The 1,153,433-nt window shown below is 41.0% G+C and overlaps 3 protein-coding genes across 9 annotated transcripts; 2 read left to right on the plus strand and 1 right to left on the minus strand.

The window, feature by feature from the left end:
• Positions 1-108,757: 108,757 nt before the first annotated feature.
• Positions 108,758-134,038, plus strand: LOC140481486 (serine protease 23-like). Of its 5 annotated transcripts, none has more exons than XM_072577747.1 (2): positions 108,758-108,801; positions 128,367-134,038. In XM_072577747.1, exons 1-2 carry the CDS (start codon positions 108,794-108,796, stop codon positions 129,487-129,489), a joined length of 1,131 nt encoding a protein of 376 aa, XP_072433848.1. In that variant the 5' UTR covers positions 108,758-108,793; the 3' UTR covers positions 129,490-134,038. The 5 variants fall into 5 exon arrangements, with proteins under 5 accessions (XP_072433848.1, XP_072433849.1, XP_072433850.1 ...); XM_072577748.1 differs by lacking the exon at positions 108,758-108,801 and adding an exon at positions 109,121-109,494; XM_072577749.1 differs by lacking the exon at positions 108,758-108,801 and adding an exon at positions 109,767-110,086.
• A 76,235-nt stretch (positions 134,039-210,273) lies between these two features.
• On the minus strand, positions 210,274-215,297 carry fzd4 (frizzled class receptor 4). Its single transcript, XM_072577751.1, has 2 exons — positions 214,618-215,297; positions 210,274-213,710 (listed from the first exon to the last, which is right to left on the minus strand). The coding sequence occupies exons 1-2, from the start codon at positions 214,870-214,872 to the stop codon at positions 212,379-212,381; spliced, it is 1,587 nt and encodes a 528-aa protein (XP_072433852.1). The 5' UTR covers positions 214,873-215,297; the 3' UTR covers positions 210,274-212,378.
• A 37,441-nt stretch (positions 215,298-252,738) lies between these two features.
• On the plus strand, positions 252,739-793,356 carry tmem135 (transmembrane protein 135). 3 transcript variants are annotated; one of them, XM_072577753.1, is made up of 15 exons: positions 252,743-253,053; positions 271,324-271,451; positions 273,674-273,766; positions 368,417-368,450; positions 490,153-490,218; positions 595,357-595,403; positions 707,036-707,077; positions 713,496-713,660; positions 748,212-748,281; positions 752,997-753,164; positions 758,698-758,761; positions 763,104-763,180; positions 770,836-770,934; positions 775,226-775,293; positions 790,488-793,356. In XM_072577753.1, exons 1-15 carry the CDS (start codon positions 252,913-252,915, stop codon positions 790,615-790,617), a joined length of 1,392 nt encoding a protein of 463 aa, XP_072433854.1. In that variant the 5' UTR covers positions 252,743-252,912; the 3' UTR covers positions 790,618-793,356. The 3 variants fall into 3 exon arrangements, with proteins under 3 accessions (XP_072433856.1, XP_072433855.1, XP_072433854.1); XM_072577754.1 differs by lacking the exon at positions 490,153-490,218 and having other exon boundaries at positions 252,742-253,053; XM_072577755.1 differs by lacking the exons at positions 758,698-758,761; positions 763,104-763,180 and having other exon boundaries at positions 252,739-253,053.
• The last annotated feature ends 360,077 nt before the right edge of the window (positions 793,357-1,153,433 follow it).

The raw sequence follows: 1,153,433 nt of genomic DNA on the forward strand, positions 1-1,153,433 counted from the left end.
TATAGTTGGGAAAAATAGCAAGTCAAACAGTCGGGACAGGCAGGAACAAAGCAGAGAACGAGGTAGGACTGATAAATTAAACTGCATTTATTTCAATGCAAGAGGCATAACAGGGAAGGCAGATGAACTCAGGGCATGGTTAGGAACACATGACTGGGATATCATAGCAATTACAGAGTCGTGTCTCAGGGATGGACAGGACTGGCAGCTTAATGTTCCAAGATACAAATGCTGTAGGAAGGATAGCATGGGGGAGTGGTATTTTTAACATTACAGCTCTACTTAGGGAGGATGTTCCTAGGAATACATCCGGGGAAATTATTTGGGTGGAACTGAGAAATAAGAAAAGGATGATCACCTTATTGGGATTGTACTGTAGACCCTGAATAGTCAGTGGAAAATTAAGAAGCAAGTTTGTAAGGAGATCTGTTATATGTAAGAATAATAGGGTGGTTATGGTAGGGGATTTTAACTTTCTAAACAGAGACTGGGGCTACCATAGTGTTAAGGATTTAGATGGAGAGGAATTTGGTAGGTGTGTAGAAGAAAATATGATGATTTAGTACATGGATGTACCTACTAGAGAAGATGCAAACATTGACCTATTAGAGTCATAGAGATGTACAGCATGGAAACAGACCCTTCGGTCCAACCTGTCCATGCCGACCAGATATCCCAACCCAATCTAGCCTCACCTGCCATACCCGGCCCATATCCCTCCAAACCCTTCCTATTCATATACCCATCCAAATGTCTCTTAAATGTTGCAATTGTACCAGCCCCCACACCTTCCTCTGGCAGCTCATTCCATACATGTGCCACCCTCTGTTGAAAAAGTTGCTGCTAGGTCTCTTTTATATCTTTCACATCTCACCCTAAACCTATGCCCCTGACCCCAGGGAAAAGACTTTGCCTAAATACCCTATCCATGCCCTTCATAATTTTGTAAACCTCAAGGTCACCCCTCAGCCTCCGACGCTCCAGGGACAACAGCCACAGCCTCTTCAGCCTCTCCCTATAGCTCAAATCCTCCAACCCTGGCAACATCCTTGTAGATCTTTTCTGAACCCTTTCAAGTTTCACAACATCTTTCCAATAGGAAGGAGACCAGAATTGCACACAATATCCCAACAGTGGCCTAACCAATGTATGGTACAGCCGCAACATGACCTCCCAACTCCTGTACTCAATACTCTGACCAATAAAGGAAAGCATATCAAACGCCTTCTTCACTATCCTATCTACCTGTGACTCCACTTTCAAGGAGCTATGAACCTGTACTCCAAGGTCTCTTTGTTCAGCAACACTCCCTAGGACCTTACCATTAAGTGTATAAGTCCTGCTAAGGTTTGCTTTCCTAAAATGCAGCACCTCACATTTATCTGAATTAAACTCCATCTGCCACTTCTTAGCCCATTGGCCCATCTGGTCCAGATCCTGTTGTAATCTGAGGTAACCCTCTTCACTGTCCACTACACCTCCAATTTTGGTGTCATCTGCAAACTTACTGACTGTACCTCTTATGCTCGCATCCAAATCATTTATGTAAATGTCAAAAAGTAGAGGACCCAGCACCGAACCTTGTGGTACTCCACTCGGCACAAGCCTCCAGTCTGAAAAATGACCCTCCACCACCACCACCTGTCTTCTACCTTTGAGCCAGTTCTGTATCCAAATGGCTAGTTCTCCCTGTATTCTATGAGATCTGGGAAATAAGGCAGGGCAAGTGACTGAGGTGTCAATGGAAGAGCATTTTGGGACCAGTGATCATAATTTATCAGTTTTAAAATAGTGATGAAAAAGGATAGACAAGATCTAAAAGTTGAAGTTCTAAATTGGAGGAAAGCAAATTTTCATGGTATTAGGCAAGAATTTTCAAAAGTTGATTGGGGCAGATGCTTGTAAGTAAAGGGATGACTGTAAAATGGGAAGCTTTCAAAAACAAGATAGAGTCCAGGGACAGTATATTCCTGTTAGAGTGAAAGGCAAGGATTGTAAGTGTAGGGATTGCTGGATTACGAGAGAAATTGAGGTTTTGGTCAAGAAAAAGAAAGAAGCATATATCAGATATGGACAGCAGAAATTGAGTGAATCCTTAGAAGAGTATAAAGGCAATAGGAGTATACTTAAGAGGGAAATCGGCAGGGCAACAAAGAGACATGAGATAGCTTTGGCAAATCAGATTAAGAAGAATCCAAAGGGATTCTATAAGTACACTAAGGACAAAAGGGTAACAAGGGAGAGAATACGACACCTCAAAGATCAGAAAGGCAGCCTATATGTAGAACTGTAGGAGATTGGGGAGATACTAATTGAGTATATTGCACCAGTGTTTACTGTGGAGAGGGAGATGGAAAATATCAAATGTGGGGTAATAGATAGTGACATCTTGAAAAATGTACATATTTCACAGGAGGAGATGTTGATGTTTTAAAATGTTTAAAGGTGGATAAATCCCCAATTACTTTACCAAAATCCAATCAAATTTGAAATATAAATGTTTTTGATGACATCAAAACCAATGAAATGATTCAATATTTTTGGATATTAAACCAGACATTTTGATCATTTAGGGAGAACTGCCAAAGACCAACAAATGTAGATTGCTAGCTGAAGAGCTCTCTGAAAGGTACCTATCTGTGGGGATGATTTGGAGATGCCGGTGTTGGACTGGGGTGTACAAAGTTAAAAATCACACAACACCAGGTTTTAGTCTAACAGGTTTAATTGGAAGCACACAAGCTTTCTGAGCGACGCTTCTTCATCAGGTGATTGTGGAGGGCTCGATTGTAACACAGAATTTATAGCAAAAATTTGCAGTGTGATGTAACTGAAATTATACATTGAAACATTGATTGTCTGTTAAGCCTTTCATCTGTTAGAATACAGTGATAGTTTCACTTCTTTCATGTGTAAATCACAAAACCCTTTTTTTTAAAGTTGCATTCTCGGGTTAGCTGTTAACAATGGTGATAGCTAGACAATATGTTGAAGGTGTTAGCCCCCTGTGTTCTCTATCTATGACCTGATGTTTAGATTGATTCCAATCTAAAAAGTGAGATAACAGAGTTTTACATGAATGTATGCAGTTTTTGAGCAAAGTGCAATGTAACTCTGCAAGTACAAATTCACCACACAAAATATATGTATGCATGTGGGTCTTTGTGTGTGTGTGTGTGTGTGTCTGTCGGGGGTGGGGGTTGTGAGTGTGAGAAAGTGTATGTGTGTGTGTGTGTAGTGAGTGCAGAGTATCTTAAGTCTGTGAGAGGGTGCATGTGTGGGAGTGTGTGTGTCTATAAGGGTGTGTGTGGGTGTCTGTGTGCGCGTCTGTGTGTACCTGTGTCCGTGTGTATGTGAGAGTATGTGTGTGTAGGAATATCTGTGTGTGTGTGTGTAGTGCAATGGTGATCACCTGTAATGTGACATGAACCCAAGGTCCCGGTTGAGGCCCTCCCTATGGGTACCAAACTTAGCTATCAGCCTCTGCTCGGCCACTTTCCTCTGCTGCCTGTCCCGAAGTCCACCTTGGAGGATGGTCACCTGAAGGTCCGAGGCTGAATGTCCTGGACCACTGAAGTGTTCCCCAACTAGGAGGGAACCCTCCTGTCTGTTGATTGTTGTGCGGTGCCCATTCATCCGTTGTCGTAGCCTTTGCTCGGTTTCCCCAACGTACCATGCCTCCGGACATCCTTGCCTGCAACGTATAAGATAGACAACGTTGGCTGAGTCACATGAGTACCTGCCATGTACAAGGTGGGAGGTGTTCCCACGCATAATAGTGGTATCTATGTCCACAATATGACACGTCTTGCATCGTCCACCGTGACAGGGTTGTATGGAGTTGTCCTGAGAGCCGGGCAGTTTGCTAAGAACAATGATCTGTTTGAGGTTTGGCGGTTGTTTAAAGGCAAGTAGTGGAGGTGTGGGGAAGGTCTTGGTGAGGTGCTCATCCTCATTGATAATGTGTTGCAGGTCACGAAGAACATGGGATAATGTTTCAGCCCCTGGGAAGTACTGAACAATGAAGGGTACCCTGTCAGTTGCAGCATGTGTCTGTCTCCTGAGGTGGTCATTACGGTTCCTTGCTGTGACACGTCGGAACTGGCTGTCGATGAGTTTAGCATCGTACCCCGTTCTTGTGAGGGCATCCTTGAGTACTTCCAGGTGTTCGTCACGTTTCTCCTCATCTGAGCAGATCCGGTGTATGCGTAGGGCTTGTTCATATGTTTTGGATAGCTAAGTTCAGTACCCATAGGGGGGGCCTCAACCGGGACCTTGGGTTCATGTCACATTACAGGTGATCACCATTGCACTACACACACACACACACACACACTCACATACACACGGACACAGATACACACAGACGCACACACAGACACCCACACACACCCTTATAGACACACACTCCCACACATGCACCCCTCACAGACTTAAGACACTCTGCACTCACACACACACACTTTCTCACACTCAACCCCCACCCCAGACAGACAGACAGACACACACACACGTACACAGACAGACAAAGACCCACATGCATACATATATTTTGTGTGGTGAATTTGTACTTGCAGAGTTACATTGCACTTTGCTCAAAAACTGCATACATTCATGTAAAACTCTGTTATCTCACTTTTTAGATTGGAATCAATCTAAACATCAGGTCATAGATAGAGAACACAGGGGGCTAACACCTTCAACATATTGTCTAGCTATCACCATTGTTAACAGCTAACCCGAGAATGCAACTTTAAAAAAAAGGGTTTTGTGATTTACACATGAAAGAAGTGAAACTATCACTGTATTCTAACAGATGAAAGGCTTAACAGACAATCAATTTTTCAATGTATAATTTCAGTTACATCACACTGTAATTTTTGCTATAAATTCTGTGTTACGATCGAGCCCTCCACAATCACCTGATGAAGGAGCGTTGCTCCGAAAGCTAGTGTGCGTCCAATTAAACCTGTTGGACTAAAACCTGGTGTTGTGTGATTTTTATCTGTGGGGAGTTAGTGCAGCAGGATATCGAGACCGAACTGGTCAGAGGAAAATCTACAAAAGAGAATTGGCAAAGCTGACTGGTTTTGAAATGTGCCTTTTTATTGTAAATCTTAATTCGGATTTTTTAATTAGACTAATTTTGTAGAGTGCGAGGTAAAAGATTGGTTTAAGAGAAAGGAGTTGTAAATAGTTGTTGGTTTTTGATATTCTCTGTTAGACTTAAAGAATAAAATTGTTAATTTTTACTTTAAATAGTGGCCTTCGGGATAGTTCTTTGTGTCTTAACAGATTACAGCATGAGGTGAATCGTCTCTGTGTGGCTGGTTTAAATTAGCAGAGGGTTTTACCCAGTGTCGTAACAGAAGGACTGCAGAGCTTAGATCTGATCCGTTGATTGTGGGATTGCTTAGCTCTGTCTATCACTTGCTGTTTATGCTGTTTGACATACAAGTGGTCCTCTTTGGTAGCTTCACCAGGTTGAGACCTCGTTTTTAGGTATGCCCTCCTTCACTCTCCTTTGAACTAGGGTTGATCGTCTGGCTTCATCATAATGGTTTAGTGGGAGATAGGCCATAGGGTTGCAGATTTGCTGGAGTACAGTTCTGTTGCTGTTGATGGCCCACAGCACCTCATGGATGCCCAGTCTTGAGCTGCTAGATCAATTTGAAGTCAGTCCCATTTAGCACGGTGATAGTGCTACACAACAAGACAGAGGTTATTCTCAATGTGAAGGTCGGATTTCATCTCCACAAAGACAGTGTGGTGGTCACTTTTACTTCAACTGTCATGAACAGGTGCTTCTGCAGCCAGCAGATTAATAAGGATGTCAAGTATGTTTTGTCCTCTTGTTGCTTCCTGCACCCTGCTGCAGACCCAGTCTAGCAGTTATATCCTTCAAGACCCAACCAGCCCAATCAGTAATGCTGCTGCTGAGCCACGCTTGGTGGTGGGCATCGAAATCCCCCAGCCAGCACACATTTTGCACCCTTGCCACCCTCAATGCTTCCTCCAAGTGTTGTTCTACATGGAGGAGTACTGATTCATTAGCTGAAGGAGTACAGTACATCGTAACCAGTAAGAGGTTTCCTTGCCCATGTTTAATATGAAGCCATGAGAATTCATGGGGTCCGGAGTTGATGTCCAGTACTCCTAGGTCAAGTCCCTCCCAACTGTATACCACTGTGCTGCCACCTCTGCTGGGTCTGTACTGCAAGTGGGGCAGAACATATCTAGGGATGGTAATGGTAGTATCTGGGGTGTTATCTGTAAGATATGATTCTGTAAGAATGGCTGCATTAGGCTGTTGCTTGACTAGTCTGTGAGATAGCTGTCCTGATTTCGGCAGTAACCCCCAGATGTTGGTAAGGAGCACTTTGCATGGTCAACAGGGCTGTTTGTGTTTTTGCCGTTGTCTTTTCCAGTTTGAAGGTCGATGCCAGGTGGTTCATCTGGTTTCATTTCTTTAGAACATAGACATAGAACATAGAACAGTACAGCACAGAACAGGCCCTTCAGCCCACAATGCTGTGCCGACCATTGATCCTCAAGTATGCACCCTCAAATTTCTGTGACCATATGCATATCCAGCAGTCTCTTAAATGTCACCAATGACCTTGCTTCCACAACTGCTGCTGGCAACGCATTCCATGCTCTCAACTCTCTGTGTAAAGAACCCGCCTCTGACATCCCCTCTATACTTTCCTCCAACCAGCTTAAAACTATGACCCCTCGTGTTAGCCATTTCTGCCCTGGGAAATATTCTCTGGCTATCGACTCTATCTATGCCTCTCATTATCTTGTATACTTCAATTAGGTCCCCTCTCCTCCTCCTTTTCTCCAATGAGAAAAGTCCGAGCTCAGTCAACCTCTCTTCATAAGATAAGCCCTCCAGTCCAGGCAGCATCCTGGTAAACCTCCTCTGAACCCTCTCCAAAGCATCCACATCTTTCCTATAATAGGGCAACCAGAACTGGATGCAGTATTCCAGGTGCGGTCTAACCAAAGTTTTATAGAGCTGCAACAAGATCTCATGACTCAAACTCAATCCCCCTGTTAATGAAAGCCAAAACACCATATGCTTTCTTAACAACTCTGTCCACTTGGGTGGCCATTTTAAGGGATCTATGTACCTGCACACCAAGATCCCTCTGTTCCTCCACACTGCTAAGAATCCTATCCTTAATCCTGTACTCAGCTTTCAAATTCAACCTTCCAAAATGCATCACCTCGCATTTATCCAGTTTGAACTCCATCTGCCACCTCTCAGCCCATCTCTGCATCCTCTCAATGTCCCGCTGCAGCCTATAACAGCCCTCTATACTGTCAATGACACCTCCAACTTTTGTGTCGTCTGCAAACTTGCTGACCCATCCTTCAATCCCCTCATCCAAGTCATTAATAAAAATTACAAACAGTAGAGGCCCAAGGACAGAGCCCTGTGAACACCACTCACCACTGACTTCCAGGCAGAATATTTTCCTTCTACTACCACTCGCAGTCTTCTGTTGGCCAGCCAATTCTGTATCCAGACAGCTACGTTCCCCTGTATCCCATTCCTCCTGACCTTCTGAATGAGCCTACCATGGGGAACCTTATCAAATGCCTTGCTGAAGTCCATATACACCACATCCACAGTTCGACTCTCATCAACTTTTCCAGTTTCATCCTCAAAGAACTCGATAAGGTTTGTGAGGCATGACCTGCCCCTCACAAAGCTGTGTTGACTGCATTTAATCAAGCCATGCTCTTCCAGATGGTCATAAATCCTATCCCTCAGAATCCTTTCCAACACCTTGCAGACAACAGACGTGAGACTTACTGGTCTGTAATTGCCGGGGATTTCCCTATTTCTTTTCTTGAAGAGAGGAATTACATTTGCCTCTCTCTAGTCCTCAGGTTTGACTCCAGTGGAGAGTGAGGATGCAAAGATCTTCGCAAGTGGCGAAGCAATTGCATTTCTCGTTTCCCAAAGCAGCCAAGGACAAATCTGGTCTGGGCCTGGCGACTTGTCAATCTTAATGTTTGACAAAATTTTCAGCACATCAGCTTCCTCTATCTCTATCCATTCCAGCATGCACACCTGCTCTTCAAAGGTTTCATTCACTACAAAGTTCATTTCTTTCGTAAAGACAGAAGCAAAAAACTCATTTAGGGCTTCCCCTACCTCCTCAGACTCCACACACAAGTTCCCTATGCTATCCCTGATCGGCCTTACTCTTTCTTTGACCATTCTCTTATTCCTCACATAAGTGTAAAATGCCTTTGTGTTCTCCCTAATTCGTTCTGCCAAGCCTTTCTCGTGCCCCCTCCTGGCTCCCCTCAGACCATTTTTGAGCTCCTTCCTCGCCTGCCTGTAATTCTCTAGAGCTGAGCTTGACCCTAGCTTCCTTCACTGTTTGTAAGCTACCTTCTTCCTTTTGACGAGACACTCCACCGCTCTCGTCATCCAAGGTTCCTTTATCTTACCCCTTCTTGCCTGTCTCAGAGGGACATATTTATTCATCACTTGCAACAACTGTTCCTTAAACAGTCTCCACATGTCTACAGTGCCTTTACCATGGAACAATTGCTCCCAGTCCATGCTTCCTAATTCATGTCTAATCGCATCATAGTTTCCTCTTCCCCAATTAAATATCCTCCCATTTTGCCTAATCGTCTTCCTCTCCATAGCTATGTAGAATGTGAGGCAGTTGTGGTCACGATCACCAAAATGCTCTCCCACCACAAAATCTGATACCTGCCCCGACTCATTTCTGAGCACCAAGTCTAGAATGGCCTCTCCCCTTGTCGGCCTGTCAATGTACTGAGTTAGGAAACCCTCCTGAACACACCTTACAAAGACTGCTCCATTCAAATCTTCTGCTCGAAGGAGGTTCCAATCAATATTGGGAAAGTTAAAGTCACCCATTACGTCCACACTTTTCCAAAATCTGCCGACCTATGCTTTCTTCAATCTCCCTGCTGCTATTGGGGGGGGCCTGTAGTAAACCCCTAACGAGGTGACTGCTCCCTTGCTGTTCCTAATTTCCACCCATACTGACTCGGTAGGCAGATCTTCCTCGACAGTGGAAGCTTCTGTAGCTGTGATGCCCTCTCGGATTAGTAGTGCTACACCCCCTCCTCTTTGTCCCCCCTCCCTATTCTTTTTAAATGCTCTAAACCCTGGAGCATCCAGCAACCATTCCTGCCCCTGAGAAACCCATGTCTCTGTTATGGCCACAACATCATAGCACCAGGTACTGATCCATGCTCTAAGTTCATCACTTTTATTCCTGATACTCCTTGCGTTAAAGCAAACTCATTTTAACTGATCCCTTGGTTCCTTCCCGGGAAAATCCTTCCCACTAGCTGGTTTACTTCTTGCTATTGCCTCACCTGCATCAACTCAACTCTCACCTCCGGTAGACAGCTCAGGTTCTCCCCCCCCGCCATACTAGTTTAAACCCTCTCGAACTACTTGAGCAAACCTTCCACCCAGGACATTGGTCCCCTTCCAGTTCAGATGCAACCCGTCCTTCTTGTACAGGTCCCACCTTCCCCAGAAGGCATCCCAATTATCTACATATCCGAAGCCCTCCCTTTTACACCAGCTGCGCATCCACGTGTTATTTTTTTGTTGTGACTTTTTGCGATTGATACAACTGAGTGGCCAGCTCGGCCATTTCAGAGGGCAGTTGAGAGTCAACCATGTTGCTGTGGCTTAGGAGTCATATGTAGGCTAGACAAGGAAAGGATGGCAGATTTCCTTCCCTAACGGACATTAGTAAACAAGATGGGTTTTTCCGACAGCTGACAATGGTTTCATGGTCATCAGTCGACTCTTAGTTCCAGATATTTTCTTTTATTGAATTCAAATTCCACCATTTGCCATGGCTGCAAGGCTTTGCTGCAGCTCTATAAAACCATGGTTAGATCACACTTGGAATATTGTGTCCAGTTCTGGTTGCTTCATTATAGGAAGGATGTAGATGCTTTTGAGAGGGTGCAAAGTAGATTTACCAGGATAATGCCTGGATTGGAGGGCTTGTCACACTGGAGAGAAGACGAAAAAGAGGTTACTTGATAGAGGTGTACAAGGTAATGAGAAACACAGATAGAGTAGATAGCCAGAGACTTTTCCCCAGTGCAGAAATGGCTGTCACAAGGGGTCAAATTTTAAGATGATTGGAGGAAGGTATAGGGGAGATGTCAGAGGTCGGTTCTTTGCACACAGAGTGGTGGGTGTGTGGAATGCACTGCCAGTGGTAGTAATAGATTTGGATAGGTTAGGGACATTTAAGTGACTGCTGGACAAGCACATGAGCGGTGTGTTGGTTAGGTTGATCTTAGATTAAGATGAATGCTCGGAGCAACATTGTGGGCCAAAGGACCTATGCGATGCTATATTGTTCAATGTTTGATGTTCTAGAGACTGGTGAGCCTGTATCGGTGGTGGACAAGTTGTTGGAGAGAATCCTGAGGGACAGGTTTTACATGTGTTTAGAAAGGCAAGGACTGATTAGAGATAGTCAACATTGCTGTGTGTGTGGTAATTATGTCTCACTAACTTGATTAAGTTTTTTTTGAAGAAATAACAAAGAGGATTGATGAGGCCAGAGTAGTGGATGTGATCTATATGGACTTCAATAAGGCATTCAACAAGATACCCCATGGGAGATTGGTTAGCAGGGTTAGATCAAATGGTATACAGGGAAAACTAGCCATTTGGATACAGAGCTGGCTGGAACATAGAAGACAGAAGATGGTGGTGGAGGGTTGCCATTCAGACTGGCGGGCTGTGGTGTGCCACAATGATTGGTTCTGGGTCCACTGCTTTTCGTCTTTTATATAAATGATTTGAATGTGAACATTGGAAGTATAGTTAGTAAGTTTGCAGATGACACTAAAATTGGAGTTGAAGTGGACAGTGAAGAAGGTTACTTCAGAGTACAAGGAAATCTTGATCAGGTGGGCCAATTGGCTGAGGAGTGGCAGATGGAGTTTAATTTAGGTAAATGTGAGGTGCTGCATTTTGGAAAGGCAACTCAGGGCAGGAGTTACACACTTAATGGTAAGGTCTTAGGGAGTATTGCTGAACAAAGAGACCTTCGAGTACAGGTTCATAGTTCTATGAAAGTGGAGTCACAGATCGGTAGGATATTGAAGGAAGCATTTGGTATGCCTTCCTTTATTGATCGGAGCATAGATTATAGGAATTGAGAGGTCATGTTGTGACATTGGTTAGACATTTTTGAATATTGTGTGCAATTCTGGTCTCCCTCCTTAAGGAAGGATTTGTGAAATGTGAAAGGATTTAGAAAATATTTACAAGGATGTTGCCAAGGTTAGATTGTTTAGGCTATAGGGAGAGGCTGAATAGACTGAGGTTATTTTCTCTGGAGTGACTTAGAGGTTTATAAGATCATGAGGGACATGGATAGAGTATATAGACTAGTTCTTGTCCCTGGGTTGGCTGAATCCAGAAGTAGAGGGCATAGGTTTAAGTTGAGAGGGGAAGAATTAAAAAGGGACTTAAGGGGGCAACTTTTTCACACAGAGTGTGGTACTTGTATGGAATGAACTGCCAGAGGAAGTGGTGGAGGCTGGCACAATTACAACTTTTAAAAGGCAGCTGTATGGGTACATGAATAGGAAGAGTATAGAGGGATATGGACCAAGTGCTGGAAAATGGGCTAGATTCGTTTAGGATATCTTGTCAGCGTAGACAAGTTGAACCAAAGGGTCTGTTTCTATGCTTATATCTCTACGCCTTTATGGCCCTAATGAGCTGACCTTATTAAAGCACACAAAATTATGAGGGGTTTTGACAGGGTAATTATAGAAAGGTTGTTTTCCTTGTGGGAGCGAGTCTAGGGCCAAAGGCTAGGAGTCATAAGATAGCATTAGGCTAAAGGAGGGTAAGCTGAGTGGCTTGGTTCTAAAACAGCAATTGATGCAACAGTGTGCAAGGAAGCATGTACAGTGTCACCTACGTGTCCTAAGAAGCATTAGTTTGTCATTGTGCTCCGACTGCCTGCTTGGCAAAGGACAATTAAGGGTTTTCACCCAAAATGTTGATTCTCCTGCTCTTCAGATGCTGCCTGACCTGCAGCACTTTTCCAGCAACACACTGTCGACTCTAATCTCCAGCATCTGCAGTCCTGACTTTTGCCTAGCTGATTTTAACCTCAATATTTGACTAGGTGCAGAGCTGGGCTTCAAAGATGGCACCAGCATCAGAGACTCTGGGATGTCCCAGTAATGGTGAGTACTTCAGCCTATGCCATTTGGGAGACTACAACAACTGAAGTGCCATGGGTGTGTGGCACATAGATAATGAAATAAGTTTGGGAGAGTAATGTGAGAAAATATGAGGCCTTGCAGTGAAAAGCTCTCCATGAAATCTACAAACATAGATACTCAGCCGTGTTCTGGTAAGATTTAGCCCAAAATCTATGATTCTGGTGTGGATGTAGCAAAAGGAAGTAGAGATGTATTAAACATTCTTTGGTTAGCAGTGCATGGATAACCTGCAAGTTAAATTTCCAGCATTATTATACAATCATATTACTAGTTTTTGGGATTTTTGACAAGCTTCAATCCAATAGTAGAATATTACTACTTTCATTTTTGATTAATTGTGTGCAGATTTGCAACCTGGCCCTTCTAATGTTGGGCCTGCTTGTTGCATTTTGCAGTAGCCAGCCAATGGCCATCTTTAGAACTGGCATCCAATTAGCTGCAATGGACAGCAGAAGCACACACAAACAAACAAGGTATAATAGTAGGTCACTTTGGCCTTTAAAGACTGCTCTGCTATTCACTTAGTTCATGGCTGACCTGATTTTAACCTAATTTCTGCATTACAGCATATCCCTTGGTATTCAGCAGTCTATTTACTTCTGCTTTAAAATATCTAAAAATCCACTGCTTTTGAGAAAGGAAATTCCAAAGAGTCTCAATCCTTTGAGAAAAAAAATTTTTTTCCTCATCTCTGCCTTAAGTGGGTAACCCCTTACTTTTAAACTTTTAGTCTCCCATATGAAAAACATCTGAAGCATAACCTTGCATTCAATTCCCCTTGCAATAAAATAGGAATTGATTAGTTTTCCTGATTACTTGCTGTACCTGCATACTAACCTGTGATTCATATATGGTGGCACATAGATCTCTCTGCATCTTAGAGCTCTGAAAACTCTCACCATTTAGATAATATGATTCTCTTATATTCTTTCTATCAAAATGTGTATTTTCACATTTTCTCACATTATACTCCATTTGGCAGATCTTTGCCACTCAGTTAAACTTAACCTATCTATATCCCTTTGAGGGCTCCTTATATTCTCTTTACAATTTACCTGCCTACCTATCTTTGTGCCTTCAGCAAATTTAGTGAGCATACCTTTGGACCATTCGTCCAAATAATTTACATAAATTTTAAAGTGTTGAGGCCCCAATACTGACCTCTGTGGCATATCACTTGTGACATCCTGCCAGCTTGAAAGAGACTCTGCTTCATGTTAGCCAACCAATCTTCTATCGATGCCAAATTGTTACCCTCTACATCATGAACTTTTATTTTTCAGAGAAACATTTAATGTGGCACCATATCAAATGCCTTCTAGAAATCTAAATACACATCCTTTGGTTCATTTTAATCGACAATACAAGTTACTTCTTCAAAAAACTTCAATAAATTAGTTAACCATTTTGACAAAACCATGTTGGCTCTGCCTGACTGCCTTGAACTTATGTAAGTCCTCTGTTACAATATCTTTAATAATGACTTCTAACAATTTCCCCATGATAAGTGTTCAGCTCACTGGCTTGTAGTTTCGTTTGTCTCCCGTTATAAATAAAATGAGTTGCATTAACTATTTTCCAAATTAAAGGAACCTTCAGCATATCTAATGAGTTTTGGGAAATTAAAACCAACACATCAACTATCTCACGAGCTATTCCTTTCCAGATCCTAGGATGAAATCCAACAGGACCAAAGGACATGTCAACTCGCTGTCCCAACAATTTACTCAGTACTACTTCCCCATAGTTTTCCTGAGTTCCTCCCTCCCTTTCAATTCTTGATTTACAGCTATTTCCAGGATATTACTTGTATTCTCTTTCATGAAGACCAAAGCAAAATATTTATCCAATTCATCTGCTATCTCTTCATCTTCTACTACTAATTCCCCAGGCTCAGAAGGATCTGAAGACATTTTTTCTATCTGTCAGAGTAGATACCTCAGCAGTCAGAAACTGGAAGGATGCGTGATTGTTTAAAGTGACACTGGCAGCATGAACAATAATAGAACTGTATATCTGGACTGCAAAATTGCAGCAGCAAAAGGAGGAGGAAATAAATGTCAGAATGAGGTGGACAGTCTCTGGATACACAGATATACCATTTGAAGTTATGTTGCAAGCTGTGATAGTATGGAAGCAGGTACTATTTCCAAAAGATAGCAAAAGGACACAAGCTAACTTCAGACTAGGTCGAATGTATATTCCTGAGTAAGCACACTGCCTTAAAGGCCATTACAACAATTTTATTTCTCCATGGTCTCAAATTATGCTAAGATCTTCAGACTGCAAATTTTAACAAATTACTTCACGAATTACTTTCGTCAGTGCTAGCTTTACACTATGATTGAAATATTAAATATTAGTTTTTTCTCTTAATAGTCCTGCAATGATGGCAAGCTGTCAATGAGTGTCCTTGCACTCTTGCCTTCCTTAATGCCCACATTGCTGACATAAGATGCAACCCATATGCACTGGGAAAGAGCCATTTCTTCCATTTGATGTGTCTTTATTGGCTTTTGAATCATCCAAATTAACTGCATTTCACCTGCACTAACAGCCACCTGAAAACGTAGAGAATCGAGGTGGAGGTGTCTGAAAGCGACACAGCATTGCTTGTCCAAAGTCTCTTCCACATTTTCCTGACTCCCTTTAAACCTGCTTTCACAGGTATGAGAATGTTTGCACCAAAGTGATAGCAGTAATATCCTCAGAAGTAACAAAATCTCAAGGGAAATGGCTTCTCTCACATCAGTTTGTGTTATCACTCCAACCTCCAGTAGTGACCTCTGAATTGTACATTGTTGCTTGAAACCTAAAATTGCTGTGATGCAGTTACCTGTAATTAAAATACCTTGTTGTCTAGAATAACATTGTGCCAGGAACAAAAAGGCGCTTGCAACACCTTCATTGATACAGAAATTGGAGCAAACAGTCCTAATGCAGCTGGTGGCAGACCCTCTTATTGTCTCATTGTTGAAGTGCTCCCCTATAGACATCTGTTCATTAACATTCTCATATGATTGCCCTTATCATACATTCTGTAAGGAGTTAGGGATGTTAATATCCAATAAATATATTCTGTTTAAATTTTGCCTAACTTTACCTCACTTGTGCTATTTCCTTTCCTCCATGATAAAGGCAGTTAAATGAAAGGCTATTGAAAATACTATATCTCTTGTCAAGAAGCCCTCACTGTGTAGTCTGATATTCTTCAATCTATCAGAACATCAAAAGAAATTGCTCCTAGGTCAAAAATCACTCAAAACCCATGACATCTTAAATGATAGTGACAAAGGTAAATTATTTCTCCTTTCCATGATCAACCTGTCTGCAGGCTTCCAACACCTTGCCATCACTGTCCAGTGCTACAGGACCACACACCGTGTTCCATTCTTATCGATCTAGTTTGAGCTAGAGAATCACTTGCAGTTCTTCTACTGGGGCTTCCACACCATTAATTCTCAGGTTCCCCAAATTTCTATCCTCGACTCTTGCCTATTTCTCACCTACATCTGAAAGCAGAGTCAGTATTTGCGTATGCATTAATGACACACAGCTCAGCTGGACTACAACTTCTCAACTACTCTGCAGTCAGGGTGGCACAGTGGCTCAGTGGTAAGCACTGCTATCTAACAGCGCCAGGGGCCCGGTTTTGATTCCAACCTCTGTTCGGAGTTTGCACATTCTCCCCCTGTCTGCGTGAGTTTCCTCCGGGTGCTCTGGTTTCCTCCCACAATCATAGGACGTGCAGATCAGGTGAATTGGCCTTGCTAAACTGCCCATAGTGTCCAGGGATGCTTAGGTTAGGTGCATTAGTCAGGGGAAATGTACAGTAGTAGGGTAGGGGAATGGGTCTGAGTGGGTTACTCTTCAGAGGATCAGTGTGGACTTGTGGGGCCAAATGGCCTGTTTCCGCACTGTAGGGGTTCTATGTCAGTCTCTAAATTTTGAGATTATTTAGCAGAGATCCATTATTAATTCCTTCAAAACTAAATATTGGAGAGACCAAAATCAATGCCTTTAGTCCTTACTGCAAACTCCACTCCCTGAACACCAGTTCCAATTCTCTCCCCAGCATTTGTCTGACGCTGGACCAGGCTGTTTGCAATCTTGATGTCGTATTTGATCCCATGTGAAACTTCAACCATGTTCATGCCTTCACTACAACTGTCTATATCCACTTTTGCAACAATCGAAACACATTAAGAGCAGGAGTATGTCCCTCAGGTTCTTGACTTTCAGTAAGATAATGGCTGATCATATTCTCACCTACCGTCAAATCTTTTCACCCACTTTGTTTCTTATAAATCTATGTACTTCTGACCTAAAAATAACCACCACCTTTTGTGAAGGAGAGTTCCAAAGACCCATAATTTCCTGTGAGAAAACAATTCTCCTGATCTATACCTTAAATGGTCAACCACTTTTCAATAATAATTCATAGCTCTAGATGCACCTAGAAGTGAAAACATCCTCTCCATATCCACGCTGTCAAGACTCCTCAAGATCATATATGTTTCAATCAAGTCACTCGCAATCTTTTAAACTCTAGCAGACACAAAGCTAGCTTCCTAACTTTGCCTCATAGTACAAACCATCCATTCCAAGATCATTGCATAAATCTTCTCTGAACTGCTTCCAATGCATTACCATCTTAAGTAAGGTGACCAATAGTACACTCCTGATGTAATCTCACAATTACCCTGTAAAACTGAAGCATAGCTCCATTTTTCTGTGATAAATTACCCTTTCAATAAACCAATGACATTCTATTATTACTAAATTGAACTATTCCAAACCAATCCTGGCCCATCTTTCACTTTCCAACTTCCAAAGACTTGAGGTCATCCAAACTTCCGCTGCCATGTCCTAACTTGCATCAGGTTCTGCTCAACTTTCACTCGAGTTTATTAAATTATATTTGCTCCCTCTTAAGCAACAGTTCAAATTGTAAAATTCTTATGTTTGTTTCAAATCCATCCGTGGCTTTGTCTATCTCTCAAATTTTCTCCAGCCCTACTATCCTTTGAGACTCCTCCAATTTTAACTTCAAGAACATCTGATTTTAAACACATCAGTCTAGCCTTCAGCTGTCAACAACTTAAACTCTGGAATGACTGTTCCCCAGCACACCCCACCCCCTTTGCTTTCCTTCGTCAACCTCCTTTATGATGCTCTTTAAAAGCTGCCTCTTTAGCTAGGCATTTAGTCATCTTATATGAGTGTCAACTTTTGTTTGGTAACACTCATAAAGTGCCTAGACATGTTTTCCTACATCCAAAGATGTGATATAAAAACAAATTATTATTGTTGTCGCATTTAATCCTAAACAATCTTAGCAAAATTATCATTGACATGATGCCAAAATGGTCTCTTTGAAACCTATGGAATAGTCTTCATTCATTCCTACATAACATACCAATTATTTTAAATAAAGCATAGTACATAGCACAACATAGTATAATGTAGTTATAGAAATGGATTTGGTTTTAAAAAGGGATATTTATGGGACGGGTCTAACATCTGCAGGCCTCAGGCCAACAGCCTTGAAATTTGGAGGATGTGAGAGACCCTCGTGAAAAGTTGCACTTAGATTCAGAGGAATATCTAATAGAGGTTTCCAAAATATACCTTGTAAATACAACATAATCAATTTTTAAAAATGTATTCATCTTTAAAATAAAGGCAGTGCCTCTTTAACACACAGTTTGTACAAAACGTTCCATGATTCTATGCTACCTTATCACAAATGAATTCTGTGTAGGATTTGCATCATGTTCCACAAATGAGCCTTTGTATTATTCACAGTTTGAACTCTGTCCTATTTTCGTTTTTGTAAAGTTTGCATGCCAAATAGTACCAAAAGGCAGATATCTTATATTAAATAACACTGCCTGGCCCAAGTTGTCTGATGTCCAGGACAGAGAAATTTGGACTTAAGGCTGTGTTATACAGTGGGACCCCACAAAAGCCCTGCCACAAACAAATGCATTGTAATTCCCTGGAAAGTTTAAACTTCCGATGAACCGATTTTCATTCAAATAAAAGCTAAGTACTGCGGATGTGGAAACAGCTAAGTGCTGGAAAAACTCAGTAGATTTGCTAGTATCTGTGGAAAAGGAAATAAAGTTAACATTGAGTCCAAAATGTCTGCTTTTTGGAACTGATTTGCACTATCTCCATGGTTGTCTTCAACACTGATCTCAGTTTCAAAGACTTGAGTCAGAAACACAGGATTTGCCAGGATACTTACCAAGGAAATGTTCCATTGGTCAATGCCCGGCCTAACATAGTGATTAGTCAGCATAACTGAGCTGACCAACCATAATCTATACTTCAAACAACACCAAATTCAACCTGACCACCACTGACACAACTACCCCCAGGAATCTTAAGTGACCTGGCTGCCCACACACCACCTCCCTCACTTACTCATCCACTTGTTCCCTCATTAACCTGTTATCCACCGATTACCTCATCTACTCACCAACCCGCTCACATGCTCACCCACAAATTCATCCACTCACTCACCCAACCACTTCTCCATTCACTCATCCATCAACATCAGATGTGTCCTGTTTGAAAATGTACAGTTCCATTAGGGCATAGAAAACTTTACAGGCAGTAATAATACAGCCAGCTTTGCAATGCATTGACACACAATGTTCATAACAGTATGGTTAGTTCTTGCTATCAAAGCAAGTAATGGTAATTCTTCATCATTGCTATCTTCTTACCTGTTGCAGCTTCCATCACTGGCTGGTCAGGTTGCAATTCTTGACTATCTGAAAAGGAAAAACTCACAAATGTTTGATTGTAGATAATAAAGTGTGAAAAAAAATAAGAGGCACATGCTTACATCATCTGCATCTTCTACATAAGGAAATATAGAATAAGTGGCATGTAGGATATGAAAATGAAGATTGCAATTAAGGATACTATTACCTTTAATGATTTTAGCCCTGTTTCTGTTCACTGACTTAGCAAAGGTGAGTGTGAACACTGTATCCACCAGCTGCATTTGGGTATCCATTCTCTCAAGAATAAGGTTGGAAAATCTTCCAGCTGCTGTCTTCCAGGTTATACAATTATTGCATTTTCTTTCTGCATTAGAATGCCTTTCATTATAACATTTACCTATTGTTGGTCATACTCTTTTTAAAAGGGCTGGCTGACCTTGCAGAAATTGCTAGAGAACTTTAATGGAGAATCATAGGACATGAAACGTTAATGCTGCTTTCTCCCCATAGATGCTACCAAATCTGCTGAGTTTCTCCAGCAATTTAAGTTTTGTTTTGGATCCCCAACAACCACAGTTTTTTTTTTAAGTAAGGCAGGTTAGCTTTTCCAAGTGTGAGCCTCTTGATGTTTTGGCCATCCTGATGAAGTGAGGAGCTGAAAAATGTGTTGCTGGAAAAGCGCAGCAGGTCAGGCAGCATCCAAGGAGCAAAAAAATCGACATTTTGGGCATAAGCCTTTCCTTCAGGATGAAGTGAGGAGCCAAACAACAAGTTTACAACAACAGCAAGAATAACTTGCATTTATATAGCAAATTATACTAATAAAATATTCCAAGATACCTCAAAAAGAGGTATTAAGTAGACCAAGCTACATAGGGTAGTACTGGGGCAGATGACCAAAAACTTACTCAAATAAATAGGATTTAAATATTGTTAAGAGAGGAAAGAGAGACAAGAGACAATGAATGAGAGATTTAGAGAGTTATTCTGAGGGTTTAGTACAGAGGCTACTGAAAACATGGTCACCAATGGCAAAGCTGGAGGAGTGTTCAGAGATAGAAAGGGCTAGGCCATGGGGGAATCTGACACAAGGATGAACATTTTAAAACTGAGACATTTAACCAGGAGTCAATGAGCACAAAGGTTAATGATGAATGGGACTTGGTATAAATTAGACATGGTCAGCAGAACTTTGCTTGACCTCAGGTTGACAGAATTTGGGAGACTAGCCATGAATATGTTAGACTAATCGAGTCTAGAGGTCACAAAGACAATAATGAGAGTTATAGCAACAGCTGAGCTGAGGTAGGAACAGATTTAGATGGTATAATGCAGATGGAAATAGGCAGTCACTGTACGTATATCGTTGTAATCTCTTCTTGAGGTCAAATATGGCACTAGGCCTGAAAAACATTATTCCTCAGCCTTAGACAGTTGCCAGGGTGGCAAAGGACTGCAGTTTGTGTCCTGTCCAAAGCTAATAGCTTCAATCTTTTAATTTAATTGGAAGGAAGTCATGCTCATTAACTGGTTTCAATTAAACTGTCTGACAATTTAGAAAGAATACAACAATTGAGAAAGGTACTGGTGAGGTAAAGCTCAGTGCCATCAACATGGAAATTGATGCTGTAATTTCAAATGCTGTCACCAAAGGGCAATTAATAGATGAGAAATAGAAGGAGCCAAGGATTGATCTCTGCGAACACCAAAGGTAATGTGTCAAGACCAGTAAGAGAAGACATTGACTGTTTTATGGCCATGAATAGATAGATAATGATGGGACCAGGTAATGCAGTCCCACCCAGCTAGAGAAGTGTGGAGAGCTATTGAAAGAAAACGATGTGATCAAGTGTGTCAAAGACTGTGGACAGATCAAGAATGACACCTCCTGAAAAAAAATTGAAAACATCAACAACAAGTAAAATTTTGTTCCAACTAAATCAAAGGCAGGCAAAGAAAGTAATCACTTTTAAAGAAACTTTGTGTTCCTCAGGATAATGGTCAATGGTACAAAATAACAACAAAAAGGAAACAAAAACAGCAAATCCAGGAACCTCACAGAGAGTGTGTTGGCATCTAGGAGAAAAGAAAAGAGAGGCTTATGGTTCAAGGAGAATTTTCAGATGCATTTCAGAAAGGAAATTAGTTGGCAAAGGAATTTAGTATCCTATTAGATTTGGTTGCATTTCTATCCACATCCCTGAAGGCAAATGTTAGTTTTTAACCTGCTGCACAACCCTTGACCTATTCTGACCTTTTCTAAACTATCTCATGTTTTAGCATGATGTGGATGTTTAGACAAGAAGACCTTTTTTTCCAAGAGCAGCTGGTGTCACCACACTTTAATACTGCAAAATGATCTGGACTATGTATCAAAAATGAGTGATAAGAGAGTGTATCAGCAGTGCCTCTACCACATCTTCCAGACAGAGTGGGGGAATGGCCAAACAAAAGCTGAAACCAGGTTCACAAACATTCCGGCAAAACCCCTGGAAAAGCATCTTCAATAGACTGGTCAACTGTATATACGTGGCTGAAAGTCATCACCCGGCCTGGTTCTTTTTACTAAATTTGGACGACATTTCAGTGGTTGACCAAGAAAACACAGTAGAGAAATGCTGAAGCTTTGAATAAGAACTTATTCTTGCCCTACGTGTCTAAAGATATTCGGGTCAAAAATTGGTGTGTTCAGTTATGAAAATCCAGAGCAAAACCTGAGACCCTGAGTTCCTTTAAACATCAAGGAACAGCCAATGACAGATTGTTAGAATTTTGGTTGGCAACGGTCTTGATTTTTGTGCCTACCAGTGAGTAACATTTAAATCAAGACCGTTGCCAACCAAAATTCTAACAATCTGTCATTGGCTGTTCCTTGATGTTTAAAGGAACTCAGGGTCTCAGGTTTTGCTCTGGATTTTCATAACTGAACACACCAATTTTTGACCCGAATATCTTTAGACACGTAGGGCAAGAATAAGTTCTTATTCAAAGCTTCAGCATTTCTCTACTGTGTTTTCTTGGTCAACCACTGAAATGTCGTCCAAATTTAGTAAAAAGAACCAGGCCGGGTGATGACTTTCAGCCACGTATATACAGTTGACCAGTCTATTGAAGATGCTTTTCCAGGGGTTTTGCCGGAATGTTTGTGAACCTGGTTTCAGCTTTTGTTTGGCCATTCCCCCACTCTGTCTGGAAGATGTGGTAGAGGCACTGCTGATACACTCTCTTATCACTCATTTTTGATACATAGTCCAGATCATTTTGCAGTATTAAAGTGTGGTGACACCAGCTGCTCTTGGAAAAAAAAGTCTTCTTGTCTAAACATCCACATCATGCTAAAACATGAGATAGTTTAGAAAAGGTCAGAATAGGTCAAGGGTTGTGCAGCAGGTTAAAAACTAACATTTGCCTTCAGGGATGTGGATAGAAATGCAACCAAATCTAATAGGATATTAAATTCCTTTGCCAACTAATTTCCTTTCTGAAATGCATCTGAAAATTCTCCTTGAACCATAAGCCTCTCTTTTCTTTTCTCCTAGATGCCAACACACTCTCTGTGAGGTTCCTGGATTTGCTGTTTTTGTTTCCTTTTTGTTGTTATTTTGTACCATTGACCATTATCCTGAGGAACACAAAGTTTCTTTAAAAGTGATTACTTTCTTTGCCTGCCTTTGATTTAGTTGGAACAAAATTTTACTTGTTGTTGATGTTTTCAATTTTTTTTCAGGAGGTGTCATTCTTGATCTGTCCACAGTCTTTGACACACTTGATCACATCGTTTTCTTTCAATAGCTCTCCACACTTCTCTAGCTGGGTGGGACTGCATTACCAACCGTTCCCTCCGTGACTACCTGGTCAGGTCCACACCCCCCTACGACCCACCCTCCCATTCTGGCACTTTCCCCTGCCACCGCAGGAACTGTAAAACCTGTGCCCACACCTCCTCCCTCACCTCTATCCAAGGCCCTGAAGGAGCCTTCCACATCCATCAAAGTTTTACCTGCACATCCACTAATATCATTTATTGTATCCGTTGCTCCCGATGTGGTCTCCTCTACATTGGGGAGACTGGGCGCCTCCTAGCAGAGCGCTTTAGGGAACATCTCCGAGACACCCGCACCAATCAACCAAACCACCCCGTGGCCCTCCCCCTCCCACTCTGCCGAGGACATGGAGGTCCTGGGCCTCCTTCACCGCCGCTCCCTCACCACCAGACGCCTGGAGGAAGAACGCCTCATCTTCCGCCTCGGAACACTTCAACCCCAGGGCATCAATGTGGACTTCAACAGCTTCCTCATTTCCCCTTCCCCCACCTCATCCTAGTTTCAAACTTCCAGCTCAGTTACTGTCTCCTTGACTTGTCCGACCTGCCTATCTTCTTTTCCACCTATCCACTCCACCCTCTCCTCCTTGACCTATCACCTTCATCTCCTCCCCCACTCACCCATTGTACTCTATGTTACTCTCTCCCCACCCCCACCCTCCTCTAGCTTATCTCTCCATGCTTCAGGCTCACTGCCTTTATTCCTGATGAAGGGCTTTTGCCCGAAACGTCAATTTCGCTGCTCGTTGGATGCTGCCTGAACTGCTGTGCTCTTCCAGCACCACTAATCCAGACAATGGTATTATAATGTAACACTGCAAGGTCTACTTTCCAAATGCTTATTTTTGTGGCAGGACTTTGCCCATCATGACCACATATCAAATAGTGATGTTGTAAGTTTATTAGCTGGTTTTATTCCAAACATTTTCTGCAACATTTATGATTTTAATTTCCTCTGTTGAGGTTATCTCATGCCCTTTCTACAAAATTCATATTGAAATGTTTTCAAAAGAATGAGCTCACCCTTATAAAATAGTTTTTGAATAGGAAGAGATGACTCAGCTTCATGAGCCTGCATTATGCTATATAATGGAGCTATGCCAGTTTGACCTAACAATTGATTGGTTTTAATTCATAACTCCTACATATCCATGTGACTTGAAGTAACTGTATAATGAATGCTTTCTCTCTGCCATGGCATTAGGTCATTTCTTCCGTTCTCGTTTCAGTGTGTATAGCCAGATGAACTGTTATTATGGACATTATATTTGTACTACTAGTATGTAGGTACAGGCAATTTGATTTGAAATTAAATCTCCATTTTGAAATTCCAGTCAAATGTGGGCTGAGACCATCTAAAGCACAGGGAATGTTGTAGTAGCAATATCAATTGATTAATAAAACCAGAGCCAGCCTGGTCAACTACAAAAGCTATTGATCTGATGCCTGCTGAAGGATCCATCTTGAAATTAGAGAATGATAAACAGGACAAATGTCAGGCCAGCCTCACTCAAACTTCAGCCTGACTGATGACCCCAGTTATGTCACCCATTTCTTTGGAGACAGTGAAGTTGGAGTGCTTCGTCAACTTCACAGGAATTGAAAATGCTATTCATCTTATTGCCATTCATCTTATGACCATATGCAGTCCCCATCCCATTCTTTTTCATCCTAGAACTATTTGAGGATCCCTGTTGCTTCAGCTATTGGTTTGAAATTAAAGTCTTGGTTCTAGTTGGATGTCTGCAGTAACAGCAACTTGTTCAAAATTACTGGTGGAGACTATGCATCATTTTCCATTGCCAGAATAAAATCTACTCCAACTTTTCCATTTTATGCACGTTTAAAAACTTTTAGGGCTGAATCTTTTTAGCTAAATCCAAGTTGCATTGAGATTTTTGGAGGGTTTGGTGCCATGGGTGCGAACAGGTTCTCTCATTCTATCTCCAAATTCATCTCATTAAATTACCTGCACTGCCCCATGGCATCTCTCATCTCTCATGTCTCTCATATCAGTCTCATCCTACCATATGCCCTGAAACAACTTGCTGCTCAGTGGATATCTGCTGATAGACTAAGATTCCTTGGGCCTGTGCCATTTTTAAAAATCTCTGGTGCACCCGGACAAGCACTGTCTGTCTGGCCTAGTTCAAGGTTGCCACCATGGTCTCAATTGTCTGAAGGAATACCAAGCACTACAAATAGAGAGGCAATGGCCTTCTCCACTCAATCAGGATAAGTACAATCATCTTCTCACTGATACTCATACTATCTATAGTACACACATCTCATTAGTTCCTGCGCTGGGGTGGTACAGTGGCTCAGTGGTTAGCAATGTTACCTCACAGCACGTGGGGATCCAGGTTCAATTCCAACCCCATGCAACTGTACACACAGTCAGACAGATAGTCAGACATTCTCCCTGTGTTTGTGCGGGTTTCCTCTAGGTACTCTGGTTTCCTCCCACAGTACAAAAATGTGCAGGTTGATGGATTGGCTATGCTAAATTGACCACAGTGTCTAGAGATGTGTAGATTAGGCGGATTAGCAATGGGAAATGCAGGGTTACGAGGATAGGGTAAGGGAGCAAATCTGGGTGGAACGCTCTTCAGAGTCGGTGTGGACTTGTTGGGCTGAATGGCCTGTTTCCACAACGTAGGGATTCTATGAATATACCACTCTCACTACTGCCTGAAGCATCTTCTCACTTGCTGTCATCCACCTCAAGATCCACATCACTAAAACACATATGTCAGCTCTTCTGTATTACCTGAATCGGTGTCATCCCAAATAGGGCAGATGGACTGCCCATTGGATCTCATATAAAGAGAGAATTCTGACAATGACCACCATGGGTGCTAAGTGGTCCTGGACAGAGATCAAAAGCTGCCCTTAACTTACTGTGCCAGGACTCTGGGTGAATTATAGAATCCCTACAGTGTGGAAACAGGCCCTTCAGCTCAACAAGCCCTGACCAACCCTCCAAAGAGTATCCCACCCAAACTCATTCCCCTACATTTACCCCTGACTAATACACCTAACCTACACATTCCTGAACATGATGGGCAATTTAACATGGCTAATTTACATAAACTGCACATCCTTGTATTGTGGGAGTAAACTGGAGCACCCAGAGGAAACCCATGCAAACACGGAGAGGACGTGCAAACCCGAGACAGGAATCGAACCAGGTCCCTGGCACTGAGCCACCATGCTTCCCCAAACCGTCTTGATTTGACTGAGACCTGCAGACAACCATGACAAGTTTGCTTGACTTGGGTTTGCACGAAACACACCAATACTGAGCCTAATAGCTCTGTCTAAGGTGCTTAAAATAACTGCACAGAGGCTGGTATCCCATCATTAAGTCACCCTTTATTTACTTGTGCACAATAGACTGGCTGTGGCCAGCCAGCTCAGTCAATCCCCTGAGTGGAGGAGATTCTAATTAATTGTTAGAATTTTTATTAAATAATACAAGTTACAAACAAACAGTTCACATTGACAGCCGTATACAAGAAACAGCAATATACAGGGCAAAGGGGCATCAAGCCAGATCCCAAACTGCACTGCACAACCAGTTCACAGGGAAACAAGGACAAACCTTGAATCCCACCTTACATTATCAAAAAAGAAACAGTAAACACAGTCATATACAAACAGTCTGATGAACTGAACAATAAAATAGTACATATAGCGCAAACACCCCTGGCAACCCAGCAAACCACCCATCCTTCCCACCTTCCAACTCAAAGGCAGCCCACCCCATGCCTCTTCTGGCTCTCAGTTCACCCTGACACCTTCTGGACCCCTCTTGGACAGCCTGGCCTGTTTCCCCACTGACCCCCAGGACAACAGAGATCAGGACAGCCTACCCACCTTCCACTTTCCCTAACCGCCCTTCCGGCCACCTCTAGGACAGTCCACCTCAGTAACTTCCAGGGTGACAGCGCTGAGGACAGCCTACCCGCCTTCCAGCTCTCAGTGTCACTCTACGTACCATCTGGCTCTTACCCATCCCAATGCGTCATCTAGCCTGTGGACTGCCCTGACAGACGTCCAGGCCACACCTAGAACAGCTTGCTCCCCTCCCTGGGACAGGGCAGCTCACAAGCCTTCTGGATCTCAGCCTGTCCCTATGCATCTTCTGACTCTCAGCCACTCCAACACCTTCCAGCCACCTCTAGAACAGCCCATCCCAATTACTCCTTCTCAGGATGACACTCAGACCCATCCACCTTCCAGCTCTCAGGACAACTGGCATCACAGTGGCCTACCCACCCTCCAGCTTTCAGGGCAGCCTACCTACCTTCCGGTTTTCAGGACAGCCTACACACCCTCTGGCTCTCAGAGTGACAGTATTCAGGCCGACCTATGAGCTTCCCAGCTCACAGTAAGGCCTGTTAGATCCAGGGACACAAGACAGTGCAGGTGATAAATCCAACAAGCAAAATAACAGAGTCAATTACCAACAAATAAAGTCCATTCTGGTAGACAGAGTTCATTATCATAAACAGTTCTCTGCAGAATGTAGAATCCATTCCTAGGAACAGAGTCCACTCCAGTATACAAAGTACATTGTCAGAAATAGAGTCCACTCCAGTATGCAAAACCCATTGCCAAAAACAGAGTCCACAACTGAAGGCAAAGTCCACTCCTGAAGGCAGCAAATGGACACCCAACAGCACATTATACGGATGTTCAGTCTCCATCCACAGAGGACCAGGTCCACTCACAGGAATACAATTCATTGTAAAGGTGCAGTTAACTCACAGGGGTTTGGTGCACTCCCAAAGGCAGAGTGCATTCCAACATGCTGCAAATGCTCACCTCCCAGCACACACATACAGGTGTTCAGTCTTTACAGAGGTCTAGTCCATCCACAGAGGGCCAGGCCTACCCACAGAGGAACAGTTCACCTGGAGAAGGTGCAGTTGACTCACAGGAGCCCAGTCCAAACACAAAAAAAGTGAAAATATGTAACCAAAACAACATAGTGCAAAGTCTAAGCCCTGCCACAAAATCAGTATCGTCCTTTTCTCAAAGTAGGAGAAAAAAGTAACACACAGGCTATAACTAGCCAGTGAAACACCAGTTTCCTCATGAAAACTGAAATACTCGAAACTCATTGAGTGTGAAGATCAGGCAGTTTAGGGAGCAGGCGCGCACTGGCTGTAACCAACCAGCTCAGAGTCAATCCCCTGAACAATCTCCTAAACCCTCATTAATATTGGTGAGCTGGTACCTCCTGGTTCACCAAAGTTAACAACCCCAATCAGAAACCATGTAGTCAATGAGGTCTGCCTGGTTCCAATCACTACATCCCTCCACCCACAACCTCCCCTCCTCCCCCCCCACCCCCTGCATCCCCACCCCTACCTCCAAGTCTAGGGATGTAGGCCTCGTCTTTGAATTCTGAAGAAGTGTCACCGGACCGGAAACATGAATCCTGATTTCTGTCACAGATGCTGCCAGATCTGCTCAGCTTTTCCAGCAACTTTTATTTTTGTTTCTGATTTACAACATTCACAGTTCTTTTTTATCTAGTCTTTTTCTGTGACATTTTCACTCCAGATATGGTTCCTCTGATTCGGACTCTGACACAGGTGGTGTGTACCAGACCACAGCCTGTCCCTTGCATCTGGAGCATCTCAGGAGAATTTCCCCGTCTTCTTCCGCCAATAATAGAATCAAAGTTGCATCCATCTCAGACTCTGAATTTTCCTCGACACTAGATAGAGAGGGAGAACCTACGATTTCTGCCAGGCTTTTGGGTTGTTCTGAGGGGTCGGGTATGTTTTGCTTCTGTGCTGTTTGCGAGGTAACAGCTTTCAGGTGATCCACACATTTGTTCAGGACTGACTAATCCACCCAAACTTCTTAAGTGATGGGACCTGACCTCACCTTATACCCATACAGGGCAATTTCCATGGTTCTGGCATCAAACTTCATCCCCTAAATTAGCAGCATTGGTATTGCTGCTGCCATTTCACCCTCACCTCCAGGTTTGAGAATATCAGGTTTACCCTGGTACAGAGTCTTCTCCCCATCAGCAACCCTGCTGGAGCTATCCTTGTTGTTGCATGCAGAGTGGTCCTATAATCAAATGGGAGCTGGGACTGTTTGGTATCAAGTGATGCTTTAGGTTGCTTTGTCAAACCTGCCTTCAAAGTTTGGATCGTTCATTCTGTCAGATCATTGGATAATGGATGATATGGAGCTGTTCTTATGTGACGAATGCATTTTGACTTCAAGAAATATTCAAATTCCCTGCTGGTAAATGATGTTCCATTATATTAGGGGCGGCACGGTGGCACAGTAGTTAGCACTGCTGCCTCACAGCGCCGGAGACCCGGGTTCAATTCCCGCCTCAGGCGACTGACTGTGTGGAGTTTGCACGTTCTCCCCGTGTCTGCGTGGGTTTTCTCCGGGTGCTCCGGTTTCCTCCCACAGTCCAAAGATGTGCAGGTCAGGTGAATTGGCCATGCTAAATTGCCCGTAGTGTTAGGTAAGGGGTAGATGTAGGGGTATGGGTGGGTTACGCTTCGGCGGGGCGGTGTGGACTTGTTGGGCCGAAGGGCCTGTTTCCACACTGTAAGTAATCTAATCTAAGTAATCTGTGACCAATACTTCTGCGAGTCCATGTATCATAAATGATGCTCAGAGCTTTTCTTTTTTTTAATAGATATTTTTATTGAAAATTTAACATCTTTTTACAAGTTTACAAATAAAAAAACCCCAAGTATAAACATTGATATACAATTAAATCTTAAATAAATAATAGTTAAGATCTGTCAAATAAAAGAAGAGATATTGAAAAGAAAAAAAAGACAAAACTCAACTAACTACTAATCTAACCTACAAGTAACCAGAGTGTATGATTAAATCTCTTACATTACTCAAGAAAAGAAAAAAACAACGGATAACACAGAAATTGAGTAGTAAAGTACATGCTCGGATTGTGTTAACAGCAGATCGTAACAAAACCCGTATTCATGCGGGATTCCTCTTCTAAGGGGCCCCAGACCAGCCAGAGTCGTTGTCTCAATTAGATAAAAGCCCTTAATAGAATGGCTGAAATATCTGTATCTGTGTAATTCAAGAAGGGCTGCCATATTTTATAGAATAATTTGTTTTTTTGCTGCACCATGTTTGTAAGGAAGTCAAGGGGAATATATTCCATGATTGTTCTGTGCCAGGAGGTCCCTCAGCCACCCTGTTTACCAAAATATTTTTCCTTGCACAGAAAGAGAGAATGGAAAATAATCTCTTTCCGTGTATATCCAGGGAGGGCAAGCTAGAAAAGCCCAAAAGGAGAGATACTGGATCCACTCTAATTTCCATTCCCAAGATTTCTGTCGGGGCATTTGCTACTTTAATCCAATATTTATGGATCTTATGACAAGTCCATAAGCAGTGTACAAGAATGCCCACCTCTATTTTATATTTGGGACACATTGGAGATGCTCCTGCCTTAAATTTTGCCAATCGATCCGGTGCTATATGGGCCCTGTGAAGTATCTTCAACTGAATGGCCTGAGTTCTGTTGCAGATGGAGATTTTTCTGGCATTTTCCCAAATGTCATTCCACATTTCTATGGAAATTTCCAGCCCCAAATCCTGATCTCATGTTTTAAGCAGATTGTCCATATTTTCCGATACTTCATCATGTAATAAATGATAAATAGTGCTGACCAAAGATACCCCCATTGGCCATAATACTCTACGTTCTCTATTTGATTTACAAAACTATCAAATGGCATAGTCTTCTTCTGTATGTAATCTCGAATTTGGAAGTATGGAAAGAGATCACCATTAGGTAATCCAAATTTCTGATGCAGCTGTTCAAAAGACATCAAGGCCCCTTCCTTAAACAGATCCCCTAAGCAGGAGATACCCCTGGATCTCCATAGTTTGAATGTGGCATCTGTAAGCCCCGGTTGAAACCCCCATACCCCCATTATCGGAGTATAGGGGGATGTTTTATGTGAATTGTCCTCATTTTGCCGCATTATATTCCAAGCTTTAATTGTACTTAGTATTATAAGGTTTTTACAGTGGTCCGTAATGATTTTCCTCTTGTCTGAAAATAAGAGGTTAATAAGTGGGCATTTTACTTGAGAAGCCTCGATGTCCAGCCAGATTGATTGTGGATCAGACAAGACCTAATCGGCTATGTAGCTTAATAGGGAACTTAACTGATATTTCCTAAAATCTGGAAAATCCAGTCCTCCCCTTGCCTGTGGAAGCTGTAGGAGACGGGGCAGGACATTCATTTTAATTAGTGATATTCTGCCTAACCAGGAAATTGGATGGTCTCCCCATCGCTGGAAGTCCTGCCTTATCCTTTCCAGTAAATGTACAAAGTTAGCCTTGTATCGCTGGCCAAATACTGGGGTAATAAAAATAAATATAAGAAACCCTCCAGGGACCACCGAAAGGCAAAGTGGGATCCATCCGATAGGTGGGATATACTAGCGAGGCCGCCCATTGGCATAGCCTCCGATTTTGAAAAATTAATTTTACAAAGTTTGTGAGAAGATTTGTAGCTCGGGTGCTCGTTGTTGTGGTTCTGTTCGCCGAGCTGGGAATTTGTGTTGCAGACGTTTCGTCCCCTGTCTAGGAGACATCCTCAGTGCTTGGGATCCTCCTGTGAAGCACTTTTGTGATGTTTCCTCCGGCATTATACCACTATAAATGCTGGAGGAAAGATCACAGAAGCACTTCACAGGAGGCTCCCAAGCACTGAGGATGTCACCTAGACAGGGGATGAAACGTCTGCAACACAAATTCCCTGCTCGGCAAACAGAACCACAACAATTAATTTTACAGCCTGAAAATACACTAAATTTATTAATAACTTGGATTAAGCGAGGTACGGACATCAAAGGATTACTGAGAAATAGGAGAACCTCATCTGCATAAAGGGTAATTTTGTGTTTACCTGTACCAATCCTCGGGACCGTTATATTAGGGTAAGCCCATATAGCTTCTGCTAGTGGCTCAATTATTAGCGTAAATAGCAATGGTGAGAGAGGACATCCCTGACAGCAGCCCCTACCCACACTGAAGCTATCTGAGCCTAGTCCATTGGTAATCACAACTGCTTTGGGATCGTTATACAATGTTGAGACCCATTTGGCAAATACCTTTCCAACTCCAAACCTTTCCAATGTGTAAAACAGGTATGACCATTCAACCCTGTCAAATGCCTTTTCCACATCTAATGAAACTACTACTCCTGGTATCTTTCCCTGATGGCAGGCTTGAATCACATTCAAAACCCTCCTAACATTATTGGATGATCTACAGCCCTTAATAAATCTCGTCTGATCCTCCTTTATGATGTATGGCAATATCTTTTCTAGCCTCAATGCTAACATTTTAGAAAGGATTTTAAAATCTACATTTAACAATTATATTGGTCTGTATGACGCGCAATCTTCTGGGTCCTTTCCTTTTTTGAGAACAGGGGAGATATTCGCCTCTTTCAGCGAAGGTGGGAGACACCACTGACTGTATGAGTAGTTATACATGTCCATAAGTGGGCCAGCCAGTATTTCTGTAAATTCTTTGTAGAATTCAGCTTGAAAGCCATCTGGGCCAGGTGCCTTACTGCTCAGAATTTGCCTGATTGCATCAAATATTTCTTGGATTATTAGGGGAACATTCAGGACTGATACCTGTTCAGGGGTTAGGTCCGGAAAGGTCAAGTTTTTAAAAAGTGACTGCATCCTCCTAGCTCTATCTTCGCAATCCTGCGATTTATATAAATCAGAATAAAATTTTCTGAAGATTGCGTTAATCCTTTTGTGATCATGAGTCAGACTGCCCGCACTTTCCTTATAGATGTGATAGTTTGAAGGGCCTTTTTTGCCTTTGCGAGAAATGCTAAGTATCTACCAGGTTTATCGCCAAATTCATATAACCTTTGTTTTGCAAATAATATTTCCCTCTTAGCCATTTGGGTAAGCGTGGTATTCAGAGCTGACCTTAGGGCCATAATCCTTTGTAATTTGGTCTGTCAGCATATGCTGTTTCAGCCACTTTTAAGCGAGCTTCAAGCAGACGCTGTTGTTCTCCCTTTAATTTTTTTATGAGTCGCTGAGTAGGAGATGATCAAACCTCACGCGTAAGCTTTGATGGTCTCCCACAGCATTGATGGGTTGCTAGCCGTACCTGAATTAATTTCCAAAAAAGTTTTAAATTCTTGAGAGAAATACTTTACAAATTTACTATCCTTCATCAGGAAGGGGTCCATACGCAAATGCCGGGGGATGTCCCATTGTTCCTGGCCTTGATTTCCGTATGTACAGCAGCATGATCGGAAATTGTTATACTACCTATTTTACAGGATGATATGGAATTTAAAAAAATTGAGGGTCAAAAAACATATCGATTCTGATGTGACGTTTATGTGGATTGGAGTAAAAACAAAAATCTCTGCCCTGTGGATGAAGGTATCTCCACACATCTACTAGTCCTAATTCTTTGTTCAAATCCACCAATTGTCTGGATCTGGGGGATACTCCTGCAGTACTCTTGGGAATCCTATCTATTTCCAGGTCCATAATACAATTAAAGTCTTCCCCTATAATTGTATGATGAGCACTGAGAACCATCAATTTGGGGAAGACTTCCGTTATAAATTTAAAAGGATATGCTGGGGGACAATATAGATTGAAGATTCCATATTCCTCTCCATTTATAAGGGCTTTAATGAGAATATATTGTCCAGATCCGTCTTTTATCTGATTTAGGATTTTGAAAGGGAGATTCTTCCAAATAAGGATGACAACTCCCCTGCTTTTTGAGCTGAAGGAAGAAAGGAAGGCCTGATCAAATCTACCCTGTCGTAATTTCAAGTGTTCTTTATCCAATAAGTGTGTCTCCTGTAGGAGAGCTATATCAACCCTTTCTTTCTTGAGGTTTGATAATATTTTCTTCCATTTGATTGGCAAATTACTCCCCTTGACATTCCAGTTACACCATTTAATCGAATTACTAACCATAATCCTCCGAGCAAGTCCGAGACCCGTCAGGAGAAGAAACCCCATCCAAAACATCCTGAGCATAGAACATATAAAATTCACAAAAATAGAGGTTCTTTAATACACTCACATCAATATAATAAAAAATTATTTCTAAATTAAAAAAAACATATTTAAACGGAGATTTTCCCCTTTGTTCCCAGGGGGCATCACTTCTTTTCTGAAAGCCCATCATATCCTCTCCCAACCAGTGCCCCACCCTTGACCCAGGCACCCCACGATAGAATAAAGAAAATTCAAATATACTACAAAGCTAAAGTTAACAGTGATACCCTACCTCCCCACTCACACCAACAACTAGGTATATTTGGTCATGTTAGTGCCATGTATGAACATTTATAACTATAAAATTACAGTCTCAAGAAATAATAATTAAATATAGTAATACAAAATAACAAGGCAGAGATTTTTCTTTTTACTCCAATCCTATAAATGTCACACCAGAATTGAAAACAGAGATAAAATAGGATAAGGTAGCCACTTCCCTCCACCTACATTAACTAGACCACCCAGCCTATATATATATAAAAAAAGGGGGGTGAAATCGCTAAGTGAAGAACAAATAAATAAACCTCTCTCCCCACCCCCGAGAGATAATATTAAACAATAAGGTATTAAAAGGGAAAAAAAAGGGATGAACCGGGGTGGGGGGAGGGAAGAACAACATCATTTACCACTCGAATTAACTCTTACAATTTATCTAAGAGAGTCCAGAAATTCCTTGGCCTTCTCCGGCGATCTGAAGTTGTGCATGGACCATTCATGGCTAAAATGTAGCGTAACTGGGTAGTGAAGGGAGTACTGGACGTTTAAGTCCCTTAAACGCTTCTTTGCTTCATCAGATGCCTTCCTCTTTCAGACCAAAGCTAGGGAGAAGTCCTGGAATAGCATAATCTTGGATCCTTTGTAAATCATGGCTTGGGGATCTTTCCCAAGATTTCTGGAAGCTTCTAAGAGCATCTGCCTCTCCTTGTAGCTCTGCAACCAGAACAGGATCGGGCATGGGCGCTGGTTCGAGCTGGGACCGTGCATTGCAATCCGGTAGGCCCATTCCACCCTTTCCTGGCCTGATCCAGCCTCCAGATTTAACAGCTGTGGAAGCCACTGCTCGAGGAACGCTGTAAGCTGGCCTTCCTCTTCCCGTTCGGGAAGGCCCAGCAAACGAATATTTTTTCGACAACCTCGATTCTTGAGGTCGTCGATGAGTATTTCTAAGGTCCGGACTTGCTGTTCGAGAGTCCAGACCCGACCCACAGCCAATTCTGTGGTAGTCTCGGAGGTCGTGGCCTTCAGCTCCGCCCCTCCGACTCGATGCTCGATTTCCTCAATGTCTCGGTTGTGCTTTTGTAGCGTGACCAAGAGTAAATTCCATCTGCTCCGGGACTCTTCGATGAAGGCGTCGATCTTCGCGTCAAGTTTGGAAAATACTTCCACGAAGCTCGCCACCGTAGATAAGTCCCCCGGGGCGGCTGCGGACGCCTCTGCTGCAGCTGGGGAGGGTTGGGGAGGGGTTCCTGTGTGCTGAGAAGTGTGGGCACCTTTCCCTTCAGTCATTTTTGCAGGAGACTAGACTGTTTAAATTTAGTATAGAGCAACTAATTATATTAAATAAAAACTATTTTAAATGATTTGGTGAGTGTGGTGGAGGCAGGCGGCCCACTTTGCCTAAGTCTTGGGAGGAGCACTATAGACTCAGATTTGCTTGGTCGCCGCCATCTTGGATCTCTCGCTCAGAGCTTTTCAACTGTGATCCGAGTTTGCCGAACCACTTTGAATTGGCATCCACAAAGACTAGGAACAATAAGCCCTTGAAAACACTAGCACACCAATGCAGCTATCAGCATCCAATCCTGGCCACCGAATATCATTTATAGAACATAGAACATTGAAGAATACAGCGCAGTACAGGCCCTTCAGCCCTCGATGTTGCGCCGATCAAAGCCCACCTAACCTACACTAACCCACTATCCTCCATATACCTATCCAATGCCCGCTTAAATACCCATAAAGAGGGAGAGTCCACTACTGCTACTGGCAGGGCATTCCATGAACTTACGACTCGCTGAGTGAAGAACCTACCCCTAACATCAGTCCTATATCTACCCCCCCTTAATTTAAAGCTATGCCCCCTTGTAATAGCTGACTCCATACGTGGAAAAAGGTTCTCACTGTCAACCCTATCTAACCCCCTAATCATCTTGTACACCTCTATCAAATCACCCCTAAACCTTCTTTTCTCCAATGAAAACAACCCCAAGTGCCTCAGCCTTTCCTCATAGGATTTTCCTACCATACCAGGCAACATCCTGGTAAACTTCCTCTGCACCCGTTCCAGTGCCTCCACATCCTTCCGATAGTATGGCGACCAAAATTGCACACAATATTCCAGATGCGGCCGCACTAGAGTCTTATACAACTGCAGCATGACCTCAGGACTCCGGAACTCAATTCCTCTACCAATAAAAGCCAGTACGCCATATGCCTTCTTCACTGCACTATTTACCTGGGTGGCAACTTTCAGAGATCTGTGTACATGGACACCAAGATCCCTCTGCTCTTCCACACTACCAAGTAGTCTACCATTAGCCCAGTAATCCATCTTTTTATTACTCTTACCAAAGTGAATCACTTCACACTTAGCTACATTGAACTCCATTTGCCACCTTTCTGCCCAGCTCTGCAGCTTCTCTATATCCCGCTGTAACCTGCCATATCCTTCCTCACTGTCTACAACTCCTCCGACTTTCGTATCATCCGCAAACTTGCTCACCCAACCTTCTAACCCTTCCTCCAGGTCATTTATAAAAATGACAAACAGCAATGGTCCCAAAACAGATCCTTGTGGAACACCGCTAGTGACGGCACTCCAAGATGAACCTTTGCCATCAACTACTACCCTCTGTCTTCTTCCAGAGAGCCAATTCCTAATCCAAACCTCCAACTCACCCTCTATACCATATCTCTGTATTTTCTGCAGTAGCCTACCATGGGGGACCTTATCAAACGCCTTACTAAAATCCATATATACCACATCTACCGCTTTCCCCTCATCTACCTCCTTAGTCACCTTCTCAAAGAATTCAATAAGGTTTGTGAGGCACGACCTGCCCTTCACAAAACCATGCTGACTATCCTTGATCACATCATTCTTATCCAGATGTGCATAAATCCTATCCCTTACAATTCTCTCTAAGACTTTGCCCACAACAGAAGTGAGACTCACTGGCCTATAGTTACTAGGATTATCCCTACTCCCCTTCTTGAACAAGGGAACCACGTTTGCTAGCCTCCAGTCCTCTGGCACTACTCCTGTCGACAAAGAGGACACAAAAATCAAGGCCAATGGCTCTGCAATCTCCTCCCTTGCTTCCCAGAGAATCCTAGGATAAATGCCATCAGGCCCAGGGGACTTATCTATTTTCACCCTTGCCAGAATTTCCAACACCTCTTCTCTACATATCTCAAAGCCATCCATTCTACTTATTCGTGCCTCAGTATTCATATCGACAACAATGTCCTGTTCCTGAGTGAATACTGACGAAAAGTATTCATTCAGCGCCTCCCCAATCTCTTCAGCCTCCACACGCAACTTCCCATTACTATCCTTGATTGGACCTAATCCTTCCCTAGTCATTCTTTTATTCCTAACATACCTATAGAAAGCCTTAGGGTTTTCCCTAATCCTACCAACTAAGGACCTTTCATGTCCCCTCCTTGCTGCTCTTAGCTCTCTCTTCAGGTCCTTCCGGGCTACCTTATAACTCTCAATTGCCCCTATTGAACCTTCACGCCTCATCTTTACAAAGGCCGCCCTCTTCCATTTAACAAGGGATTCCAACTCCTTATTAAACCACGGCTCCCTCACACGACCCTTTCCTCCCTGCCTGATAGGTACGTACTTATCAAGGACACTCAATAGTTGCTCCTTGAACAAGTTCCACATATCAATTACGCTCTTGCCTTGGAATCTACTTTTCCAATCCACACATCCTAAGTCATGCCTCAACGCATCATAATTTCCCTGCCCCCAGCTATAACTCTTGCCCTGTAGTACACACTTATCCCTCTCCATCACTAGAGTAAAAATCACCGAATTGTGGTCACTGTCCCCAAAGTGCTCACCTACCTCTAGTTCTAATACCTGGCCTGGTTCGTTACCCAGAACCAAATCCAGTATGGCCTCACCTCTTGTTGGCTTATCTACATATTGTGTCAGGAAACTCTGCTGCACACATTGCACAAACACTGACCCATCTAACGAACTTGAGCTATAGCTTTCCCAATCAATATCAGGAAAGTTAAAGTCTCCCATAACAATCACCCATTACTGTCACTCTTCTCCTGAATCATCTTCGCAATCCTTTCTTCAACGATTCTAGGACTATTAGGAGGCCTGTAAAAGACTCCTAACAGGGCGACCTCACCTCTCCTATTCCTAACCTCAACCCAAACTACCTCAGATGGCAAATCTTCGTCCATCTTCCTTTCCACCGCTGTAAAACAAACAGTCTTACCTTAGCTGCTGCTCGCAATCAAAATGACCGTTAGCGTCGAAGGGTGAGTATTTATACTCACTGCTTTCCTTCCCGGCTGCCTCTCTGGTCGTCGTCACTTCCCCCTGCTGCTCCCGCTCTTTCTGTGAAGAGAGTGAAAAAAACACCGCTGCCCGCTACCGGTAAGTACTTTTAAAACAAACAGTCTTACCTTAGCTGCTGCTCGCAATCAAAATGACCGTTAGCGTCGAAGGGTGAGTATTTCTTGCTAGCATCTTCATCTTGGAAACGCTTGGGAGGCCCTGGTAGAGTTCAGCCAGTATCTTAAGGTGACCTTTACTCGGGACAATCACTCTTACTTCCCAAAGTAATATGCCATCCTCTACAGTGATCTGGTTTCACTTGATCCAGAAAGGTTTCAGTCCTGGTTGCAATGGCTCTTCTGTCGCCACTATGACCACCAGCTGTTTTAGTTTTGCTAAAACATGATATTTGTGCCCACAGTTGCATATTGTCAGCTATGACCAGAAGAGTGTCGAGGGAGGTTAAAACCAGAATGGACTCTTTCAGAGGTGGCACCACGGTGGAGTACCTGCCAATGGGAAGCAGATCAAGGCATCCGCATTAGCTACTTGGTTTCCTGGACAATGTTCTAACTTGTATGCACAGAGAATAAGGGACCAGCGCTGAACTTTACCAGAAACTATGGATGGCACTGTCTTGTTTTCCTCCAGTAGTCCTAGAAGGGGTTTGTGATCTATTACTATGACAAATTCCTGTCTGTAACATCCTCACACCAAAGATGACTGCCCAATATTCTTTCACTCTCTGGGCATATTTGTTTTCAGCATCAGCCAAAGTCTGAGAAGCATAAGCTATTGGGTATTCCTCTCCATCAGGCCACTGGTGAGCCAATACTACCCCAATACTATACAGGGAGGCATCACCTGTCAGCACCACCTCTCACTTGGATCGAAATGGGCCAACACCTTAGATGTCTAAAGCTGCTTTATCATTTCCCTAAACACTACATCTTGGGCAACACAACAATTTCCAAGGCTGACACTTTTTAAATAGCAGGTGTAAGGGTTCCAACATGGAAGAAAGATTACGTATGAATTTTCTGTAATATTTCATGAATCTAAGGAAAGCACCTAAGCTCCGGTACAGAAGTGAAAGCCAGGGTTCCTTTGATTGCCCTCACTTTCTCTTCCAACATGAGTAACTTAGTTTTGTTGTCTCTGTAACACAAACAGGTCACTTGGGGCAATGGAACACACATTTTTCCCTTCTAAGGCATACATCTGCCTGGGAGAAACATTTAAGTACTATGTCTAAGTTCTCCAATTGCTCTTTACTGGTCTTCCAAGTTATCAGCACACCATCCGAGTAAATGGAAACCGTCTGCGGAAAAGGGCACAAGCCGATGACCCCAAAAGGCAGTTTTGTATGTTGGAATAAACCCTTACTGGTATTAATTGTAGTGTACTTCTGGGACTCCTTATCCAGAGGCAATTGCAGGTAGGTGTGGCTCATGTCCAGTTTTGTAAAGGACAGCTTACTGCCAACTTTGCATACAAGTCTTCCATATGATGGATTGGGTATTTATCCAGTTGTAAGAAGCTCTTTACCATTTGATTAAAATCCCCACAAATGCGAACTGAGTCATCAGGCTTCATAATCGGTATGACTGCTACTGTCTATTCTGCAAGCTGTCCTTCACTCTCCAGCCTCCTGATTTCTGCCTCTACTTTTGCCCGCAAGGCAAATGGCACTGGGCGTGACTTGTAAAATTGTGGAATTGTTTCTTGGTCAACATGTAGACACTATGCGAAGTGGTTTTGGCCCCTTTTACAGTCACAAGTCCCTCTTGAAAAAACCCTGGGTATTTCACTCGGACTTCGCTGAGGCAGCCATTTTCTAATCAAAAACTTTTGAGTTAATCTGGTGAATCGTTCTCAACCAATTCTGCCCCAATAGACTTGGGGCCGAGCCTCTTAGTATCATCAATGGTAACTGCATCAATTGATTCTCATAGGAATCTGGAATCATGGTCATACCCTTAATTTGCAATTGTTCCCCAGTGTATGTTCTCAGTCTGGATGAGGTCTTTATAAACTTAAGGGTTGGAGATCCAAGTGAATCTTGTTAAAGACAGGTTCTGCAATGACAGATACAGCTGCATCAGTGTCAACCTCCACTTAAACTGGATGACCATTTAATTGAACACTAATTTTAATTGGTTCTGATTTGGACGGTGCTAAGCAATTTAATTGTTCCAACCTATATGTAAAGGGGCTTTCTAAGGTGTGCATGCTCCTGGTTACTTGTCCTATAAGTTTTCTTATTCATGTCAGGCCTTGTAGGATTCCTTTGCTGTTTCAAGTCTGTATACTGGTAGCAATTGCAATGTTGTCCTGGCCTAGATCTAGAAGAACATTTTAGCCACTTGGCCAAGGCTTGGCTTTGTTGTGGAGTTCTGCTGTGGGCTGGCCTAGGGCTGGTCCTGCACAAGGCTCTGCAATTGCCTACACTTAAATAGGTATTCCCCAATCTCAATCAGACAGGTGAGGGTGTCCACTTTCATTGGGATGCCCTGTAGTTCATATGCTCCATTTGCTGCATTTTCTAATGACAAAGCCAGATGCAGTGCCTGTTTTTAAATCCCAGTTGGACTTCAGCTAGTAGGCACTTCTGCCTGGTTACGTCATTAATCCCACATATCAAATGGTCTCTCAACATCTCATTCAGGGTTAACCCAAAGTCACCTGCATCTGCCAGTCGTCTCAACCTTGTCAAAAATCCCAATATGGATTCCTCCAGTTCTTTAACAGCCAAATAAAACTGATACCATCTCAGAATTAGAGGAGGTTTGGGGTTGTAAGATTTCTTAACCAACGCCATCAACTCTTGGGAGGTTTTAGCGTTTGGTGCCTCTGGGAAAGTTATAACTGAAAACACTGTGAGTCCACAAACCGTCAGAAGGATTGCTTGTTGCTTTTCAGCTGCCCCAGTGTCATTTGCCCATAAAAAATATCACATTCTTTCCACATACTGGGCCCAGTCTTGGAGTGTAGGATTAAGTCAAACCTCTCAAATAAGGAAATTATGCCAGACATGCTTATCCTAATTCCAAGATAACTGTTGCAAGTGAATGTTCCTTAAGCACGTACTGTTTTCTCCTGTTACCACTTGAGTAGCTGCACAGAGGCCAGCATTCCATCACTAAGTCACCTTTTATTTACTTGTGCACAGTACGCAGGCTGTGGTTTGCCAGTTTGTACTCAGACCCTGAACTCGAGTGATTCTAGATCGCTTGTTAATTTTCTTTTTCCTTTTTTTTGCAGGTATAGGATGCAGTGAAGAACAACAAATACAAAAATCTTTATTTATGTTCCACTACCAGGAAGAAAGGAAACACCAGAATGGCCAGTGACAAGCAGTGCCCTTCTCAACAAAGAGCAATGCTGCATGATTAAAAAAGTGAAGAGGAGGTTAGGGATTAAATCAAAATACAGTTGGAGGAGGAAGATAAAACATTGCACTCCCTACAGTACCCACCTCTTCCTGAAACTGCTTATTTATATTGGTCAGCCAGTGTGTCCTGTTTGGTTCCGGTTAACCACCCCAATTAAAGACCTTGCAGTCAACAAGGTCCACCTTTTCCAATATTACAGGGCCAAAGTGCAAAGAGCTTAGGAAAAGCAGGTAGGGATGCTGTGAGCATCTAAGTAGGTTCAGAGTGAATGAGCAGATTGACAGCAAATGAAGAACCAGAGATGCAGCCTGGTCCAGTCCATGAGATGAATGTGTGTCCCTGAGTGTATGATATCCTTGCTGGATTCTTCCAATGATAGTTGTCAGTACAGCTCAATGTTCAGCATGGATGTGCAGAAGCATCCTGTAAGAGGATCAGAGATGTGCCAAGACAGTTTTCGGAACCTAGCACATGTCAATTGCCCACGCCTGTGGTTGTGGGCTACATGGAGCTAACAATCATGGAATATGCCTCAAGATGTTGATTCATGGTATCCAATATGAAGGTTGTTGAGAACAAGCAGCATGCTGAATCTGATAGAGGCTTGCTCTGATTTCCATTTACCTGACTTTGAGATTGCTTGGTGAGTTTTTATACAATGGGAAATTGAATATTAACAAAGCAAGTTGGGCTGTTAACAAGGTGCTTAACAAGTAATAATCACTAAATTGGCAACTCACCATTGCCTAGCAAGAATCTTGCAATGCCACTTGTGAAAAGCATAAAGAATGGCATGACTTGCTGCCACATTGAGATAGGCCTCACTAAACTCGTTGCCCAGTTCTGCAACACATCTCATCATAGTCCACATTTCAGAACTCCAAAATTTCTGTGCTATGTTCCAATTACTAACTGCATCCATCTTTCCGAGGAAGGTATTAAGAAATGTTCGGAAAGCTTGATCAGAGTTCATTTAAGGATGGAAAGAAGTCTTTTTTTATTTATTCACATGATGTGGAAATTGCTGGTTAAGTCAGAATTATTGCTAATCCCAAATTTCTCTGAAGAAGATGGGGATGAGCTGCATCCTTTAACCAATGTAGCTCATGTAGTCCAATTATAAAAGGCACTAGTCAGGCCACACCTAGAATACTGGGTACAGTTTTTGTCCCTTTAATTAAAGGAAAATATACTGGCATTGGAAGAAGCTGAAAAATGTGTTGCTGGAAAAGCGCAGGAGGTCAGGCAGCATCCAAGGAGCAGGAGAATCGACGTTTCGGGCATAAGCCCTTCTTTTCCAGCAACACATTTTTCAGCTCTGATCTCCAGCATCTGCAGCCCTCACTTTCTCCTGGCATTGGAAGAAGTCAGAGAAGGTTCGCTAGGCAGATCTCAGGTATGGAGCAACTGTTTTATGATGAGAGGTTTTGTAGGTTAAGCCAGTACTCATTGGGGTTTAGAAGAATGAGAGGAGGCCTTTTTGAAATATACAAAATTCTTTGGGGCTTAAAGTGTAGTTGCTGAGAAGGTGTTTCCCTTGTGGGAGCTTCGAGAATCAGAAAATGCAATCTCAAAATAAGAGGTTGCCCATTTAAGATAGAGATGAAAAAGAGTTCTGATGTTCAGAAGGACGATCATATTTGACTCAAATATTAACTCTGTTTTTCTCTCTGCACAGTTGTTGCTGGCTCTACTGAGATTCTCCAGCACTTTCTGTTTTTATATTTGAAATTAAAAGGAATTTCTTCTCTCAAAGAATTGTGAATCTGTGGATATTTTTAGTGCAATCAAGACTGGGTCATAGAACAAATTCAAGGTTGAGGCATGTATTTTTTATCAGTAAGGGAATTAAGGCAAGAAAGTGAAGGAGAGAATTATCAGATCACCTCTAAACTCATTGAATGGAGGAGCAGACTCAATGGGATGAATGGCCTCCTTCTGCCCCTACACCTTAAGGTGGTGGTAGTGTACCACAATACTAGGGGGACAAATTCTAGGACTTAGTCTCAATGACACTGAATAAATCATGATATATTTCCAAGTCAAGATGGTACGTGGCTTGGAGGGAACTTACAGGTGGTGCTGTTCCCATGTATCCGTGCCCCCGGCTTGTTCTTTTAAGCTATAGATGTTAAGTGTAGAGGTTATGGAATTGGAAGATGCTGTCTAAGGACCCTTGGAGAGTTGCTGCAGTGCATCTTATAGGTAATACGTACTGCTGGTATCATGCATGGAATGTATGAATGTTAAAGGTGATGGAGGGGGTGCCAATCAAGCTGGATACTTTGCCTTGAATAATGTTGGCCTTCATTAGTGTTGTTGTAGTTGCAATTGACCAAAACACGGAGAGTATTCGATCACACTCCTGATTGTGCTTTATTAATGCAGTCAGGCTTATAAAGGTTAGGAGGTGAGTTACTTGCCATAGAATTCCCAGCCCCTGATCTGCTATTGTAACCATAGTATTTGGCTTCTTGTCCAGTTCAGTTTCTGCTTAACAGTAACCCCTGAGGCATTGAGAATGGGAGATTCATTGATGGCAATGCCATTGAATGTCAGGGAGTTTGGTTGGATTCTCTCCTGTTAGAGATGACCATTATTTGGCACTTGAGTAATGCAAATCTTACTTCCCACTTATCAATTCAAGATTGGGGAATGTTATCCAGCACACAGACTGTTTCTTCATCTGAGAAGTTGTAAAAAGTGCTGAACATTGTACAATTGTCTGCAAACATCCTTACCTCTGACCATACAATAGAGGGGAAGTAATTAATGAAGCAGCTAAAAATTGTATGATTTAGGACACTACCCTGAGGGACTCCAGCAGGAATGTCCTGTGGTTCAGGTGAAGATACAGTGAGCCTAGTATGTTATTTGCCCAATAGGTAGGCTGGAAACAGAAGGCACATCTTGAGATTGAGGCATAAATGATTGAAGGTTTCGTTGCCAATAAAGGGAAAATGCGAGAAAGATGCACTACATGCCGGAGTCAGAGGAACAAGGAGAATGGAAGGGTTGTGTTGACTTATAAAGCTGGAGCACAGTGTAAGAGGAAAAAGTTAGAGAAATGAGGAAATTAGGACATGGAGAGGTTCAAACACAATGATGAGAATTTCACATGTTAATAATTAGAGGTCAACCAATGTTTACTAGAAAGGATATGTATTGGTAAATGGCACAAGACCTTTATTAGAGACTTACTGTGAAATTAGACCTCACTCAAAGCAGAAACTTAATAGGAATAAAATCCAAGTTCTAATTTTGGGTGTGATTCAAGCATTCAGCTTCTGTACACTCTCAATACTACACTTTAAGTGGGCCTTAACTAATCTTTATCTGAGAAAACCATTATCTTCTGACCCACTCTGATGCCTTGTTTAAAAAAAAGTGGTACCTCTACCCTCAACAGCATAATGGGAAATTCTGACTTTGGTTTAAGTATCTATTCAATCGTAAATATCTGGAGCAACATCAATATCAAATCAAATTTAGTAACACACTATTGCACAAGCTAAGACTTATTTTCAAAGTCTGATGATTAATTTGCAAGTATCTGATCTTGATCTGGAGTCTTTATTAATGTAAACTTGGAGATCAAACAGTTTCAAGTCCTCAATTTCAGTGACTCAGGTAGCTAATGCAGGTTTTATTCTTTATTATTATATATTGGCTTTTGGCATCACTAACAAGGCTGGCATTTACTGCCTAGGGATTTTCAGAAGCAGTTAAGAGTCAATCACATTGCAATGACTCTGGAGTCACATGTATACTGGTGCAGCTAAGGAAGATTTCCTTCCCTGAAGAGCTTTAGATGGTTTTTTAACAACAAACCTGTCTTCAGAATTACCCAAACTGAGATCGGTATTCAATACCAGATTTATTAATTAATTTTCACCTTTAAAGCACATGGAATGGAAGTAATATGTTGGATGGATGGCGATTTAGATGACACACAGGAAACAAAGTGTGGCAATAAATAGGTCTTTTTTCAGAGTGGCAGGTGGGGCACCGTAAGGGACATTGCTTGGATCCCTGCTATTCATGATATTTATAAATGACTAGATGAGGGACCCAAATACAATATTTACCTGTTTGCTGATCACACAAAACTGGGCAGGGAGTTATAGGGGATATGACTAAGTCCAATGAGTGGACAAACACATGGCAGATGAAGTATAACAGGACTAAATGTGAAGTTATTCACTTTGGTGTGAAACACACAAATGAAGAGTATTATTTAAATGGTGAACTATTGGAAATGTAGATGTATAAAAGGATTTGAGTGCCTTTGTACACCAGTCTTTGAAAGTAAATACATAGATGTAGCAAGCAATCAGGAAGGCAAATGGTTTATTGGCCTTATTTGCAAGGAGGTTTGAGGTCAGAAGCAGAGACATCTTTAATGCAGCTATACAGGACCTTGGTGAGGGCACAACTGGAGTTTTGCATGCAGTTAAAAATAAGGCATACCTGCCATACAGGAAGTGCAGCAGAAGTTTACTGGGGATGGCAGGATGTCCTACAAGGAAGGATAGTTCAACAGTGTCTGCATTCATTAGAATTTAGAAGGATAAGAGGCAATATGATAAAAATGCATAAAATTCTAAAAGTGCTGGACAGACTCAAAATACAGGGTGGCCATCCAAGACTGAGATGAGGAAAAATTTCTTTATTCAAAGACCGGAGAACCTGTAGGATTCTGAGTCACAGAAAGCTGTGGCAGCCAAGTTACTGAACATATTCAATAAAGAGATAAATAATACTTTAAAATTTAAAGGCGAAAGGGGGTATGAGGAGAAATGAATATGGAATGGAGATAGCGAATCAGCCATGATCATATGTATCTTTCTACCATGGTGGGGTTGCTATCGAGCATTAGCCTAGGCTTTCGGAGTATTGGCTCAGTGAAATTATAACCATTGTACCATCATCAACCCCAATGCAGAGTGTTGCAAATTGGAAGTGATGACCCCTCCCAAACCTGTTTTTTTCCCCCATCAGCTCAGGCCCCATGTTGTAAGTAGAATCTCATAAAATTTTCTTGTGGTTCGGGTTTCAAAAATTACCTACTATACACAATAAACACGATAGGCCTAATGCACAACTTATATACTGTAACATCCAGAGGGGTTGGTTAGCTTAGTTGGCTGGAAGACTGGTTTGCAATGCCAACAGAGCATATTCAATTCCTGTACTGATTGAGAGCTTAAGTTCCCACTTTCCTAACCTTGCCCCTTGCATGAGGCATGGTGACTCTCAGATTAACCCCTTCACCAGTAGTGTCTCTTGAATAATCTTGGGATTTTGATGATTTTATCTTTATTTCATTACAAGTATGCACAAACTAAACAAGAACCTTGCAATATCTCATCCTCTGTTATTCTATGACTCATTTAGGTCAGCTTTTTAAATTGTTTGGTATTCAATTGCGTAATATTTTTTAACATGGCATATTTTGACATCCTGGTGTTTAATTGCATTTTATTGTTTGTGATTCCGTTATAAGGTTGGCCTACCAGGAATGTAGCTTGTTACCATATTTTAATTGCATCTGTTGCTGGTCTTATTATAACAATATAAACATTTCTACAATAGTGAAAATAACCAGAAGAGACTGCTTTGCAGAGTTGGCAGATAGCAGTGAGTTACTGAGTTACCGTTTATATTGATGGTTATGGGTAGTGTACTGAAGAGCTGAAATCCTGCTTGGAAATGCATAAAATCTTGCTTCCTACAATCTTTACCATACATGGTATTATTCCTTCCTCACATTCCCTCTGGAAGAACGTCTAGCATCTAGTCTGCAAACTAGTTTTATTTTGTTTGACAGCAAACAGACCATGATGGTATTGCACCATTAATGCCTGAGGTTTAAATGACTAAATGCTATGGCGAAATGTTAACTCACATTTTTGATCTTCTTAGTCTGTTTGTCACTGTTATTCATACATGAACAACTTATAGGTGGCACAAAAAGTGGGCAATTATAAAAAGTAAGCTGACATCATTGATAAGGGATCACAAATAGAAGCCAGTCTCAATGGCATTATAGGTAATGTATGTTTAGAAAATTACTTCAGATTTTAATTTTTCTCTGTAATAAAAACTAATACACAAAATGGACATTTCCTCATCCACTCCCAGGCCGGCCGCCACTCTCACTCCCAGTGCAGGCTCACCCTGCTCCTGCATCCAGAGCATGTGCAGCTCTGTGCTCTTATATGCTGACCCACCCCCTGCTCTTGTGCAGACCCATGCCATTGCTCCCAGTGCAAGTCTGCTCTTTGTACAATACACCCCCAGATCTGCTCCTGGTACATGCCTGCTCCTTTCCTCCCAATGTAGGCCCTCTCACTGCTCGTGGTGCTGGGCAAACATTTATCAGGGTCCTAGCCACCACATTCCTTCTTGGCACCCAGCACATATGCTGATGTCACTGTGAATAGAATGTCATCAACACGTAGAATAATTGAATCCCCACATGTGGAAGCAGGCTATTCCACCATCAAGTCCACACCAATTCTCTGAAGACCATCTCTTCCAGACCCATACCCCCAAACTTATTTCATGTAATTCTGCATTTCCCATAACCTAACCCACCTTCCCATAATCCACCTAACCTACACATCCCTGCACATTACAGGCAATTTAACATGGACAATCCACCTAACCTGCATATTTTTGGACTGTGGGAGGAAACTGGAGCACACAGAGAAAACTAACATAGATACAGGGAGAATGTGCAAGCTTCACACTCTGTGGTGGAATTGAACATTGGTCTCCAGAGTTGAGGCAGCAGTGCTAACCACTGAGCCACTATGCCACCCAAAAACTCAAATGCTTCCTGTAGCATTTTGTGTTGTGACAAATTGACACTACCTGCCTGGGCATGAGCAACAGCCATTTTGGTGTTGTGATTAATCACTCTGTTATTGCTGATTATTTGCTCCCCGTGACCTAAAAAATGCAAAGTCTGAGGTAAATTAACGTGCCCCAGAATAGCTCTTCACAAAAGTTATACCACTTGAAGCAGATGAAACAGAAACATAAGTCTCCTGACACAGAAATAGGGACAGTACCACAGTGTTATAATCCCTTACTGAATCATAACCCCTGATTAATATATCAGTTACAGTCAAAGTGCTCTGAAATTGCTGAATAAGAAAACCAATTAATCACATTGGTTTGACAATGTTTGATTGTTACTAATTACTTCAACAGCTGTGAATTCCTTGTGCTTATACTGGTTGGACAATTTTTAAATATTTAATATGTATCAAATGTTTATTCAATAAATACATTATTTCTTTCCCAATGGTGAAAAATGCAAGCATGTTTAGTTGAATTTGGGTAGTCTGAATATATAATTGCTTCATATTTGATGCCAGTAACTTGGAGTGATATATTTCTGGGTCAGGTTCAGGTCACACATGCTCGTCACAGGAGAAAGTTAATTGAGAGTCAATTGATGTCACCAGATTTGGTTTGGAATTTCAGGACATCAGCCATTTGACTCACATGTCAGAAAATGTGATACGATTCAGGAATTAGACCAGGAAGGCAGTACCTAGAAGTAAAAGTAGATTGAACAATCACAGAGTGGTTGACACTCTGCTCCTTTTTCTCCAATAAAAGAATGTTTTCCGACAGGAGCCTCCAATTAATACTCCTTCAGAAATGAACAACCATTTTCCCAATTTTGGCAGCTCACTTGTAGCATATTGCGAACAAGGAAAGGCAAGCCATGCTTCCACTTTTTCACAGCTGCTGTATTTTGAAATGTAAAAGATTAAAATCTCAGCTCATGATTTTGACAGTTGCTGTTAAACAATAAGTACATGCGGTAAGTGTGAGGATGCCTGGAGGGTTAGTTGTCAAGTGGATGCGAGTGAAGTAGAGTGCAAAGTGGGTAGGATGATAAGTAGGTAGGATTAAAGATATAAGATGGGCAAATTGCAAGATAAGTAGATATAAAGGGGCAAAGGATCCTGGTATGTGTAAGTGGTTGGGAGAGGTGTAACCAGGGGTATGTGAGATAAGTTGGGAAACAGTTTAATGGTTACCCAAGAGTTAGATTAAGTACTTAACAGCCTAACATTTTCAGAAGAACTATTTATTTAACTACAGCAAAACCCTTTGAATTCTCCAACTTAAATGGATACTTATTGGGAATTCAAGGCAAAGGGTAATTGCCAGCAGAATCTTCAATTCCATTAAGTTGCCCTGTAATGGGGATTTTGCAAGGTCTCCATGCACAGCTTTCATTTTTACTTCTGAAGTGATGATCTGTTCATAATATCCAGGTGATCACACTATAAGTGACTAAGTCTGCTGAGTTTCTTCAGCCCTTTCTGTTTGTATTTCAGATCTCCTGTACCCACCGTACTTCTTTGCTAATTGAAAGTTAGAGTAGATTGGGGAAGCAGTATATATGTGGGTATGTATTTCACTCACTGAATTGAGTATATACAAGATTGTTCTTGTGTGAAAATGTCCTCTGTTTGGTGAACTGGCAGAGATGGCCAATAAGAAGATGACCTTTGCAGAAACACAACAGAAAAATTCCGGTTAGGTGGAGCTCCCAGGCTTCTTTGAGGAAAATCAGTTGAGAAGAATGAGAGATATTCCTTTCTTTTATTCACTTGTGGAATGTAGGTGATGCTGGTTGGCTTTGAAAAGGTGGTGATGAACTGCCTTGTTGAACCACTGCAATCCATTTGGTGTAGGGAGACTCACAATGGCATCGGGGAGTGAGTTCAAAAATTTGACTCAGTGACACTGAAGGAATGTTATCATATTTTGAAATAAAGATGGTAAGTGCTGCTACACAGTGTCAGTGTTGGATGGGGTGAATATTTGTCCATGTGGTGTTAATCAAATGAGCTGCTTCCTCCTGGATAATGTCAAATTGAAGGTTGTCAGATCAGCTTTCATCCAGGCAAGTGGGGAGTATTCCATCATTCTCCTGACTCATGTCTTGTAGATGGTGAATAGGCTTTGGGAAGTTAATAAGTGAGTTACATGTTTCAAAATTTCTAGTCCTGCTTTTGTAGCCCTTTTACTTGCATGACTAGTGTAGTTTAATTTCTGATCAATTGTAATCTCTTGGATGTTAATAATGGGGGATTCAGCAATGGTAATACCATTGGATGTCAGGGGCAATAGTTGGATTCTCTTTTGTTGGAAATGGTCATTGCCTGGGACTTGTATGGCATGAATATTACTTGCCACATCAGCCCAAGCCTGACAATTGATCACATCTTGATACATCTTAACATGGACTGTTTCATATCTGAGAAGTTGCAAATGGCACTACACTTTATGCAACCATCAATGAACATCCCCATGGATGACCTTATGTTGGAGGAATGTCATTGATGAAGCAGTTGCAGATGGTTGGGCCTAGGAGACTATTCTGAGGAACTCCTGTAGAGTTTTCCTGGAGCTGAGATGACTGGCCTCCAGCAAGGTTGCATAGGATCCAGGGAGAGCTAGCTAATTGGATTCAAAGTTGGCACGATGGTGCGAAGCAGAAGGTGTTAGTTGAAGGCTTTATCTCAGACTGGAGGCCTGTGACTCGTGATGTGTCACGGGTTGGTGCTGGGATCTTTGTAATTTGTTATTTACATAAATGATCTGGATGTGCATGTACAAGCATGATGAGTAAGCTTGCGAATGATATGAAATTAGGAGGTATTGTTGATAGCGAGGAAGGTTATCAAAAATTAGAGGGATCTTGATTAGGTGGGAAAGTGGACTGAGGATTGGCAAATGCAATTCAGTATAGATAAGTGTGAGGTGTAGCACTTTGAAAAGTCAAGCCAAGGTAGGACTTTTACAGTAAATGATAATATCCTGAGGTGTGTTGTGGAACAGAGGGACCGAGGAGTACTAGTACATAATTCTTCAAAGCGACACCACTGGTAGACAGGATGGTGAATAAGGCATTTAGCATGCTGGCCTTCATTGGTTGAGGCATTGAGAATAGGAGTTTAGATGTTATGTTACAGTTGCATATGTCATTAGTGAGGCTGTACTTGGAGTATTGTGTACAGTTTTGGTTACCCTGTTACAAGAAAGACATGGTTAAACTGGAAAGTGTGCAAATAGGATTTGTGAGGATGTTGCCAGGACAAGTAGGCCTGAGTTGTAGGGAGAGGTTGGCCAAGATAGGACTTCATTCCTAGGAGAATGAGGGGTGACCTTATTAAGGTGTATAAAATCATGAGAGTGTAGACAGGATGAATGCAATTTTGTCTTTTTCCGAGGGATGAGGAATTGAAAATAGAGAGCTTAGGTTAAAGGTGAGAGGGGAAAGACTTAAGAAGGACCTGAAGGGCAACTTCTTCATGCAGCGAGTGGTGCATATATGGAATGGGCTGCCAGAGAATGAGGTTAAGACAGGTTCAAAGCAACATTTCAAAAACATTTGGAAAGGGAAGCGTTTAGAGGAATATGGAAGTAGCTGAGTGCACACCATCATCAACATGGACCAGTTTGGGCTGAAGGGCCTGTTTCCATACTGTATTACTGTATGACTCTAACCAACATTGCAGAATAAATATGCAGTATGCCAACTGAATCACTCTTAAGGTTGCAATTCAAGACTGCTAGAAGGAACTCTGATGGTATCAGACGACAGATTTGCCGACCAATTCCAAGACTTTGGAGGCCAGGATGCTGTTATTCAGGATTTTCAGCATATCATGCATGCTATTTGACCAGCTGTTCTTGGTCAGCAGGGAGAGACCCAAAGGCAAAGCAGTAGCAGGAATAAACTTTCTTGAATTTGCTGCTCCTGAGGACATTAGCACATGCTGAGCCTTTTGGTTTTTCCATCAACACACCACAACAGTATAGGCTAAGGTGTCTGGAAAGGAAGCTTCCAGTCAGGAACAAGCTAAACTGAGATGAGGGCCATCCCAATCCAATGCAATCTGTAGCACAGAAGCCGTCAAATCAGTTCTTGTAATATTGATTCTCCCGTTACAGTGGGAAGAATGAGAAATTGAAAGAAGTTTGTTAGACAGCCAGCAGATATATATGTGGTGCATGGAGAAAGGGAGTTTGTTTCTGTTCATTTTGAAATTTGTTATCTTAAAGAAGGAAGTGGCACTTATGTTGTGCTCTGTTACTTATGGACATTAAAAATATTCAGAGAGACTGTTTAGTTCAGATTTCTATATGGCTAGCATATAGTTCAGAATAATATCAACAGCAGAAGGTTCAATACCCCTTCTGCCTGAGTTAAACATCAGCCCTACCACCTTGTCCTCATCCCCAACAGTAAAATCACAGTAATTAGCAGCAACTCTCAAATATACAAGGACACAAATCAGAGAAGAATTATCACAAATGGAAAGATTGCACTTGTGTTGATTTATTCAAATAACTGGATATTACTGGGCACACTTGGTCATGAAGGATAGCTGATATGATGTTCCCAGATAAGTATGGGATTGAAGGATTTGTCCTTTATTTCAAGATGGATTAAACATGCTAAGTAGAGGTGACAAGATGGTTGGTTAAACAGATTAGCTCACTTAATGTATCACTTATATTTTAATATTTCTTGCAGCAAACTCTCAGCATAAGTGTCATCTTAATACTGTACTCCTTGTAGTTCTGAAGAAGTTAGAGGCATCGCCTTCCAAGCATTTTTTTTTTCATGGCAAAGTCATGTAAGGCTTAACAGGCTACATGAATCATTATATCAGACAAGAATCATTTGCTTAACAATATTGTATATTCTTGGACCATTGAAATACTGGAATTAGCCATTTAGGACATGAATAGATTCAACAACCAAACCAGTAGGCATTATAAAGTAACCAATTTGCACCTATATTGTGGGTGCACCTATATTTACATCCACAAGCTATCTGTCCCCATTATTTTGTTTGAATTGAAGAGGAAGGGCTCAATTCTGAAGAAAGATTGGGAACATCTGTCAGGTTGTCACAGATAGTTTTGACATCCAGTAAATGAAATACCTTTCTGTTAAGGTCAGCCCTGATTTGGATGCTATTTACTGTTCCTTGCAGTTCAGGGAAGTCAGAATCCTCAAAAACTAGATAGTCATTCTACCTACTGCTGTTCTTTTATGATACTAAATTTGTTGGCATCCCAATTCTCTGGCAAAGTGCATCAGGTGTCATACAAATACTACATGGTTGGACAGTATTTGGGCTAATTGGAGATAGTGAGGATTGCGAATGCTGGGAAGTCAGAGTTGATAAATTGTGAGCTGGAAAAAGCACAGCAGGTCAAGCATCAGAGGAGCAGGGGAGTCGACATTTCAGGTTGGAACTTTTCATCAGAACTCCTGGGCTAATATTACAGAGAAACCAGTTGACTGCCTGAAGTTACCTGATGCCATTTATTCTTTTCAGAGACAATGGTTACAGCAGCTGATAAATTCTCCCATTAATTCTCTGAAGGGAACACTTCCAATACTGATCCCTCACTAAAATCTTAGCGGAAGTTGGGTTGCCTGTTTGTTTCCCTTTGGGGAGTGTTAAGATCTTAAAAAGACACATCCTCCTAACACTGCCTCACTCCTTTCCTTCCATGCTTCTGTGTTTTTTCTCCTGTATGAGAAAATCGTCCAAAGCTGTCATTAGGAATCACTCTATGCTCCAAACATTTCTCATCTTGGGCAACATAAAACATCTGACTGCTCTCACACTCCTACAGAAAGAGATGGGTGCTATGTTGTCTCCATGAAAAAATAGTGTTCAAACAATTTCTAATATACTTGAGCCTTTGTATATTTTCAGACAGAAAGGTGTGCACTCCAGCCCTTCACTTACATGTTACGAACTTGTTTTACCTTCTCCATCATGAATTCCCATTTCTCCTTTTTATTTGGCTCTGTTGGGCTACCTTGGTGATATCCTTGGCTCAGTCTTCAATGGACATAGATTACAAAGGGCATCTGGATGTCTTTAAGTTGATGTGGACAAGATGGACCAAATAGCCCCCTTGTGTACTGTATCAGTTCTAAGGTTCTATTATATGTGATGCTTCAGGTGATCTCTTGGATAAAACCAAGTAAGACAACTTTATGCCCTCAGATCACAATAATGATATCATGATATGTTTGTTAAAAGAATACTGATTGTGAGTCATCACACAACGTCTACATTTTTCCAAAGATAAAAACTTAGCTAAACAGGTATTCATGATTGTACATAAGTATGTATTATTGCTTAAATACTGAGACAGAGGTCAAAGGAAGTTTACAGTAATAATATTTCAAAGTTCAATCAACACTTTGGAGGTTTGACAACTTGTCTTGATCTGGTGATCATACACCTGTGTGGCATGATCCATATTGTACTCTGATGCATTTGTTTGATAACTTGGTTGCCATCAGCACAGTATTTTTTTTCTCACACAACTATGCACAATTGGTATATTGTATATTGATCTGAGATGGTTTCTGTTCCTTCACAATGTAGCGCAATGATTAGTTAACTGTATGATTGGGGTTGTTTGCATTTTTTTAGAGATTATTACTGACGTCCATGTATTAGTATTTCAGAAATGCACTGTGTGCAATATACAGTTTGGTTGTTCTCTACCTGCTCTCACATGCTGGATCCCTTTCATTCTACTGTATTTCTTAAGAAGAATGTCGCTGGGCAAGATAAATTGCTCCTGCTTTTCAAATGTACATTGTGCTGTGTTTGGTAATGATTTCTTCATTGTCATTGAATGAAACTCTCATAATGCAATGCGAAAAACCTGTTTTGTTTCTTAATAATTAACAATGATTGATTTGATTGTGTATCATACTAGACTGTTTGTCACAATGCCATCCACATTTAAACAGTGTGATATGGATCAGTCCCTATCCATTACACATCTTGAAATAGTTTGTCAGTGAATTGTGATCTGAATGAGATGTTGATTTGACCAGGATACCAAATAAACTGAAAAAAAAACACTGATTTTGCCGATAATTGTTATGTTGCTAAGCCATAAGCAATGTGAAATTCAGAAGTGATCCATTGTGCACAGTGAATAGGTCTGTGCAGGTTACTGAAGGAGTGTATGGAACATTATATGGATGTATGGCCTTTCATCATGGCTGGTGATGGTATGTTTGGCATGCCTCACATACATTCAAATCAATGAATGTCCTAATGTACCCCTGGCCAGTTCATAGATTTACTTAGGTGAGGGAACTAAATCTAATATTGCCAAGTTTGCAGACGATAGAAAGTTGGGTGGGAGGGTGAGCTGTGAGGAGGATGCAGAGATGCTTCTGTGTGATATGGATAGGCTAAGTCAGTGGGCAAATGCATGGCAGATGCAGTATAATCTGGATAAATGTGAGGTTATCCATTTTTATACTAAAAGCAGGAAGGCAGATTATTATCTTTGGCTATAAATTAAGAGAGGGGAATGTGCAACAAGACCTGGGTGTCCTTATGCACCAGGCACCAGTAAGTGTGCAGGTGGAACAGGGATGTCTTGCTGCAATTACATAGGGCCTTGGTGAGATGATACCTGGAATATCGTGCATAGTTTTGGTCTCCATATCTGAGGAAAGGATGTTCTTGCTATAGAGGGAATGTAGTGAAGGTTTAGCAGACTGATTCCTGGAATGGTGGGATTGATGTATGAGGGGGAGATTGAATCGGTTAGCATTATATTCAGTGGAGCTCAGAAGAATGAAGGTAGATTTCATAGAAATCTATTAAATTTAAACAGGACTAGACACCCTCCTTTCTGACCTATCACCTCCATACCCACCCCATTCACCTATTGTACTCTATGCTACTTTCTCCCCATCCCCACTCCCCTCTCATTTATCTCTCCACCCTACAGGCTCCCTGCCTCTATTCCTGATGAAGGGCTTTTGCCTGAAACGTCGATTTTCCTGCTCCTTGGGTGCTGCCTGACCTGCTGTGCTTTTCCAACATCACTCTAATCCAGACTCAGGTTTCCAGCATCTGCAGTCCTCATTTTTACCTCGATGTCGGTGTAACCCAAGTGTCCTTGGTATAACATAACAATGACGTTTTGGTATTAGAATTTCTTTGTCCTTGAAAATGATTTATAACAGTATACGTATGTCTTCAAATTGTGAAAATGAACAAATCCTCTCAGGTACTTCTTCTATACTGTCAAGGCCATCCCTGGATAATATTTTAGCAACTTTTGTTTTATGTGCTCATCTTCATCAGTTACTGAGTTCAACTGTTCATGTTCACTATGAGAGGGGCTTCATCTTTATCATGTGAGAATCCTCATTGATTTTTCATTACGTATTATTTTTTTCTTCTTTATCAAATTTAGTTTGCAGTTGTGAACTAATAATTTTGAGCTGAAGATGACCCTTGACTTTGTCACACCTTGTGTTAAAAGGAAAAGAACAGACCAAACAAGCTTTTGTATGTTTGGGCAGCCAGGCCTGGAGGTTAATCATAGGCTGAGTCCTAATTAAAAGGGTTCCTACAGACAGAACAACCCTGGGTAGAGCATTGTGTCAAAACAGAAAGCAGAAGTTCATTATAAATGATGTCAGTATCTGGAATTGGTTTTGGCAAGTCTGGAGGAGACCCTATATTCAAGCAGATGACAGATGTTGAATAGCCTCTGGAAAGAGCCAAAGGAAGTTATGATGAAGGGCCATTGGACCCAAAACATTAACTCTGATTTCTTTCCATAAATGCTGCCAGACGTGCTGAGGTTTTCCAACAGTTTTTGTTTTTTGTCCTTAGGAAAAGGCAGATGCCGATCAAGTTAGGACCAGAGTTGGATAGTGTTTGGACCGTATTTTCTGGAGAGAAGAGTTTTGACTACTGATAGCACAACATAAAGATTTGAAAGCTACTTGCGTAACCTTCTGTACTGGTGTTTGAAGTCCAGAGAGTAGAAAGTTTAGTTAGAAGTATTACAATCTGAGTGAACTGAAAACATAACCCTGAATATCTCCAGAAAAGCAACCAAAGAGTCCACATCTATATCTCTGAAGCAATGCAGATGAAAACCAGTTAAATAATCACACTTTTTTGTTGCTTATTCTTTAACCTTGTTTGGCTGCCTCTTGTGTGAATGGGATGAAAGAAAACTTTCACATTTAAAGCATTGACATTAATTAGAGTACTTTGTTTATTTGTCTGCAAACATTATTGTATGTTTAATAAGATACAAAACAGGAATCTGCAATTAAACATATGTTAAGACTGGGATTAGTTGTTCAAAAATCTGGTTAGGAACCCCTGAAGGAACCATTGAGGGTCTTCGCTTAGGTTAATTTTACTGTGTTGTCAATACAGAGCAGAAAGGCTGATTTCATTGCACTCTGTATTTCCATGTCATAACAGTGGTCTGGAGCATACATTTCTAGGTCAAGATGAATACTCTCAGTTTTTCTGTCGATTGAGTAATCTGCTCAGCATGTCAGAAATAATCATTCTGTAACATGGCTGATATCTTGCTTCAACGTCATGTGCTTGGCAATCATTGACTGATTCAATTGCATCACATGCAGTCTATTCCATCACAGTGGGTGTGTTTTGAACATCATGAATTACAGCTATACAGAGATCTGTGCAAACAAATATTCCAACCACTGCTCAACTGTTGGTAGCTATGTAATAGAAGATTTCGAGAAGCCAAGAAGATTTCAAGAAGCCAAGAAGATTTCGGGTTGCGTGGTGGCTCAGTGCTTAGCACTGCTGTCTCACAGGGTCAGCATCCAAGCCTCAGGCAACTGTCTGTGTGGAGTTTGCACATTCTCCCCATGTTTGTGTGGATTTCCTCCAGGTGCTCCTTCCACATTCCAAAGATGTGCACATTTGGTGAATTGGCAAATTGCCCTTAGTATAGGTTAGGTGCATCAGTCAGGGGAAATGTTGAATAATAGGGGAATGGGTTTGGGTGGGATACTCTTTGGAGGATTGGTGTGGACTTGTTGGGCCAAATGGCCTGTTTCCACACTGTAGGGATTCTATAAAATTTCTATGAAAGTTGAGCTTAGCTTGATTCGAAATATATTCACTTGAGTTTAAAAGAATGAAAAGTGATCTGATTGTAACATATAAAATTCTAACAGAGCTGAACAGATTCACTGCAGAGAGAATATTTCACCTGGTGGGAGAATCTAGAACCAGGGGACACAGTCTCAGAATATGAGGTAGACCAGTTAGGACTGAGATGAAGAAAACTTCCTTCACTCCAAGGATCATGTCCTACCACACCTGGATATACCTTAGCAAGTTCTGTTTTATGTGCTCAACTTCATCAATTACTAAGTTCAACTGTTCATTTTCACTATAAGAGTGTCTTCATATACCTGAATATACAGGTCAAATCACTGAATATATTCAAGAAAGAGATTGAAACATTTTTAGATTTTTTTTAAAGGCACCAAATGGTATGAGGAGAAAGTAGGAATATCGCATTGAGATAGAGGATCAGTCATAATGAAAAGCAGGGAGAAAGTGAGGACTGCAGATGCTGGAGAACAAAGTTAACAGTGTGGTGCTAGAAAAGCAAAGCCGGTCAGGCAACATCTGAGGAGCAGGAGAGTCAATGTTTCAGGCATAAGCCGTTCATCAGGAATGAAGTGTTTATGCCCAAAACATCGACTCTCCTGCTCCTCGATGCTGCCCGACTGGCTGTGCTTTTCCAGCACCACACTCTTTGATAATGAATAGTGGACAGGATCAAAGGGCTGAATGGCCTATTCCGGACTTCTGTGTTTCTCTTTGCCTTCTCCATTACGCACTGAACTTGGATGCTTGTTTTTAGTGATTCATACACAAAACTGTAACCAAGAGCACAAATTGAAGGTAATTGGCAGAAGGGCTAGAGAGGAGTTAAGGAGAAAGAGGGTTTTCACCCAGTAGGATAGAGAAATCTGGAACTCACACCCTGAAAGAGTAGTAGAAATAGAAACTCTCTTTATGCCTCCAATCTGGCCCCTATTGAAACCTGAAGGTATTACTTATTAGTCACCATATTTAACTCTAGATTAATAATAATCTTTCATTTAAATCTAAACATACCAGTTATATAATATGACATTCTTCCACAATAATGCTTACTTCTCAGTTACTCTCAATACATTCATATGCAACTTCCATAAGCCAAAGTCTCCTGGAGAGCCTGATTTTAACTCTTTGAACACTCTTTTCACGGTTATTGAAATTCACTCATTAAATTTTGGTAATTTGTCATACGGTGTAGATTGCAGAAAGAACAATTGCAACAGAAAATTCAGGTAGACAGTTGTTAAACCAGAAAATTAGTGTAAGTGTCTTCAGCCCCAGTTTGCTTGCCAGGAGCAAAATACCTCATTCCATACTCCAGAAAATCTAAAAATGTCACAGTTTGGAAGTGGAATAATGCTTAAATTCATCATTAATAATTGTACCATTAAATCTACTTGCTAAATCGTATACAATTTGAAAGCTTATATTGTAAACCTCAATTGTTTCTGAACAAAGTATTTGTTTGTTGATGTTTTATATGGCACCTATTTTCAAACTATAGACAGCCTCCCAATTTTGATATTTCCAAGTACAGTTAATTGAATGTTGAATGGATGTTTTTCTACCATTATTGTACTTAACTAAATATTGGGAAGAACAAATCCATTGACTTCCCTAGTCACTGATTCCATCCTCCCTCCCCAGAAACTGTCTGTGGCTCCACCAAGCTGTTTGCATCATTGGTAATGTGTTTGTCTTTGAGCCGAGATACTAGTCACATATTTGCCCCACTCCCTCTTCTGTAACACCACCCAACAATACTGCCTCATCTCATTTGCTGTTGAAGTGCTCATCCATGCTTTTGTTACCTTGAAACTTGATTAGTTAAAGACTGTCCTTGATTTTCCACCATATAAACTTGAGTTCATTTAGAACTTTGCTCATATCTTGCATTATATCTCATTCACTCATGAACACTGTCCTCTCGGATCTACATTAGTTTATAATCTGGCTTACATCTGTCTTAAAATATTCATCGCCGTTGGCCCATCCCTATCTCTGGAGCTTCCACCAACAAAACAAACCTTCAAAATCTTTCTGCTCCTCCAATTCAAATCTCTCGCACATTCCTGATTTAATTGCTCCACCATTTGTAATCATACTTTCAGCTGTCATGGTCCTACTCTGGAATTCCTAAAATCAAAACACTTCACTATGTTAAAAGTGCAATATGTATACAAGCTGTTATTTGAATTATAGTCATTAAACTCACAGAAATCCATTCAGATATAAAACTTCTATTTTCTGCATAGTTTGAAATACATAATGATGTGATTATATCATTAAACATCAAAGGACAGAACATCTGCAGCATTATGACTTATTCCTACAGCAATATAAATAGGAGTTGACTGTGAGACTGGAAATTAAGGCAGCACAGAAACACATGACTCAAGAACATGCTGAGGATCTCTAAATCAGGTTACCACCTCTTCAGGTTACCTCAGTTATCTGCAGTGAAACTCAGATTAAATGTAATTAAATAAGAATCAATTCCAACAAAATGCTCCCCAATTAATACTCCTTTTACTTGCTCAGTTTCATTGTCTAAAATGAAAGCCGGAATTTTCTGTGTTCTGGCTATATTTGCTCATTTCTGGCTATAACAGTTTTCCCAAATACGTTTTAAGAACTCAGTTCCTTCTGTCTGTTTCAAAGTAATTCAGTTCAAGCTAATGTAAGAGAATCAAAATCTCTCACTATTACTGCCTTATTGTTTCTGCACTTCTCAAACACCTGTTTCCTAATGCTGCTCTACTCCAGCTATGTAGAATGTCAGCCTGTAACAGAGGTAGACATGAGAAGGGCTTTTGCCCAAAACATCGATTTTCCTGCTCCTCGGATGCTGCCTGACCTTTCCAGCACCACTCTAATCATGAGAAGGAAGAGAGTTTCTCCAGTCAGGGTCATTTGCTCGTCTGCTTCCCTCTGATAGTTTAGAGTTCCTTACATTACATGTTCACAGTGTGATTGCCTTTTTTTGGTGCTTTAGCTCAAAGTATGTGGCTTTGCTTAACGATTTCTGCAATAACATCCAAATTAATAAGTTGTAAATTTTTCTTTTTGTCAAAGAGCAACCAATTCTCCTTTTTTTTGTTCACTTCTCCTTTTTATCTGCAAATCCTGTAATAAGGAATGTTGAGCTGCCATTTTATTACCATATCATCATAACACTTCAATCTGTGCTCAGTTCATCTGCCTTATTATATGACCATGTGTCATACTGCCAGCAAGCTGAAATATGCTCTGTGTTGTGGCCTGGAGTCTTTAAGTGCAGGATTATTACAAACTGAAATATTGGGGACACCTTATTAGGGAAAAACTCAAACATCCTCCAAATAACATATTCTGCAATTTAAACCACTGGGCAAGTACATGCTTCAGATATAATCTGAGGAACACAGGCACTCATCAAAGATATTAAATCAACTTTCACTCATCCTCTCAACAATCCCTTTGTCTGTTGCATTGGGCCTCTTTACCCTATCCCTGAACCCCTCTTTCGCCTTAGTCATAGAGAGGCACAGAAACAGACTTTTCGGTCCAACACATCCATGCTGACCAGATATCCTAACCTAATCTCCTCCCAATTGCCAGCACTTGGCCCATTTTCTCAAGTTAGAAAATGCCCTCACTAAATATAGATAACTTAATCTTACACCTGATTTTATTTTCTGGATAGATTAAAGTAAAACGCTGTAGAGGCTGGAAATTTGAAACAAACCAAGAATGCTGCCGAAACTCAGCAAGTCTGGTAACATTTGTGGAGAGAGAAAAACACAGTTAATATGTCAAGCTGAATATGATTTTTTTTCTGAAAGGTGATGAGATTTTTAAAAATGTAAATTATTGACTGACAAAGTCTTTTCTCTGAAGTGTGGGAGTCCAGTACTAGTGGGCATAGGTTGAGGGTCAGAGGGGAAAAATTTAAAAGGGACCTAAGGGGCAACTTTTCCAATCAGGGGTTGATGTATGTATGGAATGAGCTGCCAGAGGAAGTGGTGGAGGCTGTTACAATTACAACATTTAAAAGTCATCTGGTTGGGTATATGAATTGGAAGGGTTTAGAGGGATATGGGCCAAGTGCTGGCAAATGAGAGAGGAGATTAGGTCAGGATATCTGGTCAGCATGGATGTGTTGGACCGAAAAGTCTGTTTCTGTGCCTCTCTATGACTGAGGCGAAAGAGGGGTGCAGGGATAGGGTAAAGAGGCCCAGTGCAACAGACAAAGGGATTGTTAAAGGTGGTGAAAGAGAAACAGAAATTAAAAATGAGTAAAAATTAAGGTATGAAAGGGAGAAAATGAGTCCTCTCTCTGGGAGCAAAGCGAACAAGAGATCGACATGACAAAGCTGTGGGAAGAGGGACAGAAATGGAAGAAAAATGGAGATATCTTGAAAAACATCTGTATTACAGAGGAGGAGATGCTGGGTGTCTTAAAACACAGAAAGGTGGATAAATTCCCATGACTTGACCCGAGAACTCTGGGGGAAGCTAGGGAAGTGATTGCTGGTTCCCTTGCTGAGATTTTTGGATCATTAACAGTCATAAGTGACATGTCGGAAGACTGGAAGTTGGCTAACGTGGTGCCACTATTTAAGAAAGGTAGTAAGGGAAAGCCAGGGAACTAAAGACCGGTGAGCCTGACATCGGTGGTGGACATGTTCTTGGAGATTCCGAGGGAATGGATTTCCATGTATTTGGAAAGGCTAGGACTAATTAAGGATAGTCAACATGGCTTTGTATATGGAAAATCATGTCTCACTAATCTGAGCTTTTTTTGAAGAAGTAACAAAGAGGATTGATAAAGGCAGAATGGTGAATGTGATCTATGTGAACCTCCAGTAAGGTGGTCAACAAGGTTCTGCATGGTAGACTGGTTAGGAAGGTTAGATCATGTGGAATACAGGGAGAACTAGCCAGCTGGATACAGAACTCAAAGGTAGGAAACAGACGGTGGTGGTGCAGGGATGATATTTGGACTGGAGGTGTGACCAATGGTGTGCTACAAGGATCGTACTGGGTCTACTGCTTTTCTTCATTTATATAAATGATTTGGATTTGAACATAGGAGGCATAGTTAGTAAGTTTTCAGATGACCCCAAAATTGGAGGTATAGTGGACAGCAAAGAAGGATTTCTCAGAGTACAACAAGACCCTGATTAGATGGGCCAGTGTGGCTGAGGAGAGGCAGATGGCGTTTAATTTAGATGAATGTGAGATGCTGCACTTTACAAAGACAAATCAGTGCAGGATTTGTACACTTTAATGGTAAGTTTCTGGGGAGTGTTACTGAATAAAAAGACCTTGGAGTGCAGGTCCATAGTTCCTTGAAAGTAGAACCATAGGATAGTGAAGAAGGAGTTTGGCATACTTGCCTTTATTGGTCAATGCATCGAGTATTAGTCAATGCATCAATGCATTGTGGGCGGCACGGTGGCACAGTGGTTAGCACTGCTGCCTCACAGCGCCAGAGATCCGGGTTCAATTCCCGCCTCAGGCGACTAACTGTGTGGAGTTTGCATGTTCTCCCCGTGTCTGCGTGGGTTTCCTCCGGGTGCTCCAGCTTCCTCCCACAGTAACAAAGATGTGCAGGTCAGGTGAATTGGCCATGCTAAATTGACCCTAGTGTTAGGTTAGGGGTATGGGTGGATTGCGCTTCGGCGGGGCGGTGTGGACTTGTTGGGCCGAAGGGCCTGTTTCCACACTGTAAGTAATCTAATCTATAGGAGTTGGGAGATCATGTTACAGCTGTACAGGACATTGGTTAGGCCAATTTCAGAATATTACATTTAATTCTGGCCTCTCTGCTACAAGGTTGAAATAGTTCAGAAATGATTTACAAGGATGTTGGAGGGTTTGAGCTATAGGGAGAGGTTGAGTAGGCTGAGGCTATTTTCTGTGGAGTGTCGGAGGTTGAAGGGTGACCTTTTAAAATCATGAGGGGCATGGATAGGTCAAGTATACAAAGTCTTTTCCCTAGGGTGGGGGAGTCCTGAGCTACATGACATATGTTTAAGGTGAGAGGGGACAGAGTTAAAATGGACCTATGGGGCAACATTTTCACACAGGGTGGTGCATGAATGAAATGAGTTGCCAGAGGAATTGGAAAGGCTGGTACAATTGCATCATTTAAAAGCATCTGGATGGGTATTGAATAGGAAGGGTTTAGAGGGTTTTGGGCCAAATGCTGGCGTTTGGGACTAGATTAATTTAGGACATCTGGTCGGCATGGCTGAGTTGGATCAAAGAGTCTGTTTCCATGCTCTACAGCTGTGTGTCTCTATAACAGACTTCATACAGTTAGTTTCTGAAATTATGGAATTTCTTATTGAGACTTAGAGACTATAAATTGCCTAAGTGGAAAATGAGATGTTTGAAATCACCTTATGCTTCGTTAGAACATTGCAGCAGGCCTAGGACAGCTGTCATCATGTGAACAAGGTGGCTTGCTGAAATGGCAAGCAATGGAAGGTCAGGGTCATTCCTATGGACAGAGCAGAGGTGTTCTGCAAAGTGGTCACCCACTCTGTATTTGGTCTTGCCCATGGGCTGGTATTTGGCACTGATTCTCTGGCCTGAAGCAAGGCTATGCGGAGATCCTGCTCCACGAGACTTAGGACCCCCTGAGTCTTCTGGCCCATTTTTGTAAAAAAAAGAGTCACTGTTACTAATTTCAGGATGTTCTTCAGAAGTCCAAACTCTCTAAGTAGACCCAAATATCCTTTACAGTCAAGATTGACTTCACTATATTTGGTCAACATGTAGTCACATAAGGGTGTAGTCTTGCATGTGCATTGGACACTGTAATTTTGTAAGTATCTAGTTCTCCTGTTCTTTCTCTTTTAAACAGTGAGCCAAGTTGAACTTTATTACATGTAAATATAAAAAATAATGTTTGTAATAAACTGACTTATTTCTTAACGCTCCTCACTACGTAACACCAATCTCAATATGCAGGCTGAATCCATGGCCAGATTTTCTGAGCAGAACTGGAGAGCAGTTATTGTGGTTCTGTTCGCCGAGCTGGGAATTTGTGTTGCAGACATTTCGTCCCCTGTCTAGGTGACATCCTCAGTGCTTGGGAGTCTCCTGTGCTTCACTTGAGGCTCACCTTATCTGCCATCATGGCATAAAGATCTATGATAGCTGCACTCTGAGGATGGTGAATGTTTGAAATTCTCTACCCCAAGGCTCAATAATTGCACATCGTATCAAGATATTGTATAGAAGTGCCACAGGAAAGGTAGATGATCAGTCATGGTCTAATTGAATGGTGGAATTGGTGCAATGGGCTGAATGGTCTATACCTGCTCCTACTTTTATATGCTCCAATACTGGAGAATTTTGCAGAAAGCAGGACCAAAATCCTACAGGCTGCTTGCGCTAAAATGGCTAACAGCTAATTTCCAAGATTAAGGATTCAAATCATGGCCACTTAACAGCACCAATGGCGGATTGACCTCCTCCTCTATTTCTGTGAGAAGGCTGCTAGAGTTTGCGAAGCAGCATTGAATAGCTGCAAGATAGAGATCAGGGGCAATATTTCTGAAGAAAATTTAGAGCCTTCAGGCAGGAAAGAAAAGCCTATGGCCCCAAGAATTTCCACAGCATGGCTTTTGTCCCTTAAAATTTGAAGTGTTTTGAAATAACAGTTTTATACCAAACTCTAGCATTTTTAATAACTGCCAATGTACCTGCAAGTAATATATGCTGGTAGGAGCTTAAGTCCCAAATATAAACATCCACATTCAAGAAGATATGTACTGGGGTATCAATAACAGCTCAATCCAATTATTAGTTCTAAATTGGAGAAAGGCCAATTTTGACGGTATTAGGCAAGAACTTTCAAAAGCTGATTGGAGGCAGATGTTCGCAGGTAAAGGGACGGCTGGAAAATGGGAAGCCTTCAGAAATGAGATAACAAGAATCCAGAGAAAGTATATTCCTGTCAGGATGAAAGGGAAGGCTGGTAGGTATAGGGAATGCTGGATGACTAAAGAAATTGAGGGTTTGGTTAAGAAAAAGGAGGCATATGTCAGGTACAGACAGGATAGATCAAGTGAATCCTTAGAAGAGTATAAAGAAAGTAGGAGTATACTTAAGAGGGAAATCATGAGGGCAAAAAGGGGACATGAGATAGTTTTGGCAAAAAGAATTAAGGAGAATCCAAAGGGGTTTTACAAATATATTTAGGACAAAAGTGTAACTAGGGAGAGAATAGGGTCCCTCAAAGATCAGCAAGGCGGCCTTTATGTGGAGCCAGAGAAAATGGGGGAGATACTAAACGAATATTTTGCATCAGTATTTACTGTGGTAAAGGATATGGAAGATATAGACTGTAGGGAAATAGATGGTGACATCTTGCAAAATGTCCAGACTACAGAGGAGGAAGTGCTGGATGTCTTGAAACGGTTAAAGGTGGATAAATCCCCAGGACCTGATCAGGTGTACCCGAGAATTCTGTGGGAAACTAGAGAAGTGACTGCTGGGCCTTTTGCTGAGATATTTGTATCATTGATAGTCACAGGTGAGGTGCCAGAAGACTGGGGGTTGGCAAACGTGGTGCCACTGTTTAAGAAGGGTGGTAAGGACAAGCCAGGGAACTATAGACCAATGAGCCTGACCTCGGTGGTGGGCAAGTTGTTGGAGGGAATCCTGAGGGACAGGATATACATATATTTGGAAAGGCAAGGACTGATTTGGCTTTGTGTGTGGGAAATCATGTCTCACAAACTTGATTGAGTTTTTTGAAGAAGTAACAAAGAAGATTGATGAGGCAGAGCAGTAGATGTGATCTACATGGACTTCAGTAAGGCATTCGACAAGGTTCCCCATGGGGGACTGATTAGCAAGGTTAGATCTCATGGAATACAGGGAGAACTAGCCATTTGGATACAGAACTGGCTCAAAGGTAGAAGACAGAGGGTGGTGGTGGAGGGTTGATTTTCAGACTGGAGGCCTGTGCCCAGTGGAATGCCAGAAGGATCGGTACGGGGCCCTCTACTTTTTGTCATTTACATAAATGATTTGGATGCGAGCATAAGAGGTACAGTTAGTAAGTTTGCAGATGATACCAAAATTGGAGATGTAGTGGACAGCGAAAAGGGTTACCTCAGATTACAACAGGATCTTGACCAGATGGGCCAATGGGCTGAGAAGTGGCAGATGGAGTTGAATTCAGATAAATGCGAGGTGCTGCATTTTGGGAAAGCAAATCATAGCAGGACTTATACACTTAATGGTAAAGTCCGAGGGAGTGTTGCTGAACAAAGAGACTTTGAAGTGCAGGTTCATAGCTCCTTGAAAGTGAAGTCGTAGGTAGATAGGATATTGAAGAAGGCGTTTGGTATGCTTTCCTTTATTGGCCAGAGTATTGAGTACAGGAGTTGGGAGATCATGTTGCAGCTGTACAGGACATTGGTTCGGCCACTGTTGGAATATTGCGAGCAATTCTGGTCTCCTTCCTATCGGAAAGATGTTGTGAAACTTGAAAGGGTTCAGAAAAGATTTACAAGGATGTTGCCAGGGATGGAGGATCTGAGCTACAGGGAGAGGCTGAACAGGCTGGGGCTGTTTTCCCTGCAGCATTGGAGGCTGAGGGGTGACCTTATAGAGGTTTATAAAATTGAGGGGCATGGATAGGATAAATAGACAAAGTCTTTTCCCTGGGGTTGGGGAGTCCAGAACTAGAGGGCATTGGTTTAGGGTGTGAGAGGAAAGATATAAAAGGGACCTAAGGGGCAACATTTTCACGCAGAGGGTGGCATGTGTATGGAATGAGCTGCCAGAGGATGTGGTGGAGGCTGGAACAATTGCAACATTTAAGAGGAATTTGGATGGGTATATGAATAGTAGGGTTTGGAGGGATATGGACCAGGTGCTGGCAGTTGGGACTAGATTGGGTTGGGATATTTAGTCGGCATGGATGGGTTGGACTGAAGGGTCTGTTTCCGTGCTATACATCTCTATGACTCTATGATTCTATTAGTCTGTTGTGCTTTTTTTTGATAATGCTCATATAATTACAATGACCACAGGGATCTTCCCCTGATTCTAAAACAGTTAATAATGGGAACAGGATGGAACTTTTGTTTTTAAGTAAAGTTACCAATAGTGAAAATTATTTGTGTGAATGTGCACCAAATATAATCTGGAAGATTTGGGAATAAAAAGAAGATTGAACAAATTATGTGAACTAATTAGATGTTCCAAATTTAATACATATTTTTAGGTTTTGAACATAAAAGCTAGTGTTTAGGGAGCAGCAGATGAATGACAATGCATTTGAAATGTGAGCTCCATTTAACATTATGGATCTTTTAAAATTAAGTTAGAAAATTCTCATAATCATAGAATCCCTACAGTGTGGAAACAGGCCATCAGCCCACTAAGTCCACACCAATCCTCTGAACAGCATTCCACACTCCTCCCTATTCTTGTAACCCTGCATTTCCATAGCTAATCCACCTAACCTACACATCCCTGGACACTACAGGCATAGCTAATCCACCTAAGACGCGCATCTTTGGACTGTGGGAAGAAACTGGAGAACTTGGAGGAAAGCCATGCCGAAACAGGCAGCACGTGCAAACTCCACACAGACAGCCATCTGAGGATGGAATTGAACCTGGGTCCTGGTGCTGTGAGGCAACGGTGCTAAACTCTGAGCCACCACGCCACCCTATGACTAAAATGAAAAATCCTAAATGTAAATATTTTGAACAACTATCTGGATGTGTGCAGACCTAAAAAAAATGTTATATTTGCCATAGAGGGAATGCAGTGAAGGTTCCCAGGAAGGCAGGTTCATTTTGGGATTGATTATTTAAAAGAATGAGGGGGGATCTTTATGAATCGTAAAATTCTGACCGGTCGCCATGCATTGGATGCTGGGAAGATGTTTGTCCTGGTCAGGGGATCTAGAACAAGGGGTCACCATCTCAGAATATTGGATAAGCCTTTTCAGACTGAGACAACAAGAAATTTCTTCACTCATTGGGTGCTGGGCCAGTGAAATGCACTACAAAAGAGGGTTGTGTCAGTCAAGTCTTTGAATTTGCTTAAAAAAAGAAATAAAAATCCAGAGGCTAAAGGTATCAAGGTATTGGGAGAGAGCACGAGTATGGTATTGAGATAAAGAATCAAGCATAATTATGCTGAGTGGCAGAGTAGACCCGAGAGGCCAAATGGCATACTCCTCTCCTATTTACTATGACTTAATGTTTCTTTGATTCTATATCAATAGGAAGTCCTATTGAAGAGATAACCATCTCAGCAACTCTTCAAGGTCTAAATGTAAATTGATTAATTTAAATCCTAAATTAGAAAATTAGACAACAACTGTACTGGCCTGATCTTATTTAATTTCTAAGAGAAATAAAGTCTAGCAATACAGAACTTTCTTTATTCTTGCATTGGAAATATGCCCATATAAATGATGAGCCAACTTTCTGCCATCCACAGGAGTAAAAGAGCAAACATTGATAAACATGTCTTGTGTTTCTTGGCTTTTATCCTTTTTGCCAGTCAGGCAAACCACTTCATTGTCTCGCCCAGTCTCTCCCAATTGATATACTGTTCAGAATTTAGGTCTATGTTCCACATATTTCCTTTGTTTAGGTTTTTCATACATTTACCAGAAATCAGCATAAAATGGCTTTTTTTCCCCTCTGGTTCATATACTGTCATAACTTCTGATGAGTGGATCTTCCTTTTGCTTTTGGCCTTGGCTGAATTCTTGTAACCTTGGTAACTTTGAATGGGTCATTTCCTCAAAATATCCCTGTCTATGTTTGTGAACCTGAATAAAGAAAGGGAGAGGCCTTGGGAGCGAACAATGTAGTTTAGAGCAGAGTTTGTTAATTTCGAATTTTGACCATTATTGTTAGTGAATGGGCAAACACAGTAATCAATTTGTACAGAGCAAGAACTTGCAAACAATAAATGATGTGAATACCAGATTAAATTGTTTGTATACTGATGTTAGCTGAAAGTAATAATGGCCTGGATATCTCTTCTCTGAATGGTGCCATTGAGTCTCTGACATCAATATGAGCCATCTGAATAGACAGATAGGTCCTTTGTTTAGTACCTCATCTAGAGTACAGCATCATGCTTCAGAAACAAACAGAACTGACTAAAACAGAAAAACAGAAAATGGGCAAAGATCAGTTGCAAATCATTTTTGACCATTTTCCATGGCACCAAATAAAAACTGAGTGCAGGGCCAAGTGTTAGAAACTCTGGCTCAAAACAGGCTGATCTCCATTTAAATGTTGCAAATGTCCTGCAACCAACTTCCTGGCAGTTGGATGTGCAGCACATCTGAGGAAATAAGTCATCCTGAATTGTTAAAAACTGAGAGAGAATCTGGAGCAGTTGATTTTCAGGAGCTTTGTTTAAAAGGGTCATTGTTTTTATGCTTTTTGAACTTTGTATGTTTGTATTCCTGCAGCATAGATTCTGATGAGATGTGTCCATTGTTGTCAATTACAAATGTGTTGCTTCAATTCTGGAATAGAAAAGGCTCTTAATTGTTTTTAAAACCTTATCCTTATCTCCTTGATGTTAGCAAAGATGAAATGTTAGCAATTCTGGAAAATGTAAAAATGGATAAATCCCCTGGGCTGGATGGGATTTATCCTAAGATTCTCTGGGAAACCAGGGAAGAGATTGCAGAGCCTTTGGCTTTGATCTTTGTCGTTGTTGTCTACAGGAATAGTGCCAGAAGACTAGAGGATAGCAAATGTTGTCCCTTTGATTAAAAAGGGAATGAGAGACAAACCTGGTAATTATTGATCAGGTGAGTCTTACTTTGGTGTGGGTAAAGTGTTGGAAAGGTTATAAGAGATAGGATTTAAAATTATCTAGAGAGGAATAAGTTAGAACATAGAACATAGAACAATACAGCACAGAACAGGCCCTTCGGCCCACGATGTTGTGCCGAACTTCTATCCTAGATTAAGCACCCATCCATGTACCTATCCAAATGCCGCTTAAAGGTCGCCAATGATTCTGACTCTACCACTCCCACGGGCAGCGCATTCCATGCCCCCACCACTCTCTGGGTAAAGAACCCACCCCTGACATCTCCCCTATACCTTCCACCCTTCACCTTAAATTTATGTCCCCTTGTAACACTCTGTTGTACCCGGGGGAAAAAGTTTCTGACTGTCTACTCTATCTATTCCTCTGATCATCTTCTAAACCTCTATCAAGTCACCCCTCATCCTTCGCCGTTCCAACGAGAAAAGGCCGAGAACTCTCAACCTATCCTCGTACGACCTACTCTCCATTCCAGGCAACATCCTGGTAAATCTTCTCTGCACCCTCTCCAAAGCTTCCACATCTTTCCTAAAGTGAGGCGACCAGAACTGCACACAGTACTCCAACTGTGGCCTAACCAAAGTCCTGTACAGCTGCAACATCACTTCACGACTCTTGAATTCAATCCCTCTGCTAATGAACGATAATACTCCATAGGCCTTCTTACAAACTCTATCCACCTGAGTGGCAACCTTCAAAGATCTATGTACATAGACCCCAAGATCCCTCTGTTCCTCCACCTGACCAAGAATCCTACCATTAACCCTGTATTCCGCATTCTTATTTGTTCTTCCAAAATGGACAACCTCACACTTGGCAGGGTTGAACTCCATCTGCCACTCCTCAGCCCAGCTCTGCATCATATCTAAGTCCCTCTGCAGCCGACAACAGCCCTCCTCACTGTCCACAACTCCACCTATCTTTGTATCATCTGCAAATTTACTGACCCACCCTTCGACTCCCTCATCTAAATCATTAATAAAAATTACAAACAGCAGAGGACCCAGAACTGATCCCTGCGGAACTCCACTTGTAACTGGGCTCCATGCTGAATATTTACCATCTACCACCACTCTCTGACTTCGACCGGTTAGCCAGTTTTCTATCCAACTGGCCAAATTTCCCTCTATCCCATGCCTCCTGACTTTCCGCATAAGCCTACCATGGGGAACCTTATCAAATGCCTTACTAAAATCCATGTACACTACATCCACTGCTCTACCCTCATCCACATGCTTGGTCACCTCCTCGAAGAATTCAATAAGACTTGTAAGGCAAGACCTACCCTTCACAAATCCGTGCTGGCTGTCCCTAATCAAGCAGTGTCTTTCCAGATACTCGTAAATCCTATCCCTCAGTACCCTTTCCATTACTTTGCCTACCACAGAAGTAAGACTAACTGGCCTGTAATTCCCGGGGTTATCCCTATTCCCTTTTTTGAACAGGGGCACAACATTCGCTACTCTCCAGTCCCCTGGTACCACCCCCGTTGCCAGTGAAGACGAGAAGATCATTGCCAACGGTACTGCAATTTCCTCTCTTGCTTCCCACATAATCCTAGGATATATCCCGTCAGGCCCGGGGGACTTGTCTATCCTCAAGTTGTTCAAAATGTCCAACACATCTTCCTTCCTAACAGGTATCTCTTCTAGCTTATCAGTCCGTTTCACACTCTCCTCTTCAACAATACGGTCCCTCTCGTTCGTAAATACTGAAGAGAAGTACTTGTTCAAGACCTCTCCTATCTCTTCCGACTCAATACACAGTCTCCCACTACTGTCCTTGATTGGACCTACCCTCGTTCTCGTCATTCTCAGGTTTCTCACATACGCATAGAATGCCTTGGGGTTATCCTTGATCCTATCCGCCAAGGATTTTTCATGCCCTCTCTTAGCTCTCCTAATCCCTTTCTTCAGGTCCCTTCTGGCTATCCTGTATCCCTCCACTGCTCTGTCTGAACCCTGTTTCCTCAACCTTATGTAAGCCTCCTTCTTCCTCTTTACTAGACATTCAACCTCCCTCGTCAACCAAGGCTCCCTCACACGACCATTTCTTTCCTGCCTGATCGGTACATACATATCAAGGACACATCGTATCTGCTCCTTGAAAAAGTTCCACATTTCCACCACATCCTTCCCTGACAGCCTATGCTCCCAACGTATGCTCCTCAAATCCTGTCTTACAGCATCGTAGTTTCCCTTCCCCCAATTGTAAAATCTTCCTTGTTGTGCGCACCTATCTCTCTCCATAACCAAGGTGAAAGTCACAGAATTGTGGTCACCATCACCAAAATGTTCACCCACTAACAAGCCCACCACTTGTCCCGGTTCATTACCGAGTACCAAATCCAATATGGCCTCCCCTCTGGTTGGACAATCTACATACTGCGTTAGAAAAGCTTCCTGGACACACTGCACAAACACCGCCCCATCCAATCTACTTGATCTAAAGAGCTTCCAATCAATATTTGGGAAGTTGAAGTCGCCCATGACTACGACCCTGTGGCTTCTGCACCTTTCCAAAATCTGTTTCCCAATCTGTTTCTCCACATCTCTGCTGCTATTGGGGGGCCTATAATAAACACCCAACAAGGTGACTGCACCTTTCCTATTTCTGACTTCAGCCCATACTACCTCCAGAGGCAGATCCCCTCAAACTTCCTTTCTGCAGCCGTTATACCATTTCTAATTAGCAATGCCACCCCCCCTCCTTTTTTACCACCCTCCCTAATCTTACTGAAACATCTGTAACCAGGAACCTCCAACAGCCATTCTTGTCCCTCATCTATCCATGTTTCCGTGATGGCCACAACATTGTAGTCCCAGGTACCGATCCACGCCTTAAGTTCACCCACCTTATTTCTGATACTCCTTGCATTGAAGTATACGCACTTGAGCCCATCTCTGTGTCCGCAAGTAGTCCCTGTCAGTGCTACCTTCTCCACAGCCTCCCTACAGTCTTGGACATCCTGACACACAGCTAGCTTACTTGCTGGACTACAAGTCCGGATCCCATCCCCCTGCCAAATTAGTTTAAACCCCCCCGAAGAGTGCTAGCAAACCTACCCCCCAGGATATTGGTGCCCTTCTGGTTCAGGTGCAACCCGTCCTGTTTATACAGGTCCCACCTTCCCCAGAATGCAGTCCAATTGTCCAAATATCTGAAGCCCTCCCTCCTACACCATCCTTGCAGCCACGTGTTCAACCGCACTCTCTCCCTATTCTTTGCCTCTCTGTCACGTGACACCGGCAACAACCTAGAGATGACGACTCTGTCTGTCCTGGCTTTTAGCTTCCAGCCTAACTCCTTGAGCTCTTGAATGACCTCCCCACCCCTCTTCCTACCTATGAGATAATCAACATGGTTTTGTGAAGAGTAGGTCATGCCTCACAAACCTTATTGAATTCTTTGAGATGTTGGCCAAATTGGTGGATGAGGGCAAAGCACTTGATGTGGTGTATGTGGATTTCAGTAAGGCATTTGATAAGATTCCCCACGGTAGGCTATTGCACAAAATACTGAGGCTTGGGATTGAAGGTGACTTAGCGGTTTTGATCAGATGTTGGCTAGCTGAAAGAAGACAGGGTGGTGGTTGTTGGGAAATGTTCATCCTGGAGTTCAGTTACTAGTGGTGTACCACAAGAATTTGTTTTGGGGCCACTGCTGTTTGTCATCTTTATAAATGAATTGCAACATTTAAAAGGCATTTGGATAGGTATATGAATAGGAAGTGTTTGGAGGGATATGGGCCGGGTGCTGGCAGGTGGGACTAGATTGGGTTGGGATATCTAGCCGGCATGGATGGGTTGGACCGAAGGGTCTTTCCATGCTGTACATTCTATGATTCTATGACTCTATGACATAGATGAGGGCATAGAAGGATGGGTTATTAATTTGCAGATGACACGAGGTCGATGGAGTTGTGAATAGTGCTGAAGGATGTTGCAGGTTACAGAGGGACACAAGTTAAGTGGCAGAACTGGGCTGAGAAGTGGCAAATGGAGTTAAGTTTGGAAAAGTGTGAGGTGATTTACTTTGGAAGGTGCAATAGGAATACAGAGTACTGGGCTAATGTTAAGATTCTTGGTCATATAGATGAGCAGAGAGATCTGTGTGTCCATGTACATAGATTCTGAAAGTTGCCATCCAGGTTGATAAGGTTGTTAAGAAGGCAAATGGTGTGTTAACTTTTGTTGGTAGAGGGTTTGCGTTTTGGAGTCACGAGGTCATACTACAGTTGTACAAAACTCTGGTGCGGTTGCACTTGGACTATTGCGTAGAGTTCTGGTCACTGCATTACAGGAAGGATGTGGAAGCTTTGGAGAGGGTTCAGAGGAGATTTACTAGAATGTTGCCTGGTATGGAGGGAAGGTCAAATGAGGAAAGGCTGTGGGACTTGAGGCTGTTTTCTTTAGAGAGAAAGTTGAGAGGTGACTTAACTGAGACATACAGGATAATCGGAGGGTTAGGTAAGGTGGATAGTGAGAGCCTTTTTCCTCAGATGGTGATGACTAGCAGGAGGAAACATAGCTTTAAATTGAGGGGTGATAGATATAGGACAGATGTCAGAGGTAGTTTCTTTATTCAGAATACTAGGAGCGTGAAACGCACTGCCTGCAACAGTAGGACACTCGCCAACTTTAAGGGCATTGAAATGATCATTGGATAGAAATATGATTGAAAATGGAATTGTGTAGGATAGATGGGCTTCAAATTGGTTCCATAGGTCAGTGTAACATCGAGGGCCAAAGGGCCTGTACTGCGCTGCAATGTTCTATATTTTAAGTATAAACTGAAAGAATTGCAGGTGCCGTAAATCAAACAAAATCAGAAGTTGTAGGAAAAGCTCAGCAGGTTCAGCAGCATTTGGTGACAGTTGGATGAGGAAGGGTCACCAGGCCCAAAACATTAACTCTGATTTCTCTTTGCAGATGCTGCCAGACTTGCTGAGCTTTTCCAGGAATCTCTGTTTTTGTTTCAGTTAAGTATCTTAGTCCCAGAGTTCATTTGAGCAATAGGACATGCTTTAAACAAATTGGCTGTACTCCTAACTTGAAATAATATTCTCGTGCTAATTTTTCTCAATTTTCTTTTCTCTCCTGAAAGCACAGATGCCTTACAGGGATTTAAATGATGGAACTTGCTGCCCAGTGACTCCTATTATTGTCAGTATATATCTGTGAGGTTTAACAATAAGTGGCAGCAGGTTATTTGTCTATGGAACATCGCAGCTCAGCCCAATGTGGTCTGCATCATCTATTGATATGAAATACATCCATATACATGAGGCAAGAATTTTTGGAAGGCAGGGTTTCCCGTCTTGCCTTGTGATCCTAACAATCCACACAAACATATTTCAGGCACACAGCAGCCCTAGGACAGGCAATACTTCATCAAGTTTTAATGGCTGGAGACAGGACTTTCTTTAAGGTGAGGGCCCTGCCTCCGAGAGCTTTAGACATTCAGATTCCCAGAAGTCACTGCAGTGGTCAGACTTGGGATGAGAAGCAGGTCCAAGGTTCGAAGTCCCAGAATTCAGGAAGAGATAAGTGTAGGGGCGACATGGCAGAAGAGATGGGGAATGAGATGGTAGGATGCAGAGAGGATATGAGGACTTGGCGAGGCCAGAGAAGAAGGGTACCACTGGATGAGTAAGCCAGCATTGGGTGAGGGAAGCAGATCTTGGGGGGGGAGGGGGATTGGATTGTAAGGGGATGTTGAGCGGGGTTCAGGGTGGAGTGAGGGAGGGATTCTGCAAACTTGGGAAGATAATCTTTTTGGGGGTTAGGAAGTAGCATTTTGCCTTCCTGCCTGAGGTACAAGAAGGGTGAATTGTTGGCCTTCCCTGCCCATTAATTCCTTCTGCCATTTCAAAATTGAGGTCAGATGGGAACTGCCCCCCTCCAGTGACCAATAATTGGAATCTTGACACTAGAGATAACATTTGCAACCTTCTTGGTCTCTGCATGTAGGACTCTGGTCGCCAACTAGAAAAAAATCTCTGAATCATTGGAAAATAGGAAATTGGTTGTAAGCATATCAGAACATGCCCATATCAAAGATTCCTTTCTATGCTTCAAAACAGAAGGAATTTTTAAAAACATATTTCATGGGATTTGGGCATTATTCGTGAGGCCAGCATTTGTTTCTTTTCTGTAAGTGACCATGAACTGATGGCTTGCAAGGCCATTTCAGAGGGCAAAAGAACAAACTACATTGCAGTGGGTCTGGAGTCACGTGTCAGTCAGAGCAGGCAAGGAGGGCAGATTTCCTTCCCTAGAGGCCTTTAGTGAACTGTTGGTCATCATTATTGAGATAAACTGTCCATGAGATTCCTGGTTCATGGGAGGATTAGGAGAAAGTGAGGACTGCAGATGCTGGAGATCAGAGCTGAAAAATGTGTTGCTGGAAAAGCGCAGCAGGTCAGGCAGTATCCAAGGAGCAGGAGAATCGACGTTGCGGGCATAATGATGATTCTCCTCATTCTCGGATGCTGCCTGACCTGCTGCGCTTTTCCAGCAACACATATTTCAACTCATGGGAGGATTAAACGGTAATACAAACTGCAGGCAATAAACATTCATAACTTTATGTAGCCAACTCCAATCAACTCCAGATAAACACATTTTTGACTCAAATGTGGAATTCCACTGAAACATTCACATATGATGCACAAAAAGTACTGATATAACAATCAAGCACAGGATTTTGATACATGGATAAAGATGTTGTTTGGTATTCTTTTTCATTCTTAACACATGAAAATCACTTCTTTGTCAAGTTCTAACCAGAGCCACAAGATCCAAAATTAGATTTTACCAAATATTTCCTCTGTATTTTACTTAAGTTGCATTAAAAAGGGATTGCATAGTTTGTGTTAATTGATGTTTATATCTGAGTATTCATTTGAGGAGAACAGATGTTACAAAATCAGTTTTCTGTTTATGATTTGTCGTGAATATTTTTACCTACTATTTAGTGCTATGTTTTGTACTAAAGCCTTGGTTCAAATGATCTAGAAATATAGAAAATAGGAGCAGGAGTAAACCATACAATCCTTCAAGACTACTCCAGCATTCATTTTTAGGTACTTCTGATTGACCCTTTTAAAGATGCTATTGCAGATGGGACTTGAAACCAGGCCTCCTGGTCCAAAGGTATGGACACTGCTACTGTGATACAAGAGCCCCTTAAAACGATCATGGCTGATCATCCAATTCAACTGCCTGTTCCCGTGTTGCCCCCATATTTTTAGATCCCTTTAAACCTAAGTGCTACTCACCATTTATTCTTGAAATCATACAATGTTTTGGCCTCAATTGCTTTCTGTGGTAGCAATTTCCACAGGGTCACTGCTCTTGGGATAAATAAATTTCTCCTCATCTCTTTCCTAAATGGTTTATATAATATCCTTAGACTATTACCACTGATTCTAGAGTCTCTGCCATTGAGACCATGCTTCCTATATCTACTCTGTCTCGTCCTGTTAGAGTTTTGTATATTTCAATGAGATCCCACCTATCCCCATTCCTTTGTACTGTAGCAAATATAATCCTAACCAATTCTCCTCTTACATCAATCCTTCCACCCAGGAATCAGCCTGGCAAATCTTTGCTGTAATCATTCTATAGCAACAGCATCTTTTCTCAGATAAGGGGACCACAACTGCACTCCATATTCTCGATGTGGTCTCATCAAAGCCCTGCAAAACTTCATGTTTGCTCCTGTACCTGAATCCTCTCTCTCTGAAGGCCAATTACCATTTGCCTTCTGGACTGCTTGTTGCACTTTCATGCTTACCATCAATGACCAGTATACGAGAACACCCAGGTCTTACTGCATGTTCTCCTCTCTCACTTCATAGCAATTCTGATAATAATCTACCTTCCTGTTCTTGTGACCAAAGTAGGTAACCTCACATTTATTCATATTATACGTCATCTGCTATGCATTTGCCCACTTACTCAACTTGTCTAAATTACACTGAAGTATTTCTACAGCCTCCTCACATTTCACCTTTCACCCAGCTTTGTGCCATCTGCAACTTTTGGAGATGCTGTATTACATTTTGTTTCCTCATCCAAATTGTTTAATATATATTGCAAATGGTTGGAGTCCTAAACAGTAGTATCCCACTCGTTGTTGCCTGCCATTCAGAAAAGGACCTATTAATCCCAATTCTTTGTTTTCTCCCTGCAAATAGTTTAGTAGTCATCTAAATACATTACCCACAATCCCATGTGGTTTAATTTTACACATTAATCTCTTTTGTGGGACTTTATCGAAAGCCTGAAAATCCAAATATACCAAGCTACTGGCTCTCCTTCATAAATTCTACTAATTACATCCGTGAAAACTTCGAGTAGATTTGTCAAGCATGATTTATTGCAGCTAATAATTAGACAAACAATTTAATTCAGTTTCAGAAGTCTTTATTTCTCTCACTTCTGGTCTTTATATAAAAGGTCTTGCGGAATTTGGGGCATAAGGGGAATGTGCGACCTTAAGGAACTCTAACAATGTAGAGCACCAGAAGTCAGAGAGAGCATGGCCATGGCAAGGGGCAGCTGAGCAGGGCAGCGGGAGAACTTACAAAGGTGCGGCATAGTGTTAGCTTCACTCGATCCAGAGGCAGAGCTCCTGAGGTGACATCATTTGATTTGATTTATTATTGTCACGTAGTGAAGTACAGTGAAAAGTTTTGTTTTGTGTGCAATGCAGCATATCATAACATACAAGATCAAGGAATACAAGTTACAGCTGTGAAGAAGGTATACAAAAAGCAAGATCAATATTAGATTTGAAATTTGAGAGATCCATTCAAAAGCCTAATAGTAGCAGGGAAAAAACTGTTGATATGTGTGTTGATACAAGCTGTTGATACAAGCTTTTGTATCTTCTGCCTGACACAAGAGGTTGGAAGAGGTTATAACCAGGGTCTTTTATGATCAGAATTGCTCTGCAATCAGGATTAAAAAGTGACACAGGACATGGGGAAGCTGCTGATTGGGTGAGTACAGCAGCAAATATTTGTACTATGATTACTTATGGATTGTAAATATTTTGTTGTTTACAGTTTATAATTCAGTTTTGATGGGGTCAAGGGAAGAAGGGCCCAAAAGTAATTTGTGTTATTTGATTTTAAGGGCCTTTTAAAGGTTTAGTCCAAAGGGGTAAGTCATGATTTGCTCCTCCTGTATGTGGGAAGCTAGGCACATTGTCAGTGTATGCAGCCAGCATGTACACATGAGTGTCTATAGCTGCAGCTCCTGGAAGTACAGGTTTCAAGCTGGACCAGCAGCTGGGGACACAGTAGGATATCCATGGAGCTGAATGCATTATGGAAAGCATATACAGAGAGATGGTCATACTGCAGGCTAAAGCTGCACAGGCAAAAAGGGAATGGGCAATCACCTGGTAGAGTAAGAAGACTAGGCTGGCAGTGCAGGAACCTCCTGTGACCATTCACCTGAAAAAAATGGATATACTGCTTTGTGTACTGTTGGAGGTAATAACCTCATATGAGAAACAAGTAAGAGTCAAATTTATTGCACCATGGTTGGCTCTGCTGTTTAGGACAGAAGGTAATTGTGTGTGAATGCATTAGTTTAAATAGAATAGATAGGCATTTCTGTGGCTACAAATGAGATTCCAGGATTGTATATTGTCACCCTGGTGTGAGGGTAAAGGACGTCCCAGAGCAGCTACAGGACATTCTGAAGGGGGAGGGTAAACAGCCAGGGGTCATGGGGCATATTGGTACCAGTGACAAAGATTTAAAAATAAAGATGAGGTCCTAAAAGCAGAATATGGGAGAGTTAGAAAGTTGAAAAATAGGACTTAATGGTAGCAATCTCGAATTATAACTAATGCCATGTGCCTATCAGAGTAGAAATAGCTGGATGAATATGTGGCTGGAAAGATGGTGCAGGGTTATGGTTTCAGATTCGTTGGACATTGAGACCAGTTCTGGAAGAGGTGAGACCACTACCTGGGAAGGATTGGGACTGATGTCCCAGGGCACTTAGAGATTGAAAGCCAATTAAATTTAAATCTGATGGCGTTGACAACCTTGAACCAATCTGGTTGTAAAGAAATTAAAACGTCATCATAGTTATAAAGATGAGGACAATTGGACAGAATGAGGAGACCCAACTACCATCTGAAGAGATAGAAACTGTTCAGCTGTCAGAAAAAAGCACAACTATTCACAAAGTACATGGCACTCTTAGATAATATTCCTGACACCAGAATTCAATGAGGAGAGGCATTCTGAACAAATGACATTACAGAGAAAATGTTAGAGAAGACATTTCAGACAGAGGACAACAACAGAGAAGGCATTCTGAAAAGAAAATCAGAAAGGGCGACAAACATTTTGGAAGACACATTCTGTGTGAACTTTGAGAGACTAAGTTTTAATTTATTATTTTCTTATTTCATGGATTGATATAAGTGGGACCTGTGTTATTGAACAGCATACTATTAGAATCTTATTTTATTCGGAAATAGGTAGTTAGAGAGGGATTGTTCAGTTGGTTAGTAATTCTGTTAATTTTTTGACTGTTAGAGTTAGATAAATAAATTGTTACTTGTTGATCATAGACTGAGTGAAAGGATTCCATTTCATTTAACCATTCCTTTAAAGCTTCTTTTATCAGATTACAAAGCGAGGTGAGCTTCTCTGGATGTTTTTGTTTTACTTATCAGAGAGGTGTTGACCTCAGTTCCATAAAAATACACTCAATGATTTGGCCTCCACAGCCCTCTGCAGCAATGAGTTCCATAGGTTCACCTCCAACTGGCTGAAGGAATTCCTCCTCATCTCAGTTATAAACGACCGTCCCTTCATTCTGAGCCTGTGCCCTTGAGTCCTAATCTCTCTTGCTAATTAAAGCATTTTTTCCATGTCTACTCTATCCAGGCCTCTCTGTGTTCTGCAGATTTCAATGAGGTCCCTCCTCATCCTTCTAAACTCCATTGAATACAGCCCCAGAGACTTCAACAGATTGTCCTTAATTTCTGGGATCATTCTTGTGAACCTCCTCTCGAATCCCTTAGGTGCGGAGCCCAAAACTGATCATAATTCCAAATGCAGTCTGTCCAGAGCCTTCTACAGCTTCATCAGTACATTCTTGCTTTGTTATCCTAGCCCTCATGAAATGAATGTGTATACTGCATTTGCCTTCCTGTCAAACCTGCATATTAACTCTTAAGAGAATTGTGAAGGAAGACTCCTACATTACTTTGTGCTTCAGATTTCTGAAGCCTTTCCCCTCCATCCATCTTTGTTCATTTGTAAACTTAGCAACAATGCCCTCAGTTCTTTTGCCTAGATCATTAAAGTAAAACAAGAATAGTTGTGGTCTGTACACTGATGTCTGCAGAGCTTCACTTGTCATTTGCTGCCATCCTGAAAAAGACACCTTTATCCCAACTTTCTGCCTTCTGCCAATCCTCCATCAATGCTAGTACCTTGTCCCTAACTCTTATTTTATTTAGTCTATTGGTTTTATCTTGACTTGTGGCACCTTGTCAAAGGTTTTCTGGAATTCAAAATAGATCACATCCACTAGTTCTCCTTTGTCTAACTTGTTCATTACCTTCTCAAAGAATTCTAACAGATTTGTTAAGGCGTGACCTTCCTTGACAAAGCCACACTGATTCAACCCTATTTTACCATAGGCTTCCAAGTACTCTGCAGTCTTATTCTTAATAATGGACTCCTAAAATCTTAAGAATGACCAAGGTCAGGCTAACCGGCCCATAATTTCCTATTTTCTGTCTCCCTCCTTTCTTAAGTAAAGTGTTGTATGAGTCATTTTCAGTCTTCTGGGATCCTCCTGACTCCAGTGATTCCTGGAAGATCACGACCAATGCCCCCACGATCTCCTCAGCTATCTCTTCAAAATCCTGGGATGTAGTCCATATGGTCCAGTGATTTAGCCACATTCAGATATTTCAGCCTTCTCCCTTGTGATGCCCACTACACTCACCTCTGTGTATTTATTCTCTTGAAGTTTTGGTATGCTACTGGCATCTTCCAATATTGAAGACTGATGCAAAGTACTATTCAGTTCCTTCGTCATTTCTCTTTTTCCCATTACTAAATCTACAGCCTCCTTACAGGAGTACAGTGAAAAATGTACTATGCCACTACATAAGGTGCCATCTTAGATACAAGTACCTCGGTACAGAATCTTAAGAACAAGGTAGAAAGAAAGAACAAAGTTAAAAGTTAAACATTACAATAATTACAGTATAGCATAAAACACATAAAGTAAGGTTTAAAGTTACACATTGCAGACTTTCTTTGTTTTAACTTGAAAATAAAGAAATAAAGCTGAAAGTTCAAACATTACAGTCTTAAGTGCTTAGCCACAATGGGACTATGCTTCAAGGAATCATCTCAAGATCAGAAGTCCATGCTGAAGTCACATTGGACCCAGAGACTGCTACATAATGCCAAAAGACCACTATACCAGTCTGAGAGACCAGACTCCATCATGCAGGGCCATGAGTCCACCACACCAGGCCTGGAACCACCTTTACTGGGTCACTCTGAGCACAAGACTACAGGTCAGTGACTGTGAGAAGAAAGAAGAGAGAAGGAAATAAAAATACAAAAGAGAGCAAAAAAAAAGCATCTCAAGCTCCCTAATCCAGTCTGCTGAACTATACATCACCAGATCCAGAATTGCATTTTCTTCATGGGTCCTGCTACAACCTGCTCCAAAAGATCATATTGTAGAGATTCCATTAATTCCTTTCCTTGGATTCCGATACAAACCTGATTTTCCCATTGCACCTGCATAATGATATCTCCCCGATGATTATTGTAAGCAAGCAGTGAGAGACATTTAAGGAGCTTTTTTAGGTATGTGAAAGGGAAAAAAAATGGTTAAGACTAAAATTGGGCCCTTAAAGACAAAAACAGGGGAATATACTATGGGGAACAAAGAAATGGCAGAAGAGTTGAATTGGTACTTTAGATCTGTGTTCACTGGTGAAGACCCAAGCAATCTCCCTGAGGTAACAGTGGCTGAAGGACCTGAACTGAAGGGAATTTATATTTGCCAGGATTTGGTGTTGGAGAGACTGTTAGGTCTGAAGGCTGATAAGTCCCCGGAGCCTGATGGTCTACATCCCAGGGTACTGAAGGAGGTGGCTCGAGAAATCGTGGATGCATTGGTGATTATTTTCCAGAGTTCGATAGATTCAGGATCAGTTCCTGCAGATTGGAGGGTGGCTAATGTTGTACCACTTGTTAAGAGAGGAGCGAGAGAGAAAGCAGGAAATTATAGACCAGTTAGTCTGACCTCAGTGGTGGGAAAGATGCTGGAATCAATTATAAAGGATGAAATTACGACACATCTGAATAGCAGTAACAGGATAGTTCAGAGTCAGCATGGATTTATGAAGGGGAAATCATGCTTGACTAAACTTCTGGAATTTTTTGAGGATGTAACTCTAAAGATGGACACGGGAGATCCAGTGGATGTAGTGTACCTGGACTTTCAGAAAGCTTTGATAAAGTCCCACATAGGGGGTTAGTGAGCAAAATTATGGTGCATGGTATGGGCTTGGATTGAAAATTGTTTGGATGACAGGAAACAAAGAGTAGTGATAAACGGCTCCCTTGCGGAATGGCAGGCGGTGACCAGTGGGGTACCGCAGGGATCAGTGCTGGGACTGCAGCTTTTTACAATATATATTAATGATATAGAAGATGGTATTAATAGTAACATTAGCAAATTTGCTGATGATACAAAGCTGGGTGGCAGGGTGAAATGTGAGGAGGATTTTAGGAGTTTACAGGGTGTCCTGAACAGGTTAGGTGAGTGGACAGATGCATGGCAGATGCAGTTTAATGTGGATAAATGTATGATTATCCACTTTGGTGGCAAGAACAGGAAGGCAGATTGCTAACTAAATGGAATCAAATTAGATAAAGAGGCAGTACAAAGAGATTTGGGTGTTCTTGTACACCAGTCAATGAAGGTAAGCATGCAGGTACAGCAGGTAGTGAAGAAGGCTTAATAGCATGCTGGCCTTCATAACAAGAGGGATTGAGTATAGAAGCAAAGGTTCTTCTGCAGCTGTACAGGGCCCTGGTGAGACCGCACCTGGAATATTGTGTGCAGTTCTGGTCTCCAAATTTGAGGAAAGACATTCTGGCTATTGAGGGAGTGCAGTGTAAGTTCACGAGGTCAATTCCTGGAATGGCAGGACTATCTTATGTTGAAAGATTGGAGCAACTGGGCTTGTATACCCTTGAGTTTAGAAGACTGAGAGGGGATCTGATTGAGACATATAAGATTATTAAAGGATTGGATACTCTGGAGACAGGAAACATGTTTCCGCTGATGGCTGAGTGGTGGATGTGTGGAATGCTCTGCCCCAGAAGGCAGTGGAGGCCCAGTCTCTGGATTCGTTTAAGAAAGAGTTGGATAGAGCTCTCAAGGATAGTGGAATCAAGGGTTATGGAGATAAGGCAGGAACAGGATACTGATTGAGGATGATCAGTCATGATCATAATGAATGGTGGTGCAGTCTCGAAGGGCAGAATGGCCCATTCCTTCACCTATTGTCTATTGTCTATTATCTATTTCATGACGGCCAGCAAAAAAATATTCCAGTAAGGAGGAAAGATTCTAAGAGAGGGATAAATCAACCTTGGTTAACCAAGAAAGTGAAGGACAATATAAAGTTGAAAGAAAAAGCATACAAGGAGGCAAAAGAACAAAAGAAGGACAAAGAAAATTTACAGCCCAGGAACACACCCTTCGGCCCTCCAAGCCTGAGCCAATCCAAATCCACTGTCTAAACCTATTGCCCAATTCCTAACCATCTGTATCCCTCTGCTCCCCACCTACTCATGCATCTGTCCAGACACACCTTGAATGAATCTATCTTGCCTGTCTCTCCTACCTCTGCTGGCAATGCGTTCCAGGCACCTACCACCCTCTGTGTAAAGTACTTTCTGCGTGTATCCACCTCTAACTTTTCACCTCTCACCTTGAATGCATGACCTCTCATTATTGAGTCCCCCACCCTGGGAAAAAGCTTATTTCTATCCATCCTGTCTATACCCTTCATCTTTTTGTAGTCCTCAATCAGGTCTCCCTTCAATCTCCTTTTTTCTAATCTACTCAACTTCTCTTCATAGCTAACACCTTCCATACCAGGCAACATCCTCATAAATTTTCTCTGCACCCTCTCCAAAGCGTCCACATCCTTTTGGTAATGTGGCGACCAGACCTGCCAGCTCTTATACTTAATACCCCATCCAATGAAGGCAAGCATACCATATGCCTTCTTGACCACTCTATCCACCTGTGCAGCCACCTTCAGGGTCCAATGGACCTGAACTCCCAGATCTCTCTGCTCATCAACTTTTCCCAAGGCACTTTCATTTACAGTATATTTCACTCTAGAATTAGATTTACCAAAATGCATCACCTCACATTTGCCTGTATTGAACTCCATCTGCCACTTCTCTGCCCAACTCTCCAGTCTATCTATATTCTCCTGTATTCTTTGACAGTCCCCTATGCTTTCTCCTATAACACCAATCTTCATGTCATCTGCAAACTTACTAATCAGACCAACAGTGCTCTCTTCCAGATCATTTATGTATATCACAAACAACAGTGGCCCCAGCACTGATCCCTGTGGAACACCACTGGTCACCTATCTCCATTACGAGAAACTCCCTTCAACTACTACTCTCTGTCTCCTGTTGCTCAACCAGTTCTTTATCCACCTAGGTAGAACACCCTGCACACCTTGTGATTTCATGTTTTCCATTAGTTTATCATGGGGAACCTTATCAAATGTCTTACTAAAGTCCATGTGTATGACATCTGCAGCCCTTCCTTCATCTATCAACTTGGTCATTTCCTCAAAGAACTCTACTAAGTTGGTATGGCATGATCTCCTCACACAAAACCATGTTGCCTATCACTGATAAGCCCATTCTTTTCCAAATATAAATAGACCCTATCCCTCAGTATCTTCTCCACCAACTTCCCCACCACTGATGTCAGGCTCACTGCTCTGTAGTTACCTGGAATATCCCTATTACCCTTCTTGTACAGGGGGACAACATGAGCAACCGTCCAGTCCTCCGGCACTTTACTTGTGTTTAAGGATGCAACAAAGATATCTGTTAGGGCCCCACCTATTTCCTTTCTCTGCTCCCTCAGCAACCTGGGATAAATCCCATCTCATCCTGGGGATTTGTCTACCTTAATATCCTTTAGCCTTCCCAACACATCTTCCCTCCTTATGTCAATGTGATCCAGAGTAAACAAACATCTACCTCTAATCTCAACATTCATCATGTCTCTCTTCTCTGAGAACACTGAAGCAAAATAATCCTTGAGAATCTCACCCATTTTCTCAGGTTTGGCACACAACCTTCCTTCCTTCCTATCCTTTAGTGGACCAACCCTTTCTCTAGTTACCCTCTTGCTTCTTATATATGAATAAAAGGCCTTGGGATTCTCCTTAATTCTGCTCGCTGAAGTTATTTCATGACCCCTTTTATCCCACTTGATTCTTTGCTTAAGATTGGTCCTACTCTCCCGGTATTCCTCCAAGGCCCATTCTGTTCTTAGCTGCCTGGACCATATGTATGCTTCCCTTTTCATCTTGGCTAGTCGCACAGTTTCTCCTTTCATCCACGGTTCATGAATCTTGCCTTTCCTATCCCTTGTTTTCAAAGGGACATGCCTATTCTGCACTATCTTCAACCTATCTTTGAAAGCTGCTCCCAATCCACATTTTCTAGCTCCTTACAAATTTTGATATAATAGGTCTTGGCCCAGTTTAGTACCCTTCCTTTAGGACCACTCATCTTTTGCTACAAGTATTCTAAACCTTACAGAATTGTGTCACTATTCCCAAAGAAATCCCTCACTGCAACTTCTATCACCTGGTCTGGCTCATTCCCCAAAACCAGATCGAATATGGCCCCTTCCCTCGTCGGACTATTGACATACTACTCTAGAAAACTTGCTTAGATGCTCCTTATAAATTCTGCCCCAACCAGACCTCTGACACTAAGTGTATTCCTGTCAATGTTGGGAAAATTAAAATCTCCCATTACCTCCCTGTTGCCTCTGCATCCATAATCTGTTTACCTATTTGTTCTTCTACCTCATGCTCACTGTTGGGAGGCCTATAATACAGCCCCAACAATGTGACTGCACCCTTTGTATTTCTCAGCTGTACCCATAATGCCTCACTCCTCAAGCACTCCATAGTGTCCTCCTTTAGCACAGCCATTATATCATCCCTGACCAGCAAAGCACTCCCCCACGCCCCCCCCCACCCCTTTTTTACTTCCCTCCCTGTCTTGTCTGAAGCATTTATATCCTGGAACATTTAGTTGCCAATTGTGCCCTACCTTCAACCAAGTCTCTGTGATTGCAATAATGTCATACTCCCATGCATCAATCCAAGTGCTAAGTTCATCTGCCTTACCCTCTATACTCCTTGCATTAAAGCATATGCACTTCAGGCCGCCAGTTCTTTTGCGTTCATCTGCTCTCTGCCTTCTTTTCCCCTTGGTAATGCTAACTTCATGATACTTACAGTCTCCAGTTTCCATCTCACTGTCTACTCATCTTCCCTTCTGGTTCTGAGCCCCTGCCACATTTAGTTTAAAGCGTCCCCAACAGCAGTAGCAAAACCTCCCACAAAAACACTAGTTCCAGTCTGGTTCAGGTGCAGACCATCCAATTTGTAATAGTCCCACCTTCCCCAAAACTGGTCCCAATGTGCCACAAATTTGAACCCCTCCCTCCTACACCATCCCTCAAGCCACGTGTTCACCTTGTCTATTCTTTCATTTCTACCCTGGCTAGCACGTGGCACTGATAGCAATCCTGAGATCACTACCTTTTGAGGTCCTCCTCTTTAAATTCTCTCCTAGCTCCCTGGATTCTGCTTTCAGGACCTCACCTCATATTTTACTTATATCATTGGTGCCTATATGCTGTTCACCCTCCTCTTTCAGAATGCTTTGCAGCCGATCAGTGACATCCCTGACTCAAGCACCTGGGAGGCAATGTGCCATGCAGGAGTCTCCTTTTTGGCCACAAAAATGCCTATCTACACCCCTTACAACAGAATTCACTACGAGTCTCTTCCCTGTCCTTCTGAACAGCAGTGCCCACCATGGTGCCACGATCCTGGCAACTGCTGCCTTCCCCTGGTGAGCCATCTCACCCAACAGTATTCAAACTGTATACCTATTTTGGAGGAAATGACCGCAGGGGATACCTGCACTGCCTTCCTACTCTTTCTCTGCCTTTTGGTCACCCATTCACTGTCTCCCTCAGAAATTCTAATCTGCGATGTGACCAATTCACTAAACGTGCTATCCACGACCTCCTCAGCATTGCGGATGCTCCACAGTAAGTCCAACCACAGCTCCAGAGCTATCATACGGTCCAACAAGAGCTGCAGCTGGACACACTTGCAAGTGTAAGAGTCAGGGACATCAGCTACATCCCTGAGCTCCCACATCAAGCAAGAGGTACATGCCACGGGTCTGAGTTCCCCTGCCATTGTAAGCCTTTGCTTTATATCAGCTAATTAAAGCACTTAAATAGATGAAAGAAAATAAAAAATAAACTTACCTTACAGAGTCCTTTTCTTCTGGTTAGAGGAGGGGAGGTGCAGGAGGGAGATACTACACATGTATTATCTCGGGTTTAGCTGCTGCCCAAATATATACGAAGCCCTTACCTTCCCGACAACCTCCTGGTCTCCAATATCACATCCACTCTGTCTCTCACTGCTCCCGGACAGGAAAAAGGCCGTGGGAGAAGTCAGTTTTAGTCCCGTAGACTGGGATTAATTCAGAATCTAGCAAAGGATGACCAAAAAAAAGACAAAATAAGGCAAATGAACAAGGAATATAAAAACCATTGTAAGAGCTTCTTTAAATATATAAAAAGAAAGAGACAGGTCAAAGTGAACATAGGCTGTTTAGAAAATGAATCCGAGAGATAGTTATGGGGAACAGGGAAATGGCAGAGGTGTTAAACACCTATTTTACATCAGTCTTTATGGTGTAAGATAATTCAAATATCACATTAACACTAAATAATATGGAAGAGGAAATAAATACCACCACGATGATTGGTGATATAGTATTATACAAAGCTAATGGAGCTGAAGGCAGATACGTCCCCTGGCCCTGATGGTTTGATTTTGAGGACCTTAAAAGAATTCACTACAATCATAGTGGATGCATTGGCTGTAATTTTCCAAAAGTCGTTGGATTCTGGACAAGTACCAGAGGATTGTAAAACTCATCAAGTGACACTCTTATTCAAAAAAGGAGGGAGGAAAAAATTAGCCGAACTATAGCCTGGTTAGGCAAACATCTATTGTTGGAATCAGTTTTTAAGGAAGTAATAAGTAATTAAGGACATAATGAGCAAGAAAGAAAGTAACAGCAGCACATGTGGAAAATTATAATCTTATCTCGTAGAGTCAACATGGCTTCGTAAAAGTGAAATATATCTGACTCACAGAGTTTATCAATGAAGGCTGGAACCAGTAGGTATGTTGTATTTGGACTTCCAGAAGGTGTTTGACAAGGTACTTCCGAAAGGGTAAGTCATAAGATAAGAATCCCTGGTGCTGCAGGTAGTATATTGGCATGGATAGAGAATTGGCTAATGGACAGGAAACAGAATTAAGGGGTTCTTTTTTTCAAGTTGGTAACCTGCAACCAGTGGGGTTCCACAGGGATCACTGCTTGCCCAATTTGTATGCCTCTTCCTTGGATCTGAAACTTTCTTTAATTTTCTATCACTTTTTCATGAAGGAATGTAAAACTATAAATTTGTGTTGCCCTGCTGTTTGGACCTTGAGATCACAATTTATAACTTGTAATTGCCCAGTGAGATTGAATTTAGGGACCATGAAATGTTCATTTACTCACCTCATCTGCATGATTGTTGCATTAACCAAAGCAGCTCTAGTGCCAAATCACTGTCCTCCAGTTGCCCGCAAAATTGCAAACAGCAATTTGTTTACTCATTACATGTAGTAGATAATCTTTCACTCCCTGCTTTAAGGGGAATCTATACAAAAAATATTGCTGTAATGATTTATTGCAGAGCATTTTCAGAGTTCTTGCAGAACAGATACAATGCTGGAACCACTGCTAGGCAGGAGGAACTCCATGTTTCCATTGGCAGCTAAAAGGCCCTTAAGGACCACCTACAGAGGGGAGTGTGAAGAGAATACAAGGAAGTTAATTTCTGAAATCTGGATCTGACATGTAATGCCACAATAAAGGTAATGGCTTCATACAGGTGTTCAAAGTAGATGCACAAATCTCTGATCCACCACATCACAAACTTCTCTTGCTGCTCATTATATCCCACTCCCACTCTCTCAACAGCAGTCACTGGCACTCAGGAATCAAACCTCACATTCAGATAGATACTCCACCTCAACATTACATACCTCTAACTGCCTCCACATACTTCCAGATCTTCAGCAATCGGACTAATGTTTTGCCCTCTCTCTCTCTCTCTCTCTCTCTCTCTGCAGGACAAAGTGGCACATATGTAAGGAAGCAGAGCAGAATTGCAGGAGGAGAGGGATAGCTACATCACCTGTTTCATGGTGGAATGGTTCTCCACATCTGGATGTAATGCTCCCACAAAATCCACTGCTGCTGAGAATATTGAGGGTGAAGGCATGCTTTAATGTTTGTATATTATGAAATTAATAGGTTCCGATGGTTTCCTGGAGTAAATTTATTCTTCTTTTCCTCAGATTTTTCTATGGCATTTCCAAATCTCTGCTTCTAACTCAGTTTGGGTAGTCTTGTCCAAGGTGAAATCTTCCTTTGGTCACAAAGAACTGAAAGAAATGGATCGGAAATTCCAATGACAATCTGTCTCCATTACAGGTCTGGCGTATCCCTCCATATTTGCAAGACACAGAATTTCATTTTAGTTGGTTCCCTCACCACTGCTGCACACCATTCTAGCAGTTATGTCCTTTCAGACCCGACCAGCTCAATCAGTAGTACTGCTGCTGAGCTACTTTTAGGGCTGGCCTTTGAAATACTCTATCCAGTGTAAATTCTGCATCTTTTCCATCCATAATGCTTCCTGGAAGTGCTGATCAACATGAAGGTACTAAATGGTACTGAATCATCAGCAGGAAGTTTCCTTGGTCTTGTTTGACCTGATACTATGAAACTCCTGGGTTCTGAAGTCAATGCTAAGGTTTCTCAAGCCTCCTTTCTGATTGTTCTACCACTGTTCGACCACCTCTGCTCAGTTTTGCCAGGAGATGGGACAGTATGATGAAGGTTACACTGGGACATTATCTACAGGCATAATTTTATGAGTATGATGCTGGTAAAGCATGACGACTTTGTGAGGCAGCACCCCCAATTTTGGCACAAACTGTGAACTGTTACGAAAGCAAACTTTCCAGGGTAGACAGGGCTGTGTTTGCTAATGTTGTTTTTGGTGCCTTGGTTAAAGTCAGTTAATCCAACCAGTTTAATTCTTTTTATTAGACTTTGAAGTTGTTTAATACAACTGAGTGGCTTGCTTGGTCAATTCCAAGGTAATTTAAGAGTTAACCGTACTGCTGTGGCTCTGGAGTCACAAGTAGACCAAAATAGATAAGGGTGACAGGTTTCCTTCTCTAAAGAGCATTTGTGAACCAGATAGGTGTGGCAAAAAAAGAAATCACCTTAAGGCTACCTTTTAATTCCAGATTTATTCATTGAACTTAATTTCCACCAGCTACAGTGGTGGAATTTGAATTCATGTCACCAGACCACTAGCTTGGGTCTATGGATAACGTTTCCAGTAACTTCACCACTACATGATCACCTCTGCTATTGTTGATTATGACAACAGAAAATGCTGTAACTACTTAGCAATTCCAGCAGTATTTGTGGAAAGGGAAATTGTCAAGTAGGCCTCATATCAGAGACAATATTGGGAGCAAAGATTTTAATGAAATAAACTTTAGAAATGATCTAGAGAGCATTGGAATCATCAAGTCTGACTATGATGTTAGTTGAATGAAGATTTTAAGAATTCGGGTGAAATGTTGCTACAGTGCACTGCAGTAACTCACCAAGACTCAACAATACCTTCCAAGCCAGGATCTCTAAGATCCAAAATCCCAGAACATGCTTCCTAACAGCATTGTGAGTGTAATCTATGTCAGATGGACTGCAGTGGTTCAAGGTGGCAACTCATCACCACCTTCTCAAGAGCAACTAGGGGTGGGCAATTAATGCTGGCCCAGTCGGTGATGCCCAAATCCCAGGAACAAATGAGAAAAGTTGACCATTGATCAGTTAGAACCTTAGAGTTTTGCAACAATGTACTTTTTTTAGTGGAGACAAAAATGCAAGTTCAATTCGTGTCCTTTAAAAATAAGGCCAAATGAAGAACGACATCATCTTCAGCTAATTTGGAAAAAAAACACATGTTTGGAAATGAGTTATTTTATTGTACTTCTCAATTGTTGATAATATAAAGATGTAAATATTAAGCTGAAAGAGGAAATGCTCAGATCAAAGAATGGATCAAAATATTGAAATGGATTGCAATGCTCAGACCTCAACATGAGTCCTTTACATACAGAGCTTGAATTTAGGAGATAGCAGATTGAAGTTTGGGAACATTTATAATCAAAACTAAAAGACACAATAATGCTGCGTTGAAAACAGACTCTCACAAATCATTAATGCTGCAGTTTTGTTTCTCTTTATTGGCACTGATGTCTGGCTTCCAAAGAATCTAACATAATGAAGTTTCCTTTGTTTGGAATAATATAAACAAAACTAAATACTAATTATAGTTAAATGTTTATTGCACTTAATTCATTACTTAACTGATTTCTAGCACATCATGTTTACAAAATACAAAAACACTTCCATATGGAAGACACATTGTCTCTGGCCCAGCAGCAAAAGCAGGAACTAAGGATGATAGCTTATGGAATATAGTGTTGAGGTGAACCAAGGTGGGACTAACATCCACCATAACAATTTCATTCCTAATAACCTGGAGAAGTATTAAAATCTGATCAACAGTGTCAAACGTTTGATGGATTGGAGTTAAACTTAAAGCAGTAGTTATGTGCAACACTTATGTAGGAAAATGACTTGGAAGTCATATCTAAGAAGTCAAATAAAAAAGTGGGCATTAGTACACAAAGTGGTTCTTAAACATAAAGCAGTCCCTGGTATGGCACAGATTTTCCAGTCTCCTCAATGTCATGTTATTTTGTCACGTTTTACATATTTTCAAACTGATTATTTAACTCAGGAAAGGCTTTATGACCTGGCAGGAAAAGCTAAATAATGCAAAGGTCCTGAGAAAAGTTGAACTGTAAGAAAATTGAAATGTAAAACAGGGAGGGATGTAATTCGGTTCCTTATGAACCTGGGACTTGCTTCCACAGCAGATTCATGTTCCAAGTTTGAAATTACAAGCAAACAGTTGTATATTCATAAATATATTTAATGAAACAAGTTTTGTCTTTTTTTTAGGGATGACATTGAGAACTGGGGTGCATTGTGTCTGAAGTGCAATTTTCCACATTCTTAGTATTTTCAAAGATGTAAGATTTAAAACACATATTTTTGATGTTGTCATCCCCAGACACATTAATATAACTGGAATAGTGGAACCATTCCAACTGTTTTAAAATTAAGCCAAATAAATATTGATAGCTAAATGTCTCTTAAAGAAAAATATAATGTTCTTCATCTGTCTGATGTTTACTGAAATTTGCTGTACAATTCCCACTTAAGAAAAAACTACGTTATTAATAATTGACTTTGGTCAATTTGTTTCTCTCACAAACTCAAGGCAATATGATCACAGCTGAAGAAACACTGAACATGTCAGATGCTAGTATAAAATCGGTTTGATAGATCATAACTATAATTTTGCTCCTTGGCTTCTATGGTGGTTAGTCATTGAAACAGATTGATATGAGGCCACAAATGTTCTTTCACAACAGAACATAAGTTTAGCACAAAGCAATATACATACATTAAAACAGAAGAATGATCTTACACAAACAGCAAAACAATGTTTTAACCTGTTCCCCAGAAATATTATTTCACAGATACTAAATTCCAGAGAAATTTCACTACGATCTGAACTCTTAAGTTTTTTTTTAAAAGGCTCCTTCCAGTTTCTTTGCCTTGGACTATGAAGACAATTTTACAATTTCTTTACAAGTCCATCAGCATCAACTTGTCACTATGATATAGCCTAATCTTTCTCAGTTTTAAGAACTTGAAAATTTCTAATTGTGTTCTGCTGGCTTAGAGCTCCACAAATGAAAACACTTCAAAAATGATGATTGGTTCCCCTGAATTAAAAGGTTGCCTCCCCTGCTAAGAGAATCTGTTCTTCCTTCTGAAAATAAAACTGAACTAAAGACTTGCTGGTCTGTTCTAAGTTCAACAGCATAAACTACAGAGGTTCTGCCGCGTACTTAAATTAATGTACATACATCACTATTCTAAAATACTTTGCTATGAGTTTTAAAAAAAAATACTGTCTCAACATGACCCATATTCATCTATTGTACTTCTATTTTGTAACCCAAATCCTTTTATCTCAATGAACAGAGATTTCTTAACTGTATCTGAGGCCACAAGTTAGATTTGAGACTGGATCTGTTGTCCTTGCTATGGTAAAGTAATTCAGAATTCAAATTGAAGAATGTGTTCCCAAATACAGTATAAACTCATACAAGGATGAAACTCATAGATATCATTGTATTGATGCGGCATCCAGATTGATTGATTGTTACATGTACTAAGATACAGTGAAAAGTGCTGTTTTGCATGCTATACAGGTAAATCATACCATAAAAAGTACATCAGGGTTGCAGAACAGAGTGCAGAATACAATGTTAAAGCTGCAGAGACAGAAGTCAGAATTAACATTTCAGAATTCTTTCCCAAGGCAGCAAGAAGTATAAATGGAGTCATTGGATGGAGGCTGGATTGTATGATGGACTAGGTTCTGCTCATGACTCTCTGTAGTTTCTTGTGGTCTTGGGAAGAACAATTGCCATTTTAGGCTGTACTGCATCCAGATAGTATGCTTTCTATGGTGCATTTATCAGTCCTTGCTGAATATCCTTAACCTTCTGAGGAAGTAGACACTTTGTTGTACTTTCTTGACCGTCGTGTCAACATGGGTGGACCACGACAGATTGTTGGTGATCATCACTCCCAGGAACGTGTCACTTTCGATCATCTCCATCTCAGTATCATTGATGTCGACAGGGGTGTGCCCTCCAATCTGCTTCTAGAAATCAATAACCAGCTCCTTTGTTCTGCTGATGTTGATGGAAAGATTGTTTTCTTTACACCATGCCGCTAAGCACTCAGTCTCTTTCAGATATTCTGTCTCGTCATTCAAGATCTGACCTACAATGGTAGTGTCATCAGCAAATGTGTAAATTGAATTGGGGGGAGTTTGGCCAAACAGCCATAAGTACGTAAAGACTAATAGAATGGGGCTGAGTACACAGCCTTGCAGGGCATTGATGTTGAGGATTATGATGGAGGAGGGATTGTTGCTTAGTCTTACTGAATGCAGTCTATGGGTCAGAAAATCGAGGATCAAGTTACAGAGGGGTAGCTGAGCCCTAGGTCTTGGAGTTTTGGGATGTGTTTGTTTGGAATTATGGTGTTGAAGCAGAACACTAGTCAAAAGGTCAGAGCCTGATGTAGGTCTCCTTGTCATCCAGATATTCCAGGGATGAGTGTAGGGCCAGGAAAATGGCATCTGCTGCAGACCTGTTGCACCAATAGACAAATTACAAAGGATAAAGGCAATTGGCTAGGCTGGAGTTGATGTGAGCCATGACTAACGTCTCGAAACACTTCATAATTATGCAGGTCAGAGCCACTGGGTAGTAGTCACTGTGACAAAATGAGGCAAATCAAATGCTACAGGTCCTGTAGATGTATTTGAGTTTAAGGAAAATAATAGTACTTTGAATTTAGGCCTAGATTTAAAAATAATTACTACAAATACTTCACAGTTTCTGATGTTATATTAATGTATACTTTAAGAATGGAGTATGCTGGCAGCAATGGAAAGTGGAAACAATGTCCTTCCATCATTCACAATGGTAGTGAAAGCTGTCAGTTAGAATAGTAAAATGTACAAAGGACTAATTTTGACTGCCTTTTTCAGATACTAACAATTTCCAAAGCAGCTAAGTTGGGGCCTTGAACTGAAATGTGAAGTTAGCCTGCAAAAGAACTCATCTTCAATGGTAAAGAAATTGAAGTTGATATTAGGAACAGTTGCCTGGAGACTAATAAAGGTGCTGTTTGCCACTTGAAATGTTCATTAAGGAAGCTGTATGGAATTTTGGTGACTAGTATTTCTTCTATTGCACTATTCTATTAGTGGATGGCTATTTGTGAGTAAATATATATTGATATTGATTTCAAGTTCCAATTATGGGGATACTTACTATTTCATGTTCACTTGCCAGTGGAGCTATGACAAGTACCCTTGAAAGACACCAGGATACATTCTGGTAAACTTTGTCAAAACTTCACATACATTTAGCAACATTTATTTCAGAAATTCTTTGATGATAAAGGAAGTGAGTGCTGTGCTCCTGTACTTTACTGAACACCTTTTTGGAAGCATCAACAGAAAGTCAGTGCTTGATCTTGGGTATCTTGTAGGGGTTTTCATTGATCTGTATAAAGAGTGAGAAAACTAAACAAGATCAGGTAGTACAGTACCAGCTGCTGGAGGAGAGAGGGACACGAGTCCAAGGTGGATCAAGGTTGGTGAGGTATTGTCTTTACCCCACTGTGAGCACAAGACATTCATCTGTCTCTGGAGCTTCTCCTCCTTGAGGACATCCTGCTCTGTGAGAGAACTTGTCTGCTCTCCTGCTTTCTCTTCGCGGTCCCTCTGCCATATTACAATGTTTCACTGTGTGCCAATCAGAAGACACCACATCTTGGCTGTAAGTGGGTTAGAGGACCCCATGTCTATAAATCTACAAATATTGCCTGCTTTCACACTGTAGGAATTCTATGAAGTTGTGCATGTCACAAAAATAGGTGAGAAAGCACAAATGGGAAGATGGGACAAAGAGTCAACAGAGGGATATAGACAGGTTAAATGAGTGGGCAAAACCTTGGCAGATGAAATAGAATGTAGGATAATGTAAGACTATGCAGTTTGACAGGACGAATAGATGACCTGTTTTATGTAAATGGAGACAGACTGCAGAAAACTGCAGCTCAGTGTCATCCATGCATCCTAGTACATAGATCACAAACAAGTATGGATCCAAGTTAGTCAGTATGGCTTTGTCAAGGGGAGATTATGTCTAACAAATTTAAATTTTCAAGGAGATGACCAGGTGAGTAATTGAGGATAGTACCATTAATATGGCCTCCAGTAAGCTCTGTGGCAAAAGTGAGGACTACAGATGCTGGAGATCAGAGTCTACATTAGAGTGGTGCTGGAAAAGCCCAGCAGGTCAGGCAGCATCCAAGGAGCAGGAAAATCAAAGTTTTGGGCAAAAGCCCTTCATCAGGAGCCTTTCCTGATGAAGGGCCTTTACCAGAAACGTCAATTTTCCTGCTCCTCGGATGCTGCCTGACCTGCTGTGCTTTTCCAGCACCACTCTAATCTAGACTCCAGTAAGCTCTGTGCCAAGGTCTGTCATGGCAGGGATATTTGACAAATTGCATCCAAAATTGGCTTCATGGCAGGAAACAAGGGTGAAAGGAAGATTTTGGGATCAGAAGCCTGTATCCAGTGGTATGCCAGAGGCTTTAGTGCTAGTCCTTTGCTGTTTGTTGTGTACATTGATGTAGGTATGGAGGAATTTGGTGATATGATCAGCAAGTTTGTAGATGACATGAAAATTGGTTAGGTAAGTAGTGATGAGGAAAGCCTTAGCCTACAGGATGGTATGGACAGGCTGGTCAGATGGGCTTAACAGAAGCAAATAGAATTTAATCTTGGCAAGTACAGGTAATGCATTTTGAGAGGACCAACAGAACAAGGCAGTACACATTGAATGGTAACACCATTGAAAGTACAGAGAATCAGAGGGATCTTGCTGTGCGTATCCATGGATCCTTGACGCAGCAAGATATGTAGTAAAGGTAGTTAAGAGACAAATGAGATACTTGACTTTATTAATCAGGCATTGAATACAAGAGCAGGGAAATTATGATAGAGCTAGCTAGGCTACAGCTGGACTATTGTGTGCGGTTCTGGTCACACTATAGGAAAGATGTAATTGCAGGAGAGAGGATGCAGAAGAGATTCACCAGGATGTTACCTAGATTGGAATGATTCAGCTTTGAAAAAGAGACTAGAAGGGTGTAGATTATTTTCTTTGGAGTAGAGAAGGCTGAAGGTGGATCTGATTGAGATTTGCAAAGTTCTGAGAAGCATAGACAGGGTAAAGACAGAGAAACCTTTCCCTTAGTAGAGAGGTCAACAACCAGAGGCACAATGTTAGGAAGATTTAGAAGGAATCTGAGGAAATATTTTTCACCCAGAGGGTGGTGGGTTGCTGGAACTCACTGCCTAAAAGGGTGATAAAGGTGTGAACACTCAACATGAAAGAAGTATTTAGATGACCACTTGAGATGCCATAGCATACAAGGCTACTGGTCAGCTACTGGAAAATGGAATTAGAATAGATGGATGGGTGATGAGCATCATGGACAGAGTGGACCATAGGGCTTATTTCCATGCTGTAAAACTCTTATTCTACGTGAAGCAGATATAGGGAAAGGAAAGGGACTGTAGGTCTTAAGTTCAAAGGGACTGGAGTATAAAGTCCTGCTAAACTACAAAGGCACTATTCAGACCACACCTAGAACACCATGAACAGTTATGATCCTCTTATCCAAGACATTAGGGGCAGTCCAGCAAAGGCTGATTCATCTCTGAAGAAAAGCTTGGGTATATACCCATTGGAGTTTAAAAGAATGAAAGGAGACTTTATTGAAACATTTGAAATTCATTGGGAGTTTGATAGGGTAGAAATGGAAAGGTTGTTTCTCTTTGTAGGAAGATCTAGGGTCGGGGCAAGTCTCTCAGAATAAGAGGTCACGCCTTTAGGTGAGATGAGGTAGAATTTCCTTTCTCAGAAAGTTGTGCAACTGTGGAATTTGTTACTACAGAGGACTGTTGAAGCCAGGTCATTAAGAATATTCAAAGGTGAATTACACACATTTTTAATCAATAAGGGAGTCAGCGGTTATGATGTTAAGGCAGGAAAATGGAGTTGAGGATTACCAGATCAGCCATGATTGTATTGAATGGCAGAGCACAACTAATGGACCTTCTATTCTTATGGTCTTTTAGAATTTGGGAGACTAGTCAGAAGTGTATGAAAGTTGTCAGGATAAGGGGTAGGCAAATACATGAATGTGAGTTTCAGCAGCATCAGCTTGTTCAAATCTCCTCTCAACCTACTTTTGTCTAAGAAACATAACTCCAGCTTCTCCTATCTACTCTAGTAGCTAAAGTTCTACATACTTGTGTAACACACAGTTGGAGCTCGTAGACAGTCTGAAAATCATGAAGCGAAGTTTCTTTATTTCACTGGCATTTGGGCTTTACAAACACAAAAGAAAATTAAAGTTAAACTAAGAAACAGTATTTATATGGAATTAAACCTGTAGTTCACATTGGGTTAAAGAAATCCTTTGTCTGTCTCTCTTTCCAGCAGACCTATTTCTAACAAAGATACCTTTCCCACTAAAGAAGGTCCATTTGACTACTTGAGCTCCCCTACTTAATGTCCTCTGTTACTACTGCCACCTAATGCTTGAGGTCACACATTTTCATGTTAGACTTGCCATCCTGTAACTATACATAAAAAACGGTGATCGTTTACAAAGCAGTTGTATGATCACCAGATTCAATTATGTCATTATGTCTACAATATTCAGGTTACTGGTAACATTATCTTCTTGCATAATTGATCTGGGCAAATGGTAAGGACTGGAGAATTATCCAGCATTTGCTGAGAGGACATTCTCAGTATCTTATCCATATTGGTACTTCCAATGGGGTACTTCATAATAACCATGTTGCCAAACACAAGTCCAGTCAGGTTCCCAAGAATTGTATGGTTGGCATAAGTTGTTGTAAGGCACTTCATTTAAGTTTTGGAATAGTGCCATACATTCTTAGGGATCCAATCTCTGCAAACAAAAGGCAGATTTTCAAGCCTTGAGCATTTTAAAATTATTTGGGAGCCTAAGGCACCCAAGTGTTTCCTCCAAAGCAATGCCTTGAACAATCAGAACTTGCCAACAAATCAATACCATTCTTACTCCTAGAGTATAAATTATTGCAATTATTTGAAATTTAGCTTTTTACATTTGTCCTAATGAGTACTGCATGAAAGGCTTCAGCAACATGTCTCTTTTCAACAATATCTAGAAAACCAGTTTCTGTTTTGTGTAACTCTGTGTGAATTAAATCTGTAGTCGTCATTTTAATTCCCATAACTGTTTCTGCTTTATCAATTGACTGCATCTGCCGGTCTGTTTCAACCAACTAAACATATCAGTGATTACCTTTTTCCACAGGAACCATTGTTTAAAGCACTGCTCATTCATATTGTATTCAGTGTTTCAATGTGGCGCCAGAGTAAGGCGATACTTTGCATTTAACACACGAAAAACACCACTGTATTTTTGTATACATGTGACAATAAATCTAAACCTAAACTAACTAATTGGGCTACTGCCAGCCTCAGAAATGACATCCTCTGCACTTCAGAACTCCCAGCTTATTTTCTCCTGCCTTTCCTGTTCCATTTTTCCAAGTGACTCAACAAAGAGATACTATATGGAGAAGTCGTGCTAACTCAAAGACTAAAATAAGATCTCTTCAAAGCTTCAATAAACATTTGCTCCCTGATGGACTTCAACTGGATGAGGACTGTGCCACGTCTTAATTCTCACAAACTGAGAATTGTACAGGAGATTTAATAAATGCTGTTTTAATTGCCTTTGAATCTGCAATTACACAAAAAGAAGAGGGAGGAAATCTGAGGCGTGTGCAAAAGGCAGGTAATTATTACATTGTTACTTGCATCAGAACATTCTCCATTACAGCTCTCACTTTTTTCTATGGGTTAAAATTCTCCCACAGATAAATTGTCAGCCAATAGCCTTAGATATGAATTCATCAAATCCTTGATTTTTGAAAAGTGTGACTCATGATTTTATACCCTGATTTTATAGGCTGCAGTGAAGGATTAGAACACTTCATTCATTATGCTTAAATCTGCTCACTCACAGACATTCTTAAGAGTTTTTGAAAAGCATAGAATCCTTTTCTGCATGGCATTCTCCACAGGCGATCTCAGACATGTATGAACAGGGCAAGTGCAAGCATTTCTCTTCAAATGGATATAAGAGTCCTCACTGAGATGCAGGGTGGAATCTTCCTGGTTCCCAGGAATGGGAACAAAATTAGGAAGTAAATTGTTTTTGTATCTTTTTTTTCATTATAATTAACAGTTTTACTTATAATTTCAGTTCATATACCTCTATCTTTTCCAAGTGCACAAATTGTAATACACTGTAAAATAACATGATCCAATTTTTGCAATCTTTGTGTTTTAATAAAATATACATGAGACACTGGGAAGCAATTTGAATATTTACAATCTGCTCTATTTTCTAACTTATTTCTGTCCTTAGTTTTATTTGTTCTATTTTAAGATTGCACTCCTTTCTTCCTCAGCTTCCATTTCTGATGGTTTCTTCTATTTCACTTTACTTTTCTCACACTCATTTCCCAAATTCACCCTGCTGGGTGTGAACGACAAGAGGCTATTTGTACATTGTTGTAAAATAGCCATCGAAAGAAAACCAAAAGTTCATAAATTCCCTTTGAGAAACTGAACAGCTATTTTAGTATTTTGTTTGTGGTAGGCAACATTGACAGGTTTTATGTTTGCAAGTGAAAACTGGTTAGCAATTTATAGTTCTTACTGGAAATTTGATAAGCTTCAAAATGGATGCAGAGGTCATGACCCTCAATTAAACCTATGCCAAAACCTTCCACAGCACCTGAAGAAGTCATTTGATTCAAAACACTGACTCTGTTTCTCCATCTACAAATGCTACCAGACCTGTTGAGTTTCTCTAGCACTATGAACAAGAATGCAAGATTAGCAATTTCTCAATTTGTTGTCCAACATATTAAAGAATCACAGAATTTTATACTACAGAAGGAAGCAATTTGACCCACTGTGTCTGTACTGGCTCCTGAAAAACTACCCGGCTAGTCCCATTCTCCAACCCTATCTCTGTAACCCTCTAAATTCACCATTTTCAAACATATATATCCAGTTGTCTTTTGAAACCTACTTTGGAATCGCACCACTCTGCCAGGCAGCACATTCCAAACCCTAACAAGTCTAAGTATTGAAATTTCTCTTCACCTTACCCTTAGCTCTCTTGCTGACAATCTTCAAATCGTGACCCCCCTAGTTACTGACATACCAAGCTGTGGAAACAGAATATTGTTTTCTACTTTGCCAAAATTGTTCATAACTTTGAACACCAATAAGATCACCTCTTAATCTTCTCTGCTCCATGGAGGATATGCCCAATTTTTCTAATCCTTCCTTGTACTTAAAATCCCTCATTCCTAAGATTATTCTAGTAAATCTCCTTTGCACTTTGTCTAGAGCCTTTAACATTCTTTCTTAAATAAGGTACACTGAACTGAACACTATCCTCCAAATGTGGTCTGACAATTGCTAGAATTGTCAAGGCACAAGCCTGAGAGTGTGGTGCTGTGGTTTTATAATTGCTTCACACAAGCTGTCTGCTGGTCTGACCCAACCTCTAGAAAGAGCACTCCGAAGCAACAATACCGTTCTGTCATAGTAGCTATTGGAGAAATAATTTCAAAATTGCATGTGAAAATGTCACAACACTCCAGCTAATTAATTATTTCCCTCTGACTTCACACACAGCTTTAGGACTGACATAATTATGACTTTTGGATGTTATAAACATCAGTACAAGATAAATTGGAAGCAACTACACCTTCACTTCAAACCACCATAATTACCTTCCTGAGGGGACTGTGAGGAGGAAGGACCGCACCGCGGTGTGTGGAGGATCTATTTTATTCAATACGACTTTCTTCATTTCCTCCACATACACTGTGAAACATCAAAATGGAATATATCAAAGTAGAAAAAAAGTAATGAGAGGAAATGTTGCTTCAAAGAGTCATAAAATCATCTATCAGGGTTGAACCAGAGAAAAAAATACCAAACATGTTGCAGTCTTGCATAGATTGAACACAAGACCATAAGAAATAAAAGCAGGCATAGGCCATTCAGCTGCTCAAGATTGCTTCCCAGTTCAATAAGATCATGGTTGATCTTCAACCTCAGCTAGCCCTAACTTCACTATTCCTCGAACTTGTGATTTCCTTAGCATTCAAAAATCTGTCCGTCTCTGACTTGAACAAAATTAATGAATGTGCATCCACAGCTTTCCATGTTAAAGAATTCAAAAGGTTCATGACTCTTTGAGTGAAGTTACTTCTCCTCACCTCAGTCAAAATAGCTGACCTTTTATTGTGAGATTGAGATCCCTTGCTTTAGATTACCTTATTATGGAAAACATTCTCTCAGCAGCTATCAGTTTGAACCCCTTCTTTGTTTTAATGATATAATATCTCATTATTCTAAAATCTAGGGAACACAGGCCTAGTGAGTCAATGAGGATTCAATTTGGGCTGATTAACCTCCTTCTGTGTATAATGAGTGTGGAACGCAGTCTACTAAAATACTGCACAAAGGGCAGTATCCTTATCCCAGAAATAAGCCCAGTGAACATTCAGTGCAGTTTTTTTTAGATGCGCACTTGGTAAGGTCTTAGGCAAGGAGACCAAAACTGCACTTAGTACTCCGGTCACACCAAGGCTTTATACATTGCAGTAAGAAAAGGTGGTGAAGAAAAGCCGGTGAGCCTGACATCGGTGGTGGGCAAGTTGTTGGAGGGAATCCTAAGAGACAGGATGTACATGTATTTGGAAAGGCAAGGACCGAATAGGAATAGTCAGCATGGCTTTGTGTGTGGGAAATCATGTCTCACAAACTTAATTGTGTTTTTTGAAGATGTAACAAAGAGGATTGATGAGGGCAGAGTGGTAGTCGTGATCTATATAAACTTCAGTGAGGCGTTCAACAAGGTTCCTCATGGCAGACTGGTTAGCAAGATTAGATCATATGGAATACAGGGAGAACTAGCCATTTGGATACAGAACTGGGTCAAAAATAGAAGACAGAGGGTGGTTGTGGGGGGGGTTTGCCTTTTAGACAGGAGGCCTGTGACCAGTGGTGTACCACAAGGATTGGTGCTGGGACCTCTGCTTTTCGTCATTTATATAAATGATTTGGATGTGAACATTGGAGGTATAGTTAGTTAGTTTGCAGATGACATCAAAATTGGAGGTGCAGTGGACAGTAAAGGAAATTACCTCTGAGTACAATGAGACCTTGATCAGATGGGCCAATGGGCTAAAGAATGGCAGATGGAGTTTAATTTAGATACATGTAAGATGCTGCATTTCGGAAAGACAAATCAGGGCAGGACTTACACACTTAATGGTAAGATCCTGGGTAGTGTTGCTGAACAAACAGACCTTGGAGTGTAGGTTCATAGTACTTTGAAAGTGGAGTCACAGGTAGATGGGATAGTGAAGAAGGTATTTGGTATGCTTTCCTTTATTGTTCAGAGCATTGAGTATAGGAGTTGGGACGTCATATTGCAGCTGTACAGGATATTGGTTCAACCAGTTTTGGAATATTGTGAGCAATTCTGGTATCCTTCCTATTGGAAGGATATTGTGAAACCTGTAAATATTTTCTGAACACTTTCAAGTATGTTTCCAGGGTTGGAGGATTTGAGCTATAGGGAGAAGCTGAATAGGCTGGAGGTGTTTTTGCTGGAGCATTGTAGGCTAACTGGTGACCTTGTAGAGGTTTATAAAACTAAAAGGGGCATGGATATGGTAAATAGATAAAATCTTTTCTTTGGGTGGTGGATCCAGAACTAGACGGCATAGGTTTAGGGTGAGAGGGGAGAAATTTAAAAGGGTCCTAAGGAGCTACTTTTTCATGCAACGGGTGGTGCGTGTATAGAATGAGCTGCCAGAAGAAGTGTGGAGGCTGGTACAATTACAACATTTAAAAGGCATCTGGATGATTATATGAATAGGAAGAGTTTAGAGGGATATGGGCCGACAGCTGGTAAATGGGAATAGATTAGGTTAGGCTATCTGGTCAGCATGGATGAGTTGGACCAAAGGGTCTGTTTCCATACTCTCTATGTCTCTATGACTGTATGCTGTCTTTTTTCCCATCATGCTAGCCTTGAGACTTGCCTTGAGTTTTGTAATGTTCCAAATTGCAATGTGTTAACTTTTCTTTATTTGACCACCAAGATGATGATGATCCCATGGGGTGTGATTTCCCAACCAGGAGAAAGTTGGACATGCCTCTTTTGTAGCCCCTTCCCCCTTGGCATGAACAGAGGATATTCTGAAGAGGATATACAGTTATAAATGCAATTGCCCAAGGACTCTGTCCCAGTACATGCCTCTAATGACCTGATGCATCTGTTACCCACGTGGAAATTCTTGAGTAGTGGCTCCCAGGTTTACAACCTTGTCCCCATTGCCAAATTCAAATGACAAATAGATCTCAGTAGAAGCTTGCACGTGACTTTGTTTAACATGGGGACGTTGGGGTAGCCATCATTATCCACACAATCTTAACAGGTCAGTGATCACATTTTGGTAACTTGTCAAGCCATAATGACTAAGACCTCATCACTGCTGAAGCCTTCTGACACCTTTGTAGCATGTGAGATGCACAGTCTTCCTTTGCCTCTTCTGCATGGGCAACCTTTTGGGCCAGACTTTATCTGGCATCTCACCCTGACCTTGTCACATGGGTGACCCTACTAAGAGCACAGAACTCCCAAAAAATTCACTCAAGAGACCATGCATGTCTTTACACTATATCAAGGTGGCAAATTGGAATAAATAATGACTGAAGGAAATATGTCTTTTTTATGGAATGGAGCTTGGGAAAATATGAACAATAGCCAAATTTACCTGAAACAGCACCTGCATGGTGGATTATCTAAATGGTCTTTGCATGTTCCTACATTCTTAAGTGTGATTAATTTTCATTCTTCGTGCAAATTTGTCTTACTAATTAATATAACAGCAATAAATAGGTATACCGACTATAATGTTTCAAATACAATCCATACAATTTAAAATCATTTGGTCAAATTTAGTTGTCTATACAAACAGACTTTGAATATGGCAATTTGAATAGTAATTTTATTGAATTAGATCTGTGCACGTCTTGATCTCATGGATTTTGCTTTGTTCTAGATCGGGAACAAACTGGACTTTCACACTTTCACTAAATCAGTCTGACTCAGTACAATCCTACAATTTGAGATCACCTGACCTGGGTAAATATGCTCTACCTTTCCACTTGTCACTAGCACTGTAAATATTTCAGATGTTCTCAACTGTCTTGAAGCTTTTGATTTTAGGAGTTCTGTGAAAGAAATTTTGACAGATGGAGGCCAGCATGCAGGATGTGCATTTGAGCAACCTTCAGTGTGGTTGTCAAACCATCAGGGGTAACGAGTATAATATTATTGCATATTGTTGCATTGGTTTGTAGTTCACTAGATCTGCAAACAACTTGTGATGCGGCAGGTACTGGAAACGAATCCATCCAAGTGTCTGGTGAAGCTCTTGGACAGCCTTTCTAATAGCCTTTTTAAAAATTTCATTATAATTAACAAAATGTGGACGAGGGCTTCAGGACCCTGGGACAATTGTGTGGCTCTAGCGCTGCACACCACTGAGTATAAATAGAGCAGTGTGGCAGAGTTAGAACACATTGCACTGTCTGGAAGCAAACAACAATATAGACTGAAAGATTCATGTGGACATGGACAGGTGAAGACGATAGATTAATCCCTACATAATGTAACTCTGAGACTGGCATATGTATGATTTCCATGCAGCATAGTATTAATATTACTGTATAATGAATAATATTACCGTGAGGTCTCAGACTGAAGACCGTTCTTCAGTTTGCCTTCTCCTCAGCCTGTCTTGAACCCAGGCTCATAGCGGTATTATACCACTTCGTTAAAAAAACTCATTGGCACTACTTAACTTTAAAATGTTATAATAGTTGACCCTCTGGTGTTGTTTGATTGGGGAGGGGAGGGCGGAAGGGACCGATAAGAGCTGGGCTGATGTGAACGTCGGACGTCGTCTGGAGCCACGTGATGAACAAATATCCAGCACAGCGAGAGTTAGGGAAAGTTCAGCAAGAAAAAACTTTCCCAGGAACTTGTGCTGAGGGTTTGGTGAGTAGCGACTAAAAGGGAGGTACACACAGCTGTATGGAGCAGTTCTCGCAGCTACACGAAAACAAACATCTCTGCAGGCTGGGAGTAAAGAGAGCATATTGACGGGAGAGAAACCAGCCGGAACCCCAGTTGTACAAAACAGAGAGAGGGCTGAACATCCTCACCGTAAATCTCAGAGGAGAGAAAGAATGAAAGTCTGTGCACCTGCCGGAGTCTGAACAAAAGCCACAGCACTGCAAGTGGGATTAGGCTGTTTGAAAAGCGAGCCCAGGTATCTTGTGTCCCGCTGTTTCATCCTTTTAGTTTCTGCATGAATATTTCATTGTGTCACTTCAAGAGTTACGTGCGGGAATGCGCTTTCGTTGAGTTGCTATAACAGCAAAGTATTAATTTAAACCAATAACTCTGGAATAAACTAATCCTGACAGATCATAGAAAAGACGAAGAGAGTGAATTCTCAACCAAGTCAAAAAAATGTGTATAAAAATAAGTTCCATACTTTGCAGCCGAGAATGGCCAGCTTTTAAAATAGTGTCACGTTCGGTACTTTTGACTATTTCATCTTCAGATTGAAACAACTTTGGTTGCAAGTTTGAACTGTAGCTGTTTCCATTTCTGAGGTCCGATGTCCGTGGTTTGAGGTGGGACAAAGATTGAGAGAGGCCAGGTTCAGAGTTGAGTCCTCACTGTACTTTTGCTGTGTGTGCTGTTTAATCCGGCTGGGAATTAATCATGGCCACGAATAGCCCAGTTATGCTTCACTGAGGTGTGTTCGGTGAAAGGGAAAGAGAAGAGAGCACATTGCGTGCGCTGTGGTCTTATATTCTCTTCTCATACAGGGTCAGGGCGTCACTCCGCGGTGGGTAAGATTATTCTTTATTTGAATGCAATTAAGATTTAAGCTAACACTTTGTGCCCGAGCTACAGGAGATCTCCCCCTTCTTTCAAATCATTTATTTTTCTTCAGCCACCTTTGTGAGTCTCCGACAGTCACCCATTTTCACCTTCCTTCCTCCAACCGTGAGCCTGGGTGAACCCTGCTTGGTGACCTGGCTGTCAGGGACAACTCCAGGCCACTTCCGAGCCGATAGGGAAAGACAGAGCCCGACCAGGAGCGAGTGGAATTCACTCGCGTGTTGAAGCGGGCTGCTTTCCGCGCCAGAAACCATTCCGACCCTGATAAGCATATCACTGCTGAAGCGATTCGACTACTCCTGTCTCTCATTTCCCAGAAGTTCTTTGACTGCTGAAAGGTTTATTCAGTTTTCAGACCAGTTTTCATGTTTCCAGGACAATGACATCCTTTGCAATCGAGCCTAGGTGTTGAAGATTGCAAAAAAAAATATTGAATCTGTGGTCTTAAACAGTTGCCGCTTTTTGAGGAGCTCCTACAGCTCTGGCCGGCTTCAGATTCTCAACCTGGGAAATCAGCCATGTCACAGAAGCTGGTTTGTTGTGGTTACCCGGGTTTCCTGGTGGTCAAACATCCCAGCAGCTGGATCTCGGTTCAGCCCGGACAGGTCAAACCGTCGTTACCATTCCTCATAACTTATCATCACAGCTTCCTTTGCATCAATTCGGTAACAAGGTGCATCCCTCTCCTTAGAGGAAAGCAGATTTGGAGATTTGAACAAGAGCTGTTTCCAGTTGCAAAGGGTTGGATAATATCGGGAAGGAGAAGCTGTTCCCAATAGCAACGGGTCAGTCACCTGAGGACACAGAAAACATATTAAGAAATCCCCTCAAAAAAGGCTAGGGGGAGATACGTGAACGTTTTTCACGCTGCATTGTTATGCTCTGGGATGTTTGTACCTGAGAGGGTGGTGGGAGGAGTTTCATTAGTCACTTTCCAAAGGAACTTTGGTTTATACTTAAGGATTTGGGTTGCTAAGCTAATGTCTTGTGCCACGATGGTAGTGTCCCTACTTCTGAGCCAGGAGGCTTGAATTCAAGTTGAAAAGTGTGACACTGGAAAAGCACAGCAGGTCAGGCAGCATCTGAAGAGTAGGAGAGTTGATGTTTCCGGCATAAGCCCTTCATCAGGAATGTTGGAACACATCTCCCCCTAGCCTTTTTTGAGGGGACTTTGGAGAGACTCTAACTCTCCAGCATCTGCAGTCCTCGCTTTTTCCTAGGACTGGAATCAAGTTCCATTTGCTTTAGAGGTATCAACTTTTCTGAACAGGTAGATTACAGGCGTCTGTAGGGGTGTTGGGTTGGGTCACCTGTTTGCATGCCAAAATGATGCTCCAAACTCCACGAAAAAAAATTGGATTTCTAAGCTTTTCAGATTTCGGAATTTTGAATAAAGGATTATGTACCTGTAATTGGTAGTCCTCAGCAGAAGCAAGTTAACTGAATGTCCTCATTAAGTGCTGCTTCTTTCTGCAAGATAGACTGAGGAGAGGAATAAAATGAGTGGTGTCTAGAAATGTCAAGGAGTTCAACAAATACCAAACCATAACACTAACAAAAGCCAATCAATCACATCAAATAGGCTGACACAGCCTCCCAGAAGCTGTCAATCCAAAACCAACCAGACAGCGTCAGTATTTACTGTGAAAAAGGATATGGAAGATATAGACTGTAGGGAAATAGATGGTGACATCTTGCAAAATGTCCAGATTACAGAGGAGAGTGCTGGATGTCTTGAAATGGTAAAAGGTGGATAAATCCCCAGGACCTGATCAGGCGTACCTGAGAACTCTGTGGGAAGCTAGAGAAGTGATTGCTGGGCCTCTTGCTGAGATATTTGTATCATCGATAGTCACAGGTGAGCTGCCAGAAGGCTGGAGGTTGGCAAACGTGGTGCCACTGTTTAAGGAGGGAGGTAAGGACAAGCCACGGAACTATAGACCAGTGAGCCTGACCTTGGTGGTGGGCAAGTTGTTAGAGGGAATCCTAAGGGACAGGATGTACATGTATTTGGAAAGGCAAGGACTGATTCGGGATAGTCAACACGACTTTGTGCGTGGGAAATCATGTCTCACAAACTTGATTGAGTTTTTTGATGAAGTAACAAAGAGGATTGATGAGGGCAGAGTAGTAGATGTGATCTATATGGACTTCAGTAAGGCATTCGACAAGGTTCCCCATGGGAGACTGATTAGCAAGGTTAGATCTCATGGAATACAGGGAGAACTAGCCATTTGGATACAGAACTGGCTCAAAGGTAGAAGACAGAGGATGGTGGTGGAGGGTTGTTTTTCAGACTGGAGGCCTGTGACCAGTGGAGTGCCACAAGGATCGGTGCTGGGCCCTCTACTTTTTGTCATTTACATAAATGATTTGGATGGGAGCATAAGGAGTACAGTTAGTAAGTTTGCAGATGATACCAAAATTGGAGGTGTAGTGGACAGCGAAGAGGGTTACCTCAGATTACAACAGGATCTTGACCAGATGGGCCAATGGGCTGAGAAGTGGCAGATGGAGTTTAATTCAGATAAATGCAAGGTGCTGCATTTTGGGAAAGCAAATCTTAGCAGGACTTATACACTTAATGGTAAGGTCCTAGGGAGTGTTGCTGAACAAAGAGAACTTGGAGTGCAGGTTCATAGTTCCTTGAAAGTGGGGTTGCAAGTAGGTAGGATAGTGAAGAAGGCTCTGGATTAGTGGTGCTGGAAGAGCACAGCAGTTCAGGCAGCATCCAAGTAGCTTCAAAATCGATGTTTCGGGCAAAAGCCCTTCATCATTTCAAAGCTACTTGGATGCTGCCTGAACTGCTGTGCTCTTCCAGCACCACTAATCCAGAATCTGGTTTCCAGCATCTGCAGTCATTGTTTTTATCTAGTGAAGAAGGTATTTGGTATGCTTTCCTTTATTGGTCAGAGTATTGAGTACAGGAGTTGGGAGGACATGTTGCAGCTGTACAGGACATTGGTTAGGCCACTGTTGGAATATTGCATGCAATTCTGGTCTCCTTCCTATCGGAAAGATGTTGTGAAACTTGAAAGGGTTCAGAAAAGATTTACAAGGATGTTGCCAGGGTTGGAGGATCTGAGCTACAGGTAGAGGCTGAACAGGCTGGGGCTGTTTTCCCTGGAGCGTCTGAGGCTGTGGGGTGACCTTATAGAGGTTTATAAAATTATGAGGGGCATGGATAGGATAAATAGGCAAAGTCTTTTCCCTGGGGTGGGGGAGTCCAGAACTAAAGGGCATAGGTTTAGGGTGAGAGGTGAAAGATATAAAAGAGTCCTAAGGGCAACGTTTTCACGCAGAGGGTGGTATGTGTATGGAATGAGCTGCCGGAGGATGTGGTGGAGGCTGGTACAATTGCAACATTTAAGAGGCATTTGGATGGGTATATGAATAGGAAGGGTTTGGAGGGATATGGGCCGGGTGCTGGCAAGTGGGACTAGATTGGGTTGGGATATCTGATCGGCATGGACAGGTTGGATCGAAGGGTCTGCTTCCATGTTGTACATCTCTATGACTCTATGACATGTGGAATCATAGTTACATTGGCATTGCTGTAACACAAATTATGGACTTGAAAAACATTCTTTCATCTGCAATGGAAAGGGAAAAAAAGTGCATAAAAAGTTAATAGTGAAATCCGAAGAATGGTGTTGTGAAATTAGTTGATTTATTAAGCAAATCATTTGAAAAAAACTGGTATTCTGCATCAAAATATGTGTTCTGTTCATCTTCAGCCACTTTGTGCCTCATTGATAAATAGCTGATTAGTTGCAAAAGAAAACAATGAATTTGGATTTTTGCAAGACCATCCAGACTGTGACTTTCCTGCACTCAGCCTCCTTCCCCCACTCCTCCCTTTAATTCATGACAGTACATTATTCAAGCTTTGCAGAAATACTGCAACCCATCCAACTATCCATCTTTCCACTCAGAGCCTTGCTTCTCTTCCAGTTGTCTCACTTTGTACTGCCATTCCTTTCTCTCTCACTCCCTCTCTCCCCACCTCCTGTCTACTAAGCAATTGACCCGGGCAATCTCCAAACACTCCAGCCTCTTCTGCTAATACTCCCATTCCACTCTGTCTATTCATGCTCATATCCTGTAGTGTGCCTCCAGGTGCCTCTAGCACCTACCCTCTCCCTTATTATTTGGATAATGTGATAAAACGTCATTCTCCACTTCTACCTCTTTCTCTTAACAAATTGCCGCTGATTCTAGCCCTTTCCTTGCTATTAACATGCTCCTTGTCTCCCCGTTACTGACATTCATTCTTATGTTATTCCTTTCACTGCCATCCATTTAGCACTTCTGTCTACTGCCCATTTCTCCAGTCTAATTTGAATCAGCTATTAATGCAATAGGCAGATCCTGCTGTCCTTCCTGCATCCTCCTGGTGTAATGGTTGTCTCACAGAGCTAACGGCTGTGTCTGTATCTCAGTGTGAGCACATACTTTTGGAATATTTCCTTGCAGCAAACTAGGGAGATGCTATTCTCTGGGCGTATGCTGTGGGGAGAGCAGAGCCTGTTGGGTTCCTTGTAGTCACTGGACTTGAAGGTGTGGGACTAGAAGTAATGAAGACCAACTGTACTTAGTCAACATCCTCTAATCGACTGACCAGGCCCCAAACTGTTTACTGTAATTGTGAAATACTACTGGCTGATTTTGTGCTGACATTCCATTTGTGATGGTAACATTAACGTGACACCTGTGTAAAGAAAAACAGCCCACTTGGAGGAGCGTAGGATTGTTGTTAACCTTTTAGCATATGCCAGGAGAATCATATGTTTTCAGATAAACATGTAAATCCATATCCCTGAAGAGTTTTAAAGAACAGATTTTGAAACTGAAAGAATTTAATGTTTGTGGATTTCCTTTAATAAGGAAAATATAAAAGTTCAGTTTGATACCTGCTATGTTCTTGATGCACACTTATACATTTTGTTCACTTGATTAATGATTTCAGGATAAAATTATTTGTAAATGTCTTTGAGGATTGTTTAAAACGAATGCACAGAATAAACAAAAAGTGTCTTTGTCTTTTCCTTAGCAACTTAGAATACTCCCATTGCAGGGTAAAAAGTTAATGAATTGTTGGTGGTGTCAGTAAAGGGAAGATTCAAGAAATCCTTATTCTTTTCATTGGGTCTTTGACAGCCAGATGAATGGACAAACACTGAATATCAGCAATTTCACAGTATAACAGTATCATCTGGAATATGAAATAATATAAATGAAGCTTGAATTCTTGATTTTATGGTTGAGTGGAGTGTATATAAGCAAGTTAAACAAAATGAGGACCTCAAACTCGATGGGACCAAATTTCACTTTTGTGGGATATGATCATTGCTGGCAAATTCAGCATTTATTCCCAATAAAGGTGGTGATCAGTTGCCTTCTTGAACACCCACAATCTGTGACAGGATTTAAGCTGTGTGACTCACTGACTGTGAGGGAGTGATGATGTTTTTCTACGTCAGGATGGATATGATGTGTAGGGAAACTTCCAGATGTTAGATTATGCATTTGCTACCCTTGTCTTTCCAGGACAAGGCCATGGGTTTGGAAGGTGTTGTTAAGGAAGCGTTTGTGATCTGGTTCACTGACTATAAGGTTGGTGGGTAAGGTGGGTTGTACAGGGTGGTTCCAGTTTTACTCATCACAGTTTTGGCTCCAAGGAAAATCACTCTTCATACAAGTAAACAGCTCCATTTAAGGAGCAAAAAAGCAACCTTTCTGTAAAGAATTTAGGTAAACAAAGCATATTAGGTGAAATTTAGGCTTTTTCAACACATTCACCATTTGAACAGTTGTTTATATCTTTCCAAACTTGGGATACAGATCTGTGAAAATCAGTCCTGACTTGTGCTGACTATATTGCGACACCAGACATTAGAAGATATTACATTGTGAATTAACAAGGATTTACTGTTCTGTACTAGTTTCATTCTTCTAGATTTTTGACAGGTTCATCCCACTGAAGAAAAGCAGAAAGGTGCAGAATCTTTAGCTTTGATTGGAAGTTGTTCCTTTTTTTCCTTATTCATGGGATTTGGCTTCACTGGGATATTCAGCATTCATTGTTCATCTTGAATTTGTCTTTGTGAAGATGGTCTGAGTACCCTACTATATATAACTATATGGCTTGCTAGACTACATCACAGTTTAAGAATCAACCATGTTACTGTGGATCTGGAGCATCACATAGAGGTCTGCCCATATTAAGTAAACGACAGTAGATACCTTTCTCTCAAGGACATTTGTGAACTGAACGGAACAGCATTCACATTAAAGATGATTGATGCGGTGGTAGGACACTGTTCTTTAATTAATGGCACAATGCCATAGCATGTACTGCAGAAGCAAGCGACTTTTTATTCAGGCCATTCATTAATGGAATATTCAAAAGGTTCCTTTGATTTTAGTCAGCAATTTCCTGTACAAGACAGAATTATTTTGAAATTGAAGGATTTCACTATTTTAATGATAAAATATGATTACAGTTTTACGACGAATAAAAACAAATGGAAATCTACACACTGCAACACATTTTAGTGGTTTCATAAGTATGCTGTAATTCTCTTATATACTGATTACTTATACTGTAATCCAAGTAAGTGCCTGATGCCCATGATAGTTTAAATAAAATATTTATTTAAAAAGTAGAGAGAAAATGATGGATCACTTCCAGTAATATGAATCATGCATGCAAAGTTTTTGAGGAAGGTAACTGTAACACCAGCACATTGGGCAAGACTACATAGGTTTTTTTTAAACAATGATAAAAATGCATCTTCTGGTACTTTAAATCTTTTTACCTGTAAATAGTTAGTATCAGTTATCACAAGTATATCTGAGAACTATCTGTATAATAACTGTTCAGCAGTGTTGGGGGGTGGAGGATTTTCCCAGGGAGAGTGAAGTGGGTCTGGTAGCATTCGGGCAGTTTAAAACCCCTGTCAGGTCATGATCCCAACATCATCCTACCCACGTCTGGGTTTCATCCAGGCAAGTTTGAAGGCAGATGATGACTTAGCCCCCAACATACAACTGTCAACATGCAACATGCAACGTAATAGGTAACTAAGTGCTGTTTTAACTCTTGAATCTAGTTTTAACGGTCAGGGCAGTTGTTTTCCAACTGTCAGATACTCACCAGAGTGACTGGAGTGAGTGCATAGTGGGGAAATCTTCTTCGGGGAAACCGACAAAAATGGGAAACATTCCATCAGAGCTTCAGTCATGACCAGATGAGAGGAGGCTTTTCAAGGCACTTTTCTGAGAAGATGCTTGACAATTGATTGCTGACTCATTGGAAAGTACTTTGCCTAGTTAATACTTTTCTGATCTTCATCTGCACTTCCCTGCTTCCAGTTTTGACCACAACATGGGATTGGCTAATTTCTCTATTTTGAACCCCTGAGGAGGAACAAGAGTAGTAAGTCCAAGATCAGCAATGCGAGCAGCTATCTCAGCTATAAACCACTATATGGGGCAGAGGAGAAGGACATTGAGATCCAGCCAGGTAAAATCCCTTATATATGTCTACAGGTTCACTCAGCATGTCTAAGCATCAGTAGTGGAAGAGGCTCAGGCTGTTGGGTTGGTTCACTGCTGACATCTGCAGTCTTTTGGAATAGGATCTTCTTCCCTGTGGGCCAGATAGACATGCGTCGTTGGAGAGGCTGTTCTCTTCTTCCTGTCTTGGGGGAATGTCACCAAACTGGAATGCAGCAGATCCCTCAGAAAGACCTCCATGTAAACTTGTAAGAACTCGGGAAGCAGTTTTCCCAGCTCTTCTCTCCAATACAGTGGCTGCTGGAACTGCAAACATTTGAGCTAAGGTAATCTCTGCTGGAGTTTCTTTTATTGCACGATCCTTCCTTTTATAGATCCAGTGTATTAGCCCACTTACTCTCCCTGAATGACCAGGGAACCCAAAGGCGGTGTGTTAATATGGCACAGTTAAAGAATCTTGGCTAAACCGATTCCTCATCTTTTGGATTCTCAACCAGTTACTGGTTCTACATTTTCTCCAAAGACTATGTTGGGAGTATTCCAACCCAAATTTGGCTTCAGAAGAAAGATATTGCCTGAGCATTTTTAAGGGTAGCACATTTCAGAGGGTTATGGAAAATCAAGTGACATGGCTTGATTTTCAGAAAGGGTTCAATAAACTTGTTTATGAAAAGTTGCTAATAAGATAGAAAACAGGGGGAATTCACAATAAAGTCTTGATGTACGTGAAGTGATGGAGTAATCACGACATGAGAACATCAGTTCCTGTCAGTGATTATCCTCCACATGAACAGTTGATTAATTCCATTGTGTAGAAAGAAAAACAGTGGGCATTTGTTAGGGAAGTGATGGTAGGAGTGAAGATGAGCTAAGTGATCCAGGGGTCACCACTAGTATGTTGATGTGTCATAGACATAGATGATGTGCATTTTGAAACTTCATGTGAAGCTGTCAACTTATACCTTAGAACCATTTCCACTCCTGGTCCTTTGAAATACTCCAGGGGTACAAATTTCTGCAACTAGATTTAAGAAACAGGAACTCACACCCACGTAGCATGGAGGGCCAGGCATGGAGCTGGAGAAAGAAGTAATAAGGAGAGGGTTAGGCAAGAAAAGAGTACCATCAGGGAAGGAAAGTTGAAAGATCCTGGCATGAAGGGAGCAAACAGATCAATCAAGAAACCTGCACAGCGAATCTGGAAATATATCAGTGATCTGTAGGCAGGAGAGATGAAATGTGTTAGTATAACTAAAGTTGAATGAAGTGAAAAGCAATAACTTGGACCAACGGTAAAAGACTGCCAATATAAACTAAGAGCACCAGGAGAAAGTGAGTGAAGCACTGGAGAGGTGAAAAAGGATTCACCTGAACCAGAATTGTGGAGTTATACTAAACGTCAGCATAAACTGTAAAAAAAGTGCCATCTTGAATTGAGGGAGGAGAACAAAATGAGAACAAAACAAACTTTAGTAAAAACAAATTGAACACGTATTGTGAGGATAGTCTGGTACAAAACAAAATACATTCTACCTATCAGTAAACTTTCCTCCTTTAGAAGCAGAGACAGGAAATGTTATCATGACGCATTAGCTGATAGTAAAGACCATTGAACAAGCATTTCGTTTGTTTTTAAATTAGAAGACGTAAGTTACATTCCAGTAAATAAAGAGTAACCTAGGGGCTAAGATGAGTGAGGAAGTTAAGGTAATTAATACCAGTTGAGAAAAGGTACTGGAGAAACCTGAAGTGACTAAAAGCTAGTAAATCCCCAGGACTTGATACAGTATATTCTCATGATCTAAAAGACTTAGCAACAAAGATAATGGATATATTGGCTATGATTTCCCAAAAGTTCATGAATTTAGAACAAAATTCAGCAGATTGGATATTAGAAAATGTAACAAGAAAGGACTGAGAGAGAAAATTATGTACCTCAGTCAGTCAGTTTGACATCAGTGTTCGGAAAATGATGGAATCCACTATTAAGGAAGTTGAGCAATGCAAAATCATAGTCTGATCAAAACAAGTCAGCATGCTTTTATGAAAGAGAAATTGTTTGATAAATGTCTTTTTTTAGCATGTATCTATTTGAATAGAGAGAAACAGTAGATGTAATAGATTTGGTTTTCAAAAGGCATTTTATAACTTGCCACATGAAAGATTCATACAGTTGATAAGGGCCTCATGGAGTTGGTGGTAATCTTATGGTATAATTTGAGGAATAAATAATAGGCAGGAAACAAAGCAAATAGTTAGCTGGGACATCTTTAAGATAACATGCTGTAAATAGAAAAAGCCCAGAATATTTTGTAAAATTTGTGAAATTTGTTCATATTTCTGTTCAGAGTGATTGAGTATACCCATACCAGAAACATGGTTAGCAAACAGGTACAATCAACAATTAGGAAAGCAAATGGCATGTTGGGTTTTAATGCAACACATTTGGAGTATAAGAATAAAGAAGTCTGCTTACAATAATTCACAGATTTGGTAAGACAGGAGCTCAAATATCATGAAGATTTAGTCTCCAAACTTAAGGAAGGATATAATTGCATTGAAGTCTGTGCAGACAAGGTTCATTGTATTGGAATCAGGGATGAGAGGGTTGTTCTATGATAACAAGTTGAATAAATTGAGCTTGTGCACTTTGGAGTTTAGAGGAATATAAAGTTATCTAATTGAAGCATGCACAATTATGAAAAGGCATTCAGCATTCAGATGAAAAATTTGTTCACCCAAAGGGTTGTTAATCTTTTGAAATTCTCTACCCTAGATGGTTATAGGTTTCCATTGTTGAACATATCTAAGTCTAAGAGAGAGGTTTTTGATCTCTTGGGAAGTCAAGGAATATGAGGAATGGATGAGAAAGTGGAGTTGAAACCAGGGTTAGTTCTAATCATATTAAATAGCTGAGCAGACTGAGCGGTCTGTATTATGACTTGTGTTCTCATGTTATTACTATTGAGCTTCCCAATGTTGTTGCTACATTTATGACCTCATTTTGTGCTGAAGGTGGGAATCAATAGCTTTGATTTTATTTAGGCTCTATATTTGGACTTTATCTCTACCTCCTGTATGGGGTCCTATCCTGGATTGAAATTGAACTGGCATTGCAGCTAGGACCATTCGTAATAATGGTAATTAATATGGCAAGGACATAGACTGTCTCTGTGACTGGGGCAAATGATGAAGCGGACTTTTGTAGTATGATGCTCTGTTTAATGTGGATAAATACAAATAGCACTCTGACTACAATTGTTATACATTAAACATCTATAAATTGTGTCATTAAAAGATGTTTGAAATAGTGCATTTTTGGGTTTGCTTCATGTAAATGTAAATTATACGAGTCAGCATCGCCCTTGCATCATGGTCAGAGGCAAGGTTTGGATGGAACTTTCAAAGAGTTTTAGATGGAGTCTGGAAAAAAGTGATTAATAGCAGATGAAATGCAATACAGCCAACTGCAATAGACAGAATATTTGTTTATTTTAGAGAGTAAACTAAGGTGAATTAAGTTGATGTCAACAAGAAGTAAAAACCTGTTGCTGAAGTATAAATATCCTGCCAATATTAAATAAAGGCAGAGGGCAAAACACAGCCCACTTCACAGACCTGCGAAGTCATCCACGATCATTTATATCTAGGGAAATGTTTTAAACCTGTTCATGGGACATGGGCTTCATTTATTACCATCTTTAACTGCCAAGAGGTCTGTTACGAGTGAACCATATTTCTATGGGTCTGGAGTCACATGTAGGCCAGATCAGATAAGGACAATGGAATTCCTTCCTAACAGACATGAATGACCCACATTTTTTTTAACATGGTTACCATTTAGTGGCTTCTTTTATTCCAGATTTTTATTGAATTCAAATTCACCAAATACCATGGTGGGATTTGAACCTATGTCCCACATGGATTCTGGATTACTAGTCCAGTGAAATTAACCACCATATCATCATCTTCCCCCTAACAACCAAGGGGTAGCTCAGTGGTTAGCACTGCTGGCTCACAGCAGCAAGGACCCAGGTTTGATTCTCTTCATGTTTGCATGGGTTTCCTCTGGGTGCTCTGGTTTCCTCCCACAGTCCAAAAGTGTGCAAGGTAGGTGAATTGGCCATGCTAAATTGCCCATAGTGTTCAGGGATGTGTAGGTTAGGTGCATCAGTTGGGGGAAATATAGAGTAATAGGGTAGGGGAATGGTTTTGTGTGGGATACTAATCGGAGGGTCGATGTAGACTTGTTGGGGCAAATGGCCTATTTCCACATTGTCGGGATTCTATGATTTTAAGTTAGGTGAAGGTAGAGCCAGTTTGAGGTGAATCACTCCAAACAGTGTAACTAGCCTGCTTGTGAGAAGGATAAACCTTATGATTACCTACTGCAAATTACTGGACACCTGCTGCTGGTTCACAGCTGGAGCTGCAATGTAGCATGGAGTTGTTTGGCACTGTATGTGAAGAATTTGGCTTTTACAACCAGCACAAAGAAAATGGAGGTAAGGTACCAGCCTATTCCAGGAGGGCCTTCTGTCAAGCCTCAGGTTACAGTCCATGACCAGAACCCATCAGTAAAGGATAAGTGCATTTATTTTAGTTGCCCACTTTTGACCCATTCAACATTAACAATAAGACACAGGCAAGACTTCAAACATCAATCAGGAATGAAGAGCAGAATGTCTGCTTTTGTTAATAGACAATAGGTCTGCCCACTGAGCTCTCTGCAGGCAAGATTTGGCGTCATGTCAATAAACTCAACCACTTTCTCTTGAGGTGCCTTCAGAAGCTCCTGAAGATTGGGTGGCAGAACAAAGTACCAAAATCTGAGGTGCTTATTCAAACTGGCATGCCAACCATTCACACCATAATGAGAAAATTGCAACTGAGAAAGGCTAATTATGAAACCAGAATACTGATATTTGCTTGTCTTCAATATAGGGATCAAGTCTGGGTTGTACTTATCATTGTCAAAACTACACAAGGTCTGCCAGTTGTGAGAGAAGATCACTGCATCTGGCACAACCAAATAAGAAATGATGCACTATCCTTTGCAGCAAGCACCTAGCAGAGGCAGGGAAAGGAGAGGAAGTCCCCAGCTCAGAACTTGTCCCAGATTTCAAATCATCTTCTGTATCCTGACCTATTTGCAGCAGATCTGAGTACAGATTGGGCTCAGCAGTCACTTATGTTCTAACTGGAGCCTTACTGGAGCCCAGATAATGAGATTGGCCAACTTCATCCCAAAGGATCTTTTGTGTTCATCTACTATCTACAACTGCCATCCATGGGAAAGGAAAAGTATTACTTAAATGAAAAATGAATACATGTCCACTGATAAACCACACAGAAGTCATAGCATGCCTCAAATGAGTTTCCTTGTGGAATTATGCAGAGTTTTTCTTAGACTAAACACCCCATGTATATGTATATATATATTATTTTTAAATTAATTTTTAGCTCTTTTGTTTCTTTTCACTTTATCGATGATTTGAATAAATGTACTAATATCAATCATTTGCGTTCAGGCTGTTTCATTCATTAAATTCATTGGGGTCGCATGGTGGCTCAGTGTTAGCACTGCTGCCTTATAGCACCAGGGATCTGGGTTTAATTCCAGCCTCAGGTAACTATCTATGTGGAGTTTATGCATTCTCCCCTTGTCTACATGAGTTTCCTCTGACAGTCCAAGGATGTACTAGTTAGGTGGATTGGCCATGCTAAATTGCCCCTGGTGTCCAGAGATATGTGGGCTAGATGGGCTAACCATGGGAAATACAGGGTTACAGGGAGAGGGTCTGGGTGGAATGCTTTTCAGACGGGGAAGTTTGGCCTAATTCCACACTGTAAGGATTCTATGAAATCAAAAAGGTATAATTTAACTATAATAAGTAACATCCACAGCTTCTTTTGTAAAGTCATTCACTTTTAATAAGAGATTCATGTCAACCTACTTTGAGTGTCTTAACCACCTGAAGCGATAATACAGTTGCACTACAAAATATTTGTTTTAAGAATTATTCCCATAGTCCGTTAGACCCTCAAATCAAAAGAGCTGCAGAATATGTAAGCTGTGCAAGTAGTTGAATATGTGGAATTCACGGTCAGTGATGTATTATTAAATATAAAATATTCTCCCTGCTTCTGAGCTTATCAAAGCACATTTGTACAGTAAAAATTCATTGCCTATCAAGAAAGTTGGGTAATCTCATCCTTTATGCAATAATTAACTACAATCAAGTCAAACCACATTTGTCATAACAAGCTTTAACAACAAAAAGAGCTGGAAGGTGCTAATGATGAAAAAAATATATCTGGTCACAAAATGGTATATTTACAGCTGAAAATAAAGATATCAAAGTTCATGAAAGTTGAGAAGAATCTCTTTGTGCAGAGAACTGTGACCAGGCTGGGCTCTGTAATTGGTGCCATCTGAAATTACGCAATTGTGAATCATGCAGCAATGATAAGGTGGTTGAATAGAAATTAAAGGATTTTAACCATACAAAAGGAAGTTGAAGCAATTATGTAAAATGGGCAAGTAAGATCTGCAATCTGAGGACTTTGTTTCATCTACAGTTAATAAACAAGTTTGTTTATTCATAGAAATATTATCAAAATAATTTTAGTGGCACATTAGTAGTTAATGGTAGTCAGAAAATGATGTTTTTCTTTCACTTAAATATAATAAAATAGGTAAGGCAACCTCTACATTTTGTTATTGACTCTTTTATGTTTAGATCTGAGCCAAAAGAGGGGATTTTAATATTGAGTATTGCATGGTTGCAAGTATACATCAAAGACTGCTTGTCAACAATGCCTATAAGCCTGCAGACTTCCAGAGCTAACTGATTATTCTTCATCCCATCACTCTTTGTGTCTGAACTTAACTCAGTAATCTAACATTCTCTATCTGTGCCGATTTCTGATGATGATGCCCACTTACCATATTAGTATTTAGATCCGCATGTCTTGCCCATTCATAGCTGCTGAAAGGGCAACGTTCCTTTGAATCTGGATTCATGTGTAGGCCAGATCACAAGTGGATGGCAGATTTCCTTCCTAAAAGGACAGAGGAAAGACCAGAGGTTATTGGTGCTGATGATGCTGGGGGGCTGTGTGCCAAAGTTAGGCTCACAACTTGGAATGGTATTCCAGAAGAAAAAAAGGTCACAACTGCAGACCAGGCCACTGGCCCCAGGTCTGGAAATTAGAGTAGATTAGCCGTACAGTATGGAAACAGGCCCTTCACCCAACAAGTCCACACTGACCCTCCGAAGAGTAATCCACCCACACACATTACCTTCTGACTAAAGGACCTAACACTATGGGCAATTTAGCATGGCCAATTCACCTGACCTGCACATCTTTGGTCTGTGGGAGGAAACCGGAGTATCCGGAGGAAACCCATGCAGAATATGGGAAGAATGTGCAAACTCCACACAGTCGCCCGAGGCTGAAATCAAATTGGTTCCCTGGTGCTGTGAGGCAGCAGTGCTAACAATTGAGCCACCGTGCCACCCACAAAAACATCACTCTCAAAAACAGATTTCCACCTGATATAAGGTATCTTTCTTGTTGACAGGCTTCCTCAGTCTCTCTGATACAATAGCCAATGCCAGCTCTTGATCTTTAACAATGAGAAAGCCAAGATTGCCCATATTATTTCATTCCTAAACATACTTTGGGCATGGAAATGTTGTTACTGAACATGATCTGTGACTTGACATGGGATTTCAAGGTTTGTTCCAAACTTAACAGGATAGAAACCAAGCATTCTGGATGCTTGTCACCTCTTATGTTACCTCTGTTACCTATGAATTAAGTTAGGTATCTACTGGGGTGGATTTCAAGAATATTTACCATGCTGTGTACCACCATTTTGGCTGTCAGTACATTGACAAGTTTGATTTGACATTGCTGTAACAGATTATTTTCAGTTATAGTGAGCTCCAAGGAGGCTGCCAAAAGGCTCAACTAATATGTTGTTACATTTTTCTCATTTGTCATCAGACCACTCTTTTTTCATTAATTGCAACAAGATGGTTATGCCTGGATTGCCAAACAAACAATTTGGGCACTTTCCATGTCATATACATTGGGTACAAATAGACAAAATTTAGTTAAGGTATCCTAGCATTTATTACTGTGCAATATGTTCTTTCAATAATGAATGTATGATTTGTACGATTACTTTGATGTTTAGCTCAAAATTTAAGGTGGCACATTGATGCCATACATTGATTTTGGCCATAGTTCCACAAAATCCATTTTAAATAGTGTTCAAATAAATCAGGAACGTAAAATCGACTAAGATTCAATTAATAGACAGTTTACAGATACTTGCTGCATTCTGTTCTGGGCATTATTCACCAATCTCTTAAGTGTGGAATGTTGGTCTTTATGATTTGCATACACCATTGATGATAATGTGGCTCAGATGGAGTTACGTTAATCTGAGCCACCAACTTTAGAATTCCAGCTGCAGCATCAGGTATTTGTTTTTTATTCCTGCTGTCAGGAAATGCCTGTCCTCCCAAGGGAGAGTGATACAAAAGATGAATAGAGAAGTGGAAAGGAGAAAAAATGAATAATCCAGATAATTAGCTTAACTGGTGACTTTTGTTTGACAAATGGTAATTCATAACATTTATGTTATATCCTTGCTAAAATAAAACAGGCAGCAGTACCATCAGAAACACCAGAAAATATAATACTTATGGTTGAATGGGTGCATTAAATATACACCACCAGTTACTTTTAATCATCAAAGCTACTGCTGAGTGTTTTTGAGCTTTGAAGAAATGGTTTTAGTGACTTTTGCATACATTGTCAGCATTTGATAACTTTGAAGGTATTGTGATATCAAAAAGATATGTTTTTGGTGCATCTTTAAAATGTTTTCAGCCACTTTCCATATGACAAATGGATATTTTTTAAAGTAGACATACTCTTGTTCGTATTTTTGTTCTTTTTGTTGACAACACAACATGTAGAGACAGAGCTCATAATTCTGCATAGCTATCATTTTTACAGTTAGTCATTTGAAGAGACAATAGCCCTTTTGTTTGTCTTTGCTGAAATATCAAATATCTGAAACACCCACCCGAATACTGGCTAATCCTAAAACTAGGCATTTGTGATATTATAAAACAGGAACAAATTTAAATGATTCTGTGTACAAGATAACTATAGCCAGCAGTTTATTAGTTTGAAAATAAATAAACCACATTTCCACTGAAAGCTGTCTGTCACTTTTGCAGAATATCTTGTAATAAATTTGAAAAGAAAATTTTTCATTCTCTCAACCTTGCCAAAATATAGTTTTATAAAATTAAATTCAGCACAGCAAGCTTACTCCTGGCTTGCATCATATCTGTTTTGATAATTCAACTTTCCATCAAAACAGTTCTGAGACGCCGACATTCTTTCTTCATAGAAGATTCCTCCACTGCTGTATTTAACAGGACCTTTGTCCATGTGTGCCATGTTTCTTACATTTCTGACTTATCCTTTCTCCTCCTCCTGGAACCATGCGAGGGTTCCTGTTTTCGTCACCTTACAGGCATCAGCCTCTCTTCAATAGACCTTTTCGGTTATTTCTGCCACCTGCACCTTGCCAAATACATTTTCCCTCTTTTTAGCATTCCATTGTTCCCTCCAATAATACCCTGGTTCACCTCTCAGACATCCACAATACCCAACCACTTCGCTTCCCACAGTAGCCTCCCATACAAACACAGGAGATGTAGAACCTGACTTTTTCCCTCCTGTCTCCCTCACTGTTCAAAGCTCCAAACACTCCTTTCATGTGAAGCAGTGATTTCTAAGTGCTTTCTTTGATGTAGCTTATTTTAATTATTGCTCATAATGCAGTCTCCTGTACACTGGGGGAGCAAATGCAAATTGGGTGACTGTTTTTTGGATCTCTTCCGTTCAGTTGCAAGTGTGACTCCATGTTGTTAGTAGCTCATCTTTTTAATTCTTCACCTTGGTTTCGAACTGACATTTCCATCCTGGACTACTGCACTATTCCAATGATGCTCAAGAAACAGTATCTTATCTTTCAACTGGGCAGTTTACAGTCTACCAGAGTCAACACAGTTCAGCAATTTCAAATCATGATCTCAGTGCTCATTTTGTTTCATGGTCTTTGCATGTTACAATTTCCTGCTTATTGTTTGCTTTTAGCCAGCAGCAGAAGCAGTCGTGCATCTACTCCAGCTCCATCTTTTCCTTTTTTTGTTTTAACTTTGTCCTATCACTATCCTTGGCCCTGGAAGACTAATTGTGCTGTCTTTCTCTGTTTCACAGGCCTTCCTTTTATTCCTTGTCTCATCACCTCTTACATAAATCTATTAATTTTCTAATTTTTCACGGTTTGATGATAAGACAGAGATCTGAAATGTTAACTCTGTTTTTTCTTTCCACAGGTGCTGCAATAGCCTAATGAGTATATCTTCTTTCAGATTTTTAGCATCCAAGTGTTCTGCTTCCCAGAAATTCTATCTAAGATGTTTCCCAGTGGTTAAAAGTGAATTTGTTACATTTACATCAGTCAGCAGAATGTGGTGCTACCCTACCATCAGATTAGCATTTCATGAATGTTATCACACAGGTGTTAATTTTTTTGAGCTAGCCTTTCAAATTGTAGGTGTTTAAAGTGATTAGCATTACTAACCAAAGTCTGTGTTCTTTCAACAGCAAAGCACTATTCATCATGGTAACAGTGCCAATACTAGTCATTTTCCTTTGCTCCATCAAGCACGTAATGCTGCTTAAGGCAGAATGGCGACAGACAAGAATACCTGCTATTTTGCCTCATGATACCGTGACACTGGAGAAAGCTCATTTTCAGGGTAAAGCAAAACTAGAAGTAACCTCTCCATGTGAATTAGAGTGTCATAAAAGAGCACCCCTACCAACGTATGAAGATCTAAAAGAATATTTGTCTTTTGAAACTCTGTACTTGAATGGAAGCAGAACCCTCACAAGTGTAAACATCTATAGTTTCAATTCTGTCAATTTGCTAAACAAACAACATTACAGCAGTGGTCGAAGAACGAAAAGGCAGGTCTTTGGCTTGGATGGTAGATTCAGCATCTTGGCAAAAAACTTTCTGTTGAACTACCCTTTCTCAACATCAGTGAAAATTTCCACAGGTTGCACTGGGATTCTCGTAGCAGAGAAGCATGTTCTAACTGCTGCCCACTGTATTCATGATGGTAAGAACTACGTGAAGGGTGCGCAAAGGTTGAAAGTTGGATTTTTAAAGCAGAAACAAAAAGCCACAAATCAAACCAACTCAATCTTTCCAGAAAAACCTAGGCTCCATTGGATACGAGTAAAACGGACACATGTCCCAAAGGGATGGATCAAAGGTTCAGCAAATGAAATCGGCATGGATTATGACTATGCACTACTGGAATTGAAAAGACCTCACAAGAAACCCTTTATGAAAATAGGAGTTACTCCACCTCGGGGAAGGATGCCTGGTGGTAGGATTCACTTTTCTGGTTTTGATAATGACCGTCCAGGAGATCTTGTTTATCGTTTCTGCTTGGTCAAAGATGAAACTTATGACCTTTTGTATCAGCATTGTGATGCTCAGCCAGGAGCTAGTGGTTCAGGTGTTTACATTCGAATGTGGAAAAGGCAAAGTCGGAAGTGGGAGCGAAAAGTGATTGGCATATTCTCAGGGCATCAGTGGGTGGACAAGAATGGCATGCAGCAGGATTACAATGTGGCTGTTCGGATCACTCCTCTGAAATATGCACAGATTTGTTTCTGGATCAAAGGAAATTATGTTGACTGTAGAGATGGATGAAGGTTTTAATTTGATATTTTTAAAACTGCACTGTGTAAGCTGGTAAGCTTTCGTATCCAAGAGACATTCAACTTAATGTACTGTGGATACATGTCATGTGACCGCAATGCAAGGACAAAATATTGCAATAGTGCTCAATTAAAAATATAGAAAAAAAGATTTTAAAATGCTTTGTAACTGCATTATTGTGGCACATTGAATTTAAAAAGATAGCAACCCTCTCATAACTTCCTTTTGCTGCATTTTGGAATACCTTTAAAACATGTGTTTAATGTTGCAACCATTTCTTTTCTCCCGGCCATAAATGTTTAAATATTTTAAACAGCCAGTCTAATAAGATAGCATAAAATGCCTTTTGGTGTCTTGATTTACAATGCTATTTGAACATGTTGCAGCACTTAAAGTGAATTTTCAAATGAGTTTGTTATGTCAAAAGGCCATGTTTTGCAAAACTGAGTCACTGCATTTAATATGGAAACTATCTTACCAGACAGATGTTTGCACAGCAAGTGTGGAGATTCTTCTGTCCCCTTTATAAGACTGTAAATTTTGAGTATGGAAGTATGGAAGCAGTTGCTTAAAAATATTTTCAGACATAGTAAGGCTGGTCGCAAATGTCAGAGCTACTCACAGAATTGCATTTTTCCTTTTTATTTTAGCCATGGACCAGAACTCGAAAGCAAGTTATTAACAACAGTTATGTAGGGATGTGACATAATGTGTAAGTTAGTAGTACATCTAATACAGTGCTAATACAGTTATACAGAACCTGTCCTTGACTCTAATAGAGTCAAACAGCATGGAAACAGACCAGTCTAACTAGTCCATACTGACCATGTTCCTAAACTAAACTACTCCCACTTGCCTGCATCTGGCCCATATCCCTCCAAACCTTTCCTATTCATGTACTTTTCCAAATGTCTTTTAAATGTTATAATTGTACTTGCATCCAGCATTTCCTCCAGCAATTCATTCTATATACTAACCACTCTCTGTCTAAAGGAGTTTGCCCTCATGTCCTTTTTAAAACTTTCTCCTGTCACCTTAAAAATCTGTTTCCTAATTTTGAATTCCCCCACGCTAGGGAAAAAACCCTTGCTATTCACCATATCAATGCCCCTCATGATTTTATAAACCTCTATAAAGTCACCCCTCAACCTACCATGATTCAGTGAAAAAACTCACTGGATATCCAGCCTATTTTTTATAACTCAAACCCATCATTCCCAGCAACAAACTGGTAGATATTTTCTGAACCCTCTGTAATTTAATAATATCCTTCCTATAGCAGTGCAAAATTGAACTTTTAAAATTTTATGGAGTTTGCACATTCTCCCCGTGTCTGCGTGGGTTTCCTCCGGATGCTCCAGTTTCCTCCCACAGTCCAAAGATGTGCAGGTCAGGTGAATTGGCCATGTTAAATTGCCTGTAGTGTCAGGTGCATTAATCAGAGGGAGATGGGTCTGGGTGAGTTGCTCTTCGAAGGGTCAGTGTGGACTTATTGGGCCGAATGGCCTGTTTCCACACTATAAGGAATCTAATCTAATCTAAACTTTCACAATGATAAAAGAATGAAAGCTTCATTAATATTAACAGGAACATTAAGTAAAATAGCTATCAAATTAGTCACAATTCAAGGTTGTCTTCATGTTTTATCGGTCCATTTCTATCACATACGAGTTCCTGATGAGGTCAGCATGAATTTCCCTGATGGTGTAATGGTGGTTTGTTTGAATACCTGCAGTCCATATGGCAAAGGTACTCCAGCAATGCTGTTCGATATTGCGTTCTAAGAATTTACCCCAGTGACAATTAAATAACTACAGTGTGTCTAATTCAGAATGATGATTTGACTTGGAGGAAAGTTTGGAAGTGGCACTGTTCCTATGTACTTTCTGTCCTTGTTCTCTAGTTGGTAAAAATCACGTGTTCAGAAAGTGTTGCTGAAGAAACCTTGATAAGTTTCTGTATCATTTTGATCATACACCCTGAATTGCTTGTAGTGCATGAGCTGCTAATCAAGTGAACTGCTGTGTTGCGGATAATATTGAACCTTTTGGGTGCTCTTGCAGACGTGCTAGCCAATTAAATTTTGTTAAGTACTTCTTGGCACAAGATCTTCTTATTTTTATGTATTCCGTTTCTTGAGCCTTCTTTTCTAAAAAATTGAATATTTTATGAGTGGCCAATTAACTCCCCATTGGGGTTACCCTTAAAGAACATGTTTTGTCCTCAATCTGATGGCAGATCTTTCCTGCTTTCCACATAATATCTGTGGAATGACTTGGGAAGAGCTATATTCATTTTATCCCTGCAACTCACATTATTATCATGTCATGCTATCTCTTTATCTTATTTAGATATGTTTTATTTTTAATGTCATATTCCCAGGTATGTTTACTAGTGCAAAGTTTTTTGAACAAAGTAATGCTATAATCTTTCTTGAAAATAGCTGTGATTATCAATAACATTGTTTGCATAAATATGCAACTCATATTCAAAGTCCATTTGGGATGTTGAAGAAAACTCCAACAGTCAGTGCTCCAGTTTTAACATTTTGAAATTGCTAAACATTTAGTGAAAGCCTCTTGGTGTTGTTCTACTATATGTTGATCAGTTTTGGAATTATTATCATTCATGAATATTTTGAAATGATTTTCTGTATCATAATTTTCATAAGCATACTCAAAAGTTTACACAGTATTTTGTAATGCTCACTATTGTAGCATACATTGTAACAACTTGTAATGAAACTTCCCAAGGTGTTTCACAGAAAGGCTAGGAAACAAATTTGGCACTGAGCCACAGAAGGACCTGTTGGATCAGGAGACTAAAGTTCGGTCATAGAGGTCGATTTTAACATGTGTTCTGGAAGTGGAAAGTCAGAGAGAGTAAAAAATGGTAGGAAGGACATTCCAGGCTTTGGGGTGTAGTCAACTAAAATCATAGCAACCAATGCTAACTGAAATCATAGCAACAGCTGCTTTTTAAAACATCCATTTTGTTTTAAAATCCCATTTTAATTCATTCACATTCCTTATTCCTTCTTATCACTTTAAGGTGGCTGACTGCTAGAGTGGTGTTCCAACTTACAGAGTCACAGAATTCCCAATGTCAGTGTATTAGTGGAGATGAAGAGGCAGGATCCAGTCTGAATCCAGAGAGAAGAAGATTAAGAATCTTTTAGTGCAGGAAATCTCACTTTGTTTCAGTTTGACATTTCAAGCTGTATGACTCCTTAATCCAGTGCGAATTAAAAGTTCCCTGTGGTCTCTGGAATCTTAATTTTTATTTATAATCTACAATTAATTTTACATACTTTTGCAGTAATGTGTGCTGTCATTCACATTATCTTACATTTAAAATGCTGGTAGAAAAACTCTAGCTGTAAACAGTTAAAGATCTCTCCTAAATTTAATCCAGATACTATAAACGATTGCTCACTATATTAATCAGACAGTTGTGACTTGCTGTTAAGATGAGCAGCTGCAGGTTAGGAGCAGTCTTGTCGGTAAATCACAATGCATAACAATTAGTTTTTGGACTCTGGGGTAGGATTATTCAATGGAAATGTGTTTGTGATGTACCGGAGATTATTCATTGAATAGTTGGGACATGTCAACAGAGATTATTTTAATAAGTCTTTCCTGGTCCGACAATATCCTGTCTCTGCTGCAGTGACGTGTACAACTGAGTATCACTCCAGTTTTGAGCGAGCACTGACATGTTTAAATTTGCTGATATGGATCAGCATGTTTGAGCTGAGCAAACAAAGTAAAAAAAAGTACAATGGATCACCAACAGTGTTCCACCTGTGATTTGACAAATTCAGGTTATAACTTGAGTATCACCACTCCCTCGAAGTTCTTTGCAGTTACATTAACGATGCCATTAATGACTGATCCCACCAGATATTTAATTGTGTTTGCTTACCTTAACTTGAACTTGAAACTGTAATAATTTGGAGTAAAGATCTTGATACTACACCAGCTGAACTCCATAGGATTTGGATTGAATATTACTCAAAAGGAAATAAACAAGTTGTTGTTGGCTATCAATGACAACAAAACAAAAAAAAATGACCATGTATTATTGGTTGCATTTGGACAAGATACAGTACTGAATGTGAACATGTACATAAAATTCTGTGTGAATATTTAAAACAATTTGTTTCAATACTTGGTGCGTCTTAAAGTGATGGTCTCAGTATGTGATGTGTGAAATGTCTGAAATTTTAGTTTACACCACAACATTAACATAGGGTGCAATGTATCACAGTTTTGTTGTCAATTTTCTTACAGTGCCAACTTAGTAGAAATTTCAGTGGTGAAGTATCCAGTTGCATTTGTATCAATCTGAATGTAAACTTACCAGTATCAATTTTGTACAGAATGATCAAAATTGTTTTATTCACATTTTAAAAAACCTTGTTAAAATGTACTGTGCTGCACTGAGCATTGTTTTTAATATCTTGTGGCTACTCTATTTTGTTGGGGCTTTGATGCAGACAATTTCTAATGCAATGTATGTCAACATATTACTCAATAAAGCAATGAATAAGATTGCTTAATTTGTATGTGTATCAAATCCTTGAAATGCACTTTAAAATTTATAAATAACAACATTTATAGCAATGAGCATATCCCTACTCATGTTATTAATATGTAGATTCCAGATTCCACTTATCAACAGCAGTTTGAAGTGCTAGAATGGGAAAATGGGGAATTTAGTCCATTGTGTCTGTAATGTCTCGCCTTCATATTGGAGCAATAGCCTTTTATCCCTTTGCCTTCTTCAATGTCAGTGCTTTTGTTCCAGAAGTAAGACCATAAGATGTAGGATCAGAAGTAGGCCATTCAGCCAATCGAGTTTGCAATGTCATTCAATTAGATTATGGCTCATCTGGTAAACATTATTTCCATTTCCCTGTTTTTTCCAGCTTTGGTCTGACAAAAGCCATGCTTAGATTTGGCAAAGCCTGCGTACTTTTATTCCTTTTGAAATAAAGACTAACATTTCGTTTACGTTTTTGATTATCCGCTGAACTTGTATGCCAGCCTTTTGTAATTCATGGACAAGGTCTCCCTTTGTTCCAAAGCTTTCTGCAGTCTGTCTGCAATAAATAATATTCAGCTCCTCTATTCTTCCTGCTAAAGAGCATAACCTCACATTTTCCCACATTATAGTGTTTAATGCTTTCTTAAATGATATGATGGACTTTGCTTCATAAAAGGATACTCTTTCTGTGAAAACAATCCTGTAACCACAATAACTCATATTTATAAATTTATTTGTAGAATAATTTTGAATGAGCACTTCATTGAGTGAATACAAGACAAAACTAGATGTTGAATTAAAAACTGAAATATGAGGAAAGGTGACCAAAAGATTGGTTGGGTTTTAGGAGGACAGTAGAATGGAGTTCCAGAAGTCAGGGTCTCAACTAATTTTTTCAATTTGCCAAATTATGACCCCAATTATTACAGCAAAAAAGTGTAAGAAATATACAAATGTCTGGGAAAGTTGAATTCATTGAATCCCTACTTTGCAGATAGAACTCATTCTGCCCATCGAATCTTTGCTGACCTTCTGAAGAGCATCCCACCTGGACCCATCCAATCCAACACCTTCCCCACCACCCTACCCTGTAATCCTACATTTACCATGGCTAATTCATCTTACCTGCACGTCCCAGGAAACTATGGAGCAATTTAGAATGGCCAATACACCTAACCTGCACATCTTTAGACTGTGGGAGGAAACCAGAGAACCAGACATCCAGACAGACACAGGAAGAACATGCAAACTCCATACAGACATCACCCAAGATTGGAATCCAATTAAGGTCCCTGGTACGAGGCAGCAATGCAAACTACTGAATTCTGAACAGGTTGTAGAATTGAAGGAGGTTGGAGATAGGAAAGAGTGAGGACATGAAAGGATTTAAATAAAAATATGAGAAATTCAAATTGGACGGGTGGAACAGAACCACTCTAAGTTAGCAAGGTTAAGGTGATGACTGAGCAGGATGTAGTGCAGGATAAGAAATGGAATAGAATTTTTGAATAGTCAAGTGGGTGGCACAGTGGCTCATTGGTTAGCACTGTTGCTACACAGCAAGAAGAACCAAAGTTTAATGTTCTGGTTAGGAGATGTCACACTAGGAGAAAGTGAGGACTGCAGATGCTGGAGATCAGAGCTGAAAATGTGTTGCTGGAAAAGCACAGCAGGTCAGGCAGCATCCAAGGAGCAGGAGAATCGATGTTTCGGGCATAAGTGGAGGATCTACAACTTTCTTAAGCATTAAGTTAATGTACAACTTCCTGCAGAGCTCATGTGCTGCAAAGTACAAACCGGTTTAAAGTAATAAACACAATGTGAGGGAACACTCTCAGAATATCTGCATTCTTCTGTTCCTATATCCGTGAATTATGATGCAGAACAGAGGTACACATTGGAATGTTCAATCCAGCTGCTTTGTCCTCTTTAATCTACTGAGGTTCCAAAAGAATTGCAAAGCAGAGAGTGACATTTTGTTTAAATATTGTTAATGTTTCAGTCAGAATCTTTTTAAAATCACAAAGGAAATCATTTTGTAACAATACAGATTGCTAAAATAAAGCTATTGCATGTTTTTCAAAGGTTAGGAAGACCCTGGGTGGAATTATACCATTGGACTGTTATATGTAATACCTGTCCAGATCACAACATATCAGGTTTTGATGATTAACAAACTGTTGATAAGAGAAACTAGAAATAACTCTTGTGGGAATATGAATATGAATTAGTACGCATAGGAAATCAGGGCAGAGCTACCACTGTCATTACTGCATGCAATATCTTCCCTCAGTCATTCTCCATTCTCCCAAATCCTCCCACACGAGCATAACTTCCTGCATACCTTCTGCACTGCCTACTCACTCACTTGGGACTCTTCCAGACATTTCCTCCAAGCACTACAACCATGTAACCTACTCAAATCTTCCAGTTCTCTCATTATAACCTGATACAAAAGCTGCAGAATTGGGGTAATGCAGTTAGATCACTTCTGCCTCAGGCCTGCAAGCTTTCTGCCTACCTCCATGAACAGACTGGTGGCTGCAATGAAAAGCCAGGACCGGCAATCTCAGAGTCTGATGGCTAAGTGCATATATCTGGTCTTCATCACTTCAGACATTCGAGCTCATAGCATGGCAATGCTGTACAGGACATTAGAATGCTGTACTTTTGGAATACTGCATTCATTGCTGGTCTCCCTGTTATAAGAAAAATGTTGTTGAACTTGAAAGGGTGCAGAAAAGATTTACAAGGATGCTGCTGGGGTTGAAGGGTTTGAGCTATTGGGAGAGGCTGAATAGGCTGAGGCTATTCTCCCTGAATAATCAGAGGTTGAGAGATTACCTTATAGAGGTTTATAAAATCATGAGAGACATGGATAGGATGAATAGCCAAGGTCTTCTTCTGTAGGTAAGGGGGTCCAGAACTAGAGGACATAGGGTTAAGGTGAGAGGGGAAAGATTTAAAATGAACGTAAATGGCAACCTTTTTCATGCAGAGGGTGGCATGTGCATAGAATGAGCTGCCACAGGAAGTGGTGGAGGCTGGTACAATTACAACATTTAAAAGGCATCCAGATGGGTACATGAATAGGAAGGGTTTAGAGGGATATGGGTCAAATGCTGGCAAATAGGACTAGATTAGTTTAGGCTTTCTGGTTGGCACGGACAAGTTGGACCAAAGAATCTGTTGCCATGCTGTACAGCTCTATGATTCTATGATTGCAAGACGAGGAACCTTGGGCTCACGGCAGCTGTCCCTTCCTCACAAAGAGTCAGGGTGGTGTTCAGCCAAAGGAGGAACAATACATCCTGCTCTCCCCCTTGACATTGCTTCTCAGGACACTTCAAAGGTGGCCGGGTCTTCTATCTCCACCCTGCCTGCCACCTTCAGCCCTTGATCTCATTAGCTAATGCCAGATCAGGCCAGTTTCTTGAAGCTTCCAAGTAAATTTCACACAAGTTAAAGCAACTGAACTTTTTAATATGTTCAGCTATAGCGTATTAATCCCGATGGGGAAACTGTAAACCAAAGTAACCAAATTTACTTAATGAACACAAATGAAGAAATTATTGACAAGGTTCCAGTTTTTGAACCCTTTAGCATAAGTCAGCATTAATGCAAATTAAACCAAAATTAACAGGCAGTTAAAAATGTAAATTTCACTTTAAATATTAAAATAATTATAACAAAAAAGATACATTTTATACAATCACAAATATTTGCATCACTCCTTGTAAACCTATGGCAGTATGTAACTACACAGTTTCACAATATGTTGTTCTTCATTCACTGAGGATCTATCAGCGGTTCTATCCAACAACAACTTTGATGTTCACATTTCATGGATATGATTATCACCAGCAAAGCACACATCTACAAACTTTCTCTCTCTCTGCAGTTATGACAATACAGATGGTTTAGTTTCAGATTACATTTTCAACTGACCAACCAATAAGAATTCAATTTTTGGTTTGGTCTTCTGTTGGAAAACACCAAATTTTTAGAGTGTCTCAATTATTCACACAGCTTTCCAGATTTTTGACCTTTTTAAACAGCCTACATCGTACCTCAAAGTGCTTCTGCCTCATTTTCTGCCAAATAAATAAAAACTAATTTGAAAGTAATTTGTTTCTCTTCATAACAAGGGTAGGGCTTATACAATCAATGGTAGGACCTTAGGTAGTGTTGTAGAACAGAGGGACCCAGGAGTGCTGGTACATAATTCTTTGAAGTTTGCATCACATAAACACAATAGTTAAAAAGACGTTTGGCGTGCTTGTCTTCATTGCTCAGTTCTTTGAGTATAGGAGTTGGGAAGTCATGTTGAAGTCATTGGTCAGGCCTCTTCTGGAATGTTGTGTCCAGTTCTGGTTGCCCAGTTATAGGAAGGACATTATTAAGTTGGAGAGGGTTCAGAAGAGATTTACCAGATGCTGCCAGGTATGGAAGGTTTGAGTTATAAAGGAAGGTTGGATAGGCTGAGACTTTTTCACTGGAGCATAGGAGAGTGAGAGGCGACCTTATAGAAGTCTATAAAATAATGATGGCTATAGATAGAGTGAATGGTAATTGTTTTTTTTCCCTAGGATAAGGAATTTCAAGACCAGGGATTGCATTTTTAAGGTGAGAGGAGAAAGATTTTGAAAAGACAAAAGGAGCAAATTTATTATACAGAGAGTGGTTTGCATGTGGAATGAACTTTCTGAGGAAGGAGTGGATGTGGGTACAATTATAACATTTGAAAGACATTTGGATAAGTACATGAATAGGAAATGTCGGAGGGATATGGGCCAGGAGCAGGCAGATGGGGCTAGTTTAGCTTGGGATTATGTTCAGCATGGACTGTTGGAGTGATGGGTATGTTTTTGAGAATTCACAATGCTCCTCTTTGTTTATGCAGCTGCACACTGATTGTCTTTATTCTCCTTTGTGTGTCTGGTCTCCACACACTTTCCTTTTCTTTCATTTTATTGTAATTAGTTCCTGGTCAAGGATCATCATCACACAAGGAACTATTATCTTAGAAAATTACAATGTCTAGTTCTACAAATAATGCAACATGTTAAAATTCCTGGTCAAACTTTTAAAAATTAATTCCGGATTCCACCAAGCTTTTAAAGAAATTACAAATTTTCCTACTGTATTCTGTCTGGGTCAAAAATCATCACAATGGCCATTTCTTTATTTCAATGGTTGGGCGCCTAACTACCTGAAATAGACAATTTGTCTCTAGATTCTTTATATCCAATTTTATTTCTTATTGAAACATAACGTCCCGAACCAGAGGACACAGCTTAAAAATAAGGGGTAGGCCATTTAGGACAGAGATGAGGAGAAACCTCTTCACCCAGAGAGTGGTGGGTGTGTGGAATGCTCTGCCCCAGAGGGCAGTGGAGGCCCAGTCTCTGGATTTGTTTAAGAAAGAGTTGGATAGAGCTCTCAAGGATAGTGGAATCAAGGGTTATGGAGATAAGGCAGGAACAGGATACTGATTGAGGATGATCAGTCATGATCATAATGAATGGTGGTGCAGGCTCAAAGGGCAGAATGGCCTACTCCTGCACCTATTGTCTATTGTCTATTGTCTACTATGTTTCTAACTTTACACCAAAGCCACTTGCAGCTTTGAAGTTTGATTGCTTTGTTGATGTCAGCTTATGAACCCAAGGTCTGAAAACATTGTTTTCCATTTTCGTCCTGTGACCTTTTCGTTTAACGAATAATTTTCAGAAATGTACATGATTCAAAATATACCTGCTGGCTTCTCAAACACTCAGTAGTCTGGGCATGATTATAGGAATACTTCTCAACAGAGGATGATGAAAACATTGATAGTATCTGTACACAATGGCCTTGTTTATTGAGGTGTAAAATCAGATTCTATAAACACCTACTACCTCTGCAAAGTTTGGTGCCAATGAGTAGAAGTTAACATGTGTTGTAGAGCGCTATCACCATGCTAAATGGGGCAGACTTTGAACAGATTTAGCAACTCAAGACTGGGCATCCATGAGGCACTGTGGGCCATCAACAGCAGCAGGATTATATTCCAGCACCATCTGCAACCTAATGGCCCGGCATACCCCCTACTCAACCATTACCATCAAGCCAGGGGATCAACCCTGGTTGAACGGAGAGTGCAGGAGGGCATACCAGCAGCAGCACCAGGCATACCTAAAAATGATGGTAAAACCTGGTGAAGCCACCAAACAGGACAACTTGCAAGCCAAACAGCATAAGCAGGAAGTGATAGGCAGCCCGAAGTGATCCCACAACCAGCAGATCAGATCTGCAGTCCTGCCACATCCAGGCATTGCTTTTGCAACAATTTTCAGCCAGATATACTGAGTGGATGATCCATCTCAGCCTCCGCCAGCAGTCTCCAGCATTACAGATACCAGTCTTCAGCCAATTCGATTTACTCCATGTGATATCAAAAAACAGTTGGAGGGACTGGATACTGAAAAGGCTATAGATCCTGATAACATTCTGGCAATAGTACTGAAGAATTGTGCTCCAGAACTTGCTGCTCCCCTAGCCAAGCTCTTCCAGCAGTTACAACACTGGCATCTATCCAAAAATGTGGGAAATTGCCCAACCATGTCCTGTACATAAGAAGCAGGACAAATCCAACCCAACCAATTACCACTCCATCAGTCTACTCTCAATTATCAGTAAAGTGATGGAAGGGGTCATCAACTGTGCAGCATCTGCTCAGCAATAACCTGCTCAATGATGTCCAGTTTGGGTTCCGCCAGGGCCACTCAGCTTCTGATCTTAATACAGCATTGGTTTAAGCATGTTCAAAAGCTGAATTCCAGAGGGGAAGTGAGAATGACAGCTCTTGACATCAAGGCTGCATTCGACCAAGTGTGGTATCAAAGAGGCCTAGCAAATTAGTGGGTATTGGGGGCAAACTCTCCAGTGGTTAGAGTCATACCTGACATATAGGAAGATGGTCATGTTTGTGGGAGGTCAGTCATCTCAGCTCCAGGATATCTCTGCAGGAGTCCCTCAGGGTAGTGTCCTAGGATCAACCATCTTCAGCTGCTTTATCAATGGCCTCTCCATCATAAGGTCAGAAGTGGGATTTTGTCAGTGATTGTACAATGTTCAGCAACACTTGCCACTCCTCATATACTGGAGCAGTCAGTGTCCAAATGCAGCAAGATCTGGACAATATCCAGGCTTGGGCTGACAAGTAGCAAATAACATTCACACCATACAAATGCTAGGCTATGACCATAACCAACAAGAGACAATCCAACCATCGCCCAATGACATTCAATGGTGTTACCATAATTGAATTCCCCATTATCAACATCCTGGGAGCTATCATTGATCAGAAACTTAAATGGACTCACCACATAAAAGCAGTGGCTGCATGAGCAGGTCAGAGGCTAGGAATACTGCAGCTAGTAACTGACCTCCTGACTCATAAAATCCTGTTCACCATTTGCAAGGCACACATCAAGAGTGAGATGGAATAATAATCCCCACTTGCCTGGATGAACACAGCCCCAGCAATACTCAAGAAACTTGACACCATCCAGGGCAAAGCAACCCTCTTGATTGGCACCACATCCACAAGCATCAACTCCCTCCACCACTGACACTCAGTTGCAGCAGTGTGTACTATCTACAATATGCACTGCAGAAATTCACCAAAGATTCTCAGACAGCACCTTCCAAACCCATGGCTACTTCCATCTAGAAGGACAAGGGCAACAGATATATGAGAACACCACCACCTCCAAGTTCCCCTCCAAGCCACTCACCATCCTGACTTGGAAATATATCACCGTTCCTTCACTGTCACTGGGTCAAAAACAAGGAATTCCTTCCCTAATGGTGTTGTGGGTCAACCCAAGCAGGTCTGCAATGGTTCAAGGGAACTACAGATGAGCAATAAATGCTGGCCAGCCAGCAATGTCCATATCCCACTAAAAGAAAATTAATATGTGTAAGGTTTCTAATCTACCATTAGTTAACTGTGTTTTACAATAAAATAATTAGCACTACTGACATAATTGATATAATAATTATTTGGAATTAATTATTGACATTTTCAAAGCACATCTACAAGTTATTCTGTGTTGTTATATTTCAAAACACACCAAATTTCAAATAGCAAAATGGAAGTTATTTACACAGCAGTGGGATGAAGAATGGTAGAACTACTGAACTTTGAAAATGCAATGCTGTGAAATCTGATTGTTGTCTCAGCATTAATTCAAGAAAATATATCATCCAAAATATTTAGAATGGATTTACTTCAGGGGAATTGTTCTCTCTTGAATTACTTTCAAATATTAACTGCCACTCTTCCAAACTGTTCTGAAGTAACTGAGTGACTATAATTTAAAGCAAATCTCTACTATCCTCTTATAGTAGACAGTACAGTAATGTGAAATGTCTTAACTGTGAGATAGACTGCTGTTTAAACATAGGTAGATGATAGGCTACAACTTTCAAAATAATCTACGTTAGCTACATTTCCTATTCTTCAATGTCAAAACATGAGGGCAGGTTATTTAAATTACAGTATTGCACTGATTCACATCAGGAAAAGTCTAACGACATATTCATAAAAAATCAATGTCTTGAAAGTTTCACCTCAGACAAATCTTTGATTAAATACTTCCTTAATTTTAGAGTGATAAGCAAATTCTCAGTCACTAATAGTCTGCATTTTTTGCACTATAATTGTACTTCAATAAAGGATATAACACAAAGACAAAATTCTGTGGATGTTGGAAAGCTGGAATCAGTATTTCCACTGTTTTTATTTTTTTCTGATGATATGTCATGAGCCTGTAACATTATGTTTCTCCCTCCAGAAATACTTGGTTTTACCAGTATTTTCTGTTTTTACTACTTTAGTGATTTATCATACTTGCATATCACATATTAGGATAACACTAATGTCTTTGATTACAATATGTCATTGCCATATATCAGCAACTGTGTGATGGTGACAAGAGTGAGGTTCAAGGCTGCAAGTGAAAGGGCTTATTTTCCCACTTGTTTAACATAAACAGACATTTTCTGTCAAGTCTATAATTGATTAAAATCCTGCCAACATACATTTAAGACAACATATCTCATAACATAGAAATGTAGAATAGGCCATTAGACCCTTTGAGCCTGCTCCACCTTTCAGTTAGATCATGACTGGTAATCCAATTCAGTACCATGTTTCCACTTCCCCCCATTTCCTTTGATCATTCTAGGTCTTAAGAACTATACTTAAGTCCTCCTTAAAAATATTCAAATGTTCTCCGGCTGAGAATTCCACAGGCTCACCACTCTCTGGGCGAAAATATTTCTTCTCATCTCTGTCCTAAATGGCCTATTGCATCTCCTTAGACCATTACCCTGGTTCTAATCTCCCCAGTCAATTCTGTTAGAACTGTATAGATTTTTCCCTCATTCTTCTAAATTCCAGTGAATATAGTCTTAACTGATTTAGTCTCTCCCGCCATCACAGGAATCAGTCTGGTAAAGCTTTTTTGAACTCCTTCAATATCCAGCACATCCTTCTTTAGATAAGGAGACCAAAACTGCACACAATATTCCAGGTGTGGTCTTATAAATGCCCTGTACAATTTCAGCAAGTCATCCTATTCCTGTACTCGAAGCTTCTCACTAAGAAGGCCAACATACCATTTGCCTTCCACACCACTTCCTTCAACACTATGCTTAATCACAGTTGGTGTGCAAGGATATCGAGGTTTTGTTGCACTTCCCCCTTTCCCAATCTGTTCCCATTCAGATAATAATCTGCCTTCCTGTTTTTGCTGTCAAAGTGGATAACCTCACTGACACAACTTGATATTTCTCACTGGACTGTCATTAAAGATTGTTAGCTTAATTTATGTTATCCATGCTATTATTTGTTTAAGTTCATGAAACCAAAATTCAGGGGGCAAATTGTTTAACATTATGATTCAAAATTAGTCTGGGCTCAGCGCTATCCCTGAACTACATGAATTTAAAATAAAGTAAACAGATTGCTGTCCATCCACAGATTTGAATCAAGCTTCAAGCACCAATCACACACCTCAATAGGCAGTTCAACGCCACTTTAAAGTTGGCTGCCTCAATATGAGTGACCCTAAGGTAAATCCCAGAAGAATGTGGAGGTGGAGGTGTGAGGGGTTGGGAAGAAGCAATTGCAAATATATTTGGAGTTTGGTGGGTACTTACACTGGTCTTTTCTTCCAATATCAAGATGTGGTTTTAAAAAAACATTTTTAAATAAACCAGTCATTGACACTGAGGAGCCTGCTGAAGAATTCCCTTGAGGCAGGTCTGACTATTTTTATAAATGATTCTTCAACTAGCTTGTAATTATGGCCCTACTAGTTTAACAGTGAGATCACTGCCTTCACAGATGGGAAATAATTCATCCTAAAGCTAAATTTCAGCTGGTATAAATATGGAAAACAAGGGCAATACATGCTCATTTTCAACCCATTTGGTATTTTTCTCTACCTTTGAGGGAACAGCACATTCACCCCTTCTTTGTGCATGTCTGCCTTTTCTTAAAAGTAAAGGAATTCTTATAAAATGACACAAATCTTGTATTAAGGCAACTGAACACAATCTGGCATCCTAACTTATCTCTTCTAAATTCATTCATAGGACATGGATAAGACTAGAAAGGCAAGCATTTATTGCCTATTACTAATTATTAATGTATTAATGGGCTGAATTGTTTTCGTCTGAGTATCAATTGCATCAAGTTTTTTAGAGGTTTTTTTCACCAAGAGGCCTAGCAAGATTTGTCATTGTAAATTATTGAACCCACCTCCTTAACAACTTACTCTGTCCCAATAAAGTCCCTGTTCCCCGATTCTATACTCATTTTGCCACATCATTCCTGAATCAACTTGTCATTTAGCAGATAACCCACCAGAAAACAGGCATCCCTTTGTGCTAGCACCCATATTTAACTATGTATCAACTTTGCCCCTCACCAACAACACATTGGAACAGCAGCCACAAAATCACACTGTTCACAGCACTAGTTGTTGTGGTTGATACTCCCTCAGACATATCCTCACCTTAGTCACTGTTTAACCACAGTATCACACAGTTTATCTGTCCTTAGCTACATCATATCTGAGCATCCTCTCTAAGTCACTGCCACTCTGTCCCCAGTGCCTGCTGGACACACGCATCTTATCACTGTCCAATATGAGAACATTAAATACAGACAAGCAATCAGGTTGTTCCAAACATGGGCTTTGCTCACAGATAGCAAAAGGGACGAGAAACAAAATTAGAACAGGGAGCAGTCTGCCCCACAATGCAAACCAAGTGTTAGAATCATGACGGAAGATCATTCTACACCCAGCTCACATTTACTTGAATCCTGTATCAATCAGATCCAATTTGGCTGGTAATAAAAGAAAATGATTACCAATCCTGGAAATCTGAAATAGAAACAGGAAGTTGGAGAAACTGCAGGTCTCAATTTGTGGAGAGAGAACATGTTAGCAAGGAACAAGAGTAGGCCATCTGTCATTGAACCCAACTGTCATTCAATAAGATCATGGGTGATCCGATATTAATCTCAACTGAACATTCTTACAGATCCCTGATACTCTTTCATCCCCTTGGTAATCAAAAATCCATGTCCTCTGCCTTAAAAATATTTAAAGATTCCACAACTACTGCCTTTTGAGGAAGGAAATTCCAAAGACTCACAACTATCTGAGAGAAAAAAGGAAATCTTCATCTCTGTCTTAAATGGGTGACCCCTTATTTTTAAACGATGATTCCTAGTTCTAGATTCTCCCATTAAAGGAAACATCCCTTCCACATTCACCTGGTCATGTCCTCTCTGGATCTTATATATTTCAATGAACTTATGTGTGACTTTTTTAAACACTAGCCTTATATGTCTATCCTTTCTTATAAGACAATCTATTCATTCCAGGTTTTAGCCCAGTAAACTTTCTCTGAAATGCTTCCAGCAAGTTACATCCTTCCGTAAGTACGGTGACCAATACTATACACAGTAGTCCAGATGCGGTCTCACCAATATCCTACATAACTGAAGCATAACCTCCCTACTCTTGCATTTAATTATGCTTGCAACAAAATATAACATTTGATTAGCTTTCCTGATTACTTATTATAGCTGAATAATAATCTTCTGTCATTAATTCACTAGGACACTAGATCTCCCTGCATCTCAGACCTCTGCGACCTCTCACCATTTACATAATATGGACAATAAAGGATATTCTACAATCTTCCCACCAAAATGGAGAATTTCATCCTTTCCTACATTGCACTTCATTTGCCAGATCTGTGCCCACACACTTAAGCCATCTAGGTCATTTTTAGCCTCCTTAAAGTCCTCTTCACTACTCACTTTCCTACCTATTCTTGTGTCATCAGCAAACATATCTTCAATCCTTCACCCAAATCATTTATATAAACTGTAAAAAGTTGAGGAGAAAGTGAGGACTGCAGATCTGGAGATCAGAGCTGAAAAATGTGTTGCTGGAAAAGCGCAGCAGGTCAGGCAGCATCCAAGGAGCAGGAGAATCGACATTTCGGGCATAAGCCCTTTTCCAGGAATGAAGAAGGTGTGCCAAGCAGGCTAAGATAAAAGGTAGGGAGGAGGGACTTGGGGGATGGGTGTTGGGAATGCGATAGGTCGAAGGAGGTTAAGGTGAGGGTGATAGGCCGGAGAGGGGGTGGGGGCGGAGAGGTCGGGAAGAAGATTGCAGGTCAAGAAGGCGGTGCTGAGTCCGAGGGTTGGGACTGAGATAAGGTACACATATGGCAACTCCCATTATTCCTTCCTTGATACTCTGTCCTATCAAATGGCTATTGGTCGGGGACCTGTGCACAACTCTCACGTTTTGTCTTTGTCATTCTTGCTCTCTACCCAAAGAAACAGTCAATGTTTTGAGACAGTATGACGCTTCTTTGGAATTTGGTGGCTATCTGGCTTGTAACACCTGATCCTGGACGAACTCTGTTGGTGCACAAGAAGAATTTCCTCTCCTAAAATGTTCCTTTCCTCATCCCTGGAGGTTATTCCTGCTCCCCCAGCTTTTCGCCAATTATTGTACTGCTTCATTGTCTGCTCCAAATGTGCATAGCACATCAGGATAATGTGGCACACTGTGTCTGAACTATACTGGAGAACATCACCAGACCAATCCAAGCTGTGGAACCACATCATCAACAGCCCAATATTCTGCTCCACTATGGCTGTAGTCACAGCATGTGCACCAACTTGGTGAGTGTGCTTTTCTGTCTGAGTGACCCCTATATTACATCAAAAAGGAGTGTTTTCTTCACTCTGAACCCCTTTCACATTCCAGATTCACATCAATCATTTATTGATCATTTTATTAACCATTGCATTAAGTAGAGTTACACGGCATATGATGCACAATGTTCTCTTACCTCCCACAGCAACTCTGGAAGGTTCACAAATGAGGGACACATTTGACCAGCTTTTGCCTCTTTTTAAGTCATGTTTCTAAATTCTGAGATGACAATATTAAATTTGCAAGCACCTATGGCTTGGTGCAATCCAGGTTTGACCAGTATTTGAAGCCTAAGTTCATTCACTCTGCATGGTTTGCAAATGGAGGATGAAATGATTGCAAATTAAATGTAACTGAAGTTAGCAAATGTCTACTTCAAGTTTTTGTCCAATTAGTGGGCTAGGGTCCAGCAGGCATGGATCCTGCACTTCGTTCATCAAACAGACATTGACTTCACTCAACATAAAAAACCAAAAGAACAGCCGATGCTGGAATTCAGAAACAAGAATAAAAACAGAAATTGCTGGAAAAACTCAGCAAGTCTGGCAGCATCTGTGAGGAATATCAGAGTTAACACAGGGAACACAGCTTGCAGTGGACACTGTTAACATCTGGCCTTATGTGCTCACCAGGTACCCCCAAGATACCTCCATGTCCCTTTTATTTTGTTCTTCATTGGCAATCCATTTCCACCTATTCCACAACATTGAATTTCACTTCCAAGTGAAATCTGATGTTACACTATCCTATTCTTGGCTTTTCCTGTAGAAAACATGGTGGTGGGCACTGCCAATAACACCACTCCTATAGACAACCATACTAGCATCACCCTTTGTGCTTTCCACCTATTCCCTCCCATGTATCTTGAGTCTCATGTTACCACCAGCAGCCACCTTGTCCCTACCTCGATAGATGCCTCTGCTTTTCCCTCCCAGCCCCACCTCAGTGAATTTTGACACTTTCCCCAAGTTGCCCCTACAGAGCTCATTTGCACAGACCTTCAGGGCATTATTCATCCCTGACCCCTATACATAACTGACCAGACCTACAACTAGGAGGAGAAAGTGAGGACTGCAGATGCTGGAGATCAGAGCTGAAAATGTGTTGCTGGAAAAGCGCAGCAGGTCAGGCAGCATCCAAGGCTTATGCCCGAACGTCGATTCTCCTGTTCCTTGGATGCTGCCTGGCCTGCTGCACTTTTCCAGACCTATACCTAGCCCCTGTATATGCAGTTCCTGAGTGTCAATGCATGAATGATTCCCCTGACCATTTGCGATAACCATACAGGATGGGCCATTGGCATCTCCCCATTTGGACAGGTCCCTGACATTCTCAGCCTTAGCAGACAACTGACTGTTGTCAAGCCCTTGAAATGTGTGCCACGATGACCATGACAGACTCCCTGACCATGACCCCCTGACTGACAGCTGCTCCCCCTTAATTGGACTGACAACCAGGCCCACCTATTTTCTGACATGGTGATTTTCTTGAATAAATTTTCAGGAGTTTGCCATGGAGTTGGCATATGCGGTAGTTATTAGATTGATGCATCCTATATGACAAAATGGATCACCCCTGTCCCGGAAGAGATCCCAACTGATGACCATGACAAGCAGCCTGTTTATGTGGCAGTGCTAAAGAACACTGAACCCTGAGAGCATCAATACACAGCAACTTTAATAGGTTTTTACTCTCGCTTAACTACCAATGTATAACAGGCATGACAAGGCTAAGGAAGTCATGGATGCTGTGAACATGCAGGTAACCACTAACTGGGATAATGCTAAGAGCAAATGAGCAGCCCTGAGATGCAGCCCATCCAGACAATGATTTGGGTATTCCTGTGACTTTCCAATGCCACCCCACCCCACCATATGAGTCTATGCTTCCTAAGGGATATGCAAGTACTTCCTAAGGGATGTGCTCTTCAGATAGTCAGTATGAACTCAAAGGTCCAAATGGCCTGCTTCCACACAATAGGGATTCTATAATTCTATGATTACATCGGAGAAGTGCTGTTGAGGTATGAAGAGTTGGCAAATACAGCATGCCAATATCTGTGGACGAGAGATGCATAGGTCTGGTGCCCATGGATTGTGCCCTGAGATGCTGTTCGATGCAGAGCAAAATGTAGATCCTTCAGAGGAAGCAGTGAGCTGAGTCCATCAACTCTGAATTCCATGTCAAGTTTTCTCAATGTTTTGTTTGTTTGGCAAGTTGAGCCATCAACAAGGTACTTAATGAAGAATAATCCTCCAGAGTTGGCAACGTGCCACTGCCTAGCATGAAACTCACCACATTGTCTGTGAAAAGCATAAAAGGTGGAATGAAATGCTCTTGACATCGAGGGGAGCAATGCCTGTTTTTCAACCAGTTCTGCCACAGGTCTCACTGTAATTCATTTCCCTCAGACCCCAATAAAGTTCAGATTTATGGCACTCATCTCAGAGTACAACAGGACCTTGATTACATGAACCGGTGGGCCAGGAGTGGCAGTTGGAGTTTAATCTAGATAAACCTGAGGTGCTACATTTTGGGAGGGAATATCAGCGCAGGATTTATATGCTTAATGGCAAGGTCCTGGGGAGTATTGCCAAACAAAGACCTTGGAGTGCGGGTTCTTCGTTCCTTGGAAGTGGAGTTACAGGTAGACAGGATAGTGAAGAAGGAGCTTGGGATGCTTGCCTTTATTGGTCAGTGCATTCAGTATTGGAGTTGGGATGTCATGTTGCGGCTGTACAGGACATTGGTTAGGCCACTCTTAGAATACTGCATTCAGTTCTGGTCTCCCTGATGTAGGAAAGATGCTGTGAAACTTGAAAGCATTCAAGAAAGATTTGCAAGGATATTTCCAGGTTTGGAGTTTTGAGCTATAGGGAGAGACTGAATAAGCTGGGGCTGTTTTCTGTGGAGCATCAGAGGCTGAGGGATGACCTTATACAAGTCTATAAAATCATGAGGGGCATGGATAGGGTGAATAGCCAAGGTCTTTTTCCCTATGGCAGGGGAGTTCAAACCAGAGGGCTTAGTTTAAGGTGAGAGTGAAAAGATTTAAAAGGGACCTAAGGATCAACGTTTTCACGCAAAGGCTTGTGTCTGTATGGAAGTGGTGGAGGATGGTACAATTACAGCATTTAAAGGGCATCTGGATGGGTCCATGAATACGAAGGGTCTAGAGGGATGTGGGCAAAACGTGGCAAATGGGATTACATTAATTTAGAATATCTGGTCGACATGGACGAGTAGGACCAAAGGGTCTGTTTCTGTGCTGTATATCTCTACAAATCCTTGACTCTATGATCCAGTTGAGTTCTAGACAAGTGGGATCTCTTTAATGGTGACAGAATTGATGTTGTTAATAGGCTGCATATCGAGCAAAGATGGTTAGACCCTCAGCATTGCCTGCCATTTGTATTGTATATGTGTTTCCTATCACATAAGTTCAAACGTTAGTGCTGTCCAGGTCTAGTTGTATGCAGACACACACCTTTCTGAGGAGTGGTGAGTAGCTCTGAATGCTGCACAATCATCAGCTAATATCCCTATTCTGATGGTGAGAAAGGGGCTAGAATCCTTCCCTAAACAAACTCTTGCAGTGTAGTCCTGGGAACAAGATGATTGGCCTCATATATTACAAGCATGTTCCTTTATGGTATGTATGTCAATAACCAGTGGAACATTGCTTTTTCCTGAGTCACATGGGCATCCTATGGACCAGATGCCTTGATGCCACATTTCGTCAAATTCTATCTTGATATACTGTCCCCTCATCTCTAGCATTCCTCATTTTTGTCTCTTTGTGAACCATGGCAGTACATGACCTGAAGTGGAGAGATTCTGGCAGATCCCACAGCAAGCATCACTGAGTGTGTTATTGGTATGTAAGTGCCACTAAATATACTGTTGAAAACACCTTTCCATCAATTTGCTGATGATTGAGAATAAGGTAATAGAGTGAAAATTATAATTGTCCTGCTTTTTGTGGACATACCTGGCAAATTTTCACTTTGCAGAGCAAATGCTAGTGTTGTAGATGTGCTGGAAAAACTTGGTTAGAGGGACAGCTGGTTCTGGATTGTAACTCTTCAATACCACTATTGGGATGTTGTCAGGGCAAATGTAACCTTTGCTATATGTATCAGGTGTGACATTTGGTATTGTTGGAGTGAATCAAATTGACTGAAGACTAGCTTTAGTGTTGATTGGAGTGAGAGGAGACAAAATGAATAATTCACTCAATGATTCGAGGTAAAGATAGTTGTAAGTGCATTTTTCACGAACATGCTGGACTCTTTATGATTGAGGATGAGCATATTCTTAGATCCTCCTCCTCTTTAGTTGTTTAATTGTTCACCATCATTCATACTTAGCTATGACAGGACTCCTTTGATTTGATGCGTTATAGGATCATTTAGTTCTATACATAGCTTGCTGCTTCTTCTGTTTAACTTGCACATGGTCCTCTGCTATAGTTTCACTAGGTTTATACCTTGTTTTTTGATATGCCTGGCACTGCTCCGGGCAAAACCCTCCACTCAGCCCATTGATCAAGTCTACCGGGCTATCAAGTTGCAGTGTGGTATAAATTATAATATTGCGACCACATATAGCCCATGGAGAGTCTTGAATATCATCTTTTGAGCTTCCAGATTAGTTCTGAAGAGAACCATAAAAACTACAAAAGATGCAGCATAGGTAGACGCCATTTAGCCACTATATCAGTGTGGTTGAATAAACCAGCCACCCTTGCAGGTTGGCCAGCACTTCATGTCCACATCCAAGTTTCTTTTAAATGAGATGAGGGTTTCTGCTTCAACCATAGACAGAACAACGTATTCCAGACACACACATCACCCACTTTGTGAAGTGCTTTTCCTCGTGGCCTCTCTAATCCATCTACCAATGATGTTAAGTCTATGTACCCTTGTAATTAAACTCTCTGTTAGGGAAAATGGGTTTTACCTGTCCACTAATCCAAGATGGAGGACGGGAAAAATTTCTGGCTGTAATAGCTGCTCCTTTTTTGAGATATTTTAGGTGTTGGAAGTGATTTCCTCAAAATCCCAGGAACAGCAATTACTGTTTTATATGCTGTTGCATTGTTTTGGAACTTTGGAGAAAAAAAAGTCAAAACAACAGCAGTTTTAAAAGGGAGAGGAACAGACAAAGGAAGCACATAGTGAGGTCAGTGCAGGCTAGAGAAGGAGAAAGAAACCCACACAGTTAACTGACAGAGTCAGCAGTTACTGCCTTTGCTGTTTGAATTCATGTATCGCTGGACACTAGAGTATATCTGGGAAAATTAACAAACAGTGAAATTCACAACTAATCTTGGAGGAGTTTGTTTGGAAGAGGTCACAGCACAGAAACAGAAAAGTGAATATTTTAAGCATGGCCTTACAGTAAGTCTGCAGTAGCAAGCACAGTGGCTTCTTTCTTGATTATATGTTATATTGAGCTATGTCTCTTGATTAAATTTAAAAATATAAGCCATAAGTATTTTTTATAAATATTTTTATTGAAAAGATTTTTAAAATCTTTTACAAAATATTTATATATAAAAACTCATCAAAACAGAAAAAAAGTACAAAAAAATGAAGAACAAGGCTATAACATAGTATAATTGTTACTAAACAACCCACTATTCTACCAAAACAAACCTATCTATTTAACTAAAACTAAACTACAAACATATTGAATAAATACTGGCTTAAATTACATTCAAGTTACTTAAATTATATAATGTCTTACTACTTTGTTCTGTCTTACTCATCACACCTCCACTGAGGAGCTCATCCCTGGGAGCAACCCCTGTAGTACCTATATTTTTTCCTTCCAGTCTCCTCCTCCCGGGGCCCCACGGGTGCCCACAAAGGTTCCCACAGCTATACCATGGTCCTGACTAATGTTGCCGACACATCAGTTTCAATACAATTTAAAAAGGGCTGCCATGTCCTATAAAAATGTTCTGTTTAGTGGTGCACCATATTTGTAAGGTAACCTTGGGGAGATGCTCCAACACCAGCTTATGACACCCCATAAGACCTGATGGTTTTTCTGACGTCCGATTTAGTAAAATGTTCTTCCTCTGCAATGGGCAAAGATATTACACAGTCTCTTCCCATGTTCCCTCTGAGAGGGCAAGTTTGGCAGCCCCGAAAGAAAAATTACTGGATCCATGTAAATTTCAGTCCCCAGATTGTCCTTTAGCTCCCTTACTATAGCACTCCAATGTCTTTGGATCTTGCAACATGACCAATACCAAAGTGTGAGAGTACCGATATTAATTTTACATTTGGGACATTCTGGTGACACTCCTCTCTTCAACTTAGCTCGCCTTTCTGGTGCCATATGAGCTCTGTGTAAGATTTTGAATTGCACAGCCTGTGCTCTGTTACATACTGAGATTTTCCTTACATTCCCCCAGGTATCCTCCCATATCTCCGGTGAAATGTCCTGTCCTAACTCTCGGTTCCACGTTTTACAGAGTCCTTCCATATCCGCCAGAGCACAGTCTTTCAGTAAATGATACAAAGTACTAAGTGAAAGAGTACCTGTACACCAAAGTACCCTTTTCTCCACATCTGATTTATAACATTGGCCAAGAGTGTGGTCTTCCTCTGTATACAGCCCCTTATCTGGAAGTATCAGAAAAGGTTGTTATTGGATAATCTGTATTTCTGACTTAACTGACTGAATGACATCAGGACTTCTCCCTCAAACAAATCTCCCAAACATAGAATTCCTTTGTTCTCCCATGTCTTAAAGCCATAAGTATTAATTTAACCTGGAGCAGTGTTTTGTAGAGGAATAAGACGGTGCTATTTTCTGGGTCTGTGGATTGAAAGAAGCAAAAATGGCCTTTAGTAGAGTGATATGCTCTTCTTGTCAGATGTCAGAGTTTAGGGAGAGTTTATGGGTTACTGAGGATTATATCTGCAATAAATGCCATTGGTTGTGAATCCTATCAGATTGAATGGATCAGTTGAAAAGACAGTTAGAGGCAATGAGGAACTTACAAGAACAAGGGGATGTGATGGATGGTAGTTATAGGAAGAGGGAAAAGTTGCAGATACAGTCACATAAGTTGGTTAAATCCAGGAAAGGTAAGAGAGGTAGGCAGGTAATGCAGGAGTCTTCTGTGGCTATCCCCATTTCAAACAGGAATGCTGCTTTGGAAAATGTAGGGGGCGATGGATTCTCAGGGGAATGTAGCACAAACAGCCAAGTTTCTGGTATTGAGACTGGCTCTAAAGCAATGAGGGGTACGTCGGGTTCCAAGAGATTGATTGTGTTCGGGGATTCTCTTGTCTGAGGTACAAACAGACGTTTCTGTGGCCAGCAGTGAAAAATCAGAATGGCATGTTGCTTCCCTGGTGCCAAGTGCCAGCAGGGGGTCATTGTACACATTGGAACCAATGACATAGGAAGGGAAAGGGTTGAGATTCTAAAGGGACAATACAGAAAGTGAGGCAGGAATTTAAAAAGGAGGTCCTCGAGAGTAGTAATATCTGGATTACTCCTGGTGCTATGAGCTAGTGAGGGCAGAAATAGGAGGATTGAGCAGATGAATGCATGGCTGAGGAGCTGGTGCATGGGAGAAAGATTCACATTTTTGGATCATTGGAAGCTGTTTTGGGGTAGAAGTGACCTGTACAAGAAGGACGGATTGCACCTAAATTGGAAGGGGACTAATATACTGTCAGGAAGATTTGCTAGAGCTGCTCGAGGGGATTTAAACTAGTAAGGTGGGGGGGACCCAGGGAGATAGTGAGGAAAAAGATCAACCTGAGACTGTACAGTTGAGAACAGAAGTGAGTCAAACAGTCAGGGCAGGCAGGGACAAAACAGAGAACAAGGTAGGAGTGTTCAATAAACCGCATTTATTTCAATGCAAGAGGCCTATCAGGGAAGGCAGATGAACGCAGAACATGGTTAGGAACATGGGACTGGGATATTATAGCAATTACAGAAACATGGCTCAGGGATGGGCAGGACTGGCAGCTTAATGTTCCAGGATACAAATGCTACAGGAAGGACAAATGGGAGGCAAGAGAGGAGGGGGAGTGGCATTTTTGATAAAGGATGGCATTACAACTGAACTGAGGAAGGTTATTCCCAGAAATACATCCAGGGAAGTTATTCGTGTGGAACTGAGAAATAAGAAAGGGATGATCACCTTACTGGGATTGTAATATAGACCCCCTAATAGTCAGAGGGAAATTGAGAAAAACTTTTAAGGAGATCTCAGTTATCTGTAAGAATAATAGGGTAGTTATTGTGGGGGATTTTAATTTTCCAAACATACATTGGGACTGCCATAGTGTTAAGGGTTTAGATGGAGAGGAATTTGTTAAGTGTGTACAAGACAATTTTCTGATTCAATATGTGGATGTACCTTCTAGCGAAGGTGCAAAACCTGACCTACGCATGGGAAATAAGGCAGGGCAGGTGACTGAGGTCTCAGTGGGGGAGCACTTTGGGGCCAGCGACCATAATTCTATCCGTTTTAAAATAGTAATGGAAAAGGATAGATCAAATCTAAAGGTTGAAGTTCTAAATTGGAGAAAGGCCAATTTTGACGGTATTAGGCAAGAACTTTTGAAAGCTGATTGGAGGCAGATGTTCGCAGGTAAAAGAACAGTTGGAAAATGGGAAGCCTTCAGAAATGAGATAATAAGAGTCCAGAGACAGTATATTCCTGTTAGGGTGAAAGGGAAGGCTGGTAGGCATAGGGAATGCTGGATGACTAAATAAATTGAGGATTTGGTTAAGAAAAAGAAGGAAGCATATGTCAGGTACAGAAAGGATACATCGAGTGAATCCTTAGAAGTGCAGAAGGGGTATACTTAAGAGGGAAATCAGGAGGGCAAAAAGAGGACATGAGGTAGCTTTGGCAAATAGAGTTAAGGAGAATCCAAAGGGTTTTTACAAATACATGAAGGACAAAAGGGTGACTAGGGAGAGAAAAGAGAGAAATGTCAGCCTTTGTGTGGAGCCGCAGGAGATGGGGGCGATAGTAAATGAGTATCTTGCATCAGTATTTACCGTGGAAAAGGACATGGAAGATATAGAATGTAGGGAAATAGACTGTGACATCTTTAAAAATGTCCAATTACAGAGGAGGAAGTGCTGGATATCTTGAAATGCATAAAAGTGGATAAATACCCAAGACCTGATGAGCTGTGTCCTTGAACTCTGTGGGAAGCTAGGGAAGTGATTGCTGGATTGCTTGCTGAGACATTTGTTTCATCGATAGTCACAGGTGAGGTGCTGGAAGATTGGAGGTAGCCTAACCTGGTGCCACTGTTTAAGAAGGTGGTGAGGACAAGCCAGGGAACTATAGACCAGTGTGCCTGATGTCGGTGGTGGGGAGATTGTTGGAGGGAATCCTGAGGGACAGGATATATATGTATTCGGAAAGGCAAGGACTGATTAGGGATAGTCAACATGGTTTTGTGCGTGGGAAATCATGTCTCACAAACTTGATTGAGTTTTTTGAAGAAGTAGCAAAGATGATTGATGAGGTAGGTGTGATTTATATGGACTTCAGTAAGGCATTCCACAAGGTTCCCCATGGGAGACTGGTGAGCAAAGTTAGATCTCATGGAATAAGAGAGAAGTAGCCAATTGAATACAGAACTGGCTCAAAGGTAGAAGACAGAGGGTGGTGGTGGAGGGTTATTTGTCAGACTGGAGGGCTGTGACCATTGGAGTGCCACAAGGATTGGTGCTGGGTCCACTACTTTTTATCATTTATATAAATGATTTGGATGTGAGCCTAAGAGATATAGTAAGTGAGTTTGCAGATGACACCAAAATTGGTGGTGTCGTGGACAGCGAAGAAGGTTACCTCAAATTACAATGGGATCTTGATCAAATGGGCCCATGGGCTGAAAAGTGGCAGATAGAGTTTAATTTAGATAAATGTGAGATGCTGCATTTTGGGAAAGCAAATTTAGTAGGACTTATATGCTTAATGGTAAGGTCCGAGGAAGTGTTGATGAACAAAGAGACCTTGGAGTGCAGGTTCATAGCCCCTTGAAAGTGGAGTCGCATGTAGATAGGATAGTGAAGAAGGTGTTTGGTATGCTTTCCTTTATTGGTCAGAATATTGAGTACAGGTGTTGGAAGGTCATGTTGCGGCTGTACAGGACATTGGTGAGCCCACTGTTGGAACGTTGCATGCAATTCTGGTCTCCTTCCTATCAGAAAGATGTTGTGAAACTTGAAAGGGTTCAGAAAAGACTTACAAGGATGTTGCCAGGTTTGGAGGATTTGAGCTATAGGGAGGGGTTGAATAAGCTGGGATTGCTTTTCCCTGGAGTGTCGGCAGCTGAGGGGTGACCTTATAGAAGCTTATAAAATCATGAGGGACATGGAATAGGATAAATAGACAAGTTATTTTTCCTGGAGTCAGGGAGTTCAGAACTCGAGGACATAGGTTTAGGGTGAGAGGGGAAAGATATAAAAGAGGCCTAAGGGCAACTTTTTCACACATTTAAAAGGCATCTGGATGGGAATATGAATAGGAAGGGTTTTGAGGGATGTGGGCCAGGTGCTGGCAAATGGGACTAAATTAGGCTGGGATATCTATTTAGTGTTGGGGATGCATTAAGTTTCACCCAGTCCAGCAATATCATACAGTCTTTGGTTTCCTACATTCCACTGGCTAACAAATCTTTCCCCTCTGCCAAAGCTACTCGGGAAAAGCAGCCTGGATCTTGAAAGAGACAGGTATGACATGTAAATCGCCCTCTCTGCAGACCCAGCAACAATGTCTATCTAGCTAGTGTAGCGTTTTGTTATCATGCAATGAACTATCTCATGTTAAGACAAAATTCTATCCTTGTTAAGGGTCACTAATGGTTGTTCATTGACCATTGTAATCCCAACCCAATATAGTCCCACCTGTCAGCACCCAGCCCATATCCCTCTTAACCCTTCCTATTCATATACCCATCCAAATGCCTTTTAAATGTTGCAATTGTACTATCCGCCACCACTTCCTCTGGCAGCTCATTCCATAAACGTACCACCCTCTGTGTGAAAACGTTGCCCCTTAGGTTTCTTTTATATCTTTCCTCTCTCACCTTAAACCTATGCCCTCCAGTTCTGGACTCCCCGACCCCAGGGAAATGACTTTGTCTATTTAGCCTATCCATGCCCCTCATAATTTTGTAAACCCCTATAAGGTCACCCCTCAGCCTCCGACAGTCCAGGGAAAACAGCCGCTCAGCCTCTCCCTATAGTTCCAATCCTCCAACCCTGGCAACATCCTTGTAAATCTTTTCTGAACTCTTTCAGGTTTCACAACATCTTTCTGACAGGAAGGAGACCAGAATTGCACACAATATTCCAACAGTGGCCTAACCAATGTCCTGTACAGCTGCAACATGAACAGCTCTACCCTGGCTAATCTTTCATTGTAACACCAATTTTAATGCCTTGACAAAATTCTTCTTATTCTCTGTGCTCTCTCTTGAGCAATTATGCCCTTCCTCCGATATAATGGTTATAAATGCATACAGAACTCTACCTTTGTCCGAACCAATGTTTTACAGAGTTCAAGCATTACATCCTTGTTCTTGTTTTCAATATTTTGCACAGTAAAGAAAGCATCCTATATGATTTCTTTACCACCTAACAACCTTACATACCATCTTCAGGGACCTGTCGATATGCACTACAAGGTCTCTCACTTCCTCTATGTTTCTTAATGTCCTCTTGTTTGTTGTGTTTTGTTTACCCTCTCCAAATGTTTAACCTCGCACATCGTTGAATTGAATTCAATTTGCTGCTTTACTGTCCACTCAAGCAAATCATTGAACCTCTCCTGCAGTCTACTGTTGTTTTTCTTTCTCAAATACTGCATGTCACAACAGACCATTCAATAAAGTTTCCCCGTATGAATATAGTACTCCTACATTGCCTTGGAGCCACAATGCCTTCATGTCATTCAGCACAAGGATAAGCTGACCTTACAGATTGTGCCACAGCAGCACTGTTACTCAGTGGGCAGGCAGACACTGGGACTGCTGGCAGGTCATATGAATGGGAGGGTGTTTTGTTTCTGCAACACCAGAGCCACAAAATGCTGCATATGAATTTTCAAGATTTCGTTGTGAATATATTCCCAACCATGTGTTGACAGCATCATCTAGTGGCAGACTTTGGTATTTACTAAAGCCCACAATTGAGAAAGCTAAAAGACAGGAAACATGGCAAAATTAATGTGTCTTTATAATTCTAATATAAATGATTGTTCATGTTTTCCAGTGATCACTCTCATGCTGATGTTTATTTGTTGTTTAAGAAGCGGAAAGAGGAAGTCTTTTGGAACAGTGACTTGCTTCTCTATGTCTGGATTCAAGTTCCTATTTCGGACTTGATGATCACAGAAAATGTGTTCATAAAATGTCCAGTCTGCTTATCAGTCATAACTCTTTCCAGCCCATCTGGTGACAGGCAATTAGAACAGGCGAGTTTCTTAGTCAGCCATACTGTTGAATGCAACCACAATAATACTTTGTGGAGGAAAATTAGTGCCAATCCGATGGAAGTCCACATCACCAGTGCCCTCTTCGAGTATGGTACCTGAAGGAGGAAACAGTAAAAAAAGGTGCTTGAGTGGGGTTAATGTTAACGTTTAGTACTCGTGACATTAGATGAGCTGTCTATTGTAAATTGTTCCCCATTTGGCTTCTGCTACTCTCACAAGATAAGCAGGCCTGCACGTACGGCCTTTCACTGATCTCAGCCATAGCAGTGTTGGTCTGAACAATGACAAAGAGTTGTATACTGAGATTTACAGCAGCAAATTCTTTCCCGAGTTTGCTGACTGCTGTCACATGAACAGTTTTCTGATGAGCTGAGACCCTACACAGCCATGTCCCAGTTCCACCTTGTCCTGACACCACATTTGAAAGTCCCTAATTAGCATGGGGATGGATTCCATTTTCATGGTAGTCCTATGTGCTTGTTGTTTGGGGAAAGTCTGAACCTCACAGAGGGGTGAAATGAATCACTGGAAGTACTGGTAACAGGACTGATTCATTCTGTACTGCCAGGTGTAGTATTATTTCTCCAACAAAAACAAGGGATGAAAATGGCTTAGGACATTTTCTAAGCAGCTTCCAAAAGTGTATTAGTTGGTGAGGCTTCTCAAATACATGGAGCATGTTCAACATACCCATTTGTAATACAAAATCATAATTGGAGTTGTATGCACGTCATAAGACTCAGATTTGTATTATTAAAATAGCTTTCCATGTAAACATGTGTATGATTCATCTGGCAATATGAAAGGCTAAATGAAGATGACAGCAAGTGGAGGACCAGCAAAAACTGAATGATAAGTAACTCAGTGCCATTTTGATGATTGGTATGGTGTTAAACCTGCCTAACATAAGGACAATGCAGACTACTAAAGTGTGGATTATGGTCCGACTGTCTCTGCTTCCTCCATCTAGACCTTTGGCTTTTCTATGAAATTAATAGTTACACAAGGATAGATGTATTCGCACTACTATTTACATTCAGTTGAACAGTTCTATTCACCATTATGATTAAAGAGAAAATTATTTTGCACAATAAATGTGTATGTTTCCTTGAAGAGAAGAGCACTGCTTGTCACTGGCCTCTTGAGTGGTTTTTCTTCCTGGTGATGGAATATGAATAAGGTTTTCTCCATTTGATGTTTCTTCACTGTGTCTTGCACTTACATGCACGCAAAATTGATGCTGGGGAGAAATAAATGCTACTTCTGTTTGGCAGTAGTGTGGGGAGGGGATTAAAAAAATGAGAACAAAAGAAAAAAGAAAAAATATATAATCGCGAGATTAGAATCTCCTCAGTTGAGGTGACTGACTCTGAGCTAGCTGGCCACAGACCATTTACTGTGCAGAAGGAAAACAAAATAAATGTATATGTCTATGCACCAAAATCAGAATGTTTTCATCTTAAACTTCACTGAAATCCACGTATAAAACGGGATTCCAAATTACAATGACTATGATGCAGACTTTGTAATGAGGAAAAAGATTATTTGTCATAGGTCAATACCAATCATGGCATGGTTACGTTTGTTGAAGGACACTTTTCTTGTAAAGAAAGGAAAAATGTTAATTTCTTGAGATATATTTTAAAGAGATGGAAAGCGTGAATAGTGCACATTTATCATAAGTCCATTAAGTGTGGCTTCTTCCACAGCTACACGGGCATCATCCCCCACCTTTTCCTCTGCAACATTGATGACTGTATCAGCACTGCCTCATGAGGAGCTTGAACAGTTCATCCATTACACTAATACCTTCCACCCTGACCTCAAATTCACCTGGACCAACTCTGACACCCTGACCTCAAACTCACCTGGACCTCTTCGCTTCCGGCAGCTAACTTAACATTGACATTTACTTCAAACCACCGATTCCCACGGCCCCATTCCTGTAAAAACACAATCCCTTACTCTCAATTCCTCCACCTCTGCCGAATCTGTTTCCAGGACGAGCAATTCCACTCCAGGATATCCCAGATGTCCTCTTATTTCCAGAACCATAATTTCCCCTCCCCTGTCATCAACAATGCCCTCAATCACATCTCCTCCATTTCCTGCACCCCTGCCCTTGAACCCAACTACAACAAGGATAGAATCCCCCTGGTCCTCACATTCCACCCCTTTAGTCTCCAAATCTAGTGTATCATCCTCCACCATTTTTGTCACCTACAGTCAGATCCCACCACCAGAAACATATTTCCCTCCATACCTCTATCTGCATTCTGTGGGGATTGTTTCCATCATGACTCCCTTGTCAGGTACACTCTCCCCACCAATCCCCTCTCCACACCTGGCATCTTCCCTGCTGTCATAAGATGTGCAAAACTTGTACCCACACCTCCCCCCTAAGTTCCGTCCAAAGCCCGTTTGGATCAGTCCAAATCCAGCAAAGATTTACTTGCATATTCTCAAACCTCGTTTACTGCATCCGTTGCTCTTGGTGTGGTCTTCTCTACATCAGAGAGACCAAGCACAAACTCGTGGAATGGTTCAGGGAACATCTCTGGTCTGTACACACCAACCAACCCTACCTTCCTGTGGCTATCCATTTCAACTCCCCCTCCCACTGCCCCTCATGACATGTCCAATCTGGGTCACCTCCACTGTCTAAACAAGGCCACCCGCATAATGGAGGAGCTTACAACCAGATGGTCTCAACATTGAATTCACCAGTTTCCAAATCTCCCCTCCCCTCCTACCCCATCCAAGATCCAACCCTCTGATTGGCTCTGCCCTCTTGACCTGACCTACCTGTCCATTTTCCTTCCCACCTTACCACTCCACACTTCCCATCGACCTATCACTATCACTTCATACCTTCACCCGCCTATCACCATCCTAACTACCCTAGCCCCACCTCCCTTCCCCATTTATTTCTCAGCCCCCTTCCCTTTCCTAACCTTGTTGAAGGATTAAGCCCGAAATGTTGACTCCCTTGCTCCTCAGATGCTGCATGGCATTCCTGTGCTTTTTCCAAAGCCAAACCTTATCAGCTCTGACATCTTCAGCACTGCAGTCCTCACTATCTCCACATTTATCATAAGACCTTGGAGATTTTCACAAAAATTCTTCCACACCAACAAAGAAAAAGTCAAGTTAATATTTTTGTTGGGTCAGTTCGATCTGTGAATAAAGGTAATTTCTCATCAGCAGTTAGAAAACTCATCACTGGCTTTTGTAGTCCTTTGTGATATTTCTTCACTAGTATAAATAACATCATTCTTATGTGCACTACTCAAGTATGTTTCTGAATATTTTGGGGTAAAACATATTCTTCAGGCAAAATCATTCAAATTCTCCAAACTCTTCAAAAGGCAATTTTGATGAACAAAGACAATTTATATCTTTATACTTCACTTCATCTTGAACACTGCAAACCTCTGCAGTTGTTTGATACAACTGAATGGCTTACTTGGGCACTCAGAGGACTGTCAGAGACCTGATGCCCGCTCAGCACAGGACTGGAGAAGCGTCCACAGTGTTGGCCATTAATAACTTCATTTAAATACCATCAAGTCACTAGCAAAGCAGACAACTTTGTCAGACCTGAAAGGGAAACTGAATGAAAACTTTGAGGTTTCCACCAACAATAAATGTGCTGTGCTGTCTTTCACTTGTGTATGTTTGGCTACCCCCTGGACAGACTAATGGCTGCTGTGGAGACCAAGGACCAGCACAGACTTGCACTATTGCTCTAGATATTGGTGCTCGGCAGCAATGACAGAAACAAGTGCAGTGAGGCAACTTGGCCTCATTACAGGTGCCCTTTCTTCACAAGGAGACAGGGCAGTACCAATAGGCATCATTTGGAGAAGGAACCAGGAGGAACTACTAACACATCAGTGAAAAAGACAAGGCTGAAGCATTTGCAGCAATCTTTAGCCAGAAGTGTCAAGTGCATGATCCATCTCAGCCTCCTCCAGTGGTGCCTAGCAAATAGATACCAGTCTTCAACCAATTTGATTCACTCTACATGATAGAGTGTAGAGGTGGGAACCTCTGGAATATCTTGAGAGGAAACTTCATGGAGGGTGCCTTTCTTTTTCATTTGTGGGATGTAAACAGCAAAGGCTATGGGCCCTGACAACATTCCGGCAATAGTACTGAAGGCTTGTGCTCCAGAACTTACCACACTCCAGCCAAGATCTTCCAGTGCAGTTAGAACACTAACAGGTATCTGACAATGTGGAAAATTTCCCAGTTATGCCCTGTACATAAAAAGCAGGCCAAATCAAACCCAGCCAACTACTGCCTCATCAGTCAACTCTCAATCATCAGTAAAGTGTTAGAAGGTCACATCAATAGTGCTATCAAACAGCACCTGGTTAGCAATACCTGCTTATTGACACCCAGTTTGGGTCTTGCCAGGGCCACACAGCTTCTGAATTCATTACAACTTTGGTTCAAACATGGACAGAGGAGCTGAACTCCAGAGGTGAGGTGAGAGTGATTGCTCTTGACATCAAGACTGCATTCGACAGAGTGTGACATTGAAGAACTGTAGCGGAACTGGAAACTATGGGAATCAGAGGGCAAACTGGAGTCATAGCTGACACATAGGAAGATGGTTGTAAATGTTAGAAGTCAGTCATCTCAGATCCAGAACATCTCTGCAGGAGTTCTTCAGGATAGTGTCCTTGGCCCAACCATCTTCAGCTACTTATTGCCCAAGCAAGGATGGGTAATAAATGCTGGCCACCCAGTGATACCTACATTCCACAAATGAAAAAGAAAGGCATCCTCCATGATACCTCCTCTCAAGATATTCCAGAGGTTCCCACCTCCACCATGCCTGTCCTCCTTTACTGAGTGAGATTGCAAACTGAGAACGGTCAGCTAAAATCTGAGTGGGTCAATGGGAGAACATCTGGGCTTTCTAGCAATAAACACTCACCAGGTTGCCCACTCAAAAGTTCAAGGCCAATTGGCTCCATTCTACGGCAGGCTCCCACCAACCCAGCAGTGAAACTTGGGAGTGCACCTGGACATAATGGATGGGTAAAGAAAATATAAAATTTATGAGGGCACAGGTGAAACCTCACTGTAAATACCCTATCAGATTTGGAAATATATGTTCACCTTTCATCTTCAGCTGCGTGAGCAATTAGAATTCAAGCCGCTCCCATAGGAATGAATATAGAGAGGGTAGCAATCCTTAGCACTTCATAATGTTCTGAATGATAACTATCCTCTTCCTAGTGCCACGTGAGCATAAAACTGTTTCATGTTGAATGTTGAGCATCAGTTTGTAACTTTAACATTCATTCAACAACAAGAACAGCTTAAATAGATCAAAACAGTAAGCTGCATTTGCAGTTAGGTTTACACAGGGGTTGCTGGCCTCAATAGCATCAAACATTTGCAGTCAGTGAAATGTGACTTCATGCAACTCAGATCCACTGAATGGGGTTCAGAAAGAGGTCCTGCCTGCACGCCTTTGGCTGATATTGCTGCACTGTTGGATGCTAAAGATGTTATTCTCGATAAAAAACTTTCTTACGTTTGCACTTGGTGTAATGTTGCGGTCAATATAGATCCTCATTGTCCATAATATCACCTTAGTGCATCCTCCAATTGCCTAGAGCAAGAACTCGAGGATTAAGTGATTTGCTCTGTCTGCACCTTACTGTAACAGATCACCAGACATGACCGCAATGGAAACCTAATGTGAAAGAAAGGTCTGATGGCCCTTGTTAGGACCAGTGGAAGATGTTGCATTATAGATACACTGAACATCATGACATGATGATATGATTGCCAGTTGTAAACAGGGTAAAGTGTGACTGCCCCACTTTCATTTGTGTAGAAATATGCTATGATGATGTGGTGAGGTCAGTGGATAGCTCCATGGACAAAGAATAGCCTCTAGCCATGGAGTGTGTTCTGAGATGTTGGGACTGAGAGCAAAGATGGAAGTCCAAACAAGCAAACTGTAAGCTTGAGCTGCCAGGCAAACACTTTAACTTTCAGGGTGGGAATTGTTAGCATCTACTTTTTCTACACAGTGTGAGAGAATAGCAAACTGCATACAAATGAGATACAATTCAATACTAATGGAATGTTATTTCATGCAAATAGGCCTCTCACTGTTCACTTGCAAACTTTTCATCTCTTCACTGAAGTCTTGGATACAAAATTATTTTTCTCACCGTCAAGAATCTCATTTTTCTGATCACATCATATTACAAATAACTCATCATTGTCCATATTGTTTACAGGCTGGGAAAATTCCATCCTAATCTTTCCTTTGTTAGCCTTTTTCAATTATTATTGTCCTAATTTCCAATGAAACATTGTCTGTACTGGATATACTGCTATGAACCCTTGATCTTATGTTCCGTTTGAGATGAGAAGAGTGCACTGTTTCTCTATTCCCCATTACTCCAAATATTACAGTCAATTGGAGCCAATTGTATACTTTCTCTCTATTAGACTTAGAATGAAAAGATCCATCAAATATAAAATTATCTATTTATTAGGAATATTATTCAATTAAGATGCAGAACTGGTTAACACACACAACTTGTAACATGAACATATCAATGTTTAACCCTCTAAATAACCCAAGTAGATACATTTCAGGTAGCTGGGGAGAAAATGATTTCTCTCTGCGGCGATACACTTTATAACATGCCTATGACCAACGGCAGTTACCTTGAAGGCAAAATATATTAAGAAGTAGAATGTTTCAAAGTCTGTAAACCTGGTGTTATTGCATGTTTGGTCAAATATGCCCAGTTATCTCTGAGATTTTGGCAGGCACGGTTTGCTCAGAAAATATAATACTGAGAAGTTCTTTCAGTTACTCTTCCACAAGAACAATCAACTTTCATACCAAATTGGCCACAAAGTTACTTCAAAAACAGAGAGGCTTTATAGCAGACTTTATAGCAGACTTTTCTAGCAGACTTTTCCCAGCCTGTAAACAATATGGACAATGATGAGTAAACACAAACCCAAAATCTGCAAACACTTTTCAAGGAGAACATACATAAAGCAGTAAGGCATTTGCCAGAATTGAGTTCAAATAACCAAGACAAACAATTATCTAGAACAATGTTTCTGGCAAATGCCTTGTTTGAAAAAAGTTCCAATCTGTTCTTTTAATTGACCTATCAAAAAAGCCCTCCAGGCAAATTTAAATTGTCATGATAACAATTAATGGCTTTAATAACAATGCCTCTATATTTCACCACAAGAGTAAACAATATATTTAGCCCTTATGTGAAAGAAAACCTGAATTGTTGGTGGTCTGTATCTATTCTAGAAATTGTTGAACAGTTCTTCTGATAGCTCATTAGGTAGGTGCACTGAAAAGAGTTGCATTAAGCCATATAATAAATACTGAAAATGCTAGTCAGGTTTGAGTAATGAGACAACATTTGTGGAGAGACAAGATGTGTTAGTGTTTCAGATTTATGGCCTTTCTCTTCAGTTGGGGAAAGTTAGAATTGTAATAAATTTTGAACAAGTGAAAGGGGGGGGGAACAGAAAGATCCCAAAAAATTATCTGTGTTAGGGAAGAATGCAGGATCAGACTAAATTATGCGGATATAAGGTCACAGCAAAGAAACAAAATATATGTACAGGGAGGTGTGAATGGCAAGACCAATCATATCTACAGTTGAAAAAAGGTGGAGAAACCAGAGGGAATCAAAAGAACAACTCAGCAAAGAAAATGAACAAATTGGGGCAAAGATGAGCGTCTTATTTGATTCCAGTGTTGAAGCCAACCCAGAAGGATGTGGAGCACTCAGTAAAAAGTTAGGTGCTAGTCCTTGAACATGTTTACTGGAACATCACAGCAGGACAAGGACAGAAAGGTCAGTGTCAGACCAAGATGGACAAGAGAAAAAACAAGCAAGCAGAAGCTAGAAGTTACGCTTGCAGATTGAATGGAGGTGTTCTTCAAAGCAGTCACCCAGTTTATGATTGGTGTCACTAATGTGGGTGAGGCTCTATCATGAACAGTGAATACAGTATATAAAAGGAGATCATTATTTCTTCTGAAAGAGGTATTTAGGACCTTGGTTGGTGAAAATAGATGGGATAAAGGGGCATTCTTTGGATCTCTTGTATTTTCAAGGAGAAATTCAATAGGAGAGAGATGTGTTGAGTCTAATTGTGGAATGCACTACTGTTTTTGTTATGTTCTGCCTTTTTATGAGATGGTAATCTCCATCAGGTTTCTGTCCAACATTCCTGGCCCTTGTAAAAGTTGGAGAAAATAAAAAGGAACATTAGTAAGTAATCTGCTTCAATGTTTTACCTTGGATCCTCAGATATTTCTCTTGACCACTTGAAAAAGGCATCTGACTTGCACATGGCACCACCCCAGAGCAGCTCATTTGTACTAGATTACAGGTGTATAGGAATAGGAGTAGGCCATTCAGCCTGTTGAGCCTGCTCTACCATTAACATGAGCTTTGCTGATTGAACACTTCAAAGCCTTTTTACCACACTAACCCTATAACCCTTCATGCCATCGACCATCAAAAACATATCAAACTTTACTTTAAATATACTCAAAATCCAAGCTTTCACTTCCCTCTGGGGAAGAGATTCTGAAATAGTATGTATTCCATATTAGATCAGCTTTTGTTACATGAAACCTAAAATTACCATTTTAGCTCTTTTCTATTAGACAGTAGCTGGAAGGTAAATCAGCCCTTCACAGGAGATGTGCAAGACAAGTATAAGCAAACCAGAAACAAAATTAAGGGATTTCGAGCTCAGCAGTCAGAGGGTGAAAAAATATCACAATAATTTCTTAAGGTTCCAGGTGATAAGAACATCCCAGTCATGTGAGATATGTCCACATACAGAACACTTGCAGTACACACACATTCATGTAAAAATCAATGAGAACATGGGGTTGACTCGCTGTAAAGTCTGTTGACTGAGTTCACGCAATGGAAGCATGAGAAGGGTTAAAGCGTGAAGACCACTGGCAATCTGTGGTCTGTGGAAGGCAGGATGGGATAAGAATAGTGGAATGCTCTTACACCAATTAGGAGAGTAAGGTTAATGCTGAAAGGTCACTATGGCAAGATGAGATAACACAAGTAATAAAGCAAGTTTCTCTGTTAAGTGCCATTATGACAGGATTGGGACCATAAATATTTGGTACATGACATCAAAATATCTAATTAATAGTTAGTAGAGTCAGCTTGAGACAGGAGACTATTGTAATAGATGGAATAGCTAAATATCTATCATGACAGGTTAGTCTGGAATAGAAGAGCACTGTAACAGTGTTAGTAATAAATATCTAACCGTGACATTAGAATAACAATAAGTAGAATGTACAACTAAAGAGATAATGGGAAATAACATCACTGGTGTATTGTGTAGCTAGAGTGAGGTACTTTGATTAATATAGTTGGACATGCTGATAAGCTAACAGAAACATGATAAAAAAAGATATGAAAATCCACGGACCCTGAGGTTCGGGGGCATTCGAGAATCTGCTTTCTCAGTGTCACAGTTTTTTGTTTGCAAATAAAAGACCTAATCTTGAAGAACTCTCTGCGTCTCCTGGTGATTCTCTATGTTTTCTCCACAACAATGCCTCCAGTATTGATCCTCTCAAAGTTAGGAATGCTGCCTGACCAACCATTCATGAGACATCAGACAGTCTAGCTGCTAGGATGTATAGGCACCTGGCTTCTGATCAACAACTCCCCAAAACACACCCTCTGTGTTATCTTGGCCATGGGTCCAGTACTGTTGTGTGACTAACTAAGTAACAATCAACAAAACATTGGTTGGTTGTTCTTTTTTAAATTTTAAAAAATTACTGTAGGGTAGTTTCAAAGTGATTTGAACAGTATTTATACAGCAATATTATATCAAAGCAGCCTTCCTTCTCAGATTTGGTTAGACCTGTTTCAATTTTTACTTTGAAATTTTTAACCTTCTTTAAAACAGTAAAAACTCAACTGATTGAGCAAACAATAAGTTAACAAAGCACCCAGAGTTCAAATACAGCTGTGACGCAAGGTGAATTCTGAAAAAATGAATAGAAAACAGGGACTAACCTAATTTTTGTTTGCCATGCAAAGAAAAGAAAAATGAAATCGATTCTTTTTGAAACTTTCAATTTAATTTATGTGGATGCTAAATAAACATATCAAGTTTGTATCATCACAGCAAAGCAAGTGAGCTTGAATTAGTTAAATGTGATATCTTTAAACTAGATTTTAATTAATCATGACAACCACCATGTTGAGTGCACATTAAAAACGAGTCAACCACTTATTATAAATTAATATAAATTATTATTCAACATATCCAATTTACATATTTCCAGGATCAGTTCAAAAATATCAAAAATGTCTAATTAATTTTCAGTACAAAAACAGAAAGCAATCAATCAGATCCAACATTTTCAGAATTTTACTGACCTGGTAAGACTCATTAGCCCTAATATTCATGGACTGGTGAGGACAGACCACCAGATTGCAAAACAGAAAGCTCAGGGATTTTGGGAATGTTGTTAATGATTGTTTGGCTGTCCAAAATTCTGGGGTTTTGGGGAGAGCGCATAATGCCACAGATTGTGGGGCAAGGCAGAAATCAGGAGCAAGATGGGGTCTCTGATCATGGGGCAGGCCAGGATGGAAGAGGGGAGTCATGGATTACGGAGTACACCAGAGATTGGAGTCATTTGTCAGAGGAAAGGGGGTTGTGGTTTGGCTGATCATACCAGTGGGCAGAGGCTGTGATTGCGAGAAGGCCTGTAATCAAATCTCTATCTCAACAGAAAAGACTTACCTTCACCTTTATACCATTGTCATCTTGCACCTATCCCTCTCAGCCATCCTTAATAAGTTCACATTCCACCTTCAGAACTGTCTATTTTCCCTTATTGTAGAATAGAGTACACAACTTCAGAAGGAAGCTGAGAACCATAGGCCTGCAGCAATGATTACAATAAAGGAGGGTCCAGTGGAAATTGGAAGGGTGGCACATGCCCTGAACATCAAAAAATTAGATGTTGCACTGTCAAGTGGCACTTAACAAAACTTGATTACGTTTTTTGAAGATGTAACAAAGAGGATTGATGAGGGCAGCGCAGTAGATGTGATCTATTATGGACTTCAGTAAGCTGTTTGACAATGTTCTCCATGGGAGGCTGGTAAGCAAGGTTAGATCTCATGGAATACAGGGAGAACTTACCATTTGGATACAGAACTGGCTCAAAGGTAGAAGACAGAGGGTGGTGGTGGAGGGTTGTTTTTCAGACTGAAGGCCTGTGACCAGTGGAGTGCCAGAAGGATTGGTGCTGGGTCCACTACTTTTCATCATTTATAGAAATGATTTGGATGTAAGCATTAGAGGTACAGTTAGTCAGTTTGCTGATGACACCAAAATTAGAGGTGTAGTGGATAGTGAAGAAAGTTACCTCAGATTACAATGAGATCTTGATCAGATGGTCCAGTGGGCTGAGAAGTGGCAGATGGAGTTTAATTTAGATAAATGTGAGGTGCTGCATTTTGGGAAAGCAAACCTTAGCAGGACTTATACACCCAATGATAAGGCCCTAGGGAGTTTTGCTGAACAAAGAGACCTTGGAGTGCAGGTTCATAGCGGATTGAAAGTGGAGTCGCAGGTAGATAGGATAGTGATGTAAGGTGTCTGGTATGCTTTTCTTTATTGGTCAGAGGATTACAGGAGTTGGGAGGTCATATTGCGGTTGTACAGGACATTGGTTCGGCCACTGTTGGGGTATTGCGTGCAATCTTGGTCTCTTTCCTATTGGATAGATGTTATGAAACTTGAAAGGGTTCAGAAAAGATTTACAAGGATGTTGCCAGGGTTGGAGGATTTGAGTTATAGGGAGAGGTTGAATAGGCTAGGGCTGTTTTCCCTGCAGCGTTGGAGGCCAAGGGGTGACCTTATAGAGGTTTACAAAATCATGAGGGGCATGGATAGGGTAAATAGACAAAGTATTTTCCCTGGGGTGGGGGAGTCCAGAAGTGGAAGGCATAGGTTTAGGTTGAGAGGGGAAAGATATAAAAGAGACCTAAGGGGCATATTTTTCACTCAGAGGATGGTACGTGAATGGAATGAGCTGCCAGAGGAAATGGTGGAAGCTGGTACAATTGCAACATTTAAAAGGTATCTGGATGGGTATCTGAATAGGAAGGTATGGGTGAGGTGCTGATAGGTGGGACTAGATTGGGTTGGGATATCTGATTGGCATGGACGAGTTGGACCGAAGGGTCTGTTTCCATGCTGCACATCTCTATGATTCTATGTGCTCAGGGTGAATTGTTGTCACCACTACATGAAATATAATGATTTGCACAATGTTGAGTTGTTCACATTCCCTATATCTGAATTAACTCATTTTTTAATCTCCTCCAGGTTCTTCAAGGGTGATGGAAGAGTTGTTGAGGGACCAAGACAAAGAATTGGAGCTCTCGAAAGACACACTACCATATAATTGATTGATATACTACAATGCCCAGACACTCATAGTTCAGTGGCATTCATCTCATGTGAGCAAGAGCTGGTGCTGGAGACAGGGGTTGCAGTGTAGAGCACCCATCGGAGGACACAGATCACTCCAAACTCTGCTTATTTGGATGCAGGTGTTCAATCTCAGAAGCCATCTGCAAAAAAGGAACTTGTAGAGCAGCAGCAGGAAATGTATTCTCAAAGGGGAGCATGAGCAGCCAGAGGTTGTTGTACACATTGGTACTGACAACATAGGTAGAGAAAGGGGTGAGGTCATTGCAGAGTGAACATAGGGAGTTAGGCAGATGGTTAAAAAGCAGGACCTCAAAGGTAATAATCTCTGGATTACTCCAAGTGCCGTGTGTAGTGAGAGTAGGAAATAGGTAAACAGGGCAGGTGAATGTGAGACTGAAGAGCTGGTGCAGGGGGCTGGGATTCCGATGTTTAGTTCATCAGGATCTCTTCTGGGTCAGTAGCAACCCTGCACGAGAGGGACAGGCTGCATTTTAACTGGAGGAAGAACCAATATCCTGGTGGGGATATTTGCTAGAGCTACACAGGAGGGTTTAAACTACCCTGGCAAGAGCTGGGACTCTAAGCAGTTGTGGGTAAGAGAGAAGTTTGAAGCTGGTACTGAAGTTAAAAAGCACAAGCCAAAAAATAGGGCAGGTAGGAGCATGGCAGAGAATGAGGGAAGATTGATGAAGGCTGACAGGTAAGGCAGATAAACTCAGGGCCTGATGGGAACATGGGACTAGGATGTCATAGCTATTACAGAAACATGGCTAAGGAAGGGACAAGACTGGCAGGTCAATGTTCCAGGATGTGGCTGCTATAGGAAGGATATAGGGGGGAGGCAAGAGAGGAGAGAAAGTAGTGTTTTTGATGAAGGAAAATAGCCTAGCTATATTTAGAGAGGATATTCCTGGGAGATCAACCAGTGAGAAATAACAAGGGGATGATCACTTTGATAGGATTGTACTATAGGCCCCCCAACAATCAGTGGAAAATTGAGGAACAAACATGTAGGGAGATTGCAGATTATTGTAAGAATTAAAGGTTTTAATAATAGGGCATTTTAATGTTCCAACTATCGACTGGGACTGCCATAGTGTTAAGGGCTTGGATGGGGAGGAATTTGTTAGATGCATTCAAGAAAATGTTCTCAATCAATATGTATAGATGGTCCTACTGGAGAAAGTGCAAAACGTGACTTCTTCTTTAGAAATAATGCAGGGAAAGTGACTGACGTGTAAGTGGGGAAGCACTTTGGGACCAGTGACCGTAATTCTAATAGTTTTAAACCAGTAATGGAAAAGGATAAGCCTGGTCCACAAGTTAAAGTTCTAAATTAGGGCAAGGCCAATTTAGGTGGTATTGGACAGGAACGTTCAAAAGTTGATTGGGAAAGGCTGTTTGGAAGTAAAGGGATGTCTGGCAAGTGGGAGGCTTTCAAAAGTAAGATAATGAGAGTTCAGGGACAGCATGTTCCTGCTCGTGTGAAGGGCAAAGCTGGCAGGAGTATGGAACACTGGATGACTAGAGATATTGAGGCTTTGGTCAAGAGAAAGTAGGAGGCAAATGTGAGGTATAACCAGCTGGCATCAAGTGAATCCCTTGAGGAGTATAGGGGATGTAGGACTACACTTTAGTGGGAAATCAGGAGTGAAAAATTGGGATGAGATAGCTTTGGCACATAAGGTTAAGGAGAATCCAAAGAGATTCTACAAGTATATTAAGGACAAAAGAGTAACTAGGATGAGAATAGAGCCCCTTAAAGATCAACAAGGTCAGCTATGAGTGGAAACGCAGCAGATAGGGCAGATCCTAAATGAATATCTTGCATTAGTATTTACTGTGGAGAAAGACATGGAAACTACGGAGCTTGGGAAATAAATAGTGGAGTCTTGAAAAAAGTCCAAATTACAGAAAAGGAGGTGTTGGAGGTCTTAAAAAATGTAAAGCGAGGTAAATTCTCAGGACATAGAACATAGAATGTTACAGTGCAGTTCAAGCCCTTCAGCCCTCAATGTAGTGCCAACCTGTGAAATTAAGCTGATGCCCATCTAACCTACACTATTCCATTATTATCCATAAGTATGTCCAATGCCAATTTAAATGTCCTTAACATTGGCGAGTCTACTACTGTTGCAGGCAGGCTATTCCACACTCCTACTACTCTCTGAGTAGAGAAACTACCCCTGATATCTGTCCTAAATCTATCACCTCTCAATTTAAAGCTATGTCCCCTCATGTTAGTCTTCACCATCTGAGGAAAAAGGCTCTCACTATCCACCCTATCTAAACCTCTGATTATCTTACACGTCACAACCAAGTCATTTCTCAACCTTCTTCTCTCCAAAGAAAAGAGCTTCAGTTCCCTCAGCCTTTCCTCATAAGACCTTCTCTCCATACCAGGCAACATCCTAGTAAATCTCCTCTGAACCCTTTCCAAAGCTTCCACATCCTCCCTATAATGCAGTGACCAGAACAGTACGCAATACTCCAGGTGCGGCCTTACCAGTGTCTTGTACAGCTGAAGTATGACCTCATGGCTCCGAAACTCAATCCCTCTACCAATAAACGCCAACACACTATATGCCTCCTTAACAACCCTATCAACCTGGGGGGTAACTTTCAGGGATTTATGCACCTGGACACCAAGATCTCTCTGTTCCTCTACACAGCCAAGAATTTTACCAATTGCCCAGTACTCTGCATTCCTGTTATTTCTTCCAAAGTGAACTACCTCACACTTTTCCGCATTAAACTCCATTTGCCACTTCTCCACCTAGCTCTGCATCTTATCTATGTAACCCATAACATCCTTCAGCACTATCCACAACTCTGCCTACTTTAGAGTCATCCGCAAATTTACCACCCCTTCCTTCTATGCCCTAATCCAGATCATTTATAAAAATGACAAACAGCAGTGGCCCCAAAACAGATCTTTGTGGCAGTCCACTGGTAACTGAGCTCCAGGATGAACATTTCCCATCAACCACCACCCTCTGTCTTCTTTCAGCTAGCCAATTTCTGATCCAATTCGCTAAATCACCTTCAATCCCAAAACTCCGTATTTTGTGCAATTGGACCTCATAAGTGTATCCCAAGACCTAATAGGAATCTAGGGAAGAAATTGCAGTGCCCCTAACAGAGGTATTTGTGTCATTGATAGCCACGTGTGAAGCACCAGAGGACTGGAGGGTTGTTAATATTGTGCCATTATTTAAGAAAGGCAGCAAGAGAAAGCCAGGGAACTCCAGACTGGTAAGCCTGACGTCAGTTGTAGGTAAGTTGTTGGAGGGGATTCTGAGAGATGAGGTCTGTATGCATTTGGAAAGGCAAAGACTGATTAGGGATAGTCAGTGTGGCTTTGTGCAGGGCAAATTGTGTCCCATAAATTTGATTATTTCGAAGAGGTGATCAAGAAGATAAGTGAAGGCAGAGCAGTAGACATAGAATTTAGCAAAGCCTTTGACAACATTCTGCATGGGAAAATACTCAGTAAGGTTCAATCACAAGGGATCCAGGAAAAGCCAACCAACTGGATACAAAATTGAGTTAACAGTAGGAAATAGAAAGTGGTGGAAGGGGATTGCAGTTCAGACTGGAGGCCTGTGATTAGCAGTGTGCTGCAAGGATTGGTGCTGCACCCACTGTTGTTCTTCATTCATACAAATGATTTGGATATGAATAAAGGAGGCATGTTTAATAAGATAGTGAATGATATGAAAATTGATAGTATTGTGGACAGTGAAGAAGTTTTTCTCAGAGTAAACATTGGATCTTGATTGATCAACTGGACCAGTGGGTCGAGGAATGGCAGACAGAGTTTAATTTAGGTAAATGTGAGGTGTTGCATTTTGGTAAGACAAACCAGGGCAGGACTTACATATTTAAGTAGGACCCTGGGTGATCTAGGGGTACATGTACATAGTTCCTTGAAAATGCTGTCACAGGCAGACAAAAGTGGTGAAGAAGGCTTTTGGTCTGCATTTGTCAGAGCAATGAGTATAGGAGTTGGGACATCATGTTACAACTGTATGAGACATCAGTAACGTCACATTTGGAGGACTGCAAACATGCAGGAAGCATATTATTAAACTGGAAAGGGTGCAAAACGAGGGTTTGAATTATAAGGAGAGGCTGGATAGACTGAGACTTGTTTCCCCGGGAAGTTGGAGGCTGAGGGATGAACTTATAGAGATTTATAGAATTGTGAGGGCAGAGGTAAGATGAACTTTACTCCAGGGTATGGGAGCCCAAAACTAAGGGCATAGGTTTAAGGCAAGAGGGGAAAGATTTAAAAGTGACCTGAGGGGCAACGTTTTCACACTGAGGATGGTGCATACACAGAACGAGCTTCCAGAGGATATGGTAGAGGTGAGTGCAATTACAACACTTAAAAGACATTTGGACAGGTGTATGGATAAGAAATGTTTAGAGAGATATAGGTCAAATCCAGGCAAATGGGACTAGTTTAGCATAGGAAACCTGGTCAGCATGGAAGAGTTGGATTGAAGGGTCTCTTTCCATGTTGAATGACTCTATGACTCTAATCAGTATTTTCTGAGATAGTGTTGACCCTTGAAAGGGAATGAAGGACTCCATCCCAAACCTGAGCACTATGATGATTCATGTATTTGCATCTCCTTGAAAACAGTGGTCACCTGTGTGGAATCAATTAAGTGTATGCTGGTTATGAATAATGCCCTGCATACTCTGACTTCCATGTTAATACAGGATGAAGGATAACTTGACCTTGGGGCTCAATGCTTCAACAAAATTAAGTCAAGATGGCCCATGAGAAGAAAATATTGAGAACAGGCACGTGAAACTGAGGAGTTTTCTCTCAGGTTCTCACTTCTCAACTATCCCATCCTCTCCCACTACCACCTTCCCTCCTGGCAGAATGAGCTGCCTTCAACTCACTCTGCTGAAGCAACAGGGGTTTCAGCAACTGGCTGTAATAGGAAGCAGATGAAAAAGACTTTGTAATTGCAGGAGCACTCAGTTATTCTTAGAATAAAGGTATTGTTAACCCTTTAATCCTCAGATTGTGCGTAGCAATATTTATGATGTTATTTAGATGTTTATTTCAATAAGTGAAACATTGTTCAAACTCTTCATTATCCTGACCTGTATTTTGCTGCAGCTTCAATTCACTATGAATTGTAGTCTTCAGGTGACTTGTATGGTTAGGTTTAATGAGGTAGAAAGGATGTGCATGTGTCAGTTAGATTTTTGACTGTTGGAATCATTCAGGAATAGACACAGGTTTTCTGATGATATTGTGATATTGTCTGATAACAGATGCCCTTATACACTTGGATTTGGTGAATCATGCTAGGGTGAGGCTGCCAGAGGCTCCTCCTTACTGACGGTGTGTGGCTGTAAGTATGATGGTTACATGTGTCCCATTCTCCCGTTCCTCCTCCATGCAAGCAAATATTGCAATACAGTGTTATAAAAGGTGAAGCAAATCACATAACATCCTTGCTTCACATTCAGAAGAGTTTCTGTGCAAGAACTTGAACCATTTCTCTTATCTCTATTCACTTGTATTTACAGATACATGTTTTGCATTCATTGTCTTGTATCTGTTAGAATACAGTATTTTTATTCATCACCTAATATATACACACTTTTGCATATTTCTTTAACTAGAACTAAGCTAACCCTCTATTATTACCCTGTCAGAGGTGTGACTCCTGCTGAATCTTTGTTTTGGCTCACTGAAAGGATTGATGATGATCTTGTGGTCCCAATTTTTTTATTGGGTATTGACCAGATAATATTAATACCAGATAAATCAGATACCTGACATGAATCTGGCTGGATAATCATAATTTTTTTGTGACTCAACTGATCTTTTAATAAAACAAAAGCATGCAATATTGCTGTCTTTGTTTCAATTATGATATGCAAGAAAGCAAACCACTCTAACTAACCACTCAAACCACATAGATGTAAAGATTTCTAAACACATGGTAAAACTAAACTAAGTACTCTTAATGGATTGAACAGAAACCACAGCTTTGTATAAGTAACAGTACATGCTGTTACAAATGACAAACATTGTTGTAATTTTAAGAAGCTCTCATGCTGAACATATAGGAAGACACAGCCCAGTTCATTTCCAAGTGAGGGAGAGATGCCCTTTTCTTTTTCAATACTTTGCTTGGCTTGAAATACTGAAAATGTCAACTCATCTGCTGGAACTGGAAATTTTACATTAATTATTATTATGCACCAGACTTCACTTCTTTCCAACGCTATATCATCTTTGATGTAGGTTCAAATTCTTTACTTCCTGACTTGAAAACTTCAAAAACTTCACTACTTTTCCTCCAACCTTATCCCAACACTTCAATCTGGGATTAATAATAACTTTTTATTTTCAGATCATTTATTTACTTTTAACTCATTTTCTTCGAAGTGCTGCTTCGCACATGTTACCACATTAGAAGATTTCTTATTACTGCAGAGCTTGATACATGTTTTACTTGCAAATGAATTTCGACCTCAGATTAAAAAATGAAAGTCACAGAACAATCTCCCCTAAGCATTCTGGGCAGTTCCTTGGGGACTCTGGGTTTTGACACCATCACCTTGATAACTTGTTATGATCTCTCTACCTTAATTAGTTTATACAGTTTTGAAGTACTTGTTACTTTGATTAGACCCTCAGCATATGACTTTTATACCTAGCATGTTTTTCCAGTCATTTGGATTGTCTCCAGCACCGCCTTATTTTTGTTTTTTTTGTAATTACTTCTCTGCTTCAATTAATCAGATTATAAATCATTCCTTCACTTGTTATTTAGCTGTTGACACCTCACTCATGCCATATGACACTCTTGATCACCTGCAGAGACCTATCATTTGGCCTGTTGCCACTCCACCCACACCACTTGTATGATTATTTTTATCTTTCTGATTATAAAGTCTGTGCCAGGGTGCTCTCTTCACTTCACCTGACGAATGTTTGTGATTTCAAATGTTGGACTGTACCCTGGTGTCATATGACATTTGACCTTATTCACCCCAGTCCAACACCAACACTTCCACATCATGGGAACTCTGGGTAACTTAGGATTCACTTGGAATTATTGGTATTGTAATTTTTAAAAGCTATTGTTACCTTCAAACATACAGACATACACATATGTTTAACTTAGAATTCCAAGAACACAAACTTGCAATAGTTGATATTGAAACACACATATATACATCTCAAAGTTTCTACACAACAACGAGCAACCATGTCTTCAGGGAGTAGCCATTATCTCCAAGGACCTAGCCACTCACTGTGTACTGGAATTGAATTCTCTGGGAGGTGTGGTTGTTGCACAATAAATGAATCATAACAGCTCCCTGGATATCTAAGCCAGGCATTCATGATGATTTCCAGTGATCAAACCATCTGAACATTGAGAAATGGACTTCCTACTCATTGCTATAAATGGATCTGAGGACACTTTGATTGCTGCAAGTGCACAGCCAATAATTCCATAGACATATAGGAGTTCAATAAAAGCAGTGAAACTCATGAGTCTGTGTTTATTTAGCCTCTTCCTTTTAAAAGTGGACATAACTTACGTCTTGGAAACGACTAGTTTGCATCAGTGTTTACTATGGAAAAGGACATGGAAGATATCGAATGTAGAGAAATGGATGGTGACATCTTGATAAATGTCAATATTACAGAGGAGGAAGTGCTGGATATCTTGAAGAGCATAAAGGTGGATGAATTCCCAGATCCTGATCAGGTGTACCGTAGAACTCTGTGGGAAGCTAGGGAAGTGATTACTGGGCTCCTTGTTGAGATATTTATAACATCGATAGTCACAGATGAGGTGCCAGAAGATTGGAGGTTGGCTAATGTGGTACCACTATTTAGGAAAGTGGTAAGGACAAGCCAGGAACTATAGACCGGTGAGCCTGATGTCGATAGTGTGCAAGTTGTTGGAGGGAATCCTGAGGGACAGGATTTACACAAATTTGGAAAGGCAGGGACTGTTTAGGGATAGTCAACATGGCTTTACGCATAGGAAATCATGTCTCACAAATTTGATTGAGTTTTTTGAAGAAGTAACAAAGAGAATTGATAAGAACAGAGCAGTAGATGTGATCTACATGGACTTCAATAAGGCTTTCGACATGGTTCCCCATGGGAGACACATGAGCAAGTTTGGATCTCATGGAATACAAGAGAACTCGCCATTTGGATATAGAACTTTCTCAATGGTAGAACTCAGAGGGTGGTGATGGAGGGTTGTTTTTCAAACTGGAGATCTGTGACTAATGGAGTGCCACAAGGATTGGTGCTGGATCCACTATTTTCTGTCATTTATATAAATGATTTGGAGGTATAGTTAGTGAATTTGCAGATGACACCAAAATTGGAGGTGTAATGGACATCGAAGAAGGTTACCTCAGATTACAACGGGATCTTGGTCAGATGGGCCAATGGGTGAGAAGTGGCAGATGGAGTTTAATTTAGATAAATGCAAGGTTCTGCATTTTGGGAAAGCAAATCTTAGCAGGACTTATACACTTAATGGTAAGATCCTTGGGATTGTTGATGAACAAAGAGACCTTGGAGTGCAGATTCATAGCTCCTTGAACATAGAGTCACAGGTGGATAGGATACTGAAGAAGGCATTTGGTATGCTTTCCTTTATTGGTCAGAACATTGAGTATAGGAGTTGGGAGGTCAAGCTGCAGCTGCACAGGATGTTGTTTATTGAATATTGCGTGCAATTCTGGTCTCCTTCATATCGAAAGGATGTTTGAAACTTGAAAGGGTTCAGAAAAGATTTACAAGGATATTGCCAGGGTTGGAGGATTGGAGCTATAGTGAGAGGTTAAATAGGCTGGGATGTTTTCCCTGGAGTATAGGAGGCTGAGGGGTGACCTTATAGAGGTTCATAAAATCATAAAGGGCATGGATAGGGTAAATAGAAAAGGTCTTTTCCCTGGGGTGGGGGAGTCCAGAAGTAGAGGGCATAGGTTTAGCTTGAGAGGGGAAAGATATATAAGGGACCCAAAGGGGAACTTTTTCACACAGAGGGTGGTGTGTGTATGGAATGAACTGACAGAGGAAGTGGTGGAGACTGTTACATTTGCAACATTTAAAAGGTATCTGATGGATATATGAATAGGAATGGTTTGGAGACAGTTGAGTCAGTGCTGGCAAGTGGGAATAGATTAGGTTGGGATATCTGGTTGGCCTGGATGAGTTTGGCTGAAGTCCGTGCTTTACATCTCTATGACTCTAAGTCAACAGTGACCTATGATTTGCCCTTCAGGGCAATCCTGTAGATGTTCACAGTAGATTCATGCAAGGTGCCAGAATCTGAAAAAAAGTTTTGGTGATTTTAATGTCCACTGGAAAAGCATGCTGTCCTGGTCTTCTTGAAAGGAGATCTTGTTCCAAGTTCAGCAAAGACATACCTTGAAAGCGGAGACTCCAGGGTGTTATGTTGCCTCCCTGATGTCAGGGTGAAGGATGTCTCTGAGCAGGCAGTGAATATTCTGAAAGGGGACAATAAGGAGCCAGAAGTCATGGTCCATATTGGCACTGACACCATAAGCAGAAAGAGACATGAGGTCCTGCAAAGATTATTCAGGGAGTTAGGTAGGAAGTTGGAATGCAGGACCTCTAGGTTTGTAATCTCAGGTTTACTCCCTGACCCATGTGCTACTGAGGCCAGAAATAGGAAGATTAAACAATCAAATGCGTGGCTAAAGAGCTGGTGTAGGAGGGCGGCTTCAGATATCTGGATCATTGGGATCTCTTCCAAGGTATGTGGGACCTGAACAAGAAGGAATGGTTGCACCTAAACTGGAGGGGCACCAATATCTTTGGTTTGCTGATGCCACTTGAAGGATTTAAACTAGTGTGGCAGAGGATTAGGAAAGAGAGCAGTAGGTCAGCATGTGGAGTGATTGAGGAGAAGGTTATGTTAAGTAAAGTAAGTCGAATAGGAAGACCACGCAGGGCAGGTTAATGAACATGGTAGGTAAAAACAATGACTGCAGATGCTAGAAACCAGATTCTGGATTAGTGGTGCTGGAAGAGCACAGCAGTTCAGGCAGCATCCAAGTAGCTTCGAAATTGATGTTTCAGGCAAAAGTAGGACTGGGCAGGTTGAAGCATATTTATTTTAATGCAAGGAGTATAACAGGTAAGGCAGATAAGGCTTAGTACATGACTATGATGAAATAGCCATTATAGAAACTTGGTTAAGAGAAGGGTAGGATTGGTGACTCCGCATTTCAGGGTTTAGATGTTTTAGGTGAGATACAGAGTAATATAAAAGGGGTGGAGGAGTTGCATTACTGATAAAGAAGAATGTAACAGCTGTACTTAGAGAGGATATCTTTGAGGCCATGTGGGTGGAACGTAAGAAATAGAATGAAGCAATCACTGTGAAGAAGTTTATTGCTTCCCAATAGCCAGCAGGAGATAGAGGAACAGACATGTAAGCAAATCATGGAATGATGTTAGAATAACAGGGTTGTTGTCGGCTGAGGACATCTGTTTGAGGGTAAATCCACATCTGACATATGGGAGTCTTTTAAGGGCCAGTATGTTCCTATGAGGGTGGAAGGTAGGGATGACAAGATTCAGGAACATTGGATGACAAGAGAGATTGAGAATTTAATCAAAAGAAAATGAGGCATATGTAAGATTTAGGAAACTGAACTCAAACAAGACGTTTGAAGAGTATAAAGGAAGAGTGATTAACTTTATCAATCTATTAGGAGAGGTGGAAGGGGCCTTGAAATATCCTTGGAAAGTAGGATAACAGAGAATTCCAAAGCAGTTTATGTGTACATCAGGCGCAAGAGAGTAACTATGGAATGGATAGGTCCACTCAAGGACAACGGAGGGAATTTATGCATGGAGCCAGCGAAAGTGGGTGAGGTCCTGAACGAGTACTTCTCATTGGTATTCACCAAGAAAAAGGATATGGATGATGGTAAACTTAGAGAAGAGCTTTACGGATGAGGAAGTGTTGGGTATCTTGAAAAACATTAGGGTAGATAAGTCCCCAGTCTGTGATGGGATCTATCCCAGGATACTGAAGGAGGCATGGTGTCAGAAATCGGGGTTCGATTGGGTGATATTCTGTGTGGAGTTTGCATGTTCGCCCTGTGTTTGCTTGATTTTTTGCCGTGTGCTCCAGTTTCCTCCCATAGTCCAAAGATACGCAGGTTAGATGGATAGGCCATACTAAACTTCCCTGTAGTGTCCAGGGATGTGCAGACTAGTGGATTACCCATGGGAAATGCAGAATTAGAGGGAAGAGTGGGATTGGTTTTGGAAGGGGAGGGAGTGTTTGTCAGAGAGCCAGTGCAGACTTGATGGGCTAAATGGTCTCTTTCCGCACTGGAGGGATTAAAGGATTCTATGAGGCAAGGAAAGAGCTTGCTGGGGCTTTAAGAGAAGTCTTTCTATACTCTTTAGCCACAAGCAAGGTCCCAGAAGACTTGAGAAGAGCCAATGTTATTCCTTTGTTTAAGAAGGACAAGAGGGATAATCCAGGCAATGACAGGCCAGTGAGACTTACATCCGTGGTAGAGAAATTATTGGTGAAGATTCTTAGGGACAGAATTTACTCACATTTGAAGAATAATGAACCTATTAGGGATAGTCAGCGTGGCTTTTGCTTTATGTACCTATTGTCTTACAAACAAGATTGAGTTTTTTGAGAAAGTGACAAATATAATTGATAAGGTTGGTGCAGTGCATGTTGTCTACATGAAGTTTACAAAAGCATTTGACATGATCTCCACAGTAAGCTAATCCAGAAGACTAAGTCACATGGATCCATGGTGAGTTGGCAAGTTGGCTACAAAATTAGCCTGGTCATAGAAGACAGTGAATAGCTGTGGAAGGGTGTTTTTCTGACTGGAGATCTGTAACCAATTGTTCTGCAAGGATCAGTGCTGGGACCTCTGTTGTTTGTAACATGCATGTGAATGATTTGGATGAAAATGAAAGTGTTCTGACTTGTAGACAACACAAAATTTAGTGAAATTGTGAATAGAAGGAAAGGTTATCAAATGATATAGTAGGATATTGATCAGTTGGAAAATGGGGCACAGAAATGGCAGATAGACTTGAATCTGGACTGGGAAGTGATGCATTTTGGGAGGTCAAATGCAAGAGGAAAATATACAGTAAATGGCAGGACCCTGAGGAGCATTGATATATAGAGACATCTTGGGGTGCAAGTCCATAGCTCCTCAAAAGTGGCAATACAAGTGGATAAGGTGGCAATGAAGGTATACAGCATTGGATGGGGCATTGACTATAAAAGTTGGCAAGTCATGGTGCAGTTGTACCAGACTTTAGTTAGGCCACATTTGGAGTATTGTGTGTAGTTCTGGTCACCACACTATAGGAAGAATTTGGAGGCTTTGGAGAAGGTGCAAGAGAGGTTTATTTGGATTTTGCCTGGTTTGGAGTGCATTAGCTATATATGGGGATTGTTTTAGCTACAGCATCAGAGGTTAAAGGGTGATCTGATTGAAGAATATAAGATCATGCAGGATGGATGGATAATTGGAGTCTTTTTACCAGAGTGGAAATATCAAATATTATGGAGCATGGACCCAAGGTGAGAGAGGGGTAGTTTGAAGGAGATATGCAAAGAAAGTTTTTTACACAGGGGTGGTAGGTGTCCAGAATGTGCTGCTATAGGACGTGGTAGAAGCAGATACTTTACCAAAGTTTAACAGGCATTTAGACAGACACACGGACAGGCAGGGAATAGACGGGTATAGACCATGTGCAGGAAGATGGGACTTGTATCTTGGCTGGCACAGGCATGATGAGCCCAAAGGTCCTGTTTCGATGTTATATTATTATATGTTCTGTGAAAGCCTGAGCCTCCTGAGGTGCTGGTGTTCTGCCATATCCAGAATCCTGATTCCTGTCAGGCTCTGTGAGTGTGGCTTCTATCAAGCATTTACTTTTTGTCCTTTTCCCCCTCTCCTTGGAGTGGCATAAGTCTGCAGAAAAGGTAGCTGATATTATTGCTCTTTCTGTTGTTAATGTTGCTGTGGCATCTGTGGCCCCTATTTTTACTATTGTTGGTGTGACTGTAGTTGTTGCTACTCATTATTGGTCCATATTATACTGTATGACTTGTTTTTGGGTTGTTGTGAAGGCTCATAGTAATAAAGATCAAAATGAATATTGTCCAATGTAGGGAAATGACTACCAAAAGGTCAAATTCACCTTCAAAACCATAAAGCAATGCTCTCTAGTCAGGTCCTGTGAGCTTTACTTTTTCACAAAGACAGCCAACAACTATGTTGTTTTACAGTTTGAAGGCTTTTCAAACCACCAGTTTCACTGAGGCATGACTCACTGCTGTGCTGTCATCTTGTTGACTTTGATGTATTCCACACAGTGCAGGAAACCTATGTGCTGAATGTTAATTCCAAAATGCTGGATTAAATCCTTAATTCAATGGGAATTTCAATATTGAAATTACTTTGCAGTCAACATCAAGGGGGTTTCCTACTCACCTCCAATTCTACCCAGGTCAACCCAGATGGGCAAAGGATCATGAAATAAAACAAAAAAACCTATAGATGCAGAAGATCTGAAAGAAAAACAGCAGTTGCTGGAAAACTCAGCAGATTAGGCAGTATCTATGGCAAGAAAGCAGAATTTACGTTTCACAACCAGTGACCCTTCTTAGAACTCAAAAGGATTATGTTGAATTCCCAACCCAATAGCAGTCTTTTGGGCTTGATTGCTCCACACTCCCATCTGATTGCAGCTAAACATAAGTTTAAGTTGTGTAAGCAGGGAACCTAAGTTACAGGTCAAGAGTTATTTTTCTCATGGAAAGTTGTCAAATACGAAACCTGATACTGGCTGATATAATCTTAAACAAGGTTCAGAATGAAGCTGGAAGAGTTCCTGAGTACATTTGGAAGGCAAATAGCCTTGGAGAAACTTGTGTGGGGAAGCTCACAGCATGGGACATTTTAAGTGGCTTTTTAAAGTGTAACATGACTTTTTGTTTTGTAAATTTACAATACTGAATACAATAGGTTCCTTTTGATTATATGTTTTATTAAGATCTGTCACTTGATTAAACTTTAAAAATATAAAACATAGGTACTAAGTTGACCTAGAACCATGCTTTTTTAGAGCAGTAAGACTGTGGTATTTTCTGGGTCTGCAGATTGTTAAGCAGCAAAGGTGGCATTTTTTTTTTCATAGATGCCAAAATACTTTATTTACATCTTAAATAATGTATATATGTATCTATGTTTCACAAACAATTTAAATAAAGGCTTTACTTAGACAAAGTGCAATTTCAATTCACAAACATCTCATTGGCCCATTGGGTTATTGTCCAATGAAATTGCTAACACTGGTCTTTTATTCTAATCCTTAGTGATTTTAATTTCTCAAGTGCAAGATTTTAATTAAAAAGTATAGAAATTATAAAACAAAAACAATTTCTAGCAAAGGTGGCATTTAGTAGAGTGATGCGCTCTTCCCATTGGATGTGGGAGATTAGGGAGAATTTACATGTTATTGATGACTATGTCTGCAGGAAATGTGTTTGGTTGGGAATCCTATCAGATCACTTGGATTGGTTGGAAAGGCAGTTAGAGGCAATGAGGAACTTACAGGAGCTAGGCCGTGTGATGGATGACAGTTGCAGGAAGGGAATAAACCGCAGATACAATCAGGTAGATGGGTGACCCCCAAGAAAGGTATGAAAGGAAAGCAGGTCACTAAGTCCCTAGATCCCACCCCACACATGCCCTCCCTTTACCAGTTTGAATCCTCCTGAGCAGCTTTAGCTAATCTCCCAACTGTATATTCATCCCTTTCCAATTCATGTGTAATCCATCCTTCTTATACAGATCACTTCCACTCCTGTGGCTATCCCCATCTCAAACAAGTATGCTGTTTGGAAAATGTAGGGGGTGATGGACTCTCAGGGAATGTAGTACTGACAGCCAGGTTTCTGGTACCGACACTGGCTCTAAAGTAATGAGGGATATGTCGGGTCCCAAGCGATCGATTGTGATAGGAGACTCCAGGATTGAGGATATCTCAGAAAAGGTGCAGAATTTTCTCAAAGGGGAGAGAGACTAGCAGGATGTTGTTGTACACATTGGAATTAACATCATAGAAAGAGAAAAGGATGAGATTTGGAAGAGAGAATATAGGAAGTTAGGTAGGAATTTAACAAGGAGGTTTTTGAGGGTAGTAATACCTGGATTTCTCTTGGTACCATGAGCTGGTGAGGGTAGGAATAGGAGAATGGAGCAGATGAATGTGTGGCTGAGGAGCTGGTGTGGGGAGAAGGATTTAATTTTTTAATCATTGGATTCTCTTCTGGAGTAGAAGTGATCTGTATAAGAAGGATGGATTACACATGAATTGGAAAGGGATGAATATACAGTGGGGAGATTAGCTAGAGCTGCTCAGGAGGATTTAATCTGGTAAAGGGAGGGACAGTGTGGTGGTTGGACCAAGGGAGATAGTGAGAAAAGAGATCAGTCTGAGACTGGTGCATTTAGGAAAAGCACCAAGTTAAATAGTTTTGGCAGGTAGGAACAAAGCAGAGAATGAGGTAGGACTGATAATTTAAACAGAAAAGGCAGATGAACTCAGGGTATGGCTGGGAACATGGATCTAGGATATCATAGCAATTAAAGAGACGTGTCTCAGGATGGACAAGACTGACAACTTAATGTTCCAGGGTATAGATACTATAGAAAGGATAGAAAGGGGTGGGGCAAGAGAGGAGCGAGGGTGGTGTTTTTGCTTCAGGATATCATTGCAGATATTCCTGGGAATATGTCCAGGGAAGCTATATGGGTGGAACTGAGAAATAAGAAAGGGATGATCACCTTATTAGGATTTTAATTTAGACCCCCCAGTAGTCAGTGGGAAATTGATAAACAAATTTGTAAGGAGATCTCAGTTTTCATTTGTAAGATTAATAGGGTGGTTGTGGTAGGGGATTTTAAGTTCATAAACATAGAATGGGACTGCCATTGTGTTAAGAGTTTAGATGGAGAGGAATTTATTAAGTGTGCACCAGAAAATTTTCTGATTCAGTATGGGTATGTACCTACTCGAGAAGGTGCAAAATCTGATGTAGTCTCGGAAAATAAGGCAAGGCAAATGACGGAGGTGTCAGTTAGGGAACACTTTGGAGCCAGTAACCATAATATTTTTCATTTTAAATTAGTGAAGGAAAGGATAGACCAAATCTAACAGTTAAAGTTCTAAATTGGAGCAAGGCCAACTTTGATGGTATTCGGCAAGAATTTCAAAACTTGATTGAGAATGGATGTTTGCTGGTAAAGGGATGGCTGGAAAATTGGAAGCCTTCAAAAATGAGATTATGTGAGTCCAGAGACAGTATGTTCCTGTTAGGGTGAAGGGCAAGGATGGTAGATATAGAAAATGCTGCATGACCAGAGTAATTGAGATTTTTGTCAAGAAATGAAGAAAGTATATGTCAGGTATAGACAGCAGAGATCGAGTGAGTCTCTAAAAAAGTATAAAGCCTCTTTATACTCTTAAGAGGGAAATCAGGAAGGCAGAAGGGGGGCACAAGATAGCTCTGGCAAATAGACTTAAGGAGAATCCAAAGGGATTCTACAAATGCATTAAGGTTGAAAGGGTATCTAGGGAGAGAATAGGGTCCCTTAAGGATATCTTGAAAAATGTCCATATTACCGTGGAGGAGATGTTAAATGTCTTATTATGCATAAAGGTGGATAAATCCCCAGGACCTGATCAGGTATACCCTAGAACTTTGTGTAAAGCTGGGGACATAATTGCTGAGATATTTGTATCATTGATAGGTAAGGTGCTGAGTGACTAGAGGTTGGCTAATGTGGTGCCACTATTTAAGAAGGATGGTAAGGAATAGCCAGGGAACTATAGACCGGTGAACCTGATATCAGTGGTGGACAATTTGTTGGAGGTAATCCTGATGGACACGATTTTTGTGTATTTGGAAAGGCAAGAGCTAACTAGGGATAGTCAGCATGGCTTTCTGTGTGGGAAATCAAGTCTCACTAACTTGATTGAGTTTTTTGAAGAAGTAACAAAGAGGGCAGAATGTTGGACGTGATCTATATGGACTTAGATAAGGTTTTCGACAAGGTTCCTCATGGTAGACTGGTAAGCAAGGAAAAATCACACGAAATAAAAGGAGAACTAGCCATTTGGATGTAGAACTGGCTCAAAGGTAGAAGACAGAGGGTGGTGGTAGATGGCTGTTTTTCAGACAGCAGACCTGTGACCAGCAGTGTGCCACAAGGATCGGTACTGGGTCCACTGCTTTTTGTCATTTTATAAATGATTTGGATCTGAACATATGCGGTATTCTTAGTAAGTTTGCAGATGACACCAAAATTGGAAGTGTAGCGGACAGCGAAGAAGGCTACCTCAGAGTACTTGGGGATCTTGATCAGATGGGTCAACGGGCCAATGGGTCAGTGGCAGGTGGAGCTTAATTTAGATAAATATGAGGTGATGCATTTTGGAAAGGCAAATCAGGGCAGGACTTATACACTTAATGGGAAGGTCCTGGGGAGTGTTGCTGAACAAAGAGACCTTGGAAAGCAGATTCATAGTTCCTTGAAAGTGGAGTCAGAGTTAGATAGGATAGTGAAGGTGTTTGGTATGCTTGCCTTTATTGGTCAATGCATTGAGTATAGGGGTTAGGAGGTCATGTTGCAGCTGTACAGGACATTGTTTCAGCCACTTCTGGAATACTGCGTGCAATTCTAGTCTCCCTGCTATAGGAAGAATGGTGTGAAACTTGAAAGGGTTCAAAAAGGATTTACACGGATGTTGCCAGGGTTAGAGAATTTGAGCTATAGGGAGTGGCTGAATAGGCTGGGGCTGTTTTCCATGGAGCATTGGAGGCTGAGGTTTATAAAATCATGCATAAGTTTAGTATTTTCCCTGGGGTTGGGGGAGTCCAAAACTAGAGGGCATAGGTTTAATGTGAGAAGGGAAAGATTTAAAAGGGACCTTAGGAGCAACGTTTTCGAGCAGTGTGTATGAAATGAGCTGCCAGAGGAAGTGGTGAAGGCCGATACAATTACAGCATTTAAAAAGCAGCTGGATGGGTATATGAATAGGAAGGGGTTAGAGGGATATGGGCTTAATGCTGGAAATTGAGCTAGATTTATTTAGGATATCTGGTCAGCATGGACGAGTTTGACCAAAGGGTCTGTTTCCGTGCTGTGTCTCTCTATGAGAATAAGACAATTGGGAAGTGTGTTTCTCAGCAACTGTGGTCTGATATTACTTTAACTGCCTTCACCATCTTTATTTTATGTCTTTATTTTATCGCTTCCAGAAGATTGAATAACTGATTGGTGTTAACAGCTGGGAGTCATAAGTTGCATGAGCACTGAATAAATTGATCTTTTACCATCATTCATTTTCATTTGTTCATTTTATACTAGAACTAAAAATGATTATTACTCAAAGTGAAAAGTGTTTATAATTATTTTTCTTTAGAAGCAACTACTTATTTGAAAATAGATGGCTCAGCACAAATACAAACAGTAGGTGCTGTTTCTAATTTACAATGAAGTCGGGGAGGATCAGTGACAGCCAAGTACAAACAGCAACTAATCAAAGCTTTAGAGATAATAGAACACATCATCTAACCAAAATTACACACTGGATGAACTTTTTTATCTGAAGGAGACAGAAGATGCATGAAGAATGTTGAAGGAGGATCTGAATACCACAAAATGCAGGCTTCAACCTATCCAGTCCCAGTTACAGTAACCATAACTAGGCCTTGGAAACAACAGCTGCACCCAACTTTAAAGGTAAAAATTAAAATGACTAAAAGTACAGTCACAGGTTAGAGTTTAATTGGAAATGGGAAAGGCAACATGGAAACATGTTTTAAGCAGAACATTCCAAAAGGCACTCTTCACAATTGCCACCACATCCTGTTTTGGATGATCAACATACATGTAGCATACTGCTGCTGCACTAAGATAGGGAGACAACATTTGTAGGTGCTCAGAACTCTGTTCTTTGATGGAGATTTATTGGGACTAAATAGACAAGAAGCATCCCCTGAATTGCATAACTAAATGTAGGCTTCTTATCACAGCAGCAGGATTGCATTTTAGTGGGTTTTTGGCTGCCGTCAGTGTGTCTCCGTAAGCTTAAGAATTGTTGTTGGCGTGCTATTCTTGGATAGATTACATGTTAATAAAGTTGCTGGAATAACCTATTCCTGTTGGCTTACCCATAGTATTGTTGGTTGCAGTCTGTGGGCATAACTGAAGGGAAATCTCTCTCGCTTAGTGGGTAAAACACTATGAAGGGAGAAGGACTAAATTCTTTAAATTAACTCTTAGCTCCAATTATAGACTAGCTGAGCCCCTGAAATAGCACAGAGAAGGCAAAAGTAGTTGTTTGCTCACCAAATGATTAAAGCTTTACAGTCTGAGAAAAGGAAGACACTTATTCACAAAATACGGAAACCCCTCCTCCAAGGATTCAGAAAATGAAGGCATTTTCTGAAAGGGACTCATGTCTATTCCTCAACTTTATTGTCTTTAGTTGTCCTCCATTTTAAAATGATGTCTGTTTTACAGTCATGATATTCTGCCGTGGGACTCCATATGACAGAACTGACTAATTTTTAACTGGGACAATCTGGGAACATGCAGCAGGACTTTTCATGAGGTGGTGCAATCTGGAGGACAGAAATTGTTTAATTTTCTTTTCTGCAGTGACTCTACCTCATTTTTACTGTGTTGGAACCCGACACCTAATGCTGCTTGATTAACAAGTTGTTTTCATTCTGAATGATGGATAACATGTTCTGCCCAGTCACCGATGTGACTGCTGCTGGGCTTCAAGAAAAGCTTCAGGGTGTCTTTGGAGTGTTTTCCTTGAGCCACCCCAGAACATTTGTTAGTTGAACTTCACAAGTATCGAGTGGGATTGCGTATCTTATTATAGGATTCAAAGACAGTAAATGATCACAGCCCTGGAAGGAGTTTATTCACACTTTGCGGATATCCCATCAATAACTTGGAAGGAGCTAAACATTAATAAACACTGAACAAGTTATTTTGGTGGCAGTGCTAAATGGATGCTAAATGTAGTGCGGATGTCTTTGTAAAGATATAATTCTGTCACACTGTTTCTGCTAAAGCAATTCTCTACTTCCATTGTGAGGTAATTGTGCCTGCTCTGGGAGAAACAGAGTCCAGAATTTGTTGAGTCCTCACATTGTTCAGTTTTTGTCTCCAAGTCCAGTATTACTGGAGAAGAGAATACTCTCCTACTGGAGGTCACCCAATCTAGAAACTCTGACATATTACCATGTTCCCACACAATAAAACCATAAGACCATTTATAGTGGGAGCAGGAGTGCTCAATCCTATTGAGCCACTCAAAATAATCACTGCTAAGGTTTTACACCACTCACACTTTCTGACCAATCACTTTTTCTCTTGCTAGCCTTAGAACTTAAAAATCTATTGATCTTACTCCATAGTACATCCATACACTCAGCACCTACAGACTGGAAGGCAGAGAATTAAATGTTCATACTGCTTCTAACGAAGGAATTTCCAAAATGGCCTATGTTTTGTAATTATTACTATTGATCCTGTAGCTAGATGAAAAAACATCCACCCTTTAAAAGCTTCGAAGAGTAAGACCATAAGATATAAGAACAGAAGTAGTTTATTCAGTTCAATGAATCTGCTCTGTCATTCAGTGAGATTATTGCTGATCTGATAATTCTCAACTCCACTTCCCACCATTTCCCCATAACCCTTCATCCCCTTACATATCTGTCTATCAGTTTAGATTGACTGCCTACCAAGTTCACAACTAAACATTTTGCCCATGTTGGGTACCTGTTAGTGGTTGGGCAGCTGCCTGGTTAAATCTGGTATCCTAAAAAGAACATATTCCAAATGTTTTCAAAAACAATGTCAGAAAGGTGAATCATTAGAGAGGGCTTTAAAGTAGGAGAATGGTAGAAAGGAAAAGGATTTGATGAGGAAATCTCTTTGATCGGACTCTAAGTCCAACTGAAGTCACAATCATGAATGGAGGAGTAAAAGGGGAAGAGAGATGCACAAGAGACAGAAGAAACAAGATTCAGTGAGGACAAGGAATTGCATTATTGGAGAGGATTCCAGAGAACAAGGAAACAAAAAAATTTGAACACAATGATCAGAACTCTAAATTTTAGTTGAGCTAGAGCCAGGATAGGTTAGTGAGCAAAGTGATGAAGGCTAAGTAGGATCTGGTATAGAATTAGAATAAGGCAGCAGATATTTACAGAAGGTGGGTTGGTCAGGAAAGCTTTGGAATTATTGACGAAAGAGGTAATCAAGGGTTGAATGAGGGTTTCAGCAGTACATGGGCTGACACACAAACTCAAATGAGAAAAGCTATAGAGACCAAAGTTACATTTCTGATTAAGAATGTGCAAACAATTTGTTTCATCGTAAAACACAGGCCCTGAAAGGAATAGAGTTGGAGGATATAGCATGGATCATGTACTCTATGTCAGGCAAACTACACCTGTATCTCTGTGGATTTCACAATGATTTGGCTTTGAGACTAATTAACCTGTTTTTCATTATAATGGGCCAAGTCTATCACACTTGAGAAGGTGGTGGTGAGCTGCCTTCTGGAACTGCTGCAGTCCACGTGCTGTAAGTTGACCCACAATGCTGTTGGAGAGGCAATTTCAAGAGTTTGCCCTAGTGCCAAAGTAGGAGCAGCAATATATTTCCAAGTCAGGATGGTGAGTGGCTTGTTGGGGAACTTGCTGGTGGTGACATTCCCATGGATCTGCTGCCCTTGTCCTTCTAGATGGAAGAGGTTGGAGGTTTGAAAGGTGCTGTCTAAGGATATTTGATGAATTTCTGCAGTGTATCCTTTAGGTAGCACACCACTGAATGGCAGTAGTGGAGGGAGTAGATGTTTTTGGATGTGGTGCCAATCAAGCAGGCTGCTTTGTCTTCAATGGTGTCAAGCTTTTTGAGTGTCATTGGAGTTACAATCATCCAGGCAAGTGAAGAGAATTTTATTACATTTGACTTGTACCTTGTAGATGTTGGACAAACTTTGGGGAGTCAGGAAGTGAATTATTCACCACAGTATTCCTAACCTCTGGCCTGCTCTTGTCTTCACTGTATTTGTACAGTAAATCCAGTGATTTTCTGGTCAATGATAACCCCCAAGATGTTGATAGTGGGGGATTCAGTAATGTTACTGAATACCAATGATGGTGATTAGATTGTCTCTTCATAGAATCATGGAATACCTACAGTATAGAAACAGGCCCTTCGGCCCAACAAGTCCACACCGACCCTCCTACCCACACCCATTCCCCTAACCTATTACTCTACATTTGTCCCTGAATAATGCATCTAACCTACACTCCTTGAATATTATGGGCAATTTAGCATGGCCGATTCACCTAATCTGCACATCTTTGAACTATGGGAGGAAACCGGGGCAAGCGTGGGTGAACGTGCAAACTCCACACAGACAGTTGCCTGAGGTGGAATTGAACCCGGGTCCCTGGTGCTGTGAGGAAGCAGTGCTAACCACTGAGCCACTGTGCTGCCTTCTTGTTGGAGATGGTCAAGGCCTAGCATTGTGTGGCTTAAATGTCACTTGCCACTTGTCAGCTCAATCCTGGATATTGTCCAGATCTTGTTTCAGTGTCTGAGGAGTAACAAGTGGTGCTGAACATCATGCATCATTGTCAAACATCCCCATTTCTGACCTTATGATGGAGGGAAGGTCATTGATGAAGATTGCTGGGCTGAGGACACTACCTTGAAGAATTTCTGCAACTATGTTCTGGATCTGAGATGACTGACCTGCAACTGCTATGACCAGGTATGACTCCAATCAGTGCAGGTTTTGCCCCTGATTCCCTTTGATTTCAACTAGGGCTCCTGGGTGTCACATTCAGTCAATTTGGCCTTGATATCAAAGGCTGTCACTCTCACGCTACCTTTGGAATTCAGCGGTTTGTCCATGCTTGTAGGGATAAAAGGCCAGGAGCTGAGTAGCTGTGGTGGAACTCAAACTGAGTGTCAGTGAGAAGGTTATTGCTGAGCAGGTGCTGCTTGATAGCACTGTTGATGACACTTCCCATCATTTTACTGATGGGGCGGTAATTCACCAGGCTGGATTTGGCCAGATTTTTAGAAGCAATTTTCCACATTCTCAGGTAGATGCCAATGTGGTAGCTATACTAGACAGCTTGGATAGGTATGCAGTAAGTTCTGGAACCCAAATCTTCAGTACTATTGTTGGAATGTTGTCAGAGCTCATAGTCTTTGCAGTATCCAGTGTCTCCAACTGTTTCTTGACATTGTATGGAGTGAATCCAATTGGCTGAAGACTGGAATCTGTGATGGTTGGAACTACTAGAGGAGGCTGATATAGATCATCCACTTGACAGATTGTTGTGATGCTTTGACCTTATCTTTTAAAGTGATGTGATGGGCTCTTCCATCATTGAGGATGGGGATATTTACGGAAGCGCCTCCTCCAGTAAGTTGTTCAATTGCTCACCACCATTCATAACAAGATAGAGTTATAGAGTCATAGAGATGTACAGCACGGAAACAGACCGTTTGGTCCAACCCATCTATGCCGACCAGATATCCCAACCCAATTTAGTCCCACATGCCAGAACCTGGCCCTTATCCCTCCAGACCCTTCCTATTCATATACCCATCCAGATGCCTTTTAAATGTTGCAATTATACCAGCCTCCACCACATCCTCTGGCAGCTCATTCCACACATGTACCACCCTCTGTGTGAAAAAGTTGCCCCTTAGGTCTCTTTTATATCTTTCCCCTCTCACCCTAAATCTATGCCCTCCAGTTCTGAACTCCCCAACCCGAGGGAAAAGAACTTGTCTATTTATCTTATCCATGCCCCTCATGATTTTGTAAACCTCTATAAGGTCACCCCTCAGCCTCCGTTGCTCCAGGGAAAACAGCCTCAGTCTGTTCAGCCTGTCCATATAGCTCAAATCCTGCAACCCTGGCAACATTCTTGTAAGGCTTTTCTGAACTCTTTCAAGTTTCACAATATCTTTCCGATAGGAAGGAGACCAGAATTGCACGCAATATTCCAACAGTGGTCTAACCAATGTCCTATACAGCCGCAACATGACCTCCCAACTCCTGTACTCAATTCTCTGACCAATAAAGGAAAGCATACCAAATGCCTTCTTCACTATCTTATCTACCTGTGACTCCACTATCAAGGAGCTATGAACCTGCACTCCAAGGTCTCTTTGTTCAGCAACACTCCCTATGACCTTAACATGAAGTGTATAAGTCCTGCTAAGATTTGCTTTAGCAAAATGTTGGATGTGGAAAAAGTGTAGAACCTAAGTCTAATCCATTGGTGATGAGATCGCATTGCGCTATTACTTGTTGCTTTAATGATGTTACTCCTTTTACAAGGTTATTCTGTCCTTGGTTTTTTTTCAGAGAGGTTGTAAAGGCAGAGGTTTTGCTATGTCAGGAAATATCTGTTTGAAAAAGATGTTAAAGTGTTTTTAAAAACATTGTACAATGAAAGGGGAGTGGCCATTTCTCCCAGTTAAGAATTTTTTCATGGTTTTGGTTTGGTTTCGTTTGTTTTTTTTAGTATTTGAGGCGCTGGTCAATGAAACAACTCCATGCTGTTCCTCTCTCTCTCTGACATCTCGCCTGTGAGAACATGTATTTAATTTCACCTTTTTTTGCCAAGGGGATGTTTATTGAGATGTTGAAAGTATTTGGAACAGCTTCATTAAGTTACGATAGAGTCGACTAGGCTTTCAGATAGGTTAGGTTATTGTAAATTCAGTTCTCTTTTGTTCATGTTTCATTCGGTAGTCTGTAAATAAATTTTGTTTGGTTTAAAATTAAGTGATTGGGCCAGCTGCATCACTCCTGGAATGTCCACTGACACCTGCTTAAAACAATTAGAAAAGTTAGTGTCTGGGCTGCCTTCTTGAAATGTTTTGAGGGGGGTCTGGCCTGGTCCATAACATTGCTCATGCTGTTTGGCATGCAAGTAGTCCTGTTTGGTAGCTTCACAAGGTTGACACCTCATCGTTACACATACCTGATGCTGTTCGTGGCATGCCCTCTTGCACTCTCTATCAAACTAGGGTTGATCCTCTGGCTAGGTTGCAGGTTGTGCCGGAGTATAATTCTGCTGCTGTTGATGGCCCACAGCACCTCATGGATGTTCAGTCTTGAATTGTTAAATCTGTTTGAGTCTGTCCCATTTAACATGGTGTTCGTGTCACACAATACGATGGAAGTCAATCTCAATGTGAAGGCAGGACTTTGTCTGCACAAGGACTGTGTGGTAGTCACTCTTACTATTCCTGTCATGGACAGATGTGTCTGCAGGCAGCAGATTGATAAGGATGAGATCAAGTATGTTTTTTCCTATTATTGGTTCCCTCACTACCTGCTGCAGACCCAATCGAGCAGCCATGTCGTTTAGGACCTGACCAGCTCGATCAGTTGCGCTGTAGCTCAGCCATGTGGCGGACATTGAAGTCCCCCACTCAGAGTACATTTTGTGCCCTTGCCACTCTCAGTGCTTCCTCCAAGTGTTGTTCAAAATGGAAGAGTACCTATTCATCAGCCAAGGGAGGATGGTATGTGGTAATCAGCAGGAGGTTTCCTTGCCTGTGTTTAACCTGATGCCATGAGACTTCACAATGTCCACAGCCAATGTTGAGGACTCGCAGGGAGGCTCCCTCCTGACTGTACACCGCTATGCCACCACCTGTGGTAGGTCTGTCCTACCAGTGGGACAGGACACGTCCATGGATGGAAATGGTTGTGTCTGGGACGTTGTCTTGTAAGGTATGATTCTGTGCATATGACTGTCAGGCTGGCGTTTGACCACTCTCTAAGAGAGCTCACAGGTGCCAGTGACAGGAATCCCAGATGTCCCAGCGGTGGCAAGTATTTCTGTCTCTGGCAAAAGGGAAGATAGGACAAACAAGGTGCCATAGAATCTTGGTGCATAGGAAATGAGACACAACGGAATGAGAAGGGCAAGGACTCAGAGAGAAATCCTCCATGAAACTCAACAAAACTGAGACTTCAATTTCTGATAAAATTAAGCCCTATATCTCACTATTCAAACTCAAATTTGTCAAGTCTTCCACTTTTATCCAGTTCTTTGATGCTAGAAAACAACCTCATGGCCCTTCTCCACATTGCCTCTGGGCCTGAATACCTCCATTGTCTATCAGTGACTAAGTAAATGGAGGAATGGTCTGACCACATCATTGTATGATTTAATTATAATTTTCCCTTGAACTGCTCCAGTAGTTTATCATTATGTTAGATGCCTTTATTTCAATTCTGAACATGCTGAACACCTTGTCTTAAAGGTTCTTTATGTCTTTCATTGCCCTTTTTAGCTATTTTGACACTATTAATAAATTATTTGTGCCACCCCATTTCTCAATTTTTAAAACTTTTATGTCAGGTTATTGACAGTTATGCATTTTGTTTAACACACTCTCTGAATTCTTAGTTGCCTTTCAGAAACAACTTTCCTTTTTTCAGGGCATCTGACACTCCTGTTTTTTTTCTTTTCAGTATGTCTTGACACTCCTTTTTTTTAACAGCAAAGTGGTTGACTCTTTTTTTGCTTCTCCCACACTACCACCTAACTGCGTAGTGTTTATTTTTCCCAGAAACAACTTTCTCTCTGAATTCGGTATAAAATATAAATTTAACCTATGCGCATTGTATTTCTGAATCCAAGTTATTACTGTAAGACAGAAAAATGTAGCAGCAGACCTGAGCGTGGAACAAAGAGATTCAAACCTTTGTTGCTGTACCAGCTTTTCCAAAGACCATTCTATTTTACCCTACTCACTGGCTCTTCCTGCATACACCTGCAATTACTTCTCCAACCATTAATTCAATTTCCTTTTGGAAGCTATTATTGGACCTGTTTCCATCAGCTTTTCAGACAGTGTCCTCCAAATTGTAAAGAATTGAATTATAAAATGTCATTTTTCATGTTGTTTCATGTTTGGTTCTCTTCGTAGTTACCTTAAATCTGTAGTCTCTGGTTTTCAAGCTTCAGCCATGGGAAACAATTCCTCTGTATTTGCTCTTTTTTAAACTTTTCATCATTTTAAATACCTGTAACAAATCTCCTCTAAGCCTTCTCTGCTCCAAGGAGAACATTGGTCTTTTCTGCCTATCCTTTCTGCGACCATTCCTGTAAAGCTCTTCTATAGCCTCTCCAAAATCATCCATAAAGGGTAGTGAGAGAATCAGACAAAATTTGACTGGTCCCACGTGGCGGGCTGGGAGGTAGTGGTGCTGGGATGGGGGCCTGTAAAAATCATGTGGAGTTTCATCAGGATGACTTCCCAATGAAGTCCTGCTACTACGGCTATTTATCAACCATGGGATTGGATGCACAGCAGCTGTCTGCTGCAAGGCCTCAGGAAGTTGATTAACATATGGAAATATACCCCTAAGGGCCTTTCTTTGAATGAATGATTGAATGACTTATTGTCATATATATCTTGGGAGACATTGTGAAAAGTGTTCTGTTGGCAGAATATGGCACCATTTTGAGCTATAAAAGTGTTAGAAGAAAGTACTTAAACAGAGTTCACCTTAATCAGCTGATAGTCATGATTGGAAGTGCCGGTGTTGGACTGGGGTGTACAAAGTTAAAAATCACAAAACACCAGGTTATAGTTCAACAGGTTTATTTGGAAGCACTAGCTTTCGGAGCGCTGCTCCTTCATCAGGTGATTGTGGAGAATAAGATTGTAAGACACAGAATTTATTGCAAAAGTTTACAGTGTGAAGTAACTGAAAGTAAATATTGTAAAAGACCTGGATTGTTTGTTAAGTCTCTCATCATTTAGAATGACCATATTGGTTTCAGTTCTTTCATTTGTAAATCACAAAACTTTTTTTAAAATTTACATTTCCAAGTGAACTTTAACAATTGGTGTCATGTTGGCCCAGATAATGTATTGAAGGTGTTAGCTCCCTGTGTGAGGGTGTCTGTGTCACAATGGTCAGACTGATTCTAATCTAAAAAAATGGATTTACAGAATCTTACATGGATTCATGCAGTTTTTGAGCAAAGTAAACTGGTGAGCTACTGGGCATTACACACTGCCCATATCTGAAACAGATTTGGAGGAACCTGACCTGGGACTAAAACGCCCAGGAGGACCTACAAAAAAAAAGAACCCAGTGGGAAGAATGTAATGATTGTAACAATGTGAGCTAGGTGGACTTTGTAGAATATGGTTTCCCTGATTGGGAAATCTGGTCCAAGCAGGGAGCCCTGGCTGACAGATAAAAATAGGAAAGTCATACATCTTGTTCACTCTGGCAGCTGACTCTGAAGGAACTGGATCAGTGTCAAGAAAATTTTCTGGGTAAATAAAGAGTGACTTGGTGATGGGATAATAGCATTTGTGCAGTTATTTCACTGTTTATGTCTTTTTAACATCTACTACTATCTTCTTTCCTGTTTGTTACATTTTCAAGTGTTGAGCCATCTGTAAATTCTGCAACTACCCTTTCATCCTCAAATCTAAGCTATTAATTTATTTAAAAGCAGAAATATTCCTAATGTAGACTCTTAGGACATTATACTCATTATATCTCTTGCAACAAATATATATTTATATATACACACACACACACACACACACACACACACACTTCTACTGTATCTATCGGCATTACAACTCTCCCTTCAGTCTCAAGAACAACCATTCACCATAACTTTTTTAACCTTTTGTCAATTTTGTATCCATGATGTTACTACTTTTTTAATCACATGGGTTTCAAGTTTTCTATGTAATATAATTTAGTAAGTTGCTTTGGAAGCCTACATATAGAATGGACTGTATATCCATTTTTGTTAAATCCTCAAAATTTGATCAATGGAATAAATCATAATTTGTCCTCAACAAATCCATACTAGGTCTTCTTTCTTTGTCTATGCTTTTCCAAGTGTCCAGTGATTTTCTCCAAGATTACTGTTTTTAAAAGCATCCCCATATTAAATTGCCAGGTTTATCTTCCTCTCAACTTTGAACAAAAAATTAATATTTGCACTTCTCTCACTGTTTGGCACTACCAGCGATTGCACAAAGGGTCTATTCCCATGCTGTATTACTCTATGACTATGACTCGACTGGATATTAGGCAAGCAGTCTGATAACTTTGAGAAGGCTAGGTGGATTAGCCATGGTAAATGTAGGGTTACAGGAATAGAGTGGGGATGAAAGATGCTCTTTGGTGGGATGGTCTTTGGAGGGTCAGTGAACCGGTTGGCCTCCACCTGCACTGTTCTATTAGTTTAAGGGGTTGCGAGAGGTGATGGTGAAGCAGAGCTGGGTATTATCAATTCACTTGTGGAAACTGACTCGGTTGTGGAGTGATGTAATCGAGGGACAGCAGTTAGATGAGATGTCAGGGGAGTTCCAAGGATTGCCCCTTGGGAAACACCAAAGGAAAACAGCAAGGACACATGAAGAGACTTTGGCTACAAGGGGACAAATGAGAATGAAGCTAGACAAGCGTAATCAGCTCAACAGCACTAGAGTGACTTTAGAGGAGGCTGGTGCAGTAAATTGCATCAAAAGCTTCAGGCAGGTCAAAAAATATGAAGAGATGTATTTCCTTCCAGTTCAGCAAAAAGTTTATCAAACATTGCAAATAGTAGCAATTGCAGGGTGATTCAACTGTCCACAGCTCATAGGTTTACAAAAAAGAAAATCAACTAGTTCCTGGTACTGGACACTGGACACCAACCATTACTGAAAGGTCACCCTCATGGGTATCAGGTGAGAAGATTGTTCTCTACAATCACTATTTGAGCCATACTTTCAAAACAAGTTATTTAAAAAGATGATGGAAATGCAATCAGTACATGTAAAATTGCACCCCATTGAAGGAGTCAATGTTCCTGAGAGCAGAGAAAACTGGAACATGATTTGGAGATGCCAGTGTTGGACTGGGGTATACAAAGTTAAAAATCACACAACACCATGTTATAGTCCAACTGGTTTATTTGGAAACACTAGCTTTCACAACCACCTGATGAAGTGCAGTGCTCCGAAAGCTAGTGTTTCCAAATGAATCTGTTGGACTATAACCTGGTGTTGTGTGATTTTTAACTTTGTAAAACTAGAACAAGTTGTTTAAAACTAAAGCTGGTCAGAAGGTGGCACTGAAGGTTCATCCATCCATTTCCCCGCCCATTAATGGCCTGTAAAATTCAGCCCCGAGATTGAGAACGGCCTCAGAAACCTGTATGGAAGATTGATTAAATCAAAAATTAGGGAATGCAGTTTGTGGTAGGGTCCAAGACAATGCTTCAGTCTTCCAGCAGTTAACTGAATGAAAGTTCTAGTACTGAATATTGGGCATTTTATTTCTGGAACATGGATGTCATTCCTTTAGGCAGCATTTACTGTCCATCCATTACTACCCTCAAGAAAGCAATAGTTGCCGTCTTGAACTATTGCAGTCTATGTGCTGGAGATACACCCATAATGCTATTAGTGAATCAGTTCCAGAATTTTGATCATAAGTCAGTGAAGGAAAGGCAATATAGTTCCAGAAATGTTGTTTCTCGGTCCACAGTTTAACTATAATATCCTAAATGCACACCTCATATCCTCCCTCAAAACCTCCTTCCTCCCACCTGTTTGGCATAGGCCTGACTCTTCCCTGAGATCTGCCTGGTATTCAAGCACTTGAAACTGACAGGCTGTCTAAAGCACTCAATTTTTGTTCCATGTCTGTCTACAACATGCTGCCAAAACCTAGCTGTCAAAATGTCAATATCTCACATTGGTATTATTAGCTGCCCAAAACCACCTGGAAACAAAATCCATCTTAGAGGAAATCAAGCAAAACAGGAATCAAAACTCAATAACTCTTTTCTGTTCCACTTTTAGTGTGGACAATATAGGGATAGTTGTCTGATTCAAGTGGATTCTTCATTAATATTGGATAATTCAGGTTCAATCACTAAGAAATGGCATCAAGGTGATTTCAAAGGACTACTGGCCAGAGTAACAATTAGTGTCACTTCAATAAATGAAACCTCCCAGACAACCAATATTTTTGTGGGGCCCTGATGAGCAAGAAAATTCTTCCAAGCTCCTTTCCCATCCTAAAAATCCTCTAAATCTGCTTCTACCATCCTACCAACCTCCACCATTATGATTATGTTTGTGGTTCACTAAGACCATAAATAGAATGTGAGGTAGATGGAGGGTAAACTTGAATAGGGAATATTTTATTGTGCATCCTCTCAGCTCCACAGTTGGTTTTAGACTGCCTCCCCTATCTCCTGCTCCCGTGTCACCTGACTCGCTCTCTTAAAAGGCAACATATATGTTGCTGCTATTGTCTCTTCCCTGGGTATGGCCAACCCTGCCTTGGAGACACATGATTTGTTGACACCACTGGTCCTATCCAGGCCGTCTCAACATTCTGAGGGACTTTCCCCAGTTGGTGACGTGCAGCGAGCAGCTGGTCTCTGTGTTTCTTCTAGACCAGTTCATCTCAGCCTGTACTACATATGATAACCATCCTGTTTGAGTGACCATCACCACTGGGAACCATTTTTCTCAAGACGTATAATTCCGGGCCAACATGCTCTCTCCGTTTTGGAATACCCCTAACCTTGAAGGTTCCCTTCTAACCATCTGTTCTTCTTGATTTTGCTCTACCCTCATTCTGGTCTCTTCCAGCTGCATTAAGTCAAACATGGTTCTCAGCTGGAGATTGAATATTAAGGACATTAAGGTTGTTGTGATGCGGAGGAGCTTGTTGAGTCACCATCGTAGTGAACCCTCCCCTTATGAGGCCTTTAAGATCTGTTTCAAAGTTTCTCCAAATCTCTCCACCTGGCCATTTGCTGCAGGGTGATATGGAATTGATCTCACATGGCTGACTCCATAATTTTCCAGGTGCTCCTCGAACTCTTGCACTATAAACTGTGGACCCTTGTCATTCACAACTTATTTGGGGTTCCAGAACCTAGGAAATATTTCATTGAGTCGATCTATCATTGCTTCCACTGATACCAGCTTCATGACCACCACCTCAAGCCTCTTGGAGTGGGCATCCATGACCACTAGTAACATCCATCTCTCTATTGGTCCAGCAAAATCGACATGATCCACTGCCATGGTGACTGAAACCAGTTCTATGGTGAAGGGGCGACAATGGTAGCACCTTCCTTACTAATGCTCAGGATTCACATGATCCTGCTTCCTCCTTAATGTGAGAGTCCACAATTCATCACCAAACGTCGCTCCTGGCTATCTCCTTCATTCACAACATGCCTGGGTGCCTTTGGTGCACTTGTTTCAGCACATCTCCTCTTAATGAGGAGGGATACAAACTGTCATTATCTACATTAAATACTCCTCTGACACAGACAACTCCCACCTCCTGGATAGGTAATTCTGAGCAGTTCCTATGATATGCCCTACCTTTCAGGAAGAAGTCCACTACTTGGCTCAAGATCAGGTCATTCCAGGTACTGGCTCACTGACACCAATACGTTGTCTTCCTTGGAAAAGTACATGATTTTCAGATTCCAGTTGGAGCATCCTTATTTCCCAGCTGTGGTAACTTTGATACAATGTTTATTACTATGTTTATTCACCTGTCGGTATCTGCTGTCATATGAGTAAGCTAAAAGAGTCAGTGCCTGTCTTTGCAGGTTTGCTGCCACCATTGACAGTATTCCCATATACTGCCCAAAATGGAGGTTAGTGGCTTGTGGTCTGTTGACAACATGAAGTACCTGCCATAAAGGAAATGGATGAACTTTTTAACATTGAACGCTGTGACCAATCCTTCCTTTTCCACTTGGGCATATTTCTCCTCCATCTTCGCTAGTGACCTCGATGCAAATGTGATAGGCCTTTCCTCTCCATTGGGCAAGATGTGTGACAGTACAGCACCATCCCTATAAGGCAAGGCATCACATGCCAGCTGCAGTGCCAACTTCGGGTCAAAATGAGTCAACACCTCTGACTTTTTTATGGTTTGTTTCACCTCCCAATAAACCTCTTCATATTCCTGGGTCCATTTCCGTAGCTGCCCTTCTCCCAGTAATCAATGCAGGGGTTTTAGCAGGTCAGACACAAACTTGCCATAGCAATTTATCAGTCCCAAGAAAACTTTCAGTTGACACACATCTTCTGGTCTAGAAGCCTTCATGATAGCCTCCAGTTTTTTGGGCACTTCGTATCGTCCTTTGTCATTGATTCCATGGCCCAAGTATTCTATGCAGTCTTGAAAAAAAATTAACATTTCTCCCTTTTTACTTGTAGGCCATACTCCTGCAACATATTTAGAGTTTCTTCTAGGTTTTTCAAATGCACCTCTCTGGAAGATCCAGTAATCAAAATATCAGACAGATAATACTGGATACCCGGTAATCAACTCAAAATTTAGCCCATGGCCCTCAGGAACATAGCCAGTGCTGTTGTGATGGCAAAAGGAAGTCGTTTGTAGTTGAACAGTTCCTTGTTTGTCACTATCATCAGTAGTGGCTGGGACACCTTTGCGACCCCAACCTACAAGTAGGCCTGTGACAGATCCATTTTTGAGAATGCCTTTCCCCAGCTAGTCCATCGAATAGATATTCCATAGGTGGAAGTGGATATTGATCTGCACACAGGGCTGGCTTGACTGTGACCTTAAAGTCACCAAAGGGTCTCACCACACCATCTATTTTTTAAGACAGGGATGGTTGGAGTGGTCTATTCACTGATTGTTACTGGTTCAAATGCCCCCAGTTTCACCAGTTTTCCAGTTCTGCCTTCATTTTAGGCCGGGAGAAAGTGAGGACTGCAGATGCTGGAGACCAGAGTTGAAAAGTGTGGTGCTGGAAAAACACAGCGGGTCAGGCAGCATCCGAGGAGCAGGAAAATCAATGTTTCATCCATTCACATCTTTCATGCAAAATGATGTTCAATTTTATTGCATATTTCATTCCTTACTGGATATGGAACTAAACTTCCCAAATTCACTTTAGATGCTCAGGGCAAGAAATTGGATGCATTAGCTCTGGTCTTTAGGGGTGCTACAATTGCCCTCACACCTTTAAAATAACTTTTGTGTTATGCTTGAGGGTTGGCTATATATTTTCATGCAGTGATTATCAATCACAGGTCTACAGAGCAGGCAAATCATAATATCAATTAATATGTAACACTGACTTGACACCAGCAGTACTGTTTTAGAAATCAATGCTTCAGTCAACTTCCTCTCATAACCTCATACAGCTAAACACAGGTTCAGTAGCAGATAGAATCCCTGGGACACAATGAAAAGGGATCCTCGACTAGTTACAGTTTAGTTGTTTAGCAATTTCTTATTTGCAGAATTGCTCCAACTCTGCAAATTTTGATAATTTCTACAATTGTTTGAAGCTGAAAAAGTCAACAGGGAGTGGTGTAATAATGCTGAAGGGCATTTTATTAACTTCATGGTTTTGGCCCTTGATATCTGATGGTGGTGTACCATTGGACGTTCCACTCAAAATATAGTAAGGTTTGTAAATGAGAAAAGCAGGGCAGGCTATTGGAAACAGCAGGAGGAGAAAACGGAGAATGTAAGTCCATATTTGCCTCGGGTGATTAGGGTGCAATTCTCCTACCTGAACCCCAGCAATGAACAAAACCTGAGCTTCAGTAAAGACCTCCTCTCTATAATCTGTTACCTGCTGCAGCCATAACTGCAATGTCAGAGAGAGGCAAGAACTGCACTGCCAGTGGCTGTGCGGGTAATCATAGCACTGAATTTTCTCTATTTGGATCTTTGGCGATTAGAATTCTGAGTATTTGTAACATTGCCGTTTTCTGCCCACTGTAATCTGGGGGCTGTCACTGAAATTCACTACTCTGTTTGCTGAAGTCAGTCAAATGAAATGAACACATAGATCTGTTTTGTTTGCAGGTTTCCCCATGTACAGAATGCCATTGCTTGCATGTAATTCACTGCAAATACTTACATGCAAGCAGTAGCATTCTGTACCATGGGGAAACTTGCAAACAGTCCAGAAACAAGAAAGATTCCACTCCCTCAATGTCAAGTTACTGTGTACTGATAGACAGTTACTGACATGCTAACGCAATGCATCTGCTTCATGGATCGCTTTGGAGAAGCCTTACAGTACATACCAGAATAGGTGTGAAGATTTATAGTTGCCTGCCTCATGCTTACTACTTCATTATGCTGTCCTAGCCAGCAGCTATGTAGTAAACGGGAGTAACAGGAACGTGAGTAGGAGGAGGAGCAGAAGCAGAGGAGGAGGCAAAATATGCAGCCACTTTCTACCCAGCCTGTCTTTGAAGACCTAACCTGGTGCAATACAAATAACCACAGCTCTATTTCCTCTTTGCCAATGGGCCCCACACCTTAATTGCCCGCTGTCACTGAACACTGTCTGCTTTGTCACAATGCAAAAATAAAACGTATGGTAAAGAAAATATTCCAAAATAAGTTTATAAGTGAAGTAATTCCACATTGCATATATCTGACAAGTAATCACCTGTGCACAGTCCCTCAGAAAATATCCTCTCTGCACTGATGACTGTCATGCTCCCACATAGTGCTATCTTGGTGATGGAAGGCTGCTGGGATTCAATGGAGGAAACTGTAGATGGCTTTGGAGGATGTGCTCAAACAGATCTGAGCCTAGAAAACCTTGACTTTGAACTACACCGTCTTGGCATGTGTAGCACAACTGGATGGTTAAAAAATGAAAAAACATGAAGGGCACTGGGAGATGAATAATATCTTCCTGAAAGACAACAATAGGTCTGTACTCCATGAGGCTATTGCTACTCCTACAGGGTGGCACCTCAGTGTCCTAGTATTCTATTGAGGAAAGATTGCTGAAATGCACACTGTTATCCACAGCCAGGATAGCAATCTAATCTTGAATTACAACAGTTGGAGCTTTCACTGCAGCACTCAAACTTTGGATAGCCGCTGCATTTGTTACCTTGGAAAGTGCAGCATTGATACTGTGTCATTGCTGAGTCCACAAATGTGCATGGAGCTGGTCACCATTTCCATTTTGTAAGGGATGGCTTCTAAGCTTTGCACAAAGCCCAGGGGGAAATTTGAACCACCATGCTCCTGGATCTTGACCACAGCTTTCTTACAATAGCCAAGTTTTGATTGGCATATTCATCAACATTCTTCCATGTCCTGCACTTTCAAAATCTTCATGTACATCCTCTGCAGCAAAATCATACCTCTCCTCACTACTCTGGCTGCAGTTCACTCATGTCTAATACCTCACCATGTCAATCAAGCCTCAATAACACCTGCAGAGTCAGTACAGAAGCTGGTTGCTGTGTCAATGAGATCAAGTGGGGAAGTTGTGTCTTCAACATCAATCCCCTGTTTGTGTTCCTCTGCCTAACTAGGTTGCACCACCTGCTCAGCTGAAAGGAAAAGGTACAAAGATAAGTTTGTGGTATAGTAAGGTAGTTTGTGTGGTAGTGGATAGAGAGTAGTGGATGCATACTTCACAATTGAAGTTCTTAATAAGAAAAATATATTTGCAATTTTTAATGTCCAGAGCATTAACTGGGCAGGGAAAGCATCAAGGTAGAGTTACATAATTGTAAAAATAATGAGCTAACAAGTGGGGTGGACATTGAGTAGAGCTCATAATGTCCTCTTCACTTGGTCAATCCTGTTGCCTTTGGCTATGTATTACCTTATCCTGCAAAATTGAAGGACGTGTGTGAGTGTCATACAAATTGCTTGTTCTTGTTGTAATGTTTGAATAGCTAGAATGTGTGAAATGTGATATGTGGTTACCAGGTGTGTAGCAATGATAACTGTAAGGGTGAGGTGAAGCATATGAATGTTGGAAATGAAGCCTGATTGATATAAATTATTGAAAATCATGTGATGACTATATGATGATTTAAGCAGTGGCCCAAGTCAGTGCTATACTTGGTAGGAAATTACATTTGAATATGCATCACTGACATTAACCAATAGTGTAAGGCTATTAAATGTCTTGTGGGACTGCATCTAAAACTTGACTTGACTCTTGGCTAACGGTGCACATTGCGTTTTGGCAATAGCCATATGACATGAAACAGACCCTTCAGTGCAACTCCATACCAACCAAGTTTCCAAAACTAAACCTCTCCCACTTGCTGGCATTTGGCCCAGATCCCTCTAAATCTTTCCTTATTCATGTACCTGTCCAAATGTCTTTTAAGTGTTTAATTGTACCAGCATCTATCACTTCCTCTGGCAGTTTATTCCACATACAAACCACACAGTGTAAAAAAGCTGCCCCTCAGGTCCTGTTTAAATCTTTCTCCTCTCATCTTAAAAATGTGGCAATCTGTGTGGAAGGCCTTTTTCCCTCTGCAGACATCTCTCTACCTTTGCATCTCCTCCACCAAAGACCTTCAGCTCGATGTGAGTAAACTTTGAAGCTTATACTCAATTCTGTTGCGCTTTTCCTCATCCTTTGTCAAGTCATATCTTCTTTAGCCATGATTTCAACATCTGCTTGAGCCACAATATATCTTCCCTGATTGTATGATCTAAGAGATGCAGGCTACTATTATGTATTTCTGGTCAATCATGTTATCGGTCTCCTGCAGAATTGGCAGCCAATGGCAAAATTGGTGTGCACATTGCACTCAACAGGTACGGGTGAACTGCGCATTGTATTCCTTACACTAATTCTCAGGGTCTTTCTACTTTCGCCCCAATATCATTCCCAGAGAGGTATATGAGACATATTTTCATCAGAATCTGTTAACATTTTTATTTTAAAATTCACCACTTGTACAAATAAGGAATAAGAAATTTAATTTTGCTTTCCTCAGGTACAAATGAAATTTAAATAAGACCAGACAAAAACTTAAATTAGAAATTTACATCACTTACATTTACAAGTAATAATAAATGGTTTTTGACATTTCCTTTGAAAACTGTAGCAAATCCTGAATGGCTGTTTATTTATTCAGGTAATGTGAACCCCAAAACAATGTGGGATTCATCTGTACTAAACACAGGATATGCTTGAGGGCATTTGCAAAACAAACATCGAACAGTTATTAATGGAATACAAACTGGCATTGAATAACTGAATACTTTGTATACCTTCACAATGAGTAAGAGAATGATTGTAAAACTACAGACACGCTAATAAGTAACTAACCTTTCGCATTGGTTTTCTCTTCTTACAATGAAGCAGAGTTTCACGTGTATATTTATAACAAGAGTTATTGTCCAAGGACAAAAATAAACAAGTCAAACTTAAAATTAACTGCATAGTCAGCCCACAGAGCTCAATACAACAAATACGAGTTAGTTTGGGTTGTATCCTCTGTGATATTAATCAATAGAGAATAATATCTCTTGATCCCTCAACAGTTTTGAACCTACAGCTATCAACTAAATGTTACCATGGTTAAACTTTTTGAGTACTGAATTTCACTAGTCACTTACAAAACATACCAGCAGTTTCCAACATATCATATTACTTGAAAGGTTGTTGCTCTATGAAATTTGAATGATGAATATTGCAAGTATAACTGTAGGATTGGGAAATATAAAACATATAGATGGTAGAATGTTTACAGGGATATGGCTCTGAGTCTGATCCAAAGTAGCAACATACATTAAAATGATTGAAACTTCTCTATGATACGTATTACTCATCCCCATCTATTTGGAATGGAAAATACTTATTCTTGGATCTTCTGCCTCTTTAGTGAAATGTATACAATTGTATAAAAACAGAAAATGCTAGGAAGTCACAACTGCAAATAGAGACAAATTATGACATTTCAAGTTAAGATTATCCCACTAAAGTATTCCAAGTGTCCTAACTGGGCCTTTTATCCGTACAACACTGACTTACCCACTGTGTATTTCTCAAACTTACTATGTTTAGTTTGATCGTGCACCTTGAGTAAAGTTTTGATTTTTTAAATTATACAATTGCATAAACAACTGGATTCTCTTAATAGATCTTTAATTTTAGAAACTTCAAACCAATAGTGCTCAAAGAATTAGTTATGATGGATCCCTGGGGAGCCTGTCACAGCAAAACATAGAAAATATCCTTCAGTGTTGCCCTGAATGAAGCAGCTTGCAGTCAATTTGCATTTAAGGCTCAGAGAATTTCAAGCACCTGACAAACATTTCTTCACACAGGTCATTCTGTTATGTTTAAAATATTCATGCAGAATAATACATAAAACCAGCAAACCTACTTCTGTGCTTAAACATTTGTAAATAACAGCCTACTTCATTTATCCAAAGATTAGGAGGTATAGCACACCATGTTGTCTAGATTGTGATGTTGGCTATCTTCAACCACACATTCATATTTAGCTCCACATTTCCAGTGTACCAAATTTAATGTCTATATGAGATGGATGAGTTGTTCTTCAACTAAAATGAAACTAATTTTGTCACAGATCTATCTATTTAGACATTGTAATGCTTTTCGAGGATCACGGTTATTTATCCAAAGTTTCATTAAAGAACTACAGTATTACTCTCTTTTCTTTGGTTTACATACACTGCTTTTCCAAAAGTACAGTAAGAACGACTAAAATACAATACACAAAAGATATAAGATTCCACAATCTTGGACCAAATCTTCATATAAAGTCATATTCTATTTTATTGTAGACTTAGGAAACATTTTTGTTCAGTAATGTACATTGGTTTCCAACTGATTTTCTTCAGTACAAAGGCACATTCTCATTTATTTTGAAGTTTCTATAAGAGTTGGGACGCAGCAAATTTCTCTGTGATGCTTTGAAATTAAGCTTTTGTAAACAAACAAAAAACGACACCATTACATGTTTCTTCCCATATATATACACACTTATACAACAGTTTCACTGCCTTTTGCTGGTTTAACCCAGCCATCTCCACGTTTATCTCGTTTCGTTTTTCCAGAACTCACAAGTCTGTTTGAACACTTTTGCCAAGTATGTAATGTCTTTGCAGACCAAATCCACATGCCAGAAGTGATGCCCACCAACAAAGACATAAAGATCTTTAACATTTCAACAGCTGTATTGGAATCATCTGCTGAATACTTGAAAAGGTTCCAGTTTGATATTTCATAAAAGTAGCAGGCAATGACACAGGTGGCAGGTACTGTATACAGAACCGAAAAGACCCCAATTTTTACCATCAGTCTTTCTAGCTTGTCTGTTTTTGTTCCATCTTTCTGAAGATTAGATCTGATTTTGAACAATGCCACCAGGCCAGCTGCAATGAACAAAGTTCCTATGACTAAATATGTGAATAAAGGCGCAACCACAAACCCAGTGACTGCATCAATGTTCTGGTTTCCAACATAACACAAACCCGTGAGTTCATCAGCATCTACTAGTCGCATGATTAGTATAACAATGGTCTTCACCGCTGGGATGGCCCATGCTGCAATGTGGAAGTAGGAACTATGCATCTCTATTGCTTCATGTCCCCATTTCAGACCAGCGGCCAAGAACCAAGTAAGTGTCAAAATTACCCACCAGATGGAGCTCGCCATCCCAAAAAAGTACATCAGCAAGAAAACAATGGCACATCCAGTATTTTTGAGTCCTTCTTGAATTAACACCGGCTCGGCGGCATCGTCGAAGTCACATGATATACGTTCCCTGCCTATTGTAAGCCGCACTATGTAGGCAATGCTATATATATTGTAGCACATGCTCAAGAAAATAATCGGTCGCTCTGGGTACGAAAACCGAGAAGAATCGATGACGAATGTCAGAACTGTGAATGCTGTCGATAGAAAACACAGACTGGCCCAAACTGCCATCCAAATGTCTGTGAACTCTTTGGCAGATCTACTGAACAAACCGACATCGTAACCACATTTCAGGGCACATGTGAGGCTTCTCTTGACCCAGATATAGTTATCCAACTTGCCCCCCATGTTCAGACACTCCTCTTCTGCTGAGATGGATATTTTGTTAGTATGATAGGGGACATCCTCGTCCCCGGGCCCCTCCATACACATATAATTGTGGTCATTTTGCGGTGGGAATTTGCTGCAGTTTAATGTCTCGGGCCAGTAGAAACCTAATTCCTTCAGAACAGGTTCACATCTCCGCTTCACAGATTGGCACATGCTGCCGCACGGGCCGATCGGGATGTCGATTTTTTCCGTGCACATCGGCACATAAACAGAGCATAAAAAAAACTGTGAAGAAAAGCAAAGTGATCAATCAAAAGAGTAAACACCAAACACGACAAAAATTCCACTCCCCCGTGATACATCTCTACAAGCTTTTATTTACTGCCGTTGTGTACCGTGCGGTGCAGTCTCAATCTCGGGAAGATAACCATTTCATTCTCAAACGAATGACCGTTTCGATGAACTGACGAACAGGGAGAGCAGCTTAATCACTTACCTGCGAAATCGCGGCTGACGGGCCTTTCGTCAAAAGCGCGGATCAACATTTACAAGTACCTTTCATCAGAAAAGCACCGAACAAACTAACATGAATTATTAGTAAGGAAAGCAAGAGTCCGTCTTAAGCATAAATCAACTCCTGTGCAGAGACTTGCCCGTCACGCGGGCATATAAATTGCTGAATATCTGAAGGAAAACGACCACATAATTGTCTCTTGTTCCAACGTCTATTTGGCACAAGATTTTAATTGCCATCGAAAGATGGAAAAAGCACTGCACGTATGGTAGAAATATAGGTCACCTCTTTAAACTTTTTTAAAAAAAATTTCGTATATATTCACATTTCCATTGTGTTTTAGCTCTTTATTGAATTGAAATTATATTGCAAAAAAAGATAGTCAACTTTTTGTATCAGGATTGTATATGTTCTAGACTACGTCATTTGAAATCAAGTCATATTCCTCATGTGTCCTACATCAATATATTTTAGTGTTTCAGGAAGTCTTAGCCACGATCCAAAGTTAGCAACCCTCATGTTCTAATTCCGTGGAGCTTTCTGACAATAGCGGCAATTTCCCAACTCTCACAGACTATTTGAAGTCAACTCAATAAACGTGCCCGCACAGTGACAACAACAGAGGATCATTTTATACTCTGAGAAACATTTTATACTCTGTCGTCCAATGTTACAAACCTGTAGTTGACTGGAACAGCCATATTGAATCAAAGGTGTAAAAGTTTGTAACAGTAACTCGGCGTCTGTTTGTAACTCGTGACCCAATGGATTCGGCATTTTGGTCACATTGTAGCCCAAATTCTGGCACATTGCGATTTTGATAGGATCACATCTCCGTTCGTCTTCGTCCCCATATCCTTTAACTGCGCCGAACTTATGTTGGAAGAAAATTAAGCAAAGCGCCAACAAATCCAGTGTCGAAAACCAATTCATCTCCAGTGGTCAAGATTTCCTAGTTCTGCTGCTGAAAAGCTAGAAAAGCAGAACGGTTAACGTTTAAGACGAACAGCGATCGTCCCTGCCACAGTTCGGTCACTTTGAGTTGATTTAATACTTAATCTTGTTTAACGCCATTTCTTGTCGGACAATCGAGACAAATGGAATGAAATCATCTGTTAGCCGCGAACCCCACAATATTAACAGATCAATGTCTAAAGTATTTGTCTCGCAGCCCCAAAAGATTATACATCTTAGTCCCAACTATTCCGCCTTCTCCTGCTCAGTTTAACGTGACCAAGAGCGCTGCTGCTCCTGACATCGCCACACATTGCTGTGTTCCCAAAGCAACCGCCAGTGAAAGTTGAGCAGGGAGGCGGCGCTGCCGAGCTCTCTGGGCTGAGCCCTGAACCTTACCGAAAGCGTCCAGGGCCAATCCAAAGGCTGTGCCCCGCCCCGTTTCACCGAGAGACTGCCTCCCTCCTGGCTTGTCAGTTTATTCCTTGCTCTTTAAGTTCTCCAGATCACCAGTGACAGTCTCGTGTTGCAGTGCAGAAATAACTTACATATTCGATTTGTGTGCCCCTCGAGATATGCATAATCACATTCAAATTGAATGAACATACGTAAGGCAGTCACAAATATTAGCCAGACTGCTTGGAGTTATTTCCGGCAACTTGGGAGCTCTTGGCTGTTTCTCTGCTGTGGTCAGTGCGGTTGTTCATAATCATGGTCTCAACTTTATATGTGAAACTGACGAAATAAAACTGTGATTACTATTATATTCTGTTATAGATATTGAAGAACTTTTGTTTAAAAAAATCCAGGCTTGCATTTGTCCATTGGATAAAGATGCATATTAGTATTGTGTTTTAATGTACCAAAAGTGTATTGCGCCCAGGGACGTTGCCCTTTGGTAAGGAAAATCTCTGAGTTCGCAACACATTCATAAGTGCTTTCCACAATAATACCATGTTGAACAATTTTCATATAGGGGTCGGATCGTCGCTGAATAATAAAGCTGGATATCGTCACAGGGAAAATCATGACAATATAATGCAGAAAGTTGCCGACATGAGACAATTGAAGAAATTTGGACTTATTCACTGGCGTTCTGTTTTAACTTTATTTTAATCTTAGGTTGTAATTATGGGGACAGAAAATATGAGAGCACCGAAGTTATTTTGAACATGTATGGAATGCTGAAACAAAAACAGATTACTGGAGAAACTAATGAAATCTGGCAGCATCGTTAACACTTCCAACGGTCACTGGACTCGGAACTCTGCCAGATTTACTGAGTTTCTCTAACAATTTCTATTTTTGTTTCAGATCTCCAGCATCTGCAGTTCTTTGTTTTAATATGTTATGCAGAATACCAGTTCAATCTCAATTGAAGTATTGACTATAGTTTTGATTGCAACATAGAGTCAGAAAGTCATAGAGATGTACAGCACGGAAACAGACCCTTCGGTCCAACTCGTCCATACCGACCAGATATCCCAACCCAATCTAGTCCCACCTGTCAGCACCCAGCCCATATCCCTCCAAACCCTTCCTATTCATATACCCATCCAAATGCCTCTTAGATGTTGCAATTGTACCAGCCCCCACACCTTCCTCTGGCAGTTCATTCCATATACGTACCACCCTCTGCATGAAAAAGTTGTCCCTTAGGTCTCTTTTATACCTTTCCCCTCTCACCCTAAACCTATGCTGTCTAGTTCTGGACTCCCCGACACCAGGGAAAAGACATTGTCTATTTATCCTATCCATACCCCTCATAATTTTGTAAACCTCTATAAGGTCTCCCCTCAGCCTCTGACGCTCCAGGGAAAACAGCCCCAGCCTGTTCAGCCTCTCCCTGTAGCTCAGATACTCCAACCCTGGCAACATCCTTGTAAATCTTTTCTGAACCCTTTCAGGTTTCACAACATCTTTCCAACAGGAAGAGACCAGAATTGCACGCAATATTCCAACAGTGGCCGAACCAATGTCCTGTACAGCTGCAACATGACCTCCCAACTCCTGTACTCAATATTCCGACCAAAAAAGGAAAGAATACCAAACGCCTTCTTCACTATCCTATCTACCTGCGACTCCACTTTCAAGGAGCTATGAACCTGGACTCCAAGGTCTCTTTGTTCAACAACACTCCCTAGGACCTTACCATTAAGTTTATAAGTCCTGCTAAGATTTGCTTTCCCAAAATGCAGCACCTTGCATTTATCTGAATTAAACTCGATCTGCCACTTCTCAGCCCATTGGCCCATCTGGCTCAGATCCTGTTATAATCTGAGGTTATCCTTTTCACTGTCAATTAACCTCCAATTTTGGTGTCATCTGCAAACTTACTAACCATACCTCTTATGCTCGCATCCAAATAATTTATGTAAATAACAAAAAGTAGAGAGCCCAGCACCGATCCTTGTGGCACTCCACTGGTCACAGGCCTTCACTCTGAAAAACAACCCTCCACCACCACCCTCTGTCTTCTACCTTTGAGCCAGTTCTGTATCCAAATAGCGAGTTCTCCCTGTATTCCATGAGATCTAACCTTGCTAATGTCTCCCACGGGGAACCTTGTCGAATGCCTTACTGAAGTCCATGCAGCTCACATCTACTGCTCTGCCCTCATCAATCCTCTTTGTTACTTCTTCAAAAAACTCAATCAAATTTGTGAGACATGATTTCCCATGCATCAGTCCTTGCCTTTCCAAATACATGTACATCCTGTACCTCAGGATTCCCTCCAACAACTTGCCCAGCACTGAGGTCAGGCTCATTGGTCTATAGTTCCCTGGCTTGTCTTTACCACCCTCTTTAAACAGTGGCACCACGTTTGCCAGCCTCCAGTCTTCCGGCACCCCACCTGTGACTTTCGATGATACAAATATCTCAGCAAAAGGGCCAGCAATCACTTCTCTAGCTTCCCACAGAGTTCTCGGTACACCTGATCAGGTCCTGTGGATTTATCCACCTTTAACCGTTTCGAGACATCCAGCACTTCCTCCTTTGTAAACTGGACATTTTGCAAGATGTCACCATCTATTTCCCTACAGTCTATATCTTCCATATCCTTTTCCACAGTAAATACTGATGCAAAATATTCATTTAGTATCTCCCCTATTTTCTGTGGCTCCACACAAAGGCTGCCTTGCTGATCTTTGAGGGGCCTTATTCTCTCCCTGGTTACTCTTTTGTCCTTAATATATTTGTAAAAACCCTTTGGATTCTCCTTAATTCTATTTGCGAAAGCTATCTCATGTCTCCGTTTTGCCTTCCTGATTTCCCTCTCAAGTATACTCCTACTGCCTTTATACTCTTCTAAGGATTCACTCGATCTATCCTATCTATACCTGACATATTTCCTTCTTTTTCTTAACCAAACCCTCAATTTCTTTCGTCATCCAGCATTCTCTATACCTACCAGCCTTCCCTTTCACCCTGACAGGAATATACTTTCGCTGGATTCTTGTTATTTCATTTCTGAAGGCTTCCCATTTTCCAGCCGTCCCTTTACCTGTGAACATCTGCCTCCAATCAGCCTTCGAAAGGTCTTGCCTAATACCGTCAAAATTGGCCTTTCTCCAATTTAGAACTTCAACTTTGAGATCTGGTCTATCCTTTTCCATCACTATTTTAAAACGAATAGAATTATGGTCGCTGGCCCCAAAGTGCTTCCCCACTGAGACCTAGTCACTTGCCCTGCCTTATTTCCCAAGAGTAGGTCAAGATTTGCACCTTCTCTAGTGGGTACATCCACATATGAATCAGAAAATTGTCTTGTACACAATTAAGAAATTCCTCTCCATCTAAACCTTTAACACTATGGCAGTCCCAGTCGATGTTTGGAAAGTTAAGATCCCTTACCATAACCACCCTATTATTCTTACAGATAGCTGAGATCACCTTACAAGTTTGTTTCTCAATTTCCCTCTGACTATTGAGGGGTCTATAATACAATCCCAATAAGGTGATCATCCCTTTCTTATTTCTCAGTTCCACCCTAATAACTTCCCTGGATGTATTTCCGGGAATATCCTCCCTTAGCACAGCTGTAATGCTATCCCTTATCAAAAATGCCACTCCCCCTCCTCTCTTGCCTCCCTTTCTATCCTTCCTGTAGCATTTGTATCCTGGAACATTAAGCTGCCAGTCCTGCCCATCTCTGAGCTATGTTTCCATAATTGCTATGATATCCCTGTCCCATGTTCTTAACCATGCCCTGAGTTCATCTGCCTTCCCTGTTAGGCCCTTTGCATTGAAATAAATGCAGTTTAATTTATTAGTCCTATCTTGTCCCTGCCTGCCCTGACTGTTTGACTCACTTCTATTCTCAGCTGTACCAGTCTCAGATCGATCTCTTTCCTCACTATCTCCCTGGGTCCCACACTCACACCTTATTAGTTTAAATCCTCCCAAGCAGTTCTAGCAAATTTCCCTGCCAGTATATTAGTCCCCTTCCAACACTTGAGGAAGGATGTGAAGGCATCAGAAAGAGTGTAGAAAAGATTCACAAGAATGGGCCCAGGGATGAGAAACTTCAGTTACAGAGTCAGATCGGAAAATTTGGGACTGCTTTTGTTGAGGTATTCAAAATCTTGAAAAGTGCAGACAAAGCAGATAAAAACTGCTGCCACTCATTAAAGGATCAAGACTGAGAGGCACAGAGTTAAGATCAATGGGAAAGGAGCAAAGGAGACACAAGAAGCTTTTCACACAGTGAGTGGTTATGATCAGGAATGCACTGTCTGAGAGTATGGTGGAGGTAAATTCAGTTGAGGCATTCAAGAGGGAATTGTATTATTATACAAAAAGAGTGAATGTGCAGGGATATAGGGAGGTGGGTGTCATGTCAGAAGGTGAATTATTCGTTTTGGGGGAATGATAGCAGCACAGGTATTGATGAATTGTAAAAACATTAAATTGTTTAGATATATTGGTCACACCTCTGGATAGGTGGGACCTGAAATCAGACCTCCTGATCCAGAGGTAGGGATACTGTCCCATAGGATCCTCCACAGCAGACCATAGTTTGTCCATCAGTGCTGCAACAATCTGGTGATTCTGTAATATCGTGTTTATTTGTGCCACAGCATGGGGTGGGGCGCGAGGGGGGGGGGGGGGGGGGCGGTGGGTAGCACTTCTTGCACATACACAGATGCTTTATAGTGGCAGGTGTCACAGGTTTGCATCTATTATCCAATCCACCCCTAAATGTGTGCCTGAAACCAGATGCAACAAAACCGTGACAGGGTAACAATATAAAATGCCAATGAAAATGTTGTAGCAGTGCCAGCAATAATAATCAGTTCAGTTTGGTAAATTCAGATACCTTCCAATTAATGTGTCAACCATAACAACTCATTATGGAAACAGTTATATCTGCCAAAGAACCATGCTCAAACTATATTGTTCAAAGGTTTATTGCTCAGTTAATTGAGTACAGTTTATTACCTTACTGATTAAAAAAAAATCACCAACGTGGCGCTCAAGACCTTGACACAGGTTTAAGGATCCCAATACAGTAAATATCATCTGAGCTCGTTGCGCTGTGAAAGAACCTGGTCCACAAAGCCTTGAAAGCTCTATAAACTATTGCCCAAAACTTTTCAAAATTTGTGTTCTGCCAATATGAGCAAGAAACCTTTATCTGGTGGAATTCCACGTTTCTGCTTTCCTTATCCTTTGAGGAAGTAGAGGTCATTGGTTTGCAAGGTGCTGTCAAAAGAGCCTTGGTGTGTTGCAATACATCTTATAAATTATACTCAGTATTGCCACTATGTATTGGTGGTGGAGTATATGTTTGAGATAGTGGATGGAATACCATTGGATTGCAGACTGCTTTGTCTTGGATGGCATCAAATTTCTTGAGTATTTTCAGAACTGCACTGATCTAGGCAAGTGGAGAATAGTCTATCTCAATGCTGACTTTGTCTAGTAGATAGTGGAAAGACATTGTAGAGTTAGGAGGAAAGTCACACACTGAAGAGCACTCAGCCTCCGATTTACTTTTGTAGACAGATCGATCATTTAGCTGATCTTTTTGTTACCAGTGTAGTCAATGGAAACAACCAGGATTTTAAGGGTGGAGATTTAGTCATGGCTTTGCCGTTGAAGCTTAAGCAGAAGTGATTAAATATAGCAAAAGATCTTGACATGAATATTGTTTGCCACTTATCAGCCAAAATTGGAGTTATGATTGATATTAAACGCTGCTGAGTCATCAAGAAACATATCCACTCTTAACTTTTGGATGTAGGAAAGTTCATTAATGAAGCAGGTAGAGATGGTTAGGTCAAGAACGCAACCCTGAGGATCTATTGTAGAACTATCCTTGTATTGAAATGTTTGTCCTCTGCAACCACCATCATATGCCTATATGTTAGATATGGCTCCATCCTTGATTACCTTCTGCAGTCATACAACAGTGCTTCTTCCAAGTCGAATGCAAATTTGAGAAGTATTATGTGGTATGAGAAGTACAGCTCAGTGACTGAAGCAGAAGACTAATCTGCATTTGACAGAAGATTTTTTTTTTGTCCAGATATGATTTTATGGCATGTAGGTTCAAGAGATCCAAGAGTTAACATTGAAGATTTCCTGTGCCACCTCTGTATGACACCATTCTACCACCTCCAGTGGCATTGTCCTGCCACAAGACATACCTGGGGTGGTGATGGAGGATTCTGGAACATTAGCTGAAAGAACATTAGCTGACTGTACCTAGAAGTGTGGAAGGAAGAGTTTGCAGTGTCTCCATGTCTCAGGCCTAGACCAATGTTAGTTAATTCATTGAGGTTTTACTTAACTTTTTTGTTGTAAATTGATAAACTGACTTACATAAATGATCTTACATAAATGAATATAAGAGGTATGGTTAGGAAGTTTGCAGATGACAACAAAATAGATGGTGTAATGGACAGTGAAGAAGATTATCTCAGAGAAAACAGGATCTTGATCAGTTGGGCAATGGACCCAGGAATGGCAGATGGAGTTTAATATGGATATCCCTTACACACAAACACACAGACACGCACCAGATAAGCTGGTTTTGAGTGATTCGTGTCTTGCTTCTCCGAAGATTGATTTAGCATTTTGGTAAGGCAAACCAGGATAGTGCTTAAACAGATAATAGTGGAAATCTGCTAAACAATGAGACCTAATGGTGCATGTGCATAATTCCTTAGAAGTGGAGTCTTTGAAAGTTGTCAGGGTGGTGAAGAGGTGTTTGGCATGCTTGCTTTCATTAGTCAGAATATTGAGTATAGGAGTTGAGATGTCATGTTGTGGTTGTGTAGGACATTGGTGAGGTCACTTTTAGAATACTGCATACAATTCTGATTTCCTTTCTACTCAGAAGGATGCTGTTAAACTTGGGGTGGTGCAGAAAGGGTTTACAAGAATGGTACTGGTTTGAGTTTTAGGGAAAGATAGGGAGAGGCTGACTAGACTGGGGCTTTCTTCCCTGCAGCATCAGAGGCTGAGGAGTGACCTCATAAAGGCTTGTAAAATCACGAGGAGCAATTGTTGAGAAATCCACCAGCAGGCTGAGGGAGTCCCAAACTAGAGGGCATAGGTTTAAGGTGAGAGGAGAAATATTTAAAAAGAACCTGAGGGGTAACATTTTCATGCTGAGGTTGGTTTATGTATGCAATGAGATGCTATAGTAAGTGGTAGAGGCGGGTACAATTACAACATTTGAAAAGCGTCTGCATAGGTATATAAATAGGAAGGATTTAGTGGGACAATGACCACATACTAGCAAATGAGATTGGGATGTCTGGTTGGTGCGGACGAGTGGGGCCAAAGGGCCTGTTTCCGTGCTGTATGATTTTATGACTGGTTTGTTGGGCTATTTCTGAAGGTACTTGACGCAACTACTTTGCTGTTGGTCTGAATTCATATACAGAGTCAAAGAGTGTGGTGCTAGAAAAGCACAGCCAGTCAGGCAGCGTCCAAGAGCAGGAGAATCGACTTTTTGAGCATAAGCACATCATCAGGAATTCATTAACAGTATAGGCCAGACCAGGTAAGATAAACTTTTGGAACAATCAAGACTCTGGAACATTTCTATAAGCATTTGAATAACTATCCCTGTAACATAAACTGCATCCTGGAAAGTTCCTTGGGATTTAACCTGGGATTCTCTGAGGACAGCCCTAAAGATTTTCCATTGTGCTCCTGAGCGTCTCCTGCCTCGAATGAGTTTAAGTTGAGCAGTTGCCTGAGAAGTCTGGTGAGAGGCATGCAAATAACTTCCTCTACCCCTGACACACATGCAGACACACATCAGCACAGTTGGTTTTGAGTGATTATCACCTTGGTGTTTGGCTAGTGAATTTAGGAGAGAATGCTGCTGCTCGACTACATGTCTTACCAATAGATTTGAAGGATCTTCTGAAGGCATTGTTACAGGTAGTTCTCTAGTGACTGCTTCAGGGTGTTAAAATCTCCACAGCAAATAGGATTCAGCAATCATTGTTGGCTGGTGAACCCTTACCCTTGTTCTCAAATCCTCAATTAGCTGGCCAAAGGTCAAACTGGCACATTGGAGACAATGTTTCATCATAAATGTTTTCCTAATATGTAGGAGAAATGATATGAAAAATGACAAATATTTTCCAAGAGATCGGGAAGTGTTTTGCTGTTGGAGCTGGATGGTAGGGGACTTTAATATTCCATGTGTCTAATGATATATCTGCTATGCCACAGTGGTCACTGTGGACGATCCAGCTGGTCGATGGTTATTATTTTGCAGAAGTTGTAAAAGAAAACTTAAAAAGGAAAATAAACTGATGATAAGTCAACTCTATCAAAATAAGGTACCCCTCAGGTAAAATAGTAAAAACTGATAGATTTAACCGTCGTTTTATTGTGCAAATTTGGCGTGCATGTAACTTTTGTGGTCATCTCTAATCAGTCTTGGGAGGTTTAGTTTCAAAGTTGGAGAAAGTAAGGACTGCAGATGCTGTAGATCAGAGTGTGGTGCTGGAAAAGCACCGAGGAGCAGGAGAATCGACGTTTCGGCCTTCATGAGGAATGAGGCTTGTGGGCGAAGGGGACTGAGAGATAAATGGGAAGGGGTTTTCAAAGTTATTTCCATACACTGCGGCAGAGACTAACTCTCAGTTCGAATTCTACACACAAAAAAAACGCGCCATAATGGAAATCAAACTGGGAACGGGCTGGAAAAATAATTGGGAATACAAATTTGAAACACAATTGAAAAACGGGGTTATGTTTCACGATTTCTTTAAAGGTTTTCCGATATTATTTTGAACACCACACTCCCCACCCCCCACCATTTTTTAGTGGGTAGACACATAGATTAGAAAGACAAAGGAATGTGTCATGTACTAAATAATGTAGTTATATCGCGGAGAGTTAAATTAGCTGACCTTTGGCAACTTTTTGTGTGTATGGAAAGTTCTTTTAGAGCTCAAATATTTCTAAGGCATTTGTTATCAAAACACAAACATTGCAAGGCAGAGCCCGTTGCATTCCAGTCTGGTGAATGTCTGCCCTCTGCGAATGTAATTTCAGGCTTCGGTCTATCCTTCACAATTACTGACACTAATTGCACACAAACACAGGAGTAGTCTGCACATTAACTAGTCGTTTGTTCGTCTGCACTTATCGGGGGTCAGATTCCGAAAATCTTTTACGCATTTTTAAATAGATGCTAAATTAAATTGTTCTGTTATACAATCCGATCTCCAACATTTAGGATATTACGATAAACTACCAATTTAATAAAAACAGGACGTGTACATTTGAAAAGTAACAGTGAACTTTTGGGTGTACTTGCCAGAAGACGGAAGCTTTGCCAGACATGGTTCCTGTCAGGTTTTAGTTCGCATCGGATTCTGCCTGAATGAGATTACCTTTAAACAAAAAAAAACTTTATTAGGAAAGTAAGACTGAATGAAATTTCTAAATCGTTATGGTGATATTTGTATAATGTGTTGAATAAAATAATAGAAACAGCTAATCCTTTGGAATAGAAACAGAGCTAATCCTTTTCGGTGAATATTGTTGAAGCAGTGTAAAGTCCTGAGTAGATTTTCTCAGACGTAATCTTGGATTTTCTATAGTTCCTAATCTTCATTTTCAACACACACCGAGAACTATACCAAAAATTGGCCGTATGAGCACATGTTCCTATCTGGAATGATGACCGAGTACAATCTGGTAGGTAGCTCGAGACATCCAAACGAGCTCACTAGACAGATTGAAGTTCAACACTGAAAAATGCTATATGCAGTATACTTGGGGCACTTGTGCTCTGATCAGTTACAGTGTGACTGATGTTGTAGTAGCTATGGATGATCTTGAGAGCTGGGGGAATTGTACTCAACACCTTTCTCATGGTGAAGTAGGAATCAGCAGATTAAAGAAAACACCAATTTGCATTTTTAGATCAATATGGAGTTCTCTTGCAGAACTGTATATAATGTAGAGAGTGCACAAATTAGTCTGCTCCCATTTTACTGACTCAGATCTGGTGCCAAGCGAATCTACAGAGGTCAGCCAAATTGACCCTGAGGTATCAATTAAATGCTTAAGTTGCCAAGGCTGTCAAGCCAAGACAGGTAGTTTATTTGTATTCGTTAGAGGCCAATACCTCCCCTGCTTATTGGTAACTCATCTTGAAGATTTTTAATCAAGCTATCCATATATGTAAAAGAATAGTGTAACAGCTATTAGGTTTCAAGTTTATATATTCAAGAAAATTAACATTTGGTTTTGACATCAGGTGCTTCAAAAATAGGGCCCTCAAATTGAGAATGTGATAAATGACTGTGCAAAATGGGTGCAGGTCATTCTATTGTTAAATTGGTGCAAATTGGTTTAACAACTCCAGGGATTATACCCAATGTCAGAGTAGTGTGTTTGAAGGAAAAGCAGGGAAACGTGAAATAGTTCAGAAAAAAATTACAAGGATATTGCTGGGATTGGAGGGTTTGAACTATAGGGAATGGCTGAATAGACTGGGCTTTTATTTCCAACCCCCCCCCCCCCGGAGCATCAGAGGCTAAGGACCTTATAAAGATTTATAAAATAATGAGAATCATGGATAGGGTTAGTAGCCAAGGTCTTTTTCCCAGGGTATGGGAGTCCAAGACTAGAGGGTTTAAGGTAAGAGGTAAAAGATTTAAAAGGAATCTGAGGCTCAATTTTTACACACAGAATGTGGTGCATGTAACAGGATACCAGCGTAGGTGGTGGAGATGGGTACAATTAGACCATTTAAGAGGCATCTGGATAAGTTCATGAAAAGGAAGGGTTTCGAGGGACGTGGGACAAATGCTGGCAAAAGGAACTGGATCAGTTTAGGATAACTGGTTGATGCAGATGAGTTGGATTGAAGGGTCTATTTCCATCCAGTATAATGACATGCCCTGTTGAAACTTTTCATCTGCCCTTATCAGGAGTATTAACAAGAAATGCAAATGTAAGAGGAGAACAATGTTTATTCTGTTTACTTGTTGGCAATTGAGCTCTATTTCTTGCTATGAGAATTTTGCATGTTCACCATGTAAGTTATCAGTTGGGTGATGACTGACAGTTAACTGCTAAGCTTTTGTTTAGATTTTATACCAGGCAGATTGACTTTAGATTAGATGACTTACAGTGTGGAAACAGGCCCTTCAGCCCAACAAGTCCACACTGACCCTCCAAAGAGCAACCCACCCAGACCCATTCCCCTGCAACTAACACTATGGGCAATTTAGCATGGCCAATTCACCTAACCTGCACATTTTTGGACTGTGGGAGGAAACCCACGCAGACACGGGGAGATTGTGGGAACTCCACATAGTTGCCTGAGGTGGGAATTGAACCCAGGTCTCTGGCGCTTTGAGGCAGCGTGCTAACCATTGTGCTACCATGCCGCCTTTTGATGGGTCAAGGAATTTTCCTGAGAAATGAATCAGAGAATGGTGGCCATTTATTTTGTTGAGTTGAAACAAATGTAGTTTTTGTAGATATTCTTTATCTCAGTAAAGTACCATCCCTGTGTATGAAGATATGTAGCTTGCAGGGCACACTGCAAAGCATTAAATTGATTGTCAGTGTAAATGTTTACATTCTAAATATTATTTAGCAAATGTTGGCCAATTGCAGAATCACCCATAATATTGTAGACTGTGTTTTGATGTTTGCAAGCATGGGCTAGTTGGGTACAGTTAGCAAATGCTCTGCTTGTTGTGAACAACCAGAGGGATATGCTTCTTGATCTGGTCCACCAGTGTTTTGGGGCATACGGCCTACATGCCTAGCATCACCTCAGTACTGAACGTTGTAAACCACATGACTAATTTGATGGGAAAGAATGTTTTCTTGGCTTGATAGTCAACAAGGTGGCTCAATGCCTAGCCCTGCTGCCTCACAGTGCTAGGGACCCAGGTTCAATTCCAGCCTTGGGTGACTGTCTGTGTGGAGTTTGCACATGCTCCCCATTGTTATGGCCTAGGCCAGATGCCTCAAAACCTTTCAGGAAGGTAGCCCAGACCCTAATCTTTCTAGTTGTTTTAAGCAGGTGTAAAGTGGGTATTCCAGGAGAGATTCAGCTGGTCAAATCACTTAATTTTAAACAAAACAAAATTTATTTACAAGATTACCAAATGAAACACAGAGAACAGAAAACAGAATACCGAATAGTGTATACTATCCAAAAACCCAACAGATCATCCCATTTAATGATGCTGTTCCAAAATACTTGCAACAATGCCCATAAATACCCCTTGGCACAAAAGTAAAATCAAACACAAGTTCTTACAGGATTGAAATCAGAGAGAGAGAGAGGACCAGCCTGAGCTTGCTTATGAATTCTAGCAGCTTTTCACACTACTGCTACAAAAACACCAAACCAGAGAAAAGCTGATCTGGGACAACTGGCCACTCCCCTTTCTTGATACAAGTGTTAGATTTCAAAACTTTAAAGCCTTCAGCCTGAGGCAGTATCTGTTAGCTGTAAACAAATTGGCCCAAAACCCAACCAAACGCAGACTTTTCAGAACGTGTCATTTAGAATCTCTCTGAAAAAAAGGACAAACTAACCTTGTTAAAGGAACAGTTTCGCCACACCATGTCTGTGTGTGTTTCCTCTGGGTGCTCTGGTTTCCTCCCACGGCCCAAAGATGTGCAGATTAGGTGGATTGGCCATGCTGAAATTGCCCATAGTGTCCAGGGGTGTGCAGACTAGATGGATTAATCATAGGAAATGCAGGGTTACAGTGATGGGCTGAGTCTGGGCAGGTTACTCTTTGTTGGGTTGGTGTGGACTCAATGGCCTGAATGGCTTGCTTCCAAACTGTAGGGATTCTATGATTGGAACAGCATCCTGCTCATGTGGAAAAACACTTATATTGCTACTGGATAGTAAAAGCATGAAACAGTTTGCAACGCCTGTTGCTCAGATTTGAGGGACATCTGAGGTAGACTGGTCATTTTTCAAGATGAGGACCCATCCTTTATAGAACTTTTCATGTCTTAACCTAATCCATGAATTTGTATGATATACTGTGTGAAATGATCTGATCAGTGTAGTTATTATCTTGCAGATCAGTTTGATACACTGTTTTTCAGCATTACTTGCACATGGGGCTTGAGCCCTATTATTAAGGCTGTTGATAAACCCAATCCTATGTATTGCAAGTTGAGGAATCCTATTATGTATATTGACTAGTGAAGACCAGCAGTAGACAGTAATAGATAATCTGCTGGCTGATTTCTCAACGACATCAAGGAAAAGGAGCTCATTTGACAGCTCCATTTCAAATGTAAGTTTGAAGACAGGATGGAGCCAATTAAGACATGAAAGACACTATATAAAAGAACATATAAAGATGTAAGTGAATGCAATTAATGAAAATGCAAACCTTATCCAGAGGTAGAGATAGATGGAATACAGATTAGAATTGACATCTTGGAAAAATTTCACAGGATTTCACAGAAATTTTATGTTGGCCATTGTGCCTCCGTTATCTAGCTCTGTTATCTAGTGCCAATCTTCTGCCATTTCCCCATATTCCTGCACACCCTTACTATCCAAATGATCATAAAATGTTTTTTTTAATGCCTTAATTGAACCTCCCTCGACATTTCCAGGCAATGCCTTCCATACCCTAACAACTTGCTGCAAGGAAGGAAGTTTTTTTCTCACATTACTTGAAATCTATCCACCCTCACTCTTGTTTCTTTTACAGGAAGAAATTGTTTTCCCCAATGTAATCAATTGAGTACACCCTCATGATTTTGTAAACCTCAGTCAAATCTCCTGTTAATCTACTTCTGTCCAGGAAGAATAGTCCAAGTTCTTCAATATAGCCTCAGAGTTGAAGTTTCCTATAATTGGAACCATACCCCCAATAAGCTGCTTATGCATTCTCTCCACTTCATTCATATCTTTCCTATAATGTAGCATCCACAACAGCATCCTGTTCTCCAGCTGAGGTCTAACAAGTGACCTGTATGAGTCTAAAATTACCTCCTTGCTGTGTGCGCCTATTAATAAAGGTGACAAAATTGTCTGTTTTATTTACTACAACGTCCACCTATCTTGCCACCTTCAATGCGTCGTTTGCACATACACCCAGGGCCCTCTGTTCCTGCAGCCCCTTTAGAATATAACCTTTACTTTACATTGGTTGGAAGATCACTGAAAGACAAAGTACACCATCCAAACTTCACTGCATTTAACCTCTTCTGCTACCAATTTACTCAAACCACCAATCTATCCTATCCTCCTCATAGTTTACAATTTTTCTACGTTTAGTGTCCTCTGCAAATCTGGAGATTGTCCTCTGCACACCCAAATCTAGATCATTTACACATATGGAAGGTGTCATCGACAGTGCTATCAAGCAGTACCTGCTTAACAATTACCTGCTCAGTGATGCCCAGTTTGGATTCTGCCAGGGCCACTTAGCTTCTGGCCTCATTGCAGCCTGGGTTCAAACATGGTCAAAAAAGCTGAATTCCATCACTGAGATGAGAGTGACAGCCCTTGCAATCAAGGCTGCATTTGATCAAATGTGGCACCAAGGAACACTGGAATCAATGGGAACCAGGGAGAAAACTCTCTGCTGGTTGGAGTCATACGTGGCATGTAGGAAGATGGTTGTACTTGTTGGAGGTCAGTCATCTGAGCTCCAGAACATCACTGCAGGAATTCCTCAGGGCAATGCCCTAGGCCCAACCATCTTCAGTTGCTTCATAAACGACCCTTCCTCAGTCGTATGATCAGAAGTAGGGATGTTCACTGATGATTGCACAATGTTCAACCCCACTTGCAACAGCTCAGATACTGAAGCAATCCATGCCCAAATGAAACAAAACCTGGATCCACAAACATCCACTACTTTCACCACTGACGCTCAGCAGCAGCAGTGTGTCTGGTTTACAAGATGCACTGCAGAAATTCACCAAACATCCATAGACAGCACCTTCCAAATCCAGAGCACTTCAGTCTAGAAGGACAAGGACAATAGCTATATTGGAATACCTCCAGCTGCAAGTTCCCCTCCAAGCTACTCGCCATTCTGACTTGGAAATGTATTGCCATTACTTCACTGTCACTGGGTCAATATCCTGCAATTCCCTCCTACGGGCACTGTGTGTTCTGTCTATTCTATGGTGACTGCAACAGTTCACGAAGGCAATTTACCATCAACCTCTCATGGTGAACAAGGATGGGCAATAAAGATGTTGGCCAACTAGCGATGCCCTGTCCCATGAATACATTTTTAAAAATCAAGAAAGAAGGAGTCCCAATACTGACTGCTGGTCAGTCCCAATACTGACTAACTTTGTATCCATGTCCTCTAACTTTACTCAAAAGTCTGCTATAAAAAATGCGCTCTGGAAATACATGCGTACCTCATCAAAAAGTGCATCAACCCTTTGTGTTACCTCTTCAAAAAACTCCAGCAAGTTAGCTAAATATGATTTCCCCTTTATAAATCCATGCTGAATCATCATAATCAACACAACCTCTTCCACAAGACAACTGATTCTACCCCAAACAATTGTTTGCAAAAAGTTTCCCCACTACTGAAGTTAAACTAACTGATCTGTAATCATTGGAATTGGCCTTACAACTTCTTTGAACCAGGCCATAATATTGGCAATTTTCCAGACCAGGGAAGACTGAAATATTATGGCCAGTGCCTCCACAATTTCTACCCTCACTGCCTTCAAAATCCATGGATGCATCTGGTACCTTGGTAAATATAACGGCCAACAATCTATCAAAGACTTAGAACATAGAACAGCACAGCACAGGTATGGGACCTTTGACACACGATGTTATGCCGAACACGATGGTAAATGAAATAAATCTCTCTGCCTCCCTTGGTCCAGATACCTCTGTTCCTTGCATATTCATTTGCTCACCTAAAAGTCCTTTAAATGTACTTATCATATCTGCCTCAACAACCACCCCTGGCAGTGCATTCCAGATTCCTGCCTCTCTCTGTGTAAAAAACCTGCCCCTCACATCTCCTTTGAACTTTACTCCTTTCACCTTAAATGCATGCCCCTTATTATTAGACATTTCAACTCTGGGAAAAAGATTCTGACCGTCAGAGCTATCTATGCATATCATAACTTTATAGATTTTTTAAAGTCTACACTCAGCCTCCACCGTTCAAATGAAAACAACCTGAGTTTTTCTAGCCTCTGCTTACAGCTCATACCTTTGAATCCAGGCAGCACCTCTTCTGTCCCCTCCCAAAGCTTTCACATCCTTCCTGTAATGTGGTGACCAGAATTGAACGCAATACTTGAAGTCTGGCCCATCCAAGATCTTATAAAGCTGCAACATGATATCTTGACTTTTGTACTCAGTTCCCCAACCAATAAAAGAAAGACTTTTTCCTTATTATTTTTGATCCCTTCTAGTGACTGAGTTTCTTCCTCTGTTACTACAGCCTGGGTAGCATCCTCTTTTGTAAAGGCAGATGCAAAGTATTCATTTCCTTCTTAAGCTATGCTCCTACCTCCTGCTGTAAATACCCTTTTTGGACTTTGATTGGACCTACACATCCTTCAACAACTCTTTTGCTGGTTATGTGCTGATAGAAGACTTCACGATTTTCCTTTATGTTTACTGCTAGTGTTTTCCATAGTTCCTCTTCGTTTTCCTTATTGGCTTTTTCACCTCACCACCCACAAAAACCTTTAATATTCCTGTTGATTCCCAATTGAATTTCCTGCCTTACACCTGTCGTAAGCACAACCTTTCCTTTCAATATTAATTTGTATCTCATTTGTCACATAGGATACTTTGGATTTGTTTGTCCTACCTTTTGCACTGGAGGCAATATAGCTTGAATATATCAAAATCATCTGTTCCTTGGAGATGGCCAATTACTCAGTTACTGATATTTTTACCAACCTCCTATTTCAATCAATCCTGTCAGCTCAGTTCTAGCCCCACTGATGCCAGCTCTCAACTAATTGATTTTTCTTGGTCTGGATTGTTGTATTTTATTTTCCAACACCTACCTGAACCTTATGATACAATGATCACTGTCTCCTAAACGTTCCCCACAAACACTTGATCCACTTGGCCTATCTCATTACCAGATCCAAACATACATCCCTCCTTGTTTGACTGGACACATATAGCTGTAGGAAGCACTCCCCAACATAATTGAGGAACACCTGTCTTTTGCAGCCCCTTTCATTACCAGTATCCCAGCCTATATCTGGGGAAACTGAAGTCTCCAATTATAACTGTTCAATAATCCTGGTGTTTCCCTTGAATTTCCCTGCAGATTTGTTCTACATGTTTTCCCTTAGTTGGTGGTCTGTACACCATACAAAGCCATGTAATGCATTGCTCTATAATTCCATTGTTCTAGCCAAATTGACTCCATCCTTGAATGCTCTGAGATAACCTCCTTCTCTAGCACTGCAATATGCTCCTTAACCATCACTACTTACCCCTCTTCCTTTCCTGCAGTATTGTGAGACTATGTCCTCTGGTCCAAGACTCACCCATAAGGGGAAACAATTTTTTCATATTTACCCTGTCAAGTCTCCTAAGAATCATATAGGTTTCAAAAAGGTTGCCTCTCATTCTTCTAAACTCCAGTGGGTATAGGCCCAACTAATCAACCTCTCCTCTTAAGATTTCTCCACAAGCAGTGTCAGCCCAGTGAATGTTCTCTGGACTGCTGCAAATGCCATATATCCTTCTTTAGATAAGGGGCTTAAAACTGTTCCAGCTGTCGGCTTGGAGAGCTTTAGCAAAACCTCTCTACATTTATACTCCATCCCCCCGAAATAGAAGAATTTGCCTTCCCTATTACCTGCTGAACTAGGATGCTAGCTTTTTGTGATTAATTCTCGAGCACTCCCAAAATTGCTGTGTTTTGTAACTGTCCACAATCTCTCCCTATTTAAATAATAATTAGCTCCTCAATTCTTCCTGCCACAGTGCATAACCTCACATTTTCCTACAGTGTATTCCATCTTCCAAGCTTTTGCCCATTAACCTAATCTATCTATATCCCTTTGCAGAGTTTTTTGTGTAATCTTCACCAGTTGCCTTTCTGTCTATTTTTGTGTCATCTGCAAATTTGACTATGGTACATTTATTTTCCTCATCCAAGCCATTAATGTATAGTCTGAATAATTGTGGCACCAGTGATGAAACTTGTAACTCTCCACTACTTACAGATTACCATCCTGAAAATGCCCACCTTATCCCAATTTTCCATCTTTTATTAGTTAGCCAATCCTCTATCCATGTTAATATATTACCTCCAACACCATGGGTTCTTATTGTACTAAGTGGCCTAATGTGTGGTCCTATATCAAATGCTTTTTTAAAGTCCAAATGTATTGCTTCCCCTTTATCTATAAAAATTGTTATTTCCTCAAAGAATACTAATAAATTTATTATCATGTATGATTTCCATTTCATGTTGACTCCGCCTGATCATATTATGTATTTCTGAATGCTCTGCTATTACATTATTTATAATAGGCTAACATTTGCTAAATAACAGATGTTATGCTAACTGACCTATTGCCACCTGATTTTTGTCTTCTTCCTTTCAAATATAGGTGTTACATTGGGAGTTTTCCAATCTTCTGGGACTTCTACAGAGTCTAAAGATTTCTGTAAGATTATTACTAGTCCATCCACTATCTTTGTAGCTATTCCTTCAAAATACTAGGATGGATCCCATCAAGTCCAGGGGACCTATGTGTCTTTAGCCCTATTAGTTTCACAAGCACTTTTTCCTCTCTTGATAATTAGTGTATGTATTTCCTCTCCTCCTTTTGCCCCTTAATAATTTAGTAATTTTGGAATACTATTAATGTCTTCTACTGTGGAGACTGGTGCAAAGTACTAATGCAACTTCTCTGCCATTTCCTGGTTTCCCATTATGTCTCCCCAGCTTCATTCTCTTCATGAATAATGTTCACTTTGGCTTCTCTCTTTTTCAATGCATTTAAAGAAACTCTTGCTGTCTGTCTTTATATTATTGCAAGATTACCCTCAAAGCTCATCTTCCCACTCGACAACTTTGTGGCCAAGGAAGGTTCATTCAGAATGAGTCATATAAGTTGAATACCAGAACAAAGAACATAGAACAGCACAGCACTGTACAGGCCATTCAGCCCATGTGGTGGTGCTAAGCATTTATCTTTACCTAAGATCAACCAAACCTACACACCTCATAGAGTCATAGAGATGTACAGCATGGAAACAGACCCTTCAGTCCAACCCGTCCATGCAGAACAGATATCCAAACCCAATCTTGTTCCACTTGCCAGCACCCGGCCCCGTAAACCTCCAAACCCTTCCAATCATATACCCATCCAAATGCCGCTTAAAAGTTGCAATTGTACCAGCCTCCACCACATCCTCTGGCAGCTCATTCCATACATGTACCACCCTCTGTGTGAAAAAGTTGCCTTGTAGGTTCCTTTTATATCTTTCCCCTCTCACCCTAAACCTATGCTCTCTAGCTTTGGACTCCCCGACTCCAGGGAAAAGACTTTGCCTATTTACCCTATCCATGCCCCTAATAATTTTGTTAACCTCTATAAGGTCACCCCTCAGCTTCCGATGGTCCAGGGTAAACAGCCCCAGCCTGTTCAGTCTCTCCCTATTGCTCAAACCCTCCAACCCTGGCAACATCCTTGTAAGTCTTTTCCGAACCCTTTAAAGTTTCACAACATCTTTCCGATAGGAAGGAGACCAGAATTGCGTGCAATTTTCCAACAGTGGCCTAACCAATGTTCTGTACAGCCGCAACATGACCTCCCAACTCCTGTACTCAATACTCTGACCAATAAAGGAAAGCATATCAAACGCCTTCTTCACTATCCTATTTACCTGCATCTCCACTTTCAAGGAGCTATGAACCTGTAGTCCAAGGTCTCTTTGTTCAGCAACACTCCCTAGGACCTTACCATTAAGTGTATAAGTCCTGCTAAGATTTGCTTTGCCAAAATGCAACACCTCGCATTTATCGGAATTAAACTCCATCTGCCACTCCTCAGCCCATTGGCCCATCTGGTCCAGATCCTGTTGTAATCTGAGGTAACCCTCTTTGCTGTCCACTACACCTCCAATTTTGATGTCATCTGCAAACTTACTAACTGTACCTCTTATGCTCGCATCCAAATCATTTATGTAATTGACAAAAGTAGATGACCCAGCACCAATCCTTGTGGCACTCCACTGGTCACAGGACTCCAGTCTGAAAAGCAACCCTCCACCTCCACCCTCTGTTTTCTATCTTTGAGCCAGTTCTATATCCAAATGGTTAGTTATCCCTGTATTCAGTGAAATCTAACCTTGCTAATGAGTCTCCCATAGGGAACCTTGTCGAGTGCCTTACTGAAGTCCATATAGATCACATCTACTGCTCTGCACTCATCAATCTTCTTTGTTACTTCCTCAAAAAACTCAAGTTTGTGAGACATGATTTCCATGCACAAAACCATGTTGACTATCCCTAATCAGTCCTTGCCTTTCCAAAATACATGTACATCCTGTCCTTCAGGATTCTCTCCAACAATTTGCCCACCACCGACGTCAGGCTCACTGGTCTATAGTTCCATGGCTTGTCTTTACCACCCTTCTTAAACAGTGGCACCATGTTAGCCAATCTCCAGTCTTCTGGCACCTCACCTGTGACTATCAATGAAACAAATATCTCAGCAAGAGGCCCAGCAATCACTTCTCTAGCTTCCCACAGAGTTCTCGGGTACACTTGATCTGGTCCTGGGGATTTATCCACTTTTATGCATTCTCAATTTACTGCTGTCCATGTGCTTATACAGCAGTCACATAAATGTTCCTAATGGCACTGACCCTACTACCATCACTTACAGTGCATTTCATGCACTCACCATTCTCTGCATAAAGAACCTACCTCTGACATCTCCCCCATACCTTCCTCCAATCACCTTAAAATTATGATCTCTCGTGACGGGCATTTCTGCCCTGGGGAAGAGTCTCGTGGCTCTTAAACTCAATTTCCCTGTTAATGAAAGCCAAAACACCATACGCCTTCTTAACAACTCTTTCAACTTGGGTGGCAACTTTGAGGCATCTATGTACATGGACCCCAAGATCTTGCTGTTCCTCCATACTACCAAGAATCCCGTCTTTAATCCTGTATTCAGTATTCAAATTCGTCCTTCCAAAATGAATCACTTCACATTTATCTATGTTGAACTCCATCTGCCAACACTGCATCCTATCAATGTCTTGTTGAAACCTGCAACAGCCCTCGACACTATCTACAACACCACTGATCTTTGTATCATCAGCAAACTTACTAACCCACCCTTCCACTTCTTTATCCGAGTTATTTATAAAAACTACAAAGAGCAGAGGCCCAAGAACAGATCCCTGCGGGATACCACTGATTAACAACCTCCAGGCAGAATATGTTGCATTCATAACCACTCGCTGTCTTCTTTTGGCCAGCCAATTCTGTACCCAGACAGCCAAATTTTCCTGTATCCCATACCTCCTAATATTTTGCATGAGCCTACCGTGGGGAACCGTGTCAAATTCCTAACTGAAATCCATATACTCCACATCTATTGCTTGACCTTCATCAACTTGTCTTGTCATATCCTCAAAGAACTCAATAATGCTTGTGAGGAATGACCTGCCCTCACAAAGCCATGCTGACTATCTTTAATCAAACTGCGTTTTTCCAAATAGTTGTAAATCCTATCTCTCAGAAGAATTTCTAGTACCTTGCTTAGCACAGACATAAGACTGACTGGTCTGTAATTCCCAGGGATTTCCCTATTCCCTTTCTTGAACAGAGGAACAACATTTGCCTTCCTCCAATCATTCAGTATCACTCCCGTGGAGAGTGATGATGCAAAGATCATCACCAGAGGTTCAGCAATCTCATTCCTTGCTTCCCATAGTAACCTTGGATACATCTGGTCTGGCCCTGGGGACTTAGCTATCTTGTTGCTTCCCATAATTTCTAGCACATCCACTGTCTTAATATCAATCTGTTCAAGCCTATTAACGTGGTCCACAATGTTCTCACAATCAACAAAATCCCTCTCTCTAGTAAATCTGAAGCAAAACACTCATTTAGAGTAACCCCTACCTTTACAGACTCCAGGCACAAGTCCCCTCCACTATCTCTGATCGGCCCTAAGCTCTCTCTGATTCTCTTATTCCTCATGCAAGTGTAGAACACATTTGGGTTTTCTCTAATCCTTCCCACCAAGGGTTTTTCGTGCCCTCTCCTAGCTCTCCTCAGTCCATTTTTGAGTTCTTTCCTAGCTACCCTGTAATCCTCTAAAACTGTGCCAATCCTGGCTTCCTCAAACTTAAGTAAGCTTCCTTCTTTCTCTTGAAGAGAAGCTCCTCTTCTCTTGTCATCCAAAGCTCCTTCACCTAACTTGCAAATCTGCCAATATATACCAATGGCAGGAGATATCTGTGGAAGAGAATCTTGATCAGTTATGCAATGGAAAAATTTCAGAGCCTTTACTTTCAGGAGTGCTAAGTTACAACATGCATGTTGAAGTACATGAATTTGTCACAACTTGAATTCCTTGGCCAGCTGGTTAGCTTAGTTGACTGGGCTGTTGGTACAGATCAGATTAGTGTCAATAGTATAGGGCTCAGCTCCTGTTTTTCCAGGAGTGGATTTGAGATTGGTCTCCTTGACCTACCTATGACAAAGTTTATTGTGCCTGTCTTCAGGTAGAGGTCTCAAGAAGAATGATTCTGTGATATGTCTTCGAATCTTTTAAGACTACCAGACACCAGATGATCACAAGTTGATGTTACTATTGTCCTTGACACTCTGGAAACCTTTGACATGATCAACAATACAATCCTCCTTCAATTTTTCTTATTGATTCTCTTTTACTTAACTGATAGTAACCAAAGCACCCTCAGTTGCATTATCTTTTCCTGCTCCCACAACATAACCACTGGAAATTTTCAAAGAACGATCAATTAGGATTCTGGGTAATCCAAGACAGAGGACGGGAAAAATTTGTGGCTGTAACAGCTACTCCTTTTTTGAGTTTTTTTAGGTGTTGGAGATGATTTCCTCAAATTCCAGCAGCAGCATTTACTGTTTTATATGCTGTTGCACTGTTTTGGAACTTTGGAGAAAAAAAAGTCAAAACAACAGCACTTTTAAAAGGAGTAAGAATGGACAAAGGAAGCACATGGTGAAGTCATGGAGAGAGAGAGAGAGAGAGAGAGAGAGAGAGAGAAACCCACATTGCTAGCAGTTACTGCCTTTGCTGCTGAATTAATGTATCGCTGGACATCGGAGTGTGACTGGGAAAATTAAAAAAGTGAAATTTACAACTGATCTTGGAGGAACTTATTTGGGAGAGGTCATAGCACAGAAGCAGATAAGTGAATTGTAAGCGTGGCCTTAAAATAACTCTGCATGTTGTATTGAGCTATATCTCTTGATTAAACTTAAAATATAAGCCATTAGTACTAATTCAACCTGGAGCAGTGTTTTGTAGAGGAATAAAACAGTGCTATTTTCTGGGTCTGTGGATTGAAAGAAGCAAACATGGCCCTTAGTAGAGTGATATGCTCTTCTTGTTGGATGTGGGCATTTAGCGAGAGTTTACGGGTTACTGAGGATTATATCTGCAATAAATGCCATTTCTTGCGAATTCTATCAGATCGAATGGATCGGTTGGAAAGACAGTTAGAGGCAATGAGGAATTTACAAGAGCAAGGGGATGTGATGGATGGCAGTTATAGGAAGGGGGAAAAGTTGCAGATACAGTCATATAGATGGGTTAAATCCAGGAAAGGTAAGAGAGGTAGGCAGGTAATGCAGGAGTCTTCTGTGGCTATCCCCATTTCAAACAGGTATGCTGCTTTGGAAAATGTAGGGGGTGATGGATTCTCAGGGGAACATAGCACAAACAGCCAAGTTTCTGGTATTGAGACTGACTCTAATGCAATGAGAGATACGTCGGATTCCAAGCGAGTGACTGTGTTAGGGGACTCTCTAGTCCGAGGTACAGACAGACGTTTCTGTGGCCAGCACCGAAAAATCAGAATGGTGTGTTGCTTCCCTGATGCCAGGTTCAAGGATGTCGCAGAGAGGGTGCAGAAGGTTCTCAAGGGGGAAGAGGGGTCAGCAGGAGGTCATTGTACACATTGGAACCAACGACATAGGAAGGGAAAAGTTTGAGATTCTGAAGGGAGATTACAGAGAGTTAGGCAGGAATTTAAAAAGGAGGTCCTCAAGAGTAGTAATATCTGGATTACTCCCGGTGCTATGAGCTAGTAGGATCCAGGGAGATAGCGAGGATAGATTTCAATCTGAGCTGGTACAGTTGAGAACAAAGGCGAGTCAGTCAGGGCAGGCAGGGACAAAGCAGAGAAAAAGGTAGGATTGATGAATTAAACTGCATTTATTTAAATGCAAGAGGCCTAACAGGGAAGGCAGATGAACGCAGGGCATGGTTAGGAACATGGGACTGTGATATTATAGCAATTACAGAAATATGGCTCAGGGATGGACAGGACTGGCAGCTTAATGTTCCAGGATACAAATGCTACAGGAAGGATAGAAAGGAAGAGAGGAGGGTGAGTGATGTTTTTGATAAGGGATAGTATTACAGCTGTACAGAGGGAGAATATTCCTGGAAATACATCGAGGGAAGTTATTTGGGTGGAACTGAGAAATAAGAAAGGGATGATCACTTTATTGGGATTGTATTATAGACCCCCTAATAGTCAGCAGGAAATTGAGAAAGAAATTTGTAAGGAGATCTCAGTTATCTGTAAGAATAATACGGTAGTTATGGTCGGGGCTTTTAACTTTCCAAACATAGACTGGACTGCCATAGTGTTAAGGGTTCAGAAGGAGAGGAATTTGTTAGCTGCATACAGGAAAATTTTCTGATTTAGTATGTGGATGTACCTACTAGAGAAGGTGCAAACGTTGACCTACTCTTGGGAAATAAGGCAGAGCAGGTGACTGAGGTGTCAGTGGGGGAATACTTTGGGGCCAGTGACCATTATTCTATTAGTTTTAAAATAGCAATGGAAAAAGATAGACAAGATCTAAACGTTGAAGTTCTAAATTGGAGGAAGGCCAACTTTGATGGTATTAGGCAAGAACTTTCAAAAGCTGACTGGGGGCAGATATTTGCAGGTAAAGGGATGGCCGGAAAATGGGAAGCCTTCAGGAATGAGATAACGAGAGTCCAGAGACAGTATATTCCTGTTAGGGTGAAAGGAAAGGCTGGTAGGTATAGGGAATGCTGGATGACTAAAGAAATTGAGGGTTTGGTTAAGAAAAAGAAGGAAGCCTCTGTCAGATATAGACAGGATAGATCGAGTAAATCCTTAGAACAGTATAAAGGCAGTAGGAGTATGCTTAAGAGAGAAATCAGGAGGGCAAAAGGGGGATATGAGATAGCTTTGGCAAATAGAATTAAGGAGAATCCAAAGAGTTTTTACAAATACATTAAGGACAAAAGAGTAACTAGGGAGAGAATAGGGCCCTCAAAGATCAGCAAGGAGGCCATTGTGTGGAGCTGCAGGAGATGGGGCAAATACTAAACGAGTATTTTGCATCAGTATTTACTGTGGAAAAGGACATGGAAGATGCAGAATGTGGGGAAATAGATGGTGATATCTTGAAGAACATCCATGTTACAGAGGAGGAAGTGCTGGATGTCTTGAGACGCATAAAAGGGGATAAATCCCCAGGGCCTGATAAGGTGTACCCTAGAACTCTGTGGGAAGGTAGCAAAGTAATTACTAGGTCTCTTACTGAGATAGTTATATCATCGATAGTCACAGGTCAGGTGCCGAAAGACTGTAGGTTGGCTAACGTGGTGCCACTGTTTAAGAAAGGTGGTAAGGATAAGCCAGGGAACTATAGACCAGTGAGCCTGATGTTGGTGGGTTTTTGGAGGGAATCCTGAGGGATAGGATGTACATGTATTTGGAAAGGCAAGGACTGATTAGGGATAGTCAACATGGCTTTACACATGGGAAATCATGTCTCACAAACTTGATTGAGTTTTTTGAAGAAGTAACAAAGGATCTGTAAGGGCAGAGCGGTAGATGTGATCTATATGGATTTCAGTAAGGCTTTTGACAAGGTTCCCCATGGGAGACTGGTGAGCAAGATTAGATCTCATGGAATACAGGGATAACTAGCCATTTGGATATAGAACTGCCTCAAAAGTGGAAGACAGAGGGTGGTGGTGAAGGGTTGTTTATCAGACTGGAGGCCTGTATCCAGTGGAGTGCCATAAGGATCAGTGCTGGCTCCACTACTTTTCATAATTTATATAAATGATTTGGATGTGAGCAGAAGAGGTACAGTTAGTAAGTTTGCTGATGACACCAAAATTGGAGGTGTAGTGGACAGCAAAGAAGGTTACCTCAGATTACAACAGGAACTGGACCAGATGGGCCGAGGAGTGGCAGATTGAATTTAACTTAGATAAACGTGAGATGCTGCATTTTGGTAAAGCAAATCTTAGCAGGACTTATACACTTAATGGTAAAGTCCTAGGGAGTGTTGCTGAACAAAGAGGCCTTGGAGTGCAGGTTCATAGCTCCTTGAAAGTGGAATCGCAGGTAGATAGGATAGTGATGAAGGCGTTTGATATGCTTTTCTTTATTGGTCAGAGTATTGAGTACAGGAGTCGGGAGGTCATGTTGCAGCTATACAGGTCATTGGTTAGGCCACTTTTGGAATATTGCATGCAATTCTGGTCCCCCTCCTATCAGAAAGATGTTGTGAAACTTGAAAGGGTTCAGAAAAGATTTACAAGGATGTGGCCAGGGTTGGAGGATTTGAGCGATAGGGAGAGGTTGAATAGGCTGGGGCTGTTTTCCCTGGAGCATCGGAGGCTGAGGGGTAACCGTATAGAGGTTTATAAAATCATTAGGGACATGGATAACATAAATAGACAAAGTCTTTTCTCTGTGATGGGGGAGTCTAGAACTAGAGGGCATAGGTTTAGGGTGAGAGGGGAAAGATACAAAAGAGACCTAAGGGGCAGCCTTTTCACTCAGAGCTGCCAGAGGAAGTGGTGGAGGCTCGTACAATTGCAACATTTAAAAGGCATATGGATGGGTATGAGAATCAGACGGATTTGGAGGGATAAGGGCCAGGTACTGGCAGGTGGGACTAGATTGGATTGGGATATCTGGGCAGCATGGATGGGTTGGACCAAAGGGTCCGTTTCCATGCTGTGTATCTCTATGACTCTAGTTAGCGCTTTTTTGTCTCATTTCTGTGTTACTCTGCAACACGCTTGTTGGGTTGCCAGACCGCTTCACTATACATATATATATATTTGAAACCATTAATACTTCAACTCAAAATGTTAGAAATCTCAAAGGGCAAAAGAGAGGTTTTAACATTACTCAAAAAATGTTTTGCTCACATAATACAGCAACGTTAGGACGTTAGGGCTGATTTCTGGGCTACGTGGTGGTGGGTGGAGACTCAGCTGCCAACCTGATAGGGTCAGTGGCAGGTCAAACTATTTTCTTGGCTGCTCTTCATTAGAATAGAATTGGTGAGCTGGCAGTGCTGAACGAGTTCTTTCAGATAGTTAATTGATTGCTATGGGCTGGGAAATCTGGCAGTAACTCTGTTGAGCTGAACCAGAACTGGTGCTTAAAGCAAGTTTGAAAATCAGAATGGATGGAGACCTGGAGAAAGCAGAACTTTATTTCTAATACCAACAAATACATTCAGCTTCCAGAACAGTGATGCCAATTTTTGGCCATGCTGGCGAGAAGATCAATGGTAAGAGGATATTTAATAGCAAGACTTGCCACTGGCAAAGAGATGGATCAAAAGAAATTGAGGCACCATAGCACATTGTAGTGACACATGAGAAATTTACATGGATAAAGTTCATTGCCACAATCCACTTTGGAAACTGCATTGATACTTGACTCCCGATCACTCCTGGGGTCATTACAAAATTTAAAATTTAATCAAATTACCCGAAGAACCAGTCTTCCTATCGAAATAACTCAGCTTAATAGAAAATACTGACCAGGTATCTGTATTTAACAAGAAACTACTATTTCAGGGCGGCACGGTGGCACAGTGGTTAGCAGAGACCTGGGTTCAATTCCTGCCTCAGGCGACTGACTCTGTGGAGTTTGCACATTCTCCCCGTGTCTGCGTGAGTTTCTTTCGGGTGCTCCAGTTTCCTCCCACAGTCCAAAGATGAGCAGGTCAGGTGAATTGGCCATGCTAAATTGCCCGTAGTGTTAGGTAAGGGGTAAATGTAGGGGTATGGGTGGGTTGCGCTTTGGTGGGGCGGTGTGGACTTGTTCGGCCGAAGGGCCTGTTTCCACACTGTAAGTAATCTAATCTAATCTATTTATGACAAAGGAATGAATTTTAGCCACAAGTAAACAAAACTGAATTATCAACATATGGCTCTATGAGGTGAAACTCTTAATCCCCTCCTTAAACCTTACAGGTAAGCAAAAATGGATATTATGGGGTTAAGAAAAAGATTACTGGGGAAACATGGTTCAATAGTACCGGTCCACAGGATTAGATAAGCTGTCCCTTTTGCTTCCCAAGTTCTTTCAATTTCCAAGCTTCTTATTCTTCCTGAGTTGTTTCAGTTCTTTACTGCAGAGAGCAATTGGCACACTAATTGTTCAATCTACACCCATATTGTTCATCTGTTATTTGTTAACCAGTCCAGAAGCCAGAGAGTTTTTGTCATGATGGTGAATTCTGGCCTGCACAACAGGTCCTGCTGCATAAACCAATTAACAATCCATCTCTGGGCAAAGCTTATTAGGCACACACCCACAAAGCTGTGACATATTATCCATTTTCCTTCCACTGTTTGAACAAAATAATCATGTAAATACAACTCATAATGAATTAACTGGTTTTTAAAAGTGCAGTTACATCTTCCTCAGTCATTGATTTAAAGCAGTCATTTTCCCATTTTGATCCACAATCTAAAACAAAGGAACAAAAATATAACAATATATTTTCCAACATTATAAATTTGGAACCTATGCAGGGAAGAAATGCCAGCAGAAAAAAAATGTGAGGGGGAGGGAATCAAATAATGTAGGGGAAATGTTTACTATATCTCTCAGTTTCCACTTCAAAATAGGACTGTTATCTCTCTCATTCGAAACATTTTCTTCATTTTTGATGCAGAAAATAATTTCTGTAATATACAAAATTGTGCATTCACTAACTCAGTAACATAGATTTCTCAAAGTTTATTTTGTGATACCTTGCATATTTTTCTCTTTCATTTCATTTGCACATTTCTCATAATGTCTCTTCTGCATTTCAACGAGTACCACTTTTACTCTCATACTCTAGTTTAATTTAATTTTCAAGTCTTTCTATATTTGGATCACTCTCAATTTGTATTACTTAGAGTCATAGAGTCATAGAGATGTACAGCATGGAAACAGACCCTTTGGTCCAACCTGTCCACGCCAACCAGATATCCCAACCCAATCTAGTCCCACCTGCCAGCACCTGGCCCATATCCCTCCAAACCCTTCCTATTCATATACCCATCCAAATGCCTCTTAAATGTTGCAATTGTACCAGCCGCCACCACATCCATACACGTACCACCCTCTGCGTGAAAAAGTTACCCCATAGGTCTCTTTTATATCTTTCCCCTCTCACCCTAAACCTGTGCCCTCTAGTTCTGGACTCCCCAAACCCAGGGAAAGTCTTTGCCTATTTACCCAATCCATGCCCTGCATAATTTTGTAAACCTCAATATAAGGTCACCCCTCAGCTTCCGACACGCCAGGGAAAACAGTCCCAGCCTGTTCAGCCTCTCCCTATAGCTCAAATCCTCCAACCCTGGCAACATCCTTGTAAATCTTTTCTGAACCCTTTCAAGTTTGACATCTTTCCGATAGGAAGGAGACCAGAACTGCACGCAATATTCCAACAGTGGCCTAACCAATGTCCTATATAGCCGCAACATGACCTCCTGACTCCTGTACTCAATAAACTGACCAATAAAGGAAAGCATACCAAATGCCTTCTTCACTATCCTATCTACCTGTAACTCCACATTCAAGGAGCTATGAACCTGCACTCCAAGGTCTGTTTGTTCAGCAACACTCCCTAGGACCTTACCATTAAGTGAATAAGTCCTGCTAAGATTTGCTTTCCCAAAATGCAGCAGCTCGCATTTATCTGAATTAAACTCCATCTGCCACTCCTCAGCCCATTGGCCCATCTGATCAAGATCCTGTTGTAATCCTAGGTAACCCTCTTCGCTGTCCACTACACCTCCCATTTTGGTGTCATCTGCAAACTTACTAACTGTACCTCTTATGCTCGCATCCAAATGACTTATGTAAATGACAAAAAGTAGAGGACACAGCACTGATCCTTGTGGCTCTCCACTGGTCACAGGCCTCCAGACTGAAAACCACCCTCCACCACCACCCTCTGTCTTCTACCTTTGAGCCAATTCTGTATCCAAATGGTGAGTTCTCCCTGTATTCCATGAGATCTAACCTTGCTAATCAGTTTCCCATGGGGAACCTTGTCGAATGCCTTACTGAAGTCCATACAGATCACAACTACTGTTCTGCCCTCATCAATCCTCTTCGTTATTTCGTCAAAAAACTCAATCAAGTTTGTGAGACATGATTTCCCATGCACAAATCATGTTGACTATCCCTAATCAGTCCTTGCCCTTCCAAATATATGCTGAAAAATGTGTTGCTGGAAAAGAGCAGCAGGTCAGGCAGCATCAAAGGTGAAGGAGAAACAATGTTTCGGGCATAAGCCCTTCTTCAGGAATGAGGAGAGTGTGCCAAGCAGGCTAAGATAAAAGATAGGGAGGAGGAACTTGGGGGAGGGGCATTGGGAATGCGATAGGTGGAAGGAGGTTAAGGTAAGGGTGATAGGCCGGAGAGGGGTTGGGGGCGGAGAAGTCAGGAAGAAGATTGCAGGTCAAGAAGGCGGTGCTGAGTCTGACCTCAAATTTACCTAGACCGTCTCAGACTCCTCCCTCCCCTTCCTAGACCTCTCCATTTCTATTACGGAAGACCAACTCAACACGGACGTTTATTATAAACCGACTGACTCCCACAGCTACCTAGACTACACCTCGTTCCACCCTGCCCCGTGTAAAAATGCCATCCCATATTCCCAATTCCTTCGCCTCCGCCGCATCTGCTACCAGGAGGACCAATTCCAATACCGAACAACCCAGATGACCTCCTTCTTCAAAGACCGCAATTTCCCCTAGAACATGGTTGACGATGCTATCCACCACATCTCCCCCACTTCCCACTCCTCTGCCCTTGAACCCCGCCCCTCCAATGCCACCAGGACAGAACCCCACTGGTCCTTATCTACTATCCCACCAACCTCAGATACATCGCATCATCCTTCGTCATTTCTGCCACCTCCAAACAGACCCCACCACCAAGGATATATTTCCTTCCCCTCCCCTTTCAGCATTCTGGAAAGACCACTCCCTCAGGGACTCCCTCGTCAGGTCCTCACCCCCCACCAACCCAAACTCCACTCCCAGCACCTTCCCCTGCAACTGCAAGAAATGCAAAACTTGTGCCCACACCCCCACCCCCCCCTTCAAGATCAAGGTATGCAGAGATGAGTTCGGTGGGGCAGGAGCAGGCTGAGACAATGGGTCAGCCGGGGCAGTCAGGTTTGTGGATTTTAGGCAGGAGGTAGAAAAGGGCGGTGCGGGGTTGTGGGACTGAGGTTGGAGGTGGTGGATGGGAGATCCCCTGAGGTGATGAGGTTATGGATGGTCTTGGACATGATGGTTTGGTGGTGGGAGGTGGGGTCATGGTCAAGGGGGCAGTAGGACGATGTATCTGCGAGCTGCTGTTTGGCCTCAGCAATGTAAAGATCGCACACACCTCCCCACTCACTTCCCTCCAAGGCCCCAAGGGATCCTTCCATACCCATCACAAATTTACCTGCACCTCCACACACATCATTTACTGCATCCGCTGCACCCGATGTGGCCTCCTATACATTGGGGAGACAGGCCGCCTACTTGCGGAACGTTTCAGAGAACACCTCTGGGACACCCGCACCAACCAACCCAACTGCCCCGTGGCTGAACATTTTAACTCCCCCTCCCACTCTGCCAAGGACATGCAGGTCCTTGGCCTCCTCCATTGCCAGACAATGGCAACATGATGTCTGGAGGAAGAGCGCCTCATCTTCCGCTTAGGAACCCTCCAACCACAAGGGATGAATGCAGATTTCTCCACCTTCCTCATTTCCCCTCCCCCCACCTTTTCTCAGTCCCAACCCTCAGACTCAGCACCGCCTTCTTGACCTGCAATCTTCTTCCTGACTTCTCCGCCCCCAACCCCTCTCCGGCCTATCACCCTTACCTTAACCTCCTTCCACCTATCGCATTCCCAATGCCCCTCCCCCAAGTCCCTCCTCCCTACCTTTTATCTTAGCCTGCTTGGCACACTCTCCTCATTCCTGAAGAAGGGCTTATGCGTCGATTCTCCTGCTCCTTTGATGCTGCCTGACCTGCTGTGCTTTTCCAGCAACACATTTTTCAGCTCTGATCTCCAGCATCTGCAGTCCTCACTTTCTCCTTTCCAAATATATGTACATCCTGTCCCTCAGGATTCCCTCCAACAACTTGCCCACCACTGAGGTCAGGTTCACCGGTCTATAGTTCACTGGTTTATCCTTACCATCTTTCTTAAACAGTGGCACCACATTTTCCGGCACTTCTCCTGTGACAATCGATGATACAAATATCTCAGCAAGAGGCCCAGCAATCAGTTATCTAGCTTCCCACAGAGTTCTCGGACACACCTGATCTGGTCCTGGGGATTTATCCACCTTCACCCATTTCAAGGCATCCAGCACTTTCTCCTCTGTAATCTGGACATTTTGCAAGATGTCACCATCTATTTCCCTACAGTTTATATCTTCCATATCCTTTTCCACAGTAAATACTAATGCAAAATACTCATTTAGTGTCTCCCCCATTTTCTGTGGCTCCACACAAAGGCCGCTTTGCTGATCTTTAAGGGGCCCTATTCTCTCCCTCGTTACCTTTTTATCCTTAATGTATTTGTAAAAACCCTTTGGATTCTCCTTAATTCTATTTGCCAAAACTATCTCATGTCCCCTTTTTGCCCTGCTGATTTCCCTCTTTAATATACTCCTACTTCCTTTATACTCTGCTAAGGATTCACTCGATCTATCCTGTCGATACCTTACATATGCTTCCTTGTTGTGGCATTTTTAAAAAATGTTCTTTCTTTTAGGTTGTGGATGAAAATACGAAACAGACTACTTTAAATCAAGCACTGTGGAAGCAGTTGCTGCACTTTTCAAAACAATTTACTGGAACACATTGTGAATGCTGTCTATGCTTCTATAAAGTTCAATGAGGGAAGATGTCTAATATAGCACAGCACTATGTGTATGTGTGTGCACGCGCACGTGCAAAGCAAGCTACAATCAAAGACAGATTGTTAATTGATTTGTGAAATCAGGATCAATTAAAGAGGCGAGGAGTCATCAGCATGACAACAATCCTCTGCTTGGCTCCTAGACAGGATGAGTAGAAAGTGTGTGAACAATATAGGTGCAGAAGCAATAACTAGAAGATAACTTTTGCAGGATCAAAGAAGAGTTGTGGTGCAGAGGAAGCCTTTTGACTCATCATGTCTGCACCATCTTAGTCACTATGTAGTGCTAATCTCCTGCTTTTCCCCATACCCTTGCAAATTACTTCTTTTCAAATAATCATCCAATGCCCTCTTTAATGCCGAAATTCTCTCCCAATGTTTGCTGTAAGCTGATGCCACTAACCTGAGACTGAAATACTGAACAATTACTGTCAATTGTTCCATGTCTGTGGTAAAGAACTGAAAGAAATTGGAAAGTCTAAGATGCTCAAGAGGTCATTAGCACTTGGAAAGTAGAAGGAATGCCTCATCAAATTTTGTGGTGTATTTCTACTGAACTGCATTTCCTTAGTATTTTATCTCCACACAACATCTACATTTGTTTATTTGTCTTATGTATGTGTAAAGGTTTAAGGAGAGGGTTAGAGGTTCAGTTACTAATTTTATAAATTGACAATTCATAGTCTTATTTGTCAGTGGTTCAAATTGATTTATTTGTTTAAAAAATGACAGTTTCTTATTAAGTGCAGATGCTGAGTTAACCTGAGTTCATCAGTTAGGAAAATTGGGTCTTTGAGTAAATCTTTAAATTTTGTGAAGGTCCCAGGAATATTGGGAGTCCAGTTTAACATAGTTTCACAAGTGGTTCATGGCATTCCCCAAAGGACAATCGTGATCAGATGAATTTGTACAATATTTAAAGATGGCTTTACGGTCAATATTAGTGGTGACTAACTTTCAAATCCACATTGTATTAACTGAATTCTAGTCCCACAAGCTAACATCGTGACAGTTGAACACACATCCACAGTTTTATTCCAGGTTTATTTGTCCAACTACATTTCCACTATGCCACCATCTCCCCTAAAATGCTGATGCTTCTGTTTAATTCCATTTGATTTCTCAATGTTGTTTAATTATCTATATTGTCAGACATGCACGTTTCTCCAAAATCTGTATGTCTCAATCTTTCTAATATACAACTTCACTGTTGATTTGTATCAATCTCTGTTGTTTTCCTCAATTCTCCCTCCCTCTATTTTACAATGTATTTTCCCTTTTTAATGTCCTTTCTCAATATAATTGTTCTATACTTTTCTGGCATTTGCACTGTCAGCTGGAACTGAGAAGTTCAAGCATTGTCTTTGACTTGGCAATGGAAAATAGATGGTGCTGACAAAGCTGTTGCTTATCCTTAGTTGCCCTAAAATAATAGGGCATGCCTTCTCCATGAAGTGCTGCTGATGAAGGAAGGAGATCAGCATTTTGACATCAACAATGAAAGAATATATCAAGTTGGAAAGTATTTGAAATATAACCTGAAATGCAGGAACCATTCAGCAGGTTCAGCAGCACTTGTAAACAGAAACTGGGTTGTTATGAAGTATGTTATCCAAAATATAAATCTAAATATCAGTGACTGGACATATACATCTTGGACTTTTTGGATAAAGCTCTTTACAAAGATACAGTCTAAATGGCATTTGCAAATCACAAGCTCTGAATGGACACACTGAAGGTGCAACACTTTCAAAGAGAGGTAACATGACACAGTTTGTGGGTGAAATAAATATTGGTATTCAAAGAGAACTTGCATAGGGGAAATAGTATTTGCTTCTTTTTCTTTCTCTGAAACCCCTCTCAAAGTGTTTGAGCTGAAACCCACAGAAAGACCTCAGTGCCACAAGTTGAGGATTCTTCAAAGAAGTTTGAATTTACATACTGTTGTCTGACAAAAAGAGAATTCAAATAGCCATAACATATCCTGAACAGAGAAACTCTAGGTCAGCCCACAGCAAAACACCAGATAAAGCCAAGCCTCGGCCAAATGGTTAAAACTTTCTCGAGGATCCAGGCTGGCAGGCCATTGTAATTGGTATCAGTAGGTGGACTCTGGTTCACTAATATCCTTGAGGGAAGGAAACTGCCATCCTTATCTGATCTGGTCCACAGACCCATAGCAATATGGTCGACTCTTAACTGGGCAATTAAAATGGGCAATAAATGCAGATCAATCCAGTGATACCCTCATCCCATGAATGAATTTTTAAAAAGTTTTTCTTTTCTTTATCTTTTTATCACTACCTATAGAAGTAGCTCCTGAGAGTCATAGAATAGTTACATCATGGAAAGAGGCCATTCAGCCCTTATCTCTGTACCAGCTCTCTGTAAGACCAACTCAAGTAGCCCCACAAGTTGTCTTTCTCTTGTTGCCTGGCAGTTTTTTTTCACTCAAATAATTATCCAATTTTTCCTTTTAAGGCCTCAATTATGTTTGTCTCTGCTATACTCTCACATAGTACATTCCATGTTTAAAACATTTTCCTTAAACTGGTTTCCACTGCCTTTCCACTATTGGGAACTCCTCTCTACCTACTCTTTTCAAACTCTGTATGATTATTAATAATTGAATCAAATCTCATCTTAATCTTCTCCAAGGACAACAGCTTCAGGGTCTCCAACTTTTCCATTTAGCTGAAGTTCCTAATTCTTGGAACCTTTCTTATGAATACTTTCTACACCATAGCTTTGGGCGGCACGGCAGCACAGTGGTTAGCACTGCTGCCTCACAGCGCCAGAGACCTGGGTTCAATTCCCACTTCAGGCGACTGACTGTGTGGAGTTTGCACATTCTCCCTGTGTCTGTGTGGGTTTCCTCCGGGTGTTCCGGTTTCCTCCCACAGTCCAAAGATGTGCAGGTTAGGTGAATTGGCCATGCTAAATTGCCCAGAGTGTTAGGTAAGGGGTAAATGTAGGGGTATGGGTGGGTTGCGCTTCGGTGTGAACTTGTTGGGCCGAAGGGCCTGTTTCCACACTGTAAGTAATCTAAAAAAAAGCTTTCCTAAAGTGTAGTGCCCAGAACTGAACACAGTTGTGAAGCCACAAACTAATTTTTACACAGGATTAACAGAAAGTAATTTCCTTTGTACGCAATGGCTCTCTTTTAAAAGGTAAAAACAATGACTGCAGATGCTGGAAACCAGATTCTAGATTAGAGTGGTGCTGGAAAAGCACAGTTCAGGCAGCATCCCAAAAGCAGCAAAAACAGCTGTATTCCTGATAAAGGACTTTTGCCCGAAACGTCGATTTTGCTGCTCCTCAGATGCTGCCTGAACTGCTGTGCTTTTCCAGCACCACTCCAATCTAGAATCTCTTTTAAAATACCAACAGCATTATGAACTATTTTTCTCAAATTGCAAAGCTACTTTCAACGATTTGGCCACATTATAGTCCTGGGGTCCTTCTGCTTCTGCACCCCATTTTTGAACTTTATCCTCTATTTTGTTTTGTTTCTCCAAAAAAGAAACGAACCACTCCGCACTTTTCCGAATTCGAATTTCAACTTTCTGAAGATCACCCATTTAATCAGCCAAATTCCTCGAGGTTCGACACCGTCCTTCTCACAGTTCACATTCTCCCCGTGTCTGCGTGGGTTTCCTCCGGGTGCTCCGGTTTCCTCCCACAGTCCAAAGATGTGCAGGTCAGGTGAATTGGTCACGCTAAATTGCCCACAGTGTTAGGTTAGGGGTAAATGTAGGGGAATGGGTTTGGGTGGGTGCGCTTCGGCGGGTCAGTGGGGACTGGTTGGGCCAAAGGGCCTGTTTCCACATTGTAAGTAATCTAATCTATAAATACCTTCGATTTTTGAATTTGGCTCTGCGAATAAAATCAAGCAAGCCATTGGTTCTGTCAGGACGCCTGAGGAATTCTCACTGTTCCCCTAGTCTGAAAAATAACCATTCTCCACGACCATCTCCAGTTACTCGGCCAACGTTCTCTAACGCTCCTCCTGCCTTTGACCGGGAGTAACCTCCGCCAGCGGCGGTGACCTTTGCCCCGCTCGCCGTGGCACTGGCGCTCCCGTCATCATTATGGCTGCCTTCAGCAAGAGTATCCCGCACGGCTGCTATGAGATTGGTCACACATGGAGCACTTCCTGCACCGTGTCCGCCTTTCAAGTCACTGTCGGAGCATTCCAAGAGTCGCTGAAAATTTATGCGCCCCTGTACATCGTGAGTACGGCCGTACGTTGTAAGAAAGCGGGGCGCAGAGAGGCGGAGGGTTGGGGGGGGGCGGGAGGCCTGGTCGCTCCAAAAGGAAACAGATTGATGAGATTGGGGAGGGCTACGAGAGGAAACCTTTACACAGCATACTAGTTCTTAAACTCTCCCAGCTCCCCAGCGTAGCTATAACACAAGCTGGGGGTTGCTATTAAAAAGGGAAGGAAGACACTGAGTTTAAAACAATAAATGCATATCAATTCAGTGATACACTCATCCCATGAACGAATTTTTTAAAAAAGTTTTTCTTTTCTTTACCTTTTTATCGCTACCTATAGAGCTATCTCCCTGAGAGTCATGAAATAGTTATAGCATGGAAGGAGACCATTCAGCCCTTATCTCTGTACCAGCTCTCCGTAAGACCAACTCAATTAGCCCCACAAGTTGTCTTTTCCTTGTTGCCTGGCATTTTTTTTTCAACTTAAATAATTATCCAATTTTTCCTTTGAAGGCCTCATGTGAATATTACACACGTGACAAAATGTCAAACGTGCAATACTCCAAAACATTGAATGAATTGGTTGTTAGAATACAAATGACCTTTAATTAGTACTGTAGTGTCTCCCCTATGATTAGCCAATATAATCTCGTTCCCATATATGTAGTATTCTACATTTCTGTGGAGATGTTCATTATTTCTTTGAAATCTTAGTACAAAGCTAGCATTTGCAGGTGTAAAGAAAATGTTATTTGATTTATACTATTTTATGAAATTTTATTGTGTTAAGTGAATGTAAAGTGTGTAGTAATTAAGTAAGGATTTTGGATGCTGGAAAATATACTGTACTGAACGGTTTTGTTTTGACTATTAGCAAGTCTTTTAAGTAACTGCAACACTTTATTTATATTTGATTTAATTTATTGTTATTGCGTGTACTGAGATCCAGTGAAAAGTTTTGTTCTACATGCTAACCAGACAAATCATTTATTATATAAGACTAGAATGCAGAATTATCGTGTTACTAGATAGGTAAGCAGGAGGCTGGAAGAACACAGCAAAAGTCAGGTAGCGTCAGGAGGTGGCGAAGTTAATGTTTTGGGTGTACTACTTCCTCAAGACTGGGGGGTGGGTGTAAGGGGAGCTGCAGATAAAGGGGGTTGGGGAGAGGAGAGGGGTGGGGTGGTGAGGCAGGCATAGATGAACACAGTTCGAGGGTATGAGTTAGTTGGTTGGAAAGAATGGATCGGTCCTTAGCTGGAAGGAAAGGTCGGTTAGAGGAATGGAAAGGAGGGGGTGGGGCTGAAAAGGAAGTTGGGGGAAGAGATGGGAGATTATTTGAAATTGGAGAACTCAATGTTAAATCCTCTGGACTGTAGGCTGCCGAGGTGGAAGATGAGGTTTTATTCCTCCAGTTGGCGGTCTGATCCGCTGTCACAATAGAAGAGGCCGAGGATGGTCATGTCAGAAAGGGAGTGAGAAGGGGAATTAAAATGGGCTGTCAGGTTGGCCTCTGGGGGCCCACCTGAGATGCTTGGCGAAACGTGCCCTGAGTTTACGTTTGGTCTCACTGATGTAGAGAAGACCACATCAGGATACAGTAAACTAGGTTTGAGGAGAGGCAGGTGAACTTCTGTCTCATGTGGAAGGACTGTTTGGGGTCCTGGATGGAGATGAGGGGTGCGGTGTGCTGCCAGGGGAAGGTACCTGGGGGTTGGTGGAGACAGTGGCACGAATCAAGAATTGATGAAGGGAATGGTCCTTGCGGAAGGCAGAGAGTGGTGGGGAGGGGAAGATGTTCTTGGTGGTGGGGTCGAATTGGAATTGGCAAAAGTGTTTCATGATGATACGTTGGATGCAGAGACTGGTGGGGTGGTAGGTGAGGACAAGGTTGATCCTGTTTTTGTTGCATTTGGAAGGGTGGAGGTTTGAGCAGTGGAGCGGAGAATGGAGGTTTTGTGGCGGAGGGCTGTGTGGATGATAGGGAAAGCACATTGTTCAAAATAAGTGGACATCTTGGATGCTTGGGAGTGGAATGTCTCCTCGTCTGAGCATATGCAGTGGAGGCAGAAGAATTGGGAAAATGTGATGAAGCTCTTGTAGGATGCTAGGTGGGAGGAAGTGAAGTCTAGATAGATATGGGAGAGTGTGGGCTTAGAGTAAACGTCCATCTGGAGACTGTCACTGGTGATGGAAGTGGAGAGGTCTTAACATTAAGTTTTCTAATTTCAAATAACCTCCCTTCCTATCCTCTGACTCCCTTTCCAGTACTGCCCCTCCCTTCCATTCCTCTCATTGACTCTTCCAGCTGCCAACTGGATTCACTCCTCCTATTGACCAACCAGGTCGTACCCTCTACCTGTGTTTACCCATTCCTACTTCACCACCTGCCTCTCCCCACGCAAAACCCCCTCTCACCACTGCGCCCCCCCCCCCATTTATCAGCAGCTCTCCATACACCCACCTCCAGACCTGATGAAGGGTTACACCCAAAATGTTGACTTCTCCACATCCTTATGCTGCCTGATTGCTGTGTTCTTCTAGCCTCCTGCATGTCCACCTTGGATTCCAGCATCTTTTTATTTTGTTTTTCTTTTATCTCGAATTATAGTGTTACACTGAGAGAGAGAAGGTGAAGAGAAAGATCAACTCTAATATGAGAGATCCATTCATAAGTCTGATAATAGTCCAAAGATGTGCGGGCTAGGTGGATTAGTCGTGGGAAATGCAGGGTTACAGGGATAAAGTAGAGAGGTGTACCTGGTTAGGATGCTTTTCAGAGGGTTGGTGTGGACTTGATAGGTAGAATGGCTTGCTTCCATACTGAAGGGATTCTATGATTCTATGAACAGTGGAGAAGAAGCTATTCTTAAATCTGTTAGTATGCATTTTCAAACTTTTGTATCTTCTGTCTGAGATCTTCTGGAAGAGATTATATCCGGGATAGTCTTTGATTATAATTGTAATTTTTTGATTTCATATGGTTATTGTTTCATATTTCAGCATTAACAGTGCTCTTTCAATTACAGTCCACTTTTATTTTTGTATTAAAATCTTCATTTGTGATTTACTGTTAATGACGGTCAAGCAGACAGGTATTTTTGTTTAACAAAAACGTTGTTTAATCCGTAATGAAATGTTGTATCTGATATTCATTATTTAGTAATGGAGAGCACAGATTATTTTGAAATGATATTTATGGAACTCAAATCATTATGTTTCACCTGAATGTTCTCCTTGTATTATATACTCACATATTCAATCTAGTTTCTTGTATTGGCTATGCTTTTCATTTATTTTTTTGGATGTAGGTATTGTGTTACCAAAGTTGGTATTTGCTGCTCATCCTTAGTTTTCTTAACCTGGTGGTGAGGTCCCTTCTTATGCTACTGCACCCAGTGTGTGGTGAAGCTGCTTCCTGTTAGGTAGAGCTTTCCAAGATCATGATCTAATGATGATGAAAGAACAGCAATTTATTTCCATGGCAGGATGCTGTGTAGCTTGCCGGAGAATTTGGATAGACTGGTAAACTCATGCACCTGTGGTGCTTGCCTTTCTATGGTAATGTCGCGGCTACGCATGACAGCTACCGGAAAGCATTACCTCAATTAGATATCTGAATGTCTGTTCTTCTATTCAAGGTTTTGCCTTTCTTGATTGGGTTGAAGTTTTGTAATTCCAACTGGGAGAGTTACCATTCAGTTCATATTGTGCAAAGGATAATGTTAATACAGCATTGACAAATGCTGTCATGAATTTGTTAATTTGGGCAGGTTTAGACAGGTCCAGTTTGAGATTTGGATAGATTCGTACAGATTTGGAGTATGAAAGATCCCAACACTTGCAGACTTGTGTCTTCGATCTTTAAATAAAATGTAGGTGAGATAATTTGTTTAATTTCAGTTATTTGTGGTTGGTTAAATTAGAAGTGAGAGAAATGGCTCTTAAGATTGCTAAGGAGGTTCTGGGATTTGAAGATGATTTCAAAAGTTGCCAAGAAAGTTGAGAAAGACAGAAAGGCCATACTTTTAGAATTAGCAAACAGGTTAGAATTGGGTTTAACATGGGGCAAAAGGAAAGCTGAAATTGTAATGGTAACTTGCCACATACATTCGAGATACCACCTACGCCCTCTACCTCCTCCAAGACCTCCGTTTCCCCGGCCCCCAACGCCTCATCTTCACCATGGATATCCAATCCCTCTACACGTCCGTCCGCCATGACCAGGGCCTCCAAGCCCTCCATTTTTTCCTCTCCCGACGTCCCCAACAGTACCCTTCCACTGACACTCATTCGTTTGGCCGAACTGATCCTCATCCTTAATAATTTCTCCTTCGAATCCTCCCACTTCCTCCAGACCAAAGGGGTAGCCATAGGCACACGTATGGGCCCCAGTAATGCCTGTCTCTTTGGCTATGTAGAACAGTCGATCATCCGTAATTACACTGGCACCACTCCCCACCTCTTCCTCCGCTACATTGATGACTGCATTGGCGCCACCTCGTGCTCCCGCGAGGAGGTTGAGCAATTCATCAACTTCACCATCACATTCCACCCTGACCTTAAATTTACCTGGACCATCTCTGACACCTCCCTCCCCTTCCTGGATCTCTCAATCTCCATTAATGACGACTGACTTGACACTGACATTTTTGACAAACCCACCGACTCCCACAGCTACCTGGATTACATCTCTTCCCACCCTACCTCTTGCAAAAATGCCATCCCGTATTCCTAGTTTCTCCGCCTCTGCTGTATCTGCTCCCAGGAGGACCAGTTCCACCACAGAACACACCAGATGGCCTCCTTCTTTAGAGACCGCAATTTCCCTTCCCACGTGGTTAAAGATGCCCTCCAACGCATCTTGTCCACATCCTGTACCTCTGCCCTCAGACCCCACCCCTCCAACCGTAACAAGGACAGAACGCCCCTCGGGCCTCCTTCCACCCTACCAACCTTCGCATAAGCCAAATCATCCGCCGACATTTCTGCCACCTCCAAAAAGACCCCACCACCAGGGATATATTTCCCTCCCCACCCCTTTCCGCCTTCCGCAAAGACCATTCCCTCCGTGACTACCTGGTCAGGTCCACGCCCCCCCCCATAACCCACCCTCCCATCCTGGCACCTTCCCCTGCCACCGCAGGAATTGCAAAACCTGCACCCACACCACCTCCCTCACCTCCATTCAAGGCCCTAAAGGAGCCTTCCACATCCACCAATATCATTTATTGTATCTGTTGCTCCCGATGCGGTCTCCTCTACATTGGGGAGACTGGACGCCTCCTAGCAGAGCGCTTTAGGCAACATCTCCGGGACACCCGCACCAATCAACCACACCGCTCTGTGCCCCAACATTTCAACTCCCCCTCCCACTCTGCCAAGGACATGGAGGTCCTGGGCCTCCTTCACCGCCGCTCCCTCACCACCAGACGCCTGGAGGAAGAACGCCTCATCTTCCGCCTCGGAACACTTCAATCCCAGGGCATCAATGTGGACTTCAACAGTTTCCTCATTTCCCCTTCCCCCACCTACCCTAGTTCCAAACTTCCAGCTCAGCACTGTCCCCATGACTTGTCCTACCTGCCTATCTTCTTTTCCACCTATCCACTCCACCCTCCTCCCTGACCTATCACCTTCATCCCCTTCCCCACTCACCTATAGTACTCTATGCTACTTTCTCCCCATCCCCACCCTCCTCTAGCTTATCTCTCCACCCTTCAGGCTGTCTGCCTTTATTCCTGATGAAGGGCTTTTGCCCGAAACGTCGATTTTAGTGCTCCTTGGATGCTGCCTGAACCACTGCTCTTCCAGCACCACTAATCCAGAATCTGGTTTCCAGCATCTGCATGGTAGATGACAATGCATTAGTAAATTTTATCTTTGGCAAGAATTTCACCCTGTGAGAGACAGAAATTGGGAGAAGGGGAGCTCCTGCACTACAAATCAAAGATTAAAGCACACTAGTAATAGGCGAAATAGTTCACCACAGGTTAAAAAGGAAGCCCAAGAGGGTGAAAAGGAGGTGAAAGGCCTCAGGTGTTTCCACTGTGGAAAAGTAGGACACGTAAAGTCACAATGCTGGTCTCTAAAGAAAGGCAGTGTGGGAAAAGATGTGGTAAAAGAGGCAAAGCCAGTGGAATTAGTGAAAGTTGTAAAGGAGATCCCAAGAAAGTCTAGGAGCTACAGGAAAGTGCGCAGCCTAGGCAGAGGCTGGGTATTGAGTTAGTGCCTGATCTCTATAAAGACTCTGCCTCTCTGGATAAAGTTTACTCAGAAAGAACAGGAGGAAGAAGAGAAAGAAGTTTATAGTTTTGAGAGACACGAGATCTAATCTAATCCTTTGAGAAGGTGACCAAACAGGTAGATGAGAGTAAACCGGTTGATGTGGTGTATATGGATTTCAGCAAGGTGTTTGATAAGGTTCCCCACAGTAGGCTATTGTACAAAATGCGGAGGAATGGGATTGTGGGAGATATAGCAGTTTGGATCAGTAATTGGATTGCTGAAAGAACTCAGGGTGGTGGTTGATGGGAAATGTTCATCCTGGAGTCCAGTTACTAATGGTGTACTGCAAGATCCAGTGTTGGGTCTACTGCTGTTCGTCATTTTTATAGACGACCTGGATGAGGGCGTAGAAGGGTGGATTAGTAAGTTTGTGGACGACACTAAGGTCGGTGGAGTTGTGTATAGTGACAAAAGATGTTGTAGGTTACAGAGAGACATAGATAAGCTGCAGAGCTGGACTGAGAAGTGGCAAATGGAGTTTAATGCGGACAAATGTGAGGTGATTCACTTTAGTCGGAGTAACCGGAATGCAAAGTACTGGGTAGGATGAAGGATTCTTGGTAGTGTAGATGAGCAGAGAGATCTTGGTGTCCATGTACACAGATCCTTGAAAGTTGCCACCCAGGTTGACCGGGTTGTTAAGAAGGCATACAATGTTTTAGCTTTTATTAATAAAGGGTTAGAGTTCCAGAACCATGAGGGTATGCTGCAGCTGTACAAAACTTTGGTGCGGCCGCACTTGGAGTATTGTGTACAGTTCTGGTCACTGCATTATAAGAAGAATGTGGAATCTTTGGAAAGGTTGCAGAGGAGATTTACTAGAATGTTGCCTGGTATGGAGGGAAGGTCTTACAAGGAAAGGCTGAGGGACTTGAGGCTGTTTTCATTAGTGAGAAGAAGGTTGAGAGATGATTTAATAGAGACATATGGTGACGGTGAGCACAAGGGGGCATAGCTTTAAATTGAGGGGTTATTAGATATAGGACAGATGTCAGAGGTAGTTTCTTTACTCAGAGAGTAGTAAGGGTATGGAATGCTTTGCCTGCAACGGTAGTAGATTCGCCAACTTTAAGTACGTTTAAGTCGTCATTGGACAAGCATATGGACGTACATGGAATAGTGTAGGTTAGATGGGCTTCAGATTGGTATGACAGGTCGGCGCAACATCGAGGGCTGAAGGGCCTGTACTGCGCTGTTATGTTCTATGTTCTATAATCAGTCTCTAACAGTAAGGAATGAACATATTTGCGCTCCTACTGACCTGTGACCCAAGAGAGTGGTAATTTGTGGGATAGATGGCCAGAAATTTATAGCATTCACCTATTTAAGATCAGTTTGGAGTGCCAATTCAAGATTGGGGAAGTAACAGTGGGAATGATTGACAGTGTCAGTTCCAGGAATACAGTTTGTTCTTGGGAACGATTGAGCAGGATCCCAGGTGAGATGGCACCCCTTGTTGTGGAGAAGCCAAAGGAAGACCAAGGAACTGAGAGTTGAAAGAAAAATACCCTGGAATGTTTCCAGACTCTGTAGTACCAAGATCCCACTATCATAAGTCACAGTAAGAAGTAAAAATTAAAGAGAAAGACGAAGGAGTTGAGGTTCAGTTAACAGACACTTGTTTGATGTAATGATGCAGAAAAAAATCTGAACAGCCACAGAGTCGAGCAGAAGTGTTTAGTCCTGAAAGGCTAATGGACTTACAGCAGAAAGATGAGGCAATAAAAGATATATATAGATGCATGTTCAGAAAAGGAATCAGAATGTATTCCTGAGGGTTTTTATCTTAAAGATAGAATCCTAAGGTGAAAATGGAGATGATGGCAGGTTAGTGCAGAGGAGAAATGGGCAGAAGTGCACCAGATTGTGTTGCTGGTAGCCTACAGAGAGGAGGTATTCTGGGTAGCACATGAATTACCAGTAGGAGGTCACCTAAGTGTGAGGAAGACTCCGGTTAAGGTTCAAAAGCACTTTGGCCTAGACTGAACAAGGATGTGGTTTAATTTTGCTGTACATAACATACATGCCAAATGGTAGGTACGTCATGGGCAGTAATAAAACCAAGACCTTTGCCAATTCCCGCATTCAAAGAACCTTTCATATGGGCCATGATTGATTGTGTAGGTCTCCTCCCTAAACGTAAAAGTGGGAACCAGTACTTGGTAACCATAATGGATGTGTGTGCCAGATTTCTGGAGGCAATTCCATTATGGAATATTAAGGCAAAAAGGGTGATAGAGAAGTTAGTAGCTTTCTTCACAGTATTGTTGTCCCATTCCTGCCTCAGTTGAAGCAAAGCGCTCAGAGACGCAGTATAATTTTACCTCCTTCATCTTTATTCCAGGCCCTGGAGGGAGAGAGAATGATCACCCATGTGCACAGACATGAGTTCTCAGTCTTCTCTCGAACAGCAGTTTCTTAATGAATTTTATGGACATTTGCAAGGAGGAGCATCCAGATGAGGTGACATACAGATTGGGTGACCGTTACAATCAGCAAGTGTCAAGAGTAGAGATTAAGCCATCTGCTGTTACACAATGAATGTTCTTAACCTTCTTAACTGGCTTCACATAATGAATACTTTTCACCTTGTTAACTGACTTTACATACTGAATGCTTCTTCATCTTGTTAATTGGCTTTACATAATGAATGTTTTTCCGTCTTGTTAACCCACTACCCTTGCCTCAGCACCTCATTGTTCACTTCAAATTCTTATCTGATTTGAGCCATACTCAGTTGAACTTCTTGTTTCACAAAACTCAGGACTTAACTCTTTCCCTGCCTACTTATAACCGATACACATTCTTGATGTGGGCTACCAAGAGAGATTCAGTCAGACCAAGGGTCTAATTTTACAGTTAAGCTGTTTATGGAATTCATGGATATCTTAGGTATACATCGCTTTAAACCAAGTGCGTACCATCCTGAATCCCAAGAAGCTTTGGAAAGGTGGCATCAGACCCTGAAGACCATGTTAAGGACATACTGTCAGGATTACCCGAATGATTGGTATTGGAAAGGTATCCCATTCGTATTGTTTTCCATTAAAAATGCCCCAAACGAATCTGCTCTGTTTACTCCCTTTGAGTTAATATTCAAACATGAAGTGAGAGGGCCTCAGAAATTAATTAAAGAAAAATTGACAGGGCTGAAGTTGGAGATTTCGTTGGAGTCTTATGTTACAGAATATACAAAATGTGCATTGTAAGAATGTGATAGCAGGTGTGTTATTATGTATTTAAAGGAAAAAGTAGCAATAAGTTTGAATGGATACCAATGTAATATATGTGTGCAGAAATTAATATGAACTTAGATTCATGACCTATGTATTTCATTGCAATGTGATTATGAATTAGAAAAAAAGCCATCTTTATGATGGCTCATTTTTCTCAAGGGGGAGGTGTTATGAAGTTGAAGGCATGTGCAGTACCTTTGAGAGAGTGACTGCTGTTCTGACCATCTTTGGCCTCCTCCATTGTCACAATGATCCAAACCACAATTTGGAGGAACAACACCTCATCTTCCACCTGGGCAGCCTACAGACTGGAGGACTCAACATTGAGTTCTCCAGTTTTAAATAACTTCCCGTGCCATCCCCTGACTCCCTTGCCAACCCCTCTGCCTCCCTTCTACTCCACCCTGCACCAACCGGATTCATTCCTCCCATTGACCAACCAGGTCTTACCCTCTATCTGTCTTCACGCATCCCCAGTTCACCATCCTGCCCCACCCCTTTATCTGCAGCTCCTCGTACACCCACCCCCAGTCATGAAGAAGTGTTGCACCTGAAATGTCAACTTCTGCTCCTCCTGATGCTGTCTGGCTTGCTGTGTTCTTCTAGCCACCTGCCTGTCTACTGAGAGCTTACAAGAACAGTCAGAGTGTACTGGAAAATTGAAAATATATAACATTTGGCTGTGGAATGGATACCTGAGTTGGTTGCTATTTTGACAACAATTCGAATTTAGCCAACCACTAAGTTCAACACCGTGTTGTAACAACTATGAAGTGCTTTTAGTGGCCTGAGCATGTGACTGGTATTATTTAAATGAAATTAACAAAAAAATGAAAAAGAAATGCCAAAGAATATGGGAGAACTGTAGCATATGGGACTAACTTAATGCCTGTTCAGAGTTAAATGCAGAAACTATGGTAATAATGGGGACATCCTTAATTTAAGGAAAAGACACATTAACGTTTATGGTTCATGCTTTGGTGCCTTCCATGTGCTCGTGTGGGAGAGTTATAGAAAGGGTATTACTAAGATGGAGAGGTTTCAGAAGAGATTTACCAGGATATTGCCAGGTATGGAAGGTTTGAGTTATAAATAAAGACTAGACAGCCTGGGATTTTTTTTTACTGGACTGTAGGAAGTTGAGAGTTGACCTTACAGAAGTTTTTAAATAATGAGGTTTAGATAGAGTTAGTGGTAGGATGAAGGATTTTAAGACTAGGGGTCACTTTTTTTTAAAGTCAGATGAGAAAGGCTTTTAGCAAAGCCAAGGGGGAGAGGCAATATTTTTACACAGGGGGTGGTTTGCATGTGGAATATACTTCTCAGCATATAAAAGACATTTGGGCAAGGACATAATAGGAAAGATTTGGAGGGATATGGGCTGGAGCAACCGTGAGTATAGTGGATTCTTTCTTGATTATGTTTTTGGAGATAAGTTTCTTGATTAAACTTCAAATATAAGCCATAGCTATTAATTTAATCTGGGGCAGTATTTGTAGAGGAATAAGACAGTGTTATTTTCTGGGTCTGTAGATTATGAAGGAGCAAAAATGGCCTTTGCAGTGATATGTACTTCTTGTCAGATGTGGGAGTTTAAAGAGTTTAAGGGTTACTGCGGATTATATCTGCCGTAAATGCTGTTGGATGCGAATCTTATCAGATCGAATGGATCGGTTGGGGAGACAGAGATAGAAGCGATGAGGAATTTGCAACAGCAACAGTATGTGATGGATGGCAGTTATAGGAAGGGGGGAAAGTCTCAGATACAGTCACATGGGTTAACTCCAGGAAGGGTGGAGTTAACTCCAGGGAGAGGTCGGCACCGAGGGCAGGAGTCTTTTGTGGATATACCCATTTCAAACAGGTACGCTGTTTTGGAAAATGTAGGGGGTGATGGATTCTCAGGGGAGCGTAGCACGAACAGCCAAGTTTCTGGTATGGAGACTGGCTCGAATGCAATGAGGGGTACGTCGGCTTCCAAGAGATCAATTGTGTTAGGGGATTCTGTAGTCAGAGGTACAGACAGATGTTTCTGTGGCCAGCAGAGAAAAAGCAGAATGGTGTATTGTTTCCCTGGTGCCAGGATCAAGGATGTCTCAGAGAGGGTGCAGAATATTCTCACTGGGGAAAGGGGCCAGCAGGAGGTCATTGTCCACATTGGAACCAACGACATTGGGAGGGAAAAGGTTGAGACTCTGAAGGGAGATTACAGAGAGTTAGGCAGAAATCTAAACAGGAGGTCCTCAAGGGTAGTAATATCTGGATTACTCCCAGTGCTACGAGCTAGTGAGGACAGGAATAGGAGGATAGAGCAGATGAATGCATGGCTGAGGAGCTGGTGTATGGGAGAAGGATTCACATTTTTGGATCATTGGAATCTCTTTTGGGGTAGAAGTGACCTGTACAAGAAGGACGGATTGCACCTAAATTGGAAGGGGACTAATATACTAGCAGGGAAAGTTTATAGAACTGCTTGGGAGGATTTAAACCGGTAAGGGGGGGGGGGGGGGGGGGGTGAGACCCAGGGAGATAGTGAGGAAAGAGATCAATCTGAGATGGGTACAGCTGAGAACAGAAGTGAGTCAAACAGTCAGGGCAGGCTAATAAATTAACCTGCATTTAGATTACATTACAGTGTGGAAACAGGCCCTTCGGCCCAACAAGTCCACACCGACCCGCCAAAGTGCAACCCACCCATACCCCTATATTTACCCCTTACCTAACGCTACAGGCAATTTAGCATGGCCAAGTCACCTGACCTGCACATCTTTGGACGGTGGTAGGAAATCGGAGCACCCAGAGGAAACCCACGCAGACTCTGGGAGAACGTGCAAACTCCACACTGTCAGTCGCCTGAGGCGGGAATTGAACCCGGGTCTCAGGTGCTTTGAGGCAGCAGTTCTAACCACTGTGCCATCGTGCTGCCTATTTATTTCAATGCAAGGGCCCTAACAGGGAAGGCAGATGAACTCAGGGCATGGTTCGGAACATGGGACTGGGATATCATAGCAATTACGGAAACATGGCTCAGGGATGGGAAGGACTGTCAGCTTAATGTTCCAGGATACAAATGCTACAGGAAGGATAGAAAGGGAGGCAAGAGAGGAGGGGCAGTGGCATTTTTATATAAGGGATAGCATTACAGCTGTGCTAAGGGAGGATATTCCCTGAAATACATCCAGGGAAGGTATTTGGGTGGAACTAAGAAATAAGAAAGGGATGATCACCTTATTGGGATTGTATTATCGACCCCCTAATAGTGAGAGGGGAATTGAGAAATAAACTTGTAAGGAGATCACAGCTATCTGTAAGAATAATAGGGTAGTTATGGTAGCGGATTTTAACTTTCCAAACATTGACTGGATCTGCTATAGTGTTAAAGGTTTAGATGGAGAAGAATTTCTTAAGTGTGCATAAAACTATTTTCTGAGTGAGTATGTACCTACTAGAGAAGGTGCAAAACTTGACCTACTCTTGGGAAATAAGGCAGGGCAGGTGACTCAGGTGTCAGTGGGGGAACACTTTGGGGCCAGCAACCATAATTTTTAGTTTTAAAATAGTAATTGAAAAAGACAGACCAGGCCTAAAAGTTGAAGTTCTAAATTGGAGAAAGGCCAATTTTGACGGTATTAGGCAAGAACCTTTTGACGGCTGATTGGAGGCAGATGTTCACAGGTAAAGGGAGGCCTGGAAAATGGGAAGCCTTCAGAAATGAGATAACAAGAATCCAGAGAAAGTATATTCCTGTCAGGGTGAAAGGGAAGGCTGGTAGGTATAGGGAATGCTGGATGACGAAAGAAATTGAGGGTTTGGTTAAGAAAAGAAGGAAGCATATGTCAGGTATAGACAGGATAGATCGAGTGAATCCTTAGAGTATAAAGAAAGTAAGAGTATACTTAAGAGGGAAATCAGGAGGGCAAAACGGGGACATGAGATAACTTTGCTAGATAGAATTAAGGAGAATCCAAACGGATTTTACAAATATATTAAAGGACAAAAGGGTAACTAGGGAGAGAATAGGGCCCCTCAGAGTTCAGCAAGGCGGCCTTTGTGAAGAGCCACAGAAAATGGGGGAGATACTAAATGAATATTTTGCATCAGTATTTACTGTGGAAAAGGATATGGAAGATATAGACTGTAGGAAAATAGATGATGACATCTTGCTAAATGTCCAGATTACAGAGGAGGAAGTGCTGGATCTCTTGAAATGGTTAAAAGTGGATAAATCCCCAGGACCTGATCAGGTGTACCCTAGAGCTCTGTGGAAAGTGAGAGAAGTGATTGCTGGGCCTCTTGCTGAGATATTTGTATCATCAATGGTCACAGGTGAGGTGCCGGAAGACTGGAGGTTGGCAAATGTGGTGCCACTATTTAAGAAGGGTGGTAAAGACAAGCCAGGGAACTACAGACCGGTGAGCCTGACCTCAGTGGTAGGCCAGTTGTTGGAGGAAATCCTGAGGGTCAGGATGTACCTGTATTTGGAAAGGTAAGGACTGACTCGGGGTATTCAACATGGCTTTGTGCGTGGGAAATCATGTTTCACAAACTTGATTGAGTTTTTTGAAGAAGTAACAAAGAGGATTGATGAGGGCAGAGTGGTAGATGTGATCTATATGGACTTCAGTAAGGTGTTCGACAAGGTTCCCCATGGGAGACTGATTAGCAAGGTTAGATCTCATGGAATACAGGGAGAACTAGCCATTTGGATACAGAACTGGCTCAAAGGTAGAAGACAGAGGGTGGTGGTGGAGGGTTGTTTTTCAGACTGGAGGCCTGTGACCAGTGGAGTGCCACAAGGATCTGTGCTGGGCTCTCTACTTTTTGTCAATTACATAAATGATTTGGATGCGAGTATAAGAGGTACAGTTAGTAAGTTTGCAGATGATACCAAAATTGGAGGTGTAGTGGACAACAAAGAGGGTTACCTCAGATTACAACAGGATCTTGACCAGATGGGCCAATTGGCTGAGAAGTGGCAAATGGAGTTTAATTCAGATAAATGCAAAGTGCTGCATTTTGGAAAAGCAAATCTTAGCAGGACTTATACACTTAATGGTAATGTCCTAGGGTGTGTTGCTGAACAAAGAGACCTTGGCGTGCAGGTTTATAGCTCCTTGAAAGTGGAGGTGCAGGTCGATAGGATAGTGAAGAAGGCGTTTGGTATGCTTTCCTTTATTGGTCAGAGTATTGAGTACAGGAGTTGGGAGGTCATGTTGCGGCTGTACAGGACATTGGTTAGGCCACTGTTGGAATATTGCATGCAATTCTGGTCTCCTTCCTATCGGAAAGATGTTGTGAAACTTGAAAGGGTTCAAAAAAGATTTACAAGGATGTTGCCAGGGTTGGAGGATCTGAGCTACATGGAGAGGCTGAACAGGCCAGGGATGTTTTCCCTGGAGTGTCGGAGACTGAGGATGTTTTCCCTGGAGTGTCGGACCTTAGAGGTTTACGAAATTGAGGGGCATGGATAGGATAAATAGGCAAAGTCTTTTCCCTGGGGTGGGGGAGTCCAGAACTAGAGGGCATAGGTTTAAGGTGAGAGGGGAAAGATATAAAAGAGACCTAAGGGGCAACTTTTTCACGCAGAGGGTGGTACGTGTATGGAATGAGCTACCAAAGGATGTAGTGGAGGCTGGTACAATTGCAACATTTAAGAGGCATTTGGATGAGTATATGAATAGGAAGAGTTTGGAGGTATATGGGCTGGGTGCTGGCAGGTGGGACTAGATTGGGTTGTAATATCTGGTCAGCATGGGTGGGTTTTGACTGAAGGGCCTGTTTCCATGCTGTACAACTCTGACTTTAGGTTGGAAATATGTTCTGCATGGAATGGTTGGACTGAAGTGTCTGTTTCTGTGCTGTCTGACTCTGGTTCTATTTAATGGAATGTGTGCAAATTACTTTGAAGAAGGACTAGGCCAAACCAATTGTGGTTCATAATGGAAGATGCAACATTATCTGTTTTTATAAGATTACTTTTCTTGACTATAGTGAGTAAGGGGCCTAATCTGTTTGACATTTCTTCACAAAGCAGTTCCGTGAAATGAGGAAATAGCTTTGTGAATCCTTTCTGAGCTGCTAATGTAAGTGTGGCTGTCTTTGAGTCACATGACCAAAACTGCGCACACTATTCTAGATGTGGTCTCACTAATGCCCTGTACTCGTTGGGGCAAAGTTTCCTTATTTTTGTACTCCTAAGTCCTTGCCATAAAGTCCAGTATTCTATTTCCCTTCCTAATTGCAGCAAACACTTTATTAACCGGCACTTCTGGGTCCAGGAGTGTATCAGTTGATCACATGTTCTGGTTGATGGGTCCACATAATTGATATACAAACACACACTAAGTAATAGAAATGTAATGCAGAGCAATACAATCATCACTGTTATACTCTATTTACAACATAAATCACTTTAATGCAACATTGCCTTAAATAAAGCTTACTGGCAGAGAGCCTTCTCACTAACACCCTAAACTGGTTACTTGGACATTACAGGAATCACGGTAAATAAATTAAACTTCCACGATTCTTTGGTGTATAGTTGTTGACGGTTTATGGAGCGTGCTGGTTCATAAGGTGCTGGCTGAAAGAAAGTTTGATGTATTTCCCATAATTACATGCTAGCTTTTTGTGATTCATGTACAAGGGCTGCGGGGTGTCTCAGTGGTTAGCACTGCTGCCTCAGCACGAGGGACCTGGGTTCGATTCCAGCCTCGGACAACTGTCTGTGTGGAGTTTGCACGTTCTCTCCATGTGTGCATGGGTTTCCTCTGGCTGCTCCGATTTCCTCCCACAATCCAAAGATGTGCAGATTAGGTGAATTGGCCATGCTGAATTACCCATAATGTTCAGGGATGTATAGGTTAGGTGAATTAGTCTGGTAAATGTAGAGTAATAGGGTAGAGGAATGGGACTGGGCGGGTTACTATTTGGTGCGTTGGTGTGGAAATGGCCTGATTCCATTCTGTAGAGATTTTATGAAATAAGGAACCCCAGCCATTCCGTACTGCAGCGTTCTGTAGTCTGTCTACATTTAAATAATAATTTGTTTTTCTGCTTTTGCTACTGAAGTAGCCACCCTCCCATTTTCTAATTGTATTCCATCTGCCAAACTTCTGTCTACTCACTTAACTCATCTATGTATCTTTCTAAACTCTTTTTATCCTTCTCATAACTTGCTTTCCTTTTTAAAAATTCCTACCTATTTGTGCATTGTCTACACATTTGGCTGCAATACAGAGGAACCTCGATTATCCGAACAAGATGGGTGGGCACTATTTCGTTTGGATAATTGATTATTCAGTTAATTGATTCCATGCCTCTCCTCTGGAACCTGAAGTTTCCTTTTTCCTTACTCTGTCTGCCTTGCTCCCTCTCTGTGTCTCAGGGTTTGTTTCCAAGCAGACACACACTTGTGCATAAGGGACTTGCAGCATTGCTGAAGACCCTCCCACCAATCAGTTCGAATGGGATTGACACAGCAAGCATTTGCTATGTCCACTGCCCGTTCAGGAGATTAGGCAGCAGCACACTGCGTGCGAGCCTCTGCCCCCATACCTGTCCAGTACCACACCCCCATCCGCGCCTCCTCCCCTGTCCACCCTCCCAACCCCCCCCCCCCCCCCCCCCCACTCTACACACCCCATCCAAACTCGCCCTTCCCTCCACTCCTACCCTGCCCCATGTGCCCCCCCCCCCCCCCAACCCTGTCTGCCTCTGCTTCTGCCTCTGCCTCCTGTGCAGGTCTGGCCCCGTCAACTCCCGTCCACCACCGGCTCCACCCCATCTCCATGGCAGCCGGGCTAGACAACAACAGCAAGACAGCTGCTACTTTTCAGGGGTGAGTCTCAAAATAACGCCCACGCAGATGTGCACACGTTTTACTGCAACTTTTTGACAAGTCCCACTTTTGCCCTGTACAGGACAATGTTGGAGAGATTATCTAGGGATTGGATATACCCTGCTTAGTAGTCCAGGGAAAGTGTGGGGAGAGAGAGGGCAGGCGGTCAGTCATTTGGAGATGGTGCCTGGGCTCACATCAATGTCCAGGACTGTTCTCGGCAGCATTTCAGTAAGCCACGTTCGTTTTTAATATTGTAATCAAAAGACGTGATCAGTTTTGAAACACTTGTTTGATGTAATTCTATCAGGACCTTGAGATCTTCTTTGGATAATCCGAAATTTGAATATTTGGTATTCTGTTAATCGAGACTCCTCTAGTATGCCATCCCTTTATCCATGTCATTAACAGAGATCGTAAATAGTTTGGGTCTCTGCTCTGATCTCTGACACTCCACTGGCTACTGTTTGCTAAGCTGAAAATGGCCAGTTCATCCTGATTCTCTGCTGTCAGCCAGTCATCTGTCTGAGGTAGTGTATCATTGCCGATGTCATATGCCCTTGTGTAGTAACATTTTCTATGGTATCTGATTGTTTCACTTTTGGACAAACAAAAATCTGTAATTTGGTTGTGAGGAAAGTTTTTTTTTATGATGTGAGTTTTCACAACCAGGAGCATGCGACCTGCGAAGATACTGGAAGCTGAGACAAGTTGATTTAAATAGTAAATTAGAGTTTTGAAATAATCTGCTTGCGCTGCAAGAATAGCAAGGAAGTAAAACTTTATCAACTTGATGGATGTTAATTGCAATTTTGTGATGACGAAATGAAGCATCAAAGCAATCTGATATGGAATTGAATGCAGCTTGTTCTCAATTTCTGTCACTTTTACAAACAGAAATCTTACCATGTTTCTTTCAGATTGCAGCCATTCTTAGAAGGCGGAAGTTAGACTACTACATTCACAAACTGCTTCCAGAGATTCTCCGATCGACCTCATTCCTGACTGCAAATGGTGGCTTATACATTATGTTTTTCTGTATCCTCAGGTGAGGGGGGTTACTAACCGTTGGGGGGCATTGATTTGTAGGATCTGTCCTAAAGTTGTTGGAGGCTTTAGCCTATGTGCTGATATGTCCAACCAATTATAGACAATAGCTACTATAAAACTGTTTGACAAGTGCAGCTGAACAGTGCCCATCAAACTTGTTGTAAATGTGATAATAAATGAACTTGTTTTTGTGAGCATTTCACTAGGCTAAATGCAACTTCATTTTCATGACACCTGCCTCATGACACATGAAGTAATGCCGTTTAAATTAAACAATTGAAGTTAATTTGATTGAGTTGATTCTTGTGGTTGTATTTGCTACTTTTAGCTGAGTGAATGTTAAAATACAATGGAGTGATTTGTATTTAGATATTGCTGGTATAATTCTGAACACTGCAAAATTGACCAACTATCACACTACAGAGTAAAAGTGGTACAGGCAGTTCTTCTATAATGCGATGGTTGCATTCTTGTGCAATCCTGCATTATAGAAAAATTGTGCTTTAGCAACAGCGTTTAAAATGTTAGTCATGTAATCACGTTACAGCCAACACATGTTTTAAAAGTACGTGCTTTAGAAACTGTGTCCCCAAGTTGTCAAATCGCTTTACTGCGAATTTGCATTAACAAAGTCTTGGAGTTACAGCAGATGACCTGTAACTTGGTTTTTGGCAACTTAGCTGAAATTGTAACCATTCATTTTAAATGTGATTTTTAAAAAGGTAATGATATAAAGGAGAAATAAAACACTGGCTTAAATAACTGTGTTGTTATCACAGAAAGCTGATCAATATTCCCTAACCCCCTGATGTGCCTACATACATGCTCTCCCCCACTCTGTTGTGTCCTCATGAATATCTTGCAATCTTCCAGCGCTTTTAGAAGTGGCCTTCTCCTTTGTCATACCAGCCAGCTACCTCACTTACTTATGCTTATCCTGCCCTTCATTCAGGTATGTCTTCCTTTCCCTTGCAGACTGCTTGGGTCTTGCTCCATAGCCTTTCGTTCCCTATGCCTGTTGTACTGCAACCCCGTTTCACAGTAGATATTAACTCTACCTTGTCCCACTGACTATAATGGATCAACCCTGAGGCACCATGTCTGCAGCTTTGAAGGTGTAGCTAGCCATTTTATGTTGCTGCTAAGCTGTAATAACTGTCCGTCAACAGAGTCCATCAAACTGAAAGGTGTTCTGCCTATTCCATGAATGAGTACTGTGATATGAGCTTAATTGCTGATTTGATGCCAAGAACGTAGGTTGTATGTCATAATGATTCGTAAATTGTATGAAATAACGCATTTCTTTGGCCAGTCTCAACTCGGATACTGTTGACAGTACTTAACTAGACCATTCTTGCAAAGTTCAACACATCCTGTTAACCTTAGTTATGATTTCACAGTTAGGCAATATTTAATCAGCACTCCAGATTATGTGAAGAACTATGCCAGCAATCATTTTATTGTTATCAGTTGAGCTTGCTTTGTAGTTCACTTATGCATTCTAAAACCTATATATATTCATATATAGCACCCTATTCTTCGCAAACATAAAGAAAGTCTTCATGTTTAGTGCCGTTTTAACTAAGCAGAGGTAGGACAGCCATTTCCTGGTGCATTCCCAATGGTAATGCCTTTACTGATCACAGTTGTCTGGTTTGACTGAAAATACAAGATTGTTTCCTGGTACATCTTCCATTGTGAGGACTTGACCAATTACAGATCTCGGGCCAACCAACCAGCCAGCACCATCATGTAGGGTGAATTGTTTGCTTTGAAATTTGATATTCTTGCAATTCTGTCTTGATGAATGCAAAACAGAAAGTTTGATCAGAATGGCTCTTTATTTTCAGGAACGTACTTTGATTTGTAGAAAATAGAATTGAGTTGTACTGTATGTGTTGCTTTAAAATTTTAGTACTGTAATACATTTTTCATTTCTGAAATTATTAATGAGCAAACCTAAAAAAACACTGCAAGTTATGAATGTTTGGTAAATTTTAATGGGTAATATTTATTTGTTGGCCACAGAATTAAGGAGAAATTGCAGTTCTGTAAATAAAAATCCAACCAGAAGAGGTTTTCAGTTGGCAGTTCCATCAATTCTCTCATGCTTTATTTTTATTTATTTGAGGAAATTGTTATACAGGTACATCAGATGATTATATTGATCTGGCTAATAAACTAGTTTAAGTGTCGGGTTTTGTTTTTCTCCAAATCTAGGAAACTTCTTGGGAAATTCTACATATGGTCCCCAGGATTTGGTGCTGCTTTGCCTGCTTCCTACTTGGCCATTTTGATTGAGAGGAAAAGCAGGTATTATTTTTAAAATTACTACCACTATAAGTAGGGACTTGCCCTATAAAGTACTTTTGATACATATATTGCAAGAATATATTGCAATGAAATTCTGAAATGGCAAGTGAGTAACACTTCTTTGAATCCCTATCTTCAAGGGATAATGCTGTTATATAGAATGTTTGTGTTTTTTTGTGTTTGAGATCTATTGGCACCATTGTCAACTCTTAACCACACCCCACCAGTTGCTAGTTTTCTTCCATCTCATATCTTAAATGCTTTTCCTCTTTGTAGAAAAGTTGCTGTTGCGCTGAAGATTGTATCTCACATGGGTTTTCATGTGTGTTTATATGTGAGGGTCAGGTGATAATTCAGCTGTGAAGGACATCAAATGATGGTGGTGTGCATAACCAGAAGGAGGAGTTGGATTGCAGTAAGGAGTGGGGACTTTATTTTCCTCTCCATTCAGTCAGGGTGCTAAATGACTTGTAGCATTCCAATGGCCATCCAAACTGCAGTCAGTTAACTCAGCAGGGGTCCTGGTTTGTGATGTGTTGTTCTCAGGATAAACTTACTGAGCCATTAAAGAAACCGTGACACACCTCTGAGTGTATTGTAGATTGAGTCAACTGCTGGTGTTTGCTATCACATATTGACGAAATCTTGCACACTTAAATTCATTCAGTAATCTGCTGACTTTCTTGACTATTGAGACCTGTTATTCTCCTAATTGTAACTACAAGGCGCCATCTTGTAGAAATAAGAATTCTTCTATTCCTGTTGTAAAAGTGCTTGAGCTTGACTGTTTGTCCCCAGCCTTCTAAATTGCTAGTTAAATTGAAATCTTCCAGACAAATTTAGAAAATTTTGGTTCCACAGCGCCTCAACAATGCCAATGTACTGTTTAGAATTAATGGAACTCCCCTACATAAGTTCTTTGTTTACTGTTTATAAAATGCAAAGATCTAGTAAATTTCTGTTTGTCAGACTGGAACATGGACAGTAACTCTTCATTTTGGAATCAGAAGACATTTACCATGTGCAACAAATCATTTTCTTAAATTATGAATACAAAATGTATTTTTTAAGCACTGAATAAAATTAAATTTAAAACCTGTATCAATCTAACTTTTATTTTTGAGCCTGTATTTAGTTGTGTTTTAACATTTTTAAAATTTGCTTTTATGTCTTCACATTTTGCTATCATTTATGCTATGTTCTCATAAGGGTTCTTCAATTCGATGGAATTTATGTAATGCGTGTTTAGGTTTGGCATATTCCAATGTTTGGATATGTAATCGGTTACCATAGAACAGTTATCAGTCTGGACATTCTGGAATAAATTCACTTTGTTAATTGAATGATGTGGTCATGATAAAATAATGATTTTGAGAAAAGATGATAAAAAATTGATGGTTAGAAATGCCATAATAATTGTGCTAAAGGTGCAATTCCAGATAAAAGATTAAAACTTTTGTTTGTTTATGTAATGCTAGTTCAAAGGAAAGATCCTACAATGATGGCAGGATTTGTTTCAAATCTCCTCAGACTTTATCAAAAGGGCATAGGGAGAGGAAGGGAACATTATTGTCTGTACCTGTTTTGCAAGAGAAACTACTATTTTCTTCGAGGCAAAAGGAATCCAATGTTGAGTCCTGCAGAGCCGTTTCAAATAAGAAGCTAAATTTGACAATTGAGTAGTAATGGAATATGAACTGAAGGACATTTGGGCTAGCAGTCTTATAATGTTTTTAGGTTATGGAGGTTATTTTAATGTTTGCACGAAAGCAACTTTACATCAGCCCGGAGTTTGAAATGTGTTGTTGCCGAAATTCACAAATGTTCATAACACAGCACCTCCAGACTGTATAATACTGTGCTGACACCTCTGCTGGGTATGTCCTATTAGTGGGACTGGACATATCCAGGAATGTTAATGATGGTGCCTGGGATATTGTCTCTAGGTCATAATTCAGTGAGGGTGAATATGTCAGGCTGTTGTTTGATAAATCTATGAATCAGCTCTCCCACTTTGGCACTAGTGCCCAGACATTAATCAGGAGGACTTTGCAGGGTGGATTGGGATGGTTTTTCCTGTTGTCATTTCCACTGCTGAGGTTGATGCCAGGTGGTCTGTCCAGTTTCATTTCTTTGTTGAGACTTTGTAGTGGTTGATAGAATTGAGTAGCTTGCTAGATCATTTCAGAGAGCAGTTGAGAATCACCACATTGCTGTTGGTCTGGAGTTGCATGTGGGCTAGACCTGGTGAGTATGGGCAATAAATGTCAAAAAAAGAGAGCCTGAAGACTGTGTCTCAATGTGAGTAGTATTTGTAATAGGGTGGATGAAATAACTGCGCAGATAGTTATTAATGGATATAATGGATAATGGGATCATGGAGACCTGGCTCCAGGGTGACCAAGGATGGGAGCTCAATATCCAGGGTTATTCAATTTTCTGGAAAGATAGAAGAAAAGGAAAGGGAAGTGGGGTAGTATTGCTAGTTGAGGAGGAGGTTAATGCAAAGTAAGAGAGGACATTAGCCGGGATGATGTGGAATCTGTATGGGTGAGCTGTGGAGTGCCAAAGGGAAAGCGACGTTAATGAGAGTTGTGTACAGCCTACCACACAGTAGCTGTGAGGTTGGCTATTGTATCAAACAGGAAATTAGATGTATGCATTAAGAGTATAACAGTTATTATGGGTGACTTCAATCTACATATTGATTGAACTAACTAAACTGGTAGCAATGTGATGGAGGAGGATTTCCTGGAATGTATGAAGGATGGTTTCCTTGACCAATATATTGAGGAGCCAACTAGAGGGCTAGACTGGGTATTATGTAATGAGAGAGGATTAATTAACAACATTGTTTTGTGAGATCCTTTGGAATAGAGTGACCATGATATGATAGAATTGTTCATTTAAGATGGCGACTGACACAATTAAGCCTGAAATTAGGTTCCTGAATTTAAAGAAAGTTAACATTGATGTTATGGAGCCTGCATTGGCTAGAATAAACTGGACAAGGATACTTAAGGGGTGGTTGATGGATAGCAGTGGCAGACATTTAAAGAACACATGGATGATCTTCAATAATTGTATATCCCTGTCTGCAAGAAAGTGAGGACTGCAGATGTTGGAGATCAGAGTCAAAGAGTGTGGTGCTGCAAAGCACAACTGGTCAGGCAGCATCCGAGGAGCAGGAGAATCGGCATTTTGAGCATAAGCTCTTCATCAGGAATTGCTTCATCCCTGTCTGCTGTAATAGTAAAACCGGAAAGGTGGCTCAGCCATGGCTAACAAGGGAAATCAGGGACAGTGTTATAGCCAAAGTGAAGGCATATAAATTGGCCAGAAAAAGCAGCAAACCTGAGGACTGGGAGAAATTTAAAATTCAGCAGAGAAGGGGTTTAGTTCAGAAGGGGAAAAGACTATGGAGGTAAGTTTTGAGAAAGACATAAAAACTGACTGCGAAAGCTTCTATAGATAAGGGAAGAGAAAACAACTGGTGAAACAAATATAGGTCTCTTGCAGTTAGAATCGGATGAATTCATAACGGTCAACAAAGAGATGGCAGACCAGTTGAACAAATACTTTGGATCTGCCTTCACTAAGGTGGGCACCAATAACCTTCAAGAAATGCTAGGGAACAGAGGGTCAAGCATTAAGGAGGAACTGAAGAGGGATTCAAGATGGTGGCGATCTGAAAAGATCAGCCTTGCACCCCAACCCAGGGTAGTAATATTTTTTCACCCTCCCACCTTAGTCTTTTTATGGAAAAATATTATTATTAAATGGTAATACAACTGTTTAAATCCTTTTTCAAAAGTGTGAGAATGAGTAAGGGGAAGCAAACGGCCAAGTCTCAACACTCTGAACACTCAAACATTGGGTGGGCCCGAGCCTGTAACCGTGGAAGCTTAAAAAAAATCAATGAAGTGTTTCAGAGGTTTTACTCTGAACTTTACCAAGCTGAATGCTTTGAGGACAGACTGGATAAGATGGAGTCTGTTTTTAGGAAAGTGGATCTTCCTGGTTTGTCTGCTGAACAGGTGTCTCTCCTTAGTGCTCCGTTAACAGTCCAGAGATACAGGAGGTGGTGAGGCAACTTCAATGTGGTAAGGTGCCCAGCCCTGATGGCTTGCCCAGTGAGTTTTATAAAGAATTTGTAAGCATACTGTCAGGACCGATGCTAGACATGTATAACTATTCATATCGTTGGGATCACCTCCTGCCTTCCTTGAGAGAGAATAATATCTCTCTTATCCTTGAAAAAGGGAAGACCCTGGAAGACTGTTTCTTGTAGACCCATCTCGCTTTTAAACTCTGATTTTAAAATTTTATAGAAGACTCTGGCATTGAAGTTGCAAAGGGTGTTGCCCTCATTTGTTAAGAAAGATCAGAAGGGCTGTATAAAGGGTCACAGGTCTTCTAGTAATGTTAGGAGACTATTTAACATGATTCAAGTGTGCCAGCAATGTCAGTTCAAGGGTTGGTGGTTTCCTTGGATGCGAAGAAAACATTTGACTGGGTGGAATGGCTGTATCTTTTTCATACCCTGGAGCGCTTTGGCCTGGGTGAAGTGTTTACTAGATGGATAAGGATCCTTTACAGTGATCCTTTGGTCACGGTTCTCACGAATGGTATAATGGCTGGTAATTTTAACATGATAGGGGCAGTTGGCAAGGCAGTCCCCTCTCACCGTTGTTCTTCACATTGGTGATTGAGCCGCTGGCAGAGGCCATTCATGGGGACGCTAATATAGTTGCCCCAAGAGTAGTGTCGAAGGTGCATAAGATCACATTATATGCCAATGAATTAGTTTTTCGTTCAAACCTGGCAGTTTCAGTACCCTATTTGATGCAACGTATTAATTCATTTGGCTTTTTCTCAGGTTACAAGATCAATTTTTCAAAATCGGAGGCTATGCCTATGGGGGTCTTAGGGAAATACCAGAAGTTGAAGGTGGGTTCCCCTTTAAGTGGGCACTGGGAGGCTTTCTTTAATTGGGCCTCTCTGTTACCCCTAGTTTTGATCAGTTATTCAAGGCTAATGTTGTTAATGTGTTTCACAAGATTAAACAAGACCTTCTAAGATGGGGAGCCCTTCCAATGTCATGGCTAGGTCAAGCTGCTCTTCTTAAAATGAATGTTCTTCCTGGCTTATTGTACCCTCTGCAGATGCTTCTCTTGCTTTTTTAGCGAAACATTTTGGGAATTAATTGGTGTAGTTCTTTTATTTGGCACCATAAGCGGCTCCTTGTCAAGCTTATGAAATTACAGATGCTCCAGGGGTTGGGAGGAGTCAGAAGATATCAATTGAGCTCCCTTCTATTTTTTGTGAGTGACTGGGCCTATTCGACATCGATATGATTGGACTTTGCGGCTCCCAGGCAAAGTGTCCTCTGATTAACCTGTTGTTTCTGGACAAAATGAGGATAGTTGCGGAACATTGCCGCAATCCAATAGTTATTAATACTGATAAAGAGTGGAATGCAATGAGACAGATGAAGGGTAATACGTCTAAAACATCTTTCCATAGTCCCATAGTTGATGCGCCAGGTTTCCGGCCAGGAATAATGGATCTCTAATAGGGGAGTCTCTTGTTTGGGTGACCTGTTTGAAGATGAAAAATTAATGTTATTTGATCAAATAACTCTTAAGTATGGATTATAGAGTAGGGACCTCTTCTGTTTTTTTCAAATCAGAGATTTTTATCTGAAAAGAGACTACACTTCTGACTGAGTGTTTTAGGTCTGAGATGGAAAAAGATGCTGCTTCAGGCTTAGAGCACTCTGTGAGTACTCTCTATCATTTGTTGGGAGGAGATTCCTTGGGTGCCATTGACAGATTATGGGAGGTCTGGGAGAGAGAGTCAGGGATGGAGATCACTCTGGAAACTTGGGAGGACATTTGTGAGAATGTGACGAAGGTTTTGATATGTAATAGGACCCATGTTATGCAGTTAAAGATTCTTCATAGGGCTCATCCGGCCCCAGATCGTCTTGCAAAATTTAAGCAGGGTGCGTCTTCAGTGTGCCCCAAATGTAAAATAAATAGAGGTAGCCTCACTCATTGTTTGTGGTCTTGCCACAGGCTCCGTACATATTGGAACGCTGTGGTGGGAGTAATAGAGAGGGTTTTGGGAACCGAAGACAAGGTGAACCTGCTTTCTCTTCTCCTGGGTTTGCTGAATTTATCTTCCTTAGATGTACATGGGAAATTTTTTTTTAGCATCCTCACTTTTTGTGTGAGGTAGAACATTTTGATGTGCTGGGTGTCTGAGAACTCCCTGGCTCTGTCAGTGTGGCATTAGTTAATTTCTGGAACACATTCCTTTGGGCTTCCTTACAAACATGGTGCACCAGAAAATGGACAATTTTTATAAGACATGGCAGCCCTTTTTGCACTATTTGGAAGCAGATTTTAATTAGGGCTTTTGTCCAGCCATGTTGGTTTTGTTTAATAAACCTAATGTCCCAAGAGGATATATTTTGAGCAAACATGAGTTTAATAGTTAATGCTGTCAAAAGTGGAGAGCAGAGGTCTTATGCTGAGCAGTGTTATTTATGTACTTATTTATTTATTGATGTGTAATGAGTGTAGTTGTGAGTTATTTTGTAGAGTAGTATAGTAGTTGCTTTATTGTTTATGTCATTCTAATGTTATTTTCATATATCTGAAATTTTACAATTTTGAAAAATGTTTTCAATAAAAATTATTTTTAAAAAAAAAGAAACTGAAGGAAATCTTTATTCAGGAAGTGATATTGGGGAAATTAATGGGATTAAAACCACATAAATCCTTGGGGCCTGATGCTCTGCATCCTAGAATACTGAAGGAAGTGGCCCTAGAAATAGTGGATGCATTGATGATCATTTTCCAGCATTCTATAGACTCTGGAAGAGTTCCAATTGCCTGGAGGGTAGCTCTTCTTAAAAAGGGAGGGAGAGAGAAAATGGGGAATTATAGGCTGGTTAGTCTGACATCGATAGTGGAGAAAATTCTGGCGTCAATTATTAAGGATGTAATAACTGAGCATTTAGAAAGCTGTAGCAGAATAGGTCCTGGTCAGCATGGATTCACTAAAGGGAAATCATGCTTGCCAAATCTTCTGGAATTTTTTTGAGGATGTAAGCAGTACTGTGGACAAGTATCAATCAGTAGATGTTGTGTATCTGTACTTTCAAAAGGCTTTTGACAAGGTTCCACACAAGAGATTGGTAAGGAAAATTGAAGCTCAAGGTATCGGAGGTAATGTACTGACATTGGTAGAGAACTGGTTGGCAGACAGGAAGCAGAATTGGAATAAACGAATGCTTTTCGAAGTTGTAGGCAGTGATGAGTGGGGTGCTGCAGCTGGTGCAATATACATTAATGATTTGGTTGAAGAAATTGAATGCAGTATCTCCAAATTTGCAGATAATGCTAAGCTGGGTGGTAGTGTGTGCTGTGAGGAGAATGCTAAAAGGCTGTAGAGTGACTTGGATAGATTGGCTGGTTGTGTGGGCAAATACTTGCAAATGCAATATAATGTGGATAAATGTGAGGTTATCCACTTTGGTCGCAAGGCAGGTTATCATCTGAATGGTGGCCGTTTTGAAAACGGTGAGGTGTGATGAGACCTTGGTGTTATGGTGGAACAGTCATTTGAAGGTTGGCATGTAGATGCAGCCTGAGGGAAGCAATATCTTGAGTATTGTATGCAGTGGCCACCTTGTCTGAGGAAGGACATTCTTGCCATTGACGGAGTCCAGCGAATGTATTCTTGGACTGATGTATGAGGAAAGACTGAATCGACTGGGCTTGTATTTGCTGGAATTTAGAAGAATGAGGGAGTGGGAGAGTCCTCATAGAAATATATAAAAGCCTGATGGGAAGGCTAGATATGGGAAGAATGTTACTGATGTTGGGGGAAGTCCAGAACTAAGAGTCACAATCTAAGAATAAGGGTTAAACCTTTCAGGACTGAGATGAGGAAGAATTTCTTTACTCTGAGAGTTGTGAATCTGTGGAATTCTCACCCACATGAAGCTGTTGGGGTCAGTTCATTAGATATATTCAAGAGGGATCTGGACGTGACCCCTTGTGACTTAAGGGGTCAAAGAGTTGGGAGAGAAAACAGCAATGGGATCCTGAAATTGCATGATCAGCCATGATCATATTAAATGGAGGTTCAGGCTCAGAGGGCTGAATGGCCTACTCCTGTACCTATTTTCTATGTTTCTATGGCAGATTTTGTTCCCTGAAGGGCATTAGAGAATAACGGTGTTTTGATGTAGCACTCCTCCAGCTGCAAAATTCAGCCAGTGCTTCTTGCAGCAAGCATGTAGATAAATTGAAACCAGAGAAACCTTAGGCTGTACACATCTCCATGATGTTCCCTACTCCTACAGTGTACTACCTTTTTAATTTGACTTTTTGTATGAAGTATTATTTATAATTTCTTCTTTGACCTGATGAAGTAAATTGATTTTGCAGCCTTGCAGAGTTCACAGAATGCTTTTAACTAATTTAACTTAACAAAAACACAAATATCTCTGGACTGATATTACTGCAAGCAGAGTAGACATCATGTCTCCAGCTTGGCAAGTTCACCTATTTCTATCCTATCTTTCTAATTGTTAATTTCTTAAAACAACATGACCCCAACCTTTTAAGTGGAACATAATTCCGTGTGCTTAAGTTCCTTTTTCCTCAGTTCACAATTGTGCAGTTTATAGAAAAATCTACAGATTTTTAAATTATGGTCTTCATTGATATATAATTAGGAGAGTCAAGATCTTGACCAATCTTCATCTAGTCTTGAAAATATGTATCAACTATTGCTTTCTGTTTTATTTGACCGGTTTTGTATCTGTGTTGATCCTGTCCCTTGCATTTTGCAACCTATTCCTTTGTTCACAAGTCTTTTGTGCTGACTGTATCAAATGATTTTTGGAAATCAAATACATCTCATCAGTCTTCTGTTGCCTTGTCAATAAACTATAAGTTAATTAAACATGGTTTGTGTTTGACACATCCACGCTGACGCTCCTTGTTAAGCAACTTTTGCCCAAGTAACCTTTACTACAAGCTTCTATACCACCAAACTTAATGACTGGCCTATAGTTGCTGGGCTTATCTTTACACCATTTTCCCCTAGGATGTAACATTTGCAAATTTGTAGTCCTTTAGCAGGTTCTAGAGATAATGGAAGACTAGAAAATTGTTTCTTGCCTCTGCAATTTGCAGTTTCATTTCCCTGTGTATCTTTTGATGCACTTTTTCTTGGTGCTTCATCAGCTGTATACAGGAGTCTATACAATGCTGCCTCCGTATTAGTTTTAAATCTTTCATTAGTCTGATTTGCACCCTCTCACTGTAACCTGAGCAGTGTCTTCCTCTATGGTAACGATAGATCCAAAGTAGTAATGCAGTAAGGAGGCGCTGGCATAGTGGTAATGCTGTTAGAATCATAATCCTAAGGTCCAAGCTAATGCTTATGAAACAAGGATTCAAGTCCCAACATGACAGCTGGTGGAATTTAAATTTAATCGATTGATTAGTCTGGAATTGAAACACCGGTCTCCTGTCATGGGTGGCCAAAGAAGAGTCTTTGGACTTGAAAAATTAACTCTGTTTCACTTCCAGAAATACTGCCAGACCTGCTGAGTTTTTGTAGAACTTTTTGATTTTAACATAGAAATGAATTTGTACAGTCCTATTGAATATCTGCACACTTGTGAAATTGTCCTGCAATATAAACTTTGCAATTTCTATAGAAGCAATAGCCTGTAATGGTAAATCCTTCCAATGTATAGTTCTCCAGTATAAATGCTGTATTGATTTTGTGACTAAAATCGAACCTGGGTCTGGGTTGGATTTTGTGATTAAAATGTTTGTGCTGAACAAGGGATCTTCCCTGCTTTCAGAGTGTGTGCGTGAGCCTTTTTTAAAAAAATAATTCCTGGGGGTTTCAAGATGGCGGCGACCCAGTAGGTCCGAGTTTGCTGAGCTCTGCCCAGGACCCAAAAAAAGTGGGGTACCCACCCTCCTCTCATGTTTTAAACCACTAAAACTAGCTATTTCCCAGTTGCTACAGCCATTTTGCACCAAACTTTTAAAAGTTTGGTGCATTTCAAAATGACCAAAGGAAAAGAATCATGCAGTTTGCAACAGGCAGGGACCCTTCCCCTGCCTGCAGCAACAGATGCGGCCACCCCGGGGGACTTGCCAGCAGAGACGAGCCTGATCTCTGAGTTTGTCAACTTCGAGAGAAGATTGATGCTTCCGTGGAAGAGACCCGGTCCAGGTGGGAGTCAATCTTGGTCATGCTGCAGAAGCATGACAGAGAGATTGAGAAATTCTGGCAGCGTGTTGGAAGGGTGGCCTCTAAGACTGTTGCTGAATCCTCTGTGGGTCAGGTCCGGGCTCTGGAAAGCAGAGTCTGGACCTTGGAAGAGATCCCACAAATGCTGAAGCTGGGGTTGGGGCTAGGCTGGGTGCGGGTTGAATGGGCCCACTGGGTTGCTGTTTGCAGGCCTGAATCGGACCAGCACCCCCGCCTGGTCCTAGTGTGACTCCAGCACTACAGCGATAAGCAAATGCTGCTGGAGACCTCCAGAGTCTTGGGGAAGGATCCCTAAGCTATGGTATACAAACGGGTGAAACAGGACTTCTCTCCTGTCGTGGCATATAAGAGGAAGGCATTTGATGAGGTAAAGAAGCTTCTGAGGGATTTAAATATTCAGATACCCAGCAACACTGCACTTCAGTCAAGGAGGGTCTGTGTATAACGTTGGATCACCGGAAAAGGTAAGAATTTTTGGATGCTCTTAAATAGACTAAAGGACTTGAATTATATGAACAATTATTTTTCTTCTTTATGCCCTTTTTTTTTCTCTCCTCCTTCCCTCTTTTTCTTATCGTTTCCTGAGGGGCTTGTCCTTTAACTTTTATTTATAATTTGTTTGGTTTATCTGGTTGGGGGTTGTTTCTGAATTTTTTTGGGTTTTCCTTGAATATTTTCTGCGATTGTAATTTTATATATATATATTATTGATGCTGCTTTGTTAAGAATGCCTAGCTTAATAATATGGAAGGGATGGATTGGATGCCCATTTTTGATTTCCTTGTTATAAGACATTGGTGTTTGTCCATTTTATTTTGCAATGTCTGGGGCAAGGGCATAACTCCTTCCAACTGGAGCTATGGTGGGATTACTGGACAGTAGGAGTGCCCCTGTGTATAAGGGTGAAAGTCCTCTCTTATTATTTTTTAGGAGTAATTTTTAGTAGTTTTGTAAAGTTTTTTTAAAAAACGTACATGAATTGTTTACGGTTTTTACTTTGTTTGTTGTGTGGGGTTCTTCCTCCTGGGGGGTCTCTGACTTTCTTGAGCGATCATGGCTAGCCGTTCGTTTTAATGGTGCACTTGGAATGTTAAGGGGAGCCACTCGCCAATAAAAAGGAAAAAGATATTGTCGAGTCTTAGAAAAGAGAGGGTTGATGTAGCCGCTATACAGGAGACAAACCTAACTGATAAGGAGCATTTGAAGCTGCAACAGAGAGGATTTGGTCAGGTGTTCTTTTCATCCTTCAACTTGAAAAGTAGGGGAGTGGGCCATTCTTATTCAGAAAAATCTACCATTTCAAATGTTAAGCCAGATAAAAGATTAGTCCGGGTGGTTTATTATGCTTAAAGCTCCAATATGTGGAGAGGCGTATGGGATTTTGAATGTATATTGCCCCCCCACCACCCCGGCAGATCCTTTTAAATTTCTAACGGATGCATTCTTCAGGCTGATGGCCCTTGGAGTATGTCACATAACTATAGGGAGAGATTTTAATTTTATTATTGATCCCAAGGCAGACAGGATACCTAGGAGCTGTGCGGGCATATCTCTGCGATCTAGGCAGCTGATTGATTTGAATAGGGAGTTGGGACTGGTAGACGTGTGAAGATGTCTTCACCCTGAGGGTAGAGATTTCACTTTTTATTCTAACCCACACAAGTGCCACACCAGAATTAATATGTTTTTTTTTTTGTCCCCTTGACCTTTCTGAATTCGATACTGTCCTGTAAAATAGGGAATATAGCTATTTCTGACCATGCAGCAGTCTATATGGAGATCAACACGAGTGGTGATAAGATAGATTCCTGACACTGGTGTATGAATCCTTTCCTACTGAAGGATAGTAAGTTCATAGAATACTTTTTGCAGGAATTTGAAGCTTTCTGGGACATTAACATAGGTACGGCCAGTAACCCACTGATGATGTGGGAGACTGCTAAGGCACATGTGCGCGGCTTAATTATTTCATATTCTGCGACCCGGAAACGACAGAAAGGAGAACAACAGCGTCTGCTTGTGGCTCGCCAGAAGGCAGCTGAGTTAGTGTATGTTGATAAGCCATCTATAATTCACTTGCAGCGGACTACAGCCCTCAGGACTACCTTGAATGCTACTCTTACTCAAACAGCAAAGAGGGAGATACTATTTGCGAAGCAGAGACTATTCGAGTACAGCAATAAGCTGGGCAGGTATCTAGTATAGCTTGCCAGAAAGAAGAAAGCTCCCTAATCAATTACATCTATGAGAGATGGTGCTGGTATTTTGACTTGTGACCATAAAAAGATCAATTCAGCTTTGAGAAAGTTTTATTTTGAGCTGTACCAGTCAGAGGGCTGTGCGGAAAGAGCGAGGAGATGGAGTCTTTTTTTTTAAGAATCTGGATCTTTTGGACATAACCTTGGAACAGGTCCTCTTTGAATGCCTCCCTGACAAGTCAGGAGGTGCAGAAGGCGGTGAGGCAGCTCCAGGGTGGCAAAGCTCCCGGGCCAGATGGATTCCAGGCTGAGTTTTAGAAAAAGTTCATAGACGAGTTGGCTGGACCACTTATAGACATGTACAACTACTCCATTTAGTCAGGGTTGTTTCCTGCTCTCTGAGAGAAGCAAATATCTCTCTCATCCTCAAGAAGGGGAAAGCCCCAGACGACTGTACCTCGCACAGGCCTATATCCTAATTAAATGTGGACTTTAAAATCCTCTCGCAAGTGCTGGGAATAAGACCGGAGAAGGTTTTGCCATTTATTATAAAAGAGGATCAGATGGGGTTTATTACGGGTCGCGGATCTACTAATAGTATCAGAAGAGTGTTAAATATGGTACAAGTCTGCCAGCAAAAAGCAATCGATTAGTAATCACCCTAGATGCAGAGAAAGCATTCGATTGGGTAGAATGCCCATACCTTTTTTAAACTATGGAGTGGTTTGGTATTGGAGAGATTTTTACTAAATGGATCACCGTTTTATATAATGGCCCAAAAGCAGCGGTGACTACTAATAGCATAAGATCGGATAGTTTTAGTGTTGGCAGAGGTTGTCACCAAGGATGTCCTCCTTCGCCACTACTATTCTCACTAATGATCGAACTGCTGGTGGAAGCCATCCAAACTGACCCCAGTATAATGGCCCCAGAGGTAGGATCAGGCAAGCATAAAATTATTCTTTATGCCGATGTTCTTCTTTTCTTAAATGATCCATTGACATCTGTGCCCTGCTTAATTCAATGGTTAACTTGTTTGGTAGGTTTTCAGGATACAAAATTAATTTCACGAAAATGGAGGCCATGCTGGTAGAGGTCTTACCAGTATATCTAACTTTGTGGATGGATCCTGCTTCCCCTTTCGGTGGTCACTGAGAGGTTTCCTCTATTTAGGTATTTTATTACCCCGGTATTTGGTCAGTTATGTAAAGCTAATTATATTAATTTATTAAAGAAAATAAGGCAGGACTTCCAGCGTTGGGAAGATCTTCTGATATCCTGGTTAGGAAAAATAGCTTTGGTTAAGATGAATATCCTCCCATGCTTATTATACCCCATTAGAATGCTTCCCTTGATGTTGCTGAGACAGGTGCTGAGCAAGCTTTATGGTTGGCTTGGTTCCTTTGTTTGGAATCATAGGTGGCCCCTTATTAAATTAGATAAATTACAGCTCCCACAAGTAAGGGGAGGTCTGGATTTTCCACATTTTAGAAAGTACCAACTGAGCACTCTATCATATGTGGCTGACTGGGTCTCTTGTGATTCACAATCAATTTGGCTGGATATTGAGGCTTCCCAATCAAAATGCCCCCTCATCAATCTATTGTTTATGGATAAGATGAGAACTGTCACGGATCATTGTAAAAGCCTGATTGTCCTAAACGCAGTCCAAGCTTGGAGGATGATATGACAGGGTGAGGGTAACTTACAAAAAAAACTCACCCTTTACCCCTATAGTGGGAGCACTGGGAGTATTTGGTGGGAGGTTGTGATGTCCTTTGAACAGTTACGTCAGAGGTTCGGGTTGCCTATGCAGATCTCTTTTGATATTTTCAAATACGAGATTTTGTTCAAAAAAAAGACCACATTAATGACCAATCCTTATAAATCAGCTATGGAAAGGAGAGTGCTTCAGACGATGGATGGGCGCACTGTCGGTCAGTACTCTCTATCACTCACTAGGTAATAATGTATCGAAGGAAATGGAATGGCTGTATAAAACCTGGACTCCAGAATTAGGGATGTGGGAGGACATCTGGGAAAATGCCAGGAAGATCGCTATCTGTAATAGGACTCCAGCTATTCAATTGAAAATACTTCTCGGATCCATATAGCACCAGAGTGACTTGCAAAGTTTAAGGCAGGAGCATCTTCAATGTGTCCTAAATGTAAAATAGAAGTTGGTACTCTCATTTATTGTTTGTGGACATTCCATGATTCGTTGTTACTGGAACAGTGTAGTGAATGTCTTGGCAAAGATTTTGGGAACGGAGATTGGGTTAGACCTGGTGTCTAGCCTTTTGGGCTCTTCAAATGTTTCCTCTCTAGATGGATATGGGAAGAAATTATTTTGTCTCCTCACATTTTGTGCAAAGAAAAACATAATAGCAAGTTGGGTATCCAAAAGTTCTCCTGAACTTTCGAACTGGCATAGGATAGTTATGGAATATATCCCTCTAGACTTTCTTACGACTGTGTGCACCAAAAAATGGAATTGTTTTATAGAATTTGGCAGCCCTTTTTGAGTGACATCAATGCAGATGTACTGACCTTTGTTTAGCCATGAGGACTATGTCTGTCAGTACGGGCCCCCTGGGAGGAAGAATCCTGTATAAATACGGGTTTTATTAAGACTTGACATAATTTTACTTTGCTTATTTATTTATTCACTTCCTTTTTCTCTTCTTTTGTTGTTAGTTATGTACTAAACTGTAGTTTTGTTTGTTAATGTATAGAGTTTTTCTTGTATCTTATTTTGTGTTTTGGTAGTTTGTAGAGTAGATCAGTAGTTAGCTTTTTTTATACTGATACTGTCACTATACTGTAAAGAGATTACGCAATTTTGTATTAGTTTTGTAATTTTGTAAAAAACTTGAAAACTTGCTTACTTTCCAATAAAAACATTTATAAAAAAATCCCTCTTGACAATTGATAGTAATAAAGTTGGTAGCTTTTTGGTTGCAGTTTTTGTGGATACTTCCTATTGCTCATCAAAAATAGGACTCGTAATTACTTGTGGATAGTAGAAGTGGAGGCTTGTCCTTTTCAAAAAGGGCAATTCTCAATTATAGGTTATACTTGTTTCAAAGCAACTGTTCTATTTCTAATTTTATTCAGAGAGCCAGACACAGGAAATGTTTTACAGCACCTTGGTCAGAAAATCCTAATTTGTTTATTTTGAAGTCATTCAAAAAGAAAACTCTTAGTAGCTACAAGATTAAGCTGGAATCTTGTTTTGAAATCAAATCTTGATGTGCAACCCATGGGCTTGATTGGCTAGTCTTGCGTGGGTTAACTGGAGAAGATAACTTTGCAGCTGTGAATGGAACAAAAGCTAAAAACTTAAAAATACAACTTGTCGCAGCAGTTTCTCCCTTCAAATGACCTTAGTGTGTTTTCTAGATTTTCAGTGTTTTATAATTTTAAATTTCCAGCCTTTGTATTTTGAGAGATGCCATATGTCCAAGGGAATTTGTGGTCAAGGGAAAAGAGAGATTGAAGATGAGGAAGGAGTAACTGCAAAAGTTGCTAAAATTTAGCACTCACTCTTGTGCCCAGTCAAGTTGGCTGAGTTTAATTGCCTGCATGTGACTTTGGAATTGGGTTGTGACTTGCAATCTGTTCTGGTACTGAATCATTTAGCAACCAGTTTAGCAGTCAACTAATTTACCATCTAATTAGCTTCAAATCTCTAGAGGCATTTTATTAATGCTGATGAGCTAAAATGGAAAATACTATTACTTAGCAAAAAAAGTTAACATTCTGTGTGCCTTCTCTAATAATTAGGAGAATTGAATATTGCCTTTTAACAAATTTAGCACAACAGTTTAAGTGGCTAGTCCATTGTTTGACATTACTGTTACAGAACAGGCTGACCCAGAAACTACTACCAGTTTGAGCCAAAGGGGTTATTTTAACTGCATTGCTGTTAGTTTCAGGGACATATAGGGTGAAATTTCCATATCATCAAGAAACTGGTCTCACCAAGTATACCTAGAAAATGAATAGCTTGAGGAAATTGCTTTTGACCAGTGAGTACAGCAATTTAAAGTTGAAACCATCTATGAAAACGTGGTTGAGGTGATTCTCCTCAATGGTTTCAAAATCTCCATATTCTTTCCAAATGGTACTCCTGTTGAGGAACAGGCAGAAATTATGTCTGATGACTCCAATTTAATCCACAAGTCCATAAACCATGGGAATTTGGTGTCTCGAAACTTTCAAAGACTGGAGGGGAATGAGGGCAAGGTAAATACTGCAGGAGTCAGCTAGAACGAAAAAGGAAACCAGACAGTGAAGGTGGAAATGTCCTTAGACATTTAAAGGATGCATTTTAATGGGAGACAGGTGGGAAAACACCCATGGTGCTTCCACTTCAGGAACCCAGGGCAGGTAAAGGAAATCTGTTGGTTTCAGCATCCTCTAGGAATTCTCAGCAAGATATGGTTTGAGCATTGGTCTGTGCTATTTCAGGTATTCAAGATAGCTGTTGAGATTTTATCAAAAGCAATGGTGACCACTGACTGCTTTAAGCATCCAGAAAAAGAAATCTGTATTCTTTGAGACACTGGGTGCTGACTACTTTTGCTTTGGGAAAAATGAGAACTTTCACCTGAAGGCAGATCAACTGATAGAGTGCCAATGAAGTAGCTCATGAGAAATGATATAGAGGTACCATTTATTAGGTTGTCACTTAAGGGTAAGATTAACTTGCCAATGCCAGATAGAGATATTTTATAAGGGTATGATTTTGTAAAATATACTTCTCAAACAGACGAGGACAAGCCAGAGAGACTGAGGTGACCCAGAATGCTAGTGGCAGGAAAGCTGGGGACTGAAAGAGCTTCAGAAGGTCTAAACAGGAAGCAAAGCTAGTGAGAATTGCTGTCTTGACAATGGATCATCATCCAAAATTACTGACTGACAAATTAAACAAAACTTATCTTGGGGGAAAATAAAGGTCCAGAAGCCCAGAATAGCTGATAACGTAAGTCCTGAGATTAGAATTCATTGACTGCTGAAGGTCTTTGTGTTAACCCATGGAATGTCACACCTATAAAGTGTCAGGGAGAATTCAGAAAGACTTAAAAACAATTGATACAAGACAAAAACTAATTACCCTTCTCGGCAAGAATGCCATTTTCTGTGGGTTATATCCCAGACTACGTGTTTTAATTTATTAAGAGCAGAGGTTTAAAATTTTGTTTAGCCCTAGTCGTAGTGTGTTTATGGGCTGATGTACTTGTGTAATTGAGTGTGCCATGAAGTTCACAGCTTGAGGACAGCCATTAGATACCCCTGCACTGCAGGTAAATGAAACACTTCTCCTGGTTAGAGTGCTGGAAATTAGGTCAGCCATTGAAATCACTGTTAAAAAGAAAAAGGACAAAAGTCTGTCAACTAGCTTGGATAGCCAAGAATTTTAAATTAATGCTTCACTACCATTATCATCCAATTTAATGGTCGGAATGTTCTACTCTTTACAAAACTCAGACTTATTTGGATACATTTTTAACTGTTATCGTTTTACTCTCTTCACGTTTCAAATCAGAGTCTGCAGGTGTCCCATTGTATTATCTTTTCATGCATTTAGTAGCTAATAAATTCACTCTTTCTTGGACTCAAGAAAGCCTCATTAATTTAGTTCCTTTTAAAAGCATTTTGTATTTGAAAAGGTTTGCATGAGGAAAGGGATTCTTTTTAAATTACCTTTGTTGTGACCAGTCAAGAGAGGGGTTTAATTAAGAAGGGAGCCAATTCATCCCTCATCACCCAGGTAATAACTATTTGTGGCTATCCTGCCTGGAATTGTAATGAATTGGGAACTTGTGCCCAGACCCCAGCTGTCCCATTTGAGTGGCTGAAGAGGGGTCATTTGAATTAAACCAATGGGAAACAAAGAGATTGGAAACTGAGAGCGATTTTGAAGACATGCAGGAGGCAGTAAGAACGGAAAGATTTTGGGTGCGTGTGAAGGGTCACTTTTTTTAAAAATAGGGCTGATGTCAAGCCATAAGTGTCAGAAATGGTCAGAACAGATCTGGAAAGAGTAAAAGGGTGCAGGTTAGGCTGATAGTCATAAAGGCTGGGAGAAAGTGAAGGCAAAACTTATTAGAAATACTTTCCTAAGGCACAGCATAGCTGACAATCCAACTGATGACCGTAGTGTTCCAGATAAAGTGGAACAGCTTGGGGAAAACCTATCCCTAAAACAAAGAGAAAAGAATATACCCCACTGTAGACTGGTGGAGGCTACCAGGAGCATACCAGTGAGTTAAACATGCAATTATCCACTTGCAAATGTCAAGAACAGGACCAAGATTTCAACCAGTCAAATGTTATTTGGGGGGGGGGGGGGGGGGAGTACAGGATGTAAGTTTAGATATCATAAAGGAGACAAACCTCAGACAGCTACCTATCAACCTCAAGAACGCAAATTTGTAAAATGATAGAATCTGTTACAGTTGGTTCTGCTGTAAAGTGGTGGTTCCATTCTCTTGCAATCCCGTGTTATAAGAAAATTGCGTAATAGCACTATTTAAACTAATGTGTCGGAATCATGTTATAACCAGTACATGCTTTCAAAGTTTGCGCTTTACAAACAGTGATCCCAGTTCGTCAATCGCATTACAGCGAATTTGCATTAACGAAGTGTGTGTTATAGCAGAACAACCTGTACATAGATTGTAGAGTTGCAATGAAGGGTTAAAAGTCAGCAAACACATCTGGTTGCCATTCCCAAATCCAGTTGTGAATCCAGTTTGGATAGAATGTGAATGTGTAAAGTGCGAGTGTTGTCATCCTGATTTTGTATGTTGATTTTTCATATTGACTTTGTAATGGAATGCTCAATGTAAACAAGTCAGAGAAATATTGTTTACATCCATTATTTTTGGTGTGAAGGTACTATGATTAATGTGAAACTGGATTATCAATGTTCAGCTTTCATTATTTTATTGTAATAGCTCACATTTTTATGGTTTTAAGTACAATATTGACCTAAAATGTAATCACCTGACAAACCCAGACAACTCCAAAGGAAAATCCAAAGCTGGCTGTATTGGAATTATTCTATTAATCAAGAGGCACTGAAACTCAGTGATACGTAAACAAATTTTGACCTCTTGTTTTAGTGACACTTTTATAAGGTTGTCACAATTATTCGGCTTAGAATGAACATTGACATACATATCAGAATCCGCAAAGGAACCGTTTATTAATAGTGGCTTTTGAGCAACAAAGGACAAAAAAAGCAACGTGGATTAATAATAGCAGCAAGAGTTTTGTACTTTCTTTCCCTGCTCCCCTCTCAATTTCAGAAATTAGCACTGGTGAAGAAACACCTTAGGAAAACCACTGTCTACCAAGGAGTCAAGGCTATCTTAAAGTTTGCCACCCCAGAGGAAACAGGAAAACAGCAAAAGAGTTGGTAGAATGCCACAGTTGGAAAAAGGCCATTTGGCCCATTGGGCTGGCACCGATCTTCCGAGGAACATCCCACCCAGACCTAGACCTCCACTGTATTCCCATAACACCACATTGGTGGACTTAAAAGTGGACAAGTCCAGGTGCCTAATATCCCAGGCTGTTAGAGTCATTAGAGATGTACAGCATGGAAACAGACCTTTTCGGTCCAACCCGTCCACGCCAACCAGATATTCCAACCCAACCTAGTGCCACCTGCCAGCACCCGGCCCATATCCCTCCAAACCCTTCCTATTCATATATCCATCCAAATGCCTTTTAAATGTTGCAATTGTACCAGCCTCCACTACATCCTTTGGCAGCTTATTCCATACACGTACCACCCTCTGCGTGAAAAGGTTGCCCCTTAGGTCTCTTTTATATCTTTCCCCTCTCACCCTAAACCTATGCCCTCTAGTTCTAGATTCCCTGACCCCAGGGAAAAGACTTTGCCGATTTATCCTATCCATGCCCCTCATAATTTTGTAAACCTCTATAAGGTCTCCCCTCAGCCTCCGACGCTCCAGGGAAAACAGCCCCAGCCTGTTCAGCCTCTCCCTGTAGCTCAAATACTCCAACCCTGGCAACATCCTTGTAAATCTTTTCTGAACCCTTTCAAGTTTCACAACATCTTTCCAATAGGAAGGAGACCAGAATTGCATGCAATAATCCAACAGTGGCCTAACCAATGTCCTGTACAGCCGCAGCATGACCTCCCAACTCCTGTACTCAATACTCTGACCAATAAAGGAAAGCATACCAAACGCCTTCTTCACTACCCTATCTACCTGTGACTCCACTTTCAAGGAGCTATGAACCTGCACTCCAAGGTCTCTTTGTTCAGCAACACTCCCTAGGACCTTACCATTAAGTGTATAAGTCCTGCTAAGATTTGCTTTCCCAAAATGCAGCACCTCGCACTTATCTGAATTAAACTCCATTTGCTACTTCTCAGCCCATTAGCTCATCTGGTCCAGATCCTGTTGTAATCTGAGGTAACCCTCTTTGCTGTCCACTACAGCTCGAATTTTGGTGTCACCTGCAAACTTACTAACTGTACCTCTTATGCTCTCATACAAATCATTTATGTAAATGACAAAAAGTAGAGGGCCCAGCACAGATCCTTGTGGCATTCCACTGGTCACAGGCCTCCAGTCTGAAAAACAGCCCTCCACCACTACCCTCTGTCTTCTACATTTGAGTCAGTTCTGTATCCAAATGGTTAGTTCTCCCTGTATTCCATGAGAATCAAACCTTGCTAATCAGTCTCCCATGGGGAACCTTGTCGAATGCCTTACTGCAGTCCATATAGATCACATCTACTGCTCTGTGCTCATCAATCTTCTTTGTTACTTCCTCAAAAACCTCAATCAAGTTTGTGTGACATGATTTCCCAAGCACAAAGCTATGTTAACTATCCCGAATCAGTCCTTGCCTTTCCAAATACATGTACATTCTGTCCCTCCGGATTCCCTCCAACAATTTGCCCACCACCAAGGTCAGGCTCACTGGTCTATAGTTTCTTGGCTTGTCTTTACCGCCCTTCTTGAACTGTGGCACCACATTTGCCAACCTCCAGCCTTCTGGCACCTCACCTGTGACTATCGGTGATCCAAATATCTCAGCATGAGGCCTAGCAATCGCTTCTCTAGCTTCCCACAGAGTTCTCGGGATTTATTCACCTTTAATTGTTTCAAGACATCCAGCACTTCCTCCTCTGTAACCTGGACGTTTTGCAAGATGCCACCATCTATTTCCCTACAGTCTATATCTTCCATATCCTTTTCCACAGTAAATACTGATGCACAATATTCATTTAGTATCTTCCCCCATTTTCTGTGGCTCCACACAAAGGCCGCCTTGCTGATCTTTGAGGGGCCCTATTCTCTCCCTAGTTACCCTTTTGTCCTTTAATATATTTGTAAAAACCCTTTGGATTCTGCTTAATTCTATCTGCCAAAGTTATCTTATGTCCCCGTTTTGCCCTCCTGATTTCCCTCTTAAGTATACTCTTACTTCCTTTGACTCTTCTAAAGATTCACTTGATCTCTCCTGTCTATACCTGACATATGCTTCCTCCTTTTTCTTAACCAAACCCTCAATTTCTTTAGTCATCCAGCATTCCCTATACCTACCAGCCTTCCCTTTCACCCTGACAGGAATATACTTTCTCTGGATTCTTGTTATCTAATTTCTGAAGGCTTCCCATTTTCCAACCGTCCCTTTACCTGCGAACATCTGCCTCCAATCAGCTTTCGAAAGTTCTTGCCTAATACTGTTAAAATTGGCCTTTCTCCAACTTAGAACTTCAATTTTTTGTTCTTGTCTATCCTTTTCCATCACTATTTTAAAACAAATAGAATTATGGTTGCTGCCCCCAAAGTGCTCCCCCACTGACACCTCAGTCACTTGCTCTGCCTTATTTCCCAAGAGTAGATCAAGTTTTGCACCTTCTCTAGTAGGTACATCCACATACTGAATCAGAAAATTGTCTTGTCCACTCTTAATAAATTCCTCTCCATCTAAACCTTTAACACTGTCAGTTCCAGTTAATGTTTGGAATGTTAAAATCCCCTACCATAACAACCCTATTTGTGGGAGATAATGGAGGAAGTCACAGCCGCAATTTTAAAATTATCTCTGGCTGCATGGGAGGTGCCAGAGGACTGGAAGACCGCTAATATGACTTCACTTTACAAGTAGAGTGGCAGAGGTAGGCCTAGAACTACAGACCAGTGAGTCTGAAGTCAGTGGTAGGGACCTATTGGAGAAAATAGTGTAAGGAGAAAATTTATTTTTGTTTAGAAAGACCAGGTTTGATCAGGGATAATCAGCTTGGCATGGCTAACAAATGTAGTGGTATTTTTTGAAGAGTTGACCAAGTGATTGGATGAAGGTAGAGCGGTTAAAGTAGTTTATCTTTATTTTTGTTTCAGCAAGGCCTTTGACAAGACTGCACGCGAAAAAACTGACAAAGGTAAAAACTCATGGGATCAAGGGTGAGTCAGCAAAATGGATCCAAAATTGGCTTAGTGATAGGAGACAGAGGGTGGTGGTAGAAAACTTGGTGTGACTGGAGCCTGCTGTATAGTAACATACCATAGAGATCAGTGCTTGATCTCTCATTGTTTGTTTGAGATATTCACCAATGGTGTAGATATGAATGTGGGAGAGATGGTAAGTTTGTGGGTGACTGGTCAGGTGGTTAAGCGGTAGATGGAAAGTATAAATAATTGGACAGATGAATGGGATATGAAATTTAACTTTGATAAATGTGAAGTGATGCACTTTGAAAGAAGGAACAAGACAAGGAGTATTTGATGAATGGCAATACAGTAGGAATATCAGAAGGATGTTTAGCGCTTATCCACAGATCTGTGAAGGTGACAGAACATATCAATATGGTAGTTAAGAAAGCATACAATATGCTTGTCTTGATCAGTCATGACATAGATTATAAGAGCAGGGAAGTCATGTTGGAACTGTATACAAATTTGGATAGGCCACATTTGGAGTACTGTGCGCAGCTCTGGTTGTGATAAAAGTATATAAGTGGTTCTGTGGTTAGCACTTGTGCTTCACAGCATCAGGGACACAGGTTTGATTCTAGCCTTGAGTAGCTGTATCTGTGGAGTTTGCACATTCTCCCTGTGTCTGTGTGGGTTTCCTCTGGGTGTTCTGGTTTCTTTCCACAGCCCAAAGATGTACAACTAAGGTGTATTGGCCATGCAAAATTGCACATCATGCCCTGGGATAAGTGGGCTAAGTGGACTAGCCATTGGAAATGTAGGGTTACAGGGATATGGGAGGTGATTGGGCCAGTGTGGACTTGATGGGCTAAATGGCCTGCTTCCACACTGGAGGAGCTCAATGATTGAGGGATTGGACGAGATGAATAGAAAGCAACTGTTCTCCTCAATCAAAGGATCAATAACAAGGGGGCATAATTTAAAGTGAAAGGCAGGAGGTTGAGAAGGGATTGAGGAAAGCCTTTTCCACTCTGAGAGTAGTATGGTGCGGGATGCACTGTCTGGGAAGTAGCTCAGGCGGAAATCTGACAATCTTTAAAAAGTACGTTGATGGGCACTTGAAGTGTCATAACATTCTCTTCTGTACTGTATGATTCTATGGTAGTGGCATCCACATTTCAAAAGCTTCTACTTTCTTACATTGATCTTTACTTATTATCAAGGTTTCTGAAGCATCTGGCAAAATGGATAGTATGTGGCATCTTATGGGTATTTTCCTTATCATAATTTTGAGTCGTGTTGTAAACACATCCATTCTCCTGTACTGGATTGACTTTGACATTTGAGATGTCTGGTGGTCATATGATGATGCTGTTTAAATGCAAGTTTGTTTTTTGAGTTAAATGACATCACGTTTGATGAGCAATGCAAATATTTGCTGGTCCCTTAACAAAGTAAGTGTGTATTTAGTTATGTGCAACAGATGTTAGTGGATATCAGTGACCTGATCTATATTGAAAGTATTAAAGTTTGCTCAGGTCCATGGGTATTTAAGTGATCACTTATTGATGAGGATAATTATATCACTCTGGAATTTTTTTCTTTATTCAGTGAAAAGAATTTTCAAGAATACAGCTATTTATAAGAACTCTCCAAGTCAAATAAATTTTGCTGTGTTTGTGGCATGTGTGGTCACTGGTCAGTACAATTGAGTCTGGTGATGTGTAATGACGAAGGTTTAATAAATGACGTCAGAGTAAAAACCCAAAGGGAACACTGACCATAGTATTGTAGAGCTGAAAAATGTGTTGCTGGAAACGCACAGCAGGTCAGGCAGCATCCAAGGAGCAGGAGAATCGAGGTTTCGGGCATAAGTCCTCTTTAGGAATCAGGATTCCTGAAGAAGGCCTTATGCCCGAAACCTCGATTCTCCTGCTCCTTGGATGCTGCCTGACCTCCTGCACTTTTCCAGCAACACATTTTTCAGCTTTGATCTCCAGCATCTGCATTCCTCACTTTTTCCACAGTATTGTAGAATTTAGCATTCAATTTGACAGGAAGGAACTTGGGTCAAAAATAACTGGGCTAAGCTTAAATTAGGGCAAGTGTAAAAAAAATGAGAGCAGCCAGGTGGAGTGGTCTGGGAAAGGCATTTATTTGCAAAGACAGTTGAGAAACACTGGTAGAAGTTTAAGAAAATAGCTTATGGCTTACAGCAAATATATATTCCAATGAAGGAGGATTCTCGGAAAGGGATAAGACAATCCTGATTAACGAGGGAAGTTAAAGATAGCATCAAATTGAAAGAAAAAACCTGAGTCCCTTGGAGAACAAGGCTTGGGAAATAATGTGGAACCAGGCATTGGCAAGGGGGGTTGAATAAATATATTGCATCAGTCTTCACAGAAGACACTAATAGCATTTAAAAAATTATTAAATAATCAAGGAGCAAAAGGTGGTGAGGAAATACGTATAGTAACTATCACTAGGGAAAAAAAGTGCCAGGGAAATTCCTGGGGCTAAAGACAGATTATAAATTAGGTTCCCTACAGTGTGGAAACAGGCCCTTCGGCCCAACAAGTCCACACCAACCCTCCGAAGAGCAATCCACCCAGACCCATTCCCCTACACCTAACACTATGGGCAATTTAGCACGGCCAATTCATCTAACCTACACATCTTTGGACTGTGGGAGGAAACTGGAACACCTGGAGGAAACCCATGCAGACACTGGGAGAATGTGCAAACTCCACACAGTTGCCTGAGACAGGAATTGAACCTGGGTCCCTGGCACTGAGAGGCAGCAGTGCTAACTACTGAGCCACGAGCCACTGTGCTGCCCTCATGGCCCAGGTGGGATACATTGTACGATTTTAAAGGAAGTAAGTATGGAGATTGTCAATGTACTGGTATTAATCTTCCAACAATCCTTAGATTCTGGAAAAGCCTTTGATTATAAAATTACCAATGTAGCGGTTTTATTTTAAGAAGTCAAGGAAACAAACAAATGACTAAAGACTGGTTGGCTTAACGTCTCTTACTGGGAAATGTTAAAATCTAAAAAGAGGATGTGATAGCAGAGCATTTAGAAATACATGACATGAGACTGAGCAGAATCAACATGTCTTAATAAAGGGAAAATCATGCCGGCCAAATTTACTAGAATTCTCTGAGGGGGTAACCTGCAGGATGAATAAGGGAAAACAGTGGATATAATATATTTGGATTTTCAAAATTGTTTTTCAAGTACCACACATCAGGCTACTTTAAAAAAAATAAGAGCCCTTCTTGTTGAAGGTAGTATATTAGCTTGAATTGCAGATTGGCTTACTAATAGAATTTGGAGAGTTGGGATAAAGTGGGACATTTGCAGATGGCATCCTGTAATTAGTTGAATGCCCCAGGTATCAGTACGGAGGCTGCAATTATTTAAAAAAATATATAAATGACTTGGATGAGGAAAATAGATGTATTACAGTCAGGTTTGCGGATGACATAAAAGTAGGTGGGAAGGCAAGTAGTGGTGATTATGCACATTCTGCAGAAGTATAGACCGGTTTCAGTGAATGGGCAAAAACTTGATAGATGGAATATAATGTGGGCAAATGTGAGGTTATACATTTTAACTTAGAGAACAGAGGAGCTGAATATTATTTCAATGGTGAAAGACAACATAAATTGACAGAATAGAAGGATTTGGGAATCCTCGTGCATCAATCATAAAAAATCCAGCATCCAAGTTCATTGGGTAATAGGGAAGGAAATTTGTATGTTGGCCTTTATTTCAATGGTAATTTAGTATGAATGTAACAAGGTTTTGCTAAAACTATATAAGGCATAGTTGGATCATAGCTGGAATACCAGACAGTTCTGAGTTCCTTATCTAAAGCAAGATATACTAGCACTGGAGGCATTCCAAAGAAAACTCAATAGGCTGATACGAGGTCTTGAAGTCTGTGTTTTATGAGAAGAGATTGAGTAGGTTAGGCTTGGACTCGCTGAAATTTAGAAGGTTAAGAGGCAATCTTAGTGAAACATATGAGATTAGGATGATATTCATTGGAGTTTAGAAGAATGGGGGGTGATCTCATAGCAACGTATAAAATTCTAACAGGACGAGACAGCATAAATTCAGAAAGTAAGAGCAAGGATGTTTTTGATGACCAGGGATTTCAGAACCAGGGGTCACAGCTAAAGAATACAGTGTCAGTCATTTAGGATTGAGACGAGTAAAGATTTCTGCACACCAGAGAATAGTGATCCTGTGGAGATCTGTCACAGAAAGTTGTTGAGGCCAAAGTATTGAATGTTTTCAAGGAGGAGTTGGGTATAGTTCTTGGGTCTAGAAGTACTAAAGGGTAAGAGGAGAAAATGGGAACAGGACTGAGTTGGATGATCAGCTGTGATCATATTGATTGGTAGAGAAGAGTTGATGGGTTGAATAACCGACTTCTGGTTCTGATGTTTTGTGGTTAGCATATATTCCATATTCAAGTCATGATTTTCCTTTTCCCCTCCATTAATCCACACGTTTTAAATAATGAAGTTGAGACTAGTTATTTATTCTTAGATGCAGCTGCATGATGTCATACTTTGCACTTAGAGTCTTTAAATGCAAAAACCTATCCCAGTTTAACCTTAATTATAATTCTACAAGTTGCAGTAAAGCTGAGTTTGTTTTTTTTATTTTAGAGCGTTCATATTTGGCAGAGCACAGGTTGCACATTTTGCCAACATTCTTCTTGATTAAAATGAAGCCGTGTTCTTTGGTTGAAAATGAAATACTGTATATTTACTATTATGATCATGGATTGTTTTAGACACTAATTTGCATACCCAGTGTGTGTAAATAAAACATGTCCTGTTATCTATGCAATAAATCCAGCTATATGTGAACTTGATACATTACTGCAACATAAGCGCTTGTGACACCTGGCTAATTTCCTAGTATTTTGATCGCAGTGACAGATCAGCATATCTTTCATCATTGTCTGATTTTTGATTTACCTCCCTTGTGAAATTTCTTACCATATCGTTTTTAGACAATTTATTTACCTGGTTGTACTTTTATTTTTTCTTCTTCTTCTTTGGATAGCCTTGAGAAGCTTGTTGATTTTATTTTCTGGCATTTTTAATGCTGGCTTATAATTGGCTATTGGAAAGGATGCAGGGACATTTTGGGTGTATACCTCTTTATTTTTCTTTTATTTGTGTCCAGTGTTTTCCTGTTGAGGTAATAGCAAGTAGGGCATCTTTGAGGAAATCAAAGGGCTGTAGTGGGAGTGTTAATGTTCCAGTAAGCTGTCAGTGAATCACATGTGAATCGCCATCAGGACAATTTAAAAAAAAGTTCTCATTAGAGACAGATAAAGCTCACCTGGCCCGTATCGTTATGATGCACGTCATGAATCTCATAAGGCCACTCTCTTTCCTGATAGATTCTTTCTGTCACTCACTCCAACAAATAACCAAGCCACCTGGGAAAGCAGAATATCTACTCAATTTAGGAACAGAACTCTGGGAAGCTCCTCTCTGGTGATAAAGAAAATTAAAGGAGACCATAATGGCTAGAAGCAGTAACCACTAATCTTTTATCTATAGTGTGTCAGCTGCAAAGGAATTGATATTCGCAGTGAGTTTACATTCGTTGCCCTAGCTCATGGTCTGAGATTATTGTGAAACAAAGCAGGAAACACCATAACTTCTGTGCTAGCTATTGACTTTGGAGAAATCTATCCAGATATAGTTTTGTTGCATGGATTTACTCTTTCCCAATGTTAATTTGAATTTGGTGCCAAGTCAAGGGGATCACTAAGCAGGCTACACAGTCAACTGCATTGAAGTATTTGTTCTCTCAGATTTCAAATGAGGAAACTAAAAGCACTTTGTTCTTCAATGTCAGTTTAATTTTTAAATAGTAGAATAAATAATTAAGATTTGGAATTTGATAGATGCTGAAATGTCAGTTATTCTGACTGGTAGAATCCCAGATTGAAATCTGGCTTGATAGATCATATTTTGCTTTTTTTATTGTTATAACTGAAATGCAAATATAAAACTATGCAGCATTGGGGTTAACAGTTAAACAGAGTTGATTTAATCATGGCTTCAATTCCATGTCTTGAGAATCTAGTAGCCTGTTCTGGAGCTTCAATACAACTGAGTTTGGACTTTTTCAACTTCAAATAACCCCTTCAGGGTTTTAACCAAACATTTCTAATCTGAACTTCTAAACTAAACTCCTTTAACAGTCCTATTTCTAAACCTATTTCTTAATAGTCCTAAATTTCCTTCCTTTCTTAGGAGCCCCTGTAATATTTTTCTAGTTTCAGTCAAAACTTCTGCAGAACTGCTCAACCTGAAACCCGAAGGTTTCTTCCCAAGTTACGGTGTTTCCTGTAAATGAAATTTAAAAATTCTGATCCTTTAAAATAAAATAAACTCTAATATTTATTATTATTTGCAAGTAAATGCTACCAATTACAACACCATTGCTTTCCAGGAAATCTGTCTAACACTATTTTAAAAGAAGTCACCATGGCTGCAGCATACTTGACAGTTAATCAATCAACCCCTTCAAACGTGCGGACCAAACCCAGGTATTGCTAGATCAAAATCATGTTCTAAAACAAAGTACACTAAATTATATATAAATTACATACTTTAACTTACACTATATTAAAGACACTTTAAAATTATATAGTGTTAGAGACAATGACATTTCATAAATATAAAATTTGTTTTCCAGGGCCAGTGTGAAGTAATATGCAGTATTATGAAAGTAGTATATTCTGAAAAACAAAATTATATCTTACTCAACAAAATGTTAGTTATTGTACTCCAGTTCTGTGCTTTACCACTTTGTTAAATATAGCAACAGGCATTTAAAATAAATACATGAAAAAAATTAAAATGTGCACTAAATTACATCTTTGCACCCTTGTCCAGTTATCTCTTACCATCAACATAGAAACATAGAAAACTTGTGGTAAAAATGAAACCATTCAGCCTGTTGTCTCTTTGGCGGTTCACCCTGCTTCACTGTCTGGCCTAACATCTGTTCTAACTCTCAGGTATATCGCATCACAGTACATTGGTGAGTTATTTCATAATCATCATAATGCCAATGAAATGTAAAATGATTTGTTTTTTTTAAGCTTTTTATTTTGTTTTTTTTAACTCTCCCAAAACGCTAAAGATTTTCTGACATGCTATGATAAATCTGTCTGGTTACTGTCAAGAACAACTTAGGCAACTCTCACTGATTTATTCACTGTCCCTTTCTGAGCCAAATGTATTTTGCAGTTTGGTTCTATTTGAAGAAATAGAGATCCAAAAGCTTAAGGATTTGAGGGAAAGTATTTTGACTGGAAAGAATAGTATTCAAGATATCCATGCTTTGAAGCACAGCAGTTAAATGTCATACATGCTTTGAGAGACAATGTTTCCAATACTGAAGTAATGTCGTCAATCTGAATTCTTCTGTATTCTTCTTCTTGGATGCTGCCGGACCTGTTGAGCATATCTTGCACTTGTTATCTTTATTTGCACAGTTCTATTTTTCCAGTATTACATGTTTTGATTCCTGGGATAGATTTTTGTAGCTCAAAGTGAGGTTAAACAGGGTGAGGGAAAGGGGAAGGCAGAAAAATGCCGCCAAAGTAGGATTTCAGATTTATTTGCATGAAACTTTAGTGGGCATGTGGTTTTGAAAGTATGTGCCTGCAAACTTGCTGTACTGTTACTGAGGCCAATTAGTGCAGTTAAGGACTGAAGTTTTAAAACAAAATTGATGTAGGCTACTGACATAGAGAAAGGATTCTGGGTAATCCAAGATGGAGGAGGGGAAAAATTGTAGCTATAAGAGCTGCTTTTTTTTTTGAGATATTTTAAGTACTGGAGGTGATTTCCTCGAATTCCAGGAGCAGCAATTGCTGTTTTAAAAGCTGTTGCATTGTTTTGCAATTTTGAGGGAAAAAGACCAAAACAATGGCACTTTAAAAAGGAGGAAGACAGACAAAGGCAGAGACCACATGGTCATAGAAAGAAACCTACAATGCTGTCTGACACAGCAGTGAATCTGCACAGTTACTGCTTTTCCTGTTTTAGTTCAAGTATCTCAACATTGGAGTGTGCCTAGGAAAAATTAACATACACAGCAAAATTCATAGCTGACTTTGGAGGAACCTGTGTGGGAGAAGCACGGGAGAAGCTAAGTGCATTGTTTTTAAGTGTCCTAAGGGGCACATTTTCACACAAAGGGTGGTACGTGTACGGAATGAGTTGCCAAAGGTAGTGGTAGTGGCTGGTACAATTATAACATTTAAAAGGCATCTGGATGGGTAGATGAACAGGAAGTATTTAGAGGGATATGGGCCAAGTGCTGGCAAATGGGACAAGATCAGATTAGGATATCTGGTTGGCATGAACGAATTGGACCAAAGAATCTGTTTCCATGCTGTGCATCTTTGAGGAGAAAGTGAGGACTGGAGATCAGAGCTGAAAATGTGTTGCTGGAAAAGCGCAGCAGGTCAGGTAGCATCCAAGGAACAGGAGAATCGACGTTTCAGGCATAAGCTCTTCTTCAGGAATGAGGGAAGTGTGCCAAGCAGGCTAAGATAAAAGGTAGGGAGGAGGGACTTGGGGGAGGGGCGTTGGAAATGCGATAGGTGGAAGGAAGTCAAGGTGAGGGTGATAGGCCAGAGTGGGGGTGGGCGCGGAGAGGTCAGGAAGAAGATTGCAGGTTAGGAAGGCGGTGCTGAGTTCGATGGTTGGGACTGAGACAAGGTGGGGGGAGGGGAAATGAGGAAACTGGAGAAATCTGAGTTCATCCCTTGTGGTTGGAGGGTTCCTAGGTGGAAGATGAGGCGCTCTTCCTCCAACCTAGGCGGAATATGAGTCCTTGGACTCCTCCATCGCCAGACCATAGCAACACGATGTTTGGAGGAAGAGCGCCTCATCTTCCGCCTAGGAACCCTCCAACCCAAGGGATGAACTCAGATTTCTCCAGTTTCCTCATTTCCCCTCCCCCCACCTTGTCTCAGTCCCAACCATCGAACTCAGCACCGCCTTCCTAACCTGCAATCTTCTTCCTGACCACTCCGGCCTATCACCCTCACCTTGACCTCCTTCTACCTATCGCATTTCCAACGCCCCTCCCCCAAGTCCCCCCTCCCTACCTTTTATCTTAGCCTGCTGGACACACTTTTTCCTCATTCCTAAAGAAGGGCTTATGCCCGAAACGTCGATTCTCCTGTTCCTTGGATGCGCCTGACCTGCTGCGCTTTTCCAGCAAAGCATTTTCAGCTGTGCATCTTTATGACTCTACCTCCGAGCTGGGAGCAAGTTAGGGAGGTTCTGTATTTCTGAAGATAAATCTTAATGCCAGTTATAGGTGAAAGGGCTTTACAGCAACCTGCACAGGAAAGACAGAGTTCCTCAGGGTAGAGAAAGGACATCCTTTCCATGTCCACCTTATCAAGATCATTTAGGATCTTATACATTGAAATCAAGTCGTCACTGCCCCCTCTTTCCCCCCCACACCATGTTTTTGTAAACTCCAGTGGAAACAATAACCCCCTGTCCAACCTATCCTCGTAAGATAACCTGCTTATTCCAAGTATTAATAGTAAGCCACCTTTAACTCACCTCTAGTATATTTACATCCTTCCTTAAATGAGGAGACAAAACCGATGCACGTTGTTCAAGATGTGATCTCATCAATTACCAACACAACTGAAGTATAACATCTTTTTTATGCTCAACTCATCATACAATAAACAAAAGCATCCAATTAGCCTGCATAATTGCTTTCTGTGACTGCATCCTAACTTTTTGTGACTTATGTGCCATATATCCACATACCTATGTTCTGCAGTCATTCCTCATTTGAGTAATAGCCTACATTTTCATTCTTCCTGCCAAAGTTAACAATTTGTAATTTCCCCACATTATATATCATCTGCCAGATTTTGCGTAATCACTCAACCTATCTGTACCCCACTGCAATCTCCTTAGGTGGTCTTCAAATCATAGTTTCTGATTTAACTTTGAGTCATCTGCAAATTTAACTACCATGCCTTCACTCCTCTTTCCAAGTCAGTGATATAAATTGTAAAAAGTTGTGACTCCAGCACCAATCTCTGTAGAACTCTACTTGGCATGTTTTGTCCTTTGGAAAAATGCCTATTTTATGCATACTCTTTTTTTTTCTGTCAACCAGTCTGACTTTTGTTCATGCAAATATGTTAAACCTTGCACCATGAGCTCCACTTTGTGAAATAGCCTTTTATGTCAAATGTATTGTGGGAATCCAAGTATGGTATGCCTACAGGCTCCCCTTATTCACGGTATGTATTACTCTAAGAACGCCAATAAATTGGTTAAACCTGATTTGCTTTTCACAAAGCCATGTGGACTCTTCCTGCTTACATTGAGTTTTTCTAACCTTAATGATCGATTCTAACATCTTTCAGACAACAGACATCAACCTAACTGGCCTATACCTTTTTGTTTTTCTCCTCCCCCCACACCCTGGTCGAGAAATTATATTTGCTACTTTACAGAATTTAGTGTGCTTTCGAATAATTACCACCAATGCTTCTACAACTGCATTAGCCACATCTTTCACTTCCTCGGGATGAAGTTCATCAGGGCCCAGAGACATTTCAACCCACAGTTTTAGTTCTGCTTCCCCAGTGATGATCATTTCTACTCTCACTTCCACCTCTTGATTTCAGTCATTACTGGAATTTTGTTTATATCGTCAGTAGTGATGACAGAATTAAAGCAAAATTTGATCTGCCTTTTTGTTATCTATCATGTAATTGTCAAACCTTACTCTCTGGAGATCCAGGCTTATTTTACTTGTATCCTTTTTAAATACCTGTTGAAACTGGCTGACCGTTTTAACATTTCTAGTTAGCTTTCTCTCATGCCCTAACTTCTTTCCCCGATTATTAATTCTCTGTTTGTAGTATTTTGCCAAATTATCTTAGTTGTAACTCATCTTTGCACAATTATATGCTTTTCCATAAATATGACTCCTCCCTAAACTATTTTGTTAGCCATGGATGGTGGGTCTTCCCCTCAGAATTTTCTTTTCATAGGGTATACGTATTGAATGTTTGGAATATAAATGTTTGCCACTGTATCTCTCTTGATCTGTTCCTGGGCTGAGTATTCCAGTCCAGCTAGCTTAGCTTCCATGTCGACTTGTGTGCCCTTATTTAGATTTAAAAAGCAGTCTTAGATTCATAGAAGATTCATAGAATTCCTAGACTGTGGAAACATGCCGTTTGGCTTAACAAGGTCACCCCTCAGCCTCTGACGCTCCAGGGAAAACAGCCCCAGCCTATTCAATCTCTCCCTATAGCTCAAATGCTCCAACCCTGGCAACATCCTTGTAAATCTTTTCTGAACCCTTTCAAGTTTCACAACTACTTCCGATAGGAAGGAGACCAGAACTGCACACAATATTCCAAAAGTGGCCTAACCAATGTCCTATGCAGCCACAACATGATCGCCCAACTCCTGTACTCAATACTTTGATCAATAAAGGAACGCATACCAAATGCCTTCTTCACTATCCTATCTACCTGCGATTCCAATTTCAAGGAGCTATGAACCTGCACTCCAAGGTGTCTCTGTTCAACAACACTCTAGGAACTTACCATGAAGTGTATAAGTCCTGCTAAGATTTGCTTTCCCAAAATGTAGAACCTCGCATTTATCTAAATTAAACTTCGTCTGCCACTGCCCAGCCCATTGACTCATCTGATCAAGATCCCGTTGTAATCTGAGGTAAACTTCTTCACTGTCCACTGTTCCAATTTTGGCATCATCTGCAAACTTACTAACTATGCCTATTATGCTCACATCCAAATCATTTATATAAATGATGAAAAGTAATGGACCCAGCACTGATCCTTGTGGCACTCCACTGGTCACAGGCCTCCAGTCTGAAAAATGACCCTCCACCACTACCCTCTGTCTTCTATGTTTGTGCCAGTTCTGTATCCAAATGGCTAGTTCTCCTTGTATTCCATGAGATCTAACCTTGCTAACCAGTCTTCCATGGGGAACCTTGTTAAACGCCTTACTAAAGTTTATATAGATCATGTCTAGTATCACTTGCTGTCTTGTCGGTTGCAGACTGTGTTGCTGTAAGAAATTACTTACAAGCATGCTGACTTCTGGACTATAGCTGATCTGATTTTCCGACTTTATATGGTGTTTAAAATTACCCATGATTATTGCCAACTTTTTATCACAAACAAGCACTGTTGTTTCTTGTATACTTCGATTGACAGTATGCTTACTGCTAGTGGGCTTGTAGAGCACACCTACTGGTGACTTTTTTCCCTTACTATTCCTCACCTCCAAGGATTTTTGTAGGAAATTGAGCTTGTTTTATTATCTATTATTTAGTCTTGCTTCAGCAATATACTATTTTGTTTATACTTGGGAAAAGGTTTATTATCATTAAATTGGTTTTCTAAGCACACAGATACATATTTTGACTGCTGTGCTGGCATTGTGTCTCAAGAATCTGCTCTTTTGTTTGTACCATTTCATTGCCAGCCCTTTCCACCTCTTCTTGAGTATCTGGCCTCTGGGCACATTCTACTGCAACGATGAACATCTCTGATATTTTAGTGACCTGTTAAATTTTATGGGGAAAGTAAAACTATTCAGTGTAATGAGCCCTCTTATTACAGCCTGACCATAGAATTTAATCTAGATTGCGTAGTTTTATATTATGTTGTTTAACAGATGTTTCATCATTTTTCCTCTTTGGTATCGAAGTATTGAATTTAATATATTTGATTCTTAATTACCCTCTGAAATAATCCACTCAGAACCGCGGCATTTGATGCTGCTCAGACAGTGATGCTCATATCCCATGAAAGAATATAAAAAAAGATTCGTAGTGCCAATTCAACTTAACTTTTTGTCAGGAAGTGGAGTTATTTTTTTCTAGTCCGCCCATATTTCTATATTTTGATTGGGAGTTTGAACTTAAAAGTTGTACATGCCTTTTCTTTTTGGCATTTCATTATCTTTAGAATCTCATATCTTTAGAATATTATAGAATAGTACGGTATGTAGATATCCCGTTGGTCGTTTAGTTCAAGAGTGTGCTGCTGGAAAAGCACAGCAATTTCAATTGCATCACACTGTAAATTTTTGCTATGCATTCTGTGTCTTACGATCTTGTACTCCACATCCACCTGATGAAGGAGCAGTGGTCCGAAAGGTAATGCTTCCAAATAAACCTGTTGGAGTATAACCTGGTGTTGTGATTTTTAATTTTGTACACCCCCAGTCCAACACCTGCACCTCTAAATCACAGTAGGCCAGGCAGCAGCCAAAGAGCAGGAGAATCGACATTTTGGGTATAAGCATCAGGATGAAGGGCTTTTGCCTGAAACGTCGATTTCGAAGCTCCTTGGATGCTGCCTGAACTGCTGTGCTCTTCAGCACCACTAATCCAGAATCTGGTTTCCATCATCTGCAGTCATTGTTTTTACCTCATCAATGAGTGGTGCCGACTAACACAACGACTGATCACACTGATATATCTTGAAAGTCAAACCTGCCAGACTGGGCCTGTGGCTGATGTTGAGAGAACCAATAGTATGTGCCATTGCACAGGATGCATGCAGCAACTCTTTTAAAACAAAAGTCATTTGACAACACATTTGCAGAACTGTGATTGTTACCAGCCAGAACGAAGACAACAGATGCATGGGAATATCACTAGGATCCCCCCTGCCCCCCAAGTCTCAAACTGTCCTGATTTGTAACTCAGCAGCTATTCCTTCGCTGTTACAAATTCCTATCAGTGTTATTCACATTTTGATGCCACACAGACTACAATAGTTCAAGGAGATGGTTCACAACCTTTGATTACTTTCTCATGTACAGTTAAGGATGGGCCATGAATGCCAGCATTGGTAGTAATGTTGACCTCCAACAAGAAATGAAAAATGTGTTGCTGGAAAAGTGCCGCAGGTCAGGCAGCATCCAAGGAGCAGGAGAATCGACGTTTCGGGCATAAGCCCTTCTTCAGGGCTTATGCACGAAACGTCAATTCTCCTGCTCCTTGATGCTGCCTGACCTGCTGTGCTTTTCCAGCAACACATTTTTCAGCTCTGATCTCCAGCATCTGCAGTCCTTACTTTCTCCTCCAAGAAGAAATTACCTATTCAGTTTCTTTTAAGCTAGAGGAGTTAGCATTGCCTGTGGACATGGACTTATTTACGTCCACAAGTAAAAGGTTGTGACCAGGAAATGCTTGGCCAGTGCAGTAAACTGAAATAGTGGATGCATTTCTGCTCTCTTGCAGTGAAGAAAAATGTTCTAGGTTGTTTTTGCATTGGCATTCTGATATTTATGCATTATAAAATCATAAAAGCAACCAAATTTGACAGTATTGTATGAAGTTATGTTCATGAAGTAAAAATATCTTTCCAGATAAGTAACATAAATTGTGTATTAAACCATCAGATATAGGAACAGAAATTAGGCCATTCAGCCCATTGAGTGTGCTGCTCTATTCAATCATGGCTGATTAAGTTTCTTAAGAGAAAGTGAGGACTGCAGGGGCTGAAGGTCAGAGTTGAGAGTGTGGTGTTGGAAAAGCACAGCAGGTCAGGAAGCATCTGAGAAACAGGAGAATCATCATTTTGGGAATAAACCCTTCATCAGGAAATTTCTTAACCCCGTTACCTCATTCTGTCACTTTCTCTCTGTAACCCTTGATCCTCTTGATACCCAAGAGCCTACCTATCTCAGTCTTGAGTATACTCAGTGACCTGGCCTCCACAGCCTTCTATAGCAATGACTTTCAGAGACTCACCACTATCTGGCCGAAGACGTTACTCCTTCTCTCCATTCAAAAAGGTCCTCCCTTAATTCTAAGGCTGATTTGCGTCCTAATCTCTGGAAACATCTTCCCAATATCTACTCTGTCCAGGCCATTCAGTATCCTGTAGGTTTCAATTAGATCATTCCTCCTCCTTCTAAACTCTAAGTATAGTCCCAGAGTCCTCAAACATTCCTCATATGTAAAGCTTTTCATTTCTGGGACCATTCTTGTGAACACTCCAGGGTCAGTACATCCTCCCTGAGATATGGGACCTAAAACTGCACAAAATACTCTTAAATGTGATCTGACCAAAGCCTTATGGAGTTTCAGAAGTACATTTCTGTTTTATATTCAAGTCATCTCAAAATAAATGCCAGTGTTGCATTTGCCTTCCTTACTACTGACTCAACCTGTAAGTTTAACTTCAGAGAATCCTGGACTAGAACTCCCAAGTCTCTTTGCACTTCAGACTTCTGAATTTTGTCCCCATTTAGAAAATAGCCCATGTTTCTATTCTTTTTGCCAAAATGCATGACCTCACATTTTCCCATGTTGTATTCCATCTGCCACTTCTTTGCCCAATCTCCTAACCTGTCCAAATCCTTCTGCAGCCTCCCTGCCTCCTCAATACTACCTGTTCCTCTACATATCTTTGTATCATGCCCTTAGTTCCTTTATCTAACACATTAATGTATAAAGTGAAAAGTTGTGGTCCCAACACTGATCCTTGCAGAACACCTCTTGTGTTTTGCCAGCTGACATCCTGAGAGGGATCCTTTTATTCCCACTCTCTACTTTTTTGCCAGACAGCCAATCTTCTATCCATGCTAGCACCTTGCATTTAATACCATATGCCCTTAACTTATTCAGCAGCCTCCTGTGTGGCACCTTCTCAAAGGCCTTCTTAAAGTCCAGGTATATAACATCCATTGGTTCTCCTTAGTGTAACTAGCTTCTCACTGAGTTTCGTCCTCAAAGATTTCTCATAGATTTGTTAGGTATGACTTCCCCTTGGAGAAACCATGTTGACTTTGCCCTATGTTATCATACATTTCCAAGTATTCAGAAATCTCATCCTTCACAATGGACTCCCAAATTTTGCCCATGACTGAGGTTAGGCTAATTGACCTGTAATTTTCTGATTTAGGCCTTACTCTCTTTTTAAACAGCGATATTGCATCGTGATTTTCCACTCCTCTGGGACTCTTCCCGACTCCAGTGATTCCTGAAAATTTACCATGACTGCCTCCACTATCTCTTCAGCTATCTTCTTTAGGACTCTGAGGTGCAGTACGTCTAGTCCAGGTTATTTAACCACTTTCAGACATTTCAGTTTTTCCAGCACCTTCTCCTTGGTGCCCCCTAACTCTCTTGAATTTCTGGGATATTACTCCTATCTTCCACTATGAAGACTGACATGAAGTAATTGTTCAATTCCTCAACCTGATCTGAGAACCTGATTCTGTTTTTAAGTGAAATTAAACCTGAGTGAACTTGAGTTCAGCACTAACAATCTGCCTTTCGGTCACATGGCCATGCAGTCACGTTTTACCTTCAAGACTGAAGCAAGTATTCTTGGATGGCACTTCAGTACATTACTGGAAGAGTGCTACCATGGTGAAGATACTGACTTTCAAAATGAGACTCGAGGCTATGCCCATTTCAGGTGGACATGGAAGATCTGTTGTATTATTTGAGAACACTAAACAAGTTCTTCTCCCTGGGACAATATCTATCTCTCACCAGCTTCATTAGTAGACAATGTGACCCTTTATTGATGTTTTGTGGAAGCCAGTAACCAATTTGATTTCTGTGTTATTTTTAAATTTATTATTTGTACGTTGCTTTGACTTGTTTTGTTTTTGTGAAAATTGCTATGTAAATGCAAGGCCTTTTCTTCAGAAAGAAGGAAACGTTTCCTGTTTTCGTTTCCAATTCCAATCAGACCAGAATGGAGTCTGAACAATTCAGAGTGCAAAAGGGTAATGGTGAGGTAAAAAATGTGAGGGGGAGAAGTTGGGGTTGGATGGAAAGAGGTGGGATGGCGGAGGGGTGCAGAGGTGGTAAGGCAAAGAGAGGGTGATGTGAGAAGACGAGCAAGGGGCAGAAGTGGGTAGAGGATTGATTAACAGGAAGGAAACAGGATATATAGGAATTTTCACATTGGCAGACTTATTCAATTATTAAAAAGAGGGCAGCCCGGTGGCACAGTGGTTAGCACTGCTGCCTCACAGCGCCAGAGACCCGGGTTCAATTCCCGAGTCAGGCGACTGACTGTGTGGAGTTTGCACGTTCTCCCCGTGTCTGCGTGGGTTTCCTCCGGGTGCTCCGGTTTCCTCCCACAGTCCAAAGATGTGCACATCAGGTGAATTGGCCATGCTAAATTGCCCGTAGTGTTAGGTAAGGGGTAAATGTAGGGGAAACCTTTTCTGTCTATATACCTGTCCAAATGTCTTTTAAATGTTGTAATTGCATCTGCTTCTACCACTTACTGTGCAACTTGTTCCATGTGTGAATCACCCTCTGTGAAAAAATTGCCCTCAGATCCCTGTTAAATCTTTCTCTCTCTTACCTTAAACCTATGCCCTCTAGCTTTGGAATCCCCTACTCTGGGGAAAAGAGCTTGACTATTCACGTGAACTATACTCATGATTTTATAAACCTCTATAACGTCACCCCTCAGCCTCCCACACAACAAGGAAAAAGTCCCAGCCTATCCAGCCTCTCCTTTTAACTCAAACCGTCCAGTCTCAGTAACATCCTTGCAAATCTCTTTTGTACCCTTTCCAGTTTAATAACATCCATCCTTTAGCCGACCGACCCAGAATTGTATGCAGTACTCCAAATTTGGCCTTACCAATATCTTGTACTGTTGTAATATGTTGTCCCAGCTCCTGATATAGATCAATACTCTGATCAATGAAGACAAGCATGTCAAACAACTTCTTCACTACCCTGTCAACCTGTGATGCCACTTTCAAGGAACTGCACCTGCAACATAGGTCTGTCTGTTCGACCACCCACCCAGGGCCCTACTGTTAACTGTGCAAGTCCTGCCCTGGTTTGTCTTGCCAAAATGTAATATCTCGCATTTATCTGAATTGAACTCCATCTGCTATTTCTTGGCCCACTGACCCAATTGATCAAGATACCATTATACTCTTAGATAACCTTCTTCACTACCCATTATACCAATTTTGGTGTCATCTGCAAGCTTACTAACCATGCCTCTTATATTCTCATCTAACCTGCTGTATTCTCATCGAAATTGTTCACATAAATGACAAACGAAAGTGGACCCAGCACCGATCCTTGCGGCACACAACTGGTCACAGGCCTCCATTCTGAACAACAACTCTCTGCTACCACTATTTGTCTCCCACTATCAAGCCAATTCCATATGTATTGCCTCATTATCCCCCTCCCTGGATTTCATGTGATATAACTTTTACTATACAGTCTACTGTGCAGAAACTTGTCAAAGGCCTTGGCAAAGTGCTTGTAGACAATGTCAGCCACTCTGCCTTCATCTATCATTTTGGTCACCTCTTCAAACAAGTCAATCAAATTTGAGAGACACTATTTCCCAAGCACAAAGCCATGCCTTGCCCCTCCAAATATATGTAGATCCTGTTTCTTAGATTCCCATCCAACAACTTAACCCCACAGACATTAGGCTCACCAATCTGTAGTTTCCTGGCTTTTACTTGCAGCCTTTCTTAAATAGTGACACAACATTAGCCATACTCCAGTTTTCCAGCACCTCAACTATGGATGTTAATGGTAGAATTATCTCTGCTAGGGGTCCCACAGTTTCTTCTCTCATTTCCCACAATGTCTTCAAGTACACTTGATCAGGTTCTGGGGATTTGTCTACCTTTGTGTTTTAAGACCTCCAACAGCTCCTCTTCTGCATTATGCACTTTATTCAGGACATCACTATTTATTTCCCAGAGTTCCTTAGTTTCCGTTTCTTTCTGCACAGTAAATACTGATGTGAAATATTTGTTTGGGATCTCCCTGGTCTCCTGTGGTTCCACACATAGCTGGCCTTGTTAATGGTTAAGTGGCCTTTTTAGCTTCCCAATTACTCTTTTGCCTCTAACATACTTGTAGAATCCCTTTGTTATCTGCCAAAGCTATCTCATGTCCCCTTTTTCCATTCCTGATGTCTCTCTTATTTGTGCTCCTCAAGTGATTCACTTGATCCCAGCTGTCTATACCTGACACATGTCATGTTTTTCTTGACCAGAGTCTTAATATCTCTAGTCATCCAATGTTCCCTACGCCTGATAGTCCTGCTTTTCACACTAGTAGGAGCATGCTGGCCCTGAACTTCTGTTATCTCATTTTTGAAAGCCTCCCTCTTGCAAAATGTCCCTTTACCTGCAAAAAGTGTCCCCCCCCCCCATCAACTTTTGAAAGTTCCTGTCTAATACCATCAAAATTGGCTTTGCCCAGTTTAGAACTTTAACTCGTGGACCAGGTCTATCCTTTTCCATAATTAATTTAAAACTAATAGCGTTATGATTACTGATTCCGAAGTGCTACCCCACTGACACCTGCCTTATTTCCCAAGAAAAGGTCAAGTTTTGCCTCTTCTCAAGTAGGGCCATTTGCATATTGATTGAGAGAGTTTTCCTGAACGCACTTAACAAATTTCTCCCCTTAATACTTATCAGTCTCAGTCTATGTTTGGAAAGTTAAAATCACCCACTATTACAACTCTACTATTCTTACAGCTGTCTGCAATCTCCCTACATATTTGCTCAATTTCTTGCTGACTGTTAGGTGCCCTATAGTACGATCCCATGGAAGTGATCACCCCCTTCTTACTTCTCAGTTCCACCCATATAGCTTTATTGGATGATCCCTTAGGAAAAACCTCTCTAGTGATGTCATGATGTTTTCCCTAATCGAAAGCACCCTTCCCCCCCCCCCCCCCCCCCCCCCATTCTCCATCCATCTTATAGCACCTGTACTCTAGAACATCGAGCTGCCAGTCCTGCTCCTACCTTGGCCATGTTTTTGTAATTGTGATGATATCCCAATTCCATGTTCCCAACCACGCCCTGAGTTCATCTGCCTTACCTGCCAGACTTCTTGCATTGAAATAAATACAGTTTAATTCAACAGTCTTCCCTCATGCCCTGATATGCTCTTGCCCACTTTGTCTGTTTAACCTTCTATTTTGCTTCACCACTGTTGAGGTTCATTTCCCACTTCCAGACTAGTTTAAACCCTTCCGAGTTGCTCTTGCCAATATTGGTCAACCTCCAGTTCAGTTGCAACCTGCCCCTCTTGTACAGGCCACTTCTGCCCCTGAAGTGATACTAGTGATTCTACTGATACAAAAATCTGAATCCCTGCCTCTTGCACCAACTCCTCAGCCATGCATTCATCTGCCCTAACCTCCCCTTTCTAGGAGTGAGTGGTGCTAGGAGAGGTTGAGAGATTATTACTCTTGAGTATGAGCAAGAGAGTGGGAGAGGTGGTAGGAAAAAGAGAGGGGGGAATGAGGGGGCAGAGGTCGGGGGAAGAGAACCGGAGAGGTGTCAGTCACAATGGTGAAAGGGATTGGGTTGGTGGATGGAACTTCCAAGACCTGCGGGGCAAGCATACAAGGTGTGTTGGGGTCTGTTCCTAACCACCAAAGTCAGGCTTCCGTAGGTCCAGTTACAGTGGTGATTGGTTGGGGGGGTTGTTGGTTTGTGGCTCTGACAGGCAGTTTGTTTGGTCATGACTTCCTGATCAATACCTCACATCGAATTGCAGCACAGGGAGGGGTCAGATAGCCTGGAGTAGCCATAAGATGAAGTGGGAAAGGTGGCTCCAAAATGGGATTAATTGGGTCAGGTTTTTTGATCTTAATAACAATGCTTGTGATATATACGTATACAAGATTAGACAACTACATTTGAGGATCAACTGGGTCATAATTACTGCTTTAATTTTAATGAATTCAACCTTTTTTACACTGTCGTCTTGATTCAGTAGGGCAGAGAGGATGCATTTTGGCTTTTATCAGGGCATTTTCTAAGGTATTATGTTTGTATATTGTAATTAAATCCTTATGATCTTCAAATAAGATTTTCAGGTGGAGATAGGGCAAGTTTTATAGAATCCCACAGTGTGGAAACAGGCCATTTGGCCCAACAAATCCACACTAACCTTCCAAAGAGCATCCCATCTAGACTCATTCCCCTACTATATCCCTGTAATGCTGCAATTTCCATGGCTAGTGCTCCTAACTACACATCCCTGAACACTATGGATAATTTAGCATGGCCAATCCACCTGACCCCCATATCTTTGGATTGTGGGAGGAAATAGGAGAACCTGGAGGAAACCCACTCTGACAGTCGTCCAAGGCTGGAATAGACCCCAGGTGCCTGGCACTGAGAGGCAGTAGTGCTAAGCACTGAGCCGCTGTGTTGCCCTTTAGTTTAGACAAATTGCAGACCCCAGATAGCCTGTTGAGAAGTTTCCTGAAGTAATGAGATGCAGCATTGTTAAAAGAGGTGTTTCTGAACGAAGTGTGTGCCTGGGGTTATGACTGGGGTTGTGGTCAGGCACTGGGGAGAGTAGCAATAGCAACTGCTTTGTGTGCCACAAATCACAACGTTGATTCTACAAGTTTCCTCATGGTAGGCTGGTTAGCAAAGTTAGATCACATGGAATACAGGGAAAACTTGCCATTTGGATACAAGTTCGAAGACTCTGGGTGATGATAGATGGTTGCTTTTTAGACTGGAAGCCTGTGACCAGTCGTGCCACAAGGATTGGTGCTGGGTCCACTGCTTTTCATCATTTATATAAATGATTTGAAAGTTAACAAAGGAGGTACAGTTGGTAAGTTTGCAGATGACGCCAAAATTGGAAGTTTAGTGAACAGCAAAGATTTTATCTCAAAGTACAACAGGAACTTGATCAGATGGGCCAATGGGCCGAGGAGTGGCAGATGGAGTTTAATTTAGATAAATGCGAGGTGCTGTATTTTGAAAAGGCAAATCAAGGCAGAACCTATACACTTAATGGTAAGGTCCAGAGGACTGTTGTTGAACAAAGATATCTTGGAGTGCAGGTAGAATAGTGAGGAAGGCATTTAGTATGCTTTCTTTTATTGGTCAGATCATTGAGTATTGGAGTTGGGAGGTCAAGCAGCAGGGGTTGGGTGAATGCACTGGTTCTTGGGAAGTGTGCAAACTTGAAACACAATTGCCAATTCTTAATCTACTGGAATGCGCCGTGAGGTAGAAACACATTTGTGTGCGTCATACAAACAATAAACAGCATGGAGAGTCCCTGGGACAGTCCGCCCTAGGCCTGCCGGCCCGGGCTCTACTGCTCTTTGAGTAGTTTAGGAAAATTTCTACACTTGCACATAAGCCATTTCGGCCTGTAAGACTTCATCAGAATACCTGGCAGGTATTGATGATCCCCGACAGTGTTGGTGTTCCTAGGCCTGAGAGCAGGCTCTGTAGTGGGGATGGTTAAGGCTTCAGCCATGAGAAAGCATTATCAACAGCCATAATAGTGAGGTATTTACTCATCCTCACCATTCGTCCCTTCTTCCACCATAGACTCGATCCTTTTGATATCCTCCTCAACCAACTGTAATTGACCTGCTGTGGTTTCCAAGTCTTTAATCAATTTTCTGATCCTTTCTCTCTGTTTTCTCCTATTCTGGATAATTTTAGATCTTTGGTTTAGTTTTCTCGCCAGTTCTAGGTGAACTTTTCCTTTAGAAATTTTTGATTCCTTAGCCAGTTGCTCTGAAAAAGAGAACTCTTCGCTGTGATCTGTCTACATCCATGCTGTCTGGTCACGATGAGATAAGTTTGTCACACGATGAGTAAAGGAACATGTACAGCCTTTATATATATTGCCTCTGCAGAAAAATTGAGAAAACTGTTATTGCACACCTGGATATTAGTCACAATGCGTCTGTAGGTGGGTGTGCTCAAAATGCGTGATGAGTCATTTTTGGCTGGACGGTCAGGCAAACAAAGATTGGGATTTCCATACGTAGTTAAAGAAAGGGGCAAAAACATGGTTATGGGATGTATTGCGGGGGTGAGTCATTCTAGTCGCTCATGCCCACTCTGTCAAGCCAACAGATACAGAAGTACTTCATTGTGCAGCCAATCTTTTTATGATAGTTGCCCGGGCCTCGTCCCTGCCCTGCTGGACGAGGGAGTTTTTTGTATTTCTGTCAAGTGTCACCATGGTGTGGGCCTTCCTGGCGCCAGCTCGAATCTTATGCTCCATCTTGTATTTTTCCAACTTGCCGAGGATGAGCCAGAATTCGTGATCTGAGATTTCCCTATCAACTAGGATGGTAGGCACATGGTCTGAGATTGAGTTCAGCTTGCTTTCGGCCAAAACTCTGATCCCATTGTGCTTTTTGGCCTTGATGGCCAGGCGGCGGTTAATGAGTTTACCAGCCACTCTGAGAATGCCACAACCCAGGGCCGCAATGTCAAGGCCCACCCCAACTGATGTGGCAGTGATGGTAGACAGAAGCCCCACTCTGCCAATACCCTTCCCTATGCTGGCTGCAACTAGAGTCGTATTAACGCTATCTACAACATTGATGCTGCGATGGTATTTTTTGTACAGGGTCGCCCACATCTCTCACTCATTCTCCAGCGTTTGTTGAGTTGGCATGTGTTGTAGCCTGTAGGACTGGTCTGTTGGGGCGATTGTATTAGGAATGAGTGGGGGCCTCAGCTGGTAGTGTGGGATACAGCGGTGCACTGGGTTGCTTCATCTCATTTCTCAGTATGTATGTATACAGCACTACATGGCAAGATCAACATGAGATGCACAGTGGGGACCGCAAGCATAAACAGGTTTGAATGTTCTGGTTCTGAAGATGTAAGAGGGGCATAACGTGCATTTTTCTTAACAAGAATGCCACAACTAGTAGCCTGCCATGTGCGTAGGTTATCTGATTTTGCTTGAATCTCTAAAGAAACGACACAGAGACCAGTTACTCCAGCTGGAATGATACAAGGTTGGTACCCTGATATCGCCTAGTTTGAGACTGTTATCACCGCCTATGAGCATCAAACTCTGGTCTGGGTGATCGGAAGGATGCTGTCGCCAGTAGAACCGGTGTTGGGGCCCCTTATAAGATTATCTATATTGTTTTAACTGGGTCGTCATCCACTACAATGATGTAGATCTCTAGAAAATCTCCTGCCGTACAGTTAGGAACCTGGGCTATCAGATTGGGTGTGTCATACCAGCTCCAAGTTTCAGCCGTGTAGGTTTTTGAGACATTAGTGGAAAGTAGAAACCAGGTGGGGGTGTTTGAAAGCCACATATCGGCAAGAGACACTACCTGGGCATCTATGCAGTCCTTGGTGACTACGTCCTAGGATTTGCCATCTGCGTAATCTTAGGGCCCCCCTCCAGCTGATGTTCTGTATCGGGGCCACCATGTTGTCAAGCTGCAATGTCTTAGGTTCAATGAGGGCTACTGTGCCCTTAGCGAAGGAATCCGTGTAGCCTTTGGTGGCTGCATCTTGTGCCCCCGTGAATAGTGCCGCATTTGTGACTATTTTGTTGCCCATGTCGACGGTCCCAACCATGCTGTCACTGGCCTTCAGAACTCTCAGGATGTCCCAGGCATCGACATAGTTCTTTTTGGTGTAATCGGTGAGATCATCATTGGAGTTAACGCCTCTGCAACAGGCATCTGGTCCATAAATGCTATTTTCGGATTATTTCAAGTACTACAGAGATAGGAAGATCTTCATTGTCAAGAAGTTTTCCAGTATTATGTCTGATAGTAATCTTTAACTCGCTCACTGTACCGTTCTGGGGGCACTTGAACGTGGGGTGCTCGAAATCACCGAATGAATGGCACCCAAGCCCGAGGTTTTGGAGTGTCCGTGTTTGCAGTGGTGTTTATCTGGTTGTGGCACACATTAAGTGTCTTGTAGTTGCGACGTTTACAGGGTTATCACCCTCATAAGTTCCTTCATGGAGCCATTGCCCCCCTGCACCATTGTCTAGCCCGAGTAGAAACGAGACGGTAAGCGTTTTCAGATTAAGACTTGATAAAATCTTTCAATTGCGTGAAGCTGTAAAGAACCGAGGGAATGTCAACGGTGTGCTCAAAGCAGTCAGTTCCCCGCCACAAGAGCATCTCCTGCAGCCCAACATTTTACCAAGCCACTGTTTAGATAATGGAATGGAGACCAACTTGCAGGTTGCCCGCCTGGTTGTCAGTATATTGCTGGAGGCCTACCGCCTCTCCTCTTGAAGTGTTTGTAAGTGTGTGAAACGTAGTTGCGACAATGGGTGATACACAAGCATTTAGTTTTAACAAGGTTGTGAAATACCAGACTGATGGGGTCTTCTCCCTTGCTTTGGAGGCCGCACAACTAACCCAACCCAGCATTCACGTCTAAACGGGGACAGTGGGGGGCCTTGAAAACCAAGGTCCCCAACATGTTTCAAAATTATCGGCTGTTTGACCAGCTAATTCAGGTGTGGAACAGCAACCCGTCAGTTCAGGCAGAACCAAGTGAATTTCGCTGTATGGTGTGCAATAACAGGCTGAAGCCTGTCAGCACAGGACCATCTCATCACTGCCAATCCTTTGATTTGGGCCCTAATTTTACTTCCACATGTACTACCAGATTTGCAGAATCTTGCTTGAAATAAAGGCTCTGCTGCCTGTGGATCGGGTCTGGGCAGCCTTCAGCAATCCATGTGATCGGAGGGCATATGAGTGAATTTGTAGTGAGTTTGGAATGTCCCCACACACTGGCATGTTAAGGGCCAAAACCATGGTCTGGGGCAGGTGTACAACTACTGGGCCAAGAGTGGATATCACTCCATGAGTGATGGGACGTACAACCCAGGCAGTATATTCTTTCACAAAACCGACAGCATGTAAACTTCATCAAGCAGGATTCTTTGAATGCAGATAGTGCCTGGGGCACCTTTCTCCTTGAAAAGTCACAAGGATTCACTCGGCCAGGGAATGAACAGCTAAATGATAGCAGTAGGACCGATGTATGAGTGATCTTGGAGACATAAGCTCAGACAAGCACACGCATTCTTGGGGCTGGCACACAGATTTCAGGTGAAGGGCTTTTGCCCTAAACATTGATTTTCATGCTCCTCGGATGCTGCTGACCTGCTGTGCTTTTCCAGCATCTCTCATTCTACAGCATTCCATGCCCAGACGCAGTACTTAGCCTACCTGGAAAATGCCATCTCTTGCCCAGTGGAGCTCCCTTCAGCAATCGAGCGCTATCAAGGTGTGTTGCAGTATGCTGGCTCTAAGGTTGACTTTGTCTTTGGTTTCGGGCTCGACATGGCCCCAAATGGCATGCTGCTATAGGCCAAGTAGCAGGGTACACCAGGATTGTTATCGCAACCGAGGACTAATGTGTCAAGATGCTCCACCAAGCCATACAACAGGAGAAATCGATCGAGTGAAGCCACAAGAATCATCGCTGGGGTGCCTTCTGGCAGAAAAAACTGGTCTAGTGAAGCCACAGGACACTGCGCCTCCTGGCACAGCACCTGCGAGCGTAGCAGCTGAGAAACACCAAGGTTAAGAAACTACCGTTGTAGTAGGTAGAGTCGCTGTCAGCCGACTTGTGCTTTCGCCACATCGTTGATGCCGTGTGCAGCCAGTCACGGGCAGCAACAAGAAGTCCTCTGACTGCGAGGGCCATGGCCCACAGGTTTTTGGCCAGCTATTTTTGTGAGAAGGCTGAGCAGCCAGGAAACGATAGAGCCAATGATCCCCGGAAGAGCTGCAGCCGCTTTTCCTGCCAATTTAGCACAGGCCTTCAGCGATGTGTTCATCCAGTTCAGATATTTTGGCCAGATTGTTCGTCAACTCACCTTGGATGGTTTGCATTGCCTTGTCAAGCACCCTGAGCTCGCGGAGAGTTAGTGGGGGGGTCATCCAGGGTTCTGAGAATCTTGTCAATGTCTGCGTCCATCGATCTGGTTTCCAGTTCGTGGACTGCAGCTGAAGCTTCACTTGCGGTTTGCCCAGGTCCTGCAGTTCAATACTCTTTATGGCAGTAGCCACTTCACTCAGCTGAGTATTAGTTTCCTGGAGGACTGGAGTCGCCCAAGGTGATAGCTATTTTTTTTCAAGCTCCAACTCTCAAGTCCCAGCTCATCACAGATGACACAACCCCCCCCATGTCGTCCAACATTTGTTGATAGTGTGAAGGGTTTACCATCTTGATGATTTATGATATCAAAGTTGGGGTAGGCTTTCATCCGCAGCCACCCACTGACAAGCTCAAATTTCAAATAATCCTGTCCGATGGCATTTGGCCTTTTCTGGCCAAGGCTTTGTAATAGCTATCCACAGCATTATCCAGAAGCTTCTGTCTCTGTGCCTCTATGGTTACCTCAGTGGGCTCTACGGTAGGGCCGATAGCGGGATCCACAGCGTTCCCCACACCAACAGTTGAGTCAATGAGATTAGTCTCTTCAATCAAGTCAGGCCTCTCTGCAGTGTCACCAGTCACCTATCCCAAAGCCTGCCATGTTGTCTTTGCGTTTTGAAGAATCACTGCGGTCGGTTCAATACAGCAAACACACTTGGCTGCCAGTCAATACGGTTGCAAGCCTAACCCACGTCGCAGACTGCGCAACCCCCTCAGAATCAAAGGCATGCGCCAGTTGGTTGTTATCACAAACAATCCGAGCATGATCGATCAGAACTGGCAGCTTCTGATCCGGTTCACCAACCTTGGCGCCCATGACATCATTGTTCTCTGGATTGCCTGCCTGGCATTCATGATTGTTCTGAACTCACCTGACGCTAAAATGACTGTGGTCCAGAATCTAGGCCGGGCTATGGTGAAGGTTCCCCATGGGACACTGATTAGCAAGGTTAGATCTCATGGAATACAGGGAGAACTAGCCATTTGGATACAGAACTGGCTCAAAGGTAGAAGACAGAGGGTGGTGGTGGAGGGTTGTTTTTCAGACTGGAGGCCTGTGACCATTGGAGTGCCACAAGGATCGGTGCTGGGCCCTCTACTTTTTGTCATTTACATAAATGATTTGGATGCGAGCATAAGAGGTACACTTCGTAAGTTTGCTGATGACACCAAAATTGGAGGTGTAGTGGACAGTGAAGAGGGTTACCTCAGATTACAACAGGAACTGGACCAGATGGGCCAATAGGTTGAGAAGTGGCAAATGGAGTTTAATTCAGATAAATGCGAGGTGCTACATTTTGGGAAAGCAAATCTTAGCAGGACTTGTACACTTAATGGTAAGGTCCTAGTGAGTTTTGCTGAACAAAGAGACCTTGGAGTGCAGGTTCATAGCTCCTTGAAAGTGGAGTCGCAGGTAGATAGGATAGTGAAGAAAGCGTTTGGTATGCTTTCCTTTATTGGTCAGAGTATTGAGTACAGGAGTTGGGAGGTCATGTTGCAGCTGTACAGGACATTGGTTAGGCTACTGTTGGAATATTGCGTGCAATTCTGGTCTCCTTCCTATCAGAAAGATGTTGTGAAACTTGAAAGGGTTCAGAAAAGATTTACAAGGATGTTGCCAGGGTTGGAGTATTTGAGCTGCAGGGAGAGGCTGAACAGGCTGGGGCTGTTTTCCCTGGAGCATCGGAGGCTGAGGGGTGACCTTATAGAGGTTTACAAAATTATGAGGGGCAAGGGTAGGATAAATAGGCAAAGTCTTTTCCCTGGTGTCGGGGAGTCCAGAACTAGAGGGCATAGGTTTAGGGTGAGAGGGGAAAGATATAAAAGAGACCTAAGGGGCAACCTTTTCACGCAGAGAATGATACGTGTATGGAATGAGCTGCCAGAGGATGTAGTGGAGGCTGGTACAATTGCAACATTTAAGAAGCATTCTGATGGGTATATGAATAGGAAGGGTTTGGAGGGATATGGGCTGGGTGCTGGCAGATGGGACTCTATTGGATTGGGATATCTGGTCAGCGTGGATAGGTTGGACCGAAGGGTCTGTTACCATGCTGTACATCTCTATGAAGACTATGATCAAAATCAGCGGCAACGAGGTCATGAGTATTGATGATTCAGATGTACATCAGTGCTATGAAGATCTCTGGCAAACTGTCCAGGAGAGGGAGAATGCCCAACACCAGGGCACCAACACCTCAACGGTAAGAAACTTCTTCAAGTTGCGGGTTGGCGTGGAGATGGCGTGGCATATGCAGTCGACAGTGTGATCATGAGCGCGCTTGGGAACCCTCTGCATCCCCCTCAACTTCGACCTGCTGGACAGCCACATGCCCTGCGACCAGAGCGCCCTTGGTGGCAGGCTAGAGTATGAACTAACTTTAGTGACTACAGCTGGGTGGTACAGGCCGCTGGTGATGCAAATGCCAGATACACAATCAAATACATCAGCCTGGAGTTTGACATGGTCGCTCAGCTGGATTGGCTCAACAGATCCACAACCAGTACGCGGGGTGCCATGTAAGACTGTGGCCAACAAAAGCGCCACTCTGTGGAACGCCAACCTGAACGTACCAGCCTGCAGTATTAAGGGAATCGTGATGCTATTTGACGATCCGGCCGCAGCCTTTGTTCAGGATACAGAGGCCTTCTGCAACCCGAAGATCACCAGTGTCAAGGTGACCATCGAGGGCGTTCTGAATCAACTGTACTCTCCGAGCATGTGCCCACACCAGTGCTGGGATGAGGTCAGGAAGTTCTTCGCAGTTTCTCCCTGCAGTAACAGCACCTCGAGGAGACGATGGTCGCAAAAGACCTGGTGCTGGCAGATGCCTCCCTTGGCCAATTCTTCAGCAGCAAATACACCCTGTGGCTGGACCTCAGGACAACTGACAATGTCCAGCTTCATGACAGTGGCTGGCACATTGAAAATGCCTCTAAGGGTGTCACAATCCAGACCACAAAAGCTGCAGAGGCAGCTGACATTTTGACCATTTACCTGTACATCATTATGGATGCCCGATTCAACATTGAAGACAACCGATTTGTTAGTGCCTCTTATTGATGTACTTCTGAACGATCTACACTCGGTCATCATCTGTGGCCAGACTGCCGTGGGAAAACATTCTTCTTCCTTGACCTGTTGGAGGGCCCCTATTGAAGCGTCTTTGAACATATTATGATCCCCTGCCCCACAGCGCAATATAATAAAACTTACCAAACATGCCCATAGTTGTGGGCTGATCCCGAGGTCTTCATTGTCGACCCAGGTGATGGTTGCATGGTTGCATGATTGCCTCAGAGCCTTGTACAGCTGCTTTGCCAGCGAGCCCACTCTTTACGTGATTGACGACTGCTCAGCAACAAAGGCCTTGACCCAAAAGAAGAACATGCCATCAGAACTGGCCTTCTCTGGCTGCCAAAGCATTTGGTTCTTAACGCAAAAGTGCAACTCTGTCCTGAAGGACTTGCGTGAGCATATGTGGTGGGTCGAATGCATGGACCATGATTCTTTTGAGGACTGCTTTCGAGAGAATGACGTGATCCTCACATGGTAAGAGCCAGCTGCTGTCTGCCAGCTGCTGATAGAGACATAGCAAGCTGCTGTTGAAGACTGATCAGCGAACTGTTTATAAAGTGCTATAGCACAGTGGGAAATCCGGGAAGTATTCCCTCCCTTACACCACAAAATCAATCAAAATGGGTAGCTGACCTTGATGCTGACCCGTTTGTCGGGCACACTTAGCAGTGTCACCTGCGAGCTGTATTACCGCTATGTATGTACTTGACTCCACTCACGGCAGCCCTGACGACCAGCAAGTATTGCCGATTTGGACACTGCACCCCACCAACCCAATAGAAGACAAGCAGATTGATTATGTCGGAAAAAACCCATGAGACGTCAAGAGTGACTGCGTTGTCGCAGGAGCCAGAACCGCAGACCCCCAAGACTTATAGAAATGCAGTGCACCAAAAGGACCCTAAAAAAGTGACTGCAGGGAGGACTGAGGCTGCCGCCAGAAAGGCCAAGCAAGAAAATCTCCTGGCCGAGCTCTGAGAAGCGACGTAGGTGAAGCATGGCAGGGCCGCAGGCACCAAAAACAGTCTCACCCCTTGCTGCTAAACAGCCCACCACCTCTGAGCAATTAGAGCCATTCCAAACCCTTCCTAAACGCTAGACAAACTTTCTACATGCAGTGAGTATTGTTGCTGCAACAACAAGTGACGAAACATGTCTTACCCTAGCATCGATGGAAAAATGTGAATCAATGCGCTGTACCACAGCACCATTGAATCCGGCCTTGCGATGGGCTGCTCATGCCTGGGCAAGATGGTCGTTGGCGGTCAGTCCCCTCTAACTCAACTCCACTCCCTGTAATGTTGGCATGGTCATGGTCAATGTGGCTGTGGCCGTGTCGGCAAAGGACATGTTAATTAAACAGGGCATCATACCCTCCGATATTACGAAGTAACTGAACACAGTTCTGCAGCAACATGGCCTTGACTGCAGTGCTCGTCAGGGGATGGTGTGGAGGGGTTCATTGCGAACGCTTTGGCCTTCAGCGGAAGTAACTACCTCTTCTTGATGCAGTGAAACTCTGAGGCTGACGCATTGCGTGAATCACAATAAGGCCATAGAACAACAACAAAGGAGATTGTCCATGTTACTCCAGAAGCTTTTTTGAGTGATATCATCACTCTGCTTTGATTATACTGGACTCCCCATTCATATTTGGACCATCAATCAATTCTCCATTTCTCTGTGAAAACCGCTTAAGACCTGCATTAGTATGGAGGGAAAGTCAATCAGAAAAGATAATATACAGAAATGTTTTTTTTTTGCAGTTTCCTGCTCAGTGCCTTTCTTACAGATGCTAAAATAGATTTGAATATCGTATCATAGAGCAATGCGTATTATAAGTTACGTCCTGTAGAGTGCAAAGCTGGAAACAAATGCTGACAACTTCAGAAACACAATCATAGAAGTTGTGTTAGGTAGTAAATGAGCCATGGTTATGATTTGATTCTTTTGGATTTCTAATGGGATGCAGGATAATGGTTGAAGCAGTTTGATTAGGAAGTGAATTTGAAAGAGTCGCCTTCAGGCATGTCACTGCTTGGAATTGTGGCCTTTGATCAGATGTTATTGAACACACTTTACTAAGCTCTATTTTCAATCAATAACTACTGACTAACTGACATTGTGGTTGTGCTGTTATCTGAAAGGATTGGTATTCCTCCGTTTAAATACTTTTTAACTTCAACTGAAGCCTAAGCCATAGCTGGTGATAAATGGTAAGTGCATGTGGTGTAGTTACAGGCCTTTTTGTTTTGTTGTACGTGACAGAATAAGCTGTACTTGTCCAGAATGCAATGAAGTGCAAAATCTGTGACTGGGGTGCATTGTGAAAAAGACTCATTAGGGGTTTGCTGTGTTTAACAAAAATGAAGTGTGATTGGAGTTTGGCCAGAATCAAGCTGCTGTAACTCACTGGTAAATTTCCGTAACTAGTTTTCCCTGTGGGAGATGTTTTACTTCCAAGAGTGTCTGACACAATCGGTGTGTTAAATTTTTTTTAAATGTCCAAACACTGGCATGGCAGTGTTGGCCAGGGTTCTTGCTATTTTTCTGCTTAATGGAGGAGTCAAAGTTATTGGAAAAACAACTTTAGAAAGGGAAGGGTGGTTAGTTTGCTGTGAAATAACTCAATTTTTTTCAATGCTTTTTGCACTTTTGCAGTGAAACAGCCTAAAAGTAAAACATGTTAACAACGTTTTTGTCTTATGTCTAATTTTCTTTCTTGGGATAACGTACTGAATTTCATGGTGCCTTCACTGGTCTCTGCTAATGGTTTAGCAGCTAGAAAATATTATAGCCACGAGATTTAAAAAAAAGTTGAGATTAAACTGTTTTGATTTCAATGTTAAGTTATATTCTTGTATGCCAAATCATGCCACTTGATTTGTTCCAAACTTTAGCAATTTCAGTAAAGTGCTGTAAAAGCTGACAGTTCTTGTGTAGGTAGATTTTCAGTTTTCAGTGCATAAAATAAATGCTTTGAAAGTTCGAAAGTTTATGAAAGATGCAAAAGCTTAATATCATGGCAAACAAAGTTATTGTGACCTTGATTGAGTTCAATAATGGGATAAACATTTATCAGTGTTCTTTAGGAAATAGTGAATACAGTCAAAGAGACAAGCACTAATAATCGCAGTTACTGTACAACTTTAGAAGTCACTTTTTGAAAGCGTGTGGCGTATGCTGTCAGATTTGGCTTTTGATGGATTCTGCATTCCTAAAATTAGGGAACATAAGCTCAGAATTTGAAGAACAGTTATTCTGTAAAGTAACTCCTTCATCTTTATTTTCCCTTTGAGTTTGCAACAGTTTGTACGATGTATATTATTTTCCTGAAAAATTGTAAGTTCAGAATTTGTGTTTGGATTTCACTACTACTTTGTATCATTCAATGAGAAAAAAAACTATTTGAATTAATGCGAAGTTTTACTGAATCTTCTGGCTGCTTACTACTAATGCATAAAGTTGGAGAAATCTGTGGGACTGGATCAGATGTACCTTAGAACCTTGTAGGAAGCTAGGAAAGTGATTGCTGGGCCCTTGCTGCGATATTTGTACCATCGATCACCAGGGGTGAGGTGCCATACGACTGGAGGTTGGCTAATATGGGTGCCATTATTTAAGCAAGGTGCAAGAAAAAGCCAGGGAACTGTAGACAGGGAGCCTGACATCACTGGTGGGCAAGTTGTTCAAGGGTATTCTGAGAGACAGGATTTATATGTATTTGGAAAGGCAAAGACTGATTAGAGATAGTCAACATGGCTTTGTGCGTGGGAAATTGTGCCTCACTAACTTGAGTTTTTTGAAGAAAGAACAAAGAAACATTTGAAGGTAGAGTGGTGGACGTGATCTATAGGGAATTCAGTAAGGCGTTTGTCAAGGTTCCACATGGTTGACTGGTTAACAATGTTAGATCACAAGGAAAAAACCAGGAGAACCAGCTATTTGGATACAAAATTGGTTAGAAGGTAGGAGAAAGAAGGTAGTGGTGGAGGGTTGCTTTTTGGACTGGAAGCCTATGACCAGTGGTGTGCCACAAGGATCGGTTGGAAGTTTGCTACTTTTTGTCATTTGTACAAATGATTTAGATGTGAATATAGGAGGTGTGGTTCGTAAGTTTGCAGATGACACCAACATTAGACTACCTTAGAGTATAATGGGACCTTGATCAGATAGGCAGAAGAGTGACAGATGGAATTTAATCGAGATAAATATGAGGTGCTACATTTTGGTGGGACAAATCAGGACAGGACTTACACACTTAATGGTAATGTCATGGGAGTGTTACTGGACAAAGAGACATCGGACTTCAGGTTCATAGTTCATTGAAAGTGAAGTTGCAGAGAGACTGGAGCGATGAAGGCATTTGGTACACTTGCCTTGAGTATAAGAGTTGGGTCATGTTGCAGCCGTACAGGACATTGGTTAGGCCACTTTTGGAATATTGCGTTCAATTCTGGTCTCCGTGCTACAGGAAAGATGTTATTAAACTTGAAAGGGTTCAGAAAAGATTTACAAGCAAGTTGTCAGGTTTGGAAGGTTTGAGATACAGGGAATGTAGGCTGGGGCTAGGATTATAAGTGTTTGGAGGCTGAGGGGCATGGATAGGATGAACAGTCAAGGTCTTTTCCCCAAGTTTGGGGGAGTTCAAAACTAGAGAACATAGGTTTAAGATCAGAGGGGAAGGATTTAAAAGGAACTCGAGGGACAACTTTTAACTTGGGTGGTGGTGCATGTATGGAGTGAGCTGCCAGAGAAAGTGGAGGAGGCTGATATAATTACAACATTTAAAAGGCATCTGGATGGTTATATGAATAGGAATTGGTTAGAGGGATGTGTGCCAATTCTGGCAAATGGGACTAGATTAATTCAGGATGTCTGCTCAGCATGGATGAGTTGAACCGAAGGGTTTGTTTCTGTGCTGTATGTCTCTGACTCTGCCTCTATAATAGTATCTAATAGTAGGGGGTAGGAAAGGAAGGAAAGCAACTTGAGCAATAAAAACAAAGTACTGGGGAAACTTAGTACATTTAGCAGCCTCTCTGGAGAGAGAAACAGCATTAACTTTTTAAGTCTCATGATTCTGCATTAGAACTTTGTTGGATTGTTTGACAGTCAATCACTTAGAAATGACATTTAATTTGCATTGTTACAACTTCACTTCGTGTTTTTCATTGAAAACTTTTTTTGTCACAGCTGAATGATGAATTTAGTATCTGAAGATCACTGGGCATTGCTAGACTAGTTTTCATAATGTTAAACATGGAGAAGTTGTGCAGAAAGTTTTGTTAAAAATTCTTGTCAATGTACAGACTTTAAAAATACACCGTGGGGATACAAGCTTTAACTTAAAACATTTGACAGAGATCCACCCATATTTTACTGGAGGATTTAGTTGTTTATAGTAAGCAATTTCAAAGCTCAGGTTCTTACTCTTGTGGTTAAAAATCTGATGAAATTTGGAAGCATGAGACTGGATTTCATCATTATCTCATGGCTTCCATTTTTAAAATTATTTCTAAGTAAAGATGCCAGACATTAATTTATTTAGTTGTACCTGATTAGTGTAGGACCATTCTTTTGCATTCCAGTCTCATTGCTGGCACATTATCTTTTGCACCATTGACTGCATTGCTGGGGGTCAACTACCTGAAGGAAATCAGTGGGCCTAAGAGATTTTGACAATTAATAACAGAAACAGCAGGTTTGTTATTTCAGTGCACTTAATCTGTCTTTGTAGATGTTTTGTACATGACATCCATCTACAAATCTAAGATTGTGTCAGTTGTGAATTGTGTCTTGACAGTTAACCATGTATTTTGATTTGTATTTCTATTAGTGCATTTGTCACTTTTTGATAGTATAAAGCAATTGTTTCCTGTTTTTGAAAACTGAAAGAACTGCAAATGCTGTAAATTAGTAACAAAAACACATTTCTGGAAAAGCTCAGCTGATCTGACAGCATCTGTGAAGAGAAATCTGAGTTAACATTTTGGGTCCGGTTCCGATGAAGGGACACCTAGTTTCTATATTGTGCAAGGCCATAGGGATGTGATATTAGCAACACAAACATTTCAGTTGGCAATTTTTGAAAATAATTTGCTACAATGGTTCTTGGATGTTGAAACTGTTAGACTTTAGGTGTTCAGATGAGTAATGAGGTCATTGTTCTAGATTTTATGTTCCAGATTTGTCCAAGTAAAATTGACAATTTTGAAATGAACAACACAATTTTTGGAGATAATTACTTTGAAATTAAATCAGGGCTTTGCCTCTGTTGAACATGGGTGCATGTAGAAACATGCTTCCACTCAAACACATGACTGTTATTAAAGTGGATTTTCCTTAATCAACTAATCCAGGATTTAAACACATTTCCAGTGACAGCAGCAATGATAGTCTAGTTGTGTTTTTGTATGGTTTTATATTATTGTCTGAATGAAAAATGCCTGTTGACAGTACGTGTTGTAGTGTTTGCAAATCAAAATGTTGCTCTGTGGATACATGCATCTGTGAAGATGTCAAGAGTTCCAAGCTAATGTTTTAGGATTATGAATTCAATCCCAATATGGAAGATGGTGAAACATGAATTGAATTAGTGTCTGGATCCATTTGGCTCACTAATATCCTTTAGGGAAGGATATCTGCCTTTTTTCTTAAACCGGGTCTGGCTTACATGTGACTCCAGACCTCCAGTAACACGGTTGACCACTAACTGCCTCTTTGGCGATTGGGAATGGGCAATAAACACTGGTCCAGCCAGTGAGACTAAAATTCCATGAATAAATTGAAGACACTGACTCAGTAGCTAACTACTCGTACAGGTTTAAAAAAAACTGCCAGTCTATTATGGCTGTTGTCTTCATTTATTTTTGGTTAAATGTCTTCATTTAATTACTGTTTCAAGATACTTCACTGTCTTGATGTGTTTACCTTTTGTAAAAACAGAATTAAGCAGCTTAGTTTTAGGTTTTATTGTGGTTTTTCAGTTTCCATCTGTTTTTGTGATTCTCTAACTGGCATTTTATCAGGTCTATTGAGACAAGGACTTTCTTTTTCAACAGTATTGTTCTAGAACTTGTGGTGTTCCAGTTTGAGTGTTTTCTCCAGATTTATGACAGTCAGAATTAGCCACATTGATTAGCTTTGGGTTGTTTAACAACTTTTTCAAAATTCATATCTGTTTAGCAATGATATGAGGTGCGTAAATTAGATTAAGTGGAACTTTAGCTGGTCAGTGACTGAGGGCAGGAGAATGTGATGATTAAATCAGTTGGCATGGGGATCCAGGATATAGTCTTGGAATAGTTTCAGCTTTTGCATTTGACTAACAGTTTTGAGATGGTTGCTCACTGTCTCCTGAGAACAAGGACTGCAGGGTGAATAGTCAAACTGACCATAGAATCATGATATGTGAAGCCATGTCTAGAAGAGATGACATTTGTTTCTGCAGGCTTGAATGCTTTACCTGCCGAAGAAGTGTAGTCCAGGCTCATGTCTTATATGCAATTCAAAGAACTCGAAGGCATAGCAAAAGACTCTCTGTGATAAAGTTGGAACTTGAGGATTTAGTATTCTATAAAAAAAAGTCATTAAAAAGTACACTTATTGCTTACCTCTTGCTGCCTTGTTGTTTTTGATAATTGATGTGCATGCATGCTGCATGTCACAATCTGGTATACTTTCTAATTGATTTATAATAACTTTGGCTACGCAGGTTTTGTTTTAATCTCTGTTGTTTGACAGGTATAATGAAGATTATTTATTCCGGTCCCAGTCCACCACACTTGCATTGATGACAATCGTGCATTCTACTTATTGGTTTTGCTCTTGTTCTTCAGCATTTCACAACGTGTTTCCAGTTTCCTTCAAACCCTTTATGTTGATCTGTAGTATCATTACTCCTCCTTTGATTCCAAATCTGGGCATCTTCCTTTTTATCCTTGGTGCTGAGCTTTCTGTTGAAATCCATTGCAAGCTCCTCAATGCCCACACTTACTTGACACATTCTTCTTCCTATCCTATTTCCTTTAAATACTCCATCTCTTTGTCCAAGTTGCTCTAATTTCTAATGTATTTGTGTTGATATGTGATGTTTAGAGCTTCTGAGCAGTTCTCCTTTATTTATACTTGGAAGTTTGCTTCTCTCTAGTTCACCACTGCTATTGACCTAGTCCAGCCAAGTTCCTTGAGTCTCTTCACAAACTCTTAGAGAAGACTTGCAGCAAATCTCCTTTTAATGTAACTATTAAATATTTTGCTGGCCATCTACAGCATTGTCCAGAAACCAATTGGATCATCTACTGTTTTTAAGAGGAATTATTCTCTGTAACAACAAGATTCATTTTTTAAAATTATCCTGACCTTTATTTAATCATACTTGTCTGTGCAAAATGTAAAGCTTGTCCATTGAGCTTTGACACACATTATGTGAGAACAATTTATTAATGCACCCGCAATTCTAGCAAACTGTACTTTCAGTTCATGGTGTGGTCTGCTATAGCTTGGGGAGACTGAATTGAAATTACTGTTTTGCTGCTGTTCTGTTGGCAACCACCAACCTAAATTGCTTTTGTCCCCTCCTAACCTTTATTCTCGTTTTGCTTAGTATACTGTCCTAATGAAACTCTGAAAGTTTTAGAAATGATGTGTCGTTTTTTGGTACTCTGGATCTGAAAATTGATTTCAGCAACCTTGGAATTTAACTATATCCTAAAGTTTCTCCACTAATTTCATTCTTGTTCTCCAGGTTTTTCCATATTCTACATCCTTCTCATTTGCTTGCATTTTTAAAAAATGTTTGCTGTTTTTTGCTTTAGCTCTTTGTGCACCTTTTTGTGGCACGGTGGCACAGTGGTTAGCACTGCTGCCTCACAGCGCCAGAGACCTGGGTTCAATTCTCGCCTCAGGCGACTCGCTGTGTGGAGTTTGCACATTCTCCCCGTGTCTGCGTGGGTTTCCTCCGGGTGCTCCGGTTTCCTCCTACACTTCAAAAGATGTGCAGGTCAGGCGAATTGGCCATGCTAAATTGCCCGTAGTGTTAGGTAAGGGGTAGATGTAGGGGTATGGGTGGGTTGCGCTTCGGCGGGGCGGTGTGGACTTGTTGGGCCGAAGGGCCTGTTTCCACACTGTAAGTAATCTAATCTAATGTTTCATCTATTACTTTATTGATGTGATCTTTTCACTGATGTTTCTTAACAAAAGCCTTTTTTCAAATCATGTTATTATTTCTGCCAACTATTTCTGTTTGGGATAAACATTTGTCTTATTATTCTGTAGAAGGTTGACCTGTGTACTTTATGTATTTTCCACTTTTGCTGCAAATGCTAGAATTTGTGTTGAAAGCAAAAAATGCTGGAAATCACAGCAGGTCAGGTGGCATCCATGGAGGGAGATTAAACTAATGTTTCGAGTCCAGATGACTCTTAGTCAGCTTTGATGACAGTCAACTGTGACTTCTACAGAACATGTTATGTTGCAAAAGTGTGCTTCTACGCTTAATATCTTCCCTCAGTATCATAGTCATAGAGATATACAGCACGGAAACAGACCCTTCAGTCCAGCTTGTCCATGCCGACCAGATATCCTAACCTAATCTAGTCCCACCTGCCAGCACTTGGCCCTTATTCCTCTAAACCCTTCCTATTCATATACCCATCCAGATGCTTTTTAAATGCTGTAAATTGTACCAGCCTCCACCACTTCCTCTGCAGCTCATTCTGTACGGGAACCACCTTCTGTGACAATATTGCCCCTTCGGTCCCTTTTATATCTTTCCCCCCTCGCCCTAAGCCAATGCTCTCTAGTTCTGGACTCCTCCACACAGGGAAAAGACCTTGTCTATTTACCCTATCCATGCCCCTCATGACTTAATAAACCTCTATAAGGTCACCCCTCCACCTCCAACACTCCAGGGAAAACAGCCCCAGCCTATTCAGCCTCTCCCTATTGCTCAAATCCTTCAACTCTGGCAATATCCTTGTTAATCTTTTCTGAACGCTTTCAAGTTTCACAACATCCTTCCAATTGGAAGGAGACCAGAATTGCACAGCTGCAACATGACCTTCCAACTCCTAATCTCAATGCTCTGACCAATAAAGGAAAGCATATCGAGCACATTCACTATCCTATCTACCTGCGACTCCACTTTCAAGGAACTATGAATCTGCACTCCAAGGTCTCTTTGTTCAGCAACATTCCCCAGGACCTTCCCATTAAGTGTAAATGTCCTGCTCTGATTTGCTTTTCCAAAATACAGCACCTCACATTTATCCAAGTTAATCTCCATCTGCCGTTCCTCAGCCCATTGACCCATCAAGATCCTGTTGTACTCTGAGGTAGCCTTCTTTGCTGTCCACTACACTTCCACTTTTGGTGTCATCTGCAAACTTACTAACTATGCCTCCTATGGTCACATCCAAATCATTTGTATAAATGACCAAAAGCAGTGGACTTAGCACCGATCCTTGTGGCACACCACTGGTCGCAGGCCTCCACTGCCTCCCTCTGTCTTCTACCTTTTGAGCCAGTTCTGTATCCGAATGGCTAGTTCTCCCTGTATTCCATGAGATCTATCCTTGCTCACCCAGTCTCCCACGAGGAACCTTACTGAATCCATATAGAGTACGTCTACTGCTCTGCCCTCATCAATCCTCTTTATTACTACTTCAAAAAAATTCAATCAAGTTTGTGAGACATGATTTTCCACGCAGAAAGTCATACTGACTATTCCTAATCAGTCCTTGCCTTTCCAAATACATGTAAATACTGTCCCTCAGGATATGAGGCTCACCAGTCTATAGTTCCCTGGCTTTTCCTTAGCACCTTTCTTAAATAGTGGCCAGTTAGCCAACCTCCAGTCTTCTGGCACCTCACCTGTGACTATTGATAATACAAATATCTCAGCAAGGGGCCCAGCAATCACTCCCCTAGCTTCCCACAGAGTTCTAGGGTTCACCGATCACAGTCCTGGGGATTTATCCACTTTTTGTATGCATTTCAAGACATCCAGCACTTTCTCCTCTGTAATATGGGCATTTTTCAAGATGTCACCATCTATTTTCCCACATTCTGTATCTTCCATTTCCTCCTTCACAGTAAACACTGATGCAAAATACTCGTTTAGTATCTTCCTCATCTCCTGTGACTCCACACACAGGCTGTTTTTCTGACCTCTTGAGGTGCCAAATTCTTTCCCTGGTTACCCTTTTGTCCTTCATGTATTTGTAAAAACTTTTTGGATTCTTCTTAACCCTATTTGCCAAAGCTATCTCATGTCCTTTTTTTTTGCACTCTTGATTAGTATACTCCTACTGCCTTTATACTCTTCTAAGGATTTACTCAATGTCTCCTGTCTGTACTTGACATACACTTATCATTCTTTTTCTTAACTAAAACCTCCAACTTCTCTAGCCATCCAGCATTCCCTCTTCCTATCAGCCTTTCCTTTTACCCTGACAGGAATAAACTATCTCTGAACTCTTCTTATCTCACTTTTGAATGCTTCCCATTTTCCACCCTTTCATTTACCTGCGAACATCTGCCCCTATCAGTTCTTGACCTACACCATCAAAATTAGCCTTGCTCCAATTTAGAACTTCAACTTTTAGATCTGGTCTAATCCTTTTCCATCATTATTTTAAATCTAATAGAATTATAGTTGCTGTCCACAAAGTGCTCCCCCACTGACCCCTCAGCCACCTGCCCTGCCCTGCCTTATTTCTCAAGAGTAGGTCCAGTCTGGCATCTTCTCTAGTATGTGCATCCACATACTGAATCAGAAAATTGTCTTGTACACACTTAACAAATTCTTCTCTATCTAAATCCTTAACACTATGGCAGTCCCAGTCTGTGTCTGGAAAGTTGAAATCCCTCACCATAACCACATTATTATTCTTACAGATAACTGACATCTACTTACAAATTTGTTTCTCAATTTCCCACTGACTATTAGGAGTCTATAATACAATCCCAATAAAGTGATAATCCCTTTCTTATTTCTCAATTCCACCAAATAACTTCCCTGGATGTATTTCTAGGAATATCCTCCTCAAGTACAGCTGTAATGCTATCCCTTATCAAAAACACTACTCTCCCTCCTTTTCCCGTCTTTCTATCCTTCCTATGCCATTTTTATCCTGGAACATTAAGTTGCCAGTTCTGTCCACCCCTGAGCCATGTTTCTGTAATTGCTATGTTATCCCAATCCTGTAGAATTGAGTTCTATTTTTGAGCAGATTTCTATAGAATTGAAGTGGAATAGAATCCCCTCAAAGTGATTGGAAAAACAAGACTATGGGTCAACATGATTGCAGACTTCTAATAATGCCTGATGGGAATGGGATCTGGAACCTATGCCCCATTGTTTGGAAGTTCCCTTTCTTGATAGTAAGGGAAAAAGGTGAGGCATGAAACACTTAGGCATGAGTTACAAGTTAACACATGTGGACCTGTTGCGTAGGACAAGCTGATATGAATAACTTAAAGTGGCAGTGTGCTTCATAACTTTATGCTGGGAATGTAAATGCTCTTGAAAGGTGGGTGAAGTATGCAGGGCTATCTAGATGTCAGGTTATTTGAAGTACATGCCCTTTAAAATTTGCTGTTTGTTGATACAACTTTAGTGCTGTCATTATAGCGTTATGAATACTTAACAGCTTCCACAGCCTGCAGTTTGATTGACAGATAAAAGAGGTAATGAAAGGATTAATAATGGAATGTTGTAGAATATTATTATTGGTCATGAGAATGAATATAAGAGTAGGGAGGTTATGCTTCACTTCTACAGGGCATTGGTGAAATTGCATCTGTGCACAATATTGCTCAACTTTCTTTAAAGAAAGATGTAAAATGTACTGGAGGCAGTTCAGAAAAGGTTTTGGACAAATACCTGAAATGAGAGGACTGTCTTTTGAGGAAAGGTTGGACAGTGTAGGTTTGTATCTGCTGGAGTTTAGACAACTAAGAGGTGCCTTTAATGAAGCAAAGATTGTGAAGTGCCTTGTCAGGGTGCCGAGAATGAGCTCTGTTATGGGAGAGTCTAGAACTGGAGATTGCTGTTTTAAAATCCATTTATAACACAAGTGAAGTAACGTCTATTTCTCTGTGAGTCATAAGTGAAATTGATTATGGATATTTCAAATTTGAGTTTATTTCATCTTCCTTGATAGTTGGGGTCTTCCCAAGGCTATGGCCACTTCCTCCACCATAGTCCTTAACACTGGTGCCCCAAAAGGCTGCGTACTCCACTCCCTACAATACTCCTTATATACTCATGACTATTTGGCTATATTTCACCCCAACTCCATTTACAAGTTTGCTGGTGACACCGCTGTTGTTCAATGGGTCTCATACAATGATAAGACAGAATACAGGAAAGAGATTCAGTGCTTATCAAAGTTATCAAAGCAGCAATCTCTCCAACATCAGCAAAATGAAGGAGCTGGTCACTAACTTCAGAAAGCGGAGTGGAGACCATGCCCCTGTCCTGAGGTGGAGATGGTTAAGAAAATAAAGTTCCCGAGAGTGCTGATCACCAAAAATCTGTCCTGGTCCACCCATGTCTATATGACTGTCAAGAAAGCACAAGCGCCCTACTTCCTCAGGAGGCTAAGGAAAGTCATCATGTCCATAAGGAAAGGTGCACCTACTTGGATACATCATAGCGTGGTATAGAAACTGGTCTTCTGAAGACTGCAAGAAACTACAGAGGGTTGTGAACACAGCCCAGCTCCATGCAAACCAACCTTCCATCCATTGACTCCATCTATACTTCCCACTGTCTTACGAAAGCAACCAACATAATCAAAGACTCCTCTCACTCTGGTTATACCACTTTCCATCCTCTTTTGTCAGAGAGAAGATGTAAAAGTTTGAATACATGGACAAACGTGTTCAAGAGCCACTTCTTGCCCTCTGTTATCAGACTTTTAAACAAATCTCTCAAATGTTAATTTAGATCGCTCTCTTTCTGCATCTTCTCTGCAGCTGTAACACTGTATTCTGCACTCTGTTCTGCTACCCTACAGCACTTTGTATCTGCCTGTATAGCACACAAAACAATGCTTTTCACTTATCTTGGTACATGTGACAGAAATAAATCAATTAACCAGTATTTTAGCTAAGTGTGCAAGGTGTAAGTGTAAATGGTAGTGTATGGGTTGGCATAAGCTAGAACAAAGTTTGCAGAGAGAATATAGGGACTATGGGGTGAGTGGGGGACTAAGTTGGCATGAAGTAGCATGGATGAGCATAGAGAGTGAGGGGAAAGGGTGAGGGTGTGTGGAAGGTGAGGACGAGAGGTCATAATATGTAATATGAATAACTGGGACATGGTTCCAGAGATTTGAGGTGGCCCTTTTATTCTGCCTACCTCGACACTTGGCATTCGCAGTGGATATATTTGAGATGCAGGTTCATTTTAAAAAAAAATGTGGAAGGCTCGCAGATGTGCTCATTTATTGACACATTAATGCCATTCTTTGTGCAGCTAAGACAGTTGGTGGAGTGCATAGAGGGCAGTTCAAGAGGGAAGTGTGGGATGAAAAGGGACAATCTAGGGAGCATTGGGATAAGATGGGAAGAAAGTCAAAAGTGGGGCATGTAAGCAATGATGATCATACCCTCCATACTGAGTAAACTACAGAAGAACGTGCTACATGATGTGTCAGAAAATCAGGGCCACAGGAAATTGTGTGTATCTACGCAGATGGGTTCTGATGTTTGTGTCCTTTGCATGGAAGATTCACTGGTTACAGAACTCATGTGGTCATGCTCTGTCAGTTTCTGTAAGGTCAGCTTTGAACTTTGTTGCCTTGGGATCATTCCAAAAATCAGCAGTAGATCTTTGTGAATTCTTGCAAGTAGCACTATGTTATTGCAAATTGGAGGTCACTCGTGCCCTGTTTACGAGAGCATTAGAGTGCATCAACTTCCAAACCGATGTGGTCCTGTATGCTCCAAGGGCAGTGAAATTCATGTCTATAGCTGTATTCTTGTAATCCAATGCATAATTGAAGCAAACACGTGGCTATTGAATAAGCAGCTTGGGAGAGCCTTCATTTACAAAATGCTCAGATGGACTGCGATTACCATAAAGACTTTGTTTTTGTGCACTTATCATCTTGGCAGCTGCTATCCATCCTTTATTCTTGGGCAATTGAGTGCCACTGCTCTTCCTGGCAGTACTGGGGTATCTCTTGAAGAGATGATTAATGACAACTTTTCATGCATCTGCAGTAGAGCCCCACATAGATTTCAACTGACAAATCTCTCCTAAGGATCAGTATTGAGCAGACCATTAAGCTTTTGACATTCCAGTTACAATTGTTGGTTGGATGATGTCCCCAATATATTACAGGTTAGGAAGAAATTCCAGGATTTTGACCTTTGTGACATTGAAAAAATAGCAGTATAGTTCCAAGTCCGGATGATGTGGCTTGGAGGGGAATTTTCAGGTCATGGTTTCCTTGCATTTGCTACCTTTGATTTTATTTGGAAGGTACTGTCAAAGGAGACTTAGTGAGTTACTGCGCTACATCTTGTAGATGGTACACACTGCTGCTATTGTGTTGGTTTTTTGTAATTTTGCTTATTGAACTTTGGGTGTCACTGGCTAGACCAGCCTTGGTTGCCCAACGATAATTGCTCAGAGGGCAGTTAAGAGCCAACTACCTGGGGTGGGGGAATCCAGAGCTACAGGGCATAGATTTAGGATGAGAGGGAAAAAATTTAAAAGGAACCTAAGGGGCGACCTTTTCACGCAGAGGGTGGTGTGTGTATGGAATGAGCTGCCAGAGCAAATGGTGGAGGCTGGTATAATTACAACATTTAAGAGCATCTGGATGGGTCTATGAATCGGAAGAGTTTAGAGGGATGTGGGCCAAGTGATGGCAAATGGGACTATGTTAGGTTAGGATATCTGGTCGGAATGGATGAGTTGGACTTGAAGGGTCTGTTTCCATGCTGTACATCTCTGATTCTATGACTGTACAGTTCTGCGGGTTTGGAGTCAAATGTCAGCCAGACCAGGTAAAGACAGCTGGTTTCCTTCTTTAAAGGTTTTTAGTACACCAGATGGGTTTTTATAAAAATCAGTTGTGGTTCCATGGTCAGCTTTCTTTTTCATTTCCAGATTTTATTTTTATTGAATTCAAATTTCATTGTCTGCCGTGGTGGGATTTGAACCATGTCTCCAGAACGATAACCTGAGTTTAAGGGTTACTTGTCTAGTGATGTTACCACTACTTCGTTGGCATATTTAAGGTGGTGGATGGGGAGCCAGTCATGTAGTTTGCTTTATCCTAGATAGTGCTTTCAGTTAAGTAGGAACTACACACAACCAGGCAAGTGAAGGGATTCCATTATAGTCCTGACTCGTGTCTTTTAGATGATGGACGTGCTCCAAGGAGACAGGAGGTGAGTGACTCACCACAGAATTCCCAGCTTTTGACCTGCACTTATAACCATGGATGTATGTGGCTAGCCTAGTTCAGTTTCTGGTCAGTGGTAATCCCCACTATGTTGATAATTAAGGATTTAGTGAAAAGGCTGGGTGCAGGTGAAATTGCCATCTGTGGTAAGTACTTATAAAGGGATTATAAGGAGTGTATTAAGGCCTCTGTCCCACAGTGATTGGAATTTTCTGGTTAGGAGGTGGGCTGTCTGTGGAGACTGCAATATGATGGATGACCTGATAGATATGGCCTATTTCTCTTTTCCTCCATATTAAAATGTGTAGAAAGATGGAGGGTGTGCACATGCTCATTGCCTAGATTAGAGTGGTGCTGGAAAAGCACAGCAGGTCAGGCAACATCCGAGGAGCAGGAAAATCAACGTTTCGGGCAAAAGCCCTTCATCAGGAATCGAGGCAAGGTGCCTGCAGACTGGAGAGATAAATAAGAAGGGAATGGGTGTGGTGAGAAAGTAGCATAGAGTACAATAGGTGAATGGGGGTGTGGATGGAGGTGATAGGTCAGAGAGGAGGGTGGAGTGGATAGGTGGAAAGGAAGGTAGGTAGGTAGAACAGGTCATGGGGATGGTGCTGAGCTGGAAGGTTGAAACCAGGTGAAGTGGAGGAAGGGGAAATGAGGTAAAGCCCACATTGATGCCCTGGGGTTGAAGTGTTCTGAGGCGGAAGATGAGTTCTTCCTCCAGGCGTGAGGTGGTGAGGGAGCGGCGGTTGAGGAGGCCCAGGACCTGCATGTCCTCAGCAGAGTGGGAGGAGGAGTTGAAATGTTGGGCCACAGGGCGGTGTGGTTGATTGGTGCAGGTGTCCTGGAGATGTTCCCTAAAGTGCTCTGCTAGGAGGTGTCCAGTTTTCCCAATGTAAAGGAGACTGCATCGGGAGCAACAGGTACAATAAACGACATTGGTGGATGTTCAGGTGAAACTTTGGATGTGGAAGGCTCCTTTGGTGCCTTGGATGGAGGTGAGGGGTGAGGTGTGGGCACAGGTTTTGCAATTCCTGTGGTGGCAGGGTAGGGTGCCAGGAAGGGAGGGTGGGTTGTTGGGGGGGCGTGGACCTGACCAGGTAGTCACTGAGTGAAAGGTCTTTGCGGAAAGCGGAAATGGATGAGGAGGGAAATATATCCCTGGTGGTGGGGTCTGTTGGGAGGTGGCGGAAATGTCATTAGGTGATGTGGTTTATGCGAAGGTTGGTAGGCAGAAGGTGAGCACCCGGGGGGGGGGTTTCTGTCTTTGTTATGGTTAGAGGTGTGGGGTTTGAGGGTGGAGGTGCGGGATTCGTTGGAGGGCATCTTTAACCACGTGGGAAGGCATCTGGTGTGTTCTGTGGTGGAACTGGTCTTCCTGGGAGCAGATATGGGAGGAATTGGGAATACGGAATGGCATTTTTACAGGAGGTAGTGTGGGAAGAGGTATAATCCAGGTAGCTGTGGGAGTCGGTGGGTTTGTAAAAAATGTCAGTGTCAAGTTGGTCGTCATTAATGGAGATGGAGAGGTCCAGGAAGGGGAGGGAGGTGTCAGAGATGGTCCAGGTGAAGCGGTGTAGAGGTCAGTGCGCCAAACTACCACTGCACCCCCTTTATCTGCTGGTTTGATGGTGAGGTTGGGATTGGAGCAGAGGGAGTGGAGGGCTGCGCGTTGAGGGTGAGAGGTTGGAGTAGGGGGAGGGGGGTAGACAGTTTGGGGTGGTTAATGTCTCAGCGGCAGTTGGAAATGAAGAGATAGAGGGCAGGTAATAGGCCAGCATGGGGTGTCTGGGTGGATGGAGTGCGCTGGAGGTGGGCAAAAAGGGGTCCTTGGAAGGTGAGCGGGAGTCCTAATTGAAAAAGTAAGCTCGGAGGCAGAGGCATTGCCTCTATCCTTCATACATTGGCAGCTCCAACCCCGGATGGTGGCGATGTCAATGTGACATTGGCCACCTAGCCTTGGGAGCCTTACCATCAAGCTTGTTTGAATGATGAGCGTGACCTCTGGCCATTAATTGGCCCTGACACTGGAAAATTGTAGCAGGGATATATTTCCATTGTACTGAGAGACCCGTATCTGGAAAATCTCCTAATGTTGGGTTCCTGAGCCCTGAAGGAGACTCCAGCATTTCAGTTCTGCTGGCAGTTGGTACAGTTGCCATAAAGTGTTCACCACATATGCCTAGTTCCAGCTGTGTTTATTAAACTATTCACTGCATAATATATAATTGGGTAAGCAAAGCTTATTTAATGTAACATTTTATTTGTTAAAACACATGGAATCACTGGCTAGACCGAGGGTTATAAATTGCGGAGTAATCACTAAAAAACACATAAAATTGCATAACAGGCTATTTGTTCATTATACTGTTACCAAGTTAAATTACATTTAGGTTTAACTTGAAATGCTGTGCACCACAATGTCTTTCCCTCCCCACCTGTACTAATGAGTTCAACTCTTAAATTATAGTTCCTGTTTGGAGAGTTTCATTACCAAGTAAACTGTGCTGAGCTTTTTAAAAAAAAAATTTGAAACCATCGTTGTGGGTATATTCGAGCTGGGAAGTTGATTTGCAGATGTGTCATCCCCTGTCTTGGTGACATCTTCTGTGCTTTGGAGCCTCCTGTGAGGCGCTGCTGTACTGTCTCTTCTGGAATTTATTTGGTTCCGTTTCTGCTGCTTCTGGTTGTCCTTTATAGTGTTTCATGCAGTCTTTGCATGGAATCTTGTAAATTACATTAGTCTTGCACATGAGGGGTATAGGGTCTATTATCCTGGTGAGTTGTTGTCTGAGTGTGGCTGCAGGTTTATGAACTGTCATGAACCCGAGTCGTCTGAGACGTCTGGCTGTTCATTCCGAAATGGTTTTTATATACAGTAGCATGGCTAATGTGTTTGGGTTATGGCATGTCTTAGTCACGTTGTTTGTCTGCCGGGCATCTGTGGATGAAGTTGTGGGATTATCCGTTCTTGGTGAAGATACTGTTAGATGTGTTCTTCTTCATCTTCTCTGCAGGTCGGGAGTGCTGCAGTGTGTTGTAGCCCTTTTGAACAGAGTCCTAATGCAGCTTCTCTGTGTGTGTTTGGGTGGTTGCTGTTGTAGTTCAGGATTTGGTCCGGGTGTGTGGCTTTTCTGTATACTTTTGTAGTGCATTCACTATTCTGTGTTTTTTCTAGCACCTCATCCAGGAATGGGAGTTGGTTGTTAGCTTCCTCTTGTAAATTTGATCCCTGTAAGCATGGTGGTAATAATCTGGTGTGTGTTCTCAATTTCTGTTCTCTTAATAATTACAAAAGTGTGGTCCACATACCTAATCCAGAGTTTGAGTCAGATTTGTGGGAGGATTGTTTGGTCCAGTCTTTGCATCACTGCTTCTGCTACGAGCCTGGGGTTAGGTGAGCCCATAGGTATCCCATTGATTTGTTCATATATTTGCTTGTTGAATGTGAAGTGTGTTGTCAAGCACTGGTCGAGTGGTTTGGCTGTGTAGTTCTTGTTGATAGGTTCCCCATTGTGCCATCTGGTCTGTTTGTCCGGAGGTTGGCTATTGTCTGTCTGGCTAGAGTTTTGTCAATTGAAGCGAACAGTGCTGTTATTTTAAATGTGATCATCACTTCATCCTTGTCTATGTTTATGTTCTTGTCTGCATGAAATACTAGTGAGAACAAATAGGCAGACAAACTAACGATCCCCATCCATGAACACCAACGAGCCACTAAATGCCATGACTGTTCATAGTAGCCATCCACATTAGATGGCAAGGGCCACAACTTTGACTAGGACAACACAATGATCATAGGACAAGCTAAACAGAGGACAGCCAGAGAATTTCTAGAATCTTAGCACTCCTGCATGGGCTCCAACAACAAACACGTAGACCCAGACCCAATATACCGGCCACTGCAGGGAACAACTGAAACCAGCAACCAGAAGCATCAGGAATGGAACCAAATAAATTCCAGAAGAGACAGTATAGCAATGTTTCACAGGAGGCTCCAAAGCACTGAAGATGTTACCTAGACAGGGGACAATACAGCTGCAAATCAACTTCCCAGCTTAGCGAACATACCCACATGATGGCAACCAACACCCGAACTACAAATCTTTACGCAAACTTTGGCTTTTACAACATTTGGCTGGCACCAGTTGTAAGGTTTTGTCTCTGTTGGGAGGAATTGAGAGCCAGTAACAATATGCTGCTACATTGTTACATCTCGACCTATGAACCAGAAGGTGTGAGTTAAAGTCTCACCTGTCCCCAGCTATGTCACAACATGTATGAGCATGTTAATTAACAATGATTACATGCCCAGTGATTAAATTTGACTGTTCAAGTCTAATTTTCTTTCACCCATTGCTTCCTTCATGCTGCAAGGACCACAGCAGTTTAAGAAGGCAGCTCACCACCGTCTTTTCAAGGGCTATTAGGGATGAGCAATAAATGCTGGTCTAGTCAATGAGGTCCGTAACTCTTAAGTTAACTAAACTTGGCTTGTGAAATTCAGGAAGTTGACATTTGAGATGTTTGTTTGATAAAATCCTGCTTTGAATGTCAAGTAATGTTCAAAGTGTAAATATCATTTTATTTCTCAAAACTGAGTAGTCATTTCCTGAAGTTGGATTTTTCAGCTCCTGCCAAAGCTGGGAATAAAGGTACATATGCATCGCCAAACTGCGTGCCATCCTGGTTTGAGACCATTTTTCTAGACTTGAGATGTGATTAGCCAACTGTCCTGATTAAAGTAATAAAGTCTATTAATTTTGAGCAACTAAGGTTTTCCTTTGGCCTGTAGATTTCCATAGGTGGCTGATAATGATTTTAGCTGCCTGCAATCAGCCCCCTGACAGCAGGCCTGGTATGTACATTTCAGGCACGCAAACAGGTCCTCTCTGCTTATTTGGGTGCAGTGACAACTGCAGGCCTTCTGTGTTGGGGTTTGGTCCCACGGTGATGGCGTACCTGCAAATTTAGTTTATTATTTAAATGTTGGAAAGAGGAAGTCTTCGTTTTGCAACATCCTCCCTCTCGCTTGCTATGGCATTCTGCTGTTGCTTTCCTTTTGGAAGGCTTCTGCTTGGCTATCCAGCTTCAAGAGACTATTGCTGCCAAAAATTGATTGCTCCAGGGAAAATTACCTTGACTAATCCTATTCAATGCTGGCTTTGGATCTTGAAGGCATGGCTCAAAGTCTCACAGAAGATAAGCTAAAATCTGAGAAGATTTGTAGCTTGGGTGCTCGTTGTTGTGGTTCTGTTCGCCAAGCTGGGAATTTGTGTTGCAGGCGTTTTGTCCCCTGTCTAGGTGACATCCTCAGTGCTTGGGAGCCTCCTGTGAAGCACTTCTGTGATCTTTCCTCCGGCATTTGTAGTGGTTTGAATCTGCCACTTCTGGTTGTCAGTTCCAGCTGTCCGCTGCAGTGGTCGGTATATTGTGTCCAGGTCGATGTGCTTATTGATTGAATCTGTGGATGAGTGCTATGCCTCTAGGAATTCCCTGGCTGTTCTGTTTGGCTTGTCCTATAATAGTAGTGTTGTCCCAGTCGAATTCATGTTGCTTGTCATCTGCGTGTGTGGCTACTAAGGATAGCTGGTCGTGTCGTTTCGTGGCTAGTTGGTGTTCATGGATGCGGATCGTTAGCGGTCTTCCTGTTTGTCCTATATAGTGTTTTGTGCAGTCCTTACATGGGATTTTGTGTACTAAATTGGTTTTGCAGTCCATGCAAGGACTGCACAAAACACTACATAGGACAAACAGGAAGACAGCTAACGATCTGCATCCATGAACACCAACCAGCCACGAAACGACATGACCAGCTATCCTTAGTAGCCACACACACAGACGACAAGCAACATGAATTCGACTGGGACAACACTACTATTATAGGACAAGCCAAACCGAGAACAGCCAGGGAATTCCTCGAGGCATGGCACTCATCCACAGATTCAATTAATAAGCACATCGATCTGGACACAATATACCGACCACTGCAGCGGACAGTTGGAACTGACAACCGGAAGCGGCAGATTCAAACCACTACAAATGCCGGAGGAAAGATCACAGAAGCGCTTCACAGGAGACTCCCAAGCACTGAGGATGTCACCTAGACAGGGGACAAAACGTCTGCAACACAAATTCCCAGCTCGGCAAACAGAACCTCAACAACTATAAGCTAAAGAAACAGAATTAAATTATTTGGCTATCGAATCTGCTGTATCACTTGATCATGGTTGTTATGTTTCTCAACCTCATTCTTTTGCCTTCTCTCTATAATCTTTGATCTCCTTCCTCATCAAGAACCTTTTTATCTTTGACTTAAATAATCTCAATGAATTGACCCTCACAGCCTGCCTTGGCAGTGAGTTCCACAGATTAGCCACCCTCTGGCTGAAGAAATTTCTCTTCTCCGTTTTAAAGGGTTGTTCTTTCACTCTGAGGCTGTGTCCTTGGGTCCTAGTCTCTCCTGCTAGTGGAAACATACTCTATTCTCCAAATCCACTTTATCCAGGCCTATTAGTGTTCTGTAAGTTTCAATGAGATCCCCCCTCATCCTTCGAAACTCCGTTGAGTTCAGACCCTGACTCAACCATTCTCATAAGTCCTTCAACCCTGGAACCATTCTCAAACCTGGCCTGGCCACCCTCCAAGGCCAGCACACCCTTCCTTAGATAAAGGGCCCAAAACTGCTAACAACATTCCACATTTGGTCTTCAGAACCTTATGCAGCCCGATCATAAGCCCTAACCCTCTTGAAATGAATGCGAAAATTGCATTTTCCTTTCTAACTGCCTACTGAACTAACTTGTTAACCTTAAGAGAACCCTGAACTAAAACTCCTAAGTCCCTTTGTACTTCAGATTTCCAAAGCCTTTCCTCATTTAGAAAATAGTCTATGCCTCTCTTCTTCCCACCAAGGTGCATAACTTGACATTTTCCCACATCTGTAGAGGTAGTTCTCCTATAACACTGTAGTTGTGTTCCAGCGAACCCTCGCTTCATAGAAAAATTGCTTAATATAAACAATGGGGTCTATGGGAAAAGTGGAGTTGAGGCAGACCTGCAAAAAAATGTTACACTCAATCGTTCAAAAATCACCCAAGAGTCTAACCAGAAGTATAGCGTAGCCTGAATCAAGGTTGAAATCTTAACTTATTAACAAAAAGTAAATTTAACACAGTACGTTTAAAATATGTAAGAAAGTTGCTTTCTGTACAGTACTTCTCACAGAAAGCTGCTTTATCGGTAGCTAACATGTGCAGAATGGTGTGGCGATTTCGGTGTGCACATTGGTGCATGCGCAGAACAAAGTGTGTGAACTGATCCCAGCTGGAATCATGTTATTGCCAACGGAGGTAAGCACTCTCCAAAATACCATTCCCTAATTCTTCAGCGACGTTATTGCCAAATCCTGCTGCCGAAAAATGCATTATCCCAGAACTACCCGTATTCCATCTGCCACTTATTTGCCCACTCTCCAATCCTATCCAAGACGTTTTGCATCCTCTCCACTTCCTCAGCACTACCTTTCCACCTACTTATCTTTGCGTCATCTGCAAGCTTAGCAGCAATGCCCTCCGTTCCTTCATTTGTACTGTTAATATACAGTATAACATTATCTTGTCCTGCTATCTGTCGTGCTTGCCACAACTTTCACTTGCATTGTATCATGATTTTGATCCCAAACCCTGTTATGAAATCTCTGTATAATTTTACATTATTTAGCCTCTAATTTCAGCCAGTCATCTTTTTCCAATAGTTTTGTTATGTAGCAGTGGTGATATTACCCAGTCAATTGAAGTCTTCAGCTATTTCTTTGAAGTCTGCAGTGCCTATTGAGTTATTTATGTACCTGCTTTATATGTGTATAATTTGTAGTTTACTTCTTTCTTCACTTAGTGCTTTTAAACAGAGTATTCATCCTTTAGTGTGTACTGATGCCTTGATTTTTTTTCATGGAAAATGCTTCCATTAAGTAGCTGGTGTACCACAACTTGCACTTGTTCTCGACTCACCTCTTGTTGACAAAGGACACTGGTAGAATTTGAATAGTTACTACTGGGGCTTAGTTGCTTTTTGTGTCTTGTGAGCCTTCCTGAAGGCACAGCTGATAAATCTGAACATATTTTTGAAGAATAAATGATTGACTTTACAACAACTAAAATTCAAATAAGACTGTTTAAATTTTTAACGTTTTGAACCTGGGATAGTTTTAACTTGAATTGCCACAAATAAAGGTTCAGTCACACTTTTGCACCTTGCCTGATTTGCTTTTTTTTTTGTTTGAGGGCAATTAAATGTGTTGTAAAGAGTGGGAGTCGATAAAATGTGGTGCTGGAGAAAGCACAACAGGCCAGACAGCATCTGAGAAGTAGGAGAGTCGACATTTTGGGCAGTGCCCTTCATCAGGACTGGGGAAGGGGAAGATGACTGACAAATAAATACTGTGGGGCTGGGCTGGGGTAAAGGTAGGTGGATGGCATGAGGTGGATGTAGGTAGGAGGGTCAGACCTGCCGTGCTTTTTGCAGTGCCACATTTTGTCGACTTAACTCTTCAGTCTTACACTCTGCAGTCGTCACTATCGCCTTGTAATGAGGGTGACTGATTTACTATTGCTATTTCATTGGCTGGTGATAAGAGGTGAAATAACTTAGTTTTCTTGTTAACCTTGTATTATAGTAATAGCTTTAGCCTGTGTGAGACACATTTCTAGTCATTTATTCAATAGTTTTCTAGTTTATGCATATACTTAAGAAATCACTCCTTCAGAGACAAACTGTTCATTTGGACAAGGCGTCTTTTGGTAATTTTATTGGGCCGTAGGAATTTTTTCAGGATATTTTTCAGTTGAGGTTCCATGAGTAGGATTTTAACACATTGCTTTACAATTTTCTTTCAATATATTATGATTGTGACTTGAGGTCTCTTTCCCCTTGTGCCTCTCCAGCAGCAACAAGGTGCAATTATTTTTGGTCTATTGTTGGTCTCTTCAGTGCAAATTTCAGACTTCCTCAATAGCCTGTAAATTGAAATGCTTTTAGTGGTTAAGGTTTTTGTGCTTGCAAGTTTCAGGAAAAGCTGGAGTTAAATTTATTTTCCATTGTTTCCAAATGCAGTACCATTACTTAGGAATGTCCTCTACTGTTTCCTTTTTGCTCCTAGTTGCAATTGGCAGGCACTACGAATCTAAAGCTGAGGTCAGCAAACCATATGCTGTTTAATATTATTTTCTTTCCATTCCTATGGAAATCTGAAATTGCTTAAAATCAATTAAAATTTAACTATTCTCTGACAAGTGAGTTTCCGAACTCTCTCTTGGTTGTGCTATACGCAAAATAAATTGTGTATGGGTAGTATGTTGAAGGTTAACATTAATAAAATGATTCTTGACTCTACTAGCTAGATCTTCAAAACATTGCTATACTTTAGTAAATTGGTAGAATACAGTAGTCTCCCCGTAGCCGCGGGGGACACGTTTGAAGACCTACTACGGAAGCCCAAAACCGCGGATAGGTGCAAACCCATTCGTTGAAATGGGAAATTTACCTTCCTGACAGCCCCCTGGTCCTTGGTTTTGCCCTGTAATTTCTATTGATGTTCATGAAAGATAACGTAAGCAGAATTGGCAGTCAGTTTTATGCACAGCAAACAGATGAACCATCTAGGATGGCCATCTAGGACGTCGAACACAGAAGCAGGCCCCTTTGGCCCACCATCTATGCACTGACAATGATGCCATTCTAACTAATTCTATGTGCCTGCACATAGTCTGTATCTCTCTTTTCTGCCTGCTGAAATGTTTCTTCAGTGTGCCGATCATACCTGCTTCCAATATCTCTGCTGACACCTACCTGTCTGGGGGGGGAGAGAGAAAGCTTGCCTCGCATATCTCCTTTAAACTTTTGCCCCTCACCTTAAAACTATGCTCCCTAGTATTTGACACTTCCAATTTCTGGATTAGTGTTGCTGGAAGAGCACAGCAATTCAGGCAGCATCCGAGGAGCTTCAGAATCGACGTTTAGGGCCAAAGCCCTTCATCAGGAATAAAGGCAGTGAGCCTGAAGCGTGGAGAGAGAAGCTAGAGGAGGGTGGGGGTGGGGATAAAGTAACATAGAGTACAATGGGTGAGTGGGGGAGGGGATGAAGGTGATAGGTCAGGGAGGAGAGGGTGGAGTGGATAGGTGGAAAAGGAGATAGGCAGGTAGTCATGGGGACAGTGCTGAGCTGGAAGTTTGGAACTAGGGTGAGGTGGGGGAAGGTGAAATGAGGAAACTGTTGAAGTCCACATTGATGCCCTGGGGTTGAAGTGTTCCGAGGCGGAAGATGAGGCGTTCTTCCTCCAGGCGTCTGGTGGTGAGGGAGCGGCGGTGAAGGAGGCCCAGGGCCTCCATTTCCTCGGCAGAGTGGGAGGGGGAGTTGAAATGTTGGACCACAGGGCGGTATGGTTGATTGGTGAGGGTGTCCCGGAGTTGTTCCCTAAAGCGCTCTGCTAGGAGGCGTCCAGTCTTCCCAATGTAGAGGAGACTGCATCGGGAGCAACGGATACAATAAATGATATTAGTGGATGTGCAAGTAAAACATTGTTGGATGTGGAAGGCTCCTTTAGGGCCTTGGATAGAGGTGAGGGAGGTTTTACAGTTCCTGCGGTGGCAGGGGAAAATGCCAGGATGGGTGGGTGGGTTGTAGGGGGGCGTGGACCTGACCAGGTCGTCATGGAGGGAACAGTCTTTGCGGAAAGGGGTGGGGAGGGAAATATATTCCTGGTGGTGGGGTCTGTTTGGAGGTGGCGGAAATGTCGGCAGATGATTTGGTTTATGCGAAGGTTGGTAGGGTGGAAAGTGAGCACCAGGGGTGTTCTGTCCTTGTTATGGTTGGAGGGGTGGGGTCTGAGGGCGGAGGGGCGGGATGTGGACGAGATGCGTTGGAGGGCATCTTTAACCACATGGGAAGGGAAATTGCGGTCTCCAAAGAAGGAGGTCATCTGGTATGTTCTGTGGCGGAACTGGTCCTCCTGGGAGCAGATACGGTGGAGGCGGAGGAATTGGGAATACGGGATGGCATTTTTGCAAGAGGTAGAGTGGGAAGAGGTGTAATCCAGGTAGCTGTGGGAGTCGGTGGGTTTGTAAAAAATGTCAGTGTCAAGTCGGTCGTCATTAATGGAGATGGAGAGGTCCAGGAAGAGGAGGGAGGTGTCAGACGGTCCAGGTAAATTTAAGGTCAGGGTGGAATGTGTTGGTGAAGTTGATGAATTGCTCAACCTCCTCGCGGGAGCACGAGGTGGCACCAATGCAGTCATCAATGTAGCGGAGGAAGAGGTGGATAGTGGTGCTGGTGTAATTACGGAAGATGAACTGTTCTACATAGCCAACAAAGAGACAGGCATAGCTGGGGCCCATACGTTTGCCCATGGCTACGCCTTGGGTCTGGAGGAAGTGGGAGGATTCAAAGGAGAAATTGCTAAGGGTGAGGACTAGTTCGGCCAAACGAATGAGTGTTGGTGGAAGGGTACTATTGGGGACGTCTGGAGAGGAAAAAACGGAGGGCTTGGAGGCCCTGGTCATGGCGGATGGAGGTGTAGAGGGATTGGATATCTATGGTGAAGATGAGGCGTTGGGGACCAGGAAACCGGAAGTCTGGGCATGGGTGGTGTCTCGAACATATGTGGGGAGTTCCTGGACTAGGGGGGATAGGACAGTGTCGAGGTAGGTAGAGATGAGTTCAGTGGGGCAGGAGCATGCTGAGACAATGGGTCGGCCAGGGTGGTCAGGCTTGTGGATCTTGGGAAGGAGGTAGAACCGGGCAGTGCAGGGTTCCCGGACTATGAGGTTGGAAGCTGTGGGTGGGAGATCTCCTGAGGTGATGAGGTTCTGTATGGTCTGGGAGATGATGGTTTGGTGATGGGGGGTAGGGTCATGGTCGAGGGGGCAGTAGGAAGAGGTGTTCTCGAGTTGGCGTTTGGCTTCAGCGGTGTAGAGGTCAGTGCACCAGACTACCACAGCGCCCCCTTTATCAGCTGGCTTGATGGTGAGGTTGGGATTAGAGCAGAGGGATTGGAGGGCTGCGCGTTGTGAGGGTGAGAGGTTCGAGTGGGGGAGGGGGGGTAGACAGGTTGAGGCGGTTAATGTCCTGGCGGCAGTTGGAAATGAAGAGGTCGAGGGCAGGTAATAGGCCAGTGCAGGGTGTCCAGGTGGAAGCAGTGTGTTGGAGGTGGGCGAAGGGGTCCTCGGAAGTTGGGCGGGAATTCTGATTGTGAAAGTAAGCTTCGGGGCGGAGGCGACGGAAGAATTGTTCAACGTCACGGTGTGTATTAAATTCATTGATGCGTGGACGGAGGGGGATGAAGGTGAGTCCTTTGCTGAGAACTGATCGTTTGTCCTCAGTGAGGGAGATGTCTGGAGGGATGGTGAAAACTCGGCAGGGCTGGGAGCTGGGATCTGGTGTGGGTGTGGAGCTGGGAGTGGGGGTGGAACCTGCAACTGGAGTGGGTGTGATGGTGGGGGGAATGGGGGTGGAGTCATGCGCAGGGGTAGTTTTTCCGCTCTGGGGGGTGGGGATAGTGACAGTGGGGTCTGTGGGGGGGCAAGTCAGCAGAATGCAGGTGCGTGGCGCTGGTGGGGGCGGAAGTGGTGGTGATCATGGCAGTAGGGGTGGCGGAAGTCACTGAGCATGTGGTATCAGCGATGATGTGAGGGGTGGAAGTGATGTCACGTGTAATGCATGAGGAATTGTGAGGGGTGGAAGTGGTTGCGGGGGTGGCCATGATGGGGGCGGAAGTGGCATCATCAATCAGCGTGGGGGTGGCAGCTGCATCAGCCGCATGGCTCATGGCGTCTGAGTAAATTCCGAGGCCAGGGGAATCTTCTGGAATGTTTGAGGAGCGCTGGTTATGGAGGTGGGTGGATAAAAGTTTGTTGTACTTACAGTTTTTGATGTTTGAGATGGAATTGATATACTGTTTGTTGAGAGTATGAATTCTCCTGAGGATGTAGTACAGAGTGGGCCCTTTGCAATTCTGAGAGAGTGTGTGGCCCTCAGCTGAGGCAGGGCTGACTGTAGAGAGGTTAGGTGCCAGCTCATTGCTGAGAGTGTGGAGCGGAGGATCTTGAAGGAGAACTGTTGCTGGTGTTTTTGAATCTGTAGTCTGTACTGTTTGTCCTGTTTGGGTCTGAATTCTGCTGGTTTAAAGGTGGTCCGGAGTCCGTGTGGGATGAGTTGGTTACGGAGGCAGGCACTGAGGAAGCAAATGTGGTAGCGAGTTTGTTTCACGACATGGTTGAAGAGCTTCAGGACAGAGGAAATGACCTAGGAGTTGCAGTGGGAGAGGAACTCCGAGATTCTTGTAGAGAGAGGAGGAAAACTTCTAGGCAGGTATCCTTGCAAGAGGATTCACAGTAGAGTTAAAATCAACGAGGTAAAAACAATGACTGCAGATGCTGGAAACCAGATTCTGGATTAGTGGTGCTTGAAGAGCACAGTGGTTTACCTATTTGACACTTCCAGCCTGGGGAAAAAAAACTCTGACTATCCGCCCTATCCATGTCGCTCATAATTTTATACACTCGTAACATGTTGTCCCTCTGGTTTTGATGCTCCAGCAAAAACAATCCAAGTTTGTACAGACCCTCCTTATAGATAATAAAAGCTAATCCAGACAATGTTTTGGTAATCCTGCTTTGCACTCTCTCCCCAAAGCCTCTGATCCTTCCTATAGTGTAGCCACAAAAACTACACACAGCTCCCAATATGGCATAACTAAAGTCTTGTACAGCTGCAACATGACTTGCTAGCGTTTACGCTCAGTGCCCCAACCGATGAAAGCATGCATGCCCTATGCATTCGTTATGATCGTATCCATTGCACCACAAGATCCCTCAGTATATTAATACTCCTAAGGATCTTACCATTTACTGTATACTTGCCTCTTGCATTTGACTTCCCAAATGCATCATTCCATACTTGTCCAGATTAAACCCCATCTGCAGTTTCTCTATCCGACTTTTCAACTGACCTATGTCCTGCTATAACCTTCAACAACCTTCCTCGCTATCTATAACCCCACCAATTTCCATGTCATCTGTCAATTTACTATATAGCCGCCTACCTTTGCATCCAAATAGTTACATTTTTATATATATATTACAAATGATAGAGGTCCCAGCGCTGATTCTTGCAGAACATCACTGGTTACAGACCTTCAATCAGAAAAACACCCTTCCACAACTATACTCTGTCTTCTATGACCAAGCCAATTTTGTATACAATTTAGCAACTCACTTTGAATCCCGTGTGACTTAGTCTTCTGGACCAGTCACCTGTAGAGAATGAGGAGAAAGTGAGGACTGCAGATGCTGGAGATCAGAGCTGAAAATGTGTGGCTGGAAAAGCGCAGCAGATCAGGCAGCATCCAAGGAACAGGAGAATCGACGTTTCGGGCATAAGCCCTTCTTCAGGAATGAGGAAAGTGTGTCCAGCAGGCTAAGATAAAAGGTCCACCTGTAGAGAACACCTACTGCCCTAATGTCATCAATCATCATCATCACTTCCTCAAAAAACTCAGCCAAGTTTGAGACACAAGACCCCATGCAAAGCCACGCTGAGTATCTTGAATAAATTCATTCTTATCTAACTGTGAGTACAGTAAATCCTGTCCCTAAGAACCTTTTCGAGTAATTTCCGTGAAGTAAGCCTCGGTGTCCTATAATCTCCTGGATTATCCCTGTTGTCCTTGAACAAAGAAACAACATTAGCAACTCAGTCTTCTGGGAGCTCAGCTATGGCTAAAAAGAATACAAAGATCTCTGTGAAGATCCCAGCAATCTCCTCTTTTGCCTCTAACCATATCCTGAGACAAGTCTCATCAGGCCCTGAGGACTCCTCTATCTTAATGTTTCCCAACATCAACACCATCTTAATATTGACGTGCCTTAGAATATCAACATACTCCTCTCTAATCTTACCATCATCCACGTCCTCCTCTTTGGTGAATAATGATGCAAAGTACTCATCACCCAACTTCCTCGAGTTGCATGCATACATTCCCTCTGTCCTAGAGTGGACCTACCCTCTTAGTTCTAATATAAAATCAGACTATGTAGGATTTTCCTTAATCCTACTTGCCAAGGATATTGCTTTCAGCCCCGTTTCAGCAACCCGCCCCCCCCCCCCCCCCCAATTTCTTATTTAAGTTCTTTCCTTTTTTCTTCATATCTATTTTTGCTGATGTTGTTAAAGATTGTAAGAGCCAATATAAAACTAAAATATCTGGACTGTTCCGCTGCTTAATTTTGTTCATAAACTTCTAGGCATTTTCTTTCTTTCAATTTGTGGTCTTACCTGTCGCTACTATGAAGTGTGTGTTCTTAATTCGTTCTTGGGATATTGATTGGAAAGTTGGAGCTAATTTGAATATTATCATAGAATCTTCTATTCTCCATTGAGAATTTAGCTTAATATCTGATCCAGAAGACTAAATGTATAACAATAGAACTCTCTGACCTTTTTCCAACAAACTAATAAATGATGTCTTCTAATTCCTTGGTGTTTCACCTTATTGTGCAAATAGTGAATGTGCAGGACTTTCTGCCACTGAAATCAGTAAAAGTTACAGCGGACAGTGCACCTCAGCAGGTTGTGCAACCAGCCCTGGTTGTGCAGTACTGTAGACAGGTACTGGGTTCAGACCACCTATTTTGTGGTGTAACAGCAATTGGATTCATGACTATATGTGATCATTTTAAAATGTGCTTTTGCTAAATGTGAATAATGTTAGTTTTTATGTTACATATTGTCGTTACGTTTTACTAATTGATCCATTTAAGATTTTTTTCTTGTTTGGCTTGTGTGTGCTCATAAAACCAATTTAATTTAACGTAGCTGTTCCGTGTGTTTATAAATTCATCTGCAAATGGCTGGTTCCAACAAATTTAACTATCTTTACTAGGATTGCATAATACATTGACAATTGGATATTTGCTCAAAGAGAAAGAGTCTGAAATGCTATTGTTACATTTATCTTTGCCAATCTGCAAAACTTGAAAAACTGTTATAGCGTCCAAGTAATGAATTCACCTAAAAATGTGATCATTCAAACAATATAAAACTAAAATACCTGAACTGTTGCACTGCTTTATTTTATTCATAATTTTTTGTTTAGACATTTTCTTTCTTTGAATTTGTGTTCTTATCTATCACTGCAATGAATTGAGGGCTTTTTAATTCATTCATGGGTTATTGATATCCATGGCTGGTCAGGCGTTTGTTTGTCGACAATTTTTTGTCAGCTGGGTATATTTTTAAAGCTTATTTGTCACCTTTCTTTGGTTATGCTAATCTTTAGGTATTGCTACTTTGGTGAGTCATCTACTCTGGGCTCCTATCAGATATTTATTTGCTGTTCGCTGCACAAGTAATCACTTTAGTAAAGAGTTTAAGGAAGATCTCTCCCATATTCAAGTAGCAAAACACAATCAGGATTTGTGTAAATGAAATTGAAAAGACAATCTTGAATTTAATATAAACACATAACTTTAAAAATATTGGGACCAGAATCTGCAGAGATATTTACATACTTCAATGCAAAACTTCAATAATTATCAATAACTCAATCTGCTGACTATAAGACACACTCTAACTTTATTATAAACATATTTACAGTTATTAACACATGGCTATATTCATTTCTTTCCATGCTACCTTTTCTTACACACTTGTAGCCTGAGATTCTGTCACTTTTTTTTCTGTATTCACAAACTATTATAGTTAACTGTTTATAGGATTTAGTCTAACATACTCCATGATTGTGCATGTATCTTTAACAGAGGCTGTCATTGAAATGTGGTTAGAGAGAAATACAGTATTATTCTATGGTGAAGCTTTAGGATGTATATAACCCAATATTACAGTAAATGACCAGACCTGAGGCTAAAATGGTGTGAACTGGAATCATAAATCAGACTTTAGTTGTATTTAAATTAAAATCACTTGGTTAAAGTTTGAGTTTGCCATATTTTGGTATTTAATGTAGAGTGAAGCTGTCTGTTGATCAGGTGAAAATATTTTTCAGGTGTTTGAAGTATTTTGTAACAGAGCTCTATTATGATAGTTTGACAATTGCTTTCACCAGTCGTCCAGTGAATTTACTCGAGTCATGTTAAATAGGGTCAGAGATGTAGTATATGCATTGCACCTTAATGCAGCAACAGCTCAAAGTTTATTCTGAATCGGTGAAATATCTTTGACATCTGGATCATGATTCTGCAATACATTTCTAAAGAGAAACATTCTTGTGACTAGGTACATGAGTTTGTGCAAATGTGCATTTAGTCTGAACTTGTAATGGATTTGGAACAAAGGTGATTTTATATTTCAATTGCTTTAGGAACAGGAGAAATAGTTTATAGTTATGCTATCTGTTTCACTTATTTTCTTCAGGGCAATTCATGATGGGGTTTAATAGGGTTGCTATTGAATCTCAAATCTTTCCAGTACTTCCAGGAGAAATTTTGAAAATACAAACTAAATGTTTTGAAGGTGTCAATCAGGGAAGTGATTACTGGGCCCCTTACTGGGATATTTGGATCTTTGATAGTCACAGGTGAGGTGCCGGAACACTGGAGGTTGGCTAATGTGGTGCCACTATTTAAGAAAGATGGTAAGGAAAAGCCAGGAATAGACCGGCGAGCCTGACATTGGTGAGCAAGTTGTTGGAGGGAATCCTGAGAAATATCTATGTGGAAAGGCAAGGACTGATTAGGGATAGTCAACACAGATTTGTGCATAGGAAATCATGTCCCACTAATTTGAGTGTTTTGAAGAAGTAGTGAAGATGATTGATGAGGGCAGAGTGGTGGACGTGATCTATATGGACTTCAGTAAGGTGTTTGACAAGAATCCTCATGGTGGACTGGTTAACAAGGTTAGCTCACATGGAGTACAGGGAGACCTAGCCATTTGGATATAGAATTGGCTTGAAGGTAGAAGATAGAAGGTGGTGGTGGAGGGTTGCTTTTCAGACTGGAGGCTGGTGATCAGTGCTGTGCCACAAGGATCACTGCTGAGTCCACTGCTTTTCATTATTTACATAAATGATTTGAATGAACATTGGAGGTGTAATTAGTAAATTTGCAGATGACACAAAATCGGAAGTGTCGTGGATAGTTACTTCAGAGTACAACAGGATTTTGATCAGATGGGCCAATGAACCGAGGAGTGGCAGATGGAGTTTAATTGAGATAAATGTGAGGTACTTTATTTTGGAAAAACAAATCAGGAAAGGACTTAATGTAAGGTCTTGGGGAGTGTTACTGAACAAAGACACCTTGGAGTACAGGTTCATAGTTCTTTGAAAGTGGAGTCGCAGGTAGACGGGATAGTGAAGGTATTTGGTATGCTTTCCTTCATTGGTCAGCGCATTGAGTATAGGAGTTGGGAGGTCATGTTGCGGCTGTGCAGGACAGTGGTTAGACCACTGTTGGAATATTGCGTGCAATTCTGGTCTCCGTCCTATAGAAAGGGTGTTGTGAACCTAAAAAAGGGTTCAGAAAAGATTTATGAAGATGTTGCCAGGGTTGGAGGATTTGAGCTATAGGGAGATACTGAATAGGCTGGGGCTGTCCCTGGAGCTTTGGAGGCTGAGGTATAAAATCATGAAGAGCACATATAGTGTAAATAGGCAAGGTCTTTTCCCTGGGTTGAGGAGTCCAGAATTGGAGGGCATTGGTTTAGGGTGAGAGGGGAAAATTCAAAAAGGACTTAAGGGGCAACGTTTTCATGCAGAGGGTAGTGTGTGTATGGAATAGGCTGCCAGGGGAAGTGGTGGAGGCTGGTACAATTACAACATTTTAAAAGCATCTGTGTGGGTATTTGAATAGGAAGCGTTTAGAGTGATATGAGCCAAGTGCTGGCAAATGGGACTAGATTAGTTGAGGATGTTTGGTCGGCATGGACTGATTGGACCAAAGGGTCTGTTTCTGTGCTGTATATCTGGATGACTCTATGATTCTAAATCACCCCTTAACCTTCTACGTTCCTGTGACTATACCATAGTTTTGTGTAATTATATTTAAACCATTGCAGTTCAGAAACAATTCTCACTACAAATTTAAATCTACACTGCACTTGTTCAAACTACTTATTTAATTATAAATAAATATCTCCTTGGTCATCCTCATTGCTTTCAATGACTCCAGTTATTGTGTTGGTCACGAACTTAGATATCTGGCTCATGATCATGTTATTTGTTGCTAATAAAAATGATGAATAGTTTGAATTTTCTTGCTATAATTTTAGAAATGAGAAGTGGTGAGAAGTATGTAGTAGCAACCAATGCCACCACAAACTGTTTCTCCAGGATTGATTAGGATCTGCATATGCATACATGTGAGTATAAATGAGGCTGGTTCGTTCTGTCATCTTGCAATGTCCTCTAGTCTTTTTTTTGTCTATGATTGCTGATAGAAGATTTGTTAGTTCAGTTGGCTGGACAGGTGATTTGTGATGCAAAGTGAAGTCAATAGTGCAGGTAGAAGTCCTACACTGGGTGAGGTTTCTGTACCTTTTCAATGTCACCCCTTGTGGTGTGGAGACTCTCCGATTAAAGTCAGCTCTATTTAACAAGAGAGCAGCCCTATTGTCCTCTAGGCTTATGGTGACTTGGTAATTACAATTGCTGGACAACTAGGTTATGTTATACTCAAAACTGATTAGTCATCCTGATCACTGCCCAAATCTGTTGTGAAGTATCCATCCAAAGCCTCACAGCATAAATCTTGTCACAGAAGCACTGTGAGTACTATGCAGAAGTTGGTGTGTGTCCAAGATCATGGAATTCTGGGCAGATAGCTTGGTCTGCTGGAAGCTGTTAAAGAAAAGGACAAATTTTAAAGGGAATGACTGATTGGAAATACTGCACTCCCAAATAAATGACCATACAAATCATGAATATCAAAATTTGATCTATTTAACAGCCTGAAAGATATTAATTTTAGCCTTCACGGTAAATTAAAATTGATAGTGGAAAACTGAAACCATGTGGAAAACTGAAACCATGCTGCGATGTTTCTTGACTAACGCATCTGGTAATGAGTGACTTTTCATATTGGCTTTGTTATACACCATATATACATAGACTTGCGCTCTTGGAATGTTTTAGATTAGATTAGATTAGATTAGATTAGATTACTTACAGTGTGGAAACAGGCCCTTCGGCCCAACAAGTCCACACTGCCCCGCCGAAGCGTAACCCACCCATACCCCTACATCTACATCTACCGCTTACCTAACACTACGGGCAATTTAGGATGGCCAATTCACCTGACCTGCACATCTTTGGACTGTGGGAGGAAACCGGAGCACCCGGAGGAAACCCACGCAGACACGGGGAGAACGTGCAAACTCCACACAGTCAGTCGCCTGAGGCTGGAATCAAACCTGGGACCCTGGTGCTGTGAGGCAGCAATGCTAACCACTGTGTCACCGTGCCGCCCATGGCACCTTTTGTACTTTTGGTTCAAATTATGCTGCTGGATCTGTTTGTCAAACTTGGAAAAGGCATAATGCTATTTCTGTACTTAGGTGAGTAGTGGATGGTGTTTGAAACCCACTAAAGTGATTGAGAGCAGAGGTGATCAGTGGAAGCTTGAACTTATCCTGAATGGAACAGAAAGTCAAATATTATAGTTATCACACCTTGCAAGTTGCAACTGGAGCACGTTTTACAATGACAGGCTTGCAGTCTTATGAGGCAAGTTTATGGGCACGGCTAAAATTAGTTATTTTCTTCAGATTTTATTTTTTCATTTTTCTTCCAGATTTGTGATATATTCTCTCATCCATTGAGCCATTGAATTCTTTAAGGAGATAATGAGTAAGTTAGACAAAGGAGAACCCGTGGACATACTGTATTTGGATTTCCAGAAGGTCTTTAACAAAGTGCCATCCAGGAAACTGCTAAATAAGATAAGAGTCCATGATGTTATGGGCAAGATACAGGCATGAATAGAGGATTGGCAGAAGACAGAGTGGGGATAAAAGGGTCCTTTTCAGGATGGTAGCAAGTAACTAGTTCAGTTCTGAATGTGTCAGCATTGGGACCATAACTGTTCACATTATACATTCATGATCTGGCTGAAGGAACATGGGCATTGTTGCTAAATTTGCAGATGCCACAAAGATAGGTGGAGGGACAATTGGTGTTGAGGAAGTAAGGAAGCTGTAGAACGACTTGGATAGGGAGGGGAGAGTGGACAAAGAAGTAGCAGATGGAATCCAGTATGGGAAGATGTGAGGTTTTACACTTTGTTGGCGAGAGGTGTAAGACATTTTTTTTAAATGGGGGAAGGCTTTGAAAATCTGAAGCACAAAGGTACTTGGGAGTACTAATTCAGGATTCTATAAAGTTTAACCCGCGCACCCCCAAGAAAACCAACCCACGCTTCACTCTTGGCACCTTCCCTTGCCACAGCCACCTCTCCCTTCACCTCCATCCAAGGCTCCAAAGGATCCTTCCACATCCGGCAGAGATTTTCCTGTACCTCAAAACACCTTATCTGCTGTGTCCATTGCTCTCGATCTGGTGATGTACATTGGGGAGGCAGGGTGCCAACTTACGAAACGTTTCACAGAATACCTCCGGGACACCTGCATCTATCAACCTCACTGCCCTGTGGCTGAGCAATTCAACTCCCCCTCCCACTAGGCCAAGGATATGCAAGTTCTGGGCCGCCACCACTGCCAAATCCTAGTCACCTGATACCTGGAGGAAGAACACCTCATCTTCCACCTTGAGACCCTCCAACCACACGGATCAATGTCGATTTCATGAGTTTCTTCATCTCCCCATACCCCACCTCATCCCATATCCAACACTCCAACTTGGCACTGTCCTACCTGTTCGTCTTCCTTCCCACCTATCCGTTCCACCCTTCACTCCAACCTATCACCATGACTCCCCACCTTTATCCACCTATTGCATTCCTAGCTACCTCCCCCGTAGCCCCACACTCCTCCCATTTATCTCTCAGTCCCCTTGGGCCACCCCCACATTCCTGGTGAAGAGCTTATGCTCAAAAAGTCGTCTATCCTGCTCCTGGGCTGCTGCCTGATTGGCTGTGCTTTTCCAGAACTACACTTTTTGACTCTGATATCCAGCATCTGCAGTCCTCACTTTCTCCATGCAGTTTCAGTTGACAGGTAGGCAAATGCAACATTAGCATTGTAAGAGGGCTGGAATACAGAGCGGAAATGTACTGCTGAGAGTGCACAAGGCTCATTTAAAGTTAGAGAAGTACTGAGAGAATGGAGCTGATTTGGAGAAGAGGTTTCCATCAGTAGGAGAGACTTGGGTCCAAGGGCACAGCCTCCGTGAAGGGATGACCCTTTAGACCTAAGATGAGGAGGAATTTCTTCAGAAGGTGGTGAATCTGTGAAACTCATTGTCACAGAAGGCTATTGGGTCTAATTCATTGTGTTTTGAAGATAGAAATACCTGTAGATAGGTTCTTGATTAGTAAGGGCATCACAGATTAAGAGGAGAAGAAAGGGGAGTGGGATTAAGAAACCGATCTCAACCCAAACAATGGGGTTGAGTATGGTGGAGCTATCTTGATGGACTAAATGGCCTAATTCTGCTCCTATAGAACGTAGAAAAGTACAGCACACAACAGGCCCTTTGGCCCATGATGTTGTGCCGAGGATTAATCCTAATGTAAAATAAAATAACTTAACCTACCCACCCCTCAATTCATTGCTATCCATGTGCATGTCCAGAAGTCGCTTAAATGTCCCTAATGACTCTGCTTCCACCACCATCACTGGCAACGCATTCCATGCATTCACAACTGTCTGCGTAAAGAACCTTCCTCTGACGTCCCCTGTATACCTTTCTCCTAATATCTCCAAACTATGACCCCTCGTGCCAGTCAGTCCTGCCCTGAGGAAAAGTCGCTGGCTATTGACTCTATCCATTCCTCTCATTACCTTGTATACCTCGATCAGGTCACCTCACTTCCTCCTCCTCTCCAGAGAGAAAGGTCCGAGCTTAGTCAACCTCTTTCATAAGTCAAGTCCTCCAGTCCAAGCAGCATCCTGGTAAACCTTCTTTGCACCCTCTCCAAAGCCTCTGTATCTTTCCTATAGTAAGGAGACCAGTACTGGACACAATATTCCAATTGTCGTCTCACCAGGGACTTGTAGAGCTGTAGCAAAACCTCGCAGCTCTAAAACTTGACCCCCCTGTTAATGAAAGCCAAAATACCATATGTTTGCTTAACAACCCTATCCACTTAGGTGGCAACTTTGAGGGATCTATGTACTTGGACACCAAGATCCCTCTGCTCCACACTGCCAAGAATCCTGTCTTTAATCCTAAAGTCAGCATTCGAGTTCGACCTTCTAAAATGCATCACTTCGCATTTGTCCAGCTTGAACTCCATTTGCCATTCTCATCCCAGCTCTGCATCCTGTCTATGTTGAGCTGCAGCCTGCAATCGCCTTTGATACTATCAACGGCACCTCCAACCTTTTGTGTCATTTGCAAATTTACTAACCTACCCCTCAACCCTCTCATCCAAGTCATTTATAAAAACTACAAAGAGCAGAGACCCAAGAACAGAGCCCTGCAGGACCCCACTCAACACTGACCTCCATGTATAATATTTTCCATCTACAACCACTCTCTGCCTTCTGTTAGCCAACCAATTCTGAATCCAGACAGGCAAATCTCCCTGTAACCCATACTTCCTGACTTTATGAATGAGCCTACCATCGGGAACCTTATTAAATGCCTTGCTGTAGTCCATATACACCACATCCACTGCTTGACCTTCATCGACCTGTCTTGTCACCTCCTCGTCAAAGAACTCAATAAGATTTGTGAGGCACGACCTGCCCCTCTCAAAGCCATGCTGACTGCCTTTAATCAAGCTATGCTTTGCCAAATGGTCATAGATCCTATCCCTCGGAATTCTTCCCAAAATATTACTGACCACAGACGTAAGACTGACTGGTCTGTAATTGCCAGGGATTTCCCTATTACCCTTCTTGAAAAGAGGAACATTTGCCTTCTCCCAATCCTTCGGTACGCTTCCTGTGGAGAGTGAGGAGGCAAAGATGTTTGCCAGCGGCTTAGCAACCTTCTTTCTTTCTTCCTGGAGCAGCCTATGATAAATCTGGTCTGATCCTGGGGACTTATGAATCTTAATTATTGCCAAAATTTCCAGCACATTAACTTCATCAATCTTGATCTAGTCAAGTCTGTATCCTAGCTCCTCAAAGTATAGCTTATGGTTTTGAGGAGTCTCTTATACTGTTGTACAACATCTGCCAGAGCAACCTTGGTGACTAATAGCTTTGATTTTGATTTTCTGGTTGGAAAGCCCCTGATCCACTGAGCACCCCTCCACAGTTTTTTTCAAAATTTTTTCATGGGGTGTCGGCTTCACTGACAAGGCCAGCAGTTGTTGCCAATCCCTAATTGCTCTTGAACTGAGTGGTTTCTTATATCCTTTAGAGGGTACCTGAGAGTCATTGACATTGCTGTGGATCTGATTTCCTTCTCTAACTGATATAGGTGAACCAGGTGACTTCTAACAACAATTGATGAGAATTTCATGATCAGCACTACTGGGACTAGATTTTGATGAATTTATAAATTTCACAATAATGTCATGATTTGGAGATGCTGGTGTTGGACTGGGGTGTACAAAGTTAAAAATCACACAACACCAGGTTATAGTCCAACAGGTTTAATTGGAAGCACACTAGCTTTCGGAGCGACGCTCCTTCATCAGGTGATAGTGGAGGGCTCGATCCTAACACAGAATTTATAGCAAAAATTTACAGTGTGATGTAACTGAAATTATACATTGAAAAATTGATTGTCTGTTAAGCCTTTCATCTGTTAGAATACAGTGATAGTTTCACTTCTTTCATGTGTAAATGGTTTTGTGATTTACACACGAAAGAAGTGTAACTATCGCTGTATTCTAACGGATGAAAGGCTTAACAGACAATCAATTTTAAATGTATAATTTCAGTTACATCACACTAAGAATTTATAGCAAAAATTTAATGTTAGGATCGAGTCCTCCACTATCACCTGATGAAGGAGCGTCGCTCCGAAAGCTAGTGTGCTTCCAATTAAACCTGTTGGACTATAACCTGGCGTTGTGTGATTTTTAACATAAATGTCATTCAGATTAAAAACTTGTCAATTTTCACGATTCAGCTTCTGGCCATTTTATGTTGCAATATCATCCCAAAAAAGGCTTTTCTATTATAATATTTGAAAAACCCTTAACACCTTTACCTGGAAATGCATTCAGCCAATGTAATGTAGTCATATTTACTAAATATCCAGTACATAATTAAATGTCTCTTTGGTTTACAGGCGAGGGCTGTTAACAATTTATATGGCGAACTTGGTAAGTGACATTTTTATTTTGGAAATTGTTCTGTGTCCGTCAATGCTTTTTTTTGCTTACACTTTGGTTGATACTATTTTTGTAAGATTGCAAAAATGTAATTTTTATCCACTTATTTCCTAGATACTTGTTGATGTTTGGCTTTGTGTTATTGAACATAGTGATCTTGATTGAACTGTTCATAACCTGCACCTCCTTTTCTGCATTGAATGTGTTAAATACCACAGAATAAAAGAAAATTACTTCTTATCCAGCCACTTTGATAATATTAGAATGAATATTAAATAGGAATTGAATATTTTCAGGTTGTTCATAATTAACATTGACTTCAGTACCATTTGGCTGTTGATGTTCAAATACTGTGCTCAAATACTGACAGAAAAAAGGGGTTTTTCTTTCTTCCTTTCTTCCTTCCTTCCTATCCAGAAAAAAAATCACTTGATTAACGTAGCTGGCTGACTTTGGGAGAATTTTGATTACATCTGAGCAGTGTAGCATGATTCTTTGTCACAGGTGACCCAGCAATTGCAGAAAGTTAATATAACTGCACATCAAATAAACAGCACAGGGTCACAAGTGAATAACAATCCTTGATCTATGCCGAGTTAACTAGCTTCAGCCGTAATAGAGCTGTAGTGGGGAATATTATGATTACCCTTGGTGCTCCTGGTTGAGAAAAGAAAAAACAAACCAGGGCTCTTTTTACCAATTACTCCTGCTGGGAAGTAAATATTTTGTGGCAGATGGGTGGGTTTTGTCATTGCACAACTGAAGAATCTACCAAAACTTCTTTTTAATTTCAAAATATACTTTATTCATAGAAATAAATCTTTGGTACCTGTACAATTGGTCATGTCATTCATATATATACACATTGCATGTCTTAACATTACAGAGAACAGATTGAATTAATCGAATTTACAGTTATCGTATTTACAGTTCCATTTATTAACCATCCAGTCTTTTAGTTTTAAGCTGTGGCTTCAGCGGAACCCACCTACTGAGTGGGCCCCCTGTTATACAATAGCAAAGGAACCTTCTTTAATCCCCAGTTTATGGGGTTACCATTGTCCATTTGACTGTCCTGTCTCTGGGGTAGCTGTCTGCATCCCCATGGTGAGCACGAACTGCTGGATCCTCGCTTGGCTGAGGTAGCTATCCAGCTTCTCACTGGGGTCATTTACCCGCTCTGGTGTCATTGAGCCAAGGCAAGGGTCCTCACCGTCCAGTTCTGTGTCTGACAGTGGGACTGTCAGAGGATCACAGCTCTCAGTTACCTGTAGTTGTGGGGCAGTGGGTACCCCCTGGTTTTCACTGCGTGGAGGGTGGACTTCGGGGGGTCTGTTGTTTCCTGGTTGGGAGGAAATGCCCTCCTCTTCACCTACGGCGCTCTGTCTCCTCTTCTGGTGGTGATGACCTTCCTTGTGCCTATCTTCACCATCTGAAGAGCTGGCCATCCTTCCCTCGTGCAGCTGTCTTTTCCCCTTTTGCTGGGAGGATTTGGTGGCCCGGCAGGATTTTCTCTTCCTGTTTTAACAGGTATCCACTCCTCTGCCCTTTCGATTACCTCCTCCTCCATTGCTTCCATCTGCCCAGCTAGAGTTAGGATCAGCTGCTATGTCTCTCTGCTGGCTGCCGCCTCCTCCACTCCAGCCTGTTCTTCTTTCTGGGTGCCACCAGACTCCGTTTCCCTGCTGTCTGGGTGGACCTTGCTAGTCTTTGGGGGTCCCTGGCTCACATTGCCACCTCCAGCCATCTGTACGTAAGTCGCCCCCCCCCCCCCCCCCCCCCCGTCTTGGGCAGGTCTTGTACGTGTGGCCCGCCTCTCCGCACACGTTGCAGCTCTTTGCTTCCTGACAGTCCTTGGTCAGGTGACCCTCCTGTTTGCAGTTCCTGCAGATGGTCACTTTGCAATCTGCTGCCAAGTGTCCCGACTTCCCGCAGGTTCAGCACACTTTTGGCTGCCCTGCATATGTCAGGTAGCCTCTGCTCCCTCCAATTGCGAAGCTCGAGGGTGGATGGAGGATGTTCCCGTTGTCATCGACCCTCAGAGTTACCCTGACCTGCTGCTTACTGGTCCAGATCCAAAAGGGGTTGACCACATCGGTGGTTTCTTCCTCGACTTGGACGTACCTTCCCAGGAAGGTCAGGATATCAGCTGCTGGAACATAGGGGTCGTACATATGGATTGTAACAACCCGACTCCTCTGTGAAGGAAGCACACACAACGGGATTGTTGACAAGATGGAGAACAACGGCTCCTCTTCCTTCTCCTTGAAGTCCTTCAGGAGCTGCTCGCACTGCTTCACACTCCAGAAGGTCACGTCGAATTGCACAACTAAAGAATCTACCAAAACCTTCTCATAATAAGCTTCCTTGGCAGGGAGGTAACTTACCAGTTTAAGTGATTGACTTTGGTTTGAGGGAAAAACCTAGTCTTCTAGGTCAGGGTTGTTGTTGGGAATTTGCTGCCCTCAATTAGTCTAAAAGGTACTTGGATCTGCAGCTGAAATCCTGTAACCTGTAGGCTCTGGACCAGGTGCTGGAATGTAGGATTAGAATGAATTGTTACTTTTCTTTTTCTTTTTCAGTCAGTGCACGCATGATGATCTGATTAGCCTATTACTGAGCTTTTATGACTCTCAAAAGACAAGTTTGTAGGATAGCTAGTGTCTATGCAATTATGCAATGGCATGAGTCATTGCCTTCAGGTTTCAAACAACTAGTCGAAATGCTTTTATATTGAAGCTGTATGAATTAAAATGAAACCAACAATTGTTAGCTTAAAGTTGAGCATTTATTGAAATTGGACTTCTAAGTGAGAAGTCAAATATTTTCAAGTCATAGGTGAAATTAATGGCCTTAATTGTCTTAATTATTATGATTTTATTAATTGGAGTTGAATTTTCATTCTTTTATGTCTCATGTCAATGAGACATAAATCTGAAAACCAGTCTTATTCTTTTTGTGAGAATGCATTTAATACAATGAGTGTATAATCCCTTCTTATTAAAAAGGGATGTAGAAGAGTGAAAAACTTCTCTAAATTTCCACAATAATAAGTTGCGAATGCAATGAGCAATAATATTTCTTGTGGCAAATGGTGTTGATTGGGCAAAGTATTTTTTATGTGCAAATAGATATTTAATGAGGGTTATCCAGTTTTACTGTCTTAGCCTGCCTTCTACCTCCAGGTTCAACCCAATTGCCATTTGTCTAAAATAAGAAAAAAAGTTTTTTTAGAATAGGAGGAACTGTCATTAAAAGTATTGTTTAATATTTGGTTATGTGGAGAAGTAAGGAAAAATTCTTGTATTTAATTGGGAAATTTTGGTAGATATTGGTATTTATTTACACATGTTTTTATATCGAAGGTGATAAATATTTGATATTTAATGGTGAGTAAATGAATCTGCATTAGTCAAAAATCTCAACTAGTTACCGACAGTAATATGTTGACCTTCACTGGCTCTCAAAGGAGCAAAGGGATGCTTCATGAACAAAAGCTAATAGTTTTAGGTAAGGCTAACCTTGGTTCAATAAGATAGGTGGACTGAATTGTTCTGTATGTGGTCAAAGTAACCACTGTCAGTTAATGGCTAGTGTAGGGTGCTGCTGCTGATCCTGGCTTTTAGACTGAATTTATATGGTCAACAGTGGTCGAGGATAAATTGCTAGTGAGCCTTAATGGGAAGAGTCAGTTGCTTTAATGAAATGGTTTATTGCATTATAACAACAGGTATGAATTATTTAGTCTTGGTTATTATGCTTAACTAGCCAATCAGCAGACACTAATAACATGTCTGTATTGGGATCTTAAGCCAGATGACACTTTTCCCTATCCAAGACTGCATGACATCACATTGGTTAGATTTTAATGTGGTTTTCAAAGTTAGTGCTTTCAGAACCATTATTGTGTTTAACAATAGTGTTCAGGGTTGTGTGCATTAGGAAGGGGTAAATGTAGGGTAGGGGAATGGGTTGGGTTGGGTTACTCTTCAGAGGGTTGGTATGGACTTGGGCTGAAGGGCCTGTTTCCACACTATAGGGATTCTATATAGTATTCTATATAAGTGTTGATGAATAAAACTTTGATAAGCAGTGAAAAGTCTCCACAAATGTACTGGTAAAATATCAGCACTGCATATACAATTCAAGAACTTCAAGAGTTCAGCTTACATGATTAAACAATCTTGGTCAAAAAAGGCAAATGACAAATGGAATAATAATCAAACAAAATACTTTTTAAAAGTTAAACAGCAGGATATGCCTTATGCACAGCAAGAGGTATAAAGAGCAATAAAGGGATTTAAAACAAAATGATAGGAACTGTAAAAATTAAAAAAAAAAGGACTTGAATAGTAAGAACAGCTCTAAAGATTTCATAAATATTTTAAAAGAAAGATTTAGTACAGGGAGAATGATTGATAAACACTGACAGGAAAGGCAGAGGAATAAGAATAGAAGAGTAAAATGACAGCAAAGGGCAGAGATTAGAAAAGTCATAAAACAACAAAGCGAAAAGTTCTGTAACTGAATACACAGCATTCAGAATAAAACATGAGCTGAAGGCGAGAATAAAATGACGTATCTATGATATAGCTATTACAAAGACATGGCTACAGGATAATATAGATTGGAACTTGAATATTGAAAGATTAGAATGGACAGGAAGCTTGGAAAAAGAGGAGGGGTGGACCTATTAATTAATCATGGTACCAGCACAATAATGAGGGATAGCCCAACTTGAGGAAACCAGGATGTAGAAATGGTTGGGGTAGAGATAAAGGCAAGAATTCACAAGTTGGAAGTAGTGTACAAGCACCTGAACAATAAATACACAATCATGGGGCATATTGATCTGTGTATATACCAGAAAAGGCATATAGATAATAGACAATAGGTGCAGGAGTAGGCCATTCTGCCCTTCGAGCCTGCACCACCATTCAATATGATCATGGCTGATCATCCTCAATCAGTATCCTGTTCCTACCTTCTCTCCATAACCCTTGATTCCACTATCCTTGAGAGCTCTATCCAACTCTCTCTTAAATGAATCCAGAGACTGGGTCTCCACTGCCCTCTGGGGAAGAGCATTCGACCCAGTTTCTGGGTGAAGAAGTCTCTCCTCCTCTCTGTCCTAAATGGTCTACCCCGTATTTTTAAGCTGTGTCTGCTGGTTCGGCACTCACCCATCAGTGGAAATATGTTTCCTGCTGCCAGTGTCCAATCCTTTAATAATCTTATATGTCTCAATCAGATCCCCTCTTAGTCTTCTAAATTCAAGGGTGTACAAGCCCAATTGCTCCAGTCTTTCAGCGTAAGGTAGTCCCGCCATTCTAGGAATTGACCTTGTGAACCTACACTGCACTCCCTCAATAGCCAGAATGTCTTTCCTCAAATTTGGAGACCAGAACTGCACACAATACTCCAGGTGCTGTCTCACCAGGGCCCTGTACAGCTGCAGAAGAACCTCTTTGCTTCTATACTCAATCCCTCTTGTTATGAAGGCCAGCATGCTATTAGCCGCCTTCCCGATCTGCTGTACCTGCATGCTTACCTTCTTTGACTGGTGTACACGACACCCAGATTTTTTTAGTACTGCTCCTTTACCTAACTTGATTCCATTTAGGTAGTAATCTGCCTTCCTGTTCTTGTCACCAAACTGGATAACCATACATTTATCCACATTAAACTGCATCTGCCATGCATCTGACCACTCACCCAACCTGTCCAGGTCACCGTGTAATCTCCTAATATCCTCCTCATATTTCACCCTGCCACCCCAGCTTAGTATTATCAGCAAATTTGCTAATGTTATTACTAATACCATCTTCTATATCATTAATTATATATTGTAAAAAGCTGCGGTCCCAGCACTGATCCCTGCGGTACCCCGCTGGTCACTGCCGGCAATTCTGAAATGGAGCCGTTTATCACTACTTTGTTTCCCGTCAGCCAAGCAACTTTCAATCCAAGTTAGTACTTTGCCCCCAATACCATGCGCCCTAATTTTGCTCACTAACCTCCTATGTGGGACTTTATCAAAAGCTTTCTGAAAGTCCAGGTACACTACATCCACTGGATCTCCCTCGTCCATCTTCAGAGTTACATTCTCAAAAATTTCAGAAGATTAGTCAAGCATGATTTCCCCTTCATAAATCCATGCTGACTCTGACCTATCCTGTTACTACTATCCAGATGTGTCGTAATTTCATCCTTTTTGTAATTGACTCCAGCATCTTTCCCACCACTGAGGTCAGACTAACTGGTCTATAATTTCCTGCTTTCTCTCTCTCACCTTTCTTAAAAGGTGGTACAACATTAGCCACCCTCCAATCCGCAGGAACCGATCCCGAATCTATCGAACTCTGAAAAATAATCACCAATGCATCCACGATTTCTCGAGCCATCTCCTTCAGTACCCTGGAATGTAGACCATCAGACCCCGGGGTCTTATCAACCTTCAGACCTAACAATCTCTCCAACACCAATTCCTGACAAATATAAATTCCCTTCAGTTCAGGTCCTTCAGCCACTGTTACCTCAGGGAGATTGCTTGTGTCTTCCCCAGTGAACACAGATCTGAAGTACCAATTCAATTCTTCTGCCACTTCTTTGTTCCCCGTAATATATTCCCCTGTTTCTGTCTTCAAGGGCCCAATTTTAGTCTTAACTATTTTTTTGCCTTTCACATAGCTAAAAAAGCTTTTACTATCCTTCTTTTATATTTTTGGCCAGTTTACCTTTGTACCTCATTTTTTCTGTGCGCATTTCCTTCTTAGTAATCCTCTGTTGTTCTTTAAAAGCTTCCCAGTCCTCAGTTTTCCCACTTATCTTTGCTATGTTATACTTTTTCTCTTTTAACTTTGTATGTTTCTTAACTTCCCTCGTCGGCCACAGCCTCCTTCTAGGATCTTTCTTCCTTTTTGGAATGAACTGATCCTGCATCTTCTGCATTATACACAGAAATATCTACCATTGTTCCTCCACCGTCATCCCTGCTAAGGTATTGCATCATTGAACTTTGGCCAGCTTCTTCCTCATAGCTCCATAGTTCCCTTTATTCAACAGAAATATTGTCACTTCCGATTGTACCCTCTCCCTCTCAAATCGCAGATTGAAGCTTATTGTATTATGGTCGCTATTTCTGAATGGCTCCTTCACTTCGAGGTTCCTGATCAATTCTGGTTCGTTGCACAATACCAGATCCAGGATTGCATTCTCCCTGGTAGGCTCCAGCACCAGCTGTTCTAAGAATCCATCTCGGAGGCACTCTACAAAGTCTCTTTCTTGAGGTCCAATGCCATCCTGATTCTCCCAGTCTACCTGCATGTTGAAATCCCTCATGACAACTGTAGTGACATCTTTGCGACAGGCCAATTTCAGTTCCTGATTCAACTTATATCCGACATCCGGACTACTGTTTGAGGTCCTGTAGATAACTCCTAAGAGGGTCTTTTTACCTTTAGAATTTCGCAGCTCTATCCATGCTGACTCTACATCCCTTGATTCTAGGTCCCCCCTGCGCAAGGGACTGAATATCATCCCTTACCAACATCGCCACCCCATCCCCTCTGCCCGTCAGTCTGTCCTTACGATAGCACATATAGCCTTGAATATTCATTTCCCAGGCCCTGTACACTTGAAGTCACGTCTCAGTTATCCCCACAATATCGTATCTGCCAATTTCCACAAGAGCCTCAAGCTCATCCATCGTATTTATAATGCTTCGTGCATTCATGTATAGTATTTTTAATTTGTTACTGCCCTCACCCTTCCCATCAACTCCTATTTCACTCAACCTTAAGCATGATCCCTTTTTGCGTTTTGCTTCATCGATACAGTTGTCTTTCTTGACTTCCCTTGTTCTAACTTTCCCTTCAATTTCCTTCTTAAATATCTAGTTTGTTCCCTCCCCCTGCTACTTAGTTTAAACGTAGCTGTGTTGCGCTAGCAAACCTGCCTGCCAGAATGCTGGTCCCCAACCTATAAAGGTGCAAACAGTCTCTCTTGTATAATTTATGCTTACCACAAAACATACCCCAGTGATCCAAGGTAGCCGAGATGAGTTATTTTTAAGACATATTCTTAAAACAGCACATCTGACCCGAGAGCAAGCTATGACCAAAAATTGAACTTGAGGATCACTCAACTGAAATGTTGACTGATTTCTCTCCATAGATGCTGCCAGACATGCTGAGCTTTTTCAGCAATTTCCATTTTGTCTCTGATTGACAGCAACCACAATTGTGCAATGAGGTGGGATTAATTAATTATGTTAAAGCAAAGATGAATCTAGGTAGCACAATCATAATGTTTGAGTTTCACTTTCATTTTGAGGGAGAGAGAAGTCGGTCCAAACCTGGTATTTTGAGCTTAAAGATGCAGGAATTGTGAGGATGGCATGAAAGCAAGTCAGCTGGCAAATCAAATTAAAGGATAGGTCAACCACAATGTAGTGACAGGCATTTAAGGGCACAGTTACATTCCAGTGAGAGAGAGAGTGGCAGACTGATCACCCATGGTTAACTGAAAAGGTTAAACAGCGTCAGAGAGTCAAATAGAAGGCAAGGAGTGAACTTGCAGAAAATGCCAGTTTCTTGGGAAGTGGTTTCGAGAAAATTGTTGGAACTGCAAACCAAGTATCTGAATCCTGATTGACTTCATCTTAGCATCTTAAAATGACAGAATTGATGTACTGTTGCTAATTTTTCCAGAGAAGGTTCTATTAGAAAAGTAAAAGTGAATGTAGCTCCTTTATTTAAAATGAAGTGGACAGGTTGTCTGATGATGAAAGGTTGGACAGTTTAGACTTCTGTCTGTTAAAGTTTCGATGGGTAATAGGCAATGATCCTGAGGCTTCATGACATAGTCGATACGAAAAGGGTACTTCCAGTTTATGGGAGAATCGAGAATGGAAGTCACTGTTTCAAAATAAGGTATTACAGATTTAAAATGGATGAGATTTTCTTTGTACACAGGATAATCAGTCTTTAGAAATGTGTTCCTCAAAGCCGTGGAAGCTAAGTCTTTGAATATGTTTAAGACTGAATGAGGTAGTTAGATTCTTGATAAGTAAGAAGGTAAAAGGTTATCAGGGTAGGCGGAATGTGGAGTAATCAGGCCAGTCATGATTGTTTTGGATGGCAAAATAGGCTCGGGGAAACCAGTGACCTACCTCTATTTGTAGTTAGCTAGTATGTTTGCTAAAAGTGGTAAAAGTTATGTAGCATCTCAGTGACATGCAGGTACAGGTTATATTTTAATTGGAAATCAGGAGATGTCACCCTTACAAAATATCTGCATTATATCAGGTGTCACTGCAAAGGATGTGGTTACAGTGCCAGAAATACAAAGAAAGCTAAAAATAAATCATAGGAAGTTAGATTGAGTACAAGTAAAATGAAAGGTAGAAGAGAAATTAATTTTAAAGATCTCGAGGTAGGTTCTTCTTGGGGTTTTGAAAGAAGCAGGTAAGGAAAATTTTGAAGCATTTTCATTCACTTCCAAAACGAGGAATTGATTCCTTGGACTGGATAATTGCCAATTTTGCTGCATTATTTAAGAAGCATAGGAGCGATAAAGTAAGAAATTTATTCATCCATTAATCTAATTGCAAAGCGGAGGTGTTTGAATCTGATATTAGAGTCACAAAGTCATACAGCAAGGAAACAGACCCTTTGGCCCAACCAGTCCACACTCACCATGTTCCCAAACTAGTCCCAATTTCCTGTGCTTGGCCCATATCCCTCCAAACCTTTCTTATTCGATACTGTTTTTAAAAAAGAGTTGGTCCTCGTGTTCTTTTTAAGGATTTTTCCTCTCACCTTAAAAATTTGCCTTTTTGAACTCACCACCCTCAGCCAAAATGCCCACTGACACCTTAGTCACTTGCTCCACCTTATTTCCCAAGAGTAGGTCAAGTTTTGCACCATCACTCGTACATATATCCACATAGTGAATCAGAAAATTGTTTTGTACACACTTAACAAATTCCTCTCCATCTAAACCCTTAACACTATGACAGTCCCAGTCTATGTTTGGAAAGTTGAAATTTGTGACCATTACCACCCTAGTATTCTTACAGATAACTAAGATCTCCGTACAAATTTGTTTCTCAATTTCCTGCTGTCTATTAAGGGGTCTATAGTACAATCCCAATGAGATGATCATCCAGTTCTACCAAATAACTTCCCTGGACATATTACCAGGAATATCCTCCCTAAGTGCAGCTGTAATGTTAAATCTTATCAAAATGCCACTCAACCTCCTCTCTTGCTCCCCTTCCTATCCTTCCTATCCTTCCTATCCTTCCTATCCTTCCTATCCTTCCTATCCTTCCTATCCTTCCTATCCTTCCTATCCTTCCTATCCTTCCTATCCTTCCTATCCTTCCTATCCTTCCTATCCTTCCTATCCTTCCTATCCTTCCTATCCTTCCTATCCTTCCTATCCTTCCTATCGCATTTGTATCCTGGAACATTAAGCTGCTATCCTGTCCATGCCACGTCACTGTAATTGCTTTGATGTCCCAATCCCATGTTCCTTATCATACCCAGAGTTCTTCTGCCTCCTGTGTTTGGCCTCTTGAATTGAAATAAGTGCAGCTTACCTTATCAGCCCTACCTCATTGTCTGCTTTGTTCCTGCCTGGTTAACTTGCTCCTTTTCCCAATTGTGCCAGTCTCAGACTTATCACTTTCCTCGTTATCTCCCTGGGTTCCACCTCCCCATTTAGTAACTTAAATGCTCCCAAGCAATTCTAGCACAGCTCCCTGCCAGTTTATTAGTCCCCTTCCAATTTTTAGTGCAATCTGTCCTTTTACAGGTCAATTCTACCCCAGAAGATATTCTAAATATCCAAAAATGTGAACCCTTCACCCCGTACCAGCTCCTCAGCCATGCATTCATCTGCTTTGTCCTCCTATTTCTATCTTCACTAGCTTGTAACACTGGGAGTAATCTAGATATTACTATCCTTGAGGACCTCCTTTTTAAATTCCTAACTTCCTATATTGTTCCTTCAGAATCTCATCCTTTTTCCTTCCTATGTCTTGAGTTCCAATGTTTACAATGGCCCGCTGGTCCCACTGTTCTTTGAGAATATTCTGCACTCTCTGTGATATCCTTGATACTGGCACCAGGGAGGCAACACACTATTCTGATTTTCCGCTGTTGGCCACAGAAATGTCTGTCCATGCCTCTGACTAGAGAGTTCCCTCTCATAATTGATTGCTTGGAACCTGATGTACCCCTCGTTATTTTAGAGCCAATTTCTGTAGCAGAATCTTGGCTGTTCATGCTTCATTCCCCTGAGAGTCCTCTGTCCCTACATTTTCTAAAGCAACATACTTTTTTGAGATGGTGACAGCCACAGGAGTCTCCTGCGCTACCTGTCTCCCCCTCCTACCTTTTCTGGCAGTAACACATCTACCTGACTGTATCTGCAGTTTTTCTCCCTTCCTATAACTGTTTTTCATTGCACCCCTTAGCTCCTGTAAATTCCTCATTGCTCTAACTGCCACTCCAACTGATCCATGCAATCTGATAGGATTCACAACCAAACACATTTACTGTAGACGACATAATTAGGTAACATGGAAATTTTCCCTAATCTCGCACATCTGACCGGAAGAGTACATGACTCTATGAAAGGCCATTCTTTGCACTTTAGCAATCTACAGACCCAGAAAATAGCACCATCTTACTGCTCTAAACAGCACTGTTCCAGGCTAAGTTAGTACCTGTGTTTAATATTTTTAAATTTTAATCAAGACAGATCTCAATAGAACATATAATCAAAAAGAACCCACTGTACTCACTATTTTAAAAAAAAAGACAGCAAGGTTACTCTTTAAAAACATGCACTTATCTGCTCCTATGCTGTGATCTCTCTCACAAGGTCTCCTCCAAGGTCAGCTGTGAATTTCATTGTTTGTTTATTTTACTTTGCATTTTGTCCACAAATACTTGAACTCCAACAGCAAAGGCAGTAGCTATGTAAATTCATTGCTGTGTCAGTGCTCAGTGCTTGGGAGCCTCCTGTGAAGCACTTCTGTGATCTTTCCTCCAGCATTTGTAGTGGTTTGAATCTGCCGCTTCCGGTTGTCAGTTCCAACTGTCCGTAGCAGTGGTCGGTATATTGTGTCCAGATCGATGTGCTTATTGATTGAATCTGTGGCTAGTTGCTGTAGTTGGCACCAACGAGCCACGAAGCGATATGACCAGCTATCCTTAGTAGCCCCACACGCAGATGACAAGCAACACGAATTCGACTGGGACAACACTACTATTATAGGACAAGCCAAACAGAGAACAGCCAGGGAATTCCTCGAGGAATGGCACTCATCCACAGATTCAAGCAATAAGCACATCGACCTGGACCCAATATACCGACCACTGCAATGGACAGTTGGAACTGACAACCGGAAGCAGCAGATTCAAACCACTACAAATGCTGGAGGAACGCTCACCGAAGCGCTTCACAGGAGGCTCCAAGCACAGGATGTCACCTAGACAGGGGACGAAACATCTGCAACACAAATTCCCAGCTCGGCGAACAGAACCACAACAATAAAACAAGGGTTGACCACCATAATAATAGATGGTAAAGATCAGTTTGAATGTTTCAGGTTGAGTAGTTACAAAGCAGAGGCTAAGGAAATGGAAATGGAAGAAAAGATGGGAGAAGGAGAGGATAGAAATGGTGAGGATGACCCTCCTGCTGTTTGGATGCTGTCTAACCTGGGCTTTTCCACTGCTAACCTTTTCGACTCTCGTGGTGAGGTAGCAAAGGAGAGGGCAGATGAAGAGTGGAAGGTGAGAGGGTGATGTTTAGTTAAGAAATAGTCAGGGACAGAGACTGAGAAGAGGTAAAGAAGTGGGATCAAGTGAATTCTTTGAGTATAAAGGGTGTGAGAGTATACTTGAGAGAAATTAGGAAGGCTTAAGGGGGACATGAAATGGCCTTGGTTGGTAAGGTAAAGAATAATCCAAAGACAATTTAAAAGTACATAAAGGGAAAAAGAGTAACTGGTCAGAGAACAAGACCCCTTGAAAATTATTAAGGTCGTCCACATGCGAAACCACAGTGAGATTCTAAATGAATATTTCTCATCTGTATTTACTGCTGAGAAAGGCATGGATGCTTGGGAACTTGGGGAAATAATTAGTGATGTCTTGAAAAGAGTTGACATTATAGAAGAGGAGGTATTGAAAGTCTTAAAAAGGCAGTAAGGTAGGTAAATCCCAGGGACCTGCTTTCGTGTATCCCAGGACTTTGTGGGAGGTTAGGGAGGAAATTGTGGGCTCCCTTGCAGAGATATTTGTACCATTGACAGACATGGGTGAAATGCCCGAAGATTGCATGGTGGCTCATATCATGCCATTTTTAAAAAAAGGCTGCAGGGAAATGCTTGGGAGCTACAGACCAGTAAGTCTAACATCAATGATGGGTACGTTGTTACAGGGAATTCTGAGACCCCGATGTACAGGCTTTTAGAGAGGCAAGGTCTCATTTAGGATAGTCAACATGGCTTGCTGTGTGGGAAATAGTGTCACACAAATTGGATTGAATTTTTTGATAGGATGACCAAAAAAGTAGATGAGAACAAGGCCTTTGACAAGGTACCACATAGTAGGTTGTTCAGTATGGTTAAATCACATGGGATCCAGGGAGAGCTAGCCAGTTAGATACAAAATTGGATTGATGATGTAAGACAGGGTGGTGGTAGTGACTGGAGACATGTGACCAGTGGTGTGCCATAGTAATTGGTGCTGAGTCCACTGTTATTTGTCATTTATATAAATGATTTGGATGAGAATTTAGGAGGTGTATCCAGTAAGTTTGTGGATGATCCCAATATTGGTGGTATAGTTGTGGACAGTGAAGAGCATTATTTCTTCTCAAATGATTAACTGCCCCTTCAGTTATTGATTTAAATTCCTCTTCCTCAGCACACCACCATGTACTTCTGTCACTGGATTCTTGACTGCAGTTAACTCAACTCACTTCTCTCTGCCACTGTCTTATCTCATCATCATGATTGTGTAACTGGAAACTAGATTTAAATTACATAGTTCGTGCAGAGATTTCCTCTTTTAAGGAAGTCAGTGGATTTAAAGCACCCTTGTTAAGTTAACACATCCAATAAGGAAGTGTTGAATCTAAGTACAGTTACAGAATTGGTAAGTTTGCTGATTACGTGAAAATAGGCGGTATCGTGGTCAATGAGGAAGGTTGTCAGAAACTGCAGTAGCACCTTGACCAGCTTGGGAAGTAGGCCGAGAAATGGCAAATGGAGTTTAATATAGATAAGTGTGAGGTCTTGCATTTTGGAAAGTCAAATCAAGGTCGGGGTTTCATGGTAAATGGTAGGGCCTTATGAAGTGTAGTGGAACAGAGGGAATCTAGGAGTTCAGGCTCGCAGTTCTCTGAAAGTGGAGTTACAGGTAGACAGGGCAATGAAGGCGGCTTTTGGCACACTGGCTTTCATTAGTCAAGGCATTGAGTATAGCACTTGGGAAGTTATGTTGCAATTATACAGGACGTTGATGAGGCCGCACTTGGAGTATTGTGTTCAGTTTTGGGTCACCTTGTTATAGGAAGGATGTTATTAAACAGGCAAGAGTACAGAAGAAAATTACAAGAATGTTGCCTGGACTCAAGGGTCTGAGTTATAGCGAGAGGTTGGACAAGCTAGGACTTTATTCTTTAGAGCGTAGGAGATTGAGGGTGGACTTTGTCGAGGTGTATAAGATCATGAAAGGCATGAAAAGTGTGAATGCACTCAGACTTTTTCCCAGGGTTGGCGAACCAAGGACTAGAGGGCATCAGTTTCAGGTTAGTGCAGGATGGTGTGCATATGGAATGAGCTGCCAGTAGAAGTGGCTGAGGTAGTTACATTAACAATATTTAAAAGGCATTTGGGTAAACATATGGATAGGAAAGCATTAGAAGGATTTAGGCTAAGTGCAGGGAAATGGATTTAGTATGGATGAACATTTTGGTTGGCATGGACCAGTTTGGGCCAAAACGGCCTGTTTCTGTACTTTAGGACTCTTTGACTCTATCACTGGTTGATTAGAAAAATAAATCCAGTGAGTAGGAGGGCTGTTGTGGCGTAGTGGTTGTGTCCGTCTCTCTGAGTCAGAAGACCTGATGTTAAGCTCCAGGGGTGTGTAATTGTGTGCTCCTGAACAATTTCATTAGAAAACATCTATGCAGAGAATATGAGGGCTGATGTGGTGCAGTGGTAGTCACTGAGAGCCAGAAGGCCTGTGTTCAAGTGTCAACTGCTGAAAAGATGCGTGATACCATCATTGAACAGATCGATTAGAAAGCTAATTTGAAAACTAGAACTAGCAGACCCAGGACTGTGATGGTCTTTGCATGTAAAGAGTAAATTGGCTACATTGTAATTTATTGATGGCGGTCAATATTTTAAAAACAAACGAGAAGTCAAGGCGATTTAGTGGTCGGAAAGCTATTCAGTTGTGTTTAAGGGTATTTCTCGATATATTAATAAAGACCCAGAGGAGCTCTTGTGATAGTATCCTTACCTCTGAAACAGGAGACCTGGGTTCAAGTCTCACTTGCTCCAGAAGTGTGTACTAACATCTCTGACCAGATTGATTATTGGAAAAAAAAAGCAGAAACGGAGGAGGGTTGTGTCATGTTAGTGTCCCTACCTCTGAGCCAGTTGGCCTAGGTTCAAGTCCACCTGCTCCAGAGGTGTTTAATAACAGAGTCATTAAAGGTGTACAGCACGGAAATAGATCCTTCTGTTCAACTCGTCCATGCTGACCAGATATCCTAAATAAATCTAGTCCCATTTGCCAGCATTTGGCCAAGTAAGCCCTTCCTATTCATACACCCATCCAGATGCCTCTTCAATGTTATAATTGTACCACCTTCCATCACTACTTCTGGCAGCTTATTCCATATATGCACCACCCTCTCTGTGAAAAAGTTGCGCCTTAGGTGTCTTTTAAATCTTTCCCCCCTCACCTTAAACCAATGCCCTGTAGTTTTGAACTCCCCTACCCCAGGAAAAAATGCCTTGTCTATCTACCCCGTCCATGCCTCTTATGATGTTATAAACCTCGATAAGGTCACCCCTCCGCTTCCGACGCTCCAGGGAAAACAGCCTCAGTGTATTCAGCCTCTCCCTAGAGCTCATATCTGCCAACCCTGGCAACATCCTTGTAAATCTTTTCTAAACCCTTTCGAGTGTCACAACATCTTTCCTATAGCAAAGAGACAGAATTGAACACAGTATTCTAAAATTGGTCTAACCAATGTCCTGTACAGCTGCAGTATGGCTACCCAATTCCTGTATTTAATGCTTTAACCAATAAAGGAAAACGTACCAAATGCCATCTTCACTATCACATCAACCTGTGCCTCCACTTTCAAGGAACAATGAACCTGCACTCCAAGGTCTCATTGTACTGCAATACTGCCCAGTACCTTACTATTAAGTGTATAAGTTGAAAAATGTGATGCTGGAAAAACACAGCAGGCCAGGCAGCATCCGAGGAGTAGGAGAATCGACGTTTTGGCATAAGCCCTTCTTCAGGAATGAGGCTGGTGCGCCAAGCGGGCTGAGATAAAGAGTAGGGGGTAGGGAATTTGGGGGAGGGGCACTGGGAATACGATAGGTGGAAGGAGGTGAGGGGGAGGGTGATAGGCCAGAGGGGGTGGGGGCGGAGAGGTCGGGAAGAAGATTGCAGGTCAAGAGGGCGGTGCTGAATCCGGTGGTTGGGACTGAGAAAAGCTGGGGGGAGGGGAAATGAGGAAGCTGGAGAAATCTACATTCATCCCGTGTGGTTGGAGGGTTCCTAGGCAGAAGATGAGGCACTCTTCCTCCAGGTTAGCATTCTGGTTAGTCTCTTCTGAACCCTCCCCAGCTTGATAGTATCCTTCCTATAACGGGGTGCCCAGAACTGGACACAGTATTCCAGAAGACTATTCACCAGTGACCTCAACATGACTTCCCAACTCCTGTACTCAAAGGACTGAACAGTGAAGTCTAGTGTGCCAATGCCTTTTTAACCACCTGCCTATGTGTGATGCAAACTTTAAAGAATTATGTACCTGCACCCCTAGGTCCCTCTGTTTTACAAAGCTACTCAAGGTCCTAACATTACTTATATAAGCCCTACCCTTGTTTGTTGCAATAGCTCACATTTATCCATTTTTCAGCCCATTTACCCACTTGATCAAGATCCTTTTGTAATCTTAGAAAACCTCCTTCACTGTATATTATGTCACTAATTTTGGTGTCATCTGCAAAATTACGATCTACACCTTCTTTATTCTCATCCAAATCATTTATATAAATGACAAATAGGAGGTCCCAGAACCCATCCCTATGGCACAGTGCTGGTCACAGGCCTCAGTCTGAAAAACAACCGTCCACCGTTACTCTCTGTCTCCTGCCATGAAGCCAATTATGTTTGAGTCGGGGATAGCCACAGGACACTCCTGCAGGACAAGTCTCCCTCTCCTACCTTTCTTTGTGGTAACCCGTCTACTTGACTGTATCTCCAGTTTATTTCCCTTCCTGCAACTGCCATCCATCACCCCCCCGAGCTCTGGTAAATTCCTCATTGCCTCTAACTGCCAGTGCAACTGATCCATGCGATCTGATAGGATTCGCAACTGAACACACTTCCTGCAGTCGTCATCATTAGTAGCACAGAAACTCTTTGCAATGTGCCACATTCGACAGGAAGAACACATCACTCTATCCAAGGCCGTCTTTGCACCTTAATAATTTACGGACCCAGAAAATAGCAGTTTTACTGTTCCAAAAATCACTGCTCCAGGCTAGCTTCGTAGCTATGGTTTTAAAGTTTTAAAGTTTAATCAAGAGACAGATCTAAATAAAAACATATAATCCAAGAACCATTCTACTCACTGCAGTAGATTTTCAAAATAAAATAGTGAGGTTACATTATAAAACTAGCCACTTAGCTGTCCCTTGCCGTGAGCTCCCCCACACCGGTTTCTCCAAGGTCAGCTGTGAATTTGTTAGCTTATTTTTTTTAAGCTGTTGGATAATTGGCGTTTGGCCTCTGTGCCATAGAGGTCTGTTCTCCAGACTACAATATATGAGCAGCACAGCAGATCAGGCAGCATCCGAGGAGCAGGATAATCGACGTTTCGGGCATAGGCCCTTCATAAGCTCTCGACTCTAATCTTCAGCATCTGCAGTCCTCACTTTCTATTACCTGGGACTAGCTTATGTATGTCAAGAATAATGGCTGTTTTGGTATTCAACAATAAATGATTTCCCTTTCCAGTCATGCTTCCTGAGTTATTACAAAGTCCAAGGACCGAACCCTGTGGCATTGCTAGTTACACCTTGTCAACCAGAAAAAGACCCAAACTCTCTGGTTTCTGTTTGTTAGCAAATCCTCTATCCAAGCTGATAAATTACCTCTAGCCCCACATGATCTTACCTTGTGTATTAATCTTTTGTGCAGCAACTTATCCAGTGCCTTCTGGAAGTCCATCTATAATACATGTGCATTCCTATTATCTGCTTCACTTGTTAGATCTTCAAAGAACTATAGGAAATTAATCAAACACGATTTACGCTTCATGCGACTATGCTTACTCTGATGGATTGTGTTTTTACTTTCTAAACTGTTGTTATTGCCTTTAATATTGGATTCTACGAAGTTCCCACCTAGAGATGTTATAAACAGCAAGTCAATTATTTCCTATTTTGTGATTTCTTTCCTTATTGAATTAGGGCATTACATTAACACTTTTCCAATCTACTGGAACCTTTCCTGCATCCAGGGAAAGGCTGTGGATCCAATATCTCTGCTGTCACTTCTTTTAAGACCCCACACTGTAGACATCAGGTGCTGGGAAGTTCCTTCAATCCCAATAGTTTGTGCTTTACATTTTTTCCCCAGTGATGGTTGTTCCTTCCTTTCTACACCCACTGCATTACATATCATTATTGAGATAGTAGTATTATTCTCAACCGTGAAAACTGAGGCAAAATATTGATTTAGTGTCTCTGCCATTTCTGTATTTCCCACTATTAATCCCTAGTCTCTCCCTCCAATGAATCAAAGTTCATTGTAGCAACGAGGGTTCTTTGAGCAAAATAGATTGCAGGGAATATAGCATAGAAAAAAGCTGTAAGAGCCTGTCTGTGATCCTTGAGAATGACCGCGGGGCAAGTGGCTTGACTGTTAAGCTTGAAATGAATAACATCAGAAGAGAGAATCACAGGACACACATTTCGAAGGGTCAAAAGTAAATGACTGTGCAAATGGACTGAAGGTTGGTAGGAAGGAGTGATATTAGTAAGGAATTGAAGGAGCAGATGTAAAGTGAAAGGGGAGGGCTCAAGCAGAACATGAGTGCTGTGGAGGCTGAAATGAAAGGAACCCCTGAGCACTGCTAGGTTCATTTACTCCACAATTCCTATCTATGATCTCAGGAAAATTATGTCATCTGCTTCATCTTGGCAGATGCTAACTAACCTGTGTATTTCTGTATTTATTTTTGAATTTCAAAATGGCTAAGTTTTCCTGTCTATATTGATGTTGATAGTTTCAGGAATGTATTCTTATTGTAATGTGTTTTTATTTTCATCTGTTTAAATGTTTGAAAGTATTTTTTGAAAAGAGTGGGATACCATTGAAGATTTTTTAAAATAGAATCCCAACGTTGTGGAAACAGGCCCTACTGCCGAACAAGATTGTTGTCCAGGAGAGCACTGGAATTGTAAGATATAACAAAGGCAAGGATGAGAGGTTTCAGCAGTAGATGAACTAAGGCAGTGTTAGAGGCAGGTGGTGTTACAGAGCTGTAGTCTGGTCTGTTTTTGTGATGGAGAGGATATGGGGTTGAATAGTGGGTGGGAGCAATTGGCTTCAACCTGAAATGGTGACTGAGGAGCAGCAATTGCATTGTTGGCAAGGAATCCAAGATGTTTTATGGTAATTCTCAGATTGAACTAGAGACAATTCTGACAGCCAAATGTAGGTGTTAGATAAACAGTCAGACGTGGAAACTGATCTCATGTTTTTGGCTGATGTCACCAAAGGGCAGCATGAGAATGAGTAATAGGAAGGGATAGATCCTTGGGGGAACGTTGGAGCCAGCAGTTCAGGAGCCAGATGAGCAGTAATACCAAGTTCGGGGAGGAGTGAAACATTTTCAAACTAGTACATGTCTTAGAGGTTGAATGCTTTGGGCAGTGGTCACCCTCTTCTATCATCACAGATGATGCCTTTTCAGAACCCCACCCTACTGCAGCAGAACAGGTACAACAACAGTCATTTAACTACAAGATAAAGCAGAAAGTAGCTGACGCTCAGTTTGAGTTCAGGTACCTTTTTTTATTTAATGATGGCATGTGGGCATCTCATTTACTGCCCATTCCTGTTTGCCTCTTGAGAAGCGGTGGTGAGCTGCTGTCTTGATCCACTGCTGTCCATGTATCTGCTGCCTTTGTCCTTCTAGGGGGTAGAGCTTGTGGGTTTGATAGTTGCTGCTGAAGGATGCTTGGCAAATGATGCTTTGCTCAGTCAGTGAAGAAGAGGGAGGACATGATGTATGCTTTGGTAAATACTTTGTACTCTGAGATGCATAACTCAGTGCTCCACTGGATCCTGGAAGACCCCCCCCCCCCCCAGTTAATAGCACTATGGGCATATCTACACCACAGGGACTCCAGCAGTTCAAGAAGGCAACTCACCTTCTCAAGAAATAATTAGGAATTGGCAATAAGTGCTGGCTTAGCCAGCGACACTCCCATCCTCTGAATGAATAAATAAAACTTAGACATGTATGACTTCTGCCATTCTTATATGACCAGAAATCCCTTGCCCTAACAGTGCTTGGTCATGGAATTGACATCTACACCTGTGACATCATGAGGAAACAGACAGACAGAGAAATCCCTTTGAAAGCCAAAGGCAGCCTTCCACATTACATCATGTTGCAGTTTTGTCACTCATTACCTTGCCCTTTTCCCCATTCCAAGTAAAATCTGGGCCCTCTGTGTATTTCTTTAACTCATTCATAGGATGAGGGCATAGCTGGATAACCAGTATTTATTGCCCATTCCTAATTGCCCAGAGGGTAGTTAAGAGTCAGCCACATTGCTGTGGGCACCAAACCGTGACTTCCCTGGCCAATATTGAACGGATTGATTGAAACAACAGGTGAGAGAATTTATTTTACTCTTAAAAATGTAGGTATAAAAAAGTGCCAACAGGTTCTGAGTACGTGTACGTTTGTTCATTTTCTGCATTGTTTACAGTATATCAGTATTGCAAGGGGACACACAATGATTAATATTATTTTAGAATTCGAATTAGATTTATTGTCCCATGCACTGGCATGCAATGAAAAGATTACAAGTCGCCACTTATGACGCCATCTCAGGTACAAAAGTACCTACGTACAGATTCTTAAGTACAAATTCTTAGGATAAAAAAAATAGAAAAATGAAAGACATAACATATCCAGCATTACAGACCTTTGCACCATCTTCGGTACAATAGTACAAAACCGTAGGAATAAATTAGAAAAATAAAGGAATAAAAAGTTCAGAATAACAGTTCTTTCAATCCAGTCCATGCCAGCACCTGTCTCCAGACTGCTCCGGGCCTTGCTTCATGTCTGGTTTGGCTCAAAGCACTGATATAATTAAAGAAGAAAAGCAAATTTATTTTTAGCAACATTGCAAACATGATTTAAAACTTCAGCATTTATTAATGCAATTAATTCCATGTAAGCTGAATAATAACCCAGAAGATTCCCATATCTGGATAATGAACAGCACCTGCTGTTAATTAAACTTGTTTAACTTGATGATATTTTGTCCTTCAAGCTACCTGACTACCTCTACAGGCATCTGACATTTGAATAACAAGGACGACTATCTGTGTAACTCAGGGCATCTGGCATTCTGACACTTCTGAGAGAAATAGGGTTAATATATTTGGTTGATGAAATGGTAATTCTTTTACTCTTTTATGGATTCTCCCAGGCCTACTGAATGTTTCCAGCATTTTCTGTTTTAGTATTCGACTTCCAGTCTCCCATTATTTTACTCTAACTATTATCTCCTTTACCACTCACATTAGTCAAATATAGAGTACAAGGCTTGTACAGTGAAGTATAACTTACTATCATGAACTCACTGTCAAATCAAATTTAGAAGGACAAGTAAACGGTGAATAGAAAAATCTGATTAAATGATGCAAAGAAAGGGGAGAAAAAGCAAAACTTTTAATTTAGGTTTTAAATTTGCTCGCTGAGCTGGTAGATTTGTTCTCAGACGTTTCGTCACCATGCTAGGTAACATCAGTGAGCCTCCGGTGAAGCACTAGTGTTCTGTCCTGCTTGCTATTTATGTGCCTTGGTCTGTTGTAGTAGGTAATATCACTTCTGGTTCTTTTTCAGAGAGATTGGTAAGTGGGGTCCAAATTGATATGTCTGTAATAGAGTTCAGATTTGAATGCTAGGCGTCTAGGAATTCCTGTGCGTGTCTTTGAGCCTGTCCCAGTCGAACTGGTGTCCCTGTTTGTCTGTGTGTATAGATACTAGTGACAGTTGGTCGTGTCTTTTCGTGGTTACTTGGTGCTCATATATCCTGGTGGTTAGTTTCCTGCCCATCTGTCCAATGTAACGTTTCCTGTTGTCCTTGCAGGGTATTTTGTATATTATTGTTCTGCTGGTTATTGGTACAGGGTCCTTTATAGAATAGGATAGAACCGTGTGGAAACAGGCCCTTCAGCCCAACAAGTTCACATGAACCCTCTGAATAGTATCCTACCCAAAACCATTCCCCATTAGTCTACATTTACCCCTGACTAATGCACCTAACCTACACACCCCTGAACACTATGGGCAATTTAGCATGGCCAAGTTGTCGAATCTGCACATCTTTGGATTATGGGAGGAAACTGGAGCACCTGGAAAAATCCACATAGACACAGCGAGAATGTGCAAACTCCACATACAGTCAGCTGAGGCTGGAGTTGAACCTGGGTCCTTGATGCTGTGAGGCAGCAGTGCTAACCACTGAGCTGCTGTGACACCCCTTTAAATTCATCAGGAGCTGTTTCAGTGTGGTGGCAGGTTTGTGGGCTACCATGATGCCTCGGGGCTGAAGTAGTCTGGTGGTCATCTCCAAGATGTCTTTAATGTATGGCAGGGTGACTTGAGTCTCTGGGCGTGTTGTGTTATCTTGTTTTAAGTCTGTTGTGCAGGAATCAGTGTTAACTTTGAATCGGTAAGGATGTTGTTTGTGTTTGTGAGTTTCTTCTGATTTGTTTGGTTTTGTGATGACAAAGGTCTCATCCACATAGCAGACCCAAAGCTTGGGCTGGATTGTGGGAAGGGCTGTTCATTCTAACCTTTGTGTAGGACTTTTAACAGAAGCAGTTATTCAATGTCATATATAAAAAAAAATACTCTCTGCAAGGACTGCAACAAACATTACATTGGACATATGGGCAGGAAACGAACCACCAGGATACACGAGCACCAATTAGCCACCAAAAGCCACCAACTGTCACTAGTAGCCATACACACAGAGGAAGAGGGACACCAGTTTAACTGGGGCTATCTGGGACAGACCAAACAAAGACACGTACGGGAATTTCTCGAGGCTTGGCATTCAAATCGGAATTCCGTTAACAAGCATATCGATTTGGACCCTGTTTACCAATCTCTCAGAAACAGAACCAGATATGATATTATCCACCACAACAGACCAAGGCACATAAATAGCAAGCGGGACAGAACACCAGTGCATCACCGGAGGCTCACTGATGATGATACCTAGCATGGTGATGAAACGTTTGAATACAATCTTCTCAAAATTGCAAATTTTCAATTCAATTCATGTCAATCCTCACTGAGGTAGCACACTAGAAATCAAGCCCCACTATTGCTGGACTCATCACAAAAGTTAAAAGTCTTAAAAGAGAATTTCTCCAAATTAGCTGTTTTGGTGATAAGGTTAGGTTGATCAAAAGCATGACCCAGGTCTCTGTACTTAATAAGAATCACTGTTTTATTGTAGGTAATTTGATTCTAGCTAAATATTAACAAACTAAATTAAATAAACTCTACAAATTAAAACTTGAAACCCCTTATAAACTTCCTTACACACACAGATGGACAAACATAAACAGAAAATGAAACACCTGTTTGCAGGAAAACTGAGAAAACCGTTCTGTATTTTTTGTTCACAAGATTTGCTGGGTTGGTTCTTGTTAATCCAAAGGTTTCTGGGAGCTAATCACACAGTTGTTGACAGGCAGAAGGCCTTTGCTATTGACAAATGGTCATCCTCCGTAGACTTGTCAGCTACATGTTGTTGGCTAAATCTTTCTTTGTACACACTCCCTGGTGCCAGTATGTGTGCAATTAAACATTCCTCACTGGTGGGTCAAACAACAATATAAACAGCCCTCATAAGAAGTACTGGTTGCTTGCTTTTCAAAGCGCAGGCATCCCTTCCTCAATCCTTGGTTTATGAAACTGTCCTTTTCACATTTTCAGTTCACAATCAAAAATACAGGAACATAAAAAGATATGGTCTTTCCATGTGGAACAATCTCCAGTAACAGTTAAAACTTTGACAATGTTTTAATAATTAATTTTCTATGCCAGAGAGTTTGAAATACCATAATTAACATTTAACATCGTTTTGAGAGGAGACTGAAGACTTGGTTGTGGTTCTGTTCACCGAGCTGGGAATTTGTGTTGCAGACGTTTCGTCCCCTGTCTAGGTGACATCCTCAGTGCTTGGGAGCCTCCTGTGAAGCGCTTCTGTGATGTTTCCTCTGGCATTTATAGTGATTTGTACCTGCCGCTTCCGGTTGTCCCAAACTTTGAACTGAAGACTTGGAAAATGATAACTTTCTGTAGTGAAGTTGTGTCAAATCTACCTTGCACAAATTGCAACTTTATCTTTGCTCAATCTGTTTCAATGGGAACCTAACAGTGAGATGCCATTTTTGTAAAGTTAGCAGTGGAGCAATGCAACTCAGATAGCAACTTTTCGATATCCGCGTTTAAACTGTGGACTGCCCTTTGTCTGAACTTGCTGTGGCACTTGTGTGTAGATGTTGGTGACCAGTCTTAGCTCACTGTTATTTTGACAGTAATTTTTGAGTCATTATTTTCACTAATACAAAAATGTGGTGCTCAAGGGACGTTGAAACAATGAGATCTTGAAATGCTAAGAATTATGTTCTTTTTCCCCCTGACCTCTCACATTTGGAATCATTTAGTTGAGACATTTGCTTACATTTGATCTATGATGTGAATTTGTCTACTTCATGACTGTTTTAGACTTTAATTCTCGGGTCTGACTCTTTAGAGGTTAATGAGTCTTCTCTTTTGTTTAAAATTCAGTATGGTAATTTAATATATGTGGAGGGTTAGTTCGTCTTCATCAATTAATCCAGGGATGAGTATCGACTTGTGAAAGACCATTCTATTTGCAGTCATCACCGTCAAATCGCCTTTTGTTCTAATCTCCCTATTATCCTTATTTTATTCACTTAAGTTTCTATTCTTTCCTTACAGCTGGAAAGGCAAAATGGTTTGGGAGACAGAATTTGCCTCAATTGCCATTTCTGTTGCTGTGACATTGCTTAGTCAAAAGGTCTTAATACACAACTGTTTCTGCCAACTTGGTCTCTTCTGACTGACATGAAATGCTGTGTGCAGAAGTTTGGCTAAGGACTTTGAAAACTAGCTATTTTTAAAAGTTTACTCATCAAAATCATTTACTCTCTGTCCTAATCATTGCATAACAGTCTCCTATTTAAGAGAAATCTAGCATGTAATTTGCACAATGATGTCTTTACGATGTAAAGGTTTGCTCCTAAAAAAGAGATTCCATATGGGGGATATTTGAAGTAACTCATTCCTGCTACATTTTATAATCCAAGACTCAAAAAAAGTCTACTTCTATGAAATTTCTTGGTTATGCCTTGTCATTGGGAACCTTTCCCCTCAAAAATGGAGGAACTAAGTTTCTCTGGTCTTATTCTAGCAATCACAACACTTATTTCAATCAGTACATGTAGTGTGCTCAATTTAATTGAGTTAATATAATTATTTCAGATTTGCCAAACAATATCCTAGTATTTCCACATTGTGCGGTCAAAGGTTCTCTGATCATTCATTAACAGAATAAAATGTAATCCGGGTATTACTTTGGGCAATCAGAGCAGCAAAGACAACCGTTGCGGTCACACATTTTAGTAGTGCACTTGTAAGAATTGTATATCTTTACGACATCATAATAGAGCAAATTGGAGTCCTGCCTGACCTTTTAATGTGTTTAACACTTATGTTTGCAAACAAGATTGCTCAGTCAAAATCTTTTATAATATGCCACTTTGCTGATGAGTCCGGCTATCATTGCTTGTTCAAGTTGCATTCAGGAAAGGTGCTAAGCTATAGCTGTGCTGAATAGTTTGCCTGATATTTTCCTATGTCCAAAAAGAAAGCTATTATTTTCCAAATTTCTCTGGAAGATCTATAGCTATTATGTACCATTTGGCCGCAGTTGTCATTCTGCCTTGAATATACTGTAAGGGCAATGAATTATGTCTTTAAGGAAAACAAATTGTGCCTTGTCAGCAATATTTTTAAATATGTACTGAAGATCCAACACAGTTTATTTATGAACAATCTTTTGAATTTTAAGGTTTCTTAGGAATTAAAACTGATCCATGCATTGGTAGTTAAATTTGAATTAATACCTAACAATCTATAATTTGTGATCACTGGTGAAGGAATTGCTCCAGCTATTTACCTTAATGATAGCTACCACCAAACTACTTGTTGACATTTGAGCAGAGATTTGCTGCCTTTGGTGACAGATGCAGTGTGGTGTCCTATACTGAGGCATTTATAAGCATGGAAGCAAGCAACAGGGCAGATTGAAGGGAGCACTTAACCTCAGCATTGCTAACTTGTATCATTTTTCTGTAAAATGAATTGTAATATAATCTTAATGTTATTGTTAGCTGTAAATGCTCTAAAATACATTTTTTAAACTTAACTTATTTTTCTCATCAACCTATTCTCAGAGATGTTATTACACCCCTCTGGAGCAGGTGGGACTTGGACCCTGGGGTGGATACTGCCACTGTTCCACAGGAGGACCCCAAAAAAGATCATTAGTACCTCATTCCTGACTATAATTGCATTTTGGACGTGGCACCAGTTACCTAAGGACTTTAGGATGCTGGGACAGCTTATACTTATAAAAACTGCTACTCATTGGGCATAAATAGCAGTGCGAACAGAGTTAATGAGAGAAGAGAAGACCCATTCAGAGAAGCATGTGGATCAGACCAACTAGCAATAGGTGGTTGAATTGTTGGAATAATGTTTGCATAATGTAACAGTAAGATTAGATCCTCGTATGTCTCTGAATACCATGTATTGTAGTATTTAGTCTTAATATGTAATTAACAGTTTCATAAAGAACCCCAACCCTGAAGACAGTTCTTCATCTTGCCTTCTCCTGTCTTGAAGCTGAACTATGGATGTCTGTATAATATTACACAACAGAAGTGCACTAGCAATCATGTAAGGGAAAAAATGTCAAGAGTGCATCTAAAATGTTTTTCTACAATACATTATTACACATTATTGGCACAATAGTCCTTCTGATTGTAATTTTTTGTGTTTAAAAAATCCTTATTGGTTGCTTCACTTCAGAGTGAAATAAAATCACATTTATTAGATTAGAATACCGTGTAGGATCTTACTAAATTATGTACAAACATGAAAGCAAAATAAAAAAAATTGCAAAATGTGTAACTAATTAACATGTTGTGTTTGGCCGCTGGAAAGTTGGTAATAGGGGAATATTAGTAACTAAATTTCACATTTTTATTTTAGTTCATTTGAATTGGGAGATTGTTTGACATGTTTAATATTGGTTCTTTTTGACTCCAGATGGAAAATCTGAAAATGTTCAAGCTGTGTCACCTGTTAGGTGTTGTTGTCAAAGAATGTGCCAGAAATTATATGAAATTATTTCAAATAATGCTTTATTGTTCAGCTTGATTGTTGCTGGGTCAAAACCCCAGGATCAGTCTCTGTAGCAGCATTGTAGATTTATTGACAGCCAATGAACTGCAGTGGTTCAAGAAGCAGCTCTCCTCTGTCACTTCAAGCCAGGTTGGCCAATAAATGCTAGCCCAGCTAGTGAAGTTGCATGTGATTGAAAAACTGATAATGGAACAGTATGAGCTAGATCCATCTCTTTACGAGCTTGGTGTAATGTTTGATTCTGAAGTGAGCTTTTGACCTGACACTGTTGCCATTACTAAATTGACTTTTCTCCAAATCTCAAGCATTAACCAAATTTGCTCCTGGCTCGACTGATTTTCTGTGAGACCCTCATCCATGCATCTGTTAGGTCTGGATTTGACTTTCAATGGACTTCTAACTGGACTCTCTTGTGCTCATCCAAAATGCTTAGAATATATCTGAACTCACAACAAGTTCCTGTCCATTATCTTCCCTACTTTTGCTGACCTCTGTTGGTTCCCAATCAAGCAATGTCTTAATTTTAAGGTGCTAAATTTTCTTTAAAACTCTTTATCTTTGTAATTTCCACCAGCCCCTCCATGATACCTGTGTCTTGCATTGCCTTGGTTTCAAGCAGGATAAAGACTTCTTTCACCTCTCTGCCTCTTCATCTCCTTTAAGACTCTTAAAACTTACTACTTTGGCCAAATGTTTGGTGATTTGCCCTAATACAGTTTATGTAACTTGGTGTCCTGGTTGGTTTTATATCCGATGCAACTTTCAAAGACGTTTCATGACATTATAAGTGGTGTATAAGTATTAATTATCGAGAGTCAATGTATTGCTTCCACAACGGTCCTGTCTAACTTGTAAGAGAAAAACTAATTGTTAGTGCCCAAATAAGAAATATGACTTGTTTCTCCTTGTAAAATTTAGAAGCATGTTGTATATCAGGTTATTTATTTATTTATTGCTAATTTGGAATTATTGAAATTAATTAGTTGACTTGAAGTTGTGAGTGAGTGACAAAACTAAGATACTGGAAATGAAAAATAAAGCAAACCTAAATTGTTGCATCAATCTCTATCTCTATAAGAAAGAACTTTTACTTCAATTATAGAAAGATTCCTTCATCTCCTGATAGCAGGAGTTCATATTGGTGTTTGTTGTATTAATACTGGTAACCCCTCAGTACCTTGATCAAAAATCATGATTGGTGCAAGAACGTTAAAAAAAAATCATGAGGAATGTTCATACATGGAAAATAGGATTAAGAGTAGACCATTTGGCCCTTCAGCCCTGCTTCACCATTCAATGTGAACATGACTGATCATTCTTCAGTCATCTGCTGCCAATTTCACCCCATCCCTTTGAGTCCTATAGCACTAAGCACTATATCTAGCTCCTTGACATCATTCAATATTTTAGCGTCAACCACTTTGTGTGGCAAAGAATTCCTCAGCTCACTACTCTGTGGATGAAGAAATTTCTCCTCAACCTAATCCTAAATGACCTGTCCTATATCTTTAACTGTGACCCTAGTTCTGGAATTCCGGTCATTGGGAACACTCTTCCTGCATTTGTCCTGTCTAGATGTGTTAGAATTTTATAGATTTCTGTGAGATACACCCTCATTCTTCTTCTATCCAGTGGATATAGTTCTAACTGATCCAGTCCCTTCTGAAATGTTAGGGCTGCCATCCCTCCTTATCTTTCCTGATAAATAAACCGTAGAACTGCAGATGCTTGAGATCTGAAACAAACAAAAACAGAAATTCCAGAGGAGAAAACATTTAATATTTGCAATGTTCGTGACCCTTCTTCAGAACCAGATACTAGAAGAAGGTGGTATTTCTGCTGATGATGAGTTTGGAGAATGGGGTAAAGTGAACGAATTAGCAGACAATTGGAAAGGGAGCCCAGAGAGAGAAAAGATAGGCAGACAAAGGGATTCTTGACCGTTAAGTAGGGAAGAAAAGAAGTCAGACAGATGGTAATGAGAACTATGAGTAGTTGAAAAATGGATTGGCTGCACTGAAAGCAACTCCTTGCAAGGACATGGAGTAGTGGAGATAGGTAGTAGATAAAGAAAGGGGTGTTTGCCCTCTAAAATTGTTTTGTGGAATACCTACACTATGGCTATCTCCCTGAATTCTAGCATTTTCTATGCTAGTGATGTTGGGCGAACAGTTCCATAGTTCCTTGTTTTCCCCCTCCTCTCTTCTTAAATAATGGGGTGCCATTTTCTACCTTCCAATCCACAGGATTCATTCTAGAATCAATCGAATTTTGGAAGATAATCACCAATGCATCAATATCTCTCTTTTACCCCTTCAACAGTCTGGGGTGTGGACCCTCAAGTCCTGGGGCTTTATCCACTTTCAGCTCCATTAATTTCTCCAGTGCAATCTTTAAGGTTAATTTCCTTTTACTCATTATCCTGATCCCTTTGGCAGTCTAATTCTGCACTATTTCTGGTAACTACTTCAGTGAAAATAGGCACAAAAGTAATCATTTATCATCATGTCTATTTCTCTATTCTGCATCATAGATTTGCCTGCCTCCTCTTGAGTCATCCAGTATCCCTTGAGAATGACCTCCTTCCTTCCTTTAAGTATGCTAGAAGTGAATACCAGCAGCTTAGTCCATTTGCTCCTTGTTCCTTTTAGAACCATAGAGCATGGGAACGCCCTTCGGTCCAACCCATTCATGCTGACCAGATATCCTAAATTAATATAATCTAGTCCCATTTGCCAGCATTTGGTCCCTATCCCTCAATCATTCATTTGTCCATCCACTTGCCCATAAAATGCTGTGCCTGTAGAATGTTGTACCTGTACCAGCCTCCATCACTTCCTCTTGCAGCTCACTCCATACAAACAGCATCCTTGGTGTGAAAACACTGTCCCTTAGGTCCCATTTCAATCTTTCCCCTCTCACCTGAAACTATACCGTCTAGTTTTGGATTCCCCCACCTCGGGGAAAATACCTTTATTTTTTCAATCTATCCAAGCCCCTTATGATTTTATAAACCTCTACACACACCTCAGTCACACCTCAGTCTACGCTGCTCCAGGAAAACAGTCTCAAGCCTGTTCTGCCTCTCCCTTTCGCTCAACCCTCCAACCCTGGCAACATCCTTTTAAATCTTTTCTGAACTCTTTCAAGTTTTACAACATCTTTCCTAAAGCAGGGAGACCAGAACTGCACGCAATATTCCAAAGTGGCCTAACCAACATCGTTAACGGGATAGGAACTGATAGTTGCATTGGGAGGTTTACTTATGTTGCTGGGTTGGGTTTAAAACTAGCTGGTCAGGGGATGGGAACCTGAGGAGTAACCCAAATTTGAATGAAGTATGGTGGGTAACGAAGTCAAAAAGATGATATGGAAATAGAAGACAGGAGAAACAAAGCTGAGCATCAAAAATGCTTTTAAAATGGAATGATGTTGAAAAGACCAAGTTAAGAGCACATATCTGAATGTACACAGTATTCTGTGGGAGGAAACTAATGCACCCAGAGGAAACACGCAGATATGAGGAGAATGTGAAAACTCCACACTGAGTCGCTTGAGGGTGGAATCGAACCCAGGTTCCTGGCGCTGTGAAGCAGCAGTGCCACTGACCCACCGTGCCACTCAGATCCCAACTATATTCTATCTTGGAAATAGTTGAATAGGCGAAAACAGACTGTTTGCAAACTGACATACTCAGCATCTTTCTGGGACTTTCGAAACTGCAGTCTAAACACCAATGCTCCTATCGTTGTTTCCAAGCGTGGACAAATTGCACTTCCTTTAATCCACCCTTAATCGCTATGCATTATCCAGACTTGTTTTTAGGTAAACTGCAGAATGTGATTCTCCAGTTTATCTCAAACTGAAGACACAGTCCAAGAAAAGTAATTTTATAAATATGCTTTTAACAACAGATCAAATACCAACATTTCCTACACTATTGTGTATTTTAATGCAATCTCTTTTGAGCCGTTTTCATACCTGTGTTCATTGTTAGTGAGAAAAAATATGGGTTTCTGACAATTATATTATGAAAATCTTTCAGAGACATTTTCGTTTTGGTTTACCAAGAACTATTTTGGTACTATATACTTGAGTTGCCTCAGGAGAATCTTTCCACTTCAAAGTGAAAAGGAATGTTTTAATGTTTTGTTATTTTTAAAGATATATGTATAATTTTGGTTCTCTTAAATTTTGCCATCAATGTCTGTGAATTTTGGATTTATAGCAAACAATCCGAAACTTGCAAGTCAATGTTTATTTGCTATTGACAATTGATGATCCTTGCTCTTTCCCTATTTCTGTGAGGGAGCCATTCTTAATTGTAAAAAAGATTGTGCAATATTGCTTCAGATGTTTCAGTCAGAATGCACAACATGGTGTGAAATGATTCCTGTTATGGTTTATGTTGTTTTATAAGGCCATCAGCTGTAACTGCGAAGTCTTGTTTGCATTTCTTAAGACTGGAGTCAATACACATTAGCAATGTGCGTAAGAACAAGTAGAACTGGAAGAATTGACCTGATTATATCCAAATGGTTTGAGAAAAGATATTTATGATTTTGAACATTTATTTAAGAATTCTGACCCTTTAGTTGTAGTAAGCATCCAGTCTTTTAATACTTAGGCCTCCATTTCTGTTTCTTAGGGAGAAGTTACAGTCATGAACAGTTATGGGCTTGGGCCAAAGAAATGACACAACTGTAAGCTGGCGGAAGTGTGTGAAGAAGCTGATTTTGTAAATTATGACTTTATTGAGACTATGTGGTGAGGTAATGCCCTTGTGTAGAAATTGGAATGAAATGGGTATTGTAACTTGCTGTTCGGCCTGAGTTTATACTTTATAAGTTATATAGTATACTTTATACTATATACAATATAATTGTTTTTATTGGCCAGTTCTACTTAAACTTGAAACATTATAATTAGAGAAAATAGAAGTAAAAGCATTTTTCTTCAGAATTGTTGCCTTTTATCCAGTAACAGCTGTACTACTTATTAGTTGAGCTACCTATTTAGCCTTCTATATATGTAATGATGACAGGTTTAGGGGGGTGGTTGATGGTGATTAGGGAGGCAATTATTCTTGAAAGTAGACATGATGACAACAATACACTGAGTATATTTCTAATGTTTAATTAGTACAAAGTAGTGAAATGAAAGAAACTGTAGTTTCCCCTAGAATAGCTGCAAAACTTTAAGACTCTATCTGGAATCTATCAAATGTCTGCATTTAAAATGTTTGAGAGTGAATTCATAAAACAGCTGTAAAGTGATTTTCTGTATTCATAACATGAAATGTAATTTGGTTTTATTTAATGCCAACATATCTTAGTTGATCTAGTTAGCATTAAAACCTATTCCAGAGGTAAGCCTGACTGTAACTGTGTTTTCTAACACCCGTTTATTAGATAAGGGCTTTTTTAAAAACAAATGTTAAGAAATGTTTTGAAAGAATTTTGTCAGGGCCGTTTACATGAACCTGGCCAGTTGTGGCCTCTTTGCCCTCGAATCTTACAGTAATAAACCTTTTTAGGTTCTAGCAGCTGGTATTCTTGTGGAATGACATGGCTAATTGGCTTTGGCATGTCAGCCCCAGGAAATCTCATCCATCACTTCAGGGCAGGAAGCTTGGCAGTTAAAGGGAAAAAGTACGTGTGTTAATGCAGCTTTCTGGCTTTTGCGGTGAAGCTGATATGAAAGTTGACATGTCTCTAAATGTCTAGGTTGTGCCACAATTATTTGTATAAGGGGAGACCTAAAAGTTGAAAAATCAGCTTAAACTTTATTTTTTATTTTTATTCATGAACTCATTTATTGTTAATCCAATAATGTTTCATGATTGTTTGTAAAAACACTTGTGAATATTTGACTTGTAAAACAATTTTTAATGGGTATTTTTGTCTATCCCTAGTTACTCTTTTGGTGGCAGCATGCTGCCTTCTTGAACTGTTGCAATCCATGTGCTGCAGATAGACTCTTAATGTTATTAAGGAGCATGTTCAAGGATTTGGACCCAATGACATTGAAAAAGTGATATTTTTCCAAGCCAGGATATAAAGTGTTGATGTTGGTGTTCTCATGTATCTGCTGGCCTTATCCTTCGAGATGGAAGTGGTCTTGGTTTGGAAAATGTTACCCAAAGAACCTTAGTGAAATTCTGCAGTGTATCTTGTAAATGGATACGCACTGCTACTACTGAGTGACCGTGGTGGATAGAGAGGATGTGGTGCCTGTCAAATGGTCTGCTTTGTTATCGTGTCAAGCGTCTTAAGTGTTGTTGGAGTTGCACTCAGCCAGACAATTGGGGAGTATTCCATCACACCCGTGACATGTAAATAGTGTAGACAGTGGGTAGGATTTAGGAGTTTAGTGCCTTTCTCATTGCAATATTCCTAGTCTCTTACCTTCTCTTGTCACTGTATCTGAGTTTCTGATCAATGATAACCCAGGATGTTGTTAGTGGGGGATTCTGTGATGATGATGCTGTTGAATTGAGATGGTCATTGTCTAGCACTTGTGTGGTGCGAATGTGACATTAGAGTTATGATGTTCACATGAAGATTGTGAACCCACTCTAATTTCTTCCCCTTCTTTTGCCTTTACTAATTGTATTCTGTACCATCATGTCCTCTCTCCACTCCGTCACTCCATTGGGGTTATCTATTCTTTCCAGTCTGACAGTTAATTACACCATTGTTCTGTTATTCTCACATTTCGGTCACTTAATCTGCACTATCGGCACCCTTTCTCCCCCAGCAACTCCCAACTATAGCAAAAATGCTGTCCCCTCTGCACTTCATGTCAGTTCTGATGAAGAGTCATGTAGACTTGAAAGGTTAACTTGCTTTCTCTCCATGGATGCTGCTGACTCGCTGCGATCTCGCATCTTTTGTTTTCAGTACAAAGTCCAGCATCTGCAGCAATTTGCTCCTACATGACGATTATGCATTATGACTACAAACTGATTATGCATTATGTAAATATAGGAAACGCTGTTTCAATTAAGCAACATCCTTACGGACTTAACCCTCTAAAATTGACACAGGTTCAAAAAGAGATTGAAGGCATGCTCAGAGACAATATCATCGAAGTGAGTTTCAGCAATGGTATGAAAACCAGATTGTACCCAATAATTGTATGTGGATTATCAAAACGTTGCCACAGTTTAAAAAAACAAATCTGATTTATATCCAATTCCAAGATTGGAAGACTGTATTGAGAAGGTGGGACAAGCAACTTGTATCACAAAGCTTGACTAACTCCAAGGGTCGCTTCCCGAAAAAGCGAAGGAAATTTCAGCTTTTGTGACATTGAATGGACTGTACCAGTTAAAAGTCATGCCATCTGTGTGAAGAATGCACAGTCATATTTCAAAAATAAACCAAAAAGATAATTTCAAGATTACCCAATTGTATGATGTGCACAGATGATCTGGTGATTTTTAGTCACATGGAAGGAACATTTGGAGCTTTCAGCGGAACTTTTCGATCAACTTCAGGAGGTGGGCTACCTGACTAAGAGTGAGATTACAAAAGTACAAATGACATTCCTAGGCCATACCATTGGGCATAGATAGCCTAATGGGATGTTAAAACAAAGATTATTGGTGAGTTTCCCATACAGTCAACAAAGAGGGGAGTTTTACAATTCCTGTACCTGGGTGTTTTTTTAAATCAGAAATCTATACTGTATTTTAGCAGTCTGGTTGCTCCACTGACTGCCCTGTTGAAGTGCAGAAACGTTTAGCAGACGAATGAGTGTCAGAAAGCATTTGCTGGCCTGAAACCTTTGTTGGCCACTGCCCTCGTGTTCACAACACCCAATTACACAGCAACTTATTGAGATGATTGTATATACTGGTCATAACTTGTTCATGTTTTTGGAAACATTTAAGGATAAAAATCCCAGACTATCTAGATGGAGTTTACTGATACAGCTATTCAATTTGAAAATTATATATGTAGCAGGACAAGAAAATGTAATTGCTGATGCTTTGTCACATCTTTGATGATGTAGGTATTGACTAAAGACTGAAATGGATTGTATTATTAAATGTTGACATGGTCTAATTTTGTGCTAATAGTGTGAGACTAAAGGCTTTGCAAATGAAGCCATCTTTGGCTATTAATGGTTCTTTCTTAAGGCGGGAGGTGTGACGATATTGTGCATTTAAGAAATGTGTTCTTCCTGTTTCTTTGTAGAGGGGCATTGTCACCGTTGTGGCAAAATTTCTGCTCCAGGCAAGCAGTTGGTAAACAGCTTTGAGTTCTCCCTGGGTTTATTTTTAAACTAAGACAAAAGAACCATGAGTGTGCTGGATCAGGCTCACTGAGAAGGTTTTGATTTTGTGTTAATTTGGTTCTTTGGAGGTTTTTTGCTGGTTGCTGGAGCTGAAAACTTGAGTTCTCTGCTGTTACAGTGAGGTCTTAGACAGATTGTATTGGAACAGTTTGATGATTAATGGTTAAATAATACATTACCTTGTTAGGTATTTCACTACAGTAAAGTCACGTCAATTCTTCTTTTTGATGTATTTTAACTGTGTTGAAGAATAAAGTGTATTTTGATTAAATCTTAGTGGTGGACCAATTAAATCATATTTGGAAAACAGCACCTTACAAATGTCTTTCAAAAAAATTAAAAATTAGGATCTGTGCTATCTCCATAATATACTTTGGAGGGGGTCTGGTCTGGTCCATGACAATGACCTTGATGTCAAGGTTCATCACTCTCACCACATTTCTTGATTTCAGCTATTTTGTCATGTTTGAACCAGGTTGTATTGAGGTCAGAAAAGTTTGTGACCCTATTGGAATCCAAACTGGCATCAGTGAGCAGATTATTAATCAGCAGGTTTATGACATTTTCTGTCACTTTAACTGATGATAAGAGTAGACTAATGGCACAGTAACTGGTCAAGTTGTATTTGTCGTTTTCCATGTCACTTAGCTGTTCTGGAACAGTTTGATTTGAAACGTGGCAAGTTCTGGAGTAGATGGCTTCATTACTCTTGCCGGAATGTTGTCAGGGCCCATAGCTCATGTCACCAACTGTTTTTTTGATATCAATGGAGTGAATAGAATTGGCAGAATACTGGCACCTGTCATGCTGGGGACCTTTCAAGAAGGTGAGATAATTATATAGTACCTTTCATGATCTCAGCTCTAACTCCAGCCCCATATCTCTTCTTTATTAGCATGATTAAATTAAATTTAAAGTTAATGCTCTAAACAATGAGTCACTGTTCTGTGATGATATGTGCCTTTAAGAGGGATTTGTTCTATTCTGTTTCCCTGGAAGAAGGGTATTGTAAACCTGGTGTGAACTTCCTGCTCTATGGAAAGCAGAGTAAATAGCTTTGGGTTTTTATTCTAAATTAGCCAAAAGAAGCATGTGTAGATGGAGTCAGGCTCTCACAGCTCCATTGTTTTAGTTTTGTTTTCAGTTGTTGAATTGGGAGTTTTTGAGCTGAAGTTGTTAGATCCATCTCTCTCTCTGCTGCTGCAAAAAGGCTTGCTCTCGCTCCCGCTCCCGCTCTCGCTCTCGCTCTCTGCTGCTAGATTCATTCTTAGTATTTTGTTCTGGTGGACTGGAGGCAATTAATAAATGAGGGAAGTCTGTTTTGCTGAATTTGCCTTTGCCAAGGGTGTATTTATGGGGTGCTGCTATATGGGAGCAGTTAATGAATAGTTGTTAAAAAAAAAATATTGTTTAAAGTATTTTGGAAGAGTTATAGTTATGCCTTTTTTTGGTTTGTGTTTTACTCAAAGTCTTATTAGTTTGACCAATCGAATCACATCTGGAGAGTAACGCCTTATACTTGCCTCTAAATAAGATAAAAATTAGAGTCAAGGCTATCTCTTGGATATTTTTGAGAGGGTTCTATCTTGTCCATAGCCGTTCTTAACAATGCAAAATATTATATCCATTATGGATGCTGTTGTTGATTGAAAGGCATCATATAAATTAGAAATAGGAGGGGACTTGCATTGCTGAGACATGACAGATTCCCCTTGGCCTTAATATCTCACTGACCAACACCACTCTACCTCAACCTCACCTTTCCACCTCAACTCCTAATACTTAGCCTTTGTCATTATTGCAATAATAACATAAGAAATAGGATCAGCAAAGGTCATTCAGATCCTCAGGCTTTCCCTGCCATTCAATAAGATGATGCTGATCTGCCCCAGACTTCCTATTATCTTGCCACCTCCTCATAGCCCTCAACTCCCTGATCTTTAAATAATTTATCTTCCTGCTTTTTAAATACTGTCAGTGATCTATCCTCCACAGCTCTCTGGGCATAGGTTATTATACGTTTGTGGGCCGGCACATGAAGATGATGTTGATGCGGCTAGGATGATGCAGAGGCAGGATGTCCTTTTCTCCCAGGCTAACAGAGGAGGCCATTCTACTGGAACCATGCCAACCTGGACCAGAGCTATCATCCAAGCCAGTGCAGTCTCAACCATCTAAAGAAGTGCACAGAATGTAGGAAGAAGATCAAATGATCTTCTCCACTCTGCCAGTGAAAGTGCCACCACCTTCTCGTTGATACCTCACACACACTCCATCTCTGCCACTGTACTGACCATTTCCTGCAACATCTTCCCCGCTCACGCTCATCCTTGCTAACATCTGACCCTGATTAACCCTGAATCTCTTCTGCACAGCTGACTCACCCCTTCAGGGCAACTCGACACATGTGCCAAAAGTAACAGTATGTCACCCACCTTTCTCTCCCTCACCCAGTATGTGCAGAGTGTCCTGACTCTGACCACTCTGAGCAGCTGACTGACCATGTCCAAGCCTGTGTACAGGTTTTTTTCTTGCAGTTGGTTACCAGAGTGATTAGTCACTGAAACAGATTCAAATGAGTCTGCATATACTCTTTAATATCGAAACATATTTTTTAAATAAAAAGAGAGAAAAAAGCTCTTAACACCAATAACAAAGCCAAGTTTCAAACTGTTCATCTCTGTCCTATTATTCGTTAACTTCAGTGAAAGTTCACCCTTATTTAAACTCTTTAAGTTTTTAAATTAACAGATTTTTCCCAGCTTCTTGGTTTTAGGCTGCAGAAACATTTTCATGACACTTTTCCCAAGTCCACTAGCACAAACATTTCCCAGTACCTTTCATGAAGCTCCTTGCGAGAAAGTGCATGAGGTAAAAACAATGACTGCAGATGCTGGAAACCAGATTCTGGATTAGTGGTGCTGGAAGAGCACAGCAAAAGCCCTTAGATTTCGAAGCTACTTGGATGCTGCCTGAACTGCTGTGCTCTTCCAGCACCACTAATCCAGAAAGTGCATGAGCCGACTGATCACGTGATGCCGAAATGGATTCCAGTCATCTGCACCGTGAAGGTTGGCAGTTCACAAATCGTGTTACAGACAAATCTCATTTAATAATCATGCATTATAGGGAGAACGACCTGTAGTCAAGTTAGTGCTGAGCATTCCTATGTTCACCTGTTTCAACCAATTTTAAGGGGTGGTGACTGCCGATCAATTTCAACTGGCAAATGTTATAATCTGTCTTCATCCCTCTAACTTGTGCTCCCTTACTTTCTGTTCTGAGTAAACTTTCGTTTTTTGGAAAGCATGCCATGTTTCTGCTCTTGATTACACTGAATAAACCCTTGCTGAAATTGATTAGCAAATTCTCCGCTGCCTCAAATCTGTGGTGACAGATGATTGTATTTTGATGTAGAACTTGCTGAAAACCTTTTGTCACTTCACCAAGCATGCAAGGTGTGGTATTAAACTGGTGGACAATCTTAAGATGAAGATGTTAGTTTATGAGATCTATGTGTCTCTAACTCATGTGCACCTTGGATATTGTAAAACATAGATACATTGCAACTCTGTAGTAAAGAAGCTGTGACGATCCCAGTTATAGAATACTGGAGAAGTTGGATATTTGTTATGATCTAGCTTGATAGACCATAATCATTTAAAGAACAGATGGTACGGAGAGCCAGTTGTAAGAAAATAATGTAGCAGAATTCCAGGATTGAATCAAAATTTCTGTTGGATGATCTCCCTTATAAAAATTTAAGCAGAACAACAGCAAGCGTTGGCATTCATAAGACCGTAAGACATCAGAGCACAGGTAGGCTGTTCATTCTAGAATCTGCTCTTCTATTCAATGAGATTATGGATGATTTAATAATCCTCAACACCAAATTCCTGCCTATTCCTCATTATGTTTGATTCCCTTACAGATTAAAAACATGCCCATCTCAGCCTTGAATACACTTAACAATACAATCTCGACAGTAAATTAAAAATTTCCATAGATTTGTTGCCCTTAAAAGAAATTCCTCCTGATCTGTGTCTTAAATGGTGACCCCCCTTATTCTGAAATTGTACCATCTAGTCCTTTACTCTTCCATGAGGGGAAACATCCACATTCAACCTTGATTGTTTATTCTGTGTTTCAATGCATTTTTCTGTCTGTCTTCTAAACTCTGTTCAATACAGACCCAACCTACTCAATTGCATCTCATAAGACAGTCCTGTCATACATGGTATCAGCTGAGTGAACCATCCATGACTGCTTCCAATGCCCGTATTTCTTTCCTTAGCCAAGGGGCCCAAAATTGTTCACTGTATTTCAGGTGTAATCTGACTAGTGCCTATCATACTTTTAGCAAGATCTCCCTACTGGAACTTTCTATTCCCTTTGAGATGAAGGCCAACATTCCATTTCTAGTGAATTTGAAGCATTATTGTTTTAATCCTCCTTTAGCTTGTTGTACGCATCATGTTGCAAACCTCTCCAGTAAGCCCATAACCATAGGAAATGCAAGTAAATGTGATGTTTATGAGCAATCAATTCAGTAGGTGTGTCATAGAATTGTTTGTCTCATTGAAGTGGGCCTTGGTATTGAAAAGATTGGGAACAGCTGTCCTAGGTAAATGAGTTAACAGTAAAACTCAGCATGAAGTATGCTTTAAATGGCTGATGCCATCAAGATGGAACTCACCCAAACATAATAGATCTCATTCAAACTTTGTTGCCTTACAAGGGATTTTAAATTTTAAAATTTTAAATGATCTGGGTTTGAAACACTTTCAAAACCCTCCCCGATGTGAACTTGCTTGACAGTTGTTTAGGTCAGCCAGTCAGGGGACCCAGCACAGACTGAAGTGGGCCCTGTGTAAACAGTAGACAATAGGTGCAGGAGTAGGCCATTCTGCCCTTCGGGCCTGCACCACCATTCAATATGATCATGGCTGATCATCCTTAATCAGCATCCCGTTCCTGCCTTTTCTCCATAACCCTTGATTCCACTATTCTTGAGAGCTCTATCCAAGTCTTTCTTAAATGAATCCAGAGACTGGGCCTCCATTGCCCTCTGAGGAAGAGCATTCCACACAGCCACCACTCTCTGGGTGAAGAAGTTTCTTCTCATCTCTGTCCTAAATGGTCTACCCCGTATTTTTAAGCTGTGTCCACTGGTTTGGCACTCACCCATCAGCGGAAACTTGTTTCCTGCCTCCAGAGTGTCCAATCCTTTAATGATCTTATGTCTCAATCAGATCCCCTCTTCTAAATTCAAGAGTGTACAAGCCCAGTCGCTCCAGTCTTTCGGCATAAGGTAGTCCCGCCATTCCAGGAATTGAGCTCGTGAACCTATGTTGCACTCCCTCAATAGCCAGAATGTCTTTCCTCAAATTTGGAGACCAGAACTGTGTACAATACTCCAGGTGCGGTCTCACCAAGGCCCTGTACAGCTGCAGAAGAACCTCTTTGCTTCTATACTCAATCCCTCTTGTTATGAACGCCAGCATGCTATTAGCCTTCTTCACTACCTGCTGTACCTGCATGCTTACCTTCATTGACTGGTGCACAAGAACACCCAGATCTCTTTGTACTGTCCCTTTACCTAACTTGATTCCATTTAGGTAGTAATCTGCCTTCCTGTTCTTGCCACCAAAGTGGATAACCATACATTTATCCACATTAAACTGCATCTGCCATGCATCTGACCACTCACCTAACCTGTCCAGGTCACCGTGTAATCTCCTAATATGCTCCTCATATTTCACCCTGCCACCCAGCTTAGTATTATCAGCAAATGTGTTAATGTTATTACTAATACCATCTTCTGTATCATTAATATATATTGTAAAAAGCTGCGGTCCCAGCATTGATCCCTGCGGTACCCCACTGGTCACTGCCGGCCATTCTGAAATGGAGCCGTTTATCACTACTCTTTGTCTCCTGTCAGCCAAACAACTTTCAATCCAAGTTAGTACTTTGCCCCCAATGCCATGTGCCCTAAATTTGCTCACTAACCTCCTATGTGGGACTTAACAAAAGCTTTCTGAAAGTCCAGGTACGCTACATCCACTGGATCTCCCTCGTCCATCTTCAGAGTTACATCCTCAAAAAATTCCAGAAGATTAGTCAAGCATGATTTCCCCTTCATAAATCCATGCTGACTCTGACCTATCCTGTTACTACTATCCAGATGTGTTGTAATTTCATCCTTTTTATGATTGACTCCAGCATCTTTCCCACCACTGAGGTCAGACTAACTGGTCTATAATTTCCTGCTTTCTCTCTCACACCTTTCTTAAAAAGTGGTACAACATTAGCCACCCTCCAATCCGCAGGAACTGATCCTGAATCTATCAAAATCTGGAAAATAATCACCAATGCATCCACAATTTCTCGAGCCACCTCTTCAGTATCCTGGGATGTAGACCATCAGGCCCCGGGGACTTATCAACCTTCAGACCGACCTGTCTCTCTAACACCAATTCCTGACAAATATAAATTCCCTTCAGTTCAGGTCCTTCAGCCACTGTTACCTCAGGGAGATTGCTTGTGTCTTCCCCAGTGAACACAGATCTGAAGTACCAATTCAATTCTTCTGCCACTTCTTTGTTGCCCGTAAGATATTCCCTGTTTCTGTCTTCAAGGGCCCAATTTTAGTCTTAACCATTTTTTTGCCTTTCACATAGCTAAAAAAGCTTTTACTATCCTCCTTTCTATTTTTGGCCAGTTTACCTTCGTACCTCTTTTTTTTTCTCTACGTATTTCCTTCTTAGTAATCCTCTGTTGTTCTTTAAAAGCTTTCCAGTCCTCCGTTTTCCCAATTATCTTTGCTGTATTACACTTTTTCTCTTTTTTAACTTTATATGTTTCTTAACTTCCCTCGTCAGCCGCGACCACCCATGCCTCCTCCTAGGATCTTTCTTCCTTTTTGGAATGAACTGATCCTGCATCTTCTGCATTATACACAGAAATATCTGCCATTGTTCCTCCACTGTCATCCCTGCTAAGATATTGCACCATTGAACTTTTGGCCAGCTCCTCCCTCATAGCTCCATAGTTCCCTTTATTCAATAGAAATATTGTCACATCCGATTGTACCCTCTCTCTCTCAAATTGCAGATTGAAGCTTATTGTATTATGGTCACTATTTCCGAATGACTCCTTCACTTCGAGGTCCCTGATCAATTCTGGTTCGTTGCACAATACCAGATCCAGAATTGCCTTCTCCCTGGTATGCTCCAGCACCAGCTGTTCTAAGAATCCATCTTGGAGGCACTCCACAAAGTCTCTTTCTTGAGGTCCAATACCATCCTGATTCTACCTGCATGTTGAAATCCCCCATGACAACTGTAGTAACATCTTTGCGACAGGCCAATTTCAGCTCCTGATTCAACTTACATCCGACATCCAGACTAATGTTTGGGGGCCTGTAGATAACTCCCAAGAGGGTCTTTTTTACCCTTAGAATTTCTCCGCTCTATCCGTACTGACTCTACATCACCACCTTGTGGTGGCTGGTGGGCCCAGCATGGACTTCATGGCGGTGACAAGTTAGCCCAGAGTGGACTTGAGCGGACTTGGTGACTTCATCGTTGGTTGGGTCTGGCGCTACAGTGGTGGAAGGGCATCACAGCAACACCGACAAGAAGGACCCAGTGACAGAGATGAGACTCTGAAATTGGTTGGGGCAGTGCAGGTGGCAGTGAACCAGTGGCAGAGGGCAATTGGCCTGGTGGCAACAGATGGCACCTGTATAGTGGCACCTGTATAAGTACAAGGGACAATAAATCATTCATTCATTCAGTAAGTGATTCGATTGCATTTAAACTATTTCCACCGATAGTCTAATTCCTAAAGCTAAACTTATTCTATGAAAACACGTGAGTCATGAAGTAGAATTTCACAACAAAACTTAACTAATGTCACAATTGTTATTTCTTGTGTGTCTGGTTACTTCATGGACGGACAAAATCAGTCGTGCCATTTCTCTAAAAGACAGCTCGCTCTGATATATTGATCAAGTATAAAGAAAGTAGGAGTATACAAGAGGGAAATCAGGAGGGTAAAACGGGGACATGAGCTAACTTTGGCAAATAGAATTAAGGAGAATCTAAAGGGTTTTTTTACAAAGAAATTAAGGACAAAAGGGTAACTAGGGAGAGAATAGGGCCCCTCAAAGATCAGCAAGGCGGCCTTTGTGTGGAGCCACAGAAAATGGGGGAGATACTAAATGAATATTTTGCATCAGTATTTACTGTGGAAAAGGATATGGAAGATATAGACTGTAGAGAAATAGATGGTGGCATCTTGCAAAATGTCCAGATTACAGAGGAGGAAGTGCTGGATGTCTTGAAACGGTTAAAAGTGGATAAATCCCCAGGACCTGATCAGGTGTAGCCGCGAAGTGAATGCCTGGCCTCTTGCTGAGATATTTGTATCATCGATAGTCACAGGTGAGGTGCCGGAAGATTGGAGGTTGGCAAACGTGGTGCCACTGTTTAAGAAGGGCGGTAAAGACAATCCAGGGAACTATAGACCGGTGAGCTGACCTTGGTGGTGGGCAAGTTGTTGGAGGGAATCCTGAGGGACAGGATGTCCATGTATTTGGAAAAGTAAGGACTGATTCGGGATAGTTACCGTGGCTTTGTGCGTGGGAAATCATGTCTCACAAACTTGATTGAGTTTTTTGAAGAAGTAACAAAGAAGATTGAGGGCAGAATGGTAGATGTGATCTACATGGACTTCAGTAAGGCGTTCAACAAGGTTCCCCATAGGAGACTGATTAGCAAGGTTAGATCTCATGGAATACAGGGAGAATTAGCCATTTGGATACAGAGCTGGCTCGAAGTAAGAAGACGGGGGTGAAGGGTTGTTGTTCAGGCTGGAGGCCTGTGACCAGTGGAGTGCCACAAGGATCGGTGCTGGGCTGTCTACTTTTTGTTATTTACATAAATGATTTGGATGCGAGCATAAGGGGTACAGTTAGTAAGTTTGCAGATGACACCAAAATTGGAGGTGTAGTGGACAGCAAAGAGGGTTACCTTAGATTACAACAGGATCTGCACCAGATGGGCCAATGGGCTGAGAAGTGGCAGATGGAGTTTAATTCAGATAAATGGGAGGTGCTGTATTTTGAGAAAGCAAATCTTAGCAAGAACTATACACTTAATGGTAAGGTCCCAGGGAGTGTTGCTGAACAGAGACCTTGGAGTGCAGGTTCATAGCTCCTTGAAAGTGGAGTCGCATGTAGATAGGATAGTGAAGAAGGCATTTGATATGCTTTCCTTTATTGGTCAGAGTATTGAGTACAGGAGTTGGGAGGTCATGTTGCGGCTGTGCAGGACATTGGTTAGGCCACTGTTGGAATATTGCGTGCATTTCTGGTCTCCTTCCTATTGGAAAGATGTTGTGAAACTTGAAAGGGTTCAGAAAAGATTTACAAGGATGTTGCCAGGGTTGGACGATTTGAGCTATGGGGAGAGGCTGAACAGGCTGGGGCTGTTTTCCCTGGAGCGTCTGAGGCTTTTGGGTGACCTTATAGAGGCTTACAAAAATATGACGGGCATGGATAGGCAGTCTTTTCCCTGGTGTCGGGGAGTGTAGAACTAGAGGGCATAGGTTTAGGGTGAGAGAGGAAAGATGTAAAAGAGACCTAAGGGGCAACGTTTTCACACAGAGGGTGGTATGTGTATGGAATGAGCTGCCAGAGGAAGTGGTGGAGGCTGGTACAATTGCAACATTTAAGAGGCATTTGGATGGGTATATGAATAGGAAGGGTTTGGAGAGATATGGGCCGGGTGCTGGCAGGTGGGACTAGATTGGGTTGGGATGTCTTGTCGGTGTGGATGGGTTGGACCGAAGGGTCTGTTTCCGTGCTACACATCTCTATGACTATGACTCTGTCCAAAACAGTTCTTCTCAAACCACTAAACCTATTCCCTCTAGTTCTGGATTCCCCAGGGAAAATACTTTGTCTATTTATCCTATCCATTCCCCTCATGATTTTATAAACCTCTGTAAGGTCACCCCTCAGCGTCCGACGCTCCAGGGAAAACAGCCCAGCCTATTCGACCTCTCCCTATAGCTCAAATCCTTCAACCCTGGCAACATCCTTGTAAATCTTTTCTGAACCCTTTTTTAGCTTCACAACATCCTTCCTTCCTATAGGACGGAGATCAGAATTGCACGCAATATTCCAACAGTGGTCTAACCACTGTCCTGCACAGCCGCAACATGACCTCCCAACTCCTGTACTCAATACTCTGACCAATAATGGAAAGCATATCAAGTACCATGTTCACAAGATGCACGAACCTTAAGTTTCCAAGAGATTTCTGTGTGTTGAAGTAGCTGTAGGCAGAAGCCAAACCTCAGGCACTATCTTTCCCCACTGGGCCTACCTTGCTGACGCCGACGTCGCCTCCGCTGATGTAGCAGCCACCGATTCCAATGCCAAGTCCCTTGTGCGACCTGGAAAATTAATGTTCACTCAGATTCACTCAGGGCTGACTTGCCACAGCCATGCGGTTCATGCTGGGCTCACCAGCCACCAAATTGAGGTTGGCACTGGGCCCACTCTATGCTGAATATAATTAAGTAACCCTACAGGAGCTGAAAGGTAGCTGGCGACATGGTTCCTGCAAAGCTTGCAATAATGGCAATCCAGAGCAAGTTTGAGTTAACTGACTAAACCCTTATGGTCATATTAAGGATAGCTCAGAGCAGCCTACATTATTATGGAAATAGGTGGACTTTGAAAAGGTCCTCTGGTTTCAATTTATCTGGGTGTGTGTAAAATGCCCACAGCTCCTTTTCAAGGAGGCTTTCAAGACTAATGTGAATGTCCCAAATGTTGATTTTCGCACCGGTGTGACGTTAGCTGCTGTCAAAGAAAAATGGCAATATTACCTGTGGGCTAGCATGTGCCACCATGGTGGTTAGCGGTTAGAATGACCTGACAATGATACCAGTACTGAAAATGACAATCTAGAACAGCACACGATAACTTCTTGTTATGTTGCACTTGTGGGCAGACCCTTGATTGCCCCTCAGATTAATTTCCTTGGTTATCAGCAAAATTGGAATGTCTGAAGTTATCCCACTGTCACCAGATTGGAATTGCTGCATTTGCATGATCTTGTGTAGATGAAATGATGCTGCAAGTGATCTCTGTACTTAAGAGCCAATGGTAGTATTTGCTTTACTGTCTCAGTTAAGTTATGGTTTCAGGTGCTGGTTTTGGACTGGGGTGTACGATGTTAAAAATCTCACAACACCAGGTTATAGTCCAGATAAACCTGTTGCACTATAACCCAGAGTTGTGATTTTTAACTCCATTAAGTTTGTACACATGCCAGAAACCAAACTCAAGAACTTTATCATTTGCATTGCTGAGTGTGTACATTTGCTTTGTCACAAGAATATCCTACTAATTTTTAAAAAAAATATTGTGCCTTTCCATCCCACTCAAGTTAAATTAAACTTTTACAGCGTCACCACCTTGATTGACAGTTGATCCTTGTGGACATACTCTGAGCCACGCAAAAGAATAATATTCTACTTTTGGTTCCTGATATTTTTGCAGTCCCTGATTTGTAGTGGGGTTGGAAGAGAAGCTAAACACCGATTTCAAAATTTCATGTTTTTCATTAAATGTTTGAGTGTAAGTACGTTGTGAATCAAAACAGAGAATTAAAAGGAAGTGTTTAGTGGTAGTGTTGTCCAAGATGCTTCCTATAAATTTTCAGATGTTAGCCAGTTTTTAATGACTCTGGAATGTTTTTGTGGGAGCTGCGGAAATAGTTGCACACAGCCTAAGAATGGAGCAACTGCTTTTGTGAGTAGAGCAAAAATCTCTGATAAATTAACTTGGTTCAGATAATTTGAGTCAAACTTTTGATACCCAGAAATTTAAAATATAAACATAGAAAAAGAATAAGCTTACACATGTGGCATTTGTTAAAACAATATAAGAAAAGCAGAAATCCATCCTGACATGGGTTCCTGAAACAAATCTGACAAGTCACTTTGTACAATAGAAATTAAATATTTAGAATGTAAACATAAGAAAGTTACCATGACAGTAGAGAAGCAACTAAACATCGTGTGTGATTGAAATAATAAATAAAAACAAAACTTTGAAAATAGTTAGCAGGTCAGGTAGTGCTTGGTGAGAGAGAAATAGAAGATAATGTTTCAGGTCAATGACCTTTCATCAGGATTGGGAAAAATTAAGAATGCAATAGAGCAAGTTAGAATATGGTAAAATAAACATGATTCTTGGAAGAGGGGGAAGGGATGTTAACAGAACTGGCAAGTGTAAGGAGTCTGATGCATTTTGCTGTTGTTGCATCTATTCTGAGTGCAGCCTTCCATATCAGCGGTGCTGATATTGCTTCTGTTTTTGTTAACAGACTGGTGATCTTGTCTGCATTATGGTTGAAGGACCTTTGACCCTGTTAGTTCTTTTCCCATATTTCTGTTGTCACCCATCGATCCCCCGCCTCCCCAGAACCAACATTGTGTTGTAATTAGATCCCATTTTCTATTAGCTTGAAAGCTTGTATTGAGGGACTGGAGTTCAAAGTAAGCCTGTTGAAAATACGTATGGAAATTTCCTTCCCATAATGGGTTGCCTAATGATTCATATAGTGATTTATAAAATCAAGAAGTGAAAAAAATTCAAATATTCCAATTCTTTCTTCAGAATTAGCAGCGATAAGAGCTGTGGAAAATAATGCTGAATTAGGAACTGCCATTTCCAAAAAAAAAAGACAAGAGAATGTCAAATAGCTAATTCCTGTTTCTTTGTTGTCATAAGTTAGTGACTTTAAACTTTATTTATGTCACAGATATATCTATAATTGTAAGTATTCAAATCTCAATGAACGTATTTGTTCCTCATCTCTAATTTCTCCCTGTTTGGGACTAATGTGTGATGGAGCATACTTCCTATAATGCCAGGAATTTTTATCTTTCTGAAGCAATCTGCAAAGCTGAACTGTGGCAGCAAGTGTTACCAGGTTCTGATGAAGAGTCACTGGGCTCGAAATGTTGAGTCTGCTTTTTTCCCTATAGATGCTGCCAGACCTCCTGAGTTTCTGCAGCAATTTCAGTTTTTGTTTCAGCTCTCCAGCATCCATAGTTCTTTGTTTTTTTTTAATACCAGGTTATTTAACAGTTGGCAGACATTATAGATGAATACGACCTTGTTCTCTTTTTGAATGCACTTTCTAGCATCAATCACTCATTTGTTGTTGTAAGTGGCTGCTTTGACCATGTTTATTAACTAAGTGATATAGAGCTTATCTCTACTGGCCATCATAATAGTCTGGCAGAGATCAGTTCATTCAAAACAATCTAAGGCAATAAATTTGAACTTTTCCAGTTATTTATGGCTCTGTTTCGTACTGCAAAACTACAGTCATCAACAAAGCTACCAATGCTTGTGACCTCTTTGTTTTCCTTGTGTATGACCTGTCACTAAGAGGGTGGACATTGCTAATACTTCTGTGCGGCTGCTTGTTGAGAGATGACTCACTGTAAGATGACCATATATATCTTCTAATATTTTCCATGATGCATAATTATTAACTTATATTTAGCTTGAATGTTGATGATTTAGAATGCAATAATGAAAATTAAATTCAATTTTTATGTAAAACGTGTAATTAAATCTTAAGAATCTTATTCTGATAATTGTATGAGTTGATGTTAGAGGAAGGTCAGAATCATTAGGATGAATAAGGCTTACATTTTGTAGAATCTTTGAGTTAATACTTATTAATGCTGTTAATTACTATCTTCCTGATTCAGTGCGAGTTCTCGTGGCTTATTGGCTGGAATCCTATGTTGAAATGCATCAGAAACATCATTGTTATTTATTATTCGGTTCCCCCTACCCATATGCTGTTTGGGTAACTTAATGTACTTACGCCCTGTCAACAGAGAAAAACAAGTATTCTATTTGTAGACCAGTGACCAGAGTAACTTTACTATGTGTTTTGTTCCTTGTGAGGGGGATGGTGGCTGCAACCTGCCTTTTGTATCCAGGATTATCTCTTTCTTAATCTTGTGCTCAGCAATTTTAACCAATTTACTCTATCTTTTAGAGAGTGTACATCGTAGGGATTTTTTTGTGCCATCAATCTTTTAAGCTTGCATTCAAGGATTTCAATGTTGTATGGATTGGTCATTTTTATTTAGTGCTAATATAAGTACTATTCCAAATCTTGCTAAAGTGTATTTGTATCAGGATCCAGCTCTTTAAGGAATTTGTATAGAATGCTGTAGATTAGTTTTGGCATAACAAATGGAGGTTACTTTATGCTAAAGCTCTCATAATAAATCAGTTTTTTTTTGGAACTTGAAATATCAATGAGTTTCAGCTGCATTAACCTGTGATTTTAGTATTCTTCATGAGACGAAGAACTATGGTAATCAGTAACTAAAATTTCCCTTTGGCTTTGAAAGTTTTGTTGATTTACCTGTGCATTATGTATTCTCTATAAAGGCAATCTGACCAGAAAGAATATTTGATACTAAATTGTAATACCTCTGTCAGACTGGGGTGTTTTTACTTTGACTTTTTAAAAACATTTCTAAACCCCAAAAAAAGTATATCTTTCTCACTTCATAATTCAAAGCAATAGAAAAATTAAGTATCGAGTCCTGAAAAGCTGTCTTTTAACTTGTGAACATGAGCCACTCCAAAATGTTTATTTTTAGGAAAAGATTGAAACCTAATGGTGCAACCAAATATTTTGCACCTCTTCAATTTTCTCAAATTTTGAAGATGATGCAAACCTGAGAATTTGGTGAACAGGGAGTTTGAAGTGTCATGTCCTTATATTTTATCCGTAACTCTAATCTATTCTGTAATTAGCAGGAATTGGAAAGCACTGCATAAACAGACAGGTTTCTGTTTCTCGCAACCTACTACGGGTAAACACACACTGGATAGGCTGTGTAGTTGATTAGCTAACTGGCTACTTCGTCCCAGGTTTAGTTGGCTATAAATATATGATTCCTCAGTGTTGGCAGAGGCAAACAAATGCACTTAGGAAGTTAGATGGAAATTTGAAAGTTTGGTGAATGGGGAGTTCAGGGAAGGTTTTTATTTGGTTTTGCTTTACTATGTTTCTCTCCCTGTAGGAATTGATTCTTGCTGTTCTCCAGGGAAAGGGGCTAGCTTTTGGTGAGTATCAAGCAAGTGGTTAAGGTATTTTATTCTTGAGGTTTAAAGTAGTATGCAAATTGATAGTACAGTTAATAAAATATATGTAAACAGTGAATAATATAATTAAGTAACTAGAATACATTAAGGATAGCAAAAAAAACCTAATGTGCCAAGATTGCGGCATATGGGAACAGTGGATACTATTGCGATTTACAGCAGACGTCTGTGCAGTGTCTGTACCTCTAGAAGCTCTACCTATTAACACTGAAGGTGAGCTGCAGAGTCCGCAGCACATCAGAGCAGGCCAAAAATATTTAGATGCTATGTACCCTATCGTTTACCACTTGGGATAGGATCTTCTGATTTGGACAGTGGTCAAGAACCGAAGAGTCTGACTGAGTGTGAGGCTAGTAAGGTGACCCAGAGAGTAGAATTGTCAGTTGTCCAGTAGTTTTTTTTGGTTCTGTCAGCTTATTTGGATGAAAGTGGGGCTGCAGGATGAATGTGAAAGCTGATCATAACACTATGGCACAGGAGGTCTTTCAACTGGGAGGTCTTCTAAGGAATGTTGTGGCAGAAGGGGAGATTACCATGAAGGGAATTGTTAATGTTTTCTGTGGCAAAGAATGATAACTCATGGCTGTGTCATCCACCTGGCACCAAGGTTCAGATCATCTACATGGAGCTGGGGAGAAAACTGTAGTAGTGGGAGGAAGAGGATTCAGTGGTCGTGGTCCATGCAGGATCCAATGATCTAAGTCAAACCAGGAAAGGGGCTTTGCGTAGGGAGTATGAGGAGCTGAGCACTAAATTAGAGGGTAGAATCTTAAAGCTAATAATATTTAAATTATTATTTGAGGTGTTTGCAAATAGACATACAGTGCATAAAGTTATAAAAAAAATACATAGATGAAAAACAGGTGTGGGGGAAGTGAGTTCAAGATTTTGGGTCACTAGCTCTGTTATTAGGGAAAGTGGAAGCTTTACAGATGCAATGGTCTACACCTGAACTGTACTGGGGCCAGTGTTCTTGTTAACTAGAAAAGTAGAGAAGTTTTTAAGCTAAAAGGTGAAAGCACGGGATCGATACGAATCAATCTGGCATATCGAAGAGTAGAGACCAGGTGAGAGAGAAAAGTAGTAAAATGGGAATTGAGTGAAGGGATAGGAAAAAAAACCTACAAGTGCACCAATAATCAAGATTAGATATTGCAAAAATAACAAAGATAAAATACTTCATACCCTTGTATCTGGAGCATTCATAACAAATCAAACACATTTTAAGCATACATTGAAGCAAATAATATGGTCTTGTAGCTTATAGGGAGACATGGCTGTAGGATGACAAGGTTTGGGTCTTGAATATTGAGGTCTATATGACATTAAAGAAAAATAAAAGTGGAAATTTGTGTAGCAGAATCATTGAATCCTTATAGTGCATGAAGTGTGCACTGACTGTATAGAGGCATTACACCCAGACAACCCTTCTCTCTGCTCCACACACCCCCCCCCCCCCCCCCCCCCAAAAAAAAACTACTCCAGTAACCCTGCATTTACCATGGCTAATTCACTTAGTCTACCCAAGGCTGGACACTATATGAGGCAATTTAGCATGGCCAATGTACCTAACCTGCATAGCTTTGGACTGTGGGAGGAAACCGCAGCAGCCAACAGAAACGCATGCAGATAGAGGGGTTTGTGCAAACTCCACACAGACAGTCAGGCCTACATGTGCCTCCAGATTATCAGCAATGTGGTTGATTCTTAACTGTCCTCTGGGTGATTAGGAATGAGCAATAAATTTCCAGCGATTCTGTGATCCGGTGAATGAATTAAAAACCACCTGTATTCGAGGAATGACTGAGGCAGGAAATACAAATTATAGGCCAGTTTGCTTGATACAAAATATATTAGAATTGGTCATGAAGAAGTTTGTAGCTGAGTATTTAAAAAAACTGAAGGTAATCAGGAAGGGTCAGCATAGTTTTGTGAATGGGAACATGTGTTTACCAATTTATTAGAGTTCTTTGAAAGAGTAGCATGTGTTATGGATCAAGGGGTACCTATAGATGTACTAGGACTTTCAGAAGGTATTTAATAAGGTGCCACATCAAAGATTGTTATAGAAAATAAATGCTCATGGTATAGCGGGTAATGCTTTATGTACCGAAGATTGGCTGACTGGAAAAAGAATAAGAGTATGAATAAATGGTAACTGTTTGTCTGGTTGGCAGGATGTGATTCATGGAATCTCATCAGGGTTTATAGTGAAGCTTCATTTTTAAAAAAAATTGCATCAATGATTCAGATGAAGGAAATGAAAACTTTGTATCTAAGTTCATGAGTAACACAAAGGTAGGCAGGAAAATATAGTGTGAAGAAGACATAATTAAATTGTAGACATATATAGATTGGTTGACTGAATAGGTAAAAATGAATTGTTAGATGGAATATCATGTGAGAAATTACAAAGTTATCTTTGGTAGAAAGAATAAAACAGCAGTATGACTTAAACAAAGAAAGACTGTAGAGGGAACTAGGTATTCTGCTGCACAAATCACAAAACGTTTCTATGTAGGTACAGCATGTAGTACAGGAAACCAATAGGATGTTATCCTTTATTATAAGAGGAAATTAGCATAAGAGTAAGGATATTCTGGCAGCATTTGTGGAAAGAGACAAACAACGTTAATGTTTTGAGTCTGATACGACTGTTCTTCAGTTCTGAAGGGGAATGGCATATAAAAGTAGAGAGATTTTGCTAAAACAACACAAAGTACTGGTCACACTATAGTTGGGATACAGTTTTGGGCCTCTTATCTCAGGAAAGATATACTGGCAATGGAGGTAGTCCAAGGAAGATTCACCAGGCTGATCCTGGGTATGAGGGATGGTTTTAAAAGAAGTTGAGAAGGTTGAGCCTGTACTTGAATTTAAAAGAATGAAGGCAACCGAATTGGAACATATAAAATTCTTGGTTGTGGGAAAGCTGTTTCCCCTTATGGGAGAGTCGAGGACCAGAGGACATAATCTTAATTAAGGTGTTGCATATTGAAGATGAGGAATTTCTTCCTTCAGAGGACAGTGAATCTGTAGCAAAAACAAAACCAAAATTGTTGGAAAAATTTAGCAGATTTGGCAGCATCTTTGAAAATAAATTGGAGTAATTGCTTTGGGTATAGTGGTACTTCACAACAAATTTGATTTTTAATGATTTCTAGCATCTGCAGTTTTTTCAGTTTTTTATTGTTTAGTGAATCTCAAATTTGTTACAGCAGAGGGATGGTGAGGTTGATTGTTCCTCCACCTTATGGTCTGGTCCCATTGGAATAAATGCATTAACTTTATTTCTGCTGCCAGACGTGATGAATTTCTCCACCATTTTCTATGTTTGCTTCAGATTTCCAGCATCTGCTGTGTTTTGTTTTTATAAAAATAAATGTATTATGCTTCAGCATAAAGTTGTTAATGTCACCATATCTTGCGTACTACGTGCAGCTTTGGTCTCCTTAGTGAATGAAAATATAATTGTGTTAGACATGGTTCAGCACAAGTTTACGAAATTGATGCCTGGTGAGTGGATTTTTATTTTGTGAGGACAGGTTTTGAAAGACTTTGCTTTCTTTGCACTGGGTTTAGAAGACCATGGTGACATGATTTTAAATTAATAGAATCTTGAATAATTTTCGAAAGGGATGAGAACAATCTTTTTGTCCCTAAGGTTTGCGTCACTTTCTTTCTTAGAAGGTGGTTGAGCTGGTGTTGTTCATTGTTTTTAAAGTGGATTCTTGCTAGGCAGAGAAATCAAAAGTTATCCAGGATAAGTGGGAATGTGGAACTGGAAATGGAAGTTGATCGGCTATGATCTTATTGAATGGGTAGAGCAAGTTGAAGAAACTGGAGATCTACTTCTTCGATTCTGTGGGTGTTCAATTTATTGGTCTCAGGTATTCACATTGGAGTCAATTTAACTTTGGAGGAACTTCCTTTTAATTCCCCATTTTTCCTACCTAGGATGATAGTCATTTAACAGAAAAGCAAGACTGTACCCAAGGTATCTCAATCCTGGCTACTGATAATTAGACACGTACTACTTGTCTCACTTAAGTACACAAGTTTTTGTGATCTTTTTATTGTTGTACCCTGCCCAAGCCTTCCTGATGTGAAAAGAAAATTGATTCCTTTTTGATTACATGGCAGGTGTTTTGCATCTGGTATACATCCGATGGGTTAGTTTAAAAGCCAATGAGATCCTATAGTAGTTTTGTCATTAGGTTTCCATCTTCATTAGAAAAGAATGTCATAAGTACTGAGATCATCAGGAGTACATGAGACAACTGAAAGTAAAGACAAGTAAGGTCTTGATAGTCAATGTTAGGAAATGTGCTATCTAAGTTTAGTTTTTACTAAGAAGTAAGGCAGGTAGTTTTGTTTAGTTGAAGTTAGATAGAGGCTGCTGCAGAGATACATTGTGATGTTTTTAACATTGCTGCCAGTGTAGTTGCCAAACATGTGTGAAAATTCCAAGTAAATAATTCTCGAGCATTGAATAAGATGCATCCTATCATCCTTGGGGAACAAAGAGTGGAGATTGAAAGAACTTCAACATAAATCTTCCAGAAATCACTGAACACTAGAGAGTTACTAAAGAACTGAAGGAAGAGAGATGATATTCCTATTTGTTATGGAAGACCTTATTATAGATAACTTGTTGGCAATCTGAATAGAAAAAAAAGACATAGCCAATATGTGTCCATCAAAGGAGGGTTATGTCAATCTAATTTTCCAGCTTTATACGTACTATATACATGTACAAAATCAGCAGACAGGAAATGACTAAGTTAACAACCAAATCTGCCCAAGACAATGGCAGTGCCTGCAACGTCTTGTTTAGGAAATCAAAGCCGACATCATGAAGTCTTGTGTGGATATATGTGCATCTGTCTGTCCTCTCCAACTCCCTTAGGTGATGAAAACTAGTCCAGGAATCCCCATGGTCCACAAATATAGTACTTGGTGTTTTAATTTGTGTTATTGGATCAGTTGCTGGAACTCTGCCCATAGGGGCCAGCATGCAACAGATGGACTACAGGAGCTCCAGAAGGCAGTTCACCACCATCTTCTCGAGGGTAATTCAGGATAGGCAACCAGTGACTCCCATTTCCTGTAAATGAATTGGAGAGAAAATTGCCTTTTATAAAACTTCACCTTGCCATCCAGGAACTAGTCCAAAACTCTCCTGAAGGCACATTGAGAGTTTGTTCTCATGTTGGTCTACTATACTCTGGGAAAGAATAGTTTAACATCTTTTAACATCTCAGTACATTTGCTTTAATACTTAATAACATAGAATCATACACAGCATGGGAACAGACCTTTTGGTCTACCCAGTCCATATCAAACATAATCACAAATTAAAGTGGCTCCGCCTGTCTGCTCCTGGTCCATATCCCTCCAAACTTTTCCTACTTGTGTACTGATTTAAGTGTCTTTTAAACATTGTACCTCAGGAAGTTCATTCCACAGCTGAACCACCCTCTGTAGAAAGATTTGCCCCTCATTTTTTAAAATCTCTCTCCTCTCACCTTTAAAAATATGGCTCCTAGAATGGAAAACCACATCCTAGCGAAAAGGCAACTACCATTAATCCCATCTATACTCCTCATGATTTTATAAATCTGTGTAAGGTCACCTCTCAACCTTCTATGCTCCAGTGAGAAACATCCCAACCTGTCCAGCCTTTCTTTATAACTCAAACCGTCAATACCTGGTAACATCTGGTAAATCTCTCATGAACCCCAATATCCTTCCGATAACAGGATGACTAGAACTAGATACAGTATTCCAGAAGAGGCCTCATCAATATCCTGTACAAACCAACTCCTGTACTCTGAGGACTGAACAATAAAGGCATCTGTGTTAAATGCCTTCTTAATCACCCTAATTATATGTGATGGAAACTCAAAGGATGATGTACCTGACCCCCCTAGGTTCTTCTGTTCTACAACACTATCCAAGACCATTAATCATACACAGCTGAAAATGTATTGCTGGAAAAGCGCAGCAGGTCAGGCAGCATCCAAGGAACAGGAGAATCGACGTTTCGGGCATCAGCCCTTCTTCAGGAATGATGCCCGAAACGTCGATTCTCCTGTTCCTTGGATGCTGCCTGACCTGCTGCGCTTTTCCAGCAACACATTTTCAGCTCTGATCTCCAGCATCTGCAGTCCTCACTTTCTCCATTAATCATACACAACCTACCCTTGTTAGTTGTACTTAAATTCAATATGCACATTTACCCAAATTGAACTCCCATCTACCATTTTTCAGCCCATTCTTAGATAAATGAAGGCAGTGAATAATGGTGTGCATGTATTTTCATGAGGTCTTCGGTATGGTACCTCCTGAAAAGTCTCCTACAGTGAATAAATTATGAATCTGTGGGAATATTTTGCAATAGATATGTATTTAATTAATTGGTAGAAGTTAGACAATGGTGGTACAGAGCTTGTCATTGTATTCTGTTTTGGCACCCCTTGCTTAGGATCTTAATAAAATTTTATGGAGCTCAGAACACATCAGCAGTGGTTGAATTTACAGATGATGCAAAGGAAATAAAGTTGGAATGCTGAAAAACTGAGATGAGTAAACTGCAGAAGGCTATAAATACACTTAGAATCTTGGCACATAGAAGAAGATGAAACTTAATACTGTGAAATGTAAATTATTTTAAATGGGGACAAAGCGTCCAAGGTGAGACCGACAGTTAAATGGAAGAAAATGTTTTGCATAAAAAATGAGTGGTTTGGAGGAACTAAATTAATTATGCTGAGTGAGTGAAGCATTTGAGATGTTTGGATATATTTAAATAATGTATTGAGCTGAAATAGCAAATTTGAAAAAGAGTAAGCTGTTTAAACCTTGAACCTGTTTTGCAGTTGAGATCATGGTTAATCTACAACTTAACTGTGTGTGCCACTTTTTGTTGCATGTGCTTCCATTATTGCCTTGGGTTAACAAAATTGTCACAGCCTTTGGAATTGAGTTCCAAATTTCTGTCAGCCTTTACTTTCAGATCTTGTCAGATTTGGCTCCAGTTTTGGATTATGTTCTCGATCTCTCAACCAGCAAACAAAATTATCTATATTTATGTCCTGTCTATTTCCCATGACCTATTGAAAACTTTAATCAAATTACAGCTTCACCTTCTAAATTCTAGGGAGTATGACCTTAGTTTGTTGAATCTCTTCTCATTTTTTAACCCTTGGAGGTCAGATATTGTAACAGTAGACTGTATGGTGCACAAACTTCCATTTCATTAATATTTTAAATGAGGCTATAATTTCTTCAAATTTTTGAAAATCTTTTACAACTATTCATAATATTTAATGATCTGGGTACATCAGCCCCCGTCCCGTCCCCCCACCCCCCAAGTCTTGTTGCTGCTTTCTATTTGTACTATTTTAAATCTAGAAAGTACCCTGTTTATCATTTTAGATTCAAAGCGGGTGACCTTTCTTTGCGTTGAAGTCCATCTATTATTGTTCTGTCATTCATTGAATATCTCTCATTTTATTTTTCATCCCCACTACTAAGAATACTATCCCTCCTTATGCTATCAGTAAATTTGGATATGGGATTTTCTATGCCATCCTTTAAGTTTAAAAATCACACAACACCAGGTTATTTTTAACTTTTGAGTGATTTTTAACTTTGTACACCCCAGTCCAACACCGGCATCTCTAAATCATGACTACTGTCCTTTAAGTTAATCAGTCTGGTGCACAGGTGAGGCCACAACACAGATCCTCGCAGACAGTCCTCATCATAGCCTGCAAATTAGGCTACTTAACCAATAAACCTATTCTGTCTCCTGTCATCATCCAGTTTTCTAACTGGGCCACAATTTGTCTTCATTCGCTGAAGTTGCAACTCATGAAAATATTCATGAAAGATTTTATTAAATACCTTAGGAAGTCCATATAACAGCATCCATAGACATTCCACTCCAATATTTTTGGTGCCACTTCAAAACAAAAATTCATTCGCTTTGTCAGATGCGAACTGACTTTAGAAATTCATGCTGATTCTATCTGATTAATTGACATGTTGATGTATTCAGTCACACCACTGGCTCCTTCTATTGTGGTTGCAATCCACTCTATTTGTTTTGTGTACTGAGTACATTTGGATAAGGAATGTTTATTTAGGCAACAGACTCCTCTCTTACTTTAATGTTTTACTCATGTTTTCTGTTTCCCTTTTCTGGTTTATTTGCTTTAGACTGATTAGTTTTCTCAAGAAGTGATTGCTGGGCCTCTTGCTGAGATATTTGTATCATCGATAGTCATAGGTGAAGTGCCGGAAGACTGGAGGTTGGCAAATGTGGTGCCACTGTTTAAGAAGGGTGGTAAGGACAAGCCAGGGAACTATAGATCAGTGAGCCTGACCTTGGTGGTTGGCAAGTTGTTGGAGGGAATCCTGAGGGACTGGATGTACATGTATTTGGAAAGACAAGGACTGATTCGGGATAGTCAACATGGCTTTGTGCGTGGGAAATCATGTCTCTCAAACTTGATTGAGATTTTTGAAGAAGTAACAAAGAGGATTGATGAGGGCAGAGCGGTAGATGTGATCTATATGGACTTCAGTAAGGCATTTGACAAGGTTCCCCATGGGAGACTGATTAGCAAGGTTAGATCTCATGGAATACAGGGAGAACTAGCCATTTGGATAAAGAACTGGCTCAAAGGTAGAAGACAGAGGGTGGTGGTGGAGGGTTGTTTTTTAGACTGGAGGCCTGTGACCAGTGGAGTGTCACAAAGATCAGTGCTGGGCCCTCTACTTTTTGTCATTTACATAAATGACTTGGATGCGAGCATAAGAGGTACAGTTAGTAAGTTTGCAGATGACACCAAAATTGGAGGTGTAGTGGACAATGAAGGGGGTTACCTCAGATTACAACAGGATCTTGACCAGATGGGCCAATGGCCTGAGAAGTGGCAGATGGAGTTTAATTCAGATAAATGCGAGGTGCTGCATTTTGGGAAAGCAAATCTTAGCAAGAATTATACACTTAATGGTAAGGTCCTAGGGAGTGTTGCTGAACGAAGGGACCTTGAAGTGCAGGTTCATAGCTCCTTGAAAGTGGAGTCGCAGGTAGATAGGATAGTGAAGAAGGCGTTTTGTATTCTTTCCTTTATTGGTCAGAGTATTGAGTACAGGAGTTGGGAGGTCATGTTGCGGCTGTACAGGACATTTGTTAGGCCACTGTTGGAATATTGTGTGCACTTCTGGTCTCCTTCCTATCGGAAAGATGTTGTGAAACTTGAAAGGGTTCAGAAAAGATTTACAAGGATGTTGCCAGGGTTGGAGGATCTGAGCTCTAGGGAGAGGCTGAACAGGCTGGGGCTGTTTTCCCTGGAGCGTCTGAGGCTTATAGAGGTTTACAAAATTGAGGGGCATGGATAGGATAAATAGGCAAAGTCTTTTCCCTGGGATCGGGGAGTCCAGAACTAGAGGGCATAGGTTTAGGATGAGAGGGGAAAGATATAAAAGAGACCTAAGGGGCAACGTTTTCACGCAGAGGGTGGTACGTGTATGGAATGGAGCTGCCAGAGGATGTGGTGAAGGCTGGTACAGTTGCAACATTTAAAAGGCATTTGGATGGGTATATGAACAGGAAGGGTTTGGAGGAATATGGGCCGGGTGCTGGCAAGTGGGACTAGATTGGGTTCGGATATCTGGTTGGCATGGACTGGTTGGACCGAAGGGTCTGTTTCCTTGCTGTGTGACTCTATGACTCTAACTGTAGGCTAGTGATATCAAGGAATGTGGAGATAGCGCAGGAAGGTGAAATTGAGGAAATTGGTCCTGGTGATTTCACTGAATAGTAGAACAGGCTTCTCAGGCTGAATGGTTTTTTTGTGTTCCCAAATGAAGTACCTGTTGCACAATTTTTGACTGTTACTCTGCTCTCATGTCTTTTGTTTGCTTTCAAACTATCACTTATACTGTATTTCTTTCCTAATCTCTCCCTTCCCATACTGGTTCAGCTGGAAATTTTCCCAATGTTGGAGTTTCTGCTTGCACCAAAATCCTTGTAGTGCAAGTTGATTAATGAAAATTAAATATTTGAAGCATTGACTCCAATGCTTTGTAATCCACTGTAAGCAAGATTAGAATCTGTTTGGGGAAGTCTTGTTAGATTTTCAGTCTAATTTCTTAACTTCATGCAAGTCAGCATTTCAGTCCCATCTACTGTACATAGTTAGGACAATTGTGACATTCGCTAAATCATTGTGACAACAGTTGAGAATATGCATACAGTTCAGATAGAATGGGATATTTAAACAATTGACAGTTAACTGAATCAGGTAAACAAAATGGCTGGGATTAATTGATTGGATAAGAGCAGGAAATAAACAAAATATGCATGTGCTAACTGGAAAATGGGTGGAGAAGTGGTTTCCTTTTTGTAGAATTTTAAAGGGACTCCACAAACATAAAACAAATATATAGATTTTTAAAAAATTTTAGCAAGTGTTAATCCATGGAATAGGTTTCCAAGTTCTCAAGTTTCCAATTCAGAATATCTCCATGTAAGATGGTGGTTCTTTTCATGATCTATGTGGCTATTTTCCATATCCTACCTAAACAGCCTTTAAAAATTTAGTTTGGCAACAGAGAATTGGCTTATCTGCTGAATTTTCCAACTTGATACAATGTGCTTTCCAGTCCATCAAACTATCTTCAGAACTGTTCAAGAATGCAAGACTTCACAATCTTTGGTAATACTCCAAGGAAGCTTTTAAATAATAGATCTTAGCCCCAAAACTGTTTCATGCTATCACTTTCCATTATAATGTTTTTTCTGCAGCTGTAAGTATTATAATTAGTTTGTGTGAGTAAAATGTATTGGCCATTTGGTCAATTATAATGAAATTTGCCATTGCATAGCTGTAATTATGTGCTGTTGCAAGTGGTACATTAATTGCTGTTTAAGGTTTATTTACAATGCATGTCAAATTTATGTGAATTGGCATTAAAAATCCAACTTTGTGAACTAACAAATTAGGTATTTTAACAGACAAAGGACACATTGTGATTTTTTTAAATTATGGGTTTGTGCTTTAAAACATGCTCTGTAAATGTTAGTTTTAGTAGCAATTTTCTATAAAGCTGCATGCTGCGAGCAGGGATTGCAGAGCAATTGACCAAAGTGAGGAGATCGAAATAAAAATGATATTGCACAGGATATATAGGACAGAAACAGGCTGTTCAGCCCACCAGGTCCAAGGTGGCATTAATGCTCCACCAGAGCCACCACCTGTCTTTGCTCATATAAACCTATAAATACAGCCCTCTACTTTCTCCTTACATGATTGCATTGAAGGGGGATCTAGGCAACCATGCTAATGGGTCTTCAAACTGTGTAATGAGTTTCATCTTCTCACCACTTCTTGGGTAAATAAGTATCACAAGTGAATTTCCCATATTAATGGTTTCCTGGGTCAAAATAATTTTTGAGGACTGTTTTTTGAGGAAGGAAACTGCTTGCCTTCAGATTGTCAGCAGCACTTTTTGGTTTTCTGGGGCTCCTTTCTCATTTTCACCAATTCACTCAGTTATCATAAATTACAAATTCAAGTGTATTTTTGTGTGTTCATGTCAAAGACTTCTAAACTAGACTAGCTTTGTATTGTTGTTTTGAAGCTGTGTGTCAGTTTTTAAGAGTTTTTAAACTTGTATTTTTTTCATCCGATAAACAACAGAGATTGTTAATGACTTGCAATAGAAATGCTTTCCTGTATTTCACGTTGATCTCAGTTTCCCTTTGTCTTTTCTCTTTTTTGTCTTTGTGAAATGTTTTTTCATCTCATGAGACAGTAAATCATTTCTTTAGCTCTCAGTAAAGCTCTACTGAATGTGTTGTCTTATACTTTGCTTCTTTATTTTGTCCTTCCATCCAAGAGGAGGTTGACAGGTCAAAGTGGTGGATAGTACAGGTAGGTTCCATAAGACCACAAGATATACAAACTGATTTAGGCTTTTCAGCTTATTGAGTCTGCTCTTCCATTTGATCATGGCTGCTATGTTTCTCAACCCCATTCTCCTGCCTTCTTGCTATAAGCCTTGATGTCCTTACCAGTTCACACGCTAACTATGTCTTTAAAACACACTCCGACTTTACCACAGAAGGCTGCTGAGACCATGAGTTCCACAGACTTACCACCCTCTGGTTGATGAAATTCCTCCTCAACTCCGTTCCAAAGGGCCGTCTCTTCAATCTGAGGCATTGTCCTTGGGTCCCAGTCTCTCCGACAAGGGGAATTTCAATGAGATCCACTCATATCCTTTGAAACTCCATTGAGTAAGACCCAGAGTTCAGAACTGCCCTTCATATGAAAAGCCCTTAATCCCTGGGATCATTATTGTTAATCTTCTCTGGACTGTGCAAGGCAATACATCCTTCCTTAGATCAGGGCCCAAAACTGCTCACAATATTCTAAATGCAGTTGGACCAGAGGTTTACACAGCCTCAGTAGTGCATCTCTGCTATTGTATTCTAATCCTCTTGAAATGAACGCCAACATTGCATTTGCCTTCCTAACTGTCCACTGAAACTGCATGTTGACCTTGAGTCTCCTCTAAGTCCATTGCTGATTCAGGTTTCCAAATCCTTTCTACATTTAGAAAATAATCTACACCACTGTTATTCCTGCAAGATTACATAACTTCACATTTTCCCACATTTATATTCCATCTGCCACTACTTTGCCCATTCTCCTAGCCTGTCCAAGTCCTTCTGCAGCCTCCCCAGTTCCTCAACACTATCTGTCCCTCCAGTTATCTTTGAGTCATCTACAAATTTAACAATAGTGCCCTCTGTTCCTTCATCCTGATTGTTGTTATATAATGTAGATAATTGTGATTGCAACGCTGATTTCTGTGGAACTCTACTAGTCATTGGCTGCCGTTCTGAATAAGACTCCTTTATCTCCACTCTCTGCATTTTGTCAGTCAGTCAATACTTTATCCATGCCATATCTTATCCCTAAGACCATAGGCTCTTATCTTATTTAACAGCCTCCTGTGTGGCATCTTGTCAAATGTGTTTTGGATATCCAAATAGATCGCATCTACATCCTCTCCTCTGCTTAACTTGCTCATTACCTACTCAAAGAGTTCGAACAGATTTGTCAGGCATGACACCTCCTTGATGAAGTTGTGCTGGCTCAGTCCTATTTTGCCACGCACATCCAAATACTTTGCTATCTCATCCTAAGTAATGGACTGTCACATCTTTGCAGTGACCGAGGTCAGGCTAACAGCCAATGATTTCCTGTCTTCTACCTCTGTTCCTTCTTAGAGTCATAGAGATGTACAGCATGGAAATAGACCCTTCAGTCCAACCCGTCCATGCCAACCAGATATCCCAACCCCATCTAGTCCCACCTGCCAGCGTCCGGCCCATATCCCTCCAAACCCTTCCTATTCCTATACCCATCCAAATGCCTCTTAAATGTTGCAATTGTACCAGCCTCCACCACATCCTCTGGCAGCTCATTCCATACATGTACCACCCCCTGCGTGAAAAAGTTGCCCCTTGGGTCTCTTTTATATCTTTCCCCTCTCACCCTAAACCTATGCCCTCTAGTTCTGGACTCCCCGACCCCAGGGAAAAGACTTTGTCTATTTATCCTATCCATGCCCCTCATAATTTTGTAAACATCTATAAGGTCACCTCTCAGCCCCTGATGCTCCCAGGGAAAACAGCCCCAGCCTGTTCAGCCTCTCCCTGTAGCTCAGATCCAACCCTGGCAACATCCTTGTAAATCTTTTCTGAAGCCTTTCAAGTTTCATGGGAGTGTTATATTAGCTATTTCCAGTTCTCTGGAGACCTCATCAACAATGCCGCCATAATCTCCTCAGCTATCTCCTTCGGACCCTGGGGTGCAGTCCATCTGGTCCAGATTATTTATCCATGTTTAGACCTTTCTGCTTCTCCAGCGCCTTCTCCTTGGTGATGGCCAGTACACTCACCTCTGCCCCCTGACTGTCTTTAGACTCTGCTGTCCTACTGATGTCTTCCACTGTGAAGATTGATGCAGATTATCCTCTGCTGTTTGTTTCTCCATGAGTACTTTTCTAGCCTCATTTTCCAGTAGTCCAATGTTCACTTTTGCCTCTCTTTTACCTTTTTATCTATCTTTAAAAAAACTCTTGCAATCGTCTTTTTTATTACTAGTTGGCTTTCCCTCGTTTTCATTTTCTGCAACCCCCCCCCCACCACCACCACCACCACTACCAACTGCCGCCTGAATGCTTTATTAGCTAGTCTTTACTGGTTTTTGAAGGCTTCTCAATCCTTCGGCTTCCCACTAATCTTCATCACATTATAAACATTCTCTTTTGCTTTTATGCTGTTCCTGACTTCTCTTGTCAGCCACAGTTGCCTCATCCTCGCCTTCATACAATTTTTGCATTTGAGATGAGTTTTTGCTGTGCCTCCCTAATTACCCTCAAACTCCTGCCTTGCTGCTCTACTGTCTTCCCTTTGAGACTCCCCTTCCAATCAATCCTTCCCCAAGTAATTGAGTCCTCCACTCTGGGCGGAGGGAGAGAGGGAAGCTTCGTGTTATCCACCCTGTCTGTACATCTCATGATTTTCGTAGACCTCAATCAAGGGGTGGAATCAGTGGTTAGCCCTGCTGCCTCACAGCACCAGGGACCCAGGTTCGATTTCTGCCTCAGGTAACTGTCTATGTGGAGTTTACGCATTCTGTGTCTGCGTGAATTTCTTCTGGGTGCTGCAGTTTCCTCCCACAATCCAAAGATGTGCAGGTCAGGTGACGTGGCCATGTTAAATTGCCCATTATGTTCGGTGCATCTGTCAGGGGTAAATGTAGGGTAAAGGAATGGGTCTGGGTGGGTTACTCTTTGGAAGGTCAGTGTGGACTTGTTGGGCTGAAAGGACTGTTTCCATACTTTAGGGAATCTAATCTAACCCCTCGATCTCCATCTTTCTAATGAAAATAATCCTAATCTACTCAACCTCTCCTCATAGCTAGAACCCTCTATACCAGGCAATACTCTTGGTGAACCTCCTCTGCACCCTCTCCAAAGCATTCACATCCTTCTGGTAATTTTGTGACTGGAACTGTACTCTGTATTCCAAATGTGGCTGAACCAAAGTCTTACACAACTGTAACATAACCTGCCAACTCTTGTACTCAATACCATGTCCAATGAATGAAAGCATGTCTTATGCCGCCTTGACCACTCTATCAACCAGTGTTACCACCTTTAGGGTACAATGGACCTGAACAACCAGATCTCTCTGTCCATCAATTTCTCCAGGGCTTTTTCATTTACCATATAGTTTGCTCTAGAATTGTATCTTTCAAAATACATCACTTCGCATTTGCCCAGATTGAATTGAATTGAATTGAATTTCTTTGTCTTGTCAGTGAAAAGCTTTGTCTTGCGAGCAATACAGGCAAATCACATCGTTAAGTAGCATAGATAAGTAAATAATAGGTAAACAGCCGCCAAAACAAAAACATAGGTGCAGGTGAATGTTAAGAGTTTGAGTCGCTTTAGTATGCTAACAACAGTAGGGTAGAAACTGTTTCAAAACTGGCTGGTGTGTGTGTGTTCAGGCTTTCGTACCTTCTCCCCAATGGTAGAGGTTGTAGAGAAACATTGCCAAGGTAGGATGGATCTTTGGGAATGCTGGCGGCCTTTCCTTGACAGTGGCCTGGTAGTTGGATTCTGTAGATAGGAGGTTGGCCTTGGTGATTGCCCCGGCTGAGTTCACCACTCTCTATAACAGTCTCCGATTTTGAATGGTACATTTGCCATACCAGATAGTGATACATCCAGACAGAATGCTCTCTGGCACATATATAAAAGTAGGTATTCACCATCATGCCAAATTTCCTCAGCTGCCAGAGGAAGAAGAGATGTTTTTGGGCCTTTGAAACAAGTGCGTGCACATGAAGAGTCCAAGAAAGCGTGTTGAGGATGACCACTCCCAGGAGCTTGACACTCTCCACGAGTTCCACCTCTGTGCTGTTAATGTGTAGGGGGGGACATGAGTAACATCCCGCTAAAAGTCAACAGCGTTTCTTGGTTTTGCTGGCATTGAGAGCTCGGTTGTTCTCAGTGCACCATTTTTCCAGGTCTTCGACCTACTGTCTGTGGTCTGTTTCATCGCCATCTGAGATTCGGCCAACTATGGTGGTGTCATCAGCGAACTTGTAAATAGCATTAGTCTGGTATTTGGTGACGCAGTCATAGGTATGCAGTGAGTACAGTAGGGGGCTGAGTACGAACCCCTAGAGGATTCTAGTATTGAGTGTTAGTAAGGATGAAATATTGTCCCCAATCTTCACTGATTGTGGCCTGTGGGTCAGGAAACTGAGGATCCAGTTGCAGAGAGTGGGGCTTAGTCTGAGATCACTAAGTTTAGTGAAGGCTGAACTGTAGTTAATGAGTAGGATTCTTACGTAGCTGTTCTTGGTGTCAGGATGTTCTAGAGAGGAGTGAAGGGCAAGTGATATGGCATCTGACATGGATCTGTTGGTTCGATAGGCAAATTCGAGTATGTTAAAAATAGTGGGGAGGCTGGAGTTGATTAATGCCATGACGAGGTAAAAACAATGACTGCAGATGCTGGAAAGCAAATACTGGATTAGTGGTGCTGCAAGAGCACAGCAGTTCAGGCAGCATCCAACGAGCAGCGAAATCGACGTTTCGGGCAAAAGCCCTTCAGGAATTCCTGATGAAGGGCTTTTGCCCGAAATGTCGATTTTGCTGCTCGTTGGATGCTGCCTGAACTGCTGTGCTCTTCCAGCACCATTAATCCAGTAATGCCATGACGAGCCTTTGAAAGCACTTCATGACCACTGAAGTCAGGGACAGTGGGCGGTAGTCATTGAGACATGCTGCATGAGCCACCTTAGGCACAGTGATGAAGTTGGCTCTCTTGAAACAGTCAGGGACAGTGGCCTGCTGCAGGGAGAGGTTGAAGATGTCTGAGAAGACCTCTACCAGTTGATCTGTGCATGCTCTGAATGCATTGCCTGGTACTCCATCGCTTTTCTTGGATTCACACGAAGGAAAACTGATCTGACCTCTGATGCAGTGTTTGTTCGGATAGGTTTGTCAGAATACGTGTTACCTCTCCACCGGAATTCTGCTCAAAGTGAACATAGACGGCATTGAGATGATCTGGGAGGGATATGTCATCATCTGCTATCTTGCACTGTCTCTTTTTAGAACCTCTGATGTCATTCAGCCCTTGCCGTAGTCACCAAGTGTCTGTCTGGGTCTCTAGTTTGGACCAGTATTGGTCCTTGACTGTCTTAATGGCTCTGCGAAGGTCATACTTGGATTCCTTATATTTGAGTAGATCTCATGATCTGAAGGCCTCACGCCTGGTTTTTAGCAGGTTCTGTATGTACTGATTCATCCAGGGTTTCCTGTATCTGCCATTCTGTAACTCCATCTGCCATTTCTCTGCCCAACTCTCCAATCTATCTATATTCTGCTGCCTTCTCAGATAGTCCTCTTCACTATCTGCTACTCCACTAATCTTAGTGCCATCTGCAAACTTGCTAATCAGACCACCTATACCTTTCTCCGGATCATTTATAAATATCACAAACAACAATGGTCTCAGCACTGATTCCTGTGGAACACCGCTGGTCACAAGTCTCCATTTTGAGAAACTCCCTTCCGCTACTGTCTGTCTCCTGTTGCCCCGCCAGTTCTCTATCCATCTAGCTACTACACCCTACACCCCATGCGACTTCACTTTCTCCATTAGCCTACCATGGGTAACCCTTATCAAACTCCCTGAACTATATACTCACTCAGACTATGTCTTCTCTGGATTTGATATCTCCTTCCTGACAATGGAAAGCTTACTGGTCACACTCCTTCCTATCCTTTCTGATCTTCCAGTTGTAGATTCTGTTTATAAAGGAGTGACAAGCACAGATGGGAAGGAACCTGTCATTTGAGGGCCTGGAGCATTGGCAGAGATTGATGCTGTCATTGGAGATACAGCCACTCAGATTCTGTTTTTTCCAGTTTGATGATGCTCTATACAAAACACATAAAACATGGGATGAGGGTCAGTTCCGTGGGCAACCTTTCGGTTAATATTATAAATGTTTTTCTCCCATCTTTTGATAACCTGTACCGATATGTATACCCTTGCATTTGTTTGCACATACGTAGAACCCTTTTCTTTGCCTTCTCCATGCATGCATCCATTTACAATATGGCAATGAGAACTACATTCCTTCTAAATTTGATCTAACTGAAGTTCGATACAAATTCAGATAACTTGTATAGTTTTTTGATTTTGTCCCTGTAGAAATAAAAACTAGTATTTGATTTTTGTTTTATTATGTTGCTAACCTACAGTGCAATGTTTCGTAATTAGTGTATTCATAAGTGACCTCCCTATCTTTCAAAAAAAAGTATTATCTGATATTTATTTGCATTGACTTTCATTTGCCAGCCATTTGCTCCTACTGTTTGTATTGTCTAATACCAGCAAATTTAGAAATTGTTTGTGGTTTCAAAGTCCAAATTGTGAACTTCTAACATATTTTAAATTGTTGGTAGTACAAGGAAAATGCATGTTGTTGCAATAGAAAAAAATAGTTTTGCTGTCTTCGCATTACTTTGTAGTGATAAGAGCAGTAATTAAGGAGTAAATTTAAAAAAAAATAGTTGCAGGCTGTCACTTGGGAAGAATGATGCTGCTATCATACAGCCATTTGCAAAAACATATTTGGGAATGCTTCAAGTGTGACAGGCAGAGAGAGAGAGAGAGAGAGAGAGAGAGATATAGATAGATAGATAGAGACAGAGGGGCCCGTTCAGCTACTGACAGGAAGCTCATTCCTGATGAAGGGCTCCTGTCCGAAACATCGATTTTCCTGCTGCTCGGATGCTGCCTGACCTGCTGTGCTTTTCCAGCACCGCTCTAATGTTGACACTGATCTCCAGCATCTGCAGTCCTCACTGTCACCTAGCTCAGGGCGAAAGCTTGGCCACAATGATTGGTTTAGACCTCAGTGTGTAGCTATGATCGTTGCAGAGTTATAGGTCATGTCAATTGGCATGGGAAGAACATTTTTATATGTATTTATAAAATAGTGGTAAAATAATGCATTCTTCATTGTCATTTTGAAGGTCTGATTGATCATTTGGTCACACTAAACATGTCCACTGAAATCTGATTGGCCAGATCAATCAGCTACATTGAAAACTTAGTGCAATGTTCATTTAATATTAAAGCTGATTGTAACATTTCAAATTCTTAGCTCAGTTTATTTGAAAAGCTCATATAAAATAATACGTACTACGTCATGTGTAAAGCATGACCAGAATGCCAAACAAACATCAGGACTGCATTTTGAAATGAGTCAAGATTAGAATGGTGCTGAAAAAGCACAGCAGGTCAGGCAGCATTTGAGGAGCAGGAAAAATCAACGTTTCAGTCAAAAGCCCTTCATCAGGAGAGAGAAGAACTTCTTCTAGGTAGGCATCCTTGGAAGAGAATTCGCGATAAGGTCAAAATCAACTAGGCGGAGGTAGGTACTGCAGATGCTGGAGATTAGAGTCAAGATTAGAGTGGTGTTGGGAAAAACACAGCAGGTCAGGCAGCATCCGGGGAGCAGTAAAATCGGCGGAATTCCTGATGAAGGGCTTTTGCCCGAATCGTCGATTTTTCCTGCTCCTCAGATGCTGCTTGACCTGCTGTGCTTTTCCAGCTCCACTCTAATCTTGACTCCAATCTGCAGTATCCACTTCTGCCTACATTTTGAAATGACTGTGCATTTAGCCATCTTCCTTTGTAAAGATTTCTTTGTTATTAAAGAGATAATTCAGTTTCCCCTCCTTCCAGTTTCAGTGAAAAATGATTCTGTACTTTTCTTCTTTTAAACTAAAGCCTGTAGTGAATTTAGTTTATTTCATTTCCGCTTCTGCCCTGAATGATCCTGAGCTTGGTAGTATATTATTTCCTCTTTCCATTCTGCCAATGCCTCTCCATTTTATTACAGTGCTGTTCTGCATGTTAAGGTTTCAGGTTCTCCTTGGAGTATAATTCAACTGAAAAATTGCTAGCAATTGTATGAGTCATCCAAAATTATCATCCTATTGGGACTGGGGCCTGACCAGAATTTGAAGGAAAAGTTGGGTCTGGAATAATTGTCCTCTCCTGTCATTCATTGCTCTTATCATCTGAAATTGTTGACAGACTTTCTGGATGTTAGTAAAAAGATCTTGATACAAATTTCTGTAATCTCAATAAATAATTCTCTGAATTCCTGTGTCCTTACTTCAGTTGGCAAGTATGTGGCTTATTTTTCTGTGTAAATGAGTACATTACTGATGTTTCAACAATTGAACAATATTAAAAGTCCAGAGCCGGAAATGTCACGAATAAGAAAATTATTACATAAGTTAATGTTGTTTTTGTCTACTTTCCTGATATCTATACATTCACTCCTGTCTGAAACTGAGCAAGTAAAGATTAATTTTAAGGTAACACTAGTTTGTTATTGTTTAACTGGAGGCATACTGGGAAGTATGATAAATAGTTTATGGGTTTTTCCTTCAGGGAGGTAGGAAGATTGATGAAGTTCGTTAGGCATGAAATGAAACATTACAGTTTGAAGATTTGTGTCAGATGTGTATTTAGATAGCTAAGATGGCTGCAGCTCCAAGAGCTTACAGTTTTGTTTAGTTTATATTCTGACTTTCTAAGTGTTCATCTATAAGTATAGTTTAAAGCTGAAACATTTGTGTTCATGTATGTCTTTAACAAAATTGACTGCTTGATTTTTGTTTTGATGAATCCAATTTTATTTGGCTCATAAAAAGATGGGAAGGAAAAGTATAAATGTTCTTAACCCATGTATAACCATCGCAAATGTGGTATAAATACACTTTTGAAATGAAAATCATATCTCAGCCTTATACTTGTCATGCAATCAAGAACTCAGAGGGAAAATTCCCGAAATGTTCCTTTCTATTCCTGAATGGCTATATTATCTCTCAAAAGGATCTTCAGTGCACTATTGGTCCCAGTGTATTCGTTCAACTTTCTCAAATTTAAAGTAATATCACATCTTCCTTGTATTATGACTTTGTGGTTTCTTGGGCTTCTACAAGGTGCATTTGCCAAATGATGGAATGTAAGTGATTGTCTTAAATGTCCTGCAAGAAACCATGACCCGTGTGTATGTTTCTGACTATTTCCTGGCTTGTTGAGCCCCCCTCAGGTGAAAGAGCCCTGAATGGACGGATTTTCATTCCAGTGCGGTTAGAGACATAGAATTGTATGTGGACAGGGGTGCACTTTAGAGTCTGGCTTGCCACCAGCAAGAATAGTTTGGAGACAGCTATGAAGACTAACAACTATTGATGTGGTCTGGTTAAAAGGCCCATCTCAATGCTTTGAGACTTCATCCCAGTTGTGACAAAAATAATAAGAAGGAACTCTAGCATTTACGTTCAATGCCAACCAGTGCTTCGCTACCCACCAGTCATCACCCCTCATATCCAATACCAATGACCCCTTTTATTCCCTGTGGTCACTAAGTGGCGACCCATGTCCTCCACCCAGCACCCTTTACATTGATATGCTGCAAGTCATCTCGCCCACTAACCACCACGGAAAGCCTCAGGAGCCATGCCGAGATTTACTTTACCATAATTTTCAAAGCCAACTAATACATCTTGAACTTAGTAGACAGTTTTGCATCCTAAAAGGGATAGTAGGTGTATCATCACAGTCTGGCGATATGGACTCCCTTTTCTAGATTGTGCTAAATTCTACAGAGCTTCGGAAGGTCTGTAATGGTGATGAGGAGTGATGATACTATGGTCTGAAGTTTTATCAGAAATCAGCTAATTGTCAATTTGACAAGCTTAATGTACGGTTTCTCCCTGTGAGTCCTAGTGAGATTATCACTGTTGTTTGAAATTTGTCTTATTACGTGTGCACCGTGCCTTTGTGGTGCTCTGTTTGCCTCCTCTTCCCTCTCATCAGTGGTGAAGTACTCATCAGTTCCAATGCCTCCTGGATGCCTGGCATCTCTGCCATTATATAAATACAGTCTCTCTTAGCCTGACTTAGAATTTTGTCCACTTAGGCTTTCAGACATGGTCTTTTGGTTGAATCATATGCGCTATGTTTACCATGTGTGCTGCTGGCATATGCTGCATGTGTGAGATTGATATAGCATTGTGCCAAACAGCAACTTGTTCATTCCCTTGACTTAGGACTACTGACAACCATGACAAGCTGCTTGGCTTTGTGCCTGAGCTAAACAACAATGCAAGGTAGAGGTGCTGTGAGCTTTTAGGATCTGGCTGAAAAGACAAGAAGTACTAAAGGGGAAGGCAAGGCAGAAGATGCTGTGAGCATCGAAGTAGCCATAAAGTGAGTGAGTGTGAAGGGAGCAAGCAAGGATCCCTGAGATGTACCCTGACCCAATCCATGGTTTGGGTGCCTGTTCCCGAGCACAAAATGCCCTGGTAGTAATGCCAGGCCACTAGTGTTCTCCGCAGTGCAACAGTGAAGTGTGGAGCTGTGTTGTAAGTATGTTGGAGGTGTGCCATTAGGATATGGTAAGGCTGGAATGTGTCTGATGCTAATGTCCATGAATTGTGGATGTGGGCAGTTGCTGCCCCTGCAGCTTGCTTTGGGATGTTGGTGACTGCTGGAGCCTCAGAGGAACAACTGCATTGTAGTCACCAAGTACCTGCTCTGACTTTCATTTTGGGAATTGTCAACGTCTAGTTTCTAACGGGTAGGTGGAAGAATGGGAAACAGCATATCAGTGAGATGTGGTTTGGTAATAATGGCATGCTCTTACACGCAAATAGATGCAAATAGGCCTCTTACTAGCGAGATTTTCATCTCGTCATTCAAGAAGTGGTAGGAGAATCAGTCTTATTCTTATGTTAAATCTGATTTCTGCTAATTTCAACTCAGTTTTCCAACTGACTTGCTAATGCCACGTCATTCAGAGGCTGGGCAGATTTCACTCTTTAATTGTGAATGAAATGCCCAAAACACTTCTTATCTCTGTCATGTTTTTAGTTGCAGTGCCCAGGTCCTTAGAATGTGCTTTGTTTTGTTGGAGAGAAGTTAGAAATGGTGTGTAGAGAAACTTGTAAGTAATAAATTCCATATATACTTGCATTGAGACTCCACTACCTGGATTAAATAACTGTTAGTTGCAGGTTAAACCTTGTTCTTCTTATTGGACAGCTTCCTTTGACTAAAACCAGATATTTGAAATGTGACTCTCTGACATGACAAAAACACCCTTGTGGAAATGTACCTCAGATATATTTCTGTGTAATGGCTAGTCAGAACCAGTGTGTTCTCTGCGTACAGAAAGCACTTCTAAAAATACAGATGTATCTTGCACTTTTTTTTTTGCTTGATTGGATGTCTTTCCTCCAGAAGAATATATTTAAGATGGATGAGTGGGAAAGTGTTCAAGAGGCAATTATCTGCTTTGCTCAGAAGAATGAAAATGAGCAGGACTTTTCTAAAATGAATTGAGAGAGACTGGAAAATGTCTGTACTTAGGGGGATCTGGATATACTTAAGCAGCAGTCATAGCAAGTTAACATTGTGGTACGAAAAATGTGATCACCTCAGGACAAGCAAAATAAGAAGAAATTTCAAGACCGCATTCAAAGAAAAAAATTGACAGAACAGGCATCATAAAGATATAAATTCATATAACGTCTGTTTCAGTTATTGACTACAGGTAGTTCTCCTATAACGCCATAGTTGCATTCCAGCTAAACCTCGCTTAATAGCAAATCACTTAATATAAATAATGAGGCCTGTGGGAAAAGTGGGGTTGGGGCATACCAGCAAAAAATATCACTCACGATCGCTCAAAAATCACCCGAAAGTCTAACACAAAGTATAGCAGCCTGAATGAAGGTTGAAGTCATATTTATTAACGAAGCAAAAGTAAATTTAATTCAGTACATTTAGAAAATGTAAGAAAGCTGCTCTCTGTACAGTACCTCTCTCAGAAAACTGCTCTGTCGGCAGCTGACATCGGCGAATGTGCAAAATGGCATGAAGACTGGTGCTGATATCGTGCATGTACAGAACGGCACTGAGACTTAGGTGCGGACATTGATGCATGTTCAGATCAGTATGGAGATTTTGGCGCTGACATCGGCGTACGCGCAGAATGAAGCGCATGGACCAATCCCTGCTGGAATCGCGCATTGTGAGCAGAGATAAGCATTCTTGAAATACAGTTCCCTAATTCGTCAGCGACATTATAGACAAAGTGCGTTATCTGAGAACTACCTGCATATGGATTCACGCTGCCATTCAACTTCCTACAGGAAAATATGCCAACATTCACAGGATTTGCATTGGCATTCCACCGTCCTGCAGAGAAACCTGCCAAACTCACTTAGATTCACACTGCTCTGGGCTCTTTCTGCCATTCTACTATCATGCAGTAGGTTAACTTCCTAACAATCTATAACATATGTCAAGCAAAGTATTTTTGTTTACGTACTGGATCATGCAGTTATCTGTGGACGTGTAGCTCACATTTTTGAGAAAACAAACAGAAAAAGCATGCATTTTTACTGATAAATGAAGCATTTATTTATACAAGTTTAAGGAGTAATTGCAAAGTTTCTTGGTATTTGTTTGTCAACATGGCATTTTTAAAATTGAAATAAAGCAAAAGTTGTGGATGTTGGAATCAATCTAGGTGTCGTTGGATGACACATGTTACAATCTGCAATTGCAGATGAGCTACAGTAGATGTATGAGGATGGCACAAGATGGGTGAGCTTAGCATACTATGACAGTGAATCTCCTGATCGGTATTGCTGCTCAATTTTTGTGATTTGAGGAAATGAAAAATAATGTTCATGTCAGAATTTGGGTACAGTGTTGGTCACAAAACAACAACAATAAGTTGCTGCCATATTTACTTCATAAATAGCAGTCCACCAGTACTGTCACAACTCACTGGGGTAGTGAACTGAAAATCAAGCCCCACTATTCCAGGAGTTGTGACAATTAAAAAAAAAAGTCAAACAATTAAAAGTCCCCAATTTACTCGAATTATGAACTCAGGTTAAAAGAAAATGGTTACTGGATTTCTGTATTTCACAAGAAAATAACTTTATCATGGGCAAATTATCTTTTAACGTATGGTAAAAATGAAATATGAATTATTAACTGGTATCACTATAAGTTTATATCTTTTAATTCTTTCACATATAGACAGATGCACAAAGATAGGTAAAACAGTAACAATAAGGGCGGTAAAAGAAAACAAAATAAGGAAACTGATTGTATTCATCTGGATCATAGAAGTTGGTGTTGTTTTCTGGTTTGTTCCAATTCCTTTTATTTCTTTACAGATGAGGTGAAGTTTACAAACTGATGCTATCTTTCATTCAATGAGATATTGCCACTTGCAATGTCTTTGAAGATTATTTTCCTTTTTCTCAATAGGGATTTGCAAAGGAAGGTATGTGGGAATCGACTAACATTTAGTGTAGGCTATTTGGTACCTCTGCATGGGAAAGAATGAGTGAGAGAGATTTTTGACATTTTCACTTTGCAGGCTGAATTTGTTTTAGCATTGGTCCCATACAAGCCATGGTAAACTAGTGAGGTGCCAATAAAACCATTGATATCTAGTGATTGTCCACCAGTTCAGAACCCCTGTCTGTTCCATTTAACTGCTTTGTTTTCACTGTTCCAGGAAAAAGCAACGTTGTGAACAGCTCACAAGGTGTTCCAGTAAACACACTTTTTAAACCACAACCATCACTTTGCACAATTTCCTTGGTTTAAAGCAATGTCGTCTATTTTTAGTCCGCAGCCTTAAAAGTGAAGGAAATAAACCATGTGATCTTGACAGTTCAATAATCAAGAGTACTGCAAATGTTCACTGCTAGTTATACAAACACAAAATTTATATCTGCAACAGACAGGCAGCTGTATGAAAAAAATCAATTTTATAAGAACTTAAAATTGGGAATAAGATTTCACAACATGAAAATATCCATGTAATATAGGTATTTGTATATGATTCTGAAATACTATTTCTACTGCATTCTACGGTGCAAGTATTCTGATTTGCATGCATTTACCCAATGATGACAATATAGTTGTTGAATGGATAATTTGTAAATTGGAGCTCATGTGTTTTGTTAGTGATTCTAACAGAGCAGAAAATGTATCTTTTGAGGTGAAGCAGTTAAATGAAATAGCTCCTTATTCATGTAATTTTTTTGACTTGACCTTTGGGAATAAGCTTCAGTTCCGAATGCTTTTTAAAAATGTTTCTTTTTCAAAAGCAGGCTTATCGATAAACTTAGTGCTTATAGTAAACAGTCTGAATTGTGTAAGTACTCATCACTCTGGCATCTGAGAGAAGTGAAATCTCATCTCATTAATATGCTCTTGGAGTACATAATGAAGATTATAAAGGAGTGGAGAACTGAGATAATTTTGGTTGTAAACATCATTCTTGATGGAAGACAGTAGTAGCTGGTATGCATGATGAACTGTGGGAGTAGTACAGGAATGTTTAGTACTAGTGCTATATGACCTTAGATGTTTTCAGCACAGAAAGAGATCTTTCAAAAGATTCTGTCTTAGCCAGCTTTTGGTGAGAACAACCCAAAACATTGCCATGTACTTCCCTTCTTCTGCTTCAAGTATTACTTAAGTTTTATCTTGATATAAACTATAGTTTCTTTATTGCCCCCATTGCTGGCAATTAATACATTTTTAAAAACTCCTCCAACACGGCTATTCAGGCACTTCAGGTGTGCTTTTGCCAGAGCTCTGTAGAATTGCATCAAGACTTGCTTGCACTTGTGGTTTAATCTTTTAGAGTAAAGGCCAATGTACAATCTGTTGCAGCAAGCAGTATCTCTGTCTGTTATTCAAGAGTTCTGTTTTCTAAATTCAATGCTAATTCCAAAAGGCAATAAAGTAGTGCCTAACTGAAAGATGAGTTGTTGTTTCTCAAGCTTGTGTTCAGCTTCATTGGAAAGTATCCAAGGCTGAGGAGTGAGAGGTCAATTGCTTTTATTCTGGCCAGGCCAGCATTTGCTGTTGATCCCTAATTACCCCCGAGAAGCTGGCAACAAACTGTCCCTTGAACCTCAGTGGTATCATGATGCCTTCTCTGCATTTCAGTTTGTGTTATGTTTCAATAAAAACTATGATGAAATTTGAAGACACTCCTCACCTGCTGTACGAGTAAAATGTATCAGGTAAATGGTTAATATTGATGATATGTCCTCCATTTCTAGACCTGATCAACCCAGATCTAATTGCTGGAAATATATGTTTACTTCCAATTGCCTTTTTGCACTTTTGGAGCTGGAGCAGAAATGGTCAGTTTTAGCAATAGCTGAACTTTTGAGTTCTGGTGCTAACACTGAAGTTAGAGCTGGAAACTGGGAAAAGTTATACTCCTTCCTTAGTGTTGTGGCAACCATGTTTAGACAAGTCTATCCAGCACCAAGTGTCTGACTTTTCCACATGAGGGGATTTGTTTCAATATTTTTATCTCAGAGAATGTGTGAGCAAATTTCCGAAAGATATTAGAGAATAATCTTACTGTGAAGAAAACAAGAAAAGCATGATTTTATAACTTCAGTTGGCAAGACTAATTTATTAATTAACTTTCTTGTTATATTATTGAATGTTGATTTAGTGAGATATCTCCCACTGTAGCCAATGCACCATGGAGATAGGTAAACCTTAAATGACCTGACACCACTAAACCTTGTCTACCACAAAATTAAGTCACCTCTTACTTACCTAAGCCTGCACTGCCCATTGTGGTCCCTTTCTGAAACTTACCAGCTCTCCAAGGACAAACAAAGGCTTTGGAACTCCCTCCATAAACATTTCTCTGTCTTTTGAGACTGCATCTCCAGGCGTTAATCAGGGAAAAAAATAAAAATAGAGTCACAGAACCAAAACGGTGATTAAAATTTGCAGTTTAAACAATTTTCTATTAATAGTAATAGTGATTCCCAAATGATTCTGGAAGGACAAGGTGAGCTGAGGACACTCAATAGGCAGCTAGCATTACCTAGCGGAGTTGTGAGGGGATGACTCGGACACAGATAATCCGTGTTATCTAAAGGAGCGAGTGAAATGAGGATCCCTAAACAGGCAGTCACTGTTACCTGGCAGTGCAGGTGAGAAAACAATGTCAAGACAAACAATTAGAGTCAGAGAGAAGTTGTTTGTTTGGAAATGATTGGAGTTTGTTCTTGCTGAATAACAGGGAAAGGAGTTTCAGTCTCATGTAAGTTAAGTTGTTCTATTTTATATTCTTGAACTTTAACATTGAATAAGATCACAAATTAATTCATTAATTACATAAGGATTACCGGATATGAGATGTGTCAAGACTGCAGCATGTGGGAGATCCAAGGAAATTGGTCATGGAGTCAGACAGATGTACAGCATGGAAACAGACTGTTCGGTGTGACTTGTCCATGCTGACCAGATATCCTAACCTAATTTAGTCCCACTTGCATGCACTTGGCCCAAATCCCTCTAAATCCTTCCTATTCAATACCCATCCAGATCTCTTTTAAATGCTATAATTGTACCGGTTCCGCCACTTCCTCTGGCAACTTATTCCATATACTCACTACCCTAATCTTGCCCCTTTCACCCTAAACCTATGCCCTCTAGTTCTGGACTCCCCACCCCAGGGAAAAGACCTTGTCTATTTATCCTATCCATGCCCCTCATGATTTTATAAACCTCTATAAGGTCACCCCTCAGCCTCCAACACTCCAGGGAAACTAGCCCCAGTTTATTCAGCCTCTCCCTATAACTCAAATCCTCCAACCTTGGTAACATCCTTGTAAATCTTTTCTGAACTCTTTCAGGTTTCACAACATTCTTCCGATATGAAGGAGACCAGACTTGCACGCAATATTCCAAAAATGGCTTAAGCAATGTCCTGTACAGCTGCAAATGATTTCCCAACTCCTGTACTCAATGAAGGAAGGCATATCAAACGCCGCCTTTACTGTCCTATCTATCGGCAACTGTAATTTCAAAGAACTATGAACCTGTACTCCAAGATCTTTGTTCAGTAACACTCCTCAGGACCATCCCATGAAGTGTATAAATCCTGCTCCGACTTGCTTTTCCAAAATGCAACACCTTACATTTATCTAAATTAAACTCCATCTGCCACTTCTCAGCCCATTGGCCCAACTGATCTACTAAACCTCCAATTTTGGTGTAATCTGCAAACTTATTAACTGTACCTCCTATGTTCACATGCAAATCATTTCTATAAATGATGAAAAGTAGTGGATCCAGCACTGATCTTTGCGGCACACCACTGGTCACAGGTCTCCAGTCTGAAAAACAAACCTCCACTGCCCGAAATGTCGATTCTCCTGCTCCTCAGATGCTGCCTGACCTGTTGTGTTTTTCCAGCACCACATTTTTCAACTCTGGTACTCCAGCATCTGCAGTCCTCAATTTATCCTATTCCACCACCACCCTCTGTCTTCTACCTTTTGAGCCAGTTCTGTATCCAAATGGTGAGTTCTCCCTGTATTCCATGAGATCTAACTTTGCTAACCAGTCTGCCATGAGGAACCTTGTCGAATGCCTTACTGAAGTCCACATTGATCATGTCTTCTGTCTGCAGGAAGTTATTCAAATTTGAGCACCTTCAGCTCAGAGTTTGTGCGCTGGTGGCTGAAGTATAGGCATTTGTGATTCAACAAAAAGTGAGGAGTAGTGGAGGGTTTGCTGGATGTAAAGTTCGAGAAAATGCCCAGTTCACAGGAATTGTGCCCCAGGCTATTGTGCGAGATAAGGGGGGAAATTACATGGGCTCTGAACCAGATTTTTAAATTATCTCTGGCCACAGGGGAGGTGACAGAGAACTGAAGGACAACTAATATGGTTCCAATTTATAAGTAGGGTGGAAGAGATAGACCAAGAAACTATAAAACAGTGAATCAAACATCAGTGAAAGGGAAACTATTGGATAAAATAGTGAAAGGATCCTTTGGAACCTTGGATGGAGGCAAATCTGGCAGAAATTTTCCTGCATCTCCAAAACCTCATCTACTGTGCTCTGGAAGTGGCCTCCACTACATTGGGCAGACAGGACACCAACTTGTGGAACGCCTCTGGGACACACACTAAACAGCCCCACCGCCCTGTAACCGATCACTTCAACTCCCCCTCCGACTCCGCCAAGGGCATGCAAGTCCTGGGCTGCTGGTCAAACAAATCTACTGTGGAAAAAATTGCCTGATTCAACAGATGTTTCTGGCTGAATCTCTCTCTCCAGCATCTCTCCTATAAGAACCTGTGTTTGTTTGAATTTACCTTTTTGTGCCAAGGGGTGTTTATGGGAGTGTTGCGGGAAATTGGAACAGCTAGTTTGTTGGTTGCGATGTCTTGGTTGGTTGGGTTTTCAAATAGTTAGGTTATTCTGAATTCTGTTTTCTTTCGTTCATGTTTCTAACATAGTCTGTAAATAAATTCAGTTTTGTTTCAAGCTGAGTGGTTTGATCAGTTGTATCACTCCTGGAATATCCACCTTAGATCTGCCTAAAATAACTGAAAATGTTAGGGTCTGGGCTACCTCCTTGAAATATTTGAGGGGGTCTGGCCTGGTCCATAAAAACAGTGACTGACTGGTGGATGAGTAATATGGGATTGTATAATCAAAACTCCCTCACCATCCCCCCACGAGACTCTCCTTTTATCAACATCATCATTGACCAGAAACACAACTGGGCTCGCCATATACAGTACAGGTCATTCTGCTGTCATGCACATTTCGTTAACGCGAGTTCACTATAAAGTTATTGATGAATTATGGATATTGTTTCTAAAGTACAAACTTTTAAAACGTGTATTGGCTGTAACATGATTTCATTGCCAACACTGGTTCTAAAGTGTGATTTTCTATAACACTGGGTTCTACAAGAAAACAACAATCCTGTTAGAAGAGCTACCTGTAGCTGCAGGAGAGGTTCAAAGGCTAGGAATGCTGCAGCGAATAACTCCGCTCCTGACTCACTCCAACCTGCCACCATCTACAAGAGAGACACGTTCAGGAGTGGGATGGAATACTCTTCGCTTACCTCTAACAACACTCAGGAAATTTTACAACATCTAGGACAAAGCAGCGTGCATTATTGACACCATAGTCACAAACATCCACTCCCTCCACCACTGGCACTCAATAGCAGCAGTGTGAACTCTTTACAAGACGTACTGCAGGAATTTGTTCAAAGATTTTTAGACAGTACCTTCCAAAGTCATGACCACTTCCATTTAGAAGGTCAATGGGAACAAGTACCTGTGAATACCAAAATCTGCAAGTTCTCCTCCAAGCCTCTCACCATACTGACTTGGAAATATATCATTGTTCCTTCACTGAAGCTAGCTCAAAATCCTGGAATTCCCTCCCGAAGGGCGTTGTGATTCCAGCTATAGCATATGGACTGCAGTGGTTCAAGAAGACAGCTCATCATCACTTCTCAAGCGCATTTAGGGACAGGCAATAAATGCTGGCCGATGAGTGACTCAAAACAAGGGGATTGAAATCATTCTCTGGAGCAAAGAGTAAGTGTCCAATGATTGTGCTGCCTGTTGGATGACAGAGTTTAGGTTAGATGCTCAGGGCTGGAAAGAAGGGGGAGGATCCAGTGATTTGTGGAAGGGAGAGAGGAACTTAGTACCAGTTCTATCGGGAATGTAATTTCACTAAGCAAACTGATGGAGCTATGGCTCGCCAACTGTCTGGGTCCAGATGAAATTCACCTTGACCCTTAACTGAATTAGCTAATTAGCAAATATATTGATAATTTTCCAAAACTCCCTTAATTCAGGAAAGGTTCCAAAGGAATGCAAATGAGCAAATATAGTTCAAGAAGGGTGTGAGGCATAAAACTGGACACTAAAACTAATTAGCTTGGTGCCACTTACTGGGAAGGTGTTTCAAATTGATTACTAAAGTGATTATGGCTATGTGCTTAGAAAACCTCCACGTAATTGGAAAGAGTCAACATTTTCTTGTAAAACAGAACTTGTATTTAATATTAACATTCTTTGAAAGAGTAACGTGTACTCTGGATAAACTGAGACCTGTAGACATACTATACTTGGATTTCCAGAAATTAAAATAAAGTGCATCATGAAAAGTTCTCTTAGAAAACAAATAAAACTATTTTGTTTCACTCTCCGCAGATGCTGAATTTCTCAAGTACTTTTTATCTTTCGTTTTCTGTTCATTTCCACTACTTTTTGTATCCTGTTAGCTTTCTGGATTATGTGCTGTGCCTGCATACTATTTATTTTTTAAACTCGTGTACCAAAATACTTTTTGTATCTCAGAATTCTAGTTGTTTCCTCTGTAAGCAATGCTTTTTTTAAAAAAAAAATTCTTCCTGTTGAATGTAATGGTTTCTCATTTTCCCACATTATACTCCATCTACCAGATTTTTACGCACTCACTAAAACCTTCCTATGTCGTCTTCATGATGGTTTCCTACCTAACGTTGCCTCATCTGTAAATTTAATCACCATGCCTTTGTTCCCTTTACCAGTCATTGATTTTAAATAGTAAAACATTGAGGTCCGTGCCATTAACTCCACTCATCATATCCTGCCGGCCAGATAAAGGTCCATTTATGCATACAGTCTGTTTTCCAATAGCCAGCCAATCTTTGTTCATTCTAATATGTTACTCATTAAACCATGAGTATTTATTTTCTGCAGTGACCTTTCACATGGTTTCTTATCAGTTGTCTTTTGGAAATTCAAGTGTATTATGTCTGTTCGCTCCCATTTACCCACAGTGAATGATATTCATTCATTTAAAGACATCCACTAAATTGGTTAAACATGGTTTCCCTTTGAGAAAACCACATTGACTTGCTTCTTGATTATTTTGAATTCTTGTAAGTGCATAGCTATAATTGTTCTAATGATCAATTCTAATACTTTCCCCACAGCAGGATCAAGCTAACTGACCTAAAATCTCCTATTTTCTGCCTCCGTCCTTTTTTTTAGAAGAGTTATTTTTGTTACCATTCAATCCATTGGAACCTTTCTTGAATTTCAGGTGTTTAGAAAAATTGAAAACAATTAATTTATTGCCTTATTTGCAACCTTTTTAAATTCCTAATATGCAATTCATCTGGATCAGGAGACTTATCAGCCCACAATTCTATTGGCTTGCTTTCTACTACTTTTTTGTTTGTAATTTTGCAATGTTCCCCTCTCCTTTTATAGCTCTTGATTTTTAGCTATTACTCTAATATTTGTTTTATTCTCTGTAATGAATACAGAAGCACGATGTGTTCATCTTATCTGTCAGTTATTCATTATCTACTCTGCCCTCATCTTCCCCTTCTCTAGAGGGTCAAAACTCACTGTAGTTACTCCTGTAGAAAATACCTGTAGAAACTTATCTGTCAATTTTTACATTTCGTGCTAGCAGCCTCTCTTACTTTAAACTCCTTAACCTGAGTAATTTCTTTTTAAAGCTACTCTTTAATATTCCTTATATTCTGACGAATCACCTGACCGGTCATTCACCTTCGCACAGTTGTGACTTTTTTCCCCCCTTGTCTTAAATGCTTTTCCTACTTCAGTTAAACACAGGCTTTCCCTTTGGAATTTTTCTTTGTAGTAGGAATATTTTGTATTGATATATACCCTCGTCTAGTATGCCAGTTCACTTCTGGCAGTTCAACATTCAACCTCACGTAGTTGCCCTTCTATAAATTTAAAATGCTAGTATTAAACACAATCTTCTGTATTTGAAACCGGATGTAAAATTCAATCATTAATGTGGTTATTGCCCACTGAGTGTGCCTTAATCTGCAATTATTACTTAAAACCTGTCATGTTACACAATTGCTGAATCTAATATTAGTTCTCAGTGATAAGCCTCAAAATGTGTTTTAAATATGATACACCTCTGAGGGAGTTGGGGTGGGAGAGGTTGTTGAATTCAATAACTTCACAAATTATGTCTGTTCTACATTTTTCTTAAATTGTCTACCTTCGTTCGCTAAAGAAAAAGCCACATTGTGTTTGTATATTATCCACTTTGCACGTGATAGAGGGGATTGATTCTTCAGTTTCACAACTTAATTTATACCCAGTTTTCATCTGTCGTCTTTCTCCACCATTGACAACCCCTTTGTCTTTTGTACTGGGCCTCTGCACCTTGTCCTCCTGCTGCTTCTCTGCCTCTGTCAAAAGTATAAAACAGAACCTTACTATCCAAGATCTTTCAGTTCTGAAGTAGTGCCATACTGTATTTGAAATGTTAACTGTTTCTCCCTCCACAGATACTGAAGGACCTGCTGAGTATCTCAGCATTTTCTGGGTTTGTTAAAGCCCTAGATGTTTATTGCTATTCCTTCAATATAAGCTCCCAAAATTTCTTCAGTTGCATACTTTGTCCCACATGATTGTGACTGTTTGGGAGCCTGTAGACAAGTTTCACTTGTGTGATTTATTTCCCGTAATATTTTTCTCATCTACCAAACTGATCCTGCACCATGATCTCCTGAACCTTTGTGCAAATGGTTGTTTAACAGTACTATCCTGCTGTCTTTACCTAGGTTTCTGTTTTTCTCAAATATCTTATACCCCTCATATTTGGGAGCCAGTACTTGTCATGCTGCAGCCATTTCTCTCTAATTGTGCAAGATCGTTTTCACTTACTTCAGTGCACACTATCAATTTGTTTACTCTGTTATGAATGCTGCATGTGAATAGATATAAAGCCTTTTCTTTTTTCTTATGATGACCTTTGTAATATTGAGTAGTCTTTGTTGATGTCCTCTTCCTGACCCTCATTTCCTATATTACTGTTTTCCTCTCTAACCATGCTTTTAGTCTTGCAGAAGCTATTTCCTGGTCTACCTGTTTCATTTGTACGTGTATGGGCTATAACCATTGGATCCTTTCCTTCCCACTCCCAGTGCATCTCCCTTTCCAATTCTGAGGATATTTCCTAATCACTGCCATGGAGCAGGTGACATGTCTGTTTGGACTGTCACTCTGCAAGAGAGAATGCTACCAATTCCCTGGCTATATGATCAACTACTACCACATTAAGTGTTGCTACCCCAACATTTCTCTACTATGTGTCATAGTCAGTTTGCATCTCCACTTTGCAGCCCCCAATCTCCTTTAAGCAAGTTGAGAGAAACTCAAAATTATTGAATAATTATTGAAACCCACACTTCTGCCCTCTAGGTCTCCTTATCTATCTCTCTTGCATTCACATGCCTCTGTCCCTCCTCACTGACCATCAAAAGATTCTATCCTAAGTAATGTGTCTGCTTCCTTGTACAAAGAATTCAGGTGACTGTCTCTTTTCCTGAAGCATTGCTGTGTTTGTACATCAGCTTCGAGCTCTAAAACTCTGGTCTGAAGCTGCTTAAACTTCGACTATTTACTTCAAGCATGTTTGTCTTGGGTCATAGTGGTATCCCTGAGCTTCCACATACTGCAGCCTTGCTGCATCATCTGATTTACGAGCTTTAATATTCATTTATATCTTCAACCTTACCAATTTTTTGTATATTAATATTTAAGGATATAAAAGACATTAAACACTGACCAGAGAATCACTAAACAACTAGTTCCTTTCTCTTTAAGACAGAAATAGGTAGGTTCTTGATTAGTAAGGCGAGAAGGCGGAGAGTGAGTTTGAGAAGCACATCATCTGTGATCAAATGGCCTCGTTCTGCTATATGTTCTGATTACAACTGTGCAATTTAGGATAAGACTTTATCCACTTGATAACCAACTCTAATGAATTGGAAGACCTTTCCATTTTAACAATGCTGTTCATCCCTTGACAATTTGACGGCTGCCCGAAGTACAAATTTAGCGAATATATTATTTGTAGCAGGCTTGGACTTCATACTTTTGTGGTGACAATGTTGAGGCAATTGGGTGTTGACCTGTGAATGTCCCCTTTTTTATGTTGATGAAAATTGTGAGTTTGGGAATGGGGCAGGAACCACTGATTTGGAAGCCAGCCGACAAGGTGTCCTTCATTGGACAAGGAAATTGTGTCCTGTGAACAGATTAATTTCCACCATTATCATCTCACCTGTCTCTTCTGTGTTTTATTTTTTGCCATGGTCATTGCTTGTTTCTATTTTATCAATATTATGTATGTTATATATGATTAAGATGGCTCCTACTATAGTGCTGATTGCAGACAAAATCATTTGATATAGAATAAAACTTTGTGAGGAGACGTTGGGTTTAATTTATTAACTAACTAGCCTGATGTAACCAGGAAAGATGAAGGTTAATTTCACTTGAAGAGTATAGAATGCTAGAGTTTAACTTAACATGGGTTAAAGTAATGTTTGAATCAACTGGCCACTACTATTATGTAATAGAAAATGGCTTGTTCCAAGTTTATGATCAGTGGAATGTTTGATCCTTGTGTTTCTTTATCAGCATGCTGAAGATCTGCATGATAAAGCACTATGGCATTAGCATTACTGAGTTGGAGGCATTCTTAACTTCTGACTTAGAAAGTTGTGGATTTAACTATCAATCCAGAGATTTGAACACACATCTGTGCAGTGCAGAGGAACTGCTGCAGTGTAAGAGATTCTGTTTTTCAAATGTGCCATTGATTTGAAGCCCATTTTTGTTTCAGATAATCTAAGAACAGTGGATTTATTACTAGCATTGCATTGTCCAATCCTTTTGCCAACCTCATCATAAAAAGTTGTCATTATCACATTGCTTTTTGAGGGAAATTTCTGTGTACAATTTGATTCTGTTGCAGCAGAACATAATAAAAGCGCCTAAACCAAAAAAAGACTTACTTGTATAAAACACTTAGACATGTCCTGAGATTGTGAAAGATGCTTTATAAATGCACTGATTTGGGCTAACACTGATGCTGCTGATATAAACACAGCTCTGCGTCTATTTCATGTACCTTGATAGCTTCAAAGTGTTTCCAGATGTGATCTAAACCAGATTATATTTTCAATGCACAATTCCCTAGCATCTTAGTTTGTAGTAAGATAAATTATTATTCTTGTCTCTTGAGAGTGCTCTCTGTGGTATAGTAGAATTTACTAATCCTTTGCAACATTGGGATGATTTTGCTGGAAAAATAACACTGACTTATTCTTGTAGGCTGTTATTAATATGTAATTTAGCCAGTGAATTCAGTGGATTATGAGATATTTGCACTGACTGTGAATTGGCGATCTGGCTTGGTGATACGTACCACTGTACTCCTCTTTGCTCAAGTGGAATCTTCCAGCTTTGTCTTACTGTTAGTTTTAGAAACTTGCTGCATTTGCACACTGACTGTCCATTAAACTTGTCACAGAAAGTAAGTTTTGTAATTAAGGCTATAAGCAGCTTTTTAGATGGTGTGAAAATTGTTCATACAACGGTAATCGGCTCCTCTAACTTTAAAATGAAAAGGTTAAAATCACTGTTATTTCTACCCTTTTTAGCAGTTTTAAAAATATAATAGTTAAGATTATTATCTGCCCTATTCTTTTGCAATCCTGTTTTTAGTTCCCTCTTTTCACTTCTGTTCACCCGATTTGACTTTTGTTCACCCATTGTAATACATTCTCCTTTTTCATTGTTATTTGTTTCTTAACCCTTTTAATCTAATTGGTCTATATTCAGCTACATCCAAACTAAAATCTTTTGGCTGCATTCTTTATTGCTGTGGCATTTTGTGTATAATTTCAATCTAACCTGTACATATTAGGAGCTGCCATAATTGGATTGGCTGCCATTGCTTTATATGTCTCTTGGTTTTATTTTCTGCAAGGCAATGGGAAATAAAGATGGGAAGCTGATGAAATCATGCTGGCTTCCTGTTTGAGAGCATTAGGTTAAAACTTTGTTTCCAGGCTAATTATGCCTGAGATTTGTTTGCATGAAAATACAAATTGGTGCTAAACTGTGAGAAGGTGCTTATAATTTGTGATCATTAAAAAACTTTATCAAACATGTTTCAATTTGGTTTCTGAGTCAGCAGTGATTTTAATTTTATTAGATTGTACTGCATTCAAATCTGAGTTCGAGAAGTGAAAATACGTGACATTTTTGTAGTTGGTGCCATCTGGGCTATTTGGTTAAATTTCGACTTTGTAACGCTCGATAAGGCCTCTATTCTGTCTTTCAGGAGATTGTCTGTCTCTAACAACACATCCTGTGCCCAAATACATGTAACCTGGGAAAAAGATTCATATACTCCACGTCATTAAGTTAGCCAGATTGCACAAAAGCCAGCATGTTATTGCTAAACATTGTAAATATTGAAGATCTGCTTGGACATATGGTACTCATTTCTGTTTGATCAAATGTGGAAATCATTACCAAGACATCTGAAACTGAGGTAGCAATAAAAGAAATTATCACAAATGGAGCAGTGGCTACAAATTATTGGTTGTTTTTCAATGGGTGGTCAATTTGAGTTATTACAGAGCATAATAGACTATTGTTCCCTTTACATTTATGCATGGTTTTTATTTTTAAGTTCAAATTTGCATAATTCTGATATATTGCAAAATTAACTGGCTGGGTTTGCAAGTGTCTTGTGTTTTTCTAGATGTGGAAACAAAATGTGGTCAAACAGCTAAATCGAAGATTTGCCTTTGTGCGAGCATCTAGAGAGTTGAATGAAAGTAAAATGTTGGATTTGAATGAAAAGCTGTAAAGTTCTTAAACCATCTGAAAGGATGAGTATTTTGCTAATTTTTTTGATTGAATGAAACATTTTTTAGACTGTTTAATTAGCAAATTAGAGAAAGGGTAATACTTTCACACATGCAGAGTTTGAATGTTTTCCAGCATATTGTCAACACTTTTTTTCTTCTCCTTGTTTTACAATCAAAACCATTCACGTCCTGGCGTGAAGTTATTTAGAATCCTTGTATTTCAAAGTTTCTGTCTAGTCCATTTCTTGTACTCTACCTTGTCAGTCACCAATGCTTCAGTGGCACTTTCCTGTTTAAATTCTGTTCTCATCATTTGAATGACATTTGACATTTCACATGAAGGCCAAGTTGTCACACAAGAATTTCTCATCTGGCCCTTCAGCAACTCTGGTGATATGTGAATTTTTAATAACTTATTTTGACATTTTGTCTCATCCTAGAATTAAAATTTCACATCTGAACTTTTGACCACTGTTAGGTTGCAAACTGGAAACATATCTGTTTTTCATTGGCTTTTTTTGTATGTGTAAATGAATACCACAGAAGATTTGGTAATGTCTTAAGCTGCTAAACAAGGAAGGTCCACTTCAAAAAGCATGTATCAGTAGCTATCATATCCATGGAATTGTTTCAGTCAGTTGAACAAGATGTTATTGTTCAGACATCTGACTTTTTCTGCGCTTCAAAAATGATGCATTTCTTTATGTTGTAAATTGCATCACAAGTGACTGCCAGTCTCCCCCTGATTTTAATATTTGGATTCTTTTTTATCAGAATTGTTTGAAAGTAATTATTTTTTATGAATCTTAACTAGGAGTAAGTTAGTTTTCAAAAACAGAAATTGCTGGGAAAGCTCAGTAGGTTTGGCAGCATCTGTGGAGAGAAATCAGAGTTAATGTTTTGGGTCCAATGACCCCTCTGAGTTTTTGTTTCTGATTTCCAGCATTCGCAGAAAATCTGAGCATAGCATCAGGACTGTATGTATTGAATACTGTGTGGCTAACTATCAAAATTCTCTGACAAAACTTTCTGATGAAAATTCTGAGACACGCAATACTCATAAGCCCTGAAGTCCGTGCAAATCTTCAAGTTTAGAAATCACAAATGCATTGGAGAATTTGTGGTCAGCATTGGCTTGTGTCCCGTACATCACCATTCTTTGCAGCTGTTTTCTAGGTCCAAACAGAGAGAGAAACCTTTGCACAGTCAGTTTAGCATGAGGTGCTGTTACGATGTCAGCTCTTGTTGAAAAAATTCCTGGTTGTCTGAAAATATCATATGATCTGACATCACATCTACAACGATTGTTGAATATGCATTATAACAGTTAATGCTTTAAAATTGTGGATCTGTGCTTCTGCCTGTGAAATTCAGAAAACTGCTTCTGAGCATGCAACAATGAGAAACTGGTGAAGGGAGAAGCTGAAGTGATGACATATTTAAGGGGTGGGAGCCACAGAAGGGTGGAGCTTCAATTCCACCAGTAATTAATAATAACATAGTAAAATACCACTGATAACAAACTCTGGTAACACACTGATTCCTGTCGTAGCCAAAAATAATATGTCCTACTGATAAGCTGGTTTTTAATTTGCTTTGGCATATAGTACTGCTGGCAAGGCCAACATTTATTGCCCATCCTACATTTCCCTTGAGAAATTTCTGGAGGGCTTCCATCGTGAGCTGCTGCCATCCCGCTGTTTGCAGTGCCATTATAAAGTGAGTTTGAGGACTTTGATCCACTGATAGTGAGAGAACAGTGATAGCAGGTCAGGACGACATGCGGCTTGGAGGGGAGCTTGCAGGTAATGATTCCTGTGCTTTTGTTCTCCTCATTTTTCTAGGTCAGGGATTTCCTAAGTGGAGGATGAGTCTAAATTTTGGGATTGCAAAATCTAAGGCAGTAAAGGGTACCAAGAGCTTCCGCTGAGTGAACTGCTGTCAGACAGCTTTGAAATCCTCACATTTCTTTCAAGGTGTTACAATGATATTGCCTAATAATCCTTTCTTATGCACATTTTGCCCTCCGAAAGCCCCCTCTCTGTCCTTGCTCTTATAGTCCTCAACAAAGGGTCACAGTGTTTTTCCAGCTTTTTATAGGTCCCTATGGGAATGTTCATTGGGAACTCCTGTTCTAGGTCCAAGTGGTCACAGGTTTTCGAGATGCTGTTGAAGGAGCCTTGGTACAGTGCAGCTAGTTTTACTAATGACTTGAGAGTGTGAATATTTAATATGGCGGATGTTCCCTGTCCACTGAATTGCTTTGTTCTGTGTGATGCCAAGTTTTTTCAGCGTGTTGGAACTTCTTTCATGGTGAAAAGATCTGAGGAGTTAAGAGGTAAGTTACTGCACAGTGCTCCTCTTCTAGCCTGTTCATGTTAGTAAATTACTTGTACTTGTCCAATTTATTTGGTCGGTCAAGGATGGTCCTCAGGATGTCACTTATCTGGATTCAGCAATGGTATTGCTATAGTTATATCTCATATTGAGATCGTTGTTATCTGAGACTTGTGTCTCATGATTGTTACTTGCCGCTTAGCAGCCTGTCCTTCAATTTGAAATTGATGTCAATAGAGTGTTGGGAGAATCTGCCCTGGTATTTGTTTTAGCTGATGAAGCAGATTCTTAATCTGCTGATCTTTGTGCATATGGTTCAGGATGTCCTATGAGGAAGTGGGATCCAGAGTTTTACTTTGAATCATTTTCTTCCCTTTTTTGTGCTGCTATGCTTCATTTTGGGAGTGAGTTATTTTCCTGGAAGATCTAAAGCCACCCAGTCCCTGGTAGAATGTTTTCATCCACATCCAGGAGCATGCACATCGGCATTTGGAATACCAGCAAGGCTGAAGGCTATGTTTGATAATCTAATAGGATGATAGGCTGCACATGACTGCTTGTAATGGGTATAATATCTCCATATGTGTAACTAGTAGTAATCCTGTAACCTCACTGACATTCACTTTGAAATTAAGGCCAAAGCTCACCAAGCTGCACCTGTATAGAGAGGTGCTCCAGTCAGTGTTGCGTTTCACAGTCTGATCTTCCTTCCAGTCTCTTTAGGCCCTGGTTTGGATGGACTTGAGTTGCATATGAAGATGGGAACTCCTCCGTCAGAGCTAATGTGTTCTCGGGCTTCACTGGTGAAAGTCAGCTGTCACAGTCTGATCTGAACCAGTCTAATAAATTGCAAAGAAGATAGTGAGTTTGTTGTTCTCAGAGGGAACATATTACAATTAAATTAGCAGCAACTCTGTTTTAATCATCTGAAGAGATATCATGGCTCCCCTTTTGTTAACACTGCTGGTCAGTAGTAAAAAGTATTTTTTTAAAAATCATGTAGCAGTCCTGCATCAATTAATCTCTGTTAACTGATTTTAAAAAATCTGAAGGAGAGCCAATTCCAAGTGAGGGAGTGGAGTTTTGTTACCTCCTGTCCTGAACTAAAAATACACATACAATATATATAGCAATATAAATACAGCATTAGACACCCACAAATACATGTAATGAATGAACAGATATGGAAGAGAGGGGTGTTTGGTATAGACAGAAACGTAAAGGCAAATGCACTTATATGCCTTAGAACAAGGAAGCCTTTGGGTTGTGAGATTGATAATACCAGAGTCTAACTGTTTAGCTATTGTCCTGTTACTTTAATAGTAGCGAAGTTTGCAGATCTTGATTTCTCAGTGAACAGTGATTTTCTCCCAAGTTGCTTTTTAACTTTTTTTGTGGCTGAAAAAGGCCTTCCGGTATCGCTACTCTTATCAGTCCACGTCACTTTCTCTCTGTTTTCTGCTTTAGCAAAAGGCTACTATTGATATATTGTTACTTTGTGGACTCTGGAGTCTGTGTCCATCTTCCATTTCAATCTGGATAGTTGTAGGCATCCATTTACCTCTTAATATGGATAGCTATTTAGCAGATGTGAGTGAAATGCGACGCACATTTTTTGATGCCTCATTGAGTTCTTGATTTCGATAATTCTGTTCCTCAGTTTTGCATGTTCTGTGTCAGTTTTCAGGTAATCACATCAGCCATTTTAGTTCAACAGTATAATTTTTAAAACCGTTTCAGTCTATGAAAGTCAGAAAATGAATGTTTAAAATTTGCTGGTTCATCTTCACTGTGTACAGTTCACTAGGACTCTTAAATGTGCGTTCTCACAGAAAGGTAGAAACTTGGCCCCCACTGATTCTGATCTCTGCTGTCACCTCATTTCCGGGATCTGTGAAAACACACTAAGGTCGTAAGGCTTAGTTTATTCTTTAAAGCCTGCTAACACATTATGGATGAGGATGAGCACCTCGCCATGATCTTGCCTACACCTCCCCTTGTCCCCTTTAAACAACTGCCAAACCTTAGACCAATGTTCACAGCAAACTGCTCAGTCTTCAGAACAACTCTACAACCCTGTCATTGTAACTACTGTACAATGTGTCAGAGTGTTGACATCGATACTGCAATTACACGTGAAGACACCACCCAACACGTGCAGCAGGTACTCGTGTGACTCAGCCAATGTTGTCTATCTCACGCGCTGCAGGCAAGGATGCCCTGAGGCATGGTGTATGAACGAAAGTAAGCAGACGCTATGACCACGGATGCATGGACAGTGCGCAACAATTGCCAGACAGTGATGTTCCCTCCCAGTCGGGGAGCACTTCAGCGGTCAAGGTCATTCAGCCTCGGATCTTTGGGTGACCATCCTCCAAGGTGGACTTCGGGATATGCAAAAATGCAGAGTTACTGAGCAGAGGTCGATAGAAAATTCTGTACTCATGAAGACTGTTTCAATCAGGACCTGGGTTTCAGGTGACTCAACGTTTCTCTCTGTCTGTGTCTCGGTTTCTGTCTGTCTCTCTGTCACACTCTCACTCTCTCACTCACACTCAACATACACAATACAACTCTCACACACGTGCTCGCTTTCTTTCTCTCTCTCTCTCTCGTGCTCTCTCTCGTGCTCTCTCTCGTGCTCTCTCTCGCTCTCGCTCTCATTCTCTCTCGCTCTCGCTCTCGCTCTCTCTCATGCATGTATTTTCCCTCTCCCTCTCACACAGGCACATACACATATAAGTCTGTATGGCGAATTTGTATTTGCAGATACAATTTTGTTCAAAAAGCGCACAATCTGTCCATGTGATATTTTACAAATTTCTACTTTAGGAATAGAACCAATCTGACTCAAGGTTGGGATGCAGACAGACTGTAACCATACACCATTAATACATTGTCTGAACCAAGATGTCATCTTTTTTATACTGATACAACTTTGTTATCTCGGAGCTGTGACTTGAGAGAAGTTCTGAGATATACATATTTATCAATCGAAACCTGCATCCCCATTCCAAGTGATTATAGACTTACCAGCAATCTAAATTTATTGAATACATTGCATCAGTTGTATGACACTTTGATCTTTTACTATTAATTCTGTGTCCTATGATCCTGCCCCACTAGCTACCTGACGAAGGAGCAGTACTCCAAAAGCTTGTACTTTCAAATAAACATGTTGGAGTACAACCTGGTGTTGTGTGATTTTAAACTTTGTACACCACAGTCCAACAGTGGCACCTCCACATCATTAATTCATTCTGTTACTGGCTGATTTTTATATGGCTCTGCTACCCCCCCAGTGAAACCCATCACTTTTCTTTGGATTGCGTAGGTGATTTGTTTAAGTACACAACCCCTTTCAATATTTTTAAGCAACCCCACAAGTACGGCTGATAATAAGGACTAACTTATGACTAGCTTGTGTGCATAGTGCTTAAGTTGTTGTGTGGGCCAACACCTTTGAGGAATTATTGGGTCCACCCCATTCCCCGAATAATTCTTTTCTCTCTTCCAGATCTGAACCTCTTTGTGTCACAATTTCCTTTATCCTCTGTCTTCTGTTCTACTCCAAAACCAAGTTCTTGTCAAAAAATCCAAACCTGCACTTTCTGACTTATCCTAGGCTCTCATTCTCTTTGCCTTAATCCTCAGTTTCTCACTCTCTTCCTTGCCAGCCATCCTACTACCTCCTCCTCCCTGATCTCCAAATCTCTGAAACCCATCCATCCTCAAATTCGTGCTCTGGCATCGACTTCCAGGTCTTGCCATGTAGCTACTCTCATTTAGCTCTCTCTCCAAGGCGTCCACTGATACTTAAATCCCCTTCCCTATGTACTGCCACATATTTTAGATTTAGCCCTTTCCCCGAGGCTTCCATTGAAAATTGACTTGTTCTGAGCACCTGAGGTACATCACCCCCACCAAAAAAACACTAACTCTTAATTACATCTTCCACTGACTCTCCCACTTATTTTCAATCTGCAGTTCTCTTGAGGCAAACACATCAAAGTCTCAGGCGCCTGTGGTGATAGAAATGACCTTCCAGAATAAGAGAAGTTGAAGGGAGAAGTTTCAGGACCCTCTGGTCTGGCCAGGAAATCAAAGGCAATTTAGGAGATATGCTAACTCTTGATGTTGTTTGTTTCTCAGGACTATACAATTGGGAAATTGGTTTAACTTTGCATCCAAAAGGAATTTCATATCCTCGAATGTAGCTGTCAGCGTTTCCTTCTTGGCATACATAACAGATGGGTATTATACACTCCTGTTATAGTTTTTAAAACAAAGTTAGTTCATTTTTTTTCTCTGCTTCTTGAAGGTATGATACGCCACATCCTTGAACTAGGTAAACAAGATTCCTGTGTGCGCCAGCAAAACAGAGACAGCAAGCTACTTTTTTTTTTGCTTCCCCAGCATCGATGTGCCTCTTCACCATAGCCATTTGTGCTACAGCTTATGATGAGCTAACTCTATTTTTCGTTGAAATAAGTGAATTTGGAGTAGTTGGAAACAAAATTGAAATTTATGACCTATTTTACAAGAGAGCACTCAACTATGAACTACCAGACAATTTATGTGCAGTGTCCTTTACTTGACCAGCCATGAATCTCTGTGATAATAGCCATATTTATGCTAAGCTACATCACATTTTGGAATACGTAACTTTCTTCTTTAAGAGACGTTAGGAGGACTCCTAGTGTAATAGAGGTCTACAGTACAGAAAAAGGCCCATTGGCCCATTATTCCGCCTTGGTCAAAAACACCCACCTCAGTATTCTAATCCTGTTTTCTAGTTCTTGATCCATAGCCATGTATGCATTGGCATCATTTATGCATATCTAAATATTTCTTAATTATTGTGAAGGTTTCTGCCTATACCATCTTATAGGCAATGAGTTACAGATTCCCACCCCACTCTGAGTGAAAAAGTTTGTTTATTATGTTTGAGGTTCTGTTTTAATTCAAGATTTACACAGATTTTAATATTGAGGTTGCAACGCTGAGGCAGGATTGAGGTGTTATCGTGTCTACAGTTCCAATTATCTAAAATCATGGGGGTTTGATACATTTTTTTTCTCAAATATCTGATCACCCAAAAAAATACCTCAATTGATGTTATGAGGACAATTCTATTCAAAAGAGATCAGGATGCAATGCCCACTGAAAATATGTGGAGAGAATGGTTGGTTAGTGGGCCCAGTCATGAAGCCCTGACTGGATGGAGGAGTGTGAACCTCTTCCATTCTACTTCCTGTGGATACTTGGGTGAATGTGAATAAAGACAAATAGACCATCGGTTAGCTGGTAAGAAGAAAACTGGGCTTATTAATGGAAGCAGTAATCTTGAGCTCACAGCTGGTCAAGTCAGAAGACCAGTGGAAATGCGGTGTGCTTTAAATGATATTCCTTATTTTTGTAAAGCATTCTGGAGTTGGGTGGATCTAAATAGAAATTGAATGTAACTATTAATCTGCATGTTAATTTGATGTTTCTTTGCCTAAATCCTTAGCTGTGCAATTTCCTGTATAAATCTCTCCACCTCTCCACCTGTCTCATCTGTTTTCAAATGTTCTTTAAAATCTGACTCTTTAGGGGAGCTTTTGCTCATTTGTTTCAGTTTTGCCTGTTGTGGCTTGGTGTCAAATTTTCTTTTTCAAAACCCACCAATACCCTGAAGCATTTGATATGTTTTGCCATTAAAGATAACTTCTCAATTTAAGATATTTAATACTGATTGTGGGAGTTGCCACCACTGCAGCACTTGAGGCAGATCTGAAACATTTTTAGCTGTATGAATTGATGTTACTTTACAATTTCTCTTATGCACATTTAGGGAAAGAACAGGAATAATTCATTCTGATGTACGGGTACACAATTGCAGTTTCCTGCCTGTGTTTTGCAATGTCATTAATTCTAGTTTTAACATTATTAGTGAAAACTTTGTGCTTCGATCTACTGCACTGGTCAAAGTATTAGTTCTTAAATTTTCATGAAGGTTTGTGGCCAATGAGGGGTGGCATGGTTCAGTGGTTAGCACCAGCACCAGGGACCTGGGTTTGATTCCACCTTTTGGTGACTGTGTAGGTTTCCTCTGGGTCCTGTGATTTCTAGCCACAGACCAAAGATATACTGGTTAGGTGGATTGGCCAAAGGGCAGCATGGTGGCTCAGTGGTTAGCACTGCTGCCTCACAGATTCCAGCCTCGGGCAATTGTCTGGAGTTTGCACATTCTCCCCATGTCTGCGTGGGTTTCCTCCGGGTGCTCCGGTTTCCTCCCACAGCCCCAGGTGAATTGGCCATGCTAAATTGCCCATAGTGTTAGGTACATTAGTCAGAGGGAAATGGGACTGGGTGGGTTACTCTTCAAAGGGTCGGCGTGGACTTGTTGGGTCGAAGGGCCTGTTTCCACACTGTAGGGAATCGAATCGAATCTAATGTAATATCCAAGGATGTGCAGGCTGGGTGAATTAGTTGTGGGAAATGGGTGATTTAGCTGTAGGGGGTGTAGGTTTAAGTAGGATCCTCTTCAGAGGGTTAATATGGACTCATAGTCATAGAGATGTACAGCATGGGAACAGACCCTTCAGTCCAACCTATCCATGCCGACCAGATATCCCAACCCAATCTCGTCCCACCTGCCAGCACCCAGCCCATATCCCTCCAAACCCTTCCTATTCATATACCCATCCAAATGCCTCTTAAATGTTGCAATTGTACCAGCCTCCACCACATCCTCTGGCAGCTCATTCCATACACGTACCACCCTCTGCGTGAAAAAGTTGCCCCTTAGGTCTCCCTTTTATATCGTTACCCTCTCACCCTAAGCCTATGGCATCTAGTTCTGGACTCCCAAATCCCAGGGAAAAGACTTTGTCTATTTGTCTATCCATGCTCCTCATAATTTTGTAAGCCTCTATAAGGTCACCCCTCAGCCTCTATAAGGTCACACTCCAGGGAAAACAGTCCCAGCCTGTTCAGCCTCTCCCTGTAGCTCAGATCCTCCAACCCTGGCAACATCCTTGTAAATCTTTTCTGAACCCTTTCAAGTTTCATAACATCCTTCCAATAGGAAGGAGACCAGAATTGTGCGCAATATTCCAACAGTGGCCTGACCATTGTCCTGTACAGCTGCAACATGACCTCCCAACTCCTATACTCAATACTCTGACCAATAAAGGAAAGCATACCAAACGCCGCCTTCACTATCCTATCTACCTGCGACTCCACTTTCAAGGAGCTATGAACCTGCACTCCCAGGTCTCTTTGTTCAACAACACTCCCTAGGACCTTACCATGAAGTGTATAAGTCCTGCTAAGATTTGCTTTCCCAAAATGCAGCAACTCGCATTTATCTGAATTAAACTCGATCTGCCACTTCTCAGCCAATTGGCCCATCTGGTCCAGATCCTGTTGTAATCTGAGGTAACCCTCTTCGCTGTCCACTACACCTCCAATTTTGGTATCATCTGCAAACTTGCTAACTGTACTTCTTACGCTCGCATCCAAATCATTTATGTAAATGACAAAAAGTAGAGGCCCCAGCACCGATCATTGTGGCACTCCACTGGTCACAGGACCCCAGTCTGAAAAACAACCCTCCACCACCACCCTCTGCCTTCTACCTTTGAGCCAGTTCTGTATCCAAATGGCTAGTTCTCCCTATATTCCATGAGATCTAACCTTGTTAATCAGTCTCCCATGGGGAACCTTGTCAAACGCCTTACTGAAGTCCGTATAGATCACATCTACTGCTCTGGCCTCATCAATCTTCTTTGTTACTTCATCAAAAAACTCAATCAAGTTTGTGAGACATGATTTCCCATGCACAAAGCCATGTTAACTATCCTGAATCAGTTCTTGCCTTTCCAAATACATGGACATCCTGTCCCTCAGGATTCCCTCCAACAACTTGCCCACCGCCGAGGTCAGGCTCACCGGTCTACAGTCTCAGTGGGCTGAATGGCCTGTTTCTACACAATATGGATTCCATTCTATTAAATTGTGACATTAAAAATACTAGTTGTCATTTAGTGTTAGTGAATGTTCTGAATGACTTTTTAAAAAAAACATCCTAACTATGGCAGGGAATTAAGGAAAATTTAGAATTGGTGTAATTCCTCCATCCAGCAGTTAGTCCACAGACTAGCTTTAGCAGCGGTGGTAGGGGGAACAATGGCAAGAGTTATGCCAGGAACGAGGAGGAAGAGAGAGGTAAAGGCAATGTCCATCATCGCATCAGTTTTTAAAGTCTCTGTGGAACTATGAAGGCAATTTTATTTTGTTCAATTGTTTCAAACACCAAAATTCATAATTACCAAAACTCAGTTGTGGAAAAATTCGAATCAAGACTCTTGAAGAATCTTTTTTAAAATAGCTCTCCAAAATGATTTGTAACCCTGAAGAGAAACATATGTATTTCACTTCCTCTGTGTAGAGCAGATGGAAATTTTGAAAACATTACTCAAGGATTAAGCAAGTAAGCAATGGTAACAACTGAAGTCCAAAGTTTGCAGTAATTGTCTTGGGAGGAAATGCTTATCTTGGAGTGCACAGCCATAGAATTCTTACTTAAATTACTTTTCTTTACGAATGGGAGTGGAGGTTGAGGAAGTTTGGTCTTTCTCAGAAGGATTATAAATACTGTAATTGACAATTTCCTTTTTATGTGAGGCAGGGTTTCAGTTAAGTTGAATTTTTGGGTATATTTGCCTCATTGGTGCTGCCATTTAGTGAAATTCTGAAAGAAGAGACGTTTATGAAATATCCCCTACTTTATCTCTCTCTTTCTCAACATACAAAACTTTAACTTATATAGAAGAACGTTTCCTTTAATGTGGGCTGACCTGGGAGGCTGAATTAAAATTGACATGTCTTCGCATGTGACAACATGGGTTTATTCCGTCAATGGAGAGCTTTTCAAAATCTGCTACAGATTTTGTAGTGAAATGGAGGAAATACATAGAAATGAAAAGCTCTATTGTATATTGTGTTAGGGGACTCTCTAGTGAGAGGCAAAGACAGATGTTTCTGTTGCCAGCAGTGAAACATCAGAATGGTGTGTTGCCTTTCTGGTGCCAGGATCAAGGATGTCTCAGAGAAGGTGCAGAATGTTCTCAAAGGGGAGGGGGACCAGCTGGAGGTCATTGTACATGTTGGGACCAATGACATAGGAAGGAAAAAGGATGAGATTCTGAAAGGAGAATATAGAAAGTTAGGCAGGAATTTAAAAAGGAGGTCCTTGGGGTAGTATTATCTGGATTACTTCTGGTGCTACAAGCTAGTGAGGGTAGGAATTGGAGGATAGAGCAGATGAACGAGTGGTTGAGGAGCTGGTGTTTGGCAGAAGGATTCTCATTTTTAGATCATTGGAATCTGTTCTGGGGCAGAAGTGACCTGAACAAGAAGGATGGTTTGCAGCTGAATTGGAAGGGGACAAATATACTGGCAGGGAGATTTATTAGAGCTGCTCGGGATGATTTAAACTAGTATGGTTTGGGGGTTGGTGGTGGAGGGGAAGGTGATAGTGAGGGAAGAGATCAATCTGAGACTGGTACAGTTGAGAACAGAAGCGAGTCAAACAGTCAGGCACAAAGCAGAGTACAAGGTAGGACTAATAAATCAAACTGCATTTATTTCAATGCAAGAGGCCTAACAGGGAAGGCAGTTGAACTCGGGGCATGGTTCGGAACATGGGACTGGGATATCATAGCAATTACAGAAACATGGCTCCAGGATGGACAGGACTGGCAGCTTAATATTCCAGGATACAAATGCTACAGGAAGGATAGAAAGAGAGGCAAGAGAGGAGGGGAGTGGCATTTTTGATAAGGGTTAGCGTTATAGCTGTACTGAGGGAGTATATTCGTACTAGAGAAGGTGCAAAACTTGACCTACTCTTGGGAAATAACATCAATGGGGGAGCACTTTGGGGCCAGCAACCATTATTCTATTAGTTTTAAAATAGTGATGGAAAAGGATAGACCAGATCCAGAAGTTGAAGTTCTAAATTGGAGGAAGACTAATTTTGACAGTATTGGTCAAGAACTTTCAAAAGCTGACTGGGGGCAGATATATGCAGGGAAAGGGATAGCTGGAAAATGGGAAACCTTTGGAAATGAGATGATGAGAGTCCAGAGAAAGTATATTCTTGTTAGGGTGAAAGGAAAGGCTGGTAGGTATAGGGAATACTGGATGACTAAAGAAATTGAGGGTTTGCTTAAGTGAACGAAGGAAGCATATGTTAGGTTTAGACAGGATAGATCGAATGAATCCTTACAAGAGTATAAAGGCAGTAGGAGTATACATAAGAGGGAAATCAGGAGGGCCAAAAGGGGACATGAGATGGCTTTGGCAAATAGAGCTAAAGAGGATCCAAACACGTTTTCCAAATACATTAAGGACAAAAGGGTAACTAGGGAGAGAATAGGGCCCCTCAAAAATCAGCAAGGCGGTCTTTGTGTGGAGCCGCAGAAAATGAGGGAGGTACTAAACTAGTATTTTGCATCAGTGTTTACTGTGGAGAAGGGCATGGAAGACTCAGAATGTAGGGGAATAGATGGTGACATCTTGAAAAATGTTCATATTACAGAGGAGGAAGTGCTGGATGTCTTGAAATGCATAAAGGTGGAAATATCCCCAGGCCTGATCAGGTGTACCCGAGAACTCTGTGGGAAGCTTGAGAGGTGATTGCTGGGCCCCTTGCTGATGTATTTGTATCATCGATAGTTGCAGGTGAGGTGCAGGAAGACTGGAGGTTGGCAAATGTTGGACCATTATTTAAGAAAGGTGGTAAGGAAAAGCAGGGAACTATAGACTGGTAAGTCTGACCTTGATAGTGGGTAGGTTGTTGGAGGAAATCCTGAGGGACAGTATTTACAGGCATTTGGAAGAGTAAGGACTGATTAGGGATAGTCAACATGGCTTTGTGTGTGGGAAATCATGTCTCACAAACTTGATTGAGTTTTTTGAAGAAGTGCTCTGCCCTCATCAATCCTCTTTGTTCAGCAACACTCCCGAGGACCTTACCATTAAGTGCATAAGGCCTGCTAAGATTTGCTTTCCCAAAATGCAACACTTTGCATTTATCTAAATCGAACTCCATCTGCCTCTCCTCAGCCCATTGGCCCATCTGATCAAGATCCCATTATAACCTGAGGCACTTAATGGTAAGGTCCTCGGGAGTGTTGCTGAACAAAGAGGATTGATGAGGGCAGAGCAATGGATGTGATCTGTATGAACTTCAATAAGGCGTTCGACAAGGTTCCCCATGGGAGACTGATTAGCAAGGTTAGATCTCATGGAATACAGGGAGAACTAGCCATTTGGATGCAGAACTGGCTCAAAGGTAGTAGACAGAGGCTGTTGGTGGAGGGTTGTTTTTCAGACTGGAGGCCTGTGGCCAGTGGTGTACCACAAGGAACGGTGCTGGGTCCACTACATTTTGACATTTATGTGAATTTAGGAGGTATAGTTAGTAAATTTGCAAATGACACCAAAATTGGAGGTGTTGTGGACAGTGAAGGAGGTTACCTCAGATTATAATGGGATCTTGATCAGATGGGCCAATGGGCTGAGGAGAGGCAGATGGAGTTTGATTTAGATAAATGCGAGGTGTTGCATTTTGGGAAAACAAATCTTCGCAGGCCTTATGCACTTAATGGTAAGGTCCTCGGGAGTGTTGCTGAACAAAGAGACCTTGGGGTGCAGGTTCTTAACTCCTTGAAAGTAGAATCGCAGGTAGATAGAATAGTGAAGGAGGCGTTTGGTAATCTTTCCTTTGTTGGTCAGAGTATTGAGTACAGGAGGTGGGTGATCATGTTGCGGCTGTACAGGACATTGGTTAGGCCGCTGATGGAATATTGCTTGCAATTCTGATCACCTTCCTATTTGGAAGGATGTTGTGAAACTTGAAGGGGTTCAGAAATCATTTACAAGAATGTTGCCAGGGTTGGAGGATTTGAGTTATAGGGAGAGGTTGAATAAGCTGGGGCTGTTTTCCCTGGAGCATTGGAGACTGAGGGATGACCTTATTGGATGGGAGAGTCCAGACCTTGAGGTCATAGGTTTAGGGTGAGCGGGGAAAGATATAAATGAGGCCTAAGGGATAACATTTTGCACTCAGATGGTGGTGCGTACATGGAATGAGCTGCCAGTGGAAGTGGAGGAGTCTGGTACGATTGCAACATTTAAAAGGCATCTGGATGGGTATATGAATAGGAAGGGTTTAGAGGGATATGGGCCGGGTGCTAGGAAATGGGACTAAATTAGGTTGGGATATCTGGTTGACCGAAGTGTCTGTTTCCATGCTGTACATCTCTGACTCTATGTAATAAGGTAATGGTTCTGAAATGTTTAGTGTTGGGGGTGCATTAAGTTTCACCCAGTTGAGCAATATTATACAGTCTTTGGTTTCCTACATTCCACTGGCTAAGAAATCTTTCCCCTCTGCCAAAGCTACTCGGGAAGAGCAGTCCGAAAGAGACAGGTATGACATGTAAATCACCCTCTTTGCAGACTCAGCAACAATGTCTATCTAGCTAATGTAACTACTTGTTATCATGCAATAAACTATCTCGTGTTAAGACAAAATTCTATTCTTGTTAAGGGTCACTAATGGTTGTTCCTTGACCATTGTAATCCAGATATGTCCCTAAATCCTATCACCAAAAAGGAATGATGGCTGTATCCTGCTATCCACAAATACGCATGGTGATTAGCAGTAGGTATGTTGTTCATTACTGGTAGTACAATGAAGCTTGCAGAAGTTCAAATGAATTTTAGTGCTGAAGTATTCACCCCTTTTAAGAATTAGTCAGAGACAATTAGCATCTGCAAGCACTTGAACAAATGGCCAACCAATAGGAAGTTGTGGAAAGATCAACAAGGGAGAAAATGCATTGCAGACTAAAGCTCCCGCTTCAAACCTGGTAAGAAGTAATTTGGGTAGTTGTAGCTTCCATCTATCAGTGTGGATCTGTGGAAGCATCGGTAGAAGGGTGTCACTGGCATGGCTGACATTTATTGCCCATTCCCAATTGGCATTGAAATTATTGGCTCTCTAGGCCATTTTGATGGTAGCTAAAAGTCCACCATATTGAGAGTCTGGAGTCAAGTGGAGGCCAGACTGGGTGGTTAAGGCCAGACAACAGATTTTCTTCAAGGGCATTAGTGAACCAGATGGGTATTTACAACAGTTGATGGTAGTTCTATGATCACTATTAGAGTAGCTTTTCATCCCAGATTTTTATCGTGTTCAAATTTCCCCTTATATGATGTGATTTAAATCCATTGTCCCAGAACATTAGCCTAGGGACAGGTTTATTAGCACTGTGACAGTCCCACTCTGCTACCATCTTCCCTGCATTGTCTTGTTGGCTGTGAAGAATGGGAGGTCATCATTTTGCCTGTAGGAAGTGGGAAGTATCTGTTATGACTGACAAAGTTTGGGTAAACCCCCAGTACGCAGTCATACGGCATGAATTTTTAACACTGGCAGCATGGTGGCTCAATGGTTAGCACTGCTGCCTCACAGCGCCAGGGACCCGAGTTTGATTCCTGCCTCGGACGACTGTCAGTGTGGAGTTTGCACATTCTCTCAGTGTCTACGTGGGTTTCCTTCGGATGCTCTGGTTTCCTCCCACAGTCCAAAGATGTGCAGCTTAGATGAATTGGCCATGCTAAATTGTCCATAGTGTTCAGGGATGTCTAGGTTAGATGTATTGGTCATGGGAAATGTAGAGTAATAGGTTCAGGGAATTGGTCTGGGCAGGATACTGGTTGGAGGGTCTGTGTGGACTTGTTGAGCCGAAGGGTATATTTCCACACTATGGATTCTATGATGATTTGCAGAATTATGAACTTTAAATAAAATAATACAGCACAGTTTAAAAGTTTTAAGATATGGAAAATAAAGCAGATTGTAAAGTTCAAGATCTTTATGGTAAGAAGAAATACTCACTTTATGAAGATATGATTGGAGGAGTAATATCAACTGCAAGATTTAATATAAGAGTTGGGATAAATTAAACACAAGTTTGGATATCTCAGTTAATGCAGTTCTCAAGATACAGAATTGCTTCAAGCCTATACACTGCATCATAAGGTGAACAAAGAAATACATAATTCAAGAACATTCTTTCTCTGTTGGAAAGCAGTGTGAAGTGATGGTTATTCTGGGGAATGCAGACCGAGCCCAGCTAAACAAGGGAGGAGGAGAAACACAGCAAGGGCAGACAAAATTATGAGAAGTACAGATGGGCATTTCTGTTGCTGAGACATGATTTCAGGTTTGTATGATGCCTCCTGTGGGCCAATGTTAAGAAAGACATTTACTGGCCTCAAGGCATTCTAAAGGTGGAGGGTGAATGTTCAGAAATCATAGTACAGATTGGTATCAATGACCGGTAGAAGGAAGGATGAGGTCCTGAAACAAGAATTCAGGGAGCTCAGTAGAAGATTGAAAAGCAGAACCTCAAGGTGTAATCTTTGGATTGTTCCTGGTGCAATGTGCTCGTACCTATAAGAAGAGGTGGATAGAACAGATGAATCCATGGCTGAAAAGTTTATGCAGGAGGGATCCTTTTGATTCTTGGATCACTGGATCCATTTTACGGGAAGGTGGGACTCGTAAAAGCCTGACAGTTTGGAATAAATCTAAATGAGGCTACTGTCCTTGTTGGGGAGGATACAGGAGTTATTGATGAGAACAGAAGGGGGCAGAATGCTTATTAATACTATTGGTGGGTGTTTAAATTAGTCTAGTGGGCTCAGATAGAGATTAGAAGTTGCAGTAAGGGCAATGCAAAGGCGAGGAAAAATCAAGTCACTGTAGAAAGCAGAGTGTACATAGTCAAGTTAAGGTAAGTATGGCAAGGCTGGCTGACATTTTAAGGCAGATGAGTTGAGGGTGTCGATTAACACATGGGGATATGATATCATGGAGACATGGCTGACGGAGAGACAGGATTGGTAGCTCAGTATTCTGGGTATAGAATCCTTTGGTAAGATGGGGATGAGGTGTATAGAAGTGAATGAGGTATTACTGTATTGATTAGGGAGTTAATTACTGCAATGAGGAGGGATGTTACCTAAGACTGTTTCTCAATTGAAGCCATATGGGTAAATCTAAAAATAATAAAAAGGCATTTACATTGTTGGGAATGTTATTTAGATCCCTAAATAGTCTAGGAGAGATAGGAAGGCAGCTATATAGGAAAATCACTGAGAAGAGTAAACACAATAGGGTGGTAATATGAGAGGATTTCTACTTCCCCAGTATTAATTGGAAAATTGTACAAAAGATCAGTCAGAGTGACCTAATTTATTGAATGAAGCCAGACAAGTGACAGAAGTATTAGTAGGCGAGCATTTTGGTGAGAGTGGTGTAGTTGTTTTGGAAAAGGACAAAGTTAGACAGGGAATAAGATTTTTGAATTGGGGGATAGCCCAACCTTCATAAGATAGGATACAATCTGGCGAAGGTAGACTGGCAGTAGCTAATTCTTTCTTGAATATCTACGTCGGAGTAGTGAGTGTCATTCAAAAAGAAAATAGAGTGTGTGTAGCCAACATGTTCCTATTAAAGTGAGGAGTGATATTAGCAAGTCCAGGGAGCTTGAATTGGAGAACGTACAAGATTGGACAAGTGAAAAGAATTCAGCTTTTTTACAGATACCGAGTGCAAGAAACAGCTGGGATCGTAGACAAGTATAGAAAGTGCATGGAATTATTTAAAAAAGAAATTAGGAAAGTGAAGAGGTCATGTAAAATGTTGGATAAAATAAAGGAAAATCCTAAGGCATTTTGTAAGATATTAGGAACAAGAAGATAATCAGGGTAAGAGTGGTGCGCATTAGGGATGAAAGTGGCACTTTGTATCAAGAACTAGAAAATGTAGATGATGATTTGAACAAATACATTGCATTTGTAATCACTATATGGATAAGGACACTGTATGTATAGAAATCAGGGAGGGGGGACTGTGATAACTTTGAATAAATTAGCATTGAGAGGGAGGAGATGTGAGTGGCTTTAGTAGAATGAAATTGGATAACTCCTTAAATCCTGATTAATCCATGAATGCACATTGCTGTTTAAAGCAAGGGACTAGGTTGCAGGGACTCTGACTTTAATTTTCAAATCACCCACAGGCCATGGGAGAAGTGATAGAGGCTGGAAGGCAGCTAATTTGATACCATTATTCAAAACATTTGGATGAACTGGGGAACCACAAGCCAATGACTCTAATATTGGAAAGAATTAATCTCCACTTGGAAAGGTGAGTATTAATCAAGGATGATTGACATGGCTTTGTCAGAGGGAGAAAATGTCTAACAAATTTGATTGAATTTACTGAGGACATGTCTCAGTGTTTAGGTGATGGTAGTGTAGTTGATGTCTACATGGATTTCATTAAAATTTGCATACCAATGAAGGTTGAATGGAAGAGTGGTCAAGAAGTTAAGAGCCCATGGGATCCAGGGCAATTTGACAAATTGAATCTAAAATTGGCTAGGTGGCAGGAGGCAGAACGTGATGATCAAAGATTGTTTTTGTGACTGGAAACCTGTGTTCAGTAGCATACCACAAGGCTCAGTATTGGTCCTCTTGCAGTTGTAGTATACATTAATGTTCTCAACATGAATACAGGATGGTTGATCAGTATGTTTGTATATGAGACCAACATTGCTAGTATGGCAAATTGCAAGGAGGCAAGTTTTACTTGAAAGGATGAAGCAGATGGGCTTGTCAGATGAGTACAACAATGGCAGGTGGAGTGTAATCCTGAGCAATCTTATCAGCCATGATTGAATGGTGGAGCAGACTTGATGGACCATGTGGTCTAATTCTACTCTTGTGTCTTATCGTCTGATGCACTTTGGTACAATTAAAAAGGTAGCGAGTATACTATGAATAGTTGGACCCTGGGATGTACTCAGGATCAGAGGTGTATATGTGCACGTATCCCTAAAGGCAACAGGGCATATGGACAGAGTGGTTAAGAAGGCGTGTAGGATTCTTGCCTTTGTTGGCCTAGGCCATGCACACAAGAGCATGGAAATTATGATGGAGTTGTATGTAATGTCAGTTAACTGAAGTTTTGTATGCACTCTGGTCTCTGCTATAGGAAGGATGTGATTGTACTGGAGAGACTGCAGAAGAAGTTTACCAGGATGTTCCCTGGGCTGGAATTTTCAGTTAAGAGGAAAAAGCTGGATAATCTGGGCTTGTTTTCTTAGGAACAGAGAAGGCTGAGGGTGGTGGGGGAAACTTATTTGGGGTCAACAGAATTATCAGGAGCATAAATAGGGTGGAGAGGAAGGAATCTTTCCTCCTAGTAGACGAGCCAACACATGGGGCAAAGATTAAAAGTAAAGGGCAGGAGGTTTAGGGAGGATAAAAGAAAGTTGTTTTTGAGAGTTATCTGTGACTTGATGCCTGAAATGGTGGTAGAGGTAGGAGCCATCACAATTTAACTAGTATTTAGATGAATACTTTAAAGTCATAGCATGCAAGGCTCCAGGCCAAGTTTTGGAAAATAAAGTTAGAGTTGGTAGGTTCTTGACCAAGGTGGATTTGATGTACTGAAGGACTCTTTCTGACCTTAATACTCCATGACCACCCACTGCATTCAGTTGGATCTCCAACTGATAACATTATAAATTGTCAAAACACGAAAGAAGGTACAGATACTTTTAAATAAGTTCTGAAAACTTTGATTATTACTTGAATCTGAGAACAAATGGCAAACTGTGCGTGTACTTATTTTTTCTTTCTGCAAAAATAAATCCCTGAATATTAATATTTTTGGCTTCTAGTACACAATATGCCACATTGTGGGGTGAACTGACAATCATCAATTGCCAGCATGTTTTTGTGCTCATAGGGCTATTTGGCAAAAGTTTTTCAATGACAGAATCAAAGATAATTTTGGTTGTGCTTGCAAAATTTGCAATACAATAATCTGGTTGGTACAGTCACAGTTTGCTTTTATGAGTTACTGAATGGAAATGCTGAGTGTTTGAAGAATTAAACTGGCAACCAATTTAGGATTGTCAGTTGGGTTTGCAGTGTGGCAAACTTAGTCTTCCGGAAGCTACCAAAAAGAGATAAAAAGAACATGTACATGCATTGCATTTGTTTCAACTTAACAAACTGGATAAGAGTCATTTTCTGGCAATGCCTTGACCATTCACAGCCTATTTGATACCTAATTAGCACTTCCATCTTATACTATTTTATTGGTAATTTTTGTAATTTGTTCTAATGAATATAAGATAAAAAGCTTTGATAAAAACATGTGCTTTTTAGTAGTACTATATATCTTGGTGGATGTCCTCTGAGTTGTGAAACCCAGGAGATCTCTGCCAAAGACCATCTGCACCTGTGCAGTGACAGCTCTGGTCGTGAAAGCAGAATGCAGTGTTTGTGACTCTGTCAGAGAGATTGAAGGCATGGTTCATGACCTGTGACAACTTGAGTAGAGTCACTATTGCTGCTGTCCCTGTCTCTGTTTTCTCCATCAGGGTACTTGTAGTGGTAACCAAAAGCAGGATAGCACTTGCTGCAGTTGAGTGTAATGTTCAGCTATGAAAGTGATCCTTTGATCAATGATTTGTCAAGTTGCTGTCTGGTGTATATATACTGTTGCCAGGGCCCTACATCCTTTTTGTGACCTGCCAGGTGACATTGTCAGGAGACTTGTCACTGTTTTGTTGGAGGTAAGTTTATCGTGAGTGCATGAGATAACACAGCGTTTATGGACTTCCTTCCATTTTCTGCACAAGGGTGTACACTACCTATAAACTTTGAAAAGCGCACGCCCATTTCCCTTTAGTGTTTCTCTGGTACCTGTTTGGACTATGATAGTAAGACTCAGCATCTGTATCTAGGTCTCTGATAAAATTTCTCCATGGCTGTTCCTGCTACTAAGACCAGCTCCTGCTCTCATGCTGTTCTTGTTACCATGCACCACCTTATCTATTTACAATGCTGAATCATTCAGGTATGTGACATTGTGTTGGTAGAGTGTGTGCACAATATATAAGGCATTTTGAAGCTCAAAGTGAAGCTCCTCATCTGCAGATTCCACTGTTTTCTCCTCCAGCTGCTGGTGTGATCCTAACAATGCATTTTCAGGAGACGAAACGCAGATATTTGTACTGCTCGTAGATGAAATGTCTCTTCACCTTCATTATAATAATCTATACAATGCTAATATATTAGTTTAACATGAATGACTGTTAAGTGGCAATGTAGTGGCTAATGTTTTTGAGGTCACTGTGCCACAGATTGCTTCATTGCCAGCCACCTGCAGTATTACCCCACCAATCTCCAGGGGATCCTTCCCTGACACTGTTTGGATGGCCATAAATGCAGCTCCATCCACTACTTCCTTGCCCTCTTATCTTCCGCAATGTGAAATGGCAGAGTGTTAGGACTGAGGTGTGAGATGTCTGTTAAGGGGAGAGGCAAGGTCATTGAGGGATGACAATGAAATAGTCTGTGTGAAGGCATCAGACTGTAAATTAGTGCTGTCTGTTGGAGTGGAGATTGAGGATGAAATATTTATGGCATTGGATCCAAGTCCTCTGCACCACATTTCAACCGTTTATTTTCTTGCCATGCTCTTGAAAGAGCACTTGCCTTCTTACCCTGACTGCTTTTAACATTGTCATCAGGGAACTAAGTCCTGCCTTTCCATCTTTTTCCTTCATTTCTCTCTTTTGCACCCTGCAGTAAGTGGATCAAACCGGATAATTGAGCCATTGAGTGTATTGTTGGGTCTCTTTAAGTAGTGAACCTTTATGATGGTTGTTGAAATGGTATCCCACCTGCTTCCCATAATTGGAAAGCAAGCCCTCTATCTGCCTTTTCTTTATATCTTTACAGTCTTGCAGCCCTGTGTGATATCGGCACTTCTCCTGTTTGGGCCTCTTTACCATCCCCAATTTTAATCATACCACCGTTGCTGGCTGTGTGTGCTTTTAGCGCGCTCATACTTTTCTCTGGAATTCCCTCCTAAATAGGGTCATAGAGATGTACAGCATGGAAACAGACCCTTCGGCCCAATCCGTCCATGCCAACCAGACATCCCAACCCAATCTAGTCCCATCTGCCAGCACCCAGCCCATATCCCTCCAAACCCTTCCTATTCATATACCCATCCAAATGCCTCTTAAATGTTGCAATTGTACCAGCCTCCACCACATCCTCTGGCAGCTCATTCCATACACGTATCACCCTCTGCATGAAAAGGTTGCCCCTTAGGTCTCTTTTATATCTTTCCCCTCTCACCCTAAACCTATGCCCACTAGCTCTGGACTCCCCGATCCCAGGGAAAAGACTTTGTCTATTTATCCTATCTATGCCCATCATAATGTTGTAAACCTCTATAAGGTCACCCCTCAGCCTCAGACGCTCCAGGGAAAACAGCCCCAGCCTGTTCAGCCTCTCCCTGTAGCTTAGATCCTCCAACTCTGGCAACAACCTTGTAAATCTTTTCTGAACCCTTTCAAGTTTCGCAATATCTTTCCGATAGGAAGGAGACCAGAATTGCATGCAATATTCCAACAGTGGCCTAACCAATGTCCTGTACAGCCGCAACATGACCTTCCAACTCCTGTACTCAATGCTCTGACCAATAAAGGAAAGCATACCAAATACCGCCTTCACTATCCTATGCCACTAGCTATGTTAAGACACTCCTTCAAACCTACCTGTTTGACCAAGTTTTTCATCATCTATCTTCAGGTGCTGGTTGGTGTGAAATTTTGCTTCTTTAAAGTACCTTCTGATAGTTTATTATTTAAAGAATTCTATAGAAATACATGTGGTTGTTGAATAAGCAGTCCTTATTTCACCTGAATTATTCTAGACAATCAAATCAGTATGCTTATATTCTGTACATGCTATCTTTCAGCTTTTGGTATGATTTGTCCTATAGTGTTGACTGCTCTATTCACCTCATTACAGTTAGTTAACCAAAAAGCTTCCTTTTGTTACTGATCAAGTTCATACATAAAGATAAATGGTGTTTATTTGTCATAATCACTGAAATTGCTTCAGGGTCTTTTTATTGCTGAAGTATAGGCTTAACTGCATGACTGAATCAATAAAGGTAATTAAAATATGGTTGAAGAAAATTGCCAGGTTCTTGTCAAATTATTATGCCTTCCCCTTACAAAAACATGTCAATGCAGTGAAGTTTTATGACTTATACTCTTTTCTTTCTTGGTTATTTTCCCATGTTGGAAATTTCTTTTGCCATCTCTTTGACACAATGAAGTTATCACAGCCATTAGAAGCTTATCCTTTGTCAGTTTGTAATAGGTCCAGGTGGTCTCTTCTCCCTTTTCAGAAAGGAAGCTGTACTTGTTGTGTTAATCTTCTTAGTGTCACAGAACACATCAAGTGTGCAGTTTCTATCAAGGATCTGTGGTACCAACCTTTCAAGGTCTGCAGATTTGTCTTGTATTTGAATGGTTTTGACATGCGGTGTAGTTGTATAAGTACCAGTGTATTAAAAAGATCTCTTGCTTGTAGAAAAGAAAAGTCCACACATCAGTGATTCTCAATAGAAAAAAGAAGCTTAACTGGATTCACAGTCTACTCTGTTTGGCTGAAACATTCTTAAAACGTTGGTGGGAAGACTGATGAAAGAAAGCAATTCCATGGAATACAAAAACTTGTTTAACATGTTCCCTCCCCTTTTCTGTCCCCTTTTTTGTGTGAGAAAAAGAGCTTGAAGTTACCATAGATATTAGATAATTTAAGCAAGTTCACGTTAGACCCATTTAGATTAAATGCCATTGTACAGTCAGTGCCCTACCCTCTAACAGGTGTATAATTACTTGTGTTATGTTGCTTAGATTGACGAGAAAATAATTGTTCTTCTATTTTCAATTGCTGCATTGGTGTGAACCCCATTTATGTTGCATTATTTTTACTTGTAAGGTTGTTTATGTCATAGTTACAATTAAAGAGAACCAATAAATCTTATGTTAGACAAATCTAGGAACATGACCTTAAAGAATTAGTCATGCTTTTTGTGATCCCATGTGATGTGTGTTAACTTCTGAAGAGCTGCAAATAGAATGCTTAATTAACAATGAAACAGTATTTGAAGTCTCAATTTCTCTGTATTTTTTCCTTTTAATCTGCACTTGTGTGTTGGATCACCTTGTGGACATTACTCAAGATTTATTTCATGATCACAGTTTTCCCTTCTGGGTGTTTCCAAAGTATGATTACTTGTCAGTCAAGGTTTGTATTCAGGTTTGTTTGTGCATGCCCCTAACCCTAAGATTTGGGTTAGCTCGGTTGGCAGGATAGCTGGTTTGTGATGCCAACAGCATGTGTTCAGTTCCTGCACCAGTTAAGGTTACTATGAAGGACTGACCTTCGCAACCTCTCCCCTCAGCTGAGGTGTGACAACCCTCAGGTCAAACTATCACTAGCTATGTCTCTGTAATGAGAGAGCAGCCCAATGGTCTGATTGAACAGCAGTGACTTTTCAGATTTGTGCTTTTAACTGAGTTCCAATAATGGTCACATTTTGTATCTAAATTAGGAACACTTCAGCTTCAATTATGGTGCAGAATAATTTTGTTTATTTATAAATGTGTAAAGTTACCAGTACAAAAAAGTATAGATGTATTCAAATTATTTTTTAAACTAACCAACAATGAAGACCTTAATGGACATTGTTATTTATATCTATTCCTGAGAAGCAAGCTGTTAAATGGTCAGAAAGTAAATTGTTAGAAGTGACCGCATAATTCTGAGGGTGAAGGCGTTCTATAATCAAAAAAGGCAAAAGAAAGCTGTGGATACCTGAAATCAACTTAATAACAAATATTTAGGAACAAGTTATTGTAGATGCTGGACTCGAAACATTGGCTTGCTGTCTCTCCATGGATGTTGTGTGATCAACTGTGATCTCCAGCATTTGTTGTCTTTAATAACAAATATGTATGTACTGAACATTTTAAATTAAGATGTTGAATCATCTCTAGTTTTCTGCATTGTTCAAAAATGTGAGCATTTCCTATGTATTTTTATTGGTTCGCTTTGCGTCTCGCTCCACCTAACCTATCAAATGCAAATTGCAAGTTGAAACATAAAAGCTGACAAACATGACAATCAAAGATCAAGCATATAATATAATGGTATAAATTGATGGTTTACACCACAGTTTTAGTGCCTTGTTTACTTTTCATTGACATCTTATAGAAAGAGCATTTAAGCCATAAGCTGAATGGGAACAAATTGAAATGTTTGTGCTATTTCCACTGAAGCACAGAGGGTCAGGCAGCTTCTGAAGAGCTGGACAATCAACGTTTCTGGCATTAGCCCTTCATCAGGAGGGCTGCCTGACCTGTGCTTTTCCAGTACCACACTCTCGACGTTGATCTTCAGGATCTGCAGTGCTCACTTTCCCCTGAAGCATAGAAGGCACAAGAAAGATGTTTAACGTATTGTTCTGGAGTTTCCAGTTGTAATAACAGCAAGGCTGTCAGCACTTACCATTATTAACTAGGTGAGTCTGAAGGCAACTTGTGGCACCTGCATGTTTGTAGTTTACCATGGGATCCAGAAGTTGTGTTATTGGTCACCTATTCCTATGAATGGGCTATTGCAATTTGTGGTGATGGAATCAGCATTACAATCACTGTTAAGGCATGAATTTGAACTAATTATCTAATATTGTGTTATCACTGTAAGGACTGTATAAAACATTACACCTTGTTTTAATCAGGATTAGGACAGATTAACAATTTCTCTGATTTTGCACGTATATAATCGCATTTCCTCAAAAAAAGTTACATTTTATAGATTTAAAAAAAAAGTTATTCTTAATGTTTGGTTTTGAGACTTAAGTTTTTACCTTTTTCTCATGTTAAGGAAAATTTGTTTATAGAGTTTATTTTGAAAGTGCTTGAAAATTACATTTAAGAGTTTGCACAAATTGTAATAAAGGGATCACTTGTAATTTTATTGTATATTAATGGGCAATATGACTGGGCAAGCATTGACTTAGAAGCAACACCAACAGAAGGAAGTTACGGAAGAAATAGTTTGGCTTATGGTCAAAAGAAAAGCTGCTGCAAACACAACAAAAAGCTGCATGAAGAGCTGGAGAGAATTTATTGTTTCTTGTCTTCTTACAGGTTAGCTGAATGTCTCTTGGTACTTGCATTGCTTAAATTTTTTTTTGCTTAAATCCTGAAGTCTTAGTGGTCCCAGTCTTTGCTGCCAAATGGCATCAGGCAGATTCTTGGCAAACTGACCTGTCTCGTTTGCTGCGGTGTGAAGCCTTCGTACTTGAGCTAGACGTTCAAATTCAGGGTTTCAGCTGCAACTCTGTCTGCTGACCTGATCTCTTAAAAGATCTTTAACTGTTTTATCCCAGGTCTTCATTTGAGCCTGTTGAACCAGTTGTTATTAACCAGGAACTCTGTCTGACCATTCAGTTCATTACTAGACTTGTCACCTGGGCTTTTACACTGTGTCCTGAGATGGGTGTTCCTTCTGCTTGCTCATATACATACCGATTGTGCACAGTTCTGTCTAGTTGCGTTCTCTAGTTGTGTAAAATCTTTTGGCTCATCCTTCAGTGTCACTGACAGTACGCACATCTCAGCCCAACCTGTCCTCTTCCTTGATCCTAACTTGCCATTTGAAATCTGATACACCAGTCATTAGCTGCAATTTCCCATATTGTGTCCTGCCTATCAACCCCAGCTTTGCATGGATCTTGTCACACTTTGTTTCTCCATCAAATTAATACTGGAGAGTTGATTGCTGTGCCTTCCTTAATCCAGGCCTATTCATACAAACATCTGAGGCTATTTGTCATTATTTAGGTGGTATTGTGGCGCAGATAATGGGTTTCAAATAAATGTTTTGTTCTTGCATATTTTGCTCAAATATTTGGGAGCCCTAAAATATGGCTGAATTTTTGATTTATTGACCATCTTGATATCAAATAATCCATGTTATATTTTGCCTGTTAATTCATTGGTTGCATTGGTTCTGATTCATATTAAATTGAAAGCCATGAAAAGTACAATCTAGTTGGTAATTTCTTCTTCGGGGTCACTTTTAAATTTGACAGTTTTGTGTAATACGTCGCTCTAGTGTTTGTTACTGTTTTAGTCTTTATTTTCCTTTCACTATACAGAACTATATATGGTTTATAATCCAAGATTTTGCCTCCAGCTTTGCTTGTGAGAATTCTTCACTCTCTCCCTGTTGCTTTGGTTAATCAGTTTTCCTGTTACTGGTTAATCATTGATTAATCAATCTCCCTGTTGCTTTGCCTGTTCCTTGCTAGTTAGCAGCATTATAATTTGATTAGAATGCCAGAGGCCCAGGCTACTGATTTGGAGACACAGATATTAGAATTTAAATTTAATTAATATAAAGACTTCTGGAAACCTAGCCTCAGTGATGGTGACCATGAAATTGTCATTAACCATTGCTTTAAAAATTCTGAGGAAGTTTAAATTCCGTTTATAACTTTGAAATAAAATGCTAGCCTCATTAACAGGAAACCGCTGGATTGTCGTAAAACAAAGACCTGGTTCAGTAATGCCCTTTTTAAAGAAAGAAGTCTGCCATGTTTTTTTTTGCAAACAGTTTTTTTTGCAATGGCCTAGGAATGTTGAAACATAGGAGCATGCCTTTCAGCCTGCTCTGCCATTCTAAATCATGGACAATCATAACACCGTGTTGTATTTCCATGCTGTCGCTATTTCCCTTGACATTATTAGTTACTAGAAATCTATCAATTACTATCTTGAACTTCATAACTGAGTTCCACAGCTGGCTGGAGAGGAAAATTTCAAAGATTCATCACTATCTGAGGTGTCTCCTCATCTCAATCCTAAATGACTCATGTTTTATTCTGAGTCTGTGTCCTGTTGTTGGACGTCATTGCTGAGGAAAACCCTTTATGCATCTACGCTGTCCCTTTTTAAGAATGTTGTAAAGTTTCTATGAGGTCACCTGTCATTCTTCCAAACTCCAGAAAAGACATGCCCATTCTCCTCATCTCTCCTCCTAGGACAGTTACGCTATCCCAAGAATTAGTCTGGTGAAGCTCACTGCACTCCCTCAATGGCAATTATTTCCTTCCTTAAGGGCCATAACTGAATGGAATATTTCAGGTGCTGTCTTTCCTGTACAATTGAAGTAACACTTCTTTGTTCCTGTACTTAAATCCTCTGGAGAAAAAGGCAATCTGATAGAGGGAATGTTTCTCTAATAGTTTTGTTAGTTAAGTTTGTTGGTTGAAGAGGAGAAGAATCATTTCAAGTTGCTTTAAAATACTTGTATGAGTTTTATGGAAAATATGCAGGGCTACTTGAAGGGAAGTTTTTGGAACTTTTAGAATCTGATTTATGTTTCAGCCATTGAATGACGTTGGAATTTTAAAATTTTTGTTAAGTGTGCACAAGAAAATGTTCTGATTCAGTACGTGGATGTATCTACTAGAGAATGGGCGAAACTTGACCTACTCTTGGGAAATAAGGCACAGCAAGTGACTGAGGTGTTAGTGACGAAGTACTTTGGGACCAGCGACCATAATTTTATTAGTTTTAAAATAGTGATGGAAAAAGATACAACAGATCTAAAAGTTGAAGTTCTAAATTGGAGAAAGGCCAATTTTGACGGTATTAGGCAAGAACGTTCAAAGGCTGATTGGGAGCAGATGTTCGCAGGTAAAGGGACGGCTGGAAAATGGGAAGCCTTCAGAAATAACATACTGTGAGTTCAGAGATAGTATATTCCTGTTAGGGTGAAAGGAAAGGCTGATAGAAATAAAGAATGCTGGATGAATACAGAAGTTGAGGTTTTGGTTAAGAAAAAGAAGGAAGCATATGTCAGGTATAGACAGGATAGATCGAGTGAATCCTTAGAAGATTATAAAGGCAGTAGGACTGTACTTAAGAGGGAAATCAGGAGGGCAAAAACAAGACATGAGATAGCTTTGGCAAATAGAGTTAAGGAGAATCCAAAGGGTTTTTACAAATACATTAAGGACAAAAGGGTAACTGGGGAGAGAATATGGCCCCTCAAAGATCAGCAAGGCAGCCTTTGTGTGGAGCCACAGAAGATGGGGAGATACTAAATGAATATTTTGCATCAATATTTATGTGGAAAAGGACATGGAAGATACAGAATGTAGGGAAATAGATGGTGACATCTTGAAAATGTCCATATTACAGAGGAGGAAGTGCTGGACATCTTGAAATCCATAAAAGTGGATAACACCCCAGGACCTAATCAGGTATACCCTAGAACTCTGTGGGAAGCTAGGGCAGTGATTGCTGGGCCTCTTGCTCAGATATTTGTATCATCGATGGTCACAGGAGAGGTGCCACAAGACTGGAGGTTGGCTAACGTGGTGTCACTGTTTAAGAAAGGTGGTAAGAACAAGCCAGGGAACTGTATACCAGTGAGCCTGACGTCGGTGGTGGGGAAGTTGTTGAAGGGAATCCTGAGGGGCGGATGTACATGTATTTGGAAAGGCTAGGACTGATTAGGGATAGTCAACATGGCTTGGTGCATGGGAAATCCTGTCTCACAAACTTGATTGAGTTTTTTGAAGAAGTAACAAAGAGGATTGAAGAGGACAGAGTGGTAGATGTGATCTATATGGACTTCACTAAGGCGTTCGACAAAGTTCCCCATGGGAGACTGATTAGCAAGGTTAGATCTCATGGAATACAGGGAGAACTCGCCATTTGGATACAGAACTGGCTCAAACGCGGTGGTGGAGGGTTACTTTTCAGACTGGAGGCCTGTGACCTGGAGTGCCACAAGGATCAGTGCTGGGTCCTTTACTTTTCATCATTTATATAAATGATTTGGATGTGAGTCTAAGAGGTATAGTTAGTAAGTTTGCAGCTGACAGCAAACTTGGAGGTGCAGTGGACAGTGAAGAAGATTACCTCAAATTACAACACGATGTTGATCAGATGGGCCAATGGGCTGAGAAGTGGCCGATGGAGTTCATTTCAGATAAATGCATGGTGCTGCTTTTTGGGAAAGCAAATCTTAGCAGGACATATACACTTAATGGTAAGGTCCTAGGGAGTGTTGCTGAACAAAGAGACCTTGGAGTGCAGGTTCATAGCTCCTTGAAAGTGGAGTCGCAGGTAGATAGGATAGTGAAGAAGGCGTTTGGTGTGCTTTCCTTTATTGGTCAGAGTATTGAGTACAGGAGTTGGGAGGTCATGTTGCGGCTGCACGGGACATTGGTTAGGCCACTGTTGGAATATTGTGTGCAATTCTAGTCTCCATCCTATCGGAAAGATGTTGTGAATGAAAGAGTTCAGAAAAGATTTACAGGGATGTTGCCAGGGTTGGAGGACTTGAGCTACAGGGACAGGTTGAACAGGCTGGGGCTGTTTTCCCTGGAGCGTCGGATGCTTAGTGGTGACCTTGTAGAGGTTTATAAAATCATGAGTGGCCTGGACAGGGTAAATAGACAAAGTCTTTTCCCTGGGGTCGGGAGTCCAGAAATAGATGGCATAGGTTTAGGGTGAGAGGGGAAAGATGAAAGAGACCTAAGGGGGAATGTTTTCACACAAGGGTTGTTGCCTATGTGGAATGAGCTGCCAGAGGAAGTGATGGAGGCTAGTACAATTGCAACATTTAAAAGGCATCTGGATGGGTATATGAATCGGAAGGGTTTGGAGGGATATGAGCCAGGTGCTGGCAGGTGGGACTAGATTGGGTTGGGATATCCGTTCAGCATGGATGAATTTGACCGAAGGGTCTGTTTCCGTGCTGTACATCTCTATGACTCTCTTTAAGGCTGACAGGTCTACAAATGAGAACTTCGCTTCTGAGATATTTGTTTCTGAGACTTACTCTAAGTACCAGTTTATGGGGGAGAAGAAAAAGTGCCATGTTCACTTTTAGAATGGTTCTCATTTTCTGTATTCTTAAAACTGTCTTTCTTTACAGGCAACTGAAAGCATATTTCGAATGGCAGTAACAAGGGGTCTTATCACACCAGTTAAACATGGCGAGGTAAGAATTTATCACTGTCTGTTTTTGTGTCATTTAAAATAATTCCAATTTACTATTCATCTACCAATGAACTTGCATTATTCACTGAGGTATATCGCCAAGTTGTCTCCAAAAAAGGAAAATGAGGCCTATGTTAATTCTGTTGTGGCTAGAAATGTGACAATTTGGGGTAAAACTTTAATTTTTAAGCTTTTGACATTCACCTAATCCTTTTCTGCTTGATTGGGTGGGTATTCACATTGAGGCCATCCTTAATAATGGAGAAGCCCAGCACATTAGTGCAAAAGACAAGGTTGAAGCATTTGTATGCATCTTCAGTCAAAAGTGCTGAATAGATAATCCAGCTCAACCACCTGTGGAGACCCCAGCATTACAGATGTCAGTCAATCAATATACTCCATGCGCTATCAAGAACTGGCTCAAGACACTGGATGCTGCTGAACCTAATGGCACTGACCACGTTCTGTCAATACTACTGAAAGTGTGATGCAGAAATAGCTGCAGCCCTGTTTCCATCCAATAACAAGACCAGAAATCTCTGTGAGAATTGTGAGATTTGTATGAATGTAATTTCCAGTATTGCAGTACTTTACCTGATCCAGTTGGTGCTGTTTTGGAACAGCATCTGCCTCTCAAGCCACTCCCTGCCTCCTGACTTGTGGTCTCTAACTATTTCTCACCACTGTCTGAGCTCTTCACAAGAGGACTCAGCACAGCCGAACCTGCCACTATTCCCTGAGAAGCCTTCCCCATTCACTTCTGTGGGATCCTTGCCAACCCTCCTCCCTTATCTTCTTCTCAACCTTTATTCCTCTCTACTTTCTTCTCTCTTCTCTCCCCATTCCTCTCCCTGTCTCTTTCCCTCCACCACCACCACCACCACAGACTAAGCAAAACCCAGCAGTTCTGTTGCAGTTCCCCACCAGCCATGATTCAGCACTGGAGAGCATTCCAGGGGGAAATCCCAGTAAGCCCAGCTGCAACCTGGTCTCCTTCCTATCGGAAAGATGTTGTGAACCTTGAAAGGGTTCAGAAAAGGTTTACAAGAATGTTGCCAGAGTTGGAGGATTTGAGCTATAGGGAGAGGTTGAATAGGCTAGGGCTGTTTTCCCCGGAGCATCGGAGGCTGAGTGGTGAACATAGAGCTTTATAAAATCATGAGGGGTATGGATAGGATAAATAGACAAAGTCTTTTCCCTGGTGTGTGGGAGTCCAGAACTAGAGGGCATAGTTTTAGGGTGAGAGGGGAAAGATATAAAAGAGACCTAAGGGGCAACTTTTTCATGCAGAGGATGGTGTGTGTATGGAATGAGCTACCAGAGGAAGTGATGGAGGCTAGTACAATTGCAATATTTAAAAGGCATCTGGATGGGTATATGAATAGGAAGGGTTTGGAGGGATATGGGCCAGCTGGCAGATGGGACTAGATTGGGTTGGGATATCTCCTCGGTATGGACGAGTTGGACCGAAGGGTCTGTTTCCATGCTGTACATCTCTATGATTCTAAATGAGATATCTAGAGTCCAGAGACAGTATATGCCTGTTAGGGTGAAAGGAAAGGCTTGTAGGTGTAGGGAATGCTAACTACAGAAATGAGGGGTTTGGTTAAGAAAAAGAAGGAAGCATATATCAGGTATAGACAGGAGAGATGGAGTGAATACTTGAAGGTAAAAATGGGACATGAGATAGCTTTGGAAAATAGCGTTAAGAAGAATCCAAAGGGTTTCTTACAAATACATTGAGGACAAAAAGGTAACTAGGGAGAGAATAGGGCCCCTCAAAGATCAGCAAGGCAGCCTTTGTGTGGAGCAGCAGGAGATGGGGGAGATACTAAATGAGCATTTTGCATCAGTGTTTCCCGTGGAGAAGGACATGGAAGATATAGAATGTATTGAAATAAATGGTGACATGTTGAACAATATTACAGAGGAGGAAGTGCTGGATGTCTTGAAACGCATAAAAGTGGATAAATCCCCAGGACCTGATCAGGCGTACCCTAGAATTCTATGGGAAGCTAGGGAAGTGATTACTGGGTCCCTTGCTGAGATATCTGTATCATCGATAATCACAGGTGAGGTGCTGGAAGACTGAAGGTTGGCTAACCTGATGCCACTGTTTAAGAAAGGTGGTAAGGACAAGCCAGGAAAGCATGACGCCGGTGGTGGACAGGATGTACATGTATTTGGAAAGGCAAGGACTGATTAGTGATAGTCAATATGGCTAAATGCGTGGGAAATCATGTCTCGCAAATGTGATTTGAGTTTTTGAAGAAGTAACAAAGAAGATTGATGAGGGCAGAGCAATAGATGGATTCAGTAAGGCGTTCGACAAGACTGCCCGTGGGAGACTGGTTAGCAAGATGAGATCTTGTGAAATACAGAGAGACCTAGGCATTTGGATACAAAACTGGCTAAAGGTAGAAGACAGAGGGTGGTGGTGCAGGGTTGTTTTTCAGACTGGAGGCCTGTGATCAGTGGAGTGCCACAAGGATTGGTGCTTGGTCCACTACTTTTCGTCATTTATACAAATGAATTGTATGTGAGCGTAAGAGGTATAGTTAGTAAGTTTTCAGATGACACAAAAATTGGAGGTGTAGTGGACAGCGAAGAGGGTTACCTCAGATTACAACAGGATCTTGATCAGATCGGCCAGTGGGCTGAGGAGTGGCAGATGGAGTTTAATTTAGATAAATGTGAGGTGCTGCATTTTGGGAAAGCAAATCTTAGCAGGACTTATACACTTCATGGTAAGCTCCTGGGGAGTGTTGCTGCATGTCGAGACCTTGGAGTGCAGGTTCATAGCTCCTTGAAAGTGGAGTCGCAAGTGGAGGCCGTTTGGTATGCTTTCCTTTATTGGTCAGAGTATTGAGTACAGCTGTTGGGAGGTCATGTTGCTGCTGTACATGACATTGGTTATGCCACTCTTGGAGTATTGTGTGCAATTCTGCTCTCCTTCCTATCTGAAGGATGCTGTGAAACTTGAAAGGGTTCAGAAAAGATTTACAAGGATGTTGCCAGGGTTGGAGGATTTGAGCTACAGGGAGAGGAGGTTGAGTAGGCTGGGGTTGGCATAAAATCATCCGGATGGGTATATGAATAGGATAAATAGGCAAGGTCTTTTCCCTGAGGTGGGGGAGTCCTGAACTAGATGGCATAGGTTTAGCGTGAGAGTGGAAAGATATAAATGTGACATATGGGGCAAATTTTTCTCACAGAGGGTGGTATGTCTATGGAATGAGCTGCCAGAGGAAGTGGTGGAGGCTGTTTCAATTGCAACATTTAAAAGGCATCTGGATGGGTATATGAATAGGAGGGGTTTGGAGGGAGATGGGCCGGTTGCTGGCAAGTGGGACGAGATTGGGTTGGGATATCTGATCGGCATGGACGAGTTGGACCGAAGGGTCTGCTTCCGTGCTGCACATCTCTACGAATCTACAACCTCCACTTAAGAGGCGGGGGTAAACAAAAGTCAAAGTGCCCTAGCTGCCAAGAAACCTATGTCCTCTGACCACTGATTCAAATGGCTACCAGAGGCACTGGTTATTAGAAGGGCTGTTGTTAAACCCAAAAAGATGCCTTTGGACAGTAACCAGGAATAAATAACTACTTCAGATGGCTTAGAGCCCAGTGAATAAAAGCCCTGAGCAGCGATACTGATCCTGAGCAATGGTCCCACAGCTCCACTCTGAAGGTCTGTGATTGGAAGTACTATCAGTAGAATGCTGCAATTTTCATTTATGTTTTGAAACTTTGGTAAGTGAGATAACTGTTAACCTATGTAGGAATTAGGCATTTAAAATGCTTTATTTCAATTTTGTGATTGCAGGTATATTGTTTTAAACATTTTCTGCTTGCAAGACTGTATGGAATTTAAGCGAAAGTGAAGGCTGCAGATACTAGAGATAAGAGTCCAGAATGTGTTGCTGAAAAAGCACAGCATTGATCCTGATGGTGGGCTTTTGCCCAAAACGTCGATTGTCCCGTTCCTTGGATGCTGCCTGACCTGCTGTGCTTTTCCAGCACCACACTCTTGACTGTATGGAACTTAACTTCAATTTTAAGGTTGATTCCAATAGAATCAACACTTTGCATAAATTTTTTAACTTTTTAATGTTGAGTTCTAGATGGCAACTCTGACTTTAAGTTTGGACTTTCATATTGATATTCATTCACATCCACATTACTGATTCTATTATTACTTAGCAATATTTTAAAAAGCCATCTCTAGTACTTACTGTAGCACTGTAGTTCTCTAGACGCATCATGTCTTGAAAAGTTAACTCTGTTTTTTTCTCCATAGATGTTGCATGACCTGCTAAGTTTCTTTCATACTGTTCTGCTTTTACTTAACTTTGCCAGCTTCTGCAATATTTTGCTTTTATCTCTCGTACTTTGATTTCTTTTATAACATTCCTTGAAAATAGTTTTCATGTTATGTTTCCAATCGAGTGGGACCTACCCTGTTACCATTGTTTGTTTTATGGTGGCTACTAGTACTTCAGATTTAAAATCTAGGTTAGAGTGGTTTACAAATGATTCATTATGTTTGAGTATTCCTACACAGAATATGATAAATCCATGGAAGATTAAGTAAGTCTCCAAACAGACTTTGATTTAATATTTTTTCAATTGAATATGTTTTTTTGCACTTAAAATATTTCAGTCACATACTTTCCACTTATGATGGTATCAGTCAGAGCTTTAAATATTACCTGTAGCTCTATCTATAAAGAGCGACTGCAAAATGTGGCAGAAAGAGCATTTGGAGACATTATGCTTAAGTACATTGCTTAATAAATTGTTTAAACGATTGAAATGGAAAATTATAATGCTTATATTCAGTTTTCTGTTAAAGTTGTTTTATTTATTCATGGGATGTGGGCTTCCAGCAAGTTGTGGTGAGTTGTTGTCTTGACCGCTGCAGTCCATTTGGTGTAGGTATATCCACAAGGGAGCAAAGTTGCAGGACTTTGACCTCTCAAACCTGAAGGAGCGGTGATATATTGCCAATTAAGGATGATGGGTGACTTAAAGGGGAACCTGAGGTGGTGGTGATGATCCCCTGTATCTGTTACCATTGTCCTTCCAGAAGCTCGTGATCACTGGTTTGGAAGGTGCTGACTAAGCCGACTTGATGAGTTGTTGCGTTACATCTCGTAGATGGTACACACTGCTGTCACTTTATACTTCAATTGTGGGAAACAAGCTGCTTTGTTCTGGATGGTGTCAAGCTTCTTGAGTGTAGTTAGAGCTATACTCTAGGCAACAGGGGAATATTCCATCACCATTCTGAATTGTCCCTTGTATATGATGGACAGGCTTTGGGGAGTCGAGGTGAGTTACTCATTGCAGGATTCATAGTCTCTGACCTATTCTTGCATGTTTTTGCTGCATTTGGTCATGAACTGCTTCAGTATCTGAGGAGTTGTGAATGGTGTTGAACATTGAGCAGTCACCATTGAAAACCACACTTCTGACCTTTTGATGGTGAATTGGTTCTTTGATGCCGCATCTGTTCAAATGTTGTTGTCTTGATGTTGAGAGCAGTCACTCTATCCCTCCCTCTTGAGTTCAGCTCATTTGTTCATTGTTAAACTAAGGCTGCAACATGGTCAGGGGCTGAGTGGTCCCCTTCCATCACTTTCCTGATGATTGAGAGTAGACCAATGGGGTGGTAATTGGCAGGGCCGTTCTACATTTTGTGCACAGGCCATACCTGGAAAATGTTCCTCTTGTAAGTTGATGTCAGTATTGTCACTGTCCTGGAAAAGCTTTGCTCAAGGTGTGGCTTCTTCTGGCCTGTAAATCTTCAGTAGTACTATTGTTGAAATATTGTCAGGGTCCATCGTGCCTTCAGCTGTTTTTTGATATCTTGCAATATTGACTGAAGACTATGATGCTGGAGATTTCTGGTGAAAGCTGAGATAGGTCATTTAATTCACACTTCTGGCTGCAGAGTGTTGCAAATGCTTCAGACTCAGCTTTTGCACTGATATGCAGGGCTCCCCTATAATTGAGGGTTAGGTTATTTGTGGAACCACATCCTCCAAAGAGTTTTTAATTGTCCACCATAATTCACAAAATGGCAGGATCGAAGAGTGTTGGTCTGATATGTTGGTTGTTGAATTACTTACTTACTAATGCTATTTGGTATTTGAGCACTTGGTTGTGGTCTCACCAGGCTTTATGTATGCTTGTTGTTGCTCCTGACATGCCCTCCTGCACTCTTCAGTGTACCAGGGCTGATTTCTCAGTTGGATGTAATGGTTGTGTAGGGGGAAGTACTGTGCCATGAGGTTTAAGATTTCATACAATTCTGCTGTAGGTTGTCTGCAGTGCCTTACGGATGCAGAGCCTTGCGTTTGCGAGATTGACTGAGAGGTTGAAATTATGTTGCTTGACAGCTATTGCTGTTTTCTCAGGATTGGACCCTGGATTCTGTATGTACTTCACCACTTTTAGCATGATTTAACTGGAAAGCATGCACTGACAATTGTGTCCCACTATTCTATAAGCAGTCCCTGAAATGTCTAAATGTACAGTATCCTGAAGAGATCACTAAAACACTGACTGACTAAAACTCAGTGCAAAAGCAATTCACACCAGGTTTTATCAGTGTTTGAGAAAGTAAGTCTATTTTTTGTAACACGCTTAACTTCAACATAGCAGTGAAAAGAAAGAATTTTTAATCTATGCAATTTTATCAAGACCCCTTAAAGCACCCTCCGAGTACACACAGTCATGATTAAGGCAGCAAAAGAAAAATGGTTTAACACATATACTATGGGTAGAACTTTATTGTCTCGCACTCTTCAGTTTTAACAATGATGAAATGCTGTTTGTAGGGTGATGGTTGATCAGTTCATTTTCTCTCAAGCTTCATTTTTCTGTCCTTCTCCCACAGGGAGACCGAGAAAGGGAGAGATGGGTGCTTTATGGCTGCAGACTCTGGATGTTCTACTTCTTTGTCACTCTTGCCACATAGGTTGAGTCTACAGAGTGTTAAAAAGTTGTATCAGAGGGCTTATATCAGGTTGAATTTCTTAGACTTGAAAACTTCTTGGTGCTGGGGGTTCCATCTTGAATACTCCCTTTTAGTACTTCAAGAAGCAACATCAAAGCGTGCAGTTTAACAATATATGCAGATTTTCAGGTTACAAAGGTTTTTCTGAGTTTCCAGTTACTGCAGTCCAACTTCCATTTCAGTTTCTTGTTCCAAACATGAAAATTATGGTATCTCTTATTTTGTAGGGAAGGGATTGTTTAGGAAGATCAATCTGAACCTATCATATTGTTCTCTGGCTCAAGTAAATGACTCCATAATATTTAAGCATCAACTTACGAGTGAAGACGGTCAACACAAACTTTTTTTTTGGCATAATCTGACAATAAGTGCTAAAATATACTGCAAACAATAAAGACAGGTTCTTAATTCTATTTTAATTAATCATTGAACCATAGAAAAGTGAGTGCTTTCTAAGCCGTAATTCACACTGTTGTCTATCTACAGACTGTCCATTGTAATCCCACTTATCAATTTTTGGTCCATAGCTTTTGAAGGTTACAGTGTTTCAAGTGCACATCTAGGTTCCTTTAAAATGTCTAAGTGTTTCTGCCTAAACTACTAAACTGGGCAGAGGATTCCAGGTACTCACCACCCTTTTGGGAAAGAAAACTTTCCTCATGTCTTGTCTTCGCCTTCTTCCAATCAATATTTTAATTGATGCAAATTATCATCTAGCATAACTATATTTTGATCTGGATTTATTAGAGTGAAATGTGAGCCTTAATTTGGTGAAGCAGAGTAATGCCATTATCTGTCTTATCCAGCCAAAACGTTGGGTATTTTAATAGTTTTCGGTTGCAGAAATACTCGACTAAGTTAAACAATGCATTCTTAAGTGTAAAGCATCTTTATTCCTCTCCTTTTGATCGTTAGTAATACACTTGAAACTACTTGCAGTCACATTTAAGTTTAGTACAGGAAATGGCACCAGATTTGCTACTCCCAGCTTTGTAATATAATTGTTAATAATTTATAATACCTACCAATTTTAAAAAAAGACAGTGATGCACATTGAAAGTTTATGTGGTATTTTGATAATCTGCATTTAGTATATGCACTCAACAGATTAGATAAGAATAGAGTTTTTTAAAAAATAGACTAGCTATCAGTTAAGTTGTGTTTTGTGACTCTTCATTGATTTGGAGGTGCTGGTGTTGAACTGGGGTGTACAAAGTTAAAAATCTCAACATCCAGTTATAGTCCAACAGGTTTATTTGGAAGCACTAGCTTTCAAAGCACTGCTTTTTCATCAGGTGGTTTTGTCCACAACTTTTAACTTCATTCCGTTGATGGGGTAAACATTATGATGTTTATTTGTGCTTGATAATGCAAAAGAGAAATGTGCTAAAGGATCATCTAATATGCTCTTTCTATGAGCTTGATCTACATTTCATTATGTTATATACTTGAGTAATGTCTCACTAAAATTAGCCTTAGTTTTTAGCCACTGTTATTAGAATGATCATTTTTCATTGATAGTTACTTGTAGCATTCGTAATTAAATTATTTAAAGAATTATGTTATGGGAACAGTATAATTCTTTTGATCAGGAAAGCAAAATGTAAAAATCTAAATTAATTTGAGACATCCTATATATTCTATGTGAGTATAGAATAAGTTAGAGCTTTTAAGACATAGGAGTGGAAGTAAGGCCATTCGGCCCATCGAGTTCACCATAAAAGCAACCATTAAGTTCTTCCATGAAGGTATCAGTTTATGGATTATGCAGTGAACTTGTTGCAAACATAGTCTCACTATTTAACTCAATTTAACCACAGTCATTCTGGTTGGATTTCACCATCTGTCATGAATTTACCGTCATCAGTGAATGAATGTTGTGAGCCATTTACTGTTACCTACAAACCTTTCATGAGGTTTTTCCCTTGAACTTGCTGTGATTGGAAAGCTATTTTGGCACACCGCCTTCTAGAAGAGAACTGAAACGTGTGAACATGACAAACAACTGTTCACAAAAGTAAAATAGAGCAGGTGCTGTAAATCTGATGTGAAAACGTGGTGAATACTCTGTAAGCTTGGTAACATCTGGAATAAGTGCTGCAAAGTCTGCTGAGTATTTTCAAGCAGCAATGTATTTTGTTGATCTGCATAAAGAATTCTTTCTTTGCAGCACAGAGTCTGAAGTATAAATTATAGGCAAGATTTTGGATGCTTTGGCTAATGAATGATTCAAAAGCATACTTGTTTTCAATTAAGGATGGCTGTCAGGTGTTGAAACTTGAGGGGTGGTCAGTAGACATCTGCCATCGCTAGAGATGGTGCAACATGTAAATGCAGGTAAGGGAAAAGGGACAGAAAGAATGTCTCCATTTTGACGTCCCCCCTCAGCACTGTTAGCATATATAAAATAAAAATGGTCAGTATTGCAAGTGCAGGCAGTTTAGCTGGCCACAGCTGCAGCCGCAAACAGTGGGACCTCAAAGTGACCCTGACAGGGGTCTCTTCTGTCTGTCATCGGGAGACCATCACCTTCAGGCATCTACCATACTCCTGATGATTCATGTTGGCTGTGACGCCAACTGGACCCTATAGAACCCTAATTAATGGCTTTAATAGCCTCTTGATTGACCTAACAAACTACTTTCTGGATTAGTGGTGCTGGAAGAGCACAGCAGTTCAGGCAGCATCCAAGTAGCTTCCAAGTAGCCTAACAAACTGCTTTGCCTGTCCACCTCTGTTCCCATCCTACAAGTTAGAAAAATAATACTATGCCAAATTATGTACAGAAAATGGCGTAGAGAGGGAGAAAAGCCAAAGAAAATGTTCAATTTTAATTTAATATGTTCAATAATAAACAAAGTCTGAGGGAATGAGATTTGACAATTGTGGAAGTTAAAATTTACTGATACTGGAATGAATGTACCTTAACTTGTTTTTTTACCTACCTATGGGTATTTATAGAATCATTGAGATGTACAGCACGGAATCAGACCACATGGCCCATTTCTTTCCAAACCCTTCCTTATTCATATACCCATCCAGATGTCTTTTAAATGTTGCAATTGTACCAGCCTCCACCACTTTCTCTGGTAGCTCATTCCGTTCATGTGCCACCCTCTGAGTGAAAGAGTTGCCCCTTAGGTCTCTTTTATATCTTTCCCTTCTCACCCTAAACCTATGCCACCTAGTTCTGATCTCCCCCCATCTCAGAGAAAAGACTTTGTCTATTTATCCTATCTATGTCCCTCATGATTTTATAAACCTCTACAACCTCAGCCTCTGACGCTCAAGGGAAAACAGCCCCAGCATATTCAACCTCTCCCTATAGCTCAAATCCTCCAGCCCTGGCAACATCCTTGTAAATCTTTTCTGAACTCTTTCAAGTTTCACAACATCTTTCCGATAGGAAGGAGATCAGAATTGCATGCTGTGTTCCTAACCAATGTCCTGTACAGCCGCAACATGACCTCCCAACTCCTGTACTCAATACTCTGACCAATAAAGGAAAGCATACCAAACACCTCCTTCACTATCCTATCTACCTGCGACTCCACTTTCAAGCAGCTATGAACCTTCACTCCAAGGTCTCTTTGTTCAGCAACACTTCCTAGGACCTTACCGTTAAGTGTGTAAGTCCTGCTAAGATTTGCTTTCCCAAAATGCAGCACCTCATATTTATCTTAATTAAACTCCATCTGCCACTCCTCAACCCATTGGCCCATCTGATCAAGTTCCCATTGTAATCTGAGGTAACCACCTTCGCTGTCCACTACACCTCCAAATTTGGTGTCATGAGCAAACTTACTAGCTGTACCTCTTGCGCTCACATCCAAATCACTTACATGAATGATGAAAAGTAGTGGACCCAGCACCGATCCTTGTGGCACTCCACTGGTCACGGGCCTCCAGTCTGAAAAATAACCCTCCACCACCACCACCACCACCGTCTTCTATCTTTGAGCCAGTTCTGTATCCAAATGGCGAGTCCTCCCTGTATTCCATGAGATCTAACCTTGCTCATTAGTCTCCCATGGAGAACCTTGTCAAACATCTTACTGAATCCATATAGGTCACATCTACCTCTCTGCCCTCATCAATCCTCTTTGTTACTTCTAAAAAACTCAATCAAGTTTGTGAGACATGATTTCCCACGCTTAAAGCTATGTTGACTATCCCTAATCAGTCCTTGCCTTTCCAAATACATGTATATCCTGTCCCTCAGAATTCCCTCCAACAACTTGCCCACCACCGACATCAGGCTCATTGGTCTATAGTTCCCTGGCTTGGCCTTACCACTTTTCTTAAACAGTGACACCACGTTAGCCAACCTCTAGTCTTCCGGCACCTCACCTGTGACTATCGATGATACAAATATCTCGGCAAGAGGCCCAGCAATCACTTCTCTAGCTTCCCAAAGAATTCTAGGGTACACCTGATTAGGTCCTGGGGATTTATCCACTTTTATGCATTTCAAGACATCCAGCACTTCCTCCTCTATAATATGGCCATTTGCAAGATGTCACCATCTATTTCTATACATTCTATTTTTCCATATCCTTTTCTACAGTAACAAATCACACAACGCCAGGTTATAGACCAACTGATTTAGTTGGAAGCACTAGCTCCTTCATCAGGTGGTTGTGGAGAGCACATTTGTAAGACACAGAATTTATAGCAAAAGTTTACAGTGTGATGTAATTGAAATTATACATTGAAAAATACCTTGATTGTTTGTTAAGTCTCTCATCTGTTAGAATGACCATGATCGTTTCACTTCTTTCATATGTAAATCACAAAACTTTTTAAAAATATGTTACGTTCTCAGGTTAACTGTAACAATTGGTGTCAGCGCAGATAAGATGTTGAGGTGTTAACCTCCTGTGTTCCCTGTCTGTGCCATAATGTTTAAACTGATTCTAATCTAAAAAGTGAGGCAACAGTGTTTTGCATGAATCCATAAATACTGGTTTAGTATCTGCCCTGTCTCCTGTGGCTCCAGACAAAGGCTGCTTTGCTGATCTTTGAGGGGCCCTATTCTTTCCCTAGTTACCTGTTTGTCCTTAATGTATTTGTAAAAAACCTTTTGAATTCTCCTTAACTTTATTTGCCAAAGCTATCTTGTGTCCCCTTTTTACCCTCCTGATTTCTCTCTTATGTATACTCCTATCGACTTTATACTCTTCTAAGGATTCACTAGATCTATCCTGTCTACACCTGACATATGCTTCCTTCTTTTTCTTAACCAAACCCACAATTTCTTTAGTCATCCAGCATTCCCTATACCTACCAGCCTTTCCTTTCACCCTAATAGGAATATACTTTCTCTGGACGCTCGTTATCTCATTTCTGAAGGCCTCCCATTTTCCAGTCGTCCCTTTACCTGTGAACATCTGCACCCAATCAGCTTTGTCATCGAAGTACAGTACAGCAACTTCACACAAATTTCATGCTGACTCTATTCTTGAATTTCTGATGTAGTAAGGCATCCGAAACACAGGGCCAACTCAGAACAACAGTTTCCTGATTTCTAGGTTTAACTGCATCTACAGTCACCAAGTTGCGCACCAATTTCATTTTAATTACTTCAAAATATGTCTTATTGTTTGAGACCTTTTTTTCCCCTCTGGTTTTAGTCCTAGAAGTAACCTGTTACTATTAATATGTTTTCATTAATTCTGGTAATTGAAGTACAAAATGTAAATGATCAGAGTCTTTGTTAGAGAAAATTTATCACTGCCCTTTAATTTTGCCATTGTCTTTGGATGGCTGTAATTGCTATTATAATGGCCTCATCATACTGCTGTGTGTTTTGTGTGTAATTGAGATAGTGGACTTTGGATTTATTTCAACAGCCAGCAGTGAGTCACACCAGTGTCTCAGTTTGTAACTATAAATGGAATTAGGTTACTCATTTCTGTTCTACAATGTAGATTAACTTAATACAATCAGGAACATTAGTCAATTATTGCCAATATGATCTTGTAAAGGTCATCCACTGGGAGAGTGGTACACAGATTGTTTGAAACTTCTGTATTGTTTCATTGAGATGGTTAAGTGACATCTTTGTCACGACCACATAGTAGGTATGTTCTCCAAGTGGTTCATGAACTTAACAATTTTACAAGCTTCTCCATAGTCTTTTTTTTAGTTTGAGTGATTTAATGTAAAGCTAAACAGCAGCATAGCTTTATATGTGGAAAAGTGTTATAACCAATGTGTTAAGAGTGCATTGTCACTCTAATTCGAGTACTCCATGGCTTGCAACATAAGACAACAATATTTTACCCAATCCTGATATAATCAACTATATTAAACTTAAAATGAAAAGACCCTACAGCCAGGTTTATTTAACAAACACAAAAATATTGATATATTAACCCATTCAATGAAAATGCAAAAATTGATTTTAGTAACTGTAGTTTGTAACATGAAAATATAAATATTGACTCCTCTAAATAACCCAAAATGCATGTATGTGTACGTACACCTACTCTGTTGCTCTTTCTCATTTCACTTAAAGAGAAAATAAAACTGATTTCTCTTTCAAAAGATTCACTTAAAAATAAAGTCAATGATGGGTATTCTTAAAATTAAATTGTGGAATGTTTCTAAATCTGTTGATCTTGTGTTCTTGCATATATGGTCAAGTCATTTAATACACGTTTTCCTGGAGTCTTTGAAGATACAGCTTGCTCAGGAAATATTTTAGTCATACGTTCCATTGCAATTGCAGAAAAACAGACGAGTGTCACCCTGATCTCAGAATAGAGGTGTTTCAGGAATAGGGTTAGAAGCTAAGCAGTGTGTTCTGCAGTGGATTTTGCTCAACTGAAACAATCCAAATACAAACTCCAAGTCTACAAACACTGTTCAAACAGAGAGATATAAAACATTAAGCAGTTTGGTGTTTTACCTGAAATGAATTGAAGTAAATAAGATCTGCAATTATTTAGAAACCTATGGTTTCAAATGCTTTGTTTCTTTTAAAATAAAAGATTCCAAAATGTATTTTTATTGACATTTTTTAAAAAAATCTCGGCATTTGCACAATACTTTGAACTCAAGTTCACCAATATTATTAAATATGAAAAGTCTTAATTAACACAAGTTATCAGGTTAGATAATTATAAAGCTTTTTCTTTATTGTATTTAAGTGAGAAAAATAAAATTAGCTAAACTATAGTTGCAAATATATAAAGTAAGGGTAAAAGTTAAATATAAAAACAAAAATAAGATCAGTCTCTAATACCATTGTGGGTTTGGCTACTGGAAGATTTTGTTTTTGAGGTGAAAAGGTTGAAAATTTGAAGTTTGAGTCAGCTATCATGATTTTCATAGTTGCTACAGAAGAACTGGGCAGATGTGATTGTAGGAGTGAGTGAAGGCTCCTTTGTTTTGTTTTCATATCATTTCAGTTTGTGGCTTTACCGGCTTGATTTAGTACAGCAATCCTGGATATCCCCGTGGTGTTCTTTTAAGATGCATTAAAATGGCTATTGTCGGGCAGTTTTATCACAATCCAGCAAAATGATCTTAATTCTTCATATTCCACAAATCAAAGTTAGTTTGTTGATATGTCTTGTGCTGTTTCTGTTCTCTCGTTTTTTTGAACCTATCAACTCTTTTGGATCTTCACACATTTTGACAGTAGAATGTATGATGGACCGGACCAAACCCTCATATTATGTTAAGAAGATAGCTTAGATCCCAACTTTATCCTGTTTTAAAGCAAGTACCAGGCATTGTGTTTTGGATGCAAATCAATTGGTCAAATTATCTGTTTTGAAACAAAGCACACTGTGGTTAAAATACAACAAAAGGAAGAAGGAATTGGAAAAATTAACTCATTGGAAAACTTAACAGAGTAATGGATTATTTAACTACTAAGCAGTAACTGTTCCAATATACTAGCATTCCAGAAACAAACCCTTAGCAAAGGCAATTTCAGTAAAATAAATTATCTTGCAGGTAATTCTCCAGTCCAAGAAGAAAAAAAACATGCAAAAACTGAGTAGGGGTAGGTAGGTAGGTAACAGGGAGAGATGTACTGCTACTTCTAAACATAGCTTGAAGATCCTAGCAACTGCAACCGAACATGAAGAGTCCTGGTTCTGGGGGAGCTCGATCCCACCCATTCAGGCTGCTTCTATTGTTCCAGCTAAAAAAAACCCAAGGCTGCTCAAGCTGTTTACTTTGTTAGATTCAAATAGACAGCTTATCACTTCTGTTTCAAAACCTCTCTTTAAAAAAAACAATTAAAACCATAGTTTTTTCACAAATGTCAGTCTTGGAATTTGAGAATTATTTAAAGACCTTGAGTAATTGTCTCTTAAGCGAACACAGTTTGATTGTTTTTTGCTGCTGTTGTACATGTACAAGAGAACTTATTTGGCTTCTGAGGGTCATTAAAGAAGGATGAACGTTTTTCACAGAAAACATAATGCAGATTTATGATACCTCACATAATGTTTAAATTAGCTCTTTTAATTTGTATATTTGGAGAAAATTCAGTCTGTTAACTTTCAAGAATAAAAGTGCTTCTTAATTTAATTTATCTCTTGTCTTCTCTAAAATGAGTACCATTTCCTTAATGCTGTGCAAACAAATTGGTCTTTTTCTGTGCCTAGATCTAATTATTTGTCAAAGGAGCCATACATCATACACTGTAGAGTTCAACTTCTTTAAGTCTAACAGAACTTTTTTTTTATTTGGAACATTGGAGGTAGAGTGGGTAGAGGGCAATTGGTAGTGGATGCAGTGACATTGAGTTAGAATTCAACAGTGATCTTCTAATGCATATTTCTTTAGAATATTGATTAATCACACCTTTCAATGCAGTATTTTGTAGATTTCTATTATTATGTCAAATTTATCTTGTCATAATGTCTGGAAGACTCAGTGCACAATAAGATGGTTAATGTGCAGAGTAAGAGCAAGTTTGTTCTTTGGTATAATGTTTTGCTGCAGATCCAGTGAAGGATTGCATGAGTGCCCGATTACAAAGCAGTACAATGAGATTTTTGGAAAAATTGGGCTACTGGTAGCTGTACACCCTGTACACATCCTTGTGTGACTTCATGATCTGAGTTAAATTTGGAGGCTGGGACATTGTGTGTAGACTTAATGTTCCATCAAATAAGAAAGCAAATACATTATAGAATGAGTCATACCTGTGCCCTTAGCAAATTAACAATGGTTGGAACACATGTTTTCTTAGCCTGACGTTGTTATCATTAAAAAGTAAGAAATGGTAAAGGGAAAAAGTACTAACAAACTGTTTAGAGACAAAAGGCACTGTCAATAGTTTCTAAATATTGAAAGGAAATAATTATGGAGAATTGGTACCATTGTATTTCTAATATATCAAGTTAGACCCTTTTAATAATAAAATGGTATGCTCTGGACTTGTGGCATTAATTTTCCATTGTGTACAGCAATTAGAATATATCTTTGGATTAATGAACTGCAAAGTAGCTCCATAGAATGAATAATTAATATCTCTAATAAAAATTGATTAATTTTCTTCCATACTTAAAACGAAACTTAGATTAAACACTTTTTCCAGTTGTCTACAGTACCAAAATACCTGATTTTAATCACTTAAGTCAAGAAAGCAGCATGTAGAATTCATAACTTAGCTGCATGAAGAATAGATCCAGAACAAACAGCTCATGAATATATTTGGTCGCATATTGTATTATAATGTCTTGTGCTTCTCAACCCAAAATCCTCCAAAAATAATCTTGATTGCCATTTGTCTGTTGAGAATATGAAAGTGATCTGACACTTACAATTGAAAGCATCAGAAATCGAGGGTTTCTTGAAGTAATCCATTGGTTCTTGTTTGCAGGCAGTGTCTCCAGAGCTGGTGCCCCACTAGCTCGGAATACTGGTGAGTCTGCCAAATAGCCATTTGAAAGACTGTAAAGTTATGTGGTTGCATAATACAAGGGGAATTTAAATTAGTGTGAAAATGTACCCAAAGGCAATTGCAAGATTAACTAAATTAGGGCGTAGATGATCTTGTTAATGTAGGATTTGCACTAGTAGATTTAAAACCATTGTCATTATGTTTATTGGTGTGTTATCTATCTGCTGCTTGTTTGTATATGCTCACTGGTTTCCCTTACTCGCTCTTTCCAAGGTGTGCTTCCTCTCTTCCCTACCTCTCAGCGCCAGAGACCCGGGTTCAATTCCCGCCTCGGGCGACTGTGTGGAGTTTGCACATTCTCCCCGTGTCTGCGTGGGTTTCCTCCGGGTGCTCCGGTTTTCTCCCACAGTCCAAAAATGTGCAGGTCAGGTGAAATGGCCATGCTAAATTGTCCGTAGTGTTAGGTAAGGGGTAAATGTAGGGTTATGGGTGGGTTGGGCATCGGCGGGTCGGTGTGGACTTGTTGGGCCGAAGGGCCTGTTTCCACACTGTAAAGTAATCTAATCTAATCTACATCCATTAGTACCTCCCATCCTGCTCGGTGTGTGTGAAATTGCTTATAACTAGTAACAGTGAAGTTCAGCTACAAGTCCTGATGATGTCTAACATTTAGTTGCTACCTGATCTAAAATGCTGGCATATTTATATCTTCGTTTTGAAGATGATATGTTGCACTATTTCCATGTACAGTTCCATGTACAAGTCTTCAGAATTGTATTTAATTTTGGACTAATTTACAAGTATTCTTTAGCTGTCAAAGTACCACAGTCTACTGAAATACAATGGAATTTATATTGATTTATTTTCACTTATCCTGTTTTCCTAATCAGCCTGATCAGAGATGTTATAACACTTCTCTGGAGTAGATGGAATGTGAATCCAGACCTCCTGGTTCAGGGATAGGAACGCTACCACTACGCCACAAGAGGGGACTCCAGTTTTCTTCAGATGATAGAATTTGCTTACTTTCCTAACCGATCTGTTCAGAGATGTTATCTTACACCTCTGCAGCAGGTGGGACTTGAACCTGGGTTCAGGGGTAGGGACACGACCTTTGAATGTAAATTAAATCATTCACTGCAAGTAGCATTTTTATAAAATATTTAATTGTTGGAACATTCACCATTTTTCTTTTCCAGCTTTATTTCAAAGGATGTTGAGGGGTGTTAAGAAGTGAAAATACAAGTAGATTGGGGATCAGTAAATTTGGACTACCCTAGCATCTGAGGGATGGTTGCATTACTCTGTTGCATCAACTGCTAATTTGATAGTAAGTCTGTTCTTTGTCACGTCTGACCCAGACTGTTCACATCTCTCTCAGATTTTTGACATCATGTAGCATTTCAACAGGTTGAACCTTGTACTGTATACATATGATTGACTAAATTCCAGTATGTGGTTGATTTGTTATGGAACAAATAGTTTGGGAAATCACTTTGGCTAATGTGCCATCATGCAGTATTTATTGTCTTCTAATGCAGGCACAATAGTGGAACATTTAACGACATTAGGTAAAGAAAGTAGTTTTTTGGCTAAATTCTTAGCACTGGTTAGTACACATTAAATAGTCCATCCTTTGGATTGAATTATGTGATCTAAAAATCACTATATTTACATCAATCACTGGCTGTCTCGCATTTGTTTAGAGACTAGACAAATCACTTGAAGACTTTAACTATCTGAATTCTTTCCTCTGCCTCCTCCAATTACTTTGTCATTTCTATTTTCACCCTTTAAAATGCACAATTAAAACTGCAGTTACATGGTTATTGTTTTGTCATTGAATATTGGCACACAAATTTATAGTAAAATTTAAGTAAATTTGAATTGAAGACTCGGAAGATCAGTATGATTAGTAAGAAGTCTTCTATAACTCTGGGTTAGTAACAATTAAACGCAGGATTAGATTAGAACCTGAGTTTGTTATACCTGCGTAAGTGATGAATATTGTCTCAATGCTGTGAGTTAGTATAATGTGATGGATAGGAATATAGTTTACAAGGAAGCATGCAAAAATCACATTTAATGGGCATGTAGAACCACAGTGTTTGATGTGAAATACATTGTTTTTTAGTATATTGTTAATCATGTCCTTTGAGGACAAGAAAGTAACTTGCCAAGTCTTATTTGATGGAAGGGAGCAGAATAAAATGAAAATTGGAAACAGCATTTAAATCATTTTGTTATTGTGGTCTTTCAAATTAGGGAAATATAAATGAGCACAATTTTTTTTTTTGTTTTCACTTTTTCCTGCATTGTTTTTCTCATGTTGATGCTTTATACTTGAAATGAGGTGAATTAAATAAGGTTGGAATAAATTCTACTCATCCAAGTAGTATTGGAACCAGATGTGTTACTAGGCTTTACCCATCATTTCCTTATCTCTGTGAAAGTCAGTACAATCTGCAATTTGTGTGCTCTTGTCTCAGCAATGTTATGGACCTGAAAGAGTTGTGTCAAAAAACAATAAAGAAAGTAATCTTTTCGATGAACATAAGAAGTGACTCTAAGCTTGCCTTTTATAAATTTGTGAAGTTATTGTAAAGCATTTGTAGTGTTCCCTGTAGCCACCCAGTTTTATTAATACAGGTATAAAGAGGTTAAGTTTTTAAGTAACATTGTTTCATTTTTCTGGAGTCTGTGTATTTGTCTTGGCTAGTTGGTTTTCCTTTTAATTATGTCAACTGCACCATTTTGTATGTTGGCTGAAAGGGAAGGGCAGAGAATAATGTTTTTATTCAAGTTTTTCAATTGTGAGAAATGTTGAATAAAGCGGAGTAAGATGTCCTATTATTGATTGATTTAAATATATTTCTATCAAGCAAGTAATGAGTTCTTCCCAGCAATATTGAACTATTAGAGTTATGATTTAAAAGTCCACTTTGAACAACTTTCTCATTGTAATGTCATGATGTCTTCTGGGCAAGAAATTGCATATTCAGCTGTTCTTTATTATTCTCTATTTTCTGTTTGTCATGGTGCAACTGTACTGTCATTTACAACACTTGATAAAATGTGTTAATTAGAAATTCAGTTGTGCCAAGTTATGCACAGGCATAATAATGTCAAATTGTGTTTATTGGAGTTGGTATTAATTCACGCTGCACGTGTTGCTGATTTTAGTGTGGGCTAGATTCCATGATATTGACAGCAATGTTAAACAAACTGCACTTGCTCAAGAATGTTTTGTGCGGCTGATTATTTGCAGCTCTTATCTCTAGTTGAAGGTTATCCTTGATAGTTACTGAAATCCATACAGGCCTTCGATGGCCTCACATGGTGAGGTGTGCACTAAGCCATATGATACTTGAAATATTTAATACATATTCAATGAGAAACAGAAGAACAGCATCTCTTGCAACATACTGCCTGAGAGGCTGTTGAGGATAGTTTCATTTGAGTTTCAAAGGATAAGCACTGAAAAGGAAAAATATTTGTAGGGTTTCTGGGAGAGGATGTGGTATTGTGACTAACTCAACTGTCTCTGCAAGAGCGATTCTTCTTTTGAAATTTCCATCCTTCACTGTTGCTGGTTTAAAAATCATACAACACCAGGTGACAGTCTTTTGCTATACATTCTGTGTCTTACAATCTTATACTTCACAACCACCTGATGAAGGAGCAGCGCTCTGAAAGCTAGTGCTTCCAAATAAACTTGTTGGACTATAACCTGGTGTTATATGATTTTTTAACTTTGTACACCTCAGTCTAACACCAGCATCTCCAAACCATGACTCATGCTGGGGTATGACTTCAAGAAATTTCTCCAATACCTATCTCATGGAAATAGTAATTCTTGATGTTGATCTGAGTGAATTCAATCTATTGCAAATAAAATTTGATATAATATGCTTGAATTTCTTTGATAACTTTTGAAATTCTTGCAATATCTGTGACTGCTGTAGGTGGCACTTTAATAGCTATTTTCAATGTTAAAAGTTGGACACTTCCTTTTCTTGGCCTCTTGATTCTGTTTTGCGTTTAGCCTATCATTTTAGGATTGTATAATCTGGTCACTGTGTTCTGATAAATCAGGAAAAGGTTTCTATCTGTAGTTTGTTTTACTCAGTAACTAGAATTTTTAACGATGAAGTGGTTTCCATAAATGTGACTTTGGGCCCTCTTGCAGAACATTTAAGGCTTACATTTGCAGCCTGTTCAGAGTTAAGTTACATGAAGATCAATGCTGATGATCATTGTTGGCAATTTCAATGGAGATTTCATAAAATTGGAAACTATATCAAGGAAACTTGGGTGTGGTTTTGAAAACTTGCAAGTCATTAATATCAAAATTTTCTATCTTAAAAACTAGAAATTAACATGACTGAATAGGTATGCTATTTTTAGGAACTAGCTTTCAGGAAATTTTATTCCACAAAGTTCATAAACTTGATTTTGCTAGTTGTAATAGCTATGAAATAGAGTCCTAGAGATGTACAGCACGGCCACAGACCCTTCGGTTCAAATTGTCCATGCTGACCAGATATCCCAACCTAATCTAGTCCCGTTTGCCAGCACTTGGCCCATATCCCTCCAAACCCTTTTTATTCATATACCCATCCAGATGCCTTTTTAATGTTGCAATTGTACCAGCCTCCACCACTTCCTCTGGCAGCTCGTTCCATACACGCAAAACCCTCTGCGTGAAACAGTTGCCCCTTAGATCCCTTTTATATCTTGCCCCCCTCAATATAAAACTATGCCCTCTTGTTCTGGACTTCCTCGACCCCAGGGAAGAGACTTTGTCTATTTATCCTATCCATGCCCCTCATGATTTTATAAACATCTATAAGGTCACCCCTCAGCCTTTGAATAGGCTGGGGCTGTTTTCCCTGGAGTGTCAACCTCTCCCTATAGCTCAAATCCTCCAACCCTGGCAACACCCTTGTAAATCTTTTCTGAACCCTTTCAAGTTTCACAACATCCTTCTGCTAGGAAGGAGACCAGAATTGCTTGCTGTATTCCAAAAGTGGCCTAACCAGTGTCATATACAGCCGCAACATGACCTTCCAACTCCTGTACTCAATACTCTGACCAATAAAGGAAAGCATACCAAATGCCACCTTCACTATCCTATCTACTTGTGCACTCTACTTTCAAGGAGCTATGAACCTGTACTCCAAGGCCTTTTTGTTCAGCAACACTCCCTAGGACCTTACCATTAAGTGTATAAGTCCTGCTAAGATTTGCTTTCCCAAAATGCAGCATCTCGCATTTATCTAAATTTAACTCCATCTGCCACTCCTCAGTCCATTGGCATATCTGATCAAAATCCTATTCTAATTTGAGGTAATCTTCTTTGCTGTGCACTACACCTCCAATTTTGATGTAATGTGCAAAGTTACTAACTAGACCACTTATAGTCCGATCCAAATCATTTACATAAATGATGAAATGTAGTGGACCCAGCACCGATCCTGGTGGCATTTCACTGGCCACAGGCCTCCAGTCTAAAAAACAACCCCCCTCCTCCACCCTCTGTCTTCTACCTTTGAGCCAGTTCTGTATCCAAATGGCTAGTTCTCCCTGTATTCCATGAGATCTATCCTTGTTAACCAGTCTCCCATGGGGAGGCATTGTCGAACAACTAGATCACATCCACCGCTCTGCCCTGATCAATTCTCTTTGTTTTTCAAAAAAACTCAATCAAGTTTGTGAGATGTGATTTCCCACGCACAAAGCCATGTTGACTCTCCCTAATCAGTCCTTGTCTTTCTTAATACATGTAAATCCTGTCCCTCAGGATTCCTTCCAACAATTTGCCCACCACTGACGCCAGGCTCACTAGTCTATAGTTCCCTGGCATGTCCTTACCACCTTTCTTAAATAATGGTACCACTTTAGTCAGCCACCAGTCTTCCGGCACTTCACCTGTGACTATTGATGATACAAATATCTCAGCAAGGGGCCCAGCAATCACATCTCTAGCTACCCACAGAGTTCTCTGGTACACCTGATCAGGTCCTGGGGATTTACCTACCTTGATGCGTTTCAAGACATCCAGCACTTTCTGTTCTAATATGGGCATTTTTCAAGATCACACCATCTAGTCCCCTACATTCTCCACAGTAAACACTGATGCAAAATACTCGTTTAGTATCTCCCCATCTCCTGCAGCTCCACACAATGGCCGCCTTGCTGATCTTTGAGGGGCCATATTCTCTCCCCAGTTAGCCTTTTGTCCTTAAGTGTATTTGTAAAAACCCTTTGGATTCTCCTTAATTCTATTTGCCAAAGCTGTCTCGCGTCCTGTTTTTGCCCTCCTGATTTCTGTCTTAAGTAGAGTCCTACTGCCTTTATAATCTTCTAAGGATTCACTCAATCTATCCTGACTATACCTGACATATGCTTCCTTCTTTCTCTTAACCGAAACCTCAATTTCTGCATTCATCCAGCGTTCTTTATGTCTACCAGCCTTTCCTTTCACCCTAACAGGAATATAGTTTCTCTGGACTCTCGTTATCTCATTTCTAAAGGCTTCATATTTTCCAGTTGTCCCTTTTACCTGTGAATCATCTTTTGAAAGTTCTTGACTAATACCATCAAAATTAGCCTTCCTTCAATTTACCATTTCAACTATTAGATCTGGTTTATCCTTTTCCATCATTATTTTAAAACAAAAAGAATTATGGTCACTGGCCCCAAAGTCCTTCCCCACTGACACCTCAGTCACCTGCCCTGCCTTATTTTCCAAGAATAGGTCAAGTTTTGCACCTTCTCTAGTAGCTACATCCACATACTGACTCAGAAAATTTTCTTGCACACCCTTAACAAATTCCTCTCCACCCAAACCCTTAACACTATGGCAGTGCCAGTCTATGTTTGGAAAGTTTAAAATCCCGTACCCTATTATTCTTAAAGATAACTGAAATCTCCTTAGAAATTTGTTTCTCCATTTCCCGCTGACTATTAGGGGTCTATAATACAATCCCAATAAGGTTATCATCCCTTTCTTATTTCTCAGTTCCACCCAAATAATTTCCCTGATGTATTTCTGGGAATATCCTCCCTCAGTACAGCTGTAATACTATCCTTTATCAAAAACGCCACTCCCCCTCCGCTCTTGCTTCCCTTTCTTTCCTTCCTGTAGCATTTGTATCCTGGAACATTTAAGCTGCCAGTCCTGTCCATCTCTGAGCCACATTTCTGTAATTGCTATGGTATCCCAGTCCCATGTTCCTGACCATGTCCTGAGTTCATCTGCCTTCCATGTTAGGCCTCTTACATTGAAATAAATGCAGTTTAATTTGTCAGTCTTACCTTGTTCACTGCTTTGTTCCTGCCAGTTCTGATTGTTTGACTCGACTTTATTCTCAACTATACCAGTCTCAGATTGATCTCTTTCCTCACTATCTCTCTGGCTCCCATCTTCTCTCTACCGTCTACCCACCTTACTAGTTTAAATCTCCCGAGCAGCTCTAGTAAATCTCCCTGCCAGTATATTAGTCCCCTTTCAATTCACGTGCAATCCATCCTCTTGTACAGGTCACTTCTACCCCAGAAGAGATTTCAATAATCTAGAAATGTGAATCCTTCTCCTATACACCAGCTCCTCAGCCATGCGTTCATCTATTCTATCCTCCTATTCCTACCCTCACTAGCTTGTAGCTAGTAATTCAGATAGAGTACCCTCGAGGACCTCCTTTTTAATTTCCTGCCCAACTTCCTTCAGAATCTCATCCTTTTACCTTCCAATGTTGTTGGTTTGTTTAATTATTGTGCTTACCACAGATTCTAACTTCTAAAAGGTACAAAGGAAAGATTGAGATAGATGGGACTCTGATGTAGAAGCAATAGAGAAGACAGTTGGATGTAGAAGCAAAGGAGGAGTTATTAAGAATAAAGGGTGGGAGGGAGCAACAGTTCAGCAAGAACATGATATGGGAAAATAATGTCAAGATAGAAGCAATGTGGTAAGAAGAGAAGGAACACGAAAGACTGATGGAGAGAAGGCTCAAGACCAAATGCATTAACAACTGGGTAGAAAAGGGACATGAAAGCAGTGGAAGTGTGAAGGCAATAGCTGAATGCTGAGTACCGGAGCAATGTGAGAACATTTGGTGAAATCATTGTGAAAGAAGAGGAGAGGCAAGGTTTGGGAGGAGCGAAGATCAGGGCAAATTTGTGGGGGACAAAAGAACAGATAAAGTTTGGTGGAGGGGAGCAGGGAGACAAGATTGTTTATACCATCTACTGCTACTCAAATGAAATAAAATATAACAAATAGAAACTGGAGAAGATTTGAAGTGAGAGAGGCAATTTAGAAGCAACAACTCGTAGAAAGCAGAAATTTGCTGTGTGACTTGTGGTATAAATTTATTTCAGGTTCTTGGATCATTGGGCTCACTCATTTGAGAGACAGGTTACACCTAAACTGGAATGGAACCAACATCCTCGCAGGGAAGTTCACTAATATTACTTGGGAGGGTTTAGTTAGAGTGGTAAGAGGCTGGGACCTAGAGCAGCAGTTTGCAAGTGGAGAGATTGAGGGGAAGGTAGGACTACTAAATCAGAAAGGAAGGACAGGCAAAAACAGGTAAATGACCACAATGGAACTAATGGGATGAACTGTGTTTATTTCAAAGCAAGGAGTACTTAAGGTAAGGTAGTTGAGCTTCGAGTCTAGATCAGTATGTAGTACTATGATGTTGTGGCCATTACGAAGACTTGGTTGAGAGAGGGATAGGACTGGCTGCTGAACCTTCTAGTGTTTCGTTGTTTTCAGATGAGATAGAGAGGAAAGTAAAAGAGTCGGAGGAGTTGCATTACTAATCAGGACGAATGTCACATCTGCACTCTCAGAGGACATATTATGGGATTCATCCATTGATGCAATATGGGTCGAGCTCAAACATACGATGGATGCAATCACTCTGATAGGATTATACTATATGTCTCCCAACAGCCACTGAGACATTGAGGAACAAATATGTCGGCAGATTACGGAAAGATGCAATAAACCTGAGTTGTCATAGTGGGTGACTTTGACTTCTCCAATATTGACCGGGACTTGCTTAGATGGAGCAGAATTTAAGTGCATCTAAAAGCGATTCTTGAAACAGTATGTGGATAGTCCAGCTAGAGTAGTGGCCATACTGGACCTTGGATTGGCTAATGAGCCTGGCCAGGTGACTGACCTTTCAGTGGAAGAGCATTTTGGAAATAATAATCTCAACTCCTTAAGTTTTAAGATAGCTATGAATAAGGTTAAGTCAGGACTTTGAGGGAAGGTGCTGAATTGGGGGAGGGCAAATTATATCAGTATTAGGCAACCCCACATTTGACATGCAGGTGTTATTTAAAGACATGCTCATGAGGATTTAGGACTATCATGCTCCAGTAAGGGGGAAGAACGAAGATGGCAAGATAGGGGACCCTTTGATAACGAGGGAGGTTGTGAATTTAGTCAAAAGGCAAAAAAGCATATCTAAGGTTTAGGAAGCTAAAATCAGACAGGGTCCATGAGGAATTTAAAGCAGGAAATACCTCAAGCAGGATTCTTGCCTCAAGCAGGAATTAGGTGAGCAAGAAGGGCTATGAAATTACCTTGGTAAGTACGGTTAAAGAGAATTCCCATGCATTCTATGCATACATTAAAAACAAGGGGATAACTAGGTAGAAGATAGGACCGCTAAAGGAGGGAACTTGTGCTTGGACGTGGAGGATGTGGGCAAGATCCTAAATGAGTACTTTGTGTTGGTACTTACCCAGGAAAAGTATATGGAGGATAGTGAGATTTGTGTGGAGCATGCAAATATGCTAGGGCATTTTGAGATCAAGAAAGAATCATTTGTGGTGGGCAAGTTGTTGGAGGGAATCCTGAGGGACAGGATTTAAGTGTATTTGGAAAGACAAAGACTGATTTGGGATAGTAAACGTGGCTTTCTGTGTGGGAAATTGTGTCTCACTAACTTGATTGAGTTTTTTTTGAAGAAGTAATAAAGAGGATTGATGAGGGCAGCGTGGTGGATGTGATCTATATGGATTCAGTAAGGCATTCGACAAGGTTACCTCAGATTACAACAGGATCTTGATCAGATGGGCCAATGAGTGGCAGACAGAGTTTAAAAACATTTAAAAGGCACATTGGAAATCAAGTGTGAACAGCAGAAGTATTTGACGATCTAGTGCTGGGGTGGGGGGGGCAGTTCAGTCACCTGAGGATCCACCACTCCACAGCCAGGTAAATTAATCCTTGGATCAAGGGACTGCCTAAGAAGAAGGAAGAGGCCATTTAGCCTCCATTTACTCTGCCATCGAAACATATCATGGTAAATCTGTCCATCAGCTTCATTTAGTGGGCGTTTTGCTCCAAATCCTTAATAGTCTTATGGAACAAAAAGTTACTTATCTCAGTCTTGAAAATTTAAAGTTACCCAACGTCTGCCTTTTGTGTGAGAAAGTTCCAGATTTCCACCATTCTGTGTGTATTTTGGTCATTACCATTTACAGGAAATTGCAATATAAGGTTAGTTCAGGTAATTATTGTGATGTATTCTAAAATTGCAGAAGATCTCTCCATTATGGTTTATAGTTTATGAAAGAATGGAAGGTATTACAGATGGAAAACGTGTTACTTGTAGTACACAATTTGGTTAAAATTTATGATAATTCACTGTCAGACCATGAACTTATGAACAAGTAGTAAAGCGGATATTGTTGCATGGTAGGAACAACTCCAGCTTAATTTTAAGCCCCAGCCCCAAGCCCCCTCACTGTGGATAAGCAATCAGTCCTCAGCAACGAACTCACCTTCATTCCCCTATGCTCACACGTCCTCTAATTTGCACGCATCTGCAAGTCGAACTCTTCCTCTGCTACCTTCAATTCCATGCCTACTTCTTTGAATATGAATCCAACCCACTGTGTGAAGACCTCTTCTCCCACCTCCAACAAACTCCATTCTCCTGGAGCTCCTATCCTCCCTCGACCTCTTTATCTCCAACTGCTGTCGCAACATCACTCGCCTGAATCTCTCCACCCCTCTCACCTACTCCAACCTCTCCTTGTCAGAACAAGGTGGTAGTATGGAGTACTGACCTCTATGTCGCTGAGGCCATACAGCAATTCTTTGACACCTTCTCCTATCATCCCCTCGATCGTGACCCCACACCTCATCACCAAACCGTCATTTCTCAGATCATCATCAACCTCATCTGGGTGTTGTCCCATGAAAGCTCCTAATCTGATAGATCCCCAACAGTGCACCTTCTGTTTCTGTCTCCTACCCAAAATCCACAAACCTGACTGCCTCGGTCAACCCACTGTCTCTGTCTGATCCTGCCCCATGGAACTCATCACGTTTAATCTTGACTCCATCCTGTCCTCTTTAATCCAGGAATTCCCCACCTATGTTTGGGATACAACCCATGCACTCCACCTTCTCATAAGCTTTTAATTCTCTGACCCCTAACAGCTCATCTTCTCCATGGACATTCAGTCTCTCTACATCCTGTATCCCCCATGAGTAGGGCCTATTAGGATTCTGTTTCTTCCTCTCCCACAGGCCCAATCAGTCCCCTTCACTGACAAACTGGTTTGCTTGGTGGAACTGGTCCTCACTCTCAGAAATTTCTCCTTTGACTCCTCCCACTTCTTACAAACCAGAGGGATGGCTATGGGTACCCACATGGGTCCGAGCTATGCCTGCCTCTTTGCAGAATATGTGGAACAGTTCCACTTTTGCAGCTACACTGACCCCATGCTTCACCTTTCCCTCTACTAAAGCGATGATTGTGTTGGTGCTCCCTCGTGCTCCCACAAGGAGCTTGAACGGATCATTAACTTCACCCACACCTTCCACCCTGACCACAAATTCCCCTCTACCATCTGACACCTCCCTGGACCAGTCCATCTCCATCTTTGGAAACCGACGGAGCACTGGCATTCATTTCAAACCCTCCGACTACATCCCCTCTCACTTGCCCTCCTGTAAAGATGTGATTCCATACTCCCAATAACTCTGCCTCTGCTGCATCTGCTCTCAAGGTGAGGGATTCCACTCCGGGATATCCCAAATGCCCTCCTATTTCAAAGACCATAATTTCCCTTGTCTCATGATTAATAATATACTCAACTGCATCTCCTCCATTTCCTGCATCTCTGCTATCAAACACCCCCAACCACACTCTCCCCACCCCCCAACCACAATAGTTCCCCATGTCCTCATACCACCCCACCAATTCCAAATCCAATGCATCAGGCTTTCACATTATCGCCACCTGGAGTCAGGCCTAACCACCAAAAGATAGTTCCTTCCCCACCCTAATGTGCTTTCTGTAGGAACCTATCACTCTGTGACTTGCATCAGTTCTAACCTCTCCTCAACACCTGGCACCTTCCCTGCCATTGCAGGAAGTGCAATATCTGTTCTTACATCTCCCCTCTCACCTCTGTCCAAGGCCCAATCAATCATTCCAAATTGGGCAGATATTCACCTGCATGTCTAACCTGGTCTATTGCATCCATTACTTCCGATGTGGTCTCCTCTACATTGGAGAGACCAAATGCAGACTCTGAAACAAGTTTGCGGAGTGTCTGCACTCTGTACACTCCAGTCACATTCTGGTTGCCAGCCATTTCAGCACCCTTTTCCCCTCCCTTGGTAACATGTCCATCCTGGGCTGCCTCCACTGTCAAAATGAGGCCCCACACAAACTGCTGGAGCAACAACAAGTATGTTCCACCTCAGGAGCTGACAGACCAACATAGAGTTCACCAGCTCCATAATCTCCCCTCCCACAATCTCGTCTCATGTCCAACCATCGCTTTCCTCCCTGCCTCCTAGACCTGACCTAACCTGTTCATCTTCCTTCTCACCTACCTGCTCCACTAACCACAATAATCACCTATCTGCATCCATCTATCACCATCCCACCTACCTTTCTCCCCAGCCCCACCCCCTTCTCTCTCTTTATCTCTGAACTCCCTTCCCTCTGCCCAGTCCTCATGAACGACCCTGACCCAAAACGCCGACGTTCCTGCTCCTCTGATGCTGTTTGATCTGCTGTGCTTTTCTTGCTCCACATTTTATCGAGTGTGACTTTCAGCGTCTGCAGTCTTTACTATCTCCAAGTTCAACAGGATGTTTTGTGTCTGGATGTTTAGCTTAAGGCTTTAATGCACCTCAGCCTTCTTCATAATGCCGCTTAACTGTTTTGTCAAGAGAAGGACTTTCTTGGTGTTTGCTTTTCTGACCCATTCTATGCTAATCCTTTCTTTCTAGAAATTTGTGGCCTTCCTAACTCAAGCACTGAAATCACTAAAGAGAGTTTACTGGTCAACCTTTTGGGATACAGGCAGTGACTGATCAAGGCTGGATGAGAATCCCCCATTTGATCTTTCTAGGTTGAGATGTATGCATGAATCACTGTGATGCACTCCTAGGTTAGGGTGAGCAGTTGGGTCGTGAGATATTTGTTTGTCCCACAAGGGCTCACTAAGAGATTCAACAACTTTGCTCTTACGAAGAAATCAACCCCATGGAGTTAGCGTTCTTCCTCAACTTTAGTCTTTCAGAAGCAGATGTACTCATGTTTTTCTTTGAGCTGACCTCTCCTGCCCACTGTCTGACATTCAGGAGAGTGATGCCAATGTTGTAGCACTAGGGTACCTAGGTTATGATATCTGTGATATTGAAGTTTGTTACTGCTAGGCTCTGATGCTCTAAGTCCTGAACTTTATTTTGAGGTGGTGGAAGATACCAGTGTACGAGTTCTTTCATTGCGGGGTGGCTGTTGCATTCTCAAATGCACACGGTCTTGGCAGAGCAAGGATTTTGTTCACTAGCAGGAATAATTAAGGATATTGTAGCCCAAGCTCTGCTACACAGACATGTGAACATAAATTCTCTTTATATCACCATTCTCAACTCCCAAATGTTATTAGGTCTTCCCTGTTTGCTTGTGGGTCAGCGTTGGAGAGTCGAGGTTGCTCCAAACCAGTCGACCCTTGTTATATCAGTAAAGGCTCATTTCTGCCTCAGCAACAGACTCGTGTTACATAATTGTGTACCATTCTTAAATTGTAATTGCATGGAATAAAAAGGGCCTCTCTAACTCAATAGTATACTGCACTGCCTCAAAAGATGCATGATACGTGAGGAAGTAAGAGGGATATTCTGTGAATAATATGCAATTATTTTTGTATGTTGAGGGAATTGAGGTCGGGTGTTTTTAGTGGAATTAACTGAGAACTTCACCACCTTTCAAAATGATGCATGATGCCTTCAGAGTTGAAATGTGTTTTTAGTATCACTGAACATATTGAGTATTACAAATTCTCAGAACCTTTGGAATAAAGAATATATTTTGATCCAATTTGATAGCGTTTGTGTATTAGTACAGGACTGTAACTCTCATTTGCAGTACAACGATTGGTCATTTTTAAAAACAAATGAAAAATGTATTTGTAAGATTGCAATAATTTGATTTTCAAAATATTTATAGCTCTAAAAGTAGCCAGTATTAGCAATGTATTACTAAATCTAATGTTTGTAGTGCAATGCTTGTACAAAGTAGTTAAGTCATCCGAGACTTTTGTTACACAAGTGTTCTGGCAAGTACTTGTGACTTTAAAAGCAAATGTTTCTCCGTTTCAACTTTTTATCTATTTTTCAGATAAGCATTTTTTTTGTATTTTCTTGGTGTGCATTTTAATCACTCCATTAAATAATAAACTGTTTGAAAATATATTTCTGCAGTAAGTGCTTATGATCTTTATTTCCCCCAGTCAGTATGCTGTTCACTTTATTCGATTAAAGCTTAACAGACAGACAACACAGAGAGCCTGAGAAAATGTCAAAGTAAGAGAGATAGAGTTCATAAAGTACGTTACTTGAACAGTGTATGAAAGAAGGGGTGAAAGCCCTAAATGAGATTTAAAACTGTGATCTTCCAGTTTCATTGCAATTAGTGTCATTTGGATGGAGTTGCTTCCTATGATTTCAGCCTACGGGCATGCCAGGCATAATCACTCACAGGCACGTTATGTAGAAAATAGTGATGTGATACCAGCCTTACAATTTTCCGTTGCTTTCAAATTACAAAGATGTTATTATTGCCAAGAGTTCAAAAGTTCTGTTCACATGGGTTGTGAGACATCTCCGATTTCTAGTCTTGTGTCCAAATTTCTTGTCCCTTTTGAATAATTTCTTGTATATTAAATCCCTGGGGAAGAGGGTTGTTAGTTGTATTCTATATGAGGTGATCCTTACAATTTCAAGCTGTATATTAAGTAGCAATGCATATCATGTGGTCCAGTTCAGTCTTTGAGGAGGCAAGTTAATGTACATTGTTGGTTATAGTAAAACAATCTTGTTTTTGAGGGAGAAAACAAATAATATTATGTGCGATTACTATGAACAGAGAAAAGAAATGGTAAAGATCCTAAAACTGTTTTGTCAATGTGTGTTAAAGAACTAACTGGATTTTTTATTCTATGTAATACACTATGTCTTAAATATGACAAGGTAAGCGTCACTTTAAGTTTTACAAGTTTTAATACACTCCTGAAGAAAGTGAAAGGTCAGCAACTGTTGAATCAAAAGATTTTAGAAATAAATATCCATCTAAATTCCATTGTTGTCATTTGATTCATCTGTCTGAAATATTGGAGTATTAAGTCTGACTTCATATGATTCCAAGAGTACTTACTCCTAATTATATGGCCACGGGAGATGATTTTTGTGCACTCCTGGCCTGCATCCACACTTTGGCCAGTCTTTACATGTTGTGTGGCTCCTTTTAAATAGTCTAATATTATCAGGATCATTGGTTCATGTTTAGCATGGTAGGAGTATCAGAGCCTGGAGTCCGGCTGCAGACCTGATGAGCAGATGAAAGGGGAGAGATAGAATAATAGAATCTCTTCTGTGTGGAAACAGGCCCTTTGGCCCAACAAATCCACGCTTGCCCTCTGAACAGCAACCCATCCAGACCCATTCCCCCAACCTTTTATCCTCTATTTACCCCTGACCAATGCACCTAACCTACACACCATGGCCAATTACTTGGACATCTTTGGACTGTGAGAGGAAACTGGAGCACCCGGAGAAAACCCACACAGACGCAGGGAGAATGTGCAAACTCCACACATTCACCCGAGGCGGGACTCAAACCTGGGTCCTATGTACAGTGAGGCAGCAGTGCTAGCCACCGTGCTGCCCGTTTTCAAAAACCAAAGATGAGGCATGTACAGAGAAAGGAAGAAATGGTGTAAGTATGAAAGATATGAATGCAGAAGAAAATATTAATGTATATCAAGCGGGACCTATATGATGTTTCAAAGATGTGGATTCGGTAGTAGGTCAGAGAAATCCTTACAAAAGGATAAACAGATAATGTTAGTGTGTGTGTGTCTCTGTATGTGTGTGGGTGTCACGGTCATTGAGAGAGTATGTATTGCCTCAATCTTTTCATTAATAGATATGCAAAAAGCCGTCTTTTTCTTAATTCAGCAATGACAGCATGTTTATATAGTGCCTTTAAATATCTCAAGACACTTCAAATGCAAACTTCCTATTGGAGAAAATACCCTTCGTCTCTAAAGTGTCAGGGTGAGACTCTCACACTAGTAAGCAGGAGATAATTTTAGGGTATGGAAATTTGTGGAATTTCTTGTTTCTTATAAAACCCTGGAAATTGAATTCTCATAGTTTTCTTTCAATGCACAGTTTTATGTACTTGACACAACAATAATTTCTTTTTGAGTCTGAGCTGTTCAATTTTAGCCTCACAGACTGTTGGATCGCACCTGCAATTTTCCTTGCTATTATTTAGAAAACAGAAACAAGGTTACAAATAGATGTAATTGTCACCAGTGACAAAGTTGAAAAGGCTTCCAGTTTTTCTTTATAGCCGGAGGTAAAACTTTGCAGATGGACAAATTTGAGTCCCTCCTGATTCATTGTTTTTCATGACAATTATGATCATTCTAAAGTTAATTGAAGATTTTTATTTTCAATTTGGGAGCAGCACCACCTGTAAATTCCTCTTCACACCATGTATCATATTGATTTGAAACTATGTTACCATGGTCTCACTGCTGCTGGATCAAAATTATGGAACTTACTTCCGAAGAACAGTGTGGGTGTACATACAATACGTGGATTAAAGCAGTTCAAGGCTACTCACTGTGCCTTAGCAAGGGCACATCGGGTTGGGTAATCAATGTTAGCCTGCCAGCAAAGGCCACATTCTCTGAACAACAGAAAATAAACTGTTAAATGGTTTAATTGTAGAAAAAATTTAAACACAAAAGTGAACCATAAATATTAAGCGTTTTGGCCAAAATTCCCTCCCTGAGAGAGCAGTCAAAGCAGACAGTCAACCTATATAATATTTTGTAAATTCCATTTTGGAAATAGAACCCGTCTGAGTTAAGATTGGAATACAGACAGACTCGCACCTTTAAGGTATTGTCTAAGTTGAGATGCCACTTTTTTAAAATATAAAACCTTCACTTATCTTAAGAATGTGACTTAAAAGAATTTCTGGGATTTACATATTAATGAAGCAAAACTTGTAACCTGTTCTGACAGATCAAAGGCTTAACGCCAACTGAGGTTTGTTAATTATATCATTTTGCTTGCACGACCCCACAATCTTTTGCTATAACTTGTGTCTTATGGTCCTGCTCCACAACCACCTGAAGAAGGACCAGTACTCTGAAAGCAAGTACTTCCAAATAAACCTGTTGGACTATAACCATATGTTGTGAGATTTTTAACTCTAACTATATTACTTTGCAGATTTCTTCTGTCCTCATCGCAACATGCCCTCCTACCTATCTTTGAATATATTACGTTCTAACTGCTCTTTCAAGTTATCAGTATAGATAGTATATAATTGAAGCCATTTGACTGTCCCTTGTGGCACTACACAATGTATTTATTTGCAACGTGAAAAATGCATGCTAATCCAGACTGTATTTTTGTTTTGTTGAACAATCCTCAATCCATGCGAATTGTATTACACTAATACCATGTGCTTTGATCTTGAGCAATAACCAATCATGATGTTTCATGAGGTTAAAAACAAATTCTCACTTCCTTCTGTATTTTTGCTATCAATTGTTTTGAATTTCTGAATTTCTAACTCTCCTACTAGTGACAGCTCTTTTGTTTGTGGTTTAATGCCATACTGAATTTGGGTTCTTTCTTGTTTTAGAAGAAGGCAAAATCAAGAGTTTCTTCAGGCTTTTATAGAGTCATAGAGATATTCAGCATAGAAACAGACTGTTTGGTCCAACTCACCCATACCGACCAGATATCCCAACTCAATCTATGATCCCACCTGCCAGCAACCGGCTCACATCCTTCCAAACCCTTCCTATTTATACACCCATCCTGATGCCTTTTAAATGTTGCAATTGTACCAGCCTCTACCACTTCTTTTGGCAGCTCATTCCATACGTGTACCAACCTCTGTGAAAAAGTTGCTCCTTAGGTCACTTTGATATCTTCCCCTTTCACCCTAATCCTATGCCCTCTAGTTCAAGACTTCCCCATCCCAGGGAAGAGACTTTGTCTATTTATCCTATCTATGCCCCTCATGATTTTATAAGTGTGTATAAGCTCACCCCTCAGCCTCCAACACCCCAGGCAAAACAGCCCCAGCATATTCAACCTCTCCCTATAGCTCAAATCTTCCAGCCCTCGCAACATCCTTGTAAATCTTTTCTGAACCCTTTCAAGTTTCACAACATCCTTCTGATAGGAAGGAGACCAGAATTTCATGCAATATTCCAAAAGTGGCCTAACCAATATGCTATACAGCTGCAACATGACTTCCCCACTCCTGTACTCAATACTCTGACCAATAAAGGAAAGCATACCAAATGCTGTCTTCACTATCCTATCGACCTGCAACTCCACTTTCAAGGAGCCATGAGCCTGTACTCCAAGGTCTCTTTGTTCAGCAACACTTCCTCGGACCTTGCGCTAAGTGTGTAAGTCCTGCTAAAATTTACTTTCCCAAAATGCAGCACCTTGCATTTATCTAAATTAAACTCCATCTGCCACTCCTCAGTCCATTGGCCCATCTGATCAAGATCCTGTTGTAATCTGAGGTAACCTTGTCGAATGCCTTACTGAATCCATATAGATCACGTCTACCACTCTACTATCGTCAAACCTGTTTGTTACTTCTTCAAGAAACTCAATTAAGTTTGTGAGACATGATTTCTCACTCACAAAGCCATGTTGACTATCCCTAATCAGTCCTTGCCTTTCCAAATACATATACATCCTGTCCCTCAGGATTCCCTCCAACAATTTGCCCACCGCTGCCATCAGGCTCACTGGTCTATAGTTCCCTGGCTTGTCCTTACCATCCTTCTTAAACAGTGGCACCATGTTAGCCAGCCTCCAGTCTTGCGGCAGCTCTCCTGTGACAATTGATGATATAAATATCTCAGCAAGGGGCCCTGCAATCACTTCCCTAGCTTCCCACAGAGTTCTTGGTTACATCTGATCAGCTCCTGGGGATTTATCCACCTTTTATTTGTTTCAAGACATCCAGCACTTTCTCCTCTGTAATCTGGACATTTTGCAAGATGTCACCGTCTATTTCCCTACATTCTAAATCTTCCATGTCATTTTCCACAGTAAATACTGATGCAAAATACTCATTTAGTATCTCCCCCATCTCCTGCAATTCCACACAAAAGCCACCTTGCTGATCTTTGAGGGGCCCTATTCTCTCCCCTTTTGTCCTTAATGTATTGATTAAAAAACCCTTTGGATTTCCCTTAACCCTATTTGCCAAAGCTATCTCGTGTCCCCTGTTTGCCCTTTGATTTCCCTTTTACGTTTAGGCCTACTGCCTTTATACTCTTCTAAGGATTCATTCGATCTGTCTTGTCTATACCTGACATACGCTTCCTTCTTTTTCCTAACCAAACCCACAATTTCTTTAGTCGTCCAGCATTCCCTATACCTACCAGCCTTTCCTTTCACCCTAACAGGAATATACTGTCTCTGGACTCTCATTATCTTATTTCTGAAGGCTTCCTAGATACCAGCCGTCCCTTTACCTGCGATCATCTGCCCCCATCAGCTTTTGAAAGGTCTTGCCTAATACCATCAAAATTGGCCTTCCTCCAATTTAGAACTTCAACTTCTGGATCTGGTCTATCCTTTTCCATCACTATTTAAAACTGATAGAATTATGGTCACTGGCACCAAGGTGCTCCCCCACTGACACCTCAGTCACTTGCCCTGCCTTATTTCCCAAGAGTAGGTCAGGTTTTGCACCTTTACTAGTAGGAATATCCTCCCGATGTACAGCTATAACACTATCCCTGATCAAAAATGACACTCTCCCTCCTCTCTTGCCTCCCTTTCTATCCTTCCAGTAGCATTTGTCTCCTGGAATATTAAATTGCCAGTCCTGTCCATCTCTGAGCCAGTAGGTATGTCCACATATCGAATTAGAAAATTTTCCTGTACACACTTAACAAATTCCTCTCTATCTAAACCCTTAACACTATGGCAGTCCCAGTGTATGTTTGGAAAGTTAAAATTCCCTACCATAACCACTGTGTTGTTCTTATTTCGAAATGCTTCAAAGAAACACAATGCTTTCATACTAAATACTATTATTCATGGTTTTTATTGATATAACAGGCTTTGATTTATATTTACATGAAATAAGAACAAATGTTCATGTCCACAAGCTCTTCACACATTCTGTCATTCTGCGTGCAATGTCTGGTGTGATACAGTCTTTGAGAATATTCTAGCTCTCCAGACTGTGCTACTAATATTCAGTAATATCATTGCACGGGTCCAAGATCCCCAAACACCATGATATCAAGCTGGCGGACTCGACAGGTTAGGTATTGTTCAAGCTCCTGGCCTGTCCACATTCTTTTGGCTGATCAGCTGCATCCTTCTATTATTTCTTAATTTTACCTTTTGTATCAAATAAATCTCTTCTTTTTTTGTGGCTGAAGCATGGTAGTTTTGGTTGGAGAGTCCCAGGTCCCATTCCTGATGAAGGGCTTTTGCCCAAAATGCCAACTTTCCTGCTCCTCGGATGTTGCCTGCTTGCTTTTCCAGCACCACTTTAACCTTGAGTCTAATCTCCCGCATTTGCAGTACCCACTTCCATCTAGTGCCAGGTTTTCGGCAGTTTTGGCAGACCCCCGTCCTTGGCTGTTTCAACAAGCTCATGGACCTTGGCAGTTTTGACAGGCCTCCCCTAGTCCTTGGCAGTTGTGGCAGCCCACCTCCATCCTGGCAGTTGGGCAGGCCCTGATCTTCAGCACTGGTTGGTTCATGAAATGAAGGGACCATGGAATAAACAAAAGATGATGTTTTATCTGTCTGATTTTAATGAATATATAGTTTATATGATTAAATGGTGCTGTTTCTGTGGAGGTTTTCGCACGTTTTACTGTACTTTTACAAATACAAGTCACAAATTTCTATCTATCTATTTGTCCCTTATCATAAACATTGAATAAAAATCACATATCTTCTCAAATGCATTCCCTAAATTCCTAACTTTTACATTTTAAGGTACATTGTTTTCTTGTTTCTTGTTTTCCTCTTGGGGTCTTTGTCTTGATCTGTCTGTATTGATTGGTAAATTAGGAAGGTATATGACCAGGTATAGAAGCATTTGTGATAAAGTTGGTGATCTTGTGTTTTTAAAAAAAACTACGAATGCTGAAATCGGAAACAAAAACAGAAATTGCCGTGAAATCTCAACAGGTCTGGCAGCTTCTGTGGAGAGAAAGCAGAGTTAATGTTTTGGGTCCCTTTCTCAAAACCGTTCATTTGATCTGGTGGTCTGATTGCACACCTTGAATGGGTAGTCTGAACCAAGGGAGCTGTTACATATGCTTCATGTAGTAAGAAAAATTGTATTTATCTTTTGATATTTACAGAGGTATCTAACCTAATTTGTGACATGTTAAAATCTCAGTGCCATTGCTGCTATTTTGAACATCTCATTAGAGATGGCCATTCCAACAGCATCCAGAATATGATGTTCCCAGCAGGGCTCCTAAAAGTGCTTTAGTATTCCCTGATGTCAGGTTCTTTTCTAATCCAAACTATCCCAGGCTGAAATTACTTGATCTGAATGATTTTCATATATAAACAGGTACACACCCAAACTGGCCCAGGGTATACCAGGAAATCTTATAAAAATGAAACATTCTTGTTGTTTATTACTGTGTAGAGCACGTGTATTGTAATTGATGACAAGAACCTTTAACGGTTTCAAGATCCCTCGATATCGAACAGCCTCATTGCTGTGCTCTTGGTGAAGCATCTGAAGGATGTCTTCCCACAATGCAAGGGGGATTACCAGTTGATCATTGAAAACAATAGAGAATGCTACCAGTGTTTGAAGTAAGTCATCATGGCACAATCCATGAACTGAGCACCATGCTGTCTTTGTGTTCCATATGTTTGCACAAACACTCACTCGGGGTTCTCCTTTAGTTTGTCCCTTAAGAAGTTAGGCTTGTTTATTGAGGGTGATCAAGATAACGCTGCTGCTTGAGGGTAAGTGTACTTCACAAGCATCATTATTATGTGCGAGTACATCAACTGTGGAACTGGAAGGAGTATCTGCTTACAACTGATACTTGTCTTGGAAGTACTGGGGTGGGTTTTCCTAACATTGAATACTGTGAGTAATCGCAAGAAAGTTGGCAAAATATAATGAAAAGGCGATGTTGAGAATAAAAGCCCAATTTTCCCCTTGAAGTGTTAATAGCAAGATGAGAAGGTTCAGAATAACTTCCTTTTGTCATGCTTAATTTATCAAGCCCAAGATTGATATGTATTGCTAACTATTCTCTTTATATGCCTTGATACTTAGAAAGATCAATTATACCCTTTAGAACCTTGCCATCATGTCACTATATTGCCCTTTGCTATGTCTTTTGCCAAAATGCATTACTTCATATTTCTTTGTATTAAATTGCATTGCTTGCTTGTCGTCTCATTCATCTAGCCAATCTATGTCCTGATGCAGGCAGTTAATCACTGCTTTACTTTTGTCATTGTTTACAATAGCTTCAAATTTAGTACCAACAGCAACCTTTAAAGTTTTATCCTGTATTCAAATATTCAAACTATTTGCATTCATCAAAAAAACAGTTGAGTCTTCATACTGATCCTTGGTACCTAGAGTTATCACAACTCACTGTTGACTGGCCTTGAATCATTTCTATATCCTGGCTGATACATACTCACCTATTTTGTTACCGTTGATATTGTTAATTAATCTCTTATTTAGAATATGATCATACACATCATGAAAATCTGTAAAGGCACTTATGAATTGTCGTCTTCATCCTTCTTAGTCACTTCTTTAAAAACTTCAGTTAGTATAGTGAATGTGTCTATTACTAATCCATGCAAAATATGACAAATTAGCTCAGCTCTCCAAGTATATTTTATTTTTTCCCTTGATTAGTCTAAAATCTTACTCGCTAATGATGCTAAAGTGACTTATCAATTTTATCTTTCAATGGAAAATGGTGTGCACTTACATGAATCAGGTTTGGAAACCACTTTTAAATTTAATTCATACCTTTTTTTTCTTGCTGCTCAATCTAAATATTTTGGTTAGAACTTAGTTCTCAGCAATCCGTTGAGTTTGTCAAATTACTGATTGTGATAAAGTTGTAAAGGCAGTTTTACACAACAGAAATGTCTGGACTCTTGGATGATGCTCCCAATTTGCAGGATTTTATTTTAAAAAGCATTCTGTCCAAAATTATAATTGTTGTATTTCTGTTGTGCTACAAATTTCCCAGATCTTTTGTGGTGCGTAAATTATTTAACTTCATTTTTTACATTTCAAAAGCTGCAACTGCCAATTCAACCCTTCACAATCTACTTAGAATTGTCGAGCTGTACAGCATGGAAACAAACCCTTTGGTCCAACACATCTATGTGGGCCAGTTTTCTTAAATCAATCTAGTCCTATTTGCCAGAATTTGTCCCATATCCCTCGAAACCCTTCCTATTCACATACTCATCCAGATGTACCAGCCTCCCCCACTTCTCTGGCAGCTGATTCCATTTGTGCAGCACCATCTGTGTGAAAAGGTTGCCCCTTTGGCCCCCTTTTTAAATCTTTCCCCTCTCATCTTAAATCTATACCTCTAGTTTTGGACTCCCCTACCCTGGGAAAAATACCTTGTCTATTCGCCTTATATTATGCTTCTCATGATGTTATAAAATTCGATAAGGTCACCCCTCAGCCAGGGAAAATAGCACCTGCCTAATCAGCCTCTCCCTATAGCTCAAACCTTCTGACTCTGCTAGTATCCTTCTGGATCTTTTCTAAACCCTTTCACCATCCTTCCTATAGCAGGGAGGCCAGAATTGAACTCAGTATTCCAAAAGTGGTCTAACCGATGTCCTGTACAGCTGCAATATGACCTCCCAACTCCTATACTCAATGCACTGACCAATAAAGGCAAACAGACCAAATGCTGCCTTCACTATCCTATGCTGTACTTGTGGAATAAAGAGGTTTTGAAAGAACAGCTGCATTTGCACAGTTATCAGTACTTTATATATAACATTCTTAGAAAAGCTGTCTATTTCATTTTTTCCAATTCCTGTCGCATCAAGATCCAAAGGAGTTAAGTATACACCAGGAAGTGCACAGTGTCACTTCATGCATGATTTCTGTTGATCTTTCTCCCCATCTTTCTCTTGTGGATATTCCCTGCCATCCACTGAATACTTTCCATCAGTAATGCTTATCAAATTGGTGCAATTAATTAAAACGTTTTGTTTCCTTATCTTTTCTTATCATTATCATTGCGAAAACAGAATCATGAATGTTTAAACAAAATGATTTCTTTATCAACTTGCCTGAATCTTTTAATATCTCAGTTTGTAAGGTGCTACTAGTCCCAGCTGATACTTGACTTTCTCTAGATTGCATTTCTTTGCTTGACCCATAGGTAAATTTGAATTTGCAGGTTAACTGTCTGTACCTAGTCAGAATATTTTTCCACACGGTTTTTGAGTGAGTATGTTAGTATTTATTGTATTCTAATATTTAGATTGCCATAAAGGATTAAGTTGGTTATGGTTTATGACAAAGAGTGGCAATCACAGATTACCATTGCAATCCTTTTCACATACCCTGTATCAGAGCTCAATGTTCCTGGCCTGAAACTCTTATGTCAGCATAGACCTGAATCAAATGTAGATCTATCGAGGAAGCTTTCCAGTACAATGCAGGATCAGCATTGGAAGCCAAACTGTGCCAGCTTTTCATTGAAGCAATTGCCATATTCCTGGACATAGAGTTCAAAATCTCTTTAACGAAGAGAGAATGTAAGTGTTTAAAAACGAGTGTGTATGTGGGTAGGCTCACAAGTGGACGGTAAATGAATGAGGGGATAAGGTAAGCTGGTAAAAGGGTGAAGAGGTTGACTGTCAGCTAAATGGCTAAGAAGGTAGATAGGATCAGATGTTGGGCATTTAATCTGGAGAGGGGATGGTGTATCACACTGAGACTGTGCTGATGACTCTCACTGAAGCCTTGTCAATGACTCGCACTGAACTCCTGCCAATCGCTTGCACTTGAAGCCCCATTAACCAGTTTCAGTGAACCTGCAATCACTCTCACTGATCTCTCCAGTCCAAACACAGGGCACTGCCTGTATGGACATGTATAAATTCCAGCCACTTCTACTCACTTTTTGCAACTCATATCTGTTAGGTTGTAGATCAGCCTTGTGCTTCCTGTGGGAGCTGTCAACTTTGTTTCTTTGTAATCAAAAACTGGACACTGTACAGTGGAGCTTGATGTTCCATGGTGTAGGTCAAAAGTCCACTTGTTGAATTGCCTTGTGCCCAGAGCTGTGAGAAAATGCTGTTCACTTGAGCCAATTTTATTTTATTGTTATTGACAAACTTGGCATGGAATCTGTAATCTCAAAGAGTATCCAGTCCTGTGAAACCTATTTAGGAAATAAATAATTACAAATACTTCCCTGTGAAAGATGGTTGCTACAGAAGTTTGTTTAATATGGTTTTCTTTTACGTGTAAAATGTGATTGCCAGAAATATTTTTTAAAATGCAATCTTATGGATGTGTAATGGCTCTTCAATCTGAAAGAAAATATTTATTTTTTAATGCAGTCAAAGATACATCAATCTATACTTGCTCAGCAATAACCTGCTGTTTATGCTCAGATATTCCTCCAGTGCAACAAAGCCTGGACTGCATTTAGGCTTACAATAGTAAATTGACAAGGAAAATTAAAGTTGCATGTGGCAAACAGCAACCATTTCCAAATGAGAGAGTGGAACTAACTATCTTGTCATTTAATGCTGAATTTCATACTATCAATACCTATGGGGTTACCAGAGACCAGGCTAAGTCAGCCTTACAGGCAGCCTACAGTTAAAGCAATCTATTTAACATTAATTTGCTTTGACGTTGATTAATTATTGAGACTGGAAATTTTATGGGGCATCACGAGATTTGAAAAAGTTGTTTGTTACACTGCGTTTGCTGACCTGATTAATGCTATTTTGGAAATCTCATTCCTCTTCTCGAACCTGAGATCACTCCCAGCCTGCCAACATACAACCTCTCACAGTTTGCATTGCTATAACTGCTGAATTTCATCTGGCCATTGCCACAGCCAGTGTTCAGCAGCATTTCTCTTCCCCTCAACCCAAAAGTCCACTCCTGACCCCAGAGCCAAACTGGCCATGATGGAGAGGTTCGTTCTGGCCAATATGGTACCAGCCACTTCTAAATTTGGAGAATTCCCACCCCCGGGCACTAACCACCAGTGGCTTGGCATCCAAAACTAAACCTTGTACTATGAGTACATGACCAAGTCTGTGGCGAGGAGGTCCCCTCCTGACTGGTTAAAACCAGGCTACTTTCCACAAGGTTTAAGTTAGGAATGTGGTGAATAGTTTTCAGAGGTCTCTGTATACAGCTCATCAATTCAAGAAACTGGATGCTATGCAGGACAAAGCAGTCTGCTTTATTTTTTCAAGCCAGTACTTCTGTACTCAGTGATCAAGTTATTAAAGAAAAGGACAGTAGCTTTTACATTGTTTATTCATTTGATGACATGTTGCACTGCAGGTTTTCACTAAATATAAGTTAAGGTAATGCGCTGATTATTGCGTCAGGATTTGTTGAAATACCCACCTTAGACTATTCTCTTCCAAATTGTTTTTCAGCAAACTAATGCAGTATGAGTTGGATGATGAACTTCTTACCTCAGTCAATTATCATCTTGTTATTCTTTAACTCTAGTCTGTTGTTTTTGCATGCTAACCAGATGGAGCTCTTATTTGTTCAGCTGGGTAAGGGTTAATGCACCATCTACTCCCTCACAAATAACAAAGCCACTGTGACCTTCATCTACAAATTTCCACAATAGGCATTTTATTTTTGCTTTCAAAATACGTCACTTACCATTTAAAAAAACATCTTAAAATTATAGTTATAATTACATTTACTTTTGTACTGCAATATAAAACTGTATTGAATTTACTCATGCTGTTGATTCTGGTGAAATTTATTTCATTCTCCAGCATTGGCAGTAACAAACTTTACTTTGACATGAAATGGAAATTACTGGAGGAACTTAGCAGGCATGGCAGCATCTGGGGGGGAAGAAAAAGCAGGGATTATGGTTTGAGTCAAGTAACTTCATCCGAACTGTTAGTAGCTAGGAAAAAGTAGTATTTATGCTGAAGCTGAATTGGGAGGCTGGTGGAGTTGGTGGTGGAAAGAGGGAGAGTGGTGAGTGGTTAATGGATAGGAGGAGATGAAACCCAGGGAGAAAGATATGAAAGGAGTAGGTAAACAAGGAGATAATTGATTGCAGGCCAGGACAGAAGAAGAGCTGAATAACAGGTAATAAGTGCTAAGGGTCAAAAAATAGGTTGGCTGTGCTTTAATGCACCTCATGGCGAAGCAGGACCAGGTGTGGGATGGATCAAATGCCTGGAAGAATAGTTTCAGGCTCGAAAGTTATTGAACTCAATGTCAAGTCCTAAAGGCTGCAGGGTCCCCACGCGAGAAATGTGGCGTGTTCTTTTGACCTTGCACTGAGGGTTGTTCAAATGCTGCAACAGGGGTACAATAGAAATGTTGACCAGAGAAAATGGTGGCGTGTTGTAGTGGCAGGCAACAGAAGCTTGGGTTCATTTTTGTGGACAGAATGTAGGTGTTCTGCAAAGTGGTCAGCCTGCCCAGTGGTTTTATCTCCCTTCTGTAGAGGAGACCACGTTGTGAACAGCGAATACAGTAGATTGAGTGAATTGCAGGTGAATCACTGCTTCACATGGAAAGTGTGTCTGGGGCCTTGATGATGAGGGGGAAGGAGGTAAACTGGCAGGTGTTAAATCTTCAAGAATTGCATGAGAAGGTGCCTTGGGGATGTGGGGAGGTATTTGGAGTGCAGAGGAGTGGACCAGAGCGTCTGGGAGAGAATGGTCCCTGTAGAATGCTGACAATGGAGGGGAAGAGAATATGTCTGATCATGGCAATCCAGTGGAAGTTATGGAAATGATGGCTTACAATCCTTTGGATGCGGAGCTGGTGGGATGGTAAGTGAAGACTTGAGGGACTGTTTCATTGTTGTGAGAAGGTAGGAAAGGGGTTAAGGCAGAGGAGCAGGAGAAGAGTTAGATGTAACTGAGGGTCCTGTCCACCAAGGTGGTGTGGAATCCTCAGTTAAGTAAGAAGGTGGACATTTCGGAGGCTTCCCTGTGGAACGTGGCATTGTCAGAACAGATGTGATAGAGACTGAGAAACTGGGAAAATGGGATGGAGTCCTTATAGGAATCAGGTGAGAGGATGTATAGTCAAGGTAACTGGGAGTCGGTGGGTTTGTAGTGTGTATCGGTGGCCAGCCGAGGAACAATAGAAACAAAGATGCCGAGGAAATGAAGAGCGGAGTCAGAAATGGACCAGGTAAAGATGAGAGCAGGATGGAAAATGGAAACGAAATTGATAATTTTTTTCAGTTCTGAATGAGGGAGGAAAGCAGCACTGATGACTTCGTTGATGGAAAATTGATGATTGAGAGAGAATTAGGTGAAAGAAACCTTGATGAAAAAGATACTGGAGAAAGAGTTGTGAGGAAGGAACCAAATAAGTTTAGAATAAAGAATGTTTCATATACCCCACAAAGAGACAAATGTAACTGGGCTCCATGTAGGTACCCATGCCCATATCTTTGACTTGTGCATAGAAATGAACAATTGGTTGCAATTCACCCATATGCTCTTTGAATTCTTACCATTGCTTTTCCACCGTTATCCCTTCAAATTAACGTTCCCAGTCTGTCGTAACCAAGCCATACCTCATGCCATCATAGTTTCCTCTGTATTGATTCAGGACCTTAGTTGCAGTCTAAGAGAATGGGATAGGCTATTTAGGACTGGGATGAGGAGAAATTGGTTTACTCAAAGTGCTGAGGCTGAAGAATTCTCTGCCACAGAAAACAATTGAGGTGAAAACATTGAAGATTTTCACAAAGGAATTAGATATAATTCTTAAGGCTAAAGGAATGAAAGTGAGGAGAGAAAATGGTAACTGGGTATTGAGTTGATGATCAACTATGATCATTTTAAGTGGCGGAGTAGACTGAAAGGGTCGAGTGGCCCAATTCTGCTCCCAATTTCAGTGTTTCCAAAGTCGTTATCCGAATACATGCAGCATTTGTAAGAAGATGGATGAACTGTTAGTGCAAGTGGAATAAATGAGCTGGGTATGATTGTTGAGATGTGGTTGGAAAATGATCACATTTAAACATTGAAGGGAGTTTGACATTTTGGCAAGATACAGTCTGTTGATTGGAGATAAGAAATAGGACAAATACTGGGAAGTAGTCATTGGTGGAAATAGTTTAGAAGTTCTTTGACATGAGGCAGATTATAAGTCAAGACCTTTTAAGCAATGTACTGCAATAGTCAAAGGAGGTTTCAATCTTCCTGCCAATTGACACAAGAACTCAAGGATTTAAGGAAGGACATTTTTATTTCTGGTAGTTCAGGGAACGTGCATTAATTTGATTTCTGCGATGAAGTACTATGAGAACCAGTTGAGAAAGTTCTATATATACTGGAGTTTAGAAGAATGAGAAGTGATTTTGTTGAAATAAAAAAAGATTGAGGAAACTTGACAAGGTAGATACAAGTAGGATGTTTCCTCTCATGGGGAATCTAGAATTGGGGGACGGACGGTCTCCTATTTAAGTGGAGATTAGGAAAATATTTTCCTCTCAGAGTAACTTGTCATTGTTCTTCTCCAGTGAGCGGTGGAGACTGTATCATTGAGTACATTCAGGTCTGACTTAGAGTTTCTTTATTAAGGATTGTGGGGTACAAGCAAGAAAGTAGATTTGAAGCTGTAATTAGATTTGCTGTTTCCATATTGAATGGCAAAATATACTCTGGTTGCAATAACCTATTTCTGCTCCTATTTCTTACGGTCTTAAGGCCTCATTGAAAAGCTTAATTTTTCTGAGCATGCTGCTATCTGCTTTCTCTGAATCATCGTATTCATAATGATGCCCAAAATATTTCAGAATCTATAACAGTGTCAAATATTTACTCTAGCTTTAGTGATTTAAAATTATTTACAATTGATATGAGAAATAAAAACTTTAGTGTGCATCCCTTTGGCTGATGAAAATGTTTTTTGAATTCTGATACTGCATCATTCATTGGCTTTGCTACATCCAGCAAAGACCACTCCACACTGTAAATATGACCTTCCTATTCATCCTAGTTGTGGCTTTCCTGAGTGAGGATATGACTTAATATCAACTTTATTTGAAAAGTTAGTTAACTTCAAACTAGTTGCCATTGCATTAATTGTTTTAAGTGAGCATTTTTGACTCTGTCATTGAGAAATCTTGCCTCAACAGTATGTGGTTACTTTGATCCCAGAGGTCAAAAGATGAAGTTCCAACTTAGTAAGAACTGTACTCTATGGTGATGTGTGGGTTGAAAATAGTGACCCTTTGTAAGTGATGGGTTGTAGGTGCTGTAAATCATTCGGTTACACATGCATTTTATGGCATCATCTGAAATCATTGCTGTTAGGAAGTTAAGATATAATTACAATCTATTACAATACTGCATTTTGAATTTTAATGAAAACTAGTAAGTCAGTCATTAACTTAAATTTTAAGAATTTGAGCAGTGTGTTGTAGTGTGGCTTGCTTTTTCCATGAAAGTAACAATTTTAGTGAATGGCCATGAAAATCCAATTTCTAGTTCACCCTGGTTTCCTGCTGTTCTGTGCTTGGACACCTCTGACCTACTTGTCTTTACATACGAACTACAACATCTGCCCAGCAGGCAAAGACAAAGGTCATTTTCATCCTCATTACATTCCCACTTTTGACCATTTATCAACGTCACTGTGACCCTGATAGTAGATTCGACACTAGACTTTTTAAAGGTTTTAGCATCTTTCACAATGCCATATTGCATTTAGTTTAAAGAATTTTTTAAAATCACAACATGTTTTTTTCACATAACTTGATCCATAACTGTCATAAGAATAGGACAAGCATCCAAACTTTGAGTGGGGAACTGGGTCTACATGATGCAAATATTGAGTGAATGCATTTTACAAAAGCAAATCAAAAACCCTCTAAACTGAATCTTCCAACCATTGTCGAAAAAATCCACACTCTCCCTTGATGATGAAATATGCAATCCTCACATGTTAAAATTGAACTCAGCTCCACAAAGAAAAACTGCACAGTTTTGCTTTGCACAGTCTAGTTTGCTCTGTAGCATCTTGTTCTGCAGCCTGGCTTCTCCAGTATCAGTACTTGCTGCTCTGTCTGTTCTTACATCTTTTTAATTTGTTCATGCAATGTGAGTATTACTGGTAGGGCCAACATTTATTGCCCATCCCTGGTTGCCTTGTGATGGTGGCAGTGAACTGCTGCAGTTCACGTGCTGTAGGTAGACCCCACAATGCTGTTAAGGAATTCCAGGATTTTGACCCAGCAATACTGAAAGAGTGGTGATGTATTTCTAAGTCAGAAAGGTGAGTGGCTTGGAGGGGAATTTGCAGGTGGTGTGTTTCCATGTATATGTTGCCCTTGTTCCTGCAGGGGGTGGTGGTAGTGGTGGTGGTGGATTTGGCATGTGCTACCTAAGGAGCTGTGGCGAATTTCTACAATGCATCCTGTAAATAGTACACATTACTGCTAATAATTGTCAGTGGTGGAGGGGCTGCATGTTTGAGTGTGATGTCATCAAACAGGTTGCTTTGACTTTAATGTTGTCAAACTTCGAGTGCTGTTAGAGCTGCACTCTTTCCAGGCAATTGCAGAATATTTCATCACACTCCTAACTTGTGCTTTGTAAGGAGTAGACAGGTTCTGGGGAGTCAAAAATCTACTTACTCACTACAAAATTTGTAGACTGTGACCTGCTTCTGTTGCCACAGAATATACATGATTAATCCGGTTTCATTTCGGGTCATTGAGTATCCCTCAGGCTGTTGATAGTGGGGGAATTCAGTTCCAATAATAGCATTGAATGTTATGGAGTAATGTTTAGATTCCGTTTTGTTGAATCTGCACATTTCCTGGCACTTGTGTGACATGAATTCATTATTGATTGTCAGTTGAAACTGAGATTTTGTCCAGGTATTACTGCATTTTGACGTGGACTGCTTCAGTACCTGAAGAGTTGTGCATGGTACTGAAGTTTGTGTAATCATCAGCAAGTATCCCTATTTCAGATCTTCCAATGGACCAACTTTGATTAATGAAACAGCTGAAGGTGATTATGCCTAAGACATCACGCTGAGGACGTCCTGTGGAGATCTCCTGGACCTGAGATGGCATATATCTTCAGTACTGTTGCTGGGATGTTGTCAGGACCCATAACATGTGCAATGTCTAGTGCCTTCAAGTATTTCTAGATATTACATGGCGTGAACCAAATTGGCTGTAGACTGGCAGCTGTGAATCAGGGGATCTCTGGAAGAGGCTGAGATGGGCCATCCACTTGATACTTCTGAACATTATTGCAAATGCATTATCCTTTTCTTTTGTACCGATGCACTGAGCTCCCGCATGATTGAAGATGGGGATATTTGTGTAACCACCGCCTCCAGTGAGTTGCTTAATTATCCAGCACCATTCATAACTGAATGTGGCAGGACTGCAGAGATTAAGTCTGATCCATTGGTTGTGGAAGCACTATCTTTTGTGTGTCACTTCCTGCGTACACGGTTTGACTGAGAAGTAGTCCTGTTTTATATTTTCAGGTTTGCACCTCACTTTTACATATGTTTAACGTTGTTAATGGCATGCACTCCTGCAAACTTCATTGAACCAAATATCGGTTCCCAGTTAGATGATAATTTGCAGAGTTGGGGATAAATGGGATAGGAGATTGTAGATTGTGTTGGAATACTATTCAGCTGCTGTTGCTAATTGCTCACAATGCCAGTTTTGAGTTGCTTGATCTGTTTAGCTGGTTGAGGTCAGTGTTGGAATTGGTAATATGTGGTAACCAACAATCAGTTACCTTGCCTGTGTGAGACCTGAGACTTCAAGTCGTCTCGAGTCAATGTCGAGAAGTTCCATTCTGCTGCGACCTGTGCCAATGAACTGGGCGTACCCAGGGATGGGATGATGATGGTGCTATCTGGGATATTGTAAGGTACAATTCTGAGAGTATGATTATGTCAGGTTGTAGCTTGACTAGTCAATGAATCAGCCCTACCAAATTTGGCACTGACACCCAGCTTTTAGTAAGGAGGACTTTGCATAGCCGATAAGGCTGAGTTTGCTATTGTTATATCTGGTTCCATAGTCAGAGCCAGCTGGTGGTCTTAGAGATTTTTCTTTCCAATTGAGTAGTTTTCTTGGGGATCAGTTCAGAGGGCAGATAGCACATGGGGTCATGTCGATGGCAGACCAGATGATTTTTACAATTCCAGATTTTAATGAATTCAAAACCCATGGTGTATTTGAACCAGGGTTCCCAAGACATTAACTGGGTCTCTGGATTACCAGACCAATATAACCAGGTCATCAACTCAAAGTTCAATTTCTATTAGCCTTTGAAACTACTTCATGGGTGCAATATTTTGCTGAAAACGTGTTGCTGGAAAAGCGCAGCAGGTCAGGCAGCATCCAAGGAGCAGGAGAATCGATGTTTTGGGCATGAGCCCTTCTTCAGGAATGAATAGGGGCAATATTTTGCCCCTATTATAACATTGTGATTAGTTCACATGCAGACTACAGAACTGCAGTTCGTTAAGGGACACATCAGGCATTTTGATTTGTGGGTATCAATGATATTTCTGAGCGGTGTGTGTGTGTGAATAGTATTTGTTGGTAATCGCTCATGAGGATAGCTACTTCAGAATAAAATAGACAGTACTTAATCACAAATGGGTACGTTATTATTTCATTAAGTATGATAAACAAAAGTTCTTATTTAGAATAACTGATCATGACAGGGAAACTTGCTTCACCTTCCTACTTTTCACTCATTCCTTGGTGCTGTCTGTTCTGCTACTCTGAATGAAAGATAGAAGTTAGTCAAAACTGCAAATAAGTTGCCTTTCGAAGTAACTCTATCAAAAACAAGTTCAGGTATTGTGGTGTTATGAACCAGGCCAGACCCCTCAAAAAACATTCCAAGAAAGTGGCCAAGACCCTAATTTTGCTCATTGTATTAAGCAGGTATAAGTGGATGTTCCAGGAGAGAGGCCGCTGGTCAAGCCACTTAGTTTTAAACAAATCAGAATTTATTTACAAGATTACCAAAGTAAACACAAACAAAAGAGAACACAATACCGAATAACATAAATGATCTGAAAACTCAACAAATCATTCCAACTTAATGATGCTGTTTCAAATAGTTGCAACAATCTCCATAAACACCCCTCAGCATAAAAGATAAAATAAAAAACAGGGTCTTACAGGGGAGAAGTCAGAGAAAGAGTACCAGCATGGACCCACTTCTTTGGGTCCAGCAGCTTCACAATTGCCTGACTGCTTTCAGTAAATAGCCAGACCAAACCAAACAGAAGAAAGCTGAGCTGGGAGAACTGGCCACTCCCCTTTCATTGTACAAGTGTTTATTTTCAAAAACTCAAAAGCCTTTTCCATGAGGCAGTATCTGTTAGCTATAATCAAACTGGCCCTAAAACTCTTCAAACTTAGACGTTTTGGAGTATGTGTTGTTTACGACCTCTCTGCAAAAAAAAAAGCCATGGACAGCATAACCTAGTTAAAGGAGCAGCATCATCACAGTGGGCTATCTATTAGTGTTGGTAATGCTGAAAATGTCCTTTGTGTTAGAATCCAGAGTCAAAGTGCAAAAGAGTGATTAAAACAGTCCATCTGTATTACTTCAGTAGCTTTCCTTATTTTCTGGAGTTATGTTCATTGAAAGTGGACTGTGGTGTCACTTTGGAAATGCAGTTCTATTAAGTATCTTTCACCTTCAGTGCCAAAAATTGTCTTTTTTTTTATCCAATGCAATTTCCGGTGGAGATACAAATAGGCAAAAAGTAATTTATGGCAATTTACTAATACTGTATATGTAAAACATGATTTTGTAAGGGATGTTTTGAAAGTAGTTCACTCAATGTCAATGTTAATTCTTGCACAGGCTTTGTGTTAACTTGGCCTGGGGTAAATTGTGAATTGCACATTGGATTACAGTATTCCTTTGAAGCTTAATTAAACTTAAAATATAAGCCATAACTATTAATTTAACCTGGAGCAGTGTTTTGTGGATGAATAAGATGGTGTTATTTTCTGAGTGTATATAGATTGTGAAGGAGAAAAAATGGCCTTTAGTAGAGTGATATGCGCTTCTTGTCAGATGTGAGTGTGTACGGGTTACTGTGGATTATATCTGCAATGAATGCTGTTAGTTGCGAATCCTATCAGATCGAATGGATTAGTTGGAGAGACAGTTAGAGGCAATGAGGAATTTGCAATACCAATGGTATGTGATTGGGGGGGGGGGGGGGGGGGTGCGCACGGTGGGACCCAGGGCAATAACGAGGAAAGAGGTCAATCTGAGGCTGGTACAGCTGAGAACAGAAGCGAGTCAAACAGTCAGGGCAGGCAGGGACAACGTAGGACGAATAAATTAAACTGCATTTATTTCAATGCAAGAGGCCTAAGAGGGAAGGCAGATAAACTCAAGGCATGGCTAGGAACATGGGACTAGGATACCATAGCAATTACAGAAACGTGGCTCAGGGACGGGCAGGACTGGCAGATTAATGTTCCAGGATACAAATGCTACAGGAAGGATAGAAAGGGAAGCGAGAGAGGAAGAGCAGTAAAGTTTTTGATAAGGGGGAGCATTGCAGCTTTACTGCAGGAAGATATTTCCAGAAATACATCCAGGGAAATTATTTGTTGGAACTGGGAAATAAGAAAGGGGTGAGGATTGGGATTGGGATTGTATTATAGATCCCCTAATAGTCAGAGCGAAATTGAGAAGCAAACCTGTAAAGAGATCTCATCTATCTGTAAGAATAATCGGGTGGTATTGGTAGGGGATTTTAACTTTCCAAACATAGACTGGGACTGCCATACTGTTAAAGGTTTAGATAGAGAAGAATTTGTGAGGTGGGTCCAAGAAAATTTTCTGATTCAGTATGTGAATGTACCTACTAGAGAAGAGAAGGCGCAAAACTTGACCTACTCTTGGGAAATAATGCAGGGCAAGTGACTGAGGTGTTAGTTGGGGAGCACTTAGGGGCCGGCGACCATAATTGTATTAAATTTATCGTAGTGATGGAAAATGATAGACCAGATCTAAAAGTTGAAGTTCTAAATTGGAGAAAGGCCAATTTGTTTATGGTATTAGGCAAGAACTTTCAAAAGCTGATTGGGGGGAGATGTTTGCAGATAAAGGGATGATTGGAAAATGGGAAGCCTTCAGAAATGAGATAACGAGAATCCAAAGAAAGTATATTCCTGTGAGGGTGAAAGGAAAGGCTGGTAGGTAAAGCGAATGTCATAAAAACAATGACTGCACTGGTACAAATCAAGTTGAAGTCATTGGACAGCATTTTATTACTAAACTAGGTTAATGCAACATTTAAAAGGTATTTGGATGGGTATATGAATAGGAAGGGTTTGGAGGGATATGAGCCGGGTACTGGCAAGTGGGACTAGATTGGGTTGGGATATCTAGCCGGCATGGATGGGTTGGACCGAAGGGTCTGTTTCTATGTTGTACATCTCTGACTCTATGACTAAGGATTAAACTGATCCTGAACCCCATTTTGTACTTGACGAGGTGCAGTGATGTGTATGATGTCCACCTTTTATATTGTAGTTAATGTGAGTAATCTCTTGAGTCCAGACAGCAGATGATTATGCCCTTGGTTCTTCTGAGATAAACTTCTCAGTCTTGAAGTTGGATGATTTTTTTTCTCTCAAGCTATTGGTTATGGCTGTTTGATGTGGCTTTTGAAGTGACCAAGGAACAACCATTCTTCATATTAACTTAAGCCATGTGCAGAAATTTTAGCAGTAATATTGCTGTAATATTACATTCTGTTTCTATTTGCCAGTTGGTAATTTTTTTTTTCAATACACCTAATTAAGTAAGGACTATTGATAAAGCATTGAAGACATCAGTTCCCCTCAGGAATGTCCCATCTTGGTTGAGTTATAATATTGCAGCCACAAATGTGACTGCTTGAGAGAATTAAAATAATTGACTCTATGTTTCAAGAAAAAAGTTAATATTACAGTGGTTCAGACTAATGCATAAGCATCTGCAATATTTTATTATTGAATCACTTTTCAGAGTTTTTCCTGCAATTAACCTAGTTTAGTGATAAAATGCTGTCCAATGACTTCAATTTGATTTATAGCAGTGGAGCTTACCAAATCTAAGTAAAGTGCAAGTGCTGAATTGAACTTGATCTGCTCATAAAAGAGAGGTTAGCGGTTTCAGTATTGCACTTTGTTTTTAACCCACCCACTGCAGCTGCATCGAACTTCTGCTTTCTTTGCCAATTGAAGTGATATGATGTAATGACAACTTACATTTCAGCTCAACTCTTCAAAGGGATGCTGCAAGGATCAAATTTGAAACATTGCAAAGATCTTCATTTGTTTCAGAATGAGAAATGAAAACACAAATACAACTGAAGACAGAGTGTTTCCAGAGCATTGCCATGATTCAATGATATGTATGTTCAAATAATGCTGTGTTACGTGAGGATCCATTGGAATGAGTTGGAGGTGCCAGTGTTGGTGCTTCCAAATAAAAAGATTGGACTATAACCTGGTGTTGTATGATTTTGAACTTGATCCATAGAAAGATTCTTTCCTTTGCAAATGGGAGAAAACAAACGTGTTTTGGTGGGATGTTATGAGGTTAAATGCCCTAATTGGAGCTGCATGGATGATTGGATGGCACTTCCAACTGGGTCCTGATATGTCTTAACCCAACCCACGTCACTACATTCTCAAGCCTCCTGCACATCACGCCTCATTAACACATCTGTTTCCTTGTCACTTTCTCACATCACCATCTTTACATCACCATGCTGTATGATGTGGGAGCTGGCTGATCCCATTGTGAACGGCAGTGACCACATCTGCAGCAAGTGTTGGTTGCTGGAAGAACTCCGGATCAGAGTTGATGATCTGGAATCTGAGCTTCAAACACTGCGGCATATCTGGGAGGGGGAGAGTTACCTGGATGCTTTGTTTCAGGAGGCAGTCACACCTGGGAGATTAATTAATTCACACTCAGCTAGTGATCAGGCACAGAAGAGTGTGACTGTAAGTGAGGCAGGTAGGGGAAACCAGAGTTCAGGAGTGGAGGAGCCTCAGCCCTTAACCTTGTCCAACAGGTACGAGATTCTTGCTTCCTGTTCGGATGAGGAAAAGGGCTCTGGACAGGATGAGCCAACTGACCAAGGCACCATGGTGCAGAAGGCCATTCAAGAGGGGAGAGTTAATAGACAAGTAGTGGTTATAGGGGATTCTATAATTAGGGGGACAGATAGTATCCTTTGCAAGCCGGATCGGGAGTCTCGCATGGTGTGTTGCCTGCCCGGTGCCAGGGTGCGAGACATCTCTGACCGGCTTGAAAGGATATTGGAGCGGGAGGGGGAGGATCCAGTTGTTGTGGTCCACGTTGGTACCAACAACATAGGCAAGACTAGGGTGGAGGACCTGTTTGGGCATTACGAAGCACTAGGCAGGAAATTGAAGCACAGGTCCTCAAGGGTCAGAATCTCCGGATTACTGCCCGAGCCACGTGCCAATTGGCATAGGGACAAGAAAATTAGGCAAGTAAACACGTGGCTAAGGGATTGGTGTGGGAAAGAGGGATTCCACTTCATGGGGCATTGGCATCAGCTTTGGAACAGGGGGGATCTGTACCGTTGGGACGGTCTCCACTTGAACCGATCAGGTACCAATGTTCTAGCGAAGAGGATAAATAGGGTGGTCAGTAGGACTTTAAACTTCTGAGTTGGGGGGGAAGGGAAAGTGAAAGCGACAGGGAGTATGGAGGTAAATGGAAAGATAAGCAGCAGGATAGCATGTTTCCAGGCGGATTTAAAATTGAGGCAGACTGAGAATGCAGAAAAAAGCAAGGATAACTTAGGACATATGACTTCCAACATCTCTAATGATAAGGAAGTTAGCATTAGGGCACTTTACCTGAATGCTCGTAGCATTCATAACAAAGCCGATGAACTAATGGCACAGATAATAGTGAATGATTATGATGTAGTAGGCATCATAGAGACTTGGTTACAGGGGGGTCAGGACTGGCAGTTAAACCTCCATGGTTTTTCAACTTATCGAAAAGACAGAGAGGTGGGCAGAGGGGGTGGGGTTGCCTTGTTAGTTAAGAACAAAATTAAATCTATGGTATTGAATGACATAGCGTCGGATGATGTGGAGTCTGTGTGGGTGGAATTGAGGAACCACAAAGGCAAAAAAACCATAATTGGAGTTGTGTACAGACCTCCTAACAGTGGTCAGGACCAGGGACGCAACATGTACCGGGAAATAGAGAAGGCATGTCAGAAAGGCAAGGTTACATTGATCATGGGTGACTTCAATTTGCAGGTGGACTGGGTAAATAATGTTGCTAGTGGATCTAAAGAAAGGGAATTCATGGAATGCTTACAGGATGGCTTTTTGGAACAGCTTGTCATGGAGCCCACAAGAGAGCAGGCTATTCTGGACCTAGTGCTTTGCAATGAACCAGACTCTATAAAAGATCTTAAAGTAAGGGAACCCTTAGGAAGTAGCGACCATAATATGGTAGAGTTTCAGTCTGGAGTTTGAAAGGGAGAAGGCAAAATCTGATGTAATGGTGTTGCAGTTGAATAAAGGTAATTATGAAGGCATGAGAGAGGAACTGACTAAAATAGACCGGAAGCAGAGGCTAACCGGGAAGACACTAGAGCAAAAATGGCAGGAGTTTGTAGGTATAATTGAGGACACTGTACAGAGGTTCATTCCCAAGAAAAGAAAGATTAACCGGGGAGGGATTAGACAACCTTGGCTGACAAAGGAAGTCAGGAAATGTATTAAAGAAAAAGAGAGATCCTATAAAGTGGCTAAGAACAGTGGGAAATCAGAAGATTGGGAAGGATACAAAAGCAAACAGAGGATAACAAAGAGTGTAATAAGAAATGAGAGGATCAAATATGAAGGTAGGCTAGCCAGTAATATTAGAAATAATAGTAAAAGTTTCTTTCAGTACATAAGAAACAAACGACAGGCAAAAGTAGACATTGGGCCACTTCAAACTGATGCAGGGAGCCTAGTGATGGGAGATAAGGAAATAGCAGGAGAACTTAACAAGTACTTTGCGTCAGTTTTCATAGTGGAAGACATGAGTAATATCCCAAAAATTAAAGGGTGTCACGGGGCTGAGTTGAGTATGGTTGCCATTACGAAAGAGAGAGTGCTAGAAAAGTTAAAAAGTCTTAAAATTGATAAATCTCCTGGCCCCGATGGGATACACCCTAGAGTTCTGAGAGAGGTGGCTGAGGAAATAGCAGAGGCATTGGTTGAGATCTTTCAAGAGTCACTGGAGTCAGGAAAGGTCCCGGATGATTGGAAGATGGCTGTAGTAACCCCCTTGTTCAAGAAAGGATCAAGGCAAAAGATGGAAAATTATAGGTCAATCAGCTTAACCTCGGTTGTTGGTAAAATTCTAGAATCCATCATTAAGGATGAGGTTTCTAAATTCTTGGAAGAGCAGAGTCTGATTAGAACAAGTCAACATGGATTTAGTAAAGGGAGGTCATGCCTGACAAACCTGTTGGAATTTTTTGAAGAGGTAACAAGTAGGTTAGACCAGGGAAACCCAGTGGATGTGGTCTATCTAGACTTTCAAAAGGCCTTTGATAAGGTGCCACACGGGAGGCTGCTGAGCAAGGTGAGGGCCCATGGTGTTCGAGGTGAGCTGCTGGGATGGATTGAGGATTGGCTGTCTAACAGAAGGCAGAGAGTTGGGATAAAAGGTTCTTTTTCAGAATGGCAGCCGGTGACGAGCGGTGTCCCGCAGGGTTCGGTGCTGGGCCACAGCTGTTCGCATTATATATTAATGATTTGGATGAGGGAACCGGGGGCATTCTAGCGAAGTTTGCCGATGATACGAAGTTAGGTGGACAGGCAGGTAGTACTGAGGAAGTGGGGAGGCTACAGAAGGATCTAGACAGGTTGGGAGAGTGGTCCAGGAAATGGCTGATGGAATTTAACGTGAGCAAGTGCGAGGTCTTGCACTTTGGCAAAAAGAATAAAAGCATGGACTACTTTCTAAATGGTGAGAAAATTAATAAAGCCAAAGCTAGTCGAGGATTCTCTAAAGGTAAACATGCAGGTTGAGTCTGTGATTAAGAAAGCGAATGCAATGTTGTCTCTTATCTCAAGAGGGTTGGAATATAAAAGCAGAGATGTACTACTAAGACTTTATAAAGCTCTGGTTAGGCCCCATTTGGAGTACTGTGTCCAGTTTTGGTCCCCACGCCTCAGGAAGGACATACTGGCACTGGAACGTGTCCAGCGGAGATTCACACGGATGATCCCTGGAATGACAGGTCTAGCATATGAGGAACGGCTGAGGATACTGGGATTGTATTCGTTGGAGTTTAGAAGATTAAGGGGAGATCTAATAGAGACGTACACAATAATACATGGCTTTGAAAAGGTGGATGCTAGGAAATTGTTTCCGTTAGGCGAGGAGACGAGGACCCATGGACACAGCCTTAGAATTAGAGGGGGTCATTTCAGAACGGAAATGCGGAGACATTTCTTCAGCCAGAGAGTGGTGGGTCTGTGGAATTCATTGCCACGGAGTGCAGTGGAAGCCGGGGCGCTAAATGTCTTCAAGGCCGAGATTGATAGGTTCTTGTTGTCTAGAGGAATTAAGGGCTACAGGGAGAATGCTGGTAAGTGGAGCTGAAATGCACATCAGCCATGATTGAGTGGCGGAGTGGACTTGATGGGCCGAATGGCCTTACTTCCACTCCTATGTCTTATGGTCTTTACCAGCTACTGCTTATACTTAGCCTTACCTTACTGCAATGTCATAGCAACCCTTTACAGTGACTTTATGTAAATAGTCTTTCTGTCATATTTGTGTATTCCATATTTTACTCTTTTGTTGCCTTCATTATAGAAGAAGATGCAGAGTCGCTGAAGAGACAGCGAGAAGCGGAGATGGCCCTCCAATCATTTCTATTTTGATAACTGTTGAAATGAAGGCGTTCCGTGTAAGCCAGACCTTGATGCACCTGGTGACAGAGTTGAATTGGTGTGCAGTCACATGGCATGCAACACTATTCATGTTAACTTAATGTCAACAGGCTTTGAAAATAATGATTATATGCAATGATGATCTTGACATTTTTTATCTTGTGTTATGACATGGAGGTCAAACCCCTCTGCTAATTAAAACTGAAACACCCAGAGAAGCTCGCATCGTCTCGTTATCTGTTAAAAATGTGAGTGAAAGAAAGAAAACCCCTTATTTCCACTGTTTAAATAAAGAATAATAACTTATTTTCCTAACTCTAACAGTGAATATTAAACAAAAACTATTAACAAACCCAAACCCCCTTCTTCTTAACTAATCACTATCTGACCCCAACTCTCAAAATGCTGCTCTAATAACGAATTCTAAACATTAAATTAAGTTAATCTGTCAAAGTCCATGCAATCTCTTAAGCTGTCTTCCTTCCGGTCTTCTGAATCTGCTGTTTCCTTCCATCCTTCTGATTCTGCTGGTCTTCTCCCTGGACCGTCTTCTGTGATTTTTTTTTTTAACTGTCCTAATATCTTCGTATAAAATTCCTTGATTCTTTGAGATTTCTTTGAGCTGTTGGCTGTCTCGGTGGCAGTTGCTCTTCCCTTGTTTTCAAAAACACTCATTTTTATGCTCTGTTTACACCTGAAATTCTTAGAGTTGGATTGGTTTCAGGCTGTCAACATCGTTGGATTTTAAATTCATTTGGCTTTGAAGGGCTGAATGTTTGGTTTAAATCAATTGGTTGGATTTGAATTGTCAAACCAGCATTCAAGATTCCTGAAGAAGGGCTTATGCCCGAAACGTCGATTCTCCTTCTCCTTGGATGCTGCCTGACCTGCTGCGCTTTTCCAGCAACACATTTTTAAGCTCTGATCTCCAGCATCTGCAGTCCTCACTTTCTCCTTTTTCAAACCTGAGGTGTCCATTTAACAGCCAGTTGATACATGTGTCTATTTTGGACCAGCCTGCCTCCCAGCTGCCTGTATATTGGCAGCGTTTGCTGGACCTTAAGCTCCCTCTTAAAGGGGACCATTTTTTTTTCAACTCACTATTATTCTACCCAGCTTCACAGACTCTTCAAGTATTCAAGTAGTGCAGGAGGAGGATGGAAATTCTTAAGAGGAGGTCACTCACTTTGAGGATGATCCATCACAGGATTAGAAATACCGAGACAGCATTGTGAAGATGTATTATCTAAAATATTAATTTATATGGATGTGTGCCTTGACTTTTTTTGAGGAAAACACTTTCAAGCAGAGGACGCTAACTATAGCAATCAAAATATTTAATTGACAAGAAACACAAATTTCTTGAATAGTCACTGATTCTGCAATGAGAGGGAGATCACGTAAACCCAATCACTATAAATTTCAGCTGCAGACCAACATTTGGCCATTCTGTGAATAAGTACTCTTCAGATAATATTCTAAAGACTTTCGTGTTTCCAGAAGGTTCTTTCAGAATTCCTATATTGTGGAAACAATCCCTTCGGCCCAACAAGTCCACACCAACCCTATGAAGAGAAAATTGTGTGTTCATGTATGCATATAGCTAGCAATTATTTCACAATAAACCTCAAGCTCAGTGATTACATTGTACATTATAATGTAATTCATTTCAAGAAAGGTCATCTGTGTTAAACATTAGAGAGAAACTGCTGCTTGTAAGACCAAGCACCAGCGTGAAGCACCACTTTCAAGGATGGAAGAATTCAGGAAGAAAAGTGGAAGAGAATAAATATCGATGAGGAATTGTTTGTTCTAATAATGATGATTCCCTTGGAATGATGGCATCTGATGACTTCATGTTGGGCACTACTAATCCAATCTGATAAAATAGTTATTTCTTATGTTGTCAAGCTGCACTTTGATCATGGGTCCATCTGGTTTCTACAAGACAGCCTGGTTATTGAAAGTTTATTAAACAAAGTTTGAAAGAAATAATATGAATGTTTGTTTATTACTTTTTCTTCCATAATGAAAAGTGTACAAGTAAGGGGAGTTTGGTCCTTGCATTTTCTGTAAGGATTTTGAATTCAAGTATCGTGATACCTCCACCATCACCTATCATTTTTACTTAGAACTGAAACTGTTACTATATTCTGTGGAGCTTTTGCAATTCAGTATGCTTTTTTAAATTTATCCTTCTGTTTCTCCATTTTGGATTTTCAGTAATTCATTTATTCATTTTCCTATAGTTTAAAATGTAGCACTCCAATGGACTGTAATATGACATAGGCTCAGAAAATGTATAGAAAAATAGCTGTACAACTTAATGACCTATTTTGATAAAGTGATTGAGAGAAACAATATAATTTTAGTGGCACACTTCAAAAGAATGCAGGGACAAAAGGACCTGAGAATTCACGTGCGTTGATCTTTGCAGTTGACCTGTAGTTTGGAAGATATTTGGGATCTGGGGCTTCATAAATAGGTTATGAAAACAGGAAGGTTATACCTTATAAACTGTGGTCAGGCCACAACTAAAGTATTGCACTCAGTTTTGGTGATCATATTTTAGAAACGCTACAGAGGAGTTTTGCCGGAACAGTTGCAGGGATGAGGAAATTTAGCTTTGAAGTTTGGAGAACTTGGGGTCATTCTCCTTGGACCAAATAAATGAAAAGGAGTTTTGCTGGACAAATAGGCACACCAGCCTCATTCCTGAAGAAGGGCTTATGCCTGAAACGTCGGTTCTCCTGCTCCTCAGATGCTGCCTGGCCTGCTGTGTTTTTCCAGCACCACATTTTTCAACTCTGGTCTCCAGCATCTGTAGTCCTCACTTTCTCCAAATAGGATATTATGACTGGTTTACATAAGATTGATAAAGAAATCTTGTTCTCAAAGGCTCATAATACTGGCCACTCATCCTTTTATTGCCATTAGCTAGGATCAAAGCAATAGCATTGGTCAAACAACATTATCTGACCATCATACTGAAACTTGTCCTTCCACCTAACTAGAAGATTTCTGTGTGTAATTCTGGCATTTGATTTGCAGTGCTGTTCGACATTCCTTTCTATACCTTCCTCTAATATGTTGATTCCACCATATGGGTACTAAAAATATCCCGATGAATAAATCAGATACCCAAAGGGTTATGTGCTGTTGAATTTGTCATGATTCCTCATCGTACACAATGAAGACAAAGCACACATTCAGAACTATGATGCAGCTTGATGGATTTGGAACTTTTGGCTGAATATAGAAATGTAATAATATTGCTTCCAAGCAATACTGTGTGTTGTCTTCCACTGTTGTGTTATGTAAAGCTTGCACCAGTCTACATAAGCTCCGTGAAATATTCTTTATTTCCTGTTCATATTGATCTTCGGTCCATTTTCATAAAAAACAAAATGTCTCTACCCCCCCAGGTCATCTCTTGGTTCCCCAACTTCTCCAGCTCTCTTAGCTCCCTTCCTTCCTCCTTATTATCTCTATTTAAAGCAAAAATTTGAATAAACATTCTTGTTTTAATGTAGTCTTCACAATGAAGAGTAGTAATTAACTTGAGTTAAGATCACACCTGCATTGACCATTATCATCCAGCACTTGTATTTTTACATCACTCTATAATAGAGAGATTATTATAATTGGAAATAATGAGGACTGCAGATGCTGTAAAGTCAGAGTTGATAAAATGTGGAGCTGGAGAAAGCACAGCAGGTCAAGCAGCATCAGAGGAGCAGGAGAGTCCACGTTTTGGTCCTGATGAAGGGTCTTGCCCAAAATGTCAACGCACCTGCTCTGCTGAGGCTGCTTGACTTGCTGTGCTTTCTCCAGCTCCACATTTTATCAACTAATATGATTATAATATTTGCTTATAGGTCTGTTCACTTGTTGCTTATTTTTGACAGTCATGTAAATGCTATGTTCCTGAACTGAACTGTACTGACTGCAGGAAGCAAAGAATTTTTTATGGTGCAAGAAAAAATGTTTGGTAGAGAGATTTGTAATATGTAAAAAAAACTTTTGATTTTGACTGTTATATCAATTTTTTTAAGAACATGAAGTGCACTTGATTGATTAGACTGCTTCACGTTAATTTCTTTTGCTCTGTACATTGTCTGAAACATATTATAACCTCCCTGATGGGTAAGTATATAGTGTGTTGGGACTGTGCCAAATATATCAGGAAGTTCTAAGTCTGCTTTATGAGTATGTGTTGCATAGCTTGACTCAGCTGGGGTTGCACTGGAGCTGCTATAATTGGCCTTAAGCATCTGTGCGGTAAAATCTGAGAGGAAATAATCAGTGCAGATCTTCTCAGATTCCTGCCCATGCGTTTGCTTAAAAGTCAGATGTTCATGAATGCCTTACGCATTGAATTGAGATTTGCTGTCATGACTGTCTCCCAGTCGGTGACACTTACTGTATAGGCATATGTGTAAAGAATACCCTCTTGGGTGAAGTTCCAAAAGTCTGTCAGGCCTTAAATTGTACACCAGCATACATTGCTTTTTCCAAGAGGGATTGGTTTATAGGACGAAAAGGAGGTTGGGGAAGTTTGATACGGGAATTCACTTTTGGTTTATGTTGACAGAATTATTGAAGTAGGAGGTGAGCTGAGAGATAAGTTTGCTATCTGAATGTCTGTGAGCTCGCACTTAATAAAAAGTAAAAATCAAATTGCCATGGAAGTAGTGCAGCCACAAAATCACTCCCTTAAACTGAAATATTAGTCATCGCAAATTCACAAAATTACAACAGATTAAGGAGAATCAATTGGCTCATCTTGGTTCTTCTATTCCAAAAAGCTTTAATATCCCACCTCCTTGCTCACTCAGTCATGACTGTGGCAACCACTTGGAGAAAGTGAGGACTGCAGATGCTGGAGATCAGAATCAAAAAGGGTAGTGCTGGAAAAGCACAGCCGATCAGGCAGCATCTGAAGAGCAAGAGAGTCAACATTTCGAACATGAGCTTTCACCAGGAATGAGAGGGTAGCCCAAGGGGACTGAGAAATAAATGGGGTGGGGGGAGGGCAGCTGGGAATGCAATAGGTAAGTGAAGGTGAGGGATAATGGTGATAGGTTGGAGAGGAGGGTGGCATAGTAGGACAGTTGAAGGGGATGCTGAGTTGGAAGGTTGGATCTGAGATAGGGTGGGGGAGGGGAAATTAGGAAACTGGGGAAGTCAGCATTGATTCTGTGTGGTTGGAGGGTCCCATGGCAGAAGATGAGGCGGGTGGCTAGAGTTTGGCGGTGGGGGAGGCCAGGATTTGCATTTGCTTGGTGGAGTGGGAGAGGGAATTAAAATGGTCGGCCACAGGGTGCTGGGGTTGTTTAGTGAGTGTGTCCCAGAGATGATGATTGAAACGTTCTGCAAGTTGGCGTCCTGTCTCCCCAGTGTAGAGGAGAGCAATAGACACAGTAGTTGATGTGTGTGGAATTACAGGTAAACCTATGTCGGAGGTGGAAGAATCCTTTATGGCCTTGGATGGAGATGAGGGGGGGGAAGTGTAGGCGCAGGTTTTGTACTTCTTGTGGCAGAAGGTGCTGGGAGTGAAAGGTGATTTGTGGGGGGGGTGGTGTGGACCTAAAACTGGAGTCGCGGAGGGAATGGTCTTTGCTGAACGCAGATAGGGGTGGGGAGTGAAATATATCCCTGGTGGTGGGCTCTGTTTGTAGGTGTCGGAAATGGTGGAGGATGATGCATTGTAGCTGGAGGTTGGTGAGGTAGAAGGTGAGGACCAGGGTGGTTCTGTTCTTGTTGCGATTGGAGGGGTGGGGGTTCAAGGGTGGAGGTGTGGAAAGTGGAGGAGCTGCACTGGAGGGCATCATAGACCATGTGGGCAGGGAAACTATAGTCCTTGAAGGAGGAGGCTATCTGGGATATTCTGTGGTGGAATTGGTCTTCCTGGGAGCAGCGGAGGCAACAACGTGTTAAATGAAACTATAGATTTTGTTGCACCATCAGATCGTATGTCATCTAACTCTTGCCTCATTGTAATTTAGGGCTTAATCAACATTTCTGAAATAGATATGCAAACAGTTTGGATATGTGCATGACACACAGCAAGAATCTGAATAATATGTATTGACTGTGGTCATTGAGAAAATTCCTGAATTTTTAATGCAATCGAATACTTTATCAATTGCTTGTGTTCCTGTAAGCTGACTTATTGTAGCTTAGGTTTTGGCAGTCGATTGGTGGATACCTACCTTGAATAATTCCACTGTCCGAGTGAATTGTAGTATTGCTTATTGCATTGTAAGAAATAAGAGTGTTATTGGTATTAAATGGAGATTGGTTGAAAACAGTTGTGGATGTTTGAAATAATTATATAAAGAAAAAGACTCCTCTTTATATAGTGCCTTTCACGATTGGCAAAGACGAAGGCAACAACGTGTTAAATGAAACTATAGATTCATAAGCTTTACAAGGATAGCTTAATCTGACTGTTTTTGCCATCTATACCATAAGACTAGATGAATGCTCTAAGCCTTTATTGCATGAGAATGTTCATTTGTAATCAAGCTCAGTAAATTAAATTCAGATAACAAATAATAATTGAATTTTTAAAATAATTTCCTAGTATCTCAAGGCATTAGATGTAGAATCATATTTTAAATATAACTATTATTAGATACTCGTACTACAACAGGTTAAATCCAACAATCATTTCATGTAGGAAATATCTGATTAACAGTCTGAAGATGGTAAGTCTGTTTCTGGTGGTAGTATTTAGGGAGGAACTTTTTTTCTTTTTCTTTGAAGAATGCTGTGATGTCTTCAATATTTATTGAAAAGGTTAGCGAGGCATTTAGAATTGCAGTGCCCTCTCAGTACTGTTATGTCCTGTTGTAGAATTGAACCCACAATTTTACATTCCTCTAAGAGTGTTCTAATGTATGGAATAGCAGTTGAGAGGAGGAAGATTTAAAAGGGACCTGAGGGGCAATGTTTTGGCACAGAGGGTGGTTCATGTGTCGAATAAACTAATGGAGGAAGTGGGAAATTCAGTACTATTACAACATTTGGACAGGTACATGAGTAGGAAAGGTTAGAGGGTTATGGGCCAAACACAGGCAAGTGGGACTAGTTTAGTTTGGGAGACTTGGGCGACATGGACAAGTTGGACCAAAGGGTTTGTTTCTGTGCTGTGTGACTCTGTTGAACTACCCATATATACTCAGGTAACAGTCAAATTGTTTTGACTACATTTTATGGGTTGACAATTACATAGATACTACTAGATGCTAATTTTGAGTGGCTGAAATTCATACCAATATCAATAATAGAAGCCTAATTGACCTCTAAATGAGTAAAGAAAAAGAAACAAATTATGGTAATTTGGAAGACCCAAGGTGGAATGACTGGCAGACTGACTCATAAATATTGATCTGCTATCTGTGAAGAATTAGGGTCAACGTTTACAGAAGGTATATGGAAAATGCCAGATTTTTTGATCAAAAATAAGGGGTTGTTTTTCACATGAGATTGATTTATTCCTTGAGTATGTATGGTATGTTTTCTCTTGTTATTTAAATTTTAAATGTTTTAAATTTTAAATTCCAGCAGAAACACACTGTCCAATAACTTGAGCAAATCAGTTGCAGTGTGTTATGTAAGAAGCACTGGGCGGAATCTTGCAGAGGCCTGAATGATGTGAGCTATGCCACACAGTCTGCAGCAGAGAATCAGGCCAGCGGTCTGGTGAGATCCGTCTAGACATCAGGAGCGGCTTGCAGCATCTTGTGTGTTTCCTCAGTGGTGAGCTTGAGTTGTCACATAAGGGGTTATTGCTTGTTAAATGGCTAATTAATGCCACAACAAGTCTCATTAATGTTCGCTCTCTGATCTTACCAACATGCTGAACAAACTAGACGTAACAATTTCTCGACATGGTTGTTAGATTGGGTACCTGGTGACTTCAACAGCTTGCTGTAAACAATCTCAATGTTGGATACCAGTCACTTCTCAGGACATGGTCCATGAGATGCCAGTCAATTCTCAGTTCTGCAGGCAATGTGAGTTGTTCTGGGAATGGTCTGTGGTAAGATTGGGCTTGAATCAGATCAGAGGGTTGCCCGAGCAGCAGATTAGATGGTTTATGGAATGGGTTTGGTAAGATATGGCAAAAATACTCATTAGGTTTTGTGGTGAAATACCTTTCAAAAGAGTTGATGCAACTCAAACATACCCAAACAAATATATAATTTGACCCCATTGTGATATACAGAAGTATATGGATAAGCCAAGCAAATCAACATGGAAATCCGATGTAAAATATGTAATAGTATATCGCATTTATAAGGTAACTTTAATGACCTCAGGACGTCCCATACTTTTACAATCAATGGAGTACATTTCAAGTATAATTGCTGTATTTGGCTCAAATTCAGGAAGTAAATCTTTCAATGGTATGTAATGATATTAAGAGGTGTAGTTTATCCTTTTTTTGAAAGCGGTTTTGAACCACAGGCGTTGAGCTATCTCATCTAAGCCGATAAAGTAAACAGTTTGTGAGGCCTTGGGTATTTTAGAGTTAGAACAATAGAAATAGCACAAATGTGTGGAACCATACTCTCAAAGAGGTTTTAGTTTAGCTTGCTGTTGTTGGGGTTTTGAAGTTGGTTGTGGAAGCTATCTTACTTCTCTTTCTACCAGAGTTTTCACTTGGTGTTCTTTTCTCCCGGACCGGAGAAACATAGCACGTGAGACAATCTATTTGACTGAATTTGCTTTTGTCAAAGGAGTGTTTATGGGATGTTGCTGTATTGGGACAGTTGCTGTTTAGTAGTTAAATAATGTATTATTTTTCAAAGTTTGTGAGAAGATTTGTAGCTCAGGTGCTTGTTGTTGTGGTTCTGTTCGCCGAGCTGGGAATTTGAGTTGCAGACGTTTCATCCCCCGTCTAGGTGACATCCTCAGTGCTTGGGAGCCTCCTGTGAAGCGCTTCTGCGATTTTTCCCTCTGGCATTTGTAGTGGTTTGAATCTGCCGCTTCTGGTTGTCAGTTCCAGCTGCCCGCTGCAGTGGCCGGTATATGGGGTCCAAGTCGATTTGCTTGTTGATTCAATCTGTGGATGAGTGCCATGCCTCGAGGAATTCCCTGGCTGTTCTCTGTTTGGCTTGTCCTATAATAGTAGTGTTGTCCCAGTCGAATTCATGTTGCTTGTCATCTGTGTGTGTGGCTACTAAGGATAGCTGGTCATGTCGTTTCGTGGCTAGTTGGTGTTCATGGATGCGGATCGTTAGCTGTCTTCCTGTTTGTCCTATGTAGTGTTTTGTGCATGGGATTTTGTATATTATGTTGGTTTTGCTCATGCTGGGTATCGGGTCCTTTGACCTGGTGAGTTGTTGTCTGAGAGTGGCTGTTGGTTTGTGTGCTGTTATGAGTCCTAGTGGAGAGATTAGAACAAACAGTCTTACCGCAAATTCAACCCAAACTCTGGGTCAGATACGTGGATGACACCTTTGTAATAATTAAAAACACAGAAATAGAGAACACACACCGGATCATCAATGCCACACTCTCAGGAATCCGATTCACTAGAGAGGAAGAAAAGGACAACCAACTCCCATTCCTAGACGTGATGGTACAGAGAACACCGAACGGAGAATTCACCACAAAGGTTTACAGGAAAGCCACTCACACAGACCAAGTCCTGAACTACGAAAGCAACCACCCCAACACACACAAACGAAGTTGCATCAAGACACTGTTCAAAAGGGCCACAATACACTGCAGTACACCAGAACTGTGAAAAGAGGAAGAAGAACACCTCTACAATGTATTCGCCAAAAACTGATACCCCTGCAATTTCATCAACAGATGCCTAAGGGAAAGACAACGGAACGAGGACATGCCACAACCCAAAGGACTAGCCACGTTACCATACATCAAGAACATTTCTGAACTGACAGCCAGACTACTACAACCACTAGGACTCATAACAGCACACAAACCAACAGCCACTCTCAGACAACAACTCACCAGGACAAAGGACCCAATACCCAACATAAGCAAAACCAAAGTTGTATACAAAATCCCATGTAAGGACTGCACAAAACACTACATAGGACAAACGAGAAGACAGCTAACGATCCGCATCCATGAACACCAGCTAGCCACGAAACGACACGACCAGCTATCCTTAGTAGCCACTCATGCAGACGACAAGCAAAATGAGTTTGATTGGGACAACACTACTATTATGGGACAAGCCAAACCGAGAACAGCCAGGGAATTCCTAGAGGAATGGCACTCATCCACAGATTCAATCAACAAGCACATCGACCTGGACCCAATATACCGGCCACTGCAGCGGACAGCTGGAACTGACAACCGGAAGCGACAGATTCAAACCACGACAAATGCCAGAGGAAAGATCACAGAAGCGCTTCACAGGAGGCTCCCAAGCACTGAGGATGTCACCTAGACAGGGGACGAAACCTCTGCAACACAAATTCCCAACTCGGCGAACAGAATCACAACAATGTATTATTCTATTAAGTGTTCCAGTAGAATTAAAATTTGAGCAATTCTTCTGCTTGTATTTTAATTGTAGGATAAGAATAAAATGTGGAGAAAGTGACGACTGCAGATGCTAGAGATCAGAGTGGAGAGTGTGGTGCTGGAAAAGCACAGCAAGTCAGGCAGCGTCCAAGGAACAGGAGAATTGACGTTTGGGACATAAGCCCTTCAAAGGATTCTCCTGCTGTTCGGATGCTGCCTGACTTGCTGTGCTTTTCCAGCACTACACTCTTGACGAAGAATAAAACATGCTTTGCTTAAAGCTGAGTGTAACCAATCGAATAATGGCTGGAACACAGACCCTTACACTTAAAGTTAGGGTCTAGAGTACCTTCTTGATATATTTGAAGAGGGTTGGGTCTGGTCTATGACAGGCACAACTTCCTTATGTTTAATTTTGGTGATCTTTACTACATATGAGAGACTTGAATTCACCAAGTGCATTTTTTTACTTGTAGATTTTTATTACAATTATTATTATTGGTATGATATTGCTATTGATTGACTTTTAAAAATTTCATTTGTGGGATGTGGTCATAAGTGGCTACGCCAACATTTAATGCCAAGCCTGAATTGTCCTGGAGAAGATAGTGGGGAGTTGCTTTGTTGAAGAAATGCAGTCCTTGTGATGTAGGGGCACCTACAGTGTTGCTAGGAAGGGAGGTCCAGCATTTTGACCCAACTACAGTGAAGGAATGATGATATAATCCTCAGTGGGGATGATATATGGCTTTTGGGAAACTTGCAGGTGATAGTGTTCCAATATGTCTAGCTTCTGAATGGTAGATGTTGTGGGTTTGGATGATGTCTTAGTTACCCATCTTTTGATGGGTAACTGCAGGGCATCTAGTAGAGATTCCTTCTCAGGATGGCAGCTGGTGAGTAGCGATGTTCTGCAAGGGTCAATGTTGGGGCCAAAACTTTACACTTTATTGATAAATTGATTGATAAAAGATTGATAAATTCTTGATGTAACAAGGAATTAAGGGCTACGGGGAGAATGCGGGTAAGTGGAGTTGAAATGCCCATCAGCCATGATTGAATGGCGGAGTGGTCTCGATGGGCCGAATGCCCTTCCTTCCGCTCCTATGTCTTATGGTTTTATGGTTGTATATCAATGATCTAAATGAAGAAATTGAGGGCATTCTGGCTAAATTTGCAGATGGTACAAAGATAGGTGGAGGGACCGGTAGTATTGAGGAGCTTTAGGAGGCTGCAGAAGAATTTACATAGGTTAGTAGAGTGGGTAAAGGAGTGGCAGATGGAATACAATGTGGGCAAGTGTGTGGTCATGCGCTTTAGTAGGAAGAATAGAGGCATAGACTATTTTCTAAAAGTGGAGAAAATTCAGTCCTCTTCCAGGATTCTCTTAAGGTTGCAGGTTGAGATGGTATTTAGGAAGGCAAATGCAACATTGCCATTTATTTTGAGAAGCCTAGAATATAAAAGCAGTGATGTACTTCTGAGGTTCCATAAGGCTCTGGTGAGACCACATTTTCAGTATTATTTGCAGATTTGGGCCCCATATCTCAGGAAGCATGCAGAGGCTTAACATATGAGACATGTTTGAGGATCTGGGTCCATACTCGGTGGGGGTTTAGAAGGATGAGGGGGTTACTAATTGAAACTGACAGAATACAGAATGGCTTGGACAGCATAGACGTTGGGAAAATGTTTCCATTGGCAGGTGAGACCAAGACCTGAGGGCACAACCTTCGAGTAAAGGAAGACCCTTTTAGAATAGAGATGAGGAGAAACTTATTCATCCAGTGAGTGGTGAATCTTTGGACTTCATTGGCACGGAAAGCTGTGGAGGTCAGGCCATTGAATATATTTAAGACCGTGTTAGATAGGTTCTTAGTTGTTGGGAATCTAAACCTATGGGGAGCAGGCAGGAGAATAGAGTCAAGAAACTCATCTGCCATGATTGAATGACGGAACAGATTCAATGGACCGAATCGACTAATTTCTGCTCCAATGCCTTAGGGGTCATCAAGTATGCACTTCCGGCATTGTACACTAGTTTTGAAAATTGTAAGCATTAAACATTTGGATGTGATGTCCATCAAGTGGGCTGCTTTATCCTAGATAATGTCATGCTTGTGTTGTTGGAGCTGCACCCATATCACCAAATGAAAGTATTCAGTTATCTTTCTGCCTTCTGTCTTGTGAATGAAGGACAGGTACTGGGGAGAAGGAGGTGAGTTACTTGTCACAAAATTCCTACCCTTTTAATGTGTTCTTGTAACCATGGTTTATATAGAGCCATAGAGATTACACTATGGAAACAGACCCCTTGGTCCAACTTGTCCATGCTGACCAGATATCCGAAATTAATCTAGTCCCATTTGCCAGCTTTTGGCCCATATCCCTCTAATTCCTTCCTGTTCATATACCCATCCAGATGCTTTTTAAATGTTGTAATTGTACTAGCCTTCTCCACTTCCTCTGGCAGCTCATTCCATACATGCACCATCTTCTGCATGAGAAAGTAGCCCCTTTGATCCCTTTTAAATCTTTCCCCTCTCATCTTAAACCTATGTCTGTAATTCTGGACTCACTCACCCTAGGGAAAAGACAGTGTCTATTTTCCCTATCCATGGCCCTTATCATTTTATGAACCTCTATAAGGTCACCCCTCCGCCTCTGACTCTCCGGGGAAAACACCCCCAGCCTGTTCAGCCTCTCCCTATAACGCAAACCCTCCAACCCTGGCAATATCCTTGTAAATCTTTTCTAAAACCTTTCAAGTTTCATAATATCCTTATGATAGGATGGAGACCAGAATTGCATGCAATATTCCATGCTGGTCTCGTTCAATTTCTGGTTCATGGTAACCTTCAGAATGCTGATACTGGGGATGCCGTGATGATAATACAATTGAACATCAAGCAGTCAAAAGTAGTGTTCAGTGTTTTGGAGATGTGTGCACTGAGTGCTGTGAATGTTACTTACCATGTATCAGCCTAAACCTGGATGTTGTCAAAGCTTTGGAGAAAGTGAGGACTGCATTTGGACATGGACTGCTTCAAAATCTGAGCATTCACAAATGATATTGAACATTATTCAGTAATTAGTTAATATCCTCACCTCTGAATGCATCTTGGAGGGGATATCGTTGATGAAGCTGTTGAAAATGGTTCGGACCTAGGATATCATTCTGAAGAATGCCTAAAGTGAGTAAATTGTGCTGCGATGATTGGAATCCAATGACCATAACCATCTACCTTTTATATTAGGTTTCACTCCAACCAGGTAAATGCTTTCCCTGATTCTCACTAACTCCAGTTTTGCTAGGACTCTTTGAATTCTAGTTCAATGCAGAAGCATACCATAGAGTTCACAGTTTAGAATTATTTAGATGTCCTTGAGGCACTAACATTTTAATCTGAGACCAGGGTTCGTTAATAAAACAAAACTGTGGATGTTGGAAATCTGAAACAAAAACAAAGTGTTGGAAAGTCTCAGCAGATCTTGCAATATCTGTGGCAAAGCAACAAAGTTAACATTTTGAGTTCAGTTATGCTTTGTGAGAATGGTTCATTCATTGTGTTTTTGAGGTATCAGGAATAAAGTTCTCTTTTTAAGTTCTTAGTTTCTTGATGTCTCTTTCCAATCAGTGCTATAACCAAGTACTCTACTACTTCAGAGATCAAGTGAAGGCTTTTCAATCCAGTTCAATTCTGCAGTCAAAAATCCAATTTAACAACTTGCTTGTATATTCTGTCGGTTGAGTGCATTGTTTTCAGCCTTGACTTATGAAGATTCTGATAAAAGTGCAAATCAGAATAGGAAATTATGATCTTTCCACCCCTGGGGGTGGAGGCGGGTATGGTTAGGAAGGCTCGTTGATTTCATTACCTTTAGGTATAATATTAATTTCCCTACAGACTGGCTTTTGTTCAATCCATGTTGATTTCATGAAACATGGCCAACCTGTGTGGGTCAGGTAATCCCTGTGGCCATTTTAAGTCAGTGTTTTTGGTCTCTTTTTAAAACCGTTTCAGTCAATGATTGTCTCAGATTTTATATCAGCTGGTGGAGCTCAAAGGTCAAAAGTCCACATTTTGTATCATTGTAACAAAAGAAATGAAGTGATTGATAGAAACTACTTCTAGTCAGGAGCTCTTAGAGCATAATCTACAAATTAAAGCCAGATCTTTCAGAAGCGAAGTTCGGAAACACTTCACTGATACGTTGTGGTAGAAATTTGGAGCTCTCTTCCTCACATGATAGTTCATTTGTTAAATTCTGTCTGAGGACTTTTTTAACCAAAGGTATTATGGGATCTAGGACAAAGGTCACCATATTGCAATGATCTCACTGAATAGCAGAACAGACTCAAGGGGCAAAATGGCTGACTTCTGTTTAACATTAGCCTGAATGCATTATTATAATGTAAAATTACTCCAAGGGATTATACCCTGGAGTCTCATATAGATACACTACCAGTTTCATATTTTCAAGGTTAGTATTTCTTCTTTTGGGATTTCACATATGTATACTTTTCCATTGAGGACAGTATGGGCATGTTCAATGTACTTTGAATTTTGGGGAACACCGCCTTTTAAGCCTATTTGAGTACTCATTTTTACACATCATGAGTTTGCATTAAGAGTTGCAGCTGTCAACCTTCAGATTGTTTTTTGAAATTGCTGGAGGCTTCTGCTAGTTAGTTGGTGGCAGATACAGAAGGTATCCCATGTTTTAATGGTAAGGCATGAAGAAATATTCAGTTTGGCATATTTATCTCACTATATGACCAGTACTTTGTGTCTCAGTGAAACATATTAACTAAATTCTGGCAGGAATTACACATTGTGTTAAAAGGAATTGCAAATGCTAAAAAAAGCTGTTGAGTTAAAAAGAGAACTTTTTGAATTCAGGAATTCCACCTGAAAACAGGTGTCCCATTGAAGGAGTGTTCTGCTTATTACTGTGTTTGGAAAACATGTTTTCCTTTTAAAAGCTTACTTTAATGGCTTGGCTGCAAAAAGACTGCCAAAATGTGTGCCTCTTTTAATTTTTACATGGCTCAAGAGATGAGAGTTTTGGGACTAAGCAAAGTCTTACAGGAAGACATTCTGTAAACTTACAGGAAACAGGCCAGAATGTAATTGTGCACAAACTGCTGGGTTATTTAGTGCTTCCTGCCTGTCGACAAAAGACAAAGAGCTTCTCTTAATTATCCAAGAGGAATTTCTGCAAAACCTTTTTCCATTCATACAGTAATTCAATTTTTTGTTGATATGACAAGAACCCACTAGTGTAATCATAGCATCATTAGTTCCAGTGTATTGACAAGTATTTTCTACAAATGACTCAAATAAGTGGCTGATGATCACAAGTTTTTGATCTGACTTTTAAACATGTGGGACGTTTGCTTCCAGATTTTTAAAAAAATTGCATTTTTGCAACGCCTTTCATGACCACCAGATGACCTAAAGAGTTATATAGTCAACAAAGTACTCTTTGGAGTGTAGTGATTAGAACATAGATGATGTACAGCAAAGGAACGGGCTCTTTAGCACACGATGTTGTGCTGAACATGACACCAAATTAAACAAATCTCTTCTGCCTGCCCGTGCCCATATTACTCCATTCCTTGTATATTCATTTGTTTATCTAAAAGCCCCTTAAATGCCCCGAACATATGAGCCTCAATCATCACCCCGGCAGCGTGTTCCAGGCTCCTACCATTGTGTTTAAAATAAAAACTTGCCCCTCACATGTCCTTTGAACTTTCCACTCTCTCCTTTAAATGCATGTCCCCTAGAATTAGACTTTCAACTCAGAAGAATATTCTCACCATCAACCCTATCTATGCATCTCGTATTTTATAGGTTTCTATCAAGTCTCCCCTCAGCCTCTACTGCTCCAGAGAAAACAACCTGAGGTTTACAGGCCTCTCCTTAAACCTCTAATCCAGGCAGCATCCTGTTAAACCTCTTCTGCACCCTGTCCAAAGCTTTCACATCCTTCCTGTAATGTGGCAATCAGAAGTGAACACAAAACTCTTAAGTCTAACCGAACCAAAGCTGCAATATGACATCCTGACTCTTGTAGGCTCAAGTGGGTTCTGCAGACGCTGGAGATCAGAGTCAAGATTAGAGTGGTGCTGGAAAAGCACAGCAGGACAGGCAGCATCTGAGGAGCAGGAAAATCGACGGTTCAGGCAAAAGCCCTTCATCAGGAATGAGGCCACATTCCTGATGAAGGGCTTTTGCCCGAAACATCGATTTTCCTGCTCCTTGGATGCTGCCTGTCCTGCTGTGCTTTTCCAGCACCACTCTAATCTTGATCCTGACTCTTGTACTCAATTCCCCAACGAATAAAGGCAAGCATGCCATTCGCCAGCTTTGCCACCCTATCTAATTTTATGGCCACTTTCAGGGAGCTGTGAACTTGAACGCCAATATTCCTCTGTTCATCAATGCTGCTAATTATTAATTATATATGATATTATAATGTAGGAAAAAGCAACTACCATGCATGACAAAGTACCTCAAGCAGAACTGTGGTAGTGTTCAATCTGTTTTTATGATATTGGAGGGAGGAATAAATATAGGTCAAAAATTTCAGATGAACTCTCCTGTTTCTCTTGAGAATAATGCCATGAGATCTCTCCTAGCTAAAGGAGAACAATGACACCTTGACATTGCAGCACTCCAACAGTACTGCACTGGAGAGTCAGCCAGGGTCAATGTGCTGAAGTTCTTTTGAGATTTTAACCTGCAACCATGTGACTTAAAGGCAAAAGTATGACAGATTGTACAATGACCAACATTTAAGTATGTAAGCAGAATGTAGAATCTTGTTAGTTATTACACTAAATTGAGTAGGCCAAACTATTACTTATGTCAAGATTTATAAATGTCAGTGTGGTGTCTACTGTTTCTAAACGGTACTGCTGTTTTATAGATTTTTAAATTACAACTTAGTGTTTCACTGTACTTTATGTAGTCCAGTTTGGCTGCTTTGCTTTCTGAAAAATAGGGCTGAGCTTGCCATGGGTCAGTGCTAACACACTTATTTCAAAGCCTGGCAGTTTATCTTTCAAATGAACTGTTAATTTGCAACACTATCTAGCACCCAGTGGATGTAGCAAACATATTGAAAAAAAGATGACAATAATCCTCCTGGTATCCTGATTGATTTATCCCTCAACAAATGCTATTAAAGCAGTTTATTCAGTCTTTGATTCCATTGTTGTTTGTTGTAACTTGCTGAGGGCAATTTGGATGCCCACTTTCCTATATTACAGGAGTGGCCACAGTTCAAAAATACTTAATTGGCTGCGAAGTATTTTTGGTATGTTCCAAGGTTGTGAAAGACATTGTGTAAGTGCAAGCTTTTACTTTAATTACCATGTGCTTCCTGCAAACAAAGTGATCTGGGAATGTAGATTGTTATGTTTCATACATGTGACATTTTCCAGTGTTTTGGGATTTATTTCAGTGTTCTTTTACAAGGCAGTGTTTTCTGGAAAATTTTATTTCACAGCTGCAGAGTACAATGTGAGGAATATTAACCTATTGAATACATTGCATTGAGAGAAAGCAGTGTTTTTCCTCATTAGTGGAAAAATGTATTGTGTTAATGTGGATTATTCAAAGCACAATAGCAAATGGTTTATTTATTTATTTAAATCCCTTTGAGACTTGGTCATCTTAATTGGCCAATGATGATTGATTGTTGACAGCTGAGTCATAGGCAACGAGGTAAAAACAATGACTGCAGATGCTGGAAACCAGATTCTGGATTAGTGGTGCTGGAAGAGCACAGCAGTTCAGGCAGCATCCAAGGAGCAGCGAAATCGACGTTTCAGGCAAAAGCCCTTCATCAGGAATAAAGGCAGAAGCGTGGAGAGATAAGCTAGAAGAGGGTGGGGGTGGGGAGAAAGTAGCATAGAGTACAATGGGTGAGTGGGGGAGGGGATGAAGGTGATAGGTCAGGGAGGAGAGGGTGGAGTGTATTGGTGGAAAAGGAGATGGGCAGGTAGGACAAGTCCGGACAAGTCATGGGGACAGTGCTGAGCTGGAAGTTTGGAACTAGGGTGAGGTGGGGGAAGGGGAAATGAGGAAACTGTTGAAGTCCACATTGATGCCCTGGGGTTGAAGTGTTTCGAGGCGGAAGATGAGGCGTTCTTCTTCCAGGCGTCTGGTGGTGAGGGAGTGGCAGTGAAGGAGGCCCAGGACCTCCATGTCCTCAGCAGAGTGGGAGGGGGAGTTGAAATGTTGGGCCATGGGGCAGTGTGGTTGATTGGTGTAGGTATCCCGGAGATGTTCCCTAAAGCGCTCTGCTAGGAGGCGCCCAGTCTTCCCAATGTAGAGGAGACTGCATCGGGAGCAACGGATACAATAAATGATATTAGTGGATGTACAAGTAAAACTTTGGATGTGGAAAGCTCCTTTAGGGCCTTGGATAGAGGTGAGGGAGGAGGTGTGGGCGCAGGTTTGACAGTTCCTGCGGTGGCAGGGGAAAGTGCCAGGATGGGAGGGTGGGTTGTAGGGGGGGGGCGTGGACCTGACCAGGTAGTCACGGAGGGAACGTTCTTTGCGGAAGGTGGAAAGGGGTGGGGAGGGAAATATATCCCTGGTAGTGGGGTCTGTTTGGAGGTGGCGGAAATGTCTGCGGATGATTTGGTTTATGCAAAGGTTTGTAGGGCGGAAGGTGAGCACCAGGGGCGTTCCGTCCTTGTTACGGTTGGAGGGGTGGAGTCTGAGGGCGGAGGTGCAGGATGTGGACGAGATGTGTCGGAGGGCATCTTTAACTACGTGGGAAGGGAAATTGCGGTCTCTAAAGAAGGAGGCCATCTGGTGTGTTCTGTGGTGGAACTGGTCCTCCTGGGAGCAGATACGATGGAGGCAGAGGATTTGGGAATACAGGATGGCATTTTTGCAAGAGGTAGGGTGGGAAGAGGTGTAATCCAGGTAGCTCTGTGAGTTGGTGGATTTGTAAAAAATGTCAGTGTCAAGTCAGTCGTCATTAATGGAGATGGAGAGATCCAGGAAGGGGAGGGAGGTGTCAGAGATGGTCCAGGTAAATTTAAGGTCAGGGTGGAATGTGTTGGTAAAGCTGATGAATTGCTCAACCTCCTCGTGGGAGCACGAGGTGGCACCAATGCAGTCATCATTGTAGCGGAGGAAGAGGTGGGGAGTGGTGCCGGTGTAATTATGGAAGATCAACTGCTCTACATAGCCAACAAAGAGACCGGCATAGCTGGGGTCCATATGTGTGCCCATGGCTACCCCTTTGGTCTGGATTCAAAGGAGAAATTGTTAAGGGTGAGGACCAGTTCGGCTAAACGAATGAGTGTGTTGGTGGAAAGGTACTGTTGGGGACGTCTGGAGAGGAAAAAACAGAGGGCTTGGAGGCCCTGGTCATGGGGGATGGAGGTGGAGAGGGATTTGATTGCTTGCAGGTAAAGGGTATAGTAGACTGTATGCATGTCACATTGAGAGCTCCATAGCATAATGCAACTGACTTAATCAACAATAGTAAAGGATTCAATTCCATCAATGTACAAATTACTTTTTAATTAGATCACAGATATGTGCGTGTCACTGGCTGGGCCAGCATTTATTACTCATCCCAGGTTGCCTGTGAGAAGGTGGTGGTGATGAACCAGCTTCTTGAATAATTGTAGTCTGTGTGCAGATATTTGCGATTATCAGCCAGGTATTTTACGAGCAGCTATGATGCAGGTATTCTTGAGAACTCTTATGTTCCTGCTTTGTCTCATAGGTCAGAAACCTTACAAGGATGGTTACTAGGAGTCAAGATCTATACTCTGCAACTATTGCTCATAACTCTGTTATGCAACCCTTTGAATGAGGCTGGTTGTAAATACAATGCAGCTCATTCTTATTAGCAGGGCCGTCATGGAGCAAATGATAAGTTGGCTGAAAATGCTTCGATCAGTCTTTTCGGAATGTACTGCACAACCCCAACATGCTGCGCTCTTCGTAACTGGTGCAGGCAAAGAGGAGATGCGATGGATACTGAAGAGCTGATAACACTGTTGCGGTTCTGTTCGCCGAGCTGGGAATTTGTGTTGCAGACGTTTCGTCCCCTGTCTAGGTGACATCCTCAGTGCTTGGGACAACACTCTTCTGTGGCAGTGGATGAGGGTATTGAAGAAGAGGAACATCACCTTCGGCATCGTACAGTGAAGCAGCATCATGCACAACAAGCAAGGCAAGGTTTCATTGACACATGGTTCCAAGAGATGCCAGTTGGATTCAATGATCATAAATTTACTAAAGATAGAAAGGCAAGTAGTTTTTCTTTGCTATTTCTTTGCTTTTGCTGAATAAAAATGAATGATTACAACTATTTGATAGCGTTCCATGTATGAAGCTCCCATGTTGAATCATGAGAAAATGTTCATCTATCCTGGTAGTGTTGAATTCCTTACAATTGATGAGTGTAAGAGAGCGCAGGCAAGATGCCATAGTGTATGATGCATAGCTAATAAGGCAAGCTGCAGCAAATTGTATGAAATAACTTGCTCGACTCTAGAAGAGAGCAGTGAAGCTCCTCAAAATTGGCACTTGACCTGTTTTAAGGTAAAATTCAGAACATTGCTTCCATGGTTTATTGGTTAACCTCAATCATTGCTCAATAATCATGTTGGGTAGGAAAGGAGTTGATTCTCTTCATACAAATTCAACAAATTTATGGTAATCTTTTAAAATGATGCCCCAGTATACCTTCCATACACTACTTCATACACCCAATGTACTGTGCAAAGTAGTAAAACAATCACTTTTATTTGTAGCAGCAAGTTACATTGTCAGACTGTTAGATCAATAGTTAGTTTAATTTTGTACATGTAATCACATTCGTATAAATGTGCTTGAAAAAAACACTGTGCTAAAAAAGTTAGCGTTCAAAAGTGTGCTATTAAAATAGATACATCTTTGTTTTTTGCAATAAGAGCAATATAGCACAGATATCAATATGATTGAAATAGGTTTGTCATACAAGCATCTTTCTGTTTGCCTGTAAATAGAGATCTTGTAGAAACTGCTGTGACAAACCTAGTAGTTAAGTAATTCATGTGAAGCATCATGTGAGGATGTCTTTGGGGTGAAGGGTGGAGGTCAAGATGACCAAATCTAATTTGCTGAGAACTCGGGTGAATGTAATACCATAGAGTCACTCATAATCAAAAATTAACTGTGAAATTGGGTACGCATTTTGCAGATGTTACAAATTAAAATTAGCTGGAGTTGCAAAGATTGAAAAATTATCACAATGTCATAACCTACCCAAAGCAAATAAAACAATTTTTTTTGTTTGAAGATTTTATCTAGATTTCTGTTTTTCTTTTATTGTTTGAAGAGAAACTCAAAAAGAATCCTAATAAATGTATGTCATAAAATATCCTATTGCTTAAAGGAATACAGCTGACCGCAGTTAAAATGTCAGGAGGTATTAGGACTCACTGCAACAGTTTAATCAGTTGATCTCTAGAGGGTCCAGAATATTGGGAATTATGCCATTGCTTCACAATCTTTATACTTGTTATAAGCTGTTGATGGGTCATTTTCTAAACTCTGTTGAAAGATAAAACTTGTATGCAAGTTGAGAAACGTCATCTGTGCCTTCTATGTCAAGGGAAGGATTCTTATGTTCATACATGTCTCGTTTTAGGATATTTAAACCAATCCTTTTTTTTCGCCTTTGGTTTAATTATACTCAATTTGAAAGTCTGATTTTCATTCCTATGAATTACTGAATGGTTATAAGTGATATTTCATGAGGGGATAGGATTGCTAACCTCTTGGATTGATTGAGTGTTTCCTAGAATTGAAATAGGTGTTGCTATGGGTATCTGAATGGGTCCCAGCAGTGCTTGTCCCTTTGTGAGGTGTATGGAACATTTGTTGCTCCAATCCTACTTGAGCCTCTACTCACAACTTCTCGAATATATTGATTAAGTCTTTGGTGCAACTACGCTCTTGTCTAGAATTGAAACAATAAATACATTTTTCTTTCAATTTTCATCCTTTTGGCCCCTTCACTTGGTCCATTCTGACTCTTCCCTTCCAATCTTTGACTTCACTGCTTCCATTTCTTAGGATAGGCTGTCCACCAATATCAATTACTGTTTCACTGACTGCCTTAGTTACTTCAAACACACCACATTACTCCCTGCTTCCTGCAAAGAATCCATTTGAATTCTCCCAGTTTCTTTAGTCTCTGCTGCATCTGTTCTGATAGGGTGCCTTTCACATGACTTTCTTTTCCTTCTTTGAGAATTTTTCCCACTGCAATTGACTAGGCACTCAGCCTTCGCCTCTGACCCACCTCCTGCACTTCTGTCCTCAATCCTCATCTCTCCACTTCCCAGAACAATAGGGTTCCCCTTGTCCTCATTTGCCACCCCCTTCTACAAAGGATCATCCTCCATCATTTCTATCACTTCCAGTAGAATGGCAATACCAAACACACCCTCCCCTCTGTCTCCACCATGAGCATGCCGCAGGAACCTTTCCCACCCTGACACCTTTGTCCACTCCGAACATTTCCTCACTCCCGTATGGCATGTTCCCAGGCATTTGCAAAAAGTGTAACGCTTGTCCATTAATCTCTTCCCTCCTCACTTTCCGAGGTGCCAAACACACCTTTCAGCTGAATCAGTGTTTTACTTGTATTTATTTCAATCTAGTCTACTGCATTCACCACTCACATTGCAGTTTCTTTTACCTTGGTGAGATGAAATGCAAACTGAGTAACCACTTTACAGAACACCTCCAGTATGTCTAAAGGAATGATCTTGATCTTCCAGTGAATCCTCATTTCAATAAACCATTTTGCTTCCATTCAACCAAAGCATAACACAAATTAGAAGATGATATTCGATATAGTTCTCAATTTCAGTTCAGACATTTTATGGCCTCAGAATCATTATTGAATTCAAGAACTTGAAAGCCTGACTGTATGATACCCGTCGTCCATTTTGTTTGCAGTCACTTTTTTTGTGTGCGCATGATACCCACCCCCACAGTCTTGTGTTGCTTTTGTGTCTTGTTCACTTTGCTGTCAGTAGAGAAGACCTATTCTCTCCCCATCAAACCATAGTTTACTCTCATTGTACATCTCTTTTTCAGTTCCACCACCATTAATGGTGAAACCTTTTGACTTTGTGCTGGGCCACCACATTATTTGCTCCCTTCGCCCTTTCTTCACCTACATCCAAAGTGTATAAAAACAACGTCTTCCAACCACCTTCAGTTCTGTAGAAGAGTTGAAGTGCACTCTGTTTCTGTCTCCACAGATGCTGCAATACCTGCTGAGTTTCTCCAGCACTTTTTATATTTGTTCTAGAATTGAATACTGATCACACAATCACAGCTGTGATCAATTCAAGAGAGAGGGGAAAATAACTGCCCTTAATATTTTTCTGCTGTTTTTGGACTTGCTACTTCATCTAATCCAAAGTGTGTAATTGAAAACTCTGATCACACAGTAGAGCATTTTCAGTGTTGTGGGTATCCAACAAGCGACTCAGGCGACTATGTGGAGTTTGCACATTCTCCCCGTGTCTGCGTGGGTTTCCTCCGGGTGCTCCAGTTTCCTCCCACAGTCCAAAGATGTGCATGTCAGGCGAATTGGCCATGCTAAATTGCCCGTAGTGTTAGGTAAAGGGGTAAATGTATGGGAATGGGTGGGTTACGCTTCCGTGGGTCGGTGTGGACTTGTTGGGCTGAAGGGCCTGTTTCCACACTGTAAGTAATCTAATCTAATAACACTGTTGCCACTCTCACTGTTTTTATTATAAGAAAGCATTTAAGTGATGGAGAAGCAATTGAATTAAATATAGGAAGAAAGCCTACCTAAGTTTCGAACATTGTCAAAACCTTTCTCTGTTTGGAAATCAGCGAGTAATATTATCTTCAGTATTCTTTTTGTCCAGTAATAATAAAGTTTAAATAGTCTGAAACTCATGAACAACCAACTGCTTGTAGCTTAGTGACACTCTCTGCATTGCTGAAATGACCTATTGCCTTGGAAGTTACCATCTTATGTCATACCAATTATTTCTTCCTTGACAACTGTGGACTCTGCAATTGTAACGCTTTCAATGCATTTCTAGACTGAATGTGTTGAACTGGTCTCCAGGTTACTTCTGATCTCCTATTCGCCATTGCATTCTTACTTGCCTTCTGATTGCATGAAAACTAATTCTAATGTCAATATTTCTGTTCCTCCTTAATTCCAGGTAAAAAATATTTTGGAAGAAAGGTCACTGCAATTGAAATGTTAACTCTGCTTTCTCTTCGCAGGTACTACCAGATCTGCAGTTTCTCCAGCAATTTCGGGTTTTGTTTCAGATTATCGGTTCTGAGAAGATTTGTAGCTCAGGTTGAGGTTTTGGATGTAGGTTTGCTTCCTGAGCTTGCACGTTCATTTCCAGACGTTTTGTCACCCTACGAGGTAACATCTTCAGTGGGCCTCAGGCGAAGCAGTGCTGAAAACTCCTTTTTATTTATATGTTTGGGTTTCTTTGGGTTGGTGATGTCACATCCACTGTCAGGGTTCTTAGCAGAGGCAGTAATGCAGAGACTTGAACAAACAGCTCTGCCAACCAGCCAACCCAAACTTTGGATCCGCTACGTGGATGATGCCTTTGTCATCACTAAACAAAACAAATTAGAGGAAACCTTCAAGACCATCAATAATAACCTTACTGGCATAAAATTCACTAGAGGAGGAAAATAACAATAAACTGCCATTCCTAGATGTCACAGTAGAGCGAACAGCCAATGGGGAATTTCAAACCAGCGTCTTCAGGAAAACAAGACAAAAGGACCAAATATTGAACTACAGAAGCAATCATCACAATATCCACAAACGAAACTGCATCAGAACATTATTTCAACGAGTCAACACACACTGCAGCGCAGAGGAAAATCATCTATATCGTGTATTCAAAAAGAATGGGTACCCAATGAACACAGTCTGCCGATTTCTCAGCAACAAACCAAAATAAGCAGACAAAACACGTCCAGAAACCCTAGCCACTCTCCCTATATCAAGAACATCTCAGAAATGACTCCCAGACTACTCGGACCTTTTGGCATCATGGTAGCCCACAAACCTACCAGCACACTAAAACAGCAGCTAATGAACTTGAAAGACCCTATACAGACGAGAAGTAAAACTAGTGTCGTTTTCAAAATACTGTGCAAGGACTGTAGCAAACACTACATTGGACAAACAGGCAGAAAACTGGCCACGAGGATACATGAACACCAACTAGCCACAAAAAGACATGACCCTCTCTCACTAGTATCCTTACATACGGATGAGGAAGGACAACACTTCGACTGGGACAACGCATCCATTCTAAGACAAGCCAAACAAAGACACACATGAGAATTCCGAGAAGCATGGCATTCCAACCAGAATTGTATCAACAAACACATCAAGTTAGACCCCATCTACCATCACCACCCCACCACCCCACCCCCCCCCCCCCCCCCAAAAGGAACCGGAAGTGACTTCACCACAGGAAATGACATCACCAACCCAAAGAAACCCAACTATATAAACGGAAAGCAGGAATTTTCAGCAGTGCTTCGCCTGAGTCCCACTGAAGATGTTACCTAGCAAGGTGATGAAACGTCTGGAAATGAACCTTCAAGCTTTGTTTCAGATTTCCAGCATCCAATTTTAAAAATTGATTTAATAGTATGGCTTTGTTTCTTTTCTATTCATGTAGACAAGTATATAATAAAGAAATATTTGGCAGGTTTTAAACCAAGCGTAAGCAGTGGACTAGTTTAATTTGGGATTATAGTCACCATGGACTGGTTTGACTGGAAGGTCTGTTTCCGTGCAGTATGACTCTTTGTCACAATGCAGTCCTGTCCAGTATACGTCATGTGTCTGCCTTTTCAACTGTTGTGATTCCTTTGAGATTTTTGCTTCTAGAATTTTTTAAACTAAGTTTCCAAATGAATGATATCATGCTGGCATTTAAGGTTCCTTGCTTGATCTTAAATGTGCCCCTGAAGATTGGAACATGCATTTAATGTCTGACTCTTCAGACTTGTCGTGGAAATGTAGACATTGCTGATGTTAGCAAAATTAATTTGTTTACTTTTGCTTTTAGTGACAGTTGATAGATCTTCAAGCCATTAACAAGGTTAGATGCCTGCTTATTGGCCTGGATTTTGCTGTCAGCAGCAAAGACTTGTCTGAAAATGGTCACTTACGGAACATAATGGTAGGAATGAGAATGTCACTTGGAACAAAGGAGGATCTCCTTTGGACATGCTTCCCAAGATAATGCTATAGTGTTCTCTTGTACGGACATACAGAACATGCTAAGTGTAAAATTCAGTCTTTCAAATCAAAACTGTTCAAAAATAATCCTTTCAAAGCATATTCCTCCAAAACTTTGTTGAAGCTAAAAAATTAAAACAGTGGATATTTTGGAGCTGAATCAGTTTTCATACTGCTCCCCTAACTGTGAACAGTACGAGCAGTTAGTTGAATTATATTTCTATGCCATCGAAGTAGGAGTTAAAATCAGTTTAAAAGGTTGTTTCTCTAATACTGAGATTCACAAAGTTAAAGGTTTTTAACACTTTACTCTGCCAGCATGCGTATTGAAACAGAATATCATTCAACAATTTTATTAGCGCAACATTTCTTAGCGCAACATTTAAGGAGTTCCTTGACTCTTAGGATGGTCATCCATGATTTGTTGTCATAATTTGGTTCGATTTGTATTTTGGAAAATGGGAGTACTGTATGAGGAAATTAATTGTTCACAATTAAAATTTAACTGAAAATTCCACATTTGAACATTATAGCCTTCCTAAATGATTCCTAAGGCACTTCCGAGGGAAGGACTATCCATACTACCTGCTGAGTGGGTTCACCTCTGCTATCCTGACAGCAGCAGTCTACATATCCCACCCGCTTCCCCCAAATGCGGAAGCAAAGAGTGCACTTGATGAAATATAGATTTCTAAAGGACTTTGGATACCCCGAAGCTTTGTTCATTGTAGCCAGTGACTTCAACCAGGCCAACCTCAAATAAGTGTGCTACCAAAATATCATTAACGCGTCTCCTGTCCTTCCAGAGGTCCGAACATTCTTGACCAGATCTACGCAACCATTCAAGGTGCCTGCTGCTCCATACCGCTTGTGCATTTTGGACTAGCAGAAATTGGAATGTGAGGACCCAATACAGTGCTGGTCTGAGGCAGGAGAAGAGCTTGTATGGGATTGCTTAGAATTGGTGGACTGATCTATATTTGAACACACATTAGCAAATGTGTAGAAGACTGCACACCAAAGAAGTTAATCCAAAGGATCCCCAACTGGAAACCATGGATGAAGCAGGAGATCCATTGCCATACACCTGGACTTCAGTAGGTGTTCAAGTCAGATGATCCTGACTTTTGCAAGAAAATCCAGATATGATCTCCATAAGGTCATTAGGGACACCAGTACTGGACGAAGCTAGATACTCAAACTAACTACACTGACACCTTCTATTTGTGGTAAGGCTTAAATTACTTAATGGGCTACAAAACAAAGCAATACAGAATTACGAACAATAACACATCACTCCCTGAAGTACTGAATGCACTTTATGCTTATCTTGAACAGAAGGTCAGTGAAACGAAGTCACCTGTCCTGACAGCCTTGCAAGCACCTGTTCTGTCAGTCACCATTGTAGATGTCAGATTGGCCTTTTTGGAAAGCGACTTGCCTAGATGGAGCCCCCAGCTGTGCACTCAGATCCTGCGCATACAAGCTGGCGGACATATTTGCTGACCTCTTTAACCACTCCTTACTACGACCTGACGTCCCTATCTGCTTCAAAAAGACCACCATCATCCCAGTACCAAAGAAAACTCATGACCGTGCCTCAATGACTACTGCCTGGCTCTGACCTCCATAATCATAAAGTGCTTTGAGATCTCAAAGGCTAATATCAACTTTAGCCTGCCAACCTGCCTTGATCCCTTGCAATTCGACTCCCGTCGCAACAGGTTCATGGCAGACACCATCTCCCTGGCCCTATGCTCATCCCTAGAACATCTGGGTAACAAGGATACATATGTCAGACACCTACTTACTGATTACAGCTTCTCCTTCAACACTAATTCCAACCAAACGAATTTCCAAACTCCAAAACCTAGATCTCTGCTCCACTCTCTGCACCTGGGTCCTCGACTTCCTGACCCACCCTCTCCGATCAATGAGAATAGGCAATAACACAATAATCCTTAACACTTGTGACCCGCAAGGCTGTGTACTCAGCCCTTTGCCATATTCCCTATACACTTGTGACTGTGAGATCAAGTTTCGTCTTAACTACATCTACGAGTTTCATAATGATACCACCATTGTCAGCAGGATCTTGAACAATGATAGAATACAGGAAAGATAGTGTGCTTGGTGGTGTGGTGTAAAGATAATAATCTCTCCCTCAATGCTAGCAAAATGAAACAGCTGGTCATTGACGTCTGGAAGCAAGGTGGAGCCCTTGTCTATGTCGATAATGCTGAGGTGGAGATGGTCGAGAGCGTCAAGTTTCCAGGAGTGATGTTCATCACCAGAAATCTATCCTGGCCCACCTAAGTTGATGCTACAGTCAAGAAAGCACGACAACACCTCTGTTTCCTCAGGTGGCTAAAGATATTTGGCATGTCTGCAAAGACTCTTGCTAATCTTTATAGATGCAGCATAGAACGTATTCTATCTGGATACATCATGGCAACTGCCCTGCTGAGGACCGTAAGAAACTATAGAGAGTTGTGAACACAGTCCAATTCACCATGCAAACCATGATGAATTCCGTTGACTCAGTCTATTCTTTCTTCCGTTGACTCAGTCTATACTTCTCACTTCCTCGGGAAGGCAGCTAATATAATTAAAGACTACTCCTATTTTAGTTATAATCTCTTCGAACCTTTCCATTGGGCAGGAGATACAAAAGTTTAAACATATACCAAAGATTCAAGAACCAGTTCTTCTCACTGTTATTAGACTCCTGAATGGACTTGGAGAAAGTGAAGACTTTCTCCAGATGCTGGAGATCAGAGTTGGGGGTGTGGTGCTGGAAGAGCACAGCAGGTCAGGCAGCATCCAAGGAGCAGGAGAATTGATATTTTGGGGATAAGCCCTTCCTGATGAAGGGCTTATGCCCAAAACATTGATTCTCCTGCTCCTCGAATGCTGCTTGACCTGCTGTGCTTTTTCAGCACCACCTTCCTGAATGGACTTCTCAATTTTTAAATTTAATGTTGACCTTGCTCCTTGTGCACCTTCACTGCAGCCATAACATTGTGGTCCTTGCTCTGTTCTACTACCTTTAAGCACTTTGTATAGTGTGATCTGCTGTACTGCATGCAAAACATAACTTTTCGCTGTACTTAAGTATGTGACAATAGATCAAAATCAAATCTTGACTTTTAGAAGGTTAATATTTTTAAAACCAAATAATGTAAAACATACTTTCCATTTGTAGGAATATGGACATATACATTGAAACTCTTATTTTTAAGTAATCAGTCATTTCCAGATTTCATTTGTATAATTTCTAGAAATTGCAAAGCAAAACTTTCTGCAGAGAGAGTTGAAAAAAAACAAACTTCCCTGATTTGCTTTTGAAAATTTCTCAGAGGCATAGTGCAAGAGTGTGCATGTTGGAAGCAAACTTCTCCTTGCCAGTATTGCTGGGGAGAGATAATGTGATACTTGAACCTGGAGTTAGATGTAATTTTTTCTTTCATTTTCAAGTTTTCCTTTACTTCTCCTCCCCATCTGAGATTAGTAATTTATAGTGAACTATGGTTCTTTTGGTGCTGTTGCTCCTTTGGTGTGTCTTCTGAAATGCTGTTCTGAATTTGTGAAGCTACACATTGCCCCACAATCAAATGTAATATAAATATATATTCACATTAACAAGATCATGTGTTTGGTTTCAAACATCAATGTCTTTATCATGATTAAAAACTTCAGTTGCTGCCATCTTTCTCTGAGCATCTCAACTTGGAAAACCTAAGGCCAATTCTGGAACTTCTGTGGTTACACCACTGAAATTATTCTTGTATGAATTGTGTACAGAATCTGGAACTTTCCTAGTGCATATGAATGTTACCCATCAATGAACAGGAAGGGTTGAATGTAGTGTATGTAGACTTCCAAAAGGTTTTTTGATCTAATTCCAAAAACAGACTTGGTTTTGAGGAAAGCTATAGGTCATGGAATAAAGGGACAAAAGCAATATTGACTGAGAGATAGAAAACAGAGAATAATGACTCTGAAGTAGACTCTTACTGGACTCAAAATGTTAATTCTGTTTCTTTCTCCACAGAAGCTGACAGATCCGTTGAGTTTCTCCAGCATCCTCTGTGTTTGTTTCAGATTTGCCAGCATCTACATTGTTTTGCTTTTATTTATTAGAGTATAATGATTAACAGATGTTTTTCCAATCGGAAAGAATAGACATATGAGTGGCAGATGGAGTTAGACGCGGAAAAGTGTGATAAATTTTCGTGCAAAGAACATGGAAGTAATATAAACATGCATTTGAAAACCATCTGCAGATTATGGAGACCTGAGTATATATGTAACTGCCTGAGAAATGCAAGCCAACTAGAGAACTGTGAATAACTGTGTAAATACAGAATTCTAAAGAGGCAAAGAATAGCATAGGATGCAAGAGCAAGAAAGTTATAAGCAGATGCTGTTTGGACCTCAACTCAAGAATTGGTTCTGTGTTCCACTTTATGGGAAAGATGTGAATACATTGAGAGAGTGCAGGAGAGTTTGAGAATGATTGCAGTTATGTGGAAAAATTGGAGAGTCCTGGAAATGTGGTGAAGACCAGTTCAATCAAGGCAGTCAAGAGGGCACTGTCGATACTTTTATTAAACCTGTTGGGCGTGTTATGACTCTTTTGCTGTCTAGAGTCTGCATACCAGCAGCAACTACAAGGCTCAGATCCTGAGGAAAATTTTAACCATTTGGTCAAGGCTTGTCTTTGTTTTGGGGTTTTCCTGTGAGATGACCTTTAGTCAGGATATATCCTGAGTGAGTCAATGCAATTGCCTTCTCTCAAGTGGTCTTCCTCGAGCTCAATTGGATGGGCGAGGGTGTCCACTTCCACTGACACATCCTGCAGCGCTCAAGCTCCACTGACCATATTTTTTGATAATAAAGCCAGTTGTTTGTATTTGAAGGCCAGTTGGACTTTAGCTAGTAGATGTTTTGGCATGATTACATCTTAATCCCAAATGCCAAACAGTCTCTCAGCATCTCATTAAGGGCAAAACCAAAGTCACATACCTCTGCCAGTCATTATAACCTATCTTACCCAATGTTTTGAGCAAACAAGGCTGCCATTTGGTTTGGGGGTGCTGCTGCTGCCACCATGGCAAGGGGACTTGGAGACTGCAGGCTTGACGTAATGGAAATGATAATTGTAAAGGAGGGCAACTATATTTGTGAAGTTGGGGTACAGGAAAATATGAATGGGAATAAGTAATGCAACAAGTGAGTTTACACACAGTCAGGAACTCCCTGGCTTCAAGGGGGATTAAAACAGTGTATAATCACACCTGACATGTTCACTTCAAATGGCACATAGTGGGGAGGAAAAGTGGGCAGGTGCAGGCTCATGTAAACAGGTTGAATGGAAACTTGGGGAGTTACGAAGTTGATTGAAGTCATGGGTTAGGCTCACAGGAAGGGGATCTGGATGCTTGGGGTCTCACAAAAGAGGTGGAGCCATTGGCTGAAGAGTTGTCACGGTAGCCTTTCATCTTGCTGGAATTCAAAAGAATTCAATGGGAAGGAAAATGACTGTGACAACACACACAGTGGACTGGATAAGTTCTTGACCTGAGAGAGAGGGGGTTCAGAATCTGGCAACATGAGGCCATTTGAAGGGAAATAACATTACATCTAGATCTGTGCAAGGTCCCTAATCCCTGGTGATTCTCCTGTATTAGCTGCTTGTGTGCTGCGTGCTTCCCTGATTCTCATATAGCCAACAACCTCATTTACATCAGCGTCTTCGGTCAAAGAAGCCAGAAGAAAAAATAGGGATGTAGTAAGATGAGGGGCAATAGAATCAGCAGAACCCATGGCTTTGCATATTCCTTGTTCGTCTTCCGTCAAGATGCTGCAAGAGGCTTTTAACACTGTCTTTGATCCATGCCACATACTGTGTGACATGGAATTAGTCGTCATTGGGGAAACAGCTACTTTCGGGACTGCACAGATTTAAATAAACAGATGCAATATCAAAATCATCAAATTTATACAAATCTGATGCTAATGTCACTTGTGTGATGTACCACCGATGTGCGCTCAATAGGTTCTCTTCTTTCTTTTCATTTAATTACTTCTGAGTGTAGTCCCAAGTTCTGGATCTGGGGTGGAGGGAGATTCTTTGTCAGTACAGCCCAATGGCCCTGGCGGTTTGGTTGGGTGACCCCCAAGGTGTGTTTGTGTCTGGATGACCCAGATATGCTGAGGGTGTCCTTGCCAGAGACATGAAAGATGAGCATGTCAAAACTGGGTACGCATTGAGCTTTATTTTATTGCTGATTCTTATCAGAGTTGTAAAATGATAAATGAAAACTTGTACCTGTTCACAGTATATTAAGTGAAGCCATAATGTGGTCCAAATTAAATGCAGGACTAAGTTAGTAATACTTTGTCACATTGATATGGCTACTCAAACATTTTTAAAAAATGTTTCACGAATTACTACTTGTCCTTTGGAACGTAACATGTTTGCAAAACTTTGACAGGGTTTTTGTGGGCTAAAATGGTGTCGCAATAGTGATTCACAAATGGGATCAGTTGGAAATCTGGCAGTTGCAGTTTGTTGTAGGAAATGTAAACCGAAGAAAGTATTTTATCAGTTTTTCATCTAAGCCAGAGGCTTTGGATTGGATATATAGGTTCACTGCCTTTCAACTTGACCATCGGAAAATTGAAGATTCTGTGGTATTGTCATCTTCTAATTGTGACTTTGCACACTGGAGTGGCCCCATTATAAATTTTGAGGCCAGACTCTCACTGGACTGAGTGCTGCTCCACAGCTGGACTCCAACTGTTGATTTGGCTCTGAATTGATTTTCAGATTAGTCTGCAGTTTAGCATCTGCTTAATAGTAACAACAAGGTAATTGCTTTTCCATACGTTTATAGTCTTCGAAAGTATACCATTCGTACGTAAAATTGGAAAGCACTTCAAATAAAATTCCCTTCCAACTAATTCCCTAAGAGCAGCCTGGTGGCTCAGTGGGGTTAACACTGCCTCGCAGGCCCGGGACACTGGTTTGAATCCAGCCTTGGGTGACTGTATGGAGTTTGCATATTTTCCCTGTGTCTGCATGGGTTTCTGCCAAGCGCTCTTGTTTCCTCCCACATTCCAAAGGTGTGTGGGTTAGATAGATTGGCCATGATTTTAAAAAAAGGTCTGTAAATGTAAGCTAGTTAGGATTAACCATGGTAAATGTGGGGTTATGGGAATATGGTAGGGGACTGGGTCTGGATAGGATGCTCTTCGAAGGGTTGATGTTGACTCTATGGGCTGAATGGTCTCTTTCCGCACTGTAGGAATTCTAAATAGGTGATGAATAATGAACCATTTGAATTGCAAAAATATATATTACGTCAATATTAAGTACAATAATTAGTAACAATCTTAATAGCAACCTAGGTTTGTTCAATATATTGTATCAGTTGCATGCATAACACATATTTTGCTATAAATTTTGTATTGCATGATCCTGCTCCACAGCTACCTGATGAAGGAGCAGCCCTCTGAAAGCTAGTACTTCCAAATAAACCTGTTGGACTATAACATGGTGTTGTGATTTTGAACTTTGCTCTCCCCAGTTCAACACGCACCTCAATTAATTAATAGATATTAAGTACAATGATTTATCTAAATTACACAGTTCTTTTGTTCGAGCAGTAGAAAATGCAGTACTTCATTATTGGTGAACCACGTAGAAAAGATGTCCTATCTTTGTTCCTCATAGAATCATAAAATCCCTACGGTATGGAAGCAGGCCATTCAGCCCATTGAATCCACACCCTCCAAAAAGCATCCTACCCAGACTTACTCCCCTATCCTCCCTCTATAACCCTGCATTGCGTATGGCCAGCCCAAGCAGCCTGCACATCCCTAGATACTATGGGCAATTTAGCTTGGCCAATCCACTTAACCTGCACATCTTTGAACTATGGGACGAAACTGGAGCTACCCGGAGGAAACCTGCATAGACACCAGAAAAATGTGCAAACGCCCCACAGACAGTTATCCGAGACTGGGACCTGGGTCTCTGGCACTGTGAGGCAGCAGCACTAACCACTGAGCCACTGTGCCGCCCAGATCAAAATACTCGAAATCTGAAACAGAAAATGCCAGAGATCTCAGCATGCCGGACAATGTCATTTGAGAAGGTAATAGAGTATTCAAGATAACATCATATATATCAAATGACTTGATTGGAATCATGTAGAAGTGAAGTTGAGGCATCAGAGGAATTGCACAATCTTATACACAATCTATTTACTCAATCCTTGAAATTCTCTCTCGCACAAGTGAAACAATTTGCAGCTTGCACATTGAACTAATCAACCATTTTCAACTCTGAACCAGTTTGGAAACAAGTCATCCTCAATCCTGAGGGTCTACCCAAGAAAGTTGCGGTGTTTTGGGCTACATTCGAAGCTGTGTGGGAATTTAAAGACATGCCTACATATAACAGACCCCATGTGGGGAAATACGCAGATGGTGACCATTCACGCCATTTGGCCTTTCACCTTTATACTAATAAGGTGATCCCTATTTTTAGAAGAATGTTTTGAACCTTTAAAGGTCAATTTATACATCTGTACGGAGCTTGCTGGATCTGGATTTTTAAATGGGCAACTTGTCTCTGCAACTCTTACGTTATACAAATACAGCAGCAAGCTTGAATTTGTTCCTCTTTCTTTCTGCTCTTTCAAGCCCAACATAGAGGTTCCTGACCTCTATTTGGTTACTTAATAAACTGCTGGTAACACCCGGGCCACTGAACAGTGTGATCAAACTAGCAGCCTTTTGGCCTGAATTGTTTTCCAGTTCAGGTCTGTGAACTGTTTTGTTGCCAGTTTAGTGCAGCTAATTAAATTAATTTAGAATGTGAAATATCTGGTGAGCTAATAATTGTGAATTGATTTAAAGGAATTTATTTTGTCTGAGCTTCCTTTTATTTGTACAGCAAAATGCATCTTTTGTACAGCTGGATTTTTTCACAAAGTTAAACATCCGCAGCTCAAATTTCATTTCTATGCAACATAATCCCCTCAAAAAAGCAGTCAGTATGTCTCCTTGTTGTACATGTTTACTTCACGTATGAAGCTGATCTGAGTTGTCAGGTTTCACAGTCCCACCTGAGGAATATTCAATTCATTTAGCAATTCAGACCATCTGCCATTCTACCATTTGTAAATGTCACAGGACGTTGAAGCAATTGAACTTAAGCTTTGCTGATAATATATACTTGGCATGTTTTTGTCTGATAGCTTGCTGCATGGGGCAATTCGTTTGTTTGACCTATTCCTGTCTAAAGTAGGGGGAGGGAGGATAGTGGTGGAGAAAGAGTATGGTGGAGGGCAATACAACCTCATAACGTACAAAATGATTTCAAATGGTTGACAGCAGTGTTGATTTCTAATCCCTAGCTGTAGATTGTTGATGTACTGGCTCCAGGTTTCTCTGGCACGTAAGTAATTATCAAAGGTTCTAAATAAATTATTTAAATGCCACAGTTATGATTTGGTGTGGGAATAAAACCCAAATTTATCCATTTGTAGTTGAAGACAATTTCAGTTTTGGGTACAAATTGGCAATCCAGTGCACATTGATTTTTAAAATTATTTTGGTATTGTCAATGAAAACTTTTGCTCAAATTCACTTGCATATCACCAAAGTAAAATGTTCTATAAACCAGGGTGACTGAATAGCACTTTAAAATGTCATAACTTTTTTGCCTGTGTATTTAAAAAATGTTTTGCAAGTTTGGATTATACTACAAGCAAAATCATTATCATAAGTAGTTCCTCCGGACTGTGGATGACTTTATTCCAATCCAGAGTTGTGGGTCCTAAGATGAGTAAATAGTCCAGTGCTAGATCCACATTTCCTTCCACAGGTGATGTTCAAACAGGTTGTTGCCTGGCATGATCAGGTGCTTGTATGATTCTCTGCTCTTGGCAATCATTTCCACGATGGAGCTTTCGGAGGAGAGCTTATTTTAGAAATTTTGTGTCAGTACAATGTGGGTGGCCAAATACAACGGATTGACTGTAACCAAAGACTTGAATCTGGGAATGTTAGCTTGAAAGAGGACATTGATAGTTGAATATCTATCCTGTCTGGATTTTATGAAGGTACCGCTGATGGTATTTCCCTTGGGATTTAAGACATCTGCTGTACATTGTTCATGTCTCTGATTCAGGTAAAATTTTAGACCATAAGATAGATAGGTGTTGTGTTTTGAGGCCTTTGCCCTTAAACAGCTAAAGGCTACACATTGTAGACAATGTTGAATTTCATTACTAGTGTTGGCCTTCTTTGAAAGGAGGCTCCAAAGGTATGAGAATTAATCCACATTGTCCAGCAGCTTGCAATGGATCTTGATTGTCAGCAGCTGCGTTGTGTAGTGGGAGGAGGCAAGTAGAGGACCTCAGTCTTCAGGATGTTTAGCATAAGACCAATTCTCTCAGACCTCCGTAAATGCATCAAGAATGTTTTGGAGCTCAGCCTCAAAGTGTGTCATACAAGTATCGTCAGTACACTGCAGCTCAGTGATTTGGTTCTGGACTGGAGATAACAGGTTTTCCATTGGTCCTCCAAAGGTCTTTCATTGAGAAGCTTCGTGGATGTGGGAGGGATCTGGAAAGGAATGTTCGTGCAATGATACAATGTTGATTGTCCTCACATTGCACTTGTATTAGGTCTACTGGCAGACTCCTTAATGAGGACAATGGCTTGCATATTATCATGCAGTTGGTGGAGGATTGTATTGAATTTCTACAGGCAGCCAAATTTCAGCAGGATGGATTGACTCTGATTAAGGAGGATGCTCGTCCTGACTGACCAGTTGAAGCAAAGAACCTCGCACAATAAAACAAGACCACGTAGAGAGATTGCTGGTGCTGTCTGCATTTTCTGGACTTTTCCTGCTATTCAGATTAAGTCCACTGTGCATCTTGAAAGACTTAATCCCATTATGAGCCCTGCAGGGAAAAAGTGATTGAGGAGGATCCTTGCAATGACCTTCCTTGTGATAGACAGCAAGGGAACACCTCTACGACTAATGCATGCAAATTGAATCTATGTTTTATTATGAGAAGAGTTGAACATAAAAATGCTATGATTCACTTGCACAGAAGATTGTTGAGACCATATCTCAAACCATGTGCAGTTTTGAACTCCTAATTTTCATCACTTTCAGTGTGGAACTGTATTGAAGGCAACTGAGAGGAGGTTTACTAGACAGACACCTAGAATAAATGGGTTGCCTTATAAGGACAGGTTCGACTGGCTGGACTTTTTTTCCCACTAGAGTTTGGAAGAATAAGGAGTGACCAGATTAAACTTTGTAAGATCTTGAATGGTTTTGATAAAGTGGATGTGGAAAGGATGGTTCTTCTTGTAAGTCAGTCCAAAACTAGGGGTCATGATTTGGAGATGCTGGTGTTGGAGTGGAATGTACCAAGTTTAAAAATCACACAACACCAGGTTATAGTTCAACAGGTTTAATTGGAAGCACTAGCTTTTGGAGCGCCGCTCCTTCATCAGGCGGTTGTGGAGAACACAATTTTAAGACATAGAATTTATAGCAGAAGTTTACAGTGTGATGTAACTGAAATTATACATTGAAAAATATCTTGATTGTTTGTTGAGTCTTTCATCTGTTCAAATACCATGATAGTTTCACTTTTTCATGTGTAAATCACAACTTTTTTTTAAAAGTTACATTCTCAGGTTAACTAACAATTGGTGTTAGCCCCCTGTGTTCTCTGTCTGTGCCATAACGGTTAGACTGATTCTGATCTAAAAAGTGAGATAACACAGTTATACATGAACTCATGCAGTTTTTGAGCAAAGTACAATGTAACTCTGCAAGTACAAATACACCCCACAAACGTATATGTATATGTGTGCACGTGGGTCTTTGTGTTTGTGTCCGTGTGCCTCGGGTGGGGGGTTGTGAGTGTGAGAGAGAATGTATATGTGTGTGTATGAGAGTGTAGAGTGTCTAAGTCTGTGAGGGGGTGCATGTGGGAGTGTGTGTGTGTGTCTGGGTGGGGGGGGGGGGTTGAGTGTCTTTGAGAGAGTGGATAGATTCATGTTAGACAATGGAATAAGCGTTTATCAGGGGTAGATTGAAATTTGAAATTCTGAATAAATGATTTTATTGAATGATGGAGTGGGCTGAAAGTTGTGACCAGTGGTGTCCCACACACATCTGTGTTTTGGCCTCAGTCATTCATCAGTATGGTTATGACTGAGCTCAGCCCAATCTTGTTATAATAAACCTTGGTGTTCTTACAGCTTAGCCAGTCTTCAAAATTAGAGGTTGGTCTTTCTAGTTATGAGGTATCACCATTTCAGCCTGCTCTGACTTTTGATTATTTTAAGGACATGTGTTTTCCCTTCATGAAACTACAGTACGAAATGCTTCACATATCCGATACTTACAGAACAGGAGACCACTGTGCTAAATTTGTTTGAGCTGGTTTGAGGAAAGACTTTTTTTTCCCCCCCCAATTAGTCCAGCTCTTCTGTTCTTTCTCCATATTGTTTTTCCTCTAAGTATATTTCAATTTCTTTGTTAAAGTCACAATTTTATCTCCTTCCATTCTACTTTGAGAATATGTGATTTCAGGTTTTAACAACATAGAGTCATAGAGGTGTACAGTATGGAAACAGACCTTTGAGTCCAACCCATCCATGCCGACCAGATATCCCAACCCAATCTAATCCCACCTGCCAGCGCCTGGCCCATATTCCTCCAAACCCTTCCTATTCATATACCCATCCAAATGCCTTTTAAATGTTGCAATTGTACCAGCCTCCACCACTTCCTCTGGCAGTTCATTCCATACACGTACCACACTTTGTGTGAAAAAGTTGCCCCGTAGGTCTCTTTTATATCTTTCCCCTCTCACCCTAAACCTATGCCCTCTATTTCTGGAGTCTCCGAGCCCAGGGAAAATACTTTGTCTATTTACCCTATCCATGCCCCTCTTAATTTTAAAAATCCATCTCCCGTCTGGTAAATTTTTGCCAGTTATATCCACTGATTATTGTCTCTGGTTACTGATCCTGCTGCCAGTGGAAACACTTTGTCCTTATTTACTTTATCAAAACCCTTAATAATTTTCAACACCTCAATTAACCTCCTTTAAACTCTCTGCCCTAAACCCCCAGCATTCCTAATCTCTCCACGCAGGCAGGAAAAAGGAAAGAAAGAAGGAATTTGCAATCAACATTTTTTTAAACACTACTCCTTCCCAAAATTTAGTTCTTCAGTCACATTGTTCTGCTTACCATTTCTCAGCATGCTGAAATTTAACAATGCTCATCTTTTTTGTCAAAATTCTGCAGGTTCTCGCTATCTGCCTTTGCTCCCATGGTTGTTTTCCTCGCATGCTCTATTTGCTGCTCTAATACTAGATTATTTTATATTCATACCCCTTCCAACTTCTCAGGACACTACCCTCTACAGGACTGTCTAAAATCCTTCAGCTTTTCCATTCACTTCAGTGTTGTCTTTTTTCTTTCTATACAGCTAGTCGATGCCCACTTACTTCCTGTTCAGTAAAATGTTCTGAAACATTTTTCCTCATGTGAGATTGTTAGAATGTTTACATCTTCAGATTAATGAAAGTTAGGGCTTTGTTTGGCCTGCAGATTTAAACTGAAATAGTCAGGGCTAGTTTGATAGTGAGACTTAAAATTCCCGATGTGACAATGATCATGTCACCATGTCAGTATTAGAAGAACTTACTATTTTGTCATGAACAAAATAGGACACTTGTGGAATTACAACAGTTTTCCATTGAACAAAAATTAGAACTTTTTGCAATCACGGATGACTAACAGCATCTAATTCATTCTGCTGCTTGGCGGAATTAAAATCACTGTATTCGAAAACCAGAACCACAACATCAGCCACTGTTATCTGTGTGATTCTGATATGCATTTAGAAATAGCTGCTAATTATTGGTTAAATCTCTTAGCAATTCTGTATAGTAAAGATTTGTGGTTAATCATGTCAAGTCACCATCATGATTATTAAGATCTACCTCCAACCTTGTAGGGTAATGAAGTAATATCATAGTATATGTAAACACAGTAAGTAGACAATTGAGAGAAGAAAGGCTTTACCAAAGCTAACAATGATCTGTTTCTAATCTGAAGCATTATTGCATGTAATTATTTTTGAGTCAAATTTAAGCTATGGGTTACCTACATTAAATTAGCTAAAAGAGTTTTTTGGAGAAATGCCTCTCTAGTTATGTTAACTGGGAATATAATATATGTTATAGGGATTGTCATTTCACTTTGATGCAATTATTCTTAGAGATAAACAGGTGTCTAGATACATGGACCTTTGCTAAGCTTGTTGGACCTGCACTGGCTTTCTGAAAGAACTTGGTCCCATTCTATTACAATTTCTCCAGGAGTAAATAAAAAAAAAATCACTTTACATCATGTCTTTCATGACTACAAGATGTTTCAAAGCACGCCAATGAATGAAGTACATTTTTCAGTGCAATCACTTGTTTTATTTTGTTTATGCATGGGATGTGGACATCTCTGGTTATTGCCCATCTCGAATTGTCCTGTAGAAAGAAGTTGTGAGCTGCCTTGAACTGCTGTGGTTTTTGGAATGTAGTGCTGTTAGGAGGGAAGTTCCAGGATTTTAACCTAGTGCCAGAGGTATAGATCATTATAGGCTTGGTTGATCCAGGTCAGGATAGTGTGATGTGGAGGGGGAGTTGCAGATGGTGGTGTTCCCATGCATCTGCTGCCCTCCTTCTTCAAGATGTTAGAAATCGGAGGTTTGATGAGTTACTATAATAATTTCTAATTGATTCAAACTGCTGCCAGTGTGTGTGGGGGTAAACAGAATGAATGTTGGGGATGCTGGTCAAGTTGTCTGCTTTTTCCTGTACAGGTGTTAAGTGTTTTGGGTATTGTTGGAGCTGTACTCATTTATCTATCCGGTTCAGTTTCTAATCCATGGTCATCCTCAGTATATTACCAGTGGGCAGTTCATGGTAGTCACTAGAAATAGGAGCAAGAATAGGCCATTCGGTCGCTCAAACCTGTCTGCTTTTCAGTAGTATCATAGCCAATCTGCCTAGGCCACAACTACTTTGTGAAGAGTACCAGCTCTTAATAACCCTCAACTCTCTAATATTTCAAAAATCTATCAACTGCCTCTTTAAATACTTGTAGTAATATAGTCGTTGCAACTCTCTGGAGTTTACTACCGTCTGGGAGAAACAAAATAGTGTCCATTAGTTTGAGGTTCTTCACTAGTGGAAATATCATTTCAACATCTACAATCATTCCTCCATATCTGCGAGTGTTCCGTCCCACAGAACCTCTGCAAATGATGAAATTTATGAGTGCAGAGTTCATTAAAAATAGGTTAAAGTGGATAAAAATATCACTGAAACACAAGTTCTGAGGATGTTCATTTATGTTGTTACTTATCTTCTGGCGTGGAAAGGTGAATTTGTGATTTGTGATTTTGCAGATGCAGTGGATTTACTGTACCTGCAAAGCCTGCTCAGAATCTTGCATTTTTTAATAAGATTACCCCTTATTCTTGCAAAGTATGAAGAACAAGGGCCTAACCTTTTTCGCCATCCCAGGGATCAGCGTGATATGCCTCTTTCAAATGCCACAATAATGCCATGGGGTGATGGTTAGAGATTATCATTGCCCAACACTTGGCATGAATCTTTCTTGACATTTATTAACCCAAGCCTGGATTTGTCCTGGACTTGTTGCACATTGGCACGTTCTACTTCATTTTCTGAGACGATGCAAATGGTGCTGCAAGTTGTTTTATCATTAGTGCCACTGCCACTTCTGACTTAAGGATGGAAGGAAGATCATTGAAGCAGCTGAAGATGATTGCAAGGAAGCTAGGCATCCATTTACAAGTGTTAAGGCCCTACAAACAATACAAGTACGATAAGTAAATAAATCACTTTTAGTTTAGCGATGTTTATTCATAGGAATAAATATCACTGTCTAGCCCAACATTTATTGTCAATCCCCATTTGCTGAAATGACCGTGGAGAGTCAACTATTGTTGTAGGGCTGGAGTCACATGGAAGTTTATACAGGTTGGCAGATTTCCTTCCCTAACAACATTAGGCTAGCTTTTAATTCCAGATTTTTATTGGATTCAAATTTCACCATCTGTCATGGTGGGATTTGAACTCATGCCCCTGAACTAACAAAGTTAGAAGTCACACAACACCAAGTTATAGTTCAACAGGTGTATTTGAAATCACAAACTGTCGGAGTGCAGCTGCTTCATCAGGTGAGGTCACTTCCGCTGACGAAGAAGCCATACTCTGAAAGCTTTTGATTTCAAATAAACCTGTTGAATTATAACCTGATGTTGAGTGACTTCTGACTGTCCAGCCCAGTCCAACACTAGTACATGCACACCAGAACTGGCATTGTTACTAGTCCAGTGACATTTCCACCACCAATTTAATACAATTTCAATGACATTTCTTGACAAATTAGTATTTTACCAGCACCACCAAGAGGACTCCCCTATTCTTCTTTGAACAGAACTATAGGATCGTTTGTACCTTCCACTGTTGATCTTGAGTTTCCGAACTATTGTTTCAGGAGCACACTGATTAAAATAACACTACCTGAAGCTATGTTGCTTTTATTTTACACCTTGAAGGAAAACTCTCAGCTAATTTTGTGATATATTGGATATGGTGCACACATATTACTTACTTTGCGAAGACTTAATCCTCATCAGATTTGATTAACTTTTCCTCCCCATCAGCTTCATGCACTTTTTAATTTCTCCCCTGAACGTGCTGAGTTACTTGAACTTGAAATGAGCAGGGGACAAATAAATTCTGGATTAGTGGTGCTGGAAGAGCACAGCAGTTCAGGCAGCATCCAAGTAGCTTCGAAATCGACGTTTCGGGCAAAAGCCCTTCATCAGGAATAAAGGCCGTGAGCCTGAAGCGTGGAGAGATAAGCTAGAGGAGGGTGGGGGTGGGGAGAAAGTAGCATAGAGTTTTGTCTGTACTGTTTGTCCTGTTCGGGTCAAATAAACTCTCTCTAAGTCACCTACCTGTCAGCAATTGGTGAGTGTTGGAGAATAACTCAAAAGGAATCCTTACAGATGTTTACACATCTCTTAGCTGGGCATTTAGTGCCTTCTTTTACTGGTTTCTCTGTATTATTGAGAGACTGCTGAAATCAACAGTCTCTGATTACCTAATTCAGAAAAGACCAAGAGCATAACCTTTGAGGCATGGCCTGCTTCCTGACTAGCTGAGTGAGATCCATGGTGTCTATTTTTGGGCAGGCCTGCTATCCACACATCAATCAGGTAAGGCCACCAGTAGATCCTTCCGTGGAAACAAGACTCCAGGGAAACATCTCACCAAAGCACCAATGAACTGTTGGTGGTTATATCTCTTGCATTCAGCACTATAAATGAGGGGACTACTGCTAGAATAACGTTTGCTGGAGTACAAGGATCACAGGGAATGCGGACCATACCAGAAGAACTGTGGAGGTGGTACCGATGAAACAAGAGGGTGGTGTGTGGTTTTCGCTCAGTGTGGACGCTCACTTCCTGGTATCCAGGCCTTGGTGATTGCTTTGTTTCAAGAAATAACACCTACCCAACCCATTGAGGTGAGAGATGGCCCCCACGGTTTGACCTGTCATGCATACTGCATGATGACAGACCAGTTTGCAGCTGAATTAATCCCAAAGGTGGTGGCATGAGGTTCTTAAATGGTCCCTAATTGGCCACTTAAAAGCCTTAATTAGTGGCAAGGGTGGCAGGTCAACTATGAGCCATCTCAACAAGAGCTTAATTTGGTTAAAGTGTGCAGGCTGTGATGTTCAGGCACAACACCACCCCAACTAATTAAATGCTCTTCCCACCTCCAGCAAAAATAGAAGATTCCAAAGACCTCCAGCTTGAAATTGGCTTCTTCCAGGCATGAATTATTCAATACAGTACAGGACCACTTCTTTATTTCGAGCCATGAGAAAATGCAAAGGAGTGTATTTATAGAATTACCTAAACAACAATATATTGGCCAAAAACAATTTAGCTTGAATCCTTTGTTAACTTTTGATTTTGTAGAACTTTTACATACAGTTAAGTCACCGTGAAAATATTTGAGTCATAAGGTTGTTATCAAAATAAGATTCTCAAAGAAGCTATTTATCTGATCATTGAGTGAATGGCATGCTGTGGTCATTTGAGCTTCAGGGTTATTGATTATGTTTTTAATAAGTGAATTAATGGCATCGCCAATTTCTTTTGTCTGCAGAATCATATAGGTATTATAAAATAAAGTATTCAAATAGGAGTTATTTTGATCAATAAATCTGTGTTCAAATTAACTTCTCAGAAACCCTGCACTGATATTTATCAGAAACTGACAGATACTAAAATTCAGCTAGATGTGCTTTCTTTTGAATTACGACTTTCAGATTTTCATTGCCCATTGGATTTTTATTTTGCTATATTTTGAAAGGACAGAGGAAGTGGTTGGCATATTTTTACACTTAGAATAACTTTCCTTTTACCTTTATGTTTTGTACAGGTCCTGTTGTTTTGCTTCACAGCTGCCCTGTACATGTTCTTCTTTAGGTAAGTATATGGTCTTTGTATTTCTCGGCCTTTTTAATTACTGAGTTTGCTGTTTTCGGTCATCTTTTAGTGTGTTGATCCAATGCTCCCAATTATTGGGAGGTTTGCTGAAATGTTATTCCCATCGAAGAGAATTGTATTCAAAGCTTTGAAAGCTTGTCATTCCCTCGAGCCCTCTGGGTCAGAGCAATGAGTTTGAATATGTTTGCAAAAGACTTGGGCTGAGCGAACTAGTTAGAATGGCACCACAGGTCAGCCTATTTTTCTTCTGAACAAAGCCATTTGGAATAGATTGATTTACATATTAGACAAGACACAGTAAAGTACAATCATGGTTCATTGATGAATCACAAAGAACATTGACAGGTATGTTCAAATTGAAAGATGCAGTGCTGACAATTTTAGGTAATTGCTCATTTCCTCTATTGTTTGATTGAAGTAGTAGCAAGCAATCAAAACATGAACACTCTTGCCTATACACTACAAACAACTTCATCATCTCAAATTATATTTGAATTTAATAAACATAACAATGGTTACCAGACTTCAAAAGATAATGAAACACTTCTCGTGGGGGGAGAAAATTAACTTAAGCAGTAAAGCTTCGTGGGATGAGATGGGAATAATAAACATGAGCTTTGTCTTCCAAAGCTTACCTGTGATCAACCAGTGAAGATGTGAGTAGAAAACATGAAGTTACCATGGTAGTTAATCCAGTTTCTCTATTATATAGGCCTACAAAAGTTTTGCTTCATTTTAATTCATCTGAAAAGTGGATACTCTAGTGCACACTTGTAGTAAAGTTACAATAAATACTTTCCCAAATCAAGGGAAAGCATAGTGGCATTGCGTTTTCTTTTCTGACAATAAATACTGGAAATATCTTTGTGCTATGCATGTACTCAATTTTGTTGCATCCTCTCAGAAGGTAAATAGATATATACTGTGACGATCACCTCATCCACAGTGAGGCAAACAAATTTCTTGGATCTGGCATGAACTTCACTCGTTATGTTATAACCAGAATACTTGCCCTATTCTTTTAAATTGAATTTAAATATTTGTTGTTCATGGCTTTTCATTGTCCTTTTGTGGCTATTCTGTTGTTTCTTGAAGAGAGTAATTCTTTCACCAAAAGAAATAATACTGCTCTGATTAATTCTTCAAAGCAAGCTGACTTAAATTGTTACCAAAATAAGCGAATAGTGATGGTAGTTATTTTGAATAGTTATTAGATTGTTTTATTAGATTAGGTTACTTAGTGTGGAAACAGGCCCTTCGCCCAACCAGTCCACACTGATCCGCCAAAGCGCAACCCACCCAGACCCATTCCCCTACATTTACCCCTTCACCTAACATTACGGGCAATTTAGCATGGGCAGTTCACCTAACCTGCACATTTTTGGACTGTGGGAGAAAACTGGAGCACCCGGAGGAAACCCACGCAGAGACTGGGAGAATGTACAAACTCCACACAGTCAGTCGCCTGAGGCGGGAATTGAACCCGGGTCTCTGGCGCTGTGAGGCAGCAGTGCTAACCACTGTGCCACCGTGCCACCCACAAGTTGTTATAAATCTTAATCAAGAGAAGATTTGAAAAAAGCCTGCGCGCATTCACTTAAAGCTCAGTTCACAAATCTATATGTTGCCAAGATGTACAAACCAGGAGATTTGTGGCCTCAAATTCCAGTTTAGACTGAACTTAATGATCTTGCCTGGGTTGTGATAAAGGTGCTGCAATTACACTCAATGTCCAATGCTCAGGAAAGTTTACAAAACCGGGCATTCAACTCTTGAAGGTATGTCTGCTAAGTGAGGGCACAATCGGGTTTGACAGTGATCCTTTGCAAGCCTTAACATTGTTGGCCAGAATATCCAGAGGCTTTGGCATTGGGAATAATTACTGGCTTTCAAGCGAGGAGGTTTGTAGAGAAAACGGACCAAAAATTGCAGGTGTAACTCTTGAGAATCTTGGAATTTTTAATATTTTAACTGCCTCATGTTTTACTAAAACATTTTAACAAGGAGGGTTGAATTCATCATTCTCTGACAGTTAATGAAGAGCCTCTGTGTTCCTCTTCATCACTCAGAAAAAAGTATTTCTAATACATTTCAAGAGCTCTGCAAACATCTCCCATGCAGTAAAATGTGAGCAGCAACTTCCATTTACATAGCACTATTAAAATAATAAATAATGCTTCACAGGAAAAATACACAGCAAAATTTGACACAAGTATATAAGGAAGTTATCCCGGTGCCAGGATGACTTCCGGGGGAGGCTTGGGCGCCAGTTTGCCGGTGAACGGTTTGGGTTCAGGGACAGCATGGGGGCTCAGTGGTTAGCACTGCTGCCTCACAGTGCCTGGGACCCAGGTTCGAATCCAGCCTCGGGCAACTGTGTGGAGTTTGCACATTTTCCCCGTGTCTGCGTGGGTTTCCTCTGGGTGCTCCGATTTCGTCCCACCGTCCAAAGATGTGCAGGTCAGGTGAGTTGGCCATGCTAAATTGCGCATAGTGTTAGGTGCATTGGTCAGGGAAATAAGGGTTGGTGTGGCCTGGTTGGGCCAAAGGGCCTGTTTCCACATTGTAGGGGAATCTAATCTGATCTAATCCACATTAGGTCAAATTACTGAAACTTGGCTAAAGAGGTAGATTTTAAGGGTTTCTTAAAGAAGAAAACTCAGGTAGAGACGTGAAGAAGGAATGAATACCAGAGCTTTCTGCTGAGAAAACTGATAGCACAGCTGCCAAGGATGAACACTTATAATTGGGGTTGTGTGAGATGAGAATTACCTGAGCTCAGATATCTCGAATGTTGTGGTGCTGTAGGAGATTGCAAAGATAAGTTTGGGTGAGGACACAGAGATTTCAACACAAGAATTTGAACTTTAGAATTGTGACATTACAAAACTGGGAACAAATATAGGCCAAAGAACAGAAGGTGAATGAGAAAACATGACTTGGTTTGAATAAGGACACCAACGGCAGAATTTGGGTGATCTTAGGTTTAAAGAGGAGAATGTAGGAAACCGATTAGGAGTCTTTTGAAAAGTCAGTCTAGGGACAGTAAAGATTTCAACAGACTAGTTGCCCATTGGTCCATTGTATGAAAGTTGAGATGTTGACTTTTACATTGAATGAGAACTATTAGTACCGATGATCAGGTGGGTGTGTAGGACGATCAGACTGTTGCAGCAGAGACAGAAGTGGCAGTGCTGTACAGTCTCACGTTATTGTCACAGAAGTTTCACCACCACCTTAGTCTTTCTCTGTGGCCACCTGGAAGGAGACTTTAAATATGCTCCATTTTTTTTCAAATGTTGATTTTAAAAAGTGCCCTCAATATGGAGAAGCAAATTATGCACTCCTTTCCCAGCTTTCTGCACTTCAATAATTCTGAGATTTTTCAACTTTTGCTCTTCCAAGCCTTTCCTGCACATGTCACTATTCCAAATGCAGTACAGTAATAACTAATGCAGTGCTAAGAAATTGGTACGATGAAACTTCTTTATAATTGGTGGATTATGATGGCTAAAGTTTCATTGATCTAATCAATGTAGGCAGTCATGGTGGTCAGTTTGGTTATTGCTGTCTCATTTTTTCAGAGGATTATAGTAGTTGAATTTTAGTTAGACCTCAACTCAGGAGGGCATGACAGTCATTTTGGTGTATCACGCTCCACATCAGAGAACTCGAGTAGGGCTCCACAAATAACACCTCACACACATGCGTACCATCTTTTATAGTAGATGCACTAAAATAGGACGGAGGTGAATAATGTTATAGATAACAAAATAGGCTGTTTTAGTGATGGTGCAATTTGCTTTCTGAAGTTCATATCTTGGCTGGATATTGACATTGCTACTTTAAGCAGTTTTTAGTTCCGCTTTAGACAATTGCTAGGGAATGGAATGGAATCAGTAGTTAGGGAATGAAGCTTGTAATGGTTTCCAAGGACAATGGCTCTGATCCTCCCAATAGGAAGGACCAAAGTTAGAGGGAATTTCTGCTCATTCAGCACTGTATATTGGATGAGTAGTCTGACAATTTACCAACAATGAATGAGTCAAGAGAGTTAGAAATAGGTGTCATCAATTTATATGTGACAGTGAACAGGAAATTAAGGGTTCCCTGACTTATTCAGACTGTTCTGTGCCACACAACATTATTAACATTCACAACTATTATTCTATGAATTATGCAATTTCAATTTATGAAAGTGATCCTTAACAATTGGGTTGCTAGTTACGCCAGGGAAATTCTTCAGGATCACCTGGTTGCACATAGGAAGTTGGGCCTACAAAATAATCAAACTTATATCATGACTTAGCAAAATTACACACATTTATAATTGTCTCTAAGGAATGTTAGTCTTTTATGAAATCCTTGAGAATAACAAAGTGAACAACAATCCAAGCCTTTTCTGTTTTACGAAATTGAATATCTAATAATTCTGTTGGTTCATTAAGAACACACTTCATTATTATGAGTTAATTTAATTTTTGGTGGGTTTGCTAGTAGTGCTTACAATTGTAGATATTTTTAATCATCCTGCTAACATATGTTACTGCCTACAAATATGTAATGATAGCTGTTGATTAATTGGCTGTTTCTCCACAGTTAGTTTTTAATTACTTAGCTGTTTGCTGCAGCAATTTTTAAAAAAAATTTCCATAAAAGTTCAAAACCTCAATCAGAATTTCATTGGAAACAATGCGAGAGTGTGGTGGGATTTTTAGTGGTTTTCTCAGCTAACCATTTAATACTAATCTACTCTTGTTTAACGTTGTGATCAGTATTGTTTTGAGATTTTTAAAGGCACTGTCTGAATTGATAAGACTATTCTGCATTTTACTTTCCCCATGAATTTTGAATAACATCTTAGCTGCTGCATCCTTGCATTAGTCTGTAATGTAACCAAATTAATCAATGTTAACCTGAGACCCTATTTTCTTGATTAGATAGTTGTAAAGATGCACATGGTATACTTTGAAGAGGAGCAGGAAGTGTGTTAATTAAGTATTTTGAAATGATTTATGTAGACATGATATGATGCATCTCCAGTGCAGGTGGGACTAGACCCTGATTCTTCTGGCACTGAGGCAGAGGCACGATCATTGTGCCAGAAGAGCCCTTGCATCCAATATCATGCCAACATTATGCCTCAGTTAACAGTATAAAACAGATTAATTGGTCAATTATCTCAATGCTTATGAGACATCACCAGTTTATGTAACTGGTGACTACATACCGAATCGGTTGGGTGTGGGATTCCTTGGGACATGCTAAGGATGTGAAAAGTTCAGTATAAATACAAGCTGTGGCTTGCAACAAGACTTTTATGTACTTTTGTTGCAACTCAGTTGTGTGTTTTGATACACATCTTGAGCAAATGAGCATACAGTATTAAAAATGTCTAAAATTAATGTAAAATTTAACTTCGATAATGGTGGTAAAAGATATGAAGCAAGTGAAATCTCAAGTAATATATTTCCGAAGAGATCGGAGTTTGTCAAGCTCTGTAGGTCAAAGTTATGAGTATCCCAAGTTCTTGCCCATATAAACATTGTCTATGAAATTTCAAATGTAGCCAGATTGTGTTTGCATCCAAATGTCTCCTGTGGATACATTAAGGGGTGATAAAAGGAGAAGCGAGGCCAATTAGGGATCAAAAAAGGGATTTACACATGGAGGCAAGAGACATCAGTAGTCCAGAAAATGCTAAAGTCTAGTATAAAACAGGTGATAACAGAATGTTTGGAAAGCATTAATGGGATCAGAAAACGTTGACATGGATTTATGAAAGGCAAATACTGCTGAGCAAATCTGTTGAGGATGCAACTTTGGGATAGGTAAGGGAGAACCAGTGGATGTGGTGCATTTGAATTTTCAGAAAGCTTTTGATAAGATTGCTCAAGAAATTAGTGGACAAAGTTGAAGTCCATGGAATGAGGGTACTATATGAGCACAGATCAAGAATTGGTTGACAGACAAGAAACAGAGTATGGGAATAAATGAGTCTTTTTCTGAATGGTGAGCAGTGACTAGTGAGGTACTGCAAGGATCAGTATTTGAACCCAGCTATTCAGTTTATCTATGAATGGCCTGGATGAACTAGCCAAATGCAACATTTCCTGATGACACAAAGTTAGGTGGAGTTGTCAAGAGGATGCAAGCTTTAAGTTAATTTTGAAATAAGTTGAGTCAGTGGGCAAGCACATTGCAGATGCAGTACATTATAGTCAAATGTGAAGTTTTCGATGTGAAAATCAAAGAGAAGGTATTATTTAAATGCTAATACATTGGAAATCTAATATATAGATTCCGAAAGGCATCTGGGTATCCTTGTACACCAGTTAATGAAAGTATATAGGTATGTGCAGTAAGCAATTAGGAAGGCAAACAGTATGTTGGCCTTCATTGCAAGAGAATCTGTGTTCAGAAGTAGGCATATCTTACTGAAGTAATACCAATTTTTCTAATCAGCCTGTGCAGAGAAAAAAACGAAGTGGTGCAGGATCTTAGTGAGACCACACCTGAAGTACTGTCTGCTCTTTTGGTCTCCCTGCCCAACAAAGGATATTATTTAAAGAGAGTGCAACAGAGGTTCTCTAAGCTGATACCAGAGATGGTAGGACTATCTTATGATTGGTTCAACTGTGTCTGCATCCACTGGAGTTTAGAAGGATGAAAGGGCATCTGATAGCAATGTAGAAAATTCTAAAATGGCTCGTCAGACTAGATGGTGGGAGAATATTTCACTGGTTAGGGACCCTTGAACCATGGGACAGAGTCTCAAGATATGGGGTCAGCCATTTTGGATTAAGAGGAGGAAAACTTTCTTCACTCAACTGCCAGTGAACCTGTGGAATTCTCTACCACAGAAATCTGTGGGGGTCAAGTGACTGAATGTATTCATGAAAGAGATAAATTTTAAATTTAAAAGTGTCAAGGGATATAAGGAGAAAACAAGAAAGAAGATCAATCGTGATTATGTTGGCTAGCAGAGCAGATTCAAAAGGCTGAATGGCTCGCTCATGCTCTGAATTTCTATGCTTCTTTGTCATTAGAAAGGTTCAAAGTTAGTCAGGAGGATGTGTTGGATATGTTGTTGATACTCAAAGTTGAAAAGGCACGAATGAAGCGTACCTAAGGTTGTTGAAAGATGAGTGGAAATTTCAGAAGCATTACCCTAATCTTTTACAGGAAATGCCAGATGATTGTCAAATTGCAGCTATTACACCATTGGTCACAAGGGTTTGTAAGGAAAAGCCAGCAATTACCGATCATTCAGTTTATTTTCAATGATGTGGAAGCTTTTCGAAACAGTTAGTTAGAATCAGAGAAAAAAATAGATCATAGAATCTCTTCAGTGTGGAAACAGGCCATTCGGTCCAATCAATCCACACTGACTGTCTAAATGAGTATTGACAGACTGTTTTGTGCTGATTGATTCTGTTTGAAGTTGAAATTTCTGTTCACAAGCAAATGAATCAAAAGTTATTTAACTCTAAATTGAGTTTTTTAAAAAGTTTGGCCCATTTTCCCTTCCTCTTAGTCCTCTGAAAGTTATGTTTACTACAGGAATTTAACTGCATCAACTTGGCATGACAAACTTTCTCCTTAAAACTCGTTAAACCCCCCCCAGCCCACAGCTTCCAACCTCAGAGTCTCCCAACCCCAGACAGCCCATTTCTACCTACTCTCCAAAATCCACAAGAAGGACTGTCCCGGCAGGCCCATTGTGTCAGCATTCTCCTGCCTCACTGAGCTTATTTCCTCCTACCTTGACTCCATTTCACTCCCTCCCCACCTACATCCGGGATTCCTCTGATACCCTGCGACACATTGACAGCTTTCAATTCATAGGCCCTAACCACCTTTTATTCACCATGGATGTGCAATTTCTTTACACCTCCATCCCACACCAAGATGGCTTGAAAGCTCTTCGCTTCTTTCTCGAAAAGAGGCCCGAATAATCTCCATCCACCTCTGCCTGGCTGAACTTGTTCTCTCTCAACAACTTGTCCTTCAACTCATCCTATTTTCTCCAAATCAAAGATGTAGCAATGGGTACCCGCATGAGTCCTAGCTATGCCTGCCTTTTCATGGGGTATGTGACCTACCCGGGTCCCCTCCCACAACTGCTTTATCGGTACGTTGATGACTATTTCGGTGCAGCTTCATGCTGTCGTCCTGACCTGGAAAAATTCATAAACTTCGCTTCCAGTTTCCATCCCTCTATCACCTTCACCAGGTCCATCTCTGACACTTGCCTTCCTTTCCTTGACCTTTCTGTCTCCATTTCCAGCAATAGTCTATCCACTAATATCCATTACCAGCCCACTGACTCCCACAGCTATCTGGAATACAGCTGTTCTCACCCTACGTCCTGTACGGACCCTATTCCTTTCTCTCCACTCCTTCGCCTCCTCCGCATTTGTTCCAATGAGGCCACTTTCCAAAGTGGTACTCTTAATTTGTGCTCTTTCTTCTCCAACCGTGGCTTCCCACCTACAGTTATTGACAGGGCTCTCGACAGCATGCAGTTCATCTCTCGCGCCATGACCCTCACCCCCTCTCTCTCCTCCCAGAACAAGGACAGGGTCCCTCTTGTTCTCACCTTTCACCCCACCAGCCTTCACATGCAAAGAATAATCCTCCGCCATTTTCGCCAACTCCAACACGACGCCACCACTAAACACATCTTCCCTTCCCTCCCCCTGTCTGCATTCCGCAGAGATCGTTCCCTCCAGGACAACCTTGTCCACTCCTCCATCATACCTAACACCTCTCCCATCACACACGGCAAGTTCCCATCACACCTAACACCTCTCCCATCACACACGGCAAGTTCCCATCATACCTAACACCTCTCCCATCACACACGGCAAGTTCCCATCATACCTAACACCTCTCCCATCACACATGGCACCTTCCAATGCCATCGTAGAAGGTGCAACACCTGCCCCTTTACCTCTTCCATACTCACCATCCAAGGCCCCAGACACTCATTTCAGATTAAGCAGTGTTTCACTTGTACCTCTTTCAATTTGGTCTATTGCATTTGTTGCTCCCATTCATTGTCGGAGAGACAAAACACCGACTGGGTGATCGCTTTGCTGAGCACCTTCGGTCTGTACGCAATCAGATCCCGGACTTTCCCGTGGCGTGCCACTTCAAACACACAATCCTGCTCCCATGCCCACATGTCTGTCCTTGGCCTGCTGCAATGTTCCAGTGAAGCTCAACACAAACTGGAGGAACAGCATCTCATCTTCCGACTAGACACGTTACAGCCTGCCGGTCTCAACATTGAATTCAACAACTTCAGATCATTTTATTTCATTTATTTTATTTATTATTTTATAATTTTATTTACTGTTCTGTACCTCTTATTTCTTGATTGTCTCTCTTTCTCTCGCTCCCCACACTCTCATCACCTTTTTTCTCTCCTCTTCCCCCTTTGCTACCCTTCTCCCCTGTTTTCCATTTTGCCTCTGCTTCATCCATCCCCCACATATTTTGTCACATAGCACTGGCTTCAGCCTTGGTCATTCACAGCTCCTAGTCTCCCTATAATCTCTGTATGCATTATCATTATCACCTCTTTATTGCTCCCTTTGCTTCTGGAGCCATGACTCACCTTCTCTCAGCTTAGTATAAATACCTCCCTATTTCTCCCTTTTTTTTAGCTTTGACAAAGCATCAGTTAGACTCGAAACGTCAGCTCTTTTCTCTCCGTACAGATGCTGCCAGACCTGCTGAGATTGTCCAGCATTTTCCAGCATCCCTAGTAATTTGCTTTTATCCTTAAAAACTCCACCTGATGAAGAAATTGAGCTTTGAAAGCTAGTGCCTCCAAATAAACCTGTTGTACGATAACCTGGTGTTGAGAGATTTTTAACTATAAACATCCAAGAGGTTACCATTGACTAGAAACTGAAGTGGACCAGCCGTATAAATACTATGCCTACAGAAAAAGTCGGATACTGGGAATTTTGTGGAGAGTAGCTCATTCTCCCCGTGTCTGCTTGGGTTTCCACCGGGTGCTCCGGTTTCCTCCCACAGTCCAAAGATGTGCAGGTTAGGTGAATTGGCCATGCTAAATTGCCCGTAGTGTTGGGTGTATTAGTCAGGGGTAAATGTAGGGCAATGGGTCCTGGTGGGTTGCTCTTTGGAGGGTCGGTGTGGACTTGTTGGGCCGAAGGGCCTGTTCCCACACTGTAGGGAATCTAATCTAAAAAACTCTCCTCTGTTTTCCTGAAGCCAGTCCTCCACCTACAAGATAGAAGTCGGAAGTATGGTGTTATGTTCTCCACTTGCAGGAGAACATCATGGGGGAGGGGCAAATGTTTTACATAGTATGGAATGAATTTCCTGAAGAGGTGATGGGTGCAGACACAGTGACAATGTTTGAAAGACACGTAGATAAATACATGAATGGGAAAGGTTTGGAGGAACATGGGTCAAGAGCAGGCAGGTGGGACCGGTTTAGTTTGGGATTATGTTCTGTATGGACTGGTTGGACTGAAAGGCCTATTTGAGTGCTTTATGACTCTATGAACTTGTGACTGTGCTCTAACAGTACTCCAGAAATGCGAAATCATTCAGACTAAAGCAGCTTACTTGATTAGCACCCTATCCACCACCTTCAACTTTCACTCTGTTCACCACCAACCCACAGTAGCAATTAAATGTATCGCTTACAAGATGCTCTGCAATAAGTCAACAAGGCTTCTCCAACAGCATCTTCTAAACCTACTATCAAGGTTATGCCTTGCCTTCAAGTCACACATCATCCTGATTTGGAAATGTATTCTCGTTCCCTCTTTGATCAAAATCCTGGAATTCTCCCCCTTACAGCAGTGCTGATGTCCCTACCCCCCAATGACTAGTGTTCAAGGAAACAACTCAATAACATATTCTTAAGAGTAATTAAGGATGGGCAAAAATGATGGCCACATCCCAGGGCTGAAGATATAATTCCCCTTTAAAGAGACTTCATAGTCACTGCTACTGTGGTGCTGAGTTCGAGGGTTGGGACTGAGACAAGGTGGGGGGAGGGGAAATGAGGAAACTGGAGAAATCTGAATTCATCCCTCGTGGTTGGAGGGTTCCTAGGCGGAAGATGAGGCGCTCTTCCTCCAGCCGTCGTGTTGCTATGGTCTGGCGATGGAGGAGTCCAAGGACCTGCATGTCCTTGATGGAGTGGGAGGGGGGAGTTGAAGTGTTGAGCCACGGGGTGGTTGGGTTGGTTGGTCCGGGTGTCCCAGACGTGTTCTCTGAAACGTTCCGCAAGTAGGCGGCCTGTCTCCCCACATCGGGCGCAGCGGATGCAGTAAATGATGTGTGTGGAGGTGCAGGTGAATTTGTGGTGGATATGGAAGGATCCCTTGAGGCCTTCGAGGGAAGTGTGGGCACAAGTTTTGCATTTCTTGCGGTAGAACCCAGAGTGTGGGGGTACGTACATGCAAGTTCTTGGTATTTACTGTCTTTAATTTCTGATATGGCTAGGAAGAACTGTTTGTTTCGTGTATGGATTCTTCTGTGAATGAAGAACAGTAGAGGTCCTTTACAGGTCTGTGAGTGTGTTGTCCTGAGCTGGGGTAGGGCTAATTGCAGGTATGAATTGAATGTAGGTAGCGGCGCATGGCTGCAAGCGTGGAGCGGAGGATCCGGAGGGAGGTCTGTTGCTGGAGGCTTCGGATTTGTTGCAGGTACTGGTTGGGTCCAAATTTTGTTGGTCTGAACGTAGTCCGGAGTCCGTGCGGGGTCAGTCGATTCCATAGGCAGGTGCTGAGGAAGGGGATGTGGCTGTGGTAGCGAGTCTGTTTGAGAACGTAGCTGAAGAGCTTCTGGGCAGAGGAGATGACCTGGGGTGTGCAGTGAGAGAGGGACTCGCTGAAATCCTTGTAGAGGGAGGAGGAGAGCTTCTTCAAGGAAGGCATCCTTGCAAGAGGATTCGCAGTAGTAGAGGGAGGAAGAGAGCTTCTTTAAAGAACTGTAAATCCTCATAGAGATGTCCAGCATGGAAAATGATCCTAAGGTCCAACTCATCTATGCCAACCAGAAAGGCTAAACTAATCTAGTGCATTTGCCTGCACTTGCCCCACATCCGTCTAAACCCTTTCTATTCATAAACCCATCCAGTTGCCTTTTAAATGTTGGAACTGTACCAGCCACCACCACTTCCTCTGGCAGCTCATTCCGTGCACACTATTTTCTGCATACAAAAGTTGCCCGTTAGGTCCCTTTTAAATCTTTTCCCACTCACCCTAAACCTATGCCCTCTCGTTCTGGACTCTCCACCCCCCCCACTCAAAGGAAAAGGCCTTGCCTGTTTACCCTCTATGTGTCCCTCATGGTTTTATAAACCTCTATAAGGTCACCCCTCAGCCTCTGATGCCCCAGGGAAAACATGCCGAGTCTATTCAGTCTCTCCTTGTATTCAAGCCCTCTAACTCTAGCACCATCCTTGTAAATCTTAATTTTCTCAACCGTGCCCTTGCCTGGACCTTTTCAGGTCCTAATCCCTTGTAAAACCTAATTGTCCCTTACCTTTGTCATTTCTCCAGGCATAGCCTTCATCTCTCTTTGCTAAGTCTAAGAAATGCAATATCGATAGGATATGATACAACTGGTTTAGCCATGTACTGCCAGATCTGGCTGGACCACATCAAAAAAAGCTATGAGATTCTACTGTTGTTTGTTAAAATTGCCCATATACTCTCCATGCCCTCTCCACCCTCACTTTCAGTAATCAATGCAAGGAACTCATGGGCAACTTTGTTTCTAAGATTGTCTACCTCAGCCACATTTCTCCTTTCGGCTGGTCTGCCTGGCCAACTTTCCTTCAAAGCTGCTCCTCGCGCTGAACTTGCGTCATTCTCTAGTTTAATACCTGTTTTCCCTTATGCCCTCTCTGATACATCTTGTCCATGAAATCTGATCCTTTTTCCTTTGATCCTATTTCTGTTAAATTGCTGATCACCTAATTTCCTTCCTGACCTCCATTTTTGCTGATATTACATCTCTTCAAGGGTTGCCTCTCTTTCTAAATCTGCTGTTAAAAATAAAACCCTTCTGTCCTTGAAAATTACTTTCTCACGCTAAACCTCACTTTTCACTCCAAATTCCCTGACCGTAATGCCCCCTTCTAAATCCATTCCTAATTTTCCTAGGACTCTAGGTTTGAATCTAGAAGTTTTCATGTCTGTGACAGTATCCAAATGGGTCTCATCACATTAACAAATTAAATCCTATCTATCTGACCAGGCCAAGTTTTGCAGACTATGACGATGTTAACCACACTACCAGCCAAAATTTGGGAGAATCCAAAGATATTCTTTAAGAAGAAGAGGATAATCAGGGAAAGAGAAAGGCCCATTAGGGATCAAGGAGCCAATCCATGTTGGGAGCTAGAGAACATTGGTCAGGTTTTAAACAAATACTCTGCAGTTCAGGAAGAGGGACTGAGAGATTCTTGAAAGGATTGACATAGGAGGTTTGGCTTAAAAGGTGGACATGTTCCCAGGTTCGGTTGAGTTGTATTCCAAGCTGTTGTAGGATTATAAGAGAGGAAATTACAGGGGCTCTGAACTCATTTTTAATTCCTCCCTAGGGAGGTACAAGAAGATAGCTAATATGATTCCACTTCTCAAGGAGGGTGATAGGAATAATCCTGGGAATTATAGACTGATGAATCTCACAACTGTGGTGGGGAAAATTCTGAAAGAGACCCTTAATTTTCCCCTTGGAGAGGCCAACTCTGGCCAGGTATAATCAGCAAACCTTTATCAGAGGGAGGTCTGCTTAACACATGCACTTTTTCAAGATGATGACTAGGTGGATTTCAGCAAATCCTTTGATAAGATTCTAAACGGGAGACTGATAAGAGGGTAAACGTACATAAGATTTAGGGTGTAGGTTTGCTCGCTGAGCTGTAGGTTTGATATCCAGACGTTTCATTACCTGCTTTCTATTTATATGTTTGCCCTGGATGGGGTTCCTGGGGTTTGTGGTGATGAGCACTTGTAATGTCATAATGGCCAAGTGCTGAAAAGTGAGGTTTGTGTAGATTGATCAGTGCAGACTCAATGGGCAGAAGGGCCTCTTCCATGTTGTATGACTATCCTCCAAAACCTCAATACTGTCATTGAGATGGTTGGGACTGCTTTCATGTGGTATCATTCTAAGTACTTCCAGACAGTCACTTGCAACGGCTTCTCGTCCTGCTCCTGTTCTGGTACTCCCCTTCTTATTGCTGATGTACATGCTGTCCCTTGGCAACATCATCCACAGGTACTTATGCTAGTTCTCATGTGCACTGACCATATGCAATTCTACTTTATTACCATCTCTTGAGTCTATTGAATGGTTTATCTGACACAGTACTGAATGAATAGAAATTTCCTCCAATTAAATAGTTCGGAAGATAAAAAGAATTGCCTTTGGTCTTTGCTTCAACTCTGTCCCCTGCTACTGACTCCATCACTCTGCTTGGCAATAGTTTGAGATTAAAACATCTTCTCAACGTTGGTGTCATGCTTGGTATCGAAATGAACTTTCAGCCTCATTTATGCTCTATCTAAGACTACCTGTTTCCACTTTGTTACATTGGTTAACTGCACCTGTCTCAGCTCATCTGCTGGAACCCTTATCGAGCTATATTTTAATTGATGCTAAACATAACTATTCCATTACATTCCTCTCTGATTCCTATACTCTACCACCTGTGAACTTGAAAGAATACATGATTCTGCTTTTCCTGTCCAGCAAGGCCTTATCCACTAGCATTGACTTAGATCGGCGTTCAGCAATGTCTTAATTTTATAATTTTCATCTTTGTTTTCAAGTGTCTTTCTGGTCTTGTCCTTGCCTATCTCTAATCTTTTCCAACCCCTCATTCTAAGAGGGATCTGCACTCCTGGCTTCTTGTGCATTCCCAATCATAACTGCTTCCTGCAGTTGTGTGGAATCCAGGCTCTGGAGTTCCCCCGCTACACGTTTCTAATTTTACTTCCCTTCCTTATGACATGTCTGAAAACTTACCTCTCTGACCAAGCTTTTAATCATTCCACCTACTATCTCCTTACATAGCTTGGTATTATTGATGTCATATACCTGTAAAAGTGCCTTGGGTTGATTTATTACATAAGTGACACTATGTATATGATCACAGAAATTATAGGAATAAGTAATCAATAATTACAAGCATTAAGTCAACTAAAAAGATCAGATGTGCAGATGTTAAAATAATATGTACAGGCATTCTAGAAGGAAAGCCTATATTATATGTTTCACCATCAGTTATATTAGTCATTTTATGAAATAAAGCAGGAGAATATTGGCCGCTCACAGGAAATGTTGAATCAACAGATTTTGAAACACTGAGGTTTTATGGTTTTACAATTTATCTTCCAGCTCCCCCTGCTGCACTATTCTAAATATTTGGCTATCTCTGTTCCACTGGTACATGCTACAGTGGTGTTAATCTTGATTAAATATTTTAAAAACTGCATAATAAAGATGGTCTTGTGAACATTATTTCAACAATAGGGTACCTGCTATCAACAGATTCCATTTTTTCAATACTCCCCATGCACACTACAGGATAAAAAGCAAAAGTCAAACTTTTATCTAAAAGGGTTCTTTTTAAGCTGAGCATCCTATAGGTATTTTCAGTGCTCCATTGGCATTGGTCTGGGTAAGGAGAGAAAGCTCTGAAATCCATGCTGCAGCATGGCGTGCTGGTTGCCTGATGCTTCGGCTGGATACACTTTTTCTGGAGGTTCCTTTGCAGCAATGCCTGGTTGCATCAGTCTGTTAAATAAGCACTTGTGAAGCTTATCAACACAGCATTTCAGTTTTCTCAGATATGTGGGCGTCATGCTGTGTTAGCATCGTATCCAAGCAGATGAGGTCACCTCTCAGCTGAAGCCCTTTGTTTAAAACAGTTGACATTAAGTTATCTGTGTGAAGTTGCGGGGTCATTGAGACATAAACTTACTTGTAGTTATTAATTTCTAATGGTGTCATCAGAGCTCAAGAATTGACAGTGCTGACTAAAATTATGGATCTTAAAAAATGGTGTATTCATCAAGATACAGGGGAAATTTGCCAGCTGAAGTCCCAGTGACTGAGGCAATACCTGAATATGAGTCCATCTACTTGGATCTGGGCTGGAGTTGTGGGAAGAAACAGTGGTCCCAGTAAGAAAAACAGTTACCTGGTGCACTTGGTGCTGGTCACTGGGTGTGGTAGTGGCAGAGGATGATACCTGGAAACTGGGTTGGTTTCTTGAGTTGCAGCACTACTACCAGCTGCACCTATTGAGACAGTTCAGTGCATTCTTGGAGAATAACTTTCTGGTACAAGGCATAGTGAGCTTCATGTGCCCTAGCTGTCAATCTAGCAGTGATCGTTTTGTATCTTCAAGCTCAGTTTGGCGATTGGCAAAAAATCTGTGTAGGATCTTGCAATTGGCAGCTTACCATTGCATTCCTGAAGCGATAGTTACACTTTTAACGAGGGCATCTGATTCATTGTCTTCAACTCGGACGAAACCAGTCAGATACAAAAGGTCATGGGGTTTGCCTCAATGGCAGGACTCCCTCAGCTGCAGTACTGTACCCGAATGACCATCAAGAAAGGACTTTCCTCATTTAATGTGCAACTGGTGTACAAGATGTTCCTTCATGTATGTGCTAGGTGTCCTGGCAATTGTCAGGCAGTCTCAGGAGTTACAGAATCATGAAGTCATAGAGATGTACAGCATGAAAACAGACTCTCTGGTCTAACTTGTCCCTGCTAGCCAGATATCCTAAATTAATTTACTCCCATTTGGCACCACTTGGCCCATATGCTTCTAAACCCATCCTCTTCGTAAACCCATCCATATGCCTTTTAAATGTTGTAATTGTACCAGCGTCCATCACTTCCAATGACCGCTTATTCCATCCATATACTACCTTCCGCGTGAAAAGATTGCCCCTTACATCCCTTTTAAATCTTGCCCCTCTCACCTTAAGCCTATGCCCTCAAGTTTTGGATTCCCCTGGGAAAAAAAACTGAGACTATTCACCCTACCCATGCCCCTCATGGTTTTATCAATCTTAAGAAGGTCACCTGTGAACTTCCAATGTTCCAGGGAAAATAGCCGCAGTTTAATCAGCCTCTCCTCAGAGTTCAAACTCTCCAACCCTGGCAACATCCTTGTAATTTTTTTCTGAGCCCTTTTTAAGATTCATAACATCTTTCCTATAGTGGGGAGACCAGGATTCTAAAAGTTGTACAACCGCAACATGACCTTTCAACTCCTGTACTCCATGCTCTGACCAATAAATGCAAGCGTACCAAACACCACCTTTAATAGCTGTCTGTCACTTTCAAGGAACTATGAACCTACGGTCCAAGGTCTATTTGTTCGGCCACACTCCCCAGAACCTTACCATTAAGTGTATAAGTCCTGCCTTGGTTTGCCCATCAAAATGTAGCACCTCACATTTATCTTGATTAAACTCCATCTGCCACTTTTTGACTCATCCGATCACGGTCCTGTTGTACTCTAAGGTAACCTTCTTTGCTGTCCACCACACCTTCAATTCTGGTGTCATCTGCAAATTTATGAACCATATCTTCTATATTCACATCCTAATCATTTATATGAATGACAAAAAGCAGTGGATATTTGAGCTGTTCATATCACCAGATAACTTTTTTTGATGGCTCCTGGTGGGCAAAAAATACCGAGTACTAAGATGGCAGCTGTCCTTGTGCCAAACCCCTCAATGTAGGTGCAGGAGTGATGCAACCACCACCATTTCAAACATATAAGATCAATGAGATATCAGACTTGAACAACCACATACTGCCCAGAGTGGCGGGGGGTTGGGGGGGGAGGCTGGAATGCCCTGGTCCAGGAGCACTTTTCTTGGACACAGCTGATCTTTTCGTGGGTGCAGTTAATCCAGACAGCTAGTTTATGTGTAATCATCCCCATATCAGATTCAACACTGAAGCAAATTCTGGGTTGAACAGTCATACAGCATGTTTCCTGGACATGTTCACAAATATGTTGATGATGAGGCTACAGTTTTCCAGAATAAAAGGCATAACATTCTTTCAATCACATTGAAGTTCATGCATTGAATAGAAGGTCAAAAAGCTGGACTGAGTTGAGACACAACGTTAAATTTCTACTGCTTTTTTGCTCTATTTCAAGAACAGCTGGTGTCATATTGTACTGTGACAGTCCTGTTGCACCTGCCAGTGTGTTTTTACTCATATCTAGAAAAGAAACTGCAAGTCGATTCAATAATGATACACAATAGTGTTATTTAACATAGTTTGTAGTGTATTTTATTATGACATTAATTAACAGTTTACACTAAATCTTATCAACTAGCTTGTGCTTTAACTCAACTCTGGGTGATCATATACCACCACACTAGATCTTGGCCTTGGTCCATGTGGCGATGATAGTCTGGTCATCTTCTCTTCACGATAATTGGTTTGAGTTATTGCCCCAAGGGTCATATTATGGCAATTCTTAGAGGTCTTCATGCCTTTTGGGGAAGGTCTTTGCTGCCCTTATATAGATCAATCTGGGCTCAATAACCCTGATTGATTGGACCCAACCAGGCAGGGTGATCCTTGGGCATCCATTCATGGAGATGTTGGGGGCATGTAGGTCAGATCGCTCTTTCCTAATAAGAGTGCAAGATACCTCTTCGTCTGGTAAACAACTCGATGTTTCCAATTGTGCTGGGGTCGGCATTCAGGTCAATTCCATTCAATTCAAGTTCAAGTGTATATTGTTTTGTCTGCATATGAGTAAATTGTGTACTGTCTGTCTGTTGCTGAAGCCTGTTTGAATTCTGCAGCTTCTTTATTTCAGAATCTTTGAGCACAGTCAGTTATGGTTGAGTTCGCCTCAGTTTCCAAGCGTGCCTCATTTATATTTCCTTTCTTCATAAATCCATCATTTTGAGCAGCTCGTCTGGCCACAGTCCCTCATCTTGATCCTGAATGTGAAGCATGATGGATCGCATGATCACAGATCAATTTCCATGTGGTGACTATATGATCATCCAAGCTCAAGCAAAGCACAAAATACACTTAAACAATTAAACTCTTACAGATGGCATATTGGAAAATCACACCTAACTAAGATCAAGCAAACATTATTAAACTATACCTAAATGGAATATCAAAATTTGGGCTTAATGGCAAATCAAGCAAGTGTGGTAAATTAGAACGAAATAAGACATTGGAAAAGAAAAGAAAAAACAGTTCATAATGTTTGTTTGATTTTTCATTATAAACCGGAGAACAGTGATCGAGCAAAGGTTGCTGTGTACAATGAACCAATAATCCGGAGAATATTTTATACAAACAATAGGCTAAACGAATATTTAACATTTCACCATAGCTTTTAATAAGCTCTGGAGACCATGAATTGAGTGAGGTCCTGATGTCCAGTCTCTGCGATAATTATCTTCTCCATAGGGCAAATTTGACTCAGAATGTTGAGGTATATCAAGGTAACCAGAATTAACAACACAGACAGATGTAACATAAGATGGACTCTGGGATGGATTTGTATGTTGGAGCCCAAGTCCCAGAAATCTTCACACCCAGGTTGTCTGAGTTTTCCAGGGCATTGCCGTCAGAGTTCCAATCCCTTTCCTGGCCTGCTTGCCCTACATCAGGCACCCATTGTTTGAGAATCCCTACAAATCACCTGTGATTTTTTTAATGTCAATAACAATCATCTGATCATTTGTTTTCTTATATACTGTCCACTGATTGTTGCATCTGAATCTTGTACTTTTATTGGGGTATACCCATAACACACCATCCTCACATTCGCCTGCATCCGGTGGGCCAAACCATAAGTGTCCTGGTCTATTTGGTGTTTCTTGTATATTGTTTCCGGTGATGATGATGATCCTAATGAAGTTGCTCTTGATTATGTTCCGTGTGTGGTCATGGTTGTTCTGAGGAGAGATTAAGGTTGTTTCTGTTGTTATCCTTGTCTAATATCTGAAGAGTTTAGAACAAGTGTGATGCATGCACCCTAACCCTCCCCTGCTTTTTTTTTTAAGGAATAGGAACCCATATGGAATGTTAATTCGGGTTTAGATGCCTGGTAGGTTTTTGCCTCTGTTTCTAGTGGTAGGAGTTTGTAGCTTTAAATGGTCTGACCATACAGTCAGAAAAGACTGAAATGAGATGGTCATCATGACCAATGAATTAAATGTGAAAACGAAGTGGTTGTTGTGACCTATGAATGGAATATTAAGCTGAAGATGAGACATTCATTGTGACTATGGGCCAGATTCTGGTTTGGAGATTATATTCATTGAATGATGCTAGGAAAACCGAACAGTTGTAACCTGGTTAATCCCATCAGCATGTACAGGAATAAGAGTTCGTCCCCTGGGACTGTAGAGACATGTGAAAGTGCATGTGAGTTTGCATCATCAGAAACAGTGACCCCTTGGCTTGGGTGACTGTCAGGAGCTGTTTCATTATCTGGATTAATGAGTTAGTGCGTTCATTAAATATGTACCCAGCAGTTTGTTGTGAATCCTCTGTCTCTGGAGTCTTGACAACATTGTATCCTCCCAGTTCCTATGTCTGTGTCCTGTCATTCACTCTAGTGATGATGCCCTGAATGTTGTGGATACATTGTCTGGGGTCCTGAGCTATAAGGATTGGATTAGATTAGATTAGATTAGATTACTTACAGTGTGGAAACAGGCCCTTCGGCCCAACAAGTCCACACCGCCCCGCCGAAGCGCAACCCACCCATACCCCTACATTTACCCCTTACCTAACACTACAGGCAATTTAGCATGGCCAATTCACCTGACCTGCACATCTTTGGATTGTGGGAGGAAACCGGAGCACCAGGAGGAAACCCACGCAGACACGGGAAGAATGTGCAAACTCCACACAGTCAGTTGCCTGAGGTGGGAATTGAACCCAGGTCTCTGGCGCTGTGAGGCAGCAGTGCTAACCACCGTGCCACCATGCCGCCCAAAGGACTTGGGGTCTTTTGATTTCCTTGTCTATCAGAAAGTTAATGCAGAGACTGTCGTGTCTAGACTGTTGGGAATGAGAAACACATGCATGCTATCAATCACTAGCGGGTTGTTCCAATCTGTTAGAGCGTCTTCCATTAAGTCAATTAGACAGTCTGGGGGTCATTTCGGCGTTGAAACTGTAGTCGGTGGTAGCAATGGGAAAATATAATTTTCATCAGGAATACAGTTTGACTGAGAGGATGTGTCAGAGGTTGTCCTTGGTACCTGGGCTAAATTTGGTCTTGTCACTTGTTCTAGGGCAGAGTCATGCAGCATATACATCTCAATGTGGTGAGAGTTATTATGTTGAGTGCCATAGGCTTTTAGTTGGTTTACATGGTACCAGCAAGTCTTTCCTGTAGCAAGTAGAACCTTGTATAACGAGGGGTATCACGTCACTGGGTAAACCTTCCTGCTTAATTCAATCCAGCAACACAAAAAAGATTTATCCTGTGCAATAATCTGTGAAATTTGAGATGCCAAGAACTATTTAAAGTAAAAATTAACAACTTTATTTCTTAAAGTATAATTGAGAATAATTAATTAACAACTATTTACACCTCTCTTCTCTAACCTATCTTTTACTTTCCCTTCTATGATACTAGTCTAATAAAGATTCCCAATTAAGAATTAATGAAAAATTCATATTACAGAACCAGCCAACATTCAAATCTTCTCTTTATATCTTCCTCTCCAGGTCAGTGTTGATGTTTCTCTCTGTGCAGACTCCTTCTCTAGACAGGTACTTCTCAGAGAGCTCTGACTAGCAGCCTACATCTGTTGGCCTTTGGCACTTCTTCCCCCAGCTGTTTAATTTTCCCTGGTCTTATACCCTCAAAGCATCGGATTGTGTCTTTGGCTTTTAATATTGTCAATATACTAAATTCAAACTTGATTGGAATTTGGTATTTTTCAGGTTATAATTTAAACTGATTGACCCAATTCAAATTTTTTTTGTCTCCAAGCAACCAACTATGCTGGCTGCTGGACCATTGTATCTTGTTCAGAACACTTGCTTCTGTATCAGGTAGTTCTGCTAGCTTTTAACTCTCTTAAACTTACCCCTCACACCTTCATAACAGGGCCCCACCTTTATCCACCATGGTGTTGGAACCTGAGTATTTAGGGGAGAGAAAGGAACTAGGGTTGTATATCTGTAGGGTTGTATACAACTAGGGTTGTATACCTGCTCTTCTAGTGGGTATTCGACAGGGTTAATTTTACTGTCAATGTAAGCCTTACTTAATTTCCTTTTGGTCTTTAACCTGACAGCTGCTGCTAACTGATATTTTCAGTGAGCTGTTGCACCGCCTTTTTGAGTGTGAGGGCAGGTTCTGAGGTTGAGGCCAAACAGGTAGCCAACTCCTTTCATGGTATGACTTGCCATTAGAGCATGGGGTTGTTGGGGGGTACACCCTGTGGATAGTGAGATGGTGTTGTGTACCCGCATGAGGACAATTGGAAGTACTATGTCCCAGGTTTTATTATGCAGTAGCATCATCTTCCTAATCATTCCTTTTAGGGTGCAGTTCATCCTTTTCACAATTCCACTAGATTGGGATTGGTATGCAATGTGGAATTTCTGCTTCATATCAAGCCTAGTCATCATATTTTCATGACTTGGCCAGTGAAATGGGTTCCCTGATCTGACTCAATACTAAAATCTTGTAAACATCTGTTGTGTTCGGATTTGTGCAATTGTTTTGACTGTATTTGTCTGAATGGAAACAGCCTCTCCCATTTTGTGAATGAGTCTGTGATGACTAGAATATAGGTAAATCCATTCTTACATGCATGGAAGAGGACCTATGTAATCAATTTATAGATTTGTCCAGGGCCCTTCCACTGGACGGGGGTGCCTCAGTTCTCCCTTTCAAGCATACCTGTCTGCATTGTTTTGGGCGCACACTGGACAGTTCCCTATGTAGTGTGCTACATCCTTATGTAACTCGGTCCTCCAACACAGTTCTTTCAGTCATTTGGTAGTGGCCTCTATTCCCTGGTGCCCATGCCCATCATGGTATTGGCATATGATTTGATTTCTATCTTGAATTGGAACTACATAATCTCCTGCTTTTAAAACTAATCCATCCCGTACCTGTAGGGAATCTTTCCATTTAACATAGTATCTGGATAAACCCCTCGCAAAATCTGTTTCAAGGAATCGTCACAGTGTTGTGTTTGCCTACTGTCCTCCACATCCGTTTGGCTTAGTGACTCCATTTGCCTGCTCACTTGTGGGTGGCTGCCAGAAGTCGTCTTCTTGATCACCTCTCTTAGCTAACTCATTTGCTTTGTGGTTACCTTCTGGCATGTTGTGTGGTGGCTTCTAATTTTAATTATGCCATATATCCTTCCACTGGCAGCCTGCAGTATGTATTTTAATAAGGGGGGTCTATGATAGGGCTTCTCATAGGCAGAGATAAGTCTTCTAGCTTCTCATAATGGTAAAAATTTAGTGAGGCTTGCGTACGTACATGCTACCAGAGTGTATATCGGCGGGGAATAGGAAGGGAACAGATCAGGCTAGCTGGCTAAATAGGCACCAGCTGCTAGTTCAACAGCTTGGGCACTTAGATGGCTGTGTAACTTTAAAGCTAGTTCAACTCGAGGCTGTCCTTGAGTGTCTGTCATATATAGCCAGTGATTGACTGCCATCCTCTATGGTGGAGTGAATCCGTCCACATGTGTTTTGGCTGCAGTGTCTATCTGTCTCTCTCTTTGTCTCACTCTTAGTTGTTTCTCATGCTGCTTTGGTATAAAAAAGCCAGTATGGTGTTTAGTGACTATGATTTGGCAGTCATGTGGGTCTCCCCCATAATTTAGGTTATTGGCTTGGAAGGACCATGATGTCCCGAACTTGAAGCAGCAGAGACTATTGTGTGATTCGGTTGTCCAGCAGGAGCTGAGTTGTGTGCTCAGTTAATGTAGTCAGTGGGTTTAAACCAGTAATGTAGTTGAAATACTGGACTGCCCAAAAGACTATGAGAAGGTGTCGTTAGCACATGGAAAACCCTTGTTTCCCAGACTGTAGGACCCTGGAGGTGTAGGCTATTGGGCCTGGCCTACCATACATTCTTAGAGTAGAACAGCAGCTTTCTTCTGGTTGTCGCTGCAACTTCTAAGGTATATGGTAAGTCAGGGTTGGGAACTAGTAAGGTGGGTGGTGTTGCGAGGATGCATTTTAAATCGGTCATTGCCTTTGTATGTTGAGATGTCCAATTCCAAGCAGCCACCTTTTTCAGCAGCTCTGAGAATGGGGCTGCTTCGGTAGCAAATTCATTGATGTGGTTCCTGAAGCATTCCACTAGAGCTAGGGAATCTGAGAGTGCACTAACATCTCCATGCAGTGTGGGAGTTGGCGCTATGGAATCTATCGGTCTTTCTCTCTTTTCCTCGGTTGTAGAATTTGTGCCTTTTTCAGGTTTATTTTACAGCTAGCACATGTAAAAGGTTGAACAGTTTGTCTAGGAGTTGGACGTGCTCTTCCTTTGTTTCAGTTTGCAGGAGTAGGTTGTCTCCATTTTGGATTAAGCAGTCAGGCCAGGAAAACCTTTCTAGTCCCTTGCCTAATCATCCATGGAAAATCGAGGATGAGTTTTGGAACCGTTGGCGTAGCCAGGTCCAGTTATACTGCTGTTCCTGGAAGGTAAATGCAAATTTGTACTGACAGGACTGATTTAAGGGCATGGACCAAAAACCACTACTATTATTAAGTACTCTGAAGCACTTCGCTTGTGGGGATTGCCTCATTGTTGTGGCTGGGCTGGTGGCTACTGTTGGGGCAGTGAGAGGGTTGACTTTTTTTCAGCTTCTGATTATCAATGGTTAAACACCATGAACCATCTGGCTTCCCGACTGGCTAAATTGGGGCATTATTAGTGGAGGCTACAGGTTGCAGCACTCCTTGCAGTAACAGATTGTTAATCACATTGGCCACCTCCCCCTCTGGCTGTCTGGGGAAACTGTATTGTCTTTGTAGTTTCGGGTTGGGCCTTTCGATTATCACCTCTGCTGGGATACACCCACAGTCGTATTTATGCTGGGCGAATAACCCTTTGTGTTTCACTATGATCTTTCTCATAGCTGGATCCTCGGCCATTGTCAAGGGATTAAACCAAAACTGATTTGATTAGCGTAGTTTCCTGTTGAGATGATGGGTGGTGCATTGCTAACCAGAGACAATTGCCATATGCAGGCATTTACTGGATCAAAGGTAAGATTTGCATGTGGTCGTGTAATCGGCACCAAAGATATGTTCTGCACCTGGGGGATAGTTGACTCAGATAGCAAGGTGCTGACCTGTAATGTCGTCTCGTTTAAATTCTATAAGCTCATTCTACAGGGTGGCCTCCTACCTCGCCATTGACTACTGCCCTACCTACACTATCCCAGTTCACATCGCACACAGGGGAGGAAAAAGCCTGACACCGTCATGTGGATGGCCCATAGGTTGGGAGTGGGGAGTACATGGGTTGGCTAATGTCCATGGCATGGACCAGCCCTGCTTAATTGGGCCTTCTAATGGGAGTTGGTGACTCCCTCTATTACTCATTGGTCCTTCTGGCTGAGTGTGTGGCTGCACATGGGCTCTACATTCTCTCACATAGTGCCCTGTGTATTCTCAGTGGTAACACAGCACTGGCTGCCACGTATTTCCCCCCTCTGTCCCTCTATCCCTCTATCTCTCCCTGTGGCTGTGTAAGGTGGAACTGGGTTCCTTTTCTTTCATTCCTCCACAACAGACCCTGATTGGAGGTTTAGAAAGAAAGCATTTACTCTTGTTTAGTACATGGGCTTCTTTTTCCCAACCCCAGGACACTCTCCTCAAAACCCATGCATCATTGTGGGTTGGTTCTGTGGGACTGAAGTTCACACAGGCCTTCCTGCTCTCCTCGATGGCATGTGAAACTGAAGTCCTAGTCCACTTAGGTGAGTCAGCCTTGGATAACTGACCCCTGTTTAGTTCTCTGTGCATTCAAGAAAGGTGCATCCGTAAATGACTGGTAACGGCAGTTGGGTGTTTCCCCTTCTTCTGCTTAAACTTGTCAAACCCACCTATTGTACCCAGATGCCGTTAGGATTGCCTTTTTCATATCAGCAAGGATTCCTTCCCCTACATTTAGTGGGGCTGGGATTGCAGACTACACTGACTGGCTCAGATGCATTATAATAAGTTTTACCTCTTCTCTCATGCAACCCATGTGAAACCTATGTTTTCTGACCCTTTTAAAGAATACAAATGGATCAGCCGATGGCTCAAAGTCGGGAACCTTTTTAGTGAATTCTGCTAATTGTGCCTCTAAATGGAGTGGTGTATGTTATTGCAGGAGCATTGGCATCCCCAGTCTGTCTTTTGGTGGTAATGGAGATCATTGTGACAGGGTGTGTCTCTGAGAGCGCGGAAGGAGTTGACTCCTTGGGAAAAGTGGGGGCGAACCTCAATCCTCTGTGCACATAGCTTACTGCTGTGTGTCTTCTCTGAGCTCATCCCAGTCTATCTCCTGTCCTCCTTCCCTTTTAACTTCCCCATATGCATACATTATTCTGTTGTGAATTGAGAGTTGAGCTTTTAACTTCTCAATCTTCAGCATACACTTAGTGTGGTCTGCGTCTGCCATTTTTCTTCTCCATATTTGCCTGGTGCACTACCTTTACTGCTGCTTGTAGATCTGCACATTTACTTTTTAACTGACTCACTTCATTTTCAGTGGCCTTTCGCTGACACTGCGTGCCTGGTGTGCTTTCTCGGAGTTTGGAATTGCCCCATGTGTAGTAGATTTACTTGATTTCTTTGGTCCTGAACAGCATTTTTCAGTTGCAACTCTGTTATTTCTTTCTTTTGTGTCCTCTACTACTACACAGACTATTTCAATTCCTGTTCTGTCCCTCGCGATTGTCCCAGATAGCACAGCATTGCTGTGACCTTTTCACATTTGGAAGCCGGTTTCCCTTGAGTTTTCCTGAAATCCTCCCAATATTTTTGTTGGAGGGATCCTGGTCCAGATCCATCATTACAGCCAAGTTCTGCCCTTATGGGCTACTTTTTATTACTAATGTATTGCCTTAGCTTCTTTACACATACGGGAGAGTCTCCTCCTCTGGTGCCTTTCTCTGCCATTCTTGATTAACTAAGGCTTATAGAGGGTGTATCTGACTGAGGATGTGGCTTTCGTATGTTCTGGTCATAATCCCACTGGTTCTCTTCTGACTTTCAATGTTTTACCTTACCTGTCCCACTAAGGGTCCCTCTCACACACAAAAAAAAAGCTGTTTGCTTGATCAGGAGTAAACATCTGTTGGCATATTTTCCTTTAAAGAACAGTTCAATGCGGACCTTTCTATTTCCTTTGATATATTTCAATTCTGGACCTTCGCATGGGAGAGCTGTCCTTTTAATAACTGTCTTCGGCAAAATCTCGAGGAATATTAGGTTCTATGGGATTTGATCTCTGAGTGACAGTCACTTCTTCTAGAGGTCCCATCTGGGGTGCCAATTTGCGCCTGTTACAGTGTTATTTAACTCTTATATCTAGCAAAGGAATTGCGAGTCAACACTTAATAAATACATTTATATAATTATATTAATTGTGCTAAATAAATAACTACAAACTAACAATTTACACCATAAATTGAATCAACTATTATGTGCTTTAACTTTGGATGATCATATACCACCACACTAGATCTTGGCCTTGATCCACATGGTGATGATTGTCTGGTTGTCTTCTTCCAGTGGTCCCAGGAATATCTTTGCTTCACAGTGCTTGGTGTTGAGTTACTATCCTGAGGGTGTGTTGCGGTGATTCTTATACTTAGAAGTCTTCACACCCTTTTTGGAGGGTCTTCGATCTCCACAGATAGATCGATCAGGGCTCGATAGCCCTCTTCGATTAGACCCAACCAGGTTTTTTTTTAAGATTAGATTAGATTACTTACAGTGTGGAAACAGGCCCTTCGGCCCAACAAGTCCACACCGCCCCGCCGAAGCGTAACCCACCCATACCCCTACATGTACATCTACATCTACCGCTTACCTAACACTACGGGCAATTTAGCATGGCCAATTCACCTGACCTGCACATCTTTGGACTGTGGGAGGAAACCGGAGCACCCGGAGGAAACCCACGCAGACACAGGGACAATGTGCAAACTCCACACAGAGAGTCGCCTGAGGCGGGAATTGAACCCGGCTCTCCGGCGCTGTGAGGCAGCAGTGCTAACCACTATGCCACCGTGCCGCCCACGGTGTTGAAATGTCGCTGGCAGAGTGGTCCTTGAGCATCCATTCCTGAGGTGTTGGGGGCATTTAGGTCAGGTAGCCCTTTCCCAATGAAGGTATGAGGTGCCCCTTTGGTAAACAACTCGATGTTTCTGATTGTCTTAAGGATGGCACTCAGGTCAATTCCATTCAACTCAAGTTCAAGTGTATGTAGTATTATATGCATCTGCTGAGTCAAGTGTATACTGTCTGTCTGTAGCTTATTTATTTCAGAGTCTTTGAGCACAGTCAGTTTTGGCCAAGGCTTGCGTCGATTTCCCAGCATGCCTCACTTATTGTCCATTTTTCCACCTAGCCATCATTTTGAGCAACCTGTTCAGCCATAGCCTGTACCAGAATTCTTTGACTATGCCATGTTATGTCACTTTGGGTGTATTGCTGCTTATAAGTCATGAGAGTAGTGATTAGGTTATAGTCATTATATCAAATGATGACTTCAACAAAACAAGCCACCAGGGAGCAAATACATACTACACTTAGACTGAAGCAGAAGACTGCTACTCCTGATCATATTGTGAGCAGAGAGCCAAGACTATCATGCTGCAAACTATAAATCTGAGTCTCAATAAACACTATGCAAGATTTTTTTTACAATGCACACTCAGATTTACAATGGATAGCGCCATTTGTTTGTGGCAGTAAGCAGGGAGAATGGGAAAGGCAGTGGAGTAAATGTATATATCTCGTAATTTTAAAAGGAGAACGTGTCTAATTGTAGTTGAAAATTCCTTGACTGCTGGTTCTTCTAAGGAGATGGAGGATCTTGGGGCAATTTTAGAATATGTTTCCCAGGCCTTGTGAACAATGATTGCATCCTGACCTCTGAGCCAGAAGACCCATATTCAAGTCCCTCCTGCCTTAGATGTGTGTCATAACATGCCTGAATAGGTTTGTTTTTTTAAAAAAAAGCTTGAAAGTGGATATGCCATTTTCCACACCTATATTTCTGTAGTTCTGGGATAGAATCCCACTTACTCCTGCCATGTGTCATACAGTCTTGAAATAGGTTGATTAAGGATAATTAACATCTGTTCCAGCAACTACCCAGGTCCACATAAGCAGAGCCATCTCCTAGCACACTCCAGTTGTTTTGATTTGGCATTACTCTCTTCTCTGCCACTGATTGCTCTAAGGAGCTGAGAAAATTTATTCTGACACCAACAAATAGTATAAACTTGGAATATTTAAAATGAAGAAAATCTTAGAGTTGTACAGCAAGGAAACAGACCCTTTGGTCCAACCAGTCCATACCGGCCATTGTCCCAAACTGGCCCATATAACCGCCAAACCTTTCTTTCTGATATTTTTACATAATGGTTAGCCACAGGTGAGGTCCCGGAAGACTGAAGGGTAGTGAATGTTGCAGCCACTATTCAAGAATGGCTGCAAAGAAAAGCCTGAGAACTATAGACCAGTAGGCTTATATCTGTGGTGGGCAAGATCTACATGCATTTGGAAAGGCAGAGTTTGATTAGAAGTGGTTAGCATGACTTGGTGTGTGGGGGATCTTTGAAGTGACCAGGAAGGTTGACGAGGACAGGGCAGTAGACATAGTCTATATGGATTTCAGTAAGGCCTTTGATAAGGTTCCACATAGGGTGCTCTGGAAGGTTAGATTGCATGGAATCCAGGGTGAGCTGGCAAATTGGATACAAAATTGGCTTGATGGTAGGAAGCAGAGGATAATAGTGGAAAGATGCTTGTTGGACTGGAGGCCTGTGACTAGTGAGTGCCTCAGGGGTTGGTGTTGGGCCTATTCTGATTTGGATGAGAATGTACAAGGCATGATTAGTACTTTTGCTGATGACACTAAAACATCGTGGATAGTAAGGAAAGTTACCAGAAATTGTAGCAGGACCTTGATCAGCTGGGGAAGTGGGCCATGAAATGGCAAATGGAGTTTAATACAGATAAGTGTGAGGCCTTGCGTTTTGGAAAGTCAATTCAAGGTAGGAGTTTCATGGTGAATGGTTGGGCCTTAAGGAGTGTGGTGGAACAGAGGGATCTTAGAGTTCAGGTTCATAGTTCTATGAAAGTGGAGTCACGAGTAGACAGGGCAGTGAAGAAGGCTTTTGGCACACTGGCCTTCATCAGTCAGGGCACTGAGTGTAGAAGTTGGGAAGTAATGTTGCAATTGTAGACAGGACATTGGTGAGGCTACACTTGGAGTATTGTGTTCCGCTTTTGTCACCTTACTATAGGAAGGATGTAATTAAACTGGAAAGAGTGCAGAAGAAATTTACAAGAATGTTGCCTCGACTCAATGGTCTGAGTTATAGCGAGAGGTTAGACAAGCTAGGACTTTATTCTTGAGAGCATAGGGGACTGAGGGAAGGACCTTATTGAGGTGTATATGATCATGAGAGGCATGGATAGGGTGAATGCATTCAGTCATTTTCCCAGGGTCAGGGATTCGAAGACTAGAGGGCATCAGCTTGAGGTTGAGGGGAAACAATAAAAGGGAACCAGAGGGGAAAACTTTTTACACAGAGGGTCGGCACATATCGAATGAACAATCAGCATTGGTCGTTGAGGCAGGTACATTAACAACATTTAAAGGCATTTGGACAAATATATGGATTGGAAAGGATTAGAAGGATGTGGGTCAAGTGCAGGGAAATGGGGTTAGTGTGGACAGACATTTTGGTCAGCATGGACCAGTCTGCACCAAAGGGCCTGTCTCCATGCTGTCGGACTGTGACTCAATGGACTACATGTGACTCCTGACCCACAGCAATGTCGTTGACACTTAACTGCCCTCATCGCAATTAGGGATGGGCAATTAATACTGGCCTAGCCAGCAATGTTCATATTCCGTAAATGAAGTGAAAGAAACAATATCCTGGTAAATCTCTTCTGAACCCGCTCCAGCTTAATAATATCCTTTCTATAACGGGGCAACCAGAGTCTTTCAGAAGAAGCCTCACCAACATCATGTACATCTTCAACATTAATGTCCCAACTCCTATACTCTGTAAGGTCTGAGCAATGAAGCCAAACTTACTAAATGCCTTTATCTATATATGATGCAAACTTCAAAGAATTATGTATCTGATCCCTAGGTCTCTCTGTTCTACAACACTATCCAAGGCCCCACTTTTATTTGTATAACCCTTGTCTTTGTGTGTTTCTCCAAAATGTAGCATCTCACATTTATTCAAATTAAACTCCATCTGCTACTCTTTAGCCCATTAATCCAATTGATCAAGATCTCTTTGAAATCTTAGATAACCTTCTTCATTGTCTATGATATCATTAATCTTGGTGTCATCCACAAGCTTACTAATCATGTTTTCTATATTCTCATCTAAATCATTTATATAAATGACAAACAGAAGTGGATTCAGCACCAATCACGGTGGAACACCATTGGTCACAGGTTCCAGTCCAAAAAAACAACCCTCCACCATTATTCTCCCTCTCCAGATGTTGAGCTAATTGTGTCTCCAATTGGCAATTTCACCCAGAATCCCATGTAATTTACCTTTTACTAATTAGTCTACCACATGGAACCTTGTCAAACATTTTACTAAAGTCCAAGCAAACAAGTAAAGTCCAAGGTCAAGCCTCATTCCTGATGAAGGGCTTATGCCCAGAAAGTAGATTCTCTTGCTCCTCGGATGCTGCCTGACTGGCTGTGCGTTTTCAGCACCACGCTGTCGACTCTGATCTTCAGCATCTGCCGTCCTCACTTTCTCCAAGTAAACAGTGTCTACTGCTCTGCTTTTGTCAATTTTCTTGGTTACTAAAAAAACTCAATTAAGTTTGTAAGACATGATTTCCCTTGCACAAAACCAGGCTGACTATTCCTAATCATTCCCTGCCTCTCAAAATGCATATAGAGCCTACCTATCTTTCACGATCACTTCCACCAACTTACCCACCGCCAGTCAGACTCACAGGTCAAGAGTTCCCAGCTTCTCCTTACGTCCCTTCTTAAACAATGGCACAGCATCTTGTTTGAAATATTGATATATTCTCAAATTATATCAATTAAATTAATCTCACAAATCAACAAATTTATTGGCGAACAACATTATTTTAAATCAGGTGTGAAATGTATGAATTGGTTTGTCTTTATTGTAGTTCATTTAATTACAAGTCTGTCCTGTGATTTTCTGTACTTTCAAGCAAACCTTGACCTGACACAAATGTTTTGCCTTCAAAGAAGATATGGGTACTGTTTGCCATCACCCTCTGCTTCTTGCCACTCAATCAATTTTGGATCTAATTGTCAAGTTACCCTGGAACCTGAGAGCTTTTAACTTTTTAACTTGCCTCCCATGTGAGACCTGTATCAAAAAAAAACAAGTTGTTGACTTGGCATTCCTGTTCTTGCATTTTCTCTCTGCCTCTTGTGTGCACTTTCTTTCAAAGGAAATTGCATCCTTTTTTATTGTGTTGCCAGATGCAGTGATCTTGAGCAAGCTTTCCCAGGTCTTGAAGTCCATTTCAAAACTATTAATTAAAGTAATTTTTTCACAACAATGAGAACACATCATACACTCAAGTTTTCCATGGAAGGTGCACTTTAGTAAGCAAGTGTCAGACAGTCTCGCTGTATGGCCAGCCCAACTTAAGTTGGGTTTGCCTCAATAAGGTTCAAATATTTTCTAAACTAGCTCGCACAAGCGCTTCAGTATCAGGTATTTTGGTCTGTAATTTGATCTGAATTATGTAGTTATGTTTTAATTTTCCCCAGTTAAGACAATAACCTCATTGTTCCTTTCCTGATTATCATTGCACTTGATCAAAAACACTTGTCATCTTTATAGCTGGATTGTCACAAAACCTTGTCACTGATTTGGGATTTCAGTTAGGTGGAAGTATTGAAGGAGCTTGGGCTGCTGTCCTTAGAGAAGTGAAGATCAAAACATAATTTAAAAGATGTGTTCAAAATTATGAGAGATTTAGTCAGAAGATATATGGAAACGTTTTATTGGTTGGTCTGTTGAGAGCCAGAAATACTAGTTTAAGGTAATTTTGTAAAAGAACCAACAGAAACATGGGGGAAAAACCTTTTTGCTATGAATGGTTGCAGTCAGAAACATAAGGGTTGAGAACATGGAGAAAACTAATTTAATTATGGTTTCCAAAAAAGGAATTTGTTAGCATGAAGAGGAAGAAAATTGCAAGGCTCTGTGTAACGATGTGGAGCTAGTTCAGTTGCTCTTGCAGAGAGCTAGCAGGAGCATGCTGGACCAAATGATTTTATGACAACTGATTATGGCAGAGCAAATATTTATTGTGACAAGATCCTAACTGTAAATATTTTCTTTAACAAAATAACAGATATTGTTTTTACTTGTCTACATTGTTTCACCTCATTAATTCCAAGCTGTCTTGGCTATATGTTTTCGAATTTTGCCAGGAAAGCAAATACAATCATATATTGTTCTATTTCAACAAACAACTGAAGCACAGTAAATTGTACCTTGACAAAACAAATCCAAAAGCAGTATAAGAATGAAAAAGTATCAACAGCTACACCAAACATCTACCAGCTAAATGTAAAATGGAACAACTGTAATTGAAGCTGATTTCAGGATTTTGAAACAGTGACGTTGTGTAGTGTGTACCTATTGGGTGGTGGTGCCTGGCACTAGTATGGTACAAATGTTACAGAAACAGAAATTGCTGGAAAACCTCAACAGGTCTTGCAGCATCTGTGGAATGAATCAAATTGGCTGCAAGTCATGGACCTGCAGAGGAGGAGACCAGGACAGACCATCCACTTAGCATTTCTGACTGAAGTTGGATATAAATGGTTTCAGCTCTGATTTTTGCATTTATGTGCTGGGTTCCCTGAGTACTGTTAATTAGGGTGATTGTGAAAGCTGTATCAGCTGTATTTTTTTTATCACTTGTCTGCTATGGATCTGTGCTGTACTGTGATTTGGGCCACTATTAACTATTCTCTGCAAATGGCTTAATGATTTCTGGAAAAAAAATGAGTCTGCCATTTTTGCTCAGTAATGCCTTTTAATGCTGAACATAAATACTTCAAGAAATTGCATATTTGAGTTTCATTTCTGCCCAGATTTGTATTTTGTGCCTTCTAAAGCCATGGTTAAAGCATTGATCTTAACTCCTCTCAAAAACCTTGGTTTTATATTTGGTGATGTTACTCAGAACTGTGAAATAAATGTGAGTTCTCTGTCTGAGCATGGGCCTTAGAATGGGAACAGGACATTCATCCCTTGCAAACTGTTCTGACATTCAATAAGGTTCAATAGCTAATCTGAAAATGGCATCAACTCCATTCTCCAGTCCCCTCACATCAGAACCCTTGACTCCCTTGTTCATTACAAATATTGTTAAGTCTTCCTTGAATAAATTCAAAGACCCAGTCTCCACTGCTTTTTGAAGAAATGAATTACACATTCTAGAGTGTTTGACAGAAAGAAAACAGCATTCTTCTCCTCTTAGTCTTAAAAATGAGATCTCTTGGTCTCCCACGGCCCCTAGTTCTGGTGTTTGCCATAAAAGAAAACATCCTTCAGTATTCTGTATTCAGCTATCACATCACATCCACATCTCCTCAGCAGCTTATGTTTTAATACACCTCTCATAGTTACGTGCCCAAATTTATGCATAACATAAACTCCTCATTCCAGGAATGAACAGTCTTTTTTACTCTGATACAGTTACTTCAGCCACAGTAGAGTTTCCATACTTTTATATTCCAATCCACTTTCAATAAATTCCAACATCACAATTGCCTTCCAAGCTTCACTTGTTGAAGCTGCATCCAGTACTAACTTGATGAGATTCACATAACAGGGTTCCCAAATCTCTCCCTACTTCAGAGTTCTGCGATCTCTCATTGTTTAGATAGTATCTATCTCCCTCCTTCCTGCCAAAGTGGACAAAATGAACAAATTATATTCCATCTGCCAAATCTATTCACTTTAATCTGTCTGTATGTCTCTGCAGATTTTCTAATTCCTGTTGACATGTTAGTTTCCCAACTATCTTGGTGTTAGCAATAATTTTTGGTAGCATGAACTCAGTCTCTTCGTCCAATGGTACAGATTAACTGATCTGGCTTTGGTCTCAACTCGACTTTGCTGGGCTAGCAATTCATCCATTTTGTTTCAAATGCTGTGTGCATTCAGTTATCTTATTACCATTTTTGCGATCTCTGGTCTTAATCCCCTGGTGTATTCTTAACTTCATACTCCTTGTCCTTTCCTGTCACACTCTGGTTATCACTCGTTAAATTTGCAACCCTACTCATTCCTACCTTGTTGTTTCTCTTTGTTTTATGACATCTTCTCTCATAAAGCCATAAGACATAGGAATAGAAGTAGGTAGTTTAGCCTATCAAGTCTGTTACGTCAAATAAAAACCGAAAGAACTGCGGGTGCTGTAAATCAGAAACAAAAACAGAAGTTGCTGGAAAAGCTCAGCAGGTCTGGCAGCATCTGTGAAGAGAAATCAGAGTTAACATTTTGGGTTCACTGTTCTGAGGAAGGTTTACCAGAATGTTATGTCATTCAATGAGATCACAGCTGATCTAATAATCCTTAACTCTGTTTTCCTGTATTTTCCCCATAACCCTTAATTCCCTTACTGATTAAAAAAATCTATTTCAGCCTTGAATATACTTAATGATCCAGTCTTTGTGGTAAAGGGTTCCACAGATTTACAACCCTTGGAGAGAAGAAATTCCTCCTTGCCTCTGTGTTACATGTGCTTTTATTCTGAGATCATGCCCCCTTCTACCAGACTCTCCCACAAGGGAAAGCATATCAAGTCCTCTAAGACTTTTGTATGCTTCAATGAGGTTGCCTGTCATTGTTTTATATTCAAGTAGGTTCGGGTTCAAGATGTAGATGATCTACTTCTAAGACAGTCCTTTCATACCTAGTAACAACCTCGTGAACCTTCTCTGGACTGCCACCAATGCCAGTATATCTTTGCTTAAATAAGGGGCTCAAAACTCTTTGCAGTATTCCAGACGTAGTCTGACTAATGTCTTGTATAGTTTTAGCAAAATCATCCGACGTATTGCATTCCTTTGAAATAAAGACCAACCTCCTCTACTACCTGCTGAACTTGGAATCTAGGCTTTTGTGATTCATGATCAAAGACTCTCAAATCCCTCTGTTCTGAAATTTTCTTCAGTCTTTCTCCAGTTCAATAATATTCAGCTCCTCTGTTCTTCCTGCCAAAGTATATAACCTCACATTTTTCTCATAATTCCTTTTCCTACTATTTACTTTAAAGTTCTCTCCATTGCTGTAGTTATGGTTGGCTAGAAAACTGCTCCCAACATAGATCACATGAAGCCCATTCTAATGGTGCAGCTCCCAATTTCTCCATACCGATGCCTGTGCCCTCTGATTCAAAACCCATTTTTTCCAAACCAATTTTTGAGCCTTGCATTCATCTCTCTAATTCTTATTCATCCTTTACTATTGAGTGCAGTCTGAGCTGGTACAGTGTACCTAACTTCCAAGGATGCAGGAACACAGTTCAGTCAGCTAAACTGCTGAAATGTTATTCTTTAACTTGAAGTAAGTTTTGCTCAGATTTTATTTTGAAATGATTGAATAAAATCTAAAGGAAATCTATAATCTAAATTATAGGAAAGTGAAGGCCTAGTGGTATTATCACTGGACTATTAATCCAGAAACTTAGGTTCAAGTCCTGCTATGGCTGATGGTGGAACTTTAATTCAATAAAAAATAAGAATTATTAAGAAAAGATAGGAATTACCATGAAATCATTGTCAATCATCGGAAACACCCATCTGGCTCACTACCTTCAGGGAAGGTAGTCTTCTAACCTTACCTTGTCTGGTTTGTATGACTCCAGAGCCACAGCAATGTGGTTGACTCTCAACTGGCCTAGGAAGCCACTCAGTTGTATCAGTCACTAAAAAGTCTTAACATAGAAATGAAACCAGTCAGACCATGTGACATCGACCTAGGCACAGGAAAAAACAACAACAGAAACAGCCCCGTTGACCCTACAAAGTCCTCCTTAGTAACATCGGGGGGCTAGTGCAAAAATTGGGAGACAAGTGAAAGAACACTGTGACATAGTCATAGTCTCAAAATCATGCTCACTAACAAAAAATGACCCAGACACCACAGTCACCGTCTCTGGAAATGTCCTGTCTCGCCGGCAAATCAGACCCAGCAAAGGTGGTGGCGCAGTGGTATACAGTCTGGAGGGATTTGACCTAGGAGTCCTGAACACTGACTCTGGACCACTTGAAGTCTCATGGAAACCTCTTGCTGATTACCATGCATCCTTCTCCCTCAACTGATATTCATCATATTTAACAATACTTGGAGGAAGCACTGAGGGTAGCGAGGGTGCAAAATGTATTGTGGTTGGGGGCTTTCAATCTTCAATACCAAGAGTGGCTTACAAGTAATACTTCTGGTTGGGTCCTAAAGGGCACAGCTGCTGGACTGGGTCTGTAACAGGTGGTGAGGGAAAAACATACTTGACCTCTCCCTTACCAATTTGTTGGCTGCGGATGAATCTGTCCATGACAGTATTGGTAAGAGTGGGCATTGCACAGTCCTTGTGGAGATCAAGTCCTGCCTTCACACTGAGAATACCCTCTGTCGTGTTGTGTGGCACTATCATTGAGCTAAATGGGATAGATTTTGAACAGAGACTGGGCATGCATGAGAACAGCAGCAGAAGTGTATTTCAAAACAATCTGCAACTTCATGGCCCAACATTCTCACCCATTATCATCAAGTCAAGATATCAACCCTGGCTTAGTGTAGAGTTCAGGAGGGCAGTACCAGACATACCTAAAAATGAGGTGTTCGACTTGATGACGCTACCAAACAGGACTACTTCTATGCCAAACAGCATAAGCAGCAAGTGATAGAACAGAACTAAGCCTACCCACAACCAACAGATCAGATCTAAGCTCTGCAGTCCTGTCACGTCCAGTCATGAATGATTGTGGACAATTAAGCAACTCACCAGAGGTGGAGCTTTTGACATGAAGGCCACATTTGACCGAGTGTGATATCAAGGAGCCCCAACAAGACTGGAATCAATGGGGATCAAAATGCAAATTCCCTGCTGTTTGGAATCATACCTAGCATGTAGGAAGATGGTTGTGGTTGTTGGAGATCTCAGCTCCAGGATATCTCTTCAGAAGTTCCTTAGGGTAGTGTTCTTGACCCAACCATATTCAGCTGCTTCACCAATAACCTATTCTCCATCATAAGGTCAGAAGAGGCGATGTTTGCCAATGATTGCTCAATGTTCAGCATCATTCCTAACACCTCAGATATTAAAGCAGTCCGTGTTCAAATCCAATAAGATGTGGATAATATCCAGGTTTTAGCTGACAAGTGGCAATAACATTCATGCCACATAAGTGCCAGGCAATGACCATCACCAGTAAGAAAAATCTAATTACCAATCTTTGACATTCAATCATGTCACCATCACTGAATTCCCCATGATCAGCATCCTTGAGGTTACCCTTGACCAGAAACTCAACTGGACTCCCCACCTAAATACCATTCAAAGTTTGGTAGAAGATTTGTAGCTCGGCTGCTCGTTGTTGTGGTTCTGTTCGCCGAGCTGGGAATTTGTCTTGCAAATGTTTCGTCCCCTGTCTAGGTGACATCCTCAGTGCTTGGGAGCCTCCTGTGAAGCGCTTCTGTGCTGTTTTCTCCGGTATTTATAGTGGCCTGTCTCTGCCGCTTCCGGTTGTCAGTTCGAGCTGTTCAATGCAGTGGCCGGTATATTGGGTCCAGGTCGATGTGTTTGTTGGTAGAGTCTGTGGATGAATGCCATGCCTCTAGGAATTCCCTGGCTGTTCTCTGTTTGGCTTGCCCTATAATGGTAGTGTTGTCCCAGTCGAATTCATGTTGCTTGTCGTCTGTGTGTGGGGCTACTAAGGATAGCTGGTCGTGTCGTTTCCTGGCTAGTTGGTGTTCGTGTATGCGGATCGTTAACTGTCTTCCTGTTTGTCCGATGTAGTGTTTTGTGCAGTCCTTGCATGGGATTTTGTACACTACATTAGTTTTGCTCATGTTGGGTATCGGGTCCTTTGTTCTGGTGAGTTGTTGTCTGAGCGTGGCTGTTGGTTTGTGTGCTGTTATGAGTCCCAGTGGTCGCAGTAGGAGAGAAGCAGACAGAAAGGACGAGCCCTGCGCTGAGCTCGGACACTGCAAACTCTGCTGCTGCCATCTTGAAAACAGGAGCAGGCTAGGAATACTGCAGCGGGTAACTCTCCTCCTGACTCCCCAAATCCTGTCCACTATCTACAAAGTATAAATCAGGACTGTGATGGAATACTCCCCTCTTGCCTGGATGGGTGCAGCTCCAATAACATTCAAGAAACTTGATACCATCCAGACAAAAGCAGCTTGCTTGATTGGCACCAAAACCGCCATCACCACTTCCTTCACCATCGAAGCTCTGTAGCAGCAGTGTCTACTATCTACAAGTTGCATTGCAGAAATTCAGCAGAGATCCTTAGATAGCACTTTCCAGACCCACAACCACTTCCATCTACAAGGACAAAGGCAGCAGATATATGGGAACACTACCGCTTGCAAGTTCCCCTCTAAGCAATGCACCATACTGAATTGGAAATTTTTTACTGTTCCTTCAATGCCATTGGATCAAAATCCTGCATTTTCCTCCCTAATGGCATTGTGAGTCAGGTAGCAGAGGCTCCAGAGGGCAGCTCCCCAACATTTTCTCAAGGGCATGTAGGGATTAGCAATAAAATGCTGGGCTGCCAGTGATGCCCACATCCGACAAGTGAATAAAAAGTGAAACACTTTGTTGTGCAGGTAATATCTATTTGCAGTATTTTATTAAAAAAGATTCAGTATGAGAGAAAATGTGCTGTAGTATGTGTTAAATCTGGAAGTTTAGTGTGTCGAGAGAGGTTTTCTGCTTCCATTTATTTTACTTCATTTTTCAAAAACAATTAGTGTATTTAGGAGAATATAAACCTTGTTTATTTTTTCCTGACAGCACAATAATATGTAACAGTAAGAAGTAGGTGCTGCATTTTGATTTTCCTCTTGTTCTTTTGCCGACATATGGCAGATGGCAAGATATGAGAAGCACCTGGTGCTAATTGAAAGATACTCTCAGCTTGTAGCAATGATTCATATCTGCTGCTTAACAGACAATTACTTCTTTTGCAGTATGAGTTGATTGTTGAGGCAGATTGAGAGGAAAGTGCTTAGCCTTTGGACAAGTACTGCATAAATTACAACGGTGCAACGGAATTGAAAGATTTTGCTTGCTGTTTTCTGCTGTCCCTGGGTATTTGGTTTCAGTTCTGTGACTGCAATCTAGCAAACCAGGAAGGTGTTCACCTGTTAGGTGAGGAGATGGTAATAAGAGAAGCTTTTAATGTCTAAAGTTTCAGACATCTCTGTTCAGAGCCATCCCTTGAGGAAGGAAAGAGGGGACCCTCCCAGCAGCTCCTTCTGTCAATCACAAAGCGTCTTTGTCATGTAAGCTCATTGATGTTGCTGTGCCTTTGCTGTTTATCATGTTCCTGTCATCTGAAAGCATGGAAGGGAGAAAGTGGCTGTATGGTTCTCAGGCCACAGATAATAAGCTGTTTGTTGCTGTAGGGACCTATGTCCCAGCTGCCCTGGAATGATTTCTGTCTGGTTTTAATGATTAAAATGCATTACATCTCACTGATTTGGGTCTTCGAGTGAGTACCTGTTTTTTAGAATGATATTACAAACTAGAGGAGGTGAAAGAAATTTTGCAGATATTTTGCCTTTGATCCTTTTATAAATAACAATATAAAAGTAGAAAGTTCCAGATTTTGAAAGAATTCTTTTGAAAGAGTTAATTAACCAGGAAAGTTATTGTATCTTTTTAGTAAATTAGGTTATTTTCACTAAAATTGATTTTTTCACTTTTTTGAAGCATGTGATTGAATACATCAAGCCCACCAAAAGCCTGTAGACAGATGTTTATCAAATATGGCTACACGAAATACAAATGAGAAATGGATTTTAGAGAAGGTTATTTTAATGTAATGGGTTAAATGGTAATCCCTCTCTCAGCCCAACTCCATGTCTTTTTACTCTCCTCCACTCTTACCATCTAACGCTAACTCGCGTGGCCCATTTATCAATTTTTTTTTAGATTAGATTAGATTACTTACAGTGTGGAAACAGGCCCTTCGGCCCAACAAGTCCACACCGCCCCGCCGAAGCGTAACCCACCCAAACCCCTACATCTACATTTACCCCTTACCTAACACTATGGGCAATTTAGCATGGCCAATTCACCTGACCTGCACATCTTTGGACTGTGGGAGGAAACCGGAGCACCCGGAGGAAACCCATGCAGACACAGGGAGAACGTGCAAACTCCACACAGTCAGTCGCCTGAGGCGGGAATTGAACCCGGGTCTCAGGTGCTGTGAGGCAGCAATGCTAACCACTGTGCCACCGTGCCGCCCACTACTGTGCCACCGTGCCGCCCACGGCAATTTTGTCACTGTTGACTGGCGCTCACACTTTCAGCTTTTACCTCCTTCCCGTTCGTTCCCACTGTTCCTTCTTGCAGCTCTGGAACCCTCAGTCGTGGCTTGTTGCTCCCACTTTTGGGCGGCACGGTGGCACAGTGGTTAGCACTGCTGCCTCACAGCGCCTGAGACCCGGGTTCAATTCCCGCCTTAGGCGACTGACTGTGTGGAGTTTGCACGTTCTCCCCGTGTCTGCGTGGGTTTCCTCCGGGTGCTCCGGTTTCCTCCCACAGTCCAAAGATGTGCAGGCCAGGTGAATTGGCCATGCTAAATTGCCCATAGTGTTAGGTAAGGGGTAAATGTAGGTGTAGGGGTATGGGTGGGTTACGCTTCGGCGGGGCGGTGTGGACTTGTTGGGCCGAAGGGCCTGTTTCCACACTGTAAGTAATCTAATCTAATCTAATCTAATCTAATCTAATCTTGCAGACCTTTGCTTTCTCATTTGATCTGTGGCTCACAACTGCTCCTTCTTGCACTCTTTTGCTCTTTTTAGGACCCTTGCCTGCTTCCTGTCATGGTTTGTTGCTGTCAAGGCGCATTGTTCCTTGTCATGGTACTCACTTGCTCCCTCATGCAGCTGTTGCCCTCTGTCTCTTCCTACATGTCACTTTCTTTTGCAGCTCTCGTCCACTCCCAAATAAAGTCCATCACCGTCAATTGCACCATCTTGCAATCTGTTGCACACTCTTGCTGCTGCTGTTGCTCAGATCCCGTAAGAACTTATCAGTCTTTCTTGTAGCCCATTGTTTCCCCTCTCTGGTCGTGCCCAATCTTTTTCTCCCATTCCTCCTTGTGGTCCATCGCTTCCTTTTCCAATTTTCACCAAATCTCCCTAATGCCCTTTCACTTGCTGCTATGGCTCCCTGCTCCCTCATGGCCTCTTGCTTATACTCGCACGATACAAGCCAATTAGATTTGCTGATAGCCCATCCGTCCTACTCAAGCTTTTTGTCTGCTTCCTTTCGTGATCTGTCGAACTTTCTTGCAACTCATTGCACCTTCTTATTGCTCAGGTCTACTCCTTCTCAAAGTCTGTTTTGTGGCTTGTGGCTTATCCAACTTTGAGCATGGGGAGCAATTTATAGAATCCAGGAAAGAAGAGCCAAGAATCTTATCAGGAAAAAAGAATATGAATGCAATCTAGCCAGGAACATAAAGGTGGACTATGTAATCTTACATCTGTGAGATTTTTTTAAAACAAAAGTGATCAACAAGGATAAATGTAGGCCCTTTACAGTTGAGGGCAGGCAAATTTATAGAAGAGAGCAGGGAAATAGGGGAGAACCTAAGCAGTTACCTTGCTTTAGTTTTCATGGAAGAAGATACAAGAAACATTTCAGGAATACTTGGTGACCATGAAACTTGAAACTGAAAAGCTAAAAGAAAGGATTAGAAAAGAGATTGTGCACGAAAATTTTATTTCAGTGAACCATATTCCAGAAATACAATTAAGCAGCTCTAAAATGATTTATGCTCTTATATAGATTTTATTATTTTACATTTTTTAAAAAACATAGATAATCGTTAAAGCTGTATTTCTTGACAATTTATAAAATATAGATTTCCGCAAACCACTGCCAATTTGGTGCAGATTACGCTAATAGTTTTCACGTTGTGGCAAGGTAGATTTGTGATCACTTGCAAAGAAATTACATTATACAAACTGTTCATTTGGCTCAACTGGTCTGCACCATTTGTTCTTCATGTGACTGCTAACAATGGTTCACCCTGTTTTCAAATCCACCTACATGTTTTTCAGACCATAACACGTAGAAGCAGGACTAGGCTATTCCGCTCATCAGGTCTGTTCTGCTATTCAGTGAGAGCATGGCTGATCTGACAATCCTCAACTCCACTTTCTTGTCATTTACCCAAAACCCTTGATGCCCTTACTGATTAAAATATGACTATATCAGCCTTGAATATTTTTAATGACCCAGCCTCAGTGACTCTTTGCAGTAAAGAAGTCCACAAATTGACTACTCCCTGAGAGAAGAAATTTATTTGTCTTAAATGTGCAACCCTGTTGAGGATAGCCTTCTAGTCCTCGACTTTCTGACAATGGAAACCAGTTTGTCCATGTCTATCCTGTCAAGCCCTCTAAGAATCTTAGTTGTTTCAACAGGGCCTCCACTCATTATTCTGAAGACCAATAAGTACAGAACCAACCAACTCAACCTGTCCTCTTGAGAACTTCCCTCAGAACATGGGATCAAGCTAGTGAACATTCTCTGGACTGCTCCATTGCAAATATATCTTTCCCAGAGAACTAAAACTATTTGCAGTATTCCATGTGTGATCTGACTAGTGCTTTGTATAGTTTTAGCAAGACTGCTGTATTTTTGGCTTCCATTCCCTTTAAAATAAATGAGAAGACTCCATTTACCTCCCCTATTTCATGCTGAATTTGGGTACTAGCTTTTTGGGATTCATGTCTAAGTACCCCCAAATCCCTGAGTACTGCAAATGTCTGCAGTCTTTATCCATTTAAATGATATCAGTTTCTTCAATTCTTCTTATGAATGAGTACAGCCTCTCAATTTCCTACATTATATTCCACATACCAAGGTTTTTCCCCCCACTCAGTTAATCTATCTGTATGTTCTGCAAATGTGTCTTTCCCACAACTTGACTTCTCACCTGTTTTTTGCCACTGCAAACTTGGCAAGAGTACATTCACTTGCCTCATCCAAGGCTTTAACATATATCGTAAATAATTGTGGCCTCAACAGTGGTCCCTGTGGCACTCCACTAATTACAGATTGCCATCCTGAAAATGCCCACTTTAACTCAACGTTCTGAATTGTATTAGCTAATGGAGGCAGTGTCATGGTAGTGTTATTGCTGGTCTGGTAATCCAGAGACCCAAGTAACAGTCTGGGGATCCAGGATGAAATTCTACCACGGCAGGTGGTTAAATTTGAATGCAATAAAAATCTGGGGAATTAAATTTTTAGTGGTGGCTATGAAACCATTGTTGATTTTCGCAGCAACCTATTTGTTCACATGCCTTTTAGGAAGGTAAACTGCGTCTTTATTTGGTCTGCCCTACATGTGACTCCAGACTCACAGAAATGGGGTTGACTTGAACTGCCCAATTCTGTTAACCTCTTTTTATTTAAAGTCTCAAAAGAGGAGTAAAATTGGAGAGGCCCCTAGGCATCAAGTATGTAACAACTTGTCACAGACATTTTTATAGAATTGTACGCAATGTCTCGGACAACATCATAAATAGCCTTGAGTATATCCTGTACCACCAGTAGGACAAACTCAGCAGAGGTAACAGCACAGTGGTACGCAATTTGGAGGCAGTTACAATGGAAGTCCTCAGTATTACTGTCTCTCACAATATCAGGTAATGGGCAAGGAAATCTCCTGCTGATTACCACATACTGTCCTCTAGGTTGATGATTCAGTTCTCCTCCATGTTGATCAATGCTTGGAGGAATTACTGAGAGAAGCAAGGGTGCAGAATGTACTCTGGAAGGCCCACTCTTGTCTGAGCTGGTCATGTCCTAAAGGACTGGGTCTACAACAGGAGGTGAAGAAATCAATGTGAGGAACAAGCAGACTTGGCCTCATTCTTCCCAAATCTGTCATGGCAATAATGCGAAGAGTGACCATGACACAGACTTTACTGAGATGAGGTGCCATCTTCGCATTGAGAATACCTTCCATTATATTGTGTGGCACTATCACAGTGATAAATGGGATAGACTTCAAACAGATCTTGCATCTTAAGAATGGGCATCCATGATGCACTTGATGGGCCATCAGCAGCAGCAGAATTGTACTGCCAACAACTTTCAACCTCATTGCCTTGGCATTTCTCCTACACTATCATTAACATCAAGCCAGATTCAATTAAGAATGCAGGAGAACATGTCAGGAACACCATCAGCAAACCTAAAATTGTGATGTCAACTTGGTGAAGCCAAAAAGAAGTGGATCAGATTGAAGCTCTGCAGTCTTGTCACATCTAGTCATGGATGTTGATGGCTAATGTAATGACTCACTGGAGGAGGAGGGTGTGCAAAGAATGTGCAAAGATAAAGGTTAAAACATTTGCAGCAATCTTCAGCTAGAAGTCCCATGTGCATTGTTCCTGTCTAGTGAACCCCAAAATCACAAGTACCAGTTTTCATCTAATTCAGTTCACTGCACAATGTCCAGAAATTGCTGGACCCCTGGTATCAATACAGTCGTCTTTTCTTTCATTGCAACCTTTAGGAAACAAAATTCATTAAGGCTAGCACTTTCCGAATCTAAATTGTAAGTTTCAATTTAACGATGACTACAAATGAAATTAGATTTGTACAAATTAAAGATTCAGACTTTCTTACCTAGCAACTGCATGCACTCAGCCTTGTCTTACCTTGAATGTCAACATATCTTTTCATAATTGCTGAATTGGTGGAAACCAGTAGCTACTAGTTCTGCTTTCCCATTTCTACATAACTTTAAACACTTCCAACTTATATTATGTGATGTTCCAATTGAGAAATGCCCAGTTTTTCAAAATTAATGCGCAACAAGTCTGACAACGTTTGAGGAGAGAGAAGCATGATTAACATTTTATGTTGATGTTGTCCTGTCAGCATAGGGAAACTAAATGATATATATAATTAAGGAAAGCTAAATGAAAAAGAACAAAAGGGAATATCTGTAATCAGGTGGAAAGCAATTAAAGTTAACTGGCAAAAATAGTTGCGTAATGGTGACATGCAGGAGGAGACAGTAATTGGACAATTAAAAAAAGCAAAAATTTGGTTGAGGAGAGGTGCAAGTGGAAAAACAACCTTATGGCCAACAGCTGTTATCCATAGATGAAAAAAAATGAACAAAAATGGAAATTGAGATGATGACCTGAAATTATTTAATTCTGTGTTGAGTATGATAGACTGAAGTTATTGAATTCTGTGTTGTTTAATAGACTGTGTAATGAATAATTAAAAGGTGAGTTTCTAATCTCCAATCTTCAATTGATCTTCTTTGGAACAAGGCAGGAGATCAAGTAGAGCTGTATAGAGAGGGAATTGGGTGGAGTATCAAAATGATAAGTGACCACAGGTTGGGGTATGCTTATGGATTGAACAGTAGTGTTCTGCAAAGTCATCATCAGTTGATATATGTGAGTAAATCCAGGAGAGCAAGTGAGAAGCACAGAAAGGCATCCATAGTTCAGTCCACAAGATCAATGTCTGTCAAAGAACCTGACATAGCATTTTTAGGAAAGCTGTCGATGTACTCCAAAGTGTGGCATTCAAGTTGAGAACTGTATTGTAAATGGATTGGAGCTGTACCATGAAGTTTGCATTGAAGCTGGTTCATGTCTGACCAGAATGCCCTGGACCACGTGTGATGATTCTTGCCCCTGGACCATACTCCAATGCTTTAAATTTGCCTCTGTTTTTCTGATTTTTGTATCTTGTCTATACTTTCTACCTTCAGTTTTGATAACTAAAGCACTATTAATCTCACAATCTAAAATCTATCTACATTTGTCCTAAGCCTCCTTTTTGGATATAAATTAATTCACCATTTTCTGTCACACAGGAAATGCTAATTTTGGATGCTCTTCCTTCACCTCTGGTGGAAATGTCTGGCCATACCCAAACCATCTCTTTGTAGACATTCCATTGTTCAGTGATTGATGAACTACTGACCAGCTCTTGATTTTAATCCACCTGAACCAAGTGTCTTTTTAATTCTCTGAAACCTGACCTCTTCCTTTGAAGTATTTTTATGCGACATTGCTCTTGTTCCTTTCCATAATTGTTCTAATCCTGATGACATTACTGTCACTGTTTCTCAAAAGCTCTCCCACTGAAGTTTTCTCCACTTCCCCACTTCTTTTCCAGTGTCTCAGCCCAGCATTGTTCCTTCCTTATTGAGCTGGGAATACACCATTTAAAAATAGTCTTATCCAAATTTCATTAATTCTTCCCTTCTTTGTCCTTTATGTTGTCAATATCCCAGTCTATGTTAAAGCACTTAAAATGCTCTATCAGTTCAAGTATTTATCTGGACAAATATATATTTTCCACTATTGCAAGTAACGTGCACCCAATAATGCAATAGATCTCTTGTTCCCTTAATTCATAGTGAATAGATTCTGTCTTGACCCTTCTTTTGTTTCATTCCTCCCTAGTGCAGTAGTAAGTATTGGGGTTGATGCTGCTAACATTTCCTTTATTTCTCTTCCCATCCTTCTTTGATTATTTGTTTCCAGAGTATCCCATGAAGCATGTTTTTGGTGCAATACAGAACAAAATTCCTGTATCCAGATGACCTAATATTTTGTAAAAATCAAGAGTACTTTGTAATAATTTGTTACTTTGTAAAGGTCCTTCCTGATAATATTTATTCTGCAAATGAAATCATAAAAATCATGTACAGCAGCTCCTGTTAAGTGGGATCCTGAGTGTATGTGACACACAGCTCCAATTGTATTCTTCGGATCTTGCTTGACGACATCATGCAACGTGTGCCTTGATCTCTTTGGCCTAAACTACTCCACATGAGGAGATCATTTGGGTAATATGGATCATCCCTTTTGTTAGCTGCATCCATCTCCTTAAACCTTTCTAAACCTTAAACCATCTATCCCGCTGATGAAGTGTATACGAGCTTGTAGACTTTGTGTCACTAAGATCGAGCCCATCCATTTGAATGTTTCTTCTGATTCCCTCCTAACCCTTATTCAGCAAGGTAAATATCTTTCCTCCTGACTTTGACTTAAATTTTCGTAATCTTTTGGATTCTCTCATCTCTTTCCTCATGTACTCTGAATCAATTTTAGAGACTTGTTAGATTTCCACTTTACTGCATTCTTACTTCAAATACTGAGCAACTAACTACCCTTCCCAATCTGTATGCTAGTCAATATGGTAAATTCTCCCTTTCCCTCAGATTCTGTTTGTTCCTATCAAAGTTCAGCCATCCACCTCTCTTCAGAAGGTCAGCCCTTGAGCCTCTAATCCTTTTTCCAAATTACCTTTCAGTTCTGTAGCTTTTGAAATATTGTTTGTGTCCTTATTTGCTATAGTCAGTTTTAAATTCTTGATCAAGTTTCTTACCTTGCCACCTCACTGAAGCAATCTTGATCAAAGTCCCTTATGACAAATTATGATGTACATCCCACTTTGCCCTCCTTGATCTTCCTGTAACCTTTTGACTTTGGAATAAACTATTTCCCCACCCATTTTAACTACTTTTCCTTTGTTCTCGCATGGGTTCACTTTTAGATATCAAATTGCAATGGAACTTCTTTGGCAGTTGCACTTCCTGCACTTACATCATAACCACCACAATCTATCAGATCTGTCTTTGGCTCAGTTTTTTTCCCTCATCAGCATGTTACCCCTTGGTGATATGACTGAAAGATATGGGTTCCACATCTATACAGATGACACTTAGCTCTACCTTTCCAAAATCATGCACAGCCACTCAATGAGCTCAATATCTATTCCTGGATGAGCTGCAATTTTCTCCAAATAAACATTGGGAAACTGAATGTTGCTATCTACGGGACACGTCACAAAGTCAGTTCAGTAGTCACAAATTCCATTCCCTTTGTCCATTAGTATTTCAGGTTTATCCTGAGTGTTTGAAACTTAGATATTCAATCTGACCACAAGGTGAACTTCCAAGTGCATAATTTATAAATATTACCTACTTCCACTTCAGTAGCATTGACTATTCTGCGTTTGCCCATGTCCACCTATTTTGACATAGGAAATTATTCAGGTGCAGAACATTGCATCTTCAAAGGGAAAAAGAAAGGATCAACATTTGAACCAAAATATAATGGGTAGTGGAATGACATTGAGGTAAAGGTTGAATTCTGAATTGTTGCACCTAATAGTTGAATGGTTTATTTTTATACTGAAATACATATGATCTAAGATATGAGTATAGCTCCGAGTATAGTGGAAAAAAAAAACTTGGAGACTCATCGCAATCATCTTAAGTAGACCATGCAGGAGCAACACTGTTCTTGGAGAAAGTGAGGACTGCAGATGTTGGGGATCAGAGCTGAAAAATGTGTTGCTGGAAAAGTGCAGCAGGTCAGGCAGCATCCAAGGAGCAGGAGAATCAACCTTTCGGGTATAAGCCCTTCAGGAATGAGGAGGGTGTGCCAGCAGGCTAAGATAAAAGGTAGGGAGGAGGGACTTGGGGGAGGGAATGCGATAGGTGGAAGGAGGTTAAGGTTGAGGGTGTTAGGCCTGAGAGGGGGTGGGGGCGGAGAGGTCGGGAAGAAGATTGCAGGTCAAGAAGGCGGTGCTGAGTCCGAGGGTTGGGACTGAGATAAGGTGGGGGGAGAGGAAATGAGAAAGCTAGAGAAATCTGCATTCATCCCTTGTGGTTGGAGGGTTCCTAGGCGGAAGATGAGGCACTCTTCCTCCAGGTGTCGTGTCGCCATGGTCTGGCGATGGAGGAGGCCAAGGACCTGCATGTCCTTGGCGGAGTGGAAGGGGGAGTTAAAGTGTTCAGCCACGGGGCAGTTGGGTTGGTTAGCGGGTGTCCCAGAAGTATTCTCTGAAAGGTTCTGCAAGTAGGCGGCCTGTCTCCCCAATATAGAGGAGGCCACATCGGGTGCAGCGGATGCACTAAGTGATGTGTGTGGAGGTGCGGGTGGCGTTTTTAGAGGGGGCAGGGTGGGAGGAGGTGTAATCTAGGTAGCTGTGGGAGTCGGTCGGTTTATAGTAAATGTCCGTGTTGAGTCGGTCGTCCGAGATAGAAATGGAGAGGTCTAGAAAAGGGAGGGAGGAGTCTGAGACGGTCCAGGTAAATTTGAGGTCGGGGTGGAAGGTCAAATTTACCTGGATACACCTTCCACCCTGACCTCAAATTTACCTGGACCGTCTCAGACTCCTCCTTCCCCTTCCTCGACCTCTCCATTTCTATCTCGGGTGACCGACTCAACACGGACATTTACAATAAACCGACCGACTCCCACAGCTACCTAGATTACACCTCCTCCCACCCTGCCCTCTGTACAAACACCATCCCATATTCCCAATTCCTTTGCCTCTGCCGCATCTGCTCCCAGGAGGACCAATTCCAATACCGAACAACCCAGATGGCCTCCTTCTTCAAAGACCGCAATTTCCCCTTAGACATGGTTGACGATGCTCTCCACCGCATCTCCTCCACTTCCAGCTCCTCTGCCCTTGAGCCCCGCCCCTCCAATTGCCACAAGGACAGAACCCCACTGGTCCTCACCTACTACCCCACCAACCTCCAGATACATCGTATCATCCTTCGTCATTTCCGCCACCTCCAAACAGACCCCACCACCTCCAAACAGACCCCACCACCAAGGATATATTTCCCTCCCCTCCCCTATCAGCGTTCTGGAAAGACCACTCCCTCAGCGACTCTCTTGTCAGGTCCACATCCCCCACCAACCCAACCTCCACTCCCGGCACCTTCCCCTACAACCGCAAGAAATGCAAAACTTGCACCACACCTCCCCCCTCACTTCCCTCCAAGGCCCCAAGGGATCCTTCCATATCCACCACAAATTCACCTGCGCCTTCACACACATCATTTACTGCATCCGCTGCACCCAATGTGGCCTCCTCTACATTGGGAAGACAGGCCGCCTACTTGCAGAACGCTTCAGAGAACACCTCTGGGACACCCGGACCAACCAACCCAACCGCCCCGTGGCTGAACACTTTAACTCCCCCTCCCATTCCACCAAGGACATGCAGGTCCTTGGCCTCCTCCATCACCAGACCATGGCAACACGACGCCTGGAGGAAGAGCGCCTCATCTTCCGCTTAGGAACCCTCCAACCACAAGGGGTGAATGCAGATTTCTCTAGCTTTCTCATTTCCCCTCCCCCCACCTTATCTCAGTCCCAACCCTCGGACTCAGCACCGCCTTCTTGACCTGCAATCTTCTTCCCGACCTCTCCGCCCCCACCCCATCTCCAGTCTATCACCCTCCCCTTAACCTCTTTCCACCTATCGCATTCCCAACGCCCCTCCCCAAGTCCCTCCTCCCTACCTTTTATCTTAGCCTGCTTGGCACACCCTTCTCATTCCTGAAGAAAGGCTTATGCCCGAAACATTGATTCTCCTGCTCCTTGGATGCTGCCTGACCTGCTGCGCTTTTCCAGCAACACATTTTCCAACAGTGTTCTTGGCTTAGAACAAGCTAATACAAAAACAGGACAATATCGTGGCCCTGCAAATTTGTCACTCTGAATTTATGATGTTGTACCTGATAAAATCATTACTTTATAATAAACCTGAACCATTTTCCAAACAAACATGAAAAGTAAACAATTCCATTTTCAAGCTTGTAGTTTTTTCCACTAGTGTGAGATTGCGGTATCCATTTTTGGTCTGATCAGAGAATTCCTACAGTGTGGAAGTAGGCTATTCTGCCCATTGAGTCCACATCGACCCACTGAAGAGCATCCCACCCAGATCCACTCCCTACCCTATGCCATTAACCCTGCATTTCCTACCTGGCTAACCCACCTAGCCTGCACATCCCAAGGACATTATGGGTAATTTAGCATGGCCACTTAACCTGGATATTAGATTAGGTTAGATTCCCTACAATGTGGAAACAGGCCCTTCAGCCTTACAAGTCCACACCGAGCCCCCCAAAGAGTAACCCACCCAGACTGTTTCTCTCTGACTAGTGCGCCTAATACAATGGGCAATTTAGCATGGCCAATTCACCTGACCTGCCCATTGGAGCACTGGGAGGAAACCCACATTGACCTGGGGAGAATGTGTGGAGTTGCATAGTCACCCAAGACGACTTGAATCTGGGTCCCTGGTGTTGTGAGGTAACAGTAGTAACCATTGAGCCACCATGCTGCCCCAATATGTTAGGTCTAATCCATTACATTCCTGACGCTGATCGGAATTTTGAAGAAAGGAATCATAATAGAAGGAACCCATTCAACCAGTGTTTGTGCTGGTCCTTTAAACTATCCAATTTGTCCCAGTGCTCTGCCCTTTCCGATAGGCCTGTAATTTTCTGCACTTCAGACATTTATTGAATTCTCTTTGGAAGAAATTATTGAACAGATTAATGATAGTTGATATGCAAACTTAATGTTGGAGAGGTTAAAAGAAAATTAATTTTATTTTAAGGCTCAGTGAGTGCTTACCAGCAAAGAAAGGTTTCTTTTTGTTCTTTGTGGCTCCACCAAGTCCTTAAGGGCTTATTAGCATTACCTGTTTAAGTAAAGTCTGGCATCATTTTTTTTCAAAAAACGAAATGAAAAGCTGACAACAGGAAAAAGGCAGGTCATCTAAGTGAATTCTTAAACTATATGTGAATAATTCTATTCTTGTGAACAATGTTGGATCATATTATGTTTTTGTGCTTTGTTGAGAATAAATGACTATGTTTAGTGTTCTCTCTAGAGAGAGTCTAGGATTCTCTCTGAAGGAAATCTGCTTTTCACACTGTAAAATGATCTGTTTTCTGATATGTCTGCTGTTCTCTTGTGGAAATGATAAGATATGTTTAGATGGAGATTAAATGAAAAGTTATTGGATTTTTCAGAGCATGTCTAGGAAAAGGAGGGTGAGAGCATATTCTGAGGTTTCAGTTTTCTCTGTATGTATCTTTAAATAAAGAACTTGAACTCCACAACTCCACATCCTCAGGATATCCCAATGTCCTTTATAGACGGAGTTAGTTTTGAACTGGGCAAAATGCAATCAATTTACAAAAGCCCATTAGCAACAAATTGTTTTTACTCAGATAGTTAAGTTATATGTGTTAGGCCAAGGCAGTTTGAAAATTGTTGCTGTTCTTTGACTAGCGCTTTAGGATTTTTTATTACAACCTGAGAGGGCCTTAGCTTAGTGGACCTGAAAGGTCACACCTCAAACAAAGATGTCCAACCTCATGCTCAAGTAGGCCAGGAATCCATGCCACCTGATTTAGAGTTGAGAACCATTTCTGTCTTTTCATAACATGTCTGTGATGTGACCATGTGACTTCAGGTATTTCATAAAGGTATGTCAAAATATTTTATATATTTCACAGAATTGTTACAGAGGAGGCCAGTCTCTATTGCTGCAGAGCCAGCTATCTGCAGGACATTTTACCTATAGCTGCTACCCCACTCTGTAATTGTCTGTATTCATTTTTTTTCCAGATATTCATTTAATTCCTTGTTGGAGGCCTCCTTTGAACTTGCCTCCATCACACCGTCAACCAGTACATTCCAGAACCTAACCATGTCCTCATGCTGCAATTGCTTCTTTTGCCAATTAGCTTACATCTGTACCCTCTTAGTCTTGATCCTTACACTAAGGGAACTTCTTTCATGATCTACTCTGCCAAACATCTCAATTTTGAGTACTCTTATTAAATCTTATATTCACCTTTTCCTTCAAAGTTGTAACTTTTTAATAAATCTAAATAACTGAAATTCTTCATCACTTAATCTTTTCTGTGCTCTCTCTAACTACTCTACATGTGGAATTTATTTTTTTTAAAATAAATTTGTTCAAGGGATATGGGTGTCTCTGTGAGGCCAGCACTTATTATTTGTCCCTGCCCAGAGATTGTTGTGGGTCTGGAGTCATGTGTAGACCAGGGGAGGATGACCGATCCCTTTTCCTAAAGAGCATTTAATGAACCAGATGGTTTTAATGACAGTTAGCAGTGGCCATATGATCACCATTAGGGGAGCATTTCAATTCAGATTTTTTTATTGAATTCAAATTTCAACACCTGTCACTGTGGAACTAGAATACATGTCCCCAGAACATTAGGCTGGGATTCTGGATTGCCATGATGCCACAGGCTCCCCATATTGCTCAAGATGAGATATGTTAGTACAATGGAACATATGCTGACAGTAAGGGATGGTTAATATGGCTACATTCCAGACTCACTGAACTTCTCATGTTAATACAGGTTTAGTGGCTGCTACGCAATGCAGTTTGATCATCAGAAGGCTGCTCAGTCCATCAAGTCTTTGCCAGGTATCTGAAGAGTGATCTGTTCAGTCCCATTTCCCAGCTCCCATTATGTAGGTTTGTAAGTTTATTTCACTCGTGCCTATCCCATTTCAATTTGAACACATTCTTCATCTCCATTTTCACCACCCTTGTTGGTAAACAGTTCCAGGCCATTACAGCTTGTTATGTAACAAGCCTTTTTCTTGCATCCTAGAAGAAAAAAGTTAAAACTTGTGCATGATGTATGCTGAGCCAAATAATTTTTTACACCTCAAAATAGAGCTCTATTCTGGGTAGTGCTTTTGCTTCCAAGTATTATTGTATTTTTAGCTGCTATTTTTCCCTCTGAAGTGGCCCTGACTTTCTGAGCCCTCAAACTGAGCCCTCAGCTAATCTGAACAGCTTTTCTCTGTTGTCTTATCTAAACCTTTTCTGTTAAATCTCACCTCATTTTCTTTTGCTCTAAGGAGAACAATCCAAATTTCTCCAATGTATTATTGAACTAAAATCCTTACTCCCTGGAACTTGCCTAAAACTCTACTGAATCATTTCAAGGACCAGTGGAGCCGCCCCCACCAGCTGCAGTCGTCCATCTTGTATAAAAGTGATCAACTTTGTGTTAAGCATTGCCCAGAATACTTTAGCAGTTTAACTCTGGCATGACAGTTTACGCTTCATCTGTGACAGAAGAAGGCAGTGAGCGGAGGAGCTTTGCAATTCACTGGCCTCTGTTGTCTCTGATCCCTTTTGCATAAATGAGCACTGCGTTTGTGTTTTTTGTTCCAAAAGTCAGTTTTCATCAGTGAAGGTTTCCCATTGTCAGTACCTCTTTCTGTTATCTTATACCTTGCTTGAAGGTGCCCTTCTGTGATAGGAGATATAGTGCCCAGAAACTTGTGATCTGATAACCTGTTTACGGTACAGAAAGGTTTGGGTATCTAGCCATCATCCAAAATTGGAGGTGTAGTGAACAGCAAAGAAAGTTACCTCAGACTACAACTTGATCTTCATTAGATGGACCAATGGGCTGAGGAGTGGCAGATGAAGTTTAATTTAGATAAATGCGAGATCCTTGGGAGTGTTACTGAACAAAGAGACTTTAGAGTGCAGGTTCAAAGTTCCTTGAAAGTGGAGTCGCAGATAGATAAGATAATAAAGAAGGCGTTTGGTTTACTTTTCTTTATTGGTCAGTGCATTGAATACAGGAGTTGGGAGGTCATGTTGTGGTTGTACAGGACATTGGTTAGGCCACTTTTGGAATATCGTGTGCAATTCTGGTCCCCCTCCCTCCTATGTGAAACTTGAAAGGGTTCAGAAAAGATTTACAAGAATGTTGCCGGGTTTGGAGAATTTGACCTATAAGGGGAAGCTGAATAGGCTTGGGCTGTTTTCCCTGGAGCATCAGAGGCTGGGAGGTGACCTTATAGGAGTTTATAAAATTATGAGGAGTAAAGATAGGGTAAATAGACAAGGTCTTTTCCCTGGGGTGAGGAAGTGCAGAACTAGAGGGCATAGATTTGGGGTGAGAGGAGAAAAATTTAAAAGGGACCTAAGGAGCAAAGTTTTCTCACACAGGGTGGTGCGTGTATAGAATGACCTGCCAGAGGAAGTGGTGGAGGCTGGTACAATTACAACATTTGAAAAGCATCTGGATGCATATATGAATAGGAAGGGTTCAGAGGAATGTAGGCCAACTGCTGGAAAATTGAACTAGATTAGGTTAGGATATCTGGTCAGCATGGACAAGTTGGACAAAAGGTTCTGTTTCCGTGCTGTACATCTCCATGACTCTCTGTTGCTGTGGCCAATCTTACTCAGTGGATCCACTCCACGTTTGAGGAACTTGATTCGGAAGCACAGTACTAAAATAAGGGTAATTACATTGGAATGAGGGTAGAGTTGGCTGAATGGACTTGGAAGAGGAGCTTAGCATACAGACAGATTGATGTACAATGGCAGATTTTTTTTTTAAAAAGTTCATGACTCACAGCAAAAGTATATCCCAGTGAGGAAGAACGACTCTCAGATGAAAATAGACGAACACGATTAGCCAAGGAAGTTAAGAAACGGTATCAAATTGAACGTTTAAAAAAAATACAACATGGCAAAGACTGGTGGTAAATCAGAGAATTTAGTAAATTTTAAAAGGCAACAAAAGATGACCAAAAGAATAATAAAGGGAGAAAATAAACTAGAGGGCAATCTAGCATGAAACACAAAAATGGACATTAATTACTTGAAAAATATCTTGAAACATATATAGTATATGCAGGTTGTTCTGTTATAATGTGCGTTTTGTCAATGCAAATTTGCTGTAATGGAATTGATGAATTGGGGGTGCTGTTTCTCCTGCATGAATTTTTAAAACTTGTGTAAGCTGTCACATGATTACAGCACCAACACCTTAAGTCTGTTTCTAAAGTGTGATTTTTCAATAATATAGGGTTGAACTGAGTATTATTAAAAAAATAGTGTATTCCTTCATGGTAAGTGGCTGTTGCTGGCAAGGCCAGCATTTGTTGTCTACTCCCAATCATGGTGTTGCTGGTTGGGCCACTTTGAAGGGCAGTTGGGAGTTGGCCACATTGCTGTGGCTATGGAGTCACCTGTTGGCTGGTTCAGATACCAGCTGATGCCCTTCCCATGAACTAGATAGGTTTTTACGGTCGTGGTTATCGTTACTGAGAGAGCTTTACATTCTAGGTTTTATTAATTGAATTCCAATTCTGAGCTCTCGTGATATGAACACATATCCCCAGAGCATTAGCCTGTGATTGTGGATTGCAAGGGCCTGTATTATTGCCACAATGTTACTGTTTCCCTCGACAAAAATAGTTTGTTAATTAAATAAACTTTCAGCAATACAGCCTTGCTACTTGTCACAATTTTTGGTTACACTTTTCTGTCAACATTTTTCATTGAGGATTCTTGTGCCGGCATCACCCATTCAGTTTTGCCATGTTGGAAAAGAATTAAAAGGGCAACTTTTTCGTGCATAGGATGGTGCATGTATGGAATGAATTGCCAGAGGAAGTGATGGAGGCGGGTATAATTATAACATTTAAAAAGCAGTTTGAATGGGTATATGAATTGAAAGGGTTTGAGGGATATGGGTCAGATGCTAGCAAATGGGACTGACTTAATTTAGGATATATATTGGCATGGATGACTTGGACCAAAGGGTCTGTTTCTATGCTGTACATTTCAATGACTATTTTAAAAGAAGAGAGAGGCAATACCAAATATAGGCCTATTAAAGAACGAGGCTGGGGAATAATATTGGGAGCCAGGAGGTGACAGGGATTTGAACAAATACTTTGCATTCGTCTTCACAATAGCAGATACTAATACTAAAATACTAAACGGGGCCAAAAGGGGAAGGAAATAGACACAACTGGTGTCACTAGAGGAAAATGTACTCTGGAAACTAAGGGGGATAATGACCAATAAATCCCTGACAGGTTGCATGCTAACATTTTAAAGAGATAGTAGATGCATTGGTAGTAATCGTTCTCAATTTCTTAGATTCTAGAAATTCCCTAGAGGATTGGAAAACTGTCAAAGAAAAACCCTCAATCAAAAATGGAAGGAAACAAAAAATCGCTAACTTGGTCAATTGGCTTAACATCAGTAATTGAGGAATTGCTGGGGTCCATTACAAAGGATGCAATAGCAGAGCATTGAGATATCCACAATATAAGGTATCACATATAAAACAGTTTAAAGAATTAAGAGGCTGGGGCATAGAGATGCAAGTATCACTGGAGAAAGATTCTAGGGAGACTAATGGGAATAATATATTAGCATGGATATAGGATTGGCTAGCTAATAAAAGACAATGTTAGAATTTTCAGGATGATGACCTGAAATTAATTGAGTGCCACAGATCAGTGCCAGGGCACAATTACTTACAATATATATTGATTACTGGATGACGGAAATAAATGTACCATCACCAGGTTTGTGGATGACACAAAAATAGGTAGGAAGGCAAGTCGTGAGAATGGCACAAGGTAGTGCATCTGTGGAATTCTTCACCACAGAGGGCGGTGGGGGCTGAGTCATTTAAGTGTATTCAAGACTGAGATAGATATTTTTAGTCATCAGGGATTATGGAGAAAAGCAGGAAAGTAGCTATGGATTGTTAGATCAGTCATGGCAGCTGAACCCTTATGGCCTTATGAAGAATCTGTCTTAATCTAGATAGTACCGAATCAGGGAAACAATGGCCATTTTGGTAATTTAATTGAAACACTTGTTTAAATGCTATGATTCATGGAGTAGTGGAGTGTTATTGCCAGTGGGTATAATATCAATTGTTATTCATTATAACAGTGGCTGATTTTGGGTTTCATGTCCATGTTCCTGCCTGTCCCTTGATTAGAGTAAAAATGGGTTCATCTCAGCCTTCAATGAACAATAGAATATCCACGACCTTGTGGAGCAGAGAATTGCAAGAATTCACAACCCTTTGAGTGATGAAATCCCCCACATTCTCTTGTTCTAAATGATCAGGGTCTCATCCTGAGCATGTGACGATGTTATTGACCTATCTCAACTTCGTCTCCCACCTCGACCTGATCTGACTCTTGCCACATGTCGCCCAACCCCTCCAAAAAATCTGATTCAACTATCCCTATCACTAAGATGTTTTGACTAACCCCTGTTCCACTCTCCATCCTGCAACACCATTAATCCTCTCCCTTACCTCCTTATCTCACCCCAAACCCCTTTACCCAAATATCTGACTCCGACTCATTCATTAACACATTGAAAAGCAATTTAAATGTCCTATCATTGTACAATGTGTTGATAAATGAAAGCACTTTCATCAATGGCAGTTACTTATGTAAACAACAATGCGTAACTAGGCTTTCCTTGATTATGCACCGCTGCAAGGATTCTGCTAAATTAACAACACTCCCAACATCAGAAATTGGCTGAGAAATGCAGAGGATGGACACATTACTAAAGTACCTGCAAGATCAGCAATCCAACAGTGATTGCTGCTGTTGGAAGAATTGGGCTTCCAAGTCTCTTCTTTTAACCTAATCTCATTTTAACATCATGGTGTTAAGCCCAAAAGAAAAAGATTGTGACAGATTGAGGGTATGAAGCTTGTAAGAGTATTGCGACCTGCTTGTTTATAAAATCACAACCCAAAATCACTTGGACTTTTAGATTGATCTGTTGCTTATCCTTCATCCGTTTTATGTTCGCAACCACGGTTTGTTTCATTGACCTGAAGAAAAGCAGCTAATCGTTTTACTTGATAAGTTAAATATTTTGTATTGCCAGTTCTGAACTTTATTGTCATTATTTTCATGCGATTTTGGATGGAGTAAATTTTTAAAGTTAAAAGTAATTTAACATCGCTTAAGATTCACATTAAATATATATACTTTTAAAAATATTAATTGAATATATTTCAATATATGAGAGCTTTGCTGAGGTTTGGAGAAGATACAGATTGAGTTCTGTTGTGTGAAACCTAAATCTAACTTGAAAATAATGTTGAAAAAAATCATTCTTCATTACCCAGCTAAATAAATGCTTACAAGTTTAAAAAACTGTAAAATAAATCATAAATATCTATAATTTTTTTTAATGCACCACAATTTATCTAAATCATACGATCAATTTTAGCTTTAAATATTCCATTATAAGAATTCAGAAAAACTGAAATTATATCTCACCAGAAGAAAAACAAAATCACGAGTCTGGTTTGAAGTAAAAGCAGATGGCAGACTCTGTTAATGGGAGGAGTCTGGAACAAATCTCTAGGGCATGTAAAGGAAAACAATCACAACTTGTATCCTGTTGAGATTAGATATCTCATATCTCAGAAACTAGGAATCAAACTTTCTGATCAGTTTAATTCATTTACTTACCATCTTAACTTAATTGTCCTTATCTGACCTTATGAAGCAGGTGTATTAAAACACAATAAAAATAATACATTATGGTGGAATTGATAGTCTGAGAAAGATGGAGTGGGAGAAAAAAGCAAATTTAACGAACATGTGAACAAGGAGCTATTTGACCCTCGCTTCTGCTCTATCGTTCAAAATGATCATGACTGATCTGATAGTAACCTCGAATCCACATTCTTGCCTTTTCCTGATAACCATTCACTCCCTTATTTACCAAGAATCTAACTACCTATTAACGTATAATGTAATAGCTGTACCTGCACCCTAGTCTTTTGCAAGTCATGCACTAGGACATACATCTCACTCCATCACAGAGCTCTGCAATCTTTCACCATTTAGATATGTTTTTTAAAAAGGTCTTCCTGCCAAAATGAAAATGTTCACATTTTTCACATTATACACCATTTTTGAAACCCTTTCCCACTCGCTTACCCAATCTGTATCTTTTTATAACTACTTTATGTTCTCTCTGCAACTTATTTTCTACCGACCTACACATCATCAGCGAATTTGAAAACCATACCTTCGTCCCACTCATTTATATAACTTGTCAACATTTGAGGTTCCATTCTTGACTCCTGTGGCACATTCTTGTTTTTACCAACAGAAAAAGTATTCTGGGTAGTCCAAGATGGAGGATGGGAAATATTTGTGGCTATAAGAGCTGCTTGTTTTTGAGATATTTTAGGTGTTGGAGGTGATTTCCTTGAATTTTAGGAACAGTAGTTACTGCTTTATAAGTTGTTGTGTTCTTGTGGAACTTTGTGAAGTTGAGAAATGTCAAACCAATTGCACTTTTAAAAAGGAGGAAGAGAGACAAAGACAGCGGCCACATGGCCAGAGAAAGAAGCCCACGCTGCTATCTGCACTGCTGCTGCCGTTGCTGTTTGAGTTCAAGTATCTCTGGACATTGGAGTGTTTCTTAGAAAATTTAACAAATAGTAAAATTCACAGCTGACCTTGGAGGAACCTGTGTGGGAGATCTCATAGCAAAGGAGAAGCTGAGTGCATAATTTTTAAGTGTAACCTTGCTATAAATCTATAATAGTGAGTAGTGTGTTTTTTTTTGTTATATGTTTTATTGAGATCCTTCTCGATTAAATTATTAAAATATAAAACATAAGAACTAAATTAGCCTAGAGCAGTGTTTTTTAGAGCAGTAAGGTGGTGCTAGTTTCTGGGTCGATAGATTGTTATTATGCAAACAATGGGAGAGTTGCTACAGCTGCTTGGGAGAATTTAAATTAGTAAAGTGGGGGTGGGAGGACCCTGGGAGATGGTGAGGAAAGGGATTAATCTGAGTCTGGTACAGTTGGGGAAAGGAGCAAGTCAAACTGGTCAGGGCTGGCAGGAACAAAGTAGAGAACAAGGTGGGACTGATAAATTTAACTGCATTTATTTCAATGCAAGAGACCTAATAGGGTAGGCAGATGTATTCAGGGTATGGTTAGGAACATGGGACTGGGATTTCATAGCAATTACAGGGAAGTGGCTCAGGGATGGGCAGGACTGGCAGCTTAGTGTTCCAGGATACAAATGCTATAGGTAGAAAAGAAGGCGGGGGACAAGAGAGGAGGGGAAGTAGCATTTTTAATAAGGGGTAGCATTACAACTGTAATTACGGAGGATATTCCTGAGAATACATCCAAGAAAGTTATTTGGGTGGAATTGAGAAATAAGAAAGGGATGATCATCTTATTGGGATTGTACTATAGATTCCTTTCTTCCACCAACACCCCCCCCCCCCCACCCCCCCCCCCCCCCCACCCCCTGTAGTCAGCAGGAAATTGAGAAACAAATTTGTAAAGAGATGTCAGTTATCTGTAAGAATAATAGGGTGTTATAGTGGGGGATTTTAACTTTCCAAACTAGACTGGAACTGCCATAGTGTTAAGGGTTTAGATGGAGAGGAATTTAAGTGAGGACAAGAAAACTTTCTGATTCAGTATGTGGATGTACCTACTAGAGATGGTGCAAAACTTGACCTAGTCTTGGGAAATAAGCCAGGGCAAGTGACCGATGTGCCAGCGGGGAATGACTTTGGGCCAGACGCCATAATTCTGTTTGTTTTGCGATAGTGTTGGAAAGGGATAGACCAGATCTAAAAGTTGAAGTTCTAAATTGGAGGAAGGCCAATTTTGACGGTATTAGGCAAGAACTTTCAGAAGTTGATTGGGGACAGATATTCAGAGGTAAAGGGATGGCTGGAAAGTGGGAAGTCTTCAAAAACAAAATAATGGGAGTCCAGAGACATTAAAGAGTATAAAGGCATACACTTAGGAGGGAAATCAGGAGGGCAAGAAGGGGACATGAGATAGCTTTGGCAAATAAAGTAAGGAGAATCAAAAGTGATTTTATAAATATATTAATGATAAAAGGGTAAAGAGAGAGAAAATAAGCCCCTTCAAAGATCAATAAGGCAGCCTATATGTGCAACTGCAGGAATGGGGGAGATACAAAACAAGTGTTTTGCATCAGTGTTTACTGTGCTGAAGGCTATGGAAAATATAGAACGTGGAGAAATAGATGGTGACATCTTGAAAAATGTCTGTATGTCGGAGGAGGGTGTGCATAAAGTGGATACATCCCCAGGACCTGACCAGGTATCTCCTGGAATTCTGTGGGAAGCTGGAGAAGTGATTGCTAGGCCCTTTGCCGAGATATATGGATCACTGATAGTTACAGGTGAGGTTCTGGAAGACTGGAGGTTGGCTAACATAGTGCCACTATTGAAGAAAAGCAAGGGAACTATAGACCTGACATTGGTTGTGGGCAAGTTGTTGGAGGAAATCCTGAGGGACAGGATTTACATGTATTTGGAAAGACAAAAGTTGATCAGGGATAGTCAACATGGTTTTGTGTGTGGGAGATAATGTCTCACTAAATTGATTGGGTTTTTGAAGTAACAAATTGGATTGATGAGGGCAGAATGGTGGACCTGATCTACATGGACTTCAGTAAGGCATTCATCAAGTTTCCTCATGATAGACTGGTTAGCCAGGTTAGATCACATGGAATACAGATACATTTGGATGCAGGACTAGCTCAAAGATAGAAGACTGGGTGGTGGCAGAGGGTTGCTTTTCAGACATGGAGGTATGTGACCAGTGGAGTGCCACAAGGATTGGTGCTTGTTAGAAGTGACATATGTTCACATGCAGGGCCTATCCTTTGTAAATAGAAAGACCGTGTCCAGACATTGAAACTTTTTTAATGAAGCAATAACCTGGGCACACACTGTTTTCTGAAGCACTTCTCATGACAATGCTCTGAACAGAGCTGATTTGCCTTTTTTGAAATTAAACAGAAGCTTGGGGAGAAACTAGTAAATGACAAATCTCCCCGAACTCACCACAAGCTATGATTAAACTGTTCATATCATTCTGAAGGAGTAGAAATAAACCATGGCCACTGGAGAGGCAGTATAACGTTGGGTTGAACTTAGTAGCTATGAAAAGTTAATTGTGGGTGGCACGGTGGCACAGTGGTTGGCACGGTGGCACAGCGGTTAGCACTGCTACCTCACAGTGCCAGAGACCCGGGTTCAATTCCCGCCTCAGGCGACTGACTGTGGAGTTTGCACATTCTCTCCGTATCTGCGTGGGTTTTCTCCCACAGTCCAAAAATGTGCAGGTTAGGTGAATTGGCCATGCTAAATTGCCCGTAGTGTTAGGTGAAGGGGTAAATGTAGGGGAATAGGTCTGGGTGAGTTGCGAGTCGGTGTGGACTTGTTGGGCCGAAGGGCCTGCTTCCACACTGGATGTAATCTAATCTAAATTATTTTGGGCAGCCTCAGTTCACTTGTTATTTTGACATGGATTCTTTGCACAAAACCAGCCATGAGTGGTATATTTGTCCCTCCGAGAAACCAATGCTAAGTCACGTGAGGAATGAAAAATGTTAAGACTACCACGGCATGTTGTTAGAATAGAGCTCGAAGACTCTGAATATGAATATTTGGTTCCCCAATTTTTAAAATTTATTCATTCACAATCTGTGGGTATCACTGGCCAGGCCAGCATTTATTATGCATCCCTAACTGCTCAAAGGGCAATTAAGTTTCAATCACATTGCTGTGGGTCTGGAATCATGTGTCGGCCAGACCAGGTAAGGATGGCAGTCTCATTCCCTTAAAGGACATCAGTGAGCCAGATGCATGTTTTCCTGAAACTCCTGACAATGATTTCCTGTCATCATTAGATTCCTAATTCTGGGTATTTGTTGAATTCAAATTCCACCATCTATCATGATAGGATTTGAACCCAAGACCCCAGAGCAATAACAGAGTCTCTGGATTAATAGTTTGATAATAAAACCATGAGGCCATCACCTCTCCATAGGAAGTAGGAGAATATGAGTGGCAAAGTTCCAATTCCTGTCATATTTCATGTTAAAAATAAAATGAACTAGATTTTTGTTTATTTGCAGCACTCTGGTAATAATTCAACCTTATTACTCTTGCCTGAAAATGGTGGAATCTTCTTGTTCTGGTGAACATCCCTGGAGAAACAGGAACTTCTCTTGGAGAAGCAGGAATTTTGTTTGGAGATGAGACAGTTGCCCATGTAATCACATGGCAACAAGGTCAGCTAACTGTGTGGCGAGGGCAGGCAGGAAGTCACTGCCTCTGCCATTACTGCAGTGTAAAGGTTTAATAGCTATTGCATGAAATGCTAGAGTGAAGCATCAGTGCACTCAAATGACTTAAACTTACATATAATTGGAACCTGACCCAGAAAATGTCTGATGAATCTGCAAAACTGTTTACCTGTAACTCATGTAAACGGCCAATAAATGTTCATTAGTTTATGTAAGCTTGATTTCCAGCTCTCTTCTGTCAAATACATTAAAATCTTGGTATTAATGCATGGGCTGCACTGACTCTGATTTTGTTCATTAATTGGATGGTTGTCAATGTGCCAGCAAGAAACAGAAACATTGTGCAGAGGGTGCAGTCACTGCCAATCCTTCATATCAAAGGTGTGTCCAGATTTCATTATGTTTGGCCTGTTCTCCACTGAAAATATCCTAATATGATGCACAATAGCAAAATCTTCAAAACATTGAACGGTCCACTGGATTTTGTCATTTATATACTTGATTTGAATGTAAACATAGGAGGTATAGTTAGTAAGTTTGCAGATGAGACCAAAATTGCACGTGTGGTGGACAGCGAAGAAGGTTATATCTGAGTACAATGAGATCTTGATCAGATGGGCCAATTTAATTTGGGTAAATGTGAGGTGCTGCATTTTGAAAGGCAAATCAGAGTAACTAATTCAATATGCCTGCATTTGACCCATATCCCTCTAAATCATGTAGCTATTGACATTTCATACTGTAGGGAATCTAATCTAATCTACCTGTCCTAATGTCTTTTAAATGTTGGACCAGGGTGGACAAAGTCAAAAATCACGTGACACTGGGTGATAGTCCAACAGGTTTATTTGAAACCACAAGCTTTCGGAGCTGAGCTGCTTGTCCAGGTAGCTAGCAGATGCCATTGTGCTCTTTTCTCACAAAATGAAAGCCTTCTGCTCTAAGGCTCCTGAATGAATTACGAGGATGTATTTGCAATCTGCCAGGTCCTTCATAATGCAACACAATTGAGGAAAGACAAGCCATGAAACACACCCCTCCCCCCTTTTTCCCTTTCCACACCAGTCATTTGGTGTATTCTATAATTTACAGAATCCCAGGGCTAAGGGGTGTGCCAGGGCGGATCTGGTGGTGATGCAGGGGAGGAGGGGATGCCAAAGCCTGGTGAATGGGGCGCATTTGTTGTGTAGGAGGAAAGGGTTGATGTTAGGATGTGGGTTATTGCATGTTAGGTCCAGGGGGTGGAAGGCCATGATTTTAAGCAGTGTAGTTAGGATTAGTCAAGTAAGTTCAGATTTAGTTGAATAGTTACCTAGTGAGACTAGGTATTTAATCAACTAACCTTTCCAGAGTGCGTATTTGCTTAATGTCAGAACCCTCCAAACTCTCTGATTCAAATGAAGACTTTCAAAAGGATCCAGGTCGAGGGGAATTGCCCAGTAGAATCTTCAACTTCTTGGGCAATTCCTTTGGAGCTACAAAGGGGGTTCCACGGGGCCCCCATACTCAATTCCCAGCTAAGCTTTACAAATGATTACCTGGCTGTGGGAAAATGTAGACCTAGTCAATTTCAATGATATTATTCACTGGAGTTGTGAGAAAACCGAATTTTCTGTTGCATTCGCTGTAAAGAGCTGAATTGGCAGCATGAGTGAAAATTCTCCTTTCCGTCTTGACTAAAGAATTAGATGTCCAAGGAACTAGCAAAATAGAATGAACAATCTTGCACAAAACCGTATTTTTGTCTGACTCCCTGAAATCTCAATTGACCAATTTGTTTGAAAACAGGAATTTCTTGTGTAATTTGCACTTTATTGTAAAGGTTCCTAATGCATTAAGTGATAGCTTTAAAAGTGTTGGTATTTTGTTTGTATTACACGGTAAAGGCATCTTTCACACAAGAATGTAGAGCAGTGCCAACATGCCAATGTCTCTCAAGTATTTAGTTGTAAACACATATGATTGCACTAACATATTTTCAACTACAAGTCACCCTTATTCAAATAATGGATTACTCAGAGGTAATAATTAGTTATGCTGTTCATGGCAAAAAATGAGGAAACATGAAACAGTTGTTAAATACTTTGAGGTGTTTATGATAGCACTGTTTTTTAAAAAAAAGATAAATTATGCACTATAGTAATATAACTATTAGAAAGTAATCTTAACAAATATTTACTACTCAAACTATAGTTGCCCTGTTGCAATATCAGATTACATCAATTTCTGTTTCAATAAATGGACTTATCTCATCCTATAATTGGTGCATTTACATGGTGCAGATGACATGTCCTGGATTAATGTCAAAACTCTGGAAGTGTTTTACAGGAGACACAAAACCATTATATATAAAAAAATTGCAAAGTCAGGAGTTTGAAGGATTAACTCTGACCAGCATGGATGAGTGCAACTCCAATAGCACTCGAGAAACTTCACATCATGTAGGACAAAGTAATTCATTTGAAAGGCACCATATCCACAAAGATTTACTCCCTTCACTACCAATGCTCAATAACAGCAATGTGTACCATCCACAAGTGCACTGCAAAAACTCACCAAAGCTACTTCGGCATCGCCTTCCAAATCTATTACCACTTCCATTCAGAATGATAGGGGCAGTAAATGGATGGGAATACCATTACCTGCAAGTTTATCTCCAAGCTACTCACCATCCTGAATTTGGAAATATATTACCCTTCTCTGTGTTGCTGGGTCAAAACCTGGAGCTCATTTCTTAACTGCACTGTGGGTGCGCCTGTACTAAATGGCCTGCAGCGATTGAAGAAGGCAGCTCGTCACCACCTTCTCGAGAATATCTAGGAAAGGGCAATAAATGCGGCCCAGCCAGCAAAGCCCATGTAACATAAATAAATTTTTAAGAAAAGCTAGCTACATTTATTTTATGGTGATTGTCGTCTTTTCTTCGCCTAAATTAATTTGTATGTATTGAACAAATTAGCATAAGGAAACAGAAGGAACTAATCTCAAACCAGGAAACACACCTATGTATATGCACAACGCGTTTTGCACAGCTATACTTTATAGCAGCGCTTCAAGGTTTAAATGATGACACTGGGTTGTGTAAAGTTTGTTTATGGTTCCATTTTTCATTTTCTTCAAGGCACATGGATGTCGTTGACAAGGCTAACTTTTGTTGATCAACCCTTATTGGCTTTGAAAGATAGTGGTATAATGCCTCTGCAATTCATCTAGTGCAGGTCCACCTGGAGTATTATAAAGAAGTGAGTTGAAGGACTCTGTTCTGGTAATAGTTAAGAAATGGCAATATAGTTCCAAGTCAGGATCTTGTGTGGCATGAATGAGAAATTGCAAACTTTTATGTTCCTGTGAATCAGCTATGCTTCTCATTCTAGAGAATTAAGGTCATGGTATTGGAAGCATGCTATTGAAAAGCCTTGGTGCGTTGCTGCAGTGCATTTTGTACATACAACATATTACTGCCACTGTGAGTCAGTCCTGTAGGGTGTGAATGTTTTAAGGTGGCAGATGGAGTGCCAATCAACCAGGCTGCTATTATTGGATGGTGATGAGGTTTCTTGAGTCTTGTTAGAGCCACATTCAACTAATCAAGTGGAGAGTATCCTATCTTACAGACTATATGACACAGAAGCAGAAGTAAATCAGTCCGTCTACTGAATCTGCTGTGCCATTCAATAAGACTGTGGCTGATCTGGAAATCCTAAACTCTGTTTTCCTGCCTTTTCCTCATAACTCTTGATATCTTTGCTGATTAAAAATCTAATTCTCTCAGTCTTTAATCCAGAACAACCTCAATTATCTGAATGAGATGGGCAGGGAGTATTTTGTTGGAATGCCTGATTGTTTGGATAGCTGTTCTGATCGTGAACAAAGGAAGCCATACTGATTTAATGCTGTGCTGTATTGGCGAGTTTGTTTAAATCTACAATTTTGATGAGTCTGCTACTTAAACGAGTGAATCTTTGCATCCTACAAGTTGCAGGTTAAACTGAGAAGGACTAAACCCTTACCATCACGTAAATATCAAAATACCAGCGTTAAACAAGGTCCTGAACTGCTTCGACAATCACGAGCATTTCTGCTGAACTCAGTGTCGTGACAGAAAGATAGAAGCACTGCTTCACACATGTGTTTACTTTCTCTGCCATGTTTTTTCATGAACGGCCTAGTAAAGTGACGGGAATAAAGCACTTACTTTTGCAAAAGGCTATAAAACTAACCCTTTCATAAAAAATATCCAGTTGCTGTTGCAAGAGGTGCTTGTGTTTCTTTGTTTTTGCCAGCATTTTCACATATTCTTCAGTCCAGGTAATCTGAATTCGCTTACCTCTTTCAAGTAACATTTTTATGGGACCTTGAAATCTTGTTCAGATAATCCAAAATTCCGACAATTGAGGTTTGGATAACCAAAGTTGTTCTGTATATTTAGTAACCCAAACCTCTACAGCCCTTGCAGCAAATAATTCCACACATTGACAATTCACCCTCTGAGAGAAGAATCCTTCTCATTTCTGTGCTAACTTGGTGACTGCTTACTCTGAAACTGTGCCCTCTTGTCCTAAGATGGAGACTTCTTTTCTTGTTACTTACTATTATGTATTTCTTGCTAGCTTTCACTCTCACTCCAATTTTTTAAACACTCATCCTTTGGTTTCTAAACCCTGATCAGTCGTCTTCCTTGACACTAATCTTTGAACGTTGCATTTGCTTTCTTTCAAATGTATTGAAGCACAATATTTTTAAAATTAAAATCTAAGGTAAATCATACCTGTCCCTTACATAACTTAATCAGGTATGTATAACCAGCCCTTGAAACTAAAGGAAGAAAGCTGCCTAACAGTTACTTGTTAAACAAAAACAGTCAGATAATTGACAAATAAATGAGAAATATTTGTCAGTTATTGTAGAGTGACTGGGGTGGTGTTGGAATTTTCTTAATCCATGCATTAAGTGCTTCCAGTGTTGGGTGGCACCAACTGTCTGCCTTCCTTCATCGCCATGATTTTATGAAATGCCTACATTTATATGGAAAACGAAGAGACTTGTAATGATATTTGTTTGGGGGAAAATTATTAATTTTAATGAGATTAAGCAGTATGAAAATTTTAAGATGGAAATGCTACAGCTGTAGAATTTCAAGTTTCATATTTGAATGAGTCGCTACAATCCGGTGACATTCCTGATGAAGGGCTTGTGTCTGAAAGGTTGACTCTCCTCCTCAGATCCTGCCTGACCTGCTGTGCTTTTCCAGCATCATACTTTTTGATTGTGACAATGGGCAATATAAATCATTAGAGCAATTGACTCAGATTAATGAAATGTTGGTACTCTTCAATTAATTTCTAATTTTATTTCCTAAACTTGTTCACAAAACAAAATAAAAGTAAACCGAAGCTAGTCAATTATTTTGTCTCAAATTAATCATTTAATCTATTATGTTAGTAATTGGTCATTGACATAATATTTTCATTAGCCATGAACTTGCTAATATGCACATGCTTAGTAGGTTCATCTTAATTCTTCTCCCACCTACTTTTGCAGTGTCAATTTAAACATATTACTCCCAACTTTTTAACTTACAAGAATCTGTTATATTTTTAAATTTCACACTCATGGCCCTTTTATCGGTTTTATCTTCATTGTGTATTTGTAATATTTTTGATTACACATTTGCTGTGACCCCAACTTCACAGGGACATCTTCTTGATATGACATAATTGAATTGCAAGGCAATTGACCTGGTAGCAAGGGGTGCAAAATCTGAGACACAGTAAATTGAATTCTGTTGAACGGGAGACACCAAAAAGCAGCTTTAGCAGAGTCATCAATGTAATGGAAAGGTTGAACTCATCAATCTGCTACATTGGAAATTGTTGATCTGTCTGGCAACTTGCTGTTTCAGCGGAAACCCGGTGCTTAAATCATTAGGCTTACCTATGATTTGGATATTTTGTGTCTTTGGCAAAATAATTTGTAATCATCTGTCATACTATGACAGAATGCTGCACAATTCCATGTTCCACCTGCTCATTAGAAGAGACAATCTCCTTGTTGAATTATGTTGCTTTGTAGAATTAATTTAATGACCAAGGCAATTCTGGTCTGCGAGGTTTCCAGTCACTCTGCCTTGATACAAAGGCATTTTTCTCAGTAACAAGAGTTGCCTCACCATGTGTTTTTCTTTCTATCAGCTATTAGAAAGATCATTAATGCCTACATTTGAGCATGCAAAGACAAGTAAACAGATGGTTTTGTCAAGGGTACTAAAGATATTAAATTTTTACTATTCATTTTTATTTACATATAATATGGGTATTGTGACAGTGCTGTCCCTTTGAAAAGGTTATTTTGCCCTGGTTTTTGTTTTGAAGAGAGGTTGGAAAGGCAGGGGTGCCAGAGTGGGTTGTGAGCCAGACTGAGTCAACAATTTTTTTACTTGAAATAATTGAACAATGTAAGGGGAGTGGCCAGTTCTCCCAGTTCAGGTTATTCAGTTGTTTTTAGCTATTGCTGTTATAAGAAGAATGAGTACCAGAAGGGTGCAAGCTTCAGTAAATAATTCCTAACTGACTTTCTCTGAAATCTCTCTGGATGTTGTTCCCTCCTGCCTGTAAGAGAATCTGAGTTTGAATTTATCTTTTTATCTTTTGTTTAGGGCATGCTCCTATATTGGAACAGTTAATTAGTAATATTTATTGTATTAGGTCAGTTAAGTGATTCCAAATTCTGCTTTCTTCTGTTTGTGTTTCAACTCTAGTATTTAAATAAATTCTGTTTTGATTAAAGCTGAGTGGTTTAAGCAGTTACATCACACCTGGAGCACCCACTTAATAGCTTCCTTTAAATATGAAATAATTAGTGTCTAGGCTTAAAATATTTTGAGGGGTTCTGCTCTGGTCCATAACAGTATGCTTCACATGTCAGTAAAACGTATGTATGTAGGAATTAAGAAGTGCTGAACACAAATGAAGTCTGAATGAGTGGCTTCAGAATAATGTGAAAAGTTCACACTGCTACTCGGATAAATGAACAAGTTAGGTGCTTTTTCAGGATAAGTATAACTTACTAAATGCATTTAGTGTTAGATTTATTAAAACCTTGTAACTTAACCCTGGCACCTTATTCTTCTCCTTTGTTTGACAAGTTTTCTTGAGCTCATTTAAAAATTATAATTCTAAACTCTGCAATTATTTTTCTTATGAAAATGATGTACCAGTAATACCACTTCAAGTTAATTTTGAACACTGTTAGCTTACAGTTAGCACTTATTGTATAAGTGAACCTATGTAATACTTGCCATATTTCATAGCTACCAGATTTCCTCTAAAAAGAACAATTCTGCTTTTTTTTTGTCATGACATTAAAATAATTGTTCAAGCCTAAAATAATTTATGATCAACTTCAATGAACCAAATTAGATTCCAAGTCTCTCTTTAAACTAAACAACAATGTTAACTTGGAATCAATTTTTAGCTTCAAGCTAAATTTTTAAAATATATTTTTCTGATTTGAACATCACTGACAAGATCAGTATTTAGGTTCAATTTCTAGTTACCTTGTGGGTAAACCTCTTGAGCCACAGCAGTCCAATTGGTGAAGGTACTTGCATAGGTAAGGAATCCAGGATTTTGACCAGCAATTATGAAGGAATTACAATACACTTTCGATTGGGTTATTCACCCAAATGTTTGAATCACTACTTCTGTAGCGTAACTGTTATGTTATAAAATCTCTACCATTGGTTGAAACGTGATTTGAAAGAGAACATAGCTTTAGTTCAACAAAATAATCATTTCTTTGTACCTCATTCCCAGACCTGTATGGTTTGTTCTGTATATTGTAGTGATTACAGCAGTATGTTTAACAATCATATTCAAATGAACAGCACCTTGCAATTGCTTGCCTCCTTCAGACCATCAGATTTCCATTCAGTGCAGTTTCTCAAGCATGAGATCCCAGTGGAGAAAATCACTCTAGGCATTATATATACTCCTTTCATTATAGGGCTTTAAACATCTTTGCTTATGGGGAAGCAAATGCCTGAGAGAAAGCTAATTTTAATTAGGGTCTTTTACTTTTGAAGGCACATGTTTGAAGATAATGGTGTTTTTAAAACCATGTGTACAATTTTATTTCCCATATCTTTTACCTAATTAGTAGCCAAGTTGAACTGTGATTTTCTTTTTTTTTCCCAAGGTATTTACCTTGTGTGAAAATTTGGTTGTGTCTTGTGCTGTTCACATGCAGTCCCCTGAATTTCAATCTTAGCAGGGAGAAAAAAATCCCCTGTATGTAACTTCCATGTCAAAATCCAGAGTTTCAAACAAATTGAAGTGTTAAATTGTATCTAGAGTAATTGTTCCAACCAGGATGCAACAAACATTTTGGCAATACTAGAATAATGTTTAATGATGGCTTAAGTTTTTAAAAAAAGTCTGAAAATGGTGAGAATGTGGAGGGATTCAAAGAGTTGACTAAGTGTCGGAGGTTGGTTTTAATAGTTTGCTGGGGAGGGGTTGTGCAGGTGAAGGGCTGAGGGATTAATGCAGCCAATTTGACTGCAGTTCAGGCAGTTGAAGGCTAATCATGGATTAATGCAAGTAGATTTGGGTTTGCAAAAATCTGAGGTCAAGGAGTTATTGTGGAAATGGAGAAGGTTTCAGTTATAGTATGAAACTAAAGGACTTGTACATGATTAAAATTTTGAATGCAAGGCTTGGGGTCAAGCAGTCTTTGGCTAGCATCTCAAGTGAAGGTGAGTAAGCAGGATTTCACTTGGAATCTTGAGTGAAGTGTGCTGGGATTAGAAGACAAAAGGCCTTCATGAAAGCCTTGGAGTAATTCACACTGTGTTGCAGAGACAGATAGGTGAAGTAAAAGTTTGTTTCATTGTCAAGTAGAATAATCTTTGTCATGGAGGGGATATTGTTTTGGAAATGTAGCCCAGGGTTGAAACACACATATTGATAGTTTGATTCAATCTTTGACAGTGGCTGGTAAGGAAATGCAAGCAATTTTAAGAGCATTGTGTTTGCTGAGGGCCAAAGTCTGTCTTCCAAAAATTGCTGTCAAAATAATGGCAAGCAATTCCATAATGGTCACTCTCTACAAGAAGTTTCAATTAATCAGGTGATGTATTAATTCAGGTTTTTTTAAAACAATGCTATGATTATATTCTGCACTTTGTCCTGTCCATTCAATGATAAAATACATTGAAATGCAAGAACATTGTTTATATATTATTTGAAATATGAGCAGAACCTCCAATGTAAATGCTGTTGATTAGTCAAGTACAAGAAACTGGAGGCAAAGTGGAATTGACAGTGCCTCTTTCAGAATCTCATGTACAAAAACTGGCAAATCAACACTACAGGAACTTATTGATGAATAAAGAATTTTTGAAAGATTGTGTAATTGGTAAAGGAACAAATGTCGAAGCATGTCAGAGTACAACTATGAATTTCTTACTGTATAATCAGAAATCTAGAGTTTTATGGCAGTGTTTACAAAGTATTGCCTGTGCACATTACTTGGATCTAATCCCATGTAAAACAACAGAAGAAAATACTTTTATGGGATAAAAATCATTGCTCCCTCTTTATTGGAAATGTAAAACCTGATCCACCTAAGATTTTAGTCTACATAAACTGCTATCAAATGCTGATTCTTAACCTTCCCCATTCCAACTTCGGCACAAACTAGATGTCTAGGTTGTGTTGTACTAATAACTGATGAAGGGCTTTTGCCTGAACGTCGATTTTCCTGCTCCTCGGATGCTGCTTGACCTGTGCTTTTCCAGCAACACACTCTTGACTCTAATCTCGAGCATCTGCAGTCCCCACTTTTTCTTTGTACGAATAATTGCCAACCTACATTTGCTGTACAAAACTAACAGTAAGTTCTGATGTATGCAAATTGTAATTATTGTTTGTAGGATGTGGACATTGCTGACAAGCCTTCGTTTATTATCCATCCATAATTGTCCTTGAGAAAGTGGTCATAAACTGCTGCTGTCTACGTAATGGAGATGTGCCTACAGTGTTGTTAAAGAGGAAGGACCAGGATTTTGATTGAGTAGCAGTGAAGGAACAGTGGCATAGTTTCACATCAGAATGGAGTTTTACTAGGAGGGCAAATTGCTGTTGGTAATGGTATTCCAATGTATCTGCTGAACTTCGTTTTCTTGATGATAACGGTCACACGTTTGAAAGGTATTGCAAAGGTGACTTGGCAAATTTTTATGTGGTGCATCTTGTAGTTTGTACACAAGGCTGCTGTTGCATGCTGCTGTAGGAGGGAGTGACCATTTAATGGGCTGAATGGTGTATTAATCAAGTGGGTTGATTTGTCCAGTATGGTGTCAAGATTCATCAAAGTTGTTCACTATTCCAGGGCAAGTTGTAAGTATCCTATTATGCTCCTGACTTGTGCTTTTGTGCTTTTGTGCTTTGTAGATGGTGGATAGGCTTTGGGGAGGCAGGAAGTAAGTTAATTCAGAATTTCTAGTCTCTGACCTATATTTTAGCAGTAAGTATTTACTTTGCAAGTCTGGTTCAGTTCTGATAAATTATGACATTGAGTGTTGATGGTAAGGGTTTAGCAATGTGATGTCATTGAATGTAAAGTGAAGATGGTTAGATTTTTCTTGCATGAGATGGTTATTATGTGGCACAAATCATCCCAAGCCTAAATATTGTCCATGTTTGCTCCATTTGAGTGTATCCTGCTTCACTGAGGAGTCACAGATGGTATTGAATACCTTACAATCATGAGCAAGCCTCCCCACTTCTGACCTGGGAGGGAAGGTCATTGATATAGCAGCTGCAGATGGTTGGATTTAAAACACTGCCCTGGACTACTTATGCTGGGGTTGTTCTGATTGACCTCCAATAGCCACAGCCATTTTCTTTCATTTCAAGACTCTCGCCAACCGACAGTTTTCTCTGATTTTTGTTAACTGCAGTTTTCTAATGGTTTCTTCATGCTGTACTTTCTCACATGCTGCTTTGAAGCCAAAGTCAGTCAGTCTCACACTTCAGATCTGGATTAAACTCTTTTGTCCATGATTGGATCAATGTTGTAATGAAGTCTGGCATCAAATAGTACTGGCAGAATGCAGACTGAGCATCAAGTATTGGTGAATAAATGTTCATTGATAGCACTGTCAATAGGACCTTCCAGACTCTACTGATTAAATTGTATATAGATTTTTTGGGATTATTTGGTAAGATTCTGTTCATCTTCGATGTTATGGACAAAATATACCTGGGCAAAATTCCACATTTTCAGCTAGTTGCAATTGTTGTAACTGAAACCTAGTGAAAGATTGCTGTTCCAATAGACTCCTTTTAACATTGACTCATGGGTTCTGCATGTTTGCCATGACATGAAACTTAACTAATTACCCAAAGTTATCACATTAGTATTATTTTGCAAGTCTGGTTCAGTTTCTGATAAATTGTGACATCCAGAGTGTTGATGGTAAGGGTTTAGCAATATGATGCCATTGAATGTAAAGTGAAGGTGGTTAGATTCTTCTTGCATGAGATGGTTATTATGTGGCACAAATCATCCCAAGCCTAAATGTTGTCCACGTTTTGCTTCATGTAAGTGTATCCTTCACTGTCTGAAAAATGGAAAACTTAAGCTTGTTCATTTAAGATTGAGATTTTTTAATTGAGTTGTAATTACTCAAGTTTATATGAATCTAAGTATTGCTGACTGACTCTATAGCTCTCAAAAGGTTAAGCATGCTAACATGAAATGGTTTTGCCTTGAAAGTTAAATTTGCATCACAGGCAGGGCAGAGTGATTAAGAAGGCATTTGGCATGTTTGCTTTCATTACTCAGATCATTGAGTATAGGAGTTGGCACATCATCTTGAGGTTGTACAGGACGTTGGTGAGGCCACTATTGGAGTATTATTTACAGTTCTGGGGTCACCCTGCAATAGAAAGGATATTATTCAATTGGAGAGGTTTCAGAAAATATTAACCAGGTTGATGCTGGGAATGGAGAGTTTGAGTTTTAAGGAGAGACTGGATGCGCTGGGACTTCTTTCACTGGAGCATAGGAGGTTGAGGGTTAACATTGAGGTTTGTAACATCATGAGGATTACAGATAGGGTGATTGGCAGGTGTCTTTTCTTTAAAATGGGGGAATTCAAAACTCGGGGGCATGTTTTTAAGATGAGAGGAGATGGATTTAATACAGACTTGAGAAGGGGCATTTTATACAGAGGGTGGTTCGTATATGGAATGAACTGCTAGGGAAGTGGTAGTTGCAGACACAGTAACAACGTTTAAAGACATTTAGATAGATATATGAATAGGAAAGATTTGGAAGGATATGGGCCAAGTTCAGGCAGTGAGACTAGTTTAGTTTGGGCAACTTGGTTGGTATAGACGTTTGGACTGGAGGATCTGTTTCCATATTGAGTGACTCTATGACTGTTTTCAGAATTTGGCTAATGATTAAACTTTACAGAACCAATGAATGTTTCTTTTCTGTCATGGAGAAAGACATGAAGAGTTGAGAACTTAACGGTGATATCTTGAGGACAGTTCATATCACAGTCGAGGGGGTGTTGGGTATATTAGAATGTATGGAGGTGGATAAATCTCCTGATTTGGAGATGCTGGTGTGGGACTGGGGTGTACAAAGTTAAAAATCACACAACACCAGGATATAGTCCAACAGGCTTAATTGGTTGTGTGTACTCAACCACCACCTGATGAAGGAGAAGCACTCTGAAAGCTAGTGCTTCCAATTAAACCTGTTGGACTATAACCTGGTGTTGTGTGATTTTTAACTTTGATAAATCTCCTGGTCCTGACCAGGTAAGTCCAAGAACACTGCAAGAGCCTAGAAAAGAAATTATGGGGGCGCTGGCTGATATTTTTACATATCATTAGCCACAGATGAAGTCCTGGAAGACTGGTGGGTAACAATGTTGTCCCATTATTGTAAAAGGGCTGCAAAGAAAAGCCTGGGAACTATAGACCAGTAAGCTTAATATCTGAGATGGGTAGGTTACTTGAGAAAGTTCTGAGGGATAAGATGTACATGCATTTGGAAAGACAAGGTTTGATTCTCCTGTTCCTCAGATACTGCCTGACCTGCTGTGCTTTTCTAGCACCACACTCTCGACTTTGATTAGAAGTAGTCAGCATGGCTTTGATGAAGTGACCAGGAAGGTTGACGAGGGCAGGCTGGTTGATGTAGTCTCTATGGATTTCAGTAAGGCCTTTGATAAAGTTCCACATGGTAGGCTCCTCTGGAAGGTTAGATTGCATGGAATCCAGAGGAAACTCGCAAATTGGATACAAAATTGGTTTGATGGTAGGAAGCAGAGGATAACAGCAGAAGGATGTTTGTTGGATTGGAGGCCTTTGACTAGTGGAGTGTTTCAGGGGTGGGTGCTGGGCCCATTACTGTTTGCTTTCTATATCAATGATTTGGATGACAATGTATAAGGCATGATTAGTAAGTTTGCAGATGACACTGAAATAGGGGTGGTGTTGTGGACAGTGAGGAAGTTTATCAGATGTTGCAGCAGGATCAACTGGGAAAGTGGGCCAAGAAATGGCGAATGGAGTTAATATAGATAAGTGTGAGGTGTTGCGTTTTGGAAAGTCAAATTAAGGTAGGAGTTTCATGGTGAATGGTAGGGCCTTAAGGAGTTGAGGTGCTTGGTTCTCTGAAAGTGGAGTCATAGGTCGACAGGGCAGTGAAGAATGCTTTGTGACACATTGACCTCCATCAGTCAGGGTATTGAGTGTAGAAGTTGGGAAGTTGTGATGCAGTTGTCCAGGATGTTGGTGAGGCTGCACTTTGAGTATTGTGTTTAGTTTTGGTCACTTTGCTATAGGAAGGATGTTGTTAAATTGAAAAGAGTGCAGAAGAAATTTACAAGGATGTTACCAGGATTCTAGGGTCTGAGTTACAGGGAGTGGTTAGACAATCTCGGACGTTTTTCTTTAGAACGTAGGAGACTGAGGGAGGTTCTTATAGAAGTTTATAAGATGATGAGAGAAATGGATAGGGTGAAGTGTCGAGAATGTGCCACTGGAAAAGCACAACAGCAGGTCAGGCAGCATCGGAGGAGCAGGAGAATAGACATTTCGGGCATAAGCCCTTCACCAGGAATGAATGTACTCAGTCTTTTCCCCAGGGTTGGGGAATCGAGTATGAGAGACCATCAGTTTAAAGTTAGATGTGAAAGAATAAAAGGGAATTCGAGGAGCAACATTTTTATACTGAGAGTGGTATGCATACAAAAGAGCTGCCAGCGGAAGTGGTTGAGGCAGGCTTTTAAACAACATTTAAAAGGCATTTGGACAAATTTGTGGATAGGAAAGGATTAGAAGGATAGCGGCCAAATGCAAGGAAATGGGGTTAATGTGGATGGACATTTTGGTCGGCATGGACCAGTTTGGGCCAAAAGAGCCTGTCTGTGTGCTGTTAGACTCTATGACTCTATAACCCCAGGTTTTAACTCTTAAGGGATCATCATCCTACTTCAGAGTTGGGTTTTTTCCAAGGTAATAATTGGCGTTTGCTGTTATTAGGTTAATTTAATTGATTCTTCACAGGTTGAAACTGGTTGGCCTCAGGGAGGTAGCATGCTTGAGGTACTATCTGATCTTGAAGAATGTCCTTAGAAAGGCAAAAGAGGGAAGTTAATTGCCCAAAATTCAGATTTCCTATATCACATTAAATTTTCTGAACTAAGTTCTCAGAGGCTTTCTGGTCAACATACTGTCCCAATGGTGAGAGTCAGGAAGCACTTTAGCATTTATTAGCATTGCTGCGTGATGTTCACGGATGCAATTTGTTCTGCAAAAGTGAGAAACCATGTGTTCATAAGTCCAACTGTACATATAATGAATGGATCTGATGGGTTAGTCTCCTGGAACTTAGCTTAGTACACACTACTTCAATAACAAGGTCCTTCATTGCTAAGACATTTTAAGGAATGTGGTCGACCTTGGCCATATAGCTCAGAAGAACTGTCAATCATAAACAGTCTGACAAAGCTTTGTCAGTCGCTATTAGTGTAAAGTTTGCAGACTGTACGGCCCACCAAGCCTCCACAAACTGGACAGTCAGACTGGCTGGTGCCATCAACTTTGACCAAGGCAGGCTTGGGATGCTGTACAGAAAAATTATTTCATAGAAAAGTTATTGATAAATGTGGGTGGGAATGGCAGTGAGTTAAACTTAGTGTTCAGTTCCAGAAGTATCTTGGAAATGGAGGTAGGCAGAAGGGAGAGCCAGAGTGGGGCAAAGAGGACAAGGAAGAGTGGGAGCTGTATAGTAAGAATGGGAACCACAGTGGGTTAAGACCATAAGATCATAAGTCATAGGAGCGGAAGTAAGACCATTCGGCCCATCGAGTCCACTCCGCCATTCAATCATGGCTGATGGGCATTTCAACTCCACTTACCCGCATTCTCCCCGTAGCCCTTAATTCCTTGTGACATCAAGAATTTATCAATTTCTGCCTTGAAGACATTTAGCGTCCCAGCCTCCACTGCACTCTGTAGCAATGAATTCCACAGGCCCACCACACTCTGGCTCAAGAAATGTCTCCGCATTTCTGTTCTGAATTTACCCCCTCTAATTCTAAGGCTCTGTCCACGGGTCCTAGTCTCCTCGCCTAACTGAAACAATTTCCTAGCCTCCACCCTGTCCAAGCCATGTATTATCTTGTAAGTTTCTATTAGATCTCCCCTTAATCTTCTAAACTCCAATGAATACAATCCCAGGATCCTCAGCCATTCCTCATATGTTAGACCTACCATTCCAGGGATCATCTGTGTGAATCTCCACTGGACACGCTCCAGTGCCAGTATGTCCTTCCTGAGGTGTGGGGACCAAAACAGGACACAGTACTCCAAATGGGGCCTAACCAGAGCTTTATAAAGTCTCAGTAGCACAATGGTGCTTTTATATTCCAACCCTCTTGAGATAAATGACTACATTGCATTCGCTTTCTTAATCACGGACTCAACCTGCATGTTTACCTTTAGAGAATCCTCAACTAGCACTCCCAGATCCCTCTGTACTTTGGCTTTACGAATTTTCTCACCATTTAGAAAGTAGTCCATGCTTGTATTCATGCGGTATATTGGGTCTAGGTCGATGTGTTTGTTGATATACCAGCCCAATATACCGGCCACTGCAGCGGACAGCTGGAACTGACAACTGGAAGCGACAGAGACAAACCACTATAAATGCCGGAGGAAAGATCACAGAAGCGCTTCACAGGAGGCTCCCAAACACTGAGGATGTCTCCTAGACAGGGGACAAAACGTCTGCAACACAAATTCCCAGCTCGGCGAACAGAACCACAACAACGGGCACCCGAGCTACAAATCTTCTCACAAACTTTGAATTCTGACTAGGTCCCATGATAACATTTAGAAATCTTGAGCTGAAGGACAGCATTGATTCAGCAATATTGGTGCTGGTGGTTGATGGGGGGGGGGGGGGGAGGGGTTGGTCTGTGTGAAGCTGTTCAGGTGTATATACTGGCCTAAGTATCTGAATCTGAAGGAGAATTAAGCCATTATATATGCCTTTGATTTCAGGTTTTCAGGACTGTGCCATGGGCTAATGAAAGCCAACAGGAGTGACCTACATACCTCATGCATTGAACACCCTATAATATTTAAGGAACCAAATTCCTTACCCATGGCTGAATGAAGGGCGAGAAGTTAGACAAGGCAGAATGGGCTTTATCATGTTGAAGTGGCTGCAGGATAGACTATTGTTTAAGATAGGATGTTTGATAATGGCTAAAAGATTAGGTTGATGAGGGCAAGTTCACAAAAGGCAATCAAACATTTCTTTTCTCCTATTTGCTGTCCAATCCTTGCTTCATGCTGACCAACATTAACATTTCAGCCACACATCCATGAGCATCTTGATTTGGAGCTTTGAACTAAGAGCTGTAAATGACCTTAGAACCATGAGCAGCATCTTGTATTGGAAAGAAAAGGGACAAGCAAACTGGTGTTTGCTTGTGAGGCTAGGCCTGGAAGATAATTACAGATTAATTTTTGATCAAAAGATTCTACAAACGTTTTGGCACTGGGGAAAAGTGATATGTTTAACTAGGTAGTGGATTTGGCTCAATGAGGTCAGCACCTAGTTACTGGTGCCAGCAAGTCTGGGAGAGAACACGATAGTTAAACTGAGGGAGGGGTTGGAGAGATTGAACTGGCTTTGTTTTTGCAACATGTTTCTTGAGAGAAGGAATTTGGCGGTTGATAGCATAGCATGAAGACCTGAAACTCTCTGCCTAACCCCTCATTATCAGCTATTGGAAGTTCAGATAATAGAAACTAAGTTATAAGTATTGCAGAAACTTCCCCAGAGTGAACTGAAAAGGTGACCCTGATCGACATCTTCAGAAAATCCACCAAGAAGCAAACATATGCATTGTGAAATTTGTTTAATTGATCTGGCCAATTTTTTAATAATCTCTTATTTATCTCTTAATCATGTGCTTTTCTTTTGTGTGAATGGGGCTGAAAACAAAGGTTGTTAGGTTTAAATCACAGACGTCAATTAAATTATGTTCTTTAATTTTGCCCTGCTAAAGTTATCTTAAAGATAAATAGTTTAGTCTTTTAATTAAACTATAATCTGGGTCTCTAACATTGATTATTCTAGAGTGTAGGATTGGCTATTCAAAAAGTCTGGTTAGGAACCTTTGGGGTCCATTTTGAGGGGTTTTGAAAGTTTTAACTTTACTGTGCTACGAGCTAAGGGGGCTGATTTGACTTAGTTGTCTCCCTCCATGTCATAACAGCACAAACACAAGACTTGTATCCTTCTTCTCTCTCTTTCTCCCCCCACCCCCCCCCCACCTTGGGCAACCTTATACAGTCTTAATATTCATTTAACATCTCACTTATTCTAGCATTTTATATTTGGGACAATGCTTCTGCAAGTATATTCTCCTCCTTTTCCCATAACATTAATAAATTTTATATCACATGGTTGTAATAAAAGACTATATTTAAGATTTTTAATGAAAGCAACTGAATTATGATCATTGTAAATTAGCATTTCTTTGATTCGGAGATCCTGGTGTTGGACTAGGGTGTACAAAGTTTAAAAAATCTCACAACACCAGGTTATCGTCCAACAGGTTTAATTGGAAGCACACTAGCTTTCGGAGCGACGCTCCTTCATCAGATAACATTTCTTTGTTATGTCAGAGATAGACTTCTAAGTATTTAAAAAGTTAACAATTCCAAAGTTTCTTTTTTCATGGTAGAGGAATATTTCTAATACTGATTTAATTTCTGTGTGAAGTATTGCCTGTTTTTTCTCCTCTTGCCTCATCATCCTGGAATAAGACAGCACTTACCCCTAAGTCATTGGTATTAGTTGCCATTTTGAGTTGCCTGGAAAAATTAGGAGTGGCCAACACTGGTTCATTTTGTTTCTCAAAGGCTCCTTGACTTTACCACTTTTGCTTGTTTCTTTAACAAATTTGTTAAAGGCATAGCTGTTGTGTTGAAATTTCTGGTAAAATCTACATATTGCTAAAACCTCATGATTTCTTGCTTTGCTTTAGGAACAAGGTATTAGTCTTCACTTGCGTTGGCCTAGGTAACATTTGTCCTTTCAAAGTTTGGTAGAAGATTTGTAGCTCGGGTGCTCGTTGTTGTGGTTCTGTTCGCCGAGCTGGGAATTTGTCTTGCAAACGTTTCGTCCCCTGTCTAGGTGACATCCTCAGTGCTTGGGAGCCTCCTGTGAAGCGCTTCTGTGCTGTTTTCTCCGGTATTTATAGTGGCCTGTCTCTGCCGCTTCCGGTTGTCAGTTCGAGCTGTCCACTGTAGTGGCCGGTATATTGGGTCCAGGTCGATGTGTTTGTTGATAGAGTCTGTGGATGAGTGCCATGCCTCTAGGAATTCCCTGGCTGTTCTCTGTTTGGCTTGCCCTGTAATGGTAGTGTTGTCCCAGTCGAATTCATGTTGTTTGTCGTCTGTGTGTGTGGCTACTAAGGATAGCTGGTCGTGTCGTTTCGTGGCTAGTTGGTGTTCTTGTATACGGATCGTTAACTGTCTTCCTGTTTGTCCGATGTAGTGTTTTGTGCAGTCCTTGCATGGGATTTTGTACACTACATTAGTTTTGCTCATGTTGGGTATCGGGTCCTTTGTTCTGGTGAGTTGTTGTCTGAGCGTGGCTGTTGGTTTGTGTGCTGTTATGAGTCCTAGTGGTCGCAGTAGTCTGGCTGTCAGTTCAGAGATGCTCCTGATGTATGGGAGTGTGGCTAGTCCTTTGGGTTGCGGCATGTCCTTGTTCCATTGTCTCTCCCTTAGGCATCTGTTGATGAAATTGCGAGGCTATCCGATTTTGGCGAATACTTTGTATCGGTGTTCCGCTTCCTCTTTTTGTAGTTCTGGTGTGCTGCAGTGTGTTGTGGCCCTTTTGAATAGTGTCCTGATGCAACTTCGTTTGTGTGTGTTGGGGTGGTTGCTTTCATAGTTTAGGACTTGGTCTGTGTGTGTGGCTTTCCTGTAAACCTTTGTGGTGAATTCTCCGTTCGGTGTTCTCTGTACCATCACATCTAGGAATGGGATTTGGTTGTCCTTTTCTTCCTCTCTAGTGAATCAGATTCCTGAGAGTGTGGCGTTGATGATCCGGTGTGTGTTCTCTATTTCTGTGTTTTTAATTATTACAAAGGTGTCATTCACGTATCTGACCCAGAGTTTGGGTTGAAGTTGTGGTAAGACTGTTTGTTCTAACCTTTGCATTACTGCTTCTGCTATGAGTCCAGAGATCGGTGAGCCCATGGGTGTTCCATTGATTTGTTCGTATATTTGGTTATTGAATGTGAAGTGTGTTGTGAGGCACAAGTCCAGTAGTTTAAGTATGCCGTCTTTGTTGATAGGTTCAACGTCCTGTTGTCTGTTATGTCTGTCCAGCAGGTTGGCTATTGTTTCTTTGGCTAGTGTTTTGTCGATGGAGGTGAACAGTGCCGTTACATCGAATGAGACCATAGTTTCTTCCTTGTCTATGTGTATATTTCTGATGATGTCCAAGAATTCCTGTGTCGATTGTATAGATTGTCTGGATCCGCTGATCAGGTGTTTCAGGTTCTGCTGTAGTTCTTTGGCCAGTTTGTGTGATGGTGTCCCTGGTAGTGATACTATGGGTCTGAGTGGGATGTCTGGTTTGTGCACTTTGGGTAGTCCATAGAATCTGGGGGTGTTGTTGCTTTCAGGTTTCTTTGTCCTTTTCCACCAGTATGCCCCAAGTAAGTTATTCTTGCCTTTCTGAATCCAATTTTGGCAACCTTATTACTAAATCAGCCAACAATAACCAACCATAATTGCTTAAGTAAGTCTTTGACTTGCCTCGCATATTGTTCCCAGTTGTTAGTATATACTATAACATAATTTAGATAAACTGTGCAGTTGCAAACTCCAGCCATGATTTGTTTCATAATCTCTGGAATGTAGAAGGGATGTTCTTTAACCCAAATAGCATTGCTCAACACTAATATAAGCCATTTGGTCTGACAAAAGAGGATATTTATTTAGTCCTTGAATTCAATGGGTCATCAGTAAATCTTCAATAGCTTAGTCTTGGAAAGGAGTGAGACACTGCCAACTGAAATGAAAGCGGTCTTCCAACTGTGCCATTAGGGTGATTTTGCCTTTGTAACCACATAGACCTTTCTATAATCTATGCACATCTAGTTGTTCCATTCAGTTGCAGAAACAACACTCTCGATGAACTCCAATTGCTTTGACTCTGTTCAATTGCATGTTTTTCCAGCATGTATTAAATTTCCATTTTCCATTGAGCTTGTTTTTCTGGTCTCAACCAATTTGGATGTTATTTTCTCGGTTCTTATTAATCCACATCCACAATGTGCCTAGCTAATGTGCAATATTTAGGTATATCTCTAGATTGCATCATACTTCCTCAGTAATCTGACAAGATCTTCCTGTTATCTTTTTTTCTAAATACGAGAATACAGTGTTTAACTGTCCTAATATACCTTCCTTAACAAGTCGAATTGTGGGAGGTTTACTTTGAGAATTCTCTACCTCTGTCTGTACCTCACTTTCATTTATTCTGTCATCTTATACTATTCCTACCATATGATACAATTGTTGTTCCTCTTCTTCCCGATAATATCTTTCCAGTATGTTTATGTCATATAACTGAGTCTTCATCCTATGGTCTCGAGTAATTGCTGCATAAGTCACTATATTAATGCTTCTAACTAATTTATATGGATCACTGAATTCTGCTTTCAGAGGTTCACTTTATCTAGGCAACAATTCCAATACTTAATCTTCAGCTTGAGACATTCTAATGACTGAATGTTTGCTTGAACGTTTCCATTTTGCATGTGAATCTCAAATGTTCTTGTGCTACTTTACATGTGCCTAAGAGTCTTTCTACAAACATGAACGCAATTCAGCATTCAAGAACTTCTCCATAATCAATTTTAATGAGCGTTAATCTCATAAATATAAACCAGTTCAAATGGTCTAAATCTAGTAGATTCATTTCAGGAATCTCTGGGAGCAAATAGAAAGAAACCTTAATTTTTGTGACAGTCATGTGGATATCCATGCCACTAGAGTCATAGAGATATTAGCATGGAAACGAACCCTTCAGTCCAACTGGTCTATGTTGACCAACTATCCTAAATTAATCTAGTCCCATCTGCCAGCATTTGGCCCACATGCCTCTCAACCTTTCGTGTTCATATACCCATCCAGGTGCTTTTTAAATGTTGTTGTAATTGTACCAGCCTCCACCACTTCCTCTGGCAGTTCATTCTATGCACACACCATCCTCTGTATGAAAAAGTTGCTCCTTAGGTCCCTTTTAAATCTTTCCCCTCTCTCCTAAACCTACGCCCTCTAGTTTTAGACTCCTCCTATATTGACAGAAAGACGTTGACTATTCACCCTATCCATGCCCCTCATGACTTTATGAATCTCTGTAAGGGCACTTTTCAGCCTTGAATGCTCTAGGGAAAATAGCCTCAGCCTATTCAGACTCTCCCTATCTCTCCAACCCCAACAACATCCTTGAAAAACTTTTCTGAATCCTTTCAAGTTCCACAACATCTTGTCTACAGCAGGGAGACCAGAATTACATGCAGTATTCCAAAAATGGCCTAACCAATGTCCCGTGCAGCTACTTCATGACCTCCTTTACTCAATGTACTCAACAATAAAGGCAAGCATTACCCAATGCTGCCTTCACAGTCTACATGTGACTCCAATTTCCAGGAACTATGAGCCTGCACTCCAAGGCCTATTTCTTTGGTAACACTCCCCAGGACCTGACCATTCAGCACTGATTTTCCTAACCAAAATGCAGCATCTCTCAGTTATCTAGATTGAATCTACGCGTACCGGATCTTCTTTATCAACTCTCTTTGTCAAAGAATTCTGATTAATTTGTTGAATATGATTTCCCTTTTGCATAACCATCTTGACTCTGATTTGTGTTAAGCTTTTCCAAATGAGCTGCTATTTCTTCCTCAGTAACGAACTGTAGCTCCTTCTCCAGCAGCAGATGCTAGGCTAACTGACCTGTAGTTTCCTGAGTTCTGACTCCCTTCTTGAATACAGACATCAGATCAGTGGTTTTCCAGTTCAATGAAATCCTCCCAGAATCCAGTTTTTTCCAGAATATTTCAAACATGTCTTTATTATCTCTGCAGCCACGTCCTTTCAAGCTCTTCTGTACAGGCCATTGGGTCCTGGCAACATGTCTGCTTTACTCCCATTAGTTTGTCACACACTGCCAAATGCAGGATCTTTTCACCCGCTAGTACCTTGTTAATCATTTATCATTGAGATGTTTATTGTGTTGTCCACTGTGAAGGTTTATTGAAAAAACTTGTTTAAATTATCTTCTATTCCATTTTTCCCTGTTAGTTCTCCAGTTGCATCCTCCAAGGATCCCATACTTACTTCAGCTATTCTTTCTTTCTCTACATCTGTGGAGCTCTTGCTTTTTTGATTTTTTTTTTACCAATTTACTGACATTTTCTCTCTCTCTATATCGATCGGAAACTCCACTCCAAATTTCTGTGCTTGCTTTGAACATATGTCAATGCTACATTCATCAGACTATGACCTTGAGCATCGTGTAGATAAATAACTGACAAAGCTCAATGTCTCCGCACTGGTGGAAAAGGTTGTGAAAAGAGCTTGACAGTGCTGCCTTTGAGTGCTGACTCCTCCTCTTCTGAGGTTGCACAAGAGATGGGCCTGAGGGATGGTGTTGTACTATTTTCCTTCCTGTAGTGATTGTGAGATTTGGAGATTGCATAGAAAAACATAAAGATTTGTTAGTTTTTCAAGCTACCCTCTTAAGAAAGATGTTTTGAAGATATTGCTGTTCCATGTGTTCCTGCAAGTACATTATTCCACTCACACACACACCTAGACCCTCCAGGGCTGGGCACATTTGTGCCTAATGTGCATGTTTTTCTCCTATAGGCACATGGAATAATTAAGTGACATTAGCATGATATTATATATCATATATAGTCCCATGCTAAGATGAGTATAATCACGTGATTAAGCTCAACCTGACCTCAAGCAGAAGTAGTTCCCACTTTTAGAACCAATGCCACACTTAGTCTCAGAAGAACAAGATTCCACCCTTTGAGGTCACAGTGTTGCCCCACAGGAACTTATCAGGGATTCAAGAACTACTCCGCTTGAACAACCTATTTAAACTGCCCTTTTCAGACATAAAAAACTTACAATAAATCTACAAGCTTTACCTGAAAATTCAATCTTAATACTATGATTATTGATTTATTCATTTTAATTCAACTAAAGCTCACTTCTTAGATGAATAATTATCTGCTTTGAGTGGTTGCTACCTCGTGCAGTAATTTGATAATTCATGTGGTTAATACAAAATGCCTTCTATATAACAATGGCTTCCTAGAGTTTGTTTAGATTTTTTTCCTCTATTCTTTCATGGGATAGGGACATTGCTAGATGAGTTTTTTCAACGATTGACAACAGAATCACTGTTAATTCCAGACTTTTTGATGTCCTCAGAATATTACCACGGTGGTTAGCACTGCTGCCTCACAGCACCAGGGTCCCAGATTCGATTCCAGCCTTGGGCGACTGTCTGTGTGGAGGTTGCACATTCTCCCTGTGTCTGTGTGGGTTTCCTTTGGATGCTCCAGTTTCCTCCCAAAGTCCAAAGATGTGCAAGTCAGGTGAATTGGCCATTCTAAATTGCCCATAGTGTTACGTGCATTAGTCAGAGGGAAATGGGTCTGGGTGGGTTACTCTTCCGGAGGGTCAGTGTGGGCTGGTTGGGCTGAAGGGCCTGTTTTCACACTGTAGGGAATCTAATCTAATCATTACCAAGATCTCTAGATTAATGGTCCAGCGATAATACCACTAGGCCATTACCTTCCCCTTCCATTACAGTGAATGTAAAGTTGGCTTTAAAATGGTCACATTGAGTTTAAAGTCTAACAACCCAGGCCTACTTATGTACTTGAAAGCTTGCTAAAGCTTGGACATCTTTTTTCTAAAGTATTAATGAGTGCTGTTTCGTTTCTACTCACTGTAACATGTGGGATTAGTTTGTATATTTTCTGAAGTACTTATTTTCCCTACTGGTTAATAGATATTATGTTAGTTGACCCATTCATTGGGATTTGGTAATTATGTTTTGTAGCATTTTAATTCAATTCTTCAATTCTTTTAAATTTGGTACGTTCCCATTCCAAAATAGGAATAACCATGCTCTCTTATGCACTGTTACTTAAATAACTCAATATGTTTGAAATTAAAGTCTGAGTGCTGCCATATCATTTATAAAATCGTGTATCACAGTCAAGAATGGTTGTATCCTCATCTGATGTTGGTGATTCTGGACAGCAAAGAGCAATGGCAGTTGTGGCAGTAGATTATCACATTCTAAAGTTCAAGGTTACAGGGGAGAATTCTTATGTCCCTACCACAGCAGTGGCTGTGATCTGTTAATTCAGCAGAGCATGGATATTTGTCAAGATACCTCCTTGATCTTCAGCTTGATTATGTATTGGGATGTTGGCACGTGGCTTGAATAATGAAGGGGAGCAGTTTTAATTAATGGACATTCTTGGTTAATGTAAATTATCTTGATCAATATTATCAATTCAGTGGTGGGGCAATTTGCTTTCGTAGGTTCCTGTAGGCCTTTGGACGTGAGGCAATTGTATTGATAAATGTCATAAAAAAGCCATGTTATGGTTAAGAATGTGAATGGAATGCCTGGCATTAAGGTATTAATGAATAAGGCTGAGTATTGGCAGAATTTATTGGAGGTGATGGGAGTCTCTTTCACCAGCTGGAGTGCTGATGAAAGCCTGCACTGCTTTATTTTGGGAAAACCCACAGCACCATGTACCTCCGAGGCATGTCAAAAGACAGCTTGGCCTTCCGGTCAACAGACTCCTTGGGCAAATGTCCCTCGTGTTGAGATCTGTCAGATATTCAGAGGCTGACAGCTGTGAGTTGCAATACAACTGGAGAGGCAGTGTCTGGTACATATGTGATCCCTACTCAAGCAGTAGGATCTTCAATAGATCTGGGGCAGAGTGGGAGTGGGAGAACGGTTGTTAGGGTAGGGATAGTGAGAAAAGGTGAGGAAAAGAGCAGTGGCAGTTGGCAAGAAGCATAATGGGTGCTGTCAGCCTTGAACCCTGAAAGTGACTCCTGGTTGCCATATCCCCTGCATGGTAAGCTCTCCATCTGCCACTGGTTAATAAGCAATAGAATGAAACTCTTAAGTATACATGAATTGCCCCATTCACAGTCTCAATTGATAGTAGGTGGGATGCTGTCTGCAGGCTATCCCACCACGGACTTAATTAGGAAGGAGACAGGTGGGTAGCAGGATCCTCACCTGTTATCCACCTAACACAGTTGATGTCTCTAAACTAAACTTGTCATATGGAAAGGCACTAAATACTGCCTCAGATGTCTAAAGGAAAGACTGGAAATAAAAGGAAGGAAGGAACAGCCAGATTTTACCTAGGATAACATTTTTACTGTAATTTTCCATACATATTTTGTTTGATCAAAGAAAGCTAAAAACTGAACCTAAAGGACTCTTGATCTATGTTATTTTTATGTGGTTCTGATGTTTAGGGGAAATAGCTTAGACATATCCAGAGGGTAATGTAAAATTTCTGTGATTCATTATGATGAATTTCTAAACAGTCACAATATATATACTTTGTTAAAGAAAGCATATTTTACAATCCAGAATATAAGTTGATACTGTATACATGAAGAAAAAAATGCATGCTTACTTGCCAGGAAGGAAACTTTGAGATTCTTTTGCAGATTGCACATTTTATTCCCCTTTAGGTATTAGTTCTTATTGTTTAAATACTAAATTTGGAATGTATTAATGCTCTGCCTCTTGAAATAAATTAGTTACATTGCACATTTCCTATGACTTCAGCACATTCCAACACTACTAGGGTTTATTTTCTAGTTTGCACTCATTCCTTGCCAGAATCTATGCAGTGGATGGAACAACTAATTTAGTATATATAGCTTTTTAAACAATGAACAATGTGTTAAAATTTCTGTAATTTATATCCATTGTTGGTTGTTTGAGACATATTGAGGCACGACTATATTATCTTCAATACATGTTTTCACACACATAACCAGCATATTTAAATTATATCTTACTGGGCAGCTGGTTTATGATGCACTGTGATGCAGGGTGACACAAACAGTACGGTTAAATTCCTGTACCAGCTGAGGTCACCATTAAGGATTCTCCTTCTCAACCCTCGCCTTAAGTATAGTGACCCTCAGGTTAAACCACCACCTTTCTCTAATGAGAGTTCTATAGTCCTTTAGGACTATGATGACTATTTACTGCAACAGGTAATATTACCAATCCAATGAGGGGCACCAGTATCCTTGGCGGGAGGTTTGCTAGTGCTCTTGGGAGGGGGGGTTTAAACTAACTCTGTAGGGGCATGGGAACCTAGACTGTAGCTTTAGGGTGCAAGACCTGGAGTGTAGGGAGGTTAGGAACATGGCATCAATCTCAAAGGAGGGTGCCTGTAAACAGGAAAGTGGCTTGAAGGGTGTATACTTCAATGCAAGAAGTATACGAAATAGGGTAGGTGAACTTGCAGCGTGGGTTGGTACCTGGGACTTCGACTTACGGAGACATGGGTAGAGCAGGGACAGGATTGGCTGTTGCAGGTTCCAGGGTTTAAATGTTTTAGTAGGGTCAGAAGTGGGGGTAAAAGAGGGGGAGGTTTGGCATTGCTTGTCAAAGATAGTATTACAGCGGTGGAAAGGACGATGGATGAAGACTCGCCATCTGAGGTAGTTTGGGCTCAGGTTAGGAATAGGAAAGGTGAGGTCACCCTGTTAGGAGTCTTTTACAGGCCTCCTAATAGTCCTAGGAACGTAGAAGAAAGGATTGCGAGGATGATTCAGGAGAAGAGTGAAAGTAATAGGGTGGTTGTTATGGAGGACTTTAACTTTCCTGATATTGATTGGGAAAGCTATAGCTCAAGTTCGTTAGATGGGTTGGTGTTTGTCCAATGTGTGCAGGAGGGTTTCCTGACACAATATGTAGATAGGCCAACAAGAGGTGAGGCCATACTGGATTTGGTTCTGGGTAACGAACCAGGCCAGGTGTTAGAATTAGAGGTAGGTGAGCACTTTGGGGACAGTGACCACAATTCGGTGACTTTTACTTTAGTGATGGAGAGGGATAAGTGTGCACTGCAGGGTAAGAGTTATAGCTGGGGGCAGGGAAATTATGATGCAGAGAGACATGGCTTAGGATGCGTGGCTTGGAAAAGTAGGCTTCAAGGCAAGGGCGCAATTGATATGTGGAGCTTGTTCAAGGAGCAGCTATTGAGTGTCCTTGATAAGTATGTACCTGTCAGGCAGGGAGGAAAGGGTTGTGTGAGGGAGCCGTGGTTTAATAAGGAATTGGAATCCCTTGTTAAATGGAAGAGGGTGGCCTATGTAAAGATGAGGTGTGAAGGTTCAATTGGGGCGATTGAGAGTTATAAGGTAGCCAGGAAAGACCTGAAGAGCAGCAAGGAGGGGACATGAAAGGTCCTTAGTTGGTAGGATTAGGGAAAATCCTAAGGCTTTCTATAAGTATGTCAGGAATAAAAGAATGACTAGGGTAGGAATAGGTCCGGTCAAGGATAGTCGTGGGAAGTTGCGTGTGGAGGCTGAAGAGATTGGGGAGACACTGAATGAATACTTTTCGTCAGTATTCACTCAGGAACAGGACATTGTTGCCAATGTGAATACTGAGTCACAATTAAATAGAATGGATGGCTTTGAGGTATGTAGGGAAGAGGTGTTGGAAATTCTGGAAAGGGTGAAAATAGATAAGGGCCTGATGGCATTTATCCTAGGATTCTCTGGGAAGCAAGGGAGGAGATTGCAGAGCCATTGGCCTTGATTTTTATGTCCTCGTTGTCTACAGGAATAGTGCCAGAAGACTGGAGGCTAGCAAATATGGTTCCCTTGTTCAAGAAGGGGAGTAGGGATAACCCTAGTAACTATAGGCCGGTGAGTCTCACTTCTGTTGTGGGCAAAGTCTTAGAGAGAATTGTAAGGGATAGGATTTATGAACATCTGGATAGGAATAATGTGATCAAGGATAGTCAGCATGGTTTTGTGAAGGGCAGGTCGTGCCTCACAAACCTTATTGAATTCTTTGAGAAGGTGACTAAGGAGGTGGACGAGGGGAAAGCGGTAGATGTGGTTTATATAGATTTTAGTAAGGTGTTTGATAAGGTTTCCCGTGGTAGGCTACTGCAAAAAATACGGAGGTATGGCATTGAGGGTGAGTTGGAGGTTTGGATTAGGAATTGGCTGGCTGGAAGAAGACAGAGGGTAGTAGTTGATGGTAAAGGTTCATCTTGGAGTGCCGTTACTAGCGGTGTTCCGCAAGGATCTGTTTTGGGACCATTGCTGTTTGTCATTTTTATAAATGACCTGGAGGAGGGGTTAGAAGGTTGGGTGAGCAAGTTTGCGGATGATACAAAAGTCGGAGGAGTTGTTGACTGTGAGGAAGGATGTGGCAGGTTACAACGGGATATAGATAAGCTGCAGAGCTGGGCAGAAAGGTGGCAAATGGAGTTCAATGTAGCTAAGTGTGAGGTGATTCACTTTGGTAAGAGTAACAAAAAGATGGGGTACTGAGCTAATGGTCAGATACTTGGTAGTGTGGAAGAGCAGAGGGATCTTGGTGTCCATGTACACAGATCTTTGAAAGTTGCCACCCAGGTAAATAGTGCGGTGAAGAAGGCATATGGCGTACTGGCTTTTATTGGTAGAGGAATTGAGTTCTGGAGTCCTGAGGTCATGTTGCAGTTGTATAAGACTCTGTTGCAGCCGCATCTGGAGTATTGTGTGCAGTTTTGGTCACCATACTATAGGAAGGATGTGGAGGCACTGGAACGGGTGCAGAGGAGGTTTACCATGATGTTGCCTGGTATGGTAGGAAGATCGTATGAGGAAAGGCTGAGACACTTGGGGTTGTTTTCATTGGAGAAAAGAAGGTTTAGGGGTGACTTGATAGAGGTGTACAAGATGATTAGGGGTTTAGATAGTGTTAACCGTGAGAACCTTTTTCCACGTATGGAGTCAGCTATTATGAGGCGGCATAGCTTTAAATTAAGGGGTGGTAGGTATAGGACAGACATTAGGGGTAGGTTCTTTACTCAGCGAGTCATGAGTTCATGGAATGCCCTGCCAGTAGCAGTGGTGGACTCTCCCTCTTTATGGGCATTTAAGCAGGCATTGGATAAGGCATATGGAGGATAGTGGGCTAGTGTAGGTTAGGTGGGCTTGGATCGGCGCAACATCGAGGGCCAAAGGGCCTGTACTGCGCTGTTCTATGTTCTGGTTTGTAGATACATTTATGATGCACAGTTTCCCAAGTAGATTCAGTCATGGGGCGATAGCTATGATTTAAACAGATTTTAATGATTTGAAGACTTCATATTCAATGATACAAAACCTGTTGAAAAATTTAAAATGAAAAAGGAAATCCTGTAAACCAGCAGTGGGGCTCTCCCCCCATTTTGGGAATTTCTATTTAAGAGATTCATCTTACCACAGAATCATGTGCACAAGACAAACATACTTGTTCCTAGATGTGTTAATAGGTCCAAGCACAATAGAGGCAACCAGTTTAGAGAAATCAGTAATTACGTGTTAAGAATTTTATATGTAACGTTTCTATTTTTATACTTAGTAGTTTAAATGTATGTGCCATAGTTTAGAGGTTCCTAATTGTTTCTTCCAAAGTTCATGTGACTTTGGTGTGGCTTAACTGCAATTTTCAGAAGGGGTATGCTGGAGGCTTTGTAATATTTCTGTGTAGTCGTCTTCATGTCCAAAAAATGTGTTCTGTTCTACTTAAGATATTATTCTACTTGATACTGTTACATGAATCAGAACTTTTTAATCAAACAATTTTTCATAAATAGGTTTCACTATAATTAACTGATAGGAATTACAAAATTTGAGTATATTGCATTGTGATCATCAGTGATTCAGTTAGTACATAGGGTGGAATGTTATAGGAGCATAGGCAAGGAGGACTGTCCGATGAGAAGATCAAAGAGGTGCATTTTGATACAGAAGCAACTTGCTCCATCGTTTATGCTTTTGGAGAGTGACATATTATAATGAGTTTCTTTTTAGATAGCAACAACTTGTCAGTTATGGGAGATTATTGGTTGTTAAATTCTTTGTTGACAGAACAAATTGCCTTGTTGATATTCACCCTCCTATTTTCACATAAAAGTGAGACAGTGGCAAAACTTGACATAGAAATCAGAGTGTATAACCAACAGATTCAGCTTGCTGCTTATCCAAATAACCAAACGACAGTCCAAGGCATGATCCAGGAGAACGGGCTTCATGCACCCTTCCTCCATGGATATTGAGTTATGTCAGATGCCACAGCCAACACAACTTTGACATCTCTCTAATGCACTGACAATGCACTCTGGAAACACAGATTTAGATTGCAGGGCACACTGGTAATTAATTTTCAAAGGCTGCACAGAGGCACAGCTACCCAGCTGATGGATTGATCCAGGTTGCATCTTGAAGTCGCTCCCTTGCTGTCTAAGCATGCATTCACTTCGAGCCTTTCTGTATGCCCACACTGCACATAGCTTGCCACATGGGGGTCTGGACTCACTGGCAGAAAGGACGATTGAATCAGAAAGTCTCGCAACATTTAAGCAGAGTTTAGGCATTCACTTGTGTTGCCATAGCCTTTAGCTCCATGGATTAAAAACTGGAAATTAGGATTAGTGTAGTCAGATCTTTGTTGACTATTGCAAACACAATGGGCTGAGTGGCCACTTCCTATGCTGTACATGGAAATGGCTATTGGAACTGAAGAAGAGTCTTTGGACTCAAAACATTAACACTCTTTCTCTCTTTGCATAGTCCCCATAAAAACTGCTGAGTTTCTCCAGTGTTTTCTGTTTTCATATAAAGGTGCTGTTTGTAGAATTTATTCTAAATTATTTTTCTGCTTTTTGAATCTATTTTCATTGAACTATCAACATGAGAGAAATCTAGTTGTAGTGCTCTTTCTGAGAGTACATTTAACATATTAGCTGTATTTATGCATGCAAAATCAACCAACATCCTAACTTATAATTCAAAGAATCTTAGAATGATAAAGCACAGAAAGAGGCTATTCGGCCCACTGTGCTCTGTCAACCGTTCACCCTCCTCTACATTGGGGAGACAGGATGCTAACTTGCAGAACATTTCAGAGAACATCTCTGGGACACCGCCCTGTCACCAACCACTTCAACTGCCCCTCCCGCTCTGCCAAGGACGTGCAAGTCCTGGGCCGCCTCCACCACCAAATCTTAGCCACCTGACAACTGGAGAAAAAACACCTAATCTTCTGCCTTGGGACCCTCCGATCATACAGAATCAATGTGGATTTCACCACTTTCCTCATTTCCCCTTCCCCCACCTTATACCAGCTCCAGCCTTCTAACTTGGCACTGCCCTCTTGAACTGTCCTACCTGTCCACCTTCCTTCCCACCTATCTGCTCTACCCTTCACTCCAACCTATCACCATCACCCTCCACCTTCATCCACATGCCCAGCTACCTTGCCTCACCCCCACACCCCCTCTCATTTATCTCTCAGCCTCTTTGCCCCCTCCCCCAATTCCTGATGAAAAGGTTATGCTCAAAACATCAACTCTCCTGCTCCTCAGATGCTGTCTGACAAGCTGTGCTTTTCCAGCACCACATGTTTTGACTCTGATCTCTCGCATCTCCTTTTCGGTGGAGCTAGCTAATTAATCCTATTATCCTGCCTTGTCATAATAGCTATTTCTCATTTTTCCACTTTAAGAACCTGTCCAATTTTGAAAGCCATAGTTGAATCTGCTTCCATTATCCTTTCTGGCAGTGCAATTCCGATTGCTACAACTCACTTTATAAATTAAAACTATCTTCAATCACCTGTACTACTTTTGCCAATCACTTAAATATGAGCTCTCTGGTTACTGATCCTCCTGCCAATGGAAATGGTTTTTTTATTATTTCCCAAATCTATTCAGAATTTTGAACATTTCTATTATAACGCCTTTTAAACCTTCCCTGCTCAGAGGAAAATAAACCCGACTTCTGCAGTCTCTATATAACGCAAGTCCCTCATCACCAGCATAATTTGAGCTCTCCTGCTAAGGAGACTTCAACCTTCTTCCTAAAACAGGGCATTGGTCATGGTGCTTTACTTGTTTATAAAGATTTAGCATTTGTTCCTTGATTTTATATTCTGTCTCTGTTAAAAATAGTCTAAGAGTGCATTTGCTTCTCAACCAATTTCAACCTGTCTTGTTGCCTTCAAAGATGATTGCACATACTTTTATACTCCTATTTCTTTCTACTTCTGCACTCTGTTTAAAACTGTACCAAGGTTTTCATAATACTTCTTCTCATTCTTCCTCCCAAATGTATCACAGCTGTGTTAGATTTTATCTGCCTTGTGTCTGCAACAACCTGTCTGCACCTTCCCAACTATTGCTGATGAAAGAAGAACCCTTCAGATCAAGTAATTTAAATGTGATGTACCAATGCCAATGAGCCTGAATTCCTAACAGTCCTCTAACTGCATCAATACATTACAGCAATGCTTGAAATTGCTTGAAAAAATTGATCCACCAAGATTGTTTGAGAAATCATTTCAATTTCTAGATGCTGATCACTAAAGAATAAATGAGAGTAATTCAAATTTCTAGGGCTGATTCCACCCCATTTCTTCCAAACAAAAGGTATACACTTAATTTCCTTTGGCCTTATTGTTCAATATAAGGAAAGATTTTCAGAAACGTGGCGATGTAGATTTTCATTTTCTCAAAGTTTGTGCAGGAAAGTACACTTTCTGACAATAGACACTGGCTAAGTTTTGTTTCCTGTTCCTAGTTTAGAGATGTTGGTAAAATTGTAACAGCCACATTTAAGCATGAGCTGAGAACAGCTCCCTTGGCGTGAGTTCAAACCTGGCGACTTCCTGATTGTCTGGTTCACTTCCGTATCAAATATTGTTCTCTCAGTCATCAGGAATCTGCATGTTTCTTTTGTCATTCTAATACATTTTTAGTTGAGTGTTTCTGTTGTGTTTATATCATTATTGTTGAAGAACTTTTGTTCTGACTATTTCATTCCCTATATCTAATTGTAATATTTCATTGGAGATACATATAAAACCATAACTTGCATCAAAATGCAGCAGAAGCCTATTTACACTGTTGAATGCTCAGCAGTTCAAGCATGTTGGTCAAACAATTGATAGGTAATGATGAAACTAGTGATTGAACAACAAGATCACTGGAAGATAAGGGTATGTGTCAATATTCAGGGCTAAGCTCAGATATGCTAAGAGGATCCCCAAATGGGCATTTTGTCTGTCTTGTGAGTTTTGTTCATATAAAAGGTGCCCTTACCAGAAGAAAGCCACAGCAAAGCAATAGGAAGGAGTGTAATGAGACAAAAATTGCCAACAAGCTGAAGAAGGAACTATTAGGACAGATGATTGAGGACTTGGTCAAATAAATGAGTTTTCTGCAGGTTGTTATTGGAAAGACAAGAAAGCTTGATGCAGTTTATAAAAGCAATTGCAAGGTATAGGCTGAGGTAGTCAGGGGTTGAGGATATTAGAGGTTGGTGACAGGTTGGTGATTGCTTTAATATTGTGACCCGTTAGATCATGTATTATTACATATTAAATCTTTATTATTGTTGCATGTTTAACCAGCCCCACCAACATTTTCTGGTCTGAGAACATTTTCATAGCTTTCTTCTCCATTCACCAAACATGTAGGACATGTTATATGAGAAAGAACCATACATTTTATTCATATAAAAAAGCCTAAAGGAACAACACTGTTAAGTAAAATAAATATAATGCAAAGATTGTTTTGTCTGAAGCCACAGTTAAAAAGAAAGGTTAAACAACAGTTGAGGTCATTTTTGATAGAGATTAATTCAAAATTTACAGTGCATTGAAATAATTTATTTCAAACCATAGAATATGGTGGTTGTACAAAGTGAACAAGAGTAGATTGAGGACCTCTTTAGACAAGTTGGAGTATTACAATAAGCAATCAAATGGCAAGTCAATGAAATATATTCACTTCTGAAATGTAATTTCAAAATTAATATTGAATATAATATATCATTCATATTTTAAATCAAGATTCTTGTCAACAATTCATTTCTCCCAGTTATACAGCAGCTATACAATTTTATCACTTGCCAGTTTGCTCTTGCATATTGAAAAGATGTGAAATTTTCACTTGTGGCTGCTGTGTATTAAATTTGGCTCAAAATGCAACCTTTTGAGTGCCTGTGCTCTCTGAAATAAACACTGTTATTTTAAGATTTTGCACTTTGTACCTGTTCATTTTTTTGTAAGACTCACTTACTATTTCTTTTCTGTAGTAGTAACCTAATATAAATCTGGATATATGTGTGAGTTTATAACCTTGTACCTTTGGCAGCCAGTTTGAAGCAAAAAAGCAATTATTGTCGGATTGGAATTCCTTCCAGAGACAAACAAAACCTGGGCTGGAAAGCTGCAGTGGGAACTTTGGAGCCTTCAGTTCACATCTGTTCTGAATGTGGAACCACACCCAGCGATTTTGAAATTGTTATTAAATTATAACCTATATTGTTTAATTGTCAACTGAAGGGCAACCTGCAATGACTATTAGCGTCATAGTCATAGAGATGTACAGCACAGAAACAGACCCTTCGATCCAACTCGTCCATGCTGACTAGATATCCCAAACCAATCTAGTCCTACCTGCCAGCACCTGGCCCATATCCCTCCAAACCCTTCGTACAACTCTGAGGGCTGACAGATGGTGCTGGAGATTTAAAATTTGAGATATTGCAATCTTAGACTGAAATTTCATTGTTTGTCTGATGAAGTAAAGAGAAAGGATGTAGAAGAGATCAAAGGTCTAAGTGATGAATATATTAGAACTGAAACAACATACTACAGAACGTAACAGTGAATGTGTGCCTCAACAGCTGGGAAAGGGTTGGTGCAGCCGGAGTTAGACTGTGGAACTTTGGTGGGAACTGACTAAAATGGTTTATAGTTTTCAAGAACTCAGTTAGAGAAAGTTGTACCTCATTTATGATTAGCAGTTTTTAGGGTGTTTGTAGAATCACAGGTTGTGGATAATGAGAGCTGAATGGTGTCAAGTACAAGTGGAAGCTACAAAATAAGGAACCTGCTGTGGTCAGGAGTGACTTGGAAACAAAACCATGCAAAGTATTCCTGAAAATTAAAAGCATATGTAGAATTTGGAGGGGAAAATAATTGGAGGGAGTCGGGAAGTGAGAGATTGAAGACCTCAGCAGTGGAAGAGATTGAATTGGGGATTGGTGTGGTTGGGGAGATGGGAAGGATCACATTTGGAGGGCATTGAATGCCTTTGGGAAACTGGGAGTGAGATTTGGCTTTGCAGTAGGATGGGTTGGGGAGCAAGTTTTTGTTTTTTTTTAAAGAGTAGGAACGTCTCTAGAAAAACCAGCACTTATTGCACTTATAATTATTTGTGATTCAGGAAACAGTTCTTTCCTGAACTGTTGTGTTTCTTGGAGCTATGGGTACACCATAGTACTGTTAGCAAGGGAGCTCCAGGATTTCAACCAAGTACCATGGACGCAAAAAAGGTATATTTCCAATAGTAATTCCAATTGCAGTTCCAAATTAGGATAGTGTTAATGGCATGTTTATTATATTAAAGTTAAGCATACACAAGAGGAGGACACTGATAAAGTATCCTCCACATATAATAGGGGCTCTTGTGACACTGTGGCAATGCCCCTTCCTCTAATCCAACAGGCCCAGGTTCAAGTCCTACCTGCTCCAGAGATGTGCAATAACAAATTCTGACAGGTTGATTTCAGGAAAGTATCTTCGGTACTCTTAAAGGACGGTTTTTATGATTCTGATGTGGTTAATGGAAGAGGCAGATGTTTGAACAAAAGCTGAGTTCTGCAAATGCTGGAAATCTGTATAAAAATAGAAAATACTGGATAAACTCAGCAGGCTTGATAGGCAAAAGCTCCCCGTGGCCTAATGGTTAAGGCCTTGGCCTCCTAAGCTAGGGATTGTGGGGTCAAGTCCCATCTGGGGTGTCTGATTCTTCATGGCTTGTCCTTTAGGGGAAGGAATGGCCTAGTGGTATTATTGCCAGACTGTTAATCCAGGAAACTCAGCTAAAGTTCTGGGGATCTGGGTTCAAACCTTGGCACAGTAGATGGTGGACTTTGAATTCAATTTTGGGTGGCACAGTGGTTAGCACTGCTGCCTCACAATGCCAGAGACCCAGGTTCAATTCCCGCCTCAGGCGACTGACTGTGTGGAGTTTGCACATTCTCCCCGTGTCTGCGTGGGTTTGCTCCGGTTTCCTCCCACAGTCCACAAAAAAAATGTGCAGGTTAGGTGAATTGGCCATGCTAAATTGCCCGTAGAGTTAGGTGAAGGAGTAAATGTAGGGGAATGGGTCTGGATGGGTTGCGCTTCGGCAGGTTGGTGTGGACTTGTTGGGCCGAAGTGCCTGTTGCCACACTGTAAGTAATCTAATCTATTTGTCGAAAGCGAAGTGGGGTTAACATACCAAATGTAATAATACCAATTCTGTTGAGTTTCTACAGCTGTTTCTATTTGTAAGTGGTAGTGTTTGCTGACAGACAACTGCAGGCAACTAAGCAAGCATGTGTACTCATTGCAAAATGCATTTACATGATCACTTTAAATTTGCATGTGACATCATGTGCAAATGCATTACTGTGCATATTTAGTAAAGCATGCACAATTTTGAAGTGGGCTCCAGCGGTAGGAAGAGGGGTTGGGGAGGTAGGTGGGGGAGTGGGGATGGGGATGGAGGGATGGATGGGAATGGTGGGGAGAAATATGCTGGGCATGGGACAGGAGCTGGTAGGAGAGAGGGATGGGGGTGAGGGGAAAGGGATTCTGGATATGCGACGGGGTGGTGATGGGGACAGGATGGGGTGATGTCAAGAGGGATAAGACATGGGAGCAGAATTAGTTCCATAGATTAACCACCCTGGCTGAAGAAATTCCTCCTCATCTCCTTTCTAAAGGACTGTCTCTGGCTCCTAGTCTCTCCTACTAGTGGAAAAGCTGTTTCCACATTCATTCTATCCAGGCCTCTCAATTTTCTGTAAGTTTCAACCAGATACCCTCATCCTGGTAAACTCCATCGATTAGAGACATGGAGTCCTCAACCATTCCTTCTACGACAAGTCTTTCATCCCTAGGATCATTCTTGCTTGTTAACCTTAAGAAAATACTGGACTAGAACTACTAAGTCCCTTTGTGCTTCAGATTTCCAAAGCCTTCTCTGTTCATAAACATAGCCTGCACCTCAATCCTTCCTACAAAGTGCATGAAGGAGAAAGGGCGAACTGCAGATGCTGGAGGTCAGAGTCGACACATCAGGCAGCATCTGAGGAGCAGGAGAATCGACATTTCGGGCATAAACCCTTCATCAGGAATGAGCATTCCTGATGAAGGGCTTATGCCCAAATTATTGATTCACCTGCTGTGCTTTTCCAGCATCACACTCTCGACTACAAAGTGCATGACCTCACACTTACTCATATTGTAACCCATCTACCACTTCTCGGCCTACTCTCCTAGCTTGTCCATGTCCTTCTGTAGCCTTCCTGTTTTCTCAACATTATCTACCTCTCCACCTATCTTTGTATCATCTGCAAACTTAACAACAATACCCTCGGATGCTGTCTGACCTGCTGTGCTTTTCTAGCTTCCCATCTATTGACTCTGGCTTCCAACATCTGCAGTCCTTACTGTTTCCAACAATGCCCTCAGTTCCTTCATTCTGATCGTTAATCTACTTTGAGTAGTTTCAGAACTTGTTAGTCGTTGGCTGCTATCCTGAAAAAGAACCCTTTATACCTACTGTCTGCTTTCTCTCAGTCAGCCAATTCTCTATTCACAGTACCTTATCACCATGAATTCTTATTGTACTTAGCAACCTCCTGTCCCACACCTTGTCAGAGGCTTTTGGAAATACAGATAGATCACAGCCAATAGATTTCTCTTGTCTAACTTGTTTGTTATCTCTTCAAAGAATTCTAATGGATTAGTTAGGCATGATCTCCCCTTGATGGAGTTGTGCTGACTCAGCCCTATTTTACTATGCACCTCCACAACAGGCTAACCTGCCTGTAGTTCCCTTCTTCTGTCTCCCTTTCTTCTTAAACAGGGTGTTATGTTAGCCATTTTTCAATCCTCTGGCACCTTCTCTGATTCCAATGATTCCTGAGAGATCACCACAATGATCTACAATCTCCTCCTGTCTCTATCTACTGAAGAACCTTCGGGTGTAGTCCATCTGATCCTGGTGATTCATCCATCTTCAGACCTTTCAGCTTTTCAGCACCTTCTCGTTAATGGTGATTGCTGCACTCAGCTCTAAACCTGATTCTCTTGAAGTTCTAGTGTGCTGCTGGTGTCTTCCACAGTGAAGACTGTCACAAATTACCTACTCTGTTTCACTGCCATTTCTTTGTTCCCCATTACTACTGCCCAGTTGTCAGTCCATTGTCCACTCTTGCCTCTCGTTCAACATATTATTGGTGGGCCACAACATGTGGATCGTTCCTCTCCCACTCCAAGTTCCTCTTCAACCTGGATGGGATATCCTCACCCAGGCAGGCAACAAATCCTTCAGGACTCTCAATCCTGGCCACAAAGAGCAGTGTCAAGAGTCCAGACTTTACTGTGTCCAATTACAATTACATTTCTCTTTTTTTCCCTGTCTTGAATACCTCCCTATACCACGATGCCATGGTCAGTTTGCTCATTCTTCCTATAGCCTCCACTCTTGCCCACACAGAATGCAAGAATCTCAAACCTGTCAGATAACCTCAAGGGCTGAGGCTCCTTCAGCACTACCTCCTGAATCCCTGTGTATGTCTCACCTGTAGTCACACTTCCTGTCCCTGACTACTGATTGAATTTGAGATAGTTAATCTAAAATGGGCGACTGCCTCCTGAAACAATGCCCAACTAACTCTCCCCTTCCCTGATGTATCACAGTGTTGGAAGCTTTGATTCCAACTTATCAACTCTGAGCTAAAGTTCCTAAGCAACCAACACTGGTTACAGAAGTGGTCGCTATGATCTGATTTGCTTTTTAAAACTGTCATACTGGTCTTCTGTTGGTAGCCTGTGAACATTTCCCTTATTTACCATTAATCTTTAGTGGGGAGATGATGGCCTAATGGTATTATTGCTAGATTGTTAATCCAGAGACTCAGGTAATGTTCTGGGGACCAGGTTTGAACCCTGCCACAGTAGATGTGGAATTTGAATTCAATAAATATCTGGAATCAAGAGTCTAATGATGACCATGAATCCATTGTTGATTGTCGGAAAAACCCATCTGGTTCGCTAATGTCCTTTAAGGAAGGAAACTGCCCTGGTGTCACCTGGTCTGGCCTACATATGACTCCAGACCCACAGCAATGTGGTTGCATTTTAACTGCTCTCTGGGCAATTAAGGGTGGGCAATAAGTGCTGCCTAGCCAGCAACATGAATGAATTTTAAAAATCTGAAAGTAATCTATTATAGTCAAATTAGTAGCTAACACCGACCAATGAATCTATGGTTGACCTGTGATGTCACTGTTTTGTCCTGGGTCCCTAATCTTGGGCTAAAATTCATCCTATTAAAAAAAAACTTACAAATTATGAGGCAAAAAAAGCAAGTGAAAAGCACTTTTTCTCACTGCACCAAATTGCCACGCTACCTCCAAATTCCCTGAATTATACACTCACTCAGTTTATAGAACATAGAACATAGAACAATACAGCGCAGTACAGGCCCTTCGGCCCTCGATGTTGCGCCGATCAAAGCCCACCTAACCTACACTAACCCACTATCCTCCATATACCTATCCAATGCCCGCTTAAATACCCATAAAGAGGGAGAGTCCACTACTGCTACTGGCAGGGCATTCCATGATCTTACGACTCGCTGAGTGAAGAACCTACCCCTAACATCAGTCCTATATCTACCCCCCCTTAATTTAAAGCTATGCCCCCTTGTAATAGCTGACTCCATACGCGGAAAAAGGTTCTCACTGTCAACCCTATCTAACCCCCTAATCATCTTGTACACCTCTATCAAATCACCCCTAAACCTTCTTTTCTCCAAAGAAAACAACCCCAAGTGCCTCAGCCTTTCCTCATAGGATCTTCCTACCATACCAGGCAACATCCTGGTAAACTTCCTCTGCACCCGTTCCAGTGCCTCCACATCCTTCCTATAGTATGGCGACCAAAACTGCACACAATATTCCAGAAGCGGCCGCACCAGAGTCTTATACAACTGCAGCATGACCTCAGGACTCCGGAACTCAATTCCTCTACCAATAAAAGCCAGTACGCCATATGCCTTCTTCACTGCACTATTTACCTGGGTGGCAACTTTCAGAGATCTGTGTACATGGACACCAAGATCCCTCTGCTCTTCCACACTACCAAGTAGTCTACTATTAGCCCAGTAATCCATCTTTTTATTACTCTTACCAAAGTGAATCACTTCACACTTAGCTACATTGAACTCCATTTGCCACCTTTCTGCCCAGCTCTGCAGCTTCTCTATATCCCGCTGTAACCTGCCATATCCTTCCTCACTGTCTACAACTCCTCCGACTTTCGTATCATCCGCAAACTTGCTCACCCAACCTTCTAACCCTTCCTCCAGGTCATTTATAAAAATGACAAACAGCAATGGTCCCAAAACAGATCCTTGCGGAACACCACTAGTGACGGCACTCCAAGATGAATCTTTGCCATCAACTACTACCCTCTGTCTTCTTCCAGAGAGCCAATTCCTAATCCAAACCTCCAACTCACCCTCAATGTCTCACTCCTGTTATGATCACGCCTTCCTGACACTGTGAAGCTTACTGATCTGGATGCTGGATGGGGGCTGGTGGGAGAGTGATGTTGGATGTCGATAGTGGGTGGTGAGGAATTCCCACTGTAAGAAGGGATGAGAAGAGGGACCCAGGAGCCAGAGGGAATACAGAAGGGATACAAACAGGGAGACAGCCTCCTGGCCTCTAGGCTCCTCTTAAGGCCCACCAAAACCACCTCTCTAGTTCTCTCCCAGATGTCAAAAATCCCACCCTCTTCCCATCCCAGGTCCTCCTGAACACTTTACTGCAGTCCCAATCTCTTGACCACCCTATCTACTATGTTGCAATCTCTTCACCCTCACTGTACCAATGTCTCCCTTCCCCAAAGTCCCGATCATTTGTCTACCTCTCTCTCTCCCCACCGTCCAGATCGCTCATTTCCCCACTACACACCACTCTCATGCCTCAACCCTAATCTTTTCTTCCCCAATCTGGTTGTGTCCCCCTGAAGTATGCACATTTGTGAGTCATTGCATCAGTGTCAGCAAATGCAGCGTTTTTAGGCAGATAATTGTAAATATTTTTACTGTATTCTTTGTAGGGATGTGGTTGCTGCTAGCAATCTCTATTGTTCTTCAGAGCAGTTAGTCTGTTCTTAAGGGCAGTTAAAAAACAAATACATTGCAATGGGTCTGGTGTTTTCACTAAACTGGCTAGAGATGGCAGATTTCCTTCCCTTAAAGGCATTTGTGAGCCAGATGGAATTTTACAACAATTTGATGTCAGTTGTCATGATCACTGTTACTAAGTGTTGCCATTTATTAATTGAATTTAAATGTCATTAACCGTTGTGGTGGGATTTGAAACTATACCTCCAAGATGAGAGAACTGTTAGGCCTGTGATATTGCAATCATTTCCCCCTAACAAAATAATGTTGCATGTTAGAGGTAAATTTAGTATTAAGTAAAAGCATGAAATCAGGTTTCTCAGTTCACCACCAAGTTTCTCCAACACATTCTCCCTTGTCATGACTGGGACTGAGTTTCTTGCAAAGTGATTTTGCTAGTGCTGTTGGGAGGGCTTCAAATTAACTTGGCAGGAATTGGGGAACCAAGAGAAAACAGTAGACCAGACTACTAGGTGTTGCAAAATTTAGCTGGCACTAGCAAAGAGAATAGCAAAATAATATGTGAAGTTGGAGTAAAATGTAAGAAATGGTCTAAAACAGAGTTAGTATGCATTTTGTAAATGTATGGAATTATAGCGAATAAAGTTGGGAGTTACAGGTATAGATTGCAATGTGAAAATATGATGTGGCAATAACAGAAACCTGGCTCAAGGAAGATTGCGTATTAAATATTTCTAGGTGCAAGGTGAAAAGGGAGAAAAAGAAAAGGGTAGCAGAATTGATTAGAGAGGGTTTTTACAGTGCTTGAGAAAGAAGATGTCTGAGGGTTGAAGGATAGAGCCATTTTGGGTAGAGCTAAAGAATAAAAAGGTTACAATTACATTACTCTGTGATCTGTAGACCACCAACTAGTATGAAGAGGAACAAATCTGCAGAGAAATGGCAACATTATAGAATATTGAGGGAATTCAGTTACTCACATATAGACTGGGGATACTGATGGCGAGGGCCAAGTGTTCAGGAGAGTTTCCCAGCTCGGCGAATGGAACCACAACAACGAGCACCCGAGCTACAAATCTTCTCCCAAACTTTGAAGAGTTTCCTACATCGGTGTTTGTCCAACAAGAAAGAACGCACCTTCAGACTTGGTCCTTGGAAATGACATGGGCCAAGTGGATCAATTGTCCCAGGGAATTATGGGAGGCAAAAGTAATTATATCATAAGGTTCAACATGGTGTTGGAGAATGACATGCAACAATCCAAAATAAGAAAACTTAATTGGCAGAGATGGAACAAGAACTCAAATGGAAAAGATTGGACAAAAAAAAGTCTGGAGTTGCATGGATGACAAAGGGAGATTGAGATTAGCAGAAGAAGAAAAAATATATGACAGCTGTGCGGCAAATTATGATTGAGAACCAAGAACAATGTGAAGGTTTAGAGGCAGGTGTAAAAGCAAATAAGAGAAGCAAAGAGGAATTATGGGAAAAAACTAGCAACTAACATAAAGGGGAATTCCAAAGTCACATAAGTAGTAAAAGAGTGGCTAAAGGAAGGGTAAGGCTCATTAGAGGCCCATAAAGGGATTTATGTCTGAAGGCAGGGAGAATGGCTGAGATGTTAAAATAATACTTTGCTTCTGTCTGTACAAAAATGGAGAATACTGCCAAGGCCATGGTGACAGAGAGGAAACTCTGTCATTAGAAGGGTGCACAATTAAGAAGGGAAGTGTCTTCAATTTACTGTTGGTACTTAAAGCTGATGAGGCCCCAGGACGGGGTGAGATGCATCCAAGTATTTTGAAGGGCCTGAGGGTAGAAATTGCAGGGGTTACTGGCCAAGATCTTTTGGTCTTCGCTGGACTCTGGAAGGATTTGAGAATTTTGAGCAGTACAGCCTTGTTTAGGAAAGCGTGTAAGGAGAATCCAAACAATTACTGACCAGTCACTTTAACTTCAGTGGTGGGACGCTTCTAGAGACAGTTATTTGGAATAGAATTAGTAGTCACATGGAAGAAGGTACATTGATTAGGAATCATCAGCATGGATTCTTAGATGGCAAATTGTGTTTAACTAACTTGCTGGAATTCTTTGAAGAGGTATAAGTCCTGATAGGGTATTGCAGTTGATGTGGTATACATGGATTTTCAGAAAGCATTTGATACAGTGCCAAGCAAGATTTGTGAGGAAACTTATGTGTCATGTACAAAAGAGACATTGACAATATGGATACAAATTGGCTGATTGATAGGAAACAGAAAGTAATGATCAATGAATAGTTTTCAGACTGGAGGAAGTTTATTAGTGGAGTTCCCCAGGGGTCAGTTCTGGGACCCTTGGTTTTCCTGATCTATGTTAACAATCAGGATCTTGGTGTGCAGGGGACAACTTTGCAGATGACCTGAAACTTGAAAGAATTCTAAACTGTGGGGAGAACAATATGTAACTCTCTGAAAGGGCATTGACAAGTTATTGGAGTGGGTAACTGGTGGCAGGTTCAATGCAGAGAAGTATGATGTACTGCACTTCAGTAGGGAGAGCATTGAAAGACAATACAAAATAAGAAGGTTCTGAAGAAGGGTCACTAAACTCAAAATGTTAACTCTGCTTTATCTCCATAGATGATGCCAGGTCTGCCGAGTTTCTCCAGCAATTTCTATTTCTGTTTCTGATCTGCATTTCTTTGCTTGAATATAATAGAGGGTATTTTCTGGAGGGAGGGCAGCAGCAAAGTGACCTTGGGTATAAACGTCACACAGATTATTGAAGTTGGCATGACAGGTGCAGTTAATAAGAATACAATATCCTCAAATCTATTAATACGGGCATAGATTACAAAAAGATGATGTTGAACTTGTACAAGACACTTGTTAGGCCTCAGTTGGAACTTTGTTTACAGTTGTGGTGCCACATTATTAGAATGATGTGAATGCATTGGAGAGAGAGAGCAAAAGTGATTGACAGAAATAGTTCCAGGTATGTGAAGCTTCCATTATGAGGATTGATAGAAGAAATTGGCACTGTTCTCCTTGGAAGGAAGAAGGCTGAGACAAGATTTGACACAGGTTTTTAAAATTGTGAGCAGGATGGTCAGAGAAGAGGAACAAGAGCATATATATTTAAAGTGATGTGCAAATGAAGCAAAGGTGATTGTGAGAAACATTTTCACACTGTAGTATGGAATGCATTGCCTGAAGGTGTAGTGGAGGCAGGTTCAATTAGGCATTCAAGAGAACATTGGATGATTATAGTGTTGAAATGTACGGAAAAAATGCAGGAGATTAACACGGGTTAATGATGTTCGACTGAAGAGTTGGTAAGGCACAATGAGCCAAATGGTCTCCTTCTATGCCATAACAACTTTGTCTGATTTTGCCATCAGCTCTATCTCAAGAAAATCAGTGACCTCCATTCCTTTCACCTTGTAGGCAGTTGCTAACTGAATTTGCAGCAGATTGAAATGTATGATCTGGTAAATTTCTGTATATCAGTATTTACGCTACTTTCCCATATTTCCCTGAAACTTCTATTTTCTCTTTTCTCTCCTGTTCTTTACCTGAAGACATTGAATCCAGATGAGGTACGATTCCTTCAGTCCTAGAAGCTTTGAAGTATGTGGCTTAGGGGAGAGTAGATTCAGGTGTGGGCTCCAGTTTACGTTGTCTGCCTGTAATCCATCTTGAGATATGATATTGGATTTGACATTGTTGTTGCCACCTTTCTCTGAGATGTTCTTTCCAGCAGAAGTTTAAAGAAATAGAGATCAAAGGTAGAAATTTTAACTTTTTTTCATTCTGTTTTACCCTTTACCCCAAATATAAAATACTTACTAATAATTCCTATAGGGACTTTAGCAAGGGAACTTTTTTTTTACCCAAACAATGAATAGAATAATGAAAAAGGAGCAGAATAGTTATGTTGATGAGATTTGAGAAAGAATGATTGGAGGGACATCATATGGAACTTGGACCTATTGGGCTGAATGGTTGTTTCTTTGCTGAAAACAGTATGTAAAAGAATATAAGTCACCAGACATTACAGCAGAATATACATGCTTTATGGCAGTTTTAACTGCATGTATGAATCAAGTGACATTTGTTTTCCAGATGCAAAGATGGCCTCAAGGGATTTGCTTTCTCAGCACTCAAGTAAGTAGATCAAATGTGAATTTTCTACATTTTATTTGGTCATTTTGTTTGCTCACAAGACTACACAATAAACATAAGTGCAGTTACATATAAGTTTACAAAGAAGCTTTCTATTATGGATAGCTTCTGTTCCAGTTTCAGGATTGTGCAACCTGGATGACACCACTTATTAAATAAAGATGATCAATGCCTGTGTATAGCTGTTGCTGAATTAGTCATAGAGTCACATAACACAGAAACAAATCCTTTTGTCCAACACGTCCATGCCAACCAAGTTTCCCAAACTATTCATACTATTATGAAGGGCGTATGTCTGAAATGTCAATTTTCCTGCTCGTCGGATGTTGCCTGACCCCACACACTCAACTCTGATCTCAGCATCTGCAGTCCTCACTTTCTCCCTTGGTTGTATGTGTACAATGTCAGACTGATGGCATTCTTTTTGCAGGAAGTTAAAGCAGCTCTTCCTAACGCAGGAGTAACAATGACGTTTTGATGTATTTTTGGCACATAGCTGGTGTCATGCCTCCTCGTTGGCACCGCTGGTAAGCTCAGTAGCCTTGGCTGCTGAGTGACAAAACGACTGAGAAAAAGTGTGAGATGGCCATGGTCCACGCAGATCGGATACTTCGATATGGCTTTCAAAAGTCATGAGTTTTCCATTTTCAATGGAACAGTCCGGCTGGGAAGTGTCCTCCCTGCAGCCTTGTCCACACTGCGAACTGTGTTAAGTCTTTAGGTTGTAAATGTGCCTGCTCAACAAAACTGGCAACAGGATCCATCTCAGTTCAAACCGACACAGCGATCTTGAGGAGATATCTCCTGCTCTACATGGAGCTGAGCTGGCCACCCCTGCCAGGGAGCCGGCTCATCCAGTAGATAAGATAGATAAGTTAGAGAAGGAACTGGGTGGGCAGCCCACCCTCTAGACGGGATAAGCATGACTACCCAAACCTTCGACAGCAAGAGTTATCAAATTTTGATGCAGGGCACAGATCATATGGCTAAAGAGACTGAAACCAAGACTGGTGATATGACAACCAAGACAACTGCCTTCATAGGAGGAGTTATGATCGAACCAGTATATGTCAGAACGTCTGTCCGGGAGGTAATAATCCATTACCCCATCAATGGGCTGTTTCGCAAGGATTGCGACACCCTCTTCCCCACGGTGAGCCTGTTTAAGATCCAGATTAGATTAGATCCCCTACAGCGTGGAAACAGGCCCTTTGGCCCAACAAGTCCACACTGACCCTCCGAAGAGTAAACCACCCAGTCCCATTTCCCTCTGACTGATGCAGCTAACACTACGGGCAATTTAGCATAGCCAATTCACCTGACCTGCACATCTTTGGACTGTGGGAGGAAACTGGAGCACCCGGAGGAAACCCACGCAGACACGAGGAGAATGTGCAAACTCCATGCAGACAGTCACCCAAGGCTGGAATCGAACCTGGGACCCTGGTGCTGTGAAGCAGCAGTGCTAACCACTGAGCCACAGTGCCGCCCCATATGACTAAGGTGCACAAAATTAAGAACATTCGAACAAAATGTTAATGCTGCGACAAAGCAGAAGAGTACCACGCAATCTCCTGCCATTACCCCAAATGCAAAGGTAAGAAACCCCCTCCAACAGGGGACTTTGTATGCAGCGCTTGTAACCAATGGCTTACAATTCAGGCGAGACTTGGTCAACACGAGAGGCATCAACATCCTATTCTATGGAATGGAAATCTCCTCAAAACTGCACTCAACCAGGGAGAAGTGATCGCGTATACTCACAGGAGGAGATGGCACTCCTGGCGGAACTAGAAGTGAGATTTGCAGGATGCAAATTCATGAATAAATCGATTGTCGACATCCTTAAAATGAAAACACCCAAGCACATCTTGGACAAACGCAAAAACCTTGCAAACACCCTGACAAAGGTCCAAACCCAAACAAGTCAAGCATAACCAGTGACTCGCACGAATCGGAGGCAGAGCGGTCCAGGAAAATTTCAGTGATCCAAACCTGTGCCAAAGAGCCAGCTGCAGAACACCAGCCTCCATCTCTAAGCATAGGGACATAGATGACCAGCTAACACAAGTTGAGGAGCTCTTGAGCACAAGGAACTACCCGGACACACTTACCCTAGGGATGGGACTGATAGAAAGTATTATCACCCTACTAATGAATAGTAGGGAGAGACAGAAAAAACGAAATAAGCCAGGCTAATAAATACAAAAAGACCAGTAACAAGACCGGGACAAAGAAAACATGGGCAGCATGTAGACCGCTGTTTAGAGTGATACAGCAGCACTACAAAACCAACCGGCACCAACTAGCTTGCGGGATCATGGGAGTGCTGACCTCATCCACTTGTCCTCTCTCAAAAGAGGGACTGGAGGCATGTTTCCGTGAGAAACTGTCGATACCGAACCAGAAATCAAACCGAAATAAGTACGCTCCATATACTGGGAACGTAGATGACGGATCCTTGATGAAACCCGTGGAGGTAGAAGATGTCGAGGCACCCATCAAGGGGATGAACACGCACATTGCCACTGGACCAAACGGCCTGAAACTGAGCGATTATACGATTAATCCATGAAGAGGAGGAAATGTGTCTACACCGACTCTTCTCCCTATGGCTCAAATCAAGCACGATACCGGAATCACTGAGAAAGAGTCAACAGTCTTGATTACTAAGTGAGGATAAAGACCGCCTGAAAAACATCGACAACTGGCGGCCGATAACTATTGGTTTGATGCTGCTACGAATTTTCACAAAAATAATGGCAAAATGCCTCAGTGAAACAGTCGAAATTAACAACAGGCAAAAGGGGTTCTTAGCAGCCACTCCCGGGTGCAATGAAAACATTGCCATCCTCGAGAACATTATTAAGGGAGCAAAGCATAACCGCAAGGACCTCTCGGTTGTCTTTGTTGATCTGGCGAAAGTGTTCAACTCGGTTGGGCACAAGCTACTACTGAAAACTTTACAAAGAGCGCAACCTCCCAAAGCCTTTGTAGGTCTGATCAAGGATCTCTACACTGACAATACAACATGGTGGAAGGGGACGGTAACACTACCACCCCAATAAACATTGATTAGATTGGATTACCTTCGGTCCAACAAGTCCACACCGACCCTCCGAAGAGAAACCCACCTAGACCCATTCCCCTACGTTTACTCCTTCAGCTAACACTACCGGTAATTTAGCATTGTCAATTCACCTAACCTGCACGTTTTGGACTGTGGGAGGAAACCAGAGCACCCAGAGGAAACCCATGCAGGCACAGGAAGAATGTGCAAACTCCACACAGACAGTTGCCCGAGGTGGGAATTGAACCGAGGTGAGGCAATAGTGCTAACCACTGTGCCACCGTGCCGCCCACCCACTGTGCCACCGTGCCGTGTAAAGTAGGGCGACCCACTCTCACCAGTATCATTTAACATCGCTAACATCGCCATGTTCCTGGGTGGCGGAAGTGTCAACTGCTCGACTTTGGCCATCGCAGATGACATAGACCTTCTGACTGACTCTCACACCGGTATGGTGAGGAATCTGAGGCTGCTCCAGTCATATTGTGACCATACGGGTCTTAGTATTAACATCGCGAAGACAAAGGGCTTCCATTGTATGTTTAAGACGAAGACCTTCTGAAACAGCCACTTCGATAACTGGAAGCTGCGCAGTGAATCCGTAGCTTATATATCCCCAGGCGATACAGAGAAATACCTGGGTGCCCGTATCAATCTATGGGCAGGTGTGTGTGAAGGAGAATGGGAGGAGAGGCTTAAGACCTGGGTTAAAGGAATACAGGCAGCATCTCTCCGACCAAGGCAATGGCTGGAGATCCTAAAAACTCATGTCATCCCCAGATTGTATTTCCATCTGGTCCTATCCGAAGCATCTCGATGCACACTTATAAAACTGGACCAGATCATCCGTGATGCCACAAAAGAAGTCCTCCACCTTCCACCTCATACCACTGATGTAGTCTTGTATGCCAGCAACAGGAACGGTAGTATAGCTGTCCCAAAACTGGAGGTGCAAATTCTATCCATGATCCTCCACAAACTGGAGGCATTAGAGATGTCCAACAATGTGATAATTCGGGCCTCCTTTCAGGATAAAGGAGAATGCAACACAGACACCGTTGCAGGACTGCACAAGCTCAAAGTCCTTAAATAAATTGAAGATTTCCGACCAGCAGCCAAAACGGCAGCGAAGGGGAAATGGTCCTGATGACTCACATCCAGGCCATTATGTCAGCACTCCAGGAGGCAGACGTCGGGCGACAGAAACTGCCCAACAGGTATGCAGGATGGTGAGAGTGGGAATTTGAAAAGTGGCGAAGGCTGGAGTGTCAAGGCTCAGGCGTCCAGTATTTCAGAGACAACAGGATCTCTAACTCGTGGCTGAAATCAGCAATCCAACAGAAATCCTCACAGTTTATAAACAGCTTGCTCTTGCGATGTAATCTATTACCAACAAGAGCCACCCTATCCAGGGGAAGACCGAATAGAAACAAAACTTGCTGAAGGTGTGAGACGGCACTCGACACCATCTCACACATGTCAGGATGCTGCCCATTTGTCAAAAACGCTTGAATAAAATGCCATAATAAGATCGCAGACCAGCTGCAAAAGCATGTCAGTAAGTACAGCTGGGCATTGTACGTTGAGCCCAGGTTATTCGCAAAAGACGGTTCACTGTGGAAACCCGATCTCATGTTTAAGAAAGATCAAAATATCGTGGTAGTTGATGTCACAGAGCGGTACAAAAATGACAGCAAAGCACTGGAAATGGCATAGCGTGAGAAAGGCGAGAAATATAAACACCTTAACACCAAGACAACGGAATTGATGGGAGGCTCTGAACCTAAGTACTTTGGCTTTGTGATGGGCGCTCGAGGCAAGTGGCTGGGCCTGAAAAACAGCCTAATGAAATTCCTCGGCATAGAAAGATTTGAAACCTTCGCTCAATAGACATCCAGATTCACATTATCACTGATACTTGAAGTATTACAACTCTTTAGTGATAAGTGAACAAACTACCATTAACCGGCTCTGGCCGGAGACCAGGACTGGCCAACCCCCGCTTAAAAAAAAATAAAAACAGGGATGCGGCCCACCAAAAACACAATCAGTCTGATACCAGACCGATGGAGGATCACCAATACCCGAGCGTCATATAACACCAGTTACCACCAGTATCCTTGGACTGTGGTGATGCTAGAGAGTCCAAAACATCGACGGGCGATGTAAAGACTCTAAAAAAGGCTCTCTTGTGAGTGTTTCAAAATAGCATTATTCAGGAGAACTTAGGTAAAAACTGAAGAAGGTAGAAGTTGGAAATCAACTGCAATTTTAAAGCAATATTGAATTTTATAGTAATTTTTTTTCAGATCTGGTAAGAGTATAAATAGAATAATGAGAAAGAATAGAATAATTAAAAATAATAAATAGAAACCATTGAATCTGTCTTCACTCGTGTATAGATAAAACATCTGCACTTTGAAATATTATGACTCTCAACTTGTTAAATTTAAAAGAAATTGCTTTATTGTATCATAACTATTAATTGATATTAATGACTGGTGTACTTATTGAAGATAATGAGGTAGACTGGTAACCAGCATTACCAAACCGTCAATCTCTGTGTTATGAAGCCTTCAAATAGCCCCTCTTTATGGCAGAAATGCATGAATTCTTGAAGTGCATCTGGAATATCACAACTCCATTGATGACCTGACGTCTAAAATGTGGTATTGTCAATGTAAATTACAGATGGTTTCAGTTACGAGTCACCAGTGTTTTCCTTGTGCATTGGTAGCATAAATTTGCCAGGTTTTTGTTTATCTGATTTAATTTCTGAATTATGACCTGTGTAAGTAGTTAATTTTTGCTTTAATACATTTTGAGGTCTTCAACTTTGTTGTTTTTTCTTATTGTATTCAAATTTTGTGTGAATGAGCAATTCCATGTCCATGTCTGCTGTACATAACTGAAATGGCTGTGCTTCATATGTAATGCTTGGCATTGAATGCTGGCAAGTTACTCTGTCCTCTCTGTGTTAACACACAGAATTTCCAGCTGGGCCACAAGGCAATTATCTGGATTTTGAAACTTGAATAATGATTTCCATCCCTTAACCTAGGGGTGTCAAAACCACAAATGGTATTTCAACTGCTCCCTGAACTGCGATTGCTGACTGAAACCAGACTGGGAGTTACATGGTAATACATTTGTAACAAAGCTATCAAGGAGCCTTGGATTTAAATGTAAAGATTAAATCATTTCCAACCTCAATCCTGATTTGTATTTTTAAGTAACTCAATGACTCACCACATTGGAAATTTAAAGATTCACAGTGCTGTTTGTTTGCATTTTACTTCACGAGAAATGTTGTTGATTCCCATATATTAGGTTTATTGTTGGAAAGGAAGAAATTCCAACACATCCAATTTTGGCAGAACCGCGGAATATCAGTGTACCCAGTAGTCAGACGACTGAGCACCAGGCAATAGAAGATCCAAACAAGAAGACCAAGAAGTCTCTGCTAGCCTTGACAAGACAACTTGTTGACAGAATGTAAGAAAATATTTCAATTACCAATCTTATTTTTTGTCTGAGAGAGGCATTATTTCCATTGTCTTAACAATGTAAGCAAGAGACCATAGGAAAAATATTTTTTTGAATAAGTCAAGATAACCTGTGGCACTACTCATTACATTAGCGAGAGACCAAAGTTTCAGTAGACACCAATTGCATCAGTTATGAAAAAATTTGACGCGAAGAGTGTAATGCTGGAAAAGCACAGCCGGTGAGGCAGCATCTGAGGAGCAGGAGAGTTGACTTTTCCAGCGTGAGCTCTTCATCAGGAATTTCAGTATCTGCAGTCCTTACTTCCTCCTAGATGAAACGGTTTAACTTCAACATTTAAAAATAACAAAATCAGATGATAAGCCAAGAATTTAAAAACTTGGAAGTTTATTTTAACGAGTTAATACATTGGGTGCTCAGGCACATCAAAAACAGATTGCAAGTTTATGCATTCTCCATGAAGATAATGTGATAACCAGTCTTTTAAAAAAAAACTCTCATTTACAGAGAAACACATACTTAGTGTCTTTAACAACCTCAGGAGATACCAAAGTGTTCTGCAACTAGTTAAGTATTTTTTTAACTGCAGTTGTGATGCAAGTAGCACAGCAGCCGATTTGCATGATATAGAGTCATAGAGCTGTACAACATGGAAACAAACCCTTTGGTCCAACTCGTCCAGGCTGACTAGATATCCTAAATTAATCTACTTCCATTTGCCAGCACTTGGCACACATCCATCTAAACCCTTCCTATTCATATACTCATCCAGATGCCTTTTAAATGTTTTCATTTGTACCAGCCTCCACCACTTCCTCTGGCAGCTCATTCCATACACGCAGCACCCCCTTTGTGTGAAAATGTTGCCCCTTTGGTCCTTTTTAAACTTTCCCCTCTCACCCTAAACCTATGCGCTCTAGTTCTGGATTCCCCCCACCTCAGAGAAAAGACCCTGTATACTTACACTATCCATGTCCCTCATGACTTAATAAACCCCTCTAAAGTCACCCCTCAGCCTTCGAAGCTCCAGGAAGAATAGCCCCAGACTATTCAGCCTTTCCCTATCGCTCAAACACTCCAACCCTGGTAACATCCCTGAGCCCTTTCAGGTTTCACAACATACTTTTGAAAGGAGGGAAACCAGAATTGCACAGAATATTCCAAATGTGGCCTAGCCAATGTCTGTACAGCTGCAACTTGACTTCCCAATTCCTGTACTCAATACTCTGACCAAGAAAAGAAAGCATACCAAGCGCCTTCTTCATTATCCCATCTACCTTTGACTCTACTTTCAAGGAACTGTGAACCTGCACTCCAAAGTCTTTTTGTTCAGGAACAATTCCCAGGATCTTACCATTAAATATAAAAGTCCTGCCTTGATTTTCCTTTCCAAAATGCAGCATCTCACATTTATTTAAATTAAACACCATCTACCACTCCTCAGCCCATTGGCCCATCTGATCAAGATCCCATTGTACTCTGAGGTAACCTTCTTCGCTGTTGATTACACCTCCAATTTTGCTGTCATCTGCAAACTTACTAACTATACCAACCATGCTCACATCCAAATCGTTTATATAAATGATGAAAAGCAGTGGACCCAACACCGATCCTTGTGGCACTCCACTGGTCACAGGCCTCCAGTCTGAAAAACAACCCTCCCCCATCATCCTGTTCTTCTACTTTCGAGCCAGTTCTGTATCCAAATGGCTAGTTCTCCCTGTATTCCATGAGATCTAACCTTGCTAACCAGTCTACCATAAGGAACCTTGTTCAATGCCTTACTGAAGTCCATATAGATCACATCCACCGCTCTTCCCTCATCAGTGCTCTTCATTACTTCTTCAGTAGGAAAGAAGAAAAACTGCAGATACAGTCAGGTAGATGGGTTTCCTCCAAGAAAGGTAGGAGACGGAGGCACGTAGTGCAGGCGTCTCCTGTGGCTATCCTTCTCAAACCAATATACTGTTTTGGAAAATGTAGGGGGTGATGCACTCTCAGGGGAATGTAGTAGGAACAGCCTATTTTCTGGTACCAAGACTGGCTCTAATATAACAAGGGATACATCGAGTTCCAAGCAATCGATTGTGAAAGGGTACTCTCTAGTCAGAGGCACGTACAGATGTTTCTGCGGGCGACAATGAGAAATCAAAATGGTATGTTGTCTCCCTTGTGCCAGGATCAAAGTTATCTTTGAGAGAGTGCAGAATATTCACAAAGAGGAAAGGGACCAGCAGGAGGTCGTTGTGCACGTTGGAATTAACAACATAGGGAGGGATTAAGATGAGATTCCGAAGGGAGAATAAAGGAAGTTAGGCAGGAATTTTAAAAAGCAGTCATCAAGGGTGGTAATACCTGGATTACACCCAATACCACAAGCTAGTAAGGTTAGGAATAGGAGGATAGAGTAGATGAATGCGTAGCTGAGGAACTGGTGCAGGGAAGAAGGGTTCACATTTTTGGGTCATTGGAATCTCTGGAGTAGAAGTGACCTGTACAGGTAGGATGGATTGCACCTGGATTGGAAAGGGGCTAATGTACTAACAGGGTGATTTGCTAGGGAGGAGTTAAACTAGTACATTTGTTGGGGGTGGGGAGACCCCGTGAGGTAGTGAGGAAACAGATCAGTCTGAGACTGGTACAGTTAGGAAAATGAACAAGTCAAACAGTCAGGACAGGCAGGAACAAAGCAAAGAACGAGGTAGTACTGATAAATTAAAGTGCATTTATTTCAGTATAAGAGGCCTTATAGGGAAGGCAGATGAATTCAGGATATGGTTAGGAACACGGGACTGGGATTTCATAGCAATTACAGAGTCGTGGCTCAGGGATGGACAGGACTGGCAGCTTAATGTTCCAGGATACAAATGCTGTAGGTGGGAAAGAAGGGGTAGCAAAAGAGGAGGGGGAGAGGCGTTTTTGCTAAGAGATAAAATTACAGCTGTACCTAGGGATGATATTCCTCGGAATACCTCAAGGTAAATTATTTGCATGGAGCTGAAAAATAAGGAAGGCTTGATCACCTTATTGGGATTGTACTATAGACCACCCAATACTCGGTGAGAAATTGAGAAACAATACTGTGGAGAAGGACATACAAGATATAAAATGTGTGGATATAGATGGTGACATCTTGAAAAATGCCCATATTACAGAGGAGAATGTGCTATATGTCTTAAATCGCAAAAAGGTGAATAAATCCCCAGGAACTGATCTGGTGTACTTAGAACTCTGTGGAAAGCTAGAGAAGTGATTGCTGGGCCCCTTGCTGAGATATTTTAGTTCATTGATAGCCACAGGTGAGGTGCTGGAAGACTGGAAGTTGACTAACGTGGTGCCACTATTTAAGAAACGTGGTAAGGAAAAGCCAGGGAACTATAGACAGGTGAGCCTGACATCGGTGGTGGGGAAGTTGTTGGAGGAACTTCTGAAGGATGGAATTTTCATGTATGTGGAAAGGGAAACTGATTAAGGATCGTTAATAGCTTCGTGTGGGAAAAATCATGTCTCATGAGCTTCTACAAATAGCAATGCGATAATGACAAGATTAATCTGCTTTATGTTGCTGATTGAGGGACGGACATTAGCCAGGCTACTGGGTATTACTCGTCAGCTTGTCTTAAAAATCATATTTTTCATCTATTTGACAGGCAGAAGGGCCTATATTTAACATCAGATCTGAAAGATGGCATCTTCAGCCATGCAACACACTCTCTTAGCACTGTATTTGAATGTCTGTGCTCAAGTCTCTTCATGTGGAGACTTCAACCCTATAACACTTGATTCAAAGGTGTAAATGCTATCAATGAAATTTAAGATTTTAGATTAAGATTTTACTTCAGCTTCAGTTAGATAATCGTAAAACAGTTTGGTGTGATTTTTGTTTACAACCAAGCTAAGCATGTCACTTTTGATAGAAAAAGGAGCAGGCATAAGCCCTTCATCTTCTGATCCTTGGATGCTGCCTGACCAGCTGTGCTTTTCCAGCACCACCACACACTCAACTCTGATCTCCAGCATCTGCAGGCCTCACTTTCTCCCACTTTTGATAGAAAGTCATGCTTTCTTCTCAATTAAATATAATTTTGCAGCAGGATTGATACTGTTGTGACTTCAGTGATTGTCAACAGATGTAATTTTCTCTAAAGTGCATGTGGGATGGTCAGTGCAAAGTTTAAATGCAAATGTTTCAAACAACAAGGGCAGAGGGGAAGAATTCGTTCACAACATGCATATGACATCATAATAAACTGAAATTGTGATAGTGAAGTGTTACCAAACCTTTTTGTCTGATGTCTGAATTAAATGAAGAGCTTTTCATTTTTTTTCTTGTTTTTCAAGCATAAATTTCTTTTGCAGACATTAATTCAACGTACTAAATAGTAAGTTGTTGATGTGCCATTGTGGAATATGGGATGCTAAGTGAAAAATGACCCAGATGTTTGCTTAACAAAATGAGAAACAGAAATAATTTGAGAGACAGACGTGCTTTTGTAAATCTCCAATTGAATCAAGTAATTCATACTAGGACATGTCTCAGTGGATAGTCTGGGTAATTTATATTCATTATTTAAGTGGAGATGAAGCAGGTTTGAATGGTAAATCACTTCTTAAAAAAAAACAAATCATACGACCAGCAGACAATATTATCTTAGATGTTTCAAACATCTTTATTGCCTAGCGAGGGTAATGCTAACAGTCAAATGGTTGTGATCATAAGAAAATGAATAAGAGGTCTTCTATTTCTTATTGCTTTGCTGAGACCAACACAATAGAACCAGAAGTACTTTAAAGAAGCCTGTAGTGAGGAATAAGGTTTTCTATTACAGTATTAATTTTAAATTTTCTAATCTTGGCTGTCTGACAATAAGCATATAAATATAGATGCCATTAAGGGTAGGAGCCTTTGGTACTAATGGGATCCCACATGCCAATTGGCCAGACAAAATGGCTGTTTTCCATCTTGAACAGTTCAACATCAGCTTTGAAGTGGTAATAGTTGTATTTTTTCTGATTTAAAATCTGACAGTTTTACACTCCCTGCTTTCTTAAGGTAGCCTAATCTTTGTCGAATAGAAAATTGGGAAACGCTGGACTATTCATCATATCTGGGAGATGTTAAAAGTGTAATAGTTTTAAGCAAATGAGTAAAAAGGGTAAAAGTGATAACAGACTATAAGGGAGTGTGTGTAATAGGGACAATGCAGAGATTTTTTGAGCATTTGTGATCTGTGGACATCACTGACCAAGCCAAAGTTTAATCTCCAAACCTAATTGTCCGTATGATGAGGTGCCTTTTTGAATTGCTGCAGTCCTCGGGGTGTAGGTACATCTTTAGTAAGTGTGCAAAAACTTGGCAGGTGGAACATCATGTGGAAATACATGAGATTATGCCCTTTGGCAGGAAGACTTGAAGAACTGAATGTTAGTTAAATGGAATGAGACTGCAGAAAGCTGCAGCATGCAGGGATTAGTGGGTCCTTGTACATGAAAACATAGAAACATGGACAATAGGAGCAAGAGGTGGCCATTCTGCCCTTCAAGCCTGCTCTGCCATTCATCACGATCATGGCTGATCATCCAACTCAATAGCCAAATCCTGCTTTCTGCCCATAATCTTTGGTCCCATTTGCCCCAAGTGCTATATCTAGCTGCCCTTTGAATACATTAAATATTTTGGTTTCAACTATTTCCTGTAGCAATGAATCCCACAGGTCCACCACTCTGAGTGACAAAATGTCTCATCATGTCTGTCCTAAATGGTCCACCCCAAATCCTCAAACTGTGACCCCTGGTTCTGGACACACCCACCATCAGGAACATCCTCCCCACATCAACCCTGTCTATTCCTGTTTGAATTTTGTAAGTCTCTATGACAACCTTCCCTCACTCGCCTGAATTCATGAATTGCAAAATGCTAGCATCCAAGTTCATTGGGAAATAGTGATTGCAAATGGACTGTTTGCCTTTATTTTGAAGTGAATGAAGTATAAAAGTAGGAGACTTAAATGGAATACTGTGAACAGATTTAATCCACTTATCAAAGTAAATATAAACTGGCATTGGAGGCACTGGAGAGAAGTGGGTTGAATTCAGCTGTGGAGGGATATTTTCTGGGACGGGTTGGAGTATTATGAGTAGGAGGAGCCTGTAATCATTGGCATTTAAAAAGATGAGAAGTGACCTTATTGAAACATACATGATTCTTAAGGGGCTTGACAGATTAGATGCAGAGTGGTTGTTTTCCCTTGAGGAAGAGTTTAGAACCAGAAGGCATCATCTCAGAGCAAAGTGTTATGGACCAATCCATTCCCCCTCAACATATTTCAAGAATGTAGCTCAGACCCTAACTTTTCTAGTTGTTTTAAGCAGGTGGTTAAAGTGGATATTCCAGTAGTGATACAGCTGGCCTAATCACTCCGTTTTAAACAAAACAGAATTTATTTATAAACTAATAAAAGAAAACTAAATTTAGAATGACATAACTATTTGAAAACCCAACCAACACAAACTCAACTTAACAAAAGCTGTCCTGATTTCCCGCAACACTTCATAACACCCCTATGGCAAAAAGGTACAATCAAACAAAGGTTCTTACAGGAGCAAAATGTTAGAGAGAGAGAGAGAGAGCGAGAGAGAGAGAGAGGATCAGCATGGAGCTGTTACTTTGACCAGCAGCCTCAAAACAGACTGCTTGCTAAAACCAAACCAAACAAAATCCTAAACTGGGAGAACTGGCCACCCCTTTTCATTGTACAAGTGTTTCAAAAAACACTTAAGCATTTTCAAGGTAGACATTTCCAAATGTATCGGAACCTATGCCTTTAAAACCCCTCTTAACAAGGACAGTATAACCTTGTTAAAGGAGTAGCATATTCACAAAATGGTCAGTCATTTCAAACAAAGAGGAGGAGGATTTTCTCCTTTCGGACAGTAATGAACTTGGAGAATTCATTATGGCATGAATGTGGAGTTGATTATCAGATCAACCAGGATCTTATTGAATAGTGGAACTGACTTAGTAGGCTGAACAGCTTACGTCTGCCCTTTCATCTTATGGTCTTAAATTTTAGTTGTTGACAACAGCCAGAGTATTTATAGTTGTGATAACAGACATGGACTGAGCACTTATCCTTGTAGTACCCAACTTGTTCATTCCTATTCTCACTTTCTGCCTAATAACCAAATGTCAATTCTTTGTAGTATATTTCCTTAAATCTCATGCCACCTATTTTATTTACTAAGCTCCTCTGTGGTGCATTATGGACATTCAAATACACCAGACCCACAGAGTCTGCTTTATCATTGTTACAATAATGTCCTCAGAAAACTCTGCAAGTTTATTCATTGTCATTTCCCTTTCATAAATCCATGTTGACTCTGACCAATTTTACCATCCTTTTACACATATCCAATTATCCTATCCTTTGAATTAAAGTCTAATATTTTCCTGACTACTGAGGTCAACTAACAAGTCTGTTAGAACTAACAGTTCTTCATTCTCTCTCTTCCAGTTTTCTTAAATAGTAGTCTATATTTCCTACTTCACAGTCCACAGGAACCTTTCCAAAACCTATAGAATTTTTAAACAATAACTGGAAGTAAGCTCACTGATTCTCTCGGCACATTCAACATTCTGGAGTTAACCTTATTTGCTCCAGGGGATTTATCAATCTGGAATCCGGTTAGCTTTTCAAATACTAATTAATTTCAGTTCCTGATTTACGTGAGTCTCTTAATTGCCGAGTATTTTTGAGAGATTTTCTGCAGCTGCTTCTGTGAAGACAGACATGAATTAACTGTTTAGTTTCTCTGACATTTCTCTGTTTTCCCCTTTACGTTCTCCTAATGCCATTTGTGATGGGTCTGCATTTGTCCCAGTTAATCTTTTTCTTTTTGCATATCGTTTACACTCCACCTTGATGTTCCTTATTTGTATTAATATTCAGTTTCCCCTTCCTTTATCAATTCTCGGTCCTGCTTTGTTGTGTTCTAAACTACTGCCATTTGTCAGATTTGCCAGTTTTTCTGGCATTCTTGTTATCCATTTCCTTTGATCTAATGCAGACTTTACTTTTAGTTCACTGTGCTGTGTGTGTTTGAGGAATGTATATCTATTGTAGACTACATACAATTTATTTAAATAGTTGGCTATAGCCTGTCTACCATCCAATCTTTTGTAAATTTTCTCAATTCATCATAGCCAACCTAACTTTCATAGCATAATCATCTCCTTTACATATAAGGTCCTGCTTCAGGAATGAATCATATTGTCTTCAATCTTAATGTGAAATACTATCATGTTATGATCACTACTTCTCAAAGACTGCTTTGCACTAATGTTGTTGGTTAGCTGTTTCTCATTAATTAACATCAAAAGAAAAATAACCTGATCCCTAGTTGGTTCCTCCTCCTATTGCACCAGAAACCATCACACACATGCATTTGAGGAATGTCTTACAGGATTCTGTTTGCGATCAGTAATTTGTTGATTTTAGGTAGGTTGAATCACCCCCAGATAGAACATAGAAAACATAGAACAGTACAGCCCAATACAGTCCCTTTTTCTCTGATGTTGTGCCGACCTTTTATCTTACTCTAAGATCAAATAACCTGCATACCCTTCATTGTACGAACTTCCATGTGCCTGCCCAAGAGTTGCTTAAATGTCCCTAATGTATCTGACTCTACTAACACTGTTGGCAGTGCATTCCACGCACCCATTGAGTGAAGAACCTACCTCTGACATCGCCCCTAAACCTTCCACCAATTACATTAAAATTATGCCCGCTCATGACAGACATTTCCAATATTGCAAGTGTGGTCTAACCAGGGTGCTTTCGAGTTGCAGGGAGGAGAAAGTGAGGACTGCAGATGCTGGAGATCAGAGTCGCGAGTGTGGTGCTGGAAAAGCACAGCAGGTCAGGCAGCATCAGAGGAGCAGGAGAATTGACGTTTTGGTTTTTCCTGATGAAGGACTTATGCCTGAAACATTGATTCTCCTGCTCCTCGGATACTGCTTGTCCTGCTGTGCTTTTCGAGCAACACACTCTCGACTCTGTAGAGCTGCAGCATAACCTTGCAGCAGTTAAACTTAATTGCTCTGCTAATGAAAGTCAACACACCATACACCTTCTTAAAAACCCAATCGACTTGGGTGGCAGGATATATGGACATGGACCTCAAGATCCCTCTGTTCCTCCACGATGCTAAGATTCCTGCCTTTAACCCTGTTAAATTCGAATGATTTCACACTTTTCCAGGTTGAACTCCATCTGCCACTTATCAGACCAGTTCTGCATCCTGTCGATGTCTCATTGCAACCTACCACTGCCCTCCACTCTATCCACAACTTGACCAACCTTTGTGCCGTCAGCAAATTTACTAACCCACATTTCCACTTCCTCATCCAAGTAATGTATAAAAATCACAAAGAGCAGAGGTCTCAGAACCAATCCTGCAGAACACCATTGGTCATTCAGGCTGAATGCTTTCCATCAAACACCTGTCTTCTGTGGGCCAGCCAATTCTGTATCCAGACAGACAGGTCTCACTGTATCCCATGTCTCCCTACTTTCTGAATGGGCCTACCATGGGGACCTTATCAAATGTCTTGCTAAAATCCATGTACATCACACCCACTGTTCTATCTTCATCAACGTGGGCGGCACAGTTGTTAGCACTGCTGCCTCACAGCGCCAGAGACCTGGGTTCAATTCCTGCCTCAGGCAACTGTCTGTGTGGAGTTTGCACATTCTCCCTGTGTCTGCGTGGGTCTCCTCCGGATGCTCCGGTTTCCTCCCACAGTCCAAAAATTTGCAGCTTAGGTGAATTGGCCATGCTAAATTGCCCGTAGAGTTAGGTGAAGGGGTAAATGTGGGGGAATGGGTTTGGATGGGTTGCGCTTCGGCCTGTTTCCACACTGTAAGTAATCTAATCTAAAAACATGTTATGTCAGATCCTCAAAGAATTCATTCAGGTTTGTGAGGCATGACCTGCCCCTATCAAAGCCATATGCTGACTCATTCTATTCAAACGATGGTTTTCCAAGTACCGTATATGTTCAGGTAAAAGTCAAATTATTTACACTATTTTTAAAGGTTCAATTTATAGGGTTGACTTTTGCACAGGCACTAGTTTTGAGGGGCTGAAATTCATGCTGCAGTTCGAAATACCATATTAGCAGAAGTTGATTTGATCGCTCAACTAGTCCTGGGTAAAGAAGAAAAGCACAATAAATTACAGTAGAAGGAATTAATGAATAAAAGCAAGAGAAACAAGAATGAATTACTGGTAGTAAATTATATTTGCATGTACCGGTATGAAAATTTAACATGTTAAAGAGTCATTGAAATTCTGAAAAATCACACCGTTCAACATTGTCATGGCCTGGTATAATGGCACACATAAAGTGAAAAGTTTATTAAATTCTGTATGTGTAAGCGTCTTAAACTTTCCCACCAAATTCTTCAATTTCCCTCCCATTTACTCTCGTATGTAATGAACCTCAACAACATTAACAAATTTGCCAAGGAATTAAAGATATATGTAGCTAATATATCTCCTTTTTATTCAGATATAATGGCACAATTAAAATGATTAACTTTTTAATAGTATTAACTTTTGGATCTATTGTGAACAAAGTGCGTAAGTACCAAGTGACTTCGTACCAATATGAATGAATCAATCAATTAATCAAAACATGCTGTGTAAAGCAAGTGGGCTAAGTAGGGTTATGAATGAATGAATGAATCAGTAGAGATGCAATATAGTAAACAGAGAATGATGAGTAGAGTTACCGGAATAAGTGAATGCGATTTCATTTAATGGGTTAATGGGAACATGCAGTTTCCTTTGTGAGAAGTTTATAATGCAGTATAGTACGATTACCTTTTAGAAAAGATGGAAGATGAAAGACTTTTGGATAAAAATAAAAGGTGGACTTTTACATGAAATCGACTTTTACATGAGTATATCGAGTTATCATAAATCCTGTCTCTCAGAATTCTCTTCAATACGTTGCCCACCACTGACATAAGACTGACTGGCCTGTAATTCCCAGGATTATCCCTGTTCCTTTTCTTGAACAAGGGAATAACATTTGTAACCCTCCAAACATCTGGCACTACTCCAGTGGACAGCGAGGACGCAACGATCATCGCCAAAGACTCAGCAATCTCTTCCCCTTGCTACATGTAGTAACCTTGGGTATATCCCGTCTGGCTCTAGATCTCTAGTTCTAGACACTAGACTTGTTTAGGGAATGTGAAATGAAGAAAGCAGGAGACAGATGTTTCAGAGCAAAAGAATCTCTGCATTTATTTAAATACAAAGGGTATAATACAAGAAATACAGGTAAAAGCAGTAAACAGTTAAATTATTAATGTAATTATATAAAGGACAGTAATTAAATACCCTATTAAATTAAACACTATTAGAACCTAAAGCAACAGTTTTAACCACAGAAACTTGAATCAGGCTTTCTGTCATCACCCGCCTTCCCTTCCCTTGCTAGCTCAGTTGGAAGGTTTGGGTTTCGGTAGTTTAAGCTCACCACTGAGGAGCTTAAACTGAGGAAAACGCGATTTTGAAGTACAGCTGGTTTTTTCCACTTGCTGTACCCAGTGCTTGGATGAAGAGTTTGAACTGCGTAGGCCTTCAGTCTGGGCTGATGCGGTAGGACACTTAGTTGATCTGTTGGATAAGTACTTGGTTTTCCTTCGTTTCTGGTGGTTTTGCTGGCCCAGTTTTCACCTAAGGACATGTCTGAGGCCATGTGATGTCGGTTGGTTTTTGGAGCTTGTCAGTTCTTGGATCTCATGGTCATGGTTGGTTGCAGCTGGTTCCCCTGGTTCAGAACAGACTCTTTTTGGTAGCTCTTAGAATTGCTGTCAGGATCCACCTTCTGGAGATGGCTCTTATAAATAGCAACTGGAATTAGCTGTTGGTTCCTCAGAATGTTTCTGGGGATAGCTGTTTGGAACACCTGGGGAATAGCTCCCTTGAACCCGCCTGGGGATAGCTGCTGCAATCTCACCTGGGAATTGCTACTTCAGGTAAGATTGGGGCCTGCAATTGTACTAATTGTGAGCCCTTTAACTTGGTTCCAAATCTGTACTTGCCATTGTGTTTCTGGTGTTCCCTTTGAAGTCAATTGGCTTCCTGATAGCTAAGAATATGTGTGAATGGATTTTGATTGAAGTTGCATGTTCAGTATGTATGTTGGTCCCATATTGTCTGTGCCTGGTTGCCCAAGGTGTAGAAGTTAGTTGTGGTCTACAGTGCTAGGTTTAGTTTAGAGTGAAGATTTAAATTGGAATTCCAGGCTGAACAGCAGTCCCAGGCAGAAATCATTCTGGCTGTGTTGTGTGTTTGCAACCTGAGCCCAGTATTTTAGATGTTAGTAAAGTCCAGGGTCTTGTCCAGTATTTTATATGACGGGGATTTCTGTTCAATGCTACAGTGTCCATTGCATTATTTTTGCTGATTTATGTCAGCCAGTCTATGTTAATTGAAGTTATTGCTGCATTAGCCACCTTATATGTATCTCTAATTTCGTGATGTATACTGTGGCCAGCTTTACCCAACAGCTCCTTCAATTTTGCTGTCCCTTGCAGCTTCTTAGCTCCATACTTGGATTCCACATTTGATCCTTTGATCTAATGATCTGATGTACTGATCTCGTCCTTTATTAAAATTCCTACTACCCATCATTTTCCCTCTTTGCTTACGTTTCTGAAATGTCCAATACCCTTTTGTATTCAGGTCCAAGTCTTAGCTGCCCTGCAGCTACATTTCCATCATGTCAATTAAATGAGGTAAATTAGTATTATTTGTGCATTCAAGTTCTCAACCTGTTTTAATGCTATATGCATCATATAGAGTGCCTTTAATTTTGCTTTTTCTTTTATGTTTTTCCTTCTTCCAATCCTGTTGATGCTTATCTACATTTCACCTGTCTTCTAATTTTAATTTCTACTTTTCCTCATGCTACTTTTAATTCCCTTGAAACATAGCTCCCCTGCCAATCTAATTTAAACCCTTGTTGAAATAGCAGCAGGACTTTCCGTGAAGGTGCAAGTCCCAGTCCTGTTAGAACTGATCATCTGTAGAGGTCCCAGCAACCCCAGACAGCTCTTAATGTCTCTAATATCTTATGTTGTCCCTCCAATTTTGTTTTACAGCCAAGTGTTCAATCACAATTCTCATATGGTGTTTCCAAACACACTAAGGTTGAGAAGAAATAGGTAATCCTAAGATTATTGCTTGAGATTCTGCTTTTCAGTCACCTTTCTAGCTCACTGCATATCATTGGGTGAATCGGGAATTACAACTTCTGACTAATGAAACTAATGAAACTCCTATCATTACTGCTCTTCCCATCTTCTTCCCTTCATGGACAGCTGAACCATCTTTAGAGCTAAAAGCTTCTTTTTGACTACTCTCCTCTAACCATCCTATTCCCTAATCAACATCTAAAATAGAAAAGCAATTAATGAGTGGGACCTGGGGTGTCTCCTGCACCACCTTCCTAGTTTCTTAGACTGCCTGGCGATCACCCATACCCTTTATGCCTGCTTGCTCCTGGGCTGCCATATGACCACCACTATGAGTATGCTATTCACATAATTCTCAGCCTTGTGGATGTGTCACAGTGCTTTCTGCCATTGCTTGTCTGAACAGAAACTTGGATCTCCAGTTTCTGCAGTTGGTGACGCTTGCAGCATGCAGTTAGTGGTCGTATCTATGACTTCTGACATACTGCAGGCATGGTGCCTACCTGACCAAGCTGTCCTGCCATGTCTTAACCTTACGTCACTTAAGTTACTCAGAGATCTTTTCATGCTGTGGGTGTTGGCAATTTGGTGCAGACTGTCTGAAGGAGTGGTTGAGTCAGAAAATCTTGTGACATTTGAGCACTGCTTAGATATTCATTTGCATTGCTTTAACCTCCAAACCAATGAGCGAAGAGCTGGAAACTGTGATTAGTATTGTCAGACCCTTGTAGACTGGTGCTGATACAAGAAGTCACATTATTGTGCTGTAAACATCTAAGTCTGGGTTAACTCTGTTTTACTTTGTGGTATAAAACTTAAAACTATAAAGCTACAGATAAACTTTACTAGTACTGTTAATTCTGACAATATTTAACACTCTTCACAAGTTGCAATTGCTTTTGATTAAGCACACTTTTCTGCCATTGACTAAGTCCCCATGTGAAAGTAGATGATTCCATCTTGTATCTCTCGCTCAGGCATAGTTGCCTGATTCTGCACCCTTATAAGTACTGCCATGCAGTACAAAAACAAAGATGTTGTGGTGATCCTTTACAAAATAATAATATGGCTCCATTGGAGGTTACAATGGCATTAGAGAGGTTTCAGAAACTATTTCCATAGCCACCTCCAGGAATGGGGGACTTCAGTTACAGTATAGATTGGAGGAGCTAGGACTGCTGAGAGGACATTTGACAGTGTTCAAAATCCGAAGGAGTAATGACAGAGTAAATATTGCAAAATTCTTCCCATTGGCAGAAGAATAAAGGACAGAGGGCACTAGTTTAAGTCCAACAGTAAAAGAACCAACGGTGGTGTGAAGGAATGCTTTCTAATTTAGCAAAAGGTTATACTGAAATAAATTGCATGTGTGTGTGGGGAAGGCAGATTCAATCATACCTTTCAGAGGGGCATGGGATAATATCTGAAGTGAAACAAAAACTTGTTGTACTTCAAGGAATATATGGGGGATAGTATGAGCTGTCTGGCTCTAGCTGTGATATAAATATGATGGGCCAAAGGTCATCTTCTGTGCTTCTATAGAATGAAAGTAAAATTCAAATCCGCAAAGAGAGAAAAAATAAAATGAGGATGGAGATTACAGTTTGAAATTCTCAAATAGAATGTTGAATCCAGAGAGCTTTGAATTGCTTTATGAAATGATAAAGTACTGTTCCTAGAATTGACTTGCAGCTTCATTAATTACTTAAGGTCTGTTGTCATTTCACCATATTCCATTATGTTAAATAAACTTGAAGTAGTAAGCTACTCTACTTTCTGATCAATTTATTCTTGTTATCTTCTTGTGTCTTTTGGTTTATCAGGATTTAATAAAAGAAAGGGAGAATAGAACCGAAGCATAAACTAGCAGGGAACATAAAAATTGATTGGCAAAGCTGTTGTAGTTATGTAAAAAGGAAAATGTGAGCTTATCACAAACAAAGACAGGAGAATATATAATGAGAAATAGTGTGTCTATCTCTGTGGAGGAAGATACACAAAATTTTCCAGAAATAATAGACAACCAAGGGACTACTGAGAATGAGGAACTGAAATAAATTACCAACAGCAAAAAGCAGCACTAGGGAAATTAATGGGATGCAAGGTGCTGATTATCGACATCTTAGAGTGTTAAAAGAGGTGGTCATCGTGATAATGGATGCACAATTGATAATCTTTCAAATTTCTATTGATTCTGAAATTGTGCTTGCAGTATAAAAAGCTGAAATGTAACCATAATATTTTAGAAAGGAGAGAGAAAACAGAGAACTGCAAATCTGTTGTTAGAGAAAATAGTGGAATTTGATTATGAAGGGTATGAAACTAGGCATTGAAAAAATAATACTGATTGCATTTAAGAAAGAGAAATCTTGTTAGACAAACTTGCATGAGTTGAGGATTGGTTAAAGTAAACAGAGGACAGGTGGCAGCTGTGACTAATAAATCAGTGCTTGAATGACAGCTGTTCACAGTATTGATCAGTCATTTGGATATTGGAACCAAATATAATATTTCCAAATCTGAGGATTACACAAAACTAGGTATTGTGGGTCTTGAGGAGGTAGAATAGCACCTAAAAGGTGTCTTAGAGTAAGTGGGCAAGAACTTGGCAGATGACATATAATGTAGATAAGTGTGAGGTTAGCAACTTTGGCAAGAGAATCAGAAGTGTAGAGTATTTCTAGAATGGTGCGAGATTGGCAAATTTGATTCTAAAGGAATATGGGTATCCTTGTTTGAGTAATTGCAAGCCAACATACAAGGGCAGTTTGCAATTAGGATGGGAACTGATACGTTGGCTTTTATCAGAAGAAATGCAGGAGTAAAGATGTCTTGCTTCAGTTCTATTGAATTATTGGTGAGATTACACCTGGAATTTTGTGTGCAGTATCTCCTAAGTATATATTATCCAAAGATGGAGAGCAGTGAAATTTCACGAGACTAAATCCTGTGGTTGGCAGGATAGTGAAAACGCTGAGAGTTGAGCTAAACCTTGGAGTTTAAGGCTATAAATCTTAACCTTTTGCCTTCTTAAAATCTAGCAAACTGTGGATCAGTGAAGGATGGTCATTTAAGATTGTTTTTCTTTTCTTTCAGGCCTAAGAAAAATTTAAACAAGCTCTCCTACTGCTGTAGCACATAAAGGGCAGCTGGTTAAGTATATTGGTTTAGTCTGGTTCTTTAGGACAGGCCTAAAGTATAAAAGCAAGATCTAAAATGTTCCAGCATGGTGGGTGAGCTACAGAGAGTGAAAACACTGGGAGTTGAGCTAAGTGTGGGGGATTAGGTGAGTGGGATAGGGAAACATTGCTGTGTCATCTTCTGGCCATATTTGAGAGGGGCTGCTTTGTGGTCAAAGTGCTACTGGTAGGTCCAATCGGAGGCTTAGATGAATATCGGGTTTTGTTAAGAAGGGCAAGCAGCGACAAGGTAAGCTCTTCTCTTTCGAGGTCCACTAGTTGCTAAAAGGGTAGAGATGCCAGTCAGTGTAGTAGTATGCTCCTCTTGCCAGATGTGGGACATAAGCGAGCAGTTGAGTGTCTCTGGTGACTGTATCTACAGGAATTGTGTCCAGCTGCAGCTCCTCTCAGAAACATGGACAGTAGGAGTAGTGGTGGACACACTCAGGAGCATACAGGAGGCAGAAACTGTGATAGATAATAGCTTCAGGGAGGTAATCACACCACAGATTCAGTCAGGTGTATGGCTGACTACAAGAAGAGGTGGAAGTTTGAAACTGTCTCCTTGACTTGTCCGGACGTGTCCGACCTGCCTATCTTCTTTTCCACCTATCCACTCCACCCTCTCCTCCTTGACCTATCACCTTCATCTCCTCCCCCACTCACCCATTGTACTCTATGCTACTCTCTCCCCACCCCCACCCTCCTCTAGCTTATCTCTCCACACTTCAGGCTCACTGCCTTTATTCCTGATGAAGGGCTTTTGTCCGAAACGTCGATTTCACTTGGATGCTGCCTGAACTGCTGTGCTCTTCCAGCACCACTAATCCAGTATTTGGTTTTCAGCATCTGCAGTCATTGTTTTTACCTACAAGAAGAGGTAGGCAGGAAATGCAGGAGTCTAGAGTGACTATCTCTCCCGCAAGCAAATATACCGTTTTCGATACAGTTGGATGGGCTAGCCTTTTAGGGGCAGATAGCAGCAGCCAGGTCTTTGGCATCGCAACTAATTCTGCTGTAAAACAGGGTATGACAAAGTCCAAGCAATTATGATAGGGGGCTAACTGCAAGCTCCCGACATATTTGCTCCTCAATTTTACACTGACCACTGGTGGCTGATAGTACAATCCCATCAAAAGCCACCCACTTACTACTTCTCAATTCTATCCATATATTCTCTACAAGTATTGCTGTGATGTTTGCCCTAATCAAAAGCCCCACTCCATCACCTCTTGTGCTACCCCTTCTATCCTTCCGAAAGTATCCATGCTCTAACACTGAGCTGCCAATCCTGTCCCTCCCTCAGCCATGTTTCTATAATAGGTATGATATCCCAGTGCCATGTTCCCATCCATACTCTGAGTTTATCTGCCTCGCCTGTCAGGCCTCTGGAATTCAGATAATTAATTTATTTCATTAGTCCTCCCTCATTCCCCACTGCGGGGAGCAAATATGTCGGGAGTTTGCAGATAGCTGTAAGAATAATGTTGTAATGGTAGGGGATTTTAAGTTTCCAAACACAGACTGGGACTGCAATTGAGTTAAAAGCTTGGATGAAGAGGAATTTAAATGTGTTCAGGGCATTGGTGAGGCCACATCTTGAGTATTATGTGCAATTTTGGTCTGCTAGTCTCTTCTTATTATTGAGGGAGTCCAATGAAGGTTCACCAGACTGATTCCTGAATTGGCAGGACTAACATATGAGGAAAGACCGGATCAACTGGGTGAGTATTTACTGGAATTTAGAAGTTTGGGGGGGGGGGGGGATCTCATAGAAACATACAAAATCCTAATGGGACTGGACAGCTAGATGTGGGAAGAATGTTCCCAATGTTGGGGAAGTCCAGAACTAGGGATCACAGTCCATGGATAAGTGGTAAACCATACAGGACTGAGATGAGGAAGAATTTCTTCCCTCAGAATTGTGAACCTATGGAATTCTCTCCCTCAGGAAGCTGTTGCGATCAGTTCATTAGATATTCAAGAGAGTGCTGAATGTGACCCTTGTGGCATAAGGGGTATGGGAGAGAACAGGAATGGGATACTAAGTGTGCATGATCAGCCAAGATCATATTGAATTGTGGTTCAGGTTCCAAGGCCTAAATGGCCGACACCTGCACCTATTTTTTTATTTGCTTAGGTGTTTCCCAGAGCATTGTGGGAAGCTAGGAAAGAAATTATGGGGCCCCTAGCAGATATATTTGTATCGCTTCCAGCTATGGGTGAGGCGCTAGAAGACTGGAGGCTGGCTAACGCTGTGCCATTACTTAAGAAAGGCTGGGGAGATCCAAGATGGCGGCGGTCTGAGTGGTCTGCTGTGCTGGGCTCTGTGCCATACCCCCTGGCAAGATGGACCTTTACCCCTCTCGTTAACCACCCCTAGGAGAAAAAAAAACGGTAATATAAAGTTACTGAACATCTGGACCTGCTAAAATTGTGGTTTGACAGCTCTAAGATCAGGATGAAAGCGAACAAAAGAAATGGGGTGAATGGAGTACAGCAAGGAGGGCACTCCCCTACTGTGTCAGGGGTGCCCGTAGGCATTGCTCAAACTCCCAGGGCAGCCCCTTTGGATTTAATGGGGCAGTAACATTTACTCTCTGAGTTTGCCAAACTCCAAGAAAAGATTGAAACAGCGATGGAGCCAATATCTACCATGCTGAAAAAGCATGAGCAGGAGATTAAAACACTGGACCCGAAGAGTAGAAGCAGTGGAGCAGAGGACTGCAGCATCGGAGACCATGGTGGAGGTCTCAGGAGGAAGGATTTGAACACTGGAAGACCAGGTTCGGGTCCTTCAGGAACAAGTAGGCGATCTGGAAAACTGAAGAAAAAACTTACGGCTCATGGGTCTCCTGGAGTCCGAGGGTTGGACTTCGTTGGATCCCTGGAGAAATGGCTCCCGAAATTCCTGGGGCTGGAGTTGGAGTTGGGCCTGGTGGATGTCCTGGTGAGTTGGAGTTGGGCCTGGTGGATCGCAGTACGCAGGTCTAGGCCAGATCCGTGCCCCCGCCTGGTCCTAGTGCGACTCCAGCGCTATAAAGAAAAGCATTAAGAAGACTGGGAAGAGATCCACAGGCTTTAACATACAAAGGCTCAAGAATAATGTTTTTTCAGGACTTCTCAGGAGTCATAATCATGAAGAGAAAGGCATTTACTGAAGAGAAAATTAAGGAATCTGAACATTCAGTATTCCTTGAGGTATCCAGCAGTGTTGCGTTTCGCTCATGGAGAGGTGGTATATAACTTTGATTCAGCAGAAAAGGCAAAGGACTGTGAACTCATTGAAATAAAGGACTCGGGTTGGGAGTAGGGGGATGGGGCACTGTTACAGACAATGGTTCAGTTTTTCTTTACTTTGTGTCCCCTCTTTTTCTCCTCTCTCTCCTTTTTGTGTTTATCGGTTTTATAACTTTTGTACTGCCTTGGTGTAAAACCTGATTTATTTATCATTTTGGTCGATTGGTTATTGTTTACGGTATTTTTTTTTGCTGCTGTCCTTTATTTTGGATCGGGGGTGGCTATACCTGTGGTTAAGATGTATGGAGAATAGGTGTGGAAGGGGGAGGGTGGGCGTCCATTGTTAACTCTCAGAGTGTAAAATAAAATGTTTTCTTTTTCTGTGCATTGCCTGGGACTAGGGCGCGGCCTCAGCTGGAAGGAGCCATGATGGTAGCAAGGATTGGGAGGATTGCCCCCTATGGGCATGGGAGGAAATCTCTAGTGAATTGGGGTTTATTTGGGTGTTTGTTTAAGTTAAATGTGGTGGTTAGTTTTTCAGTTGTAGTAGTTTTTATAGGAATAGTTTGTAGACTTTATAGAGTTCATGTCTTTGTCGCTTGCCGCACCTCAGATAAGCTTCCTCCTCTTGGGAAAACACGGGCTGCCCTGGATGACCATGGCTAGTGATTTGTTCAGGTGGCTGCACCTGGAATGGAAAAGGGTACCACTTCCCCTTTAAAAGTAAGAAGGTGCTGTCAAGCCTTAGGAAGGGAAGGTTGACATCGCCCTGCTACAGGAGACACATTTAACTGATAAGGAACATCTGAAGCTGCAGCAGGGGGTTTATGATTGGGTATTCTTCTCCTTCTTTAGCTCTAAAAGTAGGGGAGTGGCTATACTCGTAAGAAGTAACCTCCCGATCCAGATAACTGAGCAAATTAAGGACGAACATGGACAGTTCATCATTCTTAAAGCTCTAATACAGGAGAAAAGTATGGCGCCTTAAATGTTTATTGTCCCCTGGCGCACCCTCTTAAATTTCTAATTGTTGCAGCTGCTAAAATAATGCATCTTGGGGTGTGCCACGCTATCACAGGAGGCGATTTTAACTGCCTAATGAATCCTGGGTTGGACAGGATGCCAAGGGGTCCGGCAGGTACGCCCGTGTAATCTAGACAGTTGGTGGGCTTCTGTGAGGAGTTGGGGTTAGTGGATGGATCTCCACCCTAATGGAAGAGACTTTTTAATTCAACCCACACAGTGCCACACGCAAATTGGCATGTTCCTTATGCCATCACTTTGCTTGGACAGAAGGTTGGCTTGCAAAATTGGGAATATAACTATCTCGGACTATGCGCCAATGTATTTAGATGTTAAAATCAAGGGTGGCAGAATAGATGCATGGCACTGGCACATGGACCCATTCCTGTTAAGGGATAGCAAATTTGTTGAGTACGTTACGAGAGAGTTCAGGGCCTTCTGGGATATCAACTCAGGTACAGCCAGTTCAGCCACAAAGGCATGTTTATGTGGCCTGATCATTTCATATTCAATGACGAGAAGGAGGCAGAGGGAGGAGCAGCAATGGATGCTGGAGGCCCGGCTGAAGGTAGCTGAAGAAGCATATTGTAATAGGCCTTCAGTGGTCAAGCTACAGTGGATCATGGCTCTCCGGCTGCTCTCGACTCATTGCATACTCAGGTGGCAAATAAAGAGGTCTCCTTTGCTAAACAAAGATTGTTTGAATTTGGAGGTAAGTCAGGTAGATGTCTGGCTAGCAAGAAAAATGTTTCCCAATCCATTATGTCTGTTAGAGAGAGGGCTGGCACATTTACCCATGAGTTGACGAAGATCAGTGTTAGATTTCAGAAATACTTTACAGAATTATACTAGTTGGAAGGCAGTGAAGACGGTACAGTGAGAACCTGGACCTCCCCAGTATAATCACTGAATATGTCTCCCTGTTAAATGTGCCATGACAATACAAGAGGTGCAGGAAGCAATAAAGCATCTCCAGGGTGGCAAAGCACCAGGACCAGATGGATTCCCTAGTGAGTTTTATAAGGGATTCAGAAATATGTTGGCAGAGCCACTTTTGGGGATGTATAGCTATTCATACACACAGGATTGCCTTCCACCCTCTCTTAGGGAGGCTAATATCTCCCACATTTTAAAGAAGGGGAAAGACCTTGAAGAATTGCTTCATACAGACCAATTTTGTTGTTGAATGTACACTTTAAAATTCTGTCAAAGGTGCTGGCCCTGAGGTTGGAAAAGGTGTCGCCCTATGTTATAAAAGAAGATCAGTCTGGTTTTATCAAGGGCCGTAGCTCCTCCAACAATATCAGGAGGGGGTTGAACATAGAGCAGGTATGCCAGCCAAGATTGATCTCTGGTTTGGTGGTCTTCCTAGACACGGAAAAGGTGTTTCACTGGATAGAATGGCCGGTGGTATTGATATCATTTAGCCCACTAAGTCAGAAATCTGGATTGTCTATTAGGAACCTTTTCCGGTATTTTCAGATAAGGGATTGTATACAGAGGAGGACCATGCTCCTGGCTCAACCTTACAAGTCAGACATGGAGAAAAGAGTGCTCTGGTGCACGGGCGCTCTTTCAGTTAGTACTCTGTATCACTTACAGAAAAGACATGCCTTAGGAGATGTGGAGAGACTCTGTAGGACTTAGAATTGGGAACCAGGAGAGGATATTTCATTGGAAATGTGGGAAAGTACATGAGAAAATGTAAAGAAAATTTCAATATGGAACGAAGCACAGGCCATGCAACTGAAGATTGTACACAGGGCTCATATGGTGCCAGAGAGGCTAGCTAAGTTCAAGAGAGGAGCATCTCCAGGGTGTCCCAAATGTAAAATTAGAATAGGCACTCTTACACACTGCCTTTGGTCATGTTGCAAGATCCAGAGATACTGGAGTGCCACAGTAAGGGAGCTGAAGGAAATTCTGGGAATTAATATCAAACTGGACCCGATATTATTTCTTCTGGGGTTGCCAAATTTGCCTTCTCTGGGCGAACAGACTGTGCAAGGAAGAATATTTAATGAATTGAATTTTGGAAAATCCTCAAGCTTATTGGGTGGCGCAGGCTGGTAATTGAAGGAGAAGCTGGGGAAAAAAAAATTACAGGCACAATGAATGGTGCTCCCAGGGGTGGGAGTTTTAGTGGAGGTATGGTGAGTGAAATAGAATAAAGTAATATGATATGATTTAATTTAAGCTAATTTGAATTCAGCTTAATTTAATTTTTATTTAATTTGATTGTATTTTAGTTTAAGTTAAGTAGATACATTTTGTTCTGGTAGAATATTACGTCGTTTATTATTAATAGTATTGTGATATGACGTTGTTGTATTACCTCTATCATTTTGTATTTTGGGTTTTTTTTAATATATATTGTTGTTTCGTAAAAGATTTGAAAAATATTTTAATAAAAATATTTATAAAAAGAAGGAAAGCTGCAAGGAAAAGCTAGGGAACTGCAAACTGTTGAACCTAACATAAGTGGTGGGTAAGTGGTTGGAGGAAATTTTGAGAGACAGGATCCACATTAATTTAGAAAGGCAAGTACTGATTATAGATAATCATCATGAGTTTGTGCATGGGAAATGGTGTGTCACAAATTTGAATTTTTTGAAGAGCTGACCAAGAAGATTGATGAGGGCAGAATGATAGACATTGTCTGCATGAACTTTAGCAAGGCCTATGACCAGGTTCCACATGGTAGACTGGCTAACGTTGGATCACATGGGATTCAGGGAGAGGGAAAACTAACCCATTTAGACATAAGATTGGCTTAACGATAGGAGACAGAGAGTGGTGGTGTTCAGATTGGAGGCTTGTGACCAGCAATGTGCCAGAAGGATTGGTTAGGTCCCATTATTGCTTGCATTTATATAAATGATTCAAGTCAGAATATAGGAAACATGGTTAGTAAGTTGCAGATGACACCAAAATTGGTGGTATAGTGGAGAGTGAAGAAGGTTTTCTGTGAATACATTGAGATCTTGATCAGTTGGGTCAAAGGCTGAGAAATGGCAGATGGAATTTAATTCCGATAAATGCGAGGTGCTGGATTTTGCTAAGACAAACCAGGGCAGGACTTGCACAGTTAATGGTCAAATCTTGGGGAGTGTTGTTGAACGAAGAGACCTAGGGGTGTAATTCCTTGAAAGTGGCGTCACAGGTAGACAGGGTAGTGAGGAAGGCATTGGCATACTTGCCTTCATTGGTCAGAGCACTGAGTATAGGGATTGAGATGTCATATTATATCTGTACAAGTCATCGGTAAGGCCACATTTGGAGCACTGTGTACAATTCAGTAGGAAGGGTATTACTAAACTGGAAAGGGTGCAAAAAAGATTTACGTGAATGTTACTGAGACTAGAGAATTTGAGTTATAAGGAATGATTGGATGGGCTGGCATTTTCTTCCTTGAAGCACAGGAAACTGAGGGCTGACTTTCTAGAGGTTTATAAAATCATGAATGGTATGAATAAGGTGAATAACCTAGCTTTTTTTCCCAGGGTAGGGGGTGTCCAAATCTAGAGGGCGTAGTTTTAAGGTGAGAGGGGAAAGATTTAAAAAGGGATCTGAGGGGCAACGTTTTCACACAAAGCTGGTGTAGCTATGGAACGAGTTGTCAAAGAAAGTGGTAGAGGCAGATACAATTACAATATTTGGACAGGTATATGGATTGGAAAGGTTTAGAGAGATTTGGGCCAAATGCAAGCAAATGGGATTCATTCAGTTAGGAAACCTAATCAGCATGGACGGGTTGGGCTGATGGACCTGTTTTCACGCTGTATGACTCTGACTGTTCTATGAAGACACATTGAGGGCACTGTGTCTATGTTCTGCAGAGTATCAAGGAATGAGAAGTAATGCCCTTACATTTACGAAATTCTTAAAAGATTCAACAGAGTGGATGCAGAAATATTTTTTTCTCCAGCAAGGCAAGGATTAGAGCCAGGTATAAAGGAATTTTGTTTTTAAATTTTTCTGTATTTCTAATTATGGACTGAAATAGAAAACAAACTGTTTTAAAAGCCAAGGATTGTGGAAAGGATTGCGGCACATTTTAAAAGTAAGTTGCCAAAATTCATTGTAAATGGTGTTTATACTGCTGCTTTATTCATTCGGTGGAGAAATCTGATTGCACATGGACTTGAACCAGGGGTGTGTATAAAGTGAGATTTTGTCAGCAGACATGTACAGCATGTGTGTAAATGATACTGCCAGAGAAGCCTTTGGACTTCTGGAAGGGGAGGCAGTGTGTCTCGCTGCAGTGGCTCAGTGGTTAGCAGTGTTGCCTCACAGCTCCAGGGACCTGGGTTTGATTCTGGCCTTGGGCGACTGTCTTAGTGGAGTTTGCAGATTCCACCCATGTCTCCTTGGGTTCCTCCAGATGCTCTGGTTTACTCCCACAGTCCAAGGATGTGCGGGTTAGGTGGATTGGCCATGGGAGATGGATAGGAGACACGTGTGCGCATTTGGGTGAGATGCTGTTTGGAGGGACAGTGTGCACTTGAAGGGCCGAATGGCCTGCTTTCACATTGTAGGAATTCTATCCTTCTGTGCTCATGCAGCAGAAAATACAAAAGAAAGCCAGGTACCTTCTGCCATCGGTTTCTGTAAGCTATTACTTATAAACAATAAGTCAGAGACTTTATAATTTGTGAATTGATTGCTCTCTACCTCCTGCAAGGAAGTCTATGTACTTTGAGCTGAGAGACTGAAAAACAGCAATTCATGGCAAGTAGATGATCATCTAACAACCCTATCTTTTCAGCTGGTCTTCCCTCTACCCTTAAGGCCACTGTTTTTTTTGACTGTCTGTGTCTCTATGTGTGTGTGTTGTAGAAGGGTGCTGTATGTCAGGAGTTCATAGTTGTTTACTTGTAGCTGGAATTTATTTGTATGTAATAAATAGTAATTCTTGTAAAGTACAGAAATTTGATCTGTGTTTTCTGTTCACTTGGGTCTGAACACACAGGTAAGTTGGGGAATTTCAGTGTATTTGAATAAAATTCTTTACCTTTGTGACTGCTCTAGGACTAGTGGGGCTTGATTTCCAGTGTGCTACCCTATTTTGATGTAACACATCGGGAAGTATTCTCGAAATAATGAAGAAACCATTTATGACTGAAATGAAGAGGAATTGCTTCAATCAAATGGTGAAATCCTTTGGAATTCTCTGCCTGGAGAGCTTTGGAAACTTAGTCATTCAGTATGTTCATGACAAATATCAGTAGATTTCTAGATACCAATGACATTGAGAGATACGGGGAGATTGCAGGTAAATGTCATCGTGTAGAATTGTGGAGTAGGCTTGGGCTGAATGGCTTATTCTGTCTCCTGTTTCTGTTGAGTTTCAAAAAAATTTTTTTCTGAATAAAATTTGCATTTATACAAATTCCAAATATGTGTAATCAAACAAAATAGATAATTATTAAAACAGTAATAACATAGTACATTTGTATTTAACCTTTGTGATGGCATCAGTGTTTGTAGAGATGAAGGCGATGGTTGTAAAGGAAAGAGCACGTTTTTATTTTGTCAGTATCATTGTCAGTAAAGATTAATATGGATTAGTTGCAGAGTAAAACGCTAGTCACTGCTTAATTCAAAGACTGTGCTTGAAACTCAACTTCAAAACACAACTATTGTAGGATTTGTAGTGTTTCACATTGTATATTGCCTCTTGCTGATTTGTGTTGTGAGTCTCACCCATACTCACTTGAGAGTGAATTAAACCCAAAATTCAGGCTTGAAAGGAAAGCAGTCAAATCTGTTGGGTCCCAAGATTTCCTTTTCGAAAGTTGTTTTAACTAGAGGTTAAGGAAGTGAGTTGGCCACAGGATGATTAATTTGACCTGAGACAGGAAGAGCAAATACCATTTCTTAATTAGCAGAACGGAAATCTTACTCCAATGCCTTCCAACTAAAATATTCAAGTCCTAAATCAAATAGGAGAATTATCAGATTCACTTAGCTGTCCATCAGAAGCCATATTATGCAGAAAGCAAGGAGGAATGGTAAAAGAAGGGAAATAAAATATAACTAATTTGTCCTGCCAGTTGACTGTGTGGTATGGGATGTCACTGCAGGGAATCTTAGCACAGGTTCTGTGTGCCCACCCTCTCTGCAGGCACAGGTTAGTTGGAAAAGGAAAGGGAGTGACAGATGTGAAATAAGAGGGTAGGGTGTGGGGGTTACCAAACAACATTTATAATACCACTTTTTAAGCAGCCACAATTTCATATCCACCTAGCACTAATCTGAATTTTGTCTGATATTTAAGTCTAAGTGTACAAATTCAAAATTCTTGAGTGTGAGTAATATATAAGAGCAAACATTAAATATCATACTTTTGAATAATGGATCCTTCTGTTCACTGACTTTATCAGAATGATACACCAAGGTTAAACAAATGGTGCAAAACAGTATTGAAAAGTGGATCAGGATGTCATGGAGAGAATGGTCTCTTCAGAATGCTCCCTTTGATAGGGAGGTTGATGTGAGTGGTTGTGGGATCGAGGCCCTGTCAACCAGTGTGTTAAATGAGTGTATGTACTCAAATAACATTATAAAATTATTTTTGTGCATAGCTTTGTTTTTTATTATTCGGTTGGTTGACATTCATTCAGCTGGATCATTTGTGCAGTCATTTAAAGTTTGTGAGAAGATCTGTAGCTCGGGTGCTCATTGTGGTTCTGTTCGCCGAGCTGGGAATTTGTGTTGCAGACGTTTTTTCCCCTGTCTAGGTGACATCCTCAGTGCTTGGGAGCCTCCTGTGAAGCGCTTCCGTGATGTTTCCTCTGGCATTTATAGTGATTTGTATCTACCGCTTCCGGTTGTCAGTTCCAGCTGTCCGTTGCAGTGGCCGGTATATTGGGTCCAGATCGATGTGCTTATTGATTGAATCTGTAGATGAGTGCCATGCCTCTAGGAATTCCCTGGCTGTTCTCTGTTTGGCTTGTCCTATAATAGTAGTATTGTCCCAGTCGAATTCATGTTGCTTATCATCTGTGTGTGTGGCTACTAAGGACAGCTGGTCGTGTCGTTTCGTGGCTAGTTGGTGTTCATGGATGTGGATCGTTAGCTGTCTTCCTGTTTGTCCTATGTAGTGTTTTGTGCAGCCCTTGCATGGGATTTTATGCACTACATAGGTTTTGCTCATGCTGGGTATCGGGTCCTTCATTCTGGTGAGTTGTTGTCTGAGAGTGGCTGTTGGTTTGTGTGCTGTTATGAGTCCTAGTGGTCGCAGTAATCTGGCTGTCAGTTCGGAAATGCTCTTGATGTATGGTAACGTGGCTAGTCCTTTGGGTTGTGGCATGTCCTCGTTCTGTTGTCTTTCCCTTAGGCATCTGTTGATGAAATTGCGAGGGTATCCGTTTTTGGCGAATACATTGTAGAGGTGTTCTTCTTCCTCTTTTTACAGTTCTGGTGTACTGCAGTGTGTTGTGGCCCTTTTGAACAGTGTCTTGATGCAACTTCTTTTGTGTGTGTTGGGGTGGCTGCTTTCGTAGTTCAGGACTTGGTCTGTGTGAGTGGCTTTCCTGTAAACCTTTGTGGTGAATTCTCCGTTCGGTGTTCTCTGTACCATCACGTCTAGGAATGGGAGTTGGTTGTCCTTTTCTTCCTCTCTAGTGAATCGGGTTCCTGTGAGTGTGGCATTGATGATCCTGTGTGTGTTCTCTATTTCTGTGTTTTTAATTATTACAAAGGTGTCATCCACATATCTGACCCAGAGTTTGGGTTGAATTTGCGGTGACTGTTCTAACCTTTGCATTACCGCTTCTGCTATGAGTCCAGAGATGGGTGAGCCCATGGGCGTGCAGTTGATTTGTTCATATATTTGGTAGTTGAATGTGAAGTGTGTGGTGAGGCACAGGTCCAGTAGTTTGAGTATGCCATCTTTGTTGATAGGTTCAACATCCTGTTGTCTGTTCAGTATGTCCAACAGGTTGGCTATTGTTTCTCTGGCTAGGGTTTTGTCATTTCTTGTTTACAATGGTTAAAAATTTCAGATATAAATGTAAAGGGCTACGTTGTCTACAACATGGTGTATGCTTTTGCCAGTGTGATGAAATGGCCGTTGCATGTATTTACACACTCACTATCTCCCTCTCCCCCTCTGTGTGTGTGTGTGTCTGTGTCTGTGTCTGTGTCTCTCTGTCTCTGTGTGTCTCTCTCTCTCTCTCTCTCTCTCTCTCTCTCTCTCTCTCTCTTACACATGCACTCACATTCTTTATCTCTTTCTCTCATTCTCTCACTCCCTCGTGCACTCTCTCTTGTGAGCGGGCACTCTTTCTTGCACGGTCTTTCTCTTTCTCTCGCGCTCTCTCTCTCACTCTCTCGCTCTCTCTACCCCTCCATCTCTCTCTCTCTCTCTCTCTCTCTCTCTCTCTCTCTACCCCTCCCCCTCTCTCTCTACTCCTCTCTCTCTCTTTCTCTCTCTCTCTCTACTCCCTCACTCTTTCTATACCCCTCACCCCCTCTCTCTGTCTCACTCACTCTCTCACCAACATCTCTCAGTCTCTCCCCCTCTGTCTCTCCTCACACTCTCTCTCGTCTCAAACTCTTTCTCTATTTCTCACCTCATATTCTTTCTCTCTCTCTCTCTCTCTCTCTCTCTCTCACCTTATACTTTCATCTCATACTCTCTTTTCTCTCAGCTCATAGTCTCTATCTCTCACCCCTCTCACACTCACAGTCTCTCACACTCACTGTGACACTGGTTGACAGAGCTTGACCCACATCCGACTCATTTCCCATCCCTCTGCTCTCACCTGTTTCCTCTCAGCTAAAACTGCGAGGGGTGTTACCCTGTTCCTCACCTTCCACTCTAATAGTTTGCACATTCACAAGATTGTCCTCCACCAGTTTGATCCCCCGACATGATACTAAACACATCTTGCCCTCTCTCAGGGCGCATCCCAAAGTAACCATTCCCTCACAAACACCCTGATTCACTTTTCAAATACACTCAACCTTATCTCTTTCCCAAAGCAGCTTGTCATGCAGTCTCAGGAGATGTTAAACCTGTCCTGTCTAAGCTGTTCAGAGCTTCAAACACTTGTTCCAGATGCTGCAGCAATTGATTTGTCCTACTTCCAATTTCAATCCTGTATTCCTGCACTGACACTGCAGTCACCTCCGCACCAGGCAGACCAAACCCAGATGGGGTGACTGCTTTGCAGAACTCTTTTTCTCCAGGTCAACAAGCATAACCCTGAACTTTTGGCTGATTGCCATTTTAATTCACTACCTCCTTCTAACAAACACATTTATGTCCTGCTGCTGTGCTCCAGGGAAGCTTAACACAGACTCCCAGAACAGCATCTCATTTCAAATTAGGTATTTCACAGCTTTCTGGTCTTGCCAGTTGCTGAACTCAAAGTCACGAGTTTGTCTTCCATTTTGTTGCTTGTTTCTGCTGTGTGATGATCTTAATTTTATTTTTTATGTATTTAGTTTTGGACTGCTCTGTTCCTCCCTCGAGCATTTACAGTAACTCTTGACAAATGCTTTGGCTCTTTTCTCAGCCATCACCACTCCCTTTGCTTTTTTTGTTCCATGGCCCTTTGTCATTTACTCTTTAACCTATCTCAGAATTACCCTTCATTTTGCACCTCACTCCCCCACCCTCCATTGACATAAAGCCCATCATATTGCAACCCTTCTTCAGTTCTGAAGAAGGATCAGATTCTCCCTTCACAGATACTGCCAGACCTGCACAGTGTTTTCTGTTTTTTATATGAAATGGCCATTTCTGACACTGAACTGTTTCCCTTGAATATCTTAAACATTTAAACTAATTTCTTCAGTATTTTGATTAATTCAACAACCCAATAAGTAAATAATTATGTTGATTTGTGCTTACAAGAAGAAATTACATTGACTCAAGTATTCTGATGGCCAGAAACAGGATTAGACGTTTTGCATCTGGACTGTGCAGAATCCTGGAAACAGCTGAATTCCTGTCAGTTGCCTGGAAATTGAAGATTCTGACGTGCAACTTGCTTCCATCTGGAAATTTCGATAAAAGTCTATCAAAGCGGTGAATTCGAAGTCTTACAACTCATTGGGGGAGGCAGTGGTGTTGTGATAATGTGACCAGATTAGTAATTTAGAACTCCAGTCAAATGTTCTGGGATGCACTGGTTCAAATCTCACCATGGCAGATGGTGAAATTTGAATTTTAAAAAATCTGAAATGAAATGCTCATCTAATGACTAGCATGTTAATTGTTGTTTAAAGTCCATTTGTTTCACACTCAATCTTTTGGGAAGGAAATGTGCCATCCTCACCTTGTATGTCTTACATGTGTTTGACTCCTAACTGCCCCCTGGGCAATTAGGGATAAACAATAAATACTAGTCTATTCAGTAATGCCCAAATCCCATGAATGAATAAGGAAAAACACTAAAAAATCATCTTTGCTGCTGGATTTGTGGATATGTCATTCATAACAAGGACCCCCTTTCCGGCATCATCCACTGCAGGAATATTCTAAAGATCAATGAGTAATTTTTAATCTGATTAAGATTGAAAATAAGCGGCGGACTTTTTCCAACCCTTGAACAACACATGATTCTGATGGGGGAAAATGTGACAAGATGCTGGAAGTCTTATTATTTTCTATTAAGAATAAAAAATCCAATTTTCCACTTCAGCTTTTAATGGTGAGATGTGAATCTCACTGGTGAGAGGCAACTTGCATGTATTAATAGCTCATTCTTACCTATTCTTGCTTCATGTAAATGCAAGTTATTTTCCCAGGCAGCAGAGAGAAGCACTAAATGGCTGCAATTCCTAACATGAAAATCTGGGCAGGTACCTGATGACTATGTCCTGTTGTTTGCTTCTTCAAGCCGTCCATCTTGGCCAGAATTTCCCAACATTTCAGGGTATGCTTCAACTGGGTAGCAATTGCCTGTACCCTCTGACTGTGGAGGTTGGCATCTGCAAAGCACCGTCTTAACACATCATCTTAGCACATCTTGGACTCCGTAATACAGTTTATTATTAGCTACTGCACTTGAAGCTCACCAACACAGATTGCAATATTGTTGCGAAGCCACTTTGCACAAAGGGTCAGGCACATATCTCATGCTTCAGGAAAAAATGGTGTTCCTTGGTTCTTTGCTTGCTTTCTTGGTACTCACGCACCACACACCTACATAGATGCCCACACCATCTCGGCTGTGCCTTGTGCATTACTGCCTCATTCAGAATTTAATGTCTCGCGGTACTTGTGTCTTGCAATTGTTACAACACAGCAGTAGAGCTTTTTGCTAATTAAACCAAACATACAGGAAAACTCACCTTGCCCCATAATCTATTAAAGTATGAGTGACAGGGAACTACCCAAATCCTACTATTTAACAAAAAATATCAATTTTATTCTTTTAACTCTAAAATGAACAGTAAACAACAACTATTTACAACTCTAAGTCTCCTTTCTCTTAAAGATTTGTTATCTACCTCCTGCTCAATAACAATATACTAATCCAATAAAGCCCTTATTAAATTTACAGCAATTTAATTTTCAAAACCAGACAGTGGCTGTTGTCTCCAATGTTGATCTTCCTCTGTTTGTAGATCTCTCTGGGCAGTCTTCGGTCTTCTGCTGTAAAGATGTTTCATATGAGAAAGGTACCTTTGACAGAGTTTTAGGGCAGTCTGCCCGACATTAACAGGTGGTGCTCTTTATGGCTAACTGTCCAAAATGTTTGCTTTTTATACTCCAAACATCAGGTTGTCTCATTGGTTCAATGTTGTCAAAGCAGTAAAATTCAAATTGGATTAGGTTTTAGTATCTTGGGGCATAATTTAAACTGATTGGTTAAAGTCAAACTGCTGTGAAAACAATTGGTATCTAGATTACAGCCAAAATGTTACATCTTTCAATTTTCCAGCACACTCTGCGACATGACAGGTGCTTGCCAGCTTTCAGCTCTCATTCTCTCTTAAAGGTATGGTACATGCCTTAAACTTCATAACACTATGTCTTTTAGTGCAGAGAGAAAGCCAGTAGCTTATGCAGCAAACTTATTGTGCTTCAATGAAATGACCATGTCTCAAAGTCTAAGGGACATAGTCCTTGGTCAAGTCTGGGGGACAATCAACATGCAGGGGGCTTGAGTACAGTCAGGTTCAGGGTCTGTATCATTACAGCCTGCGGAATGGGCTATAGTCATCAAGTCTTAGAGGTCCAGTGCAATCTGTCTAGGGATTACTGGGATATCACTCAGTGAGCTGCAGATATCAGTCAAGTGCCAATATATTGCTAAATTTGTGTGCCCTCAGAAGCTTTGCTAATTAGTTTCTATCCCATACATATACTGTGAAGGGCTGGAAACATTTGAATTGATGCATCATGAGGTTTTAAACATGGCGCTAATGGCAGAAATCCTGAAATAATCCTAGAAATGGAAGTACTTCTGCCACTGGTGAGCTCACGATGGTGCAAATGCAGTGCAATAGGGCTGGTGTGCACATATGGTGGGTACTTGTGTGAAAGAGCTTGCTTATGGAGAGAAACCCTCTATGAAATTTCATGGAATTGAAGTTCATGAAATAGCATGTGTACTGTAATGGCTCCAAGCACACACATGAACAGGGTTATTAACTATTAGTTATTAACTGTAACTAGAGAAATGTAAACCAATTGATATCCGGTTAAGTATTCAATGATTTCTATCACTTTTTTTGTCTTGTGTTCCATCAAAGGGGAATGCGAATAATGGTTTCTCATCAAAATGTTCCAAACCTGACAGTTCACCACCCTAAATTGCTTTCTCTGATCTCCTTGCAATCAGTTATATAAGTTCATCAGAAGAAGCCTGGAACAGATGCTATATTCATTTTCTTAGTTTGACCACATTGGACAAAAATTATATTGCAAAGTACATTTGCTCTGCTTATCCTATCACTATCAGAATTCTTGCCATAGTTTGGGCACTCTTTCCTGGATTTCTATCCTTTACCCTCTAAACACTCCAGCTTGACCTTATTTGACATTATTTTCTAAAACATTCATCTGTAACTTTGTTGAGTTCCACTGACTCCTATTCACCAATGAATTGAGTTAAAATTCCATGCCTTCATCTTCAAAACCCTGCACAGCCTGGCAATATATTATCAGTATCATCACTGAAAACGATGGCTTGCTACACAACATAACTGACTGCTTTGTATTATTTCCATGTTAGGAAAGATGAACTGAGGTCAGGAATGGAAGTGTAGTTTACCAAAGGATACCTTCCAGTGAAATGCTTGCACAAGTTGTTGGTACAGCTGTGTAGAGAAATTCTGGCTTTGACAATGAGTTGGAAACGTGAAGTAATCTCACAGTGTCAAGCTTGAGTTTTTTTTTAAAGTTGACCTTAAATCACAGAATCTGAGAATGCTGCTTTTAATATGATGTATGACCTAATACTTTACTTCTGTGATTTAAGGCTTGCACGCCATTTAATTTATGACTGTTGTCAGTTGAAATTTAACTGGTATGGTGCTGCTTGTTCATTTTGTTTTATGAGGTACATTAAATTGTCATGTATTTAATAACTAACCATATACAATGAGCACAATAGAAGTCTGATGTAGAGGGCAGAATATATATCGACCCTTTCAGAGTGTTTCATCAATTAGCAAAACTGTGTCTTAAAAGCTGTGCAACATGTATATGTAATATGATAGCTTATTTCACTCTCTCAGAACAAAAAATATAACTTGTACATTTTAAATGGAGTTCCAAACATTTATAATAATATTAAAAGAAAATATACTGTAATTGAGGGGATTAGATGTTTAAAACTTTTCTTTTAATTCAGCTGCAAACATGGTCCAAGGCACAGATGTTGTAAACATTATGAAGACAACTGTATCTCCTACTGCATTAAAGTGAGTATTTTTAAAATAAAATGGGCAACACCTCATTAGCATAAGTGACAGAGCGTGACACTTTGCAATTAACCATGTAGCTCATGATGTCGGTAACTGTTGTTTCGACTAAACTAAAACGATTTTGTTTGAAAATCAAAAACACTGGCTAAGTGATTTGGTGTGGAGTGTAATGTGTTGAAATCTGGGCTCTCCTCCAAGAATTAGTTATGAGATAAGTTATTTTAGTTTCTTAACTTTCTGTACAATGCTTCTTTTTTTCTTTAAGAACAATTGATATTTTTCAGCTATTTTAAAGGAGACCCATTTTTAACTTGCTCCATGTTCTTCATATTTTATAGTATTTTTACTTTTTAACTACCATTGAACTAAAATTATGGTATTGTCTTTATCAGATTATAATCACTAACCATTAGCTTTTTAAACATTTTCAGTTCTTTATATACAAAAACAAAAGTCTGCAAATGCTGGAAATACTCATCTGCAGAGAGAAAAAAAACTTTTCAGAGCTCCAGGCTATTATGCATTTGCACATTTTCTTCAAACAGTGACATCACATCAAAATGGCTTTCGTACAGTTAACCAGTTCATTCGCCAACTTCATTGATGCCTGAGCATTATCATTACAGCATAATTATGCTTTGACGTCATTTGTATGTTTCCGTTATGTCTGGTAGACATGTGCATATGATTTCCTATTTGTTAAGTTATTTTCTTTCTGTCTCTCTTTTCTCCATTTTTGGTTTGTTTCACCAAACCTCATCAAGGAAACAGGCCAGCAGCCCCTGGTCTGAGTTGTTTGCCATGAGATGTGTGCTGAATGACTATTGCAGGTGCTCTCTTAGAATTTTCCTAACACATTCCAGTTGAAGATAGGAAGTCACTTTGCACCATTTGTACTTGTATCCCTCATGAATGGTTGTTCTTTTTCTTTGTGAATGCTTGTGTTCTCTTAATTAGTTGAATGCTACTTTATTGCAGGCACTACTTGCAAAATATCTTGCTACACTTGTTCTGTTTCTTCAAAGATGCTGTCATAATCCTGAATATTTGAACACATTCTATTTTCATTACGCAATGTTTTGCTCGTTTTTAGGAATGTACTATTTCATGGCTGAAGCAGGAATCCTAAAGCATGGAAAGTATGCACTAGTCTCCAAAACTGCCCACATTCGCTGACATGGCAGATTGTGGAGCAGATGCATCCTCTTCTAGAGAATCTAGAATTGGGAACTATTGTTTAAAAGTCAGGGTTTTCTATTTAAGTTAGAGATGAGACTTTTTTTTTCCTTTCAATGGTTCACAAATAGAGTCATAGAGATGTACAGCATAGAAACAGACCCTTCGGTCCAACCTGTCCATGCTGACCAGATATCCCAACCCAACCTCGTCCCACCTGCGAGCACCCAGCCCATATCCCTCCAAACCCTTCCTATTCATATACCCATCCAAATGCCTCTTAAATGTTGCAATTGTACTAGCTTCCACCACATCCTCTGGCAGCTCATTCCATACACGTACCACCCTCTGCGTGAAAAGGTTGCCCCTTAGGTCTCTTTTATATCGTTCCCCTCTCACCCTAAACCTATGCCCTCTAGCTCTGAACTCCCTGATTTTTGTCTATTTATCCTATCCATGCCACTCATAATTTTGTAAACCTCTATAAGGTCACCCCTCAGCCTCCGACGCTCCAAGGAAAACAGCTCCAGCCTGTTCAGCCTCTCCCTATAACTCAAATCCTCCAACCCTGGAAACATCCTTAATCTTTGGAACTCTGTCTTCCTGAAAAGGTATTGAAAGCTGAGTCCTTGAATATTTTTTAAGGTAGAAATGGATAGATTCTTGTTAAGCAAGGGAATTATTATGGGTGAACTAGAATGCAGATTTGAGGTTATAGTCAGATCAGCCATGATCTTTTAAATGCAGAGAAGCCTGGAGGAGCTGATTGACTTACTCCTGCTCCTAATTCATATGTTTGTAATTGGCACTTCAAGTCGATAACCTTCTGTCAGAATATAGAAGAACTCTTACAACCCTCAGGGGTTCTAGTCAAATAATCCAAAAGTTGTTATTTCAGAAGGATGGCTTGTTGGGACCAGTTAGGGGTGCCCATTAAGCAACATTTTAAGGTGTTTATGTAGACCATTTCATAAAGTCAGATCATTGACTCCAGCCTTAAACCAATGCAGGTATACATACTGAACAAGATGAGGGGCCAAGCAGTCCATGAGAGCATTGTCACACCTTAGATGAACTATTGAAGTGCTGATAAGTGTTCTGCTATCCACCAATACTGCTCACTGACATTGCAAAAGCCAAGCAGCTATTTCCTAATGACACCACTTTTAGGTAACTGCTGCCTCCTATAGCATTAGAGATTATTTGTATCCTATTCAATCAATATAATCAGATTAAAAGCAACAGATGTTCAAAATTCCCAGTGCATCATTCACAGGCTATAAAGCTCTGAATATTTATCTTGTATCAAAATAGTTTTTTATCCAAAGTATCATACCCTCATTTTAACAAATTTTCACTGACATTCTGTGTGTTTATTTTCAGTTCCTAGCATTAATACTTTTCCCTTCTTTTCGGTATATTTGTGTAAACATAGTAGAAGAAGAATTCTGCACATTAGAAGGTCAACCAAGTTGGTGGTGGGTTAGAATCACATATAAACCGTACCAAGCAAGTTTCCTTCCCTCAAGGCTTTCATGAACTAATTGGGAATTGTTACAATTCCTTGGAGATAATGATAACTTGAGATGAATTTTCCTGTAACCTATGGAAAGAACTGCATGAAATATTTCACACCTTAAAATCTGTACTCTAATAAATAATGTAAAAATCAAAATGAATAAATGTTAGTTGGTAGGCAATAAATATTTTGGAAACCAGAAAAAAGGCATTAAACTACATTCCTTAACTTAACACAACTCCACATTATACTTGCACATTGTATCACATGCTCTGTAGAAATGTAGCGCTATGTTTTACAGTGGGTGGAAACTGCCCCCAACTTTACATCCCAGAAGGAAAATCACCGATAGCTGACATACTCGGAAACCTGTCCTGTGATCACGGCAGCAGGCTCATTACGTTAAACAGTGGCACTTCTGGCCCTCAGTGGGAGGAGGTACTGCCCTCAGGAACTGCCAGCCAATCAGGTACTTCAGAGCTCAGTGGTGCACCACTTAGAATGTAGAATGAAGCATAAACAGGATCATGGCTACCCAGAAAGGTAAGTCCTGGAGTTTAAGAATGGAGAGCACTCCTAGAGATCACAGTTGGAGATGTGAGGGTGATGAAGGACATTTTTGGGGGTGACATCTTGGCAGGGTGTTCCAAAATGACCGAACTTCCTGCTTTTTTTCATGTGGGACATTAAAAAAATGACATGAACCTCCTGTCCATGCCAGCCATATTTTAGTTCATCAGGTGGTTGTGGAAGGAGCAGCACTCCGAAAGCTAGTGCTCCCAAATAAAACTGTTGGATTATAACCTGGTGCTGTGTTATTTTTAATTTTGTACACCCCAGTCCAAGACTGGCACCTCCAAATCATGACAATCATGTTTTAGTATGTGCAGCATATAATTCAGGAAACTAACAAGCTCAATTGACCTTTATTTATACATGACAATGGGACTGCCTGTCAGTTTTGTATCCTGACAGTAACCTAGCAGATTAATGGATGAACTTGAAGGTTGATGGGAAGTGGTGAGCTACCCACCTCACCTTACTTACTGATTTTATGAGCCTTCCTACCCACTACTGAAAAGACATCTGGCAGGGACAAGTGAAATCTAGCCTGAAGTCTTGAACTAAAGTTCAAAGCTCTTTCCCGCTCTAACAGGTTGCTTTTTCCCTTTTCTCACTAAAGTGAATCTTCCAGCTTTCTCATAATCAAAGTCCACATCACTCAGCACTTGGAATATAATCAAATAGTCATTCATTTGAATGGCTTTTTTTAATGGTTCTCTGATCTCTAACTATTCACAATGCAGGTTCCCTAAAAACAAATGTTCTCTTCATCCTTATGTAGCTGTATCAGTTTCTGCAGAATGTTGTTTATGACTGATTCTGGTAGCCCATGAGTCTGAAAGAAGCCAGCATTGCAACCTTTTCAGCAATGTTTAGACTTTAAAACTGAAACCGGACTTTAAGTTGCGCTTGAGAAAGGCCCATTGTCATCATGGTAACCAAATTACATGAGTCTTTATTACAAGTTATATTGTTCCCTCTCTTGAGAGCATTTGTTTTAAAGTAAACACAGAGACAGATTAAAGCATAACCATCTTAGACATCCTAGTGGTCAAAACAGTTCTTATGCCAACCTGATTAGTTCACGATGATCTTTACTAGCTTTGTTTATATTTTTTAAACTAAATTCAAATATTGGGTTCTCTGTAACAACAACTGAATGCTATTATAGTTATTTGGAGAATAGCAAAAAGCACTATTGTCAGGAAGTTAATATTGGTTCAGTAAATGATATTTGAAGTTTTGTTCAAAGTGAACACTTTTAAGGGCTGCATTAACTATATCAATTATAGTAACCTTGGTCCTGGCTATTGTTTGAATTATATAGCACCCATTATTCATTTTATACTTGCTTTTTACAATGTTCTATTTTACATTAGGAGTTAGAGCAATAGAGAAAATGTAACTGGATGCCTGAAATGTCATGTTATTTTTTAAAATATTTTATTTCCAGGGTTTTATACGGATGTTCAGTGTTGGCTACTTAATTCAGTGCTGTCTTCGTATTCCATCAGCACTTAGACACCTGTTTACAAAGCCATCTCGGCTACTGTCTGCTTTGTACAATAAAGAAAACTTCCAGCTTGGAGCATTTCTAGGATCCTTTGTCAGTATTTACAAGGTAACAACAGTATACAATGCTTGATTAATGGTTTACTCGATTGAAATTGAGATACTGGGAAATTGCAGTTTTGACTACATTTGAATATTATGTCATTGGAGTTAATATTGTGACAATAAAGTACATAAAGAAATGGAAACTAACATTCAATATTTCTTAGCTTATTTAGAATGAATGAGTAGGGAAATTTGGAGCTGTATGCAAAATAAATGCAAAAGCCAGAATTAAGAATTTTGATTCCTGTAGAAATGTACTAAAATGAAGAAAAGTCGAGATTCCATTGAATGTTTTTGTTACACGAAATGTTTAGAAAGACGTAACAGTGCATTCATGTTCTTGGAGAACTAATAATATGACTCTTATCTGAAAGTAAGAATACTAATATGTTTGTTTTGTACTCGCACCATATTAAAACATATGGAGAGTCTTCAAGAGCCTACAACATGTATTCGCCAAAATGACTACTGGAATGAGAAATTATTGTTATGAAGTGTTATAAATTTTCTCTTTGGAACTAAAAGTTAAGAGGGTTTTAGTATGAGAAGAGGTTTTTATGGAATAGGTAGAGAAAAAATATTCACTGGAAATAAGTGGGCCAATAATTAGAAGTTATAGATTCAAAATCATTAGAAAGATCTGAAGGGAAGATGAGGAGAGATATTTCAAAAGAGATGTTTGGCACAGACTACCTGAAAATTTGGTGAAAACTCATTCCATTAACACTGTTGAAAGTGAGTTGGACAAGTATTTGAGGATGAAGAGTTTCCAGGGCTGTCAACAAAAAAATGGTTTGTGGGCAAAGCAGTACTGGTCTTGCAAAGAATTGACTGTGGTACAGTGGACTGAGTGACCTCTTCCTGTGTTCTAAAATCCTGTGGAATGGAGTTGAAATATTCTACTTGTCCTGAAAAAAGCTAAATTGACATTTAAGTGTTTTAAAATCATTTGAAATAGTTTGATAGCTCATTTACACTTGCTAGAAACAATGTACATTCAAATATAGGTGCATTCTCTACAATAAAGAATGACTATGTTCAATTGTGGTGCCTTTTTCAAATTAGCCAGGAGTTATAGGAGCCTATCGTCCCCCATTACCTTCTCCATTTTCCCCCTCCTGAAATGTAAATTGTTGTGACAGTTTAAATGTTGTCATTCTTACATTTGTCCTTAGGAATGTCAGACATGCATCTGTCTCTCTTCAGTAATGTTCAAATTCTGTACAGCCAAGCAACCATTTTGATAGTCTTTTCCTAGTCAATCTATTTCTTCTGATTTCTAATTAAATGACAAATAAATCTTTATTTAACATATTCACAAAAAGAATGAGGTGAGAACCTTTTACAGGGTGTTACCATATGAAATACTTTGCCAAAGAGAATATTTGGATTAAAACCCATTTTATCATTGAAGGAAGAATTGATAAATATTTAAATACAGAATTATGGGAAATAAACAGAGCCTTCCCATTAGCTGTGATTGGTTGAATCACCTGTCTGCAACCTTAGCTGTTTCTGTGGTTTTGTCCATGACATAGATTGGGAGCCGAGCAGCATGAGTGCTAAAGCTACATCTTTCCATTGATTAATTACACATGTGACAATATTCAGTGACACTAGACCATTCCTCCCAAATCTCACTAAAACTTTCAACTTCTAGTGTAGACCTCAGTTTTCTCATGACTATCCATTTATAGTAATACATTTTTGAAAAGTCTATCTGTGTGTATTTCATACCAACTTTTGCATTATAAATTTCTACCACCACATTTGTAATGAAAACTGTCAGTCAATTTGTCATGCTGCAGTTGCACTCTTTCTCACGGTAGAGGCTCTGTGGTCAGTGGAGGTGTTGCGGTGGGGGCAGCGGTGTGTTATTATTTAATCAGTCACCTTTATAAATGGGGAGGTATCCATTTACAATGAATATATAATATATGTATATTCTGCCCATAATTTAATGATCTTAAGCTGAAGATTTAATTGTATATTAATGTCCCAAGATTCATCATTCCTCAACACTCTAATTCCAATTAACCTGGAAGCTAGACTTCATTTTTATTTCCTTTATTGATTACTGTATGTGATCAATTGATTATGGAATAAAACATACAAGTTGGACAGCAATTTTGAACAAGTTTTTAGTCGACTTGGTATATGCTGTAAGATTATACAAAATGTGTTCACTGTGTTGTATTAATACAATAGGGCACATTGAAGTACAATGGAGCAAACAGCTCACATAATCAATGTTAAGTCCTATTTTTGTGAGATCTTGCATGTTTCAGATTAGGATGGCTTGAAGTATTATGAAAAATTATTGTACATCACAAGAAATATCTTCCACCTTTTCAAAAGCATGTGCAGAGTCGGCCCTATAAAATTAGTTTAAATACAAAACTGGCTGTCAAATATGTAGTTGTGCTTGTACATTTGCGTTTGTTTAACCAGGATTTAACATTACTGAGTTGAGCAACTGTGTGTTTCTTGCAGTTTAAACATTAAAGTCCAATGAATAATTAACATATAAGCATTGCAAAAGAAGCATTGAATCATTGATCCTTAGGCTGTTGCCTTTATTAATATCTGAAATAATTTGCATTAAATTCAGTACCATATACAAAATTTAAATATCTGATTTGTACCAGAGGACAAATTTTAAGACTCCACAACTTTTTCTCTTTCTTTCTTGGGAACTGATGAAGAAACAAATATGAATATTAAACTTCCACTTGTGCACCATTGAGAAGTACTAACGTTTTGTTAAGTGATGGGAAAGACACTGAGAAAAAAATCAATAATGAACCAAAAGCTATGTCAAAGTGATAGGTTTTAAAGATCACCTTAACGTTTGCAGAGAAGTTTAGAGAGGGAATTCCAGAATTTGGAGGCTACACATTAAGGCATGACTGCGAGAGATGGGGTAAAGGAATTTTAAAAATGCATGCAGTCAGAACAGGACAAACACAGAATTTTTGCAGGGTTGTAGCTCTGGAGAAAATTGAAGAAATTCTTTGACAAGGTTCCACATGGTTGACCGTTTAGATCACATGGGACTCAGGGAGAGCTTTTGCAATGGATGCAAAATTGGATCACCAGTAGGACACGGGGGGTGGTGGTGGAAGATTGCTTTTGGGCTGTGTTCCACGCAGATTGGTGCTGGGTCCACTGTCATTTGTCATTTATATAAACAATTTGGATGAGAATTTAGGAGGCATGGTTAGTAAGTTAGGAACAAAAGCAGAAGTTGCTGGAAAATCTCAGCAGGTCTGTGATGAGAAATCAAGGTTAACGCTTCGGGTTTGGTGACCTTTCCTCAGAACTTGGTTAGAGACAAAAAAAATCTGCAAATGCTGGAATCCAAAATTATCCGAAATGTTGACTTCTCCAACTCCTGATGCGACCTGGCTTGCTGTGTTCTTCCAACCTGCTGTTTGTCTACCTTTGTCAGAACTGGCATACCCACATTGAAGTTCTGCTCCTCTCTCTCTCTTTCTGATTTACAGCATCTGCAGTTCTTTGGTCTTTTCTGGTTAGTAAGTTTGCAGTAACACCAAAATTGATGTACAGTGACTGTGAAGAAGATATTAATGCCCCTACCCTGCCCAAATCTTGTTCTGCATGGGTTGATCCCAGTACAGCCAACTCACTTTTAAGAATTCGCACTTTAACAGTAATTCTCTATTGCTGTCTCCCTTGTTCTATCTCACTGTCATTCTTGCTGGTTTTCCCCTCCACAATCCTGTCCTCAATAAATACCACCATTTCCCAGCTGCTTTCAGTTCTGGCAAAGATCACTGGAATCAAAATGTTAATTCTCTTTCTACCACAAATGCTGCCATATGTGCTGAGTTTCTCCAGCAGTTTCTGTTTTTGTTTCAGATATCCAGTATATGCACTCATTTGTTTTATTTCACTATGAGAGACTTGGTATTGAAATAGCTGGACTAGTTGCATTCACTTGATATGTCCCTACAATGCTTGCCAGGTAAAATTAGAGTTTATCTTGACTTTTTTAAACAACCTGTTCGGATGTTTTATGATGCACCTTTGGAGTAGTTGAGACTTGAATCTGGGCCTTCTGGCTCAAAAGTAGGAACACTTAACATTGCCTCAAAAGCCCCTTTCTAGGATACCCCCTGACCGGTGTACGTAAATTCCTAACAGGTAATCCATCTTAATTTCTATCAAAGAAACTCTGGATAATTTACTTTTGCAAATATAGATTTTTATTCCTAAAGATTTTAAATACTGTTGGACAAGTTTTTAAAAAAAGAAATAATTTAATAAGAAATTTTAAGAAAAAGTTAAACGTATAAGTCTTAATAACATTTTTCTTTCCCTCCTTATTGCACTGTCACTACATTATTTTACTATTAAATTTTTTAACTGATATGTTCTAGTTCAGCTCAATTCAGTAATGATTCTTCATTCTGATTGGTTAAGGAGATACACAGTTGTTTTCCCAGTTCACCTTGTGGCAGATCTTCTCGAAGATTTGGCACTAAACTGGCTTCCGATGAAGTGCAAAATCTCAAAAATATGGGAGAAAGTTTGACAATTGTCATTCACTGCTGAGAGAAAATTTCTACCCATTAACAGGCTGGAGTGGGGTATCCTGAAGCTATGAATGTGAAGGGCAATAGGGTGTCTAGGATCTTAGTGAATGGGTTGATCAACAGAATATCTTTTTAAACAAATAGATTGAAAGATTGAGAAACAGAGGAATGACAAAGGAGCTGAATTCGAATAAGTGAATTACTGCCAAATCAATTACAGAACAAATAGTTTTTTAAAAACATTTTTTGAATTTCTCAAAAGGTTGTCATAAACAATTATTACATTGTTGGAATGATTTAAACAGTTTAAACTGTTCACTTTCTCTGGTGAAGGGATTGATGGGCAATTGTCTATTACATTGTTAATAAGGCACCTAAGAAGGGAAGGGGTGAGGAAAGTAGTGCAGGAAATAGGTCAATATGGCTGAGTGCCCTGTTCGATTTTCTCTAGTGAGCTTAATGGGCAAATGATGTTCAATTACAGCAAGTTATTTTCAAAAAGGTGAGAGAAGCAAAGGGTAATAAGATGCTCTTCATGTGAAGTAGATGGTGAAGTGGCTAATTTTCTTCAATTCACTCATGAAATGTGGGCCTTGCTGGCTGGGCCAGCAGTTACTGCCCATCTCCATTTGCCCTGGAGCTGAGCGGCTTCCTATATCATGTCAGAGGGCAGTTAAGAATCAACTATGGCAAGTTCTGAAGATTTGTAACTTCTGGTATCTCCCCTGATTTCTGAACTTTGCCAACCAGTTTGCACATAAATGACCGTGTTTTGTTCATACAGTTTTTTAAAAATCAATTTCCAACCAATTTTCAAGCTTTGGTTGATTTTTTTATCATTCTGAATCATTTCTTAAAGGCTTTGTTCTATGTTAGCAAGCTGATAGTTTTTTTGCTTTCTAAAGTCTGAAAAAAGGTAATTACAAAACTTTGACAGTGATTTGCTGTATGATCATAGTGTTTTTATTTCATGTCAAGGGTGTAAGTTGCTTCCTCCGATGGGTGAGAAATTTGGACAATGAACTTCACGCATTGATTGCCGGTGAGAGTAATATTTTTTTCAGCTGTCTCCCTTACAAAGGTTTTTACGATCCATTCATCACGTGTCTGCAAGTTGAGGGATTATACAATGCAAATTAAAAGTAGGGATAACAAACTAAAATGCAAAATTGCTTTTCAATAGAACCCTTTTGTAAAGTTATATTCTTTCTGTTTATATTATCTTAATTCATTAAAATGATGTTTATACTCTCACAGTTTGCACATCACGATGTAACATGCACCCCTATTGTTTTGCCTACTGTTGAAATTCAGTTAGGGACTGCCAATATTTAAAGAGAAATCCGAGCACCTTGTTTTAATCAGTAGAGTAACTTCACAAGATAGTATGTTTTTTAAACAAAGTGCGTACTTTGTATGTGAAGCAAACTAAACATAGCAAACACAATTAAGATAATAATTTAGTGTTAGGCCTTTGGGTTTACTATTGACTTCACAAAAGAATTATTTTATACATGATGATATCTTACAGATAGTTCAAGCAAAGTAAATAGCTTTAAGTATGCTGCGGTTCTCTGGAGACAAATTGAATTCTCAACTTCAGCTATCCACAAAGATAAAACTTTAATTTGCCACCTCTTGATAATGGATGCCTTGGTCTTTGTACTGGTTACTTTTCCAACATTTCCTAGCTAATTTAATGGTTACTTTTCTTAGTCTCAAGACTCTGTCGGTCCACAATATATTCTTTCTATACTTTCAAGCTAGGCAATCCTTTAGTGTCTGTGTTCTCACAAAATTTAATTCGGCCTCACCAGCATTCCATATAGTGAATAATTAAGTTAATATTTTTGGTCTGCTTATTGGGCAGGCATAGCTAACTGCCATTTACTCCTGCTATCTCTTTGAGCTACCAATCAAACTGGGTCTAAACTACAAGTACTAAGCTTAGGTGAGCCGGCAGCTTTGGTTTCCAAGGGCAGAGTTTTCCTAAATCAAAGTGGTGGTATCAGTTTTGGGGGTTTCATGGAAGATTTCACGACAAATCAGTTTTTCTGTGCAATTTTATAGTGCTCATTTCATTAAGTCACAAAATCCCTCTATGGCACCACTTTTGTGCTATCTTGAGCTCACCAGTGGTGGAAATACTTACCACATCTGGAATTGACTGGATTTTGGCACTGTATTTAAAGCCCAGTTGTGCATTAGTTCAAATGGTGCAAACCAGGAATTGGATTTCACAGTTCCAGTGTGGGAAGAATTACCCCAGTAATAACTGATAGCGGAAATTAACACTGGTTTGCTGACAGGGACCTTGAGGACAGGTGATAGAAACATGGGCCATACTCTTTCCTCAGACCTCCAAAAGTGTCCTCTGCATCCTCCTCCAACTCAGATATTGATGCTTTACTGGGTACAGTAGCTAGATTAGAGTGGGAGTACATACGGTGAACTGCCACATCTCCACAGCTGGTTGAGGGGAAATAAAACCAATTCGCTGATATTTGGAGAAGTGCCAAAGACTAGGTACCTGTTCAGCCCCAGGCAAGAGGGCATTCCATAGTATGGCCACTTAAAGCTTCATCAAAATGCACAAACAAACACAGGAGATTTATTGCAGATGCACAGCAAACTGAATTGAAGCAAACACAGAAATTTCCAGAGAAGCTCAGCAGGTATGGCAGCATCTGTGGAAAGAAAGTCAAAGTCAATGTTTCGGATCTAGTGACCCTTCTTCAGAACTAGACCTGAACTGGACCCGAAATGTTGACTCTGTTTTCTCTCCACAGATGCTGTCAGATCTGCATTTCTCCAGCAATGGATATATGCTGCTCAAGCCAGATTGCACACTGACAGTAGGAGATTGTTCCTACCACATTTACAAGAACATTTTCTCTTCCAACTCCCACAGATGATCCAAGTCAGGCAGAATTGTGCTTAAGACTGAACTGTAAATATTTCACAATATTATGCACAATGTGTGAGAAAAACAATTCTGACATCTGAATGACCTCCTGACGTCCTCACCCCAAATGTTCATCTTTCTCCTGTTTTTTCCACCCTGTCAACTCCATTGGGTTTGATCTTCCTAACATTCCTGCCCGGCTCTTTATTTAACATTGGCATTTTCCCATTTTATCCCGTGTAACAAACATCGTTATGCACCCTGTATGCATCATGCCCAGTGATTCGGGGTGGTGATGACTGTCAATACACTTCTCCAGTTCAACCACATAGTACCCTGTGCCCTACTATCCTGTGTTGTTTCCCATTCTTATACATTAAATTGTCACCCACTTCACAATTATTGTCCCTTCTACATCCCTGTACTTGACCTCCCCAACTTCCCTACCACTGCTGTAGTCCCTGGTAATCCCCCTGAACAGACCATCAGGACTGACCACAGCCTACATCACTTACTAGTTTGGAACAATTTCCCTGGCTGATGACTGACCAGGTCCCTTATTGATATATGTACAGCTCCCTTACTGATTTACAGCTACTCTTGGATTAGTTGTGCTGACCTGCAGGACTGACCATGGCTCCCTGCTTTAACTATAATGATACAGAATCCCTGACCCAAAATGTCCAAGCAGCTGACTGACTATGTCTGAGCCCCTGGAATGAAATGAGATGATGTTGACTGAATGTGGCAGTACTCTGACTTACAAGAACTGCCCCTGAATCTGACTAAGGATTCCACCATTTTGCAGAATGACCATTTGATGGAAGCATTTTCAATGTATTTGCCACATCAGCTGCTGCCATATAGTGTACTATGAACCTTTAATTTCTTATTAAGTTGACAATGGAGGGGAGAAGGCAAGGCAAGAAAGAGAGATAACTGGTATCCAAGTAAATGCAAAGTGAGTGAGCACTAAGGTATCAAGCCAAGAGTTGTGTGATGCACCTTGTTCTGATGTGTGCAGTGGGGTATCTGTCCCTTCACATCAAGTGACTTGGCAGCAGTATTGTAACATAAGATATCAGTGAACTCTGAAGTCCTGCAGTGTATTATACATGACTGTGAGGTGTGCCATAATGAGATGTTCACCTGGTGCTTTGTGGATCAGAGAGTGCATGTGGCTGTTGCCCATGGATTATAACCTGAGATGTTGGAGAATGCTGGCCAAGGTGGGGGCTTGGAAAAGACACCAGCAAGCTTCAGCTGACAGGGTCCCATTCTGACTTCTATGTCGAGAATTATTGCCACCGAGTTTCTCTTCACTGCCTGGGGAAATAGCAATGTACATATAAATGAAGTGAGAATAGAGATTCCCCTTGAGTTGTTAAAGCAATAACTAGGAAACTATCCCTTTTTCTCTATGTTGAGAATTTCATTTTAATGTTCTTGCTGTATTTTTCCAACTGTCTCACCAATGCCCATGTCATTTAGGGGCTGGAAAAATTCATCCAAAATGCAATTTCAGCTTTTTGTCTCCTTTAGAAACTAGGAGGGGTAGGGTCCTTTACATGTTACCTCTATTTAAGAAAGGATATATTGGCATTGGAGGATGTTAAAAAGAGATTTACAAGACTGTTGTCTGGGATGATATCAAGACAGCTATAAAGGTTAGGCTTTTATTAATTAGAATTTAGAAGAATACTGGGTGATATTGTTGAATAATATTCTGAGGGGAGGTTGACAAGAAAGATTTGAAACGATGTTTCCACTAGTGGGTGAATCTCTTCACCAGGAGACTTTAGTTATAATAAGGGGATGTACATTTAAAACTGAGATGGAGCAGGGAGGTGGGACCAGTTTATCTTAGGATTATGTTCAGCATAGACTATTGGGACTGAAGCCATCTGTTTCTGCACTGTATGACTCTGTGTGGAAGAATTTCTTCCGCTAGAGAGTAATGAATGTCTAGAATTCTCTGCCCAAGAGAGTTGTGAAGGCTAGATCACTGAAAGTATTTAAACGGGAGGTAGATTGGAATTGAGGGCGATGATCAGGTAACACGGAATTGGAGTTGAGTCCCAGTGTGAGTTATCCATGATCTTATGAATGGTGGGGCAGGTGTGAGAGGCTGAGTGGCCTAATCTTGTTCCTATTTCTTATGTGCACATGACCTCAGAGTGAAAATGAGGATGAATGTGTATTGAAAGTAGAAGAAGAAACATAACTAAACAATGCCCTGTGTAATTCTTTCTGCATGTGATCTCAGGTATAAAAATAAACTTCAATTCATTTTCAGATCCAGCTTGTCAAATGTTGTCTTCCACAGATAGTTTTCAGCGATACATTACATCATTGAAATATTTTTGAGGCAACTATACTCATATAGAGTGCAACCTCAAATGTCAAGAAGAGCTAAGGAAGTTTTACATTTAGTCACTGTTTCAGTTTATAAGAATGCGTCAATCATATTTTTATTCAGGTTTCTTAGCGGGAATGTCAATGATGTTTTACAAAAGCACAACCATCTCCATGTACTTGGCTTCTAAACTTGTGGAGGTAAAAACAAAAGTTTTTGTTTTGTTTTTAATATACATATATATATATGTGTTCCGATGCTTTCATATGTTGGGTGTAGTATTTTGTAAGCTAGATTAAGAAAATAAGATCTTTGTCTCTTTACCGAATGGGAAAATATTCGTTTCATACGAGAACAGTATAGAAGAAGAGTGAAAAAAAGTGAAATCACTCAGTACCAAGTCTATATATTCTTTAAATTGCTCTTAGATTCCAGAAAACAGTAGCTGACACTGTGAAAAGGGAGCGTGGTTTCCTTCTCCCAATTATTCTAAGTTGCGAGTGATGTGTCAAAATGGTAGGATGGCTTCACATTTCTGAAAGACCCCTAACGTGTTAAAGTTGCAGAGTTACTTTCGTAAAACTGAAGGAATAAAATGCAATTTTCAAGAAATTGCCAGTCCTCAGAAAATCTGGCCCACCATTTTCCCACGTGTTTCCAATGATTTCTGTTCTTATCTATCCATAGCAGCAAATGTAGAGCATGCTGCACCTTGAGATTGGCTATGATCATAGTGAATAATGGAACAATGTTCAGCCCCAACACTATTTTCCCACCTTCTCCCCAATTCACTTGGAGACCAAAAATCTGACTATCTCACACTTAAAAGGAGCATTGACTGCAATAAGTCAGCAGTATAACTTTTAGATAACTGGGGTGGCAGCACTGATCCTTATGGCACTCTACTTATTTTTATTCATTCACGGAATGTGAGACACCACTGGCCAGGGTTTGATAACCCATCCCTACTTTCCTGGAGGGCAGTTAAGTCTCAAACACCTTGTTGTGGGCCTGGAGTCCTATATAAGCCAGACCAGGTAAGGAAAGCAACTTTTTTTTCCCTAAAGAACATTAATGAACTAGATGAGTTTTGCTGACAACTGTTTCATAGTCATCATTTAGACTCCTGATTCAAGATGTTCATTGAATTCAGATTCTACCATCTGTCATGGCAGGATTCAGACTCAGGTCCCCAGACCATTGCTAGGGTCTCGAAATTGAAAGATTGATACCATGAGGTCATTGCCTCTTCCATATTCAAACTTCCAACTCCAAGAATGCCATACTTATACTTACTCTGTGCTTCCTGTCTAATCCTCAATAATGTTAACATTTTATTTGAATCCATGAGCCCTTATCTTGTGTAGTCTTTCATGTGGCATTTTATCAATGATTTTTTTTTTGAAATTCAAGTATATTCCATCTTTGGGATCCCCTTTATTAACCATCGTAATTACATCCTCAAAAATGCTATTACAATTGTCAAACACGTTTCTCTTTTGCAAAACCATGCTGACTTTGATCAGATGAATTTTTCAGTGCATTATTAAGAGGTCATTAACAATAGCTTTCAGCAATTTCCCAATAACTGCTAATGGGGTAACTGGGCTTTGTTTCCAAGATGTCCCTCTTTCTGTTTTCTTGAATATCACTGTTATGTTTGTGAACTTCAAATCTGCTGGGACCATTCTAATATCTTGGAAATTTTGGAAAATTGTAACCACAGCATCCACTCTCTCAGCCACTATGTCCTTTAGAATTCTAGGTTATAAGCTTTAAGTTCTGAGGTTTTGTCAGATTTTAGCCCTTGAGTTTCTCCAGTTCTTTTTTGTCTATGGTATTAATTACCTTTGGTTCATATTGTTTATAGCCCCTTAGTTACGCTCTGTTTTTGGTATGCAATTTGTGTCTTCTGTTGTGAAGACGGACACAAAATCTTTGTTCAGTGTTTGCCATTTCCTTAATCTCCATGATAATTTATCCTGTCTCTTCCTTCAAGGAACCAATGGTAACTTTAGCTATTCCCTTTTTAAAAATCTTATTAAAAAGCACTCATAATTGGGTGGCTCAGTGGTTAGCACTGTGCCTCACAGCACCAGGGACCTGGGTTCAGTTCCGGCCTCAGCCGACTGTCTGTGTGAAGTTTGCACCTTCTCCCCGTGTCTGCTTGGGTGTTCTCTGGGTCCTCCGGTTACCTTCCACAGTCCAAACTTGTTCCGGTTAGATGGATTCGCCATGCTAAATTGTCCATGGTGTCTAGGGATATGTAGGCTAGGTGGATTAGGCATGGGGAAGGCAGGGTTACAGGAATAGGGTAGGATAGGGGGTAGGCCTGGGTGGCATACTTTTCAAAGGGTTGGTGTAAACTTGATGGGCTGAATGGCCTGCTTCCACACTGTACAGATTCTATAAAAAACCATCTGTTTCAAGCTCCTACCTAGTTTCCTCTTTTCAATTATTTCCTTTGTCATCATCATTTTGCTCATTCTTTGTTAATTTCTGAAAAGCTCCCAGTTCTCCACTTTACTTCTATTCTTTGCAACATTATAAAACTACTCTTTGCACCAAAAATTATTCTTAACTTCCTTAGTAAACCACAGATCTCTCTTGCTGACCTTTTGGTTTTTAATGGTATTTGAGTTAGTTGACCATTTTAAATTGTTTCTTTACACCTTTCAGACTACTTATTTACATCATACCTTCTGTCTATTTACTCAGTCAACCTTAACAAGCTTTCCCTCTATACTGATGTAATTTGCTTTGTTTAAGGCTAAGATTCTTAATTGAGACAAATGGATGTCGCTTTTCAGCTATATGTGGAATTCACTTTTATTATCACTTTTTCAAAGTAGATCTTTTACTATTGAATTACTTATTAACCGTGTCTTATTGCAGAACATTAAATTTAAAATAATGTTAGTTCTGCTTGGTCCTCCCGTGGGACGAGAGAGCACCCAGAAGATGCAAACAGTGGCAACCATAACCATTGCAGTGTTTTGTTCTCCCTTTCAACATCTGGACAGAAAGAGGGAAATTATTGCTACAATGGGCTAAATTATCGCAAGGGCCAATCAATTACGCACAGTGAGTGTGGATGTGAAGAGTTTGTTCCCTTTCTGCCTTTGCTTGATTATTTCTAGGGATCCTAAAAAATATGTTCTTGACACCAGCATGATTCCCACTATTAGGATAAAGTTCTGTTTACATTCTGATTGGGTTCGTCCAGTGAATCTAGATTTCCAGACTGCTTGTTTGGAAGCCATTAATTTCCTTTGCTCAAACACTGGGATGACCGAAGCCATCTTGGAATCATTAAAATGAAACGGCACAGAAGGGGGACATTTGTCCAATCTTGTCCGTACCTACGCAAAGACACCCAGGTGTGATTTCTAATCCCATTTTGGTGCACACAGCCCATAGCTCTGTGGCTTACAGCATTTAAGGTGCAGATCCAGGTAGTCTTTAAAAGAGTCTAAAGTCTCTACCTCAATTCAGCCAGTGAATTACCCACAACCACTACCCTCTGCATTAAAAATAAATGCCAACAGCCTCTGCAGTATCACTACAAATTCCAAATGCTTAGTACCAATTCAAATTCCATCTCCACGATTTAATCAAACTGTTCATAATTCATCCCTGAGTTGAGCTTCGAATCCAACCCCTCTCCATCACAAAGCTCTCTTAGTTGTACCCCTCTCCATTCCTGCTCCAACTATGTGCATTTGTGCTTTTTGTCCACAACATATCCAATTTAAAATTTCATCCTTGTGTTATATCCCATCATGGCCATCATGAAAGGTAATTATTTTCACCCATATAATCTCATAAAACTTAATGTTTCTTTGATTTGAGCTTTTTGTGCATTTGCTTTGCCTAAATCATGGCAGACATGCCTCCAGCTATCATAGGAAATGTCTCTCTAATCTTATGTACATTTCTATCTGCCTGTTCTCTTTAAGGCCCATGGTAAAATCCATCTCTTTGAATCTGCTAGTGGTTACTCTTACCAAATATACCCTTTGGCTCAGTAGTTATTTTGTCTCATTAGATCTTCTGTGCACTTTGGGCTGTTCATTTCGAAGTCAAAATTTCTGTAGAATTTAATATTTTTTAATAGAATGCCTAACTGTTCTATTTAATTTATATGTTTAAATTCAATGTCACTTCCTGACTTTTGTATTTAATAGCCCTATGAATGAAAGTCATTTGCTTTTTTAAGGCATTGCTCACTTGCATCCTTATTTATCAGACATTTTTAAATATTACCATTTGTAGTGAGTTTCCTCATACTGTTTATTTTTCCAAATAGCTCCAGATAAATTCAGGTTAGGTCTTAATCTAACTTAGGTCAGTGTAAAAGGTTTCCTCTTCAAATTTATTTAATATCATTTTATCATTCTACTAAAGCTGGTCTGTGTAAAGCAGAGTGCTTTCAAATGAATAGCATTAAATTTAATCTGTCATTTTGTTTTTTGTTCTCCAACAGTTTAAAGTAACTTTATAAGCCACCATAGCTGTGTGTAGGAATTTTTTTAAAAACTTGAATTTCTGCAATTTCTATTCTGTTTTCCGAACAGTATTTTATCATAGGAAAGATTGGGAAATAAACTAAAATACTAATTTTACAAATTCAAAACAGAATATGTTGGAGATCAGCTCCAACAGTACATGGAACATGAAATATCTAAAGGAGACTTTACATGAAGTATATTGAAGTTAGAGCTGAGTAAAGTCACATTAGATCAAAATATGCTATTTAAAGTAAAAATTCGAGATCTCAAATATGTCTGTATCCACTCATTTTTCTCCTGGTTTAGTCATGGCCCATTCCAAAGAAGTGTCACATTATTCGAAATGTTAACTGTATTTTCTCTCCCCAGTTGCTGCCAGACCTGCTGAATTTCTTCAGCAATTTCTGCTTTTATTTGTACAGTCCATTGTTGCTTTTTTAGTTGCTGTCCACATTTTGGCAGTTGCTGCTGTTAATGTACAGGACTAGGCAATAGTCTTGTGATAAAGTGAGGACTGCAGATGCTGGGGATTAGAGCTTAAAAATGTGTTGCTGGAAAAGCACAGCAGGTCAGGCAGCATCAAAGGAGAAGGAGAATCAACGTTTCAGGCATAAGCCCTTCTTCAGGAATGAGGAGGGTGTGCCAAGCAGGCTAAGATAAAAGGTAGGGAGGAGGGACTTGGGGGAGGGGTGTTGGGAATGCGATAGGTGGGAGGAGGTTAAGGTGAGGGTGATAGGCCAGAGAGAGGGTGGGAGCAGAGAGGTCAGGAAGAAGATTGCAGGTCAAGAAGGCGGTGCTGAGTCTGAGGGTTGGGACTGAGAAAAGGTGGGGGGAGGGGAAATGAGGAAGGTGGAGAAATCTGAGTTCATTCCTTGTGGTTGGAGGGTTCCTAGGCGGAAGATGAGGCGCTCTTCCTCCAGCCGTCGTGTTGCTATGGTCTGGCGATGGAGGAGGCCAAGGACCTGCATGTCCTTGGTGGAGTGGGAGGGGGAGTTGAAGTGTTGAGCCACAGGGCAGTTGGGTTGGTTGGTCCGGGTGTCCCAGAAGTGTTCTCTGAAACGTTCCGCAAGTAGGGAGGCCTGTCTCCCCAATGTATAGGAGGCCACATCGGGTGCAGCAGATGCAGTAAATGATGTGTGTGGAGGTGCAGGTGAATTTGTGGTGGATATTGAAGGATCCCTTGGGGCATTGGAGGGAAGTGAGGGGGGAGGTGTCGGCGCAAGTTTAGCATTTTTTGCGGTTGCAGGGGAAGGTGCCGGGAGTGGAGGTTGGGTTGGTGGGGGGTGTGGATCTGACAAGGGAGTCACGGAGGGCGTGGTCTTTCCAGAATGCTGATATGGGGGGGAGGGAAATATATCCTTAGTGGTGGGGTCCGTTTGGAGGTGGCGGCAATGACGAAGGATGATCCAATGTATCTGGAGGTTGGTGGGGTGGTAGGTGAGGATGATCCAATGTATCTGGAGGTTGGTGGGGTGGTAGGTGAGGATGATCCGATGTATCTGGAGGTTGGTGCGGTGGTAGGTGAGGACTAGTGGGGTTCTGTCCTGGTGGCGATTGGAGGGGCGGGGTTCAAGGGCAGAGGAGCGGGAAGTGGTGGAGAAGGAGGCCATCTGGGTCGTTCTGATTTGGAATTGGTCATCCTGGGAGCAGATGCGGCGAAGGAATTGGGAATATGGGATGGCGTTTTTACAGGGGCAGGGTGGGAATAGGTGTAATCTAGGTAGCTGTGGCCTCCTTCTTCAAAGACCGCAATTTCCCCTCAGACGTAGTTGACGATGCTCTCCACCGCATCTCCTCCACTTCCCGCTCCTCAGCCCTTGAACCCCGCCCCTCCAATCACCACCAGGATAGAACCCCACTAGTCCTCACCTATCACCCCACCAACCTCCAGATACATCGGATCATCCTTCATCATTTCCGCCACCTCCAAACAGATATATATATATACCTCCCACCACCAAGGATGTATTTCCCTCCCCACCCATATCAGCATTCTGGAAAGACCACTCCCTACGCGACTCCCTTGTCAGATCCACACCCCCCACCAACCCAACCTCCACTCCCGGCACATTCCCCTGCAACCACAAAAAATGCAAAACCTGCGCCCACACCTCCCCCCTCACTTCCCTCCAAGGCCCCAAGGGATCCTTCCATATCCATTACAAATTCACCTGCACCTCCACACACATCATTTACTGCATCCGCTGCACCTGATATGACCTCCTATACATTGGTGAGACAGGCCGCCTACTTGCGGAACGTTTCAGAGAACACCTCCAGGACATCTGCATCAACTAACCCAACCACCCCGTGGCTGAACACTTTAACTCCCCCTCCCACTCTGCAAAGGACATGCAGGTCCTTAGCCTCCTCCATCTCCAGACCATGGCAACATGACGCCTAGAGGAAGTGCACCTCATCTTCTGCCGAGGAACCCTCCAACCACAAGGGATGAATGCAGATTTTTCCACCTTCCTCATTTCCCCTCCCCCCACATTTACTCAGTCCTAACCCTCAGACTCAGCACCGCCTTCTTGACCTGCAATCTTCTTCCTGACCTTTCCGCCCCCAAACCCTCTCCGGCCTATCACCCTCGCCTTAACCTCCTTCCACCTATCGCATTCCCAATGCCCCTCCCCCAAGTCCCTCCTCCCTACCTTTTATCTTAGCTTGTTTGACACACCCTCCTCATTCCTGAAGAAGGGCTTATGCCTGAAACGTTGATTCTCCTTCTCCTTTGATGCTGCCTGACCTGCTGCGCTTTTCCAGCAACACATTTTTAATAGTCTTGTGATTCCTCCATCGCCTTCATGTTATCATATATTATCTGATCATATTCAATATTATCTTATATTAACATTATCCATTTGTGAGAGTTGGTGGTGTGTGTGTCAGTAGACTACTATTATAAGGCATCATAGCTGAGCATTATACTGTCCTATCTCAGTGCCCAGGCATGCACTTCAAGCAGGGCTCGTGAGATAGCAGTCTAGAAAGTCAATTTCTCTTTCCTTGTGCATTGAAGCCAATTGACTCAAGAGAGTGGGAGTAATATGAATTTTAATGGTTTTCCTACTGGTAAAAACTCTTGCCGTTGGATGCAGTATTACCTTACATAAGGCTGCACTTACTTTCATTCATTGTTTTAGCCATGACATTAATTGTTTTTCTGAACGGCCGTATTGATCGTTGTTCATAAGATGAATTCCAGTAGTGGTTTGTGGTGAATTCAAATATGTAACCTAACATAGGATATTGGATACTGCATATTAGCGTTAAAATTAAAATTATGACAGTCAGATTACTTCCATAAGTAATTAAATTTAATTTTTTTTTACTGGCAGGCAATGTATTTCAAAGGCATTGAAGCAGGAAAATGTCCGTATGTTGCACATGCAGACACAGTCATCTATGCGATTTCCACAGCTATATGCTTTCAAGCAGTAAGTACCAAATGATGGGACAGGTTTTCACGCGTTATTCTTTAGAAACTCATCTCTCAGAATTTCAAATAAGGAGAATCTTACATTAACTAGAATGATTGATTACTTTATCATATAACGTGTTGTTCTACATGCTCTAAAGCAAAGCTTTAAACAATATTTCAGACATGCTTTGAAAATTTGCTATTTGAACATGTCCACTTAAAGTAATTGTCAGTCATCCAATTCAGCTGAAATTAATGGTAAAAATTTCTGTCTACTGTCTGTGTGGAGTTTACACATGCTCCCAATGTCTGCATGGGTTTCCTGTGGGTGCCCCAGTTTCCTCCCACAGTCCAAAGATGTGTAGGTTAGGTGGATTGGCCACGTTAAATTTCCCCATTGCGTTCAGGGATGCGAGGGGCTAGGCGTAAGGGGGATGGGTCTGGGTGGGCTGTTCTTCAGAGAGTCAGTGTGGACTCAATAAGCCGAATGACCTGCTTCCACACTGTAGGGACTCTCTGAAGGAAGATGTTTGATGACCGATCTTTTCTTTACCTCGGTTTGAAATCTAACCAGGACTGAGGTCTGCTGGCTGTAATGATCATAATGAAATTAAACCCAATGGACATGGGTGAACTGTGTAAAAATGGTTTTGATTGGAAATAAATTGGTAATTATTTAGCGGTAGTGACTATAAGGGTGCACAATTGAGAAATGGAGGATGACACACTGGGCAGCATGTGGGATCGGGTATGGAAGAAGCAGGTTGTTGTGAAAACCTGTGCCATTGACAGGCAAGCAGCAAGTAGATAATGGGTCTTAATAGTCTCTTTGTGAGAAATTGACTGGAAATAGAAATCGTTAATTTAGTCCATTTAGAACATGTTATTGCTGCAGTGTTTGCTTTTAAAGAGTTAGTTTTAAAAAATGCCCTTACTACTTCAACCAAAATACCAACCCCAAGTTAAGCCTCTATTTCCAGTAATCCAAAGACCAGCCTCAATGTTAGGGTAGACAAAACAATGGAATAATATAGTGAAAAGGTCAGTTCATGAATTGAAATTGATTCTGTAATAGGTAACCTAGTAACTTCTTTGACAGATTAGGAAGTCCATAAATTCCAAGCCGATGTCACGAAGACATACAGAAGAACAGGACACCATGTTTCAAATTACTATACAGAAGGAGTTTTACATATGTACAGTAATATTTTTAGTATGCCCCTCTTCTGGGTTGACCTTATTTCTCATCCATTGTAATTGCACAATGTAGTCTTATTACAAGGGGCATACTAAAAGAGTTTTGGTTGTGATGGCAGAGGTAACAGAAGGCATAGACTCAGAAAATTTCAGAAGAATTAGTGATGCAATACCATATACAAAACTGAAGAACATTTTGAAGTACGTTTAAGTAGGAATGCACTTCTAGTTTTAGTTGATCAGCCTTCTTTCACTTAACATTATCATCAAAATTGATGAGGCATATAACAAACTCTAATAGACTCCATGATGATGTTAATTATCTAGGGCTCTGAACTACACTTTCAAATTCCCAACTGCCTATCCTGTGGCCATTCATTCATCATTCATATCTACCGCTATAGTATTGTACCAAACATGCCCTCGCTTCCATCATTGATCTTGCCCCCATGAAAATACTGATATTTTTCCCATCCCGCTTGTCCATGGTGTGTACTAATGTATTGTTGGAAATGCAGCTCTAGGATCAGGCTCATCAGCCTGTGAGGATGCACAGGACCCAAGTCCAGTGATTTGGAATTTCCAAGGTGAACAATCACTAACGAGTGATTGCCACCACCTCCCTATTTTCATCCTTAAAGTCCAAGGGAGCATCAACTTGGCATATTTGGTGTGCAGCTAGTTTGACCATCCAGCACCAGGTTTAAGTAATTTACATCAAAGTCACCCACTTTGTAGGTAGTTCTCAGTTTTGATTTTCCCCTATCAATTGTCTCCTTAAACCCTTTTCTATATCTTTCTGCAACCTCATCTGAAAGATGGAGGTCAGATATTCCTCTCCCGATAACTGCTTCTCCTCTCTTTCCCCAACAGGCTTTAATGATAAGAGAGAAGTAACTAAATTACTATTCTCAAGTTTCCATATCCAGTATCGCCTTATTTATTTGGGCGAATATTGCTCCAATTTTTAAAACACTGTACTAAGATTAGCAGTGTGTAATACTAGTGTGGGATGCTGGAAAGTTACTGATTTCTAGGATCTTGAAATGTTGACAATCCACACAGGAACCAGAGTATTGTCAACTTTGTGCAATTATTTAAGAGAGTATGCAGATTTTGGAGTTAAGTCTGTCCAGTACCAAATGCAAGTACAAAGTATAGAACATTAAGTTTAGAGACCAAAAAGATTGTCACAACTCTTTTCGTTCCAGAAGTTATCAGTGTAATTGTTATCAGAAATGATGGCAAATGTAGATTGAATAATTCTTGACAATAACAGGCTAACGAGCAATTAGTGTGGAATCATGAGATGAAACCCAGTAGAATATTTGTGTTTGTAAACTAGATGGGCCAATGACCTGAAGCCGACAAGGTTGCCTTGTTACTATCCCTTTTTTTCCAAAATATAGATTGTATACTTACATTTATTTAATTGAATTTCCTCTAATTGAATATTGGAAAGACTGAAGCCATTGTTTTCACTCCCATTCAAAACTCTGTTTCCTAGCTACTTATTGGGTTTTGTAACCGAAGTTGAATAGATGCTAATTGTGGAGGTGCCAGTGTTGAACTGGGGTGGACAAGGTTAAAAATTACACAATACCAGATATTGTCCAACATTTTAATTGGAAGTGCTAACTTTCAGAGGGCTGCTCCTTCGTCAGGAAATGAGTGGGGCAGGATCATAAGACACAATTTAAAGCAAAAAATTACAGTGTCATGTAATTAAAATAATATATTGAACAAACCTAGGTTGCTGTTAAGTCTTTCATCTTTTAGAATGGATTGCAGGTTTTCGTTCATAATATGTAAATCCCAGAACTTGTTTTAAGTCACATTCTCAAGATAACTTAGTTAATAACAAAAAGGTGACATCTCAGCTCAGACAATGTATTAAAGGTGTGAGGCTACAGTTTATTTGTATCCCAATCTTGAGTCAGAGTGGTTCTATTTCCAAAGTAAGAATTTATAAAATGTTATATGGATTGACTGCCTGCATTGACTCATGCAGATCCTCTCTCATCCACACACTGTCTCTAAGACACACACACACACACTCACACACACCCTTCACACTCACACCACCTCACAGGCTTCTACTCCGTCACACTAACGCACACACTCTACCAAGCACGCACGCACACAAACACATACTCACTCTCTCATGTGCACTTACACTCCTATTCTCTCTCCCTCTCTCTCTGTCACTCACATGCACGTATGCACACACACATGCACACATATAAATCAATGGAGTGAATATACACTTGCAGAATTGTATTTGCAGATACATTCTATTTTTGCTTAAAAAAAACACACACAACCTGCAGACAGTCAATCCATTTAACATTTTATAAATTCCTAATTTGAAAATAGAATCAGTCTGACTCAAGATTGGGATACAGACAGACTCGAACCTGACACCTTTAATGCATTGTCTGAGCTGAGATGTCACCTTTTTATTTATACAAGAACTTAAGTGATCTTAAGAATGTGACTTAAAAGAAGTTCTGGGATTTATATATGAATGAACCAAAACCTACAATCTATGCTAAAAGATGAAAGACATAACAGCAATCTAGGTTTGTTCAATATATCATTTTAATTGCATGACACTGTGATGTTTTGCTATAAATTCTGTGTCTTATTATCATGTCCCACTAGTTACCTGATGAAAGAGCAGCGCTCTGAGAGCTAGTACTTCCAAATAAATCTGTTGGACTATAACCAGATGCTAAATGACATTAAAGCGTACTCTCTGATACTAAATCTAGATATTAGTTTCATTAACTGTCCAGTGTTAAAGCAGATTGATTCTAAGTGGGCAACATAAAACAGGGGCTTTGTATATTCTTTAAATCCTATCTCTTTGACAAAGCTATTGATCATCTGATCTATTTCCTCCTTTAATTTTTATAAGAAAATGGGACTAAGTAAATAGTTAACTTTAAACAGAACATGATGTACTTGTCAGGAAAATGCAGGTTTGACATCCTTTTCTGTGCATTTAAATTGACATAAAATGTTGCACATTACTCTTATGTACTCAGGCCAATTACATTTCATTTTGTGTTTGAAAAATTATGGTCAACTTTCTTCTTCACTTTTAGGCTGTGATGGAAGTACAGAACTTACGGCCTTCCTATTGGAAGTTTTTACTGAGGCTAACAAAGGGAAGGTAAGTGCCTCAGTTAACATCAGTCACTTGGAGCTGAATTTCTGTGGAGTCAGGAAGACTCTGAGGACCTTTTTAAAAATGGCATGCTAAACCGGATATAGAGGTCCCTGTCTCCACCTATGACAAATCCAATTGTTTATGGTCATAATTCATAGGTGGGAAACCCAAATTTAGCAAGACCATTTGAACTTTGTACTTGCTGAGTTCAAACTGATACAATTTTGCATTCCCTGGACCTTATCCTGCAATATGAGATGTTTGATAACATGCCGCATCAAAAACTATTGTGGGAAACAAAATCTTATGGTGTGAAGGATAGCAGGCATAGAAGATTGGCTGGCTAACAGAACATAGAGGTGGATATAAATGGTCTTTTGAGTTGGGAAGATGTAACAAGTGGTGTACCACAAGACCGTAGCAATCAGGGTTGGCACAGTACAGCACTCAACTGTCGAGTTTTATAAAAGACTTGAATGAAGGGACGGTACGTATCATTTACAAATATACTGATGAGACAAAAGTAAATCAGACAATAAATTGTGAAGGTGACATAAAAATACTGCCAAGGAACTGGGTAGGTTAAGTGAGTGGACAAAAATCTGGCAAGTAGAATGCAATATGGGAAAATGTGAAGGGATCCATTTTGGCAGGAAGGATAATAAAGAAGCATATTATCTAAATGACAGGATGTTACAGAGTCTGAGATGCTGAGGGATATGGATGCATGAATTACACAGTTAGCATCCAGGTGCAGCAACTAATCAGGAAAGCCAATACAAGGTTAACTATTGCAAATTCAAAACCTGAATTCCAAAGTAGGGGGTTTATACTTCATTTGTACAGGACACTGGTAAGATATCCCTTTATTTTTCTTTATTTTGTATTATGGATCAAAGGAAGATTGGGTCTGCTTTAAAGCAAAGACCGTGGAAAGAGTTCTGCACTTTTAAAAACAAGTTACTGGAACTCATTGTATGCTGCCTTTATATTGTTCGAACAGTAGATGTTTCAGACCCAGCAGCAATGTGGTATGTTATTAAAGCTAGCTTCACTCAGAGACAGTCTGTCTTGATAATGAAAACCTAACCTCACATTCTATCTTTTTAAGAAATGAATCTCTTAGATTTCTGTTTTGAAGACACTTGATATTAGAATTGGAATTGGAATCCCTCCTGTGTGGAAACAGGCCCTTTGGCCCAACAAGTTCACACCGACCGTCCAAAGAGTATCCCACCCAAACCCATTACCCTACATTTCCCCCTGACTCATGCACCTAACCTATGCATCCCTGAGCACCATGGGCAATTCAGCATGGCCAATTCACCTAATCTGTGTCACAGAACTGGTTCCATTTTTCTAAAAGCTGTTCCTTTTCTCAAGGATACTATGTCCCTTTTTTCAGTGGGGTTGTAAACGCTCCTGGTGCTGATGAGACTGGATTGGTACAGAAATTAAAGGGTATTGGGGACCTTTTTGTTCATATGTAAACAGATGAGACTTCAGGCCAAAGTGGTCATGTTTTAGAAGTGACCTTTAGAAAGGGGCATGGTCAGCTCTCTAGCTGAGCAGTTCAGTCCAGAACTAGTTAGGAGTTCAACAGTGAGCTGTATGGAAACCCTCTCTCCTCTTCTGCCCTTCTAACTTCAACCTGTAAGCATCTGTTCCATTTTTAACTGTGTTTAAGGGGGTTTGCTTACTGGGTCTGTTGTGTATATTCAGAACAGCACAATCCAGTCTAGTTTGGCTAGACTGAGTTCTGTAGGGGTTCTTTATTCTGTTCTTTGTGTTTCATTGTATAATTTTGTGAATAAATTCCTGTGTGTTTTAAAACCTAGTCATCAATTTAGCTAACTTTCTCTGGGTAATTCTCACTGTGCACCTACTGAAACAAATTGCAAAATTATGGTCTGGGTTGCCTGCTCAAGAATGTTCGGAGTGGTCTGGTCTAGTCCATAACACCTGCACATCTTTGGAATGTGGGAGGAAACCCACACAGGCCTGGGAGAATGTGCAAACTCCACACAGACAGTCGGCCGAGGTTGGAATCGAACCCGGGTCCCTGGTGCTGAGAGGCAGCAACGCTAACCACTGAGCCACTGTGCCACCTCTGGCTCCCCTTAATTTATCCTTTGAAAGTGTGAAAATTTTTGATAGAGCGCAGGTTTTCCAAATTAAAATGGTAAAATTTATAAAGATATTTTTTCTAAATTAGTTTTGTGTTTCTTCTTTAAGCTTCCGATATGCAAATTCTTCGAAGACGCAACATATCTAATGATAGATTGGCCTTACATTAAGGACGGTCTAGGTTTATATTTTTACTTTTAAAACTTTAGAATACTAGTTAGAAAGGCCAGCTGAGAATGTCTACCTTCGATGTGTTTTGACATATTGACTGATAATGTTTCAAAGAATTTTATGCTTAATTCCCTTGAATGTATCAGTCCAACAATCTGTTAGTCTCTTGATTTCATAAAATAGTTATAGCATAGAAGGGAGCTAATTTGGTCTGCTTAGCCCATACTGTCCCTCCACAATTACATTACAGATGGTCTCATTTCCTTTGTCCTTGTAATCCTTCAATTTTTCTTTGCTTCATATGCTTTCCTTTTCAAAGCATTGATTAAATCTGCTTTCACCATCATTTCAGCCAATCCTTTCTAGATCATGGCCAGTCATTCTATAAAAATAGTTTCCTTGCTTCTGTAATCTGTGCCCCTGTTTGTAAAACCCAAGATGATGTACATAATAGTATGAAAATATATTTTCTGTGCTGTTGACAAAATGCTTAAGTCCATTATTAAGGAAGAAATGGGACATTTAAAAAAGCTTAACTCAATCAACAGGGTCAACATGATTATGTAGAAGTGAAATCACGTTTAACAAATTTTCTAGTTATCAATATAACAAGCAGTGTTGACAAAGGGGACTGTTAGATGTAGTGTATTTGAATTTACAGATGGTTTTAATAAGTGCCACATAGAAGGTGATTTCTAGAAGTGGTATTGTGGACTATATCCAAATGTGCAGATGTTACAAAAAATAGATGAGAGGGCATGTTTAGATGTGGACATAAGGAATCTGAAAAATGAAATAGATTAATGAATGGGCAAAATCCAGGCAGATAAAACTTAATGTAAGAAAGTGTAAGGTAGGAAGAATCAAAAGACAGGCTACTATTAAATGACGAGAGACTCCAAAAAATGCTGCACACAGGTGTCTTTATGTTGTTATGCATGAAGCACAAAAAGCTAGCATACAGGTACAACAAGTATTTAAAAATAATATAATTTAGGCCTTTATTGCTAGGGTGTTCAAGTTTAAAAATAGGAAGTCTTGTTACAGCTATACAGGGTGTTGGTGAGTCTGCACCTGGAGTACTGTTTACAGTTTTGGCCTTTGTATTTAAGAAAGGATATAATGACATGGGAGACAGTTCAAATGAAATTCACCAGGCAGGTTCCTAGGATGAAGGCATTGGCTTATCAAGAATGGCTAATCAAGTTAGGCCTTTATTCATGAGAGTTTAGAAGAATGAGGGATGATCTTATTGAAACACAACACTCTGCGAGGGCTTGATAGGTTAAATCTTGACCCTGATTTTACTTTTTGCAATTTATTATATTTATTGTTCTGAATTCACCATTCATATTTATCAATATATATTTAGAAGTTTTCTCAATATTCTATTTTAGAATGTAATGAAAATCTTTATATCAACTGTTTATTTTTCTTATATTTACATACAAACCTGAGAGACCTATTTGTGATGGGTTGTCACTAAGCAGTAATGCTAAACAGTGGTAGCAATCAAGGAAATATAGAAGTTGCAATTTGATTTGAACCTTCATGTAGCTATCTCTGCATTTAATAATAACCTGGCCACTGGGGATGCCATAGAGCAGTGTAAGATTCTGAACCTCTAGCAATGGAAGCATTTTTAAAATAGGTGAATAAACAAGGTTAGGAGAAACCTGTAACCTGAAAGTAATTTTACAAAATGTTATCAACATCACGATTCCCTTAAATTTCCATTTGGCCAGTATCCAACTGGTAGCATATCCAATTCTCAGGTTTAGTTTCCATACCAGCTTTGAAGGATTCATGAACAAAGGCACCTAAACCCTTTGGCAAGTGTTCATTTCCAAATGTTTCACCATTTAGAAAATATTGTCTCTTTGTGATCATCTTCCAAAATGAATAACTTTGAACTTATTCTGATTACATTCAATCTTCAATTTTCTTGCCCAGTCACTTAGCCTGACCACATTGTCCTGAAGTTTCCTTGTCTCCCCCTCTCAACCTGCATTCCCACCCGGTTTTGAAACATAGATTAATCTGGGAGAATCACAAGTGATCTCCACATCTAAGTCATTTATCGGGATTGTGAATAGTTGTGGGCCTAGTTGTTTGTTAACAAATTTTAAGTCCTTTCCAGTATATTATCCAAAACCCATATGCTTAATTTTGTGTTCCATCTCCTATTTGAGACCATACCAAAAGCCTTCTGAAATCCAGATTGATTGGTTTTCATTTATTTATGCTGCAAATAACATCCTTAAAAAATTTCCAGCAGGTTTGTCAAACATGATTTCCCTTTCATAAATCCATGTTGCTTCTGCCCAATTTACCAAGTGTCTAGTTATCATGTAGTTCTCCATTTCCCTTGTGCTCCCCTTTTAAATAGTGGGGTTACATTTTTTATTTTTCAGTCTTCAGGAAAATTTCCAGAAGCTATCGAATTTTGAAAGGTAACCAGCAATGTATCGCCCATCCCTATAGCCACCTCCTTTAGTACTCGAATTTAACTCATCAGGTCCAAATGATTCATTATCTTTTGATCCATTAAGTTTTTCAAATCTTACTACTTTATTAAAGTTAATTTCTTTCACTTTCTTGGTTTAACTTTAACTTCCTTATCTATTTTCTTTGATTTCTCTTCCTGTTTCAGCCTGTGGCTTTGTAACCTTGTTACCACACAGTCAAGAAAAATCCCAGAATATACTTTCTGTAACATCTCAGTTGCCAGATTTTCCACTGGCTTTTCAACCACAGTAGGCATCACTCTTGCCTGTATTGAAGATAAACTGTATTTCTCCAACTGAGTATATCTCTATCACTCCTACTACCACTTCACTACTTTCCACTGGTCTCTCCAGCCTTGCATTATACAATGGACAATACTGTTCTCAGCATGAATTCCACCCTTTCTGGCAATACTCCTTCCAAAGTGCATACCTCCTCATCTCTCACCTTCAAAGATCGGCTTGCTCCTGGACCTCTTAAAATTTTAACTTCTTTACCTACTCCTCCTGGTACACATGAGTAAACCTTGTCCTGATTTAACACCTGTCTTCCCAGAGCCTTTTGTAAACCATCAACACAGTGACTTCATGTGTCCCAGTTTATTACAGTGAAAATACTTGAAGATTTTTATATCTCTTCCCTTCTCATGTGGTTCTTTTCTAATCTGTGGAAAACTATCTTTGCTATCTTCAATGAGATCATCTTTTTCCTTTACTAGCTGAGGATTTCTCTTTTCCCTAATTTCTATCCTTCACAGATGGCAGAAACCGATGCAAAGGAGAAGATGTGTTTTTTTTTATGTTTTGCAGTTTGTAAGCACTATGGCACTATGGGAATGATGAGAAGTGAATAAAAACTCTTAAATAATTGATTTTACCTGTTAATAGGCATCTTCTAAAAGATTTAATCCAAAAGATTTAATCCATGGCAGGAGGGCTCAAAGCTGTGGTGTACACTTGCTGCTCTATGTTGAAAGCCAAGCACATTTCCAGTGCCCTGGGCCAGCATGTGGTGAGGAAATACCTCCAGTTGCAGCTCCTGGAACTTGGGTTTCAGAGCTAGGTCAGCAGCTGGAGACACTGTAGAGCATGTGCGAGACGCAGAATGTTGCAATAGCACATACAGAGAAGTGGTCACACTGCAGGCTAAAACTCCATAGGCAAGAGAGAAAGAGTGATCATCAGGCGGACCAAGAGGACTGATTAGATAGTGCAAGATTCCTCTATAACTGTTCTGCAAAACAGATATGCTACTTTGGATATTGTTGAGGAGAATGGCCTCTTCAGGGAAAAGAACAACAGCCAAATATGTTGCATGACGGTTGGGTCTGCTGCACAGGGGAGGAGTAAAAAGCAATAATGACATTGAATTAAACAGTAAGGAGAGGAGACAGGCATTTTACGGTTGCTAGTGAGACTCTAAGGTGGTGTGTAGGCTCTCTAATGCAAGGGTTGAGGATATCTCAGAACAGCTACGGAGCATTCAGTCAATAGCTAGTGTTTGTGGTAAACATTAGTATAAATGACATAGATGAGAAGAAGGCAAGAGGTCTAAAAGTAGAATATAGAAATTTTGTATGTAAGTTGAAAAGTAGGACCTCAAAGGTAAGATTTTAGGACTGCTACCAATACCACGTGCTAGCCAGCAGAAATGGTTTGATATGAGATGAATGTGTGGCTGAAGAAATGGTGTGAGGTGGAGCATTGGAACCAGTTCTGGGAAGGCAGGATCAATATCAACTGGACAGGTTACATCTGGGCAGGATTGGGACTGATGACCTAGGAGGAATATTTGCTAGAGTGATTGAGGAATCTTTAAACTAAAAAAGCAGGTGAAGGAGAATCTAAGTGAGAGGAAGGGAATCAAGAACAAGAATAAAAGATAGAGGGGAATAGAAAAGTGATATGCTCATAAATCAAGGATCATGATCATACACGAACATCATGAAATATAATGGGAATGGGACAAGTGATGTTAAAAAGACAAGACTGAAGGCTCTGCATCTTAATGCATGGAGCATTCACAATGAAGTGCTTGAACTAATCGCACAAATAGATGAAACCAAGTATGACATAGTCATTATAACAGAGTCATGGATATCCAAGGGCATTCAGTATTTAAGAATAACAGACAAAAAAAGGAAAAGACATGGAGTTGCATAGATGGTTAAAGAGGAAATTAGCCCAATAGTGAGAGAGAATATTAGCTCCAATGATGTAGCAAATGCATAGGTAGAGCTGAGAAATATCAAAGGATGAAAAAGTTATTGGGTTTTACATAAACCCCCAAACTGTAGGATGTTTGGAATGGCAATAAATAGGAGATCAGAGAACAAACAATAAAGGAACATCTGTAATTATGGGTGACTTTAATCCACATATAGATTGGACAAATCAAATTAGGAACTATATTGTTGAGGAGGAATTCCTGGAGTGTATATGGGGACATACTTCTAGAAAATGTTACATTTGTATGTGAAGAGAAAAAGATTGGTGGAGACAAATGTGCATACATTGATTCTGTTTGTAAAGGATGATTAAAAATAACATACCAGAAATGAAACAAAGAACTGCAGATGCAGAAAATCGGAAACAAAACCAGAAATTGCTGGAGAAACTCAGCAAGTCTGGCAGCATCTGAAGATAGAAAGTGGAATTTGAAATTTTGAGTCCAGTATCCTCCTCCAGAACTTATGGTAGCTTGGAAAAGGTGATGTGTGAGCTGGAACAGATGAATTGGAGGGAAGTGAGGCAGGAGGGAGGGTGAGCAAATAGGTGCCGATGGAACCCCGACAGAGAAAGACACATAGGCAGACAAAAGGTGAGAATCTGCTGAAAGAATATCTGATAATGGAGACCATCAGAAGATGAAAATGGCTTAGATGTATTGAAAGCAGCCATTGTTATTGCAGGGCCTGGGTGTGGGAGTGGTTACCGAGCATAGAAGATGATGATCAGATTCTAAAATTGTTGACCTTGATATTGAGTCATGAACACTGCAGTTATCGAGCAGAAAATTAATGCTCCTCTTCTAGCCTTGCTGGAGCACTGCAGCAGCTCCAAGATCGAAAAGTTGGTCAAGGAACACAGTGGTGTGTTGAAGTGGCAGACAACTGAAAGCTCAAAGTCATTTTTGAGGATAGAAAGTATAAATTCCACAATGCAGTTGCACAGCTGTGCTTCATCTCTCTATAATAGAGGAGACCACACTGTGAGCAGCAAATACAAAAGACTAGATTGAGTGAAATATGGGTTAATTGGTGCTTCACCTGGAAGGTGTATCTGGAGCCTTGGATAATGTTGAGGGGGAGGTAAACAGACAAGTGTTGCACCATCTGCAGTTGCATGGGAAAGTGCTGTGGGAGATGTTGGGAATGGTGGAGAAGCAAAATTGTTCTGTTGCGGAGGAACAGTCCATGCAAAATGCTGATATGGGAGGAATGTGTCTTGTGATGGCATCCCACAAGAGATGGCAAAAATGGTGGCAAATGATCCTGTGGGTGCAGATGCTGATGGGGTGAAAAGTGAGGATCAGGGAGACCATATCGGTGTGTAGGAGGGAACAGAACAGGTGAGAGTAAAAGTACAAGAAGTGGGTCAGATGTGGGTAAGGGTCCAGTTGAGGAAAACAGTGGATATTTCTGAGGCCCTCCTGCAGAAAGTGGCATCATCAGAACAGATGTCACACCAGAAATATTGGGGAACACAGGATTTAGTGAGAGGGAGATATTGAAGGAAATGTATATTATTAGTGAAATGGTGTTGGGGATGTTGATGAGATTGAAGGCTGATACATCACCAGGCACTGATAATCCATATCCTTGAGTACTTAAGAAGTGGCCCTACAAATAGTGCATACATTAGTGGTCATCTTTCAAGATTCTATGGACTGGAATATTTCTAAAGATTGGAGAGTGGTTAAGCTGACCCCTCTATTTAAGAAGGGAAGCAAAGAGAAAACCAGGAATTACAGACCAGTCAGCCTGATGGTGGGAATAGAGAAAGTGCTAGAGTCCATTATAAAAGAAGTAATGGCTGAGCATTTGGAAATCAGTAGCAAGACCAAATAGAGTCAGCATGGATTTAAAAAGGGAAATTATGCTTGAAAAATCTACTGGAATTCTTTGAGAATGGAACTGGTAGAGTTGATGAAGGGGAACCAGCAAATGTAGTTTGGTGAAAGCTTTCTGAAAGTCCAAATAAAGTCCCACATTAGAAATTAGTATGTTATTTTAAAACACTTGGGCTCAGTTGTGTATTGCATTGGATAGAAAAATGGTCGGCATACAGGAAACAAAGTAGGAATAAACAAGTTATTTTCTACAAGGCAGGCAGTGACTCTTGGGATATTGCAGGGATCAGTACTTGGACCCCAGTTTTTCACAATATACATTGATGATTTGGAACAGGAAGCTGAATGTAATATTGCCAAATCGGCAGCTGATGCAAAGCTTGGTGGGAGGATGAGCTATGAGGAGGATGCCGAGACATTTCAGTGTGGTTTTGGCATTCTAAGTGAATTGGCAAATTAACGGCAGAACTAGTATCGTGTGGACAAATGTGAGGTTGTTCACTTTGGTAGCAAAAACAAGAAGGCAGATTATTATCTGAATGGCTATAAATTGAGAGGGGAATGTGCAATGGGATCTGGGTGTTCTTGTTCACCAGTTGCTGAAGGTAAGCATGTAGATACAGTAGATAGTAAGGAAGGCAAATGGAATGTTGGCCTTCATCGAGGATTTGAGTCCAAGAACAGGGATGTCTTGCTGCAATTATATTGGGCCTTTCTGAGCCCACATCTGGAATATTGTGTGCAGTTTCGATTTCCTTATCTGAGGATGCATGTCTTGCTATAAAGTGAGTGCATCAATGGTTTACCAGACTGATTCCTGATGTAATAGGAGAGATTGAATTGGTTCAGAATGTATTTGTGCGAGTTCAGAGTCTCATGGAAACGTCTAAATATTCTAACAGGACGAGACAGGGTAGATGCATGAGGGTTGTTCCTGATGGTGTGGGAATCCAGAACCAGGGGACACAGTCTAAAGATGTAGGGTAAACAATTTTGGACTGAGATGAAGAGAACTTTTTTTCACTGAGTCGTAAGCCTGTGGAATTTGCTACCACAGAAAGCAGTTGAGGACAAAACATTGTACAAATTGAAGAAGAAGTTAGATATAACACTTGGGGCTGAAGCGATTAAAGGAGATGGTTGAGGTGGGGGGAGGTTATGGAAAGTAAGAACAGGTTATTCAGGTGGATGGTTAGCCATGGCAGACAAGTTCAAAGGGCCGAATGACCACTACCTGCTAGTTTCTGTGATACCTCCTCTCCAGCATTTGTGTTATTAGGTTTACCCAGTCTATAGATACATTGAAGTCACCCGATACAACTGCACGTTGTAATATACTGTACCCTAATTTACTGATTTATCATGTTATAAAAAGGTCTTGACTTTTGATAAGGTGTGCAGAATTGATTTATTTCAAGTGCTGTGCTTTCTTTAACGTACATGTCAATGGAATGAGTGTGTTAGAACATTTAAAAAATGCTTCTGAAAAATTACGTTATCAGCTAATTGTTTGGACTCAATTTTAGAAATCACCTATTTGGGTTTGTATGATTATCTTGTTTGTGTACTGTCAACTGGCACATGGCCTGCTGCAAAAAAAGGCTACCCAGCTCGTATCGTTGCCTAGTCACAACACTTCAGTTGTGCATCCATTGTGAAACCTGATTTCCTCTTGAACAATGGCTGGAATGCATCTCAATATTATGTTCTCTGAGAAAGCTGTGACAACCAGGACCCCAGAACCGACTGCATGTGCCTAGTGGTCTCTCTAAGTCTACCAGAACACCAGTGGAACAACCACCTAAACATTCCACACCTTATCCTTTATTCCTTTAAGAAGTAACCATTACTGGCCAAAAAATGTGTTTTATCTTCCCTAAATAAGAATCTTTGTGGACAGAAACGATTTTTTTCTAACCTGCTGTGTGCATGCATATGTATCCTTTAATGAATTAGACAGTTAAACATTTATGCCTTCAATATTTCAAGCTGTGTTAACCAGTTCTATATTTTTGTTGGATATGTTTTGTTTTACAATCAATAATTTTGTGTTTGTTAAAGAACTCTGCTTGATATTTTAAATCTAATATTGAGAGAGCATTCATATGATGTTCTGGCTAAACGATTAAATTTATATTGTGACCCTTTCAGTAGTATGACTAGGCACAGTCAGTGCACTCCTCCCATCTCCGTTGTAACAATACTCAACATTACCATTATTGTGTGGTGGCCTATAAACAACTCCCCATTAATGTTGCTATCTCTTGCTGTTTTTTTTAAAGCTGTGCCGAGACTGATTCTATATCTTGATCCTTTGCTCTAAGTTCGTGTCTCACAAATGTTGTGATCTCATGCCTTATTAAGAATGACTTAATACCTCATTTTATTTTTTTGCCTATCATTCCTAAATGATCTTTAAATATTCATTTTGCAGTCTTGGTCACTGTTGCTACACTGCTTTTCTGCCAATTAAATTATACCCATTTATCACAATTTGGGCACTGAAGTCAACAATCTTGTTACCCACTTCTACCCAATCTTTCTTCTCCTACACACTCCCCACTTCTTTTCTCCTTCCTCCATCCCATCTCTTCCTCCTCCATTCCATCTCTTCCACCTCCATTCCATCTCTTCCCCCTTCCACTCCATCTCTTTTCTCACCTTCAGCTGCATCTCTTCCCTTCTCCCCATCTTAGTACCTTCACCTCCTCCTTTCCACTAATCTTTCTGAATGTGAAATCATACTAGATTTTGAGTTATAGTGTAAAATATCTCAAGATAAAGTGGGCTAAGTGAACAACAAAAGAAATACATGACTGTTCAAAGGTACTAGCCAACAATATTAGATTACATTAGATTACTTACAGTGTGGAAACAGGCCCTTCGGCCCAACAAGTCCTCACCAACCCTCTGAAGAGCAACCCACCCAGACCCATTCCCTTACATTTACCCCTTCACCTAACACTACGGGCAATTTAGCATGGTCAATTCACCTAACCTGCACATTTTTGGACTGTGGGAGGAAACCGGAGCACCCGGAGGAAACCCACGCAGACACAGGGAGAATGTGCAAACTCTACACAGACAGTTGCCTTAGGCGGGAATTTAACCTGAGTCTCTGACGCCATGAGGCAGCAGTGCTAACCACCGTGCTGCCCACACAGTTCGGTGGATGAGCAATGAATAACTTGTGTATCTTCAAGTATTAGAATTTTCTTTGACCACATAATGTGGCGTCACAGCTCTTTTTTTAGAAAAAACCCTTCATCAGTCAGAACAAATATATTTTTTATCTTTTTTTTAACAATTAAACTTCACTTAGACTCAGGTAACCAAACCAAATATGAAGGAAGACCAATTCTAAAGCTTTCTTAAGTTGAATATCATTATCTACTACCGTGAAAATAAACTAAGATGTGATATCAGTCATGCACTGAAATACTTTACAAAGATGGTTGAGGGTGTCTTTTACAGATAGGAAGTAAAAGGCAACGCAGTTTCTAATAAAGCCCTTTGGTTTGCGAGAATGAAAAGACCTGAGTGCAACTATTTAGCTGTTATGGTATTTCTTTAGCAATGGCAAAGTTTCTAGATTTTAAGTCCTCAGTGAATTGTTATATTTTCCATGTTGTATTTATACCAGTGCTGGCTTCTGGGATTAAAGATGGAGATTGAGAAAGGAAGACAGACAGACTTTCTAGTACCCTTGCCATGATGTGGAGATGCTGGTGTAGGACTGGGCTGTACAAAGTTAAAATTCAACAACACCAGATTATAGTCCAACAGGCTTAATTGGAAGCACACTAACTTTCAGAGCGCCGATCCTTCATCAGGTGATAGTGGAGGACACAATTCTAAGGCACAGAATTTATAGCAAAAATTTACAGCGTGATGTAATTGGAATTGTACATTGAAAAATACTTTGAGTCTTTCATCCGTTCGAATACCATGATAGTTTCACTTCTTTCATGAGTAACTCACAAAACCTTTTTTTTCAAAGTTACATTCTCAGGTTAGCTGTAACAATGGGTGTTAGCTAGACAATATGTTGAAGGTGTTAGCCCCCTGTGTTCTCTGTCTATGCCATGATGGTTAGATTGATTCTAATCTAAAAAGTGAGGTAACAGAGTTTTACATGAATTCATGCAGTTTTTGAGTAAAATACAATGTAACTCTGTAAGTACAAATTCACCCCACAAAATATATTTGTGCATGTGGGTCTTTGTCTGTGTATGTGTGTGCGTGTCTGTCTGAGTCGGGGGTTGTGAGTGTGAGAGAGAGTGTATATATGCGTGTGTAGTGAGTGTAGAGTGTCTTAAGTTTGTGAAGGGGTGCATGTGAGAGTGTAGGAGTGTGTGTGCGTGTCTGGGGTGGGGGGTTGTGAGTGTCTGTTAGAGAGAGTGTATGTGTGTGTGCATGAGTGTAGAGTGGTTGAAGTCTCTGAGAGGATGCCTTTGGGAGTGTGAGAGTGTGGGAGTGTGTCTGTGTGTGTGTATAATGCAATGGTGATCACCTGTAATGTGACATGAACCCAAGGTCCCAGTTGAGGCCCTCCCTATGGGTACTGAACTTAGCTATCAGCCTCTGCTCGGCCACTTTTCGCTGCTGCCTGTCCCGAAGTCTGCCTTGGAGGATAGTCACCCGAAGGTCCAAGGTTGAATGTCCTGGACCACTGAGGTGTTCCCCAACTGGGAGGGAACCCTCCTGTCTGTTGATTGTTGTGTGGTGCCCATTCATCCGTTGTCGTAGCCTTTGCTCGGTTTCCCCAATATACCATGCCCCCGGGCATCCTTGCCTGCAACGTATAAGATAGACAACGTTGGCTGAGTCACATGAGTACCTGCCATGTACAAGGTGGGAGGTGTCCCCACGTGTAATGGTGGTATCTATGTCCCCACACTGACATGTCTTGTAGCGCCTACCGTGATGGGGTTGTATGGAGTTGTCCTGAGAGGTGGGCAGCTTGCTACGAACAATGATTTGTTTGAGGTTTGGCGGTTGTTTAAAGGCAAGCAGTGGAGGTGTGGGGAAGGTCTTGGCAAAGTGCTCATTGATAATGTGACCTGCAACACAATCGCAAGGCAGGGATGTTCCCTCCCAGTACAGGAACATTTCAGCGGTCAAGAAATTCTGCCTTGGATCTTTGGGGTGGACTTTGGGATACGCAACAGCGCAGAGTCACTGAGCAGAGGCTGATACCAAGTTCGGCACCCATGAAGGTGGCCTCAACCAGGATCTTGCATTCATGTCACACTACTGTTGACTCCACAATGCTATAAACGCACGTGCGCACAGACACGATCACACACTCACACTCAGGCAGACCCTCTTCTTACATACTCTCTCTCAGAGACACACACACCCATAATCACTCACACGCCATACCCTCTCACAGGCATAGACTCCATCACACTTGTGCGCACACACACTTTCCCCCCACCCCACCCACCCTCCACACGTGTGCTCTCACTTTCTCTCTCTCTCGCATGTGCACACACACAAGTCTATGGGGTGAATTTGTATTTGCAGATGCATTCTATTTTGATCAAATAGCACACAATCTGTAGGCAGTCAGTCCATATGACGTTTTTTAAAATTCCTACTTTGGAAAAAGAACAGATCTGAATCAAGGTTGGAATACAGACAGACTCTAACCTAACACCTTTAATACATTGCCTCAGCTGAAATGTCAAAGTTTTTTTATAAAACCTTAAGTTATCTCAAGAGTGTGACTTGAAATAAGTTCTGGGATTTACAAATTAATGAATTGAAACCTGCAACCCATTCTAAGTGATTTAAGGACTTAATAGATTTGTTAAATGCATCATATCATTCGTATGACACTTTGATCTTTTACTATAAATTCTGTGCCTATGATCCTGCCCCAAGAGCTGATGAAGGGGCAGTGCCCTGAAAACTAGTGCTTACAACTAAATCTGTTGGACTATAACCTGGTGTTGTGTGAGTTTGAACTTTGTCCACCCCAGTCCAACATTGGCATCTCCACATTATCTCTCAGTATGTTCTGTTATTTTGCAAATGTGAGTGAAACAAGAGATGCCAATTTCTTCAGACTTTACTGAGTTTTAACGTCTCTTGATTATAATGATAATGCCAAGGCAGCTGGTTTTGGAAATGAGTTATCTGTGCTTGTCAGATAATCACAGCAGCTAGAGAAGACCAGTTTACTCCTTTTTAAAGCTGTTTTCTAGTCCACGAAAGTCTGAGATATTAAAGTCAAATTATGAAAATGGAATATTTGTAGACGATTTTATCTATGTTCGTAACAGTATTCACCCTTATAATTTTGTTTCAATTAGGTTTGCTCTGATGAACAGAAGAGCATTGGATGTTTTTGGCACACAAGCCTCTAGAGACTTCAAAGGATTCATACCAAGACTGGACCCAAGATACACTGTTGTAACACCAGAACTTGATATCCATTCCTGACTTGCTCTGTTTTATTGGCCAGGATAAAATTTTGGTGCAGTGTTTCAGTTCTCCTGGCAGGTTTAACAGCAATAAGTAATTCTGGTGTTCTTCCTTAAAATAAAAATGGTCAATAATCATATTCTTGCTGTTTTCCTCAAGAGAAGGGCTATCTAATTGAGCCCCTCTTCTATAATTAAAAGAAATGTGAATGCTTAAAATACTTTTTTTTGGAACTTCAGTAGCTTCTGTTAATTGATCCAGATTTTGTTACAAATTTTGCTAGTTATTTTAAATGTTATGTACACACATTCAGGTTACTACAAATGTCATGCCAACAGCCTTTTTTTCGTAGGGTCTCACCTGTTTTATATGCATGCAGTACTGAAAGATTTGCTTGAGAAATTTAATATGTTTTCTCTTTCATGTCGTCAGTGGTTATGGTTTCATTCCTTATAAGCAATGGTTGACAAACAAATGAAGGAAACAGAATTTGATGGAAAATAAGTTACATCCAGCTATATAAATTAAACCACCCACTTGCACTGCTGAAGAAACTTTGCTTTTACCATTGAATTGTTCTGTGTTGTTTTTAGTTTCCTTTAAGGAAGTAATCTCTTTATCATTAAATGCTATCCATACAGCTATCTTAATGAAAATCTTAGTAACATTTTCTGTTGCAGCATTTATTAATTTTCTTCTGACTGAATGGAAACTTTTGATACTCTGGAATATTATAAAAATTATAAAGAATAGTTTTGCCTATAAATGCAATGGTGTATTTCAGAAGAATAATTTTGTCACAAAATTAAAACAAATAAAGCAATTCAATTCGAAATATTACTGTGAAATTGATCCTAGAGGCTTTTGTTGCAATTCGGCTTCACGAGCCTTTCAAGTGCTGAAGAGATTTTGTTTCTAATAATGAAATACCGGTCACCAAGTAATTTGTTCAAAAAGGATGTCATGTAGAAATTGAAATTCCAAATATTTGAAAATGCAAAAAATTTAAATACTTACTGATTGAATCTGTTTTATGCCACCACAAAATTTTCAAAAAGTAATTTCTGGACATAGTCTGCAACCGTGTGAAAATTATTTTATTTGATCAAAAAAATGGATGTATGCTGGATCTGTAAGAACTGACATTATTCCTACAGCTGAGGTATAAATTGAGCAGTTTTAGGAACTTGCAATAAAAAACAGATGCTTAACAAGTGCTTTTTATATGATGACAGGAACTACTCTAATATATTACATATGCTGTAATTGGAAATAGTGATTTCCTAGATCTTGTATATCTAATTATTAAAGAGGCCACAGTCACTGTTTTAATCTTAAAATCTAGCTATGCCTAAGCTATTTAATTGTACCACATACATCATTTTGAATGGTGGGTGCAATTAGAATGGGAAGTGCTATAGTTTCGTGAAGTCTTATGTGAACAATATATTTCCTCACAAGTGGTTGGGAGTGACAAAAACTGTGACTTGTATTCCATCAAATAGTGTCTGATTAATTAGAATTAGATTAATTACCTCATGAGTAGGACTAATCACACATTGTGATGAGTTACTTTGGCACTTTTGATTAAAACTGAGCATTCAAATAATTTCAACATATTGGAAGCATTGATTTTTTTTTCCCCCTGGTAAAAATTAGATTGGAAAAATTGATTCAAAAACATGTCAAACTTCGAAAGGATTTCATGTCTTTTGTTTTTAAAAAAAAAGAGTTTATTGCTTTGGTGAACACACATTGAGTTACAAAGGGCTAAAGGGAAATTTGTCCCTGTTTATGTATAGCTTAATATGCAAAGAGCCTGATTTTTGTTTGTCATCCCTCAATTTGTCCATACTGCCTTAAATCTCTTCCTGGAAAACTTGTGTTTGAAACACAAAGGAAAACAAAGGGCATGAACCCTTCCAATGTTGACGGACTCCAGTGGTCTGTATGAAATGTCTTCATCGCAAATAATGGCACAGTAAATCTAGAAATTCTACCATTTAATTGCATTCAATTTTGTAGGAAAAAGTCTCAATATGTAAATCATGTGATAAATTTAAGGCTGTATCTTAACACATTTGTAAAGTAATATAAATGGCTATTAATTTTAACAATTAAAATGCTAATAAAACATCAATGAGGCCAAGTATATTTTTACATATAGTAATAATAGAAGTTAGTATTATTTGTATAATGCCTGTTTTAATTTATTGCATAGCACTGTTTTGAAGAAAAGTAGAGGAGTTATGCTTGGTGATCGAACAATATTTATTTCTCAATCAACATCACAAAGAACAGATTTTCTGATCATCTGACACCATGGGAGATTGTTGCATGCAAATTGGCACTACATTGCAACAATGACGACATATCAACAAGTGATTCTTTTGGTTGTCCAGTGATCGTCAGAGGCTTTTTACAAATGCAAATATTTATTTTTGGTTAGTGATAGTAACCTGAAGCCAATAATAATAGTTTCTTCAAACTCTCAGTATTTATGCAAATATAATCTGCAACAAGAGTATTTAGACTCTGATCCCACTATCTAAGGAGATGATGGACTGTACCCCTGGTGTATGTGTTTCTGGACTTAATATTGGCTGTTGTGACTGTGAAGATCGTTTCATGAGTGACAGTCTATTTGGCAGCTGGCACAGATGAATATTATTGACCTGAAATGCACTGATGATTTTCTCCTGTTGGAAATAATTGTTCATTGACATTTTGTATGCTATATAAAATACGTTTTGTCTATGTTTATGTGGACATTCCTAATTTTGTGCAATGGTGCATGCTATCTCATATTGTCATACATTTACCTTTCTTTTCATGATATATATGAGTAACCTTTATATATATTCCTCAACCCAGTTCCAACTATTTAAAAACTACCTCTTAAGTGCAATTTAAAAATAAGCCATCACCATGATTTTGATTCATCCTGATGGAGAGCAAGTTACTAAGCATTAATAAAGGTGATATGCTCTATCCAATCTGAAGAAACAGGCAATTATGCCCTGGTACTGGAATTCCAAATGTCTTTGTCATACTTGCATTTTTAACAATTTTTTGCAACGAATGAACAATCGTGTTCAAAGGATTTCTTTCACACTAATGGTAGCAGAAAGCAAAACAAGTAACAGTTCATTTTAAATGTTTAGCTACTGCAAAAAAAACCCAATTATAATTAGATTGCATTTACTTTATGCTGATCCCTGTAGCAACATTAAAATATTAGTCTGTCTTTGAATTGTTGCAACTTTAACAGTTTTCCAGTCTCAACATATGACAGACAATATGCATCAGGATACTGCAAGTGACCTGACATACAGATCTACTGGGAATTGCCTGAGAAGTTTAAACTTCTGACAGTCAATTTTCCTATTCCCCAAGACTTTCCATGAATGTCTCCAACACTGAACTACTAGAGTTGGACCAAATTCATGGCATTTAACTGGATAGTTCCCCAGGAAAACCAACTGTCTGCCTACACCTAATTGGGAAAGCTATAGCTCAAGTTCGTTAGATGGGTCAGTGTTTGTGCAATGTGTGCAGGAGAGTTTCCTGACACAATATGTAGATAAGCCAACAAGAGGTGAGGCCATACTGGATTTGGTTCTGGGTAACGAACCAGGCCAGGTATTAGAACTTGAGGTAGGTGAGCACTTTGGGGACAGTGACCACAATTCGGTGATTTTTACTCTAGTGATGGAGAGGGATAAGTGTGTACTACAGGGCAAGAGTTATAGCTGGGGGCAGGGAAATTATGATGCGTTGAGGCATGACTTAGGATGTGTGGATTGGAAAAGTAGATTCCAAGGCAAGAGCGTAATTGATATGTGGAACTTGTTCAAGGAGCAACTATTGAGTGTCCTTGATAAGTACGTACCTATCAGGCAGGGAGGAAAGGGTCGTGTGAGGGAGCCGTGGTTTAATAAGGAGTTGGAATCCCTTGTTAAATGGAAGAGGGCGGCCTTTGTAAAGATGAGGCGTGAAGGTTCAATAGGGGCAATTGAGAGTTATAAGGTAGCCCGGAAGGACCTGAAGAGAGAGCTAAGAGCAGCAAGGAGGGGACATGAAAGGTCCTTAGTTGGTAGGATTAGGGAAAACCCTAAGGCTTTCTATAGGTATGTTAGGAATAAAAGAATGACTAGGGAAGGAATAGGTCCAATCAAGGATAGTAATGGGAAGTTGCGTGTGGAGGCTGAAGAGATTGGGGAGGCGCTGAATGAATACTTTTCGTCAGTATTCACTCAGGAACAGGACATTGTTGTCGATATGAATACTGAGGCACGAATAAGTAGAATGGATGGCTTTGAGATATGTAGAGAAGAGGTGTTGGAAATTCTGGCAAGGGTGAAAATAGATAAGTCCCCTGGGCCTGATGGCATTTATCCTAGGATTCTCTGGGAAGCAAGGGAGGAGATTGCAGAGCCATTGGCCTTGATTTTTGTGTCCTCTTTGTCGACAGGAGTAGTGCCAGAGGACTGGAGGCTAGCAAACGTGGTTCCCTTGTTCAAGAAGGGGAGTAGGGATAATCCTAGTAACTATAGGCCAGTGAGTCTCACTTCTGTTGTGGGCAAAGTCTTAGAGAGAATTGTAAGGGATAGGATTTATGCACATCTGGATAAGAATGATGTGATCAAGGATAGTCAGCATGGTTTTGTGAAGGGCAGGTCGTGCCTCACAAACCTTATTGAATTCTTTGAGAAGGTGACTAAGGAGGTAGATGAGGGGAAAGCGGTAGATGTGGTATATATGGATTTTAGTAAGGCGTTTGATAAGGTCCCCCATGGTAGGCTACTGCAGAAAATACAGAGATATGGCATAGAGGGTGAGTTGGAGGTTTGGATTAGGAATTGGCTCTCTGGAAGAAGACAGAGGGTAGTAGTTGATGGCAAAGGTTCATCTTGGAGTGCCGTCACTAGCGGTGTTCCGCAAGGATTTGTTTTGGGACCATTGCTGTTTGTCATTTTTATAAATGACCTGGAGGAAGGGTTAGAAGGTTGGGTGAGCAAGTTTGCGGATGATACGAAAGTCGGAGGAGTTGTAGACAGTGAGGAAGGATATGGCAGGTTACAGCGGGATATAGAGAAGCTGCAGAGCTGGGCAGAAAGGTGGCAAATGGAGTTCAATGTAGCTAAGTGTGAAGTGATTCACTTTGGTAAGAGTAATAAAAAGATGGATTACTGGGCTAATGGTAGACTACTTGGTAGTGTGGAAGAGCAGAGGGATCTTGGTGTCCATGTACACAGATCTCTGAAAGTTGCCACCCAGGTAAATAGTGCAGTGAAGAAGGCATATGGCGTACTGGCTTTTATTGGTAGAGGAATTGAGTTCCGGAGTCCTGAGGTCATGCTGCAGTTGTATAAGACTCTGGTGCGGCCGCATCTGGAATATTGTGTGCAGTTTTGGTCGCCATACTATAGGAAGGATGTGGAGGCACTGGAACGGGTGCAGAGGAAGTTTACCAGGATGTTGCCTGGTATGGTAGGAAAATCCTATGAGGAAAGGCTGAGGCACTTGGGGTTGTTTTCATTGGAGAAAAGAAGGTTAAGGGGTGATTTGATAGAGGTGTACAAGATGATTAGGGGGTTAGATAGGGTTGACAGTGAGAACCTTTTTCCACGTATGGAGTCAGCTATTACAAGGGGGCATAGCTTTAAATTAAGGGGGGGTAGATATAGGACTGATGTTAGGGGTAGGTTCTTCACTCAGCGAGTTGTAAGTTCATGGAATGCCCTGCCAGTAGCAGTAGTGGACTCTCCCTCTTTATGGGTATTTAAGCGGGCATTGGATAGGTATATGGAGGATAGTGGGTTAGTGTAGGTTAGGTGGGCTTTGATCGGCGCAACATCGAGGGCTGAAGGGCCTGTACTGCGCTGTATTCTTCTATGTTCTATGTTCTAAACTCCATAAATCAATCTAATCCAATAACTGCCTCATTACTCCTCAGCTACCTGGCTATCTCTCCCCTACCCAACCCAATTACCCCAACTAACCACTCACCACCAATACGTCTCACCCACTCATTCACACTTTGCCCACCTCGTTCACTCACTTATGGAAAGCATTGGTACAGCGGTAATGTCACTGGACTAATAATTAACAACCACAGGTACATGTTCTGAGACTGAGTTTAAATCCCGCTGTGAGAAATGGTGAAATTTTAATTCAGTAAAATTTGGAATCAGAAGCTAGCCTAATGTTGACTATTGTCTGTTGTCATTAAAACCCATCTTGTACATGAATGTCCTTTACTTTGGAGCCATAGCAGTATGGTTGACTGATTGTGAACTGACTTGTGGGCATTTAGGAATGAGCAATAAATGCCTGTCTAGCCAGTGAGGCCTACATCCCATGAACAAATACACCACTTATACACCTACTCAATCTGCCACCTGGAGCAGCAATTTGGGGGAACTGTCATTGGACTGGTAATCTAAAGACCCAAGTTAATATTCTCGGAGTGCAGGTTCAAATCCATCCTTGGAGCCTGTTGAAATATGAATTCAAATACTAACTCTGCAATTGAAAGCTAGTCTCTAATGACAAACCTATTGCTGGTTGTCCTAAATACCTATTTACTACACTGTAGGGAATCTAGTCCAAACTAATCTAATGACGCTTGAGGAAGAAATTCTGCTATCTTTACCTGGTATCGCTTACAGGAGCCTGTAGACCCACAGCAATGTAGTTGATTTCCTTTCTAAAATGGTGTAGCATACCAAAGTCAATAAGAAATGGACAAAACTTTCTGACCTTGCCAGTGACGTGCATATTTCATGTGATACAATAGGTCTGTTCCATGGAGTTGTTGCTAAGTAGCACAAGAATTTTAAAGTTTTCCGAGTTAGTATCGCAGATCTGTTCTAGATTCCTAAGGAAGATGTGGGAGCACAGAATAAGATGTCAGGAGTTTTTCTCGAACAGGAAGTCCAAATAGTCTCTTCACATCAGACCTTAGGGAAAGGAAGTCATAGAATTCCTAGGTTGCAGAAAGAGACCATTCAGTCCATCGCATCTGCACCGACCCTCTAAAGAGAATCCCACCCACCTTATCCCTGTAACCATGCATTTACGATAGCTAATTCAACTAATCTCTACATCCCGAGTTCATCTAACCTGCACATCTTTGGATTGTGGGAGGGAATGCAGAGTACACAGAGGAAACCCATGCAGACAGTCATTGATTAAATAGATGAAAATGGTTAGTGTCCTGAGGAATCCTGCAGTGATTTTCTGGAGCTGATGTGGTTGACTCTTAGTAACCATATTCACTTTCTTTTGTTCTAAGTATGTGAAGTATAGAAAATAAAGACATGGAAGGTAGCCACTTGGCTAATCATGTCTGTGCCAGCTAAAAATAAAAGCGCTACAGTCTAATTCCATATTTCATTTCAGGCTGTCGCCCCGTAGACTCATTAAGTGCACATCCAAGTACTTTCTGTTGTGACGAGGGGTTCTGCCCGTTTCGACCCAACATGATCGGAGCAAAAAGGTTTCTGCTCAACGCTTCCTAATCATTTTGCGAATTACTTTAATTCTATACCTCCTGGTTATTGATCTCTTAACTAAAAGAAATAGATCCTTGTTATCCATTCTCCTAGGTCTTTATAATGTTTTGCAACTCCATTAAAGCTTCCCTCATCTTCCTCTGTTCCAAAGAGCATAACCTCAGCCGGGTCAATCTTTAGTTGTGGCTTTAATTCATCATTCCTGGCACATCTTCACACACCACTTCTGTAGTCTAATTACAGCCTTCCTGAAATGCAGTGGTTAAAACTGTGTTCACTACTCTGGTATTGATCTAACCAAAGTTTGGCAGAATATCCCTGCTGATATTTTCTATGCCTCACCTAATACCTGTAAAATATCCTGGATGGGTAGTCATAATCCCCTTCAAGGCTCTCTTGATTTGGGACTTGAGATGTTAATTGACAATTTTTGAATGTCCTCCATTTATTAATGAGCATGGGATGGCAGCAAGACAATTAGTGCCTGTCAATTTACCATAGCTGAGGGGGAATCATTAGAATCTATCAGTAGGAACAGAATGACTGGGCACGTGAATAAATATAAGCTAATCATAAAAATGCAGAATGCATTTTTAAACTAGGCTCAATAATTTTTTTTTCTCATAATATCTAATCAAGTAAATGAGGGAGTGTCTGGATATATATAAAATTCCAGAAGTGTGCTTGTGGCGCAATTGTAGTGACACTACCTCTGGGCCAGAAGGTCCAGGTTAAAGGCCTTCCTGCTTTAGAGAGATGTTATAATGCCTAAAGAAATTGATCAATAATTTCTCCAAATTTCCAGAAGATACTTGACAAGATTGTATCTGGATTATCAACAAAAATGAGAGTGCACTTAATTGGAGGTGAATTTTGGCAATTTGGAAATTACTTGAGAAGTTAGGTTAAAGGAATTGAGATGTGACCGTTCATGGGGATCACGTTTGGTGCTTCAGTATTTTCATTCATTGCTAGCTTAGATAAAGTATTATAAAGATGCGGATGGCAAAAAGAATGGACAGATGTGGTCAGGAAGTTGTGAAGCATAGATTGACAGTGAATCAATCTGTGATAGATGGAGTTTGATATGGGCAGAAAACACACCAGAGTAATTTCTAAATGGTAAGAAAATAGAATTTGAGGGAATCAAAGTGGTTCATTCTTCAAGTAAAGAACTTCATAAAATCTATGAAAATTGAGGATGATGGTAATATGGGTTAAACATGGCTTCCAGGTTCAATTTGTCTCTACAGGTTGTGAATAGCTAATCACAAGTTAACAGGGTATGACCAAGGAACTACAAAACTGGAAAATAACTTCATAACTTTGATCCTTGTCTCAATTGGACCAGAATGCAATGTTCAATTTTTGGTTGATTATTTGTTACCAACCAGCAGAAAAGATTAGAGCTACGCTTTGAAAATGTGGCTAAATATATTTGGGAGAAACCCAATTGATGAGGCCTTAGAAAAATATGATGTAAGCCAGTTGACTATATGATTTGTCACTGAGCAAGCCATTGGTTTGTTGAAAACGTGCTTCAGGTGTTCTATGTGCATCAAACAGAGAGCCCAGTGTACTTGTGGTGTGCCATGCTCTGCATAACATTATACAGCACAAGGCCTAGGTCTATGGTGAAAGGAGGATTCAGAATACCAAGTGCTTGAGAGAATGAGGTAAAGGAGAAAAGCAATGAGGCCAATGCTACAACAGTGGCATGTATTAATGCCAACAATACCCTACATTCATCTGACAGCAACACAAATCCTTCACCCTGCCTACCAACACTTACCCAGCCTCTTCCTTCCCTCAACACTGACAATCATGTGAACTACCAAGCATCTCTTTCCCAATGTCAATTTCTGTTTTAACTGATTATCACAAGCTTCAGGCAGCAGTGTAGAGAGGTGGTAGAAACAAATGATGTGTACGTGACTCAAACATTATGTAGATTTTCCATGCACATGCCCTTGTACAACTACAATTTTTTTATTGAAAGATTTTTTTTAAGCAAAATTATAAAATTACTAAAGCGAAAGTATAACAATCTTATGGTGCAACAACAGTAATACACTAATTACTATGCTACTTTATGGAACAAATCAAAAATACGAAAGGGAAAAGAAAAGAACAATCTTCCCATGCTACAATTCAAAAAATAATTAGATGTAAGTTAAATTAAATTAGGTTAAACTGAGTTAAACTAACTTACACCACTTGGCACCACCCCACCAAAGCTCCCATCATTGGGAGCATCAGTTAATATTTCTGTATTTATTCAGGATTCTTCCTATCTGGGTCCCCGGCCCACCAAATACAGTCTTCGTGGCTATACAAAAAGTCCTAATCAATATGGCTGACAAGTCTGCAACGGTGTGATTCAAAAAGGGCCACCATGTCTTATAAAAAGGTTCTGTTTCCTGGTGCACCATACTTGTAAGGAAGTCTACGGGAACATGCTCCATCACTAACCTATGCCATCCCGGAAGGCCTGGAGTGTTTTCCAAGACCCAGGTCATCAGAATGTTCTTCCTCGCAGAATATGTAGGAATGTTAAACAGTTTCTTCCCATGCTCATCTAGAGAAGGCAGATTCGGCAATCCCAGAAAGAGCGATACCAGATCTGCCCTAACCTCAGTCCCCAAGATCTCCTCTGACACATTTGCTATGGCGCCCCAGTATCTGCAAATTTTATGGTATGACCACAAGCAATGTGTGAGAGTCTGGTTTATGTTTAGGGCACTTTGGAGATGCTATTTTTTTCACGTTTTGCTAGCTGCTCTGGAGCCAGATGGGCCCTGTGGAGAAACATTAGTTGCATGGCCTGTGTTTTGTTACAAATTGAAATCTTTTTCACATTCTCCCAGATAACCTCCCATACTTCTGATGAAATTTCTGCTCCCAGTTCTTGATTCCAGATTTTATATCTTCTGAGGCACCCACTCCCTGTAAATGACAGAGGGTACTAATCGAGAGAGTACCTGTGGTCCGAAGCGCACTCCTCTCCACATTGGACTTATAGGGATGAACCAATAGCGTGGTCTTTTTCTGTATAAATTCCATGATCTGAAAATAGCGGGAGAGATCCTGACTGGATAACTCATATTTATGACTCAGCTGATCAAAAGACATCATGATCTTCCTCTCAAATAGGTTTCCCAAATAGGAGACTCCCCTTGATTCCCATACCTTAAAGCTGGAATTCATTGATCCCAGCCTAAATCCTGGTATTCCTACTATGGATGTGAGCAGGGATATCTTATGTAAGTTACCCCTGCTCTATCGTGTCATCCTCTTAGCTTTGACTGTGTTAATTATGATCGGAATTTTACAGTACTCCACTACAGTTTTCAACCTGTCAATAAATAGCAAATTATTAAGGGGACATTTTGCCTGGGAGACCTCAATATTGAGCCATATTGACCTGGGATCCTGACATGCCCAATCATTCCCGTAAGACAATAAAGAACTTATTTGATATCTTTTGAAGTCTGTGAGGTTTAACCCCCATTCCCTGTGGAATCTGCAGCTTAGCAAACTAAATGAGGGCACCTGCAAAGCCAAATGAAAGATCCAAGCCAACCATTAAGTCTCTGCAGTGCTTGCCGAGGTAGCACCAGAAGGAGCATTCACATGGGGTATAGTAGGCGAGGAACAACATTCATTTTGATCAGAGCTATTCGACCCAACCAGGATATTGGTAGCATCTCCCAAAGCTGTAGGCCTTGTCTTATCTTCAAGTAATTGTATGAAATTAACTTTGTACATTTGGCGAAAAGTGGGGTAATGAAAACACCAAAATATAGGAAACCTCCCTGCGACCACCTAAAAGGAAATCGAGTTCCATCTTCAAGGTCAGGTACTCCCACAAGATCGCCCCCCCCCCCCCCCCCCCCACCGCCATGGGCATTGCCTCTGATTTCATAAAATTAATTTTATACCCTAAAAAGAACCAAATAAGTTAATATTTTGTATTAAACAGGGCATAGACATTGTCAGGTTAGCTAGAAAGAGAAGAACATTGTCTGTATAGAGAGGGATTTTATGCTCTCCTGTTCCCACTTCTGCGGCAACTATTTTGGGGTCCTTCAAATAGTCTCGCTAGCGGTTCTAGCACTAAAGGAAACAGCAGTGCTGAGATGGGCCACCCTTATTGGCTGCCACTACCAATTCTAAAATTGTCTGAATTTATGCCATCCATGAGAACCGCTGCCATGGGATCGCTATACAACACTGCCACCCACCTGGCAAAGAGCCCCCCCCCCCCCCCAGACCAAACCGTTCCAAGACATAAAAATGGTACAGCCATTCCACCCAAACAAACATTTTTTTCCACATCTAAAGAGACTACCAACCCCAAGGCACACCTGGACCATATTCAACACTCTCCTGATGTTAGAGAACCTGTGACCCTTAACAAAACTGGTCTGATCCTCCTTTACAATAGAGGGCAATAGCTTCTCCAGCCTCAACACGAACGTTTTAGACAGGATTTTAAAATCCACATTTAGCAGTGAGACAGGTCCCAGGGCGCAGTCCTCAGGATCTTTCTCTCTCTTAAGAATAAGGGAAACATTAGCCTCCCTGAGAGAGAGCGGGAGGCAGTCCTGACTACACGACTGGTTATACGTGCATAACATTGGCTCGGCCAACATGCTTATAAACTTCTTTTGAAACTCGCTTGGGAATCCAATCGGGCCAAGCACTTTGCTTCCTCTTGTATCTCTTGTGTTGTCAGAGGGGCATTCAAAGGGAGGCCTGCTCCAAAGTTATACCTGGAAGATCCAAGTTCTCAAAAAAGGACTCCATCCTCACCAACCCATCCTCACAGCCCTCCCACCAGTATAACTCTGCACCAAATTTCCTAAACGCTGCGTTGACTTTTTTGGACTCACGAATGGGAGTACCAGTACCCTCTCTAATGGACGTGACAGATTGAGGAGCACTCATCTTCCTGGCCAGATGTGCCAAGTATCTACCTGGCTTATCACTGTGCTCAAATAGTTTTTGCTTCGTGAAGGAGACCTCTCTCTTCGCTGCCTGGGTGCGCACGGAGTTCAGAGCAGCCCGGAGAGCTGTAACGTGCTGTAACTTAATCACAGATGGTCTGTCAAAATATGCTGTCTTGGGTGCCTTCAACTGGACTTCAAGTATATGCTGTTGCTCTGCCCTCTGTCTCTTCTGGGTCGCTGATTATGAGATAAGCCTTGAATAAGCCTTGGCAGTCATCCAGAGCACCTATGGGTTGGTGGCCATACTCAAATTAATATTCCAGAAGATCTTAAACTCCCTTGTGACATACTCAATGAACTTACTGTCTTTCAAGAGAAAAGAATCCATACACCAATGCTGTGTATCTGTCCCATTACCCCTGATCTTAACCTCCAAATATACTGCTGCATGGTCCAAAATGGCGACATTCTGAATCTTACAGGTCAGTAACAAATCCAAAAATGTTGGTGGGGCAAAAAACATATCATTCCTTGTGCGGATTGGAGAAGAAAGTAAAACCCCTTCCCTTAGGGTGAAGGCATCTCCACACATCCACCAAGCCCAACTTCCCACATAGATCCACCAACTGTTTGGATTGCGGGAGATGCCCAAAAGATCCCTTGGCATCCTATCCATCTCGAGATCCATAAGACAGTCAAAGTCTCCCCCTATAATCAGGTGACGCACTCCAAGGGTCATCAGCCTGAAAAATGCATCAATTAAAAATTTTAGGGGGTGTGCCAGCGGGCGATAGACATTCAAAATGCCGTACTCCTCCTCATGTATGAGGGCTTTGTGGATCACAAATCACCTGTGCTCACCCTTAATTTGGTCTATGAACTGGAATGGAGATTCTTCTGTATTAGTATAGCCATGCCTCTGCTTTTGAAATTTAAAGACAAGAAAACACCCAGCAGAACCCTCCCTGTTGTAAGGCAAATGCAGAGGTATTTCAATGTGATTTGGACAAATTGAATGAGTGGGCAAATCCTTGGTAGGTGCAGTGTAATGTGGATAAATGCAAAGTTATCTAGTTTAGTGGCAAAAACAAGAAGGCACATTATTATTTGAATGGTGCTAGAAAAGGGAATTGCAATTAGAACTGGGTGCCCTTGTGGACCAGTCACTGAAGGTAAACTTGCAGGTGCAGCAGGCAGTACAGAAGGCAAATAGTATATTGGCCTTTGCAACAAGAGGATTCATGTACCGCTCAGGGATGTCTTCCTACAATTATACCTTGATGAGACCATGCGTCAAGAACTGTGTGCCATTTTGGTCTCTTTATCTGAGGAAGGATATTCTGGTGGAGTGCAACAGACTGATTCCTGGGATGGCAGGACTGATGAGTGAAGAGAGACTGGATTAGTTAGGAATATACCCGCTGGGATTTAGAAGAATGAGTGGGATCTCATAGAAACCTATTAAATTCTAACAGGACTCAGCAGGATAAATGTAGAAAGGCTGTTCCCACAGAGCAGAGTGTGTAGAACCAGGGATACAGGGCAAACCATTTAGGACTGAGATAAGGAGAAATTTCTTCACCCAGAGAGTGGTGAGTTTGTGGAATTCTCTGCCCCAGAAAGCGGCTCAGGCCAAAATGTTGAATGCGTTCAAGAAGGAGTTTGATATGGTTCTTAGGGCTAAAGGGATCAAATGGTATGGTTAGAAAACAGCAACAGGGCACTGAGTTAGATGATCATATTGACTCAAAGGGCCAAATGTCTTACTCCTGTTCCTATTTTCTATGGCTCTATGCTGCTCCAGCAATATCTTTTTCATCAATGGCACCTTAATTTTAGCATCTACCTCCAGATAAGCAGAACTTTTGAGAATCTTGCAATATCTACCACATTGTTATCCCTGCCTCTGCCATCTACTTTTCCTAACATTGTGATCATAGAATCCCTAGAGTGCAGATAGAGGACATTCAGTCTATTGTATTACACTAACCCTCCAAACTGTATCCACCCAGACCCACTCCCTCCGCCCTATCCCTGTACTGGGCACTTTGGGCAATTTAGAATGGCCAATCCATCTAAACTGCACATCTTTGGACTGTGGGAGGAAACCGGAGCACTCGGCAGAAACCTACGCAGACACGGGGAGAATGAGCAAACTCTATATAGGCAATCATCCATGGCTGAAATCAAACCCAGGTCCCTAGCACTGGAACTAGTAGTGCTAACCACTGTGCCACTGTGCCACCATGCCACCCATGATGGTTGATTCATGATATGAAAACCAGTTTCCTTCCTGGTCCCATTGAATCTGTGCAGTCTAAATAGGTCCTGTGATGTGAGAGGTCATTGCTGTCCTTCAGCATCAACTCCTGCAGGATGCTTGAGGGCCCTATTAGAGACTGAGAGCATAAATTAGAACTGTGAAGGTAAGGATATTATCAGTAATCGTTAAGTCCATGATCATATTTCATTCACTTCTGACATCCTCATTGTGTGTCATATGCTATATGCCTGTCTGACCTTTAATCTGTCAGCAGTAGCTACGGGGGTGTCCCTCTGATCAGGTACACTGCAAATTTACTAATGTTCAGTTGTGAACTGCAAGTTGTAAGACTTTGGTTCTTTGCCTCTTTATCATGTAGTCTTGCCAGGAGGGAAGGAAGGCATTTATGAATGAGAATAATGTGTCAAACAAATGGAGGATATACCTTAATGATGACATTGAACGACAATCATAATAATGTTTAATGCTGATTGCAAATGTCAGTGGTCTTGGACAGATGGGGAGATGAAGAGTTGCATGTGCAGTCAGGGTGACTGTACTGGCAAGGTAGGTTGGATGAAGTGCTGGAGTAAACTCATACATGGCAATGTGAGGTGGTTGGATGATGTGTAATTCACATTGTCTGAGAATGTATACTCTGTTTACATTGTTAAAATGGTTTCAGACTGCTGCTGCTGACCTACTCCACTACTTCCAGTCACACTGCCTTGGTTTTACTGATGGGCTTATTCCCCCAGTTAGTAGAGAACAGTATTTCCCTGCAAATTTAGAAAACCATCAGCTTGTACCTAGAGAAACATCAATAAAGGAAGGTACAGCTGTTGAGCTCCTAACATGCATTTTGTGACTTAAATTCTGTTTCTTACACTCCAGAATCCATCAAGTTTCATATTTGTGATGCGCCTTTAAAGACAGGAGTTTAAATTTATTAAGTGTGGGTTATCATCATATGTATTCTGCGAATTGAGCTGAACAACCAGAAATAATGTATTAATATAACGGCTGGGCTAAAAAGCCACTAATTGACAAAATGCACTAACTTTTGGATTTACTATGAGTTACAGCATCCACCTTCAACATCACCAGCTCCTTCCCAGCAAATTGCGAATCCAACACATTTTTCCTATTCGGCAATTGGTTAAAAAAAAATTGGAATTGTTATCAGAGTAAGTCATGCAAAACAAATGCTAATGAACAAAAATTATTTTTATTCAGGGTTGGGCTGGGGTCCAGGGGTGGGAATGGAGGGGTTGCAGTGGGGTGGGAGGGTTCTTTCAGACATTAGCTAAAACAGTTTGACACATATTTTGTACGTGGCTTTGCACCTGATTCATACAAAATGTGAATTACATGCAACTCTAGTAGCTGACCGCCCTCTAGTGATAGCTGTGCAATCGATGGAAGCCATGAGGTTTGTAAAGATCCCTTGCTAAAAATATTAATGTTTGCCGACCCTGAATATCTGAACTATTCTACTAAAGGTTTTAATATGAATATAGGTGAGTGCAACTGATATAAAATTAATAAACAATTTCCTTGAACCTGGAACTTGATTTCATCACAATCTTGCACAGAAACACAATAGGCCAGTGAATAGATAGAATATAATGTGTATATTATTTAGGGATTGAAATAATCTGCCTGTACTACTCACAAATAAAGCTTTTCACTGTACTTAGGTACACATGACAATAAATCAAATCAATCAATCAAATTGACCGACTAGTGTATGTTGCAAGCTGCATGGGTTCAATCCCGGTACCAGCTGTGGTAATTCACAGGAGCCTGTTTCCATATTTTACCCCATGCTTGTGAAGTGGTTACCCCAAAGCTATACATTACCATTGGCTCTCTTTAATGAAAACAATTATCTATTGCTCTTTGTGGATTATTCCTCCTTACGTGTATTGTTTAAGAAGTTGGGTTTACAGTTCAGATCCCAGATGCCACTCTGAATCATGCATGTTACTGTTTTGCTCCTTCTAAGAGAATGAGAGTTTATTTTGAAAATGTTAAATAGAACTGCATTTAATTGCTTTGAATTATTCTTCAAATCCACAGAAGATTAAAAGAGCCTGGACTTTGAAATGTAAATATTAGAATAGAAAATTCAGAAAAATGGTATTTTCCTTTATCAAAAACATTTAGAACTAATATCAATGCATGAGTGGTTCTCATTAAATGCTGAATTACTTTGATCTTTTGTTACTTCATTTTTGTTTGTTGCAAGCTGATCTTCTGGGCCTTTGCACAAGGTAGCCCCAAATTGCCAGAATTTTCTTCCTAAACCTGAAGGAAATCACTGGTTTAACTGGGACAGTTGAAATGGCTACTAACTGGTATTTCGTCATTTGTTGTGCTCTACTTGTCCCAGTTGAGTTCAACTTATGGAAGGCCGTTAGGAAAACCGTTTGTTTATAAAAGCCTTGTGCATCAGAATGATGCTGTGTTTATTTGTAATTTGTCGAGACTGGTGAAGAAGGTATGTCCAGGGCTCTAGTATTGCTAGAATCGTGAGCATAAGCAGAGGATGAAGTTTTTATTTATTATATAACATTTAATTTAAACATCTTTATAATAGTAGTTTGAACCTGTATCTTCCATTCATGTCTTCTAGCTTCCTCGCCAGTCTTTGGAAGGTACTTATGTGGTGGTGCATAGTGATATAGGCACAATAGACAGTGATGTGGAATAAGTTTGAGTGGAAGTAAAGAAGAATAAGGGAGAAACTTTACAAGTGGGAGTCGTCTTCAGGTCTCTAAAGATTTGTTTCAATATAGGGCAACGTATAAATCGTGAAATAATGGAGATATGTAAGAAGGGTTCAAAAATTGTCATGGGTGATTTTAATCTACACATTGACTGGAAAAATCAAATGGGCAAGGATAAGATGGAAGATGTAGAGTGAATCAACATTTTTTTTTTACAACAGTGTATTGCACAACCAATCTGGGGATAGGCTATTTTCGATCTAGTAATGTGTAACGTGGAATGTGGCAGAATTGATAAGAGATCTCATAGTTAAGGTCCTAGTAGGGGATAGCCTTCACAATGTGGTAGAATTTTGAATTCAGCTTCAAGAGAACAACTCAGGTCTCAAACCAGTGTCATCAACCTCAATAAGGGCAATTACAGAGGGTTCAGGAAAAAGTTACGTATTTCATAACCCTGAACCACATTTTATTTTGGTCCAAAAGAAGGAATTAATGAGAAGATTGAAACAGATTAACACAAAACCAGTGTCCAATCAAAACCAATGACAGGCAAAGTGGCAAAACTTTGTGGCCAGAAGATTAGGAATCTTTTAGAAACTATCAGCTGATGACTGAGACGCTAACAAAGAAGGAAAAAACAAAGAAGGAAAAAAATTGATTATTAAAGTAAATTGGCAAGAAATGTAAAAATAGATAGCAAGAGCTTCTACAAATATGTATTTAAAAAAATGTAGCCAAAGTGAATATGGGACCTTTGGAGGATGCAATGGGGGAATTAATAATGGAAGAAATAGCAGATAATTTAAATCAATATTTTGCATTTGTCTTCATGTTGGAAAACTCCATGAAAATCACAAAGGTAACAGATGAGCAATATGCTAAAGAGAAGAAAGATCTTGTACTCATTTCTACCATCAGGGATAAGACATTTGATAAATGAAGACATTGAGGTCAGACAAGTTGCCAGGATCTAATTGATTGTATTCAAGGATTTGAAATGAAGTGGCTGCAGAGAAAGTGGGTGCATCGGTCAATATATTACAGTGAAGAAGGTTCTCTCAGAGTAAAATGGGACCTTGATCAGATGGGCCTATGAGCCACGGAGTGGCAGATAGAGTTTAATTTAGATAAATGTGAGGTGTTGTATTTTAGTAAAGCAAACCAGGGCAGGACTTGTGCAGTTAATTGTAGAGCCATGGGGAGTGGTGCCAAACAAGGAGACCTAGGGGTGCAGGTGCATAGTTCCTTGAAAGTGAATTTGCAGGTGGAAAGGGTGGTGGAGAAGGCATTTTGCATACATGCCTTCGTTAGTCAACGCATTCAGTATAGGAGTTGTGATGTTATGTCATGACTGCACAGAATATTGGTTAGACCACTTTTAGAATACTAAATTCAATTCTGGTTTCCCTATTGCAGGAACGATGTCGTTAAATTTGAAAGAGTTCAGAAAAAATTTCCAAAGATGTTGCTGGGATTTGTGTTTGACCTGTAAGGAGAATCTGAATAGGTTGAGGCTTTTTTCCCCTCGGGCACTGGAGACTGATAGCTGAGATTACAGAGGTTTAAGAAATCATGGGGGACATGTATAGGGTGAATAGCCTTAGGGTAGGGGAATCCAAAACTAGAAGGTATAGCTTAAAGGTGAGAAGGAAAAGATTTAAAAGGTAGCCGGGGGTCAAAGTTTTCATGCAGAGGGTATGGAACGAGCTGCCAGAGGGGGTGGTGGAGATGGGTACATTTACAATATTTAAACGGCACCTGGATGGGTACATGAATAGAATAGAATTAGAGGGATATGTATTTGATAAGGTGCCACATGAAAGTATATTACGGAGAATAGGAGCAGCATTTGGAGGAGGAGCGGGGTGTAATATATCCAGACTTTCTGATAAGACAAGAATAGGTGGGAGGGCAATGCTGCAAGGTTAAGTGAGTGGGAAAAAGCTTGACAGCTGGAGTTTATTTAAGGACAGTGTGAGGGCATGTATTTTGGTTGCAAAAAATCAAAAGGCGCATAATTATTTAATGGAGAGAGTCCAAAAAGTGCAGCGCAGAAGAATCTGGGTGCTCTTGTTCACGAAACTTAAGAAATTAGCATCCAGCAAGTAATTAAGAATGCAAATGGATTTTTGGCCTTAATGCTAGGGCATTCAAAGTTGGAAATAGGGAAAACCTTTTGCAAGTGTACAGGGTGTAGGGAGGCTGTACCAGGAATACTGTGCATGGTTTTGGCTTGCATTGAAGAAAGAATTTACTGGCATTGGAGTCAGTTCAAAAGAAATTCATTAGATTGATTCCCGGGTTGAAAACCTTGATGTACACGCACAGCTAAACAGATTAGGCCCTTTATTCAGTACAGTTTAGAAGAATGAGGGGTGTTCTTATTGTAACATACAAGATTTTGAGGGGGCTTGTGTCTAACCATAATATATAGTTACAGAATAAGGGGTTACAAATTTAAGACTCGGATGTAAAGGGATGTTTTCTCCCAAAGAATTATGAATGTCTGGAATTGTCTACCAGATTAAGTTGTGAAGGTTAGATCATCAGAAGTATTTAAAGAGGAGGTAGACAGGGAGTACCAAGGGAGTGGAGGAAGTGCCAGCAAGTGATGATCACCAACAATTTGTCCTGGTCTACCCATGTTGATGCAATGGTTGAGAAAGCACAATAAGATCTCTACTTCCTCAGGTGGTTAAGGAAATTCAGCATGTCCACAAGGACTCTTACCAATTTTTGTAGATGCACCATAGAAAGCATTTAATCTGGCCGCATCAGAGTCTGGTTTGGCAACTGTTCTTCCCAAGACCACAAGAAACTACAGAGAGATGTGAACACAGTCCAATCAATCACGCAAACCAGCCTTCCATCCGTTAACTCCATCTATACTTCCCGCTGTCTCGAGAAAGCAACTAACATAATCACAGACCCTGGCTGTACTCTCTTTCACCTTCTTCCATCAGGCAGAAGAAAAAAAAGTTTGTAAATACATACGAGGTAGAATTCAAAAACAGCTTTTTTCCCTCAATAATTATACTTCTGAAAGGTCCTCTCAAATTTCACATTTAATGCTGATCTCGCTCTCTGTGTACCTTCTCTGCAGTGTAACATTGTATTCTTCACTCTGTTCTATTACCCTATTGCACTTTGCATTGTATGATCTTCCTGTACTGCATGCAAAACCAAACTTTTCATTGTACCTAGACACATGAGACAATAATGAATCAAATCAAATCAATATATGTTAATAGAAGATGGTATTAGTAATAACATTAGCAAATTTGCTGATGATACTAAGCTGGGTGGCAGGGTGGAATGTGAGGAGGATGTTAGGAGATTACACGGTGACTTGGACAGGTTAGGTGAGTGGTCAGATGCATGGCAGATGCAGTTTAATGTGGATAAATGTATGGTTATCCACTTTGGTGACAAGAACAGGAAGGCAGATTACTACCTAAATGGAATCAAGTTAGGTAAAGGGGCAGTACAAAGAGATCTGGGTGTTCTTGTACACCAGTCAATGAAGGTAAGCATGCAGGTACAGTAGGTAGTGAAGAAGGCTAATAGCATGCTGGCCTTCATAACAAGAGGGATTGAGTATAGAAGCAAAGAGATTCGTCTGCAGCTGTACAGGGCCCTGGTAAGACCGCATCTGGAGTATTGTATGCAGTTCTGGTCTCCAAATTTGAGGAAAGACATTCTGGCTATTGAGGGAGTGCAGCATAGGTTCATGAGGTCAATTCCTGGAATGGCGGGACTACCTTGCGCTGAAAGACTGGAGCGACTGGGATTGTACACCCTTGAGTTTAGAAGACTGAGAGGGGATCTGATTGAGACATATAAGATTATTAAAGGATTGGACACTCTGGAGGCAGGAAACATGTTTCTGCTGATGGGTGAGTGCCGAACCAGAGGACACAGCTTAAAAATACGTGGTAGACCATTTAAGACAGAGATGTGGAGAAACTTCTTCACCCAGAGAGTGGTGGCTGTGTGGAATGCTCTTCCCCAAAGGGCAGTGGAGGCCCAGACTCTGGATTCATTTAAGAAAGTGTTGGATAGAGCTCTCAAGGATAGTGGAATCAAGGGTTATGGAGATAAGGCAGGAACAGGATACTGATTAAGGATGATCAGCCATGATCATATTGAATAGTGGTGCAGGCTCGAAGGGCAGAATGGCCTACTCCTGCACCTATTGTCTATTGTCTATTGTCTAAATCATATACAATCAGATTTTGAGGGGTCCATATGGCCTATTTTGCTCCTACTTCTTAGTTTTTATATGAATAACTGAAAAATCATTCACTTCAATTATTCTCGTTATAATAATTGCTTATGCTTTCTGTATTTTATCTTCAAGATAGAATATACAACAAGATTATATGCAAGTTGTGTCTAGATGGAAGTTGGGTACCAAACATTAGACATTACTGAAATTTGGGGGTTGACCATGTGATTTATCAGCATTGGGAAAAAAGAAGATATAGGGCTTTGCAAAAGCTGGTAACTGATTGTGAGTATAGACTATTTGGTGTATTACTGTGTTCAATCAGCAGTGAGAAGCAGTGAAGGGACCGATAACACTGGTGAATGAGGAGAGGGAGGAAGGAAAAGATTATTAATTTCTAATAAATTTGCACAATATAAAGTATTTTGTGATTTTTTTTGACAAAATACATAATTGCATAAGTAAATGCACAAAGCTAATACTTTGTATCTTTGCCTCTTCAGAATGATAAATAGCAATGTCTTTTAATTTATTATTTTATTTCATTTTCATTTGGAAAAATTCAGTCAGTAGTTTTTAACTCGTGCAAATTGAATGGTCTATTAAGTGCAACCGGTATACTCTTATTGAGTACACTTGTTCATAATTATAAACGCTTCCAGAAAATATTTCCAGAGAAATTACCTGAAGTAAGGCACTATTTCTTTTAAATATTCAGGGAGAAAATGTACATTGAATTGGATAGAAATTATAACAGAAACAAATAGTCTGAACCAACCAATTATATTGGCTGTTATTCATCATCGTGGCCATATATCTGTAATCCAATTTTTGTGCTCTGTTTTCATATCTCATTAGTCCTTCACCCATATATGAAACTTGTTTTAAGTTTAAGACAAGATGTTTTTTTTTAAATCACTAACTCTGGTTGTGCACTTCACAGTAACCTGCAGATATTGAGCTTTTAACATTGACCTTGTCTCTTAAGTAGAATCTATAAACTCTGAGAACTTACAACCAATAAATCAATTCCTTTCATGTCACTGGATCAAAATCCTGGAATTCCCTCCGTAACATCATTGTGCGCTTCCCTAAAGCAAACGGTCTGTAGTTGTTAAAGATGGCAACTCACCACAACCTTTTCAAGGCAACTAGGTATAGGCAATAAATGCTGACTCCACCAGTCACACCTCCTAACCATGAATGACTAAAATATATTGCACACTCTGCAGTCCTGCTACATCCTGTCATAAATAGGGATGTACAAATAAATAATTAGCAGGAGATAGTACAAATAATAGACTTCACATATATCTCCAACCTTAATGGTGAAGACCAGTGCATCAGTGCAAAGATGGTGCTGAAACATTTGTCACCATCCAAAGCCAGAAGTGCTCAGTGGGTGATCCATCCCAACCTTCTGAGTCCATAGCATCATAGATGTCAATCTTCAACCAATTCAATTCACTCCACTTCATCTCAAACTAGGCAGAAGGCACTGGATGCTACTGAATACAACTGTAACATCTCTCTTGTTGGAGATGGTCATTGCCTGACACTCCTGTGGTATGAATGTTACTTGCTGCTTATCAGACCAAACCTGAATATGTTTCAGGTCTTGTTGCGAATTGGCACGGACTGCTTCAGTATCTGAGGAGTCATGAGTAGTGCTGAACATTGTGGAATCATCAACAAATATCCCCAGTTTGACTTTATGATGCAAGTTAAACTGTTGATAAAGATGTACTGGGACTGAGATTGTTGACTTCCAATCACCAAAACCATTTTCCTTGTGTGGGATATGACTCCAACTAGTGGAAAGCTTTCCTCTTGATTCCCAATAACTCTACTTTTGCTGGGACTCCTTGATGCCACACTCCATCACAAGGACAGTCACCATCACCTCTACAAAAGAGTTCAGCTCTTTTGTCCATTACTCTACCAATGTTGTAATAAGATCTGGTGCTAAGTGTCTTTAGTGGAACAAAAACTGTGCATTAGTGAGCAGGTTATTGCTGAGCAGGTGTTGTTTGTTAATATTGTTGTACCACGTTCCATCACTTTATTGATGATTGAAAGTATACTGATGGGCTTGTAATTAGCTGGGTTGGATTTGTCCTGCTTTTTGTGTACAGCATATATTGGGTAATTTTCCATATTGTCTGGTAGATGCCAGTGTTGTAGCTATACTTGAACAGCTTAGATATAGATGTGGCCAGTTCTGAAGCACAAATCTTCAGGATTATAGCTGCAACAGTTAGGCTAACAGTGCAAAATGTTGTAGAGCACAAGTCTTCAGAATGATTGATGGGAAGTTGTCACCATCACTGGATACCTTTTCAGTATCCAGTGCCTTCAACTATTTCTTCATATAATATAGAATGAACTGAATTGGCCAAAGTCTGACATCTGTGATGCTGGGGACCTCAGGAGAAAGCTGAGATGGATCATCTACTTGGCAGTTCTGGTTGAAGATGATTGCAAATGCCTCAGCAACTGCTGTGCTGAGCATTGATAAATTATAATATTCTGAAATATCAGTATATTAGGATTAAACTTTCCTCTTAAACCAAACTGAGAAGCAACCTTTAACCTCAATCAGATTATTAGTGATATATGTAAATCTACGCAGCTTGTATCACAGTTGTATCGTACATGCACAAAGTATATATGTTGGCTCTGCTGAACAGCAGAGGAAGAAGAAGTGTGTGAAGGCTATAGTAATAGGGGATTTAATCATATATATTGATTTTTCTGTGGCAACAAATGAGACTTCAAGATGGTTTGTTGCATACCGGGGTGCTAGAGTCAAGGATATCTCAGAGCAACTACAGAACATTCTGGAGCGGGAGAATGAACAGCCTGTGGTTGTTGTACACATCGGTACGAACAACATATGTAAAAATGAAGGGATGCGGTACTGAAAGTGAAACCTAGCAAGTTAGGAAGATGGTCCAAAGGGGAGGGTTTCAGATTCCTCAGATAGAGGGACCAGTTCTGGGGGAAGTGAGGCCAGTACAAGCTGGATAGATTGCATGTTGGCAGGAACAGAACAGAGGTCCTGGGGAAGTATTTGCTAATGTGGTTGGGAGGCTTTAATTTAAAATGGTAGGAAGATGTTAATCTGCATGGGGAGATATAACAGAGGGAAACAAGGGACAGAACAAAGATAGAATAGGAAATAAGAAAAGCAATAGGCAGAGAATTCAAGAGTAAGAATCAAACATGGCTAGAGTGAAAAATAATGTGAACAGTTGTAGGAATGTGAAAAAGACAAGCCACAAGGCCTTGTGTCTTACTACACTGAGCATTCACAATAAAATGGATGAATTAGTCAAGCACATATTTATAAACAGGTATGATGTGGTTGGGGTTAAAAGATCATGGGATAAGTCGGGATGGGAACTGAATATTAAGGGGTATTCAGTTTTTAGGAAAGGCAGACAAAAAGGAAAAGGGATTCAGTAACATTGTTTATTAAGGAGATGATTACCACAACAGTGAGGAAGCATATTAGCATATGAGCAGAAATACCAAGGGGCAGAAAACGATAATAGCGTTAAGTGCAGACCACCAAAACTGTTGTGGTAACATTGGGGAAATCATTGAACAGGAAGTTTGAGATGCAAGTAATGAATGCAAGCAATTACAGCTGTAATTATGGGCAACTTTATTCTACACATAGATTGAGCAAATCAAATCAGTAAAATGCTGTAAGGGGGAATTTCTGCAATATGAGATGGTTTTCTGGATCAATACATTGAGGTACCAACAAAAGAACAGGGTATTATGGAACAAAAATGGAATAATTAGAAATGGGGTAAATGGGACCGAAATATGAGGGACATAATTGATTCTAAGGCTAGGGTCCTGAATCTAGATGAAGGAAAATATGATGGTATAAGGTGTGAGCTAGCTATAACAAATTAGGATATGTTATTTGAAGAGATCATGTTTGATAGGCAATGGCAAACAATCAAAGAGAGTATAGAAAAACTGCAACAATTGTTTGTTCCTATCTGATTCTAAAATAAAACAGGAAGGATATCCCGACCATGGCTAAACAGGGAATTTAGAGATTGTATTAGATCCAAGGAAGGGGCACATACATTGGCCAAAAAATGTAGCAGACCTGAGAATTGGGAGCAGTTTAGATTTCAGCATAGGAGGACAAATAGATTGAGTAAGAGGTGGAAAATACAGTATCAGAGTAATCTGGTGGGGAACATACAAACCTTGAATGCATAAAATCTCCAATTGCTTTATGTGCACTTCACACAACTGAGTCTACTGCATTCACTGCTCACAATGTGGTCTCCGCTATACTGGGGAAACAAATCATAGACTGGGTGACTGCTTCACAGAACACTTATGTTCTGTCCTCAAAAAAGACCCTGAGCATTCCATTGCCTTTCACTTCAACACACCATTGTGTTCTCTGTCCAACATCTCTGTATCAGGATTTCTGCAGTGCTCCAGTGGAGTTCAACGCAAGCTGGAAGAACAGCACCTCATTTTCCGCTTGAGGACTCTACAGCCTTCTGGACTGAACATCAAGTTCAACAGCTTTAGGGCTTGAGCTCTCCCATGTCCTTGCCCCAACCCCCACACACCGGACCTTATTAGCACATAATCTACTATTACAAACAATCCATTATTAGCCACTAACAGTCCCCGTTAATAGCTGTTCACCCTCCGAGCTAGATCTTTATCCACGCCTTTGTCTGTCCAACCGTTCTTCTGATTCTTTGGGCTTTATCCCTACCTGTCATTCACTCCTTACCCCCTCCTTCAACCATATCTTTTGCATGTAACCTGACATTTTCCGAATTAACATCAGTTCTGAGGAAGGGTCGTTCAACCTGAAACGTTAACTCTGATTTCTCTCCACAAATGCTGCCAGACCTGCTGAGCAATTCCAGCACTTTCTGTTTTTGTTTCTGATATACAGCACCTGCACTTCTTTCAGTTTTAATTCAGTGTTAGATTTGGTTGTACTGACTTTTACAGTCGAATAGTCATTTGGCTTGGCCAGTATAAATATTGTCCACTTGTATATGATACAAAAGCCTTTTTAATGACGATAAAACTGTGCCCACAAGTGTGAAAGAACAACAAGTGCGTGTTAAGAAATTATTGAACTGCAGCTTTACAAGAATATCCACTAGAGGACAGTATGGTTACATTTAGGGATTAACCAGCACTCAACCAGCATATGTTTTTTCTAAAATTAGATTTGAATGCAATAAATTTATTTCATTTAATGAAATATGTTTAAGAATGATCAATTAATGTATCAAATTCAAAGAACATAAGAAAGTTGAGCAGAGATTTTAACAAGTCCTAAAATTCCCAGTTAAATCATGAGGATTGAGAGTTAACATAAAGCTGAGTTGGGAATAGGAACGGAAGAATTAATTCCAAAGAGCAGAGGTCTATGAATGAAATATGGAGATAATCTTTGACATTCAAAATGTGCTTCATTGAATTGTAAAGGGATGCAGTTGTGAATCTAGTTTAAAGGGTAATGTAAGAACACATATAAAAACATAAGGCTATTTATTTCTGAATTGCATACAGCCATATCTATGCATTAAAAAGAGATCAAAGTTAGATTTTGATGCCAATATCAGTAGTATTGACAATCACATCAAAGGGACACCAACATCTGATATCAGAGATGCCAGCTCTCAAAATGTTTTCACTAAACTGCTGCAATTCTTTAGATTTGGATCTTCTTTGGTGGACTGCTTGGAGAAAGTAGACACTTGGGAATGCATTTACAAGCAGCAATAGCTAATTCCTTCAGAGAAAGGGTTTAGGAATAGGAAAAAAGGCTAGTATAGACTTATCAAGCTTCCCCCTTTTTGACCCTAAGGCAGGACTCTTGAGTCCCTCTTCCATCTTGGTCAGACACCAGCAACATACCTTTTAAAATGACATACCTTATCTGTTAGAATAATTGCTTTGGACAAGTTCCATTTAAATGGAAGTCAAGGTCACAATTTTTTTTGTGATCGTTATATAATTAGTTGTACACTTCAGGAATGTAGAGAAGACACAAGTCCCGATCAAACTGAAAGCAAATAATGAGTCAATGTTAAATGCACACATAAAAGCCAAAACTGGGCTTGATTCTGATGTGATACAGAAACTACATAGAAGAATGGGGAGCCCAGAGGACAAAACTAAAACTTTCCTTAGGTTTCATCACCACAATGAAGCAAGGTGCAGGTGCCTTACAGCATATCCCAAAGAAATATCCAGTAAAAGAAAACAATAATACTTAGAAATGAATGTACTGGTCAGACTGGGCTTTTATTGTGAAGTATACAAGACCAGTTAGTCACTCACACATTTAATTGGTTTTAACTTAAGGGAATGTCTCACACATTGCAGCTTGTGTTTAGGCCTATTAGTGAATCCAGAAATTGGAGAGGGTGCTGGGTAGGAAACAATCAGAAATTGTACTAGAGCAGATTAACAGAGGCTGATAATTATTTTGTGATTTACAGATTAACCAGCATTTGACCAGCTTAAGGTATTTCTAAAATTAGATTTGAACACAATAAATTTATTTCATTTAATGAAATGTGTTTAAGAATTATCAATTAATGTATCAATATTCAAAGAATATAAGAAAGTTGAGCAGAGATTTTAACAATTCCTAAAATTCCCAGTTAAATCATTTGAGCATTGCTGCCTTATTCAGCTCAGTAAAAAGCCCACCACTTCATCCACAGCAGCTTGTGAGAGCAGAACAGATCTGGGTTAGCAGCAGTGACTGTTTATAAAGAAACAACTCCCAGCATGCTTCCCTCAGCATGTCATGCTGCAAGAGGACTTAGCATGATATACAGCCTGTGCGTATAACAGAACTAAACCTTTTTACAATGGATGCAAACACAGAATTCTTGGGAAACTCAGCAGGTCTGGCAGCATCTGTACATAGAGAAAAACAGAGTCATGTTTTGAATCCAGTGTGTCTCTACTTCAAAACAGTCTCTTGAACAGAACAGCTTTTTACAAGAGAAATGGATAGAAATAGGGTAACCCTAGAGCAAGAGTTGAAAGGCTGGAGGAATTGGGGTGCCATGCTTGGTGCATCCTTCAGTTTGAAAACTGACATTTCTAACTAAGAACGTACCCATGTCTAACCATTGGGGGTGGCATAATGACTCAGTGGTTAGCACTGCTGCCTCACAGTGCCAGGGACCTGGGTTCAATTCCTGCCTCGGACAACTGTCTGTGTGGAGTTTGCACATTCTCCCTGTGTCTGCGTGGGTTTCCTCCGGGTGTTCCGGTTTCCTCCCACAGTCCAAAGATGTGCAGGTTAAGTTAATTGGCCATGCTAAATTGCCCGTAGTGTTAGGTCCAGGGGCAAATGTAGGGGAATGAGTCTGGGTGGGTTGCTCTTCGGAGGGTCGGTGTCGACTTGTTGAGCTTAAGGTCCTGTTTCCACACTGTAGGGAATCTAACCTAATCATATCACTAGCTGTATCTTTACATATGAATACAATAATGCTGTACAATAAGCTATCTGACATTGAATTTTGAGTGAAATTTTTTAAAAATGGAGTGAGTGAGAAGAATTTGTCAATCAATGGAAAGTTCATTATCCCTGACAGAATTATCACAATGCAGAAGCCCATTGTGTCTGCAAATGAGCATCATTACCGAGCACAAATTTTCTGCTTTCCCCTCATACTCTTGCACACTATTTCCATCTAAAAAATCCAAATTTCTAAAGTTGGATCTAAAATCAATCTCCTATCCAACTAATCACTCAAATCTCTTAAATGCCTCAATTGAACCTGCCTCCACCACACTTCCAGGCATTGCATTCAATAAGCCAACAACTCACTGAGTGAAAAAAAACTCATATCACCCTTACTTCTTTTACAAATCACTTTGGGTCTATGCCCTCACATTGTATTCATTTTGTGAGCAGGAACAGCTTTTACTGATCTACTCCATCAGGTTCACACATAATTTGGGAAATTTTGACCAAATCTCCTCTCAGTCTTATTCTCTCCCAGAAGAAAGTTCCAACTTCTTATTCTTCCTGGAATCATGCTTATAGATCACTTCTGCATTCTCTCCAATGTATTTGAATCTTTTCCATAATGCGACACTCACAACTCAGTTGATGCCTAGCAAGTCCAATATCAACTCCTTGCTTTTGTACTCTCTGCCCCTATTCATAAAGCTAAGAACACTAAGTTTTTTTCCTGCTCTCTCCACCTGTCTTGCCACCTTCACATGTGCATATATACTCCCAGGCCCCTTTGCTCCCACACCCCCTTTTAAATTGTACCATCTGTTTTATATTGTTTTTCAAGGTTTTTGCAACCAAAGTGCTTCATCTCACACTTCCCTGATCTATCAATCTAGCTGCCTATTTCACTAAATTGTTAATATCTTTTGGGAGTTCCATACTATCCTCGCAATGTACAGTTCTTCTAAGTTTTGTGTCATCTGCAAATTTTGAAATTTTCCCCTGCACATCAAGATCTAGTTCATGCATACATATCAAGAAAAAAAACAAGGGTATTGATGAAGGGCCCTAGGAAACTCCGCTGCAATTAAGCTTTGATTGCATGTTGCTTCTGTCACTTTTATACCATGACCTATAACGATACTCACAAGCCCCTTGCATGAGTATCAGAAGCATTCTGGAAATCAATGTATAACACATCAAAGCAGGACTCTCATCAATTCTTTCATTACCACTTCAAAAAACTCCAGCAAGTTAGTTAAACATGATATTCTCTTTAGAAATTCATGCTTACTCTTCATAATCAACCCAGATCTTTCCACGTGATTACTAATTCTAATCCACATAATTATTTCTAGAACCTTCCTCATCATGAACTGACTGATCAGTAATGGCTGGAAATAACCTTATAATCTTTCTTGAACAAAACATAAATTTTGAAATTCCCCAGACTTTTGTCATCTCCCCTGGGTCGATGGAAAACCAAATGATATCATCCAGTGCGCAATAATTTCTATCCTCACTTCCTTCAAAATCCTTGTTTACATCACCTTGTCAACTTAATGTACCACTATGAGGAGAAGACCAAAATGCTGAGGGCAACGGTTCCTCTGGGCTGTGATAGAGAGAAGTTGAAAAGTGTGGCATTGGAAAAGCACAGCAGGTCAGGCAGCATCTGAGGAGCAGGAGAATTGATGTTTCGGGCATAAGGCCTTCACCAGGAATGTCAGAAAGAGGGAAGAAAGGGAAGGTGTGTTTGATGGTTGCGCCACATGGGAGGTGGTAGAAGTGGCAAGGAGATTTGTTGCATGTGAAGGCTGGTGAGTTGGAAAGTGAGGATAAGGGTAAATCCTTTTTGGTGCTGGGGTTCATAGGAAGGAGTAAGACCAGAAGTGTATAAAACTGTATGGACCCAGTCAAAGACCCTGTCAACCAAGATGGAGAAAAACTCTAGTTGAGAACAAGAAAGATATATCAGAAGCACTTGTATGGAAAGTGACATCGTCTGACCAGATGTGGTAGAAGAACTGCGAGAATAGAACAGATTTTCTCAGGGAAGCAAATTGAAAGGATGTGTAGTTATGTGCAAGTCATGGTCTTTTAGTGGACATTGGTCATAGAATGGAGGTGAAGGTATTGAAGAAGGGAAGAGTTGGAGGTGGGCCACTTTGAAATTGAGTGAAAAGTGAAAATTGAGGTCAAAGAGGATGAAAGTTTCAAAATTGAATCAAAATCACTGCTACAATCAATAAAGTAAAAGTGTGAAAAAAAGCAAAAAAGGTGTGGAAGTGAACCTGCATAGGAATGGAGTAAAGAATGTTTTGTGACAAAGTAGGAATAGCTAAAACCCAAATGAATATCCAAATCCATATTTGGATAGAGTGCATGGAGGCATAGGAGAAGTTGTTCAATATGAGATCAAGTTCGGTCAGGCAGAGGAAGGCGGTCATAGACAGGCATTGATTGAGTCTTCAATCAAGAAAGAAGTAGAAAGCCCTCAGACTGTCCTAGTGTGGCATGAAGATGAAGAGAGATTGTGCATCCATTGTGAAAATAAAATGGTTAGAACCAAGAAACTGGAAATTTTCAGCATGTTGGAAGGTGTCAAATTTAAGCAATATTCAAAACTGTGCCAACAGAAGACTGGAACGAAATGAAATACATCTTCTATGTCCAATAAATGTATATTGTACTACAAACTACATAAGTTAATTTCAAAGACAAACATTTTGTTGTCACCTTATTTCATATTCCTTTATTCACATCTAGCAAAGAACCAGTGCAAAAGTACCAACACTATAAATAGCACTAAACCTGCATGTTTAAGTTGTGTACCCTGTGTTGTTTTAGGTAATTAGTTATATTTGATATGATAAATAATATAAATATTTGTATTTTTCCACTTTTATTCATTATAGCATTTAGAAAATTTGTGTAGAATTTTATGGAAAGAGACATTTTTGGGATGTAGTAGTTTGACCATTTATTTACTCAATGCCTTTCTGGTTTAACATTATAAAACACAAAGGAACTGCCTGTGCTATTTCCTTCACTCTTTATTTTCCAATCATGTTTAAGGCTGCAATAAATGATTAATTGAAGATTTGTAGTATGACTAATCCTATAAGTCAGCATCAACATTAGCTCCTCTGACATTTTCTATTATTTCAATGATCAATTTTAAAATTTTAAACTGAACATTCCACTTTTTAGTTTTATTTGATGGAAGCACATAAATTATAGTGACACATTATGATTAACCATTAAATGATACAAATAACAACATTTAATACAGTCGCATGGATCAACCTGCAGGAAATTAAACAGCATTATTTGATCCAACCAGATTATGGAATGGACAATTAACAAAAGAAAGCAACTGCAACATCTCTGCAAGGACAATAAATTACAACATTATCCATGCACTTCAGAAGCAAACAGGCCCACACAACTGTAGGTAGCTTCTTAGTGCTGTGTATGAAATGGAAATGAAAAAGCAGTCTGAGGGAAAGAAGAGCATTCTGAGCTGCAATTGGAAGAAAATAATCAACAGTCAAAAGGTTGCATGAGTAAAACTTTCCAATTTGCATGAAAATAAAGTGTGCTAAGCTTCATTTTCTAATGAAACTGGTACATTATATTTTAAATCTTGAAAATAAAATGATATCTCTGCTCACTATAATTTTTTTTTAAATCCCACACCGCCGCCTAAATGTGGTAGTGCTTATATTTTTCTCTGCTCACTATATACAGATGGGGGAATAAGCATAGAATAAGCATGATTAGCCCAATCTCAGTCACTTTTTGAGATGCAATTTGTTTCGGTTATTCAGTGTGTGAAGAAATGCTTCTTGTAGTACTCCTCAGAGTTAATTTTAACATTATGCCTCCCTTGTCCAAGATTTTATAACTGGAAAAAATAGTTCTTTTTTAATCTTCCACTCTATTAATCCTTTAATTATTGTAAACCACCTCAATTAGCTCATTCTTTAATTTATACACTCAAGCAAATTCAACTTTATTCAATAAAGCCTCTTTTTATTATTTAAACATTTTAGATGAGCATCATTCTTCTGAATCTTTGCTGTGCCCTTTGGAAGGCAAGTATATTCTTCCTCAGCTGCATTGTCTGAGCTGGAAATAGTACTCTAGAAGGGATTTCATCTAATGTCTTGTATGCCTGTTACATACCTTCTATTTCTTTGTATTCCAACTTGCTTCAAATAATAGATAACATTCAAAGAGCCTTTTAAATCATTTTTATGCTTGTCAACCCCTGCTTTTCCTAAAGTCTGCTCATCCAAATATTTTAGGTTCCCAATATTTCGAAAATATCTAACACATCTTTCTCAGGTCCAAACTAACCTGTTTCTACAGATTTGCCCATTCATCTGATCTATCCAATATCTCTTTGTAAGTTTTTGCTTGTATTTACATTATTTTATGTTGCACCTAAACTGGTGTAATTAGCAATCTTCTACTCACTTGTTTCCATTCCTTCATCAAAATAATTTATAACTAAAATGAAAAGGCACGACCCCAGAACAGATCCCTTAGAACCACCACTTGTTATAGTGGTGGCATCTGTTAGTCTTGTGAGACCATGGATCTGTGCCTGGGAAGTTTTGCTTCAGTCTTTGTTGTTAGAGTAGCCTCTGTTGTGGCTGTAGAGGCCCACATGGGAGTGGCAGTCTCAGCTGCAGCAATTGCACTTGAAGGCGCTGAGACCTCCGGTGTTGTCTTGGTGCTGTTTCTCGGCGGGTGCACTTTTCTTTAGCTGCAAACCTCAGCTTCTCTTCTCCTCCTTTTAGACCTCTTTGTAATTCCAGTTTCCGGCGAGAACGATCACTTGCAACATCCTCTTGCCTCTCGACATTCATGTTCAGTGACTTCATATCTCTCTTGCAGACATCTTTGGAACAAAAATAGGGCTGCCCTTACGCTCTCTTGCCAGTTCCCCGTATAGGAGGTCTTTCAGGATGTTCCTGTCTGACATGTAGTATACGTAGCCCAGCCAGTGGAGACAGCATTGTTGGAACAGGGGTGAAGAGGCTGAGTATCTGGAGGTGGGTCAGGACCTCATCGATGACTTGATCAGTCCATTGATGTCCAGGATGCGTCTCAGGCTGCAAAGGTGGAAGACATTGAGACACTGCTCTTTTCTGAAGTAGAGGCTCCAGGTCTCACTGCTGTAAAGCAGTGTGCTGAGGACACAGTCCCTGTAGATTGCAACCTTGGAGTGCGTGGTCAGCTTTCTGTTCTCCCAGAGTCTCTCTGTCAGGCTGATGAATGTTGAGGCTGCTCGTCCGATCTATCTGCTGATGTCCGTGATGGTGGAGCCAAGGTATGTAAACTCAGGAACTACCTCCAGCTCGTACTTGTTGATGGTAATGGCGGGGGGCACTCAACACCTTGACCCAATATGTTGGTCTTGTTCAGGCTGATGGTTAAGCTGAAGTCCTGGTTGGCTCTTGCAAAGCTGGCTATGAGGCATTGCAGTTGCTTTTCCGATTGTGTTGCCAATGCTGCATGTCCCTGATGAGTACGTCACAAACCTTGGTTTTTGCTCTCAGCCGGGACAGACTGAACAGCCTCCTGTCCAATCTGATGTGGAGATAGACACCATCCGTTGATGTTCCAAAGGCCTGCTTCAGCATGACTGGGAAGAAGATGCTGGATAGGGTGGGAGCAAGCACACAGCCCTGCTTCACACCACTGTGAATGTTGACGGTCTCCGAAGAAGAGCCGTCAAACAGAACGATGCCCTTCATGTCTGTGGGGAATGACTGAACTATCCTGAGGAGCTTCGGGGGACAACCAATCCTGGTGAGGGTTTTGAACAGGCTGTCCCTGCTCACAAGGCTGAAGGCCCTCTTGAGGTCAATGAAGGCGACGTAGAGTAGTAGTCTTTGCTCTCTGCGTTTCTCTTATAGCTGTCAAAGGGAGAAGATCATATCGAATGTAGAGTGTTCTGACCTGAAATCGTACTGATACTCGGGATACACCCTCTCGGCAATTTTCTGCAGTCTGTTTAGGACCACAAGGACAAAGACCTACCCAACGATGCTGAGCAAAGAGATTTCCCTATAGTTGTTACAATTGCTTCTGTCCCCTTTGTTCTTATATAGGGTGACAATGTTGTAGTCTCTCATGTCTTGCAGCACTGCTCCCCCTTTCCTTCACTGGTGCAGTAGTTCATGCAGGTGGTTTAGCAGGACGCCCTTTATGCACTTGGTGGCCTCTGATGGAATGCCGTCCAATCCTGGTGCTTTTCCAGTAGGCAGGCTATTGATTGCTTTAGGTAGCTCTTCAGCAGTTGGTAGTGCGTCCAGTTCCTCCAGGACAGGCAGGTATTCCACCGCGTCTGGTTCACTGTCTGAGATGCTGTTTTCTCTGGAGTAGAGTTTGGAGTAATGCTCCACCCATCTCTCCATCTGCTTGCCATTGTCTTTGATAGTCTCGTCTGTTATTGTTTTCAATGGTGCTGTCTTCCTCTGGGTTGGACAGAAAGTTTTCTTTGTCTCCTCCAGAGAGAAAACAGTATCTCGGACAGTGAGCCAGACGCTGTGGAACACCTACCTGTCATGGAGGAACTGGATACTTTGCCAACTGCTGAAGAGCTAAGTAAAGCAATCAATAGCTTGCCCACTGGGAAGGCACCAGGATTGGATGGCATTCCACCAGAGGCCATCAAGTGCATAAAGGGCATCCTGCTAAACTGCCTGCATGAATTACTGCATCAGTACTGGAAAGAGAGATCAGTACAGTAAGACATGAGAGACCACAACATTGCACTCCACGGATATTGCCTGTGTCAAATGATGACTGAACGTTTTCGCATTGTTGTAGCCAGTAATCATTTGTGCAGCGTCTGGTTGTTTTCTGGGCCTTGCCTCTTGCTGTCCTTAGCATTTGCAGTGTTTCCTGGGTAGGGTGGCGTTTGTGTTGTAGTAGTGCAACATGCTTTGTCTTGATGGCAGTGGTGAGCTTACTTGAGTTCACTTCAAACCAGTCCTATGTCTTACCCTGTTTCTTCCCGAAGGCCTTGAGTGCAGTGCTGTGGATAGTGTCTCTGAGATAGTCCCATCTCTGCTGAACATCTCCTTCTGGTGGGTCTGCAAAGAGTGCATCTTCCAGTGAGTTGATGAACTCCGTCACTTTGTCTGGATGTTGGGTCTTACTGGCATCGATGTGCTACATGCCTGGAGGCTTGGCGTAGTGCAGCTTTTTTGGCTGAAGTCTGATCTTGCAGCAAAGCAGAGAGTGATCCGTGTCGCAGTAGGCACTCTGAAAGGAGCGAATCATGCGCACGTTTCTCAGATGGTGGTATCTGGTAATGATCAGGTTGATCTGTTGCCAGTGTTTAGACTGGGGTTGTTACCAAGACACTTTGTGCTGAGCTTTGGTCTGGAAGTAGATCTTGGTGACACACAATTCATGGAGCTTGCAAAGCTCGAGCAGTTGCTGCCTGTTGTCATTCATCCTGCCAATCCCATACTGCCCCAGGCAGCTTGGCCAGGAGTCATGGTTGGAGCCCACTGTGGCATTGAAGTCGCCTATAGCAGCAGCTGTTCCTGACTTGGGATCCCCTATATTATTATCGAGAGCTGGTTTTAGAACTCGTCGCTTGCATCTTGTGTAGAATAGGGGGTTGGAACATCGACACTGACAAGGTTGACAGGCTTGCCGAATGTACAGAGTCAGAGTGAGAAAGTCTGTTCCATCCCATTCTCGCTAGGCTCTACATCTTCAGCGTTGCGCTCTTAACAGCAAAGCTGGCTCCATGCTCTCTGGTCTTGTCTGAGCCCTTCACCTGCCAACAGAAGGTATAGTCTCTCTCCCATAGGGTTCCTGATTCTGTGGAGGGTTATCTCTTGGAGTATTGCAATGTTCACTTGGAGACTCAGCAGTTCATTGTTACTCACTGCTGTCTTGTGTGTGTCGCTGATCTTCTGAAGGTCATCTGATATACCAGTGGGTATGGTCCATATATTCCTGGTTTGAGTGCTGGCTTTTCTCTTTGTCTTATTGTTGTACTAGCTGCAGGGTTTACAGTCTGGAGTTCGGGCTACTTGTATCACCCAGTGGAGTGGGCGGATGGTGGCAGGACAGCACCTAATTGGCTGAGGGCTGTCCTGCTTGGGGTGGGCAGGAGCTGTCCAGTGAGGCACGATAACCTCTTCCTCGGTCAAAAGCAGCCCCTGGTGCCTTGCTCTACACCAATCAAGTGCAAGCTTATAACCAGTAGACTGCTGCTTTCGGTGTTGCACTATTGTGGTGAGGCGATGCTGGACAGTCCTCTGCAGGACGCAGGCCTGGACAAGGTTGTATGGAATAGAAGCAGTTGCCCATGCAGCAGGTCTCCCCTATCCATACCACTGATGTTGTTCAAGGGAGGGCCAAGTGCCGTTACAGCTTGGCACCAGTGTGTCGTAAGAGTTGCCAGACCGAGTTGAAGTCAATGTTGGAAAGCGTTAGGGACTCCAGCTCCAGATGTGTCCTCAGGGCTTACTCCCGAAGTGGGCATGACCACAAGGCAGCAGAGGTTTGAAACCAGAGTTTCTCAATGCCCCTCTAGGAAGAACATATCCCTCCCTCATCACTCCCCAAGTAAAAACATCCCCCTCCCTTATCACCCCCCACGTAAAAACATCCCCCTCCCACACCATTCCCCCACGTAAAAACATCCCCCTCTCGCATCATTCCCCCCAAGTAAAAACATCCCCCTCCCTCACAATCCCCAGTAAAAATATCCACTTGGTCCTGGCCTTGGGGCCCTGAGCTCAGTTGGACACGGCCGCTCAATCCTGGCCTTGTGGCCCTGAGCTCAGTTGGACACGGCCGCTCAATCCTGGCCTTGTGGCCCTGAGCTTGGTTGGACATGGTCGCTCAGTCCTGGCCTTGGGGCCCTGAGCTTGGTTGGACACGGCCTCTCGTCCTGGCCTTGGGGCCCTGAGCTTGGTTGGACACGGCCGCTCAGTCCTGGCCTTGGGGCCCTGAGCTTGGTTGGACACAGCTGCTCGATCCTGGCCTTGGGGCCCTGAGCTTGGTTGGACACAGCTGCTCGATCCTGGCCTTGGGGCCCTGAGCTTGGTTGGACACAGCTGCTCGATCCTGGCCTTGGGGCCCTGAGCTTGGTTGGACACGGACGCGAGGTCCTGGCCTTGGGGTCCTGAGCTTGGTTGGACACAGCTGCTCGATCCTGGCTTTGGGGCCCTGAGCTTGGTTGGACACGGCTGCGAGGTCCTGGCCTTGGGGCCCTGAGCTTGGTTGGATACGGCCGCTCGGTCCTGGCTTTGAGGCCCTGAGCTTGGTTGGACACGGCCGCTTGGTCCTGGCTTTGGGGCCCTGAGCTTGGTTGGACACAGCCGCTTGGTCCTGGCTTTGGGGCCCTGAGCTTGGTTGGACACAGCCCGCACGGTCCTGACCTTGGGGCCCTGAGCTCAGTTGAACATGGCCACTCGGTCCTGGCTGTGGGCACTGGGAGTTCAGTTGGACACGGCCGCTCGGTCCTGGCTGTGGGGTCCGTGGGTCAGTTCGACACAGCCACTCGATCCTGGCCATGGGGCCCGTGGGTCAGTTCGACACAGCTGCTCAGTCCTGGCTGTGGGCCCGTGGGTCAGTTCGACACAGCCGCTCGGTCCTGGCTGTGGGCCCGTGGGTCAGTTGGACACGGCCGCTCGGTCCTGGCTGTGGGCCCGTGGGTCAGTTGGACACGGCCATTCGGTCCTGGCTGCTAGTTATACACTGCCAGTTTTGGGTACAAGTTCATTAATCCAACCTCTCACCTCAAAAACCCTAACCAATTTTTTCAAGTCACTAGATTGTTTCTATTTCTATGCATTCCCATTTTCATTATGACTAATAACATTTGGAATTGAAAGCTAGTTTCAATTATGGCAACCTTAAACCTACCATCTAGTAGTTACCAAGAAACTACCAAACTCAGTTGGTTGAGTAATATTCTTTCAGGAAGAAGGTTAGCATCCTTGCATTGTCTGTGATCAAGGATCAACAACAATGTGATTGACTCTTATTGCCATCTCTAATGGCTTGAAAATCCCATTGGTTCAAGGGAAATTAGGATAGGCAACAAAATGCTGGACGTGCCAGTAGCACTGACATCCCATGAAAGGACAAAATAAAACCTGTTAATCTGTGATGTTATTTACACATACATACCAATCTAGTTCCTCCATCCACAGTAACGGCTGCAGTGCCCCCCATCATTTTATCCCTGTCCCAACATGATTGAAAGGAGGAGTTGCTCCTGAGTCCTGAGGTGGGTGTAGCAAACTGGGAAAAGATCCTATTTCATGCTACCCACCTTGACAGCAAAAGTCTGAGTCCAAAAATTCTGCTGAGGCATTATCTTCCAGTTCAAGTTGACAGAAAAGATCCCAAGGCACTTTAAAAAAAATGAAGAATTTGTCCCGTTTTGGAGCCAAGTATATTCCTTGTTCAACTTTGTATAAAAAAAGCAATTGATCATTTGTTCAATTGTTTAGTTTTTGTCTATGGAAATGTGTGCAGATTATCTGTGATGTTTGTCTACTACAACAAAAGTTCATTATATCTAAAATGTTTAGCATGTTCTGAGAATATAAAAGGTAATACACAAATACAAGCTATCCTTTTCTGTAATTCAGGATGTATCATTATAAATATTCTGTACCATTTGGCATTGTATAGTATAGAACCATCTAATGTCTATTGCAGCATTCAATAGGATTGTGATTGCAAACTTCAAATTCAAAGGAAAGCTTCTATTTCACTGACATTTCCTATTCCTATTTAAAAATAATAATTGCACTCCAGTTGGTTTCAAGCTGTTCCATGTAAGCAGTATCAATGTTCAATAGCCTGTACTATAGGCAGTTACTTACGTTTTGTATCTTTATTGTTTATTAGTCTACAAGCACCATCTCTGCCTTTCAAAGTCATAATTGTATTCAGAGCGCTTTAATTCATTCCTAAGAGTTGCATTAAGATACTGCATCAATTTAAATATTTTTTTCCTTTTCCTTGATGAACAATAATTACAATTGTGGCTAAATGCCACATACTGGCACAGTGCATCACATAATTGAAATATGGCTCGTAGAATTCAATCGTATATGTTGTGGAATAGAATGTGATTGATAATTTTACTAATAATTTCTACAGACCATTTTCATAATGATGTTGGAATGCATGGAATTAGGACCTTACTCTCATTATATTTTATAGTTTGTACTCAAAAGATATTGTTGATGTTTACTTACATCATTCATCTTCAATCAACAACCCAGGACCTGATCTTATTACATTGGGGCAAGTGGCAACTAGATCCACAGAACTGCTGCCAGTTGGCAAGTGAGTTTCTGCAAAGAGGCCCAATGGCAGCATGGTGCAGTTTGTCAGTAATGAGGCCAGTCCAGCAATCTGACTACCAAAGGGCAGAAATGTCTGACAACAAACTGTTTTATGGTGCAGCAGGCAAAGGACTTTAATGTCAAGCAAGTCACTGAGTTGCAGACAGCAAAACCCCACACAGTGCTGACAAATTTCAGGAAAAATCATTCACTCACAGAGAGTAATGGATCACTGTAGATTAGATTTATTTGCAGATATGAGAAGGAAAAGTCACTCAGGAAGTTCACAAGTGGAATACATGGAAGGAAACAGTGTGCATATGATGCTATTAAGGGTCAGTTGGACACAGCCGTTTGGTCCTGGCCTTGGGGCCTTCGAACTCAGTGGGAACTTTATTAAATAGTAGAAAGGATCTTGATGCCAGGAAAAAAAATCATCTCTGAATTGGATCAGCAGCACAAGATGTTAGAGACAGAATAAACATTCCGCATGTATCAAAAGATTGGAGGAAATTGAAGGGCAAGATGACTTCCTCTTAAAGGTTTTAATGGACCCACTGCAGGTCTTTGGTCCTTTGATTAAATAAGCCCACAAGTTGAATGTGATATACAAATATCATGGTTAAGACAGAAAATGAATTTTAAATTGAATACACTGGTGGGCATGTCTTTTTTTTGCATGCAAAGCCATGATGGAGGCTAAGAATTTTATGACCATCTTCCATTCAATTTTGAAATGCAGAAGGTGAGAGGCATACATCAGCTGTATTTCACTGTGAGGGAGGGAGATCACTGATGCTTTGTCTCTCAGTCTTAATCATCACTCTTTGTTAAGTGTAAATGCTAATGTGACTTTGAAACTTCTTGCTGCAGCAATTGCAGAAGTAACTGGAGTCAACTCAGTGCCCTGTGAATCAGTCTCCACTTCAGAAACTCTATTCCAAGGTCTGCAATCTACAATCAACATGTAATGGTCTCACATCTGGAATGGAAACTGTTGGGCAATCTTAGTTTATCTGTGCAAAAGAATATCCTGGAAAAGCAAGCTTTTGTTAATTATAGAGATCAACCTCAGAACAATTATCATCTTTTAAAGAAGGAAATATAAAAAAAGTGAAGGGAATTGTATAACTTAAGCCCTCAATATCTAGTCAGTCCAAACCCTTGGACAAGTTTAAGACTAGTATGCAGACTTTGAACGTACCACCATTGATTAATTTTCCAATAAATTTGCAGACCAGAGTGCTGTGCAGGCATTCCTTTTGTTCCTAGTGTAAATGTTTATTGCATTGTTAACAATGGTATAATCTTCCTTTCAGTTGGAGTTTACAAATGTTATTATCTTCATAGGAGCAACCTTGAGTTGAAACAAGTATAGTAAATGACATCACTATACACAGTAAAAGATGTTTTTGTCTTTCTTGAGTAGTAGAGAAGTCCTCATTTCCAGAATTTGGGTCTTCTGAAGGATTTCATTCTTCTTTTTAGCTATCTTATCTATCCCCAGAGATAGTGTTTAATCATTCTGTTATTGTTCCAGCAGCTGTAGACACAGCTCTGATATCCTTTGTTGCAACTGAAAGAATTTCCTTTCTTCAAGTTGGTGTTTTAACCTTTCCCTAGTGTAATGTAGAAAGAAAAGAAAATTACTTTCAGTTCATTGCCTTCATTCTCAAAGGATTGTGATGTTTGTGTTATAGAGACTTGTAACATTGTCAGAAATCACTAACAGTTTAGGTTTCTTTATTAGAATTCATGTGGACTCTAGCTTTGGCATTGCAAAAAATGAAGATTCCATTAAAATTAGCATGTAAATAATCAAAGTTATTAATACATGGGGAGTAAAACACTATCTTGGTGTGACTATTGTCTGTACTTTTAGTAAATGAGTCTTGAGAAATGATCCTTACATCTATTTGTTGTATCATGGAATGTATTGAAAGATAATAGAATCCTTTTTGGAATTTCTTCAATATTGACCACTTCAGAATGTTCTCCCAAGACCTGGACATTCTCTTAATGTTACATCCACTGCTTCAGACGTAATATAATTTATTTTAAATGTGGTCTTGGTCTAAAGTAAATGGCAATGTGAAAATGAATACTATAATTCGGAAGCTTCAGGATAATCCATAGAATGGAATTGGTATCCTCATTTGCAGCTGTTCACGTTGTGGTTGGCAGACAATTGATATGATAATTGATATGATATTGTAAGTCATATCATCTAATTTGGGAGCAAAAGAACGTTTTGCAAATCGCCACTGTTTTTTGGAAACTTTGGTGGTGATGGAGTTATGTAAAGTTTTAAAGCAGAGAATATTGTTATTCTTTAATTTGGTTAAAATGCCTTTTTTTTACCGACTACATGATTTGATTATATAGCCCAGATCTTCTGGTCTCCAGATGTCCTGTGAAAGTAGCATTACAGGACTCTTCAGAAATCAAAACACTGTGACTACTAGGGATTTTCCTTGGAAGTCTAAATTTGTCATGGGAATATGCCCTGCATTTGGAACAGTCCAAAAATATCTCCAGCTCTGACATAACATTTGAGACTTCAGAGGACTGTGGCCTACTTAATTGAAAATAACTTGTCAGGCAACATTAGTGAGATTAAAGCTTACTGTAATTCATAGAATCCCTGCAGTTCAGATAGAGACCATTCAGCCCATCAAGTCTGCCCTAACCCTCTGAAGCACATCACAACCTATATCCATAACCTGCATTTACCATGGTTAATCCACCAAGCCTGCACAACCCTGTGCACTACCGGGAAATTTAGCATGACCAAACTACCTAACCTGCATATGTTTTGACTGTGGGAGGAAACCAGAGCACCCAGAGGAAACCCACATAGACATTGGAAGAATGTGCAAACTCCACACAGTCACCCAAGGCTGGACTCAAACCTGGGTCCCTGGTCCTATGAGGCAGCAGTGTGAACCATTATGTCATTGTGCCACTGGGTAACTACAGGCAAAATCTGATAGGGGGCTGAAGGGGAGACTTGGAGCAGAATCAAGTAAGTTCAGCAAGGCCTACCTTGACATCAGGGGCATTTTGTGCCATCTCTTATGGTTTGACAAGCGGTGAGGTGAGTTTCTGGGTAGGCAGTTAGATGTTGCCAATTAAATGGCATCAGTGCTTATTAAATGCTTTGTTAATGGCACAACTTACCTTATTAATATTCTGGCAGAAGTGTTTTGGTTGAAGAACATCAACGGCAACAACAATGTATTTATATAGCAATACTAAAGGAATAAAATGATGCAAGGTCTTTCATGGCAGCAAATTTGAGTTACAAAAGACAGCAGTAGTGTGAATAGCCAAAATCCTGGTTCAAAAGGTAAGGAATAAGAAGTATCTAGAGCAGAGAGGAAAGCTGTAGAAACAGAGACATTGCAGGAGGGAATTCCAGAGCTTAAGATTTGGGCAAATGAAGACATGGCCACCAATGCGAACCAATCAAAATCAAAACAGATCATAACTTGGTAGGAAAAGATATCGCAGAGGGTTGTGGGCATAGAAGAGATCATAAAGAAAAGGAGAGGTAAGTCCATGAGGAGGTTTGAAAACAAAACTGAGAATGTTAAAATTAAGATGTTGCTTATTGGGAGCCAATAGTGTAGTTCAATGAGTACAGGGGTGATTGGGGAATGTCACTTAGAGCAAGTTAATGAATTGACCTCAAGTTTACAGAAGATAGAATGTGGGTGAACAGCTAGGAATATATTGCAATAGCTAAATCTCGAGGTAACAAAAGTATGAATGCAGGTTTCAGTGATGGATGAGCCAAAGTGGGATAAAGATTGGCAATTAACAGAGGTGAAAATATGTGCTTTTAGTGATCACAAGTTCATCTTGGAGTCAACTATTACACCAAGATTGTGAACAGACTAGCTCAGTTTCAGCCAGTTGACAGGGAGCTGGCCAAAGATGGCATTTTCGGAATGCAGTTGTCAATAGTTTGGTCTCCATGATACTTAATCAGAGAAAATTTCTGCTAATTTAGAATCACATTTTAACAAACAGTCTATTCATTTTGAAACCGTGGAGGAGCTGAGGTGGGGCTGAGATCAGGTTTGGTAGAGTATAGAGGAAGTACACGTTTTTCCTATGGTTGCAGTTTTCAGTCCTTTTAATTTTGAACCACATTGCCAGGGCAATTGGTGGCCAATATTAAGCTTCTTGAGGTACATCCTAGGATTGATTCATCGTGTATTCTTTTTCAACATTGTTCAGGTAGCTATGTTAAATAAATATCCAGCAGAATTGGAACCCTTTTCTGAAAGTTGCCTTGGTGATTCTTTTCAGTGTAGTCTGTAACAGGATGTAATTTAACAGTACTTCTTGTTTCAGTCTGCATGGAGCCAATTTTCCATTAATATACCCTCTGTTTATCAAATGAATTTGTTCTATTTTTGGCCTGACCTACATTTGTTGCCAGAAAAGCTCCACACATTGCAAAATTAAGCCTTAAATGTTAAATTAAGTAAGTCCTTGATCATTAGTTGTTTTATTCCTTTTGTTTATTTACATGAGGTTAGATATTTTCACATACCAGCTTTCATCACATTGATTTGATTTCTAGCATTGAATCTGCTGCAAACTGTAAGTAAATGAGTCAGATACTATTCATAAGCAAGCTCACTTACAAGCTAAAAATTTCTGTATTTGTTGTATTTTCCACACTCTCACTGTTTAGTAAAATGTCAATGCAATACAGTCTCTGTACTTATCCATGAAAGCAATTGTGGTGCATCATATGTTCATTTCTGATTGAAGATTGAACATGAGAATATGAATTTAAAACATATTTAGAGAATATGAAGGAACTTTCAAAAATTGAGATGTTGATAAAAATCTGCCTGCAGAATTTGTGCATTCGTGGGTTTGATTCCTGCCAGTAGCTCTCTCAATTATTTCAAGAACTAACCACAGGGTTACTGGGAGGCCTGCTAGAGTCACACTGGCGACCCATTTAATATGCTAAACAAATAACCAAAGAATTGCACATGCTGGAAATCAGAACAAAAAAGAATTGCTGGAAAAACTAAGCAGGTCTGACAAGTTTCCTATGAATCTTATATGTTTCAATAAAATTACCTTTTATTTTTCCAAAATCCAATGAGTAGAGCCAACCAACTCAACCTCTCCTCATAAAACAATTCCTCCATGCCTGGGAGCAGCCTAGCAAACTTCCTCTAGACTGCCTCAAATGCAAATATATCTTTGCTTAAATAAGGGAACCAAAACTGTTCATAGCATTCCTTATGTGGTCTGAGTAATGCCTTGTATATTTGTAGCATGACCATCCTATTTTTACACTATATTTCCATTGAAGTAAAGGCCCACATTTCATTTGCCTTCCCTATTAGTTGCTGAGTTTTCATGCTAGCATTTTTATGATTTATGCACAGTCACTCCCAAATCCCCCTGTGCTGTAGCTTTCTGCAACAATTCTCAATTTTACACTATTCAGGTTCTTTATTCTTTCTGCCAAAATGTATAACCTCACATTTTCCCAAATTCTATTCCATCTGGCAAATTATTGCCCATTTATTTAATCTGTTTATATCCCTCTGCAGACTCACCACTTACCTTTCCACCTATTTTTGTGTCATTTACAAACTCAGCTGTAGTACATTCACTTTCCTCAGCTAAATCATCAACATATATTGTAAGTAATTGTGGCCCCAGCAATGCGCACTTTATGAGTTACAGATTGCCATCCTGAAAATGCCTTGTTTATTCCAAGTCTCTGTCTTCTATTAGTTGGCCACTCCTCCATCCATGTTGTTTTACTATCTCCAATGCCAGGGGCTCTTAGGATCTTATTAAGTAACTTAATGTGTGGTACCTTATCAAGCACTTCCTGAAAATCCCCACAAATACATTGTGTCTACTATTTCCCCTTTATCCATCCTGTTTGTTACCCCTTTGAAGAATTTTAATAAATTTGTCAGGCATGATTTACCTTTCATGAAGCCATGCAGACTCTGCTTGATCATATTATGAATTTTAACTGCCTTGCCATCCTTTATCATATTTTCCCAATAACTGGCCTACAGTTACCTGTTTTTTTGTCTCCTTTCCTTTTTAAATAAAGCTGTTATGTTGGGAGGATCTAAGGATTCTTAGAAGATTACTGTTAGTGCATCCATTATCTCTGTAGCGATTTCTTTTTAATATCCTAGAATATATCCCATCAGGCCCAGGGGATTTATTGATCTTAAGTTTCTCTAGCATATATTTTCCAGTGATACTTATTTCTTTCTTCTTATCCTTTTGCTATGGAATGATATTAGCATCTATTACTGTGGAGTTTGATGCAAAGTATTTATTGAACTCCTATTCCATTTCCTGGTTCCCCTTCATCATTTACCCAGCCTCATTCTCTAGAGGGTCTATGTTAACTTCAGCTTCTCTATTCCATTGTACATATTTAATGAAATTCTTGCTGTCCATCTTGTCACAAATGTAAATCACAATTCATCTGCACATTCATGAATATTTGTTTTCATGTGAGTTTTAGTTGAGTCAATCAGGTCACAATTTGCAAATAATAACAAATGTAGTTTGACCTCTCAGGTTGACCTGTGGACTTAAGATCTGAGTACTCAACTGGTAACAACAGAACTGAAGTGGGTCAAGTTAATTGTATATAAATTTCCAAAGATTAATTTTCTCATTAAAGAACCATTAGCCTTACTTTAGATGGGCTCAGTTTTTGGAACAGTCTTTCTCACAAAGATATTCTTTCACAATTAAGGGAATAAGTATGTTTCTATAAGCACTATGTGTACTTCTTAATGCATTTCTGATTTTATTTTTAAAACATTGTTTTGACTTCAGCCACTGTTAAATGCCTCTGCTTGTGTAGTCAAAGCAACAATGCTGTCATCATGTATATAATTATATTGGCGCACACATCTCATTTACAAACTAAGTGAAATGCCCTCTTTTTGGTATACCATGAAAATGCCGATACATATGACATCATATTGACATCTATGCAGAGTTTCCAGATTGCTAACTAATGTGAAGTTGACTGGTAGAACCTCAAAACAAACAGAACATTGATCATATGACGATGTAGAAGATAGGTGAGGATATTTGAAAACACTATTTGCATCATCAAGAACTATGGGGAATTGTTTTGAATAATTGTGAGTCTGAAGATGATAAGGTCTAAGTCCCACACCAAGGCATGAAAGTAGATAGCATTTGTATTGGGCCTCTCAGAACTTAATGATACCCCAAACTGTTTTACAGCCAATGGGTTACTTTTTAAAGGGTAGTTAATGCTGTGATCTAGCCCTTTGGACCCATGTATTAATGCCATCCCCACCTCTTTCCTGATCTGACTCTGCTGGACCTGATACAGCCCTCAATGCTTATCCTGTTCTGGGTCCAACAACTGCCACCACTCCCTCACCTTTGCCTAGTTTGTCCTAACCCTACTGAAAACGATAACCTCGACTCAGAGCTTAACCAAACAGTCCACCGAGGAAGTTGAAATTTTCTTCAGGCAATCACATATCTGAAGCCCTCCAAACAAAGTGCCCAATTCGAAGTTAAGTTTGAGGGTTCAAAAGTTCCAACTCATTTAAGCTTACCCATGCAAAGTTAGAAGAAATCACACCTGCTCTAATTCCTGGGTAACTATTAAGTTGAACCCATGACTCACTGCTGGCACTTACATCGATATCACTCCTATTCCTGATAAATCCCAACCTGAGCATCTCCTGACCCTGTGGACCTGACACTACCACTTCACACCTGTAACTGCTCCACCCGACATGCAACCCTGACCCAAGACAAAAGTGAGGATGGTAGATGCTGGAGGTTTAAGTCGAGAGTGTGATACTGGAAAAACACAGCAGGTCAGGCTGCATCTGAGGAGCAGGAAAATCAATGTTTTGAGCAAAAGCCCTTCATCAGGAAGGCATTTGCCTGGAACATCAATTTTTCTGCTCCTCCGATGCTGTGAACTGCTGTGCCTTTCCAGCACCACACTCTCAGCCCTGACCCAAGTCTGCTTAACCCTACAATTCCTCTGCCCTGACCCAACACCAGTCACCCATCTAGCCCTGAGCCTAAATTCCACTGTGGACCCGCACCCCACTGGCAACTATTCCAAATAGCTATCTGGCTCTCAACCCAATCTCCTTATCAACCTAATACACTAATTTGATAAAGTGTGGTGTTGGAAAAAGCACAGCAGGTCAGGCAGCACCTGAGGAGCAAAAGGGCTAAGCCTGACTGTGCTTCTTCCAGCGTCACACTTTATTGACTGACTTCTCCAGCATCTGCAGTCCCCACTATCTCCTATCTGATACACTAACACAACTGTCTTCCTACCTTTACCTATTCTGTGACCTAAACCCTCACCTACCTGCCACCCCCTCCCCCTTACATACCTGCAAACTGACTGGTACCTTACACCACTCCACCACATACCCCCTAACCCTCTGCTGACCTTGTCATGAGTGCCTCAGTCACCTGTAACCCTACCTTACCACTCACGGTTACCTTCTCACTGTACCTTATAGTCATAGTCATAGAGATGTACAGCATGGAAACAGACCCTTCAGTCCAATCCGTCTATGCTGACCAGATATCCCAACCCAATCTAGTCCCACCTGCCAGCACCCAGCCTATACCCCTCCAAATCCTTCCTATTCATATACCCATCCAAATGCCTCTTAACTTTGCAACTGTACCAGCATCCACCACTTCCTCTGGCAGCTCATTCCATGCACGTACCACCCTCTGTGTGAAAAAGTTGCCCCTTAGGTCTCTTTTATATATTTCCCCTCTCACCCTAAACCTATGCCCTCTAGTTCTGGACTCCCCCACCTCAGAGAAAAGACTTTGCCTTTTTACCCTATCCATGCCCCTCATAATTTTGTAAACCTCTATATGGTCACCCCTCAGTTTCCGACACTCCAGAAAACCAGCCCCAGCCAGTTCAACCTCTCCCGAAAGCTCAAACCCTCCAACCATGGCAACATCCTTGTAAATCTTTTCTGAACCCTTTCAAGTTTCGCAACATCTTTCCAATAGGAAGGAGACCAGAATTGCACGCAATATTCCAACAGTGGCCTAACCAATGTCCTGTACAGTCGCAACATGACCTCCCAAATCCTGTACTCAATACTCTGACCAATAATGGAAAGCATACCAAATGCCTTCTTCACTATCTGATCTACCTGCAACTCCACTTTCAAGGAGCTATGAACCTGCACTCCAAGGTCTCTTTGTTCAACAACACTCCCTAGGACCTTACCATTAAGTGTATAAGTCCTGCTAAGATTTGCTTTCCCAAAATGCATCACCTTGTATTTATCTGAATTAAACTCCATCTGCCACTTCTCAGCCCATTGGCCCATCTGATCAAGATCCTGTTGTAATCTGAAGTAACCCTCTTCGCTGTCCACTACACCTCCCATTTTGGTGTCATCAGCAAACGTGCTAACTGTACCTCTTATGCTTGCATCCAAGTCATTTATGTAAATGACAAAAAGTAGAGGACTCAGCACCGATCCTTGTGGAACTCCACTGGTCACAGGCCTCCAGTCTGAAAAACAACCCTTCACCACCACCCTCTGTCTTCTACCTTTGAGCCAGTTCTGTATACAAATGGCTAGTTCTCCCTGTATTCCATGAGATCTAACCTTGCTAATCAGTCTCCCATGGGGAACCTTGTCGAACACCTGACTAAAGTCCATATTGATCACATCTACTGCTCTGCCTTCATCAATCCTCTTTGTTACGTCTTCAAAAAGCTCAATCAAGTTTGTGAGACAGGAATTCCCACACACAAAGTCATGCTGACTATTCAGTCCTTGCCTTTTCAAATACATGTACATCCTGTCCCTCAGGATTCCCTCCAACAACTTGCCCACCACTGACATCAGGCTCACTGGTCTATAGTTAGGTAAAAACAATGACTGCAGATGCTGGAAACCAGACTCTAGATTAGTGTGCTGGAAGAGCACAGCAGTTCAGGCAGTATCCGAGGAGCAGTAAAATCGACTTTTTGGGCAAAAACCCTTCATCAGGAATACAGGCAGAGTGCTTGAAGGGTGGAGAGATAAATGAGAGATGGGTGGGGATGGGGAGAAAGTAGCATAGAGTACAATAGGTGAGTGGGGGAGGGGATGAAGGTGATAGGTAAGGGAGGATGGTGGAGTCGATCGGTGGAAAAGAAGATAGGCAGGTAGGACAAGTCATGGGGACAGTGCTGAGCTGGAAGTTTGGAACTGGGGTGAGGTGGGGCAAGGGGAAATAAGGAAACTGGTGAAGTCCACATTGATGCCTTGGGTTTGAAGTGTTCCGAGGCGGAAGATGAGGCGTTCTTCCTCCAGGCTTCGGGTGGTGAGGGAGCGGCAGTGAAGGAGGCCCAAGACCTCCATGTCCTCGGCAGAGTGGGAGAGGGAGTTGAAATGTTGGGCCACAGGGTGGTGGGGTTGATTGGTGCGGGTGTCCCAGAGATCTGCTAGGAGGCGTCCAGTCTCCCCAATGTAGAGGAGACCGCATCGGGAGCAACGGATACAATAAATAATATTGGTGGATGTGCAGATAAAACTTTGATGGATGTGGAAGGCTCCTTTAGGGCCTTGAATGGAGGTGAGGGAGGAGGTGTGAGCGCAGGTTTTGCAACTCCTGCGGTGGCAGGGGAAGGTGCCAGGATGGGGAGGGGGGGTAGGTTGTAGGGGGGGGCGTGGACCTGACCAGGCAGTCACGGAGGGAACGGTCTTTGTGGAAGGTGGAAAGGGGTGGGGAGGGAAATATATCCCTGGTGGTGGGGTATGTTTGGAGGTGGCGGAAATGTCGGCGGATGATTTGGTTTATGCGAAGGTTGGTAGGGTGGAAGGTGAGCACCAGGGGCGTTCTGTCCTTGTTACAGCTGGAGGGGTGGGGTCTGAGGGCGGAGGTGCGGGATGTGGACGAGATGCGTTGGAGGGCATCTTTAACTACGTGGGAAGGGAAATTGCGGTCTCTAAAGAAGGAGGCCATCTGGTGTGTTCTGTGGTGGAACTGGTTCTCCTGGGAGCAGATACAGCGGAGGTGGAGGAATTGGGAATACGGGATGGCATTTTTGCAGGAGGTAGGGTGGGAAGAGGTGTAATCCCAGTAGCTGTGGGAGTCAGTGGGTTTGTAAAAAATGTCAGTGTCAAGTTGGTCATCATGAATGGCGATGGAGAGGTCCACAAAGGGGAGGGAGGTGTCAGAGATGGTCCAGGTAAACTTAAGGTCAGGGTGGAATGTGTTGGTGAAGTTGATGAATTGCTCAACCTCCTTGCGGGAGCACGAGGTGGCGCCAATGCAGTCATCAATGTAGCGGAGGAAGAGGTGGAGAGTGGTGCCGGTGTAATTACAGAAGATGGGCTGTTCTACATAGAGACAGGCATAGCTGGGGCCCATATGTGTGCCCATGTCTACCCCTTTGGTCTGGAGGAAGTGGGAGTATTCGAAGGAGAAATTGTTAAGGGTGAGGACCAGTTCAGCCAAATGAATGAGAGTGTCAGTGGAAGGGTACTGTTGGAGATGTCGGGAGAGGAAGAAACGGAGGACTTGGAGGCCCTGGTCATGGCAGATAGAGGTGTAGAGGGATTGGATATCCATGGTGAAGATGAGGAATTGGGGGCCAGGGAAACGGAAGTCTTGGAGGAGGTGGAGGGTGTAGGTGGTGTCTTGAACATATGTGGGGAGTTCCTGGACTAGGGGGGATAGGACAGTGTCGAGGTAGGTGGAGATGAGTTCAGTGGGGCAGGGGCATGCTGAGACAATGGGTCAGCCAGGGTGGTCAGGCTTGTGGATCTTGGGAAGGAGGTAGAACCGGGCAGTGCGGGGTTCCTGGACTATGAGGTTGGAAGCTATGGGTGGGAGATCTCCTGAGGTGATGAGGTTCTGTATGGTCTGTGAGATAATGGTTTGGTGATGCGGGGTGGGGGTGTGGGGTCATGGTCGAGGGGGCGGTAGGAAGAGGTGTCCATGAGTTGGTGTCTGGCTTCAGCGGTGTAGAGGTCAGTGCGCCAGACTACCACTGCGCTCCCTTTATCTGCTGGCTTGATGGTGAGGTTGGGATTGGAGCAGAGGCATTGGAGGGCTGCGCGTTGTGAGGGTGAGAGGTTGGAGTGGGGGAGGGGGGTAGACTGGATGAGGCGGTTCATGTCCCAGCGGCACTTGGAAATGAAGAGGTCGAGGGCAGGTAATAGGCCAGTGCAGGGTGTCCAGGTGGATGCAGTGTGTTGATGGTGGGCGAAGGGGTCCTCAGAAGGTGGGCAGGAATCCTGATTATTAAAGTAAGCTTGGAGGTGGAGGCGGCGGAAGAAGTGTTCAACGTCACGGTGTGTATTAAATTCATTGATGCGTGGGCGGAGGGGGATGAAGGTGAGTCCTTTGCTGAGGACTGATCATTTGTCCTCAGTGAGGGGGAGGTCTGGACGGATGGTGAAAACTCGGCAGGGCTGGGAGCTGGGATCTGGTGTGGGTGTGGAGCTGGGAGTGGGGGCAGAGCCAGTATCTGGAGTGGCTGTGGTGATGGGGGGAATGGGGGTGGAGTCATGAGCAGGGGTGGTGTTCCCTTCAGGGTTCTGGGGCGCGGGGATGGTGACAGTGGGATCTGTGGGGGGCATGTCAGCAGAATGCAGGTGAGTGGTGTTGGTGGGGGTGGAAGTGGTGGCCAACACGGCAGTGGGGGGGAGGAAGTCACTGAGCATGTGACATCAGTGATGATGTGAGGGGCGGAAGTGATGTCACATGTGGTTCATGAGGAATTGTGAGGGGCGGAAGTGGCTGTGGAAGCGGCTATGATGGGGGCGGAAGTGATGTCGTCAATCAGCGTGGGGATGGTGGCTGCACCAGCCACATGGCTAATGGCGTCCGAGCAGTTCCAGAGGCCGGGGGAATCTACTGGAATGTTTGAGGAGTGCTGGTTATGGAGGTGGGTAGATAAATGTTTGTTATACTTACAGTTTTTGATGTTTGAGATGGAATTGAAATACTGTTTGTTGAAAGTATGAATTCTCCTGAGGATGTAGTACAGAGTGGGTCCTTTGCAATTCTGAGAGAGTGCGGCCCTCAGCTGAGGCAGGGTTGACTGTAGAGAGGTTAGGTGCCGGCGCATTGCTGCGAGCGTGGAGCGGAGGATCTTGAAGGAGGGCCATTGCTGTTGTTTTTGAATCTGTAGTCTGTACTGTTTGTCCTGTTTGGGTCTGAACTCTGCTGGTTTAAAGGTGGTCCGGAGTCCGTGTGGGATGAGTTGGTTATGGAGGCAGGCACTGAGGAAGCAAATGTGGCTGTGGTAGCGACTCTCTTTCAGAACATGATTGAAGAGCTTCAGGGCAGAGGAAATGACCTGGGAGTTGCAGTGGGAGAGGGACTCCCTGAGATTCTTGTAGAGAGAGGAGGAAAACTTCTTCAAGGCAGGCATCCTTGCAAGAGGATTCGCAGTAGGGTTAAAACCAACATGGTAAAAACAGTGACTGCAGATGCTGAAAACCAGATTCTGGATTAGTGGTGCTGGAAGAGCACAGCAGTTCAGGCAGCATCCAAGGAGCAGTAAAATCGACGTTTTGGGCAAAAGCCCTTCATCAGGAATACAGGCAGAGTGTCTGAAGGGTGGAGAGATAAATGAGAGGTGGGTGGGGAGAAAGTAGCATAGAGTACAATAGGTGAGTGGGGGAGGGGATAAAGGTGATAGGTCACGGAGGAGGGTGAAGTCGATACGTGGAAAAGAAGATAGGCAGGTAAGGGCAAGTCATGGGGACAGTGATGAGCTGGAAGTTTGGAACTATCACTGGTCTATAGTTCCCTGCCTTATCCTTACCACCCTTCTTAAACAGTGGCACCAGTCTTCCGGCACCTCACCTGTGACTATCGATGATACAAATTAGATTAGATTAGATTAGATTAGATCACTTACTCAGCAAGAGGCCCAGCAATCACTTCTCTAGCTTCCCACAGAGTTCTAGGGTACCCCTGATCAGGTCCTGGGGATTTATCCACCTTCACCCGTTTCAAGACATCCAGCACTTCCTCCTCTCTAATATGGACATTTTGCAAGATGTCACCATCTATTTCCCTACAGTCTACCTTCTATATCCTTTTCCATAGTAAATACTGATGCAAAATACTCATTTAGTATCTCCCCCATTTTCTGTGGCTCCACACAAAGGCCGCCTTGCTGATCTTTGAGGGGCCCTATTCTCTCCCTAGTTACCCTTTTGTCCTTAATGCATTTGTAAGAACTCTTCGGATTCTCCTTAATTCTATTTGCCAAAGCTACCTCATGTTCCCTTTTTGCCCTCCTGATTTCCCTCTTTAGTATACTCCTAGTTCTTTTATACTCTTCTAAGGATTCACTTGATATATCCTGTCTATACCTTATATATGCTTCCTTCTTTTTCTTAACTAAACCTTCAATTTCTTTAGTCATCCAGTATTCCCTATACCTACCAGCCTTCCCTTTCACCCTGACGTGAATATACTTTCTCTGGATTTTCGTTACCTCATTTCTGAAGGCTGCCCATGTTCCAGCCGTCTTTTTACATGTGAACATCTGCCTCCAATCAGGTTTTGAAAGTTCTTGCCTAATACCGTCAAAATTGGCCTTTCTACAATTCAGAACTTCAACTTTTTGATCTTGTCTATCCTTTTCCATCATTATTTTAAATCTAATAGAATTATGGTTACTGGCCCCAGCATGCTCCCCCACTGACACCTCAGTCACCTGCCCTGCCTTACTTCCCAAGCGTAGGTCAAGTTTTGCACCTTCTCTAGTAGGTACATCCACATACTGAATCAGAAAATGTTCTTGTATACACTTAACAAATTCCTCTCCATCTAAACCTTTAACACTATGGCAGTCCCAGTCTACGTTTGGAAAGTTAAAATCCCCTATCATAACCACCCTATTATTCTTACAGATAGCTGAAATCTCCTTACAAATTTGTTTCTCAAATTCCCTCTGACTATTAGGGGGTCTATAATACAATCCCAATAAAGTGATCATCCCTTTTTTGTTTCTCAGTTCCACACAAATAATTTCCCTGGATGTATTTCCAGGAATATCCTCCCTCAGCACAGCTGTAATGCTATCCCTTATCAAAAACACCACTACCCCTCCTCTCTTGCCTCCCTTTCTATCCTTCCTGTTGCATTTGTATCCTGGAACATTAATCTGCCAGTTCTGACCATCCCTGAGCCATGTTTCTTTAATTGCTATGATATCCCAGTCCCATGCTCCTAACCATGCCCTGAGTTCATCTGTCTTCCCTGTTAGGCCCCTTGCATTGAAATAAATGTAGTTTAATTTATTAGTCCTACCTTGTCCCTGCCTGCCTTGACTGTTTGACTCACTTCTGTTCTCAATTGCACCAGTCTCAGATCGATCTCTTTCCTCACTATCTCCCTGGGTCCCACCCCCCCACCTTACTCGTTTAAATCCTCCCAAGCAGTTCTCACAAATTTCCCTGCCAGTATATTAGCCCCCTTCCAATTTAGGAGCAATCCGCCCTTCTTGTACAGGTCACTTCTACCCCAAAAGAGATTCCAATGATCCAAAAATGTGAATCCTTCTCCCATACACCTGCTCCTTAGCCATGCATTCGTCTACTCTATCCTGCTGGATATTTCATTACTGCTGAAGAGGGTTGTGTGGTTTCCATGCTGGTCCACCGTGCTACTAGCTGTAATGATTCCTGGATTGGTCTCCACTGTTCTGTGACAGAAAGTTCCTGGCCTAGAAATTCCCAGGCAGAACTGGCCAACGGATAGATGTGTAGTTTATTGTTTGGTCAGGTTTGGAAATAGGGTTTTTACTTCTGATTAGAAATCTGGGTCATGTCTCTTCTTAGCTGGACGTATTTGAAGAAATGAAGGGCATTCTTGCCGGTGTTCTGACTATCATTTAATCTGATAATCTGATCATTATTCACTTAACTGGTTATGAAGTATTTTGAGATGTCTTTAGCCTGTGCAAAATTCTTTTTAAATGCAAGTCTTTCATAAAATTATCATCAAATATTACTCAAATGAGTTTTGCTTCTGAATGTAAAATATAGCTCAGCAACAGCCAATTTGGTAGCTTCCATGAGAGTACATAGATCATTATACCATAAATTTGTGTGATAAGTGTTACAGCTGCAGCGATAGAAAATGTCCTTCCTAGAAAGTCATAACTGCTGATTTATGTTTCTTCTTCTATATTCAGCACTGCTGAATTGCATTCTGTAAAGGGTTTAACATGTATTTTATGTTCATCATAGGATGTGGTGACTGCAGATCAGTGAATTTTAATGTATAAAACATCAAAACGTTATTTGTGATCAGAAGTCTTTTATCATGTGGCTTGATGGCACACTATGAACTCGTTTTATTTGCAGATTAGTTGAGGAGAAGGTAAAGTCAAGAACTGCCCAGCTTTAGACCTCAAAGTTACGCTATTTATTATAGATTGATATTAATATGGCAATTATAGAAATACCAGGCTCTGATGTTATAGTTACATTAAGTAAGGACTAATTTAACTTCGTTGTATGCTCCTGTCCATGTGTTCTCCCTGTGTTTTTCAAAGCATTTCTTTCTACTTTGTTCTAACTCTACTATACAGTGGCATTTATACTCAGTGATGTGCAGCTTTGTATCAATATTTTTCTAGGTCCTGAAGCCTTTACATGACCTTCCTCCCAAATATGTTTTCTTCCTGTCATAATCATTGATTATATACCTTCACAAACAAGTAACTTAGATGATCTTTTACAATATTCACTGTAGATTCTGACTTTGTCTTGCTCACCCATCCCCAAATAAGGTATAGAAACATGTCAGGTATATTTGGAGATCCTGTTTGTTCTTTGCTGCCTACTTTAAGTAAGACATTCAATCAATCTGGTAGACTGACCACATGCTTTGAATGGGTAATACAAATCTAGGATTCCGACTGGCATATCATGGCATACTGCCAGTGGTGTTTGACTTTGTTCCAATTGAGTAGGTTATTCCTGTGGTAAGGATAATAACTGGATAGGCTCTAATAGTCGAATAAAGTAACAACAGTTAGAACAACTAGACTTTCAGTTGTGTCTGAAACGCAAGATCAATGCAGTCTCGATAGTTCTTCTCGAATAGTGCCCTCCTTACAGAGGTGTCTTATCAGACCACTTGTCCATGTCCTGGTGTAGACAGTGTTTTGGCACAAAAGGTTTATTATAGTTCGACAACTGCTTAGTCAGGATTGGCATTCCTTCTGAGAAACAATCTGGAGTGACCTACTGTGCCCAATAGCTGTTTTCCCTGAGGTGAGTAGAGGGATAAATGAGCTGAAAGAATATCTGGAAATATTTTAAGCAGATTATTTGATGCCTGAACCATGCTTCTGCTTCTTTATTCAACTGAATATATGTAGGTGAATTATAATTTTGCAAATGGATTGTACATCCTCCCCTGGGTGACTGTGTGGAGTTTGCACATTCTCCTTGTGTCTGCATGGGTACTCCAGTTTTCCTCCACAGTTCAAAATTGTGCAGATTTGGTGGATTGGTCATGCCAAATTGCCTGTGGTGTGGATTAGCCAGGGGAAATGCAAGCTTACAGGGACAGGGTCTGGATGGGATGTTCTTGGGAGGGGTGGTGCAGACTCGAAGGACTGAATGGCCTGCTTTCACACTGATTCTTTGATTCTATGAAATGTCCGATCATTCACGATCATACCTGAGCTCTCCAGAATTTAATCTGAAAACTTTTTACAGGCCCAGGTAACTACTTAAAGCTTGTTCCCTGATAATGATATTCTGGGGTTTTGAATTTGACAATGCTCTTGAATCACAAATAAAAGAGTGTTCGGTATCCTTCTACCTGTTCCTGAAAAAGGACTACTCCAATATTTGTGGCTGATGCATCCACAAGTATAATCCTGGGAGGTGATGGATTATAATGGGCAAAGACATCAGTGGACAATAGTATGTCCTTAAATTTTCTGAAAGATCATTCTTTGCTGTCCATCCCAATACCATGTCTGGAATTTTTAAAAGTGACTTCTCAAAGGTTTAGTCACTGAAGTGGAGATATAGTGAAAATTAGGCCATGTGATTTATCATAACTAGAAATTGTCTTCAGACTGGCTTCAGAATCAGAAGGCTTTGACCACCTTGGTTTAGTGAGGTTCAATTTGTATCAAATCCTGTTGAAAACATTACCTTAGAAACAAATTGAATCCCTACAACATTTACAGTAAATCTTTTTGCTAATGAACATTTCATGTTCTTATGTAATCTGATATCATGGAGCTGGGTACTTTCAGCATGTATTAGGATATCATCGGCATGGTATATGATGCTATCTAGTCCCTGTAAAGTGCTGGACATGGTACTTTGGAAAATCTCTCCAGCAGAGCACATACCAATGGGTAGTTATTGAAACAGTGTGGATTAAAAGGTATAATGGAGGTGGTGAGGAGTCAATGCATTTCATCCAAAGGCACAGCCAAAACCCACAATTGACCATTAATTCTACTGGTGGAAAGCTTTCATCATCTTCTTCATGTGTTTATGTCATGTTCTCTATGCGTTTCTTCCAGAGTCTCACTCTACCATGTCTCCTAGAGTGTGATTTCCAGTTTATTCTAACTCAAGTTGCACTGTGGTGCTTACACTCCGTGAAGTACAGCTCTGAAACACCATCATAAAGTTGTTCCAGGATCCCAAAGTCCTTGCATAACAAAAGAACATAATATTAATTTATTTGAGCAAGAAACACAATGACGAACTGGTCAGCAAAAAAGACGGAGCAGTTTCAATAAAAATCTCTTTAAGATTGCTTGTAGTTTTTACATATGCAGTGAAAACTCTGGTTTCAATTTCAGCTTTATGCTGAGCTGGATGATCCAAGTTGAAGCAAGAACATGAATCTTGCAGTTAATCTCTCTGAAAATTAGCCAAATCTCTTTTAGTTGGGCTATCCAGGAGATACTGTGGGAAAATATATATCTGTGGATATTTCCTAAGATCATGATCAGGCAAAATTGTTCCTCATAAACGAACTGTCTGCCATGACATAGGAAGAAAGGGGAAAACTGAAAGCACAATTGCAAACTGACGCATTCCTCTTTGGTCTAAGGTCCAAGATTAAGGGCTGCAAAGGTTGAAAGACCTCTGACCAAAGCTCTCCCATCAATGCTAAGTGAGGTGATGCAATTCATGTAAAAACATGTACGTTAACTATGTGATGCTTATTATAAATGTCACATATAATTGTAAGAAATGGAATGATGCTATTGCCAGAGTATCACATATTGCAATGGAAGAATTTAAATGTATTTCAGCATATCTGTTGTCAAATTTCAACTGTTACATTGTGTACTCTAAGATATCTTATGATCAAAGAATAATTTTGGAAATTTTTTATCAAGGGAGCTGAACTTGCTGGTAACATTTCTACATCATCTTCTGCACTGGCAAATTTGTTAATGACAGTTTACATTCCTGTGGGAAGAGGGTGATGAAGTTTCACTCATCTACAAACATTTTCATGAATTGCAATCCACCAACCTCCAGACATGCCATTAAATTTAAATTCTCTGAAAGAATTGTCACTCCTTTCAAACTGTAGAATACAAAATAAAAGAATAGCACATGCTTTGTTAGCTGTCGGGTAAAAAACAGTATCCAGTGTTTGACGAATTTCTTCTAGAAGTCCATGTATAATTCCAGTGTTGTATAACATTTTTAGCAACAGAAATTTTAACATATTATTAATGCTAATAACTTACTGTAACAGCAGTAGGGATCTGGAAGGAAGATTTGTTTTGGTCTGTTTGACATTTATAATTTGTTCTTTACCAATACATTTTATAGATTAAGTATGAAAAAAGGCATGGTGTAATTACTTGTTCTTTCCAACTACTTGGCAATGTAGTAGCTTTCACTTATTTCATTGATTGTTATGATTTGTGGCATCAAAATTATGTGCTGGAAGGAATGCTTTTCAAGTTATCCACAACTCAATTGGGACACAGTGAAGAATTAAAATTGTCAATGGTTCATCACTGCTCAGTTGAGACAGAAGGTATGCAACAATACTTACTGCGAACATTTAATAAATGAACTTTGTGAAACATTTAACGCCTGTTAGCTAAATAGCTAACTAATTAATTTGTTCATTAATATAGGTACAGGGAATTGTCCTTTCTTTCCTCTAATATTTCTGTGAATGGTCTTTAGTTATGTTTCTGGAAGTCAATTTCCTCTGATGGGTGTGAAACATTTGTCAGAATTGAAAAACATGAAATTGACGAAACTGGAATAATTGAAAATTTACCTGAAAAAAAATCAACAAACACTTGCAAAATGTATATATATTCCTCCTTTGCATGAATTGTGAAAATTGAGAAAGCATTTTAATTCAGCACACACATCAGCTAAACACTGATGGAACAAGCAATTACAGAGTCATAGAGTCCTATAGTATGGAAACAGACCCTTCAGTCCGACTAGTCCATGCTGATCATGTTCTCAACCTAAACTGATCCCACCTGCTTGCATTTGGCCCAAATCCCTCTAAAGCTTTCCTATTCATATACTTATCCAAATGTCTTTTAAACATTGTAACTATACTTGCATGTTCCACTTCCTCTGGTAGTTCATTCCACGCACTAACCACTCGCTGTGTAAAAAAAAAGTCCCGCACATCCCTTTTACATCTTTCTCCTCTCATTTTAAAAATAAGCCCCTTAATTGTGAACTCCCCCACCTAAGGGAAAAGACCTTTGTTATTCACCTTATCTGACCCTCATTCCTCAAACTCCTACGCTCCATTGAAAAAGCCCCAGCCGGTCCAACCTATTTTTATAACTCAAATCTTCTATTCCCAGCAACATCCTAGTAAAGCTTTCCTCAACCCCCCTCCAGTTTAATAATATCCTTCCTATAACAGGGTGACCAGAGTTGCATAGACTACTCCAGAAGAGGCCTCACCAACATCCTGTTTGAGTGCCAATAATGATCGGCAATTTTGAATGATCAGTTGTTTCACATTGACATCACTATTTTTATGATAGAAGAATAAAAGGCCTGAAAATTCCTGTTACTTTTAACTTACTATTGGCTAACAATTATGTTCTCATTATATGTAATAACTATTATTAAATGGTATTGAGATATTGGAAAGTCCAGAGTTTTGATTATACTCCAATTACTGTAGTTATACTCATGTTATATTGTTAAAGAATTTTCCCAGAAATGGTTGGAAAAATATAATTCATTGTTAAAAATTGATAAGTGGTGTCAGGCTAATGCTAACTATAAAGTAGTTAGAGTATTGATACAGACCTAACAATTCCATGTTATTGCTTTAGGCTTCTCACAAACTCCTTCCAGCTGTTGTTTGCCTGGTCCCATCATCAATGCTTTCTCCCTCAGTTGTTTATCTAGTTTCCATTAAATGCATCCTTGCCATTGGCACAACTCCTAACGATAACCACTCTTTGGTAAAGATATTTTTCCTAAATTCCCTTGTGAATGTTGTTCATAAACAAACCAAAACTTCTTTTTATGATTCTGCATCTGACCCTTTCATAACCTCTATCAGCTCATCTAGCTCTTTTACCTGTTCAATCTTTTTTGGCAGGTACAACCTCTCCATCCTGGCATCCAGCTTATTGCGCTAAGCACTTTCAGTGTTGATGATGACTGAAAGTATTAGCGTACTGCCCAGGGAATGAAGGTGCACTTAATTTACATTGGATCTGATGTAACCTACAATGAACTGTCACCTTATTAAAGAACAGGTAGAATCAATTAAAATCTAATATTACAATCTGCAGATCCACTAACTAAATTAACTTAAAGCAGTTAACTCTTTTCTACATTATGATTTAAATATTCAATCATTACTTGTCTGTTTTGTGAACAATAATCACGCACAGTGTATGTCATGTTCAGAATATAGGAATCAGAGTAGGTTCTTCAACCCATTGAGCCTACTCGCTGATCTGTACCTCACTTCATTTGCCCACTTTTGGTCCATATCCTTAATACAGTTACCACACAGTAATCTATTAATTTCAGTCCTTAAAATTTCAATTAACCTAGCACCAAGAGCTTTTTAGGAAGAAAGTTACATATTTCCACCACCTTTGTGTGAAATATGTGCTTCCTCACTCCCTTCTTAAATGACCTCAAAAGTCCAATTTTGTTATTGAACTTCCCTCTGTTCTGGATTTTTTTTTCTGTTTTCCCTGTCTCAAATCCCATTATGATTTTAAATACTCTAGATCACTGTGTATATGTCAATATGATGTATAAGCCAACTTAAATTTTGGCACTAAAAATTACGTTTCGGTCTAGACTCACTTAATATGTCAACTTCCTTTATCTGCTCAAAAATCCTATAATTGTATTATGAGATGTTAGGACTGCCCATAACTGAGCTCACAAAATAGCCAATGGCTACGCATGGCAAATGCAGCAGAACAAGGCTGTCAGTAATATTTCAAGGTTCCTGAATGTGCATAAAGACATAGGTAATAACATTTTAAACATTTGATTAGTATAGTAGAACAATAACCACTCTGGAAAGACATTGTAAAATTTTACATTAGATAACAATCAAGGTTGCAGCTAATGCATAAGGCATTAAATAAGAACATCTCACACTGATTAGTTGTTTAATCAATAATTATAATTATAGATCCAAATTAGTTATAGAAAAGCATTAAATGAAAATATTCAAAACAGTTTCAGATAGTAAAAAAAAATCCCTCTTTATCATTGCAGACAGGAATGAATACAGCGATTAGCAAACATTGGAATGTCGATTGAATGCACACATTAAAACACAACTTGTTCGGTAAATAATTCTAATATTAGGTGTAACCACATAATCTTTTTTGAAATGGTCAAAAATCAATATTATTTCCTGTAATTAGAAACTTAAAAGGTTCTGAAGTAATAAGATCTATTGTGAAAAGTCTCAAGAAAGGAGATAAGAGTCTGGAAGACATCATGAAAGACTGGGAGTGGACCACAAGCCTGTCTATGGCCTTGCTGAGGCAAGTTTAAATTATACTAGAGAGTCAATTAGAGAGGCACAACTCAACTCCATTGACCAATAGTAATCAAAGGAAGGGCATGTGCACCCTGAGTTTATATTGTATAAGTTAAGACATTCTGAAGATTTTTGTGTGTCTCTTTGCTGTATGTTGTAACTATGCTGTAAATCACATTAAAGGTCACGTGAGTACAGTTGGCAACACAGACTCTCATTGAACATATGAGATCTAACATGAGGCAACCACTGCTGATCAGTACAGAAATGTATGTTTTGCTCATTATTATAAATTAGCATATGGCATCAAGCAAATGGCAAAGGATTGCTGACAATAAGGTGAATGGGAGTTAAAAATTACCACAAAGTACAGAGCATGCAGGTTAAATGATGAACAGAAATGGATCCTCCAGGAAAAGGAATGAAATCTGAAACTGATTTCAAAGGCTGTAATACTTACAAACTCATCAATTATCTGTGCTGCAGAAAAGAAATGTGGTGTGAGAATGGAAGAAGGAATTGCTGTGAAGAGGATGCACAAGATCACAAAACCCATGATCATCCACAACTAGAGAAAGTTTAACCATCACCCATTGACATTCAAGGGCATTACCATTATGAACCCTGTAGTATCAACATTACCATTAAACAGAATCTGAATTGGATGATCCATGTAAATACTATTGTTAAAAGAGCAGACCAGAGGCTAAGAAACCTGCAGTGAGCAACTGCCCTTCTGGCTTCTCTAAACCTGTCCACAAGGCATAAGTCATGGGTTTGACTGAATATTCTCCACTTGGCTTGGTGAGTGCTGCTCCAACAACACTCAAAAACCTTGATACCATTTAGGTCAAAGCAGTCTTTTTGATAGATATCACATCCACAAATATCCACACCCACTATCACCAACAGTCAGTAGCAGCAGTGTGTACCATCTACAAAATACATTGCGGAAATTCATCAAGGCTCATGAGACAGCGTCTTTGAAACATGTAACCTCTACCAACCAGTAGGTCAAGGAGATACATGGGAGCCCCCCACCCCCCCACCACACACCCCGACTATTGTCATTAGGAAGAGTGCAGAAGTGATTTGCAAGAATAAATCCAGGAATCAGAAACTTCAGTCATGAAGAAGGTGAGACTGTTCTCCTTGGAGAGAAGATATCATAGTGGTATTCAAAATCATGAGTGGACTGGGCAAAGTAGATGGAGAGAAATTGCTCACACCCATAAAAGGAACACCAATGAGGGGGTTTAGATTTAAAGTGATGAGCAAAAGAAACAAGGGTGATGTGAGAAAAAGCTGAAAATGTGTTGCTCGAAAAACGCAGCAGGTCAGGCAGCATCCAAGGAGCAGGAGAATCAACGTTTCGGGCATGAGCCCTTCTTCAGGAATGAGGAAAATGTGCTAAGCAGGCTAAGATAAAAGGTAGGGAGGAGGGACTTGTGGGAGGGGCGTTGGAAATGTGATAGGTGGAAGGAGGTTAAGGTGAGGGTGATAAGGTGAGGGTATCTGCCTGACCTGCTGCGCTTTTCCAGCAACACATTTTCAGCTCTGGTATCCAGCATCTGCAGTCCTCACTTTCTCCTGATGTGAGAAAAACAAAATCACTCAGTGAGTAGTTAAGGTATGAAATGTACTGCCTGGAAGTTTAATGGAGACTGGTTCAATTGAAGTATTTAAAAGGACATTGGATGATTATTTGATCAGAAATAGTGTGCAAGCGCATGGGGAAGAAGCAGGAGATTGGCATTAGGAAATGATGCTTGTTTGAAGACCTAGTGCAGGCACAAAAGGACAAACAACCTCTTTTGGTATTGTAACAATCCAGGCATTCTGTAATTGTTGCAGATACAATTTTAACAATAAAGAAAAGGTTTATTCTGGAAGAACTAAATGAAGATAAAATAGAATAAATCAAACTATATGCATATGATACACATGTAGAGGTTTTAAAACACACTTTAAGCATCCCATAAAGCCCCAAACTACATCTTTATATTATTCACACCAGAGAAGATTTCTTCCCCTCCTGCCCCTACAGGGCTTAACTTAACTGTGGCTTCAACTCCTCACCTGAGAATCTGACATCCTATAATGGACCCATCACACAACTGAGCTTAACCTTTCTCAGCTTCAAATAGTCCCTTCAGCATTTTAACCAAACACTTCTGGCCTGGAAATTTTATTAAACTCCTTACATTGGGGTAATCTTTTATTTAAAAAAATATTATAAACTATCTTCTCAGATGTAAACGGTTATACCTCCAGCTTCAGCTAAGATTATTGCAATAATGCTCAAACTGAAACTAAAGAACATTTTTTCCCTCCCTTACCTACTAATGTGTCACTACATTTACTTTCTTCACTCATGACATTCTCCCAATATAAATAAAAATTCACCACTCTCCAGATAATCTTTCTAGCACAGTGTTTTCAAAGGAATCTCTATAACTGCAGAAATACTTGCAAATTAATTCCTAAACCCCTTTAGTTACACAAAAACCATCAGATAAAATTCAAAAATCTAAACTCAGAGATAAATGATATCAAAATATAAATAAATTATACATCTATAATTACAATTCTTATCATACTTAACAAGACAAATACTGAGAGAATATTTCCTCTTAGACAGGAATCTAAAACTAGGCAGCGCAGTTATATAGTAAGGTGCATTTAAGAAGTGATGAGGAATTGTTTTTATTCTCAGGGAGTTATCAGTATTTGAAATTTTCTCCCCTGTTGAGGAATGGATGTTGGGTCTTTGAATATATTCAACATTAATTTAAACAGACTTTTGATTGAAAAGAGAGTGGGGGTAGGCAGGAATGTGGAGTAAGGGCCACAATCAGATTAACCATAATCTTACTTTAAAAGTTTTTTATTCTTTCACAGATAATGGACATTCTTGATTGGGCCAGCATTTAGTTTACCTTGAATATCACAGCAGACTCAACGGCTGAATAACCTACTCCTGCTCCCATTCTGGCAGTTCTTCTGTAGAAAGAAGATTGTGGGGGTGCTTCAAAATGCAGAGTAATTTGATGGGCAAAGCAAAGGAGGTTTATGTATCTCTATTGAAGGATGCTTCTAGGGATTATGACACTTAAAACAACCTATAATGGGTGCATATGTGCTAGGTTTTGATGCATACAAGCAGAAGTTTCAAAATTTAAGGACATAGTCTAGAGGAATCTACATTGAATTTAAGAGTTAAGCAAAGTCATTTTGACAGGTCAAAATGAGCATGAGGAGTTGAAAATACATACAAAATTCTCAGCGAGGTCATTCCCTGAGAATAATTTTAAAAATAACTACCTTTTGTAATAAGAACCCATTTTGAAGACTGAAGGAATGCAAGCTGCTGGACAAGCTGCAATAATTAACATCAGGTAATGATGACTGTTGATGATTATGAACTGATTCATGAAACTAAGTCTTTTCTCTGTCATCCCTGTAAACTTGAGAAGGATTAGACATGGGAGAGTGAAAAAAAATGCAAGTACCAGAATAAAGAAAGGAATGCGAGGAGAAAGTAAGGACTGCAGATGCTGGAGATCAGAGCTGTAAATGTGTTGCTGGAAAAGCGGACCAGGTCAGGCAGTATCCAAGGAACAGGAGAATCAACGTTTTGGGCAGGACCCCTTCCTGAAGAAGGGCTCATGCCTGAAACGTTGATTCTCCTGCTCCTTGGATGCTGCCTGACCTGCTGCGCTTTTCCAGCAACACATTTTCAGCTAAAGAAAGAAATGCCCCAAGATCTCTTCCTCAGATCAGAAAGGATGATACTGAGAGTGGAGGTGAAAATCAAAGGCCTAAAATCCCAAAGGATCATAAACACAAACTACCTGAAGATGTTTAAGGAGACAGAACAATTACAAGCTCCAGATATTTTCCATCATGTATCTTGGCCAGAGCATTGGTTAAACAATGACCATCAACAGATCAAAGTAATACCACAAACAAATGTTATGATAGTCAAAGCATGCCTTACTGGTGAGGAGAATTCAAAGAATATATTTGACATGTATTCATTAATTGAAGCTCAGAAGGAGGTTCAGAGTTAAATAAATTGGCAGAGGCAGCTCACACTGAAGATGAGGTTGAAGGTGTTCCAGAGTGCTATTGTATTAAGAATCAAGTTCTGAAGAGCAAGTGAAGATACATTCACAGATCTGCAGGCAAGGATTTGATTGTTATTCTACAGATAGTGGTACCACTCTGATATTGTAAGGACATATTGTGAGTAGCATGTGAAATTCCTATTGCACGATAAGTAGGAATACCAAAAACTCAAACATTGATAAACAGGCATTTTTTAAGACCAAGATTTCAAAAGATATGGTGCGGTTCTTTAAAACATGTCATATGTATCAGGTAGTAGAAACCCACAACGTGTGATTAATCTGGCATCTTTAACACCATAACAGTTTGGAAGAACCGTCGGCATAGATTGTTAGTCAGTTCAAAGGAAAATGTTAATTGTGATAAAGGAATCACTGTTTTGTTTGAAACAAGGGATAAAGATACTGAACCTGAAGCACTAATCCAGGAATATAGCATGAATAAAACTTCTTCAGTTCGAAGAATATGAAACAACCTTTCAGTGTCCTTTCGCAGATTAATCTATACCATCGGGTTTAAATTTTGATTACAGTGCTCAAGAAGTAGTAATTTTGCTTAAACTGCAGGAGAACAAGGAAATACAGGTAAATTTTGTGCAATAAAATGACCATGTTGTCATTAAACACTTTTTTAACACTCTCCACAGTAATATCATGTCCAGATGTTTCATACCATGCTGGAGAAATGATTATATTGCTTGATGGATGGAATAATAAGGCTATGCAGACAGCCATTGTACCACTGAAAAGATAAAACATAGCTGTTGAGCCTCCTCCTATAAAATCTCATGTCAATGTAGATCTGTCAAATTATAGTCAGGAAATATCAATAGTTTTCAGAATGTTTGATGGAGACTTTGAAGTAGAGGAATTCCCTGGTGACTCTGATGAAAAGAAGCAGGACATTCAGAAAGAGGAAGTAGGAAATGCTTTAAATTTGTGATACAGAAATTAATGTTGAATCAGAATCATCAAGCTTGGATCTGCATCACGAAACATCTATGATTTAAATTCCTCACACCGATTATTACAATCATATTCAGTCCAACGAATGCAAAAATTTGGGGTCATTTGGTTAAAATAAAAAGGTTAGAAAATTTAAATGCCGTTCTTTAAATAAAAAGAACAAGAGTTAGTAAATTGACCCCTAGAAAAATATCGTGGGTCTAATATACTGGTTCAGAGTAATAAATGTTCCAATGACATATTGTTTGGTTAACACACATACTGATCAGCTATTCGGAGCAATCAGGCTTTCCTTCACACCTGAGGAAGTGAACATTAGTGAAGGAATTGTGTCAAAACAAGTAATTGCAGTTGAATGTAAGGAAACAGACCTAAAGACAAAGGTGTGGGAGAATGTTTCAAGTTTGTACCTTGAGAATGATTTCATTGAAGTAATAATTTGAGTTAAAATTTTAGCAAGAATCCAATGACTCTAAGCCAAGAGTATTACCTTGGAACAGAATTAAATCAAAGTAATTTTAGACAATGTTGCAGAGGAATTCACTACGGCACCAAATAAAGTTCTTTTTTGATTCAAATGAAGATTTGAATACACATATTGAGAATTATTATCTTAGATTAGCAATTTTTTATTTGGACTGGGAGACTGTACACAAAAGCTAATGGAATATCCTATTTTTTGAGAAATACTTTTGTTCAAAAGTTAAAAATCAAAGTGGCCGACTGTTGAGATGGAATCTATTGAGCCTACCATTCTAATATAAAGATTATTCACATTCTGGTAAAGTTAATGTGATTACAGATGTTTTTTCCCAAATGTTAAATGATGAAATAAGTTAAGGATTCTTTAAGAATGGTTACAAGAAACAACGGATGTAAGTTCTGCTTTTTTTAACTTTGTGTCAAATACTTTGTGATGAAGCCCATTTTTGAAATGAAGTTTCATCCCTCCTAAGGTAGAGTCATGTAAAGACCATGTCTTACTTTGATTTTATTTTTGGACATTGGGCTAAAAGAATGGAAGCTACTACTTTAAAACTAAGGGGACCTGGCAAAAAGATGGCTGCAGTTCTAAAAATCAGGTTTACTGGACTGTTGGGAGGTGTATCCAATATGTTATTTACCTGAAACAGTGAGAACAGAAGCAGACACCACTTAGCGGATTGGTTTGGAATCTTTTATCATTCATTTTAGCTCCGGAAATATCAGTGTCCAGCAATATCTATTGGAAGTTGTAGGTGCATGAACTTCAGGCAGCAACAGAACTGAACTTAAACTCTAAAGCTTCCAATAAATGGCTAATACTCATTGCCTGGATCATATATGAAAAATATATGATTAAAATAAGTTGGAGGACTGCTTCTGTCCCTAAATCAATCTTCAAGAATATTGGAAGTATAAATCCAACGGGTATTAAATAAATTCAATTGGGAATATTTATTATGTCCATCTTCCACCAGCTGCCATAAAAGAGATTTGTTTCGTAAAATGAGGGCTGTTATATTCCAAATATGATATTATAGTTTCTTTTCACAGATGCTGCTAGACCTGCTGGGTTTCTCCAGCATTTCCATGCTTGTTTACCATATTATAGTTTCATGCCTAGTAATGGACCTGATTAATTATTTCCATTCTGTATCAGAAAAGTGCTTTAAAATTTGTTTGTTAAAGGTTATTGATCACTATATTTTGATAAATTAATGCTAGAAATAATATATTGCTTAAAGATGAATTGTAATATCATGTTCTAATCTGCGCACATTATTTTTATCAGGACAAGTGTGAGTGCAGGGAGCAATAAAATATAATTTTAATTTCTGCCTAGCAACCTTTATTCCTCAGGATTCTCTTAATTATCAAAAACCATAAACCATATTGCATCAACATCCTTACCTTTTCTGCCACTTCTAAAAATGTAATGTAGTCTAGAGAGGGCTATATATAGTTGGGATACAATCATTTTCCATTTCTTTAATCTAACCTCAGGGCTGCTCTATTCTGTCTGGGGAGTTCTAAAGCAGGCAATTTTTATGGAGACAAATATAGTCATTATAGTGATGAACCACATTATCAGTAGAAATTGTGAATTAGAATCTGTTGATAAGCAGCATCCATGATTGCATTACATTGCATAGTAATTAGCTCAGTGACATGAAAGATGCAGATCAAGGACCCAAGGGTTCAGATTTCCATCTCTTGAGTGACCTCATTTCATAACTCCCAAGTGAGAAAGATTTAGAATTAAGTAAAGTTAATTGGTTGAAGAGGTTAAAAATCGTTTAATGTTGCATGATATTTTTTGTGATTTGTTTTCAATATGGTGAGTATGCTAATTAATCTATTGTGAGATGTTAATTTCAATTTTTATATTCAGCATTCTCTGAAATAAATTTTCCAAGAGATGATAATAGCAGGAATGTCAAATATGTGAAAGCTACTCAAGAGAGATGAAATTGCTATGGCTGCTCATGTAAGGAGGATGTACATAACATATGGGTGGCACAGTAGCACAGTGGTTAGCACTGCTGCCTCACAGCACCAGAGACCCAGATTCAATTCCCGCCTCAGGTGACTGACTGTGTGGAGTTTGCACGTTCTCCCCGTGTCTGCGTGGGTTTCCTCCGGGTGCTCCGGTTTCCTCCCACAGTCCAAAGATGTGCAGGTCAGGTGAACTGGCCATGCTAAATTGCCTGTAGTGTTAGGTAAGGGGTAAATGTAGGGGTATGGGTGGGTTGCGCTTTGGCGGGGTGGTGTGGACTTGTTGGGCCGAAGGGCCTGTTTCCACACTGTAAGTAATCGAATCTATATTTCAAAGGAAGATAATGTGTAGAAACAAAGTTAATATTAACTAATGACCATCTCATGCAATGTTACATATTGCATTCTTGATAAATTGCTATCATGACCCCCATAAAACTGGAAGTGATTCTTCCTCATCCAACTATCTGTCTTTACAAATAACCATTTAATCTCAAACCATCTCTAGCCCTTAGGCTAATGACTGACAGGATGTTGCCTGCCCTATCCAATCTTCTGACTGTCAAGGGCTGGGGAAAAGGTTGCAAAATTTTCTTGATCTCAATGTCCCAACCTGCCAAATATACAATGCACCAAAGAAGCTATAGAAATATCAGAAAATGAATAAAGGAATTTAACCTCCTGTCTATTTGTCTGACATCAGCAAAGCTCATACATCCTTAATTCACAGAAAAGGATACAGACCAGGAGTCATGGATCTTTGTTCTACTTTGCTTATTCAGTAAGTGCAGTGATCCGTGACATCTGGTTATTAGTCTTTATATCTCCACAAATTGTCAGAACTAGTTTGAAATGGAAAATGTTAACAATAAAATAAAGGTGCATTTTTGATGATTAAACTTTGCAAGACATGTCTTGCTCATGAAATGTAACACCATTCAGGCCAGTGCATTCCATTGTTCACAAATTCAGTCTTATAAAGACCATAAAAAATAGAAACAAGAGCAAGCTGTTTAGCCTCTCATTAAATATGGTCATGGCTGGTCCTACATGCCTCATATTTACTTTCTTGCTCTTTCCCTGTCACCCTTGATTCCCCTATGATCAAGAATCTATCTCTTTCAGAGTAAAGTACACACAAGGACTCTCCCCACAGATGGCAAGGAATTCTAAAGATTCTCAAGCCCATGAGAGATTAAATTCTTCCTCATCGTAGTCTTAATTGGCCACCCCTTTATCGTGACCTCTAGAACATTTTGATTCTAGACTCTCCCATGAAGGGAAACATCCTCTCAGCATGCACCATGTCAAGCCCCTTAAGAATCTTACATGTTTCAATGAGATCATCTCTTGTTCTTCTAAATTCTTATGAATAGAGTCTCAACCTGTTTAACTGTTGCTCTTAAGAGAATCCCTTCATAACAGGATCATCCATATTTTGTTTCTCAAGGGTAGCAGGTGATGGCACTGAAGAAGTGAGTGTGAGAAAATATGGGAGAATGAGGTATGCAGGTAAAGTACGAATGGGTTGTGTTATTTTGGTGCTTCCCTTGGAATCAGGAATCATACACAAGTCAGAGTCTGAATGGGAACTGATGATCCTCATATCTTCACAGCCGGCTCTAGACTAGATTCAAGCTCTCTCCTGCCAGGTCACTTGATCAGATCTCTTAAAGGGCCTCACCCCCAACTACATACATAACACCTCTCCTGCCTTCATTTTAAAACTCTTGTTAATAAACATATTTACTAAAATTATAACTATTACATAGGTATTGTAGCTACGTTCTATGTTCTATGTTCTAACATATATGCATCATCAAGACTGCATACAAACAAAAGCATGGAGAAGAAAACAACCCTTCCATAGTTTACATTGATATGAACTACCTCTGAGGGGATGGCAATTTCTCTTCATGTCAGGAACCCTTTCAAGAATAGTCTCTTGGACCTCCCGAAGCTCCTGTTGTTCTGCAGGTACGTCCTTCTCCGATTGGCTGTTCTGCTGTCGTCTCCTTCCTGGAAATGGCCAATACTGGCTCAGAGACACATGACTCAGTTGACATCACTGGTTCCGTCTGGACTGGCTCGGTATTCTGAAGAACCTTCCCTTGTTTTTGAGGTGCCATGAGCAGCTGGTCTGTGTGTCTTCTCCAGACTGGTTCATCCCAGCCTGTACCGTACATGATAACCATCCTGTTTGAGCCACCACCACTGCTGGGATCCATTTTTTCCAAGACGTAGAATTCCAGGCCAACACAGTTTCTCCTTTTTGGAATGCCTCCAACCTTGAGGTTCCTGCCCTTCTGAGCATCTGTCCTTCTTGATTTTGCTCTATCGCCTTTGTGGTCTCTTCCGGCTACAGTAATTCAACCATGGTTCTCAGCTAGTGGATGAACATTAAGGACACTGATGAGCATATGGTTGTCACATATGGGATGTTCCTGCTGGGGACCTTGTTGACTGACTATCTTAGTAAATACAAACCCCTTTCCCCCCAACACTGTAAGGCCTTTTAAGACCTGCTTCAAAGTTTGTGCAAATCTCTCCACCTGGCCATTAGCTGCAGGGTGATATGGACCTGATCTCACATGTCTGACTCCATAATTTCCCATGTGCTTCTCAAATTCTTGCACCATAAACTGTGGACCATTGTCATTCACAACTTGTTCAGTGTTCCAAAACCTGGTAAATATCTATTATTGATTCCACTGATACTAACTTCATGACCACCACCTCGGGCCATTTGGAATGGGCATCCATGACCCCTAGTAATATCCTTCCCTCTATTGGTCCTGTAAAATCAATGTAACCCACTGCCATGGTGATTGAGACCATTGCCCTGGGTGAAGGGGTGTTAACAGTGGCGCCTTCCTTAATAATGCACAGGATTCACATGATCCTGCTTCCTCTTCAATCTGGGAGTCTACCGTCAGTCACCAAAAGTAGTTCCTGGCTAGCTCTTTCATTCACAACATGCCTGGGTGCCTTGGTGCACTTGTTCCAGCACTTTTCCTCTTAATGGGGATGGGATGACAACTCTCATTCCCTACATTAAACATCCTCTGAATATGGACAACTCCCACCTCCTGGACAGGTAAGGTGTAATTATGGGCAGTTTTTATGACTGATCCTTCCTCTCAGGATAAAGTCCACCACTTAGCTCAAGACCAAGTCACTCAGGGTACTGATTCACTGACACCAGTAACTAGTCTTAGAATATAGAACATAGAACATAGAAAAATACAGCGCAGTACAGGCCCTTTGGCCCTTGATGTTGCGCCGATCCAAGCCCACCTAACCTAGCCCACTATCCTCCATATGCTTATCCAATGCCCGCTTGAATGACCATAAAGAGGAAGAGTCCACCACTGCTACTGGCAGGGCATTCCATGAACTCACGACTTGCTGAGTAAAGAATCTACCCCTAACATCTGTCCTATACCTACCACCCCTTAATTTAAAGCTATGCCCCCTCGTAATAGCTGACTCCATACGCGGAAAAAGGTTCTTATGGTCAACCCTATCTAAACCCCTAATCATCTTGTACACCTCTATCAAGTCACCTCTAAACCTTCTTTTCTCCAATGAAAACAACCCCAAGTGCCTCATCCTTTCCTTATACGATCTTCCTACCATACCAGGCAACATCCTGGTAAACCTCTTCTGCACCCGTTCCAATGCCTCCACATCCTTCCTATAGTATGGCGACCAAAACTGCACACAATACTCCAGATGCGGCCGCACCAGAGTCTTATACAACTGCAACATGACCTCAGGACTCCGGAACTCAATTCCTCTACTAATAAAAGCCAGTACGCTATATGCCTTCTTCACTGCACTATTTACCTGGGTGGCAACTTTCAGAGATCCGTGTACATGGATACCAAGATCCCTCTGCTCATCCACACTACCAAGTATCCGACCATTAGCCCAGTACCCCATCTTTTTGTTACTCATACCAAAGTGAATCACCTCACACTTTCCCACATTTGCCACCTTTCTGCCCAGCTCTGCAGCTTATCTATATCCCGCTGTAACCTGACAGATCCTTCCTCACTGTCAACAACTCCACCGACATTCGTATCATCCGCAAACTTGCTCACCCAACCTTCTAGCCCCTCCTCCAGGTCATTTATAACAATGACAAACAGCAGTGGTCCCAAAACAGATCCTTGCAGAACACCGCTAGTAACTGCACTCCAAGATGAACCTTTACCATCAACTACTACCCTCTGTCTTCTTCCAGCCAGCCAATTCCTAATCCAAACCTCCAACTCACCCTCAATGCCATACCTCCGTATTTTCTGCAGTAGCCTACATGGGGAACCTTATGAAATGCCTTACTAAAATCCATATCCACCACATCTACCACTTTACCCTCCTCCACCTCCTTCGTCATCTTCTCAAAGAATTTCTTGGAAGAAGTACATAATTTTCAGGTTCCACTTGGGAACATCCTTGTTTCTTGGTTGGAGTAACCTTGGCAAAGCATCTGCATTACTGTGCTTCTCCATTATTGATTTGATTTTGTATGAGTAAACTGACAGAGCCAGTGCCTATCTCTGGTTTGCTGCCACCATTGACAGTATTCCCGTATACAGCCCAAAAATGCAATTCTGTGGATGGTCAGTAGCACAACGTGCCTGCCGTAAAGTAAATGGGTGTACTTCTTAACACTAAACACTCAATCCTTCTTTTTACACGTGGGTATACTTCTCCTCCGTCTTTGTTGGTGAACTTGATGTGAATACAATGTGCTCTTCCTCTCTGTTCAGTAAGCTGTGTAGTGGTACAGTTCCCATCCCACAAGGCGAGGCATCACAAACCAACTGCAACGTCAACTTCATTCAAAATGTTGTGAATGCTTCCAACATTTTCAAGGCTTGCTTCATCTCCCATTAAACACTTCTCCCTTTTCACTTGTAGGCCACGCTCCTGCAATGTGAGGAGGGCTCCTTCTAAATTTTTCAAATGTTCCTCTTGGGTGTATCCAAATATCATTCAGATAACACTGTAGAACTGGCCATTAACTCAAAATGTGGTCCATGGCCCTCTGGATGGAGAAGGCATTGATGTGATTTCAAAAGGAAGTCCCTTATAGTGGAAAGACCTCCTGTGTGTCATTATTATCAGCGGTGGCGGGGACTCCTTTATGAATCTTGTGTGTAGGTAGGTCTGTGACAGTTTCTTTTTTGAGAATTTCTTACCCCCAGTCAGTCCTCTGAATAGATCTTTGAGAGTAGAGGTGAGTATTGATCTGCACTTGGGACTGTGAGCTTAAAGGAGCCACAAATCCTTACCTCACCATTTGCTTTATGACTAGAATGACGGGAGTTGCTCATTTATTGGTGGTTACTAGTTCCAATGCTCCCAGGTTCACCAACCATTCCAGTTCTGCCTTCATTTTAGGCCGGATGGTACAGCATACTGGTTGTGCTTTCTGACTTCTAGGACAAGCTTCAACTGTAATTGAATTTCAACTCCTTTCATTCCTCCCCGCCCCCACCCCCCCTCAACCATGGTTCCTTTCAAGACATCTTTATACTTTGTTCACAATCTCGCGCAAATTCACTGAGTTTGAGCCTGCCAGCCTGTTAAACACGCCCCAGTTCTATCTTTAATTTTGTAACCGAATAATTCTGGGCATTCACCTTTCACTAAATAAAGTGACAATTCTCCACACCGGTCCCTTAACTGTACTATCATCAGTATATTGCCCCTTAGTGGTACCATTTGATTTGCGTAAACCCATAGTCTAATCTTGGCCGGCTTAATTGGTAGTGCCCTCAACGTTCCTGTATAGACTGATTTGTGAATCAGGGACATTGTTGCATCCAGATTAACTTCCATTTATACTGTCTTCTCCTTTACTTTGGGAAGAAGGTGGGATGATTAGCTTTGCCCTGTACCGACAGGATGTTTAACTGAAACTTTGCTGATCCTGCGTCTTCCATTGACCCAGCTAACTCCTGGTCTACTCCCTGGCTGGGGTAGGGTGTGGGGGTATACCTTATGCCTTGTCCTCATGGTTGTTACTTTCTGATTTATTTTCATGGTTTGAGTTGCACCCGACAATTTCAGGTGAGATGATCCACTTATTTACACCTGCAGCACTGGGCTTCTCGAGTTCAACACCCTTGCCACATTGGAGGCATTTTACGGTTGGTATCGCACTCTGCCGAGTTTCCATGACTTGATGCACCTGGGCGTCATCACTCAACTGGGTTTGCTTCACTGGTGGCCAACTCCACCAAGATGGCAAATCCAAACGCTGCCTTGAAAACCAGGTCTTTTCTTGTCAGTGGCTTCTGTTTGATGGCTCTGTGTTGGAGAACACAAACCAGACATGCCCATAAGGCATCTTGGAGGAACCCTAGGAATTTGAGATGTTCTTTAAGGCAATGGATTCTCCTTTGTGCTATGCCAATTTATAAAAATGTAAATTATCTGCGATCATCAGGGCTTAGGTGTGAATAATCTCCCAACTCTTTGGATAACTCTAGAAATGTCTTTTCTGTGGGTTTCTTTGGTTGTACCATGCACCTTAGAGTTCTGAATATCTTTCTCCTGCTCGTTTTTAAAAACACTGGTGCCATGATGCCTTCAGCAAAATAGTTTGCCTCTAGGAAATATTGTAAGTATTCTGTGTATAAAGTCCGATTTTCTGTCTCTTCCTCAAATGGTCGCAAAATGGCCCAACATTTTGTTTTCCCACCGGTGAGAATTTTGCCCACTACTCCACTGTGGTGATTGTTTAGTAGCCCAAGTCCCCTCTGTAAATGTTCTCTGCACAGCCGTCCCCTCACCGGCTCTGCTAATGTACTGCTCTTCCCTGGCATTGCTTCTATGTAGCCCGTAGCCCAAGTCTCTTTATGACTGCTATCTGTGGTGACTTCCATAAGCTACTGGGTGAGTGCTCTCTTCTTCAGCTGTTGGCCCAAATCCCCTCATGTCTGTCGCTCTTGGACCCCTCCCTAGCGAATACCATGTTTTCTGGCGTCGACCATAGTTTGAGTGTCCTTGCAACTGCTTCGCTTGACATTACCTCCTTATGCCCACTCTGAAGTGCAGGCGATGTCTCCTCCAGACAAAAGGAATGGCAGGTGCATACAGTTCAAAGTCCAAATCTCACTCCTGTTGTCAGTTGTTATGTTGGTTCTTCCTTTGGAGCCAGGTATTAGATAATAGAGAAACAAATTGTAAATCTGGACAAGATCTCTTTATTGATGATCTTCACACTTTCACAGCCAGGTTTTGACTGGACCCACTCTCTGCCCCTCCAGGTCACCTAACTCTCTTAGAGTTGAAAAGGAAATTTCCTGATGAAGGGCGTATGCCCGAAATGTTGATTCTCCTGCTCCTTGGATGCTGCCTGATCTGCTGTGCTTTTCCAGCAGCACCTTTTCAACTCTGATCTCCAGTACCTGCAGTCCTCACTTTCTCCTAACCTATCTTAAAGGGGCAGCACACCCACCTACAAACGTAACAAGTTGGGAGAATCTCACAGCAATGTAGAAAGCTGCAAAGAACACTCTCCATCTGCATACTCCTTCATTCCGGCATATTAAAAAGAAACTTCTACTATTTATCCAGCAGCTTCCAGGACTTACTTTAAGGCCTACTTTAAAATGACAAAATAAAAAGGGAGCCAAAATCAATCACACACATATAAAACAGAAAAAAGCAACATGAAAATTAAGTACTTTAATGCTGACTCACTAATCTGAACTAAGAACATGCGTGCTGATTTATAATTATGCCAGGTCAAACAGAATTATGAATGACCATGTTTGTTTTGCTCGAACTCTGAATTTACTATTTGCTAAAAGAACACAAATGGCAGACTTGTGTTTATTCTCTGTCACATGCATGACTGGGAATTAAAGAACTGTATGTGAGAAACTCAGCAGATTGTCAGCAGCTCTCAGGGGCTGTTCTCCTCTGTAGCTAGTGGTGTAAGTATCGCCCCTGAGCTAATTATTGCTTCTCAGATTGGCAGGGCAGTCCATCAGAGTGGGAAAGGTTTTGATGAGATGTTTGTGTTGGTGGAACGAATGTCTATGCTTCAGAGATTCTATTTATTCAGCTCACTTCCTTCATTCTTCTGTATGTTTTGAATGCTACCTTCCTTCAAATATCGTGCCTTAAGTTTTGTTCATTTATTATTTTCGTAATCTCCAGTCATTTCTGTTGATTTGCTCTTGGATCTGCCTCCTCTGTCTTTTCCTGTCACTTTCTGCTTATCATTGCCCAAATTAATTCCTTCCTCTGTTACCTTTCCTCCACTCTTTAATTCACCACAACTCGCCAAACTTTGGTGCATGCCCCATTATTTAGCTGAATACCTGCTCTGTGACAAATACTTCAGTGAGAACAAGGTCCTGAAGGCTTTTCCCTTAAAATTGGAACACCAGCTTCCAAATATGGCAGCTATGTCCTTTAGCACTGAGCTGATCAGAATTGCTGCTCCTATGCCATTCAATGAAATTAAGGCATCAAAGTTTTCAATCCAGAGTACATTCTGTGCCCTTGCACCTCTCAATGCTAATTAATCTTTGATATCGTCAAGGTTGAATGCTCAAAAAAATGACTACTTTTTGAGAATAATGATTAAAATTTTCTTTTAGTCCCGTTTATTTTCTACAAAGAATAAATGATGTACTGATATCTAACATTAATTAAACTTGAAATAAATACAGCCACACTTACTTCAGCTACAGTAATTGCCAATATACTGATTCTGGTACACTATTAAATATAATCAAGAAGAAATTATCATTTTATTATCTCTTAATTTTCCAACCAGTTTAAAATTCTTTTTATTATTTACATCAGAGTTTCCATTTTCAATATCAGCATGGTGAAGATTTCACATTGATCTTTCTTGTCTAATCAGAGATGAGGGAAGATTTTTCAATATTTGCATCATTTGTGTATTGGAGCATTTCAGCACAGTAATCAGCAAAAATCTAAATAATTGACATGCATTTCAATCAAATCAACTGCTCAACTTTCCTTCTTTTGTATTAATAGAAGATTTATGACTGTTTCTTATGATCTGAAAATAACTTTAGGATTAATAACCACATGTTGTGCACTAAAATAGCTAATTAATACACATTTTATAGCTCTCCAGTCCTTTTTCAATTTTTACTCAGTAGATTGAATAACAAGCATAAATGTGCAAACTTAGAATTTTGAATCTTAACGGAATTTAATGCGATGGAACAGTTTTCCAGAGAGTGTTATCATTTTGATTTTTTGCAAAAGGAGAGGTGATGGCCTAATGGTACGACCGCTAGATTGTTAATCCAGAAGCTCAGCTAATGTTTGGGGATCTGAGTTCAAAATCTGCTCCAGCAGATTGTGCAATTTCAATTCAATAAAGAATCTGGAATTAACGGTCTATTGATGATCACAAAACTATTGTCAATTTGCAGAAAAATACACATTAGGTTTACCCTGGTTCGAAACCTCCTATGGCAGAATTTGAATTCAATTAAGAAAAACTGGAGTCTAAAGATAACCACGAAACCAAGATTGTTGGAAAAACCCATCTGGTTTTAAGGAAGGAATCTGCCATTTTTACCTGATGTGGCCTACATGTGACTCCAGACCCAGAGTAATGTGGTTGACTCTTACCTGGCCTTTGGGCAAATAAATGCTGTCTGGCCAGAGAGGCTCACATCCTGTGAGTGAATATAAAAACACATTTATTGTACAACATCTGCTTATGATTCTTATGCATAGTGAGTAGATATGTATGTAACAGTCACTAAGTTTGTTGAACATGGAACAATGTTTCACGAAATGCTCATCAGGTACTACCACTAACTGCCCTGAATTTAGCTATTACAAAAAGTGACTACCCACCTATTTTGCAATAACAAATGTATGTATGCATGCTTCTGAATGAAAATATAATACATGTAGTTAATTACAGAACTCAAATAATTACAGAGCAGATCAATCTGCAGGAAATGACACAAATATGCAATGTAACTAATCCGAATTAAAGACCAAAAGTGGAACTTTAGCAAATACTACACTTCAAACAAAATAAATCTGATTCTCTCTTGGCACAAACAATGTGAATACATTTTTGAACATAGGAAATTATGTAAAATAGATATATATTCCTTTTAAATAACCAAGGAATGTTAAAGTGTCATGATGCTATTATTTTTGCCCTCCATAATATAAGGCAAATAATGCAATACAATATAATGTAAGGCTGGACAGAATTATTTTGGAAAGAATGTACAATTCAGGATTTGTAGGAAAAGGAAGCAGGTTCATTCATGTTTCATTGGAAGCTTTTTGTATAATTCACCAGTTTACATTGGCCTTCAGTGCAAACCCATTGTTTGCATAATGGTGTTTTGCTGTCCGTGTTTGAATACAAACTATGTTTTTTAATTAAAGTCTATCATAAAATAGAAAAAATGCAAGTTAGAAAATCCCTTTTTCAAGAAATGTTTATTCTTGTATTGTTCAGGTTAAAAACTCTCTACACAACAGAAGAATGTGCTTTTTTTAAAGCATAAAGATAATTCTTATTCGCTGTATGAAGCAGAGGTACATCCACTGAAATGGTAGTTATAGCATTATGCAGGAAGGAGAAGAGGTGGTGAAGGGAAGAACTGGAACTAAATACAAAGAGCAAGCTGGAAATAGCCAGAAACAAAGATGAATAAACGGTAACTTCTAAATTCTGATGGTTAGCATGTATGCTTAAGCAGTTTTGATCCTCTAAATATGTTTTTTTAATGAGTCCATGAAATGAATTTTTCCAAATTTACATCTTGACTTGTATCATTGCTTTGTACTTGCTATAAGATGAGGTTCAATTCTGTGTACTCCGACACATATAATATGTGTTCACTTCTACACTAACTAAACCAAATCTGCTGAGGTAGGATGAAGATCACCTATTTGCTTGTCGTGTGAGTTCTGAAAGGTTGAATACTGGTTCCAATTCACTCTGAAACAAAAACATGAGCATTTCATTTCCTGATGGAAGTTATTATTTACAGGGTCAAAATATTAAATTTAATGAGTATAGATAACATTCTAGTCACTGTAAATTCCATGGAAGTGAAATTTAAACCATCAAAATTAATGAAAAAATGTTAATAATCTATCTTTCAAACAAAAAGCATCTTTACCTATAAGTAGGTTACTGCTTAGCTGAAGGGGCAGGAGATTATGAATTAAGAAACAACAATGAAGGGGAAGTGTCACAAAGCTAGTCCACTTTCTTCAAAAAGCTATTCTTTGGCTCAAGGGTCCTCTGTCCTTGAATTTTTTTCAGAGGGGTAATAAACCAGGCCGGGCTCCGGTCAGACTGGTTTGGTACAGAGGTGAAAAGGATTTTTAGAAGCCTTTTGTTTATATGTAAACAGGTGAGACTTCAGGCCAAAGTGGTCATGTTTTAGAAGTGACCTGTAGAATGAAAGGGAAGTGGTCAGCTCTCTAGCTGAGCAGTTTAGTTCAGTCCAGAACTGGTTGGGAGTTCAATAGTGAGCTGTGTGGAAACTCACTTTCTCTTGCTGCCCTTCTACTGTCAACCTGTAAGCATGTGTTCCATTTGTACTGGATTTTAAGGGGGTTTGCTTATTGGGACTGTTGTGTATATTTGGAGCAGCATACATAAGTCTGGTTTGGACAGACTGAGTTCTGTAGGGGTTCTTTATTCTTCTTCATGTTTGATTGTGTACTTTTGTGAATACATTTTTTGTCTGTTTTAAACCTGGTAACTTGCTAACTTAATCTGGGTAATTTTCACTGTACACTTACGGAAGCAAGTTGCAAAGTTACGGTTTGGGCTGCCTGCTTAAGAATGTTTTGAATGGTCTGGCCTAGTGCATAACAGAAGGAAAAGCCAAGGTGCAGAAGCAGGTTTTCAGGCAATTTTCAAAGCAAGCCAGCAATCAATCCCCTGTTTGACGTAAGCTGAATTAGTATTGGTTCCCTTTCATTGCACCAACTGGATAGTTTAGCATTACAAGAAATGCTCAAGAAAGATACCAAGTTTCAGGACGCAGCGGGTCATTACTGTCACCATACTGACTGCTGTATGTTGCATGATAGCATGATTGTTCTTCAAAACAATGTCACAGCTCGCAATCTCGTTCTTGTTGAACCAGAAATGAGTAAACTGTTTCTCATGTTTATTGATGGGTATATGTATTGAATCTGCAGATACACAGTAGAGTCATAAAGTCATAGAGATGTACAGCATGGAAACATACTCTTCGGTCCAACCTGTCCATGCCGACCAGGCATCCCAACCTAATCTAGTCCCACCTGCCAGCACCCGGCCTATATCCCTCCAAACCTTTCCTATTCATATACCCACCCAAATGCCTTTTAAATGTTGCAACTGTACCAGCCTCCACCACTTCCTCTGGCAGCTCTTTCCATACATGTACTGCCCTTTGTGTGAAAATGCTCCCCGTTAGGTCTCTTTTATATCTTTTTCCTCTCACCCTAAATCTATGCCCTCTAGTTCTGGACTCCCCGACCCTAAGGAAAAGACTTGTCTATTTATCCTATCCATGCCCCTCAAAGTTCTGTAAACCTCTATAAGGTCACCCCTCAGCCTCCGACGCTCCAGGGAAAATGGCTCCAGCATGTTCAGCCTCTCCCTATAGCTCAAATCCTCCAACCCTGGAAACAACCTCGTAATTCCTTTCTGAACCCTGTCAAGTTTCACAACATCTTTCCGATAGGAAGGAGACCAGAATTGCACACAATATTCCATCAGTGGCCTAACCAATGTCCTGTACAGGCTCAACATGATCTCCCAACTCCTGTACTCAATACTCTGATCAATAAAGGAAAACATACCAAACATCTTCTTCATTATCCTATCTACCTGCGACTCCACTTTCAAGGAGCTATGAACCTGCACTCCAAGGTCTCTTTGTTTAGCAACACTCCCTAGGACCTTACCATTAAGTGTATAAGTCCTGCTAAGATTTGTTTTCCAAAAATGCAGCACCTTGCGTTTATCTGAATTAAACTCCATCTGCCAATTCTCAGCCCATTGGCCCACCTGATCAAGATCCTGTTATAATCTGAGGTAACCTTCTTCACTGTCCACTACACCTTCAATTTTGGTGTCATCTGCAAACTTACTAACTGTACCTCTTATGCTCGCACCCAAATCATTTATATAAATGACGAAAAGTAGAGGACCCAGCACCGATCCTTGTGGCACTCCACTGGTCACAGGCCTCTAGATTGAAAAACAACCCTCCACCACCACCCTCTGTCTTCTACCTTTGAGCCAGTATCCAAATGGCTAGTTCTCTCTGTATTCTGTGAGATCTAACCTTGCTAACCAGTCTCTCATGGGGAACCTTGTCGAATGCCTTACTGAAGTCCATATAGATCACATCTCCCGCTCTGCCCTCATCAATCCTCTTTGTTACTTCTACAAAAAACTTAATCAAGTTTGTGAGACATGAATTCTCACCCATAAAGCCATGTTGACTATCCCTAATCAGTGCTTGCCTTTCCTGTCCCTCAGGATTCCCTCCAACAACTTGCCCACCACCGACATCAGGTTCACTGGTCTATAGTTCCCTGGCTTGTCCTTACCACCCTTCTTACAGTGGCACCACGTTAGCTAACCTGCAGTCTTCCGGCACCTCACCTGTGACTATCGATGACACAAATATCTCAGCAAGAGGCCCAGCAATCACTTCTCTCACTTCCCACAGAGTTCTTGGGTACACCTGATCAGGTCCTGGGGATTTAACCACCTTTATCCATTTCAAGACATCCAGCACTTCCTCCTCTGTAATATGGACATTTTTCAATTGGTGACATCAAAGCAAGTGTGTGAAATCAACTCCGCTGCGCATTGACCACTAGCTATACCTTTTTTCATAAAGTGCAGCAGGTAAATTTAGTTTGGGAAACCTAGTCAACATGGACGAGTTGGACCAAAGAGTCTATATCCATGCTGTATGGCTATGTGGCTGTATGAATGTTTTTTGACTGATATTTATTCAAGGAATCATCTGACACCATAGTGACTTAATTGAAATATATGATATTCTGATGGGACTTGACCAGTTGGATATTGAAAGGATTTTTTCTCTTGTGTGAGAATTTAGAACTAGGGGTCATAATTTAACTATAAGGAGGGACCAGTTTAAAGCAGAGATGAGGAAACATTTTTTCTCTCAAACAGTTGACAGTCTTTGGCACTCACTCCCTCAAGTGTCAGTGGATGCAAAATCCTTACATATGTTTAGGCAGAGGTAGTCAGATACTTGATTAAGACAGGAATGAAAGAGGGTCAGGAACGTTTGTGGAGTTGAGGTTAAAATCAGATCAGCCATGATCTTATTGAATGGCAGAGCAGGCTAGCAAGGCTGAATGGACACATCTTGTTCCTTGTTCATATGTTTATGTGGTTATTGTATTGATGTGGTCAGTCACCACACAGCTTTTCTGGAGACAAGTCCCACCTTCACACAGAGGACACCATCCATTGTGTGATGGAGCACTGCCATCATGCTAAATGAAAGAGCTTCAAAACAGATCCAGCAGCTCAAAACTAGTATCCATGGGGTGTTTCCAGCATTCATCAAAAGCAGAATTGTACGGAAAACCTTTAACACATGATCCACTATATTCTTCAGTTTACAATCACCATCAAATTAGAAAACCAATCCTGCTTCATACAGGGGAGTGGAAATTATGACAGAAGCAGCATCAGACATAGTTAAAAATTAACTGACAACTTAATGAGAATTACAATTACACTCAGAAGATTATTCCCATTCTTTCAGTTACTCAGTATCTATCACACTGCTTTACTGCCTGCTCCAATTGTGCAGAGCACAGCACACCTTGAGGATCCCCACAGACTGATCCAAGCAGCAGAACCACTTCTTCGCCAGCCCGATACTTTACTCTGGTCAAGGAATAGGTGCCATTATATTTGTACTCTGCATCAGTCACAGGGTTGTGCAACAGTGCCATGCACCATTGTTGCATTATGTAGCTTTTGTCCTCCAGTACCCTGCCTAGTAGGGTACTTGGACCTTCAAACACAGCAAGCACGTGAGGTTGCTCCAGAATACGGATGTCATGGCAGCTGCCAGGATAGTGGATACACTCCTTCAGAAAGTGATAATCCCAGATCAATTGAATGTGATACAAATGAAGCTCCTTCCTGATATGAATTTAGCATGCTGTGATATGCATCCTTCAGTGCCACGTGTGTTCAGTCAATCACACCTCGTGCTTTCCTTGTCTGCAGCTTGGGGAAATGAAATGCACTGGTGTGACCTTGCACAGATGGCCTGGTGACTATCCCAATATATTTGTGGGTGTATGACAGAGAGATTCCACACAGGTCACCCACCACTCCCTGAAAGGCACCAGGAGAAATTCAGCTAGTGGACATCTGGAATTCTCTACCACTGTAGAGGCCAGGTCACTGAATATATTCAAGAGAGAGCTTGATATATTTTTAGATTTTAAAGGCATCAGATTAGGGGATAAGGTAGGAATGTGGCACTGAGATAGAGGATCATTCATGACCATATTGATTGGTGAGGCAGGTTCTAAGGGCTGAATGGCATACTCCTGTTCCTAGTTTCTATGTTTCAGTCAATTTCATAGTCACCAGGAGAGGGTGGCCTCCTATTCCTGCAGTCCTATAGTTCCACTCCAGCATCCAGCAAATTTCTGTCTCAGCATCTGTGCACAGTGCCTCACTCATCCCCAAGAAATGGGGCTGGGAGCTATAAAATCTCTAGGCTTCCTGCACACCCTGCAAAATTTGAAGTGCCCCAAGGCTGCAAATTCCCCTTGAACTGGGTGCTCCTGGGCCTCTGTGGTAGTCTGCTACTGCTGCTCTGAGGTTTGCTGTTTGCCCTGGATTCTCCCTTGCATCCACCTTCACATTCTTAAGAAAAGCAGCCAACATCTCACCAGTGACAGGGCTCAGTATTCACAGTGGAGAGGACCTAACATGGGAACAGAAGGAACAGAAAATGTTGTTAGATCTCAGAAGAGTCATTGATGGCATACCTTGCCAGTGAGGGCTAAGCACATCTCTTGATACATTGACACATGCTGCATTCTGATAATGAGGGAGATGTTTCCACCATCTATTCACCTTCAGGCTCAATTGGTGCTGCAACTTGGTGAGTGTGCCATCCTGGCTGAGTGATTGCCACCTACAGTGCTCTGGCACACCAGTTATCATCACCTCACATCAGAGGCCCAATTTCTCACTACAGAATCAATTCAGACTATCATTACATCAACGTGACAGATAATTAGATTAGTTTGGAAGCAGGCCCTTTAGCCCAAGTCCACACCACCACTCCAAAGATTAACCCACTCTATATTTACCCCTGACTAATGCACCTAACACTGTGGGCAATTTAACATGGCCAATTCACCTGGCCCTGCACATATTTTGGATTTTGGGAGGAAACTGGAGCACCCAGAGGAAACCCACACAGATATGGAGAGAATGTGCAAACTCCACACAGTCACCCAAGGTGGGAATCAAACCCGGGTCCCTGGCACTGTGAGGTAGCAGTGCTAACCACTGAGCCACTGTGCCACCGTCACGGTGATGAACCAGTATGCTGTGGTTTTCATAGCACCTTGGAAGCTAAATGAAAAATGGTTCATGTTCAGTCAACATTAGCCTTTTACAATGTAATTGCTGCTAACTTCAACGTATTGGGATGCCCATGCAAGCACCAGTTTAACTAGCATCTGACCCTAAGCACCTATATTCTTTCAGAACAGCAAACTAACGATGAATGATTACAAATTAAATGGAGCTGGGGTTTGAAAACAGCTGCTTTATGTATTTGTCCTAGTGTCCAGCAAATGTACATCCTGCACTTTCATCCATCAAAGTTACACTGACTCCCCGACTCAGGGTACTACTCCAGCTATTTTCTAGTGGCACTTTACAACAGTAAAATGGAAAGTAATGTTGGGGAATGCAGCTGACAATGGACACAGTCAGCACTGAGTTCTGTCTGGACACCAGGTACCCTCCAAAGCCTCCATGTCCCCTTTAAATTTGCAGAATGCAAGCATCATCATCTGAATTTCATCGACAATACTTCTCCTTGCTCCTTGAGGCCTGACATTACACTTTAATGATGTCCACTCTGCTCCTCTGCACTTTGCTGTGGAGGCCATAGCGGTGGTCACTGCCACAAATAGACACCCTCACAATCTACCTTACTCTCTGAAGTTGTTCTGCATATACCCTCACACATTTTGAGATTCCTCTCCATCAATGTCCTTGTCTCTACCTTTACAAATGCTAGGGGTTTGCCTTCTGCTGTTCCCAGCTTTGACTCCCCCAATTCTTTTGGAGCAGTGCCTTGCTGCCTGTATAGGCCACCCTTGTGCCCTCCTGAAAGATTGTTGCGTGAACCCCAGGACTGTAATCACCCCACTTCAGCCCATAAACATGCTGATCAGGCCCCTGACTGCTGTGTTCGTAGTTCCCTGACTGGAGCAATATGATTCTCCTGATTCTTTGTGATAGCCCCACCGGACTGACCATTGCCTACTCCTCAGGTTGTAGTTGGACAGACCCTCTGAACAGATGGTGTCCCATATGTGACCATGACCAGCAAGACTGATCTGGCCAAACCTTTGCACTGTGTGTAGACTGTGCTTGTGACAGATGGTACTGGAAACCTCTGACTGACAAGGGCTCCCCCCTTGACTGCACTGAGGACTAACACCCACCAGTTTCTGATATTTAGTTGAATGAACATGCAGTCTGTTTGCCATGTAGGCAGCTGGCAAATGCCATAAGGAGTTACATTAATGTCTCGGTGTGCCATTCACTGAGTTGATCCCCCCCTACAACCCTGGACAGATCTGAACTGGTAAGCATGACAAGCCACCTGTCTGTGTGTTTGCAGTGAAGAGCACCTTAATATGACAGTAATGACAGTCTTTACCTCTGGCTGTAGTGACAGGCATGGCATGATTTCAATGGTACTAATGACTTTTATATTGCAAAGTTTGTACACTTCATCAATAAAGTGTCAACATAATATCAGAGCAGAGGAAGTTATCAAGTAAACCTTATCATTTTTAGCCATGGTGCATGTTATGATGAGGGAGTTTTGGAGGAATTCCTGTCGAGCTGCTTAGCAGGACTTCTCACTATATCTTACAAAAGCACACCTTGTTAACTACCTACTCCATCCTTATAATGTCTCTCTTGTCCCCATCTTACTGTACACTGCTCCCAGAACAATGTGCTACTCAGTGGATATTCATTGATACCCCTTGGTTCCATGCCGTTTATAAATGTCTGGCACACACCCAGTTGAGCACTGGCATTTGAAAGCTGCCCTGGTTGATTAAGGACAATTCTTGAACAGGAAGAAGGGAAAGATGGCACTACAATTTTCTGACAGAGATCTGGAGCTCCTGATCGAGTACTTTTTTTAAATTTCAAAAATGTACTTTATTCATAAAATATTTTGATGATCTGTACAATTGGTCATGCCATACATACATAAACATTCCATTTCTTTGCATACAGAGATCAGAATTTATCATTTGTACATACAGGTCTGTACGGTTACCATCCATATGTTTAGCTGAGGCGTCAGTGGAGCCCACTTACTGCGTGGTCCCCCTGTTCTTAGGCAGGCAGACGTTACACGGTGGTCTTTTCCCACCATGCCTTGGCGGCAGCTGCCCCAAGCTTCAGCGCGTCCCTCAACACGTAGTCCTGGACCTTGGAATGTGCCAATCCGTAACACTCAGTCGGGGTCAGCTCCTTCAGCTGGAAGATCAACAGGTTTCAGACAGACTAAATAGTGTCTTTCACCGAGTTGATGATCCTCCAGGCACAGTTGATGTTCGTCTTGGTGTGCGTCCCGGGGAACAGACCGTAGAGCACGGAGTCCCACGTCACGGAGCTGCTCGGGATGAACCTCGACAAACACCACTGCATTCTTCTCCAGACTTCCTTTGCATAGGCACATTCCAGAAGGAGGTGTGTGACAGTCTCATCCCCTCCATAGCCACTTCGAGGGCAGCGTGCGGTGCGGCAGAGGGTCTGGGTGTACATTAAGGATCTCACAGGCAGAGCCCTTTTCACCATCACCCAAGCCATGCCTTGGTGCTTGTTGGAAAGTTCTGGCGATGAGGCATTCTGCCAAATGACTTTAACAGTCTGCTCAGGGAACTGCTCAACAGGATCCGCCCTCTCCTTTTCCTGAAGGGTCTCCAGGACACTACGTGCTGACCACTTCCTGATAGACTTGTGGTCAAAGGTGTTTTTCTGGTGCAAAGGAGAGGATTTCTCTTCCTGCAGTACTGGTAGCAGAGGTCACCAGACTCTGGCACCCTGGTGTGAGGTCACATTCTAGTCAGTGCTATCCCCATGATGTGGAACAGCCAACAGCACTGTAAGACATAAACTTATGAGGTCACTTAAGTGGCACAGGTACCTAATACATTGTATTTTACTTTGCACTTTTTTTTTCTATAAATTGCGCTGTTTTGGCCTTATGCCTTGTTGTTTGTCTCTGTGTTTCCTGAATCTAACTGTCTCAGCAGGAGGCATAACTCCTGTGGCAGAGTGGCTCAGTGGTTAGCACTGCTGCTTCACAGTGCCAGGGAACCAGGTTCAATTCCAGCCTCGGTCAACTGTCTGTGTGGAGTTTGCACATTTTCCCTGTGTCTGCGTGGGTTTACTCCCACAATCCAAAAGATGTCAGGTGAATTGGCCATGCTAAATTGCCCTATAGTGTCAGGGGTGAATATAGGGCAGAGGAATGGGTCTGGGTGGGTTACATTTTGGAGGGTTGGTGTGGGCTTGTTGGGCTGAAGGGCCGGCTTCCATACTGTAGGGACTCTAATCAAAAACTCCATTTCCACACAGGGTCTATCATAAGTTAGTGTCTACGTTGACAGCTTGCTGCAGCTTGTGGAAACAAGGTAAACAAGGCAGTTACAAGACAATGGATCTTACTGCCCCTATTGTCTCTTGTATTACAACTTCTTTACTCTTTCTCAAGCCTTTTAGTCCAAAACTGTTGGTGCAAATGAGGTGGTCAGTGATGTCTGGGACAGGAAGATGCACAGCAAACAGGGAGCCATTGCATTAGAATAGCCGATGATTAGGGACCCCGCAGGTCTATGCCCTGTGCATTGTATGAGTTGGTGTAAAACATTGTTTCTCTATAAATATCCTCACATTGGTGGGTCTTGCATCCTTCTCCCACACAGGTTGAGACACTTACCTTGTCAACTCGGAGTGATTGGATTTCCAGCATGATGGAAAACGATGGTGAGCATTCCCAAGACAGTAGCTTGCAGCCTTCATATCTACATGTCAGTACATCAAACATCAAAATCCGCTCCCTTATAATGCATCTTGCACCTGCCTAAGTCCCACTCAAATCTTCTACATGAACCTGCCTACCTTTGCTCTTTAGCCTCTGGCTTATAAAGTGACTATGTCTTGTATGGTCACTCTCTTGCTGAAGCTAGAGTCTCCCCGAAAGTGGACAAACCTCACTCTCACATTGCCCTCTTCCAATCTTTGCTTTACATTGTCCCATCCCTCCATTCCTCCACCCAGCCTGCAGACCCGATTCCGAAAGAATAATTTGTATCCTTCCCACAACAGTGGGTCCCTTGTTCCCACCCATTCTCCTTTCCTCTTAGTTTCTGCCAACAAACACATCGGACTGATGTTCATTCTTGTCTTAACTGTGCAGACCCAGACAAGTGCCCAGATCCATGGCTGATGTATGTTCATCTTCCTGATCCCTCGGACTGGCTGCAGTGTTGCTTTTGACCATGACCCTGGAGTGGAGAGTTGGACCCCAACCAAGAAATGCTGACTTTATTCTTTAATGTGGACAATACTGTACACTGGTATTAGAGGTTGCCCTTGACTCACTGTGTGGGGATCCCCATGGTATCTCCATGGACTTTAGTAAAGAATTTGTCCCTAAGTTGTCCCCAAAATTCTTATTTTGCAGCACATTAAAGAAAGTGTTTCTTTCTAGGTTGAAAAATAAACATCATAATAATTGTTGCTTAAAGGGACAAGACAATGCAAATTGTTTTCTCATCATTAATCCCATTGTAACTTTCATACATTTGGATACTTGCCATATGTTTAATAAGAACTCTGCTAACTCTACACTTTTCCGGCTGACTTGAATTTCTGTTATGTATCTGTTCTGTAACTATGACAACACAGAGGTGAACCCACTTCTGAGTGAGTAAGCAGATATGGCACATGGAAATGCTGAAGGTGTGATGAAATTTGCAATAAACATCTTGAGAACGAAACAGACTGAAAGCAAATGTTTTGCCACTGGCACAGATAATGGAAATAAAAGAGCACAGATTAACCTTCTTGAGTGTTTAATGGCTTTTGAACATTGGTAGCTTGAAAAATTATGCTAAAAGGTAGGCAAGAAATAGCAAACATTAAAAAAAGTTTTTATTATGTTCGATGAATATGCATTCCATTGAAAAATAACCATAACACAGGAAAAGTAGTCCACCTGTGGGTAATAAGTTTGAAGTGTGCACTGCTTGCTGCACAAGTAGTGTGTATGCTGTGTAAGCTACTGACAAAAGGTGCAGGTGTGAGATTGATAGCACACTGCCATACAGCAAGATGCTTGACATCTTGACTAAGAACTGCTGACCAGCAAGGCAAACTTCTTTTGTGACTGTGCTAATTGGACAGCAAGGCAAGGCAAAGCAAAGCAAAGCAAGGGATGGAAAAGCAAGGCATGACAAAGCAAAGCATGGCTGATGTGAGTATGCAGGTAGAGGCTAAGTTATTGAACAATCATGAGATGCAACAAAAACAAAACAGAGGTTGCTGGAAAAACTTAACAAGCCAGGCAGCAACTGCGAAGAGAAATCAGAGTTAACATTTAGGGTTCAGTGACCCTTCAGAATTTCAGGATTCTCTTTGATCTCGTATTGTCTAGTAAAAGTAATAGAATCTCAGAATTAAAGGAGTATTATTGTAATATTGGGGTCAATCAATTCTTGAAAGGTTTTGGTATCTGGTGCCTCAGGAAATGTTAGGCTCCTAATGACAGAAAAAGCTGCAGCTCCATAGACTGTCAGGAGAATTACTTGTTATTTGCTGTCTGCTACAGTGTCATTTGCCCAGAAAAATAACATATTCTTTCCACATACTGTGCCCAGTCCTCAATGACAGGGTCAAATGAGTCAAGCTTCTCAAACAGAGTCATGATGTAAGAAAATGCTTATCCCTCCAACTTCAGACTCGCTGTGAGCGAGTTTCTTTAGGATCATGCATTACTCTTGTCGCCACTAAAATAACTCTTCAGAGGCTGACATTCCATCACCAATCACCCTTTATTTACAAATGCATAGCCTTTGACAATGGCGTTGTCCCTCACTGAGTCAGGCATTCAGGGCCTCAATATTCCTGACATTCACCCTTTTATGCCAGCCAGGCTTCCTTGTTTGGACCAGATTAAACGCCTCAATCAGAGAACTCATATTCTCTGATGTCAAGCTGCTGACTTCATCCCAATCACTACAGATGGGACGTGGAAATCATTGGTAAGGCCCATTATTGCCCATTCCTGGTCAACCTTTCAATTGAATGGTTTAATAGTCCATTTCAGAGGGCTGCTAGGGGTCAACAGCTTTGCTGTGAAGTTATATATAGATTAGACCAGAATGGAAAATTTCCTTCCCTAAAGGACATTATTGAACCAAATGGGTTGTTAATGACAATTGATGATAATTTCATTACACCATTACTGAGATTAGATTTCAATTCCAGATTTATGAATTTAAATTCTGCTGACTGCCATTTAAATCACTGTTCACAGATACCCTGGTTTAACTATGATTTGGAGATGCCGGTGTTGGACTGGGGTGTACAAAGTTAAAAATCACACAACACCAGGTTATAGTCCAACAGGTTTAATTGGAAGCACACTAGCTTTTGGAGCGACGCTCCTTCATCAGGTGATAGTGGAGGGCTCAATCCTAACGCACAGAATTTATAGCAAAAATTTACAGTGAACTGAAATTATACATTGAAAAATTGATTGTCTGTTAAGCCTTTCATCTGTTAGAATACAGTGATAGTTTCACTTCTTTCATGTGTAAATCACAAAACCTTTTTTTAAAAAGTTGCATTCTCGGGTTAGCTGTTAACAATGGTGATAGCTAGACAATATGTTGAAGGCGTTGGCCCCCTGTGTTCTCTGTCTATGACCTGATGTTTAGATTGATTCTAATCTAAAAAGTGAGATCACAGAGTTTTACATAAATTCATGCAGTTTTTGAGCAAAGTGCAATGTAACCCTGAAAGTACAAATTCACTCCATATATTTTGTGTGGTGAATTTGTACTTTCAGGGTTACATTGTACTTTGCTCAAAAACTGCATGCATTCATGTAGAACTCTGAGCTCAAAAACTGCATGAATTTATGTAAAACTCCGTGATCTCACTTTTTAGATTAGAATCAATCTAAACATCAGGTCATAGACAGAGAACACAGGGGGCCAACGCCTTCAACATATTGTCTAGCTATCACCATTGTTGACAGCTAACCCGAGAATGCAACTTTTTTAAAAAAGGTTTTGTGATTTACAAATGAAAGAAGTGAAACTATCACTGTATTCTAACAGATGAAAGGCTTAACAGACAATCAATTTTTCAATGTATAATTTCAGTTCACTGTAGATTTTTGTTATAAATTCTGTGCGTTAGGATTGAGCCCTCCACTACTGCCTGATGAAGGAGCATCGCTCCAAAAGTTAGTGCTTCCAATTAAACCTGTTGGACTATAAACTGGTGTTGTGTGATTTTTAACCCTGGTTTAACTAGACTGACATTCCCATTTTCCCAAACAGGGAAGGAAAGAAAGGGAATAAATAACAATTAAAATGATTCTTTTTACATTCAGAAGCAGCTATTGCATGACAACTCACTAAAAGTTTGTTGTGACCTTCAGAGCAGACTCCAAGCCTGAGACAGTCAGTAATGCTGTGCCTACCTTTCAGGAAGCAGACTGACTGACATCAGGCAAATGTAGTTTACATGAAGCCAAACCAGTGATCTGAAAGGGACCCCTACATGCCATCACCAAAGCTTGTTTTTTTTAAAGTACTTACATAAATGTGGAATGGAAGATGCAGAAGTGCTCCTCTTTGGCTTGTGACAGACTCGGAGAGCAGATGAATGCTGATTACTGATTGCTCCTGGCAGGACTTATTTGGAAGTCACTACTGGCAATGCAACACCATGAAATTAAAATTCTCAATGTTAACAAGTAGCCTGGGGTCATCCAAGAGATGATGGTAGCTGTCCAGACTGACAAAGTATTTTATTAGATTTGTCTTTGTCCCTCATGTTCCAGTAGCAAGATTGCACTTTGTGTCCCATTGGTGCTGGCAGAAAGTCATGAACCAATTCCAAGGCTCATCACTGTTGTCATAGGAACTTTTGAATTTCTATTTTTAATGTTATTAATGTTGCTAATGCAGCTTTGCAAATTTGGTTCAGGTTAGTGAGCTAACCACCTGTTCTTAAATGACCAACTTCTGTCATAGAGTCATAGAGATGTACAGCATGGAACCAAACCCTTTGGTCCAACCTCTCCATGCTGACCAGCTATCTGAAATTAATCTAGTCCCATTTGACAGCATTTGGCCATATCCCTCTAAACTCTTCCTATTCATGTACCCATCCAGATGGTGATGATGCTGAAGGATTTTAGGGCCAATTTAATTGTAGCTAACAGATATTGTCTTCGACAAAAGGCTTTTAAATAAAAAAAGACACTTGTATAATGAAAGGGGAGTGGCCAGTTCTCCCAGCTCAGCTTTACTCTGGTTTGGCTTGGTTTTAGCAATCTGGCTGTTCACTGAAAGCAGTCAGTCAATTTGAGATTGTTGCGCCAAGAAACAGCTACATGTTCTATGCTGAATCTCACGGCATCTCTCTCTCCTGTAAGACCCTGTGTTTGATTTTACCTTTTTTGCCAAAGGGTGTTTATGGGAATTGTTGCAGGAATTTGGAACAGCATCATTAAGTTGGGTTAGTGTGTTGGATTTTCAGATAGATAAAATTATTATATATTCTGTTCTCCTTTGTGTTTCATTTGGTAATACCGCAAATAAATTCTGTTTTGTTTTAAGCTAAGTGGTTGGGCCAGCTGCATCACTCCTGAAATATCCACTATACACCTGCTTAAAACAACTAGCAAAGTTAGGGTCTGGCTACTTTCTTGAAATGTTTTGAGCGGGTCTGGCCTGGTCCATAACATGATGTCTTTTAAATGTTATAATTATACCAGCCTTCACCACCTCCTCTGGCAACTCATTCTATACATGTACAACCCTCTGCATGAAAGATTTGCTCCTTTTAAATCTTTCTCCCCTCACTCTAAAGCTATGCCCTTTGATGTTTGACTCCCATACCATGGTGAAAATACCGTAACTATTCACCCTATCCATGCCTCTCATGGTTTTATAAACTTCTATAAGGTCACCCCTCTGCCTCTAATGCTCCAGGGAAAGTAGCCCTAGTCTATTCACCCTCTCCCTTTGGCTCAAACCCTCCAACCTTGGCAACATTCTTGTAAATCTTTTCCGATGCCTTTCAAGTTTCACAATATATTTCCTATAGCAGGGAGACCAAAATGGAACGCAGTACTCCAAAAAATGAATTCACCAATATCCTATACAGCAGCAACATGACCTCCCAACTTCTATATTCAATGCACTGACCAATAACAGCATGCGTACCAAGTACCTTCTTCACTACCCTGTCTACCTGTGACTCCACTTGCATGGAATGATGAACCTGCACTCCAACGTCTCTCTGTTCGGCAACAGTCCCAAGGACCTTACCATTAAGTGTAGAAGTCCTACCCTGATTTGCCCTACCAAAACCTATGTTGTTCTGTTCTGCTTCTCTAGACTGCGGTCATGACTTCTTTCACTTATTGGGTTACCTTTATTGTAACATTGGGCATATTTACCACACTCAAGGATCAGAGATTTCTCCTTTACAGTCTCCTGCAGAAAACTCTCTGTAGGCAGTTGAATTGATGTAAATGGAAAACTCAAATGGGTCATGCATGTAGAAGTCTGTGGTACCCTCCCTATGCAACTCTGCTTTGAAATATTTACATGAAGAAAGTTTTTGTCCAATAAATTGTGAAAATCAATTCCTGACTTTACGGCCCTGGTGAGAACTTTCATCTGCTGGGATTGTATGCTGATTTATCAGAAGTATACTTTTTCCTTGATATAGTGCACTGTGATAATCAGGTCCATATGAAGGCAGGGGACCTGAGTGGAATAAATTTTAGGTGCCAGTCTCCATCCTCTGATTTTCACAGCAATCTCTTGCAATGTATATTGCAGATACTAGATACTTCCTCACATCCTCATCTGAAGAGCCAAAACTCTGTGGGGAGGTGATGGCCTCGTGGTATATCATTAGACTGTTATGTTCTAGAACACTGGTTCCAATCCTGCAGTGACAGATGGTAGAATTTGAATTCAATAAAAAAAAGTCTGGAACTAAAGTCTGATGATACCCATGAAACCATTGCCAATTATTGGAAAAATGCCCTTTAGCGAAGAAAACATACCTGGCCTGGCCTAAATGTGACTTCAGACCCACAGTAATGTGGTTGACTCTTAACTGCCCTCTAAAATGGGCAATAAATGCTGGCCTAGCCAGTAATATCCTTTTCCCATGAATGAATAAACTAAAAACTTTGACATACCCACAGCCTCTTGCACCCAAACCTAACAGTGATCATCTACAAATGAATTCCTTCCCTGTCTCTCCAATGAAAAGGCATCACAAGGCCTTACATTCTCTGTTTTATCTGATTGCAGCAGACGAGAACACACAACATATAAAACAAAGAACTGTGAATATTGGAGATCTGTTTTTTGTTATAGAAGAGAACACACAACTTAGGGAGAAATAAAAACCGGTGGAGTGGGGTTGGGTGAGAGTACACTGTCAGCTGATGACATTGGGTGCTCATCTGGTTCAGTGAGCCTCCTAAGGCACTAGTACTCAGTCAATCCACTGCTTGGTGACTTCTCTTCAGGGTCTCACTTCCTTCAAGCTTGAGATCCCTGTCTATCTCTGCTTCCTGAGGAACAGTATGCAGTTAAGGAAGAGATAGCTTGTACTAGTGCCGATGTTGTTGCTGCTGGAGAAATTGTCTGTAGTATGGACTCTATTCTTGCTCCTCAGCTGAGATTGAAAGGAAACCAATAGGAGCTGCTTCATGCTGTGGCAAAGTTTGGCAGCATGTGTAAGAGTGTAAGAAATGCAGGACAGGTATAGTGACTTACAAGCTGTTTACTCTCTCTTGTTAAACTGTGGAAACACGTACAGAGAAAGGGAATACTTTGAATGGCTGTTTCTCAATGGCCATGGCTGGTGCTCTTCTGTGAACTGATCAAAACCTTCTGGATTTGTCAGTTTCACTGAAGAAACTCTGATGACAGTGCACTCACCTAGGCTATCTTGGTTAGTTCGAGAGATAGGGTTCCTGATCCTAATCCTTCTAAAGAAGGACAATCCAGGATTCAATACTAAATTAGCTCCTGAGGGCTTCCCAATAACTGGTGGGAGAGGTCCCATCTTGAGATTTGGCCAAATAATTAATAGACATCAGAGGCTCCATTAGTAAAGTTGCAATCTCTGATGGAATAGGGAAAAGCTTAAAGAAATAGCATGGTTACAAAGCTGGAATGCCTAGAGTTAAGCAAGATACCTACAACTCCGATCAAGCATCACAACCATAGTGGCATGACAAGGCATGGCTACAATGAGAGAAATTGAGAGCATTAGATGCAAGTTAAGATAAGGCCACAGACCCAGGAATATCACAAAGCCTGAATTGATATTTGCTGACAATTTCTCAATCTTCGTTTGCCACTCCTCTATACTGAAGAAGCCCATGTCCATATGCAGCAAGGCATGGATTGTATATTGGGCATTATCTTGGGTATTACTATTGACTGAAAAATGAACTGGACTAACCACATAAATACTATGGCTACAAGAGCAGGTCAATGGTCAAGAACTGAGTTAAAAACAAAGTGTTGGAGAAACTCAGCCTGTCTGGCAGCATAGAGAGAAAAACGGAGTTAACATTTTGAGTCCAGTGACCTGATTGAAAGCAACTGGGAAATGGTGATAATATGGACTAGAAATATTAACTCTGATTTTTTCCCTGCCGATGCTTCTAGACTTGCCGAGTTAGTCCAGCACTTTCTCTTTTTTGTTTTAGATCTATAGCATCTGCAGTCCTTTGTTTTAGCTAAGAAATCAGTGAGTTCTGTGTCCCCCACTGTGTGTCCACCATTTACAGGGCACATGTTAGGAGTGTGATGGAATACTCTACACTTGCCTGAATGCGTGCAACTCCAAAAATACTCAAGGAACTTGACAGTATTCAGAACAAAGCAACCCTCTTGATTTGTACCCTATTAAACAACTTTAACATTCATTCCTTTTATCACTGACATTTGTTGGCAGTAGTCTGCACCATCTGCACCACCCACTTCAGCAGCACACCTAGCTCCTTTGGCTGCACCTCCCTAACCAATGACTTTCACCACCTTGATGGACAAGACCAACAGCTCATTGGAACACCACCACTTATAAGTTCTCCTTTAAGACACATATTGTCCTGACTTGGAATTATATTGCTATTCCATCACTGTTGCTGTGTCGAAATTTAATCCCCTTCATAACAGCACTGTGACTGTTCCTACACTCTGTGGACTGTAGTGGTTCAACTCACCACTAACTTCACAAGAGCAATTAGCAACAAATGCCATCTTAGCCAGTGATGCCCACATGCCATGAATAAATAAGAAAAAGTAAGTTGAGCAAGTAAATACACTTTTGTATTCAACTTGGGCTTTAGTTGATGGTGAATGGCGGCAGGATAGGATGCTCCAGCCAGACCTCGTCCGCTCTGTCCACTCTTTTCTTCTTTCTCTTCTCTTTTCTTCCTAGTTTTTTTTCTCTTCTTCTCCTTCTTCCTTTTTTTCTTTGACTCCCAGCCTCTGGTAACCTCCAGCGAGGATGGACAATTCCTGGCCTCAAACAAGTCATGATTCCTGGCCTCCAGTGTCAACTCCCAACCTGGCGAAGCAGCCTATTGGCTTAGTGCAGTGGCCTCCAGGTGTGGTGTCCTCCCGGCCTGGTGCAGTGGTCTCGTGTGTGGTGTGGCAGTCTCCTAACATTGGCGTGGTGACCTATTCTATTCTTCTTCTATTGTCTATTCAATGTTCTAGCTCACTGACATAAAAGGTGCTGGAGGTGATTTCCTTGAATTCCAGGAGCAGCAATTACTGTTTTATATGCTGTTGCATTGTTTGGAACTTTGGGAAAAAAAGTCAAAACAACAGCAGTTTTAAAAGGGAGAAGAGCAGACAAAGGAAGCACATGGTGAGGTCAGTGCAGGAGAGAGAGAGAGAGAGAACCTGCACAGTTACTGCCTTTGCTGTTTTGAATTCATGTATTGCTGGACATTAGAGTGCATCTGGGAAAATGAACAAACAGTGAAATTCACAACTAATCTTGGAGGAACCTTTTTGGGTGAAGTTCACAACACAGAATCAGATAAGTTAATCGTTGTTTTAAGTGTGTCCAGCAGAAAGGCAGCAGTAGTAAGTAGGGTGAGTTTTTTTTGTTTATGTGTTTTTGGAGATGTGTCTCTTGTAGTGTTTTGTAGAGGAATAAGACGGTGTTATTTTCCGGGTCTGTAGATTATGAAGGAGCAAAAATGGCCTTTAGTACAGTGATATGTATGTCTTGATAGATGTGGGAGTTTAAAGAGAGTTTAAGTGTTACTGCGGATTATATCTGTCATAAATGCTGTAGGATTAGAATCTTGTAAGATCAAATGGGTCAGTTGGAGAGACAATTAGAAGCGATGAGGAATTTGCAACAGCAACAGTATGTGATGGATAGCATTTATAGGGATGGGGGGGATGTCTCAGATACAATCACATGGATGGGTTAACTCCAGGAAAGGTAAGAGAGGTAGGCAGCTAGTGCAGGAGTCTTTTGTGGCTATACCCATTTCAAACAGGTATGCTGTTTTGGAAAATGTAGTGGGTGATGGATTCTCAGGGGAATGTAGCACGAACAGCCAAGTTTCTGGTATTGAGACTGGTTCTAATGTAACGAGGGGTACGTCGGCTTTCAAGAGATCGATTGTGTTAGGGGATTCTGTAGTCTGAGATACAGACAGATGTTTCTGTGACCAGCAGCGTAAAAGCAGAATGGTGTGTTGCTTCCCTGGTGCCAGGATCAAGGATGTCTCAGAGAGGGTGCAGAATGTTCTCACAGGGAGAGGAGCCAGCAAGAGGTCATTGTCCACATTGGAACCAACGACATAGGAAGGGAAAAGGTTGAGATTCTGAAGGGAGATTACAGAGAGTTTGGCAGAAATTTAAAAAGGAGGTCCTCAAGAATAGTAATATCTGGATTATTCCCAGTGCTACGAACTGGTGAGGGCAGGAATAGGAGGACAGAGTAGATGAATGCATATCTGAGGAGCTGGTGTATAGGAGAAGGATTCACATTTTTGGATCATTGAAATCTCTTTTGGGGTAGAAGTGACCTGTAAAAGAAGGACGGATTTCACCTAAATTGGAAGGGGACTAATACACTGGCAGGGAAATTTGCTAGAGCTGCTCGGGAGGATTTAAACTAATAAGGTGGGGGGGTGGGGGTGGTTGAGGCGGGCGGTGGTGGGACCCAGGGAGATAGTGAGGAAAGAGATCAATCTGAGACTGGTACAGTTGAGAACAGAAGTGAGTCAAACAGTCAGGGGAGGCAGGGACAAAGCAGATCAATAAATTAAACTGCATTTATTTCAATGCAAGGTGCCTAATAGGGAAAGCAGATGAATTCAGGGCATGGTTACGAACATGGGATAGGGATATCACAGCAATTACAGAAACATGGCTCAGGGATGGGCAGGACTGGCAGCTTAATGTTCCAGGATACAAATACTACAGGAAGGATAGAAAGGGAGGCAAGAGAGGAGGGAGAGTGGCATTTTTGATAAGGGATAGCATTATAGCTGTACATAGGGAGGATATTCCTCAAAATACATCCAGGGAAGTTATTTGGGTGGAACTGAGAAATAAGAAAGGGATGATCACCTTATTGGGATTGTATTATAGATCCCCTAATAGTCAAAGGGAAATTGAGAAACAAACTTGTAAGGAGATCTCAGCTATCTGTAAGAATAATACGGTGGTTATGGTAGGGGATTTTAACTTTCCAAACATAGACTGGGACTGCCATAGCGTTAAAGGTTTAGATGAGAGGAATTTGTTAAGTTCATACAAAACAATTTTCTGATTCAGTTTGTGGATGTACTCACTAGAGAACGTGTAAAACCTGACCTACTCTTGGGAAGTATGGCAGGGCAGGTGACTGACGTGTCAGTGGGGGAGCACTTTGGGGCCAGCAACCTATAATTCTATTAGATTTAAAATAGTAATGGAAAAGGACAGATCTGAAAGTTGAATTTCTAACCTGGAGAAAGGCCAATTTTGGCGGTATTAGGCAAGAACCTTTGAAAGCTGATTGGAGTCAGATGTTCACAGGTAAAGGGACGGCTAGAAAATGGGAAGCCTTCAGAAATGAGATAACAAGAATCTAGAGAAAGTATGTTCCTGTCAGGGTGAAAGGGAAGGCTGGTAGGTATAGGGAATGCTGGATGACTAAAGAAATTGAGCGTTTGGTTATGAAAAAGAAAGCATATGTCAGGATAGATCGAGTGAAACCTTAGAAGAGTATAAAGGAAGTAGGACTATACTTAAGAGGGAAATCAGTAGGGCAAAAAGGGGACACGAGATAGCTTTGGCAAATAGAATTAAGGAGAATCCAAAGGGTTTTTACAAATACATTAAGAACAAAATGATAACTAGGGGGAGAATAGGGCCCCTCAAAGAGCAGCAAAGCGGTCTTTGTGTGGAGCCGCAGAAAATGGGGGAGATACTAAATGAGTATTTTGCATCAGTATATACTGTGGAAAAGGATATGGAAGATATAAACTGTAGGGAAATAGATGGTGACATCTTGCAAAATGTCCAGATTACAGAGAAGGAAGTGTTGGATGTCTTGAAATGGATAAAGGTGGATAAATCCCCCAGGACCTGATCAGGTGTACCCGAGAACTTTGTGGGAAGCTAAAGAAGTGATTGCTGGGTCTCTTGCTGAGATATTTGTATCATCGATCATCACAGGTGAGGTGCCGGAAGACTGGAGGTTGGCAAACGTGGTGTCACTGTTTAAGAAGGGTGGTAAGGACAAGCCAGGGAACAATAGACCAGTGAGCCTGACGTTGTTGGTGGGCAAGTACGTTGGAGGGAATCCTGAGGGACAGGGTGTACATGTATTTGGAAAGGCAAGGACTGATTCAAGATCATCAACATGGCTTTGTGTGTGGGAAATCATGTCTCACAAACTTGATTGATGAGGGCAGAGTGGTAGATGTGATCTATACGGACTTCAGTAAGGTGTTCGACAAGGTTCCCTGTGGGAGACTGATTAGCAAGGTTAGATCTCATGGAATACAGGGAGAACTAGCCATTTGGATACAGAACTGGCTCAAAGGTAGAAGACAGAAGGTGGTGGTGGAGGGTTGTTTTTCAGACTGGGGTCCTGTGACCAGTGGAGTGCCACAAGGATCGGTGCTAGGTCCTCTACTTTTCATCATTTACATAAATGATTTGGATGATAAGAGGTACAGTTAGTAAGTTTACAGATGACAACAAAATTGGAGGTGTAGTGGACAGTGAAGAGGGTTACCTCAGATTACAACAGGATCTTGACTAGATGGGCTGAGAAGTGGCAGATGGAGTTTAATTCAGATAAATGCGATGTGTTGCATTTTGGGAAAGCAATTTTTAGCAGAACTTATACACTTAATGGTAAGGTCCTAGGGAGTGTTGTTGAACAAAGAAACCTTGGAGTGTAGGTTCATAGCTCCTTGAAAGTGGAGTTGCAGGTAGATAGCATAGTGAAGAAGGCGTTTGGTATGCTTTCTTTTATTGGTCAGAGTATTGAGTACAGGAGTTGGGAGGTCATGTTGTGGCTGTACAGGACATTGGTTAGGTCACTGTTGGAATATTGCATGAAATTCTGGTCTCCTTCCTATTGGAAAGATGTTGTGAAACTTGAAAGGATTTACAAGGATGTTGCCAGGGTTGGAGGATTTGAGCTATCGGGAGAGGCTAAACAGGCTAGGGATGTTTTCCCTGGACCGTCGGTGGCTGAGGGGTGACCTTATAGAGTTTTACAAAATTATGAAGGGCATGGATAAGGTAAATAGGCAAAGTCTTTACCCTGGGGATGGGGATTCCAGAACTAGAGGGCATAGGTTTAGGGTGAGAGGGGAAAGATATAAAAGGGACCTAAGGGGCAACTTTTTCACACAGAGGGTGGTACGTGTATGGAATGAACTGCCAGAGGAAGTGATGGAGGCTGGTACAATTGCAACATTTAAGAGGCATTTGGATGGGTATATGAATAGGAAGGGTTTGGAGGGATAGAGGCCGGGTGCTGGCAGGTGGGACTAGATTGGGTTAGGATATCTGGTCGGCATGGACGGGTTGGACCGAAGTGTCTGTTTCCATGCTGTACATCCCTATGACTCTATGACTCTAACTGAGGTGACGAGGAATTTCTTTAGCCAGCAGTTGATGAACTTGCAGGATCCATTGCCACAGAAATCTGTGGTGGTCAAGTCATTGAGTGCCACAGAGATATAAAAGCTCTTGAGTAAAGGTTATGGGCAGAAGACAGGAAAATGGGGTTGCGAAACATATCAGCCATGATCAACTGGCAAAGCATCCTCAATGGGCTGAATGGCTTAAGTCTGCTTGTCTGTCTCATGGTGTTATGGTACAAAAACCCTAAAAACATGGGAGAAACCAGTACAATAAGTAAGCCAGATAGAAGGTCCTAAAACTCATTGTCAGCATTGTGGACCAAGGAAATCTAATAGGCACAAGAAGAGCCCTCCTATTTAAAAAAAATGCTTTAACTGTTAAATAAAGATTTCCTTCAGAAGATGTGTTGAAATAGGCCTTGTCACAGAACAGCAGAAAGTTAAATAGCTACACACAAAATAAGTTCATGAGGTAGAACAAGCTACAAAAGCAAAGAAGCTAGTTCTGGGGGAAGAAAATGATTTAAGTTGAGTGTTTTGGAAAGAAGATATTTATGTTAATGACGTTCCTTTAATTTTAAGCTTGATACAAAGTTGAGTGACAAGTGGAAGCACTTAGAGCGGAATCTCCACATCTGAGTTGTCATCTGTGTCTAGTACATTTAGGTCAGTTTCTAGATCACATCAGCAAATATTACTTATAACAGATATTATAGCACAGATAACATCACCTGTGATTCTATTTAGAAAATTGCTTTTAGAATGCTGGCAGAGTAAAGCAAATGGAATGTTTTTGAGACCAGCTATTTTTCCAAACGTGATCTTTCCATAAAACATTCAGGGAGCGTCTGTTTTGCTGCTGCTATCTTAAGCATCTGTTCAATTCTCAGAACAAGGATAAAATTTATAGAAATGAATCCACCATTTGAATTGTGATGACTTTGTACAGACAGGCATCATTGTTATGGTAACACAGCTTATAATTCACATAATTGCACCATTCTCTGAACATTTTCCATGAGAGGGCCTTTAAGGTTGCCCTCTACAGAAAGTGTGAGATCGTTGCATTTGTATGCCTGTGCTGCATTTGAAAGTATTTCAATATCTTGTTCGATTTAATATATATTACCAGGTTGATCTGTTTAGAAATTGTAAGCATTGCTATTGGAACATGGAGAGAACCAATCAATGACAATTACCCTGCTGTATATATCAAGATATACTGAACATTACCCCAACTCAATTAGGAGATGGCAAAACGATATTCTTCTAGCTCATATATTGTTCTAGCTCATATATTGCATTAATCTAATAACGATATATATGATTAAAGACAACAGCTAACATAGGAAAACATCACCAGGAATGACAATGGCAAAATCAGCACTGAGAACATACAAAGTCCTCCTCGCTAACATTGGGAGCTTTTGCCAAAATTGAGAGAGTTGTTATATGGATGCACCAGTCAAGAAAAAAGCCCGATATAATCATATTCATGGAACTGTATTCAACAGGCAATGTCCCAGAAAAAAAGACTGATCACCATCCCTGGGTATGTCCTGTCTTACCAGCAAGTCAGACCCAGCAGAAGTGGTGAGACAGTGGTATACAGCTGGGAGGGATCCAGCTAGGAATCCTCAACATTGAGTCTTGACCCCATGAAGTCTCAAGGCATCAGGTCAACATAAGTAAGGAAACCTCCTGATGATAATCACAATTGCATCCCTCATCCCTCAGCTGATGTTGAGTACCACTTGGAGGAGTCTCTGTGAGTGGCAAAGGCTCAGAATATATTCTAGATGGGGGACTTCAACGTCATCACCAAGAATAGCATCATCACAGACCAAGCTGGTCAACTGCTAAAGGACTTTGCTGCTAGACTGGGTCTGTGACAGGTAGTGAGGCAATGAAAAAGACAGATGTCACAGATGATCTGCCCATGACAATAAGTAAGAGTGACCACTGCACAATCCTTGAGGAGACTGAGTCTTATCTTCACAGTGTGGTTACCTTCCATCAGAATAGAATCATAATAGGGGCCTACAGCACAGCAAATGCCTTTCAGCCCATTGAATCTGCACCAGTCAAAATAACCATCTAACTATACTGAAGACTTGGGCTTGAGAACTCGCTCTTCCCTGACCAAGTTGTTCCTGTATAGCTACTGGTATCTTACCAACCATGTGGAAAATTGCCCAGATATGTCCTGGACATAAAAGCTAGGAAAATCCATTAGCCAATTACTGCCCCATCAGTCTGCTCTTGGTCATCGGTAAAATGATGAAAGGTGTCATCGATAGTGCTTTCAAGTAGCATCTGTTTAGCAATAAGCTGCTCAGTGATACACAGTTTGGATTCTATCAAGGCCACTCAGCCCCTGACCTCATTACAGACTTGGTTCTAACATCGACAAAAAAGCTGAATTCCAGAGTTGAGGTGACAGTGACAGTCCTTAACACCAAGTCCACATTTGACCGATTGTAGCAACAAAATATCTTGCAAATAAAAGTTCAATAGGAATCAATGGGCAAACCCTCAGAGTCACACCTGGTAATAGGCAGATGGTTGTGTTTGTTAGAGCTCAGTCATCTCAGCTCCAGACAGCTCTGCAGGAGTTCCTCAAGATAATATGCTCAACCAAACCATTTTCAGCCGCCTCCTCAATCATCTTCCCTCCAAAAGCTCAGAAATGAGGAAGTTCACTGATGATTGCCCATTATTCAGCACCATGATAACTTCTCTGATATTGAAACAGTCCGTGTTCAAATGTAACTAGACTTGAATAATATTCAGATTTGGGCTGACAATTGACAAGTAACATTGCCATCATACAAATGCCAGGCAATGGCTATCTCCACCAAGAGAGAATCTAAAAATTCTTAAAGGCATTCTCATCAGTGAATCCCCCACTATTAATAATCTGAGGGTTACCCTTTACAAGAAACTGAACTTGTCAAGCTATAGAAATAATTTGGCTACAAAAGCAGCTCACAGTGCAGGAAACCTGTGGTAAGTAACTCACCTCTTTAATTCCCAACGTCTATCCACCATCTACAAGGCACAAGTCAAGGAAGTAATGAAAGGAGGCAATGGCTAGTGGTATTATCACTAGACCTATTAACCCAAAGACCTAGGTAAGATCCAGGGGATCCAGGTTTGAATCTCACCATGGTAGCAGTTTGAATTGAGTTCAGTAAAAAATCTGGAATTAAGAGTCTAATGGTGACCATGAACCTATTGTCAGAAAAACTTATTTGGTTCACTCATGCCCCTTAAGGAAGGAAAGTGCCTTCATTTGACTCCAGACCACAGCAGCAATGTAGTTAACTCTTCTATATGTTCAATTATTTACTCAATAAACGCTGGCCTAGCCAGCAAGGCCATCATCCTGTAATTAAATAAGAAAAAGTGACATATTCCTACTTGTCTGGATGAGTGCAACTCCAGCTACATTAAAGGTATTTGACACCATCCAGGACAAATCAGCCCACCTGACTGGCACCACATCCACAAACATTCTTATCCTTTATCACCATACTCAGTCACAGCAATTTGTATCATCTACAAGATGAATGAAGTACATCAGTAAAATTCGTTAGAAACACCTTCCAAACCTACAACCACTACCATCTAGGAGGAGTAGGGTAGCATAAAAATGAGAACACCACTGCCTGCAAGGTCCTCTCCAAGCCACTCAACATCCTGATTTTGATCATTACTGTTGTTCCTTCAGTGTTGCCGGACAGTACTGCTGTGGGTGTGACCACAGCAAAAGGACTGCAGCTCACTGCCATTTTCTCTAGGGCAACCAGGGATGGGTAATAAATGCCAGCGAAGTTCACACTGCTGGGATGCATTTGTGAAAAGTTGCATTGATTAAAATTTCCCATGGCTGGATACCTACTGAAACAATAGACATTTAAAAAGGATATGCTTACATTTTGACTCAGGATACTGAATGGAAAGACTTCATGTCCCCATCTATTATGACTGCCATACCAGCATTCATCAAAAATACACCATTGCTAGAGAAATGCATGACTTGGACACCTTTGGAGCTGCTCACGTACCACTGAAGGAACATTTCCAGAAATGAGGTTTCTGTTGAAAGAAATATTCAGTCATTGTTACCAGAGTGGTTTTCTAAATACGAAGTTTTTGTGTGAACTCATTCTCCATTGCTTTGAAGCATCACGGGTTTTCAGGCCAAATAAACTTTCTTCCAAGGTAATTTAATTTTTTTTAATGCATATGTTTTAAATTAAATAAATAATGAATTTAACATAGAAATTCATATGCTAAAATGTCTGCTTTGAAAAGTATTAAAATAACTTTCCCTAGTTAATCCAATAGATGTCACTATTGCATTAGCTCAGAAAGATGTTGCTGTTGACTGAAGTACACAGTATATGCTATCACATTTTATTATAGTGATGATGATCTATTCAAGGGTCTACAGTAACATGACAATAATTATTAGATTAAGGAATTCTTTTCAATGTTGGTGTCAAATTTAATGAAGGTTGTTATCTGTGTTGCTATGTTGCCTGCTTCTTAAAAAAATGTCAAAAGCTAAAACAAATATTTATCTTTCTGAAAATACATCTGAAAAAAATCCATTAAACCTTTTGTGTATGAGTATTTAAATTTTATTGTTCATCTGTTTGTCCTGTGGCTGATAATCATGCAATTGATTGATTTGAGAAGGATGTAAGCATTCACAGCACTTCACACTGACTGTCGGCTGCAATGCTACTGTTGCTGCTGAAGCCAATAAAACAATTCCACTATAACTAAGGCAACGCTACCAAATGAGACTCTGGAGTGTACTTCTTTCGAGAAACACAGAACGCTACTGAATTTGGTTTTATAAATTCTGGCTCTAGACTTGTGATTAATATCAATCCCTGCAGAACAATTAGGGATTTAAATTCTGCAGGGATTGCTATGCCTGTTTTCCAAGCATGAATTTGGTACAATGATAGTCAAATTAGCAGAATATGATTAACTGCTGAATTGGTCACTGCTGATTAATATTTCCATGTTATCAGCTACTGAACTAGTGTTTCATAAAAATATGTTTTGAGGTTATTCATAAATAGGCAAGAGTGGCTAGGAATCAGGCATGTTAATCATCAGTTTCAGTCATCGTCTTGAAAATTTCTGTTTTGCTCTCCTCAGATGCTACATGACTGACTAAGTATTTCAGGCATTTCTCTGTTTTTCTTTCGGCCTTCCAGAATTGCAATATTTAACTTTTGCATTTTATAGAACATAGAACATTACAGTGCAGTACAGGCCCTTCGGCCTTCGATGTTGCGCCGACCTGTCATACCAATCTGAAGCCCATCTAACCTACACTATTCCATGTACATCCATATGCTTGGCCAATGATAACTTAAATGCACTTAAAGTTGGCGAATCTACTACTGTTGTAGGCAAAGCATTCCAGACCCTTACTACTCTCTGACATCTGTCCTATATTTTGATCTTTAAATCTGAATTCTCAATTTGTGTTCCTATTGCAAGCTTTATTGTAAACATTAATCTGCAACAGTTGCCCAACAAAACTAAGCAAAAGAATGGTGTTTTGTAAATGAAATATAGAAGGATTTGTGCTTCATTGGAAAAAGATGACTTCTTTCAGACATGATAATTCATGAGTTATATCAAGTTAAGTCAAGGTTTTATTCTGCAATACTTGTGAATTATAACATACAGATCATTTTCCACAAACAATCAATCTTTGGTGTGTGCCTGTTCTGCAATTTGATTATTTTCAGTGATGTTGTACACATAATTCTTGGAGTTAATTTTGATATCTATGGTATTGCCGAGTAGACTAAATTAACCTGACAATAAAAGTTAATGTCATGTAAACTATCCTGCCTAATAACTAGCAATGCATATAGCATCTTTTGAGATATGATTAGATTAGATGCCTTACAGTGTGGATACAGGCCATTCAGCCCAACAAGTCCATACCAACCCTCTGAAGAGTAACCCACCCAGTCCCATGCCCCTCTGACTAATGCAACCCTCTGAAGAGTAACCCACCCAGTCCCGTGCCCCTCTGACTATGGACAATTTAGCATGGCCAATTCACTTGCCCATCGTTGGACTGTAGGAGGAAACCAGAGCACCCGGAGGAAACCCACACAGAGAACGCACAAACCCACAGAGTCAACCAAGGCTAGAATTGGACCTGGGACCCTGGTACTGTGAGGCAGCAGTGCTAACCACTGAGCCACTATGCCAGCACCTTTTTTTGTTTTTTTTTCTGAGATAGTGAGGAAAGAGATCAATCTGAGAATGCTGCAATGGTGATCCAGTAGTGAACTACTATAATGCTTCAATATTCAGTGAAAGTGCTTGCAATATTGGATTATTGGAATATTGCAATAACTTTGGATTTTCCACCTGCACATAAAATTCACATAAAATAAATGCACCCCTATGTAGTCACACAACCTTTTGCATTATCTGCTTTTAACTGGGTGGCTGCGTTACGTAATGGGTTGGTGATGCTGACTTTCACTTTATATTATCCCAGACACACTTTGCATTTTGTCTGGCCCAGAAGGTCCCACCTTACACCATGAAAATGATAAAGGATTATGGTGAGAAAGTGGAGATTGACAAAAGGCAGTGTTGTAAAAACATATAAAATCATACTGGATTTTGAGGAAAATATAAATTTTAGTTTCAGTTAGATGGCATCAATTGGCACATTTTAAAATGCCCAGCATCTACTAGTTTTGTCATAAGTCAGCTCTGTCTGGTAAAGAGCAACTGCAGATCACTGCAAATATAAATAGCTGGGTTTGCCATAAACAGTCAGAGTGAGTGAGATTACTTTACACATTTTAATCATGTGCCTTCATGATTAGAATTCTGATCCTTGTAGCAAAGATTAAAAAAAATAAAAAGAATGATGCCCTGTTGTTACCTCCACCAGATGGGGGAAAACACAGCATATTCTCAATTAGCAAAAGCTTTCTGTTGGAGAATAATCTACAGTATGTTGATGAGATTTTCAGCAGATCAGAACTGCTAAATTACTTGTGCTGTTGATTCTTGCGTAATATTATATCCATATCCACCTGCTAAAACATAATTTTGAAATCATAAGGGTTTGAAAAATACTGTAAATAGGGTTCAAAATTATTCCATAGATATTAGTGCATGAACAATTAACTGCATTTATATGCAGTTTGCAATATGCATTTTCAATTGCATTTATCTGAAAAAAGAATAAAATTACTGTTAAAATAATGGACAAAAGGAATTACTCAGTATGGAGAAATCATTTTAGTGCCTCCATGTTTTAAGACAATGCCATACTAACTGTTTTCTTGCTTTGAAATCCAAACCATAAAGTCACATGGCTACTGTTGCTAAGGTCTATTCTGCTGCAATGTGCTATTTAGTGTTCTTGAAGAAACAAAGCTATGCCACACATGCAGGGTGCAGACATTCTACAGATACAGTAATGTAAAAACAGAAACTGCTGGGCATACTCAGCAGGTAAGGCAGCATCTGTAGAGAGGAATAGAATAATGGACTGAAACTACTGGTAACCATGAGATTGTCGGTAATGGGACAGGAAGTGAGCAACATAATTACTCAGTGGCAGGATAATTGATCATACACAATGCTACGGCGAGATTCAAGTGCATTATTTAAGAGGCACTGAGGGATGCATTCATTCTCTGCAAGCCAGGATCTCCATTCTCATTGACTGTGGAGTATTTGAAAGCTTTAACTACTCTCACCATTCGTTGCTTGTAATCATCCCCACTTGGTTTCAGCACAGACAACTAAGTGGCTCTGTGGTTTAGCAACACCTCACTATAGATTCTGTTACAGGTCCATCTGGAAAAGGTGGGAGATTCTGTTTCCTGGGGATAATAGCAGGAGGCCACCAAGCAGATAAAGGTGTCCTCAATGGAGATTGCAGCATGTGTTAGTGCCTCTGGGGCTCATTCCAGAACTTGGATGCAGTGTAGGAAGAGGATGAATGATTTGCTGAGGTAAGTGGCACCATGAAATCACAGCAATTTATCATTCATAAAAACTCCAAACAGTGAAATGTACAGTTGCAGAGGGTTATTAGATAATGTTGAGGTTTGCAGGTCTGATATCAGATGCTGCAAGTGGTCTGAATATGAATGTCATGAATGCTCTATCAGTTCCAGGGCTTAATAGTTGTTGAACACTCACAAGGGGTTCAGGTGTTGGCATGAGTAACCTTTCAAGTGGTCATGCTCCTGTTGGCATCTCACTCAATCATTATGTCTGTATGCAGTAGAAGACCATATAAATAAGTGAGAGCACTCCGAGAGTGAAGGGGAAGTCCCAGTCTTCAGAATTCTGGCAGCAGCTGAGATGGTGGCGATCGAATCTACTGGTGGGGGCATCGGCAGAGTCTGGGTGATGGAGAGACTGGAGTCTCACAGCAATCCAGTGAGGGTGCTGTTAATCTCCAGTGTTGTTTAAAGGACAAACAGGACTAACATATCAACATTGTTGTGAAAAGGGATTGTGAGTACCATCATTCAATTCTTTTTTTTATTCTCTACTGCAGGTTGTCACAGCAAAGCTAAAATTATGAAGAGGCGACAGCCTCCACCACCTCCTCCTGCCCAAGCTCCACTTCCAGCTCCAGCTCCAGCTCCACCTCTGGGGATAATGACACAGGACAATTGGAGGATACATTCCTTTGCATCCCCTGACAGCGCAGAGACATCCATCTTAGTGAGCATGCATTCTAGATGAGGCTTAGGGTCATGATTGGCAAATATATCACAGTCAGATGCCTGCATCTAACAGAGGAAATGACAGTCAAGGTCTCTGACACTCAAAGGACTGCTGGGGACAGGGCCCATGTTGAAAGGCACATGGAACATGAACCTTTGAATTTGGCCATAAGAGACCCGATGGAAATGCAGGAACAGGCAGGGTCACATCTGGCAGTGATGCCGCAGACAACAGGAGACTGGAGCGAAAGGAGTCTAACTAATTTCTGACTGCTGTCATGTTTCTTGGCATGGAAAGGACAGCAACCACCTTTGAAATCTTGATGCAGCAGAACATACATCAGATGCCAGATATGACAATAGACAATAGACAATAGACAATAGATGCAGGAGTAGGCCATTCTGCCCTTCGAGCCTGCACCGCCATTCAATATGATCATGGCTGATCATTCCTAATTAGTATCCTGTTCCAGCCTTATCTCCATACCCCTTGACTCCACTATCTTTAAGAGCTCTATCCAATTCTTTCTTAAAAGAATCCAGAGACTGGGCCTCCACTGCCCTCTGGGGCAGAGCATTCCACACAGCCACCACTCTCTGGGTGAAGTAGTTTCTCCTCATCTCTGTCCTAAATGGTCTACCCCGTATTTTTAAGTTGTGTCCTCTGGTTCGGCACTCCCCCATCAACGGAAATATGTTCCCTCCTGCCAGAGTGTCCAGTCCTTTCATAAGCCTATACGTTTCAATCAGATCCCCTCTCAGTCTTCTAAACTCAAGGGTATACAAGCCCAGTCGCTTCAGTCTTTCCGTGTAAGGCAATCCTGCCATTCCAGGAATTGACCTCGTGAACCTACGCTGCACTCCCTCAATAGCCAGAATGTCTTTCCTCAAATTTGGAGACCAGAACTGCACACAGTACTCCAGGTGTGGTCTCACCAGGGCCCTGTACAGCTGCAGAAGCACCTCTTTGCTTCTATACTCAATCCCTCTTGTTATGAAGGCCAGCATGCTATTAGCCTTCTTCACGACCTGCTGTACCTGCATGCTTGCCTTCATTGACTGGTGGACAAGAACACCCAGATCTCTCTGAACAGCCCCTTTACCTAATTTGATACCATTGAGGTAGTAATCTGCCTGCCATTATTCTAATAATGGGTCTAATGCAGTAATGGCTAAGCAATACAGATCATTGAACCTCAACCTGTCTCCAACTGCTCTGCCTTCTCAAGAAATCCAGCAAGTGTCATTGTGCACTTGACCAGATGTGCCCCTGCCTGCTTCTGCATCTCCATCAGGCTTCTTATGGCCAAATTCAAAGGTTCATCTTCCATATGAGTTTCAACCTGGGCACTGACAGGGAGGAGGAATGCCAGCAAAGCAAACCAGGAGCTTCATCTCAAGATATTCTAAGGGTGTACTACCACTTCATTGCATGTTTGCCAATAATCGCCATCACCTCCAGGAAGTTAGGCTGGGGAGGGTGCATCTAAAACTGTCCAAGAGACCATCAGCAGTCTGGAGCTCTCTCGGCCCTTTGACCACCAGGACCAATCATTGAAAACATCTCAGGCTGCAGGGCATAGTGGTCAGCGGGCAGCCCTCTGTTAGTGGTGGGCAATGAGCCTATCCAAAATCAATGTAATAGGAAAAGAGAAAGAAACTATGAAGACACAAAGATGGCACAGAAGTCTAATCACTGTGTATATGAAACACAGTAAATATATGTTTAATTTTACCTTAATTACAAATTCTACTCTGTTGCTAGTTGCTGCAATTAAGGCTGTTACATAAGGATGGTGATATGTGGATGCAGGTAGGAGATGATCGTGATTGTAATTGGGTGGAAGGGGGGTTTGCTGGACCTGGGATAGGGTGGATGGTGGTAAGATTTGGAAGCTGTTGAATTCTATGTTGAGGCCACTTCATCCCATGTACAGATCTCCTTCTCCACTCTGTCCCCTTGACTTGACCTAACCTGTCCATCTTTCTTCCCACTTATCCACTGCACCCTTCCCAATGACCAATCACAATCACCTCCTGCCTGCATCCACCTATCACCATCCCACCTACCTTTCCCAAAGTCCTACCCCCCTCCCTTGATTTATTTCTTAGCCCCTTTCCCCTCCCCAGCCCTGATGAAGTTGACCGAAATATTGACTTCTGTAATCCTCAGATGTTGCTGGACCTGCTTTGCTTTTTCCAGCTCCACACTTTATGGACTCTGACCTTTCAGCATCTGCAGTCCTCACTATCTCCACCTCTTCAGTGATGGTATACTGATTACACTGACTTGTGTAGGATTAAACTTTGGGCATCATTTGTAAAGTAGGGGGCTTGGCATCTGGCAGCTCAGTCGATAGCTTACCGCCAGCTTATCATTCCACTGATACTGCTGTTTGAGTACCATTGGTGGCTGAGTCAATACAGGCTTTGTTGGGGTTCACATGAAAAAGTTATTTTCAAGACATTTCTGTCTGTTGGAGAATGTGGCACTGAGCCACATATAACTTCCAGCCAAATTACAGTACATATGACTTCAAATATAATGTGTGGGTTTGTTTTTGCCAAGGGTCTATATCATTGTTGCTTCTAGATGCCAGAAGTCAGGGAATATACAGTGTTACACAGGTAGTGCTCTAGTTTCACTGGTACTGATTTCATAGTTTTGATTAAGAACACATCTAGTATTCAGAGGATGTGTTTTATGTCAGATTGGTACATACACAGGATCATAGTAACAGCAGCATGAAACTAAGAGAGTGGATGGTATAGATGCAGTGGCAGATGCCAGGCTAATGGGGCACAGTGATGCTGCTTGTGACATCCCTAACAACATCAGATTTCACTGACAGAACGCTCCATCTCTACATCACAATAGGTTTTCATTCACAAGTTGCTGGAAGCCTACGGTATTTTTGTAGATGCAAATATCTTTGTTTCATTGTCTTGTACTCTTGTTTTGGATGTCACATTTAAATTCTCTTACTCAGCAAATAGGGGAGGAATTTGCGGAGGGGAAGGTACTGAAAGAGGTTGTGCAGGGTGCAGTAGATTGTTTTTCTGGCAAGTACTGCAATGTTCTGCCTGAGGGTTCAAAGCAGTGAAATATTGGGTTAGATTTTCTAAGGGGTGGCAATCTTATTTGTTTTCACAAAAAGAGAGAGCTTGGTATTCCTGACAGGAGGCTCTGATCTTGGCTCCTTCAAGAATGCAGATGCAAATCCATTCTGATAGTTCTCTTGTCATGCAAAACTGTTGGGGGTGGGGAACCACATCTCCTCTTCACAGCAGTCAGCTGCTGTATTGTAAAACGGAAAGGTTTAGAATCACAGACATCTTGACAGCTGCTACCAAATGGGAAGTAAATGTGTAGTTTGGATATGAGGAGGGTCGGGTGACAGAGAAGTAAGATGCTAGGTAAGGCAATGGTATGGTAGTATTATCACAATATTATCAATCCAGAGACTCAGATAAATGGTTTGTGGACCCTGGTTTGAATCCTACTGTGGCAGATGATGGAATTTGAATTCAATTTTAAAAAACTGGAGTTTAACAATAGCCATAACGTTGTTGATTGTTGGAAAAATCTGTCTGGTTTTAAGCAAGGAAGCTGCATCCTTACCCGGTCTGGTCTCTGAATGACTACAGACCCATAACAATGTGGCTGACTGTTAACTTGGCACGGTGACTCAGTGGTTAGCACTGCTGCCTCACAGCCCCAGGGCCCCAGGTTCGATTCTAGCTTCAGGCGACTGTCTGTGTGGAGTTTGCATGTTCTCCCTGTGTCTGCGTGGGTTTACTTCAGTTTCCTCCCGTAGTCCAAAGGTGTGCAGGTCAGGTGAATTGGCCATGTTAAATTGCCCATAGTGTTAGATGCATTAGTCAGAGGGAAATGGGTCTGGGGTCGGTTACTGTTCGGAGGGTCAGTGTGGACTTGTTGGGTCGAAGGACCTGTTTCTACACTGTAGGGAATCTAATCTAAACTGCTCTCAGGGCAATTAGGGCTGAACGATAAATGCTGGCCAAGCCAATGATGCCTACCTCCTATAAATGAATGAGCAAGTAAGGTACAGTCAGTTCTGCTATAATGCTGTAGTTCCATTCTCATGTATTATAAGAAAATCGTATAATAGTAGCAGCATTTAAGATAATGTTAATACCAATGCTTGCGTTTAAAGTTCTCACTATAGAAACAGTGACCTCAATTCGTCAATCGTGTTACAGTGAATTTGCATTAATGACCTGTGTTATGGGAAAACGATCTGTACGAGCTGGATAGGGTGCCGTATCGGTGATACAGCGTTTAGATTAGGTCAGGATGGGTGGCACTGTCCCAAATGCAGATCTTCCTGGAGGTGTGGTTATATGTCAGTGTCCACAGTCTGTGAGATCTTCTATTGTCACTGATATTACCTCTTAAAGGTTTACAGCTCATTGCACCGCTGTGGTATATTTGATTCCATTGCAAAGCTCGCTGTTGCACTAGACCCAGGTTGGCAGCATCATGTACTGCTTCTCTGTGTGTTTCCACTCCCTATTCCATTTCTGGTCATTGCTCAGGCTGGCTTTGGGCCAGCCTCTGGCAGCTTGCCCTTAGCTGGCAGAATTGCTGGGCTGACTTAAACCATCATAATGTCTGCCTGATGTGATCCGTGAACAAATTGAAGGGAGCGATCTGGTCAGCATATTCTTTGAGGCCTTACTTCCTGTCATGAGCATTTATACCCAATGGAAAGCCATACCTGACAACTTGGCCTCCATCCGCTTCCCAAAGGTCAATGCCATTCTGAAGGCTAATGACCGATGTCACTTCTTGTTGATGTGGTCACGTGTGTGAACATTGGAACAGTGGAAGCTATGACTGTGTACCTTCTCTCCATCACTATTGGACCTCAGTGCAATACCATTGTCTTGCCCTCACCATGTCAGCACTGAAAACCTATCATAGAGCCATGAACTTCCTCTCAGCTTAATGGTATGTTCCCCAGTGCATCAACAAAATCCTCACCCTGTAATCAAACATGCTCAACACTCTGACTGCTATTCTTCAGCTCCTGTATTTACCCTGGAATCTCAAGACTTTCAAAATAACCTTCTTAAGAATGACTTTGCTCCCCCAACAATTCTTCCTGACTTGCTGTAGACATCAAATTCCTGGCATGGTCAAGTACCCTATCTCTGTCCCCTTCAAGGGATTGTAGGGCAGGCACCAACCTTCCTCCCTTCTTCCCTTGGTTCACAAGAGCTATTCTTCAGTACACCGCCCACTTCTTCTACCACAGTTGTTGGAATCTCATTTCAATGATACCCATTGGCCAGGCAGTAATGCTACTGTGTTCAGAGGATAACTGTAGAGATGAAATCACATCTCAATAATGGATTTGAGCTGGGAGGAAGCTCAAGGTGCTGTGATAGCTTTTCAGAGCTAACACAGTGAAGGCAAGATAAGAGTATTGGACTGAGGTTCAATAGTGATAGGGGAAAGGTTAGCAGTCATTTGAATCATTTAATTCATCATTATTAGTCAGCTAGTTGTACTCATCAATATCTCCATTCGCTGAAAATGACCCTCTTCCATTTCAAAGGATACATTTTCAGAATGATTTTGTTTTCTAGAAAACATTTAAAAAGTAGTGTATGTCAAATTCCAGACTGGTCCCAACACATTCAGCATTGACCACCCAATATAACCATTCCTCTCCCCTTTGTTTCTCTTGAACCTCCACCCACTACCCTTAAATCTAACATCATCACCTTCCACATGCCTTCTCTCCCCTCTGAGTCTACATCTATTACTGTCCTACAGTCACCCTGACCCTGAACCCTCCCTTTATCAATACTATATAATCCATTAGACTCTGTGACTTCCCCATAAGACCACTTAATACCCAACTATGACTCTGGAATTCCCACTCTCTCAAACCCCATTCCCTCCTCTTACTGTGTATGTTCCTTCCTCTTTCCAATAGCCTCAATTCCCAGCTTCCAGAACCTCACTGTTAATAACATTAACTCTGTCTTTTAGGATCATTGCTATTCTGGTACAGCATGCAGATACATCCAAAAGGGTTTCGCAATGTATGCTTTCAAGAAGCATAACCTGCTGCACACTACCAAAATGCAGTTGTGAATCTGAAGGTGGATTAATTGCTCCTTGATAATTAATTTGAAAGGTGTACCTAATTCTGGTGAGCCAGCCTTTGAATGAGCATGTACAACCTGCAGAAGAATCCTCACAGGTTTCTCAATGCGTGCTTTCAAGAAATTTAATTTGCCTTTCAAACCTGCAAACCTTGATATCTTCGTTTCAACTTACCATTCTGAAGATGTTTTTTTGCCTCCCATATTATTTGTGTGTCATGCTTCACGTTCATGGGAGCAACACAAAATTCCACCTAGCATTTCAGGTAGATAGATGACTCTTAATCAGACATTTTCTATTTCTTTTTCAGATTTCCAATGCTTACTGTCTTTTGCTTTTATATATTCTGCCAGATAAAGTGGGTTCTGCTCTCTTTGACAATCAGGTAACCAAATAGAGTGTGGCAAATAGTCTCAAATTGGTCTCCAAATATTGAACAACATTTTTCCAAATCGTAGTATTCAGTGATGTAGCTAATAAGACAGCAAACATGGTCGCACCCTTTTGAGACAATCTGAAAATTCTAAATTTTGATGAAAATTGTGAGCTGACAATTGACTGAGTGAACAGCTCTAGCTGTTATAATAAAGTTAGCTGAAAAATTGTGAAAATATTTTCAATGAGACAGAAAGTGTTTATCATTTTAGTTTTTTTTGTCTCAGAATTCTATTATTTAAAAAAAATGCTCTGTATGATAAAATCTGATAACTCACTAAGTATTTTGTAGATATTCTATTATAGGTCTGACCTATGACTGAATAATTTTGCAGTTCAGCAGTTAAGCTCAAGCAAGTTGAAATGACTGAAAGAAAAAAACATAATTGGTGGAAATGAAAGAGCATATAGCCTGAGGCTAGAAATGTAAAATGTCTTGGGAAGTTTTTATTTCATTAGGATATAGAAGTACAACTGGTAGAAGAAATGCAAAATTATGCCCACAGTAGAAATGTTCCTATTTTCAGACAAAGAATATCATAAAGTCTTGGAAATGTGGACACCCACAACTACAGTGTGAATTGATGTCACCAGTTTCAGTGATCCTGGCAAACGTCAATCTCACAAAGGCTGTCTAGTTCAATTCTCAGATATATACTTTTTTTTTGTCACCCCTAGACGCAACATCTCTCATGCCACCCTTACCAGCTAATCCTCCTGTAGCATCCAAAAATTTCCCCTTTTTTCAGATTTTTTATTCATTCATGGGTAAATGCTAGCCAGGTCAGCATTTATTGCCCAATCTTAATTACCTAGAGAGCAGTTAAGAGTCAATTCTTGTCAGCATGGAGTCATTTCCTACCCTAAAGGCTGACCCTGATTCAATTTGTTCCAGTCTCACTCACCCAATATGCATCCTCACTGTCCAATGTAATATCCTCATTTTCCCCAATACTTCAGATTTAAAATTGCTCAACGAGTCTAAACCCATCTATGACATCACCTCATCTTATTCAGTAAGCTCCCACCTTCCAACACTAATTTCACTGTTGCTCTGACTCAAGCCTCCATTACACTTATGTTTTACTCACCATCGTTAGCTGGTCCTTCAGCAACTATGTACCACTTCTTTGAATTTTCTCCTGAAATCTCCTTCTCACTCAAGCTTCAGTTCCTCCTTTGAAACCATCATTAATACTTAACTCTCCTTCTTTCCTTCCATTACATTTAGGTTTATCCTACTTTTGTTCCACCTTAATACCTGCCCCAACTCTATATGTATCAGATACTTTAATAAGCTTTAATTCATCCAGGCATACCATTGCCATTGATCTACCTCCTTCAATGCTAATCTGAAGTTATTTAATCTGTATTAATATAGCTTGCATCTTGCATTCTACTTCAATGTTGAACTTGCTTTTTTTAAGTAAAATTTACTTGCTTGCTGTTTTCACAAGAACTGACTGTCAGTGTCTCATTTAACAAGCTTTTTTTTCAAGGTTGTACAAGTAGTCACTCGTCACTGAAAATCAATTGTTATTTCCAACACAGATCAGACAAAATGTTGCCTACATACATTCCTGGGATGTCCAGCTTCCAATGCAAGATCCATACCAAGAGGTACAGCCCAGCAGCTCTGCAAGTGGTGTCGGAGAGGATCTTTGTTGAAGCCATGCATCTTATTAAGGTGATAGCCACTCTATGCCTGCTAAATAAGAGGTTTATAGGTTGCAAAACCTCTTTGACAACTACTGGGAGATGTATGGGTAACAAGTAAGTGAGTGAGAAGATGGGGGTCAGGGGTTATGAGTTGTGGGGTTTTGCATTGAGAGTGCTGCTAGTTGTGGGTCAGGTTTTGGGAGCGATGGTCATTTGTTAGTGGTTGGGTCGGGGAATAACTGGAACACTGAGTGGGAATTCTGGAATGGAGGGTTGTGGCAATTTTACAGTTGGCCAGGATTTAGAGCAAGTTAATTCTTCTGACATTTTCCTGCCTAACTAAGGTGGTGACAAATAGTAATGTCACTGGGCAAGTAATCTAGAAGGAGAAAGTTGGGACTGCAGATACTGGAGATCAGGGTCGTGAGTGTGGTGCTGGAAAAGCACAGCCAATCAGGCAGCATCTGAGGACCAGGAGAATTGACGTATCAGACATAAGACCATCCTGATGAAAGGCTTATGCCTGAAATGTCAATTCTACTGCTCCTCGGATGCTGCCTGACTGGCTATGCTTTTCCAGCATCACACTCTCGACAAGTAACCAAGAACTCGAGGCAAATATTTTGGGGTTGTGTGTTTGCACCACACCTTCACAGATGGTGAAATTTGAAATAAATAAAAATCAGGAATTAAAAATAAAAATAGTCTAATGTGATTGTGTAACCACTTTTGATTGTTGTGATAACATGTCTGGTTCACTAATGTCCTTCAGCTAAGGCAATCTGTCATCTTCACCTGGTCGGGCCTACATGTGACTGCAGTGATGCAGCAATTTTGCTGACTTTTAACTGCTCTCCAGGCATGTTAGGAAAGGACAATAAATGTTGGCCCAGCCAAAGACGCTAGCACCCTAAAAATTAATTTAAAAAATTAAGGTAAGGCAGTTGGAACCTTTTGCAGTCCCCCAACCTAACTCAGAGCTGAAGGCTTTTTTTTTTCTGGACAGTTCAAGATGCCAGGAAATTGTCCATTGGGGCACTTTAAACTTCTGACAGACATAACATGTAGTAAGTGCATCAGGACTTTCAAGAGGTTTCAACATGCATCTTTCAGGGAGTCGTCAGAGACTGGAAGTTCTGATCACTTCTATGTTTTGCTGCAGTGGGACAGTGTGAGGAAATGTCAGTGGAGATTGTTAGACCCCAGAAAAGTATGTGGTAGGAATAAAGTTGTTAGATTGATTGGAAAATGTGATGGATACATTTATGATAGTTTTACCGAACTGTCAATTATAAATCCATTGGTCACATTGGAGCATTAACTTTTAGGGGTTTACCCGGGGGTGAATTCAGAAATGAATATGGTGACTGCATCTCAGTAGAATATGATTTGTCATTTTTGAAATTATTGGACTGGAAATTGACTGGTCACATTTTCCACGATGCTGTTTGCAATATTTGACCATGTTTGGTCATTTCTGTACATGCGATTTTGGCTTGTGGACTTTTTCCTAAAGTGTAACTGGTTGGAACATAGATTCAAAGCAAAATGTAAGTCTGCACAACTTTCTAAGTGGATTTTGAAAGATCAAGAGTGATCTCAACCAGGACAGGGACAACAGAAACATGCATATTATGCTTTATTTTAGTCAAGATGAGGTATGCTGTTAAATCTCATTGTTAACAGTTTTATCTGAGATTGAATTTTACTTTGGTGAAGAATTGATTGCGTGTGTTGAACTGCCAAGAGGTTCTACTCCATGAGAAGTAACTCAGTCTATCTCTGGGCTAATATTTGATAACTTATTTGTGCTGGGAATGCAAACCTCTGAAGCAAATGCAGAAAGAGTTCTTTTAAGAAAAAATCTCTTACTTGGCATTGAGATGATAAAAATTGTGATTCTACCATCAGGAATCTGTCAATTATAGGATAGATTTTTTAAACAGTTGGCTGCTGTACAAAATCTGCAAGGAACTACTGAGTTTTCCTGATTTTCTCATTAAGAAGGTATTGTGATTGTAGCTTGCATAAGTGATGATTGGGTGAGAAAGGGTATGCATACCCTAGAAAGTGAGCATGCAAAACAATATGTTAGCAGCATTCATTCTTGAAATAAATAATAGATTGAATTTGCTTCTCAACTTTATTATTGCACGAAAGAAGAAAAAGATGAAAAGTGGAATGTGAGATAGGTTTTCTTGCACGAGAGATGCACTGCTCATTTATTTGCATGTAACCATCCATACAAATCTAAAAACACAACCCTGAATATGTATTAGGACAACTGTATTCACAGGCTTTGTATTACCATCTATTGAATAAACCCTTGTAATGAAAAGATTGCGATTAAACTTTTCCTAGTTTCTGAGACTGATTCCAGCTCTTCCCAAACCTTCAAACTGTTGGAATCTCCAACGTTCAAAACATTGCCTGGATCCTTTACAAAGCACCAGCACACTCACAAGTGTCCAAATGGTGAGTAAACAAAATCACAGGATTTCACAGGAACTTGCTCATTTCCCAAACATCAGGCATGGTTCTTCTTATTTAAATGAAAACTCTGTACCTGGACGCGATGGGAAACCATTGGGTAAGAATTCAATGAGGTTCATACAACCAACAGAATATTGAACAGACAACAATAGAATTTTAGGAGAGAGTGAGGACTGCAGATGTTGGAGATCAGAGCTAAAACATGTGTTGCTGGAAAAGCGCAGCAGGTCAGGCAGCATCCAAGGAGCAGGAGAATCGATGTTTCGGGCATAAGCCCTTCTTCAGGAAGAAGTGCTTATGCTCGAAACGTTGATTCTCCTGCTCCTTGGATGCTGCCTGACCTGCTGCGCTTTTCCAGCAACACATTTTTCAACAATAGAATTTTGTCAAACAAAGGAAGCAAAACAATGTAATCCATCAGGGTAACTGTGACAAAAAAAGAAATTGCTGGAAAAGCTCAGCAGATCTGGAAGCATCTGTGGAGAGAAATCACAGTTAATGCTTTGGGTCGAGTGACCCTTCCTCAGAACTGATGAGACTTTTGTCTCTTGGGTGATGCTACTATAATCCATAAATAGTTTACCATAACTAATATAAATAGCTTTGCCTTCAATAGAAGGCAGAAAGTTAAGATATAGTCTCAAAGTCAAGGTAGAACATGATACTGTCACAAAGCTGGTCCCTGTTTTCTAAAAGCTGTTCCTTTTCTCAAGAATACTGTGTCCTTGATATTTTTCAGAGAGGTCATAAACTGGCTGGGCTCCGATTAGACTGGTTTGGTACAGAGGTGAAAAGGATTTTGGGAGGTCTTATATGTAAACAGATGAGACTTCAGGCCAAAGTGGTCATCTTTTAGAAGTGACCTGTATAATGGAAGGGGAGTGGTCAGCTCTTTAGCTGGGCAGTTCAGTCCAGAACTAGTTGGGAGTTCAGCAGTGAACTGTGTGAACAGGGTCTCTCTTTTTGTGCCCTTCTAACTTCAACCTGTAAATGCCTGTTCCTTTTGTCTTACTGTGTTTTAAGGGAGTTTGCTTATTGGGACGTGTATATTCGGAACAGCATAATTATGTCTAGTTTGGATAGACTGAGTTTGGTAGGGGTTCTTTATTCTGTTCTTTTTGTTTCATTGTGTAATTTTGTGAATACATTTCTGTCTATTTGTAAAACCTAGTAGTCAACCTAGCTAGTGCTCTCCGGGTATTTTTCACTGTACACTTACCGAAACAAGTGGTAAAGTTATGGTCTGGGCTACCTGCTTCAGAATGCTTTGAGTGGTCTGCCCTATTCTATAACAGACTGAGGGCTCTTTGTGGAATTTTAAACAGTGAGTGGTAGGTGCCAGTGTCTTTACTTTGGGTGTTGGTTTGGTTGGGTAAACAAACCACGGGATAGTAATGCTCTTCCAGTCACCAGAAGTTTTCTGGAAGTGGATGTGGTGACATTGGAAGTTTTGCAAAAGGTGAATAAGACCAAACTGCAGGAATTAGCAGACAATCCAGAATTGGACCTGCCTGCATCTGTGAGGAAAGAGAGATAATTACAGCAGTAGCTCAGCATTTAAACCTGCTGAAGAAACCATCCGAATCTATAGAGATGGCAAACATTCAATTGCAAGTGAAGCATCTAGAAGTGAGAGATAAGGAAAGTGCAGCAGTATTGAAACAGTTTGAGTTATGAATAAAAGCAGAAGAGAGGGAAAAAGAGTGAGCAGCAGGAGAGAAAGACAAAGAGACAGCTTTTGAACTTCAAAAACTGACACTTAGAAAGGAAAGTCAGCTTAAAAGGCTGGAGATAAAGGCTGAAGGTAACCTTAGTGATGAAGTAGTGTGTGGAAGACCAGAGAGTTAAAACAGCAAGGTTAGCAGCTAAAGTGACTGATGATTATGAGCTGGTCCATAAAACATGGTTGGCTTCCAGAATCAATTTCAGTCCACGAGGGATAAAGAATTGGGGCAAAGAGAAGTCCTCACATGGAAAGGGAAAGGTAGATCTCAGAGACGATCATAAGGATAACTTACCACAGGGTAAAAAATAAACCCTTGAGGGGGACAAAAGCTTTGATGTTTTTATTGCAATAAAGTGGGCCACACAAAACCACAGTGTTGGTGGCCTAGGAGAAAGCCACATGTAGGAAAACCAGACAAGTCTGGAAGTTTTGTTGGACTAGCAAAAAAAAGCACAAGGGAAATTAAACAACTGCCTCAGAGTGTACAAGATGATTAGAGGTTGGTTAAGGAGGAAGTGCCAGGTCTGCTTAAAAAATATACATGCAAGGGTAAAGTTTATTCACAGTAGCAGGTAAAGAGGTTGAAATATTAAGGGACACGAGATCCTGTCAGTCTGTAATAGTGAAGGATGAGGAGATATGTACTCTGGAGGGACTATTACCAGAGAAGGTACTGGTAACAAGAATGCATGGTGAGACAAAAAGCGTTCAATTGTGTAAAGCGAGGTGAGAGAATCCAGAGAAGAGTGGAGAACTCAAACTCTCAGTTCCAGCAATACAATTGTCCTTGCAAATGATATAGCTGATTCACCAGTAGGCGGGATAGTTGAAAAGCCAGTGGAGACACAGGCAACTGAAGAAGTGAAGGATCTTTATTCAGGACTTTTCCCTGATTATGTGATCACAAGATCGCAGAAGCACAAGCTGAAGCAGGGGAGATCCAAAGGCACGTATAAAGAAGCTGACTTAGCTTTATCTGAGACTTGTTTTGATCAGAGAAGTGGGACAGAGCTGGAGCAACTAGATAAGCATGCAAGTGTCTTTAGCTCTGCTAAGTTTATTGAGTTGCAGCAGAAAGATGAGAACTTAAAACAGTTATATCAAAAGGCATTTACAGAGAAGGAGAGTGAATGCATCCCTGTGTGTTATTACTTAATAAATGGTGTCTTCATGAGGAAATGGAGACCATCACACATTCAAGTAGGTGAGAAATGGGCAACAATTCATCAAATTGTTTTGCCAGTAGGGTATATAAAGGAGGTGCAGTGACTGGCACATGAGCTACCAATTGGAGGTCATTTCGGGATGAGGAAACAACAGGCTAAAATGCAAAAACATTTTTACTGGCCTGGATTATACAAGGATGTAATTGAATTTTGACCAGACGTGTCATCAATGTCAGCTAAGTGGAAAACCACAGGCAATAATAAACCTGTACCTTTAATACCTATTCCAGCATTTGAGGAACCTTTCACAAGAGTCTTGATTGATTGTGTAGATCCCCAACTTTAAACAAAATGTGGGAATAGGTATTTATTAACAATCCTGGATGTAGTGACTAGATTTCCAGAGGAAATCCCATTACGCAACATCATAGCTAAAAAAGTTATTGAAGAATTACTTAAATTTTTTACTAGATATAGCCTACCCGTAGAGATCCAGTCAGATCAAGGATCAAACTTCACATCCAAACTATTCAAGGAGGTTATAGATAACTTTGTAATAAAGCAATTCAAATCTACCACATGCCATCCAGAATCGCAGGGAGTGTAAAAGTGATGACTTCAAACACTAAAGACCATGTTGAGGGCTTATGGTCAGGATTATCCAGATGATTGGGATAAGGGAGTTCCATTGTACTTTTTCTAATCAGAGATGCACCAAATGAATTGACAAAATTCTGTCCATTTGAATTAATCTTTGGACATGAAGTAAAAGGACCATTAAAATTGATTAAGGAGAAATTAATAAGTCAGAATTCAGAGACTATAAGACTGTGTGTCAAATTTTAGAGAACAATTAAATAGAGCTGGAGAGTTGGCTAGACATCATTAAATTGTCTCGCAGTATACAATGAAACAGAAAGTGGAAAAGAAATCACAAATTCACAATTTTGCAATGGGGATAAGGTTACTTCCAATAACAGGTGAGTCTTTAAAAGTAAGGTTTCATAGACCTTATCAAATCAAGAGGAAATTGAGTGAGGTGAACTACTTGATAAGGACTCCAGACAGGAAGAAATCTCACAGAGTGTGTCATGTGAACATGCTCACAAGTTATTTATATAGGGAAGGAAAGAAAAGGTATTAATGATTACAGCACAAGGAAGAACCAAGTTCAGAGGATTCCGAATTAGACATTCTTCAAATCAAATTGGGCAATGAGGAAGTTGTCAAAAATTGGGATAAAGTATTGAGTAACCTTCCACAAGAACATCAAATGCCCTGAAAGAGGAATCACTATCACATAGGGAGATGTGCGGTAATAAACTGGGAAGTAATAACCTAATTGTGCATGATGTAGATATAGGAGATGCTGTTCCAATTAAGCAACATCCTTATAGGCACAACTCTCTAAACTTGGCATGGGTTCAGAAAGAGAGAGTGTGTGCTCCAGATGGCATAATCGAATTGAATAAGTGACTGGAACTCACCCATAGTCATGGTGCCAAAGCCAGATGGTACCCAACAGTTATGTGTGGACTATTGCAGAGTCAACACTGTAACAATGACTGATGCATATTCAATTCCACAATTGGAGGACTGTGTTGAAAAGGTGGGACATGCAACTTACATTTCTAAGTTGGACTTGCTCAGAGACTACTGGCAAGTACCTCTGTCAGAGAGAGCAAAGGCAATTTTGGCTTTTGTAACACCAAATGGACTATGTCCATTAAAGTCATATCATTTAGTATGAAAAACGTTCCAGCCACATTTCAGAGACTGACTAATAAGGTCGTTGACAGGTTACCCAACTGTGTTGTTTACATTGGTGACCTGGTGATTTTTAGTCACTCATAGAAGGAATATTTACAACATTTGGGGCAGGCTTGGTAGTAAATCTAGCTAAAAGTGAATTTGTCAAAGCCCAAGTTACCTTCCTGGGCCATGTTACAGGACATGGACAATGGCCCCACGAGATGTGAAAATGAAAGTAATTGAGGAATTTCCCACACCGTCGATGGAAAAAGCAGTACTACGGTTCCTGGGATGGAGTGGATTTTTCTGAACTTTGTGCTGAGCATTAGCAGTGTGGCTGCTCCACTCACCGAATTGTTAAAAAAGGGCAAGAAGTTTCAGTGGACAGCGGACTGTCAAAGGCATTTGACAGCCTAAAACTGTGTTAACCACTGCCCCAGTATTAGCCACACCGGATTACATGAAGCCTTTCAAGGTGGCTATTGATGCCAGTGATGTGGGTGTTGGTGCGATGCTCCTGCAGGAGGATGACGAGAAGATAGAAGGACCCATCTGGTATTTTTCCAGGACGTTGGACGTTCGTCAAGAGAAATATTCAATGGTGGAGAAAGAGACTTTAAGCTTGGTGTTGGCATTACAACATTTCCGTATTTATATTACCAGCAATGCATCTGAGACAATCGTATACACTTGATCTCACCCGATTGACATTTGTGGAAAAACTTACGGACAAAAATGCCAGACTGCTTAGATGGAGCTTGTTGCAGCCATTCAATTTGACAATTGTGCATGTGGCAGATCACGAAAATGTGATAGCTGATGTCTTATTGAGACTTGAATGAGATACAGGGGCATTCGGTGGTGGGTGTGCCCAGGCCTGAATTTGCATGTGGTTGTGCACTCTTGCATGTTAACAGTTATATTGTGCATGTGTGTGTTTTAGTCTACTAACCAGTTTGTTTTTGAAGGGTTTTAAAAATGAAGCCATATTTTGGTATCGATGGTTTTTTTTAAGGGGGGCGGTGCACAAAGCTGGTCCCTGTTTTCTAAAAGCCATTCTTTTTCTCAAGGATACTGTGTCCTCGATATTTTTCAGAGGGGTCGTAAACGGGCCGGGTTCCGATTAGATTAGTTTGGTACAGAGATGAAGAGGATTTTGAGAGACCTTTTGTTTATATGTGAACAAATGACACTTCAGGCCAAAGTGATCATGTTTTAGAAGTGACCTGCATAATGGAAGGGGAGTGGTCAGCTCTCTAGCTGAGCAGTTCAGTCCAGACCAAGCTGGGAGTTCAGCAGTGAACTCTGTGAACAGGGTCTCTCTTTTTGTGTCCTTCTAACTTCAACCTGTAAGCATTTGTTCCATGTTTTTAAACTGTGTTTCAGGGGTTTGCTTATTGGGACTGTTATGTATATTCGGAACAGCATAATTAAGTCTATGTTGTGGTTCTGTTTGCCAAGCTGGGAATTTGTGTTGCAGACGTTTCATCCCCTGTCTAGGTGACATCCTCAGTGCTTGGGAGCCTCCTGTGAGGCGCTTCTGTGATCTTTCCTCCGACATTTGTAGTGGTTTGAATCTGTGGCTTCCGGTCGTCAGTTCCAGCTGTCCGTTGCAGTGGTCGGTATATTGTGTCCAGATCAATGTGCTTATTGATTTAATCTGTGGATGAGTGCCATGCCTCTAGGAATTCCCTGGCTATTCTCTGTTTGGCTTGTCTGGACCCAATATACCGGCCACTGCAATGGACAGCTGGAACTGACGACCGGAAGCGACAGATTCAAACCACTACAAATGACGAAGGAAAGATCACAGAAGCGCTTCACAGGAGGCTCCCAAGCACTGAGGATGTCACCTAGACAGGGGACAAAACGTCTGCAACACAAATTCCCAGCTCGGCGAACAGAACCACAACAACGAGCACCCGAGCTACAAATCTTCTCACAAACTTTGAATAATTAAGTCTAGTTTGGATAGACTGAGTTCTGTAGGGGTTCTTTATTCTGTTCTTTGTTTCATTGTGTAATTTTGTGAAACATTTCTGTCTGTTTTTAAAACCTAGTAGTCAACCTCGCTAACTTACTCCGGGTAATTTTCACTGTACACTTACCAAAACAAATGGTAAAGTTATGGTCTGGGTTGCCTGTTCAAGAGTGTTTTGATTGGTCTGGCCTAGTCTATAACAATACTCAGAGTGGCACTGAATGCCTATTCTCTGAAATATTGCTGCTGCAATCAACAGTGGTATGTTAGACCCTGGTCATCAAATTCATTAAAAAAGTCAACTGCACACTATGACCTGTACTGTAGCCAAGTTTGGATGACACAAAAATAGGGGGGAAGGCAAATGATAAAGATGACACAGAGTTTGCAGAGGGATTCAGAAAGGTTAAGTCAGTGGACAATAACCTGGAAGCTGGAATATAATGAGAGAAAGTGAGGTCATGCACTTTGGCGGAAAGAATAGAGGGGGTGAATATTATTTTGATCTAAAATGACCGCAGAAAGTGGCAACACAGAGAGTTTTGGCAGTCTTTGTACATGAATCACGAGAAGTTAGCATCCAAGAGAAAAGCCAACATGTTCCATATGGGATCATCTGCCAAGAATCTTCCTGAAAGCAACACTTTGCCAAGAAATGGGAAAAGCTAGCCCACAATTGACAGGAATCTTTGCAGATTTAGGAAATCTTGAAAATTGAAGTTGGTTGACACAACTCACCGTCCTCATTGTCAGACTGGGCTGCTGTCTTCATCAGATTCTCCTTGGCCAGGTCTTCCCCTCTTTAGAGAGCCAGGTTGTGCAAAGTATAGCACAGAAGGATCTCAATCATACTGTACTTGAGTAAAAGTGGTAGAGTGCCTCCTGGTCAGCCCAAACATCTAAATTTCATTTGAGCAGTCTTACTGGATTTGTAACTTTCTTCTCAAACTCTCTGTGTGGATTTCTCACTAGTTCCATTTGTCATGATTTGAGAAGGTAAACTTTGATACCCAGAAAACAACCATTCAAAAATAGCAGGCCAGTGAAAACAATGGGGTAGTGTGGCACCTAATAAATCTTTTATGTTTGCAGATGGCTAGTTATTTCTATAATGCAGTTAACTGAGGCATCAGGCTACACAGGAAATATTAATTATGTTATAAAATTTAATTTACTAAAAGCACACAGTTTAAAGGGGACCTCAGTTTTCAACATGATGATGGATTCAACAGTAGCCTTAAAAGTGAGTTGAATAAATTTAAGGAAAAAAGAAATAGCAGGGAAATGGGAATAGAGTAACAGAGAAATTAATTAGACTACTCTTTGATAAAGTCAGTTCAAACTTGATAGGTTTCTCTATGAAATGCAGCGTTTCTGAGTAATTTAAATTCAGGCCTGATGAATCAGACATAATAAGTGGATTAAAAATATCTTTGTTTACCAGACAAAGAGCTGTGGATGCTGGAGATCTGAAACAAAAACAGAAATTGCAGGTGGAACTCAGAAGGACCTGATTGGATTCAAAATGTTAACTCCGTTTTCTCCTCATAGTTGCTGCCAGACGTGCTGGGTTTCACCAACAATTTGTGTTTTTGTTTCATATTTCCTTGTTTATTGGGGACTTTAAGTACCAGTAAAACAGCTGTGACAGGAACCTACACTACCCTTCCAAAACAAGGTTAACATTATCAAAGGAACACACTAATCATCTTCATTCTGGGACCGATGCCAACCATGATTTTCTTTCTTCTGTGAAGGGTTTGTCAAAGTTCCCTGAATAGTTGTGGACAATTGCCCTTGATACCTGTTCCATTCACAATTATCTGACAGTTCTGTTGAAAATATCCTTTGTTCCTTAGTTTTCCTATGAACTGTATCACGTCTATCTGAACAGATAACATATTTTTGCAGTGGCTATTTCAGTAAGTAATGCTACTAAACATTACCTATGCTGAATCCAACAAATTCTTTCCTGTTGAAAGGCAGTTTAACTCTAGGAACTATCCCATTGATAAGCGAATAGATTTCCTTCATATATGTTACCATAGCTTTTTCCCTGGAGACATCTGCCCTCTGATAGATTGATTTTCACCCATACAAGCTGTTTATGGATCTTCAGATCTAATGAATTACTTCAGAATAGTATAGTTCAAAAAGGCATAAATAATATTAAATCTTGCTAGAGTGGTCAGCTTGTGATGTATTTTCACATTATAGCTCAAGATTTCTTTGTGTTATAACTTGTTGGGGGATATAAATTTTAAAATAACATCTGAGAGGCATCTGGGACCTCAGTGAATTGGGGGACCAATAGTGTGTCTCATTAAACAATTAGATTTAAGCATCGAATCAGTATCTGAGCCAAATCAGGGTACAGTAGGAGAAATAAATAGAAGGAAAGATTGAAAGGAAAAGACACAGACTGTAAATATGAAAAAATTAAAAACAAATGACATTTTAAAAACTAATAACAGATTACTATGCTAGAAAAAAAATTGTTCACGTTAAATTTTCCCCTTTCTTAGCTGTGGGCTATTTTCACCTGAAATAAGACAAAGGGAGGGAATAAATCAGATAAAAATGACTGGCACAATACTTAGTGCTGGTACAAGAGGGAGAAGAATGGTGAGATGCTCTGAGTGAGAGAGTAGGGAGTACAGAGGCCATGTAGGGTTATTAGTCTGGATGGTTTGCATGGGTGCGGGAGTATATCGCATGCAACAGTGTGCATAGTAGAGTGTGAGTCTTGATGGGTGTAGCAGAGATAGATTGTGTGTGAAGTAGTGGAGAGAAGATGATGGCGCTTACCTCTGGTTGAAGCATGGATCCTCTTCCAACACCTGGCATTTCTTGAAAGGGTTGAGACCACATTGACCTGGGTGACATCTTAAGATCATGCTGGCAGGGTCTGGTGTCATGGCCTCATCTGCTGATCCTAGGGGGAAGAGGACTGCTCTCCTCTGCACCATCCCATCCACCAGGACCACCAGGTCTCTGTCTGTAAAGCAGGTCACCAATTAACCATACCTAACATGCTTTGAGCAAATGTCATAAACCATGCAGGGTAGTTCTAGATGGCTAGCGCTTGGCCAAGTGTAAAATGGCCGTTTAAAAATAGAGCCAGTGCCAGGAATCTCAAAATCTCCCAAGAGTGGTGAGTACTTCTGCCAGTGGTGACTGATGATTTGGGGTTGCATTGGATGAGTGGGGCACCATAGGGCATGTAACATAGTTAATGAGGAAGTTCAGGCTGATAATGCAAGGAAACACACGAGGCCTCGCGGAGAGAAACTCTTCATTATATTTGCCAAAACTGACAGCACAAGCCCTGTCACCTTTCCACCTTCCAGCTGATTAAGTCCAGGGAGGACTGAGTTTTGGGTGAACATCTCAACTAGAGGCTAATTGATGCTCATGACCACTTAGGGACTTCATTCTGCTGCTGTTGGTATTCTTCTAATGAGGAGTGGGGGGTACATCATGTGGACCATCCATGTTTCCTCCTCTTCCAACATGCTGAGTCCAACAGAGGCACCCACTGACTGAAACAGAGTGACTATGGGAAAGATATGGGCCTGTTCTTGAAAATGAACCATCAACCTCCTACCAACCTGCCCCACAATTGCTGTAGGCTTCCTGACCGGCCCTAGGAAAGATCCACTCACATGCTCTCTGGGGTACAGCGATAGTCCTTCCACTTGGCTCCAAAGCAAAGTGCTCCTTATGGCATCTCTGGTACAGGGCAGCTTTTGGCTCAGACTTTCCAACAGACAGGACCACTGTCTTATACCAGGCCATTGGCAGAAAGTCAAACATGGTAGAGTTTGCAACCCCAAAGACAACCAAAGGAACTTAATCCCAGTTGAACTACCTGAAATGGCTGCAGAGGGGTCAGCACTTCTTAAGCCAGGGAATGCATCCATCGCACGGGCTTCATTTTACATGAAGGTTGAGATGACAGTTATGCAAATCCAACTGAGGAACAGAGTCGATTAATCAGCAAGTGTTGAACACTTACTATACATGCTGTATCTCTTATTCCTTTGAATTTGCTGACCAACTTGCACTATAATGTGGCGTTCACAAAGAATTATTCTCTTGAAAAATTTGGTCTAACATTTAGAAATAAACTGAAAATGTTATTTTGATATATTACAATTAAAATAGCTGCTCAGCAAATTACATTACCACATCTCTTAACAGAATCCATGCATACAAAATTTGTGTTATTCTTCAGTTTTAGTGTTTTATATTTATGAATCTTGTGAAAAGTTTTGATAGAATACCACTGAACATCTGCTATGATTTTAAAATATTTTTGCCACATCTAATATTTTTTACATAATAATAAACACCAGCTGGCAGCATTAATAGAAACTGAATTTTACCTAACAAGCAATGACTCCAGGAATCATCACACTTCTATGCATACATTTGTTCAGTGCCAAGCTTTCTTATTACATTTCAACTTCAATGCTGTGACAGTGGAAGCTATTGCTTTAATATTTATCTATCCACCTTAGAAAATCCAAGACTAAGCACAAAGTTCATATTCATGTTTTGGCTCAAGTTCCTATTTTCTAATGTAGGTTTCATCCTTAACTCATTCAAATACAATCATACCTTGATAAAATGATCCATTAAGTGGTAGTTCATCATGATTTGACACCTCAGTGCATGCTAACAGTTTAATAACAGAGCAATTTTCCTCTCACTGAGGAATATGAGTAAACTCTCTGGGCCATTTGTTACTCAGTGTAACAGGTACATAGTCAGCATTAAGTGTACATTACATTCTATGGACAAGATAACCTGAAAGTTCAAAAATGTAAATGTACTATAGTATCATCAATGGAATATAATTTGTACCGCATAGATTTTCATAATGTATGTCAGATACAGTATACATTGAGGCAGACGGAATTGCTAAATGTGTATAGCATGATTTTGAGAGAGGGCAAAAGACAGAAATAACACACTTGGATTCACAGAGGTGACCAGCTATGTGTCCCAGCAAAGGGTTATTGCTTCTGAAATTTGGGAACAGGAGAGGTGATGTGACATTTTTGAATGATGCTAAGATGGGAGGAGCAGCTAACTATGAAGAAGAAAGCAGGAACCAAAAGAGAAAATGCTGGAAAATCTCAGCAGGTCTGGCAGTATTTGTAAGGAAAGAAGATTCCAGCATCCACAGTAATTTGCTTTTATTTAAGAAGAAAGCAGGACTTGGCAGAATTTGCATAATGAAACAAGTAGGCAGGACAACTGAAATGACAAATATAATGCAAATTTTCTGTGCCACAATGAGAGGTCAGAGAATAATACAAATAGGGAGACAATATTTGGAGTAGATGAATAACGTATTTTTGGGTCCAAGTACACCAGTTATTTCAAACACCAGTTATTTCAAATAGTCAAGAAGTCCAATGGGATGATAGACTTCACACAGATTTAGAACAGATAAATACGAAATAAATTCTTGCATTAAACATAGCACTGATCAAATCTTATTTGGAATTTTTGAATAATTTTACAGGCTTTCTGAGCTCCCATGTCAGATTTTCCAACAAAAATGCACACTAAAAACAATTCTCAATTTTCTTTCTCTTATTTGGTTGCATTGTGAGCACTAATGAGCTTCTTGGTGGTGGTTGTGAATTCATGCCCCACTTCAGAGATGTAAGCATAAAGTTTAGACTTGGCACCCCACAGTTGTACAGAAGGATTGCTGTAGTGTTGGTGATCTTGCTGTTCAGATAAACTTCAATTGAGATCTCAGACCCTCTGGGAAGAACATAAAACAGTACAGGACAGTACAGACTCTTCGGCCTTCAATGTTGTGCCGACTTTTTATCCTACTATAAGATCAAAACGTTTGCCCTGCTGTTCTGGGTGATATTTATGCCTTAACCAACAATAAAAGGTTATCATATCATTATCATATTTCTGCTTGTGGGATTTTCTATGTGTAAATTGGTTGTCATATTTCCTACCTCACAATGGTCATAGGGCTATAGAAGTGTACAGCACAGAAACAGATCCTTCAGTCCATCTCATCGATGCCGACCAGATATCCTAAATTAATGTAATTCCATTTACCAGGTTGAGGAAGCATACGTTCTCAACTGCCTGGTTTGGATGGGTATATGAATAGGAAGGGTTTGGAGGGATATGGGCCGGGTGCTGGCAGGTGGGACTAGATTGGGTTGGGATATCTGGTCAGCATGGACGGGTTGGACTGAAGGGTCTGGTTCCGTGCTGTACATCTCTATGACTCTACGACTCTAGAAATGTGATAATTGTCCCAGCCCCTACCACTTCTTCTGGCAGTTCATTCCATACATGCACCACCCTCTGCATGAAACAGTTACTACTTAGATCCCTTTTAAATTTTTCCCCTCTCACCATAAACCTACGCTCTCTAGTTCTGGATTCCCCCATCCCAGGGAAAAGACCTTGTCTAGTTACCCTATCCATGCCCCTCATGATTTTATAAACCTCTGTGTGGTTACCCCTCAGCCTCTCACACACCAGGGAAAACAGTCCCAGCCTATTCAGCCTCTCCCTATAGCTCAAATCCTTCAATCCTCGCAACATCCTTGTAAATCTTTTCTGAGCCCTTTCAAGTTTCATAATAGCCTTCCGAAAGGAGGGAGACCAGAACTGCACACAATATTCTAAAAGTGGCCCAGCCAATGTCCTGTACAGGCACAACATGACTCCCAACTCCTATACACTTTGAAAGTAATACTTCATTGCCTGTGAAACAATTTATGATGTCATGAAATTGTGAAAGGTGCCATATAAATGCATGACTTTTTTAAAACTTTGAACTTTCTCCTTAAATAAGCCAAAGCAAAACTTGTTTCAGAAATTAAAGTGTAATGTGACAATCTATTTTTCTGCACTTTGTGTGTTATAAAGAAATTAAAAGTGACAAGCTTAGAAAATAAACTAATCTACAGAAACAACCGAAGTGAAAAAATATCATTATATCTATTTGCAAAACCTTTCTTCCTAAAATGTGGAATAATTTTCCTTTCCTTGTTCCAGAATGATCATGCTGTCTCTTAATTTATGCAAATGATTGGTTTCTACCTCTGACGTCTCTTGCTGATGCTCATTACTGGTTCTTCATTTACTGTTCCTCTTCCTTCCCAGCCACCCTCTGCTTTTGATAATTACCTAGTGATACTGCAGCTGACAGCTGAATTTGGTAAGATTCATTAGATTATATTTTTAACAGTCATTTAAGGGAAAAGGTCACAGACCAAACACAATTTATAGTTTTTGGGCACACTTTAATACAATAGTACCAAGGAAAACTTTTGTATTGCAAATAAAAGCATGATCAATTTCTGGGAGATCTGAATAAACAATATTATGCTGAAGAGAACTGTGATTCATCATGTTGTTTTGCTGCTCTTTCTGGTTCAATGTCACTAAGCAATTTAAAGGGGATATGTGCACAAAACTGATAATAATGAGATCAGAAGTACAATTAATCCCTTTAAAAACACTCATTTTTAAAGAAGCTTGATGGTGATGAGATGAAAGTTTGAGGGAACATATGTTCTCAACTGATTTTGTTGTACTCAACTGATGTACACAACAATCACCACCTAGAGCTTGAACGACATTGTGGTGGGATCAGCAGATCCACAGGAGTGGGGTACAATAACTTATGGAGAGAAAAGCCACACAACAGGGTGTCTCAACAGAGCTTCAGTTTCTTTGACCTCTTGGAAGAGCTGTGTGCCTATAGGCTGAGATTATCAGATTAGTATAGTGGAATACAGCTACAGTTTTCGTGAAAAAGATCCATTTTCTACTAGTACCAATCACTTTATTAATTTGTTATGGACCAGACCAAACCCCCTCAAAATATTTTTAGAAGATGGCTCAGAACCCAACTTTTTCTTGATTTTAAAGGCAAATGTCAGGCATTGTGTTCCAGATGCAATTCAATTGGTCAGACTACAAGGCTTTTGAGGCAAAATATACTTAAATTCTTACCCTATAGTTCATAGATTTATAGATTCGTAGAGATGTATAGCATGGAAACAGACCCTTTGGTCCAACCCGTCCATACCGACCAGATATCCCAACCCAATCTAGTCCCACCTGCTAGCACCTGGTCCATATCCTTCCAAACTCTCCCTCTTCATATACCCATCCAAATGCCTCTTAAATGTTGCAATTGTACCAGCCTCCACCACTTCCTTTGGCAGCTCATTCCATACATGTACCGCCCTCTGCATGAAAAAAAATGCCCCTTAGGTCTCTTTTATATCTTGCCCCTCTCACCCTAAACTTATGCCCTCTAGTTCTGGACTTCCCTACCCCAGGGAAAAGACTTTGTCTGGCAGCATCTGTAAGGAGAGAAAAGAGCTGATGTTTCGAGTCTAACTGACCCTTTGTCAAAGCTCCAGCTTTGACAAAGGGTCAATTAGACTTGAAATGTCAGCCCTTTTCTCTCCTTACAGATGCTGCCAGACCTGCTGAGATTTTCCAGCATTTTCTCTTTTGGTTTCAGATTCCAGCATCCGCAGTAATTTGCTTTTAAAAGACTTTGTCTATTTATCCTAACCATGCCCCTCATCATTTTGTAAACCTCTATAAGGTCACCACTCAACCTCTGACGCTCCAGATAAAAACAGCCCCAGCCTGTTCAGCCTCTCCCCATAGCTCAAATCCTCCAACTCTAGCAACTTCAAAAGAAATAAGAATTGGAATAACTTAACTCTATTTGAAAACTTCACAGAATAATAGATTATTTAACTACTAAATAGCAACTATTCCAAGATAGTAACATTCCCTAAACACACACTTGGCAAAGATAAATTTAGTAAAACAGATTGTTTCACATGTCATCCTGGCAGCAGGAAGAGAACCCAAGCTTTTGGCTGTAACAGAGGGAGAAATAACAGCTGCCACATCCAACTTCAAGACCCCAAGCAACTCCCGAAAGTTACACTAAAATCCTGTTTCTGTGGGAGCTTGACCCGCACCCTTTCAATAAAGCGTTCGACAAGGTTCCCCATGGGAGACTGATTAGCAAGGTTAGATCTCATGGAATACAGGGAGAAATAGCCATTTGGATACAGAACTGGCTCAAAGAAGACAGAGGGTGGTGGTGGAGGGTTTTTGATTAGATTGGAGACCTGTGACCAGTGGAGTGCCACAAGGATTAGTGCTGGGTCCTCTACTTTTTGTCATTTACATAAATGATTTAGATGCGAGCATAAGAGGTACAGTTAGTAAGTTTGCAGATGAGACCAAAATTGGTGGTGTTGTGGACAGCGAAGAGGGTTACCTCAGATTACAACAGGATCTTGACCAGATGGGCCAATGGACTGAGAAATGGCAGATGGAGTTTAATTCAGATAAATGCGAGGTGCTGCATTTTGGGAAAGCAAATCTAAGCAGGAATTATACACTTCATGGTAAGGTCCTAGGGAGTGTTGTTGAACAAAGAGACCTTGGAGTGCAGGTTCATAGCTCCTTGAAAGTGGAGTCGCAGGTAGATAGGATAGTGAAGAAGGCGTTCGGTATGCTTTCCTTTATTGGTCAGAGTATTGAGTACAGGAGTTGGGAGGTCATGTTGTGGCTGCACAGGACATTGGTTAGGCCACTGTTGGAATATTGCGTGCAATTCTGGTCTCCTTCCTATCAGAAAGATGTTGTGAAACTTGAAAGGGTTCAGAAAAGATTTACAAGGATGTTGCCAGGGTTGGAGGATTTGAGCTATGGGGAGAGGCTGAACAGGCTGGGGCTGTTTTCCCTGGAGCGTCAGAGGTTTACAAAATTATGAGAGGCATGGATAGGATAAATAGACAAAGTCTTTTCCCTGGTGTCGGGGAGTCCCGAACTAGACGGCATAGGTTTAGGGTGAGAGGGGAAAGACATAAATGGGACCTAAGGGGCAATTTTTTCATGCAGAGTGTGGTACATGTATGGAATGAGCTGCCAGAGGAAGTGGTGGAGGCTGGTACAATTGAAACATTTAAGAGGCATTTGGATGGGTATATGAATAGGAAGGGTTTGGAGGGATATGGGCCAGGTGCTGGCAGGTGGGACTAGATTGGGTTGGGATATCTGGTTGGCATGGACAGGTTGGACTGAAAGGTCTGTTTCCATGCTGTACATCGTTATGACTCTATGACTCTTTCAAGATGCTTCTATTGATCCAACTTTAAAAAAAAAGTCCTCACAAACTGTTTGCTTCATTGTTCTGGGACAGACCACTTACCTTCTCTGGCTCAACCTCTCTTCATAAAAAAGGGACAAAATACACCTCTTAAGCCATTGTATTGTCACAAATTAAAAAGCTGGCCTCATTGACAGCTGTCTTGTAGAATCACACAACCAGAAAGGTGGAAGTGGCTCTCACTATTGGGACTTTGCAATGTTCATGCCACTGATCCCATATTTAAGCACTTGCTACATGACTTCAAGCCAGGAAACACCCCTTCCTGCTGTTCTACTGCTATCCCAGCATTATTCTGAAGAAAATGGCTCCAAAAAGGAAAGTTAGCTCTCTGCTTTGCATTTAGGGACCTTGAGATGCTGGTGGATAGGATGTTGGTGAAACAAGCCATCTTTTCTCCTGCTGACCAGAAAAGGAGGCCTGGCACAAAACACAGCCAGCCTGCACTTAGAAAGTAGGAGAAAGTGACGACTGCAGATGCTGGAGATCAGAGTCGAGAGTGTGGTGCTGAAAAAGCACAGCAGGTCAGGCAACATCCGAGGAGCATAAGCCCTTCATCAGGAATGAGACTTGTGGGCCGGGGGGCTAAGGCTGGGGGAAGGTAGCTGGGAATGTGATAGGTAGATGAAGGTGTGGGTGGAAGTGATAGGTCAGAGGGGAGGCCTCTATGATAACAATTATGCAGATATTAACAGACACATCAATGATCAGATATTGTGGAAAAAATATAATCTGCTACAATTAAAGAATTAAAAGAGAACAGAAATGAACCAATGATCATTTTTTTTCCCAACAACACAGTAGGTTTCTTTTTTGTAATATGTTTAACTTGAATTGAAGCAAATAATGCCTAAAATTAAACTTACAGTAGCCGAAAGATTTCTAATTTGGAGATCACAGAAAAATCAACCTTGTCTCAGATTAGAAGTGCCATGATAGGATATCATAAAGAGCCTTATCACAAATATTTCTCTTATTACCATAAATTATCATCAGTATTTTGAATACAGATATTAAAAACAAAGATAATTGGCAAAAGTTAGAAACATAAACTTGGCTAAGATATAGAGGTCGAAAGTGTGAAAAATGTAATATTGCAACAAACACAGTTATTGACTGTACAAATTTAACATATCTTCATGTGGGAAAATCTCAGCCCTCTCTTTACAACCTTGCTCAGTAATCCTCCCAAAACCGTGCTCCTGAATTTTCCAAAAAGGACAGAAACAAAATGAGTTGACGATGGGCTACAGGCCAAACTTCTTGTTCACATTTAATGTGAAAACAACTGATAGGGATATGTCATCCACCATACTTTTCATCATTTGCAGCACAACATGCCCAGCAAAAAGAACCTTTCTTTTGTCCCTGGCAACCAACACTGGTGAATGACTTATTAATAACAAAAGGGCAAAAACGTCAGGGACTCTGTTATAGAATGATCAATTGCATAAACTAAGCTCTCTATATTGTTTTTCTTCTATTTCCCAACAGTGTAGATACATTGCAGCAATCAAACTCTGCTCCTGCTTTCAGCTGATAACTGGCAAAAACTGAAGACCCTGGTAAGATGGTTATTTGACTTAATGCCAGAAAATCAAAGGTCAGAACCAATCTTGAACACAGTGGTGTACCATTCTCAACAGCCAAGTTTAATAATGCATTCCACCCTTGTGATGCTTTGCTTCATGTAGATATGGAAAAATATGACCTTTGTTCTTTAAAGTGAGAAATAAGAAATAAAAGTTATATTATATGTCAGGCAGCACATCTATTTTGATAGGTACCACATCCTCAAACATCCATTCCCTCCACCACCGACACTAATGTGTACTATCTACAAGATGCGCTACAGAAATTCACCAAAGATCCTCAGACAGCACCTTCTGAACCAATGATCCCTTCCATGCACTGGGTCCACTATTGTTTGTGATTAATATAAATGATATGGATGAGAATTTAGGAGGCATGGTTAGTAAATTTGCAGATGCCACCAAAATTGGTGGCATAATTGACAGTGAGGAAGGTTATCTAATATTACAAAGGGATCTTGATCAATTGGGCCAATGGGCCAAGGAGTGGCAGGTGGAGTCTAATTTGGATAAATGCAAAGTATTGCGCTTTGGTAAAACAAACAAGGGCAGTACTTAATGATTAGGCCCTGGTTGTCAAACAGAGATCTGTGGTTCAGATACATAGTTATTTGAAAGTTACATCACAGGTAGACAGGCTAGTTAAGAAGACATTTAGCATGTTTACCTTAAATGGTCAGATAATTGAGTATAGGAGTTGAAAATCATTTTGAGATTGTGTAGGATATTGGCGAGGCCACTTTTAGAGTACCGTAAACAGTTTTTATTACCCTCATATGGAAAGATATTAATAAATTGGAGAGTGTTCAGAAGATATTTTCCAAGATGTTGCCAGAACTGGAGGGTTTAGGATATAAGGAAAGGATGGATAAGCTGGAACTTGTTTCCCTGAAGCATAGGCAGTTGAGGGTTGACCTTATAGAGGTTTATAAAACCACCTGGGACATAGATAAGGTGAATAAAAAAGGTCTTTTCCCTCAGGTGGGGGAGTTCCAAACTAGGGGGCATATTTTTAAGATGAGAGGAGAAAGATTTAAAAGGGACCGGAGGGCAACTTTTTCACACATGGGTGCTTCATACTGTCACAGAAAATGGTAGGTGCAGGTACAGTTACAACATTTAAAAGACATTTGAATAGGTACATGAATAGGAAAGGTTTAAAGGGACATGGGCCAAATGCAGGCAAGTGGGAATACATTTGTTTAGGAAACTTGGTCGGCATGGATGAGTTGGACTGAAGGTTCTGTTTCATGTTTTGTATAACTCTATGACTCTAAGACTTTATGTAGAAGGACAAATGCAGCAGGCATCTGAGAACACCATCTGTAGGTTCCCATCAAAGCCTCTCCTTATACTGACTTGGAAATATATCATAGTTCCTTCATCGATGCTGGGTCAAAATCCTGGAATTCCCTCCCTAAGGACATGGTGAGTCAAGCCAAAGCATGTGGCCTGCAGTGGCTCAAGAAGGAAGTTCACTACCACCTTCTCAAGGTAACTTGGATAATAATGCAACCAGCCACTGACTCCTATGTGCCATGAATGAAAAAAAATGTAATAAATAAACTCACCAAAAAGAGTTCATGATTAACAAAGTGTTTTTCAGTAATTATTGATCGCTATTCAAAACATCGAAATGCCAGGACTCTCAGAAATATTTGTAAAAGAATATAATTGTTGGAAGTGTCATGAGATAATAATCTAATTTGAATCCTCTCGGAGATGAGTCTCACAATGTTTAAAGTTTTCATTCATTTGCTGCCAATGTGGTACAAATTTGCACACATTAGCTGGAATTTAATCCACCTTGGGATATGGTTAGGAAGCAGGATGAGCCATGGAATCAGGAGGAAAGGTGAGGAATGGAATATCTGTCACCTTTCTGTCTTCCTCTGATTAAGTCAGAGGTGGGAATGTTGAGGACAATCTCCCCATCTGGAGGCTGACTGAGGGCATGAAGTGGTCAATTGAGGACCATGCGGGGATCTCATCCCACTGCCACTGGCATTCTAACTGTGTCAAGGGTTAGATGTCTTGTGGGAAGCTGTTGTCCTGATAGGACATTCTATGACTCAGAGGGTACTCTGGTAGCAAAGGCTGCTCCTGCTAAAATACCTCCTTGTTTTCCATAACTTCCCCCAAACCCCTTCTTTCCCACCCTGGGGTGTGTCTGATTGGGTCAGAGAAGAACCATAAACTTACTTAATTCTGCACCCTCATCTTTATTGCTCTAGACTTACTGCAGTAGCAGCAGTGGCTGTTGCTCTTGATTCACCAGCAGGTAAAAGGTAGGACCTCTGGTAATGTGTTGTAGCTTCTGAAAATGGCTGCTGTAGTTTTGGCCCTGGATTTCTAGTCAGTTGACACAGCTGCCACCATGTTAATTTAATTCAGCACAGGATGATCCCACAAACAAGGAATAATGAGTGTCCAGTTAATCTGTTATTGGCAGTGCTTCTTGACATATACCAGCTGAGTCATCCCCTACTCTTCATCAACTAATGCCATGGGACTTTTAATATCCATCTCACCGTGATAATGGGTGCCACAATTTAATGTCTATCTGAATGATGAAACTCTTGATATTGCAGCAATCTCACAACACTATGCTGAAGTGTCAGCCAAGATGATATGCTCAAGTCCTAGGATTGGATTTGTCTTGTGGCTCCTCATTCAGAGCTGAGAGAGTTCCTGCCAATCTAAGGATGATGCAATTTAAATAACATCTTCTTGGTAATACTACATCTGATGTTGTAGATCAGGAACTTTATCTTTAAAGATTTTTATTTTGGTCTTCTCAGGCTTTGCTTAACTACTAAAGGAGTTTACAGCTGAAAAGGAGGATTTGCCATGCTTTATAGCTTCACGAGAGGTTTACTGAACAATTTCTTTGTTAGATCTGAATCGCATACATCTTTAAACTGCCTGACACTTCTCAGATTTAAATGGCTTGGCTAGTGATTTCTCCTGTTCCCTGCTCTCAGTAAATGAGAGTATTCTCTATAGGCTGATTAAATTATTGCACTTATGTTGGCCTGCTTCATGATATCCATATACAAAAGTGACAACTCTTGATTGGAGCTGTATTCTTTTTAAAGGATCGCCCTTTCAGCCTGAATTATTGCATTGTTCAAGGTTTCTCCTCTTGTAGAAGATAATATTTTTGTCGTCATCAATGTCTGGTTGGCTCATCAGCTCAACTCAGACTCAGAACCATTCCCTCAGATCACCACCTTGCTTTGTATCCTGTATCTCTGCCATGGAGGTGCAGTTTTCTTCTGTTTTTGTGCATTTCTGTCAGGTCTGAAATGCATCCTGTGTTTTTCTTTGAAGTATTCTTCTATGTTGCGTGTTGTCACAAGGTTTGTGGGGTTCACTAATGTGAGCAATCAGTAAGTATCTGGTTATCTTGAAGTATTTTGGGTTGCCAGTATGTTGTGTTTTTTTTTTCTGATGGCCTGAAGTATAATTTTTCTTAGTTGCACTATTTAGAAGCAATGCTGGTCACCACTTCTCACTGGGCAATGGCAGAGCCACAACAATATTTGTGTGTAGGCTTCTTCAAGCTCCAGGTGGTCTGTTGTGGATGAGGATAGTCACCATTCTGGTCTAACCAAAAAAATCTTGTTGAGTAAACAAAAGGAAATTTATTAAATTACAGTAGTTGTTTACAGAGTACATGATTATAAACCATTTTTTTTGGAATACATTAAAACTCAGATCTGTTCCCTACAGGTTCCTTTTTGGTGACACAATCACGGTGGGGACTGCTTACTGCACTCAATCAAGTATCAACATTTCCAGACCCATATGTAACATTTTTGAAGATATTCCAAATAAGAGACAAAAAACTCAAAACATTAACACTTCCATTACTTGCTTTGCCGATGCTGTCAGACCTGCTGAGTTTCTCCAGCACTTTCTGATTAATTTCAGACCTCCAGCATCCAGTGTTTTGTTTTTGTAACAGTTAATAGTTTAGTTCAATAGTTCGTTTATACTGTTTGCAAAACCATTGAAGTGTTAAATTTCCTTTTCTATTCTGGCAATTTAACCATTTTATAGAGTTTATGCTTTTTTAGCAGTCTGTTGCTGTAATGTGTCATTGAAACAAGTGCCGCACTGCAGAGAAACAGGCTGTGCAATTTACTTCTTGTATTTGACAAAATATATTGATAATTTTTGAAAAGCTTTTTTTGAGATTATAAATACAAATATTTAACAAGTGATCAAGCTGTAAGAGACCTTTGCCAGAAAATATCAGAAGTGTAGCATACTAGAAATCTTTTTGTGTTTTGCTGAACATATCTGAAGAAGAACATGGTGTATTATCGATCCCCATGCTTTCCACACTACCTTTGGAGGGAGGCAGTTTAAACTGGATGTGTGGATTAATCCAGACTGTCTTGCCAAGCCAGAATGTTTACAATGCAATTTCAAGGATGCGATAAAAGGCTGTGATAACCCTGCCATCTGAAGCATTCACTGGATCTAGCTCACCAGATGAGTGCAAAAAGAATTACTGTCTGGATTAATTGTACAAAGGCACAGACAGGGGCCAAGTTATGAAGCAGCCCTTGCTAACTAGAAATTGTGGGGGAATGAAGTATGAGAGCTAGCTATTATATTAAGCAAACAGAAAAGGACATATCAAAATACATTTTCAATTCACCATCTGAGCAAAAACTGTCATGTCAGATTGGCTACCTGTTAGTAAAAAAAACAGCCAATTCTAATTTCCAATTCAACTGATAACAACCAACGAATCAATAAATGACAAGTTAATTTCTACCTTTCTGACTTGCTTGTATTTTTCAAAACAGAAACTGATTTCAGTAAGAGAGAACAGACAGTGTAAGGGAGATGGTCTAACTCAGGGACTAAGCGACTATCTCTGAGAATTTGATTCAAAGTGTAAATTCAGTGGTAATGGGAAAAGGGATACTTTATTAAGGATTATTGTAATAATTGAAGTATAGGGAGTGGGAAGTTTGGTGAAGGATAGGGAGGAGTACTTTAATCCAACTAATTTTTTTCAGTCTCCAAATTTTTGATTTCCAATTTTGTGCAACAGAAAGAGCAAGTAAATCAGTAACTAGTATTATTAGAAACTGTAAGTTTTTATCAGCGTGGTAATTATTGTGTGATTTGATTAGTATTGTAAGAATTATCAGCAGTGCTTAAAAATTTTGGAAAGTATAGGCTGCATTAGTTATAAACTTATTGATTAGTAACTACTAATTCATTAACCTGTGTTAGAGAGGCAGTGTATATGATGCCCTGCGATTGCAGAAAGTGGGAACTTCTGGGTGCTGGGGTGCTGTAGGACATACACATTGGCATTCAGCACTTGCAGTTTTTGAATCTTTGGCTTAGAGTTACTGAGCAGGAGGCTGAGACGCTGACACTGTAGAACTTCAGAGATGAGCAAAGTTACCTGGATACTTTGTTCCATGAAGCTGTTACACACCTTTAGGGCAAGTTCATCTGATTTGATCAGTGGTCAGGGACAGAGGGTATGACTGCAAGGCATGCAGTTAAGGGGAGGCAGAGAGCAGGAGTGCTGGAGCCTCAGCTTTTACAATTGTCCAATTCATTTGATCTTTTCCTTAGCTTGTTTAGATAAGAGTAAGGAATATATGGTGTGAGAGCTAACCAGTTATGGCACTGTGGTAAGGGAATCTAGAAGAATTGTGGTGGAAGTCAGGGAAAGTGTAGTGAGGGATTGACATTGTTTTCTGCAGTAAAGAGTACAAGTCTAGATGGCTGTAATGTCTGCCCAGTGCCAGGGTCTGAGATATCTGTGCAGGGCTACAGAAAAAGTGGGAGTTAGCTTCTAACTTTAAAAATAAACCTCAATGTTAACAATCTTGGTATGACTATCTGAACCACAGACAAATTGGCATAATGAAGTGAATGCATATGTCAAAGACTGGTGTAGGAGAAGCAGGTTCCAGTTCATGGGCACTGCTGCCAGTACTGGGGCAAATGGAACCTTGTGGATTTTCAAATAAAGGGGTCATGGCGACAGCAAAACTCTACTGCATTCCATTGGCAGTGCTCTGACCAATTAGAATCTGTCTGATCTGAGAATTAAAATTGACAGTTAACTGCTCTTGCTGCATCTCCAAACCAATGATGGTCCAACCTTACCCTGTAAAAAATGATCGCGCTCTCTTTTTATGGTCTGTTTTTCACATCTTAATTTGATGAATGCAAGATGAAAATGTCAGATTTAGTGTTTTTAGCAATGTTTAATTGCTATGTTTATATGTTAAGGATAGTGCTGATTTCAAATGCTTAAATCACATTTTAATTTCAGCATCAATGCTAAACTACAGTTGGTTTTTTTTTCTGTTTAAAATTTTATTGGATTTTTTTTAAAGTCACTGTGTGAAAAAACACATACAAAATACTTCAAAGTATAAGAGAAGTATAATGAGTTCCTGTCTCGATCCGTTTCTCAGAATCCAGTCACTGATCCAGTATTTTAAGCCTGGTGTTTGAAGGTCAACCAGTTGATAACAAGACAGCACAGGCTCAAAAACCATACTAAGAAGTATAATTGCAATTCTGTCATGAAGATAAAGTTCATTTACCAAGAATAATTGCAACTTCGATCTTACAGCCATCATAAAGTGAAATCTCTGGCTTAATCACATTATTCTGATGATATGAGCCTGCTATTGCCATTGTGCAATTTATTGATATGCAATGGAGCAGTGTCTGGCTCATGTGCAAATGAAAAGATTAGAGCTGAAAGGAGAGTTAATTAGTTGTCATAGCTGTCTCTATTTAAAAGCCTTCCACTTAGCACATGACACCACTGTGATATCTGTGATATTTAGCACATGACAATTTGGAGCATCATGCCCTAGAAATTAGATTGTGGTCATTCAAAATGCAACTTTGTTGGTGTAGTTTATGTGGCATGTACCTAATGAGGCCAGTACTTGAAGAGGCAGAATTAGTCCACTGGCCACATCTCTTTACTTGGAGATTCTGAGTTATGGATCCAGAGTTGGATGGATGGCTGGCTAGGATGGCTACTGGGGAGGTCAGTAATGCCAGGTACAAATCACGCTCGAGTCGAACAATCCTCTGCACAAACACACATGAAAAAATGATCCCAATCTAGAGCTCTGATTTCACACTGTTCATGTCTAGTCTCTCCCTCTCATTTCTCCAAGCAGAGATCATGGAGAAATTGTTATATGAGTACATATCAGTATTCCTGCAGGCTGTAGGAAATATATATAAGAGCTGCTTTTCTTCATGGTTGTGGAATAGAGACATAGTGTACTTTGAACAAGGAGGCTATGGTGAGCCTTTTTAAACATTAGTTTGGCCTCAGCTGGGCTAATGTGTCCAATTGTGGGCATTCTTATTTAGGAAGAAAGTGAAAGTATTAGAGAGGTGTATCACTGGAATGGCACAAGGGATGGGAAAACTTCATTTAGTGATAAGTTGAAGATATTTGGGCTTTTTCCTTCAAGAAGACAATGTTGAGAAAAAATCTGACAGAGGTACATAACATAAGAGGTCTGTACAGGGTAGATAAGTAATAACTGTTACCATTGGCGAAGGGTCGAGAATCGGAGAACACCCATGAAATGTAATTGACAAAGAATTAAAGAGTGAGTAAATAAAATTGCCACAGCACATGGTTAGAATGAAGATTGCATTGCCTGAGGGAGGGAGAATCAATCATGTTTTTCAAGAGTGTAATATGTGAGTAGCTGAGGAGAAATTATGCTATAATATATACGAACGATATGGAAAAGGGAAATGGGCAATAGAGACTAGAGAATAGAAAATACAGACTATTACATCTAAGTTTGCAGATGACAAAAATCAAGTGATGAGAATGATGCAAGGAGTCTGTTGAGGGATATAGACAGATCAAATGAGTGGCCAAAGGTTTGGCAGATGGTAGATAATTTTCTAAAACATTTGTTCACGAGATGCCAGTATTACCAGTTAGACCAGTATTTAATGCCCAGAAGGCAATTAAGAGTCAAATCATATTGCTGTGGGTCTGGAGTCACATGTAGGCCAGAACAGGTTAGCTGGCAGTTTCTTTCCCTAAAGGACAATAGTAAACCAGCTGGGTTTTTCTGGACAATTGACAATGGATTCATCATCATCAGGAAAATTGAACTGAATTGAATTGAATTAGCTTTATTGTCTCATGTACTCAAATGAGTACAGTGAAAAGTTTATAAGTTGCCACTTATTGCCCCATCTTAAGTACAAAGGTACCATGGTACTATCCTTAGTTACACAGTAGAGATTTGAAGAAATTGCTTACATTACAGCTATACACAGCATAACCATGAGTCAGAAAACAAGAAAAGTTAAAATGATAAACATCGCAGTCTCTCTCTAAAGGCTTTCTGCAACAGACCCAGCGCAGGGGGCCTCCTTGTGGTCTGACCACAGGGTACTGGCTCCGCATTGGGCTACTGGCAATCCCGCTGTGGCTGCTGTTTGCTGGCACTTCTGTTTCAGGCTACTGCTCACCAACATCCCTGCTCCAGCTGTTGGCATCTTTGCTTTGGACTATGTGTTACAGGTATCATCCTCCCTCCAGCTGCTGGCTTCTCTGCTGACCCTGTTTTGGAGGCCATGGGTTGGAGGCCAGGGCCATGTATTTGAGGTCAAGAGTAGGGAGAAGAAAGGGAGGAAAAAAGAAAGAGGATAAAGAATGGGTAGAACAGAGGATCTCCAGCTTGAACATTGTATTCTGCTGCCATGTTACTAGAAAATCTTAATTCCAGGCCTTTTTTTAAAAGATTGATTTAAATTTCACTACATGCCATGGTGGGATTTTAACCAAGGTCCCCTAAACATTACTTGGGCCTTTGGATTAACAGTCCAGTAATAATACCACCAGGCTATCACCTTGAGGTTATGCACCTTGGCAGGAAGAATAGAGGAGTTGAATATTATTTAAATGGAAAAGGACTGTGGAAAGCTACAGTACAGAAAGATTTGAGAGTCCTCATGCATAAATCTCAAAAAACTAACATACAAGTTCAGCAGGAATGGCATATGGAATATTGACCTTTACTCCAAAGGGAGTGGAGTACAAAAATTGGGAAGTCTTATTAAAAGTATGCAAGACCAAAGCTCAAATACTGTGAAAAGTTTTGGGCCCCTTATCTAAAGAAAGATATAATGTCATTGGAGGCAGTCAAGAGAAAGTTCTATGGACTGATCCCAGGAATGGAGGGACTGTCTTATGAGGACAGCTTGAGTAGGGTGGATCTGTATTCCATGAAGATTAGAAAGGTGAGAAGCAACCTCATTAAAACAAGTAAGACTTTTCAGGAACTTGACAGGTAAGATGCAGAGTGATTGTTTCCCTTTGAGGGAGAGTCAAGAACCAAATTTCAGAATGAGGGGTTATCCTTTTAAAACAGAGGTGAGGAGGAATTTCTTCTCTCTTAGAGGATAGTGAATTTTTGGAATTCTTTACTACAGAGGGCTGTCAAGGCTGGATTTTTAAGTATATTCAAGGTTGTGATAGACAGATAATTAAACAGAAAGGAAATCAAGGTAGTGGGGAAAAGGAAAGAAAGTGGAGTTGAGGATTATCAGATCAGCTATAAGCTCATTGAGTGGCAGAGGAGACTCAATGGTCTGAATGGTCCACTTTGACTCTGACATCTTAATTCAGTCCCACTTCCTAGGTGCGAAAGGCATCAAGCAGGTAAGTGCTTAATTAAATTGAGGTAGTATTTCATGTAGGTTTTCGTAGCAAGCCACTGAACCATGAGGGAACATGTCCATGTGACCAGTCCGTTCAACATCTCCAGCCTTGAGAGGTTGTGCACTCCCTTGAAAAACTGACTTATATAATGGATATTTGCCTCTAGAAGCATGTGTAATTATCACAAATTCCGACCTCCCACTCAGAAAGTGTGAGATTTGGGGATGATCTTTAGAGAGCATACCTACCACAATCCCTGTGCTTTGTTTGCAGGCTCAGTGTTGTCTACATTGAAGTCCCTTTGATTGCAGTCTTCAGTGTCATAGGACAAGGATTGAAGAAGTTTTATGTCCTGTTGGAGATGAGCAATGCTTAGTCATTTCCTTTTCGTCCATCTTTTCTCAAAACTATTTGACTTCATCAAGTCCGACAGCCACATAAAGACAAGAGCAGATATTTTAAGATTCCAAGTGAACATATATTTACAAAAATACAGGGTTATTGAGGTATTCCCAGTGTCACCAATGTGGGCGGCACAGTGGCACAGTGGTTAGCACTGCTGCCTCACAACTCCAGAGACCCAGGTTCAATTCCTGCCTCAGGCGACTGACTGTGTGGAGTTTGCACATTCTCCCCGTGTCTGCGTGGGTTTCTTCCGGGTGCTCCAGTTTCCTCCCACAGTCCAAAGATGTGCAGGTCAGGTGAAGTGGCCATGCTAAATTGCCCGTAGTGTTAGGTAAGGGGTAGATGTATGGGTGGGTTGCGCTTCGGCGGGGCGGTGTGGACTTGTTGGGCCGAAGGGCCTGTTTCCACACTGTAAGTAATCTAAAAAAAAAGGGTCCTCAGTAAGCTTTTTCTTCCCTCCCACTATGTCAAAGTACAGTCCCAACATCTGCAGCTAGGTTAGAGAGATCCTGCTCTACAGTTGGCCCTGTTGTCCTGAAAAATTAAAGATGTTGGTGTCTAGAGTGTTTCAGCCTACTGAGGGCTAAATACAGGCTCACATTGCTCAATTTGGACTTCTACAGGTATGAGCATCACAGACAAGGAGGCATTGGAAGACCCAGGCACCTCTGGATTGTCCTGAGAGGAAGAGTCTGGAGGTCATTTTTGTGGTCCTTTCTCTGTATGGGTCCCACAGGCATCAGCCTATCTCCCTGAGATGGAAGGACATCCAGAGAGAGGTTGTGGTCTCTCATCCCCATCTCACCTTGTCATTGATACTGAGCACCTTTGCCGAGAGTGATGGAGTGCAGGTTTATGTGACTATCTAGCAGACACTGAGTGTGATGGATCTGATTCACTATGACAGTTACCAGTCTGTCCATGGAGACAGCCACATGCACAAATGCTGTCACGAACATGGCGCTGGCAACTTTGGTGGAATCTCTGATCCTTCGATATTGTTTACAAGCTGCCTCTGACAAACCTGCCAGTCGATCTTGTACCTGTCTGTGCATTTTGATGAAGCCATTAATGGCTGAGATCATGGGATCACCTTCTATCTGGGCCTGTGCTGGTGCCTGGTCTCTGGTAGTCCTCTGAATGTCGGAGACCAGGGGCTTATCTTCTTCAGGGCGAAAGTAAGTATTGGAGATGCTGGAGATCAGAGTCAAGATTAGTGTGGTGCTGGAAAAGTACAGCAGGTCAGGCAGCATCCGAGGAGCAGGAAAATCGATGTTTCGGCAAAAGCCTTTCCTTATGAAGAGCCTTTATCCGAAACGTTGATTTTTTTGCTCCTGGGATGCTGCCTAATCTTGACGCATATCTTCTTCAACCAGCCGCAGAGACATGTCAATGATGTACTCATCAGATTGTGTTCCTAAGTCCAATCTCGATAGAGACTTTCCAACTCTGAATGTCCTCTGAACGGGCGGAGCGTGCAAGTGAAAGGCTTGCTTGTCCATCCTCTGAATGTTGGGTGGCTTTCTCCTCAGAGGCGGAGGCAGAGCTTAGCATCTCCAGTGCTGAACTCTTCTTGATAGAGGTTTGCTTTTGTGGAGAATGAGAATGGAAAGGGGCAAGTAATGACAAAGAGCAATATATGCAGCAGCAGATGCAGACACTTGGGAATGAAGGATGCAGAGGAAAGGAATATGGAGCAGGAAGACCATGGAGGAGTAAGGTGGACATTAAGGAATAAGCTACCTCAACTCAGAATAAAGATGCTGCAGCAGAGTTTGTCTCTCCGGGTAGAAAGCTCCTGACCTCTGCCCTCCTAGAACATCACTTTAAATCTTGCAGGTGTTGTGGATCTGACCTGTCAATAGCAATTATGGTCACAATGGCTTTAAAATAAGTTCCTTTTAATTAATTCCAAAGTTTGCCAATGGGGCTTGGTTGCATTTCTCAGGTCATAATTGCATAAACCGTGATTGGCCTATTTATGAAAGCAGGGGAGTACGTGGAGTTTCCAAATGCTGAGCAATTGCATGAAGAAAGAAAATTGGAATGTGTCCATTACTGGATTCCTCAGGTCTAGGAGTCATTGATTTGCATCCATTTCCATCAAGGTACTAAGTGATGGAGCCAGGGAATTGATAAGGTTTCTACTCCTGAGAGTTCACTTGGTCTACAGCCATAACAAGCCCTTGTGTACTCGCAATCTAAATGGTTGCCATGACACATTCATCCTTCCCACAACTGAAGATGCCACAGAACTTCATAGCATCAACAAGAATCTTTGGGCAGCTGCTGGGAGATGATGGGATGACTCTAGAAATGCCTTTTGACACCTTTGTGTAACCTGAAAAGCAAGCCATCAGCTTTTCAGAGGTGTGGTTGCAGTGTCGGGACTGTTTTTAAAACATGACCCTTCAGAGAGGTGTGGATCTTGAAGATAGAGAAGCATCAATTCCTTGGAGGAAAAGAAGGATAATGTAGTGCCAACTGATGCCCATGCTGTATAGGAAAGTCAGCAGGAATGCCTCAAGAGTCAAAGCATTTATCAGGATGGTATGAACATGAACCCCTCCATTGTAGGCACTTACTGTAGGACAATTAGCTCTACAAGCCGAATGTTGTGGGCTGGCAGGGTAGCTGTCTTAGGACAGAGATAAGCAGAAATGTTTTTGCAGAGGGTTGTGCAAAGTTAGAAATCTCTGCCTCAGAGGTGCTGGAGGTGGGGGTCATTGAACATTTTTAAGGCAGGGTAGAAATGTTTATTACTGGGGATATAGGTTTAAGGTAAATGTGAGAAAATTTAAAGGATATGTAAAAGGCAATTTATTTTTATACACAGGGTGTTAAGTCTCAGGGGTACACTGCCAGAGGCGGTGGTAGAGGCAGATACAAAGGTAATGCTTCAGATGCATCTTGACAGATATATGAATAGGCAGGGAAGAGAGTGATATGGACTACATAGAGGCAAAAGAAAGGCATCATATGTCACTGTTGTCTTGGTTGGCTAAAGGGCCTGTTCTTGTGCTATACCATTTTTTGTTCTTTGTTCTTTGACATTCCAGTTGATGTTTGGCATGACATAGGAAAGTGTGCTCACTTCCACCTCCACCAGCCTCTTCACTGGGATACATTGAGATAGTTTAACTCAGCCTTAGATGGATACTCATCTCTTTATTGCCTTTTCTTCCAAATGACACACATGCCAAATCAAGGTCTATGACTTCCTTTGAAGATAAAATGGGGAATTGTGGTCCAACATTACCTGAGCAAATCCTTTCTTTTGCACAAGGGGAGAGTCCTTCCTCTCTGTTTCCAGTGGAACAGTCACATGAAATTTGACAGTCCTCAATGTTGCCCCCTCCACAATGGCATTAGCTTTGTAAGTTTAGCTCGGGGCTCAGTAATGTCTTAAGCACACATTTCTCAAACGTTCACACACATTGTTTCCTCCAACAGCTGCACCAATCTTTTTCAAGGCTTAAGTTATTCACCTTGTTGTATGTTAAACCATTTTGGATGCTTGTGAATACTTCGATAAATCACTAAAGGCCAATTCTGCAGGATTGAGCAAACATCCCTAGCATCTAACATACTGCACCAAAAGCCTGGAATTTACGAAAACTTTTAAAAGCAAAACAAAAGCAGCTGGGCTAGGCTGTGGGAAAAATGCACAGACACAGCTGCTTTGCACTATTGTTCAGCCCGAAAATCCAATTCACAACATGACTCAAAGAACAATCAACCAGGCCTAAAAACACCCAACACAGACAGAATGAGTACCCAACAGATACCAAATCAATATTCATTCACAGAGATATTGGGCATTCAGTATCAATCAAAATACATCCACGCATACTCTTAATAGTCAGGAAGCCAATTGACCTCAAAGGGAACACCAGTAACACAATGACAAGCGCAGATTTTGCATGAAGATAACAGGCACACAGTTAGTATAATTGCAGGCCCTGGTCTCATCTGAGAGAGCTATCTGCACAGTTATCTTCTGACGAGGGATCCTGACTGCAAATATATGAAAATAGTAGTTTTGTATGTGAAAGAGGGGTCTTTGGTTTTGTGGATATTCAAACTCTGAAACACCTGTCTACTGCCTTCTTCATTTCACATTCCTTAAATAAATTTAGGGTTCTGGGGTGATTCAAACCACCTAAAGATCAACAAATTACTGACAACAAACCAGAACCCTACAATTCTGAATTTTGTTTCCATGATACCCAGTTTGGCATCCACCAGGGCCACTCAGCTTCTGACCTCATTAGAGACTTCATTCAAATATTCCAGAGATGACTTGAGAGTGACCACCATTGACAACAAGGCTGCATTTGACTGAATGTTGAATCAAGATGCTTTAGCAAAACTGAAGTCAATGGGAAGCAGAGGGAAAACTCTGCACTGGTTGAAGTCATACCTGGTACAAAAGAAGATGATTGTGGTTGTTGGAGGTCGGCCATCACTTCAGGATAAATTTGCAGGAGTTCCTCAGGGTACTGTCCAAAGCTCAACCATCTTCAGCTGCTTCATCAATGACCTTCTCTCCATCACATTTTAGAAGTAGGGATGTTCTCCAATGATTGCAAATGTTCAGCACAGTTTGTAGCTCCTCAGATACTGAGGTAGTGCCTATTCATGTGCAACAAGGTCACCACGATATCCAGACTTGGCCTGAAAAGTGACAAGTAGCATTTGTATCAACCAAACGCCAGGCAATGACCACTTCCACTAAGAGATAATCTTTGACCCCTCGACATTTAATGGCAGTACCATCACTGAATCCCCCATGACCATCCTGGGGTTACCATTGATCAGAAACTCAACTGAACTCACCATACTAACACTGGCTTCAAAAGCAGGTCAGCGACTCAGAATACTGCAGCAAACAACCCACCTCTTGACTTTTGAAAACCTGTTCACCATCTAGAAGGCACAAGTCAGGAGTGTGATGGATTACTTCCCAATTGCCTGATGAGTACAGCTCCAACAACACTCCAGAGGCTTGACACCATCCAAGCCAAAATAGCCTGTTTGATTGGCACTATGTCTATAAACATACCAACTCCATAACTTAGTCTTGCTGCTGAGTATCTTTCTCTTATTCACTTTTGTGCATTTCACTCCCGTGTATTTAATTTCTTTGTACACCACACCTGTGGATCTGATATCAGGCAGCAGAACATCATTAAAGCTCTAAGTTGTAATAATTGTACAATTCATAAAAGTCAGTTGGGGATTGGTAGAACTGCAGCCATATTTTATACATGCAATAAGTAACTCTAAAATGTAAGCGTACATCTCCACCAAAACCATGACAGCTGCAGTCTGTAGGAAAATCTAAGAGTGTGACTGAATGCCTGCCACTGCTAATGATTAAAGACAATTGAATCACAATTATCAATGGAATTCCTGTTATGATGGACAGTCAAATGCATTCAAAATGTCTCACATTTTGATTTTGTCAACTTTGAAAGTTCCAAAAATGTAAATTGGCTGCATCAATACAGGCAATCCCTATCAAGCTCATTGCCAAATAAAATTGAACCATTAGCTGTAATACGCTGACAGTATATTCAGGGGAATCATCATTTTTAGTACCCATTCATAGCTTGCATAACACTTTCAAATAGCCTCATTTCCTGCTCTTTTCCAACAGCCTTGCAAATATCCAATTTTCTTTTGGAAATTATAATCAGCTACGAGAATAGTTCCAGGCAGTTCAGTCCAATCACCCTAAGTCACTGCATAAACAATATCTCATCATCACTTCCCTTGTTATATTGTCTCTTTTATCTGTCTTCTATGGTAACCAAACTTCCTCAATTTCTCCATCAGAGTTTTTGATAATCATGAACACCTCCAAAACTCCTCTTAATTTGTTTAGCTCTAAGGAGAAATATCCGAGCTTCTGTTGACGCTCAGCATTACTGACATCCCAATTCTTGGCACTATTCTAGTAAACCTCCATTGTCCTCCACAGAGACTTGGCATTCTAATAGAATTGTTGTGCTCAGTATTTGAAACAATTCTCCACTTAAGTCTTGCAAATGACTTATAATTGTAGAGTGTAACTGTGCTTTCTACTTTATGACTATTTATTAAGCCAAGAACTCTGTAAAAAAAATTACTTTTATTTGTGTTTTGAAACATAGACGAAAAATAGGAAAAGATTCTGTTTAAACCATGGTAGCTGTATAAGAAAATGTTGCAGTTTTAAAAAGAAGTTAACAGTGCACATTGTGAATTTATACATAATGTTGCCTTTTGGAGAAGTAAGGGAAAAGTCCAGATAATAGACTGGGGCTGTTTTCCCTGGAGCATTGGATGCTGAAGGTAACCTTGGAGAGTTTTATAAAATCATGAGGAGCATGGATAGGGTCCTTTCCCTAGGGTGGGTGTGTCCAGAACTAGAGTAAGGGTAAGAGGGGAAAAGATTTAAAAGGGACCTAAGGAGTAACTTTTTCACACAAAGGGTGGTGCGTGTATGGAATGAGCTGCCAGAGGAAGTGGTGGAGGCTAGTACAATTACAACATTTAAAAGGCATCTGGATGAGTATATGAATAGGAGGTGTTTAGAGGGATATGGGCCAAGTGCTGACAAATGGGACTAGATTAGATTAGGATATTTGGTCGGCAAAGACAAGATGGGCCGAAGGGCCTGTTTCCATACTGTACATCAGGAATGATGAAGGGCTTTTGCCCAAAACGTTGATTTTCCTTCTCCTCAGATGCTGACTGACCTGCTGTACTTTTCCAGCACCACTCTAATCTAAACTCTGGTTTCCAGCATCTGCAGTCCTCACTTTTGCCTCATCAGCAAAGAGTCAGAGAAATTAAAAGGAATTGAAAGGAACTGAAAAAAAAACTCATCAACATCTGTGGTCTGAACTGGTGCTAATGAACTGTGTTGCCCTGCTTTTTCCTGTCCACTTTTAATATTTGTGTCTTGTTTGCCCATGTATGTGTGAATGATAATTGTTTGAGGGAGTAATGTTTATGTTTTAAAATAATAATTTGGCAGTTCAATGTGACCACTTTCTACCATTGTTAGAACAGTTTGATTACAAAAAATATCTATTATTTGATTAATGGGGGAATTAAAATTCTGGTGAGCATGTTCATTTAAACTGAATTAGAAAAATTAAGAGGAATTGGGCAATTTGGTAGTTTAATCAAATTTTCAAATTTGTGACAACTCTGGGAAAAGCAGGGCTTGACTTCCAGAGCAGTACACAATGAGTCATAGAGTCATAGAGTCGTAGAGATGTACAGCATGGAAACAGACCCTTCGGACCAACCTGTCCATGCCGACCAGATATCCCAACCTAATCTAGTCCCATCTGCCAGCACCCGGCTCAGTCGTGATAATCCATCTGCTTTTAGCACCCCTAAGCTACCCTTACTTCAAAAGATTTGTGTATATTAACATGATGCGGAGACAGATACCCAAATCAAATCAGCTTCCCTCGCCTTGTATTCACAGGACAGTAAAATTAAAATGATCCTCAAAGTTGCCTCAGTGGTTTATAACCATATTCTTTGAATAACTAATACCAGAAACTAAGTTTATAGATTAAAAAACAGTTACAAATTCTTATTAATACAGTATCTTTAGCAGAGTAAAGTTAAACAAGGTAATCTAATTAATGGATATGATTTCACTGAGATGTCTTTGAGCCTCGCCCCCACACATACAAAGGCAGACCGACAAATAGAGAAATAAGGGATAATTTTTTTAAAATGAGAGAAGTAACTGGCCAGTTCACTTAAACAGCTTGCATGATCTGTAATATCACAGGCACATGGGATTTCTTTTACGCGGTTTCCGAAGACACTAGTCAATGCAAATAGCTTCCAGTAGGCTCTGAGAAATATTCACTTACTTCTTATAACTGACATTCTATTGGTCATAGAGTCGTAGAGATGTATAGCATGGAAACAGACCCTTTGGTCCAACCTGTCCATGCCGACCAGATATCCCAACCCAATCTAGTCCCATCTGCCAGCATCCGGCTGATATCCCTCCAAACACTTCCTATTCAAATACACATCCAAATGCCTCTTAAATGTTACAATTGTACCAGCCTCCACCACATCCTCTGGCAGCTCATTCCATACACGTACCACCCTCTGTGTGAAAATGTTGCCCCTTAGGTATCTTTTATATCTTTCCCCTCTCATCCTAAACCTATGCCCTCTCGTTCTGGACTCCCTGACCCCAGGGAAAAGACTTTGTCTATTTATCCTATCCATGTCCCTCAATTTTGTAAACCTCTATAAGGTCACCCCTCAGCCTCCGACGCTCCAGGGAAAACAGCCCTAGCCTGTTCAGCCACTCCCTGTAGCTCAGATCTTCCAACCCTGGCAACAATTGTAACATTTGTAACATTGATCTGTAATATCACAGGCACATGGGATTTCTTTTACGCGGTTTCCGAAGACACTAGTCAATGCAAATAGCTTCCAGTAGGCTCTGAGAAATATTCACTTACTTCTTATAACTGACATTCTATTGGTCATAGAGTCGTAGAGATGTATAGCATCCCTACAGCCCTAGCCTGTTCAGCCACTCCCTGTAGCTCAGATCTTCCAACCCTGGCAACATCCTTGTAAATCTTTTCTGAACCCTTTCAGGTTTCACGACATCTTTCTGATAGGAAGGAGACCAGAATTGCACGCAATATTTCAACAGTGGTCTAACCAATGTCCTGTACAGCTGCAACATGACCTCCCAACTCCTGTACTCGATACTCTGACCAATAAAGGAAAGCATATCAAATGCCTTCTTTACTATGCTATCTACCAGCGACTCCACTTTCAAGGAGCTATGAACCTGCACTCCAAGGTCTCTTTGTTCAGCAACACTTCCTAGGACCTTACTGTTAAGTGTATAAGTCCTGCTAAGATTTGCTTTCCCAAAATGCAGCACATCGCATTTATCTGAATTAAACTCCATCTGCCATTTATCAGCCCATTGGCCCATCTGGTCAAGATCCTGTTGTAATCTGAGGTAACCTTCTTTGCTGTCCACTACACCTCCAATTTTGGTGTCATCTGCAAACTAACTAATTGTACCTCTTATGCTCGCATCCAAATCATTTATATAAATGACAAAAAGTAGATGGCCCAGCATTGATCCTTGTGGCACTCCACTGGTCACAGGCCTCCAGTCTTAAAAACAACCCTCCACCATTACCCTCTGTCTTCTACCTTTGAGCCAGTTCTGTATCCAAATGGCTAGTTCTCCCTGTATTCCGTGAGATCTAACCTTGCTAATCAGTCTCCCATGGGGAACCTTGTCGAACGCCTTACTGAAGTCCATATAGATCACATCTGCTGCCCTGCCTTCATCAACCTTCTGTGTTATATCTTCAAAAAACACAATCAAGTTTGTGAGACATGATTTCCCACGCACAAAGCCATATTGACTATCTCGAATCAGTCCTTGCCTTTCCAAATACATGTACATCCTGTCCCTCAGGATTCCCTCCAACAACTTGCCCACCACTGAGGTCAGGCTCACCGGTCTATAGTTCCCTGGCTTGTCTTTACCGCCCTTCTTAAACAGTGGCACCATGTTTGCCAACCTCCAGTCTTCCGGCACCTCACCTGTGACTATCGATGATACAAATATCTCATCAAGAGGCCCAGCAATCACTTCTCTAGCTTCCCACAGAGTTCTCGGGTACACCTGATCAGGTCCTGGGGATTTATCCACTTTTAACCGTTTCAAGACATCCAGCACTTCCTCCTCTGTAACCTGGACATTTTGCAAGATGTCACCATCTATTTCCCTACAGTCTATATCTTCCATATCCTTTTCCACAGTAAATACTGATGCAAAATATTCATTTAGTATCTCCCCCATTTTCTGTGGCTCCACACAAAGGCTGCCTTGCTGATCTTTGAGGGGCAATATTCTCTCCCTAGTTACCCTTTTGTCCTTAATATATTCGAAGTGCTCTGCTTAAATATATTTGATAATGGGCTCTAGCATCTTCCCTGCTACCAATGTCTGATGCACTGGTCTATAATTCACTGTTTTCTCTGTCTATCACTTTTTCAATAGTGTGGTTTCCTTAGCTACCCTCCAATCTGTAGAAACTGTTCCAGAATCCAAAGAATAATGGAAGGTGACCACTAATGCCTCACTATTTCTATGACAACTACCTTAAGTATTCTGGGATGTAGATTATCAGGCTTTGGGGACATTTTGGCCTTTAATCCCATCAATTTCCCCAATACTATTTCTCTATTAATACAGATTTGCTTCAGTTCCTCCCCGACAAAACTGTGCTCTCCGTTGGTTCTGTTATGTTATGCACATCCCCATTTGTGCAGACAAAAGTGAAGCATAAAATTTGTAAAAATATCAAAGAACTATGGATGCTGGAAATCTGAAAAGAAAAACAAATTGCTGGAGAAACTCAGCAGGTCTGGCAGCCTCTGTGGAAATAAAGTAGAATTAATGTTTTGGTTGTGACTGGGAAAAGATGGTATTACGTTGACAACAGAAGGTGGAGGAAAGAGGATGAAATAAACAACAGCTCTGGGCTCTCTCTCGGCTCCATTTCCACTTACTGTTTAATCCTCACCCCCCACCACTTTCTGTCTTCTGCATGTATACCATGAGTTTTCTTTTCCACAATCAATTCTGAAAGGTCTCTGGACCCAAATCACTGGCTCTGCTTTCTCTCTACATATATTGCCAGACTTGCTGAGTTTCTCCTGCAATTTCTGCTTTCATTTAAGAATTTAATTCAGCAGCTATTTCTTTATTCCCTATAATAAACACCCCATTTCTGACTGTAAGGACTGACATTCATTTTCACCAATCTTCTTCTCCTTACATACCTATAAAAACTTTCACAGTCCGTTGTTATGTTCTCTTACTCCGTTACACTATTTTCTTCTTCTTAAGTAAACTCTTGGTCCTCCTTTGCTGGCTTCTAACCTGTTCCCAATCCTCAGCTCTCCTTTTTTATCTGTTTGATTCTATTACTATTTTTAAAGTCACTCATAAGCCAGGTTTGGCCACTGTTTTCCTTGCATTCTAGTGCCGGACATCAATAAACAATCTTTATAGTTCACCCATTTGCTCTTTGAGAGTTTGTTATTACCTATTTGCTGTCATTTCTTCCAGTGACATTTCCCAATCCATCATAGCCAACTCACATCTGACCATTGTGGTTTCCCTTATTAAGCTTCAGGACTGTACTCTCAGAATCAACTAGATAAAAACAATGACTGCAGATGCTGGAAACCAGATTCTGGATTAGGCAGCATCCAAGGAGCAGGAAAATTGACGTTTCGGGCAAAAGCCTTCTCCCACACTCCTCCCTGACCTATCACCTTCATGTCCACCCCCACTCACCTATTGTACGCTATGCTACTTTCTCCCCACCCCCACCCTCCTCTCATTTATCTCTCCACCCTTCAGGCACTCTGCCTGTATTTCTCATGAAGGGCTTTTGCCCAAAACGTCAATTTTCCTGTTTTACTCGGATGCTGCCTGAACTGCTGTGCTTTTCCAGCACCACTCTAATCCAGAATCCTCTCGGAATCAACTGCCTCACTCTCCACCTTGATGAAGAATTCTATTATATTATGGTCGCTCATCCCAAGGAGTCTGTCATAATTACATGATCAAATATTCTTTTCTCATTGCATTCTAAGATGTTCTGTTCTCTAGTTGGTTCCTCAACATATTGGTCCTGAAAACCATCACCTATGTAGTACTCTCTAGGAATTTCTCATCCTACCGTTTTGTGATGAATTTGATTCATCCAATCTGTATGAAGATTAAATCCATCCATAATTTACCTCATTCATCTCTGATTTACTGTTTAATGCCATCCCCAATATCACCATTACAGTTTGGTGGTTGATGTATCACCCTTACTGATGTTTTTGCCACCTGGTATTTCTCAATTTTACCCACACAACTTCCACATTATTGAGTTAATATCTTTCCTCAGTGTAGTATTAATATCCTTTTGAACCACTGCTTTTTCCTTTTTGTTTGCCCTTCCTAAGTACTGAGTTCCCGGAATATTCAGTTCCCACCCTCAGCACCTTGCAGCCATGCCTCTGTAATTCCAACTCTATCATACCCGTTTAATCATTCACTTTATTTTGAATACTTCATGGGTTTAGGAACAGAGCCTGAAGGCTCGTCTTTTTAATGTTCCTTGTCCCATTCCTACATTTTTCTTTACTATAGTCTTGTTTGATTCCTCTCCCTATTACTTTTCTTATTCCCCTTTCTGCCTTTTGCTCTTGTTCTTCATTCCACTTCATCTGACTTCTTGCATCTTTTCCCATCGTTCTGCCAATTTAGTTTAAAGCCTCCAAACCCCTCTAGCAAATACTGTTCTCAAGGGCACCAGTCCTCATCCTGCTTAGGTGTAACCCATCGGTTTGTACTGGTCCCAACTACCCCAAAACCAGAGCCAGCGCCACAGGAGTCTGAAACCATTCCCCTCACACCATCTTTTAGCCATGTGTTCATCTGATATATGCTGCTATTCTATTATAACCAGCAGGTGTCACTCTTAGTTATCCTGCGATCAAAGATCCAAACCTAAAATAAACAACATTAATGTATATGTAAATCACACACCTTTCTTCACACAGGACAGGTTGAGGAAGAGTCTTAAAAGCATGTGGAATCCTGAGTTTCACAAATAGAGGCATAGATTGTAGGTTGGAAGAAACTTTCCCATTGACAGAAATATCAGGAAGCAAAAGGGAACTGCAAAAGCACATTGGCAAAATAAATAATGGAGATAGGATTAGAATATTTTTTATGTAGCAAATAGGTAGAATCTCAATTGTATTGCCTAAGAGAACAGTGGAAGCAGATTCAGTCTTGACTTTCAAAAGGAAAATGGATAGGCACCTGAAGAAAAAAGATTTGCATGGAGAAAAGGTGGGTGAGTGAGATTTGATCTTGGAGAGAACTGGCAAGGACACAGTGGGACAAATGGTATTTTTCTGTGTTGTAATGAATTTATGATTCTATGACTGGAAGGGAAAAAAGATGATAGACATTGGGATTGCAACGTTCAATGACCCCACTTTGAGTGGAAGTGATACAGGAAAGCTTCTGCTTTTTACTCATCCCTATAATTATATTCTGCAATCTAGCACTTCTCAATGTTGGCTGGATGCAAACACAGCTGGGGTCTAATGTCATGTGAAGCCAGCACCAATTCAAACTACTCTGCAGTTTGATGGTTAAATGCAAACTGGCTGCAAGTTCCCCTCCCAACCACACTCTATCCTGATTTAGAACTAATTCTTGTTCCTTCACTAGCACCACTAGTCCTGTGATGTTGCCGCTACACCACCAGCTTCAACCATTGGCTGATGACAATAGTTTCAGCTTCAACTACAGAAGCTGCCCATTGCCTGAACGCTTCAATGGAAGCTCAAACTGAGATCATGAAATCGCAGCAGAATTAGAAGGCATAGACTGCCAACTTCAAGGTTGCAAAGTAACATTATTCAAGAGATTTTTCGGGTCTTGTAGCTGTCCAGCATTCTATTCTTCGTCTAATATTCAATTCCATAAACTTGAAGAGAATCAATATTGCGAATGTCATAATAAAAGACAAATCACCCTTTGTGGTTTTGATTTACATCTAATGCCTTAGGTGTGTTTTCGACACCTCCAGTAAAGTACAAATTATGACAAATATCATTGGGGGTCAGAGTAATATGTTAAAACTGGATTTTCAAACCGGTTTAGCCTTTGTTTACACTTTTGGCGAAAACAATCTAAAATTTTAAAATTTCGTGCATGCGTTGACATTTCTGCCTGTGCTTGCAAATATTCAATATTTACTTGGGAAGTGCGAGGCCTGGAGGAATTGCATGAACAGAACTCTCGGTGGACATTTGCAAGCTGCAACATAAGTTGAATGTGACTGAACACAAAACGTTCACTAAATCAAGCAATCACAGAGCACCAGCAGTACAACCAACTGCAAACTTGGAAATCACAGTGGGTCAGGCAGCATCCATGGAGAACAGCAAGCCAATGTTTCAAGTCTAGACGACTCTTCATCAGAGCTTTGATGAAGAGTCATGTAGACTCGAAACGTTGGCTTACTTGTCTCTCTACGGATGCTGCCTGACCCGCTATAATTTCCAGCATCTTTTGTTTTCAGTATAGAGATTGTAGCATCTGCAGTAATTCACTCCTGCAACTATAAATCTAATTGGAGACACTGTATCTAGATTGATAACATTCTTATGAAATGACCTAGTGTGCAGTAGTGAGACAGTAGCTCACACCAAGTTCAAATTGCCAGATATCTACTCATTTCTATATTACTGAAACAACTTTTAACAATCCCAAGGAAGTAAGAAATCAGTCACTGTGTTCAGACAGAAATAATGACTATTAGAATCGTTGATAGGCACTAATGAGTAACTGTCAAGAGAGGGGATAGAGATAGAGAAGTCCAGGAAGGGGAGGGGGTATCTGAGATGGTCCAGGTGAACTTAAGGTCAGGGTGGAATGTGTTGGTGAAGTTGATGAACTGTTCAACCTCTTCATGGGAGCACGAAGTGGCGCTGATACAATCATTAATGTAACAGAGGAAAAGCTAGGGAATGGTGCCGGTGTAACTGCGGAAGATGGACTTTTCCACGTAACCCACAAAGAGACAGGCATAGCTAACATAGCTAACACATTCCACCCTGATCTTATGTCCACCTGGACCATCTCAGGCACCTCCCACCCCTTCCTGGACCTCTCCATTTCATCAATGGTGACCGACTCATCACAGATATCTTCTACAAACCCACCGACTCCCACAGCTACCTGGATTAAACATCCTCCCACCCTAGCTCCTGTAAAAACACTATCCCTTATTTCCAATTCCTCCGCCTCATTCGCATCTGCTCCCATGAGGACCAATTCCATCACAGAATACACCAGATGGCCTCCTTCTTCAAAGACCACAATTTCCCCTCCGATGTAGTCAATGATGCCCTCCAGCGCATCTCATCCACTTCCTGCACCTTTGAACCCCACCCCTCCAACCACACCAAGGACAGACCCCCCTGGTCCTCACCTTCCACCCCATAAACCTCTGCATTAATCGCATCATCGTCCGCCACCTACAAATGGATCCCACCACCACAGATAAATTTCCCTCGCCTCCCCATCTGCTTTCTGTAAAGACCATTCCATCCGTGACTCTCTTGTCAGGTTGATGCCCTCCCCTCCTGACACCTTCCCCTTCCACCATAGGAATTGCAAAACTTGCACCCACATCTCCCTCCTCACCTCTGTCCAAGATCCCAAAGGAGGCTTTCACATTCATCAGAGTTTTGCCTGCACTTCCACACATCATTTACTGTATCCGTTGCACCCGTTGTGGTCTCCTCTACTTTGGGGAGATAGGATGTCTACTTGTAGAGCATTTCAGAGAATATCTCCAGGTCACCTGCACTAACCAACCCACCCGCCCCGTGGCCGAACACTTCAACTCCCCCTCCCACTCCATCACGGATATGAATGTCCTGGGTCTCCTCCACACCCTAAACACCCAATGCCTGGAGGAAGGACGCCTCATCTTCCGCCTCGGTACCCTCTAACCACACAGCATCAATGTGAATTTCAGCAGTTTCCTCATTTTCCCCTCCCCTCATCTTATCCCAGTTCCAACCTTCCAACTTGGCACCATCCTCATGACCTGTCCTACCTACCCATCATCCTTCCCACCTATCTGCTCCACTCTCCTCTCCGACCTATCACCTTTACCCGACCTCCGTCTATGTATCGCATTTTCAGCTACCTTTCCCCAGCCCCACCCCCCTCTCATTTATCTCTCCACACCCTCGGCTCACAAGCTTCATTCCTGATGAATGGCTTATGCCCAAAACTTCAATTCTCCTGCTCTTTGGATGCTGCTTGACTTGCTATGCTTTTCTAGCACCATACTCTCGGGTTTGATCTCCAGCATCTTCAGTCCTCACTTTCGCCTAATGAGTAACTCACGATTAAAAAAAAATGTCAGAACCAACATGTGATCACATTTTGCAGACTGACTGGGTGGGTGGCTGGACTGTGAGGAGGATGCAGAGATGTTTCAGGTGAGATTTAGACAAGTTGAGTGAATGGTTGATGCAGTATAATATGGATGAATGTGAAATTATGCACTTTAGTTGCAAAAACAGGAAGGCAGTCTATTACCTCAATGGCTATAAAGTGAGAGAGGGGAATGTGAAATAAGACCTGGGTATTTTCATGCACTAGTCATTGAAGGTGGAGCAGGTGGAAAAGATAACAAATGATATGTTGGCCTTCATAGTGATAGGATTCAAGTACAGGAGCAGGGATGTCATGCTGCAATTCTACAGGATCTTGGTGAGACCATACCTGGAATATCGTGTGCATTTTTGGTCTCCTTATCTGAGGCAGGATGTTTTTGCTACAGTGGGAGTACAGTGAAGATTTACAAAGTTCAGAAAATGAGGGGGTTGGGGTGGATGGGGATGGGGGGCTTGGAGGTGCTCATAGAAACTTATGAAGTTTTAACAGGGCTAAACAGAGCAGATGCAGAAAGGATGTTCCCAACAGGAGGGGAGTCCAAAACCAGCCAGATTCTGAAGAAGGATCACTGGATTCAAGATGTTAACTTTGTTTTCTCTCCACAGATGCTACCAGACCTGCTGAGTTTCTATGGCAATTTCTGTTTTTGTTTTATATTTCCAGCATCCACTTTTCTTTGCTTTATTTTAGCCTGCTCCCTCATTGGTTCCCCAACATATTGCTCCAAAATTCAATTTATAAAAGATTCAATTAACTTTCCATTGACTGTCATTGCTGATTTCATTAATCCAGTCTATATTCAAATTAAAATCACCCACCATTTTTGTGTAACTTTCTTACCAGCAGTATTTCTTGGTTTATACGGTATCCCACTGTGGAACTGTTGTGTTGGGACTTGCAGATTATTCCCAGTCGGGACATATTTTCCTTGCCATTTCTTACTTCTGCTCAGACTGATTTGACATCTTGATCTCCAGTGCCTACATTAATTTTCACAATAGCATGGTCTCTTCCTTTACCAAAAATTTATACACTTTCTTTTTCTTCCAGTCTATTCTTCTGAAATCAAATGATACAGGAGAAATGCAGGAATGGGTTATTGAGTTGGATGATTAGCCAAGATCATAATGAATGGCGGAACAGGCTTGAAGGGCTGAATAGCCTAGTTCTACTCCTAGTTTCAATGTTTCTATCCCATTGGAATGCAAATGCATGTGGAAAGTACCTCTTACAACATATAGCTATATAAGAATAAAATTATGTGTTAGTATGAGACATTGTGCAAATTTGCAGCTTGTAGCTTTTTCTCACAGAATGCCTGAATTTGCAATCATAACATGTTCATAGTGAATTCCTGTCAGTGCAGTGGCCTGACAGTTGACATGAATTTTATTTTGCTATTGTTGCTTGAGGGATTACAGAGGCGATGTAACGTGTTGTCTTATTGTTAAGTGCAACTGTGGTTGCAAATTCAGCGCTTAAACGAACATAGTCCAAGATTGATGCTTAAAAGCAATGAATAAGAAGAAAGAATGGGACGTTCAATGCTTTGAATGTGTTCAGCTGTTTGCTAAATTCCACAATCATGTTTATTTCTGATAACCTTTCATCCCACTGCTTACCAAGAATCTGTCCACCTTTGACTTAAAAAAATTCTGGATTAGTGGTGCTGGAAGAGCACAGCAGTTCAGGCAGCATCCAAGTAGCTTCGAAAGCCCTTCATCAGGAATAAAGGCAGTGAGCCTGAACCGTGGTGAGATAAGCTAGAGGAAGGTGGGGGCGGGGAGAGAGTAGCATAGAGTACACTGGGTGAGTGGGGGAGGGGATGAAGGTGATAGGTCAAGGAGGAGAGGGTGGAGTGGATAGGTGGAAAAGAAGATAGGCAGGTAGGACAAGTCCGGACAAGTCAAGGGGACAGTTACTGAGCTGGAAGTTTAGAACTAAGGTGAGGTGGGGGAAGGGGAAATGAGGAAACTGTTGAAGTCCACATTGATGCCCTGGGGTTGAAGTGTTCCAAGGCGGAAGATGAGGCGTTCTTCCTCCAGGCGTCTGGTGGTGAGGGAGCGGCAGTGAAGGAGGCCCAGGACCTCCATGTCCTCAGCAGAGTGGGAGGGGGAGTTGAAATGTTGGGCCACGGGGTGGTGTGGTTGATTGGTGCGGGTGTCCCGGAGATGTTCCCTAAAGCGCTCTGCTAGGAGGCGCCCAGTCTCCCCAATGTAGAGAAGACCGCATCGGGAGCAACAGATACAATAAATGATATTAGTGGATGTGCAAGTAAAACTTTGATGGATGTGGAAGGCTCCTTTAGGGCCTTGGATAGAGGTGAGGGAGGAGGTGTGGGCGCAGATTTTACAGTTCCTGTGGTGGCAGGGGAAAGTGCCAGGATTGGAGGGTGAGTTGTTTGGGGGCATGGACCTGACCAGGTAGTCGCAGAGGGAACGGTCTTTGTGGAAGGTGGAAAGGGGTGGGGAGGAAAATATATCCCTGGTAGTGGGGTCTGTTTGGATGTGGCGGAAATGTCAGCGGATGATTTGGTTTATGCGAAGGTTGGTAGGGTGGAAGGTGAGCACCAGAGGCGTTCTGTCCTTGTTACAGTTGGAGGGGTGGGGTCTGAGGGCGGAGGTGTGGGATATGGACGAGATGTGTTGGAGGACATCTTTAACCACGTGGGAAGGGAAATTGCGGTCTCTAAAGAAGGAGGCCATCTGGTGTGTTCTGTGGTGGAACTGGTCCTCCTGGGAGCAGATCCGGCAGAGGCGGAGGAATTGGGAATACGGGATGGCATTTTTGCAAGAGGTAGAGTGGGAAGAGGTATAATCCAGGTAGCTGTGGGAGTCGGTTATTCTGTCTTCTGCTTCCACCATCTGTTGAGGAAGGAGATTCCAAAGGCTCATGATGCACTGAGTGAAGAAAATTCACCTCACGTCTGTTTTAAATGAGTTAGGATTAGAGCTGATTTTTAAATGCCTAGTTTTAGGTTCTTCTATTAGTAGAAATATTCCCTCCACATCTACCTGTAAAGGCCTTTCAGGACCATATGTTTCAATGAAGTCATCTCTTATTCTTCTAAACTTTAGCAGATACAAGCCTATTTTGCTGCCCTTTCCTCACAAGACAACCTGCCATTTCCAGATATTTTAGGGGTGGGGAGGGGCGGGGGGGCTCACTTATTTACAAATGTTCGTCTTGCAAATGCCTGTACTTGCAAACATGATCCCATACAGAGGTATAACTTTAAAAATCCAATATATGATCATTTCCTATACTTAGGAACAGTCATTTTACATTCTCCTGCATTGTGTTCCACCTTTCGTACAAATCGATTTCTGAAAAGACTCCAGAATGGAACTAGTAAACATTCCCTAAGCTGCCTCCAATGCATTTATACTTTCCTTTAAGTGAACAATACTATACAACTTCAGATGTAATCTCATAACTGCCCTGTATAACTGAAGCATAATCTCGATACTTTAACATTTGAGATGTTTCTGTATGAATTCAATGAGCTAATCTCTCCAACATGTTAAGACATCCAGTAAAGAGGTGAGATGTTCAGGAGATGCTGAAAGAGTGAATGCTATGTCAGGCACAGGAACAAATGGGAAAGAAGACTGCAAACTTGAGGAAAGCTAGCTCATTCAACAGCTTTCAAGCATGCATCTTATGAGGCACTTCCTTCTACCAAGTAATTTTATTGCTATCATATTTAAAGTACGGCAAGATAGCTCAGTGGATAGCACTGCTGCCTCATAGCACCAAGGACCTGGGTTCAATTCTAGCCTCAGGGGACTATCTCTGTGGGGTTTTCACATTGTCCCTGTGTCTGTGTGCGATTCCTCCCACAATCCAAAGGTATGCAGTTTAAGTGAATTGGCCATGCTAAATTCCCTGAAGTCTTCATGGATAATTATAGGGGAATGGGTCTGGGTGGGATACTCTTTAGAGGGTTGGTGTAGACTTGTTAGGTGAATGGGCCTGCTTCCATACTATAGGGATTCTATTTTATGGAATTCAATGCTGTTTTATTGTTTACTTTGAACAGCTGTACCAACCATACATTTATTTATAACTAGAACCCTCGTCAGACTGACATCTTAAACTGGTTTCACAGAAATGACCCTTAAGACTGGAAATGTTTAATCTGCTTAGTTATGCTGTTAAATAAATTCCATGTGGGCATGTGATAATATTCTCCCAGACTGCATGAGATTGGAAACTGTCGATGGTGAAGCAGTTGTGCAATTTCAAATATGATACTGAATGAGTGGAATACTGATGAGATTTTTCAGCCTCAGCACACCAAACTCAATTATAATTTTTCCTGTATAATCATATTCAATTGGAGACACATTCATTCTATACGTGGAGACCAAGTGTACATATTCACTAGTATACTGACAAGAAATAAATGCAGAACCTGGTATTTTAGTTGAAAGCTATGATAGTTCTAATTACAGTAAGAACCAATATCCCACAAGTGGATTTTCAGTTTGAACAGTTGAAAAGGTTGACAATATTAAACAAAAGCACCTTTGTAGATGTGTAACTATGCAGGACAAGCATTGCTTGTTAATTTTATAGTGAGAACTTGATATGTTATCACTTGAGGAATATTGGCATGCACATGAAACTGCCTGAAGATTCTGCAGGATTACTACAGAGAAAAAGTGTGAACTGCCACTGTTCTGTTTCAGCAGAGAACTCCATAGAATGTAACATTTGTATTCATTTTAAAAGGACAAACTAACTTAAACCTGCAATAATTTGAACATGGTAGAATTGAGGTGCGTACGTATGAATTCCAAAGTTATCCTCATGTCCTGTGGGTTACAAATTAAATATTATCTGTAGTTCTGAGATGATAAGGACTTGAGTTGGCCACAGAAGCTGTAATGTTGCTAATTTTTTTCTGTAAACTGTGAAACTGTGATGAATCTGTCATTTCTCAGCTGGGTCTCTGGTGAAACTCACCCCCTTTCAGAAAGAAGTGAACTGCATGACAAGCTCAAACTCAAAACTGGGCTTCTTGCTATTCACTGCAGAAGAGCAATAATAATAGAAGAAGCTGGAAGCAAGTTATCCTGCTTGATCTGCAGCCACAAAGATAGCATTGCAATGGAGTACTCAACCAGGCAATTAAAGACAAGACATGCACTTAAAGAAACATACAGGGATGAATAGTTCTTTATATCTATTATTAGATATGCTATTTGATAAATCTGGATTCATTTTTTATGTTGCCTTTTATTTCAGGAGTTTGGCCAAGAGAATGCTGTATTGCTACATTGAAGATGGACTAAAACATGGGGAATTATGAAGAAAGGATGATGAAGAGCTGAAGACTTAGGATACAAACTATAATCTTGGTAATTGGCTTAACAGCAGGAGACAGAGTGATGGTGGAGGATTGTTTTTCAGACTGAAGACCTGTGACCAGCTGTGTTCCACAGTTATTGGTGCTGGATCAACTTTTGTTTGCCATTTACATAAATTATTTGGATAAGAATAGGGAAGGTGTGGTTAGTACGTTTGCAGATGACATCAAAATTAGTGGAATAGTGAACAGTAAAAAAGGATATCTAAGATTACAAAGTGATCTTGATCAATTGGGTCAATGGGCTGAACAGTGGCAGATGGAGTTTAATTTGAATAAATGCAAGGTATTGCATTTTGACAAAACAAACAAGGGCAGGACTTATACAATTAAGAGGTAGTGTTGTAGAACAGGAAGACCTAGGGGTTCAGGTAATCTTTGAAATTGGTGTAACATATAGATAGGGTGGTTAAGAAGGTGTTTAGCACACTTGCTTTCACTGCTCAAACCTTTCAATAGAAGAGTTCATCACTCTGTTGAGATTATACAAGACATTGGTGAGTCTTCTTCTGGAGTACAGTGGTCCAGTTCTGTTTGCACTGGTATAGGGAGGATATTATTAAGCTGGAAAGGATTCAAAAGAGATTTACCAGGATGTTGCTGGGAATGGGAGATTTGAATTATGGGCATAGGCTGGATAGGGTGGGACATTTTTCACTGGAGTGCAGGAAGTTGAGGGGTGTTCTTAGAGAGGTTTATAAAATAAAGAGGGCTGTAGTTAAGGTGAATGGCAGGTGTCTTTTCCCTAGAGTTGTGGATTTCAAGACAAGGGGACATATTTTTAAAGTGAGAGGGGCAAGATTTAATAAGGACATGAGGGGCAATTTTTATTTAACACAGTGAGTGGTTCCTGTGTGGAATGAACTTCAAGGGGAAATAATGGTGCAGATATATTGTAACATTTAAAAAGCATTTAGGTAAGTACATGAATAAGAAATGTTTAGATAGATTTGGGCCATGCACAGGCAGGTGGGACTAGTTTAGTTTGGGATTATGGTCAGCATGGACTGATTTCTGTGTCTCTATGACTATGAGAAAGACAGGTCTTGACATCAAGGCTGCAAGTGACTGCTTGTAGCATTAAGGATCCTGAACTGAACTGGTACTGAGGAGAATTGTCCAATGGTTTGAGTCATACCATTCATGTAAGAAGATGGTTGTGGTTGTTGGAGGTTAGCCATTTCAGCTCCAGGACATCTCTACAGGCATTCCTCAGGGTAGAGTCGTAGGCCCAACTATCTTCAGTTGCTTCATCAATAACCTTCCCTCCATCATAAGGTCAGAAGTGGGGATATTTGCTGATGATTACATAATGTTCAGCACCATTCACAACTTCTCAGATACTGAAACAGTCTATGTTCAAATGCAACAGTATTGTACAACAACCAGTGCTGAACTGACATGTGGCAAGTAACATTTGCACCACAGGAATGCCAGGCAATGATCGTCTCCAATAAGAAACAATCTACACACCATCCTTCACATTCAGTAGTGTTACCATCACTGAATCCTCCACTATTAATATTCTGGTGGTTACCATTAACCTGAAACTCAATTGGAAACATCAGATAAACACAGTGGTTACAAGAGCAGGAGAGAGGCTAGGAATGCTGCAGTGAGTAACTTATTTCCTGACTCACCCAAATCCTGGCCACCATTTACAAGGCACAAATCAAGAATGTGACAGAAAACGTCTCAATTGTCTGGATGGGTGCAGCTCCAACAACACTCAAGAAGCTTGACACCATCCAGGACAAAGCAGCTTGCTTGATTGGCACCATATTGACAAACATCAAGTGGCTCCACCAGCGAAGCTCAGTGACAGCACTGTGTTCCATCTCCAAGATGCACTGTAGCAATTCACCAAAGATCCTCAGATAGCACCTTCTAAAATCACAAACACTTCCAAGGAGAAGGGCAGCAGATATCACCATCTATTTAAAGTGGATAAATAACGAAAATACAAATGGAGGCATAAATACTTTTGAAGAAGTTTGAATTTAATTTTATAATTATTTCAATCTGAAATACCTTAATTTGTTTTCAAAAAATTAGACAAAATTAATATCAAATGTAGTCTCAAGCTAAGGAAGTATACTAAGCCATTATGTATTTGTACACCCTGAACGATTACACATATCTTAATAAATCAAGTTCAGAAGCAAATTGTACCCAAACCCAATGGCCATTAGGATAGTGGGTGGCATGGTGGCTCAGTGGTAGGCACTCCTTCCTCACAGTGCTCAGGACCTGAGTTTGATTACAGCCTTGATGACTGAATGGAGTTTATACATTCTCCCGGTGTCTGCGTGAGCTTCCCACAACAGAAAAATGTGCAGGTTAGGTGGACTGACTGTGCTAAATTGCCCACAGTGCGCAGGCCAGGTTGATTAGTCATGGCAAAGGCAGGATTACAGGGACAGGGTAAGTATGGGGTGGGATGCTGGTTGGAGGACTGCTGTGGACTTGAATGGCCTGCTTCTACATTCTATGTGTTGACCTAGAATAGCTAAATAAGGCCGTAGTGAGGGAAATCCATCCTATGTCTACAGTTGTTGAGAGTTTATTTAAATTGTTAAAAGTAAAGCTCTTTCAGAAACTCTATGCAACAGTGGGTTCAAACAGTTAGCATTAAAGGAACAGATAAGACTGCATACTACATTTATTACTCTATTTGATGAAATTTATGTAAGTAGACTGCCATTCAGAATCACATAAGCCATAGAGATTTTCCAATGGATTATGTTCAAAGGAAGATGCCAAATGCGCATGGATGACATATTGATATATAGGGAAATGGCTGAGGAACACAGCTGCCCATACAGTGTGAAAATGCCCACAAGGCAAAGGGCTAACTCTGAATGGAAAGTGTATATTTTTGAGGGAATTTATTTGAGTCTTGAACACATTATTGGCAGAGATATAATAAGGTTAGATGCACAAAAAATGAAAACTCTTTATCTCCTCTATTTGCAACCCTCTCTTTGTCATCCTGAGTAATCCTAACTGGCAAACTGGCAAGAGCATTTTTAAACACATCACTCTCAGACAATTACTTTGCAATAACATGCAACCTTCTCTTTCTACACATTCTTCATATACTCAGCTAACCACCTACCACTGTCATTCACCTTTGTTAGATTTTGGGGCTTTGTGATCACTGTAACCTAACACAGACAGTTGACTATTCTGAAGGAAATTTCAGCTATTTTATAAAAGTTGCTATTTTATAAAAGTTACTTATGATACATTAGTTAAGTAGGAAAAAGAAAGTATACAATCCATGACAACTGAGGATAGTTCACTCATACCAGAAAGGAAACTGACAGTTAACACAGGAGTGTGTTGGTGCCATTAAAGTTGTGAAGGTAGCATCCTGCTCTCTAGCAAAGTGTTATGGAACTCTTTGCTGGGTTTTCCTCCAATTTCTTCTCTTCCATCTTCTATCTGAAGGCAGCTTCATGATGAATAAAACCCTGACAAGGACAGCCATGAAGAAGACTATCATCTGACCCAGAGCACTTGTTGATATGCCCTATTTCCAGGGTTATGTAGTTTACTCTCTACCAATCATCCATTTGAATCCTACTAGCCAAAGGACAACTACTTGCGATATCAAGTAACTGTTCCTCACTTGCTCAGCTTAATTTGAAGGTTAGTTTTCATTTATTTTGGGGAATAAAACTGTTTATTTTGCTAAACACTGCATTGCTAATATGATACATACGAATGATATGAGAAGTAGTAGAGATCAGTGGCATTTTTATATCCTTAGTTAACAGAAGTAGGGAGATGAGGAACTCCCAGCTACCTGGTGACACAATTAATAATCAGCAATCTGCATGACATTCAAAACTCAATCATTGAACCACTACTGACATCCTGGTGATTACCATTAACCAAAATTGAACATAGCCAGGCATGTAGATACTGTGGCTGTAAGATTAGCTCAAAAGCTCAAAATTCTGTGGCATGTGATTCATCTTCTGTCTCAACATACACTGTTTACCATCTATAAGGTACAAGTCAGGAATATGATGGAATACTCCTCACTTGTCTGGGCATGTGAACATTCACCAAAACTCAATAATCTTGACACCATCCAGGACAAAACATCCCACTTCATTTCTATTCCATTCACCACGATCGACATTAATTGCCTTCACCAACAGCACCCAGTAGCAACAGTGTGTACCACCTGAAGGATGCACTGCAGTAACTCACCAGACTCCTTCAATCATCTGAACGTAATCTCTAACACTCCAGCAGTGGTTCAGAAAGGTAGCTCACTTTCTCCAGGGGAATTAGTCATGGGCAATAAATGCTGATCTAATCAGCAATGCCAACATTCCATGAACAAATGCAAAGAAATAGTGCCTTCATTCAACTTTGAGTGAAATATGGCCACCTTCATAATAGTGAAGTCACAACATTCTTCCCTTACAAGGACCTATTTTGTGTCTGATGAAAAGCTATACTTCTATAACATTAGCTAGGATTTTCTGTGGATGGTTTAGGCAATCGTAAAGCCAGCAAAATAGAATAAGAGGATGCTGAGGAGGATGTGTCTTCTGCTATCATGCCATTTTGCTAGCAGAAGATATGTTCGTGGCTCAGATGCTCGTAGAGAGCACTTCTGTTTGTGGTCCCACCACTTTGTGAGAAGTTTGCGCAATAAATCCCGATGGCCTACTAGCAGGTTCCAGGAGGGGAGTTACAGAAATATGGACACTCCATTGTCCATGGATACCTGCTGCTATATTTATGGTGCTATCATAGCACCTATCCCACTCCATAAATGAGGATCTCCCTATCTTACCCTAGCTTCCACCAACAATATTTACCCTTCCTCACGGGATCCTGGCCATTGACTTGCTCTTTCTGTCTATCTGCAGCCTGAACAGCAGTCACCACTGGTGGTGGTGGTGCCGTCAAACATCCAGCCTGTGATTGAGTCAGCAACTCTTGAGGTTGGCAGCTAAATGTATTTGGTTGGCTACTGTGGCTTGACTATCTGCAGCTGTTGTTAATGCCACCCTGGATCAGCTTCAAAGCAAGGTCACCTCTTAGTTTGAGTCCCAGCATTGGGGCTTCTGCTATCCTATGAAAATTCAACTCTTTTGAATGATAGTTGACAATATTGAGCATTTAGTGTAATATTTCCAAAGTTTCAATCAATTTGGTCAATTAATGCGGTGTTGTTTTATTTTTGCCATTGAGTTTCAGGAAGCTCAAGAGATCTGTGAATGCACTGTTAAATTTGAAAGTCTGTTGAAATATCGCTCCAATTAAATGATTAACATCTGTTAGTGGGCAACATGCCTTTCCAGAGGGATTTGCTCATAAACAGTCCAATGCACTTTAGTATCATTCAATGATTTTATGATTGTTGACAGTGGGACATAACATTGCAACAATCTGTGTTTGAATTGTTTGGTGCCAATGACAGTTAGAAGTGATTTTAAAAGTGATTCTGCAAACTGACACTCTTAGAGTCTCAGAAAATCACTAGTGTGTGGGCCACAAGTTCTGGACTATTAATTTCCATAGAAAACCACTGGCTGTTGATTTATAACAACATGAGATGTGCTCCCAGTGAATGTTGCTCATCACTGCAATTGGTAGAATCAATCCTTGCTGACTGATGTCCAGAATGATAGAAATTTACAGCTTGGAAGGAGGCCATTCAGCCCAACACATCCACATAGGCTGGCAAGGAACCATCCAGCTTTGGACCACATTTTATGGTACTTCAATTTAAGATTTAATTTATTTTCAAATTTTATGAGGGCTTCTGCCTTTACCACCTTCACAAGGCACAGCCCTTTCGCCAGATGCTCACCATCCTTCGGTAAAACAATTTTCTCCAAATCTCATTGAGTCTACTACCTCTTATCCTAAATCCATATCCCTGCGTATGAATCCATCCAACAAGGAGATGAGGGCAATCTTATTCACTCTCATAATTTTATTAACTTTACTTCAGTTTCCTCAATAGAACAAAAAAAACGTGTCGGCAATTATAACTTGAAATTCAATAAAATGCTCAGGTGAAGAGCCACTTATTCATTGTTTTTTAAAAAAAATTAGACTTACTGATCATATCAAACTGAGAGCTAACACTATCAAGGGAACATCATAGTTATGAAGATATGGCTTGAACAGAGATAAGTTAAAGGACTGTGTTCCAGTTAGTTGGGCATTGTGCTTTAAAAGAAGTTTCATAGGATGGTGGGCCTTGTCAAAATAATACAATTCCTTCCCCTAAACATAAAGTTTAAAAGATTGAACAGAGACCTTTACTGCAATCAAAGAAAGCATTGTCATATCTTGGCAGAAGGAGTTCTAAGAGAGAACCGATTGATCTTCAGGAAAAGGGTATGTAATGGGCTGCTTCTGGTGTTTATGTGACCACACAAAATAGCAGATTTGACTTCGGTATTGGTGGCATATTTACTTACTGCTTGAAAAGTAATTTATTTGAACATTTTAAAACAAGATAACAGTGAAGAGTTGATTAGCTGTGAGTAAGTACTAAAACATCTGCTTTCCAATGTCTTAAATCTGCAGTTGTTTTCGGTAACCATTTCAGTTTTTGGATAACCATTTCAAATCTGTGCCCATGTTACATCTGTAAACATGTAAAACTTAAACCCATTTAACATAACTTTTTGAGTAAGTCATTTGTTCTATTGTAATATGTTTGTCAACAAATCCAAAAATGGGGTGTTTTATAAAAGATAGGAGCTCCTCCAGCCTTTACCCTCCTTGTTTCAAAGTAAAAGATCCTCGCCTTATCTAATCTTACTTCATAACTAAAAGCTTCTTGTCCATGCAACCTCGCTTTAGGTCTCCTCTGTAGCCTTTATGATGTGATTACAACGTTCCTATTGTGCAGTGACCAGAATTGCTTGCAGTGTTTCATCTGTAATCCAACTAATGTTTTAACAGTTCGAGCTTTACCACTTTACTAGCCAATGAAGAAAGAATTCCATATATCTTCTTGACCACCTTATTTATCTGTCCAATCATCTTCAGTGATCTGTGGGCAAGCACTCTAATGCCCTGCTGCTTCTCTACATTTTTAAAAATGCATTCGTTAGTTGAGGCATCACTAGCTAGCCCATGCTTTGTTTCTATGTTTCTATGTTTATCCCTACCCACTCTTAAAAAGCTGATAGTGAGTTGGTGTATAAGTATATTCACAGTGCTATTACAAAGAAGGATCTAGGATTTTAATGAAACAACAGTAAAGGAGAATCTTGCTAGAAATCCTACCATTTACTGTGTATTCTCTTAACATTTTGGCCTTCCGCAAATCTCACACTTCTTTGTATTGAACTCCATTTTCTGTGGTTATGCCCACCTGATTTGGCCATTGACATCTTCTTGCAGTATACAGTTTTCTTCTTCACTAATCAGTCACATGCTAAGACAAAAAAACATAAAGAGCTACTACTGAGCCCTATGGAGCCCCACTAAAAACAGCTGTCCAGATGGAAAAACACTTTTCCAACTATTACTGTTTGCATCTTGCCTCTGTATCAATTTTAGATCCAACTTACTTCTTTGCTTCGGATTCCATAGGCATTACATTTCATGCTGCAGTTTTCCAGTGAATCACAGCGCAAGCTGGAGGAACAATATCTTCATCTTCAGACTAGGCACTTTACAGCCCTCTGGACTTAACATTGAGTTCAACACTTTCAAATTGTGAACCAACTTCCATTTCTTCCCTTCCTTTTAGCTTGTTACATTCTGTTATCATGCCCTTAGCCCCACCCTATCCCATTGGGACTGTCTGTCCTTTGAAGTCTGGCAGGAGATGCACCAATGTTCTGCCATTCTCACATTCCAGTCACTTAACCTGAACTACCAGCATCTTTTCTCCACTAGTACCCTACACACAATAGCTGCTCTCACCAGGTCCACCCTGGCCCCCCAAAATAAACTTTGTGGCAAATGCTGTCCCCTCCACACTTTATTTCAGCTCTGATGAAGAGTCATCTAGATTCTTAGCTTGCTGTCTCTCCATGGATCTTATGCCTCTACGGCCATGGTCATTACTTACAGCAAGTATATATTTTGGAAGAGGACCCAAGCAGAAACCAATGTGGGAAGGTAAATGGTATAAAAACATACTACGTGGCCTTGAGACCTTCACCTCAGGAGAAGAGTCAAGCAGAGAGCAACTTGGGAAGGTGGGTGATTCTGTTTCTGAATCTGATTGGGAAACTGAAAGGTGATGTCACAGGACGGCTGTAATTGATTGGCTAATAAGGGGTCTGCTAAATTTGAATCTGTCCTAAATTGAATCTTGTTAATTTATTGGATACAACCTCCTATGATCTCTAGCATTTGTTAGTTTCAGCATCTGCAGTAATTTGTTCCTACGTTTTTTGACATGTCTGCTATTGTTGGACCTTATCAAAATCCTTGCTAAATCCGTATAGGTGAGATGAAATGCACCACATTCTTGACCTTTTTTGTTACTGCCTCAAAATTTCAATCATGTTAGTTAGACACAACTTTGCTTTAGGAAATCTTGCTGTCTTTGATTAATCCTTGTCTTTCTGAATAAGGATTATCCATAGTCTTGGAATTTATTCCAGCAATTTTCTCACCATTGAGGTGAGGTGGACTAACCAGTAATTAGCCTATTCTTTTTATTACTTGTTCATGGGATATGAGTAATGATGGCTGAGACAGCACTTATTGGCCAAGCCTGAATGTCCAGAAGGGAGTTAAGAGTCAACCACAATGCTGTTAGTTTGGAGTCACATGTAGGTCAGACCAAGTAGGATTGCAGATTTCTTTCTCTAAAGGGCATTAGTGAATCTGATGGGTTTTTACAACAATTGACAATGGTTACATAATCACCATTAGGTGGGATTCAAACCCATGTCGCCAGAAAAATAAACTCAGGTTTCTGGATGACTAGTCCAGTGACTTTACCTCTATACCACTGTTCTTTTTAAATCATGGCACAACATTAGATGTCCTCTAGTCCTCCAGCACCCTGTGTGTAAGCAAAAAGGATTTGAAAAATATTGTCACAGCTTTTAGTATTTCCACTCTTGGTTTGTTTATTTGCTAGGATTTATCCACCTCAAATATTTTAAACTCTTCAAAGTTCCTTTTCACCTAATATTTTACACTATTTCCTGATTGCAATGACTTCATTGTCTGTCCCTTTTGTGAAAAAGGCATTAATGAGAACTATACCCATATCATCTACCTTCACGCAAGTTACCCTTACATCAGCTGAAATATATCTTTAAATTTAGACCAAAGCTACCACACAAAACCTTAATTGAAGAACATTTACTTCAGCAATTTAAGTTCTGATATCTGTGGAACTTACATCCAGTGTGTGACAATGGAGTCATTACTGCATCTATTACAAAGGAGAAGTTTTACAGGGCTTATGAAAATGGATCATTGAGTGCAATATCTATAAATATTAAAACGTTAACCTGTTTCAATTTGAAAGATGTACTTATTTAAATTAAAGTTGGTGTTTCTCTTTGGGAGCATTTCTTTCTGTAGAATTTATATTATATTAAATTGTGGAAGGCTGTAACTTCAATTCTAGCCTTTGGTTGAGTGTTTGTGTTGCTTATGTACAACTAAAATCCTAAAATCTATTGAACAACACTATAATTTGCTGCCATAAGCTAGTAGACATCATCCTATTGGAGTAAGTTAATAATCTCTAATATTTGAAGATTTGCTAATGCCTCTACAGCTGTGGTCATTACTTTTTTCGACTTTGGGAGAGGAGCCAAGCAGAGAGCAACTTAGAACATAGAACATAGAACATTACAGCGCAGTACAGGCCCTTCGGCCCTCGATGTTGCGCCGATCAAAGCACCCCTAACCTACACTAAGCCACTATCCTGCATATACCTATCCAATGCCCGCTTAAATACCCATAAAGAGGGAGAGTCCACTACTGCTACTGGCAGGGCATTCCATGAACTTACGACTCGCTGAGTGAAGAACCTACCCCTAACATCAGTCCTATATCTACCCCCCCTTAATTTAAAGCTATGCCCCCTTGTAATAGCTGACTCCATACGTGGAAAGGTAAATGGCATAAAAACTTACTACGTGGACTTGGGACTTTCACTTCGGGAGAAGAGTTGAGCAGAGAGCAACTTGGGAAGGTGGGCGATTCTGTTTCTGAATCTGATTGGGAAACTGAAAGGTGATGTCACAGGAGGGCTGTAATAGTTTGGCTAATAAGGAGTCTGCTAAATTTGAATCTTGTTAATTTATTGGATAGAACTTATTTATTGGTTACTACTTGCAGAAGCAGAGATACAAAAACAGTTAAAAATGTAAAAAAAAATTCAAAAGTAATTAAACAAAATAAGGTTGGAGGGTCTGATGATGTGTCATTTCTGCATGATGTGGGAGGTGGTGGACCCCATTGTGATTGGTTGCTGGAAGAACTCCACCTCACAGTCGAAAAGCTGGAATCTGAGCTTCAAACATTGTAACACGTTCGGGAGGGGGAGAGTTACCTGGACAGGAGATGAACTAACTCTAATTCAGCAAGTGGTCAGGAACAGCAGAGTGTGGCTGTGAGGGAAGCAGGTGGAGCGAGCCAAGAAGTAGAGTTGCAGGAGCCTCAGTCCTTATCCTTGTACAACAGGTTCAAGATATTGCTCCCTATGTGGATGGGAATGGGGACTGTAGGGAGAATGAGCGAACTGACTACAGCACTGTGGTGTAGGGAGCCATTCAAATGGAGGGAGAGAAGAGAAATGTTGTAGTAATTGGTGATAGTGTAGTTAGTGGCATATACACTGTCCTCTGAGCAGGATTGGCAGTGATGAAGGTTGTGTTGCCTGTCTGGTGCTTGAGTTTGGGATATTTCATCTGGGCTGCAGAGGAACTTGGAGTGGGAGGGTAAAGATCCAGTGGTCGTGGTCCATGCAGTTACCAATGACATAGACAAAACTAAGGTAAAGGTTCTGCTAAGGGAGTATAAACAGCTAGGGGCTAAATTTAAAAAAAACAGAACCAAACAGGTAATAATCTCTGGATTACTACCTGAGCTGCCAGCTAATTGCCACAGGGTCAATACATTTAAGCAAGTAAATGCATAGCTCAAAGATTGGTGTGTGAGAAATGGGTTTGAATTCATGTGATATTGGCACCAGTACTCAGGAAAAAGAGACCTGTTCAGATGGGACAGTCTTTATCTGAACTGTGATGGGACCAGATCCCTAGCAAATCACATAACTAGGGCTGTAGACAGGCTTTAAACTAAATGGGAAGGAGGGGGGAAAGCTTCAGTTATAGGAGAAATTAGAAATGCAAAACTTGCGCCCACGCCCTTACTTCCCTCCAAGGCCCTAAGGGATCCTTCCATATCCACCACAAATTCACCTGCACCTCCACACACATGATTTACTGCATCCGCTGCACCCAATGTGGCCTTTTCTATATTGGGGAGACAGGCCGCCTACTTGCGGAACGTTTCAGAGAACACCTCTGGGACACCCGGACCAACCAACCCAACCACCCCGTGGTTCAACACTTCAACTCCCCCTCCCACTCCTCCAAGGACATGCAGGTCCTTGGACTCCTCCATCGCCAGAACATAGCAACACGATGGCTGGAGGAAGAGCGCCTCATCTTCCGCCTAGGAACCCTCCAACCACAAGGGATGAACTCAGATTTCTCCAGTTCCCTCATTTGCCCGCCCCTCACCTTGTCTCAGTCCCAATCCTCGAACTCAGCACCACCTCCTAACCTGCAATCTTTTTCCTGACCTCTCCGTCCCCACCCCTACTCCGGCCTATCCCCCTCATCTTAACCTCCTTCCACCTATCGCATTTCCAACGCCCCTCCCCCAAGTCCCTCCCTACCTTTTATCTTAGCCTGCTTGGCATACTTTCCTCATTCCTGAAGAAGGGCTTATGCCCGAAACATCAATTCTCCTGCTCCTTGGATACTGCCTGACCTGCTGCGCTTTTCCAGCAACAAATTTTCAATACCGGATTTAGTGTTGTGCAATGAGGCAGACTTGATGAGGGAGCTTGAGGTGGAGGAACCCTTCAGAGGTAGTGATCATAACAAGATCAAATTTTCTCTGCAATGAGAGAGAGAGAAGACAGAATCAGAGGTGACGGTATTACAGCTGAATAAAGGCAACTACAGAAGCATGTGGGAGGAGTTTGGTAGAATTGAATGGGAGAGGAGCCAAACACGAAAGACAGTGGAATAGCAGTGACAGGAGTTTCTGGGAGTAATTCAGGAGACATGGCAGAGATTCATCCCGAGGGAAAAGAAGTATAGTACAGGGAGTACGAGGTAACCACAACTGACCAGGGAAGTCAGGGATAGCATAAAAACAAAAGAAAGCATATAAAGTAGCGACGAACAGTGGGAAACCAGAGACTTGGGAAGCTCCCAAAGAACAACAAGCGCAACAAAAAAAGAAATAAGGAGGGAGATAATTAAATTAAATGAGGATAAGATAGCCAGTAATATAAAGGAAGACTGTTAGAGTTTGTTTAGATATATAAAGGGCAAAAGAGAGGCAAAAGTGGACATTGGGCTGCTGGAAAATGATTCTGGAGAGATAGTACTGGGGATCAAATAAATGGCTGAGGAACCGAATAATTACTTTGTGTCAGACTTCACAGTGGAAGACATGGGTAATTTCCCAAAAAATTCAAGAGAATGAGGGAGCAGAGCTGTGTATGGTGGCCATCACCAAAGAGAAGGTGCTAGAAAAACTGAATGGCCTGAAGGTGGATAAATCATCTGGACCAGATGAACTACAACCCAGAGTTCTAAGGGAGATAGCTGACGAGATAGTGGAGGCATTAATGATAATCCTTCAGGAATCACGAGAGTCAGGGATTGTCCCAAAGGACTGGAAAATCATGAACGTAACAGTCCTATTTAAAAAGGGAGTAAGGCAGAAGACTGAAAATTACAGACCAATTAGCCTAACCACAGTAGTGGGTAAGATCTTGGAATCCATCGTGAAGGATGAGATTTCTGAATATTTGGAAGCATATGGTAAAATAGGGCAGAGTCGGCATGGTTTCATCAAGGGTAGGTCATGCCTGACAAATCTGCTAAAACTCTTTGAGGAAGTAACAAGCAAATTAGACCAAGGAGAGCCAATGGATGTTATCTACCTGGATTTTAAGAAGTCCTTTGACAAGGTGTCACATTGGAGGCAACTGAGTAGGATAAGGGCCCATGGTGATAGAGGCAAGGTGCTTGCATGGGTAGAAGCCTGGCTGTCTGGCAGAAAGCAGAGAATAGGGACAAAAGGGTTTCTCTCAGGGTGGCAGCCAGTGACAAGTAGTGTTCCACAAGTTTAAAAATCGCACAACACCAGGTTATAGTCCAACAGGTTTAATTGGAAGCACACTAGCTTTCGGAGCGATGCTCCTTCCACCTGATGAAGGAGCGATGCTCCGAAAGCTAGTGTGCTTCCAATTAAATCTGTTGGACTATAACCTGGTGTTGTGTGATTTTTAACTTTGTACACCCCAGTCCAACACCGGCATCTCCAAATCATGTTCCAAAAGGGTCAGTGTTGGGAACCACAACTTTTCGCTTTATACATTAACAATCTAGATGAAGAAACTGAGGACATTCTGGCTAAGTTTGCAAATGATATGAAGATAGGTAAGGGACAGGTAGCATTGAGGAGTTGGGGAGGCTGCAGAGGGATTTGGATAGGTTAGAAGAATGAGCAAAGAAGTGACAGGTGGAGTACAACATGGGATAGTGTAAGGTCATGCACCTTGCTAGAAAGAATAAAGGCATGGACGTTTTTATAAATACAGACAAAATTCTGAGGTCTGAAGTGCAAAGAGACTTGGGAGTTCCAGTCCAGGATTCTCTGAAGGTAAACCTGCAAGTTGAGTCAGTAGTAAGGAAGGCAAGTGCAATGTTGGCATTTATTTCAAGATGACTTGAAATAAAAGCAGGGATATACTTCTGAGGCTCTATAAGGCCACATTTGGAGTATTGTGTGCAGTTTTGGACCCCATATCTCAGGAAGGATGTATTGGCCCTAGGGCGTGTTCAGAGGAGATTCATGAGAATGTTCCCAAGAGTGATCAGTTTAACATCTGAGGAACATTTGACGACTATGGGTCTATACTTATGAGAGTTTATAAGGAAGAGGGGAGATCTAATTGAAACTTAAATTGGGAAGATGTTTCCATTGGTAGGAGAGTCTGGGACCTGAGGACACAACTTCAGGGTAAAGGGGAGACCTTTTAGAATAGAGATAAGGAGAAATGTCTTCAGACAGAGAGTGGTGAATCTTTGGAATTCACTGCCAAAGGAGGCTGTGGAGGCCTGGCCACTGAGTATATTTAAGATGGAGACAGGTAGATTCTTGATTGTAAAGGGGATCAAGGGGTCTGGGGAGAATGTGGGAGAATGGGTTTGAGAAACTTATCTACCATGATTGAATGGCGGAGCAGACTCAATGGGCTCAATGGCCTAATTTCTGCTCCTATGCTGTATGGTCTTATTATTCAATCAACCTTGTAATTCTTGTTTTAAGACCATAAGAAATAGGAACAAGAAATAACTTGTCTGGACCCTCGAGGAACATGCTTTATGTCACTTTCCTGCTTTTTCCCTATAACTCTTGACTTTCCCTACTAATCAAGAATATATCTATCTCACACTTATAAATACACTCAAGGACTGTGCCCATACAGCTCTCCGTGGAAAGGAATTACAAAGACGCTCTGTGAGAAGGAATTTCTCCTTTTCTCAGTCTTAAATTGGCACCCCTTTATTCTGAGACTATGCCCTTTGCTCCTAAACTCTCCCATATGGGGAAAATTCTCTGCCAACATTTACCTTGTTAAGCCCCCTAAGCATCCTATATGTTTCAAAGCATGTTTTGTTCAGAAAAAAGTAGAGGTTGTTGCATCACAGAAGCTACAGATCTCTGTGTCCACAATATAATGTTTTACTTTATTAAGAAACGAGAAGACATTTGATTGTAGCAGAATCAGCAGTTGTTACTAGTTCCTGGTTCACTAGAACAGTGAAACATTCTGCTTTCACAAAGACTGGATTTTGTTAATTATTATTTTATTTTGAACCCCCATAACACATTGATCTGGTTTCAGAGATTAGTGTAAAATGCAACAATATTAAATGGTATATTTTTAAAATGACTTAAAATCTGGAAAGAGCGAGAACATGATCCAAGTTTTACATACAGACAAATCAGATACATTCATGCAGAAGCAAGCTGTGGGACATCAAAATTATTCACCAGGTTACCTGAGAGCATAAACCCATGACTGCTGAGAATTAATGCTGTCATTTCAAAAGCTGAATATATTTGCCAATAATCACTGCTGCTGATGAATATCACTGTGTTTGACAATGAAAAGGAATGGCATTACTTGTTATGTAGGTATTCACCTCTGCAGGGATGAAAATGTCACTTGAGTCAGTGTTGCAGAATATCTCCTGATGTTGAGTAGTCCCAGGTCTCTTATTCATGAGATTTTATTCAGTGGCCACTGGACTCATGTTTACCTGCAGAATAAGTTCTGATTTTATGAAGAAAAATCATTTTCGACTCAGTAGAACTGTGAAGGAGCTGTGTATAAGAATGGACAGTGGGATTGGATTTGACATAGGATTTTAATTTCTTTTAATTTCAGTGGTTGCCTTTGTGCCAAAATGGGAACTGTTTGAACATTTCTCAAACAAAATCATATCACAGAAAAACCCATTACTCAAAAAATTTGATTGATACAAAATAGTACAAAGGTTTTTGTGCTAAAAATAATGCTGAATCAAATGCAAAACACTGTATTTGAGAAACATTTGTATGACATTGTACTTCTCAATTGCTATTAGTCCTCTGAAAATTGAGAGATCATAGAATCCCTACAGTGTGGAAACAGGCCCTTTGGCCCAACAAGGCCACACCAACCCTCCAAATAGTATCCCACCCAAACCCACTCCCCTACCCTATAACTCAACATTTACCCCTGACTAATGCACCTAACCTACACATACCTGAACACTATGGGCAATTTAGCATGGCCAATTCACCTGGCCTGCACATCTTTGGATTGTGGGACGAAACTGGAGCACCCAGAGGAAACACACGCAGATTCAAGAGAATGTGTAAACTCCACATAGATAGTCATCCAAGGCAGGAACCGAACCTGGGTCCCAGGCACTGTGAGGCAATAGTGCTAACTACTGAGTCACTGTGCTGCCCCAATGCCCTCCTTAATACTCATATTGATCTGACTGACTTTTACTGGCTCTCGCAGTGTTCAGTGATTTTCAGAATTATTTAAGTAGCTAAAATCCACAAAGGGTATGTTCAAGAATATCAGTTTTGGAACAGGGGGGATCTGTACCGTTGGGACGGTCTCCACCTGAACCGATCAGGTACCAATGTTCTAGCGAAGAGGATAAATAGGGTGGTCAGTACTTCTGAGTTGGGGGGAAGGGAAAGTGAAAGCGACAGGGAGTATGGAGGTAAATGGAAAGATAAGCAGCAGGATAGGATGTTTCCAGGCGGATTTAAAATTGAGGCAGACTGAGAATGCAGCAAAAAGCAAGGATAACTTAGGACATATGACTTCCAACATCTCTAATGATAAGGAAGTTAGCATTAAGGCACTTTACCTGAATGCTCGTAGCATTCATAACAAAGCCGATGAACTAATGGCACAAATAATAGTGAATGATTATGATGTAGTCGGCATCACAGAGACTTGGTTACAGGGGGGTCAGGACTGGCAGTTAAACCTCCATGGTTTTTCAACTTATCGGAAAGACAGAGAGGTGGGCAGAGGGGGTGGGGTTGCCTTGTTAGTTAAGAACAAAATTAAATCTATGGTATTGAATGACATAGCGTCGGATGATGTGGAGTCTGTGTGGGTGGAATTGAGGAACCACAAAGGCAAAAAAAACATAATTGGAGTTGTGTACAGACCTCCTAACAGTGGTCAGGACCAGGGACGCAACATGTACCGGGAAATAGAGAAGGCATGTCAGAAAGGCAAGGTTACATTGATCATGGGAGACTTCAATATGCAGGTGAACTGGGTAAATAATGTTGCTAGTGGATCTTAAGAAAGGGAATTCATGGAATGCTTAGAGGATGGCTTTTTGGAACAGCTTGTCATGGAGCCCACAAGAGGGCAGGCTATTCTGGACCTGGTGCTTTGCAATGAACCAGACTCTATAAAAGATCTTAAAGTAAGGGAACCCTTATGGAGTAGCGACCATAATATGGTAGAGTTCAGTCTGGAGTTTGAAAGGGAGAAGGCAAAATCGGATGTAATGGTGTTACAGTTGAATAAAGGTAATTATGAGGGCATGAGAGAGGAACTGACTAAAATAGACTGGAAGCAGAGGCTAACCGGGAAGACAGTAGAGCAAAAATGGGAGGTGTTTGTAGGTATAATTGAGGACACTGTACAGAGGTTCATTCCCAAGAAAAGAAAGATTAACCGGGGAGGGATTAGACAACCTTGGCTGACAAAGGAAGTCAGGAAATGTATTAAAGAAAAAGAGAGATCATATAAAGTGGCTAAGAACAGTGGGAAATCAGAAGATTGGGAAGGATACAAAAGCAAACAGAGGATAACAAAGAGTGTAATAAGAAATGAGAGGATCAAATATGAAGGTAGGCTAGCCAGTAATATTAGAAATAATAGTAAAAGTTTCTTTCAGTACATAAGAAACAAACGACAGGCAAAAGTAGACATTGGGCCACTTCAAACTGATGCAGGAAGCCTAGTGATGGGAGATAAGGAAATAGCAGGAGAACTTAACAAGTACTTTGCGTCAGTTTTCACAGTGGAAGACATGAGTAATATCCCAAAAATTAAAGGGTGTCACGGGGCTGAGTTGAGTATGGTTGCCATTACGAAAGAGATAGTGCTAGAAAAGTTAAAAAGTCTTAAAATTGATAAATCTCCTGGCCCCGATGGGATACACCCTAGAGTTCTGAGAGAGGTGGCTGAGGAAATAGCAGAGGCATTGGTTGAGATCTTTCAAGAGTCACTGGAGTCAGGAAAGGTCCCGGATGATTGGAAGAGGCCTGTAGTAACCCCCTTGTTCAAGAAAGGATCAAGGCAAAAGATGGAAAATTATAGGCCAATCAGCTTAACCTCGGTTGTTGGTAAAATTCTAGAATCCATCATTAAGGATGAGGTTTCTAAATTCTTGGAAGAGCAGAGTCTGATTAGAACAAGTCAACATGGATTTAGTAAAGGGAGGTCATGCCTGACAAACCCGTTGGAATTTTTTGAAGAGGTAACAAGTAGGTTAGACCAGGGAAACCCAGTGGATGTGGTCTATCTAGACTTTCAAAAGGCCTTTGGTAAGGTGCCACACGGGAGGCTGCTGAGCAAGGTGAGGCCCATGGTGTTCAAGGTGAGCTGCTGGGATGGATTGAGGATTGGCTGTCTAACAGAAGGCAGAGAGTTGGGATAAAAGGTTCTTTTTCAGAATGGCAGCCGGTGACGAGCGGTGTCCCGCAGGGTTCGGTGCTGGGGCCACAGCTGTTCGCATTATATATTAATGATTTGGATGAGGGAACCGGGGGCATTCTAGCGAAGTTTGCCGATGATACGAAGTTAGGTGGACAGGCAGGTAGTACTGAGGAAGTGGGGAGGCTACAGAAGGATCTAGACAGGTTGGGAGAGTGGTCCAGGAAATGGCTGATGGAATTTAACGTGAGCAAGTGCGAGGTCTTGCACTTTGGCAAAAAGAATAAAAGCATGGACTACTTTCTAAATAGTGAGAAAATTAATAAAGCCAAAGCACAAAGGGATCTGGGAGTGCTAGTCAAGGATTCTCTAAAGGTAAACATGCAGGTTGAGTCCGTGATTAAGAAAGCGAATGCAATGTTGTCTCTTATCTCAAGAGGGTTGGAATATAAAAACAGAGATGTACTACTAAGACTTTATAAAGCTCTTGTTAGGCCCCATTTGGAGTACTGTGTCCAGTTTTGGTCCCCACACCTCAGGAAGGACATACTGGCACTGGAACGTGTCCAGCGGAGATTCACACGGATGATCCCTGGAATGACAGGTCTAGCATATGAGGAACGGCTGAGGATACTGGGATTGTATTCGTTGGAGTTTAGAAGATTAAGGGGAGACTTAATAGAGACGTACAAAATAATACATGGCTTGGAAAAGGTGGATGCTAGGAAATTGTTTCCGTTAGACGAGGAGACTAGGACCCGTGGACACAGCCTTAGAATTAGAGGGGGTCATTTCAGAACAGAAATGCGGAGACATTTCTTCAGCCAGAGTGTGGTGGGCCTGTGGAATTCATTGCCACGGAGTGCAGTGGAAGCCGGGACGCTAAATGTCTTCAAGGCCGAGATTGATAGATTCTTGTTGTCTAGAGGAATTAAGGGTTACGGGGAGAACGCTGGTAAGTGGAGCTGAAATGCGCATCAGCCATGATTGAATGGCGGAGTGGACTCGATGGGCCGAATGGCCTTACTTCCACTCCTATGTCTTATGGTCTTAAGAAGGCAGTTCATTGTTACCTTGTCCAGGTCAATTAGGGATGGGCAATAAATAATGGCCTAGCTGGTGAAATCCACATCCCATGAGTGAATATACAAAAAATCTTGTATAAAAACACAATGCCAAGTCTAATAAAGGCTGCTACCTAGTTTGTTCCAGAATGTGTTGCTCTAAGAAACAAAAATACTACTGCCAATCTGATATTTCCAGTTTATATGTAAATTAAAATTGCCCCTTGTTATTGCTGTCCATTTATCATATTCACCCAGTGACCTTATAGAGGTTTACAAAATTATGAGGGGCATGGATAGGGTAAATAGGCAAAGTCTTTTCTGGGGAGTCCAGAACTAGAGGGCATAGGTTTAGGGTGAAAGGGGAAAGATATAAAAGAGACCTAAGGGGCAACTTTTTCACACAGAGGGTGGTACGTGTATGGAAAAAGCTGCCAGAGGATGTGGTGGAGGCTGGTACAATTGCAACATTTAAGAGGCATTTGGATGGGTATACGAATAGGAAGGGTTTGGAGGGATATGGGCTGGGTGCTGGCAAGTGGGACTAGATTGGGTTGGGATATTTGGTCGGCATGGACGAGTTGGACTGAAGGGTCTGTTTCCATGCTGTACATCTCTATGACTCTATGACTCTATGTCGTGGTCATTGATCAAAGGCCTGTATACTATTCATCAGTCTCCCACTGGACATTAAATTTTTAAAAATTCATTCACAGGATGTGGGCATCACTGGTTAGGCCAATATTTATTGCCCATTCCTAATTTTAAGAGTCAACTACATTGCTGATTGCAAAATTGAATTTAAATTCTACCATGGCCTGATTCAAACTCTGATCCCCAGGACCTTACCTGGATCTCTGGACCACCAGGCCATTGTCTCCCTGTTTATATTGAGGTGATTTCCCTTTCATAACGATGAGCATTGTCTTTAATCTATCTCTAACTCTAGTTGGCTTAGTCCTTAAGAGGCTATTTTTTTGTTTTGCATATTAACTGTAGAATGTCTTTTGCAGTTTTTCTTGACATAATTTCTTTACTGATTTTAACTTACATACCCTGAACTGAATCTATCAGGGATGTTTGAAGTGTTTACAAGGGTGGGAAGGAGATTGTGATTGAACAGGAGGCAAAAATTCAGTTTCCTGACAGTGGGCCAATTGTTGTTGGTAACCTCCCAGAACCTTTCAGGCAGGTCAGCTTTCCTGACGCTGATGATCAAGAACTTCTTTTGCATTCATTAGCATTGCAGGAATACTCATTATCACCCCAGCATGCAGTAATTATCTTGACAGGTGCAATCTTGTATAGTAAAAATGAGAAATGAGTGTGTTCACAAACCCGACAATGTAGCTGAGCAGTGCACCTGGCAGGGTAGACTCCTTCCTCAGGGCTGTACATTCTTCATTACTAACTTGGCTCCCTCAGAATGAAGGCGTTTCTTTACACAACCAGTTATAGTGTACAAGATGGAGCCTGGCCAGGCCATGTGGTCTGTCCATGTGAGGCTGTCACATTGACTGACTCCTGCAAACCTGGCTAGGTCTGAATAGGAAAAGGACCTGAGCACAACAGTCCCAGAAAATAGTGCTTTCAGAAGAAAGCAATGGTAAGGACTGGAAATTAAAGCATTTTGTTGTCTGAAGCACTAGATGTATCCTGCAGAACAGGGGAATTAATCTGGGAAACAAGGGCCCTGCAGGACAAGAAAACCTTTTTAATAACCTGCTACCAAGTTATCAAATTTGGTAATCTATTAACTAACGCTTCCCAATTATGGCAATATGACAATAACCATAGAAATGGGGGATGGTGGCGACAAGGGAGGGGACTAAATCAAAATGGTGTTATTGGGAGAAATAATACACCATAGCCCTGCAGTGGTCTCTTAAAGCTTCAAGGCTACCAATGGACACCCTGTGATCCTTCCTGGGCAAAGGCATAGCTGAAGAATTCAGGTCTTAAATACAAAGTCCAAGAACATCATCCTTTCTCTATTGACACTGGAATTGATCTGTTTGAGCCTCAAGGTAGTCTACAAGTAAAACGTAAACAGTTAGAAGCAAATTGTGAGACCAAATTGTAAGAGATCACAAGCATGTTGTGCAATTGTGCAGAGGTATTTCTTCAGCAGAGGGTAGAAAGCTGCGGATGCCAAATCATTGAGTGTATTTAAGACAGAGACTGAGACATTCTTGATTTTTTAAGTGGATCAAGGGTTATGGGGAGAAGACAGGAGAATGGGGTTGAGAAACATATTAGCTATGATCAAATAGTGAAGCAGTCCTGATGGGCTGAATGGCCTGATTTGCTCCTAGAATCATAGAATCCATACAGTGTGGAAGCAGGCCATTTGGCTCATCCCACCCCACCCAGACCCAGACCCCTACTCTATCCCTGTAACCCTGCATTTCCCATGCCTAACCCACCTAGCCTGCACATCCCTGGACACTATGGGCAATTTAGCATTGCCAATCCACTGGACCTGCACAGCTTTGCACATCTTCCATCTTATATTCTTGTAGTCTTATGGTCTTAAAGTGTCGGGAACTACAGAGGGTTGACATCTAATCACCCCGGTGATTTCAATGTTCTTTAATCTTTCTTTTCCTCTGGCTTGTATGTATGGCTGTAAAACAAAATTCTGTCCCAATTAGCCATTTTAATCTCCCACCTTGTTATACAGTCTTCACTTGCAGTCAATCTACCTCACCGTTATCCACAAAATCATAAGATCAAAAGACATAAGAGTAGAATTTGGTCATTTGGCTGATCAAGTCTGCTCAGTCATTGATAATGATTGACATGTTTCTCAAACCCACTCTCCTGCCTTCTCCCCATAATCCTTGATTCTCTTACCAATTAGTTTTAAGTAACTCAATGACTTGGCTTCCACACCATTCTGTGGCAAAGAGTTCCACAGACTAACCAACTTATGGCTGAAGGAATTCTTCTTCGTCACAGTTCTAAAGGGTCATCCCATCTCTCTGAAGTCTTATAAGTGTACTCTGGATCTCCTGCAATGTCAGAACATCCTTCCTTAGATACGGAGCCCAAAACTGCTCACAATATTCCAAATCTGATCTGAGCAGAGTTTTATACAGCCTCAGCAGTATGTTTCTGTTGTTCTATTCTAGCCCTTTTGAAATGAATGCTAACATTGCCTTTGCCTTCCTAACTGACAACTGAACTGCATGTTAACCTTAACAGTATCCTGAACTGGAACTCCCAGGTTCCTTTGTGCTTCAGCTTTCTGAAGCCTTTCTTGATTCAGAAAATAGTTTAAACCTTGAGTCTTCCAGACAAAATGCACAACCTCACACTTTCCCTCATTGAATTTCATCTGCCATTTCTTTGCCCCGCTCTCCTAGCCTGTCCAAGTCCTTTTGCAGCCTCCCCACTTCCTCAACACTACTTATCTCTCTATCTATCTTTGTGTCATTTGCAAACTTAGCAACAAAGCCCTCAATACCTTTGTCCAGATCATTAATGTATAATGTGAATAGCTGTGGTCCCAATATGGACGCCTGTAGAACTGCACTAGTTACTGAATGCCATCCTGAAAAAGACTCTTTGCCCTCCACCAGCCAGCCGAGCCTCCATCCTTGCCAGTACCTTGCTCTGAACTCCACGAACTCTTACCTTATTTAGCAGTCTCCTATGTGACACCTTGTCAAAGGCCTTCTGGAAATTCAATTAGATGACATCCACTGCCTCTCCTTGGTCTGAATTGCTCATTACCTCCTTAAAGAGGTCTAACAAATTTGTTAGGCATAACATCCTCTTATGAAGCCGTGCTGGCTCAGCCCTAATTTACCAAGCATTTTTAGCTAAATTGCCATCTCACCCTAAGTAATGGACTCTTACATCTTTTCAACATTTGAGGTCAGGCTAACCGGCCTATAGTTCTCAGTCTTCTGCCTCCCTCCTTTCTGAAACAGGGGTATTACATGAGCCATTTTCCAGATCTCTGGGAACCTCCCTGACTCCAGTGATCCCTGAAAGACCACCACCAGTGTATCTATAGTCTTCTCAGCTATCTCTTCAGAACTCTGAAGAGTCCATTTGCTCTGCTGATTTATCTACCTTCATACCTTTCAGCTTCCCCAGCACCTTCTCCTTAGTGATGTTCACTATGCTCACCTCTGATCCCTGACTCTCTTGATATCCTGGTATGCTGCTGGTGTCTTTGCAGTGAAAACTGATGCAAAGGAGGAGAACATACCCCATCTACATGAACGAGCAGAGGTTGAGAGGGTTGGAAGCATTAAGTTCAGAGGAGTGATGATAACTGACAACCTGTCCTGGACTTCCCAGGTAGATGCGATGGTCAAGAAGGCACAACAAAATCTCTTCTTTCTCAGGCAGCTCAGGAAATTTGGCATGTCTACATGAACCTTCACCAACTTTTACAAATGCACCATTGAAAGCATATTGTCTGGCTGCATAATGGCCTGGTATGGGCAACTGTTCTGCCCAGGACCATAAGAAACTACAGAAGGTTGTATACACAACCCAGATCATCACAGAAAGCCAACTTTCCATCCATGGACTCCATTTAAATGGCTTGTTGCCATGGAAAGGCTGCAAACAGAGAAAGAGCCATAGCACCTCTTCTAATAGGGACTCTTCTAATAGTCTTCCGTCAGGCAGGAGATACAGAAACTTGAACACATGCACCAACAGATTCAAGAACAGCTTCTTCCCTGCCATTAGTAGACTGATGAATGGACTCTCCAACTTCAAAAGAAGTTGATCTTCCTAATGCTGATCTTGCCCAGTGTATAGCCTGTGCAATGGAACCTGTATGCCTCTGTCCAAATATTTTTTCACCCTACGATCTGTACATCCTTGCTTACTATGATCTCTCGAACTGTTCTTAAATAAAGCTTTTCACTGTACTAAGGTACATGTGACAATAGATTAAATTAAAACAAATACCCATTCAGGTTCCTCCATAATTTCTTTGTTCCCTATTACTACCTCTACAGCCTCATTTGCTAGTGGTCCAATGTTAATTTTTGTCTTTCTCTTACCTTTTAGATATGCAACAAAAACACCTTTGGAATCTTTTTTATATTACTAGCTAACTTATCCTCATATTTTGTCTTCTTCCCTCTTACTTATTTTTTGTTATTGTCTGTTGGTTTTTAAAGGCTTCCCAGTCCTTTGGCTTCCCACAAATCTCCACCACATTGCATGCTTTATATTTGGCTTTTCTGCTGTCCTGATTCCCTTGTCAGCCATGGTTGTCTTGTTCTCCCCTTAGTATGTTTCTTTTTTCTGGGGATAAATTTCAGCTATGCCTTCTGAATTCCCCCCAGAAACTCCTGCCATTGCTGCTCCAATGTCTTTCCTGCTAGACTTCTCCTCCAATCAACTCTGGCAGTCCCTATCTCTGTCATTGCCTTTATCAACTGTAATACCATTACATTTGATTCAAACTTCTCCCTCTCAAACTATTGGGTGAAATCTATCATAGTATGGTCACTGCCCCCAAATGGTTTCTTCACCTTAAGCACCCTAATCAAGTCTGCCTCATAACACATCACCAAATAAAGAATTGCTTGTTCTCTAGTCGTGATTTGGAGATGCCGGTGTTGGACTGGGGTGTACAAAGTTAAAAATCACACAACACCAGGTTATAGTACAACAGGTTTAATTGGAAGCACACTAGCTTTCGGAGCGATGCTCCTTCACCTGATGTACTATGACCTGGTGTTGTGTGATTTTTAACTTTATTCTCTAGTGGGTTCCAAAAGATCTGCTCCAAAAGAAAATCTTACTGACATTCAACTTAATTTTTTTCAGTCCACCTACATATTGAAGCCCCCATGGTTATTGCAGTTGTGCTTTTCTAAAGTGCCTTTTTTATTTCCTGATTTGTTTTCTTCTTGAGAAGCCTATACGTAATTCCCATCAGGATCTTTCTTTTTTTACGGTTCCTCAAATCTACCCACACAGTCTCTATGCTTTTCAACTCTATCATTTTTTGCTTTCACTTTAGTTTCATTTCTTGCTAAGAAGAAAACCCTGTCCATTCTGCCCATCTGCCTGTCCTTGAGGTAGGAAGCATAACCTTGGATATTTAGTTCCCAGCACTGATCTCTTTGTAGCCACATTTCTGAAATACCCACAAAATTGAACCTGCCAATTTCAATCTGCACTAGAAACTCATTTGCCTGGTTTCAAATACTGCATGCATTTAATTACAACACACTTAGTCCTCCATTGACTACCCCCCCTTCTCATAGTTGTCCTCTCAACAGCTATACCTGAAGTTATTTCTTTACCTTTTTCACACTCTCTCTCCCATTACTTGTTCTGGAAACTTTAATAATCTCTGTGTATCCTTCCACATTGATCTCTACCCTTAAACTGGATGGGGAAATGGAACTTTCCAATGCTGGGAGTCCCTCTGCAGCTCTGTTCTCTTTACATCCATTCTTCTGCAAGATGTGGAGATGTTCTGCATTTGATAAAATCAATCATGGTGTTGCTGGCATTGGCACATTTGGATACAGCCTATTTCTTAAACACTCTGCCAATCTCCTTCAGGAGTTATGGCAGGAATACTGGTAAAATGGATTTCCCCTGAGGCCAATATTTGTAACAGCATACAATAGTGATTCCAAAGGTGACTGTTTCTGACTGATTTCACTGAATTCATCTTTAAAACAAAGAACTTATACCTAGTTATTGCAAAACTTTGCAATAATTTTGTGGTATTAAATCCAATCACAAACCTCTCAAGTCATATTGTTAAAAAATCACAAAACACCAGGTTATAGTCCGACAGGTTTATTCAGAAGCACTAGCTTTCGGAGCGCTGCTCCTTCATCAGATGGTTGAGAACCACCTGATGAAGGAGCAGTTTTTGAGCAAAATAAAATGCAATTCTGCAAGTACAGTGTGTGTATGTACATGTGTGTGTAGTGCAGTGGGATCACCTGTAGTGTGGCATGAACCCAAGATCCCAGTTGAGGACCCCCCCATTGGTACCGAACTTGGCTATCAGCCTCTGCTCGGCCACTTTGCATTGTTGCCTGTTCCGAAGTCCACCTTGGAGGATGGTAACCCGAAGGTCCGGGGTCGAATGTCCCAGACTACTGAAGTGTTCTCTGACTGGGAGGGAACACTCCTGGGTGGTGATTGTTGTGCGGTGTCCATTCATCCATTGCCTTGGTCTCTGCCCGGTTTCGCCAATGTGCCATGCCGCAGGGCATCCTTGCTTGCGGCATATGAGATAGACAACTTTGGCAGAGTCACATGAGTATCTGCCACATACCTGGTGGGTGGTGTCCCCACGTGTAATCATGGTATCCATGTTGACACTCTGACATGTCTTGCAGCATCTGCCATGACAAGGTTGCATGGTGTTGTCCTGAAAGCCGGGCAGTTTGCTGTGAACAATGATCTGTTTGAGTTTGGTGGTTTTTTAAAGATGAGAAGTGGAAGCATGGGGAAGGTCTTAGTGAGGTGCTCATCCTCATCGATAATGTGTTGCAGTCTGCGAAGAACATGGCATCATTTTTCAGCTCCTGGGAAGTACTGGACAATGAAGGGTACCGTGTTTGTCTCCTGAGGAGGTCATCACAGTTTCTCGCTGTGGCACATTGGAACTGGCGATCGATGAGTTGAGTATTGTACCCTGTTTTTATGAGGATATCCTTGAGTACTTCCAAGTGCCTGTCATGTTCCTCCTCATCTGAACCATTGACACCTCCAAATCAGTTCGAAGAGGTAATGGTCCTATGTTTAGAAGGTGTCCTTTAACGAAATTCAGTGAATTTCTACAGTGCACCTCATAGGTGTTGCTCATTGCTGCTCTTGAGCAGAAGGCTTGATTGTGTATATGTGAATGTGATGTCAGTTGCATAGGTTGTTTTGTCCTTGATAGTTTCAAGCTTTTTGAGTGTTGTTGGAGTTGGTCTCACCCAGACTTGGGAAGATTTTGTAGCACAGTGGTAAAATCTCTACCTCTGAGCCAGGTGACCCAGATTTAAGTCGACCTGCTCCAGAGTTGTAAGGTAACACATCTGAATAGGTTGATTAAAGAATATCTACACTTTTGCTTGTAGATGGTGGACAGGATTTAGGGAGTCAGAAGGTGAGTTACTCGTTGCAGGATTCTTAGCCTTTGATCTACTGTTGTAGCCACAGTATTTATATGTCTACTCCAATTAAATTTCCAGTCATTGATCTCCCCCAGGATGTTGATAATGGGGAATTCAATGCCATTGAATGCCAAGAAATGATAGATAGGTCTTACCTTGTGGGAGATTTTCATCACCTGGCACATGTATAGCATTAATGTTACTTGTCACTTGTCAGGTCAAAACTGGATATTATCCAGGTCTTGGTCCATGTGGAGATCAATTTTTTGAGTGTCTGCGATGTCGTGAATGGAGCTGAATATTGTGCACTCTTTACCAAACATCTCAATTTCTGACCTTATGAATGAGGGAAGATCATTAACAAAACAGATGAAGATGGTTGAGCTGAGGACATTAGGAACTCCTGCAGAGATATCCTGTGAGTTGAGATGACTGACCTTCAATTACCACAACTATTTTCCTTGGTGTGTGCCATGTACTACTTCACACAATGATGAGTTTTCCCCCGATTCACATTGACTCCAATTTTGCTCAGGCTTTTTGATGCCACACTCAGTCAAATGTAGCCAAATTGTAAAGTCAGTCACTCTCACCTCACATCCAGAACCCAGCTCTTTTGCCTGTGATTGAACTAAGGCTGCAATCATGTCAGGAGCTGAGTGGCTCTGACGGAACCCACACTGGACAGGTGAGCAAAAGCTGCTTGATAGCACTGTTGATGACACTGCTATCACTTACTGATGATTGGGGGTAGACTGGTGGGACTTTAATTGGCCAGGTTGGGGTTGTCCTGCCTCTTGTGTACAGGACATACCTTGATAACGTTTCATTTGTCAGGTGGCTGCTAGTATTGCTGCTGATAGTAGCCTCTATATATTGGTAAGAAGTTGATACATTTGTCAGTGTCATTTCCAGTGCTAAGATCAGGGCAGGTTTTGTTTCTGTTTTGAGTTTAGATACAACTGAATTGCTTGCTAAGTCATTTCAGAGAGCAGTTTAGAAATCAATCACAATTGCTGGGGGTCTGGAGTCACATGTAGGCCAATCTGGTAAAGATGGCAGATGACCTTTCCTGAAGGACATTAATGAATGGTTTTTTAGAATAATTAGTTATCATTTCATTGTCATCATTAGACTGTTAATTCCAGATTTATTGTTTTAATTCAGATTTCAATTAAAACCTGGGTTGGGATCTGAAGCTGGGGCACTGGAACTTTACCTGGGTCCCTGGCTTGGTAGTCCAGCAAAAATGCTACACTGCCATCACCAACCTTTTGAAGAGTTTCATGGCATTGTTCATTTCCAATTGAACAGGTATATGTTCAGCAACTTAACCTAAAGATGGCACCTCCAAAAATGCAAGTCTGTCTCAGCAATACACTCAGCCTGGATTACACATTTGTATCTTAGATTCCTGATGAAGGGCTTATGCCGGAAACGTTGATTCTCCTGCTCCTTGGATGCTGCATGACCTTTTCCAGCACCACACTCTCATATCTTAGAATGGGGCTTAATTTCAGACCTTTATAATTCAAAACTAAAGAATAGTAACTTTGAATCAAGTTGCCAGTTAACCAGTCCAGTTTATAAAAAATATTACACAGCGCACCTCTTTGCATGGGTGGTTCGTTCTATCAATATCCTATGGAAAAAGGGTAGCGCTGGAAAAACATGCAGAACTTCTATCAACTCAAACTGCTCGTTCTTGCATTTCCAAAAGTAGGAATTATTCCCACTCTAACAATGTGAATCATATTTCAAGCTACAACAATGTTAAATGTTTCAAGTCTTGGAGGCATTCACACTTCTATGATGCAAATTAGGTTAATTCTCTGCATTTCTTTTATGTTGGGGCAAGAATGTTCACATAGCTCTCAGGAAATCTGGGCTAACAATGCAAACATGAGTCCTGACAACAATTTAGGAACTCCATACAGTCCTGCAACAATCAAGATTAGGCTGTTATCCAGACACAGTGCAGGATATTGGTCAGACAAGAGTTTATTGTTTGGATCATTTGAGTAAATGTCAGAGGATCATTCCAGAAGTGATTCAACAGCTATAATAAATTATGAGAAGTTGTCACCATTTACCACATTTTGTATAACAATGTTACACATAGGAAATAAATGTGCATCTGGAGGTTGAGGAGCAGGATCAAAATAGTCCCAAGGAGATTATCATATAAATATTGTTAAAAATGGGAACATTTTGACTGCTCAATTCATAATGCTCCTTTTCAAACAATAGAAATTTTACTGCAACCCTGAGTAATATTAAATACATTTGTTTGGATTAATACTAAATTACACAGCAAATGGGGTTGTTGCAACCTTAATTGTAACATGGGTCCTATTGTCTTGCAACTACAAATTGATGTTAATCCACTCGCGCTGAAGAAGAAAGACTGATGTATTCATTCAATCAATATATGACTACCGCAGATTTATTTCTGGGTTAATTCACCATTGCAAAACGAATGGAGGAGAAGATGGATACCCTAGGCAGGTCAATGACCCCTGCAGATATTATCTTTCTCTTTCCTGGTAACAGTAAAGTTAGCAATTTAAATTCTACATACAGGATGCTACCCAGTAATCTCCTGTAAATTGCAGGGGATTAGGAATACAATCTGTCAGTACCATAGTTATAGCTTTAACTGTGGAAGTAACACACCAATATCTCATCCTATAACATAAGCATTTTCTAAGCTCCAGCTGGCGATTATATCAGCATCATTAGGTTGATAGTCTGTCTATGTATCCAACAGTTTCCATCTGCATTGGTAAAGAGAGCAGTAAGACAGTTGCTCATCTGAAAACCAGCAAAAATAAACAGTTCTGTGACATCTTGAGATGAGTTTTGAAGTTGTCAGCTGTAAACATTCCCTCAGGTTGTATATTAGAATTAACATGGCATAATTAAATCAACTTTTAAATAGTGAAATGAAACCTATCTCAACATTTGTCGATTCTTTCTCTTACTTTTGTAAAATCACTCTGACAAAAGGAGGACAATTTTGCCTGGTAGCTGATAAAGGAACATGAGATCATTCATCCCCTCTAGAACAATCTATTAGATTAATGCTGAGTTACACTTTCATTACATCTACATGCCTTTACCTCACATCTCTTGTTACTCCCAAGAAAAGCTTGCCTCAGTATTAAGAAATTTGGTTGAATTAGCAACCCCAGGCTTTTGGGGGTAAGTGTTGAAAGATTTACATTACTGCTCATGCAAACATAACTTTCCCAATTTCACTCCTAAATAGCATAGCTCAAAGCTAAAGATTATATCTGCACCCATCTTCAGTCATGATTTGTGATCCATCCAAAGCTGATTGTATTAAGACCATAAGACCATAAGACATAGGAGTGGAAGTAAGGCCATTTGGCCCATCGAGTCCACTCCGCCATTCAATCATGGCTGATGCGCATTTCAGCTCCACTTACCAGCATTCTCCCCGTAGCCCTTAATTCCTCCAGACAGCAAGAACCTATCAATCTCGGCCTTGAAGACATTTAGCGTCCCGGCTTCCACTGCACTCCGTGGCAATGAATTCCACAGGCCCACCACTCTCTGGCTGAAGAAATGTCTCCGCATTTCTGTTCTGAAATGACCCCCTCTAATTCTAAGGCTGTGTCCACGGGTCCTAGTCTCCTCGCCTAACAGAAACAATTTCCTAGCATCCACCTTTTCAAAGCCATGTATTATTTTGTACGTCTCTATTAGATCTCCCCTTAATCTTCTAAACTCCAACGAATACAATCCCAGTATCCTCAGCCGTTCCTCATATGCTAGACCTGTCATTCCAGGGATCATCCGTGTGAATCTCCGCTGGACACGTTCCAGTGCCAATATGTCCTTCCTGAGGTGTGGGGACCAAAACTGGACACAGTACTCCAAATGGGGCCTAACCAGAGCTTTATAAAGTCTTAGTAGTACATCTCTGCTTTTATATTCCAACCCTCTTGAGATAAGAGACAACATTGCATTGAGGCAGCGCTCCAGCTTCCTGTTACTTCCCCTTTGTCTGATTAGAGCCTTGTTTAGACTCTGGTCAACTTGCTCGTAATTTTGAAAACCTCAATCACATCTCCCCTCTGCCTTCTTCTATACAGGATGAGCAGCCCAATCTATCCTCATAGCTGAAGTTTCTCATGCTTACAACCATTCTAAAAACGTGCTTCATCACCCTCATCAGTGTATTCTCATCTTTCCTATAATATGGTGTGCACAACTTTACTCCAGCTGAGGCCTAATATGTACGTTATACAAGTTTAGTGTCACCTCCTTGATCTTGTATCAGGCATACCTATAACTTTTCTCACAAATCTATCATGAGGCATTGTAATGCAGGTATACCTGATGAAGGAGTGTCACTTCGAAAGCTTGTGACTTCAAATAAACCTGTTGGACTATGACCTGGTGTCATGTGATTTTTGACCTTGTCCATCCCATCCAACACCGGCTCCTACGCCTGTGCCACTGCATGTCATCTATAACTTTGAATATACAACTCTCTATACCATTAAACAAGTTTTTAACATGTTTCATTGAATACTGAATTCCCTACTCTCTCCCCACCCCCACCCTCCTCTAGCTTATCTCTCCATGCTTCAGGCTCACTGCCTTTATTCCTGATGAAGGGCTTTTGCCCGAAACGTTGATTTTGCTGCTCGTTGGATGCTGCCTGAACTGCTGTGCTCTTCCAGCATTGTTTTTACCTTGTATTTTCTCTATCACTACTCTTTACCTCATATCTTTCAATCAATTGCTAACCCATATGACAAGGTGACATACAATTCTATGCACTATTATTTTAGTAATAGCCTTTTGCACACTAGAGTATCAAATACCTTCAGACTGTTCATATAGATAACGTTCATTAACATTCTCCTGTCAACTGATGATCATCTTAAAACCATAATTATACTAGTCAGACATGATTTATTGTTCAGAAATCTAGTTAGCTCACTTTGATCAGTTAATACTTCTTTAATAGTTCAGTCATCCTGATCCTGATAAGTTTTCGTTTCTTCCCTATAACTAATGTTGAACTGATATGTCTGAAGAAGGGTCACTAGTTCTGAAATATTAACTTTGCTTTCTCTCTACAAATGCTGCCAGATCTGCAAAGTTTCTCCAGCAATTTCTGTTTTTATTTGAGATTTCCAGCATCTGCAGTGCTTTGTTTGATTCATATCTGTAGTTATCTGCTTTCTCCTTCACTCCTTTCCCAGGTAAAAGTGACATTTACAAATTTCCAATCCAAAACCACTATTTTTGAATCTGGAAACTTTTAGAAAATTCTGAGTAGGACATTATCAATTACCCCACCTATTCCTTTGAATATCTGGGAGTGTAAACTGACAGTTCCTTAGGTTAACTGTACATGCGATATTATTAACGATTAGCACGTGGACAACAGACCCTTATGCAAGGAGAACTGAAATACTAGACAGAATTATTGTGATATCCTAAATATTTATTTTACAAGTATCAGAAATGTACATTATATAAGTCATGTGAGGGCAGGATTGTATCTTTTATTTTCCAACAGTTATCAGCCTATTCAGCCTTTCATTATGACTCACACCTTCCAAACCAGGCAACATCCTGGGAAATCTCTTCTGAATCCTCTCCAGCTTGATACTGTCTTTCCCGTAACTGGGCGACCAGACCTGGGCACAGTATTCCAGAAGAGGCCTGATCAATGTCCTGTACAACTTCAACAAGGCATCCCAACTCCGATACTCAAAGGTCTAAGCAATTAAGGTAAATGTGCCAAATGCTTTTTTAACCACCCTGATTATGTGTGATGCAAATTTCAAAGAATTATGTACCTTCACCCCTAAGTCTCTCTATTCTACACCACTACCCAAGGCCCTTCCTTTAATTGTATAAGCCATAGCCTTGTTTGTTGTACCAAAGTGCAATATCTTGCATTTATCCAGATTGCACTCCATCTGCCATTTTTCAGCTCATTGACTCATTTGATCAAGATCGTTTTGTAATGTTAGGAAACCTTCTTCACTGTCTATGATGCTAGCAGTTTTGATGTTGTCCACAAACTTACTAACCATGCCTTCTATATTCTGATCCAAATCATTTGTACAAATGACAAACAAAAGAGGATCCAGAACCAATCCCTGTGGAACACAGGCCACCAGTCTGAAAAACAACCCTCCACGATGACTCTCTGTCTCTTGCCATTAAGCCAATAATGCATCCAATTGGCAAGCTCACCCTGAATACCATGTGACCTAACTTTACTAATTAGCCTACCAAAAAACAAAGAAAATTTACAGCCCAGGAACAAGCTCTTTGGCCCTCCAAGTCTGTGCCAATCCAAACCCACTGTCTAAACTTATCTCCCAACTTCTCAGATCTGTATCCCTCTGCTGCTCACCTACTCATGCATCTGTCCAGATACATCTTAAATGAATCTACCGTGCCTGTCTCTACTATCTCTGCTGGCAATGCATTCCAGGCACCTACCACCCTCTGTGTAAAGTACTTTCCGTATGTATCCCCCTTAAACTTTCCTCCTCTCACCTTGAATGCATGAGCTCTCGTTATTGAATCCTTCACCCTGCGGAAAAAGCTTATGTCTATTCACCCTGTCTATACCTTTCATGACTTTGTAGACCTCAATCAGGTCCCCCCTCAATCTCCTTTTTTCTAATGAAAACAATCCTAACTTACTCAACCTCGCTTCATAGTTAACACCTTCCATATCAGACAACATCCTCGTAAACCTTCTCTGCACCCTCTCCAAAGCGTTCACCCTCTTTTGGTAATGTGGCAACCAGAACTGTACACAGTTTTCTAAATGCAGCCAAACCAAAGTCTTGTACAATTTTAACATGACCTGCCTGCTCTTATATTCAATACCCCGTCCGATGAAAGCAAATATAACATATGCCTTCTTGACCACTCTATCCACCTGGGCAACCACCTTCAGGGTACAATGGACCTGAACTATCAGATCTTTCTGCTCATCAAATTTTCCCAAGGCTCTTCTGTTTACAGTATAGTTAGCTCTAGTATTAGACTTTCCAAATGCATCAGCTCACATTTGCCTGGACTGAACTCCATCTGCCACGTTTCCGCCCAACTCTCCAGTCTATCTATATTCTCCTGTATTTTTTGACAGTCCCCTATGCTTTCTGATACTCCACCAATCTTCATGTCATCTGCAAACTTACTGATCAGACCACAAATGTCTTCTTCCAGATCATTTATGTATATCACAAACATCAGTGGCCCCAGAACTGATCCCTATGGAACACCATTGGTCACCTTTCTCCATTTTGAGGAACTTTCTTCAACTACTACTCTCTGTCTCCTGTTGCTCAACCAGTTCTTTATCCACCTAGCTAGAACACCTTGCACATTATGTGACTTAACTTCCTTCATTAGTTTACCATGGAGAACCTTATCAAATGCCTTTCTAAAGTCCATGTATGTGACACCTACAGCCCTTCCTTCATTTATCAATGTGGTAACTTTCTCAAAGACCTCTATTAAATTGGTAAGGCATGATCTCTCCCACACAAAACCAAGTTGCCTATCACTGATAAGCACATTCTCTTCCAAATATAAATAGACCCTATCCCTCAGTAACTTCTCCAGCAATGTTCCCACCACTGATGTCAGGCTCACTGGTGTGTAGTTACTTGGAATATTCCCACTACCCTTTTGAACAGGGGGATAACATTAGCAACTCTCCAGTCCTCCGGCACCTCACCTGTGTTTAAGGATGCCCCAGCTATTTCCTCTCTCGCCTCCCTCGGCAACCTGGGAGAGATCCCATCCAGTCCTGGGAATTTGTCCACCTCAATATCATTTAGCCTACCCAACACATCCTCCCTCCTTATGTCAATGTGATCCAGAGTAAATAAACTTCTATCACTAATCTCAACATTCATCATGTCCCTCCCTTCAGTGAACACTGATGCAAAGTAATCATTGAGAATCTCACCCATTTTCTCAGGTTTGACACACAACCTTCCTTCCTTATCCTTTAGTGGACCAATCTTTTCTCTAGTTACCCTCTTGCCTCTTTTTAAATGAATAAAAGGCCTTGGGATTCTCCTTAATTCTGCTAGCTGAAGTTATTTCATGACCCTTTAAGCCCTCTTGATTCTTCGTTTAAGATTGGTCCCACTCACCCAATATTACTCCAAAGCCTGTTCCATTTTTAGCTGCCTGGACCTTATGTACGCTTCCCTTTTCCACTTGGCTAGTTGCACAATTTCTCCTGTCATCCATGGTTCATGAATCTTACCTTTCCTATCCCTTGTTTTCAAAGGGAAATGCCTATCCTGCATTATCTTCAACCTATCTTTGAAAGCCTCCCACATATCAAGTGTGGACTTCCCTTCAAATAGCTGCCTCCAATCTACATCTCCCAGCTCCTGCCGAATTTTGATATAATTGGCCTCTCATCTTTGTCCAGAAGTATTCTAACACTTACAGAGTTATGGTCACTATTCCCAAAGAAATCCCCCACTGCAACTTCTATCAGCTGGCCTGGCTCATTCCCCAACAAAGTCCAATATGACCCCTTCTCTAGTTGGACTATTGACATACTGTTCTAGAAATCTTTCCTGGATGCTCCTCACAAATTCTGCGCCATCCAGACCTCTGACACTAAGTGTACCCCAGTCAATGTTAGGAAAATTAAAATCTCTCATCATCACCACCCTGTTGCCTCTACATCTTTCCAGAATTTGTTTACCTATTTGTTCTTCTACTTCATGCTCACAGTTGGGAGACCAGTAATACAGCCCCAACAATGTGACTGCACCTTTCGTATTTCTCAGCTCTACTAATTATGCCTGACTGCTCAAGCCCTCAATAGCATCCTCCTTTAGCACAGCTGTGATATCATCCCTGACTAGCAATGCAACTCCTCCCCCCTTTTTACTTCCCTCCCTGTCCTGTTTAAAGCATCTATATCCTGGAACATTTCGTTGCCAATCATGCCATTCCTTCAACCAAATCTCTGTGATCACAATAATATCATACTCCCAATCCAAGCCCTACGTTGGTCCGCCTTACCCACTGTACTCCTTGCATTAAAGCATATGGACTTCAGACCACCACTTCCTTTGCGTTCATCTGCTCTCTGCATAATCTTCCCCTTGGTAATGCCAACTGCATGACCTTGTTCCTTACAGTCTCTAGTTTCCGCCTAACTGTCTACTAGTCTTCTCTTCTGGGTTCCAGCCCCCTGCCACATTAATTTAAACCCTCACCAACAGCAGTAGTAAGAACTCCCCCAAGGACATTAACTCCAGTCTGGTTCAGGTGTAGACCATCTGATTTGTAATAGTCCCACCTTGCCCAGAACCATTCACTCTAACAGGAACATTAATACCTCGAAACTCTCATCATCACACTCTTGAAAGTCTCTCACTTGTCAAAGTTGAAAATCACACAACACCAGGTTATACTCCAACAGGTTTAATTGGAAGCACACTAGCTTCCAATTGGAGCGATGTTCCTTCATCAGGTGATAGTGGAGGGCTCAATCGTAACACAGAATTTATAGCAAAAATTTAGTGTGATGTAACTGAACTTATACATTGAAAAATTGATTGTCTGTTAAGACTTTCGTCTGTTAGAATACAGTGATAGTTTCACTTCTTTCATGTGTAAATCACAAAACCCTTTTTTTAAAGTTGCATTCTTGGGCTAGCTGTTAACAATGGTAATAGCTAGACAATATATTGAAGGTGTTAGCCCCCTGTGTTCTCTGTCTATGCCATGATGTTTAGATTGATTCTAATCTAAAAAGTGAGATAACAGAGTTTTACATAAATTCATGCAATTTTTGAGCTCAGAGTTCTACATGAATGCATACAGTTTTTGAGCAAAGTACAATGTAACTCTGCAAGTACAAATTCACCTCACAAAATATATGTGTGCATGTGGGTCTTTGTCTGTCTGTGTGTGTGTCTATCTGGGGTGGGGGTTGTGAGTGTGAGAAAGTGTGTGTGTGTGTGTGTGTGTAGTGAGTACAGAGTGTCTTAAGTCTGTGAGGGGGTGCATGTGTGAGTGTGGGAGTGTGTGTGTCTATAAGGGTGTGTGTGGGTGTCTGTGTGCACGTCTGTGTGTACCTGTGTCCGTGTGTATGTGAGAGTATGTGTGTGTAGGAATATCTGTATGTGTGTGTAGTTCAATGGTGATCACCTGTAATGTGACATGAACCCAAGGTCCCAGTTGAGGCCCTCCCTATGGGTACCGAACTTAGCTATCAGCGTCTGCCCACCCACTTTTTGCTGCTGCCTGTCTCGAAGTCCACCTTGGAGGATGATCACCTGAAGATCCGAGGCTGAATGTCCTGGACCACTGAAGTGTTCCCCAACTGGGAGGGAACCCTCCTGTCTGTTGATTGTTGTGCAGTGCCCATTCATCCGTTGTCGTAGCCTTTGCTCGGTTTCCCCAATGTACCATGCCTCCGGGCATTCTTGCCTGCAACGTATAAGATAGACAACGTTGGCTGAGTCACATGAGTACCTGCCATGTACAAGGTGGGAGGTGTTCCCACGTGTAATAGTGGTTTCTATGTCCACAATCTGACACGTCTTGCAGCGTCCACCGTGACAGGGTTGCATGGAGTTATCCTGAGAGCCGGGCAATTTGCTACGAACAATGATTTGTTTGAGGTTTAGCGGTTGTTTAAAGACAAGTAGGGGGAAGGTCTTGGTGAGGTGCTCATCCTCACTGATAATGTATTGCGGGTCACGAAGAACATGGCATAATTTTTCAGCTCCTGGGAAGTACTGAACAACGAAGAGTACCCTGTCAGTTGCAGCCCGTGTCTGTCTCCTGAGGAGGTCATTAACGTTCCTTGCTGTGGCATGTATGAACTGGCGGTCGATGAGTTGAGCATCACACCCCGTTCTTGTAAGGGCATCCTTGAGTACTTCCAGATGTCCGTCATGTTCCTCCTCATCTGAGCAGATCAGGTGTATGCGTAGGGCTTGTCCATAGGGAATGGCTGTTTTAATATGTTTTGGGTGGAAGCTGGAGAAGTGTAGCATTGTGAGGTTGTCTGTGGGTTTGCGGTAGAGTGTGGCACTGAGGTGTCCATCCTTGATGGAGAAGCATGTGTCCAAGAATGAGACAGATAGTCGAGAGTAGTCCATGGTGAGTTTGATGGTGGAATGAAACTTGTTGATATCACTGTGTAGTTTTATCAGTGACTCCTCGCCATGGGTCCAGGGGAAGAAAATGTCATCAATGTACCTGGTGTACAATGTTGGTTGGAGATCCTGCATAGAGAAGAAGTCTTGTTCGAACCTGTGCATAAAGATGTTGGCATATTAGGGTGCAAATTTGGTCCCCATGGCTGTTCCGTGTGTCTGGATGAAGAACTGGTTGTCAAAGGTGAAGACGTTGTGATCAAGGATAAAGCGGGTGAGTTGTAGGATAGTGTTTGAGACTGGCAGTTTTTGGTGTTGAGTACTGAGGCTGTTGCCATCATTGTGGGGGATGCTGGTGTAGAGTGCGGAAATGTCCCCGAGGAATGTTCCTGGTTCGACTGGTCCGTGGGTGCTGAGTTTCTGTAAGAAATCTGTAGTGTCACGACAGAAGCTGGAGATCCCCTGTACAATAGGTTTCAAGATGCCTTCCACATAGCTGGAGAGATTCTCACATAGGGTCCCATTGCCCGACCCGATGGGACGTCCCGGTGTGTTGGCTTTGTGTACCTTTGGAAGGCAGTAGAAGTCGTCTACACGAGAAGTACGTGGGATGAGGGCGTGTAGGAAACTATGAAGGACTGGATCCAAAGTTCTGATCAGTGTGTTTAATTCTCGGGTGTGTTCTTTGGTCGGATCAGCCAGTAGCTGCCTGTAGTGTTCCTGGTTGTTCAGTTGTCGGTACACTTCCTTGCAGTAATCTGTTCTATTCTGAATGACAATGGCTCTTCCTTTATCTGACTTGTCAGACGTCCTTTTACCTGTGAACAGACTACTCCAATCAACTTTTGAAAGTTCTTGTCTCATACTGTTAAAATTTGTCTTAATCCAATTAAAAACTTTAACTTTTATGGAAGGTTTATCCTTTTCCATCACTATTTTGAAACTAATAGAATTATGATCACGAGACCCAAATATTCCCCTGCTTTTTCTTCAGTCACCTACCCTGCCTTATTACCCAAAAGAAGGTCTGGTTTTGCTCCTTCTCTTGTAGGAGCATCCACATATTAATAAAGGAAATTTTCTTGAACACATTTGTCAAATTCTTCACCATCCAAACCTTTTAGCATTATGGTAGCCCCATTCAATGTTTAGAAAATTAAAATCCCCCTTTATTACAACCTTATTATGCTTACATATATCTGAGGTCTCCTTGCATATTTGATTCTCAATTTCCCTCTTATTATTGGGGGGGAAGGGTGATAGTATAATCCAGTCAAAGCTATCTTTCCTTTCTTATTTGCAATTTTTACCCATATATTTTCACTGGATGATTTATTTCAGAAATATCTTCTCTAATTACAGCAGTAATGCATTCATTAATCAAAAATGCCACATCCTCTGCCTTTGCCCTTCTTGCCTCCTTTTCTACCCTTCCGATAGTATCTAAAACCTGGAACATGGAGCTGCCACTGAAACCTTTCAGCCAAGTTTCTATAATAGCTATGACGTCGCAATCCCATTTCCTTAAATATGCCTTGAGTTCATCAGCTTTACCTGGAAGACCCTTTGCATTAAAATAAATGCAATTTAGTTTTTCAGCGTTATTACATACTCTGACTCACTCTTGTCTTTCTTTTCAAATTGACGCGCTCTCCTCACTTTCAGAACCTTCCCCATTAATCTTGCTATTTACACTGCTACGTAGAATTCTTCCATTCCCCCTCTTTATCAGTATAAAGTCTCCCTTAATGGAATCAGCAAACCTCCCTAAGATATTGGTCCCTTTCCAGTTTAGGTTAGAACCATCCTTTTTGAAAAACGTCTTTTCTATCCCAGAAGACATTCCAATTGTCCAAAAACCTGAATCCTTGGACATGGATTTATCTCTTTTAAATTTTTGTTCCTTTCATCAATTGAATTTGCCATTGGGATTAAACCCGAAGTTAATACTTTTAAGGTTCCATCTTTTTAACCTTCTATCTAACCTCTTTGTTCACTCTGTACAGCTGTAATTTTTTCCCTTATAATGCCATTCCTGCCAATGTAATCAATGATTTCTGGCTTCTCAATCTCACCTTTAACTGTACGCTTGAAATGTTTAGAGACCTCCTTAATCCTAGCAGTACAAAATCAACAAACCACTCAAAATTTCTGGTCACTTCCACAGAATATCCTGTCCATGCCCCTGACTGGAGAATTGAAAAGTGTGGTGCTGGACAGCAGTTCGGGCAGCATCTGCGGAACAGGAGAGTCGACATTTTGAGCGTAAGCCCATCATCAGGAATGGGGAGTGGAGGATGCCGAGAAATAAATCAGAGGGTGACGGTGGGGCTGGGGGAAGGTAGCTGGGAAGGAGAGTCCCCTATAACAATAATTCTATTAAATGTTGTCAAATGCTGCCTAACAAAAGAATCATTCCAAGTGACCAACAACTGGCTGGCCCTTCCATTTTCCTGATAGAGACTAACCCCTTCTAGAGTCCCAAAAACTGAATCTCTATTTGATAGAGGAAAAGCTACCGGTGATTTTTGAACTACTTTCTTACGTTCCCCAACAATCACCCATCTATTGGACTGATCCTGCCTTTTTTAATCATAGAATCCCTACAATGTGGAAACAGGCCATTTGGCCCAACAAGTTCACACCAACAGTCCAAACAGTAAGTCACTCACTAGTAATTCTCCTACTATTCTATATTTATCCCTGATTAATGCCCCAGCCCCACACATCCCTAAACACCATAGGCAATTTACCTAACCTGCACATCTTTGGATTGTGGGAGGACACTGGGGCACAACCACACAGGCACAGGAAGAATGTGAAAACTTCATGCAGTCACCTGAGGCTGGAATCGCACCCAGGTTCCTGGTACTGTGAAGCAGCAGTGAGTCACCATACCATGCTGTGTAATAATGTTTCTAAATCTACGAGCTAGCTCACTTTGTACCTCATATATGGCCTTAATAACATTGCATGTGGTGCTGGAAAAGTGCAGCCGGCCAGGCTGCATCTAAGGAGCGGTAGAGTCGACGTTTCAAGCATAACCTCTTCTCAAAATGACAATTCCCCTGCTCCTCAGATGCTGCCTGACCTGCTGTGCTTTTCCAGCGCCACACTTTTTGACTCTGATTTCCAGCATCTGCAGACTCACTTTCTCTTTAATAATATTCAGCTTAAAAGATGAACTATCAATAACACCTTATGTATAAAATAAATTAACTCTCTCCAGAAAATAATGAAAAAAATTTAAAATATATCAAAAATATAAAACTTAAATAAAATCAACTATTTAGCTGATTAACTGAATTTAAAAAAAAGAGATTAGAATGGTGCTGGAATAGCACAGCAGATCAGGCAGCATCCGAGGAGCAGGAAAGTCGACATTTCAGGCAAAGGCCCTTCAATAGGAATGAGGCTGGGAGCCTTGGGAGTGAAGATATAAATGGGAGGGGTGTGGGTCTGGGGGGAAGGTAGCTGAGAGTGCAATAGGTGGATGGAGGTGGGGGAGAAGGTGATAGGTGGGAGAGGAGGGTGGAGTGGAGAGGTGGGAAGGAAGATTGGCAGGTATGGCAGGTCATGAGGTACGGAGCTGGAAGGTTGGAACCACCTTACCCCAGTTCCAACCTTCCAGTTGTAACAAACTACAGGAGTCCTTACAATATTCCTATAGATGGGTAAAGTTGCCAAAGGCTGTTGAGCCATAGGCTGCTCTGACATTAGGGAGAGATAAGTGGTGGTGGTTTAACCGAAGGGCCACCACACCTCAGATAAGGGGAGAAGCAGAATCCTCTATGGTAACCTCAGGTGGTATCGTATGGGTTATAACAGAACGCAATAATCAAGCATAATAAATGAACCTTGTGACATATGCTTCTACTTAGATGTTTAAGTCTGGAGCAGCCTAACAAGTGATACTTGAAAGAACCCTTGTAGGCCTCTCAAAAAATGATTTAAGAAGCTTTCAGTTCTTTTTCTCTCTGAACTTGGTAGAAGTAAAGGTACTCCTGTTGATTCCTCCAACCGCTGAGTTCCAGCCCATTGCCAGCACAGTCAAGGAATCCCCTGCTTCACTCCTCACCACTTCCTCTGTTCAGCTTTCCGTGATTCCTGGGCAATTGTGTTCCTGCTAATCTGCCTTGGGGCAAGGTGATATAATAGCCCTTAAACTGCAATGGGGTATTCAATGTTTGCACAGAGATTGACAATGCGATTTAAATAAGCCCTGACATCAAATTGGCCCATACCTCATGCTCGGAAGCACAACAATCATTCTGCCGACTTTGCAAATGAAAATCTAACATTTCTCCATGAAATTTGAATTCATATGTGCTTCATAAAAGCCATTCTGTTTTCAATTCATTTCAAGAGCAACTTACATGTCAATAAGCTAAAATGCATACAAGTTCCATCAGATGGCAATCTAATGAGCATTTTAATCTGAACTATCAACATATTTTCTGCATCAGCACCCTACACCCACTAACCCTACGTCTCCCAAATTATAGCATAAATGCTGTCTCCTCCACACTTCAGTTCTGATGAAGAATCACCTAGACTCAAAACATTAGCTTGCCCCCATGGATGATGTCTGACCGGCTGTGATCTCCAGCATTTGTTATTTTAAGAACATTTTAATTAGCCCTTGCATAGTTTAAGGGCCATGAAATTGTTGCCTCTCTGATTGTGCCACCTCATTTAGATTATCAGACCTTTCTTCTCCTGCAAGGAAGGCCTAACAGGAAGACAGCTGGTGGCTTTTGAGTGGGGCAGTGGGTGTTTGTCAGAAGTCAGTGTTACCAAAATGTCTTACAACAATTAAGTATCAAAGAATTATTTTATTAAGTCTTTGCCTACTTTTCAATGTGTACATGTCAATTCTGTTTCACACTGATTGCACCTTGACCACGATTAACTTTGACATTACTTGTATATTACAAAGTAACTTTTACACAGAGAAACTGCCATTGAGAGCAAAAGGTGTTGTATGCTGCATATAAGCCTCCTCTCTGCCCTTTTCATACAATGTAAACATATCCTTCAATTCTATTTTCCCTTGCATTGTAAATATATAGCATGATTCATGTGTTTTAGTGTATAATATTATGCATTAAAGTTTAACAATAGAAAATGGGATAATTGCAACCATTGAAGTATAGTGCACTGAAAAGATTGGGATCAGAATGCTGTAAGAGGTTAACAACCAGGATGTTAAAATATTAAAATGCTGGGCTTTGGTGATTCCTACAATGGCAGTAGTTGTTTGATAGAATCAGATTAGAAGAGCTGGAGCTATGAAAGCAGTAGATAGTTGTCTTAGCTGGAGGCAGGGTGTTTACATAACTGTTAGTGATGGCAATCCAGTGAGAGTTAATTACCTTTAAAATTCAGGAAATTCTAAATGGTTAAAGTGTCTAGAAACATTACATTGTCATGGACATGGGTATAGTTTAAGAAAGTTCTCTGGTTTCAATTTATCTGCATTGTACTTTGCTGGGAGAAGTTTTTTGCATCTTGATATTGGGAGAGTGCTGAAACAAAGACGTAGCTTTAGATAACAGGAGCACTGCTTTTAGCAGACTACATGCAGTTAAAAATCACACAACACCAGCTTATAGTCCAACAGGTTTATATGGAAGTAGTAGCTTTCGAAGCGTTGCTTCTTCATCAGGTGGTTGTGAAGCAGGACTATAAGTCACAGAATTGATAGCAAAAGATTACAGTGGCATGCAGCTGAAATGATATATTGAATAAACTTAGATTGCCAACTCTTCCATTTTTGGAATGGATTTGCTGGTTTCGGTTCTTTGCCACATATGCAGTTAGGAGAGGAGACTTCCCTAGGATTCATTGATAGCTCAGTATGGCTGAGAGCAGGGCTGGAGGGGAAGCTTACAAGCAGTATTTGCTTGAGACAGCTGAAAAAGATTCAGGAATTCAGTAGCTTTTTCATGGAGTTGAAACAGTGTCTGTAATTAGACCTTTGAAGTAAGGTCAGGTGTTCTGGAAAACTGCATCTCAGGGGAGTGGATTGAACTACCAAGACGAAGCAATGGTTGAGGCAGCTGGAGTTGGAGAGGCTTTTAAGAGACTCCCAAAACCTGCTGATCAAAAGTGAGGATTTAGAATTCCTTGTGAACAAGACAGCATTTTAAACTTTGGTGATCTATCGAGTCACTTATATCAGGATGGGAACCTGTCTTGATTGCATCAGCCATTTAAAGTGCAGGCTGTGGGATGTTCATCCAATTTAACTGTTAACTCAAAATAACCTTATGTTATGCTAAATGCCAGAGTCCAAGTTGTAAATGCATTGTATGTGGTTTGAATCGTTAACTTACTGTTCACCTATTTTCAGGATTCACTGGGGTAGTACACTGGAAATCAAGCCTGACTTTTCCTGGCGTTGTAAAAATATTAAAATTCAATGAAATGAATATGAATTCCACATTGCCTCTGACTAACTGCTACCCAGGATAAAATCAAACCACACCAGGTTGCTTTAGTGACAATAATTTATTATCACACTTATCTTTAACAAGAACAGTACAAGTACAGGAACTCAAATTTATGCAACTTAAATTTTATCTCTTTTGAAAATCCCTGCTCCTGCTCCCCCACCCCTCAACACACAGAAACACAAAGAAAAATTGACATAATGCAAATATTATTAAAAAGTGAAAAAAAGACTAGTCACAGGAACAGTTGTTATCACTAGTCAAAAATCGCAAAAACAGATGTGTTGATGGGTTGCTTCTACAATATGTTTTTTTCTTCAATGATATTGTAATGTTATTTGCACAACAATGATCAGTCTTTATTTCTTGCTTGGTTGGATCTGGGTCTTTCTTTCACTTTTGGGTTTTAGAATTATTTATTTCAGCAACTTTGAATCTAGTTTTTCGTGTTCTTTTAAGGGAGAGTTGGAATAGACAATTTCTGAAAATTTGGGAACAGAGAGAGAGAGAGAGAAGAAGAAAGGGAGAGAGCTATTGATCTTGCAAGCTCCTGAGAGTCCTGTCATCTGTTTTTGTTTCTTCTCACAGGGTCTGTGTAAAACTGTAGCTAATCCAATCAGAAAATTGTTACTATGCTGAAGTCTTCTGAACCCACAGCAACTACTACCAGTTGAAAAGCCAAATACAAAACTGTCTCTGGAAAAAGCGATCCTAAACACAAAGAAGTGGTGCTGCTTTGTCTGGATGAAGTGTCTCCAGAAAGTCCACGCATCAGTTAGCTTCACTTGATTTTTCCAAGCTGCAACAAATCATTATATTCTCCTTTTCTAAAGCAGTATCAATTTTTCTAAGTTTCAGTCCATGGTGCTGTGTTCCTTGCACTATTTAGACATTTTGTTGCTTATGTTGTTTTGTTTAAGTCCGCTTAATTAAATTTTTTTTACATTTCAGCTCAAACCTGGAATCCTGTTACTCACTTTCTTACTCTTTGTTCTTCCACACATTATTTTCTGTAAAAGATTAGGGCTAATCAAGCTTGATAAGTACAAAGATCCAATTTGTCCAGTATCCTCACAACTGGATCACAATATTCATGGTTATTTACTTCCAGCTAAGTACGTCAATGCTTCTTGGCTCAATTACTCCCTCTAGTAGCCAGCTGAAGATTCCCTCCATTGGTAAAGAAATTCATCCTGGAATTTCCTTTTGGGTTTTTTTAGAGCCTCTCTTATATTTGTAATCTCTAATTGTTTTCTTCACTATCTCGTCCGAGTGGAAATATTGGGCAGAATTTTATTCTTTTGAGATTAAGTATAGGGCAGGCCTTCAGTTAGGAGGGACCTCTGCACGGGAGTGGGTCAGGGTTTCCCAGACAATTACATTCTTCTCAGCTTAGTACATATTCATGCTGAGTAAAATACTGAATTTTATGGGTAGCAACTTCTGAAACCTGCTGGAATCATGACTCCAATGTTCGGGTGTCAAGTTTGAAAGAGATCCGGGTAGTACTTCACTCTCTGAAACCCAGGAGAGTGAAATCAATCTCTGCTCATCACCCACATCCAACTCGGGAGATATCAGAGATCAGGCAAAAAGTGGTGCCTCATATTAGCATATCCTCCATCAAAGCCTGTGCAAGGGTAGCTCAGTGGTTAGCACTGCTGCCTCACAGTACCAGGGACGTGTGTTTGATTCCAACCTTGGGCAACTGTCTGTGTGAATTTGCACATTCTCCCTGTATCTGCATGGGTTTCCTCCCACAGTCCAAAGATATGCAGATTAGGTAAATTGCCCATAGTGCTTCAGGGATGTGTAGGTTAGGGGCATTAGTCCGGGGAAATGTAAAGTAGTAGGGGAATGGGTCTGGGTGGGATACTCTTTAGAGGGTCGCTGTGGACTTGTTGGGTCAAATGGCCTGTTTCCATACTGTAGGGATTCTAAGTCATTGAATTTAAAACGAGTGTTTTAATTTTGAGCAAAGGTAATTATGAAGTTACAAGGAAAAAAATGGCTAATATAGATTTGAAAAATACATTTTCATGCATTATAGTACTAAGGAAATGAGTACCAAGTAATATTTAAAGGACTATTGCATTGTTTATGGTAACCATTCAATCCTTCAAACCACAAAATCCTTTTGCAGAAACATTGTAAAAGGTGGTGCTTATTGATATCACTTTTGAATAACATCACTTATTTGTGGTTCACTAGAGCCATACATAGGACATGAGGTAGATGTAGGGAATACTTCACTGCGTGTCCTCTCAGCCCCACAGTCAGTCCTAGACTGCCCCTTTAGCTCTTGCAACCAGTTCACCTGACCTAGTATAATAAAGGAGCAAAGCCATACATATTGGGCAGCACAGTGGCTAGTTCTGCTGGCGCACAGTGCCAGGGACCCAGGTTTGATTTCAGCCTTAGGTGACTGTGTGTAGAGTTTGCACATTCTCCCAATGTCTTTGTGGGTTTTCTCTGGGTGCTTTGGTTCCTCCCACAGTCCAAAGCTGTGTAAGTTAGGTGGATTGTGAAATGGTCATGCTGTGTCCAGGGATGTGCAGGATAGGTGGATTAGCCGTGTGAAATTAGATTAGATTCCCGACAGTATGTCTCCAGGTCCTTCGGCCCAACAAATCTACACCAACCCTCCGAAGTGTAACCCACCCAGACCCATTCCCCTCAATGATGCACCTAACACTATGGGCAATTTAGCATGGCCAATTCACCTGACCTGCACATTTTTGGATTATGGCAAAAAACCCACAGAGACATGGGGAGAATGTGCAAACTTCACACAGACAGTCACCCGAGACTGGAATCGAACCCGGGTCCCTGGCGCTGTGAGGCAGTAATGCTAACCACTGAGCCACCACACCACCTCTGCAGCATTACAGGCATAGGACAGGGGACGGGATGCTTTTTTCAGGGGCAGTGTGGACTTGATGGGATGAATGTCCTACTTCCACACTTTAGGGATGCTCTGATAATATCCCTCCCTCATTATTTCCATATTACACACATACATCCAACAATTATAACTATTGTATATCTTTTGAAGCCATCATATACATTAGCCAGGAATATTTGCCAAAAGAATGGAAAAATAAAATGACTCTTCCATAGTCTATATTGACATGATTAGTCTTTGGGAGAATGGCGATTCCAGAAGACCATTTCATTGTCTCAGGAGCCTTTTCTAGTGCAGTCACCCATGCTTCCAGAAGCTCCTGTTGTAAGTACCTTCCTCTCAGATTGACTGTTGTTGCCAGTACCTTGTCTTTCTGGGAAAAGTACATAATTTCCAGTCATGAACATTCTTATTTCACAGTCTGGGTGCCTTGACATAGTACCTGCATTACCGTGTTTCTCTGCCTGTAGGTGTCTGATTTCAAATGAGTGAGCTGACAGAGTTGGTGCCTGTCTCTGCTGCCATTGACGGTATCCCTGTATGTGGATCACAAACGGAGGTTAGCAAACTGTGGTCTGTCAGCAGCACAGTGTGCCTACCCTAAAGAAAATGGGTGAACTTCTTAACACTGAACATGATGCTCAATTATTCCTTTTGCACACCTCTCCCCTGTATTTGTTAGTGACCTCGAAGTGAATGCAATTGACCTTTCCTCTTTGTTCAGCAAGATGTGTGACCATACAGCAGCAACCACATTAGGTGAAGGGTCACACATCAACTCCAGTGGCAATTTCGAGTCAAAATGAGTCAACTCTTCTGACATTTTTAGAGCTGCTTCACCTGCTGGTAAGCCTCCTCACATTCCTGAGTCCATTTCCACAGCTGCCTTTTCCCCAGCAACCGAAGGATCTATAAGGATCTATAGGGATTCTGTGGTTCTGTGGTAATCTCAGAGGAAAATAGGGCTACACTCTCATGAGAAAGAGATGATTGGTGGTGATTGAACCTGGAGGTTCATCCACCTCAGGTGAGAGGTGAGATTGAGAAGGTGGGGCCTTTATGGTGACCTCAGCCCATATGGGAATTGAACTCACACAGTTTCCATTTCTCTGAATTGCAAACCAGTCATCTAGAATTGCAATGGTTCTACCAGCAATGCATGTTTTAGTCAGTGAGAACATTTTGAGGCCACCTCCACATTTTCCTTGTTTCCCTCACACTGAAAACCAGGATCAGTGCATGTGCTAATCTAGGAGTACTAAATAAGGCTGATCAAAGGGCATCCATCCTATGATCACAAACTCCCTTGACAACATGCAGTCAGACCAAAATCATTGCATCACACACATGAAACATTAATTCACCTGAGCATTAGTTAGAAAGATCAGATATGAATAAAGAAATTAATCAGCAACTTTCATAATTCTCAAGGTTGAACAATCATCCTTGTGAAACAAAAATAGAAATTGCTGGTGAAACCTGGCAGCATATATTGGGAGAAAGCAGAGTAAATATTTATTGCCTTCATTGCTCAGACGTTTGAGTATAGGAGTTGGGAAGTCATGTTGAGGGTGTACAGGACGTTGGTGAGGCCTCTGCTGGAATACTGTTCCAGTTCTGGTCACCCTGTTATAGGAAGGATATTATTAAGCTGGAGAGAGTTCAGAGGAGATTTACCAGAATGATGCCAAGAATGGAAGGTTTCAATTATAAAGAGAGGCCGCATAGGCTGTGACGTTTTTTCACTGGAGCATAGGATGTTAAAGGGTGACTTTATAGAGCTTTACAAAATCATGAGGGGATTGTAGGATCGAGGAAAAATACCCAATCTTTAAAATTAGTGGACAAAACCTTGGACTTATCAAAACTTTTAAAAGAGGCAGCTGTGGGAAATACATAAACATAACTCATAGAGTGGAGATTGCTTTCTGGAATCATTGTTCAGCCTGAAATCCTGTTCTCCAAAAAGACAATCAACCCAAAGACAACTTTTACAACTTGGGTTACAGAGTGCACACGGTATGGAGCTCACAAAGATACCGGATATTCAACCTCAATCAAAATCCATTCACCCATACTCGAACAATTGGAAAGCCAACTGATTTCAGAAGGAAACACCGGAGCGAATGAAAATCACAGATTTGACACAGAGACAACGTGCCCACTGTCAATATGTTTGCCAGTCCTGATCTTACCTGGGTACACTATCTGAACAAGAGCTTCCGAACCCGGCCTATTCTGACCCAAGAGAACCAGCAAGAACCTCAGCAACCTACCACAACCAGCAGAACTACAGATTGACACTCCTGAGAAACAAGTGACTCAATTGACACCACAAGGCCTCAGACACATCGTGAGGTGAAAACCAGGCCCTGAAAACCAGCAGAAAATAAAAAAAGCTGGGACCTTACCTGAGAAATCCAATATGCATTTTAACTGTATGAGTGGACTCAACCCAAATGGAAAAACATGAAAAGGCACCACCCTCTGCATGAAAAAGTTGATCCTTAGGTCCCTTTTAAATCTTTCCCCTCTTACTTTAAACCTGTGCCCTTTTGTTTTGGGCTTCCTCACCCCTGGGAAAAGATCTTGTATCTTCACCCTATCCATGTCCCTCATGATTTTATAAACCTCTACAAGGTCACCCCTCAGCCTTCATTGGTCCAGGGATAATAGCCCCAGTCTACTCAGTGTCTCCCTGTAGCTCAATCCCTTTACCTTGGCAAAATCCTTGTTATTTTTTCTGAACCCTTTCAAGTTTCACAACTTCCTTTCTATATCATGGAGACCAGAACTGAACACCGTATTCCAATCGTGGCCTAACCAATGTCCAGTACAGTGCAACATAACCTCCCAACTCCTATAATCAATGCACTGACCAATAAAGGAAAGCATATCAATTACCTTCTTCACTATCCTATCTACGTGCGACTCCACTTTCAAGAAACTATGAACCTATAATTATTTCTTGTGTTATAGTATTCTAATAGTCAATACAGAGTGGAGTTGGAAAAAGCATAGCAGGCTAAGCAGCAGCAGAGGATCTGGGGAGTTGACATTTCAGGCCGGAACCTTTCATCAGAACTGAATAAATTTAGTCCCGTTTGCCAGCAGCTGGCCTATATTGCTTTAAACCTTCCTAAAGAACTTTGAACCTATGCTTATTTCTTGTGTTACAATTACTTTTTTGTAATTTAAATAAATGTAGAGATTCTCTTGCCCTGAAACATCTGTTTACGACCTCTTCATTTCACATTTCCCAAGTAAGACCAATGTCCAGAACCAGGGGTATGGGAGAGATTTGAACCACTTAAAGATTAGAAAATAACTAATGGAAAACCAAAACCCTACTGCACAGATGAAGTGAATGTCTTTGCCCTAGGGTGAGGGGTTTAAAAACAAGGGGGCATAATTTTAAGGTGAGAGGATGAAGTTTTAAAGAAGTCATGAGGAAGAACTTCTTTACACAAAGTGGCTTGTGAGTGGAATCAACTTGCAGAGGAATTAGTAGATGTGGGTACAGTTAAGACGTTTAAAAGACATTTGCACAAGTGCATGAATATGAAATGTATGGCAGGATTTGGCCAAGTGCAGGCAGGTGGAACTAGCTTAGTTTGGGATTATGGTCAATGTGGACTCATTGACTATATGACTCTATAAATCTGTAAATGTTTTGAATCCAGTGATTATTCATCAGAACTGATAGCAACTAGGAAAATGTGATACATACACTAAAGGTGAGCTTGGGAGGGGTGAGAAGGGGGAGCTTTCTACTGATTAAGCGCTTATGCCTGACCTATTGATGTTCCTGCTCTTCAGATGCTGCCTGACCTGCTGTGCTTTTCCAGCACCACACTTTGACTTCAGTTAATCTAGTCTACTATATTCACAATCTGGTCTCCTCTGCAGTGGGGAGATAAAATGCACTCTGGGTGACTACTTTGCAGAACATCTACATTGACTGTAAAAATGACTCCAGCTTCCAGTTGTCTGCCACTTCAACATATGTTCCCAGGCCAATATTTCTTTTGCAGGCCGGCTGCAATGTTCCAGTGGCCCTCAGTGCAAGTTCAAAGAACAGCATCTCATGAGGACCCTGCAACTTCTAGGACTCAACATTGCATTCAATACCTTGAGCCTAATTCCATCCTTCCATGTTTTTTTTACCCACTCCCAAACCCTGGTCCTATCATGATATGGGTTTCTTTCAGTACAGCCTACCTACTCTCTTCTACTCTTAGCTCTCATTATCACTTAGTCAGCTTCTCTTCTGTTCAATTTCTGGTCAAGATGACAGTGAAGTCCAACTGGAGCTCCTCTGTTCCTTCTGCTTTTTTCCCCATTTTCTTCTCTTTTCTTCCTGTCCCCTTCTTGGTGTTCTCTTCTGATGGAGAGCAGGCTGGAGGAATGGAGCAGGGTGGGCTGCAGGGATGGTTGTTGAACCGTGGACTGATGCAGATGGTCAGCCCAGGCAGACTACATGTGGAAACACCCTGTGCTGATCTAAAGCAGGCCCTTTATGGAAAGACTGTAATGCTTATCATTTTAAACTTTATTCTAATTTTTCTAATTTATACTATGAACAACTGTAAGCAATGTAACTTTTTTTCTTTCTTTTTCCCTTTATTTCTGAATTTTGTGTCTTAAATCTGTACCTATGTACTTAACACTGTAGATGTTCACCTACTCCTGTACTTCCATACTTGAGTACATGTGACAATAAAGAATGTTCAATATTCTTCTGAGCTGGGCTACTATCAATAATGGGTAAAAACAAGAGCTGAAGATGCTGGAAACCAGACTCTAGATTAGAGTGGTGCTGAAAAAACACAGCAGTTCAGGCAGCATCCGAGGAGCAGGAAAATCGACGTTTCGGGCAAAAGCCCTTCATCAGGAATAGAGGCAGAGTGCCTGAGGGGTGGAGAGATAAATGAGAGGAGGATGGGGGTGGGGAGAAAATAGCATAGGGTACTTAGGAGTTGCTAATTTCCCCCCGCCCCCACCCTCCTCTCATTTATCTCTCCACCATTCAGGCACTCTGCCTCTATTCCTGATGAAGGGCTTTTGCCCGAAACGTCGATTTTCCTGCTCCTCGGATGCTGCCTGAACTGCTGTGTTTTTCCAGCACCACTCTAATCTAGAATCTACTATCAATAATGCCCTCATTTGCCCACCTCTTCCATATCTTTCTCTCTCTTTGGGCTCCATCTGCACCTAACTGCTCATCTATTCCCTCCCCCCAGCCTTTCCAACCCCACCCTTGACTTCAACATAAAATGCCACTTTTCCTAGCTGCTAGCAGTTCTGATGAAGAGTCACCAGACTCAAAACACTAACTGCTTTCTCCCCAGAGTGTTGCTAGACCTGCTGACTGTCACCAGCAGTTTCTGTTTTGGTTTCAGATCTCCAGCATTTGTAATTCTTTTGTTTTATTTTAGACATTCTTGTGACACCACTTGTGACTCATATTTTGTTTTTTTAAATTGTTTCTGACTGCTATTTCTCTGGTGTATCCCTTTCACTGACAGCTGTGCTGGAAACAGGCTCCCAGCTTTTATTTCCCTTTGCCTGGGAAGACTTTGGTGGCTATACTCTGGTTGCTATGAGAGATTCAACTTGATGGGAGGAACAGGACACACTTACCTACTGTTGTGGCATTCTGACGCACTTGGGGGAATGGTGCAGGGCAGAGGAAAGGCTGCTCCCTGGTGCCAACAGTGATTTATCCACCTTCCTGAGGTCCAATGGTCCTGAGGTCACATGCTTTCCTGAGGGGAGCCAGGACATGGATGTGACTGAATTCATATATAATGTGATGGAATTGGATCAGAATGCTTACCCAATATCCCATCAGTGACCTGCATAACAATTAGCAGTCCATCAATGGAAGAAATATACAGTCTGAATATTGTAGACTGTTGTTGACTCGAGGACATCAGTTTAAGGTTAGAGGGGAAAGAATAAAAGGGAATCTGAGGGGCAAAGTTTTTTTTTACAGAGGATGGTATTCATATGGAATGAGCTGCCAATGGAAATGGTCGAGGCTAGTACATTAACAACATTTAAAAGGCATTTGGATAAATATACAGAAAGGAATGTTTTAGAAGGATATGGGCCAAGTGCAGGGAAATGGGGTTAACATGGATGGACGTTTTGGGCAGTTTGACTCTATGACATCCCTGAAAGTCTCTTGCTGGTCACTAACAGCAGAGGTAGATACACAGGGACACATCATCACACCATCATAAACCTGTATCTGGGCCTCTTAACTGCTGCCTTTATTCTCTCCATCATATGGCGGGCCTTACAGACTCTGAGAATATTTGAGTATTTTTCTGTAGATGCTCTATCCATACGAAGAATGGACAACTGTGCTCAAAAAATTTTTCCTCCTTGGCAAAAGTCATGAATGAAACAAGGCTGGCACAATCATAACCAAAATGTAAATGCAACCCGCTCCAACAGTTCAAAGGAATTCACAGCTGATTGCAAAATGTGTGCCTGAAAACTAGAAATTGCTCTCAATCCATGGGGTTTTGAAGTGCATGACTACTTTTGTCCTCTTTCTGTGAGGTCACCCACTCCCAACACCTGATTGGGTGAGCTGCCCACTATTCCTTCATCCAGTTAGCCAGTTTTGCACAGTATTGGCCATACGATGCTTTATACAATGTCTTTAAAATATCGGAGTCAGCCAGCCACAAATGATTCAGCCTTTCAGCCAGTCCTGAGAAGCACAAAACCAAAAGAACTGCGGATGCTATAAATCAGGAACAGTCCAGCTGAAGGGTCGCTGGACCCGAAATATTAACTTTGATTTTTCTTCACAGATGCTGCCAGACCTGCTGAGCTTTTCCAGCAGGTTTTTGTTTCTGAGAAGCATAAAGTTCACCCAAGACTTCCAACCTTTTATTACATCAAGACTATTTCAGGTTTTCTTGGATTTGCTGCTGAAGTGTTACTTACCCTGTCATAAGAGATGCCCCATTCCATCTCTTTAGTCCACTAAAGCTCATGCCACAGCCTGACTGGTGTTCTTAAGGCCTTCCTGACTACCCTCACGAATACTTTAGGAAATAATCCCTTCAATTCACTGCCAGAACATATTGCATCCCACACATTACTCCAAACTTTACCACTATTTTCTCCCATTTTATTTCTTGCTTGGTACTTTTGATGTCATTTACTTCCTACATCATCCCAGTACTCAATTCCAACAGTGCATTGTTGCTCAGAGTTTTGCTTTAGTTACTGGGCTTTGAAAATTGTAATAGATAGAAAAGGGATCCATCTAAAAAATTAAGAGTGAGAAGAAATTCAAAAGCAGTAGCTTGATTGAATAATTGGCAAAATCGAAAACAATTTGAAAGATAAACCCCCATACTGCAAAATGCATGAGAGTCATTTGAATAACATATAAAGAGACAGTCAGGCAGGGAAGATTAGGGTGAGAGGCAGTTTTTTAAAAAAAATTGTTTATGAGATGTGGGCGTCGCTGACTAGGCCTGCATTTATTGCCCATACTTAATTGGTCAGAGCCAGGGTCTGGGTCTGAAGTTACGAGTGAGCCAGACCAGGTGTGGATGACAGCTTCCTTTCCTCAAGGACATTAGTGAACCAGATAGTTTTTTTTCTGACAATCAATAATAGTTTCATGGTCATCATTAGACTCTTAATTCCAGATATTATTTTAATTAATTCAGACTTCACCATCTGCCATGGTAGGATGTGAACCAGAGTCCTCACAACAGGAATAATCTGCAGTTCTTCCTAACCAACAGCAGAAGAGCACTTGGTTGCTTTTGAGAGCAAGTTTAACCGGTAAGGCAATTATTTGATCATAGCTTCTCAAGTTCACCCCCACCGATTAGAAGCCATTGTTATACACCTACATACATTCATTGATGTACCATATAAGACTCTCTATGAAGTTGGCCCCTCGTTCAATGGCCTCACCCACCTCATCCCAGATCCAACCCTCTGATTTAGCAAAGCCCTCTTGAATGGTCCTACCTGTCCATCTTCCTTCCCACCCATCAGCTCCACCCTCTCCTCTGACCTATCACCATTGCCTTCCCAACTACCTCCCCTAGCCCCACCCTTACTCCTATTTATCTCTCAGCTCCACTGCCCCCATTCCTGATGAATGGCTTATGACTGAAATGTTGATTCTCCTGCTCCCTGGATGCTGCCTGACCTGCTATGCTTTTCCAGCAACACACTTTTCAATTCTTATCTCCAGCTTCTACAGTCCTCACTTTTTCCGACTCATTCAATGGAAGCAGTCATGTACTCAAATACCAGAAACATGGCTGTGATGGACTTTATCTCAAGGACACACAATGCCTCTGGAAATTCTGTCAGATGGTCACACATTTCTCTTATCTACTCATATGGTTTAAGACCCCAGAGGTTCAGCATCTATCTCCAGATGAACAAAGCTGCAAGTAAAGATATAACAACTTTGAATAGATTTATTTTCTAATGTAGTCCAAAGAAATGCAGGTCAGGTGGATTTGCCATGCTAAATTGCCCATAGTGTTTAGGTAGATTTGCCATGGGAAATGCAGAGTTACAGGCATAGGGTTGGGGAGTGAGCCTGGGAGGGATGCTCTTCAGAGTGTCAATGTGGACTTGATGGGCCAAATGGCCCGCTTCCACATGAGGGATTCTATGATTGGGATCCCTTAACTAAATTTCCCGAATACTTACTGTGCAGCATGAGATTACACTTAACAGCCCGAAAGCAGTACTTATATTTCATAGAATTTTGGAAAGATATGAAAACAAAGGGAAGAAGAACTACAAAACAAGACAGAAGTTGCAATGCCCAAGACTAGCAACAACAATTCATCTGGTGCCAAACATAACCTTTTATTAATTTCAACAACAAAACAGAAGTTGCTGGAAAATCTCAGCAGGGCTGGCAGCATCCATGCAGAGAGATCAAAGTTAACTTCGCAGGTCCAGTTCTGAGGAAGGGTCATTGGACCCAAAATGTTAACTTTGATTTCTCTCACAGAGAAAGCATTCTTAGCACTTTTGTTTTGTTTCTGAATTACAGCATCACAGTTCTTTTGGTCTTTTATCAATGTGTTGTTTTGAAAATAAGCAATTGGAAAGGATGGTAAATTAACACTCAGACCCTCAGGCAAGAGGACAATGATGGTCTGATGTCATGAGTGGCTGTCCCATGGCTTACAGACAAAAGGATTCAGACAATTGATTGGCAGTGGAAGTGACCTGCCCCTATGAAGACAATAAAAAAGATAGTGCTAATCTCAGAGAGGGGAACTCAGGATAGGAGGCGCTGGGGAAGCATGCATCGGCTTGGCCAATTCCACACTGGAGGTACCACGCAGGGACCTAGACACAGGGGCAAAGGGGAGTTTTCTCAGAGGGGAATTTTCTCAGAGGGGAGTTCTCATCAAGCAGGCATTGCATGTAGCGGTTCTCATCAGGTGATTCTTAGAGAGCAGTCTTCCTCTAGTAGCCCTTGCCAGGCAGATGGAAGATGGACCAGAAGGAGAGGATGGAGACTGAGGGAAAACTTCTCTAACACCTCAGCTAGAGAGCAATAGACAATAGGTGCAGGAGTAGGCCATTCTGCCCTTCGAGCCTGCACCACCATTCAATATGATCATGGCTGATCATCCTCAATCAGTATCCTGTTCCTGCCTTATCTCCATAACCCTTGTTTCCATTATCCTTGAGAGCTCTATCCAACTCTTTCTTAAATGAATCCAGAGACAGAGCATTCCACACAGCCACCACTCTCTGGGTGAAGACGTTTTTCCTCATCTCTGTCCTAAATGGTCTACCCCGTATTTTTAAGCTGTGTCCTCTGGTTCTGCAATCACCCATCCGTGGAAACATGTTTCCTGCCTCCAGAGTGTCCAATCCTTTAATAATCTTATATGTCTCAATCAGATCCCCTCTCAGTCTTCTAAACTCAAGGGTATACAAGCCCAGTCGCTCCAGTCTTTCAGTGTAAGGTAGTCCCGCCATCCCAGGAATTGACCTTGTGAACCTACGCTGCACTCCCTTAATAGCCAGAATGTCTTTCCTCAAATTTGGAGACCAGAACTGCACACAGTACTCCATGTGTGGTCTCACCAGGGCCCTGTACAGCTGCAGAAGAACCTCTTTGCTTCTATACTCAATCCCTCTTGTTATGAAGACCAGCATGATATTAGCCTTCTTCACTACCTGCTGTACCTGCATGCTTACCTTCATTGACTGGTGTACAAGAACACCCAGATCTCTTTGTACTGTCCCTTTACCTAAATTGATTCCATTTAGGTAGTAATCTGCCTTCCTGTTCTTGCCACCAAAGTGGATAACCATACACTTATCCACATTAAACTGCATCTGCCATGCATCTGACCACTCAACTAACCTGTACAGGCCACCCTGTAATCTCCTAACATCCTCCTCACATTTCACCCTGCCACCCAGCTTTGTATCATCAGCAAATTTACTAATGTTATTACTAATACCATCTTCTATATCATTAACATATATTGTAAAAAGCTGCGGTACCCCACTGATCACTGCCTGCCATTCTGAAATGGAGCCGTTTATCACTACTCTTTGTTTCCTATCAGCCAATCAACTTTCAATCCAAGTTAGTACTTTGCCCCCAATACTGTGCGCCCTAATTTTGCTCACTAACCTTCTATGTGGGACTTTATCAAAAGCTTTCTGAAAGTCCAGGTACACTACATCTACTGGATCTCCCTCATCCATCTTCAGAGTTACATCCTCAAAAAATTCCAGAAGGTTACTCAAGCATGATTTCCCCTTCATAAATCCATGCTGACTCTGACCTATCCTGTTACTACTATCCAGATGTGTCGTAATTTCATCCTTTATAATAGACTCCAGCATCTTTCCCACCACTGAGGTCAGACTAACTGGTCTATAATTTCCTGCTTCTCTCTCCCACCTTTCTTAAAAAATGGTACAACATTAGCCACCCTCCAATCCGCAGGAACTGATCCCGAATCTATTGAACTCTGGAAAATAATCACCAACGCATCCACGACTTCTCGAGCCACCTCCTTCAGTACCATGGGATGTAGACCATCAGGCCCCAGGGACTTATCAACCTTTAGACCTAACAGTCTTTCCAACGCCAATTCCTGGGAAATATAAATTCCCTTAAGTTCAGGTCTTTCAGCCACTGTTACCTCAGGGAGATTGCTTGTGTCTTCCCCAGTGAACACAGATCTGAAGTAACAATTCAATTCTTCTGCCATTTCTTTGTTCCCCGTAATATATTCCCCTGTTTCTGTCTTCAAGGGCCCAATTTTAGTCTTAACCATTTTTTTGCCTTTCACATAGCTAAAAAAGCTTCTCCTCCTTTATATTTTTGGTCAGTTTACCTTCGTACCTCATTTTTCTCTGCTGTTCTTTAAAAGCTTCCCAGTCCTCTGTTTTCCGACTTATCTTTGCTATGTTATACTTTTTCTCTTTTAACTTTGTATGTTTCTTAACTTCCCTCATCAGCCACGGCATCCCATGCCTCCTCCTAGGATCTTTCTTCCTTTTTGGAATGAACTGATCCTGCATCTTCTGCATTATACACAGAAATATCCGCCATTGTTCCTCCACTGTCATCCCTGCTAAGGTATTGCACCATTGAACTTTGGCCAGCTCCTCCCTCATAGTTCCATAGTTCCCTTTGTTCAACAGAAATATTGTCACTTCCGATTGTACCCTCTCCCTCTCAAATTGCGGATTGAAGCTTATTGTATTATGGTCACTACTTCCCAATGGTTCCTTCACTTCGAGGTCCCTGATCAATTCTGGTTTGTTGCTCAATACCAGATCCAGAATTGCCTTCTCCCTGGTAGGCTCCAGCACCAGCTGTTCTAAGAATCTATCTCGGAGGCACTCCACAAAGTCTCTTTCTTGAGGTCCAATACCATCCTGATTCTCCCAGTCTACCTGCATGTTGAAATCCCCCATAACAACTGTAGTAACATCTTTGCGACAGGTCAATTTCAGCTCCTGATTCAACTTACATCCGACATCCAGACTACTGTTTGGGGGCCTGTAGATAACTCCCAAGAGGGTCTTTTTACCCTTAGCATTTCTCAGCTCTATCCATACTGACTCTACATCCCCTGATTCTAGATCTCCCCGCGCAAGGGACTGAATATCCCTTACCAACATGGCCACCCCACCCCCTCTGCCCGTCAGTCTGTCCTTACGAAAGCACATGTAGCCTTGAATATTCATTTCCCAGGCCCTGTCCACTTGAAGCCACGTCTCAGTTATCCCCACTATATCATATCTGCCAATTTCCAAAAGAGCCTCAAGCTCATCCATCTTATTTCTAATGCTTCGTGCATTCATGTATAGTATTTTTAATTTGTTACTGCCCTCACCCTTCCCATCAACTCCTATTTCATTCAGCCTTACAGCATGATCCCTTTTTGAGTTTTCTGCCTCATTGATACAGTTGTCTTTCTTGACTTCCCTTGTTCTAACTTTCCCTTCAATTTCGTTCTTAAACATCCAGTAAAGACCGTTGGCATCGAGGTAAGTTCTTAAATACCAATCACTTCCCTTCCCGACCGGCTTTGTGCTCTGACTTTACTTCCATCCAGCTCCCGCTGCGCTCTGCTGCGAAGAGCAGGATGCTATCTCACAACTTTACTGAGACTGAAACATTACATGGCAACAGAATGATGGTCCTCTGGTACCAGTGAACCATCCCCAAACATCACGGTTGTATACTTTCTTTATCAACTAATCAATGCATCACATCTAAATCAATGCTTCTTAACAAACTCAATCGTTGACTGCCTAACTGTAATTACAAACCTCTAAGACCTCTAAAACACTACCTGTCAGAAATGGCACAGAGAAACTCTGCCTTATGCAATAATGTGAAGTGCATGACAGATCTTAACACCCTTACTGTTATAAAACAGCAGTTGTCCCCATTCACTGTCAATAAGCTCATGATAGTTTTTCAGAAATATACCACATTAGAATATAAGAACAGAAGAAATATGAGCAGCAGTGGACCATTCAGCTACCACTCTGCTATTGAATGAGATCATGGCTTATCCTCCAGGTCAACAACATTTTCCTGTACTAGTTCTGTATCCCTTAACGTTTTTAATGTTTAGAAACATATCCGTCTCAGTCTTGAATATACTCAACGACTGCACCTCCACACCCCGTTAGGTCAGAGAATTCCATAGATTTACTACTTTCCAAATAATGAAATTCTTACTCATTTCAGTCCTAAGTAGCATACTGTATTGTTAGGCTGATGGGTTCTTTGAGGTCTGATCAAAATGAAAACAAGAAACCATGTGTACTTCAGTACGACACAAACTAATAAGTGAAGCTATTAGCTTAATCTACTTTATATGCAAACTAATGAGAGAATCTATTAGCTTGAACAACTAACGAGTCTCACTACCTTTTGGCTTGTTGGCAACTGGCACCAGTGACACTTGGATCTCGATCTCAAATTCTAAGCTACTTATCTCATGAACCCCAGTCCAAGGGGAAGGTCCAGTGAGTGTGGAGCCACAGAAAATGGGGGAGATACTAAATGAATATTTTGCATCAGTATTTACTGTGGAAAAGGATATGGAAGATGTAGACTGTAGGGAAATAGATGGTGACATCTTGAAAAATGTCCAGATTACAGAGGAGGAAGTGCTGGATGTCTTGAAACAGTTAAAGGTGGATAAATCCTCAGGACCTGATTAGGTGTCCCAGAGAACTCTGTGGGAAGCTAGAGAAGTGATTGCTGGGCCTCTTGCTGAGATATTGTATCATCGATTGTCACAGGTGAGGTGCCAAAAGACTGGAGGTTGGCAAACGTGGTGCCACTGTTTAAGAAGGGCGGTAAAGACAAGCCAGGGAACTATAAACCGGTGAACCTGACCTCAGTGGGGGGCAAGTTGTTGGAGGGAATCCTGAGGTACAGGATGTACATGTATTTGGAAAGGCAAGGACTGATTAGGGATAGTCAACATGGCTTTGTGCGTGGGAAATCATGATTGAGCTTTTTGAAGAGGTAACAAAGAAGATTGATGAGGGCAGAGCGGTAGGTGTGATCGATATGGACTTCAATAAGGCATTCAACAAGGTTCCCTCTGGGAGACTGATTAGCAAGGTTAGATCTCATGGAATACAGGGAGAACTAGCCATTTGGATATAGAACTGGCTCAGAGGTAGAAGACAGAGGGTGATGGTGGAGGGTTGTTTTTAAGACTGGAGGCCTGTGACCAGTGGAGTGCCACAAGGATCGGTGCTGGGTCCTCTACTTTTTGTCATTTATATAAATTATTTAGATGTGAGCATAAGAGGTACAATTAGTAAGTTTGCAGACACCAAAATTGGAGGTGTAGTGGACAGCGAAGAGGGTTACCTCAGATTCCAACAGGATCTGGACCAGATGGGCTGAGAAGTGGCAGATGGAGTTTAATTCAGATAAATGCGAGGTGCTGCATTTTGGGAAAGCAAATCTTAACAGGACTTATACACTTAATGTTAGGGTCCTAGGGAGTATTGCTGAACAAAGAGACCTTGGAGTGCAGGTTCATAGCTCCTTGAAAGTGGAGTCGCTGGTAGATAGCATAGTGAAGAAGGTGTTTGGTATGCTTTCCTTTATTGGTCAGAGTATTGAGTACAGGAGTTGGGAGGTCATGTTGTAGCTGTACATAACATTGGTTAGGCCACTGTTGGAATATTGCATGCAACTCTGGTCTCCTTCCTATCGGAAAGATGTTGTGAAACTTGAAAGGGCTTAGAAAAGATTTACAAGGATATTGCCAGCGTTGGAGGATTTGAGCTACAGGGGCAGTTTTCCCTGGACCATCGGAGGCTGAGGGGTGACCTTATGGAGGTTTACAAAATTATGAAGGGCATGGACAGGATAAATAGACAAAGTCTTTTTCCCTGGGGTCAGAGGGTCCAGAACTAGAGTGCATACGTTTAGGGTGAGAGGGGAAAGATATTAAAGAGACCTAAGGGGCAACATTTTCACGTAGAGGGTAGTAGGTGTATGGAATGAAATGAGCAGCCAGAGGATGTGGTGGAGGCTGGTACAATTGCAACATTTAAGAGGCATTTGGATGGGTATATGAATAGGAAGGGTTTGGAGGGATATGGGCCGGGTGCTGGCAGTGGGACTAGATTGGGTTGGGATATATGGTCGGCATGTACAGGTTGGACCAAAGGGTCTGTTTCTATGCTGTACATCTCTATGACTCTGTGATTCTATGAGTGGGGCACAGTCTCCAATATCACTACTGTTCTGAATCTAACATGCTGTATCACTGTTTCTTAGTACTTTCAAAAGCTTTTCATGTATTTCACACAAAAACAACTCCAGGTGTGTTAACTGCATAATAGTCTGCTTCCTAGGCCCCAACCCAAGGCCCAAACCAAGGTCAGTGCAGTCACTTTCCAGCCAAAACGGGCTGTTTTTTTCATGAAGGCCACATTCCAAAGAAGTAGAACACCTTTCATTCTCCTTAACTGCTGAGAAGATAGACCAGTCTATTCAATCTTTCCACATTACACAACACCCCCATAACAGGAATTAAACTTGAAATCTCTCCTGATTTCAAGTTTACCCTTCTTCATGTAAAACCAAAATGCACACAATACTCAAATTATGGTCTCACCATGGTGCTCTATAATTGCAGCAAGACATCTTTATTCCTGTACTCAGATCCTGTTGTAATAAATACCACCATATCATTTGCTGTCTTAACTGGTTGCTGTAGCTGTATTTTTGTTTTCAGTGACTCATAAGCAAGGACACTGAAAATCCTTCCAAGTTTATCAGCTCTTAAATTTTAAGAAACACTCCTTTTGCCTGCCAAAGTGGCTAACATCAATTTCTCCACATTGTATTTCATATGCTAAATTTGCATCCACTGACGTAGCCTCGCCAATACCCCTTGAAATGTCTTTGCACTCTCTTCACAAAAATGGAAATATTGGATTTAACCCTCAGGTCTAAAATATTAATATAAATTGTGAGTATCTGGAACCAACACACTGATCCTTGAAGTGCCCCAAGTAGGCAAGGCCTGCCAACCTGAAAATGGTACATTTGTTCATACTGTCTGTTTTTGTATTCATAAACTGCTTCTCAATCCTATTTGCTTTTTCGTTTGCAACTTCTTGTGCAAGACCTTATAGAGGCCCATTGAAAAGCAAAATTATTCATGTTCACTCGTTCTCTTTATCTAATCTGTACATTACAACCTCAAAAATCTCCATCAGGTTTGTCAAAAATGACTTTCCTTTCATCAATTTATTTGGATCTCCCAAATCCAAACATTATTTTCTAAGTGTACCTTTACTTAATGCTTTAGTATTTTCCCTATGATTGATGTTAGGTAAATTGGTCTGTAGTTTTGTTTTCTCTTTCCCTCTTTTCTATAAATAGTATAGTTACATTGGCCATCTTCCAATCTGTAGAAACAATTCCAAAGTCTATAGAATTTTGAATGATTATCCCCATTGCATTTATGATCAATACAGCCACTCACCCCTTTCAACATTCTAGGATTTAGATTATCAATTTCACAGGATCTATCTGTTTTAAATTCCATTCATTTCCCTCACACTTTATTATTAATATCTTGCAATTCCTCATTTACATTGAACCTAGCTTTATTTCCAGGAGTTTTTTCTCTGAAGACTTGCACAAAGTAATTGTTTGGTTTCTCTGTCATTTCATTATTCTTTCTTATAAACCTTCCTGACTGTTTCTAGTGGAGTTACATTTATTTTTACTCTTCTTTTCCTTTCATTAACACAATATGATTTTTTTAACCACTCTGATTTTGTGTTTCTTGCTGGTTTACTCTCATTCTCTTTTCCCTCTTTTTCATGTTTTGGTCATCTTTTGCAAAAGTTGTAAAATGCTCTGAATTCCGAGGCTTAATTTTATATTAACAACTTTTTAGGTCTCTTCCCTTTCTGTCATATCATTCTTGATTACATGTGTGTGCTATGGCTCAATCAGCCACTGGCTTTTATGCATTAACATACTGCTCTTTTGGTGTAATTTTGTTGCATTAATCTTTAACTTATAAGAGAATTATCTGAACATAGACTTCAATATTTTACAGATCAAAACATCAATTATGAGATTTTTGAAGAAGCTGTTAATATCACTCTCACTTCTTACGAAGGAGAAAGTGAGGACTGCAGATGCTGGAGACCAGAGTTGAAAAGTGTGGTGCTGGAAAAGCACAGCAGGTCAGGCTTCCTGAAGAAGGGCTTATGCCCGAAACATCAATTCTCCTGCTTCTTGGATGCTGCTTAGCCTGCTGCGCTTTTCCAGCACCACACTTTTCAACTCACTTCTTATGAAACCAAATGAATGTAAATGAAATACAATTTAATCATTTAAGTTTTATTTGACAACTGAAATGATTTGTGACTTGAATATAGAAAATATTTACCTTTTTCTGCAAAACTGACATTGGTGCTGTGAAGAATTCAGGGCCGAGAGTTTTCTGGAAATTAAACATTTTGTCTTTTCTTTCCAGTAGGTCAGAACTTAAAATAGATTTTTATAAAATAAAACTCAACTTGGGACCGGTGTATTTAATTACACGTGTCGAGTTTCATGACAAAATCTTAACCCCTCCAGGGAAGTCTATTTACGTATGCACTAAGAATTAAATCCTGCGAAAGTAATGTTAAATTTGATCTTTTCCTGCCCAATTTAATTCCATCTCTATCGATGTTGCAAGACCTGCTGGTTGTTTCCAGCATTTTCTGTACTTAATCACAGATTAGCATTTTTGGCATGCACATAGCAATGTGCCATACTATAATTAAACTGTAGTCATTAATTCTGCAACTCATTTAGATCTTACAAAGATATAGGTTTCAGCTAACAGGGGATCAATCGATCGATAGAAACTATTTTTTGCCAAGAGCTTGTGCCAAAAATGTTGGAGGAAAGCCTATACTTTAATATCTTCTCAACAACATTGTTCATTGGAAAATTGCCCAGATACAGCCAGGTACACAAAATGGACAAATCCAACCTGGCAATTACCATCCCATCAGTCTACTCTCAATTATTAGTAGAGTCTTGGAAGCTCTCCTCAACAGTGCTGCCAAGCAGCACTTGCTTAGCCACAACCTGCTGATTTGAATTCGAGAGGTGAACTATATGTGACCCTGATATTAAACCTGCAAAGGAAGATGGTTGTGGATGTTCGAGTCATCCTAGCTCCAGTGAATTTCTGCAAGAGTTCCTCAGGGTAGTGCCCTAATCCCAACCATCTTCAGCTCCCTCATCTTCACCTTCCTTCCTAATAGCTCATAAGTGGGGATGTTTATTGTTGGTAGCATCATGTTCAGCACCATTCGTGACTCCTCAGATACTGAAGACACAGTCCATGTCGACATGGACAACATCAAGGTTTGAGCTCACAAGTAGCAAGTAACACTCATGTCACATAAGTGCCAGGCAATGACTGCTCCTACAAGAGAGAATTTAACCAATGTTCCTTAACATTCTCTTGCATTACCATCATCGAATCCCTCATTTTCAAAATTCTAGCAGTTACCATTCACCAGAAATGGAACTGGACTAACCTTCTAAATAAAGTAGCTACAAGAATAGGTCAGAGACGAGGAATACTGTGTTGTGTAACTCACCTCCTAACGCCCAAAGACCCACCTACTAAGTGTAAGGTAAAGTCAGTAGTGTGATGAATAATAATTCGATAAATGCAGCTCCAACACTTAAAACGTTTAGACCATAAGACCATAAGACATAGGAGCGGAAGTAAGGCCATTCGGCCCATCGAGTCCACTCCGCCATTCAATCATGGCTGATGGGCATTTCAACTCTACTTACCCGCTTTCTCCCTGTAGCCCTTAATTCCTTGTGACATCAAGAATTTATTAATCTCTGCCTTGAAGACATTTAGCGTCCCAGCCTCCACTGCACTCTGCGGCAATGAATTCCACAGGCCCACCACTCTCTGGCTGAAGAAATTTCTCCACATTTCTGTTCTGAATTTACCCCCTCTAATTCTAAGGCTGTGTCCACGGGTCCTAGTCTCCTCACCTAATGGAAACAATTTCCTAGTGCCAACCCTCTCCAAGCCATGTATTATCTTGTAAGTTTCTATTAGATCTCCCCTTAATCTTTTAAACTCCAATGAATACAATTCCAGGATCCTCAGCCGTTCCTCGTATGTTAGACCTACCATTCCAGGGATCATCCGTGTGAATCTCTGCTGGACACGCTCCAGTGCCAGTATGTCCTTCCTGAGGTGTGGGGACCAAAACTGGACACAGTACTCCAAATGGGGCCTAACCAGAGCTTTATAAAGTCTCAGTAGCACAACGGTGCTTTTATATTCCAACCCTCTTGAGATAAATGACTACATTGCATTCGCTTTCTTAATCACGGACTCAACCTGCATGTTTACCTTTAGAGAATCCTCAACTAGCACTCCCAGATCCCTTTGCACTTTGGCTTTACAAATTTTCTCACCGTTTAGAAAGTAGTTCATGCTTGTATTCTTTTTTCCAAAGTGCAAGACCTCGCATTTGCTCACGTTGAATTCCATCAGCCATTTCCTGGACCACTCTTCCAAATGTCTAGGTCCTTCTGCAGCCTCCCCACTTCCTCAGTACCACCTGCCTGTCCACCTAACTTTGTATCATCGGCAAACTTCGCTAGAATGCCCCCAGTCCCTTCATCCAGATCATTAATATATAATGTGAACAGCTGCGGCCCCAACACTGAACCCTGCGGGACACCGCTTGTCACCGGCTGCCATTCCGAAAAAGAACCTTTTATCCCAACTCTCTGCCTTCTGTCAGACAGCCAATCCTCAATCCATACCAGTAGCTCACCTCGAACACCATGGGCCCTCACCTTGTTCAGTAGCCTCCTGTATGGCACCTTATCAAAGGCCTTTTGGAAGTCTAGGTAGACCACATCCACTGGGTTTCCCTGGTCTAACCTACTTGTCACCTCTTCAAAGAATTCCAACAGGTTTGTCAGGCATGACCTCCCCTTACTAAATCCATGTTGACTTGTTCTAATCCGACCCTGCTCTTCCAAGAATTCAGAAACCTCATCCTTAATGATGGATTCTAGGATTTTACCAACAACCGAAGTTAGGCTAATTGGCCTATAATTTTCCATCTTTTGTCTTGACATTATTCAAGTCAAAGAAGCCCACTGGATTGGCACCACATTCACTGTCTTCACCACTGATGCTTAGTAGCAGCAACGTGTGCCATCTATAAGATGCACTGCAGAAATTCATCAAGACTTCTTAGAGTGCATCTTCTAAATTCACAACCGCTACTATTTAGGAAGAAATGGCAGCAAGTACATGGAAACATTAGCATCTATAAGTTCTCTTTGAAACCACTCACTATTGTGTGCTTCAGTTTCCTTCCACAGTCCAAAGATGTGCAAGTTAGCTGTATTGGCTATGCTAAATTACCCCGTAATGTGCAGGCTAGGTGGGTGAACGATGGTAAATATGGGGTTACGGAGATAAGATGGCATGCTCTTTTAACAGGTGTTACAGATTCATTGGGCCAAGTGGCCTCTATCTGCACTGTAGGGATTCTATGATCACCCTGACTTAGAGATATACCACCATTCTACCACTGTCACTGGGTCAACATCCTGAAACTCCACCCCTAATGATATTGTGAATACATGCACCAGATGGATAATAGAGGTTCAAGAAGGCATTCCATTACTACAACTTCAAGGACAGTTAGGGATGGACAATAAAGGTTGGCCCAGGCAATGAAGTCCATTTCCCTTGTATGAGTGAAACCAAACCTTTTGTGTACTTAATTTTTTGAAGCAACCATAAAGTCAATCTTTATGGCAAAATATAAGAAAGCTATCAGTATAGTAATGCATTCAAGAAATCTAACCCATGAATTTACAATATTTTATTGTCCTGCAGTTAAAATATAATTTGCTGTGCACAATTCCACAAAAACAAGTTGAGCTATGTGTGACTGATTAAATATTAAATGTAAAATCGCAAGACAAGTTTCTTGATTTATCATATTTTGACACAAAACACATGCAAAATATACACTTAGGAGGTTAAATTAAGTTAGAATCATAGAGTTATACAGCACAGAAACAGATTCAACTCATCCATGCTGACCAGACATTCCAACCTGACCTAATTTCATTTGCCAACATTTGGCCCATATCCCTCTAAGCCCTTCCTATCCATGCACCCATCCAGATGCCTTTTAAATGTAATTATACATGCTTCCACCACTTCTTCTGTCAGCTCATTCCATACACACACTGCCCTGTGTGAAAAAATTACCCCTCGGGTCCTTTTTAAATCTTCCTCCTCCAACCTTAAATCTATGCCCTGTAGTTTCCAACTCCCCCATCCTAGGAAAAACACCTTGGCTATTCACCTTATCCATGCCCCTCATGATTTTCTAAAACTCTATAAGGTCACCCCTCAGCCTCCGATGTGGAATATTCTCCTATTCAGCATGGCCACTCAGACATGTATTGTCACAGAGTCATAGAGTTGTACAGCATGGAAACAGACCCTTCGGTCCAACTCATCCATGCCAACCAATATCCTAAATAAATCTAGTCCCATATCTCTCTAAACCCCTTCCCATTCATACATCCATCCAGATGCCTTTAAAAATGTTGTGATGGTACCAGCCTCCACTAGTTACCCTGGCAGCTCATTCCATAGGCACACTACCCTCTGCATGAAAAAAATTGCTCCTTAGGTCTATTATAAATCTTTCCCCTCTTACCTTAAATCTTTATCCTCTAGTTTTGGATTCCCCACCTCAGGGAAAAGACCTCACCCTATCCAAGCTCCTCATGGTTTTATAAACCTCTATGAAGTCAACCCTCAGACTCTGATGCTCCAGAGAAAATAGCCCCAGTCTATTCATCCCCTCCCTATAGCTCAAACTCTCCAGTATCCTTGTGAATCTTTTCTGAACCCTTTCAAGTTTCATAACATCCTTCCTATAGTATGGACATCAGAACTGCATGCATTATTCAAAAACTGGACTAACCAATGTCCTGTACAACTGCAACATGACCTCCTTACTCCTATACTCATTGCACTGACCAATAAAGACAAACATACCAAACACCTTCTTCACTGTCCTGTTTACCTGGGACTCCACTTTCAAGGAACTAACTCAGCAATACACCCCAAGGCCTTGCCATTAAGTACACATGTCCTGCCCTGATTTGCTTTACCAAAATGCAATACCTCACATTTATCTAAATTTATCTCCATCTGCCACTCTTTGGCCTATAGACCCATCTGATCCAGATCCCATTGTGATCTGAGGTAACCTTCTTTGCTGTCCATTTTGGTGTCATCTGCAAACTGACTAACCATGCCTTCTATGTTCACATCCAAATCAGTGGACCCCAGTATTGATCCTTGTGGCACACTGCTGGTCAGAGACCTCAGTCCGAAAAGCAACCTTCCACCACCTTTGAGCCGGTTGTGTATCCAAATGTTTAGTTCTCCCTGTATTCCAAGCATCCTAATCTTGCTAACCAGTCTACCATGTGGAACCTTGTTGCTTCCTGAAATTCATATAGATCACGTCCACCGCTCTGGCCTCACGAATCCTCTTTGTTACTTCTTCAAAAAAATCAATCAAGTTTGTCAGGCACTATTTCACATGTACAAAGACATGTCTACTATCCCTAATCAGTCCTTGCTTTTCCAATTACATGTAAATCCTATCTCTTGGATTTGGCTTCACCCAAATGTATAGAATTACCCAAAACGGGTTCAAATATAGTTGCGCCATGACTAGCTAGCATATGTACTGATAAGTTATAGATAGGCACATTCCGTTACTGACAGAAACAAGACAAGAGCGTAAATAGAATGCATGTAGAATTGTAGTGCGATATACCATGCAAAAATAAAACTAGGTGAAAATACTGTGCAATATTGATGTTGAATGAAGTTACAGAGAAGAAAAAAATTATCAGTAACTATTTGTGAGATTAACCTGCATTTTACAAGGTTGAAGTTAGTTGGAGGAAAGAAAGATGTGAAAAGATGATTATTTCTAAAACAGTAAAGACTTTTGAAAAATTGAGAAGGAGATGCTTCTCAACAAAGTGAAGAGTATACACCCTTTGAAAGAGACAGCAATGTTGGGATGATGTTTCTCTGCACAACTCTTACCTGCTTTTTCTTTGCTATTCCCAAAGCTATACATTCTGTAAAGTTCCTGTTGCTATACAGAAAGGGGCATATTATCATGGCAGGACTTTGTGGCATTCTTCCCCTAGGATTGAGAGAGGTCAGTTTCCTTAAACTGATGTATCACAAGGTGATGTAAAGAAACTATCCATTTTCGTAAAGAAGTTACTTTTCTTTTTCTTTTAAATTTTGAGCAATTTTTAATATGTAGCAAGACTCTGCAAACAGCTTCCTTCCCTACATAAATCACCTGTGCTATAAATAGTGCAAACAATCAGCTGAGTTATGCAAGAATCCTGAAACCCAAAAGTTCAAATGGAATGAAAGACCAGTGGCCAGAAGACAGTTTGGAATTTATATGTTCCCAGTATCAAGATACCCAAAGTCATTTGCTTAATTAAATAGTTCTGATCGTAGAAAATGTTTGGATTAATTCAATGTACAAATGTCAGTACACAAAGAAGTGTGAACCAAGAATAAATTCATTACAGGTTATATCATTTTTAAGGAATCCTTACAAATTAAATATTTTCAATGGTAATTCTTATCAAGTGACAGGTATGACAGTTCTGTAATTATTATGTAATTGTCTAATGTTCTTTTTTGCTTTTAATGTTTTGATACTTGAGAAAGAGAAATGATGATTACCATTCTTTAAGCTTTCAAAATAGGTATTTTTCCCAATGTTTTGAAATGTTAAAGAACTCTGAAATGGGCTAGCACAAGAAGAATGAACGGAGAATAAACACATCTGCCTACACTACCTTATTAATAATCACATTTATGACAAATTGAAATCAATGATATGAAAATGACTAAGGTACAGAAAGTGGAACATCTTGACTTATTTTAGCAACATGTATTAATACACTTTAAAAACTGCTTATCCAATGCAGACTATCTCCTGCAATTTTAATTCAAATGCACAAGACATCCATGCATTATTAATAAGGAATTTTTAAATTTTGCAAAACTTTTTTAAGATAGAGTACATTTTCATAAGAATGAATACTTCAGTCATACTTAAACATCTATTTATTTTTTTGTCAGTCAGTAGAGTAACTTTGCTGTTAAAATGCTCAGATAGTTGACAAACTCTGTTGCAAGGATTGCTTGCAAATACGAGCCACAAAATTGGACTGCACAGCATTGCTAGTTTGAGCACAACGAGCACTTTTTCAGGCAAAGAAACGCTTCCATCCCTGACCATTCCAGCCAAGAATGCACCAATCACCGTTTTGTAGAAGGCACTAGTGTAGAAGAAGTGAGTGCATATGTAGAGAGGGAGCCCAGAGAGAGAGAGAGAAAAAAAACAATAGTTAGGCAAACAAAGGGATGGATGACAGTATGCTCAGCAGAAAGAAAGCTGATTGTGAGAAGCACAAGTAGGTGAAAATGCATTGGCTGTGCTGAAAGCAGTCCATGCCATGACGGGATCTGAGTTTTGGGGGTCAGTAAAGGACATGGAAGGAGGGATTCAGGCTCTAATACTATTGAACTTGATATTGAGTCTTGATGGCTGCCGGGACACTCAGCAGAAAATGAGATACCGTTCTTCCAGCTTGGGCTGAGCCTCACTGGAGCACGACAGCAAGGCCAGAGACAGAAACTTTGGTAAGGGGACATGGTGGTATGTTGAAGTGGCAGGTAAATAGAAACTCAAGGTCATTTTTGTAGACAGAAAGTAGATGTTCCAAAAAGCAGTCGCTCAGTTTGCGTTTCATTTCCCCAGTGACAAAGATACCATACAATGAGCAGCGAATACATTAGACTAGATAGAGTGAAGTGCAGGTAATTCACGTGGAAGGTATTTCTGGACCCCTGGATAATGAGGAGGGGGATGTAAACAATCAAGTGTTGCACCTTCTGCGATAGCATGGGAAGGTGGTGTGGGGAGATTTTGGGAGTGGAGGAGGAGTGGACCAAGGTGCACCAGAGAGTGCAGTAACTGTGGGAAGGCTGACAAGTGAGGGGAAGGGCATATGTCTGATGTAGCATCACTGAAGGTGAAATAAATAGTGGACTATGATCCTTTGGTTGCAATGCTACTGGTGTGCAAAGTGAGAACCGGGGGAACCTATTGGTGTTGCAGCAAAGAGAAGAGAAGAGATGAGGGCAGAAGTGTGGGAAATGGGTTGGACAGGGTTAGGAAATCATATTATTGCTACTTTGGAGATATGGTTGAGGGAGGGCAGGACTAGCAAAGATTCAAGATGGTGCCAACACCATGCAACGCCTTGCGAACTCCCAACAGCAGATCTAAAAAAACATTTTTTATAAATGTTCTACATTTCTAAACTTAAATTCTAAATCTGTAAAAATTTCTGTATGCCTTCAGCTAAGTCTTTTTGATCTGTGCATCCTTGCTTACTATGATCTGCTTGTAATGCTCATAAATAAAGCTTTTCACTGTACCCCAGAACACATGACTATAAATCAATCAATTAATCAATTCAACATTCAGGATATAGAATCTTCAGGCAAGACAGCAGATGGAGTTGTAAAAGAGGACATGAATTTCAATATTTAAAAAATACGAAGAGGGAGGACGATATTTGAGAAGGTTCCCAGCTGAGGTCACATGGGTTAAAGTAAAAATAAAAATTGTAATATCACTTTATTGGAGGTGTATGAACACCCCCAAGCAGTCATGGGGATATATAGATCAGATATACAAGCAAATCGCAGAGAAGTGTGAAAATAATAGATGAATAATAATGGGGTTTTCAATTTTCTCAATCTTACCTGGGCCAGGCAAAGTGTGAAAGACTTAGAGGCTGCAGAATTCTTTTAAACCAGCATGTAGAAAGTCCTACAAGAGAGGGCATGATACTGGAATTAATTTTGGGGAAATAAAAATAAAACTGGGCGGTTGCAGAAGTGTGATAGGAGACAATTGACAGTTAACACAAAATTAGATTGGTAACAAAGGTTCTGATTTGGGGACAGTCTGATTTTTATGTGATAAGATAAGTTCTGGCTAAAGGGGACTAGAAGCAGCTACTTGTAAGATAACCCATATCAGAAAAGTGAGAGTCATTTAAAAAAGAGATAGGGAGTGAAGCAATAATGTCAAGGGAACATGAGAGACTGGTCAAGAAGGTAAATGCCTTGAGATTCAGGGCATTTTGGCAAATTGGATCCAATATTAGTCTAGGGCAGGAGGCAGAGGATGCTGGTTAAAAGTTGTTTTAGTGATTGGAAGCCTCTGTCCAGTGGTATGTCAAACAGTTTGGTGCAAGGTCCCTTGTTCTTATGGCTGCTTTGTTTTCTGTTAGTTGACCAATCACCTATCTATGTCAATATGTTGCCCCACACCATTAGCTTTATTTTCTGTAATAAACTTTGATATGGGATTTTGTCAAATATCTTGTGAAAACGTACTTGATCCTCTTTTATCCACATATTACTTAGAGTTATAGAGATATACAGCACAGAAACAGACCCTTCAGTCCAACTCATCCATCCCGACCAGATATCCGAAATAAATCTACTCTCATTTGCCAGCATTTGGCCCATATTCATCTAAACCTTTCATATTCATATATCCAAAAGGTGCCTTTTAAATATTTAATTGTACCAGCCTCCACCACTTCTTTTGGTAGCTCATTCCATATATGCACCACAATATGTGAAGAAGTTGACCCTTGGGTCCCTTTTAAATCTTTCCTCGCTCACCTTAAACCTATACCCTCTAGTTTTCAACGTACCCACCCCAGGGAAAAGACCTTGTCTATTTACCCTATCCATGCCCTCATCATTTTACAAACCTCTCTAAAGTTCACCCCTCAATCTCTGACCCTCCAGGAAAAATAGCCCCAGACTATTAAACTTATCCCCATGGCTCAAACCCTCCAATCTTGGCAACATCCTTGTAATACTTTTCTGAAGCCATTCAAGTTTCACGACATCCTTCTTATAGCAGAGAGACAAGAATTGTGTGCAATATTCCAATAGTGGCCTTTCCAATGTCCTGTATAGCCACAATATGACCTTCCAACTCCTATACTCAAACATTGACCAATAAAAGAAGCATACCAAACGCCTTCTTCACTATCCTATCTACCTGTGACTCCATTTGTAAGGAACTATGAGCCTGCACTCCAAGGTGTCTTTGTTCAACAACAGTTCCCAGGACCTTATCATTAAGGGTAATAACGCCTGCCCTGATTTGCCTTTCCAAAATGCAGTACCTCAACTTTATCTAAATTGAACTCCCTCTGCCACTTCTCAGCCCATTGGCCCATCTGATCAAGATCCTGTTCTATTCTGAGGTAACCTTCTTCACTGTCCACTACACCTTCAATTTTGGTGTCATCTGCAAACTTACAAACTGTACCTCTTATGCTCGCACCCAAATCATTTATATAACTGACGAAAAGTAGAGGACCCAGCACCGATCCTTGTGGCACTTCACTGGTCACAGGCCTCCAGACTGAAAAACAACCCTCCACCACCACCCTCTGTCTTCTACCTTTGAGCCAGTTCTGTATCCAAATGGCTAGTTCTCCCTGTATTCCATGTGATCTAACCTTGCTAACCAGTCTACCATGAGGAAGCTTGTTGAATGCATTCCTGAAGTCCATATAGATCACATCTTCTGTTCTGCCCTCATCAATCCTTTTTGTTACTTCTTCATAAAACTCAATCAATTTCATGAGACACGATTTCCCACATACAAAGCCATGTTCACTATCCCAAATCAGTCCATATCTTTCCAAATATATGTGAATTCTGTCCCTCAGGATTCCCTCCAAAATGTGCCAACCACTGATGTCAAGCTCATGGGTTTATAGTTCCCTGGCTTTTCCTTACCACCTTAGCCAACCTCCAGTCTTCCAACATATGGCTATTGATGATATAAAGATCTCAGCAAGGACCCAGCAATCTCTTCCCTCAGCTTCCCACTGAGTTCTAGGGTGTACCTGGTCGGGTCCCAGGGATTTATCCATCTTTAAGCATTTTAAGACATCCAGCAAAAAGTTGGACGTGTTTCAAGGTGTTGCTGTTTAATTGCCCGTGTTCTCCATCTTCCATATCTTTCTCCACTGTAAACTCTGATGCAAAATACTCATTTGTTATCTCCTCCATCTTTTACAGTTCTACATATAGGTTGCCTTGCTGATCTTTAAGAGGTCCTATTCTCTCCGTAGTTATCCTTTTGTCCTTAATGTTTGTAGAATCCCTTTGGATTCTTCTTGACTCTATTTGCCAAAGCCATCTCATGTCCCCTTTTGGCCCTCCTGATTTCCCTCTTAAGTATACTCCTACTGCTTTAGTACTCTTCTAGTGAATAACTTGATCTCTGCTGTCTATACTTGACAGATGCTTCCTTTTTATTCTTGACCAAACCCTCAATTTGAAAATATATTGCTGGAAAAGCGCAGCAGGTCAGGCAGCATCCAAGGAGCAGGAGAATCGATGTTTCGGGCATGAGCGCTTCTTCAGGAATGAGGAAAGTGTGCCAAGCAGGCTAAGATAAAAGGTAGTGAGGAGGGACTTGGGGGAGGGGCGTTGGAAATGCGATAGGTGGAAGGAGGTTAAGGTGAGGGTGATAGGCCGGAGAGGGGGTGGGGACGGAGAGGTCAGGAAGAAGATTGCAGGTTAGGAGGTGGTGCTGAGTTCGAGGATTGGGACTGAGACAAGGTGGGGGGAGGGGAAATGATGAAACTGGAGAAATTTGAGTTCATCCCTTGTGGTTGGAGGGTTCCTAGACGGAAGATGAGGTGCTCTTCCTCCAGCCGTCGTGTTGCTATGGTCTGGCGATGGAGGAGTCCAAGGACCTGCATGTCCTTGGTGGAGTGGGAGGGGGAGTTGAAGTGTTGAGCCACGGGGTGGTTGGGTTGGTTGGTCCTGGTGTCCCGAGATGTTCTCTGAAATATTCCGCAAGGAGGCGGCCTGTCTCCCCAATATAGAGGAGGCCACATCGGGTGCAGCTGATGCAATAAATGATGTGTGTGGAGGTGCAGGTGAATTTGTGGCGGATATGGGAGGATCCCTTGGGGCCTTGGAGGGAAGTAAAGGGGGAGGTGTGGGCGCAAGGTTTGCATTTCTTGCGGTTGCAGGGGAAGGTGCTGGGAGTGGAGGTTGTGTTGGTAGGGGGTGTGGACCTGACAAGGGAGTCACGGAGGGAGTGCTCTTTTAAGAACATTGATAGGGGAGGGGAGGGAAATATATCCCTGGTGGTGGGGTCCGTTTGGAGGTGGTGGAAATGATGGCGGATGATACGCTGTATATGGCGGTTGGTGGGGTGGTAGGTGAGGACCAGTGGGGTTCTGTCCTGGTGGGGATTGGAGGGGCGGGGCTCAAGGGCAGAGGAGCGAGAAGTGGAGGAGATGCGATGGAGAGCATCGTTGATCAAGTCTGGGGGGAAATTGCGGTCTTTGAAGAAGGAGGCCATTTGGGTTGTTCAGTATTGGAACTGGTCCTCCTGGGAGCAGATGCGGCAGAGACGAAGGAATTGGGAATATGGGATGGTGTTTTTACAGGGGACAGGGTGGGAGGAGGTGTAGTCTAGGTAGCTGTGGGAGTCGATGTAAAAAGCTTTTGTCCGAAATGTCGATTTCGAAGCTACTTAGATGCTGCCTGAACTGCTGTGCTCTTCCAGCACCACTAATCCAGAAGCTGTGGGAGTCGGTCGGTTTATAGTAAATGTCCATGTTGATTCAGTCATCCGAGATAGAAATGGAGAGGTCTAGGAAGGGGAGTGAGGAGTCTGAGATGGTCCAGGTGAATTTGAGGTCGGGGTGCAAGGTGTTGGTAAAGTGGATGAACTGTTCAACCTCCTCGTGGGAGCACAAGGCAGCGCCGATACAGTCATCGATGTAGCAGAGGAAAAGGTGGGGGTTGGTGCCAGTGTAGCTGTGGAAGATGGACTGTTCCACATATCCTATGAAGAGGCAGGCATAGCTGGGGCCCATGCGGGTGCCCATGGCTACTCCTTTGGTTTGGAGGAAGTGGGAGGATTGGAAAGAGAAGTTGTTCAGAGTGAGGAACAGTTCAGTCAGTCAAAGGAGGGTGTCTTTGGAAGGGTATTGGTTGGTACGGTGGGAAAGGAAGAAGCGGAGGGCTTTGAGTCCTTCGTGATGGGGGATGGAGGTGTACAGGGACTGGATGTCCATGGTGAAGGTAAGGCGTTGGGGACTGGGGAAGCGAAAATCATGGAGGAGGTGGAGGGCGTGGGTGGTGTCCCGAATGTAGGTGGGGAGTTCTTAGACTAAGGGGGACAGGACCGTGTTGTGGTATGCAGAAATGAGTTCGGTGGGGCAGCAGCAGGCTGAGACAATGGGTCGGCCGGGGCAGTCAGGTTTGTGGATTTTGGGCAGGAGGTAGAAACGGGCGGTGCGGGGTTGTGGGACTATGAGGTTGGAGGCGGTGGATGGGAGATCCCCTGAGGTGATGAGGTTATGGATGGTCTGGGAGATGATGGTTTGGTGGTGGGAGGTGGGGTCATGGTCATGGGGACAGTAGGAGGAGGTGTCCGTGAGCTGGCGTTTAGCCTCAGCAGTGTAAAGGTCGGTGTGCCAAACCCTCAATTTCTCTCGTCCTCCAGCATTCCCTACATCTACCAGTGTTACCCTTCATTCTAACAGGAATATGCTGTCTGTGGACTCTTGTTAACTCATTTTTGAAGACTTCCAATTTTCCAGCCACCTCTTTATCTGCAAATATCCATCTCCATTCAACTTTTGAAAGTTCTTGCCTAATACTGTCAAAATTGGCCTTCCTCCAATTTAGAGATTTAACTTTTAGGTCCGGTCTATTCTTTTCTATCACTAATTTAAAACTCATAGAATTATAGACACTGGCCCCAAAGTGCTCCCCCACTGACACCTCAGTCACCTACCCTGCCTTATTTCCCAAGAGTAGGTCATGTTTTGCGCCTTCTCCAGTACGTACATCCTCATACTGAATCAGAAAATTCTCTTGTACACACTTAATAAATTCCTCTCCATCCAAGCCCTCAACACTATGGCAGTCCCAGTCTATGTTTGGAAAGTTAAAATCCCCTACCTTTATCACCCTATTACTCTTTCAGATAAGTGAGATCTCCTTACAAAATTGCTACTCAATTTCCCACTGACTATTTGGGGGTCTATAGTACAATCCTAATAAAATGACCATCCCTTTCTTATTTATCAGTTCCAACCAAATAACTTCCCTGGACATATTGCCAAGAATATCCTCCCTAAATATAGCGATAATGTTATCCCTAAGCAAAAACGCCACTCCTTTTCCCCTGTTGCTCCTCTTTCGATTCTCCCTGTAACAGCTATACTCAGGAGCATTACGCTGCCAATCTTGTCCATCTCTGAGCCACGTCTCTATAATTGCTATGATATCCCCACATCATGTTCCTAACCATGCCCTGAGTTCATCTACCTTACCTCTTAAGCCTCCTTCATTGAAATAAATACAGTTTAATTTATTAGTCCTACCTCATTCTCAACGTTGTTTCTGTCTACCCTTCTGATTCATTTACTCTTTTTCCCAACTGTACCAGGCTCAGACTGATCACTTTCCTCACTATCTCCCTGGGTCTCACCCCCACCTCTGTCCCTTACCAGTTTAAATCCTCCCAAGTAGCGGTCGCAAATCTCTCTGCCGGTATATTAGTCCCCTTCTAATTCAGGTGCAATCCACTCTTATGCAGGTCACTTCTATCCCAGAAGACATTCCAATGGTCCAAACATGTGAATCAACATTTTTGCAACATCTCCTCAGCCATGCATTGATCTGTTCTATCCTCCTATTCCTACCCTCACTAGCTTGTAGCATCAGGAATAATCCAGATATTACTACCCTTGAGGGCCTACTTTTAAAATTCCTGCCTAACTTCCAAATTCTCTCCTCAGAGTCTCATCCTTCTCACTTCCTATATCATTCGTTCCAATGTGGACAACCATATCCTGCTGGTCCCACTCTCCTTTGAGAATATTCTGCACCCTTTCTGCGATACCTTTGATTCTGACTTCAGCGAGACAACACCCCATCCTGATGTCTCGCTGTTGGCTGCAGAATCATCTGCTTGTGCTTTTAATTAGAGACAGTTCCATCATAATTGATTTCTTGGAACCTGAGGCACCCGTTGTTACATTAGAGCCAGTCTCAGTAACAGAAACCTGGCCATGAGTGCTACATTCCCCTGAGAGTCCATCACTCCCTGCATTTTCCAAAATTGCATATTTTTTTGAGAAGGGGATAGCTACAGGGTACTCTTGCACTACTTGCCTCCCTTTCTTACCTTTCCTGGAGGTCACCCATCTACCTGATTGTATCTTCAGTTTACCTCCCTCCCTGCATCTGCCATCCATCATACCCCCTTAATTCTTAATTGTCTCTAACTGCTGCTCCAACCATTCCATGCGATCCGATCGGATTCTCAACCAAACACACTTCCTGTAGACACAATCATCAATAACATGGAAACTCTCCCTAATGTCCCACATCCAACAGGAAGAGCACATGACTCTACTGAAGGACATCTTTGCACCTTAACAATCAACCGACCCAGAAAATAGCACAGTCTTACTTCTCCTAAAGCAAAGCTTCAGGCTTGCTTAGTACCCATGTTTTTATATTTGTGAAGTTTAATCAAGAGATAGATCTCAATAACAACATATAAATAAACAAAACACTCTACTCACTCCTGTAGACCTGCAAAAGAAAAACCAGTAAGGTTACACTTCAAACAGCTTCTTAACTGCTCCCCTATTGTGAGCTCCAAAACACAGGTTAATCCAAGGTCAGCTGTGAATTTTGCTGTTTGTTTATTTTTCTTAGAACAAAGTCCAATGTCCAGAGATAGTTGAAAACAGACAGCAAGGCAGTAGCTATGCAGGTTACTGCAGGGTCAGATAATAGTTCATCTCCATTTGCATCACCGCCCTTTACCTGTCTCCCTCCGTTTTAAAATGCTATTGTTTAAATCCTTTCTTCCCCAAAGTTCCAAAACAATGCAACAGTTTATAAAACCATAATTACTGCTCCTAGAATTCAAGGGAATCATCTCCAACATTGAAACTACCTCAAAAAAGCTCTTACAACCACAGTTTTCTTTCCTATCCTGCATTTTGGATTACCCAGAATCCTCTTCTTCAAAGAACTTGAATAAATTTGGTTAAATATGATTTCTCTGTCAGAAAACCACTTTGTCACTGCCTCATTTACTTGACATTATCTAAGTACTCTGTTAGGACATCATAATAACAGTTTCTAACATTTTCTTTATAGTTTTATGGCCTATAGCTCTCTGCTTTTTGTCTCCCTTTTTGAATAATGGAGTTACACTGGACACTTTCCAATCAAGTGGATTATTACCTGAAGTAGAGAATTTTGAAAAGTATTTCACTAAGCCATTTCTTTTAAGACCTGAGAATAAAAATCATTAACACCCAGGAATTCTCAATCTGTCCTTTCAGCAAGTTAGTAAGTACTATTTCCCTGGATATTGCAATTTTCCTGAATTCCTCACTCTGACAGCTATTTCGAAGATGTTACTTGCATTCTGATGGCGAAGACCAAAGCAAAATACCGTTTCAATTCACCTTGCATCTCCCATTTATCATTATTAAATCTACAGACACATTTTCTCGTGGACCAAAGTCATTTTGTTGACTTTTCTTTTAGAATAGCTGTAGATGTTTCCAGTACCTGTTTTAATACTTAAACTGACTCCCTCTTCTTCCTAATTTCCCTGTCTATTAATGCTTTAGTCATTTTGGTTTCCTTAAATATTTTACGTCTCTCTGACCTGCCACTCAGCTTTGCACAGTTGAATGCATCTTCTTTAAGCTTGACTCTGATTTTAAGCTTTTTAGTTAACTGTAGACTGCAGGTTCTCCTCTTGGGAATTCCTTCTCTTTCATTGGAATTTATATATTCTATACATTACAAAATAGCCATTTAAATGTCTGGCATTATGGGTTTAACCTGAATTGCCAGTCCACTTTTGCTACTTTGCTTTTAAACCCTCATAATTGCCCTTTGAACATACAAAACAGAAGCAGAATTAGGCCACTTGGCCCATTGAGATTGTTCTGCTATTTAATAAGATCATGTCTGATCTATTTGTGTTAGCAATTCACAATCCCATGTAGTCTTGAGAACCCTCGATTCCTTGCCTAACAAAGATCGACCCACCTCTATCCTATAAGTATTCCATGACCGTGTCTCCATTACCTTCTGAGGCAGGGAATTCCAAGTTGTACAACTTTCTGCAAGAAAACAATTGTCCTCATCACTGGCCTGAAAGAATGACCACTAATTTTATAACCTAAAAAATTATTTTAAAATTCAGTGCTTTTAGTTCTGGATGAATCTACAAAAGGAAGCATCACTTTTACATCCACATTGTCAACATCATCCTGAATCTTATCCACTTCCATCAAGTCACTACTCACTCTCTAAACTCCAGTCGAAACAAGCCTAGCCTGATTCTCATCCTCATAAGACAACCCATATATTTCAGATATCAATCTAGGGCGGCACGGTGCCAGGGGCCCGGGTTTGATTCCAGCCTTGGGCGGCTGGCACATTCTCCCTGTGTTTGCGTGGATTTCCTCTAGTAGCTCTGGTTTCCTTCCACAATCCAAAAATGTGCAGGTTAGGTGAATTGGCCATGTCAAATTACCCATAGAGTTCAGGGTTGTATAGGTTAGATGTATTAGTCAGGGGCAACTATCGAATAATAGGATAGGGGAATGGGTCTGGGAGGGTTACTCTTCGGGTCAGTGTGGACTTGTTGGGCCAAATGGCCTGCTTCCACACTGTAGGAGTTCTATAATTCTGAATGATTCGAAACATTCTCCAAAAAGCATTCAATGCACTTACATCCTTCCTTAAGTATGGAGACCAAAACTGCACACAGCATTTGGCAAATGGTCTCACCAGTTCCCTGTATAATTGAAGCATAACATCCTTACTTTTATATGAACATACAAACATACAAATTACAAACCAGAGGAGGCCACTCAGGCCTTTGAGGCTGCTCTGTCATTCAATAAGATCATGGCTAGTCTAATTTAACTCAACTCTAAATTCCTGCATATCCCTGGTAACCTTTCATCCCCCTAATTATTAAGATTCTAACTACCTCTGTCATAAAAATATTTAAAGATTCTGCATCCACTGCCTTTCAAGAAAGGGAATTTCCAAAGACTCTCAAACTTCAGGGAACTTTTATTTCTTTGTCTTTGTTTTAAATGGGTGACTTTTTTTTATACTTTAACCCCTAGTTCTAGATTCTCTCACAAGAGGAAACATGCATTCATTATCCACCCAGTCAAGTCTTCTCAGGATCTTGTATGATTCAGTTAAATCACCTTTGACTCTTTTAAACTCCAGAGGATACAGGCACAGCCTGTCTTGCCTTTCCTCATGAAACAATCTACTCATTCCAGATATTAGACTAGGAAACCTTCTCGAAACTGCTTCCAATACATTGACATCCTTCTATTAGTATTGTGGCCAGTACTGTACAGAATACTCAAGATAAAGTCTTAAGTCTTGTATAACGGAAGCATAACCTCCCTAGTCTTTCATTCAACTCCCCTCACGATAAAACATAATTCTATTTACTTTCCTGATTACTTGCTGAACTTGTATATGACCTTTCTATGATTCATATATTAGGACACCTAGACCTTTCTGCATCCCAGAGCTCACGCCATTCAGATAATATGCTTCTTTTCAAAATTTTTCCCATCACAATGGGCAATTTCACACTTTCCCATATAATAGTATATCTGCCAGATCTTGGCCCACTTACTCAACCTATCTATATCCATTTTGATGAACTCCCCTTATTTCTTCCTTTATACCTCATCCTGTTATGTGGTTACTCTTTGGGGGCATGTCTCCAACTTCCGCAAGTAACCTAGTGCCTTGATTATCAACAGCTCTATGCAGATGTTTCCATATCCCGGTTTCCTGCTTAACTCATCCCATTCTATTGTGCTAACATCATCTTTAATTAACAAAGCCACTTCTCCATCCTGCCCTTGCTTCCAGTCCTTCGTGAATGTCATGTATTTTCAGGTCTCAATCTCGGTCATCCTGCAGCCACATCTCAATGATGGCCACCAGTTCATATATTTTTACCTCAGTCTTTACTACTAGCTCATTTGTTTTGTTTCAAATACTATGTGGATTTAAACATTGCTTTAAGTTTGTCCTTTTATTATTTTTGCAGTGTTTAGTCTTATCTGTTGTTTTGCTGTTCCTTCTGTATTCCATGCTGATTCTGTCATTGCCTGTTTATAACTTTCCTCTTTAATTCCTTCTGCTGTTGCCTTTTCCTCAATTTTGGATTCAGCACATCCTCACAGAGTTGGGTCCTTGCCCCCACTATTAGTTTAAAACCTACTCTACTTTCCTAGTTTGGCTGTTCCTAAGAACACTAATGCCATTGCAGTTCAGGTGTCGACCATCCCACTGGTAGAGATTTCATTTTCCTAAGTATTCGTGCCTCATGGACTGAAACCTTTTTCTCCAACACTAATCTTTGGGAAAGGGCGCGTCTGGGGCTGTTGGGGCAGGTAACCACACCTCTGGCATTCTGCTCGAACCGACATTGAGCATTATCTTTTGTAGGCCTTGCCACAGGCAGTGGGAGTCTGTATGGTTGCTTTGGGCCTCTAATTTGGTCCGGTACTGCCTCTTGTCATCTTTGATGGCTTTGTGGAGGTCATATCTGGCTTTTATCTATAAGTCTGGGTCATCTGATTTGAATGCTGTGGGCCTGGTCTTCAATAGGCAGTGGATTTCTGGGTTCATTCAAGGTTTCTGATTGGGGAACACCCGGATTGATTTCTTTGGCATGCAGTCATCCACGTATTTGTTAATGAAGTCTGTGATGGTGGTGGCACACTTGTCTAGGTTGTCCGCTGAGTTCTTGAATATGGTCCAGTCCACCAATTCCAAGCAGTCCCAGAGAAGCTCTTCTGCTGCCTTAGACCAGCATTGTATTACCTTCTGTGAATGATCCTCCTGTTTCAGCTTCCTGAACCCTGGCACCAGGTAGATGACATTGCAGTCTGGACTCACACTCTTTGCTGTAAAAAACAGTGTCAGTAGTTCTGACAATGCTGTCTTAATTCCAACTACATTTCTTTTGGCTCCCTCTTGCTTGAATGGCTTCCTGTAGCATAGTGCCATCGTCATTAAGCTCACCCATCCTACAGTCCCCAATCTCATTCAAACAAGCTGAGAGAATCCTCAAAACTATTGGACAATTGCAGAGGCTGACAATCCTGTACTCCTGTCCTCTGGGTCCTCTCACTTGCCTCACTTTCAATCACAGCCTTTTTTCCAATGAACACTGACCTTATAGAACACCTTATTATAGATGGGCTTATCTCCTTGTATAAAGAATCCAGGTAATTTGTCCCCTCCCTGATGAATTGCAATGTCTATAGTTCAGCCTCCAGTTCATAATCTCTAAGCCAAATGCTCAACGTGCAATTTCCTCTCAGAATAAAGGTTAGCTTTCTTGTTACATACTGTGCCTGTACTCTAACTTTTTTGTGATTCAAGTGCCAGAACTTTTAAATCCTTCTCCACTTCAGAATTCTGCAGCTGTTCTCTATTTAAGTATTACTCTGCTTTTACCTTTGTCCTGCTAAAATGAACAACTACATATTTTCCCATATTATACTCCATCTCCCAGATTGTTTTTGCCCACACACTCAACCTTTCTATATCTGTCTGCAACTTCCTATGTCATCTTCAAAATGTGTGTTCCCACCTATCCAGGTGACATTTGCAAATTTAGTCACCATGCCTTTTCTCCCCTCAACTGAGTAATGGTGCAAATTGTAAAATATTGAGGCAATAGCAAAAGCCTTGGGGACTCCAATTGTTACATCCTACCAAATAAACAAGGATTCATTTACTGGTTCTCTCTTTTATCTGCCAGCCAATTAATCTTCTACTATGTTACCTCCTGCACCATGCATGAGCTTTTGTATAATCTACCCCCTATTTAAATTTATATATTAGTTTTAAACCATTGTTATAGCACTCAAACTGTATGTAAAAATCATTCATATTTTGATTGCTGCTACCTAGGGGTGCCTTCATTATGAAATCTTCAATTAATTCTATCTCATTGGTCAATACCAGATCCTGTGTAGCGTCATCTCTGGTTCGTGACAGAACATGCTATTCGAAGGAACCATTACAAAAGATTTCTATAAACTCTTTATCTTCATGACCTTTGATCATCTGATTTTTTGAGTCTATATTTAGATTTAAATCACCCATAATAATCATTATATCCTTTGGAGAAATCCCAACTAGTTCTTTGTTTATATCCATTGTTACATATGGTTCCTATTAGATGGCTTGTGCACCACTCCTACAAGTAACTTCTTGCCTTTTTCACCTTTTGTCTCTACTCAAGACATTTCTTCTGCCTGGTTTCTTGAACTTAGATATTTGCTGTTTCTTTTGTTACTATCATCTTTATCATCAGAGCCACCTTTCAGCATTTCCTAAAGTCCTGTTCTTCTGAAATGTCACATGGTCTTCAATATTCAGGTCCCAATCTGCATCATCCTGCAGCCATCTATCTGTAGTGGTGTTTAGAGCATACTCATTTATCTCAATTTGCACTATCAATTCATCTGCGTTTTTCTTATTTTTGTAGCCTCTAGACGTATTTGCTAGTTTGTTTTTAGATCTATACTCTCTATTACTTCCCGTACTGATTATAATTTCTCAGATTAATATCTTGCTCTCTTTGCCTTGTCTGTACTTTTTGATTTATCAGAAATGCCTGAATTTGATCCCTCTCCACTGCTATTTAGTTTTAAACCATTCAACTGCTGTAGTTATGTGGCTTGCAAGAATACTCGTCACAGCGTGGTTTGGCTGTATACTGTTCCAACAATAAATGCCCCCACTTTTCCCAGCACTTGACAGTGCCCCACTGGACCCACTCCCCCATGCCACATATTCGTCTTGCTAATGCTTCATGCCAATTTATGCATGGGTCAGGTAAAAACCCAGGGATCCTTATGTTTGATGCTCTGCTTCTTAATTTGATGCCTATTTCCTCATAATGACCATGCAGACTCTTTATTTGTACTGCATTCAATTCTGGTCATGCTTCTATAGGAAAAATATTGTTAAACTTGAGAGAGTGCAGAAAAGATTTGCAAGGATGTTGCCAGGGTTGGAGGATTTGAGTTATAGGGAGCGATTGATTGGGCTGGAACTATTTTCCGTGGAGCGTCAGAGGCTGAGTGGTGACCTTATAAAGGTTTACAAAATCATGAGGGGCATGGTTAAGGTAAATAGACAAGGTTTTTTTCCCTGGGGTGATGGAGTCCAGAACTAGATGGCATAGGTTTAAGGTGAGAGGGGAAAGATTTAAAAGGGGCTTAAAGGGTAACTTTTCATGCAGAAGGTAGTGTGTTTATGGAATAGCTATCAGAGGAAGTGGTGGAGGTTGGTTCAATTGCAACATTTAAAAGGCATTTGGATGGGTATATGAATAGGAAGGGTTTAGAAGGATATTGGCCAAATGGTGGCAATGGGACTAGATCAAATTGGAATGTCTTGTGGGCTTGGACGAGTTGGACTGAAGGGTCTGTTTCTGTGCTGTATGATTCTCTGATTCGTTTGAAGAAAGAAATATATAACCCTGTTTACAGTTGTACAACTGTATTCTGGAACAACGTATCCAGATATGTCTCATCACGTTATACATTGTGCAGTGACTGCAGTATGGCTTCTGGATAATCAATAAATGATAAAACCCATCATACTTTTACCTACCTTTAGTTCTGAAGAAGAATCCTGTTAACCTGAAACATAAATTCTGTTTTTTTTTCTAGTTTTGATTCAGATTTCCAGTGTCCACAATGCTTTACTTGGATTTTAGTGATCATTGTAAAGATTGTTGAATTGATATTATGAAGATTGCAACAATGTTTCTCATTGATATTGGTGTGGAAATATCTATTTTGAGCAACAAGCTGTACATTGGCATTTTTCACAAGTCTCTCTCACTCTTCATCTTGCATTAAATCTTATTCTATGTTTGGGAACAAACTCCAGTTCCCAGGTTCATGTTGTTCTATGTACCTAACTGTTTAGGGAAGCATATATTTTCAATAGACTTGGATTCAAACCTAAAAACCCCACCCTAGCACACATTAATGTTATCCATAATGGAGATCACACACACACACTGTGTCCTTCCTTAGATTCCAGATTTAGGGAGATTGAGGGGAAATGTCACTTTATTGTGTTGACACATCAATTCCACCAATTTCATAAAATGTGAGACAGTTGTCATTTGTAAACTGTGCCAAAATGTCACAGGAACTGGAATAACTACAAGAAGATGATATCATTGACTGAATTGACTCATTGTTATGCTTATCAATTTTAGTAATTGCACATAATTCAAAAAATAACCACAATGTTGTCAATAAATCTTTCTTCGCAGATAAATAGTCACTTCCTGCAATTAAAGAACTATCTGCATTCTTTCATGATTTCAGTCTTCACCAATATTTGATGGAGCTATTTTTCTTTCTTATTCTCCTTCTTCTTTTTCCTCTTCGACTCCCAGTCTTCGGTGACAACTCTCGGCCTCCAGCATTTTCTGGCAAGAGTGGCGACCCCTGGCCTCTGGCGGGGGACAATTCCTGGTCTCCGACGATGATTCCTTGGCCAGGTGCAGCAGTCTCCTGCAGCAGCCTCTCATCATGGCATGGTGTCCTCCTACAATGGCCTTCTGGCATTGGCATGGCGACTTCCTATCCTCCCGCAGCAACCTTTCACTGTTGTCATGTGATTATCTGCGATACCTACTCAAACTGTAAAACAGAGTTGCCTCTTAACAAGGAGAAAGGTACACTCATGGTAACTGTGATTCACTTTCTAAGGTAGAGAGTGACAGCAGCTAGAGTAAAGAAGACATATGACTACATTGAAACCATTCATATTTCTTACCCTTCGAATGTGAAAGAGTTGCAATATCCCTTGGGACTCACATATTTTATTATGAGATTGTGAAATCATTTTCAAAACTATTGCGCAAAGATGCTGAGCAGAAATGGATAATAGCACAATAAACGGTGTTTTAAATGTTGAAGGTGACGATCTCCACTTGTCCTCACATAATTCACCACACATGCAGCAACATATGTTACAACAGATGCACCCCAGGCATTCTGATTGGTACTGTATATTTAAGGAAGTTGAATGATAAATTGCTTATGTTTCAAAGCATTGTTGGAAACTGGAGACCAATAGTATACTGGAGAGCGAGAAAACCCAGTCTGCATATATTCTTGTGATTGTTAGCACATGCATCTCTACAATAGAAGGTTTTTTCAGTACCCTGATTACCAAATGCTTGATTTGGTTATTGGTGTTTAAGCATCTACAAATGATCAGGTAGTCAATGAGTATGTTATAGATTCATACAAGTGGGTTTCCAAATACCAACCATAACCACAAGTTCATTGATCTCAGTGCAGTCATTAGAGACTTTCATGCATCAAAGATTGTTTCAAAATTTGGAGAAAATGAATACATTCACTAAGATATGTTCCAATATAGTATGTCAGATTGTTTACAATTGATGCTCAATATTCTTGAATGGTTAAGCTTAATTATGTTCTGTGGATAAGTAAATAAATTGTGAATAGAACCAAAGTTCAGAGATACGTGGAGGAAATATTTTAAAGCATTGTAAATAAAGCTTGTAATCTAGATACAAACTGGTATGACCTCTGTATAAGTCTGAGTCATGTAACAAACAACAGCCAGCCAATTTGCTCATCTACGTTTAAAAATTGCATTGTTTCAGCATCTCTAGCATAGATTGTATTGGGAGCTGGAACTGTGGGCAAGCTTTCCACCCTCCAGAATGTAATCCAGTCCTATTCTTCGGTAGATTTGAAAACATAACATATATCCTTTCAATGCCGACTGCTATGGAGAGCATCCCTTTCAAAATATTCCCGGAGGTAAGAAGATCCATGATGATTTATGTGCATCAGATTTTTAGTTCACATAACCACAACAGCTTCATGCCAGATAACACTTTCATTGATCCCCAAACTTCTTGAATAGCACTTTGGACAAAACCTCAGGGACAGATCCTCAAAATCACCCTTGTCTTCCTTTATTTCACTCCTTTACCTAATGCTTTTAATAAGAAATTTGCTCAGCTACTTCAGTAACAAGCAAAAACAGTGATTACTGGAGAAATTGAGCAGTCTGGCAGCATCTGTGGGTCACTGGACTAGAAACACTAACTCTAATTTCTCTCCACAGGTGCTGCCATGCCTGCTGAATTTCTCCAGCAATTCCTGCTTTTACTTAGTTCAGATCAGCAACATCTGCAGTTCTTTGTTTTATTCCTTTTTCATCATTGATTGAAACATTGTTAAAAAGATAGGATAGAATTAAGAATTTGTAGCAAAGTTATATTTCTATCTTCTTTAGGTAAATAAAACAAATATGTACACTCCTGATTATTATGATTGGGAGCAGAAATCATTCTGAGATTAATGTCCCACGTGAGGCGTCATGGTGCATGACTTCAAATAAAAAAGGGAAAGCATGACCGATCAACCAGCTGCTGTTTCATTTTGAAATGACTGAACACACCCACTTCTTAAATTTCTGTCTCACTTACCCATCAGACTTTTAGTTAAGAGGTCACTATGAAAATTATAGCCATGATGAGAACATTCAGTACAGAGCAGGCATATTTCTCTGTGATCTATGTAGGTGGGTAAAAAGGAATAATTAAGGAATTACAGCTCAGGAAAAATACTGTGTTGTTGAGTAGGTGAATAAGAGCTTGTTTCAGTTAATAACAGGCTTTCAGTGTTTCAAGGTTTTGCAACTGTCAATGTAAGAAGCAGGGATTAAGATTTCAGTAAAGATTTGTTCTCAACTCTGAATTTACTGATACGTACTTTGCCATACAAACAAACATGTTCATATAAAAATAACTGTGTTTTATATATATATTTATATCATCACATTTATAACAAAAGTATTTTCACAACAAGTTTTATAATTTCATCATTTTCTTATTTTTGATTTGGGTGGATAAAGGTTAACTCTGCATTAGGGGAGATGGTACTGATATATTGGTAATGTCACTGGCATAGTAAACTAGAGCCCCAGACTACTGTTTTGGGAACATAGGTTTGAATTCTACCATGGTAGCTGGTGGAATTTAAATTCAATAAATATCTGTAAGTAAAAGCTAGCCTAATGGTGACCATGTGTTAACTGTTGTAAATACTGATCTGTAATTCCTTTTAGGGAGGGAAATCTGTCATCCTAACACATTCTGGCCAACATGTGACTCAAGATCCACAACAAAATGGTTACCTCTTAACTGCCCTTTGATGAGGCTTAGAAGGCTAATCAGTTCAAGGGAAGCTAGGGGTGAACCGCAAATGCTAGGTTTGTCAGGGATGCCGAAATGCCATACAATAATAAAGAAGTGCTTATTTCCTTTTAGGATGGAATAAAATGATTCCAGGGAGGCAAGTTTACAGTTTGGAGAATCCGTACACTCACATTTGCCTCCCTCAGCACCTTCCATACCACAATTCTTCCTGACCAGGAAGGTACAATTTCAAGTAAGTTATCTACTCTCCCTTCATTCTAAAGACAGAACTTTAATAACCAGAATAGATGTCATGTTAAGCATGAAGGAACCATTGAGGGCAGTGGTATAGCAGGCACCTCCCTGTTGCCACTTTATGTGCAAGCCACTCTTTGTTGTTCATCCTGGTGTGGACCATTCTCCAGCTCTGATGTAGGCTTCCTCTGAAATCTGCTACTGGTCTATCTCTGCTCCAAATTCAGGTGCAGGCCTCCTCCCATGTTTCCAGCATAGGCCTGATACTGGCACTGGTCCCTGTACCCAATAGGGTCCCAGTTTCCACCTGGCCTTCCTGACACCCTCAACATGGAATACAGCAGTGGCATTGGTGCATACACAGATACTTCCTATGACCTGTCATATCTAAGCTGATGGCACCAGCCATGTCTATGCCAGTGCAGTAGTCATTTTGGCATTATGAATGTTCACTACATCTTGTTTAGGTTCCACCAAGATTGTACAGAATACTCTAAAGTCTTCTACTGTCTGTTCCTAACCTTTTGTTAATCAAACCTATCTAGCTTTTGAATGAGTTTGAAGTTGCAAAATGTCTTCCTACTCTGGGATGAGAATTCCTGGTTGTGAAGTCCATATAGGTTTTCTAGTGTTTGCTGTCACCTATGTTAGTGATTTGCTCAAAACAGATCTTCAGTGTTAATTGCGATATCCCCCAGACCATATACTTGTATACCTGTCATCTGTATAGTGATTTTTCAAACAAATTTGATAGCTGACAACATTCTGACACCTACACCTATGTCTAAAACAAAAAATCAGCTTGCCAAAATGAGACATCTGGGGTCACAGAATACCCCAAAGAAAATTTTTGCTTAACCTTCCAATGGAAACTATTCTCCCTCAGTTATCTCCTTGTGTGGGTAGTTCATAGGGCTTTTGCTTTTCTGCGGCAGTCTTTTACTTCAGCACATTTTTGAAATAAAAACATTCAGTCTTAATAGCTTGACCCGGATCATGCTGGGAGATTCCTTTACTCCACAGCATGGACAAGGGCTTTTAGTGCCTGTTGTCAATGCTTTTTGCCACATTGGCTTGTTATGTTTGTCTTTCATAATTCTCTACCTTAAGAACTGAATGAATTCTAAAAATTCAGAGTTTGTGTTAAGGATTGATCCTGGTTCTTGCTCCTTGGACTGGAATAGATCTGGTTCATCAGTAATGCCTACAACAATTCAGTCTATTATGAATTTTAAATTTACCTTCCTGTCGAGCCTCTGGTCTTCGGTGTTGCTCCTCCCACTGCAACTACCGACGAAAAAATCAAGAATGCTGAACTCCAGTGATAAGCATTAATATATTTTAAATTTACCTTCCAGTTGTGCCTCTGGTCCTCGCTATCACTCCTCCCACTGCATCTGCCACTAAAAAAATGAAGAATCTAGCTTTTAGCTTTTATTGGTAGAGGGATTGAGTTTCAGAACAATGAGGTCATGCTGCAGCTGTACAAAACTCTGGTGCAGCTACACGTGGAGTATTGCGTTCAGTTCTGGCCACCGCATTATAGGAAGGATGTGGAAGCTTTGGAAAGGGTTCAGAGGAGATTTGTTAGGTTGTTGCCTGTATGAAGGGAAAGTCCAACAAGGAAAGGTTGAGGGACTTGAGGCTGTTTTCGTTAGAGAGAAGAAGGATGAGAAGTGACTTAATTGAGATGTATAAGATAATCAGAGAGTTAGTTAGGTTGGACAATGAGAGCCTTTTTCTGCAGACAAGTGACTTGTCTGCACCAGTAGTAAACTCGCCAACTTTAAGGGCATTTAAATGCTCATTGAATAGCCATATGGGCAAGAATCGAATAGTGTAGGTTAGATGGGTTTCAAATTGGTTTCACACATCGGCGCAACATCGAGGGCTGAAGGGCCTGTACTCTGCTGTAATGTTCTCTGCTCTCTGAATTCTGCCTTTAATTCATCAAAGTAACACTTTACCATTCGTCTGTAGAAATCATTAGTGAAATCATCAATAGATTCTCCTGGATATATAGTATTCTGCTGTATCTTGCTCTTTCAAGAATTTTATTAGTTCTGAGGTTGAAGTAATTAGCAAAGGATTTCAGTACCTTTGAAATATATCTGTTGTTTCTTTTGTCACATTTTGAGCATAATATTGTCTGCTACATTTCCACTTGAGTAAGGAAGTATATTTAGTTGTTCAGCTCTGACAGAGCATCCAGTTTAGAAGGTATTTCATGTCTCAAGAATTCTTTTCTTTAGGATGTATTTTTTTTTTCTATTTGTTCCATCTTGAAATTACATCTTCCTAGAAATTCTGTTCTGGAGGGTCTTACAACTCTAATAATAATGACTTTAATAATGAAGTCCAATGTCTTTAAAGTTGTACAGATGTCAGACTCTCATTTCTGACATCAATCCATAGTACATTCTGTGAGGTCATGGAGGTCTTAAGTTACATTCAGTTACATTACATAGAGAGACACGTGTTAGTGAGGCTAGAAATAGGAAATAGTTCAATGCATGGCTAAGGAGCTGGATTGGGAAGGAGGGCTTCAGATATCTGGATCATTGGGATCTCTTCCAGGGTAGGTGGGATGTGCACAAGAAGGAAGGGTTACATCTAAACTAGAGGGGCACTAATATCCTTGCAGGGAGATTTGTTGGTGCCACTTGGGAGAATTTAAGCTATTGTGGCAAGGGCTTGGGAAACATAGCTTAGGTCAGCATGTGAAGTGATTCAGGAGAAGGTTGACATTATATCAACTAAGTCTAATATGGATAATGGGCAGGGCCAGGTTAATGAATATGGTGGGACTGGCAATCTGAAGTGCATTATGTTAAGGCTAATAGTATAACAGGTAGAGTCTGGATTAGTACATGGAACTATGATGTAGTAGCCTTTATAGAAATTTACTAGGATTTTGCCTGTATGGAGGGAAGGTCTTATGAGGAAAGGTTGATGGACTTGAGGCTGTTTTTGTTAGAGAGAAGAAGGTTGAGAAGTGACTTAATTGATGTATATATATAAAATAATCAGGGGTTAGATAGGTTGGACAATGAGAGCCTTTTTCCTCAGATGGTGATAGCTAACACAAGGGAACATAGCTTTAAATTGAGGGGTGATAGATTGAGGACAGATGTCAGAGATAGTTTCTTTACTCAGAGAGTAGTAGGGGTGTGGAAAGCACTGTCTGCAACAGTAGTAAACCCGCCAACTTTAATGGCATTCAATGTTCTTAATTTTATGCACGTTAGTCATATGGGGTGGCACGGTGGCTCAGTGGTTAGCACTGCTGCCTCACAACACCAGGGTCCCAGGTTCGATTCCAGCCTCGGGTGACTGTCTGTGTGGAGTTTTCACATTCTCCCCGTGTCTACATGGGTTTTCTCTGGGTCCTCTGGTTTCCTCCCACAGTCCAAAGATGTGCAGGTCAGGTGAATTGGCCATGTTAAATTGCCTGGAATGTTAGGTGCATTAGTTATTCTTTGGAGGTTCGATGTGGACTGGTTGGGCCGAAGGGCCTGTTTCCACACTGTAGGGAATCTAATCTAATCAGAAGGGCAGGACTGGCAGCTCAGTGTTCTGAAGTTTAGATGTTTCAGGCATGTTAAAGAGGGATATAAAAGGGGTGGGGGAATTGCAGTACTAATTAAGCAGAAAATCACAGCTGCACAAAGAGGGTTCATCCAGTAAGACCACATGGCTATAACTCAGAAATAAGAAACAGGCAATCACAATGATAAGGTTTTGCTCCCAATAGCCAGCTGGAGAGGGGAATAGATCATGGAAAGATGTAAAAGTAACAGAGTTGGGTAATGGGTAGTTTTAACGTCCACAATATTGACTGAGACTCCCTTGGTGCCATGGCTGAGATGGGGCAGAATTTGATTTAGATTTTAGATTTGATTGTTACATGTACTCAAGAACAGAAGTGTAGGAGTATAGTAAAAAGTGCATAATGTCACCACGCTTGCGGCCAGCTTAGGTACCAAGGTACTTATGGACAAAAAAAGCTTAGGGTCAAGGTGTTATGGACCAGGCCAGACCCCTCAAAACATTTCAAGAAAGCAGTCCAGACCCTAACTTTTCTAGTTGTTTTAAGCAGGTTTCTACTGGATATTCCAGGGGTGATGAAGCTGGTCATAACGACTTGGTTTTAACAAATCTATTTACAAAGTACCAAATGAAACACAAACAAAAGAGACCAAAATACCAAATAACTTAACCTATCCGAAAACCCAACAGACTAACCCAACTTAATGATGCTGCTCCAAATGCCTGCAACAGTCCCCATAAACACCCCCTTTGGCAAAAAAGGTAAAATCAAACACAGGTTCTCACAGAAGAGATGTCTGAGAGAGAGAGATTGAGGGTCAGTACAGAGCTATCTCTTTTACTAGGAGCCTCAAAACTGACCAGCAGCTCTGAATAGTCAGACTGCTAAAACTAAAACAAACCAGAAAAAAACTATGCTTGGTTAACTGGCCACTCCCTTTCCATTGTATAACTGTTTCCTTAAAAACACTTAAAAGCTTCTTCAAGTAGATAAACCCAAACATATTGGAACCTCTGCCTTTATGAGCCCTCTGAAAAAAAATGAGGACAACATAATCGTGTTAAAAGAACAGCATTTTCACAAATGTAGTAAGAGAAATGAGAATTTGAAAAGTTAAGTATTATTTCTAAGAATAGTAGAAAAATAAAGAAATAGGTAATAGTTTTCATTCAAGTCTTTCATAGTTTAAACTGGGAAAATAAAGGAATAAGTTAAAAGTTTAACAGTCTTTAATGAATTCTCCACTTATCACATTCTGCTGTCTGTTCTTGACAGCACCGCCGAAGATACCATCACTGCTGCTAAAACTGCTGCCTCTCTGATCTCCCCCAGTGCATCGGGAACATGTCCCATACTGAACCAATGCATTGCTCACGAGCCACCAAGAGACCAGTTCATATACTGCCAAAGACCAGGCTGAGAGGTACTGAGAGTGCAAGCCAGGACCCGCCACAAGTCACAGAGAGACCAGGCCAGGACCTGCCATTGTGGTCAAGACACTAGGCTGACAGCTACCATAAGCCATCTAGAGACCAGGCTGGGACCCACCCATGAGCTGCTGAGAAATCAGATTGAAAGCTGCCACGAGTGACTGAGAGACCAGGCAGGACCTACGATGAGCCATCAGGAGACCAGGCTGAGACCTGCCAAGACACCAAAGGGGGAGATTTTAAAAAGGGATAGTAGAAACAGACAGAGTGGAAGAGATCTGGCTGGAGTGTCCTACTCCCCTGCCATCTTGACTGGAAGCCTGTTAGATGCAGGGAACAGTGTTCATAATTCCATATGATTTAAGGTAGTCATGGATAGGGATAAGACTGGTCCTTGGATATAAGTGCTACATTAGATGAAGGCTAATTATAACAACATTAGGCAAGAAATGGAGAAATTAGATTGGGGGCAACTGTTTAACAGTAAATCCATATCTGCCATTTGGGAGTCTTTAAGGCCGGTTGATCAGAGTTCTTGTGAGGATGAAAGACAAAGATGGCAAGATTCAGAAACCTTGGTTGACAAGAGCTATTGAAAGTTCAGTCAAAAAGAGAAAGGAATTATATGTACTATTTAGGAAACTAAAATAAAACAATGCCCTTGAGGAATATAAAGAAAAAAGGAAAGAACTTAAACAAGGAATTAGGAGGGCTAGAAGGGGCCATGAAATGTCCTTAGCAAGTAGAATTCCAAGACATTTTTTATATATACATTAAGAGCAAGTTGGTAACAAGGGAAAGAGTAGGTCTACTTAAGGACAAAGAAGGGAATTTATGCCTGAAGAAGTGGGTAAGACCTTTGTGTTAGTATGCATCAAGGAAAAGATAATGAATGATTGTAAGGTTATAGTGGGGTGTGTCGATATTAAGAAGGAGGAGGTGTTGGGTGCCTTGAAAAATAAGTCCTCAGAGTCTGGTGGGATCTATACTGGGATACACAGGGTGAAAAGGGAGAAGATTACTCAGGCATCTTTGTGTCCTCTTCAGCCACAGGTGAAGTCCCAGAAGGCTGGAAAATGGTCGATGTCATTCTTTTGTTTAAGAAGGGCAACAGGGATAATCCAGGGAATTATAGACCGATGAGCTTTCCACCAGTGGTAAGAAAATTATTGGAGAAGATTCTTAGAGACAGGATTCACTCATTTTTGGAGAATAATGATTTGTTAGGATAGTCAGTTTGACTTTGTGTGAGGGAGGTCTCATCTCACAACTTGACTGAGTTTTTTTTAGGCAGTAGCAACAATAATTGCTGAGGGTAAGACAATAGCTGTTCTCCACATGGACTTTATGTTACTTTTGACAAGGTCCCTTATGTTAAGCTGATCCAGAAGATTAAGATGCATGAATTCCATCCCGAGTTGACAAGTTGGATACAAAATTGGCTTGGTCATAGAAGACAGAGGGTAGTTGTGGAAGAGTCAGAGGCCTCTAGTCTGAAAAGCAACTCTCCACTACTACCCTCTGTCTTTTACCTTTGAGGCAGTTCTGTATCCAAATAATTAATTCTCTCTGTATTCCATGTGACCTTGCCTTGCTAACCAGTCTACTAGAAGGAATCTTATTCAAGTCCATATAGATAATGTCCACCGCTCTGCTCTCATCAATCCTCTTTGTCACTTTTCAAGAACTCAGTCAAGTTAGTGAGACACACTTTCCCACACACAAAGCCATGTCTACTAACTCTATCATCCCTTGCCTTTCCAAATACATGTAAATCCTGTCCCTCAGGACTCCCCCATACAAATTACCCACTACTGGTGTCAGGCTCACTGGTGTATAGCTCCCTGTCTTTTCCTTACCATCTTTCTGAAACAGTGGCACCACGTTAGCTAACCTCCAGTCTTCTGGCATCTCATCTGTGACTATCGATGATACTAATATCTCAGTAAAGGGCCCAGCAATCACTTATCTAGCTTCCCACAGTGTTCTAGGGTACACCTGATCAGGTCCTGGGGATTTATCCACCGTCATGTGTTTTAAGGCATCCAGCACTCCTCTTCTGTCACATGGACATTTTCCAAGATGCTGCTATTTATTTCCCCAAATTCTTTAGCTTCCATACTCTTCTCCACTGCAAACTTTGATGCAAAATAGCTGCTTACTATCTCCCCCTACTCCTGCGGTTCCACACATAAGATGCCTTGCTGATCTTTAAGGGCCCTGTTCTCTCTCTCTTGTCCTTAATGTATTTGTAGAATCCCTTTGGATCTCCTTAACCCTATTTGTGAAAGCTATCTCATGATAGCTCTCCTGATTTCCCTCTTAAGTATACTTCTACTGCCTTTATACTCCTCTAAGGATTCACTCGACCTCTGCTCTCTAACCTGATGCATGCTTCCTTCTTATTCTTGACTAAAATCTTAATTCCTCTAGTCATCAAGCATTCCTTATGCCTATCAGCCTTGTCCTTCACCCTAGCAGGATCATACTGTCTCTGGGCTCTCATTATCTCATTTTTCAAGGCTTCCCATTTTCCAACCTTCCCTTTACCTGCGAATGTCTGCCCCCAATCAACTTTTGAAAGGTCTTGCCTAATATTGTCAAAATTGGCCTTCCTCCAGTTTAGAACTTTAACTTTTATATCTGGTCTATCCTTTTCCATCACTATTTTAAAATTAATACAATTATATTCATTGGCCTCAAAGTGCTCCCCCACTGACACCTCAGTCACCTGCCCTGCCTTATTTCCCAAGAGTAGGTCAAGTTTTGCACCTTCTCTAGTTGGTACATCCACATCTGTATCAAAAGTTTTCTTGTACACACTTTACAAATCCCTCTCCATCCAAGCCCTTAACACTATGGCAGTCTCAGTCTATGTTTGGAAAGTTAAAATTCCCTACCATAACCACCCTATTATTCTTACAAACAACTGAGATCTCCTTACAAATTTGTTTCCTAATTTCCTGCTGACTATTAGGGCGGGCTCTATAATACAATTCCAATATGGTGATCATCCCTTTCTTATTTCTCAGTTCCATCCAAATAACTTGCCTAGACATACTTCCAGGAATATCCTCCTAAGTACAGGTGTAATATTATTCCTAACCAAAAACACCACTCCCCCTTGTCTCTTGACCTCTTTTCTATTCTTGCTATAGTAGCACCTATACCCAGGAATGTTAAGCTGCCAGTCCAGTCCATCCCTGAGCCACGTTTCTGTAATTGCTATGATATCCCAATCCCATTTTTCCAAACATGCCCTGAGTTCATCTGCCTTACCTGATAGGCTTCTTGCATTGAAATAAATGCAGTTTAATTTATCAGTCCTACCTCGTTCTCTGTTTTGTCCCTGCCTACCCTGACTGTTTGAGCTGGTCCTTCTCCCAACTGCACCAGGCTCAGACTGATCCCTTTTTTCACTGTCTTCCTGGGTCTCACCCCTCTTCTTACTAGTTTAAATCCTCTCAAGCAGCTCTAGCAAATTTCTCATCCAGGATATTAGTCTCCTTACAATTGAGGTGCAATCCATCCTTCTTATATACATTACTTCTCCCCCAGTAGAGATTCTGATGATCCAAAAATGTGAACCTTTCTCCCGTGCACCAGCTCCTCAGCCATGCATTCATCTGCTCAATCCTTCTATTCCATCCCTCACTAGCTTGTAGCACCGAGAGTAATCCAGATATTACTACCTCAAGGACCTCCTTTTTAAATTTCTGCCTAACTTTTTATATTCTCCCTTCAGAATCTCATCCTTTTCTCTTTGTATGTCATTAGTTCCAATTTGTAAAATGACCTCCTGCTGCATTCTCTCCCCTTTGAGAATATTTGCACCGTCTCCGAGATATCCATGATCCTGGCACCAAGGGGGGCAATGCACCATTCTGATGTCTCACCGTCAGCTACAGAAATGATCCTGGCATACCTCCTCCAATGCCCTGTTAACCTCCACAAATTGTCCAACAGCAGTCGCTCTTGATAACTGCTGCCCCCTGCTCAATTTTCAGTGAATAGACACCGCCCCCGCCCCCGTGCAACACCCCACCCCGCCCCCATGCAACACCACACCCCGCCCATGATCCCGTGCAACACTGCACCCCGCACATCGCACCCCCGTGCAACACCGCCCCCCGCCCCCACCCCGTGCAACACTGCACCCCGGCCCCATCCCCACCAAGGGAGCCATCACTAAGATGCTTGAATAACTTTGAATAACAATATTGACTGATGACTGACCAGATCCTGAGCTATCTGTGTGAAGCTCCATAACTGACCTACTATCACTCCTTGGATTTTTAAAAAATAGAATCCCTACGGTACAGAAACAGCTCCTTCGACCCAACAAGTCCACACCCACCCTCTGGAGTATCCCACCTAAATCCATTCCCCCACATTTATGCCTGACTAATGCACCTAACCTACACATCCCTGAACACTATGGACAATTTAGCATGGCCAATTAACCTAACCTACACATCTTGGACTCTGGGAGGAAACCGGAGCACCTGAAGGAAACCTACGCAGACACGGGGGAAATGTGTAAACTCTGTACAGACAGTTGCCTGAGGCTGGATTCAAACCTGGGTCCCTGGCGATGTGAGGCAGCAGTGCTAACCACCCAGCCACCATGCCGCCCACTACCACTGTGCCACCGTGCCGCCCATTGGATGGCTGCACTGGATTTGCATGACTGACCATGGCCCAATTGCTGGACTGTAATGATATAGAATGACTAATTCAGACTGCCTTAAATGGCTGACTGACCATATCAGGGTGGCACGGTGGCACAGTGGTTAGCACTGCTGCTTCACAGCGCCAGAGACCCGGGTTCAATTCCCGCCTCAGGCAACTGTCTGTGTGGGGTTTGCACATTCTCCCTGTGTCTGTGTGGGTTTGCTCCGGTTTCCTCCCACAGTCCAAAAACAAAATGTGCAGGTTAGGTGAATTGGCCATGCTAAATTGCCCGTAATGTTAGATGAAGGGGTAAATGTAGGGGAATGCGTCTGGGTGGGTTGCTCTTCGGAGGGTCGGTGTGGACTTGTTAGCCCAAAGGGCCTGTTTCCACACTGTAAGTAATCTAAGGCCCTGGACTGAAATCGGAAAATACCCTTTGGCCCACTCCCCTAATTGATGACAGTCTCCCTTCACTTGGCTGACTGAGAATTTGTCCTCTTCGACTTTGAAACTTGATCATTTCATTGAAGCACATTCAGTGTGTTTGCCACATAAACTGTTAGCACATGCTGCAGTGTGGCGCTGACATAATACAGTACTGTACAGTAACAAATCCACTCCCTTGAGTGACCATTGTTGATAAACATAACAAGCTGCTTGGCTTTGAGTCTGCACTAAAAGACAAGGCAGGAAAGAAGTACTGTAAGGCTGTAAGTTCTGAATAGGTGACAATGCACAGAAATATAGTCAGGGCAAGCAGGACATTCGATGAGTATCCAAGCACATGCAAAGTCAATAAGCACCAACAGAGCAAGCGAGAAGGCATGAGATGGGTGCTTGCCCTTGAATGCAAAATAATCTTTTGTTTTCTTTATTCATTCATGGGATGAGGGCATTGCTGGCAAGGGTAGCATTTATTGCCCATCCTTAATTGCCCAGAGGGCAGTTAAGAGTCACTACATTGCTGTAGGTCTGGAGTCACAAGTAGGCCAGACCAAGTAGGGATGGCATTTCCTTCCCTAAAAGACATTAGTGAATTAGTTGGGTTTTCTGACAATTGACCCATGGTCATCATTAGACTCTTAATTCCAGATTTGTTTTATTGAATTCAAATCCTGCCATATGCCATGATAGGATTCGAACCTGGGTCCCCAGAACCTTATCTGGGTCTCTGAATTAACAGTCCAGTGATGATACTGGCAACAATATTACATTTCTTCTATGTTCTATAGTGTAGGTTAGGTGGGCTTTGATCGGTGCAACATCGAGGGCCGAAGGGCCTGTACTGCGCTGTATTCTTCTATGTTCTATGTTCTTCTATGTTCTAATGAAACGTGTCTGTGTACTCCAAACTGCAATATTTAAGTGGAGATATATTCTATGGGAATTGGAGATGTGCCATGAAGATGTGGTGATGTTAATAAATGCCCAATACCATCCTCTGTGGAAAACAGATGGAGTCAATCACTGCCCATGGCGAGTGGCCCAAGCTTTTGGGGATGGCTTGCAAAGGAGGTAAAAACAATGACTGCAGATGCTGAAAACCAAATACTGGATTAGTGGTGCTGGAAGAGCACAGCAGTTCAGGCAGCATCCAACGAGCAGCAAAATCGACGTTTCGGGCAAAAGCCCTTCATCAGGAATACCTGGGAGTTGCAGTGGGAGAGGGACTCCCTGTAAGAAGGAGGTCCAGAGGAGCAGGCAGTAATCTGGATCCATCAGCTATCCCTCTAACTTTTATGTTGGGAGATGTGACCATCTCGTTTCTCTGCACTGCCTGGTAAAAAGGAAACCTTCATATACATCGGGGAAGTTTAGGTAATCATGAGATGTTAATGTAAACACACAGATTATTGCTGCTCAACTGGATTTTGTTGTCTTCCATTGAGAATCTAACTTTCTGCTCGCACTATATTTTCTCATTTGACTTGCCTTTGTCCACAATGTTCAGGGAATGGCTAATTCCCCTCTTTCATTTCCATTAGTAATTATATTCCTCAGTCAAGCTTTCTTATTGTTTTCAGATCAACTCAAGCACCTTTTTGATTCAAATAATTGTTTCCAGCAACCAGCTCTCACACACTCAGCTTTCATATCAAAACTAATATGTCAGTTTATAATTGCATGTCTAAAATATGTGCATTAACTCTGCCATTGCTAATCTCTGCTCCCTCATAATTCGGAATTTCCATTCTCTCTTGTTTGATAGTTTCATCTCCTCCTCCATAGTCTTTAAATTTATCTTGCTAGAATCCCACCACCGAATTTTGTGATCCTCTTCCATTCCAGCTGTAGACCACCCAACATGCCCCTCTCAGATCTATAATGATTAATATTAATTTTATCTTATCTAAATACTATCTATATAAGTCTTCGAAAAATGAATTCTATATATTCCTATTCTCTCAACCTTCCACTTCTTTTTGAAGTCCTGAAATGCATTGTTGCTAAGCAACTACATTTACGCCTCTCCTTGCTTGAGGTTCTCCAATCAAGCTTTGATTCTGTTCACAGCACTGAGAATAGACTGGTAAAAATCGACAGTAACATTCAGTATATTGCTATCAACGTCAATGTACATTTAGGTGTGCTTGTTTAATGTAATAATAAATAGTATAATGAAGTGTTTGACAGGTTTATAATCAGATAAAAAAATGATACTTAACCAAAGAAAACAATACTATAACAATAAGCAGTTACAATTATTTATTGTAATAAGTAGCCCCAGGTATTTCACAGAAGTATTATAAAACAAAATAAGGCTCTGAATCACAGAAGGAGATGCTACATCAGTTTAACAAAGGTGTGATCAAAGAGGTGTGTTTTCAGAAGTGTCTCAAGGGAGACTGTCAGGAGGGAATTTCAGAGTCAAACTGAAGATGCAATCACTAACGTTAGAGTGCTTAAAATCAGGGAGGCACAATAGATCAGAACCAGAAGAGCACAAATATCTCAGAGATTTGAGAAGCTGTAAGGGATTAGAGAGATATTGAAAGAAGAAGCCATGTAGGGATTTGAAGATTAAGATTGCATTTTTTCAGACTAAGACCAGAATTTTTTCAGATGGTTAGTTTCCTGCCCTCTTGCTTGTAGTGTCAGCAGAGAGCACTTCCTCACTGATATTGGCTGTCCGATACTCTCAAGCTGCCCTTTCAAGGGTCAAGGGTTGGATTTTCATGGAGGTGAAAAAGGTGGAACTGGCACCCATTTCAGGATTCCCTATTTCATTCGTCTGTAGACTAAAGGTGCCATCTGTGTGTGTTTCAAGCCCAAACTCTGCATTCCCAACATGGCCAGCTCAATGTCCCAGTGCTTGGCTAAATTGTGTTACCCGGCATTCGATTACCCAGAATTCGTTTAACCGAATAAAATACTGCCCGCCCATGTCCTTCGGATAATCAAAAATCCCCTGTAATTCTAAAAAAATTAACAACCATCCTGACCATTTTAAATATTGGGAGGAGTAAGTGAGGATTGCAGATGCTGGACGTCAGTCGAGAGTGCTATGCTAGAAAAGCACAGCAGGTCAGGTAGCATCTGAGGAGCAGGAAAAGGGCTTATGTCCAAAACGTCGATTCTCCTGCTCCTCGGATGCTGCCTGGCCTGATGTGCTTTTCCAGCACTACACTCTTGACATTTTAAGTATCAACATAGAAACAAACTCCACTGCCTTATGTAAATGCACATTGGACAATTGACAATGTAGAGCCGTTGTTCCAACAGTCAAATGGATCTCTGGACTTTCAGCTAAGCTTGGATAATGAGACAGGTTTCTACTGCAAGTAATAAGTAAATTTTTCTTATTTCTTGTGAACATAGGAAAAGTGAAGACTTTTCAGTGTGTTCTAATTAAGTTTCATCTTAATTCAATCAACATAGAACAGTTCTATATCCCTAATACCACTTGTTTAAAAAAAAATCAGCTTTGAAATTTCAATTGACCTATCCTTACTAGTTTTGTTTGGGGTGAGAATCTTCCAGATTTGCACCATCCTTTGTGTGAAGGTTTTTTCTTGAATTACCAAGATCTAATTTTAAAATTATTTCCCATTTACTCCTGGCTTTTTAATCACAGGACATCATATTTCTATTTACTTAATCAACTTTTTGACCATTTTAAGCAGCTTAATTAGATTGCTCCTCCTTTAAGCTTGGCTTATATTTCCTTGAGCTGGTATCAGTATAAAACAGTAGCAAATATATGCTCAATAAAAGAGACCTTGAATTATAATCTTTTGCTAATTGAAGCTTGATCGTTTGATGAATTCTGTGCTAATTGAGGTCTACTTCTAAAATCTGAGCCATCAAGGTGACTTATTAGTCATTCTAAACCAAATGGCATGACAAAATATGCTATGCCAGTGCCTTTATCCTTGCAACTTCAAGTCTGCTGACTACAGTAATCCTTCATATTTTAGCAGTCTAATTCTTGATGCAGCTAGTACATGATATTTAATACTTGATTGTTGTGCATTATCTGTACAAATCATTCATTTGCTTTCTAATTAAGTATAGATTATGATATAAAATGCAAGTTATGGATTTAAAATTCTCAATATCTACATGAATATTGAATTTCTATATATTTCTGTGCACTTTTCAGTCCTTTCAAATTGCCTTCAGAAATTATTTATAGGTACATGTTTTTAACTTTGAAGTCAAAATTATTGGCTAGTAAATAGACCTTGATTGATGGTGGTACCTGGCACTATATAATTATTCTTGCTCTGTCATGAGCATAGCCTGAAATCCACATCTGTTGCAGTGGTATACTCATTAACGACTGATTTGGAATCTAACATTAGTCTGCCACATAGGATAATTGCTTAAACTCAAACTTTAAAAATTAAGAGACTCTTCTATTTCTTGAGACTGAAAGCATTTATAGCATGAAACGATATAATGGCATCTTTTCCCCAGTCTCCATTTTAACTGCATTGACCATCAAAAAGATAGGGTTGACTCACATGAGAAAAGTAAGAAACTGCTGAAGAGATTCCGGAAGTACTGGAAAAACAGGATGCAAACACTGGCCTCATATTTCCTTATTTTTACCATTAGCTTTCAATGGACATTTCAGCTGTCTACATCCCAGTTGTAATCATCTTGCAGGAAGAATGATTTCTTGTTAGTTGAGGTTTATTAAAGCTAGTGACACTATCAGCACCAACCAGCTGAATTGAAATGGCAATTTCTTAAAAGTGCATGTCCTTTTCAAGACTTTTACAGAAGATATGCTGATATATTTCAAAATATTAAACATAATAAATAATGCAAGGCCCATGTAATAAATGACCACTTTATCTGAAAATAGAAATATTGCAATCTAAAGTCAGTAATACCAAGAAAAGCAACGACTATGTTTTTGCATAATGGAGGATTGCCTAAACAATTCAAACATTGATAACTGTAAAATATATACACTTGAAGATGTCAGACTCAATTTCAGCTTCCTACTCAATGAGCCAACCTCAAATGAGAGATCAATTATGGAACTATGATTAACTATGTCACTCTGAGCTTTGGAAGGGGAAATAACTCAAAGTATTTCCACTCCTGCTTGATATATAGGAGCACCTGTTTCATCTACTCTTGTTATGTCTGTATGATATTTGTCATGAGTTGCACATTAATATTCCATCAGGAAATAACAAGATTAAACTTAGTTGTGAAGTCTTCAACAACCAAGCAATTTTACAACTATCAACATTAAAAAATTGCTACGAGTGAGGTACTGCAGGAACAGTGAGTCAACAGGTCAACAGTGAGTGCGCATCACAATAGCAAGCAAACAGACCAGACATACAGCCAGATCCAGTCTATGAGCTGGGTGCATGTTCCTCAACACAGTGTCCTTGTTGCAGCATTACGTTGATGGATACTGTTGCAGCTGTAGTGAGGTGCAGAACAGTCCTGTAACAGAGATGTAATATGAGGGCTCCTAAAGTCTGGTACATGTTGGATCTATGGACGTGAGTTGCATGTGGTCTGTGTCGATGGAGTGTGGCCCTGAATTTGGTGCATAGTGCCCTGCAAGGAGACCTTTTGGAGGAAGCAGCAAGATGATGTTATCAGATGCTCAGTTTGACTTCATGTCAAGAATTGTTGCCATCTAGCTTCTTCAGTCCATTTGATAAGATAAGAAACTAAATATTAATGTGGCCCATTATAAAGTTAATAAGTTATTTAACAGGCTATAATCTACCTCGTGGTTAAGTGACCATGGGCCCAAAATTAGATACTAAATTGATCCACAGATAGAGAAATTGGGCCTGACCAAAAATTGGCCAAACTAAATTAAACAGTAGCCAGCTGTTATCGGCAAAAGCGGAAATCAAGGTCAAAGAGGTCACAAATGTTCAGGGGAACCAGTTACAATGATGTGAGTAGTATGTGAACTATAACTTGGTGTCATGTGACTTCTGACTCAATTACAATGAGCTTGAGGATTGTGTATTGAAGAATCTTTGATCACCATGGCACCTTAATTTTCAGCCAGTGCCTGAGGACATGCATTTTACCCATTCCTAGTATGGCAATTATCAGCATGAAAAATTGCCATGGGTGAGGTAGTGCAGGAATGTCAACAGTGAGTGAGCACCATAATAGCAAACAAACAGACCAAACATACAGTTGGATCCAGTCCATGAGCTGGGTGCATGTCCGTGAACACAGTGTCCTTGTTGCTGCATTACGTTAATGAATACTGATGCAGCTGTGGTGAGGTGCAAAAGCATCCTGTAAGTGGATCAGAGATGTAACATGAGGGTTCCTAGAGTCTGGTACATGTTAAATGCCAACATCTATGGATGTGAGTTGCATGTGGTCAGTACCTATGGAGTGTGGTGGGTGTTGGTGCAATCCCATGAGATGCTTTGAACCCAGCTCATGACCTCATTGGCCAAAAGGCCACAGAACTTTCTGGAAGGTCTGGGGTGAGGGAACTAAAAACACACATTTGGAAGTCACTCTCTCAGTGAAAACTCACATCAAGCCTCATGGCAAAAGATTGCGTGGCAATTTAAGAAGAGCAAGGAGAAGATCCACTCTGACCTGTGAGCCTCACCTTTGTGGAAGACAGCCAGCCGCGTATTAGAGAGGAAGAAGATTCCAGAGGCCCAGCTCAGACACTTCGATTTTTGTGGATAATACCCTTTCTCTGTGCTAGATAGAGAGTAAATGCTGTGGGAATTTGGGAAACACTAACATGATGCTTTAGTGAGGAATTCTTTGTTAATAAAATTGAGTTGAACTGTAAACCAAATTCTGTGTCCCTTTGTCTGCCTCAGTGACAAGAGCTTGGGCAAAGTTTAATACATAAACTGTTTGAAGTGCCCAAAGCATGGACAACAACTTTCATTGGCAATCACCGCTGCTGAGTGTGAAACTCATCATGCTGCTGGGCAGATGCATAAAACCTGTCACAGATTGGTCCCTACATAAGTCTTCTTGTCTAATTCTGCCACAAATCTCAGCAAAGCCCACAGCATTCAGGCTTCTATTAAAATCCACCCAAACATTCTAGAGCAGCATCTCTCAACAGCAGTCTAATTAGCATTGTCTCTGAAATCAAATGATGAAATAATATAATGCAGCAATTACTTCTTCATTTAATTAGTTTTATACAATACCTTAACTATTTCTTACTCAGTGATGTAAAAGTGGTGTATTTTACAAATCTGTGAGCTTTGATTTATATCTATTTATGCTAATCATTTTCTACATGTGGCTTTAGCATGTGTGCACTATCTGCTCAAAGTGCTGTGGAGTATAACCACCTTCTATGGCTTTTCAGAATGAGCTCTTTAATAATAAATAGAGACAAAGTACAACAAAAAGAGACCAGGAAATTAAACAAATCTTCTTTGGCAAAGTCTTCTAGGTTAGGGATAATAAAGTATATGGCGGAAGACTCAGGGTCAGGCTGCCATGGAACTACAAGTTGGTGGGAATTGTAGCTTCAGTGGCACGAGGCCCAGTACAGACAGAAGAGTCTCCTACTGTTCCACAGCAACAAATTACCTCACACACTACTGCAATTGATAGACCACCTAGGAAGACTAAGATTAAATAAATATTTGGTACATTGGCATAAATAAAAAGTATTGTGTGGAGCTGCAGGAGATGGGGGAGATACTAAATGAGTATATTGCATCAGTGTTTACTGTGGAGAAGGACATGGAAGATATAGCATGTGGGGAAATAGATGGTGGCATCTTGAAAAATGTTCATATTACAGAGGAGCAAGTGCTGGATTTCTTGAAAAGGTGGATAAATCCCCAGGACCAGATCAGGTATTCCCTAGAACTCTATGGAAAGTTAGGGAAGTGATTGCTGGGCTCCTTGCTGAAATATTTGTGTCATTGATAGTCACAGGTGAGGTGCTAGAAGACTGGACATTGGCTAACATGGTACCATTATTTAAGAGACCTTAGAGTGCAAGTTCATAGCTCCTTAAAAGTAGAGTTACAGGTAGATAGGATAGTGAAGAAGGCTTTTAGTATAGGAGTTGGGAACTCATGTTGTGGCTGTACAGAACGTTGGTTAGGACAGTTTTGGGAAGGACAAGCCAAGGAGCTATAGACCGGTGAGCCTGACATTGGTGGTGGGCAAGTTGTTGAGGGAATCCTAAGGGACAGGATTTATACATATTTGGAAAAACAAGGACTGATTAAGAATAGTCAACATGGCTTTGTGCATGGGAGATTGTGTCTCATGAACTTGATTGAGTATTTTGAAAAAGTAACAAAGAGGATAGAGCAGTGGACATGAAATCTATATGGATTTCATTAAGCATTCCCCATGGGACACTGGTTAGCAAGATTAGATCTCAAGGACTATGGGACGAACTAGCCATTTGGATACAAAACTGGCTCAAAGATAGAAGACAGAGGGTGGTGGTGGAAGGTTGTTTTTCAGACTAGAGGCCTGTGACCAGTGGAGTGCCACAAGGATCAGCGCTGGGTCCTCTACTTTTTGTCATTTATATAAATGACTTGGATATGAACATAGAAGGAACATATGTATAGTTAGTAAGTTTGCAGATGACACCAAAATTGGAAGTGTAGTGGACAGTGAAAGAGGTTAACTCAAATTACAATGGGATCTTGATCAGATGGGCCAATGGGCTGAGGAGAGGCAGATGGGGTTTAATTTCGATAAATGACAGGTGCTGCGTTTTGGGGAAACAAATCAGAGCAGTACTTATACACTTAATGGTAAAGCCATAGGGAGTGTTGTTGAACAAAGAGACCTTGGAGTGCAAGTTCATAGCTCCTTGAAAGTAGAGTTACAGGTAGATAGGATAGTGAAGAAGGCTTTTAGTATAGGAGTTGGGAAGTCATATTGTGGCTGTACAGAACGTTGGTTAGGACAGTTTTGGAATATTGCATGCAATGCTGGTCTCCTTCATATTAGAAGGATGTTGTGAAACTTGAAAGGGTTCAGAAAAGATTTGTAAGGATTTTGCCAGGGTTATAGGGTGAGGTTGAATACACTGGGGCTGTTTTCCCTGGACTGTTGAAGGCTGAGGGGTCACCTCAGACATTTATAAAATGATGAGGGGCATGGATAGCATAAATAGACAAAGTCTTTTCTCTTGGGTGCAGGAGTTCAGAACTAGAGGGCATAGGCTTAGGGTGAGAGGGGAAAGATATAAAAGAGACCTAAGGGGCAACCTTTTCATGCAGAGGGTGGTGCATGTATGGAATGACCTGCCAGAGGAAGTGGTGGAGGCTGGTACAATTGCAACATTTAAAAGACATCTGTTCTTATTCTTCCCCAAAAAATGGGAACAGATAGGTTCCTCATGGGAAACCTATCATTACTTGTCCGAAGCAGTGCCTCACAGATTGGCATCCCCAAGCAAATTTCACAGACAGATGTCAAAGAAGCAAAATGAATGAAAGCCCCCCTATTAAGAGTGACACTTCCAATTCTCTTTTATTTTCTCTAAAATGCCAAGTAGACCTCATCATCAACATGGGCAAGAGAAGAAAGAATTAGCATTAATGTAGGGCCAGCTTTGATCTCAAATGTTCTGAATGCTTTATAACTAATTGCATACATTTTTAAAATGTAGCTTCATATGCAAGGAATTGTGGCAACCTAAGTTATACAGCAAGGTTCCACAACATGACTAAGATAATGACCAGATTGTTGTATAATTGATGCTGGTAGAGTCCTAATTTTGCCCAGGACTCTGAGATAAACTCCCCTATTCTTCTTAAGATAGATACAAACTGTGGCATGTCTGAGGAGCAAATGGTAAAGCAAGTGTTTGCAGGAATTGGGGGGTGGGGGGTGGGGGGTGGGGCGAGGTTGAATTGTGAAGTGTCACAAATGTGGAGTTCCAGTTAAATTTAATGGTAGGACCTTATTATCATTTATTTTCTATGTTTTTTTAAAATTGGCAACTGACTAAATTGACAAGCTGGCTAGCTGCTCGGCAGAAATGCCAACAGAAGAAGTTTGTGGCCAAGGAGTATTGGGACATTCATCAGCAACTCATACTAGTTGTCGATCAGAATTATAGTGAAGTTCACCAATTGTTAGAGCTCGTGGATCAGAGCGATTTGAGAGATTACCACCAGCTCATCATGACAGAACATTTTTTTGAATGACCAAGGGAACGTGCCTCTATGATCCACAAGCAATGCTCCAAAGAGACTTTCCTGCAGTGTTTGCTTCTTTCCCCACTTCATAATCTTCAAACTCCAGGATGTCTGGCTAGCCTATATTATGTATTACAAAGTCTACTTTAATATGGGCCTATGATCCCAGAGTAGGTTAGATTTCTACCTAATGAACCTGTTCAGAGATGTTATTACACATCTCTGGTGCAGGTAGAACTATAACCCAGCCCTCCTAGCTCAGAGGTAGAGACACTACCAGAGTTCCACAAGAACCCTTCACAAAGTGGGTTACATGGACAACCAAAACTTGCTGCAGTTAAAAGGGAAATAGACATAATCACGAAAGAATGAGATTAGGTTTTCACCTCTTTAGTAATTTAATCACCAGACATCCCTTTCTCAACTGTGAAACCCGAATTAAATCTCCCCCCATGCTTAGTATTTTTTTTCAAATACGTCATCCTGATTTATCGCCTTTGACTTTTATTTCAGTTTGCATTGAAATGATAATGAAATTGCATGTTGTAGAATTTTACATGTATAATAAAATTTGAAAACAGGATTTCTTTTTGAGATTATTTTTCATGAAATTCATAAGATCATGCAATTTCAATACTGTATAGGTAGATAATTGCAAACAATGTCAAATTATAATTTATGGTGATACAATTTTTCATTTATTCTGTCAGTTTCCAATATAAGTAAGACTTTGCAATGTGTGAATGGTTTCAAAATCATTATGACTTTTGTGAACATTATACTTTCCTCCTGTTTAAAAAGCATTCCAGGATTTTTCTTATCGTTTCTATCATTCCTGTCCTCCCTCACCTTCTGCACAATCCTATTCAGCATTCTTAGGCTTGTATTGTTTCTGCTATTGGTCATGATAATGAGTATAGCTTGATGAGTTAGATTTAGAGGGAGTCTACTGATGATTGTTCATAGCGTACAATTATAAAGAACATTCATCTTGCGCCTCCACCATGATCCAGTATGAACAGGTAATATGAAAAGCCTAGAGGCTGTAAACACAATCTTCTCTTGAAATTACACAGCTATTTCTATTCTCCAGAAAGTACTATATGTATTCCCTTATGTCAAGAAATTTAACTCAGCACATGTGGGTGGAAAGCAGTGGTCTTGTTTCATATGCAAATCACTACACTGGATAATAATGTTGTTCACTCTAAGTGATTCATTCACCTGCTGTAGTGATCCTGTAATGATAATGATGGGTATGGTAAAAATCAGGAAATTAGAGCTTCATCTAACATGGCTAAAAGAGTAAAAATGGAAAACTTCAATTTATATTCAGATTGCGTAAACCTACTTAGCATTAATGCAGTAGAGGGTGAATTTCTGGAGTGTATAAAAGATGGATTTCTACAGCAGTGCTTTGCGAACTAACCAGGGATATGGCTACTTTAGATCAAGTACTTGTCAGCAAGAAATGGCCACTAGGAAACAGTAATGGCATGATAGAATTTTACTTGAAGTTTGAAATTGAAATGGCTTAGTGATTAGCATTTTTGCCTTACAGTGCCAGGGCCCCAGGTTTTATACCAACCTTGGGGATTGCCTGTGTAGAATCTGCATATTCTCCCTGTGCTTCTGTGAGTTTCTTCTGGGTGCTTTAGTTTCCTTCAAAAATGTGAAGGTCATGTGCACTGGCCATGTTAAATTGTTCATAGTGTCCAGGGGTGTGCTAGGTGCGTGGATTAGCCACGAAATGCGGAGTTACAGGGACAACGTAGAGATGTGGGTCTGGGTGTGTTGCTGTTTGGAGGGTCGATGTGGACTAGATGGGCTGAATGGCCTGCTTTCACACTACAGGAATTCTATGATTCTATAATTCAGTGGAACACATCTCGCTCATGCTCCTATTTTCTATGAAAGCGGTAGAGTTAATTCTGAAACTAGGATTCTGAATCCAAACAAAAAAACAATGAAGATTTAGCATGTAAATTGGCTGTTGTGGATTGGGAAAATACTTCTCAATGTTTCATGATAGATAAACAACGGCAAAGCAGTGCATAGTCTATAACAAATGTGCATTCCTCATGATACAAAATTCAATAGTAAAGGTGAATCCACCATGGCTAACAAAAAAAAAGATAAACATTGAATTAGATCAAAGAAAGTAGCTTATAAGTTTGCCAATGATTTTTTTAGAGCACTTAGAACCAAGGATGGCCAAGAAACTAGTAAAGAAAGGGAAAGGACAATATGAACATAAATTGGTGAAAAGTCTGAAAAGGCCTAAATCAATATCAAGAGCAACTCACTGTATCTTTTACAAAGTGGCAAGGCAAGTTTTTTGCTAAGAAGCAGTGAGTTTCCAATTAACCAGGATTATAGCTTATTAAACACATTATTAATGGCACAACTTGTCTCATTGATATTCCACTTTCTATCTCACTAAGCACTCTGATTCAACAAGTTTCAGAAATGCTTCTTGTGGAAGTCCAAGCAGGTATCTGGTCACTTCATTTACCACTGATTGTGAAGAACCTTCATGTTACTCACCACCAAACAGCATCTCAGGACATGTTCCACAGACACCAGCCACATGCACCCCTTGTACACAGATTAGCATTGCATTGAAAGGCTAAAGCAAGGAAACTTTGCGCACAAGGACAGACATCCAGTTCAATGATTGGACCAGGCTGCCTCTCACTGGGTTGCTCACTTGCACTATTAGTGCTTTCTCACTTGGGAACTACTGTACCTCCAGGCTTACATTTTCCATATCTTGCTGGGCCATGCCATTTAACACATTGTCACTTCAGCCAGAGGCACATGGATGTGGCCTTTTTCGCAGACACAAAGAAGGCTGCATGTCACAATTGTCAGTAAGGAACTGTCTGGGGTAACAGAGGGACATTTTGTCATACGATACACCGAGTTGTCAACCTAACATCTACAGCATGTGCCAGCTGTCTGTGGGCTAAGACACAGCACACTTATTCAACCAAATGTCAGAAAATGGATGCGGCTGGTCTTTCGTCTACCTAAGGACTGGTATTTGATAGGGGACCCTGGTACCAACAGTTGCAACCATAGTCCAAGCGCTTGGCCATGGTTATTCATCCACTCAGGCTGATCCACGGTCAGTGGATCGTTCCAATTACAGTCTGGGGAATGGACAACAATCAGTCCAATAGGATCAATGACTGCAGTCAAGGGAATTTTATATCATCAGTCAGGGAGCTGCAAACAGAGGTCAGTCTATTGAATAGGTGACCGGAAGGGGCAGCAGGAGATTACTGCCAAAAGGCCTGGGGAAGCGACGGCTGTTTGGGGAAAGAAGAGACATTTGTCGAAATAGGCATAATATCAATGGCCAGATGGAGCTCACGGCATATGGGGGGAGGGGAAGGCAGAACACCATCGGTGAACATGGTAGGCTACAGGAGAGTAGCTCATGACCACACCACAGGGGAAGCATATGGGAACAGAGTGAGCATTATTAAAGTTGTAATATCAGGGCTCAGAAGGCAAGGAGAATGTTGGAGGTGAAGCTCAATGTGGTGGAGATAAGTGAAAAAGGTCTATTGTGGTAGTATAAGGTAAAAGACATAGGGGCTCTGATGGGGTGGAGGGGCTTGCTATCTCGCAACGAGGTAGAGTCCAGTGCTGACAGTGTCCACCATGAGCTGAGTTCCCTGCCATCACTTGCCATTCTCTTAGTGCAAAATGCAATGTGGAGTGTGGCTGAGACAATGTCCAGAAGGGCGCAGTCAGTATCAGTTAGATGGGCAAATGCATAGGATCCTTGTTGCTGAATATGAGACAATGAATTATTTATTTATTATCACACAGACTTTACAGTGGAATGCAATAAAGTAGTGGGGTAAGTCTTAACTTGTCACTGCAAACTGGTGCCATTTTGATACTTTAAGAATAAGAGAAAATGAAAAGGTAAGTCCATCTACGTACGAGTTCTGAAATGGCCCAGAACCAAAACTGCTTCACCAACTAACGTTGAAGTTACAAATCCTCAGGTACCATCTTTTGCCACTGGGCCAATTCACCTTCACCACTGCCCATGCTGGGCACACCAACATCAGAGGTCATTTTCACGGTCCATGTTGCTGTGGTGTTCTCCTGCCACGGCTTTGCCACCACCAGCACCAGACTCAGCCAACGATGAAGCCATCGATCTTTAGGCACCATGTTTTGCCACTGGGGCTATCTCACTGACATCACTTCCCCAATGGGTTCACTCTCCTCCACGCTGAACTCACTCTCCTCCATGGAGATAGTGAGGATTGCAGATGCTGGAGAATCAGTCAATAAAGTGTGATGCTGGACAAAGCACAGCAGGTCAGGCAGCATCCGAGGAAGATAAGATTTTGGGCAGGAACCTTCTAAGAAGGTGAAGGTGGATGCAGGAGAGATAGGGTCAATGGCAAGCCCAACAGCAGCAGCAGACTGCTGAAGCAGATGAAGAACACCCAGCTCATGGAAATGCCATGGCCATAGGTCTGTTCCAGTAGTGTGATGTCCACAGGAGAAGAAGATATTTTCACCCTTGACTTCATTTCTAGCACTGCACCTTTGTTAGAGATATCAGGAAGTGTCTAAAAGCTAGCATGCAGTTGTATCAATCAATTAGGAAAGCAACTGGCATGTGACTATCATCCACAAGGGGATTTGAGTGCAAGAGTAAAGATGTCCTGGTGAGATTGTATACGACCATTCTGAGACCACACAGGAAATATCAAGCACAGTTATGGTCTCCTTATCTAAGGAAGGATGTGCTTGCCATAAAGTAAGGGCATTGGATGTTCACCAGACTAATCTTTGGTATGGGGAGACTTTCTTATGAGAGATTGTGAAAATTGGACCTTTATTTCCTAGAGTTTTGAAGAATGCAAGCTGATCATATTGAAACTTACACAGTTCTTACAGGACATGACAGGCTATATAAATTCAATAGTTTCTATGGTTCGTGATACATGAACTGATGGCACAGTCCCATAATTAGAGACATGTGTTGCTGGAAAAGCGCAGCAGGTCAGGCAGCATCCAAGGAGCAGGAGAATCGACCTTTCGGGCATAAGCCCTTCTTCAGGAATGCTTATGCCCGAAACGTCAATTCTCCTGCTCCTTGGATGCTGCCTGACCTGCTGCGCTTTTCCAGCAACACATTTTTCAGCTCTGATCTCCAGCATCTGCAGTCCTCACTTTCTCATAATTAGAGACAGGCCATTTAAGAATAAGTTGAGAAGGAATTTCTTCATTTGGGAGTTTGGTAAATATTCACAATTAAGCATTATCAGGATTTGACATAGCTGGTGTTGGACTGTGGTGGACAAACTGAAAAATCACACAACACCAAGTTATAGTCCAACAGGTTTATTTGGAAGCACTAGCTTTCGGAGCACTGCTTCTTCATCAGGTTGTTGTGAAGCAGGATCATGAAACACAGAATTTATAGCAAAAGATTACAGTGATACAATGATACATTGAACAAACTTTCGGTTCTTTAATATATAAATCCCAGAATTTCTCTTATGTCACATTCTCAAAATAGCTTAAGGTTATATAACAAAAGGTGACAGCTCAGCTCAGACAATGCCTTAAAGGTGTGAGGTTAGAGTCTGTCTGTATCCCATTCTTGACTCAGACTGGTTCTATTTCCAAAGTGGATTTTACAAAATATTACATAGATTGACTGCCAGCATTAACTGCTTTTTGAGCAAAATAGAATGAATCTGCAAATATAATTCGGCAAATACAAATCCACCCAATAGACTTATACGTGTGTGCACATACAGGAGAGAGTCACAGAGTGAGTGTGTGCATGTGAGTGTGTGTGTGTGTGAGTGTGAGTGCATGTGAGAGAGTGTGTGTTTGTGTGTGTGCAAACTTGGTAAAATGTGTGTGTAGGTGTGATGGTGTATCAGCCTGTGAGAGGGTTCATGCATGGGTGTGAGTGTGGTGGATGTATGTGGATGAGAGAGAGCTTGTGTATGAGAGAGGGTCTGCGTGAGTATGTGTATATGTAAGAGTGTGCGTGTGTGCGAGAGAGAGAGAGAGAGACAGAGACAGAGAGAGAAAGAGAGAGAGACACACATAGAGAGAGAGAGAAAGAGAGTACAATACAGTGGGGTCACCTGTAGTGTGACATGAACCCAAGGTCCCAGTTGAGGCCATCCCCATACATACCGAACTTCGCTATCAGCCTCAGCTCGGCCACTTTGCGTTGTTGCTTGTTCTGAAGTCCGCCTTGGAGGATGGTCACCCGAAGATCCAAGGCCCAATGTCCCTGACCGCCAAAGTGTTCCCCAAATGGGAGAGATCACCCATGCCTGGTGATTGTTGTGTAGTGTCCATTCATCCATTGTCAAAGCATCTGCTCAGTCTCACCAATGTACCATGCCTCAGGGTATCCTTGCCTGCAGCATATGAGATAGACAATATTGGCTCAGTCACATGAGTAACTGCGCAAAAAATATACAATCTGCAAGCAGTTAATGCTGGCAGTCAATCCATGTAATATTTTGTAAAATCCACTTTGGAAATAGAACCAGTCTGAGTCAAGAATGGGATACAGACAGACTCTAACCTCCCACCTTTAATGCATTGTCTGAGCTGAGATATCACCTTTTGTTATAAAACCTTAAGTTATCTTGAGAATGTAACATAAAAAAAGTTCTGGGATTTACATGTTAAAGATCGGAAAACAGCAAACCCATTCTAAAAGAATGAAAGACCTAACAGTCTAGGTTTGTTCAATGTATTATTTTATCACTGTAATCTTTTGCTATAAATTCTGTGTCTTATGGTTGTGCTTCACAACCACCTGATGAAGAAGCAGTGCTTCAAAAGCTAGTGCTTCTAAATCAACTCATTGGACTATAACCTGGTGTTATGTGATTTTTAAGCATTATCATGACATAAATCATTGGGTTTCTGGAGACTAAAGACATTAGAGGATATGGGGATAATACAGGAAAATAATGATGAAACAAGCTTGATGGATCAAATGACCTATTCCTTCTCATATTTCCTATTTTCCGATGACCCTCAACCAGTTCTGTTCTTATGTTTGTTCTCCACTTCCTCAATTTTTGGTCTTTGTTTTGCATCTCTCTCTCTAACAGTCTTTCTCTTTTTTTTCTTTATCTCTCAAACACAGGTGTCTTTATGTCTTTTTTCTGCTCCTTTCCCATTTGCCCTGGTTTCCTGCTGCACGGATATTTTTCCATTCTTCTGTACTTTTTTCACTTCCTTGGATACTGTTTGGTTTCTACTCTCCTCCTCAAATGTGCGTTAAGGTTAAATTTGCTCCATAAATTGGAATGCAGTTTGCTTGCCTAAAATAGATGAACAGTAGCTGATACCTAGAGTTTTAAAAACAGAAAAAAACACCAATTCTGTAGTATGACAATAAATCATTTCAAAACGGGTAGTTGCATGCTATAGATATTAATCTACAATATGCTGGACTAGCAAAATGAATTGAGAAGAAAAAACATATGAAGCCTGCTCTGTTAAAAGGTTAATGGATGGATGATGACCTAATGATTAGAAAGGTCACTGGTCTTAATGTGTTTCTGTGTCTGAAAGAATGTGTGCTTGGATTAAGTGCTATAACTGAACAATAGTAAACTAAACTGTCACAGTATGTCTTAAAAGGCTAGTGTCTTGATTTAAAACAAACATAGGAAACTACATTGTAATGTGGACCAGAGAATACTTGTTCATAGAACTTTGCTGTTTAAATATCATACTGCTGATTATGTGACATAAAGTGGCAACAGCATGATCAAGCTCAGGCTGAGGTCAAAAGATAAGTCTCTTTCTGCAGAAACAAGCAAAAAGACTTAATGAGTACTTGATCAAACTGGCCATGGAAAACACAACGCTTTTGTGATATTTGCCCTCAGACAAACAGATCAATTACTTTGACTGGACAGGGTCATTCCCGCTGAAGGGGTTTTGCCCAAAACGTCCACTCTGCTGCTCCTCGGATGTTGCCTGACCTACTGTGCTTTTTCAGCACCACACGCTTGACTCTGGACAGTGTCAAAGTTTGAACACGTAGCCAGTCTGTATGGGAAAAGAAAAGGTATAAGAAAGCCTATCTCAGAGCAACTAGTTAGCTACTTCAAGATGGAACAGCTGATCAGCAACTGGAGGTTGACATGGAGAATGAACATGTATTTCAGTCTGATCCTTACACAAGTCCATGAAGATCAGGTTCATGTGATTGTAAGCATTGATTGGGTAATAATGATTTGGAGAATCTGATGTTGGACTGGGGTGTACAAAGTTAAAAATCATACAACACCAAATTATAGTCCAACAGGTTTATTTGAAAGCAATAGCTTTCGGAGCGTTGTTCCTTCATCAGGTGGTTGTCGAGTATATGATCATAAGACACAGAATTTATAGCAAAAGTTTACAGTGTGATGTAACTGAAATTATATAATGAAAAAGACCTGGGTTGTTTGTAAAATTGTGATGTGTTATTATTTTGCAGTTTATGCATAGTGTCCTTTAACAAAGGAACTTGGGTATATTCGGTTGCTAAAACTGCTTTGAGTTACTGAGATCTAGAGCAAACACAACAAATCAGGGGAAATAATACCATAAGACATAGGAGTGGAAGCAAGGCCATTCGGCCTATCGAGTCCACTCCGCCATTTAATCATGGCTGATGGTTTCAATTCCACTTACCCGCACTCTCTCCGTAGCCCTTAATTCTTGCGCGATCAAGAATTTATCAATCTCTGCCTTGAAGACATTTAACGTCCCGCCCTCCACTGCACTCCATGGCAATGAATTCCACAGACTCACCACTCTCTGGCTTCTCATTTTCGTTCTAAATTGACCCCCTCTAATTCTAAGGCTTTGCCCATGGGTACTAGTCTCCCCGCCTAATGAAAGCAACTTCCCAGCGTCCACCCTTTCTAAGCCATGCATTATCTTGTAAGTTTCTATTAGATCTCCCCTCAATCTTATAAACTCTAATGAATACAATCCCAGGATCCTCAGCCAATCATCGTATGTTAGGCTTACCATTCCAGGGATCATCCGTGCGAATCTCCGCTGGACACACTCCAGTGTCAGTATGTCCTTCCCGAGGTGTGGAGTACAAAACTGGACAAAGTATCCTAAATGGGGCTAAGTAGAGTTTTATAAAGTCTCAGAAGCATTTCGCTGCTTTTATATTCCAACCCTCTTGAAATAAATGACAACATTACATTTGCTTTCTTAATCATGGACTCAAGCTGCAAATCAACCTTTCGAGAATCCTGGACGAGCACTCCCAGATCCCTTTGCACTTTTGCTTTATGAATTTTCTCACCATTTTAAAAATAGTCCATGCCTGTATTTTTTTTCCAAAGTGCAAAACCTCACACTTCCTTACGTTGAATTTCATCAGCCATTTCCTGGACCACTCTCCTAAACTGTCTAACTCTTTCTGCAGCCTCCCCACCCCCTCAATACTATCCTCCTGTCTGCCTAACTTCGTATCATCAACAAACTCAGCAAAATGCCCCCAGTCCCTTCATCCAGATCATTAATATATAAAGAAATAAAATAAGAATAAAAAGCAACAATGTTCCCAACAAATCTCAGACTTCAAACTAAAAAATGGTTTTATTGACACAACACTGGTTAAACAGGATGGAATCTGCATTGCTATGCTCCCCAATGCATAAAATTGTGAAGGTGACATTTTCTATCTATAAAAGGTATTGGTCCTCATTGTTACACTGGATGGGTTTTGAATGGGTCAATAGCAAAGTGATTTTAAAATTCATGTTCAGCTGCTGAGAGAAAGCTTGGAATATTTCAATTCCTGGGCATTGTTATAATGTGTCTGGCAGGATTTGTGTTCCTTTGGTTTATTTAAAGATAAGAAGGTAGTTCTTATAGCAAGTTTAATTTCATTTCTAGTTTGCAAGGTTGTCTAATAGGAGAAGCACAGGACGCAGATGCAAAGGATCTTAGCAATCTCCAAGAAATGTTTCTGGAATAGGATTGGATGAGGAACATGCATTTGTTCCTTCCAATTGCAGAACAATTGCTGAAGTCCTGTGTAAAAATCTACTCAATAAAATTGTGAAAATTCCTTTATAATACGGTCGACAACAGTTCAAGAAAGAGGCCTATCATCACCATTTCAAAGATAATTGAGATGGAAGAAAAACATCAGCCTTACTAGTGACATCCTTATCCAGAAATATCAGAATAGTGGAATAGCCAATATTGACAATGGCAACAATATGTGTAATTGAGCAGATTGAACCTGGGGCAATTTGAACATCAGAGACTTAGACAATGTTAAACCTGGACATTTTCACATTGAAACCTTTGTAACCTTTTTTAATTGAAAACATAAGTTACAAAATGCAGTGCAGCACTGAATTTAATGGACATTTTAACTCTAACTCTCTTAAGGAGGAGCATCCCCAAATATTCAAATCCTCAACAATGTAGGAGCCAAGTACATCTACATAACAGATAAGGCTGAAGAACTTGCAACAATCTTGGAATTCTTTCCCTAACAGCATCGTGGGTGTACCTACACAAATGGATTACAGTAGTTTCAAAAGGCAGCTAATCATCACCTTCCCAAGGGGAACTAGGTTTCTCCAAAAGACTTTGTGTTTGTTTCAGATCTCCAGCTCAGCAATATTTTGCTTTTATTTGAGTGTGACCCATGAGGGGTTTGGTGGATACCTATTGCCAGTGTTTCTTGTCATTAATATGGCTGCCAGCTTCTACACCTCCGGCTCTTTCCAAACATTCACTGGGGAGATATGTAATATTTCTTAAGCAGCATCTCATCTGTACATCAAGCAAATATGAACGTTATTCTGTTTTTAGATCAGTGAAGAAGACCAAGGAGCCCTTTGTGTTTTGTCCTCCATGAATAAACAAAAGGGTCAGAAGTATTTCCATGTATGCTGGACACAAATGAGGACATCAGGAAAGTAGTCTGTGTCTGGTATGGGACATGAAATTAGTGGATCATGAAAAATTTGTTCTCTTGCATCATCAGAACTCAACCAGGATTCTGGTGTGATTCTCTAGAAGGTGGTATATCAATTGGTATATCAAAACAAGGCAAAGGGAAGCTACAGAACATACCAGCACCAGATCTACCAGGGGCCTGGAAAGGAGGGAATGGGAAATAGTAATTTTGATGTGGAAAGAAAAGTTAAAGTTCTGCTCCATCTGTTTTCACATTTACGCAAGTAAAACATGTAAGGTCTACTATTTTATTAGTTAGTTACCTGAACCTATATGGCCCATACTGCAACACATCATGTTTCAATATCAGAAAGGGGCTGAAGTACCAAGCTATATTCCCAATTTAATGCTGCATTGATGCAATGTAATGTTTATCTGATAGTAATCTTTATCCTTCTAACTTTATTTCTTACTTTCTATCTTATATTATGAATCACTGTAAGGTAATGTAACTTTTCTTCTGTATTTTTCTATTTTGTATCTAAGATTTGTACTTAGATATTTTGTACCTAAGATGGTGCCGTGAGGGGTGACATTGTAAATGTTTCACTGCACTCCTGCACTTCTGTACTTGAGTACACATGACAATAAACTTAATTCTAATTCTAAAAAGTTGTTGAAGCAATAGCCTAATGCCTGCTTCAGCCAGACATCATGGGTGACTACAGGGTTGTCTAACAATATGGCCTGCAGACCACAGCCTGCTGGAAAGAACATATAAACCTTTCAGTTCCTGTGATTTGCAAGAAAAAAAACAGATATTGCTGACCTAATCTCTTGGTTAACTATCCAGACAAGAAACATTTACCACCGGTTGCTTACTTGAATAGCTACAAAGATGAATATCTCAAGAATATGCTACATCAGTCACCTGGCATTCTGGAAATAATCATGAATGCATTTACCATGTCTGTGAAGTAAAAGTATTAATTTTTTTCCCAATTCAATAATTATATTAGGTGGGGTAACAGATGTACTGTTAAATAGAGCTGGCTTATTAATTTACTTATTTATGGATGCAACTTCACATTGTTGAGAGAATACTGGGAATGTTTTAAAGTCACCAATATCTCTAGGCCATTGGATTATATCCATGTGCTTGTGAATATATCAATCAATGGATTCTGTAGTACTTGTTAGGAGAAAGAATACCATTCTGTAAATGTTGAGCTATGTAGTGATTGCAGACATAAGATACTGTCCATTGTTGCACAGCACCCCAATACATTTATAATGCGACAGTTCCACAATTCTCTTTGCAGAGCAAGGCAGAGATTTCTATAGATTTTAAGAATAAGGGAACCTTCATTTCTCATGCTGAAGTAAAGTATGAAGTGATACAGTCAACAAGCAAAGTTATTGAAGATTACAGGTTTGGAATGCAGATTCAGATGCAGATCCACTGTCTAGTCAAGACCGGTGATGCATAGTTATGCACGGAGAGCAGTATCCCGCTGCAGAAGAAATACAAACTACTTCAGGAAAGGGAGAAGAACCTTTTTACTTATTCCTTTGTGTGGTGGGAGCATCACTAGCAAGACCAGCATGCACCTTAATTGCACTTGAGAAGTTGGTGGTGAGCCACCTTCATGAGCTGCTGCAGTCTGTGTGGTATAGGCATGCCCACAGTTTTGACAGGAAAGGTTTGCAGAATTTTGACACAGTGACAGTGGAGGAACTGCAACATAGTTCGAAATTAGGATTTTGTGCAGCTTGGAGGGGAATTTGCAGGTGGAGGTATTCCCATGTATTTGCTGCCTTTGTCCTTTTAGGTGACAGAGTTCATGGTTTTGGCAGGCTGTGTTGAGTGAGCATTCGTGAGCCTGGGTGAGATTTGAATGGGGTTGATTGGGGTTAGCAGACAATAAATCATTAAATGTCATCCTGTGCTAATGCCAGAACAATTGGAATTACTCTAATGAACAAAACATTTACCAAAGGAGAAAATGTAATTGTCAATAGCCTATTATTTATTCCCAGAACTATATCCTTGTTAAGACAATAATCCCAAGGATATTGATCTTGTGTAACAAAAATCTATCATAATCTGTTCCTCCATGGTAGTAGTAGTATCAGTGGAATGTAATCTAAGAAATAGCAGATGGTACTTTTATGTGATGTTAAATATATGCTAAGCATGATTTTTATTCATAGAATCCCTACAATGTGGAATCAGGCCAGTCAGCCCAACAAGTGTACACACACCCTACAAAGAGTCACCCACCCAGACCAATTTCCCCTAGTCTACATTTACCCCTGACTAATGCACTTAACCTGCACATCCATGAACACTATAGCATAGCCAATTCATGCTATGCATGTAGTTTATATTAACAATTTTCAGCAGATTTTTGTTCAAAAATCATCCATTTCAAGATCCTGATAATATTCCTACAGAGGTACAGAGTTTTGAAAGAACAAACAAAGAAGTCTTAGTGAATTTCAGCAATGTATCTTGTAAATGGCCTACATTATGATCATCTGTAAATTGGGGGTAAAGAGTAAGTGTTTAAGGTGAAGAATGGGCTGGGCAAAAGAGAAGACTGCAGATGCTGGAAATCAAAGTCTAGATTAAAGTAGTGCTGGAAAAGCACAGCAGGTCAGGCAGCATCCGAGGAGCAGGGAAATTGACGTTTCGGGCAAAAACCCTTCATCAGGACTGAAGGCAGGAAGTCTCCAAGGAGAAGAGATAAATGGGAGGGGTGTGGGGGTGGGCAGAAGGAAGCAAAGAGTACAATAGGTGGTTGGGGGTGGGGTGGGGATGAAAGTGATAGGTCAGAGAGGAGGATGGGGGAAGGTATCAAAGTGTACAATGGATGGATGGGGGTGGGGATGAAGGTGATAGGTCAGAGCAGAGGGTGGAGCGGATAGGTGGGAAGGGTGATTGGCAGGTAGGACAGGTCATGAGGATGGTGCTGAGCTGGAAGGTTGGAACTGGGGTAAGGTGGGGGGGAGGGGAAATGAGGAAACTGGTGAAGTCGATAAATAGGAGGGGCTGGGGGTGGAGAGAAGGTAGAAAAGAGTACAATAGGTGGATGGGGGTGGGGATGAAGGTGTTAGGTCAGAGTGGAAGGTGGACTGGTGCTACCTGCCAATCTTCCTTCCCACCTATCCATTCCAACTTCCTCTCTGATCTATCACCTTCATCCCATCCACCTATTGTACTCTTTGCTAACTTCTCCCCACCCCACCCCACACCCTGGAGGCTCCCTGCCTTCAGTGCTAATGAAGGGCTTTTGCCTGAAATGTCGATTTTCCTGCTCCTTGGATGCTGCCAGACCTGCTGTGCTTTTCCAGCACCACTCTAATCTAGACTCTGATGAATGGGCTGCCAGTCAAGCAGACTTGTTTTTAGATAGTCTTTGAATTTGTTCAAGAAATATGAGCATCACTGCTTGGGCCACAATTTGCTGCCAATTCTTGATTGTGGTGAGATGGTAGTGTGCTCCCTTGTTTATCAGTTACAGTCATGTGTCTTAGACAAAATCAATGCTGCTGGGAGTTCCAAAGTTATGACACAATTGTTGAGATTCAAGTGTTGTTTGAGCAATGTTTGTCCAGGCAACACTGGATTCAATGCATAACAGCCCAATGAAATGATGTAATTTGGTAGGAGAAACGATTTGAGACAATGTAAATTAAAAGGCACAGTTTTTTAAATGGGGCATGCAACAAAAGAGAGACCTGGAGTTATTTGTACTCGAAGGTTTGAAGAAGGTGGAAGAGATTTGCTAAACATGAAAACCTGAAAATTACAAATAAAGGCAAAGAGTGCAAAATCCAAGAAGTTATGCTAAATATTTGCTGAAATTTAACTCAGCCGAGATGTTTTCTCCAATTTTAGGCATCACATTTTAGGAACAATGTCTAGGCCATGTTGACTGTATAAAAAGGATTGATTGCAACAGATCGAGGGAAAAGGGATTATTATTATTTTGTTGTATTGCTAGTCATTAATTTACTGAAGCAGGAAGCAGGAGTCAGTCTGTATTCCACAAATGTTTATAGACATTTCATAATTTAATACAGTTTGGTATCTCCCCTTTCTGGGGAAAATCAAACTTTAAAAGACATACTAAATGTCTTTTAGGGAAGATAATGAGTTATACTTACATGGTCTGACCTACATGTGACTCTAGATCCGCAGCAATGTGAATGACTCTTAACTGCCCTCAGATCAATAAGGGATGGGCAATAAATGCTGGTCTAGTCAGACACACAAAGAAAAGACAAACATATACACATTAAATTATTCCTAAGGTTCACATTGGGAGAGGTTCTTCTTCCTAGACCCCCAACAATAGAGGCATTCCTTTTGTTAGAGTGGGCCAAAATTTGTGACTTGTAGTTACCTATGCCAGTCTGGATATTCATCACTCCAACATTCTCTTCAGCCATTCTCAGTCTTTTCATGTTTATATACTTTATGGAGCATGCGTTATTCCAAAGTGATCCATTATCTATGTAATACTTTACAGATCTGGCCACTTCAGTCAACACAACACATAGTTGTGGTTCTGTTCGCCGAGCTGGGAATTTGTGTTGCAGACGTTTCGTCCCCTGTCTAGGTGACATCCTCAGTGCTTGGTAGTCTCCTGTGAAGCGCTTCTGTGATCTTTCCTCCGGCATTTGTAGTGGTTTGAATCTTCCGGAAGCGACAGATTCAAACCACTACAAATGCTGGAGGAAACATCACAGAAGCACTTCACAGGAAGCTCCCAAGCACTGAGGATGTCACCTAGACAGGGGACGAAACGTCTGCAACACAAATTCCCCACTCGGCGAACAGAACCACAACAACGAGCACCCGAGCTACAAATCTTCTCACAAACTTTGAACACAACACATACTCCAAAGATCTGTAAGCCAAAACATTACTTATTCATGTATTGTATTAATCACTTTGAATCATGTTACTGTGCTTTTATTTGTTTTCTGTTCATAATTGTAAATTGGTTGTGGTGATGTTCCATGAGCCAGGTTTTGTCGTGTGACTGGGCAAGAAATGTACTCATCTCCTGACAGAACTGCATCATGAGCGACAGCAGGAAGGTAGGATGAAAAAATTTGGTCAAGGTGCAGACTTTTGCCAAATTTTGGAGGGTACTCTAAAAGTAACTATGTTGGAGATAACTATGTGTCCCATTTTTTCCATGACCAGAAAGTAAAAGGATTTTGTGATAACACCAGATAACTATTTGTGTTTCTTCAAGCATTGCCTTGAAGTGAGGTCAAGGGCCAATTAGCTCATGGCTTGGGTAGTGATCCATAATTATTACATTTGTAGTTCTTTTTAATTCAGCTCTTAGCTGCTCATATTCCCTCAGCATCTTTACTTGTTCTACCTATATTACTGGACCACAATAATTGGACCTACTCCAAGTTTCTCTGCAGCCCATATGAGGTATCCTTAGCCCCGGCACTTGACCCTCTTGAGGGCGATTTAGCAGTTTGGATCAGAAATTGGCTAGCTGAAAGAAGACAGAGGATGGTGGTTGATGGGAAATGTTCATCCTGGAGTTCAGTTCCAAGTGGTGTACCACAAGGATCTGTTTTGGGCCCACTGCTGTTGTCATTTTTATAAGTGACCTGGATGAGGGTGTAGAAGCATGTCTTAGTAAATTTGCAGACACTAAGGTTGGTACAATTGTGGATAGTGCCAAAGGATGTTGTAGGTTACAGAGGGACATAGATAAGCAGCAGAGCCGGGCTGAGAGGTGGCAAATGGAGTTTAGTGCAGAAAAGTGTGAGGTTATTCACTTTGGAAGGAGTAACAGGAGTGAACGGTAAGATTCTTGGTAGTGTGGATGAGCAGAGAGATCTCAGTGTCCATGTTGATAGGGCTGTTAAGAAGACATATGGTGTGAAGGATCAGGTTTCGGAACCATGAGGTCATACTTTAGCTGTCCAAAACTCTGGTGCAGCCCCACTTGGAGTATTGCGTGCAGTTCTGGTCACCACATTATGGGAAGGATGTGGAAGCTTTGGACAGAGTTCAGAGGAAATTTACAAGGATATTGCCTGGTAAGGAGGCAAAGCCTGATGAGGAAAGTTTGAAGGACCTGAGCCTGTTTTCATTAAAGGGAAGAAGGTTGAAAGGTTACTTAATTGAGATCTATAAGATAATCAGAGCGTTAGATCAGGTGGACAGTCAGAGCTTTTTTCCTTGGACGGTGATGGCTAGCATGAGGGGGTATAGCTCCAAATTGAGGGGTGATAAATATAGGACAGATGTCAGAGGTATTTTCTTTACTCAGAGAGTATTAGGGGCGTGGAATGCCCTGCCTGCAACTGAGATAGACGTGTCAACTTTAAATGGCCATTGGGTAGGCATATGGATGAGAATGTTAGATGGGCTTCAGACTTAAGGCCCTTTGGTCCACCTGGACCATCTCAGACACCTCCCTCCCTTCTTGGACCGCTCCATCTCCATCAACAGTGACTGACTCAACACTGACATCTTCTACAAACCCACCGACTCCCACAACTATTTGGACAACACTTCCTGCCACCTTGCCTCTTGCAAAAACACTCTCCCTTATTCCCAATTCCTCCGCCTCCACCGCATCTGCTCCCAGGTGGACCAGTTCCACCACAGAACGTGCCAGACGGCTTCCTTCCTTAAAGACCACAACTTTCCCTCTCACGTGGTTGATGATGCCCTCCAACACAAATCATCCACTTCCCACACCTCCGGCATCGAACCCCACCCCTCCAACCACAACAAGGGCAGAACCCCGCGGTCCTCAACCTCTACCCCACCAACCTCCGTGTACATTGCATCATCCTCCGCCATTTCCACCACTTACAAATGGACTCCATCACCAGCGATATATTCCCCCCCCACCCCACCTGCTTTCTGTAAAGACCATTTCTCTGCGACTCCCTTGTCAGGCCCACGACCCCCACCAAACCACCCTTCCCTCCTGACACCTTCCCCTACCACTGCAGGAATTGCAAAACCTGCACCCACACCTACCCCCTCACCTCCATCCAAGGCCCCAAAGGAGCCTTCCACATCCATCAGAGTTTTACCTGCATTTACTGTATCCGTTGTGACTGATGCGTTCTCCTCATCATTGGGGAGACAGGATGCTTACTTGCAGAGCTATTCAGAGAACATCCCTGGGACACCTGCACCAACCAACACCACTGCCCCGTGGCCGAACACTTCAATTCCCCCTCCCACTCTGCCGAGGACATGCAGGTCCTGGGCCTCCTCCATCGCCATTCCCTAACCATCCACGCCTGGAGGAAGAACGCCTCATCTTCCACCTTGGGACCCTCCAATCCCACAGCATCAATGTGGACTTCACCAGTTTCCTCATTTCCCCTTCCAATTCGGCACTGCCCTCATGACCTGTCCTACCTGCCCATCTTCCTTCCCACCTATCCGCTCCACCCTCCTCTCTGACCTATCACAATTACCCCCACTTCCACCCACCTATCACACTCTCAGCTACCTTCTCCATAGCTCCACGCCCTCCCACTTACCTCACCACCCCCTTAGCTCTCAGTCTCATTCCTGATTAAGGGCTTTTGCCTGAATTTTCGATTCTTCTGCTCCTCGGATGCTGCCTGACTTGCTGTGCTTTTCCAGCACCAGACTCTCACGTAATTCACCTAAACTGCACATCTTTGGGTTGTGGGAGAAAATCGGAGCATCTGGAGGAAACCGACACAGCCACGGGGAGAACGTGCAAGCTCCATACAGACAGTCGCCCGAGGTGGGAATCAAACCCAGGTCCATGGTGCTGTGAGGCAACAGTGCTAACCATTGTGCCACTTGTGATGTTAAGCTGGTGTGTTCATTCAGTGTTGTATGACTGTTGCGACTTTTCTCCCAGCTCTCGGCCCTCACCATTTTTCCAACCCCCACTGATTTGTGGAACTGGTTTGGAAAACAAGACATGGCAATCCTTCCTCCACTTCACCAAACTGTCACCTTTACAAAACTCCCATGCTCTACTCTTTACTGTTTGTACTTTCTGTTAATTGCACTCAAAACCTTGATTTTGTACTCTTATCCTACTTTGGCTTATTTATCCTATTATCTACTTTACTTAGGTGGCTGTGACTTCACTTATCCCTAGTGTTTTCAGTTAGTCAGCTAACAATATATTTTTCTAATTTAGATCTATTTCAAGGCAATCTCTAATGGTAGTTCCTTACCAGTCAATGAATCCATGACATCACTCTGATTCCCCCAGTTTAAGGCAATCAGTTGCAAACAAAAAGTACCACACCATCAGGTATCACGCATTTCACAAGACACATTTATTGAATGTCCAGAGTTACCCTTCAATGTTGGACTCACCCTTCAGAGGCTGGAGAAACATTTTTCTGAAGAAGGTTACTAGGAAGGAAAGCTGCTTCTGAAACCTATGGATTTACCCCTCCATGAATGTGTATGTAACATGGCCAATAATTTTCAAAATCATCTTTCCTGCTTTCGCTGAATATGTTCAGAGCTGTATTGGTCAAGCATTCATTAGAACCTTTGGTTACCAACCTATCATTGACTGTATAGATCCCACCTTATAAGACATCTTGTCTGTGTAGATATCTGTCTGAGATAAAACAGGTTAGCTTCGATCATCCTTTGAATATACCCAAAATTCCTTCCTATTTTCTAAGTTTATCCGCTCTTATTACTTTATCTTCTGATTGATCAGTACCTAAAATGCCTCTTTCTGATAGGGATTTCTGATTCTGTTGTTTTGCAGAGAAGGCCTCCACTTTGGTTAGTTTTTTGTTGTCTCATCAGGTTTCTATTTTAGATTTCCGGTTAAGATGGTGGCAGAGTGAAACGCTCTAGCCTGAACTCCTCTGATCACCAGCTCCTTTTCCTCTTTCTTTCTTTTGTCTCCTTTTGCTGCAATTTTTCTTCTCCCTCCCAACTTACAACTTCTGAAAGTACCCTACCTGGAGGGATTGCAGAACAGAGTCCGAGACCAGCCTGGCATGGGACACAAGTTGTGGCTGGTGGGGCGGTGTCCCAGAGTGAGTCATGCCCGCAGTGGGAGCTGAGCGAATGTGGGCTGAAGCCTTGAAGTGAGCAGTGGCTGGAACCAGAGCGGGAGCAGAAGGAGCGCGGGCCGAGTTGAGAATCGAATCGTGGGCCGGAGTCCAGTGCATGGAGCGGAGAAAGTGCGGGCCAAGTCCCAGAAATGAGTTACATCTGGACTCAGGAGCCCAGAGCAATGAGCAGAGACTTGGAATCAGAGCCAGGAGCCCAGTGTGGGAGCAGAGAGAGTGCAGGCCGAATCCCAGAATCATGTTACAGCCGTAGCCAGGAGCTCAGTGCGGGGGCAGAGAAAGTGTGGGCCTAGTCCCAGAATCAAGTTGAAGCCAGAGCCAGCAGCCCAGTGTGGGAGCAGAGAGAATGCGGGCCAAGTCCCAGAATCAAGTTACAGCTGCAGCCAGGAGCTCAGTGCATGGATCAGAGAGAGTGCGGGCCGAATCCCAGAATCGAGTTAGAGCAGGAACCAGGAGCCAGAGCGGGAGCAGAGAGAGTGTGGGCCAAGTCCCAGAATCGATTTAGAGACGAAGCTAGGAGCAGAGTGGTCGCAACCAGAGCTTAGAGCAGGAGCAAAGCAAGCATGGGCCAATCGGGGACTCGAGTCCTGAAGGCGAGGCTGGGATGGAGGCCAGCGTGTAGAGGCAGTGAGGCCTTGTGTTCAGAAGCCTGGCAGGCACAGGCTCAGTGGAAAACATCTTTATGGGTAGCACGGTGGCACCGTGGTTAGCACTGCTGCCTCACAGTGCTGGAGACCCGGGTTCAATTCCTGCCTCAGGTGACTCACTGTGTGGAGTTTGCACATTCTCTCTGTGTCTGCGTGGGTTTCCTCCCACAGTCCAAAAATGTGCAGGTTAGGTGAATTGGCCATGCTAAATTGCCCGTAGTGTTAGATGTAGGGGTATGGGTGGGTTGCGGGTCGGTGTGGACTTGTTGGGCCGAAGGGCCTGTTTCCACACTGAAAGTAATCTAATCTTGACTACTTTGAAGATTTTTTTATTTTCATTCGGGATTTATTAAACTCTGTATTCTCATGCTAGCCTATTTTCTTTTAATATTTCAGTTCTGTAACAACACTTAAAGTACATGTACCAAGGTACCCTGTACCTAAGATAGTGCCAAGAGGGGACATTACAAACATGTCATTCGAGTGCATGTGACAATAAAAGGTATTCTATTCTATTGCCTTAGTATCTCTATATTGCTATAGGCAGACTGTCTACGAAAGGTCTTTGCAATATTTAACCTTTTCCTCCTTGACGTATCTCCTGAAATCATTAATTGACATTGAGCAATGTTTTCTTGCTTTCAATACTTGTATTCCTTTTGCCAAACCATGGTCCCGTCTCTTTATCTTTTGCATACTTAAACATTTTTTTTATTTGTCTACAGACTTATCTGTGGAACACATTGCCACAGAAGGCTATGAGGTCAAATCATTGAATTTCATTCAGACAGAGCTTATTGATTAGTAAGGGAATCAGGGGTTACAGGGAGAAGACAGGAGAATGGGGTTAACAAACATATTATCATGATTTAATTGCAGAACAATCTTAATGGGTTGAATGAACTAATGCTGCTCCAACTAAATAGTGGGGGAGGGGGTCCAGTTGCATAGAAAACTATGGAAGAAGTTAAAATTGGGAGGGCTTTGCAAAAGTTATTAAATTTTCCAGAACAAGTAATGTCATGGATATCACAGAGATGTGTTTGCATGGGATCAGGGCTTGGAACTAAATATCCAAGGACATGTATTATATTGAAAGGATAAGCAAATGGGCCGAGAGGGTAAGGTCACATTACTAGTAAGAAATGAAATAGAATTGGTAGCAAAAAACAATGAATAGTTGGAAGGCATAGAATCTGTGTGGGTAGAGTTGAGGAATTGCAAAGGAAAAAAACCCTGATGGGAGCTGTGTACAAACCTTCCAGCAGTAGCCAGGATGTAGGGCAGAAAATAAATCAGGAAACAGAAACGATACGTAAGAAAGGCACTACTGCAATAATCATGGGGGACTTCAATACGGAGGTGGACTGGGAAAATCAGGTTGGTAACAGATCCTAAGAAAATGAATTTGTGAATGTTTACAAAATTTTTGTTTGGAGCAGCTTGCCACTAGAGAACACGCAATTCTGGATTTGGTGATGTTTAATGAGACAGACTTGATTAGGGAGCTTAATGGGAAGGAACCTCCAGGGGCAGTGGCCATAATATGATAGAATGCACCTTGCAGTTTGAAAGAGAGAAGTTGAAATCAGATCTAACAGTATTACAAGTGAATAAAGGTAACTGCAAAGACATGAAGGAGAAGCTGGCCAGAGTTGATTGAAAGGCAAGACTCACAGGGAAGATGATGGAGCAGCAATGGCAGAAGTTTTAGAGGGTAATTCAGGAGGTACAGCTAAAATTCATTCCAAGAAAGAATAATCATTCAACAAGGAAGATGTGGAAACCATGGCTGACAAGGGAAGTCAGGAACAGAATAAAAGCAAAAGCATATAATGTGGTGAAGGTTAGTGTGAAGCCAGATAATTGAGAAGCCTTTAAAAACCAACAGAAGACATATGAAAATGAAATTTGAGAGTAAGCTAGCTAATAATATAAAAGAAGATTGAAAAGGTGTTTTTAGATACCTCGAGGGAGGCAAGAATGTGCAATGGATTCTGGAAAATCAGGCTGGAGAAATAGTTATGGAGAACAAAGAAATGGCAGAGGAACCGAACACGTACTTTGCATCACTTTTTATGTGGAAAAGACCTGGAGTATACCAGAACTTCAAGAGTAATGGGGGCAGAGGTGACTGGCCAACATTAAGGAGAATGTGTTGGGGAAGCTGGAAGGTCTGAAGGCAACAAGTCACTTGGATCAGTAAGACTACACCCCAGAGTTTTGAAGGAGATATGTGAGGAGATTGTAGAGGTATTGTTGATTTTTCAGGAATCACTGGAGTCAGGGATGGTCCCAGGGGACTGGAAACTGGCTAATGTATCATTCCTGTTTAAGAAGGGAGGGAGGCAGAACATGGAATTATAGTCTGAACTTGGTTGTTGGGAAGATTTAAGCGTTCATTATTAAGGATGAGATTGAGGTGTTCATGGAAGTGCATGGTAAGATAGGGCTGATTCTTCATGGCTTTGTCAAGGGGATGTCATGCCTGATAAATCAGTTAGAATTCTTTGAGGAGGTAATGAGCAACAAAGGAGAGCCAATGGACATGATCTATTGGATTTCTAGAAGGCCTTTGATATGTTGCTGTGCAGAAGGCTGCTAAATAAGATAAGAATCCATGTGTGTAAAAGGCAAGGTACTGGCATGGATAGAGGATTGGCTGACTGGCAGAAGGTAGACAGTTGGGCTAAAGGGGTCTTTTTCAGGATGGCAGCTGGTGATTAGTGGTGTTCTGCAAGGGTCAGCAGTGGAACCGCAACTATTCACATTATACATGAACAATCTGGATGAAGTAAATGAAGGCATTGTTGCTAAATTTGCAGGTGTTACAAAGATAACTGGAGGGACAGGAAGAGTTGAGGAGTGGGGAGGCTACAGAAGGACTTGGATAGGTGAGGAGAGTGGGCAAACAAGTGTCAGATGGAATGTTGCAAACTGAGATTATGCACTTTGGTAGGAAGAGTAGAGGTGTAGACTTTTTTTAAAGTGGGAAAAAAGCTTTGGAAATCTGAAGCACGAAGTCATAGGTCTGGATTTTCTTCAGGTGAACATGCAGGTTCAGTTGGTAGTTAGGAAGGCAAATGTAATGTTACCATTCATTTCAACAGGGCTAAAATACAAGAGCATAGACATACTGCTAAAGCTGTACAAGGCTTGGATCAGTCCATGTTTGGAATATTGTGAGCAGTTTTGGCTTTTGGCATTGGACAAGCTCCAGAGGAGATTTACAAGAATGAAGGGCTTATCATATGAGGAGAGGTTGAGGACTCTGTGTCTACACTCAGTGGAGTTTAGAAGGATGAGGAGGGGATCTAATTGAAACTTACAGAATACCGACAGGCCTGGATAGAGAGGATGTGGGGAAGATGTTTCTACTCGTAGTAGAGACTAGGATCAAAGAACACAGCTTCAGAGTGAAGGGACAATATTTTCGAACTGGGGTGAGGAGGAATCTTTTTCAGCCAGAGGGTGGTGAATTTATGGGCCTGATTGCTGCAGAGGGTCATGGAGGCCAAGTCATTAAGTATATCTAAGACAGTGATAGGTAGATTCTTGTTTGGTAAGGGAATCAAGGGTTATAGGAGAAGGCAGGAGAATGGGGTTGAGAAACATATCAACCATGATCACATGGTGGAGCAGAAGTGATGGCTTAATTCTGCTCCTATATCTTATGGTGGAATCATCAAAGGTTACCAGACTTTCATTACCTTTCTCCAGTTATCTGGCTGGTGCACTAGCTGGGAACCCAACTTTCGGCAGACCACCCCCGAATGAGATTCTCTTTCCTGTTCATTTTGATCAGAACATGCATTAGCATCTATCCCTATCAGATCTATCAGATCCTCTCCCTCTGTCTCAAACTCACAGAGTATATCTGTCTCTGATTTACATCATCATTACTACCTTCTCTCCTGTTCTCAGTATTTGGAAGTTATTAATGGATCCCTACTACTTGTGAGCAATTTGCTTTTGTGTTCTGATTTCCATATTGTACTAGTATAGCTTTGTGATCTGATTTCCATGTTATACTAGTATAGTCTTCCCTTCACATCTATAGATGTTTCCCAGATCTCTCCATTCCCTCTGTCCTGTCTCTCATAATATCTAGATCACCAGAACCAGAGTGATCCTCAGGTATTTTTATATTATTTATTGTTAATCTCTATGTTGAATCAAATATTTCTTTTCTTCATTGTAGATTTCTTTAGTGAAAATGATATATCGCATGGGACCACATCAGTACATTCCTGCTGTTTCACAAAGGAAGACCACTGTTTTAAAGGCATTAATGCACTATCATCCCTGAAGCTGAAGTAGGTTGTATCTTTGTATTTTTGCATATTACATTTATCTAACATATCAAGTGGTTCCAATTAACAGGTTAGTTCGATTACCCCGCTATCAAATAAAGCACAATTGATTGAATTGGCGACTGAGATATTCATGGTCTGACTTAAGATTTAAGCAATGAATACAATATTTTCAAGCCATTCATCATCATCATCATCATCATCATCAGAACTGTCTGTATTAGATGGCATTTCAAATACTCAATTCCTTAGTATTGTTCCCTTTGTTCCTCATTGCCTGGGCATTTTAGATTTCTTAGAAACATAAGAACATAGGAACAGGAGTAGGCCATTCAGCTCCACAAATCTGTTCCACCTGTCAGTGAGATCATGGCTGATCTGTGGCCTAACTCCATACATCTGCCTTTGGCCCATTGCTTTGCTAACAAAAGCAATTATCTATCTCTGATTTAAAATTAACAACTGATCCTGCATCCACTGCCATTTGTGGAAAAGAGTTCCAAACAAGCATGTAGAAATGTTTCCTAACATTTCTCCTGAATGATCCAGCCCTAATTCTCAGACTGTGCCTCCAGATTCTAAACTCCCCAACCAGTTGAACTAGTTTATCTTTATCTATTCTATCTTTTCCTGTTAATATCCTGACAATTTTGATTAGATCACCCCAAACCTTCTAAATTCTAGAGAAAACAGGCTTAATTTGTATAATCTCCCTCCATAGCTTAACTCCTCAAGTCCGGGTATCATTCTTGTTTCATTTGCTTTCTGCTGCCATTCTACTGCCTAGTATTTTGCCTGGTTCCAAAAGTTGATTAAAAGTACGGTCATATCAGATCATCTTGCAGTATCTCCCTCTTTGTACAAATGCCAAAGACTAGGACCCTGTCTATATGTGTGACTTACACACAATCGGATAATTTGAATGTAAGCACAGACTCAGGAATACTACTTTTGTTTAGTATTTTATGGAAATTTTAAATTTTTTTTCACTTGTGGGACATGGGTGGCACTGACTAGGTCAGCATACATTGTCCATTTCATGTTACCCTTGAGGAGGTCATAGTGAGTTGCCTTCTTGAACTGCTATGGTTCATGTGCTATAGATAGAACCACAAATGCCATTAGAGAGGTAATTCTAGGATTTTTAACCAGTGACACTGAAGGAATGTGGTATATATCCAAGGCAGGCTGGTGAGTGGCTTGGAAGAGAACTTGCAGATAGTGATGTTCCCATGTTTTTGCTGTCCTTGTCATTCTATATCCATGGACATATTCTTCCATGAACTGGGTATCTATCTTGTGTTTAGCAAAGGTCAGCCATGTTTCAGCAAAACATCTTTCGTGTAACTCTTGTCTGTGAATTGGAGTAGAATTGGAAATCCTTGTTTGGTGTCCAAGGCACTTACATCTAGTTTTGAAAACACTTCTAATCTGATTTATCCCAGTAAAGACAAAGTCAACTTAATACCCCATCTACTCTTTGGAAAAACAATAGTCCAAATTTCCATCTCATTCTTCCGTTGATCATAAGATTAAAATCAATAAAAAGAAATAGTGTGTAATTATAATTAGAGAATCTGCAATTTGGGGGAGGGGCGCTGGGAATACAATAGATGGAAGGAGGTGAGGGTGAGGGTGATAGGCCGGAGAGGGGGGCGGGGTGCGGAGAGGTCAGGAAGATGATTGCAGGTCAAGGGGGAGGTGCTGAATCCGGGGGTTGGGACTGAGATAAGGTGGGGGGGGAAGGGAAATGAGGAAGCTGGAGAAATCTACATTCATCCCGTGTGGTTGGAGGGTTCCTAGGCAGAAGATGAGGCGCTCTTCCTCCAGGCGTTGTCTGGCCAAGGTCCGGTGATGGAGGTGGCCAAGGACCTGCATGTCATTGGTGGAGTGGGAGGGGGAGATAAAGTGTTCAGACACGGGGCGGTTGGGTTGGTTGGTGCGGATGTCCCAGAGGTGTTCCCTGAAACGTTCCACAAGTAGGCGGCCTTTCTCCCCAATGTAGAGGAGACCATATCGGGTGCAGCAGATACAGTAAATGATGTGTGTGGAGGTGCAGGTGAATTTGCGACAGATGTAAAAGGATCCATTGGGTCCTTGGAGGGAGGTGAGGGGGGGAGGTGTGGGCGCAAGTTTTGCACTTCTTGTGGTTGCAGGGGAATGTGCTGGGAGTGGAGGTTGGGTTGGTTGGGGGCGGGGGGGGTGGACCTGACGAGGGAATCGCGGAGGGAGTGGTCTCTCCTGAATGCTGATAGCAGTGGGGAGGGAAATATATCCCTGGTGGTGGGGTCTGTCTGGAGGTGGCGGAAATGATGGAAGATAATACGATGTATCCAGAGGTTGGTGGGGGAGGACCAATTCCACTACAGAATGACTCAATGGCCTACTTCTTCAAAGACTGTAATTTCCCCTCCGATGTGGTCGACGACGCTCTCCACCGCATCTCTTCCATTTCCCACACTTCCGCCCTTGAACCCCACCCCTCCAATCGCCACCAGGACAGAACCCCACTGGTCCTCACCTTCCACCCCACCAACCTCCGGATACATCGTATCATCCTCCATCATTTCCACCACCATCAAACAGACCCCACCACCAGGGATATATTTCCCTCTCCACCCCTATCAGCATTCAGGAGAGACCAGTCCCTCTGCGACTCCCTCGTCAGGTCCACACACCCCCACCAACCCAACCTCCACTCCCGTCACCTTCCCCTGCAACCACAAGAAGTGCAAAACTTGCGCCCACACCTCCCCCCTCACCTCCCTCCAAGGCCCCAATGGATCCTTCCATATCCGTCACAAATTCACCTGCACCTCCACACACATCATTTACTGTATCCGCTGTACCCGATGTGGTCTCCTCTACATTGGGGAGACAGGCCGCCTACTTGCGGAACGTTTCAGGGAACACCTCTGGGACACCCGGACCAACCAACCCAACCGCCCCGTGGCTGAACACTTTAGCTCCCCCTCCCACTCCGCCAAGGACATTCAGGTCCTTGGCCTCCTCCATCGCCAGACCCTGGCCACACGTCGCCTGGAGGAAGAGCACCTCATCTTTCGCCTAGGAACCCTCCAACCACACGGGATGAATGTAGATTTCTCCAGCCTCCTCATTTCCCCTCCCCCCACCTTATCTCAATCCCAACCCCTGGATTCAGCACCGCCCTCTTGACCTGCAATCGTCTTCCCGACCTCTCCGCCCCCACCCCCTCTCCAGCCTATCACCCTCACCCTCACCTCCTTCCACCTATTGTATTCCCAGCGCCCCTCCCCCAAATTCCCTCCCCCCCACTTTTTATCTCAGCCCACTTGGCACACCAGCCTCATTCCTGAAGAAGGGCTTATGCCCAAAATGTCGATTCTCCTACTCCTGGGATGATGCCTGGCCTGCTGTGTTTTTCCAGCACCATATTTTCCAACTCATTTAAATACCAGGCCACAAGAGGAGATCAAAGGCTCAGAATTTTGTAATGAATGATTCATTTCCTGTCTCCCCAAAGGCTTACCACATCTGCTTGCATGAATAAGTGTGGTGGAATACTGTCCAGAGGTTTGGAATGAATAGTCATGAATTTTGAGACCATCCAGGACAAATCAGCCCACTCTGTTCACCAATTTTAACATTCAGTCCCTTCACCGCTGATGCATAATGGCAGTGGTGTATACCATCTCCAAGATGCACTGTAATGCACCTTCGCGGCTCCTTCAACACCTTCCAAACATATGACTAGTACTATCTAGAAGGTCAAAGGCAGCAGACACATGGGAACATGACCATCTGCAAGTTCTCCTCCAAGCCACAAGTTATGCGGACTTGGAACAATATCACCATTCCTTCACTGCTGCAGGATCAAAACCTTGGAATCCCCTTCTCAGCAGCAGCGTAGGTACATATACAAAGAAGGAGGCAGCTGGCTAACACTTTCTCACAGGCATTTAGGGATGGGGACCAATTTCTGCTGACATTCATATCCCATAATAGAATGAGGAAAATGAATACTGACTAGACCATGTCTAGAAACATGCTTCAGTTCAAGCTGTTAAATGAACAAAAAGGTACTTCAATGCCAACCAGCTCATTTCCTGCAGTTTATATGAACATCAAGCAAATATAAAAGTGCTTCAGCAACATAGAGAATTGCTCCAGAAGCCAGGATAAATAATCCAACTAACCTGTAAGTTCATAGTCCCTCTAAATAATTTTATGGGGTTCCTTTATTCTGCTCAACGTCATAGTTAGCCATGCAAGGCATTGGCAGGAGCGTAAAATGGCAGTGTTAGTATTTGATCTTCGAGGAGAAAGTGAGGACTGCAGATGCTGGAGATCAGAGCTGAAAATGTGTTGCTGGAAAAGCGCAGCAGGTCTTCATTCCTGCTTCATTCTTCATTCCTGAAGAAGGGCTTATGCCCGAAACGTCAATTCTCCTGTTCCTTGGATGCTGCCTGACCTGCTGCGCTTTTCCAGCAACACATTTTCAGCTTTGGTATTTGATCTGCATTGTAACCTGATTCATGGACACAATGTCCAATATCATTTTAATTTCTGTTTTTGTACAAAGGGAAATTCCATCCCCTGGATGCTTTTGCCGAAGTCTACAAAAGTGTATCCTTGTCAATGACAACAATGATACACAGAATTCTTAAAACCACACTTAAATGAACACAGCATGCTGTCACAGCATGAAACTCCAGCAACATTGGACACAAATGAGCCTGCAGTTACTCCATCATAAATTTCTCCCCAGTGGAGTATATGACACAAATGGGAATACACAGAATGAAGATACAACAGGAACCCATGAGTAATATGATAACATCATAGAAGTATTACTTGCAAATGGCCATGTCTTGCTCATTACAGATAATGGACTGATGTCATGACTTATCCCAATGTGGACAATGAGCCCTTCACTAAACATGTAGAATTCAGGCATGCTTTTGTTTCCTTGGCACATAATGATCTAACTACACTATGCATTAACATTTCAAGAAGTGTATATAAATTTTAGCTCCAATTCTGAAAGCCCTTACTTTCTATCACCATCCTTTCACAAATACACTTCTACTTTGTGCTATTCTCGGTTAGATGCCATATAAAAATCGAATCAATGAGTCTGAAGATGCACAAATAAGATTAAATTAAGAATCTTATCATTAACTTTAGTAACTGAGAGAAATGCAAGTATTTTTATAAGTACTGAACTGGAGAGGGTTACACAGTAGTTGAATTTTTTAACCTGATAATGAAGACTCTCACCCAAATACATTTGTGAATTCGAATGTTAAATTCTAAAAGGTAACAAGGATAAAACTTCAGGTGTCTTTATTTATTGATGACTTCAGAAACTGTATTAAACAAGTTATAGTAGCAATAGGCTCTTTACCATTACTTCCCCATGTTAAACTACACATAAAGAATTCTGGAATAGATGTAAATAATTTGGTTCTTCAAGTCTGTGCAACTATTCATATTACAATTTTCTGCATCTGAACCATATAGCCAAATCCTGTTCATTGGTGCTCTTCTTTACAATTGATTTGTAAATTCTGAAAGATTTATAAACTTAGGGAGTAATCTTCATGTCCTGTTGGGGATGATTTGGAAGTTGGAGCCTTGGAAAGCAATAGCAATTGCTATCAGGCTCAACTCCTCATGTATTTTTCAGAGATGTGCTACCACTGGCAATGGACACTTGCCACACGGAAGTGGTTCAGCCACTAAGGCAATTAAGGCTCTAGTTAAGGGTAGTTTCCTCAAGAAGTATAAGTTTCCGGACATTAGGAAGATTCAGCCCCTCAAGCCTGTTTCACTATTCAATGAGATCATTGTTGATCTGGGCCTAATTTTATATATCTGCATTTGGCCCATATCCCTTAATACCTTGTTTAACAAAAACTTATTTGTCTCAGATTTAAATTTAACAAATGATCTGACATCCACTAACATTTGTGGAAGAGAGTTCCAAATCTCTAGCACCCTCCATGTGTAGGAATGCTTCTTAATATCTCTCCTGAATTATCTGACCCTAATTCTCAATGTCCCCTAGTTCTAGAATCCCCATCCAATGGAGATAGTTTATCTTTATCTGCTCTGTCTTTTAATATCTTGAAGACTTCAATCAAATCACCTCTTAACCTTCTCACTTTTAGAGAAAATAGGCCTAATTTGTACAATCTCTCCTCATGACTTAACCCTTGAAGTCTTGGCATCACTCTTGTAAACCTAAATTGTACTCCCTCCAAGGCTAACATATCCTTCTTAACATGGTACCCAGATCTGCTCACAGTACTCAATGTGGGGTCTAACCAGGGTTTTATATAACTGCAGTATAACTTCTCCATCCTTGTACTCCAGGCCCTAGATATAAAGACCAGCATTCCATTAGCTTTCTTGATTATTTTCTGTCACTTTAAAGGTCTCTCCATCTAAACACCAAGTCTGTTTGGGCAACGACTGTATTTAACTTCATACCATCTAGAACATACCCTGACCTATCTTTTCCTGATGCAAAATGTATAACCTCACACTTTCTTACATTGAACTCCATCTGCCACAGTCTTGCCCATTTACTTAGTCTATCAATATTCCTTTGTAATTTCATGCTATTTTCTAAACTGTCTAAAATATTACCCAACATCATGTCATCAGCAAATTTTTATGGATGACTTTCTATTCCATTATCCAGTTTGTTAATAAATAATATGAATTATTGAGACCCTAAAACAGATAATGTGGGACACTGCTGGTTACGTCTTACCAACTTGAATGCTTACCCATTATTGTTGCTTTCTGTCGCTTGCCGCTCAATCAATTCCCCAAACACATCAGTAATTTGTCCACAGCTACATGGATTTCTACCTTATTTAACAGTCTCTCATGTGGATTTTATCAAGTGCCTTATGGCAATCCACATAAACAATGTCTATAAGCATTTTCCTGTCCTTTGCCTTAGCTACCTTTCCAAAAGATTCAGTGAGGTTTATCAGAAATGATCTACGTGCAATGAATCCGTGCTGCCTCTCCCTGATTACCTGAAAATTTATAAGGTGTTCAATTACCACATTTTTGATTATCGAATCCAACAATTTCCCTACACTAACTGGTTTGTAATTCCCTGCTTTTCCTCTTGTGACCTTCTCGAGAAGTGGACAGAAATGTGCAATTTCCAATCCAGAGGGATGACTCCTGTATCTAGAGAACTTTGAACAATCAGTCAGGGTATCTACGATGTGCATCCTACTTCCTTTAACACACTTGGATGGAAACCATCAGGTCCAAGGAACTTGTTGCTCTTTAATACCATTGATTTCCTCATTACCGATGTTTTACTTACATTAACTTTGTTAAGTCTCTGTTCCCGATCCAATATAAATTTCCTGCAGATGCCTGGCAAGCTATGTGGGCAGATGTGGGTGGCACGGTGGCACAGTGGTTAGCACTGCTGCTTCACAGCGCCAGAGACCCGGGTTCAAATCCCGCCTCAGGTGACTGACTGTGTGGAGTTTGCACGTTCTCCCCATGTCTGCGTGGGTTTCCTCTGGGTGCTCCGGTTTCCTCCCACAGTCCAAAGATGTGCAGGTCAGGTGAATTGGCCATGCTAAATTGCCCGTAGTGTTAGGTAAGGGGTAAATGTAGGAGTGTGGGTGGGTTGCGCTTCGTTGGGGTGGTGTGGATTTATTGGGCCGAAGGGCCTGTTTCCACACTGTAAGTAATCTAATCTAATCTATCTCCTTTCTCACTGTAAATACTTTTTTATTCATTCATAGGATGTGGACATCACTGACTGGTCAGTATTAATTGCCTGTCCGTAGTTGCCCTTGAGAAGGTGACAGTGAGCTGCCTTCTTGAACTGCTGCAATCCACATGTTGCAGGTAGACCCACAATACCATTAGGGAGGGAGTACAGAGGTAAACTAATTATTCAACATGTGCCATTTCCCCATAGTCATCAGCAATATCCCCACTTTCAGACTTTTTTGTGTCAACTTTACTTCTGGCCACCCACTTTGCTTTTATGTAACAATAACATTTATTCTTATTGATTTTGATGTCACTGGCAGGTTTCCTTTTGTAATCCTTTTCAGTAGATTTTATAAGTTGCTTTGTGATTTTTTGCTGGTCAATATATCTTTTGAATTCAACAGGATCTGTCCTGTTCTTTGCATTTTGTAAGTCCTTACTTTTAGTTTTATGCTGTCCCTTATCTCTATGACTATCCATGGCTGTTTTCTCTGTGGGGTATAAAATGGTTTCGTATTGCATTGTGTTAAATGTTTATTTAAATATTCTCCACTGTTCTTCAGTTATTTTACCCACTAGCAGATTTTCCTAGTTGTCTGTAGGCAGGCTCTGTCTCATCTCATTAAGATGTGGAGATGCCAGTATTTGACTGGAGTAGACAAAATTAAAAATCACTCAACATCAGGTTTTAGCCCAGCAGGTTTATATGGAGGTACAAGTTTTCGGAATGCTGCTCCTTCATCAGGTAACTCCAAAAGCTTGCACTTCCAAATAAACCTGTTGGACTATAACCTGATGCTGTGTGATCTGTAATTTCATCTCATTAAAGTTGACCTTACCTAAATTTAAAACTCTACTTTAAAAATCTGATTCATGTTTTTCACTTTCAAATGCTATATTGAATATGATCATGTTATGAATGGTTCCTCACAATATCAGGAGCCTGGCGATGCTGTGGAAATAGTTTCTCAACAAGATGCTGGAGGACCATTAGAGAGTGAATGAAATTATAGTATCAGTGGGTGCAAAGCTCAAAGTGGCCACAGGCATTCTTATAGTGGGGTCAAGCCTCCACACTGATTCCCATCACAGTTCTGAACTTCGTATTTTTGTAGGTGACTATGAGCATTTTGATAGCACGTGTATTTTGAGAACTCCCCTAGGTCTCCCAATCTTCAGTATGGAGCATCTTTTTATGGAACTTCTGGCAGGATATTGTGGCAGGCTCCCCCACTGGCACTATCTCACTCTCGTTCTGTCAACAGCTTTAATTGGATCATAGACATAGACTGTTACTGGATGTAAAATCCACTCTGGTGAGTCCTTTTTTTTTGACCATGTCAAGACATATATTTGTGAGTCTTTAAACTGCTGCAGTAAGAGTTTCTTCCTTCAACATTCTGCTTGGTAAATTGTAGGGGACCTGCAGCCTTCTTCACACTACTGACCAATTCAGCTGCAGCCTTTGTCTCTGCAAATGCTCTCTTTCTCTCTTAAATCTCTGAAACTGAAAGTCTACTCACAGTCAGCACAGCTGTTCTTGCTTTTGTTTTCAAGTATGAACATTTCCATCTTGTTCTCAGTAAGTCTCAATCTGGACCTCTGTCTCCATGGTAACCAATTTATGCAAGCTAGCTGTCAGATAGAATTCATAGCAGGTCACATGATTCTCTTCATTTCTCCATTGTTTCAAACATTTAAGAGATGGTTGAAAACACAGCACTATTATAAAACATTGCAGCCATAATCCAGAAAATAATAAATTACAATTACCCTCAGCCTAAAGGTATTTTTATACTTCTTTTTATTTTTAAAGTATGTGAGCAAAGAAGGAGAAGGACATTATTTTATTTTCATATTTTGAGTTGTGAGTGATATAGGGTTACCTGACATTTTGTCTACCTGCAGCTAAAAGAGATGCTTGAAGTTCTTGAAGTAAACTGGTCGGAGCAATAGAAACAAAGAAAGAAGATATTTTAAAAATGCTTCTGCCTAGCAACAGGATGTCCTAATACACTTGGAGACAGAAAGACAGAACAATCCAGAAAGCAAGGGCGTGTGTTGAGGTTCAGTCAGACAGCAAAACGTCTGTTAACTTAATAGTCTTCAAACAATCAGTGTTCAGGAAAAAAAGGTCCAGAAACCAAGTCTCGAGGTTGAACATATGCATAACTAGTGTGTTTCCTCTGAAAGTGTTTAAAAATTAGGAAGAACAAAGTTCCAGAAACCAAACACAGCTCTGCAGCTATGTGTGTTATTGTGAAAGAGTCATACCGGACTCGAATAACTAATTCTGTTCCTCTCTTTGCAGATGTTGCTGCACCTGTTGAGATTCTCCAACAGTTTCTATGTTTGTTACAACTGTGTCCAGTGAACAAGGATCTTTAAGATTGAGACAGCATCACTTTTCACTAAGGTTTGAGTAACTATAAGGTACTTGTTGAGAGTAAAAAGTTAAATATTCATTTCTAATATTTGTAATAAGACCATTTCAAACAGTTTGATTTTCTTCCTTTTGTGGGTAATAAACATTGATGTTATTTTGTCAAGAGTGCACTGGCAGCCCCTTGTAAATCTGTGTAATGGAGACTGTAAAAATATCACTTGTTTATGAGCTTTTCAAAGAGGATTTTTTAAAATGTCCTGTTCTGGTGTTTGTTCTGATAAATGTATTAAATTTTAAACTATTTTCATTTCTTTTAGATTTCACAGATTTATGAGTTCCATAAAAACAAATTAAAAAGTATTATAGGACTTGTGAGTTCTGATTGTCTGGTGAATAGATTAGAGGTAGTTGTTTGAGCTATAGGGTAGTGAGTGTGTTGAAGGTGTTCAAAGGGAGTAAGGAGGAGGTGTGAGTGTAAAAGATGGACACAAAAGGTAGGGATGTTAAGGGAGCAAGTATAAGGCTGGTTTTCCATTGATATAAAGGAGGGGGCCACATTTTCTCTGAATGAAGATGGGCCTTTTAACCTCACTGTCTTGGAATTGGTTTCCTTCCATCCTTTCTATGGCTTTTTTTCAGCTATCCTGGTCTTCAGTCGATTAATGTTCCATGTGCCAGCGCTTCAGGAAAATTGGCCCTTTGGGTCTCCCTCACAAAGAAACAAAATTCATTACATTTATTCATTCCACGAGACTTATTTTGTTTTAAGTAGCTTTATTTCATCAAATATTTATTTTGATCCATATTGTTTTACATTTCTATTTTACTACCTCATGCTAATAACAATGTATAACTTGTACAAATGTCAACTTGCACTGTGATAGTGTTCTCCCTGTTAAGTCAAAACATGATAAATTCATCCCCTGTTCTAGGACTTAAGTATGTAACCAAGGCTGAGATTATGTCAGATTTTGTTTTCATATTACACTTTCTAATGTCCTCTGGGCTGGCTGGAATAAAGCCAAAATCAGAAATGTCTCTGGTGATTACTTATAGGCTCACTTGAGTATAGTTTATTCTTCATTGCATGTAATACATTTTCTTCAACAGATTTACATCTGTTTTACTTCTGGCAATGTTCAGCAGCCAGGTTATGAGTTTGGACTTCTGCAGTTGTAAGTTTGTTTTTAACCACAGTCATAATCAGTATATTGCATCAGTGTATGACACTATGATCTTTTACTATAAATTTTGTATGCTAGGATCCTACTCCACTAGCTACCTGACAAAGGAGCAGCGCTCCAAAAGCTTGTGCTTCCAAATAAACCTGTTGGACTATAACCTGGTGTTGTGTGATTTTTAACACAATCAGCTGTGTTAGGTACAACACAATGAATGTGCTTCCATTGGCAATATATCTACCTTTGAATTTGATTTTTTTTAGATATTTCTAATCAATCTGTTCAGAGCTATTAATTCAAATTTCAAGTTTGATATGTTTTAAATCAACCCCTTCAAGAGATGTTACGCACCTCTCTGGAGCAGAGGGACTTTAACTGGGACCTCCTGACTCAGGGATAGGGACACCACCACTATGCCAAAATATTTTTAAATTAGAAACATCTGTATAGGATATGGGTTCAAATCAAAACCTGGCACAGGGTTTCAAAGTAATACCTCTAAATCCTGCAGGAGAAACGTCTTGGGAATGTAAGCAGTTGTCTATTTACCTACTGTTACAAAGATGACAATTCAAAAGTGTGTTATTTTTTATAAAGCAGTTTTAGACAAACTATGTTTGTAAAAATGTTATATAACTGTACTTGCTTTTTCTTTACACTTTATTCAGATAGGTCTTACTTTAAATCCTAAATGGACTAATTCCACATTCGAAACTCTTTTCAGCATTGCTATGATCTAAGACTTTTGGAATTTTTTTTTCCCAGTCTGCAATTTGATATTGAAGCAATTTCAACTGATATTATGCCATTGCATCGGTGCTCCTTCAATTTGCCCGCTAAAACCCACTGACTCTAATTGACATATGTTAAAAATGAGGAATAATAGCATCTTGAATAGCTGAAATATTCTTTTGTTGTGTGTTGGGTTTAAATTAGAATGGAAAAAGAAATCTAAGAACACCTCAGCTGAGAATAGTGGCAGAGAGAACATATGGAACAATAGACCATTTGGTGCAGCCAATGTAAAGCAGGATTCATATTGTATGGACACAGATATCATTCCAATAAGCAGGCAAAATTGGCATGCTGACTGCATTGCATGTAACAGATATGGGTTAATTGTGCATTGCAATCTTCACATCTACTGAGAGTGACTAAATAATTTAACAATCTCTATTCCTTTAACATATAACTATATATTTTGTAAATTACGTATAAAAATGCTGAAAACCTCAGGCTCCATTACAGATCCTTGGAAACATCATTTTTAAAAACTTCTTCTCAATTGAGCATACTCCCTTAATCATTTCTTCCTTTTACCTCTGAACATATTACCAACCTATCTCACAGGGTTAAATTTAAATCTGTTCATTTCCATTTTTTAAATGATATCTTCAAATGCAGAAACTTATTAATTACTCTTTAAAAGTACATATAAACAATATTCATAAATATTTCCCTGTCCTTCATTCAGAAAAAAACTTATTAAATTAGTAGACATGGCTTATCCTTTATAAACCCAAGTTGCTTCAGTATGATCAGCTGAAATTTGTCCAAGTGCTCAATGTCTCTGACTGTTGATATAGCTTGAATCAGCAAGTATGAGGAGAGGAATTATGATCAATGAAATTTCTACATAAATGCTAATGTATCACAACCATGTTCCTCTCTAGCTTGATACAGGGTTTTCTCAAGATGTCAACATTAAAAACTGCAGATGAAACATATTGTAGTCAACATAAAGGTAAAATATGCTTGTGACAACAATCCAGTGAAAATGTGTTCAAATTTCACTGTGGCAGCCTGAAATTTGTATTCAGTTTAAAAATGGTCAATAAGTAAAAAGCTGATATCAGTACCTGTGCCTATGAGAAATTAAACTAGTTTACTACTGTCCAGTAGGAGCAACAATTTAGGAAAGGAAACCCTGCATTTTTTTTCAGATCAAAATGCTGTAGATGCTAGAGAAACAGAATTAACATTTTGAGTCATGTGAACTTTCTGTGTAGCTCACTTTTTATTTCACTTGAATCATGGTTCTCTCGTAATTTGTTTCTGAAGAATCTTAACAAAAGACCCAGTTTTATTTAAATAACTTTAGAAATGTTATCATTATTTTTTCTGAAAGATTAAGGATAAACAATTATTACAAAATACCACGAATGGTAGAAATCGACAATAAAAACAAAAGGTTCTAGAAATACTCAACAAGTTAGGAAACATTTGTGAAGAAAAACAAAATTAAAGTTTTAGATTCATGATCTTTTATCAGAACTCCAATGAAATATAATCAACCTGAAACTGTTTTTTTTCCATAAGGCTGCAAGACCTGCTAAGTAGTTCCAGCAGTTTTTGTCATTATATGATTATTAGGGCAACCCATAATTAAGTAGTACAAAATAGTCAAATACTGCCCATAACTGAATAGAAAATGGCCAGCGGAAGACAGCAAAATAGGCTGACATGGTTGGTGGGGGCGTGGGTGGCGTGTACACTCTAAGTTTTAACTGTATACAATCTGATGTTTTTGTGTGCCTTACTGTGAAGAACATCTGAAGCAGTGTGTTGTACCAAAATAAAGCTGTACCTGAAGCTATCACCAGACTCAGACTCTCATTGGAAACTATGAGACCTAACAATGATGAACAACCTAATACTGGCTATACCAAGATACAACACACAGTGAAAATGCATTTTTAGAAATATCAGATAAGAATTATAACAACAAATTTTGCACATTATCTTGTAATGTAGGGTGGCTGCATGTGAAGCCTCACACATAGCGTGATACTTCCCAATAAGATATAATTGATTCTATAATGATAAATGCTACAGCAATGACAAAATCTTACAATGTCATATTTTCTTCTCCTTGCGAACCTTGGCGTAAAGAAATGTGTGAATAACAACTGTATAATATCATTAGAAAGTTTCAGGAAGTTGTGCCATCTAAAATATTACTTTGTAATGCTCTAGGCTGGTAGATCTTTATTTATATGGTTAATATATCTACATCATTGGCTAAATATTTATTTGCCTTGATGTTTTTTAAAAGAACGCTTTTCAAAATAATGGACATAGGCCTCTGCAGCTGACATCTTCCATCTGTGAGGAACACTGCTTGGTAAAGACACCAAATCTTGAATGCTTTGAGTGGGAGAGTGAGAGAAAGAAAAGTAATGACAATCCATTTATAGGAGGGAAATATATAAATTTACTTGAAGAGATAGGCAGAGAGAAGTCACACAGGGACAATAGCTTTGACCTTCTGTCTTTCTCTGAAAATTCTCTTATTGAAGTTTCTGATTTGAAAACCCATCAAAAAATCTAATTGCTGCAAGCTGAGGGATCTTAAAAGGAGAACTCTGAATCAACACTGATGTCTCCAGGGGAAAAGAGAAATCAATAAAGCCATGTCTGCTCCAGTGTGAAGCTCTATGTCAAGAAGTTACTGTGGAAAGTGATCCTCAGCTGAAAACAAACATTCAGATAATCCATGAAAGTATTCTTCTGACTTTAAATTTGAATTGGCAAAATTTTAAGATCTGTTGGTTTGCAGAGATCAATTATAAATTTTCTTACATCCTCAAGATTGTGTGTTTTGTTTGCACTTATGGGTATTTGAATGTATTTATATATGTTAAACTTTTTGTCAGTAACTCCTGTTCTTGATTGAGTTTTAGAAATAAAAATATTTTCTTATTTGCTAACGTTACAAAACTGGCTGGCTTATACCTTATACCAAGTTATACACAGCAAAGCCTAAATTAGCAATACCATTCCTCTTTTAAATTCAAACTTTGTTGTCACTAGCTCAGGAGGGTGTTCATTCCTCCTGACTTGGTTGTAACAAAAATGCTACCTGAATGTTCTTCCCTGAGTTGTGCATTGAAAGTTCCTTTGTTCAAAAATCATTAGAAGATTGCTGAAGCATCAGAATAGCAAGCAACTGGGGTTCATAAATAAAGAGGAATTTGTGTAGATGTACAATCAAAAATGAAAAAAGCGATTTTTTTTTTCCAGGTCAGAACTAGTGTTCCTGACTTTAACAAAAGGGAAGGTTTAAAAATATCACCACAACGACAGAAGAAGTAATTAGAGGAGAGACTTTTCTGTCCATAAAAATGGATACAGCAAGTCTTTTAAGAGTATATGATAAAACAAGCCAGTGGGAGAGAATGGCTCAAGGGTGTATGAAGCATTAGAGAGGCATGACTCACAGTACATAATATTGCAGTAAGCAACGTACTGTGACAGACTCAGAAAATGGCAGAGGAGCAGTTTTACAAGAGCATCAGACTCACTATGGAGGCTGTGACCAAAACATTTTCCTTGCAGCTATGAAAACCTGTAATTATCTGCCAGCTACGAACAATACTAACAAAGGTCACTACAGTTCTCAGCATTTACACCACAGGGCCTTTGTGCGTATGAACTTTCTTGTGTTGGTTGTTTACGTAGTTTAACTTGCCCAGCTGAGACAGAGGACAGTGAATCGTTACAAAATCAACTGGTGAACTGTATGAGAGATGGAAGGCATCTGTGACTAACACTGATGGTCCTGCATCAGCATTAGGAATTCATTTTATTGACATTAATGTTTTCAGAAATAGGACCCGCTGCCTCAAAACTATATGACACCACTATTATGAGTTCCCAAACTCTACCACACTGCAAGTGTTAACTTTATTTTGGAGAATGGAGGAATTGAGAAACCTAGTAGAAACATAGTTTTACTCTAAGATCCAGGTAAGGAGCCAATCCAGGTAAGGAACGATGTCATAATGCTGAAAGATCATATGTAACTGGGACCTGAGTCTGTAGGATTCCAGAGCTATCCTATCTTATCATCTCATTATGCTTAATAAAGCCCGTTAATGTTCAGACCAGACCATTGAATCAGAGGTAAGTGATGAGGCATGCCTGAACTGAAGTCCAGCAACAGTTTAATGCAACAGGCAAATAATTTTAAGACCTACATAATCAGTAGACTAATCTGTTGACAAATGCAGACACTACCATAGGAGGCATGGACAGGTGAGCAGTGAATTCCATTCTAATCCACTAAAAACCATTTTGGATGATGCTGTATCCCAGATGGGCTGAACAAAGATGGTGTTCTAAACCTGGATTGTAAGACAAGGAGTACCCTGGGGCATCAACAGGAGAAGTGCATGTAAAAGACACCAGCCACCAATATTGGGAACACAAATAAGGTCTAGGCTGCAGAAAGTCATGGTTGCAGTCATAAGGATTAGATAAGATTCCCTATAGTGTGGAAGCAGACCCTTCAACCCAACAAGTCCACACCGACCCTCCAAAGAGTAACCCACACAAACCCACTCCCCATATTTACTCCTGACTAATGCACCTAACACTATTGGCAATTTAGCATGGCCAATTCACCTGACCCACACATCTTTGGATCGTGTGAGGAAACCGGAGCACCTGAAGGAAACCCACACAGACACGGGGAGAATGTGCAAACTCCACACAGACAGTTGTCCAAGACTGGAATCAAACCCAGGTCCCTGGTGCTGTGAGACAGCAGTGCTAACCACTGAGCCAGTGTGCAGGATTGTTTTGCATTAAAAAAACTTGTACCCAGATGACATTGGTACAGAGCCATCGAGTGACCTGAACAATGTGGACTATGATGTGAAATGGAATAGAATCACACAAGATGCCCAGTGAGATCTATCTTGATATTAGTAGCAACACACAAAGTTCCAGGTAGGCAGCTGTGAGATGCTTATTAAGGTAGATTATTGCTTGTTAACAGAATTATGCACTGCACGTTTCACTTCATTAATATGAAGCTTTCTATCCTACTACCTGCTGTGACCACCAAGACACTAATAATTCTTGACATGAAAACAGAACAGGTACCAGGCGAGTTTAGCTCATGCCTGGCTGTGAAGAGCCTACATGTCAGTCACCATCAATCAGCATCTCAGTGCATGATTCTTGGGCACAGCCACATTCAACTTTTGTACATGGAATTGGTATCCTTCAAGATCCTTATGACATCTCACTGATTCATTTGGAGGATGCTTAGGAAGTGCAGACCTGCATTGCAGGGCGCAGAAGTCACCAGCATTGAATGGGTACTGCAAGGAAAATTTATATTAATGATCAGGCTGCATTCCAGGGTTGCTTGTTTACTCTCTTAACACTTACTCACTGAGTGCCTACCTGTATGCTTGCAGCATCCATGTCTTGCCTTGCCCTGCTGTGCCATGCCTGTTAACATTTCCCCATCATTGTCCCTCTCCCTACTTCAACAGATGCCTCTGTTTCTCCTCCAGCCTTGATTATGGCATTTCAGTCAGAGCCTGAAGACCAGCAGAACTAGCATATTGGCTCTTATGCTGCAAGCACACAGGCAAATTGCCTATCATACTTGTTAGTAGGGATCTATTCGTGTCATCTTGTTGTGCAACATATTGAAACATCAATCGAATACTCAATGTGTGCCAATTGCCTTCTCAGCAATTACACTGCAGGCGTATTCAACCATGTTAGAAAGTAGTTGGGAACTGGTCATCATTTCAGTCAAGAGGAAGAGATGAATGGCGGGGGAGCACTGTCAGTTAGGGGATTCTAGTAGTGTCAGTCATGGGCACAGTCTGCACACAGTCCAAGGGCTTGATGACAGTTGGCATAATTGGTCATGGATGTATTTGTAATTGGCAGTGACAACCACGGAGCATGCATAGGAATATATAGGACCAGGCTGGTCATCATGAAGATATAATATTAGGCTTCAGGGACAATGAGTCAGCAAAGTTCAATGTGTGTCCTCATGGTGATATCAGGGGACAGCAAGGTAAAATGAGGCATGGAGGCTCTGTGGAGGTACTGGGCTGTTAGGCGAAGCCCAGTACTGTTGGTATCTACCATGAGGTTCATTTCCTGTCACCACTATTGTGTGACTGGGTCATTGTCCAGGGTAGGTAGAGTCAGGGTCAGTTTAATGGGTGGAAGTGTGGGATTCATGTCTGCTGAATGCAAGGACATTGAAGGGATAATACATGAAGCATGAGCATGAAAACTGCAGTTTTATTTCAGTTACAATAATTCATTGCTTATTTGCAACATAAGTAGAGTGAATGTGCTTAGGTTCAAATACGAGTCAACAATGATTTGCACCATACCTTTGGCACTTGCAAATTGAACATTGGCATCTTAATGGTGTAGAATTTCAGTGGCGATGATATGAAAAGAGAGGAATGATGGCCAAAAGTGAACTAGAACTTGAGAAACCTGTGATGGTGCTGTGGGAGGTGGCGATGATCACTTCATCATCCGTCATGTACATATTGCGATGGACTTTACTGAAAGGTATCACCTACCCAAATTATCACAGGTCTTGTCATGAAATGGGCTGCTTTCAGTACCTATAAGCCAGTTTCAAATAATTATTATCACTTAACTAGCTTCCCTGACCTATGACGACCAATGATCCCCTTGTCTGCATATGTTTTTTTCCTCTCCCTTTGGGCTTCCTGTCCACCTATCTGCTCACTCTTTATACCACCTTGTCCCCCATCATCAGCAAAAAGTCATGCTTTTCCAGCTGCTTCTAGTTCTGGAGAAGGATGACAGGACTCAAGATGTAAATTGTTTTTCCTCTACAGATGGTGCCAGACCTGCTGAGCTTCTTCAGCAATTATCTTGCAAAAAAAAAGTTTTAAGAAAACAAGTTTTCAAAGACAATTTTGTGAATGTGTTCATTCCTAAGTGTTACTCTGTCAGGTGAAGCATTTTTAAAATTGTTAATTCTGCTTTGTTATCTATTGGTAGAGGACAGGAATCATAAGTTTTTGCTTTCTGCCAAACCTGCCTTTTCCTTGAATACCAGTCCTAAGACTGAGGAAACAGATATTGGCGGAGATCATATAAACTAAGTTATTTATTATTTGTTAGAAATGGCAAAAAGACAACTGCCTGATAAAATTCATGTGTAGAAAATCCACAACCTCCACAGTTGCCTGCAATTTAATATCATTAAGGTAGGTTAACCTAAGCAACATTTAAGAACAGATGTTGTGGGAAATGGATCCTCATGTGGAAGGGAAGGGTAATGGAAGGTCGATAACAAAATAGAAAGCTTCTAATCTTTTTAAAATAATGTTCAATTTGGACTAGGTCCAAACTTTGTAACCTACATTATCTAGAGTGGCTAAGTGACATCAGTAAGAAGCAGTAACCGAGAGACTCTCTGCCTATGCTGTTATTTGACTTGGCTATTTGCCCAGCTCCAATTGCTGCTAGTGTTGATATTATTCAAACTTTTAAAACCAAATAAAAGCATAGAATTAAATTTTGGTCTGTCCTGTCTGTCATTAAGTTTCTAAAAGGAGGAATGTATAAACAGTCCAAACATCACATTCTGAAGTTTCTTCGGTTGAATTGGAAAGCGTTTTTGGCTGATGTGAAGTGTCACCAAAAGTCTCCACAGTGCTCTGCCTAGACCTGGAGACTGCAGCCTTGCTAATGAAAATAAAACTGAAATAGCTGAAGAGTCTCAATAATGTTAGTGAAATAACTGCACAGAGGCCGGTATCCTGTCACCAAGCCACCCTTTATTTACTTATGCACAAATTATTGGCTGTAGTCAGCCAGTTTGGAGTCAGTTGCTTGAATTGAGGATATTCTAATCTCCTGGTTATATTTTTTTCTTTTTTTTCTTTTTTTTAGGAATAACAGTAACAAATTGGCTAAGTTAGTCAGCCAGTTCAAGAATCAGGTCTCAAAAAAGAATCACGGTAACACACTGGCTGTGGCTACCCAGCTCAGAGTCAGTCCCCTGAACTGAGGAGATACTAAATCTTATGGTTATGTTTTTTTTTAACTCAATGTTATATGAATTGATAAACACATGACATAACAATAGTTAACAGTTATAAAAAATACTGCAAAGAAACAGGGTCCCAAAAACAAACACCTCAAGTCCCCCAATAACCAACAGGAAAAGCAACACACAGAACCAGCAAAATAAACCACATCGCAATCCTCCAAATAAAAACACACAGCAAGCAGCCAAAAAAGTGCATAAAAGGAAACCCACATGCCAGCACACACAGCGAACTTAACTCTCCCTAGAGATACACAAAGCACAATGTACATATAGAAACACAATTCAATCACAAAATACATGATAATATACAGCGCAAACACAATAAACACACAAAGATGCAGTGCTTAACTGCGAGAGGCAGAGTCCATTCCAAGATATAGTCCACTCACAAAATGGGGGCTGCCCCTGACACAGGGCCGCTCCTAGAGTTCGCCATCTCACCCAGAATCCACTTCCCAAACTGGAACTTGCCTCCGATAGCAGGGTTTGCTCCCGATGGCAGGTCCTCCTTCCATTGACAGGGTGCATACACTGCACACAAAGACTTGGATTACCCCATGAGGTCCGGTCCACTCACATCACCACAATCCACTCCTGGAGACCTAGCCCACATGCAACGAATAGGCCTCCTCCATGAGGTTGGGCTCACCATGGATGTTCAGTCCATTCACAGGAATCGAGGCAGGGCAGGTAAGAAGTTCAGTCCAAACAGCTGACCATCGAGGAAATAATAAGTCTCAACGCCAAGTTCCCTCTTCCACTCCCACATCTTCTCAACATCACAATACCGCTGGTACAACTAGCCAGCTGAAAATTCAGTTCCCCAAGGAAAAGGAATAAACCCAGCAGTGCCACTGGCTGTACCCTGTCAGCTTAAAGTCAGTTCCTGAAGAAAGTAAAAAAGCAGCTCCATTAAAATAAAAGGCCCCACCAACCACTGGCTGTGGCCACCCAGCTCAAGAGCCAGAAACCCAAGGCACACTGGTTGTGTTCAGCCAGCTCAAGAGCCAGTTCCCCAGGAGAAAGTACACAAAAAAATCCCAGGACACTGGCTGTGGCCAGCCAGCTCAAGCACCAGGAGCCAAGGGCACACTGAATGTGGCCATTGGCTCAAGAGTTAGTTCCCCACAAGCAAATAAAACCAAAACCAAAACCAAAAACCTGTGGCCAGCCAACTTGGAGTCTTTGAGCTGAATAGATTCTAAATCTTCTGTTATTTTTATATATATGAACAATGAGCAGCAGTTTACAAGAAACGACAATTTGCAGGGGAAAGGGGTAGCATGGCCAAACCCCAAACCCCAGTGTACAACCAGTTTGCAGGGAAATGAGAACAAACCTCAAATCCCACCTTATCTCACTAAAATGAAAATGGTAACACAAACACATATAAAACAGTCCAATCAACTGAAGAATAAAACAGTGCATTTGTCACAGACACCCCTGGCAACCTCACACCACATACACAGGTGTTCTGTTTCTACAGAGGCCTGTTCCATCCACAGAGGCTCAGGCCCAACTCACAGAGGAACAGTTCATCTGGAAAGATGCAGATGACTCACAGAGGCTCAGTCCAAACACCAAAAAGTGAAAACACATGCAAAAAAGAAAGAAAGTGCAGTCACTAAAACACAGAGTGCAGGGCCGAAGCACTGCCACAAAATCAGCATTGTCCTTGCTCAGAAGAAAACCAAAACAGAAACACATAGGCTGCAACCAGCCAGTAAAACAATAGTACCCTGGTGAGAACTGACATACAACAGTAGCACACTGTGAAGATCAGCCAGTTCAGAAATCAGTCCTCAAAAAAGGAATACCAGTAACAAATTGGCTGTGTAGATCAGCCAGTTCAAAAATCAGGCCCCTCAAAACAAAGACCAACAGCAGTGGCCAGCACAGCTCAAGAGCCAGTTGCCCATTAATGAATAAACCCAAAAACAAAAACCCAGGGACATACTGGCTGTGGCCAGCCAGCTCAAGAGCTAGTTCCCCACAATCAAATAAAACCAAAAAACAAAAGCCCACACAGTAAGACCAGCTGAGGCCAGCCAGCTCAGAGTCTGTCACTTGAACTGAGGAGATTCTAAATTTCCTGGTCATTTTTAAAAATACTATTTATTTTGATAAGATTCTTCTTTACAGATCTGATAACATCTTTAAAGTAATTATAAGCCCTTAACAGCAATTATATAACACAAACAAAAAATCTGTTTTCCCCATTAGCTCAGAAACAGCCTTTTTTTACGAAATGAAGTATGTACTGAAGTATATTAAAAAGCAACAAAGACAAATTAATGAAATCACCCACTGTACTTTTCACTTCAGAGCACCACATTACAGCAGACGGTTAGACCGACAGCCAAAGAAAATTTGGAAGACATGGATTGTCAGAGCTGAACCATGCTGATGCATTAAACTGGACAGTTTCAAGAGAAACACTATAGACAACTCATTACTATTGCAGGTTACAAGACCAAAATGACTGCCATCATAATGTTGCAGACAGATGCTTTTCCTTTCTCCTGCTTACAATTATTTACGAATAGATATTTTCTGGTTACGTTTGTTTTTTCAATCCCCACATTACCACCTAACAGCAGCAGTGCTTACTCATTCCCCAGCGCCCATGTTGTATGTGTGCAGGTGTAGGACACAATGAAGAACAATGAGTGCAGAAATCTTTATTTATATTCCATCACCAGGAAGAAAGGAAACACCGGAGTGTCCAGTGACTAGCAGTTCCCTTCTCAACAAAGGGCAGGGATCAAATGAAAATAGAGTCAGCAGGGGTGGAGGCGGTTGGGGGGGTGGGGGGAGTGTGGTGGTGGAATAAAGCACTTCATACCCCACAGTGCCCATCTATATCTTCTGGTTACATTGGTCAGCCAGGGCTTTCCTGATTGGCCCAGGTTTACAACCTTGTAGTCAATGAGGTCAATCTGGTTCCAACCACCACAGTTACTCAAATTGTTTTCCTCACTCATGGAATGTGGGCAACACTGTATGGGCCAGCATTTATTGCCCAACCCTAGTTGCCTTTGAGAAAATGGTGGTGAGCTGCCTTCTTGAACTGCTAAACTGCATTGGCTGCAAACAATTATAATACCACGAGGCAGGGAGTTCCAGGATTTTGACTCAGCAAACTCGAGTAATCAGGATATCATCAGGATATTAAGTGGCATAGAGGGGATTGTGCAATTGGTGTACTCCTACATATCTGCTGCCCTTGTCCTTTTAAATGGAAGTTGTTGCAAGTTTGAAGGTGCTGTCTGAGAAGTCTTTGTGAATTTCTGCAGTGCATCTTGTAGCTGACACACACTGCTGCTAGTGAGCAATAGTACTGGAGGCAATGAATGTTGGTGAATGTGGTTACTTTGTGCTGGATCGTATCAAGCTTCTTGAGTATTTTTGGAGATGACTACATCTAGGCAAGTGGTGAGTACTCTGTCACACTCGTGACTTGTGCCTTTTGATGATGGAATGCTAAGGGATCATAGAGCTACTAACTGCAAGATTCCTAGCTTATGATCTGCTCTTGTATCCACTATTTATAGGGCTAGTCCAATTGAGTTTCTGGTCAATGGTAATCCCCAGGATGTTGATAGTGGGAAATCTCAGAGATGGTTATGCTATTGATTGTCAAGGAGCAACTTTTAGAGATGGTAATTGCCTGGTACTTGTATAATGTGAATGGTATTTGTTACATACATGTCAGCCCAAACCCCTGGATATTGTTCATGTCCTGCTGCATTTGAACACGGACTTTTCAGTATCTGACGAGTCCAAATGGTGCTGAACATTGTGCAATCACCAGCAAATCTCCCCACTTCTGAGGTTATGATATAGGGAAAAGCATTGGTGAAGCAACTGAAGATAGTTAAGTCTGGGACACTACCCTAAGAAACTTCTGCAGAGATGGTCTGGAGATGAGATGGCTGATCTTCAGTAATCACAACTGTTTTCCCTTGCACTAAGTTTGACTCCAAGCAGTGGAAATATTTCTCCCTAATTCTCATTGACTTCAGTTTTTTAGGCCCTTCTTTATGACACACTTGGTCAAATGTGGCCTTGATGTCAATCATTTTCACCTCCCCTTGGAGGTTCAGCTCAGAGGATTTGAGTTCAGAAGTAAGGATCTCTATTACAGTTATACAAGGCCTTGATAAGACCATTCCTGTGGTATTGTTTGCATTTTTGGTTTCTCTTACCATAGAGGGAATGCAACAAATGTTCATGAGACTGACCCCAGGCTGACCACCCTATTCAACCTTTCTGCAAGAATCATTGCCCTCAAATTATTACTAGTGGAGCCCATTCCGATGGTACAATCCCTTCCTGTCTCAATATTGATGCCAATGGTCATGAAATGGAACTCCTCTTTCCCCCACCATTCTTTTACCTATGTACTTACTTCTCTAAGTGTCTTATCTGTATGCTAATTTGCGTGTGGTTTGGGTAATAATCTAGAGATTATAACTCTTGAGGTTCTATCTTTAATTTTATTTTTAATTCCTGATATTCTCCAAACAGGACATCATGCCACTTCTTGCCTCCACTGTTGGTCCCATCATGGGCCAAGTCTTGCAGCACCTCTGCACAGAGGGAGAGTAAGTAGATGCTGTGTTTCAGGAGGCAGTCTCAACCTGCAGGTTAAGACCCTCAAATCTGGCCAGTGGTCAGGTATAGGAGGGTATGACTACAAGTGAAGGCAAAGAGGGATCCTCCATTTAGCATGATTTCAGCTGCATGATGATAAGGACTGTCGGAGGTTTCAGAAAACTGACTACTGTGGGTAGTGATACAGAACACCATTCACACAAGGAGAACAAAAAGAAATGTGGTAGTGGTCAGGAATTCTATAATTAGGAGTACAGCTAGCATCCTTTGTAATCAAGAGTTCCACCTGGTGTGTTGCTTGCCTGGTGCCAGCATAAGGGAAATCTCAAACCAGTTTGAAAGAATATTGGAGTAAGAGGGGGAGGATCCAGTTTAGATTAGATTAGATTACTAACAGTGAGGAAACAGGCCCTTCGGCCCTCCGAAGAACAACCCACCCAGACCCATTCCCCTACATTTACCCCTTCATCTGACACTACGGGCAATTTAGCATGGCCAATTCACCCACCCTGCACATTTTTGGACTGTGGGAGGAAACTGGAGCACCCGGAAGAAACCCACGCAGACACGGGGAGAATGTGCAAACTCCACACAGACAGTTGCCTGAGGCGGGAATTGAGCACGGTACTCTGGCGCTGTGAGGCAGCCGTGCTAACCACTGTGCCACCCACAAAAGCATTGTGCCACATTCTCCTGACCACTGGCCAAATTTGAGGGTCTTAACCTGCAGGTTGAGACTGCCTCCTGAAACACAGCATCTGCTAACTCTCCCTCTGTGCAGAGATGCTGCAGGACTGTTTAAATGCCAAGGATCATTGTATGGCTTGAAAGTAAGTTGAAACTCATTGTGAGCACTGTTTTGACAGCTGTGGACTACAGCCATCTTTGCAGATGAACTGGAACCAATAGAGTGTGCACAGATGGAGCTTTGGTTGGTAACAAAACATTGATTGGTTTCTGGACTAGTATCCAGTTATTGATGAGAAAGACGTTCTGCCTGCCAACAGCCATATAAGTGGTTCTGAAATAACTGAAAAGCTTGAGGTTTGGAACAAGTAACAAAGAAGCCATCAGGTTTAATAAATAGTCTCTAACCAGCCAGGTGCTCTCTCCCTGTTCTCTGCAGAAAGCCACTTTAAACCTGAAAAATGTCTTTTTTTTTAGTTGTTGCTATAGCAATGGTTTTAATTGATAAGTCAGGGATCTTTTCAATGATGGGATCAGTCAAAGTATGCATCTTGTAAACCACTGGATTTGTCTGAAGAAAGATGACTGAGAAATGGTGTTCTGACCAGTACGAGAATCATAAAAATTATCTCAGCAACTTTTGTGAACAGAAACTATAAAGTGCTTTCCCAGCTTATCCCTCTGTCTGCGTGCGTATATAAAGGGAGTTTGGAATAGGATTAGAATGCTAATTAGTCATATTATATACCAACTGGTTATAATTGTTTACCTATATCTAGATTCTGGATTAGTGGTGCTGGAAGAGCACAGCAGTTCAGGCAGCATCCAAGTAGCTTCGAAATCGACGTTTCGGGCAAAAGCCCTTCATCAGGAATCCTAGTATTTACCTAGTTTTTACCTATATCTAGAGTTTATTTACGTGCAATTAATAGTCATTTTTGTGAAGTACAGAAATGTGGTCAATGATTTCTATCAACCTAGATCTATCAGGTAAGTTAATGAATTGTGTGTATTTATTTTAAAATCTTTAACTTCTGTGATGACTCTGGCAATAGCAGGGTTTGATCTCCAGCATGCTACCCCACTGAGTCATGACTTGGTAATAAGGTCACGAGATGTATAGCTCTAGTTGAACCCAAACCTAGTGTCAGAGAGCAGGTTGTTGCTTAACGAGTGCTGCTCAGTTGTATTGCTGATAACACCAACTGTCAAATGCTAATAATAATGACAAACAAGATAGTGACATATTTCAACTACATTATTATAGAACATAGAACATAGAAAAATACAGCGCAGTCCAGGCCCTTCGGCCCTCGATGTTGCGCCGACCAAAGCCTACCTAACCTACACTAGCCCAATAACCTCCATATGCTTGTCCAGTGCCCGCTTAAATGACCATAAAGAGGGAGAGTCCACCACTGCTACTGGCAGGGCATTCCATGAATTCACAACCCGCTGAGTAAAAAGTCTACCCCTAACATCTGTCCTATACTTACCACCCCTTAATTTAAAGCTGTGTCCCCTAGTAACAGCTGACTCCATATGCGGAAAAAGGTTCTCACTGTCAACCCTATCTAAACCCCTAATCATCTTGTACACCTCTATCAAATCTCCCCTAAACCTTCTTTTCTCCAATGAGAAAAGTCCCAAGTGCCTCAGCCTTTCCTCATACAATCTTCCTACCATGCCAGGCAACATCCTGGTAAACCTCCTCTGCACTCGTTCCAATGCCTCCGCATCCTTCCTATAGTATGGCGACCAAAACTGCACACAATACTCCAGATGAGGCCGCACCAGAGTCTTATACAACTGCAACATGACCTCAGGACTCCGGAACTCAATTCCTCTACCAATAAAGCCCAGTACACCATATGCCTTCTTCACAGCACTATTTACCTGGGTGGCAACTTTCAAAGATCTGTGTACATGGACACCAAGATCCCTCTGCTCATCCACACTACCAAGTAGTCTACCATTAGCCCAGTAATCCATCTTCTTGTTACTCCTACCAAAGTGAATGACTTCACACTTAGCTACATTGAATTCCATTTGCCACCTTACTGCCCAGCTCTGCAACTTATCTATATCGCGCTGTAGCCTGCCACATCCTTCTTCACTGTCCACAACTCCACCGACTTTCGTGTCATCCGCAAACTTGCTCACCCAGCCTTCAAGCCCCTCCTCCAGGTCATTTATAAAAATGACAAACAGCAATGGTCCCAAAACAGATCCTTGTGGAACACCGCTAGTAACTGCGCTCCAAGATGAACCTATACCATCAACTACTACCCTCTGTCTCCTTCCAGCTAGCCAATTCCTAATCCAAACCTCTAATGCACCCTCAATGCCATACCTCCGTAGTTTTTGCATTAGCCTGCCATGGGGTACCTTATCGAACGCCTTGCTAAAATCCATATACACCACATCTACTGCTTTACCCTCGTCCACTTCCTTGGTCACCTTCTCAAAGAATTCAATAAGGTTTGTGAGGCACGACCTGCCCTTCACAAAACCATGCTGACTATCCTTGATCACATTATTCCTATCCAGATGTTCATAAATCCTATCCCTTACAATTCTCTTTAAGACTTTGCCCACAACAGAAGTGAGACCCACTGGCCGATAGTTACTCGGGCTATCCCTGCTCCCCTTCTTGAACAAGGGGACCGCATTATTGTTACATATTAAAATCATTTTTAATTGAATTTCACTTTCTCACAGTGCAATACTAGTGAAAGATTTTTTTTTAAGAAAACAAGCCAATTAACCAACTTCTAAATAGGTTCAATTGATCAAGACTGTAGTTAGAGGACTGTATCCAACACTAGAGCTACATCAGCAAACTCCTTGTCTACTTGATGTTTAACAGCTGGCAGTAAGAAGTGCAAGTCTGTAAGGTTTTGAAATATTTTTCAGAATTATTTAATTTCTTAAGAATTTAATATGAATATTTGTCAAATTGCTCAACACTCATTGGAAACAGTCTATTGGTAAACTTGCCTTCAGAAAAGGGCATTATAAAGTGCTTCGTATTCATGTCACTGCCTAGTGGACAGAGATAAAGATAATAACTGTTTTAATGGCCCTGATCTTTATTTTCTAAAAACCATTACAGTGTTTCCCTTGGAGAGCAGATCAAATACAGTAGCACATGCATTGGCAGTAAAGGAATTTAAATAGATATTGATGTTATGTGTTATAAAATCTGAACAATATATCTTACCTTCATCTCCCTCTATGTTGAAAATATATTTTTTTCAGAATGAATGGCAGATTGCTGACCAGATGACATTCATCTTTCACACTGCGTCTGACTTATCTCATTATATATTAATTAATCAGGAAGTATGGTGAAAGGGATCAGCTAACTTGCTGTCATGCTTGGTAATTGTCAAGGGACAGAATTTATTGCTTGATGGATAGAAGTAGAATCAGGTAGCAGTGAATTCATTTCTCTGTAACAAAAAAATGATTACTTTACAATATGATATTATGACTGCATAAGCCTTCTCGTGTAGCACTGATAGTTAGAGGCCATTTTAGTTCCAAAATGGTGTCTGCACTGCTTCTATTCATAACCATCTCGGTGAGGGTATTTGTGACATCATTGTGTGTGTTGCTATTTTGAATCTTGAGATTCCAATTTACACTGTTTCCTATACATACACAACTGGAAGTTCAGCACCAAGACAAACACTCCACCAGTTCTACTTAAAGCGACCAATAAAAACTTGCAGGTTAGTTGCTTATTACTTTTTAACTGCCTAGCTTTGAGCTTTGGAAAGTGTGGCTGTGTTGAGAATTGCTTGCAGTTGCTGAGGTTGGTGAAGACTGGAAGGAGATACATGCAGATGGCATTGATTTCTGCTGTAAGGAGCCTGGGCACAAGGCTTTGCTCTTGGCTGTGGGTACAACAATTGCAGTTCTCCTGGACTACAGCAGGAGAAGGAGATTGTGCAGAGTCAGCAAAGAAGATGACAAGCAGAGAAAAGGGGAAGTGAGGCAGAAAGGCTTTCCACCTAGGACTTCCAGGAAGACTTTATTTATTTATAGATGTTCAAAGAAATATACTGCATCTTTGAATCAATCAGTCTTTGGCTTCAGAACAGGGTAACAGTACACTGCCAGATGCATTTACAGTGGCTCCTTGATTTTCTCTTGATCGAGATCTTTCCAGATTGGAATATGTGGCACAGTTAACATTTCACAGTCAAAACCTCTGTATGCCAGGGAAAACATTGTTGTGTTCCATCAGGAAGAGCACACACACTGAACAGGATAGTGATTTCTTCCATTATCTTGTGTGATATTGATTGCACATATAGTTTTGTGGAATCTCACCAGTGCAGCTATATAGTGACAGCAAACAGTAGACCAGGCTGATATAGATATCTTCTCATCAGTCTATTAAAAGATGTCAAAACACATCTCTGGAGCAGGGTGGATTTGAACCCAGGTCTCATGATTCTGAGGCAGGGAAACTACAAGAGCCCCAGGCAGGTATATATTGTTATTCCAGCAGCAGGCATGATGCACTCATTTTGCATCAATTTATTATTCTAGCTTTCAGCTGTTAAACTTTCAACATCTTTATCAAGCCAGAACATGATTGCTGGGCAAAAAAGAAAGGTATTCTCTGGCACCTGGCTGATTTCTTCACTCAGCACCTTTCTCTGTATTTTACTTACAAAAATAATTTTCATATTAAGGTAAATGTGACATTAAATGCTTCTAGAAGAAGAGACTATTTTAAACTTCAGTGTTCAGTCTTCCATTTTGCTAAGATAAGAAAAACATCAGAAAATAATTTGCAAGCAGAGATACACATTTAAAGCATAATCACTGCTGCAATCTCGGAAATGTGGCAGTCAAGGACTTTTACAAAGACCTAGAGATCAGATAGGGCCTTACTACAATTCCTGTAACAGTACAGCAGTTCCTCAGTATTGCACTATACCAATCTTGATTATGCACTCATGTGTCTAGAATATACGTAAGTTCTAAGATAAAGCTGCTACTTAAACACTCAGCAGACCATCCTGATAAGCAATATTCATTTCTCATGGTTTATTTCATGACAGTCTACAAAACGTTAGTTCAAATCAAATGTGACAAATCAAAACCCATTTGCTTCTGTAAAATTAGATTAGATTCCCTACAGTGTGGAAACAGGCCCTTCGGCCCAACAACTCCACACCGACCCTCCGAAGAGTAACCTACCCAGACCCATTTCCCTTTGACTAATGCACCTAACACTATGGGCAAATCACCTGAAATGCACATCTTTGGATTGTGGGAGGAAATCGGAGCACCTGGAGGGGACCCATGCAGACACGGGGAGGATGTGCAAACTCCACACAGGCTGGAACTCCCCAAGGCTGGAATCAAACCTGGGACCCTGGTGCTGTGAGGCAGCAGTGCTAACCACTGAGCCACAGTGCCACCCCTTAATCTTTGTTGTTAATATATAATTTTGCACTGTTTTGACTGAGATTTAGTTTTATTTATTTTTGCATTATATTGATATATTTTTGTTTGCCACCTTGCTACTTAACCTTATTAGGATCTTTGAGAGTTCCAGAACAGTTGGTTTAAGGAAACTCTTTCATCAGGTGGTTTTAGGGCCACACCTAAATTGAAGGTGGATTGCCTGAGGACAAGGCAGAGTCATGAGTTGTCTTCAAACTTAGTCTTCTGTAGAACTCTATTTTTTGCAGGTTAACATGATCTGTGCCTATACATGGTAATCAGAGATATCAGGTTCTGAACTTATGATATTATTATGAAATTGTGCTTTATTAATCTTCCATCTTCAATCTAACCATCCATGTGAGGAAGTCAATCCATCCTGTGCTATTCATGCCCTGTGGGAACGAGTTCTGTGACATCATCCTAACATCACTCCTAAATTTTTTTGCACAATGTCCTTCCCAAGCTTTCTTCTCCACATCATAAACATTGTAAAAAAAAGTTCATGGTTCTCAAATGTGTTACTTGTCTTCCTTTTTTTCTAGAGTTGAAGACAGTGAGGACTGCAGATGCTGGAAAGTCAGATTTGATAAAGTGTAGAGCTGGAAAAAGCACAGCAGGTCAAGCGGTATCAGAGGAGCAGGAGAGTTAATGTTTCAGGCCGGAATTTTCCATCGGGGTCTGAGAAATAAATAGAGGGAAGAAGTTGGGGCTGGGGGAAAGGTGTGTGGGATGGCGATAGGGAGATACAGGTCAGAGGTGATTGTGATTGGTCAGTGAGCAGTTAGGTGGGAAGGAAGATGAACAGGTTAGGTCAGGTCAAGGGGAGTGGGAGGGATGGAGAGGGAGGGCTGGACCTGGGATGAGTTGGGCAGTGAGGAGCTGTTGAAAGCTGTTGAACTTTATGTTAAGACCATGTGGTTGTAAGTTCTCGAGGCAGAAGATGAGATATTCCTCCAATTTGCGTGTGGCCTTATCTTGATGGTGGAGGATGCCCATGATGGGCATGTCGTTGGGGGAGTGGGAGGGTAAGTTGAAATTGCTGGAAGTGGGATTGATTGGAGTGTGTGGACCATAGGTATTCCCTGAACTGGTCCCCAAGTTCATTCTAGGTCTCTTCTTTTCGACAGTTCAGTTATGGGTGTGGGCATTGTTGGTAGGGCTAGCATTTATTGTCCATCTCTGGTTGCACTCGAGAGCTGCCTTCTTGAAGTACTGCAGTCTGCTTGCTGTAGGTAGATGCACAATGTTATCACAGGGAGCTGCATCCATTCTTCTTTTAATGCATCACTTTTTAAATTCATTTAATATTCTTTCATTGTATAGTTTTTCTTTATCTTTCCCCCTTCTCCGAGACTTGGACTTATTTCATCTGTGTTGATTGGTGGTTATGGAAAGTCTGAGACAAAGTATAGACACGTTCGAGATAAAGATAATGAGTTTCCTCTTTTTTACTGCTGGTCTCCGCTGGATCAGAGATTTAAACTAATCAGGTGGCCTGACGACACATTTTGAAACTGTAGAACTTGATGAAGTGTCTTGCTTTGATGCAACCACAGGAATGTACAGGAAAGTTGCATTATTTCTTCTTTGTGAATAGAATTTGGATTGTGTGACAGTGTTACTTCTCTGAGAAAAGAGTGATGTCATCCTTCCATTGAGGTTATTGTTCCTTGTAAAAAGAAAATGGTCCCATTACACTATTGATCTCTTCTTCCAGGTTCTGTTCCAAGGGAAGTATACGCATATAAAATTGGGAACAAATTGTGTTGATATTTTGTGTGCTCTTTAGACTGTCACACATCTTCTATGTGGCTTCTTTTCCTGTAGAGGACATGTTGTTCAGTAAGACTGGACAGCTTTGTCTTTGCTGATGCAGGGGTTTGGAACCAGACCTGTGACAAAATACTATAACATTAAATTGTTTAAGACTTTGCATTAAAGTTGAAAAATATGGTATGTTTTTCAGATGAGTGTGTTGCCTATTTTGTTTGAATGTTCTACTGCGCTTTAAGTAGTCAGTAATCTGATCTCTCCTCATCATCCATTGTAGGTCCAGAGCTGGGCATTTCCCTTCAGCAAGATGATCTGATGAGGTGAAACTTAAATAAACACAAATGTGCTGGAGAAACTCAGCAGGTCTGGCAGCATCTGGAAGAGAGTAGAGTTAACATTTCAGGTCTGTATGACTCTTGTTCAGAGTTGAAAGGAACTGGAAAGTGGTGGTATATATGCTGTTGACAGCAGTGAAAGAGGAGAAAATAAAACAGATTTTGAGGTTGCCGACTGCAAAATGTCAAAGGGAGTAATCATAGTGGGAAAGGCGTGAAAAGGAGAAAAAAGGTCTGCTCAGCTGAGAGCAAAATCAATAAGACATAAACAGGACTTGGCTATGAAATGTTAATCAAAAGTTGTAATAAGGTTTTCAAAGGTAATTTATTTCTCATTGATCTGCTTTCTACGTATTACATGATCTGGTGTTCTTCCCATGTGTTCAAGAAGTATGCCAGCCTGTTCTTTATTTAATTTAGTGTCCAATGCTGAAGTTGTTCAAGATCAAAGGAATTGTGCTTCCCATCCTTGCCAATTTGATGATCTGTCAAATTAAGTTAACAGCAATCTGGTGGAAAGACTGGTCACAGTGAATGTTGTTGTTATGACTAATTATTGCTAGGTACTTGAAGTTGTTGATCATTTTCCTGGTTTGGAAAATGGTTATTTGGATTCTGACCTCTTCATTTAGCACTCATTTTGTTGCCTTATGGCAATTTTTGTCGATTAAAGGTGCTGTTGAAATTTTGTTGTTGGCAAGATTGTTGTCACAGGATTAATACTGAAATTTATTAAAGTTTCTGCTGCTCTAAATACTACTTCCAATGTATAGGGTTTTTCCTTTGCCAATATGTAATCTTCATAGGGATGAATAAAGATATTTCATTTTGCAAGGTGACTGAAGGAGTTCCAAAAATATCTGTAGATGGAAATTTTCTCAAAATGATTTCAATCAATAAGATTCTATCTTTAATTGACTGTGTGAAAACCATTGCCACAACATCTTTTGCATCAATGTTTCTCTTTGTCTGAAGTATTTTCAAATCGATTTCAACAACCCCTGCTTAGAATTGAATTGTCTTTCTTTGTCTCTGATGCAGCTTTTAACAGATAAAACTCAGCAAAACTTTGTAATTATTGAATAAAACTGTATTTTTCAACTAAACCATCAATTCCCTTTTTCTCCACATGTAGGATGTGGGCATGACTGGCTGGGTTAATATTTAGTGCCCATCCTTAGTTGCCCTTGAAAAGGTGGTATTGAGCAGTCTTCTTGAATTGCTGTAATGCATTTGCTGTACTTAGACCCTTTAATGCCACTGGGGAGGGAATTCCAAGTGAAGGAACATAATTAAATTTCCAAGTCAGGATGATGTGTGCCTTCGAAGGGAACATGCAGGTTGTATGTTCCCATGGACCTGCTGCCCTTGTCCATCCAGATGAAAATGGTCATAGGCTGGGAAGGTATTGTCTCAGGATCTTTTGCTAATTCACTCTCATCTTGCTAAAATTCAATTGCTCTTTTTTATAACTTAAGCTGTAGTTCCAAAATTCTCTCCCATACACACCTTCGAAATGCAGATAGTCTTGGATTTGGAAGATGCTGTGTAAAGATCTCTGGTGAATTCAAACAGTGCATCTTGTAGACTCTACCCTACTGCTACTGAGCATTGATGTATGCGTGGAACAACGGGAGATGGGGGAGATACTAAACAAGTATTTTGCATCAGTGTTTACTTTGGAGTAAGACATGAAAGGCATAGAATGTGCCAAAATAGATGGTGACATCTTGAAAAAATATCCATATTACAAAGGAGGAGGTGTTGGATGTCTTAAAAGGCATAAGATTAGATTAGATTCCCTACAGCACGGAAACAGGCCCTTCGGCCCAACCAGTCCACATCGACCCTCAGAAGAATGACTCACCCAGATCCATTTCCCTCTGACTAACGTACCTAACAATATGGACAATTTAGCATGGCCAATTCACCTGACCTGCACATCCTTGGATTGTAGGAGGATACCAGAGCACCTGAAGGAAACCCGCGCAGACACTGGGAGAACATGCAAACGCTACACCTGAGGCTAGAATCAAACCGGGGACCCTGGTGCTGTGAGGCAGCAGTGCTAACCACTGAGCCACTGTGCCACCCCCAGGACCTGATCAGGTGTACCCTAGAACTCTGTGGGAAGCTAGAGAAGTGATTGCTGGGCTCCTTGCTGAGATATGTGTTCATCAATAGTCACAGGTGAGGGGCTGGAAGACTGGAGGTTGACTAACATGGTACCACTATTTAAGAAAGGTGGTAAGAAAAAGCCAGTGAAGGAGCTTGACATCAGAGGTGGGTAAGTTGTTGGAGGGAATCCTGAAGGACAGGATTTACATGCATTTGGAAAGGCAAGAACTGATTAGGGATACTCAACATGGCTTTGTGCGTGGGAAATCATGTCTTACAAACTTGATTAAGTTTTTTGAAGAAGTAATGAAGAGGCTTAATGAAGACAGAGTAGTGAATGTGATCTATATGGACTCCAGTAAGGCATTTGATAAGGTTCCTCATGGTACACTGGTTAGCAAGGTTAGATCTCATGGAATACAGAGAGAACTAATCATTTGAATACAGAACTGGCTTGAAGGTAGAAGACAGAGGGTGGAGGTGGAGGGTTGCTTTTCAGACTGGAGGCCTGTGACTAATGGTGTGCCACAAGGATCGGTGCTGAGTCCACTGGAGGTATAGTTAATAAGTTTGCAGATGGCAGTGAAATTGGAGGTGTGGAGTACACCTATGAAGATTACTTCTGAGGATGAGTTGGAGGTGCCGGTGTTGGACTGGGGTGTACAACGTTAAAAATCACACAACACCAGGCTATGGTCTACCAGGTTTATTTGGAAGCACTAGCTTTTGGAGCACTCCTTCATCAGATGGTTGTACCTTCTTCTACTCCTTTATTCTACCTGCTAAAGTCTGCGCATGTCCTTTCCTTGCTCTTCTTAACTCTCTCTTTAAGTCCTTCCTAGCTAATCTGTAACTCTCCATCGCCTCACCTGAACCATCTCGTCTCGCCTCGTCGTCACATAAGCCTCCTTCTTCCACTTAAGAAGAGATGCAATTTCTGTAGTAAACCACAGTTCCCTTAACTTATCACTTCCTCCCTGCCTGACTGGGACATACTTATCAAGGACACGCAATATATGTTCCTTAAACCAGCTCCACATTTTGATTGTCCCCATCCCTGCATTTTACTATCCCGTTCTGTGCATCCTAAGACTTGCCTAATCACATTATAACCTTCTCCCATCAATAACTCTTGCCCTGTGGTATGTACCTATCCCTTTCCATCATTAAACTAAATGTAGCCAAGTTATGGTCACTCTCTCCAAAGTGCTCCCCTACCACTAAATCAAACACCTGGCCTGGTTCATTACCAAGCACCAGATCCACACTGGGCCTCCCCTCTTGTCGGCCTTCGACGTACTGTGTCAGGAAACCGTCCTGCATAGATTGGACAAAAAGTGATCCATCCAGTGTATGAGAGTTATAGCATTTCTAGTCAATGTTGGGGAAGTTAAAGTACCCCATAATAACCACCCTGTTTCTTTCACTCCTACTCAGAATCATTTTTCCGATCCTCTCCTCCATACCCCTGGAACTTTGCGGAAGCCTATAAAATACTCCCAGCTGTGTGACCTCTCCTCTCCTGTTTCTAACCTCAGCCCATACTACCTCAGTAGACAAGTCCTCGTCAAAAGTTCTTTCAGTCACCGTTATACTGTCCTTGATTAACAAGGCCACGCCTCCCCCCTTTTTACCGCCTTCCTTGTCCTTAATGAAAGATCTAAACCCTGAAACCTGCAACATCCATTCCTGACCCTGCTCTATCCATGCCTCTGAAGTGGCCACAACATCGAAGTCCCAGGTACCTATCCATACTGCAAGCTTACTTACCTTATTTTGGATACTTCTGGCGTTGAAGTAAACACACCTCAAACCAGCTAGCTGTCTGCCAGCACATTCCTGTGATTGTGAAATCCTGTCCTGACAGACTGAATAAGCTGGGGCTATTTTACCTCAAGTGTCAGAGGCTGAGGGGTGACCTTATAGAGGTTTATAAAATCATGAGGGGCATGGAGAGGGTGGGGGAGTTCAGAACTAGAGGGCAAGGGGAAAAATTTAAAAGGGACCCAAGGGCAACATTTTCTTACAGATGGTGTGCATGTATGGAATGAGCTGCCAGAGGAAGTGGTGGAGGCTGGTCCAATTACAACATTTACATTACATTAAATTCCCTACAGTGTGGAACCAGGCCCTTAAGCCCAAACCGACCCTTCAAAGATTAACTCACCCAGACCAATTTCCCTCTGACTAATGCACCTAACACTATGGGCAATTTAGCATGGCCAATTCACTTGACTTGCACATCTTTAGACTGTGGGAGAAAACCGGAGCACATCCACGCAGAGAACGTGCAAACTCCACACAGTCACCCATGGCTGGGATCAAACCTGGGACCCTGGTGCTGTGAGGCAGCAGTGCTAACCACTGAGCCACCGTGAGGCTCTAAGGCAGCTGGATAGGTTTATGAATAGGAAGGTTGGAGGGATATGGACCAAATGCTGCAAATGGCACTAGATTAGGTTAGGATATCTGGTTGGCATTGACGAATTGGATGAAGGGTCTGTTTCTGTGCTGTACATCTCTATGACTCTATAACTGGATGCTTGTGGATCTGGTGCCAACCGGTCAGGATACTTTGTCTTGGATAGTGCCAAGCTTTTTGACCATTGTTGGAGCTTCACTCTTCCAGGCGAGTGGGGAGTATTCCATCACAATCCCTTGTACCGTGTAGACGATGAACAGGCTTTGGGAGTCAGGAGGCAGGTTCGCGATGCAGTATTCCTAGCCTCTGACCTGCTCTTGTAGCCTATATGCTAATTCAAGTTGAGTTTCTTGTCAAGGATTTTGATAGCAATGGTAAGAGTTTCAATGATGGTAACATAATTGCATATCAAGGGGCAGTGGACAGATTATCTCTTACTGAAAACAGTCACTGCCCAGCATTTCTGTGCCCTGAATGTTGCTTGACACTTTTCAGGCCCAAGCCTGGATATTGTCCACATCTTGTTACGTATGGACATTGATTGCTTCAGTAAGTGAGGAGTCACAATTGGTGCTGAACATTGTGCAATCTTCAGTGAGCACTCCAAATTCTGGCATAATGATAGAGGGAAAGTCATTGATGAAACAACTGAAGATAGTGGGGACTCAGACACTACTCTGAGGAACTTCTGCAGAGAGGTCCTGCAGCTGAGATGACTGACCTCCCACAACCATAACCATCTTCGTATGTGCCAGGGTTTGACTCCAATCAGTGGAGAGTTTTCCCTCTGGTTCTCATTGATTCCACTTTTGCTCAGGCTTCTTGATGCCACACTCAGTCAAATGTAGCCTTGATGTCAAAGGCTGTCGCCTCTCACCTTGAAATTCAGTTTTTTTTATCCATGTTTGAACCAAGGTTGAATGAGGTCAGGAGCTGATTGGCCTTGGCAGAACTAAAACTGGATGTCACTGAGCAAGTTATTGCTGAGCTGGCACTGTTGATAACATTTTACATCATTTTACTGATGATCAAGAAAAGGCTGATGGGGTGGTAACTGACTGGGTTAGATTTATTCTGCTTTTTGTGTATAGGACATAGGTGAGCAATATTCTACATCGTTGAGTAGATATCCATGTTGTATCTGTATTGGAACAATTTTGCTAGAGGAGTGGCAAGTTTAGAAGCACATGTCTTTGGTACTATTGATGGGATATTGTCAGGGCCCAAAGTCTTTGCAGTATCCAGTGCCTCCACCTGTTCCTTGATGTCACGTGGAGTGAATCAATTTGGTTGAAGACTGGTACCTGTGATTCTGGAGACCACTGGCACATCTGGTTGAAGATTGTTGCGACTACTTGAGCATTTTCTTTTTTACTGATGCATTTGGCTCTTCCATCATTGAGGATGGGCATATTTGTGGAACCTTCTCCTCCAGTGCATTGTTTAAATGTCCACAACTATTCACAACTGGATATATCAGGGCTGCACAGCTTAGATCTGATGTGTTGATTGTGTGATCACTTAGCTCTGTCTTTCGGTTGCTGTTTATGCTGTTTGGCATGCAAATAGTCCTGTTTGGTAGCTTCATTAGGTATACTTAGTGCTAGGTATGCCTGATGCTGCTCTTAGCATGCTCTCCTGCACATTCCATTGAACCAGGGTTGATCCTCTGACTTTATGGTAGTCGTTGAGTAGGGGATATGCTAGGCCATGAGATTGCAATGTGTGTTGGAGTATGAATCTGCTAGCACCTGCTAGCCCAGCATCTAATGGATGCTCAGTCTTGAGTTGGTAGATTTGATTGAAGTCTGTCCCTTTTGCATGGTGATAGTGCCATACAGCACGATGGAGGACATTCACAATGTAAAGGTGGGACTTCATCTCCACAAGGACAGTGTGTTGGTTGCTCTTACTCTTACTGTCATGGACAAATGTATCTGCAAAGTTTGGTCAGGATGAGGTCAAGTATGTTTTTGCCCTCTTGTTGTTTCCCTCATCACCTGCTGAAGACCCAGTCTAGCAGCTATGTCTTTTAGGACCTGACCAGTTCAATTTATAGTGTTGCTGTTTGAATCACTTTTGTTGGTGGACATTGAAATGTCCCACCTAGAGTTCACTCTGTGCCCTTGCCACGCTCAGCACTTCCTCTAAGTGTTATTCAATATGGATGAGTACTGATTCATCTGCTAAGAGAGCATGGTACGTGGTAATCAATGGGACAATTCCTTGCCCATGTTTAAGCTGATACCATGAGACTTCATGGAGTCCAGAAACAACATTGAGGATTCCCAGGGTAACTCCCTCCCACCTGGAAACCATTGTGCAGCTACCTCTGTTGGGTCTGTCCTTCTGGTGGGCCAAGACATATTCAGGGATAGTGATGGTGGTGTCTGCAACAGTGTCTGTAAAGATTGACTCCATGATTATGACTTTGTCAGGCTGTTGCTTGGCTGGCCTGTAAAACAGCTCTTCCAATTTGGCAAAAGCCACCAGACCTCAGTAAGGAGGACTTTGCAGGGTTGACAGAGCTGTTTTTGTCATTGTTATTTCCAGTGCCTCAGTTGATGCCAGGTTGTTTGCCTGGTTTTATTACTTTGCTGAGACTTTGTAGTGAGTGACACAGTGGCCCAGTGGTTAGCACTGCTGCCTTACAGTGCCAGAGACCAGGGTTCAATTCCTGCCTCAGGCGACTGACTGTGTGGAGTTTGCATGTTCTCCCTGTCTGCGTGGGTTTCCTCCCACAATGCAAAGAGGTGCAGGTAAGGTGAATTGGCCATGCTAAATTGCCCGTAGTGTTAGGTAAGGGGTAAATGTAGGGTTGTGCTTCGGTGGGTCGGTGTGGACTTGTTAGGCCGAAGGTCCTGTTTCCACACTGTAATGTAATCTAATCTAATAGACACAACTGAGTGGCTTCTAGAACCACTACATAATTAAAAGTGAACAGTTCAGGCTCTGAAATTTTGAAGTTCAGTAATGACTCTTACTCGTGTTTTTCAATGGATCAGTGTATCTTAGACCTGTTGCTGAAGAATTTTCTGAGCTTGCTGATACATTTTCCCTCCAACACCAAAAGCTGCTAATTTGCTTCCAGAATTCTTCAACAAAAACTGAAATTGCTGGAGAAACTCAGCAGGTCTAGAAGCATCTGTGGAGAGAGAAATAGAATTGACGTTTCAAGAAAGATGGTTGGGTGGCCCTCTGAAACCAAAGGACTGATGCACAATTTTTGTTAAATCTCAAACTGCCACTAAATTTTTGTGAACTTGACTTCACATAGCTCATTAAACAGGTTAGTTGCTTTCTTTCTTCCTTCAAGCAGATTCTCCTATCAAGCCCTTCTTGTCCCCAAGTGAATTGGGAACAGTTTTCCTTAAATTGGGAACATGATGTGGATACTTCTGCCAGATTGTCCCGATCCCACAGCCTCATGACTAGTCTTGGCAGAATCTGTTAAATGCAGCTCTAAAACCGCCCCCTCCAAACTGCAATAAAGATGGGGTCCTCCTTATCATCCCACCAATCTCCGCACCCAACCCATCATCCTTAAACACTTCCATCCAACTAGACCCCAACACCAAGAACATCTTCCCCTCCTAACCCCTCTTTGCCTTCCCCAAGGGCCATTCCCTTTGCCAATCCTTAGATTGCACCACCCTCCCCACCAACCACCACTTCCCCCAACCTCCCCACTCCCCGAATCCCCAGGTACCTTCCCCTGCAGCCATAAAATATGCAAAACCTGATGGCACACCACGCCCCTCACCTCCACCTAGGGCCCCAAACAATGCTTCCAGGTGAGACAGAGGTTCATTTGCCTCTCCTCCAACCTAGCTTAATGTATCCAGTGGTCCTGATATGATCTTCTCTACATCTGGGAGACTAAATGTAAACTCAGGGCACGCTTCACCCAGCATCTCATCCAGGCTCACAGGGGTCAATCTGACCTCCCAGTCACTGCCCATTTTAATTCCCCTTGCCACTCCCTCTCTGGCATGACCGTCCTTGGCCTTCTTCATTGCCAAAGTGAATCAGACCGCAAATTGGAAGAACTATGCCTCATCTTCCACCTGGGCAGCCTACAGCCCAGAGGACTCAACATTGAATTCTCCAATTTCAAGTAACCTCTCTTCCTATCCCCCAACTCCCTTTACAGCCCCTCTCCATCCCTTCCATTCCTCTGATCAACTCTTCATTCCAGCTACCAACCGGATTCATACCTGCCATTGATCAACCAGACCACAACCTATACTTGTGTTCTCATCACTCCATCTCTTCCATCAAAAACCCTCCTCACCCACCCCACCTTTATCTACAGCTCCTCTTATCCCCACTCCCTGTCCTGAAGGAGGGTTACACGTGAAAGGTTGACTTCTCCACCTCCTGATGCTGCCATGGCTTGCTGTGTTCTTCCAGCCTCCTGTTTGTCTACCAATAGTTTTCCAGTCAATAGTAAACATTCAAGCAAAGAGAAACAGAGTTCATGATAGAAAAATAAGTAAGATACAACTATCACTGAACAGAGAATTCAGAATGAAACAAGCCATAGGAGAAACACTTACCTCCATAGCTTGTGTCTAATCTGTCTTCAACCTTTACTACAGTTGGTCTTGACACTCTGTGTGAGATAATATGAGAGATTGACTAGCTACATATTAAAATAGTAGCTGGATCACAAAACTCTACCTAATATTTCTTAGATGTTGTTCTGATGATGCATTTCACACATGTAATTTTACAATTTTTCAAAATAAAAGGAACGGTGTATTAGTTGTGTCTTCCAGATTCGACAATAATTTCCCTTATTGCAGACAAAAGGCATATTAACTAGAATCAGATGTAATATGAAGTTTTAGTAATTAAATTGTTTTACCTCTTTTTTTCTGGACTTTCCTTCAATATTCGTAATAATTTAATATAGGAACACAAAAAAAGGAGACTACTTATTTCTTCAAGCTCGTTCCTACATTCAATTAGGCTATCTCTAACACCTTAAACCCAACTTTTCCTCATATCCCTAAACAGTTCTGGTTTACAGAAATCTATCATCTCAGATTTAAAACTGACATTTGGTATGGTTAGTGAGTTTGCAGATGCCACCAAAATTTGAGGTGTAGTGGACAGTGAAGAAGGTTACCTCAGATTACAATGGGATTTTGATCAGAAGGGCCAATGGGTTGAGGAACGGCAGATGGAGTTTAATTTAGATAATTGTGAGGTGCTGCATTTTGGAAAGGCAAATCTGAGCAGAATTCATTCACTTAATGATAAGGTCCTTGGGAGTGTTGCTGAATACAGAGATCTTTGAGTGCAGGGTCATAGTTCCTTGAAAATGGAGATGCAGGTCGGCAGGGTAGTGAAAAAGGTACATCCCATGCTTGCTTTTATTGTTTTGTGCATTGAGTATAATAGTTGGGAAGTCATGTTGCAGCTATACAGGACATTGGGTAGACCACTTTTGGAACACATGCATGCAATTCTGGTCTCCCTGCAAAAGGAAGGATGTTGTGAAACTTGAAAGAGTTGAGAAAAGGTTTACAAGGATGTTGGCAGGGTTGGAGGGTTTGAGCTAAAAGGAGAGGCTGAATAGGCTGGCGCTGTTTTCCCTGGAACATCAGAGTCTAAGGGGTGATCTTATAGAGGTTCATAAAACCATGAGGGGCATGGATAAGGTGAATAGACATGGTCTTTTTCCTGGGATGGGGGAATTCAAAACCATAGGGCATAGGTTTAAGGTGAGAGGGGACAGATTTAAAGGGACCTAAAAGGCAATATTTTCACACAAAGAGTGGTGCATGTGGTGAGCTGTCAGAGGAAGTGGTGAAGAGAAAAAAGGGCAGATGCTGGAATCCAAGGTAGATAAGGAGGAGGCTGGAAGAACACAACAAGCCAGGCATAGCAGGAGGTGGAGAAGTCAACATTTCGCTTGTAACCCTTCTTCAGGATGGAGTTTGAGTACAAGGGGAACTGCAGATAAAAGAGAGTGGGGTGTGGGAGGGTTTTTTGGTGGAGAGAGGGGCTGAATGGTGAGGTAGAGATAGGTGAACTTGGGTAGCGGGTACAAGCTGGGTGAAAGTGAGGACTACAGATGCTGGAGATCAGAATCTAGATTAGAGTGGTGCTGGAAAAGCACGGAAGGTCAGGCAGCGTATAAGGAGTAGGACAATCAATGTTTCGGGCAGAAGCCCTTCATCTGATGAAGGGCTTTTGCCTAAGACATTGATTTTCCAGCTCCTCGAAAGCTGCCTGACCTGCTGTGCTTTTCCAACACCACTCTAATCTAGAGGATACAGGCTGGTTGGTCGGTGGGAGAATGAATCTGGTTGGTAGGCGGGATGAAGGGTTGATCAGAGGAATAGAAGGGAGGGGGAGGGACTAGGAAGGGAGTTGGGGGATGGGAAGGGAGGTTATTTGAAATTGGAGAACTCTATGTTGAGTCCTCTGGGCTGTAGGCTGCCCTGGCTGAAGATGAGGCATTGTTCCTCCAATTTGCAGTCCAATTCACTGTGCCAATAGAAGAGGCCAAGGATAATTATGTCAGAAATGGAGTGGGAAGGGGAACTAAAGTAGGCAGTGACTGCTAGGTCAGGTCGGCCCCTGTGAGCCTGGCTGAGATGCTGCACGAAATGTTCCTTGAGTTTACGTTTCATTTCACCAATGCAGAGAAGACCACATTGGGAGCACCGAATACAGTAAACTAGATTGGAGGAGAGGCAGGTGAACCTTTGTCTCACCTGGAAGGACAGTTTGTGTAACTGGATGGAGGTGAGAGGGGAATGTGTGCTGTCACATTTTGCATCTTTTCTGGTTGCAGGGGAAGGTACCTGGGCATTCGGAGGGGTGGGTGGCGAGTGTGATGCAAACCAAGGATTGGTGAAGGGAATGGTCCTTGCGGAAGGCAGAGAGGGATGTTAGTGTCTAATTGGAGTTGGCAGAAGTGTTTACTTCTGCACTGGAGCTGGTCACCGCCCATTTTAATTTCCCTTCCCACACCCTTTCTGACCCGACTATCCTTGACCTCCCCCATTGTAACAGCGAATCAGACTGCAGATTGGAGGAACCAGACCTTATCTTCCACCTGGGCAGCCTCGAGGGCTCAATACTGAGTTCTCCAAATTCAAATAACCTCACTTCCCATCCCCCGACTCCCTCTCCAGCCCCTCCCCTTCCCTTCCATTCTTCTGATTGATCCCTCCTTCCAGTAACCAACTGGATTCATTCCTTCCATTGACCAACCAGCTTGTAATCTCTACCTGTGTTTACCTATTCATATTTCACCACCCCACCCCTCTCCCCACTCAAAACCTTTCCCCACCCAACATTCCTTTTTCTGCAGCAACCCTTAACCCAACCCCATTACCTGAAGAGGGGTTACACCCGAAACGTTGATTTCTTCACCTCCAGAGGAAGTGCTGAAGGCTGGTACAAATGTAATAGTTAAAAGACATCAAGATGGATACATGAATAGAAAGGCTTTAGAGGGATATGGGCCAAGTGTTGGCAAATGGGACTAGATTAATTAAGAATATCTGGTAAGCATGGACAAGTTGGACCTAAGTGTCTATTCTCATGCGGTCCAGCTCTATGACTCTATGATTTAGTAATGATTGCTGTTAATGGAAAAAGATCCAAAATTTTCTTGCGTGTAGCAAAGAATTTCCCAGTTTCATTCTTGATTTTACTTCAGATTTTCTCCAAAGTTCCATTTACTGTCTTCTCCCTAGCTGATGTCATCTTTTTAAAAACCATGTCAAGTGTTACATTTTTCCTACAGTCCAACAGTGGCTGAACAAAGATGTGCATTTGATTAACGCCACCTTAGCTACGCTTCTCACATACATCACTTTCCAGTGAGGGAAAAAAAAATGTGTTTTGTAATTAGGAGGGAAAGTGCTGGAATTCACAAAAGGAAAAGTAAACTTGAACCATTCAGCTTCCGGTTGGCTGGGATGGCTGACATAGGATGTGGAAGACAACAGTATCCACCTACGTCCAACTGCCTGAATAGAAAAGAGGAGTGTTCGGGAAACCTATGGCTGTAGCAATAAAAAATGTCTGAAAGTAGTTCTCAGTTGACATAAGATGGCTGGAGAAGATATTTAGCTGAAATAGCAGCTTTCATAGTCTGCTGTTCAAAGTTAAACTATAAACTCAAGTCATTAGCTGCCTTCATAGAAGGCGTAGGTTGAAGGTAACTTGACTAAGGTAACAGACAAAGGAGATTGTGACATGTATGCAGTGGACATCTGCTGATCAGAAGCAGATAGAGTCGCTTGTGTTGATGCAATTTAATGAAATTCATTCTAGAGAAATGCTGAATAGAAGCCTCCATATCAGGCTGGTCAAAAGTCTGCTCTTCCTTATGGGATGGAAGGGAAGGGTTTGACCCACATCTGTGAAGAAGCCACTGGTCAAATATTGAGATGCAGTTTTTAAGTATGCAGCCATTCTGGGATTTAACTATATTCCTCTGGATTTTCACTCTGAGGTGGGTAGAAGAAGCCCCTTCCAATCAGCAAAAGGATTCCTGAATAACTGGAATGGAAGCTAAGCCTGGAGTGTAGTTGAACAAGGTGTATATGGAGGCCTGAGGATAAGTGATAAGGTGGGTGTGTGGTAAATATCATAAGATCATGGGATGAACTAAAGCTATTCATGGACTGATCATGCAGTCACATAATTAACCAGATTGCATGTGTATGTAACCATAGGGCAGGTGATAGCCTAGTGGTAATATCACTGGACTGTTAATCCAGAAAACATGGTGATGTTCTGGGACCAAGGTTCAAATCCTACCATGGCAGATAGTGGAATTTGAACTCAATCAAAAAAATCTGGAATTAAGAGGCTAACGATGACCATTCTGGATTAGTGGTGCTGGAAAAGCACAGCAGTTCAGGCAGCATCCAAGTAGCTTCGAAATCGACGTTTCGGGCAAAAGCCCTTCATCAGGATGATGACCATTGCCAATTATCAAGAAAAATCCATCTGGTTCACTAATGTCCTTCTGGGATGTAAATCTGCCATCTTTACCTGGTCTGACCTACATGTGACTCCAAACCCACATTAATGTTATTGACTCTTAACTGCCCTCTCTGCAGTTAGGCTGGCCTAGTCAATGATACCCTCATCACTGAACGGATGAAAAAAATTAATGATATGATAGTTTTGCACTAACCAAGGCAGGCTAAAAGCAAATTATAAAAAGTGTATGTTCAGTGGAGAAATCCCTGACTGCCCAGAGGCTTTCTCCAATAAACTCTTTGATTGAAGTGAACCTGAGTATCGAGCAATTCATTTAGTCACTCTGCCCCATCAATAACATTTTGAGGTAGAGGCAAAAGAAGCCATCTCTTCTATTGACCTTGGTCTGCTGTCCCCTTGTGCTTTGCCAAAGGAGATCAATCTGTAATAATTAACGCTGTGAGATTTAGAATTTTAGCCTGATGTTACTTCTTTAGATGTAAAGAATTAGAACACATTGACTCAGACTCTCCGTATTCAAATCTGAGTCAACTGTTGAATTGATTGTCATCACTGGAATTTAGAATTATGTATGTAATTCTATATTACAAAATATTTCAGGACCAGAACAGAATCATAATGCCACTTTAAAGCAAGACCCAGTGAAATAAACAAGGAATATGTAAGAACTGAAGGAACTGCAGATGCTGTAAATCAGAAACAAAAACAAATGTTCCTTGGAACAGTTCTGAGGAAGGGTCACTGGACCCTAAAAATTAAGTTTGATCTCTGCACAGACGCTGCTAAACCTGCTGAGCTTTTCCAGCAACTTCTGCTTTTGTGTAAGGAATATGTAAGGTTTGTTATCAGTTTTCGAAAACAAAAATGAACTTCAGAGGGATGGTGAAATCGGTAACACTTTCAGCTGCCGACTATTTGGCACATTTAAAAGCAAGTGTACTTATTTGTGAAGGAGTTTGCTTGGATGGATTCCAGAATGGAGATGTTGTTGCTACTGGGATTTTTTTGTCACTATGTAGATGCTGAGGGAATAATAATTCACTGGTCAACAAGGAATAACAATACTCAGCTGTGTGTGGTATTGAGCTGGTAAATGGATTAAAGTGACATCAGTAGCTTTACAGTAAGTTGATAAACTGGTCTCAAATATAAATATTTGGGCTTAGTATAATGAAGGAAAGAGTTGAATCATGATCAATAATTTAATCAATGTCATCCTTAGCTCTATCCTTGTCAGGTTATTTTTCATGATTCAGGATTATTACCTATGTTTCTGGATCCACGATGGTAGCAGAGTAAGACACTCCAGCGGGAGCTCCTCTGCTCTGCCAGTTCTTTTTCTTTCTTTGGTAGACAATATCTCATTGGTGTCTTGGCCAGGCAGATGACGTTCATTTACTATGGATTTACTTTAGTAAATTAACTTATTGAGACACAGTTGATACACTCCTCATTCTGAGTTTGAAGGTTGTGGTTTCAAGTTCCATTCAAGAGACTTCACAAACATTTAAGTTGACACTTCAATACAGAATGTTGAAGTGCTGTACTGTTGGAGATATTTACTGTGTGAGGATTATTGGGGCTCCTGAGCCTGTGTGCTCAAGGCTAGCTGCATTCTTCTGTCTCTTTTTCTGTTTCCTTTTCATTTTTTTCTGTCATCTTCTGACATCACGGGGAAGGCTGAGAGGTATCAGAGGGTAGTCGACAACAGGGTCAATAATTCCAAGCTGGGACCTGGACACAGGAACTTGGTGGGCTTGTTGGCTGCAGCGAGCTCAGCGTTTGGAGCATGGTTGCGCTAGGCCCCCAGCAGGGACTAGATGGGTTGCAAAGACAAGGTCCCAGTGCGGTCTGGAGGTGAGGCCAAGTATGGACTGGAGGTGAGGTCTGGCATTGAAAGATTCTAATGCTGAGCAATTTTTCTTTTCTATATTTTTCTAACTTATTACTAAGATCCTGTACCCAGGTACTTTTATACTGGAGATGACACCACAAGTGGTGATTTTAAAAACTATTCATTGTACTCATGTGAGTACATGTGACAATAAATCTAATTCTAAGTCTATTACTGAATTATGGCATTCTCTAGCCAAAGACAGCACAAACCTGGAGATGAAGCATTCCCAGGTTGTTAACTGTTTTAATGCCTTCTACAGGCCCAGATGGAAGGCAAGTGCAAACAGTGGAAGGAACATGTGAAAACCTGAGTTTCTTTTATTTGTTCAAGGAATGTGGGTGTTGCTGATTCAGCTATTTATTGCCTAGAGGCCAGTTAAGAATCACCACATTTTTGTGGGTCTGTAGTCACATGTAGACCAGACCAGGTAAGAACAGTAGTTTTCTACCGTAAAAGGCATCAGTGAACCACATGTGTTTTCCCCCAAAAATTGATAAAAATTTCATGGCCATCTGACCCTCAATTCTAGATTTATACTGAATTCAAAATCCCACAATGATGGGATTTAAATCCATGTTTTGGGAGTAATATCTAGTGATAATATCACTAGGTCAGTGCTTTCCCTTTCTGGGAATCTGATACTTCTGCTTCTCCAAACACTACCTGTCTCACTAATGGCAGGGTTTGTGGATCCAGTATTGGACTGTTTAGTCATATTGAAACCGACAACATTGGAGCGGAAGAAAGTCATTATTGATTCTGATGGACTACCTACATGAGGAGGATGCACTTAATAAAGATCCATTCCAACCCAAATACAGCAGGAGGTGGCATTAAACCACCCTCTTAAATAATAGAGTTCAGTCACTATTTTATGAAGGTTGTTTGATGCAACATGTGGTCTCATTGATCATAAGCCATCTTGATATCAAAGGCATTCACTTCCACCTCATGTTTAGATTTCAGCTTTTTTCCATGTTTATATCAAGGTTTTAATGAGTTCTGGAATCAAGTAGTCCTGGGATATCTCAAATGGAGTATCAGTGAGTAGGTTATGAGTGAGTGAGTACCATTTGATATCACTGTTGGTGATACCTAACATCAATGTAGCAAAAGTGGTTGATGATTGATCAAAGTCAATATTTTTCACTTTTGTTGACAAGAAAAGCTGGGCAATTTTCCATGTTGTATTATTACATTACTGTCAGGCCATATATCTTATACCATCTCCAATGCAGTAAATCAACTTGGATAGCACATGTAGTGAATAAAGTTGGCTGAGATTGGTTTCAGTGTTACCGGGTAACTCAAGATGGTTCATCCATTCAGTACAATTGATTTATTGATTGAAGATAGTTGCAAAGCCTTTGGCCATGTCGTTGCATTTGAGGTGCGCTACTCTCTCATCATTCCATTGAGGTGGGGGGTGGGTGGGGGGGCTGGTGATTTTTATGAAATCTCCTTCTCCTATAAGTTGTTTAAACAGTGACTGGGTGTATATTGACCACAGTGTTTTGGCCAGTCTCTCATATGTCAGCTGCAGCAGCACTCTCGATGCTGAGTTAAACATTTTGTATATCCAAGTTTGACTCTAGGACTTGAATTAAATATCAAAGTTGATGCCCACACTGACCCTTGGAGTTCTAGCATACTGCTGGATCTGTTGTGTTGAGCTGAGACATTATAACAAAGCCATACCTGCTGTCTAGATGTAAGAGAATCCACAGCATTATTTGAAAGAAGATCAAGGAAATTACCCTTCATGTCCTGTAAAATATTTATCCCTAAATCACCATCTCAGAAGCAGATTATCTGAACATCATCACATTTATGAGATCTCGCTGTGTACATATTTGCTGCAATGTTTTCTACATTACAACAGTAACTACACTTCATAAGTGACTTGGCCTCAAAACCTTTGGTCATCATGAATGATGCTTTATAAAGGTGAGACTTTTCTTGATTTTCATTCTGATAGCTTAGCTGTCGCATTGCTTAGGTCTGTGCAGTACACTGTTTTTACTGCTTAGAATGTGTTATTTTGTACAGATCTGGAATCCTAGACTAGATTTCCTACAATATGGAAACAGGCCCTTTTGCCCAACAAGTGCACACGGACCTTTTGAAGAGTAACCCACTCAGACCCACTCCCCATATTTACCCCTGACTAATGCACCTAACACTAAGGGCAATTTAGCATGGCCAATTCACCTAACCTTTGGAGAAAACCAGAGCACCCTGAGGAAACCCACACAGACATGGGGAGAATGTGCAAATTTCACACAGATAGTCGTCCAAGACTGGAATCAAACCCAGGTCCCTGGTGCTGTGAGACAGCAGTGTTAACCACTGAGCCAGTGTGCAGGATTATTTTGCATTAAAAAAACTTGTACCCAGATGACATTGGTACAGAGACATCGAGTGACCTGAACAATGTGGACTATGATGTGAAATGGAATAGAATCACACAAGATGCCCAGTGAGATCTGTCATGATGTTAGTAGCAACACGCAAAATTCCAGGTATCAAGGCAAGATTCACACTAGGCATCTGTGAGATGCTTATTAAGGGAGAGCAGTGTTAACCATTGAGCCACCTACTTTT

Source organism: Chiloscyllium punctatum, chromosome 9 (genome assembly GCF_047496795.1).
Source record: "Chiloscyllium punctatum isolate Juve2018m chromosome 9, sChiPun1.3, whole genome shotgun sequence".
NCBI lineage: Eukaryota > Metazoa > Chordata > Chondrichthyes > Orectolobiformes > Hemiscylliidae > Chiloscyllium > Chiloscyllium punctatum.

What these genes read in the sequence shown, in the direction of transcription:
- fzd4 (XM_072577751.1), bottom strand. Translation starts at nt 214,872, where the DNA reads ATGAATTGGTTTTCGACACTGGATTTGTTGGCGCTTTGCTTAATTTTC. An exon ending in GCTGTTCCAGTCAACTACAG is followed by an intron (nt 213,711 to 214,617) that starts GTTTGTAACATT and finishes TTTTCTTCACAG; the next exon opens with TTTTTTTTATGCTCTGTTTA.
- tmem135 (XM_072577753.1), top strand. Translation starts at nt 252,913, where the DNA reads ATGGCTGCCTTCAGCAAGAGTATCCCGCACGGCTGCTATGAGATTGGT. An exon ending in TTTATGCGCCCCTGTACATC is followed by an intron (nt 253,054 to 271,323) that starts GTGAGTACGGCC and finishes TGTTTCTTTCAG; the next exon opens with ATTGCAGCCATTCTTAGAAG. An exon ending in AGACAACTTGTTGACAGAAT is followed by an intron (nt 713,661 to 748,211) that starts GTAAGAAAATAT and finishes CTTTTAATTCAG; the next exon opens with CTGCAAACATGGTCCAAGGC.